General features: G+C 38.2%; 1 pseudogene across 1 annotated transcript; it reads right to left on the reverse strand.

The window, feature by feature from the left end:
* Positions 1 to 1,121,569: 1,121,569 nt before the first annotated feature.
* On the reverse strand, positions 1,121,570 to 1,122,399 carry LOC309870604 (thioredoxin-like protein 1 pseudogene; annotated as a pseudogene). The gene has a single exon. The product of its transcript is annotated as a thioredoxin-like protein 1 pseudogene (transcript).
* Positions 1,122,400 to 1,153,433: the final 31,034 nt, after the last annotated feature.

Raw genomic sequence — 1,153,433 nt, forward strand, 5'->3', positions numbered from 1 at the left:
TTTATTCATTTGTCTCAGAGAGAGAGAGAGAGCACAAGCAGGGGGAGCTGCATGCAGAGAGAGAAACAGACTCCCCACAGAGCACGGAGCCAGATGCGGAGCTCAAAACCAGGACCCTGGGATCATGACCTGAGCCGAAGTCAGATACTTAACTCTCTGAGCCACCCAGACATCCCAGCATATTTTATATTTTAAACACACGTACCTAAGCTTATATTTCTGTATTTATCAGTGTCAAGAAAAAGAGCATCTGTAGTATTCTACTTTTTGTATTCCCTCAAAAATCTTTTGAAATTTTTCCATTGTCTTTAAAATAATTTATATCAATATACTTCTTTTTCTTTATAGATGTGTTTTCCCTTCCCGGCTGCTGATAAATTCTTTTTTTCTCCAAATTTTGCATAGACTGAGCCTTCTGTTGTTGTTGCTATTGCTGATTTGTTTGTTTTCCTTTCCATTTCCCAGCTTACTTGACTAATCTTATATTGGGCAATGTCTGTATTAACCTGCCAATTTAAAACATTAAGGCATCATATGTGTGAGTGCCTTTAATGTCTAACGTTGATTCATTTTTAATTTAAATGAGCCATCAGGTGTCAAAGGCCAGTTCCTTCCCAATTACGGTCAGAGAAGGGAAATGAAAATATGAGAAACTTTTTAAAGCAAAAAGAAAATGTGAAAGAACTATAGAGCTTAGGTCCTTCTTTCAAAGAACCCATAACCATCTTGGCAAATATAGCTAAAGCCATTGGTTCCCCACCTAATATCCATATATTCCTTCTTTCTTACTGACAGAACCCCCGCCTCCCGTGCCATATGTGCAGGCATGTGACATAATCTTTCCATTGAGATAGGAGTGAAATCTGCTACATGCTCTGCAAAGATGTTTGCTTTTAAGAGCCGGTATAAATGAATGCATTCAGTATGGCTTCCCCCACCCCCTCTCTGTCCTGAGGTGAGCAGCCGTATTGAAACTGTAGCAGCCATCTTGCAACGTTCATGTGTTGATAGTGAGAACAATGTCAAGAAAATCACAGGAGTGCCAGTTTGGAAAATGTTGTGCTTGTAAACAAATGCTCTTACCCCTTACCAAGAGATGACTGGTTATGTAAAGAAATAAGCTTCAACTTGCTTAGACCGTTGTAAATAACGTCTTCAGTTTATGTATCTAACTGATCCACTGATGTGTTAGAGAAAATTAACTTAAACAACCATGCAGGAAAGTCATAATGAAGAACCATATAGGTGATGTAGATAAATGGTTGTGATTTTCCGGGGCTGATTCACATGTGAGGCAACGTTTCTGTGGCTCTGTGAGGAAAGCCCTGTGGGCCGTGGGCTAGTGTGCACCTGCAGTTCCAACCACATGCAGTTAGTTTGCACTTTCTGTTAAAATCTCTTCACTTATCTCCCTATTCAATGCCACTTGCTTTCTCTTTTCTAACGATAAGATTGCAAAGTAATTAACTGAGTTCCCTAACCAGCCAAACTGGAATCAGGGTTTGTGCAGCCCATTTTACAGGGTGCTGAGAATATTTTTTTTCCCCCTCTTTAAAACTTTTAAGAGAGTACATTGAGAGAACTTTCTTTCCTCTAATGAATTACCAGAGTAAAACACAAATGGTTAGACCTGCTAGACAATGTATCTCCAGACGGTTTTGTTGTGGAACATTAGGAATCCTGACTAAACACTAACATGTATGAAGGGAGAAATTAAATTCAGGAAAATAAATACAAGAACTCAATGATCTGGGACTTAATTTTTTCCCTTAGCATTCTAGAAATCTTGGCATCTCAGAACTAACAGCATAGGCAGAATCAACTTTAACTGTGGAATTATTTAATTAAATTAATTTGTTCTTAATTTATTATAATTATTGGTCCGTAACGATGTTAACACTTTGCTGAGCATTTAAAAGAAAACAAATGCAGAAACTGGATGTGGATAGCCTTGGTCTTTTACTGTTAGAAATTTCTACAATCACCATGATGATAACAAGTGACAAGCAAATTGTGTCATAAAGTCTATATTGGAACTACAGTGAAGCCAACCTCATTTGGAAGCTATTTCATGCAAATGGAATTTGGGGGGAAAAAGTCAATACTAATCATCACTTTGTACTTTCCACATATATGCACCATAATGTTTTTCATTTTTGAACCTCTCATTCATTCATTCATTCATTGTTTGGGCCATGTAAATATATTAGACTCTTGTTTTTCACAGTTGATCGACCCTCCTCCAGTTACATTCCATACCTAGTAGCTTCAACTTATCATACAATATATGCATTGATCAGATCTCTTTAACTTGCAGGCAGAAGAAATTCAAGTTGAGTTGCCTTAAATGCATAAAAAGAATCATTAGTTAACAAAATAAAAAAGTGAACATCTGTGGCTGAGATGTATAGGAGTCAGGGCCTCAAGTGCTTACCAAGAGTTATTTCCCAAGCACTCCCCACCCTTCTCTCCTAGGCCTCCTGTTGGGTGTCATCATTTCGTTTAGCAGAGTTCTTAGTGTGTGGTTCTGGGATAAAACTAACCACATGAGAGATTTGCACAGGTGATTTTTATGTTCAGAAGGTGGGGGTTAGGTTCAGGTGTTGTTGAAGTTAAGCCATGTTGTTACAGATCTGCAGGCTGACCTTGTCAGCAGGAGTGAAGAGCCAGGCATGCAGCCTACAGCAGCCACTGGGTTATCTTCTTCTGTTTCCCTAGCTTCTGGGTCAAATGTGTGTTTGGATCTAGGAAGAGGGGCACCATCTTCTATAATTAACCTGCATTATCCCATGTGAAAACTTAGATGCAGTGAGAATTTGAAAGGGTTCCAGTTCATCGTCACAGGTTCTAGGTCATCTCCTGGGTCCTGTTCATCCTTTCTCTCCAGAGGTTTATATCCATCCTTCCTTCCCAGCATCCCACCATGTGGACTTTAGCCTTTAGCACCACATACAAAAGCAGAAATTATACATAGACTATTAACCTACTGTGTAGCTGCTGCAATTGTGTAGTCAACTCCCTTTAATCAAGCCATTCGTCTAGATCACTGCGAGGGATTTGGCTTCTCTAATTAAACCCTGGCTGATAAATTGCCCATTTGAAGTTAAAAATAAAAAAGCAGTATGTTTCACTTTCAACGTCTGTTGAATTACTGAATGAATATAATAAATGAAGGTATTCTTGGTACACAGCACTCATTCATTTACTTACCCATTTAGAACACATCCTGCTATCTTTACTTATTTATTTATTTATTCTTTATATCCATTTGTCCATCCTTAAGGCTAAGCACTATTTTTAAGTACCCATGAAAGCAACTGTAAATAATGGCTCTCTTACACATACACTTGCATTCAAATGGAAGATGACAGCAGACCTGGGTCAATAACATTTTGCAACTGACTTCAGCGTGGGGAAATGAGGACTAGCTTTTCCAGCAGAATGTGCTGGAGAGTTTTAGGTTGATGAGAAGTAATTACCTGGGCAATGAAGCAGCATAGAGCACTATAAATGGCAGCATTAAAACACTGATTGGGAATCAGTTGATTTCTCGGGTGAGTTTTTCCATGAAATCTCAGTTAAAATGTAACAAAATTTAGGGCAATTTCCTTCCCTTCCTCCAACCAATATCTGTTCTAGAAATATTTTATTTATCTCTTTTTATATGTGTGGTCAAAGTAGGTACGTGTTTGATCAGATTTATCCATTCACTTCTGTTTGACTCTCTTGATAGTTTACATGATGGGTTATATCAGAACAAGTGTTTGCAGTGAACCCTGGCCGTAGTTCTATTTGCCACTAGACTAACTCACCCAGAAACTCCAATAAGGCTCACGGTCATGATGCATAAGAAACGAGAGTCAGTTTTCTACAATCTCTCTCTTGGCCTTACCTACTAAAATCCACTCACTCTTCTTTCAGTTTCTCAGCTGCTCTTTCTGCCAAACACAGAGGAAAATGCCCTTACCCTGTGAACATCCTTTTCCTACCTTCTCTTCAGAGATCTCTCCTACTTCCTATGGTTCATGATATCTTTCTCTCACTCTCAGGCACATACCTTTGAGTACAACTGCCAGCAGCAAATGTCATCCTTTTGCTTTTATCAGTAGTCTCTCAGAGTTTACGCAAGTGACTTGCTTCTTAACTGCTGCTGAGCAGTATAGAGAGCACAGGAGGATTTTACATGGAAAGACCATTTCGACTGCAGGGAGAGTCTCCAGCTTTCTGAAACACTATTCTTGGTATGTACAGCCTAGAAGCTTGTCTTAAGCATGGAAATGAAGTAGCGGCAAGCTGTGTGGCTACTCCATGCTCTGAATAACACTTCCCATTTCTGGGTTAAAGAAAAGGAAGGAGAAAGGGAAAGACTTCAATGAAGTCAATATTCATTAAATAAACACTGGGTCTCTATTTGTTTGGGGATACGTGAAGAAGATATGGTCCCTAACTTCATGCTGCTTAAAGTCTAGAAGGAAAGACAGAAATCAATTAAAAGGACAATTAAATACATACAAATGCCTATAAGTTCTAAGCAGGTATAAAGAGAGTAACTGAGAAGAAAGAAGAAAGGGGATTCTATTTTAGTTAAGTTGCTATGACCAGCATCTGTAAGGAATTGACATGTAGCTGAGGCATGAAAAATGAGCAAAAACAGTCATGTGAAGGACCTTACTCTTACGGGTTTCTAACCATCCTTCTTTGAGTCTGGGGAGGAACCATATAATGTAGATTCTTCTAGCACCTCCTGGTACCTGGCTATGAGCTCTGTCGTCTGTCCCAGTGCCACGAAGTGTGCATTCTATTTTTCCAGAGAGACAAGAATCCTTATCTTTAGTGATGCACATACTGTGGACCTACTGAGTACAAGTCACCCAACTGGGCACAATGATAAATGCATCAGAACTATAATATACAGATCCAGATATTAAGAGATGGACTTGATTATTTCGTTTGAGGACAAAAGTGATTCAGGATATCTTGGAGAAGTGAACTCTAGGATTTGTTAAAAATAAAGAATGAAACAAGACCACACTACTAGCTCACTTGGAAATGTGATAAAATATACAATGTCAGTATGAATTGGAAAGTTCCCCAATTTATAACCCTTTCAGCTTGACAAATATTTATTAAATGACTACTCTGTACCTACATGATAGGCCCTTAAAATAAGAGCATATTTAAGATGATGTTTCTATCTTTCAAAGACATAGAGTTACACTTTTACCACTTTATTCAACAAAAGTGCAATATTACACATATTGTGGCTTTCTTTTGAAGCTGACAGGGTCACACACATTTGTTTTCTGTGTTGTCTCTGCACAGCCTCCTCATTTTCCCTGTCTCCACTACGTTTTTACCTCAAAGTAAAATTCTTGTTCATAGTCCCTAGTGTTACAAAGCAGTGTGCGTGCTGTGACATTCATCTGCCAGAACACAATAGGCACTTTGAGCAGAAAGTACGGAATAAATAGAAAGTCAGTAAGAAGGGAAATAAGGTGTTTATTAGATGTTGTTGAACGAGCACAGAGAAAGAAGGCAAATCAGTGAAAAGTGGCACTGCCTGAACCAAGTAGCATGATAGCACTATGTCGTAAATACTCTGTGCCCACAGCTATGGCTCTCTACATGAGCAGGTGCACACACACACACACACACACACACCAACAAATATGGCTTTGCACGCCCTTCCCCTGGAGGCCGCAGCACATCCCTACAGTCTTTCTTAATGCTTACAGGAGACTGGTTGGTTTACCATACATGGGCTTCAGAGATGGACGAACCTGCTTTTAAATCCCAGTTCTGCCAGTAAATTGGGTATTCGTCAGAGAATAATTTACCTTCCATCCATCACTGTTTTCACATCTGTGAAATACAGAAAATGATGCCTGGTAAACAGGAAGAGGGTAAGGATGAGTCCCTGGCCCATAGTCACACTAAGTAAGTGGCTGCCATTGTATTTGGTGAATGGAGAGGTGTGGTTCTTGGAAGACGGTAAGAGAGAATTAACTGGAATTCACCCAGAGCAAACTTTTTTTTCTAATTTATTTTCTTAAATATTTTTTAAAGGCTTTTATTTCTTTATTTGAGAGAGAGAGAGAATGAGTGAGCAAACAAGCTGGGGTGGGGGCAGAGGGAGAGGACCAGGGGCAAGCTGACTCCCCACTGAGTGGGAAGCCCAATGCCATGTGAACCTCGATCCCAGGACTCAGAGATCATGACCTGAACCGAAGTCAGACATTTAACTGACTGAGCCACCCAGGCACCACTAGAACAAACTTTTTTTTTTGTTTTGTCTTGTTTTTAATTTTCTTTTGTTTTGTTTTTTAAGATTTTATTTATTTATTTGACAGAGAGAAACCACACAAGCAGGGAGAGAGGCAGAGGGAGAAAGAAAGGGAAAAGCAGGTTCCCTAATGACCAGAGAGCTTGATTTAGGGCTCCAGCCCAGGACCCTGGGATCATGACTTGAGCCGAAGGCAAATACTTAACCAACTGAGCCACCCAGGTGCCCCTACACAAACATTTTTAAAAGCTAGATAAAATTTAACGAAAAGGCTATTAAAATCTTTTAAATACATAAATGGATTCTTAAAGAAATTAAATGCCTGAGAATTTCATCCAGAAGTAAAGAGGGAACTGAAATTAAGATCAGTGAACACATGAGCTGGTGCTTTAGCCACCTGCCTTTCTCTCCTGCCTTTACCTACCAAGCCCCATTCAGCCTTGGGCCACCCAGGGCAAGGGATGGAAGAGGGTAGCTGAGGATAGCTCTGAGGCTGAGAACAAGTGTTAGTGTGGCTTTTAAATCCTTTAACGGGAAGGTTGATAAGACTTGGATTTGTGATAAATAGTGACCCAGTGACCTTTACAGATCTCATTCTGTATAAACCTTCATAGACCAGTGACCTTTACAAATCTCACTCTGTATAAAGTGGAAAGGAAAAAACCCAGCAACTTATACGAGTAAGACAAATAAGCACCCCATACCTCTGAAACTAGAAGTGAATGAGGAAGGCTAAAAACAAACAAACAAACAAGCAAAAAAAAACACAGTATTTGGGATAATCTGTTTGAGAATGTAGATGTCCTTCCTCTTTCTGGGATTTTGGGGACTAACCCATCCCACCTCCAAGGAATCTAGAGGTTTATTCTCTAGGGATGGTAAAATGGATGGTCTCTGAAATGGGGGAATCCCAGCATAGTCATGGGATGAAAACGAGCATGAGTGTAATAAATACTGAACCTGAGACCCCCAGCCCCTTCTCCCAACGTGGCTCCCAAAACCATGGAAGATTGGGAGATTTTTCCCAGACCACCACCAAAAACCAAAACCAAACAAAACCAAAACCCAAAACAAAAACACTTGAAATTACAATACATTTTAACAAAAACAAAACAAAAAAAAGGAATATAGGATTAGATAAAGTGAAGGAGGAAAATATACATTTTCAGAAAAGTAAAGTCTGAGATTTTCCCATTTACAAACTCTTTATGGGAAAAAAAAATCACTAAATGTACACATTTTCAGAAATAACTGATAAACAGATGGATAAAGTACAATGTGAAAAAAAAAGGATGGGGAGCAATAAATTAGTAAACATTTGTTAATAAATATGCATTCGTTTGAAAAATAAATGTAAAATTAACTTATGACATAAAAACAGACTGAAATTGTATTATCAGAAAATAATTGCAAGGAAGCTGGAAGGTTGGCTCGTTAAACCATCTTGAGGTCTCTGCATCATACAAGAGAATAATGTGATTAACTTCAGATTTTGACAAGCAGGCATGATAAGGAACAAAAAGTGAAAAAAGATATAACTTAAATTAATGGATGGGAGGGACGCCTGGGTAGCTCAGTCAGTTAAGCATCTGACTCTTGGGTTCAGCTCAGGTCATGATCTCATGGGTCCTGCCTGGGATGGAGCCCTCATTGGGCTATGCTGGAGATTCTCCCCTGCTTGGGGATTCTATCTCTCTCTCTCTCTCTTTCTCATCTCCCTCCCCCCACTTGCTCACTCTTTTTCTTTCTCTAAAATAAATAATCTTTAAATTAATAGATGGGGAAAAAAGAGACTAAGAAAATGTAATCCAATGGAAAGAGGCAATTGAAGCAAAGAGAAATCATGATAAATGAGAAGCACAAAATAAGAGAATAGATTCTTCATGCAAGTACACATATACAAACATATATGTCTTTGTATATACACTTATATATAAACTAAATTTTGAATAATAAAATCACCTGTAAAAATGTAAAAATGCAAATATAAATGAGAATTTTGAAGAATAAAAAATGCTAAGATCAACCTGAGATAATATTATGTCCATCAAATTTGTAGAAATTTATAAATCTAATAAAACTGAATTTTAGAAGAAATTATGTAGAAGTAGGCAAATTGTGTATAGTTAATGTGGGAAAAAATTGACACAATCACTTGGAGAGTAAATTAGCAGTATCTTTTAAAGGTAAAAGTGTACATACTTGATACCCCAGCAGTCCCAACTACTCCGTAAGTGTATTCTCCCGAGAAACTCTCAAACATGCTTAACATATTTGTTGCAATAGTTGTGACACTGCAAAAATGTTGGCAATAGTTAGAAAATGGAAACAACCCAACTGGTCCACAATAAATTAAATGAATAAACTGATTTTTTTCATCTGTTGGACATATGTTTGACATTGCCATTAAAATGCATGACATATTTGTATGAACCGCAATACTCGTGTTTATGGGTATAATAGAAGTATAAAACAGTGAATGAAACATATCTTAGCCATAGGAGATTATCTCAAGAGATGGAAGAAGGAATGGGAAGAGATAGGTAGATATTTTGCTGAATCTGTACAATTACTTTATTTTAAAACAAGGGGAGCTGAAGCCATTCGGTAGAATATAAATGTGTTTTTCATCTTTGTGTTGAATGCACAAATAGCTATGATAGAATTTCCTGTGATTTTCTATATTTTTGAAATAATTCATTATTTAAAATTGAAAGACAATAGATGAATGAGAAGGTAGATAAGTGGGAGGAATTAGCACCCTCCAAGTCATGTAAATTTTATATTTAGCTTGTTGTTTCACAATAGTATAATTAAAATGAAAACTGCCTAATGATAAATTCCTTTGCCATATCACTCTACATACTAAGAAGGACTGTCTCAATAATAAGTGACTTAGGGAAGCTTATTGTGGATGCTATCAGCAGAACAACAAATTACTCTTGGAATTTAGAATTTGGAGACATACAGGATTTTCTGAGTGCAATACGGATTCATTCCTACCATGATATTAAGACACTTGAGGATGAATCTGTTTTAGTATCGCTTGTGCATGCATTTGTGGCTTAGTTCCTGAAAAATATATTTTAGAAAAAACTCTGAATGAGGTATACTGCTGAATTAACCAAGCTTCTCCTTATGGGGGCTATTTGGAAGAGGAGTGAGAAGAATGCAGGTTCTAAGGTTTGTATTGAACCCATTGCCAAACCCATACACTTGTTCATTTTGTTGGCATCTCCCAGTGCTGAGAAGTTCTCAATGCACAGGGAGGAAATGTGCCTGGGCTCTGTACTAGGATAACCATGAAGCCTAGTATGGTTACAGTGACCTTCCTTTGAACTTAAAAGCACCCTGAAAAAAATCTCTCTCATAGTACTGACCACAAATACTGTGAATGTGGTTTATTTATGGGAGTCTCCCATTGATTGTGTATGGCACTGATTTTTTTAAAAAACAAACTTTATATTTAAGAACAGACATTTATCTAGAATTCACAATATATGAGTTAGGGAAAGATAGAATATAACATTTACTCACCAGCAGCCTACAGTTCAGTGTATCATTTGCAATCCTAGCTGCAAACTGAAAATCTTGGGGGAGGAGTGTGTGTGTATATGTATGTATATATATATATATACATACATATACACACATGTTTTCCATCTCTCTAGAGTATTTTAGAGAGTTTCCATTAAAGGTTGGTTTTAGTTACACTTTGAATATACCTATATACATGATTTTTTTAAGACTGCTTTGTGGATACGTTTTAGGTTTACAACAAAGTTGAGAGGAAAGTACAGAGATTTTCTATACATCTCCTGCCCCCATACTTGCATAGCTTTCCCCATTAGCAACATCACTCATCAGAATGGTAGTTTTTGTTTGTTTGTTTGTTTGTTTCATTTTGTTTTGTTTTTACCAATGATGAAACTGTAATCATTCAAAGTACATAATTTACCTTGAGTTCATTCTTGGTGTTATAAATGCTATAGGTTTGGAGAAATATATAATGGCATGTGTCCATCATTATAATATCATTTAGACTATTTTCCCTGCCCTACGAATCTTCTGTGTTATGCCCATGTGTCTTCTTTCCTCCTCTTCCTCCTTCCCCAGACCTGCAACCACTTATCTTTTAATTATCTCCGTAGTTTTGCATTTTCCAGAATGTCATATGGTTGGAATCATACAGAAGGCAGCCTTTTTGGATTGGCTTCTTTCACTTGGTGATATGCATTTAAGTTTCTTCTGTCTTTTCATGGCTTGATAGCTCATTTCTTTTTAGCACTGAATAATATTCCACTGTCCAGATGTTTCTATATCCTTTCACCTACAAAAGGCATCTTTGTTGCCTCCAAGTTTTGACAATTATGAATAAAGCTGCTATAAATATCCATGTGCGGGTTTTTGTGTGGACATAAGTTTTCAACTCCTTTGGGTAAACACCAAGGAGCCCAGTTGCTGAATCATATGGTAAGAGTACATTTAGTTTTGTAGGAAACCACCACACTATCTTCCAAAGTAGCTGTGCCATTTTATATTCCCATTGGCAATAAGTGACAGTTCTACTGCTCCACATTCTCATCAGCATTTGGTATTGTCAGTGTTCTAACTTTTGGCCATTCTAATAGGTGTGTGGTGGAATCTCATTGTTTTAATTTGAAATTCCAGATGAGCTATGATGCGGCATCTTTTTATAGGCTAGTTGCGATCTCTGTATCCTCTGTGGTGATGTGTCTGTTAAGGTCTTTGGCCCATTTTTTAACCAGGCTGTTTGTTTTCTATTGTTGAGTTTATTTTAGACAGCATTTCTTAATCAGCTATATCTTTTGCAAATATTTTCTCCAAATCTGTGTTCTGTTTTCTGATTCTCTTGATACTGCCTTCTGCAAAGGAGAATTTTTTATCTTTAATGAAGTTTAGATTATCAATGATATCTTTCATGGATTTTGTCTTTGGTGTCATACCTAAAAAAAGCATCACTTTACAAAAGGGCACCTAGGTTTTCTCCTATATTATCCTCAAGTGGTTTTATAGTCATTTACATCAGTGATCCATTTCTAAGCTAATTTTGGGAACAGAGTAAAATCTGTGTCTGGATGTATTTTTTTGCATGTGGATGTCCAGTTGTTCCAGCACCATTTGTTCAAGATACTACATTTGCTTCATTGTATTGTCTTTGCTTCTTTCCAAGGGTTGACTGTACTTATGGGGGTCTATTTCTGGGTTCTCTGTTCCATTCCATTGATCTGTTTGTGTATTCTTTCTCCAATACTATACTCTTTTGATTAGGTAGCTTTATAGTAATTCCTTTTTTTAAAATATTTTTATTTATTTGACAGACAGAGATCACAAGTAGGCAGAGAGGCAGGCAGAGAGAGAGGAAGGGAAGCAGGCTCCCCACTGAGCAGAGAGCCCGAAGTGGGGCTCGATCCCAGGACCCTCGGATCATGACCTGAGCCGAAGGCAGAGGCTTTAGCCCACTGAGCCACCCAGGCGCCCCAGCTTTGTAGTAATTCTTAAAGCTGGGTAGTGTCAATCCTCAAATTTTGTTAACGTCCTTCAATATTGTGTTGGATTTTCTGGTCTTTTATCTCTCCGTAAAAACTTTTAAAATAAGTTTGTGGAAGGATGTCTAGATGAGATCAAGACCCATATTGGGCTCCATACTCAGCAGGAAGTCTGCTTGAGATTTTCTCTCCCTTCCCCTCTGTCCCTTCCCTACTTCTCTCTCTCTCTCTCTCTCTCTCAAAAAAACAAATAAATCTTTAAAAAAATAAATAAAATATGTTGGCTAATTAAATTTAAATAAAAACAAACAAACCAACAAACCCAGGCATTTTAGCTCCAATAAAAAATAAGTTTGTTGACATCCAAAAGTTAACTTTCAGAGATACTGATTGAGATTGTATTGAATCTATAGATCAATTTGGAAATAACTGGTATCTTGGTGATATTGCATCTTCCTACCCATGAACATGGATATCTTTCCATTTATTTAGTTCTTCTTTGATTTAATTCATCAGAGTTTTGTAGTTTTCTTCATATAGATTTATACATATTTTGTCAGCTTTATATCTAAGTATTTAATTTTGGGGGATGCTACTATAAATGATATTGTATTTTTTGTTTCAAATTCCAATTTTTTATTGTTGGTATATAGGAAAGCTGTTGACTTTTATATAATAAACTTGTGCCCTGAACCTTGCTATATAATGCTTACTAGTTCCATTTGGGTTTTCTACATTTGGATTTTCTGCATAGATGATGATGTCATCTACAAACAGAGACAAATTTATATCTTCCTTCTTAATCTATGTACTTTTTATTTCTTCTTCCTGCCTTATGGCATTTGCAAGGACTTCTAATGAAACAGGTGAGTTGTACCTAATCTTAGTAGAAAGCTGTATGTTTTTAACCAGATGAACTATAGTACTCTATAGTGCATGTGTGTGTGTTTGTGTGTGCAGGTGTGTGTGTGTGTGTGTGTATACACACTTATATACTTATAGTACCTTACTCTAAATCTTCACAAAGATAAATAATTTTGTAGTGTTGCACAGGGTTCTAAAGAATAAAAGAATATCTACTTTGTATTCTTGTATTCTACGTGTGGCAATTTTTCAAGCACCCTAGGCTATTTACTTTTATTTGAGGCCTTACTATTCTACAGGGATGCCATCTTGCAAGCAACTGAGGAGAGTGGAGCCAATGGGATTCAATCAGAATAACTGTATCTTTTTATACAACTGTCTTTTCTCTTCCTCTCCCAACTACTTTTGCTTTCCCCTATTGATTTCCAGGTCTATTCTTTTTAGAATCCATCTAGCTCAGTTAGCCTACTGCTTTCTTATTCTCATTCTTCTTTTCCAGTTTTCAAAGGCTTATATATTTTGAAATTAGAGTGGCTCCTTACATTTTGGCTTCTTTTAGGGACCATCTGAAAGGCCCTGATCATTGATTTTTCTGGCTGAGACATGACTAACACAAAGACCTGTTGAGTCCAAATTTTTCCACTTCCAATAGTCACAGAACAGTGTTCTATTTCTTCCTTTCATTTCTCTGGGTATATGAAATAGGTAGTATGAAGATAAGAAAAATAAAGTGACACAAAATGCTTTGTTGTATGGGGCTAGCATCTAAAGCCACACAGTTTGTACACTGTACAATCCCAGGAGAACTTCTTGTCTAGACCCTAATGTAAATGGTGTCCCTGGAGTTGCAGGATATGGTAGCCATGCCTGGAGGCATACATCTGCTTATTGGGGGGATACTACCAGATTTTAGTTAAGAATGTCCCATTTGGGGGTGCCTGGGTGGTTCAGTTGTTTAAGCATCAGTCCTCAGCTCAGGTCAGCATCCCAGAGTCCTGGGATCAAGCCTTGAATCTAACTTCCTGCTCAATAGGGAGTCTGCTTCTCCCTCTCTCTCCGTCTCCCCCGCCCCCTCCGTGCTTTCTATTTATTTATTTATTTATTTATTTATTTTTAAGTCTCATTTGGGGAACTTTAATTATCTGCAAACAGATCTAGAAAATCCAGACCTCTTACATTCTCACAATTCTTTCCTAGTCATAGCATTTTAAAGGATCAACATACCAGCATTAAATTTTCCAGTTTTTAAAGCGATATGTTCTCATTCCACGTTGGAATCCTCTAACAATAGAATGTTAGGACTGAAAAATCCCTTGAGATTATCTGGTATAGCCTCCTTATTTTATAAATAATAACTGATGTAAATTGCAATGAATATCATGTAGATTTTTTTTTAAGCTATAAAATCACAATGCCTGGGGCCAATGGGCCTGTTTCTTATTAGGATGTTGTGTGATTATATTAAATGTAGGTTTACAGGCCATTTTGAAATATTCAAATAGAGGCTACTATATGGATGAAAATCATTTGTCTCTGAAACAAGAGATAACATAAATGTGATAGGTGCCCTCTTAACTGTAGTGGCAGTTTAATATGGAAGGTGTGTCCTTAAGTTATTTTATAATGGATTAACAGTGAACCTAGATTCTCTACAATTTCTTTTTACGTGTTAAGAACTGACCCTAATTTTGACTAGATACTTCATTAATATTCATTTGTATATAATTGCCTTAATTTCAGTGATAATGACTTCAGCTACCAACTGTTTGATTGATGGAACTTGTGTCTTCTCTGGAAAGGAGCTAAGATATAAAAATCACACCATTCATGCATGCCTGGTATTTTTAGCTGCCTTTAATTACTAACCAGCTAAATAAGCATGCAAACCATGCTGTGATTGATAGGATCTCTTGGTTGAAGTGATTTTTTTTTCCCCTCAGAATTTGGAATATGCTTGAATCAATTGAGTACTAAAAATAACCACTGAAAGCTGAATCTTCCAGAATCAGGATGCTCTTGAATAAAGCATCTAACAAGGAGGAATTAACCTGCAATCTTTAAGACATTCTCACTGGAAAAAAAGAACCAACAGAAAGTTCTCATTGAGTGCAGCAGTGTGAAAAAAAGCCTTTAACATGCCAAATCTTTATTTACTGAAGACATGCTAAGTAGCATCATGCCAGAAGCAAAAGCAGAAATGAACTGAAAATCATATGAGGCAAGGAAAAGAACCAGACACAGAGTAGGAAATTTGCAGTTGAGCCCTGTGACCTGAAGACTGGGAACACATGGTAGCTCAGGACTGTGTCCAAACCTGGGCAGAGGGTAGTATTTCCCACATCGCAACCCTATGCTGATGAGTAGAATTTTGAGGAAGAGTCTACTCCAGAGATCTTTGGATATATCTCCAGTGTGAAAATAAAAATGCTTTCAAACTGAGCACATCACAATAATTAAAAAAGAAAACTGCCACAGCAACAAATCAAACGATAAATCTGGAGAAGGTTGATGTAGCCAAGAATCTACTTGGCCAGAAAGTGTTTCCAGACACTTCCTTTGTTAATAATAAACAACATTATCCTAAAGAAACATGGTGATTAGAAAGTTGCCACCCTCTAAAAGTGTTTTTACTGTATTGAATATCTAGCGTCTCATAGACTGAGAAATTGGCTTTTGGTACTTCTTGAATTCTTTTATGTTCTCTTTTTACTGTCTGGCCCTAGTTTATCACTGGCAGAGTTTGTTCCCTCTTCTCTCTCTCCCTCTTTTTTTTTTTTTTTTCTCTTGGCTAAAATCCTAGACTCCAGTGTCATATCCAAGTCCAAAACCCTCAAAATAACCCACACACCATAATACTCTTTCCTCCAGCCATTCAAAAACTTCTGTCCACATGGTAAGGTTAGGAAAAAAGCAATCTGTTGACTTAAATTTATACTCTGACTGTTCTTTCTTCTTCAAGAATATCTGGACTTTTAAGGAAAAATACTTTATAATACATCATGAATATATAATGGATGAATTCAGAAGACATTAAAGGCAAGGCAAGAAGTTTTGAGGTTGGTTTCTTTGTTTGTTTGTTTGTTTTTCCTTACATGCATTCTCTAAGTGACTCAACTGGATAAGGAAGCCTGGGGGGAGAAAGAAGATAGCTCTGCTGGACATATCAAATCCCTTTAATATTTATCAGTTGTTTATTTCTGTAGGACTCTGGGCTTTCAGTTGCTTTTGGATATACCTTTCTAAAGGCTATAGCAAAGTAGTAAAGGCTCCATTGGTCTTCTGATTAAATGGGCTTTCCCCCAGGGGCATGTGTTATCTGTCTTCTCATCACTGATTCTGTAATTGTGGGGACTCATGGCTGTCTTTCTCCTTGCCTTAGAGAAATCATCAAATATAGAATTGGGGTCAGGGTGGGCCAGAAAAAGGATAGCAATGTAAAAGAAAAACAACAACAAAAACGAGATTATTTATGATAATCTCCATGTATGACTTTGAAGGCTTGATTCTAAGAAAGCTGACCCAGGTAAATGGGCTCAGGATCTGCTCATTTCGCACATAGTGTAAAAGATTGTTCGAGGGACCTCTCAGCAGTGGTATTGTTTATCAGAAACTTTCACAGACTCCCTGACACTTCAACTGTGTTACTTTCTTGTTTTTATATAATGAATATAGCTCAACTTTCTCCTTTTTTTTTTTTTTTTGTAGCACATATTGAACACAAACAAAACAAAACAAAAAGAGAAAAAAAAAAAAGCAAAATAAGAAAAAAACCAACAGTGAGATATTGCATTTAAGAGAGTCTGAAGGCCATGTGGGAAAGAAGAGAAGTGGCAATTATGTTTACATGTGGAGAAAAGTGAGTCGCTAATGTCTTTTGTTTCTTTTATTTTTGTTCTTTCTTCTGTTCCAAAGGGCCTTATAAGGCTGTGGGCACCTGAAGATACTCCCACTGTGCCAGGGTGTGTTCATCTTGGATCCAGAGCTGGAATAGGTCAGTATTTTCAAGTGAGAAATAAAAAATGGGAAATTAAATTCCACAGTGAGGGTTCATTGTCTACCTAAGTCTAGAGCTGGCTAAGTCTGTATGCTCTCGGGCCCCCTGTGCTAACGAGGGCAGAGGGTAACCACTGATCTTGATTCTTATTTGCACACGGCAGTCACTCACTCACATCTGCCACTCCTGTAGTTCACCAGTTCATCCCGACTCAGGACAACAGAGATTCTCAAACTGAGGAGGACAGAAAGTGTGAACACTTCTTTGCTCTCAAGGTAATTGCTATACTGAAAGGAAGTGTGGTAGGTATTAGGAGAAGAAGGCGAATGATGTAGACAGGGCTCAGTGAATATTTGTGGAACGAATGGATGCATGCCTGCAGGCTGTATGTCTTCTTAAAGATTAGAGATTGGGTTTGTTTGTTAAGTAGAGAGACTAGAGGGGAAGAAATAATAGAATATTTCCCGTTGGCCTGGGCTGAACACTTGTAAACGTCATTTAATATTCAAAACAAACCAATTGAGGAGTTTTATAAGGTAAAAATTTTCATTTCATATAGGGAAAAATATGAGGCCCAAGAAATGAAATAGGCTTTATTTCGTTAATTTTTAGAGGGTGGACAGCCAGGATATGAATCTATTTTTTCTGAAGCAGTTCTGGATCTTTTCACTGCTATCTTGTTTGCACATCGACTGAGCGAGGCCATCTACGGCCTTCCTTTTACTCATTTACTCCCCATCTTTATGTAAGGAAGTTCTTTCTGTCCACTTATCCAGAGCGCAGCTGAGACATCAAGGGTTTCGGAAGCCTTTCCTGATTCTCTGGTCATGTGTGAAGCTCATCTCTTCTACATCACGTGGCCCTCATCCATACCTATCACAGCTGACCGTATTCTGCCTCATATCACTCATTCAGCTCCAGCCTTCTATTCCACAGTGAACTTCTTGCCGGAAGAACTATAATCTACAACTCTTTGCCTCTACCTCCCTAGAATGTCTGTTCCTAAATTGTGCTCTATATTATTTTGAATTGAACTGAGATAGGGAATCTGGCAGTTTTCTTATTAATTATATTATTTGCTTATTAAATTTTGGATTGGAATGTTTATAACATGTTCTTCTGCTTTAGGTATAGATTATAAAATCATCTCAATTTGTCTATGTCTATAACTTTATGACAGTCTTGGAAAATATGGAAACATTTAGGGAATCCATATATTTGTAAAACTCACAAATCACCTATGTCTGTTGATACCATGTGTTAAGAAATAGGAAGACCAGCAAAAAGGTGTTTTCAAACATATTTTTGAATGAACAAATAGTTGCTGCAAGAGTTTCATGAGAGCACAGATGATATATAGCCATATTAAACATAGTATTATCCCCTCCTATTTAAAATCTACTACACTCTTTTTTCGTATAATAGTATTTAGTCAAAGCTATCTGGGTAGAAAGAAGATAAATGAAGACTTACTTTTCAGGGGTAAGGGAAGGTTATCTTGACTGAAATGTTTATGTTTTCTCACCCTATTTCCCAATCTCAGTAATGGAGTATAATAAATTACCTTCCTGTCTGTGGGAGAATTATTAACATGGATATAATATTACTCACCCCATCTAGCTCCCTAACATACTAAAATCTTAACAAATACTTCACTTTCTCAAGCACTGTGTATTCATCCCAAAGAAGAAAATATCCATGGAAAATATGTTCTTCCATAGAAATATAGATAGAGGGAACCTTTGAAGATCCTTATATCTACTCAGTAGCAGGCTGTTGCATACATCTGCCCTAGGGAGCATGTATGAGTGATCAACTGAGGATCCCGAGTCCTTGATTAGAGAAGATACACGGAGTATAATGGAGGGACATGCCACTCCTCTAGGCCATCAATTCACGTGAATGTATCTCAGTACATCTTGAGGTAACTGAAGTTGAATTTAGGATACTCTCATATATGTCAGGATAACTGACTATTTTTAGAACCTGAGAAACATTTATTATCTCTGTCTACTATCTTCCCAAGATTTTCTCATCTCTAAAAGCCAAGATCTCACTGATGCCTAAGTATAATATGCGTTTAGATCGCTTGTCTTCATAGAGGACCACTTGTCTGCATTCTTTGTACAAATTTTTCATTGTTATGAAATCATTCATTTCTCTCCAAACGTCTATCATCCTTCACTTGTCTCTCTTACATTGTTTATTAATTTCCACTTTGACTTATACGTATGTATGGATTAGCTTCTTTGAAGACAGCAAGATTAGGACTTATTCTGAGTCAGCTTTGTATCCTTCATAGTTGCTCTAAATATGTCATGAGGAAAGAAGAAAAATTTTTAAAAAAGGGAAGATAATAACAGAAAAAAAATTTTAAGAAGGAAGAAGTGGAAAAGATGACCAAACAAAGTCTTTCTCAACATTTTTTTTTTAAAAATCTAGGCCTATTAACCCAGAAACAAGACAGAAAAAAGATAAATATCTTTATCTTTTTAAGTCAGGCATGCTGGATTCATATTCCAACATGTTAATTACTGGCTCTATGATCTTGGACAATTTTACTTGACCTCTTTGAAAGCTAGTTTCTTTTCCTAGAGAAATGGGTTTAATAAAACCCAGGTCGTGGAATTATTTAAAGATTACACGATTCTGGTACATTATGAATCACTTGGGACATATGGTTAGCAGGCAATGGATGGCAATTATATTGGATTAACCCTTTCCAAGTAGACCTGCTTCCTATGAAACCAACTAATTGAGTCCATTTATTCTTTCTCTAAAGAATATACACTTAATAGAATGCTCTTCCAAGCCTGCATTACTATTTATATTACTAGATATATGACAAATTCAATAAGCTTCACGGTACTGAGAAATGGCTCCACTTTGAATGTCCCTTGAGTACATGTGATCATTAGACCATGTTATGGATTTGTTTTTGTGAAAGGCAGGAGGAACATCCGGTTTGGATCTTTACATTAATTCTAAAGAATTAGATCTTTTTATAAGGGTATGCTTTACCTTCTTCCTAAAAGAAAATCAGTTGTCTCTCCTTTCCTCTTGCCTTTCCTCTTAATAGACACCATGAGCAGTGTAGCCTTCCGTTTGTCCAAATCAATTAATCATCAACCAACCAGCCAACCAACCAACCACATAGTTCCAGCTAGTGATATCAGGACACATTTGATGGCAATTGACAAGAAATCCCACCTTAAATTGGCTTTCACACAAAGGAAAACCATGGTCTCAAGTAACAAGAAATCTAAAGGTAGGGCAGGCCCTGTGAGAGGTTAGTTAAGAGGATAACCTCCCTTTTAACTAGTGTGGTGACTGGAGCAATTTCAGCATCACATTTGGTCCTAATAACATTCAGAGGGTGAAGGGACCAACATGATTCTTTCTTTATCTTCTCAATGGACTTCCATAGACCCCCTTCAAATCTCAATGATCAGAGTTGGGTCATATACGCCCTCTAAGCCAATCCCTGGCAAGGAGAATGGGATAGCCATTGTGAAATTGAGGCACATTGTACGAAGTAAAGATAGTTATATGAAGTAAAAGGGTTTTGTTTTAGAAAGGACCAAAAGTATTCACAGTATGGGGCAGGCAACCAACAGTGATGACTCTAGTGGCTTTCTGAATATCAAGTTGACTTTCTACAACTTTAAAATGGAGTGGTTGCTCTTTGGTGATGTAATGGGAAAAACAATGTAGAGTTAATTAATTGTTTTTATTGAATGAGCAAAAGTTGGCTTAGGTTTTTCAAACCTTGTTTCAAATGCTTTCTTTCTTCCATTTTTGGAATACACACTGACCCAAACACTTTACCAGATTTAATATGGAGGTGAAGGGGATTATTTATAAAATGAAGTATTTTATTTATAAACTGGAGTGAAGGGGATTATTTATAAAATTAATTATGTAGTATTTCAATGCTTAGATATCTTCAGAATATATTTTAATGGCAATATCAAAACTACATGACTTTCAAGATTTCTTTTCATCTAGAAAAACAGATATGCAAGCGGATCAGGAGTTGCCTTGTTTTGTTCCTCCCTATCTTTTTTCTTTCAGCATTTCTATGTATAGTTCTCATTTTCTCTTTTAGCTCCACACATTCTTTATTTTAAGCCATCCCTTGGAGTGGAATTCTTATGGGAGGCAGTGCCTATTTCCCATTATAGGAGTCTAAAGAGTTCAATCAGTAAGCTAACACAGGAACATGTAATCTAAGCTCAACTAAGCTAATACTCCTGCCCAGGGCTTCAAATCAGGGAGAAGCAGCTCAAGGCCCTAGAATGCAGTTGAGAAATTATCCACATATAATAGAAGTGTTGAGATTCTAACACATGAGTTGTCAGAGACATAATCTAGGCTGTGTTTTGTCACCTTGTTTTTTTGATTCCTGCCCGTTTTCTGAATCTGATTCACTAGACTTTTATTGAATCTGTAAGCTACCTTATATCCTTTGTTACTTAAATGAGCCAGATCTTGTTTGTGTGCTGGCATGCATAGAAACTTACTAATAGGGCTCTCTTAAAAATAAGAGACTGTGGGATATTTAAAACCAGAGATTAAGGTCATATGTCTACCTCTCTCACTTTCTTAAGACTCTCAAGAATCATATCCTTGAGCCATATACCAACTGTCTCCTAGTTTGTATCCAGATCATTTCTTCCATTTCTGGAGGTTTTCTCATCAAAAAGAAGGTCATATGCCTAAGTGGCTCAGTCGGTTAAGCATCTGCCTTCAGCTCCGGTCATGATCCCAGGGATCATGGGATTGAGTCCTGCATGGGGCTCCTTGATCAGTGGGGAGTCTGCTTTTCCATCTGCCTTTCCCCCTGCTTGTACTCTCTCTCTGACAAATAAATAAAATCTTAAAAAAAAAAAAAAAAAGAAGAAGGTCATGGCTAGATGACATGTAGGCTAAGATTACATTCCAAGAAAACAGGTATCTTGGATCAGAAATTTCTTTTAAGGCTGTTCTTGCTTTGGAGAAAAAAATAAAGGAAAAATAAAGAGCCAGAGTTATTTTGTAGCTCCAATGATTGTTTTCAGAAGTCTGTTCTGGGCAGGAGAGACTTGTATCCTAACAGACTTCTATCCTCAGATGAGCAAATCTGTCAGCTGGAGGAGAGCAGGAATTCAGCTGGCTTTGGTTCCCATTAAATTAATGTATTCTGTTTGTAAACAAAATAACATTCTTACAAATATACTCTTCACAATTTTACCAAGTTCTTTTGTCTACGTGGTTAGATATTTTATTCTTAAAAAAAAAAATGAAAAATATCTCTTATGGTGGAAATAAAAAATAAGCATCTTTAGCATGTGAAAATCCACTTAATAAAAATTTGTTGAGTGTCACATATATGTAATTTCCTATACCACTTGCTATTCATAAATGGGTTGGTTTTGGGGTAGCAGAAAGCTCTGATTTGTAGCATTTGCCAATTTCTATTGTGCAAATACTATACTCCAACCACAAAGGCTGGTCTCAAGCTACCAACCTCGATTTAACTGAATGTGGAATTGGGAATAGATATGCATGATCTATAGCACACCTCTAGAACTCCAGAGTCCCAGAGTCTGAGATTAAGAGAAATGACATTTATCTGATAACACTGGGGAATATGAAACAAAAACAAAAACAGTTCTTCTGAGCATTTAGAGTAGACAAAGTAGTCAACATGAGAGGAGCAGGGTCATCAAAATGACAGAGCCAGAAGTGAGTGGAGAATATTCCGGAATGGCAGGAATAGGAGGTGAGTGAAAAAGCAGAGAGGAATCAGGGAAATTAGGGAGAGTGTATGTTGGGAAATGGGCATGATAAGTATGGAAGGAAGTGGCACACTGTCAAGGAGTAAAAGTGATAAGGGGGTAATTTAACATAATGGAGCCCCCCATGCATCAGAGCAGGCATTGATTGCACCAAATGAAAAGTAAAGTCACAGGTCACATTTCTTGGAAAGTATGCTAAATAAAACAGTGACAGAGGCTCCAGAAATTATGCTTTCCAAAGGTCATCCCACCGACATCTGCCTCTTGGTGCATTGAGTGTCTCTGGACTTATCTTAGGTTAAGCCTATTTTGTGTCAAAGAAAGATGCTGGAGCTCAGGTGTGAGAGCTACTTCAATATCTTTGTGCATGCACTATGACTCTAGGATGTCACCAGAGGGATTTCACTGGAGAAAAATACCTGAATTATCTATGTCCCTTAAGCATTTTGGACCTAGCCGGGCAGCTAGTCTTGTCACAACACCAGGTCAATAATTGTGCAGGTCCAGAATCTCCGGACAGCAGACATTCATCAATAAGGTGCATTCTGAGACACAAAACTCCCTGAACAGGGGAAGACTGTGCTTCTAGTATCAGTTATCCCTTCTGTTTCCAGGACTCATCTTCACTGCGGTAGAGCAGGATAATAATGATGATCTTTCGTTCTCTGTGGAGCCCAAGGCCCATGAGGAAAGATTCAGCCTCTCCTTTGTTTTGTCTGCTTGACTGTGCTGAAGACATGAAACAGCTTCAGGACACATTGTGTGTTTACTACCTCTTTTCTCTTCCCTCCCACTCTCATGCAGCATTGATGTTAGACTGCTTCTTTACATTTTATAATCGGGAAGTTGGATGCTGTCTTTGAATCAATATTTCTTTATAGCTTCCCTGGAAGGGATCTTAACTCCATCTACCCTGTCCTCAGGGGATATCAGGAAGGAACTGAGGCCCAAAGAAAGAGCCTTCCAGGTTCAAAGAGTCAGGTTCATTTACCATCTTCAACTGCTTTACCCCTAAAGAGTCTTGACTCACAGCAATTTGCCATACAGAGCATAGGGGGACTGTACCTGTAGGACAAGGGTGGAACCAGCAAAGAGAGGACCCAGCTAAGAGAAGAATAGGAGCTCATAACAGAAGCAGGTGTCCATAAAATTGAGCTCTTTCTTTGCAACCATCATGCTTATTTTAAACATAGGCTGAAAATGCAAACAATGCAGCAAATCTGTTGGATGTCCACTTATTACTGACAGCTCTGCTTCTCTTAGCACACTAGAGTCTTGTCTCAGTCTTGTCCTTTCCCTATGGAAGAGGGCCTTAGTATCCTGTGCAATATCTCAGCTGTTTTTATTTGGCTATAGTTTTTTTTTTTTTTTTTTGGGTGGCATAGCCATGTTGCCCTGCAGCTCATTCCTGGGCCACAAAACACTCTCATACTGGGTGATGATCATGGTTAGTGAGCTGCCTTCTATTGCCTTGCTTGTGTCTTTGAAAGAAAGACCACTTGACCTCCTGTAATAATGGTCCCTTCTCCTCAGCTATATTCACTCATTCTTGGACACAGGTTCTTCCTACACATGAAGGCTCTGAGATTTCTCCATGCCCTTATCGGGGATATTTAATCACAGTTAGGAATGAGGTATCTGTCTTGTTCCACAAAGCCACATGCTGATTCTATCATGTACCACATTGCTCTGAAGTTCTCTTTCTTGTGGGCAAGGAATGTGGCCCATTCATCTCTGTACATCTGTCACCCAGCATAGGGCATGACAAACATTAGGAGATTCGATAAGTGGTTGGATTTCATTACTATGAACTAGCTAGGTTAAATATTGGATTAAGGCTTTGCCTTGCAATATTCTCCATGCTATTCCTTTAGTCCTGGGTCTGGAAGAGCAATAAAGAATTAAAGCCCCCACACCCTCTATTAAGACCAAATTATAAGCCCCACCCCAATTAAGAATTCCCTTGCCACTTTTTCTCCCTGTTCCCTGGATAGCTTCCCTCCCTCTTTGACTGTTGAGAAATTTTCTCTGGTCATGAGCCCAACGTGCAGACTTATGGAAACCTTGGTTTTTGATGCCCATTCTTACCTATCTGGTCCACCATTAGCCCAGCCCGAGGGTCAGAAGGGAAGGCTGGATTCTGAGTCCAAATATGGGAAGGAATATGTGGATGTTTATTTGGCTGCTATTTGTCATCCAGGTCAAGCATCCTTTCTTAATATCTTACTAGGGCTTTATAAAGCCATATTGACTTCACCTTCTCTTATGTAATATAGCTAGGAAATAGGCTTCAGAGCTTCCCCAAGTTCTTTGAGGCGGTGTTATGTAGAAGAGAGAAAAAGTCTTAGGACCTAAAGAAGACCTAAAAAGCCTTAGAATATTGGTTCCATCCTTCCCCCAACTAGCCGAGCAATAATAGATCAAGTCACTTCAAGCTCTCTGGGCCTCAGTTTTTTGTGTTTTCTTTCTTTATTTTAATTTTTTTCATTTTTGTATTCATGTAGCTGCATAGATTAGAAGGTAGATTTCTAGTTTCTGTAAGTCTTTGATTCTAGCTCTTCTTCTCAAAACATCAGTGTAATTAGGTTATTTGGATTTAAATGAGCCTATTCTAACCTATTGTGAGCAAATGCAATAGTGCTGATAATTGTCTTCTTTCAAAACTATGAAGTTAATATCTTCTCTAAGGCAAGGATATTGGTATTTTATTGCCTCAAGCACAGATTTATTAGATGTTCCACCAAGATACACCGTGACTACCCACACCCCAAACCAGCCATTACTACATTCTAAAAAAGAAAATTGAGCAATGCAAATTTGTGGTAGTCAAGTGGAAGAGAAGCCAATACTTTTGCACTGTCTTTGTAAGGTGTCTGTTTACATGCTAGTATCTGGAGTTACTCTTTTCATGAGGCTCCCAATCTCAAGGAGTATTTTTAATTCACAGAGTTTAATCCAGCTGTGTTTGAAATCTGTTGCAACAAGTCACCATAGGGACTATATATCTCTCTCTTTCAGAGGAGAAGCCAAGCACAGCAGTTCAATTAAACTAGCACCAAGTCCTCACTCCAAAGACTGAAGGGCCTGAGGGAAAGGCATCATGGGGAGAGTTATATGCTCCTGTTCACCCCTTTTGGCTAGAAAAATCATGGTGTTTGTGACCAGAAAATTGAAACAGAATGAGACCCAAAATGGCAGCCACTGACTCCTTTTCTATTAACCTCCAGGCTGGTGTGCTCTATGGAAGGAAGAGTGACCAAGATTAATTACCTTTTGGATCTCAGTGCATTGTTTCACTAATGTTAAGAAAGCTTTCTGAAAAGTTTGCGATTCCCACAAAAAAAAAAAAAAAAAATGCCCAAGACTATAAAAGTCATTAGAATGGAGGTTTTTAGACTAGCCAAGAAAACCAGGTATCTAAAAAACAAAAACAAAAAGTCTGCTTCTAGGATTTCAGAATAAATGAGAGACGAAATGGTAGAACTGCTATGATAATTATTGGCTCTCGAATTAATGGTAATAATTACCTTAGCAAATTGCCATGTAACTGTTCAGTGAACAAGTTCATAATCTAATCCTACATTGTTTATTTTTTAAAAAGCCAGTTTCTCTCTATATGTATGTCTTGAGGCTAGAGCTTCTTGCTTTAGAATAATCTTTTCTTTAATCCTTGCTAATCTAAGCCCTCATTGTGCATAATGAGAATAAAATGTTTGAGGGAAAATAATGGACATCCATCTTGTGTCCTGCACAAACAAATCTTGAATCTCTTACCCAGACAGACCTGTCCCCATACTGTTGTGGAAGAATGAATTGTGATCTTCAGGTCACATTCTAGACTTTTCTCAGCCCAGAGAAGGTGTCTGAATTGAAGCACAGCTGTTTCACTTCACTTTGCTTAAAACTCTAGGTGGCCTTTTTCTTAGCTCAAGCCACATAGCCTCTAGTTTACTCTGCCCTGGACCCTTTCTGATTCTCTGTCTTCTTCTAGGAATCATTCTCTTGGCTTTGATATATGGTATCGTTCTCCCAAAAGGCATAAAATCTTGCTTTTAAAAATTGTATTGTGTTTTATTTGCTGCTGTTTTCATTGCTGTTTTGAGCATGTAATCTTTGGGGTACTTATTTAATCATCTGATCATTTAAAAGGAATTCACCAAGCTTAAGCTGGGCACCCAGTTTTATGCTCAAGAAAGACATTAAAATATGTTCTAAACAGTATCACAACCAGAATGGACAAAAGGACATATGGTTTAAATTGCTTATTATGAAGTGAAATAGCATAATCTTCAATGAGAGAATAATGTCTATCCATTGGGAAGGTGAGGAGAAATCTGACATTGAGGGGGAATTTAAATTTGCCTCAGAATAATTTGTCATGGCACAATTGATGACTATATGGAGGAGGGGAAAAATAAACACTGTCTTAAATAACAAAAGACAAAAACCAGGAGAATTCTTGGGGCGCCTGGGTGGCTCAGTGGGTTAAAGCCTCTGCCTTCGGGGTCCTGGGACCAAGCCCCACATCAGGCTTTCTGCTCAGCAGGGACCTGCTTCCCGCCCCCCTCTCTCTCTCTGCCTGCCTCTCTGCCTACTTGTGATCTCCATCTGTTAAATAAATAAAATCTTAAAAAATAATTAAAAAAATAAAACCCAGGAGAATTCTTATAAGAAAAATACTCCAGTATTACTAAAAGACATGAGTGGTATTGAATTTCAAAGCAGGAAATGGAGAGAGGACTGTGTATATGATTGGAAGTGCAAGATATTTAGGAAGGCATATAGAATTGTACTTGACACACTCTAAATAGTTATTGAATGAGTTGTATCAGGTAGTTCTATGGACCAGTTGAATGCATTGGCTTTGGAATCAGAGCAGTTCTATGGACCGGTTTAATGCGTGGGCTTTGGAATCAGAGAAGTTATATTTTGGAGTTCTTTCTTTGCTATTCATGGGAACTTAAGCAAGTCGCCCAACCCCTAAAATTCAACTCTCTCAATAGTAGGATGGGTGTGGTTCTTATAGTTGAATCAAGTAGGGAATTTATGAGGTAGAAATGGGATGATATATAGATAAAATACTTGGTAAGTTATGTAGACATGGTAACATCCAATAGATATGAGTTATTAGTATTATAAATTTTATACTATTATTATTATATAGATACAAAAGGTTTTGTGAGTGTCCATATATATATATATATATATATATATATATATATATAAATGTGGAGAGAGGCATATAAATATTAATATGGAAGTGAATTTATGTGGATGAGTGTTTATGTGCACGGTGGTAGTAGTAGTACCAGTCAGTAGAAGAGAAGAAAACAAAAGCTGATAGTTCTTCATTTTGAAATGCTGAGGAGTCTTTTACTTAGCCAATGACACTGGTTTGGGGAAGGACTTCTTAAAATTAAAATACAAAATAATACCCAGTTTGGGCTTCTCACAGCATCAATGTCCTGACTCCCTTCTCTGCCAATACTTACTATCTTGGAGCCAATTTTATTGAACTTACCTGGTAGTTTTTTGCAGGTGATGGGATCACGAATTTGGGCATTATTTGTCTCAAAGCCATTTCAGTTTCTCAGATGTGTCATAAAGAGTAACAGTCATCCTGACAAATGTCATTTTATCCATATTTGCTAGATAATCTTAGACTTGCACTTCCTTTAGACAGCTGTAAACTTCTTGTTCTGTAATTCCATACAAGTTTCTTATCTTTTTAACACAAGAGAACCCTCAACTGCAAATTAATTTAGGGAAATTGAAAGTCTTTTTTCTCTGTTCACCTGTTTGTAAATGATAAGGGCCATAAACAACAGTTTTAATAATTCGGTCCTTTGCTCAGGAGCAGCAGTCGATGATCCCAGCCACCATCTCATCCCCACATGAGCTGATCCCCCATTTCAAGCCAACACTCACTTTCTGTGATGAAATGCAAGGGCTCATCCCAATTTAATACATGGCTTCCTTCATATGGAACATGTGAACCAGAATATCTGCTACAGTCTGGGGCTGTGAGGGCTCCTGTCTGCACCGAACTGCCAGGGAGGATATTAAATGGAGAAAGATCTTGCACTTATTTGTTAAAATGGTTTAAGTAATGTTTATTATTGTTGTTGTTTTAACTTCATTTCATGGAATAGCTATCGCTCAAGGGGTGTGAGAGGAAAAGGACAATGGGCAAAGGAGCCAAGGACCAAAAGACTCTTGACAGTCTAACACAGATCAGACTTGAATGATGAAAGCAAAGTAGAAGTTTGGCATGCATGTTATTTAGAAAGGAGCAAGTACTGTTTAGGAGACAAAAGACATGTTTCTTTCTTTCTTTTTTTTTTTTAAAGATTTTATTTATTTGACAGAGAGAAATCACAAGTAGACGGAGAGGCAGGCAGAGAGAGAGGGAAGCGGGCTCCCCGCTGAGCAGAGAGCCTGATGCGGGACTCGATCCCAGGACCCTGAGATCATGACCTGAGCCGAAGGCAGCAGCTTAACCCACTGAGCCACCCAGGCGCCCCAAGACCTGTTTCTTTATTAAAAAAAAAAAAAAAATTAGGACCCAAATGAATCAAAATTTTATTAAAGCACCCATTCAAACTCCCACACGTAAAATTTTAATTGGAGGCTGAAAAGTTCTGGAACCAATGCCTGCGTATTAACTCATTTTATCTTTTATCATTTCTGTCTTGGGACCTTTAGGGCAGGTGTAATGGTAGTTGCAGTGGCATGCCAGTGCTGTTTCAGCCATCTCTGCACCGTCCCCAGCCCTCAGCTGTGACAGACCTGGCTGGTCTCTATATGGACCTTCTCCTCAGGGCCTCTTGGAGCACATTGCAGCCTTTAAGCTGAATTATATTGTGCTTGATTTTAAGCTTAGGGAAAATAACATATTAAAATGAATTTATTTTTAAAAATAATGGCATAAGCCAGTTTCACATGGAACACCTTGGACAAATCCACAAGCACTCTCCAAACTCAGAAGCAGATGTCCTACCCTCTGGACCTATGGGAACTATCCACTAATTAAATTTAACACTGATGTAAATAGCTATTTCCCAGTTTCCCCTACTAAAGTTCTCTAAATCAAAATGTCTATCCTCAGAAAAATAAAAATGATTCCACTAACATTATAATTCTTCTAATTTTATATATATATATATATATATATATATATATATATACTTCTGAAAAAATCAACATAATTTATATTAACACAATAAAGAAGAAAAATCATATGATCATTTCAATAGATGCAAAAACATTTTTTAAAGATTTATTTATTTATTTATTTGAAAGAGAGAGAGAGAGAGCAAGGGGAAGGCCAGAAGGAGAGGGAGAGAAAGAAGACTCCCCACCGAGCATGGACCCCAATCAGGACCCTATCCCAGGACCCTAAGATCATGACCCAAGGTGAAAATCAAGAGCTGGAAGCTCAACTGACTGAGCCACCCAGCCACCGGAAAAAATGTTTTTTGAAAAAGTTTAACATGCCCATTCATGAAAAAAATTTTAAGCATGCCAGAAATAGAAGAGGAATTTCATGACTTGATAAAATGACACCTACCAAAAATCTGCAGATAGCATCATATATAATATGAAAGAGTGAATATTTTTCACCTAATATTAGGATTAATGCAAGATTTTCCTCTTTCGCTAATCCTTTCAATGCTGTACTCGAAACCCTGGCCAGTGCAATAAAAGAAACCATAAAAATAAAAACAAAAACATACACATAAGAGAAGAAGAAATAAAATTGTATCCATTCACAGAAGACACAAAATTCCAAATAATTGATAAAAAACCTTCCTAGAACTAACACACAGATCTGCAAGGTCACAGATAATGCAAAAATCAGTTGTATTTTTCTATACTAACAATGAACACTTGGAATTTAATTTTTTAAAAATAATTATTCATAACAGCACCAAAAAATAAAAAAAAAGAAGAAGCAGCAGCAACAGCAGAGGCAAATATGAATCTAACAAAATATGTACAAGATCCTTATACTGGAAACCCTAAAACAATGATGAAATATATTCTTCCTTGACCTCAAAACGTAAACTGTTAAACAAAATTCTTTGCAGTTCTGTGCATACGCATGGCTTTCGTGCAACATCAGTCAAAGCCAATAATGATACTTCACATTTATTCAGCACTTAGCAGGCAGGAAGCTAAGTCGTTAAGATGCAGTGTCTAACTCAATAATTATAATAACTCAATGAGATTGATTCTTTTATTATCCCCAAATTACAAATTAAGAAACTGAGGCTGAGAGAGATTATGTAATTTGCCAAAAATCGCATGGCGTCAGAACTAGGAATTGCTTCCATATGTTTCCAGCTTTTCATGCCAAGTTCTGAATGTACACCATTTGCATGGCGAGGTGATGGCAGGAGATGGGATAGGAAGTGTGGCTTCTGCCACCTCTGGGATCATTGGTCTTAAGGTAAGTTAGCATTCTTCTGCCTACTGGCATTCTTTTTTGGGTACCGTCATCAGCTTCCGTATTCTGCTGTTTTGGGGTATATGTACCAGAGGGCCTTGTTATCAAAGGAGGAGATGTTACAGTTTGTATGTGTCCCCTTTGTGTGGTCTTCATGTTCTTTTCTACATCAAGTCCTTATTTGCTGTTTAGCCCACATTCTCCAAATTTGCCTTCCTTTCAGTTTTTTTAGGAGTGGATGGAGCTTGAGTACATCTCTCAGCAACTAATTCCATGTCTGGAAGGGGGCACTGAGCCTGCCGCCGGGGTAGGGAGCAGCTGAACAGCTAGCCGTCCTTACCCTCTCTCAACTCCAAGGTTGTACAAAGCCCTGGAGAGTGGTATGAGCCTGCTCCACAGTAAATATGGTCCAGCCAATCCTCCAAAGCTCCATATTTACTGTCAGAGCTTGGTGTTTGCAGCCTATTTCCCAGTCTTGAAATGCAAAGTGCGTTGGATCTAGAAACTGACAAGTGAAGATTTTTATCCATTTGCTGTGTCTGGTGTGATAGCACAAGCAGTGTGTTTTAGACTTAAAACACAAGCTGGTTTTATATAAAAATGCATGCAAGTCATAAGCTTGAGCCTAGGGGAAGCTAGTTGATGAATGCATCTTGGTAGGCAATTAAGAAAGGGACAAGATAATGCAGGGAAATTATATTTCTCTCGTTTTGCACAAGATTCAGTGTCGTTCGCTTCTAATATATCAGCTACTCCTATCCTCATGCCACATTGGAATTCTCCTTCTTGAAATTTATGGGTGCACATTGGCTATGTATCATTGCTCTTATTTAATTTCATGGCAAACACAAGCGTATCCACACTCCCCTCTAAGCTGTACCTTGCTGCAAACAACAAATCGAAGAAACATATGCATTCACTTGGAGGATAAAGCAGGAAATAAACACTGTTCCAAGGTGAGGGGAGTGGAATCTAAGAATCTAAGCTTCTCCAGATTCTTCTCTCTGGATCACACAAAGTGGAGTCCCAGCACCCCAGGGTTCCCTGTGCTAACAGGGAGTCCACTGCAACTCTGGCCATGGCAGGGTTGCTGAAAAGATGATTTCTGTAGTTATGCTAATACACTCCAAATTCCCAGAAGACTGGATATGGCCTGGAGATTCAGCTACCTTTCAACTACAGCATATGTTTATCTCTTTACAAGTAAATTCCAAACCCCCATTTTGCAGGGGCTCTCATGAGACCCAGATTTTAGAGTTGGACTCAGGGCTTTTGTAATGTCTGAGGAAACACTCAGCCACATCTTTACTATGGGAAGGTGGCTGACAGCAGGGTAAGCACCCCTGCCTCAAAGCCCTGTCAGCAGTCTCCCATGGTTTATGACCTTCCTGTGCTATTCCGCAGCATTCTACCTGGGTTTCAAGGATTCACATTAAGGCTGAACACACTTGTTCTCTGAGCTTTGAAGCACAATATACTGCAAAGGTGTTAATAAGCAACAAGAAGGGCCAGCAAAAGCACTTATTTTTCCACTAAAGCTTTCTAAGCATTTAATGTCCATAATCCCATTTACCCACACAACAAATTTATATGTTGGATCCTCTTAATGTCTCCATTATATATTTATATGTTATATATATATATATATATATATGTCTCCATTATATATATTTCCATTAATGTATATATATTTTAAAAAATATATATTTCCATTAATGTCTCCATTATATATATATATATATATATATATATATATATATATATATATATTTGAAAAACTGAAACTTGAAGGGGCGAGATCACCCATGCAAAGTCATTAATCTTTTAAGTAGCTGACACAGGACTCCAGCCCAGGTCTTTCTGTCTAACCTTTGTGCTCAGTCATAAGACCGTACTACCCCTCCGGCAACTGTCACTTCCAAAGTGATAATTGGTGTCCCAAATTAGGCTTCTGGCATCTGACAGGCTCAGGAGAAATGAGATAACGAATGGCAAGCTCGGATGGGTAGAGGAAAGAGGAAATTGTATGTTAGCAGACCCTTTGTCTTAACACAGTTTGAACATCTCATGTCTCAGCTACAAAGTAATATAGAAAGGATTTTAATCAGACAAGAGAGTAAGAAACAGCAGTCTGTGCTGGGTGTGTGCTGGAGAAGGGCATATGCTAGGCCAGCATTGAGTTTAAGTCATGTTTTCCAACAGTTTCCTGTTGGTCGCATCTGAGTTGAGAGGAGATTTCGCATTTGGGTAGCAAGTGGGACCAGGGGCAGGGGATACGGAGTCACGCAGGGCATAGAGGAGGGTAGCACTGTTCTTTGACTTAGTGTTGACTTTCAAAATATTTGAGAGTGTATATAGCACAGGGCCTAGCCACTGGACAGACAGTGGCGCTAGGGTTGGAGAGAGGCCCTGAAGGCCCCCCGAGGGGAGCCCTAGAAGGTCATGGAGGAGGAGCTGTTGTGGTAGGGAGGTTGGAAGTTGCGTCATGGTTGTTTACACACCAGGATGGAAGATTCTTCATATTTTAACCACCAGTGTGGGTGCATACCACCTGAGTTTCCGCTAGCTTGCACAGAAGGGAAAGCCTTGGGGCCTGTATGTCGGAAGGTATAGGTCTGAAGAGCAGTAGGCACAGTTGTAGATCAACATCTCCCTTGGCAGGGAGAGTGTTGCCAGATCCAGCTGAACACAGGATTCTTACTCCCCTTCAGTCATTCCTGGGTATTGCTAGGACCGGCCTCTCCCTTCCCTTTCTCAGTTGTAAAAAGATACAGCCTCTCCTGAGTCAATACTGGCAAAGCAAGCCAGGGCCAAAGGGAGCTCAGGGACCCCAATGCAGTGTCGGGAGTTACTCTTCAGCCTTCGATCTGAGGTTTAGTGGGCCCTGGTCAGCCCCATCCCTCTCCTCATTCCTGAACCCCAGCTTGGTCTCCATGACTGCACTCCCTGAAGGGCACTGGGCAGCTTCTCTGGGTCTGGGATTGGTCCTCAATCCAGATGTTTTATTGGGTCCTGCCCCTATAAGAAAGGGTCCTCACTGGCCTTACCCCGGTGATTCTTGGATCTCAACAATCGCAGTAAAAGAAGATGTTACATGTACCCATTAAGCTACATGGTTCAAATCCTAGCTCCAATACTTTCTAGTCCGCTATCCTCAGGCAAGTTATTATTTTTCTTTTCCTTTTGAAAACCATAGCTCTCCACTTCCAGAATGTAGATGTGATTTGAGAAACAGTGTTTTGTTTTCAGCTTGTACCTATAATAGTCATACATTATTAGTATGTAACTATCCCCTGAGAATCAAACGCTCCAACCTACTTATGGTGGGAAAAAATAATTTATGAGCAGTTATCGTGTGTCCTTGGATATTTGTCTGTCTGTTAAAAGGCGCATGTTCCCCAAGATTCAGCCCAGCGACTCTCTCTTCTGGGGCCTCCACCCTCAGCACTGCCTCATAAGACATGCCTCGCAAGCCGGAGTCCAAGCTTCTCCCCGTCCTGGTACACTTTATGGAGACAATTCTATCATCAGGTCATGATGTCCTTTGAAAGCAGGGACTGTATCTTGTCTTTTCTAATTTCTCTTTCTCAAATCCCTCACATAATGGCTGGGGCTCAGTACCTCTTGGGAAGATGAATGGATAAAAGAAAACAAATAACTGGTTTCAGAAAGACTGCTCTAGGATCCATCCTTTCCATGGAGCAAAAACTAACTTCACATGATGAAATAACTAAGAAGACGCTAGGTGAAAATGGTTTGCTTAACTAGAGTCAAAAGGAGAATTATCAGCAAGATTCTGGGTTAGAAGCCAGGTCTCAAAAAGTCAGCACTATAGCCAGTATCTCCCCGCTGCCCATCATGTACCCTTCCGGTAATATTTTGCTACTAGATCCTCTGTCTGAAATTTGTGTTTTCTGCTTCAATAATATTTCACTGATGTCCAATATTATCTTGAGCCACACATATAGGGTCCTTGATGTCATGAAGTGGTAATTATTGCAAAAAAGGGAAAAAAAAAGAAGTGTGCACTGTGTTTTTGGAGGCTCGCTCCCTGTTATTAATGCAGGTGCTGAAGGTTGTGACACTTGTCATCTGAAAGATAATTTTCCTCAGATTTAATAATCGCAGTTAAGGCTCAGATTTGATTTTAATTTCAGACCTTGATGTCATGAAGTATTAATTATCTCCATTACCTACTGATAATATTCCTGCAAACATGCACATGTTTGATTGGCAGGAATTTTTTTTTATTAATTTACAAGGATGAACTGAATTAGAAAAGCTCATTTATCGGCACAATTCCACTTGCATATCTGCTGTTTCAAATGGAACAAAATCCCAGCCAACTCACGATTCCAAGTATAGAGGGTCAGATTGCGTAAGGGTGGTCGACTCTAACAGAGATTGATTGACACGTATTTCATTGTATGATCTACCTGAGTCTGCTTTAAAATGAGTGAGAAAAACCTTGGGGACTAATTAAGGTTCTTAGAGTAAAATAATGAGAGAAATTCTCCATGTCTGCTTCAAATTTTCTCCCCATTTCCATGCCCAGGGTTTTTCTTGGGGCCGGCACACTCACACCTCACTTAGGGAACTACATTTATTTCCACATTGCTCTAATCATGTAAAGAAGAAACAAAACAAAAGAAAACAAACACCCTGACGATCGCTAATATTTTATGTAAAGTGAATCGGTTTCTCTTAGCTGCCTAACATACATCCAAGCAGAAAGGAAAAACTACCTCAGTGAAATGTCAGGCCATCACTTGACAGGGTAGGAACCTTGGGATTTGAGGAAGCGTACTTACCCCCTGTCCTTTGTCACTTACAAGAGTAACATAGTTTGACTTGGATAAATTCCTCCCTACAATATGAATATTTATGAAATTAAGGAAGAGTGATTTCACTTGAACTGGATTCTCCCAACATAAGAATGTGATACGGATAGTTTCTTGACCCTCCTATGGAAGCGCATCTTTGCCAATTGACTTTGTAAGAACAGTGCATTCATTCTGGTTCTGTACCAGCAGAGAAAACTCCTTACTTAGGCTTGGGAAGAACAATGCAGAATAATAAAACAAAGGAATTCCAACAATGCCTTTTACTTACAGAGCTTTTCCCGAAGGAGGGTATGCATCATATGCATACAACATAATCAAGTCATGCAACCTTAGATAGCCTTCACGGGGACAAAAAGTCTTGCTCTGTCAACTGGGGCAGATTGGAGTTTGGGGACAGAAAGTCCAGCTAGAGTAAAAATGCTATCTTAGAGAATCCCAAATCTATTTATAAGAGAGAAAGATTGTTGTTTGTGATTTGGCGCTAAGGCAAACAACATTTTTTACTTTAAATATTTACCTTCCAAATTACTTTAGCCTCTGCTGTGATAAAAGCCCAAATACTTTCTGTTCAAAGGTAACCATATGGATTTTATGAAAAATAATACATGTTACTAGAGTTGTTTTCAAACACCTTTAAAGATATTTGACAGGGAGTTGCTGAAAGCAGGGCCCCTGACCCCTGAACACAGCTATGCTTTGCTCTGCTTCTCCGTTTCTCTACCTCCTGCTCTCCTGGCCAGACTAGTGCCTGGGTCTATCAGCTACTGCCTAAGAACTATCTTATCCTTAGTCAGCCCAGCAAAATAACATGTTGAGGACATTTCTCTTCAAGTCATGGGTCGGACACAGGACCAATGCTAAGAAATCCCAGGAAAGGGGCCAGAAAGTGAAAGATCTTGGGAGAGGTCTACCATGCAGAGATCTCACCTCAGAATGCTTGGTTTTGCTGATTTCAGAAAGGATTAGATGGATCTAAACAGTAGAATTCTTTCCTGCCTTCACAGACTGGGAGAGTCAAAGGTAAAGTATCAGGAAGGATTTGTCTACATGGTTCGTCAGGGAGGTAGCCTTCCTGCTTCTTTTCTCCTGGCCCATAAGAGTAATCATGAGCAAGAAACCTCTTGTCACTGGACTATATCTTCCAGAAGTGAGTTCCATAAAAACTTAAATGTTAAGTTTAACTTCATGAAAAGTTAATAGATACTATGAGCAAAAATCATCTCATGTTTACATAAAATGCTCAGTAAGATAAAGTCAAATGTTTAATAATTGCAGGACTTCTCAGTGCAATTTTGTATTTATGTATTTTGTTGTTGCTGTGAATATCCAAGCAGCGGTTGTATATATATTCTCCTAAACTGCTACAACTACAGATTACTTGTAAACTATTCAACACCAGCTGAGAATTGTTTCCCCGGGCTTGATGTTAGTCCCATAAAATACGAGCATGATTTTATTCTTGGTTTAGGGATGTAAAATATTTAAGATGTCTTCATTAATTCATTTATTACACTTATTTTTGTAATGTAGATTGAGGAAGTGCTCAGTATCCAAAATTATGTAAAATAAGAGACTTAGTTCCTGTCCTTGTAAAGCTAGCAATTTCCCTGAAGAATCAATTTATACACATAGAAGTCAAATTCATCGGATAATAAGAGCTGTGTTTCACATGCTGGTATCACCTGTAAGACTGGGCAAATGGAAAACCGTGTTTTGACTCTCTAAAAGTCCAATTCTATTAGATACTTTTGACATAAATTGTTCTTTTAGTTTCTTTCCTCTAGACCAACCCCGTTTCTCTGAATTGGATCATCTTAGCTACTTCATAGCTCAGTATATTAGTCTTTCCTAAGATCTAGAAGAGTCACCTAATACTCAGGTAATTGAATTTGGTTTCTACTTTGAATCTGTATTCACCATTCAATCTCATATTAACAGTATGCCATCTTTAGCATTGGAACAATGCTATTAGATAGAAATATGATGTAAGCCATTTTATAATTTAAAATTTTATAGTAGCCACATTAAAAAATGAAGACAAGTGAAATGAATTTTAATAATGTTACACTTAAAATATTCAAAAATATTATAATTTTATCAAAAATCATATATATGTTATTAATATGGTATTTTACATTCTATTTATGTACAGAGTCTTAAGAGTCTAAAGTGTATTTTATCATTATGGTACATCCCAGACCAGCCACATTTCAGGTACTCAGTAGCCACACATGGCTCGTACATACCTTATTGGACAGCACAACTTTTTAAAATTGTAATTCCTGTATAGTTAACATATAGTGTTATTTTAGTTTCAGGTGTATGATATAGTGATTCAGCAATTCTATATATTGCCCAGTGTTCATAATGATGTGTGCACTCCTCATCCCCTTTCCCTATTTCACCCATCCCGCCACCCACTGGTAACCTGGTTACCATCCTGTCTGGTAACCGTCAGTTTGTTCTCTATGCTTAAGAGTCTTCTTCATGAATTGTCTCCTTTTTTCCTTTGCTCATTTTTTTTAAGGAGCGGGGGTATGCAGAGGGAGGGAGAGAGAGAGAACCTTTAGCAGGCTCCATACCCAGTGTGGAGCCCAACACAGGGCTCAATCTCATGACCCTGAGGTCATGACCGGAGCCAAAATCCAGAGTTGGATGCTTAACTGATGGACTACCCAGGTGTCCTTGTTTGTTTTGTTTTTTAAATTCCACGGATGAGTGAAGTCATACGGTATTTGTCTTTCTCCAACTGACTTATTTCACTGAACATAATACTCTGTAAATCCATCCAGGTTGTTGCAAATGGCAAGATTTCATTCTTTTTATGGCCAAGTAATATCCCACTGTATATGAATATACATGACTTCTTTATCCATTTATCTGTTAATGGAAACCTGGACTGCTTTCATAGTTTGGCTATTGTTACCACTAAACGCAACGGTGCATGTATCTTTTTGAATTACTGTCTTCATATTCTTGGGGTAAATACCTAGTGGTAGAAATTACTGGATCATATGGTAATTCTATTTTTAATTTTTTAAGGAACCTCCATATTGTTTTCCACAGTGGCCGCACCAGTTTGCATTCCCACCAATAGTGCACGAGGGTTTCTTTTTCTTTACATCCTCTCCAAAACCCATTATTTCGTGTGTTTTTTATTTTAACCATTCTGACAGGTATGAAGTAATATTTCATTGAAGTTTGAATTTGAATTTCCCTGATAATGAGTGATGTTGAGCATCTTTTCATATGTTTGTTGGGCAATTGTATGTCTTCTTTGGAGAAATGTCTGTTTATGTTTCCTACCCATTTTAACTGGATTATTTGTGTTTTGGGTGTTGAGTTGTATCAGTGCTTTATATATTTTGGATATTAACCCTTTATCAGATGTTATTCACAAGTATCTTCTCCTATTCAGTAGGTTGTCTTTTAGTTCTGTTGATAGTTTCCTTTGCTATGCACAAACTTTTTATTTTGATATAGTCCCAATAGTTTATTTTTGCTTTGATTTCCCTTGATGTATCTAGAAAAATATTATTTCAGCCAATGTCAAAGAAATTACTATGTTTTTTTCCTAGGATTTTTATGGATTCATGTCTCATATTTAGGTCCTTAATCCATTTAAATTTATTTTTGTATGTAATGTAAGAAAGTGGTTCAGTTTCATTCTTTTGTATGTAGCTGTCCAGTTTTCCCAACACTCTGATGAAGAGACTTTTTCCCATTGCAAATTTTTGCCTGTGTAAAGGATGAATTGACCATATAATTGTGGGTTTATTTCCATGTTCTGCATTGTCCCATTGATTTCTGTGTTTTTTGTTTTTTGGGTTTTTTTGTTTGTTTGTTTGTTTTTCTGTGCCAGTGCCATTATGTTTAGATTATAACAGCTTTTGTTGGATATTTTGAAATCTAAGATTTTGATACCTCCACTTCTTCTTTTTCAAGATTACTTTTATTATCTGGAGTTGGACAGCACAATTTCAGAACAATGGTTATCAAAATTGGTACCTGGACTAGCAGCATAGGAACCACTGGGAAATTTTTTTATAAATACAAATTATTGGTGTTCAATGTAGGCCTAGTGAATAAGAAACACTGGGGGTGGGGCCCAGCTATCTTTGTTTTTACAGGCCTCTTAAGGAACTCTGATTGCTTATGAAAATTGGAAAACCACTGCTCAAATATCCAAGAAAAAACACTGTGGGTAGAGTACATAAGAAAGGATTTATGCAGAAGAATCATCTTAATACTGTAATGCTCACTATATTTCACCAAAGGAAGTGAATAGTGGAGGCTCTCCCACCCATAATTTTTTAAAATATTGGTGCTTACGACATTGGTCTCTATTTTGAATAAGAGCTAAGTCCAGTTCAAGAGCAAGGGCTATATTGGGCATTTGTGAAGTGAAACAAATCAGACTGGCCAAGGCCAGGATGTGGAATGCTGGCCTCGCCAGCCTGAAGCATTTGGATTTTCTCCTGCAGAGGGAATACGGTACTATTTCTGCTCTAAGCAGTTGTTTCTTACTCTCTGACACTAACTTCCTCAAAGGGGCAAATTCTCTCCTGGGAAATGAAAACAGTTTTGTTTTCTTTGGGATAATTTCTTATTTTGAATAATATACACTGTGCATAAGTGGAGAAATTGTATGCAAACACATCTTCTTTCATTTGCCTCCTATTTAGGCACTAGAAAAGTGATGCTGGGTTGGAGCTCACTTCCCCAGTTGAAGTCCTGTTCATTAGTCTCTACATTATCACATTAGCATTGTGACCACATAATCTCTCTGCTGGGTTTGGGAATGGCAGGCTTCAACCTGCTGCCTTGTTCACTAAATGGAATCAGCAGATAATTTCACGGTGGTATAGACACCATGAAAATCCTGCTCAGGATTCATAAATCCTGCTTTGAATTTGGCCGGCATATACACAAGCTCCCCTGTCAGCCCTGATCAACAGGAAGCTTCAGAGTCCCTCCAGGAATGGGAAATGGAGTTTGGGGAAGAGAAATGTATTTCTAGTCTCACTACATAGTCCCAGAGGAGGGTCTAGAGGGGATTTGGACCAGATAAATGGAGAGAGAGAGTCATTAATCATAATCTGTAGTCAGCAAAGGGAGGAAGAGCAAGTCATATCACAGGGTGAAAAAGTTATCTGCTCTGAGAACCTGGGTCACTGATTCATATTGGGAAAACCTTCACTGAACAGGTGCTTCAGTCAAAGAGGAGGCTAAGTTCATCCCTGCCTCTACATTTATTTATCCCTATTCTCAGTTAAAATACTCATAGTACAGGAGTACAGGGAATGCCTTAGAGGTCTACCTGAAAACACTGAACTTGGGATGGAAAGATGAATGAGGGGTAGGGGGAACCAGCTGGCATGCAGCACCTGTGAGAAGGAAGAAATCTAATGCTGACTGAGCTCCTGAAGTGTGCGTGGCTCACTTAAGTCCATTTTGGATCTTCAGATCTCCATAATTTTCAGTGCACAGGATATTTCATAAATGCTTAAAAATAACAATTGTGATTAAATCTTCCTTCTCTTTCTCTCTCTCTCTCTCTCTCTCACACACACACACAGAGTTATAGATTTGCAATCTACATTGATACACCAGGCAAAGTTTCCTGGTTATTTTCTTGGACCCAATTAAATTGTTTATTAAATTGACATAAGTCAGTTTTGGTGGAAAATTTCTTGAATTACTATGGACAGAATGGCCACAGAGCGGTCATCTTCACGTGGTACTATGTGGGGCCTGCTCTGTTCTGTGTGTTCACACTTAGGCAAGCACAGCCACTCAACTTTGCAGTCTAATCAGTCTAACAGGTTTCTGAATCTGGGGAAAACTTCTGTTAGAAAAAGTAATGGATGATTGGTGGGTTTGACCAACATGAAAAGTATTTAGGGAGTTAAGGATGAACAGACTATCTCAGCAAAGTTACCGAGCTCTGAGATATTGCTTCTAGATACAACGTTCTGGACATTAAGTGGACAGACCACTACTGGGGAAGCATTTTTTTATTCTTTTTTTTAAAAGATTTTATTTCTTTATTTGACAGAGAGAGAGAGAGAGAGACATCGCAAGAAGGCAGAGAGGCAGGCAGAGAGAGCGGGAAGCAGGCTCCCTGCCGAGCAGAGAGCCCGATGCGGGGCTCGATCCCAGGACCCCGGGATCACGACATGAGCCAACGGCAGAGGCTTTAACCCACTGAGCCACCCAGGTGCCCCTCTTCTTTTTTTTCTTAATGATTCTGTATTTATTCAGGATAGCTCATAGAAGCAAACTTCAAAGTTTCGAAGGAATAAGTCCATAATTATTTACCCAGGCTGCTAAATCTAGGACCATACATCTACATGTATTAATTTCTTGATTGTTTAATTTTGGAAATGGTGTTTTGTGTGTGGAAAATGAGTCCCAATTCATCTGTAACTTCTTTGGTGAAAACCGCAAGAATATTAAGATGGCTTCTAGGATAATTATACACATGAGTATGTATTAGTCTGTCAGGCGGCCTTAACAAATATCATAGACTGGAGGGTTTAAACAACAAAAATTTATTTCCTCATCGTTCTGGGGGCAGATTCTGAGATCAGGGTGCCAGCACAGTTAGTTTCTGGTGAGAGTTCTCTTCTTGGCTTGTATGTGGCCTCCTTCTCACTCTGTCCTCACCCGGCCTTCCCTCCAGGCATGTGTGTTGGGGGAGAAAGCTCTCTGGTGTATTTTCTTATAAGGATGCTAATCCTGTGGGATCAGCCCAAACTTGTGTCTTCATTTAACCTTATTTTTTTTCCCCAGTTAAAAACAATCTTAGAGATTTTCTTTAAGAAATTTTAAATGACAGTTGTATATATTTAAGGAGTACAATATGATGTTTTGATGTACAGCGGATAACTAGAGTACTATATCGTATAATGGAAACTTGCTAAGAGAGTAGATTTCAGGCACCCTCACAAATACACACAATGGTTTTTTTTTTTTTAAGATTTTATTTATTTATTTATTTGACACAGAGAGAGAGAGATCACAAGTAGGCAGAGAGGCAGGCAGAGAGAGAGAGGAGGAGGAAGCAGGCTCCCTGCTGAGCAGAGAGCCTGATGTGGGGCTTGATGCCAGGACCCTGAGATCGTGACCTGACCCAAATGCAGTGGCTTAACCCTCTGAGCCACCCAGGCACCCCCACAATGGTTATCTTAATTACTTCCTTAGAGATCCCATCTCCAAATACAGCCAAACTAGGGGCTAGGGTTTCAACGTATGAATTCCGGGGTTGAGGGGATTGTGTGAACACTCAGTCCATAAGAGAGTATACCCAAGTGTTAGGGAAGGAGCAAGAGCCACTGGTAGATTTTAAGATAAAGCTATTACATGAAGTGAAGTTCACAAACATTTGTCTAGTGCCTCCATTTCATAAATCTGAGTGACAGAATATAAGGACGCGGGAACTGCCAACTATGGGAAGTGATTTCCAGTGGGAAATGACTGCACCTGACCATAGAGTAGAGGCTGAGCCAGACTGAATCTCAGGGTTTCTATCCATCCTGTCTTGGGACCATACTATTATTGATCATATAAACCTTTCCAGGAGAGGCATCATTAAGTCCTAGCAAGCCTGCAAAACTCTAATCATCGGGGAATGGATTAAAGCCAACAGATGAAAATTAAAAGAGGAGCATTATCATTCTTAGAGATTCTTGGATAAATTACAAAATTCAATTTAGAGGGACTCAGGAGCCAATTGCCAAATGACTAATGGGTACTAAACACTCATCTTTGTGGTAGAGAAACCTTGACCTTGCCTCCAAGGGACAGAGTGAGTCATATATGTCCAAATAGGGTTGCTTAGTTCACAGTCATCTACATTCAGCTGCCTGGATCTGAACAGGTGATGTGCCTCATTTACATAGCAAAGGGAAGCAACAAGGGTCTCTATAGAAGACAGGTGTTACTGCCCAAGTCTGAGTGCAATAGATGAGAGAGTGATATGGCTAGTGATGAGAAATGCTGAATTCCAAGAGGGAAAAAAATGCATTTATTCAGAAGATGCTCACTTTCTGCAGAAAGGTTAGTTTAAACATCTGAGCTAATGTACTGTAAACTGTTAAACTATTTCCTAAACAAAGGGAGTGCATAAATGGCACATTGATTGTTTTTGGTTGGTGCATTGTGTATTTTGGGTTACAGCTTGTTTGTAACTGAAAGCAAACAGTAGCGATGTGATGGATTTGCCTATGTGTGAAATGGATCTTCAACAAGGGAATCACAAAACGTTTACACTTCTAGACATGAGCACTCCCAACACAGCACAGTCTGCCTTTCCAATTTCAATCAACTGTGATGGAAGGAAGAAAAAAATTCCATAACATCAATGTGCACTTAATTGTCAGAGGGAAATAAAATTACAAAGTTTAGTAATACCATAAAAATCTGTGCTGTTATGCAAGAACCTAAAATTACATGCTCTCTAAAGGAAAGTCATTATACTACAGGGACTCACAAAAGCTTTCCAAACAGAGCTGCATAATCTCACAGTTAAGAGCAGTTACTTCTGGTTGAAAGAGACAAAACAAAATAAAACAGAGCAATCATTGTCAGGTTGTAAGGATGGGCAGACTCAAGGTGACTTTGGGTCTTTCTTCTGTTTTGAGTCCATGGAGTTAAGGGTGCAAAGGTGAGGATAATTTGTTTTATAAGTATAAATTTAGACTGTGTCCCATTATTTGATTTGAACTCGAGTTAGCACATTATTTTATATTCCAAAAAGTGGTTCACTCTTCTGTTTTAAAAAAGCAATTGGATGCTCTTAAAGGTGACCATAATTTAGGGAAAAAGAGAGAGAGAGAGAGAGAAAGACATGACATGGATAATTAGCTCATATAAATTGGGTGATTTTCATAAATATAGGAGAGTTATCTCTTCTCAGTGAGGAGGACAGATGGAAGAAAGGGCATGGAGTTTGTAAATGGTTCTTAAAAGTAGGATTTAGGATTTGGTCTTTGTTTTGTTCTATAGATGGTGAGTAAAGCAAGAAGATGTAAGATGACTTATCTGGGGGGGGGGGGCTCTGAGAATAGGAACAAATGAATGTGCTTTCAAGTTACTGCTTTTTTTTGTTTTTTTTTTTTCTATTTCCTGCATGTCTATGATGTCTCTTCACTGTTGGGTTTCCAATAGATGTCTTAGAAGAAGCAGCACTGTGAACTTAGCTCTGTAACTTACAGAGGTCCAGGCACCATTGCTCTAACCCAGCCTAAGATCTCAACATCAATATCTGGAGGATTTTTTTTTATTTTTGCTTTTGTTTTTGTTTTATAAAATTTTTATATAAATTCCAGTTAGTTAACATACAGCATAATATTAGTATCAGGTATAAAATTTAGTGATTCAGTATTACATATAACACATGTAACATCACAATAAGTGTACCACCTAATCCCTATCACCTATTTAACCCATCTTTCCACCCATCTCCCATCTGGTAACCATCAGTTTGTTCTCCAGAGTTAAGAGTCTCTTTCTTGGTCAGCCTCTCTCACTCTTCTTTTCCCTATGCTGGTATATTTTGTTTTCTCAAATTCTGCATATAAGTGTACACAAAGATAAACTTGAAATGGATAAAAGACCTAAATGTGAGGCAGGAATCTATCAAAATCCTACAGGAGAACATAAGCAGTAACCTCTTCGACATCAGCCACAGCAACTTCTTTCAAGATATGTCTCCAAAGGCAAAGGAAACAAAAGCGAAAATGAACTTTTGAGACTTTGTCAAGATCAAAAGCTTCTGCAGAGCAAATGAAACAGTCAACAAAACAAAGAGGCAACCCATGGAATGGAAGAAGATATTCGCAAATGACAATACAGACAAAGGACTGATACCCAAGATCAATAAAGAACTCCTCAAACTCAACATATACAAAACAGATGATCATGTCAAAAAGTGGGCAGAAGACATGAGCAGACAATTCTCCAAAGAAGACATACAAATGGCTAACAGACACATGAAAAAATGTTTATCATCATTAGCCATCAGGGAGATTCAAATCAAAACCACAGTGAGATACCACCTTATACCAGTTACAATGGCCAAAATCAATAAGACAGGAAACAACATGTGTTGGAGAGGATGTGGAGAAAGGGGAACCCTCTTGCATGGTTGGTGGCAATGCAAGTTGGTGGCAGCCACTTTGGAAAACAGTGTGGAGATTCCTTGAGAAATTAAAAATAGAGCTAACCTATTACCCTGTAATTGCACTACTGGGTATTTACCCCAAAGATACAGATGTAGAGAAAGGAAGGACCATCTGTACCCCAATGTTCATAACAGCAATGGCCACAATCACCAAACTGTAGAAAGAACCAAGATGCCCTTCAATGGACGAATGGGTAACGAAGATATGGTCCACATATACAATAGAGTATTACATCAGAAAGGATGAATATACAACTTTTATATCAACATGAATGGGACTGAAGGAAATTATGCTGGGTGAAATAAGTCAAGTAGAGAGAGTCCATTATCATATGGTTTCACTTACTTAGGGAGCATAAGGAATAACACGGGGATATTGAGAGATCGGAGAAGTGAGATGGGGGAAATCGGAGGGGGAGACAAACCATGAGAGACTGTGGACTCTGAGAAACAAACTAACTGAAGGTTTTGGAGAGGAGGGGGATGGAGGTTGTGTGAGCCTGGTGGTGGGTATTATGGAGGGCGTGTATTGCATGGAACACTGGGTGTAGTGCATAAACAATTTTGGAACACTGAAAATAAACAAAATAAAATAAAATGGAAAAAAAAGAAAGTATATATTATTTAGTCTTTATGAATGTGTGTCTTAAGTGTTTAGGTAAGAATGTTTATGTACATATGTATGTTTTACAGAACTGAGATTTTACCAACTATACTGTTTATAACTTGACTTCTTAAAAATATCATGGACATAAATAAATAAATAAATAAATAAATAAATAAATAATACATAAATAAATAAATTCTGCATATAAGTGAAATCATATGGTATTTGTCTTTCTCTGACTGACAGTTTGCTTAGCATAATACTCTCTAGCTCCATCCACATCATTACAAATGGTGAGATTTCATTCCTTTTTATGTTTGAGTAATATTCCATAGTATATGTATACCACATCTTCTTTATCCATTCATCTATCGATGGGCATTCAGGCTTTTTCCATAATTTGGCTTTGGGAGATAATGATACAAATATCAGGGTTTATGTATCCCTTCAAATTAGTATTTTTATATTATTTAGGTAAATACCTAGTAATGCAATTGCTAGATCTCAGCATAGTTCTATATTTAACGTTTTGAGGAATCTCTATACTGTTTTCCAGAATGGCTACAGCAGTTTTCATTCCCACCAATACTGTAGGAGAGTTCCCGTTTTTCCGCATCCTTGCCAATACCTGTTGTTTCTTATGTTGTTGATTTTAGCCAATCTGACAGGTGTCAGATTGTGATATCTCATTGTAGTTTTGATTTGTATTTCCCTGATGATCAGTGATATTGAGCATCTTTTCATGTGTCTGTTGACCATCTGTATCTTCTTTGGAGAAATGTCTGTTCACGTCTTCTGCCCTTTTATTAAGTGTATTACTTGTTTTTTGGGTGTTGAGTTTTATAAGTGCTTTATATATTTTCGATAGTATCCCACTTTGGTCAAAACTCCTCAATCAGTACAAAAATATTGCCCACTCACCCACCCTGACACAACACTAAGTCTTTGAATTTCTCCTTTATTCTTCCTAATTGTATGATTAAATGGAAAGAGAAGGACTTGGTCTCAGACTACTTCATATTCTAAGATTGGCTCCACTGGGGAGCTCTGTGATCCCAGGAGCAGTTTTGAACATATGAACTTCAGTTTTCTTCTTTAGACATTGGGGATAATGATACCAATATCACAGTTTTATTACAATTAAGGGGAAAAAAATGCATGTTCCCTTTTTTTGTCTTGGCAACAGATTTCAGTTTATGGGCAATGAAAAATTACCAGAAGAATGAGACTCAGTTTTGAGGAAAGTGAACAGAAAGAAGAGAATACTCAGTATGAACAGCTCTGCTGTTTAGAGGCAAGGCTAAGGTGGAGTCACAGGCAGTTGCCAGATTTAGTATAAGTAATATTTGGTACGTATTTGTACTAAAAAAAAAAAAATTATGTCAAATTTAAATTTAACTAGATTTCTTATATTTTATTTGACAAAACTGATCACAAAGTGTCATGAATATGTGGCAAAAAAGGATTTCTCTCTATGTGAAGATCACCATGCAGTGTTAAATACACACAGAGAAATTGCTGGGTGATTATAACTGAGTTGGAAAAGCATTAGATTAGGAGATACTTGCTGAAGTTATTTTAAAAATTAAGTCTAATTTATTATTAGGATATATTAGCATTTAGTCAATCAAAAATTGATAATTATTAATGGATCATAATTATCATATTATGTTTAATCAGAAACAAATTGGCAGTAAAAGATTACTATTGATTTGTCATATCCACTAGTATGATGTATGTTGGTTTATCTGGACTCCATTGTTTGTGGCTTAGGAAGGAAACCTACCATATTCAGGGTTTACTCTCAGGAAATAAAAGATGAGATTTTAAATTAAAACACTCACACCCAGGACATCATTGAGCAGCACTGGAGAGTGAGATCTCCCAGGAATATAGATGCTGAGGTCCTCAAGATACTCTGGGCATCCAGGAACAGCCATGGAGTGAATTAGGTAAGGCCTATCCCAACCTTCCTGCTGCAAGGGAGTGGAATTTTTGTCTTTTCTTTTGTTGTTGTTTCTAGATTTAAATGAAAACACACTCTGAATGCCAGCTGAACTGGCATTAGGATGAACTGATTTTGAGTATTGTACACTTACTATATTTCCGCTGCCATGTCCCCCATCTGAGATTGCACCCTCATTGAATACAGTGCTAGTGCCAAGGGAGCCTGGGTTTCTTTTGGATATTGCATTGCCATCTCTGGTACAAAAGAGTACACATCTTTCCTAATAGGTGCTAGTCATTAAAAAAAATTGTTTTTGCCTTTCTTATGATGTAAAATGTTATACCATAATTTCACTTGCATGTCTCTGCTTTGTAGTGAGTCTGATAGCTTCTTGTACTTAGTCAATTTGTTTTCTTCTATTACCTATTAATATCTTTGTTCACATTTATTTTGGGGTCCTCTCTTTATAGATACTGTTGTATGACCTGCCCTCTCCCTACTGTTATACTTCTGTGTCATTTGTGTCAAGGAACAGAAGTTCATTTATCCAGATTTTCCATATTTCTATTTATTTTGCTTTCTGTATCCATTTCTGTTATAAGTATAATAAAATCTCTTGCAACAATTGATTATTTATTTATTTCTCTCTTTAGTTTTTCCCATTTGGGCTTTATATATTTTGTGATTTTATTGTTGTAGTGATAGCTGTTTATGATGATTTTATGATCTTGTTCAATTGCACTTTTTGCCAACATAATGATCCCCTTTCATCTCTTGTGATTTTCTTTGCCATTGTATTTTGCTAGATATTGAGAATACTTCCCCATATTTCTTTTGCTTAATATTTGTATGACATATTGCTCATCCATTTTTTACTTTCCACTCTTACTTTATTTTCAAATATTACAGATGATATATTGTTGGAACTGTTTTTTTGTTTTCAGTCTGAGTTACTCTGTTTTATTGGTGAGTTTAATCTTATTTTCATAATTACATGGGGAATTGTTCCTGTGATCTTATTTTAATATTTTCCCTTTAATGTCCTTTATTTTTCTTTACTTTGGTCAACATTGGTCATGTGAGATTTTCTTCTATTGGTTTTGAAATTCTAGGTGCTTCTTTTGTTTTTATATTCCTTATTTCTTATTCCTTATTCTTTCAATAAAGTATCCTCCTGTTTATATTCATATTGATTTTTTAAAAGATTTTATTTATTTATTTGACAGAGAGAGAAACAGCGAGAGAGGGAATAAAAGCAGGGGGAGTGGGAGAGGAAGAAGCAGGGTCCCTGCTGAGCAGGGAACCCAATGTGGGACTTGATCCCAGTGCCCCGGTATCATGACCTGAGCAGAAGGCAGACAATTAATGACTGAGCCACCCAGGTGCCCTTCATATTGATTTCTTAAACTTATTATTTTCTGCATCTTTCCTCCAAACAAATAAAATTATGACATTCTTGGGATGTTTTGGTCTTTTCTCTCACTTACCTCCCTCTACATTTTTGTCCTAAATGTATTACACAACAGAGTACTGCTTTCCTCTTTTATCCTTGTTTTAAGAAGTTTTAAGAAGTAAACTCCTTGTTTTAAGAAGTAAACCATAATCTGTGCTAAAATAGTTAATCATCCTTACTTTTCATATGGGTTGCATCATCCCTGTGGATATGTATTTTTTCTTCTTTGAATGTGTCTTCCAAGAGAGTTTTTCAAAGGAACTTTTGTATTTTGAATCTCTGAGACCAACATGCTTGAAGGTACTTTTTTTTTCACCATCATATTGTAAATGGTGATTTTGCTAAACAAAGAATTCTAGGATCTGATGTCAGTCTCATCCAGTTTCATTATAAGTAACCCATGTTCTTTTTGGAGGATAGTGTCCATGTGTGTTGGGTGTTTCCAACGTGTATAGGTACTGAAGTTCCTTTACCTTACATTCCTTATGGATGTTTCCCTTCCTTACTTGGTACCATATGTACCCTTCCAGCCTGATGTTTCTTATCATGGTTTTAATTTTAGATTTATCTTCATTCTTTTTGCAAATATCTTCTTTCTCCTGCTTATTATCTTTTTGTTCTGAAACTATTACATTGATTAGCATTCCTATTTCTAACCTCTGTATTCTCCAGCTTTTCCCTAACATCTTCTATTTCTTTTTTTTTCTTTTTTGTGTTTTCTGAGTGTTCTTTAGTCTGATCTTTCAGCCTGCTCATTCACTCTGCAGTTGTAGTCATACTAATGAAACCATTTAAAAATGTTTAGCTACTATATCCTGCAAACTTAATATTTCCAACTTTTTATGACTTCTTGTCCCTTCTCTATATTAATAGTATACTTCTTCCTATCTTTGAGAATATTTAGTGTGCTTATTTTATATTCATTGGCCATCTGTTTCAATAATTCGGCTTCATGGAGCATATGCTGTTTGGTTTGTAGTCTTTCTTACACAGTGATTGTATTTTGTAAGTGCTTGAAAATTTGGCATGCCACTTCATATTTTCCTGAAGGTTATCACTTGTGGTAATGGACAAGCTCAAGTTTGAACCTACCTTGGCAGTCTAATAGTAGGAGGAAATAAGATCAAGGTGGACACTCCTGGGCACCTGTGGCAGACACACCTTTTGGTCACTTACTACAGATCATGTCCTTGTAACTCCTTGTAAGTCCCCTCCCTCTTCAGTGCCAGCAGAACCTGCATCTTGCTTCTAAGCAATAGACCTTGGCAAATGTTATGGAAGGTCTTCCTATAATTATTTTTTGTTGTGTATGATTTCATCTTTGCAGACTGGAGGGAGACATTTTCCTGCTAGTCTTGAAGAAGAAAGCAGATATATTGTGAATTGCCAATGGAAAATGTCATATGACAGGGAATCACAAGTGGCCTCTAGGGATGGAAATGAGCATTTGCTGACAGCCAGCAAGAAATCGGGAATCTCAGTCCCACAACTCCAGGAGCTGGATTCTGTCAACAATCTGAGAGAGCTTGGGAGCACATCTTTCCCCACCAAGCCACTGATGAGACTGCAACCCCACTTAACGCTGGATTGCTGCCTGATGATAGTCTAAAGCAGAGGACCTAATTAAGCTGGTTCTACACTTCTACAGAAACTGGGAAATAATTAATGTGTGCTGTTCAACGCCTCTAAATTTGTGACAGTTGTTTATGCGACAATAGAAAACCAGTATATCCTTGGTCCTCTGTTGAGTATTCCTTCTGGCTCCCATACCACCAGGCAACAACACTTCCAGACAGTTTTTTTGTCTTTAAGTGGTTGGAGGCAGAAAGCATTGAGAGGAGTCTTTTGCTTTAGATTTTTTATTTTTAAGATTTTATTTATTTATTTGACAGACAGAGATCACAAGTAGGCAGAGAGGCAGGCAGAGAGAGAAAGGAGGAAGCAGGCTCCCCGCTGAGCAGAGAGCCCCATGTGGGGCTCGATCCCAGGACCCTGAGATCATGACCTGAGCCAAAGGCAGAGGCTTTAACCCATTGAGCCACCCAGGCACCCTTGCTTTAGATTTTAAATCACAAGCCAGAAATATTCGAGAAAGATGGAGAAACCCAGTGGATAGCCCCACATGGTTCATAAACTATCTTCTGTTTTCATCATTACTTCTCCTAAGTTTTCATTATATTCTTTACTTTTAGATAATCATAAGCTTTACTTAGTTATTTGATTACACTCATATCTGAAATTTCACATAGCATTGTCTAGGATTAATTTTTTTTTTTACTTTTTTTCAAAGAGGGGTATAATTATTCAGGGAATCATCTGCACTCTAAAATAGAATAAATAAATAAAACAATTGGTAGATACAGGTTTAAAGATCTTTAACACTTTGAAAATGTTAGCCTTCTGACATCTTGCTCCCAGTGTTGATAGTGAAAAATTTGGTATAAATCTTAAACTTTTTCCTTTAAAATAACTTCACTCTCTGAAAGCATGTAGAATATTTTGTTAAATTTCCTTAAGATGCATATATGTGTGGGGGTTTTTCTATCTATACTATTTTGCACATTACTATCTTACATGTTCATATTTTTAAATCCTGGGACATACTGGTAGAATATTATTTTATCTATTTTGACATCTTCATTTATTTTATTCTGAAACTGCTATAAATGGCCATTGTGTTTTCATCATCTATGATTATTCTTTTATACTTTCCATTACTTTATTGCTTTCTATCACCCTTTAAATAATTTCCTAGATTTGATCTTCCTGTTGACTAATTTGTGGCTCTATCAGTTTTATTAACTATCCATTTCATGTGATTTTTAAAATATATTTATTTTTATATCCAATTAATCTATTTTTTCTTCTGGATAATTGTGCATTGCTGCTAATGTCATCAGTATATCCTATCCTAGCTCTTTTAATATATATATATATATATGTTTGTTTTTATTATTTATTTATTTATTTTTTAAAAAGATTTACTTATTTGACAGAGAGAGAGACAGCGAGAGAGGGAACACAAGAAGGAGGAGTGGGAGAGGGAGAAGCAGGCTTCCTGCTGAGCAGGGAGCCCGATGTGGGATCAATCCCAGGATCCTGGGATCATGACCCAAGCTGAAGGCAGATGCTTAACCATCTGAGCTACCTAGGGACCCACCCCACCCCCGTTATGTTTGTTTTTAAACATTGGTCTCTATATTCCATTTATTCTGAATCATGGAATATACATTGTTCTATGTGCCTACATTCTGTTTTAAAGGCTGTACTCTGATAGCTTCTTTTGTTTCTCTTTAAGCTCATTTACCTTACTAGTCATGTTTCCCAGAGGATAAGCACTTCTGCTCCCTCTCGTGAGTTTAGTGTTGGATAACCTCAACATACCCATTTGCTTTGTCATTACCAGGCTTTCATTCTCCTTTGGAAAATCTAGAAGTTTCCTAAGAATTTCTTTCTCCTGGTTGTAACTGCCTCTACTTAGGGCTTAGAAGAGAAGATGGAAATGCTCAGCAGCTGCTGTTTCATAAGGATTTTTCATCCATTCCTCACTCAGCCAGACTTCTGCTTTGCCTTGTTATTATCTTGGGAACAGAAAAATGCTTAGTATGGTTTCTGATAAGTGCTTGGTTTGGAATTCTGGCTCTTCTACATATTAGCTGAGGGATGTTGGATAAGTTTTTCAAGTTCTCTGTGCTTCAGTGTTCTTGGGTGTAAAATAGGATAGTAATAGTCACTGACTTAGGATTGCTGTGATATTTCAATAAAATAGTGTATATGAAATTATTAGAACAGTACCTGATACAAATTAGGTAGGGCTTACTAAACATTTGCTATCATTATCCTGACAACACTGACAGGACCCAGCACCTGTACATTTTCAATAACTGTCTATCATTGCATACTGCTTACACATATCCAGAGAGGCATACGTGAATCTGTGCACAGGTTACTATCAAGATGCACCTACACTTCAAATCTCCAGGATTTCGATGTGCTTCCTGCCATGATTTGTGCCTCTAACTGTCCTAGGGATCTGATTCTTTTTCCTTTGACACTGTTTAGGAAAGAATAGGAAATCGAATCATGGTGGAATGGAAGAAAAAGGAGACAAACATTTAAAATCTCTAATATTGCCATTATTCCCATGCTATAACTGCTTGCCTCATAGACAATATGTGAACCAACTGTGCTTGGGTATATATAGCCATTCAGAGTTACAAAAAAAAATCACATTTATTATTATATTTAATATTGCACAACATCATAAAAGGTAAAAAAGACTGTCTGAACTTATTTTCAAGAGGAAACAAATTCTCAGGTTGGAGAGAAAATGAACTAAATTTGGATGCCTTGAGTATGGAAGATGTGAAGTCAACCCAAATGTTCTGACTTCTAGTAGCATACTTTTTCCCTGTTCCCCTCTCTGCAAAGGAACCTTGAAGAAATAGCAAGAAACCTGAGCTTCTCTAGAAGATATATCTATGGTCAATATGAGTGGAAACTTAGATATTTATGGTTTTTATCCCATTCCATATACCTAGAGCTTGGGGTTAGCTTTACACAGACTTTTCTATAAAAAGGAGTACTAATGTTGAGTTATTTACACTTAGCTGGGTGCAGTTAGTGTTGTGTGGTAAAGGTTGTAATGGCCATCCCAAAAGGCATCAGATCTGAGAGTTCTTTTTGGTAGTTCAAGCTCTGACCAAAGCATTGAACTGCTGTGAGTCACTTACTATATGCTTTCTACTGGTTGTAGTTTGTGGGATCTGATACCCACCTTTGTGCTGTTACTTGGGTAATGAATATGGTTTCTTCAGCTCAAGCATTCTGTTGTTATCACATGAGATAACACACTAGGTTTTTTGTTTTTGTTTTTGCTTAAGATTTTATTTATCTGAGAGAGAGAACGGGCACAAATGGGAGGGGTAGCGAGGGAGGGAGAAACAGACACCCTGCTGAGCAGGGAGTCTGAGGATGGGCTCTATTCCGGGACCTAGGAATCATGACCTGACCCAAAGGCAGACATTTAACCAAATATTTGCATGGGAAATCCATGTTTCTCAGTGTATGTGGACATGCAAAAGGAAGTCAATAAGTCAATAAGTCAAAGCTGTTAGCTCTGATTACTTAGACAAGAACTTATCACATGTAGTTATCAACACATGTTTGAAGAATGAAGGCAAGATCAGGGTGGGTGGATAATTATAACTGTCAGACTTTCTGTAAGTGATAGGATTTGAGGTATTTGAAAAATGCTTGGAGGAGAGGGCAGCCATCCCAAATGAAGTAGAGAAATAAAAACAAGAAGAGCATTTAGAGAAGAAGGTGAAAAATGTAGGCATAATATCACCTATTATTATAATAAAGACATTGTATAAAGCTCCATTAAATTTACAATAGCCATATAATAACTTCCTAGAATCTGTAACTCATGTCATCTACTTTGATTTTTGAGAGATGATTAAGCCTTCTCATGCTGATATGATATGGCCACTTTATTTTTCTTTTCTTTCTTTTTTTTTTTCCTTGTTAACATGTGTTTCATGAATGTCATTTACTTAATTTTTTTAAGGAAATGGTGATGATATAATGTATATATATATAATATATAATATATATATAATGATATAATGTTCTCTCTTTATTGTTTATGACTTCAAAGTTACATATAGTTAAAAGACAAAATGAAACACTCCAGGCATTCACTAATGAGTGAATGGGTAAATAAAATGTGGTACATACATACAGTAGAATATTATTCAGCCTTTTATTAAAGAGGAAGGAAATTCTTACACATGTAACAACATAGAACCTCATGTTATGCTGAATAAAAAAACATTACAAAGATATTGTATGATTCTACTTATATGAAGTTCCTAGAAAGTAGTCAAAGATATAAAGACAGATTTTATTGGGGGAAAACTTAAATATTCTAGAGATGGATAATAATAATGATGCTCAATAATGTGAACTGACTTAGTACCATAGGACTGTGCACTTATAATGGTAAAAATGGTAAATTAATTTTACATATATTTTATCACAATTTTTAAAAATAGAAAAAAATATATAAACACCAGAATAGTGTTGACAGGGAAAAGGCTAAGAGTTAGTATTAAAATTTGTTTTATTCCAGATGTTTATATTATTTTAGGAGTCATTTGTTTTTTTTAAATAGACTTTATTTTTTAGAGTAGTATTGAGTAAAAGGTATAGAGATTTTCCATATGCTCCTTACCCAGACACATGAACAGCCTCTAGTCATTTCTTTTGTATCTGTGAAAACTCAAAAATTAATTATTTCTATAGCAAGTTATATACCTTATTGGGAAAATACTTACTTTCTATTGTTCCCTGAATATTCTATTACATAAGTTAGAAAATATTATACAAGTTGGAAAATATCGGCATGAGTGTTACATAGCAACCAGCATTCCTAGAGTCTAATATGTATTCCAGGGCCACTCTAAGTTTGCCATCGTAAAAGAGGTTGTCACTTTCCTAGGGACATGGCATCTTAGTGGTCTCTGGAAATGTAGAGAGTGGAAGACAAGGCAACTTGTCTGCTATAAGAAGACCTAGTGATTCATGGAGGGATGTTGGTGGGGACAAGTAGTTGGCCAAAGTGGATCAGTCTCTTCTAGCTAAAATATTTGACTTAAGTTAATGTTGATGAGCAAGAATGTGTCCGTGACCTGGGTCAAACAAGGATCTGCTTTAATTCTAATAGAGGCTTTCTTGAGCTTCATCTTTACCTGGGATAGGAGATTGCTAGAAGATGGTTGCAGAAGGCCAAAAGGCTCAAGTTATCAAGCACAGGACAGAAAGTGTAAGTCTTGGGGGGGTGGGGTCCCTGGTACATTGATGTGAGAAGTTCCATATCCTTGAAAATTCAGAAGGAGAATCACATACAGTTAGTCTCAAGAACTGTTGAAGCGTGAGATGATCATGAAAATAAGGAGGGTTTACTATTTTATTTAGTTATTATTAGACATTCATCAAAAGGATCAGAGTTGGCTTCATCTAGCTTCTTTTAGACTCTTTAACACACACTCAAATCCTAATATCTCTTCCATTAATCTCGTTCCATTTCAACACATACCTTATCTTAGTCATGATTATTGGTTTGGGGTAAAAGTGGCCTCCATCTGAGTTGGGTGATCTTTTTCTAGAGGTTTGTACACTGAGTCAGGTGCAACCATAGACGTTCTGAGGGGTCTTAGCAATTGTTCAGGGAAGAGGAAGCTCTTGGGCTGGGGAAGGTTGGCTCAGAGATCTCCATAAACATTTCAGCCAGAGCCCTCTGGTTTATTCATTTGAATATATTGGATTTGGGGGATTATTTCAACTGATGAGAGGTATCTGGAGTAAAGCACAGGTAGAAAACCAGGGCTGTTGTAGAATTATTTGTTGATTTTAGACCTTGTCAATCCACTCATGTAATGTGACTAGTATCTATTTTTTTTTTCTTTTAATTGGTAAAACTGACCACTCGCTTTGGAAATACTTCGGAAATATGTGTAGACACAATGTGTGGTTGACGTCTATAAAGATGACTTAAGTGAGCTGAGCGAAAGGAAGGCTAGAGATAGCACTTTAACTTGCTTTGCCTTTTGCTGAGGATGGAATAATGGAAAGGCAAGACAGAGGTACAGGCACAACCTTTCTCTCTCCAGGCTTAGGTGGTAGCATGATCCCATAGCAGTTTACATTGAGAATTTATCCAGACTGTTTTTTTCTTTCCTGAGTCCTGAATAAGGTTGGCTCAAGGCCTGGAAGCTCTGCAATTTTTCATGTTCTGGCAACCTAGGAAGAGAAGGTATTTTGCAACTTAGCTCAGTTGTTTCTTAATGTTTGGAGAGAAATATGTCTCTTGTAGCTTGTTTTTTTAAGCTGAAGAGAAACACACTTTCTCAATGTACAGAAATGCCTACTCCATATTCATACTAGATTTGCATTTGAGTCCAAAAACAATAGAATGATTTTGTTCCCTGATAATTCTTCAAGCTCAAAAATTAGTGTGAGCCACACTCCCAATGGGATTCCAATGAAAATTGGATTTGCAATAACTAGGGGGAAACACAATAAAACCTTCAGTGTACAAAGACAAGATTTATGCTCTCCATTTACCTTTATTTTATGTCCTGGGGAATAATCATCTTTGACATTTGTAAACTACCCTGCCTCTAACAGTCCTTCAGGACTTCCTCATTCAAGAGCTGCTTGCCCAATGTCACTTCTCTACTCAACAACATGCTATTATTCAGTGGTAAGAGGCCAAGGCCTTTAAATGAAGGAGGGCAGTAAGATGTGTGTAAAGGAAAACTTGAAAAACTTTCCTCAGGGGAGAACCTCTAGGACTGTGAGTTCCTGTGCGTATAAACTAACTTGCCAGCCGGTGTGGCTGGTTGGGACCCTGTGCCTTGCAGTACCGCTTCACCCCAGAGAAACTACTAAGTGCCCCTTTGGTAATTTCAAGCCTTTGGAAGAGTCCCTTAAAGACCTACCTGGTTTAACTTTACACTTCAGTGTTACTGATAGACCAACAAACTGTGGTTCATAACAGGGCAAGCATTTCTTAAAATCATAACCTTCTTGAACACAAAATCAGACATGTAAATTACCAGTAGGTCTATTTTGGGAGCAGCTATCAAAGTAATGAATACAAATGACAACAACCATTATCCTAGCTTATTTGTGGCATCACACTGTCCTGGGAAACTACAGTTATGGAAATCAAGGGAATATTGCTTAATATTACTATTAATAAATTACATGCTAGAGCAGCAGTGGCGATAACTCACCAAGTTGATGTAACAGAATATATAAGTATGCATATGATTCATATTCTATGGAGCCCAATCCTATTTTTAAGTAATTTGTGATAAAAGATGTCCAGTTATAATTTTGCCTTTCACATACTTTGAATTACAGTAACCTAACTATATGTTGGCCAATTTATAATACTTCGCATATATACATACATACATATCTCTGTCTGTTTATCTATCTATCTATCTATCTGGGGAAAAACAAACAAAATAAAAAAGTTTCCATTAAGTTTCTATAACTGTACAACCAGAATAGAATTATCTACTTCTGGGTACTCATTTTTCACTTACAGCTCTTAAGATGCCAAAACTATTCTGTTTTGCCTGTGGTTTCATTGTATGAAGAGAGAATCATTTTTCATCTTTCACTCAAATTCTCAAACCTTTTTTAAGGAGGAAAAGTCACATTCTTTTTTTTTTTTTCTTTTGGAAAAAAGCATTCTGTAAGGATATATTCTCTACAACTTCTTTAAAATATAAGATGTGCTTGCTTTTTTCTTCCCCTTAAAATTTCTAGTTAGTATCAGTTCAAATTTACAGGAAAATTTGATTTATGGCTTCATAGGTTAACCCAAACACCTTATATATTTTTATACTACAATGAGTACAAAAAAGTTGTAAATTAAAAGAAATAACTTAAAAGCATGTTTATAGCATTAATATTGATCTAGTGCAACTAATCTTAATGCCTGAATTCAGAAAATAGTTACATTTTTTAACTTAATTTGAACTAATTGCTTTTTAAATCTTTGAAGATGGGTTTAAAATTAGTGTCACAGAGGCACCTGGGTGGCTTAGTGGGTTAAAGCCTCTGCCTTCAGCTCAGGTTATGGTCTCAGGGTCCTGGGATCAAGTCCCGTTATCGGGCTCTCTGCCTCAACAGTGAGCCTACTTCCTCCTCTCTCTTTCTGTCTGCCTCTCTGACTACTTGTGATCTGTCTGTCAAATAAATAAATAAAATATTAAAAAATGAAAAAAAATCAAATTAGTGTTACTGTTTTTAAAATTCTTACTAATTGAGAAAGGTCAAGTTGCTCATCTGGTTCTGGACTTCTCTACATTTGGGGTTTGGAAAGGGCTAAGACCAGTGTTTCAATTGAATGCACTAACTGTTCTGGTCAAATACTCCCTTTTTGACTCTCTCTAGTATTGAATCGATAGCATATGCCACTTACAGAATCTTATTCTGAAAGACAAGGAGAATTAATCAGGCAAATAGTTTTAATGCTAGTTTTCTCTCTTACATCTTGTTGGAACATATACTTGACATACTAACATTCCAATTGGAATACCTGTGGTATATCCAATAAAACATGGATTCCAAAAGGACCTCAAATTTGTTCTAAGTTACCTCCCCCTATCCTGATTTAGAGTTAAAAACAGAGTTTGAAACCATATAATAGGAGTACAATTTTTAACCCAGATGATGTTGATTGGCTTGTAATGAGAAGTTAACCTAAGGATAAAGCACCCATTTACAACTGACACTTCTTAGTGAAGAATGAATGGATGTATTCATTTCATTATTTGTTGCAAAGATAGTGAAGCAACTTAGATTCTAGATGTAAAATACCAATAATGTCAAAAGTTCAAGAAAGATGAATAAGGCATTTTCTGCTCATAATGCATTAATGACAGAGAATATAATATAGAAATGTACACAGGTACTTAAATTCCAATATAACAACTTCCACATCAGGTTGACAAGAACCATAAAAGTAAATGAATCTATCCTCCAAATAGTCAAAAGACAAATAAAATGTATGAAACATGGTTTTCAAGGCATTGGACTTAAACTTCACCATTTCAAAATCATACTGAATGTAAACGGTTTAAAAATAATCCCAATAACGGGTGCCAGGTGGAACAGTCAGTTAAGTGTCCAACTTTGGAGCTCAGGTTGTGATCTCAGGGACATGAGATCAAGCCCTGCATCAGTCTCCATGCTCAGCATGGAGTCTGCTTAAGATTATCTCTCCTTTTCCCTCTGCCACTCCTGCTCATGCTCTCTCTCTCTCTCTCAAGTAAATAAATAAGTATTTTTAAAAAATAATCCTAATAAAAAGGCAAAGATTATCAGTTTGAAGAAAGCAAGACCCAAATGCACTTTCTTTCTAATGACATAAGTAAGTTGTAAAAAAAAGAAAAAAGTATAGCAATGCTAACACTAATGAAAATAAAGCTATAGTGGCTGTATTAAGGTCCCATGAAGTTGATTGCAGGAAAACGGTATATTTTTAGGGAAACAGAAGATTCATAACGGTGGAAAGTTAATTCATCAAGAGGTCATCACAATACCAAACATTTATATTCCAAATAACAGAGCTTCAAAATACACATGAAAACTTGATGTAACTGACAAAGAAATAGACAAGCCACAATTATATTCGGATACTTAATTATTCCCACCTCCATAGTAGATAAAACAAGTAAAAAGAATAATATCATTAAGTATATAAAAGACTTGTGTTAGTTAGGATTCTTTAGGAAATAGAACCAGTATAATATTTACCAAGAGCTACATAGAAAGAGACATTATGAAGGGTTGGCTCACATGACCTTGAAGGGGGACAAGTCCCATGATCTACCACCTTCAAAATGGAAACGCAGGAAAGCTGATGGTGCAGTTTCAGTCCAATCCAAAGGCCTAAGCACCAGGGGGCTAATGGTATAAGCTCTAGTTTGAGTCCAAAGTTTTAAGAACCGTTACGTGCTGATGTCCAAGGGCAGAGCTAGGTAGTCAAGCAGGGAGCAAATTTGTTCCTCCTCCATCTTTCTGTTCTATTCAGGCCTTTGACAGATTGCACGGCGCTCACCTATATTGGTAAAGGTGGTCTTTACTCAGTTTACCGATTTAAATACTAACCTCTTCTAGAAATACCCTCACAGACACACCTAGAAATAATGTTTTCCTACCTTTCTAGGCATCTTTTAGTCCAACCAAGTTGATGCATAAAATTAATCATCACAAGTGAACCAATTTGAAACTCTGATATTAATAGAACACTCCACCTACCAATAGCAAAATACACATTTTTTTTTCCAAGTGCACGTGCGACATTTACCAGGAAAAAACATATTCAGGCCTTAAAGTAGATCTCAGTAATTTTATTTTTCAAAAACATGGTCTCTGACTATGGGGGAACTAAATCAGAAATACAAAGGATCTATGGAAAGTTTCCAAATATTTAGAAACTGAATACCATGCTTCTGTATAACCCATGTCAAAAAAGAAGCAAAAAAGAAATTAAAATATTGTCCTGAATGCAAATGAAAACAGGACATATCAAAGTTTGTGGATAAAGCTAAAGTAATAGCTAGAGGGAAATTTATCACATTAATGCCTATATTGGAAAACAAGAATTTTATCAAGCCAATGACCTCAGCTCACCCTAAGAAACTAGAAAAGGGAGAGCAAATTAAGTACAAAATAAGTAAAAGAAAAGAAACATAAATATCAGAGCAGAAATCAGTATACTAGAAAAAAGGAAAAATATAGAGAAAGACATGAAAACCAAATGATCTTTATTTGGTCTTTGAAAAGATTTTAAGAAATTGACAAATCTTTAACCTGACTAATCAGAAAAATGAATGAAAGATACAAAATTGTCAGTGTTGGAATTGAGAGAGGTGACATTGGTATACATTCTACACATATTAAAATGTTAATAAGATAATATTTTGAATAACTTTATTCTAATCTCTACAACTTAGGAGAGACGGACAAATTCTTTGAATAACTCAAGCTAGAAAACCTAATTTAAAAAGAAATGTAATAGCTCTATATCAACCACAGTAGTGTGATTTCTAGTGAAAAATTTTCCCACATAGAAAATTCTACACCCAGATGGGTTCATTGGTAAATTCTACTGATCATTTAAGGAAGAAATACTGCTGATTCTACAAAAAACTCATCCTTTAAAAAATTGAAGAGAGCATGCCTCTTATGTTTTGAGGAAAGTATTACCCTGATTAAAAAAAAAAAAAAAAAAAAAACTAGACAAAGCTATTACAAGAAAATGAACCTTCAGGCTCTAGCAACATTTTTCTAGATATGTCTTTTGAGGCAAGGGAGATCAAAGCAAAAATAAATTATTAGGACTGTATCAAAATAAAAAGCTTCTGCAAAACTAATGGAATAATCAAAATTAAAAAGCAACCTACTGAATAGGAGGAGATATTTGCAAATGACATGTCTAATAAAGGGTTAGTATCCAAAATATATAAAAAACCAATGCAACTCAACATCCATAAAACCAAATAATCCAATTTTAAAATGGACAGAAGACATGACCAGACATTTCTCCAAAGAAGACATATAGTTGTCCAACAAACACATGAAAAGATACTCAACACTTATCATCAAGGAAATGCAAATTAAAACCACAATGAGATATCACTTTGCATCTTTCAGAATGGCTAACATCAACAAAACAAGAAACAATAAGTGTTGGTGAGGATGTGGAGAAAGGGGATAACTCTTGCATTGTTGGTGGGAATGCAAACTGGTACAGCCACTCTGTAGAACAGTATGGAGATTCCTCAAAAAGTCAAAAATAGAACTACCCTGAGATCCAGCAATTGCACTACTAGGTATTTACCTAAAGGATAAAAAAATAGTAACTCAAAGGGATACAGGCACCCCTATGTTTATAGCAGAATTATCTACAATAGCCAAGTTATGGAAAAAGCCTGAGTGTCCATTAATAGATGAGTGGGTAAAGAAGATGTAATGTAGGGGCACCTGGGTGGCCTCTGCCTTCGGCTCAGGTCATGATCTCAGGGTCCTGGGATCGAGCCCTGCATCTGGCTGCTCAGCAGGGAGCCTGCTTCCTCCTCTCTCTCTGCCTGCCTCTCTGCCTGCTTGTGATCTCTGTCTGTCAAATAAATAAATAAAAATATTTTTTTAAAAAGATGTATATACAGACACACATATATAAAATGAAATATATTATTCAGCCACAAAAGAAGATGAAACCTTGCCATTTGCAACAGCATGGATTGAGCTATGAAGTATAATGCTAAACAAAATAAGTCAGAGAAAGACAAATATCACATGATTTCACTCATATTTAGAATTGAAAAACAAAACAAATGATCAAAGGAAATAAAAGAGGGAGACAAACCAAGAAACAGACAACTGCAGAGAACAAACTGATGGTTACCAGAGGAGAGATTGGTGGAGGGATGGGTAAAATAGGTGATGGGAATTAAAGAGTACACTTATAATGATGAAAAAATAAAATAATAAAAAAAAGAAACATTTTGATCAATATTCTTTATGACATAGATACAGATATTCTAAACAAAATTTTAGCATACTGCAGTCCACAATACATAAAATGAATAATACATTATGATCAACAACTATTTGAATAGGTAAATATCATATAGATTTTTAATATTCATTACAGGATTACAGTTTTCCTGAGACAAGTCTTATGTAAACAACATCATATATTTTTTAAAGTCATCCACTGGATTTCCTACCACCAGAAGAGCCCCTTGAAATATTAAACATCCAAAGCTTTTCTCCACTTTCAAGGCTGTGGAAAACAATTGCCATGGTGTCTTTCTTTCCATATCAGTGTTAGTCCAGCCTCCTTGCTTTCTTAGGAAATATGTCTCTTTTGTTGGAAAGAGTTTTCCCAGAGTCATATCTAAAGATACATGAGTTCAGCTGTTCTTCTAGTGAGTGTATCCCAGGCTTATCCTCTGTACTTCTTCTTTAGGAAATGCAAGTTATTATATTTTAACCATTCAGTCCTTCCAAAAACCAACTCTAAACATTTTAATCTAATGCGTATGACCTTTAAGACTTCTGAGACTTTTAGTCTTGAATGTTCTTGAAAGTGCTTCAGATTAATGTTCTGGGGTTCCCATCTTGTTACACCATGCGTTCTCAAAGGCCATAAACTGGGATTTTGTTTCCAGGTAACTGAAGCTTTGTAAAATATAACTTCCTTTTATCTGTGCCACATTTGTCTCCAGTTTCTCTCTGTGCCTCATTGTCATCTTTTTCTCCCAGATATCCTTATTTCTAGGTCATTGCCTGTACTCACCAACACACCTATCCTAAAATGTTGTCTGTGGCTCTTCTGGTCCTGCCTTTTCTTTCTTTTTCTCTGGTTCACCACCTGGAATGACATAATTACAACCAACAAAAATGAGCTATTCCTTTAAATCAGAAGCACTCATAAATGTCCTATTCCTCCTTTTCTTTCACTGTAAGGCTAATAGTTCAGGAAGCCAACTACAGGAAAAGGAAGAACATAAAGTTGGGATTCCCGTATTTTATAGGTTTAATTTCTTATAGTCCCTAAGTAATAATTTTATGATCATCATCCATTGTGTTCCAAAAATGGAAATAGCCAGAGTTGGTAAACACACACAACCACATATATACACTCTCACACATTAATCACATGTGTAATACCAATGGACAGCCAAGTATGTAAATGAAGGATCATAATATCACATCCAACTGCAGTAATAAATGCTAAATCCAATTTGTAGATACACTGTTGTATCTGAACCCATAGAAATGTGGCCATTTTGGAATTATACTTTATAAAATGCCCATACTGTTATTTGGAAAGAGGCAAATCTATTTTTCATAACTTTATATATTTCTATTGAATGTTTTCTTTACCTAAGAAATTTAATTGCTCTAAAGAAAGGTGGAAGTGTTTTGTTGTTGGTTGGGTTTATTTTTTTTTAGTTATTTTATTTTTTATTTTTTTTCCCTCCAGTGCTGAACAACTACACACTGATGGGGTGACTCATTAGCTGAATCCATTAATCTCAGCCAAATATAAAGATCCAGATGGGATTGAGAGGAAGCAGGCCATTCCTTTCCAAGAGTTAGCATAAGGAATACTCAACTCAGGGTGTCAGATTTTATATTTAGCTTTGGCTAAGGAACTATAGGTCAAATTTTATGTTTCTTTTGAGGATTACTAAAGAAATGAACACTGCAGAGACCATTATTTTTTTCCTTAATTCCTAGGGATATAAGAACAATAAAAATCTTAAAATCTGCAAAAAAATACAAATATTTTCAAATTCCTTACAGTATAAAAGGGTTAATAACTTAAATGAACTCAGATATAGCATGTGTATGCATACACACACAAAACTTCTTTTCCTACAAAATATTTATATTCATGTATTCATAGGGGATACAAAATGTTCCATAGCAAAGTTCTCACAATAAAATTCTGTAAGATTACTTTCAGGGAGTTGAATCTCCTTTACTCAAGACTGGTACTATTTCCTCTTTCCGTGAGAAACAAAGGGTTTTGGTAGGTGTAGTATAAGCCACACAGGGATGGGGTTGATACAATTTGGTTTAAAGTTTGAATGGTTGGTTTAATTCAGAATTGCTTAGGAAATTCACTTAATCACTTTTATCTGCAAATAAAGTAAATAATAACAGCTGATTCAGTGTTATGAGGATTATATTAAATCATGTCTCTAATCTGCTAGCTCTTGCCTGGCCCTTGTGGTGCATATCCAAATATGCCTGGCCCTTTGTTGATTTTTCCATCACTGGTAAGAGAGCATGAAGCTAAAAAAAACAACCTTTAAATGAAGAATATTGAGTTTCTGAGAAGCAAGATCTTTGAAGATATAATAAACCAGTTTTATCTCTTAAGAAAGGAAAGAGTTATTATAAAAGAGAATCGACCATCATTGTATTGGGAAACTGAAATGGCTGACAGTAAGGGTATGCATAAGCTACTTAGGAAGGAAATAAGAGCTTGTATTTCCCGTAGTAAAGATGATGGAGAGCTCAAGGACCCCATTGTGATTTTCCTCTAAACCTTAGGCATTCTTACTCTCCACCCTTCTTTTTTTTCCATATTTGGTCACTTTAGTCCTCAGGCAATACTTTGGATAGTGATCAGGACAGGGCTGCTGGTAGACAATGGATGAGTGCTCATAGGACCATTTTAACTAATATCCTACTTCATGCTAATTCAGATCAATAGCATGTCAGCAACATTTGATTTCGGGCTAATGGAAGCAGTCTGAATTGAGTAGAGAGTGGACAGTATCACTATAGAGGCAATAGTCAGAATTCACTTAAAATAAATACACATAGAATATATATGTAACCATGTCTTTGCCCTATGCAATTCCAAAGCCACTGAGGTATTCTAAGACTACAAACTGTCCACCAACTTTTCCTATATATGCATAGCTGCCATGATCTTCTAAAACATAACTTGGTTGAGCCTGGAACCTGTGTAAAGCACCATTTTAAGTTCTTAGAGGCAGTGAAAACAGAGAAGACTTGATAGTTATTCAAAATATCTGGAAAAATAGATTTCACAACATAATTCATTCTTAGTTATATCTCATGCCTAGAAGAATGTTATATATGTGTGTGTGTGTGTGTGTGTGTGTGTGTCATAAATGTTCAGTAATATTTGTAATTGAGTGGAATAGCTTCTTTATATTTATTGCCATATGTGTGTCGTACTGTTTCCTCATAAAATAATTTTTAAATCATAAAGGTTAAGACAAAGCACTATTGCCTAAGTTTCTTCTAATTGAATACATATTAGATGCTCAATAAAACCTCTTCAACCCTGAGGGACTATATCCCCTGGTGAACATTACTACGGAAATGTCTGTTGCTGATGGTGACAAACAAGGATATTATCTTAGTTTCCATGAGAGCCGGTTCTAGGAATCTGGGACCTCTGTTTAACCCTCATCCATAGCTAAAGCTATTCTTGATGTGTTTCCTTATGTGACCAACATTTTCCTTGGGGGAAAAAAAATTCTTACAGAAGTCAGGCCCCAAATGACTTATTTACCACTTAGGGCTATTTATCTTTCCAAGGGTAATAGGCATCTTGAAAATGTAAAGTGACCAGCTAGTCACCACCTCAATCAATGATTTATAATTTAATTAAATGATTCCTAAGCACTGGAGATGAATGAGGAAAATTGTCTTTCTAGGATCAAGTTTTTTAATACATGAATTGGATGTGAAAGTAAGATGAGTAAAGGGAGGCATTGCACATACCAAGAGAAAGAAGGATTGAAGCAAGACTTGGAAGCAGAGATGTACGTGCGTACTAGTAAGAATGGTAAGAATTTCTGGCCATAGCTGTGGAAGCAACACCAGAATAATTTGTAGTCCTGATGAAATTCCCAGTCATTTCAGGTTTAAATTCCTCATTCTCCTCTTCTTTCTCCTTTCAGACCTTGTTCAGTTTGCACCTCCTCCAGAATGACTCTGGTGGATATAAGGAAAAAACTCTACTTCCAAGTGACAATCCATGTAATTTTCATTGACCGTCTACTATGAACCAGACACTGGATATGGAAAATAAGAGAAAATACCCACTTTATAGAAACTTGCAATGCATTGGGGAGAGAGAGGGAAGCAAAGTGTCTTCAGCATATTATGTAAAGCATGATAAAGACTGGTTTGCACTCGTAGAAGTCAAAGGAAGGTGTCTATGTATGTATTTGGGGGAGGGGTAGAGAAAGACAGTCCTTAGATCCACCATGGGTTTGATAAAAAAATTTTGAGAGTATAGGTAATTACAAGTATTAGCTAGGCAAAAATGGGAGAGAGCAGTATTCCAAGCAGGACCAGCTTGTGTACAGGCAAATTGGAGGAAAACTCAGAGTCTGGAGTAGATGACTTTCCTTCACTTTAACTTTTCAAATTAAATATTGGGTAAATACATATGAATATTTATAAAAAAATAGATAAGTTATAAAGGATAACAATATATCAAGCACTCGTATATCCCCTGCTCCATTTAAAAATGATCATGACTCTTGAAGCCCATGGTATACTCCTTCCCATTCCATTGTTTTCTGCCCTACTCAGGTAACATTGTCCACATTTTTGTATTTATCAGATTATTGATTTTCTTTATTCTTTTTCTTTTTTTTTCTTATTTTTTCCACATATTTCTGACTCTAAATGATTTTTGTTTAGCTTTCCATGGGTTTGAAAATGTGTATAAATGGGTCATACTACATATATTCTGCACCTTGTTGTTTCAGTTGATGATTTACTGATTTGTTACACTGTATTAATATATCATAATGATAGTTAACCGTTTTAACATCTTGCTTATTGTCATTTTGTCCACTATGAATATCCTAGTATAGTTTTCTTAGTGCATATATGGAGCATGTATAGAAGTAAAACTTGGGTGTGAGGGTGTCTCCATGTCCAAGTGTACTGGACTGGGTAATCTCAAACTGTTTTCTAAATTGATCATATCAATTTACATTCCTACCAGTTTTATGTGAGAAGATCTGCTGGTAGCAAATTCATACTTTTTTTTTGTCAAAACTGTTTTTATTGCACCTTACTCTTGAAAGATACATTCATTGGGAATACAACTTTACGTTGATAGTTATTACCTATTACACAATGAATATTTTATTACACTGTATTCCAGTTTTCATTGTTGCAGATCAGAAAGCAGCTGCCATTCCAATAATTGTTCCTATGGTAGTAATCTATATTTTACTATAGTTATTTCTATAATCACCTCCTTGTTTCTGATATGTAGCAGTTTGCCATTGTGTAAATGGGTGTGTGGTTTTCCTGAAGCTATTGATTCATAACTGTTAATAGTTCTAAAGTTTTTAGTCATTTTCTCTTAAAATATAACTTCTATTCATTTCTTATCAATTCTTATTCTAGAATCATATTAGATATATTATGGATATCCTTACTTTGTCTTAAAACCTCTTTCTTATATTTCCCATCTTTTTAAGCTACATTCTAGAACAATTCATCAGTTACTTCCTTAATCATGTCTATTTACCTTTAAACCTTCCATTAGAGATTTTTCAAAATGTATTAGTTCAAAGATGTATTTGGATTTTTTTTTTCAAATAAGCTTGACATTTTATATTTTCTTACATTAAAAATTTCCCTTTTAATATATTAACATACTTATTTTATATTCAGTGTTTCATAATTCCACGGTTAAAGTGTCTGGACATCTGATTCTATGATCTGTTGTTTCTGTCTACTTTTGTTCATGGTGCCTTCTTTTCTTGTGTGTTTAGTGTCTTTTCCCTATGATGTCATAATCTAAAAAAATATCTTTTTAATTGGAGGCTATTGTTGAAGGAAAGTTGTGAGAGTACAGAGTTTGTGTTTGCTTTTGTTAATGCACTACAAAAATAAGTTTCAAAAATGGCAAAGTTCATAGCAAGGTGAGTCAAAGAGCAAACATAGTAGAAGGGGCCTGGTATACTGAAAATACGGCACATTATTCTATAAGTAATGAAAGGCCACCGAAGGTCTGCAAAGAGAGAAACACTTGGTACAGTAATTTGTTGTGTTTTAGGTAAATTTTCTGGATTTCTGAAAATTTCTGACAGTACAAGATTTCAGGTAAGACTGATTAGGTGGCTCCTTAATGCAATATTTTAGGCAGAAACTGATGAAATCAACTAGAGCACCCGAGGTAAAACAGAAAGGAGAGAATAGATTTGGGAATTACCAGGGGGTGAAATCAACAGTATTTGCTGATAGCATGGAGAAGAATGATATGGAAAGAGGACAATCAAAATGGGACTGGTTGAAGAAAAATAAAATATAAGATAAAAAAATTATGGGTTAATATTCAAGATTTGAAGAAATGGGGACAAGAACACAAGTGGAGCAAGTAAGAGCAAGGATGCCTGTCATCAGAGATGCGGGTGACACTTACAGAAGGGAGGGCAGAAAGTTGAGGAATTTTATACCTGGTCAATTCTACATAATTCACCCATATTTAAATGAAAACACAATCTCTTTCCACCCTCGTAACTATTACTGAGAAAATAGCTAAAACACAATATGTGAGGATGGTTCTAAGCAAGTGCATCCATTATCTCATTTAATCCTTATACTGGTTTTGTGGGGGTAGCAGCTCCCTTCCTTTCCTCTTCTCGTTCGTCACATGATGGAATAATGGAGGCATAGAAATTTTCAATAAATTTCCCAATATCATAATAAGATGAACCTGTCAGAATTTGATCTGAAGCAATTTATTACAGAGCCAATCTCTCCTAATCTAAGAATTTACATATATTATCTTATTTAATTCTCAACCCTACAACCCTACAACCCTAACAACCTTTGTTGTTGTGTCTTCAACTGTTGTGTACCTCCTGCCTCAAGTATGATTCAGAGAAAGCACAATTCCTTGTGCCCCAGAGTTTAGGGATTTTCTGAATTTTAGGGATGAGATGATAAACCATGAGTGCTGGGAATGGAAGTGGCTGTGGGCTTTTCCCATTACCCAGGAATCCAGCCCTCTGAGGGTCAAAGACAATGTTATGATTTGGGGAAAATGTGCTTGAAGAGAACAGGAGAAAGAGGATTTGGGGGAGGATCCTGTGAAGAAGAAAGAAATATGTTTAGGGAAGAGGAGGACATGTAACCCAAATAAAAAATTCTAGATGACAAATGCTAGCAATTTTGTGAAATGACAATTTTTTCAGAATGAATAATAAATTGTATATTTTGCCTCCCACATACAGATGGTATAAATGTTTTAATTACTGAGGTGATGTAGCAATATTCAAGATAATATGTGAATTAAAAAATTACCTGTCATTTCATCATCCCAATAAAGCAGTTACTTTAATTTTTTATTTGTATTATACTCTGTGAAAGAAACATTCCATTGTCTACTTGTATTAAAACTGTGACATAAACATTTTGATGTGGCAACTTAGTATGATTTTAAAGAGTCTATCATACCCATCAAGTAAATGCAAATTTAGTATTAGGTATTTTGCTCTTCTTTCTTCTATTTTTAAACTATTTTAACTTACTCTTCAATAGACCTGTTGATTTATAAAACAATTTCCTTCTGTTGAATGATTTCTTTAGGATAAGTTCTCATGAAAACAATGATTAGGTTAGAGGGAATGAATATCTTTATGGTTTTTGTTATAGACTAGATATTAATGTTTAATTTTTATTCAGTATATTTTAAGTATTTTTCTTCTTTTATTTGGTCTTACACAGATACTCCAAGGTCCTCACACTTTTTCCAGGAGACCAAGAAATGGCAATTCAAAGGCAAATGAGTTGTCACAAAGAATTTCAGAGACTAAGCAGACACAAAGAATACAGAAGAGGTAACACCTTTTAATATATCACTGTTCCTGCGACCACCACACTGAGTTTCTCTATTTATTATTTCCCCTCCCCAGCACACTCCCAGTATCCTGCAAGCTCTTGGGCATGGGGGTGGTTGCAGAGGTTCAAATTCAGGATGTGACCAGGTGGACAATATATGTGTCAGTGGCTGATCGAGGGAATTGAGGCATGAGGCATAAATTTTTCTTTTGAATTTTCTTTGTTGAAGCTATAATTTACCTAGGGGATTTTTTAAAAATATTTTATTTATTTATTTGAGAGAAAGAAAGAGAGCACAAGCAGGGGAGGAGCAGAGGTATAAGAAGAAGCACTGAGCCCAGATAGTGAACTCAGGACCCCAGGATCATGAAGTGAGCTGAAGGCAGATGATTAACTGACTGAGCCATTCAGGCACCCCTACCTAGGGAATTTTCTCATTTGTTCTACCATTCCCACGTTCTCCTATGAAATTCCTCTTTTTGAATTTAAATACAAATGAGTCAATTTACGTAACAGAAACTGGATTATCAATCCATTTTCTCTTGTCCCTTATTTTCCATACTTACTCTCTTTATTAGTTGGCTGAGTGAATGTAAATAATTCAGTGGAGGAGTGAGAAAAGGCCCTCAAATGTGATGGTGACACAAGTTGTAAAGAACTAGGATCCTGCTCAAGAAAAGCCAGGGGACTGTGAGATAAGTGGAAATATGCTTCCATTGTGTTAAATTGCAGAGATTGAGAAATTGTTAGTCTCTGCAGCTGTGTGTTCACTTTCCTAATACATTTTATACAGTAATGAGAATAAATCCATAGGACTTCGTTAAATACTGCTTGATGCTCATCACTAAATGAGATAGTTGAATGAAATCTTTAAGGAACTCAATCTGGGATTGAAGATTTGGCTTTGTTGCTTGAGTGCACAAGGCATGGGACTATAAACTTCAGCACCTAATGAGGTTGTCATTTATTTCCAAACTACCTGAAGAATCCAGGCTGTGGTGTTTTGAATATAAACTGTAATCCTTCTTAGGTATAAGGACTTGGCAGCCTTGCCTTCAGAAATAAGCCTTATTCTAGGAAGCTTTCTGTTTTTTGTTTTGTTTTGTTTTAATATCAGCATTCTTCCACCCTGGTCAAAGTGATTAGGTGCTAAGATTGTGGACATGGCCTCTAGATCATTAAACCACTAGTTTTGCAACATAAATAATCTGAATTCAATATATGTAATGCCACAAGAGATAAATCACTGTGAAATCCCCTGCATATGGTTGTTCAGATGTGACTTCGGGGGCAAGCCACCTCACATGGAAAGATATCTGCCTGAGGTGATTAGGCTGGAATTTAATTTTACTTAAATGTGTGAACACTTTTAATAAGGCTCTGACGGTATTATGAAGTTTGCAGAATCTTTATATTTGAAAAATGTTTTATTTTGCTTGATAACACGTAGAAAAGCCCTTATTGTGATTAGCATTTGAATAGGAGGATCATGTTAATACTCTTGTTATTAATATGACAGATTTTATTTTCCCAAAGGTGACAACTGAACCCAGTTCTCAGATCATTTAATCCATGTATTTATGTGAATTGAACTTTTCTACCTTGTAATTTGGTTCTGGAGTACATTGGATTTCCTCCTGCCCTGTGGGGTTCATGCATCAATTTAAATACCTAAGTTATTGCCCTACTTTTTTTTTTTTTTTTGCTAAATATAAAAACTTTTTTTTTTTTCTGTGTTTTGATGGTTTTCTACATGTTTTATGGTGGTAACAGTCTCTATTGTCATTTGTGGGCTCTTAAACTTCTGTGAAGTTGCATCTGCTTCTGAGATACCTTTCAGTTGGGTCCCCATCTGCTTTAAAGACATTTGTAACAAATGATAGTACCTGAGTCTTTTACATGGAGGTGGGAAGTTGAGCCGGGGGGAGACAGAAGAGGAAATTATATATATATATATAGAAGATATATGTATATATATATATACAGAAGAGGAAATTATATATATATATAATATATATAGTTTTAGAGCCCTCAAATCCCCTCTTTCTGGAAACCTCTCACTGTTTCTTTTCTTGCTAAGAATTGGCCTTGATTGTGTTCATGGCCTTCAGCTTCTTTCTTGCATCAATTAATGCAAAGCTACTTCTATCTATTCCAGAGTACTTCTGGGAAGTCAAGTCTATGGTTCCTGAGGCTGCATTTTGTGTTACTGCTCAGTGCATTTGACCTTCAGAGAAACTACCTTCCCATAGGTGACTATAAGCTTCATTTAGAAGCTGCAGGGAATGTGCACCCACCTTTGAGTACACCAAGACCATATAAATTATGACTGCAAGTTTGTGTCAGATATAGGGCTGAACAGAAATGCAGATTCTGAGAAATTCCAAGATCTCTCTCTCTTTCTCTCTCATTGCCAACAGATTTTTGCCTTGGCCATTTCTGTAGGCTAGCTCCCCTTGAGTCCAATACACTTAACTAGCATCCCCTCTCCAATAAGCTTTCAAGAGCCCCACATTTGGTCCTCCTGACTTCTCCAGCCTGAGTTACAGCTTCTCTTACGTACATAGAAATATAGTTACTACCACCAAATGTTCCCACTCTTTTCTCTTCTTGGACCATTCTTTAAAACCTCTGTCTTCTCTTGCTTGGCCTGGATCTCACTACATTCTTCAAAGGTCAAAGGTCAGCTCAAGTCCTACCTTCTTCAAACCAGGGTTAGAAATCTCCTTAAACTTCAGGGCATCTAGGTGGCTCAGTGGATTAAAGCCTCTGCTTTCGGCTCAAGTCAAGATCTCAGGGTCTTGGGATCAAGCCCCATATGGAGCTCTCTGCTTGGCAAGGAGCCTGCTTCCCCCTCTCTCTCTCTCTGCCTGCCTCTCTGCCTACTTGTGATCTCTGTCAAGTAAATAAATAAAATCTTTAACAACAACAACCAAAAGAAAGAAAGAAAGAAAGAAAGAAAGAAAGAAAGAAAGAAAGAAAGAAAGAAAGAAAGAAAGAAAGAAATCTCCCTAAACTTCTTGACAGCTGGTTCCCAACTACTGTTTGGACACTGCTAGTAATACAAAACCACAACACTTCCAAGATAAAGTCATCTTATCTTGGTGTACCATATATGGGCTATATTGTTAAAAACCATTTAGTCTATGCCATGGCGTTCAGGTATTTGCACGATGAGTACAGAGCATGATAGTAATTATGTACTAGCAAATCTGGATTCTAATTCCTTTTCAGTCACTAACCAGATGTATGATCTTGGGAAACTTAATTATCCTCCTTGCATTTTAGTATTCTCTGCAAAAAGATAAATACTATATGAGTGAGTGGATTCTCATGTAAAGCTTCTGTCAAAAAATGTTATTTCTTAAAATTTTAGAAGTGGCATTTCATATTAACCAGATTTTGTAGAAAAATTGCAATGTATCCTCCAATTTTGATAAACAAAATAAAATTAGTAGTGTTGATGCAATTTTTATAAAAATGAATCAGATTCTTAAGGAGATATATATCAGCTACACTTGAAAATCAGTTTCATTATTTTAGAATCCCACCATGTATTCATTCTTTAAATATATGGTACTTCTCCTGTGATTCTGACAGAAAACTTTTTTCTCTTCTTACATGATTTTTTTCCCCCCAACAAATAGTTCCCTGCTATGCCTATGTATCAGATGAAAATAAACCTAAATATAAAATTTAGAAGAAAACTTGTATTGGAAGAAATGGTGCACACAGCTTATATGGGTGTTATATTGACAGATCAGGACTTTTTTATTTTATGTTTTATTTTATATTTAATTTAATTTAAATTTCATCTCATCAGAGAGAGGGAGCACTAGCTCGCAACGGAAGCAGCAGGCAGAGGGAGAAGCAGGCTCCCCACTGAGGAAGGAGGCCCATTCTGGACAGGATCTCAGAATTCTGGGATCATGACCTGAGTCAAAGGTTGATGCTTAACCAACTAGGTCACGCGTGTGTCGCAGATCGAGGCTTTTCCAAAGGAAATGATGATGGCATGTCATCCAAATCTCACAAAATAGGACTGGTACTACTGAGAACTACTGTTACTTTGAATATTTCAGGATTTGCACGTTGGTGGCTGCATTCCCTGGCCTCTCTGAGGTTTGTTAAGTCTTCTTGAAAAGCATGAAGCAGGAATGTTAGTGCAGGAATGATAGCTGAGTGAAGGAATGGAAAGTCTTCACAGTAAAGTTTTGATAAAGTGACCCTTCCAAGCAGCCAAAAGAATTCTGCTGGGCATTTGGAGAAGTAGGTGGATATGGCTTTCAAATATCAAAAGGAGAGGAAATTCTTTCTTCTATGCTGGTGTGAAGGGAGAGTGAAAGGGCTCTGCTAGGGCAGTAGAGGTAGGAACACAGCTTACTGCTGACAGTGACTGCTAACGGGCTGAAGTTTTGTGCCGTCACACTGCCAACATCCACCCTGTTGCTGACAAAGACATTGACCTTAGGTAGACTTCATTCACTAAAATAATGAGAGGGCAGAAGAAAATGCATTTGCATAATGTAAAGAGTGTGTGTGCTACTGCCGAAGAAGAGTGTCATGTATAATAAAAATGCTAAGCATTCTGTCCTCCCCATCTAAATGCATAACCCCAGGGTCAGTCACAACCAAAGTACAAACACTCAGAGCATAATTTGGATGCAGATCTGGTGGAGATTTCAGTCTTTTCAGGCATCTCTGAAGCCCTCCTTGGTACACAGGAGGGCATACAACAGACACAGTGGAAAGTGTTTAGAGTTAGAAGGTGAGTTCTATTTTTACACTCGCTTATTATGATCCTTAGCATAAGTCACTTATTCTTTCTGAGCCTCAGCTCCTAATGCAAAAAATGGGGACAATGTTGTATGTGGGCCAGATGAAGTAATAATAAAACAATTTTTTTAGTTTTTTTTTTTCAGTGTTCCAAAATTTATTGTTTATGCACCACACCCAGTGCTCCATGCAATATGTGCCCTCCATAATACCCACCACCAGGCTCACCCAACCCCCCCACCCCCACCCCTCCAAAACCCTCAGTTTGTTTCTCAGAGTCCGCAGTCTCTCTCTCATGCTTTGTCTCTCCCTCTGATTTCCCCCATCTCACCTCTCCTCTCCATCTGCCAATGTCATCCTTGTTATTCCTTATGCTCCACAAGTAAGTGAAAACATATAATTGACTCTGGGTGACTTATTTCACTCAGCGTAATCTCCTCCAGTCCCATCCAAGTTGATACAAAAGTTGGGTATTCATCTTTTCTGATGGAGGCATAATACTCCATTGTATATATGGACCGTATCTTCTTTATCCATTCATCCTTTGAAGGGCATCTTAGTTCTTTCCACAGGTTGGTGACTATGGCCATTGCTGCTATGAACATTGGGGTACAGATGGCCCTTCTTTTCACTACATTGTATCTTTGGGGTAAATGCCCAGTAGTGCAATTGCAGGGTCATATGTTAGCTCTATTTTTAACTTCTTAAATTCTTAAGGAATCTCCACACTGTTTTCCAAAGTGGCTGCACCAACTTGCATTCCTACCAACTGTGTAAGAGGGTTACCCTTTTTCCACATTCTCTCCAACACATGTTGTTTACTGTCTTGTTGATTTTGGCCATTGTAACTGGTGTAAGGTGGTATCTCACTGTGGTTTTGATTTGAATCTCCCTGATGGCTAATGATGATGAACATTTTTTCATGCGTCTGTTAGCCATTTCTATGTCTTCTTTGGAGAATTGTCTGCTCATGTCTTCTGCCCATTTTTTGATGTGATTATCTGTTTTGTGTGTGTTGAGTTTGAGGAGTTCTTTATAGATCTTAGATATCAGTCCTTTGTTTGTATTGTCATTTGCGAGTTATTTTCTATTCTGTGGGTTGCCTCTTTTGTTGACTGTTTCCATTGCTGTGCAGAAAAACAATTTTTAAATTATTATGTGCAAATTTTAAAACTCAGTGTCTCAGAATCAGATATTTTTTTATTGGGGTGTTATTTGGGGTTCTCTGAAAAACAGGCACAAAAAGAAGGGTTTAAATCTGCAAGATTTTTACTAGTGGAAATGCCTACATCAGGAAAAATAGGGAGGGAGATGAAGGAAGCTGGGGGAACCGAGTACCTTGATGCAAGTGTGACCCTGAGTGAGGGAGAGAAGTAGGAAGTTTGAGCAAATGTGTCATAGATTGTTGTACAGTCTGTGGTTTGGCAAAGCCATTTGTAGAGCCTTCAAGCTAGAGATGGCTATCAGGGAAGTTCCACATCTCCTAGCAATGGGTGTGCCTTAGTGTCTCTGCCAAACTCAGTCATTATTTAAAGTAGGCATGACTTTTGTGCAAAGATAGTGATGAATACCAAAATACAATAGTTGGTTCAGTTGTGAGAGCATGCTCATTTTTCTGTAACTTTTATAAATATACCCAAAGAAGTTTTCTTAGAAGAGACATGGATGACAAAAGGAACCAGCCATGAAGAGATATGGAACATACTGGTATATAGAGGAAACATCTATTATAAGGGTTCCAAGACTAACTGAGCCCTCACAATGTTCAGTGATGCTAGTAGGACTGGCAATGCAGCAAGAGAGGGGAGAGTTATAGGAGGTGATATCTGAGAAGTAGCCAGATCAGATACTGTATGGCCTCATAGGTTATGTGAAGAGTTTCAATTTTTTGGCATAAAATGTAGAACCACCAGAGTGTTTGTTTTTTTAATTAAAAAGATGAATTTTATTTGAGTATGGGTGACACGCAGTGTTACATTATATACAACCATCAGTTCCCTATATTTATAGATCTACTTCTGCTTTTTATTGGCTTATTTATTTTTCAAGTAAACTTGACACAGAATGTTACATTAGTTTCAGGCATACAACTTAGTGATTTGACACATTTATATATTATGCTATGTTCGCCACAAGTCTTGCTACCATCTCTCCCATTACATTTTTATTAAAATACCATTGACTATATTATTTATGCTCTGCTTTTTATACCCATGACTATTCATTCAATAACTGGAGGCGCTGGAGGCGTGTTATTTCCCTCTGTCCACCTATTTTGCCCAGTACCCCAGTTTATTCACTGTGTTTATAGTTCTGATTCTTTCTTATTATATTTTTTAGATCCTAATTATTAATGGAATCATATGGTACTTGGCTTTCTCAGCCTAATTTATTTCACTTAGTATAATACCCTCCAGGTCCATCCCCACTGTCTCAACTGGAACGATCTCACCATTTTTATGGCTGTATAATATTCCATTGTGTGTGTGTGTGTGTGTGTGTGTGTGTGTGTGTGTGTACCGGTATATATATATATATATATATATATATATATATATATATATATTAGACACTAACCCTTGTCAGACATATCATTTGCAAGTATTTTGTCCCATTCCAGAGGTTGTCTCTTTGTTTTGTTAATGGTTTCCTTTGCAGTGTAAAAGATTTTCATGTTGATGTATTCCCAATAGTATATTTTTGTTTTTGTTTCCTTTCCTTAGGAGTTGTATCTAAAAAAAGTGTTGCTACAGCCAATCGGAGAAATCATTGCCTCTCCTCTCTTTTAGGGTTTTATGGTTTCAAGTCTCTCTTTGAAGTCCTTACTTCATTTTGAGCTTACTTTTGTGTATGGTGTAAGAAAGTGGTTCAGTTTCATTCTTTTACATGTAGTTGTCCAATTTTCTCATTTATTAAAGTGAGATTATATATAAAATTATTAAATTGTATATTCTTGTCTCTTTAGTCATAGATTAATTGACCATATAGTTGTGTGTTTTCTCCCCTATTCTGTTTTTGTGCCAATACCGTACTGTTTTGATTACTACAGCTTATAGTATACCTTGGAATCTTTTATTGTGATACCCCCAGCTTTGTTTTTCTTTCTCAAGATTGCTTTGGCTACTTGGAGTCTTTTGTAGTTCAATATAAATTTTTAGATTGTTATAACTTTGTAAAAAATGCTATTTGTATTTTGATAGGGATTGCATTAAATCTATAGTGCCTTGGGTAATATGAATGTTTTAGCAATATTTTTTCTTCCAGCCCATAAGCATGAAGTGTCTTTCCATTTGTTCATGTTATCCTCAGTTTCTTTCATTAGTGTTTTATAGTTTTCAGAGTACAGGTCTATCATCTCTTTGGTTAAGTTTATTCCTGTGTTTTATTCTTTGGGGTCCAGTATTAAATGGCACTTTTTAAAAAATTTCTCTTTCTGTGACTTTGCTATTAGTGTTAATATAAACATTACCAATTCTGGGTATTAATTTTTTTTTATCTTGCTACTTTACTGACTTCATTTATTACTTCTATCAGTTTTTTTTTTATGGAGTCTTTAGGGTTTTGTATAAATAGTATAAGTTGTCTGTGAATATTGATACTTTAAGTTCTTTACCAGTATGAATGCTTCTTTTTTATTTTTCTTCTGAGTATTGTGGCCAAGATGGTCATATGATTTTTGTTTCCATAGTGTATAGAAATGCAATGGAGTTCTACAGTTTCATTGATTTTCTCTATTTTTATTAGTTTCTATGTCATTTATTTCTGTCCTGATTTTATTGTTTTCCTTTTTCTTCTCCCTTCGGGCTTCATTTGTTCTTTTTTCTCGTTCCTTTAGGTGTAAGTTTAGATTGTTTATTTTAGCTTTTTCTTATTTCTTCTCAGAATTCTCTTCACTCTGTCCCAAAGATTTTGCACTGCTGTGTTTTCCTTCATTTGTAACTATGTATTTTTGAATTTCTTCTTTGATTGCTTCATTCTCCTATTGGTTGTCTAGTGTCATACTGTTTAGTGTCCATATGTTTGTGGCTTTTCCAGTATTTTTCTTGTGATTTCTTCCTAACTTTATACCATTCTGATCAGAAAAGATTCTTGGTATGGTTTCAGTGTTCTTAAATTTATTAAATTTATTAAAATTATTAAATTTAGGTTTCCTTATGGGCTAATATGTTTTCTATCCTGGAGAATATTCTATGTGCACTGTTGTTTTGGGATGGGACATTTCATATAGATCTGTTATATCCATTTGGTCCAATGTGTCATTCAAAGACAATGTTTTCTTAGATAAATCATCCAGGCAGAAAATCAGTAAGAATCTTAAAGATTTTTTTTTTTTTTTGCTTCCATTTACATTGTCAATGTTTTTCTATTCCTTCATTTTCAGTCTGTATGTGTCTTTAGATGTGAGGTGAGTCTCTTCTAGGCAGCATATACATGATTCTTGGCATTTTTATCCATTTTGCTTCCCTATGTCTTTGGATTAGAGAACTTGGGCCATTTAGATTTATAGCAATTATTGATGGGTATGTGCCATTTTAAAATTTGTTTCTGGTTGTTTTTGCTCTTCTATTTTGTTCCTTTTAATCTTGCTTTCTTTGCGATTGATGAGTTTTTATACTGTTATGTTTGAATTTCTTTTTTCTTTATTTTTTGTGACACTATCATAGGTTTTGGGTTTGTGGTTACCTCAAGGTTCATCTACAACATCCTATGTAAATAGCAATCTATATTAATTTGATGGTCATTTAAGTTCAAATACATTGTAAAAAAGAAGCACATTTTTTTTTCTTTTTCCTCTTCTCTTTCCTTTTTATTCCATTCTCCACATTTTATGTATATGTTGCCACAATTTACATCTTTTTATTTATAATTTTCTTATATCTAATTATGGCCTTTTTTTTTCTTTGACATTTCTCATAATGCTGGTTTAGTGGTGATAAGTCCTTTATCTTTTGTTTGTCTAGGAAACTCTTTATCTCCCTTGAAATCTAAATGATACTCTTGCTGAGTGGAGTATTGTTGGTTCTAAGTTCTTCCATTCAGCATTTTGAATAGATCATGCCACTTTTTTCTGGCCTGCAAAGTTTCTGCTGAAAAATCAACTCACAGCCTTATAGGTTTTCCCTTGTAGGTAACTTTTTGTTTCTTTTGCTGATTAATGATTCTCTAACTTTACCTTTGACATTTTAGTTATTATTTGCTGTGGTGTGGACCTCCTTGAGTTCATCTTTTTTGGAACTCTCCATCTTCATGGACTTAGGTGTCTTTTTTTTTCCTTCCTAGATTATGACAGTTTTCAGTTATTATTTCTTCAGGTGCATTTGCTATACATTTCATTTGCTGTGATAATGCAAGTTCATTTAATGTTATCCAAGAGATAGCTTAATCTATCCTCGTGTTTTTAAATCCTTTTTTTCTTTTTGCTATTCATCTTGTGTGCTTTCCATTACCCTGTCTTCCATATTGTTTGTATGTTATTCTGCATCCTCCAGTCTAGATTGATTTCCTCTATTTTTTTTTAATATTAATTATTCAATTCTTCAATTCCAATAGATTCTTTTTAATATTTTTGGTTTCTTTGTTGAAAGTCTCACTGGGATCTTCCACTCTTTTCTCCAGCCTTGTGACTATATTTATGATCATTACTTTAAATTTGTTATCAGGCACATTGCTTATCCATGTGCCATTTAGTTATTTTTCTGAGGGTTTGTTGTTGTTGTTGTTGCTCTTTATTGTGGAACATATTCTGCCTACCCATTTTGTTTGAATTTCTTTGTGTGTTTCTATGGATTAGGTGGAATGGTAACTGCTCTTACACTTGAAGGAGTGGTTTTGTATTAGTATCCCTTATATAAACTGTGCACTTGGTGACTTTTGCTGGCTGCCTGGAACTATGGCTGTATATTCTAGTTACTCTCTTAAAATGCTGCTTTTTTCATAATGAAGGAAAAATAAATAATAAGAAAAAGAAAATAAGAGAAGGAAAAAATTAAAAGGGGAAGAGAAAAAGGAAAACAGAAAACAATACCAAAGAAAACCAAAATTAAATCAATAAAAAAAATTAAAAAGATACAATAAAATTTTAATTAAAAAGACAAAAACAAAATTTATTTTAAAAAATCCACTGGTTTTTTTTTTTTTTTTTTTTTTTTTTTTTTTTTTTTTTTTTCTGTGCACTAGCACTACAGAGGGTAATGTGAGCTTGAGGACCCCTGGCTCACTGTGGTTGCAAATTCATTATGAACAGACTCCATTCCAGTCTGGTCTTTTAAGGTGGATGGGGAGAGTGTTCTCGAAGTTTCTTAGCTCTATTTAAAACTTGGCTATTTTTCTGTGTCCCAATGCAATGTGGGCTGGTGTGGGCTTATGGACTCTGGGCTCACTGAGGTCACAAGCTTACAGTAATGACTTAGCCCACCCATTATGGTGTCCAGACCCTGCTCCGGTTTAAGCTTTTAAGGTGGAGTGGAAATGTAAACTGTGTTGTTTTCCAGTCTCTCTACCCTGGACAGCATTGCCATAGTTCCTTCAATGCTTTGCAGAGTTCTAGTGTTGTTTCCTTGTATGATAGTTGTTCTTTTCAACCACAGGGTTTTGTTTGTGTGTTTGTTTTTTTGTTTTTTAATTCCTAAGGACAAAAGAATTTGTTCCTTTCCCTCAGTAGTATCTTCCCCCACTCCTGTTGTGTCTCTGTCTGTCTTGTTGGTTTTGGGTTTTTTTTGCTTGTTTGTTTTATTTTGTTTTAAAGATTTTATTTATTTATTTGACAGAGAGTTCACAAGTAGGCAGAGAAAGAGAAGGAAGCAGGCTCCCTGCTGGGCAGAGAGCCCAATGTGGGGCTTGATCCCAGGACCCTGGGATATCGCCTGAGCTGAAGGCAGAGGCTTTAACCCACTGAGCCACCCAGGGGCCCCTTTCTTGTTGTTCTATCTTTAGTTTTTCAGTGGCTGTCCATTTGGTCCTCAGTTCTTCAGGAGAAATCATTCTGTTAATAGGTGTAATTTGGTGTGTTCAATGGAGGAGGTGATTTCAGGGTCTTTCTACATTGACATCCTGGACCACAACCTCTACAATGCCTATGCAGTTGTTGTTGTTGTTGTAGGCAAGTGAGTAGACTGATCTTAGCTATGATATTTTTAAAGATTAGCCTCTCTGTTGTGTTTGGGACAAGAGTAGGGGAAGGGGGCTAGTTAGAAGGTCTAGTAGTGGTGAGAGAGTTAGGCCAGGACATGGACAATTATAGTCATTATGGAAGTCAAGGGAGTTAGCTCATCTGGGGAATGTTTTAGAAATTGAGTCAACATGACTCTGATAGTTTAGACTTTCCGATAGATAGCCTCCAAAGGAAGGAAACATTATTCAAGGGTTATGCCTTATTTTTGGCTTTAGGAACTCTGTGGACAGGATTATATTATTAAGAGTGGAAGAGTAAGGGAAGAACAGATTTCAAAGATGGGAAAATCCAATTTTCTCTGTTGGACATGTTTAACTTAAGATACTTATTACACATACAGCATTCATTAAAAATGTTAAGAAGGGGTTTCCTGGGTGTCTCAGTTGGTTAAGCAACTGCCTTCAGCTCATACCATGATCTTGGGTCCAGAGATCAAGTCCTGCATCAGGCTCCCTGCTCAGCAGGGAGTCTGGTTCTTCCTCTGATCTTCCACCTTTCATGCTCTCTCTCTCTCAAATGAAGAAATAAAGTATTTTTTAAAACTGTTAAAAAGGTAATTAGATCTAGAGTTTGAAACTTAGGATATGAAGTCTAGAGATATGATTTTGGAGATCACTGACATATGGATGATATTTAATTCTGTGGTACTATATGAGATTACATAGAGAAAAAAAATAACCAGAGAAGGTAAGATGTTGTAGGACCAACCCTTGAAGCAGTTCAACTTTGAGAATTCTGAAAGAGAGGGGAAAAATAGCAAGATAGACTGTGATGGGACACCCAGTAGAGTAGAAGAACCAGAAGAATAGGGACACCAAGAAAAAACCACTGAAAATCACTGATATCAGTGATATTCCATGTCATTTTGGGACTAAGAAAATTATAGAAGAGGCTATATAATACTCTAATATAAAAGTAACTATTATCCTCCTGATATTGGCTTATAATGGTTTAATAATTTGTCAAGGGCCATGCTGCTGATATATGGTAAATCTAGGATTCACATGCAGCTCTGTTATTTTATATGTGTGTATACACACACACACACACACACACACACATACAGTGAAGGCATGGAAGGTATAGCTATCTATCTATCTATCCATCATCCATGCCTTCACCGTTGCTACAATTGATCCCTCTGAAGTTTCAGTATTATCTCCCCAATCATATTGGAAGCCCTTTAAAGAAGGCATAGTGGGAAACACACCTGCACAATTCCCTCCAAAATCTAAGCATTTTGCTCACAGAAGGTGCTTTTAGTTTGGTAGTTGGTCAGGGAAAAGTTACATTATATGGTGAATCATGCTAGAAATACAAGCATAAAGAGCCAAAATCAATAATTGCCATACTGCCCATGTAGGTATCCCATCTCACTAGAGAGAAAAAAATAAATTTCCCATGACTGTCTTGCATTAAATGAGTCTAAAGGCCATTTCTGAACCAAGTAGAAACTAGTTGGAGAAACTTAGTATTTTTTGAACATCCTAAAGCACTTCCTTATTCCCAAGCTTTCAAAAGTAAAATTTTGGAGTACAAATATAACTTAACTTTGTGACAGAATATTACCTTTAGACACATTTGTTATTTCATGGTTCAGTTCATTTGACCCACAATTCTCATAAAATCAATGTTTTATAACTGGTACTTATCAACCACAAAAGTGTAATTGTGATTCTTTAAAACCAATATACACCTGGAATGTATACTATATTTTCTGTTTTAATAGTAAAAGCAGAGCATGTATTTATCAATAGAGTAGTCCTCACTTATCCACGCTAGGCTTTTCATAGTTTCAGTTACGTTTCATAGTTTCAGTTAATGGCAGTCTGGAAGCAGATGATCCTTGCTCTGCCCTATCAGAAAGTCAGTAATTGCCTAATGTTTTATTATAGTGCCTATGTCCTTCCCTTATTTTATGTCATCATATAGGCTTTTTTTTTTTAAGATTTTATTTATTTGACAGAGATCACAAGTAGGCAGAGAGGCAGAGAGGGAGGAGAAAGCAGGCTCCCTGCTGAGCAGAAAGCCCGATGTGGGGCTCGATCCCAGGACCCTGGGATCATGACCCAAGCTGAAGGCAGAGGCTTTAACCCACTGAGCCACCCAGGCACCCCTCATATTATCATCACACATCATCATCACCATCATCAGAAGGGTGAGTACAGTACCATAAAATATTCTGAGAGAGAAAGAGACCATGTTTGCATAACTTTTATTATAGCATATTGTTATAATTGTTATGTTTTAGAATTAGCTGTTGCTAATCTCTTACTATGCTTAATTTATAAATTAAACTTTATCATAGGTTGCATATACATGAAAAAACATACTATACATAAGATTTGGTACTATCCCCAGTTTCAGGCATCCACTGGGGGTATTGGAAGCCACTGTACAATGGTATAAATTTGAAGATGAATCATTTGATTTCCCATATACAGTATGCCAGTGGAACCCCAGGTGTAAATGTGACCAGGATTTTCTTTATTTTCTACCATTTAGTATCTGAAACAGGTGTTAGTAGTTTGGAAATGAAGGATACATCATCTGTGTTGCCATAGTCCATTGATTCTGAGACAGCTAGGACCTAAGGGAGTTTGGCCTGGAGAAAACACTGGTGACATGCAAACTGTCAATAAATATTTGATGCGCTGTCATGTGAAACAGGAAGCAGGCTTGCTCCGTTTGGCTCCAGCAGGCAGAACTGGAACTAATATGTGGGAATGACGTGGAGGCAGATGTGGACTCAAGATTAGGAAGAACTTTTTATTTTTTAAGATTTTGTTTATTTATTTATTTTTCATTTATGAGAGAGAGAGAGTGAGAGAGCAGGGGGAGGAGAAGAGGGAGAGGGACAAGCAGGCCCCGTGCTCTGAGACTGATATAGGGCTTGATCCCCTCACCCTGAGATCATGACCTGAGCCACTTAATCAATGCCATCCAGGTGCCCCAGGAAGTGCTTTCTAATAATTGGAATTATTTGAAATTGGAAGAGAAAATTGTATGAAGCAGTCAATTCTCCATTGCTTGGAGGATTAAAGGAGAAATTGGAGGGTTTCTTTTCAAGGATGTTATAGAAGGGTTCTTATATGCATGCTTGGAGTAAGCTATCTACATCAAATGTATCTATTATACCAGACCAAAGTAACTGAGGTCTTTTAAGGTTGTTTTTGTTTTGTTTTGTGGAGCACAGTGTGGCAGAGTTTGAATTCACGACCCTGAGATCAAAGATCTGGGCTGAGATCAAGAGTCAGTCACTTAACTGACTAAGCCACCCACATACCCCTCTTTTAAGTTTTATATAAAGTTGGAGCTATAGTATGATGAGAAGGCACCATTTTTCCCTCTCATTCCCCAAGCATACCACTATTAGTACATCTCACTCTCTCCAAATACTTTTGAAAAGTATATTCCACAAACTGAATAATCAAAGTTAGACTTACCTGGCTTGAGATATCTGCAAAAGCTCATTATCCTTGGTAATATCTAATATTTTGGCTCCTCTGTTTCTCTGCACCTTTGTCTCTCTCCTCTAACCCTACATACTACCTTTTACTCCTTTCCCTCTCAAATCTTTCTAGACTTCTCTCTGGCACCCACTTTCTATGAAACAAAGCATTTACTAAATTCCTATATGCATTTCTACATGTCACCTCTGTTTCCTACTATAACAAAAATATAGCTCTATCCTGAGTCTTTTATTTGACCTCCATTCTTCCAAAGTGAGGAATCCTTATTTCTCACAACCCATTTGTCATATTTTGGGGAGATGGACTCTTTTTTTCCCCATAATTCTGATTTCAAATATTTACTTTTCTCTGTCCTGTTCAAAGCTCTTACTCTTTGCCAAAATCTACCCTATGAATATTCTCAGGAATATTGCCAGCCAACCTCTTCATTCAACTCTAAGTCATTTTAGTAGCTGACTTACAGGCTTTCTCAAGTTCTGGCTTTATGTGGAGGAGAATCAATGTCCATTTAAACAGTGTATCCAAAATTTGCCTGCTTATATCCTTGAAATTCTCAACCCAATGAATTTTACCTCCATTCTAATTCTGCTATCTATTATGGTCAAAAATTGGGATTTTCCAATTCCAAGAAGTATAATTATTTTTAAAGAATTTTATGGATGTATAGTACACATACAGAAATGTATATTTCATACATGTATAGTCTGAGTTTTCTGAGCTAAACAGGCTATATCAAGAGTATGAGATAAAGAACATTACAGGCACCCCAGATATCCATTTAGTCACTACTTCTCTGATAATGAAACCCATCTCCTATTAGTTTTGACAATGATATAGTATTTATAAATGGGATCATATATATTTCTTTGTGTCCAGATACTTATGTTGAACACTGTTTATAGGTTGTATCAATACTATTATGTATAGTTCACTCTCATTGCTTTACAGTATTCCATTATGCTGGTCAAGGTCAGTTAGGTACTTTTCAATTGTTGTTTACTTTCAGATAGCGAAGATCTGAACATTTGGATGTTTGTCTTCTACTGAACATATGTGATTTTGTCTTTGGTTTATGGAAACTTTTGTCTACAAACATGTGTTTTGTTTTGACACTTATTCTGCTTGGGTTTCTCAGACCTTATTGAATCTGTGGGTTGATGTCTTTCAGCATTTTTGGAAAATTTTCAAGTGATATGGCTTTAGATATTGCTTTTTCAATACATATATTATTGAAATTAACAAAAGAAAAGGACAGATAGGTCAAAAACAATACCAAATATAGTTTTCTATTCCTGTATCACCACCTTTCTCATAGTATTGCCCCTTTCTTTGGCTCAGTACATGCCCAGATTTTATAAATCCCGCATGGTGCCAAATGAATGGCAATTGGTAACAGTTTGTTTCAAGATAGTTCTCATTCTGGAATTTTAGTTCATCTAATTTTTGTTGCTTCTACATACCATACACAGATGTGTTTAAAAGTATGATTTTTTTCACATTTACCCAAGCTTATAAAACAAATATTTATCTTTACAGTGTTAGAATATTTATTCTGTTAAATGTTTCCTATACAACCCTTACCTATAAAAGGGTATTATAAATTCTTATTCAGAAAGTTTAACTAAGTTGGCTTTGTACATCAACAGATCTTTTAATAAAGCTAACCTAATAACCAAAAACAAAAGACCATAGATAATATTTATTTAATTATTGATTGATTGATTCATTCATTCATTTACTTATAAAATTAATGCTTACCAGGGACTAAACTAAGTTGTTAGTATATCTTGATGAACACACTTAAAATGAATCCTTCCTTCATGAAGCTTAAATTCTGATGATATGAAGGAAATATTTTCACATATTTTGGGACTGTTTTAATCTGTGATTTTCTCTTCTTGCATCTTGCTTATTATGCAATTAGATTTTTGTTTTCTTCTAATGATTCCTGAAATCTTTGTGAGTTATCATTTCTCTATTCTGTGTTGGAATTATGCTCAGAAAGGTCTTTTCTGTGTTAGATTTAAATAAGCCAGGGATTATTCACTTTTGGTAATTTTATGTTTAATCTTATATTTAAATGCTTAGTTAGAATTATGAAAATGATCTATATCTCATTCCTTATCCAAATGGCTATTTATTCCAACATAACATATTAACTGTATTATTTTTACTCACTGATCTGGAATGACTTCATTATTGCCATATACTCAATTTTGACATATTTTCATATGTTAAAGATGATATTCTTTTTATTTGTCCATTTTTTCATATGTTTTAATTAACACATACCAAACATACACATACACAAATTTTTGGCAGGTTATTTTTAAAAATTGGGATTTTTAAATAATATTGCTTGTTGTTGTTGTTGTTAAGGGAGGAAGAATGTGGGGGGAATCTCAAGTGGGTCTACACCCAGTGAGCAGAGCCTAACACAAGACTCAATCCCACTACTCTGAGATCATGACCTGAGCTGAAATCAAGAGTCAGACACTTAATATCTGAGCCACCCTGAATGCCCCAGGTATTGCATTTTTTTAAAAATTAAAGTATAGTTGATGCAGAATGTTACATTAGGTTCAGGTATATAATATATTGTTTTGGCAACTCTATTCATTATCCTATGCTCACCCCAAGTGTAGCTACCATCTATCATCATACAACTCTATTACAAGGATACTGTGTTTTGATTCTGAATGATACATACAGAAAGAGATAATAAGGAGAATGGAGAAGAACAACATTCCTGGTGTTACTGGCTGAATATTTTTCAGGTGATGATTAAGGTAACAACCTTAGTAATGGAATAGAGGTGTGAAAACATATGGGCTATATGACTGAAAATAAGACTGGTAAAAATATACTAAGTTTATAAAGAATCTATTGGCCATTTATCAGAGAACTCACTGTTGGCTACTAAACAAAATACCCCAAACTTCAGTGGCTGAATGCAAAAAAAAAAAAAAAAAGTTTAATCTTCACTCACAAAAAGCCCACTGTGGATCAGATTGGACTTGGCAATTCTTCCATTTTCTGATTCTACCCTCTTGCTCTACTCAGTGATGATGAAAGAAAGAACAGGGAGGAATACATGAACTATTTCAAGGATCAGAATGATTCAGTCCCAACTCTTACTTTTCTTTTTGTGCTTTGGCTTCCAACTCTCACATTTGCCTGGCTATGGAGAAAGTGCATTCTGACTTACTCTTCTGCCATGAGATATGTTCATTAAGTCAGTATCTTCCTGTCCTGTGGAGGCCTGAAATTGTACATCTTGTCAGGGATGGGGAAAGTAAAGTGGTTTAATTTGGTGAGGGAATATCTGTAAGCGCATTCTGTCACAGTCCAAAGATCACATTCTGTTACCAGCTTCATCATTTTCATAGTCATCTCCTATATTTTATTTTGTATTGATTCCAGAGCCAAAAGAAGTTCTGTAGGCAGATCTAAGGTGGCCTCCAAGATTTTCTACTCACTCTCCCTGTGTATATGGCACAGTTTACCTTAAATAACTTAAGGGGATCATGTGTCAAGGAATATAGGTATCATTCAGGGATTGAGAGCAGGCCCCTGTTGGCAACTGGCGAGAAAATAGGGACATAGCCCCACAACTGTAAGGAAATGAGTTACTCCAAAAAATAACGAGCTAATAAGCAGATAAATAATAATAATAAGCAGAGGGATGTTTTCCAAGGGTCTCCAATCATGGGGATGTGGTGACCTTCTCATAGAACCCCATTGTGCACAGAATACGTGTCTATGAAGCATGAGTGTTATATCTTCCACTGTCCATTGTTAGTTTCTTAAAATTATGGGTCCTCTATAGGTATCCCATGATTTTGTTGAAAATGATTTCCTTGAAGAAAAAGGTTCAGAAGGTCACAAAGGAGTTACTTCTGAAAAGTGGAATTGGTGGAGGGATATTGATTGTGACAAGAAACTTTCACTCTTTCCTGAATATATATTTATTGCATATCTTTAAGAAGAAAACTAAATATATACATAAATATATATATAATATATACACAGTATATATGCACAATATGTATACATTGTATATATGCAATATACAATATAGATCATAATATATACTACATATACACAATATACAATATACATAAATATATGTATTGTTTTATGTTTATAAAATTATATTTATAAATTATATATTAATACATGCTAATGATGTATTATATATATCACATATGATTTATATATGTTATATATAAATATATATATTTATATATGTTATATATAAATTATATAAAAATATATTTTATTTATATTTACATAGTTAATGTGGTATTTTTTTGAAGGAAGGAAGGAAGTAAAGGGTGACCTTTGGTAATACAGAGTTATACTTAGGGGCCTCAATAGTCATTTGTCAATCGTGATGGTGATGATGGTGAATAATGAAGACCATTATTCCCTTCAATTTTACTTTGATTTGAACAGCATTTGGGCTTGGATGTTCACTGCCTAGATACCCGTCTTTTGGTTGAAGCTTTGCTCAGCCTTCTTTGTTAAATACCAATGAAATTCATAGATCTTTGCAACCTTAAGCTCTAAGAAAATTCAGTGCAAAAGCCTCACTTATGTAACTTTGAATTCAGACCTTGACAACTAGACAGGATTTATCTCATGCATATGTATTAATTTTAAGTGCTTTTCTGTAACAGTCATTTGACATTTAATATACCATAATTGTATTATTAAATTTAAATGCATATTTGCAATTCTAAAAGCATTACTGAACTTTATGGGTGAAAAATACATTCTCCTTCACCTTGGTTCCTTTTCACCCACTGGTTTTCTAGCTTTATCCTCTCTGCGACCCTCCCCTTAATCGGTGTTCTCTCTTCTTCCTTCACCCTCAGTTTCTCAACTTCCTTTCTTTTTCCACTTCTAACATTCTCCCTCTCCTCTCTGTAATCCATGTTCACTCACTCTTGCTGCACCTTCTTTCTTCTGGTGGAAATGTCCAGTGCACCTATTCTCTGCAGTCAGTCCTTCACACAGTGGTGCCTCTCAAGCACCTGTGGGGGAATTTGGAGATGCCACAGAGGCTGTCATGTCTCATCTATGATTTTTCAGCACAGTCTAAGGAGCATTTCCAGACAGCAAAATGGCCTATCACTTAAAAGCCTGCCCCCAGTGGTAATGAGCTCTCAGACAGAATTCTTTCAGGAAGTCAGTAGAAAGGATACCGAATGTGGGGAAGTTGGTGTTAAAAAAATAAATGACCTGAACAACCTTTGAGCTACCTTCTTCAGGACTTGGTATGTCTCCTTTTAGCGCCTTTGCTCTAACAGGTAATTAATAAGTGCTGCAGATGTCTAGCCCTCCACTGAAAATTCTTCACTTTGACCTTTTTCAATGTCAGGTGTCAAGGGGTTCTGAGAAACCAAGTCCTTCAACACCATCATTTTTCCCGGAAATAAAACTGAGGTCCAGAAAAGTTGAATCTTGGCTCAATTTTCAGCTTCATAGTGGCAGAGCTGACACATGGACCCCAGCCTGTGATTCACATTTGAGTGTTCACTTATCCCCTCAGCTTCAGCCACAACGGCACAGTTTGTGCTAAGTTCCCTGAATATGGCCTTCCATTTAATGGCTCTAATATCTGTATGCACTTGCATTTGCTCTTTGCCATGCAAAGAGGTGCAAATTTTCTAACTTTTCATTATATAGTCCAGTCTTTTTTATTCTTCAATATGACAGTCAAGTATTACCATCCCAGGAAATCTCTCTTGATCTTCCTCCATTACTTTTGTCTCTGTTTACCTAAATGCCATTCTCCTATATTCTATTACCATCTTGAATTTAATTCTGTTTGCACTTAACCACACAATACTAAGTGTTTCTATTTAATGACCACCACCTATATTAGAATATAAGATTCTGGAGGTAAGGGTCTGTGCTCTATTCAAATTTCCATTCTCGGACCTGGCACAGAGCCTATCATACTAGGAGCTGAAGATTTTGTTGACTTGAGGAAGTCAGGCCACTATTCTCACTGCTTCTCATAATCCCTTTTTTAGTAATTCCAAACTTTTTAAATAAAAACTCTCCTTCACCTGACTCTCCATCATCTTCCAGTTCTTACCCAGGCTTCGTTCTGTCGGCTGCCTTCACCCCACCTGGAATTTCCTGTATTTCCTCTCAACCTAAGCTTCTCAGTTTCCTTTATTTCTCCATTTCTTAGTGTTCTATGTTCTTCTTTCTCTTCCATTCACATTCACCCACTCTCAGCTGCTGCTTTCCTTTTTGGAAGGAAAGGGAATTTCCATTCTACATGGAAATGTCTAGTTCTTCTGTTCACTGAAGAACATTTCCCCCAAACACTCCCTTGCACAGTCCTATCTCTTGCTCGCCATACCGAGCAGCTTCCTTTTCAAGAGGCAGGCCATCCTTTGCTGATCCTCAGTCTGGGGAAGATCTGATTTCAAGCAGAGTCTAGGGTCTCTGATTTTTTTTTTTTAAGATTTTTTTTATTTATTTACTTGAGAGAGAGACAGTGAGAGAGGGCATGAACGAGGAGAGGTCAGAGGGAGAAGCAGACTCCCCATGGAGCTGGGAGCCCGATGCGGGACTCGGATCCTGGGACTCCAGGATCATGACCTGAGCCGAAGGCAGTCGTCCAACCAACTGAGCCACCCAGGCGTCCCTGGTCTCTGATTTTGTTGTCCTCTTCAAAAACTATTCTGGGGGGTGCCTGGGTGGCTCAGTGGGTTAAGCCGCTGCCTTCGGCTCAGGTCATGATCTCAGGGTCCTGGGATCAAGTCCCGCATCGGGCTCTCTGCTCAGCGGGGAGCCTGCTTCCCTCTCTCTCTCTGCCTGCCTCTCCGACTACTTGTGATTTCTCTCTGTCAAATAAATAAATACAATCTTAAAAAAAAAAAATCCTTAAAAAAAAAAAAAAAAAAAAACAAAAACAAAAAAACCCAAAAAACTATTCTGGGAAGATTCTCCAAGGTCTAACAGTTTAAACCCACCATTATCTTTCGTGCTCAGCTGAAATTCTTAACATGTGGTAAAAAGGTACTGCTGCGTTCTTCCTCTTTTCTAGAAATTCCCTGTGTTTATATTCATCACAACATGGTTTTCCCCAATCAGTCCACTACACAAACACATCTTACCTTAAGGACCAGTTTTAGGATGTTTCAGTGGCCACTTTACTCCTGCTTCTTTGTGTTTTCATCAAAACCTGAAGGACTGGGACGCCTGGGTAGCTCAGTTGGTTAAGCAGCTGCCTTGGGCTCAGGTCATGATCCCAGCATCCTGGGATCGAGTCCCGCATCAGGCTCCCAGCTCCATGGGGAGTCTGCTTCTCCCTCTGACTCTGCCTGCCACTCTGTCTGCCTGTGCTTGCTTGCGCTTGCTTGCTCTCTGACAAATAAATAAATAAAATCTTTAAAAAAAAAAAAACAAAAAAAACCTGAGGGATCATGTTAGTTCTCTGTCACAGAAAAGATTCCATTTTCTCTCCCGAAGGTCCTCCCCCCTTAAGGGAGGATTATTGACTAGTACATATTGATTATATGCCTTGCTTCAGCTAAAGAAATTTGAGCAGAAATGTGTGTCACTTCTGAGCAGCCATTTCATAGTTTTTGGTATGATTCCTTTTCCGTATACCACAAGACGGGCAAAATTCTAGAGGTTATTCCATTAACATGGCCTTAAGAGTGAAGATGATATGGAACAGAACTTCACCTGACCCATTACAAACATGCAGCCTGAGCAGGAAAGAACCTTTGTTGATGGTAAATTGCTGCAACTATGGTTAACCAACATATGATGGGGGGACCTAAACATTCCGTCTATGACACCAAGCCTGTGTTGACACATACAGGTGGGAAGAATGCAAGAGTGAACTTTTAACTGATGTGACAGGTGGAAGCATTTGTGCAGTCACTTTCAGGCAATGTTCTTTCAATGTTCTGCAGTCATTGAAAGGGTTTGATAATTCACCATGGCCATTCTCTCTGATAGGTTGTGCATTGCCAGGGAAAGTCCTAGAAATAAAGCTGGACTCCTGTTTGTGCTGAACTACACTGAGTCTCAGGAACAAGACTAATCATGATTGAGGCTACTGCACCAAAAAATAGTCCAGAAAGCCTAATGAGTGAAGTCCAATTTCCCAAGTCTAGTTTTCATAGAAAATGTCTTACAAAATGTGAAATATATTCTTCTAGGGTAAATAAAAGAAGCTTGATATTACATATCATTTCCCCAGTGGGTCATCTAGATAAAAAAAAAAAATATCTGCAAAATGTATAGAGCTTCAGCGAAGTCGAGAGAAGTTCATAGTGGGCAGCCCCATAAATATTGATTAGAAAAAGGCTAGCCAACCTAATTGAAATTGAGCTTCAGAGATTTAGAACAGTTAATACAAGCTCACCTTGGGCACCCCAACTGAAACAGCACCTTCTCCATAGGTGGACTTCTAGCTGAAACTCATGTGGCATTTACTCTCCTCTTAAAATAGCAAAGGATTTTGTCATTCAATTGGTAGCAGGTTTTCTTTTTGCCTTTACACTTGCCACACGAAAGCTGCCTTTATATGAGTGTCACCAGCCTGTCTTTTTATAAATCACTGCTGCCTTGCCAAATAGATACGTGCATCGGTAAGACTGTCCTTTTTGCATAAGTCTCATAAATCAACATCAGTGAACAATTCCCAGCATAGGTAGTCTTTTAAATTTAAAATTGAGGAACATAAAAAAAGGAGACTATGATATAGAAAGAAAAATATCTCATAAGAAATTCTGTGTGTTTGTTTGAGAGAGTGAGAGAAAGGGAGAGAGAGTGAGCCAGGGAGAAAGTTTGCCTCATTCAGATGTTCTTTCTGACGTATGAGCCAGAAGGTGCAGCCATGCTTGGAGGAGAAATATAGAGATGGAGTTTTCCTTTGTAGCTTGGCAAAGGTTTGGGTTTTTTGGGTCCTGGCAGGCAGGCTGTCTTTGATGCTACCTCAAGTGTCACTGGACTCACAGGTCTACCTTAAAAAGCATGTTCTTCAGGAAAAGAACATAGCTAGTGTGATATCCAAAGAAGATGACAAATAGATTAACTTCAATGGAAGAGAATACTAAAATCAGTGTTCATTGAATGTATGTATACTCTGTCAGGTACTTAATAAGTACTGTACATATAAAAACATATTCAGTGCCCACAAGAAACCTCGAAGATAAGCACCATAGTTGCCATCTTTTTATCAGGAAGAAAACCGAGGCATAGAGAGATGAACTTGAGTAGAGTCACAAAGCTAACAAGTGTGAGGGCAGGATTTGTACATGGACAGTACGGTTCCCAGTTCCACGTTTCCCTAGCTGCAAAGCTACAAATTTAACTACAGATACTCTCAAGTTAAGAAATGAACTCAATGAACAGGACCCTGCCTTTCAATGATGATCAGTGGGGATATTCTTAGAATGTGGGCACAGATTTGGCAAGGCCCTTGACCCGGCTTTAAGGTACTTTCCAAAACAGGTTCTATCTGGTGTGTAAATAAGACCACGACTACTAAGGGTCCATGAGGTAGCCCAGGTTCAGTCTAATAAGTTGCTGAGATCTATGGGCTCTGCCCAGAATGCCCTCTTGTCATCTATTTGGTGCATGATATGTTGGAAAATCACTTAGTTTACTCATCCTTGAAACAAGGAAGATAGTAAGACTGGTCTCATAAGGTTTGTTGGTGAAATTATATATTCATGGCCATTAGTAGACTGTCAATGAATGACAGTCATTATTAAATTTTAGCCTCAATGCCTGTAGTCACATCCTTTGTTAGGCTAGGTTTGTAGAAGTGTACTGAAAGCCCATAGTGATGGCGTGGATGAAGCATTGACAAATTCCCCACTCAAGAATTGACAATGAAGAGAACTTATGTCAAAGGACCATTTAAAGAAAGAAGAAGCCTTTTTTACTCTTTGTTTCTTTAGAAGAACATTTTAATTCAAACTAGCAATGTATAGCTCAAGAAAAAAAAATAATACATTTTTTAGTGATCAGGGCAATGAGGTAGAAACTAAAAGATTCCACACCTTAATGGGACAGGACAAACCTGGGATATGAGTTAGATTTTCCTAAGAAAGCTAAAATCAAATAAATCCTCCCGATCACATCCGTCTCATTTAAAGAGCAGCGAAGCTGTCCGCAGTGACTGCTACCTTCTTGGCACTTGTCCTTGCTGCCGCAGCAAGTTTTCTACCAGGGAGGGATATGGATAGGAAAGAGTTATTTCCATAACATTCCTAAACACAGATCCCTTTCTGTCAAATCCTTCAAATCAGAATTTTCTGGGAGATGGGAAGAACGGGCACATTTAAAATGTCTCCCATGCTAATTCTGTAATATAATTTGCTCCAGCTTGATACCACTGTATTTTAAGAGACTTTACATATATGCACAAATGTAGGAGGAATAAACTGAAGTGATAAAGTGTTTTCTGAAGTCACACACACAAATTTTTCTGACTTCATTCACCTCCCATGCTAATTTAGCTAGCTAAAGGTATCTAAATGTATTGAAACATATTTTAGAATTTATTTCCAGAAAGATAATTGTCCCACTCAATTAACCGTTATGATTTTATTCCTCAACTATTAATAATTAAGTATCACACACACACACACACACACGTATATGTTTATGTAGGTTTGTGTTTGCTTTGGCTTCCAGCAAGCTAAATGCAAGGTTTTGTTGCTATAATAGTTCATATTTTTGGTATCTTAATATCCTTCTCCATCTTTGTTATTATAATTATCTGTGCCTATTGTTGAACAAGATTTTTTGTTGTTGTTGTTGTTTGTAAGACATCCAAATCATTATTAGAAGTAGGTTATACACAAATTTACCAAAAAGAAAAATATTTATTCTCTACAAAAGCATAAACTGGATTCACCACTCAGATTTCTCCCTTCCTCTTCCCTAGGGTCTTACAGGTAAATGTGCCTGAAGCTACCTTCCTACGCATCTTGTGGTAATAATATACAGCAAACATTAATCCAGAAGGTCCCTGTGTCGTACTAACAAGGACTTTTCAAGGTGGTCTGTTTGAAAGGTCTTGGGTATTATGTGCTATGTCATAGCTTTTCACATAACAGGTCTGAAGGTAATCATTTCTGAGAAAAGATGAAAGGGACCCAACACGTGGGGCTTGAGAAATAATGACAAGTCTGGAGAACAGGCTGGATAAAAGGAGGGTAAAGGGTATTGTTAGCGTGCCACATGGAGGCTTTGGTTCAATCAGAACATACTGAAAAAAATGATGAAAAACCACACAAAGAGCACACTGTGCTTTGCTTCTCTCATGTGCCTTGATAAGCAGTGAGCAGGGAGATGAAGGTGCCTGTTCCCCAGAGACTGCGTTGCACAGGATAAGTACCTCGCCCTCCCTTCCTTGCTCACTTTCCTTTCTCTCTCCTTAGTTCCTCTTCATTTCTTTTTCACATTCCCCTGGACATTATTAGGTTTCCTTTGTGCAGACCTTTGAGATTTCTATTTCATCTCAGTCAGATTACGTCCACATTTATAGCAAAAAGTTGCTGTGGTTTGTTTTGTGATTTTATAAAGTAGAATTTGGTCTCTGGTTTGCATACTTCAAAAGCAGCCTCGTGTGTTTCTGCTTCTCTTCTGCTGGTACACCTGTGATAATCCCTCCCTTTCCACCGGAGATGCTCAGACCTGTATCTGAGCCCCTTCCCCAGGCTCAGGCTCAGGTAGCCTGCGTATGGCAGGTATGTTCCAGCATTTTGTGATTACCTGGAAAACATAGTTCCCCAGACCTCTCTGGCATCCCTTCCTTCAGTTTCTGGGACATTTCAGGCAGCTCTCCATCACGGGGAAAGAGCAGATGGGATGGATAAAGACAATTCTGCAGGCAATGCTGCGAGATGGGTTTCCTCAGTGGTCTTTCCAGCTGGAGGCAGAGCAGCCAGAAAGCATTCGTTCTCAGCCCAGTTCTGTCGCCTCAAGAGCTGCAGATGGCTTCCCCAAGCACCTGAAGTCTGTGCTCCCTCCCTGGATGGAATAAGCTTCAAGCTGTGGAAACTCTTTTGTCTTTCTACAGTGCAATTCGGAACCCAGTTTCATTCTGCCTTGAGAGACAGAACAAGGAGAGGACACAGGATAGGAAGAGCCAGAAGGTGGGGAAATTAATGTTGAAAGTTTGAAACTTCCTGAGACCGGCCAGCTGCTCAAATGGTGCATCAGGGGATATTTATAACCCTGCTTCCTGTGGGCACATAAACAGAACTTGAAAATGGTCCAGGTCTCTTCTGGAAAGATGTGGGTAGACCAGTTGAGTCTGAATTGATGACATGATTCTTACACATTACTAAGTGTGACAGTTTTTCTTGTCCTTTTCTCTTTTTGTTTTGTTCTGTTTTTTTCTTTTCTTTTTTGACTCTTACTTCATTGTTCATTCTATGAACACCAGTGGCACAGAGAGCCACTGCCACTGAATTGTTTTGCTACTGCTTACTGAGTCTTCTATTTGTTTTAAATTTTAGCTGAATTTTGGGGGCTGTAGGTAACTGGCAGATCTGGCACAGTAAAGGGTGTAGAAGAAAGAGTGGCCATGGGACAGATGCCAGAAAGACAGTAAAAAATGACCTTTGGTTTTGCAGAGCTACGAAGAGGGGGCCACCTGTGTTGCACCCAGGAATCTTCCACTGTCAGTCTACACTTCTCAGTTACTGCCTAGTACCATGAAAATTATGGAGAAAAACCAAATAATTTCCTGATTGACATATGATTTGCATTTTTATTGTTATTCCTCTTTCCAAAATGAAATTGCAAGCCCTATGATTTTTCTTTCCACATTCCATACTATTTCCTAAGGCTGCTAAGTATAGACAACCATCTAGCCAGGTAGGAATCATTTCAGGTGAGGATTGGACTTGTACCTTTCATTGCTTCTCAACCACTGGGGCTAAGGAGCAAGAAAAGGGAGTAGCACTGATAACCTCCAGACCCTAAAAGCTAGTGGACTGGCAGTTACACTGAAATAACAATATAGTTCTTCAAGATGGCCTGCTTCCTTCAACATAAACAAGGAGGCTGACTGCTCATTCCTGCCATGACCTGCCCAATGCCAGGGGATTCTATTCCCTCCAGCTGGTGGCCAGGCTAAAGTAAAATGCAGAGCAAGACAGGTACAGGCTGATGTGGAGGGTGCTGACATTGGAACAGTCATTATACAATAAAATATCTTTATATTAAAGGCCTTGGAATTGGTCAGAGTATCTTTGTATTTGTTGATTCACTTCACTTTTTGTTCAAAACAGTATGACAAGGGAAACTTATCCCAGAATCTACTGGTTTTCTGTACAAGGCCTTGAAGGTATGCTATTTTTGTCTAGCAACTCAAGACTTGGCCAAAATCTCCCTATGTTGTGGGTTCTTTCAGGGGTCTTTGTAATGTGCAAAACAGAGCACTGTAAAGTCCAGGAGACCAGATAGACATATGTACAAATAATAAAACAAACTGTGCTGGGAATGACATTATGCAATTTGATTCCTGCTACATACACCACAGTGGGTCCTGTACATAAAATATTGTTTAACTTAATGCTTTTTATAACAATCCAGTCTTCACTGATATTAGGAAACTTGCACAGAGGTAAGTAATTTAGTAAGAAACAAAGTGCAGTGAATGATGTGAAGGATCCTAAGGCTGCTAAGTGTAGACACCCACCAGATAGAATCTCTCCAGCCAGGTAGGAACCATTTCAGGTGAGGATTGGACTTGTACCTTTCATTGCTTCACTAAGTGAAGGATGATTCCTAAATTTAAGTCCAGGTCTAATTGACTACAGATTTTTTTAAGACCCAGTTTCCTCCAAATAGTGTGTAATACTTGAATAGCACTGTGTCACCTGTAAAACACGTTCATGGATTCCATTGTGTTGGAACCTTAGCACCCTTATATATAACCTTATTGATGAGGGATTAACACATAGTTAACTGATTTTCTAGATCACAAGTCTAGCAATTTGTTGAGTCAGAACTCAATCCAATCTTCCTTTTTCATTTTTTTTTTTTAACTAAGTTACACTGCCTTCCTGATAAATAATATCAATAATACCAACCATTGTTTCTGGAGCAATTACATTCTCCTAGGCACAATTCAAAGCATTTTACTTGGCTTCTCCCATTTAACCCTCCCAAAAAAACTAGGTAAGGCAAGTACCATTATAACTAATTTGGTAGATAAGAAACCTAAAGAATCTTCTTCAAGGTTCTATAGCTATAAGGGGTAAAACTTGGCTTTCATCCTAGATATCCTGACTCTGGTAACAGAATTCAAACCTTCATCACACAACTACAGTCTCTCAACTTGCTGCTTTCTCCAAACCTACTCCTCTATGGTATAGAATATACTCAAGGTGCACAGTTCTACGGGAGGATAGAAGAAAATATTGATTCCAGCTAAAGAGATCTCCTGAAACTTTGTGAAGGAAGTGACATTTGAGCTAGACCTTAAGAGACTAAGTATCTAAGGAACAGATAGGCTTAAAGACTTGTTTAAAATTTCATAAGTTCTTCAAATACCTGTTTTCTTATGCTTAGATTCAGACTTTTCTCAAAAATTTATAATATAGATCCATCAAGTTGTTCTTTTCTTTTCCCATGCACATGCATCTCTCTCCTTTCCTTGAGCTGCAAAGAAATATGCAGTTCAGAAGGGCAAGAGTCTGAGACTCTCCAAAGATTATGTATAAAAATGTATTAGCGTCATTCCATGGAGTCAAATACAAATTGTACAAATTGAAAGCATATATTTATGCCCACACTAACTAAAATCCTCTTGCTAATAAATACCGCTTAGATTTGCTACGTTGGTATGTGGAATATAAAACCAGTATATTAATCCAAAAATGAGAAATGCCCTAGCACGGGTTCCATTCATGAAGTGATATAAAGCGGAAATAAAGCTTGATTCTATAGTCAAATTTTTAAAAGCTATATTTCCATACAGTTTTCAAACACGTGTAAAACTCTTTTCCATGTAAAATAAATACAAGTCCTGAGTAGTTTTAATTAGCGATCTCGGAGACACGTTGCACCTGTTCCAATTCATCTGCAGAGATGAAAACCCTTCACCCTTTTCATTTACTGACAAGTTAATAGACATTTCCAACCCATGCAAGCACATGGAGTTTTGCAGCTTTCTTGTGACAGGTGAATAATAAAGCCTCCCAAGAACGTGGCAACTGTACATAGAAAATCCCCAGTGAGTGTAAATTCCTGAGCAGTGACAGTATGTCCCCCCATTGTTCTGCAGGCCTGTGCATGTGTAGCAGATGCATCACTTTGTTTTTATTAACAGGCTCATTGAGGTATAATTTACAAAGCATACAATCCTCCCACCTAAAGTATACTACTCAATAATGTCTAATATATTTACAAAGTGGTGCAATGATTACTACAAACGAATTTTAGAACATTTCCATCTCCCCAGAAAGAGTCCTTACACCCATTTACAATTATTCCCTATTCACTCCTTCAGTGTATGATGTTTCATTTTTACTCCATTTTGGCTTCGAGCTACTGGCTCTCATATGCCTGCTGCTTTGTGAATTGGGCCACTGAATAATCGACTGGCACTGGTATGCATTGGAGAACATGATATGGCATGGCTATTCTGTGGCTATATGTGTATGAGCCCCTATGTTCATGCACAGAAGCTAAAGGAAATATAAGAAATCATTCATGAAAAGAAACAAAGGTTGGAAGTCAGCTTACACTTTGAAAGCAAAAGCTGTCAGCAGAGGTATTCAAAGTGGTTATAACAAGATTTTACTTTTTACTGAGAAAAGGGAATTGTAATGAGAAAAGAACAAACATACAGTTACATGAATTCTCACTATTTAGGGATTCTGTACTTGCAGTTCACCCACTTGCTAAAATGGAATGCCCATCAGCGAGCAGACTGAGAGGCTGTGCAGATTCTTTGGGGTCTGGTGAACACGTCCATGTTCATATTTGTTTAAGGGTTGTGTGTAAGACTGTTGAGGGGAGGTGTGCTTTTGGGGCATAGGTAGCCAGCACTGGATCTATGTTGACTGCATGGTGATTGCATAGGATGGACCTACTAGGTTACCTACTTCCCAGTTTCCTTTATGTCTCTGAAGGGACAGAAGTGAGTTGTGACTAATTGGGTGGTAGAGACCAGACTAGGTAAAGTAGTTATAATGCATAGGTTTGGTGTGCTTTATAAGGGAAATGTTACTGTTTTATGGAGAAGGTATTAATGTGGGCAACCTCTGACACAATGTATTCCAAAAAATGAGTTTGTATTTTGAAATGGCTTTTATAGCCTAGGATTTGTATGTACTGCTCTGCTTGTGACAGATGCATGCCTTTTATTTTGTATCCAGCAGCAAAGTCTACAACAAAACTTTAAAACAAAACAAGAAATTGTTATTTGTAACCCCCAAATCAATACTCATGGTTTGCAGTCATTTGCAGACCTATATAGAATAGTGAAAAATGGGAATCCTTTCGTTTCCCTCCCCTATGTTCTCATCTGAGATCAACCAAGGCAACAGAATGACTCCTTGTTCAGCTTTAGAGATGACCAGAGGATGGAGAAGTTCAGGGGCAGAGCATTGTGGTACAAACTGTGGGTCCAATTGAATGGAGTCTGAATCCAGAACTGGTTCTTGTTAATGAAGCAGCCTCAGGGAAATCCCTTAAAATTTCTAAACTTCATTTATTCTTTTGTTAAATAAAGAAAATAGAATCTACCAGAATCAAGTATTTGATATTTAAGATTCTAATATATGAGATATCTAGATTTACATCTATATCTATTTCCTTTAGGGGGCACTGGTTCAGCATTCACTAATCCAGTGTTCCTCGGGAATTTTACAGAACATAACTACAGTGAATAATGAGAATCAACTGTATATTCTAAAGATTATTGATTGCAAGAGTGAGAAAGGGTAAACTTTCTTCATAAAGTTTCCATGGCCTAGAAAATAACTACAACTGTCTTCCAATTCCCTTCTTTCTTAATCCTCCATTCTTACATGTAAAGGTCATTCCCAAAATTCCAAAGTAAGAGAAGAAATTCTTGGAATGGTACCACTTCAGAATTTGTTTTGCTGCAAGTAAAGTGAATCTGACTTATAGGCCTTGAACACAGGACTTTATTACTCTTACATAACAAGATTTGAGTGTGAGATGCTAGCATGTGCTTAGCTGCTCAGAGTAGAACTAAGTTTTCTCCTATCCTTCCATTCCATCAACCTCAGTGATAGCTCTTATCCTCTTATCTTTTTTAAAATTAATTTATTTTTTGCCTCATAGATACAAGATCAGTGTGCAAGCCTCAGGCCTCATGAAAAAGGAGGGGAGGGAGTGCACAGAATTATATTCCTAATGTCTGTCCTCTTCTGTCTGGATTAGGGACAGAGGTAGCTGGGAGGTAGCTCAGGTTCAGAGTTATGTCCTGACTTTAACCTTGTGCCATGCAATGAAAAACTGGCTTTCCAGAATTGGGATTCAATTTATCTATCCCACTACAACACAGGCTTCTTTCTTTATGGTATTCTATTAAGGATTTTATTCTCTGGAAAAAATGTAAGTCTATTGTATGGATACAAACTTGAAGAATTATTTTTGCAAGTTGAGTATCTTGTTAAAAATAAGAGACATTTTCAAATAAAAATGTCAGAGGATGAGAAGCTGAAAATCTTCATTCAGTTTCCCATGTGTATTTATAACTCTTGAGCCAAAGTAGGATATAAAGACTGCCCTATGACAATGTAGAAGTCTCAGAAACCAGAATTTCCTACATAGACTTTTGAGAAGTACGCCAACATTGTTCTAGGCCCTTAAAAAAAATTGTTGTTTAATGAGAGATAACATATTAAATTTTTAAAATTAATTTTCTTAATTTAATACATAAATACATGTGTTTATTTGATGGACCACCAATACTTTTGTTAGTACTCAAAATGATTAACAAAAAACACATTTAGAAAGTAGATTTCTAGTTAAAATCTTAACATTCATGCTACCAATGACTAATAGATTCTCTTCCAAGATCTCATAAGAATAACGACAGAATCATATAATTTAGGAAAAAACTTAAACATTCCTGGGATTTGGGGACAAAAGAGAATTCAGGCCAAAATATGACAATGATATTCACAGATGATGAGACTATAAATTTGACTTGGGAAAATGGTCTGCCACCTGAAGTAAAACATTCATCCAGCCAGGAAATGGTAACAAAAGCTTTTGACCCATTGCACTGTCTTATCCTTGCTTGAGGTCAGAGAAGATGATTCAAGTAGAAAACTAAGCAGCTACTCATCCTTATTTCTATCCCACCTCCATGTCATGGTGACTATTTCCTGGACCCCCCCGCCCCAAAAAAAAGAAATCAATGTGCAGAAGAATGTGGGTTGTATCTGAGGTTAGCAGAACCTGAATTAAAACTTAGCTCCACCACTTACTAGCTTAGACATTTTACTTAGGCTAAGTCTAAGTTTTATCATTCGCAAAGTGGGGATAGTAACAGTACCTATTTCAAAGAATTGTGATGCTTGAGGCAGTACCTAAGGCATAGTTAGCCCAAGATTACAAATATAGCAAGTATTCAATTGCCATTCTTATTTATCATCTATCAAATATTGTTATGGTTCTTCCTGCGACCATCTCCTATGTACACAAGGAGGGAAGAAATATGAGAAAAAGAAAAAGAGAGAAGAGGCAGAGGGAGGATGAGGAAGTAGAGATTATATAATTTGCAATTGTATTGAAGGTAAACAGGGTAGATTGTGGTGTGAAAAGCAGGGCATGCATTGTTAACAAGGCAAAGCAGGAGCTGTTCCTATAAAAATCTTTTTAAAAATTTATTATTTTTTAATTTTTAAAAAATATTTTATTAATTATTTATTGGGGGGGTGGGGAGAAGAGAAGAGGGACAAAGAGACTTCATGCTGAGCACAGAGCCCCAATGCAGGGCTAGATCCCATGACCCCAGGACCACAAACTAATCAAGACCTAATCATGACCTAATCAAGAGTCCCAGACACTTAACTGCCAGGCACCCCCTAGAAAAATCTGAAAGTACTTGATGCTACGGTTGCTCGCTCGAATACATTACACATGAATTAAAAATTACAGATTAAACATCTCCTCACCACACTGTGATAAGATGAAGACTTTATAGCCTAAGAAAAGTCCACCATAGAAATACTGACTAGGCAAAAAACAAGAAAACTGGTGATTAAATCATCAAATCTGAGCAAGGATTCGTAGTTAAATCACTCAGGTAAAGACTAATACAAAGAGAAATCAAGACATTAAAACATGTTAAACTGTTAAACTGTAAAGAAGTGGTTCTCAACTGAGAGTGGTTTTGCACCTGTCTCTCCACAAGGACAGTGTGGCAATGTCTGGTGACATTTTTGATAGTCACGACTTGAAGGATACTAGTGGTTATCTTGTGGCTAGGAACTGCTGCTAAATATTATACAATGCACATAACAGTCTTTCACATCAAAGAGTCATCTGGCTCAAATGCCACCAACACTTCTGGAGTGGAGAACTCTGCTTCTAAAAGAAGGTTGGTTAGTAGAAGAAATCAGAGGAATTAATCATCAGAAGTGACCCTCCAAGAAACTGAATTATGCAGAGGATGAGATTGAAAGGCTCTCCACTAATTCAAAAGAGAAACAGAAATTAACAACAAAGAATATGCCACATGTAGAAGAGGTGAGATCCAACCTTTGAAAAATAGATATATCTAGAAAATAAAATGAAGAAAGAGAGGTATATAACAGACAAAAAAATTACCCAAATGGAAAGACCAATTTTGTCTAGTTAAAGAAAGACATCTATCTGTTTGTAATTAAAAGTGGTTAAAAAAATTTCAGGTGTAAAACAAGGATAGCTTCATTAAGTAAAACCCAAGCTGGCCTCAGATTTCTCTTGCACAAGGTAAAATGCCAAAACAAATAAGTCAGCCCCCCAGAGACAAATGAACAAGCAAAAATCCATGGAGCAATGTCTATAGGAATTTAAGGAAAAAGCCTTCAGTGAAATAAATATGTATCCAATAAACATTCCTAGACATGTAAGAGAAGGTACTATAATTCCATGTTTTCAAGTTAAAAAGTGCAAGTAATAAAAACAGGAAAGAAAAAAAATAACTTAGCATAGCCATGAAATAAAAATAAAAAGCCTAGCCAAATATTAGAAACAGATAAACTATATTTATAATTATTTAAATTTTGGCAACAAAGAAGAATTCAAATATTAAACTTATTCTTGAAAGTTAAATGGTACAGTCATCCTTTATGAACAGTGACCTGTATCTAAAACCTCAAAATGAAATACCACAGACAAAGGTGACTTACCTGAAATGATGAATACAAAAGGCAGTGTTTAATTCATGACTTTTAGAATTTTAAAATTAACAATAAGAATGAGTTTTTGCAAATCAAATTATCTTTACAGTTCTATTTAAAAAATGTCTCATTTTAACAATCACTAGTATTTTTTAAATAATATATGTAGAAGAAAAAGGATACATAGCAGAAGTGTAATTTCTTAAAATTGCAAAACAATATGATAGAAATAAGACAAAATTCATCAATGTATTTTTAACATTCAGGTTACATTAGATAAAGAGATGAGTTTTTCCATTGAAAAATAACAGTAATTCCATAATGAAGCTAAATATCTATGTAGGATTAATTTTTTCCTCAAATATATAAAATAAAGCCCATTATGAATATAAGACTAAATTGACCAAACATTCAGCTTTTAATAGATAAGTAATTTAAAAAAAATAAATTTATAAAAACTAGAAAACAACAAAATATTTTCAAACTTTGCCTCTCTAAGCATAGAACATTATTATTAATAAAGTTAAAATTAAAATTACTTAATTATAGGAATACATACCCTACAAATACAGGGTGTATCTTTTTAAGATCTGATGAAAGAGCTATTTTAAATATCACATACCACAAATTAAACACTAAAGTATTATAAAAATATGAAAGGAAACATACAAGATTATCTGACATCAAAACCATTGAAGCACAATGTTGGAAAGTAATAATAACAATTTAAAGACCAAACAAAATAAAAACACAGATTTATTATCAATAAATGAGAGGGAGAAAAGATGCAGAAACCATAAAATTGTTTGTTTGTTTGTTTATTTATAAAAATATTTTATTTATTTATTTGACAAAGAGAGACACAGCAAGAGAGAGAACACTAGCAGGGGGAGTGGGAGAGGGAGAAGCAAGCTTCCCACTGAGTAGGGAGCTTGATGCAGGGCTCGATCTCATGACCTGAGCAGAAGGCAGATGCTTATGACTGAGCCAGCCATGTGCCCCCATAAAATTATTTTTATCAACATTTGTAGAATGTATCCAAAGTTCCTCTCAGAGACAAATATATGGCCCACGCTGATTTCATTTTTTTTAAAGATTTTATTTATTTTCTTGAAAGAGAGAGACAGCAAGAAAGGGAACACAAGCAGGGGGAGTGGGAAAGAGGGAAGCAGGGGGAGCAGAGAGGGAGAAGCAGGCCCCCCATTGAGTAGGGAGCCTGATGTGAGGCTCGATTCCAGGATCCTGGGATCATGACCTGAGCCAAAGGCAGATGATAATGACTAAGCCACCCAAGTGGCCCTGATTTCATTATTTACTAAGAAATAGCAATTAGCTAAACTTTCAATGTCTATAAAATAACACGTCTAAGGCAGCAGAAAGATTTTTTAAAAATCAAAAATAGATTTGATTATATTCAAAAAGGACATTTGAAAAATTAATTTGATGAATTCACTCTGGAGTCATAGAGAATATGATAAATTAAATAGACAAATAGCTTTTTTAATTAAGGGGAAAAAAAAGCAAAACCACAAATATATAGCATTACAATAAAAAGGATTTCAACAGAGTGGTCATTAAAAGAGTAAGGAATTTTTTATTTAAGAAACTACACCAGGGGTACCTGGCTGCATCAGCTGGTTGGGCAGTTGACTCCTGATTTTGACTCAGATCATGATCTCGGGGTCCTGGGATTGAGCCCTGCATTGGGCTCTGTGCTCTATAGGGAGTCTGCTTAGGAATTCTCTCTCTCCCTTTCCCTTTGCCTCTCTCCCAGCTCCTGCTGTCTCTCCCCAAAATAAATAAATAAATCTTAAAAAAAAAAAAGTTACATCAATGAAGTCAAACCTTAATGAAAAAGATACTGTAAAAAAGGACATTTTTTTAAAAGATTTTTAAAATTTATTTATTTGACAGAGAAAGACATAGCAAGAGAGGGAACATGGGGCTCAATCCCAGGACCCTGGGATCACGATCTGAGCTGAAGGCAGATGCTCAACAACCAAGCCCCCAGACGCCCTTTGCAGGACTTTCTTTCTTTCTTTTTTTTTTTTTTTTAAGATTCTTATTGAAGTTCAGAAATGTTCCCTCTATCCCTATACTTTGAAGCATTTCAATCACAGGAATGGATGCTGGATTTTGTCAAATGCTTTTTCTGCATCAATTGAGAGGACCACGTGGTTATTCTCTCTTCTCTTATTAATTTGTTCTATCACATTGATTGATTTGCGAATGTTGAACCATCCTTGTAGCCCAGGGATGAATCCCACCTGGTCATGATGGATAATCTTTTTAATGTGCTGTCAGATCTCGTTTGCTAGAATCTTGTTGAGAATCTTAGCATCCTTATTGATCAGTGATATTGGTCTGAATTCTCCTTTTTGGTAGGGTCTTTGCCTGGTTTGGGGATCAGAGTAATGCTGGCTTCATAGAAAGAATCTGGAATTTTTCCTTCTGTTTCAATTTTTTGAAACAGCTTCAGGAGAACAGGTGTTATTTCTTCTTTGAAAGTTTGGTAGGGAATCCAGGGAATCCATCAGGTCCTGGGCTCTTGTTTTGGGGGATGTTTTTGATCACTGCTTCAATCTCGTTACTAGATATCGGTCTACTCAGGTTGTCAATTTCTTCCTGGTTCAATTTTGGGAGTTTATAGTTTTCCAGGAATGCATCCATTTCATCTAGGTTGCTTAGCTTATTGGCATATAACTGTTGATAAGACTCCACCCCCAAACTACTAAAACTCATACAGCAATTCAGCAACGTGGCAGGATACAAAGTCAATGTACAGAAATCAGTGGCTTTCTCATACACTAACAATGAAAATACAGAAATTAGAGAATCAATTCCATTTACTATAGCACCAAGAACCATAAGATACCTGGGAATAAACCTAACCAAAGAGGTAAAGGAACTATACTTGAGGAACTACAGAACACTCATGAAAGAAATTGAAGAAGAAACAAAAATATGGAAGACCATTCCATGCTCTTGGATCAGAAGAATAAACATTGTTAAAATGTCTATACTGCCTAGAGCAATCTGCACTTTTAATGCTATTCCGATCAAAATTCCACCAGTATTTTTCAAAAAGCTGGAGCAAATAATCCTAAAATTTGTATGGAATAAGAAGAGACCCCGAATAGCTAAGGAAATGTTGAAAAACAAAAATACAACTGGGGGCATTGTGTGACATAATTTCAAGCATTGCTACAAAGCTGTGGTCACCAAGACAGCATGGTACTGGCATAAAAACAGACATATAGACCAGTGGAACAGAGTAGAGAGCTCAGATATGGACCCTCAACTCTATGGGCAAATAATCTTCGACAAAACAGGAAAAAATATACAGTGGAAAAAAGATAGTCTCTTCAATAAATGGTGCTGGGAAAACTCGACAGCTATATGTAGAAGAATGAAACTCGACTATTCTCTTACACTGTACACAAGGATAAACTCAAAATGGATAAAAGACCTCAACATGAGACAGGAATCCATCAGAATCCTAGAGGAGAACATAGGCAGTAACCTCTTTGATATCAGCCACAGCAACTTCTTTCAAGATATGTCTCCAAAGGCAAAGGAAAAAAAAGAGAAGATGAACTTTTGGGACTTCATCAAGATCAAAGCTTCTGCATAGCAAAGGAAACAGTCAACAAAACAAAGAGGCAACCCACGGAATGGGAGAAGATATTTGCAAATGACATTACAGACAGAAGGTTGATATCCAGGATCTATAAAGAACTCCTCAAACTCAACACAAACAAAATAGATAATCATATTAAAAAATGGGCAGAAGATATGAACAGACACTTCTCCAATGAAGACATACAAATGGCTATCAGACACATGAAAAAATGTTCATCATCACTAGCCATCAGGGAGATACAAATTAAAACCACATTGAGATCCCACCTTACACCAATTAGAATGGCCAAAATAAGCAAGACAGGAAACAGGTGTTGGAGAGGATGTGGAGAAAGGGGAACCCTCTTACACTGCTGGTGGGAATGCAAGTTGGTGCAGCCACTTTGGAGAACAGTGTAGAGATTCCTCAAGAAATTAAAAATAGAGCTTCCCTATGACCCTGCCATTGCACTCCTGGGTATTTACCCCAAAGATACAGATGTAGTGAAAAGAAGGGCCATCTGTACCCCAATGTTTATCTCAGCAATGGCCACCATCGCCAAACTGTGGAAAGAACCAAGATGCCCTTCAACGGACGAGTGGATAAGGAAGATGTGGTCCATATACACTATGGAGTATTAGGCCTCCTTCAGAAAGGATGAATACCCAACTTTTGTAGCAACATGGACAGGACTGGAAGAGATTATGCTGAGTGAAATAAGTCAAGCAGAGAGAGTCAATTATCATATGGTTTCATTTATTTGTGGAGCATAACAAATAGCATGGAGGACACGAGGAGAGGGAGAGGAGAAGGGAGGTGAGGGAAATTGGAAGGGGAGGTGAACCATGAGAGACCATGGACTCTGAAGAACAATCTGAGGGTTTTGACGGGGCAGGGGGTGGGAGGTCGGGGGAACCAGGTGGTGGGTATTAGAGAGGGTACAGATTGCATGGAGCACTGGGTGTGGTGCAAAAACAATACTGTTACACTGAAAATAAATTTAAAAAAATATTCTTATTTATTTATTTATTTCACAGACAGAGATCACAAGTAGGTGGAGAGGCAGGTGGGGTGAGGGGGGTGAAGCAGGCTTCCTGCTGAGCAGAGAGCCTGATTCGGTACTCAATCCCAGGACCCTGAGGTCATGACCTGCCGCGAAGGCAGAAGCTTTAACCCACTGAGCCACCCAGGCGCCCCTTACAGGACATTTTTAACTGATGAAAAGTGCTTCAAAAATCTTAGAAAACAAAACTAAATGTCTGATAGATCAAAGGCTTACTAGGTCTGACTTTTACCATGGATTTCATTTAGATTATTACTAAAGAAATTCTAAAGTCATGTCAAATATTTCATCATGTGGGAAATATCGAAAGATTATTAAATTATTTTGTGGTGCAGATATCACCTTGAGAAGGAAACCATGAATAATATAACCCATAATTGTAGACCAATAAAATATATGAATGCAGTTTCAAAAACTCCTGATAAATTATTGACAAACAGTATATTAAAATATTAGTAGATGAATTTATAACCAACAAGTAGAATTTACTTCATTGCTATTAGGAAATTAATTATTAAAAAATAAGCATAAATGGATTTGTTCAACATGACATTTATTTTTAAAAAACACCATGGATTACTAGTCATTAAAGTTAATATAATAGTTACTGGAAAATGAAAAAATTTTTTACTTAAATGAGGATTATGACAAAGTTCCTACTATCCCTATGGTTATCTCATATCATTTTAAAACACAGACTAAGAAGACAAGAAATACAAATGAAATCTGTAGATATTGGTAATAAGAAGAGAAATATCAATATTTATGAGCAGCTTCTGTGGAAATACAAGAGAATTAATGGAAATATGACTCAAGATATAAAGTAAGTCAAAGCCTTTGTAATGCACCAAAAATAACAAATTGGTAGATGCCGTGAGAAAGTGTGCTAGTCTTGAGAGCAAAAAACAGACTATATGGAACACCTTGTTAAGAATTGTGGAAAATGTAACGAATCTCTTCTTCCTAGCTGTCCTTAAGATATTGTCTCTAATTTTACAATTTGTGAATTTCACAATTGCATGTCTGGAGGTATTTCTACCCTCATCAATCTTGATGGTGTCCTCTCTGTCTTTAGGACACGAACACTTGTTCCATTCCCCAGATTAGGGAAATTCTCATCTAGGATTTGTTCAATTATATCTTCTAGTCCTCTTTCTTTCTCTATCTGCTCAGGGATCCCACAGGAATCCATCAAAATCCTAGAGAAGAACATAGACTGTAACCCCTTCACTATCAGCCACAGAAACTTCTTTCAAGACATGTCCCCAAAGGCAAAGGAAACAAAAATGAAAATGAACTTTTGGGACTTCATCAAGATCAAAGTTTTCTGCAAAGCAAAGGAAATAGTCAACAAAACAAAGAGGGAACCCATGGAATGGGAGAAGATATTCACAAATGACAAAGGACTGATATCCAAGATCTATCAAGAACTCCTCAAACTCAACACACACAAAATGGATAATGACATCAGAAAAATAGCCAGAAGACATGAACAGCCACTTCTCCAAAGAACACATACAAATGGCTAACAGACACATGAAAAATGTTCATCATCATTAGTCATCAGGGAGACTCAAATCAAAAACCACATTGAGATACCACCTACACCAGTTAGAATGGCCAAAAGCAATAAGACAGGAAACAAGAAGTGTTGATGATATATACCATGTTTCTAGATAGTAATATTAAATATTGTACAGGTGTCATGTCTCCCTAAATCAACTTGTAGCTTTAACATAATTCTAATAAAGATTTAAATTAGGTTATTTCATTCTTCCTGGCAAAAGCAGTGGAGGTATGAAAAAGTTATTTGAAAGTTTGATTAAAAGAAAAGATAGATAATATTGAAAGAGAAAGTAACAATAAGTGCCCCCAAATTACCCAAATTTTAATGGATATGTAATTATAAAATTACAACAACCAAAAGATGGTTGGTGTAAGAAAACATGCTAATTGAATAGACTAGTTAGCCTTCAACTACACTATAGAATTTATTAGAGTCTAATGATAATAAAGCAACATACACCAATGGGGAACTAATTAATTATTCAGAATATGACTTCAGGAGAAGAGCTAAACACATAGGAAAATGATAAACTTAGATTTGAATGAAATCCATTAATATATATGCCATATGTATTTTCTATATCAAAGAATTGATGTAGAAAATAAAGATATCCTTCAAAAAAATTGGCTAGTCACCTCTGCATATGTGTGTGTGTGTGTATAGAAGATAGATTTTCAAAGTATAAATCAGCCAAAAGATATTCAAGACATGCAGTTCACTAAAACATAAGATGCAAAATAAATATATAATTACAGTTTTGTTAATATATAATAAGGGAATTATACTATTACATGTGTATGTAGATAATTAAATATATAGATCATGTCTACAATTAAGCACAAAGGTTAATAAAAAGATTTTAGGGGTGGCAATGGAATTATGTAAAAATCAAGATAAACTGTCTTTGTTTTTCAATATTTTACAGAAAGGAAGATTAATTTTGATTGTTTAATTAAAACTAATTTTAAAGACAAATGAACAAATACATTGATGACATCATACAATGATTATTTTATGTACCATATACAATGTATATGCTTAAAACAGAAATTTATGAAGCAAAGAACAAACTGAGACATTACTGTAACATATTATTTCCACTTTGTAAATAATTCTTAAACATTTTTTTTTAAATGTCACGGTACAGAAGTGACCATTCCTGGGACAAAATATCAGAGCACACATAGCACACATCAGAGACACTCCTGAAAGTGCCAGGCCCTGGGGAACAGGACATTCCATGGCAGAGCATTACAGGACAACAAGAAAGGATCAGAGAAGCCTTCAGAAATAACCATTAAACAAGTAATAAAATGGTAATAAATACATATATATTAATAATAACTTTGAATGTAAATGGACTAATTGCTCCAATCAAAAGACATAGAGTGACAGAATGGATAAAATAATCAAACAAAACAAACAAACAAAACAAACAAACTAAAACAAGACCCGTCTATATGTTGCCTACAAGTGGCTCATTTTGGATCTAAAGACACCCAGATATCAAAAGTGAGGGGATGGGAGTGCCTGGGTGGTTCAGTGGGTTAAAGCCTCTGCCTTTGGCTCAGGTCATGGCCCAGAGTCCTGGGATCAAGCCCCGCATTGGGCTCTCTGCTCAGCAGGGAGCCTGCTTCCTCCTCTCTCTCTCTGCCTGCCTCTCTCCCTACTTGTGATCTCTGCCTGTCAAATAAATAAAATCTTAAAAAAAAAAAAAAAGTGAGGGGATGGAGAAACATATATCACACAAGTTGATGTCATAAGAAAGCCAGAATAGCAATACTTATATCAGACAAACTAGACTTTAAAATGACTATAAAAAGTGACAAAGAAAGTATTATGTACTTATAAAGGGGATAATCCAACAAGAAGATAAAAACACTTGTAAATATTTTTGTACCCAAGGTGATGGCACCAAAATATCTAAAACAATTAATAAAACTAGTTGATAATAACAATAATAGTAAGGGACTTTGACATCCCACTTATATCAATGGACAGATCATCTAAACAGGAAACAAAGAAGGAAAGAGGGGTCTAGGGCCAACTGGACCAGTTGGATTTAACATATAGATTCAGAACATTCTAACCTAAAACAGCAGAATACATATTCTTTTCAAGTGCACACAGAACATTCTCCAGCATAGATCACATATTATGCCACAAAACAAATCTCAACAAATTCAATAAGATCAAAATCATACCATTTATCTTTTCTTTTTTCCCCCCAAAGGATGCATCTTTTCTGATTACAATACTAGAAATTAGAAAACTAGATGTCAACCATAAGAGAAAATCTAGAAAGACCACAAATACGTGGAGGTTAAATAATATGCTACTAAATAGTGAATAGGTCAACCAGGAAATCAAAGAAGAAATTAATAAGCACATGAAAAGAAATAAAAATGAAAACACAAGGATTCAAAACCTCTGAGTGCAGCAAAATCCATTCTAAGAAGGATAGTGATAGCAATTCAGGCGTACCTCAAGAAGCAAGAAAAATCTTAGATTAGCAACCAAGACTAACACCTAAAGAGGCTAGAAAAACAACAAATGAAAGCTAAAGCAAGCAGACAGAAGGAAAAAATTATTACAGCAGAAATAAAATATATAGACACACATAAACAAAAACAAACATAAGCAAAAACAAATAGAACAGATCAATGGAACCAAGAGTTGATTATTTAAAAAAAAATCAATGAAACTGATAAACCTATGGCCAGACTTATAAAGAAAAATAGAAAAAGGACAAAAGTAAATAAAATAACAAAGGAAAGAGGAGAAATAACAGCACAAAATTGTATACCTAGAAGAAATGGATAAATTCCTAGAAACCTATATTCTAACAAAACTGAAACAGGAAGAAATTCAAAATTTGAATATGCCAATAACCAGCAAAGAAAATGAATCCATAATAAAAACAAAGCAAAACAAACAAACAAACAAAAAACTCTTAACAAACAGAAGTCCAGGATCCTATGGTTTCACTGGTGAATTCTATCAACAATTTAAACAAGAGTTAATGCCTATTCTTCTCAAACTATTCCAAAAATTAGAAAAGGAAGGAAAACTTCCAAAGTCATTCTCTGAGGCCAGCATTACTCTGACACTAAAGATAAATATAAATACGACAAAGAGGGGTGGCTCAGTTGGGTGTCTGCCTTTAGTACAAGTCATAATCCTGGGATCCTGGGATCAAGCCCCATGTTGGGCTCCCTGTTCAGAGGGGGTCCTGTTTCTCCCTCTTCCTCAGCCCCTTCCCCTGCTTGTGCTCTCGCACTCTCTGTCAAATAAATAAATAAATAAATAATCTTTAAAAAAAGATACCACAAAGGAAGAGAACTACAGGTCAGTATCTCTGATGAACAAAGATGCAAAAATCCTCAGCAAAATACTAGCCAACTGAATCCAATGACTCATTAAAAAACTCATTCACCATGATCAAGTGGGATTTATTCCTGGTTGGCAAATGTGGTTCAATTTTTAAAAAACAATTAATGTGATATATCACATCAATAAGAGAAAAGATAACAGCCATATAATCATTTAATAAATACATAAAAAGGGCACCTGGGTGGCTCAGTTAAGCCACTGCCTTCGGCTCAGGTTATGATCTCAGGGTCCTGGGATCAAGGCCTGCATTGGGCTCCCTGCTCAGCGGGGAGCTTGCTTCCCTCCCTCCCTCTCTGCCTGCCTCTCTGTCTACTTGTGATCTCTCTCTGTCAAATAAATAAATAAAATCTTAAATAAATAAATAAATACATACATACATACATACATAAAAAGCATTTGACAAAATGCAGCATCCATTCATGATAAAAATCCTCACCAAAGTAGGTTTAGAGGAAACATATCTCAACATAGTAAGACCATATATAAAAAACCCACAGTTAACATTATCCTTAATAGAAAAAAACTGAGAGTGTTTCCCCGAAAGGTCAGGAATGGTCAAGGTCAAAGATACCCACTCTCACAGCTTTTAGTCAACAAAGTACTAGAAGTCCTATCCATAGCAATCAGACAACAAAAAGAAATAAAAAGCATCCAGATCAGTAAGGCAAAAGGAAAACTTCCACTATTTGCAGATGACATGATACCATATATAGAAAAACTGAAAGAATCCATCAAAAATCTGTTTAAATTGATAAAATGAATTCAGTAAAGTTGAGGGATACAAAATCAACATACAGAAATCTCTTGCACTTATATACACCAATAATGAGGCAACAGAAAGAGAAATCAAGGAATCAATTTCACATAAAATTGCACCAAAAATAGAGTCTTGTACTCTAGAACTATAAAACACTGATGAAAGAAATTAAAGATGACCCAAAGAAATAGACATTCTATGTCCATGGATTGGAAGAACAAATATTGAAACGTCTATAGTACCCAAAGCAATCTACATACTTAATGCAGTCCCTATCATAATACTAACAGCATTTTCATAGAACTATCCTAAAATTTGTATGGGACCACAAAAGACCCCAAATAGCCAAAGAAACCTTGAAAAAGATAAACAAAGCTGGAGGCATCACAATTCCAGACTTCACGTTATATTACAAAGCTGTAGTCATCAAAACAATATGGTACTGGCACAAAGATAGACACATAGATCAATGGAATAGAATAGAAAACCTAGAAATGAGCCCACTTATTACTGGTCAACTATTTATTATATGGTCAATTTATTATATGATCAAATAATCTTTGACAATTTATTATATAGTTAATCTTTGACAAAGCAGGAAAGAATATCCAATGGGAAAAAGATAGTCTATTCAACAAATGGTATTGGGAAACCAGACAGCAACATAAAAATAATGAAACTGGACCACATTTTTACACCATACACAAAAATAAATTCAAAGGAGATTAATGACCTAGATGTGAGACCTGAAACCATAAAAATCCTAGAAGAGAACACAGGTAGTAACTTTTTTTGACATTAGCCATAGCAACTTTTTTCTAGGTCCTCCTCAGGCAAAAAATAAACAATTGGGACTACATCAAAATATAAAGCTTCTGCACAGCAAAGAAAATAGTCAACAAAACTAAAAGATAGTCTACTGAATGGGATAATATATTTGCAAATGACATATCTGATAAAGGGTTAGTATCCAAAATATATAAAGAGCTTAAAAAACTCAGCATCCCAAAAATGAGTAATCCAATTTAAAATGGAAAGAAGACATGAACAGACATTTCTCCAAAGACACACAGAAAATCAACAGACACAAGAAAATACTCTCATCATTACTTACCAGCAGGGAAATAAAAATCAAAACTACAATAAGACATTACCCCACACCTGTCAGAATGGCTAAAATAAACAAACACGTGTTGGTAAGGATGTGGAGAAAAAAGAACCCTCATGCAAACTGGCACAGCCATTGTGGAAGACAGTACAGAGGTTTCTCGAAAACTTAAAAACTTAAAAATAGAACTATTCTGAGATCCAGTAATTGCATTATAGGATATTTACCTAAAGAATACAGAACCACAAATTCAAAGAGATACATGCACCCCTGTTTATTTTTTTTAAAGGTTTTATTTATTTATTTGATAGCGAGAGATCACAAGTAGGCAGAAAGGCAGGCAGAAAGAGAGAGAGGAGGAAGCAGACTCCCTGCTGAGCAGAGAGCCCGATACAGGACTCGATCCCAGGACCCTGAGATCATGACCTGAGCCGAAGGCAGCGGCTTAACCCACTGAGCCACCCAGGCGCCCTGCACCCCTGTTTATAGTAGCATTATTTACAATAGCCAAATTATGGAAGCAGCCCAACTGCCTACCAACTGATAAACAGATAAAGAATATGTGGTACACACACACACACACACACACACACACACACACACAGGAATATTATTCAATCAAGAAAAAGAATCATGCCACTTGTGACAACATGGATGGAGCTAGAGAGTATAATGCTAAGTGGAGTAAATTAGAGAAAAATGAATGCTACAAGATTTCACTCATATGTGGAATTTAAGAAAACAAATGAGCATTGGAGGAAAAAAAAAGAGAAAGGCAAACCAAGAAATAGACTCTTAATTACACAGAACTGATGGCTGTCAGAGGCAAAGTGGGTGGGAGGATGAGTTAAATAGGTGATGGGGATTAAGGAGGGCACTTGTGATGAGCACTAGGTGATGTATGGAATCATTCAATCACTATACTGTATACCTGAAAATGATAAGACTATGTTAACTAAGTGGAATTAAAATAAAAACTTAAAAAAAAAGTGGCCACTCAACATGAACAATTTACAGAGGTCAGAAAATGTGTTGAAAAGATCAGCCTCAAAGTAATCAGCAATGCAAATTAAAGTCCTATAGATTTTTTTCATTCACCATATTAAAACAGATTTTTTTTTAAACTTCAGTACTAGGCAGAATGCATTTTATGAGCAGTTTTATATACTCCTAAAGTGAGTATAAATTTGGTTTTCCTACTATAAAACAATTTTCAAAATTAGCTAAGAACCTTAATAGATACTTATCCTTTACTTCAACAATACCACTTTTAGTAATCTATGTAAAAGAGAGAGACAGACAGACAGAAACAAAGGGAAAGAGAAAGAGAAAGATAGGCAAGAGATTATGCAAATAGTGATTATTGTATCAGTTTATCATAGTGTAAAAATGAAAAAAGTCCAAGTATCTAACAATAGATAGTTGGAAACTACAGAATATCTGCATGAGGGACTGATAAACACAAACTAAAATGCACGCTGTAGATGACTGTCCACCATCATTATCATAAGTGAAAAGGTAGAATACAAAACCGTTTAGCATTTTATCTAACATACATACACATTGAGAAAAATACTTGTTGAAAATAGTACAAAATATTCAAAGTCCACTTGTATGTTTGACTATGTATAGACAAGGAGAAAAGGAGATATCTATTATGGAGAAAAGTAGATACACAGAGATATATAAAATTTAATATATGTAATTGATTTGAAGTTATTGTTCATTCTTTTCATTAACCTTTTCAGCTTTTACATTTTCTTTCTTTCTTTCTTTCTTTTCTTTTTTTTTCTTTTCTTTTCTTTTCTTTTTAATGAGCATCCACTATTTTCATAGTCAGGAAAAGAAAAACAAGCATTAAAAATAAACTAAAAAGTATGAATGCCCTTTCCTCAGTGAGTGTCTGCCTTTTCACTGACAGCACTGGATCCACTAAACATTCAAACAAGCATCTTCTGTGACAGACTCTGGAGGCGTTTAGCAGGCATTTTTATGAGCATTTAATGACCAAATATTTATAAATTCTCGCAACACCTCTGTGAAATAGGTAAGGGAGCACATCATTCCTTCAAAAGCAAGCCCTGTTTGAAGTCCTTCCTTCACCAATGTTGTCAAGATTGTCAAATCTCCCCCATGCTGCAAGTGGCAATAGCAATGATTATTCTTTTTTCCTAGTAATAAGAGTAGTAAAATGCCATAATAACCAGGAATAAATTTACCCAAAGGGGAAATTGATGCCTGTTTTTGTCATTTAAGGTTTTTTACAGGGCCAACAGAAAGTCTTCATGATTCCCAGAATCCATCTCCACCAATTCATTGATGCAGGGAATATCACACACTATGTTATTTTATTCATTCTTGAAGCAAATATCTATTAAGTTCCTACTTTCTAGATGCTGTGGATACAGCAGTAAAAAAAAAAAACGACAACAGCAAAAGCAGTTTATGACTTCAAGGACTTCATAGTTAAGTGTAGTGAAACCTCTCCTTTCCCCATACATCCAAAAAGCTGATGACACTATGATGTCCCTGAAGGCTTAGTTCCTTCCAGGTTCTTAGAAAAACCTAGATATGAAATAGGACTAATATGAATAAACACATATGTATTGCTGAAAATTAAAACACTCCTAAGCGATCCTGTAATTCTTTGTCTCTATTTCTACCTTACCTCTTTCTGCCACTGCTTTCTGAGTCTCCATGCTGTTAGTTAAACCTCAGACCTGATGCTGTCCAATATGGCCACCACTAGTTACACATGGTCATTTAAATTAAAATCATAATTAAATTAACAGTTCAGTTCTCAGTCACACTAGCCACAATTCAAGTATTCGATAATCATATGGTTAGTGGTCATGAAGACACACTAGCCACAATTCAATTATTTGATAATCATATGGTTAGTAGTCATGAAGACACCATTGTGAAAGGTCTATTGGATGGCTCTGCTCTATAGTTTACCAAGATTTGCATTTTTAGAAGATTTTTATTTATTTATTTGAGAGAGAGAGAGAGCAAGAGAACACAAGCAGTGGGGAGAGGCCAAGGAAGAAAATCTCAAGCAGACTCCCTGCTGAGCATAGGCTCCAACAGGGGGCTTCATCTCAGGTCCCATGAAATCATGACCTGAGGGGAAACAGAGTCCATGCTCAACTGACTGAACCATCCAGGCACCCGATGTGATGTGCATTGTTTTTCAATAGAAAGTTTCCCAACCTCCAATCTTTGTTTACAAATTTTGTTGCCTGGTCTTTATACTCAGTTCTAAACTCATTCCCAAGTATCCTGGTCTGCTGCTCATTAGTGGAATATCAGAAACAAGTGACTAGAGTTACGAAACTCATAGTCCACACTTTCACTGTGTTCTTCCCACCCTGGAGCTCAAACAATCCACTAACTTCTGGATTGTGGCTGAATCCACCGGGCACAGAGACTTTTGCAGCAGTCCAGACCACTCTCTACTTAAGACCCTTACTACCATCTGATAGTAAATGAATCATCTTTCTACCATTCACTGTCTCACCGATGTTAAGCCTATCCTGAATCTCTCATTTTTTCTAAATATAGAACTGCCTATCCTTAGACCTGACACTATTTATAACTTTTATGATTCTGGCTTTATTTCTCATCACTCTGTGCATCTATATTCTTGATATGAGGAAGTTTGCTTTGGCTTCCTTGAAAAAAAAAAATGAACCTGGTCCTAAAGACTGCAACCTCCACTTTTGTAGGCATTAAATATTGATCTGCAAGAAGTACCTGAATTTATTGAAGTTTCTTCAACCTTGACTTGTCCACCTTGCTACAATTCTGGAATCAAAGTTCTTTGGCTCAATTAGTTTCCATGGTCCTAGAATGAATTGGTAGAAAGTCTTCTGCAAGATTCTACTTATCTCTCCACTTCCAATCCCAGGAACTGCTAATATACATACCTTGCACACGTTTTGAAACATTCGTCCAACAACATCAGAAGCTCATACTTTTTGACCACAGTTTCTATGAGTGAGTGTGCTACAATAAGAGAATATACAGAGAGAATGAAAACGCTCCTTTCCTTAAGGAGATCAGGAGATCACTGTGTAATTACAACATGAGATTTTTCAGCACCAGAGAAAGTCTTCTTCTTCTTCTTTTCTTTCTCCTTCTCCTCCTTTTTCTTCTCCTCCTCTTCCTTCTTCTTCTTCTTTCTTTTGACTTAGGAGATCATGGTCAAAATACAAGTAAACTTTAGGAGAAGACACTCACTGATCACAAATTTACTACTGCTATAAAGATGAAAACTGGTTCAGAAATGGCAAGATGGAGTGTATGTGTGTATACACACACACACACACATATATATATACTTTTTAAAAAAATACTAATTTTGCAGTTTATATATAATATAAATTTTGAAGAGACTGTCTTTTTACCACTGTATATTTTTTCCTGTTTTGTTGAAGATTATTTGACCATAGAGTTGAGGGTCCATATAGGGCTCTCTACTCTGTTCCACTGGTCTATGTGTCTGTTTTTATGCCAGTACCATGCTGTCTTGGTGATCACAGCTTCATAGTAAAGCTTGAAATCAGGTAACGTGATGCCCCCAGTTTTATTTTTGTTTTTCAACATTTCCTTAGTGATTCGGGGTCTCTTCTGATTCCATACAAATTTTAGGATTATTTGCTCCAGCTTTTTGAAGAATACTGGTGGAATTTTGATAGGAATAGCATTAAAAGTATAGATTGCTCTAGGCAGTATAGACATTTTAACAATGTTTATTCTTCTGATCCAAGAGCATGGAATGGTCTTCCATCTTTTTGTATCTTCTTCAATTTCTTTCATGAGTGTTCTGTAGTTCCTTGAGTACAGATCCTTTACCTCTTTGGTCAGGTTTATTCCCAGGTATCTTATGGTGCTGGGAAAACTGGGCAGCTATATGTAGAATAATGAAACTCGACCATTCTCTTACACTGTACACAAAGATAAACTCAAAATGGGTAAAAGACCTCAATGTGAGACAGGAATCCATCAGAATCCTAGAGGAGAACATAGGCAGTAATCTCTTCGATATCAGCCACAGCAACTTCTTTCAAGATATGTCTCCAAAGGCAAAGGAAACAAAAGCAAAGATGAACTTTTGGGACTTCATCAAGATCAAAAGCTTCTGCATAGCAAAGGAAACAGTCAAGAAAATAAAGAGGCAACCCACGGAATGGGAGAAGATATTTGCAAACGACAGTACAGACAAAAGGTTGATATCCAGGATCTATAAAGAATTGCTCAGACGCAACACACACAAAACAGACAATCATATCAAAAAATGGGCTGAAGATATGGACAGACACTTCTCCAATAAAAACATATAAATGGCTATCAGACACATGAAAAAATGTTCATCATCACTAGCCATCAGGGAGATTCAAATTAAAACTACATTGAGATATCACCTTACACCACTTAGAATGGTCAAAATTAGCAACACAGGAAACAACATGTGTTGGAGAGGATGTGGAGAAAGGGGAACGCTCTTACACTGTTGGTGGGAATGCAAGTTGGTGCAGCCTCTTTGGACAACAGTGTGGAGATTCCTCAAGAAATGAAAATAGAACTTCCCTATGACCCTGCCATTGCACTCCTGTGTATTTACCCCAAAGATACAGATGTAGTGAAAAGAAGGGCCATCTGTACCCCAATGTTTATCTCAGCAATGGTCATGGTCGCCAAACTGTGGAAAGAACCAAGATGCCCTTCAACGGATGAATGGATAAGGAAGATGTGGTCCATATACACTATGGAGTATTATGCCTCCAGCAGAAAGGATGAATACCCAACTTTTGTAGCAACATGGACGGGACTGGAAGAGATTATGCTGAGTGAAATAAGTCAAGCAGAGAGAGTCAATTATCACATGGTTTCACTTATTTGTGGAGCATAACAAAAAGCACGGAGGACATGGGGAGTTAGAGAGAAGGGGTTGGGGAGGTGAATCATGAGAGACTATGGACTCTGAAAAACAATCTGAGGGGTTTGAAGTGGCGAGGGGGTGGGAGGTCGGGGTCCCAGGTGGTAGGTATTATAGAGGGCAAGGACTGCATGCAGCATTGGGTGTGGTGAAAAAATAATGATACTGTTATGCTGAAAATAAATAAATTTTTAAAAATCATATAAAAAATAATAATAATATAAATTTTGTAAAGTTTATATATATATTATATATATATACAAACTTTGCAAAATTATTTTGGTGAGATATTCTAGTCTTCATATACTTTTACTTTAAAAAAAGATTTTACAAAAAATGATGACTGGGGAAAGGAATATTTGCATATTTTCTTATTTCCTTAATTTGGATTGCTCTAATAAACTGGAAACATTCTCTAATTGTGTCCCCAAACTGAAACATTCACCTTCCCACTTCAACTTTAGAAATAATGTAGACCATTTATTTGACTCCTGCCAAGTCTTGACCACTGTATAGTTACTCCTCCTTTGTTCAATGCACCCTTTTAGTGAGTTTTATGTTCTTGCATGGTCTATTTTGGGTATCTATTCCTTAATTTATTCAACAGATATTTTCATTATCCAGAATGTGCTAGACCCTTCTTTGGGTGTTGGAGATACAGTGGTGACTGGGCATGTTACATCACAGATAAACAAATTAATTCTTAAGTATCTGTTTCTGAAAAGTGTTAAGAAAAATAAAGCAGAGGAAACAAGAGTAACATTTGCTCTTAGGACATTTTGGGAACTTTTTGAGGAGATGACATCTATGTAGAGACCCAAATGGCATGACATGGTCAACTGTACTGATATCTTCAGAAGAGTGTCCCACAAAGAGAAAACCACTCATGGAAAGTCCCTGAGCAGGGGACAGACATGCACTGATTTTTCTTTTAAAAAGATTTCTCTGGCTTCTATGTAAAGAATAGACTTGTGTGCAAAGGCAAGACAGAAGCAAAGACACTATCAAGAGATTATGCGTCCTTAACTAAGTGATTCAAAGGTATTGCAAGTCCCAAATGTCCATTACTTATGAATCATCTTGGCCCCTAAGTAGGTGTTTTTCTTATCTCTGCTGTAAATTTATTCTCTGGAATTTTATGTATTTTATGGATCTGTTTTGTCAATGTTAAGTCTAAAAGCTCAATTATATTTTATGGAAGGAATAGGAAAAAAATAGTTCAATTTGAAAGTTTTAGCCCTCAATTATTAAATCATGACAGTGCTTCCTGGAAATGGCTTTGGTTGCTATAGACTTGTGGTTTGTATTTTTAAATGAAAAAGATAAGTCCAGTAAGTCCTTCCTCCTCTTGCCAAGAATAAAAGCCCAGCTTTACGAAAGCTCATCAAGACTGACTTGCTACTGATCCAGCTTTGAGGCATTTGGGGGAGCTGATTTTTTATTTTAATCCAGAGACTGCCTAAAGACATTTACCCTTTCCAACTAAAAAGCCTTGGGTAAGGCCATGCAAATTATATTCATGCCAACTTTCCTAATGAGAGCAGCATATGCTTTCTTCATTTAAATGGCAGAATGGTAAACACAGACAAAACACATTAGTTACCATTAGCAACTATATCAAAATTGGGAAATTTAGGTTATACTTGAAAAATTATAGCAGAGGGAGGAGGAAGATGACAGAGAAGTAGGAGACCCTGTTTCAACTGGTCCCCTAAAGTGAGCTAATTATCTACCAGAACACTCTGAACACCCATGAAATCAGCCTGAGTTTTGGATTATACATTTCTGGATCTCTATGGGGGCACAAGACACCAGTGGAAAGGTAAAGCAGAGCAGGAATGCTTGGGCTGATATCGGAGGATAAACAGAAGGGGAGGGAGCCATCAGAATCAACCCATTGGAAACTAATACCCCAATATAAAAGTGCCCTGTGATTGGGCACCAGCATTAACTTGGAGTCTGGTTTAAAGCACTCACAAAGAGCAAAAGACCTTAAGGGGCAACTGGTGGAATTGGGCAATCATGGACATGGGCTTAAACCCACGGTCCCAGGATGGACACCACCGGTGACCACCCATGCCAGAGAGAGTACAGGGGAGCCCCCAGGATTGCATGGCTTGTACTACCACTCAGCTGGGTGCAGTCCCACCCCTGCATGAGGGAGTCTGATGTGGGCACCAGCCTGCACTCTCTAGAGCTACAGCCTTTTGCACTCTGCATGCACTGTGTGACCCAGGTCTGAACCATGCTCCTCACCTGCACCTGAGAGAGCTCTGTCAGGGTGTTAGCCAGCCATCTCTAGGACCGGCCTAGAGTCTGAACACTTCCATCCCAGGCCTGGAGGAACTCAGCGTGCTACCTCTGGTCCAGGGATCTGTGAAACCCTGAAGTCTGGACGACAGACAACAGTCCTGGCAAAGGCAGCCACCAAAAGCAGGCTCCCTGGACCAATAACACTTGCAGTTTAGTGGGATAGGGTGCAGAGACAAGCAAGTGCTTTGGGTGACCTCTGAGACAGTAGCTAGGAATGTGCACTGCCTGTGGGAGGTTGGAAAGTTCAGCAGAATTTGCAGGGGGGAGTCTGTGTGTTCTGGATCACCCAGAGGGGAGCAGACTGAGGCTTCTCTCCAAGATGGAGGTCTGGAGGTCTGGGTGCAATTTTCTTTCTTTCTTTCCTTTTTTTTTTTTTTTTTAGGATATTTATTTATTTGACAGAGCGATCACAAGTAGGCAGAGAGTGGGGGGGGGGCGGGGAGCAGGCTCCCTGCTGGGCAGAGAGCCCAATGCGGGCCTCAGTCTCAGGACCCTGGGATCATGACCTGAGCCAAAGGCAGAAGCTTTAACCCACTGCAGTTTGCTTTCCACTGCAGTTTGCTTTTTGCTCCTCCGAAAAGCAAAAAGCCACCAAAGAATAAAAACCTTCAGAGCCCATCCCCTTGATAGGGAGAAGGAGGACTCAACCCAAGGAAGACTGACTGAAAACCAATGGGACAGGCCCCTCCCCCATAAAGCCAGCCAAAAGTATGAGAGGACAACCACCACAGGATCCCCATGAAACAGTAAAACCCCATTATCAGGAGAAAACAATGTATTAAGCTCCCGGTATTACCCTAAAACCTGTTTATTTCATAGATACAACTATTATTTTTAATTTATTCTCTCTATTCTTGTTATTTTTAATTTTTTTAACCTAGTTAACATTAAAACTAGAGGTTTAATACAACATATTCCATATTAACCTTCTAACTTGTACTTTTTTCAAACATACACCCATTTTCTTTTCTATTTTTTTAAATATACATATAGATATAAGCTTCAAGGTAATCCTCTTTCCCTAATCAATACTACTCCTATATATAAACCAGTTTTAATCTCCTTTTGTCTCTGGCAAGTTGAGTCCTTTAACAAAGATATCAAAATACACCCAGGAAGAATCACAATAACCTTCCTTGTCACATCCAGGATTTATAACCACCCTCCCACCTTTATCTGCTGTCAGTGTTTCTCTGTATTTGTTTTTGTTCTGGTATTATATAAATCTTTTCCTTGGGGTTCATTTTGGCTCGGTTCTTCTTCTTCTTCTTTTTTTTTTTTTTTTTCTTGTCATTTACTTTTGGCGGTCTTTTCGTTTGTCTGTTTTTGTTTGTATACCTTATAAAGCTTACCTTTGAGGCCCATTAAGGCTAGGTTTTCTCTTTTTTTCCCCCTCTTTCTTTCCCTCTTTCTTTTTTCCTTTTCTCTTTTTCTTTCTTTTTAGTGGTGACTTCCGATTGCTCAGAAGCTTTCCAGGGTGCACCTCTCTTGGATCATGGTTGATATATTCAGCTATATATCCCCTCAACCACCTCTCACCAAAATGACTAAGAGGAGGAACACCCAACAGTGGAAAAATTCAGACACTGTGCCCTCTCCATCAGAACTGTTGGATATGGACATAAATAGTATGTCAGAAAGTGAATTCAGGGTAACAATTACCCAGGCAATGGTTAGGTTGGAGAAAACCATTAGTGAAAACATGGAATCTCTAAGGGCAGAAGTGAAAGCTGCCTGGGAAGAAGTTCAAAATGCTATCAATGAGATCTAATCTTATCTAAAAACTCTAACAGCTAGGGTAACCAAGGCAGAAGACAGAAGTAGTGATCTAGAGGACAAACTAATAGAGAAAAAGGAACAGCAGTAGGCATGGGAGAAACAGCTTAGAAACCATGAAAACAGAATTAGGGAAATAAATGAAACCATGAAATGTCCCAACGTCAGAATTATTGGGATGCCTGAGGGGGTGGAGAAAGAGAGAAGACTAGAAGATATAGTCAAACAAATTCTCCATGAAAATTTTCCCAATCTGGGGAATGGAACCAGCGTTGATGTCCTAGAGGCAGGAAGATCACCCCACAAGATGAACAAATCTAGAAACACCTCAAAATTCGATTGTGAGACTGATAAATCATAATTTTAGACAGGAGCTCCTGAGAGCAGCTAGGGAGCAGAGATTCTTTCTGTACAGAGGAAGGCCTATCAAAATAATGTCAGACCTGTCCGCAGAAACCTGGAAAGCCAGAATGGACGGGCAAGGCATATTAAAGGCACTAAATGAGAAGAATATGCAGCCAAGAATACTTTATCCAGCCAGGTTGACATTCAGAATGAATGAAGAAATAAAGAGCTTCCAAGACCAGCAAGGTTTAAAAGAATATGAGATCACCAAGCTGACACTACCAGAAATATTAAGAGAAGGGGTGTTCTACAAAAGAAGAAAGAACCCAAGAGTGTCACAGAATAGAAATTTACAGAGACAATCTATAGAAATAAGGGCTTTGCAGGCAACATGATGTCTAAAAACATATCTTTCAATAATCACTCTTAATGTGAACTGCCTAAACACTCTCATAAAATGGCACAGGGTTGCAGATTGGATAAAACAGCAGAACCTGTCCATATGTTGTCTACAAGAGACCCATTTGGAACCTAAGGATACATCCAGACTTAAAGTGAAGGGATGGAGAAGCATCTTTCATGCCAATAGGCCTCAAAAGAAAGCTGGGGTAGTGATTCTCATATCAGATAAATTAGATTTTAAACTAAAGACTGTAGTCAGAGATAAAGAAAGACACTAGATCATTCTTAAAGGATCTATCCACCAAGAAGATCTAACAATTGTAAATATTATGCCCCCAATATGGGAGCAGCCAACTGTTAATCATGAGAGTGAGTCATAATGATATGAGTACATTAATAGTAGGGGATCTTAACATACCACTCTCAGTAATACACAGATCATCCAAGCAGAAAATCAATAAAGAAACAAGAGCATCAAATGACACATTGGACCAGATGGACCTCATAGATAAATATAGAACATTCCACCCTAAAACAATGGAATACTCATTCTTATTGAGTGCACACAGAACTTTCTCCAGAATAGACCACATATGGGGTCACAAATCAGGGCTCAGTTGATGCCAAAAGAGAGATTATTCCTTGCATATTCTCAGATCACAATGCTTTGAAAATGGAATTTAACTACAGGAAAGAGTTTGGAAGGAATTCAAACACTTGGAAGCTAAAGGCCACCCTGCTTAAGAATGGATCAACCAGGAAATCAAAGAACTTAAACGATTCATGGAAACCAATGAGAATGAAGACACATGGGTACAAAACCCATGGAATACAGCAAAGGTGGTCCTAAGTGGCAAATACATAGCCATCCAAGTTTCACTCAAAAAAACTGAAAAATCCAGAATACACCAGATGTCTTTATACCTTAAAGAACTGGAGAATCAACAACAAATTAAGCCAACCCCACACACAATAAGGGAAATAATCATAATTAGAGCAGAGATCAATGAGATAGAAACTAGAGATAGACTAGAACACATCATTGAACCTAGAAGCTGGTTTTTTGAAAGAATCAAAAAGACTGATAAACCACTGGCCAAACTAATACAAAAGAAAAGAAGGAGAACTCGAATTAATAAAATTATGAAAGAAAAGGGAGAGATAACAACTAACACCAAAGAAATAGAAATGATCACCAGAAATTATTACCAAGTTATATGCCAACAAGTTAAGCAATCTAGATGAAATGGCTGTATTCCAGGAAACCTATAAACTTCCAAAACTGAATCAGGAAGAAATTGACAACCTGACTAGACCAATATGTAGTAATGAGATTGAGGTAGTGATCAAAAACCTCCTAAAAAACAAGAGCCCAGGACCTGATGGATTCCCTGGAGAATTCTACCAGACATTCAAAGAAGAAATAATATCTATTCTCCAGAAGCTGTTTCAAAAATAGAAACAGAAGGAAAACTTCCATATTCTTTTTATGAAGCCAACATTGCCCTGATCCCCAACCCAGGCAAAGATCCCACCAAAAAAGGAGAATTTCAGACCAATATCCCTGATGAATATGGATGCCAAGATTCTCAACAAGATCCTAGCTAATAGAATCCAACAGTACATTAAAAAGATTATCCGCCATGACCAGGTGAGATTTATCCATCGATGCAAGGGTGGTTCAACATTCTCAACTCAATTAGTGTGATAGAACAAATCAGTAAGAGAAGAGAGAAGAAACACATGGGCCTCTCAATTGATGCAGAAAAAGCATTTGACAAGATACAACTTCCATTTGTGATTAAAACCCTTCCAAGTATAGGGATAAAGGGAATATTACTCAACTTTGTAAAATCTATCTATGAAAATCCCACAACAAATATCATCCTCAATGGGGAAAAGCTGACAACCTTCCCTTTGATATCAGGAACGCAACAAGAATGTCCACTCTCACCACTCTTTTTCAACATAATACTAGAAGTCCTAGCAACAGCAATCAGACAACAAAAAGAAATAAAAGGTATGCAAATTGGCAATGAAGAAGTCAAACTCTCTCTCTTCGCAGATGACATGATACCTTATAGGGAAAACCCAAAAGACTACACCCCCAAACTACTAGAACTCATACAGCAATTCAGTAATGTGGCAGGATACAAAATCAATGTACAGAAATCAGTTGCTTTCTTATACACTAACAATGAGAATATAGAAAGGAAAATTAGAGAATTGATTCCATTTACTATAACACCAAGAACCATAAGATACCTGGGAATAAACCTAACCAAAGAGGTAAAAGATCTATACTTGAGGATCTGCAGAACACTCATGAAAGAAATTGAAGAAGACACAAAAAGATGGAAGAGCTTTCCAATCTCATGGATCGGAAGAATAAACATTGTTAAGCTGTCTGTACTACCTAGAGCCATCTATACTTTCAATGCCATCCCAATTAAAATTCCACCAGCATTTTTCAAAGAACTGGAACAAACAAACCTAAAAGTTGTATGGAACCAGAAGAGACTCTGAATTGCTAATAAAATGTTGAAAAAAAGAAAAACAAAACTGGGGACATCATGTTGCCTGATTTCAAGCTCTACTACAAAGCTGTGATCTCCAAGACAGCATGGTACTAGCACAAAAACAGACACATAGACCAGTGGAACAGAGTAGAGAGTCCAGATATGGACCCGCAACTCTATGGTCAAATAATCTTCAGCAAAGCAGGAAAAAATATACAGTGGAAAAAAGACAACCTCTTCAATAAGTGGTGCTGGGAAAATTGGACAGCTATATGTAGAAGAATGAAACTCAACAATTCTCTTACACTGTACACAAAGATAAACTTGAAATGGATAAAAGACCTCAATGTGAGGCAGGAATCTGTCAAAATCCTAGAGGAGAAAATAGGCAGTAACCTCTTCGACATTAGGCACAGCAACTTCTTTCAAGACATGTCCCCAAAGGCAAAGGAAACAAAAGCGAAAATGAACTTTTGGGACTTCATCAAGATCAAAAACTTCTTCGCAGCAACAGTCAACAAAACAAAGAGGCAACACACAGAATGGGAGAAGATATTTGCAAACGACACTACAGACAAAGGGCTATTATCCAAGGTCTATAAAGAACTCCTCAAACTCAACACACACAAAAGAGATAATCATGTCAAGAAATGGGCAGAAGACACTTCTCCAAAGAAGACATAGAAATAGCTATCAGACACATGAAAAAATGTTCATTAGCCATCAGGGAGATTCAAATAAAAACCACAGTGAGATATCACCTTACACCAGTTAAAATGGCCAAAAGCAGAAAGAGAGGAAACAACATGTGTTGGAGAGGACATGGAGAAAGGGGAACCTTCTTACACCATTGGTGGCAATGCAAGTTGGGGCAGCCACTTTGGAAAACAGTGTGGAGATTCCATAAGGAATTAAAAATAGAACTACCCTATGACCCGGCAATTGCACTACTGGGTATTTACCCCAAAGATACAGATGTAATGAAAAGAAGGGCCATCTGTACCCCAATGCTCATACCAACAATGTCCACAGTTGCCAAACTGTGGAAAGAACCAAGATGCCCTTCAACAGATAAACAGATAAGGAAGATATGGTCCATATATATAATGGAGTATTATGCCTCCATCAGAAAGGATGAATACCCAAATTTTATATCAACATGGACGAGACTGGAGGAGATTATGCTGAGTGAAATAAGTCAAGCAGAGAGAGTCAATTATCATATGCTTTCACTTACTTGTGGAGCATAAGGAATAACACAGAAGACATTGGGAGATGGAGAGGAGAAGTGAGATGGGGGAAATCAGATGGGGAGACAAAGCATGAGAGAGAGACTGTGGTCTCTGAGAAAGAAACTGAGGGTTTTGGGGAGGGGTGGGGGTGGGGGGTTGGGTGAGCCTTGGGGTGGGTATTAAGGAAGGCACATATTGCATGAAGCACTGGGTGTGGTGCATAAACAGTGAATTTTGGAACACTGAAAAAAATAAAATTAAATAATTTTTTAAAAAAAGAAAATAAAAATTATAAATATGTAATATTTTAATCATTTGTCAATATGAAGTTTCAATGTAGCTTGATGGAAAGATTTAGAAATAGATAATTTCTGCATAAAAATCAGTTGCAGTGGATTAGCTGTAAGATGTGAAATCTTAAAACAGCACTGGTAACAAAACAAAAGTATAATTTGATTCTGCTTTTATAAGATGTTATTTCACTTTCTATGTTATAAAGTCCTGAATGTAATGATAATAAAACTGACTGAACTTAGTTCCTTTAATTTTACTTTGATACATTGCTTTGACTTTAACTATTACAGGCTTTAATGTACAGATAATGAAAAAGCTTAAGCTCTCTGTAGCAGTATTAGTAAAGAGTTTTCAGTATAATGTTGACAAATCATTCATTATCTCTTATATCGTGACATATATCACTTATATAAGTGACCCCTTATATGTCACTACATATGAAGACTTTAGCACTTTTGTACATATATTAATTTTGACTTATGAGAGAAGATAATAAAATTGAGGATTGTTTGCTTAAGAAACAGATACATTTGTGGGAAATGTTTTACTTGAAATTTCAAAACTGTGAATATTATTACTTTATATCATTCACATACTGTAATAAGTATAAGTAACTTAATAACTAAATATAAAAATATGTTCTGGTAACATATGTAAACGAATGTGAGATTTCTTATTTAAGGCACTCTATTTTGGAATGTATTTTTAGAGGAGGGTAAAAATGAGGGATTAATGATATTTGAGGTTTAAAAAATGATGTTTGAAAAGCTTATTTGCTTACAACATTAATGTATGGCTCTTTGTGGCTTGAGGCTAGTCTAGTCTAGTATGTTGTCCTGGAACTTTTTGCTACTGGCACAGTGCTTGCCTTAGATACTTTTTTGGGTCACTGTTCTCATTAGCTTAGAATATGTAGCAAACAAGTTACAGATGAGTTTTACTTTTGTGCTTTAGCATTGAGGTAAGATAGCATGAATCCTTTAACACACCTTTAGGTGCGCTTGGTACTAAGTAGTTGGCTGTGGAAAATAATTGTCAGAATTCTGACTCTTAATTCACAAAACATGATCAGTTCAGAAAAGCCATACTATATCATGATAAAATTGATTTTACTGATTTTATTTTTCCAGAATTTGGAAAACATTATCATAGGTAAAGCATGTATGTAAAACAAGATGTGTTCAAGGAGATAAAAGAATCCAGCACCTACTGAGCACTTGCTATATGGCATGCAGTGAGCTAGTTGGTTATACCAGCAGTAAATATTTATCAGCCATGATACAATTCATTTGTTATGGATCTTCTCGTTGCTATGTTATCAACATCTCATAATCAATTAATGTGATGGCACAATATGCAAAAGCAAAGCTATTTCAATTTCAAGGAGGAAGTGGTAAGAGAGGATATCATTAAAATAAGGCACAAATCAGAGCCAAGGTACTTGGCAGGATAGTGGATTTTGTCTGTTTGTCTTCTGGGAAACATTTTTCTGTGCTTTTGAACTAATATAGAGCAATACCCTAGTGTTTTTCACACCCTATGATGCTCTATTTATGCTCCATTTCCCTTAAGGAAAGTGAACTTTGGAAGTTTATTTCTCCCTAGGTTACATGCCCTGCCACAGTGACTCAGTAAGACTACCCCTTTCATCCTGGCCAAAGTGAACTATAAAAGTAACATGTAATCTAGAAAAGGTGGATGGCGGCATCTGGGATCAAATTCTACTCAGTAAATTTCCTTCTCATTGACCTATGAAAAACAATGCCAATCAACTCCTCTCATGGTGGAAACATTACTTCTAGATGAATAGTAAGAAGGCAGAATAATTATCAGGAAGAATAGTGATACTGAGTTTTTGTTCTGGCTCTAGTCTTGAAAGGACTAGAGTCTGAATGCTTGAAGAGCTGCTGACATAGTTTCATACTAAATATCCATGCTACATTGTACAGACTATGTATCAGAGTATTGACCCCCCCCATCATGTAAAGAAATCTATGCAGCTTCATCAATATCAAGATAGCTAATGGACTTGCCACTTAGTTCTACATTTTTTCTAGACAGCCCTACACAATGTTTATGTACTACATTTAACTTGACAAAGTAAATATGAAAATGAACTCAATAAACTGAGTATGTATTTTAGCAACACATTATTTATCTTTGCAGTTGCATTCTACTAAAAGCCTCTTCAAATTCAAAGAGCAAGTGTCACATTTTCCATTTTTTGCAGATGAAGAAACTAAAATCAGACACGGTGAATGACTTTTCTAAAGTCACAGCAATTAAGTAATAGGTATATATAAGATATACTTTATTCATTTCCACTGAATCAGTAAATGATATGTAAGTTCTTAGGCCCCTCTCCTTGGCACTCCATTTTCACATGGTATGCTCTGAACCTGATAAGTTATCATTTATATTTGTGGTACTCATATTGTTGGTGCAAATACACAATCTCTGTTCCACCGGCCTCTTAATTAACTCATAAGAATACATTCTGAGCCACATAGCACTACATCTGCCACAAGGGGAGGTTATAGAGGCATGGATGCAAATTAGAAATGTAAAGAACTGTCCAAATGCTGATATTCACATTTTTAGAGTACATGCATAACAGAGAGGATGTGATTTTGGAACTAGCCTGTCATTTTACATGGTTCATGGAACTAGAAACATGTTTAACCTCAGTCACTCAAAGAAAGACTAGTCCAGGTAGTACAGTGTGTTTTCAAAGTGTCCACAAGTAGTAAACTAAGACAAGAGAGCAAGAAAGAGAAAGTACATCTAGAGAAACTAGAGAAAGTCTCACACAGCCCTTTAAAAGACAGTACAAAAGATTAACTTGAATCAGAAGGTGATGGATGTTCTAGGAACCACAAGCATGTTAAAAAGACATAGGAGCTAAGCTTGAGGGACTTGCATTGATTAAATCTGGGACAATTTGAGCCTCAAAATAAATAATGATAGTAATGAATGGACTATAATCTAATGAATAAAGTTAGAATTCATGGGTCCATAGAGTGACATAAATAAATGAATGAACATATAAATAAATGAACAAGGGAAGAGTCTCCCTTGCAGTGGAATTCTATGTAACAGTTATAGGAGAAGTAATGGAGTTAGAAAAATCAGTAATGGATGCTAAAATAAGCAGGTGAAAGTTTGATTAAAGAGTAGTTACATCATTTCAACCATAAATTACTTAGTATATCTTTATGAATTACATTAATTACAAAGGGAAAATAGTAATCTTATAGGGAAGGCTGGTAATTTAACCAAATGATTCAAAGCTAATATCATTGATATATATCAATACTCAGATGAATCAATATCATGTGTCTCTTACTATGAAACACTGAGAAGAACATAAAATTTCATATATAATATATCTGCTAAAATGTGTAACCTGAATCTAAATAAGAGCAGATATCATACAAACCAAAATGAAGGGCAATTCTTCAAAAAATCATGTGTTTTGAAATTGCCCAGTTAAAGAAAGACCAAAAAAGAAAGAAAGAAAGAAAGAAAGAAAAGGAGGTCTGGGGGGATGAGTAATTATCCAGATTAAAGAAGAACAAATAAGCAAGACAACTAAAAGCACATATACATATGATTCTGGATTAGACTCTGAACAGGGAAAAACAAAAGGAGATTCTTGGAAAATTGATATTTAAATGTGGGCCACAATTTAGACAACAGTATTGCATTACTTCTTAACCTTAAGATTTTGATAACTGTACTATGATTATTTAAGAGTGTATCCTTGCTCTTGGAAAATATACCCTGAAGTATATGGGGGAAAATGGATATGAAGTTTTTGAACCTACTCTCCAATGAATCAGAAAAGAAATATGCACATATGCACATAATATAATACATGGAATAGAGGGAGAAAGAGAATGATAAAACAAATGGGTCAGAATACAAATGAGAGACTAGAGGAAGATGACAGCAGAGGAGGACCCTAGGCTAGTCTGGTCCCACAAACACAGCCAGATAACTATCAAATCATCCTAAATACCCAGAAATTGGCCTGAAGATTGACAGAACAAACTCTATAACTAAAAGGAGAGAAGGGAGCCACAGTGAAGAAGGTAGGAAGTGTGGAGATGTGGTTTAAGGGATAAATGGATCACAGTGCTTTCAGAGAGGAGGGAGCCATGGTCTCAGAGAGGGGTGAGAGAGAAAGGTACACAAGAGGAATGCAGCTGGAGAACATGTCCTCAAAGTCATTGGCTTGTAAAACAAGAGGAGGTGAATTTTGTGAGTTCTTGCAACCAGTGTGGCTTAAAGCCTGTATTTCTAAAGGTCAGTGGTAGGCTTGGCTGGGATAGAGACCAGAGGGTACTACACTGCTCCTAAAGATTTGGCTGGGATAGAGACCAGAGGGTACAACAATGCTCCTAAAGATAAAGCAGGCAAAAAACTTGGGGGCAGACTCTGTGGAAACAGTTATCTGAAGAATGCCTGGGGTCCACAGTGGGAAGATTATTCACTCTTCTCAGAGCACATCTCTGAGAAGCAGTATTCATGGAGACACCTCACCAGGAACAAAGGAACTGGCTAGTACCATTTCTCTTCCCTGCCCCTCAGCATAAACACAGAGCTACCTGTGGGAAGTACTATAGCATGGACAGTGGTACTTAACTTGTTTACACCAAGCCCTGACCCACTGTGCTCTAGTGGGACTGCTTTTCTCAATAAAGCTGGCCTCGGTCCTAGTATGGTGGGCCCCTCCCACAGAAGGCCACAGCAAACCTGTGCCCACATCACATTTCCAAACCAGAGTGTTCTGCAGGGCCTCAGTTCTGGTGGAATTGGTGGAAGGTCTCATTTCACAAGCAGACCAGAGCACATCAGCTAAAACTCATAACATTCCAGCCAGGGACCAAACACTGCCCTGCAGGCAAGGAGAGCCTCTGCAGATGACAGGCCTGAAGGATAAACCAAAACCCAACAGCAAAGTGAATGCAGAACACATCAAAAATACTTTCTGAAATGCTAGGCCCTGGTCAGTACTTGATGTCTTCTTCATAAGGCCATTAATTTCAGGAGCAGGAGACATAATTGGCTTTTTTTTTTTAAAGGAAATTTTATTTATTTGAAAAAGAGAAAGAGAGAGAATGTACAAGTAGGGAAGTTGCAGAGGGAGAGGGAGAAGGTGGCTCCCTGAGGAGCAGGGAGCCCAATGCTGGACTTAATCCCAGGACCCTGGGACCATGACCTGAGCCAAAGGCAGATGCTTAACCAATTGAACCACCCAGGTGCCCCCATAACTAGATTTTCTAACACACAGTAGAAGGCAGAGACTTAGATAAAAAAAAGCAACAATCGTAAGGATACTCACTGGGGGCTTGAAAGAATAAAGATATTAGTGAGAGCCTACCACAGAGACAGAAGAATTTAAAAAGAATCAGAGACGAAGAATTTGAAAACAGGATTGATGTAATAAGCAGAGGCTGGAAGAAGCAGAGGAACAAATTGTTGACCTAGTAGACAAGATAATATAAAAAATAATGAAGATGAACAAAAGAGAGAAGAATTATGAAACAAGAACAGATTTAGGGAACTCAGTGACTCCATCAAACATAATGACATTCATATTATAGGAGTTCCAGAAGAAGATGAGAGAGAAAAGGGGGCAGAAGATTTATTTTTAAAAATAATGACAGAAAACTTCCCAAAAGTGGGACAGAAATAAACATCCAGATCCAGGAGGCACAAAGAACTCCTATCAAAATTAACAAAAGCAGGTCAAGACCAAGAATTCTGTAACTAAATTTGCAAGATATAATGATAAAGAAAAAAATCTTAAAAGCAGCAAGACAAAAGAAGTCCTTAACTTATAAGGGAAAGCCCATAAGGCTAGTTAGAGATTTCTCAACAGAAACTTGGCAAGCCAGAAGAGAGTGGCATGATATATTCAATATGCTGGATGGGAAAAAATCTGTAGCCAAGAGTATTCTATCCAGCAAGAGTACCGTTCAGCATAGAAGGAGAGATAAAGAGTTTTCCAGAAAAAAAACAAAACTAAATCAGTTCATGACCACTAAATAATAAGCCCTGCAAGAAATATTAAAGGAGAACATTTGGGTGTAAAGGAGAGGCCAGAAGTGACAAAGACAAGAAAGGGTCAGAGAAAATCTCCAGAAACAATAAAAAAGCAAGCAGGAAATAAATATTGATCTATCTATAATTACTTTGAATGTAAATGGACTAAAGGTGCCAATTAAAAGACAGGGTGACAGAATGGATTAAAAAAAAGAAAAGAAAAAAGAAAAAAAACAAGACCCATCTACATGCTGCCTACAATTGGACTCATTTTGGACCTAAAGACACCCAGATATTAAAAGTGAGGGGGTGGAGAAACATTTACCACACAAGTGGATGTCATTAGAAAACAGAGAAGCAATACTTATATCAGACTTTCAAACTAGACTTTCAAATGGACTATAAAAAGAGACAAATAAAGGCATTATGTACTTATAAGTGGGACAATCCAACAAGATAGTGGGACAATCCAACAAGAAGTGGGACAATCCAACAAGAAGATAAAAATATTTGTAAATATTAATGAACCCAACATGATAGCAGTAAAATATCTAAAATAATTTGTTAAAAACTAATTGATAATAACAATGATAATAGGGGACTTTGACACTCAAATTTTATCAATGGACAGATCATCTAAACAGAAAATAAAGAATGAAACAGTGGCCTTGAATGACACTCTGGACCAGTTGGATTTAACATATATATTCAGAACATTCTAACCTAAAACAGCAGAACACACACTCTTTTCAAGTACACGTGAAACATTCTCCAGAATAGATCATGTATTAGGTCACAAACAGGCCTCAACAAATACAAAAAGGTTGAAATCATACTATGCATTTCTTGTTGTTCATTTCTAGTTTCATAGCATTGAAATGCCTCACCACAATGCTATGAAACTAGAAATGGACAACAAGAAAAATTTTGGAAAGACCACAAATACATGGCAGTAAAACAACAAGCTACCAAACAATAAAAAACAATAAGTGGGTCAACCAGGAAATCAAAGAAGAAATTTTAAATTTATGAAAACAAATGGAAATGAAAACACAATGGTCCAAAACCTTTGGGATGCAGAAAAAGTGGTTCTAAGAGGGATGTATTTAATACCTAATACAAGCTTACCTCAAAAAGTAAGAAAAATCTCAAACTCACAATCTAGCCTTACATCTAAAAAAAGAAAAACAAATGAAGGCTGAAACCAGCAGAAGAAAAGAAATCATAAAGATTAGAGCAGAAGTAAATAATAGAGAAACTAAAGAATAGACCAGATCAATGAAGCCAGGAGTTGGTTCTTTGAAAAAATTAATAAAATTGACACATCTCTAGTCAGACTTATCAAAAAGAAAAGAGAAAGGCCCCAAATAAATATAATCACAAATGACAGAGGAGAAAAAACAAACAGCACAAAAATACAATTATAAGAGAATAGTATGAAAAACTATATTCCAATAAATGGTACAACCTAGAAGAAATAGATAAATTCCTAAAAATATATACCATACCAAAACTGAAACAGGAAGAAATTGAAAACCTGAATAGACTGATAACTAGGAAAGAAATTGAATCAGTAATCAAAAAACTTTTAGTTAACAAAAGTCGAGGGCCAAATGGCTTTTTTGGTGAATTCTACCAAACATTTAAAGAAGAATTAATGCTTATTCTTCTCAAACTATTAAAAAAAGAAAGTGAGGGAAGGAAAACTTCCAAAGTCATTCTATGAGGCCAGCATTACCCTGTCACTGAAGCCAGATAAAGACACCACAAAGAAAGGCAACTTACATGACAACATCCCTGATAAACAGAATGCAAAAATTCGCAACAAAATACTAGCAAACTGAATCTGACAATACATTAAAAAACTCATTTACCATGACCAAGTGCGATTTATTCCTGGGTTGCAAATGTGGTTCAATTTTCACAAATCAATCAACATGATACATCACATTAATAAAAGAAAGAATAAGAACCATATGATCATTTTAATAGGTTCAGAAAAAGCATTGAAAAAGTACAACTTTCATTCATGATAAAAACCTTCAACACAGTAAACTTAGAGGGAATGTAATAAGGAATCCCCTCCCCCCAGCTAATATCAACCTCAATGGGGGAAAAACTGAGAGCTTTTCCTATAGCGTCAGGAAATTAACAAAATTTTGTCAATAATTTTGTCAAAACTCTCACCACTTTTATTTAATGTAGTACTAGAAATCCTAGTCACAGCAATCAGACAACAAAAAGACAATAAATTGGCAAGGAAGAAGTACAATTTTCACTATTTGCTGGTAACATGATACTATAAGTAGAAAATTTTAAATTTTAAAGATTCCACCAAAGGGGTACCTGGGTGGCTCAGTCGTTAAGCGTCTACCTTCAGCTCAGGTTATGATCCCAGGATCCTCACTGGGCTCCCTGCTCCTGTCTCCCTCTCCCACTCCCCCTGCTTGTGTTCCCTCTCTCTGTGTGTCTCTCTCTGTCAAAAAATAAATAAATAAAAATCTTTTTAAAAATCCACCAAAAAACCCTGCTAGAACTGATAAACAAAATCAATAAAGTCACAGGATACAAAATTAACATACAGGAATCTCTTGTATTTCTATACACCAATAACAAAGCTGTGGAAAGAGGAATTAAGGAATCAAACCCATTTATAGTCATACCAAAACCAGTAAGATACACATAGGATTAAATCTAACCCTAGAGGTGAATGATCTGTACTCTGAAAACCATTAAATGCTGATGAAAGAAATTGAAGATGACATGAAGAAATGAAAAGACATTCCATGCCCATGGATTGGAAGAACAAATATTGTTAAAATGTCTATACTACCCAAAGCAATCTACACATTTAATGTAGTCCCTATCATAATGCCAACAGCATTTTTCACAGAACTATCCTAAAAGTGGTATGGGACCACAAAAGACCCCAAATAGCCAAAGTACCCTTGAAAAAGCAAAACAAAGCTGGAAGCATCACAATACGCAGACTTCAAGTCATATTCATATTACAAAGCTGTAGTCATCAAACCAGTATGGTACTGGCACAAAAAATAGACACGTTAATCAATGAAACAGAATAGAAAACCCAGAAATGAGTACATAATTACATGGTCAAGTAATCTTTGAAAAGCAGGAAAGAATATTTAATGTGAAAAAGACAATATATTCTACAAATGGTGCTGGGAAACCTGGACAGCAACATGCAAAAGAATGAAACCATACTACTTTCTTATAGCATATAAAAATAAATTCAAAAAAAGGGGCACCTGGCTCAGTGAGTTAAAGCCTCTGCCTCTGCCTTTGGCTCAGATCATGATTCCAGGGTCCTGGGATCAAGTCCCACATCAGGCTTTCTGCTCAGCGGGGAGCCTGCTTCCTCCTCTCTCTCTGCCCGCCTCTCTATCTACTTTTGATCTCTGTCAAATAAATAAATAAATAAATAAATAAATAAATAAATAAATAAAATCTTTGAAAAAAAAATCAAAATGGATTAAGCCTAAATGTGAGATCTGAAACCATAAAGATTCAAAAAGAGAGGATAGGCAATAAATTCTTTGACACAGGCCTTATCAACTTCTTACTAGATATGTCTCTTGAGGCAAGTGGAAAAAAGGCAAACAATTTGGACTTTATGAAAATGAAATCTTCTGTACAGCAAAGAAAACAGGAAAACTAAAAGACAACCTATAGAATGGGAGAAGATATTTGCAAATGACATATTCATTTTGAATTTATTTGAATTTATTTTATTTGAATTTATACATTAGTTCCTCATACTATTCTTGCAACTTTTCCATGAGTTAGAAAACATATCAAAATTTAAAAATACCCAAATGAGGCACATCATGTTTTTGACTATATTCCATCACAATAAGGCATGAAGAACTTCAGCTATGCTGGAGTTAAAGTACTTCTGAGAGCAAATAAGCTATTAAGAGATGTACAAACCTTGTTCAGTTTGGTCAGGCTGACAGGGAAGTTTGTGTTAAGACAGTTTGTGGAAGCACAGAGTATAATAAGCTACTATATTCATGTCCCAATAACTAGAATCATCGAAATATATTTTCTTCAGTTGTAAAATAAGAACACAATCACTTATTTGCAGTGGACTTTTGTAGGTTGTACAAAATAATGGATATGCAGCAATTGGGACTATGCCTAAAACACAGAAAGTGCTCTGTAGATAGTGCTCATTTAATGTCCACCTCTGTTGGCCTGCACAGATTTACTTTTGATGCCAAGTGTAAAATTTCTCTAATTCCACTTCAAGGACACTCCGTCTTGACCCTGTGGAAACCTATTCCTGAGACTCAGGCTACCATTTCATGACCCATAAGAAACTGCTTCTATTATAACCCTGAAGGGAAGAAACATAACACTTGAGAATTAGGATAATAATGAACACTTTTCTTTCCATTTCAGAATTATTCAAATGTATAGTCAATGGATCCCAGTGGAAGCATATTTCTCTCTTTAATTTCTGCCTGAAGACTTTGTACCACGTTTCTCCCTTAGAACAAACATGGGAAAGTGTTCTGGGAAAAGAAGTATTTTAGTGAATCAATAAGTAGAATGTTTTCTTTAAAAGGACTACAAATTCTTTCCATGTTTTTTTTTTTTTTCCTTAGAAACATGGGTGCACATGTTTAGAATCTAATCAGCTAAATTAATAGACTCCAGTGGCAGAGAAGTGAATTGAGAGCTAGGGTTTTGGCATTTTTATATTACTTCCATAGTGGGCATTTCTATTGCTTGGTGATGTTTTAATTTTATTTTCCAAGTGTAGTGAGTGCCATGACTGTGTTAAAAGCTAAGGGGGTACCTCAAGAAATAGGAAAACACTCTTTACCCCTAATCATACTGTGCATAAGATATACATAAAAAATGCAATATGATGGAAAAGCAAAATCAATACGTCATAATACATGCTACAGATCATCAGAAAGGCAAGTGAGCCAAAAGGTGCCACCAACAAAATTCTGGGATCTGAGAGGACAGTGGCAGGGGGTGGGAGTGGGTGCAGATTAGAGATTTCAGACACACACACTGTTCCTATTACCTCTAGACTCCCAGGCTCTGAGGTCCTTCACCTAAGTCACTTCCAGTTGTTCTAAGCATTGAAATTATATCTTTACTAATCAAATGATTTGTTCAAATAATTCTGGGTGTAAATTTATTATGGGGTACTTATCTCTGAGTGTTGAGTGTGTTGGCAAGCCTGTTGTTAAGCATCATCACTTAAAATCATACGGCAAAATATCCCTTTCCTTTATGAAAGCTGCCTAGTAGAATCTGCTACTTATACCAATCAGTTCTAACCACTAGTCAATCAAGTAGCAAGCATGGGGGAAATAAAACTCAATCATGCGTTTAATAAATATTTGCTGAATCAAATTAGCAGTTTTAGGGGCGGCAGAACATAACATGGAAATAGAACTGGGCTTCTAGCCAGGCAAGCACAGTTTCAATTCTAACTCTCCCGTTTTCAAAACATGAGACCTTGTTTATTCATCTGTTAAATGGGAGCAGTAATGCTTCCAGAATCAGTCTCGCAGGTCTGTTATGAGGTGAAATTAAATGCATATAAATTTGTTTTCTGAATTGTAAAGGGATGTGTCTGCGTGTCTGAATAATTCTTTTATTTTCAGTAAAACTATGTTAGTCATGCTTTTCATAATTAAATCATTGCTTATTTTGTATCTTTAATATATATTTTTAGGTTACCCGGTATTTGTGACTAATATGAACATGGAAATCAAATACAAAAGAAACCACACTACTATTTTTCAGAAAAGATCCAGACTTAGTTCCAACTCCTCTTGGAGAGTCATTTGAGGCTGAAAGCTGGACAGACTGTAGAGAAAAGAGGTCCAAAGCATAATGTGTCCCTGGAGAGGTGCTCATAGAGTTCATAAACCTAAAATACCCTCCAATAAAAAAAAAAATAAGATCTCTTGGAGGTCTTGTCTATATAACATTGTAGTGGCTACCGCCATTTGGGTCAAGTGAAACCAGTTGTGTTATTCTGGTTATTACCGCCTGAGCCAAAGTCAATTGTGTTTGACCATCTACCAAAAAAAGCTAAATTTCTTTTAACTGAAAGACTACTACAATGTAAGCTCAAAGGTCAGGTATTATTTAAAGAACAATGTTCATAGCAGCAATGTCCACAATAGTCAAACTGTGGAAAAAGCTGAGATGCCCTTCAACAGACGAATGGTTAAAGAAGATGTGGTCCATATATACTATGGAGTATTATGCCTCTATCAGAAATGATGAATACCCAACCTTTGCATCAACATGAATGGGACTGGAGGAGATTATGTTAAGTGAAACAAGTCAAACAGAGAAAGTCAATTATCATATAGTTTCACTTACCTATGGAACATAAGGAATAGCATTGAGGACATTAGAAGGAAGGGAAAAAGGAAGAGGGGGAAATCAGAGGGGAAGAGGAACCATAAGAGACTGTGGACTCGAGAAACAAACTGAGGGTTTTGGAAGGGAGGGGGCAGGGGATGGGTTGGCCCAGTGATGGGTATTAAGTAGGACACGTATTGCATGGAGCATTATATGTAAACAATAAATCTTGGAACACTACGTCAAAAACTAATGATGTACTGTATAATGACTAACATAACAACAACAAAAAGAGGATTGAAACCTCAATACAGTGTGAGGCACATAATAGGTTCTTGGACTAATATGAATAAAAGTTGTGGTGAAAACTTCTGTTCGGGGGGTGATTCATATTGAAGAGTGACTGATCCATAAGAATCCTCTCTCTTTGAAGGTGCACCTGTTAAATGACTCATAATAAAACACTAAGTATCACACAATTTCTTGCTTGGTACCCTACCTAATGATTTTTTTTAAGTCTCATGATATGAGCTACTTCTTGGTATCCATGCAGGAACCCCTCTTACTAATGTAACCAGGGAGTATTCATCCTTGCAACTTTAAAAGCCCAGTTATTATGGAGAGAAAATCAAGCCTTCCCCTGAGTCCTCAGGATAAAAGATATTTTGTTCTACCTAAAGCCAGGAAGTTTTTCAGTACCTTTCCTTCCATTGCAACAGAAAACATTTTGTAGAAACCCAATGTACAAACAATTTGTAGAGAGCATTACCAGAATGTTTGCACTGGAAGCGTTAAGCCTTGACTGAGTTTTCTCTCTTATACACAATAGCAAATAATATCAGAAATGGCCAGAATCAAAGTATTGTCAGTGGGGTCTCTTTTGGAAACTAAAAGGGTCTTTATTTTAAACACTGACTTTTGTAGCGCCAGTACTCTGTAACAAAGAAGGAGAAGATGAGAAGGAGAAGGAAAAGAAGAACTCTCATAAAAAGAGATGATCTTCCAACTAGAGATTTACAGAATTAGGACTACGAAACAGGAGTAAAATTCGACCTCAACCATTCAGTTATGGAACATTGGTATTGCGGTTAACAGAAGAATCATAATGCAGTTATTTCTGGATATCACTTATAATGTGAAAGTGTCTGTATGCTCCCAAGTCGTGTGTTTGGCAAACAGTATATAATTTATATTCAGTAGTGTATGCCCAACCATTTTCAACTAAAGCTTTATTGTCTTAATGTTGACATTTAAGTTCTAATTTAAGGATAGACATAAGATTGAGTACACACAGCCAACAACTATGTATATGAAAACATTGAACAGCCTAGGGATCAGTTCCCTTTAAAGAGTAGCATCCAGATTGGACCTCCTCTTGCTTGAGAGGGCAGGGTTTCCCATAGGCAAAAGATACTCAGATGCTTCCCCTCTGCTTTCCACTATGGAAATTCACTGAGCCTCCAAGTTCCTACTCACATCTCCCTTTCTTCCCATGGCTTCCCTTGGCTATTCTGGAGCATGTAACCATGTCATGTGCTGAATTCCCACAGACATTATTGTCTATAGTAATTTTTGTTGCTGTTATTTTATGAGAACTTATATTACTATTACCATTTTGTTTTGTTTTGTTTTTGTCTCAAAGAAGGAGGGTGTTTGGTTTGGTTTTGTGGGGATGAGGAGGACATCCCTCATTTAATATTTAACAAAGGAGGACTTAGATAAGAAGTCACTGGATGGATGTAAAGAGAAGTAAATGACTATTCTCCTGGTAGAGTTGTTTAGAAATATGTTTTTTCTGGCTGTATACAAGTGGGAGAAAGGTGACAGAGGAATAGCCAAGGAGGCAAAGAGTTTTCCTCTGAAATTGCACCATGGGTCTGGTATTAAAGAAGAATCAGTGGTATAAAACCACTGATTCAGTATGTAGAATTGAAAGTGTCTTCTAGGAAGCAAAAGCAGAGTCATTCTACCTCACTTCATCAAGATTAAGAGCTTGGTGTGATGACGTAGAAGATTCTCTCTCTCTCCCTCTCTCTGAACACCAAAGTTGAAATGGCAGAGATGAATACAGTCACTTAGTAGTAGCTGCTGCCCACTGGAGAACTTTCTAGAGATATGTGAAGACTCAGTGTAGTTTACTCTGCATGGCCCATCTCAACCACACAAGGAGTAAATGGTCATATCAGGAAATATCAGCTTAAAATTATCCTAGATGAACAGAATTGCCAGGCCACAGTTCTAGGGGAACACCTGTTGAATTACTCCTGTTGGAGTAAAGCTGCTTTGAAGTAGCTTTACTCTGAAATTGAAGGTGAGGTGTGAATTCTGCTGCAAAATATCATGTAAAGAATGGTTTCTCTAAAATAATTAAATTCGGGGCGCCTGGGTGGCTCAGTGGGTTAAAGCCTCTGCCTTCGGCTCAGGTCATGATCTCATGGTCCTGGGATCGAGCTCCGCATCGGGCTCTCTGCTCAGCAAGGAGCCTGCTTCCTCCTCTCTCTTTGCCTGCCTCTGCCTACTTGTGATCTCTATCTGTCAAATAAATAAATAAAAGGTTTAAAATAATTAAATTCATGTTTCTTCCTTCTTACATTGAACTGCTAAGTTAGGGACTGATAGATGTCTACCATGCCAAAGAGTTTAACCCAGAACCATATAACTCTGTTTTGGTAAGGATATACATTAGAAATAAACCCGAGAATCCAACAGAGCCCATAAGCATTTCAGAATGCTTTTACATTTAATGTGCATTCTTCTAAATTGTTAGGTGCCCTATGTACCAAGTTGTTAAACTAAAGGACAGGACAGGACAGGAGAGGCGAGATGAGCGAGGAGAGGCCCGGAGAGGTGAACAGAGAAGAGGAGAGGATAGGAAAGGGGCTGACTTTTTACTAAGGAGTATATATTTTTTCCTAGCCGTGTTCTTATCAGAATATATGATACTTGCAAAAAATAACAACTAATTATGTAGTCTCCATTATAAATTTCCTACCATTATTTTGGATGAATAACCCTTGTTATCTTCAAAAGGTTATACAGCATTTGAAATTCAAAAGGAAGGTGTTACCTGCTATCTTGCATAAATCTCTAACAATTGCAAATGGAATATATTATCGTCAGATCCGATTGCTTATATCCAATCTTGCCTCATCCCAGCATTTGTAAAGGTAAATGCATGGCAACTTGCTCCCTATTTTCCTGGAATTCAAATTGTGCATATAAATGAGAGTAGCCATGATTGTCCTTTTCCATTATAGCAGTCATACAAGTACATTACATTGAATGGTGAGAAGGACTGAAAAACTTTATTAACTTTAACTGAAATATAACACCACATTTGTTTAAACTAAAAGTGAGGGAAAACAAGTCTCAGTCCTAATATTCAACATAAGGACTCCAAATACACATGATACATGTTTAAATGCTTCTGGGATTCTGTAAGGTCATTGAATGGATTGATTACTATTAGATTTTATACTGAAATCTCTTTGTTTAAGATTCCCAAGGTACAAATCCACTGGGACTATTGTTTCAATACTATTAACAATATTGATTAGTAGATTGGAATTACCTAACTCAATCTAATAAACATTTATTGAGTACCTACTCTTTACTCCTCACTACACTAGGTTCTTAGGGGAAGAAGAAAAGCAGGACCTTATCCCAGATTCACAGTTGAGTTGACAAGTAAATGAATAACTTTAAGTTTGAGTATTCCTTATGTTGCAGCAAGTATAATCAGAAGGGGAATTAGACAGATTCAGTATTAAGTTTGATTCATAACGAGAATCACTGGGCGGGGGAGGGGGATTTAAAACACTGGTGATTGCCAGTCCCTTTGCCGACATACCAACCCAGAATATCTTTGGGAGCAACCCAAGGATATGTGGATATATACTTTTTAAATGCTCCCTGGAGGATAATGATGATCAGTTGATTTGGGATCCACCAAAGCAGGTGACCTTTGAGTTCTCTGAAAGCTTGGAAGTCAAAGATTCTAAAATTAAATTTGGGAAGTTAAAAATGGAGAAACAATGTGGGGGCAGGAAAATACATACATATTCAGGCTTATCAGGCGTATCATGAATGAAACATGAAGCATTCTTCCCAACTCAATTCCAACCAAGTCACTGATAATCTATGTTTCAGTAATATGCTGAAATACCCACAAGAGGGCTCCCTGAGGGGAAAAAAAACCTAAACACTCCAACCAAAATATTATAAAGTTTGGTTTATGCAGTACTACTTCAATAATGTACTTATTCATTGAAAAATACATTTGCAATGTTTTCTCAACAGCTTTTGAGCCATGTGTAAAGGGACTCATCTGAAGTTCTAAGAAGACCATTCATGTAGTCTATAAATTTTTAAGTATAAAGCCAGGGATTATTCTTCAAATACAATATATGGTAACCTTTAATAATGGTAAACAAGAAAGATATCACCTCATAGCCATCTTGATTTTCTGGTTTTCTCCTATAACATCAGTTTATATACAGTTCATCTATTTTTTTTTTTTATAGCATAGCATATTCTAATGCCTAACCAATATATAGAGAGCACCTACGCCAAGTATTAAATTACTACACTGCCCTCGGTGACCTTGCTGAGGCACCAGAAAGGCCACTGAAGACAGAGTTTAGTATTTTTAAATATTCACATCTGGCCACTGTTTCTCATTCCTTGGGATATCTGTCCACTGTTTAAACTATCGGAAATGCAAGGGCAGGTCATTTGAGAGTCTGGCTACCCTGTCTAAGGGACCATCCATGGGCAGGTCATTTATGATTCAAAGGCACAATAGTTTTCCTCCACCCCTTCTTTTACTTGGCAGCTCTCCAATCATATTTTATTCTGTAAAAGTCCCTGGGTCTGTGTTAGCCTCTGGACAACATTTAAGTGCATATCACTGGAGATACTCTATTTCTGCAATCAGGGGACTCCTCAGCCCTGCCCCAATAATGTATACTTATGTTCCCATTCTGGTTCTGCATATCTGATATGTAGCTCCTTATGTTTTATGGGCAGCAGTTAAATGCCATATTCTTGGTGGAAGTGTCTGCACACCCAAGTGCTACCTGGCATTGAAGCCGTTTCCTATCCAGTCCTTTGTCATAGATCTGGCTATACCTATTAGATTTCCATATCACATTCTGATAGGTGGTCCTGAAATTCCTACATTTGTTGGGTTTAAATGACATTGATATGGATTGATGATTTGTTTTTAGAATAATCTTGAGTGTGCAAGAGCTACTTCCTTGACTACAGCTGCCTCTTCCCCAGATCATGAAGTTACCTGTAGCAGAAGTAGCACGGATAGACTCACTGTAGCTAATTCTGATATCATTTGCAGGAGCAAAGAAGATAATCCCCTGGCTTCTGAGAGCTCACATATCAGCCAACAGATTAAATATGAGAAATGTATTACCTGAATGGGGAAAGAAGGTAACTGAACTGTACAAACTCATTTAGAAGTGTATGGATTCTGTGTTGCAATATATATTGATTGGCTATTGTGGGACTTAAAACCTTAATCTGTTTTGCTAACATAACAGCATGCAAAGCTGTTGGGCATATAATTTACTGCCTATACATAACACAGTACAGTATATGGCACCACCTATCTCAGTCTAACAATCATTCATGTTCTGGTTCAGTTTTCAGGCAGGATTTTGCCAGGGGATTCACAGGTGAGTAGAATCTCCTCGGGCACTGTAACTGCCCTTGAGGTGCTCAGAGCAGACTGGAGGAGAAAAGGTTTATACAGGCAAATCAATGTGAACCGAGCAACATCAACAGCACTAACTGTATTCAGAAGAGCAGTATCACCAGAGGAAAAGTGAGGTTTCTTTAAGACTCAGACCTGAGACTTCTGTGATGGGAGGTGGAGTAAGGTTGGAAGTCAAGATGGGGAGGAGCTATAAGGGCAGAGGTAGAACATATGCCCGAGATCATTTTAAAGGATACTAAGCAGCAGTCAAGTGAGATGAACAATCACAACTATCACCATATATCACACTACCTGTGATTATACACTCCACACAAAAATGCAGGCTGCCTCCTTTCTGGTGTTCTCTTTAACCAGAATCATCATCTGGTGGGAAAGCACAGAGTTGTTTCTGTCTTTACAGTGAGTCACAAGTTATGTATGATACACAGAATTTTAAGATGATCTCCATGATCTTTGCCTCCTGGCATTATTCCTGTGAATATGTTCCATAATTGGCAAAAGGGAGATTATACAGGTGGGAGTGATGTAATGTGGACACCTTAAAACCAGAGATGTTTCCTCAGACTTCAGGCAGAAGGAAAAGTGAGGAGAAATTCTAAGGGTGAGTAGTTAGTGGCCCTTACAGGATTGAAGACAGAGAAGGCCACCTGAGAAGGAATGCAAGTGGCCTTAAAGAGCTGACAAACAGCAAGAGAACGGGGATCTCAGTCCTACAATCACACAGAACTGAATTCTTCCAGCAGCCAAAATGAGTCTGGAACTGGACTCTTCCCAGAGCCTCTAGGTTAGAGCCCTGAAGATACCGTGATTTTGGTCTTCTGGCACCTTAAAGAAGAGAACATGGTCAGGCCTGCTTGGACTTCTGACCTATGCACTTGGGAGATAATAAACAGTATTGTATAAAGTCTCAGAGTTTGTGGTAAATTGTTATACAGACACTCTAAACTATTATATTATGTGTGGGCATGTTTGCTCTATGACCAGATTTTCCTGTTATATATTTTTACTTGTCAGTTCCTTTACATGTACATTCTAATATGGCAGTGACATCTAAAGAAGAGTAATGCTGTCTTGTATATAGACAGATGACATTCCTGCCTCCCCATTGTTACAGCACTTTGGCTTAACAAAGCACTTCTCCTGCCTGTGAGGAGACCATTAGCATACATAAGTCAGGTAGCTGTAGGAACTCCAGAAGACCATGACCAAAATGTCCTGACCTTAGGTTCAGTCCTATATCTTAAGTTTACACTTTGAAATCACTCAATGAAATGCACTTTTTAAATTCTGAGTTTTTATATTTTGATAATTCCATATGACTTCAGTACATTTGTGCCTCCTCCTCCAGAAGAGTTGGTAATCTGCATAGTTTGTGTTTATTCAACTTATTTTTATTCTGTAGAATACTTGAAATGGTTTTGAGAGCCCGTGAGGACAGTTCCATAAGTTTAATGGTTCCATAATAGACATTCCAGATGGCCTAACCATTTAGGACAGGAAATGCGAATGCCTGCCACAAGAATTTTTGGAAGTCCTGCCATTTTCTCAGGATATGGCTGGGATGTCGGCCAGACCCCCGAAGGCTCAGACTTCTGCTAATACCTCTTTTTCCTTGCTGGGCTGCCAGAACTAGAGGAAACAATTTTTATTTTCCCCATCAGAATGAAGTTATCCCATCAGCCTGAAACTTTTTGTAGTTATAGGAGTCTAGCGTAGTGCAGCTGCCCTTTCATTGGGGCTCCTTGATATGTCTTCTGAATCCTTTCTCTTTTCAGTTCTTGCAAAGTGTAACTCCTCCTCCTTTATGATCCTACTTCTGCCAGAGGAATGAACAAGCCCCGTTTTACAGTTTGGACCTGGTACTTCCTGTGCATTTGAATCCATTCTATGAAGAGAAATTGGCCTTACCCATCACCAGCTGTCTCCTGTTCATCAGCTAACTGGTATGATATAATGATCCCCCTTCAAGACAGTCTGGCTTGCATTTACCTTAGCCAGGACAGGACCATCAGACATTTAGATTTCCTTATTAAGCTCTAGGTGTAGCCTCACAACTCCCCAGCGCTGCCACCCCCCTCCAAGTTCTCCTGAATGATTCTCGCCCATTGGCCCTTCCCCGTACCTGAAGCTCTACCCATTTGTAAAAAGTGCTTTTTGACATTGGTAGGAATTGTGGATTTTAAGGGCCTTGTTTCACTTTCATGGGGTAGAAAAGAAGGAAAGGGTTGTTTGACAGAGCAACCTTTGTAAATAGTATTGCCTTACAAACAGTATCTCAACCAAGGGACAGGGATAAGATCAGGACGGAAAGGAGGAGAACTCAGAACTGCTGACCTCCACCATGTGACTGTCATACACCTTTTCTCCTTTTGCTAAGGGGGGTGGGGGGGGGGCAAGGAAGCTGTTTGCTTTCCTATTTCATAGGTTGTGAAACAGAAGTTCATAGAGATTAGTTTTGCTTCTAAACCCTGGGTGTCTCCCATCGGGTTAGATTATAAATGCCTATGGAAAGCAGGTCTCAGTTTCTCCCAGCACCTCTACATTTGGTCATCTGATGAGTTATAAATGCCTGCTTTTAATCAATATCCATTCCCATTTTTGCCCACCCCCAAGAAGTCCCTGGGGTCGTCATTCAATTTTAAAAGAGTACAACTTAAGTGCTTAGGGATCTGTTGGTATCTGTGCAGTTAATTGAACATGATTTAGAATCCCCAATAACTGGATTTAAAAGTGGATTCATTTTGGTTAAACTATTTGCTGGAAGAATACCTCCAGAATATTATTTTTAAGTTTTTGTCTTGGGGTGTTTTCTTGACCTTTTAACTGATATATATATATATATATATATATATATATATATATATGCTTTCAAATAAAAGATATATATATATATATATATATATATATCCTTTATTTTTTTTGTAAACATATATTATTAGCCCCAGGGGTTACAGTTCTGTGAATCAGCAGGTTTACACACTTCAAAGCACTCATCATAGCACATATCTTCCTCAATGTCCATAACCCCACCATTGACCTTTTTATTCTTAAGTCAGGTTGTAGCCTTTCTTTCTTTCTTACAAATAATCAAAAAATTCTGCTACCGTAATGAGTAATTGTATACATAAGATGTAGGGCTCTAACATTAGTGATTAACAGGGAAAGAAACAAAACAGGCAACAGATGTGATTATTTTGTAGCAAAAACTTTATTTTTGCCCCCCTCCCCCAAGTTAATGTGTAAATATAGAATTGAGATAGAAACACAGTTTTGATTATAGAAAATTTAGTTAGCCTATTTGAGCCTCAGTTTGCTCATCTGCAATTTGGTGCTGATGCTGTTGACCTTAGACAATGGCTGTGAAGGTGAAATCACACAATGAAAGTTTAGAAACTTCCAGATCTCTTGCCACATATTTATCATTAAATTTCAGCACTTGTCACCTTAGTTTCCATCCATAACCAATCAACAAATTAACAGTTCTTTGCTGAGCATCACCAGTAAGCTAGGTACTTGAATAAAAGAAAGAATATGTGAACCTCAACCTTGAAGAAATTTACCTTTTTTAAGAGACAAGATAAAAATAAAAATCCCTGGGTCAAATTCTGTCCCATCTCTCCCAGTATCCTAGTGAAATACCCAGTTCTGCCTCTCATTTCTAATGGACTGTATTTTCTTGTGCAAGCAGCAGTTCCCACTGGTGTGTGAGGAGAGGGCCAATCTGGGGGAAGGCTCACTCTTCCCAGTGAAACCTGCCTTTATCACACTCCCATGAGATCCAGAGTCAGTTCAGCACATAATGGACAACCTAGTACAAAGCCCATAGTATACTCTATTAGGGTGTTCACTATGGTATTCCTTTGAGAGGATGATATATATTTTTTTCTCTTATTAATTACAGAAAAAAAAATCTGGGACATTTCCCAGAGAAAACATTTGTTACTACAATATTTAATCACTTGATTTCTCAACTAAGGTTGAGATTCCTAAAGGTTTTTTTCAGGAACTTTATCCCAAAGCAGACAGCTCCTCTATAAAGGAGTCTCAGTACCTAGGTTTCAGCTGGTTTACCAAAGCTGGGAGGGTTCTCTACAAGTGACAACAAATCAGTTGTACAGAATCCAGGGTAACCATATGTGAATAGAATTGAAGCAGTAAAACAATAAAGTTCTAGTAAGTCAGCAATAAGAGAAGGTTAATTTCCTGTTTTCTTGCTCATCCTTTTCATTTTACTTTTCCTCTTTTATTATTTTTTGTGAGACTGCTTTAGCCATGAGAATGCTCAGTAGTGGAAAATAACCATTAAGACAATCAAAACAGTGGAGAAGTTACTTTAAGACAACAGTTGATTCAAATTTTTTTTGTTGTTTGTTTGTTGGTTTGGTTTGCTTCCTAAAAACGAGAAGGTTTGTAATATACACAGCTACCTGAACCACTCCCATGAAAACCATTCATGGATAATCAGATGTGAGTTTGGGATAGAAAAGAAGATATTGATGGGTTTTCATTGCATCCCTAGCTAATGTTAATTTTAAAATAGAATAGAAATAATATCTATCATCTTGCATTTTGGCTATGTGCTAGAAACTGATGTGATTTATACTTATTAGCTTCTAAAATTCTCATTACTCTATGAATATCCCATTTTACAGGTGAGGAAACTAAGGCATAAAAGGTCAAGTAACCTACCTAAGATTATACCATGGAAGGCTGCAGAACTGGGTTAGATAACTGACGCTAGTCAAATAAGGGCAGTTTAAACATAATTCTTTGGTAATAAACAAACATGGAAAATGAATATCATGCCACACTAGTATATCAATTAAGAAGCAAGAATGTGAGCAGGGATATGAGCTGTGTACAACAGACCTGAAAGGACCCCCATGTGATGCAGAGTTAACTCAGTATGCAAAATGTAACCAGGTCAAGGTCACCAGAGAAGATTGGATGTAGCCAGAAAAACTCTCCTGCCATTTTGGGGGCACTAAATCTAATATGTTTCTCCTATCTGTGACAGATTTTACACTTGATTTTCTATTTTACAGTGTGAACTTCTTAAGAGAAGGAGCCATGAACATCCTTCATGGGTTCTCCATCAATAAATTATGAGCTCCTTTAGGTCAAGGGTTATGCTTTAGTCATCTCTCATTATCCCCTTTCTTCAAATCCAGGACTAGGGACATGCATTAATGACACATATTAGATGGTCAGCAAATGGTAGAAAAAATGTGGAGTGCCTGTTATAGGTTTCAGAATATAGAAGGTACTTTGCAAACATTTAATTTTTTTGATAAATCAAAGAGCATGAGAGGTACACTTGGGGAAATCACAGTGACTGTCCTTCACCAAGCTCTTCTGTTGTTCACCCTGACTCACATTCTTGATTATGGTGAGCTTTCTGGATGTAAAAATGGGCACGGTATATAAATATTTAAAGAAAATACAGAGAAAAATAAGTTGTAAGGTGATTAATGGAGTTAATTATCTAGTTATATAATAATGGAGCATTATGTCAAACGTACTTCATTAAAAAAAGAACAATTACCTGTAATTAAATTTTAAATTTGATTGAAGAATGTTGAATTCATTATTACATTGAGGAGTTCCCAGGATCATTTCTTTCACCTATTCCTTCTGTTTCTTTGAGGGTGAAGCTTCATTTCATTTGTAAACATTTCTTTTCATTTTAATAAAAATTTGTATTTTAAAAATATTCAAACAAAGAATCTGCTACAGAGAAGTGACACTGTTAGAGGATAAATTTTTTCATTGCTAGAAGAGGAATTGCTGGGGCTAGTAACTGACCATCTCACTGAGGTCAGCTCTGTTTATCATTACCTCCTCTAGAATGGGACTGTATGGGAAGAAATGCTGGACACCTCCCATTTGAGATAGCAGAGATACTCCAGTAGCCACTGAGACAATAGAAGGGCATGAGAAAGCACTATCCTTCAATGAATACTCTTTTACATTAATTCTTTAAATCTAGGTGGGGTTCATTGTGTCTTTAATCCTTCCACCTATTGAGAACTGGTAAATAAGAAATAATTATTGCATGTCCCATTACAGTGGCTGCAGTTTCTGCAAGGGAAGAAACATAGGAATCAGAAGAGCTTTACTGCCAGCTCTCCCCTAAGTACCTCGGCCAATGTACAATTTCTCTTATTCTGAGACTTAAGAGAAGTCTTACAACAATAAGGTAAGAATACCTTCTTCTCCACTTCACAGGTTTGCGCTGGCTATCAAATGAATGATGTATATGATGCTGTAATCTTAGAACTCATAAAGTCCATTTTGCCCATGCAAAAGTTATCCGATCAACAAGACCTAACCCACAGTGCCTTGTCCTGGACATCAGGACGTTGGATATTTCTCATGCTTAAGGTGTGAGACACATGTTACATTTTTGTAATTCCAATTTCCATCAAGAATTATCAATGACTTAGAGAGAACATCGATTTTTCTGGTGGTGTTTACATGCATGCTTTCTTCAGCCATTAGTGATCCTCATAGAATTGATAGCTTTTTGAACCGTGTCAATGAGATTATTGATTCTTGGAAGGGCCCTAATATAGGAAAACTTTTTAAATGTTTGCTATTGGCTTTTATTAACATATAATGTAGCAACATGATTGAAAAATTCAAGTATTGTGTGATTGCCTGGAAATCTCAAAGTAAAAATCAATGTAGCTAATCTATTTAATAAGTCATGCAACACACATGCATGCATACACACACACACACACACACACAAAGTTGGGGGAAGTCTGTTAAAGTTCATCGTCAAGAAGGTAATTTTGTGTGAGCATACTTTGGTGTGCTAGTTAGCTTACCAGCCAGTTGTCTGCCTTTACATACTCAGCTGTCTTAGCAGACAGAATCTAAAATGCTACGCTCTCTGTGGCTTGTGTAGGACCTCCTTATCCCCACTTGTGGCCCTTCTTTCCTTGCCCCGTCGTCACACATTAAGTTTTTAGTCCCTCCATCTATCTCTTCATTCCATAGCTCCTGTCTCTAATAACCCAGCAGGCTAGAAAATACTATCAATCAGCTCTGTATAGTTCTAGATGAAGTATGCATCCTACCATCAGAAAAGAAATAGGAGCTGTGATATCTTCATAAACACAAGCTTAGCAAAGGTTTATAATGTCCAGGGAACCAGGCATGGAAAAGTCACATACAATAATTTTAAAAAGCATGATAACTAACATTTGAATGTCCAGCATGATAGTGAATCAGATAGGAGGTGCTACAGGGCACTGCTTACTGATCACAAAATTAACAACCAAAAGAATGACCCACGAGTATCTCAATGCCTCCAGCATACACTTAATTAACAGAAACTTGATCACCTCTTTTTCTTCATATCCAGAGAGAGTGAACACAGTGTATCTTCAAATAGTCATGTCTTTAAAAAAATATATTGATACGGGCAAAAGAAATTAAAATGTAGCATGGACAATAATCTAGTCACAGTGAGGAAAATCTCCCAAGTAATAATTTTGGAATTCCTACTATGTTATGAAAAGGAGAGAAATCCAATTCCATTTCTCTTTATAAATCCATTTATCGCTAGTCCTATGGAAAACAATGAAATATACTATTAAGGCGGATAAATCTGGATGTCCCTTGGTGATAATAGAGCCACAAGGGGAAATAAAACAGGGCAAGAAAATGGGATCACTTCTATATCCAAATTTCAATATGGGGTGGCTAAAAGGTAGCTAGTGGTTATAATACTCTGATTTTCAGAAAAGCCCACTGAAGCTATCTTAAAGTCTTAGGGAGTTAATCTGAGCTTGGGCATCTCATTAATAAGAAGATAACAAGGTATGCACTAAGAAATGTCCCTTTCCATCAGGCAGTATCTTTGGAAGTGTTACCTAACACAGACACACACACACACACACACACACACAGAGCATATATACCTTTGGCAATATTAGCAATCTAGACAAGAGGTGATTAAAGACTACAATCTGTAAGGTACAGAGGATTTGGCCAGTTCTGCATAGTGACTGCCAAGGCAAATACAATGTTGTCCCTGTATTTTTATTATGGATAGAAAGATAGATAGATAGACAGAACATATTACCTATATATAGATACAGATATCAATCTATACTATTATCAGTGTGAAGGGGTAGCAGAGGAAGGAATTATACAGATAGATTTGAAAACTAGGTTTTGTGCATGGACACATATTAAGTTCTCCTCTATAAAGCATTCTACCCCACCACCCTCACTACAAAACAAAGAAAGCTACAAGGTTATCTGTGTCTTACCCTTATTGCCATCTTTGTACAAGTATTTATCAGCTACAGAGAAGCTAAAGGAAAATCCCAGCAGTTCTAGTGGTTAGAGAGAAGGCTTGGCTGGGTGTGAGAGGCATAGCCTAGAAAGGGGGACTGCTTGCTGGGATTGTATGAAACCATCATGAATAATGAGCTCCCTTAAAAACATTCTACCACTGTGCCCCAGATCTTTCATTCTCTTCTTCCCCAAATACCTGAAATGCTGTCATTAAGATGCTTCTCCTTTGAGTGGTGTATGGTGCAGTGGGAGGGACATACAGGCATATTCCTGACAAGCAACAATGATTACTCCATGACAAAATTCTCCCATTATGGAGGAAGCAAAACCAGTGATAATCAATCAGAGCTGTGACCTACAGGGTTCTTTATCTGTCATAAAGACATTAACTAGAATTAATTTTGTAATAAAAATTATAACATATATTTTGAGGTGATTTACAGTGCTCCTTTTCTCTCCTTTATCACATTTAATCTTCACATTTTTATAATACAGGTGTGGTTTTGCTCATTTTGCAGATAAAGTAACCAAGATCTAGAATATAAAAGCCTTGCTTTAATTCACCCAATTTATTGATGGCATTATCAAAAATAGAACTCAGATATTTTAATCTAATTTTATTCTCTGCAATCTTAGAAATGTCAATCAGGAGACCTACATTCTAGTCCTGTATGGATTCTAGATCACTGCTTGACTTTGGACCAACTACTCGCCCCTTCCTTGATTCTTTCCATATTTAGCCAGAATAAGATGAGACAGATATACACTTTTTGTTTTGTTTTGTTTGCTGTTGTTGTTTATCTACATTTTCATTTGGGATCATCAGCCTACCAAGAAACCAAAAGCTAACCATTCACATTCTGATTTCTCTGAGGCAATGGACATGTTCTAACAGAAATAAAAAACCTAAATTAAGGAAATGATGTACCTTTGGGAGGCTGTCAGGCACAACCCAACCAACTGGTCAAGAATTGGTGACTACAGCATTTTAAGTAAGGTTTGGAAATAATATGAGCAATTTATTTTGAGTAAGCAATAAATAATTTAAACATTTCATTTATTAACTACTATTTATAAGAAACTCAGGCATTTAGAATCAGATATTAATGTAAAATGCCAACTGTGAGTGAAACCAACCAATTAAAATTAATGTAATACAATTGAGGTACAGGTATGTGTGACAAGATTTCTATGTAGGGATTTGCCAGAAATTTTACAAAAGAGTTAACATTTGAATTAGATATAAAATTATCAGGAATAATTTCCAGTTAGATTTAGGTGTGGAACTAGGGACATCTAGGCAGAAAAAGTCAAATTTGCAAATGCAAGGAAAATATGTATGACTGTAGCTTAGAACACAGATTCAGAAAACCTCAAAAGATGATGTTAGAAAAGTATGTCAGTACTTGGGAGATACTTTTTTGCTATGTCAGAGGGCTTAGGATTTATCCTAAAGGCAATAGAGAGCTAGCAGAGTTTAAAATAATATACCATCTTAATTTATGTAGGCTTTCTTTTTTTAATTTTTTTTATTTTTAAGATTTTATTTATTTATTTATTTTTATTTATTTAAATTTATTTTTTATTTATTTTAAGTATGACAGTATTCATTATTTTTGCACCACACCCCCATCTTAATTTAAAAACTGAATAAACTTTGCATAGAGTTCATTTTTTTTTTTTAAAGATTTTATTTATTTATTTGACAGAGATCACAAGTAGGCAGAGAGGCAGGCAGAGAGAGAGGAGGAAGCAGGCTCGCTGCTGAGCAGAGAGCCCGATGCGGCACTCGATCCCAGGACCCTGAGATCATGACCTGAGCTGAAGGCAGCGGCTTAACCCACTGAGCCACCCAGGCGCCCTAGAGTTCATTTTTTAATCAACATCTGTGACGTTTCTGAAGTCTTGGTCATGTTATCGTCTCAAAACAGAGATAAATCATTTAGATAATGAACACTGCCAGTTGTACCAACCAGACAGGTTTGGATAATCATAGACTACAAGGATTCACTTATACGATCTTAAACACAACTGCTTGGTTGCTCTCAACAGCTATTTTGTCAATAAGAAAATATTGAAAACCTCCCCACCTGCAAAAAAAAAAAAAAAAAAAAAAAGTTGCAAATAAGAATCACTAACACACCTATAGGAGAGAATTTTAAGAAATAAACTCTAAGAAAAACCACAATCTGAGCTCCATGTGGAGGCTCAAGGTGGGGGTTGAGGTCAGGACCCTGAGATCATGATTTGAGCCAAAATCAAGAGTCAGATGCTTAACCAACAGGTGCTACCTAGGCTCCCCTCTTAGGAATCTTTTTAAGAAGTCTAAAGGCTTCAAAAAAAGACCAGTAAGCCTCCAGAAAGGCTGATTCTAGTGGAAGACTGCAGAGTTGACAATTCTCCAGGGCGGGGAACTTAACACTTCTTAGGCATATACCACTCTTTGCTCACCCATGGAACAGCTACCCTACAAGCAGCTCTAGGGTTTTCTTCAGGTTCAGGCCATCAGACCTCTGCTAAATGATCTACCCAGTTCCTCTGGGTTTCCAGAAAAAGGGGTAAATGAGTCATAACTTAAGAAAGAAAAGGCTGCTCATATCTCAGCTTTAGGTGACAAGTGCATGTAAGGAACACAGAGGAAAGAAACCCATCATTCTGCTCCTTTTTTTGCATCTTTCCTGTGGACAGAAAATTAAGCAGAAATATTCCATTGTTTCAGAAGGTTTTGCTTTGGAGGATACCTAGACATCAGGAAAGCCACAAATGCCTCAGGGACCTCAAGTCAGCAAGACCATGAGGTATGGGAAGTTCAGCATCACCACAAACTTCCTAATCTTGGTGAGAAAAAAAAAAAATTAAAAAACAAAACGACTTTACTGACCTGGTGTTCCCTCCCTAGATGCAGCCTAGTCTTTTGCAGATCCTTCTCATGCTTATTTCTTTTCTTTTCTTTTTTTTAAAGATTTTATTTATTTACTTACTTATTTATTTTGGGGTGGGGGGTGGGAGAAGGAGTCTTCCTGCTGAGTGGGCAGCCTGATGCGGGGTTTGATCCCAGGACCCTGGGATCATGACCTGAGCTGAAGGCAGACATTTAAGGACTGAGCCATCCAGGTGCCCCCTCATGCTGATTTCTCAAAAAGGTTCTCTACTCTCTCCATCCAGTTTCCTTCTCTTCCATTCACGACTCAGTGTACTTTGCCAGAAGTGTTCTTATCATGTTACCATGACCTCCATATTGCCAAAGACAATGACCTTTGACCATTTCTTATCTCACTAGGCCTTTTTATATCACTGGATATTATACTTCCTTCCCTTTGTTCTATAGTAATAATCATAATAATAATAGCTAATATTATTGAGTGTCAAAATTTGCCACGCACTGTGCTAAAAAAGCATCAACACTCTGTTTTGTTTTGGTTTTTGGTTTTTTTCCTGATGTGTGAATTGAGCATATTCCATGATGAGTAGATTAGGGTACCCATTATATAGAAGTTGAGTAGAGAGTCCTTTTGGGGCTCTGTATACCTGCAGATCCTGGATATCCTGTTGAAGAGTACAGCACTGATTCCAAAGCAGAAGCTGGTGGTAACAAGTCTCTTTTGTTCCCCTGTTCCCCTGTTCCCCTGGGTATATTTGGGAAGTGGTCACAGTGCTCAGATAAAGGCCTCAGAAAATCAGGGACTAACTCATGGGGCAATTAAAGAGGCAGGCATGCCACCCCACACCTGTGACCAGAGATTATTTAGTGATTTCCTGCCTTCCTTTCCCACTCACCTTCTCCCCATGATAACCTTCACTCTGAACTTTGTGTGGTCTCACTGAGAACAGGCAAAGCTAAGGCCTTAAAGCCATTTCTTTACAGCCAACTTTGGTTCCATTCTGGAGAGCAAGTTCCATATAGCTAGCCCAGGAATAAGTCAATAAGGCCCAACCAAAACAGAAATGGAGCATGTTTGTTGAATTTGATGAGCTACTAATAGAAGGGAAGGTAATGACTAATGAAGCATAAATGCCAAATGACTACGTTTTTGGGTCTGGCACAGATATACAGCTAGAGCTCTAAACCTCTGAGGTCATATCCTAAGCCACAAGTTCTGGGGTCTCCCTGTGTCACTAAAGGCAGTTTCTTAATAGTTTTCATTACCATGGGTAATAACTTGCTAATGCATTCGTTAGATTGTGTTCCAATATTTTTCATGTTTTCTCTTTCTTGGTCTCTAATGGTATTTATTGAAAACACCTTCAAGTCCAACAGAAGTAAAATTTCATCAGATTTATTTTTTATTTAAGGACATAACTTATCTAGAGTGATACTATATTTCCTCTCCATATTCATGTATTACTGTGACCACATTAATTTTCCTCCTCTTCTTTTTTTTTAAATAGCAGGAAAATAATGAATTCAGGGAAAATCACTCTGCATAAAATGGCGAAGTCTTCTCCCTGGACCCAGAGATAGGAATTCTGCAAGATTTCCCTCTGAAGAGTCAACATTCCTGCTCACTACACATGTGGATACAATCAACTGAGGTCTCAAGATGGTCAACATTGATAGTAGTAAGAGCTTCCTTTGTTTGATTATCTCTCATGTGTTATGCCCTGGTGTATGAACTTTGAGGACCTTATCCCACTGGTTCTTCATAACCACTCTTCCAGGTCAATATTAATAGCCCTATTTTATAGATAAAGAAATTTAGCTCAGGGAAATTAAAGAAAATGTCTGAGACCACACAGTTGATAAGAGGGAGAATCAGTGTTTACACTCATGTCTGTCTTATTCCAAAAGCTCTTGTTCTTTCTTGTGTGATGCTATCTCTGCCTTCATGCGTCATAGCTGGTATCTGAGTTTAGAAGTTCATGGTCTCAGCTTAGGTGGAGGGAAGAGTGAGCTAGACACAAACAAAAAAGTAATTAACTGGGCAGAACGCTGCATGTGTTATTTTGCATGGTAAAAGTCTATCGGATGAGTAGTTTAGAGAAACAAGAGAGCTTTGAGAACTGCAGCAGCCAGAAGTGGAGGCTGAACAAAACCTGTTGAATGTGGCTATTGCTTTTGTGACTAGAATGTGCGTGTTAACTGAATGAATTAAAAAAATGAATGATAGTGTTTATAATCACTGAATGTTTACTATACCCTTGAGCTTTGTCAGAAAGACTGCAGGCTTACTCTCAAATTTGAGTGAAAAATATGTCAGCAGTGTTAGATATAATAGCTCTGGGATGATGATGTTGATGATGGTGATGAAGATGATGATTTTGTACTAGTTCTTAAACTTAGCTGCATTTTGGAATTACCAATTGTGTTTACAGCAGTGTTCCCAGGTCACCATGTATACCAATCATTTGAGAATCTCTAGGGATGGGACCCAAGCATCTGTAATTTTTAAAGCACCCTAGCTGATTGTGGCATGAAGCCAAATCTGAACTGCAGTTATAGAGTATTTTGTCTTCCAGGGCAATGTGATGTGAAGTGCCCTGTGCAAGGACCATAACCCCAAAAGACACATTACCCTAGTTGGCTTTATGAACAACTCAACGTTGATACCTGTTTTTGCTAGCCAAAAGATATTCAAAAAAGGCTTTATGAAAAAAGGCTAAAAGCAAAAATCATGTTCAGCATTTGTTTTATAGCAAGCTGTGATAGAGGCAGTTCATAGCAACCAGAGTGGTACCACCCAGCTCCTTCCTCTGGAATCACACTCAACATCTCAGCTTCAAGCTGCCAAGACTCTGAACGGTGTCTGCAAGCATGTGTGTTTTATCTCAATTTATTTTGTGATTCTGTTAGCAAGATGTGTCTTAAGATAGCAGAACAACCTAAGAAAGGTATTTTTTGGGTTTGGGAACACTCAAAAAAACGTCCAGAAAAACGAATGGCAATTGCTTCTTTGCATCTTGCTATTATGACTTATGAAAGATTTCACAGGAATGCTTTACTTTCAGATAGCAGGGGAAACCCATATAAGGTAAAGATTTATTTAGGAACTTTAGAGACCTAGGTATTAAAGAATTTGGGCTAAGTGGACTCTCTCCCAAATATAATCTGTGCCACATTCCTGTGACATAGGAGTCATAATTAGTGACTAATTAGACATATTAGTAAGAATTAAAGATAAGAAACATAGGGCACACAGGTGTTTTTTGTTATTGCTATTTTTTTGTTATTGCTTTAACTTCAGGCCTTTTCAGAGCTTTTAGAATTCCAGCATTCACTATAACTATCAAAAAGAGGATCTAGGATGTGGTGCTTTCTAAATGTATTTCTAGATATATTTACATTTGGTATAACTCGTGTTTCATGGAGCACATTCTGGGAATATCAACAAAAGGTTGATAAAACCAATCGTGGCTTATAGAGGTCTAGGCAGTCTATGGGTTGCTTTAAATATAATACATTGTTTGATTTAATCCACACAATTATACTATGATTAGGTATTAGCACCTGCATTTTATGGATGAGGAAATTGATGCTCTAGTGGTTAAATAATTTGCTTAAGTTTACACGATAATTAACAGACCTAGAATTCAAATCAGGTTTTATGATTGTTGGTACAGTAACATTTCGTTGTGTGAACAGCTTCTACAAATGATTTCAGTGAAGCCCCTTGCCACTCCAGGCCCAGCTAACTAGTGATTACCGTACCCCAACAATACTGGCCACCTGACCCCAGCCAAGGACTCTGTACTCTTTCAAGTGGTTCAATGTTGAGGCTACGTTTTTTTTTTATTTTAAATTAAAATCTCTCTGGATTATGTCTAACTGACTAAATCCACTTTGGGTGTATTGCAGAATAACTGCGCACAAATGCCTTCAGCCGCCCTTTTACTTCTCTGAGAAACCCACTATCCAGACCCATACCTCACATCCTCCCTTCTGCCTCCCAGAGCTCTTAAGTTTTTGGTAGTGTCTTCAAACAAGCAAGCACTGCTGACACGGACTCATTTTTTTTTTTTTTTTCTTCTAATGATTGAATGACTATGCAGGGTACTGTGGGAATATGCATGAAAGCTTAATTATAGTTCCTGCCTCGCTGAGTGAATGCGGGATAGAGAGATGGCTCTGTCTTTGGAGTAAAACAGCAAAGAGATCAGATCGGTTCCCTTGTATTTGCACATGGCTGAGAATCAGCTCTCCCCATAAACAGGCAGACAGATGAAGCCAGTTATCTGAAAAGGTGTCAGCATCCTGTTAGCATGTGCATCCGTCTTGACTTTATATTCTCACAGCAAACTCAGCAGCAGGCTGAGCAACCCAGGTTGTCTCCTGATTGGGGGGCCGGGGGGGAATGCTGCCTGGAAGTAGCCTATATGAAAACGCTTTATCTTTTTTTTTTTTTTTTTTTTTTTAAATCACAAGAGAATCGGCTACTACCATGAACTTTTTTATCAGGCCACCAGAACTTAGATTTTGAAGTCCCCACACATTAAGCACATTCAGCTGAAATCTCTCAGTATACATAAAATTTCTTTCTTGGTGCGACACTCATACATTGACCACCAACTATGTTCAGAAACGGCAACAATTACTAGGGGCAAAAATAAGAACAGGAAGTTGGATATTAAGAGAATTTCCTTCAGGTAAAGCACAGAGTTTAATCACTGGCCTCATCGTCACCATCATGCTAACTGTTCAGAAGAACTTTCTATGGCTTCTCAGCTGTGGTATGTTGTGGTTGAAGCTGTAGAATGTGACCCTGAGAAAAAGAGGCGTTTTTGTGAGTGTACTGCCATTCATGACACAAACATTCCCTAGGTGCCAACTGTGTGCGTACAGCACACTTTCGTCACTGGCCACACTATGTTAAATAAAACAAAATGTCTTCCCTTCTAGCAGAAGGGATACAAGTTAATCAAATCGTGGGCAAAGGCATATGCAAAGGGCAGCGGGAACATCAGAACTATACCTACATTCAAATAGTCGTATGTTTATGCAATTTCCAGATATTCTGCAGGGGCAGGATGGTTCGTCACAACTGAAATCAAATTAAGAGGGGTCCAGAGAACCGTCTGATGTGCTCCTATTTAAATTAGTGCAGCTTCTTCTATCGGAGAAAGACCTGACACCATTTCTATTCACTTGTATGCTCACCAGCCTCCTTAATACAACTTCGGGGATTAAATGTTTCCCAATAGACAATGCACGTGTCACTTCTGAGAAACGTGCACACTCTGTTAACACTAAAGGTGGCAGCCAATTCTGGAACTATAATTGGAGCTTTTCTTCTTCATTCCAGTTGCATGATTTTTCTTTCTCTTCAGTGACTTCCCTAACTTTATACATGAATACAAAGGCTCAGCCTCATGCTGCACCAACGATATTTGCTTAATCCCTTTAGCCATCTGTAGAGCAGGAGTAATGCACTCTATCAACTCATCAGTGGTGTGTCAGTGTGTCTGTGTGTGTGTCTGTGTGCATGAGGGCAGAGTGCACATAATACAACCAATGAAACCCACCTGAAAGCACACTGGTATTGACTTAAAGGTTTAAGTAAAACAGGCAAAGCCCTGAATTTTGAGTCTGAAATAATCCTCAAAGTCAGAATTCTCATTGCCCATTGACACATGAATATGGTCACTGGTTGTCAATTTTGATTTTAGGTGTACACTGACATATGCTTAAGAAAGTGTACTGTATGTAATTCTAGAATTTGCTTTAGCCAAATTCAAATTCAATGTGGTGTTAACTCATTTGTTTTTCATTAAGTTCTTTATTAACAGCCAAATCCCTTGATTATTACACTTCTCTGAACTTTCTTGTTAATCTTACTTACAAGTCACATAATGCCTGAATACATTTCTCTGAAATGTTGTTGAGATAAAAGAGCTGACAGTGACAGTAATTAACTTCTAAATAAATATTAAAATGAGAGGGCATTGTAAATACCCCCAGTGCAACAGATACATGCCTAAGTCCCTAGGACTTTAGGCAGCCAGTCTGTCACCATTTGAGCTAGGGGCAGCTCTGCCACTGATTTTGGAAGATCTTCCTTTATACTATTTAGCCTACTTAGCCTCTTTTTTTAGTTCTCGGTTTTAGCTAAAATGCACATCTTATAGTTTGCTTTTCATACATTTGGCCTCTTAGCCATATGCTTTTCCATCCATTTCTCCACAGCTTATTTGCATACACACATTTTCCTTAGGTAGGGACCAAGTTCAACGGTTTTATTTCCTCACCTCCATGTTGTGAAGGATCCCTGCACACAGCTGGCTGGAAACCCAATGGGTGTACCACATGCTTGTGTTGAATCGAGGTACATTTGTTCATAAGATATTCATCTCAAATCTGTCAAACAAAAACTGTGAAAGTGCCATGCGATTGGCTGGCTGTCTGTGCCATAGGAAAGCAGACACCCCACCCGTGCTTGTGTGATGTCTGGCATCTGACTGATGGGGCTGAGATACTAGCTGTGACCCTGATTTCAAGTGTAACTTTGGGCAGGTTGCTTAACATCGAAGTCTTAATTTCCTCGCATGTGAAATGTGAAAAAAAAAAAAAAAAAAAAAAAACCAAACCAGTACTTCTCTGATAAAGGCACTGCAGTTCTTAAATGACATAATACAGTGAAGGGCTTCAGCCAGGGCTTGGCAAGAGCTCACACTTCACAGCTACTGCAGTCTTTATCAGGAATTCACATGGCAGATTTTGGGACTGTGATGCTTTAGAAAGCATCCCGCAAGAGCTAAATACGGAGTGGCTTCAAAAATTTAGATCTACCTGGGTATTCTGTCTGGTTTCAGTTTGGTAACAATCGTGAAAGCGATGGGGTCGAAGGGGCATCCTCAAAGGAGTCTTGACCTTTAGCTCCAACGTCTTGCCTGTAGGCACAGTGTGCTGTTTCTCTCTGACCCTCCTCTACAGCCAGCCCCCATCTGCAGAAGGACAGGTGTGACAGGTGGGTGGTGAGCAGCACCCTGTCTGTTTTCAGTTTTGTCACCCACATGGGAGTGGGCGGTTCCAGAAGGTAAACGTCAAAACGCTGTTTGAAAAGGAAGTTAACGCAGAAAAAAAAAAAAAAAAAAAAAAATCAAAAGAACCACTTTCCAAGTAGGTGACATACAAGAAGAATGAGCATAGATGAAGGCAAAAATACAGAGATTAAAGAGAGATAAAATATAAAAGTTGAGAGTGCAGCGTAACAGGGCAGATGGGGTTGAATCATCCTCAGGGTAGATCATGGAAGTGGCAATTTGCTTTTCAAATGTTCCTGAGTTTGGGTTACAGTGGGTAGATCAAGAGTACCCAACGGGGTAGACCATACTCTGTTGCTCTGCAGCTTCGAACTTCTCTGACCCCATAGGTCAGGCAGTTTAAGAGTAATCCAGTGGCAGAGCTTAGCCAGTTTAAATAGTGTGTATACACGTGTACATGGTTTATTTGAAGACTGTGATGCTGAAAACCAAGCAGACAGAATTGGCTAGAGGTCGCAGGACCTCCTCTGTCTTGTTGAATAATAGCTTAATTAATCCAAACGAGGAAACGCCGGAACAAATAAACACATAGATTGATGAATGCACAGACCATGGAGCCTGCAGGGAGAAGGGGCATACTGCCGTGGAACGAGCTCTGCGCCGGCTGTCAGGTTAACCCAGCTTCAGTCCTGGCACTGCACTCATCACCGGATGGCATCAAGGGGTGGTTCTCAAGGGTGATCCTGGACCAGCAGCATCAGTATTGCCTCGGAATTTGTTAGAAATACAAATTTTCAGGCCTTACCTTAGATCTGCTGATTGAGACACTGGAGGTGGGTCCCAACAGTGTTGTAACAAACTTTCCAGATGATTCTGATGTACAGTTAAGTTTGAGAACCATTTTAAAGGTGCTTATGTGCATTTGCACGAATATTATATTCTCTATTTGCACTGCATTCATAGGTCATTTTGTATTTTATCAATGTGAAATCAAGGAGCACCTTAGGATCAGAATTTTTCAGCCACCGATAAAAATAGCTCTTGTCATCTATTTCCTGGACTTGATGTCCCTTCAGTGTATCTAGATTCCCAGAAAGGGCAAAGTGACTAGTAACTGGGGATCCGAATCTGAAAGAGCTCTGTGGAAAACAGATCCTCAGGTTTTGGAGATCATCCTGTTCCTTCCTTTTGAGGGAATGATGACATCTTTGGAGTCTTTGTGATTAGCAAGAGCCAAGGATTGCCAGTTTTAAGGTAAAAAGCCTTCCTGCCTTTCTCCTGCCTTTCAGAGACCTAGCAAGGAGCTATTTTCAAAGCTAATCACATAGATAAAGCCAACGGCAGTCCGAAGATTGAGACTTCCTTCACTCAGATCACACATCTGTATTCTAATAATTGGGCCTTCGATTAATCTAGATCATAGCCTAAAGACTGACAAGAACTACAAACAAGATTTTTGTTTACGTTAACAGCGACAGTTTGAACTCTCTTTGTATCTCAAAAGAGAAAATATTCTCGTAGATATGCAATTAACAAGGCCTAGAAGATGGTGCTGGGGATGATGGGAAACAAGAGCAGTCACACCTGCTCCAGCTGTGCCCACTTCAGCAAAACACCGGGTCCTGGAAAGGACCAGATTCTTCCAGAAGGAAGTCAGACTGACACTTTTCAATCTCATAGCCCTCTCCTGTCCTTGCCTGGAATTTATTTCTCCATCCATCTTCCAATCTTTTTTCACTATATTCAAATAGTTTACCTGTCCTGAACTGTAATGTTTATGTGCCACCATTTATAATTTTTCACTTTTTGTCCAACATTTTTCTCTCCTCGTGTCACAAGCCCCCCCATTTTTCTTCACTGCTATTTCATTTGATCTTGTTTATAATTTATTCTGTAAATGCGCTCCTTGTGCTAACCTTATATGAGATGTCATTTTTGTGACATTACTAAGGGCAACCATTAAAGAAATATTATTTGCTTCTCTTTGACCACCTCCCATAATTTATTTTCATAATGTTGATTAATTTGTAATCAGCACTTTAAAAAGCAGCATTCCATCAGTAGCATGGGGGAAAATGCAATTTGAGATCATTTTGCACTGACACACATTCTTAAAATAAAGAATTAAATGTACTGAAAGCCAAATAATGGAGGTGCCTTTCCAATGAAGTAGAAGTTTTATTTTCAGGTCCTTTATAATTTTTCTCATTTTTCATGGTCTGCTCACTTCATCCTTCAATATCTACAAATAACCTTGTACAATATGTGTGGTAAAATAGTCCATTGTATTCTATACAAAGAATTAAAATTCAACCCATTCTGCAAGCCCTTGTGTAGTGCCTTCTGGGAGATTATATGCCACAGAGCAAAGAGTATTAGACAAGAAATAGGAGGCAAAGCTTCTTTCCTGCCCATCCCTTATACTTTCTGGGTGAACATGGATGATTATCTCCTCAGACTAGATTTCACTTTAGTTCCTAAAATGTCAAGTCAGTCCTACTTCTGAGGACTCTGGAAATCGGATATCATGCAGCAGATGGCTATACATTGTTAAGTTTTTACAACAAATTGCCTACTATACATTATCACTCAGAGATAACAGAACCATTTCCAATTACTCTGAACTCCTCATTCCCCAGCCCCAAACTTTCCTCTCTGTGCTTATTTCAGTAATTGACACCACCAACAGAAACCCAGGTATAATCCTGGAGTCTTTACTTTCCCTCAATAATCATATCCAGTTAATCAAGAATTCCTTTCGATTCTACTACTTAACTTTAATCAATCCCCTCTTTCTCATTCTAGCTATAATTATCCTTATAGCCCAATTCCATTGACTAGATTACGAATACTAATTCTTGGTCCTTGTCTCTATCTATAGTCCTGCATCTCTTTAATCCATTCTTTCTTCTACAGAGGACAGAATGATCCTTTTATGATGCAAATACAATTCTTTTATTCCTTTGTTGAATCATTCAATAGTGTCTCTTTCTAAGCCTAAACCCACTAAAATATCTCATAAGATTGTTCTTCTTCTTCTTTTTAAAATTTTTATTTTTTAATTTTTATTAATTTATTTTTTTTTGAGAGAGCACACATATGTGCATGAGTAGTAGTGGGGGTGGGGAGCAATGAGGGTCAGAGGGAGAGGGAGAGAGAATCGTAAGCAGGCTCCATGCCCCGTGCATAGCTTGACACTGGGCTCAATATCAAGATACTGAAATCATGACTTGAGCCAAAATCAAGAGTCAGACATTTGACTGCCACCCAGGCACCCCAAGGCTATTCTTGACTTGACTTCAATTACATTGTATTACAGAGTTGTTTTTACATTTGGAGACTATACAATGGTGCCAAAATTATCATTACAGATGGCTGCCTTGCCCAATATTCCACATTTCCCTTCACCCATAAAATTTTATCTCCTTTCTTCCTGGACTACTCTTTCCCAATTCAACCTCTACTCTATTTTCTATTTGCCTTTCCAAATCCTACTTGTTTTGGTGTAAATATCCCTTTTTATATGAATCCCAAGATACATATCTAAATCAAAACTGTCTCTTTTCCATTGTTAGTTATGATTCGGGAGCTCTGAAATGGGAAGAAGTTGTGACCCTTCAACAATATTCTTGAGTAAATAAATAGAGTCTCAAAGTAGATAGTAATCCCTTGGGTGGATTCCACTATTATATGTCCTCACAGTATGTTGTGTTTCCTATATATTTATTAACACTGATTAGACCAATTATAGTTTGTTTATACACACACACACACACACACACACACACACACAATATTATATATTACTTAAACAAACTTCTCCTGGACTGTAAGTTCCAGGTAATAGAGATAATGCCTACCTTGCTCATCATCATTTCTCCAGTGCCTAGTATAGACCCCAATAAACATGTGTTGAACAGATGGATGTGTTATAATTACTAAAATGAAAATGAGAGATGGTTTCTTCCTTCAAGAACCTTAAGATAATTAAATGTTGACAAATCACTATGACACAAGTTAATATATGGTAGGTGGCAAACAGTAAGAAAGGTGATAATCAGAAGGCAATAACATTTGTAAAGCATCTATTCCATTCTAGGTGCTATATACTAAGTTCTTTATATATGAGCTCATTTTGTTCTCAGAACAACCTTGAACATTATAATTTGGAAATATCATTTTCACCCTTTTGTTACACTGAGAAGGGTTCTATGACTTACCCACGGCTACTCATTTGGTATGTAAGGTCTCACATTCCAGTTCCAGGTAGTCTGGCTATAGAGTGCATGTTCTTAACCTATTGTGCTGCCCTGACTCCTGTTATCTACTGCCTCCAGAGTAAGTTTCAGGCTGCTTGTTTCTTAGTCTCTGGCATCCTTGGCACTGCCTGGCCTTCCTATCCCCTTGGGGAGTGGTGGTGGCACAGAAGCCTGTGTTCTACCATTGCCCTCCAGCCCAATAGGAGCCTGAATATAAGGAGGGTTCAGATGCAAGACTAGCAGAACCTGGCAATGCAAGATACATTCATTGAACAACTGGGGGGCTTCCCACCTCCCAGTCCAGGCACCAACGACGTTTCTAAGCAAAAAGAAAAAAAAAAATTAAGAAAGAAGAGAGGAGGGGAGGTATAAAGTAAATCTTAAGTATGTTCCACAGCCAGCATGGAGTCTGATGTGGGGCTTGAACTCACAAATCTGAGATCATGACCTGAGCCAAAATCAAGAGCCATATGCTTACCTGATTAGCCACTTAGGAGTCCATCTAAGCAGAAATTTAAATCCATTAGTACCTATCTATGATGAATTGGCACAGTGGACTCATGAGACAAGACCCTGGCCAGAGTCCTGCATTTTCATTTTGCACTGGGCCCCACAAATTATTAGCAGGCCCTGCTCTAATGGTAACTGATGAATTCTAATTGCCTAGATCTGATCCTTGCATACAATAATTACTCAATACATACTGTTGGATGGTTGTATGCCAGAGTGGGGCCACAATCTCTCCCTACTTCAGAGCTTCTGAATCAGAACTATGGCTAGAAATGGAAAAGAACCAGCTTTTATGCAGACATGTTTTTTGTTTGGTTTTGTTTTTGTTTTTTATTTAATTTTTTTTCAGTGTTCCAAAATTGATTGTTTATGCACAACACCCAGTGTCTATGCAAGATGTGCCCTCCATAATACCCATCACCAGGCTCACCCCTCCCAAACCCTCAGTTTGTTTCTCAGAGTCCACAGTCTCTCAAGGTTTGTCTCCCCTTCCGATTTCCCCCAGCTCACTTCCCTCCATCTCCCAATGTCTTCTGTTATTCCTATGCTCCACAAGTAAGTGAAACCATATGATAATTGACTCTCTCTGTTTGACTTATTTCACTCAGCACAATCTCCCATCCATGTTGATACAAAAGTTGGGTATTCATCCTTTCTGATGGAGACATAATACTCTGTTGTATATATGGACCATATCTTCTTTATCTATTCGTCTGTTGAAGGACTTCTTGGTTCTTTCCACAGTTTGGCGACTGTGGCCATTGGTGCTATGAACATTGGGGTACAGATGGCCCTTCTTTTCACTACATCTGTATCTTTGGGGTAAATACCCAGTAGTGCAATTGCAGGGTCATAGGGAAACTCTGGCATGTGGTTTTAGGTTTAAACTAAAAGGAATAGACTTTGACTAAGTGACAAGGTACCTACCATATCTCCCCAAAATATCATTAGAAAATTTATTTGCCAGTAGGAAGAAAATAGTTCCACAGCATATTTGGGAATAATCTTTGGCGAGAAGTGAAACTGTTTCATGTCTGTATCTCCACTATCGAGTTCAAGAGCTAGTTAAAAAAGATGATACTCAGAGCAGTGTGCTATGCCCAGGAAGACTGCAAAACTAGAGCCAAAATAACTTGGAATCCAAATCTAGAGAAACTTAAGGAAATAAGAAATAGGCAAACTGAAAAGTGAATTAGAACAATAACAAGAGAATCAAGCTATGGTGGGCGACATCAGAGCAAAGTGGTGGCAAAGTAGATGCCTGAGCATAGGCCAAAGTGGGACACTGCACAGATTCTGATATTTCCAACATAAGAAAATTAAACTTCTACCTTGGGACCAGAGTAGTACACTAATTTTGACCCAAAATTAGGGAACGTACTGAGGCTCCATTTTCTCCTATAAGCTTTTTCATTGCTCAAAAGCTAAGTAGATTGGAAAATAATAGTTATAGCAGAAAGCCAAATAATTAGCTAAGTGGATTAGAATATAATAGTTATAGAAGAAAGCCAAATAATTCTGGAATCTTAGACAAAGTTATTGTTTTTTGGGGTTTTTTGTTTGTTTGTTTTACATCTGGGGACTATAGAATGGTGCCAAGATCATCCTCAAAAATGGCAGTCTTTCCTGACCTTAGAGGGAAAGTTCTTAGTTTTTCACAGTTTAGTAGCTGTGGGTTTTTCACACATGGCCTTTATTATATTGAGGTATATTCCATCTAATCCCATTTTGTTGAGACTTCTTATCATGAATGGATGTTGAATCTTGTCATATGCTTTTTCTGCATTTATTTATTTTATTATTTTTTTTAAGTCTTTTTTTTTTTTTTAAGATTTTATTTATTTGTCAGAGAGAGAGAGGGAGAGAGCGAGCACAGGCAGACGGAATGGCAGCAGAGGCAGAGGGAGAAGCAGGCTTCCTGCTGAGCAAGGAGCCCGATGTGGGATGCAAGGATCCCAGGATGCTGGGATCATGACCTGAGCCGAAGGCAGCTGCTTAACCAACTGAGCCACCCAGGCGTCCCTTCTGCATTTATTTAGATGATACCTTTTTTTATCCTTTATTTTGTTGACATGGTATATGATGTTGATTGATTTGTGAATAATGAACTACACTTGGATCCCCAGAATAAATCCCAAATGATTGTGGGGAATGATCTTTTTAATGTATTATTGTATGCAGGTTGCTAATATTTTGTAGAGAATTATTGCATCTATGTTCATCAGGGATAGATATGGCCCTATAGGTTTCTTTTCTTGTGGTGTCTGTGTTTGCTGTAATATCAAAAATGTCCACTCTCACTGGTTTTATTCAACATAGTACTGGAAATCCTAGCCATGGCAATCAGACAAGAAAAAGAAATAAGAGGCATAATAACTATCATTATTTGCAGATGACAGGATACTAACCATAGAAAATGCTGAAGACTCCACCAAAAAAAAAAAACAAAAAAACAAACCAGAACTGATGAATGAATTCAGAAAGGTTATAGGATACAAAATCAATATACAGAAATCCATTGGACTCCTATACACTAATAAGTAAGTAGCAGAAAGAGAAATTAAGAAAACAATTACAATTTCACCAAAAGATACCAAAATACCTAGAAATAAAATTAACCAAAGAAAGGACAGACCTGTACTCTAAAAACAATAAAACGCTGATGAAAGAAATTGAAGGTGGCACAAATATAAAGATATCCCAAGCTCATGAATTGTAAGAATTAACAGTGTTAAAACGTCCGTATTGCCCAAAGCAATCTACAGATTCAGTGCAGTCCCTTTCAAAATATCAATAGCATTTTCACAAACTAGATAAATAATAAATTAATAAATAAATAATAAATGAATAATACTAAAATTTGTATAGGACCACAGAAAACCCCAAATAGCCAAAGATGTTCTGAGAATGAAGAAAAAAAGTTGGAAGTATCACAATGCTAGATTTCAAGATATATGACAGATCTGTAAAAAAACAGTAAGGTACTGGGACAGAAATAGACATACAGATCAATGAAACAGAATAGAGCCCAGAAATGAACCTATGATTATATAGTCAATTAGTCTATGACAAAGGAAGCAAGAATATTCAACAGGAAGAGAGAGTTTCTTCAATAAATGGCTCTGGAAAAGTGGGATAGCTACATGTGGAAGAATGAAACTGGACCACTGTCTAATACCAACCACAGAAATAAACTCAAAATGGATTAAAGACCTAATTTTAAAATAAATTAAAAATAGAAAAAACATATAGCTGCCTTTGATTCTTGGTAGGGATGGGAGAAGAATGACAGTTAAAAAACAAAAAACAAAAAACAACAAAAAAATGCAACCAAGTTAGCGCTCCCTTGGTTGATGGTCATAGGCCCTTGCATCTCAAGCTGTATAGTTTGTTGTATTTTGTTTACTATAAAGGCTAATATTAACTTTTATTTGTCTTCATGGAAGCTTTTAGGAATCTTGATATCTGCTTCACTGGCTGACCCATTTTAAGGAGAATTGAGATAAATATTTGCTGGTTGATATCTTAATCACCAGAGACCTACTAAAGGCCCTGTTACTGCTATTATATTTCCATTAGCAGTGTTCTGATCTACTCAGTTTCATAGCATCTTACTATTGGATTGCCCCACTCCTCCTGGCTTCTGAAGAGATGCACACAAGTCTATATGCAGACTAAGAAGAGGTAACTGATGATCTGTACCTCAAATCAAAGTAATTTTACATAGTAAGATAACCATGTCAACTAAAGAGGCCATAGAAAGATCTGATACAGTAGAGAGAAACGTGGCAGTTGATACTTAAGAAAGACCAGATCTTTAGACATAACATGTAGAAAAAACAAAAACAAAAACAAACAAACAAACAAAAAAAAACACCTCATTGTAGGACCAAGAATGAGAGCCTGCTTCTGTTCTCCTGGATACAACTGGGTTGATGTTTAAATGAGTCGGAAACATGATGAATCCATGAACTCCAGACTCCATGTCTGACACCAATGAGGCCTGGTTTCCATGAAGTCTGGACCTAAAACAATTTTTCCCAACCCAGATTTATTTATGTGCACTTTTTGAATTCCTCAAGATAAATACTCCATTTATACCCAAACTAGCCTCACTATTTAAAAAAATATCAACAGACTATGGTATAGTTTTTATTTTTGGTTAATATTCTCATTATGGTTTGTATTTATATTATAGAAAACAAAACATTTTTCTTTCTCTGAAGGTAGAACTTTTATTTAACCATGTATGCAATAGAGTATTTACCATCTAAAACATGTCAAGAAAGTAAAATATGTCAGCAAAGGAAAAATACACAATTTAAAAGATCAATATAATGAACTAATCAAGATAAAGCCTTTATGCCAAAAAAACTTTTTAAAAAAATTAAAAGGTAGTTATGATTCTCACAAATATCAATAATTATTTAATCTATAATCAACTCAAAATAATTTTTGTGACAAACATCTCAGTGGAAAGTTGGAAGAAACTGCAAGCATACCAAGTCAATCTCCATGAAAATCTCAAAAAGATTTTTATGGTTTTGACAGGGTGTTTCTAAAATAATCTGAAAGAGAAAAAGTATATGAATAACACAAAACTTAAAAAATGTTAAATGTAAGCCTTATCAGATGCCAAAACATATCATAATCTATAATATCTATTTCTGATTAGTACTAGTATAGAAGTAGATCAACACAGAAATGGAATAGGAAGTCCTACAAGAGACTCATATGCATATTTTTAAAAATGTATTTCTTGAGTTTGTGCTTTATTTATAATCACAATTAGAAAAACAAAGAAAGGCTGGCTAAAAAATTATGAGAACTTTTATAAAAATCAAAATGATTAATAACCATAGAGGAAATATTCAAATTTACTGAGGAATAAAGGATGAATAAAAAGAAATATGGGATAGTTTTTGCCTAAAATGTGAACAACTTAATTGACACAACTACATGAAATAATTATGTCTACTTATCTAATGAATTTATTTGCTAAGTGAAATATGTCAACTTAATACAGTATAAAGAGCACTACAAATTGGTATGACTTTTCTGGAAATTAATCTGGCAATATATGAAAAGGGACATAGTTCTCTTTTGAATCAACTATCCCTTGACCCTGTATTCTGCTTGTAAGAAGTATCCTAAATAATGGTCAAGATTTGCATACAGGAATTTTATCTCCTTCTCCTCCTGTCTTATATGACTCAGAAGTTAGATTTTAGGACTGATGAGGATATAGAGAACTCAGCCATTTTGTATTGATATGATTGTATGTAAACTTACACTGTTTTTCTGGAGATAATTTAGGACCAAAATATATGAAAGATTTTAAAGTTACACAAACTCTGTGGCCTAGCAATTCTGTCTAGGAATTTACCCTGAAAATATAATTGTGAAAATTATTTAAAATCTGCTTGTGACTCAGAGTTCCAATCTTCATTTTATATAGAGGTCAGTACACTTTTCCTTTATAGGGCCAGAGAGTAAATACTTTAGACATTGCAGGCCAGTTTCTTCTGTAACTCTTAATAGCACTAAGACCATTCCAGAAGATATGTAAACAAATGGGCATGCCTGTGTTCCAGTAAAACTTTATTTACAAAAAAGCAGGTTGCAGTGGACTGATTCTGGTCCTCTTTGATTACCACGCAGCCCATATAAAACATATTTTCTTTATTTAACTGTGCATGATCTCATCTTTCTCATCAGTTTCTACTTACTCTATTTAATCTTCATTAGTATTTAACCAAATATGGTAATCTCAAAATTATCTCAGGTAATATCTAGTATCTGGGAAAAAATGTTCAATTTTTCTTATGCCTGTCCCCTAATCCTGCTCTACTCAAAAATACATTTAGGAAAATTGTTTCATGACCTCTTGCCTATATGGTAAAAGAATCCTCATACAAGATCCAGTTTGAGCTTGGCTTCAGAGACCTCTGTTGGGATGTTTGGACTGATCTAATCTCCCTGGTTACCTTTTGCTGTGTTACACACCACCCCAAAACTTAATGACTTAAAATAAAGATTGATAGTAACTTTCATAGTTCTGTGGGTAGATAAGGCTCAGTTGGATAGTTCTATCCTCAGATCTCTCAGGACTGCAGCTACAGTGCTGGGACTGTCTAAAGTCTCATTTGGGCTGTATATCCAAGATGGCCTACTCACATATCTGACAGTTGATTCTGTCCATGGATGAGGTTCACCTTAGGCTGGAAGGTGGAAAGCCCACAGGTGGCCTTCTCTATGTGCCTTGTTCTTCTCATAATATGGTTCCAAGAGACCTAGTTGAAAGCTTCAAAGCCCCTAATGATGTAGCCTCAGAAATCCTAGAACATTACTTTACCACATTCTTTTGGTGAAACAAGTTCCCAAAGGAAAATCCAGATTCAGAGGGAATAGTCATATATTCTACTTCTCAACAGTAATATTATCACATATAGAGTGAGAAAAGAAGTACATAGTGGCCACTTTGGAGACACCTCTCATAATATCCATTGGCATTTTTTTTTCTGGCAATTGCTAATACCTTTAGTTGATAAAATATAAATAAGTCCCTTAGCATTTCAATAAAGCCTGATGATCTCTGTGCTAATTCAATTGTTCAGATCTAGTTCCAATTCTAGATATTTCTGATTTTATATCACTTTCCCTGTCACACAATCTACCATATTATTAGTCCATTTTCAGCTTATGTCATGAGGTCACCTTGCCCCTGCCACAGTGTCCAGGCCACAGAGGAATTAGGGGAAACTTAGGAAAGCAAACCATAATCCTCTCTTTCAGAGTAAACATTTTATACATTAATTATTCAGGTTTCCTTCCTATCTGTACAGGACCAAATGAAGATTGTCTCCTGAACCCCCCCCCATTTTTTTTTTAAATCAATAGGACTCATTTTTACATCTGTGGGTTTAAATCTGATTAAGAAATGTTGGGGAACCCATTTGATTAACCACTTTTTCTTCCATTGCCTTCTTTTCTTTGCACGATACTTCAGGACAAGAAAGATAGGATTTTATATTACTTTCTTTACATGACAGTCTCCTTCTTCCTGAATCCAACCTTGCCGTTGAGCTTTAGTGAGTGTACATGTATCACTCTGAACGGAGTGAGAGAATATATGGTCTCAGTAGATCAAGCTTATTTCATCATGTACCAAAGGAATTTCAAGCAGTTTTTCTCTATATTAATCATTGTTTTCAAGGCAATTGTCTTGCTAAAAATATCTTTATTTTCTTGCTCTGGGACTATATACCTCTTGGCCTAAACTCTGAGGCAGAAAACTGCAACTAGATTAAAGGAGAAGATGTAAAAAAAAAAAAAATAAATAACTGTGAGTAAGTAAATATCCCAAAACACAACAATGATTAAATAAATCATGTACAGCCACTAGATGGAACACCTAAAATTTTTAAAATATTTGCTTATAGACAAGAAAAACGATGGAGGATGTTAATAATTCAATGATGAGTCTGGTAGTCTATGTTTGCAATAGAGGGAGATTGGCTTGTTAAAAATAATATCTACTCTGTTTCCACCTGTACCTTCTTCATTTATTCAGCCTTTGTAGTCTTAATTAGGGATAATTCCTAATGCTCAGTCTTTGTTCTTTTCCAGTGTCATTCTCTGCAATCTCACTTCCGTGGCATTGACAAACATATCTATAAAGAAGTTTTCAGGATTCAATATTGTATTCTGACTGCTGTTGTGTGCTTCAAATCTTTGTAACTATGTGCCTGTAATTCCTTTTGAAAATCCCATCTCTGACCCACTTGTGCCAAACCAAAGCTATCATCTTTCTGTCAAGACGGACATCTCTTTGTTCTTTTCATATTTCTCTCAATAATAATCTATTTCCACACTTCCCAGGATGTGTGGTCTGTAATAGTCTTTGGCTCATCCTCTCACTCTTGTCTCCAATCGTTGTATCTGTACCACAGACACTATTTGTCATCTACCCAAAGCCACTCCCCTGCCTTATCTTGACAATAGAAGTTTGTACTTTTTTTTTTCTTTTTCTGTTTCTCTTTAGGATGAAGTCAATCTCTAATGTCCCATGGTCATTAATAATAACAGTAATTTCATTTTCCTTGCCCATAATTAGTTAGGATTGGTCATGCTATGCAATTCTGGCCACAGAGGAGTATCCTAGGAAGATTTTTTTTCATTCTTAAAATGTGGCACAAGGAAGGGAGAAGGCTTTTATTGGGGGAAAGGGGGTTATTTAGATGTTATAAGGATGTGCTGTTGTAGCCTCTATAGCGATGTTGAGGATGTAAGGGGATAAGCCTAAGAACAGAAGTCAGCTTTGCCAGGAATGATGAGGGGGAAAATGGAAATAACCTTGCCCTGAATGAGCTACTGAATTAACCCATTCTGTATGCTTCTACACCTTTTTGATTTTTTTTTCCAATTCACTTAGTAACAAGAACTTTTAAACTATGAAGACAATTCCAAAATTGTGGAAAGACAATGGTTAGAAAAATTTAGTTTAGTCCTTGGCTCTGCCACTTAAAAGTTGTGTGATATCATAAAAACGGCTTAATTTCTGTAAGTTTCCACATATATGAATTTGAAACTATATTAACCAGGGGCACCTAGATGGTACAGTTGGTTAAGCATCTGACGACTCTTGGTTTCATATCAGGTCATGATCTCAAGGTTGTGGGATCAAGCCCCATGTTGGATTCTGTGTTCAGCACAGAGTCTGCTTAAGACTCTCTCTCCCTCTGCCTCTACCCCCTACTCTCTCTCTAAAATAAGTAAGTAAGTAAATAAATAAATCTTAAAAAGAAAGAAACTATACTAACCATTTAGTTGTTCTAAATATAGGAGAAAATGCACACAAAACAATTTTGAAAGGGTAAAGTACATATCAATAGAAGATCAATATTATTTAAAGATTTTATTTATTTATTTGACACAAAGAGAAAGAGATCACAAGTAGGCAAAGAGGCAGGCAGAGAAAGAGGGGGAAGCAGGTTCCCCACTGAGCAGAGAGCCCGACATAGGGCTCTATCTCAGGACCCTGAGATCATGACCTGAGCTGAAGGCAGAGGCCCAACCCACTGAGCCACCCAGGTACCACTAAGATCAATATTTTATCTTTTGGATTTGATAACCGAGTCACCTTTCTACCACTACTACTCTTGTTTTGGATTCTATCCTACTCTATGTCAGGTGTCTGATTGTTAGCTCTACCCCCACTTCCTCTGCTCTCTAAATCACCTGGTCACCAGATTATGCATATAAAAATTTCCTTTCTGTGAGAAACGTGAGATATAAGAATAAAATCAGAGAGGAGGTGAGTCAATCACCAGACTTTATATAATTAGCAAATGTTCAAATCTATGTCTTATAAACAAACTAGACATGCTTTTCAGTTGTCTTTAGAATATTTGAGTAACAATGATCATATTCTACTCAGTAAAGAAAACTTAAACTATAAACAGTAAATACTTTCCAACCAATGAATTACTAATGTAATTACTTACTATTATATATCTCAATACCCAATAACTAGGAAATGAAAAAAAAGCACTCTGCTAAATAATCATTTCATCAAAAAGTAAATAAAACAGTGATAAAAATCTATTTAACACTAAGAACTCTGATAAACCTTTACCAGAACTTATAAGATAAAAACAAAAGTATAACTAGGGCAAATTTTATAGCTTTACATACTTTTATTTTTAGAGCTTATAGAACATTTAAGATTAGAAAAGAGAAACACAGTAAATATTATGATACCAGAAGAAATGAATTTAAGATAGAAATATGATTGAAACAATCAGAGAAAGAAGTCATGGTACAATTGATTTACTCAATAACTAAAATTTTTAAGAGCCACAGAAGAAAATCCAGCAAGAATCATAAGTGAAATAAGACAATATACTCTTCCTAGCATTAAAAATGAAAACTAAGCTATAACCATAGCTACAGCTAAATTTTATACACACACACACACACACACACACACACACACACAGTATAGATAGATAGATAGATAGATAGATAGGTAGATGATAGGGTTAAGGATCTATATCTATATTTCAAGAGTCCTGCACTAGGTTCTGATGTAGAAAATTACAAGAAACAATAGAGTTCACACCAAACACCAAAACAAGCTCAAGAAACTATAATATCACAGTTTTTGAAAAACATTTGAGGGTTGAGAAACCGAACTAAACTAAACAATGAAAGTGGCTTTCTTATAAAAAGGAAGAGGCCATTTCTGTTATCCTTGCCAATGCAGAAAGATGAGACTCTTCTAAAAAGGGATAAACCAGGACATCTAAATGGCCCATAGGCACATGAGAAGAAGCTAAACATCAGTAATCATTAGAGAAATGCAAATAAAAACCACAATGTGTTACCAGTTCACATATTTAAGAATGACTATCATCAAGGGACACCTGGCTGGTTCAGCTGGTAGAGCATGTGCTCAGGGTTGTGAGTTCAAATCCCATGTTGGGCATAGAGCTTACTTTTAAAAGGAAGGCTATCATAAAGAAGACAAGAGATAACAAGTGCTGGCAAGGATGTGGTGAAAGGGAGCCCTCATATGCTGTTTATGGGAATATAAATTAGTCCAAATACCACGGAAAACAATAGGATGGTTCCTCCACAAACTTAAAAGTAGACCTACCATGTAATCAAACAATTATATTTCTGGAAATAAAGACAAAGGAAATGAAAACATGAATTTGATGAGATATAATGTATGTACCCCCATGTTGATTGCAGCATTATTCACAGTAGCCAATATATGGAAAACTCACATGCCCATTCAGTGGATGAATGGGTAAAAGAGATATGGTACATACACAAAGGAATATTACTAAGTCATGAGAAAGGAGGATATCCTGCCATTCACATCAACACTGATGGACCTTGAGCACATTATGCTAAAGAAAATAAGCTAGACAGAGAAGGACAAGTACTATTTTTCACTTAATGTGGGGTCTTAAAAAAATCAAACTTGTAAACAAAACAAAACAAAACAAAACAATAAAATGGTGGTTACCAGGGGATGGGGGGTGGGGGTAGGATAACATCAATTGTGTTTCAGAATACAAATTTATTTCAAGCGTTCAAATAACCATGGAGATTTAATGTACAATTTATTGAACATATACAATATTATAGTATACATACATAATGTGATAAATATCATTAAATGGTAACTATATTGCAATATTTAAATGTATTAAAAATAACACTGTGTACACTTTAAATTTACATAATGTTACATGCCAAATTTATCCAATTAGGAAAAGAAGGGGTTAGACCATCAGACTATCCATCAGGTTGTGAACATACTGTGCGTGAGCTGACATTGTGTAACAGTGCAGAATCCCCAAATGGGAAGCCACCAAGCAGGAAACCATCGCCTTGTCAACATATCCCTATGTCCCTTTGTGGAGGACTTGAGGAGAATCCAAAAGGTAAGGGGCAGTAAGAAAAGTAGTGCTGGAAGATTCTCCTTCTCAGAGTAATGGGGGTGAAGGGCGGCAAAGACATCCTTCATCCCAGCACTCCGGGGTTCTAGCTAAGGGAAATTGGGGAGCAGGCACAGAAGCTGAGAGACAAATCTAAGGATAGATGGTGAATGGCACAGGCAAGATAGAGCCTCCTGTGTGGTGGTTATAGAGGCTTGTACATAAATAGGATCTCAAAAGCTTTGTACTTCAAATGTATGCACCTCCCTGAAAATAAATTATTCCTCCATTTAAAACAATGCTTTAGGAAGAGGACTTTCGTTGAGCTATGTTATACAGAATGAAAGGAAAAAATCTTAGAACTCCCAGGAAAAATTGTGCTTTATCTTCTTAAAATCAAGCATATCCTTCCCCAAAGATTTAGATATATGAAGGCTATATTATTATTTATAAAAGCAACACTGGAAAATGACAAAACGTAAGAAATCTATGATTGGTTGAATAAACTGCAGCACATTTGTGTGTGTGCCAAACTATATACTTATTACACTTGATGTTTTAAGACATTTATCTAGGTAGAGAATTATGCTATGATTGAATTTAAAAATAAATTATAAATCAAGATGTATAGTACCTTGAAAAATGCATGTCAAAAACAACAGCCAACAGAGATGGAAGGGTCTAATGTAAAAACCTAATAGCAAGTATTGCTTGTCTTTTTTCTTCTACTGTGTTTGATTTGTTTCTTCAATAAGTCTGTATTATTTGTGTAATTAAAAACAAGATATTTTCTAGTAGCCGAAAAGTACCATGATAATTAAGATAAATATCCCAAGGAAATAGTTGATTCATATTAGCACCTAAATTAATGAAGTTATATGTTTCAACATTGCTCAATACATTAATATTATATGTTAATAATACAATAATTCAGGTTAATAGTATGAATAAAAATTATGATCATAATGACTAGTGGCTAAAAAGTCACTTGCTAAACAGGACAAGTGCTAATTATTTGAGAAAAAAAAAAACAGAAAGCAAGCTGCCTACTTCAGCTCATTCATCAAAATAAATTACAGTTATTTCTTTTTTAAACACTTTAAAGAACAATACAAAATATGTGCAAACAATTATAAACTGTTGAGATTAGAGGAAGGTTTTCTAACCATCCAAACAAGTGCTGATACTCTGATGAAAATATTGATATATTTGTGTAAATTTTGAAATAGCTTCTTTACATCTAAAAAGTATAAAATCAAATCTCTAGGGAAATATTTTCAATAAGTATTATAAAGGGATGATAACTGTACTCAAAAACATTATTGCAAATAAATTAAACAACAATGGGATCACTTGATTCCTAATAAAGGAGCTATAATTAACATTACACATGAAAATATTTTACTTTCTTGATTAACAATCAAAAATTTTAAATTAAACTACAGTGAGTTATACTGAGATAAGCAACTATCAAAGATAAAGAAAAGATGATCATTTCTGGTAAGGGTTTAGGGATATTGATCATTTCAGTCTCTAATGGTACGGTGTGATTTGAGACAATCTTTCTGGAGAGTGATTTATGATAGCATATGTCAAAAATCCTTAAAAATATGCATATCCTTTGATCCAGTCATTTCACTGCTAAGAACTGAGTATTCCTGGAGATGTGTTTGCAAAGATAAAAATTCATGCAGCTTCGTGTATCATAGCATTTTTCAAAAATGGAAAACAATCTAACTGTTGACCAAAGAGAGAACTGAGTAAATGATATTGTATATTCCTAACAAACAATAATATGAAACTATTAAGAGTTATTTTGTTGTAAAAACTTCATTGTTATTTAAAGATATGTGATAGAGCTATTAAACATGCTGAAATCACAGCATAGTGATTTAGCAGAGTCTGGAGTACAAATGCTTGGTTCCTAACACTGCCTTTTATTCTCTGAGTATTCTTGGACAAGTTATTTGCCTTTCTGATCATTAGTTTACTCATCTGTAAAACAGAGGTAATAGTAGTAATCTCATCAGATTGTTCTGAGGTTTACATTAGTTCATAAATTTAAAAGGAATGGTGCCTGGCATGAGTTACATGCTAAAAAAAGAAAAAGAAAACGTTAGGTTCAACAATATGTATTGCAGATTTAATTTCAAACTTTATTTTATCATAATGTTCTTCCACAAAAGGACACAAAGCAGCTTCTGAATGTGTAGAGATCAAGCCTAAGCATCTTCACTTAGCAGAAAACCATCTGGATTATAAAAAGTAAACAGAAAATTCTGTGAGTATAAACATACCCAGATGCCTCTGCTTCTCCCGTGGTAATTCTCCTGGCCACTCCTGTTAGACAGCACTTCCCTGCCTTTGCCCTTCTCACCTTTCTTAGATCTCTGCCCCAACACTGTTTTTATCACTAGAAATTCTATTTACCTAGAATTCTTCTATTTATCTAGAAGACACCTGGCCTCTGACACTCACATGCTTACCATATAAATCTTTCCCTCCTTCCTCTCGGACATGGAAATAGAAAAAAAAAAAAAAAAATCTGACGTGTCAGAATGTATCATATTCCCTGGCCTTTCTTTACCATATACTTCCCTAGATATAGGACTATCTGACGTCCCTAAATAAAACTCCCAAGACTGGGCTCAATGTCCCTTCTCCCATGAAACCTATTAACACCGAATACTGATGCTAAATATACACAAATTCAGGCATGCATCTACAATATAATTTTAAAGCACAACAATACTTAAATGTATAATCTGACCCATGGGGGTGTGGCCTCTTTGGTCCAATCTGCAGGAATATTAGTTTCCCATGAAGTCATCTCAGACCGAAGACTTCATTTTCTGACTGATTCTGATAGAAATGCAGAGCCCAGCCTCACACAATAGCAGAACTCCACTGGGACATTCATGAAGTAAGATGCCTTCCTGGGATTTATGTCACACCACGCCTGTCTCTAGAGAATCCCCAGATTTCTTCATGTATTTTATGAAGAAATTCTTTCCCTCTCATACAAAAACTAACGTAGAGAACATTTCAGAAAGAGACGTGTGCCGTGTGCATTAGTCCTGAGCTTGTCTGAAGGCTTAGAAAGTCAGAGAATGGTCTCAATTTAATCAAAAGAAGTTTTCTCATCTCCCTCAAATAATTTGATGTACTTGGGTGGTTGCAAGGACCCCAAGGACTTCAGAGTCTAGCAAAATCTGATCAACTCTCCAAAAAGAGTCCTTCAGTACCTCTCAGACTAACTGCAAATAACTTCCCATTTATCCAAACCAGGTGACAATATCAAATCACATTATGTTCATGTGGGAAGTAATTGAAAGGCAACTCTTTAGCTCTGAATTCAGAAGTTGGTCAAAAGTCTAATATTTTCAAAAGCTATATCATTTTGAGAAAGTGAAGAAAATTGCATTTTCTATCTTTCAAAAGAATCTAACTATCTTTTATTGTATTTTTAGGGTACCTTGGCTGCTGCTATGATGTTGAAGGAACAAATCAAGGACACGAGGTTGAAGGATACAGTGTGGCAGATTTCAAACAGGAGAGCTGTTGAGTACTTTACTACCTTTTGTATTTTCAAAATAAGGATTGCAATAATAGAAGAAATATGTCGATGGGTAAATACAACTAAAAAAAAAAGTGCTGTGAAGCAGCATTTACATTTGAACAGTGGTCAGAGATCTATCTATTCATGCATTCATCCTTCTATCCATCCATTCAGTCATTTTTTTTTTCTTAAAAAATATTTTATTGAGCAACCCTTGCACAAGGTTCTATTCTATGTGCCAAGGAAGCAGCATCAAAAGAGGCAAACAGTTTCTGGCCTCATAGAGCTTATAGTCTAACAAAGCAGGAGTGTATTTTAGGCTCTCATCAATTCATCAGAAACTGATGACAGACCAGATGTTACTAGAATAGGCATGTCTGGGGAAAAGGCACAATTGTTGTCTTCTCTTGAGACACTTTGAACTTTTCTGCTCTTGGACTTGTTCCATCTCTGGTCGACAAATGTGAGCTCCTTAAGGGCAGGTTCTGTCCTAGATTCACTTCAGGACCCATTACCACCTGGCTGCCTTGTAAACCGGAAGCATCCACATTCATGTGAAAGCATCTCATTATTTTATTTGCTGTATTTACTAGAGTAGACACTCAATAAAAGGGTTTATAGTGCAAATCCCTCACACATTCCAGAATTCCGTGAACTGTAGCTACCATCCTGACCACTTGTGTCACCATTTTCAGAGCCTTCTTCCCAGCACTTACCTTGCCTTACCCCCATGTAATACCTCATTGCTCCTCCTATACTCTGTAACACTGAAAGTTAACTACATTGGTTTCCTGCTAATTGCTTGACTACTTTCTTTCTGGTGTACTTGATGACCCTATTCAACTCAATTCAGTTCAATGCAATTCAATTCAGTTTAATTAATATCTGACCAATTACTGTGTATTGGGTACATGACCACTTCCCCATAGAATACTCCAAAATCCAGCCCTCAGCTATCCGATGGATCTAAATTAGAATTGTCTATTGGACATCATCTCCTGCATAACCTATAATCCCCTCATTCTCAACATACCCAAAATTAAATTTACCATTTTATTCTGAAAATAACAGTGTACTTACTTCTTGATGTGATAATATTAGTAACATGAGCATTAAGTCAGCCATATATGTCTTTGTGCTGTATTTATCTACTTCTTCAAAATCTCCCCTAAATGAAGTTTGATTTTCTTCCCCATACAACTCACCTCCAATCAAAAAAATTACCTTACTATGCCTTACCACTTTTATAATCACTTCCATTCCAAAAATGCATTGCTAGATTACAAATATGTGTCAGATTTAATGCCATTCAACTCCTATAGAAGTGTGTCTATGTCCATCATCTGCCCCAAATAGTTTGGGGTGCAGTATCTTCACTATGGCTGCCACTACTACTCCACATATTGATTTTCAGGGAAAGTAGATGCCTTCTCCAATGTTATGTGATTTCTTGCTTCTGAATTGTTTTCTAACTTTTCTTACCTTTTAGTATTCCTACCTCTGTCATTCTGCATGTGAAAATTCTTTCCACTTTTTAAGCCCTAGTTTAAATCATGCCTTCTTGATGATTTTAGCTATGATAATAATTTAAAAAGAGAAATAAATAAAGAGCATGGCCTTTAGTTGCAAACAGACTTGGATTAAATCCTGGATACACCACTTTACATGCTGTTTGATCATTGACAAAATACTTAAAACTGTGGCACTGCTTTAAAGGAAAAAAAAGTTCTGTATGTTCAGAATAAAGATAATCCTATCTTGCACTTTGAAGTGAAGAAGGTTCATGCTTTGAATATTTTTTAGTGTTTATACACAAATATTCTTGCTTAGTAGTATTTCTGTCTTTTCAGTTCACTTTCAGTAGGAATAGAAATAAAAAAAAAATGACTTAAGTTTGCAATCTTGATCCAACTCCTCTGTCAGGTATTAATTTTGTATGCGGGAAAACAATAAACTCTAAAAATATTCCAGTGATTAAAAATAAATTAAAAAGGTAGTCTTTGCTTATGTGAAGAAACCAGCTAAGTGGAACACCTCACTTTCCATTGATGATCAATCTAATGAGGCATTTTTGTGCCATGTAAAACAAAACAAAACAAAACAAAAACAAAAACAAAAACAAAAACAAAACTTCCTGTAGGAAATTCTTTTTGTGAATTAAATGTACATTCTTTAATTTTCCATAATTTGGTTTTTTTCCCCTATGTTTTGCTGCCCTAAGAAGAAAAATATGGGGCACCTGGGTGGCTCAGAGGATTATAGCTCTGCCTTCAGCTCGGGTCATAGTCTCAGCGTTCTGGGATTGAGCCCTGCATGGGCTCTCTGCTCGGTGGGGAGCCTGCTCCAACCACGGCCCCCCCACCCCGCCTCTCTCAGCCTGCTTCTCTGCCTACTTGTGATCTCTCTCTCTGTGTCAAATAAATAAATAAAATCTTAAAAAAAAAAAGAAAAGTGTAGGGCGCCTGGGTGGCTCAGTGGGTTAAGCCGCTGCCTTCGGCTCAGGTCATGATCTCAGCGTCCTGGGATCGAGCCCCACATCAGGCTCTCTGCTCCACAGGGAGCCTGCTTCCCTTTCTCTCTCTCTCTGCCTGCCTCTCTGCCTACTTGTGATCTCTGTCTGTCAAATAAATAAATAAAATCTTTAAAAAAAAAAAAAGAAGAGAAAAGTGTGATGTTCTACAAGATTTGTAGTAACATGTTAAATATGTGTCTCTCTTCCATGGGTATTAGGGTCAATCTTTAAGTTAAATATCCAATATTTATTGTGCCTCAGTTGAGAAGGCAGTAAATAACAAAACACAAGTTCTAACCCACTATTTGAAATCCAAACTTTGAGAACTATAGTGTTAAAATGATTTGCAAACCTTTGGCAAATAGGATTAAAGAATAAGCCATAGTAAAGCATTTGATGTGTACTATAACTAAGCATGTCATATCTTTAGATAATGCTGTATCCTTTGCATTCCACTAATGCAAATGCATATCAGGCATTACTGTCCAGTCCCAGGGGTATGAAGATAGCTAAGAATAAATGAGCATTTACCTGTTATTTACCTATAGTGCATTCACAATTTGTTGTATGTATGTATGTATGTATATATATATATATATATATCTCCTTGCCTTGTTTATATTTTATACAATGACTAAAGCATAAAATGACAGTTACTGTATTCTCATGCTAAACCCCGCTCCTCCCTGCCACACCTAACATCCTCTGCACTGTATTGTAGGGTTGGAAGTCTAGAAACTACAGTCGGGTTCTGGGCTTGGGTCTTAGTAACAGAATCAGAGAAAGGAAAAATATGAGCTCCAATAGCATCTGGGTCTTGGGGTAAGGAATTAATTCCACTTTCTCACTTTTCTTTCTCTAGCCCTGAGAGGTAGTGGTAGTGACTTCCTCTGTTTTCCGATCTCTTTTCTAGATTTCCCTATAACCCTTTCCAACAATTTGTAAATATGTTTCTTCTGTTTGGAATTCTTAGAGTGGTTTCTATCTTCCTGACAGGACCTTGGCTGATACAGGTAATATATACATGAATTATACTAATTGAATGAGGAAATGAACTAGGACCAAGTTCTGAAACTCTGCAGTGAAATCTTTGGAGAACAGATTAATGCTTTCCCAACAGCTTTCATCCCAACTTTCCTCTTCAGGAATAACTTGACTGCTTTGTTATAGATCTTAGTCCTAGAGACCTGGTAGTGTAGGAGATAGTCAGCCCCTCTTATTCCCACTGTCTAATTACACCTCTTCTGACTGATTGCTAGAGCACGTCAGCTCTCAAAGATTGACTTTTGTTACTGCCTGAGGACTGCTTACTTCTGTGCCTAAAGACAATGTGGTCTTTACATGGATCTCATATTATCCAAAAGCTTGAAGGATGTGGACAAAAGTGATGTGCCCTTTGAGGTAGTATCTTTGCTAAAAGCAGGATTGGTTTCAGATAAGATGTCATATTTTTCATGTGCAGCATTGCCTGCGTGATCCACTTGTCACATTACTTCTTCTACTGTGTGTCATATTATGTTAGGTCATGCCATCAGAGTTAACAATGAGACATGCTATTGCCAGAGCAGCAGCATATAGATTGCCACTGATTCAAAAGCCTTTGGTTTTTCTACAGTCTTGGGAGACACATGAGCTAGGTCTTATACCACTAAGTTCTATAGCCACCACACAAAATATTTCTCTCTCTCTTTTTTAAAAAAATTTTCCAAAGGAAAAATAGTCAATAGAACTTGAAGAAGTCATGAGGTGACATTCTGGAGAAAACAATCCAAGCAATATTGAATTCTGAACTCCAATGCTTCGGCAAGACAGTGCCTCTTTACATTCAGCTCTGGACTCCCAGCAACGGCAGTCATTTTGGATAAATTGTGCCTTGACACTTTACCACCAGCCAAATTCACAGGAGCATCTTTATAGATTCCAAAAGGCTTACATTTAGAAAGATAAGACAGACTGGGTCTTGCCACTTTGATTCATATTTAGAACCAGTACAGATTTCTCTTTCAGTTGCCTGTGGAAGACACATCCTCCAAATCGATGTCTGAAATTGCTAAATAAATTTCAAAGAATAGATTTTTTTTCCTGACCTCATTTGAATGTCTAGACATTTGTGGATTATTGAATCTAAACCATCTGAAACATCAGGGCAATGTTCCCCAAACCAAATTTAACCTGTAGATTAAGAATGCAATCAAGAATTGCAAAATCGAGCTTTGGTGCCAGGCTTCTTGGGGGAGAACTGAGAAGCGGAAGCAAAGAAACATCGTTTAAAAAACCTTCCAACTAAATGCCAAAACAGAGGACACAGACAATCAGGGAGCAATCACTGGCCAATTTATTGGTGCTAATATTGGGGCAAGAAAGGTTGGAGGGGGCAGAGTTCAGAGAAGGGTAAGGTAAATGGGAAAATTGCTAATTACACCTATTCAGATAATACACATTTACCTGGAAACATGGTTCATGGTTACAGGGTGCTTGTCAGTTTTCCTTTATTTGAAATTCAAACTGTTTTCAAGCTGTTTTATTCTATTAGCAATTGCTATTAGATGGAATTTTAAAGAGGAAATATATGACATTATGGCACATAGGAGGAGTCTGTATGAACATAGATGCAGCGAGAGAAAGGTCTTCTTTCCCCCTTTCTCCTTACAAGGAGCAACTTCCTACAGGGACATCCAGGGAGAGTCACTTCTTGAATGGGTGAGGGTTCCAGCCAGTTGGGAAACTTCAGGAATGACTTCCTGTTTTTAACAAGTATCTCTAGTCATGAGGGGGAAAATGCTATTTCTCTTCCAGCCCATATTTAACCATCATATTTGAGCATATGATTGCAGCTTCTCTGAAAGGACTTAGAATGAGCTGCCAGGGATTGCATCGAAAGCCCCCTAACAGTTAAAGTGTCCATTAGCTCCTCTACACTTAGCATCCGTCAGAGAGAAGAAGGGCTGCGAGCCCCGGGCGAATTTCTAACTAGCCTAATGAGGACAGAGATTCTGGGAGCAGAAAAAGTTCATTTGCTGAATTTCCAGCAAGAAGTCACTTCAATATTGCTTCTAGGAAACACTGACAGGCTTTGTTGGTAAGAAATCATTATGCTGAGAGAGAAATGGGATATTGTTATATGAGGTTTTTAAAGAAAATTCATTTTGATAGATGTCTAACTGTGCATTCAATTAAATTTCCTTCTCTTTCTTAAAAAATAGATGTCAGGTAATTGTACTCAAGTTCTGTAAGCTGAAAAGTGTTATCCTTTCCTTCCAGTTATTAAAATTTCTTTATCAATATGTGTTCTTTCTTGTCTTTATCCTTTAACTATGGGGGTCCCCTCAGTGAAAATACATGGAGTTCTTCCCTCCTCTCCTGTGGATATGTGTGTGCCTTCCAGAAGGATTAGTAAGGACTGTTTTTTTTTCTGGTTTCTGGTTTTGTGTGTGTGTGTGTGTGTGTGTGTGTGTGTGTATGTGTGAAAACTGACTTCCAAATGTAAATTAATAGGTTCCATGCCCCTGAAAATTCTTCTTAAAAATCAGTGGTCATAGCCACTTGCTAGACATAAAGTCTGTTTAGTTATGTACTCACAAATCATCGTTGTTTATTGTGATGCCCCATTATTTCCTAGCTATGTATCCTGCCATTTTGGGATGATCCTTTTAAAGCTTCTAAAGATGATAAACCAACTACTCTTCAAAGCACTGACCCCTTTCAATCCATCCTCTCACTACCATCAAATTGAATATTCTAAAATATGCCTTTTCAAGTAATAGACTCCTGTCCCTAAATCACCTAGCCCTCCATGCGGTTATACATCCAGCCAGGTTCTTCACCTGTATATCTAGTTTCCCATACTGGCACTCTCTTATTCCTAAACAACCAGGTCCTGGAGTCATATTCATTTACCTTTCCATTTTTCTTTACATTCATTAGAGCCACTCACTATATTCTAAATCTACATTTCAAGTCATGCAGAATGCTACCTTCATGATACTCATCTCGTTCACCCACTCTTCACCCTGTCCATTGCCATCTAATTAATTAGATTTTTATTATATTTTGCTTTGGCTCTTTTAATAGCTCATTAATTGGTTTCTCTAATACCTACTTGCTTTATTCTAGATAATTCACATATGACAGCCATACTAATTTTGTGAAGAGAAACTTCAACTGCATTACTACCTCCAACAAAACCTCTATGACTCTCTCCCTCTCTAGAGGACTTTACACACATCTTAGCATTTAGAATGATGCAAAACATGGTTGACACCTACATTTCAGAATTTACTTCATTTTTTTCATCGATATATGGTTAACCTCCCACAAAATATAATTAGGCACTGTCCCTATCATGTTTCCCACTCTTTTATCTTTCTATCACCATTCATATTCTCTGCATGTGAAGTATCTTCTCTACTCTGTCTCCCATGAAAATCTTAATCTGTATTTAGATTTCTTTTCAAATTCCAACTACTCTGTGAAGTCTTTCCTGATATACAAGCCAAGCATGATTCTCACTTCTCTGAGAAATAGTGCTTAATAATACTTCGTTGGCATGTCAAGGAGAGGAAAATGAAGAGGAATAGTAGGTCTTGGTTTCCATACCAGTGAGATTTCCAAACTTGTTTTCTTCCAATTCTTGCCTTCTATGAACAAAAAGGTCTTTTGAGTAATAATGAAAAGCATTATGGAAAGTATTCCAGAATGTTTCAACCCATGGAAATGAGATTTCTAAAAGACCAAGAACACTAGAGGAAAAAACCAAGTATGTTATCAGATAGAGTTGACCAGCCCATCTCTTTCCCAACTGTCAATATGGAGACTACTGGGGTATTTGGAACTTTCATTTAGGAAAACACTGAATGTTATACGTAAACAATGAATCTTGGAACATTGCCTCAAAAACCAATGACGTACTGTATGGTGACCAACATAACTACTTAAAAAAAAAAAAAAAAAAAAAAGGGAAAGCAATGGCCCCAGGTTGAAAATGTTGCAGGCAGGCTCTTTCTGGAGTCAACTTCATTTCTAATTCCTCCGTATAGAAATAATAGCCCACCTACTAATTGTGTTTTTACTTTCATTTTCCTATTTTTCCAACCCCTTTTTAAAGATTTATAAGCAAACAGAAAACATGGGCTGTGATGGACTCATCTTGATGTCCTAAGTGTTTAAAAAGAGATAGGAGAAATATGCATCTGATACATATTTACTGAACTGAAGGCTCCACTATCAGGCTTCCCCTCACATACCTGACTCTAACCCCTACTAACCCTTAGGTAATTTAGAGTCTACTACATGTGTAATAGACACTGTAGCATTCCCTTTTTATTTTTATTTTTTTTTCCATTTATGCACAGGTCTCAACACATTAATTCCTCAAGCTCAAGTGCGGAATTTATTCTTATACTGTTACTCCACCATACTTCTCCAATCATGATGCCACATGGCTAGCCTAGCACAAAACAGAGATGGACAGATTCAAGAAAGCTTACTTCATGTTTGGATACAGTATGAAATAGTTTTTATATTTTTATATCTATTTTCATATTAACAGGTTAAAGAGAAAAGGAGAACAATTAAGGAGTCGCCTGTATATAAGAGATTGCTTTGAGAACTTCCAAATGGCTCCTTCCTGTAGGACAGGGAGGGAGATGGAGCCCCTACAGCCCCACAGACATACTCAAAGATCAAGGTAAATATATTCTGAAGCTTGAAGCGGTCATGAACTCTGAAAGCCATCAGTGGTCACTGCACTGCAAATCTCCATATTCTAACAAATGAGGAAGTAACTTAGTATCTGAAAATATCTCAAAGGAGGACCTTTTCCTCTAGATTCCACTGCAACCATGCACCTCCTTTTCCTATTGGTTCTCAAGGTGATCCTTTCAACCCAGAAATAACACAGTCAAAAGTCAGAGTGGTGTCAAACACTTTCTCCCTTCTTTGTCATTGGTGCTTCATTTATCCACATTTTCTCTCCTCGTTCTATCCACCGATAAGCACAATGTAAGTAACCTGTCATTGTTCCAACAACTACAGGGTGCTTTGTTTAATTGCCATTCCAGATTTTATCTTAAACTTAAGATAATTAAAAAAGTGAATTAAGTTATAGAGAAAATTTCTTTCAGAAACACTGGTCTATGGTTATAATGCCTTTGGTTTTCAGAAGGAAATACAGTTGGGGTGTGTGTGCACACCCCAAAATCAGTTCTGAAAAGCCATTCCTGGGGGTACAATGAGCTGCTTCATATCTTTGTAATAAGACTGGCTGGTCTGCTCTAATCCCTTTCAGGACTCATTCTACAAAGCAATTTGTTTAAAACCCAGAGAGATGTAGAGATCTGGTATATAGGTGACCATAAATCTCACATCACCAATATTACTCAGTATTTTAAAGAACTACTGCTTTTCATCTCTGACTTCATCCCTGCCATGGGCTGTTGCTGGAGTTGAAGAGAAGCTGTTCTTGGATGCGTTTGGGAGATATCTGTAACCTCGGTGTCTTGCTGATTCTTTGTTTCTGCCTTTTTTCACCAAGATGGTTCATGGTTTCTAAAAGTCCTCTCTGATATCAAGTGTTTGCAGCTAAGAAAGATCCCAATTATTTGGCTCTGACACACAGTCAAGAGAATCCTGCCAACTTTTATTAAATCCTTCAGTCTTTCTTTCAGTCAATATGTTGAGCATATTCTGAATGTTTTTCTATGATACAGATTTTAATCATCTTTATTAGATTATTGCTTCTGCTACAAAGCATAATATGGGTATATGTAATAGCACAGTAATAGCAATAGTCTTACAAATTTGTATAATTATTTCACAGGTTTTGACCTTCTCTAATATATATCAGCAATTTGCTCATCAAAACAATGATGTAAGATAAAAGAGGTGCTACTTTCTTTCAAGTAAGTGGACAAGGGATCAGAAAAATAAAGAAACTTACTCTCGAAGCCATGGATAATAGTGACATATAAAATTTAATGACCAGAGACTTCATGAGACTTCAGCATAGTAAGAGTAAAAATGAAAAACAAGATCAGATTTAAAAAAAAGCAAGACTGACTTAAGAATGGCATCTACCTAATGCATCATGAATGAATCTCGAGTGATTAGCAATGCTGACACCATTATTATATGAAGAGGGAAGGGGAAAAAAAAGCCTGTAAAAAAGTGGATTTTGGCAAAATATAGAAACACTAAGAGAAGGAACTTTCAGCTTTCGGTTGTAGCTAAACCCTAGATCTCAAAAGGCATAAGTTCATCCAGCACTTAATAGTTAAGCGACATTCTGTATTCATTAAAAGATCCATAGATTTTATTACAGTATTTTCATTACTAGACACACTGACCAATTTCTTGACATCCTGGCTAATTAACAAGAAAGGTGGTTTGTGTTTGTGTGTGTGTGTCTGTGTGTGTATGTGTGTGTGTGTGTATGTGTGAGAAACCAGAATATTCTAGGTCCTATTGTCAAAATATCAATAGCACTTTGAACTAGGGAAAATATGAAACACTGAGATCATATGTTATAAAATATATATATATATATATATGTATATATATATATATATAAAATGTATCTCAGTATTTCAGGAAACTGCTGTCTTCATCAGTCTGTGTCAGGGAATTAATTTTCAGTCATACATCCCTGCTGATACATCTGCAACCTGAGAAAGTCCAATTTCCTTCCTTCATATGTGTCTAATAGAGTATGAATAGTTCAAGTGTCTGAGCAAAATCAGAGGCCAAGCCACAGACCCATTTCCTCAGTAACAAGGACGACAGTGACTTCAACCTGGTGTGGCTAGAGGAGCTTGCATCTTCCTCTCCCCAGGAAAGGTTTTCACACCTGGGTGAGGTGAAAATTGCAGTCAGAAAAGAAAGGCCCAGTGGAAATGGGCTGGACGACAGGGCCCAGGATGACTTTCTGCCCACCCTTGCATCTCTGCAAACTGCTCCATGTTGCCCGGGGAGAACTCTGAGTTAATCTCTCTCCTTTCCCCCTGGCAGAGCCCCAAGGTTACCAATAGGTCCAAAGGTGCAAAACTTCCATTTAGTAATTTAAAAGAAAATAGAAAAGAGAGCAGATTGCAATTTATAAACCACCCCAAATTCCCTCCCAGCAAACCATCCGAGAAAGGGGGAAGGAAACCTCATTTGAAGCATACCTAATTACAGGCAGTGCACACTGAAGAGTCATCTTTAAAGTGGTTCCATTCTTAAGTCCTAAGTGAGCTTTGCTGTGTGCTCTGCTCAGGGCCCATATACTCTACAAGAGTGAGCATAAAAATGGTTAGTGTGCTCTATTTATGAAAACTATCAAACAACGATAGAGTCCACATCCTAAAAGTGACTGTGTTTCCAGTATTCAGTATATCACCTCATACCAGAAGTCATTCAGATCCTTCCAACGGGCTGTGTACCCAGAAGGAGAGAACTGGGGGTGGCTGTTGAGAGCTGTGTCATTTCAACGTCAGGGCACTTTAAAGTCCAAGAAACCCTGCCCTGACTCCTGTGTTACTCACTTTCTGAAATCAACAAGACATGTGGAGGTCTAGAGGTGGCAATGGTGATGAATGCAGAACTCTGACCTGCCTGGGTGAGTCCCAAGGTAGTCCTGAGTCCCTGGGTGAGCCCCAGCACGGTCCTGAGTCCCTGGGCTACCTGGATCATTAGGTCATGTTGATAATGACTGTTAACCAATTAAGACAACTCTTCTGTGGGACTCCAGTCACAAGCAGTTACAAAAAACCATTTGCCTCCCTTTGTCTGAGTAGTGCAAGTTTTCTCTTATACTGAAGTCCATTCGTAGTGTGCCTTCATCATCTGTGTAAGGCTATTTTCAAGGAAATCTGAGAATGAAAATAAAAATAAAAAATAAGGAGTGAATTGGGGTACAGATGTGTCTCACCACTTTGGTGTCATCCTCAGGAGATGAGGCTTACACTAGAGCTGAGAATACCAGCCAGGAGGCACACCTTTGCTTGATAGATTTCTTAGCCTGCACTTCCTGGACTTGCTGTGGTAAAGCAGGTGGGGCATTAGGAACCACAAGCATCAGGTATAAGGGATGATGTATCTCTTTCTGTCTTCTTCACTAGGATCTGCGACAATTGTGTTACGGAAGGAGGCATGTGGCTCCCACATGGCTTTCTTTGACGTGAAACACAGAAAAGAATAATAGTCTCTATCTTGTAGGAGGACATGCTCTATCCTGTATTAGTTGATTCTCCCAACACTTGAACATAATATATCGACTATTATCTTATCTTGTAGCTCAAAGATATCAAAAGACTTTCCAATAATTTTCTTTTTTTTTTTTTTTTACTATATCTGACACATAATGTTACATTAATTGCAGGTGTACAATATGTGATTTCACAAGTTTATATGTTGTGCTGTGCTCACCACAAACATGGCTATCACTACACAATGATACCACAGTATCATTGATTATATCTTTCACACTCTGCCTTTTTATTTCTGTGACTTATTCATTCCATATTCTTTTTGCATGTAAGTGACAGAACCAAGACTTGTTCCATTCCACAACTCATTCTCTTTAAAACCAGTAGGTTCCACTGCTCCCTAAATATCCATGGATGGTGCCCAGGAGATGACGGGGAGATCTTAGGACTGCCACTCATGCTCCCTCTTTAGACAGAACAGCTCTCCACGCCTTTCACTTGCCCACACACTTCTCTCTTTCTCTTTCTCTCTTTTGTTTATGTACTTGGTTCTTAGCATAAGATTTTGTTAGAAGAAGGAGGCATGTAGGTAAAATATATATATATATATATATATACATATATATATATATTAAAAATAGAATAGAATAAAGTAGTTTGAAAGCCTCTGCAGTGCTTTAACAATGAAAGAAACATCTCTGCACATTTCCAACATCAATTTATAGTTTGCTAAATACATAATTATGCTAAGTTAGAAAACTACACAGAGTTATTTCTATCAACTGGGTTTAGCCATTGTTACTTAATCTTTATTGCCTTTATGTACAGTTCTCAGAGCCCCTTCGGGGATTGTTAAATATAGGTTTTAGGGCAGGGAGGGTACAATGTGCAATTACCATCAAATTCTGGTGCCTACATGGCAGGAAGAGTAATATGAACCCCTCCAGTAGCACCTCCCCTCACACACACAAATGTATTTCCCACGAGATACTGCCTAAATAAACCTCCATATACTCTGCATGTGTGAACTGTAAAGATGAAAGAATTTCAACAAAATAAAACACCAAGAGCTGGTGGGACTTCCCAGTCTAGGTGGGACAGCAGCACAGAAGCACAAGCCCCCTTTAAGAGGGGATATGATAAGCTGTGCAGGGTACCTGTGATGAGGAGCAGGGGAGAGAAGATCACTGTGGTCTGGGAAAGATGGGTTCAGTGCCCCCCAGTCATGAATGACCAGAGAAGAGGGTAATGCTCTTTACCAAAGGTGGCGGTAGGAAAGAGCTTGTCAAGCTCCTGGATCAGGAATTCAAGGATGCAAGGATTTCTCAGTTCCAATTCCTATAGTAATACAGTAGATCTCCAAGGAATGCCATTCAGTGGCCCCAGGAAGCAGTATCAGCAACATATCTTAGATACATCAGATGCTCCCTATTTGCCAGGGCATATTCCAGGCCCTTTCCATATGCTCATTCATTCTTCACAACAACCTTCTAAGGTTGGAACATCACTGGCACCATTTTACAGATGAGTAAACCAAGGCACAGGGAGGTTTGCTAACTTGCCCAAGACCACTGTGTTGACTACACTGCAGTAGTCAGCAAAGATGAGTTTATCTGAAGTTCTGTGGAAATTCAGATTCATGAATCAAAATGAACTCAGGGTTCCATTCCTTAAGCTCTTCAAGGTGGGAGCTCCAATGAAAACTTTTTATGAAGATATAAAGGGCTTGTGAGGCAGTGGGAGAAGGTGTGCATGTTATTGGAGTCTATGGAAAATGTTCTCTAATGCAGGGGGAGAAGGTGGCTTGCCCAGATCTTCTAGGTTCTCAGCACAATACACAAACCAAGAAAACCCAAGGACAGACACCAGCTCATGTGCTTTAAGCACAACCCAGGGAGAGTTTAACAAAAGATTTGGGGATAAGTTTTCTCATTCCCAGGGGAGCACTCACTCTATAAAAGAACAAATCAGGTGGGGATTTGCTAGGTTGTTGCCATGCATTTTAACTTACTGTGAAACAGGGTACCTTCCAGAGGCTTCTGCCACACTATGGGTAGAGTTTCTCTGACCAGTTCTAGCCTAGCTCCTGGAGACGATTTGCTCACTCAAAATCACACACACACACACACACACACACACACACACACACACACACACGATGGGAGTAGGATTTCAATCAACTCAAACACAGAACTCAACATGAAATGCTTGGAAATGATAATGTGGGACTAACCTTAATGATGTGGGAAACAGAGGCAGAAGAAAAATTATTAAATCTCCTTACCCACTGACAAGCCCTTGAAACAGGCAGGATGACATTCCTCTAGGGACTCAACTACCTCCACCTTAAGGCTTTGCCAAGGGCAAAGGGCAATCCTACCTTGACTGACCCCTACCCCCAAGGAGGATCCTCTAAGTCTACTTTAACAATTCCTTTGGAAACTTCCTTTATCTCTAAACCCTCCAAGATACATGTTGACAATCATTCCCAAGCATATGGCCCACTGATACATATCTAAAGGGTCTCAATACAAAGGTTTATTACTGGTGATGAATAACCTTTTTCCCAACAATAGCTAGCCCATCAAGGTCCTGGAAACCTTTCTTCCAAAATTCCTTAGAGACTTATGTCATCCCTGACCCCCTCCCAACTTGCAAGTATATAATGGACCACTCCTCACAGCCCCAGGGCGGCTACTCTTTCCACCCACAGGTCCTGTCCCTTGCTTTAATAAACCATCATTTTGCACCAAAGATGTCTCAAGAATTCTTTATTGGTCATCCGCTCCTGATCTCACCCCACAGAACCTCACTTATGTTCTAAAACTTCATCATTACCAAACACTAGACAGTGGCCAGTTTCAGAAAAAAGCACTTTGATTTGTGATGTTTGCAATGGTATTTAATTTAATTTTATTTTTTGCAATGGTATTTTAAGTGCATTTATAACCCTACCTTTCCAACATACAATCCTCTCTCTCCTGCCCTAGTAAAAAAGACAGGTATGCAAATTTGGCAGCAAATTAATTAAAGTTCATTTCATTTTTGTAATTATTTTGTGCCTGGTGATGTTGTTGGCTCTTATATACAAAATAGAAAGTGTTTATCCATCCAGTCACTCTTTCAATTTATGACTATATTTTTACTTTTGTAGAACTTTCAACTTATTGGAAAATAAAGCATTGGCAGATAAAATATTCAGAGCATTATTAAATAAATTTTATTAAATTGACTTCTTCCCTTGCCAAACACCCTGTTCCTTTTGAACAAGCTGAGCAATTTGTAAGAGAACATCTGCCTCTTGACCTCTGTGTGTTATTCCCACTGAGGTACCAGTCACACAATGAACAGAAAAATACAGATATAAATCTATTAATCTTACCATATGAGTTGGCTATATGAGCCAGTTACTGGCTTGTGGAACTGTAAGAAAGAATATCAGAAAAGAGGAGAAATTTGTAGAGAGTATCCTTTTTAGATAAATGTCTGATAATATGATTTTCTTTGTAGGACTTGTGGGGAATTGAGACATTGAAAAAAAATAAAAACCTATATCTTATACTCAAGGAGCTTGTGAGTTCAACAGGTATGTGTGTAACAACCTTAAATTTCAGACAACAGCAGGGCTATTGTATGTTTACTTAAAATTATTTTCATTCCATCATATCTGTTTTATTTCCATCATATCTGTATCTGTGTTCTCCAAAGTATATATGAGGACAGTGCCTGATCTTGCATATTTTTGTATCCTCCATGACCTGATCATAGTATGTCCTCAAAAATTTTTCACAAAATGAAACAGAATCCATCTCTTCATAAGTATGATTCTCTAAAAGAGAAACTTGAAGGCCTATCTGCTATTATTACACTCTGAACAAGTTCAGGAGTTGCAAATATATGATACATCATTTCTACTTAAGTGGAATATAAGTAGCTATACTTTCTTCTGATTTTTCAGAGGAAAAAAACTTGCTTATCCTAAATTGATTTGTCATTCAAATACCAACCAACCATCCTGTTTTCTTTTTTGTGAATGTACTATTGTATAAAGACATTGTAAAAAGATATGATCCCAGGCTCAAATATCGGTCATACAGAGATGAATTAGACATAGTTGCTAGCCTTGTTCTATTTGAAAAGACAAGCCTAAAATATGTCAACAGATAATTAGCTATAAAGATCATGGGAGATCAGTCTGAAAACAGAAGACAGAAATGTAAAAACCACTGGGGAGAAAGGGTTCCCAGGACTTGAGGTACCCTAGTACCAACCCCTGATCTCAGCAGCTGGAGCCAAAAGTCAGGGAAAAAAGGAACATGAGTCTTTCTGGTCCAAGAGAAATCAATGGCTACTTGAAAACTCTTTTTCTTTCTTCCTTTTTTATTTTTTTTTAAAACAAACTATTACTGGCAGTTGTGGAAAACAGAATACTCTGTGTTAGTTTGTCACTGACAGGAGTTGCTAATTAGAGCAATTAGTTTCACAGTGCTAATGTATGCCATAATAATTCTTACTAAAGAATAAATGCAATAAAAAATATTTTCTGAATCTCAGCAACACCCAGATTCTGTTTGTATAGGGAAATGATTAAAGAAGCTATAAAAACATGTATGTCCAACAAATTTGGTATAAGACATGATCAGAAAGTGATACAATAACCTTCCCTGCATGTGAATTCTCTCTTCTATTTCATATCACTTAATCACTGACAGTGACCAAACGTAATACTATGTGGGTCGATTGTTGTATCTCAGGATAATCATGTATTATTTGGGGCTACTAATAGCCTAGTTAATAAGACCTACGGGAATATTGTATTAAGAGGATGAGCAAACCACAACCACGGTTACTCTGGTTCAAATTAAAATGCTGGGTTTTTTGTTGTTTATCATTATGTGTGTTGAATATTGTGTCTTTACCTAAGGGATTATGTGAGGTTTGTAATATTTATAAAGAGAACAGCTACTCATCTCAGGGCCATTTCAAGAGTATGTATTATTTATTTCCTGATCTACCCCCTCCAATGCTCAATATCTTTTAAGAACTGTGATTAATAAAACATTCCAATTTGAACAGTGTGGGTTCTATTCACAAAACATGGTTATTCAGCCCATTTCTATGCAGACATCACCAGGGAGAGTACTTATCACCAAAAAAAGGAAAAAAATGCATAATCGACATCAGATATTTTGAATTAATGATTTTAGGGGGAGGTTCATTAAACTCTTTGCTTCACCCCTAAGTGGGACTTCTCAATTAAGTATGAAGAGATTGGGAAAGAGAAGGGATGTGCACATTAAAAAATGGTGTGTCAAGTTCACTTAAAGCTGTGCTAAAGCCTTTCATTCAAGATCTGTCAAGAAATCATTATCTTTTCTTTTTCTTTTTTCTAAGGTTTTTTTTTTTTTTTTTTTTTTTATAACTGAGGTTTAATGTATTATTAACAGAAGAAGAGGGATAAGGAACACCAGACCGTTATTGTAGTGCACCAGCAGTTTTAGGTTTGGGTACAAGCACTAAGAGGTATTTCTTCCATCTTTAATAAACGTAGGTGCTGGGGGATGGGGTCTGTGCTTATACGAGCAAGGCAAAGCAGGTGAGAGGCACTGCCCTGCGTGGCAGTATATCCTTAGAACAATTTACTGGGTCCTCATATCACAAGGTCCATGGTACCGAATCTATAAAAATATTTAGTGTTGTTATGTTTCAGGCATCAGATAGCATTTTACATTCTGTTTAAGGACGGAACTGAAATGAAGCAAGAGAATCCATCAGCAAGTGATTATCAAACACAGACCTGTGTCCTCTGCTGTTCTGCTTCAGAAAAGAGGAAATGAACCCTGTCCTCAAGACCACTGCCTTCTGGTTGGATAACAACAGTGATGTTGAAGTCATCAGTCTTGTCAGAGATTAAAGCTCAAGATAAAACAAAAACAAACGAAAAAAAAAAAAAAAAAAAACCAGAAAACAAAACAACCCAGAAAACAAAACCAAAAAACAAAACCAAACTCTTGGTGCACCTGGGTGGCTCAGTTGGTCAAACATCTACCTTTGACTCGGGTCATGGTCTAAGGGTCCTGGGATGGAGCCCATGTCAAGCTCCCTGCTCAGCGGGGAGTCTGCTTCTCCCCCTTCCTCTGCCCTTCCTCACTTGTGCTTTCTCTCATAAATAAAATGTTAAAAAAACAAAACAAAACAAAACAAAAAAACTCTTGCTTTCCTTCTTTGCTGACCTCAAAAGCTCTTTATGGATATGCAGAGGCTAGGATAAGAGCTCCTTTCTCCCCCACCCAATGCTTACTGAATAGAATCTTAAAAGAATTTGGATTCCTTTTATCCAGTCACCCAAAAAATGCTTAAATGATTATTTTCTCTAGTCCGTCAATATCAAATTCCTTTAACCTGCCTCTATTTACATATTCCTCTGTTCTGAATATTGAACAAAGGAAGCCCTCAGGTATTTTGTAGCCAAATGTTTTATCTGAAAACGCTACCACAATAATAGTTTTTTTTTTTAAGTATGGATTTAATATTTGCAAGAAGCATTTTAAAAGTGCTTTCCATGAATATCTCATTGTATATACATAATAGTGTGAATTATTGTAAGTAATACATGTTGCTATTATAATAATTTTGATATATGAATACATTGAGTACCTTGACCAAGTTCTCATTGCCAGTCAATAGTGGAGGGAGGCAGGGCTCAAACCCAATGCTCTGCCCCACTGCTCTGCTTCTCTAATGGCCTAGCAGCTGTTTTGCAGATTCCCTTGAAATACTCAAATAGAAACTCAGTTAAGGGACGCCTGGGTGGCTCAGTTGGTTAAGCAGCTGCCTTCGGCTCAGGTCATGATCCCAGCGTCCTGGGATCGAGTCCCACATCGGGCTCCTTGCTCCGCAGGGAGCCTGCTTCTCCCTCTGACTCTGCCTGCCACTCTGCCTGTGCTCGCTCTTGCTCTCTCTCTCTCTCTCTCTCTCTGACAAATAAATAAATAAATAAAATCTTAAAAAAAAAAAAGAAGAAACTCAGTTAAAAATAACCTTCTTTGTTCAGCCATTATGAAAAACCATATAGAGAGTCCTCAAAAAAATTAAACATATAACTACCATGTGCTCCATCAATCCCACTTCTCCAAAGGATATGAAAACAGAATATCAGAGATATCTCTGTACATATTTATTGCAGCATTAGTCACAATAACCATGATGGAAGACAACTTAAATGTTCATCAGGGGGTGAGTGGATAAAAGAAGCTACCCATACAATGGAATATTACTCAGCCACAAGAAAGAAGGAAATCCTACCATTTGCAACAATATAGATACACCTTGAGAGGATTATGCTAAGTGAAATATAAACCGGCCAGAGAGCAGACTAGCGGTCGCTAGAGGCTGAGGGAGAGGGGCATTAGGGAGAGGTTAGTTAAAGGGTCCAAACTGTCACCTATAAAATGAATAAGGTCAGAGGAGCTAGTGTATAACCTGGTGACTATAGTTGATAACACTGGATTGCATAATTGACATTTTAGGAGGCTAGAACTTAAACTTTTTTTTTTTTTTTGTAAGATTTTATTTATTTACTTGGCACAGAGAGAAAGAGAGAGTGAGAGATCACAGACAGGCAGAGCAGAAGGCAGAGAGAGAGGGAAGCAGGCTCCCTGCCCAGCAGACAGCCCAATGCCGGGCTCCATCCAGGACCCTGAGATCACCACCTGAGCCGAAGGCAGAGGCCAAACCCACTGAGCCACCCAGGCACCCCGAACTTAAATGTTCTTAAAAAAAAAAAAAAAAAAGATAAATATGTGAGGTGATGAGTGTGTGAGGAAACTTTTCACAGTAAAAATTTATGTATATCAACTCCTCATGATGTGCATTTTAAATATCTTACAATTTTATATGTCAATTCTACCTCAAAAAGGCTGAAAAACTACTGTTGCATCTTTACCATAAGAAACAAATAAATAAATACTACTTACTGGCAAAATTAAATATTCAATATAGACATATTTTACACACAAACAAAAGTCTGCCAGATTGTTGCAGACTCTATATCATAGCTCCTATAAAAGGGAACTGGCCCCGAGGCAAAGTTAACACTAACAAGGTTATCTAGTTTTTATTATTTTAGAGATGGTCCTCCTCAGCATCCATTTTGCGAAATGACTTTAATTCAAAAATTCTACTTATTTCCTGCATTCAGTCAGAGAGCATCTTCTCTGGTCCTGAGGATTTAACACAGGATGGTGAACAAGAACATCAGCTTCTGGCCGAAATGAATGTGGCTGGAGAACTGTGTTGAAATCAATCACAGGCACAGCTGGGACTCCTTGGAGCTGTCAGGAAGTGGAATGGAGTCTGTGTTGCTTTGGAGAGCTTCTGACCTGGAGGCCAGGACCCAGCAGCAAGAATCTGTTAGGGCTAACCCACAGCAGAGTGGTTTGATCCCCAGTCACCTCAGCATTCTTAGAGAAGGTCTTGATCACGATCACTGAACAAGGCTACACTGGCATGAGATCTAGTGTAAAACATGCACATAAATGTCTATCAACCTTTCCCACTTGGTCCAGTTGTCATCACCCTGTCACAAGGACACATGAATGAGACTGGACAGGAGGGAGCTATCTGCCTACCCCATTCACATTAGAGGTTCTCTTGCTTTCACTGGTTTTGTCAGTTCAGCCAACACTTCTGACCTGCCATGGAACATGGCCCATATGGCACAGGGGGGATTATGTGAACAGAATATGCAGAAGAAAAATATCCAAGTCTACAACTTTAGATTGCTTTTGTTTTCTGTTAACCAGATTCAAAATAAAATAAACGCAAATTTCCAGTGTTCTTTTCCCATAAGACATAGAAAAGTCTCAAAGTAGGTGGGAACCCAAGTTAAAATCTACAGACCATGCTGAAGGCTTGAGTTATTTTTTTACCCAAGGCTAATTCTATTAATGAGATGTTTCCAAGAAGATATTATTTCTTCTACATCTTCTCTTCCCAAGTTCCAAGGAACTGTCCCACCTAACTCTGGTTCCTGCTCCCACTTAATTTACTTCTGAGGCAAAATTCCGGGCAAAGTAACTTCTGAGTCTCTGGAATATATTAAAAAGACACATCCATTCATTCATCAAGTATCTGAAAATCAGCTACAGGTTAGCCAAGACCAGTTTCATATTCTGCCCCACTACCCCCCACCCACACCATCTTCGCCCTAGAGAAGCAGGAGTGGCTGGAAAACAGTTAAAAACAAAACAAAACAAAACAAAACAAAGCAAACAAAGAAACCAAAAAAACAGGCATTTCTGGAAACCATGCATCTTTCTTTTTAACTTTTCTATACAACTCCATAATAATAGCCTCTTGGACTAAAAGCTAAATCATTTTCTTATTTTCAAAGACAGTTTTACTAGGGAAAAGAGCAATAGATTATAATACTCAAAAATTTATAATAACAAATGCCAAGTCTTGGTGTATGTATGTGATTGCACTTTACACCTGAAATAGGACTGTTGCTTTGTGTAAATAGTAAATAGGATTTGTGGGTGTTCTTAGAAGGGCAGACAGATCTGAGAGTTGGGGAAGAATAACCAATATCATTGGAAATATATAGCTTTGATAGGGATGGACTGTAAGACCCTCAGCTGATGGACCCAGGCAAGGCTGAAGTTCAAGTCAAACTTCAGAAACTTTGCTAAGACCATTCTATATAGGCTTGCCTGTTTACTACTGAGCCACTCAACACTATCTTTCTAGGCCCCACTTGGTGTGATATTTTCCCACCAATCCCTTCCCTGACCTGAATGTAGAAGAAGGTTTCCTTTTTGAATTCCCAGGGTATTGTGTTTATACCCCCCTTATAGCTTTTATCATATGTAAATATTTACATGTATCTGTCCCTGGCTCTACTGATAGTAAATTATTTGATGGCAGGAACTGTTTTATATTTCCCCCAACTATCAAGCATATAGCCTTGTCCATTGTATATGCTCAAACAACACTTGCCAGATAAATAAATGATCTGGGCAGTTTAACTTATTTCAGTAAAGATTAATAAGCATAGAGTACCTAATTTCAAGACCAAATCTGCAATTACAGAGAAATTAGTTTCACAGAGGCAAAGATCTCAACCATATTACTTCTTTAAATAAGATTTCACTCCAAAAGAACAAGTGGCACTCCATTTAGCATTACATGTCCCACCTAACAAAGACTATGTCACAAGATATTGAAAATTATGGTGAAAGCCTAATCTAAGAGGTTATTCATTTTTACTGAACAGGCTCAGGAAAATATAAAATTACTGTACATGAAGTTGTTTAATTTAGTGTTGGGGGTGCACAAGATGAAAAAAAAAAAATATGACTACCAGGTCTCTAGCTGGGAACCTGAGTGAATAACTCCCATGCTGGGAATCTTGGAAAGTATTATTCACTAGGTCAAGGAACATAAAAATAAAATCATTTTTGGGGGTAGATGGTAAGTTAAACTTAAGATATGTTAATCTTAAAGTTCTTGGGAAATATTCAGTTAGAGATGTTTGCCAGAAACTCTGTATGCAAGTGTGAAGCTCAGAAGACATGGTTTGAAATGCTGATGTTGGTGTCATCACCATGTAGGTGGTAGTTAAAATCACAAGAGCGGATGAAATCCCTGGGAAGTTTACAGTGTGTAGATATGTGGGTTGCAGACTAGCCCCTTGGGATGTTAATACTCTAAGGCTTAGGCAAGAAAACAGGTGCTGATGACAAAGGGAATGATCAAGAACATTAAATAATTTAGTTGGATAACTGGTCATTGCATTTACTAATTAGAGAGTCACTGAGGTCTTAGCTAAGGGACAGCATGAGTGGAATGATGAAGCAAGAAGCCAATTGTTTGGGGTTGTTAAATGAAGGTGAGGTGAACAAAGGAATACAGCAAATGGTATACTAAGAAGACTATCAAGAACACACAAGCGATACTGAATAACTTTGAGAGGATCAGGTTACAGAGAGAATAGCGTGGGCAGCAGTGACAGTGATGTTGGTTGTGCCAAGGCTTGGTGGTTGGTGGCGTAAACTGTAGCACTTAGTGCCCAGTGTGGTGTCTGGTGTTGGTGTCCTCATATATCAAGTATGCAGCTGATCTGAGCTTGTTCTTGGCTTTATATCCTTGATCTTAGCTATCCATTCACTTGTCTTTACTGCTTAAATCATCCAGAGTCAGTTTATTTTGTTTGCAAATGAGTATGCCTATGGATGGTTTGGTCTTCAGCATCTAGACCAATGGAAGATAAATGAGTGATAAATTTAGGATTTGAGAAGTCCAGATTCAAACTCAGATATCTAAGGAATCTATAAGTAAATATGCGTTCTTGCCAGTCTGGTTTCTTTCATTCATTCATTTCATGGATTTTCAACTACCTGAGTAAGCAACCAACTAATGAACAAACCAACCAAATACAGTTATCCATAGTTTATTGATCCTTCTCTTGCTCAGTGATGTGAGGAATGTGGGGGAGTAACAGATTAAAGCTCTCATGGGACACCTGGGTGGCTCAGTGGGTTAAAGCCTCTGTCTTCGGCTCAGGTCATGATCTCGGGGTCCTGGGATTGAGCCCCGCATCGAGTTCTCTGCTCAGTGGGGAGCCTGCTTCCTCTTCTCTCTCTCTGCCTGCCTCTCTGCTTACTTGTGATCTCTCTCTCTGTCAAATAAATAAATAAGATATTAAAAAAAAAAGCTCTCATTATCCAAGAATTCATAGGACAGCAAAGTAGTCTAGTGAAAACCGTGAGAAGAAAGTGTCAGCTGCAGTATATCTACTCAGCATGAGCCTTCCCAAGGCAGTAAGTGTTTCAGTGCTTCATGTCCAATCATTTCCCTAGGAGTGCTTCGGGATTTTAAAAAAGCTAAAGCCACTATTTCTTGACCCCTCTCCCATGCAACTCAGGGGGAATAGAACAGCAACTAAAGTCTCACAGCAACTAAAGTCTCAAGTAAACTTAGTTGGGGACCCTATTATTATAGGGTCTCTAGATGCCACATGGGTATCTTCAGAAAAGCCCCTTACCTTCGTAGAACTGACACCAACATTAAGACTTTTCAACTAACTAAAATGTCTCAACGTAATTACTGAGAACTTTCAGAATACTAGTTCTCCTCAATTTTCAGTGATGTACAATAGACTGATTACATACTCCCAACAGTGATATGCTCATACTTATTTGATAAGAATAAACTAGACAAGGTGATGGTAGCAAACAATTGATAACATCTTAGTGATAGCAAAATAGTTTATTTCTCTCTTAAAATCTGCTGAAAACTAAGGCAACTCTTTTCCATCCAGTGTCCCAAACTATTCTATTTTTGACACACTCATTTCAACATGTGGCCTTCAAAATTTCCAGAGTAGAGGGAAGAGAACACTGGAGGCTACACATTGTCTCATAAATGCCTTGGCTTAGAAGTGATATTTCCAGGCACCTGGGAGGCTTAAAACCTCTGCCTTCAGCTCTGGTCATGATCCCAAGGTTCTGGGATCAAGCCCCACATCAGGCTCTCTGGTAAACAGGGAGCCTGCTTCCTCCTCTCTCTCTCTCTCTCTCTCTCTCTCTCTCTCTCTGCCTGCCTCTCTGCCTACTTGTGATCTCTATCTGTCAAATAAATAAATAAAATCTCAAAAAAAAAAAAAGAAGTGATACATTTCACTTCTGCTTGTGTTTTATTGGATAAATCTAGTCATCTGTCCCTGCTAACTGCAAAGGGGCCTGGGAAATATGGAAGAGCTCATCAAATATTGGATTTACCTTACTGCCTCTTCCATAGCATTTTTTTGGAGGGGGGCGGGAAGGGTAGGGGCTGGCTAAGACTTAAAAAGGTTAGAAAAGATAGATCTGCATTTATTTGCACATGCATTCAACTATTCATCCATTCTTTTTTATAAGTACTAAATACCTGATTCTGTATGGGATGCCCAAGATAAAAATAATTAATAGGTCTCAAGCTATTTAATGTCTAATATACGATTGAAATGATATAGAGACAAGAGACTGATCTATCATCTATTTATTTTATAATCTTAGGGAGAAGTAAAACAACAGATGCTTGATGAATGCTTATCTAATTATACCCCCTTCAGATTCTTGCTCAAATATTCCCTTCTCCATGAAGCATCTCTAATCATCCTCTTTACTACTGTACAGGACTCAAGCATTCCTTGTATTTGTGATAAGTTGTCTTCTCCAGAGCACTTATTATAATCTATGCTACCTATTTGTCTATCATCTCTTTCCCCACAATACACTGTACACTCAAAGGGGGCAAAGATCTTTGTTTTTCATAAAGGGTTGTTTCAAAGCTTCCATAATAATGCCTAGAATACAGTAGGCTCAATATATATTTATTGAACTATATGACTGAAGAAAATGATCAAAGTATAGAAGTAGAACTGATGAGTGATGAGATTTTAGGTAACAGCATTACTTTGAAAGGCACAGAGGACCAGGGAAGGGTTGATGGTAAACTGGGTAGCAGATGGGCAGGTGTGCATAGAGGTTTTCCAGGAAGAGCCCATGATGCATGGTGTCACCATCAAGATGAGCGAGTATGTGGCTGGGTGAGAGCTGGGTGGATAAATGTGGGCAGAGGAAAATTACTCCGAACCTGCAGTGACTACATGCTTTGCCTATGAGCTCTGAAGTGTGATGTGAAAGTCTTGTATTAGAGTCAGTCATAAAGTGTCAAGAAATTCCTTATGATAGCAGGATAGTGGAATGCTGGAAAGGTGTGTGCTGCAGACAAGTGTTGCAGAAACTCATCAGAGTGCATAAACTCGAGGTTGGGAGGCAGGTGACAGAGGTGGTAGCTGTTCTTTTTGTTTATTTCTATGTTTTTGAGAGAATTCAGCTGAATAAGTGAAGCAGAACAAGAACACACTAATAGGTTGGCTGGAAATGATAGAAACCTAAGTATCCCTCAAGGGTTAGTATCTCCTCCTTTCCTGAACATTTCATTCTCTCTCTCAGGCACATGTAGCATCCTCTGTACATTTCTATTTGGGGTATAAATGAATTTGCCAAAAGTGATTAACTGAATGCCCAGTGTGAAAAGTGAATGATCTGTTGAAAATATAAATACACTGACTATAATCTGTGACAGGAATTAATATAGTGCTAATGAGTTTTTAACAAATTGTCCTGCTTTTTGTGACCCAGCACCTAGAACATACTTGGTGATCAATTAAGAGCTCAGCAGCTGAAATTTGAATCTCAAATTTGTAGGCAAAAATATCTTTATCACTGTCTTCTTGGAAAGTCATTTTCCTAAATCAGAAGCCTAAGCAGCAGCATTCCATAAGATGGTAACATACATTGAAAAGCACCAAGTGGTGTGTTCATTTTTTGTTTCTGATTTATTTGTTCATAGACAGTAGATATGCAATAACTGGTTTTATTTTTACACTAGAATTCTGTGCCCTTTGTGTAAGATGTAGAAGTTAATTGGCAGCTAACTCACTTTGATGACAACTTTGGTGTGCTTGAGGGACATATTTTTGTAAATTGCCACATTTTTGATAGATTTTACCATGACTGGTTTACTTATAGATTGTTATTACGCTCCAGTAGGATTCACTGCTTCTGCTCTGCAGAGATGACGGGGTAGAAACTCATGCTCTCTTACCTCTTAGCAACAATGATAATAACAATGTATATGCAGTGTGTGTTTTCATAGCACAGCAAAGAAAGAAGAAACCCAAGAGAGCCCACACAGCCATCGGAGCATTTACTGTGAAACTAGAACAAAGTACTATAATTTCAAAGATGCTGTTAAAGGCATCTTGCCTTACAGAGAGTCACTGAAGAACACATCCATTAGACATGAACTTTTGTTAGATCTGGGAGCAGGCTTCTCTCTGACAGAGGTCAATAATGTTGTTTTCAGGCTGCTTTCTGTCTGAAAGCAGTTACCACAAGTTTGCTAAATCCCAAGGAACTGTACTCCCAATGGTTACATGGATCCCATTCTGAAAGAACACAGGACTGGCTCTCATTTCCAATCTCATGCTTAGTGGAGATTTAGAAGAATCATTCCCCTTCCTTCTTGGAGCCTCTGTTTTCTCATCTTTACAAAGAGAGATTTATGATGATGTGAAACTCAGGCTTCCAATCAAATTCCTCTTTGATGATGATGAATTCTCAGGTAGCCTGTGTGATAAGGAAGAGGATGCCGGAAAAGTATGATATCTCAAGATGTGAATGGTACAGTATGGGGCAATTTGGCCTTGCTCAGAAATGTGTGCAATCCTAATCATGCAGGGCATTCTAACTTCTGGCAGAACAGAAGAACAAGGAACTGAAGAACAAGGATTGGCTCCTTGTTCTTAGCCTCCCTTGTGCAGAAAGTAACCCTGGACAGGTGGTCTTTCGACTTACAGTAACTCCTTATTTAGCAATTACTGTCAAAAAGTAAACTGTCATTATAATAAATAGCATTTTTACTATTAAAGTTTGCTCTATAAAGCTTAATTAAGGAACAGTTATTTTATTTGAAAATTCTAACCAACAAATAAATCGCCCATCTATCTGCCTTCTTAAGAAAGGACAAAAGACATGGTTTAATCTTTCACAGTAACGAGTGGTCATTATTATGATAATCCATCACCATAGTGGGGTGGTGATACAGTGGGGTGGTGTTATAGTCGCCAGTCATCCCACCCCTAGACCAGATATTCCTATTCCGGGATCCATCAAAGCAAAGTCCCAAGGAACCCACCTATGGGTTATCAACTTGTTGATAAGTCCATAGTGTATCTATGCTTACATATATATGTGCATGAGAAAGAAGTCCACATTTTCCTTACACTGTCCAAGATGTCCACTTCCAAATTGTTATACTGAACTATGCTAAGAAGCCCACATAGCAATATTCATATGACTGAAGACATGCTTTTAACAAATGTTGTCACCTTCATCACTTAGCACTGTGTGGCCACAAAAATGCATAGAAAATAGACTGTGTTTTAAAAACACATGGACTTGGAACTACTCTAGCAGTGCTCTTCTTTAGTGACTGAAAGGATTTTTCCGATAAACAGGACAACTGAATTGCATGCTGGTTCACTAACAAAAATCCACATGTTAACATTTTGAGTTCTTATTTCTCCTTTACAACCCCCTGGCATTTCCCATGCTGTGCATCGTTGCTTTAGATATCATTAGTTACCTTTATTAGACATTCTTTCAAGTAACCTAAACTGTATGTACTTCCTTAGGTAGAGGTACAATGTAATATCTGGATGTGATGTTTGAGGCTTCATTTTTTTAAAAAATTCAATTACATTGTAACTGGGAAGAACACCGGCAATTAGCAATGTAAAATGCAAAAGTAATTAATAACCATAAGCATGTGTCAGACCCATAAAAGTCCAGTCCCCACCCTTAGTCACTCTTACCACCTGCCAAATCCTCAATCTCGGTTATTATATTCCTCTAAGTTCCAAAACTGCAAACACGGCACTTACTTACAGTATGATTTATTACACCAAACCCAGGCTCTGCTGAGCCCCTCTGGTTTATTATTAATAAGGTACCTGTGAGGTCACCATCAAATCTCAACAAGACACAAGGTTCCAGAGTGCTAGCCACGAAAGAAAATCTTGGAAGAGGAATTCTCTTCCAGATTTGAGCCCAGGGCATTTGGCAAAATTAAACAAAAAATGTACATCAGCAGTTTTGTGTGTGGAGTATCATGTTTTGCAATTTTTAAAACCCAGATGAAAAATTATTTCGCTGTGTATGAGAACCATTTAGATAATCAGCTACCTGCTTTCCAGTGGGACTTCAGAAGTTCATTCCTGTTACGGAGAACAAATGTGGTTGCAAATTAATGGAAACCTTCTCCTTGGAAACTGGGGGAAGTTAGACAAGATTGGAAACTGAATATCTACCTGGAGTTAAGGAAGAACCTAGATTACTGGCAGGATGCAAGTCATTGCAATGTTTTAAACAAAAGAATGGGCAATTTAAGTGATCCCCTAGTAATGTGTGGCTGAATTTCGAGAAATACACCTAGCTTAAAATTATCCTGAAATTTATTTAGCAGCTATTATGGGGTCCAGTATTGTGTTTTTTAATAAGGGGGAAATGTCTTATCCACAGATCTTGTTGTCCATAAGCTTATGGCCCATTTGGAAAAATCAAACAGAATATTTAGGGAACATAATTAAATATTGGGCTACATCTCACGTTAAGTATCTGAGGAGGGTAGGTACCTTCAGGGCAGGTTTTCTGGAAAAGATGAGGCTTGAACGCTACCTGGAGATTAAGCATTAGGGAGTGATGGGGGGTGAGTAAACAAAGGACAGGAATGGCAGTGAAGAAGTTGAGGAAAGAAAGGAGAGAGAACTGTAAAAGCAAAATACTTCCAACTCAAAGGAAACATCTGTGAGTTATTTGAAGTCATGGATTATGATTAATACATGAGCTGTGACATCCTGCTCGATGACTGGTACAAAGTGAGGCTAAATATACATGACGAATGGACAAATTGGTGGATAAATGATTGAATGAAAGGAGAGCCAGACTTCTTTCATCTTGATTTGTCTACCACATCACCCCTTCCTTAGATGTCCACTGTGATGTGAGTGTGACTTCCCGTTCCATGGTTTATTATCAAGTACCACGTCCCAAACCCAGCAAATCTGAGATTAAATTCTAGTGCTATTTATTTATTTATTTATTTATTTATAAGTGAGAGATTGAGTGGGAAGGGAAGGAGGGGGAAAATATCTCAAGCAGACCCCATGCTGAGCACTGAGCCTGACACTGGTGTTGATCTCAGGACCCTGCGCTCACGACCTGAGCCAAAATCAGGAGTGAGATGCTTAATCAACTGAACCACCCAGGTGCCCTCTTGGGTAATTTATTTTAACTCTAAGCCTCATTTTTTCCTCATCTCTAAAACGGAGAAAATACCATTCATCTTTCCTTTTCTATTAGGAAGACTGAATAAGAAACAATCGGTAAAGTACTCACTCTAGTGCTTGAGACATTATAATTTGATATTAAATTTAGGTATACTAGGAAGAAAACGCTACCCAGAAAAAAAATGAAATGCCTATCCACAGTGAGTGTTATTAATAAATGTAAATTATTTTGAACTACAGCTTCTTGTTTATGGGAATAACTGATTTTAGAGTCTGAGATATGCAGGAGGACCAATTCTGAATTGTAAGCTCCTGAGATACCAGTCGACATTGTCAAAACACATGGAGCAAAGGGGAACACAATCTAAGTATACTTTCTTAAGTATTCTCCCTTCTCCCTGCACTTCTTTTTAGCAAACAAATGCCCTGCTGTTTTCTGGAATTGTTGGCTTTATCACTGGAAATAATTTGCAGCATGAACGCTATTTGAGTCAGAGTCAGATATCTACTTGTGTTAGAGAAGAAAAGCTTTGTTGAAGTCTGGAGTATTTCACTTAACAGAGAACTAGGAATGATCTAGATTCATTGGCAAGCACATTGGCTGAGAGTTTCTTAAGAGTATTATTTTATGCCTGAAGTTAATTGTGTACAGTTCTCACACTTCACTGGCTTATTAACCCCTGAAAGCAAGATACTATTTCTTACTTACCTTAGTGACATCACATCACTGAAATAATGGCTTTGTAGATCAAGCAAACTCTTCTTTCTTCCTCCCTTCACCTCTTGCAGCCTTACCACTTTCCTTTCTTTTCATTTCATTATGTACGGAGTCTTGCTTTACTATACGATTGTTTGGTTTACTGAAATGTTTGCATATATTTACTGTCTTTCTAGATAAAAAGAATGAGGGCTTCTGGGCCTGTAGAGAAGTCTGCTGAGATTATTTCTGGATACACTTGCCGTTATTGCATGTAATGTTAGGCATTTGGGAGCCATAGCAGGAATTCAGTTATAGAGTCTTGGTGATTACAAAAAAAAAGATTCTAGCTTTATAATAGGTTGGAGGAAGTGGATGAAAAGAGAGATATCACTGAGATCATTATGAAAATTAACAAAGGCCCTTTGTCAGGGAAGAGGAGAAACAAAGAAGCAGCAGAGGGAGAGATGAGCCTTCTTAAACCTCAGAAGTGTTCCTCAGTCTCTTCATGTCCATTGTCCTTCCCTTCAAAATTCATATACCAGCCCTGGGACAGAACCATGTGGGTATTCCATTAGTTAGGGCTCTACAGAGAAACAGATTTAATAAAAGAGAGCGACTGATTGAGGCTGATTGATTCCGCATCCTAGAGACCTAGAAAGAGCAAGTGTTTCAGTTCATTTTCAAAGGCAGGAAAGAAATGATGTCTCAGCTAAAGGTAGTAAGTCGGGAGGAATGTCCTCTCCCTTGTGGGAGGTTCAGCTGTTCTATTCCCTGTTCTACTCGGGACTTGAACTAACCGGATGAGGCTGACCTATGTTGGGAGAACAATCTGCTTCACTCAGTCTATAGATTCAAAGATTAACCTCATCCAGAAACATCCTCACACATACACCCAGAAGAACGCTTCAACGGATGTCTCAGTATCCTATGACCCAGTCAAGTCGACACAAAAAATTAACCATCACAGGTATAAACAGGCGTGAATGTCAACAGTCAGTACTAGATCACATGAGTGCTTTGACAGTGGAAGAAGAAATTTAACTCTTGCAGAGTGCGCTTTGTGCCAATATCTGGAGTGAGGTTTGCCTTAGCTCACCATGTGCATGGGGAAAGAAGCCCACTGAAGACTTGATGTTTATAATATGCCTTTCCTACAACCTGCTTTTTATTCCACCTAATCCTGAATGTAAGCTTGGATATGGGGCTGTACGTAAACACTCAACTTTTCATTCTGTATTAATCTTTTGCTGCCCACTCAGTGCCTATTGTGATCCTTAGGTGAAAATGACAAAACCTATCTCAGCAGTGGCTCAATAGAGGCCAGAGAGAAATGGCCATAAAGAGTTATTTTAATGTTCAGTTTTGGGGTTAAAATCTATAAAGCTCCAAATATTATTTGCTTACAGGCTTTCTTCTTCTGCTGAACAGAACTGGCTCATGAAGGGGAATTGAATCATGAGAGACTATGGACTCTGAAAAACAATCATATTGGCTCATGAAGGCTGAAATCTAGCTATTTTGTTATCAGACTCACTTCTCTGTCAAAGCTTTCATTCACTATTAACAAAACAAAAGATGAAACAGTATCTTCCTGAAGCCACTTAAATCTTTCCCATTGAAAGAAACATAGGAGGCTAACACAGATGGTAGGAAGACAAACTATGGTTGAACAAGTTAGAGGATTGGTCCTCATGTTGCTGCCTAATTGATTTGACTGATTTCTGAATTTACCAGATTAGCATGCTGCTTTCTTCAGTGCAGTCCTTTCCACTTAAAAAAAAAAAAAAAAAAAAAAAAGAAGCCCTTTGTCCCATCTATCAAAGACCCTTGCACTGTGATGACAGGACAACACAGGCCCTGTCCTTCCAGCTAACGCTGAGCACAAGAGGGAAACTAAAAGTTAAAGCCAAGAACTGTGTGGGGAGGTTCTCACATGGGAAAGGGCTTTCATTCCAATTTAGGTTAATGGGATGAAGTAGACTTTCAATATTTTGAAACACAGACTGACAAATTGATACGAAAAGAAAACAAGACCTTTGTAGCATAGAACCTCAATGATCTAAGAGACATTTTCTCAAAGTCAAAAATGGTCACATTATTCTGCAAAACCTTGGCTGTATAAATGAGACCTGTGCTGAGGTCTGCAGAGCATACACACAAAGATGCAACGATTAGAAGCACAGAAGTATGAAAATTCCATTCAGGCAGTATGAAATGAAGAAAACAAAAATTATTTTAACTACTCCCAGCTAGCCCTAGCTCCTTCTTTTAAAAAAATCCATTTCTGCTTTTATTCATTTAAAAAAATTGCATATTGTCTGTTTGCATACTACTCACTCCCATTTACTCTTCCAAGTGTAAGACCACAAGTTCAGGAAAGTTGTCTTATTCATATTTATATTTTCAAAATCTAGACCAGTGCATGACATAAAGGCTTCCAGGAAACATATTTGGATTAGTTGACCAAAAACATACAAAAACTAGGAAATATTTTAGCACTTGTAATCAAGGAGAAACCAAGGGCAAACATGTTCAGCTTGAGAAAGAAAAGGGTTAATTGACCCAAGAGTCCCACAAAAAAGAAAGGGTAGTCCACAGGAATAAATGAGTAAGGTCATTTAATGTTATCCCATCTGTACTCTTAGGCTCCAAGTCAAGATTTGATTGGGAAATGTTTAACTGATAACTTATGGAAATTAGTAAGAGGCTTGTAAATGAAGCATCAGGGGATGGTTCTCACTCACATGTAACTTTTACCATGCATGGCATGTAAACTGAAGAGTATTGCATTTCTCTGGTGGCATCCAACAGTACTAGAAGCAAAGGACACATGGAAGAAACTCTCTTCAACTGGAAAAAGTAGCTCACTGCTTCTACCTTACATAAAGCAGGAATGTTAATCCAGCAAAAACAAACAAACAAACAAACAAAACATATCAGTGTTGTTGCTAGTTTTAAATTTAGGATGTAGGCTTGAATAATATAAGCTAAAGTGAACAAAATGGGCATGAGAAATTGAAGCTCTAGCAAAGACCATGAGTGAGTGCTGGTAAATACAGGGATATGGAATTATAGTTACAATTGGATGGGATTTTTTCATATAGGAAAAGGGACCTCTTCCCCAGGAGAAGGAGTTAAATATAGCCCTAAATAAGCAATAGGGGTTTTTGTTTGTTTCAAGTTTTTAAATTCTAATTAATTAACATGTAGGTTAATACTGGCTTCAGAAGAATTCAGTGATTCATCACTTACATAGGTAAGTGTAAGTAAGTGCTCATAAGTGCCCTCCGTAATACCCATCACCCATATAACCCATCCCCTGCTCACCTTCCCTTCAGCAACCCTTAGTTTGTTTTCTGTAGTTAACAGTCTGTTATGGCTTGCCTGTTTTTTTTTTTTTCTTTCTTTTCCCATATAATCATCTATTTTCTTAAATTCCACATATGAGTGAAATCATATGGTATTTGTCTTTCTCTGACTTATTTCGCTTCACATAATACACTCTAGCTCTACCCATGTCATTGCAAATGGCAAGATTTCATTCTTTTTGAAAGCTGAGTAATATTCCTGTGTGTGTGCGTGCGTGCGCGCACTACCACGTCTTCTTTACCCATTTTTCAGTCAGTAGGTATTTGGGCTCTTTCCATAATTTGGCTGTTGTTAATAACAGTGCTATAAACATCAGGGTGCCTATGCCTCCTTATATCAGTATTTTTTATGTCCTTTGAATAATACTTAGTAGTAATAAGCAATAATCTTAATCTTGGTGGAAGAGAGGACATTTTTAGAGAAATTGTTCATGAAGTCTCCAAAATTCTTCAAGAAATAAAAGGCAAATTTGTTTGCTGAGAATTAAATTATGTACTGGGATAACAGGTTTAAGAGAAGACCTAAATTTTAAGAGTAACTAAGAAGAATAAGAGCAACCCTTCCCAGGAAGAAAACTGAACTAACTGCTCAGTGTTACCAAGACTCTTGCAATAGTGGACATGGATCTAGTTGTCATCTACAGGCGTGGTGGGGTTTTCTTCAGAAGTTACCAGTCACCTAGGCATGCAAATAGAGTGCATATCATGGCATACCCCAAGCCTGGGCTGCAAGGAGACAGGTGGCAGAGAGCAAGATGACTGATGCTTCTACTCAGAGAGGAGTTCAGATGCATCACTCCACTCAGTTGGTGGCACAGCTATGACCCTGACCCTGTCTCTTTGCACCTGTTAAAAGTATAGAGTGACTTACCTAAAGTAGAACCATCCTTTATATTCTTTAGGCCCCTCACCAACAATAGGAGAAAATTCATTCCCTTTTCTATGGATGCTACGTGACATGTCCCTTTACAATATGGACACAATCTCCTTCTTCAGCCTTACCTCTTAATAAATGCCTCTTTGCCTAATCTTGCTTCATGCTTTGTGGATTCTTTTCCAAATGGGGACCAAATTCTTCTTTCTCCATTAGGATACAAGGACTTCCAACTATAACTACTAGAATGGTTCAGTCCTCAGTGGGTTTCCACAATCTGTTCCCTCTTCTTAAAATACTCTTCCCCCCACATGTGGACTCAAAAGCATTGTTTTCCACACTTACCATATAATACTCTGTCAAGCTCCACTTCCTAATTTCAAAGAGTTTTGATGTATGCAAAGGGAACCACTCTTTCCTTTTACAAATTTTATAACTTCCCTATATTTCCAAACTTACTTGATTATAAGTATGCATTTAAATGCTTCTCCTACTAGATTGTGATCACACTAATAACAGTGACTTCCTAGCACAGTTATTTATTTATTTATTTTAACCTCAGGACCTCTGTGAAACACCGGAGTTGCTCAATAAATATGCATTGGCCTGAAGACACCAAGACTGTACACTTAGGTATCAGGGATAATGTGGATTTGAATAGTGAAGGGGCACGAAAAGGGCAACTCCTGACAGAATGAAAGATGCAAAGAGACCTTAGGTTTGGAAGATAATGACAGCCCTGCCTTTATAGACTGTTTCAGAGAGTAGCACATAATATGGATGCAAAGGTCAGGTGAGCCAGACTATAGAAATCTTTAAAACTACATAATGAAGATTAGATGAAATATTGTTGAGAACTAGAATCCCAATGATTAAAAGTTTGTATTCTCTTTTCTGTGAAACACTGTTTTAGGAGATGAAATTACTAAAAAAAAAAAAAATCACATTATTCTAAAATTTACTAGTCTACCGTCCTCTACAACCACACTTAAAGGTATTTTCTTTATTCACTTCACTAAGTTTTTAAGGGATTAAATTATTTAAAACATTAAAAAAATCCTACTAAAATGAAAGGTTCCATAATTTGAAAAAAAATTAAATTACAAATGACAGAAGACAGGCATAAAAGAGCTCAATTCTATACAATTCAAATTCATTTAAAGTACAAAAACATGAAAACACATTAATCTATGTTGTCAGAACTGAAGATACTAGTTACACTTAGATGTGGTACTGTTAGACCAAGAAGGGAGTTTCTGGACTGCTGGATTATTTTCTTATTTCTGTAATTTAGGTGGTAGCTGAACAAAGGTGCATTCAGATTATGAAAGTTCATTGATTTCATTCTTTTTGATGGCTTTTATGATGGACCTTTCCCTAGATGTATATCACTTTAATAAAAAAAGATGCTTTAAAAGTACAAACACAAGACTAAGAGTAAAGTTTGCAAAAAAGATAAAATACCCAGAAAAGGTTATTGTGTCTAAAGTAAAACAAAACAAAACAAAACAAAAACAAAACAAAACAAAACTTTAACAAATTTATTTGAAAAAGACAAATAACCCAAGAGAAAAATGGGCAAAGAGCATTAACAAGCAATTCATAGAAGGCATACAAATGGCTAATAAACATTTTTTTAAAAAGATCTTTAATTTATTATTGATCTGGAAGCTGAAAATTCAAACAACTAGCTACCATTTCTCATCTAGCAGACCAGCAAACATTAAGAAGATGGATAATACCATAATGGCCAGCCTTTGTTGAGTGTGTACTATGTGGTGACATTTTTCTACATGTTTTATTTTTTTATAAACCTCATTGAACTTCTGGTCTCATTTCTAATCTCCATTTTATAGGAAATATTAGTACTTTTCTCAAATAGTAGGTAGTAAAGTTAGGCTTCGAAGCAGGCCATTGATCCCACAACTTACAGCCATTATTTTAACCACCATTTTGTATATTTTATGTTCTCTATTGGAATTCTGTATGTTAGTAATAAACATCTCTCCTTTACAGACACTGACCAATTCACAAACGAAACATGGGAATAAAGGGGAATTAAAAAATATATTAGTTATGTTATGGTGGCTATTGAAATTGCTACTTTAATACTTTCAGGGAGCTGCCCAAGTAGCCCAATGTTAACTTAAAGACAATTCTTTCATGGCCCTTTACTTTTTTTTTTTTTTTTTTCCAATTGTTAACATACTGAAGATTAAAACTAAGTCTATAGACAAATGGCATTGAATTCATTTTATTGTGCAATGAAGTAGAAGAAATATTGGGATTATGGTTAAATTTAGTCATAAACTTTAGTTTTAGATTTAGTCATAAACACGGAGAATGTAGGAATGCTATAACCCAACAAATAGAATAAAGATACTAAATATAATAAAGATACTAATAGAATAGAAATAGAATAAAGACACTAATTCCTTTATCTTTTGTAATTAAGGTTTAATGAAACATAGGAGGTCAGGAAAAAAAATGAAGAGAATGTAAAATTATAATACTCTTATTGCTAAATAGATATTACTTTTAAAACATGCTAATTATATAAAATTCATATTACATAAAGGTATAGTATCTTTAGAAACCCACTAGAAGAAAATGTAAAAACCTTCAAAATTATCAGAACACATACACAAAACATAGAAAATAAAATCACCATATAAAGATTATGAAGCCTAGGAACACATCACAAAAAAAGCTAAAGTTAAACCTATCTGTCATGTGAGCAAAATGGTTACAGTACCAATTGAAAGAAACAGTTATCAGTTGGACCACAAGTCAAAACTCTATATACTCCATACAAGGGATATACTTAAAACAAATGATTTAGAAAGGTTATCAAAGTCTCAAATTACAGTGGTTTGGTAAAATGTCCTTCACCCACATAGGCAGAAACAATAGATAATGATGTGATTTGAGGGGGCAGAGATTAATTATAAGCCTCTCTTGCTTCTGAACTACTTTGAGAACTTACTCAAGAATACCAAGATGAGGCACAATACAGTGCCTATTTTGGCAAAATTATATTGAGGACATTTCTTTAATCCCTGAATTGAATTTATCCACTCAAGAAAAGTATATCTAGGAGTCTTGCCCTATGATCCTGTCCCAGGAACCAGAACTGACAGGATGCTTTAAGGAAGTAAGAACAGGGTTAGGTGAGAGACAGAAAGATTTATATAGAGGGAAAAGCATGCATGTACCTTAGGCTGAACAACTAAGAACACTTGGCCCCTTATGAAAAGTGACCACTAGAGTCTTCCAGACCAGTTTGTGAATGAATGATGTAATTATTCATGGATAGGGAACAGTGAAAACCGCCCACATTGGGGGAGAAAGACAACAATCTGGTTTTATACATACTGACTTTAAGATGCCCAAGATAACATATCAAGAAGGCTTGATATATAAGTCCGGAATGAAAAGTAGAGCTTATGATTTCTCCCACTTTTCCCTTCTCACTGTGGGAGTTTTCTTACTCATTTATTATGCATAAGATTTTTTTTTATAAAGATTTTATTTATTTATTTGACAGAGAGAAATCACAAGTAGGCAGAGAGGCAGGCAGAGAGAGAGAGGAGGAAGCAGGCTCTCTGCTGAGCAGAGAGCCCGATGCGGGACTCGATCCCAGGACCCTGAGATCATGACCTGAGCCGAAGGCAGCGGCTTAACCACTGAGCCACCCAGGCGCCCTATGCATAAGATTTTTTAAAATGTCATTTCTTCCATTGTCATTCCTTTGTAGTGTAATATTTAAGTAGCACCAGTACTCATCATCAGCCCTTTTTAGCATTGTGTTCCCATTCATGATTCTGGTTAGATTTCATGGTCAAGTGTTTAATTCTTTATTTTTTATGTTTCTCTTTAAAAAAAAAAATTCTCCCCCAAATTCTCTCAGAGGTACAACAGTTCCCCAAGTTCATCCCTGTTTGAGAATATCTTCTTCTAACATTTGGATATGACATAACTCAGCTTATCATGATAGTTTGGTCATATGTTATTGTATGCAGAACTGTAGACCCAGGCCTTTTTTGTAAAAATTCAACATTGTTGCAAAGAATTAGAAAATGAACCTGATTTTTTTTTTTTTTTTCACTTTGAGAGTTGTTTTTCTGCTTGGATGACTGAAAATTTCTTTCTCCATTCATGAATTTCAGTAATTTGTTGAGGATATGTTGTGGCAGTAGCTGTTATGTATGAATTCTTCTGCAAAAGACACATCCTATATTTGTTAAAATCAAGTACAGCTGCAATTATCAGCAACACCCAAAATAACACTGAGTTAACAAGATAATAGCTTAGTTTCCTCTCGTACAAAAAAAAAAAAAAAAAAAGGTCTGGAGGAAGCCATTATGTCAGTATTTGAAGCACCGTAAGGAGAAATGCAGAAAAATGAGCAAACCATGTTCCTCTGACAATTTTTCTTGCAATTCATACACACTTTTCTTGCTTACATCCCATTGGTCAAAACTTAGTCCTATGATCACACTCTAATAGCAAAAGCAGTGGGGAAATGCTGCTTTTATTCCAAACAACACTTCCCATATCCTGTTTGCTTTGATATGGTCTACTTGAATTATCTTTGACTCTTTCCCAAATGAGTGAGTCATTTGCCTACTTCTCTGAGCTGCTATTTAAGAGTGACAGCACGCTGACTGTGTCTTTTCTGTATCCTGAGGGCATAGATGGAGTTGGGGGAAATGGGACTGCAGAGACATTACACTGCAGATGTATAACCTATAGTGAAAGCGTGGACTCTTCTGAGATCATTTAGCCTACTCAGGAATCAATCCTGTCCCCACTGTGCAACACCTTTGAGTCTCAGTCCAAATAAGACACTGAGTTTCCATCAGACAGAAACAGTCATGTTACTTACTCTTCCTTTCCCTTAGTGGTAACACTCCAACAGTTGTGGCCATCCTGTCACTAAGTCAGAAGAAGAGAAATGTACTGAAGCATGTGGGGGAAACTCATTTTTAATGATTCAATTTAAGAGTTAGGGAAACTTCTCTGAGGCTATTGGAAAATATGCAGAACCTGTGTGGAGCGAACGGAGTAATTTTGCTAAGGTCCACGAAAAAGACTTGGACAAAAAGGAAAGATCTGGGGCACCTGGGTGGCTCAGTGGGTTAAGCCTCTGCCTTCAGCTCAAGTCATGATCTCAGGGTCCTGGGATCGAGCCCCTTGCCGGGCTCTCTGCTCAGCGGGGAGTCTGCTTCTTCCTCTCTCTCTGCCTGCCTCTCTGCCTGCATCTCTGCCTACTTGTGATCTTTGCCTGTCAAATAAATAAATAAAATTAAAAAAAAAAAAACAAAGTAAGGATCCAACATTAAGTTGAATGGCAAGAATTTATATGGAAAGGTTTGTAAGAAAAAAAATATTCTAAGTATTAATTTACATACATAATACAAATCAACTTTATACTGATTTCCTTAAGAAATGAAAACAAATGCTAAATTATATAAATTATTTATATGGAAGAATAAATGTCTAAGGGTTGCAAGTAAATTTTCATTTTAAATAGGGTAATGGGAATGGGTTTTCTTTCCCAAAGAGTAAAATATATTTTAAAGCTATAATAACTAAAGGATATGGGACAAGTTCAAGAAAAGGCAGAGGCATCAATGCCACATGTGGAAAAATTAAGGGAAAGAATATATTACACTTATAATATACAATCAAGCAAACTGTTCAAATCCAAGGGAAAGGGGTATTTTTTTTAAATTTTTATTTATTTTTAAAATTTCTTTTCAGTGTTACAGAATTCATTGTTTATGTACCACACCCATGCTCCATGCACTACGTGCCCTCCATAATACCCACTTAGAAGAACTAAACCTGAAACTAATGTAACATTACATTTCAAATATTCAAATTTAAAAAAGAAAACCTAAACCCTAACACCAAAAAAAGGTAAAATGCATTAAATATTCAAATTTAGAAAATGTGACCAAAGACTAAAAATACTTTACTAAATATGCATTAGTAAAAAATATATTCTTACAAGACACACCAGTAAAAGTAAAATTGGAAATTTATATATGATCAATGAATTGTATTTAGGTCAATATCCTGGTTGTGATATTATACTATGGTTTTGCAAAATGACTCCCTTAGGGGGAACTGGGAAAAGTATACAAAGAATAATTCTGTGTTTTTTTGTTTTGTTTTGTTTTTATACCTGAATGTAAATCTATAATTATCACAATAAAATATTTAAATAAAAACCTATGAAATTGGAAATAAACCCCACAAATGTGTAATAGCACAGAAAATGTTGGGGCTCTAGACCCAATAAACCCTAGACTCTTCCCTCCTCCAACCTATATTGTTAATGTTTATACTCGTTCATTACAGCCTTTGAGTCATTGTAATGGGTAAGAAGAGAACTGGAACTAGAATAGAGAAAAGCTGTACATTGATGCACATTAAATATGCCCTTTGCAAAATTTTGCTTCTTTAAGATAATCTTGGGTCATTATATCTTTAGCTCCAATGGTGATTTATCAGATATCATGAAATCAAAAAATTTAACTGGCAGTTCCAAACCAAACACCACTTTAACTTGGTAGGAACCATATAGAACCACGAATATGAATTTAGGTTTCAATATTTATATATGGAATATACTGGTAAGTGAGAAAAGCAGATTATAAAACAATACAAAAAGTGAGATACTATTTTGAAGGAAACACATGCATAAATATGTATATGTATTTTAAAGAACATTTTTTTTTTTTGTGACTGTAATGATCTTTCTTTGAAACTTTTATGCCTTCTCTGAGAGTATGCATAAGACCCTGAACACATTGAAGACCTGTGGCCGAGAATGTTCATCACAGAATGTTTTCTGCAGAATATTTTATACCCCTGCTGTCTGATTTCTCCATCAACTCAACTGACCCCTCAAAGCATGAAGTTGTGGTTATAATATTAGGCAGCTTCTGGCTCCTCAAGGTCCCATTTTTCAAACCTTGATCTCTGGCCTGCACTCATTTAACTTCTGATTATAATTTATTTAATAAGCTTCCCCGATTTGCCCTCCCTTAATTTCTGATTATAGTTCATTTGTTTGTAAAAACTCACTTCAGATGAACAGGTTTCCCTATAAAGAATTTAAGAACCAATGTGATTTTCCCTCCCTATAACCTATAGCAGGAGAAGGAAGAAGGACCATCATTCTGCTCAATGAAATGTTGCTGATCTTGCCTGTGCTTTAATTTCTTTCAAGGCTTATTATCCCTTCCTTCCTTATTACTTATTAACATCTCCTCTCTTATGGTCTGTTTACTTTAAAAGGAAATATATCCAACTTTTTGGGGGGTGAACACAGCGCACCAACTACATTTTTTAGCATCCTGCTGACATATGCTCAACTGGAAAATTATTCCCATCTCAACCGCTTGTCTTAACAGATCAGTGTGAATGAAAATGAAGGAAATGAGTGAATAGAGATTTATATTTTTATCAAAGGAAAAAACTGTACAAAATAAACTGAATCCGGTGTCCTACTTATCCAGTCTCAGATGCTGTGCCTGGGTTTACAGAAACAAAGCTCAGCCCTCTAGCAGAGGAGGACTCAAACTCCTCTTTTCACTCTGCCTCATCTCTATTTTTTATCCTCATCAGATTCTTGGGCCTGCCATGTTTTCCTCACCCTGCTTGGACTTTTGACATTTCTCAAGGCTTAGCCTCCAACACTGGCCTTCTGACCATCAATAGTCCTATTCACTACACTCTGACTCCTGGGTTTTCCAGGCCTTACAAACCTAATGATCTCTCTTATAGTTTCTTACTCCTATCTTAGTGCACAGCAGACCATACCTGCAAGTCTTCTTTGCTATAGGACCAACAAAATTCATTACCTTGACCCCTTCTCCCAGGCATTCAGCTGCTTTGCTAATCTACTAGGGACCCACTGAATATATTGTGTGTCATCAGAATCATTCTATATGTCACAGAGAAACAGAAAATAAATCTTAACATGGCCACTAAGATGTTACAGTGAAATTGAGGAGCCCTGAAATTACAGAGTCCATTGTTGATGCAAAGATTGATAATCAAATGGTTAACCTGAATTTAGTGTTATAAACACTAACTGGCAATCAGCTTGGGACCAATTAGAAATACTGAAGAATTAAATCAATTCCATTGAATTTACTTCAGATCATATGGCTGACAGCTAAGTGCCTTGTGGTAGATTTTTTTTTTTCCCATGTTAATATAACCAGTGGATAAGTTTCTACCAATCTCAGTGCCTGGAGCAGTAGTTGACAAGTCCTATGGGTGGGAACACTAGGAAATACATTTCAGGGAGAATGAATGGCAGAAAGTTAGAGCTGTACTCAGTAGAAATGATGGTAGACTCAATTCACCCTTAATTAACAGTTCAATTTAGTTTACAGACAACATCCTCCTCCTCGCCCCCACCAAATTCACTCTGCAGTAGTTACTTAGACAATGAGGCACAAATTGTTTTTTAATGATTTTTATTTATTCATTTGAGAGAGAAAGAGGGCATGAGAAGGGGAGAAAGGCAGAGGAGACAGCAGACTCTCCACTGAGCAGGGAGCGATGCAGGGCTTGATCCCAGGAACCTGGGAGTATGACTCGAGCTGAAGGCAGATGCCCAACCATCTGAGCCACCCAGGCGTCCCTGAGGCACAATTTTTTTTAAAAGTTTAAAATTCTGTGGGGCACCTGGGTGGCTCAGTCATGAGACATCTGTCTTTGGCTTTGGTCATGATCCCAAGGTCCTGGGATGGAGCCCCTCATCAGGCTCCCTGCTCTGCAGGAAGTCTGCTTCTCCCTCTCCCACTCCCCCTGCTTGTGTTCCCTCACTCTCTGTGTCTTTCTCTGTCAAATAAATAAATATTTTTTTAAAAGTTTAAAATTCTTTGATATTGGTAACTATATTCATAAGTAGTATTGCTGATTTTGAGTGGAGAATAGAATCCCATATGGCAAAAGCTCTTCTGTTTGGGATGTGATGTTTTTAGTACTCTCTTCAGGACCCTTAAATCCTTAGAACAATAATTTTGTGACACTTTTGTCATTGGTGACATTAAGTGCAGAATCACTTACGGGAATCATTTATGACTCAATGACCATTCTGATTGATACCACATGTACAACTGAGTGTACAGAAATGTCATATCATTATGATTATAGTGAAAAGGAATATAGCTGCCTTTAATGGAATATTTACTCTTTGGTAGTTGCATGTAGACATTTTATTTTAAATATAATCATCAATTTGAAAAAGGAAGGGGACATTGGAGATCTAAGGCCCTCTGTTCATACACTCATTCTTACTGCTGCCTATGATTTAATACTGCTGTGCTAGATACTAGAAATGGTCAGTGTTACTCTTTTAGGTGGCAATGGTACCATTTCAGTAATGCCAGGATAATTAAACCCTCTTCAAAAAAACACACTTCATTTGAGATAGCTGAAGGCTTTAAAGATTATCGTTAATGGTCTATTTCCACACTTTCAATATGGCAGGCATTAGCCACGTGTGGCTCTTTAAAGTTAACTGAAATGAAATAAAAATAAAACTTGAGTCCCTCCGGCATATTATCCACATTTCCTATAGAACATTTCTACCATCACAGAAAGTTGTATTGAATAGCTATAGATACCTTTCATTGTTTCTTATTAAAGTGCACTAACCAAGCAATCATTCATTATTTATACCTTTAGGACAAAGTATGTATAGATCCTTTCCTTTTTTTTTTTTTTTTAAGATTTTACTTATTTATTTGACAGAGAGAGAGTGCATAAGCAGGGAGAGCAGCAGAGGAAGAGGGAGAAGAAGGCTCTCTGCTGAGCAAGGAGCCCATTGCGGAGTTCCATCTCAGGATCCTGGGATCATGACCTGAGCCAAAGGTAGGCACTTAACCAACTAAGCCACCCAAGTACCCCTAGATCCTTTTCTAAGGCCACGTTCTGATACATAGAAAGGGAAGGGGACATAAAGGCATTAAGGAAAAATCTTCTTGGCTTTTCCATTTTAAACACACTCAACTCCCAACTTATGTGCTCACACTTGGAGCATATATATTAAGTCTGTAGATCTGACAACTGATCCTTCCTCTGAAGGAAGACCCTCTGTGTTTCCCCATCCTATCATTTTAATTGGCACTCCACTGTTTGGCATTACCAAGGATACTGGTGTGAGCTAACCTCACTCATGAAGAAAAGATAATACCCAAAACAAATGCTCTTGAGTCAAGGTGGGAAATCAATCTCAGAAAGCCCGGTGCGAGTGAGACGGTCTGAAATGCTCGTCTGCCCTTGTGTTGATCACTCCCTCCTGTGTATTGGGAACAGCACAGACCTTGGAAGTCTCCATATATTATGCTTTGGTAAATTTAGAACTTGCTGTCAAATGGACCAAAGCACCACTGCAGGTGCACACACATATAGCAAAAAAAATAAATAAATTAAAAAATAAATTAAAATAAATAAAATAAAACAAACGGTAACACCCAAAGAAGCCAGCAACTCTCTGAACAGAGCTTACTTTCCACACGAAAGCAAAACTCATCACTTCCCAGGTTAGAACAGCTGAGACCCATCAACCAACGGAAAACAATTTGTTCGGAGTAGAAGCTGTCACCGGCTATTACTACGTGGAACGTGAAGAGCCACGGCAGACCTCGGCTCCTCGAGTCGGGCGGGCCTGCTCCCACTTCACTTGACAGCTGTGGACATTGAAATAATACAAAACATAACCTAATCAACAGACTGTGAAAAATCTGAAAGCTAAAGACAGATGTTCCGCTGCGATCACCACCTTTCATAGTTAATTATATTTACGGGGGGGGGGGGGAACAAGTGATGAGTCAACTCCTTGAAGAAGGCCTCCTTTACTAGCAGTGGGGGTAAGTGAGGAGTCCTCTGTCAAGCGGTGGTCCTCAGGTGGCCGAAATCTGAACTCTGGTGGCATCGAGCCTGTGTGGAATCGGCCTGTTTCGTGCAACAACTTCCATCCATCACCTTGCTTTTAGCTGCCTCATTTGACTTCTCTGTTCTGTCCCAGAGAGGCTAACGAGGTCAAATCTGTATCCAGTAGATGCTGAGTGCGGTTAGTGGACACCAGTCACTGCCACACAGACTAAAGACCAGTACATTTTTTCCGTCTACCTTGAAAACAACCAAAATTTCCTCTTCTACTGTGAATGTACAAAGAGCCCAAAGAAATCCCAGAGATGGAAAAGGAAAATGCTGTATCATCTGTTCCAGTGACCAGTACCAGGAAATGGCTTATCTGTAAGTTAATTAGGGAGTCACAAACATACCCGCCTATAGAGAGCAAATATACTAATCAAATGTCTACTTTTGTGTTTTTTTTTTTTTAATGTCAGTGAAATACTTCTTAAGTCGCAAAGGATCCTATTACTAGAGAATATTATCTATCTTTAATTTTTCAGTAATGAATCAATAACAAAGTGACTATTACTTATCATTTATGTCACTCCCTCTATCGGTCTGGGGAAAGGAGTGGCTTTGAGTACTAGCACATGATATTCAGATCTGACTGCAAGATTTGAAGTAAAAACACATGCCCTGCCATTAATTTAAGCAATTCCCTTCACTTCTGTGGAGATCAGTTTTCCTGTCTGTAAATTATAATAATTATACTATCCACCATTATTTACAGGAATATTATGAGGCTAAAACAAATTGAAAGAGATTAAGAATTCAACACAATATAAAAATATGAGGTAACATTCAACTTTGATAATTATTAGCAACTACCATTTTTCTTTCAAAGGTGCTTTTTGCTATGGAAAGGAAAAGCAATGCTCCCATCATATGATTATTAATCTTATAAATGTCACTACCTATAATATTAATTATTACTTACCTATTCTATAACAAAAAGATATATACTGAATAAAATATGTCTAAAAGCTATGTGAAATAGACACACTTGCAGTCCCTGCTAAGATCCACCCCCCATTTTTTACTAATAATGACCCAATTCTAGTTGTGGGCAACACCACTGCCAGCCCCAAGGTCAACACTCTTTTTCCCAGAGTCCCTTGCAGCTGGTGGTGGCCATGTAACAGGACACACTGTAGCAGAGCAGCAATGTCCATGGGGAGGCTCTAGGAAGAAAACCTTTGCTTTGTCTATGAAACAGAGATAGTGAAAATTTCATCCTTCTTATTTCTACCCCAGACCCCAGGCAGCTTGTCTGAAGCTCTGGAAGAGGGGGCAAGGATAGGGAAAAGCCAAGGCAACTGCAGACTGGTTGTCAACAACACTGTCAAAGGAGGAAACCAGTCCTGGCAGTTGACAGGGTCCACATTTCTTTTTGTCTGAGATTTATAATCCCCAACTCAGTTCTATCTCTGTAAACTGGCTTTCTGGTGCTTGCAGCCAAACACATTTCCCATTTAGGAAGGAGGTGTTACTATCTTTATTTTTGCTACCCAGCAAGCTCAGATGAAAACCTGTCCCTTTGATTCCAAACTCTTTGCTGTCAAGCCATATGCTGCAAGGCATGAGGGCCCTTGGTTTAAACAACGAAGTGAGAAGCCATTAATCTTTCTGGAAACCAATTTTCCCATCTATAAAATAGGGATCATAACAAATATTTCATTCATTTTTGTAAGGGTTGATGGAAAAATTTATAATATAAAAGAGTATTCAACAAAATACAAATAATATAAAAATAATAATATAAAAAGAGTATTCTACAAAATCCAAGAACAATAGAAATTAGATCTATATTATTATTAATGCAGATTTAAGACTTCACAGATTCTGTGGGGTGCCTGGGTGGCTCAGTGGGGTAAAGCCTCTGCCTTCGACTCAGGTCATGATCTCAGGGCCCTGGGATGAAGCCCTGCTTCAGGCTCTCTGCTCAGCAGGGAGCCTGCTTCCCCCTTTCTCTGCCTGACTACTTGTGATCTCTGTCTGTCAAATAAATAAATAACAATCTTAAAAAAAAAAAGACTTCACAGATTCTGATCATAGAATACAATTTTAGAACATAAAGTGTCATATTTCCTAAATATTTCACCCACAAAAAATCAATGATGGCTGAATATGTTTCATAGTTCTCTCAAAAAGCCAGAGATGACCCAACATCTCTCTTTTCTGCTGGATTCTCCTTGGAAGCTATTTCTAGTAGATGATGATTTCTTTGGCTTTCTGCAAATATAAAGACCAGTCAAAATATCACAGTATGGCCTCTTGAGCCTTCCTATGCAGAGAAATCAGGGAGATTTACGAGTTCTTGTGTTTCACTCATTTATTACAGAAGCTACAATTTGACAGCAGAAGATACACAGGACAACAGACTGAAGAGCCACACAATTAAAGTAGATCTAATGCTAGGGTGGGCAAGGGCCAGTGTGGACCATGGTAGGTGGAGAAAAGGAAGAGACAGGAGGCAGTTGAGACTAAGCAACAAGGATGCCCTAAACTTAGCAGCCAAATTAACTCAGTGTGTATCATACCTCATTTAGTCCTCACAAAATTGGGAGGTAGGCATCAACACCCAGATTTAAAAAATGAAGTGTAGAGCAGTTTGGTTCTTTGCTCAAATTTGCACAGCGCTTAAGAAATATAGTTAGCATTCCAATCTCAGTGGCCTGAATTCAGACCTGTCTCCCATCTCAGCCACAAAGGTAAACTGCTTCCAGCTCCCACATTTCCCTGAGATGAGGCAAGTGCTGCCAGATGTGCATGACGTTGTGAAGATTCACGGCAAGTACTTCTTCTAAGGGTGAGCAGATGCACATACACATGGAAAGATCTTGCTCTATGAACCACTTTTATGTCTCAGACTGCTATGGTATTTTTAGATGGGGGCCTGCCCCCCCCCCCAAATACTGGCTGAAGTAAGTAAAAACAGGCACGTGTTAATGTAGTATAATTGTTTAAAGTTCAGGTCCTGTGCTCAGACTTGATTTGGACCTGGGTTCCAGGTCCTGAGCATTCCAAAACAGATATATTGTTTGTACACAGAAGTGACAACTTTCTAACTATAAGACCTGGATCATTCATTTGAGCTTTTTTGCTTCAGTTTCTTCATTGTTAAGATGAGGATAGTATTGATTCTGCCTCGTAGATTTGTTGTGAGGATTAAATAAGGTAATTAATTTTAGCTATTATCTTCAATGGTAACTTTAGACTGCTAAATCTTCATTGTGTTTATTTGGTTTCTAAATTTAATCTGGAGAGAAATGGATGCAAAAAAGACAAATAAAATGATCTTAGTGTATGCATTGCCATTAATTCGTATTTTTAAAAATTGTTCTTGAGGAAATACAGAGTAAGTTGATTCAAAATTAATAATTGATACATATGGAAAAGTACTGGAAACCGTGTGAATGACCTCCCCAGATGTGGATATTTTATTATCAGTTATAAATTATAAAGAGACAGCTTTTGCAAGGGACTTCGTCATATCCCCTCTATAAGATCTGTCCTCACCACAGTGAGGACCTAGATGCCTAGGTCCGAACAATCTGACCCCATCGCACTCTTCATAGTCAACTGAGCTGTTCACCCAGACTGACCAAAAACACTGTGTTTCTCAGAAATTCAGAGCTCATGTCTGAAGCTGGGTAGCTGGGGTCCAATCAGGTCTCTACTTTTTATTATTTACCAGTAGATGCTACCTTAAGCTAGTTACTTAACTTCTCCCTGATCATTTTAGTCTTTCATAGGGTCATTGGCTCATTATGAACCAATATAGGTAAGGCACTTGGAAGGGGGTCTGGGACATGGTATAAATATTTTTAATTGTGACTAATTATGATGTCTTAATCTACCATTATATGTCGGTATCCATCTATGAGGATGACCCACTCTCACATTTCTGTAAGTGAGTGGGGTAGTTTGAACAAACTGTTCTTGACATTTTAGTGAATGATTCGGTATTAAGCACACCCCACTTCCTTGCACCTACCCCTGAAGTGGAGATTGTTAGTGGATACGTTTAGAAATTTTGCAGTGTTCTATTAGAACAATAATAATCAAAGGAGCACCAGGCTTGAGAGTCGTATGAAACTCACACATCATAAAGATGCCTCCAAATTATTATTATAATCTACATCTAAAATCATTTCTTTTTCATAGCTCCCTCTGGTAAAAAAATAAAACTCATAATTCAGTTAGGTAGTTTCTAGATGTGGTTGCTATTGAAAGAAACTCAAAACATATTCCCTAAGACCCTCTTATGGGTAAGACTGACATAATCATAAAAAAATAAAAATGCTATTAAATAGACTATAAATTTCAAAATGATACAGGAATGCAATAACCAGCAAGAGAGTTGAAGGAAATAATAAAAGCAAACAAAAACTAAATAGAAGCTTGCCCCCCTTCCCCCCCACCTAGAGATAATACAGAAGCCAAAAGATAGTGATCAACGAGCTTCTGCAGTATAGTCTTGCCCAATTAAGGGTTAGGGTTCTAGAAAGGGCCAGATAAAATGCTACATGGGCAGCCAAACTGTTACAGTAGCCATAAATCATTAGAATTTAAATAAAAGCATTCCAAAACAGATATATTGTTTGTACACAAAATAAATGCACTTTGTTAGAACTAGAAGAAAATCCATGTTTGTAAAATATGCAAACTCTTCCCATAAATCTAAATCAGGGATAATTTCGGGCTCTGAAACTATGTGGTAATGTGCAAAGCATTGCAAAATGAGATTTTGGTGAAACAAGTAATAAAATCAATTAAGAAAGTTTCGTCTTCACGCTAAAACCTAAGCAAGGAAAAAAAAAAAAAGGTCCCCACCAAAACCCCCAAAGTTCTTTATAAACTCCTCTGAGATACACTGATCATCAGATGGGCAGCACTAGTATTAAAAGCATACATTTAATTGCAGGTACTTTTCCATACCACCTAGAAGTATGCCTTGCCCAGAATTTACAGCTAGTTATACAAGTTGAGCTATATTATAAAGAGTAACATTTGCAATACCTTTTCCAAGAAGGCAAAACCAAATATGCCACCGTGTTAATGATGTGACATTCATAGGCCATGTCCACCATTGAATACCCAGCTCCCAGGGTAACAATCACTGCACACTCAGAGTGACCCACTCATCCTCCTCTAACCATGCTCAGGACACCTCAACTCTGTTCAGAAAACAATGTGCCTAGTCTGAGAGAATGAATAATGGATTCCTGTTCTCTTTTACAATATTTTTGCTTTCTGGATCCTTCCACAATTATGGGTGGCTGTACAACACAACCCATTTCTGGCCAATGAGGCATAAAGTAAAATCTTTGGGATGAAGAGGGATGAGGTAATGTTCCTAGGAAAATTTTTCCTTATGGATAATTTGGTTTCCACCATCTGCTTTCTGTATAGAGCTGCAACATGCATCATGCACGGAACAAATAATATTTGAAGATAACTGAACTCCTGAGTCTTTGGTGTCATCACTAAGCTGCTTGAAACCAATACTAGAAATGCTAGAACTAAATTGCGTAATAAATGAGATATTAAATACCAACATTGTTTAAAGCTTCTTTTATTTGCCATTACGTTCATTTTATGAATTATTAATGCAGCTTCTTTCTCTGTTCTCCTCAGAACTGCCATTGTCTTGGGCTTGCAGTCAAGTCGTCAGACATGCCAACTGATAATGAAACTGGGCGTCTATTCGTGATCACTAAGTACTCTGCACTGTACTTGTCACTGAACCTAGGAGATAGGCACTACAGTTCTGTAACTTAAAGCACAGAAATGTTGAAAAGCTTGTCTGAAGCACAAAACTAGTAAGTAGGATGGCTGAGTTTTGAATCTGAGGAAGGATTTGGAGTTCTGGGTCCAAAGGTATTCCTTCTTTCTCTCCTAATTTCCCAAAAAAACTTCAGCTTTTCAGGGGCAGTTCTCAGCAATTTGTTGCAAAGGAAAAGAAGGCTCCATAATGAATACCTATGAAAGGAATTCTAATAACCAATGAAGTGCATTATTTTTTTAATTTTTTAATTAAAATATTAAAAAATTATTTAAAAATTATAAAAAGTTGATCTAAAATTTTTAAATTGTATTTTAGTTGAATTTAATTTAATATTAGATAATTATTTATTAATTATAAAAATAAATAATATATAATTATATAAATACACACACACACACACGTATTGTTCAGCTTTGAAAAAGAACAACATTGTGTCATTTGCAACTACATATATGAAACTGGAGAGTATTATGCTAAGTGAAATAAACCAGATGGAGAAAGGCAAATACTACATGGTATTATGTATATTTGGAATCTAAACTAAAATCGAGCTTATAGAAACAAAGGGTAGAAAAGTAGTTGCCAGAAACTTTAGGTGGGGGAAGTAGACAGAGGTTGGTAAAGGTACAAATGTTCAGTTACACAATGAATAAGGTCTGAGGATCTAATGTATAATATGGTGACCATCACTGATAACACTGTATTGTGTAACTGAAATTTGCTGAGTGGAATTTAAACATTCTTACACACACACACACACACACACACACACACACACAGGTAGATATGTGAGAAAAAAATACCCATCATCCCTTCACTCCTAGATAGCTGCTGCTATTAAATGTTTGTGTTTTTTTTCACAATGTTTACATATATCAAATCAGCACATTGTACACTTTAAATATCTTAAAATTTTGTCAATTATACCTCAGTAAAGCTGAAAAAGGGTTCATGTTGCAATTTCCGACTTTTTTGCTATTGTTGAATGCTAAATATAAGTAAATACATGTATTTTTAAACAGGAACAGAATCACATTTCATTTCATATTTTTCCCTAAAAGTATATAATGAACATCACCATATCATTCTATTTTAATAGACATCTATTTATTCAATTATTGTAAACTTAAGAAAAGAAAGTTGGCATATTAATCTAAAAGTACAAAAACAGGTTTCACTGTTTTATAAGTCTTATAAATCCAAATTGGTACTGTGAGTTTCTAGTACAGGCTAATTTCAGATTTTGCATATTCAGATTATGATAACTGCAGTTGCATTTAATTAATTTCAAGAAAAAAAGAAACGTTCTTTTTCTTTTCTTCCACTGATTTGCTTTACCCTAATGTATTTTTCTGGATTGAATTTAGGATCGCCCAGTCTAGAAAAAAACAAGAAAACAAAAAAACACCAACCTTCTAGACTCTGTTGATCATTTTTTTCTGTAGGCCTAATTGCTTCAGAGAGGAACTCCTTATTTATTGCATAACCTTGGACCCTGAAACTGTTTCTTTATCCATAAATTGTGATAAAAATACCCTGTCTGCTTTCTTTTCACAAGTATTGTGGGATTCAGTCTTTTATTGGTCATAAAAAAATAATCTTTAAAATATCCAGAGTGTGTATAAATAAAAGGTGGTATTTTCTCTTGTTGTTTTTTTTTTTTTTTCCTTTTTCAATGTCTCATTTGTTCATGAGTTTTCCTAAATGTTATCATATTCTTCAATGGTTTTGTTTTGGTGAAAAACTGCCATATCCAGATGTAATTGAATTATAAGTTGGTTTTGCTTTTTTAATAGAATGTATCTGTATGAAGTCTATCTGTGCTTGTGTTCTATCCATATTCTCTCTCTTCCTTCTACTTCCTAGCCTTCAGACTTAACAAAAAATGGAAATACTAAGAAATATATATATATATATATATATTTAAATTAATGCTCTTCTATAGATAGGAATAAATTTGACCCTATCTTCTTATAGTTCAAGATGGCACCTCGAGTGGAGGTAATCTGAATATTTGAATGGCTATAGAACAATTCACATGGGAGCCTTGCACTGTCTTGATTATGAAGGTTTTTGACTCAAGGCTCAAGACTAAAATAATCATGGACATTTAGGAATGAGTTAAAAAAGCCTGGGTGAGTTCCTGTGGCTTTTCAGAGGGCAAATGTAGACAGGGAGCCAAGGGTGGAGATTCCCTGAAAGCCTAGGTGGAAGAAATGGAACAGGTGACAAGGCATCGGAAATGAGGGACAAAGTGAAAGCCTACTTGTTTTCTCATTCAGATGCACTAGGTAGACCTATCGGGGTAAGAACAGTGGTTCAAATGTGGTGAAATTGTCCAATGCCAGAAATTCTACAGTCAAAGATTCTTTCATTTATAAATCCATTTTCAACCTTTTCATGGGATGCTGACTATGCCAAGACTCTAAAGAAGATTGTGTCATTTAATTCTCATTTTATTGATGAAGGAACTGAGGATTTAAAGCTGTAGTAACTCCTGATGGCTACTCAGCTAGAACGTGATAGCTCCAGTCATTCTGGATCTTCTTCCTTGGAAATGCTTGTGTGGGTTTTTTCTGTGCTAAATTTATTTTCAGTTTTCCTTTTCTCTTGTTTACCTGCTGGTCAGTAATAAACTCCCTTGTGTGAGAAGGGAGCACTGAGGAAGGAGTCTGTGGGAATGGAAACAATCATGTTGCCCTCCCCACTCACCCCACACCCCAGTCTTTAATGAGTCCATTGCAGGGACTTCAGGGGGAAATTAGCCACTGAAAATAAGTCTGGGTCTGCAGCTAGAAAATAACTTGAGGAAAAAGGTGCTTTAAAAATCTCGTATCTCATGGCATCAGATGATTCTGCTACTGAGAGAAAGGGAAACTGTTGGTACCCCCAAAACATTACGGCAACAATAAATATACCAGGTTCTAGAGTCACACATTGTATTTTTTTTTAAATTTTATTTATTTATTTGACAGAGAGAGACACAGCAAGAGAGAGAACACAAGCATGGGGGATGGTGGAACGAGAAGCAGGCTCCCCGCTGAGCAGGGAACCCAATGCGGGGCTTGATTCTAGGACCCTGGGATCATGACCTGAGCTGAAGGTAGATGCTTAATGACTGGGCCACCCAGGTGCCCCTAGAGTCACACATTTTAAAATACGTCAGAAGTACCACAGGCTGTGCAAGAACAGCACTTTTACCTGACATTCCAAAACACACAGTCACATTTGTAGGGGGAAGAGAGGCACATCTTAAGTTCTGGGAGGTTATCACTGTGGTAGCCGCATGGTAGTAAATAATTACCTATTGTTACCTCTCCTGTTAAGATGGGGTTGTATTAAATATTTCTATTCCACTCTCCACCAAAAAAGTGGGTAGTAGGAGGTGTGTGGTAAATAACACCTCTTCACAAATCTCCTCAGGTCTGCACACAGCTTTGGAAGTTCTCCTAGCACAGGTCTGCACTCCCACCTATGATAAATCACTACAAAGTGCCATGTCCCCAACAGGGGGCTGTTAATTAGTTTTAAAGGCTCCTGCAGTTCCTCTAGTGCCTCTAGGAAGTATACAAACCCAACAACATACAAAAATACCTCTTTTTTTATGGTCAGCACAGGCTGAGATTTTATGAGCTTCCCACGGTTGCATGAAAGTTAAGCTGTATGCAAATGTACAAAGGGAAGGTTGTTAAAATTGACTGGGATAAATGCTTTGTTTATCTTTCAGAGGGAATGCAGCAGAACTCCCTGTAATTGGAAGGGAAAGGAGGCAAAACAGGATGTGCCTTAGGCTTCAGGGCCTAAGGCAAGACAGGACAGTTCTACACCTCCAGATTGATTCCATTTTGTGCCCAGCCCAGGTTTGGTGCCACCTTTTGTATTCGCAGAGAGCAAGATTTTGTCATAGTAAACTAGAGATGGAGTCTGAGAATTTCAGCATCGTAGAACTGGTATGGAGCTTAGAGAAGGGGTATCTTCTCCTTCTCGCCATTAATACCCATAAAGAGAATGAAACCCACAAGAGCTGGCTTAAAACAGTCCTGACAACCCTCAGCCCTCATCATTGCATGGTAGATCCAATGAAGACTCGAGAGCGGATTATTTACCAAGGTCAAAACACTGGGGATTTGATTTCCAGTTTAACAAATATCAATTATTCATCTACTGAAGGGACATCCGGAGCTCTGAACAATCCGAGCTCTCAAAGAACTTGTATGCAAACTTTTCTTCTTGCTGTGATTAAAATGTTGTCCCAGTGAGGTTTCTATAACCTTCCATCTCTTCCACATCTCAATAAGGCAACATTTAACATTCCCCAGAGGGCGGGGCTTTACTATAACAGGGCTCATGTATGGTAAGTGTTTGCGCATGCTCAGAACCAGAATAAGAACTCTACGAGGGATATCATTGACTTCTCCCCTACCTGCCCCCAATCCAAACTTCAAATAACAGTGGTTTGAAGATTGACTTCTTCAAATGATTACTTCCCCTATTTTATGAAGAATTGTGCCTGAAGCATAGAGTTTGTCTGGGAAGCAGGTGGTAGAAAAATATATAGAACACTTATTTTCTGATTCTAGAGTCTGAATTCCTTATATCCACACAATACCACCTCCCACAATAAGTGAAGCACTTCAGAATTGACTAAAGAGTTTACTTTATCTGAGAGTTCCTAAATCTGGGGCAGCACCCATTACTTGTTCAGGGAAAACAGTTCTGATACCTTTAAAGAACAGAATTTCAGACTCTGTAAACAAAATATAAAAAACGAGATATTTGAATAAATACATAGATTTATCAAAACAGCTAAAATTTAGACAGCTAAATGCCAAGCAACAGCTAAGATTCACTTTTGAGCCAATAGATGAAATAAAACAGTATTTGATTTATACTCACATATACTCTTACTTGATTTACAGCAACCCCGACTACAGCCTTCTTTCTCCTTGGTCAATTCTCCTAAAGACTCCCATTCTCCTAAAGCTCATCCATCCTCCACAAAGCCTCAAAACCTTCCCTTTTTCATATTTATGGTTATGGAGTTTACCTCCTAAGGGAATACCAGACAACTTAAGAGAACTCAGTGTTTTCAGGTAACATAACAGATATAACTCCAAATTTCTCCAATTACCAAAAAGCTTTCCCTTTATATTTCCTTCTGATGGAGATGCAGATGGCTAATTCCCTACCATATTTTCCTAATCTACCTGCATATTATTACTGATTCAGTAGGCATACCAGGTATTTTCTTTTCTCTTTTTTCTTTCTTCCTTTTTTTTTTTTTTTTTTGGTAAGAAAACAGCAATAAGATGTGCAGTTATGCAATGAAATTTTTAAAATATTAAATATCCAACAGGGTGCTAATATGTTGACCTCACGTACACAGTATACTTAAAATTTCTTTTAAAAATTCAGATGATTATTAAGAGGATTAAGTCAAATCAAAGGGAAGAAAGGTGGGATTCTTTGGGGATGAGCTGGAGTGGTAAGAGCAGAGTCAGTAGATGGAAGTGAGATGAGCTGATTTGCCAGGAATCAAGGAAAACCACAACAAATGGGAAAAAGCTGGATACTTAGTAAAAGTAGATGGCAAATTTGACTGTCTGGATAATCAAGTGAAACAACGCCACAGACATACATGTCGCATAGACCCAAACATTTCAGATAATTTAAGGTGTTATTTTAAACAATAAATATATACCATTCTACCATATGATACTAAACATTTCACTGACCTCTGTGATGACTTCAGGGTGGCAGACTCCCTTAACTGGGGGAAAAAAAAAAGATTAAAAATCTCAACTCAGAAATATATTTTAAATATATGATAAGCAAATAAATAATGTCATTAATAATTAAGGTGCCCCTGAAAATAAATAAGAAAAGCACTAACACAATATGAGACAAATGGACTATGAACATGAACAAATGTTTTAAAAAGAAGAAATATAAATATAATACAGCTAATAAATATGTGAGAGAATATTTAATATTTCCAGAAAATAAGAAAGAAAAGCATATAAAAAATGGGTATTCTATTTGCTATCAAATTGTTTCAGGGTTAGTGATGGTGCAATGAGGCAGTCTTTTTTCAAATGCTTCTATTAGGAGAATAAAATAACAGAGTTCCTTGTAAATCAATTTGGTTCTGTGTTTCAAGATTGTTAAACATATTTCAGCTGTTTTACCAAATGATTCCATTTCTCAGAATCTATCTTAAAGGAAAAAAATCCTTTAGATGTACAAAAAGATGCTCATAATATTTATAATAGCAAAATGAAAATGGAAACTCTCTGCATGTCCAACAAAGAGGTGTGGTCACTCAACTTCAGAATATTCATATAAAAGAATGTAGCAGCTCACATTCCCAAAGAATAATATAAAGATTTTAAATAGTCAATTATCAAAAAAGCAGGAAAAAGATTGGAAAACCGTATTAACAGCAACTGTAGCCAAGGAAAGAAGGGAACTTCTTACTTTCTTTCTTCTTTTTTCTCTAAGATTTTATTTATTTATTTGACAGTGAGAGACACAAGCAGGGGGAGTGAGAAAGGGAGAAGCAGGCTTCCCCCTGAAGAGGGAGCCCAATGTAGGACTCCATCCTAGGACTCCGGAATCATGACCTGAGCTGAAAGCAGATACCTAAAGACTGAGCCACCCAGGCGCCCCAGAAATGTCTTTTTTTTAAAAAAGGAATTAATAATGGGGCACCTGGGTGGCTTAGTAGGTTAAAGCCTCTGCCTTCAGCTCATGTCATGATCCCAGAGTCCTGGGATTGAGTCCTGCATGGCTCTCTGCTCAGTGGGGAGCCTGCTTCCCTTCCTCTCTCTGCCTGCTTCTCTGCCTACTTGTGGTCTCTGTCTGTCAAATAAATAAATAAAATCTTTTTTTTAAAAAAGGAGTTAATAAGCATACTTGGTACAGTTTAGTTATGTTACAAACCTGAGGGTTCTGAAGGGGTGGGAGGTGGGAGGTTGGGGGAACCAGGTGGTGGGTATTAGGGAGGGCACAGATTGCATGGAGCACTGGGTGTGGTGCAAAAACAATGAATACTGTTACGCTGAAAAGAAATAAATAATTTAAAAAAACAAAATAAATGCAAAGGAGATATATCAGTCATTCAGAAGACAAATCTAAAGCAATCTGTTCTGCTGACAAGGTGCTTGTTTAGACTTGACTTAAATGTTGCATCCAGTTATGTGTAGACATTAATATATATCTATAACCTGTAATAATTAGATTGGGAATTGTCTATCTTGACCAAGAACAACGTACTGTTCAGATCATGGGAAAAAACTTTGGATACGCAGGGAGCACAGTCAGATGACTGAACTACGACCCTTGCCTGAGATTGAAGCCAAACCATGGTCACCACACAGCTCAAATGGTGCATTTTTATGAAGGACAAAAAACCACCTGTTCCTCCAGACCTTTTACTTCATCTTCCAGAAAGTAAGTCTTTGGCTGTAACTACAAGAGTAAATGGCGCCCCCTTGCAGTTGCAGTGTACAACCAGGGAAACTTTACATGGCAGCCTTGAGCCAAGCTACAGAAAGACAAAGTGACTGCAGCCAAGAATATCAAACGGCCTTTAGAGGATGGGTCTAAAGAGACAGATGGGGGCAGACAGTGAGGAATGAGAAGAGAAGCCACCTCCCACCTCCCAGCCCATACCTCCTTGCTCCCCGTAGTGATGTAGGAAAAATCGATGCCTAGAAGAGCAGGACTATGATGGCATCTGACATCCTATAGAGTGGCCTGTGGTGAGAAAGCATGCGATGGAGCGTGAGGGAAAAGAGAGGACTAAGTACATGATTCAGAAATGTGCAGTCGGAATAAAGCAAGATCCCAGTCTATAAAATTAGGAAGGAAATTCCTCCCTTGTAAGTTTGTTGTTAGAATCATAGGTCCATACATATACACATATATTACTTAGCAAATGGTAAATGTTTCAAAATGATAACACTTTTATAAAAATGAGCTTTATTCCACTACCATTTTAGCAAATTCTAGAGAAACTCTTACTGGTACTTTTAAATAGTCCTCATGCTCTGTTAGAAGGAGCCATGCAGCCAAGACTCCCATAGCATTACTAGCAGGTCTAGTTTCACCATTACTAGCTACAGAGTAAATCCTCTTGTACCCTCTGGACCTCCATGTCCTCTTGTGTAAGGTGGGGAGCAAGACTGTAAAGATAGTAATGCTTCCCCTTCTCAATCAGATCCTGTCTATAGAGGGAGTCTACAAGGTGTAAAGCGCCACCGAAATGCAAAGGATATGTATGTGTATGTTTGTGTGTGTTTGCATGTGCATGTGTGTCTTATGTTCCTTCTTAACCCCCCTGTTTCTTTGTTTTTACTAGTAGTATGCACTACTATACTAAAAATGTAAGAGGAACTTGCATGCTTTGTTTTGAAACAAAAATGGTATCTAGGAAACTATTCTGCTTTGTTCCTCTTTTGGGGTGGAAGAAGAACCCCAACAAGAGAGCAGAAAATAGCAGCCAAGTCCTAAAGTTCTTGAGGGCTTGGAGAAAGCATAGAGGGTCTGATAAACCATCTACAGTTCAAAATCTGAAGGATATCCTTTAATAGATAATCTTTAATAGTATCCAACTGCCCCATGGGAACTATTTCCTGATGACTCTTGGCAAACTTCATTGAACTTGGTAAATATAGCTTTGGAGATGACTGAAGGCATTCCCTATCTAAGTATTTTGAGAGGGAGAGAGAGAGAGAGAAGAGTCTATTCCGAAGCACATTATTTGGACAAACAGATACTGTGTTGATTGTGTCTTGATTCCTATATGGACCCATGAGTTCCTGCATTTCAATTAAGACTGCAGGTTTTTCTGCTCACTTGCCATATCTAACACCAAGTGAATATGAATGGAATTCATTATTCATCTGCCTCTTACTTTAGTAAAAATGCCAAAGTCTTGAAATTAGAGTCAAATAATGTAGAATTTCTGGTTTTATAAGTAAAAATTTAGAAGAAAGTCAGCCAATGTTAGCACCTATTTTCTGGAAGATCCTGGGGATGTTGGCACTTCTATCCTTTATTCTATTTCATGGATCCTGAAATCAAAGGGTGCCAGATAAGAAAGCTTACTTGGTCTGGATATTCACCTGTTAGCCCAGATATCATCTAAAAAACGTTTTTGGACAAATTCTCCCTCCTCTTCTATCCTTAGTTTTAATATAGATGACGCTAACACTGAGCTTCATTAACTCTCAAATATGTGAGTCTTTTTTTCTGTTTTTGACGTTCAAAAAAGTGTTTCATAAACCATAAAAAAATTATTTATACTAAGACTTAAGTTACAGCATGCAGGTGATTTGGGGCAAAGATATCTACATTCCATTATTCTATATGCTAACAATAAATATAAAGACAAATATTATTGGACATTTTATTATATACAAAGAAGGCATTTTTCAATTCCAAAGTTTAGTATAATAATATCACTCAGATCTTAATTTTCTCTCCTTTTCAAAGTTTTCTTAACTCTGCTTTTTTTAGAGATCCTCAAGAAACTTAGAGAAGCCATATTTCTTAATGAGAGTTGTGGGTGGCATTATTTTTCTCTGTGTTATGGAGGGAAGACTATGACAACATGGAACTTGTGTATCCCACATGAGTTGGTGGTTGAGGTGTCAGGAAAATTGGGAGAGGCAATAACTGCAGAACCTGGAAGATGCTAAGATTGCTTTACCAGCCAAACTGGTCAACACCTGGTCTTCCCTAATTTAGCCCCCACCACCCACTCAGTGGTCCACCACACAGCGATCCACATGACTTCCAAAAGTCAAGCTCTAATGACTTTCTCTAAGTCTTTGGGTAGCAGCATTGGCTGCCTATTATCTTCTCTTCAACCCTGCATTCTTTAAACTAATTTTAATGCCCCTCAAGACTTTTCCTCTTCCAACCTACATCATTTCCAATTATTCTTTAATATGAACCTTCACCATGAGCTACCTAGTGTTTCCATTGGTTTCAAACGAGAGACAATGCCCTCCTTTCAATTCTAGAAAGCCATCCATAGAGTAGCAATTCACAAGGGGAGAAAGATGCCAAGGCACAGATACTGAATTAGATTACACTTGATCTAAAGGGGGCCTTTAATTCAGGGGCTTTAACACTAGCCTAAAATATAATTTCATCTGTGAGACTTCACGATTGTGAATGCCATGGTGTGTACCTAAGCATGTTTCAGGTGAGTTTGAGGTGCATTGCTACCTTCTGCTTTCAGTTGCTGAATGACTAAAACACCAACAATTTATTGAACACCTGAAATGTCTCAAGCTCTCGGAGAAGTCTTCAATATTCATAGTGATCCAGTGAGATAAGGCAATAATTATTCTCATTTTACAGATGAGAACGCTGAGTGCAAATGAGGCTACATGACCTACCCAAGGACACATGGCCAGTAAGTGAACCAGGATTCCAAATTAGATTTGTTTGACATCTTGGCCAAGGGGTTTCCTCCAGGGTTTCCTGGAGGAGGTGATCTGAATTTCAGTTTGAATGAGGGTCTGTTGGTCTCAGACTTCTAAAAATTTGATATTTACTTACATGCTACCCGTGTCAACTACAAATTATATAGATTGTAACTCAATTTTGGTACTCCAGCAAAAATCCACCCTTTTCTCTTCCTTAACAGAAGCACTGGTAAACTTCATGAAGTCAGGGACTAAGGCTATACTCTTAACCATTTATTACCAAAGTTTAGCACAGTAACTAACAAGTGGATGGAGATCAATGTCTCTTAAATGAATAAATAGAAAGGAATTCCTAGGCTCAGGTTTGCACCAATGTTTCTGGCGATCCTAGAAAAGTGGGCAAGCAACTCATCCAAGGAAATGATCACTCAAGCAAGACTTTTCTGGATACTTATATATGCCGCCCTGAACCAGATACTAAGTCTAGATTAAGATAAGTCTGGAGGGGGCAGACATTAGGTATCTGTCCTCAAAACTCAGAATCTAATCTGGTTCCATCCTCCAAAGCATTCTTATAGGTTATACCAAGCCACCAATGATGTAAATAAAACATTCAGGTTTCTTGCAGAAATGTTACTCCACTATCCTTCATGCAATAATGCAGCACTTTGTAACAAGCTTTATAATGAGGCTATGAATTAAAGTGATAGATGGCTTTTCTGAGGTACAATATGCATCACAACAGCCTGTATTAACAATTTAAAACCATATAATGTGCTTTATAAGCTAATAAAGTAGCTGCCTCTAAATGATTTATCAAATATGAATAATGCATCCCGAAATAACTCACGGGAACAGGCCAGCATCCTCCCCTCCTTTGCTCAGACTTTCTCCACAGATGATGCTGAGGACTCATGGGAACTGAGTTACTGGGTTCTAGCCATCATCTCCCTTCTCTGCTAGGAAGCCTGGCTGTGTTCTCCCCAGAGCCTCCCTGCCTAGTCTATTGCCTCTGTTCCAGCCCTGCTCTCTGCGTCTCCTCTTATTTACCTTTTCCCCCATCCCTTTACCTTCTCCTCTGTAGAGTTCTCCCACTGGGGATCTTGCTCATTCCTTCATCATTTCTCCTTCATTCAAGAGAGGCAAGAGGCTATCCTAGGAAGTTGTCATACAGGAGAAGTTATGTATAGAAGATTATGCAGTCAGTAACTTAAGTAGTCAGAAGGGAGAATTCTGAGGTTTCATAGCCTAGAAGGAGAACAGTTATACATGGTTTCTAGGATTCTAAGGTATATTTACCTTGTATTTAAACTTCCCAAACCCCTAAATATTAACTAGATCATGCTGAGAAGTTTGTCTTTTGAACACTGCATTTGTGAACACTTATATGTGATTTTCTAAAGATTCAAAGTATGATGGATCTCGGTCTGAACTTTTTCTGGGGAAACCTGATTTTAAGAAATAAATATACATATATACAAAACCAAAAGCACAGAGGAGATATTTTTGAGAAAACATTGCTTCTACCTAACAAAGAGAACAAGGTAACTCTTTGGGAACTTACTGGATAGCCTAAACAATCTAAACAAAATGAATTTCTAGTAGTCATGAGCTCTTGATTGGGGGGGAGGGGGAGACTGATGACTGTCACAATCCCTAACAAAGAAGCACAAAGGGAACAAACTTGCCATAGGCTGAGATGTTAAAGAAAAAGACAAATTTCTACAAATTTATGAAATACATGTGGGGTCTGGCAAAATGAATGAGAATTCTAAAGAGCCCTGGTCTCAGACTGAGCCAGCAACCACACAAAAACTCATTCCCATATCAAATGCAAGGAGGTAATGTGCCAAAGGCTACATGCAGGGTAGGAAAGCTGAGGGAAATCCCTCTTTCACAAGAATACTGCAGCTGTCTTCTGAAAGTTGGAAAGAGGCAGCAAAGTGGAGAGATATCTCTGGAGGCACAGGAAGGAGGTAGGTAGGAATTAGATAAAAAGAAAATTCTTCACCAACCTAAAAGCTTAGAGCTAGTCTGTGAAGTGCAGAGGGCTCTCCTTGCATTCAGGAGGCTGGACATTTGTCTGTAAAGCATAAAAAGATCCCTGGAATATCTCTAGTGTTCATATCCCAAGCTATCCTATAGGAAAAATCCTATTATGGCCTTCACAATTTTGAAATTAGAAATTAATCAAATCAGTTAAACCTACAATAATGCCAGACCCAATTCATCAAAAAATTAAACTCACTCAAACCTTCTCCTCCAATGTTACCTGAACAGAAGAAGCAGCACACACTTTTTGGAGTTAGACATTGTTTATCTGAAACTCTATTGTCCTTCTACACAAAATGACTGGCATTCAATAAAAAAATTTCAAGGCACATGATGAAGCAAGGGAATGCACCTCATGGTCAAGACAGAAAGCACTCAAGAGACTGCCTAGATGGAATTAACAGACAGGGAAGCTAAAATAATTATGATGGACTTTCCACTTCTAGTCATGATGGAGTGACTTTTACCAGACTCTTTCTCCTGCCATAGCAACAGTAAAAATGGGTGCAGTCGTTAGCTGTTTTTCAGGGAGTGGAAAACAGGTAGCACAAGTCCCGCACTGGGCTCCCTGGTTGGCCAGGAGTCTGCTCCTCTCTCTCTCTCTCTACTATTCCCCCTATTTGTGCTCTCTTGCTCTGTAAAATAAATAAATAAAATCTTTAAAAAGGGGGCGCCTAGGTGGCTCAGTGGGTTAAAGCCTCTGCCTTCAGCTCAGGTCATGATCCCAGGGTCCTGGGATTGAGCCCCACATAGGGCTCTCTGCTCGGCAGGGAGCCTGCTTCTTCCTCTCTCTCTCTCTCTCTCTGCCTGCTTCTCTGTCTACTTGTGATCTCTGTCTGTCAAATAAATAAATAAAATCTTAAAAAAAAAACTTTAAAAAAAGAAAAAAAAGGATGTTGGATTACAGGCTGTTCCAGAGTAGAGAGAACTCATTAACAAATTCTCAACAGCCCTAGGAGCCAGCCAAAATAACAGAAATGCTGCTTCTTATGAATAAGAGTCACCACTTAGAGTAAGACTTACCCTATATCCACTGTAAAGAACACTAAAACCAAAACCCAAACTAAACAAAACAAACCCAAAATGAACAAAGAAAAGAATACTAAAACCAAACCTTAACAAGATCCTCAGGGGAGATAGAATTTAAAGGTTGTCTCATCAAATTTGAGGGGCTTGGGAAATACTGAGTATTCCACAGATCTACATCAACAAATCAAAACCAAGCCCCCATGTTTAAGTTAATCAACCTTTCCTGGCACTGCCATTTGAAGCTAGAACACATATTCTCCAGTCATGTTTCTATACACTCAAACTAAACAATCCCAAAAGAAAATTAGTAAACTAAGTCCACTTACAATAGATCCAAAGGTGTAAAATACAAATGGGTAAATTCAACTAAGGAGGAGAAACTTGCATGTTGAAAATTATAAAACATATAAAAAAGAAATTAAAGACTAAAATTGAAAGATCTCATATTCATGAAATGGAATGCTCTGTACTGTTGAAATTTTAATACAATCCAAGGTGATTAACAGGTTCCATTCAAAGAATATCAAAATTCCAATATCAAAAAAGCCTTTTTTTGAAGAAATGAAAAAGCTGATCCTCAAATTCATACAGAACTAAAGCAGTCTTAAATAGCTAAATAAATATTGGAAAGGAACAAAATTGGCTAATTCATACTTCCTGATTTTAAAACTTACAAGATAGTAGCAATAATAAAACAAACAAACAAAAACAGTGTGGTTCTGGCATAAAGATAGAGAGACCAGTGGAATACAATTTAGAGTCCATAAGTATGCCAATATAACTACTATCAAATGAATTTCAATGAGGATGTCTTCAACAGATGGTGCTGGGACAAATGAATATCTATATATAGAAAGAAGTTGGACCACTCACACTATGTACACAAAGTAGTTCTAAATGGATCATAAACTTATTATACAGCCTAAAATCATGAAACCAACGGAAAATAATGAAAGTAAATCTTTACAACCTTATATTTAGCAATGAATTCTTAGAACACAAAAAGACATGTAGAAGAGAAAAATTAGATTAATAAGACTTAACCAAAATTAAAAATGCTTATGCTTTAAAAGGAATTACCAATAAGTTGAAAAGGAAAACTAGAGAATGAAAAACCTACATAACCTATAAAAATATTTGCAAATCATATATGTGATAAGGGCCTGTTACCTAGAATATATCTTATAACTCAACAACAAAAAGACAAACAATCTAATTTAAAAATTGGCAAGGGGCTTGAATTTACATTTTTCCAAAGAAGATATTCAAAGGCACAGGAAATACATGAAAAGATGCTGAACATCATTAGTCATTAAAGAAATGCAAATAAAAACCACAGTGAGGTACTACTTCATACCCAAAAGGATAGTAATAATGAAAATATGGAAAATAACAAGTGTTGGCAAGGGTGTGGATAAATTGGAACACTTTTACACTGCTGGCAGGAATGCAAAAATGCTAAACTACTGTGGAAAAACATTTGGTGATTCTTTAAAAAGTGTAATATAGAATTATCGTATAATACCACAATTCTACTCCTAGGTATATGTCTCCTAAAATTAAAAACAAGTCCTTAAATAAGTTTATATACATGTACATTTGTAGCATGCTTCTAACAATAGCCAAAAGGTGTGAACAGCTCATATGTTGGTCAATGGATTAGTGGATAAAACAATTATATATAATTACTTATATACACACACATATATGTATATATGATATATGGCACAATTCTTTTATATATTATATTAAATATATAAATATACAATATATGTGACATAATTCTTTTATGTTGTATAGAAATTATTGTGTATATATATATAGATGATATAGATATAGACACAGATAATATAGATATACAATGTGATGTTATTTAACCATAAAGTAGAATGAAGTACTCACACATGGAAGTACCTCAAAATCTTTATGCTAAATGAAAGAAGCCAAACAAAAAAGACAAATATTGTATAATTCCATTTATATGAACTATCCAGAAAAGATAAACCCACAGATTTGTGGTTGCCAGGGGCTGTGGTAAGGAAGGATGAGAAGAAACGGCTAAATGGGTAAGTGATGGAAATATTCTAAAACTAGATAAAAGTGGGAGCTGAACACAACAAATGTTGGAGAGGATATGGAGAAAGGGGAACCCTCTTATACTTGGTGGGAATTCAAGTTGATGCAGCCACTCTGCAAAACAGTGTGGAGATTCCTCAAAAAATTAAAAATAGAGCTATCTTATGACCCAGGAATTGCACTACTGGGTATTTACCCCAAAGATATAGCTGTAGTAAAAAGAAGGACCACATGTACCCAATGTTCAGAGCAGCAATGGCCAATTGCCAAACTGTGGAAAGAGCCAGATGCCCTTTGACAGACGAATGAATAAAGAAGATATGGTCCATATATACGATGGAATATTACACCTCCATCAGAAAGGATGAATACACAATTTTGTATCAACATGGATGGGACTGGAGGAGATTATGCTGAGTGAAATAAGTCAAGCAGAGAGAGTCAATTATCATATGGTTTCACTCACTTGTGGAACATAAGGAATAACATGGAGGACATTAGAAGGAAAGAAAAATTGAATTGGGGGAAACTGGAGGGGGAGACGAACTGTGAGAGACTGTGGAGTCTGAGAAACAAACTGAGGGTTTTAGAAGGGAGGGGGGTGGGGGGATGGGTGAGCCTGATGGTGGGTATTAAGGAGGGCCCATACTGCATGGAGCACTAGGTGTGGTACATAAACAATGAATCTTGGAATACTGAAAAAACAAAATAAAGTTTAAAAAAATGTACTAAATCCCTCTGAATTGCTCACTTTAAATGATCAGTTTTGTTATATGAATTTCACTTCAATATTTATTTAAAAAAACAAAGCAAAAAATTGACAGAACTAAAGGGAAATATAAAGAAATTTCATATTGGGAATACAGATAAATCTGCAATTTCAGTAATTCACAGAACATTTATACCTAATGTCATTAAGGATAGTGGATGTAGGAATAAATCTCAAATCAATAAATGGCTCCCAACCAACTTGACTGAATTGGCATTTACAGAACCTTACACTCTGATACTGAAAAATGCACATTACTTTTAAAGGAAACTGTAACATTAAGATAAATACTAGAACAAGTTTAATAAATATTATGTGACAGTAATAGGATATATTTTCTAATTACAATAGTATTCACTTAAAAAAATCAATAATATGAAGAAAATTTCCAAGTAATGTAAAATTAAATTTACACCATTTCAAATAATTCATAAATAAAACATACATCACAAGGAAACATAAAGACTATTTCAAAGTAAATGATAATGAATACAGACTACCAAAATATTTGAAATGCAGCTAAGTATTAATTATAATGAGTATTATAGCTTTAAATGCTTATGTTAGAAAAATATAAAGTGAATAATATTCTAGTATGTAAAACTAAGTGAAAAACAAGAAAGAAAAGGTAATAAAAATAAAAGTGAAAATTGATTGAATGGAAAATGGGGAAACGATATGGAAATATGAGTGAATTTAAAGATGTTTCTTTGAAAAGAATTAGTAAAATTTATAAAACCCAGGATGACTAATCAAGGAACAGAAGACAAAATTCAAATTATTAATATTAGGAATGCACAAAGGAAACATTACTATGGAGCTTACAAAGACTAACAGGATCATAAGGAGATATTAGAAACAACTTTATAGCAATAATTTCAATACTTTATATAAAATTAATGAATTTCTTCAACAAGTGATACAAGTAAAACTGAAAAACTGTAATAGTGCTATAGCTATTAAAATAATTAAATCATAATCATAGACATTTTCATATAGAAATCTCCAGATCTACATGACTTCACCATGAATTTTATTAAACATTTAAGGAAAAATAATAACAATCCTACAGAAGTTCTTCCAGGAAATAGATGAAACAATTCCCGATAGTCTCAGGAGACCAGCATAATTCCAATACTGAAAAGAAATTCTAAAAAGTATGTCAGTCAGAGAAAGACAAATGTCATATGATTTCACTTATATGTGGAATTTAAGAAAGAAAACAAACAAACAAAGAGAAAAAAAAAAAAAGGGAGACAAATCAAGATGCCCAGTGGATTCTTAACTGCAGAGAACAAACATGACTATGGGGTGGGGGCTGGGGGGAGGAGAATGGGTGAAATAGGTGATGGGATTTACTTGTGATGAGTACCAGGTATTGTATGGAAGTGCTGAGTCATGATGTTTTACACCTGAAGCTAATTCAACACTATATGTTAACTTTACTGGAATTAACATTAAAAAAATTAATTAAAAAGTTACTGAACAATAAGTCACATAACATTGATATCTCCAATAATATCAACAAACAACTGAAAAGTTATATTAGGCTACTATTTATAAAATTATCAAAAATCCCATAACCCTAGGAATAAACATAATGAAAGATGTGCATGACCTCTAAATTGAAAACTACCAAACATTGATGCATTGATGAGGGAAATTAGAGACTTACATAACTAGGAGGCTAGGTCATGTTTATGGATTAGAAGATTGAAGAGTGTATAAACTACTTGCAGATGTCAATTCTTATTAAACTTTTTTTTAAAGATTGTATTTATTTATTTGACAGAGAGAGATCACAAGTAGACAGAGAGGCAGGCAGAGAGAGAGAGGGAAGCAGGCTCCCTGCCGAGCAGAGAGCCTGATGCTCGACTCGATCCCAGGACCCTGAGATATGACCTGAGCCGAAGGCAGCGGCTTAACCCACTGAGCCACCCAGGCGCCCTCTCATTAACTTCTATAGATACAATTCAACTGCAGTAAATTCACCAAGCTTTTGTTGTTGAAGAAATTGACAAACTTACTATAAAATTTACATGGAAATGTGTATTGTCTAAAAGAGCCAAAATTATCTTGGAAAAATTGAAAGATTAATATTACCTGATTTCAGATTAATATAAATCCCTGATAATAAGGTGTGGCATTGGTCTAAGATCGATGTAACAGAGTAGAGAGTTCACAATCACTCATAAATATTCAATTGATTTTTTTTTTTTACCAAGGCCAACTTAATTAAATAGGAAGAAAGAAAAGTCTTGAAATAAAAAGGAATGTTCAAACAACTGGAATTACATTTGTAAAGAAAAATGTGTGACCCCTACTCTACTCCAAACAAAAAAGGATGAATCATAGATTGAAACATCTTGAATATAAACACTAGAACAATAAATCTTATTAAAGAATCCCAAAGAATGTCTTCATGACATTGGAATAAGGTATCTTAAATAGAAAATAAGCCCCAACAGCACAAAGCAAAAAAGAAAAAAAAAAAAGAGACAAAAATAGAATTTCATTGAAATTAAATTTTCTTCTCATTAAATGATAATATTAAATTTTAAAAAAGCAACCTACAAATTAGAAGAAATAATCACAAAATATTTTATATCTATACATAGATATAGACTTTGTATGAAATCCATAGATATGGACTTTGTATGAAGAATATATAAAGAACTCTTACATTTCAACAACAGAGAAGACAACCCAATGTAAACAAAAATGCATAAGATTTGAGTAGATACTCCACAAATGAAGACATGTGGTCCCCCACCAGCCCCACCCTTGCACCCCTTCTCCAGAGCCCCTTCTCCAGGGATAACAGGGAGCTGAGGAGGGAGGTCTGGTGGAGGTGTCAGAGGAACAAGGAGAGGAGGGCAGGAGAGAGTCCCTGGACCAACGCTGCAGGGGGAATGGCTAATAAATACAAACAGGGAATTAGTCATCAATGAATAAGTCATCACAGAACCTTTTCATACCTAGTAGGTTGGTTAAAGTAAAAAAGATAGGCATTCATATGTTGACAAACATGTGGAACAGCTGGAGCTCTATTACTTTGCTAGGAAAGAAAATGGTATAATCATCTATCAATGGTCAGTATGTGAGGATTGGCTTGACCTGTACTATGTCCCAGAGAACAGGTGTCAGGCCTAGATGAGCTCACTCTATTACTTTGTACATTCCTAGCAATGTTATAATCATTTTGAAGTACTGTTTAGTAGTTTCTTAAAATATAATTAGACATACATCTATCCCAAGCCCAGTTAGTCCATCCTTTCCTATTTTCCCCAAATAGATTAAACCATAGGTAGACATACATACATACACACACACACACACACACACAGAGAGTTTCTAATAAAGAATCTTCATTACCACCCTTATTCATAATGACTCCAAACCAGACATAAGCCAGTGTCTATCTGCAGGAGAGTGTATAAACTACTTGCAGTATGTGCATATTGTAGAGTACTAGTTAGCAATGAAAAGGAACAAACTGCTGACAATTGTAATGATGTGAGTGAATTAGAAGATATGGTATATATGTATGTGTGTGTATATATATATATGCACACACATACATATATATATAATATGAAATACTATGCAGTGCATATATATTTATATAATATATTATATATAAATACAATGAAATACTATGCAGCCATCAAAAACTGAAATCTTGCCATTTGCAATGATGTGGATGGAACTAGAGGGCATTATGCTAAGCAAAATAAGTCAGTCAGAGAAAGACAATTATCATATGATCTCACTGATAGGAGGAATTTGAGAGACAAAACAGAGGATCATAGGGGAAGGGAGGAAAAATGAAACAAGATGAAACCAGAGAGGGAGACAAACCATAAGAGACTCTTAATTCAGGAAGCAAACTGAGGGTTGCTGGAGGGAGCGGGGGTGGGAGGAATGGGGAGGCTGGGTGATGGACATTGGGGAGGGTACGTGCTATGGTGAGTGCTGTGAATTGTGTAAAACTGATGAATCACAGATCTGTGGCCCTGAAACAAATAATGTATTATATGTTAATTTAAAAAAAAAAAAAAACTTAAAGAAAGAAAACACTGTATTGAGCCAGGGAAGCCAGACATGACAGAGTACACACAAATGTATATGAAGCCCAAGAACAGGCAGGACTGCCATGTGGTAATCAAAATAACAATTTGGTCAGAGGTGCAAAGATGGTTGACCAGAAGGAAGTGTAAAGAAACCATCTTAGATGATGAAAATGTTTGAAATGTTTTGAATGGTTGTTATATGCAAGGGTGAAACTGTCAAAAAGAATAGAAATGAACATTTAAGATCTGTGCATTTTATTAGACATAAATTATACTTCAGGGCAATATTACTTTGTCAAAAAAGAAAAATAAAGTAACAGTAACAATAGATATAAAGATGGTAGTCTAACATCATTTACTCTGACACTTCTGGCAAAAATTTTCCATAAGTTAGGGAAGCAAGAAAGTAGAGAATATGAGGTCTTCTTTAACAGAAACTACATCAGTTAACATTTTAAATGGTCACTGTGGACCATACAGCAGCAACAGTAAAAGGATACCTAAGTTGACTGCTACATTTCTAAGAGTTTACCCACATAATGCAGAAGAAAGAATAGAAGCTTAAACAATTGGTGAAAAGTCATGTAGCTTGTAAATATTGAATCTAGGAATCTAGGACTCTGCCTGACCTTAGAGTGCTGACTTTTTATCATTACTTTGGTTGACTCCTCTAAATATCTTTTTTTCCTAACACTGAAAAAATAGGTTTGAAATCCAACAGAAAAATAGGCAAACATAAGCCACAGGGATGTAAGCTAAAATATCAGCAAGTTCTCTGAAGCATCATTCAAATTAAGCTGAAATGAGACAAATACAAATTCAAAAATAATGACATACTAGGCAGCATTCATACGAAGAGCTAAGATTGGAAATGTACATGATGCCAGGTACTGGTGAAGATGTGACCAGACAAGAACTCAAGCACATGCATCATGTCAGTCCTCAGCCATGGTGGAGAATATCAGAAGGTACTTCATGTAATTAAGCAAGGCTATGCCTTACCATTAACCACTTCCTTTCCCAGACACACATCTCAGAGAAGCTCTATCAGGGGATCTGTACAAAGCAACTGATTGTGTGTGGTGTGAGTATATGTATATGTTATTATAAGCAAATTTGAGGGATACTTAGCAGGAGAATGGATAAGCAATATATTGTGGATGCAGTGAAATATATTATGGAAACAAAGAACTAGATATAATACACTGAACTATAAATAGATTCAAAATTCTACTTTTAAAGAATAGCATAAGAAATATAATAAGAATTAAGCACAATAATATGTATGCAATTTAAAGCTATTCATGCCAAACAATACTATCTAGTATACATAGTTATAGATATACTCCCTCCATATCTTAGAATGGAGATCTACTAATGAGAGAGAGGGATATAAGCAGAGATCAGGAAGAGAAAAAAAATTTAAAAAAGATCAAGAAATCCCTTTAATCAATGATCATAGTTTTAGGTAACAAAAATATAGTAAATGGATTTTGGCTCCTGAAATTAAAAAATAAATCGCTTTGAGGTCTAAGAACACTTATTTACTCCACTACAAAAAAAAAAAAAAAAAAAAAAAAAAAAAAAGTTTGGATCTAGTTCTATGCAAATACATGCAGGGCAGCTCCAGAGAGTGAATCACATACTTCAAAATTGAGTTCCAAAGTGTGTGCTTTTGCATGGCATGTGTGTGTGTGCATGCCTCAAATGTGCATTTCAACAGAAGGTTATCCTATAAGGCAAAATGGAGAGAAACCTGGAAATCTTTGTTACCCAAGCAGAACTGCATTCCCATCCTACGGTGGGATGTTCCATAAAAATACCTACATAGAAAAGGTGGTTAACTATGGGCCATATGCTCTTCCTTACTTAAAATATGAAGTGTGACACTTAATCTCTATAAACAACCCTGCTGTCCCTGACCTAAGACAGACAATGCTAGGACAAGGAGATTTTCAGTCTTCTGAACCTTTCCCCCAGGGTGAATCTCCAAGCTGATGAATTACCTGGAAATAGAATTGCCTAGCTTCCTATTATAAAATAAATAAATAAATAAATAAGCAAATTCATCACATGCTTAGGGCCCAGAATATCTTCATTCAGTGTAAACATTGCACCTTTGTCTGAGCACCGACCAGTCTTAGTGTTATTTCTTTCTTGGATTTCTATTGCAATCTGAGTCTTCTAATGGGTAATAATCACATATATGAAACTACTATCAGTTTAAGGACAATGACAGCCTATGGAATGAATGAATGAATGAATGAATGAATGAATGAATGAATGAATACAGTCTACCATGTCTAATTTTATGACACATGTAAGACACAACAGGTCTTTTCTACTTACAGGGCACTGAAGAATGGTAGAAACCAGAATGCACAGAACAAAAGCCATAGCATTGGGGTGCATGAGACCCAAAACTGAGTTGAAGAGCACACAGTACCTATGGCAAGTTGTGAAAGAGGAAAATTCTAAACCCCTGCCTAAAAATCCCAACTAGAAGCAATGATATGTTCTCATCAAGAGGAGCACTAACTGCTTTGAAGTGGCACTAGAGATTGTCTCATATGTTATCACTATAGTTCATATTGATTCATTCTCTGTAGCTGAATTATCTTTAAAAAATTTATGGTGCATTTTTATGGCAATAGCCAATCATGCATATCATTAGTGTGCATAGCAAGAAGTTTAAGACAAGAGGAGACTGATGGCTTTTCAATTATTGATGTAAATGAATTGCCAAGTGTAGCTAGTTTAAGAAATGCAATAAAGAGCAAAAGTCAAATCTCTGGCTCTGTGCACACACACACACAACTACACTAAACAAACTCATATTTCATCTGAGCAGCAAGTGAAGAAGGCAATTAAGTTACTTAAAATTTCAGACACCTCTGGAATTTTACGTCGTGAAATTAAATTAGAAAAAAAAAAAAGAAACTGTCATTGGCATTTAAAAGAGGGATACTCAGAATTTCAACTTGAGATGATGCTTGAGACATCATCATATTCAACCCTGCCCTGGGCAGAAATCCCTTCAGTGCCCCTAGGCAGGTGTCACCAGGCTGATCAGAGACTGGCTCTGACTAGAGATTGGTGGCCATTGCCACTCACACAATGGAAGTCACTTTATGAAGAAAGAAAGCTTACCAAGTTAAGAAACAGATTATTTGTCCACATGTAATGTGGTTTCACCATTGACAGGGAGACTCAGGTTTCCCTGAGCAAATCACTTACTCTCTATAAACATTGTTTTTTATCTTAAAAATGGAAATGATAATGAGATATGGGATTATTTTAGGGACTTCAAAGGTAGCACATATTACAGGAGTTATCAGCAAGCTGGGTTTATGTTAGAGCTGTGTTTATAAATAAGCATGTTGATGTTGGTAACATCCATCTCTATCTCAGGGCCATGGCCACAAACTGGACTACCTCACTGTCACCCCACAAAGTTCCATAATGAGTTTCCACTCTCCACATGAAGTATAGCCCTCTGTACCATCTAGCACCTTTCTGACTTGCTTTTACTCAATTCCATTCTCCATTATCTTTATTACCATTCCAAAATCTAATACTGTCCTCAGGCCACCATCCAGTCCCATCCACTTCATATCTACTAAACATCGTCATTCTTGTGTCATGAGGAACTAAGATATGACCTGTCTCAACTTCTAGTGTGTCCATTAACAACAAATGCATTCATATCCTTTACATCCTTGACTTTTCCTTCAAGTCTGGGAGATATATTCAAAATCAACTACTGACTTTTCATATGCTCTTTACATCAGCTCCTCCCCAAATCTAAAACCAAATCTTGAGCCCATATACCCATCCTAAGCTGTAGACCCAAATAGCTAAGTACCTGTTGGGCATCTTGACATATATGTTTAATAGAAACCCTTATTTAGCATATTTCAAATGCAATCCTAATTTCCGTTTCCAACCCAAACTCTTACGTTCGTATAGGGAATCTATCTCAAGCAGTATAATTTTATATCATTGAGATCTCCTTTTCCATATACCTGGTGTCCAATTGCAAAGTAATGTTAGTTTTACCTTTTGAACTATTTATTGACTCCTTTTACTTATCTCCAATGTAATAGCTCACTACCTTAATTCAATCTATCTCTGTGATGTGAACTACTACAGAAAACTCATTGCTAGTCTTGACTCCTGTCTTGCTACTTTAAAATCTAATCTCAAGGCCACACTAAGAGTTCTATTTCTCAAGGATGAAGTCAACAGAATTCAAAAGGTAAGCCTTTTAGAATCTGGCCCTGCTTACCTCTGAAAGCACTTTCTCTGCCTTATCCTCTCACTGTACTGCTGGCAGACTAAGTTTCATGCAGTTCCACTCTGTTGCCTTCAGTGATTTTGCACCATTTGTCTATTTCCTCGGCTGGTTCCTATTACTTATCTCCAACATATCAGCCTCCTGGAATCTTTCTGACACTCCAGACTGTGTTGGATGCCCTTCTACTATGTGTTCCTATATTTCTCAGTTATAGTTTTCTCTTTGTTTCTTTCCCACCAGAGTGTGAGTTTTCCCAGGGTAAGAGCATCCAGGGTCCTTTTTTTTTTTTTTTTTTTTTTTTTTTTTTTTTTTTTAAAGAAAGGATGGATCTAAAAATCTATCATTATAAACTATAGACATATTTATGTGTGTTGGACCATGAGCCTGAATGCAATCACCCACTGAAGTATAGTATCGAGAGAGGGCTCTGGATAGAACCATGGGGAACATAATCAAGATCCTTTTGTACATGACCAAGGCCATGAAAAAGCAGGAAGAGTAATTTTTAGGTGCACACAAGATTTCAGAGCAACAAGAAAGCCACAGAGAAAAGTGGAGACTGGATATAAAGGAAAGGGATTTTAATGTGAAGTAAGCTCACATTTGTAGAGGTACAGCATTTCCTTGATACCCAAACCAGGCAAAGACCCCTCCAAAAAGGAGAATTCCAACCAATATCCCTGATGAATATGGATGCCAAGATTCTCAACAAGATCTTAGCTAACAGGATCCAACAGTACATTAAAAAGATTACACCATGACCAGGTGGGATTTATCCATGGAATGCAAGGGTGGTTCAACATTTGCAAATCAATTAATGTGAAAGAACAAATCAATAGGAGAAGAGAGAAGAACCACATGGTCCTCTCAATTGATGCAGAAAAAGCATTTGACAAGATATAGCATCTGTTCCTGATTAAAACCCTTCAAAGTATAGGGATAGAGGGAACATTCCTTAACTTCATAAAATCTATCTATGATAAACCCACAGCGAATATCATCCTCAATGGGGAAAAACTGACAACCTTCCCTTAGATATCTGGAACACAACAAGAATGTCCACTCTCACCACTGTTGTTCAACATAGTAATAGAAGTCCTAGCAACAGCAATCAGACAACAAAAAGAAATAAAAAGGTATTCAAATTTGCAATGAAGAAGTCAAACTCTCTCTCTTCACAGATAACATGATACTTTATATAGGAAACCCAAAAGATTCCACCCCCAAACTATTAGAACTCATACAGCAATTCAGTAATGCGGCAGGATACAAAATCAATGTACAGAAATCAGTTGCTTTCTTATATACTAACAATGAGAATATAGAAAGGGAAATTAGAGAATTAATTCCATTTACGATAGCACCAAGAACCATAAGATACTTGGGAATAAACCTAACCAAAGAGGTAAAGGTTCTGTACTCGACGAACTACAAAACACTCATGAAAGAAATTGAAGAAGACACAAAAAGATGGAAGAGAATTCCATGCTCTTGGGTCAGAAGAATAATCATTGTTAAAATATCTCTACTGCCAGAGCAATCTATACTTTCAATGCCATCCTGATAAAAATTCCACCAGCATTTTTCAAAGAGCTGGAACAAACAATCCTAAAATTTGTATGGAACCAGAAGAGCCCCTGAATTGCTAAGGAAATTTTGAAAACAAAAACAAAAACAAAAACAAAAAACAAAAAAAACTGGGGTCATCATGTAGCCTGATTTCAAGCTTTATTACAAAAGCTGTGATCACCGAGACAGCATGGTACTGGCACAAATATAGCTAATCTATAAAGAGAGTTATCTGCCTGTATTTGACAAGAATGACAAATAAGAGAAGCAAAATCAAGGACATTGAAGTTTAGTGTGGTATTTAAACTACACAAACGCACAAGCATCTTATTAGGATGAATTTGTCTGGGGAAGGAAGAAGCAAAACAAAAGAAAATTGCCCATCGCCACAAAGGAAGTAACACGTAATTAATAAGATTTACGAAACATTCAAAGGATGAATTTGGTCCTTGAACAAATCCTTTATATCCCATAAAATTAGACTGAAAAATCACAGCATGTTAAGCATGACTATTGAAGGACCTTTTGTTCGGAGCTCCACCTCACACCAAAGCCTTGAGATTCCTTGATTCATTAATACCATTGGGTTTATTTTTACACAGGTTAAATCACCTGTTGTTACAATGTAGTTCTGGGTCATTACACAGTGAATTTTAATAAATTAAGCCTGCTGTCCTTTTCAAAAACAACACATGGGTCAACAGCTATGATTAAGTTGTCTATATTAATAAGTGGTTATCTCTAGAATAATTATAGTTTCCTCTAAGTGATTTGTATAAATGGGAAATATCTTTAAATAGTTTCACATTTTTTATGTCCTCACCTTTGATATGTCCTGTGTGATCAAATAGCTGTGTATGGATACCCAGGTGTTTTAACTTCAGTATTTAATTCAATCCCCTGAATCCTGTTTTTCCAACAAGGGAGCAGTATGGTAGAGTGGTTAAAGACATATCCCATGGAACAAACTACCTCAGAATCCCAGCTCTGTAACTAGTTCTTTGACCTTGAATATGTTGTTAATCTTTCCCTGACTCGGTTGTTTCTTTGTAACCTGGAGATAATAATAGCGCTTTTCCATTAGAGTTAGCCTAACTATTTAATAAGTTAATGTATTTATAAAGTGCTATACAAGGAAAATGTTTAGTAAAGTTCTTAGAATGGAGTCTGGTACAGGATAAACATTTAAGAATTTATGATGATTTTGATAATTTTGGTCCTCTTATTTACATTCAACAACATCACTTGCTTATTGTCTTACAGTTTTTATTTCCTCAATAACAAGTGGTAGATCAGAGGGGTTCCAAAATGGTGATATAGGAAGACCCTGAACTCTCCTCCTCCTATGGACATGGTGAATCTACACCTATATATTGAACAATTCCTCTTAAAGAAGAACTAAGGGCTCAATGAAAGTCTTTACAACAGAGGTCAGAAGGACCACATAGAGAACCACAGGATACATGGCAGATGGGAACCCCATTTCCACTCTGGAGGGATAGAGGAAAAACAAGAGGGAATGACTGAAGGGGGTTACAAAATGCTTTTAAAGCACATGAAGTGAATGATTAAATTTATTGCAAGGAGATAATGGAGAGAAGTAGTACAAGACTTCACCAACTAAATGATACATTAAATCGGTCTTTGAAATGAAAACCACTTTTTTTTTTCAAAATGAGGAGAATAATATTCTGAAATATATCACTCAATAGTCTCAAAAACCATTAGACTGTAAAAGGGACATTTAGAGGGTGAGTCCTGAAGTCCACAGAGACCAAGCTAAAGGCAGCCAGGGGCCTGGTTGTAAATATATGGAGTCCTTGAGACTAAGATGGTGTACTTTGTCATGTGATTCCTGAGGATATAAAAACTATCAAGAATCAGAATCACACGATACACTTTCACTTTAGAAAAACTGCATGAGAAAAATCAACCAGGAAACTCTAAGAGAAGGAGAGAAACTAAACCAGAGTAGGGTCCACGGGGATGATGAAAGGGGAACTGGCTGAATAAATCTACCAATAGTAGAATTCAAGAGGACTCAGAAGCTAATAAAATGTAAAAGTGGAACAGAAGGAAGAGACTGGGATGAGTCCATGATTTCTAGTGGAATGACTGCCTTATGCCTTTAGAGATAAAAGCAGCAGGTTTGTAAAGAAAGAGGACAATTTCGGTTTTGCATATGACAAACCCCTGGGTGGATGGGACATCCCAGGACCGATACTCATGGGATGGGTTGTGGAAATAAAGTTCTGGAACACAGCAAGAATTCAGAACAGAGGCTTCACATTTTAGAGCTGTTAAATAGGAAAGTTTGAAAAGAAACCAATGTACTTAATATTTAAGATATTAGTTTCACTGGATTAATGGATGGTAGGGTTGAGGTAAACCCTCCTTAAAAAAAAAAATGAAGGGATTTAAATCCAAGATTTGTAATAAAATAAAAAGTGTTTTTAAAATAAAGATTTTATTTATTTATTTGAGAGAAAAAGCACACAGGAGTGGGGAGGGGCAGAGAGAGAGTGAGAAGCAGACACTTGGCTGAGCAGGGAGCCAGATACGAGGAGATCCCAGGACCCGGAAATCATGACCTGAGCCAAAGACAGATGCTCAACTGGCTGAGCCACCAAGGCACCCCAAGAGAAGGTTTTTTAGAATAAAGAGAGAAATTCATATAATGAAAGTATACTATAAATTCAAACATACTACATAAATGGTCTTCAAAGAGAACAGTCTTGGGATTTGGGCAACCTTCTTAAAGCCCACTCACCCTGTGCAGACAGTAACTGGGAGAAGACTCCAGAAAGCATGTCTCTTACTTAACTTCATATATGTCTTTTAGGGAACAGGTATAGAAAAATAAACAGGTTTCCAATTTTCCAGATTTACCTCCATTTCTAACACCTGTATAAAGGTTTCTGGGAGGATACAAGCATCTTAAGAGTCAGAGCACCCAGTCCTGGCATTTATAACCCCCAGCCTTATCCTCCACTGGTTCGAAGTCCCATGGAAGGTCTCTAGCTTCTTTTGTTCCCACACAGGCTCATACTTAATGAGGACTGTATTTCTTGTTTAAATTCTAAAGTTTGTTTCTTACTGAAAACAAAGGGAACAGAAAACAAGCAATACTAAGTGCTGACAAGTCCCTGGAGGCATGCAGCTCTCTTGTTCTTTAAAAGCTCTCAGTAGCCTTTGTGGAATTACCAAGGTTCATTCCAGAGACAAATAAAAAATATAGTTCTGTAGTGACAACTCCATTCACCTTTAAAGAAAAAAAAAATCAAGAAAACAAGAATAACTTAAAAGTCTAAATGTTTTGGTTTCAGGCTATATTTTACTTTTCGTTCCCCTCCAATCAATCTTGAAAACCTATTTTAACTTTTAAAATATAAGACTACAAGATATCAAAGGAAGAAACCCTCACCTAAAAAAATAGAATGTAACTATTGAAAAGCCAACTTTACAATGATGGGGTTGTTATGCCTGTGATTTAACCTAAGAAGAATACTGTTGGTCCATCCCAGTTTGGATCCTGTATGAACTAATTTCTTATAAAATGACCTGTTTGGGGTATCTGGGTGACTCAGTGGGTTAAAGCCTCTGCCTTCGGCTCAGGTCATGGTCCCAGGGTCCTGGGATTGAGCCTCACATCGGGCTCTCTGCTCGGTGGGGAGCCTGCTTCTTCTCCTCTCTCTCTCTGCCTGCCTCTCTGCCTGCTTGTGATCTCTGTCAAATAAATAAATAAAATCATTAAAAAACAAAACAAAACAAAACAAAACAAAACCTACCATGTTGACCCAGAATTCCTCAACTGCTTTTCTCTCAGAGAAACATCAGAGTTTAACCGACAAGCAACAACAACAGTACAGCTAGGAAAATAATTTCCAATATTGGCCACTGGGAGCTCTTTCGGTTAACTTTATGTCCCTTTTACATTCTCCTATCATTGTGCTGTATTCTGACACTAGAAGACACTAGGAACATAAATAAATAGAAAGGTAGTTTAAGTAAATACATAGATGACAAATAGATATTTCCACCTATCTCTCTCTATATATCTATGCCTATACCTATCTGTCGATCTACTGTCTATCTTGTCTAAGTTCTAGAATCAGCCATTTCTCCAAGAAGCCTCAGTTCCTTTTATTAAAGAAGAGTTTTAGAACCCAGGATCTAGGCCCTTGGTATGCGACTGGATACTGAGGTGTTGCTGTCTCTAGGCCTGCTCAGCTAAAAGAACAAAAACATGCATATGTATAAACTAATTTCTGTACATACAGAAAAGCATAAATAACCCTATGTGTCACCATCTACTAAACATGAGTTCATACAGATGTCTTCAGCTCTAATCCATTATTATCACATGCTAATTTTATCCCTTATTTGTAACCTCCAGTTCTAACAATGAGAAACCTGGCTCCAACCTTCTTCATTTATTTAATTGTTCAAATCCAGTATACATGTACAGCAGTATTGGAAGTGTCAACCTGCACCCCTATGAGAAAAGAATGTAAGCTAGAATGCAGTGCTTGTTTGCAGTTCCTTTTGCCTTTAGCCTTATCAAGTTACTTCTGAATTACGTAGGTCAGTACTTACTTCCTCTATATTCTCCAATAAGGTTCTTCCATAAATTTGCAATGTAAGTAGATAGTTTTGTCACATACAGCATTCTACCTTAGGAACCTCTGATTGCGTAAATATATTTTCTTTTCAATTTGCATGCATTGTTTCATTCCTTCTGCTGTACATTTCTATGGGCTATGAAATACATAGTGACATATATCCAACATTACAGTATCATTCAAATTAATATCACTGCCATAAAATAACCCCTGGTGTTTCATCAATTCAGCCTTCTCCCCAACCCTTAAAGCCCTAAAATCACTGACTTTTACCTGCATTATAAATTTGCCATTTCCATAATGTCATATAAATGGAATCATACAAGATGTAGCCTTTTAATTCTGGCTACTTCACTTAACAATATGCATGTAAGATCCTTCCATGTCTTTTCATGGCTTGATAGTTCTTTTTTTTTAATCATAGAATAGTATTTCATTGAGTGGACATACCTCAGTTGGTTTATCCATTTACTTATTTAAGAACACCTTGTTTGCTTCCAGCCTTAGATAAACTACAATAAACATTTTCAAGCAGGTTTCTGTGTGGACATAAGTGTTCAACTCATATAGGTAAATGTCTAATATCAGGATTGTGGGATCTTATGATGACCCCATGTTAATCTTTTTTAAAAACTGCCCAACTATTTTCCAAAGAGATTTTCTTATTTTACATTACCACCAGCAATCAGAACATGGCCCCTGTTCTGAATTCATGCCAATAACTGTTAGGGTCTTTTTTTTTTTTTTTTTCCTTTACCTATTATAATAGTTATGGAGTGAGATCTCATAGATAGTGCAATTTGAATCCCATAATGAACACTTATATTGAGCATCTTTTCATATACTTACATACATTTGTGCAATTTTGGTAAGCTATCTGGACAGATGTTTCACACTTTGCTTAATTGAGTTGTTTTCTTCTTATTTTCAGAGTTCTTTGTATATTTTGAATACAAGACCTTTATCAAATATGTGCTTTGAAAATATATCTTCAGTTTGTGGCTTGTCTTTCATTTTCTTAACTGTGTCTTCTATAGACCAAAAATTGTTTTTAATTTAAATAAAATCAAATTTATCAATTATCTTAAAGATCATGCTTTTGGTGTTATATCTAAAAAAATCATTGTCAAGGCATAACTTTCTAGATAAATTATTTTTTTCTAGGTGAAAACAAGTATTGGATATACTAATCAGAGGGGACCATATCTATTATAATAAGAATTTGGCTACAGTTTAGTTATGTTTAGGTTAGGCATTACTGAGAAACAAGGTATAACTATTTGCTAATTGCTTTCCATATCTAGGACAAATATGTATCCTTGAACATTAGGTTTTATTGTTTTTCCTTTAGCTTAACATATTATAAGGACTAGTGTGAAGGTATATAGATATTTCTTCCAGTACTTTTCTCATTTTTTTCCCCTGATTGCTATTGGCCAAAGACTTCTCTTGGCTTAAGTTTTAAGAAGACTTGGGGAAAGTTTAGCTCACAGTTTAAATTGGACTCATATGGTCTCTGCTCCAGTTATTCTTTTTGCTTGTAGGGATACTGAGACCATAGCTAATTCTTTGATTATTCTTGAATTATACATAGTGTAAGTCTACTGACTTTCAGATCAACTATAATTTGATTGTATGCTGGGGAATTTTCTGGGACTTCTGAAAGTAGTTCTGCAGTACATTTTATCTGGTAGTTCCATTTGCAAATAGTTCTCTACCTATTAAATTTGCCAGGTTTTTGTTTTTTTTTTTTTTTTTAATCAAACAGAAGAGGAACTGTTCTCCTGTAATAGTCCTAAAGTAAGTTTCATGTTGAAACATGGAAAAGTGCTTAGGGCAGTTAGAATTCTTCCTACTTGAGTGGATTATGACAATCTATGTTAGTGGCATCAATGGTAGATGCAGTGATATTTATGTAAAACAAGAAAGCTATATAGCTGGACCCTCATCAAAACTATCCATCCATTTTCCATGGAAATACACTTCTATAATTTTGAATAGAAACAAGAAGGAAAAACAGAGTCAAAACTAAAGTTACATGAAAGTAAGAAAGAGTAAACAAACATTTTCACTGCAAGAATATTCATCCACATAGCACACCTCCAAATCAATAGGTCTAATTACAGTTATGTATAAGGCCTTACAATAACACAATAAATTCATAAAATAAAAATTATATGCTTTTGAATAAATATTATTAAATTTATCATTCTAGAAAATTGAGTCTTACTTATGCTTCAGACTAATTCATATACTAGTCACAGAGAATCTGAAAATGAAACTAAGAAAACAGTTATATTAACAATGTCATAAAATTAAATATTTGGAAAATGAAACTAAGAAAACAGTTATATTAACAATGTCATAAAATTAAATATTTGGAAGTAAACTAAACAATAGAAGTACAGGATTTGTCTGCTGAAAGTTATAAAACATTGCTGAGAGAAACGAACAAAGATTTAATTAATGGACATCCCATAGTCATATCTCTTAAAATTTAATATCACTATAATAATAGCAATTCTTTCCATTGATGTATGGATTTCATGAAATCCCTTTGTAAACCTTAGTAGGATTTTCTGCAGTAATTGACAATCTGATCTTAAACGTTCTATGGAAATGCAAAGAATCCAAATAGTAAAAAAAAAAAAAAAAAACCTTTAAAGAGAAGAAAAATGTTGGAAGACTTATGTTACTTGAGTATAAAGCATATTATAAAACTGCAGTAATTAACATAGTATAGTATTGGCATAAGGATGGGTATTGAGATTAATGGAGCTGAATCGATAGTTCACATCATAATTAAACTCTAAAGTTTAATTTATATTTGATCAATTTTTAACCAATGTGCCAAGACAACTCAATAAGGAAGAGTAATCTTTTCAATAAATGATGCTGGGACAGTTGGATATCATAGGCAAATGTACACACACACACACACACACACACACACACACTTAACCCCTACCTCACACCATATACAAATATTAAGTCAAATAAGTAAATCATAGTCTAAATGTAATAATACTATAAGAGAAAACATAGGAGAAAAAATTCTTGACTTTGAATTAGGTAAAGAACTTTTTAGATACCAAAAGCATGAGCCATAAAATAAAAATGGTATTGATGATCTTTCCATATGCTTTTTAACCATTTGAATATAATCTTTGATAAATGTCTAAACAAATCCTTTGCCTATTTTTGAGTTATTTTTTTCCAAATTGCTTAGCTAAAGGCACCTGGATAGCTCAGTTAAATGTCTGACTCTTGGTTTCAGTTCAGGTCATGATCTCAGGGTCAAGGGATCAAGCCCTGCATCAGGCTCTGCACATTTCTGCATCTGTCTCTATACTCAGTGTGGAGTCTACTTGAGATTCTTTCCCCTCCTCCGTGTCTCCCTCCCCCAACTCACACACACACTCTCTCTAAAATAAATAAATACATAAAATCTTAAAATAAAATAATATAAATTGTTGAGCTAAGAGTTATTTGTATATTCTAGATATGATAATAAATATTACCATATATCTTAATAGATATACGATAATATTTTGCACATTTTGTTGTCTTTTTACTTTGTCTTTCGACAACATTTTCCAGCTTTGACAAAGTTCAATTTACCGTTTTTTTTTTTTAATTATTGTACTTGTGATTGCAGTGTCATATCTGAAGAAACTTTCCCTAACCCAAGGTTATAAAGATTATACCTATTTTCTTGGATTATTTTATTGTTTTATATTTACATTTAGGTCCTTGATCCTTTTTAAGTTACTCTTTGTCTATGGCTTTATATATGAGTTCAAACTCAATTTATTCCATGTGACTATCCAATTGGCTCAGTACCATGTGTTGAAAAGACTGTTCTTCCCCTGATTTAACTATCTTGAAAAATCAATTGACAATATATGCATGGGTTTATTTTTGGATCCTTCAATTCTATTCCATTTATTTCTACATCTATTCCTATCCTTTGTCAGTAACTTTTAACTTGTTTTATTTCCTTTCTTTTGCTTTCTTAAAATTGAGTCCTTTTTTTTTAGGTACAGTAATTCATTTTCAAATATCCATACAGTATTAAAATGCATTTGAGGTTGTGATCTTGTTTCTAATTACCAATCTACTGACTATGAATAAGCTAGGCATTTAAAAAGAAAAAAAGAAAAAACAAACATTTCAATTTTCACTTTGGTTTTTATTTTATCCCAGGAACTACTTAGAAACTCATTTTGTTGTATTAACACACACATATATATTTTGGTATTGTTTATTTGCTTGATTGGTTATTTTGCTTTCATTTTGTTGTCAACCATTATTTTCTTTTGTTTTTTTCATTCTGGTCAAAGATAAGTTCTGTATAATCTTAAATGACTGGAATTTGTTATAAATATCTCTTTGATATAAAAGACCACCCTATGAATGGTTTCCTGATTGTTGCTATGAAGAGTCTTGTGAAGAACACTTACCCTGAAACCGATATTTAAGAGTCTTTAGTTACTAGAGATTCTGTCATGTCTCAGAAAAGTTATTCACACTTCCAGCATCAAAAAATGTTTTCATAGGAACATAACTCAAACCACCCTTTGCTTGGGGGCCCTGAAGCTCACCTCCAGCTTCACTACAAGAAATGAACATGGATCTAGAGTTCCCATTCCTAAGTACGTGGAGCTAATATTGATGCTCTTTTGGCATTGAATCTCTAGACCCTGATAGTGATATCAAATTCCTAGGACAGTGCAGCCTCACCTCCCCCTCACCAGTAAGTGCTTCCTTTCCACTTTTCTCTTTATTAAATGAAAATATATAGTTTAATGTATATGTGTGCATTTATGCATTTTTTATAGCAGCCTACGCATTTACAGCAAAAAGGGGAATATTTAGGCCTATGCCCAAATTACCCTTTTAACACAAAAGCTTAGGGAATTGTTTTTTTAAATACATGGTGCAGATTGATCTACTAAGATTTGATGCCTTTTGCACAAAAATTGATCTATAGTTCTGTCTTCATCCCAGAGTTTAACGAATTTATCTATTTTTTTTTCCTTAGAGAAAGAATATCATTGAAACCTGATTTATAAATCTCCAGTGTGATAATTAAAGTTGGTATAAATATTCACTGTAGATGTAGATTGACTGTGCACAGTGGAGCTTAAGGTATTTCCCCAATCACAGCCCAGGATATACTCAATTTTACCTACTATTACATTAAATAGTTATTTTTAGTTATATAAGACTTTCATTTATAACATTTTTCCTTTCTCTTACCACTGCACCTGTATACTTCACTGCATCTACTGGGGTTAACAAAAATTCTCTTTGAAATTGAATCTTCTTTGTCAGCTAAAAGGAAAACAAAAGTAGGTACACCGTGTGCTAGAAGTAGAAATTGGAGGGATGTAACATTTAAATAAGGATAAAAATGTAGCATTATCTCTCTCTATATATATATTTCTGTATGTTTTGTAATACATATTATCTATAGAATCAAATAAACTAGACAATAATTATTCTTTTTTTTAAAGATTTATTTATTTGAGAGAGAGTGAGAGAAAGAGCGTGAGTGGGGTGAAGGGCAGAGGAAAAAGCATTCTCTGCCTAGCAGGGATCCTGGGACTCCGGGAATACCACCTGAGCTGAAGGCAGACCTTTAACTGACTGAGCCACCCAGGTACCCCAATAATCATTCCCTTTTAATTGAACAAGATCTATGTACAGATTGGTTCATAACTTATAAAAAGCCACATAGTATATTTGATTCAAATATGGTTTTACTCCATCCTTTCTATTGTATCTACTGCACTGCCAATAAGAATGACTAATTTCTGAACTTCATAGTGCAATTAGTCTCTGTCTCCAACTGACATCACTGAACGTAGGATTTGTTCAGCCTCTGATTCAATTATTCACTACAGTGACTAGATGTTTGCTCCTTCTTTCAGCCCTGGAACCCTAAAAATACTCTGCTTACCGCTCTTACAGTAGATGTGGTATATTAAATTATTGTTCAACAAATATTCACTGCCTCCTTTTGACCTACATGGCAAGAATATACTTCTGTACTTGTCTTATGTTACGCATAGATGTGTGACTAGCTTTGGCGAATACGGTGCTAGTGAACACTATCTAAATAGAGGCTTAAAATAATCCTGCATAATTGTGCTTTGCCAAGACAAGAATATAGCATGGGTAGCCTATTTAATGAACTCAAATAGGCCATAATTAAATATAAAAGAGAAACATATCTCAAAAAGAACTGTAGGTACAGTTTTAGTATATAGAGTTGATTAGAATCAAATCATGGGAAAGTTACAAACTTTTCTGAGAAAGGTGTATTTGCAAATAGTAGAGTTCTAGACTATTTAAGTCATGATATGACTTTGGTCCTCAACTTATAACAGGCAAGAATCAGGCTAAGAAAACTGTTCAACTATCAGTAAGAAAATGTTCTCCATGGACTTTTCAGGAGCGGCCCGGTAGGATGAAGGCAGAGGGAGAATGTTGCAAAATGGCAGAGTCAAGAGGTATAGAAAAAAATACACTGGGGAGTCCCTCTGAAGAAGCAGAATCAGGACTTAATCGAAGAACCTTTCCTACCTTCAGTATAAAGGTACCTGGGAAATCTGACCACTGAGATTTTAGGATTTCTATGGCTAGTGAGTGCTAGTAGCCTCTCAACATTCCCCTTTCTAACACGAGTTTTTATTGAGATAATAACTTCTATGTTTCTCTATTCTTTGTTGTATATTTTTTGCCAAAATATACTTGTTTTTATAGTTTATGAGCCTCTACTCTTCTTCCCCCCACCTTTTTTTAAGGAAGTAAAAGCATAGCCAAATGTTACTTGGTATAACTTTCAAAATGAAACTGTGGAATGGGTGGTACCTCTTCATCTCCAGAAGTTTCTATGGTTGTGAGTACATCCTGATCCTTCTGAATTAAGTTATCCTTTGTAGGAACCTGAGTGGTGGTACATCTGAAACTAATTCAACACTGTTTGTCAATCATATTAAAAAAAAAAAAAAGAAAGAAAAAATGAGAAAAATAAGATGGAAGATGAAATTAAGTAGAAAAGAAAAATACTGTGGAAGGATTAATAAGACCAAACTTTTGTTTCCTCATGGATAACCAAAGAGAACCTGATAAGGAAGATCATGAATCACTAATGCTATAATTACAAAAGAGCTGTGTCGCTGTCTACTCCAAACACCGCTTGTTCAAGACACCATGCAGCAGTGGGTATAACTGCACAGTTTAGACATTTTGAGCATTGCCTTAAAATAAACACTAAGTCTAGTTGCCCAAGTTAATACTACTGAATATACTGAAAAAAATCCTGTCAAGGCAGGGTGTAAATTCTAGATGCCCTGAGTCAGGAATATGTCAATGAGTCATCTCATCTACTTCTTATACTTGATTTATCAATACACTTCCTCTTAATCAAATCACCCTTCAGACATCCTACCCTGTTATTCCTGTTCTTATATCTATTTGATATTATCTTCTCTGAAACACAACCATAATTGCTATGGAGAAAAAGTAATTGGAAAATACCCCATATATTGTTATTTCAGGATCTCAAAATACTTAACAAATACTTAATAAACATATCTTGGATCCTCATCATTGAAATTAATATAATACAACACCTGACTTCATTATTTTTACAGTCTAGCAAGGGAAACAAATGTATAACTAAAGAAGTATTATAAAATATGTCAAATTCTATAATAGAGATACATAAAAAAAAGTTAGTCTAATGAATTTGTATAAAAATTATACATACACAAATATAAATGCATATACATATTATGCATACACACATATGTGTAAGAATAAAGAAAGAAAAATGTGGTACTTATACTCTACATTTTGTATGGGAAGATGTAATGTCATAAAATTGTCAATTACTCTAAATTTGCCATGTAATTTTTTTTCCCAGATAAGTTGCATTTTAACTTTATCTGAAAAAAAAACAAAAACAAAAACAAAACAAAACAAAAACCCCCCTAGAGATCAAATAAAAAATTAAAAAAGAAAATACTAGCAAATGAATAACTCCCTTACCCTTATAGATAATACCTAAATATACTGATTTTGTATTTATAGATGATTAGAACAGAGTCATCAATTCTGGCATTATTAACATTTTGGGCCAGATAATTATTTATTGGGAGGGGACTGGCTTTTCTGTGCATTTTAAGATACTTAGTAGCATCTTTATCTCTACCAATCAGAGGACACTAGCACTGATTGTTAAAGAAAAAAAAAATATATCCAGACATTGCCAAATGTCTCCTGGAGAGCAAAAAATCACTGCCTTTAAACCACTGATCTAGATCTTTTGTTAAAATGCAAATAGATCATACCTCACTCCTTGAGATTCACCAATAATTTGTCAACACATTTAAAGTCCAATGTCATTACCCTGTCCAACAGAACCCTACACAATCCAACTCCAGTTGTCTTTCCAACTTTACTTTCAATGATTGCTCCATTATCCCTGCTCTATAGTTGTCCTAGCCCTTGCTGTTCCTGGAGAGGCCAAGCATGTCTCCCCTTCAGATCCTTTACCTTGATGTTCCCTTCCTCTGGAATGTTCTTTCTCAAGAAATTTCTATACATTCACTCTAACTTTCACCTCATCACCCTATTATTTTCTGTTTTTCCATTAGAATATGAACTCTGTGAGGACAAGTGCTTCATGTTGTTTGCTGCTATAATTTTATGACCTAAAAGGGTGCCTTGAATGTAGAAGGCATTCAACAAAACATCTGGCAAGGGAAACAAATGTATAACTAAATAAAAATTTTTGAAAGAATAAATAAATTTCTACAAATCAGTAATGAAATAGGTAATTTTTAAAAAGAGGCAATTAATAAAGTTATATACAATAACCAGAGAAATACAATTTTAAGGAAGTAGATTCTATATCAAATATATATACATGGCAAAAAATTCCAAAATAATTTTTGTAGGCAGTGATGAAGGTAAACAAAAATCTTATATACAGTTACTAGAGCTGTTCAATGTTATAAAATGTTTCAAATGCAAAATGGGAAAAAATATTATAGTTGAAAAAAATTATAGTTAAAAATGCATATGCTCTGTCATGTCATATTTTTGTTGTTGTTGTTGTTAAGATTTTATTTACTTGACAGAGAGAAGGACACAACAAGAGAGGGAACACAAGCAGGGGGAGTGGGAGAGGAAGATGTAGGCTTCCTGCCATGTAGGGAGCCCGATGTGGGGCTTGATCCCTGGCATCATGACCTGAGCCGAAGGCAGCTGCTTAACTGACTGAGCTACCCAGGCTCAGTCATATAACTACCCAGGCTCAGCTCATATAACTGATATGAGATACCCGTGTCATATCATCTTTTTAAAAGAGACTTAACTAATTTAATTTATAGGTAAGTTCCCTTAGGAAATGTACATTTGTACATGGAGATGTATTTAATGAGAACCATTGCTCAATTTTTAGTAATAAAGCAAAATTCAGAAAATCTACCAAAACTCAATCAATATTCAAGTACATAAAAATTTTATGTTAGACTACTATATCTACAAAATGGTACATTTTATATAGTTACAGGATTAATCAATCTTAACATAATATAATCTTAAAATAATATAAAGTTATGAAAATAAGTCATAGAACAATTAATTTATATTTGTCTTATGTATTTCACTAAGGTAAAAAAATAATAATGCTATAGAGTGTTTATTAAAAAATATGCAGAACATAAGAATATGGAAGGGATAATACTCATTAAACTCACAATAATGATCACATCTGAGGAAGATCAAAGGTTATCCCTGTGGGTGAGAACTCAGAAGGTTTTAATCCCAACTGTGCTCTGCTCACTCTCTTTTTAAGAAGAAACAAAATTATAAAGCGAATATAAAAGTATTATTTGTTATGAATGAGAATACATGGGTGATATACCATTACATAGACTTATTTTTTGTTTGCATTTTCCAAAAAAAATTGAAGTACAGTTGACATACAATGCTATATTAGTTTCAGGTTACAACTTCGTGACTTGACAATTCCACACATTACTCTGCTACCATAAGGGTAGCTACCATCTGTCACCATATAACATTATTAGAATATCATTGTCTATATTCCCCAAGCTGTACTTTTTAATCTCTTTGTGGTTGTGTTTTAAAGGAGAATAAAATAAAGTGTTACACGTTCGGTTCAATATTTATTAAATGATCATTATTTGCCAAGCAACATGTTAGATGCTAAAGCACAGAGTGGGACCATCATTTGCATACAGAAGAAATTGAAACTGGATCTGAATTAAGAGTTTACCCTGAAAAAAATGATAAGATAAAGAAAACAGAAACATCATTACTAAGAGTGGAAAGACCATGAATATCTCCATACTTCCTGAGGTACTTTAAGATGAATACTATCTTAGTATAGCCAAAAAAAAAAAACAATGCCGTGCTAAAATTTCTTCAAAGAGTTGTGAGGAATTCACAGATGATTGCAAATGAGGAGTTATCAGAATCTTTGCTTGGTTCACCATTATATCTTATACACTTCTGAAATATTTTAATATATGATAAATGATTCATCAAGGCTCAAAATATTAAGGAACATCTCTGGATATGCTAGAACATAGGAGACTACAGATACTAATTTAATAATTGACTTTGGTATTTTTATGATTGCTCTGTTTACCTTAGATTGAATTAAGTTTCTAAGGTTAAGATTGAGCCAAATTGACATACATTTCTTACAAAAACATAAACAAAATATAAGGGTAAATTATAGCCAGCACACCTCTTTCTGCAGTCTAAGCAGGTGACAAAAAAAAAAAGAAGTCAAGAATGTTAGAAGCATAAGCTAAAAGAGGTTTGTTAACAACAATACGTGAATACTTGGCTAATCACTTGGGTTTTATGGAGAACACTTTTTTCAAACTATTTTCTCAGTCCATATGAAAATGGCCCCTTCTTTGTGATATCAACTAGGCAAAAATTATTTGTTCTTCAAACTATTTCAATTGTTGTACAATTACAGAATCTAATACAAATAACATAGAAAACTAACATTCATTCTGAATTTTGTTGAGTGCAAGAACCAATTGTTTTTTCTTGGCTGGGGCATTCTGTCTAGCTCTTACTTCTCAGCTTAATAGCAAAATACTCATCTCTGTTTCTCCACAATTGATGTGTGAACTAAGGCAAATAACTATAAATCCAACCTCCAAACAAATATTATGACCCTACAACCACTGAGTTATTATTTAGATCTTTCAGAATGTAAGTCTGGGGGTTCCTTTTACTTGTTGTCTCTTACTAGTGCTGGTAGATTGCCACAGCATATTTCTTGAGTAAATAAATCAATCTTCTTGAAATCTGACTACTGTAACCGAAAGTCCATTGTTTTTGGTATATATGTTGTGTATGTACTTACTTGGATGAAGTATAAGTTTGTGGAAATTGGTTACATATTATAATGCTGATGATTACTACTGCATTGATAAGAATGTTAACTGCTGAAGAATCAAAAGTTGACAATCTTGAGAAATGTTGCTGCCAGGAAAAAGTAAAGGAACTTGCAAACAGAAGATATCAATTAGAGACAGGGTATGAAAGGAGAGAAAAAAAAAGGGAAGAAAATGGTGGAAATGAAGGAAAAAATTGAGAGAAATTGGAATGCCATTGACATCACCTATGCCAAGGAAATGTGCCAAGTAATCAAGAAACTATGTTTCACTTTACTAACAGACAAGGATACTCTCAATGTAAGAAACAGGTAATACAACCAAGTCCCTTACCCAGTTGCCATAGAGATACTCTCTCACGATACTTTAAAAAAACTGAAGACACTTAAAAATGAACAAAACTAGAAAGTAACATCTGTACACAGCTACTTTAAGAAGAAAACACAAAATGAGAATTAAAACAGTTCAGCTAAAGAAAATATCTTCCCAAGCAACAATAAAACAGGGAAAAACAAACAAGTGGACACAAAGTAACAACAGCAAAAACTGTAGCAATGTCCTAGGAAAAGTAAATAACTTAAGCATATGCAGATATAAAAGTTCTAAACTGGAGATTTTAAAAATAAATAAAAAAGTAATTAGTTAATGGGAAGGGAAATTGTGGGGAGGGGGCAGGAAGATGCGAAATAAAAATGTTGCACACTCAGGAGAAAAAGGAAAAAAAAAGTGAGGTCAGTAGAAAAGCATAAATTTCAAGGTGACTAAGGAAAAGTAGATTGTGTGGAAAATATACCGAGATACTGAGAAATGGCATGAAAAGAACCAAGAGTGTTGGGTCCCCCAGTAATGGGTCCATGGTCAAAGGAGCGAGACTGATACAAAGTGAAGGTCAAGCAAAGCTTTATTTTGTACCAAGCACCCAGAATCAAACCAACAAGCCCGGGCCACGCCTCTTACAGAGAGCGCGACCCCTCCCTGCCTCACAGACTAACTTTTATAGAGTAAAGGCCATGTGGTTGGGCTTGGCCACACACAGGTGGCGAATGAGATTTAACACACAGAGAAAGCTGCACAGTCCTGCTAGGTCACACACAGTGTCCAATTGAATTACAATTTACCCCATAGTAGCTATTTGAACTAGCATATCACCTTAGTCAGAATTGGCACCCAAAAGCCACCCAAAAGGTGGGGCCCACACTTCTTGGTAGCTAGGGAGACAGTATGCACGCTTTACTGATTGGATGTATCCACCTGAACAGACTCATCCCAGTATTTGGGCTGTTATCTCCACTTGACCTGACCCACCCTTGTATTTGGGCTTTGTTACCTGGGACTGGTTTCCCAGACTTGCTTTTAAGTAAGTTCCCCTAGGGGGCAAGGGCAGGGGCAGTTTAAGTTTTATTGCATAAACAACAAAATGGCTGTTCAACCAAGATGGGGCTGCTCTAGCTAAATAGGCCCTTACAAGAGAATAAAAAATAAAATTATAAAAGAAGTAAAACAAATCACATAGAAAGTGATAGGTATAAAAAAAGGCAAAAAAAGTCACATATGTATAACTGAATTTCTTGTAGAAGAAAAAGAAAACACTGAAACTTAATATTTAAAATTATAATCCAAGAAAAATCTGTAAAAATTAAAGGTCTGAATCTACACAGTATGAAGGCCCATTACAGAAGGAAAATAAAAATTGACAGAACATTCAACCCCAAAATATATCCTAGTAAAATTACTGCACTGTAAAGATGGGAGAAAAAAAAAGTTATTTGAGCTTCCAGGCAAGAAGACCAAGTCAGTTACAAAGAAAAGACAATCAAGTTGACATCAAACTTCTAGACAACAGCATAGAAAGAAGAGAACGAAGCAAAATTAAAAACAAAACAAAAATAAAACTTTGAGAACACAAATGGCTAACCTAAGATTTTCAAAGCAGTCAAGCTGTCGAGAAGTTATCAAAACAAAGAAATGCAGTACTCAGATTGCTCAACTCAGAAGACTTTCCTAGGATCCTCTGGAGAATAAATTTTAGTTTATTCCAAATATCCAAAATTCTTTTGAACCCTGCAAAAGACCTAATGGTAAGCAAAGAAATGCATTTAATTGTGCATATAAGATTAAAATAAAAATGGGGGCAAGAATGGATGAAGAGTAAAGGATATTATAAATTCTCACACAGTAGAAATGTAAGCAGAGTCAAGTTTCTTTTTTCCCCAGAAAAAGAAAGTGAGGTCATTGGGCTGCCTGATCTGGGTCTCACCACCTCCATCTGCCCTTCCAGTACAACTTCCCAGGAGGTGTACGAATTACAAAGAAATGCAAAAAATTTAGTAGTTAAGGATTCCAAGTGAACAAAAGGAATGCAAAAATTAACCCTTTCAACCAGGCCTGGAAATAGCCAACCCAAATCAGAGACAATAAATCAGTGGTGAACTCCCCTTGTTGTTTCAAAAGTAAGCAAGGCCCTACATTCCTTACCTGAGATAAAGAGCCCAGGAGGACTCAGTCCCTTTATTACCTGACCTGGGAGCAAGCCTGTTGCTTTTCCCTTTGTCTGACAGTTATCTGTCTTCATCATAATGTTTAAGTCCCATCCCCCACCAGCACAACTTTCATTAACATAACACGCTTTGTTATGCATGTAAAGGCAGGTCTTCTAAGAGATCTGATGCCCTTTTTTACTTGCAATGACAGAGCTTCCCTTTCTGATTATTCATCCTAAACTTAATTAAAAAGAACCTGGTCATCCCCACTCAGAGAGTCAGTTTTGAAAGTTACTCCCCATAATCTCCAAATCTGATGTGAACAAAGTTTCCTTTGGGTGACAGCTCCACCTGTGTGGTCTCTATCTGTAACTCACCAAGAAGTAGATTCACATTAGTTCAGTTAAAGAAATCAAGATTTTTTTAAACAGGAAGGGAACAGAGCAAGACGGGAGAAACTAGAATAAGCTAGCTCGTGACTGCACACAAGTCACAGGTAGAAATGAAATGGTGAGAATTGAAGCAGACAAATTAAACAGGAAAAGCATAAATAAGGAAAAAGGGTGCTAAGTCCAGTCCAAACAGTATTTTAATGTAAAGATAACTACTACATATACACAAAATGTCCTCAATATGAGATGTTGGTGTTCGTGGTTTTGGGTTTTTGTGTGTGTGTGTGTTTTCGTTTTTGTTTTAAAGAGAGTGCAAGAAAGCAAGAGAATGAGCCCCATAAGACAGAGACAGAGAAAATCAAAAGAGAAGGACAGGGAGACAGAAAGACTGCAAAAAGAACCACAGTGCATATAAATGTGCAAAGGAAAATAACACAGAAGAATATGATGCAATTGAGCTAAACATAACAGATATGTAAATAAATGTAAACATGCTATATACTTCCTCTGGCAAAGTGTATTGATAGCATGTTCTTTTGATAAAATATGTTGAGAATGCTGATTAATCTCTGTTGTCCTCCCAAAATTCAATAACCACAGTTGTACCATTAGAAAAACATTAGACAAACCCAAATTGAGGAACATTCTACAAAACACATGAACAGTACTCCTCAAAAATGTCAAGGTCACAAACCAAAGACTGTTAACTGTCACAGCCTGGAGAAACCTAAAGAGGCCTGGTAACTCAAAGTAATGGGGTGGCCTAGAAGGATACCGGAATAGAAAAAGAATATTAGAGTATAAGTGAGATAGAGAACTAGAAGGACTCCATAAAACCCTGCTTTTTGCTTCTTTTCCTGCTTCTATTCTTGCTAGGACCTGCCCTTACCTTACACATACCTCGTAAGGTAAATAATGTATGTCCTACCAGTAAAGGACAAGAAAGCAATGATTTCTTTAGAACAGATAACATCTTAGGAAAGCCCAGGTGAAAATGACCAAACAGAGCCATCATATGTGCATTCCAGACCACTGGACCTAGACCTCTCTACACCAAGAGCCCCAGCTCCAAAAAATAAGACCTGGGCCCTTACCTTTGCTTTAACCCATTCCTGGATGCTTAAAAGAGGACACTACACCAGGCCACAATCCTCAAAAAACCTCCATACCCCAAGCAAAGAAGCAGCTCTCTCCTTTCCTTTCTGAGTCTCCCAGACACTCTATGTGTACCTGTACTCTCTCTACACCTTCAATAAATTGTTTTGACCTCCCACTGGTTTGTGTTTGACTTCTATCCTGCGTGCAGCCAGAGACCCTTTTAGCTGGTCCTGTGGGACCCCGTCTGCGTCCTCAGACCCAGCCTGCTGGCATCAAAACTAGCAGAATTCAAAGTATGGATTTTAATTAATAATAATGTATCATAATTGGTTCATTAGAGGTAACAGATATACAATCGAAATGTAAAATATAATGGGGGAAATGGTATGGATATGCAGAAACCATCTGTTTTGTTTTTGTAACTTTTCTCTAAATATAAAACCACTGGAAAGCTTATTTAAGTTTTAAAAGAATAAGAGAATATTATAAATAATTTTCTAATAAATGTTTCCAATTTAGTTCGAATGAACTAATTTCTTGAAAGACACAAACTACCAATATTTCATTCAATATGAAATAAACTACATAGGATGACATCTGTTCAATAAATTGAATTCACAGTTTAAAACTTACAAAAGAAGAATATTTCTGAAATATTCTTCTTTATTCTTCTATATATAATATATATATTATATATATACATTATTTCAGGTCTGACTATTTATATATTATTGTATATGTTGTATTGTATATATATGTATTGTATATATATACACAATATTATTGTATAATATTGTATATATAATATATATACACAACATTATTGTATAATATTGTATATATAACATATATACACAATATTATTGTATAATATTGTATATATAACATATATACACACAATATTTCAGGTCCAACTGAAATATGTATATATGTAAATATGTATATATGTATACATGTAAATATGTAGATATAGAAAATATATAATATTTATAATATAATATATAGAATATTATATATAAATATATCAAATATATTTATTATGATATAATGTAATTAATATATGTTATTAATATTAAATATAATATATATTATATATATGATGAGGGAGCAGAAGGCTAGCTGAGGACAAAGCAAAAGCTGACACCCAGCAACCTTTTCCCACCCCCACTCCTGGGTGGGACATATTATGACATTCTTTAGGAATCTCCCAACTATCTTAATGTTAATACCTTGCTAAGAAGGGAAAAATGACCTTGACAATGGCAAGGCCTCAAGACCTATCTTGTGGGTCCTCTTTAGCATATGAAAGTTCTATCAAACCTCTCTTTCCCTTTCCCCACCCCCATGGTACATAACCTACCACCCTGCACCATCCCTGGCAGCTCTTTCTGCTCATGGGCCCTCTCCCTGTGAGAGGCCAGTATTACTGTGATATCAAAATCAGACAATAGCACTAAAAGAACAGAAAACTATAGACCAGTATGTCTTATGAACATAGATAGACATAGAAAGTCTTAGTGAGGTTTTAGTAAATAATACAACATAATATAGGTAGATATCACCAACAAGATAGTTTCATATCATGCATGTAAGATTGGTTTAACATTCAAACAAATCAGTATACATAATCTATCATTCAAAGAGTAACAAAAAAAAAAATCAAAATGACATGGATATATTGCAAAAAAGCACTTACTGGAACCTAACACCCATTGAAGTAAGAGCTCTTGGTAACTAGGAGCAGAAGAAAACTTCTCAGTCTGATAAAGAATCTACTTGTGGATCCTTGGCAAGATTGGAAACTAGGCAAAGATGTCTGCGCCCATCAACACTGACTGGAAGTCCTCCACACTTTTAGCAAGGCAAGAGAAAGAGTGACTGCTTTAATAGTTTTTCTCTGTGGAAGAAGGAAGGAGAGACAGGCAAAAAGAAAGAGGGAGGGAGGAAAGAGGTTTTATCTTTTCTCGGAAGCTTCAGTGCCGCCGGTTCACAATATCCAGGCCTCATCATAGTACTTTTCAAGGTATTTTTTTCAAAGACATTTTCCTTTATTTAATTAAAATGCCAGTTAGAACAATGCTTTTACTTTCCACAGATAATGGAAATGTTTCTAGGAATCTCAGTTCATCTCTCCTTGGCACGAAATCGTACAGATGCAAGAACAGCTCAGTTGATCATTACGGTTTGGGTTGTCATCTGACAACAGGAATGAACAAGACAGCTACCCACTAAATACACCTCCTATTGAACTTCATGCCATGAATCCTTTTCAGAAATTGACTTTTTCACTGTTTTCTGGCTGTTAGTCATGACCCATTGATAGCTCAAGGCTGTGACATCATTTTTTTTTTTTAAATAAAGCAGAGAGAAATAGATCATAAAAGATATATGCATGTGGGTACTTCACATAAAGAAATACTAATTACAGTTTTCTGAAAACTTTGGCTTGATATGGATGTGTGTGGAGTTTTGGTTTATTATATTTATTTTTATGCCAGTTAGCAATAAAAATGTTCAAAATAAACTATACTAGGTGTCTGCTAATCAAAACACACACACACACACACACACACACACACACACACACACACACACACAGGGTTTTCCTCTACCAATAGCTAAATGCTTGTTTTTATAATCAAACTGGGAATTTATATAATAGTTTTATTTTTCACTGTGAAGATGTCTTACTATAAACCTCATATTTTAATAGAAAGTTTTCTTAAATTTACATTTGTGCAGAAGCTTTTTGCCTTGCAAGCTGGAAAGTATGAATTTTGTGGATGCATATCATAGAATAAATACTGTTAACATAGCCATAATATAACTTTACCTATTCTGAATAGACTAAACAAAGAATTTAATTGGCTTTCTAAGCAACCAAAATAGTTACCACAAATGCATACATTAAAATCTATGTAGTTTATTCCTAGAAGAACTTTAAGTTCTCATATATAATAAAATATAAGTATTTCTATTATATACAACATGTATTTGGCTAAAGAGATTCCAAGTACACTAGCAGAATGGTTGTTTTCTGCAACTATTAAATGTTTATTTAAGGGTGTTGAAATGCAAGAGAAATTTTCAACCCTTTCTATATTATTTTAACTATAAAAGCAAATCAAGAGCTTTCCATTTTAGAAAACACAGCTAAGTATATGATTTTCACTTGAATAGGCCTTGTGCAGCTTAGTTTGAAATGCTAGGGGTAAGTTTTATTATTATTATTTTTTTTTTTGATGGGAGGTAAAATATATATAATACAAAATTTCCCCTTTTAACCATTTTTAAGTGTATAATTTGGTGGTATTAATTTCATTCATGATGCTGTGCAGCCATCATATCACTATTTCCAAAACCACTCTGTAATCATTAATCAATTAATCATTAATCAATGACTCCCCATTCTTCCCTCTCCTTGACCCCAGATAACCTGTAATCTACTTTCTGTCTCCATGAATTTGCTAATTTTAGATATTTCATATAAGTGGAATCATAAATCCATCCTTTTATGTCTGGCTTATTTCATTTAGCATGTTTTTGAAGTTCATCCATGTTATAGCATACATCAGAATTTCATTTTTATGACTGAATAATATTCTATTTCATTCTGTTATATAATACCACATTGGTGGTATTAAATCCATTTAGCTACTAATTTATCTATAGATGAACATCTGGGTTATCCCCCCGTTTGGCTAATTGTGAATATGTTTCTATGAACATTTGTGTACTGGCTTTTGTTTGAGCCCTTGTTCCAAATTATTTGGGCAATATAACCTAGAATTAGAATTACTGGGTGATATAGTGACTCTATGTTTTGTTTTTCGAGGAACTGATTTTTTCCACAGTGGCTATCTCAGTTTACTTTCCCACAAACATTCCCAGGAGAATTCCAATTTCTCCACACTTACTTACTGTTGTTGTTGTTGTTGTTGTTGTTGTTATTATTATCACCATCCTCGTAGATGTGAAGTGATCCTTCAACATGATTTGGATTTGCATTTCCCTAATGACTAATGATGTTGAACATTTTTTTTTCTTTAACAAGCTACTGCCATTTGAATACCTTTTTTTGGAGAAATATCAATTTAAGTCTTTAGAGCCCACTTTCAACTGGGTTTGTCTTTTTATTTTTAAGTTGTAGTAGTTCTCTATATAATGCAGATATTAAACTCCTACCAAACATGATTTATTTTCTTCCATTTTGGAGTTTATCTTTCCACTATGTTGATAATGCTTTTTAATGGATGAACATGTTTAATTTTGATGAAAATCAATTTATTTATAATTTTCCTTTTGTTGCCTAGGTTTTTGGTGTCTTATTTAAGAAACCGTTGCTAGGTATAAGATCATGAAATTTTCCTCTATAAGTTTTCTAATGAAGCTCTTAAGTCTTCAATCCATTTTGAGTTACTTTTCTTATGTAGTGTTGGGTAAGGATCCAGCTTCTTTTTTCTGTGTATGGATACTCAGTTCGGCCAGCATCTTTTGTTGAAGAGATGATTCTTGGAACATTGAATGGTCTCAGTGCCCTTGTTGAAGCTCAACTGACCATGTATGTGAGGGCTAATGTTTACAGAAAAAGAATTCCATAATAATTCAGTAAACCCACAAGATGAAAATGGGCAAGCTTTTGCCCTTTCCCCAAAATGTAAAGAGGAATGCATTTTAAACAATCATCTACAAGCCAAGCCTAGATTTTAAGTGTGTCTGTGGATGGCAGAGATTTTAAAAAGTAGAAACAATTAGAAAAGACATGACAGTTTCTTTAAAAAGTAAAATCAACATTCACAGAGAAAGTTAAGTTTCTGTTCCTCCTCTTTATAAAACTTTCTTCCAGAAAACTTAGGAAGTGTCACTGGATAAAACATTGGTTTGTCAAATGCATCAGAATATGGGTCAGGCTGATAAATTATACTGGAAATGGCAAAACTACAAAATGTTATGTCTCATACAGCTACATCAAATGAGTATTTGTAGAAAATTAAGCCTCATGCACTTAAAACTGGATTCATTTCTTTCTGATTTTATTGAACAGGATTTACCATTAGAGTGGACACTAAGAGACCTTGGTTTTTTTTTTTCCCCATATCCTGCCACAATTTTCTTTGACACCTTAGAAAGTAATTTAAACTCAATAAAATGAAGATAATTGCACTTACCTCACAGAGATGTAGAGAGCGTTAATGAGATCATGTCTACAAAGTGATTCAAAGTCTTTAGTTGGTAATATAAATAGCAAGCATAACTATATTTTTCCAGATGTCTAATAATGATAACTATAAATATGATGAACTGAAAAGTTAAAAGGCTGCCAGTAAAAGTAAAATGTTTTCATTTTAATTGCTAGGCATTTAAATGTTCCCTCTTGCATGTTTGGATTATAGAAAATGCACAGAAATGTTAATTATGAGTTTCATTTTAATAAGGACATGTCCCCCAAGTTTAGACTCAAGAGTACTTAACTTCTAGCCAAATAGGGAAAATCTCAACTACTTCTTCTTTGCAATTACATTTAATAAATCGCTGTAGAAGTTTAATAAAATAAATCATAGCATAAATTTTAATGAAACCTATACATTACTTCTTCTAAATGTTTCTTAATCTGAAATAGAAGATTGTGGCTTTAGTTCCAAATCCCATTACTCAATTGTCATACTTTCAATGTGTCTTTATTCTTGAGCTGATAAAGCCAAATACTAATATCCTCTATTCAGTTCCTATGCTGTTAAATATTTCTCAGGACAGAAATACTTGTAATCAGACCCAAACTATTTTTAAGTTCAGAGCCTACACTATAATCCTACTGCTGTCAACCATTTGTGAATTTAAGTAGTTATCTTTGAAGCTGAATTGCATTTTACATTAAATGAGCCAGAAAAAGCAATGTTGATTCTAACGGGAACAGGCATGATAATCTCCTGGCAAAGACACTTTTCAAAGTACTGAATCTTGGCAGCTATGGTGGTTCACTGTCTACTGTACTTGGCCTTGGGATAGGCAATGCAGACAAGGACTTTGAAATGAGACCAGACGTTAGGTCTGGATTCAATAAATACCAGAGTAAAGGAGGTCATTCTCTACAGCAACCAGCAGGGTAATTGCATCCTAAACAACAGCCGAATTTCTTGTCATGTCCCATGAGGGCAGTCTGGGTTGCATTGATCTGACTGGTTATTGTTGGATCTCATCCAACAGGTTGTCAGGATTCAATAGTCCATCAGGCTCCACACACACACATAATTAAAGCAGGCTGAGAGAGAAAAATTCCAGTAGCTTCTTAGAAGAGGAAAACAAATTTTATTTTGTTTTCATGTCCTTCTGTAATCCATAGAAATTAATGGGTTTCTTGCTGGTATTAGAGTTAAAACAGATGCATTCTTCATTTATCTACCTTGTCACTGGCTTAAATAAACGTTCCTTCTCAGCAAAATTGTTATAGGAAATATTGCTTTTCTCAAAGTCAGCCCTATTCCTAGTGGTGCCTGGAAAAATTCTGTTAGAATTTCAGATTGATAATTATTATTAAAATTCAAATGAAAAGTCATCATAGATTTGCCTATGCATGAGTGTGCACGCATGTGCAAATACACACACATGCACCCCACTCCAAACCATCTCCCATCTTCATCTCTGTATTTCCAGCAGCTACAGGAATCACGGTTTAGGTAGGCTTCAAATGAGAAACAAGTAGGCTAAGAGAAGATAGAAAATCCTCATTTGAAATCGAAGATTTCTTTCCAGGATTAATGTTTCTGCCATCATTCAGGAGGTAGGGTAAAATAAACATCTTTCCAGTGAGGAATTGAGCCAAATACTTGATAATTTTAGTAGGAATTTCTCTTTCATTTTAGAAAGAAATTAAGCAAAGACATACATGTTCAGGCAAATGTAACTTTTAGTTTAAAATTGAGGCAAAAGAGAAAATTTTGGTTAGTTTCTGGTAATTAGCCATTGTTGTAAGATCTAACTGTATTCCTACATAGTAGCAAAGAACAATTCAAGATGAAATTAAGAAAATAAATTCATTTACAATAGCATCAAAAATCTAGCATATGTTAGGAATACATTTAACAAAAAAGTGTAAGACTGCTACACAGAAAACTATAAAACATGTTGAAAGAAATCAAAGTCCTAAATAAATGGAAAGACGTTTTGTGTTCATGGATTAGAAGTCAATATTCCCCATATTGATCTACATTGAATCTGCAATTCTTATTAGAATCCAAGCTAGAGATTTTCCAGAAATTTTCAGCTATTCCAAAAATACATATGAAAATTCAAGTGACTCAGAATAGCTAAAACAAACTTGAAAAAGAACAGAGTTGAAAGACTTACACTTCCTGTTTTCAAAACTTATTACAACTCTACAGTAATAAAAGGCAGTGTGGTACTGCTTTAAGGATGAACATATAGATCAGACATACAGATAGTCTTGGGACTCCAGAAATGAACCCATAAATTTATGGCCAATTGATTCTGAAAAGAATGCCAAGCCAATTTAATAAGGAGAAGTATCTTTTTAAAAATTGGTAGGTGGATAACTGGATATTCACATGCAAAAGGATGAAGCTGGAATTCTACTTCATACAATATACAAAAATTAACTCAAAATGGCCTGAAGAAACAGTTAGATGGGCTGAAACAATAAAACTGTTAGAATAAAACTGGTGAAAATCTTGTATTTGACAACTGTTTCTTGGTTCTGACATCTAAAGTAAAAGCAACAAAATAAAAAATAAATAACTTAGAATTTTTCAAAATTAAAACTATTTGTATTTCAAGGAACACTGTCAAGAAAATAGAGGGGCAACATCTAGGATGAGAGAAAGTATTTGCAAATCATGTATCTGATAAACTCTAGTATAAAGGGAAGATATATTTATATACTATTATTCAACCAAAAAACCTTCAATTTTTAAAGTAAACAAAGAACTTGAAATCACTCTTCTCTAAAGAAGATGTGTAAGTGGCCAATAAGCATGAGAAAAGCTATTCAACATCATTTATCATTAAGAAAATATAAGTCAAAACTACTCAACATCATTTATCATTATGAAAATACAAGTCAAAACCAGTTGTCACCATCAGGATGACTAAAATAAAGAGCACAGACAGTAACAAGTATTGTGGGTTTAAAGAAGTTGGAATCTTCATACCAGGCTGGTAGAAATGTAAAGTGCTACAGCCACTTTGGAAACAAGTATGGCTGTTCTAGAAGTCAAACATTGAGTCAATATATGATCTACCATTTCCAATCCTAACTCTACATCTAAGACAAAAACATATACTTACACACACACACACACACACAAATTACATATGTATTTATTACAATACAATTTACAACAGCAAAAATTAGAAACAATTCAAAAGTCTATCAACCGAGGAGCGGATAAACAAAATGGAACATTATTAAGTCATTAAAAGGGAATGAAGGGAATGAAGTATTGCTCATGCTACACCATAGACAACCCTTGAAAATACTCTAGGTCAACCAGATGTAAAAGGCCACCTATTGTGATTCAATTTATATGAAATTTTGGAATAGGCAAATTCATAGAGACAAAGGGAATTCGGGGCTGCCAGGGCTGGTGGGGTGGGGAGAAAATGGGAAAAACAAGGTTAGTGACTGCTAATGGATATGGCTTTACTTTGGGGAATGATGAAAATGCTCTGGAATCAATTGTGATGATCGCAGAACCTAAAAATTTCTAGAGTGTGCTTCTGAAATGGTAAATCTTATGGCCTATGAATTATATGTCAATTCAAAAAGATTATCAGAAAATTATATTGAATTACATGTCATTGAATGAATGACATATCAATCATGTTGTTCAAACAGAAATGCAAATGATTTTTAATTCTGTCCTTTTTTTCCCCAGTGCCCAAATAAAAATTTATGTGAAATAAATGTTCTGGGAATTATGAACTTTTGATATGAAAAGTAGACACTAGTCATATTTTCTGGTACTAGAAACATATAATCTCTGTGATGGTGACTATGACATTTTATCATAGGTCTGTGTCTTTTCCTCCAACAAATATCAGGGAGACTTTTTGTGATTTGTGTTCATGATAAAAACAAAGTAAACAATGTAACTATGTCAGCACCTATCAGCACCTGTCAGCAGTATTTTCACTATTAATTACTTTTTTTTCTTCTTGATACGTTTTCTTCCATTGACTTTGAAGAATCATACTCTTGGTTTTTCCTCCTCTATCACCATATATTACTTAAATACCATAAATTACTTAATCACTATCTGAATTATAATACCATAATATAATACCATAATATCAAAAAATACTATGTATTACTTAGTCACTATATGAATTATAATAGCAAAGGTAAAGGTAATCATAAAGAGAAATGGGGGATCTATTTAAAGAATATAGGTAGCAAGTGACAATTGAAGGGTTATTGTTCAATGTATAAAATTGATTTTACCAAGCTCTGGACAATATCAAGATGTAAATGATATGACCATAATGATTTACAAAATAAAATAGAATGCATGTCTAAAAGAGAATGAAAATGTTAATAGTGTTTTTCTTTGGTTGATTTCTTTTCTTTTTTTTAATGTCTTGCTTCCTCTTTCCTTCCTGGTCCTCTTCCTCTTGTTCTTTTCCTTCCTCTTCTGCTTCATGATTCTCTTTTCTCCTCTTCCCCTTCCATGATCTTTCTGTTGTCCAGAATTCTACAAATTTTCTGCAGTATGATTGTATTACATTCACAACTTCAGTGTTTTTGAAGTTTTAAACCTAAGCTATACTTTCTAATGCGGATGAAGATACCAGTCACACAGAGAACCTAGCAGAAGTTTTAGCATATGGCAAAGCCGACCAGAGCCCTGGGCCCATCTTCATCTCCAATTCATTGTGTCAATTTGGACTAGCTGACTAGTTATTTGAAATCATGGATTTCACGTTCTCTCTCTATAAGGTGAACAGCCTTGAGATTTTTAAAAAATTTCAAATAAAGCAATGTAAGAGAAAGCACAGGTGGAAAGTTAAAATTTCTGAATTTTTATTGTATATATTGCATCCTAATAAAAGCCTTCTATGAAAAGAATTGTAATTATTAGAACAACTGGAAAAAAAAAAGACAACAGAAATAAGGACAGAATAATTTTAAGGCATATGTTGAAGAAAAGAGGATATGTCCCAAGTAAAAGTTGTCAGATAAGAGGAAAAACTTTCACAAAGCAAATTAAATAAACATATTCTCTTCTTTAAGAGAACATCTTGTGAACGTATAAGACAGAAAGCAAAGTAAGACCTCTGGTGTTCCAGTAGTAACATGGTTGAGTCTCCTCACTGGAGATGCTGCTAACTCTGAGGCCTGGCATAGATAACCAGACACCAGGTCATAGGGCACATGAAACTTAGTGATGAGGGTAAGAATTTTTATTTCATCTTTGGCATCCATTTTCTAGTCACTTGACACTGTTCTCCAAAGACGTCAGCAGAGCATCTGCTCTGTTGACAGCACAAGCAGCTTGACATTTCTTCTGAGGAATGAACTATTAGGGTTCTTGGAAGGCACGACAGAGCCCGGTAGGAAGCCCCACAGCTTTGGACCACTTCCGCAAACTGCCTCCCAAACGTCACGGATACAACTACATTTATATTTTTCTCTAAATAACTAACTGAAGGGCTAAATCACCACCTATTTCCAATATCAAATCTGCTCTAGGCACAGCTCCTAGGATTCCACAATGATCATGGGCAAAGATGAGTAAAAAACTTTCTTTACAAAGCGTGTACATCTAGTGTGGGCTTTAGGGTGGACATGGTCCAGACAGAGTTGACATTTGTTTTTATCACATTTCCTCATTACTGAGACAGGTTTTGAATCATTACACTGCTTATTTCTTGAAAAATATATACATAATTTCCTCATATGCCTATAGTAAAAATGTTAAAACCAGGTGAGAATATAGTGTAATGAAAAATAAATCTGCCTTTAACTCCAAATTTGCAGGACTTTTTTTAACCAAAACATTAACCAGTTATATAAGATTCTTACGTATCTTTTAATCAGCACTTAAAGGCTTATAGCCCTTTTTTTTTTTTTTGATGACAACTTTGTATTACACTGTATGAAGGTACTTTTAAATAAATTTCTATATTGTGTGGTATTTACCCTATATCTAATATGATGTTGATAATGCTATAATGAAAATTTTCACACATCTATATAAGTTAATAAAATTTGGTTAAGAGGCTAGAGTCCAGAGTCAGACTATTTAGAATCAAATCGGGCCTTCTTTAAAAAAAAAAAAAAACCTTTTTAGTTTATTTGACAGAGAGAGAGAACCAAGTAAGGGGAGCAGCAGAGGGAGAAGGAGTAGCAGACTCCCCACTGAGCAGGAATCCCACTCAGTGCTTGATTCGATTCCAGGACCCTGGGATTATGACCTGAGCCAAATGTTGCAGATGTTTAATGACTGAGCCCCCCAGGCACCCTCTCCATTTTCTTTTTTTTTTGTTGTTTTCTTCTTCTTCTTCTTCTTTTTTTAACTAGCTTTGATGTTGGGAAAGTTACTTTACCTTTGTTTTAGTTTCCTCATGACTAAATGAGATTATAATTATACTGGCTTCAGAGGGCTTTGTGAGGATAAAATAAATTGATGAGTACATGTGCAAGTGGAACATATAAGTCAGTACAGATGTAGGTCTTAAAAATTATTACCTATTTCCATTCCCACCACTAAAATATGAAAGTACCAGCTTTCATTCATCCTCAGTAACAGAATACTCTAACCATACAAATAACCTTTGCCATTCTGACAGCAGTAAAATAGCATTTCATTATTGTTTTATATTTAATTTTTTTAATTATGGAGAAAATAAAAGTTTTTATATGTTCATGTACTGATTTTGATTTCCTGGTAAACTTTCTACTCCTTTCCCTCTCCCTCGTCTACCATTGTGTTACTCATCATTTTCATACTGAGCCAAAGAAGTATTCTCTAGCTTAATAAATTTAACCGGTGGTCCGTAATATATATGGCAAGCATATTTCCCTGTTTGTTGCTTATCTTTTGACTTTGATTTTGATATAGATATCAGGATAAAAATTTTAAAGCCATATCTATTTTAATAATATCAAGTAAAATTTGTCAATATTTCCTTATGACTTCTGGGTTTTTTGTCTGCTTATTTTAGAACCCAAAGGGAAAATTACTTCAAAGGAGACTAGATAACCATATGAAAAGAACAACAAAACAAAAACAACAACAGTTGTTTTTTGGTCCCTTTGTCAAAGTATACAAAAAATCAAATTCTGGGAGATTATAGATCTATATGTGAAAGTCACAACTTTCAGAAGATTGTATAACAGAGTATTGCCATAACCTTGGGGTAAGAAAATAAAATTAAATTGAAAACCACTAACTATAATAGAAAGATCAGTAAATTTGACTACCAAAAGCAAAACCTGACCTTCACCAAAAGCTACAATGAAGAGAAAAAAAAAAATCAAGCTGCTAAGTAGGAGATATTTACAACTCACATAATCAACAAAGTTTTATATCCAGAATATATTTTAAAAAGTCTTAAAATCAGTATTAGCAAAAAGTTTAAAATGAAACTCCACAAAAGAAGGTATCCAAATGGCTAATAGGAAAATGTGTGAAGACTCATTAGTAATCAGGGAAATGCAAATTAAATCAAAATAAAATGTCACTGCATATCTACAACAAAAGACTGACAATACCAAATGTGATGGGAATGTAGAACACATTGCTTGTGGCATAGTACTACAGTGGCAGTTTGGTATTATCAAAAGAAAGATGAGGGTAGTTTGTAAGGTGGGCAGTTAGGGTGGTGAGAAAGAGTTAAATTTGAGAGGAGAGATAATAGATTTGCTGTTGGAACAGAAGCAGGAGAAAGAAGAGGGTAGAATGAAGGTATGGAGTAGAGAAGAGCAGAGTGAAATTCACCCCAAGGTTTGGTCTGAACAAATGAATAGAAAGGTTGCCAAATAAGCATAAGAAAGACTGCATAAGAGCTTTACTTTCATGGAGGAAGAGATGGATAGCTCAGTAATTCAATTTCTTACCATGTTAATTTGAAATACCAGTTATAAATCCAAGTGGTAAGGTCAAGTAGGCAGTTGCATATGAAAGTCTGGAGTTCAGTGATAAAGTCCAGACTAGTGAAATATACTTTGGGATGAAATATCCTAAAGAAAAGGTATACAAAATTATATAATTGGAAATGATTACCAAGGCAGTAAATATACAGAATAAAGAAAGATGGTAAGACAACTGACCATTGAAGTTTAAATATTTGTGAAGGTGGGAAGAACCAGCTAAGGAAACCAAGGAGTGGTAATGAGGTGGAAGAGAGAAAAAAAGATGTAGTAACCTGGAAATTGATCAAAGAAAAGCACGCTTCTAGGAGGAAACAGTAGTCAATTGTTAAATGTTGTTGAAAGGCTAACTAAGACAAAAAAGACAAGACCCAAGACTTGATTATTGATTTAGAAATGTGGAGGCCATTGGTGATATTTTTTTCTTTTTTTAAGATTTTTCTAAAAAATTACTTTGACAGAAAGAGAGATCACAAGCAGGCAGAGAGGCAGGCAGAGAGAGAGGGAGAAGCAGGCTCCCCACTGAGCAGAGAGCCCGAAGCAGGGCTTGATCGCAGGACCCTGAGATCCTGACTTGAGCCAAAGGCAGAGGCTTAACCCACTGAGCCACCTAGATGCTTCCATTGGTGATCGTGTAAAGGACATTTTCAGAAGTCTGATGGAGGTAAAATCCTGAATGAGGAGAGGGGAGAAACAAGTAGTAGTGACAAAAAACTTGTGAAAAGTTTTGCTCAAAAGGAAAGAGAAAGGTAAAGCAGGACCTCCTATCCGAGGATAGGATGTGTGTATGCTGATGGGAGATGTGCAGTGAAGAGAGAAAGTTTAATGGTATAAGAGAAAGAAGACCCTGAAGCAGTATCCTAGAATGGGTGGAAGTCATGAAAACTCATGTTGAAGTTGATGAACTTCTATTAGGAGCAGAAGGAATTCCTCTGTGATAACACCAGAGAAGGAAGATCGTTAGGACACAGCTGTAGATAGGTTAGCACGCGGCTGTAGATAGGTGGCCAGATGTAGAAATAGAAAGTCATGAAATGTGTATTTTAATCACTTTTATTTTCTCAGTAAATTAGGAAAGAAAGAGCAACTATAAATGGAGAAAGGAAAGAAGTTTTGAAGGGTTTTAGGAGATAAACAATGATAGGATATGACCTTCCCGATGATCTGGGAAGTGAATGAGCAAGGAGATCCCAGTAAGAATGTCAGCAAGAATTAAAATACTAATTTGCAAAAATTTTATTTAAATATGCTACAATGTGACTTTTTAAATCACAAAAGAGTATTTAACTTTTACTTTTTATACTAAAATCTTTTATTGTGTTTGCAGAATACCTGATGAACCACATAGATCTGGTCATTGTCTTTAGGAAGCTTATAAAAGTCTTCCTCCTCTGGAAAGCTAAATAATTATTTCCATTGCTTTCCTACTGAGAAAAACAGGTTTTGATTCATCTTTTAGATACATATTCAGAACTTGCAAACACAAAAACTATACAAATAAATGTAACTTCACATATATTTCATTTTAAAGAACATTATTCTTGTGTTATTTCAAACTAAATTATCTATTGCTTATTTCCTGACTGTCTTCTGGATTCGAAGGGCACAGAGGACAATAATAGTCTTTTCAACATCGCTCAGTCTTCAGATTCTGGAATGATGCTGACACATGGTAAGAGTTCAGAAACTATTTCTTGAATATATAAATTAATGGAAGAAATATAGTAAATCAGGATATACTACTTGAAGAAATACTTGAGGGGAAAAAAAGAATCCCACATAGTTTCCATTTCTATATCCTACACTGTTTTGTCAAATGGAGGCTTAATAAAAACTAGATAAATTTGATTAACTTATTCAAAATATTTTGACTATAAGACATATGTAGCCCTAGAATATCATAGGAGTACAATATAATGGAACTCAAAATTTTCCTAGATATTGTTAAAAAGATTAAGTTCTCATCTCCCTGAATTTTAGTCTTCAGCAAATAAAGAAAATGTCATTAATTATTAACAAAAGCCTTTTCACTTACTAATCTGTGAAGTTTAGGTGTAAAAATGAATTGGTTGTTAATAACAAAATGTGAATGTGAAAGAAGCACACCCAACTATCAAGTTTGCTGATTAAAGTCAAGTTCTGACCTCTCCTGGGAATGAATTTCTTTAGGAAAAATAAACTGAATATTGTTAAGGATGGAGAACAATCAGACATGGATGAGGAAGTTGTGACATTGACACATATTCTTCTATAAATTCTGAGATATACTCTGGGCATTATTCAATACATATTTGCTAAAAATTAAGTTAGAGGATCTCATCAGTGATCTACGAAACATAATGTGAAAACATGGTAAATGAAATGATTGATGTTTTAATGCTTTAAACATCTACTGATACTGAAAAAAGGGTTATTTCTTTAGGCTCATTAATTATAAACTTAGGAATCATTTAGAGATGGAAAATTACAGCTTGCAAATTAATCTTTCTGTTGTCACTTTTTGAATAAGTTACTAAAGAAAGCTCGTGAACTGGTTAGGTATAGAATCAATTATTTTAAGTTTCTTGTGTTGTATTCAATATGAATTTATTATTTATTTATTATAAAAATACAAACTGTTGTGATAATTTATTAAATACAAACTAATGCATTTTAAAATAAGAAAACACCTGTAAAAACATAGTTTTAACTGAATTAAACAAAGTAGATAAGTTTTACACTATCGAAAGCCAAACTTCTATATAGCTGTGTTGTCTAATGGCTTTTAAAAATTTGTAATCATGACTAATTCTTTTTATTTTTAAGATTTTACTTTTTTAAGAGAGACAATGAGTGAACAGTGAGTGCACAAGTGGGGGGAGGGGCAGAGGGAGAAGCAGTCTCTTGGTTGAGCACGAGCCATATGTTAGGGCTCTACCCTATGACCCCGAGTCCATGACCTGAGCTAGAGGCAGACGCTTAACCAACTGAGCCACTCACACACCCCATGACTAATTCTGTCTTATTGATTACTTTGTAACTTAACATCATGTGCATATAATTTGCTTGGTCTTAGCTCTGACCCAGATATTACTTGGATTATAAATAAGTGCACAGTTCTCTATAGATGGTACCTCTTCTTGATATGATGAAAAGACAATAGGTAAGTACATTAAAATCATATTCCTCTGAAAACAGTGGTCATTTTAACAAATTATTACTACTCATCCAAAGACTATAACTAGAGACTCTCAAGTTTCATAAGTTTCAAGGCAGCCTTACTTGCCTGACTTTCATAGAACATGCAAGTGAAGGGGCCCTGGTTTTCTTGCTTAGTGTAATTTCCATAAGTGGAACCCCTTAAGAATGGACTATGTTTCTAAGATAAAATACTTGTAATTACTTGGATATATATTTAAAATGCCCACCATTACACTCAGCACTTATAAATAACTATTGCCTTAGTCCTCACTGGCTCATTGTAAAGGTTTTTGAATGCCTGTTCCAGCACTGGGATGTCAACTATCTCTATTTGCATTAGCTCCTGACTTTAGTACCTATGGAGTTAGTAGCACAGTTTTGTACCTATATCAGTCAGTACTCATTGCTTTCGTATTACATCATCATTTTATTGATTAGGCAGAGCTCATCATGATGTTCCAAGATGAGCAGAGTTGTTCTTCAAGAAGAACTTGACTTTTCTATAACTTCTTGCTATTGATAATTACTTGACTTGAATTTATTTGCAAGAACTGTATCCCTACTCCTCCCTTCATGAAAGAGTTAGCTTTCTCAGTGCTGTATGCACAACCAAAAGCAATAAAATGCAAGTATCATCTCTAGTCAGCATGTCCCTCAGTAAGAGGATAAACGGGGCTGACTACATGAACCTAGTTCCTCTTTCAAACTTACCAATATTATGACTTATTCCATTTGTTTCTGGAATATTAAAGGGAATGAATTGCAACAATAACAGGTTTTTTATCCCATGTAAGAAAATCTCAGCTTGGGAGGAAGTGTCCTCCAAATATTCCATGTATTTCTGCCTCTGGACCTAGCCACTAAGCTTACGGTCAACCAAAAGTATGGCTATTCTTCCACCATGGAGGAGATCAACACTACTGCTCTACTCATCAAGACCACTTTCCCCATAAAACCAATTACTCTCCTTGATTATCTTCCTGGGACTACTACTAGATAATAGAGATTTTGCCACCTAAAAATCTAAAATTATAACATAGGCATATTTATCAAATCTGTGCTAGATCTATACTGTATCTAAGGCCAGAATTTTCTCATTTTCCATCCCAAATTATTTTGAACCACTTTGTCTAAAACAGTCTATCAGAGACTCCATAATGGGACCAAATGGCAACATCATGATTGATGTAAATTTCAATAAAATTATGCCTCAATTTGAAAACAAATCATTTTCCATTATCAGATTTTTTAGAATAAAGTTATGTACAAAGCCAAAGAAAATAAACTAAAATATGTGATTTCCTAGTCAATCTAAAAAAGAAAACATTAAAATTAAGCAAAATCCCTTGTCACCCTTTCTTACACTATTACACTGTAAGAAGTCATACATGTCTGTGTTCCTTAAAAAGAGAGAAGACAAGGAGGGGAGGAAGACCAAGAAGGGAGGAGGAATAAAAAGAAAAAGAATAGCATGTTCCTAAGTTCTTCTTCTCTAGAAGTGAAGATGGAATCCCAATAAATGAGGACACAACATCAAAAGTTAATTTCTGGGGGTTCTTTCAGTTGCTCAGAGCCCTAACCAAGTACCAGAATGGGAAGTCATGAGCCTCCCTATCATTGGTCCTGCTGTTATTTGGAGCATCTGAGTGCCTGTTTTTTTTTCTAATTTCAGGTTTTCTTTCTATACCCTGAGGGTGAAGCATTTCAACCAATGCTGCTTTCTCCTGGCAGTAGGGGTGTTTATACTGATGACAGGCAATCCTACTGGCAAAATACATTGATTTATAATTTGGGCAACTCCAGTTATTTGCTCTCCAAATAGTGCTTGACCTCATTCAGTCATATATGGATGTCTTCAATTTCCTGATATCCCTAAACAACTACCAACCTAATTCTGTCTGTTCTTCCAACTTGGATGTTGCCCTCACAATATTCCTCGGAGTCCCTCTTGATGTATAAATGTGTTAATTGTTTAGATTTGGGGGAAAACACTTGTGCTTAATTTTCTCTGTGGAATGGTCTTTTACATTTTTGTTTATAATATATGCCTCAGACCCTGCTGGGATTCCCCTATAGTAAGAAATATGTTGCTTTTCATTTCTGGTTCTGTCAAAACATTTCTGCTTTCATTTTCCTGAGTACATGTTCATGCCTGAGAGTTATTCTTCTTTCAATCCCAAATCTAATCCAGGTCTGGATTCTACCTTTGAGATCTGCTTATTAACTGGGGAAGATACCCCAGTTTATATTGTTCATCATTTATCTTGCCTTAGATTTCTTATTTTACATAATTTCCACAAAATATTTTTTGAAATAATGGTTAATACCCATGTCGCTACTTGTAATAATCAATTTACCTTGAAACTCACTCAATAATAACTTGAGGATTTTATACCAGCACTGCTAGTTATAGTTTATTACATTTGTGGAAATAGTTTATAAGCTGTTGTTATAGTCATCACACTCTTCGGTAAGGAAGTTCCCCATCCTTTTTTACTATGCCTTCTCCCTATAGCTTTGAGATGGCATTTCTCCATAGTCTGAGTCCTAGTTTCATCCCAGGAGAATTATGGCTGTCTTGTCTCTGATCTTCACTATATTTTTCCGTTAGTTTTTCTCAAGCCCTGATCACTTTTTCTGGCCTGGCTATCAATCAAAATATTTTCCCTTTGTCCAGCCAAAACCTTTAAAGTAGTGAAATCTTGGTATATTTTGTCCTAAGTATATTTCTTTCTTTTCATTTGAATCACAGTCTCTGAAACCTTGAATTTCTTTGAAGTACATATCTTTTCTCTTTTAGCTTGTTCTCCTAGATCCTCTTCAGTCATTTTCAAAGAGATTTTTCTCAAAATACCATCTCCCATTTATATAAAGCATTCTTCAGTTTCTCTACCAGTTTCCATTGCCCCAATACTTTTTGATTACATGCTAACACATGCTAATTCTCAAGATTAGGTCACCTGAGGCATAAGCTTTCTTGAATAATAATAATGGAAGAGGTAGTCCAAGTATCTCTGATTAGCTCTTTTCTACTTCTATCCAAGGAAGGTTGTATGTTCAAACCTGACTGGGGCCTCCATTTCTATTTGTCTGCTCATTAATCAAGTTTATATTTTAGTACATATGATTACCATTTAAATTTCCAATATTCACAAGCATAGTTACCAACTGATAAGGAGTATCATTTTAAGAATACATTAATATTTTTAAAGAAGACAATTTTTAACTTGTTTCAGTCCTGGTGAAAGATAGTAGTTACATTCTCAAAGCTTTAAAAAAAATCCCTCAGTGACATGTAGATCTGACTGAGAAATAAAACAGAGACTACTAACATACAGAGTCTATTACATATAGAAGTTATTTTAAACTTAGTATTAATTAAACTGGGGTCTTAAAGGAAAACCATGGAGATAAGATACCATGTGCCTTGGTTTCTTCAGAATTTCTCCACATGTAACTCTCAAATCTGATGTGGGGATCTGAGAATACAATAAACTCACAGGACTTATCACTTAAGGGAGCATGGCTGTAAACCCTGAGATAGAGTAGAGCAATTGCCAACTTCCCACTGGTAAGAGAGAGAGGAGACGGGCCATACCTGATATATTTCCTCTTTTTTTTTTTTTTTTTTTAAAGAGTTTATTTGTTTTAGAGAGAGATTGAGAGAGAGAGAGAGAGCTTGCACACAAAAGTGTGAGCTGGAGGAAGAGCAGAGGGAGAGGATGGGAGAAGCCCAAGCAGACCTTCCCTAGTAAGGGCAGAGCCCGAACTGGGCTTAAACCTAGGATCCCAAGATTATGACCAAGCCAGATCTAAGCTTTGGACACTTAACCTACTGAGCCATCCAGGAGCTCCACTGTATTCCCTCTTTCAAATTCACTAGCAGTATAAGCCTCTTTCTCCTTATGGGGTTCTGAGTGATGGAAGGGCCAGAGAATGGCCCTAAGTTTTATGTTGGTGGGGATTCCTTTGTTTTGATTGAAATGCCAGTAGAATGGCTCCACTTCTAGAACTTATAAGCCTACTTAGCCATGCTCTTCAATGAAAGGCATCTGACCAACAGAAAGCATTTTCACATTAAGTTCTACTGTGTCCTCAAGATTTCTGTATCAAAGAAAATTTCCTTGGGTCCACATTCAGAAAAAAAAAAGACCAGAAATTCCAAATGTAACAGGAAGATCTGTGGTCATCTGATCCTACTATCTTGTTAATTTGATCCAGAGCATGGTCTTGCCTGTGTAAATGCTTTTCTGAATCTTCCTGATCCATTAAGAGATCAAGTGATACTTTTTACCTGCTGGAGCCAATTGCAGATCTCTGCTTTGCTCCTGAAGTTGCCTGTGGGGTGACGGTAGGCAAATAGAACTTAAACTTACTTTATCTTGCCCATTATTAGGTAATATCTCCATTTGCAAACAAGCAAGCAATCAAGAAAGCAATAACACTAAGCATGTGGAATATTTTTTGTTTGTCTTGGATAAAAGATGTGGTATGGAATTTATATAAACTGAACTTAGTAGCAATTTTCTGTATTTTGACCAGCAGATAGTAATTTCTGAGATCCCAGCAGCATTTATATTGACCTTCCAGAAATAAGAATTATGAATTGAAAGAAAAATTACTGTAGACATGTATCTCTAATGGTGAAGAACTAGAATAACTTATCACACTGAAGAAAATCGCATAATCTTAATTATTAACGTATACGAGAATTGGTTTGGTATGGTTAATTACTCTTTTGTGTTATAACAAACAGAGTTGGTATAGCTGTTTTCATCAAATAAATTATTAAGGGAATCAGTACATTCTCATGGCCTACATGGTGGTAGTCTTCACCAGGTTTATGGCTTAGTTTTAGTGCCTGGAGAGTCACTTCCAATTGGTTTTGGTTTCGGGGTTTCTTCTAGAATGTGGGCCTTAACATAAGTGCCAGATGTGGGGCTTGCCATTTCAGTAGCCACACCCAGGCATTGATTCTATACCTCAAGAAAGGTAATATTTATGCTCTCTGAGATAACAGCAATGAGCTGTTGAGTTAGCTCTTTAGGTAAGTTGATATATACTACAGACATATCTTTGGAGCTGGACTAAACTTGATGTCCAGTGCTGGTATAAAATGTATGATAGTAGCTTCCATATATATTTCTGACCTGAAATGATAATAATAGTAGTAATAAGTGTATCACTTTATTTATTACCATAGACACAGTTAAAATTTATCTACTAGTTATCAGTGAAAATGAAACTGGGTGATTGCCGTTACTTAAAAACAATTCATATACTCTTGCATTTATTCCTCCTAACAACCTGAGAATTGGAAAATTTTATTCCATCTGTTTTAAAGGCACCTGGGTAGCTCAGTGGGTTAAAGCCGCTGCCTTCGGCTCAGGTCATGATCTCAGGGTCCTGGGATTGAGTCCCATATAGGGCTCTCTGCTCAGCGGGGAGCCTGCTTCTCTCTCTCTCTCTCTCTCTCTGCCTGCCTCTCTGCCTACTTGTGATCTCTCTCTGTCAAATAAATAAATAAAATCTTTAAAAAAAAAAAAAGAAAATGAAGTGCTATGGAGAAATAAGGCAACTAGTCCCTGAACAGTCAGTGAATAAATGGCTAAATAGGAACTTGAAGCCAGATTTATCTCTCTCCTAAATCTGCATCCTTCACCACTTCACTAAATATTCCTTATGGAGTAGAATACCCTAGCATACAAACTGCTAAGGTGCTTCTTATTAGGACCCAGGTAGCCTAGTTCACACAGCCCTTCATCAGAAACATTAGCAGTACTGAGCAGACAAAAATGAGTTACGTCATGGAACCTGAGAGGCCCACCAGAGCCTGCCTGATGACAGCAAGTATTTCCCAGCAGGTTTGAAGCCTTAGCAGACAGGAAAGTTGAAACTGTCTCCCTCCTGTACAAAACTACTTTCTGTCTTTTACCCCATAGCTATATCATGATATGTCCCCTCATCATGAAAAATCATCACAGTCCTCCTGGTGCTGAGGAGAAAAATAATCTTACTAGCTATTAAAGGGCTAATGAACATTCATCAAACACCTGAAGCAAAATGTGAAACCTGAATAAAGATTTGAGTAAAATTATTAGGAGGATGTTATAATGAGTGCAAACACCACTATAAACAAAGAACATAACTTTGAGAAGGTTTTTCCCTTGGGAAGTCCCATGACCACCCTAGAAGCAGCCTTTGACTATCATACAAACTATCAGCGACTATCAGAAAGGGGCCATTCACCAGTGCATTATTAAGAGAGAAGGAATCCCACCAAGGGAAGCTTGCTCTCTGGACAGGAGTGTCAGATCAGAAGCAATGAAAATACTGAAGATATTAAATTTCTTTCAAGGGACTGACATCTGATCACCTGCAGAAAAACTCTGAACTTTTAGTTTTTGAAGATAGAACTTAACACAAGACAATGGTAATAGGATGATAGCGTATTTTTTTTTCCTGGTCCAGTCCAATACTTGGCATCAAACAGTGGGATAAAGATTAAGAAAAAAAAAAATCCTAGCCTAAGCTTTTTCTGTAATTATCTAAAATTATCTAGATTAAACTTGAATATATCTACTGTACCTCATTAAGCACACTGTTCCACTGCCTGCCCTTTCTATCTGAAAATGTTCTCTCATTTTCAAATTGAATTTCTCCCCCATTAACTTACTGCTTAGGTATATTTTAATGGCTTTCCTTTCAACGTAAGCCCACTTGTTTTGGCTGTGAAATTATCTCATTTCATTGTATAAAGCCCAGCTTCATTTCTAATTTTCAGTAATTGTGTCTATTTCTAGGTGAAAAATGTAAGCCCAAACAAAAGACCTCTTAAAACTGGCCTGTCATTTTCAATTCTTTCTCTTGCAGACGCTGGTTGTTAATTTTCCTTACAATAATGCATGTCTGTTCTCCTTCTCCAATGTACTGTTATGACTAATACAGTAAAGCATCTGCACCTTGCTGTGTGAGGTCATCTCCTGATAGAAGCCGGCAGCTTTACACAGCAATACGCAGTGCAGGTGAAGTAGCCTTCAGGTAACCCATTACCCATTTGCCTTCTGAGTAAAAGTCTAAGGAGAACCACAAGCCTATCCTTATTTTTGCATTAACTAGAAATTCACTGGCTGAAAGGTTTGACATCTAAAAACACTAGGAAAAAAGCACATTTTATTTTAACCCCTAAATATAGATTCCACCATACATTCACGAAGGCATATGCACCTACACGTACATTTGATATACATCTGCATGCACACTCACACTCTGAAAAATCACATATATATGGTAAACTCAGTACACACAGTGTCTTTATAAACTTGTTAGAAAATGACTTGTCAATCCCTTTCAGTCTTTGATTTGTGTCAGTTTGCCAGTGGGGGAGAATAAATGGTAGATGACATTCCAAGTAGATGAACAAGCTTGTAGAAAGACACCATGTGCTGTAAGGACCTTGAGGTTTTGTAAAACATGGGAAGGAAAGTACATCTGGCACAGAAAAATAAGCACAAAATGAGTTTGTAGCTGTAACTTGGAGTAAAGCTGAGAAGAGCCTTACATGCCAAACCTCAGACCTTGGATGTCATCCAAACACACCATGTATAAATCAAACATCTGAACTTAATCCAAGTGATACAAAGGGCATGGAAATAATTTAAAATAAAATTAAACTTATCAACAACATACAATATCATTAGTTAAAGTGAATTTACTTACATTTCTTCCCTTAATGGTCAATAAAACATAGAGGTAAATAATTAAAACATAATAGCTATGCAACAGGACAGGTCGTAGGATGATTATCATTGCATGAATGAGAAAACGGAGATGCAAGCCATCTAAATGAATTTTCAAGTTCACACAATTTCACTGGATTGATGTCTTCAAACTCAATAGCTCAGATGCTACTACACCACTCTAGAGAAGGTTGCTAAAAAGAATTGGTTAAGGGGAATACTGGCTTCTGAAAATGGGTCTCAGTGTAGGTGTACCAAAAGATTTCTAAGTTCCCATAGGAAGATGAGGGACCAGAGTAAAGCAGCATAAAACTGTGAAAGATTAATATTATATCCAGATTCAGGGAAAGATTTTGACAGAAATGTTTGCTAAGGGATTATTTATAATGAGGGAAAATGAAATTAATACATGTTACCGAAAGTGAAGTCTAAATAAATCCCGTGCATCACATATATTTGAATATCATCTGGACATTAAGAATAATTATTAATTAAATGGAAAAGTTTCATCAGATGTTAAGGAAAAAGACCATGCAAAATTAAGTTCAAAAACAAAAATCAAAAAACAAAACCTCTACATGCAGTCATGTTTTCAAATATAACTACCGTTTACCCAGTCATCTAGATCTCTCCAACTAATTTCGCTTTCAGTCTATCTACCAGGCATGTATAGGATACTACAAGGAAACTGATTAGATATTATGTTTTCCCCCTTTTTTTCTTTCTTTCTTTCTTCCCTTTTTTAAGATTTTCCCCCTTTTTTTCTTTCTTTCTTCCTTTTTTTTAAGAAAGGGAGAGAGAGAGCAGAATAGGAGGAGGGGCATACGGATAAGCAGACTCCTGGCTGAGCAGGGAGCCTGATGCAGGGCTCCCTCCCAGGACCGTGAGATCATGACCTGAGCCACAGTCAGATGCTTAAAGGACTGAGCCACGCAGGGGCTCCCCCACCCCTTTTTTGTTTTTGATTTTGTTTTTCTATGCTTCCCAGTGTAGCAGAGAAACTTGGTGAGGGGACACATAACTCCACTAGTATCTAAGGTAGATAATTATGCCTTCTCCATAAATGTACACATTTAGTTACTTATTGGCTTGTATACAAATAGCAAGTGAGGAGTCAGAAAACAAGGAGCTAGTAGCACAATAATCTCAGTGTCAATGGAGATGCCCTGTCTTCATGGAGTCAAGTACTGTGTATAGATGATAAAGAATGCAATAACAATACAAATGTGTTAAATGGTAAAATGAGCATTTAAAGATATTTGAAAACTACATATTAAGAACATAGGATCTGGCTTAGGGAAAAGTCAAAAGACTTATAGAGCAACAGCTATTAAGAATCAGATACTAAAAAAATGTGAGCGGGACACCTGGCTGGCTCAGTTGGTTAAGCAGCTGCCTTCGGCTTAGGTCATGATCCCAGCATCCTGGGATTGAGTCCCACATCGGGCTCCTTGCTCCGCAGGGAGCCTGCTTCTCCCTCTGACTCTGCCTTCCACTCTGTCCGCCTGTGCTCGCTCTTGCTCGCTCGCTCTCTGCTCGCTCTCTCTCTGACAAATAAATAAATAAAATCTTTAAAAAAAAAAAAAAGAAATGTGAGCAATATATGTCCAAAAAGAAAGATCAAGACATGAAGGCCCTGGGATGAAAGAACCCTGCCACATTTGAGGAAATGAATGGTATTCAGTAGGATTGTCAGGTGCATTTTGGGGGGAAAAGAATAAAAACATGATTCTTTAGAAGTAAGTAATGGCAAATCTTAAATATTCCTAGAAGCTCATACAGAAATTTAGGATCTATCCCCAGTGCATGAAGATTTGTAATGGAGCTAGTTGTGGGGCACAGGTCAGCATTTCAATTTATTTCAGGGTTTATTCTGGAGAGCTGATTGGTTGTAGATAAGACTGGATGGAGGAATATCTGTTAAGAGGCTGTTTCAGTAGTTCCAGAAAGAGATGATGGTGGGCTTGATTATTGTAGTAAAAACAGAAATAAAGGAAAAATTATAATCCATAGACTTTAGATGAAATTACATAAATAGGGTGGTGAGGGCCCAGTTATAAATGGATTGTTTTCTTGAAAGAGTTGAGATGAGATATAAATGGCAGGATGTCAATAAACAAATTTTTCCTATGAAAAATTTAAATTCTCATTTAAAAATATCTTGTTATGGATATTAGTGCTCACTTGACAAAAATATACAGAAGCATCAATCATGAGACTCCTTGAAGAGTTCGTGTGTGTGTGTGCGCGCGCGTTTGCGTGTGTGTGTGTGTGTGTGTGTATGTAGTGTTGGTGTGTGTGGCTGTAATTTGAAGATCAGGGGCAAAATAAGAGAGGATGAAACTACAGAAATCTCTGGAGACATGTGGGAAGCTCCCATTTGGATGTTCCCAGAGATAATGGGCACTGGATTGGGGCTACTTGGAGGTCTATACTTCTGTCTGTGCTGGGGAATAAAATGTAATAGAAAATGAAATTGGAAGTGCCTAGAAAAAATGAAATTGTGACACAGATGTAATTCATATCCACTTCTCAATGACATTTGGGTACATCTGTATTTTTCAAGTTTCTACAATAAGCAGATATCATAAGACCCTTGACATTTACAAGGGATAAATCCCAAGATCTTAGCAAATTTCTAGCTTTGCAAATACAGAAAAGTTTGTATAGTCTCTTGACTTCTCTAAAGATTATATTCCTGTCATGAGAAATAAGTTTTTAAAGAATTTCTTTTCAAGATCAGCAAGTTTTATTACTTCTAACTACAAAATATATGTGGAGTCCAGTCTCACATTTCAAACTGTGCTATGACCACTCTAATTTAAACCATCTTTTTTATTTCCTTGAAGAACCACATAGCCACTAAAACCACTACACATATCTATTTTTAAACTTCATATGACCCAGAATGTTTATAGAATATACATCATATTTCATTCCTCTGCTTAATATTTTTCAATGTCCTTCCATTGCTTTAAAAAATATGCACACTCATTTCTATAACTGGAAAAAAAAAAACCTTTATAATCTAAACGTCGTAAATTAGAACTTTTCTTATACCACCATTTTATTATGTTGCAGCTACACTGGCCTTTGGAGGACAGACTGACAATAAATAGTATGTATTTTCACTGAAGAAAAAATTTAAATACTTAGAAATATTGAAAACAATTTCAAGTCACAGATATTAGCAGTGTTCTTGTTTTAGTCAGCATGAGCTAGGGTATGCTGCTTTAACATGTAACTACAAATCATTTTGGCTTCACAAAATAGCACTAATTTTTTTGTTTATAAAAAGTTCACCTTGGGTTTAGGAAACTCAGTGACATCTCTCATCCATCTTGCCTCTGTCCTCTTGGGACTTGGCCATCCATCACAACACAAGGACTCCTTCATAATAACTAAAGTTGTAGGATAATGATATTGGAAAATCCTCAGGATATCTTCACTGCCTCTGCTTGAAAGGGATTCATTATATTAGCCAGAACTTACTTCATGTAGCCTCACTTCACTAAAAGAAAGTTAGGAAAACTGAAAACTGATGAGCAATGATAAATTCTGCTATAGTTCATTCTTTCAGTTCTAATATATTAAGTTTAATCTTTCTGCAAAACATACACCCCCTTGCCAAGGAAGACAACCCTGATTTTCCAAAAACAGCTCTAAAGCTTAGGTGCTGTGCAATAATATTCTATCCATCAGATCTGGATTTGGCTCCTCTTGGATGGGAAACCTACAAACTCTACCTAAATTCTTCTCATACACTTAGTATATAATGGTAGAATATGGCTAGGATAATTGTAACAAACATTCTTATTTTGAAAGGAAAGAAGGAAAGATAAATAATGGTCATGGGTCCTTAGAAATTATGAAATCCCAATGGGCAAATGTTGTGTGAACCACCTATCTTGAAGGTAGAGAATATTCCTTGATGAGGCTTTTATCCTGCTGTCCCAGAAGTTCCCTTTCCACTGTCCTTAGCAGCCTTCTAGTTTCATCTTCTAAAAGCATTTTCCCCCTCTCTCTCATTATCCTTCATGTCTATATCTGAAGTCGACTTGAGGGAACAAGCTCTTCATAGAGACTGTAACAGTTTTCTCAATCCACTACCTGCCTATGGACACATGGGGGTCCAAGGATCATTTTGACAATGGATGTTAACATTTATTGGATGCTTTCTATGTGACAGAAATTATACTAAGCAATTGCATCCATTTAATCCTCACAATAGCCTTTTGAAATGGCATTATAATTATTCCTGTTTAAATTGCCCAGTGTTCCATGGCTAGTCCAAAATGGAACTTGGATTCAAACCCTGCTCTGTTTGATACCAATCTGTAATGTTTCATTTATTTCTATTGTCTTTATACTTCTAAGTTAATGGGATTATTCCAGGAATTGTTTGAAGTGATTCCTGGAGTAACTAAATATAATCACTGTTTCTGACAAATGCAAAGGTCATTTTTAAGTCTCAAAGAACCACAGGCTACCAGTTTCTTTAGTAACACAGAACTATATAAGTGCATGCACACACACACACACACACACACACACACACCAGGAGTTTTATATATAGAAATCTATTCAGATCCATGTACTAGGAACCAAATCCTCAGTTGCTTTAAAGATATCATTTACAAATGTCCATTTTTTTCTTTGATTTTATTGATTTTTTTTGTCCCCTTATTTTTCTTTACCAACTTGCTGAGTCTGTTTTGAATGGCAGATGAAAAGGTTACATCATAAATATGATATTTACCTCCAGATATCTTAAAAATTGATATTAATTTATTGGGTATTAACCCTCAATCTGATGTTTTAAGGCACCTCAGTCTTTTGAAAAATTTTACCAAAAGGTAGAGAGGCTTTTAATTTAATCATTGTTGCATCGCTGAATTTTTATAGGCTTTTGACTGTCAAAGTCTCTTTGACATTCAAAGATGTTCATCATTTATAGTTTGAAATAAAACAACCATCTCATCAATATTGGAAAATCGGGAATGTTTGTAATTCTACCATTCTATAGCCAATTCTTTCCTTAACTCATCAGTTTCTTGGAATGTCCTATAAAATGTAGCCAATTTCATCCAAAATATACTACTAAAGCACTATTTCCTACCCTTTTTCTCTAGACATTCAGGTTAAGAAGAGAAGTTCATTTGTCTTCATGATCTAATTTTCAAAATTACCCCAGGCAAGAATTTTACCACTCTATCAAATGTTCTACCATTTCTTATTGCAAATCACCATATTTCCAGACACCTCTAACAGCAATGTCACATTTGAGGTTTTTGTTGTGAGAGCACCTCATTTGCAGTACTAATTTTCTGCATTAGGGGAGTGTCTTGGTGTTTCCCAAGATCATCCCTAGGTTTAGTGTTTTACTAAAAGGACTCATTGAATTCATAAGTCATTATACTCATGGTTATGGTTTATTACCATGAAAAAATACACAGGAAAATCAGCAAAAACAGGTACATCAGGCCAAGTCTGGAGGAAACTAGGAGCAAACTTCCTGGGAGAGTTTTCTCTCCCAGTGGAGTCAACCAAGAGACACTTAATTCTTTCTGCTAGAAACTGTAGCTACATGTAGGAAGTGCTCTCTCTACCCGGAAAGCTTGCTTGCTTGAACCTAAGAGTTTTTAAAGAGGGTCACATATAAAGCATATAATACCTTCATGACTGACTATACTTAGCAAAACTGCAGAATTCCAAAAAGAAAGCAGGCGACTGCCATAAATCACATTGTTTGCATAAAGTATCTAAACAAACTACATATTATTTCCTTCAAAACTCCAAACATGCAACACACTCTTATCAGTAGGACATTCCAAGCATTCAATTCCCAGTAGCCCCTCCCCAAGGGCCATTCAAGAAAACAGGCTCTTCTGGGAATGTGCAGGTTTTAAGGAATTTAGACCTGATGAATTAATTTTTTTCTTGTACATGCATGTTAGAACATATTGTGATAACAGCAATGAAAGACCCTAATTTCACTGACTTAATACAAGTATTTCACTACCACCACTACTTGCCAACCCTATTTATGTGAAGCTTACCAAAAATCTGAAGAGTACTTCAAGGCACTTAATCACCATACCCAACCTCCGTAACTCACGCAGCTTATGTCCTTTTTTTCTGCCATGTGAGCGCAAAGCTTTATCTGCCACTGTGTGGCTGAAGAGGAAGAAATTAGAGGATCCCATGGAGCGTTTCATAGCATCATCCAGTAAAATGTGCTATTTTTGCTCACATTTCATTGTTTCTCACAGGGCCCCACCCAACTGCAAGGGGCAGGGCTTTCAGACTCCCTGAAAGAAGGTGTAAACAGAAACATCTGAAATGAAGTCAAGAACTCAGAAACATCATGGAACCCCAAAATGGAGCTAGGAGGCCAGTTGGGGGAGGGGTGTTGGTCTACTACATGTCCATGCCTGGTGAAATATCAACTTTTAGACTGTGCCAACCACAATCTACTATATCCTGGTACAATTGTCAGAATGAGGCTTATTTCACTGAACTCCAACTTAGTATCTGGCATGGCAACTTATCGTATATAAACTGTTAATTATTTTTGCCTATGCCAATGATAATTCTTTCAAAACAACTTCTATAGCCTGCAGTTTTTGCCTTTATCTATCTCTTTCTCTTTCTTTATTGGGACACATTTCAGTTTTCTCCTGAATCTTTGTCTCCTGGATTTAAATTCCTCAATACCCCAGATAAACTTTTGGTTTGCTTTACAGTCTCAATCCTTCCTGGTTTTACAAAGGAACAGAGTTCCAGTCGTCAGAGAGAACTAGTGGTGTTCATTATATTTAAAATTTATCAATATTCTGGATAGTGATTCTATGAATACAGAGAGGTTATACATAGTTATAACCAGGAAAATCATATATTTTTTAATTACTGAGAAGAAAAAAAAATAAAAGTCAACCCAGGGTACTAGTGGTAACAAAAAGCTTCTCTTGAAATGAGAACATTTCCTTGTGTCCACGTGTATGTCAGTATCAACCCTTCTGAAAAGGAATAGTGCTTTTTCCCAGAAGTTGGGAGGTAACATCTCATGATAAAAATAAGGAAACATGTTCATTCTCTTGAGATCCTTTGGAGAAATCTGAGACAATCTTCTAAGAGGAAAGGGATTTTCTCAGGTGTAAACCCTCCAGAGGGGTATGGATTGGAACCCAAAATGGGTTGAAGAACCCATTTTGAACAATGTAGCTTTTGAAAGCTTTCTATGGGCCTGACCTTTTGGTAAGAAATCTCCATATATCACATTATTCCTTACAAGAATCTTTTGAAATGGGCATTTTAATAATTCTGTTTTAGAGCTAAAAGGTCTAACATTGGACAGGCAAGCAGGTGAAACTGAGTGGTAAATTAGGAAGAGTGAGAACGTGAACCCTGGTCTGTGTTGCTCTGAGACACATGCTTGTATATACAAAGCAAATTTTTTCTTGGAGTTAGAGGACTCAGAACTGTGAATAAGGCTGTGTCATCGGTGAGGACAAATGAAGTAACTGAGAATGCTACTCACTCTCAATACTTTTGTAGTCCTATTCATTCTTCCAGCCATTATCATACAAATGATAACCATGTATCTGGAATAAGAAAGTTTATTTACTATAATTTCTCCTATTTTTACACAGACTTATTATTGAGTTTATGTCTCTTGATATGTAGAGAATTGTGCTCCAAGTTAGGGCAGGAGATATAAGGACACAGGGAAGCACAGGAGAGCAAGGGATAAGAGAGGGCAGGGGTTAGGAAACATGGCCTAGGGGTCAAAGGGTCATGGAAAGGCAGGGGGTATGGTGAAGACAGAGGTGACTCAGGGCAGGCAAAGAAGAAATAGCTAAGAATATTGCCCTAAAAGCCTTTATTCCTTAGTCATAGAAATAGAATAGATACATAAAAGTGATAGCCAGCATCTTGAGTCAGGTCATGATCCCAGGATCCTCATCCTGGGGTCAGATCCCCCTTCCTCCAAGGTCAAGCCCCATGTTGATCTCTCTAGTCATCCAGGATCCTGCACCCCCTGCTTGTTCTTGTCCTTGCTTGGTCTCACTCTCTTTCTCTGTGTCAAATAAATAAACGAAAATCTTTAAAAAAAAAAAAAAAAAAGGAGAAGGTGTTACTCAGTGAAGATGTTTATTATTGTCTGCTTCATGGATGATGTTCCAAAGTGATCTAATTAGGAAGGGAAATGATCAGAGAAGGGTCATTGTGGTTGAAGTGGGTAGAACATGGAATTCAGAATCCAATTTGAAACCAAGCTCTTCCTCTTAATAGTTACATGATTGTTATTTCATTGTTTTTAGCTTCAACTGTTATCTGTAAAATGGGAATAAAAATAACTATGGCTTAGATTTGATGGAAGAGTCAAAGAAATAATGTATATACCATACTTGGTGACTTTCTTGAAACAATGTGAGCCTCAATCTGTATCTGTTCCTCATCCTTGCTTTAAGGCTGGCATAATCCCTGTCCTTCTGCTACTCAACTGCTTAATTAAGGAAACATTGAGGGGTACCTGGGTGGATCAGTTGGTTAGTTAAGTATCTGCCTTCAGCTCAGGTCACAATCCCAGCGTCCTCTGCTCTGCAGAAAGCCTGCTTCTCCCTCTCCCTCTGCCTGCTGCTCCTTCTTTCTCTCTGTCAAATAAATAAATAAAATCTTAAAAGAAAAAAAAAAAAAGGAAACATTGATTGAATTCTTATTCTATAGTAGTCATTCTTCCAGTTGCTCAGGATTCAGCAGTGAACAAACCAGATTTTCTACTTTCTTGGACTTTATATTCTTGTGGGAGTTCCATTAAAAAAAAGAAAGAAAATCCTAAGGAACCAAATCATTATACAAGTCTATTTCAAATGCTGATACATTTTATGAAGTGATTGAAAGTCTGATGTGCTAGCGAAGGGGAGGGAAGATATTCAGGGAAACCTCTCTGGAACAGTGATATCTGGGTGAGTGGAACTGGAGACACCTTTTTTCAGTGGGACTAACATGTGTAGAGACATGGGTTTGACGGATGAGCTTCAAGTTTTGGTAGACGCAGAATGCCTGGAGTATAGTAAACACCCCCAGGGAGAGTGACAGAAGCTGGCATAAAGGCCTGGTCCAGATGACATAGCTCCTTTTAAACTGCAGTAGAGGGTCTGAGTTTGTTCTCAGAGGCAGCTGTGACAATGACCGATGGGCCATGCCAAGGATTCAGAGGAGGAGCCGTGGGGGACGTGCTGTGAGTAGATGGTGAGCCCTCAGAGTGCCACGACTGGGAATTCAAATAGTCTCATTACATCGCTTCAAAAACTTGATACACCTCTCCCCAGGCAGCTCCAGAACCCTTTTCCTTGCTTGACCAACTGGGATCATTAGCCAATTCACATTTTTCTCAACCCATTTCTTCCAGGCCATTGATCCATGTGGCCTGCTCCAGCCGTGCTGAATTTTCCTTCCAATGAATAAACTCCCTTTCACGGCCTCTCGGACTGTCCCCTGTGTAATTTCCCGGACGTTTCTTCCATTTGGTTCTTGGTCATGCCTCTGTTCCCGTTTTCATTATTTTAAAAATGGAGAGGAAGTGTTTCTGCTGAAGTTGCCCAATCTTGTTTTCACTCTATTGGACTCCAAAGTGTGCTGTCTGGGCGCGGGCAGATGGATGAGGCAGAAAAGCCACTGATTTGATTTTCCCTTTCAGTTTTCAGATCTTTCCCTGCTTGCCTGGTTTCGTTTTCTCTTCTAACAGTGCATCTAAATATGCGCCTTTTTCTTCCCTCTTGAGGTAATCCTTTTTATTGCTTTTACCTGTAACATTTGCCTTTGATAGTTTCTGGATATGTGTTTAGGATCAAAGATGTTCTGTTCGAGGCTTAGTTATCCTGTCTGTGCTTTAACTTAGTTATTTCCCATTGTTCTGTGATTTTTTGTCTTTTTTTGGCTCATTTTTTACAGTGCCTTCTTCTCAGAGATTCCTTTACTTAGGGGGTCAAAATAGTGTTGCTTAAATAAACTTTTTGTCCTCCAGAACCTTTAATGTGTCAGACAGTACCCTATTGTTGGTATTTTGAAAGAGAAATACTACCTCAGAGAAGCTCAATATTCTTGTACAGGTTTTGATGTTCCGTTCTTGTTTTAATGCCCAACAATCAATTAGTTGGTATGTATTCCCGAAATTAGATCCCCACTCAAGCCAAAAAACAGCTCCTCATCTGTCCCTGCTGATGGGTAGTAAACCTAAGAAGCATGTTTTAATAAGTGTCTGCAGAAAATTTAAAATAATTTCCTAAATGTTATTGCTCCCTTATTTCCCAGAAATCACTACTGCAGGGATTCCAAGTAGTGTTGTCATCCATGGTGGGGCAGGATGCACACAAATTGCACGATTATGCTAAATATTTGGAAATATATTTGTGTATGTGTTTCTGTGTGTGTATATTGCATAATTAATTCCTTTTTTCTGCTTTAATTTTTTAGGATACCTAGCTTGGTTTATTAGCTGAGTGAGTTTATCATCAGTTATATATACTGCATTTTGTGACAATATTTTGACTAAATCAATTATTTGCAGTTTTCATGCTTTACTGCACTTTTCAACCACATACAGAATTGACGTCTACGGGCACAGAACATTGCTTTTTTATGTAGGTTTTCTTCAACTTTGACCCCAGATTTCAAAGAAACATTTAAAGTTTGTCATGAAATATAACTATTTCTCTAGGTATTTCTAAAATTTGCTGGTTGAAGACTGGCACTGCTACAAATATCCGTAGACATTATATGTATTCGCTTCATGTTTAAATGCATATAATTTGATCATTATAAAAACAGTATAACCACAGTATAATAAGAAATTGGGAAAAAAAGAGAACCATACTCTCTTAATATAATCATCCTATTTTAATAGAAACACTGCTTTCATGTCAGATCCTACAGTTTCTGTTTCTGAGAAGCTTATGGTGCTCCTGCATACCCAAAACTTGCTAGACCCTGGGAATATAAAGAAAAAATGGAACAGTGTCTGAGCTCACAAGAGATCCCAGGGGAGACGGCAATCTCCTACAAAGCCGTGAAGAGATTAGTTTAGACAGAATGCTGGAGACTCTGGGATAGAATGATTACGGGAAACTTAAGTGTTCCTGAAGAGAGGCAGAGAAAGATTCTGGGGAAAGGGGATTCCCGAGTTTTATCTAAAGGGATAAATTGGGCTAACTCAAGAGAGGAAGGATCGGAAGGTCATTCCAGGAAAAAGAAATACCATGACTCAAGGCATTTGCCACAGTTTCATTTTGGGTACTATAGCAATTCACTCTTGCCAAAATACAACTCAAGTGGTAGGAAATGTTAGAAACAAAGTTTTTAGTCAATTGCAGGCTAGTCTGTGCATCATGCTTTGAACATAGTTTTAATCAAGGAACATTTAGATACAGAGCTATTATGTATTCATTTTATATACATATGTGTGTATACATACATGTGTGCATGTTTATTCCATGTTGCATTTAACAAAAATCAAGTGACTATGTTTTACTTACTATTAAATTTTATATATTATTAAATATTATAAATTTCTAAATAAATATTATTAAATATTGTTAAGAAAATGAAATAATATTATGGCTATTGCTCAAATTAATATAATTAATTCCAGGGCTTTTTATCTCCCCCACCCCCATAGCATGAACCATTCCTTTAGACTATGATCCTAGGCTCGCAGATAGTCGAACAAAATAAAAACCACTTTATGCTTCTCAATAGATATCAGAAATTACTTAATAAAGTGGCTTTTACTACTTTAAGCTCCCTCTCACCTATATGCAAGTTTGAATGTTTACATTTCTCAGTAGCCACTCCCAACACTGGAAGTTTTACTAATTTATTTGGCAGATTATTTCTTAGTCTTTAGTATCAGATCCTTGTGATACAATAAGAATTATTCTCATGTCTTAATGATGTTATGAGGATTAATTTAAGTAACGAATGAAAATTGCAGAGTGCACTGGCATATACAAGTGTTCGATAAATTATAGCAATCATGTTATTATCTCTCTGACTAATAAAAACTATCTTGATCTATTTTTTCTCTTCCTGGACCTATTAGAGAGTTAATAACTTAATGAATACTTAATGCTCATGTTAGAAAGCATTTTTATTTTATACCAGTGATTGACTACCAGCACACAAAGCCCACAACTAGGATGAGGTACAAAAAGCAATGGGATATTTCAAATCTCCCCAAAAATACCAGTCCAAGTAGATTCTCATTTAATACAACTTAGTAAAATTCCCAAGGTTGGAATTAAGAAAAAACTTAAGTAAGGTAGCCCAGTGGACCCACCACATTCCAGGTAGGGAAAATGACGATTAGCTCTATTTCTTATATCCAAGAGATTCTCTTGTACTAGAAACCATTCAAAAGTGGATGTGCACTGTCTTAGATATAAGATCCATTTAAGAAGAAGAATGGGGGAGGAGAGAGTGTGGAAATAAATGTGTCTTTCTCAGATAGTAAGAGAATGAACTTTAAGTATCCCTGTAGATCTTAATGTTGCCAAAAAATGTCAGGCAGAGGTATAAAAACAAAACAATTAAACAAAACATGTTGGTGTTAATCATAGCAGTGGTACATTTTTTTTTTCCTTTCTTCAGCCAAGCTATTTTTTTTAGTCGGGGCTATTAAAATATAAATTATGGATAATAAAATTCACCCCTTTAGCTGCTTCTCTCAAAGAACTTATCCATTTAACCTGACTTATCAAATTTATTGTCTTAATGTTGTTTAAAAGGTTCCTTTATACTTTGAATGTCTGTAGGTCTTAAGGTGATATTCCCTCTTCCACTTTTAATACTGGTAATTTATGTCTTTACTCTTTTTTTCTTAATCAGTTTGGCCAGATATCTCTCTATCTATCTATATCTATTTTTAAATTTTACTTATTTATTTACTTATTTGAGAGAAAGAGAGAGCAGGATCACAAGTAGTGGGGAGGAGCTGAAGGAGAGGGAGAAGCAGACTCCTCACTGAGCAGGCAGCCCCTAGGGCTTGATCCTAGGACCCAAAGATCATGACATGAGCAAAAGGCAGATCCTTGACCAACTGAGGCACCCAGCTGCTCCAGTTTGGCCAGATTTTTATCAGTTTTATTATTGACCTTTTCAAAGGACCAGTTTTGATTTATTGATTTTTCTCTCATATTTTCAATTTCACTGATTTTTGTTATCTTATTTCCTTTTTTTGTTGTTGTATTTAATTTGTTCCTTTTTTTCATTTGTGGGAAAGTGATTTTTAATAATTTTTAAAATTCAATTTAGTTAATATAGTGTAATATTAGTTTCAAGGGTAGAATTTAATGATTCATCAGTTACATGAAACACCCAGTGCTCACATCAAGTGCCCTTTTTAATGCCCATCACCTAATTACCCCATCCTGTCATTTACTGCCCCACTTCAGCAACCCTCAGTTTGTTTCCTATAGTTAAGAAATCTTATGGTTTGCCTCCCTCTCTGTTTTTATCTTATTTTCCCTTCCATTCCCCATGTTCATCTGTTTTTTTTTTTTCCTTAAATTCCACATATGATGAAATCTTATGGTATTTGTCTTTCTCTGACTGATTGCCTTTGCTTAGCACAATACCCTCTGGTTCTATCCACAATATTGCAAATGGCAAGATCTCATTCTTTTTCATTGTTGAGTAATATTCCATTGTATACATACATGCCACTCTTCCTTATCCATTCATCTATGAATGAATACGACAAGGGTTTCTGGAGTAGCCATCTTTATATGGGACAAACTAGATTTTATTTTTATTTTATTTTTTAAATATTTTATTTATTTGAGACAGAGAAGGAAAGGAAGAGTATGAACAGGAGAGAGGGATAGAGGGAGAGAGAGAAGCAGAATTCCTGCTGAGCAGGGAGGCCCAATGCAGGGCTCAATCCCAGGAACCTGGGATCATGACCTGAACCAAAGGCAGACACTTAACTGATTGAGCCACCCAAGCACCCCAAGAGAAACTAGATTTTAAAGCAAAGACAGTAATAAGAGATACAGAAGGACACTATATCATAATGAAGGAGTCCATTCAACAAGAAGATCTAACAATTGTAAACATTTATGCCCCTAAATTGGAAGCAGCAAAATATATAAATCAATTAACAACAAACTTAACGAAACTCATTGATAATAATCCAATAATAGTAGGGAAAATTAATACCCCATCATTCACAGCAATGGACAGATCATCTAAACAGAAGATCAACAGGGAAAATAGGGCTTTGAATGACACACTGGACCAAATGGACTTAAAGGATATATTCAGAGCATTTCATCCGAAAGCAGTAGAATATACATTCTTTTCACGTGCACATGGAACATTCTTCAGAACAGATCACATACTGGGTCACAAGTCAGGTCTCAGCTGGTATAAGAAGATTGAGATCATACCATGCATAGTTTCACACCACAGTGTTAGGGAAACTTGAAGTTAACCACAAGAAAATAAATAGGCAGGACCATAAATACATGGAGATTAAAGATCATCCCACAAATAATGAACAGGTCAACCAAGAAATTAAAGAAGAATTTTTAAAAAATACATGGAAGCAAATGAAAATGTAAACAAGACAGTTAAAACCTTTGGGATGCAACAAAACCTGTCTTAACAGGGAAATTCATAGAAATACAGGCCTTCCTCAAGAAGCAAGAAAAATCTCAAAAATATAACCTAAACTTACACCTAAAGAAGCTGGAAAAAGAACAGCAAATAAAGTCTAAATCCAGCAAGAGAAGAGAAATAATAGACTAGAGCAGAAATCAATGATATACAAATAAAAATAGTAGAACAGATCAACAAAACGAGGAGCTGATTCTTGGAAAGAATTAACAAGGTTGATAAACACCTCGCCAGACTTACCTAATGCTATGGTTTTTAAGTACTACTTAAGCTGCAACAGATAAAGGTTGATATGTATTCATTTTAATTTGATTTAGAATATTTCCTAATTCCATTTTTGTTTTCTTCTTTGACACAGAGTTTATTAAGAAGTGTGTTTTTAAACTTCCAAATATTTGAGTATTTTTCAATTATTTTCTATTGGTTTCTAGTTTTCTCCCCATTGCGATCTAAGGATATATGTTGTGCAATTTCATTCTAGAAATTTTGTGACACAGAAGTGAATAGTGTGTGAATAGTGTGTGCACTTCAAAGAAAAATGTATTCTGTTGGGTTTCTCCCTTTGCCTTGTGAAGGTCAATTAGGTCAAGTTAGTTGATAGCATTGTTCAGGTCTTATATTTGCTTACTGATTTTCACTTTACTTATTTTATTAATTACTAAAACATCTCCAACTATAACTGTAGAGTTTAGAGTAGTCATTTTTAAAATTCCACGTGTAGCATCACTGTTTCTTAACATCTAATAAATCAAATATTCTTTTATTTATTTAAAGAAATATAATTCACCAAAATGTGTCTGCTGATGCTTAAATTCAGTGTAATTCAGGTCTTAGTCAAAATAAGAAGCACCAGATACTTTTCATCAGGTAGCACATGGTTAACTAAACTATTTATGCATTCATGTGTAAGTAATTCAAAGACATATTTTGGTATTTGGGGATCTATCTCTATTCAACGATCTTTCTAGGTATCACTAACCAAAAGGTAACAGACTAGATTTTTTTTTTTTTCAAGATTGATTTGAGAGGGACTCCATGCTAGCAGGAGAGACTCTCAAGCAGACTGCCCACTGAGTGCCAAGCCCCATGCCAGACTTGATCTCACGACACTGAGGTCATAATAGCTGAAATCAAGAGCCAGGGAATCCACGGCCTGAGCTACCGAGGTGCCCCAAAATTTCTTCTGACACTAAGATCCTAGGTGATGGTTTTTAGAAAATTCCCATTTTAAAGTTCAGTTGCATCAGTTGTAGGAGAGAGAAGGGAAAACTAAATGAGATTTTAAGAATCTTTGCTTTCTGTGACATCATTCTCATCCAGAAATCAGCATTATTTATTTTATTTACATTTGTTTGATTTAATATGTTTTTAGGAGCCTATCACTTTTCTCCTATGAGGTAACTTACTAAATTGAGTCTTACTCTGTCAGTTGTAAAATAATATAGTAACCACAACCCTGCCTATATCCTGGGATACAATTTCCCTGCCTATATCCTGGGAAATTGTAATAAATGAGAAGATGACTAGGTAAAAAGTTGTACACAACCAAATCGATATTATCCTAATTATTATTAAGCAACAACACTCACATGCTAACGAAAGTTGCTACTTCTGAACCACACGCACACATACGCACACCACTTCTGCCCCAGAAGCTTAATTATGTCTGTACTAAAACTTGTACCTCTTTGAATGATCTTATATTGTTTCTAACTCAACATTTCATGATCTTTTCTTCCCTAGGCAGCTAATTAAATCAGCAGCTGAACTCTTCAATTCATACTAAGGCAATCAGGAATTTCTATTTCTTTTCAACTAGTTCCCTCAAATAATTGCACAGTTCCTTTTTCTAGAATCTTGAAGGAGCAAGACGAAATGGATTTTAATGGGTTACTCTCCGAGCCACAAATAAGACTGACTTTTCAAGACTTTGGCCAAGTATTTATTTGAATGGAAGAAGGTTTGACTGATTGAAAATAAGCTAGTATATGTCCTAACGTGGCTTTTGATTAATTCACACCAATGATTCTGAATTTGTGCCATCTACTTTAAAAAGAAACCCAACTTGTGAAGCATTCTTATTTTTCATCCAGAGAGGATTAGTGGAGAGAAAATTAAGTTCCCTCATCTAAGTAAGTACCTCAGGGAACTATTCACCTATCAATGTATGGGAGAGTTTCTGCCTGTAACTTACCCAATTTCATTAGCATTAATGGGGGTTTTGTGTGAAATTCTGTGTGAATCATTGCTTTAGGAGATCTGTAGGAGTTGTTTGATTACTTTTATTCTGTAATGGCTCTATTCTCCAGCTCAAACTTTTAACTCGTTAGGCTTGCAATAGATGCTAAATTTTGAAAGGAATCAAGCTTGGACTTCTGCAGGTAATTAAATCAGAGGAGCAGCACATGGAGTCATTCACCACTGTGACTAGCAGATGCACGCTGCCTATCAGGTGCCTGAATGTTCTGCTAGAATGGTGTCTCTAGCACGTGAGGATTCAAACTTGAGCTTTTAGCTTTCATCCAATTGTGTTTTGTTAATGTGAAAAAAAATAAAAATATGTTTTATTAATATGTTCTCACTTATGAGTATTCTTACTCAAGCCTTCTATTTCCCCTCATTGCTGGGCTGTGAATTCTGCCCCCATTTAGATGACCTTTTAAGCACCCCACCCTTGCTGCTGTTCGGCTTCTACTTTCTAATGATCTTTACATAGTATGAAAATAGAATCTGTGTCCAAATCTGGGCAATTCTGAAAATGAAAGGAGAAACTTGTGAGGCTACATGGTCTGAGTGCACACGCAAAAACATCCTGGATGTGCACTAGGGAACTTCAGCAGCCTTAGTGAGGGGGAGGAAGGTAGAGCTAGAAGCCCAGCTGGTGGGCAGCCCTAGGTCCCTCTGACCAAGGTTAGGCTGCTTCTGCTGCCAGGGGTCTCCTCCTCTGGACCTAGTGTACTCACACACATACAGACCTGGGATAGAAGAGTATTTTGGGGACTCAGAAGAAGAGGTGCGTAATTCAGGTAATTCAGATGAATTACCCAGTGAATGAAAAAGAAAGCCCCAGAAATCTGACAGTATTTCCCTTTCTTTGATGAAAACCTCACTTTATGTGTAATAAGGGAGACATATGGTGAAGAAGCAGGAGTGGGACATCCAGAGACTCCAGCAAATCCAGATCTTGATGCTGGTATAAGTGAACATCTGGATGGCTGGATCGAGATTCAGGTTCAGATGACTTCACTGTAGAGTTAGAAGATGAGTCTTGATTCAGCAGATTATAGCCTTAGTGACGGAGAATAACTCTCAGAGGAAGATGATGAGGGATGTTGAGGTAAATCAGGCAGGGCAGAGCAATAGAGGTTCACTTGAAGATCCTGAAATTTCCTCAGCAGACTACCAGAAGTATAATTGATGAAATAAAAATGAATCCTCCCCTTTTACCCTACTGCGACAGATGTTGGGCAATTGGTGAGAAGTGGCTTCATAAATAGGAACAGAAAATATCTGTAAGAGCCAATTTAGATAAGTTAACACAAGGAGGAGAAGGCTTTGGTGTTCCTGATGGAAAAAAAAATAAAAACAAACAAACAAAACAAAACAAACAAAAAACACAAAAACTACAGTGGATGATTCCAAAGACTCATATGTTGAAGAAAATGATGATCATCGCCTAAATCTCCCAATTCTAACAAAGGGAACACTATTCTCAGGCATGAACTTCTAATTGGATCACATATAGCAAACTCAAGGAGTTTGAATGAGAAAAAACACGAGACAAAGAAGAAAATATGGAATCTAGTTTTCTCCTTAATGCCATTGATTCTCATAGGATTTGCCTAGGTCAACCTAAAAACAGTTGCATTGTCCATTGCAATATAGGACATTTTATGGCATGTTTTACATGTGCAAAGCAGCTTAAAAAATGTATGCAAGATGAGTAAGTTCTATAGATCTGCTGTACAACATAGTGCATACAGTTAACACATATTAGGCACTTAAAAATACCCTGAGGATAGATCTCATGTCAAGTGTTCTTACACACACACACACACACACACACACACACCCCCAAAACGCAAGGAAACTGTTGGAGGACGGATATGTTTAGGACCCTAACTGTGGTAATAATACAATGAGTGTATGCTATGTCCAAACTTAACAAAATGTATACATTAACACATGTAATTTTTTGTAATGTATATCAGTCATACTTTGATAAAGCTTAGAAAAAGAGAGAAGCAAGCCCTACCCAGTATGAAGACAACCAATTCAAATGAATGTGATATTTCCCCTAGTTGACCTGTCCATGAAAGTAGAATTATGTATTTTTAACAATAAAACCCTAAACATTTAAAGGAACATGAAATGTATCATTTTTTTTTAATATGTCAAAGTAAGAAAGTATCTTAGTTCATGTATCTTTCTTCTCATCAGAGTAATTTACCTATTGGGATTGATAGTGAATGTTTACTTCCTTTTAGGAAAATGTAAATTCTGTCTACATATTTGGTTTTTGATGTAATTTAGATTGGATATGCTGTTTATCCTTTATTCCTATTCCTTATATTTTAAATCTTATCCTCTTTCTCTTAAATGAGATGTACCTAATTTTATTTTTATATAACTAGGGCATTTAAATGTAACTTATTTAGTACTTTTCATGTAAAAAGAAAAAGTTTGTGTGGAAGATTTAATATTAAAATTTGAAATACCCTTTAATCTTGCGATTCTTAGTTTCTCTCCTCTTTCAGAGCCTCTTAAAATACTTTTTCCAGATAAAAAATAAATTTGGTGCTGTGTAATTAAAGTGTACTTTTTCTCCAGCCACTTTGGTATATAAGGGATTAGTGGTAAAGATGTTGTCTCTTGAGAAGTGTTGGGGAATAGGCATCATTTATCCATAAAAAAGAACTTTTCAACGTTCTGTAGTAGAACATGGAGTGGTCCTGTGGGGTACAGCCTGGGGTATCAGACTTCCCCACACAGGATTTCAAGATGTGGCAGAATCAACTGTTTCCCCTAAATTAATACAAAAATCTAATATACTTTGAGGTACATTCTTGGGCTGGGTTACATAATGCCAAGTAGTTTCCTAGGATCCAGAACTTCAATTATGGCAAGTTCTAGAAACCAGTGAATTCAGAAAGATAAATTTAGAAATCTTATGGGAAAAAAAAACGTTCAGGGATACTTGGCTCACTCAGTTGTTTAAGTGTCTGCCTTTGGCTCGGGTCCTAATCCAAGGGTCCTGGGATTAGCCCCACATTCTCCCTCTCCCCCTGCTTGTTCTCTCTCTCTCTCTCTGTAAAATAAATAAATACAATCTTTAAAAAATAAAATAAAATAAAAAATGTCCATTTTAAAACTAGCTAGAAAAGTCCTAACTTTTTTCTAAATTATCCAGAAATTATGTGCCACCTTTCTTAAAAAAAAAAAAATAGGGTCAAAACATAGGATTCTAAAATATCTTTCAAACTCTGCAGATTAATTTCTTCATTCATGTTTAAATATGGATCTTATTTGAAGCACGACACTATGAATAACTATTTTGATTTAGGGTCCCAGTGTTTTTCTCCTGTGTGGGGTAGTTCTATAGACTTGCATGAGAGCAGTGAGATCAACTGAACTATAAGTTCAGAATAGGGCTGCAGAGTCACTTCAAAAACTTTCTGTGCCAGTCACTAACAGTATATTGTTATAAACTTCAGAACCCCCCCACCCCCCTTCCCATGTATGCATATGTAAGCAAGAAACAAATGGCTGAAGGGATTAGTACATCAGCCAAAGAGTGGTCCTGAAACACAGCACATCGACTAGAACTAAGTAGAACTCATCTTTTTTGAGGAGAGTTGGTGGCATAAATGAGATTACCAACAATATATATCTGGAGTATATGTCTGCAGTGATTATATAATTTATAAAACATTCATATCTATACACAGTTGGAATCTGTTGTATGCCTATGGATCAGCAACATGGAAATTTTTTTTCCCATTTTCAGGTTTAGTGTATTTACTTATTGATTTACAAATAATTTATTAAATGTTAGAGTAGGAAAAATAATGAAAGAAGAACCATTAATGATGATGTAAGGACAACAAGGATAAAATGAGGGACCTTGTCTTTGACTCTAACCTTCTGAAGTACATACTCATTCACACAGATACCTGCCTGGTCTGCAAAATCTAGAAAAGTTCTGCTTATAAACACCCTAGGTTTTTTGTTTGTTTGTTTGTTTTTCACACGTTTTTATAGCCTCCTAGCTCTCTACTTAGTTTTAGTCCAACTTGCCTTTCATCTCACCAAAGTTTCATCCTTCTATTCTGTCTACTTTTCTGTTATCTCTTTCTAACATATTTCACTCCCACCCCCTTTCTCTCCATGTGGATTTCAATGACACGTCCCTATCAACCTCCAGAGTAACCACACTATTCAGAGAAAAACTGGGATCCCACAAAGTACGGTTCCTCTAGGTGCATTTTCTCTAGCATCAGATGGGCACCAAGACTGTCTGACAAGCCTGTTGTCTCAGTAGGCTCTCTCACTGTTACTATGTTAGCTATTTTAAATCTTGATCTTCCTGCAGCCTTCAACTTACTAGCCCTATAACCTACTTAGAGCGGATAATTCTAGCTCTTACTTCAGAACAAATGCCATTGCAATTGGAAATCTGCTCATGTCAAATCCATAAAGATAAATGTACCTGAACCCTTATTTTTATCTTTTACATGTATCCCAGTGTAAGAGAGACCTTCCCCCTTTGAAAGATTAATTCATTCGCCAGAGTTCTTCAATCTATAGCCTGCTACCTCCCAGGAGACCTGGCTATATTGGTTCTTCCCTCTTTCTGCAGTGACTTCAAAGAAAACAATTAGCTAACATTGGTTGAGAGGATGTGGACCCACATTCCCAGATGAAGAGAGGAAGAACTAGAGAAAACATCCAAAATCATACTGCTTAAGAATGGAAGGGCTAGAATTAAGATTGAAGTGTGCAACATCACAAAGAGAGGAATTATTTGCTACTGTATATTATCTGCATCATATAATCACTTAAACAGCCATGAAATAATTCTGGAATTACTATCTATTCTTATTGTCTCTAATTCTCACATCTCCCATCGGTTCTTCAACTCCCAACGCTCTGGCTTTCCCTTCTCTGTTCCCCTGACACCTCATTTTCCTTGTGATCATCTACCAGCTCTTTGTGGCTCAGATCACTCCTCTTTGTTGAGTCTTCTTGATATCTGCTATTTTTAATCACTCGGTGTTTTTATAGATGTTCTTTCCCTGAGCTCTAGGACTCCACATGTGGTGGCTTTCTAGCTCTCAGCTTGTTCTTTGTTTTGCTTTCCTTCGTGTACTGCTCTTTCCTTAAATGGTTTTCACTTAACTGCTTGTCAGAGGATTCAGTTCTTGGTCACCTCATCTATCATGATGACTTGGGTGAGGACCTGTTTGCTGATCCTGGAATTTTCAAGGACATTCTGTTGGAACCCTTATTCACCACTGTCACCTCTACCTTCTCAAATGCACCAAGAGCTTTAGAGTTCTTTTCTCTACACAACCCAGAGTTGCGGTCGGAACTTCACAGTGAACTAGTAATTGACAGTGTAGCTAAGGAAATATCTGGACTGCCATGGTCCTTTGGTTCTTCATTGTGTAGCTGGGTTTTCTTGTACCCACTCCTGAGGCAGCCTGATAATCCTTTATTCCTACCTGTTTTGCTTCGTCATCTCCCTGTTACGGGTGCAAAGGTTGACACTATTGTCATCTGCAGGTTTTTTTCTGCATTTAGTACTCTATAGGTGTCCAGATAATCGCTTGAATTCCCAGTCTGAGTTACCAATCTGTGTGTTACAGAGAAGGAATGATAGTTTCCAGTTTTATAGAAACAATAAGGTGGCTCTTGTAAATAAAAATCTGAGGAGTTTTCTGGTGGAAGACTGAAGCCTGTGCCTCCTCTAACTTGCAGAGCTGGAAATTCTGATCTTTTGTTTGCATTCTTGGCTCTTACACAGTTTATTTCTTTTTAAGATTTTATTTTATTTGTTTCAGAGAGAGAGAGAGAGAGAGAGAGAACGAGAAAACACACGAACAAGCATGAGCAAGGAGAGGGACAGAAGGAGAAGCACACACCCTGCTGAACAGGGATCCCAGTGTGAGGCTTGATCCCAGGACCCTGGGATCATGACATGAGCCAAAGACAGATGCTTACCCAAGTGAGCACCCACGTGCCCCTCTTACACAGCTTAGATGTGCAAACATCAGTGACTATGCACAAAGGTACTCTCACTGGTAAATCAGCAATGAGTGGTGTTCACGCAGGAATACATCAGTTTATTTAGAGACCAGACCTGGTCTGGTGCCCAGCACGTCCTCCTTCTCTGCTTAGTGGCAAGCAGAGAACAGGTATGTACAGTTGTAAGCAAGTGCCAGGATATGCCATTAGCAACATATGATGCCAAGCTCTTGGACTGGTCTTGCCTAAAGGAAATTTAATTTTCTTTGAAGACAGGGTGTAGGTTAGGGTGTACTTCTGTTTAGTGAGACCTTTTTTTTTTGTCAGTTGTTAGCCCACCCATTATCCTTTCATGTCCCATTATACTATTTTGGTCACAACAGAACAGAGATAGGTGACTAGGGAAGAAAGGAAAGGCTGAAGTAGAGAATTAAAGAAAGAGCTGAGTGTCCCAGGGAATCTCACACAGACCTCTGCACATATCTGTACCTCTGCCTAGATCACTGTTTACTTTTCAGTATCCCATTTAGAGATTAAGATCTTCAGAATAAAAGGAACATAATTTCATTAGTCTAAATGAATTATAGTGCCTAACCCAGCATAGTCCACGGATGGACAAAGTAGCAAAAGTTTGCAACCACCAAAGGAGTATTTGTCTTCTCAGAAAATAACAGCAACAATTTTTACCATACCCATTAAAGCTTATAATTTTACTGTTACCTCTGGATGAATCTCACACATGAATCTTTTCATGCAGTGGTAATAGCCTACTAAAATTTTAGACTTCCATTGCTCCATTTGTTACTGAAATGTTTGTCAAAGAAACAGGAAAGGTAAAATACAGGTCAGGTCCACCATAGTACCTTTGTGTCCCACACAACCAAAGTATATACTTCTGGACTAGTCTGATGACACAATGTAACACTTAACCCTGACATAACAAATTCAACCCCACAGTTAAGATTCAGCTATAAGACTGGTCATAATAATACCTGGTAGAATATTTCCAGGGTCTCTCCTTTCTACACACTCCAGATATCTATATCTAGGCATAGATATACATGTGCATATATACATATATACACACACACATATATGTATATATATATGTGCATATATATACATATATACACACACATATATGTATATATATATACACACACACGTAAACTTATCTACACATGTATATATATATAAATTTATGTCATATATATCATAAATATATATATATATATACACATATATTTATTATATGGGTTTGCATATTGGAAAATAAAATTCACCTTGAGAATGAATTTCATTTTGGCAATATGCATTAAGATTTCCTCTAAATATTCACAATTTTAATCCAAGGAGTCTATATCCAGTAATTTATTCTAAAGTTACTGAGAAATGTATGCAAAATTTTAAGAATAAAAATGTTTTTAGTAGTATTATTTTCAGTAGAAAAAAATTGAAAGGCACACCCTTAATAACAATTTACTATTTAACTAAATATACCCATTTTGTCAAATATTATTTAGTTCTTCCTGGAAATTCAAAAGAATACTAAATAATCTAAAAAAATAGCCATAAAGTAATTTTAAGTGGGAAAAATAAAGCAGCATATAAAATTGTTACACATATAATGGTGGTGGTGGTGGTGGTGTCCTAGGCATTTTTTATATACATTTTGTCCTACATTTGTCTAGCATTTGTCTATTTTGTCCTTTTTCACTTTTTCTGTCCTAAAAGGTATTTTATTTTTATGGTCATAAACAATAAACGGTTGTTAAAAGATTTCCTAATGTCTAAAATCAGAAACAACAATAGAATGGGATCTACTACAGTTTATTACAAATGTCTATGTTTAGATATACATACTTAAGAAGACAAAAAAACATTTGATAAATATTCAAGATCAGTTGTAGGCAACAGTTTGCAGTGTCGCCTGACAACGACGAATGCAGTCTGTGAATGATGATAATATTTCTATTAGGAAAACTGAAAGTGAGAACCGCTCTGTTCTTAGACCCCATGTTCAGACTGCTGTGCTTGGTTCCAAAGCCCACATCTCAAGAGGTTCAACGACCTATAAACTAGTGTGACCAACATTACAAATGGCCACCATGTGGCGTCCCAAACTTCCAAAGTGGAGATGCCAGCAGGGGGCATCTGTTTTGGTTAAATATAAAGGCATATTTCTTAAGATCAGGACTATAAAAAAAAAATGGAACCAGTTTTCCTGTGACATCATTATGTTACTTTCACAAGCAATTGGGTGAGCATCTGAGGAGTCCCTATGGCATGAGCCCTGTTCCACAAAGAAAGTAGATTAACTCCACCCACTCTCCCTCCAAATGGGCAGGATCCTGAGATGTATATGGTAGAACAATCTGGGTGTTTTCAGGATGAAGACACTTCTTTTCATTATGAGGATTCCTTCTCCATTAATAAAATGTGGAAGAATGTCACAGAAAAGGGGATAAGCATGAATCACAGAATTACTTTTGTAATGTAGCATGTTTAAGAAGACTCAAGCAGATGCACACAGAAACAGTTTGCCAAATTATTTTACAATAATATTATAAAATATTTTTTTCTCAATGAAAACGCTTATGGCTATCAAACTAAGAAAATCCTGTTGGAATGTATGTGTTCAAACCTGTCTTCAGAAACTACTTAATATGTCGATAATTACTTATGAGTCTTTTTAATGTCTGATTTTGAAATGCTTTTTCTGTGATTCACAAAAAAAGTACAAGTATGCCAGATGGCAATGCATAAAATGAGAATAATTTAATGCTTTTGCTTAACAAAGTACTGTAACTTGGCTTACTGTGAGAAAGAAAATTTATTTTTAGGATGTCAACCTTCACATCTAAATGTCTGTCTATATGTATGTATATGTGTGTGTGCATACATATACGTGTGTGTGTTTGTGTGTGCATTATAAGATTATACAGGGATTTTTCATATCTGTATATTGTTTAGTTTCTCGGACATTTTGTGTGTCCATCAACAAAATTTAATGGGCACATACTTTGTACTGAATTTTCTTTGTGATCTATTTATTCCTTACAGGATAGGGATGAGAAGATGGATCTGACAGAAAAGAATAAAAAAGTGTCAGCATTAAGACCCTATTCAACAAATGCAATATGGCTATTAACCAAAGTCAATATAATAAATGCAGGAGGAAAAACACATCTAATCCCTTCAAAGGAAGTTGTGTGGGCTGCACAAGTATAAAGCATATTCACTAATAAGGTGAAACCTGAGATTATACAGCATGAATATGCTAGGTAATTATGAGTTAATGCAACAAAATATATAATTTTGCTTATTCTTTATCAGTAGGGGGTTTAAGGTAATGGATACATTTTTAATGAAATAAATAGAAAACTACTGAAAACTCTGGGTAAAAACAAGAGTCCTAATTAATAATCTGCTCTTTGCTATTTCCTGTTGCAGATTTTAGCCCATGTTCTATATTCAGCTGTAATCTAACCATACCCATTTAACTTCCAACTGAAAGCAGGAAAATGTCTTCAAAGTATCCTCTACTTCCAATGCATTGCCAAATTCTCTTTTAATTTTTCATTTCATAAAAGTAAAAATAATCTCGGAAAGTTATCTTTAGTGCTTCTCCACAAAACCTGCATCTTATCTCTGCAACATCCCTGATCTCATTTAAAATTGTGAAGACTACAGTTATCTTCCTTGCATTTCAAACAAATTAACTTGTCCCCTTTTATCCCCAGCTCCTTCTAGTTGCCTTAACTTCTTGCTGTCAATTGGTGAACATCTGCCATTCGAAACTATACCAAATCATTTCACTTTCCTCTGGATCTCTCTTCCATTCATAGTCAAGTATTTTTTAATACTAAAAAGCCTTGAATGCTTGAATGCTCTAAGTAAACCTCAAAGGCATCTGTTATTTTCAGGGTCCTGCTGTCTTCCATACGACAGCCTCTGCTACTGTGCCTGAAGTTAGTCTGCCCTTCCCAAAGTTCCAGAGTCAGAGCTCAACTTGACCTTTCTGCTAATGTTAGTACACAGAGCTAGTCATCCTTGGATTCTCAATCAACATCAAGTAGCTAGTCGACAAGTAAATTTCCCAACATTTAATCAGGGTTGGGTCACAAACCAAAGTAATATACAAATATTGAATATCTTGAATTGATGGCAGAATAACAATCCTACTAAAGTGGGCTTAATCCATCCAAGTGAACCAAAACCAGTAATGAGGCTATTCCACACCCTTAGAAGCCTCAGAAGTCATGTCTCTACTACAAAATGATAGGGATAAAATGAGGAATCTGCCATTTAACTGCCCTCAAATCCCTAGGATTCTGGAGTCCCAACGGAAAGAATAAGCACACTGATACCTAACCTAACCAGCTATTTGAAGCCACAATGCCAATCTGCCACCACTCTGTAAGCAATATATGAATTCTGTCTGCACCTGCAAAAGAACTCCTGTCTGCTCTGCCCTAGTCATTTATTTGAAAGGAAAGTTACAACCTTACTCTACACCCTTTACAGGTATGGTGACTGCTGTCCCCGCAATTGATTAAGCTCCATTTGTTTACATAATATTAAGGAGTATTTCAGGCACCAATCTTTCAAGTTGCCAACAAAAAACACATTGTTTTCAGTTTTTTAAAACATAATTAATCGGTAGACTTCTGTGCTAGGTTAACTCAATTGATTTTTTTTTCTGCCCCCCTCCGCCTCCCCCCTTTGTCACTTGACAGCTTGAAGCTGGGCTTGGAAAAGCTCATTTGCATTCTTGCAGCAAGACTGCAGAATAAACCAAGCAAATGCGTCTATTTGTGTACTTCAATATATGACTGTGCTTGCTTCAATCAAGACTTATTTTCAGTATCATGGCCAACAAAAGCATTAAACGAGTTTTCTCCGACATGAGTGATAAGCTGTAGAATGTATTTCTTTAAAGGATTTTTTTTTTCTGTGATGCTTATGGAATGCAATAAAAAACAGAAGCAAGAGTGCAAATCTCACTAGAAATTCATAATACTACCTTGCCATTTGACTCTTTCTTCTTGTTTCCTGATATGTTAAATACCTTCATTATAGTTCAGGTTGTAGCTGATTAGAAGTTTAAAAGATTACAGATATTTCAAAAGGAATTATTTTTATAAAAAATCAGTATTTCACATTGAACTTATAAGATTTCATTCTCAACCCAAGATTGTCATTTCACATACTGATCTCTTTGGGGAGTTGATGCTGGTATTGCCTTCTAAGAGTGAAAAACACCTAAAGTCTTTTTTTTTTTTTTTCTTTTCTTCCAGACATACTTAGTATTGTTTCAACATAATCTCTTCTGGGTATTTTTTTTTCTAATTCTTCCCCCATGAAAATGCTTGGTGCAAATTCATTGAAATAATTTCTTCCTTAACTATTTCTCTGCCACGGACCAAACATTTAGCTGAACCCAATTATTTTTCTGACTATAAACTCATGCGGTTTCATCTATAAAATGGAAATCTGTACCTGTATGTGCAAGAGAGGCAGAGAGAGGAGAGAGAGAGGGGGAAGCATGGGAAAGCAGGGGGAGAAAGGGGGAGACAGGGAAACAAAGGGGACACAGGGAAATGGGGGGGACAGGAGAGATTTCTGTGTTACTGGAAAGGTACAAGAGAAAGAAAGAAAAATCATGTTCCCTGTGTTCCGCATAATGCTATGTAGTCAGTGTGAATGACAGAGGTGATGTTCTCAGTCATTTCAGTCAACACATTCTTCTTTTCACAACCTAATCTCCTTCATCTGAAAGAGAAATATATTTTTAGCCACCTCTCTGGGACCAAGTCATTGATTTATGAATATAAGGTGAAGGACTTCATGAATTTTTTCTTGACCTCCATCTGTCATTTTCTCAGTCATATCTATTTTAAGAAATATAAAACAAATTGTCCTAATGGGGCACATTATCACCTTGATATATCACATAGGAAGAACTGCCTCTGCTTCTTATCACACCCATACAGAAAATTAGCTTTACACTGCCGTAAGCTGATTTTCTGTCTATTCTTTATTATTTTATACTGATAATGATACACATTACTCAAATACTGATTCATTCTGAATATTCTCACCAGAGATTGGAGTAAGTCCCTTCAAGTCTTTTGTTGATAAGGACAGAAACTAGAAGCAATTGTTCCTGCAACTGAGAATTCCCAGAATATTAATCCACCAAAGCTGACCAATGGATCATTGTAGTGACTTCCAACTTTTCCTTTACTACGTATGATTTTACATTCTAATACCACTACCAGCTATGTCTTTGACAGACATCATACCTGTTAACCCTCAAGCCTCATCCAAAATCAGCTTTAAAAAACACATCATTCATCATTAGGCAAACGCAAGTCACAATTATAATGAGATACCACCTCACATCTCTTGGGACATCTACTATAAAAAAAAAATACAGGAAAAAAAAAAAACAAGTGGTGGTAAAAATGTGGAGAGAAATTAGAACCCTTGTATATTATTGATGGGAATGCAAAATGGTTCAGTTGCTATGGAAAACATAGTATGACAGTTCCTCAAAAAATTAAAATATAATTACCATATGATCCAGGAATTCCAATTCCAGATATATACTCCAAAAAAATTGAAAATAGGATTTGTATACCCATGTTTATAGCAGCAGTAGCTATTTGTAATAGCTACTGTCGGAGGCAGGCCCCTGGCCAAGGCAGCCTCCGCCATTAAAAGATGGCGCCTGGCTAGTTGCCAGGTTAGGATTGCCTCATGAGACTAAGCGGAATGCCCAAAGAGGAAGTAAACAGCATTGGTTGCTAGCGAAGTTGTTCGTTTGGTGCACAGCCTGATTTGCTCCCTCCTGTACCCTGCTCGCTGATTGGTCATGTAAATGTATATAAGTGTGTAGACTTGCGGAAATAGAGAGAAGATACATCTGAACTGGGGCTTCTTGTCGTCCTTGCGGGTCGAGGGCGATAAGCTACAACATGGAAAAAACCCAAGTTTTATTGACAGATGAAAAGATAAGCAAAATGTAGTGTATACTTAGAGGGGAATATTATTTAGCCTTAAAAAGGAAGGAAACTCTGACATATGCTACAACATGGATGAACTATAAGAACATTATGCTAAGTGAAATAAGCCAGTCTCTTTCTCTCCACCCTCTCTTTCCCTCTCTCTCTCTCTCTCTCACACACACACACACACACACACACACACACACAGACATACAAATAGCAACTACAGTATGATCAGTATGATTCAAGTATTCTCTTGGTTAGATGCAGAGTGAGCATAAGATGATACATATCCTAAAGAATAAATCAGAAACGGACACACAAATAGGATGCATTCTGTAGCTAAGATGCAATATGTTTCATACCATTGGATGTTAAGATAGTACATTTTCCTTGTAAGGTATCGTGAACCTTCCTGTGTGGTCCTGGAAGCCCTGATAATACACTTCAGAATGGGGCAATATCACTTTAATTCACATGCAGAGACACAGAGCTCATCTTAGGGGTTAGTATTGTCACTAGGACAAAAATAAATGACAGTACATGAAACAGGCTTGATCTACATGAAGGTTACTAATAAGAAAGTTAGCAACCAGAGTTTCATTAATAAAATCGTGATGTACAAATAATTACATTTCTTGCTTTTGATCATAGTTGAGCATTTTGTTTTATTCTGACTCTTACACTTGAAGAATGTTGACAAAATGAAGTTTTGTTAGAGGAGGATGATCTGGAGGACGAAATATCTAGAATCCAAATTAGAAACGAGGAAGAGCTATTCGTATGGTAATTGTTTAGCTTAAATACCTTGGAAAGATGTTGTATAGTTCTACACATCTAAGGCACTACCTTAAAAAAAAAAAAAAGAGTAGCTTCATATTGAGTCGTTTAAGATAATAAAAGTAGGTCAAATGGAATAAAGTTGAGGTATGTTAGAGTTTATCTTTTTTAAACTCTATTTGATGAGGGAAGGGAAGGGGAGGGAAAGAAAAGTCTTAAGTGGACTCTGTGCTCAGCTTGATCTCATGACCATGAGATCATGACCTGACCAGAAACTGAGTCAGAGGCTTAACCAACTGCATCATTCAGGTGCCCCTGAGTTTATAACATTTAAAAAAAATTGTAACAATTAATGCTGTTCAACAACACAACTTAACCCTTCTGAAGCACTAGTCTTCCTGTCACTGGAAGAATTCAAGTGTGACAGTCATCCACGAGGAACAGAATCAAAGGGAATACTGCATTGGTAGTAGTTGAGATGTGAGACCTCTAATATATATTTCTAGCCCCAATATTTTAAACTTCTAAGTAAATTGGACACCTTGGAAACATACACTTATCCCTTTGAAAGTACTCACGACAGTTTTAACATTAAGAATAAAGAAGGTTATTTAAAGGACACTCAAAAGTGGTAATGATCACTCGATTGAGCCCATGCAATATTAGGACAGAACAAAACTGAGTTTTAAAATAAGTTTGCAGAAACACAGGACAGGACAGTTATGCGAAAGTCATTTGTTGTGTACTGAGGTTAACACAAAAATAATAATGATCTGGTTAGCTATGGCACTAAAGGCAGGCACAAAAAAAAAAATAAAGAAATAGATAAGTCAGACCTTATTAAAATTAAAAAAAAAAGTTTGAACAACAAAAAACATCCAGAAAGTGAAAAGACAGCTTTTAAAATGGGAGGAAATATTGGCAAAATGTATAGCTGATAAAGGTCTAGTATCCAGGATTTATTAAGCACTCTGACAACTCAACAACAGAGACAATAAAATTAAAAAATGGGCTGAGTACTAGATTAATATCTCTCCAAAGAAGATATACAAGGGCTCAGCAAACATATGAAAAGATACTCAACATCACTAGTCATTATGAAAATGCAAATCAAAGCCACAGTGAGATGCCATTTTATACCCACTAGGACCACTGGAATCAGAAAAATGGAAAATAAGTACCAGCAATGGGAGGAAGTAGAAAATGTAAAACCCTTGGACATTGTTGGCAGAAGGCAGGATGGTTTGACTGCTGGTGAAAAGCATTTGCTGGTCCCTCAAAAAGTTGAAGATAGAATTACCATACGGCCCCTAAAATTCTACTCCTAGGTGTCTACCCAAAATGATTGAAAACAGGTGCATAAATATCCATACACGCTTGCTCAGAGAAGCACTATTCATAATAGTAAAGCCAAAGGGTGGAAACAACCTTGAGGTTCACCAATGGAGGAATGGATAAAGAAACTGTGTTATATACACATAATGGAATATTACTCAGCCATAAAAAGGAATCAAGAACTACTACATACAGCAGAATGGATAGACCTTCTACACATAAGGTTGCATACCGTATGATTCTATTTGTTTAAATATTCATTATAGATAAAGCCCAGAGAAAGAACACAGATTATTGCCTGCCACAAGCTGGAGGAGGAGGATACACAGAGAAATGCCTTAATATGTTAGGGATTTTACTTTGGAGTAATAATTGCATAACACTTTAACATCCAGTACAAAATTGTACTAAATGCCACTTAGTTGTTCATTTTTAAACAATAAATTTTGTGTTTTGTGAATTTCACATCAATAAATTATTATTTTTTTAAATAATACATTCTGCAGGGGATGGTAGAGATGAATTCAATATTTGAATACCTCAAAGAGGCAAGTGTGGTGGTCCCTCTCGTATCTTTACTTAATTCAACAATCTGGCAACTTCAGAAACTGGATGGATGCTGGAGGATGATTGTATTCAGTGCCAGACTTAATCAAGCACTAAGCCCAGCTACAGCTGTAGCCCTCAATGTGCTATTGTTGTTACAACAGATTAATAAGGTCTCAGGTACATGGGATGCAGCCACTGGTTTGGCAAACAGGTTATTTTCCATTCAAATTAGAAAACAAGATTAGAAATAGTTTGCATTCACATAGGACAGACAACAATATATATTCATGATTATGTTTCAGGACTATGTTAAGTCTCTCATCCTCTGTCAGGACTCCTGAAGGATCGGGGCCACCTAGACATCTGAAAGAATGTCACAATGTTCCACAACACCAATGACATCATGCAGAGCTGGCAAGGTGAGAAAGTGGCTAGTCTTCTATAGGTCTTGGTAAGATACATACATCCCAGAGAAGGGAAAATAAACTCTGAAAAGACTCAGGGGCTGGGCGCCTGGGTGGCTCAGTGGGTTAAGCCGCTGCCTTCGGCTCAGGTCATGATCTCAGGGTCCTGGGATCTAGTCCCGCATCAGGCTCTCTGCTCAGCAGGGAGCCTGCTTCCTCCTCTCTCTCTCTCTCTCTGCCTGCCTCTCTGCCTACTTGTGTTTTCTGTCAAATAAATAAATAAAATCTTTAAAAAAAAAAAAAGACTCAGGGGCTGCATACTTGAGCGTGATGTGGGGGGATTCTATCATCAGGACAGTATCATGATATTCTTTTCAAAGTAAAACACAAGTTGCTGCAGCTTGCATCTTCCATCATGAAGCAGGGAACACAGTGCCTGATAGACCTTTTTGGGTCTACAGGGAACACATTCACACCTAACAATAATTACCAAGAAACATGAAAGACTGTTGGATTTCCTGGTGTAGGAAAGGACATGAAGTAGGTCCAAACTATAGTTTGATCAGTGCTGCCACCCAGACCACACAGTCCAGCAAAGGCTATGGTTTTGGGATGTTAGTGGTGGGAAAGTATGCAGTATGGACCTTATAGCAAACTCTAGTACAGAATCACAACATAGGTCCCTGGGATTCTGGGGCTGTGTTAACTACAAGAGAATTATAAGTCCCTTAAGAAATAAGTATCTTGTGATATCTTACTGATGGAGCACTTTAACATGGGACACAAAGTGACAATGCCTTTAGAATTTCCCATTATGAGCTGGGTTCTCTCTGGCCCACCACCTCTGGTAGGCCTAGCCACAGCTGTCTATAATATAATGTAAATGCACCTCTGGGAATGAACCTGAGCAGAGCCAGAGGTTACCAGTTACATCCATGAACATGTAGTCCAGACCTTGTGTTACCTGTAGAGCTGCACCAGTGCTCCTCCATCACCTTGTACCAATGAGATGGGGTTCCTATACAATGAATTTAAGGAGAAAGGAAGTATCTGAACCTGCTCTATGAATAGATCAAGTTGGTATATGGGTACAAACTGAAAATGAACGATGACTGTAGATTCATTATTCAGGGGTGGTCCTAAAAGATAGTCAAGAGTGATAATTTCAAAAATGAGCTAAACTGTGAAGAGTTAATCTACTTGTGTTTTTTGTGGAAGGAGAAATGACCCAAAGTGACAGGGAAGGGCCTTGGAGAAAAATAATGGAATACTGGAGACCTCTTCCAGGTAGAGGCATGTAGAGGTAATGTAGTAGTGGGCACAAAATGTGATTATTTTGTTAACTCCCCTAGGAGAACATAAAGCACAGGAGAGCCACTTGCCTGAATGACCAAGTAGACATGTGACTAAGCCAGTTATCTCCAGCTATGCTTTGTCATCCACCATCCACAACCAGTATAATGAACACATGAGTGGAGTGGTCATGGTGATAGAGCTGGAGGCTATAAGTGGCCCCAACAGCACAGAATCCCACTTACCAAGACAGATCTATTGATAATTCCAAATTACTAATTTGTCAGTAACAGAGACCAACAACTGAATACCCAATATGGCACCACTTCTCAAGGACATGAACTGGATACAGACTTTGATAAATTGATTAAACTGAATTCTTTCTATCCTGAAAAGACCATCTGTTCAACTTCACAGTTGTTATGAATATGGACATCCCTCTCCTCCCCACACAGCAACAGTCATAGCCGATATCACTATTGGGGGGCTAACAGAATGCCTGATCCAGGGGCATGAACTTCTCTACAAACTTCATCACATCAGGAGACTGATGTTAAGTGTTGGATGAGAAGAAGGGGCTGGAGTGTCCCATGACTATGAGAGTCATCAGTTATATTATACAGTATGCCATCAGGAGGCTCTTCGCCTTTTATAGAACGCAAGAATGACCTCCTAAAGGTGAAACTAAAATGCCAGCTCTGGGTGAACAGTCTGAAAGGAGTAAGCCTGACTCTTCACAGCACAGTGCATTCATTAAACGTCTCTACATGGTGATCTGTCCCCAAATGGAAGGATAAATGTGCTCAGAAACCAACGGGTAGTATGTGTGGCCCCACTCACCATCACTCCCAATGGTTCATTGGGGGACCTTAAGATTTCTGTTCCTATAACTCTAGGTTCTTCAGGGTTAGAGATCCTGGTCCCTAAAAGTGTACAGTCTTGCTTCTGAAGCACTTCTGAAGGTCCACAGCTAAAAATCCTACAGAACTATAAATTATACCAGCAACCAGTGTATTTTGAACTCTGTGCCCAGGGAAAAGCAGGCAGTGAGGGAGTCACAGTAGTAGCAGAAGTAATGGACTTAATTGTTAGGATGAGGTTAGGCTTTTACACGATGTGGGGGCAATGAGAAATACCTGTGAAACCTAGGACACCTCCTGGTATTCCCCTCCAAAAATTAAATGCATTCAGCTATGTGAGGTATTCCAGAACTGACAAGAGAATGACTATCACAACTTTGGACCTTCAGAAGTGAAGATTTGGATCACACCACGAGGTGAACCACCAAGACCTGATGAGTCAGGCAGCTGAAGGAGGAGGAGTTTTAGAACGGAGAATGGAGCATCAGTTACAGTTTGGGGTCTTCTGCAGCAATGGGGCCCCCTGGGATCCCATTAACCTTGTTCTTCTCCTTCTCTCCTAAGGAAAGGACAGGAAACACACAGAGGAGCCACTCCTCAAACCTGTGGAAGCAGCAGGTCTGAACCACGCAGGGAGGAATGTCATAGCTATAAGAATCTGCCTCATCGACTTCTTGCCACACAGGGTAGGGCTGACCAGGGCCTCAGCTACTGAGCTTTGGAATTCATTGTGGGGTTGTCCTGAGATCACGCTCCCCTGTGCAGCACCCAGCAATGACTGGGAATGTCAGAGATACCACGAACTTCGACCTACAGACATAGAAAATTATAAACAAATCATGGGGCACCTGGATCACTCAGTCTGTTAAGCGTCTGACTCTTGGTTTCTGCTCAGGTCCTGATCTCGGGGTCTTGAGATCGAGCCCCACATTGGGCTCTGTGCTTAGCATGGAATCTGCTTGAGTTTCTTCTCCCTCTCCCCTTACCCCTCCCCACTGCTCGCTCGTTCTCTAAAATCGATCTTTAAAAAAAAAAAAAAGAAAATTATAAACAAATCAATAGCCCAATAGATTTGAGAGATCATCCAGCATTAAAAAAGGAAAGCAAACAGTAAATACAAAGAAAAATGTTCTGTTTACAAATAAATGGGGCACTTAAAGAGAGACACAGGTTTGCTATTTTACAATTATCAGAGGGACAAATTATAAGGATGATAAGGAGAAAGAGGAGGAGGAGAATTAGTAATAATCTGACAATTCGCAACCTCAAATGTTGTTAAGGGTGTGAGGAAACAGGAATTCATATATGTGGTTGTGGAAACTGATCCAATATTTTGAAAGAGCAATATGGCAGAATCTAGTAAAAACAAAAATATCTAATTCCTAAAACCTAGTGCTTCAGCAATGGTTCAGCTGAATATAATGAAAACAAATCTAGATGTCTGAAGCAGAAAGCAATTTGAAACAGGAGCATAGGGGCATACAAAATTCTCAGAAAGGCTACAGGAAGGGCCCCTCGCGGGGCCTTTGGGAATGACTCCACAGCAGCTCTCTCTCTGGCCCACCTGGGATGCTGCTCTATCCCTGCCACAACAAGGCCCCTGGGGAACTGGGATGGAACGTGCCACCACACAGCTGTTACCCCAGGGTCAGGAAGCTGTCACCACAATTGTCAGCTCCAGGCCCACAACACATCTGCTGGCTCACGGGGGAAAAAAACGTTCCCTTTGTGCTGGCTCTGAACAGTGGGACAGCATCTGCTGCTGGAAAGATAAGTAAATACATGGCCTCTTTCTGTGCCTGTTTGTCATCGACTAGTCCCCTTCACCTTGCTGTTTCCCTTCCCAGGCTCCGTGCAAACCTCTGACTGGGAAAGTGCCTGCAAATGCAGACAGAAGGGAACTTCCAACTTTCCAAGTGTTGCTATGGGTCAGGGGAAAGGAGAAGTTTCACATGCACTTTGAGCCTGAATCTGCTATGTGTACTGCATCTAGCAATTTCACTTTTATTTTATTTATTTTTTAAAAAGATTTTATTTATTTATTTGACAGGGAGAGAAATCACAAGTAGGCAGAGAGGCAGGCAGAGAGAGAGGGAGAAGCAGGCTCCCCGCTGAGCAGACAGCCTGATGCGGGGCTCGATCCCAGACCCTGAGATCATGACCCGAGCTGAAGGCAGAAGCTAACCCACTGAGCCACCCAGATGCCCTACAATTTCACTTTTAAATGTACAACCTAGGACCCCATCTATCCAGAGGGGAGGTATTGGTGTTTCGGATGGCTAATTCTTTATTACACCAGATATTTATTTTAGAATGGGAAACATCCCTGGCCCCTCTAGCTAGCAGTTGCCAGTAGTGTCCTCCAGAGGTCACCACGAGGGAGGTACGCATGCGTATTTCCAAACACACCCTACGATTAGTATACCCCCCACATGGGAACCATTTCCCTCAAGTATTTCCAGCGTATTTGCATACAGATATTCATAGCAGCATTGTCTTTTACAGTGAAAAATTCTAAGTGATCTAAATGATCTAGATTTCAAAATGATCTAGATGATCTAAATGATCGTCACGGTGAAATAAAATGCGGAGACAGTCAACTGTATAACTTGCAGCAATTCAGACGGATGAGTCATCTGCATACATGTGATGAAAAAGAATCATTCTCAAACGGGTAATCTTTTATGGGAAAAGTTAAGTTGTAAAAGGCTGTTATTATTAATTCCAAAATATAACAATAATCTGAAGTTTCAGGACACTTTTTGACAACATTCCCCTCTTGAGCAGTACGAGTACAAGTTTTGTGGGTCTAGAAAGGAAGGACTTCCACTCTTGTTTATTCTCTGGCATGTCTGTTGACATCAAATGTCTGGAGTTTAGAACGTAGCATGAGCTTTAATGACATCAGTATACTCAAAATACAATATTTGTACAACACACTGTAATAATTTGATGAGACTGTTTGAAGCCAGAGGTGACAAGCCCAGGGGCTATAGCTGCCTCAAGGCTTGTCCCAGCCTCCACAGGGGCTGAAAGGATCAATATGGTTAGCAACTTTCATTTATCTGATACACCACCTTTGGGAAGATCTGTATTAACAAGGATCAAAACAATGTTCACATCGCCCAATCTGACTTTTCCTAAAAGGAGTTATGTTTGGGGACTAATATCACCACATAAACAAATTAATAGCATAAAACGAGGTAGCCAACAAGAGTAAACACCAGGCTAAATCCATTCTTGTCTTCCCAACTACTGAGAGCTAAGCAAAGCACTTAGTACATCTGAATGTTTCTTGACTTTATGGAGTTCCGTCTTCACTGCCGCAGGTCCTGTGTGGATGGCCATTCAACTCCCTAGATTTCAGCCATAGTCTTCATTGGGGTGATGAAATGGGCAGGTCACAAAAAGTTTCTGATCATGGAGTATTCCCGTACAAGGATTTTGCCCCTGAAGGATGCCCAAGGTCCTCGGTCAGCAAACATAAACTACCAGGAGGTCCCTAAATCCATGAAAATATGTCCATTTCCCCATAAAATAGCCCCGTCCTAGCAGCTAACAATCACTTAAGGAAATTGGTTCGTTAGGGAGCAACAGGCAAACTAAGCTTTACTCGTACCGTGTGTTCAAAACAAAACAAAACTTCATTACAAATTCTGCCAAGATTATTTCAGAACAACAAAGTTTGTGTGTGTTTTCAGAAGGAAGGGAGAAGGTGATGCAGAAGACGGGGGGAGGAAGAGGCAGAGGAGGAGGAGTGGGACAGAGGAAGAGCAGTGCAGCTGCAACCCCTACACCACCACCGCCGATTTCTTCTGCTGTTCTGCAAGGAAATCAGAAAACACCCGCAATGCCTTTTGCACTTTGAGCTAATCGCAGGGTCCTGGAAAGCTCTTCCTTACTAAAACCAAAAAGGCAAGTCTCCTTCTCCCCCCACTTGGAAGGAGCAGTACCTCCTTCCCTCCCCAAGAGGTTTTGGGATTGGTTTGCTCCACACCGCGCCCTCTGCCTCACCTGCTCCCTCTGATCTGTTTGGAGCCTCAAAGCTCGGGGAAGAGATGGCAGGTGAAGCAGCGCCAGCGTTGGAACTCAGGCACACTACTGCTTCCGTCACGGCTTGATCCCTCGCTCCCTCCCCAGCCTCTCTGTTAGTGCCTCCTGCTCATGAATCAAATGTTTTCTGCTTCTGAACCACATCATGCACCTGCCGGAAGCACTGCTTAGATTTTCTCTCTGGGGTATAGTTTGTGTGAAGCCCACTGAGTTGAAAGTCCTTCAGCATTTGCTCTTGCCGACACCCAGGAGGCAAAGCCTCGGCAGACCGTTTTGTATTCCAGCCGCTAAATGTTAGCGAGTAGGATGGAGACAGAAAGTTCAAGGTCTGGCCACATTAAGCTTTGGTATCACAGTGCTGCACACTTCGACTATCATTTGTGAGGCAGGAACACTGGCTTTAGAAACATTTTACATTGAAGACGTAAGAACAGCCAAATCCTCTAAGTCTTCATTTTTATTCATTCACCAGACCCAAATCATAAACCCTGTCACAAAAATCACTTGTTCTGAGGCACTGTCCAAATGAAAGGGCAGGGTTTTCTTATGTTTACAAGGAGCCTGAACACAGATTCATCCAGCTGCTAGAATAGAAAAGTGAGAAAAAGGGCCTAGGATAGCATGTCCAGTTTATTGCTTTGGAAAGAGGCCCCAGAGAATTACACCAACAGGAATTTGGCTTTGATATGGCAAAGCACTTATCCTAGAATCCAAAGTATAGAAACAAACAAGGTATTTCTCCAAGCTTTATAAAATGGTAATTGGGGGAGAGAGCGCCCTGCCTGCTAAAAGGAAAAAAAAAAAAGCAAAACAAACAAACAAACAAACAAACAAAACCCAATGACAACAACAACAAACAAGGCTTTCCAGTGTCAGAGAATGGAGAAGTGGACATCCACCGGGGCTGGACCACCTTCTGGCTGGAGGAAGCTGGGGAATTCACTTGCCATCTCTGGGCTTAAGATGTCTATCAGAGACTTGCAGCTAATGCCATCTGATTTTCAGAATCATTTCGAAATTTGTGAAATATCGAATCTGTGTGCCTCATTAGGACCTTAAATACCGAAAATTTGCCAATGATGTGATGCTGTATGAAAATCAAAGACCTAGTATCTCCTGATGGTGTAGTGTTTGGTGTCCTAAATGGATTAGCAGATTTCAAAGCCTTCCAGAAAGCCACATCTTTGAAAATCTTGGTGGATTAAATGGGCTCTTGCTTCATTCATTCTTTTACTTAATACAAACTTAATTGCTCACCAGGCTCTCATAGAGTGCCAATATATCCAATATATCCCCAATATAGCTGCTTGAAATTTATTTTCATTGTTTTTAAACCAAAATTCTATTTCTTAGGTAATGCAGTATTTGAGGAGTCTGTTAGGATAATTAAAATTTATTGAAAAATTCTATGAGCTTAACGGAAAATTAAACAGATTTTTTACGATTGTATGAAAATAAGACCTTACCCCCCGGTAGGCGGAGCCCTGAAGTACAGTGTGTTTCTAGGCAATTAAACAGAGACTGAAAAGGAAAATTTGGAAGCTCATTATTTTTTATTAGTAAAACCAAAGAGCTATTTTATGGAATCCCGGGGAGACTGCCTCTGCCTTAGGGCAAGCTTAAAGCTGCCCGGGAAGTTTTAAAGTTCAGCCCCAAACTCATTGTAGTCAGAAGGACTATTCTAGTCTTATCCTCAAGGTAAATATTTCAAACTCTTGGCTTGACTTACTTGCTTTTTGCAGTCTCCCATCAGTGAAAGGCCATTTTCTCGGAGACTCTTTTGAACCGTGCATTTTAAACTGCTGAATCTGTTCTGAAATTACGTCTCAGAAAGCCACACTTTCTATTCAGTTACTCTTCCCAGGGGCCTCTACTCCCAGATCAGCCGAAGTTTCTACATTTATTGATCAGTCTCAGGAAAGGCTGGGTTCCCAGCCACCCATCTGCCAATGCATGTTTGTGTGGAACCTTCATTAATTGCCCTGGGGAGGGAGATCCATTGAACCTTTAGAGTTGTAAATTTCATGCTTACAAGGATCTCTTCCTTTCCCTTAATGTTACATGCCAGCTCACCCAGCCTCCTCTTTCTTGCTGCCAACACTGACATCTTAGCTTTGCTCTATTCAGAGCCGAAGCAGAATGGCATGAAATAAATTCAATTCTTGTCTCCGTTTTCCTAACACATTAAGTCTGTCACCCCCTTTTAGTGTGTGTCCAATCAGTATACCTTAAGTCTCCATTGATAATTGTTGGGCATTGTCTCCTCTAGTCCCTTTTATCCTTGGGTTGTTGAAGGAATGGAAAGTTTCTCTCCCCTGAGATCTAGGGCCGCATTGTAATGATGGACAATGAAATTTGTGAAGACAGCTCAGAGTCCAACAATTCATGTGAGATAAAATTAGAGAACTTCATAGTGTTTCATTATCTGACAGAGTGGTGAAATCATTATTAATAAAGTTTACTTGTATGAATTATTCACAGCCTTAATGAAACATTAGAAACGTAGATAGACATAATATTGTAGATTATACAACCGGCCTTGAAGCCAATTGAGTCAGCTTCATAGTAAATGTAAGCCCATGGGCTAGCTCAATAACCTCTACATGAACCTTCTTTTCTTCATTTGCAAAATGGGGATAATAATTCCTATTAAACCCCGTTTCAGTGTTGCTGTGGGAATCAAATGAAAACACATTAAAAAGTGAATTGCAATGTAAAAAGCATAACCAAATGGCAATTCAATACAATTAGATCCTGAAATTTGTCATGTTAAAAGGGAACCATGTATTACCAGAAAAAGCAGTTTTCCTTTAGGAAAATTAATTACTCTCCAATCAGATAAAAACTTGCATGTTGTAGATGAACAATAAAGATGCATCAAGTTGAAATCCACATCCATGGAAAATAAATTCTGAAACTCATTTAATAGCTGTAAGACCATGAGAGAGTTATTTAGCTACATATAGTCTCTTGCATTATTTTAATCCACAAAATTAAGATAATATAAAGTGTACATTTTATAAGATTGTTGTAAGAAATTAAGTGAACTAACACAGGCTTGATATAGTGCCCAGCATAACCATGCTCAAATAGTGGTTTTATATATATGCCAATTTGGCCACAGGGAAAAGACCATATAAGTGAAAGAATACATATATAACCATATAACATGAAACATTACATGGAAAGAAAAAACACATTAATCTGTGAAACATGGTTACATTGCTTTTTGGTTTAAGTCATGTTAAGACTATTAGGTCCAGAACTGTTAAGATTGAGTCTATTTTATTCATATTTCTGGCCAGTGTAGTCACTCACCTGATTATTGCCTAAATACAAGTTCTGTTTTATTTCCTTATTTAAGGCACTGAGAATATGAAACTCCCTCATCTTGGGTAACTAAGGAAGGTTTTGACAAGAGTGCAGGACCTGAACTAGGTAATTGAAATTTAACTATTTTGTAGTCCTTATTATCTGCTTTTTAATTTAGATATAATTTATATACTATAGTGGGTTGAATTGGGTCCCCCTAAATTCATGTCCTCTCAAACCTCAGTGTGTGATCTTATTTGGAAATAGGGAAGATTTAAATGAATATCTCAGAATAAAATAATCCTGGACTGAGGGTGGACCCTAAATCCAGTAACTGATGCCATTATAATAGAAAGGAAGGAGAGAGTGGACACCCACAGACACACAGGGAAGGAGGTGACAGAGGTTGGAACAATGCTGCCACAAACTATAAGGGGCAACTGTGCCCACTGGATGCGGGAAGAGGTTAAGGAAAATTCTCTCCCAGAGACTTTAGAGAAAGTATGGCCTTGCCAGCACTTTGATTCTGAACTTCCAGCCTCCAGAACTATAAGAAAATGCATTTCTGCTCTTCCGAGTTGCAATTCATTAGGACATCCCTACGAAACAAATACACATACACCAAAAATCTACCCTTTTAAAGAATACAATTCAAAAGGTTTTGGTATATTCAAAAGTTTGTGTGTACATTCTAAAATACTTTCATGACCCTAAAAGTAACACTGTATCTAGTAGCTGTCACTCCCATTTTCCCTCTTCCCTTGCCCCTAGCAAATGCAAAGCTACTTCCTATTTCTATGGATTTGCCTAGTCTGGATATTTCATGTAAGTGAAATCATGTCTGTATGGATATGCCATATTTTGTTTATCCATTCATCAGCTGATGAACATTTGGACTGTTTTCATATTTGGACTATTATGCATAATGCTGCTTATGAACATCTCTGTACAAATTTTGTGTGGATGTAGGTTTTCAATTCTTTTGAGTATATTACATAGTAGTAGACTTGCAGGGCCCTACATTAACTCCATGCTTAAATTTTTAAAGAACTGCCAAACTTTCCAATGTGGCCGGACCATTTTATGTTGCCATTAACATTACATAAGCCATCCAGTTGCACTATATCCTCACCAAAACTTGCTGTTACCCATCTAGTGACTACAGCCATCCTGTATGTATGAAGTAGTGACCTACTCTGGTTTTGAGTTTTCCTACTGATTAGTGATATGTACTTATTGGTGGTCTGTCTCCTTTGAAGAAAAACTTATTCAAATCCTTTGCTCATTTTTAATTAGATTGTTTATCTTTTATTGTTGAGCTGTAAGATCTCTTTTTATGTTCTGAATATGGGACTTAAATCAGACATATGATTTGCAAATATTATATCTTATTTTGTGTTTGTCTTTTCCCTTCCTTGATAGTCTTTTGAGATTAAAAGATTTTCAGTGTTGATGAAATCCAATTTCCCTAACTTTTTTCTTTGGTGACTTATGTTTTTGGTGTTGTATCTGAGAAACTATACTATACCCTAATCCAATGTCAAAGGCTCATGTTTACTTAGAACTTCTAGAGGTGCTTTTATTACATTTAGGTTTGACCCATTTTGAGTTAATCTTTGAATATTGAATGACATCTGATTACATATGGATTAAAGTTGTCCATATCCTGTGTTGGAAAAAACTAGTCTTTCTCCAGTGAAACGTCTTCTACCCTTTAGAGAATCAATTGGTTGTAGATGCATAGGTTTATTTTGGGGCTCTTAATTCTATTCCATTGACTTATTCACCATCTACTGGGAAGGAAATTGATTTTTAAATTTCAAATCTGATCACTCTATGCACACATTTTAAATAATCCAGTAACTCCTAATTTCCAAAATAACCCAGTAACTTCTAATTTTTCTTTGGACAAGTCCTGCTTGTTGTAGCCTCTCTCTGGCTCTCCAACCTGGCCTAGCAAAATTTTCTTCCTTCCATATGACATTGCCTTTTGATTAATCCTATAATGTACTTGTCTGGTCCTGTACCAGGCTTTCCCGTCAGCTATTTCATCTTCCTGGAATGTTCACATGCCCACCCTCTATGATCAGAGGCCCTTCCCTTCTCTTCCTCCTAATTTTATTAATTTTAAATATCATTTCCCTAAAGGAGACTATTTGATTGTTCATATTTATTTTCACTTAGAACCTGATAATTTTCCATCATATATTACATCTGTAAATTATTGGATGTCAGTCTGTTTTATTTCTTTGTCATCTGCCATGGAAAGAAATCCACTGTGTTTTGTTCTATAAACCCAGTTTGCAGTGACATGCTTGGTACATAGAAGAAATGGAACAAACACTAGTTAAATACATAAATAAATGACTAGATTTAGGGCTCTACTTCCAGACCTAGACAAAAATGCCTTTTCACAGAATGTTCATATAAGTGGGATTAGATGCCCAAATGTATTGACAAAATTTTTTGAACATAAAGCACACAAAAATAATATCAACTATGAGGTATGATTTCCTATTTTCTTTTTAAAGATTTTATTTATTTATTTGACAGAGAGAGATCACAAGTAGGCAGAGAGGTAGGCAGAGAGAGAGAGAGAGAGAGGAGGAAGCAGGCTTCCTGCTGAGCAGAGAGCCCGATGCAGGGCTAGAGCCAGGGTCCTGAGATCATGACCTGAGCCTAAGGCAGCGGCCTAACCTGCTGAGCCACCCAGGCACCCCTGATTTCCTATTTTTATCTGATATTTTATGAGTTATAGCTACTCCAAACTAAAAATAACATTGACAGACTTGGATTTTGTATCTAAATGAGATTTCTTTTTCCTCGAAAGAGCCATCATTTTTATTTACTGGGCTTCCAGGGATGATGTAATTGTTTAATTGGAAATTCCTACTTTTGTTAATACCAAAGAAAAATTGTAGGAGAACCAAAGAAAAGTCTCATTATTTTCATATTGGATTTCTGTTCAACAAAATAAAGCTTTACAGGTTATGCAAAAGATGGGCACCCATCGTGATTACATTTTTTCTTTGTAATCTCCTTCTAGCATAATTCTTTGTTCACAGATATTCAAAGATATCTAGAAATTATTAAGCATCTGAAAAGAAAAAAAAAAAATTTGATAGGGAATGCCAATAAGAGTAAACAAAGATCCTTGTCTGGAAAAAACAGACAAGCCAGTAAACAGACACAAACTTTAAAAAGTGTACTCAAAAAACAGGACCAGACTCCTTTAAATGGACTAATCAGAGACTAAAAAGGTTTATGTCCATATACATCAGATACATAAAATAATTACATAATGTATTATGTACTAATTGTAAAATATATACTTGGTAAGTTGCTTAAATTTTCAAAGTGTAGATCATCTGAATTACAAAATGGATATGAATAAGAAAGCAAGATGATCATCTACAAATATAGTTGAAATAAGTGTCCAAAATATAGAGAAAGAACAAAACAATGAAAGAAGAGTGCAAAGGGGCACCTGGGTGGCTCAGTGGGTTAAGGCCTCTGCCTTCGGCTCGGGTCATGATCCCGGGGTCCTGGGATCCAGCCCCACATCGGGCTCTCTGTTCAGCAGGGAGCCTGCTTCCTCCTCTCTCTCTCTGCCTGCCTCTTTGCCTGCTCTTTGATCTCTGTCTGTCAAATAAATAAATAAAATCTTTTTTAAAAAAGAAAGAAGAAGGCAAAGTAAATGTACTGAGATATTAGTTATAAGTTTTCAACTTATTCCTAATAAAAGTTCCAGAATGAAAAAGCAGAAACAATGGAAGGGAGGAAATGACCAAAGAAACAATGGCTCTAGGGGAAAACATGGTCAGATACTAAAGGTCTGTGTTTCCTGAAATAGAATCAATGGCGAGGGAGGGGGCACACCAGAAAACAGACCATAGAGAATGGAGAATAAACAGAGGTTTGCTGGAGGGGAGGTGGGGGTGGGGTGGGCCAAATGGGTGATGGGATTAAGGAGGGCACTTGTGATGAGCACTGGATGTTGTGTATGAGTGAAATCACTTAATTCTACACCTGAAACTAATACTACACTACGTTATTGGAATATAAATACAAACTTGAAGAAGAAAAAAAATGGCAAAAATACCATTAAACCTGTACATTCACTCATGATTTTTTACAACTCCAAGGAAAAAGAGAACATTATGAATTTTCTCAAAAGTAAAACAAGTTGGGGCACCTGGGTGGCTCAGTGGGTTAAAGCTTCTGCTCAGGTCATGATCCCAGGGTCCTGGAATCAAGCCTGGCACCCGGCTCTCTGCTCAGCAGGGAGCCTGATTCCTCCTCATTCTCTCTACCTACCTCTCTGCCTACTTGTGATCTCTGTCAAACAAATAAATAAAATCTTCAGGAAAAAAAAAAACCACCAAAATGATTAAAAAAAAAGTAAAACAAGTTACTTATCTCAGACTATCAGACTTCATATCAGTAATACTGGATCTACAGAAAAATTATAGATTTGAAAATATTTTTCATAGATGTGTAGATACAGTCAAATCATTAATAGCCATGAGGTATTGGGAACAAATGCAAAAGAAATCTGTTTACATGATTAAAAGATGGGTAACTGAATCTGATCCAGAAATGAGAGCTCATTAATTATTGACACTGGATAGATTCTTCTTTACACAATAACTTTTAATGGCATTAGATTGCATTTCCTTCTTTAAAGATACACTCATTCTGTTTAGTTCTGTAGTGAATTGTGCTTGAAGTTTTATACTGAGATCAAATTCTAAAAACAAAGTGCAGACACAATAAAAAATTCAATTATAAATAGGAGAGATAATGGGATATCATAACCCTTGATGTAAAATAACAAAATGATAAAAAAAAAAAATGGAGAAGGATTAATGGGAATGTTAGTAAGGGACAGTGAGTGCCCTAATTCTATACCTTTCATTAAGTAAAGAGCAACAGATTCTTTCTAAAACTGATACATCAGGAAATAACAATTTAAAGTTATTATTTTAATTAATGACATCAGTCAAAAGAGAAATGAAATACTTTCTCACTCATAGAACGTATGTTCTAACAGTTAGGCAGTCAAGTTGGGGAGGGTAGGTGTTTAATGGTATAAATATTATGCATCTCCAATTTTCATGGTCATTTCAAGAATTCTATGTATTGATGATATGTCACAGAGCAGATCTAGCAGTTCACTGTTTAAAGAAAAAAGATCACATCAAAAGAAAAACAAAGAGCCATTAACACCATTTGTCTCTCAAGAGTGAGACTAAGTTTTTTGTGTGGGGGAAGGATATTTTTAATTTGTATTTTTTTTTTTTTTTAGTTTTTCTTTGAGGAGTGAATTATTTTTTACCCACAGGCATATATTAATTCTATAATTAATGAACCACTGGGTTAATGAAATACATTAAACATTTATGCACTCTGACCTCATCTTTTCATTTATTTGCCACAATAAGACCTAAATGAGTCAGGGCTGGTTCTAATAAACAAACTCTCGAAAGATAAATATGCAGCAGTAGAGAATATTAAACCTTTAATACCAGGACCTTTCCTAGTAGTGGCCTCTTCCAGTCCTGAGGGCAATGTAGGGTTAGTTTACAAAGTCTTGAACTGCACTAATATCCCAGGGCGAGGGGCACTGTACTTTTCAACTGTAAAGAGAACTTAATGGAGAATGTTGGTTTCCATATTGCAATGCCTTCTTCCATTTCCAGTCTTCTCACAAATATGCCTTCCACTCTTCTTAAGAAAACTCAAGAAACCATGGATTCATAGAGATTTTGGATCTTCCCCAAAGCCTCCATCTCTTCCTTTTAAATTCCATAAAATCACTGCATTATGTACTCCTCTTTGCTACATTAGTTTATGCATCAAATGGAAAGCTATGATAAGTAAACCAGTCAGAACATAGGACAATCTGCAATCTGTGCCAAAGCTGAGAAGCGTTTAGACTTAGGGCAGAAATGCTCCACCTCTGGAGCCCATAGAGAAGAATAGTGGGTAATAGAATGTAAATGAAGACATATTTCTATTCCTCTGAGTTCCAAAACTTTCTACTTAAATAACAGATGTTTGTATCATTAATATTATGTCACTGGAGCAATTGTGTATGTGATAAAACCCTTTAATACTCACAAGAAGTATTCGTGTGTTTCTTTAGAATAAAAGGTTTGTATCCTCAGCAGCCTAAAAACAATGTTTTTCTGGATCTGTTTTACTCCAAAGAGAGCTCTCAGACTAAACCTGTCACAAGTCACCAGCTTCCCTAAGGACTAAGGACTACTTTTTAGGGCACATCATGCATTAGATAGGTAAGCACTGGATTGTTAACTATCAGATGCACTGATGGCCACACAGGGGGATTTCAGAGTCATTTGAAGGATTAACCCATTTTGTTAATGTTAAATGAACAAGCAGAACTAAAAGTGCATTTCATTATGTATGTCACCATTCATTCTGTTTGTTAAGAACATCTGCATTCTGGCACAGAGAAGCAGAGGTTACAACCCTTGGGTATATCTTGCTTAATTGAAAATTTGCTAATACAGTCGAATATGTCACATTTTGGATTTTAAGATGTGACACTTTAAAAATGAAGGTTTTGTAGACTTCCAGAAGATGCATTAGTCAAGTATTCTAATACCAGGACCAAGTTTACTTAACTTTGCCTGTTTATGCTGAGTGAGTGGTTTAAAACTCAATGTTGACATATTATTAGGTTTAGCAGATAGCATTGAGAGTCTAATTTTGCTTTTTCTAGATCAAGAAACACCCCAAGTTCCTTCCCAACTTTTTTTCCTTTTTTTTTTTTTTTCCTATACCATCAATTGCCCAGGACTTAAAGTCGCCTAGAGCCTTTCCTATTAAGAAATCAAGCTACCGGGACGCCTGGGTGGCTCAGTTGGTTAAGCAGCTGCCTTCGGCTCAGGTCATGATCCCAGCGTCCTGGGATCGAGTCCCACATCGGGCTCCTTGCTTGGCGGGGAGCCTGCTTCTCCCTCTGCCTCTGCCTGCCATTCTGTCTGCCTGTGCTCGTTCTCTCCCCCTCTCTCTCTCTGATAAATAAATAAAATCTTAAAAAAAAAAAAAAAAAAAAAGAAATCAAGCTACCTACCTAATATATCCTAATAGCATGTTAATTCTATTCATTACAGAATCTCAAATGCCATAAAGATCAGATTCCAAATGTTTAGAAATTGAGGAAATGAGACATAGGACATAAAGACATGTGATAAGGACCACATAAAACCAAAACATCAGTTCAGAGATTTAAGTTTTCAAGATCAGCCTGGGATGAAAAGGAGACCATGGGTTGAGGGAAATACACCCACAACCCAGTGATCCACAACATGTACTAGGCTACCCTTTTGTCCCCGAGTTCTACTTTGGATGGCCTCCACCTCCAAATTCAGTTTGCAATCTAGTGACACTGGGGTTTAGAATATCACATTGGGATTTAAAATACCCTGGGTACATTCCATATTTATCATGAACCTTGCCTTCTAAAACCACCAGGGCCTGGGGTCATGACCATCGCTTCCTTGCTTCTTCCCCTGATATTGTGTGATCCCTCCCCAGTGTCTTTTAAATGCTATGTTGTAATCAAGCTTCTTCTCTGTTTTTTTTTTTTTTTTTTTTTTAAGATTTTTATTTTTATTTATCTGACAGAGATCACAAACAGGCAGAGAGGCAGGCAGAGAGAGAGGAGGAAGCAGGCTCCCTGCTGAGCAGAGAGCCCAATGCGGGGCTGGATCCCAGGACCCCGGGATCATGACCTGAGCCGAAGGCAGAAGCTTTAACCCACTGAGCCACCCAGGCGCCCCTTCTTCTCTGGTTTTACTTGAGAATGCTACTCTAGGAGAGAATACGAATGGTGGAGGCAGTCTGCTTCGGGAACAATGCCAGTCATCATAAGCCCAAGGATACAGTGAATGCTTTTCATTCTGAGGAGAAGCTTCAACTTTATTACTCAAGATCATCGGCAACCTACTTTTCATACAGCTACCAAAACAGAATTTACACCACGTCAGGGTTGTCTTTTATGAGATACAGATAAACTCAATTCCTTAATGCCTCACAACTGGGTTGATCCCCAGATAAACCCAAGTTATTTAATCTTAGTACATGCTTCTGAAGTTGTCAGATTCAGATCTGCAGACATTCTCGAAATTCCATATGAAAGGAAACCACAACAAAGTGCAATAATCGTGCATGTTTAAGACACTTAGTTTCCTTCTGTTTTCTCTAAAATGACCCACACTGAGAAAATTGCTTAACATGCACAAGGTAAGCCCCATTTTATAAGCCACTAATGGAGAAGCTGCAGCAACTAATTAGCTCCAACCAGTACAAGTCAAACTGTTATTAACAAAATCTGAAAGTTAAATAGAGGTTCATTACTCCCCCAGTCATTGGCTCCCCCTCCCTGGGGAGTGTTTAACTTGCAGCAATGGTTTGGCTTTGCTTGATTAAATCTCATTATGACAAAGAAAAAAGCACTTGTGCCGAAGTCTGAAGGAACCCAGAGGTATGCCAAGCCATCCATTAGTCTGTGTAGAAAAGAAGTCAGAAATCGGCATGGCAGACACTTCTCTTCCAATTCAATCTGGAACATAGTGAGGAATACCATTCTAAGGCTTTTGTTTTCCTTGATGGGTTTCTTTTAGACTTCATTGAAAAATGGTTTATCTGCATCTTTCAATTCAGGAAAAACACTGCTAAATAGCTTTGTGTTACCTTCTACTCCTCTAAGGATCCTGCAAGGGAAGATGAGGACATTGTATGTCCAACATGCAATATTGGACATGGCAGGATGTAAAACAAAAACAAAAACAAAAACAACCCCCCCCATAAACCAAAAAAACTAACATAGTGTATATAGCCAGTTTTCCAAAGAAAGCAAAGGCCAAGGCAGTCATATAGCTTAATAATCAAAGATAAGACTGACAAGCAGAAATAGCCTTGAGAGGTTAACCCATCACCTGCCATTAGTCCCTGTCCCGCTTATAAAACTAAGACTATTTGTCATACCCATTGGTAAAAGAGAGGCTATTGATAGATAAAACCTCTGCATAAGTGCATAGTCACTTCATCCTCTCTCTGCCTTCAACTGGGAGGGATGTGTTGATAACATAATAAAACTTTGTATACATCTGAAGTTTATCTGCTCTCTGCCAATTGGATGAAATAGGATTTATAATCTATGGTTTATTACATTTTATTGGATCATTTTTGATTTAAACATTCAACTTGTTAAGGGTAATGTGTACTTTGCCAGAAAAAACAAAAACAAAAAAACTCACAGCTTCTAGAATTGGTGTCAAGAGAATAGCATTTTAATTTTGGCTCTTTTTTCCAATACTTTGGTTAAGTCGCTTATGACTGGCATAGGCACCACCATCTGCAATCCAAACTATGCCTCTCTCTGTGGAGTAAAAGGTAAGCAGGTGTCTTTGCTGGAGGACTTTTCAGAATTTTAAATTATATGTGAAAATAAGATTTAAAATATAACCATCATAGAGATTATTCAAAAAGGGAATAGAATATATAGTATTCACAATTTTTTTTTTTTTTTATAGCCACAAAGCCTTTTTTTTTTTTTTTTTTTTTTTTTCATGGTGCAGAAATTCCATCGGATGGTTTGGGAACTGTTTGGCTAACTCAGGGTTTCTCCATCTTGACACTATTGACATTTTTGATCAGGTAATGCTTTCTTGTGGGCAATATTCTGCACATTGTAGAATATATAGTAGCAACTCTGGCCTCTACCTATTAAAGGTTGTCTAGCACACCTCCAGTCCCCAGTCATGATACTAAAAATACATCTTGAGACATTTCCAAATGTCTGCTAAGCGCAAAATTGCCACTGGTAGAAAACCACTTGGACAAATCAAACTGCAGGTACCATTCTAGCTGGCATTTTCTCTAGTTATCTGCTCAGAAAGTATACCCTACAGGTCTCTGAGAGGCAAAATGGTGTAGTCATTAATGGGAAAGGATCTAAAGGTACACCTTTGGGGATCTAATCCATGGTCTACCACATGTTAAATACTGCAGAACCTAACACCTTAGGTGAGGTGTTAGGTTCTGCAAAACCCATTTGCATCTGCAAAATGGCAATAATAATAGCACTTACCTTATGTAGTTGTTATGAGGCTTAAATGAAATTATGCTTGAGAATCCTTTATCACAATCCCCGTACACAGTAAAGGACTTAACAAATAGTTCTAATTTTGTCTCTAGAATTCATTCTCTATTAAGCTTAATTCATTTATTATTTCTAAAATTCACTTGTATTTTTAGAAGTAGATCACATCTCAAATAACTTCCCTTTCCTGTTAATTCTCCTTTTTATTTTCATGAAGTATTCTCATCCATCTACTCATCCAACAATTTTGGTCTTGAATCTTTTGTATTCCTCCTTTGATGCAAGGTTCCTAATGATGGGGCTTTGACTCACTTGGAGCCATGCAATGTATCTTGGTCTCAAGTTGTTTGTTCCAGATGTTTTACTGTAGCTCTTTCAAAAGAAATTCCTAAACAACACAGATTCCGTGCAGGAAAACAAAACCGTTCTATGTTTTTCAACCACAATTGGGTTTAATGGAGAACCCACTGAAAAGGCTAGGGAGCTGATGTCAAGTGGTTCCTACCAAGGTGACACCTTCATGACACCCAGCAGTAGGAAGTATCTGCTTCTATACAGCTGTTGTCACCACCACAATGTTCTCAAACCCATGAAGCTGATGACAAACAAATGAATCCCCTCCAGACGCTCATGTGTAGTAGAGTTTACTTGTCAGGCAACACACACACACACACAGATGGCTCTGTTGTCCTATCTCATGTGAGTATATTTAATTGGTAGAAACTGATCAATACCCAAACTCTAGTTGCAAAAGAGTATGAAAAATTTATTTTCACCTTTCCAAATCTTCCAAATCAAAGGAATGTGAAATAAAGGACCAGAGGGCCAGTCCCAACATTCAGCTATTCCACAGACATACATAGCCTGTGGATATATATTCAGCACCTTCAGCGATGACACTAGCAAGATCCACTTGCTTCTCCTTTATGTAGTGCAACAATCTCCTGCACACACGAAACCCACTCATTCCCTCCCTTGAAGAGGAAACCCGTGGCTCCTTCAGTATCCGTTTCTAGTCCTTCCCATTGTTCATTCTTCATTGTGTCAAAATGAGACACTATATTGTACCCTGAGATATCTATAACCTCAAGACTAGACTATGAAATTTAAAGCCAGGAACACACCTTATATAAAGTAAGTGAGGAGCAGAGACAAAACTTGCTTAATAGATGAAAACTATGTATATAATAGATTAAATAATAGATTAAAAATATGTATGTAACAGAGAAGAAATGAAACATGCATAACTGCTGTTCTTTTTTCTGCCACTGATCATACGGCCACGGTTGGTATTTCTAATTTCCATCTTTCACATTACATTCTACATTCCCAGATTCCTTTACCCTCCGCTGGCACATCTGCTGTTGAGGGTCTTAGACTTTTTGAACAACTCAAACTTCCATTCCTGAAGAGTGAATCCTTGTATGGAGTTTCTGAAGGGTCCTAAGAAACACTCCCCACCCCCCGGCTTTCTTGTCTAGCTGTACTTCTGCCTCGCACTGTACTGAAACAATCCTCTTTCCCCTTAATAAGCAGAATCACTCAGTCCAGTTAACTCAGTAACTTCTTTTGTATTTACTAGTTTACACAAACTGGTTCAATGAGATAACATAGGTCTGATCTTGCTCTACATTGGCATAAAATTCACCCACTGTAATCTTTGGAGTTCTTGAGGTCTAACCTTGACAATCACTTGCTTCCCCATAGGCAGCTGTTAATTTCAGAGCTTTGGGCTCTTAAGGTTCAAGGGGAAGGAAGATGAGGTAGGTCTCCAGTTGCAGCATGTTCTGGGCTCCTAGAATCACTTTTTGGCCTTCACTGTCCCCACTTTCAGCCACCACAAGCCAAGGTGTTTTAGCAATACAGGTGCCAGAGGATGCCTTAGTTATTACTTCTAAAATTATATCCTAAAATCCTGATTTTATTCATAAAAATCTCTAAACAATGTTTTGCATGCATGTATTCTTTTTTTTTTTTTTTAAGATTTTATTTATTTGACAGAGATCAAAGCAGGCAGAGAGGCAGGCAGAGAGATAGATAGGGAAGCAGCCTCCTTGCTGAGCAGAGAGCCCGATGCAGGGTTCGATCCCAGGACCCTGGGATCATGACCAGAGCTGAAGGCAGAGGCTTTAACCCACTGAGCCACCCAGGTGCCCTTGCATGCATGTATTCTTGTTCCGACATATTTATCCTCTCTTCTACTACATACTTGTTCACTTTTTTCTATATTCATTATTTTTATGAAAGAAATATAGTTATTGTTACCAGTATTATTATAACTATTTAATGCCATTTTGAACACTTATATAGATACTAAATACTAGGAATACATTATCTCACTTAATCCCTTTAATAATTCTGAAGATAATCACTGATATTTTATACATAAGGACACTGATGTAAAAGTTAAGTATCTTGCACAACATCAAACATCATTAGTAATGGAACCAAGAGCTCAGATTTAAACCCCATCTGTCCTGTTCCTGAGAGAGTTCCTGACCCCTTCAACAGAAAGGAGGAATGGAGATTCAAGCTTTTCTCAAACTTGTCAAAGCTTTGGATACAAAGGCCCCATTCCTCAGTAATCTTACATATTTTCCTACCTTCATATGGGTCATTGGGAAACTAGGTTTCTTTATTCTTACATTTCCCCTCTTGCTTAGATGTCAGGAGGTGAAAGCCTAAAAATATAGTGGTAATCCAAAATAAGTTGGTTTAAATCCTGTTTCCCTAGAGACAGGGAGATAATTTTTCTTGGTTTTTACCTTTTAGTTTGTCAAGAACAACTTACTTAAATTCTGTATTTTTCCTCTCTCAGAAATTTTGTAAGACAAATATATTAAGTGGAGCTGTCTCTATGTATCCAAGCAATGAAGTAATGATTGATTTCTGATTCATCTCTGATAATGCTACTTCTGATCAATTATTGAACATCCCAGGAGTGCTCAGGGCTCTTTAAAGTATATGTCCTGACATTACCATGTGACTTGACCAATCAATTACTCTTAAGGTCTTCAGTGTGCTATTTGTTTGATGAATGGCTCAGTATTTCTACAGCTGATATTCATAACAGATCTCACTCCATGGGCATATAGTCTGGCTTTCTGCATTTCATGGTCAATTTGCATACAGCTAAGGAAATGTTCCCCCAGCTATCACTGATCAGTTGGAAAACAGATATATCAAATAGTATAGCTATCCTAGAGGAAAACCAGATGTAAATCAGTTAAAATGTTTGTCTAAAAGTCTACAACTTATTATTAAGTGATGATCCCTTTACATTTTTACTGTGCATGGAGATGCAGAAAATAATTCTAAATGACACATGACAGAATAGAGCATTCCTCACTGGAACCTTTAACCTCTCGGAGACTGTGATTCAGATTTGTTCTGCATTTGAGATTAGCATTGAAGAACCCTCAAATTTAGGAATAAGTTATTCATAAAACTACAATTTTATTCAAGTTGCACAATCCATATTGCCTAACAGAGATCGTCCCACTTAAAACAAAATCAGAGATGACTAACTATCTCCATTAATTCTGACAGCTCATCATGAGGGCTGCTCCTACTAAGATGATCTCCTACTCATAATTTCTACCTGCCATAAACTTATTTTAGATTTTTATGAGAAAACGCACTATAAATTTATTTTGGTTTGGAAATCACTGTCAAGTTAAATTGTTTATATAGAGGTTTTTTTTCATTTGTCCTTTTATTTGATCATTCATTTAAGAAATTGATTGAATGCTTGCTCTATGATTAATAAAGATATATACTCCTAGACACCTAAATGCTGACATTGAACTTTTTATCTGTTCATCCTGGAACTCCATTACCTTAGTATTTTGTAGACCTGAGCCCTTCCTTCTCAGGCGACCTATCCAGACCACCCAGGATAAGAATGGTACCCTCTGATACTAGCTATCAAAATTCCATGAGTAGATCTTTATAGCACTTTTTATGAGTACCTATCTGTTACATACCTACCTACTGATCTATTGTTTATCCTTGCCACCATGCCCCCATGCTCTCATGCATGTGCTCATGCACAATGAAATTTAATTCTATAGGGCAGGGAACTCATTTTGCCTTGAGGACACCAAGCGAGCTGATGTTTAACAATGCCGGAGACTTTACATCAGACAATGAATGTCTCTCCTATCCTCATGAGCATTTTTTTTTCCCCCACACAGTTAAGTGACTTGCTCAGTCTCTCCTCTCTCTTCCTTTGTTCCCTACTGGCTGTCTCTTCTCTATCCTCCTAAAAACAAGCAAAGGAAAAACAAAACCTAACCAAAGCACTTTCATTTTTGTAAGGAAGCTATTCAGTTCAGTTCTCTATAGCACCCACCTCAAACTTAGTTCAAGGCCTCCTTTTGTATTCCAAAAGATTTCATTTAAACTTTGAAATTACAGTTTATGACTTCACAGAATGCAGTTCTCTCCCTCAGTCCCTGCCAGTGGAGGGTGGTGGGGGGTAGTTTCATACTTCCAGTTTTGCTAGCAAGAGTGCCACATTTCTATTACAAGATTAGTCCTATATTTCTAATTATTTTTACTCATTGAATATGCAATCTGTATTGGATTTGAGCAGTTTTAAAATTTCTTCCTTGAGGAAAAAGAAACATTATGGTTCTTATTGCCAAAAAAGCATTACATGAAATCAGCTTAAAAAAATGTAATGTCTCAGTTGCCTAATTCTGGCCACAAAGTGTTTTAAAGCATCACCTATTTAATCATTGCAACAACTAACTCCTTTAAGAATGAAAGGAGGGTTTTTGTTTTGTTTTGTTTTGTTTTTCTACTTTCAGACAGAGTGGGGAGATTACAGCCCTTTCCAGGTCTTAAATACACAGCCTACATGACAGGTCACTGGCATGGGGCCTGTAGAAAGAAGACTGGACAATGAGTCATGAGGATGAGCTGGAGTGGCCATCCTGTGTCCAGACAGCACCTCTCCTACGTGTCCTTATCCCTTCCTCCTACTTGGGAAGACTGGCAATAACTACTGGTTTCCACTTCTGTAAAACCATGTGGAACTTGGCAATATTACCACCACCCCTCCTTGAGGGAAGGAAATGGACCTCGAGCCACATCTGCATGTTCTGATGACTTGATCCTTAATCCACTTGAACACTTTTGGGACTCCTGGGTGGCTCAGTGGATTAAGTGCCTTACTCTGGACTTCAGCTCATGTCTTGATCTCAGGGTCATGAGTTTAAGCTGTGTGTGGAGCCCACGAAAAAGAAAGAAAGAAAGAAAGAAAGAAAGAAAGAAGAAAGAAAGAAAGAAAGAAAGAAAGAAAGAAAGAAAGACTGACTGACTTTCAAAGTGTTAGGTCTTCTAATAGGTGAGAACAGGGAAAACTCCTAAACATCTTAAGAATAGGAAGTGGGGAGGCAAGAAACTTTACATATGTGAAGTTGCTAATGTTCTTGGTAGATTCAGCTTCTACCCACCTCCCACCTCCAACAAAGTCATAGGTTCAGTGGCTACATGTCTTCATGAGCAATCAGCTATCACAGCTAGCTGATTCAGTTGGGCTCTTCCTGACCCTATTTGCTTAAGGTATTAATAAGCCAGCCATTTAACATGGTCACTGACCACTGATTATTTATCTTCATTCTCATGGCTCTAAAGAGTTCAAGTTTCTCTCTAATCAGGAATCAGCTGATTGATTAAAAGTTAAAATGGCACCAGAATGAGTAGTCAGGGAGAATCTTTGCTCCAAATGATCTTAAATGTCTCCAACCAATGGAGCATCACAGCCCTATCATGACTGGCCTTTGTTAACAAGCCTACCTTTAGCATGTCCATGTCTCCCTGTACAGACCAACTTGTTTCTAATCAGGGAATATTGATCTTCTCCACAATTATCTGTCAAACCAACATCTACAGCAAACATTCAAACTGTAAAAATTACATACTTCATTTTGCTATATCATCTTAATTAAATGTCAGATTCAAGGAATGCCAACCTCAGCAGTAAATAAAAGTCCATGACAATAGTTGATGAAAAATTTTTCCCTATTAATCCCTATTTCCTGGACATTGTCTATACCACCTATTTCTGATCACGTTATTTTCTTGTTGTTGTTCAATTGCAAATGTTGCACAGGATAACATAGTTACTAAACCATGTAAAGTCCAAAGAAGTCACTGATAGCATAAAACAAACTTATACTGGTATATGTAGAACCATGGCATGTATCTTGATCACGTGAAAACATCTGCCTAAAAACAGCTTAAGGTTCTGGAGAAATAAAGTCTATCTACCACTTGGAGCTCTATAATCTAAATCACTAATCATCTAATTAGATCTTTCTGAACTAATATAATTTAAATAAACAGAGCAAATACTTAATTTCTTATATACTTCTGTGCTAAGCCCATGAAGCTAATTCATTAAGAAATATCCAAAGCAAATTTCTTTGAATTTCTTTCTCCAGTCTGCTGCAGTGCAGTACCAATGATTCTTTTCTTTTTTGCTTGTGATAGTTATTTCATAAATTTCTTTTAAAATCAAATATATATTATGTCAGAGAATAAGATAATTTGAATGTGGTTATCAAACACACAGACCCTGCCAGGGTAAACCAGAAAAAAATAGAAATTATGTTTGTTCCCTTAAAATAAGATTGTGATGTATCATACAGATGATAATTTCAGAGATATAAAAATGATTAATAAAATGGAGTTCTAATATAGTATCTTTAAGAAAAAAATAGCAAATATTTTGTTTACTGTTTTTCTTTTCCCTTTCAATCCTGAGATGTGCTAATTTTTTATTGACATAAACTTGACATGTAATGTATTATTTTTATAGATGCAACATAATGATTTGATATATGCATATATTGTGAAGTAATTATAATTAGTTGACATCCATCACCATAGTTACAATTGCTTTCTTGTGATGAGAATTTTTAAGATCTTAGAATGTTTTAAATATATAATACAGTATTGTTAACTGTAGTCACCATGCTGTACCTTACATATCCAGGACTTATTTATAGCTTGAAGTTTGTACCTTTTCACCACTTTTACCCATTTCCCTTTTAGTATTTTCTAGTACATAATCCAACCTCACATAAAATTTTCTGTGGTTTAACATTTTTATGATGCTTTTCTAGTTAATGATAGGCAATTATAAAAAGTGTCTTTTGCGTTTGCAAAATACTGTCATTTATTATTTCAACTGATAGTTCATTGAGTTATTAGTTATTCTTTATTGACTACAGTCTAGCTTGTAAGAGGCCAACTCCTCACAAGAATGCAACAACACAACCCCATGCATAGCCTGGAGTTACAAACCACCAAAGCCAGCAGTCTTCTGGCCACCTCTGGGCAACTCAACTACTTTGGTTAAGAATTTTTGAATAATAAATTGATTTTAAATGATATGAACACCAAGCCCATTCAACTGGTTTCATTCTCCTACAGCAGATACTGACCAACTCATTAATAATTAAAAACAACAGCTGCTAATGTTTGGGAACAAGATGGCTAATTTACATATCCTGGATTCTAGCAAGGGTTCTCTAGCACATCTCACCAAATCCATGGAGGATTAGGTTTTCTCCCAGGCAGGTAAAGGGCAGGGAAGGCATCTACAGCTCCAACACGAATATTAATAAAGTTGTAAAGTAGCAGATAGTTGAACCATATCAGTTATTTATCGACTTATAAGGTTATTAGTCATCTAAAATTACTCAGCAAGCAACTCCAAAGATGATGAGGTACTAACATACCAAGTGTTGTCCAGAATCATCAGGCTTGCAAAACTCCATGTGACGATGCTTCAACATTAATTAACTTAAAGATCAGAAGGATGACTAGAAAAACGGGGATATGGTAAAAATTTTCTGTGTAGACAATACTGGATCTTTGGAGGCCGAAAGAAAGAGCAAGCACAATGTTTTAGATGAAATGATTCCTTGTCTTCTGAAGTTATCATTTGGGGCAACTGTAGGTATCCTTATTCTGATAGCTGCCTGAGACTGGTGTTTGTTCTGTAGAGCATTTGTTTTAGGTCCAACAATTCAATACCAAGGTAGGATTCTCCATTCACTGCAAATCTCAACAGTTGTCCTAACATATTCATGCTGGTCATGAGACAGAATAAACACACCCCAAAGATGTTCACACACAATCCCTAGAATCTGTGAGCACGTTACCCTACAGGGCAAAAGGGACTTTTGCAAATGTGATTGAGTTAAGGTTGCTGAGCTGAGAAGACTATCCTGTATTATACAGGTGGGCATAATGTACTCATTAGGTGACTAATGAGAGAAGGTTGGGAGGAGGTCATAGATAAGGAGATGTCATGACAAAGGGAGACCAATGAAAGAGAAAAATAGAGTTGGAGATTTCAAAATGCTAGGATACGGTCTTTGAAGATGGAGGGAGGGGCTACAAACCAAGAAATGCGAGAAACCTCTAAAAGCTGGAAACGGCAAGACCATGGGTTCTCCCCAAGAACCCGCAGAAGGAACAAAGCCCTGTGGATCCATTTTAGATTTATGACCTTCAGAACAGTAAGGCAATATGCAGGGTGTGTAGTAACTGTTACAGCAGCAATAGGAAACAAATACATTCACTAATCTCTCCCCAGAATAAATTCTTCAGTACCTTAAAATTTCTCATTCCTATCCCAAGGCAGTAGGGATGATAAGCTAATTAAATAGCACAACAGTTGCACTACTTCCTGTTTACATAGAGGAAAAAAATTGTTTGTTTAAACAAATACAGGGAGTTTTGAAATGTCCTCCATGAAAACATGAAGTAGACTGATTATATAAGAGACAGAGTGGGTTATCCTGCTGCCCTCTTAGATTCATAGGAATACAAAGCATACAATAAGATTATTGCTCTTTAGGAGTCCCACCCATAGAAAAGATAATTCCTAGAAGACATACAACAACTTTAGCAGATAGAAGTTCATGAAAAACATTGTAAAACTTGAATATCTGAATAAAATCGTCTATCTGGGGAAGCAGACAGAGCCCCCAGAGGAATCATGCATGCACCCCCTAAATCAGGAAGCTGGGGCTGAAGGAAGCAGTTATTTGGGAATTATCAGTTGAATTACAGCCTTGAGTCTTGAGTCCTAGGATTTAGTGACTAAAGACTTAGTCCCAGCATACCCTGGGCCCTAACCATGTCCTAGGTGAAGAGCATAATTGTAGTAGTTTGCAGTATTCAGAAAAGTTCAAGAGCTACTCATTCCCACTTCCAAAAGCAAGCATAATGTTTTGCCTCCAATTCCTCCAGAATGTGTGGCTTAATGGAAGTAAAAAGGAGTCCAGTCTACTTTTACTGCACTACAGAAAGTCCAGGATCTAGCCCAATGTTTCAGAAGATACCTAAGGATGGGGCAAACCTGTCTCCTCAATTCTTACTCCACAGGCCCTCTGACGGGCACTTCGACCCCACAGAGTACGTCCATCTACATTCCTTAAAGCACCGTGACACAAGCCCATTATCTGTCATGCATTTTTCTAAAGATTTGGGTATGACTAAGGAGTTCTAAAGCACAGCAAAAAACAGCAAACAACTTAAAATTCAATGTCAGGCACAACTATGGAATTCCCTAATTATCCTGGCAGACCGAGGGCCCCTTCTTCCTCCCTAGCCCATTCTTTCTTCCCTTACCTCCCTTTTCAGTTTTCCAGAAAACAACTCTAGCTCCTGTCAATCTGCTGCAGAGACCAACTCACCTCCTTTTGTTGTAAGAGAAGCCGAGAGAATCCGGGCTGCCCGGCAAAATGTCTGCGAAGGTGTTTTCCAAACAAAAGAGCAGTGTTCTCCTATGAATCCCAGCTTCTCCTGAGGCCACAGGTGCAGACCACAGGCAGCTTCTGAAATAGTGACTTAGTCTCGCTGGTAGACGGGGAGACAATCTTTGGCCCAGCAGGGATTCACTGGTCAGGCAGCCTCCAGCTGTAGCTTATTTCTTCAACTCAGTGAGCACCTGGAACTCATGTTTATAAAAAAAAAAAAAAAAAAAAAAAAAAAAAAAAAAATTCTTAGTTGGTTTAAGCCTCTGTCCGTCCCTTCACTAGGGCCTAAGAACTCACAAAACTTCTGACATAAACCATCAGAAACCATGCTTAATCCCGATTTTGGACAAATAGTCCCAACTGAGAAAAATTGTCACACATGAAAACATTCAACAGTTTCAAAGAAGGCAACCAATATGAAGAAAGAATTTAAATGCCACCTTCTACATAGAGTTAAAACACAAGCAGTTATTCTATCAAAAAGTTTAGAAATTATTTAATTCCTATTTGCAAAGACATTCAAGGGACTATTATATTTACAAAGCTAAAGGCGTTACTCATGGAAATGTAACAACTCCCCAGTTATATCCCATATCTCCTTAATGCCAGTAAATGCTAGAAGTTAATGGGACTTCTATAAATTGCTGGAGAGGAAAAATGTTTGTAGCCAATCATTGGATATTTAACCAAATTTTCATTTGTACTCACTGGCAACTAAAAAGACATGAAAATAAATTTTAAAGTATACCATTTACATTCACTCTAAAAAACCGTAAAAAAATATCCAAATAAACTGAGAAAAGAAACAAAATGGAGAATATGTTACCTACAAAGTACATGATGATAAGCATGGAAACCAGTAAAACGAAATAGACTCATTTCGCAATTCTCAATTCTGGCTACACATTTTAATTATCTCATAGCATTAACAAATACATACATACATAAAAGTATTCACAGGTTATTGAACTGCTGCTGTTGGTAGGGCCCTAGACATGAGAACATGGACTGCTCTCAGAGACTCCGAAGTGCAGGGTTGAGAACTCTAGTTTAATTTCTGTCTGGGGTAGGGGAAAGGTTGTGATGGACATGGGCGATGGAGAACCTAACTTTTTGTTAGCTGTGTGAGCTGGAGAACCTAACTTTTTAAATGCTGTATTGGCTTCCATTCAGTTTTGGGTCTAAAAACATCATTGAAAAACTATACTCTGTCGGGCTTTTTGATAAGTGATGGGAATGGGGTTAAATTATTATTGAAATAGGACCAATCCCAGAATTCAAGGAATATAGAGTCTAGGGATAGAGACTATAAGGAAACACACAGACACAGTACACTGTGTTGAGAGACGTGAGAAGACTACATAGGGGTTGCGAGGTGGACCCCCGAGAGAACCTCCAGGGAGGTCCCTGTCCAGAGGAGCTGACATCTAACCTAAAACTTGATCTGCTTTTTACTCATAAACAATTCATTCAGGGACAACTTACAATACCTTTTTCTCTTATTCTAGTTCACTATACTTGTCTTCTAGTTCATACCTTATTAGAACAGATAGATTAGATAGAGAGGAGTAAATCTGTAGGCACAGGTCTACTGTTCAGAAACAAGTGAGTCTGAGGGCTCGTACAACAGAAAAGCCCATAAAGGAAATCAAAGCAGATCCCCAAAGCACCATAGTCTCGGGACATTTTAAAGAGGAAAAATCACCTTGCATATCTCAGTGTTTCTCAAAGGATATAATGAGAGTTCATCATATCTATAAAAGATATTTAATAAAAGGTATAAACATTGTTGTCAAGTTTTTAAGTGTATAGGAAAATATAATCTAGGTTTTAAGGGTGAATTTTCTGTGAGGTATTTGAGAAAGAGGGAATTGTTTTCCTTCAGCCCCTAAATTGTGTCCCTGAGCTATTACTCAGCTTCCAAATTCATGCTTTGCCCAGTTTTCCTTGGGGCTAGTAATACTTGTACCATCTAGAGCTTCCACACCATACTCTTCCTCTACAAGATGTTACCCCTCCCTCACAGACTTCAAAGTCAAGCAGCAAGTATATAGGACAAGATATACTCTCTTTAAGTGCTCCGTGTTTAATTCCCTACAATACAACTAAAACTTTCTATGGTAATATGGGTTTTACTGAGGACTTTGGGTAACAAAACGAATTTAAAATGTATTCAGGAATATTTCAAAGTAAATACTGCATGTTGTATATGACTAACCTTCTGGTCCAAAGGGGGCAAAAAGCACAAAAATGGTACCATTCACATGAGTTGTCTTGTGGACATACTGTGGTTTCCAGCTTGCTCCCCTGTCTAGAGTCCATTACCTGCTTAAAGGGTATCTCTTGTTCCCACCTTAACAATGGGAATCCCTCCTCCTCTTAGAGAAACCCAAGTTGTTTATCTGAGTGGGCTTATCTGACTTTAAAATCCATCCAATTCTCTCCTCACTGAGAAAATCTATATACCGATTCGCTTCAGTATGTTTCCCAAAGCACAAGTAATTCATACTATAATAACACCACAGCACATGCAGGAAAGGGAGGATGGCTCGAGAACAAGCGAGGATAAACCTGGTGTTCAGTTGTCGCCTGGCCCCTGGGCTATCTCCCCTTTAGTGTGAAGTGCAGATACGATTGCTCACTCTTCCTGATCCTCCACATGGTAACTATTGAGGCAAATGCAGATCCCACGTCCAACGGCAAACCTTTCATTTTCCGAGACAGAAAAGTAAAAATCCACCTAGAGGAAGATAAAGGTTTTCTTAACTGCCACCAAGTCTGTGCGGCTGCTCAAAACCATGGCAGAGGTGGCACTTTACACAGGTGTGCACTTCGTACAAAGCAGGGCAGCTCTCCTCTGTGTTGCGTTGCTCGCACATAGCACTTCTGTGCCTCTTGACCCCTGAGAAGTAACCTATTACAAATGCATCCTTGTGGCCTTCACCACTTTTCCCCAACAAGAAATGCTCAAGGGGAGATTTAAAATGGAAATATTCTACACTTTTTTTTCCCAATTTACCTTTTGAGACAAATCAAAATTTTAATTATAGCTTACTTAGTGGCTGGCTCTCCAATGACTTTCGTTGGCATCCAAGGTGCAACTGATTTAATCTAAGAGTGTACAGTATGTGAGCTTTCTTAGTCTTCTGACTATAAAGTATGCACGTATCATCCATTCTAGGTTGTCTTTGCAATTATAAAGAAAGGATGAGATCTCATGGGGAGGAGATAACTTTCAGAATCTTGGGAGAGGCCAAAGGCCATGAATTTTTAAGAGCTGAATATACTCTCTCCAGGGGGAATGACATATTTTTTTGCAGGCTAAAAGGGCCTACTAATCCCAACTTCAGAACCATGAGTTACTAAATAGTGGTCCTGTAAACATAAACTAATGATGTAAAATAAAACCTTCTTGGGAAACAAGAGTTATTCCAGTAAGAGAAAATGTTGGAAACCTATCCTCAGTAGTCCATTTGTCCATGTATCAAAGACTTCAGTTATCTTGGGCCTCGAAGGAGCAGATAAGTGTTGCTCTCACTCAGTTCTTCTCAGAGATAATCCCAGTGGCAAGGAAAAAAGAGACCAAGATTTATTAACTGTACACTCTCCTGAATTAGATCTGGCTTAATATTATAATCTTAAAGGGTTAGTTGTACCGTAGCTTTACTGGAAAGCTCTTGGTTATAATCCTAATTATGATTATAGAATTCTGTTTTTATTAACTCATTAGCAGTGCCTTATCAATTTAATCTGACACTTACATACTTTATTTTTTAAAGGAAAAGGACTGTAAAATAATCAGATGAACTTTATAGGAGTAAATACCCCAAACACATGGTCCAGAATTGAGAGAAGCGTATTATGTGGAATCCATTTGAAAGGCTGTTTTGGAATTTGGCAGAGGAACCATTCAGCTATAGCCTGAAGATAAAGAGATAGAGAGGAAAATCAAAAGCTAACTGGTAGGGGAGAAGTATGCAAATAGGGCTGTGAGTTGGAGACAGCCTTATTAATTTTCAGAGGAACCTTGTATACAATACCATGAACAAAGAACATTCACATTACAGATTCTGTACAGATTCACTGAGGAATAGAAAAGAAAAAAGGGGGAAAAAAAAGAAAACAAAACCAAACCAAACCCAAATCCAGTAGAGTTAAAGGAGTGTGTGCGTGTGTGTGTGTGTGTGTGTGTGTGCGTGCACACATCACACATAAAACTAGCACATGCATTACAGCTTGATGCTGTCTGGAGCACATACAATACCTATCACTAGAAATCTGTTTACAGTTTTCATTTTCTAACACAACATCTTTTTGCAAAGAACAGGCCTCTTGCATTATTTATATTTGGAAGACTTGTATAATAAGGTACAGGTACATTTCCATTACACTGCATGCATTTCTATAAAGATACTCAATAGCAAAACTGACGTGGAAACTAATGAATCTTGTGTGAGGAGGGTAGCTTGGTGACTAAGTTAGACTATATGCCATTTTTATATATCACTACATTATTTTTATTGCCCACTGTTATTTCCTAACATTCATTTTAAAAAATAAGCATCCATGCTCTTTAAGTTTTTCCATCTTCTGAATGATTCTCAGGATTATTCAGCTGCAAGACACTTCACAAACCATCAGAAAAACAATTTATAGACCGAATTCATTTCGTTAGGATTTCCCCAAGGCTTGTCCTACAAAGCATTTTTTCCGATCAAACAACTATGTATTTGGGGTGTGTATGTGTGTGTGTGTTCATTCTGGGTGTTGTATATTCTGTGAGTTTGGACAAATGTATAATGATATGTGCCCATTGTTATGGCATCTGTGGAGTCCTGCCCTAAAAAGCCTCTGTGCTCAGGCTGTTTATCATTCTCTCCCTTAACCCTTAATACCTAGCAACCACTGGTCTTTGTAATGTCTTCATAGTTTTGCTTTTTGGAGAGCACCATATAGTTGGAATCATACATAGAATATGCAGCGTTTTTAGACTGGCTTTTTTCCCCCTTAGTAAGAAGTTTTTAGCTTTCCTCCATGTTTTTTTATTATTTCATCATTCATATTTTTTAGAGCTGAATAATATTCCAATGTATGGATATACCACAATTTTTATCTATTCACCTACTGAAAGACATCTTGGTTCCAAATTTTGGCAATTATGGATAAATCTGCTATAATCCTCTTTGTGCAGGATTTATGTGTACATAGTCTCTCAGCTCATTTGGGTTAATACCAAGGAGTATGATGGCCAGATCTTATGGTAAGACTATATTTACTTTTATAAGAAACCACCAAACTATCTTCAAAAGTGGCTGCACCAGTTTTGATTACACTGAGTAAGATATTAACTATGGGTTATTCATCAATTTCCTTTATCAGTTTTGGAATGTTTCCTGCTATTCCTAGTTTATTGAGAGTTTTTATCAGGAATTGATCTTGAATTTTAACAAGTGCTTTTCTGAATCCTCTTAAAATGATCATATATTTTCTTTTTTAGTCTGTCAATATGTTAAATTGTATTGATGGAACTTGGGTGTTAAACAAACATTGCATTTCTGGGATAAACCCCAAAACTGATCATAATCTATTATTCTTTTTATATACTGTTGGATATGATTTAATAAAATTTTTAAATCAATATTTTTCAGGGGTATTATACTCAAGTGTTTGTTGTGGTAATTTTTATGTGTTTTTCTTGTTTTGGTACCAGAATAATTTTGGTCTCATACACAGAATTGGGAATAGTCTCACATTTTCAATTTTCTAGGTCACTTTGTGTATAATTGATTTCATTTCTTCCTTAACTACTTGATATAATTTATAAGTAAAAACATCTGGGCCTGGAGTTTTCTTTACAGAAAGGTTTTAAGTATAAATTTGTTTTGTTTAATAGATGATAGGTCTATTCAGACCATCTACTTCATCTTTGATGTTTGATAGTTTACATCTTTCAAAGAAGTTGTTCATTTCATCTAAGTTGCCATTTTTTTAAAAGATTTTATTTATTTATTTGACATAGAAAGAGAGAGAGAGAGATCACAAGTAGGCAGAGCAGCAGGCAGAGAGAAGGGAGAAGCAGGCTCTCTGCTGAGTGGAGAGCCTGATGTGGGACTTGATCCAAGGACCCAGAGATCATGACCTGAGCCAAAGGCAGAGGCTTAACCCACTGAGCCACCCAGTACCCCCTCCCCAAAATTGCCAATTTTATTGACAGATTTGTTCATAATGTTCTCATATTATCCTCTAAATATCTCTTAGGATATGTAGTGACATCAACTGTCATTCTTGATATTAGTAATTTGTGTCTTCTTTCTTTTTCCTTATTAGACTGTCTAAAGTTTTATCAAGTTTATTGATCTTCAGAAAGAAACAGACTTTGATTTAATTGTCTCTATTTTTAAAAAAAAATTTTCACTGAATTCAACTCTGTCTTTATTATTTCTTTTATTCTGCTTATTTTGGGTTTAATTTGTTCTTATTTTCTTCATAAGGTAGAAGCTGAGGTCGTTGATTTAAGACCACTCATCTTTTCTAACATATGCCTTTGTGCTATAAATTTCCCACTAAATTCTCCTTTAGTGACAACTCACACACAATTTTGATACATTGCATTTTTGTGTTTCTTTCAGTTCAAAACATGGTGTAATTTCCCTCTTCTCCTATGGTTCCTGGACTATTTAGAACTGTTCTATATAGTTTTCAAACACTTAGGGATTTTCTAGAGAGCTTCTCATTATTGATTTCTAATTTAAATCCATTGCTACACAAGAACATAACTTTGTATGATTTGAATCATATTAAATTCATTGAGGCATTTTTTTTAATGGCTTGGAATAGGGTCTATTTTGGTAAATATTTTATGTGCTTTTGAAAAGAATGTGTATTCTGTTGTTGTTTGAAGTGTTCCATAAATTTCATTAGGTAGGTTGGTAGATATTGCTGTTCAAGTCTAGTATGTCCTTTATGATTTTGTAACTACTGGTCCTATCAGTTATGGAGAGAGAGGATTATTGGAATCTCCAGCTCTAATTTGGTTTTATCTCTTCCTCCTTGTATTTAGACTAGTTATTGCCTCCTGTATTTTGAATATCTGCTATTAATACATAAATTTTTAGGAATAAATTGACTCCTTTAGCCGTATGAAATGATGTTCTTTATCCAAGATCATCTTTTCTCTGAATTATACTTTGTCTGATATTAATATAGCCATTGTAGCTTTTCTTTGATTCATGTGAGCAAAGTATATTTTTTTCTTTCTTTTTACTTTTTGCCTAGCTGTGGCTATATTTTTAAAATACTCCATTTGCATGCAGTATATAGATGAGTCTTATAGTGTTTTAATAAAAAATGAGAACTGTGGGTCGTCTGGGTGACTCAGTGGGTTAAGCCACTGCCTTCGGCTCAGGTCATGATCTCGGGGTCCTGGGATCGAGTCCCACATCGGGCTCTCTGCTCAGCAGGGAGCCTGCTTCCCTCTCTCTCTCTCTCTCTCTGCCTGCCTCTCTACTTGTGATCTCTCTGTCAAATAAATAAATAAAATCTTAAAAAATAATGAGAGGGGCGTCTGGGTGGCTCAGTGGGTTAAGCCACTGCCTTCAGCTCAGGTCATGATTGCAGGGTCCTGGGATCGAACCCTGAATTGGGCTCTCTGCTCAGTGGAGAGCCTGCTTCCTCCTCTCTCTGCCTGCCTCTCTGCCTGCTTGTCATCTCTCTCTGTCAAATAAATAAATAAAAAATCTTAAAAAAAAATGAGAATTGCTGCCTTTCACTTGGAGAGTTTAGGCCACTTATATGTAATGTAATGTGTAGTTCATGTAGTTAGGTTTATCTCTATCATCTTGTTATTTGTTTTGTAATTTTTCTAATTTTTATCTTCTTTTTTCTTTTCTGTTTTTCATATTAATAGATTTTTGAATTATTTCATTTAGCACCCTTTGCTGGCTAAAATTATTTCTTTTGTTATTTTAGTGATCATTTTCAGGCTTACAGTATGTTCTTTAGTTTATCACAGCCTACTTTCAACTGCAACTACACTGCTTCAGATATAAGAATATTATAATTCCATTTTGTTCCCCCGGGCCTTTAACATAATGTTCCATAGCTTTTCCACATAAATGTATGATATATCCCCAGTACATTGCTTTTTTTGTTGTTTAAGAAGTCTGTTATCTTTTAAAGTTCTTTAAATGATAAAAAAAAAATAAACCAAAAAAAACAAAAAACAAAAAAAGTATACAATTTCCCATATACTTACTTTATTGGATGATTTTATTCCTTGGTATCATTGGTGTTCATATATTCTTCTGGTGTAACTTTGTTCTGCCTCAGGGATCTCATTTAACATTTCTTATCATGCAGATATGTTGCTGATGAATTTTTTCTCTTTTGTATTTATAAAGAATTCTTTATTTCATGTCAGTTTTTGAAAAAAATATTTTTAATGGGTATAAAATCTAGGATGACAGGTTTTTCTTTCAATATTTTAAATACTTTTCCCCACTATCTTCTCACTTGCACTGTTTCTGTTGAGCATTGTACTGTCATCCATCTGTGTGTGTGTGTGTGTGTGTGTGTGTATTTCCTTGCATTATGACAATGGAAGATATTCCAGCTTATTTTGTATATTTGCAGTCCTAGTCATAGAATCAACCATCTTGGGGTGTCTGGGTGGCTCAGTGGGTTAAAGCCTCTGCCTTTGGCTCAGGTCATGATCCCAGGGTCCTGGGATCGAGCCCTGAATCAGGCTCTCTGTTCAGTGGGGAGCCTGCTTCCCTTCCTCTCTGTCTGCTTGCCTCTTTCCCTACTTGTGATCTTTGTCTGTCAAATTAAAAAAAAAAAAAAAATCAACCATCCTCCAAGGAAACTTAGTTCCTTTTATTGAAGAATAATACTAGGAACCCAAATCTAAGTCTCTGTTTTCTCAGCTATTCCCTATTGCCTAAGTCCCTTGTAAAAGGGAAATGTGAAATAATGAAGTTAATAATAGAAAACACAGATGGATGCCAAAGGAGGCCCTTAGAGTATGGAAGAATTTCTGTAATAAAAAAAAAAAAAATGAGGGAAAAATAATTACATTTCCTGTATTAAAAAAAAAAAAAAAAGAATTTCTGTACCTTGGAAGGTATCATAGCATAAGCAGAGATGTGAGAGCTTATTATTAGCCTTTTGAAATGTTTTGATGGACGGAGAATTAACATCTAAATTATATATAAATAATAATCCCTGGGGTGTCTACCTGGTTTAGTTGGTAGGGCATGAGACTCTTAATCTCAGGGTTGCGAGTTCAAGCCCCACATTGGGTGTGGAACCTACTTAAAAAATTAATAATACCTGAAATTAATAGGAAACATAAAATATAATGTAAACATGGAAATTATAAGAATGTATAATATGTAGACTGTGATATCTAGTCAGCCATGAAGTATATAATCTGATGCATAAATTCACTAAGACACTTCAAGACACTTCAAGACACTGAGGCAGGCACTGCCTCTTCCAGATAAGATGGGAGGTGAAGATTCCTAGTTTGTGGCTAAATAATGCCATCACCAGGACCAAATAGGAAAAGCAGATAGAATAGGAAAAGAAGTCTGTTTGAAGACATTAAAAGCTTTGTGTGGCATCGAAGAATTAAGAGAACAGGATCTAATAGCAGAAACTTCAAGGATGTGAGTTAACATTCTGAAACTTCTTCTCACGCTGGGGCCTTTGTGGATTCTGGGCACTAGGCAAGACTCTTAGTATCTATAAAAGGCCCAAGCAAAAGATTTGCTACTAAAAGGTAGAGAAAAATGAATTGAACTTGAACTATCAAGGAGTTAGTGAGAAAAAACAAAATGAACAAACAATGAAAATGAAAACCTAGAGACTTGAGTAGCTAAAATTTCATGAAAAGGGAGGGAATATCATTAAGTACTACAGTGAGGTATTTGCTAAATTCTTAAGTTAAGACTAATAAGAGACTAATAAGCTAGGAAAAGGAAAACGAAACAAAACAAAACAAAAACCTCCAAAAAATGGAGAAGAGTATCTGGCAGTCTTTGGTATTGATGGATAAAGGACTAGAGGTAGGGATACAACAGAGGAAGAGGCTCCAATGTACAACACAGGCTCTTAGTAATAATTCCTACAGGGATACACCCTAGAAGAAGCAATGAATCAGAAATAGAAACCTTACCTAAAATGTAACCCTGTTGATAAGACATCAATACACAATATCATGGATGTTTCATGAAGTTGAGCACGCCCCAAGCAGAATAAATGCAAAGAAAATCATACCAGTATACAAATAAAGCAAAACTGATGAAAATAACAAAAAATAGCAAAAGAGAGATTTTGCTTCAAAATTACAAGTTAAAATTAATGTCTCAACAGAATTTACGGAAGACAGGAGACAAATGATTTTTTAATATTCTGGGAAAAAATGACTATCAAGCTAGAAATCTCTATATAGCAAAAACGTATTTTAAATTTAAGCAGAAATAAATATATATTCAGAAACCTAAAGACTAAATAAAATTACCAGCATACCCCAATTAAAATAAATTCTGATCTTACATCCAACCTTGATAAAATAATTCCAGATGGAAACCAAAAAATAAAGGCTGGAAGAAAAAGCAGGAGAAAGAGGTTCTTGAGTTATTGATGTTTGTATATAGATTAATCTATGTCTTCTCCAGAGATATCAGTTTTGCAAATAGCAGTCTCAAGTCAATAAAGATTCCTTTGGCTTCTTATATTCAGGACAATGGTCATCTACATACCTTGTGTTATTGTAACTAAAAGTGTCCACCTGGGTGGCTCAGTTGGTTAAACGTCAGCCTTTGGCTCAGGTCCTGATCCCAGAGTTAGGCCCCATAGCTGGGAACCTGTTTCTTCCTCTCCCTCAGCTGCTGCCCCTGCTTGTGCTCTCTCTATCTCTCTCTTTTTTTTTCCTCTCTCTCAAATAAATAAATAAAATCTAAAAAGAGAGAGAGAGAGGGATTTCTGAATAGGAAGATTCCTCTCAACTGACCTGAACTCTCCATCTTTACATATAGGAGAAGCTGTCATTCTATTTACCCTCCTCAATGGAAGTGCATTAAATATATACCTTGAGAAATCCCATAAGATAAACAACTACTTAATATTAGAGAGTCAGAGAAGACTTTCTGAAAGAAGCAGTATCACAATCTGGCTCCCAAAACTAAAACTTTGCAGGAAGGTACGTATAGTAATGATAGAAAGGGCAGGATGCATTCAGTAAAACACCAATGGTCCAGTATGACTCAAAATAAGAAGGAATTCGGAGAAATGTCAACAGATGGAACTGGGGGAGGCAAATAGAAGGAAACCAGATCATAAATGGGTTTCTGATGTTTTTTTGATGCAAGAAAAAAGAAATGCATTACAGAGAATGGGTTGATAATGTGCAAATGCAGATAGGAAATCCATTAAGAGGCTTGGCATAGTGTTTATTTTAACATATAGAATCTGTAGGTTTTTATGGGAAGCAAGGTCAAATCACCCCATCCCTTTCTCACTCTACAACCAAAGAACGAGAATACCTGTTTAAATTGGTCATGTTCACAAGCCATTGATTAGACAATAAGGCTCTAGAAATTGATTTGTTCTTCCTTTGGTGTTAGTCTCTCAGAGATCTCTGTCTTCTTCCCAGGACTTACGGAAATAAAGACATGGCCCCATGTCTGCTTCCTATCATCAGGAGACAATATCATCCTCTCTCTTTGAACCAGGTTCACCCTAGCTCTGACATCTCACTGTCAATCTTACTCTTTCATGTTGCTTTTCCTTCAACACTGCTGACCTGGGTAATTTATTCAAGCTGCCACAATATATCACTCCTGGAATCTCAGTAGCTGAACACAACAAAGATTTATCCCTGCCTCACAGGAGTAGGAAGGAAGTATGCTTCATGGCTGGGGAACAAAGGATTGAAGGAAGGACCCCTGTTCTAATGCCTCTGGCTGGTAGTAACACACATCACTTCTCACAGGCCATCTGCCAGAACTAGTTACCAGTTACTAGTCCTCAAACTAACTTCAAGGGAGGTTGGGAAATACACAGGAGCAAACAGATTATTGCTTTTCTTTCCTGAAGAGACATGAGTGGTTGCTCTGGAGTCTGTCTCTCTCTCTCTCATAAACGAATATCTGGTTGGAGGTATTTGTTTGTTTGTTTGTTTGTTCAAGCAATGACACATGGATTATCCCATTTGACTCTCTCAACAACCCAAGCTGCAGGCTTTAGAGTGTGAGAAATCTGCCCAAGGTCACAGCGCTGGTGATGGAGTGATCCAAGACATTTACTGAGAGCTCCTATCCCTAAACGCTATTACAGTGGTTCTCAGTCTTCATCCTCTTCATCCTGTACCAAATTCACATTACTGAATTTGGATTCAGTGGGTCTGGTGGTACCCAAGGATTTGCAACAAGTTCACAGTGATGCTAGTGTATCAGGGATTGAGACCAGACTCCTGATACAGGGCTGTTATGTACATCATAGTAGTATCCATGAGTGAAAACTATGAAGTGTTACCTATAGTAAAGTATTGAAACAAATAAAACTTTTCAAACAGGAATAATTCTTAGAGAATGGGACTTGCTGTCTGCTCTATTTGCAGACTCTTAATAGCCTCCTTTCCTGGTAAGTTTTTCTCGCCGAGATACAGAGCAGAGGCCAGACTGCGGTTTCTGGGGAAGTGAGGCTCATGGGATTGCCTCCTCTTCTTCTGAGAAAGGCATTGGCAGACTTTTTTTTCTCTAAGTATCCCATCTGCCCCAACCCACAAGGAGCTCTGGTGTACACATTCTCTGTTTAGAGGGGAAGGAGAGCAGAAACAGTTTTTCATTTCTTTCTGCCCATGCCTCTGGCAGGCATAACCATGGCCCATCTGTTCTCTTCTCAGATTCAGCCCACCCTTGCTCTTTCTTTTTCTTCTAGACTTCACATTTTCCAGAAGGACAGAGTTATTAGCAGGTACTCCTCCTCAGCTTTCAACTTCTCAGACTGTCTGAAGTGCCCCCTCCCTCAACATTGCAAACCTGTTTCTAAAAGTAAAAGTCCCTAGGGGTTGGCAGCAAGAGCACTGATGTATCCATATGCATACATAACTTTTCTTATTGATATACCTGGTTTTTAAGTAATAAAAAAGTAAAAAGTAATAATGTGTAAGCAACTGAATTTTTTCAGTGTCTGAACTGTCCTAACATGTATAGCGAGAGAAATTAACAGAAATTTGTGAAGATATATGTCACTTACTTCTTCTAAAGTCACCTATCATCAATAAATTCCAAGGAGGGATATTGCCTGACCAATCTGAGAATTTGTGTACTATATCCTAAGACTTGTTTCCTCAGTATCCTGTTTTACTATTCTGCTCCTAAACAAAATACCAATTGAGTTGAGATGTTTGTGGGAGGTGAGCTGACTTTAACTTAGCCCCAGAGATGGCAAGGTGAGACTGAATAAGTAAGAAGCTTCCTTATGTGTGCATAGGTATTACACAGGTAGTTTGGGAGTTGAAGAAACAGAAACCTTGTCCCCAAAGGACTCCACAACTCCCCCACCACAATACAAGGTGACTGCTGTCTTGATTAGCTATGTTGTGGAAGCACAGCCAGACGAGTCCCCATCTACTCATTCATCCTTTGGGTAACCACGAGAATTACTCACAGGACTTCAGCCAGCATGTTCTGAAAGTGAAGGAATGATACTGCATAGAGAGAAGTATCAAAGATACTCAAAAAGCCTTTTAAAAAGCTTGACTGGTTGCATTTCCCAGACCAGGATTGGAGGTAGGCAACTACGGTGGGTCCGACACAAGCCAGAGCACATTCACCTGAACTGAGTTGGTTTTTACAAATGTAAAAAATTTCCCAATATCTTCAGGTCTTCCCAAAGGCTAATTGACCAGAGTGCTTGCTGAATTCAAGTCCCACTTACGTAATGGGACTAATCCATTCAGACAATAGGACATTGATACCAGGAAGTAAAGCTGACTTCCCACGGTGGTAGAGGATTATAGGTAGGGGTGAGTAGGAAAGAGAGGTAAGATTCTGGACAAGACATTCAATACCTCTCATTTCAAGTTTGACATTTTTCTCTTTCTTCAGTTAGACAAGAAATACTCAGGGACTGGAACTAAAGAAGATGTGGGGTGAACTGGCAAGGTTGCTGGCCCTGCAATGCTCATAGTCATATGTGGTGAGGAATATGTGCACATCTCAGTTTCAGATGGCGGAAAATGATATGTTATTTAAGAGGGAGACAGAAAAGCCATGGAAGAAACTGCGAAGAAAACCTTTCAACTGTAAGGTCCGAGGCAAACTCACAGAGGAAGTGATTCTGAGAAGCTTGAGGCAGAGATGACACCTTCAGCCTTAGATGTTTACAAGATCATGGCACGTGGAGGGAATCACCTAAGTAGATATGGAAGGGAAAAAAAATAGGGAAAGCTTGGGTGGATTTGGGGAAAATGTTAAAGGTACTATTAAACGAGGGCATTTGAGAGAGGAGTGGGATTTATATCTTGTTTTGTTTCTTTTTGAGAGAGAGAGAGAACAAGGGTTGGGGAGAGGAGCAGAGGTAGAGAGAGAATCTCAAGCAGGCTCCACATCCAGTGCAAGTCCTGAGGAGGGGCCTCATCTCCCAACACTGATTATGACCTGAGCTGAAACCAAGAGTTGGATGCTTAACTGACTGAGCCACCCAGGTGCCCTGGGATTTATGTCTCAAAGGGAAAGCTGGGACTAGACCTGAATATTAGAATAGAGCATAGGGTGGATGGATTATGGAATAAGGAGCCACCACAGGTATTAGAGTAAAGGGATTTTTACCCAAATGCTTCTTTAGAAAGTAATACAAAACTGGAGGGATGGGAGGAAAGAATTCAGAGCTGAACTAACAAAGGAAGGCTGACCTAGCAGTACACCTGCATAATTACTCATAGATTCCAAACGTTTCCTTATATATAAGCCTAGTTGCATTTTGTAACGATCATGGGGGTTATTCACTTCAAGTTATTCTCTTCACATATTAAAGACTGACGTATTAAAATACACACATATACACACAGATGTGTATATATACATATATATTATCTTTTTCTGTATATAATATATATGTGTATATTATATATTACATGTATGATTTTATATTATAAAATTATGATATATGTAATTTTATCATATGATGTAATAATATATACTATATAATATTTTAATTGTATATTTTTTATATGTATACATTATTTATATTATATATAATATGTCATTTAAATGATATCTATTATTAATATTGCATATTATACAATATTTTATCTATAAATATATATAAAATATCTCCCTCCATTCTATGCTAAGCTAGGCATTGGAAATAACAAAGAGTCTTTGGAGAGACTTGACTCTATCCCCAATAGCTCAGTCTATGAGGATAAAGGAACATATAAACAGTCCTGTTCAATTTGATAAATGGTAGGAGTTTGTGGTGGAAATAAGTTTGTCACTTTTTAAGAGAAACAGGAAGGTAGGTCTCACAGAGCGCCACAATCTCTCCCACATAGAATGTTCCACTTAAAACCATTCTGGAGAGCCACAATGAAGGCCTGAATGAAAGAGACTGTGTATTTGTGCTGAGTCTGCAAAGATTCGGACACCTTCCCACCCCACTCCTCTACCCACATTGGCTAATACTGAAAACTCCTAGCTGCCTTAGGTAAGAAAATTTATATCTAGAATCTGGTTTGGGGTTCTTTCTCTGCTACTTTGTCATGGTGTTTTTGGTTGTTGCTTTTTTTTTTCCCCCCCTCCAGAAAATTTTAATCCTTAAAATATTATAACTTCTTTTTATTGGTAGCATTTCCAAAAGGTGTGAAAACTAAAGCAAAATGTGTGTTTAAAATGTACAGCAACAGCTGTGAGTATTCTGTTTTAAAATGTCTTTTGAAAACACAAATAAAATATTTAGGGCATGTGGAAATATAGTTCAGACTATCTAAAGTGGGGATCAGCAAACTACAGTCCATAGGCTAAATCTGATCTGTAGCCTGCTTTTATAAATAAAGTTTTATTGGAACACAGCCATGGTCATTGGTTGACATACTGTCTATGGCTGCTTTCATGCTACAGTTGCAGGGTTTAGTAGTTGCAACAGGGACCATATGGCCCACAAAGCCAGTGCTATTTACTATCTGGACCTTGTCAGGAAAAGTTTGCCAATCCCTGGGTGAAAGAATGAAAAGAAGATGAGAATACTAAACTCAGTGTGCCTTAGAGCACTGCTAATCAAATTGGGATCTATGTGAAGATGTCAGTTTGTGATTCAATAAACACAGAAATTGAGAGTAAACATTTAGAAACTTCTATAGCAATTTGGCAAAGTAATGTTAATGTCTGTTGAATATAGTAATAACTAAAACACTGGATTTGTACTCTGCATTTTATTTTACTTGTTATAATTTTTAAGTAATCTTTCCCTTGCAATTTGTTTTTAACAGTACATGAGGGAATGAAAATTAAAGAAAAAAAAGTTCTTCACTACAAATAGTTTGAGAAACACTACCCTAGAGTACAGGTGGCCAAACCCAACCATCAAAACAGGCCAGAATTCACCAGTACAAAAGGCTCATGGTATGGTGCTTTTGCTTACAAAATACATAATGTGGAATACTTTGATCCTTCTCCCATTTGCTAGCTGGAGAAGCATTTACTTCTGCATTCAGTTGCCAAGCCTCTGCCATAATATCAGTAAACTTTACAATGGCAGTGTTACACTCTTTTTTAGCCAAGTAGTAAGGTGAAAAAAGAAAAATACTTAAAATTTATCCTAATATTCATCTTGTACATGCAGTCAGAGTTCACTGGTATATAATGTGTGTGTGTATGTGTGTGTGCACGTGAGTGACATAACCTTAGAAGAATGGGGAAATAAAGTCTATGACTTTTAGAAATAATTTTAGATTTTCCAATCACTTTCTTCTTCATTAATGTATATTTAAATTAGAATTTGTTTTTAGACCAGGAGATATTACACAGAAAAAAATTCTATTCTTCTCTCCTAGTTAAAAAGGAAAAAAAAAATCTAAGTTGTTATGTAAGAAATAACAATTCTGTGAGCTTGAAAATTACTTAACTGTCACTCAAAATCCCTGCAAGACCCTAATCGGAAACTTCTGTTGCCTGTTGCCATCAATGATTTTAAACGGTTTCATAAGCAGTACTGAGTGAATTCAGAACATCCAGTTAGACAATAACCCCCCAAGTGATAGCAGACTGCAAAAGAGATCTGTCTTCCAGGACTCTTGCTCCATTTGTAATATGCACACCTCACAGCCTAGTCTGCCAGATTCTCTACAGTGTGGTTGCCTGGATTCATCTCTGCACACCAAAGCCTTCTGCAGGGAGAAAGCCCTTGCTGGGCACCATTGGTAAACAAATTAGAGCAACTCCATTATGTTGTATAAAAGGCCCAGCATTTTTCTCTTGCCTATTGCAATTAAGTTCTTCTAAAGGTGGGCCGCGAAGGGCCCTCTGCTATCACGGCTGCTGTATGCCGAATACCTTTGTCATATTTAATGCTGCAGCTTTGCTGTGGATAGTTCATAAGAACTGGAACCCATCCAGCCCAGGACTAGATTGCTTTGTGTCTGCGAACACTTACTGTGCATTATGCTCCTCAACTCCTATCACGGGCAGCCAAGGAGGAGAACGGAGGGGAGGAGGTGTGCTGTAGCTGCAAACACAGCTGCTTTTGAGGAAGCAATTCCCAATTAATTCACTATTATGAATAGCTAGTTCCCCCTACTCCCATGTGATCAAGTCCCTTGTTAAGTTAAATAGAATTTATATTATTAAAATAGTTAGCATATGGCAAGTGCTTCTCATTCAGATGGGTCTGTGACATCACTGATTGAAATGCTTCCCTGGTGACACAGATCACAGAGAGACACACTCAGTTTTTGATCCAGAGGTGCTCTGATTTTCTTGCTTGAGTGTTAAGCCAAGATGAACAGCTCATGCTTGGGTTTTCACAAAATGCTCACCCAAACGCTAGTATATATCACTTATCCTCAATCACTATTAAGAGATCTACCCAGCTATAGAGATGATGCTGAGACCTGGCTGGAGTGCTAAGAAATCTGGGTGGCCTCGTGTAAATCTTCTAAATCCCATGGGATCACTGTTTCCTCAGGACAAAATGAAGAAGTGCTGTTATTCAAACTAATGAGGTGATAGTTTGGTTAATGACCCCAAGTGGTATACTTCTGTGAGTGAAAGAGGGTGCTGGGATCACAAGTAGAAATTGGGACTGCTCCAAAAAAATAAAAATCTATGGTCCACTTTCTAATATCAATTGTTGGAGGAAACTAAGGTATTTACATATACTTGAAAAGCCCTATTGAACCCAGAGTTACTTCATCCTCATTAAAATCCTATTTCTTGGGGCGCCTGGGTGGCTCAGTGGGTTAAGCCGCTGCCTTCAGCTCAGGTCATGATCTCAGGGTCCTGGGATCGAGTCCCACATCGGGCTCTCTGCTCAGCGGGGAGCCTGCTTCCTCCTCTCTCTCTGCCTGCCTCTCTGCCTACTTGTGATCTCTCTCTGTCAAATAAATAAATAAAATCTTTAAAAAAAATCCTATTTCTTCTGAAACTAACTAGTTCCTCTTTGTTTGAAGGTTTATTTATTAATTTGAGAGAGAGATCATGCAAGCAGGGGGAGGGGCAGAGGGAGAGAGAATCTCAGGCAGACTCCCCACTGGGTGCAGAGCCTGACACAGGGCTCCATCTCAGGACCCAAGAGATCATGACCTGAGCCAAATCCAAGGGTCAGATGCTTACCCAACTGAACCACCCAGTCACCTCTAAACTAGCTCCTCTCTTAAAAGCAGAGAGTCAGAGTCAAACAAACAATAACTGTAAATACTCATAAACTCCAACAAATACTAAATCTAACAAAGAAAAAGTCAATTATCTAGAAAGTAATATCAGACTTAGCTGTGGGAAATTAGTATGAAATTGTGGATCTTACCCCATTCAAGAAAGCCCAAGAACATTTCGGAATAAGGGTATATATACATATGTAAATTTCTTGACAATTGAGGTCCACTGGCAATGCCGAAGGGTAGGTAGGTTCGGGAAGCTGAGGCATCGGTACATTGAACTGGGTGTTCCATGCTCAGTGGGGGCAACAGTTTCCCATTGCATGAGGTCCTATGTTAGCAAGCAAGGAAATGTGTGAACACTTCCTGGGTAAAGAGTGCATCAGTTGTGACCCCAGCATTAACCCTTTGGGTGTAAAAAGCATATTTTCAAACCTGAGTTTAGGGACTCTGACCTCTATACTAAGGCCATCTCAAGAAAGACATACCCTGTTTGTCCAAATGACCTCAGTTATATTTTTTAAAGGGTAACATCTTTCACAACCATGATATATTGTCAAATGATGAAATAAACATCAGTACATTAAGATTAGCTAAATTATAGACTTCACTTAGATCTCAATTATAGGAGCACTGGGTTACTCGGATGGTTAAACATCTGCCTTCAGCTCAGGTCATAGTCTCAGAGTTCTGAAATCAAGTTCTGCATTGGTTCCCTGCTCAGCAGGGAGTCTGCTTCTCCCTCTCCCTCTGTTCCTCTCGCCTGCTCATGCTTGCTTTCTCTCTCTCAAATAAATAAAACAAAAATCTTAGATTCTCAACTGTAATTTGTAATTCCTTTTTACTTTGGCTCTCCAGTAACAATTTACTTTTAGAAATACCTAGATCTCCTTGAAAGTTATTTACATATTTCTCAAACAAATGCAGGGAGAAGCCCATGGAAGTAACAAAATGGTTAATTTCAATATCAGGAGAATCACTTTTTCCTATGAAGATGGTCGGCATTGAGTATGTCTGTGTGTATGGGTTGGGGGGGTGATATTTGTTTTCTCCCCTTTAACCAATTTCACAATTGAATGAGCCTCAAGCTTATCTCTTGCTTCAGCAACTCAGAGAGACGCCCACCGCAGAGCTGTACCCGGCACTTACTGATAATCTAAGTACTGCATGTAATAGTCCCCTGTGTGCTCCCAGGGGAATATCCACGAGTCAGGAGGTAGTGAAGCAGAGCGTTCATTTCCAGATACAGCCATGCTTGTCTTTGGTCAAATTGTGCTTCCCCCCTCCCCATAAGTACTGCCCATTTCATCTTCTAAATCACTGTCTTGAGGCTTCCTTCCCAAAAGGAGTGGAGCAGTCTCTTAAGTGGCTAACACAAGGATCTGGAAAGCAGAATTTGTGGCCGGAATCTTATTTTAGCTGTGGTATTTGGTACAGGAGCACTCAGCATTTTGGAAGGCGGTGGCCATTGAAAGAACACAGAATTCAGGGGCGCCTGGGTGGCTCAGTGGATTAAGCCGCTGCCTTCGGCTCAGGTCATGATCTCAGGGTCCTGGGATCCAGTCCCGCATCAGGCTCTCTGCTCAGCAGGGAGCCTGCTTCCCTCTCTCTCTCTCTCTGGCTGCCTCTCTGTCTACTTGTGATCTCTCTCTGTCAAATAAATAAATAAATAAATAAATAAATAAATCTTTAAAGAACACAGAATTCAAAACCTTCCATACCTGAGTTTTGATCTGGGCTTGATTGTGTGTACCCTGTGTGACCTTGGGAAACTGGCCAGCAGTCTCTGGGTCTCAGCTTCGTCAGTTACACAGCAGTAACAGGGCCCACTTGTGTTGTTGTGAGGAGTCAACATGTGGAAGCTCCACATGTATACAACCTTTTCTCTTTCACCAGGTTCGTTGTTAGGGAAAGAAAAATAGGCTGCCGGATTGACATTCAAAGTGGCAACTGAAGTTACTGAATCTGCTTTTCTTGAACTCTGTTTCTTCCTGAGGAATTATTGCTAGACTCTTGTGGATGTTGGTTACAATTCTTAAGCATATTCTTTAACCAGAAGTTTCCAGTTCCATGTGGGACTGACCCAGAAAATAATCACTATCCAAGGAAGCACTGAAGTTTTCAGTTTGGCCCCCAAGACCTCGGTGTGACTGTCTTCACTCCCAGGCTTGGAGATCTCCAGGGCCCTTGATCTTGGATGGAACTCCAGTTTTCACCTGGCTTGCCTGACCTTGGGTGACCAGAGCCAGCTTTACACAGACAAACTTGAACTCCACTTCTCTTCAGCATGCATCCTGTCTCATCTGCTTGGTTTCTTCTCCGAACCTACTAACTGTAACAGGAAGTTCTCTTACCTGTGGAGAGCTCTGTCTTGCCTCTTCTCCAGCTGAGTCCCTGATTCCTATCCCTGGCCCTCTCTATCTCCCGCTTCTCCTGATTTCCAGTGCTCACCCGAGGTTGGCACCCGGTGCTACTTTGTGCTCTCATTATACCTGGGTCTCTGCTTTGGGTCCCTAAAAGAAGTGCAAACATCCTATAACCAGAGAATTTCCCCCAATTTTCTTACTACCTCATAATCATACATACCCACATCTAGGATGTCTTTAATCACAACTTTGAAATTAATTGTTCTGGAGGCACTTCTTACACAAAATATAATTTTGAAGCCTCTCTCCCTGCATACAAAATCATTTCAGTGGATCACTGAATTGTACTCACTGAAATTAGTCAGAGAAGAGTAACTTTTTCACTTCAGGGAGGGAGTCAGTTTTAAAAGTAATGGAGTTTCCAACAGGGAAAGCCAAAGAATATAGAAAATATTTTAGGCTCTAAAAAAATAATTTAAAAAAATCATAAGCTGAGTCTGTTCACATGTTGAAAGTTAGGTATCTTCTGGGCATAGAGGAAGAAACTAGAACATATGAGTGTTCAGAACTTTGAATAACTTGGTTCTAGAAAATTCTATCTACCTCAGTGTGTATAAATCTCACAGAATAGTGCCTCTAACTTTCATGTTTGTCAAAGTGATATATAATTTTCCAAAATAAAATGTGGGAGACTATAATATTTATCAAAAATTTCCAGTGCTATTTTTAGGGGAAAAAAGCCATAAAATTAGAAATAGTATTATAACAAACACTCATGTTTCCAGCACCCCAAAGTGGTGGCTGTTTACATTTTGTCTGTTTTTTGTTTGTCATGCATTTAATTAAAAATTTATCTTTGGAGATAATCTTGTTTTTCCTCTCATGGCCAATTCCATTACCCATGCTCCTTCTCGGAAGTAACAGATACCATAGGTTTAAGATCTTTCTAGTCTATATTATACCTATATATGACCTATTTTATATATGTGTTTAAACACTGGTGAGAAGTAGTGCTGTACCTATTTGTCCATATCAGCTTGCTTTCATCTCTCAGTTTCATGGCTTCACTATGTATGTGTGTAAGTTTGGGTCTATTCCATACTGTAAATAGACCACATTGCAATATCTGTTTATGTCTAACTGGGATTTAAGTTATTTCCAGATTTTTTTGCTACAATAAACCATACAGTAGGGGATACACTTATCCCAAAATGGAAATTATTGAGACATGGAGCATGTGCATTCTTTAATGTTACTAGACAGTGCAAAATTGCTTTCCAAAGTGATTGCAACAATTTATTCTCCTCAAAACAATTTATGAAAGTACCAATTTCCCTTCCCAAAACTTGCTATGTTAAAAAATGTTATTGACTGAAAATTTTACTACTGAAAAATCATCACTGTTGTTTTAATTTACAATCCCTGTTATTAAGGATGGTGAATGACTTTTCATATGTGTGACTGCTTTTCAAGGTTCCTTTTCTATGAGTTGCCTGTTCATAATATTTGTACATTTTTCAACAGTGGGATATCTTTTGTCATTGATTTCAAGTGTTTTCTATATTATACATCTTACAGCTGGTATTAACTTTTGCAGACTGGTATTATTCTAGTTTGTGATGCATTTTAATTAGGATACAGGTTAAGGTACTAAAAGAGTGTGGCACCAAAATGTAGTGCCTCATACAAGGTAGATGTCTTATTATCTCTAATATAAAAGTCCAGGTTGCCACAACAAGGCTGGTGTCATGGCTCTGTGTTGTAAGAGATCCAAGGTATTTTTTCATCTTGTTTCTCTGTGGACCTTAAAACTTCTACTTTATTTTCCAGGATGACAGATCCAGCTCCCACCATTACAAAAGCACATTTCTGGCAAGAAGGGAAAAATTGCAAGGGGAGGACTCACGTTTCCTTCTTAAGGATATGACTTAGTCAAAATGAAGTACTTGCTCTCATTTTGCCTTGACCAAAATTTAATTACATAGCCACATTTATCTGCAATGGAGTTTGTGAAATATAGTCCTTGGCTGTATGACAATGTGCACAGCTGAAATTCTCAGAAGGAAGAAAGAGGGCCCATGTTTTATTTTTCCCTTTCTGTCAGGTCGTCTTGAAGAGAAGAGAAGCAGCTGAACTACAGTTACTGTAGCTCATTGGAAAGTTCTATCTCCTCCTCCTCCTCTTTGTGTTTCTGCAAAGAAGGCCAGTCCCCACCACTATGTTCCCAGGTTTGGGGCAACTTAGAAAGCAATGTTCTTATCCCTCGGTCTTGTAAGAATCTTGGGAATATAAGTTTATTTCCAGAAAAGCATGATGAGAATAAGTAGTATTTTCTCTAAGGCCTTCTGCTTTAATTGTGGTTGTGGTTACTAGCTTTATTAAACTCCCTTTTCTTCTTAGAAAAGGTGACAGCAATCCAGGGTTATGAATATTCTATACAATAGCCATTTGAGATGAACTCTTTGCATCAATTTCTAAACTAAAAATAATAATAATAATTGCTTTTGCTTGTTGCCATAAATTTAAATAATGTTTGAGCATCATTCTTCCACTCAAGGTGACATTAGTGATAAACCTGGGATGGATGCTCTGTAAATATTAATAACATATCAAAATGTGTAATTTGTCAGTCAATATTGCTACAAAATTGGCCTGAATAATGGAATATGAGGCATCAGTGACCATCAGAACAAACTCAAAACGTGCCCAGATTGATTAAAGGAATGGAAGAAAATAGTTAATATACAATTGCTTTTTAAATGTCTGCATTATTTGGTTGAAAGATTATTGTTGGCATCATAGAGCTACATTTTAATGCCATTCAAACTACCCTATTTTCTAGGAAATATGTTAAGAAAATGTAATTCACAAATGTTTTATTTTTATAACTAACACATTATATTTATAACTAAGAAATAATATACATTAATAGGCTTAGGGATTCTGCCTTTTAAAATAAAAAAATTACAAAATGGAAATTGTAAGCTATGAAAAATCTAACCCTCCATTCAAGACATATAGATAATGATAGACATGATAGATAAAATAATGGAAATTTTAAGCTATGAAAAATCTAACCCTCCATTCAAGACATATAGATAATGATAGACATGATAGATAAAATATATTTTAAAATTTGAAATATATAGAGAAATACCTATACTCAATGTCATGAGCATAATTTCTGAGTAATATGGAGAGAAAAGCCCAAAGGATTTATGGAAAAAACCCAAAAGATCTATGAAAACCATAAAGATGATTGGTCCAATCTTCAATGCCAATCAAAAAACAGAACCCAAATGCATCTCATGCTTGGTAGGAAACAAGAACCCAGTTCCCTATTTGTAGATAGAGCTTAGAACCCTATACCTTTCAACACATAAAACTCATCCCACACCCTACGTGAGCTCTGGACAATAGAGAAATACCTAGTAGGCAGTTTTGTATTATAGTTCCCATAGTTTCATGTTTTTTATCCACTCTGGGTCTTTTCCTAAAAAATCTCTTGCCTGAGATTTCTACAACACAGATATTTTGATTGGAGACCACAAAACCTTTTATTTAGATACCAACAAAGATGGTGGATGTATAGGTAGAGATTACATTATCTATACATATTATAAAGTATTATATAATATTTCCCTGATAATTTTCTCAAACATACCCAAGCAACAGTTTCTTTAAAACATGTATTATCATACCCATACATCCAGGGGGCCTTGGTGGCTCAGCAGGTTAAGCATTCATCTTGATTTCAGCTCAGGTCATGATCTCAGGATTGTGAGATTGAGACCCACATTGGGCTCTGCACTAGGCATAGAGTCTGCTTGAGATTCTCTTTCTTCTTCCCCTCTCCCCATGCCAGCCCCACCCTATTCATGCATGCTCTCTCTCTCTCAAAAAAAAAATACACACACACACACACACACACACACACACATTTAAGACATATGTATATGTTTCTTTAAAAAACCTTTCTGAATTCAGTGTTTCTAATGAAGGTGTATTGCACTATTCAGTTTTGCTACTGCCATGAAAACACACACACACACACACACACACACACACACACAAATACACACATACACAGAGCAATGGTAAAGGAGTGGGTGAGGGTACTTTGCAGTATGTTTATGATGTTATAATAGAAATGTATTGAATGAAATCTGTTGTATGGCTGGTTATTTTGTTGCTCTGTTTAATTGTTTATATATACTTGAGAAAGTTTTAAAACACCAATGTGTATTGTGTGTATTTGATTAAATGTTGCTTTGGGGTGTGTGTGTGTGTGTGTGTGTGTGTGTGTTTCCTCAACACCAATACCAGTAAGATGCTCAGTCCAGGCTGGAAGAAATGCAATCTAACACATCTGAGGTTGCTAATGTGTGCCAGACACTGGAGTATATGCTTAAATCTCTTGACTCATTTTACATCTGTAGCAACTACTTGATGTAGATATAATTTTATTTTATAAATATTACAAATTAGGAAATTGGATCTCAGAGAAGTAGAACTTCCCAAGTCCTCCAGCTATGAGTGCAAGAATAGTATTTGAACCTAAGCTATTATTCCAAAATACATACTTTCTACAGAAAATCCTTTTTCCTAAAATTTAATGCTCTACTGGAATATGCCTTTAATAGCAATGTAGAATTCAGCATGCATCCTTTTAACTTAGTCACATTTTTGCAAATATATTCTTTCATCCAAATCTTTTTACTTATTTATTTAATTTTTTTCAGTAGCTTCTGGCAATAGTTACTCATTTTGAGTAACAAGAAAAGAGAAAATTGTGGAGCAGAAACTCTTTTGTTTTCAAACTGGGAAAGAAATGTGTAGGTGAAGTTTCACAAGAGGCTGCGTCTTGGGATTATATGAACTCAAGTGATACAAGATACAGCCAAATACATTCTGAATGCCAGAGAAATTATTGCAAAATATATCATATTTGATGTACTTAAAAATGGATCCTCTGCCTTGGATCCATGAGGAAAAGTGGAAATACAAAGTCATCTATGATATTAAGTATGAAATCTGACCTGAAACCTACTTTTCAGCCTACCAAATATTTCCGTGACAAGGAATTCTCCCTCAGAAGTTTCCTTAAACCAGGTTGAGATTACATCTTCTACAGAGGAACATTTTTAGTTTTGCTTAAGTGTTTCCACTTGAAGAAGTAACACGTTTGTAGCCAACAATGTACATGGGATTACATAGGCACATAGCTTCTTAATATCAAGAGAAAATCCAGACTGCTAGTTGTAGTGACCACTCTCCTTAGATTTTTCAAAGCAGTTCCGATTTCGAAAGTCATATCTCATTGTCATTTTCTATGTTCTATCAAGCATATATCTCTCATGATCATAGGTCTTTCTTAAAAATTAGATGAATATGAGTATATCCTCTTAAGGAGTATTAATTAAAGAACTAAGCAGGTGCCATTTAGAAGGTGTATTCAAACTTTTAAGTCTCTTTTTCAATAAGAAACCAGCCAACAAGAAAAACCATCTCCCACTGAACCCTTCCAAATATATTACATAAATGAGGCATGTGAATGGTTGTCACATAGTAGGTATACACAAATATCAATTTTAAGTGCTATTATTTCCATTCTGAGGGATCCTCTGCTTTTTCAGGAAGTATATAATGATATACATTGTAAAATATTAAGAACACAGAGCATGTAAAATTTTAATGTGCACACAAAAGTCTTTTACAACCTCCTCACTCACTAAGTGGTCCCACATTAAAATAAAATAAATCTTCACCCAAAGAGAAAGCACTTAAAATGTGCAGCTTTTTCAGATTTTAGTTCCCCAAAGAATTCATTTTTCTTAACAGTGTCAGATGTAATAAAACCATTCATTTCAAGGAAAAAATAATTAAAGCACTTAGCATGGTGTTTTACTTTCAGTATTTAAAAATCAGCCATTTCTTATGATCAGTAATTTGGGATTCCATTAGATTTTATGATACTAAATATAGATATACACAATAGATACTAATGACTAGACTCTCAGACACTTGTTACTTAAGTTATAAACCAGGATATCTGCCAAGAATTTATGTTCTTAAAAATTATGCAGAGAATGCAAAATGATGATGAAATAGAGCATAGAGGAAGAACATAGATCCTAGAAAATGATGTTTTCCATGAGTTTCATAGTCTTTCAAAGCCAAAGCCATGTTTATACAGAGATACAAGAGTACAGATTTGTTTTTATCCACTAATTTCAGTATGTACATGTAACATGTACATATAAATATGTATACGGTGCCTCAAATATACTAGATGGTATCCTTTGCACCAAGAATTTTTTTTTTTTAAATTACATTTTAAAAAAAGTGTTCTGGTCCCTCACCTCAAAATGCTTATAAACTAGTTGAGAACAATAAAGTAAAATAAAAATAAATAAAATAGTTAATATAATTATTATATATCATAATTATATAATTATTATACTAGTATATATTATAATTAATATAATTATAATTAATAAACAATAAAATAAATATAATTTACAATATAAAATAAAATAAATAGAGTTCAATGTGCTAAGGCAATAAGGGACAGGTTTCCAGTGAGTACTGGAAAGAAGTGTTTACTTGTGAAGGTGATCTACAGACATTTCAGAGTGTATAAATGAACATGTGGGATAAGGGTAACAATTCAGTAGAGCAAAAGAAAGAGCTTATGGAGGCAACATCCAGGTCTTTGCTGGTGGGAAGGGTATTTTAAATCTTTTCTTGTCAATATGTTTTTCTTCAAGAACCAAAATCAGAGGCCCATCGAGCACTTGTGTAAATTTGCAGGTTTTACCTGTAACTGTTAGATGAGCATCTATAGGGCTAAGGCCCAAACACATGCTTAACCTATACCTGGGCAGAACTTGTATGCTGCATCAGCTGCACAGAAGGTGCAGTTAATCTCGTTTACAACGAACGGTGGTTTCCTTCTTATAAGCTACCACCTATAATATCTTCTGTTGTAAATAAAATTTTTCTAATTGAGTTGACAACCTTAAGTATCTTCGTTTTTAATAATAAAAATACAACAGATTCCTTAATCAAAGCATTGTTTATAATGGCAGACATTTCTAATGCTTTCTTGAATAAAATTAACTTCCTAAAATCTGTGTCACTTTCAGAACTGTGTTAGTTTTTCCATTCATTGCCACCGGGTGAAGAGAGACACTGCTCGTGCTGGTTGGGGGCAGTTAGGTTTCTAATGAGCAGAAATATCTGTGAGGTCATTAAAAAGCATGCATTTAAATTAGTCCGCACCAATATCTCTATTATGATAATTGTAATAATAATAAATCCCTACCATTATTTGCATATTACATTTAAGATAAAATCTAGAATAATTTTAAAAGTAGAAACACCTGGTGATAATTGGCAATCGCTCACAGTAAATCTCAGCTCTTATCTATTACTCAATAATTTAAATCTGATTATATCTTCCTGATCTAAATAACAAATTTCTCCCAACTCTCTTCTTAAGTTTAGAAGACTTCTAATCTTCCTCATTTCAGTGATAAGCATGGACAGAAAGAATATTGTCTCATTATAGAAAAAGGAAAAAGCAAAATAACAACAAAAAATTACCATACATGGACCAGGTGTAGTCCTTTAGTGGCAGTTTAACAAGAATTTGCCTTGTTGCTTACTTGCCATGTAGCATCCCTAGAAGTCACCACTTATTGTTTTACCTCTTGATGTACATTTATGCATTAAGAACAGCTTCATCATGGCTCTTATTTCTTCTTTTTAACTAATACACACCTTTGTGCATTCATAGGGAGTGTAGAAAATTTGGGGTATTTTTGTTCAGTCTTCTTACCCTAATCTCTAATGTAATTTATGGGGTTAATAACAAGAGTAGGATGCTCCTAAATTTTAGATTTGTTAGAACTTAATCTGCTTAAAGCTTTATCATCAGAAAATTCTTTATATATGCTATTTTCCTTTGTCTGAAATTTATAATAACATTTATTTAAAATCGATCTATGTTTACCTTTATGTATTCTATATTTTTAACATACTATCAATTCCTAAAACAAACAAAAGAAATGGAAGTAGAGACTAGCATATTTGCCATATAAACAAAAGTACATTTAGGGCAACAGAAGGGTATGTCAAATATATGCTCACTTCTTTATAGAATTTCATATAACTTCTTCCGAGAAAGACACAATCCAAAACCAAACAGAAAAAATTATAGTTGTTATCATTCAGGCTGGAAGTAGTGACTATAAAATTTAATTATTTAACAAAAAAATGAAGGTTAGACAAATAAGATTTCTTTAATTCCAAAAATTGTTACTGTATGCCAAAAAGCTTTGTCATAAATCCATGATGTAAATATGAATAAGTCATATTTCTTGAGCTTCTCATTATCTGGCAATGGTCTTAGAGAAGTAGAATAAACAACTTACATCACAAACTTGGAAATTCCTGGTATAATGAACAACTACTTTGGATATTTTTCTCAGCTATTGTATGTGCCTGATTAGCCCTAGCCATGTGCCTTTCATGTGTTTTTATATCAATACATAGTATGGCTAAGAATGTCCTACTTTGTTTCTTTGTAAGGAATTCTCATGATTTCTGTATGGCAATTCTCCAAATTTGAGTTTAACTCATAAAGATAGGAATGGTATCATGGATCCTTGGCCCTTCAGCCATTTGTTAAGGTGAGTGTCACTGTGGTTAACAAAATGAGAATCCAAGTTTGGTGAATCATAGAACATTTTTCACTACCTTCCAACATTCTTTAAATTAGCTTATAATTACACACATTTCTAGACTTACTCCAGATGTGGACCCAAAATAACCTTGAAATCATAAACACTTTAATTTTCTTTTATCAGATCATGTTTTGTAATTTTGAAATTCACTTTCTTATTTGAGGAATTGGAGCAAATTAAAAAGAAAAACTATACACAAATATTAAAAGTTTAAATAAGTGCCAGATGTCAAGAAATTGGCAGCCAGACTCTGAAATATATTAGCAAAAATATCTAGAGAAAATGTTGAAAGAATAGAAAAGTTTAAGAAGTTAAACCTGAATTTCTGTCGTCATCAGTTAACCTCTTGACTGGGAAATACCAATCCATTGCCCCTGGCTTCTCACATCTGGCACTGAGACCACCTTATGACTAGGTGGTTTCCAGAGAACCAAATGATATTTTTCAGATTCACAACAAGTGTAAAAATTATCGCCTAGTATAATTTTCCTTATTTGATTACTTCTCTTGCTTATCTACTTTTTTATCATTTTTTTAAAAGATTTTATTTATTTATTTGACAGACAGAGATCACAAGTAGGCAGAGCACAGGCTATTTGTGCTCTGGGGAAGCAGCCTCCCTGCTGAACAAACACCCCAATGTGGGGCTCGATCCCAGGACTCTGGGATCATGACCTGAGCGGAAGGCAGAGGCATTAACCCACTGAGCCACCCAAGAGCCCCTTGCTTATCTACTTTTTGAGCTATATGGTTTTTTGTCCTTTAAACAATTTCGTTAGTATATTAATTATGTAGATTAGTTCATACAAACTTTAACTTAATTGGAAAATTAGTCCAACCTCCTACAAAATAGAAGCAACACCTTAGAGAACACCTCCAGGTTATGAGCTATAGACTGGCAAATCATGTCAATGCAAAGAAGTCACACCTTTGCCAAGAAATTCATGCCAGTATGAACTGATAATTTCTATATATACATCTTCTTGTTCCTCAATTCTAGTAAATCATTGCCATTAATTCATTCAACAAATATTTATTAAGTATTTACAATGTGCTAGTCACACATATGAGTAATTCTAGACTTTCAGCAAGTGCTATCATTAATATAAGAAAGGAGGGTGATAGAAAAATCCCATGTTCAGGCAAACTACTTGAGATGAACTGTTTGTCAGTTTTAATGAAACCTGAAGGATGAGAAAGAATTAGTCTTATAAGAATGAAGTATGGGTGTACCTGGGTGGCTATCATTAGGCATCTGCCTTCAGCTCAGGTCATGATTCCAGGGTCCTGGTATTGAGCCCTGCATCAGGCCCTCTGTTCAGTGGGAGGCCTGCTTCTCCCTCTCCCACTCCCCTTGCTTGTGTTCCCTCTCTCACTATGCCTCTCTTCATCAAATAAATAAATAAATAAAATCAAGAAAGGAAGAGAGAAAGAAAGAAAGGAGGGAAGAAATGAAGAAGTATGGTATAATGGCACTATCAGGCAAAGGATCTGGAAAATTCAATCTCTGAAGTCTCCTAAATCAGAAGAGACAAGATCAAAAGAGGGACAGACTATCCTGAAATCAGAATAGATAGAGATCAAGACAAGATCAGGCAGGGCCAAGTAGGCCAAGGAAAGGACTTGGAGTTTTCTTCTAAAATGGGAGTCATTGATAGTTTCGATATGGTTTTACTTAGGTTGGAAAAAAATATCAGTCTGGTTGTTATGAAGAAAATGAAACATAATAGAGTAAATGTGAAAGACCAATTAGAAAGCTATAGAGACTGTCTTGATGAAATATGACTGTTTCTAAAATTATGTTTGTAGAAGTACATTCAAGATGAAAGGGCAAGTGCAAGGCATATTTTGTGGAGACACTCATGGCTTGTCAATAAATTTGATTTTGTGAATGAGGTAAGGAGAAGAATCAAGAATTTATTTCAGGTTTGTGATTTGGTCAAGTGAGTAATAACTGCACTCTTAGATGACAAAGAATAAGGGAGAAAGTGTTTTCTGGAAAAGTTTCAAAATGAGAAGTTTTTCTCATGTTAAATTTGAAATGACCTTGAAATATCCAAATATAGACCTGCAGTAGACAAGTCTGTAAAGTGTACTTTCAGTATAGTGGAGAAGTCTCAGCTGGAGATAAGAATCTTGCAACTGTTATCGTGCAGATGCCATCAAAGGTATGGTAAGGAATGGATCACCTTAGGGGTAAAAATGTAGATGGGTAAGGCTCTAGATCATTCTGTGATGCAGTTCCTCTATTAGGCAAATAGTAGGAGAAATGAGTCAAGGAAATTAGTCAAACTGAAGCCAGGAAGAGGGTATGGTGTCATGTTCACCAAGAGGAGAACATCCTTCACAAAGGAGAAACTGAAGAGGTCAGGTTGGACAAGAACAGAAAAGTGAACATGGATAAGAACACTTTCAGTGGAGTGATAAGGATTTGATTGACAGGGAAAGAACTAGAAACATCATGCATAGGAAACTGTTTTGAAAAGTATTTCTCCAAAAGGAGAGCAAAGAATTGGGAATGTAGCCAGAGGGACATGAGGAGAAAAGGGACTTTGTTTTGTTTTGCTTGTTAGTTTTTGTTTTTTTTTTTCTTAATGGGAGACTCTAAAGCATGTTTCCTTGTTCATAGAAATAAGAAAACAATAGACCAGAGACTACTGGGACGGAAAAGAAGAAATAAATGAAGGAACAAAACCCTTGACAAGGCAAGGAGGATTGAGAGCCAGTCCAAGGGGAGAGACTGGCCCACCAGAGGGGTCTTTTGGTAGGCGATGTCTTTTTCATAGGATTTGAAGTCATTCTTTTCTAAATTAGACCGGAAAAGTCAGTCATCCAATATTTGAAGGTTACCAATTCATCTTGAATAAAACGTCCTTCAGAGCAGAAATGTGAAATGCATTTTTTTTTTTTTTTTTACCTCTCAGAATCCCTAAGGGAGAAGTTTGTTCTGGTTCACAAAGGCCTACATTCAAGAGTTGCCTACATTCAAGGCAAGTAAGAAACATGCTTGGAAAAATAATGAAGAATCCTGAGGGATTGTGCAGAGAAAAATCACCAGATTTTTGAAATGAGACAAATGAAAGTTAGCTGGGTTTTTATTTAACAACTGTATAGTAATTCAAACTTGGTGATATGCAATAGCATAAGTAAAATCCTTGTTAATAGATATCACTGTCCATTACAAACAATATAAGTTGCAATTAAGAGAAAAATTTAACCTGGATGGGCTTGAGGAAAAATGGAATCTACTAGAATCTGGATATTCCAGGGACAGTATTTAGACACACCTTGCTTGGCTCAGGGTTCAAACAAAGTGATCAGGACCGGCTTCTTCTCTCCCTGCATAAATCTACTTTGCTATCTCAATTCCGAAGCATGTCCTTCTGTCTTACATAAGATGATTGCACAAAGTTCTCTTTTTAATGTCCACTGGAAACATATAAAGGAAAAAGACAGGCAACAAACTGGGAGAGCTTGAAACATAATAAGCCAATTACATATAAAGTGTATTTCTATAAAACTCCAAAATTCCAACAGGGAAAAAAAAAAGGCATAGGGTACAATGGGTATCCTAGTAGTAACTAGGATAAGGAACATAAATGGTTTTAAAAAACCTGATTCTGTTCAATACTACTCAAAATCAAGGAAATTAAAAATGAAATCATAATGACATATTATTGAATATGCACTGGAGTAACCCAAATGAAAATGTAGTGATGAGGGTGTACAGCAATAGAACAATGAGACTTCCACACTTGGTGATGGGTGTGTCAACTGTCACAGTTACACTGGAAAGTGTTTGACATCATTTAGTAAAGCTGAAGATGCACCTGTCTACACCTGGCCTTTTTATACCTAGATATATGTTCCAGAGAGACTGGCCATCAGGAGTCATGTACTGTTCAAAAGAGTAATAATAATGCAAAAGTTCATCAACAATAGACAAGATATGTAGTTAAATAAATAAATTGTAGTATATATTCCATTCATTTAGCATTATAAAGCAGTGGGAAAAAATGAACTATAGCAAAGCAGTTACAACACCGATCTCAAGAATAAAATGTTTCGCCAAAATAACTGGTCAAGGGAATATTTAACATACAATTCTATGTATGCAAAGTTTAAAATGGACGAAATTTCACAATATATTACTTAGAATTATATGGGTGCATATTAGAACTCTATAGAAAGATTAAAAAATGCAAATAATATGGCATTTAAGGAAGTACTTATCCCCATGAGGGAATGGTAAGGATGATGGGATAAGAGGGACGGGTTTCTGATTCACTGGAAAATTTTTATTTATTAAGGTCACTGTTGGATGATACATGTGCACTCATTCTTACTATTTTATTCTGCTATAGATAGTATGTACTTCTGTTTGTATTATATATTTCACAATAAAAATGAACCATATGACATTAACCAAAGCATTATACAGTATACCTACGTTGCTAATTCTATTTGTAATACCTATGATGCACTGGTGAATATTGTGTGCTTGTGCATACCTTTCCCAAAGTATGTATCTAGAGCCATAAAAAATGTTCTTTCTTTTTGATCCCAGAGTATTGCTATTTGCATTTTATTATAAAGAAAAAATATGGAAGATTAAGATCTTTCCTCTCTTTCCACATGCCCATAAACCATTCTAAACTACCATGATGCCAAACAACCTGGTCCTACCCTTTTAAAATCCATTCCTTTCCATATGCTTCAAACTTCCATAAAGTCTCATTTAGTTTCTTGAATGGGCTCCATACCTACTCTGTTTTCCTGCTAAACCCTTCTTTATCCTTTAGGACTGAATGCAAGTGTTATTTCTTCCTCTCAACTGTCTTTGATCCAAATACAAGGATTAAGTTCCCTTCCATTGTGTTTTCATGTTTGTATATTCATCTATTCTGAGATCATTTTATGGTTCATATAATTTCCTATGGGATTGTCAGCTCCCTGAAGCCAGATATTCATTTACATTTGAATCTCTCCTTAACAGTAAGTACGATAAATCATTGTTTAATAAATATTTTAATTGAAAAGGAAAAGAGACTCTGTTCACAGAAGCATTGCTTATCAACGAAAACAACAATCCAAATTTCTACTGATGGGGGGAAATTATCTGTTAATTACAGTGTGTACATTTGAGGAAGTATTACACACTCATTAAAATGCTATTGTGAAATCAAATACATTAAAATGCTGAAAAATCTTCGAGATATAATGGCTACTAATCTAATCACAAAAGAAGGAAATTTTATTGAAGATCTATGTAATAACTATGCAAAAAGTACATATGTGAACAGGAACCAGAAGGCAAAATGAAATACCCTATATGTCACAGAAATATGAAATGGGTGGTTGTAGATTCTTTCTGATTTTTTCTTCATAATAAATTATTTTTTAGATTTTGTTTAAAATTTAATATTTTTAGACACAATTGACTGAGATTCCAATTCAATCGTATGACAACCATTTTCAGTGCTCTCTGCTCCCCTTCTTAGAACACTGTTCATATGTACTCTGGAAACCAAAAAACCAGCTTCACATGGACACTAAGAGGCATATCTAAATCCAACCAAACAAATGATAGAGAGATTTTAAAATAATAACTCAAACATAAGCATTTAATAATGAATTTTCCAGAATGTTAGTCACTGACTAGTAAAGAAAGGGAAAAAAAATATCTCAAAATATATAACAATGAACTGTTTTAAGGATCTCATAAAAATTAAAAATGTTCTATGAGTCACCCAACTTAAGTATCTGTGATTGCATTAGTCTCTCTTTGTGCAGACCTAGGTAGCACATAACATAGGAACATTTTCCACATGGGAATATAAACTTACAAAGTGATCACTATTGCCCAATTTTGCTAGGATACACACCCGAATGGGCTCTGGAACATTGCAAACACCAATTCCTAGACCCTATCCACCCTACAGATTGCTTCTCCAGGCTTTCTCAGTTTTAAGAACACCTCAGGAGATTTAAATGTATAGCCCAGGTTGAAAAATACTTGTTTGGATCATGAAAGTAGTTCTAAAGGTTAATATAGAGTTTAATGAAATTAAGAAAGTCACTTTTAAAAAAGTGTAACTACATATAGTATTTTTGGTGTAACGATGGATAATTAAAGGATCTGAAAAGAAGGTCCTCTCCACTGAAGTGCTTGGTGGTGGTACTTGAATTCGGTATGTCTGAAACCACCTGCTCTTTGATCGTTTTCCTCCACCACTGAGCCAGTGCCTTTTGCCCACTGTACTTCTATTCCGGCATACTTTCAGTGCAAATTCAGGCTACGTAACTCTAATCTCCCTATTTGAATCCATCCTAAATACTATTACTGAGTTAATCTGCCTTGGGTATAACTCAGTTCATTCATCTTCAGCAGGTCTCCGTGGATGATTGCGTAGAGCCTCAGACTCTCAAACTGCCACCTAAGGCCCTTGACTATCCAAATCATAGACAATCTCTCTCACCTTAATCTTTTATTTTCCTCTAGTCTGTACATTGCACCGAGTCACCAGAAGCTCTGTGTACCTATCCCTACTCTTTCTCACATATTTTTTTTTATTCTTCACATAGTACATTCAAATTATACAAATTCAAATCCTACCAACTCTCCAATTCAAGGTCAAATTTTGTCTATTCCCCAGGGCTTTCCCTGATTTTTTTTTCCCATTCATTTAGGGTTTTTTTTTTTTTTAAGATATTATTTATTTATTTGAGAGAGAGAGAGAGCATGAGAGGGGGAAGTTCAGAGGGAGAAGCAGACTCCCCATGGATCTGGGAGCTTGACGTAGGACTGAATCTTGGGACTCCGGGATCATGACCTGAGCCGAAGGCAGTCATTTAACCAACTGAGCCACCCAGGGGCCCCTGTTTTTCCCATTTAAAGGTCTCTATTTAATCTAACTAATAAGTACTCTGTACTTTTTTACCCTATAATGTTTTGCCTTATAGAGTTAGTATCATCTTATTACCTATAGAATATAGAAGCTTTTTTTTAAAATTTTTTATTTTTTATATACATATATTTTTATCCCCAGGGGTACAGGTCTGTGAATCGCCAGGTTTACACACTTCACAGCACTCACCAAAGCACATACCCTCCTCAATGTCCATAACCCTCCCCTTCTCACCCCCCAGCAACCCTCAGTTTGTTTTGTGAGATTAAGAGGCACTTATGGTTTGTCTCCCTCCCAATCCCATCTTGTTTCATTGATTCTTCTCCTACCCACTTAAGCCCCCATGTTACATCACCACTTCCTCATATCAGGGAGATCATATGATAGTTGTCTTTCTCTGCTTGACTTATTTTGCTAAGCATGATATGCTCTAGTTCCATCCATGTTGTCGCAAATGGCAAGATTTCATTTCTTTTGGTGGCTGCATAGTATTCCATTGTGTATATATACCACATCATCTTGATCCATTCAGAAGCTTTTTTAAAGATAGGATTCCTATATGATTGATTGTCTTATTTCCTTCAGCATTTTGCAACTATTTATTCTCCAGAAACTTTCATTAGATTAGTGTAAGCATTAGAAGCCCTTTGAAATTTCCAGGAGACTCAAAATATAGAACCAGGTAAAATTCTTTATGTCCTCACTCCCCTCAAACAATAACAGTGAAAACTATGTCCTCTGATTGGCCCTAAATATTATTGGAGATTTAAGCTTGCACCAAGTTCTATAGAAGCACCAAGTTCTATAGGTGTTATCTATCACCTTGAAAGAGACACCGTAGAATGATCAGAGTGCATATGTTAGGGGTTGAGATAAACAAATAAATACATATTTTATAATATTTATAATCTTTACTATATTTAATGCAAGGTAGTTATGAACAAATTCCTACATTTTCGCAGGCATACAAAAGGGGTGACTTTAACTGTGGTTTTTAGTAATGTTTAGCTGTATTCTAACAAGTCCTGAATAATGGGCTCCATAATCTATTTAGTCTCACCCTGAGATGACCTGCCCACCCAGGACTCTGATTTAGGGTTCTTCCTGGATTCCATTTTCCCCTACTTCATTCTCTGCACTCACTTCTAAACATTATCTAGGCCACCAGAGAGAGTCCATCCCATATATCATGGTCAGTCCATAAACCACTGATTTTGATTTGAGGAGGAGGATGGATGCACATTTATTTTTCTGCATTCTCCCAAAGATAAAGCACTTGTTACCCCTTTTAATTCCAATAATAGAGTGGTTTTCTATCATTAAATGTATCTGTCCCATTATTGAGGTATGTTCAAAAAGTAAGCCACAGCCCATTATTCTTTTTGACACCAAGACTCTTCAAAAACATCTATGTCTTTTTACTATTATTATTATTTTTTAACCCCAACCCTCTGAAGGCCTCAGAACCTGAAAAGCCCTGCTCCAACTTTGCTCTACTAGGAAAGTACCAATTTTAAATCTCTTAATTACCAATCAATCTTAAGTAAGTCAAGCAAAAGCAGCATTTGACCCAATTTGTTTAGAAACCCATTCAGTCAGCCTTGTGCCTTCTCTGCCATGCAGGAGAACTGTCAGACTGGAATCAAGAAAAAGGCTTATTGGATTTTAATGTTGAACTAATGTTGCTTCTGCAGTCTCCTGCATTAGAGGGGTGATGGGGAGTCTAGGAAGAAAGTGAAAAACAGCCTTTCTCTCTTTCTCACTTGTTTTTTCTTTTGCAAAGAGTTCAAACGTTCAATCTGTCCTTTCTATGAACCTACTATTTATGGCAACCTCTTTTAACCTATATATAATGCATGAAGAATTCCAGGCAGAATAATATTACATGTAGGCACTCATATGACTGATTGCGTTGAACTCTGAAAGCTTTTGGATGTCAGGATCACAATATTGCAAGGTCCCCAGCTAACTCTACCTGCTAAGACAACTCTTACCAACCTTCAGGAAAATTATGCATAAATTTATACTATGAGACTTCTTGTGTGGACTCTGTCTCGATCTAGAAGACTTAAATGTCCTCCTCACTTCTCCGTGTCCTTTTTCACAATATAATGCCTTCAATAGGGTTTCATTAATGCCTTCCACTGAATGACAGAGTCTATACATTTGTTCAGTGATTCAAAGAGCATTTATGACATCTGCGCAGGAGAAAATGCTGTCAATGAATACCAATTGTCTCATCTCCTCTTTTCAGACTATTAGAACAGGGAGGTCTTTCTCTTTGCCCCATATTTCACACTCTACTCAGGTCAAAAAAAAGTAAGATAAGAAGTAAGCAAGAATGGTAGATACTACTTCTAAATTAGTAATTATTCTAGCACTGCCTCAGTAGTCAGGGCACATGAACCTTCGTTTCTTATGTCTTAGTCAGGTGAATGACTGACATCAATGAAACTGACCCACAGTAACCTGTTCAGCTTGACTATTTCATTTCACTAATATATTTCCGGTACATCCAACAGTGGATTTGGAATAACTAAATTTTCATACCCCTTCCACATTACTTCTGGGAATTGTTACTTGTTTTTTAAAGGAAGATCCATTGCCTATGTTTGGGTTCATCCAAAGCAGAGTGAAGACAAGGAATTGACTACAAGTAGTTTATCTGAGAGTGGGAATGATGGAGCAAAGAGAGCAAGAATGGAAAGGGAAAAAATCCAATGAGGTGTGCCGGTTACCACTTGGAGAAACTGGGTCTCAATCCCACAGGGAAACATCCGAAAAAATATGTAGAAGGAGGTAAAACATTGCCTTTTGAAATATCTGGAGGCTAGCTTTTTTTTTTTTTTTTTAAGATTTTATTTATTTATTTGACAGACAGAGATCACAAGTAGGCAGAGAGGCAGGCAGAGAGAGAGAGGAGGAAGCAGGCTCCCTGCCGAGCAGAGAGCCTGATGCGGGACTCGATCCCAGGACCCTGAGATCACGACCTGATCCGAAGGCAGCAGCTTAACCCACTGAGCCACCCAGGCGCCCCTGGAGGCTAGCTTTTTATGCTCAAACTTCCATTCCACATTGTTTAATTTCCTCTAAGACTGCTAATTTCCTCCCTCTTCCAGATTGCCCAGCACACATAATTTTAGGTTAACCAAGTTTCTAAGCTTTTGGAAAATAAATTCCCAAGGCAAACAACCAAATAAACAAACAAGAAGTCAAAAAAAAAAATCATATGGATTTAGAGTAGGGCATTGGCATTAAACTGAAATCAGTGGTATATAAAAAAGATGTTGTAAGGTACACAAATTATGTGCTATATCCATGACTCTATCAAGGTTTCTCAACCTCAGCACACTGACATTTGGGGCCAAATAATTCTTTGGAAGCTGCCTTGTACATTGTAGGATGCTAAGCAGCATCCCTGGCTTGTACCCACTAGATGCCAGTAACACTCCTCCAAATGTGACAACCAAAAACTCTCCAGATATTGCCAAATGTCCCGTGGGTGGTAAAATAGCCCCTGACTGAGAACACTGACTTCAGGCAATTTTTAAAAAGTCATATGAGATATCATTCTGGGTCTCTAGCATGCCAGAAAAAAGACACAGAGAACCCAGGTTACAGATAATCCTGCAGAAACCTCCCTCTATCATACACACACACACACACACACACACACACACACACGCATCAACTCTTTCTTTTTTTTCTTGCAAAAACATTTAGCGTCTGCTACCTTGCAGACACAGTTGTTTAAGGCTCTAAGGATGTAGCTTTGAGTAAGAAGTAGCTTTTGCCCTGCCTTTGGGGAGCCCACAAACTAGTAAGGGAAATGACACTGAAAGAAATAATAAACCAGGTCAAGTGTAATGGTATTGATGGCAATTTTGTTAATCAGTTTTAGCAGGGTAAGTTGTGACCTTCTGAAGGAGCTGACCCCTCATGGACTCTCTGGGTATTACACAGCAGCTAAAGTCAAGATTAAAATTCAGGATAAGCAAACCACTAAGATAACAGAAAATCATATAAGTGCTTAGTTTATACCAAATACTGCTATAAATGTTTTTGCATGCTTAGTGCTTTAATTCCATAAGTATTATTATAGCTATATCCCAAATGAAGAAACTGTGGGTAAAGAGATATAATAAGTTGCCCAACCTCCTTTTCTAAGGATCAATCCAATTTTATTTAAAGAAGTTCATTCTCAGATGGAAGGGATTGTAAAAAGGAATAAAATGATACACACCATTAATTATGTAATGCTTTTATGTTTCTTCAGTAAATAATGCAATTGTCTAAATGTTATTATATAATTTATAAGTCAAGCCAGGACACTTTCTGAGAGTGTCCATCAATCACTATTGATGATTAAACTGGGACAATGGTTATAAACATAAATGTTGTTGGGTAAACTGAACCCTATATATCACTCACCTCAAGTCTAATTATCTCAAGGGAGGATAATGTACAGTTTGGAAAGTTCAAAAAACCTTTGATGATTCTGTGTTTTTTACATGGAATATAGTAATTAAAATATTGTTTTCCCTGATCCAGGCATAAATACTTCCACAGTCTCATCTCCTGCCACTCCTTGCCTCACATTCTAACTCTAAATCATTAAATCTCTTAGAGCTCTTCAGAACTTACTTCTGATATTTCTTGACTTTGCCTATGTCATCTGTCTGGGATCATTTTCCTATTCTCTTCTTTTGGTTAACTAATCACTTGGCCAACTACTCCCTTTGTAACTACTCTCCTAGTTAGCATCTCACTTCTATTCCTTCTTTAAGAATAAGACCAACTTATGAAAGCTTTTCTGAGTCTCCTCCCATGGTCTTTTCCAAACAGGTCAAGTCTGTTCCTTGGCTTCACTCCTTGATTCTACTGAACTCTGCTCCTGAGGGTTAAGGCCCATATTTTTCCAAATACATGCATACTGCGTGCTTAATTTTCAGCATGGAACATGGCGAATGCTCAGTGAAAGGGCTAATAAATGACAAACGGACAAATTAACAAATATGTTTTTGTCACCTTTGCAGCAAGTATATGCCAAGACTTCTGATTTTTGAGATCAATGTAGATGTTTGTAATTCTTTATGCCCATGTTGCAATAAAGGAGGCTTTTTTTTTTTTAAGGTAATGTGGCATACTAGTCATTTGAAGCATTTGTCAGACCAAAAAAGTTCATAACATACCAGGTATGTCTCAAGAAAGTGGGTTGTGTTCTAGATACATGCAGCATAATACTATATAACCAGTCCAACACAGTCATCTCCATGATGTTTGAGAAAAGAAGAAAGGCATTTAAACAGATTCTGCACAAAAATAAGCCCTATAAGTCAAAAAAATAAAACTATGTATCTACAAGAAATGATGCATTTGATATTCCTTGTTAAAAGACCTGTCATAAGAAGACCAAGACATTGGTATTAGCATAGTAAGGATTTTGCTACATCCTTTTTAAAAACAAAACAAAAAACAAAACAAAACAAAATAAAGCAAACTCTTGTTTACACTTATTTAACTAAGTAAAATCCCATATTTACTTAATTCAAAACTATATCAAATGTATTTATGGCATAAAAGTGAGAAGAGCTCTTCAAAATAAAGCTATCAGTGATGGGCTGTAAAAGGAGTTTCCAAAGAGATCCATGTCCTAATTTTCATGTGAACATGTTACATTCTCATAGCAAAAGGGATTTTATAGCTGTGATTAAGTACTCATCTTGAGATGGGAAGACTATTCTGGATTATTTGAGTGGGACCAATGTAATCAAAATTATTCCTATATGCAAAAGAGGGAGACAGGGGAGTAAGAGAGAGGAAAATGCAACAACAGAAGCAGAGGTCACAGAGCTATAATTGCTGGCTTTAAAAAAGGAAAGGTAAAGTGGATGAAGGTAATCAAAAGGTACAAACTGTGAACATCATATGTACAACAAACATAAGAATACCTGAAAAGGTGGGGTAAAGAAAGCAGACTATATAGACACTTCGAGTTGCAAAGAAGTGCTAAATTTCCCAGATTTTCCTTTCACTCATATGGCCCAGACATGGAACTGAAGAAACCAATAACTTAGAAACATCAGTGGGAGCCAACAAAAAGTTAGATTGCAATAAATTATGTATATATAATGCAATATCCAGAACATCACTGAAAAGGCTGTAGAAAGAGATTCAGTCAAAAACAGTGTAGATAAATCAAAATGGAATTTTTCTCCTTCTTTTAAAAGATTTTATTTATTTATTTATTTTGACAGAGAGAGTGAGAACACAAGAGAGGAGAAGGTCAGAGGGAGAAGCAGACTCCCAGCATAGCTGAGAGCCCAATATGGGACTTGATTCCAGGACTCCAGGATCATGACCTGAGCCAAAGGCAGTTGCTTAACCAACTGAGCCACCCAGGCACCCTCAAAATGGATTTCTTAAAAACATTTTTTAAAAGTTAAAATAACCCATAGGAAGATAGAAATAAAAAAAGAACAAAATCAAAGAGAAAACAGAAAAAAAATTTAAAACAAAAAGTTTAAGTCCTTACAGATCAATAATTACATTAAATACAAATGGTCTAAACATACCAATTAAAAGACAGAGATTAGCAAAGTAGATTGTAAAAAATATGACCCAACCCAATATATTATCGACAAAGAAACTTATTTCAAACATAACCACTTTGGCAGGTTGAAAGTGAAAAGACAACAAAAGATGTATCATGCAAACATTAATAAAAGGAAAGCAGGAGTGGTTATATTAATATTAGATAAAGTAGAATTCAGAGAACAGAGGGAGAAATTATATGACAAGTGTCAATCCCCCCAAAATATATAGCAATCCTAAATGTGAATGCACAAAACAAAAAAGCTGCAAAATATGTGACATAAAAACTGATAGTACAAAAAGGAGAAACAGACAAATCTACAATTAGAGTTGGGGGACTTGAACTCCCCTCTACCAACAATTAATAAAACAAAGAGACAGAAAATCAGCAATGATATAGAAGAACTAAAACACCATCAACAAACAGGATCTAATCATTTACACAATACTCCACCTAACAATAGCAGAATACAAACTAGTTTTCAAGTGCCTACAGAACATATACCAATATATGCTATATGCTTGAATATGTTAGACTTCTCCAGAGAAACAAAACCAATGGGATATATAGAGAAATATATTAAAGAAAATTTATTCTAGGAAATGGCTCACATGGTTATGGAGACCAAAAAAAATCTCACAATCTGTCCTTTGCAAGCTGGAGAACCAAGAATGTGAGTAATATAATTCATCCTGACTCTAAAGGCCTGAGAACCTATATATATATATATATTTTTTTTTTTTTTCTAGAGCTTTTTTCTAGTATTATTCTTCTAGAGCACAGTTTTCTGGAGTGTTACTGACTATGGTCTTCTAACAAGTACACAATTAGCTCATAAGTAGACAACATAATGGCAGTATTTGGTGTTCCCTGGATGACTTGGGCAAAGAATAGTCTATAAAGGCAAGGTAACACTCTTCCCAGAAGACCTGCTGAGTGGTCTGGACAAAGGACTTGTACTTGGTGCCCTCCTTTCACAGGCATATTCTTATAACTTTTTGTGATTAAGCAAAAAAGGAGGCACATCCCTTGAGATAGTAGCAGCTTCCATTAGTTAAAAATATATAAAATATCCCTCTCTCATTCTTATTTAAAAGGGTCTGTTAAATTTGGCCCTTTATTCTTTCATAAACTTAAGATTCATCTTATCACAATCAACAAAATAAGTCACTGGGAATTTTGATTGTAATTGCACTGGATTATAGATAATTTATAGGGGAAGAATTGACATCTTTTGGATATTGAGCCATTTTATCCATAACATGAGATATCTCACTATTTAATAGTTTTTAACATAATTTGATACAAATTCACACTTTTCATAGATGTTTTAGCACTCTGATTACATTTGTTTCAGAGTATTTTTATTTTTAGCTATTTATTAAAATGCAATACTTAATTTATCTTATATATTTCTTTGTGTTTTAAAAAATCCCAAATGATATATATATATATATATATATCCTGTATAGCAACCATAGTAAATAATTTTACTAATTATACTAATTATGTCTATCTTTATTATATTTTTCATAGATAAATCATCTGCAAATATACAGACAATCTCGATTCTTTCATTTCAAGCCATACCAGTTAATTAACTTATTCACTAAAAATTTTATTATGCTTTATAGGCCTGGTTAGAACTTTGATTAATATAACACAAACTAGAAGTGGGGATAACATGCACCCTCTTCCTTCCCTGATCTTGACAAATTGTTTTCAATTAAAAATTGAGAATTAAAAATTAAGAATTAAGAATATTTCTTTAGGGATTTAAATATATTCTTCAGTATATTAAGGAAGATTATTTTATTCCTTTTACTTTTATTTTGCTAATATTTTTCCCATCATGAACATATATTAAATTTCATCTAATGCTATTCCTGAAATTGTTGACTTAATGTATGGCCTTTGTAAATTAGCAGGGTGAAATTTTTCAATAGATTTTCTAATCTAAATACCAATCTTGGGATGCCTGGGTGGTTCAGTTGGTTAAGTAGCTGCCTTCAGTTCAGGTCATGATCCCAGCGTCCTGGGATCAAGTCCCACATAGGGCTCCTTGCTTGGCGGGGAGCCTGCTTCTCCCTCTGCCTCTGCCTGCCATTCTGTCTGCCTGTGCTCGCTCCCTCTCCCTCTCTCTCTCTCTGATAAATAAATAAAATCTTTAAAAAAATCTAAATACCAATCTAAATATTAAATCTAAATACCAAATTTCAATCTAAAGTTCCAAAGTTAAATTTCTGAAAAAATCCATTGCAGTCATGATCTATTATATTTTTTTATTCATTCATATAGTTTAGGATTATTTTAATTAGAATGTTTGCATCTATATTTACAAGTGAATTTGGCCAATACATTTCTAGGCCTGCTATCCTTGTTAGGTTTTGGAATCAGGATTACATGGAGTTCATAACACTATTTCTGTGTTTATTTTGTAATATTTGATTTACTCATTCTTTCAGTGTTTAATATAATATGCCATAAAGCATTCTGTTTGAAGTTTTCTTTAGGGAAAGAATTAAAACACTGTCAAATAAATGAATCATTTTGTAATGGTTGTAGAACTGTTCTTCCATTTTCTATTTCTTATTGAAATAGATTTGATGAGTTATGTTTTCTTAAACATTTGCCCATTTCACCTAAGTTCTCAAATTATTAGTATAAAGTTGTTCATCATGTCTGTTTGTTAATTTTTTAATTTCTGGGCTAACTGTAGTTATGTCTCCTTACTATCACAAAATTGATACATTGAGCATTTTCTTTTATTCCTGATAAGTCTTGCTACAAGTTTATCATACTTTCCTGCCCTTTCTTGTCTTTATCATTTTTCTCTTCATTTTATCTTGCTGTGGACTCTTCTTCCAAATTTCATCCTCCCATTCCTAAGACAACAACAACAATCTCAATTTGGATGCTTAGATCATTCAATTTCAGACTTTTTTTTTAATATTGAGGTCTACAATTTTCCATCCAAGTTCCACTGTAACTATTTCAACAATTTTGATATGTGGCATATGCATCATTTAGTTCTAAGCATATTCTAAATTCCGTAATGATTTCTTTTTTCTGTCTGTTAAGAAATCAGATTTTTAATTTCTAAAAAGTAAGAATGTTCCTAGCAACACTTTTATTGCTACGTTCTAACTTACATTCACTAAGATCATAGAATATGGTCTGTAAACCATTTTTTAAATGTGTCTTTAAATTTACTTCATGTTCCAATATGTGATTAATTTTCTTAAATGTTCTCTGAGTACTTGATAATAATATGTATTAATCATTTCTTGGGTTCAACATTCCATGAATGTTAATTGGATCAATGTAGCTAATTTTCAATTCAATTCTCCTATAAAATTATTCACCTACTTTGCCTATGTAATTTATGAATTACTGAAAGAAGTATATCTAGCTCTCACAGTATGATGGCTTATATAAATTTAGTCAGTTATTAGATCACATAAATTTAGTATTACTATGTATTACTAGTGAATTAAATATTTTATTAGTGTGTAGTGAACCTTCTATATATGTTGATTTTTTCTCTTAGCGTATTTTAGATGCATCTCTTATAAATGGCATACAGTTATATTTGAGTTTTTTTAATATATATACAACTTAATCTTTATTTCTTAGCTGGAGTACTTAATCAGTTTACATTATGTAATTTCTAATATATTTGTATTCATTTTAAAACTGTTTCATAGTTTCATTTATATAAATTTTATATTCCTTCCTCTCTCTCTCTTTTTCTTTTAGCCTGCTTTTTAATTGTATTTCTCATTTTGTTCTCATCTGTACCAATTTAGAAGTTATATGCTCTATTTTCTTTTATTGGTATCCAGGAGATGTCAATGTTTTCTTATTTTAAAAAATCAAAAACACCTATTTTTACTCTTCTCCTAAACTATATAAAGATATTTATTTATTTATTTGCTTCTTTGTTTATTTATTTATTTACTTTAAAGATTTTATTTAATTATTTGACAGAGAGAGAGAGAGATCACAAGTAGGCAGAGATCTAGGCAGAGATAGAGAGGGAGAAGCAGTCTCCCTGCTGAGCAGAGAGCCCAATGTGGGACTCAATCTCAGGACCCTGAGATCATGACCTGAGCCAAAGGCAGAGGCTTAACCCACTGAACCACCCAGGCACCCCCCACACTTTTTAAAATATTTTTCTTTTTAAGTAATGTTTATACCCAACATATGGCTTGAACTCCCAACCCCATGGTCAAGAGTCACATGCTCTATGCACTGAGCCAACCCACCACCCTGGAGTTGTGCAGGTTGTTTATATAAAGATATTTATATTACCAATCATTCATATCTCAGCTTCTATGTCATTGTTTTTGTTTATTTTATTTTACCTTATTTTTAAAAAGATTTTGTTTATTTATTTGACAGAGAGAGAGAGAACACAAGCAAGGGGAGGGGTAGACACAGGGTAAGGGAGAAGCAGGCTCCCCACTGAGCAGAGAGCCAGACATGGGGCTTGATATCAGGACCCTGGGATCATGACCAGAGCCGAAGGCAGACACAACCAACTGAGCCACCCTGACGCCCCTATTTTTACTTTATTTTAACCCCATAAGACAGAGTTACTTTTTAAAAGGAAATCATTGTTTTACATTTATTCACATTCTCCATTTTCTTTGTGTATTATTTCTCCTGTACCTTAGTTCTTTCATCTTACCTTTGTGAGAATTTCCTTTAGTGAATGTGCTATGTGTATGTATGTGTGTGTGTGTATGTGTGTGTGTGCGTGTGCGTGCATGTGTAGGGGAAAATACTCTCTGTTCTTGATGGGAAAATGTTTTTAAATTTCCCTTTTTTTTGAAAATATAAATTTCCCAGGTACAGAAGCTAATTTCAATAGTTACTTAAAAATAATTTTGCTGGGTATAAAATTCAAGATTAATAGTTATTTTCTCTCAATTCACTGATGATATTCCACTGTATACAGGTAACTTTTTTTTTTTTTTTCCGTTAGTGTTTTTTAGTCTTATTTTTCAGTCCAGATGTGGACACTTTTTTTTTTAACCTACTTAGGTTTCATAGGGTTTGCTGAGCCTGAGCAGTCATTCTTTATCCTCTCTTCCAGAACTCTAGCTAGATAAATATTAGATCTCTGCATACAAGCTTCAATTTCTCTTATTCTCTCACATTTCTCATATTTGTTTCTGTGTGTATCTGTGTTTGTTTCTGTTTGCATCTGAGTTTTTATGTGCAAATAGTTTATATAGATCTATCTTTCAGGCCATATTTGTTTCTTCTGTTCTTTCTGAATATTTCATGTTTTATTTCTAGAAGTTCTCCTTGACCACTTTTAACTTAGCTTCTGCCTTAGTCCATTCAGGCTGCTATGACAAAATACCACAGACTGGATAACTCTAGACACTGGAAGTCCACAATCACAAGTGCCAGTATAGCCATGCAGGGGCACACTTCCAGCTTGCAGACTTCTTGGTGTATCTTTACATGGCAGAAGGAGTAGGGAAATTGTGGAGGCTCTTTTGTAAGCACACCACCCAATCTCATAACCTAGTCATCCCCAACAGGTCTCATATCCTGTTGGATGTTAAGGTTCTAACTTGTGAATCTGGAGGACACAATCAGACCATATGAGTTGTTTTCAAATCTCCCTTCTCAATAATATCTATCACATTTTTATTAATTTCTTGAAATACATATAACATTTGTTTTATACTCAATAACTGGCTTTGAAAAATCTAAAACAAAAAAGTGATTTCTTCATTATCTGTATTTCTGCTGGCTGTCCCTCATGATATCTTTGTTTTCTTTGCTCATTATGTTAATTTTGGTGGTCAATTCATATTCGTTAGTAGTTTTTCTGTGGGAATTATTTGAGGCCTAGCTTGATGGTGTTTTTCTCTAGAAGGTATTTGTGTTTTCTTCTTTCTGGCAGCTAAGAACACTCCAACTCAGAATTTCTTTAAACTAATTTCTCTTTCTTAAGCTTTAGGTCTACCTGTATAGTACAAATTCTGACTGCAAGCCTGTATGTGCATGGGATTTTCTTTTCGTCTCCTGATTTTTTTTAAAACTCTATTCATACCATGACTAGTATTAGCGTATTATTCTTCATTTCACTAAGATTTATTTTCTTTTTGAAAAAAAATTATTTATTTATTTGAAAGACAGCATATGTGAGAGAGTACAAGGGCAGGGGGAGAGAGAAAGGGAGAAGTAGACTACCCTGCTGAACAGGGAGCCCAATAAGGGGCTTGAAAACAGAACTCTTGGATCATGACCTGAGCTGAAGGCAAATGCTTAACTAACTTAGCTGTGCATGCACTTCTTCAAGTTTATTTTTATTGCATTTTACAATGAGATTATATACCTTGGGTATTTTAAGGTTTGGCCTTAAGTTCCCTGTAGTTCTTACTTTTCCTATGAAGATGGTGTGTGTGTGTTCATTTTTATAGAGAAGAATTATTTTTTGACCTGCTATTTGTTGTATGATTGAGTAGGAGATAGCCTAAGATATGGAGTTAGGATATGAGCAATGGTTTAAATCAGGTTGCTTAGAAGCATAGCCTCAGATTAAATTTGTATGCAAGTATTTTGTTAAATACTTCCAAGAGAAACCTGTAAGTGAACAGGTGAGGCAGGACAGGAAAGGGGAATGACAAAAATAAGTGCAATTTTAGGCAAAATCTATCTTAATTACACCATCAGCATTATCCTGTAGGAGAACATTCTTCGGGAGTAGAAATTTTGTTCAATGTTTATTTAAACCTGAAACTTAGATGTCACCACTGGCTACTAACATCTTGGGTATAGGTTATACCTGAATTCTCAGACACATTTTTCTTTCTACAAGTGTTTGCAGTCAAAACCACTCCAGTGAACAAAACCATTCTCTGAAGAAGATTTCCAGATGCAGAGCTGAAAGTAAAAGTACTGGAAGGAAGACTCAAAAAATTTTAAAGACATCTTGGAAAGGATCTGCAGAGGCTATTTTCTGTAGCCTACTCTCTTTGACATGTGGCTCCCCTTTCTGAGTCTATACTGACTGCTCTAGTTGGAGCTATTCCCAAACTAGTAGAAAGGGAAGAACAGAGGAAATAAAAAGAAGTTTGAAAAAAATGTCACTAATGTTGCACTGATTCCCTCTTTCACATTTCATTGACGAAAACTTACTGATTTTCCCCGACCTACTGTAGGGGAGGCTGGGAAATATAGCCCAGCTAAAATCCTATCACAGGCAAGGTTGGAGCCAACAGATTTGTGGAAGGGCAACTAGTAGTCTACCACAGTTGTCTCAGCTTGTGTGTGACAGTTATACCTGTGGGTTGGGATATGATTACTTTAAGAATCAGGATAGTTTGACAAGAAAAGAGACTTTGAGAAAGCTTGCAGAACTAGTACAACATTTAGAAGCCTAGCATAGCAGAGCTTTAAGTACATGAAATTAGAAGTTGCTGGCAGTGTGGTAGGAAGATGTAAACCAGGAGGATACCGCATTACCAAAATATGAAAAATAAAATATTTCAAAGAAGAGGTTTACATGTATATTCTATAATATTCCAGAGAGAAGAAGACAAGGATAAGATATAAAGCCCTGTCCTCAGCAGATTGACTATAGACTTCTGGTGACAGAGAAATAAATGCTGAGCTAAAGAAGGAAAGAATGGTATTGGTTCATGGTCAATGTGGAAATAAGAAAGAACAAAAGATCAGAGGTAAAGTATTTTGAGGTTTTCTCAAAAAAGAAGCAAGAGGTTTTCAGGTAAAGAGTAGTGAGAAAAGAGTTTCTTAGTTAAGATTCTTAGGAGGCTTTCTTGGCCCTCTTCTCCTCCTGCAGAAACACACACACACACACACACACACACACACACACACACAGCAGAAGGCAGAGACTGACACATGATCACAATCCAAAGGATGTCAACGGTTACCAGCAGCTGGAAGACGCAAAGACCATAATCTTCCTTAGAGAATCTGTAGGGAGTGTGGCCTACTAATACTTGATTTCATCCCAGTAATACTGATTCCAGAGTTTTTGACCTCTGGAACTGTGATAGAATACATTTCTCTTGTTTCAAGCCATCTAGTGTGTGGTAATTTTTCACAGAAGCCCCTGGAGACTAATACACTATCTACTTACTACTTATGTGTTTCTCGGCCCCTTTCCATACACCAGAATGCATGGTCCATGAAAAGCAGAGGCCTTGTCTATTTTGTTCATTGCTCTATCTTCAGCACTGCAAATGGTGCCTGACACAAAACAGAAGCCTGATAAATATTTTTGAAAGAATAAATGAAATGAACATTTATATCAAAGACGTTAAGTGCTGTAAGAACTCAGAAGCTGAAATCAGTGGGCTGGGCTGAGAGAAAGCTGCAGGAGAGGGTAAGTGAATGAGGTGCTCCAGGAAGCACAGATCATGAGACTAAACCTTGTGTGTATGGAAATGCTCCTTTATTCTCCTAAGTTATGCTGAGATTCATTTTCAGAAATTGCTTTTATCTCCTAAACAGAGGGTGATGATCAATATGAATAATTTTCCCTGGATATATCTTGACATTGTCATTGGCTACAATTGTGACTAAAAAAAAAAAAAAGCATAAAGGCAAAATGTTCCCTATTCCTGTGCAATCATCCTTTGTGAATATGATAGTATAACAGGTGACAGGACATAAAACACATAAACCTGAGAGATTTAAATCTAGGCTCTGCCTCTTCTAATACCAGCAAACATTTATTCACCACTTGCCATGTGTTGAGAATTGTAGTTTGTGCTTTATGTGCTGACTCCTCACCAGTTGTGTAAACTTGGGCAAGTCATTTAACTTTTTAGTGTAGTGAAAGGATATCCTCATCCCTGTAGTACAGATACACAGAGAGATGAAGCACCTTGCTCAAGGTCAAATACTCATCATTTCTGAAACTAGGATTCACATCTCAGGCTTGTCTCATTCCAAGTTCCATTTTCTTTCCATCATAATCCACCCACCTCTCCTAGCTAACTTTGTGCCAATCACTGATCTTTCCTGAGCCCGAGTTTCTTTATCTATAAAATGGAAAGGACCTCACAGGATTGTTGGTTAAATTAACAAGATGGTGAACATAATGCAAAATGCTCAACAAAGGAACAGGTACATTTTAAAATAGAATATGTATTTGACCTTGAGCTTTAATAATATAGCCACAAATAGGTTTTGGTGTCCCTGACTTTGTTTTTTGTGAAGTTTATGCCTCTGTTCTCCTCATTCTTCATACACCCTTTTACCCAGTCCATATCCTCATCTTTCTGTCTAGAACCATTTATCAGACATTTCTACACATTATATATGTACACATTCTACACATTATATGTGTACTGTCTCTTTTCCCACACCAAGAGGTTTGGCTTCTAAGCCCATCTCACATTGTTAAAAGACACATTTTTCCAGGGTCTACCTCTACCTTTCCAGGGAGAGGTAGGTTCTGAGGAGGTTCACCTCTGGGAGGTGAACCTATAGTAGCTTTGGAATTGTCACAGGTCTGGAGGTCCTCAAAGGGTACTCTGCCTTCAGATAAGGCTGACTCCCTCATGGCCCAAGCAGGTCCCTCAGTCCCTGGCTCTCACCAAGCCAAGTGCAGACACTGCCTCTGGTCAGATGTGAGCACTCCAGAGCAACTGTTTCTCTGCAGAAGGACCAGCCCACACTCCTGCAAGCTGTGTGAACATGTGTGGGCTTGAGGCAGCTCAGTTTTGAGACAGCCCTTCATCTGCTCATCTCCTCCTGTTCTGAAGGCCAAGTTCTGAACTGGTGAATCCATATGACAAGGAGGCCTGTCAGGGAGATTGGGTGTCCCCCAAGCTGATCTTCCTACAGATGCGACCCAGAAACACAGTTTTTTCTTTCATTAGGCAGGAGGCACTGTGCCAACCCCTCTAACAAAGCACTCAAGGGCGGGGTCTGCATCACACATCTCTTGCTTTCAGCAGATGTTCCATGAGAGTGGCTGCCAGGGCATTTCTGTAGCAGTGAAGGTGTTAAAGCTCCAAGGCCTTCTGAATATGTCTGTGCTGACAGATTGGGGAAAACATGCTAAAGCGCTTATGGTGATGAGCATGTAAAAATAGGGCACAGATGTCTAATTTAAAAGACAAGAAAATTTCTTGGCATTTACATCTTATTAGTCATTACTATGTTTTTCTTGTATTTTATTCACACATTTAACTTTGGGTGTTCCTCTGATTTGCTTTGCCAACTGCAAGCTACCATTCCATAAACCAGAAAAAAAGGGGGAGGGGGAGAAAGAAAGGAAAAAAAAAAGGTACAATACATTCCAAAAGATCAATAAGAGTAATGGAAGATTCCAGTGATCTTCACTTGGAACGTTATTTTGGCTTCAGTGTGACTGTGTTCAAATTAACATGCCCACACAATGGGCCATCTTGACCTGATTTTGTGCCAAGGAAGGAGCTTGATGCTTGCAAAAATGTATCTCTGTGGAGGAACAAAAGCGTTTTGAAAATTACCTCCAGCGAGCTCAAGAAATAACCCCCCTTTGTTTTAATGCTTAGGTTTTGTATTAATGTATATAATGACATTAAGAGTTTTTACCCAATTCCCAACCCTGGTGTGTTGAACAAAATCTGAGTGGCATAAAAAAATAAGTAGTGGTTCTACAGTTACATAAATACTTCTTTATCCATTAGCTTTTTGTAAGGCTTTCGATTAGAAAAAGATGCTAGTTCACAGACTAAATGGAGGGGAAGGATTTTAACTCAATAGACAGGAGGGCTTTGGAATCTTCAAAATTCTACAGCAGCTAGCTGTGTTCACATACAAAGAGAGAAAACAAAAGCAGAGAGAGAAACAGAAATTAGATGAATGATTTTCCTTTTCCAATATACCTTAAGGCTAGTTTCCCAGTAGTACAAAGAGGAAGAGGTTGATCCATGGTGATCTCAGAGCAGGAAAGCAGAAAATACTGCATGTTATCGACATCATCTAAACACGTGCTAATTAAATGCATAATACTGCTTGGTGCTGTGATCCAGGCTGCCCCTATTTTCCTGGGCTCATAATGCAAAGGCATAACACCTTACACACACACACACACACACACACACACACACACACACACACACTCTCTATCTACATCAAACCACCAAATTGAACAATTGATAGCTCACTGGTTAAAAGTTCCTATAAATATGGACCTAAATCTTGGCTGCACTAGTAATCACTTGCATGGCATGGGGGAACTTAAGAAACCTCTTTAAGCTTTGGTTCTTTACAAGAGGAGATTGTTTTACCAACGCACTCCAATGCTATAGCACACACCAAATTTTTGCCGGGTACTTTGCACATTCTAAACATTCACAAAATAACACCTTTTATTATTGTTTGTTCATCTCTTTTCTGATGAAACATCTTCAGAGACAAACTCAAAAATAATCAATATTAAAGGATATTCCAATTTTATGTCATGTTTATTTATCACAGACTTTCATGTATAATTGTGCATACCTGAATTCCCTTTGCACAAATGCTCAACATTTTCAGCAGCTGATAACAGACAAAATATGCCAGACTCAGGACAAAGCAGAAATGCCTTTTGCTGTAGCTCTGGTGGGTAATTCTGAGTAAGGACTCCTGCTAAGGTTGCTTGTGCTGCAGGAGCCTCCTGTCCATGAATGTGGAAATGAGCCTCCTGCACAACAGTCCATGGAGAGGCTCAGTGTCAATCTCAAATATTCTCTTCTTGCTGATCTTAGGTAGATGCACCTCAGAAGTGCTATTGTTATAATGGGAAGTCCTCAGATGCAGAATCCTAATGAAATCTTTCTCAGCTAATTCTCTCCTCTGGTAATTTTCTAGGTATATACTCCCATAAAATTCATACAGGGTCCCTCTTCCCATGAATTCACATCATCAACACATTTTTAATCAGTTGAGATAATGTATATGCAGAACATAGCATAGTTCCTGACGCATGGTAAGCACTCGATAAGTGGTAGGTATTATTATTATCATTATTATTATTAGTCCATTTATAGAAAATCTATTTCTAGCACACTTTTGAAGAAATCATTAAAGTTAAAATCATTAATGCAATCACTATTTGTAGTACCTAATTTTATTATAATTATCTTTATCTTAATAATCCAAATACTACTAATAACTCACAGCTATTTCAATTATCATTAATTACTTCTAACTTCATGGCAATCTATAATGTTCGGGCTGAACCAGCCCTCAATTAAACTTCAAGTAGAAGTACCTGCATTTACTTCTTTTCCTCTATTCCTTTGGTATTATTCTTTCCTTTCATCTGTGAAAATTTGCTCCTGGAAAGATTTGGGATAAATTAATTCTCAGCAAGAGGAATTGGTTGATAAACACCAAGGTGTGGTCCTTTGTCCCTCTCTCAGCACTTGTCCTGTGTCGTACCGTTTCTGGCCCTGGCTTTCAGCCGGCAACCAACCAGACCCTGGTGGGTGACATGGGCCATTTACAACTACAGATGTGACTGTTCCAGGAGTCACTGCTCATTAGCAGAGACCTCTGAAAGGTCGAAATTCAAAAGTCAACAAAGCTGTTTTCAGATGGTGGGCCCATTGCTGGTAGTCATAACTAGAGACATCTGTGGGGGAATTTTGTAGAGGGAGATCCAGTAATAGAGACTTCTATTTTACTTGGAAACCCTGTGAGAGGCTAATTCACCTAAAAGGAGGGATGATAAATGCCAGGTAGACTGTGAGTGGCTGTCTGCCTCCTCAGCCGGAAGAGCCTGTTAGTAGGGGTGGCCTTTGTGGAGGGGCCTCATCATCGTCCTCAACACCCAGAGTAAACGTGTTTTGTGAATTGGAGAGGAAAATTGGACAAGCCATGCCCAGTGAAAAAGGATTTCAATTGTAGAGGCTGATAGCAAGTGTAAATTATCCTTCAGGGGTCAGCAAACTTTTTCTGTAAAAGCCTTGCATAATTTTCATCATTTTCTCTCTTTCTTTCTCTTTTGTTTTTGGTTACAATCCTTTAAAAATTTAAAACAGATTTTTTAACTCCAATGCCACCGTTTGTCAACTCCTACAGAGTGACTAGGAGAGACCTGGGAGGGAAGCACATGACGGACTACAGGATGGTTTGGGAAGATTTTTTGAAAGAAGAAAGCAGAGATGTGGACTCATTCATCCACCTCCCCATTAGAGGAGGTATCCTATAGAGGTGCGAGGTACAATTATTTAGTTCGTGGTATTGTGGAAAACATCAGTGCAATAATCCCAAATTTGAAAGACAAACCAATACAAAACTGCAGCTATCCCTAGAGGCCTAAGAAAGCTTGGCTACTCCACTGAGCAGGAAAGGGGCACCTTTCCCTCTTATTGAGCCCATTCTTTTTCACCATTCAGTAGAAAGGATCACAGGCAAAACCACCTCTCTAAGAATGGATAGCAGACCACAGACAGCAGTATGGAATCTAACAACCTGGAGAAACTGTCAGAAAGGCAATGCACTGCTTGAGTTATGAACTCATTAATTAAATATCAGTGTATCAAATGGGCTATGAGCTATTAATTCGAAAGCTATTACTGGCTTTGAAGTTGAAATTATAAGCAAAGCAATTAAAAAGTAACTTCTCAATGAGAGTGGTAAGGGAGCATCGTATCTGTTTACATACATCAGCTCTTTAATTTGGGGATTGAATTGCTCCCTTAAAAATAGTGATTATATAAATGACCAAACTACCTATTTTATTGCAAAGCCTGGATGCTATAGTTAGAAGAAAAGTCTGTAATCTTTCCTTTGCTACAGTAACACCATGCAGTGGTGAACCATCTCTTTTTCATACAAGTAAATGGGATCACTGTGAAAAATACAAATCAGGGAGTTAACACATTTAAAATGCTTATATTTGCTTTTGCTTATTTCCTCCTAGATATCATGCCTTCAGGGGGTCAGCTGTGACCAGATGATGGCAGATGGCCGTGCAATTCAGATGTGGATAATCGAAAATATGGCAGAACTCATTAGCTCACAACATCGTATTTCTCAATGGACATAATATTTTTCATCACATCCTAATAGTCAACTTTCAGACTCATTTCCTTTGAAGTGTAATGGAATTCCCTTTCTTGTCAACCCTCATGCTTCCTATCTTCTGTATCTTGCTCTTTCTGGCATACATCTCTTTCCCCCTCCTTTATGCCTTTCCTACCATTTTTACAAATGTGTTCTCCTCTCTCTTGGTTTTAAATGCACATACACAAGGAAACCAGCTACTGGAACTCTGCGCAAGTCAGGTATCTCTTTGAATTTCATCTTTACTAGAGATAAATTAATTAGGAATAATCAAATAAGCAAACAATTTCTCTGAAAAGAAAGTTGTTTCTTGGGGCCGAGTTAGCATTCTGGTTGTTTAGACCAAGACAAGCTTTTCTTCCTACCATGTGTGCACCAACCATTGCTGGTAGGGGTGTGATTAATGGACTAAAACTTATTCTGAAGAAAAATGAATGCTTTTAGTGGATTGGAAGCAGAAATGCCTATAGTTTATAACCAGTGGTGAACCACTCTGAAGGAGCAGCTGGAGACTTTATATCTATTTAGTTGTGGCTTGTAGGAACTTCTATTATTTTTTTTTTTCTCAGTGAATTCTAAAAGGTTCATTTATTTCCCCAAAGTGCAACCTTTCTTTTCTGCAACAAAACAAAAATAATGGTGAGCAGTCTGAAGTTGGCATTGAAAGTCATCTCAACCTGGAAAATTCATTCATCCCATGGTTATTTCCTGGGTTTCTTCCTTTTGTCAAACACTCTTCTAGGAACTTGAGATACAACATTGACCTAAACAGACAGGTATCCTACCCTTATGGAGCCTGCATCCCAGCACTAATAATATTTTAATTAACTGCCACTACTGTCCTGTCACAACCACATTCTTAGGATATAATGGGTGAGAAAGACTTTCTTTAGATCACGTGGAATACCTTAATTCATTCACCAGTTAGCCTCAAACAGCAAAGGAATGGAATGGGATGAAGAGGGTTCTAGGACTAATGGTAACAACAGAGCAGTTCTGGGAACTGGTATATTACACTGTCTTCTTCAGTACCAAGAAACAGAGGCTGGCAGACCAGCCTTTCCATTTAAAAGACATACGGTATTAACAATCTCATTTGTTTAATGGGGACTCGACTCAAAAGGCTTTGTAAGGATATAATGGGATAATGTGTGTAAAACACTTAACACAGTGTTTTCTCCTCAGCAGGCAAGTGTGAGCATCCCCATGAGGCTTTAGTTTGTTTTGACAGCCAGAAGCCTGCTAAAGAAATGCTGGCAGACTCTCTTTCATCCAGGTGCAACCAGAACTAGGGCTGAGGGTACTGAGTGTGAGAGAGCCAGTCTGATGTCTTCCCCTAGGCTCCTGAAGACACACAGGTAGTTAGTGTCTCCTGGGCCAGACAGAAATTTTGTAAGTTTTATGAGAATGTTAGATTCTGAAATAATATCTCATACTTTTCTCCATAGCTCTTCTGGAAATAATTTATACTGTTTACCAAAAACAGAGCCAAGACCATCAGATTAGCAAAATCCAGGATTCGTATTTATCCTGTTGTTAATGAATGATGGAACAGAGGCTACAGTCACAATTATCCCATCATAACAGATTTGCCTCATTTCTGCCACATGCTGGATTTTTGATCTTTGAAACAAAAGGAAAAAAAAAATAAGTAGCTGCATTCTTCATAAGTTTTCCTGGTACATCAATATTCTCTCCCAACTATGCTCCTGATTCTTTTTAATTAGGGGCAAACAAATCACAATCACAAAGGTATTAATGCTCATAAAGCTTAAAATCTCTTAAATCTCAAAAGAAATACTTGGTATAATTAAAAAATGAAAATCTATCATTTAAAAAGTAGTTTGACATGACATATTTATATTTTGCATTACAATAGTTAAGACTGATATTTATTTGTAGTTTAGCAGCTGAAAAGACAAAGGAGAAGGCATATCTCTATCCTCATTCCAAATCTATTCTTTTGCAGTTAGAAATGATTATGAGAGAAAATAAGGAGGACATGAATGCATGTGTGTATTTAGGGAGGGAGATAGAAAAATCCATGCTGGATAAAGAATGTCTGTATCCTCATCTGTAAAATGTATATGCTCTAATGCTTGTAGTTGATCTCTTCCCCTCAAAAATTTTATTGTTCAAAGAATCCACAAGTCTAAGATGTAATTCAATCATGACAGCAAGTAGAGGTCATCTCCTCTAAGTCTAACATAATTAGTGACGGCAAATGGGCAGTCCAGAAGGAATTTAAGAAAATTAATTTAATAAGTCTTTGTGAGGATATTTTACATGGTTGGCTCTGTGCTAAGTGCTGTGGGAAATGTGGAGCTCCATATTACAAGGTCACTTGCTCAAATATGACACAGATCCAGGGCAAACACAAAGAAAGATGACAGGTTCATTAGAATACTAACAAACTTTAAAAATCTTTATTAAAACTTCTTTGATTGAGACAAGACAGAACAATTACAATCTGGATTCCATTACCTTCCTTTCTGGCCCAAGTTCTGTGTTTTATCTACATCCCAATAAATGTAATACTTTCATTTGTTCTATTGCTTTAGTATATTAAGTATATTAAGTCATCTGATTATGGGATTATCAACTCATGGTCAATTTTGCTTCCTACATTACTCCCCACTACCCATTATGTATATATAATAATATAATTATGTAATATTAACATATTTTACATAATTGTGTAAAATTAGTATATAATTATGCAATACACAATAATTGCATAGATTTTCTTTTTAATATCCCATTTTAGATTTTAGCTCCATGTCTATGCCATAACCTTTCAAATTTCAGAATCTAATTTTTTCTAACATCTAAAGTAGGAGCTGAAATTCCTAGTTAAACAAGGAGGTTTGAGTTCCCTTAATTCCTTTTGGTAATCCCCAAATCCTGAGTGTCAAAGCAAAAGGAAAATTAAGGAATAATTAAAAAAAAAAATAGAAGGTGGAAAATAGATGAACAAGTAGTAGCTCATTAATGTACCCAGAGAATAAACATATAAACTACCCATGAGAATAACAAGAACCAAGTGAATGTGAATATATGCCAGAAACACACACACACACACACACACACACACACACACACTAGAGGTTCAGTAATTGCTAAAAGTAAGGTCCAAGTGAAGCTCAGGAGAAATGGCTAAAAGTCTATGAGAAGAAGTTAGATTCTCTAAGAAACTCTCCCTCACTGCCGGTGTAAAAATGGGCAACTCCTACCTTTTCTATTATGTGATTCTGGATTTGGGAAACTTGGACAGGCACAAGGCAGGAGTGCTATACTCAAAAGGGAAATAATGAAAAAATGTATGTAAGGAGTTTGAAACCTGAAGCTTCCTTACCAGACTTGCTTCCCTTTAATCCCTATCAACCAGACTGGACTCCCAGACAGATATGATGTCTATATTCAGACAAAGCTAAATAACTAACTTAACCAATTAAGTAAATAGAGTTAGATAGCAACAGTTGTAGGTGTTCCAATAAAACAAACCCTACAGTGAAGTCCACCAATGAGAAAACAAAACAAAACAACACAACACAACAACAACAAAAACCACACTCCTGTGCATAGAGATTTCTAGTGTTTTACAGCTAAATAATAAAGGAGGGATAAGAATCAATAGAAGAGGGAAGAATGAACTAGAGAAAAGGATGTATGAATAAAGACAAAAAATGCAGAGAGATAAAAACTTAAAACATAAACAAAATAAAGCAAAACAAAGGTACAGCCTTCTTTAAATTCCCTTTTCTTTACAGCAATAAAATAAGGTATTCCATGCATGAACAAGAACAGAATGCCATGAAAAGAAATGTCTGGAGAGCCACAAAGAACTCTTAAAGATTAAATTCACTGGAAAAGATGCAAGTTAAATTTAGGAAATCTTCCAGAAAGAAAACAAAAATAGACAAAGATGGAAAGCAGCAAAGACAAAACAAAAGTGAAAGATAATTAAAGGGCTAGCCCACCTTGTTCAACAACCAAAAAATAGAAATTCCACAATGAAGAAAAAAATAGAAGAGAGAAAGAGAAAAGCTGCTGAGAGCTGGACCGTGGTACTGGGAGGAGGTGACCAAGATCTCAGGGTAGGGTAGGCTTTGTTGCTCTTCTGCTGAATATAAATAATTTCACACACAAAAAAATTAACATCAGACAAACTACTTTCTGACCATGATGGAGCAAGACAAAGAGATAACACTACTCCATAAGCTTGGTGGGCTGAGACAAAAAATGAGAACATTATCTAAACCACAAAAATACCCAAACAGCTTCCTTTCCTAACTCCTATGAGTAATTACTGCTTCTTCATCAATTGTATTTGACCAAGGCTTCCTCTGAGATGAGGATGACTTGGATATCCCCCCAAATTATCCCTTCTTCCTGACAGCACACACTCTAGAGCACAGCCCACCTCATTTTACCTTCCACAGACTCCCTCACCACAAGGCAAACCTCTATAATTTGTCCTTTATTACACCCTATTCCTGAGATGCCCACGGTTCATCATGGTGTATATGCTCTAACACTGACAAAGGACAGTAAAACCTACTTTTTCAATTACAGATGTTGCTGATAGTCTTGGGTTAGAGGATATTGACCAAAAGACATTATGCATGAAATAATTTAAGAAATAGTCCTGTATGTGAAAGTTATCTTTGAATTAAAAGGAACCATTGAATTCCCTGCAAAATAAATAGAGACCTGACCCAGAGACATTTCATTATGAAACTTCAAAACATAAGTAATGAATAGAAGACCTTCAAAGCTTCCAGAGCAGGGAAAGAATAGGTTGCATAAAAAGAATTAAGAGACAGAATGACATCAGTTGTTCAGTAACAACCCTGGAAGCAATGCCTTCAAATTATTCAACTATAAAGACAGAATGTAGATTTTTTTTAGGTTCTTCATCTAATTCAAGTGAGAGCTGTTAGCTTGGGAATAGAGTGATCAGTAACCTGAGGAGATTTAGCCTTAGTTAAGACATACTCAGAAGGGAAATATCTGGTATAACTGCTGGGACCGATCAAGAAGAGCTCAAATGTTTGTAGTTTGCATGACTGACTGAGTATATGGTTGTGAACACAGAAAACAGAATGAGCTTCAGCCTTTAAAAAGATCACGGGGGATGCCTGGGTGGCTCAGTCGGTAAGCTGCTGCCTTCAGCTCAGGTCATGATCCCAGGGTCCTGGAATTGACTCCCGAATCAGGCTCTCTGCTCAACAGGGAGCCTGCTTCCCTCTCTCTCTGCCTGCTTCTCTGCCTACTTGTGATCTCTCTCTGTCAAATAAATAAATAAAATCTTAAAAAAATTTCTTTTTAAATGAAAATGCAAGGAGAAGCAAGCTGAGGACTGATTTTTTTTTTCTTTTTGATTAATGTTTGTAAATGAAACAGTGCCAATGGAGAGGTGGGAGCGGTAGCAGGATCAGAATGAAGCAAGAAGGTAAGTCAAATGTTGGAAATCCAGGCAACCCTTAAAAGTTTACTTATTAAGGAGAAAAAAGAATTTGCACATCACTCTGAATTATCTTTGATGTGCGCTTTTCTCACGCTGTTTCTTATGCATTTTTCAAAATCTGACTCAGTTTCTGAGCTCTTTGGCATCATTATCGGGATTCTGAGGAATTGTCACTGAATTGCTCACCTAAAGTATTTACCACTATAGACTCAGAATTCATTTTTGACATATCCCATGCAAGACTGAATCACCTCCCCATTTAAAAACTTGCATTATGAATTTTTTTCTCTTGGTTTTCAACATCTTAGATGCCCAAAAGCCAGTACTCTTTTCCTAGCTATCATAAATTTTGGATATTATGCTCTCTTTCTTCCAAGGTACTTTGGCTTTTAATACATAAATCTTCCTTGTTAGGCAGAGAAAGAAGTTTGTTTAAGGTTTCCTCTTAAGAAGACTAATTTTCCAAAAAAACAAACTTACACTTTGTTAGATTCTCTGCATTTTGCTGACTCAAATTTCTAGTACATATATATATCTGATAACTTGAAATCCGTTGCATTCCTCACCTCTATACCATACCTGAGACCCACAACTAAAACCCAGGACTACTGAGCTGAGTAGTTTGGAATACGCACATAACGTTTATTCGCTCAGCAAATATTTATTTAGTGCCTATTGTGTGTCAACCACTATTTTCAAAGTGATATGACTTATTTTTCTCCCTCCTATCATTTCTGTTTTTATGACATATTTCAAACAACTTTTTCAAATATGAAGGCTTGGGCATTGCGAAGGATAAATAAATTAATAAGATATATTAAAATACTCCAACTCATTTCAGGCCCCTCTCCCCCTCAGAAAAATTAAATGCTGATCCTATAGCCAACCTAATTTTGAGGTTGTAGAGATTCGGAAGAATAATATTTAAAAACAGCTACCATATATTAATGCTCATTAAGTTCCAAGCTACATGGTAAGCATTTGTATGTATATATTATATTTAATCCTCATAGCAATGTTATTATATATATTTTTTAACCCATGGGGAAACTGAGATTAAGAGAAAAAGGTTAAATCTATTTGCTGATGTCACACAGATACTAGTTGATGAACCTTGATTTATAATTGAAATCTGTCAGGGTCTAAACTGCCCTTGAGGAATTTATTGTAGTTTTGGAGAATAGAGAAACCTAAAGAGAGAGAAGTCAGTGATAAATCCTAAAAATCACACAAACAACAACAATAAAAACATTTCCCTTAAGACTGATGTTTTCTCCTCTATATTTCCATTTCATCTGAGGTTCTGATTTCTCATTTTGGGGTTCATTCTCTGTTCCTGGACTTTCACTAAGAGTCTACATCTTTCACTGATTTGTATCACTCAGAATAGCTATTCCTATTTAAGGTCACTTAGTAGTCCTAAATTTGAACATATAAAATGAAGCTTCTTGACCAGCTTTCAGATAGCTTTCAAACGCTGAATTCTTCCAGTGACATCTTTGAGACAAATTTACAGGTATCAGTTGGATTTTATTGGCCCCTCTAAGTGATTTTTTTTGTGTGTGTGTGTGAGAATTATCTAATACAGAGAACAGTCAATGGTAGCACAGCTATACAATGAAATGTAAAGCTTTGTTGAAAACAGACTGAACCAGGAATTGACTCTTGTCCTTGAGGCGTTTTGTTGGTCTTCTGCTGGCCAAGTGGGTCAGAAGTTTGAAGCACTTGAGTTAAATGACTAAGAGATTGACATTCTGTCAAATAGTCAAACCAGAGGGTTTTCTGACAAACACTATATTTGGGTGAAATTCTGATGAAAAAGGTAGAAAATCTGCTGTTATGGAAGTACAGAGCCAGCCCACTGAAACCCCTAACTCCCATGAATTAGTGGTTATTACATGCGGAGGAAAACACAAACTTTGTTAATACTTTTCCCATCCACTGTGAAATATAGAAACTCAGCTGTGATGTAGCATTTAACTGCACATCGAATCAAGAGTCCAGTAATAGAAATTGCCTTTTTGCAGTAGAAAACAGGGTTAGAAGCAAACCAAAATAACACATAAAACAGATCTCCATGGAGAAAATTGAAGACTGTTTCTAGCATGTAAAGATCGAGGACGCAATTCCTGTTCTGTGAAAAGCTTTTTTCCTGGGGTTTTAAATTTTCCTCTTGATTATGTGTGGAATCAAGGGGTGTCTGTGTGATTGCGCCCATGCATGACTCCGAGAAACAGAAATGGGGCAGACACAGACAGATGGTGACAGGCTCATTTTTAATCCCAACCAGCAGGGATAGAAGTCAAGAATCCAAGGCAGATCATAAAAGTTGGCATCCAATTTTCGTTTCCAAATTCTACATCCTCAATTGGTTAAAACTCAGTTTACTTCTCTCTAGTAAACAATGGATTCAGAACAAAACAATAATGAGGATTTTTTTATTTAACTAGCTCATTTACAAACTTTAAAAAAAATCTATACTCATTGTTAGCAAGGGTGCAGAAAAATGGACTTTCCTTTGTACTATTACTTGATAAATAAATTGAAATTGCATTCTCGAACAATTTATTGCACAAATAATGATTTGTAATAGAGAAGAATTAGAAACAATATACTCTTCCAAAAGCAGAAGGCTTCCATATCCATTAGAGGGCATCAATACAAATTTGGTTTTAAACTAATTTTAAAGATAAAAGAACTCAGTCATGAGGCCATGTTTTATGAACAAAATGGGATACAAATCAAATATCCAGTATAATCTTCATAGATGGCTATATAGTGAGGTTTTTCAAAAGACTTGACACACTCCAAAATGTTATCAATTGTATAATCTCAGTATTGGAAAATGCATGATTTTATTTCTGCTACTGTAGCACATTAAATATTTTTTAAGAGTAAATATTGTTTCAGTGAAAAATTGTTTAAAAAACAATATACTGTCTGCTTTTTCCGTGCAAATCCTTTTGTATCTGCCAATGCATTTTTCAAAGTATATCCCTATATAATCTTAGAGAAAGAATCTTCCTCAGCTAGGAGAAACACATCTATATTGCTTTTGTTGAATTTGAGTTCATAATCCCTTTCTTCTACTGTTTGATATAACCAGAGCTAGATGTCAGACCCAGGATCACAGTCTGTAAAAAAATACACACACTATATCTCCATCTCTCAATTACTTCAACTCTCTACAAGACCATGTCTATTGGGAAATAATTGCCAGACATTGAAGGGGTGCTCCCTTGAGTATGCTCTCTAAAGAGCAGATGTCTGCCCATGAATTTGCAAAGGAGAACACAGAAAAGGATCAAGATAGTCAACCTTGCATGATGGTGAATCCTTTACGGCTTTCTCCAATACTCTCCCTTGCACATTTCAGGTCAGGGGAAAGGCTTTTTGATGCCTTTTTACTTTCTTCATTTTTAAGTAAATTTATTCTCCACAAACATAAAGGAGTTCAATAGAACTAGCACTTCTCCCTACATTTATGCCTCAGTTTAGTTAATCTCTGTATCACAGATGGTCCTTGATTTACAATGGTTGGATTTACAAATTTTCAACTTTACAATAATGTGAGAGCAATATGCATTTGATAAAAACTATACTTCGAATGTTGAATTTGGATCTTTTCCCTGGGCTTGGCAATGTGCGGGATGACCCTCTCTCATGATGCTGGGCAGCATCAGTGAACTCAGCGCTCAGTGAGCACAGCACCCAGTCAGCCACATGATCCTAAGGTTGAATAGCCAAGACACAGACAACCTTCTGCACCATACAACCATTCTGTTCTTCATTTTCAGTACAATCTTCAATAAATTACATGAAATATTCGACACTTTAGTATAAAATAGACTTTGTGTTAGATTATTTGGTCCAGCTGTAGGCTAATGGATGTTCTTAACACGTGTAAGGAAAGCAAGGCTAAGCTATGATGATGATCAATAGGTTAGGCATTTGAAATGCATTTTCCACTTGTGATAGTTTCAGTTTATGAGGGGTTTCTCTGGACACAACCTCCTCAAAAGTCAAGGAATATCTGTACTATGAACTTAATATATCATAGACACTCTTCTAAGTATTCCTCTCTTTTTTTTTTTCTTTCTTTGTCAATTAATTTAATTGGCAAAACAACCTCATCAGGTAAGTATCATTATTAGCTCTATTGTGCCAGGAAATTTGAGATTCAAGGAAATTAATTTATTTGTCTGAGGTCATGGAGCTAATTTATGGTGAAGTTAGGACACAAACACAGGCTTTTAGCTCCTATGATTGCTTTCTCTCTCTCTTTCTCTGCTACTCACCCTTTCTTATCTATCTATTGATGCCAGTTATTCTGTACAGGATGCTATTGTCCCAGTTGTTCCAAATGTACAACAATTTATCAGGCTACAGGGAAAACCTCAGGGCCAGGACCCCATATGCTTTCTCGAGTTAGCAAAAGTGATTTCAAGCCTAGAGCAATGATTCTCAAAGTACTATAGACCACACTTAGGTCTCACCTGTGATAATGTAAAAACTGCAAATGTTTATACCCCCACAACACTGCAGATATATTGATAATCAAAATATTTGTAGTCCACTAATGCAGAAGCTGATGCATTTCCATCTGGGCCACTTATATGGTCACCAGCTAATGAAACAAGAATGCTTGCACTTGAAGACTTTTTGACTCAAGGACACAACCAGGATTCCTAGTTTAGGATTTAGCTATCTGTTTAACAGTTGTCCTACAATTCAAAGCAGTTTTCAAAAACCAGCATGCATTATTGCAGAAAAACTTAAACACACAAGTATGTGTTTTTTTTCAGATGCATATATGAATACTTCATATTTATCTTTGAAAATAATTTATACCTTTGAAAATAATATATCTATATATGTATATAGTATCAAGATCTGGAAAACATTAATCATGCCTCTTTTTTTGTCATAAAAGAGAAGAAATATAATTTTTGCAAGCTACTGATACTTTTGTTTTCACTGCTTCCTAAATCAATCAACACAAAGTTTTATGCACACCTGTGGTATTATGACATCAAGCATGAGGCGTGGTTGTTTGAGTACCTTCAACATTGTGAATGATACTGAAGTGAATTCTACAGAATCAGTTATATCTTCTACTAGTTTATAGTGAAATTAAGAGTATTCTGTGCAGCCTGATTAGAATAACTAGAAATACAGTTTTGTTCAACATTTAATTAAGACACCAAACAACTGTCGTAAGGTGTGGAAAGAGTCCATCCCTTATGCTCAACATATATTTGAGCTATTGGACCTTAGTTCATAACTTAACTGTTTTGACCTCTGTGTTCTCATCCTTAATATGGTTGGTTCAGATTAAGATGTTCTAACAGGACTTTTTTTTTTTTTTTTAAAGATTTTATTTATTTATTTGACAGAGAGAGATCACAAGTAGGCAGAGAGTCAGGCAGAGAGAGAGAGGAGGAAGCAGGCTCCCTGCTGAGCAGAGAGCCCGATGCAGGACTCAATCCCAGCACCCTAAGATCACGACCTGAGCCAAAGGCAGCGGCTTAACCCACTGAGCCACCCAGGCGCCCCTAACAGGACTTTTTGATTCTAAGTTTAATGACTGTGCTCTGCTTGAGTCTATCTGTTACTACTGCCCATCCTGGAGTTTATTCTATTCTAGAAACTCCTTATTGGTTAGTGGTTAGATCAACAGACTGTAGAGAAAAAAGTTTAGAAATATTGCCAATTTGAACACTTTACCCATTTAAACCCACTCCTGTGGGAATGTTTTTCAATCAGTGAAATAAAAATGATATTCAACCAGTGTATGGCTATTTTCTTTAGCCAAGACAATGAAAAATGGATTTATTATCTACTTTTCCTTAAAAAAAAAACCTTGTGTGAAAAAAATTGTGACAAACTCACATAAAAACTGTTCGTGGGGCACAATTTTCAAATAAAACTCTATTATATTGATAGACATTGAAATTGCTGCTCATCGTGCAGGGACATAAATATCCATTCTGCCCAAAACAAATTTAGCAAAATCAAAATATGTAACACTAAGAACATTTCAGCTTTTCTCTAACACATGGAGCTAGCCATACATGCCAACCCGATTTTATCGCCTCTCCTCATTAAGCTTGAAAGCATATTTTGTGTTGCTTTTAGCAGCTCCTAAAATTTCTTTGTCTCTTAGCACAGCACCATAAAAGTTCCCACCTGACAGATCATAAATCGTTCTCACAGAGCAGTCTGTCCCCTGGCACAAACTGGTTACATTCTATTCTCCAGATACATTACTAACAGCATTTATGCACTTGCCTACAAAACTTAGTTTCAGGATCTGGAAAATGCTTGACCCTATCCTATCAATTCATAGCAGGGAATGGTCTACCTTAGACAAAGCATTTATTCTCACTGAGAGTGAAAGGGGAAAGAGCTTCTTTTGTTATGAAATACATTTAGAGGAGTAAAGAGTGGGTTATCTGAGGCCAAGGAAATCTGGCCACACAAACGTGACCTGGAAATTTAGGACTCTCTCACATACTGTAGGATGCATTAATGGTAGTTTCCTCAACCCTGATTCTAGAGAACATTTAAGGACATGTAATTTGTCTGCTACTCTGTCATTTGTTTCCTCATTCCCCAAGCATTCACGGAGAACCTGCTATATTCTAGACATTTTTCAAGTGATGTGATCTCAGAGATAGGTAAGATGAGGTCCCCACCTACAGTTAGATTTGTAGTTATGTAGGCATTTTCATTAAAGTGTAATAAAGGTCTCATTAAGCAAGGAGACACTTACTCTGTGAGTGAGAAAGAGGGATCAGGAAAACCTTTATGAAGGAATTAAAGGATGAGCAAAATTTTGAGATCCGAATGGGAGTTCCTTATGTGGTCATTGAGTAGCAGGTGATATATAAAAGATACACAGTTTTTAAAGTACAATATTAGAACACCAGCAAGTAGTTCAGAATGAGTGGAACCCATGTAGTATATGGTGAAGAGAGGATGAGGCTAGAGAGGTACACGGAGTCAAATCCCAAAGGATCCTCTGGATGTTAGCATAAAAAGTTTATAGGACTTTTTTCTATGATAATGGAGAGCGAATGAGAGGAGTAACACAGAGAAGATGTTCAGATCTGCCCACTCAGAAGAAATGGCCAAATGTTCAGATATCCTTATTTAGATTATGATAATAATAAAAAAACTGACCACAAAGCAATAATGATATATTGCAAAACTGGCCATAAATTCTCTCCATCCCTGTATGTGTGTCCCTTTGCAAAATAGTTCTGCAACAACTCCGATCAAGAGGTAAAAGGGGTTTCTCTAATCATTGCATCTTTGGTATGTGATATCCTTTGGTTACCATCAACCATCAGAGCCATTAGAGACTCAGAAATGGCTTTCATAGAGAGGCTTTTTACTCTTGTTGCTCTTGAAAACCTCAAACTGTATGTGAAGGAGTCTGGGCTGGCTTCTTGGATAATGAGAGACAAATTTCCCAGTCACCCCATTGCCCTATCAGCCTGTTATTAGCCATATATGTGAGTAAGGCCATCCTAGATCATCCTGCCATCAGCCAAGCCATGATGTGATTTCGTGACCTGACAGCTAACTGTAGAAGTATAAGCAAGCCAGGAAAAGCCAACTGAACTACTCCAAGCCAGACAAACTAAGCAACCAACCCAAATAACTCTGTTAAATAAGTGGTAGTTTTAATCCATTGAGTTTTAAGGCAGTTTTTTTCTGCAACAAAGTTGAAAGATATACAAAGAGAATTATTTTATACTTATGATATTATAGTAACCACTCCAAAAATTTTATGTGCATTATTTTTATTTACTTTTACATCATCTAAGTTATGTCCTGATCTTACTGATGAAGAAACTGATCTGTAGCCATTACTTTTGATGACAGAACAAACTGAGCTAAGGGGAGTAACACAAAACAAAACAAGACTGAAAAGACAGAAGTTTCTTGATTAATGATAACAGTGCTTGATCCTATGGAAATTGTATTTACCTTCAAACTATCAAGATAAACTATCAAGAACTTCCCAATGCATATCAACTTTAAAAATTATTGTTTACCTGCTTTGTAAACTTAATTTCTGATTATATCCAACAAGGAATATTAATGAATAAAGAATAAGCTGAATATAAGAGGTAAATAATGTATAGCACATGCCCCATGTAAAGTAGGCAGCCTCCATTTAATTGTTGTCATGCAAAATGTTGACCTCCATATTCCCAACATTTCCAGAATGTTTAAGTTTTTTAAGTAGAAATTCTGCACTTGTAAAATATTCTAGTATTTAAATAATTATAAACTAATATATAATAACCTAAAACAAAGGTGTGTCACAAACAAAACATTTTTACTTGCCTTTGGCTGGTAGTTTGTGATCTGGAATCAATAATTCTGGTGGTGGTGGGTAGGTCGGGTAGGCCTGCTGATTATTAGACCACTTATGTCTATTAGAGCACTTCTAAGTCCATTGCAGGATTGCTGGTCACAGAGGCAATTTATCTCGAGGAATGAACCAAATGGTTTGGACTTTTACTGAAAACTAATACCAAGTGGGAATATCTTAATACCAAAAAAAGTAAAAACTTATCACCTGTGTCTATTAGTTGTGCTTTCAAAGATTAGTATAGTAAATGTTTCTTAGCTATAAGCCAGGAAACATACAGACATATTCACCCTTAATTCACCTTCAAAGAGCTCTCTCTTGTTTAAAATAAATAAATAAATAAATGACCCTGACTTATTTCAATGTTAGCAACCTAACCCTCTTGTATGATAGTAGCATTCATGGCAGATTAATCATCTCTTTCAATCCAACAAAAGCATGTCCAGTTGTTCTTGGTAATCAGTCACTTGATTCTAGCCATACTTTCTAAAAAACTGTCATGCTATTTTCTTGGGACTGCCTGTCCTTCTCTGACTGCTTTTTAGATCTTTGACTTATCTGTGTTAGTGAGAGAACTCAGGAGCTATTTCTTCTCTCTCTATCTTTCCAAGGGCACAAGAGGGAGGTGGGGCATCTGAGTGAACTCAAGTTCTGGTGAGATACCATGCAGTAATAATGTCCAGCACTGAGAAAGGGCCACACACAGCCATAGCAGGAACCATTCAAGTCTGCACAGGACCCCTGACTTGGCAAACTTTATTGTTTCTAATTTGTTTTCAACAATTCTTGCTCCCTCTTCGCTACCAGGCCGTCTGCCCTGTGCAGGTGACAGTGGCAAATGGGCTGGAATTTCAATGTCTTCATTGTATTGATTTCCATTTATTTTGATCCTTACAGTCTTTTCTCTTTGCCAGAGAAAGTTTTTGACCAAGGGAAATGCTATTCAGGGTTGGCTTTCTACGTTGTAACACTTTAAAACACACTAGTAAGTAATAAGACAAGTGACAGATAAGGGTCAAAAGACAACTGATCAAGGGTAAGTTGTAGGAAAGCACATCAAGGCAGAGTTAGGAAGAAAAGCAAAGCTTGGTACCCAGGTCCATGTTTTTCCTCTCAGGTCTGTTTCAGGCTCTGAGAATAATCGTACCCTCAGACAAGAGAATTTGACTGCAGAATTTCAGCTAAGGGACTCAGAAAATTCAAGATTAGGTCAGTTGTATCCTGATTCTACTCTGATCTGTGCAACAGTACTGGAAATAGGGAGTGTGCCTTGAACACCCATTCTCAAAACTAGCCCTCCCTGCTTCAATCACCTGTCAGTTATTCAGCTCCTTCAGACATGAGGTCACAACTTGCTTATTCCAGGTTCTACCATGGTAAGAAGATATCTAAAACCCAGCAAAGCTTTTGGAACCTATTACTTGAGAATTTCTCCTAATGTTTTCTTGTATGTTGTTTTCTAAAATTCATCATACTTCTTTGTCTAGAGTTTTTTGTTTGTTTTTTCTATTTCAACACTTGTCCATATATTCTCATTATACTTGTTTTTGGCCAATTGACTTTCAAAAGCTTTTAACATTTGAATGTGCCCCACTGGGCTGCAGACAAACCAGTAAGCACAAGCTCTTCTTCCATCTATGTTTCCATTTACCACTCTTGGTCTGCTATTATTACAATATGATGTGCCTAGGTGTGGTTTCTTTTCAATTATTCTTTTTGGATAGAATCCAGTAGATCACATCAGGTCAACAATGTTTATAACACCTAAAAATACATATATATTTTGTAAAATATTGTAAAAAGTACATACAAATACTGTACTTTTTAAACAATTTTTTTAAGATTTTATTTATTTATCTGATGGACACATATCACAAGCAAGCAGAAAGGCAGACAGAGAGAGAGGAGAAAGCAGGCTCCCCACGGAGCAGAGAGCCCAATGTAGGGCTTGATCCCGGGACCCGGGATCATGACCTGAGCCGAGGCAGAGGCTTTAACCCACTGAGCCACCCAGACACCCCCAAATATTGTACTTTAAAAGGCAGAAGAGGGTTGTGAAAATAATGAAGACTAGATGAACTGAGATTCCAGAGAGGGAAGAGTATTATTTTTGATTCATTGCCCATTATTCTCTCCTAAAGGCATTTGTCCATTCTGGAAATTGACCAATGATGAGAGTTTACCTGGGCAGAAGGATTCTGCTGAAGAAAAGAGAAAACAGTGACTTTTTTGAAGTTTGCACAGGCTGATGAAACAGACTGGAATGGGGGCCCCCAAAACACAGCTGGTTTCCCTACAAAGCATTTGCTAAGTTCTGGGTGGCATGGGAGTTTAGGGAACTAGACCAGAAACTTCTAAAAGGCAGAAAGAAATGCCTAGTGGTCTCATACTATTTTGAAAATAAAGCTTAACCAAAAACACTCAGACTATGACTAGTCTCTTCTGAAGACTGGGAAAGAAATTAAAGAGCTAGTATTAGAACTAGAGGACACAAGTGAATCTCTCAGTCTTCCAGAGCTAAATTCAAAACCCCATATTCTAGAAACAAATGAATCCAAGGTGAACATTTTTACTAATACTGAAGCCCAACACAGAACATTCTAATCCCCGGTTGTGATGATTAATTGCTCACCCTGTATGCTTAGGTGGACAGTCTCTAGGAGAAAATAGCATCATTCAAATGGTTCTTGGTACCATAAAAAGTCATGAAACATGAAGAGCCAGGAAAACAGATCTGAAAATCAAGACAGAAGACACATAATGGAAGCAAACTAATAGATAATCCAAATAATTGGTTTCAGCACACAAAAATGTTGAAATGACTATTTTAAGCATATTACTCTTCTTAGGGTTCATTGAGTCTCCTTGATATCTCTCAGTATCTCAGGCCTTTTTATCAGCCATTGTCTCTTCCTTATTGTCACTTCTGAAATCTGGTTAGATATATCATAAACATTATTATCCTATCCAATTTATATTGTGTTCTTTGAATTTGACTTTTTAATTTTATTTTTATCTGTTTTTCTTCCATTAGAATATATGCTGCCCTAGGGCATGGGTTTTTAAATTTTTTAATTGCTGTATCCCTAGGACACCCAAAAGTTATTTAATCTAATAAATTCTAGAATATTCTGACTGGGGAAAAATAACACCTCTGAAAAATATAAGAATAAAGTATCTGTACAAAGTTCTGAATGACATATAAAACAAATTTAGTTATGCACATCAAATTAAGAAATAAAAACCATCCTACCATAATAGTGGAAGACTAGAACTGTATCTATTAAAGTAGTAATAACCTGAGTTAAAATTTATTAAATGCTTATTTTGTGCTTCTATTCCATCTCTTTTATACTACTCTATACTGCTTCAGCAGTTATTATTACATAACATAATCTTAGAACTACCATTTAAAGCAAAAATATAAAATGAAAGAAATTGATGAAATCACAATTATTTGTACATATTATAGTTTTTTGCTAAGAGAACATTGGACTACCATCTGAAAACCCATTAAAATTAATAAGAGTTAAATAAAATGACTGAATACAAAATTGATTATAACATATTTCTACATACTAGCAATACTTGTTTAGAAAATATACTAGAAAAATTATTCATAATAATAAATTCAAATAATATATTAGAAGGTTTTCAAGAAAACTTATGGGAACTAAGCATAATATAATATAAAACATTGTTGAGATGTTAAAAAAAAAAAAAGGAAGTAAATGGTGAACTATTATATCCCTGACTAGGAAGACTGGATGTTATACAAATTACATTTATTTTCAAATTTATTTATGGTTTTGTTTTCAAATGCCAATGTTAAGGACATCAATTTAGAGTATGTCAGTATGGATGAAATATATACATATATATACTTATATATATATTTATATATAAGTGTGTGTATATATACACACATACACATGTATATGCATACATCTCATTACAGAGAAGTTTGGGAAATGCTACTTTCTTTACTGGACAATCATACAGAAATTTAACTGTTGGTAAATTCTCAGATAATCTGCCATAGGTAAATCTATAGTAAAGGCAGCTTTCTTTAACCAAGGCTTATTGAATATATGTCTTTGGTAGCACTTTATTAACATATGACATAGTGTTGTGCAGAACATAATTTTGGGTAAAACAGTGATAATTAATAGGTTTAACCTAATATAAGTCAAAATCCCAGTAGCAATTTGGTGCTAATCTTAAAGGGATTCTCATGTTCTTTTAAATGAATGGCTAGTGGTCACTGTATAAACCATTTTAAGAAGTTATCATGAGCAACTTCTCCTTTGAGATATTAAAACATAGTTTGAACTGGTAGATAGAAAGATAGTAGTCCAGGAATCCCCATGTGTTAATCTATTCATTAATACATGTTTGCTGAAGAGTTGTTAGTGGGCCAGAATAGTGTACTTCTGTGTATGTCTTAAGTTTGTCTAATAACTTTGAGAAATCATGAATCACTGGCAAAGAGAAAGATAATTTATTAAATGATAGGAGAAAAATGTTTGGTTATTCAAGTAAGCCAACCAGATATTCCATATTGATATTCAACATAGTTTTTAACTATAAAAATTATAGGAAATATATGCAAAAGTAAAAGTATATTTGGATGGAGCAGGATAATCTAAGTTTAAAAATCATAAACGTATAGGTGAAATAGATAAAGGGGATCTTTTTTTTAAAAGAGGGGGAAGAGAAAGAAGAGCGTGAGGGGCAGAGGGAGAGACAGAATTTTAAGCAGTCTCCATGCCTAGTGTGGGGTTGGACATGGTGTTTGATCTCACAACACTGAGTTCATGACCAGAGCCAAAATCAAAAGTTGGTTGCATAAGCAACTGAACCACCCAGGTGCCCCAGGTGAAGGGGATTAAAGAGTACACTTATCATAATTAACACTGAGTAATGCATGGTATCTTTGAATCACTATATTGCATACCTGAAACTAATGTAACACAGTATGTTAACTAAACTGGAATTAAATTTTAAAAATTTAATAACAATAAATAAAAAATAAATGAATGAATATATAAAAATATCATACATTCTGTTCATATGTTTTCATAATAAATTTGACTACATTTTCAACGAAAAAAATAAATGATCAATAGCTTTGACATCTTAACAATAAAAATATTTATTTTTAAAAAGTTATAAAAAAACAGAAAAAATAAAAACAAATATTAAAAATAATAATTATTCATAAGAAATGCATAAATATTTATATTTTAAAACATTTTAATCCCATTAGATAAATGTCCTAAGATCAGGAGCAGTAAGTAAATAGGAAATTTTAATAAATAAATAAATATAAATATAAATATACATATTACATTACATTTCTGTTCATGAGATGTATATGCGTATCATTTTGTAAAACTAATGTACATAACAATGTAGTAGAGAATGTTATATAGTCCACCTTCTCACCTTCTTTTTGTTGAAATTCTGAAAGCCTATCTTATCTTTTTTGTCCTTGAAGATTTTATTTATTCATTTGAGAGAGGGAGAAACCATGAGCAGGAACAGGGGACAGAGGAAGAGGGAGAAGCAGACTCCCCACTGAGCAGGTAGCCCTGCTTGATCCCAGGACCCTGACATCACGACCAGAGCTAAAGGCAGATGTTTAACCCACTGAGCCACCCAGGCATCCCTGAAAGTCTGTGTTATTGATCAGGTATAACATGCCTCTCAAGCTGACAGTGAGTTGAAGCACGCAAAGTAGAAAAGGAGAGGCCAGAACAACTCCTTGACTGTTGCAGTTTTGATGTATCCGCTCTTTTGTTTTCTGACTTAACCAGCTGCTGACTTCACTGGTTCTATAGAATACTAAAGAGTGAACCTGGTGACAGGGATAGGAAAGTCTGGGTGAGACAGAAAGGAGCTGGTCAATGGACTTCTCCAAAGAAGGTCTATGAATCCACAACTGCCTGCCAAAGTGAGAAAGGAAAGTGGACCTCCAGCTTTTCTTGCCAATGCCACACAAAAGAACTCAACAGCCCCATTACTTTAGGACTAGAGAGTAGCAGGGTTCTGTCACACCACCAACAACCAGATACTACAGTTTATCTCTGGAAAAGGGCACTTGGAAAACATGGGAGGCCTATGGGTGGCTTGTACACAACTTCTTCCATAACACAGACATCAGAAATGGCACCTTCAGTTTGACTTCCACAACTCATGCTGTTCCTTTCAGTGCAAAGATGAAAAATTCAGAGCAAAGTATTATAAACAAGCCTGCTCTCCAAAACAGTCCCTGCAAAGGTGTACCCATGGTTGCCTTACTGTTGAAAGAAGATCTTCAGAGCCAGTCTCTGGGATCCTTGGATCAATCGTGAACAAAACAGCCTTTTCATTAGAATATATTAGAGAGATTTTTCAACTCCTGATGGTGGGATTTTTTTTTTCTCAATCACTCCTTGTGACAGCAACCATAGTGCCTAGTGTGTGTTCCCTGAAAAGGGATATACCCACTGAGGAACTCAGGCTCTGTGAACACATTTTTGAGGTGAGACAGCAGAGGGCTGGGCCTGGGGATGTGCATATCGAGACAAAGCAATTAGCAAAAAACAAAAGACAAGAAACCTAGGTGAAGATGGAGAGAAATTGGAACCATTGAACACTATTGATAGGAATGTAAATAGTATAGCCACTAGAGAAAAAGGTACAGAGGTTCCTCAAAAATTAAAACAAGACCTACCATGTGATCCAATAATCCCACTTCTGGGTGTTCACTCGAAAGACCTCCAATCGAGATCTCAAAAAAAGATTATCATTCCAATGTTCATTGCAGCACTATGCACAAGAGCTGAGATAGAGAAGTAACTATGGAAATAACCCAAATCCCCATCAGCAGATGAAGTGTAGATAAAGAAATTGTGGTACAGACATGCGATGGAATATTACTCAACCTTAAAGAAGAAAGAAACTCCATTTTGTGAAACGACATGGATAAAACTTGAGGCCATTATGCTAAGTGAAATAAGCCAGTCACAGAAGAACAAATACTGCATGATTTCACTTAAATATAAGGTGTTTGAAATAGTCAAAATCATAGAATCAAAGAGTGGAATAGTGGGTTGTCAGGGGCTGGGGGTAGGGTAGGGAAGTGGGCAGTCACTAATTTATGGGCATAAAGTTTCAGTTAAGCAGGATGACTAGACTCTACAGACCTACTGCACAACATTATACCTATAGTCAACAATTATATATTACACACTTAAATATTTATTAAGAGTGTTGATCTTCTGGTGTGTTATCACACAATAAAATGAAACTTAAAGAAGAAAAAGCTCTCATTTGCCTGTTTACAATCATCAGCAGTGAGAAGTAGATTTCCAAAAAGGCAACTCTCCTTTTCTCTCCCCATGACATTTTCACACCTTTCACTCTTTCTGCTGGAGAAGGTTCTCCTGACTGCAGTATTCTGTAGCCAGAGGGCCCTGTATATTCCTCCTCTCCTTACTTTGTACATCCAGCTGGGCAAAGTTTATTCTGTTTTATGTACCATAATCTGTCATGGCTGATTTTGTTATAACAAGATCTGAACAGATGGGGAATGGTTTGCTCAAGAATTACTTGCAATATGAGTGACCTATAGAAAAAATTGGGAACTGGAATGCAGTCCCTGCAATAAAATCCCAAACTCGTTATCTTCCCCACAGGATGCTCATGTACTCGCCCCCACATGAAGGTGTTAATGACTAATCCAGAGACCTATAAAGGACTCCAGTCCTCTGGTGAATAGCACATCCCCAAACAAAGGAACAAGACAGCAACAGAGAAAGGCAGTAAAAATTCTTTGTCATAACTTGTCTTTCTGATTTCTTTTTTCCTATCAAGTGACATATACTTAAAAGATACAAACACAATCAGTTAACAGTGGAATGGAAATGTTGCAAATAAGGCAATTTCCTTAGAACTGGAAAATCTCCAGAATTAGACAGCTTCCCATCAGCATTTAATAAACTTTTTTAACACCTACTGAGTCCAATTTCATAGTTTTTCAAAGTTCTCGCTAAGCATAACGGGGAAGATAATCAGAAACCCTTATGGACAATATGCTGTCTGAAAAGAGTATTAGGAAAAAAAAAAGAAAAAGATCAGGCAATGAGGGCGCCATTAATCCTCTAATCCAACTGCCCATATTTATGTTGATTTTACAAAACAAAATGCCATTCTAAGTTGTTAGTGCCTCCGCCTCCACTCCGAAGAGGCCATACAAATAAATTAAAAAATCCTTCTCTGCATAAGTTCTCTGTGGTTTAGTATGTTTTACAGAGACTGCTCAATTAGAGCCAGCCTGAAGCCATTTCTATATTTAAAAAATTGCAACATTAACCATATGATCTTTGAACAGCATTTATGATCCAACTACATATTCCCTGCAGTTCCTAAAATAACACGAGGGGAGAACATAAAGAAAATGAAGGGAAGGCAAGCTTTCACTGTTTATATCTCGGGCTTCTCTTCCTGAAATGAACTATTGCTTTTTATCACCTTCCCTGTATCCAGGCATTGTCCATTCTCAACAGAGCCTTCTCTGATACTCTGAGTCTGTATTAAAACACAGGCATCATTTTTAAAACTCAAATATAAATGCTTGGATAAACTATGCTATTTTCCTTTTCTGTTTTAGGAGAAATAGTTTCTTTTGTTCAAGTAAAATAAATTTTGAGACCACTGACCTTCATTTTCTTTAGTTTATGTTAAATAAGGAAGTGCTAACTTCCGTAGTTAATACTTAATGATAGAGTATTAATATCTAAATTTTATTTTTTATGGTCAAATGATTCACATCACGCCTTCTGGAGAAAAAAGGGGATCAAATTAGACCCTTTGCTGATGGTTAGATCTAAAGCTGCTTCATTAATTGGGGTGATAACAGATTTGAGGAAGCACCTGGAATTTTCATTGCTCCTTCACTGACAGCTTAATGTCTTAATGTCAGACAAGGTGACAGAAGCTTCAAACTTGTCATCCTTAAGTTTTATTTGCGCCCTGCACCCTGAGTTCAGTTTAGTTAGAAATCTAGGGCTTTACTACCCTGGAAACTTTCCCCACCATAACTCATAAACTTTGCCAATCCTGTTCCAAAGCTACTCTAAAAAAATGAGTCATTGGGGTAATGACACTCAACATTTCAATAGCTCTTTATCCATGTTAGTTAATTATCTTGCAACGCAGAAAATGACAACGGTTCTTATTTAAGAGGAAAATGAATGGTTTTGCTAAAGTTGAGAATGTCAGTGAAATTGATCTCTACAACACTGGGCATTTTGCCTCTGTATACCTAGGAAGATGTATTTGCCTCGCCTTCCTCTTTCCCAGACACCTAACAACAAAGACCAACCCCTCTGGCTATGTGACCCTCCATTTACCAAAAATTCTGGTAACTTTTCTTTCAACCAACTTCCACCAGCTACACCCCTTCTATGAACAACATAAATGCCACTGAACACTTCAGAGTCATTGGGTCAACAGCTCTGGCTTTGCTTAAAGCTGGAAAAAGTTTCATGGCTTGACAGATGAAGAAGCTGTAGGAAAAATCCAGAGGATTCTTGCTGCTTTCCAACGAAGTTTTCCTCCTCTGAGCATTATCCTTACTCATCAGTCCACCACCACCACCCAACTGCCACAACACCCACACACATATGCACACACACACACACACACACATACACACTGCTTTCATCAGTCTTGATCTAATGCTTTCCTTTCCTCTTCAGTGTGAAACAAATCTAAATCCTTTTCCTTATCTTTATCAGTATAGCTGAGATAGGTAGAATTTATCAAAGGTTTATTGGAGATTTTTTTTTAAGTAGGGGGAAATATATACGACTGCCACTTTGCATTCCTCTCAGTATGCTTCCTCTCTGTTCTTCCTGAGGAGGGAGTGACTAGGAAAGTTAGAGTAAAAGCAGAATTTTCTCTGAATTTTGTGGACTTTGAATATACTCCTAAATCTGGCTGGTAGTATGTGTGTGTGTGTGTGTGTGTGTGTGTGTAAATCCAGCTCTGCCAATTAGAGGACAACATTCAGAATATATATGCTAGTAAGCAGGTAGGTCGGCAGAGACATTCTTTTCTCTCTTCATTGAAATAGAGAAAACCCATTGTATTTGTCACCTGGTACTCAGAAGACAAACTGTTAACTTTTTGTGTCACATCAAGTGCAACCTTTTTCCAAGGAATAAGTATCATCCTTTGTCCCACTTCTGTTGCTCCATTCTCTGCCCTGATTCCCTCGAGGTACATCCTGTTATGAATTATATGGGTATCTTTCCTGTTAGTAAGTCACTTGTTTTGCTTGATTTTTTTACTCTATACACTTTACCTTTACAATACAAATACACACATCATTAGTTACATATCAAGGGCTTTTAGAGTATGTTTATATATATATATATAATACATATTTTAAATAGTGTTTTATAATTTGCTTACTTTCTTCAACATTATGCTTTCTAAATTTTTCTAGATGGATAGGTACATACATATGTATATATGATACAGAGAGAGGGAGAGAGAGAAGGAGAGAAAGAAAAAGAGAAACAGGAAAGAGATAAAAAAAGAGGAAAAAGGAAGAAAAGAAGGAAATTAAAAGAAGGAGGGATGGGGGAAGGAGGGGAGGGAGGTAGGAAAAATACTCTTATTTTTTACATCTGATATGAATTTTAAATTGAGAATATGAGATTGTGATTTCCTTCCCAGTTCTACTTAGTGTTAGTCTCTTACTTTACCAGTTCACCTCCCCAATGGTTTGTAACTACATGAATCATATTCCATCTCCCTGTAGATGTTAGCGTCTCTGGACTCTCTTTTCCCTTCTACTTATGTATTGGTTACCACTACATTATTACCACACATTACTATAATTACATAATATCTTAATTTTTAAAAAAGCAAGAGTTGTTCTCCTTTCTTATTTAAAATTCCCTTAGCTATTCTTGGAACTTTCACTTTTCTGTAGGAATTGTGGTGGAGTTAGTTTGTAGTAAATTTATCATGATTATGGAGAAATAATTGCCACAAAGTTACAAAAAAAAATCATACCTAGGTAACACATACTGTGTTGATGGATCTATTAGGGTCCCCTAACCCATTTCCAATATGGGGGCCATTTCTACACACATACAGACACCAGGTAGGTGTCCAAGAATTCAACTCAATTCTGATACTATTTACCTGGAGCAAGCATCAGATTCTACAGGTTAAGGATTCAGTCCTGTCAGAGTACCCATCCAGCCCATTCTCTGGATGCCAGTCATAAGCCTAGGTTGTTACCTCTTCTTCTGATCCAGAAGCTGAAGATTGGAGGTTCTAATGACTTCTTCCTTGGGTTCCACTAATTTGCTAGAGTGGCTCACGGGACTTAGGGAAACACTTACATTTATGAGTTCATTAAAGGACATGATAAAGGATATGAATCAATAGCCACATGAAGAGATATATAGGCAAGGTATGTGGAAAGAGCACAGAGCTTCCATACCCTTTCCAAACATGCCCCTCTCCCTGCATCTCCATGTGTTCACCAATCCAGAAGTGCTCTGAATCTTTTTTATTGAGGCTTCATTGTATAGTCATGAATGACTTAAGTCAAGGTCATTTTCTGACTCAAGGTCTAGCCACTCCCTCTTCTTCTGAGGTCTGGGGGTAGGAAGTAGGACTGAAAGTTCCAACCCTCTAATCACATGATTTCCTCCTGGCAACAAGCCCTACCTGCCACTCTCCCTGCCTAAGAAAAGATCAAAACCTTATCTTCATTAACATAAAAAAGATAGCTTTATTGCCCTTAACACTTAGGGAATTACAAGTGTTTGGGGAGCTGTGAGCCAGAAACTGTGGACAAAAACTAAACATGTTTGAGAAAAACATTTGTGGTTATCCAAATGTATTTCTTATAAATCACAATATCACAATAACATTGTGACCAATCCCACTTATAAGACTGCCTCATTATTAAATTGTAACAAACGCCAGGCAGACTTTAACTGGGACTTTCTAGAGTAAATGCTTTTCCTTCTGTGTCTTGTTCCTTAGAAGAGTGGTCAGAGTGGTAACAAGGCAAGTGAGGAGGTTTCCATCAGTGGGAGGATCTTTCAGAAATGCACATGCTCCTCCTATGGAAAGGTCAAGTCTGGGAAGCCTCAGTTCTGGAAACAGCAACTCTGTGAAGGACTTACTCCCATATCTACTTATTAAGGAAATACAAAGGCCAGGATATCCTCCATTCATATTTATGAGCTTTTAAGTTAAAGCAATAACTGAGATTTCTGAACCCACTATCAGTTTCCATTTAGGCCCTGATCATGGAATAAAAGGAGGCTAGATCACGAGGTGTGGAAGGTTAATTCTCTTCACTGTGTCATGAGCTTACACTTAGGAATTAATGAATCCAGCACCAGTGGTGCAATGCCTTCCAGGTAAGGACTACAGGGAACACACGATGAGTTTGGGGAGGCCAGGTGGAGGCTTCGTTCAACAATCAAGGGCTGGTTAATGTCTCATTTCTTGGGAGGGGGATAGTATTGAGGGGAGCATGTCAAGAAGGAAAATGAATTACCACACAGGATCTTCATCAATCTTTCCCATGGCCTTTTAGCACAAATAGAGGCAGGTAACCGTACTAACTCTAACCATGTTACAAGGACAGTGTATTATCACAAAATTACTAATTTGTTGCTGGCGACAGTACAATTTACACATCTCCAGTCCCATCTCTAATTGTCTGACACTTATTTGGTGCTGAAAAGAAGCACACAGCAGGAGAGGTTCTGAGAGGCAAGCCAATCAGTCGAAGGCTTTCAGAAGCCACAATGGGCATACTCCTGGCTTGTAGGACTTCATAAGAAAAGGTTTCAAAGGGGGGAAAAAAAGAAAAAAAAAATTTCTGATGGGGAAAGGGACTTGTGAATCAGAAAACATTGTTTGATAGAGATAATATAAAAATTGGAACAATTTCTACTTTTTCTTACTCATAAGGCTGCTGTAAGGGAATTTGAGATCATGGGAAAATGCCTTGTGAACCCAGAATCCTGACAGATGTGAGGAAAGCAGACATGTCCTGGGGACTGTATTATTAATCAGGGCTGGAAGGTTAGCAGATTCTCCAGCTTGTTGGATAATCCACGGACACCATTCTTTCTGTAGCAATTCCTCTTGGGGATTGCCACATCTTGTCCCTCTGTTTATTTGTTTTTAATACCACTAGGTAGCTAATCTGCCCTAGACTTCCTGTTTTCATCCCCTCTAAATATTTTGGCAGATATGCAAGGAATGCCAGAGTGGTGCTATGCCATCTTTTCCTGCCATGAAGGCAACTGGAAGCTTCCTGGAATAATGGAGACTCCCTTGCATGCATCTAAATCATAAAAGGCTGGATGTAGCAAATAAAGGGCCTCTTTCTCAGCCTTTAAAGTCCACAAAAATAATGAGGAGGAATAAGCTTGGAATACCTCATCTCCAAAGTGAAACACAGACAACAGTCACTTAAATTGCAAAGGCATGTTGCAGAGATTTTTAAAAAGGTTCAAAAACCTACAAAGATGAATGTATGAATACTTTGTGGAATTAAAAGATAGTCCTTGTTAACAAGGAAATTCAAATGTCTTCTAGGAGTTTATACACACAAGGACACATGCACATTTGTGTGTGTAGAGAGAATTAACATTACAAAGTAATAATGTGTTTGATCAGCTGTCAAATATATAGGGGCTCACATATAAACAGGCTCTAAGATTTCAGAGAATGAAGGAATTTCTTCCTGCTGAAGAACAGGCAAGGCTGCATGGAGGAGGCCTAGATTAGTTTTACCTTAAACTACAGGCCTGTGTGTGTGTGTGTGTGTGTGTGTGTGTGTGAAAAGGGGAAGCAAGATATAGCCAGATCAGCTTGGAATATCATTAGTGAAGACTTAAGAGAAACAGCAATCCTTGTGTAGATGACAGTGGGATCACTTAAGTGGGAGCAGAAAATAAAGGCAGATAAATCTTGAAAAGATCCATTTAGAAAGATTGCATTATCTTCATTATCAGAATAAAAGAAAGGAGCATGAGGATTAAGGAGGAGAGATTTAGACATCATGCCCAGCATCAAGTATTTCCAACACTGGCCCTAGTAACTGAATGAAAGGAAGATATTCTCAGGGAATATCAGAAATGTTGATTTCTTCCAGAGGCTGCCAGTTAATTAAATGTGATTATATATGTTTTAAATTCATTACAGTATTCAGTGCTTTAATAGTTCTTTAAAAAGCTTGTGGAAACCCAGCTTTACTTAGTGACAATTTAACTTTGTTGAATCATTTTATCTCATAGAGATAATAAAGACTCTAAAAGAGTAAGCAATGTGTTCACTTGCCAAAATGTCAACAAGATTTTAAATCATTTCAAATAAACTATCAAAAAGCTAATTGAAAAATAGTTTAATCTACCCTCAATCAAATCATTACTCATCAAAATAATCTGGGGCAAAAAGTCAGCATGATGTGTATGTAATCTTGGATCATAGATGGGTCATAGTGGAGTCCAAGTTTATATTGCATATTATTGTGTATATCACACTCTCATAGTGACTGTGAGAGGGCTGCATAATCAATCATGTGGCAAGTCATGAGTCAGGATCCACTGAGTCTGTCCTGATCAATTATGATCACTAACTTGGTTCACATTTAAGAATACAAGACATTTAAAAGAGGAAACAAATATGATTTAAGTGCTTAAGTATTAATTTATTAGAATTGTTTATCCAGAGAGTTGTCCACTAATAGTTACCCAGACCATACTAAATTTACCTAGAGATTATGAGCAACTGATGAGCCTCCTCTGATAATGGCTAAAAAGAAAAAAATTTCAAACACAAATTTGAAACCAAATTTTATAACGATATACCCACTTCATCCAGAGATTCAGTCAGTCAGTCAAGTATTTATTGAGTGCCTATGATATAGTAAAAACCATTCTAAGTCTTGAACATATAGCAATGAACAAAAATAGCTTCTGTCTCCATGAAGTTTTTATTTTAGAGGGAGACATAGATAATAAAAAACAAACAAAAAATGAAGTTAATGTTATGTCAAGGAGTGGTAAAATCCTTAAGGAAAAAATAAGCAGAGTGGGAGGATAGAGAGTTTTATAGACATTTTGTTAAATAAAGTGGTCAAGGAAGACCCATATAACATGCAGGAAGAAATCAGACCTAACAGAGGAAGATAGTTTTGCAAATAACTAGGGGAAGATTATAAAAAGCAGAAGGATTAGTAAGTATAAAATCTTAATATAGGATTTTTTTTTTCCCTGCAATGGAGAAAGAGGAAAAAACCAATGAAGCTAGAGCACAGTGAGGTAGAGAGAGTGATTGATGAGGCTGAAGAGTTAGCCGGATGGTCAAATACAGCAGCAGTGAGTTAAAGTTAAGGACCTTAAATTTAAATCAAAATATGATGAAAAACCTCAGGAAGGTTTTAGGTGGAAAGTTGATATCATTTGATTCATCTTTTAGAGGATTCCTCCTAGCTGCTTTGTGAAAAACAGACTGAAGGAGGAAAGTACAGGACTGAAGGACAGAAGTAGGGACACAACAGACTACTGCAATAGTCTAGGTAAGACATGTGGAAACTTGAACTATGGTGGTAACTATAGATATGGTGAAAAATTATCTGTTTTGGGGATAAATTTTGAAGTTAAGGCCAATAGGATGGATTGAATACTGAGAGTGAGAAAAAGTAATCAAGGAATATCTACTTTTTGGCTTTAATAGTTAAGTAAATGGTGGCACCATGTCCTGATGGGGACCCAGGAAGAAGAACACACTGGGGGAAGGAATGACATTGAAAAATGCATAAAAAAAGTAGGAACTTGATTATAAGTCTGAAGTTTCTTCAGACTGGAAAGAAGACTTTAGAGCCTTCAGCATGTAGATGGTTGTTTAAAACAATGGTACTGGTGGAGAATTCATCCAAAATGAGTGTAGATAGAGAAGTAATTCTGGGACCACACCTGGGACATTTCAAAGTTAAGACGTTGCACACTGGAGAGGAATTAGCCAAAGAAACTGAAAATATAAACCAGAAAATTAAGATTGCTGAGAGGTGTTCAGAAGTCAAGTGAAGTGCTTCACAGAAGATGAAGTAATCAATGTAATGCCTAAAATGGGTACACCAAATAAGACCAGGAATAAGAAATAATGACTCATGTTGCTAATGGATGTGGTTGGTATTAGGAAAAAAGTTTCAGTGGAGATATGAGGTAAAAATCTTTTTGAAGTGAGTTAAAAAACCAGTAAGAATGGAAAACTCAAGAAGATTTTAGATGATGAAGAGAATAGGAAGACAACTAAAGGCAAAATGTGCTTTCAGTTTGTTCTGTGTGGGAAATGGACAACTTATACCAATGGAATAAGAGCATGCACTTCTTCCCAAGTGAGTAAAAACCCAACACAAATTGGCTATTTTCCAGATTCATGTAATGAATGTAAGAGGCTTTCTACTATTAAATATATCTTCCATAGAAAAGTGAGTATATATATTTACATTTGTATATACATATATTTGTATCCATGTATGTATGCATGTGTACAGAAAGACACACAGAAAGAGAGGAGAATGAATTTACTTTTTAGTGTGGAAAGAAACATTTACCTACTTCCCAACTTTAGATACAGAACATGGGCAGAATTTAATATATCCCAAGTATGCCCCTCACTGATTACATCTCTCTCCTCTCTCCTACTACTTTAAGTTTTGTATTAGTCATCTTGTTGCCTTTTTATTTTTAAGATTTTATTTATCTGTCAGAGAGAGAAAGAGTGCACAATCAGGGAAAGCGCCAGGCAGAAGGAGAAGTAGACTCCTGGTGGAGCAGGGAGCAGGATGTGGGGCTAGATCCCAGGACCCCGGACCATGACCCAAGCTGAGGGCAGACTTCTTTTTTTTTTTTTAAGATTTTATTTATTTATTTGACAGAGAAATCTCAAGTAGGCAGAGAGGAGGCAGAGAAAGAGAGAGGGGGGAAGCAGGCTTCCCGCTGAGCAGAGAGCCCGATGCAGGGCTTGATTTCAGGACCCCGAGATAGTGACCTGAGCTGAAGGCAGAGGCTTTAACCCACTGAGCCACCCAGGTCCCCATGATGGCAGACGTTTAACTGAATGAGCCACCCAGGTGCCCCTACATTGCTTTTTAAAAGTAGTTTCATCATATAAATTTTTAAGGTTCATGTATTTATTCGAGAGAGAAAGAGACAGAGGGAGAGAAAGAGAGCAGCATGAGCAGAAAGGGGCCTAGGGAAAGGGAGAAGGAGAGAAGCAAACTCTCCATTTAAGGCAGAGCCCTGAGATCATGACCTGAACTGAAACCAAGAGTCAGATGCTTAACCAACTCAGCCACCTGGGTACCACTCCTCACATATTAATAGATCCCAAATCAGTATTACCGTTTACTTCAGTCCATCATAATAATTTTTATTTGCCCCTGGGGATAAAAATATATGTTTATAAAAAATAAAAAATTATTAAAAAAATTTCAAAAAAAAAAGTAGAAACACACTCTTTAAATAAAAAGAGTAAATATACTCTTTTTTTTAATAGACATTGTATTTTTGAGAGTCATCTATTTTAGGTAGCTACAGCCCATTCAGTTTCACCAGTGTATAGTGTAGTATTTATTATGATATATGAATATACTAAAATTGATTTATCTGCTTTATAACTAATGGACAATTCTTAATTGCTTCTAATACTTTGCTCTTCAGAAAATGCTCCAAAAAGTGCACAGTTCCTGGTCCACATACATTACTTTCTCTAGGATATATATCCAGGAATCAAATTTATGGGTTATAGGATTCACCCATCTTCAATTGTGTTTGGTAATCACACACTGTTTTTCAAAACAGTTGTACTAATTTATACCCCTGTGACAATATATGAATATTCTCATCACTTCAAAACCTTATCAACACTTGGAATTCTCAGACTTCAATTTTTATTCATTTTGTGGTTATAAAATGTTCAACGCACTTTAATTTGCAAACCCCTGGTTAATAATGACATTAAGCAGATTTTTCTTATGTTTATGTCCCATTTAGATTTTCTATTTTGTAATGCCTGCTTCTTTTTTTTTTTTTCTTATTTTTCTCTTGGGGTGTTTGTCTTGTGATAATGTCTGTCTTCTTCAAAGTCTGTATCTATCCCATCATGAGCTATTCTCTCCCCAACTAACTCCTAAGCACAGAAAGGTAACAGGTTTTACAGAATCTTCCACTGGAAAGAATGGCAATGGAATGTTTTGGTTTGCTGTTTCATAATATTATTTGGGATGCTTCTCACCCCCCAGGAAGAGAGGAGCAAGGCATAAGCACTCATCTGCATTTATAGACTGGATAGGTTCTAAGTGTCATGTACATTAACCAAGCAGGCTAACTACAAGATTGCAGTCTTCTCTTGTCTTGTACTTCATCATTCCAAACAACATCATTCCCAATGCAGGACTGACAGGCGCTCATGTCCAGCTTTGGTTCTATATCCCCAATCCATTAGTATTGGCTCGAGGTTAGCTTTTTGAATACAAGATCAATTCTAATATAGTTACATCGACTTCTCTGTCTATCACAGAGTAGATAGAAAGTTGAGAGGGATCAATAAATTCCAAACTACAAGTCAGAAAATACATGGTGTATATGAACCAGTTAGCATGCATGGATTTCTCTGTGTTAGTCATTGATTCAGATATAGGTAGCCCAGAACTAATGTGTTTGTATCCACATCTAAAAGCCAATAGGGAAATCAACTTCTCAAGCTATGTCTTTAGCTGAAGAGAAAATAGGACATGACAAAACTCTTGGCTCTGTACTAAAAATACTATATTTTCTGGGTCTGTGTTATCACTTCAGACTTAGTCATGTCTTCTTCCCAGTTGTTCCTGTTGGACCAGTCTGATTTGCTTTGTCCTGCAATATGTATGCTTTTGTGCATATTTTGCAGTCTCCACAAATAGCAATCCTCTACTTTTCAACTCCATCATCATTATAAATGTCCTTTCCGTCTTTTTTCTGCCTAAAAAGACCATCCTGTAACCAAAGCCCTTCCCCAAAATTATCTCTTCTATTCTTCCAATAAGTCTTTAACCCCATTCCTCTGAGGAGACCCTCAGGTGCCAAAATCCTCCAGCACTTATTCCCAATAGCACTAATTTAAAATATTTTCATGTCTTCCTAGCATGGTCAGTTTTCTATCTGTGTTTGCTTCCCAACAAAATAATGACACCTGAAAATCTGGGACTGTGTTCAGGGTATTGACATATGTTTGGCCCATGTAGCACATTGCCTGCACTTAGGTAGCTACCTAATTAAAACGGATTCATTAGTATTGCTGTGAGCTTGCTCTCAAACCTCTTGCTAATGTCATGTTAGGCAAAGCTGACCAATCTCCTCTAAGACCCTGCTCCTCTTTGAGCCTGAAGCACTCAGTCTGGCAAATTCTATATTTCCCTCCTGTTCTTCTTTCAGCCAACCTAACTATAGTTTCATTTCTTAGTGTGAGTACCTACTATTAAACAAAGAATAATCAAGCTAAAATAGCCAATGTAATCCTGGCCAAAATATGTGGACTCATGTGCTTCTTTTCCTTTTCCTTCTTGAGGTCTACAGAAACATTCTGGTATCTCAGAAATTAGTATCTTGTTCCTAAATTTTATGATAAAGATTTTAATTTTTTCTAAAGACAAGACAATTCTTATAGAATCTTGAGCTATCTTTAGTCTGTTCACGTATGAAGTTATCAGTAATAGTAAAGCTAATATTAAATGTTTTTGTTGAAAAAAACAACCTTATATAATCCTTACTATGCATTAGGTGCAATTCTTAGTGCTTGATAGATATTAACACATTTAATTCGTATAAAAATGTCATGAAATAGGGGCGCCTGGGTGGCTCAGTGGGTTAAGCCGCTGCCTTCGGCTCAGGTCATGATCTCGCGTCCTGGGATCGAGTCCCACATGGGGCTCTCTGCTCAGCAGGGAGCCTGCTTCCTCCTCTCTCTCTCTGCCTGCCTCTCCAACTACTTGTGATTTCTGTCTGTCAAATAAATAAATAAAATCTTTAAAAAAAAAAAATGTCATGAAATAGATACTTTTACTCCACTGAATATTCGTCCTTAGCCATCCTATGTCATGTCTCCTTCTTTCTTCACCTGCTTCAATCTCTTTGCCCTCTGGTTTGTCCTTAAAGCCAGTCAGTAAGAGTTACCAGCAATATATGAGAGAGCAGGAGGAGAGAAAGGTCAAAATTTTTACTCCATCAGCTTCCTTTATGCCAGGCTGCATTCTGACAATATATACATCTCTCTACCAAGCCCACACCTCCATAGCTGGCCCACTCCTACAGCAATAACTCTCCTAAGATTCCATTAGCCATTCTCTCCCTGGCCTCTTAAGACTTAGAAAGAGTAAGATTTTTCAATTGTCAGAATGTATTATTACCCCTTGTTAGGTTTCTTTAAGCCTGCTCATAACTTTATAAGTATTCCTTTTATTAAACTCTGTTAAATTGTCATTTTTGAGGGGTGCCTAGGTGGCTCAGTGGGTTAAGCTTCTGCCTCAGCTCAGGTCATGATCTCAGGGTCCTGAGATTGAGCCCACATTGGGCTCTCTGCTCAGGGAGTCTGCTTGTCCTTCTCCCTCTGAACACCCCAGCCCCTCTCATGCTCCCTCTCCCTCTCTCTCCAATAAACAAAAATCTTTAAAAAAATTGTTCTTCTTCAGCATCTATCTTACTGCCTGGAAACCAAACTTTATAAGTAAGGAAACCGGGGCACTGTGATATTAAGTTATTTACCCAAGATCATACAACTAGTGAATAACCTAGCTGGGATTTCAAACCTGGGTTGTCGGGCTCCACAATCTGTGCTCCCGTGACTACTTTATTATACGATTTCTGGGAGAACAAATTCAGCCAGATGACTATTTTTTGACAATAATTAAGCTTTCAATTTCTTTCTATTGGCTGAAACCAAAAGCATGGGTTTCTTTTTTGCCAGGATCTAAATTTCATCAGATCAATTTCAGAAAGGGTGTGGGCAGAGTTAATCATGAAAAAGGAAAGTATTGCTTTGGCCATAGTTTGCATATGGTCTTCTGGGTTCTACTGCTGTCTGTTTTGCAATTAAACAGTGGAGATAGACAGGCATGGATTTAAGATAAACTAAAAATAGTACACAATTAAATACATGGGACAAGTGAGTAATAAAAAACAATGGTATAAAATCAAAATCCCAACTGGACAGTTTCAAGACTGATGCCAATCCTTTACCCAAACTAAAACCAGTAGTGATACTGAATTTTATTCCCAAAAGTAATCTTGGAAAGGAAACTCCCATGAAGTCAATGTAGCTGATGGGAGACTCAACTCAAATCCTACAATAAGCCAGAAATTAATCATACATTTGATATTATTTTAATGTCACTGTGTATTAAATGCCTACTATATGTGAGGCACTTTACCTACAAATAATTATTTGCTTTCTCCACATCTTTTATCTAAAGGGAGATATTATTAGTCCCATTTATCAGGTGGAGAATGGAAGGTCAGACTGATTGAATCATTTTCTCAGAATCAAAACATGAGCGGAAAACTAGGATTCAAACTCAAGTATGACTTTTAATGTTGCATGTATGTTTTTTTCAACTGTACTCACAGGTGCAAAATTATGCAATAATTCAAAATTCAATGTCCTTGGAAAGGTGAAAACCACCTTGAATTCTATTTAAGCTTATATGTAAGCTTATGTAATAGATAAGTTATTTCAGCTGACTTTTGAGACTATGCAGATATAAGAAAATAAGAAAACTTACTTGTTTTCTTTCTTAAGGTTCCCTGAAAGCAGACACAAGTGAAGTAAGAATAGAGTATGACTCCATGTATACAGTTAGAATTTTCACATCTGATAGCTGAAATCATTTAAACTTATTAGCTCTGTAAAACTCTGCCAATTGCAGAATATACCTGGCTGTACGTAAGGCACAGATCTCTGAAATCTTCTATAATCCCCAAATATGGCAAACCATGTCCTTTTCCTGATAACTTCTAAGACCGTTTAAGAAGAAAACCTCAATTTTGGATAAAGCTTCTTTCCATTTTTCTCTTTCTTCCCCATCCTTGGCAATGTACTCAGCCGTAAATCAAGCATTTCATGTAAAAGCACACTTTAAAGAAATGTACAGCTGGGTAAATGTGAGCCATGAGTACGCACAGTAATGATTTAGTTTTGGGGGGACTCCGATAGGCAGCAGCACAAGATGTGGCAGGTGGGTTTTTTCACACCGCAGACAATTTTCTACCCAGAGGTAGAGAGGCTATAGACTTCTGCTGTTGTAGGAAGTGCTGCTAACAGTGTTTACAAAAATGGTTGAGAAAACCCATGTCTGTCTGACAGCTTTTTACCACATCAATTATAAATGCATTTTCCCTTGGGTGGTATTATCTCTCGCCCAAGGAATTTTCCACTGTCCTGGAGCATTTGCTGAGGAGAATTGATTAGGAAGGCGGTTTCCCAGTAGATGGAGAGAAACTGCAAATGCTTCTGTTTGTTGATGCTGTTGCCCTCGTAGCATAAGTACTGCAAGAATGTGAACAATTACAGCCGAAAATTCAAGCGGAAGCTGCTATGATAGGATTGGCAATTCATGCCTGTGGAGTGGAACAGCCCCAGCTATGTGCGGTTTGAAAACATCTACCTGGGCAAAGTGGTATTTGCTCCTGGGAATTATAGATGCCAGCCATCTGGAGGGGTAGGACGAAGACACATGTTTTATTTGGGGTGGACTGGAATTATCTGGATTGGCCATACTGAACAGTTTTTCTCTGATTATATTTGTATAGATTTCTTTTGCTGTTATGATCATGGCCTACAATTAAATTACAATTTTTATAAGAAATTATAAACAATGCTGAGTATATTTCCTGACACTTTTTTTTTTTTTTTAAAGATTTTATTTATTTATTTGACAGAGAGAAATTACAAGTACACTGAGAGACAGGCAGAGAGAGAGAGAGAAGGAAGCAGGCTCCCTGCTGAGCAGAGAGTCTGATGCGGGACTCGATCCCAGGACACTGAGATCATGACCTGAGCCGAAGGCAGCGGCTTAACCCACTGAGCCACCCAGGCGCCCCTCCTGACACTTTTTAAATTGACCAAATTTTAAATTTCGTAAGTTTATTTATGTGTTTATTTAACTTTTACAACATAACACTTGGTTGTGTTTGATTCTGAAGTAAAGCTATGGCATCTCAACCCACCCTTCTGTGTGACTTCATTTTGGAGTTGAATGAAAATATTTTGTTTGTAGGACTTTTTTGGTAACATCTGGCTCAGGATCTATATATAGGAAATATTGAATTAATTAACTAATTAAAATAAACATACAGCTTAAGTTGACAGATTTACTTGGGAAAGTGAATAAGTAAATATATGAAGCAAAAGTTTTAACATTGCTCAAATTTTTGAACCTCTGGTCCTATGACTATGAATGTCTCTTTAGGGAATACACTGAAATCATGAAGTTCATCACAGCAGCCATAAGCCACAGTGAGTGTTTGCTGTTTGGCTAGTCTGACTGAGATGTGCTATCATATGTAAGTGAGTAAAATGCATCTTGGATTTTAAAGACAATTTTTAAAAAAGAATATAGGGTATCTCCTTAGAAACTTTAATTTGGTCATATGTGCAAATGAAATGTTTAAAGGTATTGGATCAAATAAGTTATTAGAGGGGCACCTGGGTGGCTCAGTGGTTTAAGCTGCTGCCTTCGGCTCGGGTCGTGATCTCAGGGTCCTGGGATCGAGTCCCACATCGGGCTCTTTGCTCCGCGGGGAGCGGGGAGCCTGCTTCCCTCTCTCTCTCTGCCAGCCTCTCTACCTACCTGTGATCTCTCTCTGTCAAATAAATAAAATATTTTATAAAAAAAAAGTTATTAGATTTAGTGTTCCCTGTCTCTTTTTACCTTTTTAATGTAGGTATTAGGAAATGTGAAGTTATGTGTGTGGCTTGCCTTTGTGTTTTTCATTTTATTTCTTCTGGACAAATGTCCTTAAAAAAAAAAAAAAAAGGAGGGCTACATGATGGCATATAAAGATGTTTACTATTACATGTTTCATGGCCCATGATGTAGGCATTTCAATATACAACTGAAATATTTTTCAGGGAAAGAGTAGCTATAAGCATTACAACGTAAATACATGATTCATGGTATGCAGGAGATAGTAATGGCAGTATGGAAAATACACGTGTCAGTGGGAAAGAGACCAAAAGAATTGTGTGTAGAATACATAGAGAACTTCAGAAAAAAAAGTATTTGAACAAAAAAAGTAACTGGAAGATAATGTGAAAGATAATTTATATATGGGAAGTAAAATTTTGGAAGAAATTTTTTTCTTCTTAAAACCCCCCTTATTCTGTGAAGTGTGTAAACTTGGTGATTCACAGACCTGTACCCCTGGGGATAAAAATATATGTTTATAAAAAATAAAAAAAAAAATTTAAAGTTAAAAAAAAAAAAAGCCCTTACTGGTATTACAGTAGTGTTTTCACAATTAAGACAACTAGAATAAAAAGGTGAAATTGGCATAGAAAGGGATTTTGGCTAGCTCTGTGTCTTGTAGGTGATGTCCTGTTAAAAGTGTTAAAGCATCTTACAAACCTGGGTAGCCAGTCGTCACTGCCAGGGAGAAATCAATGTTTCTGTTGTGGGAATGTAGTTAACATATGGTTCACCCTTGGACCTTATGATGGGATTGCTAAAGCCTGTACAACACCACCAAAATAGAAGAAACCTCTCTTTTTCTCTCTCTCTCTCTCTCTCTCGAACTCCCTCTCTTAAAGACCAATTCAATTGAACCACCAGCTCTGCCTGCTCATCATTTCTATTACCAGCCCCCATAGTGAAGTCCCTATTGTCCCACAATCTCAATGTGTCATATTTTTTATTGCTTGGCAGTAGCCTCCCTCCTCTCATCATAGGGATTGCACAAGAGAACTTCCCTAAACTACTTCTCTCACAATGTCTTGTCCTTATTGATAAGGAAAAATAGTGAAAACCTAAGTAAACAACTGCTTTCTTACCTATAGATTACAGATCAGTTGGCATTATATGGTTGTTTCTTCAAGATCAGCACTTGTGTCGTCTCTCACCATTACTACTCATAGGTTCTAATGTTCAGTTTACTTGGTTTAATTTCACTAGTCTAAATAATTTCTGGTCTCCATCAATTACCACAGTATTCATCTTTGAAGGCCTAGCTCAACTACCACCTTTCATGAAAGTATTTCATCTATTACATGCCATTTATTTGGGCAGAGGTATAAAAGTGAGACACCTGACTTTAACAAACATTTGATGCTATATCTGTATCACAGAGATCTAGTCAGTCCTCAAGCTAGACACAGGAGATCAAAATTTCCCTCTGCCTTCTCCTTTGTCCCTTTATCAAACCACCATGTTCTGCTGGGTTTGGTTTCTAAGTAGCCCTCCATTTCGTCTCTTCATCTCGCTGCCCTTTCTCTAGTTTAGGCCCACCCTGTTTATCACGCCTGGATTTCGGGACCTCAGAAGTAAACTCACCGGTCCTGATCCTCTTGTAACACCAAATCACTCTCCACAGAACCACTGAAGAATTAATCTTAAAACACAAATGTGATGATTGACTCCCTTCCTTGAAGGCTTTTCCTTAGCGTAAATCACCTTTGGGATAACATTTATAGTGTTTATATATACAGACTCTCTATTGCTGGACTTATCTATCTAGCAACATCTTTCAGAACGTACTATTATACAGTTTATAGTCCAGCACCACCAATCTGTTTGTTGCTAAACACATCATGTGGTTTTAGGCTTTGTCTCTTTTCTCCTGATCTTCTCTCTGCTTCTTTGACCAGTCCTGTCCCCACTCCATATAAGCAAATTGAACATAGCTTATTCCTCCTATTTTTCGAAGTTAAAATGATCTTTTTTTTTCCCTAGAAAATACTTAGAAAATCAGTGTTGATTGATATTGACATTTGGTTTCACTGCATTTCTTCTATTCTCTCCATCCCTGTGGTGCTTTCAACGTACAGCTAGCTATTCGTTCATTTCCATGATGTTTCAGAAATATTTGTGTTTGTCCCCCTCAGCAGACTGTGTACACCTGAAAGCAGAGAATATATTTAATCTAGTCTTTTTATTTTTTTCCTCCCTACCAGCTCCTAATACATGGTGGGCAGTCAATACTAGTTTGTGACATGAACTAGCAAAAAAAGAGCACCTTAATTCATTGTACCTGAACGAGTCAAAATGACAAGTTTAGCTCCATTTTAGTTGTATTAAGGCCAGTGATCAAACGAATATCTTAAAAATTTAATCTGAAACCTCTTTTCTGGGCCTAGCCAAAATACTAGTGTTAAGTGAACAATTCCCTTGGCTTCTTTGGCAGGTTAGTTTCCACATAACAAAAGACCTTGACACAGACTACCTAGAGAGACAGAGAGGAAGGGAGTGTGCAGACAGATATCACCTTGAACTTACTGGGTATGTTTCAAGTTTATAAGATCAGTCAGTTACAGCTTGCAAAGGTGAATCCAGGTCCAGGTAAATGGTAGTATTAGATATTTGAGTTTTGCAAGGAAAATCATTTTCCATTGGGTTGCTCCTTTTAAATACCATGACCAGAAGTGTCCACAGGGAAATCAAAGAAATGTGTTTGCCTTTACTTCTCCTTATTATATGTGTTATCTATTCCAGGATTGTGACACTATACTGCTTTTGTTTGGTGAGTATGGATTTCCTATGGGGCCCTGAGGTATCTTTTGAACTACCAGAAAAAAAAAAAAATTGTCATCTTATACAACTGAATGGATAAGAATTTGTGATAAATTACAAAATGCATGCTAAGGGATTTTTAAAATCTGGCTACATTTGCATATTTTTTCCTTTTATACAATTTAATAGGAACTAGAAATAAATGTTTCTACAAAACAAGTAAATGATGCATGAGGATTCAGTTCTAAAAAAAAAAGTAAAAAAAAAAAAAAAACAAAAACAAAAAGACCCAGTTCCAAGTGATGGAAAGATATTTAAAAAAATAAGACTAAAAATAAAAAACAAATATCAAAATATGTCTTATCAAATAAATGTTTAGACTATAATTTTAAAATCTACATTAAATGGCAGGTTTTGATAGCTTGATAATTTCTTTTGTAATTCTCTACCAGAGAACAAGACTACTCTTAGTTTTTCCAAATGAGAGATAAAGTGAAAATTTTATTGTGAATGTTTCTAGACTATAATGTTCATTTTTAAAAGAAGTATTTTTTGAAGATTCTGACCTTAAACTTTGAAAGCGAGTTTCCTACAAATATTTTTCATCTTACATTGCTCTTAATGAGCTTTATCACTGATTGGTTAGCAAACATCTTCTAAATGTCTATAGTTATCAAGCTAATGTGCTAGAATGTGAGAATTCCAAGGAGACATGAAAATTCAAAGACTCTTCTAAGATGATTGAGATAAGATTCCCCTGCACACAATCAGTGAAATCACATAAATTGGGAGACTTGTTTAAGGCCATACACCCTACCCAGATGTCAATGAACAAAGCACAATTTCTCCATTAATCAAATATGTATCTGGAGTACAAGATGCCACTTAGAGCCACAAGTCCATATTTCCCATGGAAATGTTTGAAAATTATAGATGCTACAGTGAGGAATGAGAACATACTGAAGAATTTTAATATGTCAAAGTCTCTCCTTGCCAAGCCTAGCAGGTAGGACTCATGCGCTACGTGCAGAGCTTGGATCAGGTATATAAGGGACTATCTCCATAGCCCCTGCTTTTCCACAGATGGCCCATTTCAGAGTAAAAAGCAAAGGCCCCTTTTCTGGCCACTAGCCACTCTCTACCCTAACGCTGTTAGGTGGCACTAACTCAGGCTTTACATAGCAGCTGATGGCCAAATAATCCAAGTGTAATTAAAAGTCATGTTCAGAAAACAAAAAGAAATCCCCACAGAGCAGTTTCCAGGAGGAAAGCTATCAGGCATCCACATGGGAGGCCAAACACAATGGATATGTGAGCCAAAAATGACTTGGGAAAGGAAAGGGACCTGGCGAAAGGCGGCAGCATGAAGGAGGGTAGCTGGAAACTCTCCGGCTCCAAAAGCAGTGGCTGCGCATGGCTGATTAGCTCACCTGAAGGTGACAGGAAAGGAAAATAAGAAAAGTCCCTGCCTTGGAACTGAAACAAGAGAAATGCCCTAAGCTCATTAGCATCAGGGAGCCAAAAGGCTTTGTTCCCACACAACATTAGCAGAGAGAATTACAGAATAATGACCGTCTTCAGTAAACAGACTTAATGCCTGGATGTGGCTCAGACACCCCACGTCTTATTATTTTTCCTGTGGACAAAAGGGGACATTTGTATTGAAATCTCTGACGTCAGCAAACAAGCTGGGCTAGACTTTCCCTAGGGGGCAGGAGGAACTTAGTGAAGCAATGAAAGATTATAAAGTGGTAAACCAGTTTTGACAGGCAAACCCTTTGGAGGAAAAAAAAAAAAAAAATCTTCCTTCATCAAGGCAAGTTTCTATGATTTAGGTTAGAAAAGAAACATATCAAATGTGTGCTCTAGGAAAATTGTACTACCTGAGTCTCCTTGTTGGGAAGGGTTGAAACTAGAGACCGAAACCTGTTTTGGTTGATACATTTTTTTTTTTTTTTCTGGATTATCTCAATTTGGCAGAAGAGATGTCCCTTAATGAAGTATTTATGCTATAGGAGGGGAGGGATTTCCCTCTGTATAAGGAGATTCATTTTCTAAAATTACTTTCAGACTCTCTGATTTCTGCCCATTGAACAGTAAGAGGGCATTGTTTGGATACCCAGTCTTACAGAGCAGCAGCACAAACAGTGCCTGGACTGTTTTGTGAAGACTGCAGGACAGGGGTATTTGAGTTCTTACAACTGCTGCTTTTTAATATGCAGAGAGCACTTAGTAACAATGTACATGTAATTTTTTTTTTGTCTAATCCTATTTCAATCCCAAAAGTTGGATAAACTGGCACCATATATGGAACATGCACTTGGCTTAAAATACAGACTATGTGGCATTCATGACATTCGGTTTGGGGGAAAGTGCTCTGGAGGATCTCATAAATCACGCTTACCTCCAGAGCACTTAAAGTGAGGCTTACTGAGAGGCTTCTGCAGTTACCAACCAGGAGGGAGGAGTCATTTGTAGTAACATACCATGTGCAGGAAAAACAAATGGCATTAACCGTAAACTGGAAGTCACAAGCACAGAGGTTTTTGGTTCTAGGCAGTGATGTGTGACTCAGTGGTTTCTCACATGGGCAACTGTACCATGAATGGCTGCAAGTTTATTCGGGGTTTAAACAATACTTAAAAGTCCAAGGATCTCTTAGGGAGAGCATATATTTTGGAACGAATGTAGAGATTTTCCTTTTTTTTTTTTTTTTCCAAAAACAAACTGAATGGGAACCACAGGTTTCTCTGGTGCAGGCAACTACCTCTTGATTTTTGCCTGCCAGATGAACACAGATGTTTTCATGGGAGGTAGTAACGCGCAGCAGCTAGGACTGATGATTATGAAGTGAGATAAATCTAGAACAAAATCCTAGTTCTGCCTGTACACTACCTAATTTTTCTGAACTTCGTTTTCTTCATGTATGAAATGGAGATAACAATAGAACCTACGTCAAGGATTTTCATAAGTATTAAGCAATGTTTGTTCCTTGATTAGCACAGCAGCTGGCATAGGATAACCATTCAAAAATCATACAATAATATAAAACTAATTAAATAGACTCCATGAATCATGGCTGACTTTCTATTAGTAACCACATTGGAGATTCACAGTGACTGATAGCAAGGAAAAGGTTTCTTTGACAAGGAAAATTCCATGAATATAAAGTCTTATTACTCCATGAGGAATAGGTCATAGCAGCTGCTGTTATTATAAGGATACCCAAGAACTGAACAGAGAAGAACTCTCATATCTTCCACTTTGTCTCCCTAGGTTTTTCAAGGTGGTGAATGACAGTTCCATGTCACCTTCCTTGTCTTTCCTTCCTTTGTTTTATAAAGTTGCTTTGTTTTATATAGTGTGCCTCTTATATGATTATTTGGATGAGATCCAGCCCCACCTATATGTAAATTTTAAGTAATTTATTTCTTCAAATCTCAAGGTCAAATTTGAATTATTAAAGTGTGAGATAAGGGAACAACAACAACAACAAAAAAAAACAGCATGAAAATCTTCTTCTTCATTCATTTGACAAGGGCAGACTTTGGAAATTGGGTAAATGGAAGGAGACAAAAAGAGGTATGGGGATGTGATAGCTCATATATGCTGAAGAAGGCCCTTATCTCTCAGTTAAGAAAGAAGGGCTCTTCCTGACTTCCTCTGGCAGTCCGTGGAAGACCTATGACATTTCTTCCTACCAAATGGATTCTTCTGAATCAGGCCAAGATACTCCAGAGGGCCACACATATTTAGGAAAGACAGTAACTTGTGTATAAAACACATAGGACTTTGGTGTTTTGATGAAAAAAAGTTACTCTTATTCATTGCTTTCTAGAGTCACATAATTTGATTTAAAGAAATCTTGGCTTATTGCCATGCAAACTGTTATCTTTACCAGCCCCAGACCTTGAAAATCACTACTTAAGAAAATTTTCAAGAAATTTTAGTAAAATGTGACTATTATTATTGCACAGAAATCATTTGGCTTACCAGGGGAATTCTTAAAACACTTGAATGAACTTCATTTTTCTTTTTTTTCTTTCTCTCTCTTTCTTTATGGTGAGAAAGGAAAAAAAAAAAAAAAACCATCTCTAAAGGCAATTTGGGAAGAATTTCTTTATTTATTGACTCACTTGCTGCATGTATCTGACCTTATCAATAAAGCAAAATTTTCAAGATAAAACCTAGAAATCATTGTTCTGACTCCCACTGGTGCAGGGGTGTGGAAAGTGAAATCCAAAACAAACCTGTAGCCTTTCTTGATTAAAGTAAGTTTCTACTCTGGAAGAAAAGATTGTACTGTTATAAAACTTCATATATTTGAAGAAAAACTTCCATTGACTATAGCCAAGAGGAGAGACGTCTTTGTGTGTGTGTGTGTGTGTGTGTGTGTGTGTGTGTGTGTGTGTGTGTCTGTGTGTGTCTGTGTGTGCCTGTGTCTGCTTTTCAGTAATTGGAAGTCAGTTATACCTTCAAAGAAACTACAGAATTTCTTTTGGAGGTTGGTTCTGTTCAATAATTTCAAAAGTTAGGTAGATTCAGAGAGGTAATAAATTCATAACCTGTCTCATGCTCACTTAGATAATATCAATGATGTAGGCTTTTCATAAGATTGCCCAATTGACTTGAGGACAAAGAAAAGAAAATACTGGGACATTGATTCAACCTGAAGGATTTTAAAGAATTCTACCGTTCCTTGAAGAGAGCCTGCTTTCATCTGCAATGTGAGCCATGGGAACTCTGATACTCTCTGCTCATCCTTACCTTTGTAAGTCAAGAGATTTCAGCACTTGTTGGATTCAAAACAAAAAGAATCAGTTGAATGTCAAAGTTGGCATCTCACTGGAATTTACTTCTCAGTAATAAAATGTTTTATATTCTGTTTATTTTGTATGGTTTGGTCTTATTTGCCCTTTTCCAGGAAGAAGGTATTTATTTTTGCATGAAAAACAAGAGGTATAATATTTATGAAGACTTTTACAGTCAATACATGTGAAGGAAATACATTTACAATGCAAAAATAAGTTGTATGACAAAAAGTGCTTGCATGTATTTGTGTGCATTTTTCTGTGAAGGAGCTCCATAGATTTTTATCAAATTCTCAAGAAGTCTTGAGAGTAAAAAAAAATGACCAACCGATTTGTACAGAAACTGTTCTAAATGATTAAACTAATAGAACAAATGACTAAATAAGTACAAGAAGTTTAGGGTTTGAAGAATATTAAGTAGAGTTGTAATTTGTCTTTATATACTCATATTAGGGCACCTGGGTGGTTCAGTTGGTTAAGTGTCTGCCTTCGGCTCAGGTCATGATCCCGGGGTCTTGAGATCGAGAGCAGCATCCCCTGCATCCCTACTTCTCCCTTGCCCCTCCCCCTTGCTCTTGCTCTCTCTTTCTCTCTCTCAAATAAATAATAAATTAATTAAAAAACTTAATAAATAAATACTCATATTAATAGAAGAAAGAGGGAGTGAAGAGGTTATATTTTCTGAAGTTGGGAAATGTTAATGGTTGTGGCCGTATGTATTGAAGAGCCCAAACAAATAGTCAATGAATTTCCTACAAAGGAAAATACACCCAGGACACATTTTACACATTTTACACCCAGGACATATTTGAATTTGCAAATAGGTCCTTCATTAATCAGAGACACAGAATCATGGAGTTAACTTAATAAAATGCAGGTTCAGATTCCAAACATCTTGGTGGAGCCTAAGATTCTGGATTTCTAACAAGCTCCCAGATGAAACTATTGCTGCTGCTTTGTCACATGTTGAATAACCAGGCTTAAGGCTAATAAATGCTGTAGTGGGCAAAGAAAAGGTTGCATAGTGTTTTACCTGACTTTCTAATTTATCTTGCTTTGGCACTTGGTTGACTCTTCCTTGTTACTTAAAACCTCACGCAAGCCTTAGTGCCTTTGTGTTATTGTCCTGATCTCCTGACTATTCTTTCGGCCTCCTATGTGTCCTCCTTCTCCAAATTGTCAATATAATTATTATTGTTATCATTATTTCTATTATTCACACTGCCTGCCAGGTAGCCTTTTATTTATTTTTCTAAAGATGTATTATTCATTTACTTTAGAGCTAGAGAGAGTGCATGAGCAGAGGGGAGGGGCAGAGAGAGAAAATCTCAAGCAGACTTCCTACTGAGTGGGGAGCCGCTGAGGGGCTTGATCTCATACCCTGAGATCATGACCTGAACTAAAATCAAGAGTCTGATTTGTCATCGATGAAACCACCCAGGCATCCCAAGCCAGCTAGTCCTTTAAACACTTTGTAAGAATTGACTCATGAATCCACCCTGCTGCCACATTAGTCATCTTCCAAAATATCATTCTTCTCCTATTGCTCTCATGCTCTAAACTTCCATTGGCTCCAACAGTATTCTCAGAATGGATTTAGATCATTTTCTCCTGGACGCTCCCATTAACCATCATTGTTCCAGGGTCAGAACTTCCCATGTGAGACAAATCTCAACTTTGCACTGTTCTGTAATATAAATATAAATTCTAACCTACCATTAGTTAACTAGTTAAGAGGGCCACCTTTTCATAATCTGTTAATTATACTGTTGAATGTTTTTCATCTTTTCCCTTGACATGTAAGACTTTTGTAATTTTGGTAACCTTCTGTGGGTAAGAAAGTACCAAGCATTAATATGTCTAGATTATTCAATGTTTAAGAGTAGATATTAATAATAAAAATATTCCAAGAACTTTCAAGGGAAAAAAAAGAGTGGAGGATCTATTAGGACCGAGGTTAAATTGGCAGGTGCAGCTTAATTTTTCCTATATATATCCTGATAATACATTCATTCAGTGTCTTTGTTAATTGATGTAGATGGCTATGATATTAGGTCAGTAATATCCTAAAATTATAAAGGGGTGTAGTTTTCAAAAACTGTAGAATTCTTGGGGAAAAGTACACATTTTCACAAGTTATCAAATCAGCACTATTCAAGATAGCAAAAGGTGGAGACAACCCAAACATCTATCAGCTGATAAATGGATAAACAAAACTGGTATATCCATACAGTGGAATATTATTCATGTCTAAAAGAGAATGCAGTACTGATATATACAATAACATAGATGAAACTTGAAAACATGTTAAAGGAAAAAACAGACACAAAAATGTTACATATTGTCTGATAGCATTTATATGAAATTTTCAGAATAGTTTCCTTTTGAGGTGGTGAAATATTTTGAATTAGACAGAAATAATAGTTCTATAACACTGTAATATAATAAATGCCACTGAATTATATATCTTAAAATCATTAAAATGATGATTTTCTATTATGCAAATTTTACTTAAGTTATTAAAAAATACATATTTGAAGGAAGTCTGGCATATTATATCGTCTATTTCTTACCAGATTCATTGGTCTCATGAGGATACCAAAAACTTCAATAACTGTCAGCAGATTGGCCTTCTCTTTAAAGTTACCACTAGGATCTCAAATGGCCAAAAAGACTACAAGGAAGCCCATGACATAGATTCCTCCATGCTAACTTAACCAATTCAAACCAACTTACCTAGAATTCTGGGCCTTTCTTAATATGATTTATCATGACTTGACATTAATTACCATAACTTCCCAAATTTAACCTCTGCTTCATACAGATAAATCACATGAGATTTCCATGAATGCATGAACATAATTGTCACCTGCACATCTTTCTTGATATCATTAAATACTCCAGCCTAAATACTCCAGCCTCTCCACTAGACATATCCTATCCATTCTCGAAGTCTTAGATAAAGGTGCATCAGGATTTATGGCCATCACTTCTGAAAGGTGTGAGTTCTCAACCTGTGAGTTATATCTAACCCTCAAAGATCCATCATGTGTTGTTTGTGATGCCTTTTCTTCTCAGCAAGCTTCATGAGAATTGAGAACATCTCTGTTACTATGACTTGGATAAGACTCTATGTGGCCCACTAATCTAAAAATAATTTAGTCATTTGTTTCAAGAAAGCTTTGTCCAGAAAAGATAAGCTTTAACCTTATAAGCCATCTCACAACTTGCTTCAGGAACTTCCCACAGATCAGTTTGTAAGAGACACTTAGGAAACAACTTAGTTATTAACCACAGTTTACTATCAAGACTCACTTTAAGACTTTCACTCTGCTGTGTCTGCCATTCTAACCAATTACATTACAAATTGTACCCAATCCCAATCAATTCCCAACTTTTAAGATCTACCTAAAACCACTTAAGCTCAGACCCCAAAACCCTATACTTGAATTCTGGTTTCCTCAGTTTAGGCATTGCTAAGATTCTGTCAAGATGATGTTCTCCCTTAATGTAGTAAATCATAATAAAGGTTTGGTTTTGCTTAATTAGCAGCTCTCTAGTGATAATCTGGGGGAGTTAATCATCCTAAAATATCAGTCAGTCTTCGTTATACTCATTTTATCCATGAGCCATGATGGATACAGAGGGAAGTAATCCCTAGTGGAAGAAGAGCAGGAAGGAAGGGCTTACATGAGAAGAAAAGGAAGGAAGGAAGGAAGGAAGGAAGGAAGGAAGGAAGGAAGGAAGGAAGGAAGGAAGGAAAAGGAGAGAGAGGGAGGAAGGGAAAGAGAGAAAAAGAAAGAAAGAAAGAAAGAAAGAAAGAAAGAAAGAAAGAAAGAAAGAAAGAAAGAAAGAAAGAAAGAAAGAAAGGAAGAAAGAAAGAAATAGAAAGAAAGGGAGGGAGGGAGCAAGCGAAGAAAGAAAGGAAGAGTTCTTGCATGTCATTTCTTACAGAAGTCCCATGATGTGAGCCGTCATTATGGAAACAGCATATGCTACTAAGAGCTAAGGTTTGGGAATGATTTAGCTGTGAGTGAGGGCTTCTCTTTTAATTATGCACACAATTATTAGCCACATTTGGGGCATACAAGTGCAAATAAAAAAGTAACTTTTCTGAAACTTAAAGTAATTCTTCTTAAATTGGAGCACAGTTCTCTATGGAAGTTAGGATCCACAGATGACCTCCCAAAGTTGTAAAGGAGAGTGTATTTTCTGTGGATGTATCTATGAGGATTGGTATGATTGAACAATTAATGGTACCTAGAATTCTGTAGAGTGAGTTCACTTATCCATTAGAGTGCTTAGCACCGATCATTCCCAACAACATTCTTGTGTATCACTAATGATAATGACATAGATTATTGCTTGCATTATAACCTAAAAATTGAAGGAATAATGTTTATAAATAGGGAAATATCAATGACTGAGAAACTGCTGCATCTGGGGAACCAAAGGATGGAAGCCCTTAATCATGCTATCAGGAAAACTTTAAAAATATTACTAAAGAGCAAATTATAAAGGATGCCACATGACAGATTGACAGGTGGTGGGAGGAACCATTTTAGGTAATAGACTAAATCCTATGTGTGGTAAGCAGAAGAGTGAGTCTTTCTGAATGAATACAGCCTTAAATTCCCATTGGCTTAACCCTTGCTTACTTCATGTTAGGATTTCCAAACACTAAGACATTACAGATTTTCAGGAACCTTCTGTGCCTACTTTCTCTTTTTTCTAATTACGTAAAATGTAGCCCATAAATTTTCTCTGGAGGGGATTTTTAAAATCTGTCTTCTTCTGGGGGCTCAAAAGAGTGGGTGTTCTATCATCTTAGTACTTTGGAAAAATAGTAAAAGTCTTCCTGTAGTACTTGACTGTAAGTTAAATAAAAAATTAATATATAATCAATAAAATTAAGTTGTGCAAATCTACTTTAAAGGGGAAAATAAATGGTTTCCAGGCCAAGTAAATTCTATTATAAGACTAACTGAATACATCAACATATCTAGGAAAGACTAAGTCAGCTAAGTGTTGGTCCCATGAAAGTTTAGCAGAAGGACAGTCAGGAAACCAATGCTCCTAGTGTCCATTTAGGTGAGGTTGGTGGAGAATGTTCCAGTCCCATTGACAAAACTTCCCTAGAAGTGTTCCTCAAGCTACCTTAACCAGAGACTACATTCTGAGATTCTGTAAGACACTATGAGAGTTCATGACTGCAATCTGGCTTCCCACATAGGCCTTCAGATTATAAGAAGTTGGTTATGCCCATGAGTTCTGACTTTTCTGTGACCACCTGATTTCTCAGTACATATTAATAGGTACCTATGTTAGCTATGTCTTCTACAACTTCTTATAGAGATCTCTGAATCATACAACTCTTCCCGTATGATGATGAAATCAGGATGCTGAGCCTGCAAAATTGAAACTCTGTTCAACTCACTATGCCATTCTATTCTGAATTCTTTTATGCAGCTACTCCCCTTCTCAACACCATTACCCTCCTTGAACATTTTAGCTCTTCCTTCCTCATCTTCTGTGTTGTAGAGGAAATAGAAACCACTAGATAAGGCATCCTCATCTTCTCTCTGTTCCAAACTCACCAAATCACCTCACTTACACCTTTAACTATGTATCTTCTTTCTCTGCTTATCTCTGTCCCTTTGTGGCTCTCTGTCTTCCATATAGACATAGATATATTAATCCATATTTGTGTGTATATACAGGGGTCTGTGTGTGTGCATCAATAATTGTTTTTTTACTTCTTTAAGTGTACATTCTTCTACTGTGCTTTGAATTTCACTCTTTCCCTTTTAACTGGCTCCTGCATATTGCCAATTTTTCATTCAACACATACTTATAAAATGCTTATTATATTCCAGATACTATTCAGCAGCATAAATTTCCTCTTATCCTCATCACAACCTTTCAAGGTTGGCATTCCTATCAATTTTACAGAGAAGAAAATAGTCACAACAAGGTTAAGTACAATACAGATGGTAAATAGCACAACTGAGATTTGAAACCAGGTTATTCTGACTCCAAAACACTTTTTCTTGTGTATTTTTTGCATTGCTTTTTCCCTCCATTAGAATATTGGCTCTCTGAGAACTAGGACCTGTTTTTGTTGTGAAGCACTACATCCTCAAACCCTCCAGTAGTGATTGGCACATAGTATATATTTGATTATTAGTAGTTGAATAAAATCATGAATGAATAAATGAATTCTCCTTCTATTTTATGGATATGGAGGCTGAAGATTTTTTCCTTTGACCCTTCCAGAATTCTGATGTTCCTACCCTACCCACCACAGTGTCAGTAACTTGTGGTTCTTCTTTTTCCCTTGAAATTCATTAACTTGGCTAAAATATGGCTTACTAGTTTTCATTCATAGGTTTTTTTTTTGGCTTATTTCCAATTGTTTCTCTTGAAATTATTCTTTCTTGAGTGACGCTGGCTTTTACTAGAACATCCTGTGCAGAAGGCTGGAGGGGAGCAATTTGGTGTATTTATCAGCCTCTACATGACCTTGTTGTTTCAAATATCCTCAGGCCAAATCTAATTTATCTTTTGCCTCAAGGGCACATATTACCCAAGTTCCTATATGCTATAGCTTGTCCTTTAGCTTACAAAATCTCTGTTCAATGCACTTCCTCACCAGTTTTTCTTCTAAGAGAACAAACTGCATTTTTAGTCGTAGAAATAGCTGGTAGGTATGCTTCTCTTCAAGCTTCCCCCCTAAAACCCCCAACTACTGAGAGATGTTGAGTAATTTTTCCACAGGACTGTTTGCTACCTCTTCCTTACCCTTGCCTGACCCTAGATCTCACAACACTGATCAATGGATCAGACATGCTTTTTGGGGACATCTTTAGGCTTCTAGAAGTCTGCAGTTAAACATTTTCTCTTATTACGCTCTTTCTTTGGAGCTGTATTCATGAAATTAGGCAAAGCAGCTTTGAATTTTTGATCCATAGCAGTTTTCTCCATGGAGCTTGGTGCCCCACCCTAGCCTGCATTGCCTTTGTCCTTTTACATCTGTCTAGAACTAATTAATATAAACACTAAGAAAGTTAAAATACAGATTTCCAGGGCTCACACTTGGAGATGCAGACTGCAGGTCTGAGGCTGCATCTGCCAATGCACATCTGAAAGCTCCCTAAGTGATTCTGATATGTGGCTTTTTGCAACACCACGCTGCTGAGTGTTCTTCATACATGATGAACAAAAGGAGTGGACCTGTTACTGCTATCTTAGCTAGAAAGTGAATTATTATGGAGGTAGAGACTTGGCTTTATTTACCTCAATTTTCATCATTACATGTGAAACAATAATTAAACCATCCCATCAAAGCTTTCATGGATTTCCTGAGGTCTAGGTTTCTTTATAAAGAGCAAACCTGGAAGCTAAAGAGTTAAGTCAGTTTTCACCTAACCATAAATGAGGTAGAGGGAGAGAAAGCAGATTCTGCCCCTGGAGATTTGAAAGGACTTAAATGTTAGCACTAACATATTGAACCTAATTCTCAGCTTCAGAGGTAGTCAGGGCAATCACCCAAGAGATCAATGCTTGTTCTCCCCTGGGGACAGACGCACTCCTGCCTTTCCTATTCCGTACCCCAAACCTCATTTCTGACCAACTGCCCAAGACGGAGAATAGTTGTTGTTTTTCTTTTTCTTCTTCTTTTTCTGTGAAAAATTCATTTAGGACATAACATCATAATTTTCCACCCCCACTCGTTTTTCTTCTTTTTGTGAAAATCAATAACCTATAGGACTGGATTTTATGAAGGCTGAAGCAGTTAGGAGAAAATAAAGGAATGAATCTTTTGGCTCATCATATTTCACACACCCACCTGCTTACTGCCTTTGTGTCAGCCAGAAGAGACTAGGAAACACCTAGGTATAGATGTCATGTGTCTGGGCAGTGTGGCTGGCTGGATGGAAAGGAAGTACACCCACCAGACAGAGGTAAGAAGGAGACACACACACACACACACACACACACACACACACACACACACACAAAGGAGGAAAGAAAAATAAGCATGAGAGAGAAAGATAAAGGGAGGGAGAAAAAAGGGAAGGAGGAGGGAGGGTAGGAGCTACATGAACTTGGGTGCCTGAATGTTGGCTACAGTGCTTATTTCATGGGTAGAAGCCAATTATTAAATATATGTTGACTGCTAACTTACTGACTTAATAAATGAATTAATAAATGAATACAGGAATGGACATTTAGTAGCAAATTAGAGCATTCAAGTTGGGAAGATATTAGAAACACACCAGAAGTCTCTTTCCTGTTAATGGTATGAGGAAAACTGCTACCTCTCTGGTCATTGGGTATCATGATCAAAATAGTATTGAAGGTTTGCGTAAACTAACAGCAGTATGTAGGTGTATTAGACTAGGGATTAATAATTATAAGCAGTTCCATTTGGCAAATAATATCATGCTTTAGCCATGTGATGAAGATCGGCACTAGGATAAGGACAGTATTAATGGGGAAGGTGTAGGCAGTAAGAGAGAATATATCAAAAAAAAAAAAAAAAGAAAGAAAGAAAGAAAGGAGAGAATTTAGAAAAAGACTACACTGTGGGGTGAGAGACAAAGAATAATCTTAGGGGAAGACACTTTCTAGCAATTCAAGAAATCATCTTCTCTGGGATAAACTGTCCATATGGTTAATTGCTACCTTTTAATTTTCACAGTAATATGTACATTTTTTTTGTAGAGTTTGCATTATAGAATTTATTGCTATTTATTTGTTCTTATCTTTCTTTACATTGGATCGTTAGTTTCTTTGGAAAAGACATTGACTCCCAAGGAAGTAGGAACTAGAGCACTTGTTCCAGGTATGGGTTCCAGGAGCCTGGGAGAGTTGTCAGTGATTAGGGAAAAGATTTGCCTGTTGTCGGGGCGCCTGGGTGGCTCAGTGGGTTAAGCCGCTGCCTTCGGCTCAGGTCATGATCTCAGGGTCCTGGGATCGAGTCCCACATTGGGCTCTCTGCTCAGCAGGGAGCCTGCTTCCCTCTCTCTCTCTGCCTGCCTCTACATCTACTTGTGATCTCTCTCTGTCAAATAAATAAATAAAATCTTTAAAAAAAGATTTTTGTTGTCAGTGTTTTAAAAGGGAAAAGCCAAAACATAAATTCCAAGGGTAAGCCAGGATTTAGAACTAAGCATTATGATCTAATAGAAGAACTACCTTTAGGATCTGGTCACAAAGGTATGAGGCCACAGGGAAGAAATCAGAGACACAATGAATAAATACATGTATAAAAGGGCTATACAAGTAATAAGGATAATAATAATGATGGTAATTATATAATTTGAGTATTTCCTATGCATCAACACCATGATAAAGGCTTTAAATTGTTAATATTTACCTAGATACTAAAAGGACTATATTCAAAATTAGAAGGTCCAAATAATAACTTTTATTTTACCATTGTTTATCTCCTTTCTCTCTGTGAGCCCATTGAAGTTATAATAGACACATTTTTCAAAATGTATTATCTCAGGAAGACAAAATAAAAGAGAATGCAATCAGGGGTAAAACTTTCTGCATTTTTGCAGAAGTTGGAGAAATGAATAGTGATTTAGGTGGACAGACGAAGTTATAATCTGGGGCACCCAGGTGGTTCAGTAGGTTAAGCATCTGCCTTTGGCTTAGGTTATGATCTGAGGGTCTTGGGATAAACCCCCATCAGGCTCCCTGCCTAGTGGGGAGTCTGCCTCCTCTCTCTCTCTCCCCCTGTACTTTCCCTTTCTCTCTCTCTCTCTCTCAAATAAATTAATAAAATCTTTTTTAAAAAGTCATAATCTAAGTGGCTACCTAACTCCAGAAATCTCTGCCCTTCCCTTCGGGGCCAGAATCTTCTACAAATGGTAGTAAAACCCTGGGTAGGGAAACAACACAGACTTGGCCCAGATAAAAAGAAACACCTTCTGTTCTACTCCTTGCTCTTCTTCTCTTCCCCAAACCCTGCCAGCTCTCTGGTGTTCTCCCTGTACATATTAAGAGGTACCTATCTAATATATAGCAGGAAGAAAACCACTCATCATGTTGGTATGTGATTAAGATGACAATAATAGCAGTCATATGAAGGTATGATCTTAAAGTGACTAAACTTGGAGAAAAGCTGCTAATGCTTCATCTCCCTCATCTCAGTTCTAGTCTCCCAAAAGCAGAATGTTTTAAATGGTGAGACATCCAGTCATGATTCTGTCATCTCTTTCTCATTCCAGTCCTTGTCCCAGTTTTTGGCTTTGAAGAAAACCGCCTTCAGACATTGAGATTAGTCATAATAGTTTTAAAAAGTGTAAAACAGAAAGGGGTAAATCAGGCATCTTCCTCCCATATCAAATTTTGTTAATTTATGATGGTTTTCCCATATTTGTCACTAACACATAAATGATCTAAAGCAGACTATTGGTAATACCAAATATTATGCCCCTCCTACTAACCCTCAAATGGTAGTATTGAGGAGGATAAAGATGTCTCAGAAGAGAAAAAGTTAGATCAAGCTTGCCTCCATTGACAATGTTCCTCTCATCTGTCTCCCACCATCGTTGTTCAGTGGTTACAATCCAGGTTTGACAGCATAATATATACAACAACATGAATTGGGAAGTTACTGAAAAGCAAAACCCTCAGGTAAATGTCTGAGTCAAGTTACTTTAGTTGTCTTCAGAAGACAAAGCTTTAAAAGCCAAAAGTTTAAAAAACAAAAGTCGTATGCAAGTCATACATTTGCACATCTGGAGGGAGCCTCACTCATCACCTGGTTTCACCTTCTCCCATCTTTCCTGATAGGTCATCATCCTTCCTAGTCAGAGTATCTTCCAATGAGGAGAGGACTGACTTTAGTAAGTGGATACAGTGGATATGGCTTAAACTACACAGCATTTCATTTCTCTTCTCTTGCTAAGGAACATAACCATTCATTCATTGAGCAGAGCTGAGTAAGAGCCTCTTGCATGCCAGGGGTTTTTCTTGGCATTATGAGAGAAGGAGCTACACATCCATCTACTCTTATGAGCTTTAGCTAATTGTTGATTCAACAGCATCAGCATTTGGCAACTCTTCCTGTCTAAATCTACATCTAGCGTTCTGCACCAGGTTCTTGATGTTCTTCAGCTCTGCAGAGTTTTCTCTCCAAAGGGACCTCAGAACCTAGAGCTCTGAGACGAAACTGTGAGACTAAACCAATTCCAGGCACAATGCTTGTCAACACAGACTCAGTAAACAAATATAAGACACTGGAGTAAGCAGAATGAGTCAGTATGAGCTAATTTACAGATGGTCTCTGCTTTCTAGAAGTTAATTATCTAAGAGAATTCATAATAACAAACATTAAGTACCAAAAGGAAGGCATATTCAATGTGTAATAGGACCATAAAACAAAGCAACAAAATGAAACAAAACAAAACAAAAAACAAAAAAAGCAAGCCATTGCTAAGGATGAGGGAGTCTAAGGGAGTCTTCAGGGAGGAGATGACATTTGGAAGTCATGACTGCTAACAAGAATCTGAGTCTTTGTGTGAACTTGAAACACGAGATTCTCTGCTTTTAAAATGGATATAAATCCACCTTCCTTTTTTACATCACACAGTGATTCCATGAACAGGATGGAAAGGTAGATTGAAAAAGTGGCAATCAGCAAGATTCAAAGGAAATTTAGATGCCAATGAAGCAGAATGTCTTTACATAGTACAAAGTACATACAGGAACTGGCAGCCAAATGTAGAAGAGACTGAAAATATAAAATCATCTGGAAGATTATCTTAGAAATTCTTGGATCTTTACTTTACATTCATGAAGAATAAGCAAAGAGCTATTTGATTATAGAGCCTTGGAATATGCCATGTTCCTTCCCTGTCTCTCCCCAGAGAAGGCCTCATCAGAGCCAGAATATTGGTAATTATGACCAATGGCAACAATTATGTACCCACAATCTTCTGTAATTTTGGGAGGCATCTCAGAGCCTCTGAGATTACTGTACCCATGAAAGCAAAGGAACTGTATTCCGGGTGACCAAAAAACCATTTTCCTAGGATAACCTTCATTACTAGCATTCCTTTTCACTCTCAAAAATGTCCCTGTTTAGATGTTTAATTATATGGGAACTCTAACTATTCCCTGCTTTCTATAGGACATCCCGAGGTGGGCCACAGATGTCCATTTTCCTGCAGCAAGCTTCCAAGCAAAGCCATGAGGATAGCTTGACATGTACTTGTGGAGAACACAAAAACTCCTTAGAAACTGTACCATAGGCGAAAGCCCTCCCATGCTTTGCAAAGAAACTATTGTCAGTTCAATCTGGTTTCATTCCAACATGATACATGACCTTGCCTACATTTTTGTTATTGTTGCCTATTTGCTTTATCAAACTATCAGCTGTCTCAAAGTTAAATTAGAAGTTCCTGGAAGGCAACAGCCCATGTGGCATAATCAAGATGATACTAATGATTAGGAGCAGGCATATGTACTTCATTTATACTTTATAGGAATTTGTGACGATTGTTTTAACTGACTGAAAATTCTTTGAATAATCCTAATTTTATAAATAAGGAAACTGAATGCTGGGTTCTGACTGTTAACTGGTGTTGAATTAATGGTGCCTGGACTTAACCAGGTCCTTTGAAGACAAATTCTAATCTCTGTCATCAGAATGCACCTCAGTTTTTGTTGGTAATAATTGTGATTACAACAATCAACAGCATAGGAAATGCAGGATGGGCCTAGGAGATCTATTAGGCACTTTGGAGGTTTTTAAAATGACCTCATAGCTTCTTCCCTTGTCAACCTCCAATTCTTTTTTTTTTTTAAAGATTTTACTTATTTATTTGACAGAGAGAGAGAGAGGGAGCACACAAGTAGGCAGAGTGGCAGGCAGAGGGAGAGGGAGAAGCAGGCTCCTTGCTGAGCAGAAGCCCAACATGGGGCTCCATCCCAAGACCCTGGGATCATGACCTGAGCTGGTCATCTGTTTAACTGACTAAGCCTCCCAGGCACCTGACCAACCTCTAATTCTTACCCTAGGTTCTTACCCTGACAGTCAGTTGATCTAGCCTCTAAGTTCTTTTTTTTTTTTTTAATTTTTTATTTTTTATAAACATATATTTTTATCCCTAGGGGTACAGGTCTGTGAATCACCAGGTTTACACACTTCACAGCACTCACTAAAGCACATACCCTCCCCAATGTCCATAGCCTCTAAGTTCTAATCTTGATGGTCACTTGATCTAGCCTGGAAGCCTCTTCCTTCACCAGCCTTACATCCTCCACATGCTATTCTGGTCCTCACCTTACACAGGAAGTCTTCCTTGGTTTCTTAGGTCCATGGGAATTTTTTTTTTTTTTCTTTTCTGAGCTCTTACATCAGTGATCTATAGAAACTTTCATCTGGAATCTCAGCTGTTGACTACTTTTACATGACTGATTCTTGTTTCCCTAGTATGTTGTCAAATTGAAATGGAGAGAGATTGTACGTATTCACTGCTGTAACCTGAGCCTCTCTTCAGAGACAAGGCAAACAGAGTAGACACAGAAACAAAAATGTACAACATGAGGGTGACTGAATCCTCTTGGGAAGCCATGGCAGTATTGCCTTTTACTATGAAACTGATTCCAGACTGAAATCAGACTCTCTCATGGGTGGTGAAGGGAATAAATCAGGCTCAAGGACCTAACAGTAGAGACACATACCCTTTGACCTCCCTGTTCCTTTACATATCTGGGGTCCAAAGGGCTTTTGCCCAAAGAGATGGCGAATTGAGAGAGTCAAGCCTGAACAGATCTCTGCATGGAAACCTCTTTCTTTGAGGCTGGAATGTGTTAATAACTGTGACAATTTCTGACTTCTGATGTGTTCAAATCTATAACCGTCAAATGGACTGGGCCTCATTCATGGCTGTAGTGTCCATCTGTGTGGTGTTTTACTATCAATCCTGACAGACTCTACCATTTAAAACATGTTAATTTAACTTATATTTCAAAATGTTGGTGGAATTTCAGAGGGAGATTTACAATTATAAGAATCTGTTGTACCATTAGAAAGATAGAGAGATAGGTCACTTTTTCACTGGCATTTCTTCTGTTTTGAATATATTTCCTCAAAACTGTCCAGGAACTATACCCCTCACATCCTTCAAGTCTTTGCTCAAATGTTATCCTTACAAGGAGACCTACCCTAAACATTAGAATTAAAATTGTTATTGCCTCACTTTGCTAGCTCTCACTGAACTCTTTCCTTTCTCTTTACCCTGTTCCTTTCTCTAACATCTTATAATAAAATGTATTTATTTATTACATGTATTATTTTAGTGTGTGTCCCCTCACTATGTAAACTCTATGTAGTTGGCAATTTTTGATGGGTTTTGTTCACTGACACCTTGCAAGCACATATGATAGTGCCAGGCACTTAGAATATACACTCAAGAAATTGTTTTTGTAGAATAAAATGGGATGGAATAGGATAGAAAAGAATGAAGGGACATCATTTCCTTACCAAACTCTGGGTATTTCAAGAATGGCTCACTTAAAGATAATGCAACCAAAAAAGGTGTTAAGAGACCTCTAAGGACTTAGAACTATTTGGGAATATGCAAATGAGCACAGGCACATGGTTTCAAGGCTGGATGACAGAATCCTCTCTGTAGTATTGGACCCCCATTGGGATTTTGTCAACACAAGCTTTGAACCAAGCTGGGAGCATACTAGTATGATCACCTTCTAAAGACCCAAGAGTCTGAGAAGTTAAACTTGAAAAGATACATGTTATCCACTCCCCAACTCTTGGGGACAGAGCATCTTCTCAGCATTGCACTTAGTACTTTAGTAAGGAAAAACAAGGAGCAGACATTGACTCTGACATCAAGATATCTACGGTCAGGACCCAGGAGACAAAAAAAAAAAAAAAGAGGAATGAGGATGCCTGTGTAACTCAGTTGGTTAAGCAACTGCTTTCAGCTCAGGTCATGATCCTGGAGTCCTGGGATCCAGTTCCACATCAGACTCCCTGCTCAGTGGGGAGTTGGCTTCTCCCTCTGACCTCTCCCCTCTCGTGTGCTCTCTTTATCATTCTGTCTCTCAAATAAATAAATAAAATCATTAAAACATTTTTAGAAAAGGAATAATAAGAATAATAAGAAACAAAGAAATGGTAGAACTAATATGCAGAATCCAAACATTCATGAAAACTCTCCTATGACTCAAGCTCCATTCTGGGTATTGGAGATAAGATGATGATGACAGGTTTTAGTCAGGATATAGGGAAGGGTTATAAATGCATCATTAAAAAACAGTGCAACAGGCACTATAAGATTTGTATATAGAATGTGTTATGGGGACATGGAGACAATGGTGAATGATTTCCCCATAAATGTAGGGAAAGCCAACAATGACAGGGTAATATTTTCTTTTGGCCTTGAAGGACAAATTGGAGCTTGCCAGAAGAGGAAGTTGTGCATTTCAGGAAGAAAAAAATAAGTGGAGACAAATGCAGGTATCAGGATTCCCTGCATTTTGGAAAGGCAAGACCCCATAGTTCTCAGAGGACCTCTCTTTACTCACTGTGCTAGAGTATGTCCAGTCCTCTCAATCTCTCTCCCAAGTCATTGAACAGTATCTGCTTCATAAGGCACACACTCAAGTATAAACTGAGTAAATGCTTAAAAGAATGAAAGCAATCAGGTCTAGCCAGCTCTCCAGTCAAGGCTTCTAGCCTATTATTTTTAACAGAAGGGCTGATATTTTTGAAGAGCAGCTCTATAGTCCAAAATCTTATGGGAATCTGCTTTGATTTTGTCAGCAATACATTCCCACTGTGAAGATGATGATTAGACCCCGTGATCAGGAGTCATATGCTATTCTTGACCCTGGTGTGCCTAGCACAAGTTTGAGCTAGGAGTGGTCATTTAGAAAATAGTACCAAGGGAGAACTGTACAGAGAGGCATTCAGAGAGTCAGATAGACTGCTCAAAGCCTTCCATTGCCAACTACAAGTATATGATCTTGGACAACTTCCTAATAGTTCTACTACTCTATTTATGAAATAGGAATAAAAGGATCTAGGTCTTAGTGTTGTTATAAGGCCCAAATAAATTAGTATTATACAAAATCTTTGAACAGTACCAGATACAAAATAGGCACTGGGTGATAGTTAGACGCTGTTATTAAGAGTTGCTATGACACTGATGTTTGTGATTCCTTCCCTACAGTGCTGCTCTGTCACACTACACTGACAGATTAGTAGATAGAAGGAGCTGTGTACCAGGACTCAGGAGGACTAGGTCCTACTCTTGGCTCTGCCCAAACTAGATGTCTTATCTAAGGCAAATAACTTTCTCCTCTGAGTCTCAGTTTCTTAAAAGGGTCAGATGTAACTATAGGGATGAAATAACTGTACACACATTGTTATAAGATCTTTTGGGTTTCTAGTTCTTTTTTTTCCTGAGGTGGACATCACCAGAATAGTGACAAAAGTTTCTTAGGGGACTGGTGCTCCTTCATAACTGGTTAAGAAGTAAGCACAGAGAGAAAATCTCTATTCTGAGAGAAAAACCTGACCCTGTGCTCAGCAGAAAATGTGTAGAGACTGCACTGCCACCCCCCCCCACTGTTATCGTTCAACTACACCTTGGGCCAGCAGGTGCAGGTGAGAGCAACCACTCTGTGTTCCTGGCATGATGCTAATGGAGGGAAAAGCTTCCTCCTGGAGCAAGCACAATGTGGTGGGGACAAGGCAGTCAAAGTTTCCGTCTTCCCTTCCATTGTGGCACTTAGCTTATTGAACTATAATTGCAGGATTTCCTTATTTGTGTTTCCTGTCAGAGCATGAGCTCACTAAGGGCTCTGATTGGTTTTTATTTGTACCATATTCATAGCATCTTACAAGGTGCTTGGAACGACAAATATGTGTTGAATGAATAGGTAATAAATAAATAATAGCATTATCAATAAGAACAAAAAATAGCTAATGCTTTTACTATGTTTTACTCTGTGCAAGCAGTGTGTAAAGTGCCACATACATATTATTCCAATTAATCCTCAGAGCAGGACAACAAGGGAGGTATTCCTATCCCTATCTCATGGACAAGAAAATAAAGATTCAGAAAGAATGAGAAACAAACAAGTTCACACAGCCAGCAATCAGAAGAACCAAGATTCACATGGACATCTACCTGAATCTAAAGCACTGATACAACCAGGGGTGAGATATTCAGCAAGTGAATAGACTTATCAGAGACCCCAAACCTAGAGCTAACTTCAAACTGAGCTAAATTTGGATTCCATATTTTTCTCTTTCTCCACCTATTTTTTTTTAAATTTTATTTATTTATTTGAGAGAGAGAGACAGAGTGAGAGAGCATGAGAGGGGAGGTCAGAGGGAGAAGCAGACTCCCCATGGAGCTGGAAGCCTGATGTGGGACTCGATCCCAGGACTCCGGGATCATGACCCAAGCTGAAGGCAGTTGCCTAACCAACTGAGCCACCCAGGCACCCCACTCCACCTAATTTTTTAAGTAAAACATCTCTTTAACATTTTGACTTCCTAGTTTTCTTAACACTAAGTTTATACTTCGTTGGGTTGGCAACTCCAGGACATAACCATGCTAATAAAACCACTACCGACAACCATCTCTAGGAGCCCAGAGCATGTATGTTGATAGGGGAGGGGCAGAGGGACCTTCTGCTCTGAAAAGTTAGCAAAGGTGCTTCGCTCTTTCAAAATGACTGTTCTTCAAAAAATTCAGTCTAATTGAATCTCATTTTCCCATCAAATTGTAAATTAGACTTTACCTGAAGTTGTATGCAATGTTCTGCCAAGTCTACTCTGGTGGGAAGCTTGATTTTTTAGCCTAAAGCCAAAGGTCCTTGGCCTATTTGTTAACCTATTAGGGGAACACCATGCAAAAACGGGGCTCTTCAAAGTGCCAATTTGTTTCTTAGGTGCCTGATAATTGCAGATGTTGGAAATTTTGGAATATAATAAAACTTTACTGACATTATGGATGAATTTAATCTGGTGACAATTAATTTGATTAATCCCAAGTGAGGTTGGAGGAAGAAAGAAAGAGAGCAATAGGATTCATTTAAAAGCCCTTTTCAGAAAAGAATGGGATTCAGGAGGATTTATTTGCATAGTCACATTATAATCTGAAAAGGCAATAAAAGAGACAAGAATTGTTATTTCTTGGGGCCATTGTTTCCATTATTGCTTTTATGTATATTGAATGTGGGTTAAAAGAATGAGAGCCCTGGAGAATTAAGATCCACAGGGCCTCAGAGATGAGGAGCAGAGATACAGCAGGAGAACCAGGGATAAAGGAATCAGAAAGAACTCCAGGAATTGTCCGCTAAGTCTCCTCACCCCAGCAACTTTAGCTATTGAGCATAAGGTAAAAGGAAGCTTTGCCTCATGGACCATATTTAGGCCACAGAGTATTGGGTTTCCCTGGGCATATGAAGATTAGTTGGAGAAAATCTGGATATTTAAGAGATGGAATGTCTAAGGGATCTATCCGCAAAACAGGTGAAGTATCAACAACTCTAGGATAATTACTGGAGACAGCTACAAAGTGAAAAAGCTGCACATAGACAAAGGGCTTACAGGTCACAAGGGATAAATTCAGACTAAGGGAAATAGAAACTAAAGCCTCGAAGATGAGGAGTATCAGCACACCAGCTGTCCCATATGGCACGGTTTTGGACTTGAGCTCCAGGTTCAAATCCACAGGTCACTATTGTTTTTTCAGGGTTTGGCATGGGATAAGCATTGAGAATAAAAAATTGAACTACACATATATCATCCTATGTCTTTTGAATTTTATATTGAGGAGAGAGAAGATAAAAAACCAGCATAGAGATAATTGTAGGTTGGGATAAGTGACCCTCAGCATGTTACATAGTCCTATTGTGCCCCTTTCCTTGATATTCAGAAACATGAAAATAATAAAGCCCACCTTGCTTAGATCACAGTGTAGGGTGAGAATGAAATGGAAACACTCCTGAGATACATTAGTAATTCCATTCAAATAAGACGTTATTTCATTGTTTTAAATTGCTTTGAACAGGACACTAAAGAATTATAGTAATTAACATAATAGAAAAGATTAATGTGGATATTGACTCAGAATGATGAAGGATGCCTACAACTGTTAGAGAGAGAAAGAGAGAGCCTCAGTGGAGAAATCAGGCATCTAAAAAGGGTGGGAAATGACTCAGCAAAAACCAGTGGCCAAATTTGTAAAGCAGCCTATGCTCCTTTTCATGAGAGAACTGTCACTTTTGGAACCTGAGTCTTTCTATACCAGTGGGAGATGAGTGAAGAAGATAGTTTATGAGCTGGACAGACACCCAAGGTTGAGGACTAGTGTCCTTAGGAACCCATCACAGATGGATTTTCATCAATCTGAGCTATCAGAATACAGCCGAGAGGAGAGAGGTGAAGACAAGAAAAGAAAACAAGGAAAGAAGTTCATGAATGTCAAAGGAAGAATATAAGCCTAAAAGAAGGGCCAGAGAGAGGGAGAGAAGAGAAGAGACTTGGAGAGAGAGACAGAGAGACAGAGAGAGAGGAGAAAGATTAAGAACAAGAAAGAGAGGGAAAGAGAAACAGAGAAAGAGGGCAATACTTAAAAAGAATAGCTCTGTGGCAAGGTAGTCACTGCAAAGGTGTTTAGAAGAAGACAGTTAGAAAATGATACTCAGGAGAGTATTAAGTGTGGCTTTCCACAGAAAACGCTTGCACGGTTAAAGGCTACACTGTTGTAAACCACCCCCATAAACCTTGGTCCAGAATAGGCACTGATTCCACGTTAGTGTCATTGTATTTTCCCTTCCCTTGACCACCATGAATGCATTACAATCAGGTATCATCTCTCATGTCTTGGCATGTTTCACAATGTCTTCACTACTGCTATACAAATGCTTGGTGATTAGGAAGGGTTTTTTTTTAATTTGTTTTGTTTTGTTTTGCATTTCTATAGCCAAGCTTCCCCGTCAGGTAGCAGAAGTCTAAAAGCCTGGCATATACTGGTTAAGAAGGACAACAATAATTCCAAAGCACCTCAAAAGAGAGTAGCTAGCTAGGTACGTAATGTTTTCATATACCGAAGGAAGTAGAAGCTGAGGTCCTATTGTAGATTTTACCAAAAAAAGTGGAAATAAAGTTTGTTAAAATGAGGTGATGGTGGTTATAGGAATGGACACTTATGTAGAAATAGATCAAAATATATGAAGCTGCTCACTTAAACTTTATGCATTTTTCAGACCTTATTGTATGTAATTGATACTTGAATTAAAAACATGCACTATAAGGAATGTAGTAGAAGGTCAAATGCACTTTCTGAATGTCACAGAACACCCTGGGTTACTGCCACTAGTGGTCAGAGCTGGACACAACTCAGTGTACTGGCTGTTCCATAGATACTACATGTGCTAGTAGTGAAGGGGTCTCCTAGAAGGAGTGAGCTGGGACATGCTACACAGCAGGGACTCAAGGTTGTACACTCAGGACACCCAAGATTCTGAGGAAAGGAGAGTGAAAACCACCATTCTCGGAGGGCCTACCACAAGCTCTATACATGTTATCTCATTTAATCCTCAATCCATTTAACAGATAAACTAATTGAGAGGAACTTGGAGGGATTAATTTTCCCAAGGGAGCGACGTGCCATGAGAAAGAGAAGGCAGTGGTTATATCATAAAACTCTACTCATCCTAAACCAGAATACTATGTGTTTCTTTACATTTTATTTTTCGAATCTGGACGTTTTCTAGGGATTCTCGTGGTGGTCAGACACAGCTTCTCAGGAGAGAGGCTTGATCTAGACTATGTGGTTCCAGTATAATGGAGAAAAGCAAACCCTTTCCTCTAGATTAGAATTTCTCTGTGATAGCCATTCCCCAGCTCAACCGCCTCCAGTACTGACCACATGAAAAATGTATTGGTATCTAGGAAAACACATAGTGGAACTTGGGAGTAGGAGCTGCAGTTTCTACTCAGTCCCTATGCGTAACTTCCATTAGCACTAATGTCTGTGATGTGTGTGAGCTGAGGGAATACTTTGCTTTATTAAGAGGAAATGATATATATAGTTACTTATGGAGTAAAATCAAATAGCAGAATTGCTATTTGTCTATGGGAAGTCTTTCTTATTAGTGTCATATAAATGCAAGTAGATACTTAAAGAGATTGATAACACATGGGCCAGGCATAGCCACACCATTAGAATGACTAAAAGCCAATTTTAAAAACAGATAGGTATGAATTTTTTCGACATTTTGTGATAAGAATATTCCAATTCTAGAACCATAACCTCACCTCTTAATAACCGCAGTAGAATGCAATATTTCTAGATCTTAAGCAGATCTGGAAAGCAAAGAGCAAAATGCGGTGAGGTAAGCATGTTTTCTCTCACCTTTACCTTTTCTACTAAGCAAAATAAGTTAATGAGTCAACTCATTTCCAACCTGCATGTTACGTGCCAATTGCTTAAATCAAATGAGAAGCTCCTTTTAGCGCAGGACCCAGAGCTCAAGTGAAAGTTGTCAGATTTGATAAAGTAGATTTGTTCTAGAAGGAAACATTCCCTTTCTATTTTCCAGGGTACATCTGTTTGCCAGGGTGCATTTCCCAGCTAATACCAGTTTGTCGACAGCATTTGCAATGAACTTTAATTGTGTGCTTTACCTGACAGTCTTAATTGTAATCTGACTTCCTTCAGGTAGCAATCAGCCGAGTGAGGTAATCATATCTCCCTGAAGCCCATAAACACAACCACCTGCGCCTCTTCTGTTTCGCTTTCCTCTTTTTAACTCCAGTATCACACGGAGAGGGGATACAGAGCCTGAGAAGGTACAGTGTCCTCAAAATAGCTGCTATTTTCCTATCATCATGGTGGTGTATAATTAAACACAGACGGAATAACTGAAGCCAAAAATAATCCTATAGTTTTAAATTGTAATAGTAAAGCTGAGGTACAAGCAGCGATGGGCTTTTTTAGAAGGGAGGAAATTGGTTCTGCTTCCTGCTTACACCTGCCTCTGCAGATTTCCCTGGAGGCTCATTTTGGTATGCGGTTTTCCATGTGAATATCAGGGGCATTTCCTTCGTACACCTCATCTAGAACCTCCATCCTTTTCCCTATCCTCTGGTCCCACTGCTCATATCCCTGATCCTCATTACCTCCCTCAGTAATTCCCAAAGAGGGTTCTAAGTATTCTCTGTGCGTCCAGTTTCTCTCTGTTCAAACCACAGCACTCATGGTACTCAAATAACTTTTTAAAAATGAAAGTCAGATTAGGCCACAGATTTAGCAGAAGCCGTCAGTGAACTGAGCTTCCCAGAAAGATGGCAGTGGAATCATCGATTTGCAGATTATCACTACTATCAAAATTTTTTTTTTAAATTCCATGGTGTTAAATTAATGAATAGACCCAAATCAAACCCCAAATCATATATAGCCAATCTCATTTTTTTAAAATATAAATATATGCAGTACATTTTCTAAAGATGACACTAACCATAATTAGCATCATGAATTCATTTATGTTTCTCATAAACTTTTTAATTAAATATCCATCTACAATTAATAACATTTTACTAGTTGAATATAATTTAATTGCCTTTCACAGCAATTTACTTATCCACTTTCCTTCTTTCAACATTTACATTCCCCCCAATGTTCAGAAATAGTAGAGATAAACAATATACAATTAAAAGTTTTCAAGCATAATCGATTATTTCCTTAGAGGAAAAATTCCTTAAGGCAAGTGAAAGGATAGGCATATTGTTGAAACTAATGATATCTTTCATAAATTGCTCTCTTAACTATAGAGAACAACCTGAGGGTTGCTGGAGAGAGCAGGAGTTGGGGGAGGAAGAGGGAGATGGGTTAAATGAGGAAATGGGTATTAAGGAGGCACTTGTGATAAGCACTGGGTGTTCTCTGTAAGTGATGAATTGCTAAATCCTACTCCTGAAACCAACTTTACCATATATGTTAACAGAATTTAAACAACAACTGGCAGTTAAAAAAACAAAAACAAACTGCTCTCTAGAAAGAATGTCTCTCCAGTGTGTTAGTGTTAGGTGTTAGTTTTCCTTTCTTACACCAAGAATGAGGTCAATGATTATTTCCTCTCATTATTAGACATACATATTTATATGTATGTGTATATGAATTATAGATATGCATTCTTTCTCATATTTTTTGGCATGTTCATCTATTTCCTGTTCATCTATAAGAGCTCTTTATATATGTATATTAACCATAATATATTCCTTTAGTGCTTTGACCCTCCTAATCTCCTAGATGGCTACTTTAGTCATTTTCTTTTTGTCAAACCTATAAAACTTCCCCCACCATCCTTAATTTTTCTTAAAGACCTTATTCCATACATCATTGAAAACCTGAAGCGATTAGGAGAGAACTTTCACACGTTGCCACATATGCACTTACCAACATCTACAGCCACATTTGCTGCTTTCTTTCCTGCAGCTATAGATGAACTCCCCATGCCTGGCTGAGATCAAGCCTCCCTCTTCTGTATGAACTCTCAGTCCCTCAAGAGGTAATCAAGGACATCACACCGCAACTTTTCCAATCTCCTTTGTATCATCAGCCTCCCCCTCTTTACTGGATTATTTCCATCAACATACGAAATTACTCTTTTCATTTCTCCTGCCTTAAAAAATACCCACTGCTCTCTTCAATTCTACCTCCAGCTGGCAGTGTATATTTCTACTTTATTTTATAGCAAAAGTCCTTGAAACCACTGTCTATATGTCTATTTTGCTATCTCACCATCCTGTCCTTTCAATTCCCTCCTAAAACAATTTGAACTAGATCTTACCTAATATTCCACTGTAAGTTTTGACATAGTAGCATTTGCATTCTGCTCCTGAAATGTTTTCAGTTAGTTTCTCAGATACCACATACTTCTGATTTTCCTCCAACCTTATTGCCTCACTCTTTTCAGCCTCCTTTGCCGAAGGAAACTAATCATCTTCTCACTATTTGTTGCGGGGAGGGTGCGGGAGGGGGCACAAGTCTCAGTCTTTGTTTTTGGGAGTTTTTAAAAATTCCTTCCTTCTACTCTCTTCTCTGTTTACATCCAGTCTCTCTTTTGGAGATTGTTCAACTCCTTGGCTTTAAATACCATGAATAAGTTGGACAGTCTAAGAATTATATCCCAGTTCAGACTTCTCTCTTGAACTGTAGACTCAGATGTCCAACTTCCCACTCCCTATGGAGTTCTGATAACCATCTCAAATGTAATAGATACCAAACTGATCTCTTATTATTTCCCCTCAATCCTGCTTCTCCCAAAGTCTTTTCTAGAGCCTTTATGGCATCTCAATCATTCTAGTGACTAAGATCAAAATTTTCCTTGATTCTTTCTTCTTTCAACCCACATGTAATTCACCTGCAAATTCACTTCACTCTACCTTCAAAATATGCATAGAAACATACTACTTCTTATAATGTCTACTATCACCACTTTTTCTATGCTCTTATAATCTTTAAGATAATCCAATAACTTGATGACTGGCTTTCCTGTTTCTGCCCATACCTTTGTATAATTTATTTACAATAGAGTAGTCTGGGTTATCCTGTGAAAACCTAAGTCCAGCTGAGATACTCTTCTGCTAAAAGAAATGATGGTTGACCATCTCACATAGATTAAAACTGAGCTCTCTTAAATGGCCTACAAAGTTCTAGACCATTAGACCTATGATGACTCTGATTGCATCTCTTACCTCTATCCCACTCGGTTGTTTCTTTGCAACCATGGTGCCCTCTTCTGTCATTCCAGTATGCCAGATACACTCCTACCACAAAGCTTCTGCATTTGTATTCTCTCTGAATGGAATCGTCTTCCTTATATCACATACACATTGCTCATTCTCTCAAAACCACCTTTCCAGTGAAGACCATGTCTATTAAAATTTCTACTCCCAGACCTAAATTTCCACATCACCCATCCTGCTTGATTTTCCCCCATAGAACTGTCAATGTATAACATGTTACATAATTTACTTATTTATTTTATCCTTTGTCTAATTCTCCAGATTAGATAATGAGATCAGTAGGGGTCATATTTTCTCTCTTACTTATTCACCAACCTATATCTTACAGCTAGAACATTATCTGAAACAACAGAGGTATCCAATAAATATTCATTAAATGAATAAATGAAAAAACTGAATACCAAATCCTTTGATTAAACACCCAAGTACCCACGCCAGTCCACACACAAGGGTCTATTATATAAACTGTAAGAAAAAGTCATTGATAAGCAGAACTACTTAGTAGCTTCAAGGGAGAGAAAATAGATCTCCAAAGGCCAATAGTCAGACTGACAGGAGTCTGACTTAGCATCAGCATAGTAGATGCTACTACTAGAGGAATAATATCCTCAAAGTGCCAAGGGAGAAACTTTCAAGTTTAAATTTTTTAATCAGCTAAACTACCATTTGAAAACATGATGTAGAAATAAAGACTTAATAGACATAAGAACTCAGTTGTCATAATCATAACTGTGCCATTTTCTAATTATGTGGCCCTTCTCAAGTTACTCAACATCCTAGTATCATTATCTCTTAAAAAGTGGATAATTATATTATTGTTGCATAGAGCTTATTGAAAGAATTCAGAGAGGTTGTACATGCAAAGCCTTGGCATATTCTCAAAAAGTTGGCTATGTGTTTTGATGATTAATATTACTATTTTGCAGGGATGCCTGGGTGGTTCAGGTGGTTAAGCATCTACCTTCAGCTCAGGTCATGATCCTAGAGTCCTGAGAATGAGCCCTGCATGGGGCTCCCAGCTCTGTGGGGAGCCTGCTTCTCCTTCTCCCCCTGCCCCTCCTCCTGTTTGTGTGTATGTTCTCGCTCTCTCTCAAATAAATAAACAAAATCTTTAAAATATATATATTACTATTTTGTTATTAGAAAACACAGAAATCTTTCTACTTTATTTTAAAAGCCTATCCTAATCCTTATATTTATCTTGGCTAGTACAATGAAATAAAAATGTCAATTTCACTTATAAATTTAGATGAAATATCATAGATAAAATATTAGCAAATCAAATATACCAATGTGTCATTACCAGCTAGGTGTATCCCAGGAAGGCAATGCATGAATGGATTAACATCAGGAAATCTATTAATGTAATTCAGTATATTAAAAGATTAAAGGTGAACAACTATATGATTATCTCAGTAGAGTGCTGATAAAACTCAAAATTCATACTTGATAAAATCCCCAGTACACTAAGAGAAGAAAACTTGGTTAACCTGAAAAGATTTTCCAAGTACATACACTCTGAAGTTAGTTTCCTAAGTTCTGTATTCTATTTTCTATTATATGACCCAAGTAAGTTGCTTAGTTTCCTCATATAAAAAGTAGGTACGCTAAGAGTACACTGTCATCAGGTTGTTATGAAGAGTAAATGAAAACATTGGTAAGTATTCCCTAAATTATGGCTTAAAAATGCCTTTGATTATAAAACATGTGTCTCATCACATTACTTATGAAGGCATCTTAAGAAGTTCAGTGTCAACTGTTTTTAACATTTTTAACATTTTATTGAGTGTTCTAACAAATATGTTAAAATAAAATAGATGGGAAGTAGAAATATCAGAAGATAATATTCAGTATAGTCACTTATTAAAGGCAATACAAGTATTTACCTAGAATATTCTAAAGAATTGACCAATAAACTATTAAAAATAACACAACAGAATTAAGCATCTGAATACAAGGTAAATATTTGCATAAAACATTTACACAACTGGTAAATATTTTAAAAATGTAACTTTTACTTTACTTCCAAGATTTATTTTATTTATTTGACAGAGAGAGATGCAGCAAGAGAGGGAACACAAGTAGGGAGAGAGGAAGAGGGAGAAGCAGGCTCCCCACTGAGCAGGGAGCCCCATGTGGGGGATCAATCCCAGGACCTTGTGATCATGACCTGAGCTGAAGCCTGATGATGCTTAACCAACTGAGCCTCCCAGGTACCCCAAAAGTAAAATTTTAAAAATCCATTCACAAATGTTCCAAAAAACCATTAAATTCCTAAGAACACATTAATAAGAAATGTACTTGATCTCTGTTTAAAGTGATATAGACATTTTCAAAAGACCTAAATAAAGGGCCCTTATTAGAAAGAGTCAATATTGCAAATGTGTAAATTTCTTCCATATTCATTTATAAATAAAACTCAATACATGTTTTAATAACTAATTCTACAATTGATGAAGAAATGAAGAAGAAAATGCACAATAGTAAAGAAGTTTAAAAAGAAGAATAATGAAGTTCATCTCTTTGAGGAAAACAAAAACTTTATCTTTATGCCTTCATTCTCATACCTCTAGATTCCCTACACTGCAGGAGAGCATCCTTTTAAAATGCAAATCCATTAGGATGACTATTATCAAAAAGACAAATATTTGAGAGGATGTGCAGAAAAGAAAACTCTTATACACTGTTAATGGGAATGTAAAATGGCAGAGCCATTATGGAAAACAGTGTGGCAGTACCTCAAAATTAAAAATTGAACTACCGTATGATACAGCAACCCCACTCCTGGGTATATGTATCCGAAGGAACTGAAATCATCTTGATTTCAGTATCTTCTTGATCATATCTTGAAGATATGATCTTCAATATTTTGAAGAGTTATCTACACACCCATGTTCCTTACAACATTATTCACAATAGCCAAGATATGGAAACAACCTAAATGTCCTTTGACAGACAGATGGATAAAGAAAACATGGTATACATATAAGCTATGGAATGTTATTATAAATGTGAAAGTATGTACACTTAAAAAGGAATGAAATCCTGTTATTTGTGACATGAGTCTGGAGGGCATTATGCTAAGTGAAATAAACTATTTGCTCATTCACCAAATGGGTATTTATATACATCATTGAGAAAAGTGTGAATTTATGTAATTGTTTTGGGAAGAAAATTTGGCTATACTTATCAGAATTAAAAGGGTAAAATTAAAGGACTCCTCAAAGGAAAAATGATTATAATATATCCATACCATTGTATACTGTGAACTTCATAAGGAAAGAACAGTAAGATCTTTAAAATTATATTATTAAGAAGAATAAAGTCACAAAATTATATGTGAAGATACCATACATATGCATATATACATATGTACATAAAATTAAAATCATTCAAAATGACTAGTGTTATGCACACTAAGTCTTTAACAGTGGTTCTCTCTGAGTAAGATAGAGAGGGGAAACTGGGGATTAATCAGGAGACTGCCATATTTTATTCTACATTTATAACAATTCTCTGGAATTGTAAACTGTTGAGCAAGCGGCATCTGTTGCTTACCACCAGGAGCACAAGGAGTGCACATTTCTGCCCGCTGAGTCTTGGTATTGGAGTCATCAAAGAAAGCATACTATAGTTAACCACTGAATGGAACAATGCTTTTCTCACATGGAGAAGAGACAGAAAAAGATCAGCTTTAGTAGGGGGTGTCAGACCATGGCCAGCAGTCACTCCTGGAAGCCAACAGAGGGCCATTGGCTTGCATGCTACCCTCTTGTACCTCAGAATGATCCACAGAAGACAGACAGAATAATGGGGTTGCCCAGGTGTTTAATGACACACACATACATAAACAGAACAAAGGAGTGCATATTGAGTCTGAAACAGGGAAAGATAGCTCAGGACAAGTTGATAAGCCCAGCACAGGCTGTGGGGGCTCTTTGTCTTTTGGTAAGAGAGTGTTTCAGGCCCCATGCACTTTCCTATTCAGCTGAGTGGGGCCAAAAGACTGCACACACAAGACTGCCTTTCCCAACATAGAATACTGGGATTTTTGTATTACTTATTATAAATAAGTAAAGAATAAAAAGGACACCATGTTTAAAGCATTATAGAACCATAAAACACTGATGGGAACTAACAAACGTTCATCTCTTTTTAGACCCTGTAAGCTAGGAGTCATAGGGCAACCTTCATAAGACTGAACACTCATACTCCTATAGCAACCTAATGAGTTAGGGATCTTCACTAACTGTTTGTAATTGGAGAAGCTAAAGTTTCGAGAGATTCAGTAACTTCTATTTTCTGGTTCAAAAATTTTCACATAATGGCAAAAACATCTGCAAGTGTCAGAGAAAGTGATCCCACATGCCACATGAAATCAAGAAGGCCAATCAGGCCCTGCTCTTACTGGCCTAGAGTAATTGCTGGCCAAGGTGCTGATAAACATTTTCCAGTAACTCCAAGCAAACAGTTCAGACCAACATTTTATTGTAAGTCAGAGTATAACCCGGAAGTGCATGTTTTCATCACACTATCTTAGAGCATTCTCCCAGCTCTCCAGGACTTCAGCTAGACAGGTCCGGGAGCCACAGCATTCAACTGCCTGCAAAAGGTGAGCAATCTGTTTCTTCTTGTTCCCTATGATCCAACGTAATACTGACTTAGACATTATTACCATTTGCAGAGGATTAAGACAGTTACTATCAAAGTGCTACTTAGAAATAAGGGAACATCTCAAAATAAAATTTTACTCTTCAAAAGATTAGAGATTTCATTCCTTCCATCTCCAAAAGCAAACAAGCAGAACCAGGAATCGTTTAACAGATTAACTTCTCCTCAATTATTACTAAAAAACAAACAAACAACAAACAAACAAAAACAATAAAAAGGGGACTCTTTATTTAGAGAGATTTTTTAATAAGTCATAAAAAATTTAGTGTGATTTTTTTCAGGACAAGAGATATTTGACAATTACCTTTCCTAGAAAAGGAAAGCTTGGAGAGAGTAAAGGATTTAAAAAATTTTAATTTAGGGGTGCCTGGGTGGCTCAGTGGGTTAAAGCCTCTGCCTTCAGCTCAGGTCATGATCCCAGGGTCCTGGGATTGAGCCCCGCGGACTCTCTGCTCAGCAGGGAGCCTGCTTCCTCCTCTCTCTCTGCCTGCCTCTCTGCCTAGTTGTGATCTCTGTCAAATAAATGAATAAAATCTTAAAAAAAAGAGAAACTATTAATAACATTCTTATCAGTAGGGCAAAAAAGAAAATTTATCGGACCATCTCATTACACATGATGAATTTTAATAAAATTTTTCACTAACAAAAATCTGTATAAAATAAGAAATAAAGAACCTACTTTAACATGATAAAAATATTTATATCATTTATATCAGACATAATAAACAATGACATAGCTAATAGTGAAGTATCAGAAGAATTCCAGTTGATTCCAGGAGCAAAACACATGTATCAGCTGTCACCATGTGATTTAGCATTTCTCTGGAAGTCTAGCCATTGCAGTGTGATGAAATTATCTTTATTCCAAAAAAGAAGCTAAGGTACATTTATGTATAGATTAGATGATTAACAAGTTTTAAGAATATAAATGATTGCAAAATAAATACATAAAAGTAATTCTAGTTGTGTGTACTAGAAATAATTGGTTAGAAAAATATAATGGGAAAATATAAAAAAATAAAAACAAAATACATGTAAGTATTAATGAATTTTCCCATTGAAACACACTTCACTGAAATTTTTTTCAAACAGCAATATAATGAACACACTGAACTCATCTAATACTATATAATCTAATTTTTCTTTCTTTAAATTTTTTTCATAATCTTATTTTCATCATTTTATAATCTTTCAAAGTTAGTTTTACCGTAGGTATACCTCTTTTGACAAGCATGTGGCTGAATTTATTTTGTTTTCCAATTCCTTGGATCCCTATGAAACAGAGGAGTTTAATAATTACATCCTACTGTATATTAGGTACATTATTTATATCATCTTATTGTATATCCTCCTTTAACTGTTCATTATGTTTTTCTTATTTTCTGCTCTTTATTGGACTGGCCAACTGTTTGGAGTTTGTTGTTGTTGTTGCTGGGTTATTGTTGTTGTTGTTGTTTTAGTATAGTTGACACGCACTGTTACATTTGTCTCAAGTGCACACTTGTGATTCCACAAGTCTATACAGTATGTTGTGCTCACTAGTGTAGCCACCATCTGTTATCATACAATGTTATTACAATACTGTTGACTAGATTTCCTATACTGTGCCTTTTATCCCCTGACTTACTCATTCCATAACTTAAAGCCTGTACCTTCCGCTCCCCTTCCACCATTTTGTCCATCCACACACTCTCCTCCCCTCTGGCAACCATCAGTTTGTTCTCTGTATTTATAGGTTTGATTCTGCTTTTTGTTTGTTTGATTCTTTGTTTATTTTTTTTTTTTTTAGATACCACATGTAAATAAAATCATGTGGTCTATTTTGTTCCTTAGTCTGACTTATTTCACCCAGTATAATACCCTCATGTTTTGTGTTTCCTCTACTTGTTGGAAGGGAGTACATAGTCTTTCTTTTGTTTTAGTAGTTACACTTCACATTTAACATAAATATTCAGAATTCATTCATAAGAACATTAGAATTCCTTCAGAACAAATTTCCCTAAGTCTCAGCTTTCCTATTATTGTTCAGTATTTCAGATCTACTTGTTTCTTCACTTTCCAACTGAGTCATTTCTCTTATTTACACTCAGTGCTTATTTAGATTGATCCACATTTGCTCTTTCTTTCATCTTACTCTTCTTTTGGCTTCAATAGCCTTCCTGATGAAACATTTCCTTAGTAGTTATTATCAGTCTACCACAAGGAAATTCTCTTATTTCACCTTCATTCTTTTTTATTTTTCTTAAGATTTTTGTTTATTTATTCGACAGACAGAGATCACAAGCAGGCAGAGAACCAGGCAGAGAGAGAGAGAGAGAGGAAGGGAAGCAGGCTCCCCACTGAGCAGAGAGCCTGACACCGGCCTCGATCACAGGACCCCTGGATCATGACCGGAGCTGAAGGCAGAGGTTTTAACCCACTGAGCCACCCAGGCGCCCCCACCTTCATTCTTAAATAAAGTTTAGCTTGGTTTGAAACTCTAGGTAATCAGTTCTTTTCCTCTGTACTATGAGGGTCTGTTTCCCAGTGTTTGGGATTTGATGTAGTTTGTGAAATATTCATTGTAGGTTCATTTGGTAACTCCTTATAAAAAAATAATTGAGGGGCGCCTGGATAGCTCAGTAGGTTAAAGCCTCTGCCTTCGGCTCAGGTCATGATCCCAGGGTCTTGGGATCGAGCCCCGCATCAGGCTCTCTGCTCTGCGGGGAGCCTGCTTCCTCCTCTGTCTGCCTGCCTCTCTGCTTACTTGTGATTTCTCTCTGTCAAATAAATAAATAAAATCTTAAAAAAAAATAAAAAATAATAATTGAACTCTTCTTTCAGGAAAACTAATTTTTTTAAGTGTTTAGTGTTGTGCAATTTCACTATAATTCAACCAAATCTGGATGTTTATAGTTACCCAACTTCCTAAGACATAGGAAGTTTAGTAAATCTGAAAATTCAGACATTCCTCAATAGGGAAAATTTCTCAGTACTGTATTACCCCTCTCCTTATACTCTATACTCTTTCATCTGGAACATCTAGACTTTATTATGTCTATATATCCTAAAACCTCTTTTCTATGTACTTATCAGTCCATATTATCCCAGATTATTTCCTACCCTCTGTCTTCCAATTAATAAAGTCACTCTTCAACTATATCCAATCTACTTATCACCTGATCCAAAGATGGTTTTTTTTAATTTTAATTACTGTGTGTTTTGTTTTTTAGACTATTTAGTTACTTTCCAGTGTTGTCTTTTCCTTTATCATAGTTAACAGGTCTTACAGTATTTATTACTTTCTTTTGTCTGAAAATTTCAAAATCCACTTAAATTATTTAAATTAGGTTATTATCTTTAGTTCTATTTGGTGTGTTTTTTGATTCCCTCCAAATTTTATCTCATGTGTGGTTCGTATTTTTTAAAATAAGTTCATCCTGACAAGAAGCTAAATTCAGTGGAAATTCTATTTTTCCTAGATTGTAAGAATATCTCCTTAGAAATTTGTGCCTCTGATAGGTCTTTTCCCTTGACTAGCTAGAGGCATGGATTGTGGAGTACAAATTCAGTCTTTTATAAAAGGTGAAAAGGCTTGGGAATACAATTCTTTTCAGGTCATATTTTTCTGTCCATGCCCTCAGGCAGGCTGAAAGTTTTTGTGCTATTTTCCTGGGTCATTAAGAATTTGAATAGTTTTCTATTTTATGAATGGATCAGACCTTATGAATCCTGGTTTTATGCAGTAGCTCATTTCTAATCCCCAACATGATCCCTTGATCTAACAGTGGCTAGCAGAGTCCCAGCCCATGCCTGGGCTTCATGTTCCATTCACTGCTCCAATTTTAAATTCCCTCTGTATTTGGATACTTTTTTCCTTGTTTCTATCTTGAGCTTAGCCAAATATTTGAATTTTCAGTTGTTATATTTTAAATGGCACTTCTATATATTTGAAATTGGAAAAAGGTTTTCTGGGTCAGCTCAGTCCAGACTATTTAGTTACTTTCCAGTGTTGTCTTTTCCTTTATCATAGTTAACAGGTCTTACAGTATTTATTATTTTCTTTTGTCTGAAAATTTCAAAATCAAAAAACTTAATGGAAATCAACTTGGCATTACATGAAATATTCTAATTGTCAATTTAGTTTTGGTCTTCTAAGCAGAATGATTTCCTTGAGGAAAAGAACTATATTCTATTCATCTGTGTTTCTATTTGTTGAACAGATGAACTTATCACCTATGTCCTCATCTTACTCTTGCCATTTTCTGGTATTTCAGAATTTTGCTGACTGCTGATAGAGTTTTTGCAACATTTGGTTGCTGTAACACAAACATATGAATCTGCAGTGACCTTTAGTGTTTGGTGGGGTTTAATGAAGCTTTGTCTGAATGATGGCTTGAAATCCAGATGTAGAAAGCAGGCTTCCCCAGTCTCTGTTATTAGGAGAAAATGAACACAGAAGCATAATTATAATGTATGTCTTTAGTAAAGCTACCACCTGGGATGAAAGGTAGGCTTCTTTTTATTGAAAATGTTAAATAGTTGCTTCAAAAGTTCAATGAATCAATTAACATTTCTTTGTATTTAAGCCTGCATTTTTGGGGAAAGAAATTTGAAATCTTTGTACCTATTCTAAAAACAAAATTGAGCAATATAATTTTGTTAAATATTTTCAACAAGTATCAAACCAATAGAATGATAATGTTTTAATTTGTCAACTATATGAGATAGTTCTATTTTTATGGTTACTTATAATAACTTCTCTGAAGGTTTAAAAGACATAGACATCACCATCCTTGGCTAGATTTTATGTTCTCATTATTTTTGTGACTATAGTTTCACAATATACATGTATATTATGAAATACATATATGTATACACACACAATGTGTGGCTAGATTCTGATTAGATCTATGTTGTACCTATTTAGATGCTAAATAGTAATGTATCTTTTCCAAGAAGATGGTAAAATGAGTACCTTTTCAAAGAAATGATTCTCTTTACATCTGTTATAACAATTAAATCAGAATTTCTCATCCTTTTCTTAATTCATGTCCCTTACAATAGTTTCTCAATTCTTTGCTTGTCCCCATTAGCCAAGCAAATTTCACAGGGCTTTCCTTTTTAAGCTTGTTTTAGGAAAGCAAGAATATTGAAAATGATGTTTCAAATTATGTCTCTGTATTTTGGAATATTTTCACAGAATCAACAGCTATTAAAATAAATACGGCCTCAAGACCTACCATAAACAAAATTTCACAGTTTCTGTTAGTAGAATTTCATTCAGTGAGAACAGACAAAACTCCAGTTTCCAACAAAATGTTTTGAATTTCTACTCTAGTCAGATAAGAACTGGTTTATCTGAGGGATTGGCAAATAATGACCATCAAGACTAATATAGTCCATGGCTTACTTTTGAATAAAGTTTTATTAAATCACAGGCTTGCATATTTGCTTCCACAATAACTATAGCTCCTTCTTGGCTATATCAGAAGACTTGAGAAGTTCCAAGTGTTGCGACAGATTGTATGGTCCACAAAAACAAAAAATGTTTACTATCTGGCTCTTTATGGAAAAGTTTGCAGGCTCTTGCTTTAAATCACTCAGGGCTGCATCAGGGTCAAATTTCTTAAGCTAATTAAAGCACAGAGGCTTTACACTGGCATGGATTTCTAATTCTAGAGCCAAATATTAGCAAACAACTTGAACAGATAAGGTGATAGTATTTTTGTTCAAAATATTTGCTGTATCTTTCTGGGAGGAGAATTATATTTTCTGGCTCCTTTAACATCAGGTCTAGCCATATAACTTCTTTGCCCAATGAACTGTGAATTGAATAATGTGTTTCACCTCCAGAAAGAAGCTTTAAAATCCAATGCATGACTTGCCATGCACTTTTTTCCATCTGGAAGGAGACTGGTGATGTCTTAGAGGTTGTTCTGACAGCCTGAACCCTTAGAAAAGGTAACATGGAAATAGAGCTGCTACTAATCCTCAGTATTTATCAGCATTGGTGAGAAATAAAACTTTACTATGTGAAAGCTACTGAGACTTTGGGGTTGTTTGTCACTGCACAATAACTAAATTTAACTTGACTTATAAAAAGTTCTTTTTAGGAAGAAACATGTTTTTATTGGCTCATTGAAAGATCAAAAAGCTAGAGTGAAGATCAAATAAGCAAAGTCAGCAACAAATAAATGATTGGATTATTTTTTTAGTCTGAGCCCAAATGAAAAACAATTTTAAACTGTCTCCAATCAACTAATATAACATTTAGTGAATGCTATCAGTATCAGTTACATAGAGAACACAACTGAATAAGACAGCCACACACACACACACGCACACACCCACCAATGGAGGCTGAAATAAAAACAAAAATCACTAAGCTTCAATAGTACAAAGTTAAAGATAAACCTAGTTTTTTCACTTTTTGACTATATGCAGGCAATAGAGAAATTTTAATTCCATTATTTGACCAACTAGTTAGAGGGATCTGTTTTATCCCTCACTAATTCATGTACTTGCATCTAAAAGAAAATTAAGCTAACTTCAGGGCTATCATAAATTTAAAAAAAAAAAAAGAATATGCTTGGATCAGTTGTCATAACCAATGCCAAAACTTTAAAAATGAAAACACAAATAACCAATACGCCTATGAAAAGTTCATACATAGTAAATACGCTAATTAATGAGAAGACACTGCTTTCCTCTGAAGGATGGGCTAGTATCTTAATATCTAATAATGGCAAATATTTAAGCAAGCATGTGTCTTGTCCCACATACATTGCTGGTGAGATTTCAAAAGGGTAAAAGCTTTCTGGGAGGCCATATTATGATATGTATCAAGGATTATTACAATAATCATAACATTTGATCCAACAATTCTGCAACTAGGAATTTATCCTAAGGAAGTGATTAAGCACGTGTGAAAATATTAATTTACAAGAATAGTCATCTGATCACAGTTGATAAAAAATTGAAAATAGCATACATTTCTTAAAACATGAAAGTGGTTAAATAATCATGCCAAATCATTTTATGGAAATCCATTTAGCAATTAAAGATTTGGTAATAGAAAAATAATAACATGAAAATAAGGTCATGGTTGATTATCAAGCAGAACAAACCAATGAACAACAGGATAAAAATCATTATAAATGGTATGAGTACATATTAGCATAGGAAACATTCTAGAAGATATACACAAAGTGTGACTAATGACTAACCATCAATTGTTAGATTAAGGATGATACTTAGTTCCTTTTATTTGCCTTTATTTTTTAATTAGTCTACAATATGAACAGATTGCTTTTCATAAACAAAATTTAAGTTAATAAATCATTAAGCAACAGTACTTAAGAGTGCAAAAGAAAAAAATATAATATAAAATATATTATGCATAATATATATTATGTATTTATATATCACACATTTATTATATTATATATTGATCTCTCCTTCTCTCTCTATATAAATGTACATGTACATATATCTCCTAATAGATTTCCAGAAAGATTATAAACTATATGTAATGCTTAAATTTGTGATAAGTCATTGAAACTGATGTATGGATAGGAAAATAATATATAATATATCAAATTAGAATATATTGAAATATTTTAGAAGTGAAAAAATAACAAATTATCTTTACATTAATGAGAGTTATATACATACAAAGTGTCATCATTTTTATATCATTCAAATTGTTAATTTTAAATTTTTCAATATTAATTGAAATCATTAAGGAAAATACTGACATAGTGCTCAAATATTTGTTTGTATAATTTGAAATGAATTTTAACACTTTTAGAAGCACTTATATAGTTAAAATTTTAAAAAAGCACATTCAGAAAAAATATGTGCTACATCTAATAAATGGATAAAAATTTTTAGACATAGGACAGAATTAGGAAGCTCAGGAAAAAAAATGCAATAGATAAAATAATATTCAACTCAAAAAAGGAAGCATTCACTTAAATAAAGAATTTTACATTTTTATTAAAGCAGCAATACATATATGATATAAACCAGTGAAGGACAGGTTGTGAAAAGCTAACATGGTAGTAAGTGTAGCATCTGTGCACATTATGATACAACCCTTCTGGAAAACAAATCTAGTACACAGTTATACTTTCACCTAGCAATTACACTTGCAGGATTACCATATTTAATGCAAAATTCTCTCCTGGCTGAAAGTGAGTTTGGAATTTGCCCTACTGTATCTTCCCAAGGTTTTCACCTATACAAGTGTATATTTAATTGGACTTGCTGAGACAAAGATTATGCATATTTGACAGTACTTGCCAAATGTTTTCCATTAAGGAGGCGCAAATGGGAAACTGAAAACCATGTTCAGAGAGTCACTAAAAGGACTCACAGGACTCAACATACAATTATACTCATGGCTGGGATTTAATGCAGTGACACAAGAGCACACAGCTAGATCAGAAGGGTAAAACAGGCAGAAGAGTCTGGAGGAGCCCAGGTGCAGGCTTCCTCAGACACTTTCCATCTCATGAGGGGTCACACTGAACACTCTTCCTCCAGCAACCAAAAGGCAAGAGTATATGTGTGATCTCTCTCCAGCCCATTGGAGAGATGCAGTGCCAGAGGTTTTCAGTGGAGGCTGTTCATGTAGGCACCTTCTATTTGGCATTTATCAAAATTCCAAAAGGAAGGGAAAAGTTTGGCAGAAACTTATATATAAACAGTCTAGGCACAGTGAGTCACTCTTTTCAATCAGGAAAAAGTGGAAACCCTATAGAAATTCAAGTTCCTGGCTGCCTCCTTCCCATGCAGACCTATCTAAGAACATTAGTCTAAGATGGGCTATGTTAACCCTTTCTGCACAGAAACACACCAGCCCATGTGCTATTTCCTGTTTTGCTATGCATTGGCACAAATGTGCTCTTGTCATAGTTTTTTAAAAAGCAGGGAGAGTGCAGGGCAGGATGATAGGTAAAATTAGTATTTCATTTTCATTTCTTTAATTAAACCTGAAGTTATGTATGCTTTTCACTCTTTGCTGGTCACTGGTATTTCTTTGAAGTGCTTTGTTCAAGCATTTGTTAGACTAATTTTTGTGAGAAAAAATTATTAGGCACTCATTTCTGCTCAGTGATTTGAATATCTCTGGTCTAGTAGCCTCATACTGAAGTTCGTCTAGAATGAGAAGTCAGTGACACTAGCCAGGACATATCTGGAAAGATTATGAAATGGGAAACAGGAAGTAGGGAAAATAACACTGCAAGGCAACAAACTGTATTATAAAGTCATGGTAAGTTTTATGATACATCTAAAAATTTCTGTTATGCAGTTTTAGTCTTCAAGATGAACTTTCCATATCATTTTATTATATTAGAAAGAGATGATACTTTGAACAGGTCACATTGAATTTATTTTTTTTTTTAAATTACTCTTTACATCCTTGATGTTCTCCAATATTTGTGGCTCCTTTAATTCTTTTGTATCCTCAGAAGACTCTTAAGAATTTATTTTACATAAAAACCCATTAACTTTTGATAAATGTATCCCTAGAAGGTTGATTTTTATTTTATTTTTACTGTGAACTGATTTTTTCCCCTTTTTTATACTATGTAATTAGATTTTTTCATACAGTATACATTGGTAAGCTATTGATTCTTTTAAATTGATTTTTTGTTTTCACCTGTTTTGTTGTATTACCTTATTATTTCTAACCTTTTTAAGCTCATTTTCTTTCAGTTTCTTTATAAATTACCATATAATATGCAATACACAAATATGACAACTTAACCTCTTAAGAAGACTTTATAGATTTTACATTGTGATTTTATCTAATTATGGTTTTTAATATTATCAGAAGAACTATAAGTAATATTGGCAATTCTGAGCCCCTTGTCTTCTTCTTGGTTTAATGGGATTATTTATACTATTTCTTTTATTTGTTGGGGGAAATACTGTTTTTATGGGGTGGTGAAAGAAAGAAAGGGGAGGAGGAATATAAGAGAAAGAGTTAAGGAAGTATCCACTGACTTCTATTTTGCTAACACTTTACAAGAAATGACTGTTGACTTTTATTGAAGAATTTTATCATAGAATGAAACTCTCTTGAGGACAAATGTCATCTACTTACAGAAGCACCCATTGTCACTTTATATGAAGTGACATACCCAAATAATTTTTGTCTCATCTTTATAGTTACTCTATAGCATAGGTCAAAAATCTCTAGTAACTGGTAAACATATTTATTTGGCTGCTGTCTATTTCTCCCTAAGGAGTGTTGGCTCTCCAAAGACCTTGTTTATTATGCATCTACTTCATATCTACAGTTTTTAAGAGTGTTAGGACAGTAATTCACACATAGTAAATACTTCAAAAATTTACTAATCAAGAAGCAATGTATTTTTTAAATTTATGTATAAGTTTAATTACTAATATCATTTTATTTGGAATTTATGTTGGTATTCCTAAATGAATTTCCTTTTACTTTTTAGTACATGCTTATTTTTCATTTTCTTAAAATGACATTAAAAAATTAAAATATATTATATATATATATATATATATATATATATATATAATATATATTTATTGCCTCTTCAATAAATGGTGCTGGGAAAATTGGACAGCCACATGCAGAAAAATGAAATTGGACCATTTCCTTACACCACACACAAAAATAGACTCAAAATGGATGAAGGACCTCAATGTGTGAAAGGAATCCATCAAAATCCTTGAGGAGAACACAGGCAGCAACCTCTTTGACCTCAGCCGCAGCAACATCTTCCTAGGAACATCGCCAAAGGCAAGGGAAGCAAGGGCAAAAATGAACTATTGGGATTTCATCAAGATCAAAAGCTTTTGCACAGCAAAGGAAACAGTTAACAGAACCAAAAGACAACTGACAGAACAGGAGAAGATATTTGCAAACGACATATCAGATAAAGGACTAATGTCCAAAATCTATAAAGAACTTAGCAAACTCAACACCCAAAGAACAAATAATCCAATCAAGAAATGGGCAGAGGACATGAACAGACATTTCTGCAAAGAAGACATCCAGATGGCCAACAGACACATGAAAAAGTGCTCCATATCACTCGGCATTAGGGAAATACAAATCAAAACCACAATGAGATATCACCTCACACCAGTCAGAATGGCTAAAATCAACAGATGAATGGATCAAGAAGATGTGGTATATATACACAATGGAATACTATGCAGCCATCAAAAGAAATGAAATCTTGCCATTTGTGACAATGTGGATGGAACTAGAGCGTATCATGCTTAGCGAAATAAGTCAAGCAGAGAAAGACAACTATCATATGCTCTCCCTGATATGAGGAAGTAGTGATGCAACATGGAGGCTTAAGTGGGTAGGAGAAGAATAAATGAAACAAGATGGGATTGGGAGGGAGACAAACCATAAGTGACTCTTAATCTCACAAAACAAACTGAGGGTTGCTGGGGGGAGGGGGTTTGGGAGAAGGGGGGTGGGATTATGGACATTGGGGACGGTATGTGCTTTGGTGAGTGCTGTGAAGTGTGTAAACCTGGTGATTCACAGACCTGTACCCCTGGGGATAAAAATATATGTTTATAAAAAATAAAAAATTAAAAAAAAAAAAGAATGGCTAAAATCAACAAGTCAGGAAATGACAGATGCTGGCGAGGATGCGGAGAAAGGGGAACCCTCCTACACTGTTGGTGGGAATGCAAGCTGGTGCAGCCACCTGGAAAACAGCATGGAGGTTCCTCAAAATGTTGAAAATAGAACTGCCCTATGACCCAGCAACTGCACTACTGGGTATTTACCCTAAAGACACAAACGTAGTGACCCAAAGAGACACGTGCACCCGAATGTTTATAGCAGCAATATTCACCATAGCCAAACTATGGAAAGAACCTAGATGTCCATCAACAGATGAATGGATCAAGAAGATGTGGTATATATACACAATGGAATACTATGCAGCCATCAAAAGAAATGAAATCTTGCCATTTGCGACAACATGGATGGAACTAGAGCGTATCATGCTTAGCGAAATAAGTCAAGCAGAGAAAGACAACTATCATATGATCTCCCTGATATGAGGACGTGGTGATGCAACATGGGGGCTTAAGTGGGTAGAAGAAGAATCAATGAAACAAGATGGAATTGGGAGGGAGACAAACCATAAGTGACTCTTAATCTCACAAAACAAACTGAGGGTTGCTGGGGGGAGGGGGTTGGGAGAAGGGGGTGGGGTTATGGATATTGGGGAGGGTATGTGCTTTGGTGAGTGCTGTGAAGTGTGTAAACCTGGTGATTCACAGACCTATACCCCTGGGGATAAAAATATATGTTTATAAAAAATAAAAAATATATTTATTTATTTGAGAGAGTGGGGGGCAGAGTGAAAGGGAGAAAGAGAATCTCCAAGCAGACTCCCCATTCAGTGCAAGGCCCAATGTGGGCCAATCCCATGGCCCAAGATCACAACCCAAGCCAGAATCAAGAATTGGAGCTCAACTAACTGAGCCACCCAGTCACCCTATTAAAATGACATTTAAAAAATGACATTAAGTACACACAGATTTTTTTTCAATGTCATAAATTATTTAAAGAGTATAAAGTTATCATTTAAATATTTAACATAATTTATCTGGAAAAATATCTGAGCCCTTCAATTCAGACTAGAAATGGCTCTTTGATAACCTTCTCAAAATTCATATGGATTCAGTCTGCTTAGCTTTTTTTTATTTGTTCTTTATCTTCTATGTGTTTTCTTGGTCACCCTTATTAACATGTTTTTTCCTAGAAATCTATTTAGTTTAGATTTTCCAAATGATTCATGTTAGATGCATGTTTAATTTTCTATATTTGTTAGTATTTGTCTTTTTTTTCTCACTGTTTCTGAATATCATTTATAATTTCCTGAATTTTGTTCTTGATTTATCTATCTAAATGTGAACTCTTTAAAAATATATTTTATAAAGTTACTTGTGATAGTTTTTTCCTATTTTGGCTTTATTTTCATTCTTAATATCTATTTTTATATTTTTGTTGTAAATTGCAATGATATTTACCAACTTGTATAAACCTCATATTTAAAAATTTGTCATTTATTCATATTTTATTTTCATTTAATGTGTTTCTGTTATACATTACTGAGCATTTGAAGTTTCTTTTTTGTTTTCTATTTTTGATATTGTAATAATTTATTTTTTTATTACATTTACATCCTCTATATGATGATTGTCACCAATTTCGGAATTTACACTAAGGAAATACTTTTAGATTCTAAACTAATAATGGTTTTAGGACATGCCATCAATTTAATATAGCTTGTTAACAATATTTAAAGACCATGTTAAATACACATAGATTATAAAACATACCCTGATTTTGAAGTAGTTAAGATATTAAAAATGTTTATTTTTGGATTTAGAGATTATAGTCATTCATATGATGAAAACATAGAGACGTTCACAAATATATTTAAGGCGGAATTACTTAAAATAGCAAACTACTATTTAAATAAATGCCTACAACTAGATAAACATCTAAGTGAAGTATACCAAGTTTAAATCTTATGCAGCAATATAAAATAATTATGAACATATAATTACAAGGAGAATATTTATGAAAGAACATTAAATGAACAGGAAAAATAAACTATTTCAATACTACAGATGAAATTCTCTAGAAGCATGCTCACATATGTATAAACACAGAATGATACATAGGAGGAAAAAATTAAAGAGCACTTTAAATAGTCCCAATAATATTCCCAATAATGAGGTTAGAGGAGATTTTTTATTCTCATATCCCTCTTCCCAGCCAAATTTTGTTCTAAATTTATCTGAGCAATAAAGGAAAATGTAGCAAATTCAGAGATCTACAGAAAGCAGTAAAGGCCAGGCTCACATGATCTACCCCTTGATTCCCTCACAGGGCTGAGAGGAGGAAAGAAGAGCAGAGCTGCAAAGGGCTTATCTCCCATCTTTCTTCCTGAGACATGCAGACAAGCAGATCAAGAAGATGTGGTATATATACACACGGGCAGATCTGAACCAAGTGCTGTGTACACCTGAGTGAGGGCCAAACGCAAGAGTCCAGGTCGACACCTCTATTCACTCAAAATGGTCTAATTTCCTAGTAAAATGATATGAATCTACTCCCTCAGTTATTTTATCTGTTCATAAGAATTTCCCTAAGCTGAAGATTGAAGACAAATATCAAGAAGGATTTGAAATGGCCGTAATTATGTTATTCAAGAAGCAGCTGTCCCCATAGTCTGCTTTCCCCACAAACCCTGATGTCTCTTGTTGCCTCGTCTTTCATTCCCAATAGATTTCACATTGTTGAAAAACAAGGTCCCTGACTTTGATTTTTTTTAAAAAATCTGCTATTGTGCTTCATAAAAGTTTGGCAAATAGTAGAAACCCCAGTATATATGCATATACATATACATATACCTGAAAATCTAATTCTTTATTCATATATATGCATTGAATCAAAAACACATCATCCTTTAGCTGGCATTGCTATTTTTAAATCAGTCTCTCTAAATTTCCCCCAAATAGCCTATTTTAAGGTGGAGTTTGAACAAAATATTTCATGGAAAATTATATAATTATGTTTCCTTTTTTTTTTTTTTTTTTAGATTTTTATTCTCCAGGGATACTGAGAGTAGAATGCCTCAACACTGTCCGATTCCCATCCAACACCTCCACTTCACTCAGACTCCCTTACTGGATTATTTTCTGGGCTGTATTATTGTTTCCTACACTCCACATTGACAAATGTGTCACTTTCCCACTCACATTATCACTATCAAAATCTCTTCTCTACACTTGATCCATTTTGTTTTTCCTTAAAAAATAATTGCATACAAAATTCAACTTGTACTCTATAGATGAGCCCCTTCACACACACACACACACACTTACTTGGTTTCTCATATCAATATTTTGAGAATTAAAATATAGGGGTACTGGGTGGCTCAGTTGATTAAGCATCTGACTCTTGATTTCCACTCAGGTCAAGATCTCTGGATCATGAGATCAAGCCCCCTTTAGGGTGCTGAGCTAAGTATGGAGTCTGCTTAACAATCTCTCTCTCCCTCTCTCATTGCTCCTCCCCACCTTGCTCACATTCTCTCTCTCTCCCTGAAAAAAACATTTTTTTTTAAATTAGTATATTATAAAAACATAATGTAGAGGGATCTGGTTATCTCTGTGTTTCTTTTAATACTTTTTTAGTACTTTCTTTAGTACTTTAGTACTTTAGTACATGTACTTTAGAACATAATACAAACTATGTATGTAGTTTGTATTACATATATACAAATTATTATATGCAAACATAAACTAGGCACATATCAAAGATTGTTTAGCTAACTGATGATGAAATCACCAAGATACTGAAGTTGGTTCAAAAGCATGGTGGTATGGAGGTATTTACAATGGCTAAAAGAAAAAAAAAAAAAATACCTGAGAAAGATTGCTAGTCCAGGTACAAAATAAGTTAAAGTTCATCAAGTTCAAGTAATTCTGTACTCTTTGGTCAAAAACCATGTGCAATTCATTCCCATTGCTATAGGATTGGAATCATTTACATTGCCAACCATTTTCTGCAGGGGAACAGGTATCCTTGCAATGTTGCAAACTATTCTAAATGATAGTAAATAGCAAGTCAAACAGGGAATATACAAGACAAGTGAATTGGGAAATCCCTTGGCAGGACTGTTAGATAATGTCTAGCAGGACAGTGAAAAGACTTTCTGTAATCCTTTCCATGTTTTGAATCATTTCTCTCAACAATCTGAATTTCTGAATGATTACTAATGCTTCACATACATATGGACCTAACTATAAACATGTCCATGTTTGGTGCAAAACCGGTGTTTTCATCCCTGACTAGATTTGAAGAATCTGGAAGTTCAGAGTTTCTTGGCCTCTATCCAGTCAGTCAATGCAGGCTGACACAGGCTATCCCATATAAGTGTATCCTTCCTCCAGGAAACACTTATGGATTGCCTACTATGCTCCAGGTGCTGTGTGTTATACAGAAGAAAATTCAATTCTTCCCTCTTTGGGCCTAAGAGCCTAATTGAGAAGACAGATGTACAACCAATTACAGTAGAATCTGACAAGTGTTTGCAGGATGCCGGGGGCCCCCAGGGGAGCAGCTCCTCATGTCAGGGCTTCTGAGTCAAACCAGCCTGAATTTTACCACTGAAATCATGTTGTTTATTGACTGCACAAAGTATCCATAATAAACTTTTATACCTCAATTCTAAGCTTGAAATCTTTAAAAAATGCATGACACAATTCTCTGACTCCTGAACCTGAGGATATAAAAATAACTCAAATTGATTAGATGACTCTGGGTCATTATGCTAAATACACAAACCATCCTGGACTGTCACTCAGCAATGACCCAGAAACTAGTGAGTCATAAAGGACATATTTTCTCCCATAATAAATAACCCAGCCTGCTATGTTTTTAAATTACTATATCTGCTTTATATGATTTTATGTCTCCTGTACCACTGTCTGATGTCCTTTGATATGTACAATGAAAATACTTGTCATAGTTATTCTGTTTTACATATAAATCATGTAAATACGTGATCACTGTTATTTTTCACATCATGATAATTTATATTGTTGCTATCATGTGCAGAATAAATTGTTCTTTACTTTAGTATTTCCAACTGAAAAATGGGTGGAATGACAGACAATAATGATGGGGTGGTAAGAAGTCACAGCAATCTCCTGTAAGATAAGGTTATGAAATAAGAGAAGTGATATTCTAGATTTATAAAGGATAATTGAATAATCTTATTCTGTATTACTTTGAAAAAGCTTTCAACACCTCATTGTGTTCAATTATACCACTGATTGCTCAGATGGAGAAAATTTCGGAAAGTTGCAAGACACTTGCTGGTAAATTGCTGATGAAGTACTTTCTCATTGTCCTTGTGTCTTAAGTGGGCAGGATCATGAGTCCCTTGCAGACATCTGTGAATTTCAGTTATTTGTTTGTTTGTTTATTTATGTTTCTCATATTAATGGCTTGTGGTCTTTGTCAAAGATTCAAGGGCCAGTTTGAATTAAGTTTTCTGGAAAAGAATACATGAAATAGAACTCTATTTCCTGAAGCATACTTCTCCTATGACTTTTATTATATAACTGGAGATGAACATATTTAAGGGACAAAAAATACCACAAAGATGGTGTTAAAAATCACACAGTTCAATCCATAATGTAAACACAAGCTTTAGGTCCACAATCAGAATTTCTTCCTGTAAGGTAGGACATATATTAAAAATGTTTGTGTTTGCTTTCTTTCCCAGAAAAATAAAGACTCCAGAGCAAGAGAAAAATCTAGGCTTCCAATTCATTCAACCCACAATTATTTCTTATCAGATATGTAGATATAAAGAAAGAGTTCCTGTCTTCACTGAATTTCTAAACCGGCAAGAAAAATCAACAACTGGGCTAAGCTGGTTAGTGTCATTGGTGCTTTGTGGGTGATGTGCCAGGATGTATGGGCAGGTTGACCATGAAGACTTTGCATACTTGTAGACAGGAAATGGTATGTAAGTTGAGACATGAACATGTGTTAGAGGGTGGGGAAGCAAGTCACAGGGAAAGGGTTCTCTCTAGACAAACTGAATCTTAGGTGCAAAAGCACAGAAGAGATATAAATTAAGTGGCAGTTTTAGGGACCCTAAGAGAAAACTCATGTGGACAAAGCCAAGAATGCAAGGGGCAGCAGAGGGCACATGATAAAGCTGGAAAGCTAGAGGATGCCAGGGTCTTAATCAAGATTTTATTCTGAGGACAATGGGAAGTCACTTAAAAATCTTAAAAATGATGATATTTTTAACTTATTTTATTTAAATTCAACTAGTTAGCATATAGTGTATTATTACTTTCAGAGGTAGAGTTCAGTTATTCATCTTTTGCATATAACATCCAGTGCTCATCACATGACATGCTCTCCTTAATGTTCATCACCCAGTAACTCCATACTCTCCCCTCCCCTCCAGCAACCCTCAATTCATTTCCTATAGTTAAGAGTCTGTTATGGTTTGTCTCCCTCTCTGATTTTGTCTTATTTTGAAAAAAAAAAATGGAGATTTAAGGAGAAAAATGGTTATTTCCATAATCACATTTGCATTTTTAAAAGATTGCTTTCCTTGCATATGGAGACCATCCAGAGGAGGTAGAAAACTCCCTTAGCAAGTGCCTTGCTTTGTTTCTTTGTTTGCTTGTTTTAATACAGTGAGTAGAATGTGTTTAAGATAGGTTTGGACCTGCCCTGATAGAAATAAGAACCAGAGAAAAAGAAAATCTCAAGGTGGACTCATATTTCCATGCTCACCTGACTTCATGATAGTAAATTCCATCTGTTCAGTGTGTCAAGAAAAGGGTGGACTAAAAGAAAGTAGAGATGTACACCTAATAAGAATCTTCCCACATACTCCTCAGTTTCTCTCTGTTGCCCATTGTGATAGGCCATGGCCTGAATATGAGCCACAGTGACTAGCTATGGTTGACAAAAAGTACACAAAGGGATCCCAAGATGTGTTCCACTTCCTGTCATAGTCAAAAGAACATGTCCAGGAAATTCTGGAACCAGATATGTGTATATGAGAGTGGCATTCTCCTAGGGACCAGGCTAGCCCAAGACAAGTCATAAGAAAGGTTCTATGGCATAAACCGGAGCTCAACTTCAATTGAGTCAGGCAGCTCAAAGCCAGAGCTGTCCATCAAGAGTAGGGTCAGCAAGAGAATCATCTCTGACAGCCTTCCTGAAGCCATATGTTCTTTCTGAAGCCCTGGGCTGGGAATCCAGGTCTCCTCTCAATACTTCTTGAAGTGACAGGTGCCTGGGGCAAGTCATGAGAATGGCAGCTGACATCTATATGTTATGCCTTAGCCACCTGTCACATATATAAAAAAAATTTGAACTGAATAGTTTCTATGGGCAGGGTAGGCATTTTGACTATTGATGAGCACACAGTTGACACCAAATAAATATTTAATTAAATCTAGTATTTAAAAGATCTCATTCTTGCCTACTAGATATTTAGAAAATCTGGAATAATAAATTTAAATAGTTGTATCATACCACTATTACATCAACAACTCCCCAGAAAACAGTGGGACACGAAATAAACATAGTAGTGAGTTAACAGATATTTTTCATTTTTCTCTTGCTAGAATCTGTGGTGATCAACCATCCTTTTTGACTTCTTCTTCCTGTCTTCCCTGAGCACACATCCCTTCTTAGAATTTTCATCCCTCTAGATTACAAACCCTTGCCAAGAATTAGGTCACTAAATGCTTTACCCCACAGAAAACTCCAAAAACATAGAAGAGCGGATTAGTTCACCTTCAGGAAATAATTTTAACTTCACTCTAAAATAAAAACTCAGGATCTTATATTGACTAAAAAGAAGAGCCCCCTTTCTTCTCAGCTGCATCTTTCCTTTCGCAGGTTTCAGACCAGAATCTCCTGCCATAGACTCTACTCTTTTGGTTCTGGAAGGTATTACATGAAATGTAATGACAGGAGTCAGCATGGCTCTTACTGACGCATTCCCTCATGACGCTCCAGTGATTTATTTCAATCATTATTTCCTCTGTATCTCTATCAGCTAGAAGACTGAAGAGTACACAGTAGGCACTCAATCAATATTGGCTGAATAAATAATTGAGTGACACATTATAAAATCAATATATACTAATTGTAGAAAGTTTGAAAAATAGATATGTGTACGTGGGTGCAATGTTACTACCCTGAGTTAACCACTGTTAACATTTCAGTGAAAATTTTTGGATGATTTCCTATTAAAGTTATTGAGGTTTCTGAAGAGATCATAGTGATCTAAGTATGGAAAAGTTAATCACCGCAGTCAAGAGGGCCAGGGAAAGGCAATGAACTGTGATTTGAAAGAGAAGCTCAGAGGACACATTAGGATGAATCCTTTCAAATAAGCTTGGGCAGGCAATAGAATCATTTACTCCAGAAAATCTCACTGAGGTGCCTTCAGGAACATAGTTCAAAGGGAGAGCAGACTGTCTATAATTCTATGGAAAAAAAAGCTATAAGTCTGGAAGTTTCTGTTTATGCCAGATAATACATAGCACTTGACCCCTCTAACCCTATAATCTATGAATCTCTATTATTTCCCTTGATATAGCCCAGCCTGAAATTTAATTCTGTTTTGACTGGCAGTGAGAGTTGTTCACACTCCAGTATTTACAGAAAACATCAATTTCCATAAGCCTAGATACTTATGAATTACATTTGAATTATTCGTGTGATATATGGCAAATGTATTGCTGACCTAGTTAGAATACTTCCAAAAGTGCTTTGTTAGTGCATTTGAGAAGTTTAATATGCAGGGTGGCCTGTTTAGAACAGGTTCCACTTAATTCATCATGGCCAGCTTCAGTGACAGGTACTTTCAGTTTGGGGCCAAGAACAAGCTTTTTCAATCCCAAATACTCACATCCACTCCTCTAAGGACACATAGCAGTAGCTATGGGCCCCTGGGTTATAGAGATTCCTTCTCCTTCTCTCACCTCTCTTTGCTCACCATATAGCCATTTCACATTCCTGATCATCAAAGATCAATTCTAAACCTTCTTGCAAAATCTGTGATCCTTTCTCTGTTTGTCAAGATCCTCTCCATTCTCCAATTAAGGAATTTCCAAATTTACAGCTTCTAAGACTATCAGTGCTTTAATTAACCAGAAAACAAATTTCAAAATAGTAACAGAAATACATGAAAAAAATACAGGTACTAGGATAGGAAAGTGCTTGGTCAGAGTCAAAGCTCAAAAATGTTAAAGAAAATGCAGAAGAAAAAGAAGAGGCAAAATCTGAATCAGTAATCTGTTCAATGAATACTCATTGAGGCCTACTATGTTTCAGATATTTGGGTCAGGGCTGAAGCAACAGATAGTGAGCAAAACAGATGGAGCCCCTGCTTTGATGAACCTTCCAGGCAACTGGTGGACAGAGATGCTGATCAAGTTTGTCCAAGATAAATAGAAAGTGGCATGGACTACAGGTGAGATGTGTTTAGTGCTATGAGAGCATTTGATGAGGAGATGTGGTATAGCCACTGGGTCTTGTGGCATTTCCCCAAGAAACAATGATGGAGCTCAGAGCTGAAAGGGAATAGCATGCTAAGGCTGGGAGATGGCCAAGCACATCACATGTTTGAGAAATGAAATGAAGGCCAGCATGGATGGTGCTAAGGGTCAGTATGAGCACTGTGGGCAATTGGCTGGGAGAGGTAGGGAGATACCAAACAGTGCAGTGGATTTTAGGACATCTCAGGCTACAAGCAAGGAGAAGTTGTTGACTTGACCTAAAGAGGATCTAAAACCAGATGCAGTCACATGATTCACCCACATTGTTATTTCCTTACACATTTGTTCATTTACAATAAAACTTCTTTTATTTTATGTATGCTTACAAAAGGAAATGCTCAAATAAAATCAGGATGAGCTAAATTGGACATTCAGCTTAACAGCAAGGTCCTGCTGTGGATGGTTCAACACCCCTCTCTTCCCTTCATTTTCCCAACTTGTTTTATTTTTATTTATTTCTTTTTGAAACAGTGGTTTTCAGTTGATCAACTGAGCATATGGTGAGGTGCTGTGTTATCTTGTGTTTGTGACTGCAGTAACATGTCTCTGTACCCTGTACCATGGACTTAGCTAGCATGTGACCCCTCTGAGTCACTTACGTCTTCTGGCAGATAACCATGATAAAATAATCTGTGGTATTTGCACAGGTATCCTGTCACATTCCCTGTTTTTCACAGTTCTGGAGTTACTATGGAGGAAAAACTTTGAAATTTGTTTTCAACTGGAGTTTGGAAACACAGAAAAGGAATAAAGCAGTTGGTAGAACCCAAATTTAAACACAGCAACAAGGGCCTGAGCGTGTGAGCACTAAAGTTTGGGAAAGAGAGGCTGCTGTGATTAAAAAAAAAAAAAATACTGAAGCATCTAGAGATTTGATGGACTCTGCCTGAGATCTGTACTTCAAAACAAGAGATTTGTGAAGGGCATTTCCTCCATTAGACAGAAAGTTGGAAAATAAAGCAGATAAACCAAGAGCCTTAGAAGTTAGGAGTGGGATAATCACGTGGGTGATTTGCTGGAGGGCACAGCCAGCCCTTGCAGATACATGCCTATAGTGAGGAAGAGTTATAAGGGAGAAGACAGAAGCAGGAGCAAACACTGCACCTAGGAATAAATGAAGAGACTGCTCTTCTGTTTTCTTGGAGAGTCCTAGAAAGTTCTTTCCATGTGAAAGAAAGTAAGATTCTGCCATTTAAAACTAGAAGCTATAGATCTGGCATTTCCAGGTGAAACCTGGGAAATCTTTCTTATAGCTTATATGCTAGTGGGATATATGGGACAGCCAAGTTCTACTGCGATCATCTCTCCTGCTCGAAGTATACAAAATGATACTGTTCACATACGTGTGTGCACATGTGTGCATATACATGGTCAAAGTATTATCAAGAGTAGTTCAATTGTTAATAGCTCTTCATCTTGGAAAATTTCCATGTGAAAATTGATGTTAAGTACTGCATATCACAAGATGTCAAGGTCCTATAAGAAAGTAATGAAATTACCTGTGAATTGAAAGCTGAGGTCATATTTATAGGGGCTCTCCTATATTTCCTTATGATATACCCTTTTGCTCATTTGGATGTGAGATACCAGTGATGGAAGAAGACATGCTGAACTGGAAGGTGCTGGGCAATGTAGAGGGAGATATGGTTTTATATTGACTGTATTCATTTGAGCTGCGAGTGTAAAATGGCATCATCCAAGGCCATGTTGCCCAGAGCGATCACGGCATCAGTGAAGCTTCATTGGATTCAAAGCAGAACTTTCTCTTTTCTCATTGAATTATCCAAAGACAAAAGTCTATGCCTCCAGCAAAATAATTAATTGTGAAGTCATCACACATATTTCATTAATGTTTTTCTTGCTTCTCACAAAACCCTCTAAGAGGGCAGGAGTCATGCATAAGTATAACTCTATTTACCATAAACAAAAAAGATACTTTGATTGTAGCTGTGTGCTTCTAAGTCTTTAGTAGACTGCATGTCCCTTGAACAAAAGGAATTTACTTTTCATTTATTAAATAAATATTTGTAACTTTCTAAAGTAGTAAACAAAAGAGCAAAATAATCTCCTTCCTCATGCAGCTTTTATTTTAGTGTTTCCCTATCACTTCTGTAATGCTTACTATATTCCAAAGAATGTTCAAAGCCTAAATATATATTAAATACGGTTTAATCAAATCAATTAAATATTTAATTATATAATTAAATATTAATAAATTAATAATAACTAATAGATAAATTTTAACTAACTAATTAATTAATTATATATAAAGGCAACCACCTGTGAAGTAAGTACTAGTATTAGTTCCATCTTCAAATGGAAGGACTAAACAGAGGGAGTATTAATGCCTTGTTCAAGGGCACAGATGCTGGAATTTATACCCAGGTACTTTGACTTCAAAATCTACATCCTTGTTCTCTTTGCTCTATCTATTATCTCTCCTCCTTTATATTACCTTTCTATTACTAGTGCTCAGCGTAACTCTCTGCAAAGAGTAAATGAATGCTTATTGAACACATTGATTAAAGGATGGCTATCATGTTAAAGGTGTTGATGGTGAGAAAATACTGACAATAATGATTTATATTTATCAAGTACCTGACATACTACGTTTCATGAGTTACAAGCATCTCGCCATGCAGTCCTCTCAATAGGCACAATGTTGGTCTGCTACCCAGGTGGTTAGTCACAGAACCAGAATTTGAACCCTGGGCCTTTCTAACCACTGTATCCATGCTCTTCCACTACAGCTAAAAGTCATCAATTGTGGGATTACTCTTCTACCTTCTGGCTAAGTGATTTGAGACTAATTACTTACAACTTTGCGTTGCACATTAACCACTATAAAATAAGTTTAAGTTATACTTTGTCAAGTGCAGTGAATATATTAAAAACACATATAGTATACAATAACAAAATAAAATCTCTCTATCAGTACACACACACACAAACACACATACACACTCTTATTCCACAGGATAGCAAGTTGAAAGTCACTATGAATCAACCATAAATCCCAGTGGATCTAATGGAAAGAGTCTGAATGAAATGGAGATTAATATAGTAGGCACAATGGATAAAATACAATTTATGATTTAAAATCCATAGAGCAACACTAAGGGCATTATGATTTATTCTATATTAAACCCATTTCCCAATCCTAATATTCATGCCCACATGTTTTTAATATGCTATTTAGCCACACATTTTACAGGCATAAACATCACCATATGAGCTTTCAATTAGCATTGATTTTCATCCTGAAGAAGTGCCTATTGGAATGAAATGGTAGGAATGGCTGGGAACTGATGTATGCGGAGTTAAAGTGCTGTTAATTCAATTGCTTTATCTGATCCAAAGTCACTTAGATTATATTAAATTAGCCATCTGCTTGGCTTTCACCTTGGAATGTCTGCCAGATGCTGAATGTGTTTACAGAGTTCATTAACAGACCCAACCTTAACAACAACTTTCTTGTGGTAACACTAATGACCAGAAGTTTTCTTGCAAAGATATTATAGGAAAAATGCATAAGCAACACTTAAATAAATGTTCCCAGAACAGAATATTTTGATTAATTTTCAAATTAAAAAACTCTTTTGATTGGAAGGGAATTTGGGCCAAGGAGTCCTACACTGACTGATCCCTTTCACTTCTCTCTTGACAAGCAATGATAGTTGATCATCCTTGAATTATAAAAATACCAGTTTCCACCAATTTAGATTATTAATTATGTTACAATCATTTGTGTGCTATACACCAAAGAGAATCTTCTACCACTGTACACTTCTAACTTTGTCAAGTGAATACCCAGTAGTGGATGACTATTCTACCTTGTAGAATCATAACCTAGCAATAAAAGTATATACATAAAAACTAATTTTATTTCCATGAAAAATTGTTAGACATGTGGACTGCACTCCTTTGTCTGAAGAAATTTGTCTGAAGTAACATTTGACTTGGATCTTGAACACAATAGACTAACTACATATAACACAGCCAGATAAAAGTGAACATTCATTAAAAGGCATTTCAGTGGGGCTCCTGGGTGGCTCAGTTAGCTGGGTGTCTGACTCTTGATTTAGCTTAGGTTATGGTCTCAGAGTCATGGGATAGAGTCCCAAGTCAAGCTCTGCACTCAGTGGGGAGTCTGCCTGAGATTCTCTCCCTCCCCCTCTGCCCACCCCTGACCCCCTCTCTCTCTCAAATGAGTAAATAAAACCATTTTTAAAAGTCATTTCAGTTGGGATATTAAGCATAGAATGTGGGGAACTGAGAAACATGAGTTTGGAAAAATTCTCAGATCATGAAGATCCTTGATTGCTTTCTAGGAAATTTTGGTCTTTAATAATGTTATAAACAAGAAACCACCAAACAGTTTTAAACAATAGAGTCATATGTCATACATGCGATTTAGAAACCTTGGGAAAAGTGACTTATATAGAGGAGTTAGTTACCTGAATCCCAGGCCTGAACTGAGACTAAGGTAAAGGTATGGGGAAGAGATCATGGAAACCCTAGCCAAAATAGAGAAGGCAGAAATGCTGAAAAGGGGCAAATTCAATCAATTATTTGAGAAATAAACCATTAGGATGTTTTCACAATTGGAAATGAGAATGTTAAGAGAAGACGATGCTTCAGATAACTTCCAGGATTCTGACGTGTACAACAGATTGAAATGAGTTAAAAGTTGAGAGGAAGGTTATGGAAATTAAAGAGAGGGGGCAATGGGGTCATGGCTTTGCCTTTAGATATTTTGAATTCAATGTGACTATTAAATATTCTGGGAGGGGCACCTGGGTGGCTCAGTGGGTTAAGCCGCTGCCTTCGGCTCAGGTCATGATCTCAGGGTCCTGGGATCGAGTACCACATTGGGCTCTCTGCTCAGCAGGGAGCCTGCTTCCCTCCCTCTCTCTCTGCCTGCCTCTCCATCTACTTGTGATTTCTCTCTGCCAAATAAATAAATAAATAATCTTTAAAAATAAATAAATAAATAAATATTCTGGGAGAAGTATTTGTAGTTAGCTTTGTAACTCTGAAACTCAAGATAATAGTCTGAGCTAGAAATCAAAATATGAAGTTCAATGATGCGTTCTATAAATTTGGGAGCATGGAAGTTAAGTGAAGCTATCCAGGAAGAATATTTGTAATGAAAAAATAAGAATGCTAACTATAGAACCCAGAGTTACATTATTATTGTCTGAGGTACAGGAGGAAGGAAACACTGCAATGGACTCTTCAAAGAAGGGGAAGGAAAACCAGGCAGAAATATTATTGCAGAAGTCACTGGAAGAAAGAGTAACTATAAGAAGGAGAGAGGGTGAAGACAATCAAAGGTTGCAGAGGAACACTCTCTTCTACCTTTAGTACTAAAAGCCTAGCAAATCAAATTAAAGTACCCAACAGGCCATAGACAAAGAAAGAGAGAGAGAGAGAGAGAGAGAGAGAGATAGATAGATACACAGAAATTGATGAAAAGTGTGCAATCTAGCCATACTTAAATATACGTAAAATGAATTTTAACATTTTAACAGCTCTGTAAGACTTGGCTTCCTGGCCTAGTTATTAATATATCCATCTACAAAGGGAAAATCATAAGTGAAAGACAGCAGATAAAACTTAATAAAAATAAGAACTATATTAACAAGTTGTATTTTGCTTTCTGGTATTTAAATTTCCTCCCAGTACAAGTTGCCTTTGAAACCTTAAACAGCATTATGAAATACTTGGAGAATTATTACTATGTCATCATCTTTATCCTCATGTCATAATAAAGAAAAGTAATACTTAGAGAAATAAAAGTTAAAGAGCCAGCTTATTTTCACACAGCCCATGAGGGGCACATTCAGGACCCACATCCAAATCTTTTGGCTTCAACTTCTAAACTTCAGTGGAAAACTGAAATAAATTCTAAGCACTCTGTGACAAACAATGCATCAGTCTTGGCCAGGTCATTTGGTATCTCCCCCTTTCAGAGTAAATGAGGGACTAGAAGCAGATGATCTCCCCTAGTTCTATGAATCTGTATTTCTATTAAATGTTCTTAAAGTCATGCAATTGTAAATGTCCCCTGGTATTAATGAATAGTTACCCAAACCTACAAAAATATTACTTTAAATTCAATTAATTTTCTAAAGAATTAAGGTTTATGTCTTGGAGCAAAGTATTTCAATTTGATTAATTATCATTCAATATTTATAAAAGTTCATGTTTCTGCTAAGTATACTAGGTTGGAGCACTAGCTCCCATCACAGGCTGTAATAAATGATGATGGATAATTATTATTTCAATTATCTAGCTCCTTTTTTAAAAAAGATGTTCACTTATGCTACAAATTGGACAATCCTCACTCATTTGGATGTTATGGTTTCAGGGTAACTTGTAGGCAACCACTGATAATTCAGGAGTATCACTGTATTCAAGATGTAAAATAAATTGAATAGTAATATATATGGCTCAAGAAATATTCAGACTTGAATTGACACCAACTTCCGTGAAAGCACCTCACCTTTAAACATTTCCCTGGCCTCATTTATTTTTATTATTAGACTTTATTTTTTTTCTTTTTATAATTATTATTTCTTTTAAAAATTTAAATTCAACTAGCCAACATAGAGTACATCATTAGTTTCAGATGTACCGTTCAGTAATTCATCAGTTGTATAGACTCTCTTTTTAAGAATGGTTTTAGAATTACAGAAAAATTAAGAAGGTAGTGCCGATGGTCCCCATATGTCCCATATACACTATTAACATCTTCCACAAGCAGTTCCCATGCATTACAATTTATGTACTAATTGTGACACATTATTATTAACTAAAGTCCATAGTTTATTCAGATGTCCTTATTTTTACCTAATGTCCTTTTTCTGTTCCACAATTCTATCCACATTATATTTAGTTTTTATGTCTCTTTAAGCTCCCCACTATGAAAATTTTCCAAAGGTTCCTTGTTTTCAATGACTTTGAGTTTTAAGGAGTGCTGTTTAGAAATATTGTGGGATGACCCAGTATTGGTATTTGTGTGATGTTTTTCTTCTGGTGAAATTGAAGTTATAGGTTTTAGGGAGAAACATAATAGAGGTAAAACATCATTGTCATCATCTCATGTCATTGTATCAACATGATTTATGATGGTTAATGTTGAACTTGATCATCTACTTCTTTAAATAATGTTTGTCAGGTTTTTATACTGCAAAGTTACTTTTCCCCCTTCCCACACTCTATTCTTTGGAAAGAAGTCATTAGGCAAAGCCCATATTTAAAGGATGGGGAGTTAGGTTCCCTCTCTTTAAGAGTAGACTATCTTTTTAATTTATTTGAAATTCTTATGCATGGGAAATTTGTCTCTTCTCCTCCATTTATAAGTTTATTCAAGCATTTATTTATATCAATATAGACTCATGGGTATTTATTTTATATATTGGGTAATAAACTAGTGCTAATTCATTTATCTTGCTGCTCAAATTGTTCCAGCTTTGGTCTTGAGAGCTCTTTTAATTTGCTCACTTGCTTTATTTCAAGAACCATCAGTATATATTTGTGTGCTCTATGAATGACCTTCTAAATGGGGTTCACTGGAAGATGCTAATAGGGAGAAAAACCAAGTCTTTACTTCAATAGATACAAAATGAAACTTTACAAAATTATTCTAATAAACAAAAAATATATAAATTTTATTAGAACTTATTTAAAAAAATTTAAAAGTACCCAAATAAAAATCATCATTAAAATTGATTTAAAAAATAATAGGTTAAATTATTTAACATTATATGCATTATTGTATTAAAATGTTTTTGAAAATTAGAAAAAAAGTAGTGCTTATTCATGAATAACATAACATTAGAGTTAGAAATAAATGGAAAGAAAACCATTAAAATACTATACTTGTTAAGGTAGCTGAGTTAAATATAAGACAAATCCTCAGTAACTTTCTTGTATGAAAGCAATGGATAAAGCAAAAAAATTCGTTCTTTCTCAAAATAAAGCATGAATTACAGTTATTTTGATGTGCATAAGTTTTTGTTATCAAGATAACTAGACTTCTCTTTCTAGCTGAATGGTAGACCAGTTACCCTGAATGGCCCTTCTTACTATAAGTTAAATAAAAAATAAAATAAAAATGCCAAATAAAAGAAAAGCAATCATTAAGAACACATTGCTGACCTAGAAAAATTGAAGATACCTACAGAGGTCAAAGTCAAAATCAAAGTAAAAGCCAAAACTCTGGTTTGTGAGTGTTATCCCAAAATAGATTTTACCCTGAAGATTTTTAACAACGTCTAGAGATCTTGAGCTTTCATATTTATAGCTACACAAAAATATGGGATAGAAAATAAGTCATAAGTCTTAAAGCCATCCAAGATAGAGTATCTATCAGGAAATTCTCACATAAATCTCACACCTATATTACAAGTGGAAACAAAATCTAAACCTACTATATATCAAGGAACAGGAACAGCAAGGAAATTTTATGTGTAGGCTTTGATCTTACATGTAGAGGGACAATCTTCATCAAGAAGTCAAAAAAAAAAAAAAAAAAAAAAAAAAAGACTGAGTTCATATAGCTGAAGAGAGAATTAGTAAAATGAAAAACACATTTGATGAAGTTACATACAATGCAACCTGATAAAACTAAGATATAAAAAAATCATGTACATAATAAGAAAGCATAAGAAATGTCTGACATAGCTTCTAGAAAGAGATTATGGTAAAGAAGAAATATGAAATAGAGCCACCCTACAACCCAGCAATTGTACTACTACGTATTTACCCCAAAGATACAGGTGTAATGAAAAGAAGGGGCACATATACCTGAATGTTCATAGAAGCAATGTCTGCAATAATCAAACTAGGGAAAGAGCAGAGATGTTATACTTCAACAAATGAATGATAAAGAAAATGTAGTTCATATATACAATGGAATATTACTCAGTCATCAGAAAGGATGAATACCTACCATGTACATCAATGTGGATAGAATTGGAGGGGATTATGCTAAGTGAAATAAACCAAGCAAAGAAAGACAATTATCATATGTTTTCACTCATGTGTGGAATAGTGCAGAGGACCACGGGGGAAGGGAGAGAAAATTGAATGGGAAGCATTCAGAGAGGGAGACAAACCGTTAGAGACTCTGGACTCTGGAAAACAAACTGAGGGTTACAGAAGTGGGGGTGGGAACAGGGGTAACCTGATAATGGGTATTAAGGAGGGCACATGATGTGATGAGCACTGGGTATTATACACAACTAATGAATTGTTGAACAGTACATGCAAAACTAATGATACACTATATGATGGCTAATTGAACAGAATAAATTAAAAATAAAAGAAAACTGAAAAAAAAAACCTAAAAAAAATGGCATATGATAGAAACTTGTATCAAATATGTATGAAAAATTCTCATACACATCAATGAGAAAATGAGTGGTAATCCAATTTCTGTTTTTAAAAAAGGCCAAAAGACATAACCAGGCATTTTGTAAGAGAAGAAACTAAATGGCCAAACATTATGGAAAAGTGTCCAGCCTCACTAGACATCAGAGAAATACAATCTAAAACTATAATACCCACCAGGAAAAACATAAGTAAAATTAAAAAGCCTATCACACTAAGAGGTAGAAATAATGAGATACTGAAACTTACATATTACTATGGAAGGATAATTTTTTAAAATTTTTAACCACTTTGAAAAACTGACAATATCTATAAAAGCTGAGCATATGCATAGACTGTGATACCATACTTTCACTTATCCAACAAGAATGCATATGTATATGCATCAGAAATCATGCATAAGTATGTTTATTATAGGTATGTAATACTATATATGTTATTTTCCCTAATACACAGAACTGGAAATGAGTCAAATGTCTATCACTAATATTTACACTTTATTCATCATTTAGTATTAATCTCACTATCACCAATATACTCTTGAACAAAAGAAGCCAGACACAAAAGAGTGTACAGTATGAGTATGATATAAAGTTCAAAAATTATCAAAACTAGTATATATTATTACAAGTAAAGATAGTGGTAACTTTGGTGGCGAGATAGAATGAAGGTAAAACTTTAGGAAGACTTTGAGGACTAAAAGGGAAAAGAAGACTATTTACAGTGGCAAGAAAAATACCTACCTATTTAGAAATAATACTAGCAGAAGTTCTACTAACTCTTTAAGAAACAATTACAAACTCTTTTGAAGGTATTAAAGAGCACCTAAATAAAGTAAATGACATATAGTAAGATGAGAAGACTGGATATTATAAGAATGTAAATGTTCCCTATATACTTTTAACTTCAAAGAAATCCCAAACAAATATCTACAGAATTGTTCATGGAAATGACAAAGTGATTCTAAAATTTACATGAAAACACCAGAGATGAAAAAGAGCAAGATCCTCTTAAAAGAGAACAAGATGGGGTGACTTGCTCTAACAGCAGATTTATTGTAAACTGTCGTCATTTCAATTCATCCACATATGCAAATGTAATTTAAAACTGAACTGGCCCTTCAGATCAGTGGAGAAAGAACCTCTTACCTAACTGTGCTTAAATAATTGGTTATCATGCAAAATAATTAACTTCTATCCCTCCCTCACACCCTACAAAAATCAATTTTGAATGTATTAAAGAATTAAATAGGGGGAAGAAACAGCATTATAAAACTTTCAGGAAACAACAGAGACAAAATTTTTCATTGACCTCATGATAGAAAAATTTCTAAAGGAACACGCAAAAAGTCTGAACCTTAAAAGAAAATATCACAGATTCATGAAGTTCTGCTATCATACAGTGAGTAAATGACAAGATTTATACTGGGAAAGATATTTGTGTCTCATATAACAAACAAATTATGAAACTCTTACATTAAATAGACTCTCTCAAGGTAATAAAAAAAAAAATGTCCAGGGGTGCCTGGATGGCACAGTCAATTAGGTGTACAACTCTTGATTTTGGCTGAGGTCATGATCTCAGGGTCCTGGGATGGAGCCCCTTATCAGATTCCAGACTCCATGCTCAGTGAAGAGTCTGCTTGACATTCTCTCTCTTTCTCCCTCTCCCTTGGCTCTCCCCCTACCCTGGGCTTGCTTGGACTCTCTCTCTTTCTCTAAAATAAGTAAATCTTAAAAAAATTAAAGGGTAAAAGACATGAAGAGGATAAAAAACAAGAATGATCTATAAACATGTGAAAATAGTCTGTACCTCACTAACAAAGAGAAATTTAAAACACGATACATGGTAGAAAACAAATTAGGTACCATTCCATACCCTGGCTGGCAAACATTAGAAAGTCAAATAGTACCAGATGTTGGGGAACTTCTGAAGCAAAACAAACTCATCCACTTGTCACTGTGCAATCGTCCATTGGCACAACCACTTGAGAAAATAGTTCACCATCACTGACCAAGTTGCTTATGTACATATTCTGGCATTTATATTCTGGTGTGTATATGTATACACCAGATAAAGTCTTGGGCATGGGCAGCATAGCACACAGACAGGAGTATTCACAACAGCATGTTTCATCATGGAAAAAAAAAAAAAAAAGGAAAATCCAAAAGTCTAATTAATCATAAAATGTAAAAATAAATTCTAGTATGTCCTTATAGCAATAAAAACGGGAAATATGCTACAACTACTCAGAGACTTGTAGCCACCCGGATGAAAAACTGAAGCATAATTTTGCAGCAAAGAGACAAATCAAAGAAGTACTCTTGCCATATGTTGTTGAGGGGTGTATGAGGGAAAGATAGACTATCTTTAATAAAAGTGTGAGGGTGATGAACACAGAATCCAGAACAGTATTTCCCCAGGGGGACAGAGTAGCATGCAATCTGTGGGGGCCACTCTGATGGTCTCTAAGTCTGGTGATGTCCTTTTTATTAAACTGTATTTAGACTACCTGAGTAGTCATCTTACTATTCTCACAATTTTTCATGTGCATTTTATAAACTATCTACATGGGTGACATATTTCATCATAAAAAAATTTAAATTATTAAGAGAAGAGAAAAATAGTGTTTTTAAAACTGTTTTAAAGATTTGAATAAAAACTTACATCTCCCAGATGAAAATGTAAAACAGAAAAGACTATTGTGAGATGTCACTAAATGCCAGGAAATAATTGCTTTTTTAAATCAGACTCCCTATAAATAAAGAAATATGAACAGCTTAAAATGTTAAATATATTCAGGGATGACCAGACCTCAGTTTTTCCTTTTTGGGTCCCCATCAGCGTCTCTGCATGGGATGTAAAGGAACTCAGATATACCGGAAAACTTGCTAGAGGCTAAGTATTCCCTGGACAGTGCCACTGTCTTTGGTTTTAGCCCAGCTCATGCCCGGCTTCCTCTTGAGCCACTGCGAGTGCCTCCAGAGCACACTTCTGCCATCACACACTCCTGACCACATTCCTGCCTGCTGCCTCTTCCTATTAAGGGCTCTTTTAGAAGAGGTTCTCAGCATAATGAAACTGTCTTTTGCCTTTCTTATGCAGTCTTCACCTCATAAAGATAGAAATTCAGGGAGTGGCAGGGCAAGGGGATGGGAGTTTGAGGAACAAGAAGAGATCAGACACATCTCTACACGTTATCCTGACTCTGCATTGTTGAGGCATCATATTACATTTGCACTACTCTGACAGATTTCCTCCTCCTTCCCAGTTATGTTCTCTCTGGATCACCTTTGCTTCTCCTTGCACATTGACTTCTCTTGTTCCCCGCCTTCTCACATTTATCAAACATCTCTGCATGTATCTATGAGAAAATTATTAAGGCATGGGAAAAAAATGAAAGCCTGCAGTAGAATAAATGATCCAAAAATATTAACAGTTAATTTATCCCCAAAACATTAGATTTCACTAGAAATGTAGTAAATTCAAATTATAGCAAGTGAGATAATGTTTGTACATCCATTGACATATGAAGATAAAGATAATATAATTATCTAATGGAAGCACAATTAAAGATGATTAATAAACCTCTTGCAATCCTATTAAAATTTATACTTTGGGAAAGCAAAATGGTATAAGATAAAGAAACCATAGATATATATTTTAAAAAGAAAGTATGTAACATATGTAATATGTATGCATGGTCTATGTTGGGGGAGGGGTATTTTACTATAATTTATTAAAGCAAGAGCAAACAAAATTTGGTTCACTACTACCACTGTCAATCTCTAAATTATGGACGTTTGTGGCTATGCCATAATTTATTAAAATACCTTAATATTTAATATTTTAGGAGCAAAATACTTATGATGTTAAATATTTATGACATAATAGAAATTTATAGTTATAAATCCATAAGCACATATTCTGCATGTTGATTTAAAAGTGCACATTGAGAAATGGACATTTTGTCATGGAGGGTACTTGGATTGTAAATTTTAAGTTACTTGCTTGAAAAGTATGAAATTGCCAAATGTCAACTGCTTTTGACCTAAAAGAAGGAAATGGCATTTGGTTCAATCTAGTATATTAAAAATGCTACCTTGGAAAAAAGAAGCAGTTTTCTTCTCAAGGAATGCCAGTCAACAGTATTTGTTTATAAAGGTGGGCAGTGACAGATTCCATAGATTTCTTAAATCTCTTCAGTTTAATTATAAGACCTTCGGTATTTTAAGGTACATTTTAAAAGCTTTTTAACCTACATATTTGTTTATTTTCTGCACAATCCTAAATGTTTTCTAGTCTTCCCTACAGTTACAGAGCTGCAAGCATATGACAGTGATGAACACAGGGCACCAAATGGCACAAAAGCCCATATTTCTAATAAAATTCTAACGTGCCCCCCGACATAGTGCTTCAAGCCTAACCTGCTGTCTTTCAGTCTCTCCTGCCTATGCAAATCCATTTGGCTGAAACAACCTGAGAAAACTAGAATTATTTGCAGAATCACTGCAAAGGAGTTCAAGCATGGAAGAATCATTATTCATAATTTGCTGCCTATGGTAAAAATCAGTACCAGTCTGTTCATTTTCACTTACTTATTCACTTAATAAATCATCGAGTAGACATGATTTTCAACCTCCCCCAAGAAAGACAAAATTCTTTCAGAAAATAATCACTCAATGATTTAAGCTGAAAATATAAATGTAGTGCACACAGTACATAGAAATCTCTGTCAGCTATATAAATCTTAGGCATGTCCTGCTTCTTTTCCATGGTATAACAATGCTAAGAGGCCAAAGAATGTTTATAAGTAAGATTTTTCAAAATGCTCAATGTCAAAAGTTTCTCTTAGACATTTTCAAAAATAAAATAAGCTGGATATAAACCCCACCCAGATGAGTCAATTTAGGAAAATTGGTTTTTTTTTTCTTATCTCTGGCTAAGACCAGATTTCTGACAAAGCATTTTTAAAAAGAAGTGGGTTGAGAAGGTTAAACCAACAAACAGACACAATGAAATTTAAAGGAAGAATAAAATAGGGAAGAGAAATGGAATACACACATACACACACACACACACACAGGACTATATTATATATATAGTATATACACATACGATGGACTATAATATAGTATATATACATACAAATTATGATAGAGGGCACAGACAAGAGATAGAAAAGAGAAGAAATATGTATTTAGTTGATTACTGTTGAATCTGTATCGTGTGCTAGGTTGTGTCATGTTAACAAACAACTCCTAATCTCAGTAGTTTATGAGGATGAGGGTTTATTTCTCACCTTTATTGGCTGGGATCGAGTCTGAAGTAGCAACCTACCTGCATCTAGGACATGCATACTCAAGGCACAGGAAAGAAGCAATGATGGAATCAAGGGATGGCTCTTTAAACTTCTCAGAAGTGATCTACTTTACTTCTGCTGGCATTCTATTGGCCAATACAGGTCAGAGGCAAAGCTGAACATCAGTGGAAGGTGATTTACATTCCTCCCAGAGGGTTGGGCCCTGCAATGACAAATATGGTAGTGAATGGAAGCAAACAATTGGGAATAATAATACAATATACCACAAGTTCCAACAGTATCTGTGATCCATATCAGAAAGAAATTCCTAGATACACTTAACTTCAATCAAAGATTAGTTGTCTCAGTGGAAGCTCAGTATAGGGATTAAGATTAATCACGGTGGAATTTTTTTACAACTATTGTAAAGAGGCAAGAATTTTTGATCATATAGAAGGTACCCCTGAAGTACTTACATTCATACTTGAAATAGGCTTTATAGTAGATATTAAAAGTGATTGCTATTGGGGCGCCTGGGTGGCTCAGTGGGTTAAGCCTCTGCTGTTGGCTCAGGTCATGATCCCAGGGTCCTGAAATCGAACCCCACATCAGGCTCTCGGCTCAGCAAGGAGCTTGCTTCCCCCTCTGCCTCTCTGCCTACTTGTGATCTCTGCCTGTCAAATAAATAAATAAATAAAATTTTTAAAAATAAAAAGTGATTGCTACCTATCTAACATCATTTTTTCTTATTGCATAACATATGACTGGGGCTTTAAAGAATTGGTAAGCATTGCCCCATTCTTTTTTTCCAGAGATTGCAACAAACTGTGCAACATATAAGATAGAAAAATGGAGATGAAAAATAGAGATGAAAAATGGAGGAATCACCTGCATTAATGGCAGGGGGAGAAAAGCTCTACAGTATAACTTTAGATATGCCAATAAAAGAACTTGTTAACACTCAATGTCTTTATATTAAACAGACTAACTCATCCTTTTTTTGGTAAAACTGGATAAATTCGGGACTCCAATATAGAAAAGGAACACATAAGTTTCATTGGTTCAACAATACCAAGTCTCTTATGTGCCTTTCTCATGAAACAATATAAAAAATTTCAGGCTAGCACGCATAGCAAACAGGCCAATCCTAACTAAAGGATTTAACTGAAGCCAAGTTATTTCTCCAGAATCCAGTACTTAGTATTGCCAAAGAGTCCCTTACTGGGATGATAACAGCAGATCTTAGTGTATCATCTACAGTAAAAAGATCCAAAAGAAGAGAAAGGAAAGGGCTGAGCTGAGCATGGTGAATTTATCCTTCCAAATTCATCAGTTTTCATAACATACTCGTCTTGTAGGGATGGGGGGTGGAGAGAAAAGTCAGGAGAGTTAGTCTAACTGAAGACCTTCCACGTGTTAATATGAGAAGCAGAGAATAAATCTTCCTTTCTAACACAGAGACATAATTGCATTGACAAGATGCATGCTTTACAAAAGCAAAACAGAAAGATGGATTTCTATTTCCATATCTTCCTGAGGTCCAAAGATTTCTTTAGCATCTGCCCCAAAGATCCTTTACAAGATACTCCCTCTCTAACCATAAATCCTTAGGTCACAGGTAATGCAAAGTAGTTTCTAAGTAATTAAGACCTGGCAATCACTGAACTAACAATTCTCTCTGGGTTCAACAAAGGCTACTAAGTTAGCAAGAGAACTCCTTATGTAGGAATCAGAGTAATTAGATACATAACATATTATAAACACTATCTTTAAGAAATAACCTTAAATAAATGGGAATTATATGGTAGATCATTGACTTACCTATTAAGATCAGAAAAAACCTTATGACAAAGTCTTAGATAGGATATATATAAGGAATTATGAAAAAAAATAATACCAAAGACGAATTAAATTCTGAATCCTGGTTACTTTAACTATAATGATTATTTCCCCTTTTTAAAACCATATTTTAAAAATCTAGGTTAATAAACAAGCTGAGAAAGACCTCAAAAGAAGATGCCAAGAACATCTAGTTTTAAAAGACACTTATTTCATATTTTATTTAAATTTTCTTCATTTTGGGGAGCCCGGCTGTCTCAGTTGGTAGAGCATGTGATTCTTTTTTTTTTTTAATATATTTTTTTATTTTTTATAAACATATATTTTTATCCCCAGAGGTACAGGTCTGTGAATCACCAGGTTTACATACTTCACAGCACTCACCAAAGCACATACCCTCAACAAACTGAGGGTTGCTGGGGGGAGGGTTGTTGGGAGAAGGGGGTGGGATTATGGACATTGGGGAGGGTATGTGCTTTGGTGAGTGCTGTGAAGTATGTAAACCTGGTGATTGATGCTTGATCTTAGGGTCATGGGTTCAAGCCCCATATTGGGTGCAGAGATTACTTAAATGAATAATCTTAATTTTTTTCTTTATTTCTACTTTATTATACCTCCACTAAATTGTCATACAGACCATTATGCTCTGCCATGATTAGAAGAGGGTCCTATCAATCTCACATAAAATTGTGAGTAAATATGTGTGTATCTAAATCCTAACCATGTCTCAGGATCCACTATGACTTTCATTTCAAAAAGTTTGTTAAGGTCTCAAATTTTCATGACTAGATATTCATACAAAAAATTGCATAGCTAGGTGTTATTATAAATACATATGTCTTGTCACATAAACCGATATGAGCACTGTATGAACATAATATATACTGTGGAGGATTTTCAAAATTATTTGAGGTAATTTATAATAAAATAATATTTAAAATAGAATAACTGGAAATAATTATTCTAGAAAATATTTAGAAACTCATAACCATCCAGTCAAGATCAATTCAATATCCTATGCTGAGCTATAGGTATCTTTGTCTTTGACCAATAAGATGACCAGATGGCAAAGCTAACATTCAGCTTTGCAAATAAAACAAACTTCTTTTCCTGAATAGTTGTAGGGACATCCTATCAGCATATCCTACTCATAGAAACACTCTTTTTTTTTTTTTTTTTTTTTTTAATCTCCCAAGGTTGTTCTTGTCCAAGTATATACCTTGTCAAAGTATGTAACACTCAGTTCATCATAATGTAGGGGTAGATCACAGGGCCCAGACATACTTTTTTTTTTCTTTTTTAAGCAAGTTGTCTGCTACCTCAGAATGGCTTTTATAGAACATACGAATTTTGAACTCACCTCCCCCTCCCCCAAGAAAAAGCCATTGTGCAATAAATCCCTAGCAGGTATTTGGTGGCATTCAATGATTGTTTATGTTAATGCTGGGGAATGTCAGACAAAAATAAATTTTGTAATGTTGGTCTAACTGCTCTTCAAAATAATGAAGTGTTCTGATTTTCTGTTTTTTTTTTTCTTTATAGTACTAACCAGAAGAATAAGGTAAGTTCTGCAAATTAGTACATTATTAATATGTGATAAATTATCAAATAAATATTCATTTCTCTTATGGCACCTGTGTAAGGAGTTGAATCTACAAAAATAGAATGATAAGACCCAAAGGTCTAATAAGAAATAAAAAGATGAAAATATATCATCATAGTATAATATGTTAAAGGATTAAATAATGGTATGTACAGTGATGTAATGAATGGTCCATTGGAGGATTTTTGACTTTCTTTGTCATGACAAATTCACCTAAAAACTGAGTCATATTATTTGAGAATATGTTAAAATGTCATGGATTTGGAAGAAAATCTATACTATATTATTTATAACTGTATATATACAACCAATGCATTGTTCCTTCTCAGAATGGTCCTGGTAGTTTATATAAACATACAATCTTTAAAGCCCATGTTATATACTTTTTCTTGAATCCCACTTCAAACTTGATATTCTTTTAATAATTAAATATAGAAATATATATTTCAAATATACTATCTAGATATCAAATATTGATTATTTATTAAATGATTTTTCTATAGCTTTTGGGTATTCACTATATTTTTCCACTACTTCTGTTTTCAATTCACCTTCAAGTACATACAAGGAACATTGTGACAATCAAAAACTCATTAAGCAATTGAATATGGATTATGTAAGTTACAAAGCAGAATATTAATCAGATAGTTTTTTTTTTTAACAGATTTGCCTTTAAAAAAAAATGAATCACTTAGAGGGTTTCTGCATGATGTCTGTTAACTTTCAAAATGTCCTTCTAGATAAATGAAAATCAAGACTTAGAAGTTAGCAACATACACAAAGTTACACCATTCTTCTGGCTTGCTCCAAAGATTTACAGTTTTTCAAATTAACTACTGGGAATTTGCCCCCATCCCAAATTTAGCCAATAACTTGTAAAGAAAGGATTTATTAACTAAAACAAGGGCAATATTATTCTGAAGCATCCACAATTCTCCTTCTACATAACTGTGAGATGTATGGGATCACTGCAGAGAAAAGACCAGACTCATGACCTTGGCATCACCATTATCCTTGAGCTTTGGGGCAAGTATCTGATGTATTCCTGGCCCTATGTTGGCCAAGCAAGTGCCTGAAAGATGACATGATGCTTAGTTTGCTGGAGCCTATATTCTTTATTCCTCTTTCTTCCCCCTCGAACACTAAAGCAATCATCACAATTCATTGAATGATGGCCTTAAACCTTTTTGCATAAAGGAATTCTATCATTCAAACTTGCTTTTTCACAGCATTATCCCCATGAAATATGTTTAATCAAAATTATTGAAGAGTTGTATTTGTGAAAAAGTGAATGATGAATTCAGCCACAGTGATACATTGGCATGCTGATTTCCTTCAATTTCTCAAATAGTGGATGTCTCCTACCTCAAAAGCTATAGCTTTCTAGATATAAGATTTACTTGAGAACACAAATAACTACTTTAAAAAAGAGTACATGGTTCATTAATTTACCAAGTTCCTATTAGTCCATGTTGGGCTTCAGCCAGAAAACATTTACCAGTGGGTGGTTAAAAAGTAAGCTTTCCTATGTCCAAATGACATGTATACTCTCTTGAGTGCTTAAAGACACTCTGGTGCACTAGTAAACAACACTATCACCCAAAAGAACTGAGATAGGACAAATGATGATGAGCAAAGCTCAGCTCTGTCCTTACATTCAATTTGGGGATCTTTCTGGATAAAAAGTCTATTATGCCTGGAGATGTCATAGCCATCAAACTGTCAATAGAAAAGTCATTTATTTTTAAAGAGCTTTACTTCATAGGTTAACCTCTCCAGACTTAGGTTCTAAATACTGTAGGATCAATTAGAATTAATCCCAAGCATAATATTAGACTATGCTTTCCTTTTATTTATTTATTTTTAATTCTCCGGCCAGAAACAGACAGGCATTCCAAGTCTGCTACTGAACAGCCCTCTATAAAGAAAAACATTTCCTGCCTATGATCATTACACAATGCAAATATTTTCCCTGTGAATCTCATAATCCATCATGCTAAATAGGAAAATGATATTGCCTTTGTGCATCAACTGTAAGTTCCAGGAAGAAAGCTCACTGGTTCTTTGATGAGTTAGGACCAATGATGAGTTGGATAGGAGAGACTCCCTCCATCTCCATCTGGTGCAGCTTCATTCCACTGGGGATTAATTGACTGGAACTGAATTAGCAGATACTCTGTGCAATTGCTTGATGAGGTGATGATGATCTCAGTTCAACCACTGATTAACTTGTTGGAAGGCCCAGGTGAAGTGATAATTGTTTTAGAAATCTGAATCTAAAATTCAAACCTAAATTTCTGCTGACAACATAGAAGAAACAGAACTTAATCAGGAAGAACCTGGGCTATTTATTTGCTACAGTAGGAAGGAAGATCGAAAGACTCATTCTACCTTTGAAGCATGTGCTTTAAACACCAATGGCTTTCCTGTTATCCATATGTCATCCTCAGAAAGGCAGGGGTGGTTGAAAATATTATATAAAGAATGTATAGCAGATTTCTGAATCAACAACTGTGAAGAAACAATGTGAATAACCAAATTAAAGATGTGACAGTTGAGAAATGGGAACAAGTTATTATGGAGCATGTGTACACTCAAGGTTCGTAAAAGGTTCTTAAAATAGAATTAATCCTTACAAGCCACTAATGCTTCTGTACTAGATTAATGCTACTATTCACAGAGGCTGATCATCCCCAAGGAAGTTCACAGTACATCAAACAAACACTGTTCACTAAAGGGCAATTATATTTGGTAGAAATAATCCCCTTGAAAGTAGAAAAGGAAAAGAAAATCAATCACTTCATGAGTTAATGGACTACCCAACTGCAATGCCAGCCATTACCAAATATGAACTACTCTGGTAATAATTAGAAGATGTTTTATTACAGAAAAAAAATCACATTTGGAACCATTTAAAATTAAAACTCATTAAAATTTAATTCATATTGCCTATACAATAAAAAAAAAATCAGTGATTTTGAAAATTCATCCCAAATTCTAGGTAGCCATTAATGGTTTGATTATTCAGTCATTTAATAAATATTTACTTATTACATTTAATATGTGGGACATTAGTCTCTTTGAAAATTATAAAAAGTTTTTAAATCTAGATGCACTCCCTTCTGATCAACATCTCTCTCGAGTATGGTAATTAAATCTTAATGTTAGAAATTCCAGGAATATGTTAAATGGAAAGGAGAAATCATATCAAACAACTTGTTTTATATCTATTAAGACCCTAGCCTTATCTTTCATCTCCATTTCTATATATCCTATCCCAAGTCTTTCTCTAAAATATCCCATGCGGAACCACAGTCTTCACTGACTGCTTTCACACCTTTGTTTATGCTGCCTTTTTACCTATAAGATTTAGCATTTCCATCTCTACCTGTCTAAGTCTCTTATTCGATCCAGGTCTTGTTCTGAGTTCAAGTAAAATTAGAAGATATTCTAATTCAGAGCTAATCTCTCCTTTTTTTAACCTCTCACGTCACTGTGTATATCTCTTTATAGTACTTCTCATGGTTTTTCATAGCTGGGAACTTAGGAAGGTTTCCTCCCTTTAGACCTAGAAATTCTTGGAATGAGAGAATACATCTTTGTCTAGCCCAGAGAAAGAAATTTTGAATTAGCATAGAAAGTTGCAAATCCATCTAGTAAAGACTTTATCATCCCTCATTGATGACTTGAACTAGTTGAGTTTTTACAAACCATATTCTGTTTCTGTGAAGGTTGTTGCAGTATCAGTAGTGGTGAATCAATGTCATTCACTGATATGTGGTTCAAGATCTAGCTATCCCATTGAACCACATGAAGAACTGGAGAAATTTCCTAAACTCCATAAATTCAGGTTCCTCATAGGAAAATGCTAATAATAATAAAGGGACATTTTAGTGGGGTTTAAGGCTACCACCACCAAATGAATCCTTAAGAATTATCTGAATAAGATAATAATGAATAAGGCATCTGCAAAACTTTCCTTTCCCTTCTGTTTTATAGAGCAAGAATCTAAAAACTGAAGCCCAGTTAGAGATCATGTATTCCATACCAGGTTTTCTCCCTACATTTCTATTGAATACTCTCACTTCTGTCTCAAGTAAGGGATGCTCCAGCCAATAACCTTTCTACCTATAGCTGCAAAATCAAAGGCAGGACAATGTTTACCATTACAGACAATACACTCATGGAATCCAGTGATAACTGAGATTCACACCTAGTACCCAGGCATGGGCAGATTTTTCCAGTTTTTCCGTATCATGATGCCCTAGCTCCTTCTTGAAATATGGGGAAGTTTTCGCCAAAAGAAGATTCATTATTCATAACTACCAATAGAAAGAAAGAAATTTTTATTTATTTTTATTTCCAACACAATTCCTAGTTCTATTATTGATGTGTATAAACTGTAGGGACACTTCAATAACATGGTGAAGAAGAAAACCCAAATAATTTTGGAATTATGTAGAAAAAATATCAACAAGGCTTCAATGTGGAAGCAAATCTCTCTCCTTCAATATTACATCTTGTTTCAACATTTCCATAGTTACAGAAAGCTTGAGTGTTCTTGGATAGAATTCTATGCACAGAGAGGTTTAAATGTTGTTTCTTTTAAACTGGGGGTCATTTGTCTGTTCTAGCAGCACGCAACTCTTTTAGCGTCACAAATTTTGATTTATGCCGAACGTAAATCCCCTCCCTCATTTTCCTAATGAGTAAAGCCTGGTAGGAAATAAAACACATTTTGATTAATAGTGCTTTGATAGTTATCACTTCTTTGATTATGAGGAAGCTTGCTAGTTGCCTCTTAGTTGCAAATTAGAAAATAATACTTCAGTCATCCAGTTCTCTCTAAGGTTGCTGAGGCAATTCAGTTCTAGTTAATTAGCATTAATGAGCATCTACTGTTTTTCCTGGCACTGTATTCAGTGAAGGAAAAAGACAGGAAAGATCACGGTGCCTGGCCTCAAAGAGCTTACGGTATAGTCAGGAAGATGGCATGTGGACACAGAAGTGAAATGGCTTTATGGAAGTGTTGCCTCTATACAGTTAATGCGAAAAAGACAAGACACAGCAGAGGAAGAAATATGTTCTGTTGGGAATGGGAATGTGCAAAAAGAAAAAGAATTCCATTCCCAGCAGTTTGTGGATATAACTGTACTCATATTAACATATTAATCACCCTAACTTGCATCAAAACCCGTCCCCCCATGAAGTCACCTCACGCATTTCTGGGTGTCCCCAGATGGAGTCTCTTATATATTCCTAATATGTCCTTTTATTCCTTCTGATTCTGCTTTCCTGACAAGTTCACTGTTTACAAACTAAGTCAGGAATTTCTTCCTCTTGAACATGGAGAGAAGTACCCTCCATGTTGCTCTCAGCTCTCCTACCCAGGGTGCCAAACTTGCAGCCATTGGGATATCACCCAGCAGGGTCCTCCTCTCAATCCTCACTCTGTGGAAGTCACACTGTTTTATGTCCTTTTCCAATCTCTGTGTTGCATCTTTCCAGTGACTTTTGAAGCATTACTGCCCATGCAGGATTCACACAATGTTCTGCATGATTTTTCCTATATATTTTTCCTATAGCCTCTCCCTTTGGTAGTAGACACTGGTTGTGGCACATGCTCTCTAATTTCTAGATAGCCGAGCATCAATTTTCTCCCTGTTATGTCTTTTCTGCAACTCTTCTTTCCCATGATTATAAATGACAGTAACTAGATATCACATGGGAAATGCTGCACACCAGTTCATGAGAAAGGGCCATTTAGGCTTAATCCCTGTTACAACTCCTAGAAGAGTTGAGCCCTGATTGTGAACGTTGTTTTTAATAGGAACCTCCTGAAGCCCAGTCATGTAAAGATATGACACCATCTAAAGCAAAGTAGCTCAATCTAATATTAAAACTGTGAATTATCTTGAAATAGTAGTTTGGGCAATGTCCAACAAGGGTTTTGTTTCATCCAAACATTTAAATTATCCTACAATGCCCTCTGTGAATTTTGCCATAGTGCTCTGGAGCACTTCAGCACACATTTTGCGAGCCACAAAAACAAAGGAATACTACTAGAGTCAGATCTTAGTCACAGTATTCCTGTAAATGTCAATAGTTATGGTTTAGAGGTGCAAGGTCATAGGGATGGGGGTGAGGAGACAAAATATTTATTTTTTAAAAAGTCCTGGTATTTTTTTTTATATACAGGAAAAGAAGAAAAGGTGGTTGAAATTAGAAAATTAGATACTCCTGAAAAAGAATTTTTCTCATCAAGAAGTAGTCTTGCCTCCTAAATGAAACAATGTTTTTTCCTAGTATTTTTGTTTTGCTCTAGAAGTCTATGAGTAGTCTCTTCACAATGCCATGGCAGGATAAAGAAGCCAAATTTATCAGGAACAGGTGTTTTCAGCAGGTGAGAGTCATATTTCAACAGACAGGGATGTCTCTGAAAATTTACCTTTGAAGATGAAGAAGGTAATTTTAGGTCTATAGATTTCTGATCTTTGAAAAGGCAATAGAGAACTTTCTGAATGAGTTTCTTTATTGCATATTGCATGCTTGGTTCCTGCACTCTGCTGCACCTAGAGACAGCTATCAACTTTTTCTATTTATTCATTCATTCACTCATTCAGTCATCAAACATTCATTGACTATCAGCTCTGTGCCAGGTATACTATTCTAGACACTGTAGAAAATTAAAGAATGGAATGTTGAAATGTGATACCACAGGAATTTAGAAATTGGGTCATCTTCCACTTTTAAAAATATTATCTTTAATTCTATAAACCAGAGGCATTTAAGAGACCAGTTGTCTCCAACAGAAAGTAAGTGGACCAGTTCAAATGTTCTTTGTTCACTGAGATGTTTGTAGACATAAATTCTCACATGATTGACTTCCAGTGCAGTGATCTTTCTCCTCTGGCTCTAAAAATGGGTTTGAGCCATATGTTCTAAGGGTATCATGGGGGCATCATAATGGAAAAGGAGGTAGTACGAACTGTGAACTTTCACCCCACTTTATCTATGGTGGCATAATTTTTATTTCTTCTATATATTGGACTAAAATAAAACTTTAAACAAAGAGATTATCTTGATGAAAGAAAAAAAAAATAAAAACAATCATACTCTATTCTGGCACCTCTCCTTCATCCAGGAAAAAAATAGTGGCTTATAGGAAAATTTCAAATAAATTTCACTCCTCTCGGCTTCCACAGTCCTGTTGGTATTTGTTAGGAGTTATGGTTATATTATTCACCATCATGCATGTCTCAGGCAAAGTACCTTTCTTTCTAGTTCTATGGAGGGAATTAATATGAGCTTACTAACTGAAGCAAAAGAGGATATAATGAGATCATTCTCATCACATAGGCATTCAGAGGAGCCTGACAACAAGCTATAGAGGAAAAATTTAGTAATAGACTTTGGAGTTCAAGGGGACTGATCAATTGCACCCTTGCTTCTTTATCCCAGTTCTGATCACATTGAAAGAAAAATGAAGGAAGATAGAGATGAGTATATCATGTGTATTGGTTCTCAAAGGCTAGCTTGGAGGATATGGATTTAAGACTATTAACCAGGTGGACTTGGTGATACTACATCCTCGAATTTAAATTACCACATTGCGAACACTACTGGAAACCATGGGCCTCACCTGCAGGTCATCACACCACATGCCCAAAGACAGACCAAAGCACAAGCTCTCTGCAGACAAGCACATCCCAAAGAGAAAAAGGGAAGAATCTGGTTTCACCTCTTTAGTTTCTGTTCCCCATAGTATTAGTTACAATATTCCCCCTTTTTCCTAGAAAGGAGTGAGGGAATGGGGCAAGAAGCTTGAAGTGTAAGGGAGAACCTCTCTCAGGGGAAACCTGAGGAATGGAAATAAGCAATCCATACTGAAATCACATAACATTACCTGTGAGTGAGAAATCAGGGTGAGTAGTAGCCAGGTTGTAAAGGAGTATGTATGTGTGTCTGTGTTAGTATGTGTTTATGGGATCCTGTAATACATCTAGATGGCCAGAACTAGGACATTAAAACTATAACTTTGAATACTCAGACTGTTACAAGTAACTTGATCAGCCTCCCAAGTAACATCTTTAGAAACATGATCATTAATTCATTCACAATATAATTCTTCACACTGGGAAGATAGAGAGAAGACAGGACTACTGCATTCCAGTGCTACCCAGCAGTATCTCCAGAATGAATTTGTGTCTGAATATATTGAATTTAAAAGTATCGTGGTCCAACCATATGATTAAAATAAAAGAATAAGTGAGACTGTGGGAAATGTGAAAGTGAACACACTAGGGTAAGGAGAGAAAAAGGAAAAAGATCTAAGCAAGAATGATAATAGTAAAGGCTCACTTGAGTTTATTCTTTCTGTATATCCTTGATGAAACCCAGGAACATACCTCCTCATTTCTCATTTATACAGCACTCCCTTTTGAGAATAGATAGTTTTAAAAAAAATCATCATATTTTCTTCTTACCACCACTTTCTTAAGTATAACCATTCTACTAATCAGAGTAAGTGACAATCTACAAGGAGATCTAAGCCAAATTTACATTATTTTCTAATACTCACTGGAATTTGTTTTCAGTTTATAGAATAACAGACTCCAAATGCATATGGATGGTCTTTTAAAAATCCATAGTCTGCTCTCCAACTTATGTCCAAAGGCTGTCTGGGATGCTGAAGGCAGAGCCAAAGGCATGTCTGGAGCTCTGTGCTGAAGCATGGTAACTGGGCATTCCTGAGCATTATAAAATGATGTAAATTTGGACTTGGCCTGTGGTCCTAATGGTCAGGTGATCTGAAAGCAAAATATGTACTTCTTGCTGTTTTTGGTCTTGGTCACCCAGAAGGTGTTCAGCTTGAAGCATTAAATAAGCAATTACTGAGAAACAATAAATTGGCAAGCCACAGGTCATGGATAAGAAGCAGTTCGGGTCTGTTCCAAATTTCACTGAATCCATATTTTATTTGGTTCTACTTTTATGGTTCATTGTGAGTAATTTCTCTGAAATCAGAATAAATGCAAAGGTTCTATGTGAGCAGTTGCTTAAACAATCAAAACTTCAGCCCCCCCTCCCCAACCTTTGGATTTGTAAAAGAGATTCTAATGCCCAAACAACATATCTTTGGTTGTAGTTGCAATGGGGAATTAATATTATAATCAAATTATGTACACAAAAGTGGGTTGTGCCTAGAAATTTTTAAATGTGAAAAGGTGAAATGTTATTCATCATTCCCTCCAAATTAATCATAGCATGACATAAGCAAAGTATATCATGAGAGTCTTTATTTCAGGAAGGCCAAAAATTCAGAGATAAGGCAAACAGGTAAAATGCCAAAAATAAAATACTTATGAAATAGTAAAATAATAAGTTAAAATAACAGAGGCAACTTACATTTAATTATGTAAATAAATTAATAGGAAAATATTTGTTCAGAATATGTCTTGGGTATAAAATAAAGTGATGCAATCTATACAAAAGGTTTTCCTTGTTATTAAATAAGATCTCACATTGATCCATTCATCTTCATCATGGTTTTCAAAGCCTACATGCAAAGTTCATCACCTATGGCTCCAGCTAATGGCAAAAATTCCTGCGCACGAGCTCTCTCATACTGTTTTTTTCTGAACAATCTGGCACATGATAGCTTCATTCACTTAACAATCAAGTACTCAACCTTCTTAAGTTAATTTAGTATTGCCTAGCATATGGTATGTACATTATGGCAGAGTTTTAAGAAGGGAGTACCTAGCAAAGAATAAGACAGATTTGACTTTTGCTCTCACTAGAGTCCATAAATAATCCATTTTAGACATACATTGAAAAAATATACCCTGATGTCCATGAAGTAATCCTACTTCTAATTGTTCAACTCTGCATTGCTTAAAGAACAGATGTTATGGGGCGCCTGGGTGGCTCAGTGGGTTAAAGCCTCTGCCTTTCGCTCAGGTCATGATCCCAGGTGGTGGGATCGAGCCCCACATTGGGCTCTCTGCTCAGCAGGGAACCTGCTTCCTCCTCTCTCTCTCTGCCTGCCTCTCTGCCTCCATGTGATCTTTGTCAAATAAATAAATAAAATCTTTAAAGAAAAAAAAAAGAACAGATGTTAATCTTCCTCTGTAATATACAAGCTCCTCACATATTCTCTTCTTCGTGTTCCTTCACTCCTCTACAAGCATCCCATTTCATTGGCCAATTCCAATTACTTACTGTTCTTCAGACCCATTACGTAATTTCATTGTCCTAGTTTTTTGGTTGGAGATTCCCTCTATCTGAAACATCAGTGACTTCATTCTTTTTCAGGCAAATGCAGGTTCATTATTTAAAAGTTGTGAATGAATGACAAAAGGAAAAATGTGGAAGAGAATAAGGGAGAGGGAAAGAAAAAAACATGTTCTCTGTCCTGTATTTAATGCTTCTCATTTCTGGTTGTGATCTTAACTGGGTTTTCCTATTGCTCAGTTATTCATTCAACAATTAGAGATGGAAAAACTGATTAAGATTGCCTTTAGAGATAACCACCAATAATTCTTCCCATCCAGGAACTGGTTTATGCCTCCTCCCTTCCAGAGATGGACTCTATTTCACTTCCACTTGAATCTGATCTGGCTTTGTGACATTCGTTGACTAATAGAATGCAGCAGATGGGACACTGTGCCAGTTCTGGGCCCAACTTGAAGAAGCCTGGCAGCTTGAGCTTTATCCTCTTGGACTCTAGTCACCATACATTAGGAAAGCTGGTATAAACTAATGGGAAAGGAGAGACCATGTGGAGGGGAACTGAGCTGCCTGGCCAACAGCAAATACTGCTAGACAAATGTGAATGAGGCCATCTTGGATTTTCAAGCCACAGCTCAGCTCCCAACAGAATGCAGAAAAAGGCCCATCAACTCATAGAATCATGAAGAAAGAGACTGCTGTTATTTTAGGCTACTAAATTTGGGGGTATTTTATTATGCAGCAATAGATAACTGAAGCATTATGCTACTGGTACTATGTCAGTCACAAAAGATAAAAGGTAGAAGTATACCTTCTAGAATAACTCAGTGATGGGTAGAAGAGATGGGTATATAAATATTTAATGACATATTACAAAAACATGTATTAAGTATGATGGAAACTGTCTTATCACTAACCTATTTTTTGGTGCAAAACATAAAGACAGGACTTTCTTTGCAGTGGTAAGAAACCAAAAACAAGTAGCAAGATAGTTCACAGACCAGTAGAAAAATTTCTTGGAAGAATCTCATAGATTTTCAGATCTGTCCTTTCCTTAATTATTCAACAATCATAAAGCTTTGACCTGAAATTCCTTGCTAGTTTTCATTTGGCAACTTAGAAGGGAAGAAGAATTGTGAGAGAATTCTTAGTTTGTGTCTCCTAGTTTTTCCAGAGTTCTTCAAATTAATTTTTTTTAATAACTTCCAATTAAGTCATTGGTGCCAGAAGGAGGTATTCTTTTTGATTCTGTACATGCATGAAAATCTAGAATGTTCAGAATTTAAAAAAAAAAAAAAACACCTTATTTCTTAGCTGGCATTATCATTCTCAGAGAATGTGTTGTCCTCAAAGCTAGTGCATTTTATTAACTACCTTCTTTATGCTCAGCACTCTGCTGGTCATGAAGACGGAAAAAGAAGCAAGAAACATATGTTGTAAAAGCCCATAAACAAATATTTTAGCAAATTTACCTGCCAGAAAGGGTTTTACTCTGTACCTGCAATAGGACAAGGATGGTATTAAAGACATGGGATGGAGAAGGTGAGGAGAATCCAAAGTATATTAGGCACAGGTTTACCCTCCATGAGAGAACTCCCTAGTGGAGAAAACAACTCATGTTTACACAATAATTTCACGTGTTCCTAGTACTACTGCTATGTCTACTAATAATAATACCAGAATTATAAGAATAATTCCACATAAATGTGTTTCATCTTTTTAAATAAAATGAACATTGCAGTAAATTCTACAGAAAATAAAACTGACACCAAAGCAGACACTTCTGAAGCTGTTCCTGATTTCGGAGAATAGTTTCCTACATTAATGAAGTGTTGCAAATGCTGACATATATTTTCTAAACTGAATCTCATAGAATTTTTTTCAACAACAAACACACAACAAATGGGACATAGTACTGCTGCTTTGTTGTTCAGTCCTGTTTATTGTGAGGTCAGAGGGTTTTAATACTCTCTAAAAAAATGTTTTTAATGAGCCTCATCTTGTAACTTCACTAAGGCTGGCTTGACTAAAAGGGGAGCATACAATTCTCCAGTCCTCCATGGACTTTCAGGACTTTTAGGAAAAGACTGACTTGACTTCTCCAGGGTAATGAAAGATTGAGCTGTTTAAGTTGGTTGCCAGAAGGGCAGTGTCTTCTGAGAGCTTACCTTTAGCATTTTAAACACACTTCTTCTGGGGTCCATGTTCATTGCACATTCATTTTGCTGTTTGGTTGACACCATCAGGGATTTTGCATTGTTCCTCCATGCCAAGGCTCTCCTGTGGATTTATTTTTAATTGTGACCGGGATTAAATGGCCTGTTACTACTTTAGAAAAAAACTTAAAGCAGACTCTCAAAGACATTTTTAAGTTGTAAACTGCCAATCTTATGCTTACCTACATGCCCATGTTTTTATTATTACTTTTCATAACACTCCAAATCAGAGATGTTGAGAAATTACTGTATACCTCTATTTGAAATATATCTTTACTATTGAAAATGCTTCAAAATTAAAAATTACACTGCAAAGCAACTGAAATCTGTTTCTACCACCACCAAAAAAAATAATAATAATGAAAACATTTGAAAGGTTCTCAGATCTTGCTAAAGTATTTAATAGACATAAAGTAGGATTTTATACATATTGACCTTCATTTAAAAATAAAAGACAGGGGCGCCTGGGTGGCTCAGTGGGTTAAAGCCTCTGCCTTCGGCTCAGGTCATGATCCCAGGGTCCTGGGATCGAGCCCCGCATCGGGCTCTCTGCTCAGCAGGGAGACTGCTTCCTCCTCTCTCTCTCTGCCTGTCTCTCTGCCTACTTGTGATCTCTCTCTGTGAAATAAATAAAATCTTTAAAAAAAATAAAAAATAAATAAAAAAAATAAAAGACAAATAAGGCCAGTGAGATTTTTTCTTCACACTTAAAAAAAGAAGCAGTAAAAAATAGGCACAGGGAAATATTTGTCTCTGTAGTTGTATCAGTTAGGTTTGATGCATAACAACTATTCTAACACTGTTTGTGGCAATTGTTAAGAGCAGGCAATTATGTGGATCAACAACTTGGGTTGGGCTTTGTTGGGCAGTCCTCCTGCTGTTTCTTGAGCTTATTTATCTGGTTACAGACAGACAACAGGTCAGATGAGGGCTCCTTGGTCTTAGATGGCCTCACACATATTTCTGGCATTTGGCAAGCTGGGGATATGGGGGTAGTGTTTTTCTTATGAGCCCAGCAGTTGGCTGTGTCAGCTGGAGTGATGCCTACATGTCTCTCATCATCCAGTAATTTGTTCAAATGATGGTGGAAAATAACACTTTTCACGTTTTTGCTTGTATTATTTTTTAAAAATTTTATTGATTTTTTTTTTTTTTTTTTTAGAGAGTGAGAAAGAGCATGAATGGGGGGAGAAGCAGAAAGAGAGTGATAGGGGATCTCAAGCAGACTTCATGCTGAGCACAAACCAAAAGCAGGGCTCAATCCTAGGACACTGAGGTCATGTCCTGACTGAAAATCAAGAGTTGAACACTTAACTGACTGTGCCACCCAGGTACCCCTCTGCTTGTGTTATGTTTGTTGGTTTCCCATTGACCAAGGAAATTCATATGGCAAGCTCCTATTCAAAGAGTGGAGAGATGAAGCGTTCTTTTTTTTTTTTTTTTTTTAAAGATCTTATTTATTTTTTTTTTAATTTTTTATTTTTTATAAACATATATTTTTATCCCCACAAAACAAACTGAGGGTTGCTGGGGGGGGGGGTTGGGAGAAGGGGGTGGGATTATGGACATTGGGGAGGGTATGTGCCTGGTGATTCACAGAAGCGTTCTTTTTGATAAGAGGAACTTCAAAGACTGTTCATTTTTCACCTTTGAAGAAAATACTCATAATACTTCCTTACTATTTTCTTTTTTTTTTTTTAAGATTTTATTTATTTATTTGACAGACAGAGATTACAAGCAGGCAGAGAGGCAGGCGGTGGGGCAGGGGGGTATAGGGGCCCGGAAGCAGGCTCCCTACTGAGCAGAGAACCTGATATGGGGCTCAATCCCAGGTCCCTGGGATCATGACCAGAGCCGAAGGCAGAGGCTTTAAGCCACTGAGCCACCCAGGAGCCCCCAGAGTTCGTTTTCTCAACCACAACTCTTATCTACAGAGGTTGAACTATTTCTCTTCTAAGAAAAAAGTTTGAGACCAGCAATTTCACAAGGGAATTGAAGGTAATTACATTTAATTAATAACTAGATGCATATTTTCACATTTTAAGATGTCTGAAATGAAGCTCATCTTTCATTTGTTGCATGTCATCATATAGTTAGCAGTTGTATTTTTTTCTTCTTAATGGTACATAAAAAATGGTGCATCTTGCTATATATAGTGACTTACATTTAATAAAAATGACAGTATCATCATTGAAGCTTAGGTAACTTCAAGTATCAGTATATTCAGCCACCAAGAGTATTAATCAAAGGTAGCTCAGTCCAAACTCAGTGGCTTAGGCAAAGCTTAGCTTAAACTAAATGATGAGTGAAACTCATTGCATGTTTGGGTATTGGCATTTCTTTCCATTTTCCTCTAAATGATATCATTTTTAAATGAAAAAAGTACTAGCTTTTATGATGTTACCTGAAGCCTAAGAAAGGCTCTAGAAAAGACACCTTATGAACACATAATGAGATCTTTGTCTCTGTAATGTACAATAGTGGTTTATCCATTAACCACTTTCTTTGAAATATCCTGTGAAAACTCAATATATAAAACTAGTGAACTCAGAACGATACTATTTAATTGGGGCTTGGGGAGTATTGAAAAGGTGAGTGGACAACATGGTACCTGTGCTTCAGAGAGGATAGTGATTAGGATGGCAGTTCTGATACTAGATTTCCTGAGTTTTCAACCTCATCTTGGGCAAGTCAGTTACTACCATGTTGCAGTTTCCTCATATGTAAAATTGGGTGCAACTACCACCTGCTCTTTGGGTATAATGCCTGGTAAACATCAATAAATAGCACTATTATTTATAAGATATTCAATAAATAGTATTGCTATTTATAGGATAGTAATAGGCTGTGTTACCATTATGGCACATCTCCTTCCAAATGAGGTCTCCTGGGGTGGTAAGGTTTTACATGAGGGTAGCCTTTTGAACTATGGAAGGGCACATTTTAAAGTTAAAGCTTTGAACTATAAGACCATGACCAAGCAAACAAGATCAGCAAGACTTATTACGTGGATGCTACATACCTACTAAGCAGATACAAGCTTTAGGTTATGCAGGGGAGAAACAGGGAAGAAATAGGACATAAACTTTACCCCTTCAGAGACTTAATGTCTTAAAAGAAATGAATTGATGCCCAAATGGCCAGACTCACAATTTCGAACTATTAGGTGGGACAGATTATAGTGGTAGTGCTGGTGATAATGGTGTCAGAATCAGAAGATTTGATGTCATTTTCTTTTTCCTAGTCTCTCAAAATTTCTTTTAAGTATAAGAATGCATTTGTGCTTACATTAGAGATAGAAAAATTGGGCTCCACCTAGATCATGAACTCTCTCCAAATGAAATGCAAAGAAGTATAAACCAAGATATTCAGATTTTCGAAAGCAGTTTCGGCTCTATCTATATTAAATGCTTCTTGGTATTAAAAAAAAAAAAAGACTAACATAATCGATTTCTTTCTGCTGAAACTTTCGATTTGAGAGTCAACAGAGTTTCAGACAGAAAATTCCTTGCCAGTTTTACACAATGTATTTATCAAAAAGGTTTTGGTCAAGTCAATTAGCAAGGGATGAGTTCAGGAATTTGGGGCTGATCACAGGGTATGGTCTCTCATAAAATGTTATTTTTTTCTTAGTGACAATTAACTTAGAGCACTTGAATGGAAGAGCAAGCAAGGTCAGTTTGCAGTTGGTGGTTTCTCCTCCATTAAACGACACATGGTGCCTATATTTTTAAATTATGCATAGGAAGTAGCAGGCTCCTGAATGCATTCCAAAATATATCACAGACCAGGTGTTAAAGCACATTGCTATTAAGCTCAAAACATGAGCTGAAATCCATAGTACATGAAAGTCGAAGACTTTTCTACAGATGTGTAGCACATAATGTAATTTTTTTCCTAATATTACACAGACAAAAGGAACCATCCTTTCTGAGGCGTTTTGTTAGTGATGGCAAATAAAAGTAAAACAATCTCCCTAAACATAGAATGTGTGAAACCTATAAAGTCAAAGATGTTGAAGGAGAAACTTTGAGGAAGCTGCAGACTGAGAGGGCACCACTTTTTTGTTTATCTACTGTATATCATGCATATATTTATTAGAGTGGTGTTTCCCAAAGGAAGTCTGAACTAGGCCATCAGAATCACCTGAAAAAAGGTTTTGTGTTTTTAATACAGAATTCTAGGTCCCATCCTGAGAGACCTAGTTTTAATAAATTGGGGGTGTGGGTAAGAAATCTGAGTTTATATCAAATATTTTGCATGAATCTAATTCAGAGATAGGCTCAATAACAAGATAATCATATTTCATTATAGTTGACCAATAACTTTTTTGTATCTCTCCCTAGACTGAGTCCTAAAGGTTAGGGCCTACACAACCCTTACCATTCAGACTGTCTCAGTATGTAACACAAAATAAGCATTTGGCAAGTATCAGCTGAGTGAATGAAGTTCTTTGTAAAGTGCAGTCACAGGTTTCTCCCCTCATTTTGTACAGAAGATTTTTTCCTCTATCCTTGGTTTTATGTCCCATTAAGTTTTGGGGCCAAGAATCAAACACTCAGAGCAATCCTGAGGAGAGTGGTAGGGAATAGAGGACCAAGTATAGTAAGGAGGAAGTAGCCAGTAGCTAGGAACATAGGAAGGAGTGGCTGAAGATAAATTCTCACCATTGTCCATCACCCACCATTCCATAGCAGTATGAGTCTCCCTGGTAGTCCAAATCTAGGGATAATATCCTGCTTGGCAGCTAGGAGTAGACTCTGAGTGGCAGCATTTCTCTGCTTCTGGATATGCCCCTCCCTATACTGATCTTATAATAGTTACACCATGATGAGGAAGGAAGAAGTTGACACATTGAGAGATAAATAAGTTGACATGAAAATTCCCTTGCCATGTTGGTTGGTCTTGTAACTGATATCTGTATCAGAACTCTACAAAGGTTGTAAATAGTTTTGGCTTTATTTTTCTTTTAAAAGAAGTCTCTTTAGGTGTGGTTACTTTATTTTAAGCATGTATGTGTGGTGTATGTCTATAAATGTGAATATATGGAAAATACAATGAATCTTAAAATGTAGGTCCTAAATTATTAATGCAAGTCATGATGCTTGTCACTGATGGTGTCTTCACATCAGGAGCCATGGATTCACTTCTCTGATCATTGAGACCACCAGAAGGACCCATTCTTCTTTCCTTACTTGGCTAGAGCTCTGCATGACATTGCCTGATTTGGATAGCACCTGGTTGTCACTCTCTGTGCTCCACCCCTTAGATGTTCAAGTAGCTTCTGACAATGGAACATCACCCAAGTTCAAGTGCATTCATTCTGATTCTTATATTCTTCATTCATATTTATGGCCTCCTGCCTTAAGATTCCATTCCAAGACACAATGCTATGTCTTCCTCAAGTTACTGACTTCAAAATTTCCTTTGTATTTTTCTAACCTCCAGAAGGAAAAAAGCCTTTTTGGAAAGCACACATGAAATGGGCAATTAGTGCTTGATTTCCTATTTTACTCATGGTTACATTCTAGATTCATGTAATTTAAAAGAGCAAAAACTGTCAATTGTGGTAAATGACTATTAGCTTCTCATTGCCCAATAATTCAAGACCTACAAGTTTAAGAGTGTTAAAAATCTATAGCTTGAGATTCTAATCTTTCCCATGGGCTTATCATCCAGTTCAGATTAAATATGTGTCCTGGGATTAAGGGGTAGCCTGGACAAATAGGTAAATGGATTGTGCAAGCAACTTATCATCTGTAAGCCAGGAATTATGATAGGTAGAAATGTCTACATAGTTTGCCTTGCTCTTACCTTACTGTATCCCCATCTGTTGAAAAAATAAGGACTTCCGAAAAATACATACTACTCAAACATTACTTCATGTTACTGACCTACCTTGAAATTTCAGAAATAGCTGATTTTCAAAGATGGCCTTCTCCATTAAAAACCCTCCAAGTTAATTTCCTTCAAATTAACCACATCAGCCCCTACTATTATATCAGTGCTTGGCACACAGTCTGTGCTTGATAACTATCAAACAAATAAGCAAAAGAAGAAGGGAAACATTATAGCATGAGAAATGAATCAGTAAGTCTTCAAATATTTATTAATTACTTACTAAGTCAAAAAAAAATCTCTATCCTCATGGGGTCTAGAGTCTTGGGATAAGAGACACAGAATAATGGGAAAAGACATAAGCAAATAAATAAGTTTATAAAGTTATAAGTGATAGGAAGAAAATGGACTTTGATACTGTTACAGGGAGTAGAGAGATGGGGAGCCCCATTATAAAGGATGGTCAAAGAAGCCCACTCTTAACCCTGAGGTGATCTGGAAAAGAATGTTCCAAAGAAAGGGTGAGATATTAGAAAGATTTCCAAGGTTACATAAGCTTAACATTGTATGTTCAAAGATAGAAAGACATAGTCTGTACCCTCCTAGAGCTGTCATCCCATTCTGAGCTCCCCCCTGTACTAACCAACTGAATTCCCTTTTGTACATGACTGCAATAAGCAGACCCCATCTTGCTGCTTGGCTTCCTCAATTTCTGATCTGTTCTTATTAAACAGTCAAAAACCAGCTTCAGAGGAAAAATAACCTGATTTCCTCTGTTCCTGGCAGTAGAAAGAGGGCATAGCAAGTGCTGTTTTTGATGGTATTGGGTGGATAGCCATTGTGTGGTACCTTCAGTGGAGCTTATTCTTTCTCTGATCCTAAGAACAAGGCTGAGTATCATCATTCTGGATGGCAGTTAGCCAAAATTGAATGAAAATGATGGATTTTTAAAAAATTACTGTGTGTGTTCATTCATTCATTCACTCACTCCTTCATTCATTCACTCACCCATTCATTCATTCACTCACTCATTCATTCATTCATTCATTCACTCACTCATTCATCCACACATGTCCTCGTCAGCATTTATTTAGTATGTCAAACACAGTTCTGGCTCTGGGAACACAGAGAAAAGTAGAATGTAGCCCTTGCCTTGCAGAAGTGCACAGACAAGTTGTGGGGATAGACAGGTAAGCCCAAATCACAGCAATGTGATTTGTGCTTTGAGATATTTGCAGAGGTTAATATGGAAGTACAGAAGTATAATGTTTAACTCAGTCTGGGGAGTTAAAGCAGCTTCCGGCAGGAGTGGATACTTGGCCTGACCCTTGAAGGTTGAACAGAAGTTAGGTGGGAAAAAAATGTGGGAAAGGACAGTCATTCTAGAGAAAATGTTAATTAGGTATGTAGGTGTGGACAAGCACAGTATGTACAAGGAACTAGAAACCTGTCCACAAGAAGTAAAAATCCAATAAATTAGGAGGAGGACATTGCCCCAAATGTCAGTTTTCTGTGCCCATCAATTTTGTTTTAACCAATTTGCCCTCACAGTTTATTTTTTCAAGGCAGTCATTTCACTAATGCCTGAGACTTGTATGACTGTGGCACATTCTCCTTTTCCTTGGGTGTTCACCAACAATCTCAGTTCTTCTCTGCTATTCCTGGAGACAGAGAGGTACTCCCAGTATGCCAAGGAACATAGGAAGTGCTTACCAACCATAAACTCATATTCTGATTATGCAAGAGGATTACCATTTTTAGAATGGACATGAGTGAAACAGAGGCTTGGTGGCAGAACCACCTTGCCTAAGGTTGCAGAACTAGAAAATTGCATGGTTATGTTTCGGCTCCAGACCTGGTGCCTGTCCTATTATGCTGCAGCAGAGCTGGTTGTAAATCAGACTGGCAGTCCATTGAGCCTGTGGTTTTGGCTGGTGTGAAGACGTTGGAGGAAGGTTTGTATTAAGATGCTCTGTGATTTTGGCACAAGAGCTGTGGAAGCATATGGGCCCCTGGAGAGGTTAGCAATATGAGCAAGAAATAGCAGGATGAGATTCAACTGGAAAAATGCTAACGAATACATCTGGAGACAAACAAGCAGAAACACACACGGTTAATGGGAAGCAGAGCAGCAGGGACTATGAGGGTTTGGTGAAAGTGGACGCTTCATCATAAAGATATTGCCAAGAGGAGATGGGAGCAGACACACAGGAATCACTTGGGCTGTGGACAAAAAGCTCTCATCTAACCAACGTGAAAGGAAAAAAGGCCTCTGTGTGCTGATGTTTTGGATCTGCAGGGCCGTTTTGCTTTGGGTCTCTATATTTTAAAGAGAAATCAACTAATGCTGGGGAATTCAGAGAGAGAATTATACGCATAATTAATACCAGAAGGGATGAATGCAAGAGGAACAATCAAACAAGAAAATAAGATCTTCATACATGTCTGTAATTCCAAAAAAGGCAAAAGTAAAATGACTGAAATGAGGATGCACAAATATGGAACAATGGGCAGTTAACACAGCTCAGATCAGAATAACTTAGGACACTGGGTACCCCCACTATTTTATCTTCTGCCTAAAATGTTTGTGGACACTGTCACAAAATGCAGAAGCTCCATGCCTGAAGTCCAGTACCAGCACCTTGAAAGCTGACTTCATGCTGTTGGAGGACGGGGGTTTAGGGCTGCACAAGGCAGATGGCTGCATTTTGACCAGCTCTTGGTCTTATTTACCAAAGACTCACAGAGTATGCCTGTGGATAACTTGTGAGGTCTCCTCTCCTTGTAACGCAACAGACCTCACTTCCTGGGAAAATGGCATCCTTTCAGTTGTCACACGACTTTGTTCTCCTGTCATAGAAAGCTGGGTGGATTGGAAATGACCTGAGTGTGCTGTTTTAGTAATTCCTCAACCAAATGTTTTCAAATAACCATCTATCTTGGAAGCTGTCTCTCACATTATCTTTATCCTAACTGCTTAAAACAGATGGTACTTTATACTTTAAATTCATGTCCAAAGCATTTCAACCACCATTGCCCTGTGCTTTGGAACTCTAGACCTGAAAGAGAAAATAATATTTCCATTATAAAGTATGCAACAATGCCTTTGACTATGTATGGCAGGAGGATGTTCCACTGATTGGTATGTTATATAGGTGACTTCAAGTAAAAAAGAGTCAAAATTTTGGTGGAAATCCCCTGATTAAACCCTATGAAGACTGCACTAAGTAGGAGATCCCCAAATGGAATATTAGTATACTGGCAACGTACCATGAAAAGTGCTACATTGTTACCCAGCTATCAGTTTACAGGGTCTTCTCATTCACCTAAGATTCTGAAAGGCAAGATTCTTCTTTTGAAGATACAAAGTGCTTCCTAAACATTTACTGAGGAAATGGGTGGGCAACTGGGGCATCTAGTGGCTCAGTCAGTTAAGCAGCTAACTCTTGGTTTCAGTTCTGGTCAAGATCTGAGGGTTGTGAGATGGAGTCCCACATTGGGCTCCATGATCTGCAGGGGTTCTGCTTGAGATTCTCTTCCTTCCCCTCTCTCTCTGTCCCTCCCTCATGCTCTCTCTGAAATAAATATATAAATCTTATATAAAAAAAGATAGAGAAAAATGAGTGGGTAATTGAAGTGATAAAGCATGGTCATTGTTTTGCTAGTTTGGTGCCAAAGAAAGTCCCAAGTTTGGACTTCAAAGTAAGACACCATCCATTCAAATCCTGTCCTCACCACCTAAAAATTATGTGATTTTGGAATAGTAACTTCAAATCCATGTCCTTGATTTCCGTGTGTGTGTGTGTGTATGTGTGTGTGTGTGTGTTCAAAAGGGACAATTTTACCTAATTCATGGGTCTCTAATAGATGTTAAAGAGAAAACTAATGTATGTCATGACTAGTGTGATTTCTAAAGTATAGCAGAGCTTTAGGGAAAGTTCTTTTCTCCTGCTTTGACAACATACCCATGACAGGTTTCTGGCCAACATCTCATTTACTTGCTTCTTATCCACCGCCCAGAGCCCCAAGGGAACTTTCTCAACAATGCTTTTCTGTATGCCTCTGTCCCTTTTCCAAGCACATTCAGCACTGGATATTTGCACAACTCTTCTGGACACTTTACACATCTAGCTTGCCACACCATATTCTGTATTTAAATGGCATTTCACAGATCATGTGTATCAGTTATGTGTCCCCAAGTTAAACACTTGAAAGCAGGGGTTGTAACAGGCTTCATTCTTGTACAATGCTGACTTCATGGTAGATAAATTTAGGCATCCATTAATTGAGCACACTATGTCACACTTAATCCTTTTCAACTAGAGATTGTCCATTTGTAAATAAGGATATATTAGGTGTTTTATCTACTCTTTATGTTGGTTAAATGGATCAAATGAGATAATGCAGGCAAAAGAATTGCAATTCTTAAAACTTTAATAACTACATAATTCTTATTATTTTATTCTATTTGTTCTTTAACTATATCTCAAGTATGAAAATATTGTTTTACCTTTTGAAGAAACAAGCCCAGAAAGTTTAGGTATGTGGGCAGCATGCAGTCCGGTGCTAATATCTACTTCTTGTATAGCTAAGAATCTTCTTTCTACTGTCCATGCATATAGTGATCATGTTATTTGAATAAAAACAGCAGAGTATGTGATATTTTTAAAATACTTGGTAGCACAATAGAAAGACATACAATGCATGTCCCTTCCTTCTCTGCAGCCCTGAATGCATATCTCTATTAATGGACATATATTTTATTGAAAAGATCCGTGAATACCTCTCAGCTGTGGCCCTGATGTAACATTTATGAAAACACATACACAAGCATTACCAAGTGGAAACAGCACTAGAAACTTGAAATTTCTCAATGCTCAGCCAAAACCCTGAGGGAATTTCTACTAACCAAAACACAGATAAAGTTTTGAGGGAATAAAAATGGCTAGATGAAAGGAACAGGTGTGAAGATCTGGGAAACTGATGAACTCTCTGAACTGTTTTTTTTTTTATTATTATTATTTCTGCTTTATGGCAAGAGGATAAATATAGAATGCATCTAATTATTCAGAAGTAAATGTCTCTCTGTGCCATTAGTTGATCAAACAGTAGAAGCCAGATACAATGCTAAGTAGATTACATGCTTGGGAGTAAGTAAGACAGGCCCATTGCATGCCAAATCTGCTATATGGTGGTAGGGGGGCTTTGATAAATTTCCTTAATATCTCTAAAATTCAGCAAGTTTGACCCATAAAATAAAGATAATATTAGTGACCCCTTTACCTAGGTCCCATGAGAATACATGTAAAATTCCTAGTATGGGGATTAGAACAAGGTAACATTCTGTACCTGTTAGTTTTATTATTTCTATTTTTGTTATATGCTGGAGATTGTCTGTTGGTATTCAGCATATACCCCAGGATAAATACATACACACAAACACACACATACAGAGTCCTAAGCCAGTCAAGCAAGGTCTAGAAAGTATCTTTCCCAGGTTCACAGGTTCAAGTTTAGAGTCATCAGTGAAAATCACCTAGACAAAACTGAAAAAAAAAAAAAAAAAAGAAGAGAAAGAGCAGCAACCCTTCTCATTCTCCAAGTAGATGAGAGGGCAGAAGGCAAAAGTGGGGTTCACAGAGCATTGTGGGTCTGCTTCTATGAATCACCCCCTCTGGAGTTGTGGGTCTTGAGATCATGTGTGGAGATCCCCATAAGTCTTGCATGCTCTGGCTGCCACAGAGCCAACTGCTTGAACCAACATTGGCTCATGGCTTCCCTAGGTTTTCCGCAAAATTTTTCAAGTAGGTAATTCCTTATCTTAAATCCTTCCTGCTTGAAATATATAGAATGACTTCTGTCTTCCTGACCACATCTTGCATAATACACATTATTCTCTGGTCATTATTTGATTTTGCAATCCATTCAGTAATTTGTGGGCAGGTATGGACAATTTGCCTGTGGGCTATAACGTGGGCCATCCTCCACTGCATCTCTGAGCAAGAAAGCCTCACTCAAAGCAGAAGCTTATTTCTCTCTAAACCTAGAACAACAAATTTGTAAAGATTTCTCATTAACGGAAGAGTAAAGAGAAAAATATCACCAAAACATGTATCAATAAATCCTGCCTATAAAAGGTACAGGGTGCCTGGGTGGTGTAGTTATTCAAGCATTGCCTTTGGCCCAGGTAATGATCTCAGGGTCCTGGAATCAAACCCCACCTTGAGCTCTCTGCTCACTGGCAAGTCTACTTCTCCCTCTCCCTCTATGATCTTTCCCACTCTTACTCTCTCTCAAATAAATAAATAAAAATCCTTAAAAAAATTTAAAAGGTACAGAAATCTTGCAATCAAAATGTAAAAAACAAGAATATTTTTTCTGATTTTTACAAAATTTTCTCCATTAAGCATCTATTATATGTACAAAGAAAAAAAATCAAACTTAAAAACTAAATAATACTTCAAGAAAAATGAAAGTGAAAATATTTAGTTAATAAATTTGTAATCCTCAAATGTTCTGAGCAACTTGAGAACAAAAACAAAAAACAAACAAAAAACCCCCACATGTTCATGGAGAATCAACAACAAATTAAGCCAACCCCCCACAAGAAGGGAAATAATGAAGGTTAGAACAGAGATCAATGAATAGAAACTAGAGAAAGAGTAGAACACATCAATAAAACTAGAAGCTGCTTTTTTTTTTTTTTAAAGAATCAATGAGATTGATAAACCACTGGCCAAACTAATCCAAAAGAAAAGAGAGAGGACCCAAATTAATATTATGAATGAAAAAGGAGAGATCATGACTAACACCATGGAAATAGAAACTAATCAAAAATTATTATCAACAGTTATATGTCAATAAGTTAAGCAACTTAGATGAAATGGATGCATTCATAGAAACCTATAAACTTCCAAAACTGAATCAGGAAGAAATTGACAACCTGAATAGACCAATATCTAGTAATGAGATTGAAGCAGTGATCAAAAGCTTCCCAAAAAAACCAGAGCCCAGGACCTGATAGATTCTCTGGAGAATTCTTTTTTTTTTTTTTTTAAGATTTTATTTATTTATTTAACAGACAGAGATCACAGAGAAGCAGGCAGAGAGAGAGGAGGAAGCAGACTCCCCTCTGAGCAGAGAGCCCGATGTGGGGCTCAATCCCAGTACCCTGGGATCATGACCTGAGCTGAAGGCAGATGCTTTAACCCACTGAGCCACCCAGATGCCCCTTATGGAGAATTCTACCAAACATTTAAAGAAGAAATACTACCATTTCACCTGAAGCTCTTTAAAAACATTGAAACAGAAGGGCAACTTCCAGACTCTTTTTATGAAGCCAACATTACCCTGATCCCCCAAACAGGCAAAGATTCCACCAAAAAGGAGAATTTCAGACCAATATCCATGATGAATATGGATGCTAAAATTCTCAACAAGATCCCAGCTAATAGGATCCAATAGTACATTAAAAAGATTATACACCATGACCAAGTGGGATTTATCCATGGGATGCAAGGGTGATTCAACATTCTCAAATCAATCAATGTGATAGAACAAATCAATCAATTTGATGCAGAAAAAGCATCTGACAAGATGCAGCAACCATTCCTGATTAAAACTCTTCAAAGTATAGGGATAGAGGGAACATTCCTCAACTTCATAAAATCTATCCATGAAAAACCCACAGCAAATATCATCCTCAATAGGGAAAAGCTGACAGCCTTCCCTTTAAGATCAGGAACATGACAAGGATGTCCACTCTCGCCACTCTTGTTCAACATAGTACTAGAAGTCCTAGCAACGGCAATCAGACAACAAAAAGAAATAAAAGGTATTCAAATTGGCAATGAAGAAGTCAAACTCTCTCTCTTAGCAGATGACATGATACTTTATATGGAAAGCCCAAAAGACTTCATCCCCAAACTACTAGAACTCATACAGCAATTCAGGAATGTGGCAGGATACAAAAATCAATGTACAGAAATCAACTGCTTTCTTATACACTAACAATGAAAATACAGAAAGGGAAATCAGAGAATGGATTCCATTTACTATATCACCAAGAACCATGATACATGGGAATAAACCTAACCAAAGAGGTAAAGGATCTGTACTCAAGGAACTATAGAACACTCATGAAAGAAATTGAAGACACAAAAAGATGGAAGATCATTCCATGCTCATGGATCAGAGCATTCCGTGCTCATGAATCAGATGAATAAACATTGTTAAAATGTCTTTACTGCCTAGAGCAATCTATACTTTCAATGCCACCCCAATCAAAATTCCACCAGTATTTTTCAAAGAGCTGGAACAAACAATCCTAAAATTTATATGGAACCAGAAGAGACCCTGAACGTTGAAAAAGAAAAACAAAACTGGAGGCATCATGTTGCCTGATTTCAAGCTTTACTACAAAGCCGTGATCACCAAGACAGCATGGTACTGGCACAGAAATAGACGCATGAACCAGTGGAACAGAGTAGAAATCCCAGATATGCACCCTCAACTTTATGGTCAAATAATCTTCAACAAAGGAGGAAAAATATACAGTGGAAATAAAGACAGTCACTTCAATAAATGGTGCTGGGAAAATTGGACAACTATGTGTAGAAGAATGAAACTTGACCATTCTCTTACACCATACACAAAGATAACTCAAAATGGATAAAAGACCTCAACACGAGGCAGAAATCTATCAGAATCCTAAAGGGGAACTCAGGCGGTAATGTCTTCAACATCATCGGCCACAGCAACTTCTTTCAAGACATGTCTCCAAAGGCAAAAGAAACAAAAGCAAAAATGAACTTTTGGGACTTCATCAAGATCAAAAGCTTCTGCATAGCAAAGGAAACAGTCACCAAAACAAAGAGGCAACCCACAGAATGGGAGAAGATATTTGCAAATGACACTACAGTCAAAGGGCTGATATCCAAGATCTATAAAGATGAACACAACTCAAACTCAACACACACAGAACAGATAATTATGTCAAAAAATGGGCAGAAGACATGAACAGACGCTTCTCCAAAGAAGACATACAAATGGCTAACGGACATCTGAAAAAATGTTCATCATCACTAGCCATCAGGGAGATTAAAATCAAAATCACATTGAGATACCATTTTACACAAGTTAGAATGGCCAAAATTAGCAAGACAGTAAACAAAATGTGTTGGAGAAAATGTGGAGAAAGGGAACCCTCTTACACTGTTGGTGGGAATGCATGTTGGTACTGCCACTTTGGAAAACAGTGTGGAGATTCCTTAAGAAATTAAAAATAAGCTTTCCTATGACCCTGGAATTGCACTGTTGGGTATTTGCCCCAAAGATACAGATGTAGTGAAAAGAAGGGCCATCTGTACCACAATGTTCATAGCAGCAATGGCCACAGTTGCCAAACTGTGGAAAGAACCAAGATGCCTTTTGACGGATGAATGGATAAGGAAGATGTGGTCCATATACACTATGGAGTAATATGTCTCCATCAAAAAGGATGAATACCCAACTTTTGTATCAACATAGAAGGACAGGGTAAGATTATGCTAAGTGAAATAAGTCAAGCAGAGAGAGTCCATTATCATATGGTTTCACTTACTTGTGTAGCATAAGGAATAACACGGAGGACATTGAGAGATGGAGAGGGGAAGTAGTTGGGGGAAATAGGAGGGGGAGACAGAGGATGAGAGACTGTGGACTCTGAGAAGGAAACTGAGGGTTTGGGAGGGGAGGAGGGTGAGGGGCTGGGTGAGCCTGGTGGTGGATATTAAGGAGGGCACAGATTGCATGGAGCACAGGGTGATATGCTTAAACAATGAATTTTGGAACACATATACTAAATAAATAAGTAAGTAAGTAAGTAAGTAAATAAATAAATAAATAAATAAATGGATATCATGTTCAACTGATGCTTCTCTCCCAAGCACCCAGCATAGATTCTGGCACACACACATTTCTTGCACTGAACAAAAGTGGAAAATCAAGATAAGTCTGGCACCTTCAGGAGACAGAGTTGCCAGTGTGATCTGGCTAGTTCTAGACTAGCTCCAGGGCTAGTTTTCTTTCTCCTCTGCCTCTTCCCTTGCTTTCCCCTGCCCACCTTCTCCAGAGCTCACCTCTTAGAGATGGAGCTGTATCTCAGCCTGGTTAGCAGTACCCTGGCCCCCTCCCCAGACTAACCCTGCCTGTTGATCTGCCTTCCCCACCTCATATTTGAGTAAGCAGTTTATAACAAACAAGCTTTCAAAGATTGGCATCCATAATTATGGTTCAGTACTTTTGACATTCTGGGTCAGTGAAAAAATATATATATATATTTAATATAAATATATATATATATATATGTATAATATATATATATATATATATTTAATTCCAGAATACTTTAAATAAAAGGTTACAATAACATTTTCTTCCCATTATAACTGACAAAACAACTACAAGTTGTGGGAAATATTCCACTGTTTCTGATGAGATAAATCTTTATTCTTAGAGACATAATTAATTTCTTCTTTGAGAAGGCATACCAAGTCTAAATTCAAGGACATTTATTTCAGAACTTCTGAAGGTCTAACATTCTACACTGTAAACTCAGACAATACATTTTACCTTCTGTTAAAATATTTTAATCCTCTTCCCTCTTGCCCATGAATTTTTGTTTTAAAAATATTAGATCTATCCTATAGAAACTATGGATTCTCTTTAGCCAACCTGAAGAAGACCAACCCCCTGACAGGTTCTTCACAGATGTGTCTTTGGAAGATTGGGTGAGGTAATCAGTAATTAGCACGGTTCTGTCTAACAAGATGACTTACTGGTTCCCTTGATCCATGACTATTTACTAAGCTTCTTGTGTACTTAGTGTAGGGGAATCTCTGCCTTCACCTGCTATTCTGATTGTGTGTGTATGTGTGTATGCGTGTGTGTGCACGTGTATGTGGCCCAGAAGACCAGACACCGCATTTTGGCTATCATTTCTTTTTTTTTTAATTATTATTATTTGACAGAGAGAGATCACAAGTAGGCAGAAAGGCAGGCAGAGAGAGAGAGGAGGAAGCAGGCTCCCTCCTGAGCAGAGAGCCTGATGCGGGACTCGATTCCAGGACCCTGAGATCATGACCTGAGCCAAATTCTGCGGCTTAACCCACTGAGCCACCCAGGCACCCTTGGCTATCATTTCTGATGTGCTTTACCACGTTTGGATTGTTCCTTCCCCATAGAGGGTGACAGTGCAGCTATTACCATAAGACTGGTTTCTACAATTCGAGGAAAACATATCTTGCAGCTGAGGATTTACATAAAAGGAGAACCATGAGGATAAGGCTTTCAAGATGATGGATCACTCAATAATTATGGCAGCCAAAGCTACTAATGACCCCCTCCCAAGCCTGTGGATAGACTATTGGTTTTATGTAACTATGCTGAATTCTGAACAAAACACAGTTATCATAGTGAAACAGAAGGTTAATGTGACATTCTTCTGTCTCAGTGACAAAAGGATTGAAGGCATCAGTCAAGAAAAAAATGTAGGATATATAATAGATGCAGCTCAACTGTAGCTGTAGATGTCAGGATTGCTGAAACAAGACCATTCTTCATGCAGATGCAAGTCCACTGTAAACACAAGCATTAATACTCTGGGTTCAGGTGAGAGCTAAAATTTCTAATGTGCTATGATCCATCACTGCTTATTGCATGATCCTCTAGCTCTTTTGTATATAGGATATAACAATCAGGACTAATAATTTTTATTTTCCCAGCATCACAATGCTTTACAATTTCTTAAGCTGAGAAGTAGTCCAATATGGAATATGTTAAACTATGCTTCTTTTAGAAAGTGATTCTCTTTTGTCTCTCCATGTACTATAGATTCATTAACTTACAAATAGAAGGAACAGTGATACCTTTGGCTCAAGAGGTTAGAACTCCATGCAATATGAATTTATTTTTTGTTTTTTTTGTTTTTGTTTATTAATTTTTTATTTTTTATAAACATATATTTTTATCCCCAGGGGTACAGGTCTGTGAATAACCAGGTTTACACACTTCACAGCACTCACCAAAGTACATACCCTCCCCAATGTCCATAATCCCACCCCCTTCTCCCAACCCCCCTCCCCCCAGCAACCCTCAGTTTGTTTTATAAGATTAAGAGTCACTTATGGTTTGTCTCCCTCCCAATCCCATCTTGTTTCAGTGATTCTTCTCCTACCCACTTAAGCCCCCATGTTGCATCACCACTTCCTCATATCAGAGAGATCATATGATAGTTGTCTTTCTCTGCTTGACTTATTTCGCTAAGCATGATACGCTCTAGTTCCATCCATGTTGTTGCAAATGGCAAGATTTCTTTTCTTTTGATGGCTGCATAGTATTCCATTGTGTATGAATTTTATGCATTAGGGACCAATCATCATCTCAGATCCTTCTGCTGCATTCAGAGTTTCCTACAAGAAGTTTGGAAACTCCCTATTGTTTTTCCAGTTCAGCTTGGTACCCCATAGAAAACCTCTGCTGAAATCTCCATATATTCTGTACCCACTGAGGGCCAGTGAGGATAGAACCTAAAAAGACAATAAATTTAGGCTCTACTTTGACATCCAAAGCCTGGTCCACGTGACCTGTCCATCTGTGGATTTCACGGACTCTGAATTCTTGCCCCATCACTACTAAGGCTAGTCTTGATGCCCATGTGGAAAATGATCTTATTCATCAGTGGAGGTAAACAGAGGGGACGTGGAGCAAAGAAACCGAGAAAACCCTGGGACAGATTGAAACGGTTTCCAGTACACCAGAATGCTTTGCCATTGCTTCTGTATTGTAATAAAAATGACAATATATCCTACATTTTACACTGTACTGTATCCTCCACCAGAAGCAATTTGCTATTGGTGAAGGCTGCATAGATCATTCAACTTCAAACTGTTTATATTACTTCAAACTGACAATTTCATTTTCTTCAGGGATCCAAAAAATCTTCAACCTCCTGCTAAAAAATGCAATTTATACTTATAGTACCATACATACCACCTCAGAAAATACATCCAAATCTAATATAACTCACCAGACCAACTGCTTCCTATATTTGAAGATATTGTTCCTGAATCTCACAGATCCATCTCCCCTTATTATAGCTATGCAGCATAAATGAACTGAAATGTACTATGTGTTCTTGTAGTGGTATTAGTCACCAGATTGGCAGAAGTTGTTATTAAAAAAATCAAAGATTATCACAAAATCTTTAAGATAGGAACCATTTTTTCATTGGCATTTAGGAACAAGTTACAAGGTAAAGGAAGAAAGAAGTGGGGGATCTGAAATATTTGAGCCACACGTAATTTTAAGATCATGTCAGATTCCTGGTGGGGAGGACAAAGAGGTACAAGAGGGGGGTTCATGACTTTGTGGCCAGGAGATGCTCTCTGGAACAACTACCTCTCTTGTGTGTTGCTAGCACATCCCAGTGCATTATTCAGGGACTCTGGGGAGGAAGAAGTTAAGAATGTTCACTGTGGGAGGACAGCAATTAAAAAGAAAAGAGTACCTAAAGTCAACACAAACTACAAACTGGGTGAAAATAAGCACAATACATACACATGTCAAAGGACTTGAATCCCATATATATAAAGAACTCTGAAAACTTAACACTGACTTTTTTTTTCTTTTTTCATTTATGTTAGGGTAAGACTTGGACAGATGATGTAACAATAAAAAAAGACATATTAATGGCCAATACACAAACGGAAAGTGCCTTGGCATCATAAGACATCAGGGACATGTTAATTCAAACCACAATGAGATACCTTTTCACACCCAACTAGAACATCTACAATTGAAAACAATTCCTAATACTGAGTGTTAGCAAGGATGTGAAATCTGGCACTCGGATGCTCCTGTGTTGCTTGTGGGAATGTAAAATGGTACAATCATGTTGGAAAACAGCACACAGTTTCTTATAAATTTTACAGTATACATTTCCTGTGACTTAATTTCATCCCCAGGTATTTACCCAAGAGAAATAAAATCACATGTCCACAAAAACACTTCTATGTGGATGTTCATGATGGCTTTATGCATAATGGCCCTAAACTAGAAAACCTGTTTTCATTGACAGGAAAATGGATAAACAAACTGAGATATATTTGTATAGTGGGAAACTATTGAGCAATAAAAATGAGACATGAAACATCATGCTTGAGTCTCACAGACATTGTATTGAGTCAAATATACCAGACAAAATAGTATACATTCTATAATTCTGGTTTAAAAGAAGTTTACACCAGGTAAAGCTATTTCATGGTGCTAGACATCAGAGTGAATGTTTGAGACTGGAGTGTGGGGACTGACTACAAGGTAGCACCAAAGGAATATTTAGAAGTAATGGAAATGTTTTATATGTTGATTAGGTTAGTGGTTGAGTGGTTATGCATATTTATCAAAGCTCATTGAATTGTACACCTAAAATATGTGTATTTTATTATATAAAATTATACCTTATTATTTTTCAAGTAGAATAAAAAAACAAAAAATACCAGACAATATATTTCATAGTTCACTGTAAACAAGAAGAGCTAATATCTAGAGTCAATGATCCAAGGAAGGGGGTAGAGTAGAACAGACAGAGAATGAGATCCCAAGTTGAGGATGGGTGTATATGGTTGACTTTTCTCTGCTCTCTGCACTCTGTGTGAACAATCCAGTTATGTACAAAGGGACAGGTGCAGCAACCCCCTCAAATGTACAACTAGTCTGTTAGAACCTTCACTCCTGGACTAAGTTCAAACCCTGGCTATCACCCTTCTTAGTTGTGTGATCATAAGACAATTGATTATATATTCACACAGCCTCAATGTTCTCAATTGTGAGGATTATGCTAAGAGAACATTATGTATTATGTATTCATATATGCTCAATTTATTTAAGTACCACTTTTATTCTCATACATGACTCACCGGTAGGGCAAAGGACAGCCCACACAGGGGTGGTGAGGAGTCCCCTGGATAGCATTAGCATACTCAAGAAACACAGATTGAATGACCATGAGGTAGCTTAGACTCCTGACCTCACTCTTCTTGTTTTTTCTGATCTATCCAGTGATTCTAAGATAATATGACACAAAAATATGATGACAGAAAAAAAAAAAAAAGTTACCAGAGCCCTACAAAAGAAAAATGCCAACACATCACAGGACAAGAAAGATTAAACTAAATTTTATCTAACCGAAATAATAAATTCAGATGTAAACATAATCAGACAAAACATTCTGAAAATAACCACATATCCATCTGTTATGTACCAGTGACTGGCAAACTCTTAGAACACTATGGGCAGAGATTTAGATGACTTACATGCTGCCTTCAGTGCTCTGGCTCACTGTGTGCTTTATGGTGCAAGAGTCATGGGCCCACAGTAACAAAGCCTCTGTGTTACTCCCTGTTAGGACCCCTCTAGAGTTTTGTCTTCTTTCTCTGAGTTTTCAATGTTAATGGTAGATATCTGCTCAGTCTTCCTGACATAAATAAACAAGTCATTTCTTCTCCTATTTATTCAGCAATGACTTAAAAAAAAAACCCCACAGGTGCATTTCAAAGTACAGGTCCAACTAAAATAAATTATTTTCCACAACATGGGTACAAGGAGATAAAGTATGTAAACTATTACCAATTTGAAATGTTTGCAAATGTTTCTGAGATTCAAAATGTTTCCGTTTTCTACAACCTTAACTATTTAGTTAAACCATGGTGATGTGTTGATCGAGGCTCACTAAAACACAGAAAAGGGAGCACTTGTATCTCTAGAACATACAGAGATCACTTTTAAATTGTCCCTGGGACCAAGAAGAGACCATGAGAATGAGACAGATTAAAAACTGTCTTTCAGCAGCAAAGTCCATTTGTGTCATCTTGGAAGCAACCTAGACCAGCCTCACTTTCAGGAATGGTTTAATGTCCCTGGTGGAGATATGAGGACAGAGACAGAGGAGCAAAAAACATAGCACATTAAAAAGCATTTAGTGGTTGGAGTGCCTGGTTGGCTCGGTTAGTAGAGCTTGTGACTCTTGATCTTGAGGTTGTGAGTTTGAACCCCAAGCTGGAGATACAGTTTACTTAAAAATAAAACTGTAAAAAAGTATCTAGTGGTTTATCATCTCAATATAAAAGAAATGGGAAGAATTATAGGAATTTTTAATATAGAAATATATAACAAATTAAAAACTTGGCATAAACATCCCCAACATTAAATATTAATATTCTCATCTAACTTTCTCTATAGATATACATGAATGCATGTATATTTTTTAAAGTGAGAATACATTATAAACCTATTGTACACTCACTCCTTTTTTCATTCATATACAGTCAAAGCTCTTCTATCTAGTGCATTCAGAATAACTGGCCAATAAATCAAAAAATCTGTTTAAAAAGTCTGTAAATCAGAGAATCATTATAAAAACATGTTTATGATGGGATGCCAGGGTCGCTTAGTCAGTTAAGCCTCTACCTTCGGCTCAGGTCATGATTCCAGAATCTTGGAATCAAGTCCCACATCAGGCTCCTTGCTTCGCAGGGAGACTGCTTCTCCCTTTGCCTGCTCTGCCTGCTCCGTCAGCTGCCCACCTTGCTTGTGCTCTCTCTCTCTCTCTCTCTGACAAATAAATAAGTAAAATCTTCTTTTAAAAATTTAGAAAAAATAAAGCATGTGCATTGCTTAAACACCTTATTTTCACTTAACATATGTAAGTGTACAATCATTAGCTATGCTTAAGATATAGGACCAGGTTTTTCTTTGTATTCAGGCCCTTTGATTAGAGTGCCATAGTTTTCTTGTAAAAGCCACATTTATGATGAATAGTTTTTACAATTCCATTTTATTTATGTATTTATTTTGGGGATTATCTTTAAGTGAGAATGAGAATTCAAACTCTTTAAAGAGCCTGCCTGAGCCCAGAGTTCTAAAATTTTACAAAATTTCCTCTATCTTTCATAATTGTCTAACCACACCTAACTTCATAACAATTTTTTAGCACCTCACCTTCTCAGAAAAACAATTTGAAACATTTTTTTTCATTGCACTCATGGCTCATTGACTTACATAATATTTAATTGAGTTATGCAATTACAATGGCAAGGGCAACTGGCATAAATATATTCACTGACTCGTGATAAGCTTAGCACCAGTGGCAGGAGCAGATAGGCATGGGAACAGGGGTGTGGAGCCTGCAGGCCATGAGATAAGAGTGCCTGGACACTGCTTGGTATGTTTACAAATGGAGCGCTGAACAACATTATTCTGATGAGTTGGTTACATGGATGTGGTTAGGCATCTGCTGTAATTAAATACTTCACCATGTTTCAACAATGAAAATTTCTGAGACTCTTGAACAAAACAAATATTCTATATGTGTTGGGTAACATGGGTTATTCTACACTTAAGCTTATACTATCCCTAAGTGGTCCACTTGTGGATTTGCCAATATTGAAACCTAGTGTCATCAGCCTTTGAACTCCATCTTTCAGAATGAATAAAAAAGTTAAAGTTAAGTTAGCAATAAAGCATAACACACATAAAGAGATTCATCTTTTTGGCCAGAGAAGATCAACATACCTTCTGCTTCTATTGCATCTAAATATCGATAGTCAACTAACATTGATGGTTTTTGTGTAATAATTCAGAAAGGAGTATTGGTATCATCTTAGATTAGAGGAACCTCATAGATTTTCTGCTTCTCTAAAAATAGCCCAATATTTCCACTTTTAACTACCAACATATCTCCTCACAAGAGTCAGCAGTATTCTAAGTAATGTGCCTGGACAAAATGCTAACAAGTAATTAACAATGCATTCATTAGTAAGGCAGTTAATGCATCTAATGATCTTTAATCACATAATGAAATGCTTGCTATGAATGTTTTATTTCTCAACCTTTTCCACACATTATTTATTGTTAATTAGTTACTGAAGAGTAGGGAGAATTATCCTTTTGATAAAAAGGAATTGTACAAAAGAACTAAAGAATTATAGGATTGGAGTCCTTTGATTTAATGCATATATTATTTAATTCCATATGCTGGATCCTTGACTATATGATTCCTTTTTTCAACACAGGCTATTTTGTCTAAGCTATAAATGCCATGTGTTTACATATGGTCCAGTTCTTGCACTTACCCATTTTCCATTTAAAACAGAAATGCTCTCAGGCACCTTAGCCTGGGGCTATACTTCTGTTAACCATTCAAGAAGTCAAGCTCTGTGACTGAGCTTCTTTGAAAGAATGCAGAAATTCTGCTTAGCTGGCACAGTTAAAAATGTGTCAGTGGGGAACTATAGATATGTGGGTCTGTGTGTTTGTACATACATATGCACACACACATACACACACAAATGCCTTTAGATAACTTTTAAAATAACTTCACTTCTTTATGCGTGATCTTGGTTAATGGCTCCAGCATCCATAGCAGCAGAGAAGTCAGAACTCATAGAGGCATTCTAGATGTCTCCCTTTTCCATGTACCATATTTAATAATTAAGTCACTATAATTTGACCCTAGAATTTTCTCTTAAATCTCTATTCTGCTTGTTCTTGAGTCATCATTTCTCATGAGGATGTGTCAACAGATGCAGTTCCCTTAAAGGAAACAGTATTTAGCAGTCTGTCCTCTCTCCTTAGCAACTTGCATTGTCCCTATCTGATAGTTTTTCTGATTAAGAAAAGATGAATTTGAGAAGACTGTAAATGGGGGTGATGGTGACAGTGGGGAGACACTTAGGTTACAGAGGCACCTCACTGGCTCAGTCAGTAGAATATATGACTTCTGATCTTTGTTTGAGCCCCATGTTGTGTGAGAGATTACTAAAAAATAAAATACTAAAAGAAACAAACCAACCAACAAACATGACGTCATGTCTGAGTCTAATTCTTTGGGGGGAAGCTGGTGCTAGCTGGCCAACACAGTGCATGAGACAGAAAACCAGCTTTCTATGAAGGTCTTATTTTTCAGAAGTCATAAGTAAAGCAAATAGAGTCCTTACCCATCATTTGGTCAAACCCTGAAAGCAATTATGCCTTTCTATGGGCTGAACTGCATCCCCTCACTATTCTTTTATTGTGGGCACCTGGGTGGCTCATCAGGTTAAACATCTGACTTTGGCTGGGGTTATGATCTTGGGGTCCTGGGACCTAGTCCCATGTCTTTGGACTCCCTGATCAGTGGGGAGTCTGCTTCTCCCTCTTACTTTGACCCTCCCCTCTGCTCATGCTCTCTCTCTCTGCGTCTCTTAAATAAATAAAATCTTTTAAAAAATCCCTTTGTTTAATCTCCAAACCATAGGACCTCAGAATGTGACCATATTTGGAGATTAGACCTTTAAATAGGTGAATCAAGTTAAAACAAAGCCTTTAGATTGGCCCCTAACCCAATAATCTAGTGCTATTACAAGGAAAGGGAATTGGGGCATGCAAGGAGATACCAGGGATGTATACACACAGAAGAAAGACTGTGTGAGTCACAGGGAGAAGGTAGCCATCTGCAAGCCAAGGACAAAGGTCTTAAAAGAGACCATGGTTGCCAATACTTTAAACTCAAACCTCCAGCCTCCCGAACTATGAGAAAATAATGGTCTGTTGGTTAAGCCCCCCAGTCTGTGGTACGTCATTATGCAAGTTGTGGTAAACTAACAAACACACTTTTACTGACTCTAGAGAAAAAAGGCTATTCTTTGCTACAGCTCATCACACTCTACTTTTTCAGGCAAAACAATATAGGAAAGAATAATTTTCATACTGGAGAACATTTAGGGCTGTGTAAATCTCACAGGAAAGCATGATAACAAGAGATTTGCAGCAATTAAACTTTAAAAAGCCTCTCAAGATCTCCCAAATATAATGTGCACATTTCAACAAAGCCAAGTGCTAACAAACATATCCCCTGAAGCAACACCACTAGAAGAACACCTTCCCTACTCCCTCATGATTCTAATTGTTTACTTGATAACCTCTTATCTCAACCAAATTCCCAATGCAGAATCTGATAGCAGTTGGGTTGAAGCTGTAATGTACCATATTGAAGTATGAATCTAAATGTGAAAAAGAAAAATCCAACAGTTCAAAGTGACTTGTATCATCAACACACTGAAAACAAGACTCAGTAAGACAATCTTCAAACACAAAACATATTTTACCCCAAGTCATTCTCTTAATAATCTAATGTAAAGTCTGAATTATTGCTATACCAAGTAACTGGTTGAGGAATTAATTCTACTCTGACCTTCAGTCATCACTGTCATTGTTCAAGGCTGCCTCTCTTTTCTGGTGACAAGAGGCTCAGAGTCAGAAATATGTCTTCCTGGGATGCCCATTTCTAATGCCTGGCTCTGGATAGTGTGTAATTCAAGGCTCCCACCAGGGTCTCTGTGGGCTGATGAACCTTCACCAGAATGTACTCAGCATCCATCTATAAGATTCATTGCAGACTAAAGAATCAAAACCCTAAACTCTTCACCTGTGACCCTTTCTGATTTTTTGTTTTCAAATTTGGAATTAATTTTCTAGTCCAATAATATTCAGAGGACTTTAGACAGAAAAACTTCAGACTCCTTATGGCTATAGATTTGTAAGTTTTGAAGGTACAGTGTTTCATATATGTATGTATTTATATGTATAATACATATTTATATATAAATTTATGTGCTTATTTGCCACAGTCCTCATTGTCCTCACTACACCTTGCCCTCTTCATAAGAGACTATGAAGTCATTTGAGGTTTTGTGGACCTTAAGAGATATTTTGAGATACCCTCTCTGTAACCTAAATGGAGAACCCCAAGGTAAAAGTACTGTCTGTAAATATTAAATCTGTAGCAAGCAAGGTTGTTCTAAAATTATGTATAAAACTTAACAGCCCTGCTTAGGGCAAGTTCCTTTGGTGTTATAACACCCAGTTACTTAAAGCAGGGCCGTCTTCTAAAATTTGCCTCATATTCTCTCAGCAGCAAACTGGCTCCAGTATAATTTTCCCCAAAACCCCCTTCTAAAAAACAATATGTACTCTGAAAAGAGTAACAAATTAATCTATGAGATCGAGGACCTTAACCCCAAGAGTGGGAACTACATATCACCTTTTCCTAATTATAAGACAAGAAAATACTGATTGAGACTTGAAGAGACCAGAATAAGAATTCCAGGGGAGGGATGACAGTGAATAACAAGGTAGGATTCACACTGTTTAGTGCAGAAGAGAAGAACAGAGACACACCAAGAAATCCACACTAGACTCTAGAAGCCAATCCTTGTATGGAAGATGACCCTTGATATCCATGACACAATAACGCTATAACCTGAATTTGCCTGACCCTTGACATCCATGACACAATAACGCTATACCCTGAATTTGCCTGCACTTTTATTCTTTTAAGAAAGAATATATGTTGATGAATAAATAAATTATACATAAATTTAATGTAATTTTATGTCTGAGACTTTCCATGTAAACAGATGATTATACTAGGAAATAATACTTGGTAAAAATTAAGGTGTTTTTAATCTAGAAAACATACCCAATGTGTTCTTATCTAGAAAACAAGAAAAACCATCTTGACCTTCTTAGTATAAGTGAGATAATGCAAGAAAACTACTTCACTTTATACACATTTAGAAGGTGTCATTATTGCTATCTTGGCTTATGAGAAGTACACTGGGTAACATGCCAAAGATTAATTAATAAAAGAACATAAGTATTAATCTTAAGGAAGCATTGGGTGTGATAATCACCTATCACACATCCCTGTTTCTAGCATCTAGATTACTATCCAATTCTTGCTTCCATTCTGGAATGTCCCTAAATTTCTAATTCTGTTCCTTGCTGTTTGTGGAGCAATTCATCTCTGTCCAAAACCTGACCTGAATTCCCTCCTTATCTCACTTACTAAGTGAAACTAATGCCCTTCAAGTGGCAGCTGTCACTCTCCTCAAAAACCTGTTTCAACACCAGCTTTCACTACTTGGATCACCCTTGTTGAATACTACCTTGCATTTCAAAATACTTAAGATATTTTTTTGAAATTCTTACAATGCTGTCCCTAATAGGAATTGGGTAAGTAAAATTTTCTCTCTCTAAATATTTTAAAGCATAGACATCCTACAGTATGAGAATGGCACAAAGAGTGGGAGCAAAGGCAGAGGCCACCCCATACGTGGGCAAAATGGTCACCCTCAACATGCCTTGTAGGCCTCCCCCCAGACTTTATCTCAGAACATGTATGTGTATCCAGACATCAAGCTCTACACCTTAAACATATATAATTTTTATTTGTCACTTATACTTCAATAAATCTAAAAAACAAAACAAAACAAACAAACAAACAAAAACACCAGCTCAGAAAACATGGCCCTGCTGGGAATTGGAATGTAGGGGAGATTCCTATGGACTGGAAAAAGAAACAGAGCTCATATAAACATATGAAAGTGAGTAAGAGACAGGACCCATCTGAAGAACCACCAGCATAGGGCAAACATGAGTTTAAAAAGCCTGCTCTATTCCAACATCCAGCATTCCAGACAATGCCTCAGTGCATCAAAGCTTCCCAAGTTATTTACTGTCTGAAGTCGTAACTCATTCCTCACTGCTGCTAATGCCAGTCCCCAGCAGCCAAGAACCCCTGTTCTATTCTTCAGCTTTCCAACTCCTCACAACCCAGCGTTCAAGTATGTTTTTGAACAACACAAACCAACAGCCTCAAAATGGCAATGCCGCATGCTCCTTTTTTACCGATAGAGCAGAGAAAGTACCACTCCTAGGGGGTTAGGGGGAGTGGTCCTTCAGCCTCAGGACTGACTCCCAAAGGCTGCCACAAATTCATCCCTGCAACCCCTCACATAGTCACAGAGCCCTAGAGCAAAGATGTTGCCATGGCAACCAAGAGACAGCCAAGAGCCGAATGGAGCTTATCACCCCACAAGTGGTGCTTCAAGTCTCCATTCACATCACTGCTGCCATCTGACAAGCTGCGTCATTAAGAGGTCCCAGATAGTAATTAATTACGGAGTGTGCCTCTTCTACTCCAAGTCTGGTCATGCCAGAGCACCCTGAGAATGAGTGAAAAGCAAGTATCAGCTGCAAGGTCTAAAAATTCAGCTAGGGATGCAAGGGAGGATACTAGGGAGAAGGACCTGGGGAGGGCTAATCCTGGAGGTCACCTCACTCAATGCCCTCGTTGCAGCCCTCTGTGTGAGCATGGAGATGAAAAATCATGCAGTGTAACATCTGATTGCCCTTTTCAAATTTCCAGAACAAAGCAATATGAATCAGCAATGTCCCCTGGAGTGAAGGAGAAAAACCTCCCAAGACAGTAGCAGAATACTCGCTGTGGTCTCAGGAAATCTGTTTATTCCCTGGTTCAGCCAAGGCAGGATTGGAGAAAACTGGGAGAGCTAAGTCTTTTGGGGCAAGTTATTTTAATAAGGAACCCATTTTGTATAACTTAATAAAATCTATGTTTTGTTGCATGCTTTTTTTTTCTTTCTATTTTTTCCCCTCACTGTTCTCATTAAAAAAAAAAAAAAAAGGTCTCCTTATCTGTAGAGGACAAATGGAAAGATTTCTTTTTCTATGACTCAACCAGGACAGCTTGAAGGCTCACAGTGTTATGAGTCTGGTGTGGTGACATCAGGAATGGAGAGCTCGGTGGAGCAGGGGGCTGTGGGAGGGATACCTACTGCCCCTCATCTCTCCAGGCAGAAGAAATAGCATATCTGGCATCCTAGAGAGTGGCGAATTGGTGTAACTTCACATACATTTAAGTGGTAGGGACAACAGAACAGATAAAATAGTAGTGAGACATGAGTCAGCAAAGGTAGGCAGAATCTAGCCATGAACAGTTTTATGTAGCTAAATTAAGAGCTTAAATTTTGTTGCAAAAGCTATGGGTAGACAGTGATCAGATTAGTACCTAGACTATATCATCAAGGCAAGGAAGACAATTGCAGTTGGGAACAAAATTCATGAAGTCCTGAGGGAAGCAAAAAACTGGTATATTTGAAGAATTTGGACAAACACATGGTTAAGTACAATTGCTTCCACAGTGTTGTCTAAAAGGGTAAAAATTTTCCCCTTCAAGTAAGAACACATCTGTTTCTTAACTTGAAAGATCAGGTCTCAAGTGTACCCCAAGGAGAGTCATGAGCTAGACCCATCTAAGTTTAGAGTCAATAGGACTTCACTGGGCAGAGGATCACAAATGAGAGAGAAATCTGCTCATTTCCTTCTCCCTTGCCCCAAACCAAAGCAACAGAATCTGATCCAAAGTCCTAGGCTACAGATGGTGGAATAGCACAGCATATGTTCTGCAAGCACTTCCAAGAACCACCTATATCTTGGCACTTAAATACTTCACAACAGAGAAAATGTGCTGGTAATTTATATATTCAAAATGTGTTCATGTGTGTACATGCCCAACACACACATCACACACACACACACACACACATACACACACACACAGCCAATGCTCAGTAAATTCTGTACCAATGAAACTTATCTCATGAGCCCTTCTTCTCTTTTGTATACTTCCCCCTTTCCTGGTATCTTCACACTGTTTTGTCTGTCCAGCTTTCAGCCCTGTTCTTGGGAAGGGTTCTAAATAACACTTTGTTACTGCTCCAGATGACCTACCTCCTGTCATGTGGAAAAAAAAAAAAAAAAGCTGTTTCCTCTTATTAGGAGAATTTAAAACAAAGGTAAGCATGAAAGGGGAGTTCACTTATTGACTTCATAGTATATTGCCATTTCATAGTTTCTGAATATTTAAGCCATGTATACACACTTATAGGTACACTGGTAGGTACACACCTAGGATCTCTTAAATAAACATAGCAAAATGTCTCCATATATCCTCCCTGTATTTCAGTCTTAGCCTCCAGAGGCTCTAGCAAGTGGGACAATGGCCACCATTTTACCACACAAAAGCAAATAAAGTGACACTGAGAGTACCCTGCATGCAAACCGCCTACCTTCTAATTGTTGACTTCTGATTCTGATCACAACACTCGGGGCGCCTGGGTGGCTAAGTGAGTTGGGCCGCTGCCTTTGGCTCGGGTCATGATCTCAGGGTCCTGGGATCGAGCCCCGCATCGGGCTCTCTGCTCTGCAGGGAGCCTGCTTCCCACTCTCTCTCTCTGCCTGCCTCTCTGCCTACTTGTGATCTCTGACTATCAAATAAATAAATAAAATCTTAAAAAAAAAAAAAAGAAAAGAAAACTGATCACAACACTCAGAGCCAGTGTTACTCAATGGACTTAAAAATTCCTTCATTCTTCATTTATTTTCAGGAGTAGTTCTCTATTATCCATGTGACTCTGAGCATGCCACCTCTCCTCGCTGTGACCCCTTCTTCAGACTCTCTTGAAGAGTCCCATCTGTTCCATGATTATACTGATTGTGGTTGAACTGACTAGGCAGCAATTGCACAAACCTCTGGCTGTGTCAATCCTTTATGAGAACATTCCTGCCAGCACAACTGTGTGCATGGCAACCCCAACTCCTTCTCACACACCGCCATACGTACCCACTCAACACAGAGATACACAGACCCACACATTCACATTCTCCCCAAGACATCCAGAGTTTTGCCCATTCCTACATAGTTGCATCTGCACACAGAAGCGCACACCCAGTATGCAAAGTCCCTGCATATATTTATGCATGTGTTTTATAAACAGCTAAACCTTGCTAATTCACAAGCCTCTTTGGCTGGCAGATTACTGGAGTGTGCAGATTAGAACTAAAACAAATGATTACAAAGTCAAGGATAGCCCATTGCCAAACACATTCTGTTCTTTTGCTTAGCGTTGTAGTTTTGCCTTAATTTATGGTAATCCTACCCACGCTGCAAGTTAACGTACTGCTGGTTCATAAATGGAGTGCAATCTACTACTCCATTTTGGCTGAGAAGGAAGAGAAGACCGCCAGGTTTTTTAACGATGCTTTAAAAACCACAAATTATAGTTTTCCCATATATTAATGTGAGAATAGTTAAGCTTCCTCACTATAAATATATATAGAATATGTGGACAAATGCATAAACTTATAATGAAGTTCCAGTTCTGTGAGAACCTTTAGAACAGATGTTGACTTTAATTGCTGTCATAATCCATGATAGTCTGGTTAAAAAAAAAGAATTTACAGGCCTCAGTAACCTCATGACCAAGGACTTTATTCGTTGTATCTAACTGCCCCTTCTTCCATCTCAGCTCTCCCCTTCATTCCGTGTTGGACGTCAGGCCCCACACCTGGTCTTTCTGTCATTCTACCTGTTTTTTAATTCTGTGGTAAGAGATCAAACTCTTTCAATATCTCAGAATTCAGAACAAACTCTTTAAGTTGGAGTTCTACCAGAACTTCATGCCAGCCACTTTTTCTCCAATTTCTAGTCAGCCTTGTTTACACATAAATCCAGAAATATACCATAAATATTCTCCTTTCTTTAACTCCTTGATTCTTCTCTATTGAATTCAAATCTACACCAATTTTTTCTTAGTCTGAACTTATTCACTGACTATATACAGGTCATAATTTCTCTTTCCCATGCAGAGAATTTCTGACAAATAAAAATACATTTCTACTGGAAAATTTTTCCATCATTTCTGAATCTCAAGACAACTTATGTGATACTATTTTTTAACCTTCGTAATTGAGGCATAATAGACATGCAGAACAATGCTTACATCATAAATGTTCAGCCAGTTGAATTTTGAGAATTCAATACCTGCTTGTAATCAGCTATGCAGCTCAAGAAAAAGAATACCAGTACAATAGAAGTCTCCCTCGTGGCCTCTCAACAGTCACTACCCTCCACCCAAGGAGGTAATAGAAAACTTCCCTGTCTTCTATTACCAACAACTAACTTGCCTGATTTCATATGCATGAAGTCACATGATAATAATTCCTTTGTGTCTTCTTTCTTTCAGTCAACATTACATTTGAGATTCACCCATATGGTTGCATGGAGTTGTAATTCATTCAGTGTCATTACTGTGTAGCATCCCATTTTTTAAATTAACCACAATGTGTATTTTCCTCTGTTGGTAATTACTTATTTATAGCATTATGAATAGTTCTGCTGCAGAAAATTTTTGTCCATGTATTTTGGTGAATATATATGTGAATTTCTATAGGAAAATTTCAGAAGTGAAATTGTTGAGTCCTAGACTGTACATATGTTCAGTTGTAATAGATACTAACAAACAGTATTTTAAAGTGGTTGTGGAAATACACACCATTATCATCATCATTGTAGGATGAGTATCCCAGTGGCCCTGCATACTCAACATGCAGTTTTTTTTTTTTTTAAAGATTTTATTTATTTATTTGACAGAGAGAGATCACAAGTAGGCAGAGAGGCAGGCAGAGAGAGAGGAAGGGAAGCAGGCCCCCTGCTGAGCAGAGAGCCCGATGCGGGACTCGATCCCAGGACCCTGAGATCATGACCTGAGCCGAAGGCAGCGGCTTAACCCACTGAGCCACCCAGGCGCCCTCAACATGCAGTTTTTAAGGCATTATTATTACTATTTTTTTTTAGCAATTTTGATGAGAGTATAGTGGTATCACATTTTTTATTAAATGATCCCTAACTGATCACATTTTCATACATTTATTTACCATTTGGACATTGTCTGTGGCATGCCAAATAATTAATAGTGTTAAGCACCTTTTCATTTTTTTTACTGGTCATTTGGATATCCTCCTTTGAGAAGTTATGTTCTCATTTTTGTCCATTTTTCTACTGTATTGTTTCCCCTTTTTCTTACTGATTTTTAGGAGTATTCTATATATTCTACATAGGAGTCCTTGTTGGATAGGTATATAGTCAATAAATTCTCTCTAAAGAGGGTTGCTTTTTCACTCTCTTAATGACTTCTTTTGTTATTTTATCAAGCATAATACAATTCCATGGTCATTTTTTTCTTTTATAATTAATTCTTTCTTTGCCCTATTTAATCTTATCCTCAGAACACATCAGAAGCAGACAGAGGAGATATCATGCCATGTTACAGATGAACATAGACCCAGACAGGAGACCAAGTAAAATAGTTCCCAAGCCCAGGCCTTCTGACTCCAGCATTTGGCAACTGAAAATCCTCGACACTAAATCACAACCAAATGTCTTGAGATTCCTGAACTTCAGTCACTGTTCATACCAAAGTGCACCTCTCCATGGCCTGAAGGGAAGCTTCTTGGAGAGTATAATGTCAAGAAGAAGAAGGTGATAGTTAAGGGCATTTACAGACAATGGCTCACACTAAAATACAACAGTGTTCTTATTTCCTAAACCCAAGGTCTCTTCTCCCCTAAGGGTGAAAGCAGAGGTTTTTGGGAAAAGTCCAAAGTCCACTTCTCCCTCCCTAGAAATGAGGCAGAGAGGAAAGAAATCTCTCCTAGTTTACATTCCCATTCCATGTATTCTTTTATTTAAAAAAGAAAAGAAAAGAAAAGAAAAGAAAAGAAAAGAAAAGAAAGAAAGAAAGAAAGAAAGAAAGAAGAGAAAGAAGGGGAAAATAATGAGAGGAACAAAGAGGGAAATGGAGGGGAAAAAGGGGATAGAGGGAAATATATATAATGTGTCTGCTGTTAGCTTAAATGAGATAATTACGGTAAACACATTTGCTTATTCACCCCTCTCCCATGGTAAGTAAATTAAAAAAAAAAAATTGGTAAACCTAATTATTAAAAGCCTTTATTTGTGGCCAAATCAGGACATTGATAATGGATAATGTGTTTACACTCACAGCCTACCAAATTAAATCTCTAGCTTGGCCATTAACAACAAAAACAAAGACAAAAAACATAAAACAAAACAAAAAAATAATTGATTCAATGACTCGCTATGAGTTCAATCCAACTCTGAGCTCTCTGGGCTCTCTCCAGGTGGAGCTTCAGGGATGTGAACAACTTCAGATTGAAGACTGTAGTTTAATCACCAGCAGAGTTTCATCAACACTCTTATTAATGATAAAATCACACATTTAACAGACAGATAATGACTTTTCTTGATGACAGAGGAAGATGTCATAATTCCCAGGTAAAAAAATAATACCCCCGCAATAAAAATATATTTTAAGAAGGACCAAAATATAGTAATTTCCTCTTTTAGTTTCTTTGAAAAAAGTTTCAACTAAGAGACACACAAAAGAACATGTTATACTAGGAGAGATGCTTTCTATTACAAGATATTTAAAACAATTCCAAAACATAGAAAATTCCCTGGGAAGTGAATGTAGTCCACTCTCTACTCTTGATCACAATGTCTGTTTTTCTAAGATGGCCGCCTTCTCTAACCCTAGTTGGTTTTACGTTTTACTATCCTAGACTCCCTATATTTGCCTTTTCTACAGTTAGCATCTGTCTCAATAATTGTTTCATTTACCCAATCACTCAAAAAAATTTACTGTTAAAAAATAATCATGAGCACTCCACTGGAATTGGGACTAGAAAGATGGTCATATACTTATTAATAATTTATTTTTGCCTAAGCATTCTTCTCTCTGTGGAGTTAGTCTCTTCCCCTGGTTCTACAATGTTGCACACACTCCTGCAACATTATCTACAACATCTAATTGAAATATGGGAATGGGGAGGTGATAAATTAATAATAGGGATTAAATGATCCAAAAACATTATTTTCAAAACAAACAAACAAAAAACTAACAATAAAACAAAACTTCCTAAGCTGGGCAGTGAAAATCAAATAGATAATCCTGGAAGTGTGTGAGAGTTGGCTAAACTTGAAGGCCCAGAGAACGCTTTTCCACCACTGTAAGTTTGGAATCAATTGACCACTGCCTTTTTATCCTTGAGACTATACATCCCAAGCAATTATACGGTATAACCTTCTCCTGAAGATGTTGACAGTCACAACCATCTCTTCTGTTAAGTCTCTCCTCTATGAGCTTTCCTTTCCAGAGAAAAGATTCTTCTTCTCTGAGCCTACTTGCTATTCTATCCTTCTTTTGCCATAGAGTACAATACAGCTTTCTTAGTAAAGTCAACATATGAGCTCCTAAGAGAAGAAATGGTGCTTATTGGTCTCCATCCTTGGCCCCAAGACTGAGATAGAACAGTCTATTACATATCATATTATGTAGTAACTTTTAATTTACTAGAACCCACCTACCCACCATATTTTGAATTAAGAGAAGGAATTTCTTACACATTTTCATGTAACTCTTTATTCAAACTCAAAGCAAAAATGAACACATTCCTATTTCACCTAGTAAAATGCCTTATGAAAACATGTATTTTAAAATATACTTAGAAAATATGTGTGGCCAGAATTATAGGTGAAATTAGATGTATAACTTCATTCATTCATTTATTCATTCAATATCTTACATTGTGAATATTTTTTATCTTATTTAATTTGCTCACTACTGGACTTTTGATATTATTACATATTTATTGAACATGGAATACATGTTTAAAATAGAGAGAAACTCCTGATCATTTAAAATATTTCAGTATCAATGGCAAATATACCAATTAACTATCAAAATCAAAGTGCAAAAAATAAACACAATCATGGAATCTCACATTCCATTATTTTTCTGACCTAATTTATTGTGTTGTACTCAGGTATTTCCAAAGTAAATACCTTCAGAGTGGTCATAGTCCACAAGTAAAAGCCTTTCTGATCCACAATTTGCTTGATTGTTACCAAAGGTAATACCACTATATCGTGGTTTGAGAAAAAATATTTGCCATAGAGTCCTTTCATATAAGAGAATGCTTTGATGGGTTTGGTTCACTTTCTGGAAAAAGACATGTAAATATACACATATTATAAGGGCACAGGTCTTGATTCTCAACCAAGATAGGGTGTAGTAGCAAACCTCACATGCATACCTGCCCTGGAAGACCCACCAGGAATAGCCACCCAAGAAAACACTTCTTCCAGTGGAAGAGGACAGAATAATCAATCTCTCAATGACTGTTTCACAGCATGCCAGGCTGAGACACAGTTTCACAGGACACTAGGCTCTCATTGACTGTACCAAATTAAAGTAGGCTGACAAGAACTGACAGTGATTTATTCAAAACAAAGTACTGGGAAAAATCAAAGCTGGGTCTTCTTTGTCTTTCCTCTAAGTAATACAGACTTCCCTACATTTTCTTTTTTTTTTAATTTTTCTATTTTTCTATACAGTTTTTAATATACTGAAAATGGGATGATAAGTAACCTTATCAATAATCAGTGAAAGATGATGAATGAATTTCTTCAGAGTTTTGCAATCTTCAATGCCCCCATTCCATCTATAGGGTACAATCTAAAAACTTGGACCTATTCTTCGTGTACTGTTCTCTATAATTCCCACCCACTCCCCTAAATTCAGTATAAAGTTTAAGAGTTATCTCCCTAGAGTGTCTCTCCTCTCCACTCTTTATAATTTTCTATGTTCCACTTAACATTCAAGGTCCATGTGAAGTCATACCTCCCCTGGTCACTACACTGATCACACTAGGACATTGGACTCCCCTCCCTGAATTGGCTAAGCCACACTTCAACTACCAAGGCAGCCATTGCCTAAGACTAGGTTTTGTAGGTATGCTGTCTCCTCAAAGAAAACACAAGTTTTGCAAGGGTGGAAGCTTATAATGGTTTTCTAGGGATGCTATAACAAATTGTCAAAAATCAAGTAGCTCAAAACAACAGAAATACATGCTTTCACGGTTCTGGAGGCTAGAAGGCCAAGATCAGGGTGTCCGCAGAGTCATATTCTGAAGGCACAAAGGAAGGATCTATTCCATGGTTTTCTCTTAGACTCTGGTATTGCCTAAAATCCAGGGCATTTCTTGCCTTGTAGTTGTATCCCTCCAATTTCTGCCATTTTTCTTCTGTGTCAGTGTCTTTGTGTGTTCTATGCTCTTATAAGGAGCAAGATATATTGGACTTTGGGTTCATTCTAAAACAGTATGGCCTCATCATAACCAATTATATTTGCAAAGACCCTATTTTCAAAAAAAAAAAAGTTACATTCTGAGGTCCTGTTTAGACATACAGTTGGGGAGGGGCACTTTTTAACCCAGAACAGAGATATACCCTTATCCTGCTTTTGATGTTTAGTATCTTTCTTTAACTGGGAGAATTTAAGGACTCTGCTGATAACCATGACGTTATACTTAGGGAGCCTGCTTTGTGTGGGATGATGTGCCAGGCTCTGCAGAAAAGCCTTTCTGCACTGACTCAACCACAGAAAGGCAGTAATAGTACTCTTCTTATAAGTTTTGGTTCTACTAAGAAAAAGCCAATCACTTTGTAATGGTAATTGCTTTTGACCTGCTCTTCTGGGAGGCCACTGGTAGGTACAGTGGAGTTCACTTAAGTAAAGCTTTAGTATAAGAGATCAGGAATAATTAAGGCAGGCAGGGTGGGGAGAGGAAGCAATCATGGAGAAGTCTCATCTTAAAGCATGGGAAATGTCAAGTTGGATTCACTCTGTGTAAAGGTCAGCCCTAACATGCCAACCTTTTAAAATTTCATTTGAAGGACTCTGTTTAAAATACCATGCTACAAATTTGCTAAAAAAACATTCACTCTGGGAAAACCTTTCATATAGCCACAGAAGACAGAGTTACCACAATAGAGTGCAAAACTAAATAAAAACAATATAAATGCTCTAATTTCCAGGGAAACAAATGAGGAAGCACACAAAATTTTTAAATATCCAAGGGAACACTTTGCTGGAAGAGAAACAAGCAAATAACAAACAAACAAAACCCCACTAGTCCTAGAATCAGAAAACTAGGTTTCCAGTTCCAGTTTGCTATTTGCTGGCTTTGTGACATTCAGCAAGTTAAGACATTTAACCTTTCTCTAATATGGAGTAATACTTGGCTTACATACTTGCTGTAAATGAGTGTGAAAAAAATAAGATATTATGAGTGAGATATTCTCTGAAATCATTAATCACTCCACAAATATTTGGATTATTTTGAGACCTTCAGATAGGCAGCTATATGTTATCTTAATGATTATCAAATTTACAACCAGATATTGTCTGCCATTTTGAAATAAAACAAATTTGTTCTTGAGTAGGGTCCTAAGGGATCAGCCCAAACTGGTTGCCTAGGAGAAGAGCCATTTAACTAAAGGTTACATAAAATTGAAAACCACAATCAGACATTAAAAATAGAATTTTAAAAGGTGATCTAGTCAGTGAACCAACAAATTGATTGGACACCTACTATGTCTAGGTGTTCTCTAAGACTAAAGGAGAAACAGAGTTGAAAATAATTAGTATCCCAAACCCAAAAAGATTAGAATGTAGCCATGTGCTACTAAAAAATAAAATATCGTCATTGCACATGAAGAACAGAGAGACCTGGATAAATAATGCTGAGTGATTTCAGAGTGAGAAGAGATCCCTATTGGATATAATGGTCAGGGAAACATTATGGAGAACGGAATAGTAAATTGAAGAGAAAAAGGTGTCTCAGCAAAAATTTTCAGTCTATATAAGGGATCAGACATTTAAACATCTTGAATGGAATAGAGGTTGAAAGGGATGAGGGTAAGGAACAAGAGAATGAGAGAAAGATACTTTGTTTCAATCCAGGGTATCACCATTTTAAGTATGCCTCTATCCTTGAGCTTATTTTCTCCATCAGTTTGGACCCTCACGTCAGACTGAAACAAAAGGCATATTAGCAAATTAGACCTCAGAGAAGCCTTAGGTAGGGATAATTATCTTCTGCTCCGTTCATCCTAAACAGGAAAAGATAAGAAGGTTAACACTAAACCTACTTTTTTGGGGGTATCACAGACAGGTGGCCAGCATTCCACCGTTAATAGACAAATGAACCCATCTATTCCTGTTAGTCTCCTTAATGATAAAATTCATGCCTGTATAAAAATTTTTACAATATACATATACATATACATATACATTTATAGACAAACAAATATATATTCAAATATATGTATGTACGTATAGGACTACATTAGCATTGGTTGGAAACATTAAAAAGAAAAAAACTTTATGAGAGATGAAACCTTAGAAAAATCAGAATGGAATTTAGAGTTGCAAAATGGATGCTCTTTTAGAAATCTGAACAGAAGAAAATGATCAGACTGAAATTAGTTGAATTGGAACAATGCTTTCTAAAAAGTGACCTATCCAGAGATGGGAAGATCGTACCCCTTCAAGAAGAGACAATCAGCTTTTGTGTGCTGTGTCACTGTAAAAGCCGCTTCCAGCAGAGAGGAGCACAGCCCAGCACTTCCTTTTGAGAGGAGATGGTAAGATGACAGAACGATGAACTTTAATGGGCTATCAGATATTTTTAAATAGCATTTTCCATTTTAAATGTGGATCCAAATCTAATGCTTATAGAATGAGGGCTAAAAGCTTCAGTTCAAACCAGCAAGGCCATCACCAGTATCCGCACCGAAAGCTCTCTGACAAGAATACACTTGATTTCCAACCAGCAAGAGACTAGTTATTCCATTTAGGGAAATGACATCTTGATGACCTAAAATTACCCTTGCAGTTTCTGCAGACTGTAGTTTCGGCAATCTATCTATTCCAGGTTGCACAGAAAAGCATTGCTAAGGCTTTTAAAGAACTCTCTCCAGGGGGATCATGCTTTCCCTGGCTCCTTAGCCAAAGATGGTATAAATACCTGTCAACATAGTGCTTACTGGTCACCAAAGCTGATAATTCATTCATTTCGGAACATTAATGAATGCTTATTATGTGCCAGGCTCTGTGCTAGATGCTAGTGATACAAAAATTAAAGCCATTGTACCTACCCTCAAGATCTTAATGCCGTGTGGGGAAGAGAATCAAGTGAAAAATTATCAGAATGTAAGAGAGATGGCATGCTGACTGAATTTCCAAAAGGGCTATTAACTTTTGCCATCTCCACTCCACCCTACTCCATTCACTTCCTAATACTGCAATCTGGCCCTCACCCTTTCCTGAGACTGATCTCCCCAAGGTCACCAGGACTATCCAACCTTCCAATCTGATGGCCAGTTCCATCATTATTGTACCCATTTTCCAATAGCATTTGTCACTTTTTGTTACCCACTTATTTTCCAAACTCTTGGTCTTCTAGGACCATGCAATACCCTGATTTTTCTCCTTACAACCTTGCAAATTTCTTCTAAGTTTTCTTGACTTGTCTTTTCTGTTGTTTGGTCCTTAAATGTTAGCAATACAAAGAATTGTACTCAGTTTCCTCTGCATGTATTTTCCTTATATAATTTCATTTCTCAGGCTCCCAAACAAAACAAAACCTCCAAATCTCTTCCATATATAATCCATTGTCAATTTTGTTCATTAGATTCTGGAAATGCTTCCAAGTTTCTATTCAAGATGGTAAACAGAGCCAGTATATTTGACTGCACCATGCTAAATTTTCATTTATATTTACAATGTCATATAAAAATATGCGTATTTTAGAAAACGATATCAGTGTGACCAAACAGGGAAGGATGCCATTCACATATTCACATATTCAATATTGTGAGAACATTTCCAAGATACAATATAGGTTTGGATTACTAGAAATAAAAATTATTTTCCAGCCTCAGATTCAATACATGGAAGGCAATCCTCCAGTTCTCTGAAACACAGGGACAGGGATCAGAGGAATGGGGAAGACCTGGGGAATCAATAAGGGAGCCCGAATCTTGCAATGTGAATGACTTCTGTATGGACATCAGGAAAATCCTTGAGGTCACCAGGCTCACACTATGCCTTCACAGAGCTCTGACCAGAGGCAGTCACAATCACAAAACCCCCAAATAAAACAGAGACATTTCTTCAGAAAACCACTGAAGATGACTGTGCTGCTCTGTGCTATTTTCTGCACTTCTATTTTGCCAGATAAGGATACCAGTTGTAAATGAGGAGTAAGAAGGGAGTTCTAACTATAGAAATTTGTTCCATGAGAAAGTTTTACTCTTCTGACATAAATTTAGTTCTCTGTGTTTGGGGCTGTTATCATTTGTGTTTGATGTAGCAACTCAACCTTTGTAGGTGCCTGGTCCTTGTTTACTAGGTGGTGCAGATGTTCAAGTTGTGAGGTAGTTGCAAGGCCTCCTCCTTATCTGGCATAACTCCAGAGAAGGCTCTGTGCATTTTTGTATTTCCAAAAATTGAAACTTTCCTCAACTGCCCCTATCCTCCTTCTCGAGGCCTGCTGCTGGCCCTAATGGTACTCCTATCTGACTGGCATATCTTTGTCCTTCCAACTGGAAAGAGAAATATATGGTACCAAATCTTGCTGCTATTTGCAAAATAGTTGGATTTTACTCCCGCATGATAGTTGTGATACACTGAAGTTAGCTGGTCTATCCCTTCTTCTATCTAATGGATGTGGTTTTGCTTATTAACAAATCCTCTTCAGTAATGCCCCTACTTTAAAATAGCATGTGCCCCATGCCATGTATACTGAGGACCTATGATACATGGATACAAATTATTATTACAAGGATTTTCTGTGACAAGCCACCTCAATATCTTAATAGGTTCAAATAGCAAGCACTTAGGTTTCTTACTTTTCTAGATAGGCTATGACATTGCTGGGATAGAATGGGCTTGGCAGCAGGTCAGATTTAGTTTATGCCAAACATCTCTTTCAGGGATAGCAGATATCTGAACCATATGCTTCCCATGGTGGATCACAAGACCGTAGGATGGTGAGCCAGAGCAGAAAACAATTCTTAAGGCCAACGTTGTAACTACTGAATACATTGCACTAACCACAAGCCCTAGGCTGAGATGGATGGTACCTCAAGTGAATTAGAATAAAGGTGACAGGAAAGGGTGGATAATGACAGTAGGTGGGATGAAACTCTAACATTATAAATAAGTTTAGGAATATAATTTATACACTTACATACGAATTGTGGTTGGTCATGAGTGATTAGTTTACTTATTGGTCCAAAATTTTCCCTCACTCCTACTTATAAGATTATACATTAATAACCCTTTGTAATATGATTCTAGTTATTGGATATTGGGTTTCTTGGTCCAGCCTTCAATTTGATGCTGTCAACATGACATTGTATACACTGTTCATTTTCTTATCTATGCTGATATAAACTTATTTGTGTTTGTGTGCATATGCACATAGACATATACACATACAGATATATACATATGTATATTTATATACACTCATGCATAAATATGCACATATGTATATATGTTCATATAAATGCAAATTTGGGAGGGAAGATAATTAAATTAAATGCATAGGACTCAAATTGTCATTCTTAACTAGAAGAATCATCTGTGTGGTTTTTCTGTATTTGTTTAAGTATGTTTCTCCCAAAGGAACCATGTATCATCTTTTTATCCTAAGCATATAATATGGTTTCTAGAATCATCATATGTGCTCAATAAATGTTCAAAGTATTAATCCATCACATTATTTGCTTCTTCTCTTTCCAAATTTTTGGATGATAAAACGTAAATCTTTTACTACAATCCTGTGTCTCTTAATCTCCATCCATTCTCTGATTCAGCAGTTTGAACCTGCCTTGCTCTACACATATGTTCTTTGATGTCTTCTTTGAGCTGCGGTGAAAGATGGACCTAATAACTCAGGGGTAAATGAACCATTATCTGTTAACGAGGCGGAAGACTTTCTGTGAGTTTGTATCAGATATGGTGCACAGGGAAAGTTAAAATCAGCAGACAATGATTCTGACTTTTCTGTCACTGTGGGACATTTTAAAGCCATTTCACCTTTCTAACCCACAGTTTTTCCCCAAAAAATGGAAATAACTTTTTATAAAGCTGCCCTTCCTTCTGACATTACCCTTCTACATCAAAGGAAATGATGTTTGAGAATATGCTTTGACAAATAAAAAGTATTACATAAATATGCTCTATAATTATTTTTTAATGGAATTAAGCCTTGATTATTCAGGGTAATTATTGTAGATGACACTATGGAAACATTTCTTCTTCCCCTTCCCACATCTTTGACTTAATACTACACATTAGGCAACTCCTGTTTGTTTGTTTTTACCAAAAATTCTTCCAGACATCTATGTTGTTCTAATTTCTCCTATATCTTTTTTACTTATGACCTGTCACTTGTTATTTCTGTCAGACTTTTTTCCCCTGCATTTATTAGAACAGATATGTACTAAATGCAAGGACTATTGTTTAGAAAGTAAAATGACTGTGTCTCTCAGGACAAGGAAAGAGGAACAGAAGGAAATGTATGGAGAAGCTATTTTTAGTTTGACATACCTTGATGAAATGGCTTTAAACTCAGTATATGATTGCAGAATAAGTACAGCTCCTCAAGATAGAAAATGTTCCCCATCTTATCTCACCTACCACATGGATCAAGGAATCTAGAATGGGGACAGGCAAAGAGGGAAAGGGATCAGCAGCTATAAAAGGACATTTGTTCAGGAGTGATATTTCAGAATTTGTCATCCTCATTCAACCTTCAGGGTGACTGCTGATGCATTTTGACAGGGAAGAGAATTTACCTTGATTAAAAATATTTCTTTATGTAGGGAGGTTTGGGGGAGCAGTACAGAGGGAAAGACCAATATCCAGGACTTCTACATAGTGGAATCCTGGGCTGATATCCCACCCAACTCCACTAAATACAGAGCATTTCTTTCAATTCCAACCATATTCTAGGACTAGGAAAAAAAAAATCACTTCAAATACTAAACTCCACACTGAGGAGCCAATTTCTCATAACAAGAGTTAATAATGAGTCTTCTTGAAATCCCTTTTCCAATCAAAGGACAGGGATTGTCAGAACAGATATCACTGTATTAAGGCCAGACTAAAAGCCTGGTCATGACTTGTATGCTATGGATAAAACCATTAATAAAAGCAGTTCTAAGATATTTCTCTGAAAGGTTTCAGAAAGAACACTAATTAACTCAGGCAGAGAATCTTCCAAAGATGTATTCCTTCTGTTGAAGAATATCCTGTATTGGCATTTTTGTGAATCATTCTTGACATTTTGCCAGTTCTGCTGTCAACTTTCAAGGGATACAGAAATAGTCAGTGGATTTTTAAAAGCAAAATCTCTAAACCAAAGTCTGATCACAAAACTACTGGTTAGTTTAAAACCAAAACAAAATACAGACATGATCATTAAAAACCAAAATTTCTAGGAAAGCTCTTGAGATGGAATTGCTTCATCTAGTATATATAGTAGGGCCAACTTGGATTAAATTAAAGTGTTTCTTAGGTTGTAGGGCTAAAAGTATTTTGAGTTATTGAGTGGTGTGTGTGCACGAGTGAGTAAACACTCATGCATATGTATACATGTTCTGTCAATAAATGTTGATCCAACACCTACTATGTGTCACTCACTACTAATAAGAAAGCTAAGATTCTATCTTATAAAATACTAATAATTGTTCTAAAAATATTTCTAAATATTTTATGCTTTTAATAATTGACTTTTTAATAGGCTATTTTTATAGCAGTTTTAGGTTCACGGAAAAATTGAACAGAAGGTACACAGATTTCCTATATACTCTCTACTCAGACACATGCATAGCCTCCCCATTATCAACACCCCCACCAGAGTGGTATATTTGTTACAACTGATGAACTTACCTTGACATTATTATCCCCCAGAGATAACTGACTGAGCCACACAGGAGCCCTTATCGAGTGTTTCTTTTGAAAACATTTTTCCTCCATCAACGGCTTCTCATTTCATTTTCTTGATCTTTTTTTAAACATAAAGTGGTATATGCAAGATCAAAAATTTGTAAAAAGTAGAATGTCAACTATCAAAGTGGAAGTGAAATGTCTATTCACTAGTCCTGAACTGCTCCAGCCCATCCACCACTTCATGTAAATACTCTATCTATGGAGAATTATTAAAAGAGAATTACTCTTTTGTCATGATTGTCACCCAAAATTTGCTAATCACTTTCAAAACTGACATAACACAAGTAACATCTCACACTTGTCACCCTTCTTTTCATTCACATGGTTTCCTATACTATTCTGGAAAATAGTATTTCTGTGCTCCATACTCTATCCTCCAAAATGACTCAGAAAGAAGATACAAAATTATTTTAGTTTTTGTTTTTAAAATGACATCCATAAGTGAATGTAATGGAGACACAAGTTTTTGGATTATAGGAATATTAATTAAGAGAGACAAGATTTTACTAAAAAGATAAGCATAGTGGAGAACATGGTATATTTCTTTGTAGCTTGGAGAGTAGGGTCCTTAAGAAGCTATTACATAAACCATGGATAGAAAATTTTGTCATTAAGATAGATCCTTGCTCAGCCAATGACAGATAGACTAGAGAATCAGTTATAGGGGCCTAGTGTCTTAGACCAAAATCTCAACTTCTGATTCCACATTTGTTTTTCTAAAACAAACAAAATCAGCCCAATACTCACCTGCCGTGGGTTACAAAACACGGTCCTGAATTTATAAGCAAGAGCAGGATGTTTCTTTTAAATATGCTTGTATAACATATGGAATCCTCATAAGGCAGAGCCCACATGAAGAAATGCTAATAATGATGATACCCACCAAACCTCCATAATGGCTGTGGAGTCCAGCCATTCCCTGAGCATAATTGCCTTCTATGGGAACTGAATCACAGTCTGTCAGGGGAGCCCTGACATTTCCCTTGTTATCTCATAATGCTAGCAGTTATGGAAGGGGACAGGGACATAGGTAGGTGTGGGGGATCCTCTGCCCATCTCCTCTGCTTAGTCACTCAACTCTGTGGCCATCCACATAAATTGTCACAGACCATTGTGAGAGAAAAATGGTTCTTGGGCAGAGTCTGTCAGCAGAAGGTTTGGCTGAGGGAGAGAGAGATAAAGAGTCTTCTCTTCCGGCATCGTATTTCTTCCTCTGCCTCAGTAATAGCAAGAAGAATACTGAAAATGACTGGCTGAGTAAATTGTTTTTGGAATAAATGTGTTCTCTCCCACAGCTCTTCTCCTCCGCCTTTTTGTTCTCTGGCTTGATCTCTCCCTCCTTGCCTCCTCCCATCCCTCTCCTAGCATGGACACCTCTCTTCTCTCTTTCAGGTAATATATATCTACTGACAAAGCTCTGGAAAAGAATATATATGTGTAATTTTTCTGCTAACATGCCAGTAGGTAGCATCAAGCTGTCTAAGTCATGAAATAGATAAAGCCAAGATCAGAAACAATGTTCATCTTCAGATTCACACATCCTAGCCAGCATGCAGGGATCACTTTCCTGCCACTGACCAGAGAGCTTGGCCTATTTCCTGAGGCTTTTCCACAAATATTAGTTTGAAGCCCCTTGGCTGTTAAAATATGATCCCATGCTGAAGAGATAGTTCAACTTTCAGGGTAGGTACATTTCACAGAATAAAGTTGTTAGCTTTGTTGCCACAGTGTGCTTTGTGCAGCCAAGCCATCTCCAGATTCTCACTTCTGGCCTGGGTTCTACTCAGGGAAAGCTTTCTCTGGATCTCTTTGAGTACCTTTGTAATCAGGCACACAGATCCCATAATCCAACCTTCTATGAAGCTAGTTCTCTCCAATTGTGGCTGAAATTAGTACTGAGACACATCTTTATCTGGAAGCTACTGTTATAAATTTCTTTTTCACCAGGGGAAAAAAAAATACAACTTAAAAAGTACAGTATCTGCCAAATGAATGAACAGAGTAGTCTGTACTACTTTCTGACACCAACAACAAATTCTTCAACTCTTCAGACACCAGCTAGGTTTCCTACAATTCAATTCAATTCTGATGTTACACACCTGGAGTCAGCATCAGATTCCTCAAGTTAAAGGGGCTCAATCCCATGGGAGTCCCCAACTGAAGATGCCAGTTATAAGTCCCAGGTGTTCTTCCCCGTTCTTCTGACTGGCCAGTTACAAGTTCAAGGAAGGGTTCCCAAATACTCTCCTCAGGTTTGATGATTTGAGAGAACAATTCACAAAACTCAGAAAAGCACTTTACTTAATATTATTGTTTATTATAAATAAGATAATTCCATATATAACAGTAAAATGGAAAAGATATACAGGGCATGCTATGGGGAGGCAGGTGACCAGAGCTTCCATGAACCATCCTCTCAGTACCTCAATGTGTTCACCAACCCAGAAACTCTCAGAACTCTGTCCTTTAGGAATTTTAATAGAGGTTTCGTTATGCAGGCATGACTGAGGAAATTATGGTCTATTGGTGATTGAATTTAACCTCTAGCCCCTCTCCCCACCTAGGGGTTTGGGGGTGGGCTGAAGTTTCCTCTAATTATGCCTTTGTCTTTCTGGTGACCAGAGCTCATCCTAAAGCTATATAAGGGTCCCAGCTACCAGTCGTCCCATGCTAATGGGACAAAAGACACTCTCACTATTCCAGATTTTCTAAGGTTTCAGGAGATGTGTACCAGAAATCAGATCTAGGGACAAAGATGACCAAATATATATTTCTTATTATGTCACAAGAAATACCTAGTTTATAAAGCAGGGTGTATGCCAAATTAATGAACACAAAAACACAATGACAGAGGATGGTATCTCACGTGTCCCCATTGCCTCTCCACCCACATATGCAATTATTCCTTAACGGACAGCCTCACCTGCCAATGAACTCAAGACCTCAGGACCTACCGCATGTAAGTTCTAGTTTTTAGGGAATTATCTCCAACCTCATTGTCCAGTATGATTAAAAGAGTTTGAACTTGATTTTCTATGGTATTCTGCAGGCTTCTATTACCTAAAGCTCTACTTACATATGTCTGTATGATTCGTTACCCCAGTTAAATCACAAGCTAACTGAGGCACAGTCTTTATGCAAACTTTTTCTCCTCCTATCCCCAGTGTGAAGGACAGTACATTTTTAGGCATAAAAAAGAAAAAAAAAACCCTTCAACAATCAATTGATAGGTTTATGAAATGATCATTACTTGGAATAATAATGGTAAGCATGATAAAATAATCTTCTTTAAAGGACATTGATAACTTGCCAGGAATTTTAATAGACACTATACATTTAACAATTAATTTATACAAAACACCTATGAAAGAGAAATAACATTTTCTACATAGAAGGAAACAGAAGTTTAGAGGAAATAAAGAAATTGTCTCAGGACCATGAATATAAGAGATTAAAAAAATATATTCTTGCCTACTAATCTCCAGAGTACTGGTCAAAGTGGGATTTTGAAGATATCATTAATAAGATTTTTCAATGATCAGTAGGGAAGATTGAATTTTCCCAACAAAACTGAGCTATCCTTTCAAAACTGGAGGGAAAGACGAACCATGAGAGACATGGACTCTGAGAAAGAAACTGAGGGTTTGAGAGGGGAGGGGCGAGGGGTTGGGATGAGCCTGGTGGTGGGTGCTTGACTTATTTCTCTCAGCATAATCTCCTCCAGTCCCATCCATGTTGATATAAAAATTGGGTATTCATCCTTTCTGATGGAGGCATAATTCTATATAGTATATATGGACCATATCTTCTTTATCCATTTGTCCATTGAAGGGTATCTTGGTTCTTTCCACAGTTAGTGACTGTGGCCATTGTTGCTATGAACATTGGGGTACAGATGGCCCTTCTTGTCACTACATCTGTATCTTTGGGATAAATGCACAGTAGTGCAATTGCAGGGTCACAGGGACTCTATTTTTTAATTTCTTAAGGAATCTCCACACTCTTTTCCCAAGAGGCTGCCCTAACTTACTTTCCCACCAATAAGAGGGTTCCCCTTTCTCCACATCCTCTCCAACATTTGTTATTTACTGTCTTGTTGCTTTTGGCCAAAAGTACCAAAAGCTTGCTGGGCTTTTTGGTGGTATCTCAATGTGGTTTTGATTTGAATCTCTCTGATGGCTAATGATGATGAACACTTTTTCTTGTGTCCATTATCTATTTGTATGTCTTCTTTGGAGAAGTGTCTCTTCATGTTTTCTGCCCATTTTTTGACATGATGATCTGTCTTGTGTGTGTTAAGTTTGAGGAGTTCTTTTTTTTTTTTTTTAAGATTTTATTTATTTGACAGAGAGATCACAAGTAGACAACAGAGGCGGGCAGAGAGAGCAGGGGAAGCAGGCTCCCTACTGAGCAGAGAGCCTTAATGAGGGGCTTGATCCCAGGACTCTGAGGTCATGACCTGAGCTGAAGGCAGAGGCTTAGCCCACTGAGCCACCCAGGTGCTCCTGAGGAGTTCTTTATAGATCTTGGATATCAGCCCTTTGTCTGTACTGTCATTTGCAAATATCTTCTCCCATTCTGTGGGTTGCCTCTTTGTTTTGTTGACTGTTTCCTTTGCTGTGCAGAAGCTTTTGATCTTTATGAAGTCCCAAAAATTCATTTTCACTTTTGTTTCCTTTGCCTTTGGAGATATATCTTGAAAGAAGTTGCTGTGGCTGATATCAAAGAGGTTACTGCCTATGTTCTCCTCTAGGATTCTGATGGATTCCTGTCTCACATTGAGGTCTTTTATCCATTTCGAGTTTATCTTTGTGTACAGTGTAAGAGAATGGTTGAGTTTCATTCTTCTACATATAGCTATCCAGTTTTCCCAGCACCAATTATTGAAGATACTGTCTTTTTTCCACTGTCTATTTTTTCCTGCTTTGTTGAAGATAATTTGACCATAGAGTTGAGGGTCCATATCTTGGCTCTCTACTCTGTTCCACTGGTCTATGTGTCTGTTTTCATGCCAGTATCATGCTGTTTTGGTGATCACAGCTTTGTAGTAAAGCTTGAAATCAGGTAATGTGATGCCATCAGTTTTATTTTTGTTTTTCAACATCTCCTTAGCAATTTAAGGTCTCTTCTGATTCCATACAAATTTTGGGATTATTTGCTCCAGCTCTTTGAAAAATACCGGTGGAATTTTGATCAGAATGGCATTAAAAGTATAGATTGCTCTAGGCAGTACAGACATTTTAACAATGTTTATTCTTCCGATCCAAGAGCATAGAATGGTCTTCTATCTTTTTGTGTCTTCTTCAATTTCTAGGTTGCTTAACTTATTGGCATATAACTGTTGATAATTTCTGATGATTGTTTCTATTTTCTTGGTGTTAGCCATGATCTCTCCCTTTTCATTTATAATTTTATTAATTTGGGTCCTCTTTCTTTTCTTTTGGATTAGTTTGGCCAATGGTTTATCAATCTTATTGATTCTTTCAAAAAAACAACAAATTAAGCCAAGCCCACACACAAGAAGGGAAATAATCAAGATTAGAGCAGAGATCAATGAGATAGAAACTAGAGATACAGTAGAACACAATAGCAAATTTAGAAATTATTTTTTTGAAAGAATTGATAAAGCAATTTTTTAAAAAAGAATTTGGATTAAGAATTTTCTCGGAGAAAACCAAGTGAATAAACATTTGCATTATAGGGTCCTAGAAGAAAAGGGAGATAAAGGTGTAGAAAATTTATTTGAAGAAATAGTAACTGAAAACTTTCCTAATCTAGGGAGGGAAGTAGACATCCAAGTTCTAGATGCATAGAAAGTTCCAAACAAGATGAACCCATACCATGGCATATAATAATTAAAATGTCAAGAAGAAAATCTTAAAGGCAACAAGAGAGTAACCTACAAAGGTAAAATTATAAGGTTATAATCTGATTTTTTCACCAGAAACTTTGCAAGCCAGATAGGAGAGGCATGATATATTCAAAGTGCTGAAAGGGAAAAAATTTACAACTAAGAATACCCTAACTGGAAAAGTTATAATTCAGATTTGAAGAAGAGATAAAGATTTTCTGAGACAAATAAAAGATAAAGGAGTTTATCACTGCTAAACCAACTTATAAGAAATGTTAAAGAAACTACTTTAAATGGAAAAAAATGGTCATAATTAGACATATGAAAAATATAAATGAAAAGATGCAAAATATAATAACATACAAAAATGTGGAAAAGAGAGTAAAAAAGGAGGAGAAGAGGAAAAAGAAAAGGAAAGAATCTATTTTTGTTTTTCTGGGTTCTTTGAAGAACATGTTTGAACTTAAATGTTGTTAAATTAATATGTACAGTTATTTACTAAAGATGTTATATATGAAACTCATGGTAACCACAAATCCAAAACCTATGATAGATACACAAAAAATAAAAAGAAAGCCAAACAAAACACTATATTCATTGACCACAAAGAAAGAGAGCAAGGGAAAAAAGGGAAAAAAAAGGATATCTGCAAAAATAACCAGAAAACAATTTTTTTTAATGTAGATAAGTACATACCTATCAATAATAACTTAAATCCAAATGGTCTAAATGCTCCAATCAAAAGGCATAGAGTGGTGGAATGAATTTAAAAAAAAAAAGAAAGAAAGAAAGAAAGACAAACCCATCTATGTGCTGCCCACAAGAGACTCATCACAGACCTAAAGATGCATACAGACTGAAAGTGAAAAGATAAGAAAACATTCATCATGCAGATGGAAGTAAAAATTTAAAAAGCCAGGGCAGACTACTTCTATCAGATGAAATAGAATTTTTTTTTTTTTTTAAGTAAGGGAGAACAACATAGGCATAGGGAGAGGAAGAAGCAGGATCCCCACTAAGCCGGGATCCCCAACACGCGGCTTGATCTGAGATCCCTGAGATCATGACCTGAGCCGAAGGCAGTCACTTAACCAACTGAGCCACCCAGGTACCCCCAAAATAGACTTTAAAGCAGACTGTAACAGGAGACAAAGAAGAGCATTACATAATGGTAAAAGGATCAATCCAATAAGAGGAAATAACAATTATAAATAGTTATACATCCAACACTGGAGTACCTAATATATAAATCAAATATTAACAAATTATAAAGTGAGAAATTGATGGCAATACAATAATAGTAGGGGATTTTAACACTCCACTTACATTAATGGATAGATCATCCAGACAGAAAATCAATAAGCAAGCAGTGTCTTTGAATAACACATTGGACAAGATGAACATAGCAGATATATACAAAACATGCCATCCAAAACCAACAGAATGCACATTCTTCTCAAATGCATGTGGAAGATTCTCCAGAATAGATCACACAGTAGGCCATAAAACAACCCTCAATAAATTTAAGAAGACTGAAATCATATCATGCATCTTTTCAAACTGCAAGAGTATGAAACTAAAAATAAATCACATCCCTATGACCCCGCAATTGCACTCATGGGTATTTACCCCAAAGATACAGATGTCGTGAAAAGAAGGGCCATCTGTACCCTAATGTTTATAGCAGCAATGGCCACGGTCACCAAACTATGGAAAGAACCAAGATGTCCTTCAATGGACGAATGGATAAGGAAGATGTGGTCCATATACACTACAGAGTATTATGCCTTCATCAGAAAGGATGAATACCCAACTTTTGTAGCAACATGGACTGGAAGAGATTATGCTGAGTGAAATAAGTCAAGCAGAGAGAGTCAATTATCATATGGTTTCACTTATTTGTGGAGCATAGCAAATAGCATGGAGGACATGGGGAGTTAGAGAGGAGAAGGGAGTTGGGGGAAATTGGAACGGGAGGTGAACCATGAGAGACTATGGACTCTGAAAAACAATCTGAGGGGTTTGAAGTGGCAGGGGGGTGGGAGGTTGGGGTAACAGGTGGTGGGTATTATAGAGGGCATGGATTTCATGGAGCACTGGGTATGGTGAAAAAATAATGAATACTGTTATGCTGAAAATAAATAAATTAATTAAAAAAATAAATCACAAGGGAAAAAAACACAAACACATAGAGACTAAACAACACGATACTAAACAATCACTAGATCAATGAAGCAATCAAAAAAGAAATTTAAAAATACATGAAAACAAATGAATATGAAAACACAATGGTCCAAAATCTCTGGAACACAGAAAAGCATTACTAAGAGTGTAGTATTTATCAATACAGGCTTACCTCAAGAAACAAGAAAAAATTCAAATAAACAATCAAACATTATGCTTAAAGGAATTAGAAAAAGAAAGCAAGGTGAGTGGAAGGAAGGGAATAATAAAGATCAGAGCAGAGATTCATGTCATAGAGACAAAATAGAAAAAAAAAATCAATGAAACCAAGAGCTAATTCTTTGAAAATGTAAACAAACTGGACAGATTCTTTGCCAGACTTATCAAGAAAAAAAGAGAAAGGACCCAAATTAGTGCAATCAGAAATGAGAGAGAAGTAACTACTGATAACACAGAAATACAAAGGACTGTAAGAGAATACTATGTCAACAAAATGGAAACCTAGGAAAAAACAGATAAATTTCTAAAAACACATTCTTACAAAACTGAACTAGAAATAAATAGAAAATCTGAACAGACAGATTAGAAGTAACAAAGTTGAATTGGTAATTAAAAAACTTCTAAAAAATAGAAGTCCAGGACCAGATGGAATCACAAGTAAATTCTACTAAACATTTAGAGAAGTTAATCTCTATCTTCTTCAAATTATTCCTAAACAGAAGAAGAAGAAAAGCTTCCAAATGCATTCTGAGACCAGTATTTCCCTGATGCTAAAACCAAATACACCACACAAAAAAAAGAACTACAGGCCGATCAATATTCCTGATGAACATATGCAAAAGTCCTCAACAACATATTGGCATATAACAATACACTAAAAATATTATTTACCATGATTAATTCCCAGGACACTAGGATGGTTCAATATTTGCAAATCAAGCAGTATCATATACCATATCAATAAAATGAAGGATAAAAATCTTATGATCAGGGCGCCTGGGTGGCTCAGTGGGTTAAAGCCTCTGCCTGCGGCTCAGGTCATGATCTTGGGGTCCTGGGATCGAGTCCTGCATCGGGCTCTCTCAGAGAGCCTGCTTCCTCCTTCTCTCTCTCTCTCTGCCTGCTTGTGATCTCTGTCTGTCAAATAAATAGATAAAATCTTTAAAAAAAAATCTTATGATCATCTAAACAGGTACAAAAAAAGCATATAATAAGATTCAACATCTACCCATGAAACAAAAACTCTCAAGAAAATTGGGTTAGAGAGAATATATCTCAACATAATAAAGGCCATATATGTAAAACCCACAGTTAAAATTATACTCACTGTTGAAAAACTGAGATCTTACCCTCTAAAGTCAGGAACAAGACAAAGATGTCCACTTTCATCACTTTTATTCAACATAGTACTGGAAGTCCTAACTACAGCAATCATACAAGAAAAAAAAAAGGGGGGGCATCCATATTGGTAAATAAGAAGTTAAATTGTCACTATTTGCAGATGACATAATACAATATATAGAAAATCCTAAAGATTCCACCAAAAACTTACAATAAGTAATTAGAAAATTCAGTAAAGCAGAATACAATATCATACCCAGAAATCAGTAGTGTTTCTATACATTAACAATGAAGTTGCAGAAAAAGAAATTAAAAACAAAACCAAAAACAACCCACCAATTAAAATTGTACCAAAAAAAATAATAATCTAGGAATAAACATAACCAAAGAGGTTAAAGACCTATACTCTGAGAACTATAAAATACTGATGAAAGAAATTAAGGATGACATAAATAAGTGTAAAGATATTAATATTGTCAAATGTCTGTATTACTCAAAGCTGTCTATTAAGTCAATACAATCTGTATCAAAATATCAACAATATTTTTCATAAAACTAGAAAAAGTAATACTAAAATTTGTACAGAACCCCAGAATACCTTGAATAGCCAAAGCAATCATGAGAAAGAAGAGTAGAGCTAAAGTTATCACAATTCCAGATTTCAAGATATACTACAAGGATTTGGTAATCAAAACAACACAGTACTGGCATAAAAACAGACACATATATCAGTGAAACAGAATAGAGAGCCCAGAAATAAACCCATGATTGATTTGTTGATTAATTAATTAAATAATGTCAATCTATGAGAAAGGAAGAAGAATATACAATGGGGAAAATACAATATTTTCAATAAATTTTGCTGGGAAAACATTCTAACACCATACACAAAATTAGACACAAAATAAATTAAAGACCTAAACATGACACCTGCAATCATAAAAATCCTAGAAGAGAACACAGGCAGTAATTCCTCTGATATTGGCTGCAGCAATATTTTTCTAGATACATCTCCTAAGGCAAGGGAAACAAGAGCAAAAATAAACTACTGGGACTACAACAAAATAAAAAGTCTCTGCACAGCAAAGGAAAGCATCAGCAAAACTAAAATACAGCCTACTGAATGAAAATTAATATTCGATAATGATGTATCTGATAAGGGGTTAATATCCAAAATATACAAACAGAACTTATACAACCTAATGCCAAAAAACCAAACAAACAAAAATGATCTGATTAAAACATGGACAGAGGACCTGAACACTTTCTCAGAAAAAATATACAGATTGCCAACAGAAACATGAAAAATTTGTCAACATAAGTAATAATCAGAAAAATGCAAATCAAAATCACAATGAGATATCAACTCAAACTGTTAGAATAGCTAAAATCAAGAGGACAAGAAACAAAAAGAATTGGTAAGGATGTGGAGGGAAAAGAACATTTTGTACTTGTTGATGGGAATGTAAACTGGTACAGCTTCTGTGGAAAACAGTTCCTCAAAATAGAAATGCCTTATTAAAAATAGAAATACTATATGATCCAATAATTTCACTACTGGGTATATACCCAGGGAAAATGAAAACACTAACTTGAAAAGATACATGAACACCTGCATTTATAGCAGCATTATTTATAATAGCCAAGACATGAAAGCAACCTAACTATCAATAGGTGCATGGATAAGAAAAATGTGGTGTACACACACACACACACACACACACACACACACGAATATTACACAGCCATGAAAAAGTGAAATTGTACCATTTGAGCCAATATGGATAGCCCCAGAGGGTGGTATGCTATAGGAAGTAAGTCAGACTGAGAAAGACAAACACCATATGATTCCATTTATAAATAGAATCTAAAAAACTTAATAAATAAAAAGCAGAATCAGAATTATAAATAGAGAGCAAACTGATGGTTGTCAGAGGGGAGGGGAGCAGCGGGTTGGACAAAATGGGTAAAGAGGATAGGGAGATATAAGCCTCCAGTTGCAGAATGAGTAAATCATGGGACCAAAATGCAGAGCATAAAAAATACAGTCAGTGATATTATAGTAGTGATGTAATGGAACACACGGTAACTGTACTTGGGGTGAACATAGCATAATTTATAAACTTATCAAATCACTATGTTGTACACCTGAAAGTTATGTAATATTGTGTATTCATACTATGAATGAATGAATGAAAGAATATCCTACTTCCTACTTTACACAGAAGAGTGATGTAATCAGAATTCAGTTTCCACAGCTTCCTTCCATCAAATCTACTCTCTATACCAGCATCTGATAAAAGAGATCACAATAAGCTTCTTTGTTTACTATATTAGAGATTTTATGTGTTATTCTATATTTGTGTGCATGATCTCAACCATTTTCTTTTTATTTAATGACAGTTACCAGTTATTCTCTCTTCTCTTTCTCTTAATTCATCAATTTTTGCTTCTCTAAAGAGTTGTTCTCTTCAGCATATAAGCATACTTTATCCTTAAAAGAAATAAATAAGATTCTTTCTCTTGAATACTTGTATCCCTTCAGCTACTCATTTCTCTGCTCTTCTTTGTCAAAATTCTTTGAAATAGTTGATTTGACTTAATGCCTCTTACCCTATTCTCTCTCAAACTCACTCCATTCAGGCATTCAGTTCCACCATTCTATAGAGAGTGTTATGGCAAAGATCACAAATCACCGCTATCTTGGTAAACTTGACTAACATTCATTTGGGCAAAGTTGATCCCTCTCTCCTTAAAAGACCCTCCGTTGGCTTCTAGAGTACTAAACTCTGCTGTTTTTACCTGTATCAGTGACTGCTTCTTTCATTCTTGACCCCTTGAAAGTAGATGACATCAAGGACCAGTGTGTGTCAGCCTGCACCCTTTTCTTCATGTGCTCCATGCAAACTTTAAGCATTCTCAGAATCTTATCAATTATTTCCATCCATACTCTTGTATGGTCTAAGCTGCCACCACCTGTTGCCTAGATTGCTACATCATTAACTTGCCCCTGTCTTCACCCTCACTTTCCCAGGACCTATCATCAATACAGTGGCCTCTGTGATCTTCTTAACAGTAAGTCACATTGTGTCACCCACTTATCACAATCCTCCAGTCATGTCCCACTTCACATCATAAAAGCCAAAACCCCTGACCATGGCCTACTGAACCCTCTAAGAACTTACCTGGTTCTCTTCCTCTGAATTCATTTCTGCTACACTCCTCCCCAGCCCACTCCAGCCACACTTTCCTGAGAAGGCCAGTACTTTCTTGCCTGAGTATATTATAGATTGATCATGGAGCAAGATTCCTCACCTCCTACAGATTTTTACTCAAAAGTCATCCTGTCACTGATGCTGAACACATTTTTGAAAATTGAAAATTAAAACGAAACTCTCCTCTAAAACCTACCACCTAATTTACCCTGTTCATTAGCCTTCATAACATTTCTCACCTTCCAATGTAATACATAGCTTGCTGAATTATTATATTTTCTGTCTTCCCAGTGGTGTTTGCAATTGCTCCTACCAGCTGGAGAGACCTGAATGAAGACATCCCTTGCCAACTCTGTATCATTTAGTAGCTTGAAATTGGCCATTATAGGACTATTTACCACAGAAATCAGCAAATAGTACAAACCAGAGCTTGTAACTTACCAGCCCATCACTGGTCTTCCCTCTCTGGAGCATCAGTCTTTCCCACTATACTGGAGCAGGATTTTTATTTATTTTGTTTACTGCTATTTCCTCAGCACTGAGAATAATACCTGTACTTATCAGATGGTTTAAGAAATTAGTGAGTGAGTGAATAGAGAGTTGAATATGATTTTTTTGCATTCAATAAGTAACTATACTAAATCATATTACAAGGCTTTACAAAGTTAAAAAGAGGTATGGATTTCTAGGATAAACCCAACACTGCAATGATGAATTTTCTGATATGCATAAATATTTTACTTTTTAATATGTTGGTTAAGAAAATTTTATCTATAATTGTCAACATGATTATCCTGTTGGTTCCTTTCTTGTGATGCTTTTGTTGTGTTTTAGTGTCAAAGTTATGTTACACTATTATGTGAATTGGGGAGAATTATTTCCATTTCAATTTTCTGAAAAAGTTTATATAAGATTGGAATTATGTATTTCATGACTTGAATATTTGGTAGAATTAGCCTATAAAACCATCAGACTTTTCTTCAGGGAAAGATTTAATATAATTTTCTTAATGAGTTTAAGACTGTTGATATTTTCTGTTTCTTCTTAAATCTATTTTTGTTACTTATATTTTTCTAGGAATCCATTCCCTACAGATATTCTCTGAATTAATTAGCATATCATTATTTTAATCTGTGCCATATCTATGTTTAGGGACTATTTTTCATGACTAATATTGTTATTTAGGTTTTTCACTCTTCTTTATCTGGAAAACTAAATTGTCCATTTTTTTTGTCTATTCAAGGTACACATTTTGTCTTTTTCGATCCTTTCTCCATCATATCTTTGTCTTACTCTTTCCTTAATTTACCCCACTACCATTACTTTTAAAATGTTTTCCTTCTTAAAAGTATGCTTTCTTTATCTGGTAGGCAGAATTCTAAAAATGGCCCCTAGGTTCCACACCCTAACCCTCACAGCTTGTAAATGTGAGAAAATAGCACTCCTATATTTATATCATGTCATATGGTATGGTTGAATTTAAGATAGGGAGATTATCTGAATGGATATAATAAAACTCATAAGCCTTTCAAAAACAGAAAGTTTCTACAGCTGGTAGCAGAAGAGACTACAATCAGAAACTTGAGGAAAATTTGTTGTGCCACTTCTGGGATTAAAAATGCAGTTAAATGTGTCCATGTAATGGCAGTCTGAGATCTAACCACTTGTCTGAGAGTAAAAGTGCTGTAGGAAAATTCTAGGTCACTTTCCTACAGACAAGATGCTTGATCAGGAATTTCTCATTCCCACATATTCCTATTGGTACTTAAATAACCTTGGAAACACATATTGAGAATAGCAGAGGCTCCCTTCTTTCTAAATGACTTATTCCCAGGCCTTTTTGGGAGGGAGACATGAACTCAATTTTACTTAAGGCACTGTGTGATAGTCTTTTTTGATCCTAGCAGCTTGGACTATACCCTAACCATCACAATATAACTAAAAGTCACTCTCCTGATTTTCTTTTTTTTTTTTTTTAATTTTAATTACAGTTAACATACAGTGTTATATTAGTTTCAGATTCTCCTGATTTTCTATGTCCTTAAATCCTCTTTCAATTTTTTTTTTATCTCCTCTTCACTCAGTGCCTCTTTTTATTGTCATTCTGTATTGTCAGATTTAACATCCATTTTGCTAATTCCCTCTTTAGCTCTATCTAATTGAATACTTAGCCTGATCATTAATTTTCTAATTCCAATCATTGTGTTTTACTATTGTAACCGGGTTTTTTTTTGGGCAAATATCCCCATGTTAATTTCATTAGTATTTGCCCATTCATCTTTTTTTAATAGCCTATAATTCTTTAAAAATATCAACTCTACCAGGGTGCCTGGTGACTTAGTCAGTTAAGCTTCTGACTCAATCTCAGCTCAGGTCTTGATCTCAGGGTTGTGAGTTCAAGCACTGCATTGGGCCCCATGCTGGGTGTGGAACCTACCTTAAAAAATACCAAATCTACTCATAATTTCCAAATTGGAAGTCTTTAATGTCCAGATTGTATAATTAGTTATTTCTGAATTTCTTACTCATTATGGTCAGTGTCATGATTTGTTTAATATTTTTATTGTGAACACGTCCTTTGGAACTCTGTAAGAGTTTATTGAGACGGGATCTAGGTTTAATATATGTTGTTCCAGCAAGGATAATAATTTGCTTCTGCCTAACGCCTAAAGGACTATCATTCAGTGTCACTTTGATTACATTTTCTTTGGAAAGTGGGTTGGGAGGCATGGAGAATGTTACTTCTAAGTCTCAAAATTTCAAAGAAGATTTTTGCTTGGAATTCTCATTAGATAATTTTCTTCTTTATAAAAAAGTTATCACTTAGACATAGTATGCTAAGGGGTACAAGTTCACACACCTTCCACTGTAGGATACATTTATGCTTTATATTTTGTCACTGAGAACGCTGGCCTTTAATGCATCTAGATTCATGTAGTTGTCCCAAACTACTATATGTTAGGTTATTAAGAATGAACAGAACCCTCCAGAGGATTACAGGTTCTTGCTTTCTCCTCCTGATTTGGTCTTTCTTGTATTTCAGTTCTTTACTCTTCTACTGGATCAAAAGTCTCATTGAAAAATATATATTTAGGTGTGACTTACTAAAAGATGTTTTCTTGTACATCTAAACTTTCATATTTTAGATAAGTTTTAATTTTCTCCAGACTACATAGCATTACATTTAATTATCTTGTGGATTTGGGTTGCTTTTTTTATTCTGTTTTTTTTTGGGGGGGAAGGGGGTTGGTCATTTTGCTTTTCTTCCTTCCTTCCTTCCTTCTTTCCTTCCTTCCTTCCTTCCCTTTCTTTAGAATGTAACTTCCTAAGATAGGATACTTGGCCCTATTCACTGCTGTATCTTTGGTGTCCATAATAATGTCTGGCACATAGAAGATGCTCAATAAGAATCCCCCAAATAAAAATATATATCTAAACAAACATTATTTTAATATGTATTATTATACATATATACACTTATATACACATGTATGTATTATATGCAAATGTATACATATATTATTCCTATATAATTTGGATTTGAATCAACTTCTCTTTAAACCATCTAATCAGTCATAGAACATTATAATTTTAACATACTGTAAACAAAACACTAAGATCAAACACATACCACAGAAAAATAAGGAATTCATTGCATTAAGTGTTTGGTAAAAAGGTAAGTGGTAGTCCTTTGGACAAAATTTGTTATTAACATGACAGACATAGCAGACAAATATGTACTTTTAAAGTCCCAAGTTATTGTAATATATATAGTCACTGAATGTTAACTTTAATTCCAGGTTGTCACTCACGTTTGCATCCTTAACGCATCATTTCTCTGGTGGGTTTGAAAGGTGCTGTATTAGAGATTGTCACTTGGAGGTTTGAGGCACCTGGAGTTACTATAGTATGACTGACATGAGCATTGAACAATCCTTTATAGCCTTTGCCAGCATGCCTTTATCCTGAGTAAAGGGAGTAGATTAGATAATTGGATGGTTCAGCAAGAATTCATGTATGTGTATTTGATGGAAGCAAAAACATGTGCTCAAGAATGCAAATTTGAGGATGAACTGTGTTTGCTGTAGAAAAAACACTGGAATTGGAGCTTGGAAACAAGTTTTAAGCCTAGCTTATCCTCTTACCAGGCATTTCACTTAACCCTTCTGGACCTCAGTCAATTTATCTGTAACTCAAATATTTCTCAAACTTGTACACCTTCCCAAAGATCAAATAAAATCTTAGAATAAGTTATTCTTCTGCTATGGAACTCAGTATAAGATGAGCTTTTGCTGGACTTTTCAACACTTTTACTGAACCTATATGATGCCTGTCCCCAAGTGTTTTCCTCAAAGTAGTTGATAATATAACCATAGAATTCCAAATGGAAAAAAAAAAAAAAAGGCTTATTCTATCACCTTAAGGAAGAAAAGCTGAGGTTCTTAGGGTTACACAATACTATCTCTAAACTAGCCCAATGCCTGAATTCTTAGATTGTGGATGATACTTACTACTTATAGTTTTGAGGCACATTTTTTTTCTAATTTCACACCCCCTTGTTTTTCACTATTGCTTATCTCTTGTTGGATTCCATTTCTTCTCTTTCTTCACCTTGCAAATTATGTGCAGTCTGTACTGATTCATAGAGAATGAGAACAGTGTCCTTAACAAATGCCTGCTTCAGCCCATCACAGAGCTGAAGCAGCGCATCAGCCCTGGCCTCTGCCTGCTTCTCAAAGTAGAATACTGATAGAGAAGATACAACTTACCAACATCAGAAATAAGATAAGGGTCATCAATACTGATCTCATATACATTAAAAAGATGAAAAGGACCACTATGAATGATTGTATGCTCATATATTTGATAACCTAGATGATATTGGCCAATTCTTTGAAAGATACAAACTGCTAAATCTCACAAAAGCTCTGCCTTCTTGAACTAGCCTGGATGAGGCATTTAGCATATCACCAGCCCCAGCTCACAAACTGATGAGAGGAAGGTTATGCAAGTGTAATGCCTATTAATAGTGAATTTAAGGGAGCTCTGGTCACACCTTTCCACTTGTCATCTACCACATTGGTCAACCTTGCTTTCATGCCTCATAATTGAGATTGTCTTTGGACCTAGAATCTTGCAGATTTCAACATTATTAAACCAATGTTTGCCATTCTCATCATTCTCCTTTCATGAGAATGGACTGTACTCTCTGCATCTTTATCTGTTGTTGAAGGTCCAGTCATAGCAGACAAATGGGCCAGAGCCAAGAAGACATTTGCAGCTTCATTCCAATATCTCTGCCTCCCCCACCATCTTGCTGCTATAACTAATAAATTGTACCACCTTATGACAAGACTCACTAAGCAATAGGTTTCTTGGATTCCTTCTTGGGAATCACAACTTCCAACCACATCAACTTTTTTTTGACCTCCTTATCTTCCTTCACTTGTTTTCTTTCTCCTGACCCATCATGACAATCTCTGGGTATTCCCTATGTAACAATATAATGTTCTTTTTCTATCTTCAGCACAGTAGGAAGCAAAACACAGTTTAATACCTGAGCCACTTGGACATGTGTCACAGTCAAGAAGGGTACAACATTGGAGTTAGATCCAGCTTCAATATCTGGTCCTGTTATGGTGTGATGATCTTGAACCATTATTCATTCTTTTTATTTCCTTAAGCTTAACCTGAGGATACAAGTTTAACTTCATAGGGATGCTGTAAAGATTAAATGAGGTAATGTATATAAGGAGTGTAGCCCAGAACGTGAACCTGCCATAGAATAAATAGTCAATAAATAGAAATTAAAACAAAATTTGAACTAACATTTACTTTACAGATAAGATACAGGAACAGAGTTCAGCTTTATACTCCCAGGGTAAAGAATCTGGGATGCTGGGGCAGTGGCGAATGGGGAAGGGGATTTGGGGAATGTTAAGGACTAGACTATTCATCCTTTCTTTGTAGAACTTTAAAAGGAGGATATAGGTCCCTCCAGTCTTCTTTGCTAGACCTCATATAAAAGAAGAATAAAAAGTAGCAGAAAGTCAAAGGGAGAGGCAAGCACCTTAGTTATGAGTGCTAAGTCACAAATTGAAGAAAACAGAAGAAAATGCATCCCCTGTGTAATATCCATTAAACGGAGCTCTGAAATATATTAACCAATTATATTCAAGCAGCCTGGGTAGTTTCTCCAAATATTCTTGTCAACATAGTCAGGTATTCTCAGAAAAACAGCTGGGCTAGAGCCAACACACCTCTGAGTATGAAATGCTGAAAATTCTAGGATTTAGTCCAAGACTAACTTTAACCAAGAAACTAATTTTAATTTTAAAATAAGAATAATATAAGGAAAAATGAAGAGAACATAAGCTGAATGGTTGATATTAAATAAGATGTTGAAGTCTGTAGAAACCTGGGAGAGTAGAATTAGCTTTTGTTTCACATGGACCAACTGCCCAAACTGAAAATAAGTGTTTGGTGGCAAAATGCCTTGGAGCTCCTACCGTCTCCAATTATGTCTGGGGTCCATCCTGCAATGATCTTCATTAGGATTAAAGTGTAAAACTGCCTCATTATTAACTTCCCTGCATGGGTCTCCTCTGAGCAGGCTGAATCAGACATCATTTTCAGAGAATCAAGATCAACTTTGCCATCATCCTTACCAGATGTATATCAGGACTTTATTATAGAGAACCACCTGATATCTCTCCCATGGCTCTTTAATCACATATCAGTACCATTAGTTCCCAAGTGCATGCTAAGCACTACCCTAGGCTCAAGGACCAATCTGTTCTGTGGCTGGGAGAAATGAGGAATTCCCAATTTAGAACCTGGACAGTCTAGCACCAAGTCAGCCTGGCAACAGTTTTGGCTCTGGACTTGGACCCCATTCCCAGGAAGAAAGCTTTGCACTATTCCTTAGGGGTTAAGATCGCCTCATCTCTTTAAGTTTCATTTTCAGTCATGTGGGTCCCTCTGCCTCCATTCTTTTCTCTTTCACTTCCCACCCTCACCTAACTATAGAAACTGGATTTGCTCTTACAAATTCTTTTGCAGAATGACTCCCAGATCCTGCTCCTACTTTTAGGTCAGGTCTCTCCAGTAAGCACCACATTATTCTTACCTGGACTAGCACTGGATCCCACCCACCAGGATACTATGTACCACCTTCATCAGCTACCACTTCCAAGTGATCTCCCAGGCTCCAATTTGCCTGGGCTACTGTCTAGCTCTTCAACACCCTCATTTCATTTTTAACTTCTCTTTACCCTTCCTACTACTTCCCCCTTAGATCTTCTCCCAATTACCTTGTTTCACCTGTCAAACCCCTCCCTACCTCACCTGTACACAGCTATCAGTCTCTGGTACTAGCATCTTCCAGTCCAATATTTCATGCCTTCATGAAGGTTGAATTATAAATCATACTGCATTGTGGAGCACCTGGGTGGCTCAGTCAGTTAAGTGTCTGACTCTTAGTTCCAGCTAAGGTCATGATCTCTACATCATGGGATTGAGCCTCATGTTTGGGCTCCAAACTAGGCACAGAGTCTGCTTAGAGCCCTCTCTCTCCCCTTCTCCCTTGGCCCTTCACCCCTTCCCACCTACCCTCTAAAATAAATAAACAAATAAATCTTTAAATCTAACTTCATTGTGATAATATCAGTAGAGGTGAGTGAGAGGGAGCAATTAGGTGCAAAAGTGAACTAAACTTGTCTCCTGGCCTCAGAGTCAGCATTTCACTGGAAAGCAGAGCAACAAAGAAATCACAACTTAAGAAAGCTTATAGACTAAAAAACAATAGAGGTGGCAGATCAAAAAAGATTCATACTTCTAGAGTTCAGCTCCTCTGCTCCTTTCATTTCCTATTTGGAACTAGCATGTTCCAAACCTATTTATTTCACGTGATTATTACAGAGCTTGCCACCCCAACACTGACCACCTCTGCCCTGTCCATGGTACTATTCTGAGAAAACTAGCTCACAAGAAACACAAGGAAATGACATCTTTTACCCATGGCATTGCTTTCCTTCCCTTTCATTTGATATCTGGGACCTACATGCTGGGCCCAAACCAAAACACTATTCCTTTGTTTTATACATTTTTTTCTTCACATTTTTATTTAAAATTCTAGTTAATTAACATAAGAGTATAATATTGGTTTCTGGATTATTCAGTGGCTCATCATTTACATACAATACCCAGTGCTCATCATAACTACTGCTACCTGGTCTTATCCATTGATCAGTCAATGGACACTGGGGCTCTTTCCATAATTTGGATATTGTTGACAATGCTGGTATAAAAACTGGTGTGCACGTACTTCTTCAAATTTGTATTTTTGAATCCTTTGGGTAATTACCTAGAAGTGTAATTGCTGAATCCTTGGGTAGTTCTATTTTTACATTTTTGAGGAAACTTCATATTGTTTTCCAGAGTGGTTGCACCAGTTTGCCTTCCCAGTGTAAGAAGGTCTCCCTTTCACCTCCTCCTCATCAACACCCATTGTTTCTTGTGTTTTTAATTTAACCATTCTGAAATTAAAAATAGAGCTTCCCTGTGACCCTGTAGTTGCACTACTGGGTATTTACCCCAAAGATACAGATGTAGTGGAAAGAAGGGCCATCTGCACCCCAATGTTTATAGCAGCAATGGCCATGACTATGACCAAACTGTGGAAAGAACCAAGATGCCCTTCAGCGGATGAATGGATAAGAAAGGTGTGGTCCATATACACTATGAAGTATTATGCCTCCATCAGAAAGGATGAATACCCAACTTTTGTATCAACATGGATGGGACTAGAAGAGATTATGCTGAGTGAAATAAGTCAAACAGAGAGAGTCAATTATCATATGGTTTCACTTATTTGTAGAGCATAACAAGTAACATGGAGGATATAGGGAGATGGAGAGGAGAAGGGAGTTGAAGGAAGTTGGAACGGGAGATGAACCATGAGAGACTATGGACTCTGAAAAACAATCTGAGGGTTTTGAAGGGGCGGGGGGTGGGAGGTTGGGGTAGCTAGGTGGTGTGTTATGGAGGGCACATATGGCATGGAGCACTGGGTGTGGTGCATAAACAATGATTTCTGTTACACTGAAAAGAAATTAACTTAAAAAAATAGAAACATAAAAAAAGAAAAGAGTTAAATTCAAGATACAAACAAACAAACAAAATTACATGGAAGCATGTGAAAATGAAAACATGACAGTCCAAAACTTTTAGGATGCAGCAAAAGTAATCCTAGGAGGGAAGTATATTGCAATACAGTCCTACCCCAAGAAGCAGAGAAGTCTCTATACAACCTAATCTTACATCTAAATGGCTAGAAAATGAACAGCAAATAAAGGATAAACCAGAAGAAGACAGTATATAATGAAGATTAGAACAGAAATAAATGATATAGAAACAAATAAACAAAAACAGTAGAACAAAATTAGGAGCTGATGCTTTGAAAAAAATAATAAAATTGATAAACCCTAGTCAGACTTATCAAAAAGAAAAGAGAAAGAACCCAAATAAATAAAATCATGAGTGTAAGAGGAGAGATCACAACAAACACTACAGAAATACAAACAATTATAAGAGAATATTATGAAAAATTATAAGTGAACAGAAATAGGAAATTTGAACAGACCCAAAACCAGCAAAGAAATTGAATCAGGAACCAAAAATCTCTCAACAAACAAAAGTCCAGAGCCTGATGACTTCCCATGGGAATTCTATCAGCCATTTAAAGAAGAGTTAATACCTACTCCTCACAAAATATTCCAAAAAATAGAAATGGAAGGAAACTGTCAAATTCCTTCTACAAGACGACATTACCTCGATTCCAAAATCAGACAAAGGCCCCACTAAAAAGAAGAATTATAGGCCAAAGTCTCTGATGAACATGGATGCAAAAATTCTCAACAAGATACTAGCAAATCGAATCCAGCAGTACATTAAAGGAATTATCCACCATGATCAAGTGGGATTTATCCCTGGGCTATAGGGGTGGTTCAATACTTGCAAATCAATCAACATGACACACAACATTAATAAAAAAAAAAAAAAGGAAGAACCTTATGATCCTCTCAATAGATGCAGGAAAAACCATTTGACAAAATACAGCATCCATTCTTGATAGAAACCCTCAATAAAGTAGGTATAAATGGAAAAACCTCAACATAATAAAGACCATATACAAAAGACCCACAGCTAATATTTTCCTCAATGGGGAAAAACTGAGAGTTTTTCCTCTATGGTCAGGAACAAGACACGGATGTCCACTCTTATCATTACTACTTAACCTAGTACTAAAACTCTTGGCCTCAGCAATCAAACAACACCAAAAACTAAAAGGCATCCAAATCAGCAGGGAAGAAGTCAGACTTTCAGTATTTGCAAATGTTTTGTATTTTTTTGAATGTCAAGCTCACCTTGTGGTTGATAAAAGCATCTCCCTTTCTGTCTCCCATTTGTTAAGGAAGGACAAAAATTATCCCCCATCTTCAATCAGAGGTCTGCTTTCTGCAGGATTCTGTGCTCACCTGCCCTATAGAAACACACATAAAAATTGACTTAGAAATGAGTTACACATTGTTCTTTATGGGTTAGATCAAAGGAACTTGGAGAGCCTATATTAGTGGGGCATGTGCACGGAAAGGATGTTCCGTATATATAGAAAGCATCAGGTGAATGGTAAAGATACAAAAGTCTAGGGAAGGAACCTGGACCTATCAATGCCACTTCTTCTACCTAAGGACCACTGTGAGTGACAAAATATAAGGTGCTTTAGTCATATAATCATGTGCATTTGGGAAAGGGTGGCATAACACAAGCAGAAAGTGACAAGTGTTAAAAAAAAAGACATCAAAGACTGAACTTATCCTTTTACTTATTATCAGCCACTCACACTTGGCATTCCTTCTCTGAGGGCTAGATTCTTAAGGATAACCCATGGTTTGAAATTTTCATGACCCCATTGTCAGAATAATTCAGAGAGTACTTTGTTTTTTGGTTTATTTTTATTTTTTTTTTATTTTTTAAGATTTTATTTATTCATTTGACAGAAATCACAAGTAGGTGGAGAAGCAGGCAGAGAGAGAGAGGAGGAAGCAGGCTCCCCGCCAAGCAGAGAGCCCGATGCGGGGCTTGATCCCAGGACTCTGGGACCATGACCTGAGCTGAAGGCAGAGGCCTCAACCCACTGAGCCATCCAGGCGCCCCTCAGAGAGTACTTTGTACTCCTATCAGTTTTTGCACAAACTTCTAATTCCTCTGTAATATAAATAGCTATTTATGTTTCAGTGCTCCTTATTAGATTGTGAATTATTTGAGAACAGAAGATGTGTCTCAATAACCTATGTAAAACGAGTAGCTAGAACAGCACGTGATACCTGACAGAAGCTCAGTGAATGATTATTGCATGAGCAAGTGGGAGGATAAATAGTGTGGTGCTGACTGCACTCATTCTGTGTGAATGAAAGTTTATACCTGGTCCATATGCTTTATTCTTCTGAAAAATCTTTGTTTTCCGAAGAAAGTGTCAATAGTCAAGGAAGTCACTGAGACGGCTGAGTTCCAGTTTCCCCCCAAAACGTTTTACCAGCCACTATTACATTTATTACTATGTGGGAAACTTGAAGAGTTTGTCAGGTTTCAATAGGGAAAACTGAAAGGATTAAGGCACAACCAAATACTTAGTCATCACTGATACTTGGTGACTTTGAATAAAATAATATTTGATTTCTTGACTCCTACTCTTTTTTAGGCACTTGCTAGGCACTTTATAAATAAGGACACTTTTAATTTTCCTCCAAGTCCTGAAAAATAAGTGTAATTATGCCTGTTTTATAGATGACGGAAGTACAGCACAGAGATTTAGTTATCATGCAGCTAGTGAATGACAGAGCCAGAGTTTTTTTAATGGCCCATATTTACAAGAATCTTTACTCAGAGATTGGATAAAAGTTTTGAATGATTATCCCTGTGAACACAATTCCTGCTAATGATCTATCATATTCTTTTAAATGGAAAGTATTTCCTTTTAATCCAAGGAATTAAATACAAAGTATTTGCTATGATCAAATACCTGGGATATACAATAAAAGAATATTCTCAGATACCAGTCATGACCAGGCGTGACTTGATTAATGGGTTATAATCAGAGCTAGGAAGGTGGGTAATTATGATGCCATCCAGTATTTAAGACTAATTGGGGATGGCCAGGTAGGAATGAAAATTAAAATGTTAACACTAACATATGTATAACATGCCCCACATGTTCTTTCATTGAATAAATATTTTGGGGCCACCTACATACTACATGCCACATACTGTGTAAATGGCAAAGTTTATAGAAATCAATGTTTTATTCATTTAGCCTCCTCAGTGTTTCTTTATCTTTGTTTTCAATGTTTTCTTTGCTTCTTATACCCACTATTCTTGAGAAGGTCTGGGTTCTAATCCATTCTTTCCTGGAAAAAACTCTTTGGATCTGCCTTTAGGCTCCTAACTGGTCTCTCAGTTAGGAGTCTTTGTCTTTTCCTTCAGTTAGGAGTCTTTGTTTTGTCCAGTTTAATTTATCTACCACTCTCAATAATTACTGGTAGATGCTGACAAAAACCTCTATCCTTGACCAACTTGAAAATGGCTTCTCAGACCAAAAAAAAAAAAAAAAAAAGTGTTGATGAGGATATGGAGAAAAAAGAAACCTTATAAATTTCTGTTGAGGATGTACGTTGGTGCAAATATTATGGAAAATAGTACGGAGGTTCCTCAAAAATTAAAAACAAATAGCATATGATATAATAATTCCACTACTGAGTATTTACCCAAAGAAAACAAAAACATCAATTTGAAAAGATATCCACCCCTATGTTTACTGTGGCATTATTTACAATATGTGGAGTTAACTCCACTGCTTATTGGTAGGTAAATGGATAAAAAAAAGTTTGGTGTGTAGATAAATAGACACAATGGAATATTACTTAGCCATGAAGAGAATGAGAGCTTGCCATTTGTGACAATATGATTGGACCTACACAGTAGTATGCTAGGTGAAATAAGTCAAAGAGAGAAAGACAAAGAATGCATGATTTCACTTATATGTAGAATCTAAAACACAAAATAAATGAACAAATAAACAACAAAAAACCAAGAAACAAACTCATTGATAAAGAGAACTGGTAGTTCCCAGGGAAGAAGAGTTGACAGTATGGATGAAATAATTGAAGGAACTTAAAAAGTACAAATATGGAGTTAGAAAATAAATAAGTCACAGAGATGAAAAGTACAACATAAGGATCACATCAATAATATTATAATAACATTGTATGGTGACTACTTATCATGGTGAGCACTGAGTAGTAGATAGAATTGTTCAATCACTATGTTGTACACCTGAAATATTAATATAACATTGCATGTTAACTATACTCCAATTTAAAAAAAGTATAGAAAGAAAAATGACTTTTTCACTCTGTATATTTATACAATTTTATCTTTTTTATTAATCACATGAGGTATTATCTTACAAGTAAATAACACTTGTGCAAATAACCACTGAATCTAAAAATATATATTAGTATAAATATATGTATTTTAAATATATATAATAAAACATATTATAGATATATATTTATATATATTTTTAATTCAGTGGTTATATATATCAGATGTCTATCTATCTAGATATATCTAGATGTAGATATCTAGATATCTAGATATATCTATCTAGATATATACTGATATATAGAGATATATCAGTTCAACTAGAATAGGTGGGTTCCTTAAAAGCAGAGGACCAATTGCCTGTATTTACAATCTCCTTAGGGATGCCTGCATGGCGTAGTTGGTTAAGCATCTGCCTTTAGCTCAGGTCATGATCTCAGGGGTCCTGGGATCAGAGAGTCTGCTTCTCCCTCTCCCTCTGCCTCTCCTCCCTGCTTGTGTGCTCTTTCTCTCTTTCTCTCTATCACAAATAAATAAAATTTTTAAAAAAAGAATTCTTCTTAGCCAGATAGTAAGTGCTCTGGAAACATGACACTTTTCTAAAACAAAGTTAAACATAATTCAAAGCATTTTATTTATCCTTGGTGAAATTTTCCAAAAAATAAAAAAAAAATAAAACTTCAGGGATGCCTGGGTGGCTCAGTAGGTTAAAGCCTCTGCCTTTGGCTCAGGTCATGATCCCAGGGGACTGGAATCGAGCCCCGCATCGGGCTCTCTGCTCAGCGGGGAGCCTGCTTCCCCCTCTCTCTCTGCCTGCTTCTCTGCCTACTTGTGATCTCTCTCTCTGTCAAATAAATAAATAAAATCTTAAAAAAAAATAAAATAAAATTTCAGATGAAGCACCAAAATGCAAAAGGATTCCAAATTTAAGTCTAATTTTAGAAAATTTCATAATGTAATAAATTAACTAGAAATGAATGGCTTCTTTCTGACTCATGGCTCTGTCCGTGGTCAGCTGAATCCAGTTTTAGCAAGAATCCCATAGGGTCAGTTTAAAGAAAGTCTCTGGCCCTAGATATCTGAATTAACTTCTGCAGCCCCCTCTTGGTATCTTATTACCCTGGCCTGTCTCCAACAGGATTCCTGTTGAGTGGGTCTAGAAATAATCTCCCTAGCCTTGATGTTTCCCTTTAGCAATTTTCCATCCACTGACCCCTACACTTCTTCTTGTCTATAAATCTCTTTCCTACTACAAAATCCCTATTGCAGTAATCCTTCTTGAATTAAGTCTTCCTTACCATCTTTAACAGGTGTTCGAAATAATTTTTTTTTTCTTTAGCACTACCCACTGCTCTTTGGATGATATTCTTAACCTGTAGCATGGCACACAAGGTTCCTCATAATCAATCATCAGCATCTCCAAGACCTATATGAAACCCCTCTTGGCTAGTTAATTTTCTGCTTGTATTCCTATTTTTCTCCCATAGTATGTCAGGATGGATTGACTCCAGTCCTGCTACCTGCCAGTTTCTCAGCAACTTCTAAACTTTTCAAGGAAGGGGATCAGACTATATTCATTTTTATCTCCATAGCCCCTCCACAAAACTGGGAGAAATGTTTACCAATTGCCTGATGACTATTTAGACATAATCTTCCCCTTTAGGATTTAATTTGGAGGGATTTCATAAGCTCTGAAAAGATAGAAGTGTTTGGTGGCACTGCAGCTGATAATTGCATGTCTTTCACAAGGTGTTACTTTGAATAAGTGATTATTTCAATGGTCTTATTTCAATTATTCACACTCTACATTCATTAAGATGCTCTAGCTTTCTGCACAGTCTTAGGCATAGAAATGTGTGGGATTCTTAGCCATTCACTTCTACCCTCATTCTTTAGTGTGCTCTCTTTCCTGGCTTTACTACCTCCTTCACTTCTTGGTCTTTTCCATCATTTTTTTTTTTCTTTTAAGCCTAGTTAAGATTACTTCACTATTCGATTATTTTGATAGTTTTCTGAAGATTCACCATCGGAATGAGTTAAATGACATATAACATACTATTAAGGAAGTAGGATATTGCTTATAGGTCATAGTTTGGATCTGAAGCTTAAAGGTTTATGTTTAGTGGAGGTATCATAAATGTCATCTCCCCAAAACTAGCATTCCCATGTCAATGACAATTAGATTTACTCAGGACTTAGATTTTCTTTTCTTTTCTTTTTTTATTTTTATTTTTAGCTCTACTATGCAACATTTGAACAACAACAACAACAAAATAACCGTTTCCAGAAAGTTATTTTATTCAGCACACTTGCTTCTTTAGCTAACAGTGTCAGACACATAAAATACTTTTCCATGCAATATATGGCCATGTTCTCATGCCTCTCCTCCATGGACTGAGGGAATAAACCAGATCATCCTTCCTCTCTCATTGGGTAGCTTCCAATTTCCTCAAAGGCAAAGCTCCACGGCAGAGTTGTGAGTTGGGGTTTAATGTAGGAAAGGCTTGGTGAGGCAAAATTGACTTACAGGTCTGTCTTGCAGGTATGACTAAATAGCAGACTCTCCTATGAAAAGATTATTTGGTTAACTTCTCCGTGATAATAAATGAGTTCATCAGCTAAAACTTCTCACTAAGTGAGTAGGCTTGCTTGATTCACAGCGTATTCCCAAGGCTACCATCCGCATTATGTTCAAGAGGCATCTGTATGTGGACACTTACGTTGGACACAGGAAACCAGAGGGAAGAGAAAAAAATGGGTGAAACTTGACAAGGATCTGTCTCAATCCTACCGCTAGGATCCACTAATTTCCTTATCATCAGCATAGGAGGGAGGGTGCCTCCGTGTATAAGTTACCACAAAGATGTCAATTGTACAATGTATTAAGTACAGCATATTAAGGAAAACTGGAAATAACTGAAATACACAAATGCTCTTGCAATCCATCATATTTACAAAAATAAAGCCATTTAGACAGCCAATAAATTAGCATTGATGAGATTTGTAATGAGGCATTAAAGATAAGCTAAGTAAACTGTTGAAATGTTAGAAAACTATACTGCAGCATTACCTATCTAGTCTCCATATTTTATGCAAATTATCAGACAAGAATTATTTTTGAATAAACAGAAATCTTAAAAGAAACTATGCAAACAGATTTAATATTTTTGATTACCTAGTAGAGTTCAATACCATTATACCCTGGGTGGGAATTATAATGGCTGGAAAGAAAACATTTTTCTTTTTTTTGCACTGAAATCCATTGATTCTGTTTTTATCACCAGTGAAAATTAAAGACTTTTAGTATAAATGAAGTCATATTTAGCTTTTTAAAATTCTAGGGCAGTATGAAGTTTAATATACTCTTTTCGTTTCTGGAAAAAGCTGCTCATTATAAGAGCTAATGGAAAAAAAATAATTATTCCTATTGTTGGTGCAGTGGCGTACCCAGAGACACCATTTCACATAACTGTCAGAACTGTTGATAAGATTTCTAAACAGATCACAGAAGATCACTTTTGGACAAATATTCTCATTTCTTTTAAAAAGCCAGTTATTTTATTTTTCATATCTAGATGGGATTACGAAGGAAAACAAGCTTCATTCAGTGATAGCAAATGGTTGCAGATGTAATTTGTTACTTTGGGCGTGAAGACTATTCTAAGTATCATGGTCCTGTACTAGATGCATTGACACTGTAAGAGTAGGACCATGTAACACGGAGTATGAAGACTCTGTTTCTGTAGGAGAACCAAGAGGCAGCACATCCCTTCTCCCATAAATTCCCAGCTTTCAAAAAGGTCTCTGCTCTTAATATCTCACTCTAGCAGACCCTTTGTATGCATGGATATCACCTTCTTTTGCCCACACAAAGGATGCCATTAGCTTCACTTCATTTTTTCCATCACAAAGAGAACAATACAAATGACAGTGGGAACCTGCAAATTTAGAGTTGGAAGGAGGACCCATAAATCTTGGCCTAGGCTCTCTGACATCACAGCCCCTGCTATGCAGAAGTGGGACTTATGATACTTTCCAGGAGCAAAACCCTGGATTTGTAAGAGCTTTACAAATGTGTGTGTCCTTTGTGGGTTGAGACTGCCTCAAGCATCTCATTTCTGTGAATGCTTTCCTGACTCCATAGTCAGATTCAAACTGTATGATTCACCTTCATTTTTTTTTTCAAACCCAATGAAAATGGGGAAAGATTTAGAAGCCTCTTTCTAGCACCCTGAAATTCAAACCTTTCTAATCAACCAATCTGGCCTCATATCCCAGGATAGCAGGCATCCTTGTCAGACTTTACAGTTTTACTCCCAACTGAACTGAAAATACTATAAGAGTATGAGAATTGCTTTCTGTTTCTCTCTCTCTCTCTCTGTGTAAGTATGTATTTTCATGGGATTTTGCAACTTCTGTCACTTCTATAGTAGATTATTGTGAAAGACAAAATGCATGCTGCATTTGAGGTAGGGAAATAGGAGGAGAGAAATACAGATGCATCTAGAAATTTGGGAAAATGTCTAAACAGGACACTGATTTTTGCCTACTATTTACTATTTCTTTTAAATTTATCATCTAATTTGAATTAAAATGTGCACATGGGATGAAAAGTAGTCTTAAGAAAAGAAAATGAGTGGCCTTGTCCTTAGATGTTCAGAGAGAAGTCCTGTATTAGAGATCTCTAAGCCCACCCCAGATTTGCTGGTTTGTGATTTGCTAGAAATACTCACAAGATTCTTCTATAGTTGTACACGGGACTAAGAGAACAAGTGGAAGGACATAAACAAAATGCAAAGAAAGGGAAAAAAACACAAAGGGTGAAGTCTAGAGGAAGCCAGATACTAACTTCCAAGATTTGTCTCCCAACATGGTCACAGAGGACTTAATACACTATCCCAGAAGGGAGTGTGGCAACACATGAGAAACGTTACCCACCAGGAACAAGCTTTAGAGACTCAATGTCCAAAGGGTTTATTAGATCACATGGGCACCTTCTTGGCTAGCGCATACCAAAATTCCAAACTCCCATAAGCAAACTGATGTTTCTACAGTTTTAGCGGTGAACCACTCTTACGACTGAGGGAAAGTTTTGTGTCAGTGTAGCTATATTTATTGTCCAAATTCCCAGACACTAGTCAAGGACCAAGCCTGTAATCAGGCCTTTCTAAGAACAAGCAGTCCCAGGCTACCATGTTAACTTATGTCTACACACAGCTGGTTGGCCCACATACTTTCAAATGACATCGAGCTTTCAAGTGACATTATCTCTACACAGTTTATAGTCCTATGAGCTTTCAAGTGACATTATCTCTGCATAGTTTATAGTTCACATTTTGAAAATATTCCTATTCCTTATGCAAATGCTTTAAGGGAAGCAGAATTGAGCATTCATAAAAGAATTGGTGTTTAAATATTTTATTTACTTGAAAGAATAAGAGAGAAAGGGAAGGGGAGGAGCAGAAGCAAAGAATCTCAAGCAGAGCCTGATGCAAGGCTCAACCTCAGGACTCTGAGATCACAACCTGAGCCGAAACCAGGAGTCAGATACTTAAGGAAATATACCACCCACGTGCCTCAAGATTTGGTGTTTATATTAGGGGCTTCTCTCTAGATAATTTTGGCTTTTCTGGTGTTTCAGATATAATTTTAAAGCTTTTGATAAAATTTAAAAATGTACTTCGGAAAAACGTGCCAAAATGCTGTTCTACCTAGCAAAAGAAGTAATTACAACCATTCAAACTTCACTTTTCCAAATGTCTTCTTTTATATGGTTTGAGTTTTCCCCCACAATAACCTGTGGCAGAACACAGCTGACTCTGTGTTCTCTATAGCTACCCTGTCTGGGCATCCTAATTTTCTACTCACATTCTGGGCCCTGGGGATCACAAGAGAATGCGGTTAGAGACAGGCTCTAGTGTCATTAGTACACCTTGTATACACTTTTCCCAAAGATAAAGTGAAACAATATTTGTCATACCCTCATTTCTCATCTGCTATTTTTTATCTGCCTAAACTCCATTTTCTTAACTAAGATCACATATTGTGGTAGAGCTTCTTCTAAGAAACCTTCTCTGGAAAAATAAATAAATAAATAAAGGATGGGAGGAAGCAACCCCAAAAAGAAAAAAATATAGATTCTTTCCTAATAGAATCTGTTCAATGGTAAGAAAGCTCTACACAATTAAAAGCACTCACAAGTGGTTAAAGGAGATTATTGAGTTCATTTTGTAGGACGCCTTTGAGTCCCAGGTGATATAACCACGAGTCCTCTCTCCATCTTTGTGATTATTCATTGTGAAACCAAGTGTAAGCTACTAGATTTTGCCATCTTTGGGTTTCGGATCTATAAAATGAGTCTAGCAGTGCACTCTCATCACAGGCATGGGCATGAAATTAACATAAGTGATTTCAAGCTCTTTGCAAATAAGAAATACTAGTGATCTATGCTAGGGAGACTAACTCTGTCATTATGCTCCATTTATCTTTTCCACTCCCTCAGGGAGATTCAAGCTTGTCTGAGGAAACTGAAAAAAATAATAAATAAAAATAGGTCATTCTTTCTTTGTGTGTGGCCAACCCAGTGTGATGTCTAGCTAAAACTCTGGCCTATTCTAAATGACCATTAAATAAAAACAAGGATTCTCGGGTAGCCATTCATTTTCCTATTCCCTTGAAAGTAATGCTATTTACTTTTCCATAGATTTCAAATGGGTTTCCAAGCCTTCCTACAATAATAACTACTTGATTACCCCAACACCCTTGTGACTTGGATAGAACCAGCATTTGATTCTTAGACATTTGTATTTATTTTCAGGGAAGAAAAAAACAAACTCAAAAAAGTTTAGGAGAACTAGATCAGTAAAGGCTCAGGAGTCCTGGCCTCAGATTTGGCTCCTAGGAAAAGGGCCACTCTCTCATGCACCTATCTCTAAGTGGCTTTACAGTTGGCCCTTTCAGCTTTAGGGCTGGACTCTCGGGGCCCATGGACAAGAAGAGAAAGAATCATTGTTCCTCAAGTATCGAACGATATATCAAATTCCTCATTCTTCATGGTCATGCAGAACTTAGATCCCACAACCAACCCTCATCTGCACAGTCCGAACAAGATGAAAGACAGTTTCTTGGGAGCTTCAGAAGTACAGAGTCCTGTATTTAGAAAGGATTTCAAAGTCTGTCTGTGTAGTTTTCAAACCAGTGCATCTGGTTTGGAACCCTCTCATTCACTCAGTCTTTGCTCCTGCTCTGACAACATTGTGTCTACCTCATATCAGCCACCAGAGGTATGTCACAGCTATGCATGCCTTACCTCTTCAATAAGCAGTGTGCTCTTTGAAAGTACAAATTTTATTTTTTGCCTCTGTTATTTCTAGGAACCAGCTTACATCTGGCCAAGAGTATGTGTCAGTAGATAATTTGACAGCTTCTCTTTTCTCCCAAACTAGAACAACAGCCTTTGATGCCTTTCCTTATTTACACCTAAAGGTTGCCCTTATTCAACCATTTTATCCACAAAGCAAACAAAATGATTTTATCCATTGTAAATCAGACTATATCTCCAGCCTCTGCTTATAACCTACATATGTTCTTGAGCATGCCAAAATAACATCTAAATTCATTACTCTTATTTATAAGCCATCCACTTTGAAGCTGATGTTATTACCTTTTTTATCTGGTCTCTTCCCACCTTCTCCAACTAGTAATGGTCTAGTCAGAGGGGCCACTTTCCTGCAGATAAAATATGCTACACTTAGCTGAGTCAACGGGCCTTCAGGTTATGGTCCCCTTTGCCAGAAATTCTCCCCCATCCTCCCACATCTTCACAGTGCTAGATCCTTCTGCCATTCAGATCCTTGGCTTAAAGATCTCATCCCCAGAGAGAGCCTGCCTGACCACTCTAGCGCATACACCTGTTCACAAATACCTCTTGACAGTCTATTACCTGAGCTTGTTTCATCTCAGTGAAATAAACTTATAGTTTTGTTTGTTTTCTTGTTTATTGTACATCTTCCACAATCTGCAGAAACCTGGTAAGAGCAGGATCCTGCCTCCTCATTCACCAATCTCTCAATCTAGGCCTTAAAAACAAACCTCAACCTAGAGTGGGTGCTCATTTACTCTCTTCTGAAACAATGATGAAAGGAATGAATAATTCATTCAGTGCTTAAACCCCTCTCAAACATACTTATTGGTATCTTAAGCAAGTGTGATTCCTATTTTTCCTTGAGTAGATATCGTAAATTCAGTAGTTCTTCATTTTTATACAGATTTTATAACACGGGTTTTTCCCTTATTCACTTGATGTTTGCCTTTCCGAAGTGTTCTACCTATTAATGAATATTCCCACCCCTTGTAAACACACAGAGCAAATCTAATCCCTTCTCCCCATCAGTTCTTTGATTATTGCCTTCAAATTCCCTGTACAGGTTCTTTATGCAGCCTGAGAATATCCAGACTTTCTTCCATTTCTTATTTTGTACATCCAAATTTCTCTCACTTTTCTTATATGTTCTAATTTATATCTATTTTTATAAAATTTGGAGCTCTAAATTGACAAAAAAAACACATGTTTTGACTGATACAGAGAAGATAGTGTGTGTAAGAGCTCATATACGTATATGATACCACCTCATAATCACATAAACTTTTTTGACAGCTATATCACACCAGTGAGTTATACTGTTTGAAAACAAACAGACAAACAAACAAAAATATCTCCTCAAGCTTTTTTCACAGGACTCTAGTAAAGTCTTGTGTCACCATGGTGCCTATCCTCCAAGATGGTCCCAGCGATCCATGCCTTCTGGCATTCAAGACCTCTTATAGTCCCCTGCCACACTGTACCAAGGCCAGTCTAAGGAACCAGTACAGTATAACACAAGTGGAGGTATATAACTTCTGAAGTTAGGTTATAAAATACATTTTTGAAGTCTGCCTTGCTTTTTTTTTTTTTATTCCCTTAAACTTGGAGGAAGCAAGGTGCCCACAAGGACATACCACCTTTAGGGAGAGGCTCAAATTGTTAAAGCCCCTCTACCAACAGCCACATGAATGAGTCGTTTTAGAAGCAAAATCTCCAGCCCCCGGTAAGCCTTGAATATAACCTCCTGAAAAACTCTAATCCAGAAACACCCACGCCTTTCCTGGCTTTTTACTATGAGGGGCTATGCAGGAAAATAAATTTTCATGTTTCAAGCTGCTAGAATTAGGCTAATTTGTTTTACAGTAATAGACAACTAATATATTGTTTCCCGCAACTTGCTCTTATGCAATTGTTTTTTTTTTTTTTTAAGATCTAAATTTGGATTTGTACGTTTATTCTTAATAATTTCACATCTTTACATTTGGTTCTCTCCAGTCTGTTTAGATCTTTTTCAGTAAATATTTAGATAATCAACATTTCTGACAATAGTCACAATATTATCCGACAATTTTGAAAGTCTATTATCTTTCAAGTTACTATGAGCATTTGAGTTACTGATAAAAACGCTAAAATGGAAAATGTGTTGGACAACATCTTAGTGGTCTTCAGCAATCTCTTCAAATTTAAGTCTTCCAAACTCTTTTCAAACAGACCTTCTCAATTTTCCTGATACCTATCCTACATCTCTTCACTTTATCCACAAGGATATTAAAAAACCTGAGTTATAGCTGTTGCATTTTTCTGGCATTGCCAGCTTGATCACTGTCATATTAAATAAAAAAGGCTCTCAGGGTGCCTGAGTTGAGGTGCTTAGTTAGAGAGCTTAGCTCTCAGGGTGCTTAGTGAGTTGAGCTTCTGGCTCCTAGTTTTAGCTCAGGTTATGGACTCAGGGTTGTGAGAACGAGTCCCCCAGAAGGGCTCTATGCTTGGCATGGAGTTTCTTGAGGATTCTCTCCCTGTGCCCTTCCCCTCACTCACGTGTGCATATATGTGCGCTCTCTCTCCTTCGCTCTCTCTCTCTCTGGAAATAAATACATCTTTTTTTTAAAGACTCTAGTTCAGACATGACTACTTGATAAGCCCATTTGAGCTCCTAGAGATATTATCAATTTTTTTTCTTTTAGGGACTCAGAGGCCATTGTTACACACTTTATAATAATGTCATAAGTTGGCATAAAGCTCAGGTTTGTCAATTTCCTATTCTACCTTCTCACTGTATTGAACATTAATAAGTCATTTGCCCATTCCCAGTCCTGTGCCAACTCCCCCATTCACTGCTCATTAAAGATTACTCTTTGCAATTCTTAGGTCTGTATTCACTGACAATCTCTGCATTTGTTTTGCAATGGTCACCTTGCTTCCCAACGTGTTTCATTCCATCTTTGAACATGTTTCATCACATTCAGTCAGTCTTTCTTTTCAGGTATTCAGTTAATGAAAGACCAATCAAAAAGCATCAGCAACAACAACAAAAACAACAAAAATGGAAAACATAAAGGAAGAGAATATACTAGTCATTCCATATTTTATAACCATTACAAACTTGGAGGAGTCATATTTAATAAATTAGTGAGTAAATGAATGAATGAACATAAGAATGAAGTATCCTTGTCTAGAAAGTCCAATTCTGTTAACATTAAAAATTTAAATTTATTTTTGAATTTTATTAATATACTCTTTGCTTTAACACAGTACAAGGGTGGTCATAATTTATTTATTTTGCTTCACTTTCTTCTGAAATATATTAAAGTTTTCTGCCAAGTTTTTAAATCAATAGGCAGAATATTTCTTCAATTACTTACTGTGGATGAGAAAAGCAAGAAGACAGAAATAGAGCACAGTTTTGAAAATTAAAGACCAGTTTCATAATATTTTCAGATATGATTATATTTTCCATTATTAGCTTTAAATAGACACCATCAAAAAAAGAGTGTTCTGCCTCTCAGCAGAAGAATATGGTTTCATGCAAGTAATAAGCCAATCTCAAAATATATAAAATAAGTTTATGTGTAATAAATGAGTCATCCCCAATCAGTCTAGAAGGATAAGAGTAATAAATAGAGCTGAGGTAATAAAAAATTATTTTTAAAAATATAGATCCTACTCTTAAACTAAACCTCAAAACACACTCCAGATGCTATACAGAGCTAAATTCTAAGAAGGAAAAATAAGTATATAAAGACTTCAGTAAATTAATGACCAATGGATATAAAAAGGATAATTCCTCAAAATGAAAACAGAACATTTTAACAAGTACATTGTATTAAAAATGTTTACCTTCATGAGTATCCAAATAAATAAACCAATAGTATAATGGTATTAATTTATTAATTCCAACAAATTAGCAATGATTTAAATTTAATACGCATATGGCTAAAATGCCAGTTGGTAAAAGGTGAAAGAGGCACATTTATAGCAACATAAATGTGAACATAAATTACTTAACCCTACTGGAAAGACAGCTGTCAGTATTTATTTTAAAAAGCCTTAAAAGTATTCATTTCCCTTAAGTCACTAATTTCCTTTCTGGAAATCTCACTAGAATGCTCTCCCCTTTTCTGTGTGGGAATGTTGTGGCAAACATCCGTGTCTTTTACCTTACTGAAGCTTATTGTTATAGCACGGAAATGTCTTCCTCCACCTTGTTTATGCTGATCTGGGCTTATAGGAGGGGAGGTCTCTGATTATTTAGAAAGCGTGGCTCTGTGTGTCTGTGGAGGGCACAGGGACAAGGAGACAAGATACAGCAAGGAACTCACACTTCTACTGTGAGTAAGTGATAGGCTCTTTGAAATAGTGAGAGGCCCTTTGGTCTTATGGGCAATATAATAATCCTGAATTACAAAAAAGCAGGGTCAGAGCTTACATAGCAAAGAGGAACAAAAAGGATGATTAAAAAAAAAAAAAAAAGTAAAGGTGTCTGTATCTGTGTTGAGATGAAGGAGAAAGGCCAAGAAGATGAAATCAGGAATAGAAGAGACCCACGTCAAAAATGTGGCTTGGAACTCTAATGATGACATTTCAGGGCCAACCTCAAAAAGGCAGGCGAGATTTTAATCAGGTGATAAATTGGTGGGAAGGAGGTAAGTTCCAAGCTATGCTTTTTCAAATACCAAGTGAAGGATCCAATTCCAAGCTTCACAGGTAAGAAGAGAATAGAAAACAGAGACGCTGCAGAAAATGTGGACGTAGCCATAAAAATGGCATGAAGTGAAATAAATGCATGCTACACACGCACACATGCACAAGCATACACATTATTTCTTTGTTCCTCTTTCTGGACCTCAGATACACAGAACTGAGCTGTTTATATCCATTAGTCAACAGCACACTATAATTACCAGTCCAAGAAGGATCGCTGCTTTTATTGTGTTCTTATTATTTTTTTCCTTTCATGTCCTATCACCAAATCCATTCCACGCTGCAATTCCTTAAGAGTCCCTCTCACATCCTAAGTCTTTAATGTCTGCTTTCCACATGTTTAATTAGATATTGATATTTACTTGAAAAATGCGAATTTGCAATTTCTTAACTTTAAAACTTCTCTGAGGGAATTATTATAAAATATCCATTTTTATGCTGGGAATGTATAAGTTGATATCATGTTGTTCTGTATATTTGTATTATTTTAAAATTTTAAAATTCATTAATATAATTTATTAATATATTATAAATCATGTTATATAATATATAAATATATTATAATTATACTATAATTAATTTTAATATAATTTATTAAAACAATGTGGCTTTTTAAAATACTAAATGATATTGTGATACAATTCTCATGCTAGGTTTTTTTTTTTCCTTTTTTGAAATTAACTTCTTGGGAACTATCCATGTTGGTTTATGCAAATATGTTCCTTGGAGGGGCGCCTGGGTGGCTCAGTGGGTTAAGCCTCTGCCTTCTGCTCAGGTCATGATCCCAGGGTGCTGGGATCGAGCCCCGCATCGGGCTCTCTGCTCAGCGGGGAACCTGCTTCCTCCTCTCTCTCTGCCTGCCTCTCTGCCTACTTGTGATCTCTGTCTGTCAAATAAATAAATAAAATCTTAAAAAAAAAAAAATATGTTCCTTGGAACTGATACATTATTCTGGGGCATGTATATTGCATACCTATCATATCAATAGTCATACCTTCTATCATTTCCTACAAAATATGTGGATTTTAGATTTTCTCTGCTGTCTTGCTGAGCACCCCTCCGTACATGCATACTCAATTTCAACAGTCGGTATGACTATACCAGTATATATTCTTAACAGTAGAGCATGGAAATTCCACATGCTCTTATGCCCTTTATATTAGAAAGCTTTCAGTTTTTACCATTTGGAAGTACACAAAATAATGCCTCCTTGTCTTAATCTCTATTTCTCTGGTTACTAAGGGGATGCACATTATCTCATAGTCTTATTAGTTATTGGATTTTTCTCTCCATTCATATAGAAATAGCTTTTCCATATTATTTGGTCGATTTTTTCCACTAGAGAATTTACTTTTTTCTTGATTACTTACTTTTTTTTTCTTTCCTATATAATAGTTCATTGCCAGTTTTACACTGGGTGCGTAACATCACTCAGTTGTCATACTTCTTTTAATTTTTGGTACTGTTCATTGATCTCTTTTTGATATATATATGACATTATTTTTTAGTGTTTCTTTTGGTCTTTTAAATTTTTGTCCCATTCAAAGACCCAGTAATATTCTCCTACACTTATATTAGCTTCATAATTTTTTCTCTCACACTTAGTTTAATTTATTTGTATATGTTTTTCTATAAGGTTTTGTTATCATCTAATTTATAATATCTATATATTTGGTCTTCATTGTTATTCCTACTACAGAGTTCCTAAACTTCTTGGAAGTTCATTTTGTTACTCATAACAGGCTCCTTTCAGTCATACCTGTGTTTATGTTAAAGAGATGATTTTTGGAAAGTCCCTAAGGATGAGGGTTAATCACCAGGGGAAAAAACATATGATTAGTGTTGGAACTTTCAGTCTTAAGCCTCTATCTCTGGGTTGGGGAGAAGGATTGGAAGTGAGTTAATCCTTAACGGCCAATGATTTGGTCACTTATGCCTCTATCATGAAGTTTCCATTAAAAATCCAAAAGGACAGCATTGGGGAGCTTCTGTGTTGGTGAACATATGTAGGCCTGGGACAACACTATTCCCTGAGAAGGGCAATGAAGCTCTGTGCTCCTTCCCAAGTATCTTGCCCCATGCATCTCTTCCATCTGGCCATTCCTAAATTGTATCTTTTTTTATAATAAATCTGTAAAATAGTAAGCAAACTGTTTTCTTGAGTTCTGTGAGTTGTTCTAACAAATGGCTAGAGGAGGGGGTTCTGGGAACCTCTAGTTTATAGCCAGTTGATCAGAAGTACAGGCAATAACCTGGACTTGAGACTGGCATCTGAGGCTGGCAGAGGGGCAATCTTCCATGTTCAAGTAGATAGTATCAGAATTGAGTTATGTAGTAGGGCATCCAGCTGGTGTCTGAAAATTGTTTGGTGGAGGGAAACCCTCACACATTTGGTGACCAGAAATATCAGAAGTGTTCTAAGAAGGGTTAGAAGAGAAGTAGAGTGTTATGTGAGTAGACAGAAAAATAGAGGAGTTTTCCTTTTTGGGTTCCAAAACAGTCTTACTATATTGTAAATTGTCACTATATATGAATCCAATTTTTCAGCACTATTTTTTTTCAAACAGCACTTATTAAAAAACTCATTATTTCTGTACTCCTTTGTGATGCTACCCTGTACAACTAGTCCCTACACTTACGTAAATCTCTTTGTGCGTCTCTAATATGTTCAATTGATCTACTTCATCCTGTGTCAATACTATTCTTTTTTTAAAATCACTATGCCTATATTATAGCCCCTAAAAACTGAGATTACTGTCCCCCCCCAAAATTAGCTATTTGATAAGCTTTATTATTTCATGTACATCGTAGAATCTTCTCGTAATATTCCTTCCAAATCTTGGCCAAGATCTGATTAAAGTTGCATAGAACTTGTAGAATAAATTCAGGATAATGACATCTTACAGGATGTCGAATTTTCCACCCACAAACACATATACCTTATTATTCATTGGATTTTATCTTCTTTAATTAATTTAAAATGGTCCTTCTATAAAATAATCCTCTATGAAGGCTTTCTTTCTTTGTTAGATTATTCTCAAATACTTTATTGTGGTATTTGGTTTTATACTCTATTTTCTTTTTCACTAATTTCATGCTATTTTAAAAGAAGGTTCTTGGCTCTTGTGTTTTGATCTGTGAGCCAGGACTGCTGAACATCTTGCCAATTCTAATAACTCTTTTAGGGTCCTTTTGGGTTTACTATGTAGATGATCGGATCATCTACAAATAATGACTTCTTATGTTCCTTTTAATCTTTATATGTATTTTTTTCTTGCCCTTGCCCTAATAATATGCCAGGGGCTTCAATATGACACTGAATAATATTATCTCATATTCTAAAATTTGACAGCCCGGGGGAGCCTGGGTAGCTCATTGGGTTAAAGCCTCTGCCTTCTGCTCAGGTTATTATCCCAGGGTCCTGGGATCCAGCCTACATTGGGCTCTCTCCTCAGCAGGGAGCCTGCTTCCTCCTCTCTCTCTCTCTGTCTGCCTCTCTGCCTGCCTCTCTGCCTACTTATGATCTCTGTCTGTCAAATAAATAAATAAAATCCTTGAAAAAAATAAATAAAATTTGACAGTCCATTTTAGTCTCATTAGGACCAGTTATGGCGAACGTGAACTTAAAATTGTACAGAAAAACAGAACTACTGAGTTTAACCAGAGATGGTCACATCATTTTTTTTATACTTTTTTCAGATAATTGATTATATCATCTGGATTAGGCATACTTTAAAGGGAGAAAAATGGGAAATAATTTCTCAAAGTCTTATTCATCCTTGAAATTATACAGGTAAAAGATCATTGGCTGCATATCCTATATATCTTCAGCATAGCTCATAAAATGGCACAATGTACATCCTTGCATAGAGAGATTAGAAAAATTTTTGTTATTGTCAGGTAACCTTTAGAAATTACCCTAAACCCACAAAAGACATAGAAATTCATCAACAAATGTCAATCATTTTCTTTTCAAGTTGTTAACACTTATTGCCTTTGGTTGGAGAATGGGAGCAAGTGTTGAGCATTATGGAGTAGAGAATAAGCCTGATTCTGAACAGCAGGAAATTCAGATGATGAGATTTGGCCAAGTGCACCCTTCTTGATAGTTTAAGAAGAGGTCACTAGAGTTTTAAGCTAATAATTTCATCGTCTTCAGTAAAAGAAACAATCTTGAAGAGATCTCTGTGCAAAATTGAGAAATTTAAATGTTATTTGAAATAAAAGTAAAGGATGGCATTCTTCAGGAATCATTTATGAAGTGAACCCATGCATTTATTTTTACTTTCTAAAACAGAGTCATTCACAGAGTCTGAGACTGGCAGCTTAGCTCAAGGGAGTCTAAGGAAGGGAACACTCAAATTGATTAATAAAGAAATAAAAATTGAATCTTAAGAAAAATATTTTTTTTCAAAGCAGATCTAAACCAAGGATGGATCAGAAAAGAACTGTGGTTCTTTAGATTTACTAAAGTTTACTAAAGTATAGCAAAGGAAAAAGCATTCTAACAACCAAGAAAATTCTATCACATGGTCTCTTGACTTTTTTTAAGAGTAGTTGGGTAACACCATTAATGGAAGGTGATTCCCCAGATTATGCTGCTATCTAGAGAACATGATCTCTTGGTATAACTTTAAAATGCAGCTTCATGCATGGCAAAAGACAAGCCAAAGGCCAAGAAAGGACAATTTCACAGCAGAGCAAGTACTGAAGCATTCTCTCCAGGCACTGTGTCTACTGCAGGTGGCCCTCTTAGGGGATAGACACTTGAGTGGAATGGCTTCCCACATCGAATCAGCAAGTCTGTGAAAACTGCCTCCTAACTTGATCGACTCAGTGGTGGATGGAATGAAGTTTTGATGTGAATGCACCTGATTTTATGGATAGCTATGAACTTTTTATTTACATATACTTTCTCTGTGATGGCTAAATGGCTCTCACTACCAATGTTTCCCAATGAGAGTGGTAAGAAGCCAAGAGATCACTGACCTTGAAAAATACCCTCTTTAGATAAGTGTTCGTGTGTACCTAATTTTGAATTTCCTCCAACTGGTCAAAGAGCAAAGTTTCTTATGTCTCTGTAAGGTACCTTGTGATAAACGCTGACTTTGTGGTGATGTCCGTGACAAGCAGAGCACTCATTAGCAGTGAAAGCAGATATCTAAAACAGTGTCATTAATTACAAATAAGTTCTTATATAATTTTAAGAGAATGAAGTTCTGAGTAAGGGAAATATGGGATATTCTGGGGCCCATTACATGGACTGTGACCTAATCAAGGTTGGAGATGGGAGGAGGCAGAAATGTATTCTTAGCCACTTAAAGGAATCAGGCATGTGAAGAGGACTGGGACAAGTGTTCCAGGTACCCAGAAACATCACCCGAGAAGACCCAGAGATCAAAGAAAATGAAATTGTTGTCAGGGGGATTCAGAGGATGCTATGCTGTCTGTCCCAAAAGAGAAATCTGATTCCTTCAACATCTTTACCCAAGATTACTCCATCATATGCAAATTTTAATTGACTTGATCCATGCCTCAAGGATTCAAGTTCTAACATCCAAAACTTTATGTTCAGATCCAACTCATTATTTTTAAATTCCAAAATAGCTTTTCTTATTATTCCTTCTTAAATTCATTTTATAATTTCCCTAACAGAGCCCAATTCTTCTATCTTAGCATAACTTCAGATCAACCACCTAGGATTATCCAATGGAGTTATCTGCACAAAGTAATTACTTTTTTCTTCTGCAACCATTTCATATTCCAAGATAAGTCTTTAGACTTTAAGGCATGCACTTACTGTTCAGTTTGCAAATTTTCTTAGAAGTTAGAAGTGAGGAGTCAGCAATTTACTTCTGACTAAAAAGGAAACTTTAAAAAACCATTCTACCTATGCATCTTTGGACACCTATAAAATCTTGATTAATCCCCTAAGATGTCAAAAATGGCAGTTAAGTGTATGCCATTGGTTGAAGATTAGGGACCTTTGTTCAGGGCATTTGAATAATAGTTTTATAATAAGGTACAGTTGTGGTGAGGACAAGTCACACTGAATCATTCACTTCTGGGCTGAAAACTGGAAAAGTGTCCTGCTTGCTAAAACAATAGGAAAGTGACTTGTGAAGTGACACTGAATGTAAGGCATTTTATTAAAAATTATTCTGATAACAAGAATGAAAGACTGAAAATATGGTGGCCTAGAATATATTTTCTCTTTTATCAGTAATTTATAAGTGTATATTACATTGGCATTTGAAATTGTATATGCAGGTGTGTCTTTTTTCACACAACAGATGTATTCCTAAAAAGAAACATAAAAATTATTGAAAAGGAACTCACATTTTATATGTGCTGGGAAAACTTCCTGTTGTAGGCAAACTCACAGACTCTCCTTTGCAAATATAAGGATAGCTCTAATATGCAAATGACTCCTATTAATGCATTTGCTTCCTGAATTAATATGTTATATATTTGGCTTTGTTTAAATTGTGCCCAAACAGTACAGAATATATCTGATAATAGATGTTTCCAGTTTGGGAACTTACATAGACCTTAAATACACTTTTGCTAAGAGGGAGAAATGAAGGGAGGGAGGAAAAGGAGACGACAGAGAGGACAAGTAAAAAAAGACATAATGATATTTTGTAATACTCTGTTTATGTGTTGAGCTTTAAAGCAGTCACAGGTGCAAAGAACACTTTTGTCTAGAATCTGTTGACACTCTTTTTTTCACACAGGATTTTTGTGTATCAGTGTTTGTTATTAAAGGCTTGATACATATTTTTGATGGCTCAGGCTACCTGAGTTGGGTCAAGCAGCTGCATACACAGGTAGGAAAAGAAAGACTTTGTTTCCCCCAAACTACTTTGAAATCATCTAAAATTTAAACCAAGCCCAAAAAAGGTGGGCAGGGGAGTGGGAGGGAGGGAGGGCGTCATGATGAAAAGAAGCCCTATTCTAAAATTCTAGAATCTTCCTTTATGAATGGACACAGAGCTGTGAGGCTTCCCTTCCTTTCCTTTTGCCATTTTCTTGAGAGAGGCCAATCTCTGATAACATTGCACTGATCATCCATAATCATCACTCTTGAAAATAAGCCCTGATGCTCTCCAGCCCTTCCTTCACTCCCTGTGATTTTTAAGTAATCATCTTGTTGTCCCAAGTAGATTACAATGACATTGATGGTAAGAGTCAGAAATACCTACAATTTTCATATTCTAAATTATGCACCAAGGACATTACAATGTTTTAAATCATGCAATAGTTCATCAAATGCTCACAAAGCCTAAAGACACATGTATACACACACATGCACACACATATATTTTTCATTTTCAGAGTAAGCAACTAAGGCTTTGAGAGTTTAATTTGTCCACATTTTCATAGCTATGTGGCAAAGCATGATTTCAAATACATGTCACAAAGTCCTTGATCTTTCCATGTTGAAAACATGATGGAAAAGAGTTAGTACTTGAAGAAATGCATTAATAAAACAAAAACAAACAAACAAATATACAAAAACACTGACCACTCAGCAATCAAAAGAATCAAAAAATTGTAAAACTTCATGTGTTACTGCAAGGGAGAAAAAAAGACACTACTGTTTTTTTCTGGAAAATAGTGGCCTCCCTTCCCAATCTGATACCACAATGGTCCAACCCAAGTGATCAGCATGAAAGGGGCAAGATTTACAAGCTTATCCTCCATGCATGTTAGACTTCTTTCTTATTCCTGGTTTCCTTTCCTAACCAACAGTTCTCCAAATCCCTGCCCTTTGGTATGTAGGCTCCCAGTTACCTCCCTTTTAAACTGAATACTCATTTGAAATGTTTTATTGTATCTGCACACACTTTCTGCATTTGTCCCAGTAGAGTACTTCCTACTCAGAAAATCTCAATGAATATGCGTCAAATAAATGAATAGGGAAATAGATATAAGCTGTTGAGTCTCTCTGTGCTGTCTTGCTGCTTAGAGTGCTGTGCACTCAGAACGATCACAAACCTCACCAACCAGAGGGCATGTGCATCATGCTTTCTTTCTCATGTCTCTCTCTGCACCTTGCTGAGAAGTGGGTACAGCGTAGACCTGGTTGCCCTACAGAAAAGGTAATGAGTGTCAGCTAATAGTTAGATTCCATATTCCAAGACCTGAAGGAACACAATCAGGAGATGTGTTGCTACCAGAATCTCCTTTCTGAGCCTTTCCCCTCTCTCTGACATTCCCCATATTCCTCACGCTCCTGACCCTTTGCCATCCCAAAAGTTACTCTCAGACAGGACAGGAGCATCATTAGTCTTGTGAGTGGAGTGAGTGAGTTCCCTTGAGCAAACTCCTGCCTATGATCTGCACTGAAGAAAGAGTCTCTCTCCTTCCTCCACCCCCCCCCCCCCGTACAGGGATTTTAGGATCTATTCAGCAAATAAGGGAAGACTCTGAAGGTCTGAATGACCATTTGCTGCAGTCTTAAAACAGAATAAATGGTGAATTTTCATGTACATGGTCACCTATAGAAAAGGAACCTAATTGGTGGGCTGTGATGCTAATTCCTTCCTAGGTAATTATTATCTCTGATCTCTAATCACATGCACATTTACATTGTGCATGACATGGGTCATGAGCTACAGTCACCCATAACTCATCTTGACTGAATTAACTAAAAGAAACAGGAGTGGTCAGCCAGAGTTGGCCTGAATTAACCAAGAAAATGTGGATATACACAGGCAACAGTGTTTTCTTTTGTTTTCTCTCAACCCAGCCAGAACCCACCCTGAGTATCAGACAGCAAAAGTGTACAAACTCTCATGACTCAACAGTGAAACCAAGATATGAGGCCAGAAAATGCTTATCTCTAATGGACTTTACAAGGCTTAATTAAGTCCTGTGGGACAAGTTCTTTGCAATGTTCAGATTGCAAATATTCTCCGAGGTCAACGATTATGAAGATGGAAAGGAATAATGACGTATTATACTTTCCTCAATTGTGTCAGAAGGATACTTCTGATGCTTTAATTCTTAATTATTTTATTATTAAAATTCTAGAATTGACAGATCATCCTTAGCCTGTTCAGTTAAAAAAAAAATACATTGTAAGTGGTGGTATGTTGTGTTTGTTTGTTTTGAAGATAGTGGTGGATGTATCTGTAGAGCTAGGACAGGTAGTGAGGTATTCCTTTGTTTCTCTTTCACATTTTTTCCAAAGAAGGGACTTCAGACCCCAGCTAACAGATGTAAGATTTGAGTTTTGTTTTCAGACATCTTTCTCACTGTACAAGTGAATTCACAATGTTTTCTAAAGAACTGGTGTTATATTCTGAAAGTTCCCACTGACATCAATGAGCTTCTTGAGCAGACTAAAGGAGCACTCTGAAAAGGATTTAAATGTGTTATTTAATTTAGATCATCTTCTTTATTCATTCATTCTAGTCAAGAAAATAAATTTTTATCAAGAAAATAAAAACCTACTCATACCCAAGCTCCAGGAAAAGAATGGTAGGGAAAGGGATAACAACTTCCCTAAAAGTTCCCAGTTTCCTGAAAAACTGAGCCCAATATATAGGAAGAGTCAACTATGTATTGGTGAGAAAAAGACATGCTATTAAGAATAATGAACATTTTAGTTGAAAAATAAAAAGAAAAGAAGCTGACCTGATTAGAGATGACCGAAACCATTCTAGTCAGAATCAAGTTACACAAAGCTTTAAAGTGTCAGGGAGCATGTACACCTTGGTAAATCCAGGGAAGCCACTATGGGATCATACCTGGAGCCTTGGCAGAAAGAGGAAGATCTGGAGAAGCATATAGGGATGATTCACAGGGGTACTTTATCTAGAGGCTCCTTGGAGCCATTTAAAACACTTAAAATTTAAAAGTAATTTAAAATTAAATTGCATTTTAGAAAGCCATTGATGGCGTTGACAGGACTGGTTGTAAGTGGAACTGCCCAGGAGGCAGAAACCCATTAGAAGGTGATAAAAGACTTCTTGAGGAAATAGGATCATGGCCTGAGAAAGTATAAAAGGGCACAGGAGGAACACCTGGGTGGCTCAGTTAGTTAAGCATCTGACCCCTAATCATAGCTCGGGTCTTGATCTCAGAGTCATGAGTTTAAGCCCCATGTTGGGCTCCACACTGAGCACAGAGCCTACTTGAAGAAAAAAAAAAAAAAAGGCATAGGTGAGGGGATAGATTTTAAAGATGTTTAGGGTACAGAACTAATGGTTTGTGGCTTTTGTGGCTTCTGCTAGGTGGTAGTATGGTAGGGCTGGGCTTATAGGATGATGTGAGAACTGCAAGGGACAGTGGGGGTATTTGGGGAGGGAAGAGAAGGGTGTACATCTTCATTTCTTTTGAGTTTTTTTGTTATTGTTGTTAATGTGGATCTAAAATGTGAATTTCACCAGATTTACTCTTCAAGACTGTTAACATCTGGATCCCAAATCCCTAACTCATCAGAAAATCTTTTAGCAGGTATTGGTTTGACCAGTAGAGTCCCTCAATTAGACATTGTTATTGATCAGTTATCTTAAAATATAATTAATGTACAGTTTATGAAGTCCTTATAGAGATTTTATGATTAGCTTTACTTTTTAATGGGACTAGGATATTTTTAATAATCTAAGAGTAACCCACTGGAGCAAATGTTTTAATTAAAAATGACATCTTATTCTCAGTTTAAATTCACAACAACTCTGAGGAAGACAGAGTGAGTTATATTATTTCTAGTTACAGTGGAAGAGTAGCATCTGAAGGTTTAGTGACTTGACCAGTGTGACCCACAAGTAGTGTCTTTGCCTGTGGAACTCTTTGTACTCTTGGTTTGGGTTCACTTCTCTTCCTGTCTGTGAAGGGCAGGTCCAGATATTGAGTTCAACAAAGATGCACATCTTATTGACCATCAGAACTTAACACATTACTATCATCATTATTATTTTATTTGGAGAGTTTACTGCTCTGGACACTATTCTGGCAAGTGGAATTGTTCTTATGTTTTAAAGCATAATACATTAAAAAGTGCATGAAAAGTTATGTTATCAATTGGTTTTGTGAGAAGGTTTTCCTGTCCAATGCACTTTAGAGCCTGGTTCACCGACAAACTGCCCACATCGGGAATGCATTCTAATAAAAGCATGTGCATTATGGAGGTGAGAATACTTGAAACAGCATTTGCATATGCTACAAGACTTACAATGTAATGGATTTCTAACTAATTAGCATGATTTCCCAGACTGAATTATGCCACATGTAGGAGTAGCTGGATATAAAAATAAATTTGATTATAATGTGCATAAATTGCTCATTTCTTACAGAATTATGGCTTTTTCTTAAGTGAATGCCCAACTTCCCCAAATTGTCAATGAAAATGTGTTTCCGAATGGCTGCTCTTTTTGGGGCTGTGCTCCTTTCCGGGAGTTTGGCTACTCGCGGCAGCTGCTTTGTTGGAACATGACACACACAGCACATCAGGCAGTAAGTGTGACCTACATTCAGGATGTTTATGAGTTCTGCAGAAATTGGGTAATTTCACTTGCTGTTTTGTTCTTCTACTGATGCAAGGGGTCTTTGAGTGTCTTTTTGGGCAACAAGTCCATGGATGCTAACAGGAAACTACAGTACATACAGAAGAACAAGATAAAAAGGAGCAAATCCACCATGGCAGATTTCTCCCTGATCTGTGCCAGGTTTTGTTAGAATGGGATAAAACCAATGGCAAAGGTGTTCCCCTGTCCCATGGAGCTGCCATTATCATGACTCACACACAGACAATTATAGAACAAAACAAATACTAAATGGCAGAGTATTGATAGTATATTCTGTAACTCAGGGGAGGAGAAATTCCTTTCTCTGAAGGCAAATGGGTAGCACTTAATCTGGAAAGAATTGATAAGATTTCAATGGTTGAAGCATAGAAGAGGTTCTGCATCAACAGCTTAGATAGAGGGTAAGAAAAGCATCTTTCTTTCATGCACAGATTCAACCATTCATTATTAGGCTTCTCTTACATCTGAACCATAGTGATTTCATCCTCATGATGTGTCACTAGGTTTAACCTCCCAAATGCAGTTTGTTAACATGTTGTACACACACACAAATGTGTTTCTTTGTCAATATGTTTGGGAAGCACTGAGTAAACAAAGGTAAATGTGATTATTTCAAGACTTCTCAGTATTCAGTGTTTTCCAATTTATCCATCCAGGGAAGCTTTGTTTTAAATTTTAAACTTAACTAGATAGTCAAGGAATTTTTAAAAATTATGCACAGATTCCATTAAACCAAATAAAGCTAGATCAGAGGGCAGTGAAAACTTCAGGATATGAAGGGAAGTTGGATGCCCACTCCGTTAATCTCAAATCACAGTAGCAAAATATTAACTGTCTTTTATTGACTGCCTACTCTGTACCCGGCATAGTGCTAGCATTTGACCTGCCTTTCTGTGTTTGTCACAAAAATTTTCTACATTATCTACAGCTATGTCTATATATAGATGAGAAAACTAAAGTACACACAAAGCGCAGAATATCACATGGTTTATAATGACAAAATCCACGCGGTCCTCCTCTACACACAACATTTTGTTAAATCGTAATACATTTCTTTATTAATACATTAATTAATTAATTAAATACAATTCTTTATTTTGTGTACAAACCACTTCAGTGAAAGTTCAAAGAAGAAGATGGGTAGAGTCTGAGGGTGCCTGGGTGGCTCAGTCATTAAGTATCTTCCTTCATGATCCCAGGGTCCTGGGATCGAGCCCCACATCAGGCTCCCTGCCTGATGGGAAGCCTGCTTCTCCCTCTCCTCCTCCCCCTGCTTGTGTTCCCTCTCTTGCTCTTTCTCTTTCTCTCTCTCTCTGTGTCAAATAAATAAATAAAATCTTTTTATTTGTTGGGTAAAAATGGGTAGAGGCAAGGAAGTTTAATACAAGTGGTAGTTGAACACCAGTCCATAGGCAAGTCCAATCAATGTTTTTAGATAAACAGGGGAATGTATTTTTTATCTCTAATATGGGATATATGTAAGAGCTAGGAAATCTGCTTCCCTTTCACCTTTTCTCAGGAAGGTACTTAAGGACATGATTCAGATAAACAAAGGATTACTCAAAGAAGAGGAAGGGTTTAGATCCAGGGAAAAGCGGACCTCACAAGGCCAAAATGCAGAGTCTTGTATTTACACTACTAAGATTCTAGCTCCAACTTTACAATTGCAGCCCCCAATCTGAGGTTAATAGAAAGTCAATTCTATTGACTTTCAATAGTCAGTTCTATTGACTTTGTTCCCAATTAATGGGAACAATTAATCCTCTTGCTCCAATGTTTTCTTCTCCAAACTCTAAACATTTGGCATTTTACTGGTAGGTGTAAAATGAAATTCTCTTTTTCCCAATTTCTTTATCTATCAGTTCTCATAAATCCCAATCGACCACCAGGAGTTCAGGATGAAGCTGGAAGTAGGAAGTACAAAGCAGATTATTCGGGAACCCAGAAGTTCATTGTCACAGGGGAGGACTAAAGTAGATGGGGGTTCATGAAACAGAATTAATTTGTTCATAACTGAACAGTCTTTTAACAGTATTAGTACCCCTTACTCTGAACTGGCCAGGGCAAGCACAAACAAACAGTTGGTCCTTTGGTGGGCTACCACAACAAAACCTAAAAGTTTGCCTTCAGCCTGGAGTAGGCAGTCACAACCACAGTGTAATTAGTGGTGACCAGCAGGAAGTTCAATTGTGTTTTTTACATGGTCTGAAGAAGCTGATTTGCCCTCATTCAGCTAACCCAATGGGGAGTGTGGAACACAAAAAACCAACTGATTCCCAAATCCCATTTTAATTATTTGTTGTAGGCCCCAGTGGCCAATTTCATCAGAGAGTTTGTTCCATTTGGGTGAGAATGTTTATTCAGAGTACCATGGAGACTTATTTCCAGAGATGGCAAAAAAATGTGTGCTCCTGAAACGAAGCCTCTCCATTATTCACAGAAAATATAAAGGCACTGCTTCTATTAACTTTCCAGCTATCACTGATTTCATTTAAACCAAAATATTAGATTTAGTCTATTCACAATACTGTAATCACAACATAGTTATCGCTTTGAATTGCTGGTATTTCTACCTACTTCATTTTAGTACTTAATTTGTTTCTTTTTTTTTTTAACATGTTACACCTCAGTATTTTAATTATACTCAGCTGAATGTATCTGAATGCTCTCAGCATGCTTCATTATTTATATTAGTAGAAAAGCACATAAAATCAAATTGCATGCTGACATTCTATAATTTGTACTTGCATATTTCTAAAATAGATTTCTATAGATACAGCAACTATTCAACAGTGACTCAAGATATGCTATGATTTAAAAATTTAACTGAATTTTAATGTACTCCCAAAATAAAATTTATGAGTTTTCACTAGAAAATGTCTTATCTGATTATTCATATTCTACAATTATTAACTGCTCCTATTCTGCATTTGATTGAATTGTAAAAAGGTGAATTCCTTTCCTTCTTTACCCCCGGCATTAAGCTGTAATTTCTGCACATTTTGAGTTTTCCATATCTAAATTGGAAATTATGTTAGATCTACTGAAATACCAGGTATAAATAAAATATAAACCTTTTTTTATTAGAAATGGACATTACCACTTAATTTAGGAAGGAGGTCTGTGACCATGCTGCCTTTCTCATCATAAATTCCTTCTGGGTTAAGTAGATCCCCTTTATCAAAAAGTTGATTTAAACTCTCTCTTTCTCTTTCTCTCTCTCTCTCTTTTTAATTTGGAATTAAGAGACAAAAGTCCCAGAAAGAATTATAAGATCCCATGTTTTTATTTTTTGTACCTCTCCTAAAAATTCAGCTGTGTCCTTGGGTCTGGCAAAACCACCTCTCCATCAGCTTCATTTGATAATCTAGTCTAGTCTTCAAATAGATGCTTTGGTTTGGTCTTTAGGCTTATTCTAGACATATAAAAGGCAGATAAATAACAGAGAAAGCTGGGAAAATGTATGCTTCTTTGAATGATCAGGGTGCAGAGGATATTGGTATAAATTTCTTCCCTGATTAGAATCTCCTCTAATGTGCCATGTGCCATTGTGAGAAAAAGAAGAAGGATAGTCCATTTAGTTGTGGGTTTCAGGGAAGATATAGTAAGTCCTTAAAGAATGAGCAAACCAATAAGAGGCAGAATCTGAAACATAATGACATTTCAGGCAAAGAAACTACCTTAGCAATTCCCTTGAGGAAAATGACAGCATACTGTAAATTTGAAAAACAGCACAAATATACCTATTAAGATGAGGTCTGCAGTTGGTTAATACACAAAGCAAGTATGCATGAGTAATGAGAAACAAAGTTACCACCTCAGAATAGAGAGCCCTTGTGCACAAGGGCTGGCCGCATCTACCTTTTAATATGGGAGGTGGCGGTGGGGGCGGGTGGGGGGCGCGCTCTGGAAGGTTTGTGTCAGGAGGATACAGGTGATCAGGCTATGTTGTAGGAATGTAAATCTGGCAGTGTGTGCGGGATACTGGGGATATTACTGGAGGTAGGGCAAACAACTATGAGGCTGTAAGAGCAACCCAGGACACGGTTAGCTCGATTCGAGTCCAATTCAACAACTTAGTGAATGTCTAAATGGAGAGTCACAGTGCTAGATACCATGTAGGCAGATATGATAAAGCAGTCTTGCTGTTTTCTGTAGTCAGGGACATATTATTTACTTAATCAACGTTGGGAGGAAATAAAGGAAGGAGACAGACCAGGAGAGAGGGAGGGAGCAGGGGAACATGAAGAGGGAGGCACACATCGAAGGAAAGAAGAAAAGCAAGTAGAAAGTAAGACAATCAGGACTCAGGAACATAAGAAGAGGATTTAACCATAGACAAAAAATAGTCAATGAAAAAATAATTCATACAACTATCTGCTAAGACCTCTAAACTTCTTAAAGAATTACACTATTTCCTGGAAAAAAAGAAATGATTAAAATTAATACATTTGACAGAACATTAGTGCTTATAGATTTTTTTCTGATTACACAGAAATGAGCAGAGAGGGTGTGAATCACTCACAGCATGGCCCATAATAACCTCCCACAGGCAGATATCTGTCTCCCTAGGAGCTAACTTAACTTAGTAACTCTGAGGACACAGAGGACAAAAAATGCAGAATAGAAGGAACATGGGACTCTGAATGAACAAGTCCCAACGTGCTGCATTACACAGTGCCTGGAATGATCACTAAATGTTTACTGTGTTAAGCCATTTGAATACATTAGCCTACTCTGACTGATAAGAAAAAATATGTACAAGAACTGTCAACCAAATAGACACTAATTTGGTTGATATTATTATAAGCATGTTCTACTAAGCTTCCAAGAAATAATTTTGAATGATAATTAAATTATCTAGGTTTGGGGGAAATATCACAATCAATTTCCCAAAGCCTGAAAATGTGTGGGCATATGTGTTTATGAAATAATATGATTTCTTGATAGAGATGTACATAAATGTAATAGATATAATTTTATGAATAAAATTTTATGGAATATAATCCACACTATGTAAAAAATTTTTCTAAGCAAAAATGAATGGTACAAAATTATTTTAAAACTTAGTGTACTTTATTACCTTAATTAAGAACTATAAGATCACCTTAAAGACAAAAAATTAAAAGACATTTAATAAGAGTCAAAACTCATTACTGAATTTTAAAAATTCTCTTAATAAAGTAAGGGCAGGTGATCATTAATACGATAAAGAATATAGAACTAAGGTCAACAGCAAATATCAGAATAGAGGCCTTGCATACATTAAAGTCTACAACAAAACAAGGGTGTTTTCCACCCCATTTTTATTCTATAACTTTATGAATTTCCCAGGTGAAAAAAAGAAATAATATAAGAAAATGTTAAAGACCAAATTTCAGTAATTATAGGTATGATTGGTAACATAGCCAATGTAAGATAACTGAAAAGTAGTTTTGTGTTTGGTGTTTGGGTATCAGTTGCTTAAACCAACAATGAATCCTTCAGCCGGGTCCTGAGGAAATATACACATACCCACACATACACACAGGTGCATGCCCAGAGGGGTACACACGCATGTGTGCACAAATGCACATACACACACACACACACACTCAAAGATTTTCCAAACGGAGAGCCATAAAATGTCCTTATGTAAAGGTTAAACCCCAGAATGATCTTACTTCTCCTTAACTTATTTTTTCCCTATGAATCAGGTTTTATTATTGGGTAGAATGAAGGGAATCAATGAACATGAAACAATATCCAAAATCATTTCTAAAAAGAAAAACCCAGGTAGGATGCTGAAATGTATAGCAGCATATGTTAAAACACATTGTGGTGTTTTAGTAACTGAAGTAATGTGGTAAAGAGTCTTTTCAAAAAAGAGAAAAGGTGGATTTTTCAGTGATCATTATTGACATAAATGGCCAATATTTAGAAAAGAAATAAAACAGTATCCCCATCTTGTACCTACTCAAATGCAAACTTCTAGATGGAGTAATATATAAATACAAAAATGCACAAATCAAAGAATAAAAATGCATTTACTAGTATAACTATTTCTATTATGTCCAGGATAGAGTGAACAATAAAAAATAACATAACACTTTTTAAAACTTATTTAAATTATAAAAAAAAAAGAAAAGTGAAATGGAAAAATATTGTTTTCCATATAAAAATTTTATAATATATATGCAGCCCAAGGTATTGTGGTGTTAATACATTATTATACTACTATAAAGATCTATTGCTAAATGTTAAGAAAAATATAAATAACCTAAAAAGATTAAAAAGTTAAAAAATAGAAACAGCGTTTCACAAAAGACCTATAAAGATGTAAAAACTGCACTAGTGCAATCATAATAAAATGAATGCAAATTAAAACCATAATACACTATTTTTCTCTATCAAGCTGTCAAAGACAAAGAAAAGCTAACTGTCGGTGTTGTCAAGGGTTGGAGGGAAACAGAAATGCTTCCATAGCACTGAAGGTGTATAAATTGGAACAACCTTCTTCAGTGGCCATATGCAATACATTTTAAAAAGGAATAAGAATGTACAGCTTTTGATTATCAATTTTTCACTTCAGATAACTAGTGGCACACATATAAGTAATAATTTACAAATACCATTGCAGGGTTTTTTGCTTATACATCAATGAAAAACACAAACAAATCCTCCATGGTAACATCATTGTGATTGAATAAATGTTGTCCTATCACATAATGGAATAATGTATGATATTAAAAATAGTATTATAGAAAAATATATAATGGTCTGGAAATATGCTCATGATACATATTTTAGGCTTAAAGATACAGCTAAATATATCAAAAAATAAATTGCTCTCAGTTTGCATGACATATACAGGTGGAAGCATGAATTTATGCATACACATCAACATAAACACACCAGCACATAGATATACATACACACACACCCCTCATATGCACCAAACTGAAATCATAATGGAAAGAAATTATTCTGTGATTGTATCTGATAAGTAAGTGGATTTACAATTTTTAAAAAAGTTTCTCTTGCTTACATCTGTTTTATAATTTTTCTAAGGTACACAAAATAGTTTTGCATTTTAAAAAATTGTATGCTGGGGTTCCTCAGTGGCTCAGTTTATTAAGCATCCAATTCCTGGTTTTGGGTCAGGTCAGTGGTTTCAAGGTCATGGATGGAGTCCACTTAAGGCTCTGTGCTCAGTGGGGAATCTCCTGAAGGTTCTCTCTCCCTCTCCTTCTGCCACCTCACCCACTCCCACACTCTCTCTCTAAAACAAATAAATAAATATTAAAAAAAAAATCTCTATATTTAAGAAAACTAGTATGCTACTTTAAGAAAAAAAGAAGCCCAGGAAAAATGTTTTAAGGAAACCATTATTAAGGTCTTCTCATAAAGTCTTCTCATATCATCCTGACTTGGGTAATAGAAACAGATAATTCATCGGTGGTCATGAATCTCTCTTTAACTAGATCAAGTTAGATTATATCCTAGGACAAATCACTTCTTGTCTCTAAGCCTCAGTTTATCTGTTGGCAAAAAGAGGGGAGTCAGGATTCAAGTATATGATCCCTGAAGCCCTTTGAGATTCTATGATTATTGAAACTATTTTGCACACACATGTTAATTTATCTGCACTTTTTAAAATTCTCTAATTTTTCCCCTACTTAAACTGTAGCTTACTACTATATCTTTACTCGTCAATGATGAAAAAGTGATGCTTCCTCTTGTGTTATGAAAATACCAAATATGGTCAATCAAGAGGGTCCAAAACAAAATCTATGAGTCCTACCTCTACTGCCTAGTTAGACATAAGCAGAAGATTGACACAGAGGATCAAGGAATCTATGTGTCTGTGAATGGCTACCTCAGGAACTGATGTGCTATATGAAAAGGGAAGCAGAGAAGAGCCAGGGTCAGAAGAACTCTGAGCAATTTAAGTTGTGTGACCATACATTTTATCTTATAAACAAAGACTTTTGAGAGTGATGGAGGCCTTACTAATAATTATGTTGAAACTACAGGAAAAAAGAAACTGTCCTATGAAAAGCAGGATGATGGTCATCTACATGTTTGGTCATCCCAAATATAAGTTCTAGAGTTTGGAAAAAGCATATTTTTCCTGCAATTAAAAAACTAAGAAGAATGGAGGGAGGTTATATTTGGATGAAAAAAATCTCTCAATAAGAGACATTTGAGAGAGGTTTGCTGGCTACTATGTCTTAACTTCCCAATGAACAGAGGTCTTCCTGGATTCTCCTTATGGAGGTCTGCCTACTTGGAGATAATTTGTATTTCTGGTAAAGTTTTAGGAACCCAAGAATGATCTTATTTTGCATACCAACATGCCTCCTTAAGTTAATAAGCACATCGCTACCCTTAACAGTGGTTGAGGTGTATTCAACACATGACCCTGGTCACCAACCATTCTGGCTTAAGGACTTACCCAAGATATAGGACTTCCAGTTGAAATCAGACACACTGGGATGGTTGGTCACCCTGCTACCAGATCAGGACCTCCCCCCACTAAGGTACTCAATTTATTTCCCCTCAATCCATTTTTTTTTGTTTTAATATTTTTCTTCTCTAAACTACACATAATTTGTCCATTGAATATTGTTATGGGCTTATTGTGTCCCTCCAAAACTCATATGTTGAAGTCCTAACACCAGTCAGTCAAATGTGACGGTATTGGAGACAGAAACTTTAAGAGGTAATTAAAGTAAAATGAGGTCACAAGGATCAGGCTTTCATCCAATATATGACTGGTATCCTCAGAAAAAAGGAAAAGACACCAGGGATACACAAAGAAAGGTCATGTGAGGACCCAGGAAGAAGATAACCGTGTACAAACCAAGGAAAGAGGCCTCACAAAAATCCAACCCTTTCAACACCTTGGTTCTAGACTTCCAGTCTCCTCATCAGTGAGTAAAGCTCTACTGTTGAAGGCTCCCAGTCTGTGGTACTTTGTTACAGCACCCCTGGCAACTCATATGAATATAATATTAAAGTAATTTTCCTCTTAACCTCATTGCCTAAGAACTAGAATATCTAAATTCTCTAGAGAAATGGTTTTCCTAGTTGTTGGAAATATGGCAATCCATCTTGTTTCAACATAATTGTTTTTCAGCAATTTGTACACTAGGAATAGCTATCCAGATTTTTCATAGGTCTTTAAATTGCATTTCATTGCTTTTTCATTAAGAAACCCGTCATGATTTGCATTCTGTCCATCTGTCCAAGTTCATTTCATCTCTCTGAGGAGCTGACCTGTCTCTTTCTGTTTAGTACATATAATTGGTTTTGATGTCCATGTTAGATCAAGTTTAATTATCAGGTGGCCAATAGTCCCCAATGGCTTAGTTATTTCAAGTTTACTCATTTAGAATATATTGTTACTTAACAACACATCAGGACTGAAATTATCCTACTTAGAGTCTGTCATTTAAGCCTTTACAAATCATACCCACAGTACATTATGGTTTTGTTCACTAATTACTAAGTATATTATGAAAAAGCAAATTAGCATTTTGAAAATAGCATTATACTCACAAAAGTGGAAAAATACCTTTTCTTTTTCCTTTTTTTTTTTTCTTTAGTTGGGAAGACTTTAAGTTTAATCCTTTTATTCTTCCTTGAATATTTAAAACTTGTAGTGGAATAGAAACAGAAGTTCTTGGTCTCAGAAGGTGAGAAAATCCCTTACTTCAGTGAGGAGGACCACTATTAGACCTAGACCAAGGGAGCCATTGGCCAGGATCAGTGTTAGTCTTAGTCCCTACTTCTACATCTAATCACTGAGGTCTCCTCAACAGGTGGGGTGATCTTGGGCATTCATTCCTGATATTGATACCTGTCATTTTCTTTCTCCCTGTTCACAGTTTGTTGTAATAGAAGAGACTTCTCTTTCTTTCTTTTTCATAAAGATTTTCCCTGAAAAATTTATGGACTCCAATGAATATTTTCTCATCTATAAAATGAGGCAAAAGAGGCGTACATTATTTAAACATAATTTCAAAAAAAAAAATAGAAGGACATTAAACATTGGGCCAACTGGTTTTTAAGACAGAAATGAATTCCCTCTTTGGACTGCTTAGATTATGCAGACCAGATCCCAACCAGTCCTAGTATATAGCACTCGGCACAGAGTAGGCCCTTGATAAACACTTTTTGAATTCATTTAGATTCTTAATTTTGGGGAAAAATCACTGCAGGAAAGCAATTTAGCAAAGAAGGCTTTCCAGCTTAGCTGTCACACTTATTCTGAACTACCCAAGTGGATAAGAAATCAGACGACAGAGTCTAAAAACAGGGAGGCAACATGGTTGCCTAGTAAGGACAACACTGCATAGGATGAATGGGGTCAGGGTAACAGACTGCAGCAGCATGAGTCCTGTGGCTGCTGACAGGAAACACGCAGGTATGTTTGAAACCTTGAGAATGCAGGCAACCAGACAGGAGAATCAGAAAATTGGTTTCTTTTGGCTATCACTACTTGAAGCTTAGCTTTCGAGCAAGTTGCCTTCAAAAGATGGCACTGGTGCAACGAGCCCTGAGTGCTGGAGCCTGTTCCCAGGAGTCAGTCCTCAAGGCCTGCCTTACTGACAGTGGTGATGGTGGTGGTGGTGGTGGGGTGGGGATGGGGGGGGGGGAGGGATAATCTTTTCTTGTACAGGCTCAAGTATTTGCTCCTTTCAATTTGGAAGCAATGAGAATGGAAAATACAAAAATGATCCAACTGTCAATCCCCCTTGATCTCTCCAAAACAGCATGCTTGTCTTGTGCAGGAGAGCATTTATAATCACATGCCATTATTCTTTAAAATTGGATGCTACGATTCTCTTTTACATTTAAAGAAAATATTTCACTCCATATTGTTTGAGAATAATCTAACACGATTTCCTATACTTTTAATTGTGTCTTTTTTAATTTCCTTTTTCTTTATTCTTTGCATATTTAGTTATGAGACCATTTTTGTAACCATAATTCATATTACACTAAAAGATGGGATAAATGGTCCTAAATGGAAATGAAAACCTCTCATACTTCACATATGCCTTGGTGAATACCTTTATCGTCAGCTTTTTATTTTATGAATTGTGTCTTATTTATAGCAAAACTTGCCTTAAAATCACTGACCCATTTGAAAAGCTTATTTTACTGTCACATATGTGCTTTCCCTTTTGATGGCTCCTAAAACCAGAAGACTTGCTAATGTTTAATGATCTTTATTTCTTTTAGAATGGGTCTCAGAATTACATTTGGCTACAAGTTTAAAAAAAAAAAAAATCTTTCCAGAAAACCATGGCTTATCCAAGACTGCAATTACATTTCTCTTTACTAAAAGAAACTCAGAGATAGATAGCCAGGGTTAGGATGATTACTATTATGGACTCGGGCCACTTCTCGTGTTGCATCAGTCTGAGACATTTGTCCTCATGATTCAAAATGAATGCTGGAGCTCAGAACCACATTCACAGCAGGATGCATGAAGAGAGAAAGAAAATCATGCCAGCCCCCCCCACTGTCCTCTAAAGGAATTTCCTGGAAGTTCCTTGTGATACTTCTACTTACATCTTATTCACAAATATTAGTCTCAAAGCCACACCGACCTCCAGTAAAGGCAGTTTTTGGTAAACATGTAGACAGCCAAGAGAAATCAGTGTTGCATTTCGTGGTAAATCAGGAGAAGAGATATTGAAAGGGAATTAGCAGTTTCTGATACAGCAAGTTTAAAGAGATGCCTGTTGTCATCAGGAATCAAGCCAAATCACTAGGCCAACAGCAGCATTTGGAACCAGAATCAAGAGAAGGTGGCCACTCTGTGCACAATAAATGGTTTCTGAGTGAAGAAATGATGAAGCGATGTCTTCCTGGTGTGACTTGAAGCAGATGACAAGTATTTGCCTTAACCGTGTTCTGTTTCAGGAACTTCAGGACCATCCCTCACCCTATGACTGTAGAGTGCCATGATGTCCGGCTAGAATCTGACTGGATTGGGAATCACTAGTTGTCAGTCTGGTCACAATGCTGCCCCTACTTGCTAAGTGACCTTGAGTTATTTACTTTTATTGAGAATGAGTTTCCTCACTTATAAAATAGGCAGAAAATACTTTTTTATTGATCTATTCATTCACTCAACAGATATTTATTGATTGGTTATTAGGTACTAGCCCTGTGTTGGATACTGAGGAGGTAAACAAAACACAGTGCATGTTCTCCTGGAGCTTAGCAGAGAAGATAAAGGTTTAAAATAATCCATCCAAGAAACACGTTTTGTAAATTATTATAAAGGAAATGTAGGGTGGTATAAAACACAATGGAAGGGGTGCCGGGGTGACTCAGTGGGTTAAGCCTCTGCCTTCAGCTCAGGTCATGATCTCAGGGTCCTGGGATCCAGCCCCGCATCAGGCTCTCTGCTCCACGGGAAACCTGCTTCCCCCCTCTCTCTGCCTGCCTCTCTGCCTACTTGAGCTCTCTCTGTCAAAAAAAAACAAAACAAAACAAACTAACAAACAAAAAAAACTACAGTGGAAGTCCTTCACATACAAGGCTTTTGCAAGGGCAGTATGCAATGCGGGACTATTATGGTACCTGATTGTTAATGAATATTCAAGGGACGTTAGTTCTATCCCTGCTCTCCTTCAGTTGGAGAAATAAAAACATACACAGCTGAGTAAAGAACAGCATTATCCCTATGGTACGAGTACTGACAACATCGTACTGCATTCAATACACTGAATATCCTTCAATGTGTTCAGTTGAACGACAGCATCTATTTGGAGGAGAAAAAGGAGGAAAGGAGGATTTGAAATAGGATGCCGCATTTCACCCAGATCTTTAAGAACGAAGAGGACTGAATCAATAAGGAAAGGATAGGAACTTTCAGGTGAAGAATCAGCACGAGTTGTCTCAGTCTTGATGTGTCTTGGCCATCCATGGACGGGGGAAGCCTAGAACACCTGCCCTCTGTCTGGCTTCCTCAGTTTCAGGGTTCTGTGCCTCCTTCACTCCTAACTACACTTCTCTCTCATCCTATAAGGACTTAAAGCCCGTATATTTCTCTTTCCCTGTCCCTTTCCAAAAAAAAAAAAATAATCTGATTGAATCTGTTCACACTGTGATGTACATGATAGGCCAACTTGAAAATTAATGTTGTGCTCTAATAAGAGTTATAAAATCCAAGAGAGGCCCCAACAAAGTCAATGTTATGTTGAAATTAAGTGCTGAAAACTTCAAACCGATTATAAGCTAAAAATTATCATTTTATTTGTTTATTCTACCCTAAAAGCATTGCAAATCTCATGTCTTATTTAAAGCAAAACATAAGAAACATATATCAACTGAATAAAAATCAGACAGCTCAATTACAGTTATAGAACCCAATAAAATTTGAAACTATTACCTAAGATGATTAACCCTAATCTCTTAGCACTAAACTAAGTAGTTCTGGGGAATGAGTATGTGGCTGTATATTGTTTTTGGAAAATTAAGAATTAACAAGTATTAAATAATTTATTAAAATTAAGGTTTATATTTACCCAGCTAATTTTGTAAGGAAAAAGCATATATTAAAAAATAAGGAGGTCATCTGCTCAGGTATGGTAGAGTAGCCTATATAAATAGAAATAAAAATACAGTGTACACGGACAGTACCCAAATGAAAGGAGTGAAGTCAACACTAGGAACAGGGTCTAAGTTGAATGCCAGGGGAATTGTACAAAAAGCCAAGGCTAGTCTGTGAAAAACATATTAAAATTACAGGTCATGTCCAGTCAAGTTTAGTTAGAGTTGTTGAGCCTCCGGAATTTAAAACATGAGCAAGAAGGTAGAAGAGATATTTGGGAGGCAACGGGGCCTTTGTGCCCCAGCAACTGTGTTTACATTGATTTTCTCCCCCTGTGGGACTCTGAGCAGTACTGCATTGCAATCACTGCCTTTGTCCTCACTTACAGTCCCCATTAGACTTTAAGAAGGTCTTCACAAATATTTAGCTGAACGTGTGCATGATAAGGAATATATTAGACACCAGGGACCCTAGGACAGGTATCTGTTACACCTAAACTCCATTTACTAATATCCTACTGTATTGGTGTTAGAACTTGCTCATTTGCTATTTCAGACAATAGCCAGGAATTTGAATCGGTACTACTTGTAGCAACCAGTCATTACATGATTTAAGATTTCAATAACTTGAGTATGCACTGAACAAAGAGAAAAATATTCATTACTGTAACTATGTTCTACAAACTCCACAAAACCTTTAATTCCAGGCATTGCATGCTCCAGATGGTGTACTGCTGCTCAACCGAAGGTTATTTTTCTTCTATATTGCTTGCGTGGCATAGACTTTATTATTGAGTTCATAAGTGAGTAAAACAGATTGTGACAAAATATTTCCACAGGCCAAGGACAACTGGGCATAATCACCATTTCTGGGGAATCTTTCTCTTTTTTTAGACACTTGAAGGCCTTCATAGAGATCAGAATAAGTGATTACTTTTTAAAAAGTAAAAAATCCTGGAGGACTAAAAAGGGTGGTGGCGAAAAAATGGCATGAATGTTTAAGTAATGATATGAAAAGAAATATAGAAAAAAATGTTCTTCTCCCCTCCTACAATGTAAGGTCCATGAGAGCATAGGCCTTTTCTTTCTTGTTCATTGCTGTTTCATCATTGCCTAGAATTTCATTTGTCATATGATAGGTATGCCACAAACATATTTTATATGATTGAATTTTTGTTATTCATTAAACTGTAAACTGAATCAGGGTAGAACTGTGTTAGTCTTGCTCACTGATGCATCCTTAGGACCTGGCTCTAGGCAATATTCAAAATTTGAAAACCAATATTATAGATGAAGAAATTTAGAGAGATGAAGTAAATTTCTTTAGCTCATTTAGCTAGAAATGACAGAGCCAAGCTCAAACCCAAGCTCTCCTGAATGTAAACATTAATACCGTAACATATAAAGTGCTTGGCACATAGTAGTTTCCCAAAGAGTGATTCTTTCTTCTTCTCTTACTTCTCTATCCTGGTCTTTATTAATATGCTTATATAAATAATTTCAAAGTTATACTGAGTAGACATGGGCTATTTGGGATCTATATTTTTCATGTAACATACTTCAAACATTTTTATATGTCAGCATAGTTCATATACCAATTTCCTAAGTCATATTTGTTTCAACTAACTTAATGGGTCATTTTTTGTATTTATTTCAGGGCCTGGAACCACGTGCTAAAACTCTTGGTATTTTAATTACTTTGAGTCTACAACAAAACTTACAAAAGTATAAAATATAGCTTCCAAAGTATCTAGTTAGTTCAGTAAACATGTAAGACACACACACCATTTTGCACAGCCTATGTGCTGTGCCCAGCAATGGAGTGGAATGCCAAGAGAAGATAACTTTCTCTACAATCACAGCAACTCAAGTCCTAGCAAAAGAAATGAGATCTGAAGAGCTTTGGTTTTTTGTGGATTCTGTGAATGTAACAATCTACTTTCTACTTTTCTCCTGTCTTTAAAAATGTACTGAAATATTTGGAGGGATTCTAAAATGTATGCCTCAGGTAACTGCCCTCAGGTAAACGTGGGAACTGTTGTTATTAATGGAAACACTATCCCGACGAGGGTTGCAAAATGCTTTGCTGGTTGTTTCTATCAATGTCTATCAATTTAGTGTCTCAGGCTAGTCCAGTATGCCAGGTTCAAGTTCCTTGGCTTTTGTGATAGAAATTTTTTTTTAAAAAAGGTATAGAGACTAAAAAAAGATTTCTAAAAGGTTGTAGTTAATATAATCTAGTTATGATATAGCCTACAGTTGTTCTGAAAGATAGGAGGTTCCAGACTCTCATTATCTTTTCATTTGTATATGGGTTTGCTTTACTTATGTTAGTGAATTGATGTCTATAAAAGTGGATTTATTTTACTCCTCTTTATCTGTTTCCTTCTATTTCTGAGGGAACCATCTGGGCTGAGTACAGTAATTCATTAGGACAAAAATGATAATAATTTCGGTGAAATTAAATAGCATGTCCTAATTAGGATTCCTTGTTAGTATATGTTTATATATTACCTACTGATTATTGCTTATTTTCCTTAAAAATATTACCCAGAAATTGTATTTACAGAATGCTATGACGAGGCAGGACAGCATCACCATTTCTTATCTCTTCTTTACATCCATTTGGGTTTGGGTATCTTATTTTGGTCACATTCCAGAAACCCATTGTTTTCTTAATTGGCATGCTAGTATTCTCCTGGCACCATTCCTGCATTCAAAGTCATATTTGTCTTTCAAATCTGAGATTTCTATTTTTATATTCATCAGATCTGATAACTGATTTTGTGTTTTGCTCTTATTTGTACATTCTGCTCAGTTTTGTTAGGCACCTCTAAAACTTGTTTTTAATCTTTCTCTTCTATCTCTCTTATTTTTCCTTCTCTATGTGACTTCAATTTAATTTTTTTAACAAAACGATTGTCATTGAATTAGCTAGGATTATCATTCAAATATTCTTGAATTTTAACCTGCATAATTTTTAAAAGTCTATCAGTTAATGAATTATTTATAGCCTTCTTTTTTTTTTTTAGCTGGGAGCCTCATTGTGTATCAATTGTCCAGCCTTCTCTTGATGAACCTAATAGTGAATTTATCACTTAGAGGTACCATGGCTGTAGCTTGATAATATTCTCAGCAGTGAGCTTACATTCCCTACCAAAGGGATGCTGTCTTGGTCAGAAGAGGGCTTAAGAAGATCTGGAAAAGATTAATAAAGGATTTCTGAAATATCAGCAGCCTATTATTGAACTGCACAAGCATCAGCATCCCCTGATACAAACAAATGAACCCATTAGAAAATAACAGAGTACAGATCTGCCTCAACTTACCTCGGGGTTACCTCCTGATAAACCCATTGTAAGTTAAAATGCCATAAAGTCAAAAATGCATTTAATACATCTAGCCTATCAAATATCACAGTTTAGCCTAGCCTACGTCATACATGCTCAGAACACTTCCATTGACCTACAAAGTTGGACACAGTCATTTAACACAAAGCCAAGTTGATAAAATATTGACCATCTCATGTAATTTATTGAACACTATAACAAAAGTGAAGAACAGAATAGTTGTATGGGCACTGATAGTTGCACGGGTGAAGGACTTACGTGCATCAGTCATTCACCCACATGAACGTGCTCCTGACTGGGAGCTGTGGCTGCTGCCACCACCCAGCATCATGAGAGGGGATCATACCACATATCACCAGCCTGGGAGAAGATCCAAGTTCAAAATTCAAAGTACAGTTTCTACTGAATGTATATCACTTTCACACCATAGTAAAGTCAAAAAAATCTTAAGTTGAACTGTCACAAGTCAGGGACTGTCTGTATACCTAAAGATATATGTGTAAATTAAAACTTAAAGCAAGTATCAATTTGGGAATGAGAAGACATTTTGTAGCCAAAAGAACAATAATTCAAGAACAGATCAGAGCTAAACTTCACTTGAAAAGCTTTTCCACACTATGTACAAAAAGACTTTTAAGATCCTCTGAAATACATTTTAAAATAAAAAAGAGCATTGACACTATTCAACAAAAGAAAGTAGTACATTTCTACAAATAAAAAATATGCAATAGAACAATTAGGATAAATAGAACAATTAGGATAATCATTGGAAGCATCAAAAATTACAATAAGAAATGCAGAAAAACAACGCAAAGAATAAAGAAAGGAAAATGCCAAACATTAAGTCATGGAGAGAAGAATGTGATATCTGACTTGTGAATAATACATATTCTTAAGAAAGGGAGAGAGAACAAAAAGTATAAAATTAACAATCATAATTATGTGACCTAAGTGTTGTCTGGCTCATTTGCATAAGGGATTCCAGGCAAAATACAAAGATGTTATATACTTCCTTTTTACATTAACTAACATGACTGTTCCACATAGGTAGGTTTTTGGTTACTTATAGCCCTACTTTACTGTGGTATTTATATAGTTGTCATGCGCTTCTTATTAAGACCACTTTCATGTGTTTTACATTTTGGTTGCTAGTGTCAACAAAGTATCAGTCTCTTTTTCTTTTTAAGCTTTGTATCTTATAAACTTCTTGATATACTAAACCCCTTACAAAATCCATATACTCTAACTTATTCTTTTATAGTCTTTGTACATGTTGTACTATTTAAATCTCCCTTTAATATTTACCCTCATTAGTTTTCCATATTTTAGTCCAACAATTAAAATTTTAAAAATAATGAAATAAATATGGTGAGATTAGAGATGATTTTTATGTATCTATGTCCAAAAGGAACACCTAGGAGTAAATCCTATTGGTAAAACAAAAATGATTCATGATGTAGCCAACATCATTACTTAATATAAGTAGTGAATATTTTCAAGATTCTTTTTTGTTGTCAATAGTGTAATCTCACCAAATGATTTTGTATTCAAATGTATTTTTCTCAGTTAAGCTTGTTAATCATTAACATAGTAATAGATTAGAGGTTTATTTAATTTACTATTTGTATTTGAGGTATTTTAAAAATTGAGCACTCTCCCATTAAAATCCTATAAGTATTTTAACTTGTTTCCATTTTGTTTTTTTATAAGTGGTTAGAGAAAATTTCATTTTTATTTTGAAAAGATAATCAGATGAGAATGTAAAAATGAAGGAAGGGTAAGTCACCTTTAAGCCTGTAGTCCAAGTATAATAAATAGAATGTACTATAAAAATAGTGGATAACATAAACAGAAAAATAGTATGACAGTGAGAGAAATTTAGAATCAAAAGTGGATAACGTAAGATAAATAACTAAAATAGAAAGAAATATATCATACAGTCTGATACAATTAACTAAGAATAAAATCCTTATTGTGAAACTGTACCTTCAACCCAAATACTCTCCAGGATCTGAGTCAACTATTTCCTTCTCTGACACTTCTGCACTCACCTCACTAGTTCAAGCAGTTTTTAAAAATTCTAATTAATAAAGAAAAAATATCTTCTTTCATAATCTCATTACTGTATGTGCATGTGTGCTGTGTTTTCCTTTGTGATGGTGCATGCGTGTTTGCATGGCAGAGCAAGCATCCACGCATCTGGCATTCTGGTTGACTAACAGAACTTCTTACTCCTATCAGCTTTTATATTGCTGAAGGTCTTACAGAAATTGAGGTCATAATTTATACTGAAAGCTTTACTTGTTGTTCTTAAAATGTCCTCAGTTAACTGACCTCCATCTCCAATTTTATCTTCCCAAGTGGATATTCTCTTGCACCAACTTGACATACTCTGAAATGTTCATATTATCAATTTGTTCCAAAAGGAAATAAGCATTTATATATTTGGGGTAAACCAGACACATCTTGTTTCCTGGATTATTGCACTGTTTATTGCTGCTTGAAGGTGATATCTAAAAGTTGGAAATAGTACCACTCACTGAACATTACTATAATAGTGAAAAAGGGGGTAGTGGACAGACAAATGTCCTAGTAGTCCACGTAGATCCATTAAGGTCTGATGAAACTTGAAGATGGGTGAGAAAGTACCAAGAGGGTAAGGAATGGCTCTAGCAAACATGGATTTAAGCCATAGAAGATATTACAAGATAAATGAAGGGTTTGCCAAAGTGCAGAGAAAAAAGACCCTGAGAGGTACTATGCTCTATACTTTGGTTTCACTGAAAGAGTGATTTTCCTTTCAAATTTATTACTTACCATATTTGAAAGATATTATGGAGGAAATAAGAGTGAAAAATCAGACTAAGTAGAGATACACTAGACAAAGGGGGGATGAAGAGATCAAAACTACCAGCCCCCAAATAAGGGAGAAAAAGTTGGCTAAGCTGAATTAACCCACTGAAATGTAAGGCAAAATCTCCACTCATTTTCTCTGCTGCAGGGTGAATCCCCTCAGGCAGGGTTTTTGTCCTTCTGATCACCATTTTAGACACAGCCTGTGGTGTAGCATGCACACATTCATCCTTCCAGCAAATCTGTCCTAAACACCTGCTATGTCTCAGGCACTAATCTAAAAGTTCTAAATTCATATCAGCAAATAAAATAGATACAAATACTTGATCTTCTAAACTTTACGTTCCAGGGCTGGGAGATATGCAATAAACATAAGTAAATGCTATACTGTGTTAAAAAGTGATCCTATGTTAAAAAGTGCTGTGGAAAAAATTAGAGCAGGTTGAGGGAGAATAAGAATGCCAAGAATACAGGATACAATTCAAAGGGAGTGTTCCAGGAAATCCCTTCAGAAGGTGACATTTGGGCAAAGACATGAAAGTATCCAGGGAGAAGACCGTTCAGCTATCTGAGGAAAGTTTAATTCACTGTCTTTTAGGATGTAAGTTTCCAAAGTTAATTTATTCAGTTGTTAAAATAACTGTTATACTTAAAAACCAGAATGTGGAATGTCTTGGAAGAAAACACTTTCTAAAAAGTCATAGTAAAGACCTACTAAAACCTATCTTAAACCCCAGTCCTTTCCTCAGGCAAATTCATGATTTTCCCATCTATATAACTGGATTTTAATTAATACCTGCCATTTAGGTGTATCACGCAGGAAAAAACTCTCCTCACGAGACTTGGCACACAAGTGCATGTTGAATAAAAGTGAGTTATTCACTCACAAAACAAGTAATCATAGGATGATGATAACGAACATGAATCAAAATGAGTCTATTTTGTTCATGACCTTTTTCCTTTTTAGGACAAAACTTTCAGATAACTTTAGGGTTCCTAACATGGCCATTACATAACTTAGGATTCATTATCTTGTCATGTTTTAAATGTAGTGTTCAGGAATTTATCATTAATTACTTACATTTAATTCTAATATTGTTCCAATTCAGACACAGCATTATCTACTATGAAGAGATCTATACATTAATTCATTTATTCAATCAGTTTTCATACGTTCTACGAATATTAGTTGAATGACCTGTACCTCAACGGGTCCATTAGTGGTACCTAGAAATCATCCTACCATCTTCTAATCTATTCAAGCTTCTATTCTTTTGGAAATAATTGCCCACATTTTTCTAACATGGAAGATTAGGTCTCCAAGTTTGGCTGCTCCAGTGGACAAAGATTTTTATGACTTGGACTTGGAAGTACATAGCATCACTTCTGCAATATCCTATCAGTCACGAGCTGTCCCAGATTCAAAAGAAAGGCAATTACAGCCCTTTATTGATAGAGTATCAGAGAATTTGCAGGCTATGTTTTAAAATTGCTGGTCTGACTTCTGGCTATAAATCATTTTTAATCCTCTAACATATAAAATACACTCACCCCCAGGAAACTGGAGAACTCTCAGTGCAGCATGACTCCGTTCAAACCTGTGCACTAAGAGAGGACCAAACTCTAGCATGGCTTCTAGCAGCATAAGGCTGTGTCCCTAGGATGACCCCAGCACTCCATTAAGATGCTGACCTGAGAAAGCTCAAGGCTGCCAGGAGAATCTAGCAAATACCAGAAGATAGGCCCAAACCTCTAATAAAGGGTTTGCAATTGTAAATCCTTCCTCTCTTTCTTTGAGAGATACATGCATCTCCTACAACTCACTAGTGTCTTTCTCAAGGACCTGAAAACTGCTCCTTTGAAATGTAACCATCAGGAGGATAGAACCTTGGTTTCCCAGTCTCTGTGCCATAGAATCTTAACTTCAATAATTGCCAGTTTAGCTGACATTAGCTGCCCTGATTTCATTTCTACCAGCCAGCCTTTGTAAGTGTTCACTGGAGCCCTGCAGCTCTCCTTCCTTGTTCCTTCCCCAGTCCCCTCACACACGGAAATGAGGCTCACTCACCTCTCTTCCCCAGTGTCAGTCGTGAATGTACAGAATCTATTTTCACCACCTTAATTAACATATAGCTTTGTTTACTTTTGACACCCCTCCTCCAAGACCCCCCAATTCTCATCCTATTACAAATTCCAGGATATTATCATTTAACTCCGGTCTAGATGCCATAAGACATTTTGGATATGGTACCTTTAGGATTGTCCCTCTCAATCTGAAGAACTATGAATTAAAAAGAAAAAAAAATGATTCTATGCATTCCCACTCAAAACACAATGGCGAGCAGACCCCGGTAACTGCTATAGCACTCAACTGGAGTTACTTGTTTGAAGTAATTCTGAACTTCAGCTGGGCACATCTTGCCCATTCCTTGATCAAGGTGCAGTCCTCCTTCCAGGAACTTATTGGCTCTGGCTTAGTTCTACATTTGGATTCTTGGTTTCATCCTCTGGGTCAACATTTCTTTTTTCATAAGAGATAGCCTATGTTTACAAGCAAGTAGACTTCTCTCCCTGCTTCCTGCCTGTGAAGAGTTGAGGGCGTTGGTGTCCAAAGTCTTCTTTTTCATCTTGTACTGTCTTTGTTCCTTTTGGTCTACATTGATCAAAACTATCCTTAAAAAGATTCTGGATTTTCTGTGTATCACTTTCTAATCCACTCCATCAAACAAAGCTTATAACCACAATTCTCTGAAAGATAACTCCTTTTCTTCTCTTGGTTGTTGTGGTATAATGACTTCAAGTTTCTTCAGGAGTTTATTATTAGGAAAGGCTAAGCTAGAGATGTCCTAAAGGTCCTCAGAAAGCCATTTATGCAATTGAAAGTGTTTATAAATCATCTTCTTAAATCTTTCTGGGGTTTTACACTTATATTTTTGCTTCATTTTTATACTAAGACACACTTCTGATAGCTTCTCAGTTTTATTTTTCCCTGAGGTCCTTTCTTACTTTGAAAATAAACTGAAAACTTTTGGAGTCCAGGGATATTCTGTTTCTGCTCTGACATATAAGAAGCTAGGAAGTCACCACTCCACCCTAATCACATGTAAAAGCTTTAACAACTTGAAAAACTCCTATGTCTGATACCATCATGGACAGAAATCATTAGGTATTTGTCTAAATCCATAAGATAGACATCACCAGGAGTGAACCCTCATGTAAACTATGGACTCTGAGTGATAACGATGTGTCAACACAGCTTCATTAGCTGTAACAAAAATATGACTTTAGTGGTGAATGCTGATAATGGGGGGAGGTATGCATGGGAGAAGCCATGAAATATATGGAAAATACCTATACCTTTCACTCAATTTTGCTGTATTCTTAAAACTGCTTTAAAAATAAAGTCTATTAAAAACAAACAAAGAAAATCCCTTACTGTGACTGAGACAGGGGGTGAAAAATGGTTTTATTTTTGAGTCCAGCAAGTCCTGGCTCCTTTATATTTCCTATAAACTTTGTTCAAAAATATCATTTCTTTTTTTGTGTGTTGTTCACTTCTCTCTTTCCTCTCTGTATCTTCTTATACACAGCTAAAAGAAAGCAGTAGGTACTTTCAAAAACTGCCTGAAATTTTCCTTAGCCAAATCCATCAGTTAATATAGATAAATATTATATTTTTTACATCACACAGATGATGGTTTTGCAAAATTTCTGCCACTACATAACAAGGGCCCTTTTATTTTTCCACCCTCCAATAACAATTTCCTTCTTTTCCTGACAGCTTTGACTTCCAATTTTTTGGAAGCTCTGCTAGATTTTATGAAAAGTCTCCTTAAGTTCTTCCTTTCTTTAGCTATTATACTAATTCACATAACTATCATTAAAAGACCTTTCAGTTTATACAGGTGCCCTGTTCCAAACCCAATACCTTAGGTTTTAAGTTTTTAAAATAGCAGAACCCCACTGATGGTACTAAGTTTATGTTCTAAATTTATGCCAATTAACTTAACTGTTAAAATAATTGCTTTTTACAGGCACAGGTTTCATAGGACAGGAATGAGGACAGAGCTCTGTGAGAATGACTGATCTGTGCTCCATCACATCTAGGGCCTCTGATGGGAAAAACACAAAGGTGGGAGTACTGCAACCACCGGGGACTGGAATCACCTGAAGACTTGTTTACTCATGTGCCTAGGATGACCTGAATAACCGGAATGCCAGTCGATATGCCTAAACATGAACCTCTACATGTGTTTTGCCTTCTTTACAGCCAAGCAACCTCAGTGCTAAGGGACTTCTTCCCCAGCAGGTTGAAACTCCAAGTGTAAATATTTCAGGAGACAAGGAAGACACTACATCATCTCTTATGATGAAGCCTTAGAAGTCACACAGCATCATTTCTACAGTACTCTTTCAGTTGGAACTGTCACAGATCCACCCAGACTCAAGAAGAAGGAAACCAGATCAGTTCTTAGTAGAGGTCACATGTGGAACATGAGATATTATAATGACCATATTTGGAAAAAGTAATCTAATCACTCATCAATAAGCCAGTCAAATATGTGGTTTAGGAATTAGCTTATTCATATCACACACAGGCACCTACCATGTATTTAGCATAATGTAGGCTGCCTCAGGATATGAATGTGACCTATGTTCACATTGCTTTAAATAAATTTATAGTTTAGTTTATATTTTCTTATGTCAAACAGTGAAGGGAATTTTCAAGTAAAAATCTAATTATACCACACAATGATAAATAATTTCAAGGTGGTAACCCAGAGCAGCTAAGAGCCTGAGCTTTGTGGTTCTAAGTCTGTTATGAAGCTATGAAACTTTAATCAACTTATTCAGACTCTCAAAGCTTCAAGGTTTCTTTTAAACAACTTTATTGACATATGCTTTATAGAGTAGACCTCACCTATTACAAGGGTAAACTTTGATGAGTTTTAACAGATATACACGCCTGTGCAATTAGTGAAATCATATACCCACAAAACAAATGTCACAACCAAGATATGGAACATCCCATCTCCCCCCAAAATTTCCTCATGATTCTTTTCAATCCGTCCTTCCCACTGACTAAAAAACCACTACCCTACTTTCAGTCCCTATAGATTAATTTGTATTTTCTAGAATGTTTAATAAATACACTCTTAATGGTATGTATTTTTTTTTTTTTTTGGCACCAGGGTTCTTTCAGTCAGCACACTGATTTTTTACATTCATCAGTATTATTGTTTGCATCACCATTTCTTTCCTTTTTATTGTTGAGTAACATTCCATTGTATGAACATAACACATTTTGTGTATCCATTAACAGACTGATGACATTTGAGCTGTTTCCAGTTTGGGGTTATTATGCTCAGGCTCAATGTTTGCATCTGTAAAATGGGAAATATACCTGAAGAATTTTGAGAAAACTATACAAAATAATATAATCAAACTGCTAACACAGCACTGTGGGTGCATAGATGATGAGGAGCTGGGGGTTATTTGTTCAGTGAGCCAGTATGTGTGATTCGTTAATCAGGAGATAGAAAATCAAAACGAGAAGGATGCAAATAGGAGAGAATGAATCAAGAAGTCTCCAAGGACAGCTAGGAATTGAAGTAATTATTGAATAATGAAGAGGATGTGGATTAGTGGAGAGGAAGAATACAACATTCCATAAAGACATGACTCTGAAAATAATGACTCAAGTAGAAACATGAAAGGACACATAGCAAAGTCTTAACCATGATTTCCTTTGGGAGAATGGGAAGTACAAGCTGGAGTACCAAGGCAATGGGGAGGAAAGCTTGTCTTGTAATTAGTTTACCCACTCCATCCGTTCATCCACTCATTCCCTGATATTAAAGGCAAACATAGAGGCATAAGCTAGCCACTATTTCTAAGCTTTTGGAGCTCACATTCAATTTAGGGAGATAGATGAAATATAAATAAACAGACAAAAATCATATTGTAATAAGTAGCAGAGACAACAGAAAAAAGGAGGCTGAGAGCCTGGTACTGAAAAGAATTCATTTTCTGTTAGGTAGTCATGGAAGGCCTCTTGGCCTTCCTCTTGAAGTGGTATTTAAGATTACTTCTTACAGACAAAAAAGGTTCTAAACTTGGACAGTATAGGGAAGGAAACCAAAAGCAGATAGAATAATCTTTGCATTAGCAAAAACTTGGAGTAAGAGAAGTTGTGATATATTTTAAATACTGAATGAATGACTTCCTGGCACTCAGTAGAGAGAGGATGGGCACTAAATGAGGTTGGAGCAGAGGCAGGGGTCAGATAATAGTCTTGTGTGGTACAGAAAAGAATTTTGTTTTATCTCGGGTGCTATGGGGAGCCACCACAGGATTTCAGCCATAGAATGGTATGCATGGGTTTCTATTAGAACAGTGGATAGTAAGGAAGGGCACTATTTGAAGCAAACAAACAAACAAACAAGAAACTGACTCTATTCCACCCAAGGGATGGCCTAGAATACAGGTGAGTGCAGAGGAGAAAAAGCCATAAATCATCCATCTTAGGTTTAATAATGCTAAATAAATTGACAGTGAAAATACAGAGCTGTGAATAGAGTTAAGACATATTTTAAAAGTAATGAACAGGACTTACTGATGGAATAAATGTGGGTGATGAGGGAAAAGAAGAGATCAAGCCAGATGTACAGTGGTATGGCTTGAGTATCTGGTTGTAAGTCGGTACTATTTACAGAAATGAATAAAATGGTAAAGGGGATTGCCATTGAGATGTTCAATAATCAAGGTTTTATTATGGGCATGTTAACTTTGAGATATTTATGAGACCACCAGGAGAGAGAGATTTAAAAAAAGACAATTGATATATAATGCCAGAAGTTTAGACTTAAACAATCTGAGGTGTAGATAGACATTTGAAATTCGTCAATATAAATGGTAAGTATGTACATGACAATTCTTCAAATGATTTAAGAAGAGAGGGCAGAGTGAAGATAAGAAGGTCCAGGACTGAAATCCAAGAAACCCAGCATTTAGAGACAAAGGAGGAAGAGCCAGCTGAAGAGGCCCAGAGGAGTATCCTGTGAGGTGGTTAAGAAACCCAGAGGAAATTTTTGTCAGAACTAGGAGAGGTGAATCTCTCAAAAGCAGATAAACAATGAGAAGTTGACTAAGGTGGAGACAGGGAAGCACTCTTCTCATGTGGAAATCACTAGTCACCACACAAGAACCATTTTATGGAGATGTGGTGGGAGCCAGATTAGGGACAGGTACTAGCTCTGCAAATGAAGAACAGGACCCAGAGCATGCATATAATAAATAACCACCATGGCCACGGAAGGGAATTAGGAGCAATTAGGTAGTAGCCAGATGGGGGCATATTATCTAGCAAGAGTGCTTCCTGGGGAGGTGTGAATGCATATTTGCATGCTAATGGAAAAGATTCTGGAAAGGGAGAAAGGCTGGTGCCACAGGGGAGAAGGAGAACCAAAGAAGACAATGTCCTCAGGAGGTGGGAGGCCTTGGGAGCCAGAACACCTTTTACTAAAAGAAGCCTCTATTGCTTTCTTTGCTTCTCAGGAATCCCACACTAGGTTTTCCAAGAGATGTCACAACAACAACAATGATATGCAATCAAGAAGAAACCAAACACCAGTGTGTGTCTTTATTTTGGATCCCTTGTAGAGATTCCAGGAAACAACCTCAGATGGATTATAACATTGCAAATGTTTAAAGTAAGTCATAATAATAAGAGGTAGCTAATGAAAGAAATGGGGTTGATTTTGGAGGCAATTGTTTTAAAAACTCGGAGATAGAAGCTATGGAAAATGAGAATAAAATTTGAGCTAAACTTTCTAGCCATCGAATCAAAAGACAAATTTAATATGTTAAATAAGAGGAAGGGTCATTAAAAGAGACATAAAAAAATGAAGGGTTACACTTAGTAGGTCAGGTTTTTAAAAAATATGAACGCTACTGAAGAACAAAATGGATGTTTCCTACCAACGTTTTACAAAACATCCAGAGATATTCTTTAAATGTCATTACTCAAATGGATTCTCAAAAAATTTTTAAAAATAAAAAATGAAGACACAATTTTAAACTCAATGTCCCAAATACATTTGTGTGAAGACCTAACCCTCTCATTCAGGTATTTATGGGAAAGACAATAGGCATGAATGATGAGAACGAAAAAGAAGCAAACCCCCAAGGACAGAAGGAATGATTCATCTGCTTCCTTCCCTTGTCCTTCCTTCTTTATCTCTCCAAAGTATCATCTGTTTCCTGCAAACAAAGGTAGGAGTGTAATAATGTGTGTGTGTGTGTGTGTGTGTGTGTGTGTTTTATTTGCAGGGACTGGGCATGGGGGTTATGGAGAAACAAATAAGAGATCAAGAGTGACAGAGGGACAGGAAGGGCTTAGTCTAATCTGAGCAAATCGTGCATGTCCCTATCAGTGTGGTATGTCGTCTTTGAATCCAGTTCCAGCAACTCCTAGAAGCTGGAGAAGGGGGCTGTAATTGTGTTCACCAGGCAATGAGAAAACTATGGCATTTTCTTGAGCAAGGAGATAATGAAGTAAAAATACCTGGTGTTAGTTTGGCTTACTTTTCACCTTGAGCAGGAAGGAGGAGGCATTAGGGGCAGTACGGCCACAGAGGAGACAAGAGCAGTAATACGGGAATGTCATGAAGGCCATTAGTTGGCGGTGGCTTCAGGATTAATGAGGGAGGTAATAAAGCTCAAGTGGTAGTTTTACGTACAGAACAGAAAACTCCATTGAGTGAGCAAATTTGGTAGGGAAAAATGTAATTCTTTAGACAAAGGCTTGTGTCCTGGGAGAAGCCCTTGTCACAGGAAGGAAAGCTGGCTGAAGGAAAAGCAGATTACGTATTTGCGTGGGCAGTTTAGGCTGTTTTGTTAGTTTCTTTCCACCTTTGAAGACTTTCTAATGATCTGCTACATAAAAAAGCTGACCTTTGTGATTAAAAAAAGTTAAATAGTCCTTTCCTCATTCAATTCTGCCTTTGGTGTCACTCCCTTGAATAGCTCAAAGACAATTTAATCAGTTTTGGTTAATTAATTCAGGTTCAAAACACTAGGTGCACTTGCTGCTCCCAATTAGTAGATCAGATAGACCATGAGCTGTAGGTTCTATTCTATGTCCGGGTATATTAGAATGTACAATAATGGGTATTTACAGGCACTCGTTTGAAGCACCTGATTGCCAAGGCAGTTTCCCTTGATATAAAGGACAATTTAAAGTTAAGCTATATCTGGTCCAAATTTAATTAATTTGGGATCCTAGTTTCCCAAAGAAGGAATCAAACACATCGACCACAAAACTGATACCCGAACAGATGAAGACAGATTTTTGTCTTCCCTTTTACAATATTAGTGAAGCACAGGTGGGTGGTTCAGTCGGGTAAGTGGCTGACTCTTGATTTCAACTCAGGTCATGGTCTCAGGGTTGGGAGATGGAGCCTTGGGTCAGGCTCCACACTGGGAGTGGAGCCCGCTTAAGATTCTTTCTCTCCCTCTGCCCCTCCTCCACTAAATGAATGAATGAATTAATGAATGAAATGTTAGTGAAATTAAGAACACTTAAATTGGGGAACCCAAACACGTCCGTAGCTATTTGGTGGTGCTGCGATTGACGACGATGACGATGATGATTCCGATGATGATGATGATGACAACCGTGGTAATGATGGCAGTGCTGGGAAAGACGGATTTCAGAGTGACAGAACGTAAGATTTAGGAATCCAGCAATGTTTAACAAATTGTATTGTCAGCAGTGACTCACATTAATGGAGTCATTATCAGAAAATTGCATATAATTCCTGTTATTGCAAGTCCTCAGGATAATATGGCTGTTCTGCTAGGAGATTTAGAAGCTGCATGCCCTGTGTAATTTGGGAAATTGCTCTGATATAGCTCCTGTGGATACAGAGCTTAGAGCAGGCCTGTCACACGTGCTTGGGCTCCTCAGGACAGCACTCTGAGGAAGTCACCCGCCTGGTTGACAGTACAGGCTGACTCTTGTCCTGTAACAATAAATTCTCTCATTTATTTAGTACACCCAAGCCTCTCGCCTGCATTTCATTCTGCAGAAGAAGTCATATACTCATTTTACTCTAATTATGCTTTAGAAAATTGTCCCATTTCAAAATTATAATGTCAGAAATTACCTGCCACCAGGTCTTTAGCATGGTCAACCCTCACAGATTTCTTTCAAATGTCATCACCGGGCTCTTGGGCTCTGTTCATCAGACACGGGGCTATGGCGGTCTCTTAGAATCTTTTTTTCTGTTTTTTTTTTTTTTTCCCCTTTCTGAGATACTATCTCCTTTTCGATAAATTCTGGTTGCAATATTTTACTATTTTTAATCTTCCAGGAAGGAAGCAGTAATGCCCTTCTCCCTGTCCTTCACACCGATTTGTCTTTGCTTCTCATTATACAGCGTCTGCTTAAGTCATGGTTCCTGCTGCCAGTTCTATTAAACTGCAGAAGGAACTGCCAGGTCACAATGTATGCTGCAATATCATAAAATTAACTTTCGTGCAGAAATCCTCCCCCCCCCCACACTCATTTTTATGCTTAAGAAATCCTGATGATTTCTGTTAGCGGGATTAGTTGTCTTTTTCTTTGGAATTGACAAATTGGGCAGAAGTTCGGTTTCAAGAACAAAAGACTATAGAATAAAAGCTTAATTCAAATTTTCTCCCTAATGATTACAAAAAATCTTCCTGCCTTATTGTACTAGATTTAAAACAAGAATGTGTGCTATGGAATCCGTGGGGGTATAGGGGGGTACTTATATAGAAAATGATGGTCTTTTATCCAATCTTGACTCAAATATCTATGCTCCTGGTGCAAGCCTCCCTTTTTCTTGTTACCCCTTTGGGACCTAGCAGAGACTACTCCTTCATTAACTGGGATCTGGGGGCTGTGCTCCTACTTTCTGTTATACCCAGTGGGACCCATGTGGAACAGCATGTGCTCCTGACTATCTTCCACGCCCCTCTTCCAGCAGCCAGCAGGCTCAAAGCTAGAAATTCAACTAAGGAAATCTAGGCCTTGAACTCTATATGAACCCCATGATGTTTCCGTGAATAACTGCTAGGCCAAAGCCTTTGACAGGGTTTGAAGGAGTGAGATACGGGCTTAGGATTTTACTTCTACATGAACCTATTATCATGACCCTCAACAAATCTCACTGAACCACCCCTTCCACTCTCCTTTCTTCTTCATCAAATATTCTCTTCCTGGATACAGGATGTAAAAGTAAGTTTGTTGTTGTCATCAAAGTGGTTTTGGGGAAGAAAACCATTTCCTGATATTAGAGATATCAGCAAAAGCAAAGTGATACTTGCTCTTACAACCATAATATTTCAAACTTAGAGTTGCTCTTCAGCTGTGAGCAAGAAAGTTATCACTGAATCTGACCAATTTTTGGATGGATACCTTCTGATATTACAGGAAAGAATGGAGTAGAGAAAAGTAATCTAAGATGTTATCTTTCTAGTTCGCATTTATTTTTTTCTAATACAAGAAGAATGTTTTATAATGAATGAGTGGCTATTGCAAATCGGTATTATATTTCCATATTATATCAATCTCTTTATTTTTTCTGAATGGCATATGGAGAATATTGACATATAAAAATACTGAGTAGAATATTGTTACAGCTGTGTTTTAAGCTGAAGGTTTGTCTTGGGAAGCAAAACTTCCCCTACCTAGAGTCTAGCAGTATAGCTGAGTGTGACATAATTCCTAACCTTCTTAGAAGGAAATTCTGCAATGTTATGAGAAGGGTATGTAAAATATTTGCCCCATAGCAATGAAAACTCATTGGACACTAATAAAATGACTACTGTCATTAGAATAGTATCACATTTAGCCAATCTCTACTGAGGTCCTAATTCTGTTCATGTGCAAAAATGTATAAGGTACATGGGCAGTATGGGGAGCAAGCCTGAGAAGAGGTCCTGGCACCTACCAACAACACACGTGACACCAACTTACAACAAATACAGCAAGCGTGCATTATGGAGAGTTCTCAGAAGAAATTGCTTGAATCAATCATGTGCCATTCTTACCAATTAGACAAAAACATCCCTGAGTTGGAGTTGGATCTAACAGGGTCTCCAAAAACACAACTTCCACTGGGTAGCATGACTGACGCTATTGAAAAACAGTAGTAGGTAATACCTCATTAATTTAACTAAGTGTTTCTGAATAGGTTCCAAATCTGGTGTGAATTATAAAGACTCTATTGCAGTTTAAAGCCAGAAAATAAATATGTTTTCTGCCAAATGCACTTAAATAGTTAGTGAATTGCCAGTCATTTAAATTATAGGTCTAGGCTAAATTTATCCATCCCTTTAATACAATGAAGCTAGCATGGCCACCTGAAAGCATGTTGCAGAAGCAACATGAGGCTTCCTTGTATTTATCACCACCGTGTTGCAACCACAGGCTCCAACCGTGTCATCTTAGGACAAGGGAGGAGACGTGACTAAATGACTAAACGCATGCTGAGCTCATTCTCAATCCTAGATAATAATTGCTCATTACACAAAGAATGTGTCATTATCTGACCTCCATCGGTACATGTTGGCAATTCAAGTAGATTACAAGCTTAAATCTAGACTGTACAAATAAATATGGCTGTATGTGTCTGTATCTCACAAACAGTATCTTAGTCTTGACTAGTGACTCGTCCTTCACCCATAATGCCTTTCCTTTTCTTGCACACAGGTCCTTTTCAGTGCTGTTCCTATGGCTCAGTATGGCTGCCTTTCCCTTTTCTCCAATTGAAAATGTTGTTAATATTCTTAAGCTTTACATAAATACTAGTTGTTTCATGCAATTTTTCAGATACCCCTGGCCCATTAAATTGTTCATAATCAGCAAGTCACACAGCCTTCTGTATGTACCACCTCTCCTGGACAACAAGATTCATTCTGCTTTATATCAAAATTACCTTTTTTTTTTAACATATTAACTCAAATACACAGTCATCCAATAGAATGCAAGGTCCAGAACTCACTCATCTTTGACTTTTAGTCAGCACCAAGCATAATGACATGCATATCCTAAATCCAAATTACATGCTCATTGGAATTAAACTGTGTTAAGCTCTGGTTATTTTCCCTGTGAAGAAAGAACATTAATGAATCTGTTAAAGAATTTTGCAATCTCAGGACTTGCAACACCAGGAATTACTACTTAAATACAAGTTCTATCTAAATCATAGTCATTGAGGACAAAAGTGTGTTTCTTCAGCCTGCTTGACCAAAGTGAAATGCATGACTCGTGAACATTCAAACACACTGTCATGTACTGGGGACATTTATTTCAAAGTTCATCTTAAACATTAACTCAGAGACTAGATAGGCCAACAGAAACCGAGTCTGAATTTATTCATTACGGCTTTGGTAAATGCCCTGACATATAGTCTGTGTCTATCATAATCTGTTGGGTGGCCCTAGGTAATTCATGTTTTGTCTTTGGACTTCAATTTCCTTGAATGTTTTTTTTTTTTTTTTTCCTAACATTCTTACAGTGCCTTGTTTCAAATAATCAAAATGGTAGAAAGAGCCTAAACTAAATGAAGAAATATGCATTTTGTCTCATTTCACCAAGAGTCAGCTTCTACCTGCTCTTTCAAAGACATAGACCACAGTTCCTTCTACCTCCTCTTTCAATACCTTCTTCTCATTCATACACACAATCACATGAATGAATGCCTGCTCTTATAATCTACCATTACCAGTCACTTATTCACCAAAAGAATGATCCCTCTGTATCTCTCAGCACTTCTACCTCAAAACATATAACTCCTTCACGTCTTTCTGCATAAAATCTACTGGGGTTTAGAGTAGAAAATCCTCCTGTCTTTTGCAAAAATCAGAGAGCTGATTTCAAACAGAATAACACTGGTTTCATTTCATTAATTAATTCATCAATGGGATAAAACTTGTCATTTTAACTTGTTTCTGAGATTCCAATCAAAGCCTAATTAGCATAAACATTTCAACATGCGTCCTATATTAGCAGCAGGCATCAGGAAATGAAGACTTCCAGCATGGAGGGGTAAAGAGGCAGAAAAGGTCATCCTTGTAGCCAAATGGATATGTTTTTGTTGAAAATTGAGCATCCAAGAAAATGTTACAATTTCATGAAACTAACAGCATCTCTTTGTGTGGGCCTGATGAATCAGTAGATTTGCAAACCTTTTTACACTATTACCAGGGAAACCTTTGCAATAGTTAGATCTGTTCAAAGATGGGAGGTACTCTAGAGAAAGTGAGATTCCTGCCATGGAAAGTACATACAAACTAGACAAAGAAGCTGGGGCAAGCCTAATAATCCCATTGGAGCACTATAGTGGGAAAGAGAGTTGGGAAAGAGAGAGTAAGCTCTGTTTTTGAGTAGCCTTCCCAAGGTCAATTGGCCAGTAGCAAAACTCAAGGAAAAGTCAGAGGGTCTATGTAGTTCAACTACCATGCTTTATCTACCACTATTCTAGACACTGAAAAGGCTCTAGGGACATGAAACTCTGCAGACTTGAAGTCGGTGAGATAATTAACAGCCTGCCTTAAAGCCAGTGCAAACTTGCAGGAATATTAAATAGATTGGATACCCAGGAAGAGCAGAAGATTGAAGAATAATGCTCACTCAGAGAGAAGGGCCTATATGCACACTTCCCAATTTTATCAAGACCCCACCTAGGCTTCCAGATGCCATATCACAAAATGCCACACAGTCTGACATTTAGCAAAGGAACATGAGAGGTGCAATTCTCCAATGTCAGCAGGCAGCTCAGCTTTGCCTCTTCAAGGTAAAACTGAAGGAATGATGGACACTTGGCTCCAGGCTTTGCCCTGAATTCGTAGCAATGGTGTCAGGACTCCTTTCCTTTCCTTCACTCCCTGGTCAATCCATTTCTCTTGTGGCTTTAGATAAGTCTGAAAGAAAAATTCTCCCCTCATTCAGCATCTCCTCAGCTTGGGCCGTGGCTACCAATTTCACAGTTTTTCCTCAGAGCGATGACAGGTTACCTTAGTTTCATTTCTGAGTTTGATGCCCTCAATTGCTGCCCATTTCATATCTATGTCAATGCAGAATTGTCTATTTTTATTTGAAGTTTTTAGAAACACGGAAGAGAAGCCTCGGCCTTTTCCTTCAAATAACTGCTCCGACAGCTTTATGGATGGCTAGTTAGTTTCTTTCTGACCTCCCTGAGAGGTCCCATCAGCTCTAACCCAGTTTTCTCTAAATTCTATATTCCCGGCTCTGAGACAGCAGCAGACTGTTGTATCTTGTTCCACAATCCATAATTCTCAGCTTCAAAGTTCAGTGCCAAATAAGATCGCACACTGTTGGATAACCTTTTGTACCAGCCCTTCAGCAGTAATTAAATCCCACTCATTCCATGATGCCTGGAGAAAACCTAGGCTCTCTGCTTGTTTTCAAGTGCAAAAATGAAGCAAAACAAAACAAAATACAAAAACAAAGAACAATGACACAAGGATCTGAGGCTACCTCTTCATTAACCATTCTCTCAGCAAAATCAGGGAACAGAAAGGAGCCTCCAGGCAAGAGGTAAAGAGGTGGCAGAGCTGAGGGGGCTATGTCACAGTCCTCTGGGGGACTGGGGCTAGAACAGAACTGTGAGCAGAATCTTAGTCTGTTGGTAGCAAACACATAAATCCTTTAAAAACCTGAAGCAGGCCTGGCTATTCAGAACCAGGTGGGGTGTGTGAGGCCCTAACATTTAGGTAATCAGTGACGGGCTTCTCTCTGGTTAAAGAACAGACAGGTCTTACTGGGCTATTAGTGTATACACGGCATGTCATTATCACACCTATGATACTTTGAACACCTACTGTGGGATTTATTTACATGATATTTGATATTTATTGCCTGCTTGGATCGATTTCTGTTTTACAAATAAAGAAACGGATCGAGAGGATTTAAGAGACTTACCCCAAAATTTATGAATAGTGGAGCTGGGATTTGAACCTGGTTCTTTATAGAAAAATCTATGTTATTTTTACCATACCAATTATCGCACTCTACCTAAGGATCCGTCCTGTCATCTCCTGTGTTGAGTACCTACCGTCACGGGAAAATACCACTCAGTGGTTTTGCCAAATAATGGCTAATACCTACCTCACTGAAGTTTATTAAAGCTCCGTGGACCAGACATCATCATCATCCCCAATTCCCATTATGGCCATCTCTGTAACACCACAGAAGGAGATTCTGGGAAATAAAAGGCATAGAGCTTGCCCTCAGGATCTTAGAATCAAGTTGGGATGGCAGAAATTCATTGAGAACATAGCACTTCAAGACAAAGAAATCCACGTAAGAGACATCAGATGACTGACTGGAACTTCTTGGATGAGGCCCAAGAGAAGAACAGTCTTGAGTTAGAGACTGGAATGTCCAGAGAATGAGGAAATCTTGGGACAGGTCTCCAAAATCTTTGTGTGTGTCTCTGCAGAGACAGAGAGGAAGTTGTAAGACCTTCAAAAGATGAAGAGCCACAAAGTAAGATTGAAGAAGTCAAAAAAAATCACGGTGCTTGCAAGGGACAAAGAGGAATTTCCTTTGGACGAAAGATTACTAATGCCCTAGGAATAGTGAAAGAAGTAAAAAAAAGTAATAATCTCCCCAAATCAGAGGTTTCATCATCTCCTACACTGTGCAGTCCATAAGCAAAAAGAATTTAACTGGTAGCCCAAGAGTATGTACATTTGTTCACTTCAAAATTATATACATACATTACTGTTCAAGTGGACTAATATATCAAATATATGTTAGTATATTTGAAAGGATAACATGAATAAAAATTGTTTTGTTCATTGAGTGGAATTTTGGGAGTATACATGTTCTATTTTAGAGCTAAATTCCAGCCTCATCCTTTCTTTTTTTTTTTCTCAGCTTTATTGAGCTATAATTAACTAAAATTTCTATTTTTTTAATTTTTTTAGAGATTTTTATTTATTTATTTATTTGACAGAGATCACAAGCAGACAGAGGCAGGCAGAGAGAGAGGGGGGAAGAAGGTTCCCTGCTGAGCAGAGAGCCCGATGCGGAGCTCGATCACAGGACCCTGAGATCATGACCTGAGCCGAAGACAGAGGCTTAAGCCACAGAGCTACCCAGGCGCCCCTAAAATTTCTATTTTTTTATATATTTAAACAGTATATTTTTAAGGTATACAAAGTGATATTTTGTGGAATGATTACCACAGTCAAGCTAACTAACATATCCATCACCTCACATAGTTACCTTTTTGTGTGTGTACCTGGCAAGAATATTTAAGATTTACTCTCTTTGTAAATTTCAAGAATATAATCAGTATAATTAACTGTAGTCACCATGCCTTATGTTATTTCTCTGAAACTTATACATCCTATATAACTAAGATTTTGTTTCCTTGGGCCAACATCTCCCAATTGCCCTACCCCTCAGTCCCTGGCAACCACCATTCTACTCTGCTATTACGAGTCTGACTTCTAAAATTCCACATATAAGTGAGATCACACAGTATCTGTCTCCAGTATTTGTCATGTGGTATTTGGCTTATTTCAATTAGCACATGTCCTCCAGGTTCATCAATGTGGTGGCAAATGGCAAGATTTCTTTCTTTTTTAAAGCAGAATAATGTTCCTTTATATATATAGATATAGATATGTACAATATGATATATATCAATGTTCCTTTATATATGTGTATAATATATATAATTTTGTTTAATGTATATGTTATATAATGTTACATAACATGTAATCTCCCTTTTTACATATAGATATCTATATATAGTGATTATGTGATATATATATTTATATATATATATAGTGATAATATGATATATAGTTACATATATATCTATATATCACCTTTTCTTTATCCATTTGTCCATGGACAGAAACTTAGGTTGTTTCCATATCTTAGCCTTTGTGAATAATGCTAGAGCGAACATGGAACTAACATAACAATAACAAATTAAATTTTTTTTTTAAATCGGATTTCCTTTGACTATATACCCAGAAGTCGGATTACTGAATCACATGGTAGTTTTAATTATTTAGGAATGTTCATATTGGCTTGCATATGATTATACCAATTTATGTTCAACAATGTACCACCAGTGTACAAGGGGTCCCTTTTCCCCACATCTTTACCAACTCTGACAACCTTGTATCCTTTTGTTAGTAGCCATTCTACAGGTTTGAAGTGATATCGGGTTGGTTTTGAATGGTATTCTCCTGATAATTAGTGCTGTGAACACTGTCTGTCCATCAGTTTATCTTCTTTTGAGAAATATTTATTCGAAACCCTTTGCCTCTTTTTTTAAAGATTTACTTACTTGAGAGAAAGAACATAAATGCAGGGAGGACCAGAGGTACAGGGAGAGAGAGAACCTCAAGCAGACTCCCCACTGAGCATGGAGCCCAATGAGGAGCTGGATTTCAGCACCTGAAATCATGACCTGAGCTGAAACTAAGAGTTGGATGCTTAAAGACTGAGACACCCAGGTGCCTCAATCCTTTGCCCATTTTTAAACCAGGATATTTATTTACTGATTTTTGTTCGAGTTTTTTGAGTTTCTAAAATATTCTGGATATTAACTCTTTGTCATATGTGCAGTTTACAAATATGTTCTCACACTCCATAGGTTATCCCTTCACTCTATTGGCTGTGCCTTTTGTTGTGCAGAAGCTTTTCAGTTTGGGGGTGCCTGAGTGGCTCAGTCAGTAGAGTGTCTGACTCGTGGCTTCAAGTCAGGTGTCCTGAGAATGAGCCCCATTTCGGCTGTACACTCAGCACAGAGTCTGCTTGGGATTCTTTCCCTCTTCCTCCGTCTCCCCCTCTCCTTACTGGCACACATGCTCTCTCTAAAATAAATAAATAAATAAAATCAATAAAAGAAGCTTTTTAGTTTTTTTTTTTTTTTTTTTTTTTTTAAGAAACGTTTTAGTTTTATTCAATCAAATGTGTATATTTTTGCTTTTTCTATCTGTGCTTTTGGGGTTATATATTTTTTAAAAAAATTCCCAGGCCAATGTCAAAAAGTTAGTCTTTCTACTGTCTTCTAGAAGCTTTAGTTTCAGGTCTTATATTTAAGTCTTTAACCCTTTTCAGTTGATTTTGTTTACAGTGTGATATAAGAATCCAATTTATTCTTCTACATATACCTATGCAGTTTTCTTGACACCATTTATGGAAGAGACTAGCATTCCCCATTGTATGCTCTTGACACCCTTGTCAAAGATCTGTTGACCATAATCTGTGTATTTATTTCTGAGCTATCGATCCTGTTCCACTGATCTATGTAATATACTTTAAAATCAGCAAGTGTGATACTTCTATTATTCTTCATTCTCAGGATTGCTTTATCTACTTGAGGTTTTTGTGGTTCCATATGAATTTCAGGATTTTTTTTTCCCATTTTTGTGAAAAATGCCATTGGAATTTTTTATAGGTATCTCATTGAATCTATTGATCCCTTTAGGTAGTATAAACCATTTTTTAATGCTTTATTTATTTATTTGAGAGAGAGAGAGAGAGCAGGCATGGGGTGGAAGGGACAGAGGGAGAGGGACAGAGAAACTCAGGCAGACTCCAGGGTGAGCATGGAGGCACAGAGCCTGATGAGGGTCTTGATCTCATGACCTTGAGATCACAACCTGAACTGAAATCAAGGGTCAGAAACATAAACAACTGTGCCACCCAGGCACCCTGGTACAAACATTTTAATAATATAAGTTCTTCCAACTCATGAACAGGGATATCTTTCCATTTATTTGTGTCTTCCTCAACTTCTTTTATTAATGTTTTATAATATTCAGTGTACAGATCACACACCTCTTTGTTTAAAGTCTTCCTATTTATTCTTTTTGTTGCTGTTGTAAATAAGATTCTTTTCTTAATTTCTTTTTCAGGTAATTTCTTATTAGTACCTAGAAACTTAACTGATTTTTGTATACTGATATTGCATCCTGCAACTTTACTGAATTTATTAATTCTAACAAGGTTTTTTTTTTGTGGATGTGTGAAGTCTTTTAGGGTTTCATCTGAAAACAAAATTTCACTTCTTCCTTTCTGATTTGGGAACTTTTATTTCTTTTTCTTGCCTAATGGCTCTGGCTAAAACTTCCAGTACTATACTGTATAGAAGAGGCAAATGTAAGCATCCTTGTCTATTTCCCTGATCTTCGAGGAAAAGCATTCAGCTTTTCAGTGTTGAATACAATGTTAGCTGTGGATTCTCACATAGAGCCTTTATTACATTGATGAAATTTCCTTCTACACCTAATGTTTTGAGATTTTTTATTATGAGTGGGTGTTGAATTTTTTTAAATGCACTTTATGCAACTATTGAGATAACTATATGATTTTTATCCTTCATTCTGTTAATGTGACATATCAAATTTATTGATTTGTGTATGCTAAACCATCCTTGCATCCTAGAAATAAGTCCAACTTGATCTTGGTGTATGATCCTTTTACTGTGCTGTGAAATTCAATTTCCAAAAACTAAATAAAATCAGTGTGCAAGTATTTGTTAAAGATTTTTGCATCTACATTCATCAGGCATATTGGCCTGATAATTTTCCTGGACCTTTTTTTGTTGGGAGATTTTTGACTACTGATTAAATCTCATTACTTGTTATTTTTCTGTCCAGATTTTCTATTTCTTCACAATTCAGTATTGATAGGTTGCACGTTTCTAAGACTGTATCCATGTCTCTAGATTACCCAGTTTGTTGGTGTACAATTGTTCACTGTAGTCATGCATGATCCTTTGATTTCTATGGTATCAGTTATAATGTGTCTTCTTTCAATTATAATTTTATTTGAGTCTTCACTCCTTTTTTTGGTTAATCAAGCTAAAGCTTGGCAAGTTTTATTTTTCTGAAAAAAAATCCTCAGTTTCATTGATCATTTTTATTATATTTCTGAGTCTATTTCATTTATTTCTGCTCTAATATTTGTTATTTCCTTTCCTCTGCTTTGTGCTTAGTCATTCAGGTGTAAAGTTAGATCATTTATTTCAGCTCTTTTTTCTTAATATAGGCATTTATCACTGTTACCCTCGCTCTTACAACTGTTTTTGCTACTTCCTATAACCTTTACTATGTTGTTTCCATTTTCATTTGTTACAAGGTATTTTTTACTTCACTTTTGATTTCTTCTTAGACTCATGGGTTGTTCAAGAATGTGTTAACTGGCACATATTTGTAAACTTGCCGATTTTCCTACTGTTACTGATGTTTAGTTTCATACTATTGTGGTAAAAAAATAGATTTGATATGATTTCACTATCTTTAAGTTTGTTAGGATTTGCTTTGGTTCTCTTCTTTTAATGCAACTGAGTTTTACAAGGGCAGAGAACTTGTCAAAAATGAATTAATAATTTCCCCCACATGTAGCTAAATGTTATTTGGAAAGCTGGAGTTTATTAAAAATTTTGTGACTAGGAATCTTTAACCCTATAGGCAAAAATGAGTAAAAAATAAATGTAAATGACAGCTATTAATTACCCCATGAGGCCACATAGTGAAAGCTTAAGAACTGGCAATAGAAGATATGCCCCTGGTGATATGAGAGGGGAGAGCCTCCCTAAACAAAGTAAGCGTATCACTATCCAACAAAGCCATTATCACCAGGGAAGCTGCAAAGCCCAAGGTCTGTGAGGTTTCTACACTAAATCATATATTTCACAAGGGAACAAAAAAGAAGCCAGACTGACTCAGGAGAGACCTTCCTGCAGCAATAGGCAGGGGATTTTACTACAGATCAGAAGAAATAACTGTCTTAGATGATAACTCTGAGCCCCCAGTGAATCAGATAAAGCACCTTGGGAGGTCAAATAGATGACCTTGATCTAGGTACATCTTAGAATAAACCAGTAATTGAAAAATGAACATGGCTGTGTGCACACACCTGAATACTTTTAAGTAGTAGAGGTTTGAGCAGGAGAAACAGGAAAGTATTAAAATCTTATATAATGAATGATACTCAGTATAATATAAACCACAAATTTCATATTAATTTGGATGATAATACACAGTTCTTTTGCAGATATTCTTAGCTTCACAATGATTAAAATAATTAGATATTCTTATTTTTATAAATTAAATTTGGATTTTCTTTCTGTCTTTGTGAAAGACTAATTCAGCACATTTTCTCAATATTTTGTTTCTAACATGCATTACAACTTGTGATTGTTAGATACATCTCTCATTTAGACCATTAACAAAACCTCTTCCTTGGTCTCTGTTTCCATACTTGCCCCTTAAAACAATTCAAAGGCTGCTTTTAGAGTCAGGGCCAATTTATCCAAAAGGCACATAGGTAAAACGCTTAGGGTTCACACAAGTTTTAGGGACCCATGGAAATGGTTTAATTTTCTTTGAAATCAGAATTTTTAAAAATGACCTTTCAGATCAAAGAAAAGTTCTTAATGTATAATATTAATATGTTCACCCTTATATCAATACAGTCATAAAATAAAAACTTTAATAAATTTTAAAAGTTATTTTTAATGGTAGAAGATTCCCATGAAAGTAAAAGTGCCTAAGGCCCCCCAAAAATCATAATGTTGCCCTGTTGAGGTGGTATATTTCTGAAAGCAAAACCCTATCTACGCCACTCTTCTGTTCTGCAGTCTTAGGGTTTTATTTTGCTGGTCATGTAAGAGAAGACAAATACAACATGTCCTCAAAGTTGGCTCCTATCAGAGATATTAAGCAGCATTTTGCTGTATCATAACTCCATCCAAACTTGGGCACTGGCTGTACTGCTGGACTCTGTATCACATTCCTCTAATATATAATCCCCTCTTCCCTCCTCTAGATGTTCCCCTCAATAAATGGCACATACCTCTTTCTGGATTCCATTAGTACCCAGAAAATATGGACAGAGGATTTTACCAATTTTTCCAATCAAAAGAAAAATCTCTCTCTCCATATTTATCAAAGTTCTACCTCTATGCAAATTCCACAGGAAATGCTATCCCCTCTGAGAAGCCTCCCCAGAGTCCCTTCCATTGCATGATCTTTATATCTGTAGTATTGTTTTGCCATCCTCTTCATGAATTCCTGAAGAGGAAAAGTCATGAATCTATGACTACATCCATAGTCACAGATTTCACAGTGCTTGATCATTCCCATCACATAATTTAACATTAAGCAGATGTCACTCATCCCCTGGCATAAGAGCCAGAGGTACATTTCCCCGATTTAGATTGGAGCTATCTGAAGGCAGGGGGCAAATTCTTTTTCAACTGTCCCCTTAGTTATCACAGCACAGTGTCTTAATACCTTTGTCCATTGTAAATGCTCAATATGTCCCTTGGAGTTGAATGCAACATAGACAATATTTGCAGCATTTTCATCATCATTTCCTATCTATTACTGCTTTACTGCATGAAGATACAACTACTCTTGTGACAAGAACAATGCCCTCTCATTTCTGATAGTTCCAGCACTTCTGTGCACATTTTAATAAACCACTGGACTGAGAGTCAAGAAGTCACATTTCTTTTTTCTTTCATTCTTTCTTTTTAATTAACATATAATGTATTATTAGCCCCAGGGGTAAAGGTCTGTGAATCCAGGTTTACATACTTCACAGCACTCACCATAGCACATACCCTCCCCAATGTCCATAACCCCACCACCCTCTCCCTGCCCCTCTCCCCTCAGCGACACTCAGTTTTTTCGTGAGAGTAAGAGTCTCTTATGGTTTGTCTCCCTCCCGATCCCATCTTGTTTCATTTATTCTTTTCCTATTCCCCAAACCCCCAAGTTGCATCTCCACTTCCTCATATCAGGAAGATCATATGATAATTGTCTTTCTCCGATTGACTTATTTCGCTAAGCATAATACCCTCTAGTTCCATCCACATCGTTGCAAATGGCAAGGTTTCATTTCTTTTGATAAGAAGCCACATTTCTACTCTGGGTTTAGTCTGAAACTAGCTTAAGTCACCTTATACATTATTTCATTCCTCTGGGTTTGTTTCCTCCCCTATAGACACAAAGGATGGACAGTAATTGATCATAGGGAACTTCCTTGCTCTGGCATTCTCCAGTTTGTGACTTAGTGACACCAGTCCAAAGATGATCAAATACAAATGAGAAACAAACTGCTAAGGGCCTCCAGGAGCTATAAGAAGGGAATAGATGCCATATGCCTGCTGAGGACTTTTTTGCACAGGCAAGCTGGTAGTGACGTGAGCTTTCATGTGCAGGCCACCATGGTAAGTTCTCATCATTTGATAAAGCTCACCCTACCTCTCAGCATGCCTAGCCCTTAAGTTATTATTTCTACTTTTAAGCATAAGGAACATGGGTTCTGGGATCGGTATAAGAGGACACCAAATGAAATAAATAAATAAAAGCAATGGTTTTCCATTGTTTTACCAAAGACAGACACATGTCTTATGAAAACTCATGCACAATACATGGAAATACCTACCAGGCCAGTAAAAGGGACTGTCAAAGAATCTCTTTTTAGCTGGTTTTAAATCTATATTTTATTTGGATTTTAGAGACTTTTCTTGTTCTCTTCTTTTTGCTTCAGTAACAACAAAAGAGAGACAGCTGGAGAACCCCAGGGAATAAGGTATTTTAGAAGAATGTTCTCTACGAAGTCTCCCAGAGCAGAAATTTGTATGGTTAATCTTTCAGGGAAACTTGTAATCTCCTGAGTTTGCCTTGTTTTCATTCACATTTTCCAAACATTCACGGCCAATCCAACTTTGCCAACCTGTAATAATACAGGTTGCTGCCTTAATTTGCTAACCAAGGAAAAATCCTGGGCTGCCATCCATAGTCATGGGTTTCCAAGACTAAGGCTAAAGATGCCCTGATCCATCCATAATCTTAATTCTTGCTTTCTTGAGAGTTGTAAATATTGCAGGGCAGACAAGGCTGACCTGGAGTCACTAACAGCCTTAAATTGCAACCAAACCTATAAATGGAGTTTCTTCAACCATTTTCTACCTGAATACCAACTAGGAAATGATTATTTAACACCAGCTATAGGTCAGACCTTTACCATGCATTTTATATTCACTTAATATATATCACTTAATATATAAAACCATCCTACAGAATAACTGTTAATTTTATCATTTTAAAGGTGAAAAAGCTGAAGACCAGAGAAATGACCTCTCTGTAATCATACAGCTAAGAGAAGGAAGACCAGGGCTATCAATATCCCTATTGTAACCATATAACATCCTATTCACAGGTACTTCTATGCTATATAATTGCCACTTCTGTGGCTGCCTCCCACACTAGGTTATGAGCAACTTGATAGTGAGACATATTTCTTCTTTGCACTTACAGGGGCTTACACAGGGTCTTTCATGGAACTTCTACTATTTGTTTTAGTTTCTGTATGGACTTAAGAAGGGAGAGACAGGGGAGAGCTGTGGTAGTCAAAGCTGGCTTCCTGGCTATGTTAGGAGAGGTGGTGTAAATGCAGATAGTTTTCCACTGGCTGAGTTAAGCTGCCCAATATTCCCATAAGGGGAACATTGCTTGGGCAAAGACATCAGGGGACTGAAGGTATGTAATATAACTGTGTGTAAACTAGAATGGTGCCGTTAGCCAATATTGGATATAAGAAATGAGAAATTACTGACTGATGGGATTAGCCTGGGCTCAGAAGCATTGCCTCTTTGAATGTGTAGGTTCTGGTCTTGCAATTTCTCAAGCTCGCCCAAGGGCAATGATTGGTCTCACCCGCACACCTTCTCCCATTTTCCATTTCCACTAAAGAGAGAAAGCTTAACTTTAAGGTGAGCTCTTTGCCTTTGATATTCTGACAGGAAATGTACATTGCTGTTTGCCAAACTTCCCCCACTGACCTGCCCTTCTTAGAAGGAAATAAGAAGGAAACAGAGGAAGTTAGGAGGGGGCTGATTTCTGGCATAGTCACTCTTTTAGAAAAGTCATTTCAAATTGCACTAGGTGCTTCAATTGCCCTATTTTCCTGAAATTAATTCTAAATTTTATGGGTACAATTTGTTTCCCTTAAGTCTCTAATTATGCTTTTAACATTCAATCTTTCAAACTCTAGCCATTAGTGACTTAATATGGTGTTATCAGGAGATAGAGTGGAGTTAGGAGTGTGGGTGGGAATTATAAGAGCAGAAGTTGCACCTGTGCTTGTGAGGGTTTGAAATTGATGTCCCCTGGAGGAAAGCTAAAAGAAAAATCTAATAAGTCACCAAAATAGACTAAAGTCTGCAAATTAGTATTTAAGGTATTAGGACAAGGGGCTGGGAAGGGCTTGAGAGGTAATCACAAAGTTCCATTTAAACAGGGTGTGGGATTTCAGACCAAATGAGAAGAATCAGAGAAAATGCAGATATCATCAGACAGCAAAGCATGCACAAGGTATAAAATGCTAAGGCTAGGGCAGAACTTCCAAGGACATAAAAAACTAAGGAAGGAGACAAGTAAGATGTAGCACAGAGACATGACAAAAAGTTTGAAACCTGAATCACTGAATAGCTGGGAACAGCCTGTAGGAGGAAGGAGGCAGAAGATAATCAGTAAAGCAGAATTATCATTTCTTAAATGAATCATCAATACTCATTGACTGAGCAGCCATAGTCCTTCTTCTAGTTCTTAAAATAGGAGGGATACCAGATGACTTCTGTACCTTAACACCTGCCTCCCCAAATACACGTATTTCCTATCCATGCTGACAAAATCTGCTCCATGGTTCTGATGAAATTTATGTAATTTAGACCATTAAATGCTATAAAACTTTAGGAACTGAGATCAAGGAGGGCTGATGCAGGCATGGATAGCTTCATGAGGTGTTCAAACAGAGAAGTAGAAGAACCAGACTACTCTATAAAGAGCTCACAGTTTGAGAAACTGAGGAGGAATTTAAAAAGACCCAGCTTTCAGGAAACATAGATTAAAGATGTCAGCATTTGGGAAGACCAAAGTCCTGCCAGGAGGACCTTGGTAAAGAGGCAAAAAAGAAATTCAGCCAGTCATAGGCATTCATCTCTTGAAGTCTAGGAGGAGAAAAATTGGAGAAATTGTCTCTGTAATCAACAAAGTGAACCACTGAGGCAGCCGGAAGAGGGAGAGAAGAGAATCGTATCCCTAAGACAACATTAAGTTGTTTGGAGCAGAAAAATTCTACATCAAAAAAAAAAAAATACAGTCTGTAAAAGCTTAGAGAAATTAAAAATTTAAAAAATCATTGGACCTTGAGATGTACAGTGAAATCTCCTCATATGAGAGAAGTTCCTAGCTAGAATAGGAAGATGAACAGATGCTAGAGAACAGATAAATTAAAACTCTGAGTAAGGAGAATGATCTGAGAAAAAATACAAAGTGAGTCAGAGGTGAGCATATTACGGGAATAGTAAAGACCATACTTGACAGATTTGCTTCATGCCTGTGAATACAATGAAGATACAGTTGGAAATGGGACACCTGTAACTCCTTTCTTTCCAGCATCTTCTCACACAGAATGCTCTCCAAGAAAACAAAGTATACAGAATTCTTATCCATAACATTACATGCTAAAGGTGAGGAGCCATGCATTTTTGTTTGACACCACATTTTTTTTTCTTGACTCATCTTTCAAGCCCTTAAGTGAAGGGAAATAATACTTCCTTCTAAGTTTCTTACATTCTAAACATTTATTCTAAACAAACTACAGACATCACTAACATATAAGTAATAAAGACCAAGAAACAAAGCAGTAAACTTAACAAGTATATATTTCAATAGATTTGCATCAACATCTGTGCATACTTCAGAAAAAGGCATTAAATACCAAAAAGAAGGAAAGGATAATCTTCCCATTTTAGCTCTTACTTATCCTCTCTCCCCCTGAATAGGAAACAAATATAACTCAAGATTCACACTCTGGGGGAAAAAAAAATCTTCTATAATTCAAAGATGAACTTGACTGTGACCTCAGAGAATTCAGAACTGACGCCACATTAGTCCTTTAATAAACTGGACTTGGAAATAACTGATCTCAAGGAAAATTCAATCAAAACCAAAGTCTTATCTTTCTTCAAAAACAGGACAGTTGAGAATTGAATGTGATGTCCCGGAAAAATCGAAGAAGAAAAAACATCAAACCAGTTTGTTCTTGAAAACAAGGCAACAAGAAATGGATGGCATTTTCACCTGTGGTTTTACTACAAAAGATCCTGGGCTTAGAAACCATGTCACTTGGCTCTCTTAAACTCCAACACAGAGAGACAGAGAACAAGAAGCTGTGGTGGCAACATTTCTGGAGTAATTTTGAAATAGAATCTGGTTCTGGAAGCAGCAACTATGTCTTCTCTGAATAGGCAAAAGTAATCCACCCAAACCACCTGTGGTGCTCAGTTTCTCTTCTCTCAATTTCTCCTTCCAGGGAGGTAGAGAGGGAGAGCACGGGATGGGAAATGGAGAAAAGAGAGACTCTGCTGCCTCTTTTTCATATCCTGTTTATCATATCTTGTATGAAAACACAAAAATGACTTGCCATTCCATCTCTTTTCAAGACATTAAAGACGGTAAAGTTAAACAGAAATGCCACGCTCTAAGGAACCGGAAAGGACCTATCCGTCTGCATAATTACATTACATTCCCAAGGAATTTTGGGAAAACAAAACAAAATACCTAATCATTGTGCTAAATTCTTCCTTAAGCTTTTTTATAAAGTGAATTAAAATAGGACCAAGGCTAGCTCTGTTGTATGATATCACCCCCCTTTCAATTTAATGATGGCCTATTTTATTGAATAGGAAAGAGTGTGAAATTTAGCAAAACTCATATTTTCTTATCTATGCCACAGCCCATGAAGTATGCTCGGCATACAAATGACATAGATCTGTCACGTGACTCCTACATGACTACATGTACAACATTTTAACAACTTCAGGCGGAAGGACTTCGAGGGAATCCAGAGATTCTGATATGCGATAGCACAAAGAATTAAACACCCTCTTTTGTATCACAGAATGTACATTGTCAGACTAACCAAGACAGAAAACACCTACGAGGCTAGTTAAACCCAGAACAAAGCTTTCATCTAAAGAAACCCATCACCTGATTTGAACTTTTACATACAAAGTCCAGGATTGTTTCAAATTAATCCAGTGAGAAAAGAAAACTAAGATTTTTACTGATTACTGAATAAAACACTAAATCATTCCAGGGTTATAAGTAGAATTATGAGAGTTATGGGAACCACTGTTATATGAAGATGGAAAAGATGGGATCTCTACCCTTGAGGGACTCACATCTTAATGGGAAATACTAGTTTAAATACTCCTGTGGCAAGAGCTGCGGCTCATCCATGTGAATGATGCTGTGCAAAGTAAAGGAAGGAAACTGAGTCCATAATGTGGACCCAAACAAAGGTAACTTCTTGAACTAAGAGTCTTAAAGGATGAGTGGAAATCAGTTTGAGAAGAATGGGCAGGTGCTACCAGCAGTGAGGCAGTGTGAGCCAAATAGGAAAATGGTCACAGTATGGTGTCTTGGGAAATCAAATAGTAAAAGCTAACAAAATTTCGTGAAGAAAAGTATTCTAGCCAAGGTCTCTCAGTAGGAAATAGAAAGTAAAACAAAATTTGGATAATCTGAGTCAAGTTTAATAAAAGGATTATTCACAAAGGCATGTGCAGGGTGTTAAGAAATTACAAGGGAGATTGAAGGGCATAGAAGGAAGAATTAATGGCAGTCTGGAAGTGGAAAGGCAGTGTGCCAGACATGAAGATCTGAGACTGAAACTGAGGGTCCAGCCACCTATTACAAGCCTGCAGGGAGGGAACCAATACGATGAATACTCCTGACTTCACTCTTCACCCGCCTGCCTGTCTTCTACTGGTACTCCCCATTGGTCAAAGCCAACCGGAAGCCAGAGACGAACAGAGTCAGTTGTAATCTCTTCTGGTCAGAAACCCTCAGCACAGAGCAGACCAGAGTAGCATGGAGTGCAGGTCTGGAGGACAACCTAAAATACCCAGCACAGAGTACAGACTAAGACCAGTTCCAAGAGAGATAGTCCTTGGATTATTTCATCTTTTTTTTTTTAATTTATTTGTTTGACAGACAGAGATCACAAGTAGAGAAGCAGGCAGAGAGAGAGGAGGAAGCAGGCTCCCTGCTGAGCAGAGAGCCCGATGTGGGGCTTGATCCCAGGACCCTGAGATCATGAACCAAGCCGAAAGCAGAGGCTTTAACCCACTGAGCCACCCAAGTGCCCAGATTATCTCATCTTTGAAGCTATTATTAATAGCTTACCTTTTCTGGAAGCCTTTCCAGATCTCCTTACAATCAGCTACTACTTTTTGTTATTCATAGAACTTTCTTTTCTTTACATTTAACCTTTATTTCATTGTGAGGTATTTCATGATCAGTTGGGTATATATTTGTCTCCATAAATAGGTCCTGAGATCTTCTAGAAAAAAAAAGTTGTGTGTCTGAGTCAGCTTTGTATTTCTAGTGCCCAGCATGAGTAACAATCACCCACTTTTTGTTAAATTGAATGTAAATAATTGCATTCATCAACTGAGTAATTCACCATATCAAGGAGCTACACTGGGTATGAAAACCACTGGTACTTACTCTCAATTCTCAGTATGTCCAGATAGCCTGTGCCCGCATGCTTGTGCATCTGACAAGGAGAGATTATGTTGTCATTCAGATGATACACAGAAGTCAAGTGCAATAAAATTAGCCAGGAACCAATGGAAGAGCCATACATTTGCAATAGCATAGATACTTGTTCAAGAGCCTCCTTCTTATTAATTCAGTAAATGCCAGTATTCAAGACCATTCAGATTCAGACAACAAATATTTTCTGAGTGACTATTCTGCCCAAGATGCCTGTGCTAAGCTCTTTCCCCCTATGGTCTCATTTGGTGGTCAGAAGAACTCCATGGGATCAGTGATTATTATCTGCTCCATACAGGCAAGGAAACTGAGGCTGAGAAACATTAAGAGATACAACTGTTAGTGACAGACATAAACACAGTTCTTTTGATTCCAACTGAGGTCCCCCTGACACCACACCAGAATTTCTTCTCTTAATTTGTGAAACAAATTTAAATAGGATTGTCATGTTTATGACTGATTTTTATTTATTTGATAATTAGGACTTATTACATGATCATATATAGGAAATGACCAACAATATACAAAAGAATGTCTAGATTGGTGTCCCATAGGCATGTTTGCATTAAGCACGTAACTAGGGACATGTCAATATCTGCTATTAATTGATTTTTGTAAGTATGGGGGAAGGTAGAAAGAAAATATTTTACAAAAGAATAAAATAAATGAGCAATTACCAGCACTATTCATATTATTATAAAACCACTAAAACACTGACTTATAAACGCTTTGTAACAACCATAATGATAAACAGGTTGATGTGACCTGGGACATTTTCTTGTACATTTTACTATCTATGAAATTGCAAGCCACTGCTTAGAGTTCATGGTAATGAGTTTTTATGAAAAAGACTGAAAGTCATTCTGGGAAGCCAGAAAGTTTGTTTACTAGCTGAAGAAAAACATTCGAAAGCAAAATAGACTGTGGCAGAGAAAAGTAAAAATTGCCATGATTTGTAGCTCTGGGTGCCAACTTCATTAATTAATACAAACTTTAAAATCCTTTCAAGAATATGAGCTAAAGGACTAGAACTTCTGCTGGTGTAGACAGTAAATACAGATCAAATGGCTTCATTTAAAATATGGTAGCTTCAGATAAGACTAATTAGCAGGATGACAAAAACAGTCAATAAAATAGAAACAAATCGTATTCTTAAATGCTGGCAACAATTAGCGGAATTAATTGGAAATCATTCCTCCTGCCCATTTGTAAATAAAAACTTTCTACCAGTTTTCAGCTGCTGCTGTTTTGGTAATTTTTGTTATTTTCTTGTGTTGTAATAATCTGTGTTTCCTTCTATGTGAGCAGAGGTGGTAACAACATCGGGGAAAGCGGGAAGGGGTGCAAGTGGTCAGGAGGTCAGAGAGAGGAATGAAGGGGAGAACAGAGACGCAGGACTTCTGGGGCAGACGGATGGAATGCTGGGACTCTGCGACAGTGTGCAGCTTTGTCTCTTTAATGCTTTTTTTTTTTTTTTTTTTTTTTTTGGTTAAAACAGGTTCACCTATTCAGCTTTTTTGGAGAGCTCTCCATTTCCTGGTTATTTGTTGTCTTGGTGAAATACTGCTACATAACAAACTATTCCAAAATCTTAACAGATCTTAAGGACAGTAATTTTATTCATTTGCTACGATTCTGCAATTTGGGGAGAACTCGTCAAGAGCGGTCCATCTCGGTGAGAGCGCAACAGCGGGATGTCTTGACTGAGGTGCTTCCTCGGTGACCTCACCCACATGGCCAACAAACTGATGAGGACTCTCCACTATGGGCTCAGCTGGCTTATTGGTTGGGGCCTCAGTTCGCCACCCAGCCTGGCTGCATGGGAGGGTCTGGCTTCTCACTGTATGGTGGTCACAGGGTCATCAACTATCTTATGTTGAGGCTGGATTCCCCCAGACCACAAAGGTGAACATACCCAAGTCTTAAAGTATAGGCCTGAAATCGGCATAGCCTGATTGCTTTTTAAAATATTTTTAACTTTTCAATTTTAAATTTTATTTTACTAGGTATAACATGATTCTCGCCATATTTTAATCTTTAAAGTAGGTCATGGCCCAGATTCAACAAAAGGGACCACACAAGAGCATAGATATCAGAGGATATGGTTCACTGGGATCATCAAAGTAACAATCTAGCCCACCTACCGATAAAAGAGATGATTGACATTTGACAAAAATTAAAAATTTTCAGGCTTTTAACAATGTTAAGATATCAGTCTCTAACAGAGGCTCAGTATGACTCTAAAAAGCTTGCAACAGAATTCATGTCACCCCAGACTAATAACCTAGTAAAGAACACAGAGTCATAGTACTCACAAAATGTGAAAGATGGGACCATTTTCTCCAAGGTTTGAAGCAAATTCTTTATGAAGGAAAATTTACCAGCCAGAAGCTTGCAGATTCACTTTTGTTTCCCTGCCTCAATACAATATTTACTTAGCTCACACAGTCTCTCAATTGCTTACTCAGCAAATGTGTATTGTTTCTTTGTCGTGTGGATACATAAGGTACGGTGATGTATGTTAAAAGGGAATCATATACTAAAAGAGAACATATTGGTCTCATGTGGATTTGGACTATCTGAGAAAAGTAGTTTAAAGAATTCTCAACTTTACTTTCCCCTGTAACTAATAAAGCCCTCCAAGATTTGTATTATGGAATTATGGGACACGTGAGCTGCTGTTCTAGAAAGAACAAGCAACCTTAATTCCCTGTAACTAATAAAGCCCTCCAAGATTTGTATTATGGAATTATGGGACACGTGAGCTGCTGTTCTAGAAAGAACAAGCAACCTTAATTGAGTTTCTGCCACAGAGGGGCTCTATGCCTCTGGGATAGCTCACCAGCACCACCGCCATCTCTAAGCCTCTGTCTCTTCACCTGTGAAAAATCCAGATATGAAGATTGAGTGAGAAGAAATAAAAGAAACTAAAATACAACAAAACATGAAATGTGAAGTGTATCATGTACTGCAAAGTATGGGACAAAAGTACTGTTTCGTGATGATGGTATATAAAGATCTATTTTAAACAACTCCGGTTTTGTTTTGTTTCTGGTAAATGTTCTGGCAAATGTTTTACGATCTCACATACTGGAATTACAGATTCCCAGCGCTGTTAAACCTGGTTGCAGGTGTTTGGGGTTTTGTTTTTATTTTTAGGATTTATTTATTTATTTGAGAGAGAGAGAGTGGGCGCAAGGGTGAGGAGAGGGAGGGTCAGTGGGAAAGTGAGAGAGATCCTCAAGCCGACTCTAAGCACAAAGCCCATCACAGGCTTGATCCCAGGACCCCGAGTTCATGACCTGAGTCCATATGGAGACTTGGATGCTTAACCCGTCGAGCCACCCCGGCACCCCTTGTTGCAGGTGTTTTTAAGCACTCCATACAAAGAACATAGTTTAGAACTTTTACAGATGCTAAAGAAGGATCCAGAATATAAATGCTAACTGTAGTTGAGGAAAACCACTTGAGAGGTACTGAATGTGGAGTACAGTGTCTCCAGGCCACTTGACATTTTCGTTAAGAAACCTCTTGCCAGGAGTAATTACCTGAACCTCACCTGGCCATGCCTAAAGATGAGAATATGCCCTTTCTCATAAACAAGAGTTCTCTCTGAAAATATCAAATCATAAAACAATGGCTAAGCCTCGTACTTCATACTTTCTTAGGCGTTCTGGGGAATGGTAAGGAAGCAGAAGCCATGTTCAGAGTTCTTGAGGAATTTGCTGTCTATTAGCACTTCAGAATAGCCTAAAATGCTACCGTGGGCTGGCGGGAACAGCTGTGGGAGTTTATAGGCGCTACTACAGCTTAGGAAAGGAAGTGACAATTCTGAGCTTGGGCAGGAAGGAAAGGTTCCTTAAAGAAAGGAACTAAACTTTCACTTAATATCCATTTCTCTATCTAAGCATTAAGAGTAACTGGCAGTAGTTTATGGACTTCAGCAAGTTCTTGATGGTTAAGATGTTCAGAGAGAGAGAGAGAGAGAGAGAATGAGAGAGGTGAAATGAAGGTGTTAAAGACAGAGGAGAAGCTTGCAATGAGGATGGCTGGAACAGTCAGTCAGTCTCTGCTAAGAATTCAGGGAACTGGCGTTGGCTAGGTATGGCGCTCTAGCCAGAGGGCCTCTCAGTCCAAGCCCAGGAGTTTGGGCTTTCACTGATAGGCAATAAGAAGCAATCATTTCGTGCTTTAATGTATGATATTCCATCTTGTTAAAAAATTATGGAGTGAACATTTTCTACAGTTACATTTCCAATATTGAGAGTTCAGCGTCTTGCAGAATTCTGATGTTAAGAAATAGAGAAAAACCTTAAATATGGAGTCATTTTTCAATGACGGGATTATGTCTTTGACTAATCATGAGGATATTTCATTTCTGATTGTGTCTCCTTTCATCTATTTCTACTTCATACATTTCTTAGATATGGGAAAATCCACTCCTTTCAGAGCCCAATAAGAGATTTATTTTTTTGTGTTGATTTTTTTCACTGTTGCACAAAAAAGGCATTATTATGTTTGTGAAGATGGTATAATACCAGGCTCAGAAGTGAGGGAGGTAATGCTACCGGAAGCACGGTGGCCTCATATGACACTTACTATTGTCTTGAAACAACATGCCTAATGATGTCTCCTTTAGGAATTTCAGTGCAAAGTTAAATAATCGCTAAGACAGGTGATCTTGAAAAGAGAGCTCTGTTACATGCAAGGGTCTGTTTATTATGTGAATTATGAAAATAGGGTGTGAATTCTGGGGGGGGGTTGTGTGTATTAATCAGAATCTAATCAGCTCTCCACAAACTATGAAGTGAAAAGTACATTCATACTTATATACATATGGATGCTGAGAAGTAGCTAAGCCAGCAGATAACCCTATGCTGGCAAAGCCTGCCTAAATATTCAGATAAACACAAAAGTCAGGTGAATAAGAAAGCCTATGCAGCCCTCAGAGGTACAGCCAAGCCAGCACTGCCTGCTCCCCTGTATTCTACAGGAATGCTAATTTTAATACCAGCCTGGATCTGTACTTAGCAAATCTCCAACCCTTGCACACAGATTTAGAATTGTACCTGACATATCCTAAAATGATACTTTGATTTTTCACTCTCAAACCATGCAATTTTGCTTTCTAAAACTTCAGCTGAGAATGAATGCATTTAACATTTGGCTTTGGCAGGAAGAAAATGTTTCAGTATAGAAATATGTGTCTCCGTGAACACAACTGCTAATTCAAACTCTGTGTGCAATGAAAGACAGTGAATATGGAGCACACAGTAGGTACACAATGACACTGTTACCTTGACTCTCATGAGCTAGGTGGTCAGAATTCATAGTTATATGTGTACTTTGGGCAAGTTATAAATGAAGTAAATGGTGCCCAGAACAACCAGTGGCAGGAGAAAAATGATTAATGGTTCCAAGACAAAATAAAGGATAAAGAACCTAGAGACCCTAGTTCATGATCCACAGGAAGGAACCTGTATCTCATCCTGTTTTGTCTCTCAAAATGTCAGAATACAGGATAGACCCATCCTTTGCCTCCCACACAAAGAAACCAGAGACGGGTGGGTGGTCTCAGGAGTCAATTCTAAGGACAGGTCAGTAACAGGAAGAAGGACTACATATGAGTTCTACCTCCAAATGTGACTTGCTCTGTGACAAGAAAAGTGCTTCATATCTGTGAACCACAAACTCATCTGTTAAAGAAACGTTTAGAACTAAGTGGCTTAGGTCCTGCACTGATTATATATAAGGGCACCAGAAATTATTTCTTCTTCCTGATTCGCTACCATAATTCCAAAACTATCTAAAAGGAAAAGTTTATTTTCAGGTGAGCATTGTTAAAAGCTGGAATAACAGAATTGTCAAACATGAGGTACAAAAATATCAAACTTGAACTCCCGGGAAGCCCGGGAGGCACTGAAATGGCCAAGTGCACAGCTGTAAAGAAAATAAGGACTTTGTACAAAGGGCCACAGATATTAATTCAACCATTTCTTTACTAACCGCTACTGTGTGTCACAGACACCATTCTAGAGGAGTGGACCTAATCGTAAACAAACCTTAAAAAAACCTTGTGCTGGCAGTGTCCAATCCTAGTGGGGGAGATAGACAGTAAACCAAAAAGGAACAATATTTGGGCATGGTTAAGTGCCGGGAAGAGAAATTGAGCAGGCAAAGGGAGAGATGATATCCGTGTGAGGAACACTACTACAGACAGGCTTTTAAGAGGAGGTGATATTTGAGCAGAAATCTGCAAGAAATGAGTAACAGCCATGTGGATAACTCAGAGAAAATCACCCCTGCCTGGAGAATCAGAAAGTGTAAGTTAAGCCCTAAGGCTTGAACGTGCTTGGTGAGTTTGAGGAAATGTCAAGAGACCTGGCTCTGGAAGGAGGGAGGATTCAAAAAGGGACAAGGTTGACAGAGCAAGTGGCCTGTCCCCAGGGGACAATGTGGGTGGGTTTCCTGCTAGTGAGGGCCACACCTATGCTCTGATTCAGGTAGGAAACCATTAAAAAGACTTTTGGCTAGTAACATGTTCTAAGTTAAATTTCAGGAAGATCACTCCGGATGCTTCATAGAGAATGAATTTCAAGGAAGCCAGTCTCTACAAGGAAGATGTAAGGTTCAGAAGGTTATTGCAATGTCAAGCCAGAGATGATGGTGGTTTGGGCTCAAGTAATAGAGACAGAGCTGGTGTGAGAGGTGGTCATTTATGCATATATTTTACAGGTAAAGCTAAAAGGACTTGATGACGGGTTGAAGTGTCACCCTATAGAGTGACATGCTTTCCACGTGTGGTTATACAAGATGAATTGTTGGCAGAAGGAAGTAGCAAGTACAAATGAAATCCCAGAGAACGCAGTACTGCCAGCCCTGGGGACACTGGAATGACCAAGGTATTGGGTTGAATATAAAGTAAGGAATGTGTATCTGAGGAATCCAACTTAACATCCTTCAGTGAACACAGGTCTCAAAAGTTGGTGAGTCTTGAGACCACTGCTCACCACGCTGTGTGAGATGCTTTACCCAGAGTTCTGCTTCCTTGTAGTTACCACGTCAGAAATAAAGCCCACTGTGGTGGGCGGTGGGGTGGAGGATGAAAAGGCCCTGTGGCCCTACGATGACAAACTTAAAGTAAGGAAAATGCAGCTCTACATAGGCTGAGTCTAGGAAACAAGAAAATCTGATTGGGAACTCAACCCCCTGTAGTTCAAAAGCTGCCAGTCGAAGGGAAATCACAAGATAGACTTTCTACGCGGTTGCTCCGACTGTCAGTCATATTCAGATAATTGGCAGCAGCACCATGTTACCATAATTTTCTTTTCAGAATATGCCAGAATATAAAATGCTTGTTGTAACCATATCACAATGGATATGCAGTGAGCTTTGACTACTGCAGCCACTGATTTGTGTCTATGAGTTACACATCTCCTCTAATGAAACTTGGGGCTGCCCATGGTGACTCTTAGTATAAACTACCCCATAAAACTTTGTGTCATACTGAGACACACACACACACGGAGACACACACTTTCCTTATCATTATGCAATTGTAATTTAATTCTGATATTTTCATATATATGATATTTTAAAACACTGAGTCTATCAGTTAACTTTGTGAATAACTTCAGTTGTAAGCTCACTGCTTCTTGAACAATATTTAAGGGTTTCTGCCTCACTTTAATATCTCTAATTGTCCATGATATTTTCTTAGATTAGTAAGAATTAACTGACAGCACATTGTTTATTAATTCATGCATAAAATTTTCCAAAGGTATCTGACATTTAGGAGATGGCTCCAGCACTGAAATGTCAGAGAAGGAGAGAGACACTGGGATGTAGGAGCAAGCGATAGCTCCTGTTGGCCCCACCACTTCTTAAGGTGATGTGTCATTTTCTAGCTATTCTTCCAGTTTCTTGAATATCCTGTCTCATTCAATCTGAATAGATAAACTCCAAGTGGAGACTAATATCTAGCCAGGCTGGTAGGAATGTAGCAGAGCCTGGATGTTCATAGTGCTGGCCACACGGTGGTTTATAGGGTCTGCTTTAGGGAACACTCAGAAATGTCTCCTGATGTCCACCTCCGACCCTGAAATTTTAGCATTATGGTGTATCCCCTTGTGTTATGGATTGTTTCCCTGGACTTCAAAATTCCAAGAGCCCCCTGGAGAGTACACTGCATCAACAAAAACAGGCTTACTGGAGTCTCTTCCATGACTGGCAGAGAAAGGCAGTGGAGATGGGAGGAGGTAGGAAGCAGGTGCACTGCTACTGAAAGATTTGAAATGAACTCAAGAAGGGCACAGGATGAGGACAGGGAAGATGCCAAAAGGAAACCTCCCACCTTACCTAAAACATGGCCTTTCATAAGGACTTAGGGCCAAGGATAGGAGGAAAATGGGGAACTGGACACCAGATGAGGCAAGAGGAAGGTACGTGGGGTTAGTCATGAGTGCAGTGATGAGAAGGAAAGCCCAAAGGGGGTGGGTTGAGGAAAGGACAGGACAGTTATAATCAAATAATGTACTTGGAAAGCAGATGCAGTAGAAGTCGTTGGGTCGGTCTTCAGCTGTGACTGTCCTTAAGCATGCCTATAATCTTTGCACCATACAGCTACCAGAATTCAGAAGGATCCAAGCACTTTCATTAAATACTGTGCTGATAGAATTAAATAGAAATGTGTGATTAAAGGGGTAAAAGGAGAGTCTAGAAAAGAATATGTAAAGACCTGTTCATAAAATGTAGCTATGAAAAACATGAAAGAAAGAAGATGGTAATTTGATAAATTCAAGCAACGGATTGTGTGTGTGTGTGTGTGTGTGTGTGTGTGTGTGTGTGTTCTTTTCCTGTTCCCAGTAAAAATGATAGCTAACATGCACTGAAAGGCTTTTTGTTTTGTTTTGTTTTTAACATTCCAGGGACGAGCCTACGTTCTGTATGTATATTAACTCCTTTAAGACTGAAAATAAGCATATGAGGAAGGCCTGAGTATCCCCTTTTTGCAGAAGAGAAAGTGAACCACAGAGAGATCATCAACTTATTTAAGGTCACATAGAAAGTAAGTGAAAAGACTGACATTTTATCTCTGGCTCCAAAGTCTGTGCAATTAACAGTTATGCTTTACTGGCTCCTTAAGAAATTATTAAATCTCACAACATGTTTTTATGTTCCCCATTTTAGGACTATAACAATATGTTGTTATTTACATGTTTATATGTCTATGTCTCTATTTTCCTAGACTGCATAATTCTTAAGGGCAGGAACTCAATCTCTTTTGTCGTCTCAGGAACTGAAACAGTATCTGGTACATAAAAACAACAACAAGACTGAATATTTATCTAGGCTTCACAATATGCCAGACGCTAAAGAAGTAATTTATTCAATTTGTGGGTTTTTTGTGTTTTGGGTTTTTTGTTTGTTTTGGAAAGCAAAAAACGAAGAGATATAGGGAGGGAGGAAGGGAGAAAGAAGAGACAGGGGGAAAAAGGAAGGATAAGTAGGTTGGTTCAAAGCAGAGAGGGAAACTGCCATACACACACACACGCGGAGGGTAAAGAGCCAAAAGAGCAGATATTTTATGACAACATGAACTAGATTTTATTTTTGCTCTGTTCAATGTTTCTAAAATTCAGTCTGAGATTTAATGTAAATCTATTTGAAAGGAGTTGCTAAATTTTAACTGGAAATACTTCTTTGTGCTAAATAATCTTTATAGCATTCTAAATTATAGCCAAGTAGCAATATCATTACAGGGCTGTTTAGCCATAGCACTTTATGTGGAAAGTCAGAGAAGGTGATGATGCATATCCAAATGTATAATAAAGAACTTTTAAAAATCATGGGTATCTTTATTTACTCAAAATAGTTTTTATTTAGCCATTTTAATGCATTCAAGATTGAAGGAGAGAATGAAACTAACCAGTGGGAACTGCAAAATGTCTGTGAAATGATAATAATAATATTTTTTTTTTACTCCTGCAGTACTTTCCAAGAGAGAAGGTCAAAACACTTTATAACCATTAATACATTCAACCTCACAGGAGCCTGGAGGATATGTAGGTAGTAAGCAGTTTGAGTTTACTTTGTGGGAAATGGGAATGGTGATGAAAGTGTTAAGTGGAAATGCTCAAAGCTGTTAACAAGATGCACTTGGGTGCACTGGTTGTCCTTGGATAGCACAACCCAGAATTCCCACTGTGCATTGATGGGGCTTAAGAGGACCACCTGTGGCCCCTCAGTGAGGTCTTCCCTCCCCCTTGCAGCAGAATTCCTCTCACATAACATCAGAAAAAATGCATGTAGACCTAAGGAGGATACAAAGGGAGCATTAGATCTAGCTCAGTGCCCTCCCACAGTATATGCCCTGAGAGGTGATTAAATGGCCTTCATTTGAACAGCTGTATTCACAAGAACCTCATGCTCATATGGTGGTCCCTTCCAAAGAAGACCAGCTCTAAGTAGGATGAGGAGTAGAACTTATCAAGGACTTGTTGGCTGAGGGAAAATTGGGTAGAACTCAAGAACCAAGGCAACTTCCATAATCCAGAGAGCAGTCCTTTATGCCATTGCTACCAAACCATACTTTTCCTTTAGGGGTCACATATAAGGAGAAAGACAGTAAGACCAGGAATAAGACCATGATCATGATGTCCCCTCTGGCCAGAACCACCTCAGGCAACTCAATATGCTCTATTATCTGTTTGAATACTCCCAGTCCAGTAAGGAGCAAACTCTTGTTCTTTGCAATACCCATGGCATCTTCATGAGAAAGTCATAGACTTAAAATTTTTTGAGTGACAGAAATACACCAAGCTCCGGGTAGTACTGAGGCATCTTCAGATTCAAATTAATAGAATGTTTTAAATAGAATTACATTAGAGTGACTCCCAGGTTTTAAGAGAAGATAGAGATCAGATTGGACATCAAGGTCCATTTTGTCATATAATTGCTAGAAAGCAAATATCCATTCCCTTGTCCACTTGACATCTACTATGTATAATGCATTGAGGCAGAAATGGTTAGGACTCCAGTGATCTAGAATGCATAACTCCTTGGAGGCAATAATGCCACTGGGAGATGGAAATATCAGCATTCTAAGAGTCTGATAACAATTTAACCTTGTAAAGGAGAAGTTGCAAAGGCAGGTGTAAGCAAGTAGTGTCTGCGGATGATGTTGAAGGTAAGGCAAGCAAAAGCTCATTTTTGCTCACGCAAAATCCTCATGAGGATTCCTCAGGAATATGAGAATTAAGCAGATTGTTGAACAATGGGTAACAGGTATACTTGTGGCAAAGAAGACAGGAAATTTTCCATTTTTGTTTTACCATGCATCACCAAGAAGAGAATACTGGTTTAATGAAATGAGTGAGTGAGTGAATGAGGGACTGAATAAATCGGTGGTTGAGTGAAGATATTTCCAAGAAAGAGCCTGCCAGGAATAAGGTGAAAACTGGAGGATGCTCTCGCCTTTCAGAGACAAGCTTAGAATCTCTAAGTCCGTGATGTATCAAATGGTGCTCATATCAGCAATGATGATAGGGAATAAGAGGACAAAAAGTAGAGTTTAAAAGATCACATCCTGATTTATTTCCACCTAAAAACAGATGGGCATGCAATAACCGTTATATAAATGCTAGCTGGCTTGAATGAATTACCACTCTGGAAAACCTACCATCTTAAATTTAGCTATGGGGTGCCATCACGATGAGCTGTCTGGCTCCTTTGTAAACCATCCAAAACCAGAATGGAGTGGGATCACATCAGTCTGAATCAAGGCCTGGCTCTGAACAGCTTGAGATGCCGGCTTGGAATTTAGACTTCATGCTTGTGTCTAGTCATGTCCCTACCTCCTGCTAGAAGAGCAGATCCATGCAAATGCTTTGCCACTGCTGGTGAGAAGTGCCGTCTCCATGTTGCAAGACAGCAGGGTTTTTAGCATTGTGTTAAGTGGGATCACAATGGGGAAAACTGATATATTACAAACCTAAATAGTTCTCCTTCACTTCTGCTTACACAAAAGAAGGGCCCAACAGAGAGATGAGTAACATGCTGATGCAGAAAAATTTTCCCCAACTGATCTCTCCTATCCCATAACGCAATGTCTTGTACTCTCAGCCTGTACCCAAGACCCAGAAGCTGATTATTTTATTTGATTATTCCCTTTTAAATCATATTTTTTCCTTCCTCTTTTTATTGAGTCATAGTTTACATATTACAAAATGCAAAATCTTAATTGCTGATACATGCAATGACAGGGGTAACTTCAAAAATATTATGTTGAGCAAAAGTCAGTCACAAAATAGAAACTATTCCAAGCAAGCATTTATATGAAGTTCAAGAAGTGGAAAAAACCGATTGATAGTGATATTTGTTCTTAATTGAGGTTATGTAAACTTCCTTCTCCTTGAAGTTGCCAATGACTGATTATTTGGTTTAATTTGCACTAGAATTGTTCCTTCCTTAAATGAATACTTGACATGACCTCCAAAATTGCTCCATAAAGTAGCATGGCAGAAGACGGATCCTACTCAGGGATGACTTTCAGTTTCTTCTACTTGTTTTCTTATGTGAGAAAACACAAACTCAAGGGATCCTGGAACACAATGATCCAATTCTAACATCTTGTACAAAGGCCACATCTCACTAATAGGAAAGTCAAGGTTAATCAGAAGGTCACAGTGGCAAAGTCCCCACTGAAATCCACATCTTCCAACTTACACTTAACACGTTATCTCAGGAAAAGTGAGAGAAAATCACTATGTATACAGGTGCATATGCACACGCCCCCTTTCAAATTGTCAGTATCTCCCATCTCACAGAACAGTTTAGCAAGGTGAAGAGTTCAGGAAGATATGAGAACTATCTCTTTTCTTTATCTGGATTTACTTAGATTCCCACCAGCGCCATCTGAAGGGCTTTTAGAATGTGTGGCAGATAGACTCAAAACTGAACCCTCATTTCATTTGGGTATTCCTACTTAGAGTGATTTGTGTGCCCTGTAACTCATGTTTAAAGCCAAATAAAATGGGGAAGATATTTATCCAGAGTGCAAAGCCAATTTGATAGCTATAGCATGGGAAGTTATTGACACCACAGTAAAAATTCCAGCTAGCACATTCATTTTTTTAAGATTTTATTTCAAACTAAGCATAAACCTTCCACTTACTTGACCAAATAGACCATCCTCTTAAGTAATGTGTTCCGACCTCCATCATAAAGCTTCTTCTGGTTGGCCACATCTGGCTGATGAGCACTTGCCATACGTATCATGTGCACTATCTTATACCAGTACTGTCACAAGTCAGCAGACTAAGGTTTTCAGTAACTATTTGCATTTACGAGTCCTATCTCATCCCAAATACTTAAGCACGGGAATCAATTCTTATCTCTCTGAGCCTCAGTTTCCTTACCCATAAAATGGAGGCAATATTGATCTCCTAGGTAGGGATAAGGATTGCTCGTCCAGATTGCTGAACACTCCTCACAGTGTCTAGAATATATTCAACTTCAGTAAGTAGTAGCTAGCTAGTATCCTCTTTGTCATCGGCACCAAGAGTATTGTTCTCATTACATTCGTAAAAGCACATAGTGTACAAAGTAGATGTGAGCCCGTAGAAATCTATAGAATGCTTAGTGCTTCAGGGCGTCTGACCTGCCTCAATACCCCACCAACAGCATAGGCTCAGGGAGGTGCTTGTCTAGCCTCTGCCTGTTACTGGTCGTGACAAAAAGCTCATCATTCTCAAGGTAACCTCTTGCTCTGAAGTCCAGAAGCAAACCCTTCCCATGCTTGCATTTATATCTTTGAGTTTAGGAAACACTTCTTGCATGAACCAGTAGTTTCTCCCCCATTACACTTCATCTACAGAGGGGACAGACATAGAAGGTTCTCAGGATTCCTAGAGTCTGAAACATTCCTGATACCAAATAAATGTTGTATTGAGTTAGCAAGGCCACTGCTTATTCTGGGTCTTTGTTCAAGTGGCCCTTTCATCTCCAGAGAATTTTCCTAGGTCCTGCTCGCCACAAATTCTGCACCTTTATCTCTGAGCCTGGGTTAATAGTTTTTGAAAGTCTGTTATAGGTCCAGAAATCCTGGCTTTGCCGGCCCCAAAAGTCACAAAAGAAACAAATATTGTTCTACTGTGAAGTGGGCCTTGTTGTCACAACAGAAAGAGTGGCATTCACTTTCCACATGGGCCATGGATAGGAGTTATTTTTATATGTAGTTATATACATAGATTATTCCAACCCATTTTGTTTGCAATAAAACTGAAATACTACTAATAATTATTTTTATCACTAACTCTGATCTTCTCTGGCTCATGGCTTAGTGAATATATATATTTTTCAAAAATCAATATTTAATAAAGTTATCAGTGTCTCTGTCCTAAATTGAAGCCTCTCTCTCTCTCACACACACATACACACACACACACACACACACCAATATTCTTTTTTGAGAAGCTAAAGAAATCGCTGCTTTCTACTAACTGCTCACAGCTCTTCACTTAAAAGAATGTTTCCTAACAGTAGTTGGCCCCCAAAAGTTAAGTATTTTATTGTTCTAAAACACTTCTGTATCCTTGCAGCAAGCATGGCAAGATATTTTGCTGTGAAATGTTAGGCCTGCTTGTGTGTATTATCCACTGTTGTATTGTACACCATGCCTACCACCTCTCTGGTTCTCCATGGCTGTCACAAAGAATAGATCAGAAACATAACTCTTTGGAGAGTCACCACTGTTTCTTACATCATTCACTATGGCCCCATTACACCAGAAATTCTTATAAAATAATTTCCAACTCATGCCTTGAGTCTCTTTCAAGAAACATTTCCAGGAAGAAATATACAAAGAAACAGGATAAAACACCACTTTAGACAGTGTTTGCCTATCTTCTACATGAAACCATTTATGCTTTTAGTGTGTTTCTTTACCAACACAATGCATGTGAAGACATCACAGGCATATCCCACAGCAGAGCCAACTGCAAAGTATTATCAAGTCCCCGGGAAGGATATAAATGTGCCCAAGTTATTTAATAATTTTCCAAAATTGTCAGATTCCCAAATTTTATCTATGACATTTATCACATGGAGGAACATTCCAAAGCAAAGGACAATAATGATGAAAATAATGATATGATAATATCTAATATGTATTTTGCATGCTTACTATATACTTGACATCATACTAAGCACTTTTTATTTTATTTTACTTCTTTTCAGTGTTCCAGAATTCATTGTTTATGCACCACACCCAGTGCTCCATGTAATACTAAGCACTTTAAATGAATACTCTGCTTTATCAGAATAATACCCCTAAAAGGAAGTTCCCATTTTATAGATAGGGAAATAGATGCTGTAAGAAATGACTTATCAAAATTTTATCTGCTCAGGAGGTAGAAGAATCAGGATGAGGACCAAAACTATGCTATTAGTTTTCTAACATGGAAAGACCTAACATCTAAATCTGAGGCTTTGTTTGTCAGTGACCACCTTACCTAATAGCCCTGCCCAAGTTCTGATGTGCCACTGATGTGTGTTGGTGAAAAGAAACACAGAAAAATAAGCCCATTGAATGACAACCCATTCTCTCAAGGCTTGTTGTGTAAGTGAACTAAGCTGTTCATTGCAGGTCACCCTGGCCCCAACTGTCTTTTAAATCTGATACACGTTCTAAGCTTTCAAGTCAAGGTAACCCTACTAGCCATTGGAGATCATATGAAAAAGAAAATGGGATTCTATATATGATTATATGAAGGGAGATTTCTAATCTGTACAAATAATTCAACATAGAGCCTTTCATAGTCAAGCAGCTACACTGTCATTGCATTCTACCACGTACTGTGTAACTTACAAGTCATTTCACCTCTACTAGTTTAATTTTCATTATCTCTAAAATGTGGATAACAATCATATTTTTCTCATTGAAAATTCATGAGTTTCAAATTAAATAATGTATGGAAAGCATTTAACAAAGGGACTGGCATATAATAATTGCTCAGTAAATAGGAAATATTTATCATTGCACTATATCATCTTCATCAAAGTGGAAGAAATTTTCCACTTGGGATGACTGATTCACATACACTTAATTTCCATGAAATTAGAAAAGTGACCTCAAGATCAACAAATAATAATATATATCCAGTACAAGAATTTCCTCTTAAATTTCAGAGTTGACTGTGAAATTCTTATTCACAAAATTTTCTGAAGGAGAAATAGGCATTAAATTCAACTTTACATATTGAATTGTTTAGTTACTACCTAATTGAACATAGATGTTTTTCTGCACATTTTAGGCCACATGTGGCCATTTTCCTCCATCTATTTCCTATAAGTTTACTTCAGAGCTTAGGAGAAACACTAAGTTTTGATTTTGCTATTTAAAATCCCATTGTGACCTTCAAAAATGATTGCAATTTTCATTTAAAATTGTTTTAAAATATGATCCAGTTTCTGGAGATGCTATAAAGTTTCAATTTTTAAAAACCATTTAGGGAAAGGATAATCCATTTTAAAAAGATATTATTAGAGAAAGAGAGAGCAGGGGTGGGGAGGCAGAGGGAGAGGCAGACTCCCCACTGAGAAGGGATCCTGACATATGACTTGATCCCAGGACTCTGAGATCATGACCTGAGCCAAAGGCAGATGCTTACCTTACTGAGCAACCCAGGTACCCCAAGTATAACACATTTTTGCAGGCAGTATAATTTAAGAAGCTAGACTTAAGGTTGAACTACCTTGTGTGTGCCACATAAGAGCTGTGTAAACTAGAAGAAAACATTTAATGGACTCCAATTCACATGTAAGTTAAAGAACATGTACTTCCAGAAACTGTGGCTAAGATTACACATGCATTTGAGATGCTTGAGATGTGTAACACTCATTAAAAGTAATATGGTTGTGGGTACCTGGGTGGCTCAGTGGGTTAATCCTCTGCCTTCCGCTCAGGTCATGATCCCAGGGTCCTGGGATTGAGGCCCGCATTGGGAATCTCTGCTCAGCAGGGATCCTGCTTCTTCCTCTCTCTCTGCCTGCCTCTCTGCTTACTTGTGATCTCTCTCTCTCTGTATCAAAAAAATAAATAAAATCTTTTTTAAAAAAAAGTAATATGGTTGTGCTAATAGTGGTTTGTGATGTTAGCAGCTGTACTAAAGAAGTGACTACTTGTTGTTCTGCCTGAGAGAAAAAGCATCCCCAAAAGAATACTCTTGGGTTAAATGGTACCTGGGTGCCTCAGTTGGTTGAGTGTCTGACTCTGATTTCAGCTCAGGTTATGATCTCAGGGTTGTAAAATCAAGCCCCACACCCAGCATGGAGCCAACCTGGGATTCTCTCCTTCTCCTCTGTCCTTCTCCCCATTTGCATGTGTGGTCTCTTTCTCAAAAAAAAAAATAAATAAATTTAAAAAATAAAAGTAATAATAATACTACTAATACACATGCGTTAAGATTAGCCTTTGTTACTTTTGCCTTAAAAAGGGAAAACTGCTGTTCAATAACATTGGCCCCCAATTCTAGCACCTCAAAGTAAAAGTCGAAGTTCCCTCTCTAGGAAACAGTACCAGTAAAACCTCCATCTAAGATAAGCCATCATTTAAAAAATTTTTATTGTATCATATGTACTTTATATTATTCTGTATTGATATATTTGAATTATTTCTGTAACAAAATTACTCATTATTCTTTTCAGCCTCTCTGAGTCCAAAGTGAGCACATTATGTAAGAAGACTTAATGTTCATTGAAAACCTACTATGTGCCAAGGGATATTCATAAATGCTATTTGCTTGCTTGTTTATTAATATTTAATTACATATTATCTAACATACCTGTCCAGACATGCTATAATACATCTAACAGATAAGAAAACTGAGGCTCAGGGTCTTATGGTCACACAACTAATTAAGTGGCTAGGATGTTCAAGACTGTTATGTTCTTTTTATTAATTGACCCTCTTAGCATTATGAAATGTTCTTCTTTGCCTTTTAATTAATTGGAGCATTTACTCCATTAATATCTCATTGAAGTATTGGTGCCAATGGATTCAAAGTTATCATTTTGTTATTTAGTTTTGGTTTGCTCCCCAAAGTTTCTTTTCCACTGGTCTTCCTTTCCTGCTTTTATTTAAATATCTTTCATAACCCCATTTTAATCTATCTATTGATTTTTTACCTATACTTCTTTTTTTTAATAAATTTCATTTATTGAAATCCCATTTAATTAACATATACTTCATTACTAGTTTCAGAAGTAGAATTCAGTGATTCATCAGTCGCATATAACACCCAGTGCTCATTCCATCAAGTTCCCTCCTTAATGCCCATCCCCCAGTTAACCCATTCCCCAATGACCTCCCTTCCAACAACCCTTGGTTTGTTTCCTACAGTTAAGGATTTCTTATGGTTTGCCTCCCTCTCTTATCTTATTTTTCCTTCCCTTCTCCTATGTTCATGTGTATTGTTTCTTAAATTCCACATATGAGTGAAATCATATGTTATTTCAATTTCCCTGACTGACTTATTTCACTTAGCATAACACTTCTGCTTCCATCCATGTGTTTGCAAGATGTCATTCTTTTTTATTATTATTATTTCTTTTCAGTGTTCCAGAATTCATTGTTTATGCACCACACTCAGTGCTCCATGCAATATGTGCCCTCCTTCATACCCACCACCAGGCTCACCCAACCCCCCAACCCCCCTCCAAAATCCTCATTTTGTTTGAGTCCACAGTCTCTCATGGTTTGTGTCCCCCACCAATTTCCCCCAACTCACTTCTCCTCTCCATCTCCCCATGTCCTCCATGTTATTCCTTATGCTTCACAAATAAGCAAAACCATATGATAATTGACTCTCTCTGTTTGACTTATTTCACTTAGCATAATCTCTTCCAGTCCCATCCATGTTGATACCAAAGTTGGGTATTCATCCTTTCTGATGGAGGCATAATACTCCACTGTATATATGGACCATATCTTCTTTATCCATTTGTCCATTGAAGGGCATCTTTGTTCTTTCCACAGTTTGGTGACTGTGGCCATTACTGCTATGAACATTGGGGTACAGATGGCTCTTCTTTTCACTACATCTGTATCTTTGGGGTAAACACCCAACAGTGCAATTGTAGGATCATAGGGAAGCTCCGTTTTTAATTTCTTAAGGAATCTCCACACTGTTCTCCAAAGTGGCTGCACCAACTTGCATTCCTACCAACAGCATAAGAGGGTTCCCCTTTCTCCACATCCTCTCCAATACTTGTTGTTTACTGTCTTGTTGATTTTGGCCATTCTAAATGATGTAAGGTGGTATCTCAATGTGGTTTTGATTTGAATCTCCCTAATGGCTAAATATGACGAACATTTTTTCATGTGTCTCCTAGCCATTTGTATGTCTTCTTTGAAGAAATGTCTGTCATGTCTTCTGCCCATTTTTAGACATGATTATCTCTTTTGTGTGCGTTGAGTTTGAGGAGTTCTTTATAGATCTTGAATATCAGCCCTTTGTCTGTACTGTCATTTGCAAATATCTTCTCCCATTCCGTGGGTTGCCTCTTTGTTTTGTTGACTATTTCCTTTACAGAAGCTTTCTCAACATTATTTTTTAATAGTTGCTCTACAGATTAAAATACACATCCTTAATCTTTTGAAGTATATTTAGAGTTAATATTCTATTACTACATAAAATGTAGAAAACTCAAACCTTAGTGTATTTATTTTCCATATGCAGGAGTTGTCATAGTTATTACCCATCCACACATTGTAAACTCCAGAAGATAATGCCATTATTTTTACTTAACACAGACATAAGTATTTTACAGAAAATTGTGCTTGGACTGGGCTGATGAAATAAGCTAGAGATTGATACAAGAGACATGTAGTGGTTCAAATCTTACAAATGATTTATATCTGAAGGTTGAAAGTAAAGCAGGAACCAAGAGAGTACTGGATTTCTGCCTTCTGTAAATGAAGACGTGTTTGTGCCATTTGCTATAAGTATAGATGGCCAGATTTGGGGGCAAAAATATAAGTTCAGTCTTGGACATGAATTTGAGATGCCTTTGTGATGTCTAACAGGCGATGCCACAACACCAAGAAGATGAATGAGTTTGAAGCATAGAATTTGAAATTTGGGGGCTAGTTGCACATAAATAGCAATTGAAACCATGAGAATGAGTGAGATTATTTAGGAAGATCATATAGAATGTAAAAGAAAGGAGGCCTCATTGTGAGAAAATGTTACACAACTCCAGTCAGGTATCCTTGGGTGTAGTACTAAGTGTTTTTAGATTCTTGGGTAGAAAGGAGGGGGATATAAGGAAAGCCTGTGACTATGGAATCATAGAAGTCAAGAGCAAAACACATAGATTTAAAGAAAAGGGTAATTGCCAATAGAACCAGATACTCCTGGAGTATCTAGAAAGTTACGGACTAAGACATTCTTATTGAATTTAGTATCATGTAGGTCCATAGGATCCTATGCAAAAGTATTCTCTCTGCAAAGACAGGGATGGGAGTCAGGACAGTAAATGAATAGAAGTTAGAGATGAATAAAAGTTACAAGTTAACAATTCTTTAGAGATTAGCTGTGAGGTGGAAAGGGATTAAAAAAAAAAAAGATGTCTGCAAAGGAAAGATGACACTTAAGAGACAACATATTGTGTAAAAATAAGTACTGTTTTAATTGCTTGTTGAAGACAGGAAAAACTTCCGTGTTTCAGTCATTACTGGGAAAAGTGGGGAAAAGAGGAAGACACAGGAAAGAGCAAAGTCATAAGTTAGGAGGAGATTGGTCTTACACACAAGGAAGGGCCTTTTCCTACTAAGGACTGGGGAAAAACCAGAATGGAGATGGAAGACAGGTAGCACAAGGTGAGAGATTCATCATCAGAATCACCTTTCCTTCTTTGTGAAGTGAGAAACAAGGCTGTTTGTGGAGAACAAATGGAGGAGGAGGTAAAAAAGAAGAAGAACTCAAAGTGGTTTAAAACATTAGGGCAGAGAATAAGGAGATCAGGAAAATGTGGTAGAAGGGATTGTGAGTGCAGGGCTTTAACTTGGCATTGAGATCCCGGACATATGGAGGAACTATCTGCCTGCTGAGTGATTTTCTTATAGGCATGTGCAGCTGCCAGGGTACTTGTCAGTGGACCTGGTATTGGTGTAACCTATTCCCCGAAGGATTTCCTCCAAAGTCTGTTCTAATAGGAGGTGATTAGGTAAGTCCACATGGAGCATACTTTTCCCATCTGTTTATCATTACCTACAAGAAGTGGAACTAATACTAACTGCAGTATCTACATTTCCCTGAATTTAAACCTTTGTTTCCAGAGTCCACAACTAGAGTGTTGGAAAACCCTCTTCCATGGTATTAAGTGGACATTAATGTTTTTTATAAGAATGTGTAATCACAAAGTCTATAATTTCTAGTCTAGTGTATCTTTTGAATGTGCTTTACATATGTGCTACTTGTTACAACTTTGGAGCTGAAGGATTATCTTACTCAACTGATATATACAATCTTTCATGTGACCTCGTGGGCAAGACAAATTTTTGCATCCAGTTAATCAGTCAAATAAGAACTTTTTTTTTTTGGTCATAAAAAGCCTGACTTGAACTTTTTTAATCTTATTAATAATTTTGATCTTATTTTTAAATTTAATTTTAATTTTGACCTAATTAATTAATTAATTAATAATTTTGAGTGTATTTAATTTTGATCTTATTAATCTTATTAATAAATTACTTAATGGCAAGCATCTCTCTTCTGAGTTCTAATTCAAATACAGGTTAACGGTAGAAAAGGCACAGAGCTTTGCCAGGAGTTTGTCACCAGGATGAAGCTGGGCCCCACATTCCTGCTTTGCTTTCTCAGGACTTCTCTTTGAAGCAAGACATTTCCTTCTGGCCCCTTGTTTGATGCCTTAGATGTTTTTGCCTCCCTGGGTAACAAACCACAGTGAGAGTCACTATGGATGGGAAATATAGATTTTCACTAAATGCAAACAGGAAAATTGTGAAGACTGAGGTGGGAATAAAAGAATCGCAAGGCAAAGGAATTTTTATAAAGATCAATCTTAGGAAAGAAGATACATAAATCTTAAAACTTATTTCTCTAAAGTATACACTCCCACACAGCTCCAGACAGTTCTTTAAATACATACACACACATACACACACACACACACACACACACACACACACACAATTTGAGAGAGAGAGAGAGCATGCACCCATAAGCAAGAAGAGGGACAGAGGAGGATGGAGAGAGAAATTCCTCAAACAGACTCCCCACTAGGACCGAGTCTGACATGAGACTCAATCTCAGGACCCTGAGATTACAACCAGAGCCAAAATTAAGAGTCAGATACTTAACCAACTGAGCCACCCAGGTGCCCCTGGATAGTTCTTGTATGTCTTCAAGTAAGTGCACACTCCAGGTAGAAGAGAGCTTCTACATACGACCCTTTGCAGAAAAGTTATCTGTATTTCAACATTCGTTTAAGCAGTTCAGTTCACGGGTGACCTGCAAAATCCTAAAATGTCAGTACTGGGCAGTTCCACATCTGAAGTCTCAACGATCCATACGTAGGTAAGAAAACTGAGTCTCAGAGAGTTGAAATAATGTGACCCTGATTGTCAAAATAGTTTTTTTTTTTTTAACAATTTTGAAATAAGGTTCAAAGTCTACAGAAAGTTTTTTAAATACCCAGGAATAAATCTATAGTCTTTCATCAGCTAACCCCGCTATTCCAGAACATAATTAAACCCTTTCATTGTTCTAGGAATTACTAAGCATACAGTGATAATTCAGGCACATATTCTGTTCTTAAGGAGCTATAAAAGGATAAGAATGTGTGCACAAAAAAAGTGTAAATCAAGGAATATATAACATTGGATATGTGAATACCAGAAACAATGTACAGACAGTTTGGAGAACCTTAAAGCAGTCTGGCTTTCCTCTAATGGGTAGAACACCAAGTGATGAATTGATTTCCAGAGCCACTACATTGCTAATAAAACATGTACCAGGAGATTCTTTTCCAATATTACTGAAGCTCTCCCACTTGCAACCAAAGTCTTGGAAGAGCAAAGACTGAGCCAGGTTCTGCATTACCGGGCATTGACCAACTGAGGCTGAACTCCACCTTTCTTCTCAGGAGGCATTATGGCTACACATTTCTATATAGACAACATTTTAATGATCAGCAATGGAAGGTGAACAGGCTGCTCTAGTGGAAGAAAATGGAAGAAGAATTGCCTTTGAAAAATGAGACAAAGGTAAATAATCTAGAAAACACATCTTTATATTCCTCCAAAAACCACTTCTGGGAAATCTACAGTTTAATACCTACAGAGAGTACAGAACACAAACAATGCCACTGAAGAGTCTGACATTCTCAGCAATAAAAAATTGACATCTCACTCCTCCAAACTCCCAACATTTTCTCACTGCCTCCCTTTTAAAAAAAAATTATTCTATTTTATTTTCTTTCAGTATTCTAATATCATTGTTTATGCACCACACCCAGTGCTCCATGCAATCTGTGCCCTTCATAATACGCACCACCAGGCTCACCCAAAGCCCCACCCGCCCCCGTCCAAAACCATATAAGTTTGTTTCTCAGAGTCCACAATCTCTCAAGATTTATCTCCCCCTCTGACTTCCCCCAACTCACTTCCCCTCTCCATCTCCCAATGTCTTCTGTGTTATTCCTTATGCTCCACAAGTAAGTAAAACCATATGATAATGGATACTCTCTGCTTGACTATTTCACTCAGCATTATCTCTTGCAGTACTGTCCATGTTGATACAAAAGTTGGGTATTCATCCCTTCGATGGAAGCATTTTGACCCTGACTTTTGTTTCACCAAATTAGGGTTTATACTCTCATTGTTTGCCCCCACACTTCTAGACTGTAAGCACCTGAAGGAAAGAGTGTATGTCTACTTCACTTTTGATCTTTCTGTAACAGGAGCAGAGAATAAACATTCATTTGGCCTAAAATGCACAACCAAGAAATCAGTTGGTGCCATGCATATTATCCAAAATTAAGGATTTCTTCCGCAGATCCCAAATCACCCTAGAGACAAAGACTAAAGCATCCTACAGATATTTTTTCCATTGACTTTCTTAATCTATGCCAATATGAACTCAATATAAACTGTAATGTCTTTTTTTGAAAGCTATTTCCCCTTAGTTGGTTGCTCTGTGACATCACATGCCTGCCAGGTTAAACTATCATCCATCAATAGCTTCTGAACAATACTGGTTTCAGTGACAGCCTCAGGGTCAATCCCCAGAGATGTGGCTCCCAAATAAATCAAGAACAATTTTTCGTGTGTGTGTGAGTGTGTGTAGGTGTGTGTGTGTGTGTGTGTGTGTGTGTGTGTTAGAATGTTGGCTTAGATTAAACCCAAAGCAAACTTTTGAGGTAAGCTGGCCTCTCTGAGGAATTCTGGCTTACAACAGAAGAGCTGGCACTCTCTTTTCTACAACCTCACAACCAGGTCTCACTCCACTGCTAACCCCTAACTTGATTTTTTTGTCTGTAATTCAATGAGAGTTTTTGCTTCCAAATCACTTTCAAATCCTCCAGCTGTGCTTTCTCCTGGTGCACGATAGGTACATTGCCTTCCAATTGAATTATCACCCTATTTATCTATTTTTCTATATTAAAGTCTGGTTAGCTGTTCTCTTCCGATGCCCTGGGGTCTGGCCCCTTCCTTAGCAAAGCCTAGCATTAGTTTCTCAGTAATAGCACTAGGTAGACTCATTAAGTTTCAATATTAAACAAGCTGTAGGAAACTTTGAGTTTTTTTCCACAAAAGAGAAATGAAATCTTGATATGCCTATATATATATATGTGTGTGGTGTTTTCAACCCCATCCCAAACCTTTTGTTACATTTTAATGCACATTAATATATGCAGAATAAGCTCTCAAAAGAAAAACTGCAGCTTAGTGAATGTTAAGAATGACAAAACCCAAGACTAATTGAGCCCCATAAGGGACTTGCAGATAATTTTAAATGATAAATTCTCTGCCTCTTCTCCTTATTATTTGAGCAAAAACTGGTGTACATGAAGGAAAAAAAGAGCCTGAGATAAAGCATTTCCAAAGTTATCTGTGTATGAAACTCCCCTACAGTTTCATTGCTCACTTTCACTCCTCACTGGACTAGCCAAAGAGTCCCCTGGATATGCACATCCCTGTCTCCAAACATCAGAGATACATTCCTGGACTCCTCCAAGAAAAAGCACAAATTCCCATGGCTTAGAGGGCAATGCTCCAGGGTTCTTCCATCTTTGGGTCCGATACCAACCCTACAAGGAAGGATAGCCAAGCTGGGTGGTATTAAGAGCCTGTGGCTTCCTGGGGCATTGTAGGGCTCTGTGCCCATCCCTTCAGCCTTCTCCAGAGTTATATTGCCAGCTCAGTCTCTGGATGGTCCAAAATTCACAGAAGAAGAAAAGTAAGGAGATAGCCAAGTAATTATAACAGAAGATGTTGAAGGGGAATTATTTTATACTAAATTACTATATCCTTGTAAATGAATGGGATTATTTCTGGGGGAAAAAAGGAGAAAATTATGTTTACCCAAGTGGAAAGTTTTATTTTCACTCATAAGCTGAGGCTTCATATCCCATTAAGCAGCAAAGGAAAATAACTCTTTTAGTCTATTCTTCTTCCTGTCAGTTTTGATTTAAATGAAAGAAAAAAAATTAATCAGGGCTACAGGTCAAAGGATTCTAGCTTTCAAAATAAGAACACCAGTATCGATGTTTTAAGGCAGTTAGCCAACAGGGAAATAAACTATAGGAACCAGTTTCAGATTCTATAGATTCTATGGGAACCAGTTCACACTACAGGGACTTAAGAGAGGACTCAAGATCCTCTCTCCGTCTCGCTGCTAAGGCTCTGACCCTGCCTGGGATGCACATTGTCTCTGCTCATTCTTTCCTGGTAAAGACAGTGAGGTGATTTAATTTCCATCAGGAGCTGCTACGCAGGAAGAACTGCCTTCACATAGAAGGCAGGCAGGCTAAGTGGTAAGGAGGGAAGTGTTCCAGAGTGTGATGGCGTCACACATCTGTCCCAGGGGATGAGCTGGTTCTACCTCCAACCAAATACCTACATCTGTTACAGAAAACACAAGAAGGCGGAGTTGAGAGGGAAGAGCCTCAAAGTACTGGGAAATTTAGGAACAGCAGCAGCAGCAATGGGAGCAGGCAGAACTAAAAAACTCACTGAAATGAAAGGCTTCAGGCAGCCTGTCGCAATAGGATTTCACTAGAAATGTGAATTGCTTCAGAATTCACCATCTCCTTCCCACCTGGTTCAGAGGAAACACCACCAGGGTCTATGCTGGTAGCATTTTCTTTCCCCGTGAGCCCTTAAGAATGGAAAGCTAGTAAAATATTTCAATAGCTATGGTCCACAAAATATGCACTCCCCAAATGATTATTACACTGTTGGCTTTAATTCAATTCCTTAGGGGTTCCTGATCAATATCTTGGTGAAAAAAAGTTACAACGCAGAGAGAAGAAAGCTCTCTAATTCATTCCACCAACATTCTTTCTCTGATGGTAGTGTTAGTCCATAATGACAGAGTATTTCTGGATAAATTCTGTGATCTTTTCCCTTAGGGTGTTACCCAGCTGAGTATATTAAACACCTTCCCAGACACGCAGTAACTCCTTCTCTTCAACCCTCTTATCTTTCCTCAAGGGCTGTTCCCTCCCAGTCTTTGATATGTTGTTCTCCTTGTTACTACCTATCTTGTCAGGCATTTCCTCTGTGGTTTTAGACATTTCATGCATCATTGCTCCCAATGTCTTTTTCTTACACTTTTTGCTTCCTCTGCCTTGAATCACTTCTTGGTGAAATATTTCATGACATTCATTTTTCATACAAATTTTCAATTTACTTCCATTTCCTTCCTGATCATATCACATTTCACACTCCTTAAGATGCTGAGTGGAGATCTTCTTCCAGAAGGGTCTCCCATGAAAAGGAAGGAAAGGTAGAAAAATAATGTGCCATCATCCTAAAACCAGTTTATATACCAAATGGCTCTAGAAGATGCTATACAGACCAAAAGTAAAGGTGCAGTTTTGGGTCAATGACCAGACAAACAGGTTGTATAGATACAGTTACTCTGCAAGGGAGAGAGAGCTTGTCTTTCTCTGACATGATTAGTATTGCAAGCCTTGGTAATCAATCTTAAAATCCATAGCACCAACCAAGAGTTAAACCATCTTTTTAAAAAATGGACTTCAAGGTTAGCAGATGTTGAGATAAAAATAAATTATAACTCAAAGATAGGTGAAAATCAAGAGATCCTTAGCACAGAAGAAGGCGATGTTTTTTTAACTGAGCTTCAAAGCCATATGGAGAGCTGATGAGGTGGAGAAATGTTAGCAGGATTTTTTTCCAGATGGTGGGCACTTGAGTTGAGGAGCTGAATTTTGTAGAGGCCAAGGACCCAGGGAAAAAGGCTTTTGAGTCTGTATCAAACTGACTCTCAAGGTTGAAGGAAATGAAGTATTCAACTGAGAACAAGAGTCTAAAGAAATGGAAGGTCTAGGTAAAGGAGGTGACATGTGGAGCCAGCTGGTCATTTCCAAAAACATTCTCAGCATGTGTAAAGCTAAAAAGATATAAGAGAAACTCACTAATGCAACAACAAAACTTCCTATGTTCCTCTGGAAGGAGGAAAGGGTGATCTACATATAGATAACATAATTAGTTGAGAAAAGATAATCAAACTTTCTCAAAATATTGGCCCTACATTGATCACATTAGAATCATCTATCTTTCTTTCTTTTTTTTTATTAAAGGTTTTATTTATTTGACAGACAGAGATCACAAGTAGGCACAGAGTGCAGGCAGAGAGAGAGAGAGAGAAGGAAGCAGGCTCCCCACTGAGCAGAGAGCCCTATGTGGGGCTCGATCCCAGGACCCTGAGATCATGACCCGAGTTGAAGGCAGAGGCTTTAACCCACTGAGCCACCCAGGCGCCCCTCATCTATCTTTCTTTAGTGCAAAATTCCAGGCCCCAATCCATTTCCTACTAAGAAGGAACTCTTTAGCTGGGGCAGAATTTTTAAAAATTCACCAGGTAATTCTTATGGCCCTAAAGCTGAAAAGATTACTGATTACTGATAACCAATGTGCTACAGATAGAACCAAGTGCCAAAAAAAAAAAAAAAAAGACATAGACAAGGGAATAGGTTTAGTGCTCCCCAAACTTGTGACTGATTTCAAAAGACACTAAAATATATTTAACAATTGCAGCAAAAGTTACATGTGAAAAATAGTTACTTGAATGGATACTCTCATATAAAGGAACTGCAATGTCTTTCACAAATCAGACATCATATGATGAGGATTTCCGTATAATTTCATTTTCTATTTACTTAATGGTTAACTAAAAAATACTGTGAGATATTAAAGCTTTGTTTGTTTAAATTCTATATCCCTCTTAGAGCAGAGTAATTATGTCTGGGTCAATAGGGACCTTTCAGATTTTCATGCTAACCACTAGGGACAAAGTATTTTAACATCTTATGTAGATATGGAAAAAAAATACAAGATTGGAATGTTTATATATTTACTCTAGCATAAGCCTGAAAACTTCCTTTTAAAGGTATGCTATTTTTGGTATTTTGTTTGTTATTATTTTTAGCTTTTACTTTTCTTGTCTCTTAGAAGGTTAAACAAAAGGGAGCATTTAAAACCCTAAAAATATTGTTATGAAAGAGTCTCAAAGAAGCCTGTATATTGTGGATATTGTTTTTCTAGGAAGTATCTTTTTGTCAAGATATCCCCCAAAGTAAGTCTATTACTACACTGAGATGTGGCTCACAAAGGCCATTCTAAGTCAAAGGGTAATGGTTGAAAAATTCTTTTCACTGATTCATTGTAAAATGGAAAATGTAAAAATACTTCCTTTTCATGAAGACAAATTGCATTTTTAAATTCTCCTAATGAACCAGCATTCATCAATGCTTGCTCATTTGTCTTTGCAGGGGGAGTTCTGGGGGCACAGATAAGAAGATTAATGTCTCTGAACTTTTCAACACATTGAGTTCAGTCATGGTCCTCCCCTGGTGAACAGAATTAAGTCAATATCATTACTAACATTCTCAGTAACATTTTTAGATTTACATTATGTTTCTATCTTTTTTTTTTTTTTTTAGACTCAGAGAGTCCACACAGATACAAAAGTTTATGTTTCTAATTTACCAAGAATATGGCTTCAATTTCTTTTCATCTTGGTGAGAATAAAATTGTGGCTGACAGGGACTGGCTAGTAGTATGAAAGTCAATAGTGCTTGAGGGTTTTAAGGAACGAAGGATAAGATAGGCCCTTTGTTCCCTTAAAAATCATTCATTTATCAAACATTTATTAAGCATTTACTCTAAGGTAGGCATTGAAGAAGGCTCTGGAGAAGCAAAGAAAAATGATAAACCAATATTTCTCCAAGGACTCAAAGTTGTTGGAGGACGCAGGCAGGAAAACAAATCCATGTTATATGTGGAAGACACAGCATTACTCAATGGAAGGAGAAATATTTTATGAAAATATCAGAAAGTTTCTCAAGGAAGAGAATTGTTTGACTGGAAAAGGCAAATAAAGTTTAGATATGCCATTCTACCCCAAAATTTATACCTGCAAGGAACCTATAAATGTGGCCTTATTTAAAAACAGGGTGTTTGCAGATGTAATAAAGTTAAGAGGAACTCATTTTGCATTTGGGTAGGACCTAATATAAAAACTGATGTCTTATAAAAGGAGAAACAGGTAGGCACAGAGAGAAAATGCTAGCTATTGATGGAGGCAAATACTGAAGTGATGAAAGTTTTCAGGGAGAACACGATCCTGATGACACCTTAATTTTGGATTTCTAGCCCCAAGAACTAAGAGATAATAACTTGAATTTTTTAAGCCACCCAGTTTGTTTGTTATGGCAGCCTTTAGAAACTAATACTGGTATATGTACATATATGTATAATGTTACATATACATATAATATAACAATGAGGGAAAGAATGGTTCCATTCAAGCATGCCATATTTGGCAAAATAGTTTTTCAGGCAGTCAGAAATATAGAAACAAGTGGAAGTCATTATCAGGTAATATGGCTGGAAAGGTAAACTTGATACAGATTCACCTGGTGTACCCAATAAGGAGCGCTTTTAAGTTATTAAATATTTTAGGTCTTATCTAATACGTAGAAAAGTAGTGTGCACTTTAAATTGGAAGCAAAAGGAAGCTCTGGGATAGTTTACAGTGGGGCAGAAAAAATCAAAATTGGTTTTTTGTTTGTTTGTTTGTTTGTTTTTCAGAAAATCTACTCCGAATGTCCTATATACAAAGGTATGTTCAGAGGAGTGGGTGGAAGGTTTATAAGTAGAGAGATAAGATTGGAGAATGTTATCATGGTTCAAATAAAAGACTAAAGTAGATGGTTAGGGAGTATCACTTCCAATAATGATGGACTAGCTTATATCAGTCTAAGCCTCAGACCACAAACTCTCATCCAGATAAAAAAGAAAACAATGTTGAAGTCACAGGGAGAAACTGGAGGGGGTGTGACCCTTAAAGCAATGAAACAAATTAGGTGAGATCCACACTAAACCAGTTCTTCCCTGGAGGGGATTCTTCTGTTCACAGTACATGGTGGATAGACATCAAGTGAAAAGTCATAGTCTCATCTGCTAAGGCGTAAGGGAAGAGCCCAGAGCTGCCAAAGAGATGTGATTAAGGAGAGAAACCCAAAATAAGGATATAAAAACAGGAGAAGACCCAAATTTTGCTTATAAATATCACTCATATATTGATCTTCTGATCTGGATATGCAAAAGGCAAGAGTAGAAACCAAGTTTCAAACTGGAAGAACTAGAAGGGTTGAACACCTGAGGAGTTGAGCAGAGATTTTCAACAGCTGCTCAGTGTTGGAAAGGATAACTTCAGGGTTCAAGTCCTGCCATTAAAGGGAAATGGCAAACAACTCAGACTTACTTTAAAAATCTTAGAAGGGCGGGCACCTGGGTGGCTCAGTGGGTTAAGCCGCTGCCTTCGGCTCAGGTCATGATCCCAGGATCCTGGGATCGAGTCCCACATGGGGCTCTCTGCTCAGCGGGGAGCCTGCTTCCCCCCCTTCCTGCTTGTGATCAATCTCTCTGTCAAATAAATAAATAAAATTTAAAAAAAAAAATCTTAGAAGGGCAATGTTGTAAAAGAAAGAACATGTTCAGGACTCAGGAAAGGCCTTACCCTAGGATCATAGACAACATTGAAATAACAGAGCCTATATTTATGCTTTCCCAGTGTCAAGATGACCTACCCATAATTTAATTGCCTGAGAAATACCATTTAGAAGTTAGCAGAAACCAGAATATCTAGTTCAGTCATAGTATCTATATAATCAAGATTACTATGTAAACCAAGCATGGTTTATGGAAACCATGTAACCTGTATTCAAGAGAAAAACAAAAAACTGTACATAAGATTGGAGATTCAAAAGGAAAGAAAAGAGAAAATGGGACAGAAAAAATACTTGCAGAGAATGCTGGCTGAAATTGTCCCACATTTGATTAAAGACATCAACCAAGAGATCCTAGATGCTCAGCAAACTACAAGCAAAAAATATGATAAAAACCACACCTAAGTATGTTATACTCAAACTACTAAAAAAAAAAAAAAATCAAGAACAACAAAAAAATCATAAAAGCAACCAAAGAAATGAGCATACGAATGATGGCTTACTGGGCGCCTGGGTGGCTCAAAGGGTTAAAGCCTCTGCCTTTGGCTCATGTCATGATCCCAGAGTCCTGAGATCAAGGCCCGAATCAGACTCTCTGCTCAGTGGGGAGCCTGCTTCCCTTTCTCTCTCTCTGCCTGCCTCTCTGCCTACTTGTGATCTCTGTCAAATAAATAAATAAATAAATAAATAAATAAATAAATAAAAATAATCTTAAAAAAAAAGAGAGAGAGAGTGAGAGCATGAGTAGGGGGAAGGCCTGAGTAGGGGGAAGGCAAAAGGAGAGGGAGAAGCAAGTTCTCCACTGAGGAGGATATCCCAACACGGGGCAAGATTCCAGGACCCTGGGATCATGACTTGAGCCAAAGGCAGATACCTAACGGAATGAGCCACCCAGGCACCCTGACACTGATTTATATTTTTATAAAATTCTTAGATTAAGGTGAAGTACTACTAAGTTAAAGTTGTATATTAAAATAACTTAGCAAAATTAATATAAAATTAAAGCAAAAATCCAATAGAGAAGGTAGAATATTAGAAAATATTTCCTGATCAACCTAAAGTAGGCATAAAGGAGGAATAAAGGAAAGGGAACAAAGAGTTTGTTGATAACTTGATAAGTTGATAAATTTAAATCCAACCATATCAATAAATACACTCCCTTAATTAAGAAAATTTCTTATCCTGGGGAACCTGGGTGGCCCAGTCAGTTAAGCATCTGCTGTTGGCTCAGGTCATGATCTCGGGGTCCTGGTATTGAGCCCCAGGTCAGGCTCCTTGCTCACCAGGGAGTCTGCTTCTCCCTCTCTCTCTGGTCCTCCCCACAACCCCTCTCTGTTTCAAATATATAGCTAAAATCTTTAAAAAAACATCTTATCTAGTCAAACTGGATAAAAAATTCCTAATCAAAGACAGAGATGTAGTGAGAAGAAGGGCCATCTGTACCCCAATGTTTATAGCAGCAATGGCCACGGTCGCCAAACTGTGGAAAGAACCAAGATGCCCTTCAATGGATGAATGGATAAGGAAGATGTTGTCCATATACACTATGGAGTATTATGCCTCCATCAGAAAGGATGAATACCCAACTTTTGTATCAACATGGACAGAACTGGAAGAGATTATGCTGAGTAAAATAAGTCAAGCAGAGAGAGTCAATTATCATATGGTTTCACTTATTTGTGGAGCATAACAAATAACATGGAGGACACAGGGAGAGGGAGAGGAGAAGGGAGTTGAGGGAAATTGGGAGGGGAGGTGAACCATGACAGACTATGGACGCTGAAAAACAACCTGAGGGTTTTGAAGGGGCAGGGGGTGGGAGGTTGGGGGAGCCAGGTGGTGGGTATTAAGGAGGGCATGTATTGCATGGAGCACTGGGTGTGGTGCAAAAACAATGAATACTGTTACGCTGAAAAGAAATTTAAAAAAATTCCTAATCAACTACAATTAAATTTATTAAATATAAAGATATCCATCAGTAGAAGTAAAAGGGTAGAAACTTTAAAGTTCAACCATCAAACTTGAGGAAGTGGAGAGGCTCTAGGACATAAGACTTTAAGACAAGAAGTAGCATCTGAAGTAAAGAGAGGCATTTCATAAGCATAGAAGGGTAATTTTGCCAAGACAACATCAGAATATTGAATAAATCCACATCTAATGGTGGATCTTCAAAATATTTAAAGGAAAAATGGAAAGGAAAAAAATCCTAAAAAGAGAAATGGACTTAGTTATAGATTTCAACACTCCTTTGTCAGTAATTGATAGACAGGTTGACAAAAGAAGTTCAATAAGAATGAAGAATATTTGAATAGCAATAGAAGTTATCTTGATTTAATTAATATTTATGCAACACTGTCTTTGACAACTTTAAATACACTCTGTTAAAGTCGATACGGATAGTGCATCAAGAAAGATCATATGTCAGGCTATAAAACAAGTCTCATTCCTTTTAAAGGATTGAAATCACTCAGAGTATGTTCTCTGACAACAACAGGATTAAGTTACAATAACAACAATAACCACTACTGATTTTACAGATCTAAAAATAATAAAAAGTGAATATTATGGACAGCTTTCTACCAATAAAATCAATAATCTGAAATGGGAAAATTCCTCCGAAACACAATTTACCAATTTGGTCACAGGTAGAAATAGAAAATACGAGTAGCCCGTATCTTTTGGAAGAAAGTAAATTTGTAGTTTAAACCTTTCTCTAAAAGAAAACCGACTCCAGGTTTGGATGGCCTCACTAGTAAAATCAATCACCATTTAAACTGCAAATGCTACCAAGTTTATACAAAACTCTTTCATAAAACAGAGGTGGAGAGAACACTTGCCAACTCACTTTATGAAGTCAACCTAACCCTGTTATCAAAACTTGACGAGGTCCAGACAAGAGAAGAAAATTACAGACAAAACAACTATTAAAAGATAGATATTCAAGGTAATTTGAACATCAATTACATATTTGTTATTAAAGAATCTGTCATATTTTTAAGCATTAAATAGTATTTGACCCTATCTTAAAATAGCTCTTACCTTTTTGAAATAGGTACTGAAGTACTCCCAGATAAAGTAGCATTAAGTTGATCATATAAAACTGATCTCTCTCTTGGTCAGAAAATCTCAAATTTCAGCAATTTCACAATTCAACCTAACACGATGTCTGAAATTTTCTTCATTATAATGCAGTGGGGAAGGTAGAATGAGTGTATGAGGGTAGATAAGTCTAGAACACTGTGATGATGAGTGCTAAATATGGACACACCACCTACCCCAAGACCATTCTCATTTCATAAAAACTGCTGTTTGTTCTGCTTATCCTGTCACCAGAGTTATTCCTGCTAAGGTTACATTTGAGATCCAGGGGGGAGAAGGGGGAGGGGTTTGTAGCACATGTACAGGAGCAATCAGTTCCCACAGACTGGACGTGGTGAGACTGTAAGGTCAGCATGTGCCTACTTTGAATGCCCTGGTGATAGCATTTTTCATAAGATAGCCTATCTTTTTCATAACTTGTAAGAGTCATTTCAATTCGGCTATTCTCTCTCATGCATTCCATTTGGAAATTCTTAAGCAAAACGAAGTCTCTGTATAAATCACTGCACATTAGTAAATTGTTCTGAATTATACTTGAATTAGTCAATTTTTGAAGAATGTTACACACATTATCTTTCTTGTAAATTTCAAAAGGCATCACAAAGTGTAATCTAGTCATTGATTTATGGACTTGAATCTTTCAAAGGATGGGTTCGGATTCACTCTGTGTCCGTGAGTTGCTCAATCTGGCATTATTAAGTAGGAAATATTGTCTAATGGGTAGGAACTCAGTTCCTCATTCTCCTCTTCCTAGGATAAAGGTTCATCATCAGAATATCTGGGAAGTATGCTATACTCCCAACTTCAAAACTTATACACATACACAAACACACATACACACACACACACACAATCTGAGAGAGCTTCCTCCACCATTTCCCATGCTGAGTGAGAAACACACTGCTCTGTATGTACTTTTTATGTGTGGGAGGACTCCACAGTACCCAAGCTGTGTGGCTTTTCTATCAGTCTGCATCCAATCAGTAAATAGAAACCACATGATAATTTTTAAAAGGGGAAGCCTGATTTAAGAATTTATTAAGCTATGATCAAAGGATCAGTAAAAATGTAAAAAGGGCTGATGGTGAGAGTGCAAAGAAAGAATTAGAAGGGGATGCCTCTCCAACAGTGAGGTCTAGACCTCATGGATGAAGGTATAGTCTCATGAGTTGGAGACTATAGGATGTTGGACAAGTTCACCAGCTGGCCTAGTCTAATGCTTATCCACAGTTGCTGAACAGGTAGGAAAAACCCTCCAACTAAAGCGAGCCAAGACTGGTGAGTGGACAGGCCTGGGGATTTAGGGCATGCATGACTGCATGTTTGGAGTACCTGGTGTTCATGTCTGGAGAACTACATGAAAGTGTTCCTGGGCCTGAGCTATGGCTATGAGGTATCTGAGGTACTATGCTCTGGGGGTGCTACCAGGGCAGAGCACTACTGAATGTCCCAGTACACTCACACCACAGACCAGTCATACAGCAGGAACATGCAGAAGAAAACATAACAACCAAAACCATGAAGAGAAGTCCTCTTCTCATGCAAGGTACCTCAGTGCTCTCTCCTGACAGAGCTTTACACTCTGTGCTCATTGTTAGGGATAAATGTTTAATGTGGCACGCAGAAAATTAATCTAGAGCAGAGAGGCAAAAGTCCAGTTCTGACGAATGGCTTTCTGGGTTTTCTATGTAGGCATAGTCTCCCAAAATTAAGCCAAGATCTAACTTAGTGATTTCCATGCCATTCTGAGTTCCATGAAAATGGCTTAACACCCAAGTATCACCAGACCCTTCACATAGTGGTTAAGAGTCTCACAGAGCTCTGGAGCTGGGTTTTCTTGGGCGAAATTCCCTGGTTTGTCCACTCTCCAGCTGTGTGACTTTAGGACAATTATTCATCCTGTTCCTTTAAAGGTGGGAATAACATCCCCCACTCCTTGGAGTTGTTGGAAAGATTAAATGACAATATATGTTAGCATTTACAAGAGTCCTAGCTCATAGTCAGAGCTTAACAAATATTAGCTTTTAGTAGTATTATTGATTGGGTCCCTATGACATAGAACCTTCACCTCTCTGGAAAGAGTTAATATGAGTCACCTTTCTGGAAATAGTTAACAAGAGTCTGGGAGCCAGTCCTTCAATTATATTTGTTCACAGACTCAGGAATTTCTTTAATCAACCCATATTGGCTTTATCATGTCTCCTCTTCCAGCCCACAGAAATCACATTGACCTTGTTCTGTGCTTCAGTCCCATAAGCTACGAAGAATTCATTACATCCGCTCAAAATTCCCACACTGCATCTAACTCCACATTGACTCTTCCTAATGTGTGTTTCCTCTTTCTTTCCTTGCCTCCACTGTACAACCTGAGATATTTTTTTCAACCACTTATTCCTCAGTTTATATGCTGATACATTAAAGCATACTCTATAAACAGAAAGGCAACTTGTTTAGGGGTCAAAAAAATGATGCTCAATTTTGAAATTCTAAATTTGAATGTCCTCATTTTCTGAGAATGTTTCCTACTTCATTTATTTAAAATCTAATTTATGCAATGAGATTGCCAGGAACATATGCCAGTTAGTCTTAAATGCTAAAATGAGAATCACTAGGTTTCCCACTACGACCTTTGGGTACAGCTCTAGTCTTCCAGTTTTGAAATATTCACTTCTCTTGGAGGTGGGTGGGTGGGTGATAAAATTAACACTGAGACACTTCTACTTTCTAATTCCTTTTCCACTTCTGTTCATTATCCTGAGTTTGATACATAATCTTTTATTTCATCACTTTTCAAAATGATTAATGTTAGGTCAGATCAAAGATCTTCTCTTTCCAGGTCCAAGAAAGACCAAGAGTGATCCTAAGCCAGACTTCTGACATATTCTAGTCCCGCTCAGCATAAAGAAATAAATTGGACCTTGGATCATATTGTCAGCTCCATATGCATATCCCAATCATCGAAATGACATCAATCAATATATTATAGTTATAGTATTACATCTATTTTTCATGCTATACTGAATATATCTCTACAGAGAGATACTGTCTTACTAATGCCATAACCCAAGTAACTAGGATATTTTTAGCACATAGTATATATCAAATACATGTGGCACATAAATGAATGACCAAAATTTGCCAAGTTGAAGCTTCACTTGCTTGTTTTTATTAAATCCTTTTCAGGAAACACAATCCATCCAGATATGTAGTATAGACATGGGATCTTTTCCAATCAGCAGCATTCAACAAAAATTTTCCACCACAGCTTAATGGCTTACAGAATTTATTTCTGTGTCAACTGTTACAAGACTGGGAAACCCAAACTTCACCTTAGGGTGACTAAATAATTGTGTAACTTTTCTGAGGATATCTAATGATACTAATATCCAAAATCAAGAATGAGAGTCTCCATATTACTCCACAACTTTCTTCATCTCAAAAATCTGCTTGCATGAAAGGCAAGTGTACGTCAGTGAACAAAATTTCAAGTAAAGGATCAGGAGGACCTCGGGAGAATTCAGATATAAGAGTTTGAAGATGTTAATCCTACTTGCATTAGAGCAAACCCAGCTACAAAGAAAAACAAAGAAACATCAAAGGATGAATAGGAAATGCAAATACTCACATGTGGTAAATCAATCACAACCTGTGGTACAAAGCCTCAAATACAGCATATCAGCAGACGCTGACCAACTTTCCAGGCAGAGCCAGAAGAAAGAAAATGCATGACTTTACCTGGAGAGATAGAAAGAGCACATTAACTGGATAAATAAATGCAAAACATAGGAGAGTTTCATGGAGAATCAAAGGTGACAATTCTGACTTCTCTATGGCAGTGAGATGGATGTTTCTACATTTTATAGGTTATCACCGGATACTGTGTGACAGCAAACCACAAGGATGACAATGGAGTTAAGAATAAAAATTCAATAGTCACACTGTAGAAGTTTATAGAAAGGTAACTCAGACTTGTTGAATACCCTCAGATGTGATGCACTGTTCCAAAAATCAAGATAAATCAGGTAACATTCCCATCATGAGAGAGCACAATGTGCAATGAAGATAAAAATATATTTGTAGATAGCTAAATTATTGTACAATGTTTTAGGTGCTATAATGAGAGGGACACTTCCATGAGAATGTAGAAGTATGGCATAGTAAGTATATATGGTATAGTAGTAGATTAGGATGTGAAAGCAGTGTAGTCTACCTTCATTTTAGGAAACTCAGGCTACTATAACAAATACCATTGACTAAGTCAGCTTAAACAAGAGACATTTTTTCTCATTGTTCTGAAGTCTGGGAAGTCCAAGGTTAGGGGGCCAGCCATTTGGTTCTGATAAGGACCATCTTCCTGGTTGATAGATAGCCACCTTCCTGCTGCCTCCTCAACATGATGGATACAGAGAAGAAGCAAGCTTTCTTATGTCGCTGTCTTTATAATCCCATCATGAGGACTCCATTATCACAACCTAATTACTCTCCAAAGGCTCCATATCCAAATACCATCACATCAGGGAATAGAGGTTCAGCATAGGAATTGGGGATGGGGCACAAACATTCAGTCCCCAGCAACCCTCATCTCATCAGTGGACTAACAAAAAAGCATTCCATTTGGTCTGGCCTCTCTCCAAGGCGTTTCCCATAAAGCAACTATATTGATCATTATAAAATGCTGATCTGAATATGTCCTGACACTGCTTCAAACTCTTCAATTGCTTCCCATTCTACTTAAAATACAGGAGATCACCCTTTGCAGGGTTTATAAAACCTGCAGGATCTAGCTTTGGTTTATGTCAAGTTCATCTCGCTTCATTCTCCTTGCTCTCAATTCCATTTATGTGCATGTATTAGCTTACCAGCACTGCCACAACAAAATACCATAGACTGGCAGGCTTAAATAAAAGATACTTAGTTCATCATAGTTCTGAGGCCGGAAGTCCAAGGTCAAAGCATTGGCGGTTTGATTTCTCCTGAGGCCTCTCTCCTTGGCTTGCACATGGCTGACTCTGCACTGTACCCGGTAGAGGTGTTCTTCGGTACATGTATTATCCCTGGTGTATCTTTCTCAGTCTAAATTTTCTCTTTATGTATGGACATCAAACAGTCTATATTAGGGCCTAACCTAACATCTAACTTTGACTTAATTATCTCCAAATACAGTCACATTCTGAGGTCCTGGGCCTTAGGGTTTCAACATTGGAATTTGGGGCCAAGGGCAGGAGAGGCAAAATTCATCTCATAACAATGCATGTCCTTTTAGATCCTACAGCATGCTATTTTTTTTTTCTTCTAGTCTTCCCATATGCTATTATTATTTCTTGGGTGATTTGTCCTCTCATTTCAGTAGATTAACAGCTATTCATTCATAAGAGCTAAGGAAATTCCTCCCTCAATTTCGATGTTGGAGGAGCTACCCCATTACATAGATATTATATCTTATTAACAGAAATTTGTCCTCTTGTAATTATGTGCTTAATTTCTCATTATGGTTCTATTAATCTTCTCTTTAAACAATGCATTCTATGAACATAAAGACAATGTCATGTATGTCTATGTTCAATTTCTTTTTGTTTCATGAAACTATACTTTTTGTTTTGTTTTGTTTGCATTTGTTGTGTTCTCTATTTTTTAAAATCAATTGTCCTTGTATTTAATTGCAAATTTCTGTCCTCTGTTACTATATTTCTAATTATCTTGACTCCTTTGTCTTTGTGTTCTACACTCTTTTTATCAAAAATATAGATCTCACAAAACAAACTGAGGGTTGCTGGAGGGAGGGGGTTTGAGAGAAGGGGGTGGGATTATGGACATTGGGGAGGGTATGTGCTTTGGTGAGTGCTGTGAAGTGTGTAAACCTGGTGATTCACAGACCTGTACCCCTGGGGATAAAAATAAATGTTTATAAAAAATAAAAAATTTAAAAAATATATATAGATTCTCATTTCAGTTATGTCTATTCTTTACTTGTGGTTTTTATTTTATTTATTGGTTCTGAAATAAAGTGTCTTTGGACCTCTATTTTTTTTTACATTTACAATTTCCTTTTTCATATCATTCTATTATTTTATTGCCTTATCTATAAGACATACAAAGAACTTAACAATCATATAACAAATCTTAGATACTAAAATAGAAATAAAATCTATGCTTTCCAGGCAAGTAAAAGGAAAATGAATAATAAACATCAATCAATATTAAAGGCAGAAACAAATGCAATAAAAACAAAATCAATTCCCTGAAGGCAGAACATAAGAAAATCATCAATTGTAAGAAACACTCTAATTTTAAGGATGTTCTAATGTGAAAACATAAAATAAAGTCACAAAGTCACAAAAAGTTCAAATATAGTAGCAATCTTACAAATGTAAAAGAAATATCTATTTACCTATTTATATAAGAAAAAACGATTTTTCATTCAGATAAACTACTTAATGAATTAACTTTGGAAGAAAACAAACCCCAAATTTCAATAATATATAAAAGGGCAATCTTACTAAAAAGGAAGCTAGTATAATAGTAACCATATAAGAAAGAAAATCAAAGATAAAAGCATGAATGGTTATAAAGACGAAAACTATGTATTCTAAAAGTACATCCACTATGAAGAAAGTCTTTGTGAACTGCAATGGCCTATAGATGCAGAAATTATAGAACTAAAAGAGAAATCAAAAAAAGAATAATAACCAGAGAAAGAAATTTGAATTTTATCTTCTAGAAATGAATTGCTTATGCAAATAAAATCTAGTAATAGTATAGAATTTTTGAAAGGCAATTGGAAAATCTTTATCTAATTTTAGAAAGATAAGTTTTCACCTGAAACTAATGTAGTATGTCAATTATACTTCAGCAACAACACAAAATTAATGAATAAATGGGGAAGAATAGACAAAGCATCCAAATAGTATTCCAAATAAGTGCATGCAGGTACTCTTCCTTCCAGGAAGTAGAACACAACTCCCCAGTCCTTTAGTGCAGTCTGTACACAGTGACCACCTTCAAAGGAATACAACATGGAAAGAGGAAGAAAGACTAACATATGAGAGCAGATCCCTGACAAGCACTACATCAAACAAGGTGATCAAGGTCAACATCAACAGTAGTAAGTCATGTTGCCAATATGTGCCTTTGAAATTCTGTGATAAAAATGACACCTTACCTCTGTGGTCTTCCTCCCCCCAAAATCCGTAATTCTAGTATAATGATGAGGAAAAACATTAGATCAATTCCAGTTGATGAATATTTATAAAATGCCTGATCAGTATTCCTCAAAACTGTCAAGATCATCAAAAACAAGGAAAGTCCAAGACATTGTCAGTCAAGGGAAGCTCAAGGAAACATGTCAACTAAATGCAATGTGGTATCCTAGATAAAATTCTGGAAATGAAAAAGGAAATTAATCAAAACCTAAGGATATCTGAATACATATACATTTTAGTTAATAATAATATATCAATATTTGTTCATTAATTGTGACAAATGTACCATACTAATGTAAGATGTTAAACATAAAGGAAACTGACTGTGGGATATAAAGAAACTCTCTGTACTATCTTTGCAATATTTTTTTGCAAATTTGAAACTATTCTAAAATAAAAAGCTTATTAAAAAGCTTATTTAGAAAATCTACAAAACACCTACAACTAAATCTTGAGAAAAGATGTACAAAAATTTTTTGGATAGGGGCGCATGGGTGGCTCAGTGGGTTAAGCCGCTGCCTTCGGCTCAGGTCATGATCTCAGAGTCCTGGGATCGAGTCCCGCATCGAGCTCTCTGCTCAGCAGAGAGCCTGCTTCCCTCTCTCTCTCTGCCTGCCTCTCCATCTACTTGTGATTTCTCTCTGTCAAATAAATAAATAAATAAATAAATAAATCTTTAAAAAAAAATTTTGGGATAAAAAAGCACAAAATGAGATTAAACTTTCATAAAAGAAAATCTAAATAAATAGATATTCTGTGTGCATAGTTGTGAATGTTCACCATCATTTATGTATCATTTATCCAGAAATAGTTTATAAAATTAATATAATTTCAGAGAAAAATCTCAAATAGAATTCTAAAAGACTTATTTTAAATTAAATGTGGTTTAGATTCAAGAACATCCCCAAAATTTCTGATTAAAAAAAAAAATATGTTGGGGCACCTGGGTGGCTCAGTGGGTTAAAGCCTCTGCCTTCGGCTCAGGTCATGATCTCAGGGCCATGGGATCAAGCCCCGCATTAGGCTCTCTGCTCAGCAGGGAGCCTGATCCCTCCTTTCTCTCCTTGCCTGCCTCTCTGTCTACTTGTGATCTCTGCCTGTCAAATAAATAAATAAAATCTTTAAAAAAAAAAAAAGTATATGTTGGTTGATGTATGCCATATCAGATATCTAGAATTAGTATAGAGTCGTATTAATATAGTTTTTATATGGTGATAGACAAAGAGATCAATGGAACTGAATACAGAGATAGATTTAGACTCAAACATATATTGGAAATTTGTAAGTGACAAAGTTAGCATTACAAATCAAGGACAAAGGAAAGTGTTCAAAAGTAGAGCAGAGACCATTCATATCCATATGAAAAAGCATTAACTTAGATATCTACTTAATTCTATACACAACAATAATTTCAAAGTATTTTAAGAAACAAGTTTATAAAATGCATTGTAAAATTGTTAAGAAATAAATACCTTCCATATACTAATGAATCACAAATAAAAGCCAAGCAATAGAAGTGGAAAAGATACTTGAAGTACATAAAAATAAACAATATGAATGTCCACAATATATTTGATTTTTACATAAGAAAACATGGTATCTAATTAACAAATGAGCTTAAATGATATGATGTCAAGGATTAATTCAAAATATCTGGACATGCAGAAGGAAATATGTAGGGATATAGATGAAACAAGACTACTTATTATTTAAATTGGGTGACATATAGGGAAGAGAAATCATTATGTTATTAATTGTTGAGTCCCCCAAAATCATCCATAAACCTTTTGATTTACCTAAATTTAGGTAGGTAAAATCCAGCTAAATTTATCATACTTATTGTGGTAAAGGAGGACACCATGACAAAGTCATAGTAGTGACTTAGAAGAAGGATATCAAGAAAGGACATCGAAGGATTATAGAGTTTGGACTCAAATGAGAAAGTAATTCTTTCAAGGTGCAGAACTGTTTAATTCGGAGAGAAGTTTGTGACATAATTGTGGTAGATTTTAAGAGACAATGATCTTGAAATGATTCAAGATAAATAAACAGTTGTTTGATAAGTTGGTTGTTTATTCAGATGAGCAATCTAATGTCTTGTAGGGTGTCCATTTGCCTAGATGAGCAAACTCTTTCCTCAGACCTGTTGGTGTGCAAGAATTTCCTGAAGCAAATAGTGAAAATACTTATTGACTTATATACTCATCTTCTTGGGCAAGAACTTCATGGAATAAATCATGCAGACATGATGACACAATGGCCTCAGTTCTCAGTCATGATATTTAAGCTATGTGTCCACACATGTCAGTATATATGTTTGGCATAATAACACTTGTGTGTTTTGTTAAATAGGCAATTCATCAAAAAATAAAAACCAACAAACATATGAACAACAATCATCTTCTTTAATCATCAATGAAAATTGTCTGTATGTTAATCAATATCTATTTAAATTAAAAAACTCAAAATTCTGATACTGCCAAGATTTGACAAAGACAAAGGAAACCTAAATTCTCACTCATTGGCAGGTGAGAGAGCAAAATGGTAAAACACTTGAGAGGGCAAGTTGTCAATCTCTGGAAATTGAGATATATAATCTGTAACTCAGCGATGCTGACTTTAAATATATGCCCAGGAGAAACTCTTGCACATATTCACCACAGAAAATATGCATGAAAATAGCCATTGCAGCAGTGTCCTTAGTTAAGGGAATGAATAATAAATATCGTGCCTTCATACTATTCATACAGCAATAAAAACCAGTTAATGCATGTGAACACAAGTAGATCTCAAAAAAATAGATCTCAAAAACATAATACTGAGCAAAAGAGAATATTCTGGAATAATATATACACTATGACAGCATTTATATACATTTTTAAAATAATGCAAAGCAATGCTTTACATACAGATATATAAGTGACAAAATACTTAAAGCATGAACAGGAAGGATGCACATCATATCAGGGATAGCATTTATCCCTTGGAAAAAAGAGATAAGATAATTTCATTGCAAAGGGGAACAAAGGGGGCTTTACTACCTTCCATAATGATACAGTATATACCTTTTATTTTAAAAAGGTAATCTGAGAGAGAAGCAATAAAGTATTAGCACTCCTTTATTCTGTCTGGATGGTATTTTTGTATTTGATATTCTATTATGTGTATTTTTCTATAGTTTTGCAACTTATCAACTTTCATTAAGAGGAATGAAAATGTTCATCGAGGTGGGATAATAGTTCAGTACAAACTAAATAAAGCAGAATGTAGGGCAGCTAGTGTATTTTTCCCTGTTATTCCCTGACACTGGCAATCCCCAGACCAAAATCTTACACATTTGAGTATCTCCCCTAGTCTTCTAGCTAGTTTAAAATCACAGAGAAGCATATCCCTACTGCACAAATGAATCTATTTTCGCATTAATAATCTATATGGGCATCTTTCTCTCTTCCTCTTTGATGCCCAAATGCTTATATTTTTGTACCATAGATTTCTTGTTCTTTCAAAATTTCACTGAATCTTAAGAGATCCAAAGAAAAGGTGGAAGAAAAAGAATACAAGAGCCAAAGTAAGAGAATAAAATGGTCTTTTCTCAAATGTCTAAGTTTATCAAAGCACATATCCTAAATTATCTAACATGGTGGTAACTTCTAACCAAGAGGAGACATAACCAGGTCACTTTACCATCCAAGGGAAATAAAAAAATAGCAGGAGAGAAAGTAAGAGAAAGAGAGAGAAAATAAGATAAAGATCTTATTTCAAATATAAATGGGTCCCTTTTCCTCTAGCTCAAGATAATCAGACTCAACATTGATTCAATTACATTGTGACTCCCTAGGATCCAACCTTCAAAAAATGTGCCAGACAGCTAACTTCATCCTTAGTTTGGAGGGAAGCAGAAGACTTTTGGAGTACTACTAGAGATCAAGAAACACTGATGAACATGTTTGCAGAAATGACATCATTGAGTGAAGAGAAAATGACAGCTATTCACTGAGCTTCAGAATGATGGGGAGGAGAGAGTTTAAAGTAAGTCTGCAACTCAAGATACCACTATTGGAGGCAACCATGGCTTGGGAGTCATGAGCATACTGAGAGCATGGGAGGAGATGGGCTTACCCAGGAAAATGCATCCGCTGAAAAGAAAGTAAGAATGGAAAACAGCAAATGCTAACGTATCCACAAAGGAAAAGAAGGCACTGAAAGAATAATAGAGGAGTAGCCAAAGAGTTTGAATGGGAATCAGTAGAGGATATGGGAAAACTCAAGAAATGAAAAATGCTTTTCTGTGTAGGATGAAAAGGTCAATAGTACTGAATGCCTTGAGGTATCTTATGATGAAAGTTGATCCTATTGCTCTGAACATCTGAGAGGTCCTGGATAAAAGTGAGAGCAGTGCTATGGGAAATGGAGTAGTGGAAGCTCATTATAGTGGCATCTTTGTGATACTCCAGAGTATTTAAAAGTAGTGCTCAATGGGAGACAGGACAAATATGAATTAAGTCAAACCTTGGCATCTTGCTGCTGAACTCTACAAAGAGGAAGACTTTTTTGAAACCTGGATAACCCATTTTGTTGTAAAAATACTGTACACTTAATTCATTTAATCTATAATAAATACATTTTAACATCTATTAATTTGTTTTAAAAAGTCAAAACATGTGACTTTCTTTTGGAATTCATTATCTTTAAGTTTATCCTGATTTCATTTCTATGATGTATCCATTTTAGTGAGACATAATTAAAGTGTACAGTTCTGAGTTTGGATAAATGCATACTCCTAGCTTCTCCACTGAAATCAGGATAACAGAGCAGTCCCAATGGCCAAGAAAGTTCTATAGGGTGTAGGCATCTCTTCCATCTCTCTGTGCCTCACATGCACACTCACTGGTTTGCAGAATATCACATAAACAGTATCATAGAATATGTGGTATACAGTGTTCTATCCATTTAATATAGTTCATTTGAGATTTATCCTTCTTCTTGCAGTATTATTCATTTGTATGGATATACCACAGTATATTCATCCATTTAACAATTGAAGAACAATGTGTGATAATCAACAGGTTAAGTTGATTATGAACAAAGCCACCATAAACATATGTATATGCATGTGAACATAAGTTTTAATTTATTTTGGGTAAATACTTAGGAGTGGGATTACTGGGTTATATGGTTATTGTATATCAGGTGAGATTATCTTCCTGGACATTTTAATCAATTGTAGTGATATTTCATTTTGGTTTAATATGCATTTCCCTACTGACAAATAATATTCAGTATTTGTATTCAGCATCTCATATTGCCATTTGTATTTTATCTTTGGTGGAGTGCCTATTCAAATACTTTGTCCATTATGTTTTATTGCATAGTTTCTCTTATTATTTTTATAACATCTAGATAGAAATGTGAGTTTGACAAATATTTTTCCCCTCAAAAACTGCCTTTTCATTTTGCTAATACTGTCTTTTAAAGAACAGAAATTTCATGTGCTTTAATTTTAAGTGAAGCCTGATATTGTGTTTTTTTGTGTCATACATAACTTGTGTCTAACCTAAGTTTACAAGGATTATCTCTTTATATTCTTCTACACATTCTATAACTGTAGGTATTACATAGAATGTATTTTGTGTTAATTTATGTATCTTGTGTGAGAGTGTCAGGATTCATTTTTTGCTTGTAGATGTCAATGGTTTCTGAATCATTTATGGAGAACACTGCTATCTCTACATTGAATAGCCTTCATTCAATCCCAAATGCTAGTTGTTCATATACACATGTGGATCTGTTTCTGGTCCATTTATTCTATATCAGTGATTTGTGTGTCTAACTTATCTCCAATACCATACTATCAATAGTAAATATTAAAATTGGGGAGTGTGATTCCTTCAAACATTTTTTTTTTCCCCAAAGTTGTTTTGAATACTTTTTGTTGCATATCCACATACAATGATTTCATTTCAATATTAGTTTGTCAATTCTTTCAAAATTTCCTACAGGGATTTTGACAGGATTATATCAAATCTATATATTAGTTTGTGGAGAGTTGACACTTTAGCAATATTAAATCTTCCAAACCACTAATAAAACTTAATTGCCTATATATTAATATTTCCTTGACATCTTTCATCAGTATTTTGTAGTTTTGACATATAGAAATTGCACATATATTGATAGCTTCATATCCAACTTTTTCATGTGTTTGGTATTATTATAAACTTTTAAGTTTTAAGCTGTTTATTGCTAATACATAGAATATAATTTGCTTTGATACAATTTTTGTAGTCAGAAAACTTGCTCAAGTCAGTAATTAATTCTAATAGATGTTATTTTTCTAGTCAGAAAACTTCTCAAGTCAGTCATTAATTCTAATAGCTTTTTTGTAGAATCCTCAAAATTTTCTGTATAAACAATCATATCACCTATAAATAGAATTTCATTATTCCCTTTACAATCTGGATGCTTTTTATTTACTCTTCTTGCCTTTTTACACTGGCTAGGACATCCAGCATGTTGCTCATTAGGACTGGTAAGAGCAGACAACCTTGGCTTTTTCTCTTAGGATTAAAGCGTTCGGTTTTGACTTTAAGTGGGTGGTAGACAAGGGGGGTTAGTAAATTCCTTCATCAGGTTGAAGGAGTTTCTTTCTGTTTCTAGTTTGCTGAGAGTTTTATTATAAGTAGATATTTTTCGTTTTCAAGTGCTTTTTCTGCATCTATTGAGAAGATCATATGAGTTTTCTTTTTAATTTGTTGAAATGGTAAATATCATTGATTGACTTTCAAATATTGTACCAACCTTGAATTAATGGAATAAGCTTCATTTGGTCATTGTATTGTGTTCATATATTGCTGGATTTGATTTGCTAATATTTTGTTGAGGATTTTTACTTGCGTTTTCATGAGGTATGCTAATCTATCTATCTATCTATCTATATATATATATATACACACACATACATACATTTGTATGTACATATACATATATACATATATGTATATATATACATATGTATATATATATATACATACATACATTTTTTTTTCTTATACTGCCTTTATTGGTTTATGTTTTCAGGATGATACTGACCTCAAAAATCGAGTTGGGAAGTGTCCCCTGCCTTTCTATTTTCTGGAAATTGATGATTTAAGAGAAATTTATTAAGTTCTAAATATCTAGGTAAATCCAGAGATTTATTGTTATTCTGATTTCTTCCAAAAAATATTTCCAAACAAAATTGACTGCATATAAGAGATGATAAAATTAAAAACAAAACTAATTATTTTAAAACTGAGAATGCAAAATAAGCTTCATATAAGTGTCCATATGTATTCCACATAAATGCATGACATTACTGCATACTGGGTATAGACATACTACAATATTGAGAAAATTCATAACACTAAATAAACAAACATAAAGGAAAACTAAAAAGCAATGTTATATACTGACAGATTTGTCAAAGAGAGCTGAAGTCCTGGTGTCTGTTACTTCTTTTCAGCATAGATTTAAAGTACGTGGTAGACAAATATCATATGATTTTTTTCATAAGTGGAATTTAAGAAACAAAACAAACAAGCAAAGCGAGAAAAGAGAGAGGCAAACCAAGAAACAGACCTTTAACTACAGAGACCAAACTAATGGATACCAGTAAGAAGATGGATGAGGGGGTGGGTTAAATAGGTGATGGGAATTAAGGAATTCACTTGATGTGATGAGGACAGGATGATGTATGGGAGTGTGGAAACACTATATTGTATAACTGAAACTAATATAACACTGTATGTTAACTAACTGGAATGAAAATAAATACTTGAAAAAAGTAAGTGATATATCATGCAAATTCACTCCATAATAACTGAGTTGTACAGATATTGCCTACACACATACATAATATTTTGCAGACATATGGTCAGTATCTTTTGGAGGTAGATGGAGAAGGATATCCACATTTCAAAGACAAAACCAACAAATAAGTGATTAACAAAAATTCATTTGTATGCTTTTATTACCCTAAATGCTATAAAGTTTCTAGTGTGTAAGCAATGGTTAATTACAGATTTAGAAGCATCATGTTCCTTGTTTGCTGCAGTTTGTTTCAAGTTGCAAACTCACATCGCTTCTTGGCCTTTTGGCTAAGATCAAGTGAAGTTGCAAACTCACTTGGAAGATGCCTAGGAATGTTTAAAAACCAAGAAAATATTATTCTTTAGGGAATACTTTTACAGAAGTGATGTCATTTCTACTGTTACTTTTCCCACTTCTACTGTCAGTTTGTGATTATTGGTTACTTCTGTTGGATCGGTATGAGTCTGGCCCAACCAAAGCTAGTGAGTAGAGGACCAAAATGAGGAAAAGAAAGAACATGGCATAAAAGTGAAACTAGATTTCATAATTAGCTTTAAAACTTTACCAAACATAAAATATTCATTTTGAAACATGAGTACAAATTTAATCAGTATTTCTTTGACCTAGATATCTAGAAACCAAAAATTGTTAATGATGTCTATAACTTAGAAAGTGAGCTCAACAAGAATATCAATCTCAAAATGTATGCCTGTGTCCACTAGGCCTCGCCCCACATGTAACATGTATTAAGAGCTTGATAAATGTTATTTCTTCTTGGAAGTAAATGTGTGTAAAAAAACTTTTGTCTACGCATATTAGCTTCCATATTATTTCCAAGAAGAGCCTTCTTTTATACTTTCGTATATCAACTATAGAGAACTAACAATAAAAGCACATTGTTGTACACAGGGTAAGCCAGTTTAACTCACTTGGTTTCACATCAAAAGTTATCATTGTTCTTTCTTCTAGGAGTCTCACATCCAATTTCTTGCTAATTTTCTTTTTATTTTTCTAATCTGATTAATACATTTCCATTTTTATTAGGTCTAATAGATAGCTGATCTAATTTGGAGCTTATAAATTATACAGTTATAAGTGAATTGATTATAGCACATAACTCTAATAGACTGGCAATCTTTCCAGAGATTAGAAGTGCTGCTTAGTTCCCTTTCTATGGATGATTAATTTTCAGTGGTTATCAACTCTCAAACTAAAAATTAAGCAATACATATTTGCTTTGTGGATGACCAGTTTTATTAAAGTAGTAGAGTTGATGCAATTAATTATCGATACTCTATGAAGAACAGCCAAAATTAAAATGGTTTTAAAGAAGTAAGCAGGTATCTATTGTCAATGGTATAAATCACTTACTGTTGTAAAGAAATAGTGTCAGACAGTTCATGATTTATGCAACAATCTGGGAATCATGCACAAACTAACCCTAGATTTCTTGGGTTTTATATCTTTCAAAGAAAATTGGTTTATATCAATAACCATTTAAAATAGAGTGACTTGAAAATGACAAATGCTTCACTTGTGCAACAGAAATCTTTCCATCCCCATTGCAGCTCAGAGGCTGCTATGTGTGGTGCTGACCAGTATTCAAAACAAGAGTCAATTGTTCACTGAAATCCAAAAATACAGGTCTTATGCTTGCTTGGATGCCAAAATAATGCAATTAGTGCTTGGAGAACTAAGAAAAGGTAGGGTAGTTGGCCTTTCACTTTTGGTTATTGAAATTCTAAAAGCCAGAGATTCTAGGTTCCTGAACAGGGAAGCCACATTGGAACTGCAGGCTTTGGGGGGAAGGAAGCAAGATGGCGGGGGAGAAACAGAGTGAAATATCATTAGGTCCCAGGATTTCAGCTAGATAGTTACCAAACTATTCTGAACATGTACAAACTCAACAGGAGATAGAAGAGAAGAAGAGCAGCAATTCTAGGAACAGAAAATCAACCACTTTCTGGAAGGTAGGGCGTGTAGAAAAGTGAATCCAAAGCATCAGGAAGAGAGACTATGAGGGGAGGGGTGAGCTCTCAGCAAGCAGTAGAGCAGCAGAGCACAGAAGTCTGCTCCAATGAGGACACTGCTTCACAGGCTAAACGGGGGTGGAATCTTCATGGGACAGTGTGGTCCTAGGACCAGCAGGGTCACAGAAAGGCCGAGGGTGTCTGAATGGGCAGAGGTTTCAGATATCAGAGCAGGGAAGCCGGCTACAGAGACGGAGCTGAGAAGAGAGCTATCAGCTCCAGGTTACCTAAAATCATGATCCAAGGTACAGCTGGGCCACTGCTCTTCGAGCAGGGACCCCGCAAGTGGCAGATCCAGAGAGATCCTCTCTTTCCTCCTCTAGGAGGAATGGCACAGGAGTGCATGGCAGGTATTTGCTGGGTTTGGAGACTCCAAAGGGGCCATGCACCAGAGGTAGAAATGCTGGGTCACAGGCCAGGTGAGCACAGAGTATGGAGAGAGACCAGGGAACCTGGAGGGATTGACTGCTTTCCTGAGGGCACACTGACAACTGGGCCCCAAGATCTCTGTTCCATTGGGGTGAGAGATTGGGAGGCTGCCATTTTCATGCTCCAAAGCATGTACTTGTCCTCCAAAGCTGTATGAAAAGCTCCCAGATCAAACACAACCAGATCACCTAACCTGGCCCCTGGCAAGGGTGATGTAATTCCAAGTTAGGCAAAGACATTTGAAAATCACTGCAACAGGCCACTCCCCCAGAAGATCAGCAAGAACATCCAGCCAAGATCAAGTTCACTAATGAATGAGAACTGCAGAACTCCAGAGCTAGGGAAAAGCAATACACAGAATTCATGTTTTATTTCCCCCCATGAGCCTTCAGTCTTGCAAAGATAATTTTTTTAATTTTATTTTTTATATTCTATGTTTTTAACTTTTTCTCTGTTTTTTAATGTTTAACTATTTTATCTTAACAATACCTTTTTTTAAAAAATCTTAAAATTTTCATTGTTATAGTGAGATTTTATCCCTTCATTGTATTTAACCTCAATTTCGTATATATATAGGGTTTTTTTCTTTAAAACTTTGGGATACAAATTCTTCTAATAGATCAAAATACTCCTAAATCTAGCACATGGCTTTGTTCTAGTCTCCAACCTGATTACATTCTCTCTTTTTATTTTCTTTTTCCAAACAACTTATCAATTCTTTTTTTAGAATCTTTTTAAAATTTTCATCTTTACAGTCATATTGCATCCCTTCATCATATTTATTTCTGTGTGTGGCATATATATATAACTTTTTCATTCCTTAAAATTTTGGGAGGAGTTTGGTCTAAGAAATCAGAATACACCCAAAATCAAGTAGGTGGCTCTCTTCTATTCACCAGTCTAATATATACATATTTACTTCTTTTTCTCCCTTTCTTACCCCAGTTTCGGGACTCTTCTGATTTGGTTAGTGTATGTTTTTATGGGGTCTTTGCCACTCTTTTATTCTTTTATTCTCTCATTCATATATAGAGAGGGAAGGCTGAAAAACTCACCACCAAAACAAAAACAAAAACAAAACAAAACAAAAAAAACAACAAGAGACAGTACCAATGGCTAGAAACCCAATAAATATGGACATTGGTAATATGTCAGAACTAGAGTACTGAATGATGATTATCAAGATGCTAGCTGGGCTTGGAAAAGGCATGGAAGATATTAGAGAATCCCTTCCTTGAGAAATAAAATCCTTTCCAGAGAAATAAAAGAACTAAAATCTAACCAAGTTGAAATTAAAAAAAGCTATTAATGTGGTGCAATAAAAAAATGAAGACTCTTACTTCTAGGATGAATGAAGCAGGAGAGAGAAGTAGTGGTATAGAAGAACAAATGATGAAGAATAAAGAAGCTGAGCAAAAGAGAGACAAACAACTACTGAACCACAAGGGGAGAATTCAAGAGATAAGTCAGAGCATAAAACAAAACAATATTAGAATAATTTGGAGCCCAGAGGAAGGAGAAGTGGGGCAGAAAGTATATTGGAGCAAATTATGTCAGAGAATTTCCCTAATATGGCAAAGGGAACAAGCATCAAAATCCAGGAGACACAGAGAACCCCCTCAAAATCAATAGAAACAGATCAAGACCCCATCATCTAATAGTAAAACTTACAAGTCTCAGTGACAAAAAGAAAATCCAAAAGCAGCTTGGGCCAAGAAGTCTGTAACATATGATGGTATAGATATTATATTGGTAGCAGACTTATCCACTGAGATCTGGCAGGGCAGAAAGAACTGGCATGATATATTCAGAGCACTAAACAAGAAAAATATGCAGCCAAGAATACTATATCCAGCTAGGCTGTCACTGAAAATAGAAGGAGAGATAAAAAGCTTCCAGGACAAACAAAAATTAAAAGAATTTTGAAACACCAAACTAACCCTGTGGGAAATATGAAGGGGTCCTCTAAGCAAAGAGAGGGCCTAAAAGTAGTAGACCAGAAAGGAACAGAAACAATATAGAGTAATAGGCAATACAATGGCACAAAATCCATATATTTCAATAGTTACCCTGAATGTAAATGGGCTAAATGCCCCAATCAAAAGACACACATAACAGAATGGATTAAAAAAAAAAAAAAAAAAAAAGAATGATCAATATGTTGTCTGCAAGAAACTCATTTTAGACCCAAAGACACCTCCAGATTTAAAGTGACAGGGTGGAAAACAATTTACCACACTAATGGACATCAAATGAAGCTAGAGTGGCACTCTTTATCAGATAAATTAGATTTTAAGCCAAAGACTATAATAAGAGATGAGGAAGGACACTATATCATACTTAAGGGGTCTGTCCAACAAGAAGATCTAATAATTTTAAGTATCTATGCCCCTAACATGGGAACAGCCAATTATATAAACCAATTAAAAACAAAATCAAAGAAACACATGACAATAATACAATAATAGGAGGGGACTTTAACACCACCCTCACTGAAATGGACAGATCATCCAAACAAAAGATCAACAAGGAAATAAAGGCTTTAAAGGACACACTGGACCAGATGGATTCACAGATATATTTAGAACATTCCATTCCAAAGAAATAGAATACACATTCTTCTCTAGTGCACATGCAGCACTCTTCAGAATAGATCACATCCTGGGTCACAAATCAGGTCTCAACCAGTACCAAAAGATTAGAATCATTCCCTGCATGTTTTCAGACCACAATGCTCTGAAGCTAGAACTCAATTACAGGAAGAAAGTTGGAAAGAACTCAAATACATGGAAGCTAGAGCTTCCTACTAAATAATGAATGGGTCAACCAAGAATTTAAGGAAGAATTTTAAAAATTCATGGAAACAAATGAAAATAAAAACACAACTATTGAAAATCTTTGGGACACAGCAAAGGCCGTCCTGAGAGGAAAGTAGGAAAGTATATAGCAATGCAAACCTTTCTCAAGAAGCAAGAAAGTTCAGGTGCCTGGGTGGGTTAAAGCCTCTGCCTTCATCTCAGATCATGATCCCAGGGTCCTGGGATCACATCCCACATTGGGCTTTCTGCTCAGCAGGAAGCCTGCTTCCCCCACTCTCTCTGTCTGCCTCTCTGCCTACTTGTGATCTCTCTCTGTCAAACAAATAAAATCTTCAAAAAAAAAAAAAAAAGAGAGAGAGAGAGAGAAAGAAAGAAATAAGAAAGGTCTCAAGTACACAACCTAATCCTAAAGGAGCTGGAGAAAGAACAGCAAAGAAAATCTAACCCCAGCAGGAGAAGAGAAATAAAAAAGATCAGAGCAGAAATCAATGAAATAGAAACTAAAGAAACAAACTAATAGAAACAAGAACAACAACAACAAAAAAACAGTAGAACAAATCAACGAAACTAGGAGCTGTATCTTTAAAAGAACTGTTAAGATTGATAAACCCCTGGCCAGACTTATCAAAAAGAAAAGAGAAAGGACCCAAATTAATAAAATCATGAATGAAAGAGGAGAGATCACAACCAACACAGAGGAAATACAAACAATTATAAGAACATATTATGAGCCAGCAAATTTGACAGTCTGTTAGAAATGGATGCATTCCTGGAGACATATTAACTACCAAACCTGAACCAGAAAGAAATAGAAAACCTGAACAGGTCCATAGCCAGTAAGGAGATTGAAGCAGTCCTCAAAAATCTCTCAAAAAACAAGACCCCAGGGCCAGACAGCTTCCCAGCAGAATTCTATCAAATATTTAAAGAAGAATTAATCCCTATTCTCCTGAAACTGTTCCAAAAAATAGACAAACTCATTTTATGAGTCCAGCATTACCTTGATCCTTGAATCTGTTACAAACTGTTACCTTGAAACTGTTACCTTGAAACTGTTCCAAAAATATAGTCAAATTCATTTTATGAGGCTAGCATTACCTTGATCTCAAAACCAGACAAAGACCCCATCAAAAAGAAGAATTACAGGCCAATATCCTTGATGAACATGAATGCAAAAATTCTCACCCAAATACTAACCAATAGTATCCAACAATACATTAAAAGGAATATTCACCGGAGCAAGTGGGATTTATTCCAGGGCTGCAAGCTTGGTTCAACATCCACAAATCAATCAATGTGGTGCAATACATTAATAAAAGAAAGAAAAAGAACCAGGATACTCTGAACAGATGCTAAAAAAGCATTTAACAAAGTACATCAACCTTTCTTGATCAAAACTCTTCAAAGTGTAGGGATAGAGGGTACATTGCACAATATCATCAAAGCCATCTATGAAAAACCCACAGTGAATACCACTCTCAATGGGGAAAAACTGAGAGCTTTTCCCCTAAGGTTAGGAACATGGCAAGGATATCCACTGCTATTCAACATAATACTAGAAGTTCTAGTCTGAGCAATCAGACAACAAAAAGAAATTAAAGGCATCCGAATTGGCAAAGAAGTCAAACTCTCAGTCTTTGCAGATGATAGGATACTTTATGTGGAAAACCCGAAAGACTCCACTCCAAAACTTCTAGAACTGATACAGGAATTTAGTAAAGTGTCAGGATATAAAATCAATGCATAGAAATCAGTTGCATTTCTATATACCAACACCAAGACAGAAGAAAGAGAAATTATCCCACATGGATTGGAAGAACAAATATTGTGAAAATATCTATGCTACCTAAAGCAATCCCATTTACAATTGCACCCAAAACCATAAGATACCTAGGAATAAACCTAACCAAAGAGGCACAGAAGCTATAAACTCCAAAGTATTCATGAAAGACATTGAGGAAGACAAAAAGAAATGGGAAAATGTTCCATGCTCACGGATTGGAAGAACAAATATTGTGAAAATATGTATGCTACCTAAAGCAATCTACACATTTAATGCAATCCCTATCAAAATAATGTCAAAGAAAGGGAACAAATAATCCTAAAATTTATATGGAACCAGAAAAGAACCTAAATAGCCAGGGGAATGTTGAAAAGAAAGCCAAAGCTGGTGGCATCACAATTCCAGACTTCAAGCTCTATTACAAAGCTGTCATCATCAAGACAGTATGGTACTGGCACAAAAACAGACATATAGATCAATGGAACATAATAGAGATTCCAGAAATAGACCCTCAACTCTATGGTCAACTAATCTTTGACAAAGCAGGAAAGAATGTCTGATGGAAAAAAGACAGTCTCTTCAAAAACTGGTGTTGGGAAAATTAGACAGCCACATGCAGAAGAATGAAACTGGACCCCTTCCTTACACCACACACAAAAATGGACTCAAAATGGATGAAAGACCCAATGTGAGACAGGAATCCATTAAAATTCTTGAGGGGAACACAGGCAGCAACTTCTTTGACCTGAGCATGGAGGGTCCTAAAATGTTCAAAATTGAGCTACTCTACAACCAAGCAATGGCAGTACTGGGTATTTACCCTAAAGATACAAAGGTAGTGATTCAAAGAGGCACGTGCACCCAAATGTTTATAGCAGCAATATTCACAATAGACAAAATATGGAAAGAACCTAGATGTTTATCAACAGATGAATATATAAAGAAGATGTGAGATAAATAGATATAGAGACAGATATATATATATCTATATGTCTATATCTATAGATAGGTATATCTTTATCTATCTCTATCTGTCTATATCTATATCTACAGATAGGTATATCTCTATCTCTATCTATATCTATAGATAGGTATATCTATATCTATATCTATAGATAGGTATATCTCTATCTATCTATCTATCTCTATTTCTATACCTATCTATCTCACATCTTTATCCATTCATCTATAGATATATATATATATGTTGATATATATATAGGTTTGTGGTATATATATATTTATGTTATATATATGTGTGTGTGTATATTTATAAATATACACACACAACAGAATACTATGCAGCCATCAAAAAACCTGAAATCTTGGGGCACCTGGGTGGCTCAGTGGGTTGAGCCCCTGCGTTCAGCTCAGGTCATGATCCCGGGGTCGTGGGATCGAGCCCCGCATCGGGCTCCCTGCTTGGCGGGGAGCCTGCTTCCCCCTCTCTCTGCCTGCTTCTTTGCCTGCTTGTGATCTCTCTCTCCCTCTGTCAAATAAATAAATAAAATATTAAAAAAAAAAAACCAAAAACCTGAAATCTTGCCATTTGCAATGATGTGGATGGAACTAAAGGGTATTACACTGAGTGAAATAAGTCAATTACAGGAAGACAATTATCATATTCTCTCTCTGATATGAAAAATTTGAAAGTCAGGGCAAGGGGGTTGTTGGGGGTAGAAGGAAAAAACGAGACATGATGGGGTCAGGAGGCAGACAAACCATAAGAGACTCTTAATCTCAAAAGAAAATCTCAAAAGAGAGTTGCTGGGGGATGGAGGTGGGGATAGTGTGGTTCCGTCATGGACATTGGGGAGCTTATGTGCTATGGTGAGTGCTGTGAAAATGTGTAAGCCTGATAATTCTCAGACCTGTACCTCTAGGGCAAATACTACATTATATGTTAATAGAAATAATTAAAAAAAGAAGAAGAAGAACCGCAGGCTGGACAGATGCCCCTTCTCAGAACAGTGGTGAAATTGGCCCAGGTGGGCTACCTCTAGAGATATCCCTTGCAATAGGGAACTCTTCTGTCATATTATCATTAATAATATCATTAATTAAAGTTATGAATAAAACATAAGATCAGCTATGCTTGTGTGTAGGGGAAACTTGTGGTCATAGCTTTGAAGTTATCGATCATTCATATTTTATGGAAAAATAATTTATTAGATCTTATCCTTCGTGATGGCTAGCTGAAAGTATGACTTTGGGTAGAGTTCTAAAAGAAAAAAAGATGCAGTCTCAAGAAAACTGTCTGGGACAATGAGACCTCCATGAGAATGGGGGAGGACCCTGCATGTCTGGCAGTCCTGAGGCTGGGGCTTCCAGAAACAAAGACAACAATGACAAAGAAAAACGTTACTGAATCTACAATCTCTGCCTCATTCTTGCTTATAACACGTAAATGTGGTCATGATTTTTGCCTTGACTGAAAAATCTATCTACATTCCCCAAACACTCTAAGCTTTCGCTTCCAAACAGACCGCATTTCCATATCATTCATTATATCAACTAAGCAAGTCTCCAAAAAGCAAAGGCAGATAATGGTATTTATTCTTCCTCCTCCTTATAATACTATTTTTGTTAGAAGCATAAATACTCTAATAAGCAAACACACAAAGAAGATGTATTTTCTGCTTGTTTGGCTCCCCCTTGAATCTAGCTGCTATTTGAAGCCTTAGCCTATACCCAGGCTCCTGCTACAAGGATAACTTAGTGCATGTGCTTTATTATCTCTTGGCACCTGCAATTTCCAAGAATTTTTAACCTCCTCTATTTTGTCTAGTAAAGACTTACTTTTCCACAAAGTTACAGTTTAAATATTAAATGTTCTACCAATATTTCTGTCCCCTCCCAAAGAAGCATTAATTACCTGGTAATCAGTTGATATTGAATTGGTCTCTCAAGGCTGACCAAGGTCATTTTCTCAGCTGGCTGGACCAGGTAGTTGTGTTCAGAGGGCTTTAAATGTACCATTTTATTTAATCTTCTCATCAAAAGTATGAATTAGGTATTATTATAATTCCATTTTTCAGGTCAAAAGACCAGAATCAAAAGTTTAAAGAATATGTCCATGGCCACAGAGCTTATAAGAGGTTAAATCTAGGTCACCTAACTCTAAAGGCTATGTGTTTAACCAACATCACTGCCTCTCCTATGCTGAGAAAATACACATAAACTAAAATTTATTAATAAAGTCTCAAAATAAGAGACGTTTTAGTATATCCAAGACCTCAAATAAGAAGAGCAAGCATCAGACAATGATGAGGCTGTCGTCAGACCTGGGAAGATGAATCCAGACAAATCAAAAAGAAAATATTCTGATAGCTAACACTTTGGTTGTGCTTTTCAGTAAATTCTTAAAGTGACCAGATATGCATTTCAGAATCCACGGTATCTTTATAATTATTTGTACATTCATTAATAGAAATATAGTTAACCTCTACTAAACATTTTTTATGTGCTGGGCTCTGTCCTTAGGGCTCTATATAGTTTAACTAATTCTTAAAGTAGTTCTCTGAGATGCTATCCTTAGCCCCCAAAGCCCCCAGTTCCTATTAGGGAAACTTGGTGAAAGAGAAATTGGCAATAAATGGTAGATCAAGGATTTGAATTTAGCCAGTCTGGATCTATTCTTTAATTTTTTTTTTTAAGATTTTATTTATTTGTCAGAGAGAGAGAGAGGGAGAGAGAGCGAGCACAGGAAGACAGAATGACAGGCAGAGGCAGAGGGAGAATCAGGATCCCTGCCAAGCAAGGAGCCCGATGTGGGACTCGATCCCAGGACACTAGGATCATGACCTGAGCCGAAGGCAGCTGCTTAACCCACTGAGCCACCCAGGCATCCCTAGCCAGTCTGGATCTAGAGTCCAATTTATCTTTGATACCTATGTTCTGCTAACTGTATTGTAGATCAAACATACACATTCCATAAGTATAGAAAACATAGAAACATTCCATGAGTATGGAGCTAAAACATATTTCTTATCTTGAATCAGGCTAAGCCTTCCTCAACAAAAACTTTCTTCATTTCCATATGTCCTCAATGTAAAGAACATCTTGACATATTATTAAATATTTTTAAATATTTTAAATTAATAACCTACTATAAAACCAGGTAAGTAATTTTTCTAGTAGAATGTATTTTTAACAAGTATCAGTCCAGTCTGAGCATAAGTTTTTAGTAAATACCACCAGCTGGGGTGCCTGGATGGCTCAGTTGCTCTGCCTTCAGCTCAGGTAATGATTCCAGTGTCCTGGGATCAAGCCCATGTTCTACTCCCTGCTCAGCAGGGAGCCGGCTTCTCCCTCTCCCCTGTGCTCAGGCTCTGTCTCTCAAGATCTCTCTCAAACAAATAAATTCTTTAAAAAGTAGTGAATACTACCAGCTTACCTTTCCATGAATGGAGATTCCCAAATTCAAAATATAAATATGATAGGTAGAATAATGTCCCTATGGCCTCATTATTTGGTATAGGCTTTTACTTAACTCCCTTGTTTTTGTGTTGGATCTCTATGTTCCCATGTTTTTGTGCCTCAATCACCTTCTTTTCATTTAAACTCACTAGAAAATAAGTGTCCAGACCTCCCCTGGGTGAAGGAGGGGCAATTTCCAGGTTGCAAGAGGTGAGGCAGGAAAGGTGTCCGTGCGTGTCTGTGTGTGTGTGTGTACACACATATAGAGAGAGAGAGAGACAGAGAAAGAAAACTCTAAGGTTTTAAACCCTTATTAGGCAGTAGCCCCAAATGAATTAATTTTAATTTAATTAATATTTTTACAAAATAATTAACGTTTTTATTTCTCTCATCATTCACAAAATGTGAATATTCCGTAATTCAGCCATAGCCTTTACTTTCTGGTAACGTCATCACTGGGTTTCAATTCCTCCTTTAAATAACATACTCTTGTTCCAGAAAGCAGTTAGCTTTTCATCATTTTCTTCTGTCTAGATAACATCCAAAGGCAAATCCCAGAGAGGAGAGTCTATGAACCCAATGGTCACATGCAATCTGAAGTAAATTCATCATGATTGCTTGGTACTAGTGTGAACAAGGAACCCAGGGACCAAGGGCAGCAGTGAGCGCAGCCCCCCAAATTAATTTACAAGGAAATCCTTAAATCGTAGCATCATATAAATGTGTATATTATTAAATTAGAAACAGAGACAGTTATTCAGATATAGTTGATTAAAAAAACAATAAACTTGGGGTGCCTGGATGGCTCAGTGGGTTAAGCCTCTGCCTTTAGCTCAGGTCATGATCTCAGTGTCCTGGAATCGAGTCCTACATCTGGGCTCTCTGCTCAGCGGGGAGTCTTCTTCCCTCTCTCTCCCTCTGCCTATTTGTGATCTCTCTCTCTCTGTCAAATAAATAAATAAAATCTTAAAAAAAAAACCAATAAACTTGGAACAACTGCAGCTGGAGAAACTGAAATTTTCCTGGAGGATAAGGATATGCACTTGGATTTTATAGAGACAATACTCCTATTTGCATAAACCATAAAAGGCAGAATATCAGGTATCTGCAAACCTGAAGAGTGAAATTTGTCTTGGGGGTGGGGAGGATGGGGTGGGTGGGTATTGAGAACATCTTTGTCTTTCACTGCAAAACTGACACATGAGTGAGCAAAGACTCTCTGAGGGGAAAAAGCAACACACAAGAAAAATACAAAACAAAACAGAGGCTCTGATTTATACCCACAGGGTGTATGAGAATGGGGAGTGGGTGAAGAGATGGTGGACCCAGTCCCTTATCTCTGTGTCATTTCTATTCTGATAAGAGTGTGTCACTTACTATCCAGTCTCAGATATCACAAAAGATGTTTCCAGTCAGCTTTACTCCTTAATTGATTCTCTTACTAGTTATACACAAATGCATTTCTGACTTCAATTAGAAACTGAAGGTTCGTAACAGCACAAAATTCTATGAGAAGACTTCAGATTATTCATATTGGATGCATAAACATTTTACTAACCACTTATCGAGTCTGTGCAAAATTGCCAAAAGAACAAACGAACGCTAGCAAAGATTTAGCGGTACCATTTGTCACATCACTTTTGTACTGTAACACAAACTCTGTTTTCACTAAGACGTTGCTTTTTTACTTAGATCATGAGTGGTTTTTAGTGTAGTGTTTCATCTTTTTCTTTAAAAGTGTTTTCCTTTAAATGTATAAGTACCTTACCAAAGTATCTATTAAATTCACATTTAATTAATTGCACGGTTCTAGAGACTACTCACATACGGAGAGCTTTTAACCAGCAGGTAAGAGCACAGAAGTTATTAAAAGTTTCAACTGTTGCACAGCATGGGTGTTTCCCATATCTATTTAGATTGAAAACACTTTAGTGCAAATAGTCCAGGACCAAAGGTCATGAAATCTAGACTTTAGTCTCTCATTTGATACCAGTTAGTAGTGAAACATTGGCCCTGTTATTCAAATCCTTACAGGTCTCATTTCCAGAAAGGAATGGGTAAAGACAGGTCAAAAGGGACATAGAAAGAAACCCTAAAATTCTATTTCTCAAGAACTGTAAAGGGTCTAAAATGTTCTCCTACTTCAAGCTAGTAATTAAGTTTTCCACAGTGTCATGGATGTTGGCACAAAACTCTTGATTCAGAGATGGGAGACAATTTATTATTCAGAACAGTAGCAGTAGCCAGAGGACCGGCACTGTGAGTGTGTTAGTTATCTAAACCCCTGTTCCCTAGGGCAGCACAAAGAGGGCCACATGAGCCCTGCATGCACTGTGGGTTATGTCACAGGAAACTTAAGCCTTCTATAGTGGGCAGCGTGCATGCCTGCCTGCTCTGTGTTCTGGAGGGAATCCTTATCTCCACCTTCTAAGCTTTTTCAGTGTACATTCTTAAAAAGAGAGTCCAAAAATTACAGACAGTGCCATTCTTCTCTTATAAGACATGCAGGAGAAACATGAGAAAGACACAGAAAAGTATCTCCTATAACATCTAGCCCTCTTTTCCATATCATCTTAGCATGTGTGAATTTCCCCATGAATATGCCACTGCCAGCCACTCTGAATAATCTGACAGAACTAGGAGCCAAATCCTTCAATTTAACTCACACAGCATATAATTAAGGCTACATCAAGAGGACTCCAGGCACCAGGATGAGGTCAATGTGCAAATCTCAACCATGCCTACGAGGGTCCTATACCCACGGAGAACTGTCTCCAACACTATCCAGATGTGTCCGACTATTAATATTTATAGTGTGTCTGATTTTTAAAGGCAAACTTGTTCTTTTAACAAGAAACTAATTCACAGTACTCATTTCCCTTCTCAGAAAAACTTAGATGTTAAAATACATTTGGTGTATAAACTCCTCCTTTTACAGATAAGAAAAATAAGACCCAAGCATAAGAAATGTCATTTGTTCCATGTCATAATACAAAGTATTGACCCAGGTCTCTCAGCTTCCTGTCTACTTCATGGTGAAAACGGTCGACCAGTTAGCTAGCAAAGGAGTGTTCCCTGGAACACTACTTTGTCTAACACGGGTTGGTTGAGGAGGCACTGGTGTAAAGGTGGAGGGCAAGAAGTCTTGCCTGTGTGGGGAAAGAGGAAGAACTGATACGAGAATGAGGCAGTGCTGTGAAAGATTCTGACAATCAGAAAATGAATTTATTCCTCAAAAGTGGGAAACCCTTATCTCCACTCAACCTAGCTCTCAGGCAGTCAGGCTTGGGTTTGAGTGCAAAATAGGACTTTGTGTTACTCGACACACACACACACACACACACACACACATACAAACTATTCATATACCATAAAGAGAGCATGTACTACATATGCTCTAAGCCATGGTAAAATTATTTTGGGGATAAGTGGGCTATATGTCAATACAAAACATATATTTTTTAAATATTCATAAATTAGGGTTTTCTTTTTTTAGTTGATTGTCATAATTTCTACCAGACCTTAGAAAGTGAGCTCTTTACTGAGAATCCATTAATCAGAAATGTTTACTCAATTCTTAATGATAAAAGACATTAAATCATTCAAATGGAAAATGAACATGTATTTAGGGTTGGTATATATACATGTATATATGTATTATATACAAATATATCTATATTTTAATATAATATTTATATTATTAATTTTAACCAATTTTAGCATTATATTAATATTAAATATATATACAAATCAGAATGTGTGTATATGCATCCTAATTTGCCAATATATCAGACATCCACCATTCTTCAATATATAATCCTTCATTCTACAAGTATCAACTACATAAAGACCTACTTCTCTAAAAATCACTACAAGGATGCCAGTGCAGTATAGACAAAAGTATCTGTCCCTGAGGTATTTACATTTCAGCTGGGGAGTAAGATCTTTTCATGTATATAATATACCTAGCAATGGTGAGTCTTTTAATATATAGTATACACCTAATATAGTACATGCTGTGCCTAACATTAAGTGTATTAAAATATTACATATGTATAATGTAATAGTATATATCTATTATGTATGACACACCTAACAATGCTGGACTGTAAGAGAACAGAGACTCAGTATGTACAAAAATTAAGAGCAAAGCTACATCCAATCTTAATAGCTCTACCAATTACCAAGTGTGACCTTGACTAAGTTACCCATCTACTCTGTACCTCAGTTGTTGCTTCTTTTCTAATTTATACTTAACAGGATTTCTTCTGAGTCCAAAATCAATTAACACATGCAAAGCGCTTACTATACTGCCTGGCACACGATAAGTCTTCTGTAAGTGATAGATATGACTATAGAAGGTAGGAGAGACAGATTATCAGTGCTGATCAGAATAGTTTAGATGCTATATTTTTCTCTTCAGAAATACAGCTTTCCTTTAAAACCCTGAGATCTCAACATACCAGATTCTTCATCTTTCTCTGAACATGGCTTACTGTCACAGACATGCCCATATGTGCCCAGTGGTGATATTTCACAGGCTACATTCCCTGCATGCCAGGCCAACCATGTCTTCCCAGTTCCCATGACATCCTTCCTCATGAAGCCTTCCCCAGTTCTTCTAGGTAGAATCAGCTGATAAGCTCTCTTGCATTCCCAAAGCTCCTTTCCTAGGCAAAACATTTTTTTTTAAGATTTTATTTATTTATTTGACAGACAGAGATCACAAGTAGGCAGAGAGGCAGGCAGAGAGAGAGAGGAGGAAGCAGGCTCCCCACTGAGCAGAAAGCCCGATGCGGGGCTTGATTCCAGGACCCCGAGATCATGACCTGAGCCGAAGGCAGCGGCTTAACCCACTGAGCCACCCAGGCGCCCCTTCTAGGCAAAACATTTAAACCTATCTTTTTTTAGTATCCATATCAGTAAAGTGTTTGTAATAACAACACCATTATATTACTTGCATTTCTTTCATTACCAAAAGTACTTACATACTTTTTTTTTTGGACTTCGATTCACTTCTCACTAGACTTTATATTAAAGGTGTGAAGCAAAGGGATCATGTCAAGTTTTCGTCATCTTGGTATCCTTAGCACCAATGCCCAGAACATGAAAGGGCCAAAGAAATATTGGATAATTGATTCATTTTATACCACTAGCATAGTGGATAATACAGAGTAGGCACTTAATTTTTTTCCGGAAAGAACTTGAATGAGTTCCTTGCCAGACTATGGCTTGAGCAAGTTCATTCATGTACAATCCCTATATAATTATTTCAACTATTTCATAAAGAAAGTTTGCTTTTATCTATCTGGGAAGTGATAAAATATGATATCACACTGAGTGTTATAGACTGAAAGGTTTTTGTCCTCCCTAAAGTTCCTATGTTGAAATACTAACTCCCAATGTGATGGTATTAAGAGGTAGAGTTTTGAAGAATTAATAGGGCTCAAGGGCCCTGAGGAGGGCTCTCATCATACCCTGACTACACTGGTACACTGATCCCAGACTTCTAACCTCCAAAGCTGTAAGAGATAAATTTCTGTTTTTCATAAACCACCCAATCTATGGTACTTTGCAAAAGCAGCTTGAATTGACAAAGGCAATGAATCAAGAATGCATATTGGTTTCCAACATGATATCCTTAAGAGAATAATAAAAGATCACAGAAAAATATAGAAGTATTTTTTAGAGTGATTAATCCAAAAGAGGTTAAGAAATCAGGAAAGAAGACAAAAGGAATATGAAATAAGTTGTAAAAATAGAAAGTAAATAGTAAGTTGGAATATATTAACCAAAATATATTAACATATTAAAGGTAATTTTTAAATGCTCAATTGAAAGACAAAGTGTGTCAGAATTAATAAAACAAAACCAATAGTTTACAAAAGATACAACTTAAATATAAAAATACAATGGATGAAAATAAAAGAATTGAAGTTGATATAAACAAACAAAAAAAACTTCCACAAAAAATTTTAGAAAGATCTAACACATGATATAGCAATAGTACTTCTGGATGTATACCCAAAGCAGATGAAAACAGACAATCGAAGTGATATTTGGAGCCCCGTGTTCATTGTAGCATTATTCACAACAGGCAGGATAAGTGCCTGTCAATGGATGAATGGATAAGGATATAAGAAGATATATGCATATATATATATAAAGATGCAAGAAGATATATATATATATATATATATAGAGAGAGAGAGAGAGAGAAAGAGAGAAAGACAGAGAGAGATTCTGGGTATGTAATATACAGCATGATGACTATAGTTAACAACACTATATTGTATATTTGAAAGTTGTTCAGAGAACAGATTTTAAAAATTCTCATCACAAGAAAAAAATTAAGTAGGTAAAGTGATAGATATTAACTCAACTTGATTGTGATCATCATTTTGCAATATATACATATATTGCATATATACATATATTTAATCATTATATTGTATTCCTTATATATTGCATATATATATACATATATTTAATCATTATATTGTATTCCTTAAACTAATGCAATATTATACATCAATTATATCTTAATACAACCAGAACAAAAACTAATAGCAAGTACGAATAAAGGAAAAAATTTCGGTGTGATACACTAGTACCTTAAAAAAAGCACCTGGGTAGCCCAGTGGGTTAAGTATCTGACTCTGTTTTCTGCTCAGATCCTGATCTCAGGGTCATAACATCGAGCCAGGCAGAGAGCTCTGCACTGGGCATACAGTCTGTTTAAGATTCTCTCTCTATCTCTCCCTCTGTCCTTTCTCCCTCCCCTCACCAGCCCCACTTGTGTCTGAGCACGTGTGTGTTCTCTCTCTCACTCTCTCTCTAAAAAAAAAAAAAAAAAAAAAAGCCTAGAACAATAAGCTTAAATGCTTTCCTCTAGGACTTCCGCTAGGAAGTCAGCCATATCCATTTCTCTTCAATATCATACTGGAGGTTTTACCCAGTGCAGTAGGGCAAGAATATATATAAGTTTTAAGGTTTGGCAAGAAAGTAATAAAAAACAGTCACTGGTTTGCAGATGACAAAGAGTACATAAAGAAATCTAAAATAATCTAGTCAAACTATTAACAGTTGAATTTGACAAGTTCGTTTGTTATTATATAAAAACCAATTGTCTTTCTATAAAACAAAACAACTACATTGAAATAAAATATTTCAAATGCCATCATTTACAAAGCAAACTCTTTCAATAGGACATAAAAAGCACCAACCCATAGAAGAAAGGATTTGACTACTGCAAAATCAAAAACATCTCTTCCTTAAAAGACACAAACCATGGATTGAGAAAAACTATTTGCATTGCAGATACCCAGAATATATGAAGCATTTCTATAAGTCAATAAGATGAAAGACACCCAACACAGCAGAAATGTAGGCAAAAGCTGCAAATGGGCATAATACACACACACACACACACACACAAACAAACACACACGCACACACATTTACACAATCTAAATGGCCAATAAACATGTAAGAAATTAACTTCATTAACTTATTAATGATTAACTTCATTAATCATCAGATAACTGCATAGTACCAGAATTCAATCTCAATAGGTAAAAATCATAATGGCTAGAATTTCAGAAACCTGAAAATATCTAGTGCTGCAGAGGATAAGGATATGAAGCAACTAAAACTCTCATTCAATGCTAGTGGGAATGCAAATTTGTAAACCACTTTAGAAATGTTTGCTATTTTTACTAAAGCTTAGCTTAAGTTTATCTTAGGACACAGAGATTCCATTCCAAGGTGGACACCCAACAGAAATGTATACAGAAATGTATTTGGGTACTAACAGACATATGCCAGGCACTGTGGCACTATTCCTAATTGTTAAATACAGACAACAACCCACTTGTTCATCAACAGTAGAATGGATAAATTGTAGATTCACAAAGCTGTAAAGTGTATAGTAAGCATAAACAACTGCAGTATGCAACAACATGAACGAATTTCAAAACCAAAATGCTGAGCAAAGGAAGGTACTTACAAAATAACACATACTGTATGAGCCCATTTCTGTAAATTTCAAAAATGGACAAAATTAATGTGATAGCATTTTACACAGTGATTAACTCTGGACAGGGTAGTGACTGGAAGATGGGCACATGGGAAGCCTTCAGGTTACCAGCAATACTCTGGGATTTCTTTTGTTTGGTTTTGGTTTTGGTGTTTTGTTGTTGTTGTTTTTACGCTGGTGGTGGTTCCATGAGTTCGAGCTTTTTGTTTATTTATTTATTTATTTATTTGACAGACAGATCACAAATAGGCAGAGAGGCAGGAAGAGAGAGAGAGAGGAGGAAGCCGGCTCCCTGCTAAGCAGAGAGCCCCATGTGGGGCTCGATCCCAGAACCCCGGGATCATGACCTGAGCCGAAGGCAGAGGCTTTAACCTACTGAGCCACCCAGGTGCCCCGAGTTTGAGCTTTTTGAAAAGTCTTTGAGCTGTATTATTTGGTGTACTATTCTTCAAGTATCTGATTTTTCAATAAAAAGTCTATACATATATGTATGTATGTATGTATATAGATGAGCGAGAGGGAGATGTATTAAGAGATTGAGCTGTATTGAACAGGTTTTATAAATGCTGTGAATGTAAAAGAAGGATAATTTGCCAGTACCATATGCCATTCCTCCACAATAGCCAATCCATCATGTCTGAAAGAGCTCATAAAGTAATTCCAGAATTATACAGAGAATGCTGTGAAGTACGGAATCACAGTCAGTACAATAAGACCTTTTTTTTTTTATTAAATAGCTATGCAAATACTTTGGGATCAGTTACTAGATAACTTCATAGATATAAACATGTTGAATCAGAATTTGCTGGAAAAAAAAAACAGTTTTAATAAACACTATCCTATCTCAAATGGGTTGGAAACTCAGAAAGTAATGTGATTTTCTTTTCCCCTAGCAAACACACACACATACGCGGTCGGTTTGCCTACTAGCCCCCCGTCCTGGGAGGAGCAAGGAAAGACTGAAGACGGAGACAGACCGCTCCAGATTGGTAGGTGGTGGACTTAATAAGTGAGTGAACTTACCTACTCGGGTTCCTGGGTGCCACAGGACAAGCATTTGCCCACCAGCATATTAAAAGTTTATACAGTGACCTTAACTGGGTTTCATCTCATATTCTACCCGAATCATCTCACTCTCTCAAGGCCACTACCTTGACACTGGCTTCTAGTGTGAAAGTGGTGGGTAGTTTCCTCCAAGAGCAGGTGAAGGAGAAGGAAGCTCCAAATAGCTGGAGCCAGGCTGCAGGTCAAATGGAGGTCATGTCCTCTCAATGACCTCCTCCAACCTGCCACACCTCCTGACCCGTTCTTCCAATATTAGGGGCCTTGCCCTCTCCCAAATGTGCCTCGGGCATCAGCAAGGGGTTCCACTGCCCGGGAGGTGTTCCCTGGCAGCTACACGGTTGGGTTGGAGACAGATGCCACAGCAACGGTATAGGCACATGTAAGAGAGAACACAATGAAGATAATGATTCCCCAAAGAAGTCACAATGTTTTCCATCAAGAGCCCTGTGATCCAAACCACTGACTTATTAAATAGGCCAGAGGTGGTAGGATCACTCAGGGCATTCACCTGTGTCCTCATGTGATTTAATAAAGATACATTAGCAGACTCATCAGGTGTGAACACATAACATTCTGTATAGATAATGGCCCTGGTGCCTCTTTAGGAGGCACTAATAATGTCCAAGGCCATCCTATTTTGGAAGACAGCTTTTCTCATGAGAACATTTCAACATTCAGTGAGGATATGCTTTGTCAGCTACCATGTAAGCCTTGCAGGGTGAATTCAGTAAGGGCTTCTCTGCGAGATTAATGTCCCCCAGGCCAACAGAGGGAACAAAGCAGCTGAATAACCATGCCAGTGGAACACAGATTGTTCTCACCTGGCCTTAAGAGGGAGGTTGGCAGCTTTAGGAACTTAACCTGCTAGTGCACACCACACACTGGCCAAGGGAGAGGCACTATGTGCTGTGAAGAGATGGACGGGGGGCATGACCTGCCAGACTAGGACCCCCACCTTCTCCCCTCTTTCTACAGAGCTTGTCCCAATTTAAGCACAGTGTGTTTCAACAGGAAACAGATCCCAAAGGCCAAGGAGTTCCCCCTCACCCAGGGGGTGTAAAGGAAATTATCCATCCTGGTGGGTATCTTATTGCAAATCGAGTAGAGAACGCTTTTCCCAGGCAGGATGGGGCTTTGTGTTCTCAGCAGCAAGGCACGCTGATCCACAGCGTGATTTGGGGCAAGAACTGTCTCCAGTAACTTCTATACCCTAATGGTGTTAGGTGTCTCAGCAGTCTGGCATATGGGGCTATAGGCCCTAGCAATTAGTCATTCAAATGTATTAAAGCCTAGAACAATATTTTAGTTCACCCAGCTAAGCTGGTTTTACTTGTTTGTAATTTAATCTGCTGTTCTAATATTTCATTCTTTATTTCTACTAATCTTGCTGCTTGTAGGTCATACAGGTGGAAACTTCATTCAAACATTCAGAGATGCATTCATTCTCCCCTGAAGAATCCTGGCAGTGGCCACCTTCTTAAAATGTGTGCCTTGGTACCTAGCTGGCCTCACTCAGCCCTGAAGTGTGTATGTTAAAGGGAGAACAAAATAAAAGGACTTCTTCCAACACACACACACACACACACACACACACACACACACACACACACTCTTCTCTTTCTGTAGTAAGAATGAAGGGTCAGAGAGGAACCAGAGAGATTACTATTCATTTGTTTTGTTTCTTAAATTCCACCCAGGAGTAAAATCCTATGACTTATTTCACTTACCATTACACCTTCTAGATCCATCATGTTGTTGCAAATGACAAGATTTCATTCTTTTTTATGTCTGAGTAACATTCCATTGTGTGTGTATATATATAAATACACACACACTATATATATATATATATATACACACACACATATATACACACACATACACATAACATATATGTTATACACACATGCATATTATATATATATACATATATATATATAACACATACCTATAGCCCATCTTCTTTATCCATTCATCTATGGATGGACATTTGGGCAGCTTCTATATCTTGGCTGTAGTAATTTTTTTACCCTTAAAATAGGTTCATTAGATTTATAAATAGCACATTGATTCCTTTAGTTTAAAAAATTTAAGAACAAGTTTGAGCTTATACATTCTTTTAAAATTGAATTTTATAATAGAAACTAAAGAAAAGCTCTGAATAGACTTTTCTGTACTCAAAAACTTATAATACTTATAAGTTTTAATAACTTATAAAAACTTATAAATTATATTAATATATAATGTATTATTTTCCCAGGGGTACAGGCTTATATCACCAGGCTTACACATTTCACAGCACTCACCATAGCACATACCCTCCCCAATGTCCATAACCCAGTTGGCTGTTGTAAATTATGCTGCAATAAACACAGGGGTGCTTGTATCTTTTTTGACTAGTGTTTTGTTTTCTTGGAGCAAATACCCAGTAGTGGAATTCCTGGATCACACAGTGATTCTATTTTTTAAGTTTTTGACAAATGAGCACAGAAAAAAAGACAATAAACCAGACTCAAATATAGAGAACAAACTGGTGGTCCTCAGAGGGGAAGTGGGTAGGGTATGGATGAAATAGATGAAGGGGATTAAGAGTACATTTATTGTGATGAGCACTAAGTAATGTATAGAATTGTTCAATCATTACATGGTATACCTGAACTAATATAACACTATATGTTATTTATTCTTGAAGAAGAACAGAACAGAGAGATCTTTGAATATCCAGGGTCTTTAGTGGGATGCATCAGGCAAGTATGGGGCATAATTATATTGTCAGAGCCCTACAACCAAGTGTCTGATCTCTCACCGTGGACCTGGACACCACACTTGTCAAGGAAGCTGGAGATAACTGAGCCTGAAGACACGAGTCCACTAACTAAAACCATAACAAACTGATAGAGTACACTGATGTCATTATCGTTAATTAATGATAAAGAAAACTCCAAGCAAGTCACAATGTTCTTTTTGTCCTGTCGGTATATAAATAGGAACATGAAAAGTCAGGATATGACATTGGCAGTGGACAGAGTACCTAATGGGTCCATCTCCACTGTGGAACTGTATACAGTTGGCTGTGGAATCAGACATTCATCCAGGTTCCTTCCCCTTGGAATAAGTGAGAGGGAAACAGATAATTCTAATTAATTTTCTAAACTTCAGGCAGTTCTGCCCTTGTTGCTTCACTAAGACTCCTCTAGACAATACTGTTGGTCAAGACTGTTCATAATGCATGAATATTATTAGTTAAATCCTTCTGTTTCTAGGTTCTAGGGATATTTTAACCCAATTCTCTAGGACTAACTTCAGGACTATCAGAGTAGAAAAATATAAGGCAGATAAAAATAATCTATGTTTAACTAGTAATTATAGTAATATATGTGAAAACAGACGTTTCTTAAGAATGATCATTGAAAATCTAGTTTTAAAATAATACAAATTGAGGGACGCCTGGGTGGCTCAGTTGGTTAAGCAGCTGCCTTCGGCTCAGGTCATGATCCCAGCATCCTGGGATCGAGTCCCACATCAGGCGCCTTGCTCGGCGGGGAGCCTGCTTCTCCCTCTGCCTCTGCCTGCCATTCTGTCTGCCTGTGCTTGCTCTCTCCCCCTCTCTCTCTCTGATAAATAAATTTTAAAAAATCTTAAAAAAAGTAATAATAATAATACAAATTGAAAATGATAATGCAAAAGTGGACATCCAATAAAAGGATTCTCATAGGAAGAGAGAAACGCTCTATACTTGTTTAAAATGGTCTTTTGCCGGGTGGGGGGAGCTTGCCCAAATTTACCAACTCCAAAGCTCCTGTAAGGAGAACTTGCACTGGCCCCATCAACAAGTCTGAGAGACACTAACCTCATACAGTTTACAATGAGACCTCCTCCTTCCAGAGGAATTGGTGGATTCATTTTATCCCATAAATTGATTAGAAGTTAACAGGCATGGGAAACTAATGAAATATATAAACAGAAATCACTTTTTAAAAATCTACAAGGCAATAAAACCTGCAGAGAGTAATATGGGAGATTTCTACATTACTCAATTCTCCCAGAAAATTAGTCAGTAAATCATTAAATCATGCAGATCATGGTCTGTCTAATTCTAAGTATTTGAATATTTATAACATTCATAGCAAATGATTGTTTGACATGACCCAATGGACATTTTGTACATTCTTGATACTGTATTATCATGCAAATATCACTATACATTGGGGAGTCCCCTAGAATAAAAATCAAGGCAGTGGTATAAAGTCACACAGGGTGTCCACTACTTGCTTCCAGAGGCATGATTTGCACAGACTATGAAGAGATCACACATATGGGTCCCCAGGAGTTTTGCAATGCAGCAGTCTTAAAACATTTGCAATACAATGACAAAGAAAAATTTATTTTCATGAAGATTGGTATATGGTCACATTATGAAAACAGAAAAAATTTTCAAAGTTACAACTTTATTAATTGACCAATGCCAGCATTACTACTTGTGACAATGTATTTGAAATACCACATATTACTGACCCCCAAATCACACAGGACAAGACACTGAGTTAGAAGAGAGTACCATAGAATCTATATCCTATCTGAGGACTCCTTGGTTTTCAATTACATTTTCCTGTAGACACAACTGTTTTGTATATTTCTGAAATATCTTTGTTCTCCCTTCCATCCATATTTATAACCTCCATAGCTTTATTTGTATTATTTATATGTCTTCCCAAATGTGTTTAATGCCTTCAATTTAACATCACTGAAAAAGGCATTATTGTGCTTTGTGCTACTTCCTGATCATTAATAAAGACATTACATTTTTAAAAAAATTCCACCCTTGTTAAACACATTTTTGCAACTTCAAATTGTATAAAGCCTAAAATATGAATAATTTGAAGACATTGCCACATATTATTATTCTTTGCTTACCATCTTTTAGCTCATTTTCAGTTCTTGAGGCTGAATTTTTCTGGTTTGATTTGAATCAATTTTGCCAGCAAAGTCTCACTGATGTTATATCAATTACTGTAAGAGGAGAATATAGGATGAGCACCGTACATAATCCTCTCTATTCAGCTCTGAATTTAGCTATTCTAACAAGAATGCTATTTAGGGCTGTGTGTGTGTGTGTGTGTGTGTGTGTGTGTGTGTGTGTGTGTAGGGATAGTGGTATTGGGAGATGGAGGGTGCTTTTTAAAAATACACAATTCACAAAAATAGATTTACTATTCTGGGTGAAAACAGAATTAAAGGAAGAAAGAAAGGAGCTCTGGCTCTGATCATCAGGTAAACTGACAGAAGAAAAAAAATGTGGACATTAGAATGGTATTCCCCTTAGACGTAGGTAAGCATGGTCCTTGCTTCAGAGGGCCCGATGCTTTGCAGTTCCTTTCTCAAATTTTTCTAATTTCAACTCTCTTCACACTGTGGTCCCTGAGACTGGCTGGAGTTGGCTAGAGTTGGAGTAGAGCACCCTGAGCCCTAACCGAGCCCACATGGGCTCCAGTCTCCGTTTCTCTCCTTTCGAGCATTCTCTCCTCTCCTTTGCACCTCCCCTTCACTGCAGGGGGCCAACCAGTTGCCCAAATATGCTCAGAGATTGTAGAATATATGAGGTCATTTCAGGCCCCGTGGCTGGATCTCCTCCGTTCCAGGAAGGTGACTTGTTAAATTAGTTGTTCCCATTTGTGGGTTTAGCATTTCTTTCACAGATTCGTGAGAGACTGAACTGAAAGAATGGAGCTGACATGATTATTTAGGATGATGCAAATTGTTTATTATAGACAAGTGTCTTGAAAAGGCAGTATTCGCTAGGAGTGGCATACTCTAAGGGATGCCCTGTGTGATAATGCTTGGATGACAGAAAGCCCCTGTTAGTCACAAAGAATTCTACTACACAGGTCACTGGAAATCCTATACAGAAAACTTTGCTTTTCACAAATTTTAAGAGAACCTGGCGACAGAGTATCTACACTTGATTAGAAATCATAACATGAAGTCTTGGCACTGACTGATTATTTAAAAAGGCTCCCAAACATTTTCCTTTCTTTGAAGAAGTTTGAAAATGCCCAAGCAGTTGACACCTGATAAGCAAGTTCAAGTGTATGTGTGTTCAACATGTATGATAAGTTGAATTTAAAAGGAAGTTAAAAGGACAACATCATGTCCATGGGTGAGCCTCATCTAAGCAGTTGAAGGACCCTAAAAACAAAAGGACGATTTTTCTTGACACAGAAGAAATTCTGTCTCTGAACTTCAGCAGGAGTCTGCTCACACCTGAGGGTTTCCAGTTTGCCATCTACCTTATAGATTTTAGACTTAACAGTCCCCACAACTATGTAGGTCAATTTCTTGAAATCTGACCCTCCATCCATTCATCCATCTATCCATACATCCATCCATCCTGCTGGTTTTCTTTCTCTGATAGGCACCTCAGTGATACACATCAAATGTATCCCTCCAAAATGTTCAAATCCATTTTCTGACATTGAGTCTCTTTGGGCTAATGATGAAGATGCCCTGCCTTTACTCAACCAGTCACTGTGCCCAGAGGACCTGGAATACTCTGGTGGCTCACAGGCCCATCCAACAGCCAGTGGTTAAGGCATCTCCCTCAACAGCATGAACAGAAAATCAGGGAAAACAACTCAGCAAAGAAATTATGAATTCTTTTACCAAGGAAAGCGATGCTGGAAAGGCATTCACACCAAATGTCCAACAAAGAGAACTTACATACCTTCTGTGTGTCAATACTGACATTAATAGGTGCCAAGCAGATTCAGGTTGAGTAAAACTTCTATTTTGAGCTATTACTAACCTGGATTATATGTTTTGGTAGGAGTCAGATTTTTCTCCTAGAATGCAGTTTACTCATGTTAGATAACTTACAGTGGATACACCAGAGTCTTTCAATGTGTCCCTTGATTTTTTTTTTTCTTTTTTCAACAAACCAATATAGAGCCATGATGGCTGAAGTTTACCTGCAGTTTTGCTGACACTGTTTTTCAACATCTGGCTTTATTTTCTATTTTACTCATTGACACATTGACCTTTGCTGTCTCATATCTGCACTGTGTTTTCTCTTGCTCTTGAACCAGTTAGGACCAACAGCTGGCAAATTAGCATTGTATTGGTGGGCTTGATTATGTTCACAGTGGATTTACACTAGCTAGGAAAAGAAGAATCTGGCTCAGGGTAAAGGGGTGGGATTGGGAAATATAGCATGGCTGAAGATCCACCTGGACATGAGTTTGCCGTTGAAGACACCACTGACCTAAATACAGTGTAGTCCCAGAAATCAAGAGGCTTCCCAGGCACTGCATCTCAGAGGTCAAATTTTATCAAGGAGAGAGGTACTAGGACCATAGTAACTGAAAGGCCCCAAGGCCTGAGTAGGAGCTTGGGTTTGAGTTGGACTCTGTCCAGGGGGTTAAACTGGTTATGGAAAAGGTGAAATATAGGCATTTTAGGAAAGATCGGCATGATCAAAGGTACCATTGAGAATAATCTCTTCTCATATGGGATTGTGAGCTGCTTAGTCTGGCTGGAAAAGGGGGTGTATTCTAAAATTGAGAGACAAGTATGAAAATAAAGGCTGGAGCCAAACCATGAAGGACTCTGGCTGTCACTCATATTAATATAAGAAGAGGAAAGAGGGACAACCTTTTTAATCCAGGAAGGAACATGAGGAAATGGATGTTTTTTAGATTGTTTGGTGTCTCTGTTAGAGAGACAGCCTGGAACCAGGAGGAGCTTGCAGAACATTCTAACAAATGCAGCTTGAAATCGAAACAAATAGTTGTTACCATTCATTGGGGATTTGTGCTACTTTACAATGCTCAAAGAATCCTTTCAAAAATATGGGATCATAATGGAAAAATAATGGGAAAATTGAAATATATTATGAAAGCATCAGAAACATGCACAGATTTTCAGCACAGTAATGCTAGTGCAGTTACATGTATTGATTCCTCATTCAAATACAATTAAGCTTTGAAATCAACTGCGTATGGATTCAGACAGTTGAAAATGATATATTTCTTCAGTACTTAATAGGTGTCCAAACTGGGTCTAGGAATGATAGAAAAATGGGTGAGTAAATTGCTCTATTTTACTGGTAGGCTAAATTAACTCTTTCTGGTTTCAGCTGTCTTTAGTTCGTACTCTTAGTTTTCACTGCCTGTTCACTCTGTGAATCTGTGGATCTTTCAGCTATTCAGTTTTACAGATAAGAAAACTGAAGTCCAGAAGTGGCAAGTTATTTATTTCACATATCATTTGCTCTGTAGTGGTAGAGCTCCAGAGAGCTTGGGCGTCTCGGCACCATTCAGTACCGAATGAGCTACCGGTCTGAGAGGTAACCAAGAGCTCAGCGGGAGGCAAATCAAGAGGAAGATGAACAGGTCATGAGGGCTGGGCAATAAGCACCGAGCTAAGGGAAAGCACTGAGCTGATGGAGGTTTGGCAATGGGCAGAATTGACTCTCCAGATACTACAGATTTTTTCCCCACATTCAGTGTACTTTCCAGCCAGTACAGATAGCAAGCTGACAATCCCCAGGGGTGGAAGCAGTTCCCCTTTGCTCTGGTTACTCAGCACCAAGTCACGGACTGATTCCCTGGATCAATGCCATGCACCTGGAAGGAGGATGTGGCACCATCAGAGGAGCCCAATGCAGCAGTGTGGCTACCTCTTACTCCATTTATTTGGGGAGGGGTGACATCAGCTTGCAGAGTACAGGACAGTTGGGGCTTCCACTATGCTTGTATGGGTTAGACCCTGCAGCGTCTCCAGCTGCTGGCTGAACAGGCTAATATACAATCTGTGTGCTTCTCCCCAAGCCAGGCTTGCCTGCAGAGCTGTGTCTTCCCTTTTTCTAATGTGCATTAAGATGCCATCTGGGCTTAAAGTGACCCTGATATAAGGTAATTCCTGTAAGAGGCCTGGCCATAGTCTACTGTAGTACTGGACTACAGTAAGCCACTATCATGTATATGTGCATATGTGTTCTGTGAGCAAGAGAGAATAGAAGATAATCAGATGTGTAAAGCAAGGATTCAAATCTATTAAAAAAAAAAAAATACAGGGGCGCCTGGGTGGCTCGGTGGATTGAGCCTCTGCCTTCGGCCCAGGTCATGATCTCAGGGTCCTGGGATCGAGCCCCGCATTGGGCTCTCTGCTCAGCAAGGGAGCCTGCTTCTCCCTCTCTCTCTGCCTGCCTCTCTGCCTACTTGTGATCTCTCTCTGTCAAATAAATAAATAAAATCTTTAGGGAAAAAAATACATTATCCTTTTATAGAATAAAGTTTACTCATTTTACTGAAAAAAATCTGTAAGTGTATATGGTGAATTTATTTGTTTTACACAGAGACCCAGTGTATCTCAGTGTATTTATTAACTTTCTTTCCATCCTGTGGTTGGGGCTACCAAAGAACCAGCTATAATTATCTTGGATTCTAGAACCTATAAGGTTCTAGAATCCAAGATAATTATAGCTGGTTTTTCTACCTGCCGTCTGAATCTGCCTACTCTAGTTTGCATCCACCACTCAATCTCTTTCACTCTTGTTGGTCACTTTGCATCAGCTAATTCTTAACTCTGGGATCGTTCCTGGACACTGCTTAAAGGATTGCATTTGGACTAATATCTCAGGGTTACAAAGCAGCTCCATTCCTTTCTTGCATCCAGCCTGTACTCAGAATCCCTGCAAAAGACAGAGAACTGGCATTGCCCTTCTAAGTGTAGGTTCTGACAGTGAGCATTTTCCCACAGGAGGCCACTAGACTTGACCCAGATTAGATGTCTGAAGGTGTCTTTGGAGCAAACATTTCTCTTTATATTTGGAAAAATAGTAAGCTGCCATCATGGGAATAAGATTACTAACATGGAAGAACAGCAACAGTAGAATATTTCAGAGGAAAAGCTCCCCATCAAACCAAAGCCCTCCCCTCATCACCTTGCCTGGGGGATCTGGCCACCCATGTGTGTGGACTATGAATGGTAATTATTTGAATGAGTGTGCACAGTTTGTGAGAGTCAATAAATGTCCACTTCGGTACACCTTGTCAGTTGCAATTTGCATCAAGCCCTCCTTTCTCATCACAGGATGATCTAGGTTGAGAGCAAAGGAGAGGCTAAGGAATATCCAAGATTAATTAACAAGTATTTGAATGGAAGATGCTGTGTGCCAAGGGCAAGAGGTACATGAATGGGAGTCAAGAAATCAATTGAGGGAAATCAACAAGACATGTAATTAAATGAAAGACAGACTTCAGGACAGATGCCTGGGATTGTCTGACTTAATTCTAGGGAATGATCGTCAGGCTTAAAGCTAAAATTTAAAGGGCAGAAAATAGATCTGCCCACTCACTTGGTGCTTTGCATGGCTAGATGTGGGAGCTCAAGTGGTAATAATAGCAAAGTGACACTGGTTACCTCCCAGGTAGTTTTAAATGCTTTCCATACTTTAGCTCTCATATCCTGTAAGGAGGATACCATTATTTCTTCTCCCCATCTTAAAGACTGAAAAACTGTGGCGCAAAGTGGTTTAGTAAGTTTGTCTAAGACTACCTCACAAGGAAATGGCATAGTGAGCATTTAGCTCCAAAGTGTATGGTCTTAACTACTACAATATGTTCCCCAGTTAGGAGGCATGTCTTTTTCCTTTGGAAAGCATGATAAACATATCAGAGATATGATGAGAAGGCTCACCATGTGAGAGTCCCAAAAAGCTGACACAAGGAAATGAAAGTAGACAGAAGTTAAACTTAACAATGGATAATATCTTGAGGGATACTGCCCCTTCCCACCCTTAAAATTTATTCTCTTTGCTCTTTCTGCCTGGAGTAACTCCACTGATTCCTTGGCCAGGTGAAATCTCATCACCTCTGTGTTTTCTTTGACATTTTAGTTGACTCCAACATGGGTTATAAGGTTCAACCATCCTAATAGAGTCTCCTTACTCAGAGAAGGACCTGGCATCAGGAAAGAGAGACTTTGGAAGGCGCAGGCAGAGTACCAGAGAAGGCAGAAAGACCTGGAAGAAAAGGGGAGGATCCTAGTTATAAAGTCGGTACAATAAAGAAAGTAGAAGCTGTTTTTTTTTTTTTTCTTTTAAATTGGAGTCATGACACCACAAGTCCAGAAATAAATTGGCTTAAATCCTGAAAAGCAAAGAATGAATCCCTAGATGGAGAAAGAGTGGTATCTATGTTTGAAACGCAAAGGAGAAAGTCTACATTTGAGTATAATGATTTTCCATAATTAGTATTTTTTTCACCTTAAAATACCAAGGGAATAGGCAACATAAAGAATAATAATGGATAAATACTATTGCTCTCCAGATTCTATGGGTCAGGAAACTGAAGTTTAGAGAGATTAAGTAACTTGCCCAAAGGCACTGAACGAGGGAGTGGCAGAGCCTTGGTGTGGACTCAGGCAGGATAATTCCAAAGTCCATTCTCAAAGGTCTACACTATACTCCCCATTATGTGAAACAGGTAGGCAAAATGCTGGCTAGGTGAAGCCCAAAAACCATGATTGGGACTAAAGCACTTTATTTGGCTCAGGTTAAACTCAACACAATTAGAACAGAGCAACCCACATTTTCAACCCAATGCATACCCACGTGTCTCAGCACTTCTTTGCATACTCCTGGGAAAACAAATGTAAGACTCAGCCCTTAATACAGGAAACACTCAGCATCTCAGAGCAGGGGAAGAAACACAGAAGCAGGATTACACAAACTACACAATATCCAGAGGGTCTAGACAATCCCTCTGGTTTGAGGGTCAAGTAGAATTAGTGAGGAGGAGCATTTACCCAGGGTCTAAAAGGACCTGTCAGGTGAAGGTGAATAGGGAAGGGCCATTTTGGCAAAGGCAGAAGATCAAACAAAGGTGCACAGAACAGCCTATAGCTGGGTGTGTGTGCAGGAATCACTGCTCTGTCTGGCTAGAACATGGAGGCAAGGAGGAGGATAGGATATTCTGGAAGAGATTATGCTGAGTGAAATAAGTCAAGCAGAGAAAGCCAATTATATGGTTTCACTTACTTGCAGAACATAAAAATAACATGGAGGACCTTAGGAGAAGGAAAGGAACAGTGAAGGGTGGTGGGGAATTGGAGGGGGAGATGGACCATGAGAGACTGTGGACTCTGAGAAACAAACTGAAGGTTTTAGAGGGGGAGAAGGGTGGAGGTTGGGTGAGCCTGGTGATGGGTATTAAGGAGGAAATGGATTGCATGGAGCACTGGATGTTATACGTAAACAATGAATCTTAGAACACTACATTAAAAACTAATGATGTATTGTATGGTGACTAACATGACACAATAAGAGAAAAAAATTTAAAAAAAGAAGACGAAGATAGGAGATGCAACTGCAGATTATAGTTAAAATTCTATACAAATGAGTATACACAGGTGAGCGAGGCAATAGCAGGTGATATAATGAAGTAAGAGCAAGAGTCAGACCCCAGCCCAAGCCGATAAGGGGAGAAGGTTTTATTCAGGTCAGAATTCAGATCAGTAGAGAAGCTAACAGTATGCAGTTTTATTCAATGCAAACACTGTGATCTCCAAGTGCAAGTGTCCTTCCATGGCTGTTAGCAGAACCCCTGAAGAGTCACTCATGTAAAAAAATGCTTCATTGCCATTGTTATCAGGCTCATAAGTTAGCACAGCCAGATAAGTAGACACACGCTCCATTGCATCTTGTGAATATCATGGCTTTTGTTCAAATATCACATTGAAATCCTAGGACTATGTCATTTACCTTGCCATGTATTTTTTTACTCAATTTAAAAATACAACACAAAAGAAATGCATAATGGGAAAGCAACGACTCCCAAAGATTGCAATTTAGTTTAAAAATGGAAATTGGGAGGTACCCAATATTTTCAGTTGATACCCACCATATGAAATGTGAAATACATAATAATTTTGAATTAAACATTCACAAATTGAAAGTTTTGCAGATTGTTCTTTTTTTCTTCACCCGGGTGAAGTAAAAATCAATAAATTCACACCCCTTTGTTAGATTATTTGGGAAATATATGTCAAGCAGAAAATACGTATTTTTGTCTCCAAGGACTTCATAACTTCCTTGGAAAGGTGAGTCTTAGACTACAGACCTGTAAGTTATAGCTCTATATTGTTAGATAGAAAGTGGAGTCACCAGTTTCACAGAGTTATATACTTATGGGGCAAATAGATACTTCTAAAATGCTTTAAAAATAGCTTTATTCAATAAAGAGTTTTCCCTGAATGTATTTTTTGAATGTCTGGTACGTCTTAGATACTGTGGAAACAGAGAAGACTTAGAACGGCTTCTGCCCTTAACAGTCCATCAACTTAAAAAAAAAAAAAGACACCACACTTCAAGTACCACATAAAGCCACATACAAGAGAGGGATGAACCATGTGCTGCCGACCCCTCTCTTTACCATGTATGACTTTATTACTCAAAAAATTTCTTCCACTAAGACTAATGCCAGGAAATTCCTGTCTTGCGTTTGCAGCTGTGATCACAAAATCCATATGAGAGAAGTAACCCCGCTGACTATATTTGAATGAACAACATATCCAGTACTTGTCATTAATTTTAGCCTAAGATGTATTAGAGGGTAAAAATCATGTCCAGTTTCAATTTAATTCCTGAGTAATTCTGATGACCATTAGACATGATGATTTATCTAACCATAAAAGCACACAGCAAAATCAAAGCCCAGACTTCTGAGACTTAGATTCTTGTGGCTGCAAGAATCTGGGTAAGAAATAATAGGACACAAGCAGGACAGCCAGGGTGCAAAATTTAGAGAAGTTCTCACTCTCCCCGAACAATACTGACAGAGGGCACCTCCTTAAAAATGTGTGCCTTTGGTACCTAGCTGGCCTCACTTAGTCTTAGAATGAATATTTTCAAGGGAGAACAAAATAAAAGGAAATGTTAAAAGAAGCTCTAGCAAGGGCGCCTGGGTGGCTCAGTGGGTTAAGCCTCTGCCTTTGGCTCAGTTCATGATCTAGGGTTCTGGAATCAAGCCCCACATCGGACTCTCTGCTCAGCAGGTAGCCTGCTTCCCTCTCTCTCTCTGCCTGCCTGTCTGCCTACTTGTGATCTCCCACTCTCTGTCTAATAAATAAATAAAATCTTAAAAAAAAAAAAAAAAAGGAAGAAGAAGCTATAGCAGCTAGAGAAACAAACCCAGACCATCCATTTGAGAAAAGCCTTTCTGCATGCCGCATTGCCCCCTTTGCAAGAGTACCACAATAAGCCTCGGTGATTTCCTGTTGCAGACACAAGTCTCAGAATATATGTTGGGTGTCTTTCTTCTTTTCACTAAGCCTGGTCAAAGTCATCCTTGACCAAGTTCTTGACTTAGCTACTATAATCAATGAATGCCACCACAAAACTGATTAGATCAGAGCTACTTTTGAGAGATTATTTACATACTCTAATTTAAAATGCACTTGGGGTTGCTGGAGGGGAACAGGGTAGGAGGAACAGGGTGGCTGGGTGATGGACACTGGAGAGGGTATGTGCTATGGTGAGTGCTGTGAATTGCGTAAGACTGATGAATCACACACCTGTACCCCTGAAACAAATAATACATTATATGTTAATTTAAAAAAATAAATAAAGGGGCAACTGGGTGGCTCAGTGGGTTAAACCTCTGCCTTCAGCTCAGGTCATGATCTTAGGGTCCTGGGATCGAGCCCTACATCAGGATCTCTGCTAAGCAGGGAGCCTGCTTTTCCCTCTCTCTCTGCCTGCCTCTCTGCCTACTTGTGATCTCTCTCTCTCTCTCTCTCTCTCTCTGTCAAACAAACAAACAAACAAACAAATAAATAAATAAAAACCTTTAAATAAATAAATAAAATTTAAAAAAAATAAAATGCACTTGGGATTTATTTTAATCAGATATGGTAACATATCTGACACATTCAGACACATGAAGGAATAAGTTTTTACATCATGGATCCTAGAAACAGGAGGTAAGGCATGCCATCTAGGGCACCAGAGTTGGTCAAAAGGCAGAAACAGCAAGAGGAAAATAAAGGAAAGAGGCTTTATGGTGGTTTTTCATAGGTAGAAATGGGCAAGGCAGAGTAAGCAGGTTACATAAACTTAGGATGGGTGAGTTTGAGTAATTTCAGTAGGCTCCAGCACATCAGGGCAGCCTCTGGTTATCTGATACCTGGCTCTGGGGTGATTAGGGCAGGAAATAGTGGCTCCGAGGGTGAGAGCTTGATAGAGGAAGTATGAATTCTGGATTGGTTCTCGATGGCAAGTTGATTGCTATATCTAGGATGAGCTATCCTTGAGAGGGAAGTCTGTCCCTTCTAGTGTCAGCAAGATTCCAAGAAGTCGAAGCATCAGAATAAAAGACATGCTAAAATATACCCATATTTTAACAATCACTGTCCAGTAAATTTCTAGAATTCCCAAGGCCTGTAAGAGAGTTAAGCTTTCTTCTCTTTCTTAGAAATGATGTAGAAGCATTAATGCAGCCAAGTTTGAGAAAATATACAATATCACTGCAGGAGCTATAATCAGAGGGCCTTGGCTTCCCAGTGTTTTCAATCCAGCATTATTCACAACTCTGAAACTCTTTTTTAAAAATACACAGAGAGAAAGCTCTTACTGGACTCTAGGTACATATTTTAACATTTACACTAACTCGACTCCCTAGGGTTTTAATCACCAAAAAGCATATATAAAAGGTGCAAAAACCATGGGCTTCTTTCCATGTTATGTTTGTGAAAGAGATGGAAAAACAAAGTATTCAATGCAAAGAAGAGCTAAGAAGACAACACTTGGGTTCCTGCAGCAGTTGGGCACCAGGTTGCTGATGGCTTCCTGATGAAATTAAATGAGTCAGAAGTCCCTTCTCAGATAATACAGGGGGCCACATCTTCATTCCCACTATGTGAGGTACATGGTGAGATATTTAGTGCTGGGAAAACTGCCAGCCGACGAGAAAACTAAAGAAAAGAGCAGCTTACAATTATCGGAGTGCTGGAGGATCTGACTAACCAGAAAGGCCTAGAAGAAGGAAATTTTGTTCAGCTTGTGTTAACAATGTTGAAAGTGTGAGAAATGGAAATGAACTTAGTTTCAAGATATTTGAAAGGTGCAAACATCAAAGGGGCATAATTAGAAGCAAGTGTTTAGACTGAAAAAAAAAAAACTGATGAGAGATTCATGGCTGATAATCAAGAATTAACTTCAGGTCTGCAATTTCTCTGAAGCTACAGAGATAGTTTGCCTGAACAATCCCTTTTTCTTCCCAGGAGACCTCCCTGACAATATCAGCATTCTTATCTGTAAACATTACCTGAGAAACAGCCCATTCTGAGTGTGGCTTGTATGCCACTCAGTGTATCAATGCTATGGGCTGAATTGCATCCTCCAAATAAAGATACATTGAAGTCCTAAGCCGCAGAACCTCAAACTGTGACTTCATTTAAAAAGAGGCCATTGAAGATGTTTAGGTAAGATGAGGTAGTACTAGAACAAGGGCAGACCCCTAATCCATTATGACCAGTACCCTTTTAAGAAAATGGCCACATGAAGACACAGAAATACAGGACAAGGTCATGTGATGGTGAAGCCAGAGGTTGCAGTGACACAGCTACAAGACAAGGAACATCAAGGATTATGGGCAAAGCACCAGAAACTAGGAAGAAGAAGGAAAGGATTCCTCTACAAGTTTCAGAGGCTACATGGCCCTGTAGACACTTTGATTTCAGACTTCCAGTCTCCAGAACCATGATACAATAAACTTGTGTTGTTCTTTCAGAATTCCAGGCTCCAGAACTGTAAAACAGTAAACTTGTGTTTAAAAGAAAGTCACTCTGTTTTAGTACTTGGATATGGTAGCCCTAGGAAACTAATACACAGGCTCTAACTACTGACCAGGAGTCTTGTAGTTCATCCTCAAACCTTAATTTTGAACACAGAATCCTATCCTTTTTTTTTTTTTTGCTAGTTTTGAGAAGGAAAGCTACTTTTTAGTTCTGATTTTGTTAGATATTATTGTGGCATCATGAATCAATTCCTAAAGAGCAGAGAGTTACTCAACACAGTAATGCTAAGAATTTGTTCTTTGACTGAGAACCTGAGGTTTGGGAACTTCAGAGAGACTATTCAAGACCTCCAGCATCAACAAAGGGTTACCAAGGCTGAGCTTCTGTAAGATAAGAATGTCAGAGCAGAATCATGAATGGACAAGGAGTAAGATAAGACATCAAAAGACTTTTGAGGTGAATATGAAATCAATAAAGCAACCCTAACATCCTAGAAAATGTAATGATCCCCTAGCATTGGGAAAGAAAAATGATTAAAAAAATTTATCCAACTACCCACTAAAAATAGAGCAAAACAGAGCAGCACCAATTTGTATGTTGAGAACCACAAAGTGAGAGTTTGAGTAATATTTGTATTTGATGAACAATAAATATTACTCAGTGTTCACAAGGTTTGGAGGAAAAGGCTATCCCCTATTTGCTGCCCACAGGAGTACAAATTAGTAAGTTTTCTAGAACACCACCTAATAATGCGTACAAAAAATCTTTAAAGCATGCATGCATTTCTCATCAGCCTAATGCAGCTCCTATCTTATTTCATGGGTCTACTCTACGGCCAAGACACTTTGCAGTGTGTTCAGGTCTCCTAGTGCTCCAGAAAGTCTGAGGGCAGGCATTTTCTTTTTCCTCACCCCAAGCAGGCCCATGAGCAATGAGAAAGTGCTCTTTCTTCTAGCAGACTCCAAACACACTTGAAAGAGGTCAAAACACATCACACACCAAATAATGGTAACTAACGCCTCACTACTCACAGTGTGTGAGCAGTCATGTCATTTGCCTACCAGAAGTAAGAGACATCCCAGCCTATTCTGGAGAGTGTCTCAGAGCCAGAATTATATCAGTGGGAGCCCATCAAGGCCAGGCACCCTACTGGGCATGTTTCTTTCAGTGACAGCATATCATAAACATAATCACAGTGGTCTTTCCAGGGCAATCAGAACACCTATGAAATTTAGGGTCATTAATAAAATAATCAGCAAGAATAAAAGCTTACTCAAGGAAATAAATTCAGATGGGCAATTAGCCACACCCAGGCATTTGTGCCTCTTCCTCCATTATCAGCCATGCTCTTGTTATGATGATGACACTTTAGTGCCACTGTATACATTTACTCAAATCCTACGCTTATCCTGAAATATCTTTATACCTTCTACTTTTAGAAGTTCTACCTACCTTTCAAAAACAACTATTGTATGGCTCATCAATCTCACTTGTACAAATGAACATACATGACCCCAAATTCTTGTATAAGAATGTTAATATCCACTTGATTCATAACAGCCACATGAAAATACTTCATATGTCCATCAACTATGAAATACTATGCAGTAGTAAGATGGGACAAACAACTGATAAACTTATAAAGATGTGAATTAAAAATTATGGTGAACAAGAGAAGCCATATGTGATTTAATCTAGATAAAGTCCTAGAACAGGCATAAATAATCTAAGGTAAAAGAAATAAGAATAGTGGTTGTGTCCTGTGGGGAGGAGTTCAGGATTGTCTGAGAAGGGGAATATAAATGTTCACTATATTGATGGGGTGTGGAGGCACAGGTTTATGCATTTGTCAAAGCGAACAAACTGAACTTAAAATGTCTACTTTCAATGCAGAAAAATTATATATCAATAAAAAAACAATCAATAAATGAAAATCCCACTTCAAGTCCCTATTCTAGAAGTATATAAGGAGATTTTAATAAAATAGAGAATACCTTCTAGGTCAAGAAGAGAGAGAGAAGGATCCTTGACTATGTGTAAAAGAACAGTACAGTGATTTCACTGTCTCCCATCAGTTCTGGCCCAAGTATAATTAAGTAGAATGAAAACAGAAGGGCCTTTCTTGCTACTGGCCAGCTCTCGAGACCCAAAATTCAGACTTGCATTGATGAAGAGGTTGGCTGACGAGGGTACACAGCAAGGACCTGTGATGATTACAGGGCTCCATATCCCCAATAAGGACAGGTATATACTACTTCCCCATATCTACTATCGGTATTAGATAATTACCATATAATGCCCTTTAATATCTCTGAGAGGAGGTGGACTGTAGAACTCATCTCTTGGAGACACAAGATCCTAGATGGGTTCTTGCACTCTATTACAGTGGCCATAGTATCCAGATAAATGCAGAAAACAATTTCAGAAGCAAACATGAGTGAGGCCATTATAAATGCATTGGTGGATTCAGGCCAAGAGGTTGTGTTGACATAGATTGAAACAAGTGAGCCAATGAAGTTACAGGAAGGGCAATATTTGATAGAGGAAGTTGTATTGTCCTAAGGGTCCCCCTTCACTCCACAGCTGACCAATAGTTATAATGGCCTCATAAGGCCCTTTATAACATTTAATCATTATTTAGGAGAGGGGCAGTAGCAACTCCTATGTCCACACTGAGAAGGGGTATCTTGTCTCCAAGATCACTGGATTATAGCTAAGTAGTCAGGAGTCAGACCAAAGTCAGAAGGCTTAAGTCTCAGTTTCACCATTTCCAGCTGTTTTAACTTGGATAATTAACTTAATTTCTCCTTCAGTTTTCTCATCTGTAAAAAACGGAGATAATGTTTATATATAGGGCTGCTGAGAGAATTAAATGGGTTAATTAAATGGGTAGAGTGCTCAGAAAAATGTTGGGCAAAGCTCACAATAAATACTCATGATTATTATTATTAAAGTTTGTCTTCTTATTGTGCATTTGTGCACAAATGTATCAACTCTGCTACAAGTAACATAGATTTTCAGACACTCAGAGATCTAGAAAGACTAAGAATCAAAGAGGCCCCTCAGGAAAGTCAGTTCTTAATTTCCTGATCCCATAGATATTCTGCTAAGACTGCTGGCATTCCAAATACATGGGTCTGATTTCCAGACAACCATAGCCACAATTTGAAAACTCGAACCTACACCTAACACTCCCACCCCAACACTCACCCCCACTTACAACACTTACAATGTTACCTAGTTATATGCAGATCCATATCATCCAGAATGTTCCACAAAGCATTTCCCTCTGCAGGAAGCCTATGCTGAAGAATTCTTCCTTTAATGCATGTTTCCATTTTTGTTGTTGTTGCTAAAGTTGCCAGAGTCTGAATTTTTTCCCTAAAGAATATTCTTCCTTTCTTAATTTTTGGGTTTGTTTACTTACAAGTTTCATTGACTTTAGCAAGTCCAATATATAACAGCTATGTTAGGATGAAATCCATCTCACTGATTAAAAGTCTGCATCCTTCTCTCCAGATGAACAAAAGCAGTGCAGGATTAAAGCAAATAGCATTAAAAACATAATTAAAGGAAAGAGGTGAGAAAGTTTCAAAAAATCTATACTTTTAACTATAGTTTGGATTATTCCCTGCACTTTGCATTTAGTTCTGTGTAGTCATTAGAAAATCTGAAACTCAATGCTTTTGGCTCTCATTTTTACATGTTTATCCAGGAGCAAAGATATGAAAGTGGAGAATTTGCTTGGCCAAGAGACTGATCTCATTTACAAAATTTTATTTTTATGTTTCCCTGTTTCTCTTTCATAAACCATGAGGTGATCTGGTCCATGTTTTCACGAATGGTGAAGTTATAAGTGGACCACTCAATCCTGACAGTCACAATAATTTCTGCTCCATAGATTCAGCCTGATAAGACATAAAAATTCCAGACATTTTATTTTAGTGACAAACTAAACTGGATGCATGACTTTTGGCCTGCTGCTATGGCCTCTATAGTCTGTGCTGCTTTCCCAGAACTAATAATTTAATTATGATAAGTACAGGGTTCTTTTGATTTCATTCAAATGGTGTATATGTACACACTTGCCAACTGCTTCTGCAATGTTATTAATAACTATGTGCTAATTATGTCAATAAATTAATTGGAACTGTACCCCTATTGGTACGGCCTCTACATCCCTCTGCTGTTACTCTTCCTGTGGACTTTTAACCTCAGCTCTCACTAACTGCCAGTTTGTTCCTCATGTAGAAGGTGCATTTTCCTGGATTATTATATTTTAATGCATGCTCTGTTCAGCATTAAATGTCTTCTCCTTTAATTCATTTATTGACTACTAGATGTTTTGCAAGAAACACTGCAGTGGTTTAGAAATTTATTTGATAAATCATCGACTGACCCTCTCAATCACCTAATTAACCACAAATGAAAGATTTAAATAGGTTTATTTTTCTTTTTAAATAAAAGTCCATATAAATTACAAACCAGAGTCCTAAAAATTAGCAATGTGGCTCTGTTATTACTGCATCAGCACCACTGGAATCATCAAATATCAGGAAATGAGGCAGAGGTTTGGCACCTTTTTCTAACATATATGTAATATTAAGCTCTTTTCCCTCAAATAGCTTTCAGATCATTGCACACACAGAATGCAATTACTGAAAAGCAGTAAAGGCATGACTTTTAAAGGACTATGATGCCCTGAGCACTCAGTCACTATATGAGATGGAATGAAATGCTACGCCTGCCAGTTCAACTTTGGGAATGAAGGAGCAATTTCTACAAAAGGCGCCATGTTCCTCTTACAAGGATATTTTCTTTAGCATCAAGTTGTAAGGTGTTACTGTCAGAGAACTTTTCGGTTTTCTCACTTTTTACATGCATTATATATAATGTCTACTATGTATCTTTACTAAAGTGGCTTATAAAGAAAATAGCAGTAGTTTGCTTTGTGCTGAAAGGCAGGTACTTCAGGAGCAAAGCATCCTTTTCACTTCCTCTAGCCTTCTCACCCTGGAACAATGAACTTGGCAAAAGAGCACTTTCCTTTGTCCCTTTCCTTCCCCGTGAAATAGCCCTGCAACAGTAGAATTGCCCAAAAATGACTTCCTAAGCCTTACGCAGAATTCCAACCTGTCAGCCTTAACTGTGGAGCCGCTTCTGGGAGCAAACAAGGAAAGAAAGACAGCAAGGAAGTCTGAGACCACATGTCCCCACGCAGAGTTTATGGTCTAGCAAGAGCATTGCTAGCCGATGCCCCTTATGCATCCAGGGCAGAAATCCACTAAATAGTCTAGAAGGTCAAAAGGATTGAAATACAATACACCTTTTCTTATTTTTGCTTTTGTTAGTGAATTTTCCATGATTCTGGTAAAAGTACCACTCAGGAGAGAAGACATATGTCACCAAAGCAGCCAAATGACACATTTCTATTTCTAAGATTGTCTGTCTGTAATGAAAAGCAACCATTTCTCTTGGTTATAACTCACATTTAAAGAAAAGACATTCGATAAGTACCAACTATTATTTTAAGTGCATGATCACTTTAACCATCAAGATAGCTTATGTCCTAGGCGCCTGGGTGGCTCAGTGGGTTTAGCCGCTGCCTTCGGCTCAGGTCATGATCTCAGGGTCTTGGGATCGAGTCCCGCATCGGGCTCTCTGCTCAGCAGGGAGCCTGCTTCCTCCCCTCTCTCTCTCTCTGCCTGCCTCTCTGCCTACTTGTGACCTCTCTCTGTCAAATATATAAATAAAATCTTTAAAGAAAAAAAAAAAGATAGCTTATGTTCTTCTAAAAGTACTTATAGAGGAATTATTCTTAAAATTTTTTTTCAAAGTTTCCAAGTTTGGATCCTCCCAACCCATTCTCTGACCTATGAATCCAGTAATAAAGATATATGCACTAGCTAGGAAATTAAAAACTCTACTAGATATTTAAAAACTCATAACTCTACATTAAAAACTTTACACTGGAACAAATACTATTGTGTGTTTTCTAATCATATATATGTCCTAAATCCAAAAGATTTAAAAAATACTATAGGTTCTTTATGTTTTTCATATTAGTGTCTAACCTATAATTATCATTTGAACATATACATAGACATGACTGTTTTTGCTTTTATTTTCAACAGAGATTGTCACACAATAAATTCTCTCCATCAGGCATTTAAAACACTTAATGGCTAAATCTGGGAATATTTTTTACACCATCATAATTTCATATGGCATGAGAAAATTTTCAGATTCTAAATTTAGAGGTTGGTTTTCTGGCACACAATAACTTGAAGATAGTTTACAAGGCAACATGGTATAATCTCTTGAATGAGGAAGGTCCCTTTGAGTAGATTGTTACAGTTATTTAAAAATATTTTTTCCATAATATAAGGAGATACTTTTATCCACCATTGAAAATTATGGTATAACAGGGGCTACATGTGATTTAGGTACATGATTATATACATCAAAAATATCCCAAAGACAAAGTTAAGATTAAAATAAACTTCAGAATTCCAATTTCAATAGGTTCAGTTTGGGAATTATCAGACAAGAACTCTCAAATAACTGTGATTGTTAAGAGCTCTAATGGAAAATTAAACAAGGTACAAAATCACTTTGATAATGTAATAAGAGAGCTGGAAACTCCAAGGATGAATAAAAATAAATACATGCCCAGACTTTTCCTAGTGAAACTTCAGAAGCTCCCGGATAAAGAGGAAAATATTAGAAGATATCACAGTGGGAGATATCACTCAATGGAAAAATGGAGTGACAGTAGATGTCAGCCACCCTAGTTGCCAGCACACAAGGACATCTGAAAGAAGTAACCTGAAGAAAAATAATAATCAATCTAAAATTTCATGTCTAGCCAAAACTTTATGTAAGAGTAGAGATTAAAGAAGAACTTGCTGATACATACAAATACAAAAGGAAATTTTCCAACCACAGAGTCTCACAGAAACTACAATTAATTGAAGCTTTTTAGTAAGAAGAAAAACAAACACAGAAGTAGAGTAAGATAAAAGAAACACAATGGAATACTATGCAGCCATCAAAAGAAATGAAATCTTGCCATTTGCGACAACATGGATGGAACTAGAGCATATCATGCTTAGCGAAATAAGTCAAGCAGAGAAAGACAACTATCATATGATCTCCCTGATATGAGGAAGTGGTGATGCAACATGGAGGCTTAAGTGGGTAGGAGAAGAATAAATGAAACAAGATGGGATTGGGAGGGAGACAAACCATAAGTGACTCTTAATCTCACAAAACAAAGTGAGGGTTGCTGGGGGGAGGGGGTTTGGGAGAAGGGGGTGGGATTATGGACATTGGGGAGGGTATGTGCTTTGGTGAGTGCTGTGAAGTGTGTAAACCTGGTGATTCACAGACCTGTACCCCTGGGGATAAAAATATATGTTTATAAAAAATAAAAAATTAAAAAAAAAAAAAAGAAATAATGGCTAGCATATAAATCAGGAAAATATGTAAGTAATCCTAATTAATATTTAAGGGTAAATGTAATAGTACTTTATGATAAAAAATGGAATATTATAATATTCTGCACTGCAATGATAAGAATAATGAGGGCTATTCTGTAGGTTAAAAGTACTAAGTTTCTGCCTTATTTGGAGGAGGATGGAGATACATACTTAGACATCATTTTTAAAAGAGTTATAGTGAATTGGGGTAAATTGGAGGGGGAGACACAAAATGAGAGATTATGGACTCTGAGAAACAAACTGAGGGTTTTAGAAGGGACGGGGCCGGGGGGGATGGTTTAGCCTGGTGGTGGGTATTAAGGAGGGCACATATTGCATGGAGCACTAGGTATGCTGCATAAACAATGAATCATGGAACACTGAAAAAATTAAATAAATAAATAAACAAATAAAAGAGTTATAGTTAGGAATGTATATTAGACATTTAAAAATAATGGGAAAAGTTAGGGAAACCGTACATTTAAATTGGAAAAGAAAAAAATGAAAAAATAAAGTAAAAAGTCTGGCTAAGAAAAAAGAAAAAAATGTGAAAGGAATGATAAAACTAAATGGAAATATACATATTTAGTTGTAATAAATTTTAAAAAATTGTTAGGTTATTTAAGACAAGAGATCACTAAGACACAAACATTTTTCTAAAACGAAATGACACAGAAAGATTGAAAATAAATGGATAGAGATAAATATGTTGAAAAATGCTGACTAAAATAAGATTTCTATGGCAATTTTATGTCAAAGAGAATTTAAGGAAAATATTAGTAGAGATGAGGAAGAACACTAATTCATAAGTGAAAGACACAAAACTATTCAACAATAAAGAACTTAGGTGCTCTTTGCAGCAACTCTTAAATATTTATAAGGAAAATACTAACAGAATTAAAAACTGAAATTGACAAAAAATACTATGGCAGATTTTCTACATTTCTATTAGAAATTTTTCACCAAAAAGGGGCGCTTGGGTGGCTCAGTGGGTAAAAGCCTCTGCTTTGGCTCAGGTCATGATCTCAGGGTCCTGGAATCGAGCCCTGCATCAGGCTCTTTGCTTAGTGGGGAGCCTGCTTCCCTCTCTCTCTCTCTGCCAGCCTCTCTGCCTACTTGTGATCTCTGTCTGTCAAATAAATAAATCTTTAAAAAAAAAAAAAGAAATTTTTTACCAAAAGACCAGAAATAAAGAAAAGAAGAACAGAATTGGTGAGATTGAATTACAAACAAACTTTATATACAATATATATTTAAAATTTGATAGTTAAAATTAGATAGACCATAAAATAATTCTTGAAATATTTCAAATAATTAATATCATATACTACATGATTTCTGTCCATGATATAAAAAATGAAGAATCAGTAGTACTTAAAGTGATAGTTCCTCCCAAACCTTATATACTCCTGAATAACTAATGGATTTAAGAGGAAGACACAATGGAATTATAAAATATTTATAGAGCACAATGACAATAAATGAACTATATACTAACATTTGCAGGATGTAGCATGAGTGGAACTACAGATCCATTATAGTAGTAAAAGCATTTTTTAAAAAGGGCTATTAAAAATAAATGAGTTAAGTATTCAATTCAAGAAGCTAGAAAAATAGTAACCAAAGGAATGAGGAAGAAAGGAAATAATATAGATAAAAGCATGAGTTAACAACTATAGAGAACACCAGAGATAATCAGCAAAATTAAAGCTGATTCTTTGAAAATAGTCACAAGACAGACTATCTTGAATACAGGTGATCAGAGAAAGGTGGGGGTGACAAATCAGAAATGAAAAAAAGCAGGATATGACTATATAGAAGAACTTTTTAAAGTCTCGTGAAATTAATTGGAATAACAATTGCCAATAAATTTTACAACTTAGAAGAGTGACAATATCATGGAAAAGTATAAATCACCAGAATTGACTGATGAAGGAAAACAAAATCTTTTTCTAGGATGCTAATAAGCTTTATTTTTTAAGGTATACAATGTGGTGATTTAATAGAAGTATGCATTGTAAAACTATTTCCACCAAGTTAATTAACACATTCATCACTTTGCATGTTCACCATGCTTGCGTGTGTGGCAAGAACACTTAAGATCTACTATCATAGCAAAATTTCAAGTACACACAACAGTATTATTAACTATAATCACCATGTTGTACGTTGAATCCCCAAAAGTTTCTCATCTTAAAACTGAGAGCTTGACCAGTATCTCCCCATTTCCCTCACTCTTCCAGCTCCTGGCATCATCTTTGTACTCTGTGGTTCTATGAGTTTAACTTTTTCAGTTTCCACATATAAAGGAGATTATACAGTATTCGTCTATGACTGGCTTATTTCACTTAGGATAACATCCTCCAGATTCATCTTTGTCACAAATGGCAGGATTTCCTTTTTTTTTTTTTTTTTTTTTAATGACTGGATCATATTCAATTGTGTGGGGATATATACATATATATCACATTTTCTTTATCCATTCATCTACCTACATACACTGAGGTTGTTTCCCTATCTTGGCTCTTGTCAGTGATACTGTAATGAACATGGGACAGCAGGTATCTCTGAGATACTGCACAGTTCTTTTTGAGGAAACTCCATGCTGTTTTTTAGAATGGTTATACCAAATTACATTCCCACCAACAGTGCTTAAGGGTTCCTTTTTTCCCAAACCCTTACCAACACTTGTTATTCCTTGTCTTTTTTATAATAACCATCCTAACAGGTGTGAGGTGATAGCCCATTGTGGTTTTGGTTGCATTTCTCTGATGATCAGTGACATTGAGCATTTTTTCATATACCTGTTGGGCACTTGTATGTTTTCTTTGGAAAGAAGGCTATTCAAATTTTTTGTTCAATTTTGAATTGGGTTATCTTATTTGATGGTTGGATGGATTGTTACTGAAGTTTTATGAGTTCTTTATATATTGTGGACTTTAACCTTTTTTCAGATTTATGGCTTACAAATATCTTCTCGCATTTCATAGGTCATGTTGTTGATTTTCCTCCTTTGCTACTGAAGGTTTTAGTTTGATGTAGTCCCACTTATTTATTATTGCATTGTTGCCTGAGCTTTTAGTATCATATCCAAAAGAATCATTGCCAAGACCAATGTTAACAAGCTTTTACCATGTGTTTTTTCTAAGTGTTTTATGGTTTCATGTCTTACATTTAAGTCTTTAATCCATTTTGAGTTAATTTTTGTGTTTCCTATAGGACAAGGGTCAATTTCATTTTTGCGTGCGGATAACAAATTTTCCCAACACCAATTATCAAAGAGAATCCTTTCCCCATTGTGTAAAATCTAAACTGTTAAAAAGCAAAAACCAATTAAGGAATTAGATTGGTGGTTATAAAAATTCCATCTCCTCTGTTTCCTCTAAGGTCAGTAGCACATTTATTTAACAAATCATTCATTCCACAAATATTTATTGAGACCCTACTATGTGTCCGACACTGTCCTAGGCACTTGGGCTCATCAGTGAATAAAACACAACAAAGAAGTATATTGTCTTTGTGGAGCTAAAATTCTAGTGAGGGGAGCCAACAATGAACTATGAAAAAAATGAAAATTACATTATATTTTAGAAGGTGATAAAAACTGGAAAAAAATCGAACAATGTAAAAGGGAGACAGACGTATAGGATGGGTATGGAAAGAAGCAAAGTGGGTTTGATGGAAGGACTTTCCTGATATTATTTTTTTTTTGTCTTAAATAAATGGCTCTTTAACCCAGTTCAATAATTACCCAATAGTCAAAGAAACTCTCTCTGAGGAAACAGGACATAAAAAGTGCTAGAGAAAGTAACTGAGCTCCAACAGTCTGGAAACAAACTCCTGTCTTCCCTTTGCTTCCCCATTCATTACTGGCCCAAAAGGTATATCAGCTTTGCGAAGAAACCACCAGATTACTTGCAATGACTCTCTGTGGGCTGCTGGTGATTTGAGACAGACATTATTTTGCCTGATATTTTAAGTTGAAGGTCAAGGTAACCTGAGAAGGCTGGTTCAGAAGCTAAGCAATCAGCCATGTTGATATTTGGGAGAACATTCCAAGCAGAAAAAAGAGAGAAGAATGTCCATGCAAACAGGTTTCTGGCATGTTTCAGGTACAGTGACACTGCATCAGAAGGAATTGAAGGGGAGGAGGGAGTAGAAGAAGTGGTCAGATTGTTAAAAGAATTTTACTGGTAAATTTTCTGTAAGTCTCAATGAAGAGATAATCCTCAAACCAGTCTCAAAGAACAGAAAAAGGTTTAAAAAAAAAATACCCAACTTCTTTTATGAGACTGATTTAATCTTGACACCAAAATTAGATAAGTAGGGAACTAGATAATTATAGACCTATCATACTTATGAACATAGATGGAAAAATCCTAATACAATATTGGCAAATCAAATCTAGTAACGTGTCTAGATTTAATCTTGCCCAAAGAAAGATTTTCTTAAGAATGTAAGGCTGGTACAGCACCAGAAAAATGTATCAATGCATATATGTATATCAGTGCTTAATATATTAATAAATTAAGGAATAAAAAATAGAAGCATCTTGACTGACTATCCATAGTGGCCAGGATAGCTGTCATACACATACTGAACAATGTGGATTGACCTTGATCTTGGTTGAAACTGCTCCTGTCCTACTGAATGCTTGTGTTTGCAAGCAGCAGTGATAAACATACCTGCATAAATTACCAACCATCAAAGGTCAGGCTGCTCATATGGCCCTCTTGTGTCATGGAAGAGGGATTCGTCTTCACTCGAATAGGGTTTATTTATTTACTATTACTTATTTACTATTTCATAAGGTTTACTTATATACAATTTGTCTTCACTCGAAGTTCATTCACAGTGAATGCCATGGTGAGCTGACGGAGGGCTCCTTTCCCCAGCTGAGGGTCAGCTCACAACAAACAATCTTTCTAGAAATTACTCCCAGCCAAAGTTATGCCTTGTCCAAGCTTATACCTCTTCCCCAGTGACACCTCAACAACAGGTGGAGGCAAGGCTACAAAGGCCCAGCTCTCCTCTTGTCTTTGGGAAAAAACACCCTAGCTGTGGAGCTCCCTGAAGGATAGGCTAAGGCCTCTAATTACAACTGCTTTTTTGGTTTAATTTCTCCCCATATGAAATCCTCCTCCCTCCCTCCTCACACGTGTTCTAGAGAACATGCTCCAAGAAAACTTCTGCACAAAACCTGCTGTCTCAATGTCTGTCTCCCAGGAGACTTGATCATATAAAAATGCCCCCTTTCGACATCTTAGCACTTCATATTATAGTGTCTCTGACCAAGGATTCTATTTTATGGAAGGCAAGGTAAGGTGACAGGTTAGAGCTCACGGCATTCACTGGGTCTGCTATGTGTCTCATCTTGCACTAGAAATTGGGCTTAAAAAACAGTGGGCAGGCCAATTGAACACTCAATTACATTATCCGCTGAAGAATGTCACCTTGTAAAAGAGTCTCTTTCTCCTACAGGATTTTTTTTTTTTTTTTTTTTTTTTAATGGTGCTGCTTCTCCCACGGGGAGAACACAGGAATCTGAGAACTAGGGATAGAAATGTGAGTGACACCTGTCATTACTGTACCTAGTGATCAGGCACAATATTTTTACTTTTCATTTAATGATTCTAGGTGCTTTAGAGAACTTAGTACCTAAGAGAGGCATGCTTTTACAAGGGGCCCCAATGATTTTTCCAGGGCATAGAAGTTGGGCATATCATCTTACTTATTTAGATTCTTATATCATTGGGTGAATAAGAAAAAAAAAAAAATGGAAGCACTAACTGGGTTGAGTAACCTTGATTTATCAAGGTAAAATAAGGCTGCTGCTTATCGTAGGCGTTACGTAAGCTCTTCCCAAATATGATCCTTCTCCTTCCAGGCCCTGGGTAAGACTGCGCTTCCCTGTATGCGTGAATTTAGTCCTGGCCTTGTTTTGGCAATTTCTAGACAATGAACTCGCAATTAGGAAGCCCACATTTGAGTTCTCTTTGGAAGTTGTGCAACTTTGATCAGATTAACCTTTTTGATTATCTGTGTAGTTATCTAAATTGAGGAGGTACCACTGGGTTGCCCTAAAGAAAACTGGATGATAAGGATGTAAATACAACAAAAACAGCTGACATTTACCAATTGATCATTATATGCTAAGTGTCTTATTTGCGTTTCTCAACTTTACCCTCATGCTACCTTTATGAAACTGTCGGCACTACAAGCAGTACCCTATTTCACAGATGAGGTAACTGAGATGTGAAGTCCTTTGCCCACATTCCCAGAATTAGGTGGCAAATGAGGATGCACATCCGGTTGGACTCCAAGCACAAGATCTAAACAGATCTAAAGGCTGTATATTTACACAGTGTCGGGCAATGTAAAAGTATCAGGGGGTGCTATGCAAGCCTAAGTCTTCCTCATAATGGAAGTTCCATTGGAGGTCCTCCCGCCCTTGCTGTCTTTCCTGTCTCATTCTGGTTCTAGTGCATTCATGCAGAGGTTCTGAGCCTTAAGAAGCCAACAGAAGAGTCTGAGCTCCATTGTTCTTTTCTAGGTTCCTCATCATCAGTCATCTTGGGCAGCCTCTTCCTGCATCTTCTCTTTCTTCTTTCTTTTGTACTGAAGCCTCTGCACTTTTCCTTCCTCCTTTCCCTCAGGGGATTTTATCTTCTAATTTCATTCATGATTTAAGAAGCTACGCTTTCCTTAAAGAAAACTCTGAAATTTCTGAAGAGAGGCCAACTTTCTCACAGTATCCCCAGAAAGATAATGTTCTGAAGAGTACTCATTCCTGGCACACTCTTGTTCTTGGGGGACAGGTTTTAGCAGGTCACTTCGTTTTAAGTTCAGCTACAGTTTTGTCACAGGGACTTAAGACTAAAACAAAAACCAGCACCAGAACTGATGATTCCTCTTAAACCAAACCAGAACTGTCCACGTTTTGAATACATGTTTGTAAAGTCTGTATCAATGTAAATAACAGAGTCCCTTGAATTTAGTAGACTCATAATTTTTACTTGAAGTATCCCATGCCAGCTGAAATCCCACAAGGGATATATGTGGAAAAGAGCTTCTAAACCACACTGGTGACACTTTTTTTCTTTTTCCAGAAAGGCGTGGTCCATGATCATAGATGGCTCAGAGAAGGTATCTCAGCTTCTGCCAGTGTGGGCAGTCTGAGAGAGGTTGGCTACCTTTCAGGTCAGGGAGTGAGCACAGTTCTGAGAAGAGGGCAGGATTAGCATGATGGATACTTTTAGCTCATTGCAAGCCAGAGTATGTTTCGCCCCGTAAAGCAGCATGGCTTCATTATTTGGCTCAAAGCAGCATTGCACAGCCTATATTATGCAGAATATATTGATCCCCTTACATATTCTGTGAGAAAGGAGTTGTCTATTAGAGACCCGCAATGTTGAATAGCATATACAAAACCATAAAAACCCTCCCTTAAAATCTATTCAGCTTGGGTTATGTAGTATTCCCCAAACTTATTTGATCTAGGAATTTATCTTCTTATTCCACTTTTTTTTTTTAGCATTCCCAAAGGAAGTATTTTGGAAACCCCAATAGCTCTCAGTGCCCAGATATCAGACAGTCATATTAAAATATAAAATTAAAAAATTACTTCTTTCTCACTAAGCTACTCACTAATTATATGTATCTCAGATTCTATTCATGAATAACTAAACAATATCACAATTATGCAGCTATATACATGGCTACATAATTAGGCATTATCTCCTTATAAAACATTTTATGTCTGTGCCTAATTTTTATCTTTCCTCTTTGGATATACACTTAGGCAGACTCCCTTTGCCTCTTTGGATATAGTCTTTGGCAGATTCACTTCTTTAAAATGATATGACATTGATTATGGAGACTTGTGAAATGTTCATTTGAATTACAATAAAAGCTAAGCTGCTTTTACTTTTTAAAATTTTCTATAAAGAGATACCAAAATTATTGTCTCCAATGAGGCAGTTTCTCTCCACCCCCCCCAACCTCTCTCTTCTTTTCTCCCTCTCTCTCTCATAAGTTGTTTCTGCAGGGAGGTTGTTTCTGCACTATTATGTCATACAGGCACCCAGATGAGAGAGGCAGCTCTACTATCCTGAGCTGTGGGTTTCCGTATTTGTTCTGGTCATCTCATTCCAGTTAGAAGGAAGGAAAGGAGGTGGAAAATCCAGGACAACGGCCTCTGCAAAAGTAACACCGATGTTACTTTTAGTATTTAGCCTTATATCCCATTAGCAGAAACTTAGTCACGTGGCCACTCCTAGCCAAAAACCTGGAAAATGTAATATTCTGAGGGTGCCCATCGGACAAAGAATAGAGAATGGGACTATAAGTGGCTGCAAACTGAAGTCTGCTACAGCCTGTCATTCTGGCCGGCCACACACTAATCTGCACTCTCCTCCCCAAATATAGACTTGTTGCCTCAAGGGAGGCAAGGCCCCCTAGTTATTGCCTCTATTTCAAAATCCTAGACCTTTAGGCAAAGCTCGGTCCTCTTCATCAGGTCTAGAGATATCCCTTATTGTATATAACATTGTGATCTAAAAGATAATTTGCCCCTTTTCCCTCCATAATATGCAAATGTGGAGTAACAAGAGAGTAACCCCAATAAAATCTCCCATTCAGAAAAGGAAATAATTGAAAATATAGGTAGTCACTGATTATAACAATGAGTAAATTACTGCTGGATAGGAACTGGAGAGGCTCCCTGTCCTGGGAGGTGGAGTATATTAGTAGGTTAGATATGGTCTCTTGTTCTGGAATGAACTGCCTTATCCACTGTCCTTCATGCATCTTAACCATGCCCTCTGGGAGGTTCTTCCTAGTCTGTTCTTGCACGACATCTGAAATGGGTGCTAGAGGGCATGCTCTCCTTGGGAACTACATGATTTCCTTTGCACACTTTCCACTAGTTTAGAAAGCCTGGAAGTTTTTGTAGACCAGTCCTTTGGCTTGCGACTCCCTAAAAAATTCAGTAGCTTTTTGATTTATTTGATACCAGTCAGTTTCATGTTCAAGTTCAACCTCACCCAAGTTCTTTTCTGGACATCTTCTGAAGTCTATCTTATATGCCAGCATTGGTGTTGAGCCCATTTCTTTCTCCCTTTTTTAATGAGGATGCCTTACAGAAATGTGAACCAAAAGGTCTTAGTGAGATACCAATATTAATCTGGCTTTCTGGCACAGGGCTATATCCTTTAATTTGGTTGAAAGTCTTAATAGCAGGGCTTTGTGAAAGGCTTTACATAGTCTTATTTCTTGTTTTTTTTTGTGATATGGAAACACTTCTATATTCAAACACTGCTTACCACTTCCCCACTTTTGTTTGAATTCTTTGTTTTCTTGCTATGCCTTACTAAAGGCAGCAAGGTATATATATCAATATAATGTAACAGCTCTGCCCAGCTGCTTCCCACACAGTTATCATCTCCACAGGCACATGGTTAACTTTCTAAGTTGGTAAGAATGACAGTTTTATCAAGAAGTTTTAATGGCATAATAAGTACCAGCAGCTTCCAGCATGCAATATCTATTTCTTCACCACCAATACCTAGCCTCTGGGCCAATAACACATGTTTTAGGTTTTTGTTATGTCAGAACCCTACTTTTAGGTACTAATTTTTTTATTTTAGTTAAGGTCAAGTTAAAGCTTCTATCTCAAAACTAAATGGCTCAAACAAGTTTATTTTTATTTCCATAAAAAAATCAGTATTGATAGGCAGTCTGCTTTATGAGGTGATCCAGCTATTACTGGGACAGTTCTGCCTCAGCAAGTATGTCTAAGGTTTGTACAGTGGATGCCACACCTCTCCAGCAAAAAGGAAAGAAGACCACCAATAGATAACATTGGTAAGTGTATCCAGCAAAGTGGCCATGTGCCCAGGAAGAGTCAACAGACTCAAGAGGAAGACCTTCAATCAGTATGCAACTCAACATGCCAAAAAACAAAAAGAAAAAATAATCCAATTAATGAGAGAAATTATGAACAGATATTAAACAGAAATCTCTCCAAAGGAGACATCTAGATGGCCAACAGACACAGGAAGATGTTAAACATCACTCATCAACAGGAAAATGCAAATCAAAACTACAATGCAATATCACCTCACACCTGTCAGAATGGCTACAATCAAATTTACAAGAAGCAAGTGTTGGTGAGAAGAAAGGAACAAGTGTTGGTGGACAGAAAGGAACGCTCTTGCACTGTTGGTGGGAATGCAAACTGATGTGGTTACTGTGGAAAAACAGTAGGAGTTTCCTCAAAAGTTAAAAATAGAACAGCCCTATGTTCTAACAATCACACTTCCAGATGTACCCAAAGAACATAATACACTAATTCAAGGGGATACCTACACTCCAATGTTTATAGCACCATTATTTACAATAGCCAGACTATGGAAATAGCCCAAGTGTCCATCTATAGATGAATGGATAAAGAAGATGTGTGTGTACACACACACACACACACACACACACACACACACAATGAAATATTGTTCAGCCATTAAAAAAGAATGGAATCTCACTATTTGCAACACCATGGATGGAGCTGGAGGATATAGTTCTAAGCAAAATGAGTCAGAGAAAAACAAATAGCATATGATTTCACAATATTTGTAATTTGAGACACAAAACAAAAGAATGAAGGGGAAAAAAAGGAGACAAAGAAACAGACTTTTAACTACAGAAAACAAACTGATGGTTCCCAGAGGGAAAGTAAGTGGTGGGATGGGTGAAATAGGTGATGGGGATTAAGAGTACACTTAGTGTGATGATCACCAAGTAATGTGTGGAATTGTTGAATCACTATATTATATACCTGAAACCAATATACCAGTGTATGTTAACAGTACTGGAATTAGGGGGCCTGGGTGGCTCAGTGGATTGGGCCTCTGCCTTCTGCCTAGGTCATGATCTCAGGGTCTTGGGATCAAGCCCCACATCAGGCTCTCTGCTCAGCAGGGAGCCTGCTTCTCTCTCTCTCTCTCTGCCTGCCTCTTTGCCTGTGATCTCTCTGTCAAATAGATGAATACAATCTTTATAAAAAAAAAATACTGGAATTGAAAGAAACAAAGAAAGAGAGAACAAACAAACACTAGTATAGAAAAAAGAAGAAAGAAAACCTGCAGTCTACTATAGCTTTAGAGCAAATGATCAAAATAATATACATAGAAACAATGTGATTTAATATATAATATGTTATATCATACAATGACATAATAAGCTACGATATGTTCAGATGAACTGCTATAAGCCCTACTAAGATTTAACAGATTAATAAATTCATGTCTATATCCCAGATGTTTAGTTCTTTGATATTACAAATAGGACTGTGGCATTTAAAAATAGAGTACTACTTAGCCTAAATAACCCATAAAACTGTTTTTGGACACCAATACAGGTAAACAGTAATAGCTTAACCTTGAAATACAATCAGTAACTTCATTCAGTTATGAAAGTTTCTACATTATAGACATAGAAAAAAAAAACAATGAAAAAATGAGGTATTTTGGCATCATTTCAGAAAACATTGGTTTGGATGCTTGTCATATGACCCAACAATAGGCTTATATAGTAACTTTGGCTAATATGAGTTGAAAAAATTAATCAAAGCTACAAAATTAATGATGCCATTGGCTTTCCAAAGCACTCAGACTTCTGGTTTTGTACTACTTGGAAAACTTTGGTAAGATTTTGGTAACTAACAAACCACACTTGACTGAATCAATATAAAAACTTCCATGGTTAGGTTATTTTAAGTAATTCATTTAACTGATATTATCTGCATCTTCACATATCTTTTCTAACCTGCTCCACCCTTTGAGTGACCAATCCTCTAGCTCTGTTGGGGTTCCTTTCACCAAAGAAATGTTGGAGAGCTTCTTCTTTCATATGCCTTTCTTCAACCTTTCTTCTCCTGGGGGCCCTCCCATCTGCAACTCCAGCTACTGCTAGAGGAGCTCTCTTCTCCCAATCACAGACAAAATTCTTAAAAGAGTAGTCTTTATTTCCTCAAATTCCTTCACTTCTATTCTCCCCTCACCTTTCTACAAGGTTGCCTCCATCCATAGCACTCCCTGGATCTTCTCTCACATGGTCAACAGAAAGTGCCATTTCCTTTAGTCCTGACCATACTTTATTTGTTCTCATCTTACCCAACCCCTTAGAAACTCTGACTATGGTCAACCCATGAGCTACTCATTGGCTGCTATGATACCTCATTTTCCTTCTTTTTCCTCCTACTTTCTGATAATTTCTCCCCAGTTTCTTTTAATGGCCCATCTTTATCTACTTTGGGATGCTAACATCCTTCATAAACAAGTCCTTGGCCATTTTTAATTTTCATGCAGTTCATTCCCTCTAGTCAATCCTATCCTTCCCCATGGTTTCCATTTCTTTCTGTGTCTGGATGACTAACAAGTGTATATATCGGGCCCAAGCCTCTTCTGAGCTTCCGGGTCTTGTATCCATCGCCCACATGATACCTTCTTATGGATCTTTCTTTGACACCTCAGACTCAATATGTCCCAACAATATGGGCATCTCACCCAAGCTTGATTCCCTTTCAGCATTCCTTACCTCAGGAAATGGCAACCTTCTCTATCAAGGAGCTCACCTCATAAAACTAGAAATGAGCAAAATTTTGTGGCACTGTATCCAGGATATTTGACACCTGGAATAACAACACATTTCTCAACACAACAAAATTACTTTCAGTAATAATCATGAAATGGAATAAATAATAATCTTGATTACAACAGAAACTCAGATAGTGAAAACTGTTTTTCTTGAACTTTGCATATACACAGTCATGCTAGAAATTAAATAATATATATGATTAAAATTAAATTACATTTATAGTAAAAAAAGGAAAAAAGTAATTGCTTCATACATTTAAAGTACCTTAATTTATTTTTTTGTAAAAATGGGGAAAACTTCACCTACATATTGGTTGTTGCAGCAATGAATAATAATGTAGATTCTGTTGCTGAGCCTTAAATTCTGCAAATTTGTCAAAGCAAAATTGATCCTCATGTATTGCTGCTTAATAGACAGTACAGCAGATTTGCCAATCTTTCTTCACTCAGGGTTAAGGAACCTTTTAATTAATTTTAATTTTCAAACTTTTCTTTGACATGAAGCAACAGATATACAAATAAGTTGAGTGAGGTCTTAAAGGGCAGATTTGGTAGAGATTCACATAGAAACTCACATTTCACATACAACGAAAAATGCAGTTCTGCATGTGTCACTGTTTCTTCAGAATCTATACGAGCATATTTCAACTGTTCCACAGGCAAAAAATTTTAAACACAAGTGAAAACTCCAAGTGGTCACGTAGAATAACAGAATTGAAATAATTCAAGTTCTTTTTTTCTTTATCTTTACAGTCACTGTACTGTCATTCTTTATTTCACATCCATTGTATAAAGGCAGGCACATGTAGTGTGGTTGGGATTGGAAATACAAAATGAGCCCAAAATGAACAAAACGGATTCTGAACCTTTAGGAACTTACTGCCAAATGAACTCACGTAATTGTATTTACACATGTAAGGTGCAGGAGCCAGCCTTGTAACTGGGAGAATTCTAAATTAACCTTCTCTTAGACAGACTATAAAGGACAAAGTATAAACATGTGCAAACTTAAAGTTACATATACACTATCATCAACTCAACAATAACTACAGGAATTGCTAGAACTTAGGCCAATAAAAGATTTCTCTGGAAAAATGTTTTATCACAAACATTGATTTTTGGTATGATGGAACTATTTGTAACCTGATTATAGTGATGCTCCCTGACTTGATATGGGTCTAACAGTTCATAGAATTGTATTCCAAATGAAAACGGACATAAAACCCCATGAGAAACTTATATATATATATATATATATCACACGTTAAATTACATATATACGTATATATGTATGTGTGTCTGTGTGTGTGTGTGTATAATAGAGATCATTACACGAGTGTAATGCATTTGTTAAAACTCATGGAACACTTAAAATGACTGAATTTTGGAGGGAGGAGCAAGATGTCATAGGAGTTGGAAACCTAAATATCATCAGGTCCCAGGAATTCAGCTAGATATCAACCATTCTGAACAGCTACAAAGTCAATAGGAAAGTGAAGAGAAGAGGAGAAGAAATTCTATGAACAGAAAAAAAAATCACTTTCCAGAAGATAGGTCGTGTAGAGAAGTGAATCTGAGGTAACATTTGGGAAGACAAACAGTGGGGGGAGGGGCCAGCTCCCAGTAAGTGACAGAGCATCAGAGCACAAAATCAGAAAGTTCTTTTTTAAGAAGCATTTTAGAAGTTTTAGAAGAACTTTTAGAAGTCTGCTCCACTGAGGGACATTGCTCCAGAGGCTATGTGAGAGTGGGGGAGTAGAGTCCTCACAGGGACAGTATGGTCTCAGGACTTGCAGGGTCACAAAAACACCAGGAGTGTCTGGGTGTGGCAGAGCTCCCAGGTTTTGGAGCAGGGAAGTCAGGTACAGAGATGGAGACAACCAGTGAGCTCTCAGCTCAGGGTTACCGAAAACCATAATCCAGAGCACAGTTAGCCCACCGCTCTTTGGGCAGGGACCCAACAAAAAGTAGATACAGGAGATTCACCTTCTTTCACCAGGAGTAATGTGGGATAGTGCTGCAGGAATCTGCTGGGTTTGGAGACTACAAATAAAGCCATGGGCCAGAGACAGAAATGCTCAGTCATAGGCCAGGTGAGCTCAGAGCATGGCCATAGACCAGAAAGACAGGAGGGATTGACTGCTTTTCTCCGAGGGTGCACTGAGAAGTGGGGCCTGAGCTCTTGGCTCCTCTGAGCCAGAGATTGGGAGGCCACCATTTTCATTCCCATCCTCCAAAGCTCTACAAAAAGTGTTCAGGGAACAAAAGCTATTGAGAGCAAAACCAAGCAGAATACTTAGCCCGGCCCCTGGTAAGGGTTGTGCAATTCTGCATTGGGCAAAAACATATGAGAATCATTGCAACATGCCCCTCCCCCAAAAGATCAGCAAGAACATCCAGCCAAGACCAAGTTCACCAATCAATGAGAACTCCAGAACTCCAGAGCCAGGCTTAAGCAACACATAGAATTTATGGTTTATTTCTCATGATCCTTTAGTTTTTCAAAGCTAATTTTTAAAATTTTATTAAAATTTTTTAAATTATTTATTAAAAATTTTATTATAAAAAATTATTTTTCTTATTCTATTTTTAAAAATTTTCCCCTTTCCTATTTTAACAATTTTAATTATTTTGTTATCAATACTTTAAAAAAATCTTTATTTTTTAAAATTATTTTATTTATTTATTTGACAAACAGAGGTCACAAGTAGGCAGAGAGGTGTGCAGAGAGAGAGGGGGAGGCAGGCTCCCCGCTAAGCAGAGAGCCCGATGCCAGGCTCAATCCCAGGACCCTGGGATCATGACCTGAGCCAAAGGCAGAGGCTTTAACCCACTGAGTCACCCAGGTTCCCCTAATAAAATCTTTTTTAATATTAATTGCTATACTCATATTTTATCCCCATTGGACTTAACCTTATTTTTTGTATACATGTAGGGGTTTTTTGCTTTCTTTAAAATTTAGGGATACAATTTTTTCTGATAAATCTATTAGAAATCTAATAGAAATATATTAGAAATCTAAATCTAGCACATGATTTTGTTCTACTCTCCAGCTTGATCACATTCTTTCCTCTTTTTTTTTCCTTTTTTGAACCAACTTCTTACCTTAACAAATCCTCTTTTACAATCTTTTTAAATTTTCATCTTTACAGTCATATTTCATTCCTTCATTGTGTTTACCCTTATTTTTGATTACATACATGAGTTTTTCTTTCTTTAAAATTTTAGGAGGTAGTTTCTTCTAAGAGAACAAAATAAACCCCAAATCCAGTGTGTGGCTCTGTTCTGTTAACCAGTATATATATATATATATAATATAAATAATATATATATATATATATATATATATATATATATATATATATATATAAATAATTTTCCCCCTTTCTTCTTCACCCAGTTTTGGGTCTCTTCTGATTTGGTTAATGTATTTCTTTCTGGGGTCAAGGCTACTCTATTAGTATTTTGTTCTCTCATTCATCTATTCTTATCTGGATAAAATGACAAGGCAGAAAAACTCACCACAAAGAAAGAACAAGAGACAGTACCAATGTCTAGGAACCTAATAAATATGGACATTAGTAATATATCAGAACTAGAGTTCTGAATGATGATTATCAAGGCACTAGCTGGGCTTGAAAAAAACCATAGAAGATATTAGAGAATGCCTTTCTGGAGAAATCAAAATCCCTTCCTGGAGAAAAAAAAAAAAAAGACTAAAATCTAACCAAGTTGAAATTTTAAAAAAGCTATTAATGAGGTGCAATAAAAAAATGGAGACTCTTACTTCTAGGATGAATGAGGCAGGAGAGAGAATTAGTGGTATAGAAGACCAAATGATGGAGAATAAAGAAGCTGAGCAAAAGAGAGACAACTACTGGACCACAAGGGGAGAATTCAAGACATAAGACGAAACTATTAGAATAATTGGGAACCCAAGAGAAAAAAGAGACATGGGGAAGAAGGTATATTGGAGCAAATTATAGCAGAGAATTTCCCTAATATAGCAAAGGCAACAAACATCAAAATCAAAGAGGCACAGAGAACACCCCTCAAAATCAATAAAAATAGGTCCAAACCCCATCATCTAATGTTAAAACTTATAAGACTCAGTGACAAAGAGAAAATCCTGAAAGCAGCTTGGGACAAGAGGTCAGTAACATACAATGATAGAAATATTAGATTGGCAGTAGACCTATCCACAGAGACCTGGCAGAGCAAAAGAACTGACTTAATATACTCAGAGCACTAAACAAGAAAACTATGCAGCCAAGAATACTATATCCAGCTAGGCTATCATTGAAAATAGAAGGAGAGATAAAAAGCTTCCAGGACAAACATAAACTAAAAGAATTTGCAAATATCAAACCTGCCCTACAGGAAATACTGAAAGGGGTCCTCTAAGCCAAGAGAGAGTCTAAAAATAACAAAGCAGAAAGAAACAGAGACAATATACAGTAACAGTCACCTTACAGGCAATACAATGGCACAAAATTCATATCTTCCAATAGTTACCCTGAATGTAAATGGGCTAAATGCCCCAATAAAAAGACACAGGGTATCATAAAAAAAAAAAAACAACACATCAATACGCTGTCTACAAGAAACTCATTTTAGACTCAAAGACACCTCCAGATTTAAAGTGAGGGGATGGAAAACAATCTACCATGATAATGGACATCGAAAGAAAGCTGGGATGGCCATCCTTATGTCAGATAGATTAGAGTTTAAGCCAAAGACTATAATAAGAGATGAGGAAGGACACCATATCATAATTAAAGAGTCTGTCCAACAAGAAGATCTAATAATTTTAAATATCTATGCCCCTAACATGGGAACAGCAAATTATATAAACCAATTAATAACAAAATCAAAGAAACATATTGACAATAATACAATAATAGTAGGGGACTTTAACAAACCCCCTTACTGAAATGGAAAGATCATCTAAGCAAAAGATCAACAAAGAAATAAAGGCTTTAAGTGACATAGTGGACCAGATGGACATCAGAGAGATATTTAGAACACTCCATACCAAAGCAACAGAATGCACATTCTTCTCTACTGCACATGGTGCAATCTCCAGAACAGATCACACTCTAAATCATACGTCAGGTCTCAACCGGTACCAAAAGATTGGAATAATTCCCTGCAAGTTTTCAGACCACAATGCTTTGAAATTAGAACTCAATCACAAGAGGAAAGTTGGAAAGAACTCAAATACCTGGATGCTAAAGAGTATCCTACTAAACAATGAATGGGTCAACCAGGAAATTAAAGAATTTTAAAAAATCATGGAAACAAATGAAAATGAAAGCAACTGTTGAAAATATTTGGGACACAGTAAAGGCAGTTCTGAGAGGAAAGTTTGTAACAATACAAGAGTTTCTCAAGAAACAAGAAAGGTCTCAAGTACACAACCTAACCCTACACCTAAAGGAGATGGAGAAAGAATGGCAAAGAAAGTCTAAACCCAGCAGGAGAAGAGAAATAATAAAGATCAGAGCAGAAATCAATGAAATAGAAACCAAAAGACCAGTGGAACAAATCAACGAAACTAAGAGCTGGTTATTTGATAAGATTGATAAAATCCTGGCCAGACTTATCAAAAAGAAAACAGAAAGGACCCAAATTAATGAAATCATGAATGAAAGAGGAGAGATCACAATCAACACCAAAGAAATACAATCAAAGAGCAAATACAAATACAATGAGCAACTATGCACCAGCAAATTTGACAGTCTGGAAGAAATGGATGCATTCCTAGAGACATACTATCAAAACTGAACCAGGAAGAAACAGAGAACCTGAACAGGTCCATAACCAGTAAGGAGATTAAAGCAGTCATTAAAAATCTCTCAACAAACAAGACCCCAGGATCAGACGGCTTCCCGTGGGAATTCTATCAAACATTTAAAGAAGAATTAATTCCTATTCTCCTGAAACTGCTCCAAAAAATAGACAAACTCATTTTATGAGGCCAGCTTTACCTTGATCCTTCAGCCTGCTTTAAACTGTAATGTTGAAACTGTTACCTTGAAACTGTTCCAAAAAATAAGACAAACTCATTTTATGAGGCCAGTGTTACCTTGTTCCTAAAACCAGACCAAGACCCCATCAAAAAGGAGAATTAAAGACCAATATCCTTGATGAACATGGATGCAAAAATTCTTACCAAAATACAAACCAATAGTATCCAACAGTACATTAAAAGGATTATTCACCACGACCAAGGGGGATTTATTACAGGGCTGCAAGCTTGGTTCAACATCCGCAAATCAACTAATGTGATACAATACATTAATAAAAGAAAAAACAAGAACCATAGGATACTCTCAATAGATGCTGAAAAAGCATTTGACAAAGTACAGCATCCCTCCTGATCAAAACTCTTCAAAGTGTAGGGATAGAGGGAGGGTACATTGCACAATATCACCAAAGCCATCTATAAAAAACGCACAGCGAATATCAGTCTGAATATAGGAAAAACTGAGAGCTTTTCCCCTAAGGTCAGGAACATGGCAGGGATGTCCACTATTACCATGGCTATTCAACATAGTACTAGAAGTCCTAGCTTCAGCAATCAGACAACAAAAAGAAATTAAAGGCATCCAAATCAGCAAAGAAGTAAAACTCTCACTCTTTGCAGATGATAGGATACTTTATGTGGAAAACCCAAAAGACTCCACTCCAAAATTGCTAGAACTAATGAGGGAATTCAGTAAAGTGTCAGGATATAAAATCAATGCACAGAAATCAGTTGCATGTCTATACACCAACAGCAAGAAAGAAAAAAGAGAAATTAAGGAGTCAATCCCATTTACAATTGCACCCAAAACCACAAGATACCTAGGAATAAACCTAACCAAAGAGGCACAGAAGCTATAAACTACAAAGTATTCATGAAAGACATTGAGGAAGACACAAAGAAATGGGAAAATGTTCCATGCTCATGGATTGGAAGAAGAAATATTGTGAAAATATCTATGCTGCCTAAAGCAATCTACACATTTAATGCAATCCCTATCAAAATAATATCAAAGAAAGGGAACAAATAATCCTAAAATTTATATGGAACCAGAAAAGACCCTGAATAGCCAGGGAGATGTTGAAAAAGAAAGCCAAAGTTGGTGGCATCACAATTCCAGACTTCGAGCTCTATTACAAAGCTGTCATCATCAAAACAGTACGGTATTAGCACAAAAACAGACACATAGATCAATGGAACAGAATAGAGAGCCCAGAAATAGACCCTCAACTCTATGGTCAACTAATCTTTGACAAAGCAGGAAAGAATGTCCAATGGAACAAAGACAGTCTCTTCAAAAACTGGTGTTAGGAAAATTGGACAGCCACATGCAGAAGAATGAAACTGGACCCTTTCCTTATACCACACACAAAAATGGACTCAAAATGTATGAAAGACCTCAATGTGAGACAGGAATCCATTAAAATTCTTAAGGAGAACAAAGGCAGCAACTTCTTCAACCTCAGCCACAGCAACTTCTTCCTAGAAATATTGCCACAAGGAAGGGAAGCAAGGGCAAAAGTGAACTATTGGGACTTCATCAAGATCAAAATCTTTTGCACGGTGAAGGAAACCGTCAACAAAACCAAAAGACAACCAAAAGAATGAGAGAAGATATTCACAAGTGACATATCATATAAAGGGCTTATCACAAATGACATATCAGATAAAGAACTTATCAAACTCAACACCCAAAGAACAAATAATCAAATGAAATCAAGAAATGGGCAGGAGACATGAACAGACATTTCTCCAAAGAAGACATCCAGATGGCCAACAGACACATGAAACAGTGCTCAACATTACTTGCCGTCAGGGAAATACAGATCAAAACCGCAATGAGATACCATCTCACACCAGACAGAATGGCTAAAATTAAAAAATCAGGAAATGACAGATGTTGAGGAGGATACAGAGAAAGGGGAACCCTCTTACCCTGTTGGTGGGAATGCAAACTGGTGCAGCCACTCTGGAAAACAGCATGGAGGTTCCTCCAAAAAGTTGAAGATTGAGCTACCTTACAACTGAGCAATGGCACAACTGGGTATTTACCCTAAAGATAAAAATGTAGTGATTCAAAGGGACATGTGCACCTAACATTTATAGCAGCAATGCCTACCATAGCCAAGCTATGGAAAGAACCAAGATATCCATTAACAGATGAATGGGTAGAGATGATGTGGTATGTGTGTACACACACACACACACACACACACACACACACAAAATATACAATGGAGTACTATGCAGCCATCAAAAAGACCCAAACTCTTTCCATTTGCAATGAGGTGGATATAACTTGAGAGTACTATGCTGAGTGAAATAAATCAATCAGAGAAAGACAATTATCATATGCTCTCTCTGATATGAGGATTTGAGAGGCAGAGTGTTGGGGGTTGTGGGAGGTAGGGAAGGAAAAAATAAAACAAGATGGGATCGGGAAGGAGACAAGCCATAAGAGACTCTCAATCTCACAAAACAAACTGAGGGTTGCTGGAGGATGAGGGTAGGGATGAGGTGGTTGGGTTATGGACATTGGGGAGGGTATGTACTATGGTGAGTGCTGTGTAAAGTATAAGCCTGATGATTCACAGACCTGTACCCCTGGGGCAAATAATACATTATATGTTAATAAAGAAATGAGTAAATTTTATATATAAATTATTACCTAAAATGTTTTGTTTTGTTGTTGTTGTTGTTTTTTAAGATTTTATTTATTTATTTGACAGACAGAGATCACAAGTAGGCAGAGAGGCAGGCAGAGAGAGAGGAAGGGAAGCAGGCTCCCTACTGAGCAGAGAGCCCGGTGCGGGGCTCGATCCCAGGACCCTGAGATCATGACCTAAGCCGAAGGCAGAGGCCTTAACCCACTGAGCCACCCAGGCGCCCCCTAAAATGTTTTTATTAAAAACTTTCTGGAGCATAATGATAATGAAAAAGAGATCAGTTTTAGTAGGGTTTATTTACATTTTAAATTCTCTACAAAAAATATTCTTCCTTATTACCTAGTCCTAGGGTAGATGGTTCCCATAGTCCCAAACTTAGTACACCACTGGATCCTTAACATCTCTTATCACTACTGCTGATACCGAAATGAATCTTAAAGACAACTAAATCTAATAGTTTAAGTATATGACAAAACTGTCAAGTGTCTCCATTTCTTTTTACCCTGAGCCACTATCATATCCTGCTAAGACTCATGCAAGAACTCTGTATGTGGGAATCTCTCCACATCTGTTCATGCCACTCTAATCCATTCTACACAAAGCATCTCAAGCAATCTTTATAAAAGACAGAATTTGCTATGTCATATCCCCCCCTTCAAGATTTTCAATAGTTTTGCAATAGCTCTTACAAAAGAGTTAAAATCCTAACCAGAACCTAAAATCCTACATTACCTGCTCTTTCATTTCCAACCCAAATCATTCACTGCCTTATTTTGTGAGTTCATTGGGTAGATCTGTGGGCTCATTGGACCCATTTTGAGACACCTAGGCCAGATCTCCCTTTATCCCCTGGTTTCCTTAAGTCCCTATTCTAACAGAAGGGTGGTAACTGTTCTGTGGAGCTCTTGGGTTAAGTGTCAGTTTAGGCCTGATATTGAATAAACCAAATATTTGGGGATTCTATTTCCAGTGTACAAACATGTACACTGCTAAGCAGGTACATAGCTGTGTCACTTTGGGAAAGATCTAAAAGAATAATTATTATATGTACTTGCTGTGTCATTGTAGCATTCTTCCTCAGAAAGATCTGACCTTTCCCTTAATTAATGAACTTTTGATTCTTAGAGCTAAGTAAGATATAAAAACTATTTAAGGAATCATGTCTTATCACCAGAGCAACTGACATCAGCATTCCACTCATCCATTCACACACATATATACATATGCACCACACACACATATTCTTTTTTGTTGGTTGACTGACCATCATTTTATCTTGCCTCTAAGAATCGTATGGGCTATTTATTTATTATTGTCATAGATCCTTGCAGGCCCAGACTTCTGGTTGCAATTCTGTCCTTGATGTCCATCTTAGCATTTTATTCTACCTTGCCTCTGATGGTTAAATGCTACCACTGGCATTGGCTTCTATATATTCAGAATTCTATAATGTTTATTAACTTCCAGGATCTTGGAGTCAGAGTAGGCTAAAGAAAAGAGTACTAAACCCACTGGAGTTGCTGCTGCCTCCTCTCACCAGCATATTTCTTGCTGCCTTAGTTAAGGTAATATCCTCTGGTCTCATTTAGTAATGTAGTCATCTATTGTATTTGAATCTTATATAATAAATTCCTTTTAGCATGTTCACTTCTTCTTTGACTTCTTTGACTCCTTCTTCAACGTTTGCCTGCACAGTTTTTGGATCTCATTTAATTTAATGTGGGCCATAATTTTTGCCAACTTTCACCAGTTCAGAGGACAGATACAAGTGCCTTTGCCAGAGCGTTCAATTCTGAATCACAGTGGAACAGTGGTCCTCAAGCTTTAGTGTCCATTATAGTCACCTGGAGAGTTTGTTAAACTGTAAATTTCTGGGAATCATCCCCAGAGTTTCTGATGCAGGTCTGTGTGGGACCTAAGAATATGCATTTCTAACAACTTCCTTGGTGAGGCTGATCCTGTTTAAAATGAGGACCAAAAAAAAAAAAAAACCAACAACAACAACAAAAAAAACCAATGAGGACCAACCTTGAGAACTAAGGTACAGAGTAACATCATAGCAACAAACTCTTCCTTTTTCTAGCTTCAGATTGTCCATTACCTCAGTAAGCACCCATAGGATCCATTCCCAGGTTCTGCCAATAAATGCCCTAAGGTTCAGGGAGATCTGAAGTTTCAGTATTATCAAACCATTAAATATCAGAATAAAGAGAAGAACAAAAGTATAACATGATTTTGAATTTTCTACAGTGGTGCTATTCCTAAGAGAAAGAAAGGCCATGGCTAAGATGGGAGGCGGGGTGAATATGGCAGGTTCAGTTTTGTACCTGAGGGCATCAACTTAAAGATATGCAGTAAGTAGAAGGGTATCGGAGACATGAGCTAAGCAAGAAATATGTCTAGGAGATACAGGGTAAGGAGTTGGAATAAATGGGTTCAACATGATTGGAGTCATGGGAGTGAATGACATCACCCAGAGAGACTATGGATAGAGAGGAGAGGTAGGATAAAGGATAGGGATGGAACACTGCGGGAAATACCCCAAATTAAGATGGATATTTGCACAAAGGGGAGTCTTGTAGCTTAACCAGAGCAAAAACTTTGATAGCTAGGAATATATAGAGAAGAGACTAGCCTACAAAGTTAAAAGCTGAAGAATAGTTAAGGAATATGTGCACTCTGGAGAGTAACTGTCAATGGAAGAGATTATGACACTGGGATTAAATTTGCCAATACAGTTTCATAAAGTTCATTGTGTGGGGAAGACCGGTAGTGAAACCTGATCCCAGGGGGTAGGTGAGGCAATAAAAGAAGTGGCACAGTTTTTGTTTTGTTTTGTTTTTAGAGATGTTTGGCTCCTAAGGAAGCTACCGGGAGATTAGAATATTTGGAAAGTATCTTTTATTCTGAAGTCAGACATAAAAGGAAAAGAATCTCAATGGATAGAGTACAAGGCAAGAGTTGAAGACAACAGGCTGACTCCTTGGAGTTGAACAGAGAGAAAAGAAAAGGAGAATCAGGAGTGGTTCCAAGGACTGAGCAATACACAGTCTCAAAGAATTCCCCAGTAATTTTTTTTGGTAGCAATTTTTAATATAAAAATGAATAACACTTTTTAAAGATTGTTAAAAAAAACCTTAATGGTTAATATTATACAGAAAATGTCAGCTTATTATAAAACACCAGGATAATTTCCCCTTAAAAATGCCAAATATAAAACTATATTGAATTTTCAAGGAATTTTTGTAGCCTAAATGCCACTGGTTGTATGTCTGGGGCCTTTGAGATGTCTTTCCTGACCCTCTTGATTTGGTCCTTTTATCAGTATATGACTTGAAATCAACTTACCTGGAACCTATTAGACTAGCCTTATATAAAAAACTCTTTACTACACATTGTTAAATAGTGTCTCCTTGCCTTTTTGTCAAGGGTCAATAAAAATTTGCCACATAAATACATGTCAGCATAACTTGCAAAAGCATCATTGAAGACAAGTGTATATTTTTACCCTGATGTGAGGACACAAACTTTACCTTTTAATATTTATTTCTAGGATAAGTGTTCCTCTGCTCTAAAGACATTGTATATCTCACAGTCAGACAATTAAAATAGTGCAAATCTTCCAATTCTTTCTGTTACAGTGCCAAATAGTTCACTGTTAATTCGTGCTTGGTATGTCATTTCTCCTTCTCATTCTTTTCTCGATTTCAACGCTGTTACTTTAAACTTCTCATTCATTGTGAGCTCTTTCAAAAACTTTAAAAGCAGAGCAAATATAAATAATATATAAATAAATGCACTAAGGGTAAATGTAATGTTAAACTTAAGTCTGAGACAAGGTTGCCTATTTCCAGTTTGGAAGACTTTGATAAAGTACCATTCGATGGGGATTGTTAGGTTCTTTGGGTGCAAACTGTGGAACTACAAAAATTATGATCAGTCTTTCTTCAACCATGCAAGATAGATTCACCAAAAAGGTGAGATTCATAATACTGCAGAATGAATTTTCCTGGCTCTTAGGAATTACCAGATGTGAATGCAATGAATTCACCCCCCAGTAACTTCAGGACTCAAAGAAATCCATAGAAGTCTTCTACATACAGAAAGAAAAATGGAAGATTAAAGAAGATAAAATAAAATAAAATCTGAGGACACTCATTGTGAATTGTGATAGAGACCTTACATTATGCCAATTATTTCTTCAAAGCAATATTGTAACGTCCATTTTCCTTATAACAGAGGGCTCAGAGAAAGGACATGCCTCCTACTATTTTAAAAAATAATTTTAAGGACTTCAGACAGTAGAGAGGAAAAAACTAATTGTATAAAGATAAAGCCTCTAGAGAGTTTTTGTTGATATTGCCTTCACGGAAGAGAAGTTTAAGACACAGTGATTATTAAAACAGGAAAACTCATCCACGCTCTCATTAAAGTAGATAACAAAATGATTTTGCTTAGAGCAACAAATGTAAAATCTCTTAATTTTCTTCCTAAACCATGTGACTCCTTAGCAGCTTAGATAAAAGAAGCAGTTAGAGCAGATGAGGCTCAGATCTCCCATTAATGCAAAGTAAATTGAATTCTAGAGAATCTTCGTCCTTTCAAGTTGGCTGAGGGTCCCACAGTTCAATACAAAAACCATTATGCTTACTTACCACACTACAAAGTCCTCCAAATCATTTATAAGGGCTGAGCCTGAATGGATGGCCCCAAGCTTACCTGCTTCATTGCCAATAAATCCAAGCCCTCCTCAGACATTATTGAATTGTTCTGACAGTCATACACAGCACGTATCTCCTTTCTCCTCTCTTTTCAAATCTTATAGTTGCCTTTCTCACTAACTTTTTTTTCCTATACCTTTATCTGTAACACCCCTCATTCTAGCTTCTAGTCCTCACATTCCTACAATGCTTGATGCATACCCAGCTTCCCCTGTAATCAACACTGGTCTTTGGGGAAGACCCAGCAACATATCATAATGTAACCTCACTGCACTCCACCACCTTCTCCTCGGTTCACACCTGGCACACTCTCCACCAGTAAGATTTAAGATTTCATCCCATTCTGTACATTCTTAACGCTTCTCTTTTCTAGAGTCAGGAGAGAGGACATACTGGAGCATTCTGCTTTCCACTTACCCAAGCTAACTGGCTAGAGTGAGACCAAAAATAATCCAAATAGAGGACAACCCACAAAATATTTAAATTCACTTTCAGGGATTGCCATAAAACTCCTCCTATCATCAAAATAGTATTATTTTATAGTTGAATTAAACTTAAGCCATAATCCATAAGGGGACACCAAATAGATGGGGCCATACTGATGAAAACAGTACAGTTTGGATATTGTCTATCACAAATCTTTGAAATGGGTTACATCTGATATGCTAGATTTCCTGGGTCAACCTGGCTGCAGCACCTGCCTAAGCCTGGGGATTATGTTTCCCTGAATCCCTCTTCTATGAGGGATTCTTCTATGAGTGGGTCAGTGAGGTGAGTTCACATGAGATTTTGGGGGGCTCAGCTACTCCAGCCTGCCCGGGATGGAAGTGTTGCCAGGCATACTGGGCATTCCGTGGCAAAAAACTAGGGAAGCTTTGCACAAACCAAGAAGTTGGTCACCTGAGATTTAGAACATGGAAGTGATATCAAGATTATCTTGGACTATCATGGGTGTCAGAGTAATGAAGAGATGCAGGCATTTCCAGCAGGACTGTGCTTGTCCTTGCTGCCCTCCTACCTTAGTTCCAGCTAGTCTACCCAATCTCTGACCCTGCTTCCTATTGGTCAGTGGGAGCCACAAGCCTAACACCATTGCTTGGTTGCAAACTCCAGACATAGCATTCTCCATGGGGCAGGGGATGCCATAGCGGCAGCAGTTTCTAGAGCTAACTGCTACTGCAGACCTCTCCACATGCTTCCCTTTGGTGGTTCTGCTTCCACAGGCAGATGCAACGTGGTGTTCCAGAGATTGCCACAAGCTCTGACTTGCGCAACTGCACTGGTGCTTCAGAAAGAAATTACTGTTTGATCCCCTGGTGTTCACCTTCTAGAATTTACACTTCGCAGCTCCTCCTACTTCAATGTAAGCTCCGGTTTCTTATTAAATACCTATTATTTATTATATATTAAATATATATATTAAATACCTTATTCCCATTACAGTTGTGGTGGCTCAGCTCTCCTGATTCAGCTCTGACTGACATGCCTAAGTAGAGAGTCATCACAGTGTGGTACCAAACAGTCCTCACTCAGGTGTCAGAAGTATGTATCAGGAACCTAATTTACACAGTCAACAACAGTAACAACGGGTGCCACACTAAAAAGTAACTCAACCACACATTTTCCTCAGAGAAGTTAATGCTACCATTCTCTTGTCCCACCTCTTCCCCTACCTTCAGTTTCTCTATTCCATAACTCATTTTAAAAAAATTTTGGCACTTATCATAATTTATGTTTAATTATGTGATTATTAATTCAATATTGGCTCTTCCTTGGTACCCTACTGAAGGTTCAAATCACCTTGGTGTTCAACACCACATACGCTGTCTAGGAGATTATAAAATGTCTGGCACATCGTGGGTGAAAAATAAAGTTCAATAAATATGTTAAAGTAAATACATTTAAAGAACTGTGATGTGGAACCTAAGATTCTCTTAAAGGAACACACACTTGCTGATTTGGTCTTTGAAGTATTAACCACAATATGTGTCTTAGAAGGAGGAAATAAACAATTCTCTAGTTCTAAACATTGAGAGCCTTTTTACATTCCATCAGTAACATAACCCATGACCAGGTAAATACTTGTCTTCTTTATTTCCTTCAACAAAGAGAATCAATTACAAACTTCTCTGTTAATCCCCTAAGTACAATGCAGAGTCCATTAAAGTCTCAGAAGTTAGTAACCCTGGGATGGAGAGTAATGTTTATACTATTAAATGAATAATGGCTCCACATTGTCTCGAAGAGGAGAATTTTTCTGGGTTGCCATTTGGTTTGTTTGTTAGTAGGTTTTAAATCATTTAACAGGTCAAAAAGATACTATGCCTGGCATGAATAATTATGTTCCAACAAAGCTACGGAGGAGCAGCAGGCTTCAGTAGAAGTTACTAACAATTCGCTTTCTGGCTGTCACATTGAGATTCTGCCTTCTATGAAGTTTTGGAAGTCACTGTAAAATTTTAACATTGCCATGTGCTACATGGATTTAAAAGGCCATTTCCCAGTCAAGAGGACACTGGGTAAAGGTACCGGCCAAACCCAAGCTTGCCTCAGCTCTCAGCTGGGAAGTACAATTCTTTTTTTTTTTTTTTTTTTTTAAGATTTTATTTATTTACTTGACAGAGATCACAAGGAGGCAGAGAGGCAGGCAGAGAGAGAGAAAGGAGGAAGCAGGCTCCCTGCTGAGCAGAGAACCCAATGCAGGGCTTGATCCCAGGACCCTGAGCTCATGACCTGAACCGAAGGCAGAGGCTTTAACCCACTGAGCCACCCAGGCGCCCCGGGAAGTACAATTCTTGAGGCAGAACATTTTCTAAGTCTACTTCCTATATCATGTTCAAAGCGAGTCCATTTTGGAGATCACTCTCATATTCCTCTATTCAAAGTTGATAATCACTCTGAGAGTATTAGCCAGTAACAGAGCTTTCTCACTGTGTCCTGGGACCTGGGCATGAGCCCAATCTCCTAGTCATCTCCATTCATCTGAAGTTCTCAAAACGGTGGGTATCCAGAATGACTATAGAAAGTCTTCAGAGGTCTCCATCAGCAAGCCAGGTTCAACAGTCACCACACTTCCTTTATTGAACAAGAAAATTAACAAACACACTTTCCCACAGAAAGGTACCAGCATGTCATGGTGAGTGAGTGGGTCTACGAAGCAACCACTGGGCATCAGAGGAAAGACCGCTCTCCGAGAAGTCACCCCCAAACCACACTCACTTCACAGATGGGAAAATGGAGATGTGAGCAAGGAAGGGAACGTGACAGACTTTTCTTTCAAAACAAAAAAAAGGGGGGGTGGTGATGAAAGCCGTACATTTTCTTGGGTCATTAATCTCAGCGTTAGAGAGAAACCTGCTTTGTGGGAGCCATGCGTCACCCAGGAAGATGAAAGCACTGAAGACAAAAATGATGTGAATTGTTAGGGTCTTGTCTGGGTGTTTTATGGCTCCCTGGACTCGCACGCCTTTGCTAGATTGAGCCCGTCCTGCTCACATGGGCCTCACATAGCCGAAGTCAGAGTGGACCTGGGGGGCTCTCCTTCTTCCTGCTCTGGGCATCTAGGTTTCAGGTCTACTGCCTCACCTCAGCCTGTCAGCTGCGCCTGCCTGGAATTCTGGATCTTTAAGGAACAAAAATTAAAATGCAGGGGTAGTTGAGGAACGATTCAGTCAGAGAGCAGAGTGGTGCCAGGACTGTGAGTCCACAGGGAGGAATGAGGTCCGGGGGCAGGGGCAGAAAGTGCCCAGTGCCAGGGCAGCGTCTGAACCAGACAATTCCAAAGCATGACTTGTTTCAGACTGGGATCTGTTCCAGCCTGTCCTTCTAAATGCTTCCCCATTCTTAATTCCTGCTCTTTTTCCAAATCTGGTTCTCCAGCTTTCACTGGATTCAGAGATAATATATTCCTCTTCTACCGATTTTGCTAGAGCAGATTTGTGACTTCACATTCTGGCAGTGGCAGTTATGAGGCGGCAGACAAGAGCTTCTCGAAAAGATAAATGGGGTCTAGTGTTGGCTTAGCTGTCCCATGGCTATGTGGCCTTGGGCAAGTCAGTCTCTTTTACTAGAACTCAGCTTCTTCATTCTATCAGAAAAGCACACTGGACAGATAGTTCTTGCCACGACTGTGGTTTGGTGCCATCTTTTGTTTAGGACCCTGTTACTGATGCCTGAGATGATGTCCCTACAGTTCTTAATACCGTCAATGAATTAATTCAATTTAGCAAATCTACTGAACACACATTCCACATCAAGCATGCTAAATACTGGAAATATAACAATGAATAGATCAGTCATGCTTTCTGTCCTCTTCGGGCTTGTGAGGAAGACAGAAATGAATGCCAGCCAGTTACCATGGTGTGGAATAAACATCACCCTCTAGCAAGGACAGGGTGGGCTCAGACAACATTCAATGGGGCCTTATCCAGGCTCTGGGAATCAGGGAAGCTTCTGCAGACATTGTGACTTCTAAGTTTTTCTGGCAAGAACCGAAGGATGGTAGACATGGTGGGGAGACAAAACTGTTCGGAACCTAAGGGACAGCACGGGGATGGAATGGCATGAGGAATTGAGAGGTCAGAGCCACTGGACTAAAGAGATGCTGATGGTGCAAAAGAGGTAAGTTGAGGCCAGATCAGACTGGGCAGGCCAAATTTGGGTTTTCCCTTAAAAATTAAGAGACTACTTTAGAGATCAGCTCTGCTCCCTTCCTTTCCTCCCTTCACCAAGTTAAGAAAGTAAACAGATGTGTCTTAAAAGGATTTGCATCAACAACGTAACATAAAAACATATTTTCAGAGTTAACCAGAAAAATTAAATTCTCCGTTCATTGAGCCCCTAATTCCCTGACTTTTCTCTGGGGGTGCGTGTGGAATCTGTACCTGGAAGAGCGTACGTATGACCCTCAGTACTGAGCTTCTCAGCAGGCCAGAGGGCATACCTTTCTGCTCCCCTTCTCGGCTGGGGTTATCTGGTGCAGATTTTCCAAACTGGCCACTGGATTACAAAGGCATGAAACTGACAAGGAACCTCACTGAAACAAAGCAATTTTAACCTCTGCTCCCCTGGGTTCCCAAAGTGCCTTTTGCCGAGAGGGTGCTGCCCTAAAATATCCACTCCCCTTTGATCTTCAGAGCAGATAAGAGTTTTGCTACAAGAGAAGTAGAAACATTTCAACAAGAATGAATGTTGCCATTTTCCCCTGGAATGTGCTCTGTAGAATCCCTAAACCAACTTAAAGCACTTAAAAATCCTATTTTCTTCAACAATCTCCATGTTCTTACGAGTCCTCATTACCCATGAGGTCTTCTCTTTATACAGGACAGAGTCTCTCTGCCTGTCTCCGAACACCTGACATTCAGGACCACACATGCGTGAGATCTGATCTTGCCTGGTGAGAAAGCACTGTCACCCAGCTTGCCCTGGAATCTGCCCTCATGGCAATGCCGTTGGTTTCCCCTGAGATTTTTGACATTCACAATGCACTGTGGCTCCCACTGAGTCTGTCAGTGAAATCTCTAAAGCTTTATCCCCTGTATTGCAGTTTAACTACTTCTCCCCCTCCCCCCATGTACAATTTGACTTCTGAACCCAAGTGCAAGACCTTCCATTTATCCCTATTAAATTTCATCTTGTTAGATTCAGGCCATTGTTCTGGCCTGTCTAAATCATTTTGGATCTTGGCCCTGTCAGCTGTCTCGCTCTTTGCTTTACATCTTCTGCAAATTTGATCATCACGCTATCCATGTGTTAACCTAAGTCATCAATGGAAGAGTTGGGACAGAGACAAGGACATGGCCCTCGAGGTCACTGGAGATTGCTCTCCAGGTTGACGGTGATCAATCAATCAGTATTCATTGAGTGATGTCTTTCATCCAGGTTCCAATTCAGTGAGCTACATTATCATCCAGCCCACATTTCTCCATTGCGTCCCCTCCAATATCAGGGGGTACTTTGTCAAACATCTTGCTGCTATCCAGATGCCCTATGCTAGAATGCCCCTTTATCTAATAATATAGGAAGTCTAGGTGCAGAAAATCTATGAGCAGTAATGCAAACATTGATCAGTGTGGCTTATGTAGAGCAGGATTTCTAGAACAAGGTAGCGACAGAGTTCTGTCATGCCACCAGAACATGAGCTCCTCGAAGCCAGGAATGTTTCTCTGTGAGTTTTGCTCATCGCTGTTTTTCCAGCACCTAGAGAAATAGTTAATGATAGCACATTCTCAAAAATGTATTATATTGGGGCGCCTGGGTGGCTCAGTGGGTTAAAGCTTCTGCCTTCAGCTTAGGTCATGATCCCAGGGTCCTGGGATCTAGCCGCATTGGGCTCTCTGCTCAGCAGGGAGCCTTCTTCCCTTCCTCTCTCACTCTCTCTGCCTGCCTCTCTGCCTTCTTGTGTTCTCTGTCAAATAAATAAAACCTTTAAAAAATGTATTATATTATTTCATTAATGAACACAGTTTGGGGTCAGCTGTAATCTAACCAATCCAAAAAAGCAAAACCTCCGAGTATCTGTAAGTGAAGAAATGATAAGATAGGGTGTGGGGTTTACTTCCTGTCACCTAGATCAGGGACTGCCAAACTACTGCCCACAGGCCAAATCAGGCCAATTTCCGAGTTTTGTAAATAAAGTTTCATTGGAACACAGACACATTCATTCGTTAACACATTGTCTGTGGCCCTTTCACGCTAGCATGGTGGAGTTGAGTATTTGTAAGAGAGACTGTTGTCCAAAAAGCTGAAAATATTTAGTATCTGGCTTTATATAGAAAAAGTTTGTCAGCCACTGGCCTGAGGAATTAAGTTTAAACTCCTTATCACTGAGACTCTCCATGATCAAAGTTTTTGCTAATTTTGCTACTGATAACAGTGATGATCAGAAAGATATCCCCAGATATATCACACCTATTATTCATTCTGTGCCTTCTCCCACTGCTGGATATAACCTGAAGACCATGGTCCTCTCATTCAGGTCTTTTTCAACATTGTACATATACACATGTAAGGATCTATATGCAAAACAGACACAATTGTGTACAAATCTTTGCTGAATGTCTACAATAGACTGAGCACGATATTAGACACTTAACAATTATCTTCACAATAGTCTTGCAAGGTAAATAGTATCACCTCCTTCTTTTTCTATTGAGAAAACTGAGAAATTAAGCAGCTTATCCAACGATTCATAGAGAATAGAGGATTTACCTGAAGTTTGAGCTAACGTTTATAAGACTCCACTTGTAAGTTGGTTTATTTTTGCTTATTGCACATTTGGAAATAAGCCAGTTTACAAAAGGGGAAAAGGGACATGTCCGATTTTATAGAAATCTTGATTTGGGGCTTAAAATACAATCAAATTCATTTTTTTAAATCTTCTATTGATGTTTAAGTCAGCTAAAGTCAATTTTATTTTGAAAAGCCATTAACTACCGTGAATTTAAACAATAAAATCAATTCAGAAACGATTCATTCAGTTAAAAATCTGAGACAGCCACATTAATGCAATTGTATTTGAACTATCCTAAGTTCATTCATATCCACACTCAATCACACTGCGCTCCTCACTCGGCAGCTCTCATCCCATCTGCCAACGCACAGATGGACTGGTCTGTGAACACAGGCTTTTCTTTCTATGTTGCACGCGATGGCAACAATGACGAACCTGGGGTGTCTGTCAGGAGCCTCGCACATCGCTTAGCTCTCCCTCCCGGGATCTTTGGGTGGTATAGGTAAGTGACCGGCATTATCCAATCACAGTTTCTATTTTGGTCCCTCTACTTCAGATCTCTTCTCTGGCCCAGGCTGGTGCTTTCTCTGCACTCATAACTGGATTTGAGCTTTCCCTTAAGATCATATTTCATCAGCTGCTGGCACATCTCTTCTGCCGTTAATGCCACACTGATCTTCTCTGGCAAGTTTCCAGACCTCCTTTTGCTCACCTTGGGGGCGACATCCTAGCCAGGCTTTTCTCTCTGCCCCGACCCTTCCGTATGCCCTTATCCCCCACAAGCTCTAGCATCAACCCCCTGGCCAGATTTAATTTCTTACGCATGTCTATTCAAGCAGACGTGAAAACAAAAATAGTATTTCCCTGGAAAGAGCTTCATCTCCCATGGCCAAACGGAGCACTGCTCTTACCATCAGGAAGCACTTTCCAGGCGGAATCCCTTGAGTGGACCTGGAGAAACAGTGAGACAGATGTAGAGAGAGGGAAAGAAGTCTGATGTGAAAACACGCTTAGGATCTTCTGGGTATTTTGTTAAATAAACACCACGGGGTAATTCGGTATTTATGTAAGGATAAAATCCAACCTTAAAGATGATAGGGCATCAGCGAAATTTAATTACTCCCTCCGGTTTCTGCTGTGCAAGGTAGTGTTCACATGACAACTTGGGTGCCTTGTTTTTTGTTTTTTTTTTTTTTTTTCTGGTATTGCTTCTCTCCTCACATGAAGGCACAGATAAAAACGGCTCGTGGCTGGAGGTGAGTGCCTCTATTCATGATAGAATAGAGCCCATCCCCCCCACACCAGTTTCTCACTCAGCAGAAAGGAATTCACACCAAGTCTACGTGCTTAGCCCATGGGCTCCAGGGAGAACTGACCAGGAGGCCAGTTGCTATGGGGCACTGATGCCATGGCAGGCACCAGCAGAGTCCCACGGTTTCTGAGGAAATAGGAGTGAGGGCTTCTAAAGGAAGGAAGCCACGGCTAATTTCCCTTCTTCTAAGTGTCCTTTGAAGGGGACTATGCCAGATGGGTAAAGTAGGCAGCATTCTCTCTCCCTAGCAGAGAAACCCCAAAAGAGCATCTTGTAATTTCTCAAAAAATCTTGGAATCACTTCTGAGCCACAGGACTTTGATTGAAGGACTAAAAAAGGTCTGCAGGTTTTTTGTGCACACACTCGTCCAGCTGAGCTATCTCTAGTTCCCGTCTCCAGTGAGCAGTCCACACACAAGGCTACATCCTGACCCACAGTCTGGATGGAGCCTGCTTGAGTCAGAGCTTCCCTAAATGTAGATCTACGTACTCCATACCACATTCACCCTGAATACCACGTCAGGTGAACACCATGTCAGAGTCCTTTGTTAGTTAAGTGGACTCACAATGAATATAATGTCCTTTCTGCATCCCCAAATTAGAGAGAAGTTATGTGGTAATGGATGGTTGCTTAATTTAATTTCACAGAGAAGTGAAGAAATAGATCTCTTCTTGGGAGGATGGGCTTTCTGGACAGTTAGTATGATATTTCTTTGAGAATTCAAATTCATGCAATTAGGAAGTCAAGGTATAAATACTGTACCAGTGACTTCACCAACGCTGGTGAAGAGAAAAATAATGGGGGGCAGGGGTTTGTGAAATGACTGAGCACTAGGTAACTCAACTGGACCCTGTGTCCTACAGCCCTGCCCCCCCCCTCAACGATTGTTTTCCTGCAACCTGATCACTGAAGACTCCACTATGACTCTAGTGACTGAAGACTGGAGATAGTCCTTGATTCCTGCTCTTCTTTCCTCAAGACTCAACTATGACATGCCATTGATCCACTGCCTGCATGTTTCTGTGTGTTTCCCCCGTCACTATCCCTGGAGCTTTTACCTTGGTGAACTAGTCCCTTGTGTTTCTCCTGGTTGGTAGCCATCACCCTCTATCGGGTGTCACTCTCTGAGGTGTCCCCACCCAAGCCCTAAACACCCTACTTCTTCAAATCAATAGCACCTAGAAAAAACATGACTTTTCTAAAATACAAATTCATGCACCCCAATGTTTATTATAGTATTATCTACAAAAGCCATATTATGAAAACAACCCAAGTATCCATCGATAGATGAGTAGACAAAGAAGGTGTGGCATACATACATATTATTCATCCATCAAAAAGAATGAGATCTTGCCATTTGCAACAACATGGATGCAGCTAGAGAATATAACACTAGGTGAAATAAGTAAGTCAGGGGGGCGCCTGGGTGGCTCAGTGGGTTAAAGCCTCTGCCTTCGGCTCAGGTCATGATCCCAGGGTCCTGGGATCAAGACCCGCATTGGGCTCTGCTCAGTGGGGAGCCTGCTTCTTCCTCTCTCTCTGCCGGCCTCTCTGCCTACTTGTGATCTCTGTCAAATAAATAAATAAAAATCTAAAAAAAAATAAGTAAGTCAGAGAATGGCAAATATATGATTTCACTCATATATGGAATTTAAGAAACAAAACAAATGAGCAAAGGAAAAAAGAGTGAAAGACAAACCAAGAAGCAGACTCCTAACTCTACAGAACAAACTGATGGTTACCATAGGGGAGGTAGGTGGGGGGGATGGGTGAAATAGGTGATGGGAATTAAAGAGTATACTTATTTATGATAAGTACTGAGTGATGTATAGAATTGAAAATCACTTGTATTGTACACCTGAAGCACATATAACATTATATGTTAACTACACTGGAATTTAAAATGAAAATTAATTTTCAAAAAGTCTGACCATAATATTCCTCTGCTTAAAATACTTCAAAACCATTCTATAGCTAGAAAATAAAGTCCAAGTGTCTCCTCAGATCTATTTCTCTCTGTATCACAGAATCTAGCTAACTTACCTATGATTTAGACTTTTAAGAAGGGATAATACATTGATTAAATGGAACTTTTAAATTTTGGATAATAATAGATTTACAGGCACATTTAAGAAATACTAGACAGACCCCTTGACTCCTTGCACAGTTCATAGTGGTCATATCTTACAAAACTAGAATACAATATCACAACCAGGATACTGACTTTTTACCTTTTTTTTTTTAAGATTTTATTTATTTATTTGAGAGAGAGACAGTGAGAGAGAGCATGAGCAAGGAGAATGTCAGAGGGAGAAGCAGACCCCCCAAGGAGCTGGGAGCCCGATGCGGGACTCGATCCCGGGACTCCAGGATCATGACCTGAGCCGAAGGCAGTCGTCCAACCAACTGAGCCACCCAGGTGTCCCTGACTTTTTAATTTTTAAATATTTTATTTACTTATTTGACAGAGAGAGACACAGGGAAAGAAGGAACACAGGCAGGGGGAGTGGGAGAGAGAGAAGCAGGCTTCCCGCTGAGCAGGGAGCCCAGTGCAGGGCTCAATCCCAGGACACTAGGATCATGACCTGAGCCAAAGGCAGACACTTAACCACTGAGCCCCACAGGTTCCCCAAGATACTGACTTTGATACACTTAAGATAAAGAACGTTTCTACCACCACACAGATCCCTTTTATTGCCCTTTAATAGCTATACATACCTACTTCCTCACCCTTCCCCAAGCTTTGTCTCTAATTTCTGACAACCACTAATGTATTCCCCATTCTCACAACTCTATACTTTCAAAAGTGTTCTGTAAATAAAATTATACAGTATGCAACCTTTGGGTTTTTTTTTTTTTAAAGAATAATTCTCATCCAAGTTTTTGCATGTATCAATAGTTTGCTGTTTTTTATTACTGAGATGTATTCCATAGCACGAATATGCCACAATTTTTGTAATCATTCATCTGATGAAGGGTTTTGGGGATGTTTTCAAATTTTCACTATTACAAATAAAACCACTACGTGCATCCACGTACAGATGTGAGTGTAAGTTTTAATTTCTCTGGGACGACTGGCCTCAAGTGCAATTTCTAAGCTATATGGCATTTGCATGTTTGGTTTTATATGAAATTTCCAAACTGTTTTCCTTTATGGTTTCAATATTTTATATATTGACACTAGCAATGTATGAGTGAACCAATCTATCTATATCCTTGCCAGAATTTGATGTTGTCACTATATTTTTTAAAGTTTTAGCTTTTCTCATAGGAATATAGTATATCCCACTGTGGTTTTAATTTATATTTCCCTCTTGATAAATGGTGAACATCTTTTCATGTGCTTGTTATTTCTTACTCACTTTGATAAAATGTCTGTTCCTGTCATTGGATTGTTTGCGTTTTTTGTTTTTTTTTTAACTGATGAGCTTTCATGAATTACTTGTTTACGCTGGATACTAATTCTTTGTTGGATATGTGATTTGTAAATATTTTCTCACAGACTATTGCTTGTCTCTTCATGCTATTAACAGGGTCTTTTACAGAGAAAAACTTTTAACTTTGGATAAGGTCTAATTTATCAATTTTTTCTTTTCTGGTCTGTGCTTTTGGTGCCGTGTCTGAGGTTTTTTTTGTTGTTGTTGTTTTGTTTTGTTTTGTGGGTTTTGTTTTTTTTTTTTTTTGTATAATGCTCAATCCCAAATATTTTCTATTTCTAAAAGTTTTTTTAGTTTTACTTTTTGCATTTAGTTCCATGATCCATTTTGAGTTAATTTTCATAAGGTGTAAGGTTTGGATCAAGAGTCTTTTATTCTTTTCCTTTTTGTCTCTCCTGTCATGTCCCGCACCTAATAAATGTTCAAACTTGCCCAGTACCTTTTATCAAAAAGGCCTGGCAAAAAACTTGTAAATGGTGGTGTGTCTCCATTTGGCCTCCTCCTTTGGTTCCCTATCAGGTGAGAGACATCCTTTCTCTGGCTTTCATGATTTCCTGTTCCCTCCCTTTCCATCCAGACCTCCAAAAAGGCTTAATTATGGCCTAGAGTCTCAGGGGCCTCCCGTCTGTGCAGTGTCTCTTCAAGAAGCTAGGTACATCCATAGGGGCAAGCCTGTGAATCTTAAAAATCATCAAGAATTCCAACCAAGGCTACCATCTACACAGCTGGCTCAATTGTCTTGGCCTCCCCCTTGCCCTTCCTCCCATAACCCTGATCTTAAAGAACTAAAGAAATAAAAACCTTGCCTAGATGTGACAACTCACTTGTGGAAACGGGATTTTTAATCTAACATTTCTGGATTTCCCTGGACTTGGTTCCCCAATTTCACAGCGTATCAGACTGTGTCCTGGCTCCTTGTTACCACTTCATTGTCTGGCTACCATATTGAAAGAATTTGTCATGCTCAGATATCTGGTTCATGTAATAGACAAACACTCGCTATATGCTCTAGGAAACCACGTGGGATCTCTTTTGCTTGCTTCCATTTCCCAATTACCATATATGTCACAGCTGTACTCACCCTCAGAATACAAACAGCTCTGATTTAAAATCATCTAAATCTATGTGGCTCGAGGTAATGTTTCCACAAAAGAATGTCAAGGACCATACTTTTCCTGACACGTTCTTGAGGAAAACAGTTTAAGCTGAGATACCATGTGGAGATAAGATGATTATTCAGAAAATGCCCTGGGAATTCATGGTCTGGTCTTAGCACAATTCAGTCCCTTAGGCTGTAAGAGCATGGCCTCTGAGGTTGATCCTGAATCAGACTAGGACCGTTTCTGGTTTTATGTCACTAAATCCTGGATGTAGTGGAGTGGTAGAGCTGAGAGTCCTCTTTATCCGTAGGTCCATTTTAATGGGCCCTGGTTGTTCTGTCCCTGTCCATTTTTATTCAGTGTCACTATCATCCATGAATTTGATCATACTTTGCCTGAGGTGCTTTAAGCAAATTGGACATTTTTTTAATAATAAAAAGCTGACAAATGAAATGTTTAAAAATAGGATGGTGCTGATTCCGAGAATGTATCTGGAGTGGATGTGGGAGGAGGGAGAAAGCTTCTGTTGGGCTTTTTTAACACTCTTCCATGACCCTTAACATTCTATATCCATTAAGAGGTGTTGCCCTTCAGTTTTTTCCAACTATTCAAATGCTTCTTTAGGGCAGCTATGTGGAATACTGCTATGTGCTATGGGCACCAATTGGGTGGAGAGAAAGGTACATATATGAAGTAACCTCCATCCCTAACTCTTCAACATCTTGAGACTCATACCACCCTTCAACACTTTTTCTGTTCTTGAGAGGTCTCCCCTGATCACTATTATGCATATTTTTCCTTCTCCAAGTGCTTCATAAATTCGTACCCATAACAGCTATCTGGCATATAAAAGGTCTTCTCTGGAAACTCTTTTGCAAAATACGTGTTCCGCATTAGTGAAATCTTTTACGTGGGTGTTTGCATATTCCTGGTAGTTCTATCTCTGTTTCTTCCTCTCTCCTCAAATCATAAATTGTCTCTCTGTCCAGGCCATTTTAGCATCCCTACAATTTGAGCCATTTACTTAAATGTGCATTGACTATCTGGTCAAACTTTTGGTTTGTTTATATAACTTGTTATGTAGTGCTTGCAGCTAAACAGCTTTGTTTACAAGTTGGTTGGAAACTTTCAATAAAAATAGAAGTTCAGTTCTGACATCAGAGTTCGTTTTGTTGCATGACTTGGTCACATCTCTTTCTCAAGCTTTCAAAATTATATGACCTATTATAAAAAATTTAGCAATTTTCATTGCCCTTAATTGCATTTTCTGGAATTTGATAAGGAATGTTCCACGGCCAGCATAACTTTACTTGCAATTTTTTTTACAATATAATCTTCTAAAGGTATTAAAAGCAATCATTAGGGATCCAAATTTACATCTAAATCAATCGAGTATAATGTTACCAACACAAATTAACTGGGGTACAAATCAGGTAAATAGTTATCAAAATGGACTAAGTTTTTATTTATTTAGGCAATTTTTAAAAAATGTTACCATAACTTACTCCTTTGCTTGGCCACTGGAAAGTTTCTCTTGACCTAATAAGATGCATCCCAGCTTCCAAACTGCTAAAATTTGAAGACAAAACATGAGTCTTAGAATCAAGAAGTTGTTGCATATTTATCACTCTGACACCTCAATGACACTCCAGACATTGGTGTGAAAAACCACACCACCCGTTAATTCTGGTAGAAAATAAAGTACAAAAATTCCCTGACAGTTGACTTGTAAATAGTCTCATCCTTATCTAGATTTAAATATTATTTAGATAGAAAACACCCAAGTAAAATACCTATAATAATTGTGCCATAAAATCTTTTCTTTCATTTCAGGACCCATTTCTGTTCTTTCTGCTACTTGAAATTTTGTCATGTTTAATTATTTCTCTGAGCTTCTGCTTCCTCAAATATAAAATGAAGGTTTTTAAAAAACTGAAGGGGCATTGAAGTTATGTAAAATATCTGGTATAGAACAGAAGTCAGAACATAATAGGTACTCAATAAGTAATTCATGAAACTATGTGTTCCCTCTGATCCATTCTTTTAGAATTTTATTATTTATTTACTTATTTACTTATTTAGTTGAGAGAGAAATAGAGCATAAGCAGGGGGAGGAGCAGAGGGAGAAGGACAAGCAGACTCTGCACGGAGTGCAGAGCCCAATGTGGGGCTTGATTCCAGGACCCTGAATTGTGACCTGAGCTGAATCAAGAGTCAGACATTTAACCAACTGAACCACCCAGGTGCCCCACTGTCATTATTACTGAAAGTTTGTTCATGTGGTGGTAAGATGTGGGGAAGGGGGTGTCCTGTAACCTTCTAACTGAGGCCCAGTTTTTAGAGGATCTGGGATGTGGACTTCTAAAATGTCTGTCCCTCTCCCAGGAGTGGAACTTTGTCCCTTAGTCTCCTTCCCAGCTCCAATGATCTCAGTCTAAATCCTTAAAACCCTTTTCCCTGTTGACCAGACTTTTATTTATTTTTCTTTAGGGTGAGATAGGAAGGCTGAAGTAGGAGGTAGTGGGGCAGAGTTCTCTTCTACAAGCTGGGATAAGGTTTCAGAATTGCCCTCTAATGAAGTCCTTCACCCTGGAGATTAGACCTTTGCTTTGAAAAAGGCACCATAGTAATTCTTCCTTCCCCCCACCCTTGCCCTGCCAAGACTATGTAGAAAAGCTTTCTCAGATCCTCCCCTTGAAAACTGATAGGGTTCCTGAAGGAAAATCCTGGAAAACTATGAGGTCCCCTTATGACAGATAGGAGCTTCTCACTCTAATGCTAGTCCAGACTTAGACTCCAGTAATTTGTCAAAATTACCATTTATGTGTTCCTACCAATTTATGCTCCCAGCGACTTCTGCTCTAGGTAAGCAGATCTCAGTTGATCTATCTCTGCAGATGCATCTGACTCTCCAGATTTCAGGGTCATGGTTTGCCCCAAAATGTTAGTCCACTGATTGGTCCAAGAAAGTCCTTGATTTTCAGCTTGTATAGTGTTTCCTAATTTTAATGACAAGAGGAATGACTTCCAAGCTCTCAAGGTAACAAAGCCGAAACCAGAAATCCCTCCACCTGGGTTTTGAATCTTGTCTATCCTGCTTTCTCAGGAACCTTACCCAAACCCATTAGTTTCCAATCTTGGCTGTGCATTGGAATCACCCAAAAGTCTTTAGCAATCACTGAGCACTGGGGTCCAACTCTAGAGGGGCCGATTTAATTAGTCTGGGGTTGAGCACAACTGCCCTTATGATCATACACTTCCCAGATCGGAGTGATTTTTATCAAAACTTAAATCAGATCACATCAGCCCACCTGCTTAAAATCCTCCAGTGGCTACACCTAATGCTTTTAAAAAATCCATATATGATCTACAAGATTCTGTAGTATGGCTGCTGCCTAACTCGCTAGCTCCCCGAGAATAGTATCTGTTACTAAACTTCTTTCATTTCTTAAAATGTACTATGCTCCCTTTCACTACACTCATCCATTTCACAAATGTTATTAAACACCACTGTGGTCTAGGCACTGATTGAGATATTGAATATATAGTAGTGAACATAAAAGACCTAATGCCTGTGATTAGGGAGCTTTTTGTTTCTGGAAAGACAGACATTATACTAACAACATATCTCAAGAGCTCAATAAAAATATTTTTATTAAGTTCAGACACAGCATTGTACAGCACATCTCTAGAACTGATTCATCTTATTTAACTGAAACTGTACCCATGAATAATAACTCACCAATTCTGCCTCCCTCTAGTCCCTGGCAACTACCATTAGCCCCTCTGTTTCTATGAATTTATTTTGATACCTCATATAACAAGATTCATACAGTATTAGGCCTTATTTGACCAGCCTATCTCACTTGTGTGATGTCCTCCAGGTTTATCTATTTTGTCACATATGGCAGGATTTCCTTCTTTTTAAGGCTGCATAATATTCTATTGTGTGTATACACCACTTTTCAAAAAAAATCCACCCCTCTGTTGAAGGACATTTAGGTTGTTTCCAAATCTTGGCTACTGTGAATAATGTTGTAATGAACAAGGCAGTGCAGAAATCTCTTCAAGACCCTGATTTCAATCCTTTTGGATGTGTACCCAGAAGTGGGGTTGCTGGGTCATAGTAAGTTTTTTGAGGACCTTTTATACCGTTTTCAATAGTGGCTGCAACAATTCTCATTCCCACCAAGAATGTATAAGAATTCTAATTTCTCTACATTCTCACCAACACTTATATTTTGTACTTTTGCTAATAGCTATCCTCACAAGTGTGATATGATTTCTTACTGTGATTTTGATGGCTTTTCCCTGATTACTAGTGATAGTGAGCATTTTTTCACATATCTGTCAACCATTCATATGTCTTCTTTCAAGAAATATCTGTTCAAATCCTTTGTCCATTTTTCAGTTGGGTTATTTGGGGGCTTGGGTTTTTTTGCTTTTGAGCTGTAGGAATTCCTTATATATTTTAGATATTAGCCCCTTATCAGATTTTGGCTTGCAAACATTTCCCTTATTCTGTAGGTTGCCTTTTCAGTCTGTTGATTCTTTTTCTGCATAGACATTTCAGTCTGATATAGATCCGCTTGTCTATTTTTGCTTTTGTTGCTTATACTTTCAGTGTCATATTTAAGAAATCATTGCCAAGACCAATGACATGAATCTTTACAAAAACAGGCTAAGGGAATATAGAATAGTGAAGGTAGTGGTGCTATTTAAATAGGAAGAACAGAGAAGTCCTCCCCTACAGGGTGACATATAAGCAGACATCTCAATGAATAAAGAAACAAATCACTCAGATGCTAGGAAATGAGTGTTCAAATCAGAGGGAAGAGCAAGTGCTAAGGTCCAGGAGGGGACCAGAGTAGCTGCAGCAAAAGGAGGGTGGTACAGAGAAGTTGGGCATGTGATCATAGAAAGCTGGTCAGAGAGAGAAAATCACAAAGGTATTTGCTGGCAATGGAAAAGATCTCATTCTGGGTGAGATGGAGATGTTAGCTATCGGATTCTTTTGAGCAAAGTGGTGACATCAATAAGGTTTTCAAAATATTACTCTCTGTTCTTTGGGTGTTGAATTTGATAGTTTCTTTATAGATTTTGGATACTAACCCTTTGTCTGATATGTCATTTGCAAATATCTTCTCCCATTCTGTAGGTTGTCTTCTGGTTTTATCAACTGTTTTCTTTGCTGCACAAAAGCTTTTTATCTTGATGAAGTCCCAAAGCTCTTTTTTGCCTTTGTTTCCCTTGCCTTTGGAGACGTGTCTAGCAAGAAGTTGCTGCAGCCGAGGTCACAGAGGTTGCTGCCTCTATTCTCTTCTAGCATTTTTATGGATTCCTGTCTAATATTTAGGTCTTTCATCCATTTTGAGTTTATTTTGTGTATGCTGTAAGAATGTGGTCCAGTTTCATTCTTCTGCATGTGACTGTCCAATTTTCCCAAGACCATTTGTTGAAGAAAATTTCTCTTTCCCATTGGATATTCTTTCCTGATTTGTTGAAGAAAAGTTGGCCGTAAAGTTGAGGGTCTATTCCTGGCTTCTGTATTCTATTGCATTGATCTATGTGTCTGTTTTTCTGCCAATACCAGGCTATCTTGATGATTACAGCTTTGTAACAGAGCTTGCAGTCAGGCACTATGATGTCATCAGCCTTGGTTTTCTTTTTCAACTTTCCTTCGGCTATTTGGGGTCTTTCCTGGTTCCATACAAATTTTAGGATTATTTGTTCCAGCTCTGCAAAAATGTTGATGGTATTTTGATAGGGATTGCATTGAACCTACAGATTGCTCTGGGAAACACAGAAATTTTAACAATATTTGTTCTTTCAATCCATGAGCATGGATGAAATGTTTTTCCATTTCTTTGTGTCTTCCTCAATTTCTTTCATGAATGTTTTATAGATTTCAGAGTACAGATTTTTTTACATCTTTGGTTAGGTTTATTCCTCGGTATCTTATATTATAGTTTTTGGTACAACTTTAAATGTGATCAATTCCTTAATTTCTCTTTCTTCTCTGCTTGTTAATATATAGAAATATAACTGATTTCTGTGTGTTGATCTTTTATCATGCCACTTTGCTGAATTCCTCTGAGTGCTTGCAATTTTGAGGTGGAGTCTTTTGGGTTCTCTACATAGAGTATCATGTCATCTTCAAAGAGTAAGAGCTTGAGTTCTTTACCAACTTGGAGATCTTTTATTTCTTTTTGTTGTCTGAGCTAGGACTTCTAGTACTATGTTGAACAACACTCAAGAAATGGGCAGAAGACATGAACAGATATTTCTCTAAGAAGACATACAAATGGCCAATAGATACATGAAAAAAAAAAATGCTCAACATCACTCAGCATCAGGGAAGTACCACAGTGAGATGCCACCTCACACCACTCAAGAATGGCTACAGTTAACAAGTCAGAAAACAACAAATGTTGGCAAGTATGCAGAGAAAGGGGAACCCTTTTATACTACTTGTGGGGATGTGAGCTGGTACAGCCATTCTGGAAAACAGTACAGAGGTTCCTCAAAAAAGTTAAAAATAGACTATGACCCAGCACTTGCACTACTTGGTATCTCCCCCAAAGATACAAATGTAGTGACCTGGAGGGGCAACTGCACCCCAATGTTTATAGTAGCAATGTCCACAATAGCCAAACTACGGAAAGAGCCCAGATGTCCATCAGCAGATGAATGGAAAAAGAAGGTGTGGTATGTGTATACACACACACACACACACACACACACACACACACACACAAATATATGGATACAATGGGGTATTACTTAGCCATCGAAAAATGAAATCCTGCCATTTGTAATGATCTGGATGGAACTAGAGGATATCATGCAATGAAAAGAATAAATCAGAGAAAGACAATTATAACATTATTTCATTCATATGTGGAATTTAAGAAACAAAACAGGAGCATAGAAGGAGGGGGAAAATGAAAAAAGATGTAATCAGAGAAGGAGACAAACCATAAGAGACTCTTATCCATACAAAACAAACTCAGGGTTCTTGGAGGGGAGAGAGGTGGCAGATGGGGTAACAGGATATTGGGCATTAAGGAAGGAATGTGATATAATGAGCACTGGGTGTTACATACAACTGGCAAATCACTGAACTCTACCTCTGAAACTAATAATAGTCTATATGTTAGTTAATTGAAATCAAATAAATAAATAAATAAATAAATATTACTCTGGCTACTGTGTGAATAATAGACTCTAAGAATATAACAGGTCAAGGACAGAAGAAGAAGGTATTCACAGTAATGGAGGTGAAAGCTGATAGCATCTTGAAGAGAACATGTAGGAGAGAGAGGAGGCGGCACACAGTGGTCAGCTCTAAAGATAAAGCAGAGACAGTTCTCAAGTGCACTTGATGTAGAATTTGAATTTAAAAAAAGAATTACAATTATCTATGTGTTAAAGACAAAGCAAGAGCATGAATGAACTTAATTTTAACAGAAGAGAGACTATTTTACTAAAGGGAGAAAAGGGCAATAGTCTTTTGGGGAGAGACCAAGAGTTAATATGTGGACAGGATGAGATTGAGGTGCCTACCAAATCATGAAGTGACAATTTCAAGAAGATAGTGAGATTTCTGACACTAGAATTCAGGGGGGAGATCCAGTCAGAGAAAAAGAAAATGTTACGTAGTATTTACAACCATGGTACAACATGATGTCAATTTGAAAGTGTTGTAGATAAAGAACCAAAGGAGCTACAGTTCTGAACCCTTATGCTTTCTAAAATGTTAAGGTAAGAATATGAGTTGGTAAAGAGAAGGACACCAAGTAGCAACTAGTGAAACAGAAGACTAAAGAGTATTCGTGTCCTGACACCAAGTGAAGTCAAGAGGGAGAAAAGAAATACCATAGTCAAGGGCGCCTGGGTGGCTCAGTGGGTTAAGCCTCTGCCTTCGGCTTAGGTCATGATCTCAGGATCCTGGGATGGAGCCCTGCATCGGGCTCTCTGCTCAGCGGGGGGCCTGCTTCCTCCTCTCTCTCTGCCTGCCTTTCTGCCTACTTGTGATCTCCATCTGTTAAATAAATAAATAAAATCTCTAAAAAGAAAAAAAAATACCATGGTCAAATGTCACTCATACATTAAGTAATAAAAGGACTCAGAAATGACCATTGATTTTGTCAATGTAGAAAATACGAATGACCTCGATTAGAGCAGTACGAGTAAACTGGAGGAGACAATAGTCTGACTTGGGTGGGTTGAAAAGAAAAGCAGGAGTTCTGTTTCTGCTAATGGTAAAGTAGATTGTATTGGACTAATCCCTCCATGGGAAATAATTACAAATTCACAAAAGATAAAGTCCATGAAAGTAAAGCAGCCAAAAATCAGGCAAAGACTGGAAAGGGACCTGTCACTTATAAGAGAACTACCCTGGGTAAAGTTCGTATTTAATGGCTTTTCTCCTGAAAGATCTTCTCTGTAAGTGTAGTCTACATTGGCAGGAACTCGGGCTGAAAGTTACAGTGTTACTAACTTGAGACATCTTAGAATGGAAGATAGAGCTTCCAAAGTACTTCAAAAGTGAGGAAAGAGAAAAGACTCATAGTAAGAGAGGAAGCCTCAATATCTGTATATATCTACCCAAATCCTTGGTTGAACCCCAATTGTGAATACCTTGGGAAATGCCATTGACCCAAAGAAAAGCAAAAGGTAGGATATTGAATGAACTGAGCAGAGATTCTGGATAATACCCATCCCATGGGACACAGAGTTTGGAGTCTGCGTCTAGTCAGTTTAACTGCCAGCTAGAACAAAAATAGACACTCTTCAGAGGACGATGATAGAATCCAAAATTTCTACAATGTATCACACATCATATCCAGTATAAAAAAATTACTAGACATGTAAGGAAACAGGAAAATATGACCCAAATTAATAGAAAAAGCAATCAATAGCAATTTATCTTAAAATATTCTGCATGTTGAAACCAGCAGAAAAACTCTTTAAAGCCATTTTTATCAATATGTTCAAAGGCTTAAATGAAAATATGGCCATGATAAATAAGCAGAAATATGGGTATGGGAACTATAAAAGAAAAACCAAATGGAAACTTCAGAATGAAAAGAATATTAACTGAAATAAATAATTTCACTAGATCGCATTAAGACTAATTGGTGATTAAAGCGTAAAGAATCAGGGAACTTTAAAAGATATTAATAGAAATCATCTAATTTGAAGAACCAAGTAAAAAATGATATTAACACAGCCTTAGTGACCTATAGGACAATATCAAGTTATCTAAAATACATGTAATTCGAATCCTAGAAGAAAAACAGATTGAGTAGACAAATGATAGTAATACCTGAAATTTTCCCAAATGGTGTAGAAAACACCAACTTCTAAATCTAATAACTGCAATAAACCTAAAGAAGGATAATTGCAAAGAAAACCATTCCTAAGAATATCATAGTCAAATAGCTAAAAAACAAAAGATAAAATATTATGAAAGCAGCTAGAGAAAAGTAGCACTCCTTCTTACAAGAGAATAACAGTATGAATGGGAAACTTCTCATCAGATACAGTAGAGGTCAAAAGAGAGCATAACAACATTTATAAAGTACTAAAACAATAAAACTTTCAATACAGAATTCTATATTCAGTGAAAAAAATTTATAAAATGAAGACAAAATAACATGGATAAAGGAAATAATTTAAGAGGGTTCTACTAACTAAATTTGAAACATTATGAGCCCCAAAATAAGTCAGTATTAAATTATAGAACATAAGAAGCAAAAAATAGAAACCTACAAAATTCTTGTAATAATCAGGAAGACAGGAAGAAAATAAATAAAAGAAGGAAGTGAGGGAGGGAGGAAAAGGACAGATGGGACTTGTTTACAGTACAATGCGGAGGGCTGACAGGTAAATATATAAAATGTACTCAAGTTGGAAAATAATATTGTACAGTTGTCGAAGTAAATAAAGGTCAATGCAGGTAAGAATCATCAACTGATCCTAAACCTAATATGAGATATTAATGATCATCAAGATATATTCAAGGCTATAGTTTTCCTATTAGTTATAAGGAAAACAACAGAAGTCATGCACTGGAAAAATCAAACTAGGTGATCAAAATAAACATCAGTAGGGAGATGACAAATGGCCGTCATATGCCTCAGAATGATGTCCTGAAAAAGGACATATCTCTTATGTAATATTGTGCTCTGGAAAAATAAACTAAACATAATCATGAGGAAATAGCATCCTAACCCAAAGTAAAGAATATTATATTCCCCCCAAATCATTAATGTCTAAAAAATACACACACCAAGACACAAAATGGCCAAGAAACTTCCAGATTGAAGAATACTCAAGAGACATGAATATAAATCTAATCCAGGAATCCTGACTGGATTTTCTTTTGGAGGAAAATGCTTTCAAAGCAGTTGGGGGGCGCCTAGGTGGCTCAGTCTTAAGCGTCTGCCTTCGGCTCTGGTCATGATCCCAGGGTCCTGGGATGAAGGCCTATGTGGAGCCACTCCCCCTGCTTGTGTTCCCTCTCCCTCTGTCTCTCTCTCTATCATAATAAATTTAAAAACAAAAAAAAGCAGTTGGAACATGGACAGTACACTAAAGTATTGTATCAATGTTCAATTTACCAAATAGGTAACTATTCTTTGGTTATATAAGAGAATATCCTTCATCTCAGGAAACACACACCAAAAAATTTAGGAATAAAAGGGAAAAAAAGAGCACAAGTGATAAAGTAATTTAGCAAAATGGTAACAAGAAGTGAATCTTGATAAAGTAATTATTCTTTTGAATATTCTTATAAATTTCCTAGAAGTATGAAACTGTTTCTGAATAAAAAGTTTTTCTTAGTGAAAAGGAAATAGATATTCTCAAGCACAGAATTCTTTACCAGCAGACTCACACACAGAAGTGCTAAAGAAAGTTCTTCACATAAAAGGGAATTGAGACTATATGGAGATTTGGGTTGAAAAGCAAAAACAGCAATGCTTAAATATAAATATACTAAAAAGTATTAAAAGAAATTTAGGAAATGCAAAGGAATAGATTAGTGAAATTGGAAACAGGGCAATAAAAACTATCTAAATTGAAACACCAAGAGAAAAGTCTGGAAAACATTAACATAGTTGCAGAAGTAGTCAGATAACTTCAGCAGCCAGTTTTCCAAATTTGATGAAAATTCTAAACCCAAAAAATCTAAGTTTAAGGAACATAAGCATAAGACCCATGACAATATGAAGTCACATCATAATCAAATTGCTTCAAACAGGAGATGAAGATGTAAATCTTAAGAGCTACCAAATCAAAAATGTCTTATTTGGTACAAAGGGCCAAAGGTCAAAGTGAGATCAGAAGTGTCTCCAGAAATCATGCAAGTGAGCAAAAGTAGAACAAAATCTTTACTGGTGTCTAAAAAAATAGAACTGTAAACCACGAATTCTATACCTAAGAAATAGCTTTAAAAAGCGGGGGGGGGGAGGGGGGCGCCTGGGTGGCTCAGTGGGTTAAAGCCTCTGCATTCAGCTCAGGTCATGATCTAAGGGTCCTGGGATCAAGCCCCACATCGGGCTCTCTGCTCAGCGGGGAGCCTGCTTCCCCCCTCTCTCTCTGCCTGCCTCTCTGCCTACTTGTGATCTCTGTCAAATAAATAAATAAAATCTTTTTTTGAAAAGGGGGGGAGGGGTGAGATAAAAATCTTCAGTCCTACAAAACCTAAAAAAATTCACCACCAGAAGACCCATGGTATAAGGAACATTAGAGGAACTCCACTGAGGTCTGATGGATACCTGAGTCCATGAAAAGGAATCAAGATTATCAGCTGGAAAAACTGCACTGGTAGATACACTTTTACTCTTATTATTTATATCACTGAAAAAACTAATTATTTAGAGGCACTTTGGTGTTTCAGTTGGTTAAGCGTCTGCCTTCTGCTCCGGTTGGGCCGTGATACCAGGGCCCCAGGGTCCTGGGATGGAGCCCTTCCTCGGGCTCCCTGCCCTGAGGGAAGCCTGCTTCCCCCTCTCCCTCTGCCTGCCACTCCCCCTGCTTGTGCATGCTTTCTCTCCTTGTCAAGTAAATAAATAAAATCTTCAAAACAATAAATAAAAAACTGACCATTTAAAGCAAAAGTAATATATTTTAGAGCAGAAGTAAAATATTTGAAAATAAGAACTCAAAAGGATAGGAAAAGAGAAATGGAAGCATACAGTTATAAGATTTTCATACCATCTGTATCTACAGATACAGTGATGGTTGCTAACATCACAGAAAGATAAGCAGATATGTCATTCTGATGGAAGTGTGCAACATTACCTATGAAGAAGTCTTGCAAAAAAAAAAAAATTGAATCTGAATCTAATCAGGCTTCTATAGCTATCAATTGACAAGGAATACAAAGACAGAAATACATTTTAAAACATGGATTCAAGCAGCAAAACACAGACTTTTGGAAACCCTACAGGACAAACATCCCAGTTTTTTGCACAAACAAAAAGCAAGGAAAAGTAAGAGAAATAGAGGAACAACTGATAAAATATTTTTCAGAGACACATCAAAAAAACATTTACAGTTTCAACGATATCTGACTGTATTTAATATGCTTCAAATTAAAATGAACAATACGGGGTACAGTTCAAACATAACTGATCATGAGTTGTTAATTGTTGAGGTTGGGTGATGGGCACATGGGGTTCATTATACTATTCTATTCTTCTACATTTATATTTTACGATTAATTTTAAAAATGAACACAAACCACAATCCAACTTATAAAGCAAAAGAATTAGCAAAGTGACATTATACTTCCAAAAAAGTATTCACTATTATCGGCTTACGAGGAAACAGTTTCTTCAATGCTTTCAAGTAGTTGCCTTATAAATCATTCAATATTAAACACAGGGCAGGGGGAGAAGGATAAACAAATGTGAATTACGGGAGCCTACCCGAGTCAGAAATTGAACATAAATGAAGTGTAACTGCTTCTGAAATGATAATGCTAGTTTATGGTAAAGTGGGATTGGATTAACAAACCACCTCAGGATCAGTACTATTTTGCAAAGCAAAGTACACTAGCAAACAAATATGTGGACGATGTTTACCCTTTAGGAAATGACAGGCACAGGGAATTGTGACCTAGCTCTAAGCCTGTTTTGCCAACACGGATACAGTGTTTTCACGGCTTCTCAGATCGTGGTCTGAACATTTGACATCTTTAATGTCTTTCAAAGATATTAAATGTCGCAGGCTTGTGAGAAAGGTCCTATATCATCTCTGATTGGCTGTCAACGTTGCTGGCAAATGCGCATTTGTATGCAGCTATCTTTTAATAAACTGCTGGCTTCCTGTTTGTTATATAGCTCCCCCACTTTGAATAATTTATTGTCCCCCACATTATTGGCGCCACTCCTGAAAGATGGGAGCAGAAAGGGGATTCTAATATATCATGTTAAAAAAGAAAGTCAGAGAAAACTCCAAAGAGGTACGTCCTTCCAAACAGCTTCTCCTCATTAGGGAGGAAGCTCAGGAACCGAAAGAAAAATGTCTCACAAGTCTACTCAGGGATGCAAAGAGGGTCAGTGGAAATGGGTGTGTCTGTCACTCACTATTCTAAGACTCTGCATGTATCGCTAGCTCGTGAGCTAAGTCAAATGGTCTCCTGGGTCTAATTCTTTATTTTAATTTCACTTTATCAGGGAGTTAAAGCAAGTAATTCAATCTTCACATCCTTCAGACAGAAGTCTATGCATTAGTTGTCCGTGCTGTGGATAGAGATTCCCCAGCATCATGTACTGGGGTATCATCCTGACTGGCTCCTAATTCAATCATCCCTCTTGGATTCAGATGTGCATACACAAACTAAAACCAAAATATGCCCTCTGCCTGGGAGCCTGGTTCAGGGCAACTTAGAGAAAGACAAAGCTGTTGAAATTACAGCTGGCAAAATTGACGGGTGGTGACCTCCATGTCACTATTTCTTGATATCACCTTGCAAAGCTGCTAAAACCACTGGTTTTTAAGACTTGAAAGAGGTTGTTTTTTTCTTTTTAACTTTTTATTCAAATTCTGGTTAACATCCAGTGTAATGGTAGATTTGGATGCACGATACAGTGATTCAAGGCTCCCATATAACACCTGGTACTCATCACAAGGGCCTGAGCGTCAATTGCCTTCAGAAATATAATAGAATTATAAACTTCTCTATGCAAAAATATGTATATTGAACAAAATATCACATAGCGTACTGGGGGCGCATTGATCCCAAGCACCTCACACCTCATGAATGGTTCAGAAGTTTCCACATTGAGAGGAATCTTTGAGCAGATAACCCTCACAGTCTCTGTCTGCTCTAAGATTCTATTGCTCTTTAGGGAAGATGTTTTTAAATAAAGAAGGATTAAAAGTAATTTGAAATTATTCCATCCTACCCTCTCTAATTATTTATAAGCTGGCATTTGGCCCTGATTTGCTGCAAGTAAAATAACTATATATGATTTTGGCTTGGCTTTCGTGAGAGCCAGTGATGGCGACAAAACCACAAGCAGCAACAGTAACACCTTTCTCCCTTTGTCATGAACAACCCATGCAAATGCTCTCTCTCTGGCACATTCACTCACCTTGCTGCCCACTACCTCCCGTTCCGCTTGTCCAAATCAGTGCCTTCTGCATGCCCTCTGAGTTTTTCCTCCCACTCAGAAACCTTACCCAGTATTTTAGACTCTGTTCCTCTCCTCTCATTCAAACTCTTGCAAAACAAAGTCTGGTGCACAGTTCCACATATAATTATATTCTGTCATATGTTGTTAGTTTCTCTGCCTTGTATGTGTGTTCCATTTCTGAGAATAGACTGTTCTAAATCATAGGTACCTGTGCAAATTTTCTTCTGCTTTCCCATATGGTATAACACACATCACATGCTCTACTTAATAAATACCTATTGACCTAATGTTTATTCTTCGGCTTCTGATGATTTCACCACATCTTTGAGAAACAGTAAGATCTCGGTGAGGGTAATCTTTTGAAAAATAAGGGTAATCTTTTGAAAAATAAGAAGGGAGAAATAAGCAATGTTCAATGGGTAAGAGCCAATGTGAGTTTAGAATACTATGTTTACGGGAATAATGATTATAGGAAACTCTGACACTAGATTGAAGAACTAAAGAAAATCCTGATGAGAGGAAACAGGTAAACACGTTTTTAATAGGCCACATTGTGTGACCTTATTTTTAATCATTTTTCTAAATGCTGAAAAGAGTTGTTTTTTAAAAATTATTTTGAAAAAACATCTCTTAAACTTGTTTAGTTCAAGGAATCCTTTGAAAAACACAGAGACTGTATTAAATTTCTATGCCTGTAATTGTCTGATACCCACCCCAGCCTCACTTAAATGGCCCATTGTCACCTTAGAAGGAAGGTTTTACTTTTCTTGGTTATGAATATTCTCAGTTGCTGTCATATTAAACAAGGGGTCAGCACCACTGGAGAATATCGAGTCAGTTGTGAATTCTCAGCCTCAGTGTCTAATTAGAGGTAGTGTATGGAATGCCTTCCTTAATTACTTTGGAGTCATTGGGGTATTTCATTAGTCTCAGTTTTTATCTTGTAACTTCATTCATAAAATATGTTCCTTATCAATTAGCTCCACCAGGAACAGATCACTGGCCTCGTGCATCCTGCTCTCTATGTGATCTCTCAGCCCTGAAGGAGGAGGTCAGAATTCCTCTACATAATAACACTTTCAACTCTATTACCACACTCAGAATACCATGAAGAGAAAAGAAAGGGGGGGGAGAGCAAGATATTAGGTTGCTTATGAGATAAAATAATGTCCCACATTTTGCCGGAAATATTAGGTAAAACTGTTATCTTCAAAGAAGTTCAAGTAAATGTTATTTATGTAAAAATTGATCATAGTTTAATTCTATACTTTCCTGGGATCAATAGAAGTATGCTTTCCAGATATGCTTTATAAAGAAAAATTATAAACTCTCTTTGAGTATGAAATTCTATCAACACATATCCAGTCAGAAGAGAGATACACAGGGGTGCCTGGGTGGCTCAGTGGGTTAAAGCCTCTGCCTTCGGCTCAGCTTGTGATCCCAGGGTCTTGGAATCAAGCCCCACATCAGGCTCTCTGCTCAGCGGGGAGCCTGCTTCCTCCTCTCTATCTCTCTCTCTCTCTCTGTCTGCCTCTCTGCCTACTTGTGATCTCTATCTGTCAAATAAATAAATAAAATATTTAAAAAAAAAAAAGAAGAGAGATACACAGGTTATGCTAAAGAGAAAGTCAGTTTCACGGTAGAACACTAAATTCAAGATATTAACAGTGCTGAAGAACATTAAGGCAGGAAGGTAATGTCAGTTCTATGTAGAGGCATTGGCAAAGCCATCGGACATACACAGGGTTCTCCCAGCGATTCAGGCACACCAGGCCCCACTGCCGGGATTATGGAGCTAGTGTCTCAGGTTTAATATCTTTAAATATTTAAATCTTGCAATAAACTTTCTGTTATCCTAATTCCATGTCCACAAAGAAATTTCTAATTATGAACTTGGCTTCCAGGTACCCCTGATCTTGGGAAGAACATGTTCCAGATTGGCTTTTGGACCTATTCGTTACCTATGTGACTTTTATGACTGCAAATCCTTCACTAAGAAACAGGGTTTTGATCCCAGATGTTTGTTCTTTATTTTTTCCCCCTATCTTTTCTTATTTAAAGACAATTTCTATAAGAGAATTTGGAAATGAAAGGAGAAGCTGCTCATTCTTTATGTCTTCTCTTAATGTTATGCTATCAGATCTAACCAACAGACTCTTCTTTGCCTGAGACTTGGCTAAAGGTCCTTTTGTGATTGCCCCGGGCAGGAAATATGTTTTCAAGGGATGGAAATTCACTCAGAGCAGCTACATAAAAAGGCTGTATTAGAAGGAACCAGAACCAATGACATCTAAGATAATGGTGATCAGAACATAGGACTTGACATCTACTGACTAGCTACTGCTACACAACAAATAACTATAAATCTCAGTGGCTTAAAAAGCCACTGTTGCTGTTGAGCCTATGGGTTTGGTGATGTCTGAACACTCTATGTTGGGCTCAGCAAGTCAGCTCTGCATCAAGCCACAGTGGCTGGAATGACTATTTCTCACTGAAGTGTATCCATTGATCTTGATAGCTTGGATCCAGGTGTCTTTCTTACACATTTAACTGGAAAATGTGCTGGAACGTGCTCTTCTTCTTGCTAAAGAAGAAGTACACTAGTGCCAGTGGGAAGACACAAAGCCACTCAAAGCCTCACCTCAGAATGGGAATACTGTCAGTTCTACCCCATTCTTTTGGTCAAAGCAATTCAAGTAGACAAACATGGCATTGAGGGAAAAGGAAATATACCCTGCTCTTTTCATAAAAGGAATTGCAAAGTTACACAACAAAGAACTTGGATAGAGAGAAATACAGAATTAGGGCCAATGATGCAATCTACAATCTCAGGCCATCTACACCTCTACAGAAACTCTAGTAGCGGCCGTAGCATCAGGGGCAGGTATTGAACCTTTATTCAGGTATCACAATGATCTGATCTTGGCTCAGACACAAAATTGCCTATTTTCTGTCTCCTAGTACAAATTTTCAAAAGGAAAAATCAGGCCAGATGAGCCAGGCCTGTCATTGGTTCCTTTAGGCATAGGAAGTTCCTTTTTTCAGTCAGGGACAAATCCTCTTTAAAAGGACACTATCCTAGAAATACAAAGTATTTCTATAACTATCACATACATACAAGAAGAGTTTTCTTTTGGTTGCCACCATCGTGTTGTTGGCAATTCTCCTGGTTTCTAGTCATTTGGCTTCTGTACAGGCAACTTCCCCTTGGGATATGCATATATTTGTTTTAAAGATTTCTATATTCATAAAAATTGGCCCATTTTACAGGTTTCACAATTACTTACTGGCCACTTGATCATGGCCAAAAACAATCTAGTCTTTATCTCAACCACATCTTAATACTCTTCATGCAATGAATTATGTCTTTGTCCACTCACTGATTCCAGACCCAATCACACATCAGAGTCTGACCTCAGCCTGAAAAGCCTTGAGGCTGAGGATCATTAGTTTTACAGGACAGAGAGGAAAGAATTTAGATGGCTCAACTCAGCTTCTTCTCCTTCCCAGAAATACAATCAGAAATAAATAGATGGTAGGGAAGTGGCACCATACTTCCTTACATTATTTCTTTGAAGGAACAAATTTTTCCATCTCGAACTTCCATAATACATGCATTACTTAAAGAAAACCTACAATCCAAAAGAAAAATGAGGTCAAAATCAAAAATAAAGAAGGAAAATATTTGTCCTAATAAAATGTTCCTGCTTTTGTTTAAATGTACAATCACCCACAAAATAGAGAACATTTGAATGTGCTGATGGAAGGTAGAAATTATCTATCAAATAACTTGGCAGAACACATTTCAATCTATTGTCATTATCTTGAAGGAAATGGTACCATTTTAGTTGACAATTTGTAGAATGAGCAATGAGATGCAGGTCCTATTTAAGTCATGATTTTCCTTATGGGAAGACACTGGGGAGACAACAGAGGAACCCTTAGTGTGAGCTTCCTTCCACCTGAGCCAATTATGGAAAACACAGACATAACCTAATGTCTAAGCACTATGTACATGATATATTGTTATTTTGTTCAAGGGCCCTGAGGCAAAAGAAAAATCAAAATAATTTTTACAATAGCACCTGTTTTAAAATAAGCAATTTATTCCATCCTTATAAAATATTTATGGATTTCAAATGGATGTCCTTGAATAAGGCCATTTCATTTCTGTTCTCCACCGAGGATAGGTTAGAGAAAACTCTAGATCTATTTCCTGTTAATTTAATACAGTTTCAAACCTTTTGTGAAAAAGCAGCCACCCAATAACTTTATTTACTAAACTTCATTCTTAATGATTCTGACTTAGTAGTTGTACAAGCAACAGCTCATGCATCATTTCACCTTATTGAAGAGAGGAATCACTTCTATGCAATAAAATAATTTGATTTCCATTGAGAAAATATATTTCAAAAAACCCCAGAGATTGAAGGAGCCTATTACTTTTTATTACCCATATCATAATGTTCATCTTAATTACTGATAAAGCAAGTTCACAGATGTAGTCTAATTGAATGTATAACTTTTTAATTGAAAAGGGGAAAAGTATGAGATTTGAGTTCTAACAAAAGGCTGGGACGAAACTGAAATCCTTCCCTTCCAAAAAGCTTTCCTGGAAGAATTGAGGTTCTTAAAAATGTCCTAATAGGCAGGTATCAATATGGCACCAAAAATGTATTTTAGGATTTGGAGAAATGAGTGAGTGTTATCGATTACAACCAGGGTTCCAGCCAGGTCAGAACGATGGTGCCTCATGAGTCATGTGGGAAAACACCTGAGACTATGCACAACCCTGCCTCTGATATCTTGGCCCATCTCCAGGCAAAAGATTCCACATTTACATAAAGAATAAAAGATGGGGGGGCGCCTGGGTGGCTCAGTGGGTTAAGCCGCTGCCTTCGGCTCAGGTCATGATCTCAGGGTCCTGAGATCGAGTCCCACATCGGGCTCTCTGCTCGGCAGGGAGCCTGCTTCCCTTCCTCTCTCTCTACCTGCCTCTCCGTCTACTTGTGATTTCTCTCTGTCAAATAAATAAATAAAATCTTTAAAAAAAAAAAAAAGAATAAAAGATGGGGCTCCTAAGTTACCTCAGTTGGATAGTCCAATGACCATTCGGTCTTCATGAACTCCAGGGAGAGGGGTCTTTGTGGTTGATCATCTTCCAAGTCTCCATGAGGAGGCTCTCTAATGGGAGATCAAGTTGCTAGGACACTTATTTCAATAAGGCCGATAGGTTGGACCATAGGAATTCTGCTTCCTGATAAGACGAAGCATCAGCAAAGTGAACTCAGCTGTGTCCCCTCCCTTCTATCCTGAAAAACAGCATAGATTCCCAGGAGTCTGTCCAAACTGATTTTGAAGAAATGGGAATCAGCCAATGTCTCTGGGCCTTTAGTTTTGCCCCCTTATAACCCAAAGCCTTAGCCTTCCATTTGTCCTCACAAACACCAAATATGATCCACCTGTTTTTGGCAGCCTGAACTTTTAGGCATATCAGTGCCAGTTGAGGAAAAGACCCTTCTAGTAGTAGTAGTACTGCATTATTGCTATACCTTCCATCTGCAATTGAACAGTATTTCTTCCATGTGCTTTCTTTCTCCATATGAAATTATGTGATGTTTCCCTGACACACTACAGTGGTACATGCAATGGCTAAAACCACTGAAAGAATATCTGAGATTCTCTGGAGTAAAATACACATATATATTTGCAATAGAATACTTGTGATTTAGATTCTTGTTATCTTGTATGCACATGAACATGAAACTGTTTACAGACATTCCATTTTGCCAAAATATCAATTAGTCTGACTCATCAAATCTTCTCTTTATATTCCGTATCATGTATGGGACATGTTTCTATTTATGCACCAGAGAACACCACTCAAACTTCCACTGAAAACAGCCTCTGAATACATAGATGGTAATCATATGCTTAGACAGCAAAGGAAGCCTTTCATGACTATTTTTAATATATCTATAACCACTTCAGATGTCTTTTTGCAAACCAGCTGCAGAATCAATGTGTTCAAAGTGGTATCATTCAGCCACTGCCACGTATCAGCTACCATTAATTTCTTAAAGGCCAGGTTCTCTGCGTACACCGAGACAGAAGGAGTAATATGACTTTAAGGGTGTGGGTTATAATTCAAGTATGACTGTATTAGCATAAAAGAACATAAGCTGCTTTTTCTGAATGCAAACATGGTCCCTAAACCAAGGATGTAAATTAGTATTACAATGAAAGCCTCCAGAAGGACAGAAGTTGGAAGTGTTCTCTTCTCCGAGCAGCAGGAGACTGTTCAGGTCCTGCTGTTTTGAAAACCTTTCTCCCCCCATGCAGGCTGCCCTGCTAAGAGAAATCCATTTGAATATTTTGGCAATCACAGAGGCCCCCACATAAATTATGGATACAGAAATGCAGAAGACAGTCTAACAAATGGAACACGGTGGAATCTGTTTTTCCGCCGCCATATGGTGTCGACAGAATGCCACTTTGTTTCTCTGGGAAACAGCTCATCATTAAAAAATAAATAGCATCTTTTCTGTGGGGAGAGAGCCCACAGTCATTATTTTGAAAAATAACAAACAGGAAACTCTGTCCTTTCATTTTACAATCTTTTTTTTTTTTCTTACATTATTATTATTGCTGCACACATAGACATTTTTTCCAGGAAAACTCAAGATGGCTTGTACCTTGGTGCCTGGGAACTCAACATCATGTTTTTCTAGATTTGGGGAGATAAGTCCAAGCACAATACACATTATGAAAAATCGGGGCACTTCATTATAGACCTTCTTCCTTCCTTTAGAAAAACTATTCTTTCAACCTAGCATATGGATTTTACTTTAGCATATGGATTTTTTTTTGCTTAGATTTTATGCTTATAGAAATAATGAATATAAACCATCCTGGTTTATGTAAGCTTAACAATTTCCAAGCTGAATTCACACGACTCTATTATTTAGGGAATGAAGTTGTTATTGGAATTCATTCTACAGTATATTTGATAACTGATCTTTTCTCAGACCCAGAAAAAATGTTATCATATCCCATAATTAAGTGTAATACAAAGCATGGGTATGCCTTTTTCCCTCTGATACCCTTTTTCTGACATTGTTCTGTCTGGCCCACATAAAAACTTTACTTTCATGCCCCTGTGTCAACCTTCTACATATGAGGGTGCTGAAAATTTAGTAGTGCTATCTGTGAACAAATCACAGTATTTTCAAATTAGCATAATTCCCAAAATGTTTTCACAAATATTATTTTATTTGATGTAAAGATAATACCCAGACTGGGTGGGAAAAGTTATCGTTTCTTCTTTGCAAATGAAGAAATGGAAAAGAGGGGTTTAAAAAAAAAAAAGTAACCTAGATTATTCACATTAGGGTTGAGCCCTGGTCTTTGACTCCCAGGTGAGGGCTTTTTTGTTTTATTTTGTTTGTTTTGGTTGTTGTTGTTTTCCTCTACAACAGTCTGCAAGCAGGGGCAACAGGGCCAAAGAAGATCTTCATCTTTGTTACTTATCTTCCATTGTTGCCTCAGAGAGGGCCTCTGACTATGTGGCTTGTTATTTATAATACACCTTCTACCTATTTCCTCCCAAATCAGGCGTATATTTTAAGACACAACAGGGAAGTTAAAGGTTTCTAAAAATCACTTACCATGGAGTAAGAGAAAAGTAGATATCTATTAAGGTTATACTGTGTTTCAAATGCAAATTTTTAAGATTCTGAGGCTAGAATTATCTACCTCTATTTGGTGAACTCGCTGAAGTGGAATTCGGGGTCACAAAAAATGTTTGAGTTGATAAGCTGCTTTTTGTTATGGCATCATGTCGTTCTAAAACAAGCAATAATTTTTATAATAGGTTGTCCTGTTGGAACACTAACTAAGAAATTTTCACGACACCAGGTAAATGTCGAGAGCACAAAATCTCGTCCTCCTGTGGACCAGAACTCAAGAACAGAAGATATGCATTCTGTCTTCTCCCCAAGCTATCTGTCAACACTAAATTTTGTTCTGTAATAGGACGCTGAGTCTGCCAAATTGAAAGAGTCCTCACAGTCTCATCTGATTGAATTCATTTCTATCACTTCTAAAGAAAGCATATTCAAAAATATAACTGATCTCAGGGTGCATATGTTATTTTATTTCTTTCCTTCAACTCTTCCAGCTCTGTCCTTTAATACTCCCTTAATTCATATTTGGGATGAGGATTTTACAAATTAAGAAGCAGAAAAATATTTTATGTCTGCAAAGTTCCAAAGCATATGCTTTGTTCCTTGTTTCTGGAAACAGTGTCTTCAAGAAATTGCATACAACTGGTGGATAACTCCACCGTGCTGTTGACCGCTTGTCAATGGTGGATGCTCATGGCTATGGGACATCAAGTGCATCAAGCCAAAATGTCATAATGTGGCACAAGCACTAAAAGTAAAGATTCAGAAAAAGATAGCAAACTTTCTATTGCTCATTCTCAATTCTCGGGTATGGTTTGCATCTATCATTTGTAAGATAAGCACCCAGACAGGGAAATGAATGAATAGAATACACCTTTGGATGTTGTGTCTGATAGTGAGGAAAGAATATATTTGGAGTTTTTATTAGATGAAAGCTACTTCTCAATCACCTGCATCCAAACCAACATAACGTGATTTTTAAACCTGACTTCCAGACTGAGAAAAGAAAGACACGGAGGAATATAGAGGGGGAAGTGGCCTAAGAAGAAGCTAGATGGTATGATTTAAAGTTGCCCCCTGTGAAAAGAACAGAAGACATAATAATTATAGTTAAAATTAAATTAAATTAAAACTTTAATTCTTCACTTGTAGGAGTTCATTTCATGTATTTAATAACCACAAGTGTCTAGTAGCTACTGTGCTGGTTAACATAGATATTGAATATTTCCATCAGCACAGACTGTTCTAAAGGACAGCCCTCCCTTTACTGGGTGTATGAGTTTCAAGGGAAGCATCATGCAGGTAAGAGAGATTTAGAATACAAACCACATGTCTGACTTCCCTCCTGAGGTTTGCTATTGTTTTCTTGCCTTATAAAACAGAGGCCTCAGTGACAGAGACTCTATGGGCTTTTTCTAGGAGAAACAAGCCAAAGGTGTTCTGTAGCTTTTAAGTGCTCTGTAAGTTGTTAAATTATACTAATAGTCATGCTCACAAGATTGTATCTATAAATTCAGTTCTGTGGACAATTGTTGAATCATCTTCTATCTCATGTTAAAGAAAGGTTTCTACTCTTATATTTGAGCTGTGAACAGTGGCAACAAACATAAATATAAATGTTTATTGATTTTTTAATATAAGCCAGGTACATGTATGTCTAGATTCAAGTTTGGCTATTGCTACGTACTTCCCAGTGAGTTGTATGCCCTTGGAGTAGATACTGTACCTCACTAACCTTAATTTTCCTAATAGGAAAATGAGATGATCATAGTCTCTGTGGGGACTGGATTAATACTGTCCATAAAGCTCTTAGGACAGTGACTAGCACACAGTAAGCACTCACTATATGTTAGCTGTTTTCATAGCCATTTTCCTGTCCAGACACTTTGATAAATATTTTACAGCCATTCTCTTCTGCTGAGTCTTAAAACAACCCTATAAGATATGTATGATCATTAGCTACACTTAACAGACAGAAAAAATAGGACTAGGAGAGGGTGAAAATTTCACCAATTTAATACAGGAGGAAAGAAGGGGGGAATTTGAACCAGGCACCCTATCTTCAAAGCCTGAGCATCTAACCTTGATCATGGTACCAACTTCGAGAGATTATGGGGATTTTATGAGATAATGCAGGTAAAGCATTTAGCACATATATTTTCAGCGATTACATTATTATTAAGCTAAGGCTCATTAAGCAATGTTTTTTCACTTTGGTAGTAATTTTAGTGTTTTATGGTGAGGGGGTGATTATGCTGTTATCAGAGTGGAAGTTGTATCTGATGTTTTAATATTACAGAGCATTTTATAGCCATCTAATAATGTATCTTTCATGGTTGATATGCCATTCCTCCTCTCAAATTTCACTGTGCTTAAAATATAATAATAATGTCATTCTATTCAAACAAACCAGGAAGCAAGTCCTACTTAAAAGAGGAGCAATGACAATACATTTCCTTTGAAACCATGAACTGTCCTTTGCAGAAGAGTCTTAAATGAAATAGAAGATGATCCCTGTATACGGGGAGCTGTCCTGAAAGTGGGGTTGAGAGGGTAGTTCTCAACTTTAAGAGCAACCCCCAACCCAGACCATGCAAATCCCTGCTGACCTGGCATGGAATGACATCAGAGGCAATGCCTTACAGACCACAATTTTCCAGCATGTTACTCCAGCCTGAAGCAGCCCGTTAATATTAGCATAAAGCAACATAAGTCATTTTGGAAGGCGCAGTGGAGGAGACAGTATTTTTTATTACTCCTTTTCAGACATATATTAAACTACAACTTTGGATACTTAAGCTGAATATTTCTGCACCAAATAACACCTTCTCTATGATAAGGCAAACTCTTTAGGATCCAAACTGAACACAAAGAAGCCATCATCTTAAAAATACAAGAGATGAGAGACCATTTAGAAATTGGTGGATGTCATGGTGAAAAGAATAAATGACCTTTTTGAAACACGTAACTTTTTCCTAGAGCAAAGAGAGTGAAAAAATCTAATTATTCTATCTTTCCAGGTAATACAGAATGAGATTTTTTCAAAACTGTATGGATATTCTAAAAAATTTCAATAATGGTTTTCTAAAGGCTAGAAGGGTCATTAATACATAGGATGATATTGTCAGTATCTAAGAAAAACATGATTGGTCAAAACACTAGGTCAAAAAAAAAAAACAAAAAAACCTGGCTGAATTTAACAAAAATCAAAGTTAATCCTGCACAGGTTTCCAAATTTCAATTTCCTAATTCCCTTGAGATATGGTTTAGTAAAAACTCATGTGGAAAATGAAGCATAGTCCTTAGCTGTTTGTATGCTAATGGAAGACAACGGTGTGAGGTTGCATGACAAAATGTGGTGTAATCTCGGGAAGTGTAAAAAGAAAGACTATCCAGGTCCCAGGAGGAGATAGAATATATTCTGTGCTAGAGAGATATAATCTGGAATTCAGGCAGTTTATACATGGATAGCAAAAAATATTAGGAGGGAAAGGCTCATACTTCTAAAAGAAGTTCTATGAGCAAGAAGTAGGAACCTGAAAATATGAGCTGGACAATAAATGCCAGAGAGAAAAAAGAGAAGAAACTATATTGATTCAATACCAATAATTGAATGTATGGACAATTTTTATTGAGTTATTACATTCTCAAGTCAAGTGCAGCAAATCCTGGATTGCCGTGTGATACAACCACAACTACACATTCCAGCTGAGCCTGACTTACTTTGGGGCCATGTTTTTATGGGTGTTTGCGGGGGCTGGGGTTTTTCATTTTGGGGTTTGTTTGCTTGGTTGGTTGGTTTTTGGTATTTGTCATTGTCATCACCATTGTCATTGCCATTGTAAAATGGGGGGGCTGGGGTTTTGGGTTTTGGGGTTTGTTTGGTTGATTGGTTTTTGGTGTTCACCGTCGCCATCATCATTTTATCTTGTTATACCTTGTTGTATCTCAAATCCGTGAGCTACCCCAGACCAGGTATCCTGTCATGTTGAGCTCTCCATTTCCCAGAGCAAATGAGACACACTCCAGGAGGAGTGTCCAGATTATTTGGTGATTTCCTCCATCATGCCATTTTTTCTGCTATTAGGTTAAACACTGCTCACAATCTGGAGGAGACTTTTTACTCCAACTTAGCTGTTCCTTCTGATCTTCCATATGGACCATCAAGATGTGTTATCATCAGCAGCCTCTTAAATGCCTTAATTGGAGAAGTTAGGCATTAGATATCAAGGGGGCACAGAATTCAACTGAGTTTAGATACTCCTGTATCTACCTTTCAAAATCCAAAAGAGAAAATTAAAAAAAAAAAAAAAAAAAGGCTTTGGGGTAGCAAAAGCTATAACTTAATTGGCAACTCTGCAGGGAGCAGGCGATAAATGTATAAGGAGGATAAGGGGTATCTCCAATCTTGCTCTGTTGTCATTCCCCATATACACATCCCTATGGAGCAGTATAGCTCTAACTGTTCACATCAAACCTGTTCAGGAGAAAGAAAACTATCAAATAGAAAAAGATATTCTAGTATTAACAGCACTTTCAGATATGCAGTTGAAATTCTTAATAAAAACTATTTCATCTCTTTCCTTTCTTCCCATCACAATCTAAGTTATTGAGGGTAAAAATTCAAATGAACATATCTTACCAAAATATTTATTCAAATAGGAATGTTAGTGATTTTCAGATGTTTGCCGGCAGAGTGGAAACGGAAAGATAAACGACTTTCTCGCCCTATTCGGGAGTTATTGTTGTGCTGCAGCCTGTGATGTCCCCGCGTTATCGAGGGGTACACAAATCCAGGCAGTGCATAATTTGGGAACCAAAAGTAAAATAGTAAAACATTTCTCACGATGCTTTCACCATTTCACCATTTTTTAGAAGAATTTAAATTCAAGGAAAGAAGTATAACTCACACTAGCTCTTCCCAGGCATTAGAATTCCAAGCACAAAACTCCAACCATCACTTCACAGGGTGCTAACAACACTTTGCAAAGAGCGGGTTGGAATCCCAGTCCATGGAACTCCCAGGCTTCTGGAGAAAAACTGCTGTTGCCCAAGTTCATCCACCACATTTTGCAGATTATCGCACTGAGGTCCAAGGAGGGAAGGCCGCCATAACTTTCCTTAGACCCATCTGGCAAAAGTTAGGAAATGAATGGCTTCCAGTCTTCTCACCAATGGACAAAATAATCACCTGAGCTGTTTGTTGCCATTTTAATCAGTTAGCCAATCAAGTCTGAAATGAGAGCTTGCTCAGTTATGCTCTCAGCCATGCGTTTAGCTCTGCTGTGAAGAACTAAGAGAACAGAGTGTGGTTTTACCCTCTGGGAAACCTGACTTAGACACACCTGATACAATTAGAAGACAATACATGAAAAAATGTTCATCATCATTAGCCCTCAGGGAGATTCAAATTAAAACCACATTGAGATATCACCTTACACCAGTTAGAATGGCCAAAATTAACAAAACAGGAAACAACATGTGTTGGAGAGGATGTGGAGAAAGGGGAACCCTCTTACACAGTTAGTGGGAATGCAAGTTGGTGCAGCCTCTTTGGAGAACAGTGTGGAGATTCCTCAAGAAATTAAAAATAGAGCTTCCCTATGATCCTGCAATTGCACTCCTGGGTATTTACCCCAAGGATACAGATGTCGTGAAAAGAAGGGCCATCTGTACCCCAATGTTTATAGCAGCAATGGCCATGGTTGCCAAACTATGGAAAGAACCAAGATGCCCTTCAACGGACGAATGGATAAGGAAGATGTGGTCCATATACACTATGGAGTATTATGCCTCCATCAGAAAGGATGAATACCCAACTTTTGTAGCAACATGGACGGGACTGGAAGAGATTATGCTAAGTGAAATAAGTCAAGCAGAGAGAGTCAATTATCATATGGTTTCACTTATTTGTGGAGCATAACAAATAGCATGGAGGACAAGGGGTGTTAGAGAGGAGAAGGGAGTTGGGGTAAATTGGAAGGGGAGGTGAATCACGAGACACTATGGACTCTGAAAAACAATCTGAGGGGTTTGAAGTGGTGGGGGGGTGGGAGGTCGGGGTACCAGGTGGTGGGTATTATAGAGGGCATGGATTGCATGGAGCACTGGGTGTGGTGCAAAAATAATGAATACTGTTTTTCTGAAAATAAATAAATTGAAAAAAAAACCAAAAACACAATACAGGACCTGATGCAATGAAGCAGGAAAACTTTCAGTAGCGTGATTACCGGTGCTTTGAAGGGCTCAAAGGTGTGTCTCCAGTAAAGAGAGGGGCTGTTCTCTCCCAGCTACATCATCCCCCTGTCCACCTCTTCCTGTCCTCATTGCTTCAGAGTCACTGAAGCGATAAGGTGCTTCAGACATGGCAGCTACTGCACCACGGCCAACCCCCCAGCTCTCCTTCCTCCCCTTCGCCGTCTAGCTGTGTTTGGGCTAATACTCCTGTTTCTGTCTGAACTCCCCTTCCACTGGCCCATTTCCAACTTCCCCCATGATGGTGTTAAAACCCCTGTACCCAGGAGACTTCCTCATCACCTTTTTCCTTGCCCACCATTCCCTTCTTATGCTTCTCACCAGAATCCATCTTAACCTACATGGGTGACGTGCGTGCTTTTGCTTTCTTTCTAACTAATCTCTGGGGGTCTCCAGAGGGCTGCCTGGCCCGTTCAGTCTTAGATGCTTAAAAATGAAAGACTATTTTATTTTTTTAAAAGATGTTATTTATTTATTTGAGGGAGAGACAGAGAGAGAGAAAGAGAGAGCACAAGCACTAGCAGGCGGAGCAGCAGGCAGAGGGAGAAGCAGACTCCCCACTGAGCAGTGAGCCCAATGCAGGGCTCAATCCAGGGCCCCGGGATCACGGCCTGAGCTGAAGGCAGATGCTTAATGGACTGAGCCACTCAGGCACCCCTTAAAACAAAAGAGCATTTTAGTAGTCCTGAGGATGGTCAGGATATCATATGACAAATTTCTCTAGTAGTACTAAATACGGCACCATGACATGAGGTCCATATCCTCACAAGAGAAAGTGCTTATTTTGGTACATACAGAAAATTTGAACTTTTAGTTCCAGACTGACTCTTGAATTCAAAAAGTAAAATATTTTTTGGCAGAACCTCTTTCCTTCCTCTCAAATGAGTTCTTCTGCTCCACACTCTTCTTTAAGCTAATGGCCTTCGCACCATCTTCATTTTTAGCATCCTGGAATGAAGGGTTCCCACAAAAAGAGAGCATTTACAAAGAGGAAGGAAAAAGAATAATAATTTAAACCTGACACCTTTATGCCTCTATTTTTGCCAAACTAATATGTCAAACTAATTCAATTTATCATGTTCATTTTTCTTCAACGGAAGACACAGATCTGAAGTAAATGAATATGTTCTAGATAATACGGAAGGCAATGCAAATACATAGTCAAACTTAGACCATTCCAGGACTATAATATAACCAGAGATATAAAATTTTAATTCAAAAGTTAACGATTCATATATCACTTGTTATCTTCACCTGTCAACACTTCTGACAGCCCATTTTAATATTTAGTATTTTTTCATACTTTATCTTGTAAAAAGAATTTTATCCCTTTCTCACTGTATTTTTCAACACAGTGAAAAAAAAAAAGGTCAGACTACAGTTTGAAATTTTAGGCATGAAGGATGATAACAATGGTTTCTAGTGATAAAAAAAAAAAAAAAATCCTATCCTGATGGGAAAAGACCGATCTTTTTTTCTTCAGCAAGAGCAGCAAGTAATCTCCAGAACCAATTTTAAATCCATCCTAATTGATCAAGGACGACTTCACATCAGTAACCTTGCTTCTAAAAATCAGCCAATGCCTAACAATGATTTTCACGTAACTATGTTTTCACAGCTAAAGATCAACCAATATCTAAACACTTTGAGTTCTGAAATTCTACCAACCCCTGAATTCCACAATTCCTAAATCCTTATACAAGGTCAGATCTCTGATCAGTGAGAGCTCAACCATGAAGCTCTCCTCTGCTTAGCATGCAGTAAATTCACAACTTTGTTTCAGATATGGAGTGATAGTCACTTTTATTTAATCTAATTTGACACCTCATTAGTATAGCATATTTAAAGACTTATTTACCTCCATTTATTTAAAACAGAATATAAAGCAGTTAAATATTATAAAAGCTAACCCATGGTCCAGGCTGCAACAGACAGGGGGCCCTCTATCATGAAATAAGCCAATAAAATTGTCTGTTTCACATGTTGGTTTATTCGAAAATAATATCTCTATCAGTCAGCCCTATTTCTGCACCTCTCTCCCAATGAGTACTAATACCTGAGCCTCAAGCAAATGATTCCACAGCAAGGAAAGGGTTTCTGGAATATCACAATATGACCACATGGCAGACAAAGTCAGGTCCTCCAAGAAGCCTTCACCTCAGGCTATCCAGACACCATATGCTTGGAAGAAGTTCTTCAAGAGAACTTGGAGAAGTTCTCTCCAATTGGTTCACAACTAAAAGAGAACAAGAGTGATTTCCCTTAATTCTATTGGAAGTATTTGAAATCATGAAATATCTTTTAAAGAACAATTTTCTTAAAGCTTTTATTTATTTATTTGACAGACAGAGATCACAAGTAGGCAGAGAGGCAGGCAGAGAGAGAGGAGGAAGCAGGCTCCCTGCTGAGCAGAGAGCCTGATGCGGGGCTCGATCCCAGGACCCTGGGATCATGACCCAGGCCAAAGGCAGAGGCTTTAACCCACTGAGCAACCCAGGTGCCCCAAGAACAATTATTTTCTTAACACCTAAAGGCTTCAGTGAGATGGAAGAGATGTCAGTCTCTTCAATTCAGTGAGACTTCAGTGCCCCCATGTACCATTCTGTTTCAAGTAGACATTTCAGATTTGTTAGAGGATTTCCGAATTACTATATATATAATCACCTACATCGTTGTCCCCCTTATTATTTTTAAATGCTGTTTACAGATTATTTCCACTAATTTTATGCATGTAAAGGGCACATAATTTGTGGAAGGCCCAATATAATATATTGATCGATGTATACAGGAGTCCCCCTTTCCTGTCTTGTTTCTGTGGTTTCAGTTCCCCTCCTGATGTATCATCATAGGGTCAATAGCAGCCTAATGTGCCATCACTCCGCCTACATCACTCACCCCACTTTATCTCAACTTAATGCTCCATCACACTGCCTAAGTCATTCACCCCACTTTATCTCGACCCAATGCTCCATCACACTGCTTATGTCATCCACCCCTCTTTATCTCCCCCTAATGCTCTATCACACTGTCTACGTCATTCAGCCCACTTTATCTCACCACATGGGCATTTTATCAACTCATAATATCACAAGAAGTGTTGGCACAGTTCAGTACAATGTTTTGATAGAACCAGAGAGATAGATAGCTGCATTCATGCAACTTTTATTACTGTATATCGTTATAATTGCTCTCTTTTATTATTAGTTAGTGTTGTTAACTTTTGCTGTGCCTAATGTGTAAATTAAACTTCATTGTAGATATGTTTGTATAGGAAAAGACATAGCACATATAGAGTTCAATACTATCTGCAGTGTTGGGCGTCCCCTGGGGGTCTGGGAACGTACTCCTCTAGGGGAAGGGGACACTACTGTAGTATGAGAGCCTGACCTCAGTAAGACTTATTGTGTTCAGAATGAGCTTGTTATCTGTTTTATAAATGAGAATCAGGTCCCCTAGCACACTGTGTTTAACCATGATAAATATCATGACTCTCCAAGATCCTTTATATCCTCTGAGTAAGCTTGTGTGCCATCTGCTGCAAACCTGCCCGCATGGTCTCCCCAGGTTCTCTGATTCCAGTCTCAATGCTTCTGCCCACGCTCTCCCCGCAAATATATGCTCTTCTTTTCCCTCTTCATCTTTATATGCCCAAACAGTTTCCTTCCCATCCAAGTCCATACCCAAAAGTAAGTTATCTACTACCACTTCGGGAGATCCCTTCTCCCTGCCCCGAGCTCACTTACACTCACCCAATGGATGCTTTCATTCATCCGTTTACTCAGAATCATTTTCTCTTATTAGGAAATAAGCAGACATTTGGTGATTACCACCTGTTGCCTTGTATTATTGTTATCTGTGTATCCATCTTAGCTTCTCTCCTTAGCTGTAAACCTCCTTAAGAGCAAATATGTGCCCTTACCATTATATGGGGCAGGATCCATGCTAAGTGCATGAACACCTTTGCCTTTGGCATGGTAGGAGGGCTCACAGAAGGTGAATCAAGTGAGCAGCACGTGATTCAGTTATCATCACATAAGTATCTGATCTGGGCTGGGTGATTTTGTTCACCAAATTCCCCTTGAACAATTTTTAAAATGTTCCTTCTGCAGTGGATGAATCATGAGCCCTCTAAGAAATAGAAGTTGAAGCAGTGTATTCACAGAGCACATGAAATAAATTTTAAAACCTCCAGCTATTGGTAATTGTCAATCATTTTTAAAAGTCTATCAATTTAGCTTGCATGCTTCTAGAATCCCATGTGCTTGCATATCCCTAAGGGCACCCTGTATTCCTGAGATTATTGCATTTATGGGTCTCTCAGAAGCATGGAAGGGAGCTGACAGAGGCTTATTAAGATAACTAACAGTAACTGACATTAGACCAGGAAGCGTACTGGCACTGGACCCTTTGTCCTTTCATTTTTGGAGGATAGAAAGATTGGTGGGTTTTCTTCATGACCACTAAAGGCTGCAGTGTGTACATTAAGAACTGAACTTTTTACTAACAAGTGTATCACCTGCAGTGGTATAAGAAACAGAGCCAGTGCTAGAGACTGAGACGACAATTCTGAGACAGAACCTGCGTCCACAGGTGCTCATATTTTTAGGCTTCTCAGTCTCTGCCATGCGTGGTATTTGTGGGAGGGGCTCCTCCTTTCATAGGCACCTCCTCTGGCCCAGGCCCACGGAGAACCAGGGCTCTCTGAAGTTTGTCCTCCCTCGGCTCCAACGGGCACATCCGTGCCAGCCTCCCTCCCTGTGTGGAGGTGCCTCCTGGGACCGTGGAGTCTATTCCTTCCCTCTCCGCCTGTCTTCCTGGAGCTCATCTCCTTACAGGGCTTCCTCTCTCACTAGGATGTAAATGACTCCCAAATCTATTTCTCTACTTTGCATGTCTATCTCTCTCCATCACAGGGTACTTACTGCATGCTGCTGGCAGGCACTCATTACTCAGTAAATACTTGCTGCCTGATTGTAGGATAAGATGGAAGTAATCTTCCTTCAGGTAAATGCATAAAGGGCTTTTCTGGGTCAAGATGGCTTTGGCCTTCCTAAATTCAAAACTAGAGAGAAAAGGATGAAATTGCTCCAGGTAAACTCCTTAGAGGAGAAACTGTATAATTTTTGTTCGGCATCTGCTATTTTTCTGCTCAGTATTGCCTTCTTGTTCTGGAACTTCCCCATCTCCCTCCAGACTATCTCCACAAGAGCCATATTACCATGCGCTCCTGTCCCATGGCATTTGACCCAAACTAGACTAAGGATCCCTCCCTTGGGACTTTTGAACTTGAAACAGACCGACTCTGTCTCTGGTGATGTCTGAAACTAGAAAATATAAAACTCCAGGTATAGTTTCCATCATCAAGTCACTAACTCAACAAATATTTGCTAAGTAACTACTATGTGTTGGGCCCTGTGCAGTGAAGAGCTAGAACAGAAGTCCCTGCATGCTAGCAGAGGAAAACGTGATAAGTAAATATGCAAGTAAAAATATAATATGTCATATGTGGTAAGCCAGAAACCCCCTATCCAAAGAAATCATTACCTCTGATATCCATACTCAGACTAGGAAGGAAAAGAAACAAAGCAAAAACAGAATGTTCATTGTAACACACTATTTTCCCTTTCCTTTTCTATGATTTTTAAACATGAAAACAACAAGTGGAAGTAATTATAGCAACGGCCCCTACTTAGTGAAGGGATTCAAGGTGTCCAGCAAGAGATTCAGTACAGCTGGTCCTCAGCTGACCAAATATCCGCCCTTTGAGATAAGCACTAAAAACCAGCCTGATTTTATAAAGGAAGAAGCTGATGCTTTAGAGAAGTCAAGTAATTTGGCCAACGTCACAGGATGAGCAGCAGAACCAGCATTAAACCCAGGCTGTCTCCCGCCAGAATCTTTGCTTTTCCCACTCACTCCGCCATACTGCTACTGAGCAGCCTTCCCACCCAGACGCTGTGCTAAAGTACATCTCGACGCAAGGAGCTCACAGCCAAAAGGAGAAGACATATCCACTGGGGACAAGTGCAATATGACACAGTTGCTGCCATTACACAGACAAAATTCTAAAAAAAAAAAAAAAAAAACAAATGTGTGTGTGGACTGGAATTCTGAGCCCCATTTAACCTTCTGGCATTGTTCAATGGCCAAGCACACCTATTTCCAAGCAGATCAGCTCTGACCTAGTGCCTGCTGCTCCTACATAAGGCAGGACAGAGAATAAGACCCCTCTCAGTGAAAGGAGAAAAAGCACCCCATTTCTGCCATGACACCTTGAACAATTTGTCCTTGGTGTTTGCTGAAAGTACAAGGGTTCCTGTCCAGTACCACCCCAACCTACAAGTTACTCAAAAGAGCACAATCAGAAATGTTTGAAGAACTTCCTCCAGGCCAATGCACTTGGACAGCCAGTGCTGAAAGACATGTCACTCCAAATATTAATTCAAACAGAAAGATGCTTTTTAACTCTCCGTCAAATATAAAATTATATTCCAAACTATAAGGATTTTACTGGGATTTTAATTTTTTTTTAACATAATGCCTTTCCATTATATTGGCTGCCAAGGATTTAAAGAAGGGGAGAGCAGGACTGTGGGCTTTTCCTCATTCCTCATTCAGCCATTCATTTTGTTTTTCCACTTTTCAACCCTCTATTTCAGCCTTCCCGCTAGAAGAGCCTAGGTCAGGAATTCTGCCGCTGAGGGCCCAGAGCAGAGGGAGAGAACCTATGGCCTGTGGCCTGAGCAGTGGCCTGCAGGGAAAAAGGGTGGGGAACAGAAATGTAACAGGAAAGTGGGTTAGGAAGGTGTCTTCAGAGTTCTCTTAGAAGCTAAAGTGCTTGGAAATTGAATGTCAAAGCCCAACCAGGTTTTTCTTCCCCAAGGGTACTTTTTCTCATCTGGAGAAATATTAAGTTCATTTCGACACTGCTCTCCTGGAATTCACAATTGCTATCAGTTCAGCGAGCAGAAGGACAGGTCTCCCCAGCCCTCTGTCTCCAGGCAGGACTCCCTGTGCTCTGGTCCTCCCAGCACGGACGCCCCGCCTGAATATCCACACTTGCTGGTTTCCTTGGTGAAATTATAGGATTCTGACGATCAAGAACCTTGTTTCCTTCATCTAGAATCCCCCCAGAGTTTGGAAAGGTGTGAAGTCAAGAAGAGCCAGTTGAAACTCTGGCACTTACATACAATAGTGACTGATCTTTCTTAACCCCTCAAGGATTTCATGAATTCAAGGAGAGGTAGTAATACGTGTCTAGCGAAGCTGCTCTGATAACTTTAAAAAAAAAAATTAAAATAAGTCACATTTTTTGAAGGACTGCCATGTGCTAGACACTGGTCTGAGTTAGTTGCAAGCATTGTTTCCTTTAAATTTTATAACAGACCATAAGGTAAATCTTAGTATGAACTCCATTATGTAGGTATGGAGATCAAGGCTTAGAGAACTTGAATAACTTGCCTTGGGTGCTTAGCCTAAAAGATACTTAATAAACATAAGAATCACGAGAGCTATGCTTTCTGGTACATTGACCCATGTATGCTAGAGAGGTACTAAATATTTTACTTGTTATTATTTCAAACTTCCCCATTTTTTCAGCTGAAGAACTGGATCTTAAAAAGATGAAGTCACTTGCTGCACCTACTCAATCATTTTGTAACAGAGCAGAGATGTCACCCCAGGTCTTTGGGTCAGAGTCTTTAAGATTAACCACTACTCACTCCACAGAGATGACTATTTCATATTTTGTTAACTATATTTTGTTAAATCAAATTGACTCTATGGGGGGTTTTTCATTCAAATACATTAGGTTTCTTACGAAGAGAGTATAGGCTTCAAGTTCTGTGCATAGTGTACCGGTTTTTCCTTCTAATTTCTTCATGGAGAGAGATCTAGAAGAGGACAGTAAGGGTGAGGGGTGTGCAGTATTCAACCTCAAATGCTCAGCTCTTGAAATGAAGCCAGGTCACGTCTCCTTAGTTTGGGAACCCAAATCCACAGCCTTCACTGCAGGCTCCCAAACTGCTGGAATCGATAGCTCCATTTTTGAGAACGGATGCTGCCCACAGCAAGGGAAGGCAAAACTACAAGCTGCCAAATTAATGGAAGTGTTTATCTGGGGTCTTGGGAACTGCAGTCCATGAGACACAAAGTCTAGCCAAACTGAAAATGTGCTCCAAGTTGTAGGCAAGAGGCAGGGTTTTAAAAGGCAGAAACTACAGGCCTACCCCAATTTTTTTTTTTTAAATGAATTATGCTTGGTGCTGGTGAGTTTAAGCTGAACATCTAATACATGATTGGGTAGTTAGCTAACAGGGCTTGTTCATCTCTCCTTCAGCCCCACGCAAAGGATGTTTTCTAGAATGTGGTGGATTATAGTTGTCAAAGTCACAAGTTCAAAGTTCTATCTGGTTGTAGATGTGTGTAGCTCTATTTGCCTTACAGCCTTCTGATTCCATCTTAAAATGATTCTGAGAGCCATGCTTACTCTGCTTTGAATATTCTTTCATGATACAAAGCACTTTGTCAGCCTTCATTGACCAAACAGTGGTAGTAACATAAAAAACTCGTAAGAGAGGGTTGATTAAGTTTGAATCCATCAACAGAATGCAACATCCTGCATCCATGAAAGCTAATTCTGAGGACCAGAGAGAGGCACAGGAGCATGCCTAGAATGTTTACAATATGACATTAACTGATAAAGTACAACATTATGCACACCATATGATGATATTTTTTTACAGTGTAAATATACACGAAAATTAAAAGTTAATATAAAAGGGGTGCCTGGGTGGCACAGTCGGTTAAGCATCAGACTTGATTTCAACTCAGGTCATGATCACAGGGCCTTGAGATCAAGGCATTGGGTTCTACACTCAGCGTGGAGTCTTCTTGTCCCTCTCCTTCCCTCTCTGCTCTTCCCCCACGCCTTCCACTTGCGTGTTACCTCTCTCTCTCTCTCTCCTTCTCTCAAATAATAAACAAAAAATTTTAAAAGTTAAGATAAAAGGAGTTAAATGTTATGTTATGCTGATACAACTCTGCGTGGTATTTTATAGATTTAAGGAATATCCTCTTGTGTTGACAGTAAAACATCAGAACTGTGGTCACTCTCCCAAGACGAGTGCCAAGGAAGAACAGGCAATGACTTTTCACAAATATTTTTCCTTGTTATTATTTCCCTGCCACTTAGACTAACAAAGAAGATCAACGTATATAGAATCACTGGCTTCATGGTCCACAAGACATGCCTACATGCTACTTTTTATCTGACACTTAGTAAGACAGGGATCTCCCATATATCTTCCAAACACTACTTTCTTTCCAAGTACAGAATATTCAGAAATCTCCCAATCACTGGGACATGGAGATGAAATAATGGGTCCATGACATGAACCAGGATTTTCAGAGCTCATCCAGGATTCCTTTCCCCGCACCAAGTGTTCTTTATACTCCAGTGGTTGTAAATAGCAGTTTGTGCACTTGGGGACCATACAGTTGACATACTGATTCTCTGAAGGTTATAGGAAATATGCTTCGTGTTTTATTTTTGATACTGTCAGTTTGGGTTGGAGGCGTGAATGTTACAGGACAGAAAGATGCCATCGGAAATGGAGAGCCATTTGGAGCAGGAAGGATGTCCTTATTCGTGTAGGTCTTTTTACTTTTAAACCATTTCTGCACTGGTCCCAGGAGAGTTTAAGGAGGGTGCACAGTTGTGCACTTTCCTTTCATTCTCCGGAGCACACATTTGCATTTATCAGCATCCCATATTCCTCTAAGCCCTATGCCTCTGTTCCCAATTTCTCCTCCTATTCCCTTCTCAGCCTCACATGTCTGATTTAGGGTAGTTTATCTCTGTGCTCCGTCCTGGGCTGACTCAGAGCTGTAGCCCTGATCACTCTGCAAAACGAACAGGTTAACTCCTGTGTCAGAGAGCAGGACTGGGGAGAGCATCTGGGAAATCAGTCATTTACCCAATCGTGTTTAACAGCCAAGACATCACACCTTTATTGCCTGTGCGTTCCTGGCCCCTAGCTCCACAGGGCCACAAGGGGGTGAGGGTGATGCCTCTGCCTTTGTGCAGAGCCTGAAGTCAGACAACACCGAGAAGGAGGCTCTCTGCTTAAAGTCTTCAAGGTCTCACTGAGAGTTAAAAACCAGCAGTGCTTGCTACACGCTTCTCCCTGCCAGTCCTATTCCATGAGAAGGAGGCGGGGTGTGCGTATGCGTGCACTCACGTGTGAGTGTGTGTGTGTGTGTGTGTGAGAGAGAGAGAGAGAGAGAGAATAATTCCAGGAAGTCCAGGCCTTTTGAAATGTATCAAAAATCTATGTCCACACTAACCTGGGATCTAATTTCCTGCCCCAGCCTCTCTGTTTAATAAAGTAAGAAGCTGCCTATCTCACAGCACTTTTCCCTTTATTCAAGTTAAGCCTTCCCTCCTGCCTTGGTTGTAGGTCATGATCTTGGCCGCTCCCTGCAGATTGAAAAGGTTGACTCCTAGATCTATACGTGACCAGCTTAATTCTAGAGAGACTGTCTGAAGTACTTCACGGTGGTTTAGTTTCCACGTCATTTATCACTGACATTGTCTCACGCATGAAAGTGCAAGGAGATTTAAGGAGCTGGCATTTGCTCACAAGGTCTCCTTTCGTGGAACGGAGCCCAACACGCTACTTAACTTGCTCTGAAACATAACTCCTCACCCTGCACTTCCGTCTTGGGCAGAATAGCACAGTCCTTAGCAAGTGGGGGGCTTTTCTCTGGAACTCTTAAGTCCTATTGTACTGAAATGTGCATGACTCCCACCGGGTTAGGTCACAACCTGTCTTTGCACTCCAAATCCCAGGCCTCAAAAACAGCCAGAAAGAGCCTGGTGTTGCAAGAACAAGTCACCTGAATGGCCAAGAAATCCTCTGACACCACGTAGAAGGCAAATCAAGAAAACACCGCTTCTCTGAGTTTGTAGAGAACTGGGTTTTACGACTCTTTTGGATTTTTCCTTCTTCAATTTATTTCCATGCTTGAAATTCACCACATTTTTTACTCTATTAACACTTTAAAAAAAATAAAATCATAGGTGAAATCTTGATGAGTCTATAGTTAGTTTTACTGGACTCCTCGTTTTAGAAATAAAATTTCTAGTTTTGCAAAAATAAGTCCCTGGAAGCAGGTATTTTCTGGTAAGGGAGTCAATATTCAGGAAGATACAAGTGCAGGGAGCCACACAAACTGTTCCCCAAATTGGAAATCACACCAAATCCACCTTTTCTCCAGAGATGCAGGTACCATATTCTGAAATATTAATATTATGTTTGGTCAACAGAATGTCCCCCTGTAGGTTCTGCACACCTCCTTCCTGAGCTTGGAAGACCTGGTGCAGTTCTGTCTTGTTACACATGCATTCTGAGCATGAGCCCCAACACATAAAAACACACTTAAACATGTGTTCATGGACACACACACACATGCATGCACACACGCATTGTTCCTAAATGAGAAAGCAGATCCAGTAGAGCAGTATATTACCCTGTTCTTCCATATATCATCATTTTACACACACACACACACACACACACACACACACACATGCACGCACACAAGGTTTCTGATATGTGGTCCTATATTGCCTCAATTAAAGAGATTTATTTATTTGAACATCAACATCCGCTGAAATTATGATTAGCCACTGAGAGGGAGCAACTCTCTGGAAGGACATGTATTACACCAGTAAGACTTATGCTAGGATGCTAGAGATAAAGCTTCTGTGACATTTATATGTTATCAGACATACTAAATTATTTTTAAACCTCCTGACAATTATAATTGAATATATATGTCACTTTATCTATTTGTTTCTAAACTACGGAAAAGAACTAATGAGTCATTCAATTTTGTCCACGTAGATTTGGATTTCTCTCAGTTTCACTGTGGATTTGCTCATCCATTTCTTTTTTGTGTAAATTTATACTCTCCATTTTTGTGAACCAGGGCCTACTTGTGGTTAAATAGGTTGCAATTTTTTTTCAGTTAATTGCAAGTTCTAGGAAGTGCCAATGTCTATTAATGCCTCTTCCCCCAGGCTGGAATTAATGATAAAGTTTCATGATTCAGGAAAATTCTGCTGAGTGAAGAAAGTCCCCCTGCTAAAGTAGAAGTTTTCCTGGAAGGTAATACAGGAAGTCATTATCTGACATTTACCTCCCTGAGGAAATCTGCATAACATCCTTTCTTACAGGGCAGACAGGATATGGACCAAGTAGCAAAGGGGAAAAACAGGTCTGGGGTAGGGGTATTATATGAAGGGCCTTAATTATCCATCAAGGGAACAGTCACTCAGGAGAAATAGGTAGAGAAAAGGGAAGGTAGAATGATGCCAAAAATCACCGATTATCTTTTTTGCTCACTGACCATATTCCAAAGCTGCTGCCCATGACCCAGGTCAGAAAAGGAGGGTTCTCCTATGGATTGCTGTTATATCACCAAAGAAAAACTTTACCAGACAGAACTAAACAGACAAAGAAGACTTTATTTAAGACTATTGCAATAAGAGACAGAGATTCAAGTCCACTGAAAATTCTTCAGTGTCAAATAATAGGAAGTTTTTAAGCTCTTGGGTAAGCTGGGAGAGAGCACTGGAGGACATTAGGGAGGAGGTTGGTGGATGTGATTAAGTCATCTGTATTTGCTAATTGTCCGTTATCAGAGTTAGACTCCTACCCTCCCACAGAAATGCCAGTCTCTTGGAAGATAAGGGTGCTATCTTTCTTGATAATTACATTTCAAAGGGATGGCTCCAAGGTCCTTGAGACATTCCTGGATGGTAAAACTGGCAAAAGGCTGGAAGATTTATATCTCAAAGGAGCAGAGAAAGAATCGACAACTATAAGTTTTCTAAAATAAGTACTCTGAGAAAAGAAAGATCAGGGACCAGTCTGAAGTTTAGTCAAGCTGAAGGGAAAATTAGGGCCATCTTGATCAATCTATAGTAGCTTGGCGAACATACAATGAGCCCTTGGTAAGTTTTAGGTTCTACACATGCACTACCTCATTTCATAGCAATTTGTTTTCCTCATTTACAGACGAGGAAACTGAAACACAGAGAGGCCTGGTTACCTGCCTATCGTTCTACAGCTCCAAGGCCGTCTGGCTTCGGAGTCTACAATCTTAGCAATCCGGTATGGTAGGTAGGCAACCCTTGCACCTCAATGTCTGAGTTTAAAATAAATCCTGTGGCAGATGTACCCTAAAGTGAATCCTAATAGGTGACACAGCTTGTGCAGGTCCCTCTCCCTAAGTGCAGGAAGAACTAGAGACAGCTCCAGATGATGGAATATGTCAAAGTTAATAGGATAGACTGCCATGATTATGGTACATTATAGAAGACGGAGCCTTAGCAACCTGGACTGAGAGATTCTTGTACAGGGTTTGAAGAAGGAAACTGCCATGTTATTAGAGTGCCTAAAAGAAGGCTACCTTGTAAGAACCTAAGCACAGCTCCCAGGTGACAGCCCACAGAAGAAGAGGACCTCAGCTGAATTCTGGTCTGAATTCTGCCAACAGCCACATAAGCTTGGAAGAGAACTCTGAGCTTCCGATAAGACAGCGTGGCTAACACCTTGACTGTAGTCCCCGGAGACCATGAGTGGAAGACCCAGTTAATTCCTGCCCAGACTCCTGACTCATGTGGTAACTTCCTGAGTTTGAGGGCTTCATCAACACCCCTGCTATCTTGCTGAGTGCTCCCGCTCTCGTTTAGTGCCACAGCCGCCTGAAAGTTCTTTCTGCCTCCAGTTCGCTCTCCTCAGAATCTGCCTGTCATGGTTATCTTTTGAAAATGTAGATCTTGATGGGTAATTCTTCCATGTCAAATGTGGTATTGGCAACTAAAAACCTGGAGGATGAAGCACAAACTCACTAAATATTGTAACAAGCTCTCCCAGATGGTTTTCAAATTACCCTCTTTCCTAATTTCTTGCCACTTCCTTCATAAGTTATTCGTTCATCCACTTTTTTTCAACCTATAGTTGCCTAATGCCTTTTGTCAGAAATTGTTCTGGCACTATATGTAAGAAATCTCAACGATAACATTTCTTTTTAAAACGGACCTCTAGGGGCACCTGGGTGGCTCAGTCATTAAGCGTCTGCCTTTGGCTCAGGTCATGATCTCAGGGTCCTGGGATCGAGCCCCACATCGGGCTCCCTGCCCTGCAGGAAGCCTGTTTCTCCCTCTCCCAGTTCCCCTGCTTGTGTTCCCTTTCTCACTCTCTCTCTTTCTGTCAAATAAATAAATAAAATCTTAAAAAATAAAAAATAAAAAAAAATAAAACAGACCTCTAACATCGTTGAAAAGACAGACGATTTAATTGACTATCACAGTGAAGTAGGGAAGCTGAAGGGACTCCATTTTAGAAAAGGCTCCCTCTCTGCTGTTTTTCTGTTAGGCCCCATATAGATTTATGTTCTATATATTGCCTCTGAATGTGCCAAAGAAGCTATGTTCCCACTTCAAGGGGGAAGCAAGGAAGTTCATCATTCTCTGTGTTTTGTCCTAGGTTCCAAACACTTAACGACATCCAAGGAGTGCCAAATTCCAAAGATGCTCCATTAGCTTTGAACCAACCTCAGCTGATATTGGCATCAACCTCCCTTACCTTTAGTAATTTATGGATGAACTCCAGTTGTTCATCTGACACTTGCCTTTGAGTAGGCCCTACTCCGGATGCCTAAAGGAACACATACCTCAGACCCCTTTCTAATACAAACCTCTACCCTAAGCAACAAAAAGACTGATTCTCCTTTCCTTCTGAGTCTCTTAGACACTCCATCTGCTGTTCGCTACCTGTCACTTACATTATTCAGTAAACACTCTTTCCACTTTCTCTGGCTCAAAGCTGATTTCTACCCTGCATGAAGCCAAGGATCCTCTTGGCTGGTCCTGTGGGATCTTCTCCAGGGGCTCTCGGACTCAGTCTGCCGGCATCAACAGTTCAACATAAAATTCCCTGGCTTGAAGAAGTCAAATGGTATAATTCCAGTTCTATCATTTACTGTCTAAGAATTTGGATAAGTCAACTTTCATCTCTGAACTTCAGTGTTCTCACTTGTAAATGCTGGAATTAACACCTAACATCTCAGAACATCACCGAGCAAGATTAAACTATGTGATACAAATAAACTTACTAGCATAATGCTGAATATAGAATGAAAATCTAATAAGCATTTGCCGAAATATTTGTTAAATTTTTTATTTCATTTTTTGTGTGTTTTTGTTGACACTTTCATATTGCACATGAAGGGGCTAGGACAAAGATTACAGGGGGGCAGTCAGGCAGAGTGCTTGTGGGGTAAGCCTTAGGGTGAGCATGGAAGGAGGACAGCGTTTAGAAAATTTAGAAACAGGGAAAAGTTTCCTGGTAGAGCAATGTGTATGATGACACAGATGCTTGAAACAGCAGGATGTTGCAGACACAGTAGTTGGGCTTGTCTGAGAAAAGGTATATGTGGGGGAATTAATTCAAAGGCCCTCTCATTTCTTTCCTCCAGTATCTACCTTCATTCCCCAACAAACTAAAACGAAGAAAAAAATTCATCTGGGACTGAGTATATGCCAGACATCATTCTGATCAATGTTTCAGTTTTTTCTTAGGGATAACTATAGAAGGATGCCACCCTAATACCACTGAGAAATGCTGGTGGCACACCATACTATTATATTATCTCAACCTTAGAGACAAACGTCCAACACTTCATCATTAAGCATTATGTTTCTTGTAGATTATCTGAAAGCTAACAATCTAACAGGGGAGTCTATTGTAAATTTTAACAATAAACTCTATACCTAATTTCTGAAGTTACTTTTAAGATCATGTGTAAAGTTGGTGATATGCTTCCTGTGAGTCAATATGATTTTTGTCTTTAATTTGAATGGTAATGAGTTACTTTACACCTATGAAAGTACTGAATCCTACCCCGTGAGATAGGTACTCTTGGTATCTCTATTTTTCATATGAAGTCAGTGACACCAGGGAAGGGTAAGTATTTTTCTCAAGGTTGTACAACCAGTAATGTATAGATCTCGGATTCGAACCTAAGCAGGGGTAGTGCTCTTCACTCCAGTGTGTATACATTGGCAAAGTCCACCACAACTAATTAGTAGAAATAGACATAGAAGCAAGGAAGCAAGTAGGGGAAAGGGATGGGTGCGCTGAATCATTAAATGAGAAAGAGTAGAACTTCAGAAATGCGAAGTGACTCTCCCTTCGATATTAAATGTTGCAAATGGCAGTTATAAGACGAGAACCTAAATACCTTCAGCAACACGAAAATTGTGTTTTCTTACTCATACATGGACTCATACTGTGTCCATGAATGTATTCATATATATATATATACATATATATATATATACACATATACACATTATACACACATTATATAGATATGAATATGTGTGTGTTTACATATATTTGTATGGATGGATGAATGGGTCATGAAAGTATTCATTTTGTAGAGGAAGTAATTTGGTGGCTTTGCCCTATAAAACTACGTGCTCAGTATTTGAATTCAACTAAATATTGATTGATTGGCCTTCCAGTTGAAAAAAGCATAAGAAAGCATCTTCTCACCACTTTGGAACTCATACAAGTAGTATCAGATACAGTAATTCTTACAAGCATCTTGAAGTCCTCCTGGGGGAGGGGAATGTATTTAAAATGAATGAAATAGAGACTACTAATGTATATTTGGAAAAGTGCTCATTTTAGAATACAGATAGTTAATTCAAAAGACCGAAGATGACTCTTCCCTGTATTTTTTTTTTCCAAAACATACTTCTAAACATATGTAGCTTGCCCACAAAATTTCCTCATTGTATCATTTAACACGTATTGCTTGGCTGCCTACTGAATATAATGTACTATTCCTAGGCCTCTGGGATAAAAACAGACGTGATCCCAGTCCCAGTGAAACTTAAGTTGTAAGAGAAGCAGATAAACAATATATGATACATTTGACAAAAATTATATATGTTCTATAGTGATAACTACTTGGGGACAGAAACACAGAGATCAGAGAAGGGGGTCTCCAGGGAAGGGCTGCAGCGTCACAAAAGGGAGTCAGGGTGACCCTTTAGAGAAGATGACAAGCGGGGGACCCCAAAAGATGGGATTAGAGCTTTCCAGGCAGAGGAAACAGTGCAGGCAGAGGCCCGGAGGTAGAAGTGTGCCTGGCACGCTTAGGAAGTGCCAGGAAGGCCGATGGGCTTGAAACATGACTTGGGCAAGAAAGCAGAGAGGAGGTAAGGGAGCCAGATCCTGCAGGGACCTCTGACCCACTCCAAAATGGAGAGCCACTATAGGGATTTGAGCAGAGAACTGTCACAGTCTGACCAATATTTCAGTTTTTTCTTAGGGATAACTAGAGAAGGATGTCACCCTAATACCACTGAGAAACGCTGGTGGCACGCTGTACCATTATCCTAACCTCAGAGACAAACGTCCAAGTTATTTTTAAGGTTATGTGTAAAGTTGGTGATATGCTTCCTGTGAGTCAATATGATTTTTGTCTTTAATTTGAATGGTAATGAATTACATGGACTGATTTTCTAATATTAAAATAATTTTGCATGCGTAGGGTAAACTCTCGTGGTGGTTTTTTCTTTGGTGCTTAGTGACTTTGGATTGTGTATAGTGCCTTTTCATTAAAAAAGAATTATTTGTAATAATTATTCTAGTCATATCATAAGGGTGGTTTTATCACAACAAATCGTGTTGGCTTGCCAACTAGTGAAATCAGTGAAAAATCAGATAGTTTCTGATTTTTATTTTTGGCTATTAATATAGTTCTTAAGATGAAAGCATCCTTGCATTATTGACAAGTTCTATCTTGTCATAATCTGTCATTGTTTAGAATACCACCAAATTCTATTCCTTGGCATTCATTTCAGATCTTTGGCCTTGTAACCAAAAGTGTAATTGGTCCATTTTTTGTCTTATACTAGCCTTTTCCTGTTTAGGTATAAAAGTTATGGAAGTCTCATACAATAAGTTGGGTGTTTTTCTCTCTTTTTATTTTCTGAAGTAATATATACATGATAGGAACTTTTAAAATTGATTTTTTTTTTTTTTACAATTTTTTGGTTTCCTTTTTCTTTTTTCTGATGTCTATTAGGTAAATAAGGATTTTTATCATCCATTTTTCTCCACCAATTTGAAGCTGTAAATTATGCTCCTAATATTCAAATACTTTATTCAAATTTAGCTCTGCATTTTTCTAAGAAAGTCTAAAATTATTCAATGTTTCCCTCTATGCAAAATTCATCAAAAACCTTAGCATGCTTTTAAAAAAAATGCATAGCATCACCATTATGTTATTGCTATTGGTATGTTTAGTTTTACCTTTTTAAGCACCAAAGGTGCTTTTTCATTTACAGATAGATTTTTATTCTTTCTAAAGGTGCTCACTTTTATCCTTTTTTCCATGCTGTGAGTTCCTATCTCTGCTACCTACACAGCACACTGCAATAAATCTTCTGGTATTATCCTATAACTGGTCAACAGTCTTGGTGTGACCGAATGCCTTTTCCTTACCCTCACCTGGGAATGAAGATTTAGCTGAGTATAAAAGTCTAGGTTAGCGGTGAAGCTCCCAGAGGATTTTGAATAAATGATTCTATTGTCTTTTGGACTTTCTTCTCGGTGATCTGTCTGCTCTCAGTCAAAAGACACTTCACATGCAGATAACTAGTCTTCTCTCAAGAGAGACTAGTTTTTAAGACTTTTTCTTTCTCTTGAATGTTTTACAATCTCACTTCTCTTTGTTCAGTTGTGGATTTGTTTTTCTTTTTCTTGCAGGGCATTTGTTTTTGTATTTTTTGTTGTGTATTCCCTAAGGACTCAGAGTTTCCTAAAATTGAGAAATAACAGCTTTTATGTCTTCATATATTTCTTCTCCACCACTTCATCCCTCTTTTATTCCAGAATTTCTATCAAACCTATGATGGGGCTTATCCAGCTACACCCACTCTCTCAATGATTTTCCAGTTTTTACAATTTTTCCCATCCTACTGGATTCCAGGTGATTTCTTCTGCATCATTTTCAAATAACTGTTTTTCCTTTGGGTCCATTTCATGTTTCATATAATCTGTTCTTTAATCTCAATATTTATAGATTTCAAGACTTTAATCTGACTGTTTTAATTTTTAAAATTTACTTTTTTCATCAATTTTCATTCTTTTCAATGTGTAGTATCCAACTATGTATCTTTTGAAGTTCTAAATGTACTTGTTTTGTTTTAAATGACAGAATTTATTTCACAGGAATGAACTGATACTAGAATTATTAGTTTTGTGAGCCTCCTTTCCTTCTATACATTTGATTTCTTCATGTGGTGAAGAGCTTTATTTCAGTCTCATTTGAGGACAGGGACTCTCTCCCTCTGTGCTCAGTCTTCTCGGCATAAAATGTCAGACTCAGCCTCTTGCCAGACCCCAGAACTTGGTGTTTTTTTTTTTGTTTTGTTTTGTTTTTTGTTTTGTTTTAAATGGGATGCCAGGGCTTTGCCACACAGTGATTCTCGAGAGTGTTACAGATTCAGCTGACGCCTTTACTGCTTTCCTTGTTCTGAAGTTCTTTCTTTTTCCCTCCTACCCCTCTAGCCCACATCTTCCTTTAAAACCATGGCTCATGCAGATCTTCTGCAAAAGATTTTCTCAGCTTCCTTTTACTGGCTGTGAGGAAGACACTGAGCCTACTTCTATCTCCCATCTAATAAGGAACACTTTTCTTCAGTTACCTCTTTGAGCTGAACTTCTGTCTATCCCTTGTTGCTTTCTCATCAGCTAGGAATACAATGGCCTCTAGCTATGAAAGGGTACCTTGGAGAGGCCAGTGCTCTGGTCAAGAACAATTAGACAGAAAGAGACACAAACTTGGACTTGAGGAGTCTGATCACAAAGAAAAGAAGGCACATTAAAGTGAGCACAGTTTTCTGTAAGCTATGTTTACCCTTAGGGATTTGCCTCTTCTTGGCACAGGAGTGAAGCTGAGATGCTTGGCAGAGCCTCACTGCTACAAGACAGAAAACTAGCAAAGATATTTAATACCTTGTGAGGCTGAGGGTTTGTTTTTTTTTTTTTTGTTTTGTTTTTATATGGAGTTTTGCAGCTTCCAAGAGAGTCATGTCTGGAGGAAATAAGTCTATGATGGAAGAGAGGTAGAGGGAAGTAAACTTGATACTCAATGGTTTAGACCCAGGCTCCTCATCCTCCACACTATGGACACGGCAGGCCAGATAATTCTCTATCATAGGGGGCCGTCCTATAGAACACTGTAGAATACTTAGCAGCACCCTTGGCCTTTAGGTGTCAGTAGTAATCTGCCCCCTACCCCAGAGTTGTAAAAACCAAAAATATCTTTAGATATTGTCCATCGTTCCCCGAGGACCAAAATCACCCTGATTGAGAACCACTAGATTAGACTCTTGAATCATTTTCCAAATACTTAGGGCAGGCAGAGTAAGAGACTAAGAAACCAAGCAGAGAAGTAGCTGGATCACAGGGCAGAACATTCAAGTCATGAAGTGCTGAGGAGATAAACCCTAGATTTCCCCAGGGGAAGTGATCCTGGCAAACAATCCAGGCTCTAAACTGGTACCTCTGGAGATCTGTATCTAAGGACTAAGATGACCTATTATTCTAGCCCGAGGTCAGTGGCAATCCAGTCTTTAACAAGCTCAGACTGTGATTAAAGATGATCTTTAGCTATCTACCAGAAAACAAAGAGAATGGTCCCCAAAGGAAGATAATGTCGGCCAGAAACTACATTTTTACACAATGTCTTACATTCAATCAAAACTTTCCATGCATTAAAAAAAGGACCCATGGGAAATAATACAGGTAATAAAATGGATCCATAGGTGACCCAGGTTCTGATGTTATCAAATATGGACTTTAAGATTTTTTATTTATTTGACAGATAGAGATCACAGGTAGGCAGAGAGAGAGAGAGAGAGAGAGGGGAGGAAGCAGGTTCCCTGCTGAGCAGAGAGCCCGATGTGGGGCTCGATCCCAGGCCCCTGGGACCATGACCTGAGCTGAAGGCAGAGGCCTTAACCCCCCCAAATATGGACTTTAAAATAAATATTATTCTGGAGCACCTGGATGGCTCATTTGGTTTAGCATCCAACTCTTGATTTTGGCTCAGGCCATGATCTCAGAGTAGTGGGATTAAGTCCCATGTCAGACTCTTGCTGAGCATTTAGTGTGGAGCCTGCTTAGGATTCTCTCTCTCCCCCCTCTCCACTCATTTGCCCACTCACAATGTTTCTCTCTCTCCCTCAAAATAAGCAAATAAAATCTTTTTAAAAATTAAATATTATTCAACAGACCAATATTATAAGGTCAAGAAAATAGGTGATGAGATTGAAATTATAAAGCTTATACCTCAAATAAATCTTCAAGTGTAACTTTTAGAACTAAGAAATATAAATGCTCATGAGAAATTAAAAGATGGGTATAACAGTAGATAAGGCTTTCCTTCTCTCATGGTCCTCCTCCCACCATTTCTCCCATTTGTCACATCTCCTTTGACTCTGATGTTCTTTCCTTCTTAAGAAGACCCTCGTGAATACACTAGGCCCACCAGGATAATCCAGGATACTCTTCCATCTCAGGTTCCTTAATTTACTTATATCTGAAAAATGTAACAAATTTTGTTGAATTTAACAAAAATATGTAAAACCATACATTGAAAATTACAGAACATTGTTGAGAGAAATTAAAGACTGCAAAAAAATGGAGATATATACCACATTCATAGATCAGATGGCTCAATATTTTTAGATGTTGATTCTCCCTAAATTGGTCTATTTTTATTTGATTATTTTCTTTTTCTCTGGGAAATTAACATGTGGATTCCAATATTTATACAAAAATGTAAAAAACCAAGAATATGAAAAATTCTGAAAAATAACAAAGTTGGAAGCCTTACTCAACCTGATTTCAAAAATATCTATAAAGCTAACATAATCAAGAGAGTGTTATACTAATGTGATTATATGTATACAGTCCCTGGGAGAGACCAGAAAGTCCAGAAGTGGAGTGACACATGTCAACAAACTCTGAGATGACTGGATATGCAAAAAGATAAACCCCAGCTCCTATTTCATACACTGTACAGACATTAGCCTGAAATAGATCATAGACCTAAATGTAAGAACTAAATATATAACATCTGAAAAAACACAAAGGAAAAAAATCTTTGTAATCTTGGTAGACAAAGATTTCTTACAGTATACACAAAAGGCACAAGCCACAAAAATTGGACTTGATCAAAATTAAAAACCTTTGCTCTTCAAAAGACACTTTAAGAAAATAAAAATAAATAAATAAATAAATAAAAATAAAAATACCAGTCATGGCTTAGGAAAAAAATACTTCAAAACATGTACCTCACATCAGATTGCATACAAAATATACAAAGAACTCTTTCAAGTCAATAATAAAAATCAAAAAATTCAATTTTTTAAAAATGGGTAAAAGACTTTTAAAAACATTCCAAAGATATATGAGTGATAAATAAGCACATAAAAATTATTTAAAATTATTAGTCACTAGGGAAATGCAAATTTAATACCACAATGAGCATCACTACAAAACTACCAAAGTAGCTAAAATTAAAAAGACAAACAATAGCAGATGTAGGGAAGATATGGAGAAACTAAAATTCTCATATTTTGCAAAGTGCAATTTATCTGGAAGTGCAAATTATATGATCACTTTGGAAAATAACTTGGTGGTTCTCAACTCTTTAAGTATACTTTTGCCATATGACTCAGCAGATTTACCAGTAGGTATTTAAACATATAAATACATACCTTCAAACAAAGACCTCTACTAGAATGTTCACAGCAGTTTATTTCCCAATAACCAAAAACTGAGAACAAGGTTCACACACACACACACGCACACACACACACACATCAATTGGTAGATTAAGAAATTGTGTCACATACATGTAATTGAACACTACTCAGTAATATTTATACATGTGACAACTTGGATGAACCAAAAAATGTTATATTAATTGCAAGATATTGGTTATAAATTATTATTTACTATTGACTCAATTTTTATGAAGCTCTTGAAGAGCCAAAACTACAGGAACAGGAAACATTATACTTGCTTGGGACCCTATGGGTGTGTTTAACTAGGCAGGACCACAATGAAACATTTTGGGGTGATAAAAATATTCCATATATATCCTGATTGTGATAGTGGTTGCCTGATTAGAGTGTTATAAAAACTAATCAAATTGTGTATCTTAATATGACAAATTTTATTATATGTAAATTATACTTAATTTTAAAAACAAAAGGAAGTAGATAAGGATTGACTGGTAGATTGATTACAATGCAGACAGATGATCTGAACTCAGTGTGATGAACAATATCGATACAAGATTAGCATATCTGTGTGTCCTAAATAAACAATGTTCCTGAGATTTATAAGGACTTGGATTGCTTTTCCACAGAAGTGTTTTCTTCTTTTCCAGTTCTAAGGGGTTCTAGGAAATCCTTTAGTAAAAGGAGTTATGACAATATATGTATTCTATTATATAGTAAAACTCTGCTTGGTGATGCAGGATAGAAGCAGGTAGAGGTAATCCTGTAATGAGTTAATATATTCCCTTAAAGGTGATGTGAACTGGATAAGTTTCTATATCTGACACTCAAGTGAGCAAAAGGAAAATGAACTAGCAAATATGATAAATATCCTCTGACCTAGTATTCTGAAACAAAAATAAAATGGAAAGCTTCAACACTATACATTACCCTTAAGAGAATCTACCCGTTATGAAATAATGAGGGTTCTGATCATGCCAGATCAGATGCAAGCACAATTTGCAGGTGTGCAGTTTCTCTTGAAAGAAGTTGTTAAACCATGAAGGGCATGTCAGAATCACTATCATGCTTTTCAGAACACTAAAGAGTTCACCAGGAAGGAAGCAGCACATGCATATCATATCAGTCCAACCTAGAGCACAATTTTGTTAAATATTCAGCATCATGAGGAGCTCCTTGCTTTACATATAGGATCTGATTCCCTTTGGGACTGAAGTGGTGTGAAATCCTTGTTATACAGCACCACTGGGGATTGGAGGGCTCTGGCTGATTCTTGTTGACACAGAAGTACTGTGAAAATGACACATGGATCAACAACTACAAAGACATTAGATTACATTCCATAGTGGGTCGTTATAAGAATTTTATCCAAAGTCCTACTAAGTGACCGAGAGAAAGTATTTACCGCAAACACAATAGACACAACGGTAAAATCTTTGAAATGGCATAACTGTGAGTCAATGATAGGCACGGAGTCATTCCAAGACATGATGAATACATATAAAACGATATTCTACCTAGTAATCTTGTACATGCAAATTAAAATAAAAATTAAATATTTTTTATCTATAAAATTGAGCTGGAGGAAAAGTTGAGGTTAAAAATGTCCAGTGTTGCCTAGAGTGGGGAAGATGTCCCACCGATTGTGAAAGACATTTGGCAGGATCTATCAAAAGGCAAAGCACGTTTGCTTGGATCCATCACTTCATTTTCTAAGGATTCTACATAAATATTGACTCCTATCTGCAAAGACTTTTTTGCATGATGTTTGAAAATGAAAATATTGGAAACTATTTTAATATCCATTGACAGACAAGTGGAAATTTAATTTATGATCCACCCACAGAATACTTTGCTGCTTTGCAAAAATAAATTAATAGATTAATAGTAGAGTTATTGCATGAGATCCAGTATATATTTTTAAGTGGAAAAATCATGATTCCATTTTATAATTTTTAACTCTCTATTATGCTGTTATCTGCTTTATAATGATCATAATCTACTTCCACATTGTTTTAAATCCAAAGGAAAAAGGCAGAAAAACATATGTGATGTAATTTGACCAAAGAATGTTTTTCTGCCTCTTCTGTTTCTTTATTCTTCTTTCCCTGTATTTCTTTGTCCTTCAACATTTATCTATTGATTGATTGATTGAAGGAAAGAGAGCAAGCAGGGAGAAGAACAAAGAGAGATAGAGAGAGAATCTCAAGCGGACTCTGCACTGGGTTCAGAGCCAGACATGGGGCTCGATCTCAGGACTCTGAGATCATGACCTGAGCTAGAACCAAGATTTTGGAGGCTTAACTGACTGCACTACCCAGGTGTCCCCCCTCAACATTTATTGGATGGTTTCTATGAACGAGTTATCATTGTAGGTATTAAGGACACTATATTCAAGATATAAAAACAAGTAAGCAATTACAACTGATTACTCTTGTACCACAGCAGAAAGAATGTGCAGAGCTTAATATGAGCAGAGAAATAAGTGCTTATGTTTGACTGAGGAGGAGAGGGAAGAGATCAGAAAGAGGCAACAAGGAAGCAAAAGTTTTCTAGGCAGAGACTTAGACAAAGGTGCTTCATGCAGAGGGAACCAGAATTTAGTATCAAATGAGCAAGGCTCCCTGATTTTTAGAGGTGTAAGACAAAGGAAACAATATACATTCAGATGAATGCCTTCAGAAGGCATTACACAGTGTGCTAAAAATCCGAGCCCACAGGTGGCAAACATGTGAATTCCTTAAATTTTCAATTTCCCACTAAGTAAATCCTAAGCATCCAAAAAGTCTTCTTTTCTCCCAGTGCAATGGAGATGCCTCAGGTTGTGTTTTTAAGCTCTCTATGTCTGTGAAATTTGTCACAATACTTTCACAATTTATAAGTCATCATGAAGCACAGATCGGCAGGGCTTCCTACGGTGGCCATCAGGTATGGACATCTCTAATTCCTAATGCCTGCTAGTTTTAGGGACTACATGATCTCAAAAGAACAGCAGCAGAATTCTGTAAGAAAGACATCTTTTCCCTACTTGCAGATAAGAAAAAGAAGATACGGTAAGTAATTTGTCCCACAGGAGACCATTCATAGTCTGAACTGCAAAAGTAAGTGATTTGTCCCACAGGAAACCATTCATGGTCTGAACTGAACTTTCAGCTGTGTACTTCTCTGCTGGCCCTGTTCCCACATGAGCTCTTTGAGCATCAAGGCCGTGTCTTATTCTGCTTGTGAGGATGGGGACCATGTTCACCATATTTAATAGTATCAAGAACAACAACTGTTTTTTATTCAGTAAATCCATAAAGTGTCACACCAGTAATGACCCCTGATCACAAATTAGGCCCATGTTTCTAAGACAATGATTCTAAAATTGTTTCCTTGCTCAAATGTAGATTCAGTCATTATATTAAAAATGAGTTCATAAAAACGAGTTTTACAGGCAAGCAATAATATTGTGTAAGAAAAATGAAAAGGTTTCCCTGATCTTAAAGAGAGAAATATTAACTACCCCACTTTTCTCTGTAACACTTTTTAAGTATCTCACTTTGGGCATTTGCCACATTCAACTTTATACCACCTTTTGCACTGTATGTTTCTTGTGATACAGTACAAGATCCATTTGCTATCTTTCTAGCTTCTTATTCCTTACTTGATATACAGTAATAATTCATAGAGGGAATTAATGGAAGATTAAATATCACTAAATTACACAAGCTAGACTTTCACACTGGATGTGTGTAAGGCAGGCTTCAAGGAGCTCAAACATGCTTGTTGACTTTTGAAAAGAATTATGTTTTTATGTAACTAAAATAAACACAATATTCATCAAGAATATCAAACTAAGTCTACTTCAAAGGGACACGAAAAACCTGGGGCAATACAAGAACACAAACACACAATTATCTAAAGAAAAGAGAAAAGGACGGGAAAGTATTTGATATGGGGTGGGGAGGAAAGAAGAGAAACTATTCTGAGCAAATATTTTAATGTATGTTAAGTATTTACCTGCTTCAAACTATTTTAAGAAAGTTGTCATCCCTCTTCAATCTTTGTAGAGTTTACTGTCCTTGCAGGGAGCAGCTCTTGTGTGGGATGTGAAAAGTTGGATGGGAGTAACAGGATGGGAGTAAATGCACATGAGAAATGACAATGAATCTATATAGGTCAAGTGTTACCTTACAAGGTATTGGGCCTGGGTCACAGTCTTGGAGAAGCAGCTCTAGAAAAAGGCTAAAGAAATAGAATTCTGGATCTACTGGTACTTTTCATTCACCAGATGGGGTTCCGGTCTAGAGACAAAGGTAGGGGATGGACCAGCAGTGGGATGGGCACCTTGAGTGATGAGACTGTAAGTCGCTGGACCACAATCTGCTCAAGAATATGTTGCCAGAAAGATGACACCACCATTTGACATCCCAATAATTTTCTTGGTAACATATGCAATCAATTCACAAACCCAGCCCAGCACAGTTGGCCAGGTTGGGGGAATGGGTGGGAACTTATTGGCACTTCGAAGAGGACAGGTGGAGAAGCTGAGGATTAAGCTGTTTGCTCAGCCAGCAAAGAGAGAGATGCACCAGAAGCTTCTTCAGCTGTTCTCCCACTAGTCTAGATCATCTATTAAAGAGCCCTAGCTCGACCATGGAATAATGAGAATTCCAACTCCACAATCATGAGTGATTTTAAATCCGTCTTTAATCCGCCAGAGAGGAAACTCCTTGAGGGGAGAAAATGCATTTGTTTTTGTCTCTCTCCATAAAGATTTCTGCATTATAGATACTGTCTGAATAACAGGATGGGAGTAAATGCACATGAGAAATGACAAGTACTATTTAAATGCTTCTGTCTGTTTCTTAAAAAAATAAAGTGAAAAAATACAAGTTTTATATTAAAGAAACGGAATTTCAGGATGCCAATGTCACATCCTAAGAATAAAGTTTTACACCCCATAATAATTCTTAATGACATCCTGTTTCTCTGAGGACCCTCTTTTATCTTCTTTTTTTAATAAAAATTGAGTGTATACTAGTGCTTTTGAGTCCTCTGTGGAATGCATCTAGAATACAAGTGGCGTCATCAGGAAATCACAAAAATGTGAAATAGAGCAAAGTTAATACTGTGTTGTTATTTTCATGGGTGAATCTCAAAGTTTGGGGATGCTCACAGCATACTTCATAAAGCATAAGATTAAAAGGGTCACACCCGGCTTTATGGAACTGCAAGACCATCAGAGTAATTAGGCCCCCAAGGAGCAGAAATGTGGAATGGGGCCATGAGACTCGGGCAAAGTGAAGCCTAGAGGAAGCACCTACCTTTGATTCTGTTAGCAAACAAAGAAGAAGGTGGGGGCTCATCAGATCATATCTAGGGTTTAGTGACCTCCTCACTGATACAAGAACAAACCTGGCAGGCAAAGACACACCAGACACGCTTCTCCTCCCAGGCATCCATCGCCAGAATACCCGTGCATACAAGACAGCCAAGGCGTAGCAAAGCAGATCTGCGCCCAGAACTTGAGAGAAGGGGACAGAATAGGGGCTGCACTGGTAACTTAGCAAGCAGGGCCTGGGAGGCGTCAACCAGCCAGGCTCTGGTGGACTTTCTGGATTGGCTATGGGGTGAAAACAAATGACAGAAACAGAAAGGGGAGCTTGAAAAGAGTAAAGGATGGGAAGGAGGCATTAGTGAAACAGATACAAGGATCTAATGAGTATTCCTCAAAGTCAGGCTTTGTTGGCATGGGTTTGAAATCCAGGAAATAAGAGTGAAGAAGAGGCTTTCCCAGATGTACCCAGAAAATCAAAGAGAAGCAACCTTCATTAAAGTGAAAACTACTTGGGATAGAGAGAGAGAGGACTGCTTCCAAGGTACAACAAAGGAGGAAGAGCAGGGAGGCCATCACTCATCGCTGCTATCAGCAATGGACTTGAGACAGAAGTAGAGCAGATGAGCACTGCTTCAGACACTGAGAAAGAAAGCTTCAGGATCCTGAGAAGAACAGAATATGTTAGGCCTTCACTGAAGGCTTAGAAGTAAGAATGTGCATATAACAATTATCAAAAACAATTCTGCCAACATGCCAGTTACTGCACCAAATACTTTCCATAAATTTTTGTCATTTAGTCTTCACTGCAAACCCAAGAGACAGATGCTACTCTCATTTCCATCTTGTAGATAAAGAAGCTGAGGAAAGTAATTCTCTGCTAGTCGTGAATCTGTTGATTCACTTTAGGACTACTGATCACCAACCTTATTTCCTTCTTCTTGATGGTATTATGTAATTCCTGACCTGAGATAGAAAAGTCAGGGACATGTAGAAGAGTGGAAACTTTCTTGCTGGATATGAAAATCTGCAGAGTTGGAGAAGTCTAAAACACTTGCAGTAACTAATTTCAAGCTTTCCTAAGTGAATTACCATAACATACATCCACATGAAACTGATTTTTCCACCTCCGTTATTTCCGCCTGATGTAAGGCCATGATCATCTTTCTCGTAGGTTAGTGCACTTATCTCCCCACTTCTTCCCTTATCCTCATCTTATCTATGCTTATCTCAGCACCTACAGTGATTCTTTTAAAATAAGAGTCAGATTACATCCAGAGGCATCATTTATCCCTGTGGTAAAAGCCCAAGCCCTTATAGTGAGGATCCTTATAGGATCATGAGACCCTACATGATCTAGCTTTCCACCTGGCCTCTCCTCCAACCTTACTTCCCCTAGTTCATTCCCCTGAGGCCACAGCAACTTCTTGCGTGTTCCCAGGCCCCTTGCACCTGCTGATCCTTTGGTCAGGGACTCTCTTTCCCAGACACCCATGTGAATTCCCTTCACTTCCTTCAGGTTTCTGTTCAACTGTCATAAATGAGACCTTCCTTGATCATCAAAATAAAACGGCATCTCCTCCCAGCGCCTCCATTCCCTTGCCCCTATCCAGAGCACCTATCACAGTCTGACCTTTTAGTCTGTTATCTGTTTGTTATCTGATCCCACTCCAGGAACATGAGCTTCATGAGCCTTTTTCCCCACTGATTTATCGTCGATGCCTGTAACAGTGCCTCGTGCAGGTTCAGTAAGTATTTGCTTAATGAATCCATGCAAAACAGGCTCCACTTCAGGGTTGGCATCTCCTTGATAGTTTATTATGAATCATGAAAAGTCTAACTAATTACTGTGAGAGAAGGAAGCAGGACCTCTGGTGGGAAAAGCAGAGAAGAGGATTCTAAGTTAGGAAACTGAAGGACAGCAACAGATGGAGCAGGTCAATAAGCAACAAAGTAGACACTAAAATCATCTTATCCCATTATGAGAAGCTGAGAGTATAATTCTCAGGAACAAGAGACAAGCTGGGAGTCTAACTCACAGGCTTCTTCAGGCCCTGTTCCTTCTGCTATTGACATGTGGAAGCCTAGGGACACACTTTCCGAGAAAATCCTTGTAACTCATCACTGTCCAATCAATCAGAGCTCTTGAATAGGAAGTGATGAGGAGTCTGAACAGTCCTGGATTAGAAGCCATCCAATTAGACTGCTGGGCATTTGGAGAAAGCCTGATGGCCTCAGCACAGGTACTTAGGCTAATAAAGTGCACCATGTCCACGTGGTGGGGGGGGGGGACCCGCTTCTTTAAAATCGCTGCATTACTTCTGACAATTTAGCCTTTCATGTCAAATCTCCTTCAGTAAATCACATCAGCACACCCTATCTGATGGAAGTTTTCACAAAGGTACATCTGACAACTTTGAGGTGATTTTTAGGTCAAATATAACATGATTCAATATGTCTCTTATTGAAGTCCAATTTAAATCCATCAAAAACAGCGCTTATTTTTCAAGAATACCAGGTGTGCCTTTTATGGGTTTCATTGTACTAGACGGCCCTGCTATTTTGGGTGATTTTCATTTTAGAGGTGTTGATTGTTGGCAGATGCTCAGGATGAGACGACAGAAAAAAGTTTTTAGAAGTCCCTAAGAAAGTTTTAAAAAGTAGGAATAAAGAACTCAGCAATATGAGAGCATGGAATCTAATAAAGTCCAAGTCTGGACTAGTGTAGCATTAAAGAAAATTCTGTACTCACAGTTGGAAAGCCTTATGGTCACTGTTACCTTGGCAAAACAAGGAAATCTCTCTCAGCTTCCATTTCTTCATCATGAAGGTGAGAAGCAACCACCCATTCAAGAGACCACCAATGGGCAGGACATGAGAGAGAGTTTCTAAAATGCAGGCCATAGGCTGTAAGCACTCAACACATCGGGATGCCTACCACCTGTTCCCTCTACTGCACAGTTTCCCCAGTCATCCCTCCAGTTCCTTCAGCTCCATCAAAACGAGGGTAACTGGACTGCAGCTTTGTTGCCACCCACCTGGTAAAAGAAGTCATCAGGTCATTGCTATCCCCTTTGGTTATTTACTCATGGAAGACATCTGCTATTGTAAAAACTGAGTGAACTCTTTTGATGCTCCAATGATCTTGCTTCACAGTTTTGTTTTACCACGTATGTCTTGGGGATCCCAAAGGCCTAGGCATCCCTCTGCAAAGTGGCCCCAACCATGCCTCTCTACAGAAATATCCAACCACACCCCACCTTGACCACAATTCCACTGCTGCTGTTTAATTTGTAGCTGCTGTCTGTGACAGCCTCAGCACACACACTGTCTTCTTCAGTTTAAATAAAACAAGTGGTGACACTATACCTGCAGGTAGCCTGCAAGGGAAGAGAGAGAGAGAGAGATCCTGAATCATTTAACAGTGTTTTTTAATTCTACGAAACTTAACATATTAATGATATGTAATTTAACTTAGGCAAACTGGGCCACAGGATAATCATATCTTGAATAATCCTTCTCCTTTATTAAAAAAATTAATAAAGTGAGAGTATGATGAGGCCTCAAGCCTTTTTTCTCCCCCTCCCAAATTATAACTGTGCAGCAATTGAAACATGTTTGAAAATAAAATCAATCAATCCAAGCTTCATCAAGGACAAATCATAGGTCTCAGAGGACTGCTGTCTGCATGCAGGGAAAGGGTAGACAGCCCAAGTCTGGCCAGGGGAGACTGGTCTTTAGAAATCTTGACTGTAGAGGTCAGAAGCTCAGAACATGGAACAGTTGTCTTCTCCTAGGCCTCCCCAGTGCTTTCTCATCTTAGTGGATTTCATTTTCTTGGCAAATGTTGGTAGCATATCAGTAAGTCTTTTTAACACTTCTTCATCCCTTAGTATCTCAGTTTCAAGATCATTAATAAAACAGCAGCTTGAGAAGGTAGCACCCCAGGCGATCCACAGTGATAGCGGGTAGGGTGGCTGCATGATTTTCACAGCCATTAGCATAGATGAAGTTGAATTTCATAAATAGGGTATAAACTCCGTGAAAGAAAGGTTAACTAGGAATAAGCATAATCTTTTGCCCCTATAGGAAGTTAAAGCAAAAATAAACATGGGAAGTTTCCAATATCTTCTTGTCATGAAAGGTTACTTTCCTGGTATAAAAACCACTTACTCTTATATTAGAAAAATTGGGAAAATATGGAAATTGTAGAGAATTAGAATATTTCCTAGTTCCCTAAGTTCCTTTTCTTCCAGTTTCTTCATACATGAATTTTTTTACCTTTGTTTTCTCCTTAATGCCCCACAAATAATACAACTCTGCATGTTTTTCTCACTTAACTTTACTGTATTCCCCCTTCTCATTTTTGTTCAGCCTCACAATACTGGTTATCAGCACATTTTGTGACACCGAGTAGCTTCTCATTGGTCAAAAAAATTACTGAATGTTCTCCCCAGATAACTCACTTATGATCAGAGCTTGTTTTCCTTATTTATTCTGAAATTCTCCTGCACTGACATGAACCCTCTCCTGTGAACTCCCTCCAGAAACACCCCCAGTCGAAGGCAGCTAATGTTATCAGAACTTGCACTCCATCTGGGACACCAGCCCCAGACTGTGAGTGTAAGACAATGGTTTCAATCTCTGCTAACACTGAAGCATGTTTGAGAATTCAATCAATCCATCCAAACTTTGTCAAGGACCAGGCATGCCTCCATGGAAATGAAGTTAAGTGCTCAAAGACTTTTCAGCCATTCTCATGTCATTTCCAGATAAAAACATTTGGTTTCCATTTAAGCCAATGGAAATGCCTCAGAGACACCAGTATTACTTTACCAATGCTGAAAATTATTGCTTTATAATATATAGAAAATTATAAAGCCTTTTAGCTGTGGCTCTAGTAGAAATAAGACGTGCTGGATATCAATCTATTTAATGTCAGCTATTAACCTTACATTTAATTGATTTAGTATTAATTAGATATTTAATTATTTTTAGATATTTTTTATCTTTTCTCTTGGTTTCTGAGCTGCTGTTCAGTCCTGGTTCACTTATCTCACTAATTACTCCTTCTGAGTGTCTGTTAGGCCTCTCCTCTCATATCCCTACCTCCACATCTGGAGCTCCTGTGGGCTCAGTCCCTGGACCCTTCCATCTACACATTCTTCTTGATGACACATGTCATCTCATGACTCAAAATGTCCCCCATTAGCTGAATTTCAAAATATCTATATCCCATCCTGAAGTCCAGATTACAATATTTAGCTAGTGAACTAAAAAATCAACTTCTTTATTTGAATATCCAACCTCTTTTAACTGACCTGCCCCAACTACTAGACACTTGAAAGCTCATGAATCTTGCTTTTCACTTCCCTTAGGTCTTAAACAAGTGTGAATTTACTTGAAAGGTCTTCCCCCTGAGGAGGACCTTTTTTCCTAAGCCCCATCCCCACTGCCCTCTGCCCTGCTCTGTGGTTCTGCAGAATATTTCCTATTATCTGACATACTTTACAACTACTTGCTTACTCGATAGTGCTCTCTTCCTCCTCCTAGAATATAAGCTCTAGGAGCACAGACTTGGTCAGTTTGTCCAGTGCTATGTCCTAGCACTTAGAACAATGGGCTGACCCCGTATAGGCACGCAAAAGATATTTTGAAAAAATGAACGTCTGAATAGGATAGAATCCAAAGCAGATATTGATGCATAAATTCCAATTCTGTCCCAATGAGATCAGTATGACTTAGGTTGGTTTTCCTTTGGTCACTCTGGATCATTTTTCATGAAACTGTTCATGGTCACACAAATATGGGCCTGAATCCCAATCACCTGCCTTCTCGTCCACTGCCATGGAATGGGACTCAGAGCAGTAAGTGTCATGGAAAAATGTTTCCAAGGGTCTATGTAGTAATGTGGGTTTTACTTCAGAAACTTAAGAAAAATCTAAGAAAAGTTCTAGGCATCTTAATGTATTTCTTTTATTTATTCATTCTTTCACAAGAACGGTATAAGTACCTTCTATGTACAAAGTTCCATAGTTGTGATCTCAGTTGTAGAAGTGGCTTATACACAAAGCAAACTCGTCCAAGCCCATAAATATGGCTGTAGGAACAGGAGCACAGATCATCTCCCTCCCTTCCCCCCATGTCCTTCCTCTCCGGTGTCCCTCTGATAATGCTGACAGTAAGTCCCCATAGCTTCAATCTCAGCAGTTGCCTACCTGTGCCTGACACTGTGCTGACACTGTGTCCTGTGTGAATATAAGACCCTGTGCCTATTCTCACAGAATTCATAATTTCACTGGGGGGATAAACCAACAGACCTCAAAGAATTTCTACCTTTTATAGTTGGAGAAGGGCTGAGACCAGACCAGTTGGGGTGTTCCTTATCGGCTCTTGTCCTGCAGTCTCTTCCTGCATTTTCAGTATTTGATTGGCTTCCTAAAAAAGCACTCTGTGTGTATCTACTTACTCCTTTTCAGTCACCTGTTGTATGATAGGGGAGTTCCAATGGAAATTTAAACCAGTAGAGAAAGGTCTGCCCACTGGTCAATTCTGGACATTTCTAACTGAAGCATGAGCTACTTTGCAAACCTGGATCCATGTTTCCTAAATAGGGCTCTGTCTGGGCTCTAACCAGGCTTGGGATTGAATTCACCCTCTAAGAACCAGTAAGTATGAATGAAAGGCTTAAGACGCACCTTTCCTGAATTCATAAGGTTAAGAAATCCCTCTCTGTACCCCTATAAATCACCTAGTTCATGCAATTACATCATTCTCCAGGATGACCATAATGTAAATTTTAATATTGTCAGTTGCTAAATACCCTAATGCAAAATAAAAGTCTCTGGACTAAGGTAAGGAGCAATACTAATCGATAATTTTATTAAGCACTTACTGTGTATGAGATAGAACTATAGATACTTCATTTTTTCACTCATTTGATCTTCACAATATATTAGCACAGATGTGTCATGAGCTCGGATGTTTGGGTCTGTCCTCCAAACGCCTGACATCTAAGAACTTTTTAAAAAATTCTCTAACATTCTGCTTGTCAAGAACATTTTGGACCATACTTAACAGCAGAATGCCTCCAGTCAGCCATTCATTATTCCAAATGCACTAATTTTTAAACCAGCTGTGTGATCCTGAAGTACAACATGTGAACTCTGAAATTTCTGTGTCTCTTTTCAACAAATAGGGCATGCTCCAGGGAGAAGACATTTACTGTTGAGTGCATTTAGATGAAAACTGACATTTCTTATGGGAGTGCTTTAGCCTGGGCTACTATGGTGTGAAACGAGACCACAAATTCATAATTTAACAGTTCGGTTTTCAGCAGAGGTGGTGACATGAACACCGAATGTTCACACTCGGAATCATTTCTGGCTCCATAAAGAGATGCCTAAGATGGATAATAGCACGGTTCAAAAGGAATAATGACAAGGGAATACAGTTCTGAAATGGAGAAAGGAAAATTAGGATTGAATAAAGAAAAGAGAGAAAGAGTAGCAACTTCAGTCATGGCTGTTCTTTACAATAAGCATCTTTGAGCAGACAATGTTTCAAGTACATAACAGCTTTAATTTTATGCAGATTACATATTTACACGATAATAAAATGGAAACTGGCTTGGTGGGGATACTTACTGCCAGGAAGAGAATTATTAATCAATATGTCTGTCTAAAGCTGTCACATCAATTACTTGAAGCCATGTAGAAAGTCAGATTTGCCCACTGTCATCCAAATGTTCTTTAGGACTATATTTTACAATTAAAAAAAAAATGGATGAAGTATAGCCAAATCCTACTAGGTAGGAGGGAGGAAGGGAGAGAGCGAAGGCAGAAGGAAGGGAGGAAGGGAAAGAGAAAGGAAGGAAAAGAAAGAAAAGAGGAAATAACTCTTTAAATATCCTCACAGAGCAGACACACAAACGCATGAACTGTATCTACCCATACTGCTGGGGGAGGGGGGGGGCACCCTGCCTCACAGCTGAACCATTTTTGGAGGGCTGTCTTGACTTGTCATCTAAGACAAAGCCCCCAGCACGCAAATCTGGAGTAGCATTTTCTTACAGCCTGACTGATTTTGATCAGCCCGGTTCTGACCTTTTTTTTCTGTTAGTCTAAGATCACAGAAAAGAAAGCTGGATTTCTATTACAATGTAACAAGTCTTAAAACTGATTTGGCTTTGCAGATTTATCAATGGCACTACTGTCAGGACCTATAAGTTGCTAGTTGTTTCCAGGCCCTCCTCCAACATCACATTTTTCTTGAGCTTCTTCTTCTTCTTCTTCTTTTTTTTTTTAAGACTTGATCTATGCAATTAGGAAGAAGGAAGAAAAGTTGACCTCTAAATCTCCTTGAAAGTCTCAGACTTGGAATCAAGTTCTCTTTAGTTCATCTTTATAGGAGCTAGAATTTTTCTGTCTTACATAAGAACTTGGCCCTTTCTCCCCCATGAGATTCGGCACCTTCATTACCAATTTCTTTCAGATGTACCTTCTCTCCATGCCCCAGCCCTAATAAGAAAAGACAAACCTCAAAGGAAGCTTAAAATATTTAATGACTTTGACTTTTAAACATAACCCAGATTAGATAATAATGTCAAGTGATAATTCAACACACCAAAATATAAAACGGAACAAACTGTACTCTTCTATAAAGTTTAACTCTAGTCAACTCCCACAGATTTAGGGCATTAGTTGTGAGAAGGGAAAGGGGCCAGGGTAAAATGTGAGATGACTTCAATGTCATTCCATTACATTCAAGTAGTGACAGCTCACAAATACAACAATTTTGCCAAGGAAAATTTCACAGAAATCCCTTAATTTAAAACTACACTGGGCATGCAAGAATGCACATATTATTCTACACATATCGTGTGAGGATAAAAAGTGCACATGCAGAAGGATGGACCTAAATTACATAAACTGACCTGCACTAGTCATGAGATCACTTTTTTAATAATCTCAAAAAACATTTTGTAGCTAAATTAAGAAGGAAGAGGGCACAGAAATCAGCACCAAAATCAAGTCACAAGAAAAGCACGGTGAGTACCCCACTGATGGATACCACTCTTGCTGATACTGGGCACCACCACCATGGAATAAATTCCAAGTAGTCTTCACATCCCTGTCTCTTGGGACAGGAGCAGCCAGTTGGCAAAGCATACCAGGTAAGATTCACCTTTTCAACAATAGAAAAGAAAAATGGAGCCTCTGGCTTCCTTTAAATTCTAGTGTGGGCCTTCCACTAAGATTCATCAAAGTGCAATGCCCCCCAAATAGGAAGAGGATTGGGATATTTAGGTAGATTAAATATGACAAAGTCTCCGAGACAAAACCAGCTTAAGTGTTCAGTGTGAAACATGAGATTATTTAAAAGAGAGATTTCACTAGATTCAAGTAGAGACAAGTCCTAAGAAGTATCCCCTAGCAGGAAATTTATTTGAACTTGCTTTAATGAGTATGAAAGAGGTACCTACTTGTATGCACAGATAATTCTGTCCAAGTCCTTTAAAATAATCTTATTTCTAGTCTCAACATGCCTCCTTTCAGTCTCAATTGTGATACTAGATTTCTCAGACTAATTCTTTCAAGACTTGTACAAAAGAAAATGCAAACAAGGTGAGAGGAAATTATTTACTGTAGATTTTAGTGACCTACACTCTAGGTATATATGTATACGAGGGATAGAGATCGAAGTAGGGGGACTTGGTTTCTGTTTGGAAATGAATGGATCAATAGTTACTTAAATGTTAATAGTTTCTTTTATGACTAACACTAACTAGTCATACCTACATCAACGAATATAAGTCTAAGGCAACTGACTTTAAATTTTTCTATTAGAATGTTTTCGGAATTATTTTTTTTTTTTTAAAGATTTTATTTATTTATTTGTCAGAGAGAGAGCAAGCGAGAGCGAGCACAGGCAGACAGAGTGGAAGGCAGAGTCAGAGGGAGAAGCAGGCTCCCTGCGGAGCAAGGAGCCCGATGCGGGACTCGATCCCAGGACGCCGGGATCATGACCTGAGCCGAAGGCAGCTGCTTAACCAACTGAGCCACCCAGGCGTCCCTGTTTTCGGAATTATTATCAATAACAAAGACATATGCATTATTCTCTGATTCCTTTCTGGTGGATATAACTTTTGAATCCTCAAATGTCTTTCTTGATCTTATCCAAACACTAATGAAAATCCTTAAATCCCTGCTTTATGTGCAGTTGAAACGGTGGCTATTTGGTGTTTATGAAACAGATAGGGACTGGACACAGGTCGCCTCAATCCTTATTGTAAAACCCAGCATTCCTTGAGAGCTGAAACTCTATGCCACTTGACCAGCATATCTTGCAGAAATGTGGAAGGAAGATACTTATTGAGGGGGAACTGGACTAGGAAGACGAGAAAAGACAGGACCAAATCAGTCTGTGCCAAGGTATACGCCAGCCCTGACCTTTCACTAAAGTTTCCCTCATTATAATGCTAAAAATCATGCTCAGGGTTGGAGACTCAACATGCTAATGAGATATGTGATGCATGACAAAGCATGTTCTGTCTACTGTGACTGCATAGGCAACTTTGTTTCTCTCCCCACCTCTACATGCTTAGACGTTGTTCCTTTCCCACCTTAGCCTTTGTAAAAATTGTCCCTGGCCTTTGTTCCTGGAGTCAGCCTAAAGGACGCTTTACTTTGTGCTGTCTCCCTTGTGCTCCAGCATGAGTCCCAATAAAAGTCTTGCCTGGAATTTCCACTTGGCCCCAGTCGATTTCTATTAGTTGGAGGGCCCAAGGACCCGAGTCAGTAACATTTACAGCAGTTAAATCTCTAGAGATGAATGACACTTTTAGTTCTGCCTTGAAAACCGGGACCTCCATACCCTAAAGTATCTAACCTTAAAGCACCCTTACCCTTACCTCACCCTTACCCATGTTTAAATGCATTCTTATCACTTGAATCTGCTTTCCTTAATTACCAATTACAAGAGACAATCTTATTATATTTCAAAATTTAAAAAAAAAATACTGGTAGCCAAATGGGCTCAAAATCTGTCTAAGATTTTACCTTCCTTTATTCCTCTCCACACTAAAATATCAGCTAATCGTATTGTTACCCCTAATGTCTAGGATCTGGTATCTCCAAACCCTTTTCTCTCAGGGTCCTTACCCAAAACTGTATCATGTGAACTTCTTATTAGCAAACAATACATTACTTATGGAACTTCATTATAATACAAAGGTATCTTCCTAAAGAAGGTAATCTGAGACTTTTAAACTCTGGCTGGATAGGATTTAGCAAGTTGAAAAAAGTACATTTGATATCAAGTAATCGACCTGGGTAACTTTTTATATTCATTAAAATGTATCACTGTTTATACATTTCAAGATGCATTCTCAGTCTTTTTGGTTTGAAAACACAGAGGCATATATCAATGTATATGCATGCAGAAATATAGAGAAAGAGCTAGTTATTTTACACAAAGGAGCTATGAAGTTCTGAGCCACAAAATCATACAGATCTTACCTATCAGTCTGGTTTCTATAGTATAGACATTTTTGAATGGATGGAGCACTCAAATATTCAGCATAATACTTTTTTTTTTTAATCATAATACTTTTTAATGTCACAGATCTTTGACTCCTCTTTGATATTATATGGTTCTTATTCTGTTAGGTTTCTTTTCTCGCCAAAAATCAAACAGCCTTCCTATTATATTCAATTACAGTCAATAGTCATTTATGGAGCTCCTAATACATGCCTATTTTTTGGCAAATGATGAGGACAGAAAAATTTAAAAGAAAAACAAAACTGAGGCTCTGCTTCCAAGGGCTATTAGGGATATGAAGAAATAAACAAGTAATTATAGCTCATGAATCCTATTATAACAGAGTAACTCAACAGTCTCCACAGAGGCCTAAAGGAGGGAATAATCGTCCCCAGAATAGGGAACAGAGCTCTACTACTGAAAAAGATCCAGGCAGCTTTGAAGGAAGAATACCTTTTTTAAAGCATTTGAACTTTATCCTGCAGATTTTAGGCAGGAGAGTCAGATTTCACATTTAGGAATTTCATCAGGGAACCAGTGTGAAGAAAGGATTAGGAGAACACAAGGTAGGAGTTGAGGAGACCTGACAGGCAAAAATTCGTGGCCAATGAGATGAGGGTATGATAAGAGGGAGGAGGGGCTGAGAATAACTAAGAATTTTCAGAGTTCACTGAGAGAGGGAGTCAAGAGAGGGATGAGGAAGGAGGTGGTTCATTTGGAGACATGCCTCATTTCTGAGCTTAACCTGAGGTCTGTGAGTGTGCAGTGAAACAGGTCATGAGGAGCCATAGCAAAATGGAAAGAAATCAGAGTGAAGTGACCATTTTCAGACATACAAAAGAAAAGATAAGTCAAGCAGAGGGAGTCCATTATCATATGGTTTCATTTACTTGTGGAGCATAAGGAATAACACGGAGGACATTGGGAGATGGAGAAGAGAAGTGAGTTGGGGGAACTCAGAGGGGGAAACACACCATGAGAGACTGTGGACTCAGAGAAACAAACTGAGGGTTTTGAGGAGGGGGTTGGGAGGGCCTCGTGGTGGGTATGAAGGAGAGCGCATATTGCATGGAGCACTGGGTGTGGTGCATAAACAATGAATTCTGGAACACTGAAAAAAAAATAAAATAAAATGAAATTTAAAAAAAAAGGTATGTTGGCTTTTGTGAACTAGCAGGGTCCTATTTTCCTTCTGGCCATAATAATGATTACCATATATTTATATATCTATTTAGAGAGCTAAATCATCTAGCAAGGTTTGTCCTTCTGCAGAATGTGAAACCAAAATTTCCACATATTTAGCAATTAAATCAAACATGGGGACCCCTGGACTTAGTACCTCTTTAGCCTAGGATGAAGTATAGTTGATTTTCTTTCAATTCATTCTCAAGAATATTTATCTTCATTTCAATGTGATTCAAAGCAATCAAAGTTTACTGGGGGTCTACTTGTGATCACTTCTTGGAATAAAGGCACAAAAAAAAAAAAAGGAGAAGAAAACAGAAGATGACATAAGAAGTGGATAAAATGAGTTATTTTGTAATAAATGCTTCTGTGATAGGTATTACATACAATATCTGGTTAAAGTCAGAATCCCTGTCAAGAATATTAGGGCCCAGGGGGTGAAGAGACAAGGGAGAGATAAGATCATTTTGCTGTTTATATTTAAAACAGTTTAAATAAAAAATTTAGTTTGCCTCTAAAAATGTAATTTTTAAATTATAACTGGAATTAAAGTCACAATAAAATTAAAAGCACAACCAGTACAATGTATTGCAGAAATCATGTGCATTTAATACATAGACACTATCAGAAGCCAGCTAGTGTTTTCCACAAGTAGGACTCAAAGCAGAAAAGTGAGAAAGAAGTACAGTTGGACAGCAATCAACAGCAATGAGAAGAAAATTCAAATGCAACAGGTAATTTCCTATTTTCTTGATGAAAAATACCGCCCCCCCTCGAAAAGTAAGGTAGTTCCTAAAACAAAAGAGTTCCTTGGCTTTATCTCAAAGTCTCCGGAAAGTGCCTTCTCCCACCTATTTAATGCCACTCATCTGCCTGAAAAGCAGGTACTCCCCTAACTCCCTGGCCCATCAAACACCAAGCCACGCCTTGCATTTGTCCATGGCTCTCACTTGTCTTTCCTCGAAGACTTCGCTATTCCCAGAATAGTCCCGGTCACCAAACTGTGTTCAGCTCTTAGAAGTTAATTCAACAACCACTTATGTAAAGTATCTTGCTCCTGCTTCACAGAAGTAAAGGAAACCATCAAAGGTCCAACTCACTGACAGAAGTCTTGGCACTTGTGATCACCATTATCTAGTACAGGTTCTAGATTACCCACAGCTCCATCAGCCTGTAAGCAATCCAGCCAACACTCCTGCCCATTCGTTGAAGGATCACCCCACCAAATGACACGAAATCACTAAAATCTTGGTGCTGACCCATCTGTATTAATTTTTCTTACATGGAAACAAACTCCTTATGCCTTCTTAGCCTACTGCTCAGAGTTTGAGTTAGTAAATACAGCGGAAGTGTGTGGAGAGTCAGTCTGCCTAGAAAGGCATGAAGTACAACTTAAGGAAGGTCAGTCGGCAACCTGATTTGAAAGGGAAAAGCCTCCTCTCAGAGGTGTAACATGTAGTCCCATATTCTCTTGAAATAACAGATTCCAGAGCTATCCCTCCAGGAAATGAGTTTATGTAAACGAGAACATTCTGCTTTGTGCTGCTGAAGTCACAGAGTCTACCAGATGTTCACAATCCCAAGGCTCAAGTAGCATGATGTTGGTGAGTATTTCATAAACCCCAATATTGGAAAGATTCAGCACCTACTGAGCTTTCTTTTCCCTATTCTGAAAAAATTCTATACATTATGTTTCACTGTACCAATTTTATTTAAAAAATGTAGCTGCCTTTATTTAAATGCCACAATCCATCTTATAATAGTATTTAAGGGGCTTCTGTGGCACCGTGCCAGATTTATATTATTAGAACCTAGGCATTTGCAAATGAACCTCTTTCAATTAGAGTTTCAGGAAGCAATTAAACTGTCTAAAGTGTATTAATGAATACACTGGAATTGGGAAGCCGATCCTCCTAATACCCCCGTTATTAATGCACCATCTGCTTTGCTGTCTTAGGAGCATCCAGGATCTCTAACCTCAGGTCCACAAAACCCAATCATTTATTCAAAAAGGTCACAGAAGCATAAGTTCATAATCAGGCTCAATATTCTATACAATAGGTGCATATTATAGATAAAGCACATATATTTTCTTGGACTTTTTTACGGATGCAAATGAAGATGCGTATGAGTTGGTTTTTGTGTGTTTTTTTTTAATTCCACATTCCATATTATGTGTCAAAACACTAACAGCTCTGTGAATATATTCCTGGATCCGATGTCCCTGCTAAAAGCAAGGGTGCTATCTGTACACCCTGTGATTTGTAAGGGTATCATTTGGATCTCTGATGATGTTGTCACTTCTCATTAAGGAATCACATAGTTTGCTACTGTATTCTTCTCATGAGGAGTGGTCCAGGTGCTGAGACGGTTGCTGGTGCCTCTTGCCAGTGCTCTGCTCGGGGTCCCTGCCACAGGACAGTGTTCTGGAGGGGTGTATGCTTTGTGAGATAGTTCCTGTTGGCTTCATGACCAAAGGAAGCCAGGTCTGCTCGATTCAGGCTAATGAGAGGGTGGAGGAGAGCGTGGGGAAGACTGGTGTTTGCCCCACTCTGCCCCATGCTGGAAAGTCTCCAAGTCACCAACTCCACTGAGCACAGTGGCTTTGAGGATGCATGACTGCTGAGGCAGTCACAAGGGAAGGAGAAGACATATTCTCTGCTTTTAAAGAACTTAGAGTCTAGTAGAGGAAAAGGGACATAGGCCCAATGAAGTACGGAGTAGAGATGCGAAGCAGGAGTTTAGGAAGGAGGAGGACCCATGGTATTTGCACCACTGAGGAAAGCAGACAGAACGAATTTTCCACAGAACCCCGGACTTCCCCTTATTTGTCATTAAGGGTTTTAATGCGTTAACTGGTGTGTCCCCCCCCACAAATTCATAAATTGAAGTCCTAACCCCGCATGCCTCAGAATGTGATCTTATCTGGATAAAGTTTGTTGCAGATATATTTAGTTAAGATGAGCTCATACTGGAGTAGGGTGAGCCGCTGACCCAATATGACTGGTGTCCTTGTAAAAGGGGGAAATTCAGACGCAGAGGCACACTCACGGGATGAATGCCATGTGAAGATGAAGGCAAAGATAGGAGTGACACAGCAGAAGTCAGGGAACATCAGATTGCCCGCAAACACCAGGAGCTAGGAGAGAGGCATGGAACAGATCCTTCCCTAGCACCAGCAGAGGGAGCAAGGCCCTGCTAACACCTTGACCTAGGACTTGGTGCCTCAGGTACTGTGAGCCAGTAAATTCCTATTGTTGAAGACACTCAGGTTGGGGTATTTTGTTACAATAGCCCTACAAATTAAGTATTATCATGATGAATTATGATAGACCTGACTTTCCTTGTGGATTATAAACTCTTTGAAAACAAGAACAATGTTGGAGTCTTTTGGGTTGTTTTGTTTGTTTGGCAAGTCCCTGACATAATACTATATTTATAATATGTGTTCCATAATTCTGAGTTGACTGACTAAATTAGGAGGAGCAAATCAGGGAGAAATTCTAAAGGTTCAGGTGACAGAGAAAACTTGAGCGAACCTGAAATAGAAGGGGAGTTCTGGCAACCATCGGGGCGAGGGTTAAGGGGCTTTAGAAGAATCTGAGGAGGACAGGAACTCCACATTGGCTTCTGCAGGGAAGAAGGAAGGTTTGGGCAGGCAAATCTGGTCACAGACCAACCGTGCCCTCTGACGAGTCTGTTCATGCTGAGATTCTCCGCACAGAACAGGCTCTTTAAGACCTAACCCATGGGCCATAGCCAGCACACACCTGCTCACACAGAAAATGTTCACACACACACACACGGACAGGTCGAGCCCTGCTCGCAGGTGAATACAGTCAGGTGCCTCTCCCATTCCTTCCCCCCCTGACAGCTCACTCACTAGAAGTCACAGCGACTTCTCCTCTCCATTGTTCACCTGTTCTTTTCAAGCTGCGCTTCTCAGACACAGATGGTGTGTGGAAGACAGGGCACGGCGGGCAAGGTGAGAAGGCCAGAGGAGAGATTTGTGAAGAAAAACACACTCACACTTGCTGAGCTGAAATCCATCCGCGAGCTCGCTCTGTGCTCAGTAGTCTACCTACATACCCTCCCCGAGCTGGGTTTCATAAACCCCCATTTACAAAGGAGAGAGGGAGGCTCAGAATTATCCGCTCAGAGTCACGCCACACAGCAAATGAGTAAGGGAACTGAAGTTTCACCCGGATCTATCGGACTCCAAAGCCTGTGCTTCCTTTCTACTTCACCAAACTGCTGCTTATTCTGGAAGCAAAATAAAATCAACACTCTCTTCTGCACTGATCCATGTTCTTCTTTGATTCTTGCCTGTGCCAGGCTGGCCCTTTAAACGAGCTGGCCCACTCAGCCTCTGCCTACCAGCCGGCACAAAAAAAAAAAAAAAAAAAAGCTGGCTTCAGACAACAGTGGTTTGCCAAGCAATCTCCTAGGTTATTTCTGTCTTGCATATTATCTATTAATCTGATTACTTCTCCCTGGTACCTCAGATTTTTGGCTCTGGACCTTCAGCTCTGCACTATTAGAACTGGTTTACTGGCCATTGGCTCCCCGTTCTGACCTTGACTCTCTCTTGTTTTTGTCCCCTTAAAGCCTGGGATAGAGACCCCCTCCTCCAACTCCAACCCTTCTTTGAGTGAATAAGAGCCTCCTCCATCCTCACTGACCAAGCTAATCATCTTCCCTTAAAGAGATGAAAGGCACTAGAGGGTTTCCCATAAATATGCAAATGGACATGTGAGTGTAGAAGGGTCCTAGAAGAAAATCCAAGTGAACTTGTATTTCACACTGGCCTTACCACCAACCGGATGTGGACTTTGGAGGAAGGCACTGGTTTCTCCTCATTATAAAAATAAATGTGCTGCACAAGGGACTTGTGAGTTTCCTGTGGAGTTAAAAATCTATAACTCTTTGTTAAAACATACAAAACAAGGACCTTTATAGCACTGTAACAACTGTGTTTACACTTGGCCATCATTAAGAAAAAAAAGACATTGGTGACTTACAACAAAGCATCTCTTTCACATACTTGTTTGGTTTTTAAAAATTGACTTTGGGACAATGGATCATACTGCTCTGATTCTTACAAGACGGTATATCAGGAAATATAATACAGTCTAACCTGGAAGCATTAAGGAAAAGAACAGATAAGGTGGGACTATTTCTGCCAAAATATTTCTGCCAAATACTATTTCTGCCAAATAGTAATTTTCTGAATACACTCTATATGGACACATTCCCTAGATGTGCTTTTGCATACACTGCCTGTCAAGATGCCTATATTATATAGAATATGCAGCATTCGCATTATTTTCAGCAAGTGTTACTTTCAATCCTACTCCATGCGTGCACCAAAGATAAACTAAAGATGAATAAAAACTCAAGGACCTTAAATCTAGAGACTGCAGGGGTCCTGTTCTTGGAGGCTTTCCAATTGATTTGATGGACAGTGTGTTTACTTGTGTGAAAATAACTCATTACATAGAATATCAGATCACTAAGTACTTACGTAGTAGTTTGGTCAGTAGTAGGTTTACAGCATTTTTGCAAAAAAAAAAAAAAATCCCCACATTTTTTACATATATATATATATATATATATATTTTTTTTTTTTTTTTTAATAGGACTGGTCCAGGGAAAAGGAGGAGAAAGATTGAGTAAGAAATATTTCATTTCTTTGATTTCAGTGAAACCAGTTCTCCAGTTGCCATATTAGAAATTCCTCATGGAATATCAAAAAAGGATAGTATAACAGTTCAGTCATTGTCTCTGGAAGGCCTTGGGAAAAGTGCACATAACTGCTCCAAGGTGATATCCTAATAGCTTCTCGTTAATAGACTCAGGGATTAATGTTCCTGGTAATCTGGCTGGCAACGTGTATCACTTATCCTTTTCCCAATTCAATACCGTTCTCAATTATCGTCTATCCTTTAAATAATCATTGAAATTCCACTTCTTCCATGAAGCCTGTCCTGAATAACTGGGGGGAAAAAATGATTTCCCTTCCATGCAAGGTGAACAAGGATTCTGCTTTGCCAGGACTGTTGCAATTTTAGCCCTAAGAGTCCATGTTCTGGGAAGCTCCTCAGTCTCGGGGACTGTTTGTCACTGATAGGGACTGAACTGTGTCCCCTCAAAGTGCTTATGTTGAACCCCTAACGCCCTGGTGGGATGATATTTGGAGATGAGGCCCTTGGGAAGTGATTAGGTTTAGATGAGGTCATGAAGGTTGGGCCCCCATAATGGGATTAAGGTCCTTATGCTAAAAAGACACCAGAAAGCCCTCTTTCTCCCTCTCCCCACACCCACCACCTTCCTCCTCTCTCTCTCTGCCAAGTAAAGACACGGCAAGAAGGTGGCTGTCCGTGAGCCAAGAGGAGAGCCTTTATCAGAATTTGACCATGCTGGAACCCTGATCCAGACTTCAGTTTGGAAGAAAGGATTTTCTGCCCTTTAAGTCAACCAGTCCATGGTATTCTGTTGAAGCAATTCATATAGTTACCTACCTCCATATTCCTGCCTATGAACAAACAGCTTCCAAGGAATGTTCCTTTTATGTGAATTTTTATTGCCTTAAATATACTTGGCATCACACACTTGGAAGTGTTTCATGAAGGCTGGAAAGGGCCATAACTATTTGTGTGTTCTTTTAGACAGTTTTAGATTCCAGGATTACCTGTTTTTCACTTCTGTTGGCCCAACCACATTGGAAATGCACTGTATGCTCTTCTAATCCACAGACAAGAGCGAGTATTGGGTGGACCCAAGAATGAGGCTTATTTCATAGCTAGTGATTAGAAAAATAGAAAATCAGTAACATTTACTAATTCTCAGACATTTAATTTATCTGGCTTCAATCAATCAACAAACAAGTATTTACTGAGATCTCCTCTGGTTGGTTTTTATAAGCAGGAGCTCAGGATGGATTTTTTTTAAAAAAAGAAAAAACTGGTTTCTGACCCAGCTTTGGCACTTCCTTGTTGTCTGAGTTGAATATTTGATTAATCTCTCTGAGTTTTAATTTCTTAATCTCTAAAATAAAATAATCCTATCCACATTACAGAAAAGCTACGAAAATTAAATAAACACTGGTGAATAGTGCATCATATCTTGTAAATATTAACTAAAATATTGTAAAATAACTAGTAAACCTTGTAAAGGTAGTCACAGACCAGCATCGTGTCTGTAAATACTAATTAAACATAATGAATGAACTGAGGCTTATACTCGTTGTAAAGGAGTTCACTAAAAAAGAAGAGAATAGAATCCTGCGATGCCAAGTTAGACCTGCAGGCAGAGACCTTCTTCTTTTGGGCATTGCTACTCACACCCAGAGCTTCAGGTACCTTCTGCCCATCTAAACATCCCACACTGAGAGCTCTAGTTCAGATCTCTCCCTGAAACTCCTGATGCATATGTTGAGCTCCACTTGTATAACTGACAAATACATGCAACTCAACAGCATCAATACCAAACCCATGATCTCCTATCTCCAATGTGGTTCTCTTTTACTTTCTTCCATTAATAATATCACCTTTCAACTACTGTGCACACCAGAAACCTTGGAGCCATTCTGGCTTTTTTCTCTCCTGAACCTTCACATGCAGGCCATCACAGAGGCATCTTCATCTTACCTCCTAGACCATTGCACCTTTCTTCATTGCTACCTTATCACCCCGTGCACAGCTGCCAACATTTCTTCCCTGATTCCTGCATAACCTACTCAATAACCCTCTCAAACTCTTCTCCAAACACTTTCTCATGTCTAGTCTTTTCCCAGATAGCCTCAGAGTGAAACATGCACAAAGAAAGCAAAAACAACAACAAAAAACTAAGCCCATGGCCCTGTCCTGCTCTGAAGCCTTCCATGGTTTCCTACTGCTCATTGAACAAAGACCAAAGACCACTGTTCTTTACAAAGTCCATAAAACCTGGCCTGCCTGAGCCCTGGCACCTGGGTAGCTCCGTCTCACAGCATACATGCCTTCCTCTCAGAATCGCATAGATCTTCTGGTTGCCACTGCAGAACTTTACATTCCCTGAGGCAAGAATATTCTACTTTTCTCCTATCCTTTTTCTAAATAAATCAGGATTATCCTTTTAAATTTCAACTAAAAAAAATTACTGTGCCAGGTGAGGCAAAATCCCTTGCATTTATCCAGAGAAGCATTTAAGATAGTTTTCAATTTTATGCTATTTGCAACTATTTATATCTATGTCCTTCACTAGACTATGAGTTCTATGAGGGCAGGTGTCCATTTGTTTTAGCTCACCATTGTGCCATGGGCCCCATTACATACAATCTTTGGCATATAGTAGGTGCTCAATAATACTTAGCTGATGAGTGAGTGAATGGATAAACAGCGAATGTTACAGCCAGATCATCACTCAGTGTCAAAGTGTCTGGAAAAGAAGAGAAAGAAGAAGGAAGCTTTGGAGAGTAAGAATGTTTTCCCTGAGGAGGCAATGGCCATAGGAGGCTATGACCTAGCATGTGGGACTGGGAGGCAGCAAAAAAGAGGTGTGGGTATGAGGCTGCTTTACAGGTAGTGACAGGAACAGTAAAAAGTCCTAGAGGCTGGAATGAGCATTTCATATAAGGAGAACAGTGAAGAGATTCATAGCTCTGCCTAGGAGAATGAGTGTGTGTAGATACAGGACCAGAGAAAAGGCAGGGTGCCCATTGCGAAGCCTGGAGGGATGCACATCATTTGTCTTTATTTCTGGCTATGATTGGTTTTTCAAACGGGTGGTTTAAATTAAAGAAAAAACTGAAAGTTTTCTGGATGGACAGTGATGAGCAAAAGTTCTTTTGCAGAACGACTGTCATCTGTTTGTTTGGGCTGATACGGGCTTTTGTTTTATTCTATGGAGACAAATGACTCTATGTCTCTCCGCCAGTTACATTATTAACTATACTGGCATTTTATTTCTAAGTCAAGGGATAATCTGAGGCTGAACAAAGAGGAAGCACTGAGAAGAGGCCTTGCCACAGGCTGCTGACTACCTGACATTTCACAATGAAGAATCATTGCCGTAGCAATATTCTGAGCTTCTCAACACTCCAATCAGAGAACTGGTATGATAAAACTCAAAGTAAGTTTGTTCAACCTGCTATCACACCACAGGTATAAGGAATCATATTCCATGCATTTAAAATAATAAAAGCCCACTCCTTTCTTGGTCAATGACAAAGATACATTGGGATGCCTACCAACATCCAAACAGCATCCTGTGTAGCTTTCCACATGAACTGCAGGGACTAAATGTTATGATATAAAGGGCAGTGTGAGTTGAGGAGGTAGAAAAGTTATGGTAGAAACAGTTGTGGCTAGATATCGTAAGATATCAAAGGCAAAGTGCAGATGTTTAAATACCAACATGGTTCAGAGCCCAAGCTGCTGATAAAGACAAAGACCCAGTCAATTGAGGAGGATGAAGATAAAGGACAGTGAGCTCCATTGAGAGTGGTTGGAAGTCCATGATACAGCAAAAGAGCAGAGAGTTCAGGAGACTGGCTGACACCAGTTCTAATGACATTTAAAATTGTCTCTGAAAGTACAATCCCCAGGAGCTTGATACTTGATTCTGAGAAGAAAGTATGAGTTCAAACAGCAGGATCGCTTGGGTCATAAGTGTTATTGTAAACATCCATACCTTTGTCCCAGAGTATGACAGGATTCAATATCTTTATTGCCTATTCAATATCTTTATTGATGGCTGAGATGAAGGAATCGACAATGTGCTCATCAAATTTGCAGTCTATACTAAGTTAGGCAGATTCACAAATACCCCCACAAGACAGGAATATAATTTGAAGTGATCTTGACAAGCTGAAATGACTTCCTAGTGGGTCACTTTGGGACAAGAAAAAATAAGCAAGGGTTCCAAGCTGTCCACAAGCTAAATACAAAGACCCTTAAAGTCAAACTTCCCTCACCTTTTCTCTTTTCCAGACTGCCATTAAAGTTCTAGATTACATTCTTAACACAAAAAAAATATAAAGGAATCTCATGAAACAAGAAGGGTTCAGAAATGCACAATGCATGAATAATCAAAGGGAAAATGATAAATTATGTCCATGCATACAGAGGATGCTTAACAGTTGTATATTCAATGGAGAAGGAGGGCAGGAAGGAGAGAGAAAGACAGCAGAAAGATTAAAAAAAAAATGGTAGCATGGTAGAGAACAACTGAGACTCTTATGGGTAAAATCTCTGTGATATTTAAGGGAAGAATCATTACTCAGAGCTGGAAAGAGTAGATATTCATCAATTAAAATAGGAATGGCACCAATTGGCTTCCCAATGTCCGAATCAGCTTTGAAATTTTATGATACCTGACTTCATAACTGGTATTTCCTGTCACTGGGAATAAGCAAAAATCACACTTGGGATGTGAGCCCATGGTTATAGAGAAGAATCGAGATGAAGCCTCCCCATGTATGCCTCATTCCTTTACTGTGTTCTTCGACCTTTCTTCCCCCAGCACCACAAGCTGCCCACATTTTCTTTTTATTTTTTTAAGAAGAATACAAAAGATTCACCTTCTTCAAAAGATTCACCTCTGATCTGCCTCCAAACCGAAGCAGGATTGGAGAAAGGCTTCCGTGCTTCATTTACAGCAGTGGTATTACACTCATCTGCAAAGGTTGGAAACTTCTCCGAGACCAGGCCAGACCTAAGACCAATGAAATCAGATTATCAGGAAGTGCATCTCAGGCATTAGGCTCTTTTTAAATCTTTCCAGGTGATGCCAGTGTGCAGCCAGTGTTGAGAACCACTGCTTTCTACGGTGCCTGGTTATTTTCCTTCAGGCAGAGCACCCTCAGAAGGATCCATCCCCAAAACAGCCCATGGTGGAACCCTAAAATATTTTCTTCACTTAGTTAAGGACTAGAGACTTACTTAAGGACTAGATCCAATTCTGGTTGGATCAAACACCAGCAATGCCTCTCACATTTTAATATGTATACAGATTCCCTGGGGATCTTGTTAAAAGGCAGGTTCTAATATAACGGGACTGAGGCAGGCTTGAGATTCTGCACATCTAATAAGCTCCCCTCCATGTGCTGCCAATGCTACTGGTCTATAGACCACAAGGATAGCTGGAACTATAACTTCAAGCTTACGTTGACTAATCAACATAGCCTCCAATCAACTTTAATACCCATTTAGCAATGTCCTTGGCTCTTAATAAATGGAGGCTGACAGCTTACTCTCCTTGTTCTGCAGGAACAATAGAATTCTTAATCCAAAGAAGATATAGTCAGGTGACTTATCTTGTGATGGTTAATTTTATGTCAACTTGACTGAATCACAGAGTGCCCAGATACTTGTCTAAGCATTATTTCTGGCTGTGTTCACATATTGGAGATATATAGATAGATACACATCTATATATCTCCATTTGGCTCTGTTTGTCTGGAGAAACCTGATTAATACAGTAGCCCTTAAGACTATCTTGGGAAGTTCATGATTCTGGGCCTCAATTATAATGTGTAGAGACTTTTCCCCATACCACCAATTCTTGGACACCACCTGGTTTCTACAGTTCAACTCAATTCTGACACTATCTACTAGGAAACAGCATCAGATTCCTTAGGCTAAGGACTCAGATCCACCAGACTGCTCTCAGCTTCAGAGGCCAGGCCCGGATCCACGTTGTCACTGTAATTTTAACTGATCAACTATAAATCAGAGGTTCCCATGACCTCCTCCTCAGGTTTCCTCAATTTGCGAGAGCAGCCCACAGAACTCAAAAAACCAGGTTACTTATGTTTACTCATTTACTTAATTATTTTTATTAACATATAATGTATTATTTGCCCTAGGGGTGCAGGTCTGTGAATCATCAGTCTTACACATTTCATCACACTCACCATAGCACATACCCTCTCCAATGTCCATAACCCAACCATGGTATCCCTACCCCCCCCACCCCAGCAACCCTGTTTGTTTATTGGTTTATTATAAAAGGATATGACAGAGGACAAACATGAATATATAGATAGAAGAGTTATGTGGGGCACCACTCTCCCAGCTCCTCCACGTGTTCCTCAACCCAGGAGCTCTAGAACTGCTTCAGTTGAGTTTTTGTGGAGGCTTTATAACGTAGACATGATGGACTAAATAAATTAGTTACCACTGGTGATTGATTCAAAATCCAGCCCTCTCCCATCCAAGGGGGTCCAGGAGTGATGAAAAGTACTGCTCTCTAATCACTTCATCGGCTCCCCTGGCAACCAGCCCCCATCTTCAGGTGCTTTCCAAAAGTCATTTCACCTGTCAAAGGACACATTCCTTGCTCTCCTCACAGGAAACTCCAAGGGTATTAGGAGTTCTGTACCAGAAATCAGGGACAAGACCAATTATGTATTTCTTATGATAAATCACAATATCACAGGAAGTGTTTCTCAACCTGTAATATGCATGTTAATCACATGTAGATCTCTCTAAAATGCAGATTCTGATTTAGCAGTCCTAAGAGGGCATGCCAGTCTATGCTTTTCAACAAACGTTCAGGTAAGGCCAATCCTGCTGGTTTAAGAGCCATGTTTTGAGTAAGAAGATCTAGGGGGACGTTTTATCGACTATAAACACAGTAGAATCTGAACTTTGGAGTCCCCAACTCAATAAAAAAAAAAAAAAAAAAAACTCTGATTCCTGAGGTCTTCTGAGCAATAATTCCCAGGCACATAATCACCTTGGACCATAATTTTCCTGCATCACTAGAAGCCAGTTTTTGAATAGATCTAAAATTACAACCAAAAAAAGCCCACCATAAAAGTACCTTCCCTTAGCCATAAAAGTACCCAATCCCAAAGAGAGCACTATCTGTGTTTGGGGAGTTAACCATACTTAGGATCTTCAATAAAGTCCTATGGAATCTGTAAGCATCCAGCCTCTGACTATAGGGCTCTGCAGGGCAGGGCGGTGGGGCAGTGTGGAGGACTAAGATTTCCCTGATCTCAGAAAACCAGAGAAAATCAAGGACCAGGAAAGTTCTGGTCAGAACACAAGGATATGGATCAACTCTTCAACACAGAATTATCTGGCATCACCATCATCATCGTTGCCATCAGTTCCTCTTTTTTTTTTTTTTTTTTTTTTTAAGGGAAAGAGAACTCAGCATTTATAGAAACATTGTCTTTTTCCTCTCAATTCTAGACACTTAAAGACCAATTGGAAGTATTCAGGAAGAAACCAGAAAGCACACTGCTCCACAAACTTCAAGACTTGACTCCCAGCCCCAGGTTAAATTATGCTATGAATTTGGGACAGTCTCAAGTTTTCCAGTAACTAGTTTGAAGCTCTGCAGAGTGGGAATATCTTCATAGATGTTTCATGAAGCTCACATAAGATAATAGATATGCAAGTGTTTAAAAAAGCAAAACCTTCCTAAGGTTTACACTAAACTTGGAACCTTCTGTTCAATTTGATAAAAATTCATTGAGTACCAAACTTGACCTGGAAACATTACAAGGATGACTTCTCTAGATTGCCAAGAAATATTGTCATAGTAACAGAGTTTTGGGCCTTAGGAAACACACTGGTCTAAAGTCATATAGGAAAGGCTCCCTGTTTGGCAACATTCACTGCCTTGACCATGGTGACCATAGAGAATAGTTTATTCTATGAGGTTTACATCTGTACATAGTATGAAACTGTTGGAGCACAAGGTGAGGAGGAAAGAAGGGTTTCTTCTTCGGGTGAAGTTAGAGCCTCTCCTCTCAGTCATGAAAGATTATCCTCATATATGTAGTATGGGCTTTGTCACGAGACTAACACAGGTCCCAATTCCACCTTTGCTTTTGCTACTAGAATGACACCCTCTTTTTTAATTTTTTATTTTTTATAAACATATATTTTTATCCCCAGGGGTACAGGTCTGTGAATCACCAGGTTTACACACTTCACAGCACTCACCAAAGCACATACCCTCCCCAATGTCCATAATCCCACCCCCTTCTCCCAACCCCCCTCCCCCCAGCAACCCTCAGTTTGTTTTGTGAGATTAAGAGTCACTTATGGTTTGTCTCCCTCCCAATCCCATCTTGTTTCATTTATTCTTCTCCTACCCACTTAAGCCTCCATGTTGCATCACCACTTCCTCATATCAGGGAGATCATATGATAGTTGAATGACACCCTCTTTAAGCTTCATTTTCTTTATCTGTAATATGGGAATATTTCTATTTCCTTTATTTTCTGTCATTAATAAAATGAAGTCCAGGACTTCCAAAGAGACAATTTCCAAAAGAGAACAGCAGTTCAAATAACCATTTGTTTGGTACTCCTGCCTGATACTGCTGCTAGGATTACCCTAGCTTCAAGAAGGCATGGCTTCTGCTATAAGGAAAGAAACAGGAGAGCCAAAATCTTTATGTAATATAATTCAAGGATATGTATATATATATATACACACACACACACGCGCACGCGCGCACATACATACACAAACATGCGCGCGCACACACACATACACACACACATATAGTGTGTGTGTGTGTATGTGTGTGTGTGTGTGCACGCGCCTGTGTGTGTATATATATAGTGTGTATGTATATATAGGGTATATATATAGTGTGTATATATATAGTGTGTATATATAGTGTGTATATATATATAGTGTGTGTGTGTATATATATGTGTATGTGTATAAATGTATATATGGAATACATACACATACATATATACACATATAGTCAAGAATCTCAAATTTTGAGAGAAAGAGAAGAAAAGCAAAAGCCCACAAAGCATACACTTTGAGAGTCCACTTTTAGGACAGCTTGCCTTCTGAGGCACCCACAGCCTGGCTCCCATCCTACCTATGAGCAGAGTACCAAAATCAAAGAGCTATCTTCCCATTTTCAAAGCCAAAATGGAGAAGATAAAGTGGTGGGGGGATCTGTAAATCTTGCCACTCTAATTTATCCAGTGTCTACCTTCCAAAGTCTGGTTTTTCAGGCTGAAATCATGCTACTCCATCCATGATGTCCCACTCCTACAAGAGATACCAAAACAAGCCTTGGAATATTGTGATAATATTGTGATAATAACAGAATCTACTTTTCAAAGAGGAAACCCCAATACACAGTGCGAGGGAATCATGGCAATATAATCTTGTAATTATACCCCAAAATAGTAGCTACGGCTATTGGTCTTGTTATTATGAGTTAGATATTGTAACTTCTAGGTTAAAATATTTACAGAGAGAAAAAAAAAATTGTGGAGAGGATGTGCGTTGACAGATGAGCCCCACAGAGCTGTTTATAACATCTTGGCACCTTTTGGTATTGCCCTTTGGTCACAAGAATGCTTCTTGATGGTACCTACCTAGAACCAATAAGGAACAAAGACCCATAACACTGTCAGCGTTGTCTGTCATTCAGCACAACTGAAGTCATAAAAGACTCAGCATCCGAACATTAGTCAAAAGAGGCTGACACAGAAGAAGTCACAGTCCTCGGCTGCAGATGACACTAGTTGGCCCTGGTGGCTCTATTTCTCAGGCATCTGTGATGCCCTGATTCAGAGAAGGATTATTAATCACACAGTTTAGGAAACCTCTACAACATGTAATGAGTTTAGTAACTGAGATTTGTGGTGATGACCCTAAACAAAAGCAAAAAATATCAAAGTTGGGTCAATAGTATAGATTTCTCCCTTTTTAACATTGTCTTAATGATCACAGAGAGGGCTGTTCTATTTTGATATATTTTTGTTACATTCCAGTTGGCGTTTCATGTTGATCTCAAAACAATTCATTTAAAAGGTGCAGCCTGGAAGTACTGCTAATAAGTACATGGGGTGATGTTCTCACTGACTGTCTGTTTCCAAAGGAGATAGAGGGGGTGTGTAAAGAAGTGATGGCCTTTCATCTTTCTCTGAAAAACAACCCATTGATCTTATCCCAAGTTAAATCAACATAATTTTGTCTCCAAACGTTCTTGAAAATGCTTCATTGCCACTTGGGAAAGAGAACAAATGCCCCTTTGTTCCAATTTTGGAATTCAAGCCGTGGGCTTAGGCTCCATTGCACACAAGTGGGGTAGTAGAGTAGTGGGAACACAACAGACTACAGGTGGGTTTTCCATTTAAATGGTTTGGCATAAACTGATCAGATGGCAGGTTCCTGAGCAGAAATCTAAACCCGTGTTTGAGATCAAGTGTCACGTAAGAATCACCTAGTAGCCATTTCTAACTGTAAACAGGAAGCTGGGAGAAATTCCCAATCCACCTAATCTTTTCCAAAGCTGCTACCCCCATGCTTAGCTGTTTTGAGAGGACCGAGGACCCAAAGAGCAGCCACCATGTTATTTACCACACACTTAATTATAAAGTTCTCATTTTGTTCCATGATCAGAGAAAGCAAAACATTGTTTACAAGAGGAACTACCACAAAGGGTCAGTCCTGAGAAGTGATTGATGCATTCCTGCAAGAAGACTCATTCCAAGCCTGGAGGTTGATAAACACACTTCTCTCACTCCCCGCGGTGTAAACGTACAGCTTCTGGAGTCAGTGAAGTGGCACAAGACTGGAGCGGGGCTCCCCTGAGGCTGTGGGGAAGGCCAGCAGCGAGGTTGTATGGCAGCTACTGAGCAGGAGCCAAGCCTCCAGGCAGGACTGCAGCCATCACGGGCCCATTAGGAAACTCATCACTCGCTGTCAGAGGGTGAGACCCCCCAGAGGGATTGACAGCCTCGGCTAGCACATGACACATGCACACATGCTCAGGGCTCTGCCAGAGCCTGGGAAACCCCCACCAGGGGGTGGCTCTGGAACCACCAGGAAACCTAAGGCCCTTTTCCAGACCCAAAGATCTATGCGCTGAGGTCTAATAATACAAGGACAGGGCTCTTCTATCCTCTCTCCCTTGACTTCTGTTCTTGGATTTTGGAATGCTCACATCTTTGCAAATTCCTTGACAAGATCAGGACCTAGCAAAACTATAACCAGGAGAAACTGCCGTGGTGCCACTTTTCCTCCCATCTGCCTAGTCCCCTGGTTCTTGCCATTCCAAAGCAGCCACCGCAGGCCACGCAGCAGAAGGAATGATCAATCCACTGAGTTATGCTCCTCCTGTATTTTCAGTCCATTAATGAGTCCTGATGTCCAGGAAAGTTCTCAGGCTTGTAATTTCCAGCACAACTGCACATCACAACCCACAAAAGTTAAAAAGGCAACAAGTAACTCCATAGGCTGCTGAAAGTCTATAATGAGAGAAGAATAAATGAAACAAGATGGGATTGGGAGGGAGACAAACCATAAGTGACTCTTAATCTCACAAAACAAACTGAGGGTTGCTGGGGGGAGGGGGTTTGGGAGAAGGGGGTGGGATTATGGACATTGGGGAGGGTATGTGCTTTGGTGAGTGCTGTGAAGTGTGTAAACCTGGTAATTCACAGACCTGTACCCCTGGGGATAAAAATATATGTTTATAAAAAATAAAAAATTAAAAAAAAAAAAAACCTGAAGAGGAGGGTAAAGGGAGAGAGACTATTCTAAAGCTTTCTCCAGAATCACACACTCTAAAATTTAAGAGAAAGTGTAATTAAGGAGTTAATTTGGTCTTCTGATTCCCCATGGGCTCCCACAGACCTCATATCCAACATGCTCTAAATCATTCAGTAAACATTTACTAGGCACATGATAATGAAGTCTGAATAAAACAAAGATTCATCCTCCACCAGTCAGGGTTTTGGTTGCAAACAACAAAAATGATGGTTTCTTAGAAAAGTACTAAGTAGTTTACAATCTCAACATGTAAATGAGGAGCCAACTACAGAAAATGGGCAGGAACCAGAACCAGAGGCAAGATCACAGTATAGGAATGGTCTGCATGGGACACTACTGATGTTACCATTAGACACCAACTCCTGGACCAGAGCCATGTTCTCCACCAAACAATGGTTCCTGTACCCACCATGGCTAACACCAATTCTCAAAAGCCCGAACTGATGGGCATCAGTGCTCTAAATTAGGACTCTGGGTAGGACTATACTATCACTTATTTTAAATCATGTTTCCATGCCCCAATATTGGGAGCAAATGAGGACTATTTTCGAGAATTGTAGGTCTCTGTAGCCAGAAACAGGGCCTCTCATCATAACTCGCATGATGATACATTCCACCTGAGCAAGAATGTTAATATTCCTGTAAAGAAAGAAAGAAAAAAAGAAATGTCTACCAGAACCTTCAGTATGAAGTAGGAATTGCATATCTTAAGTCTGGTCATGTATAGATGCATACATCTGACCCCAACAATGTAGGATAGAATCTACAGGTGAGGTACTTAGAATAGATCTTGATACCTAAAGAAAGAAAATGCTACTCTGGCTGAGAGCTAAGAAAACTTTCATACTTAAGTAATTTTTAGGTGAACCTAGAATGATAGATGGGATTTCAAAAGTTCTAAGAAGATATTCCAAGGAAGAAATACCTTCTGTAGATCTTCTAAGTATAAAATGAAACTCTGTTGGGAAGAGGCTTGGATTAGTGGACAGATGTTTAATACATAGCTTGAGAGCTTCTTCTGCCAACTTAACTTTCTGATAAATCAAGCGAGGGTCTTTCCAAAATGGAACAAATTCAAATGACACTCAGGGAAAGTGCTATTTATCACCAGGGAAAAAATATAACAGGAAAAGTTATGCCTCATCAGGTTCATCTTAACTTCACTTGTATCACAAATAGAAAATTTAACTAGGAGAATACATAGCGTCTCTGCTTTTGCAACATACTGGGTACTTATTTAGAACCAGGAGTCATGCTAGCTATAAACACAGATGGAACCAAATAGAAAGATGTTGACTCAAGGCTCAGTGTGGTTTCTAGGATCTTGAAACGGTTGAAAAACTGCATACAATCAATTAAGTTGAAGTAATTAATCAATTTCACTAGGGTTGAAGAAGATCTATTATAGAACTTTTCTTTGAGAGAAGGAAACTCTTTCCATAAAGTACCAAAATACTTAACATGGCTGTCCATGCTGGGATTGAATTGATCTACTTTCATCACATTTTTGTCCATAACCAATGTTGAAGTTTTACTTATAAGAAGTAAAAACTCAAATTCAAGAGCAGGAATTTTTCTTATACAGAAAAGTAAGAATCACAATCTCCTGTCTAAAAGAGGGTGAACATAATGGCAGGGGTCTGAAACACCAGATATATGAGGAATGTGAGGAACAGTAGAAAGACCTAGAATGCAAAGGCCAGAGAAGATATGATTGAGGGTAGTCTAGAAATTATTTTCAAATATCTGGTGGATTACAAGATAAAATTGGCAAAAATTAAAGTATCCAGTAATGAATTCAGCTATAAACAAGAACAGAATTATTCAGGCAGAATTTGGGTTATGCTCTGTTGTGATTATGGTAACTGTTGAAGTGCTTCAAATTTCTAAGGTAAAACAACCTGATGGAACGGCTGCACATTAATTTGTCTAAATCTCCTAAAAGTCAGCAAAAGAACATTTATATAAATAATTTTTTTAAAAAAATAAGTGTTTCTTGAGTAAATGAGTGAAAGATTACTGTATAAAGGTCAGATTAAAGAAGAGCAAAATCTTGAGTTCCTTCAACACAGATTAAGTGCCTGTTGCAAAAGTTTTCACAAGGGCCTAAAAGATCCTATACTGTCTGTCGGAGTTATCTACTTATTCCTAGAGATCAAAGTAAACCCATTTCTATTTTTAAAAAATCTGAAAAATAAAATATGCTTTGAATAAATAAGTCTTTCATGAAGATTGGATAAAAATAAATCAAGATCTTTGCCAATGTCCAAGTGACCTAGCTGTCCCCTCTCATGTTCTCGCTTATCTCCTTTAATACCATGTCCCATCAATCACTCTATCACAGTAATACTGGCCTCTTCCAACACCCAGGCATGATCTTTCCCCAGTGCTTTTGAATTGGATGCACCCTTTGACTAGAATGTTCTTCCCCAGAGAAGAATCCCTTTTCTCCTTCAAGACATACTCAAATCCCACCTTGTGGGGAAGGCTTTCTTTGACCACTCTATTTAAAACCCCATGCTCTCCCCAACCATAACATATACATGTGTGCACGTACACACACATATACACGCACACACACGTACACAGCAGGGATAATCTCTTTGCCTTGCTCTTAAATTTACATGGTACTTACCATCTTCTAAAACTCCTACCTACTGACTACATTCACTGTATCTTTCCCCATTTTAGAATATAAGCTCCAACGAGGTAGAATTCTAGCTGGTCTATACACTGATGAAGTCCCAATGTCCAAAATGGTGACCTGGACTCAGTAAACCTCAATAAATAATTGTTGAATGAATTTAGGTATATAGAATTGACCTAAGGACTAAGTCAGGATTCAATATCACCAAGACAACTGTAAAACACACTTGGGAGAATATATATATATATATATATATATATATATATATATATAATGAAACATAAAAATTAGAGGTTTAAGAAACATAAAAGGAAAAGCTCACACAGTATTTAGCAGGAAATGTATATCCTTACATTAGAACCAAGAACAGACCAAATATCCATCTTAAGAAAGAAGATCAACATAATAAAACAAACTGAAATAACTTTAAAAAGAAAAAATAATAGGAATAGAATTAATAAAAATAGAATAGTAACATAAAGAGTTTAACAAGTTCAAAATTGGCTCCTCAAGAAGCAAGATGGCAGAAGAGTAGAAAACTGAAATGACATCAGGTGGCAGGAGTTTAGCTAGATAATTATCAAACCATTCTGAACACCTATAAACTCAACAGGAGATCAAAGAGAAGAAGAGCAATAATTCTAGGAACAGAAAACTGACCACTTTCTGAAAGGTAGGACATGTGGAGAAGTGAATCCAAAACCATGGGAAGATAGACCATGGGGGAGGGGCTGGCTCCAGGGAAGCGGTAGAGCAGTGGAAGAGTGAAGCACAAAATCCAAACTTTTAGAAGTCTATTCCACTGAGGGACATCACTCAATTGGGGGTGGACCCCTCACAGGGACAGTGTGGTCTCAGGACCCACAGGTTCACTGAAAGATCAGGGGTGTCTGAGTGTGGCAGACCTCGCAGATATTGGAGTGGGGAAGCCAACTACAGAGACAGAGCCAAGGAGTGAGCTCTCAGCTCAGGGTTACATTAAACAGTGATCCATGGCACAGTTGGACCACTGGTCTTTGAGCAGGGAACCCACAAGTGGCAGATCCAGGGAGACTCAACTTCCTCCTCTAGAGGCAGGAATCTGCTGGGTCTGGAGAGTCCAAATGGGGCTGTGCATCAGAGACAGAAACCCCCAGTAACAGGCCAGGTGAGCCCAGAGAGCAGCCAGATATCAGGGACATGGGAGTGATTGACCCCTTTTCTCTGAGGTCACACTGAGGAGTGGGACCCCAAGCTCTTGGCTCCTCCAGGCTGGAGACTGGGAGGCCACCATTTTCATTCCTGTCTTTCAGAGCTCTACAGAAAGCTTTCAGGAAATAAAAAATACTGAAAGCAAACTTGAGCAAATGTCTTAGCTGGGCCCCTGGACAGGGCAGTGCAATTACACTTTGGGCAAACACATTTGAGAATCACTACAACAGGCCCCTCCCCCAGAAGATCAGCGAGAACATCCAGCCAAGACCAGGCTCACTGATCAAGGAGAAGAGTGGAATTCCAGAGGAGGGGAAAGCAATGTATGGAATTCAATGGCTTTCTCCCCATGATCCTTTAGTCTTGCAAAGTTAAATTAAATTTAAAAAAAAATTTTATTCTAATTTTTTAAACCTTTCCTCTTACCTGTTTTAATGTTTTTTAACTAGTTTATCTTAACAATACAATTCTGAAAAAAATATTTTTAAACCTTCATTATTATACTCATATATTTTTTTAAAGATTTTATTTATTTATTTGACAGAGAGAGATCACAAGCAGACAGAGGCAGGCAGAGAGAGAGAGAGAGGGAAGCAGGCTCCCTGCTGAGCAGAGAGCCTGATGCGGGCCTCGATCCCAGGACCCTGAGATCATGACCTGAGACGAAGGCAGCGGCTTAACCCACTGGGCCACCCAGGCGCCCTATTATACTCATATTTTATCTTTCATTGTATTTAACCTAATTTTTTTGTATATATATAGGGTTTTTTCTTTCCTAAAAAATTTTGGGATGCAATTTCTTCTAATAGATCAAAATATACCCTAAATCTTGCACAGGGATTTTTTCTAGTCTCCATACTGAGCACATTCTCCCCCCCCCCCTTTTTTTTTCTTCTTTCTTTTTCCACCCAACTTATCAATTCCTTTTTTAGAAATTTTTAATTTTCAGCTTTACACTCATATTCCATCCCTTCATTGTGTTTATCCATATATATATGTGTGTGTGTGTGTGTATGTGTGTGTGTGTGTGTATATACATATAATGTTATTCTTTCTTTAAAATTTTGGGAGGTAGTTTCTTCTAAGAGACCAAAATACACCCAAAACCAAGTGGTTGGCTCTGTTCTATTCACCTGTATGTATGTATGTGTGTGTATATATTTTTATATATTTATATTTATTTATATATGTATATATTAATACATATATAATATATTTTATTTCTTTGTACAGAGAATTCCCCCTCAAAAATCAATAAAAATATGTCCAGACCCTATCATCTAACAGTAAAACTTACTAGTCTTAGTAAAAAAGAGAAAAACCTGAAAGCAGCTCAGGAAAAGAAGTCTGTAACATACAATGGTAGAAATATTAGATTGGCAGTAGACTTAACCACAAAGACATGGCAAGGCAGAAGAAACTGGCATGATATATTCAGAGTACTAAATGAGAAAAATATGCAGCCAAGATTACTATATCCAGCTAGGCTATCATTGAAAATAGAAGGAGAGATGAAAAGCTTCCAGGACAAACAAAAATTAAAAGAATTTGCAAATACCAAACCAGCACTATAGGAAATATTGAAAGGGGTCCTCTAAGCAAAGAGAGAGCCTAAAAGTAGTAGACCAGAAAGGAACAGAGACAATATACAGTAATAGTCACCTTACAGGCAGTACAATGGCACTCAAGTCATATCTTTCAATAGCTACCCTGAATGTAAATGGGTTCAATGCCCCAATAAAAAGATACAGGGTATCAGAATGGATAAAAAAAAACAAAACTCATCAATATGCTGTCTATAAGAAACTCATTTTAGACCCAAAGATACCTCCATATTTAAAGTGAGGGAGTAGAAAACAATTTACCATGCTAATGGACATCAAAAGAAAGCTGGGGTGCAATCCTTATATCAAATCAATTAGATTTTAAGCCAAAGACTATAGAAAGAGATGAGGAAGGACACTATATCATACTCAAAGGTTCTGTCCAACAAGAAGATCTAACAACTTTAAATATCTATGCCCCTAACATTACAGCAGCCAACTAAATAAACCAATTAATAACAAAATCAAAGAAACATGTCGACAATACTACAATAGGTAGGTGACTTTAACACTATCCTCACTGAAATGGACCAATCATCCAAGCAAAAGGTCAACAAGGAAATAAAGACCTTAACAACACACTGGACCAGATGGACATCACAGATATATTTAGAACATTTCATCCCAAAGCAACAGAATACATATTCTTCTCTAGTGCACATGGAACATTCTCCAGAATAGATCACATCCGGGGTCAGAAATCAGATCTCAACTGGTACCAAAAGAATGGGACCATTCCCTGCATATTTTCAGACCACTATGCTCTGAAGCTAGAACTCAATCACAAGAAGAAATTTGGAAAGATCTTAAATACATGAAGGCTAAAGAGTATCCTACTAAAGAATGAATGGGTCAACCAGGAAATTAAAGAATAATTGAAAAAATTTATGGAAACATATGATAATGAACACATAACTGTTCAAAATCTGAGGGACACTGCAAAAGTGGTCCTGAGAGCAAGTATATAGCCATACAAGTCTTTCTCAAGATACAAGAAAGTTCTCAAATACACAACCTAACCCTACACCTAAAGGAGTTGGAGAAAGAACAGCAAAGAAAGCCTAAACCAAGCAGGAGAAGAGAAATCATAAAGGCAAAGTAGAAATCAATGAAGTAGAAACAAAAGAACAGTAGAAGAAATCAACACAACTAGGAGATGGTTCTTTGAAAGAATGGATAAGATTATAAACCCTTGGCCAGACTTATCAAAAAGAAAATGGAAAGGACCCAAATAAATAAAATCATGAATGAAAGAGGAGAGATCATAACCAACACCAAAGAAATACAAACAATTATAAGAACATATTATGAGCAACTATACACCAGCAAATTTGATAATCTGAAGAAATGGATGCATTCATAGAGACATATAAACTACCACAACAGAACCAGGAAGAAATGGAAAACCTAAACAGACCAATAACCAGTAAGGAGATTGAAGCTGTCATCAAAAATCTCCCAACAAATAAGAGCCCAAGGCCAGATGGCTTCCCAGGGGAATTCTACCAAACATTTAAAGAAAAATTAATACCTATTCTCCTGAAACTGTTCCAAACAATACAAATGGAAGGAAAACTTCCAAACTCATTTTATGAGGCCAGCATTACCTTGATCCCAAAACCAGGCAAGGATCCCATCAAAAAAGAGAATTACAGACCAATACACTTGATGAACACAGATGTGAAAATTCTCACCAAAATACTAGCCAATAGGATCCAACAGTACATCAAAGGATTATTCACCACAACTAAATGGGATTTATTCTGGGGCTGCAAGATTGGCTCAACATCTGCAAATCAATCAATGTGCTACAATACATTAATAAAAGAAAGAACAAGAACCATAGGATACTCTCAATAGATGCCAAAAAAGCATTCGACAAAGTACAGCATCCTTTCCTGATCAAAACTCTTCAAAGTGTAGGGATAGGGGGTACATACCTCAGCATCATCAAAGCCATCTATGAAAAACCCACCACAAATATCATTCTTAATGTAGAAAATCAGCTTTTCCGCTAAGGTAAGGAACACGGCAGGGATGTCCATTATCACTACAGTTATTCAACATAGTCCTAGAAGTCCCAACCTCAGCAATCAGACAACAGAAAGAAATTAAATGCATCCAAATCAGCAAAGAAGAAGTCAAACTCTCAGTCTTTCCATATGATATGATACTCTATTTGGGAAACCCAAAAGACTTCACTCCAAATCTGCTAGAACTTGTATAGGAATTCAGTAGTGTCAGGATATAAAATCAATGCACAGAAATCAGTTGCATTTCCTTACACCAACAACAAGACAGAAGAAAGAGAAATTAAGGAGTCAATCCCATTTACAATTGCACCCAAAATCATAAGATACCTAGGAATAAACCTAACTAAAGAGTCAAAGAATCTATACTCAGAAAACTATAAAGTACTCATGAAAGAAATTGAGGAAGACACAAAGAAATGGAAAAATGTTCCATTCTCCTGGATTGGAAGAACAAATATTATGAAAATGTCTATGCTATCTAAAGCAATCTACTCATTTAATGCAATCCCTATCAAAATACCATCCATTTTTTTTTCAAAGAAATGGAACAAATAATCCTAAAATTTATATGGAACCAGAAAAGACCCTGAATAGCCAGGGGAATGCTAAAAAATAAAGCCAAAGTTGGTGACATCACAATTCCAGACTTCAAGCTCTATTACAAAGCTATAATCATCAAGACAGTATGGTACTGGCACAAACACAGATAGATCTATGGAACAGAATAGAGAGCCCAGAAATAGACCCTCAACTCTATGGTCAACTAATCTTTGACAAAGCAAGAAAGAATGTCCAATGGAATAATGACAGTTTCTTCAACAAATGGTATTGGGAAAATTGGACAGTCACATGCAGAAAAATGAAACTGAACTCTTTCCTTATACCACACATGAAAATAGACTCAAAATGGATGAAGGACCTCAATGTGAGAAAGGAATCCATCAAAATCTTTAAGGAGAACACAGGCAGCAACCTCTTCGACCTCAGCCACAGCAACTTCTTCCTAAGAACATCACCAAAGGCAAGGGAAGCAAGGGCAAAAATGAACTATTGGGACTTCATCAAGATCAAAAGCTTTTGCACAGTGAAGGGAACAGTTAACAAAACCAAAAGACAATGGACAGAATCGGAGAAGATATTTGCAAACTATATATCAGATAAAGGGCTGAGTATATAAAATCTATAAAGAACTTAGCAAACTCAACACCCAAAGAATAAATAATCCAATCAAGAAGTGGGCAGAGCATACATGAACATGAACATGAACAATGCACATGAACAGACATTTCTGCAAAGAAGACATCCAGATGTCCAACAGACACATTAAAATGTGCTCCACATCAGTCAGCATCAGGGAAATATAAATCAAAACCACAATGAGATACCACCTCACACTAATCAGAATGGCTAAAATTAACAAGTCAGGAAATGACAGATGGTGGCAAGGATGTGGAAAAAGGGGAACCCTCCTACACTGTTGGTGGGAATGCAAGCTGGTGCAACCACTCTGGAAAACAGTATGGAGCTTCCTCAAAAAGTTGAAAATAGAGATGCCGTACAACCCAGCAATTGCACTACTGGGTATTTACCTTAAAGATACAAATGTAGTGATCTGAAGGGGCATGTGCACCCAAATGTTTATAGCAGCAATGTCCACAATAGCCAAACTATAGAAAGAACATGGATGTCTATCAACAGATGAATGGATAAAGAAGAAGTGGTATATATATACAATGGAATACTATTCAGCCATCAAAAGAAATGAAATCTTGCCATTTGCGATGATGTAGATGGAACTAGAGGGTATTATGCTTAGCAAAATAAGTCAATCGGAGAAAGACAACTATCATATGATCTCCCTGATATGAGGAAGTAGAGATGCAATGTGGGGGGTTTGGGGGTAGGAAAAGAATAAAAGAATAAGTGACACAAGATGGGATTGGGAGGGAGACAAACCATAAGAGACACTTAATCTCACAAAACAAACTGAGGGTTGCTGATGAGAGGGGGTAGGGAGAGGGTGGTGGTGTTATGGACATTGGGGAGTGTATGTGCTATGGTGAGTGCTGTGATGTGTGTAAACCTGGAGATTCACAGACCTGTACCCCTGAGGCTAATAATACATTATATGTTAATTAAAAATTTTAATTAATTAAAAAAAACAATATTCAGTGAGGAGCATAGAATTCAGTATGAAAGATGAAAAGAAATTAATATGGAAACACTAGCTGAAACTTTATTCTGAAAAGTGAAAATTAGACAAAATAAGTATTTTTTTGAATATGCTATTAGAAATGGGAGCAAGAAAAAAAAATAAGTATGATACAGACCAAAATTAAAAGATAAAACACAAAGAGATATGGACAAAGAAAGAGAATATTACAAATAAAATGAGGAAAAAAGAATAGAATTAAAATTCAAATCAAAGGTAGTAAAGGGAAGATTTGATTCTGTGAAAAACAAAATCAGACATTTAGAACAACTTTGAGAAGTTCCTAAGAGTGAGGAGAAAAATAAATAGGAGATGGAAAATAATGGAGGGAATAGTAAATATAGAGATTCAACCTCACCACAACACACATTTCTAACTTTAAAAAAAAAAGAACCCTTTGTAAAAAGTCATAATCAAGACAATTTTTTTTAAATCTAGAGTTGGAACAGATATATGATGTATATTAATCAACAATATATATCAACATGATATATATTGACTTGAGCCCTTAGGCTACATGCTTGGTAAAAATCAATGATGGGTATACGCCATTCCTGGTAACTTGCTGGAAATTATGTTAAATCATATATATATATTTTTTTAGTAAATATGCCAGAAAATACACATTTCAAAAAGATAGGAATATACAGACCTCTTTGCTATTCATTATGCTACATCAAAAGTGTAAACCACCTAATGTTTTGAGGAAAGAAATGTTGAAACCTAAGTATTACATACACTAATAAATCGGTGTTCATGTCTTAAAGGAACAGAGAGGGAGTTAAATATTCAGGAGATTCAGACATAAAGCACTGATATGCCTACCCCCTTTGAAACAATTTTTTAAGACAGATTGAGTAACTCAAGGAAAAATCAAAATGAATAAAGCTCAATTAGGAAAGTTATATGGAAAAAAAAGTGATCTGACAGTCTTTTTTTTCCTCATTTGGACCTGTAATTCAGAAACAGTTTGTTTATGTGCCAAATTTAGATTTTGTATCCCAGGTATAAAATGGAACCTTTTTTGCTCCTCAGCAAATTTATTTCTTTTCCCAGAACTGGGCAATTCTCTGAAGACATATCCTTCCTCCACCATCATGTAGAAATCTGTTTGAAGAGAAAAGCATATATCCACTGTGATAAAGATCACTAACACTGGTTCCAGTATTTTCAAGTTTTTGGTTTAGGACCAAGAAAATTACTAAAGTCTTTCTCTCCCAAACACAAGAGCACAGATGCATAGAACATGTGAAGAAGGAACTTTTATATCAAGGTAATTGAATAGCTGATTTTTAGAATTTAAACTCCAACTTAATAGCTCTAGTAAATTTTCCTTATCATAGGACAGAACAATAAAAATTAACCAGTGGTCAATATTATTCCAAGCCTCTCTTCATTTCCCCTTTGTTCTATGAATAGTAAGTAATCTGCTTTCACCTTGCTTTAAATATCACCATGTTCTGTAAAGTAGGAACTATATTAAACTCCAAAGAAAGATTCTCAGAAAATATGATTTTTCAAAGTTTATCTTAAAATTATAGAATTTTTTATTTTCTTGTTCTTTGTACTTTCTCAATATTCCAAATGTTCTACATTTCTTTTAATATCAGTACTACACTATAGGTTAACTTGAATTTAAATAAAATTTTAGAAGAAAAAGACAAATTAATGTTTTAAAACATCACAAGGAGACTAAAGTTATATAGATACAAATTAAATATAATAAAAAATTATAATTTTTTTTACAATTCACTGAAATGTTAATAGTGACTATCTAGTGACATTGCAGTAAGGAATGAACATTTTTCTTCCCTTTAGATTTTTTTAGGCTCTAAATTTCTAAGAGTAATGTGTTTTGGAATTGTTGTTTATTTTCACAAGATAAAATTAATTTAATATTTATTTACATACCAAAAGGATGTTCTACCTATGAGAAGGAAACACAGGAACACCTTCAAAAAGACGTTCCTGAAGGAGCCCAACAAAGAGATTATTTAGAGATTGAGATAGAGTTAACGGAACTGACAAGGCATGATGAGACACCCAGTTAACACTCATGAACCTGAAAGAGTAAGAGGAGGAAGTGGTGCTCTCAGAGCCCAGGGAGAGCTGAAACTGGGCAGTAAGAACAATTTGATATGTGCTGTGACTGGAACAAAGTCACAGCCAGATTTGTGGTAAGGGTTGAATGCTCAGGACTATGCCTTTCTATTCTCTTGCCCTTGGAGATACCACCCACATATCCCTTGCCTGAACACAAACATAGCAAAGGGCAAGAGAGCCAATGAGATGTAATGCTTAGAGGTCATGTTCCTGGAGCATGGAGTACAACACAACAGGGTAGAAGGGGGATCTGTGGTGAAGAGGTGGACACAAGTAACTGGCACAGATCTCTACTTTCCACATCAATATCAGACCATTGACCTGACAACCTACATTGTTTTCTGGATTCTAGTCTTCACCTCTAATCCTTACCTGGGCATGACTATTTTCTGTCATGCAAAGAATAAATAGTCGTACAACAATCCAGACCCAAGATAATGACTTGGACCAGAATGACAGTATTTACATGGGTGAGAAAAGTGGTCTATTTCTGCCTATATTTCAAAAGTAGAACCGGTAGGTTTTGTTGATGGTTAGGTGAGGACCAGAAAGAAGAGATGGTTGCCAGCAAACTCTGTGGCATACAGACAGACACAAGATAATTGAGAAGAGGAAGACTTTAGGAGGAGCCAGATTTTGGAAAAAGGATCAAGAACATACTAAGTTTGAGATTTCCATCGAATATTCAACTGGAAATACTGAGTAGTCAGTTGGATATACGTAAGCATAAAATTCAGGGAGGAGGTTTGGGCTTAGAGCATAATAATTGTAGCTGGTGTGTGAGACGATGAGATTGAATGAGATCATGAAGAAGTAAGTGCAGATAAAGTAGTAAAAAAAGACCAAGCTCTAAGCCCTGCAAAATTCCACCATTAAGAAGTTGGGGAAACAAGAAGAAACCAACATTGAAACTGAGAAAGGAGTGGCCTGTGACATGAAGGAAAACGGGGAGTGTTTCACCTAGAAGCCAAATTGAAAACCGCATTATCCATGATCCAGTAGGAAAAGAGAAACATCTGTATCAGATACTCCTGATACATCCAGTAGGGTGAGGGTCTAGAAATAATTATTGGATTTATCAAATGGGAGTTCTTGGTGATCTTATCAAGAGTGGTTTTATTGGAATGGTGGAAGAGAAATCCTGCTTTGGGTGGACTCAAAAGAGAACAGGAAGAGAAAAATTGGGGGATGGTGTATGTCATAGATGATTATTTTAAGGAGATTTGCTCTTAAGTAAAATGAGATGGTTGCTGATGTGGGGGGTCAAGTTATGTATGTTTATTTGTTATAAAGATAGGAAATATAATAGGATATTTGTATCATTATGGAAATATCCCATTCTCTAGAGTGAGGTATTCCTCAGGGTATCAGAATATTTGACAGCATTTTCTGGAAAAAAAAAATTTAAGTACCCGTGTCTATTCATAAATCCCCTTAAGATTTTGAGAGCTGGTCTCTAAGGAGCTGATTTTAAAATTTTGCCATCTCCAAGTGAGACACCCTTAGAGAGAGATAAATAACATTTCTGATGTCTTACAGGATCAATTGACAACAGACACTTCCTCATAATCAAAGAACCCATGATGGATTTAGTTCTGCCTTCTCCACAGCCTGGTTCTGAAATCTAAGAGACTTCTAGAGTGGAGGAGGCCATGCAGAAAGAGATGTGAGTGGGAGCCGAATGTGACTTCCAGATGATTCCTACTTAAATGTCAAGTTGACTGCATTTTGTGCCATCCAGTTCACCTCTCTGACTTCTTTATGCAATGAGAAAGAGAGGAAATGTAGTAAGTCATGGATGGCTTTAGTTTTTCTTGATTTTTCTGAATTTTTTTCATCACTGTCATAGGGATCTGTACCAGGGAGGGGGGAACTTCCACACACCACTGGAGAGTCCCATCTCTCTTGTCCACCGACTCTCCTCTCTATAAATATATCCTTTCCATTTCTACACAGCTACATTTCCTGGCAAAACACAAACTGAATCAGGGGTGAAATTGCAAGGAAGACATGGAGCTCAGTTTGGACAATGATTAAACTCAGATGTAATAACCAAGGAACCATGTAAGCCACGGGCAGGGAAACGAGGAGTTGATTAGTATGGTCCCAGGGTTAACAACTAGTGAAAATGAGAAAAATGATTAACAGCAAGAAAGCATTGAACAGTGCCATTCCCTGCTAGGTCCTGACGGCCAAGGAGCCCAGGAGTCCTCCCGGATTCCACATTTCTCTGCTTCCCGCGTTCAGTCTGCCTCCAACTACTGCAGCAGACAACATCTGACTTTTCTTGAAGCACTTTTTTTTAATTTCTGCAATCTTAGGCAAGCTCAAGACCTTGGAGCCTTATAGCTTAATGCCTGTCTTTGCCTTGTGGCTGACTCTCACTCCCCAGATGGCTCCCACCAAAGAAGTTTCTGTACTGCAGAAATACGCAATTTACTCTCTTTCCAAGCACTTCCAAAATCAAGTTCAGAGTCCTGGTCTTAAGTTTTAGAATTCCCTATCATCCTTGTCCCTGTCACCAACTTCCTCTCTAAAACCCCATAAGCTCATGCCCTCCCTCCTAACCCATTTCTTGGGTTATACCCACCTATACCCACCTCTTCTATACCCCTCTACCCACCTCTTCTCTTCTGTGACCCCCATCTCGGAGCTGACTGACTTCACCTATGCTATATGTTGTGTTCTCAGAGATCATACACTCACCCAACCCCAATTTATATGATTCTATGATAATCTTTTAATAACTCCATAAACACAGCACACACGAAGGGGACAGCAAGCACTTCAGCAAAAAATAATAATAATCCATATGGTTTACTACTACAGCAAATTAATGGGTGGAACTCATTAAACATGACTTACCCAGGCAGGAGTGTATCTTTGTAAACCTTAGCTCATTAGCATGCTGGGCTAAGGAGTGCAATCTTTAGCAAAGAATCATAATGTCCTATGCCTAATAATGAAATAGCCCTTGCCTCGGCTCAGTGAGAAAATTTATAGAGCAAATTTCCAGAGGAGAATAACTGATGTGCTTTGTATGGGCTGTTTTATCAAATACTCACTCCTTTGTATGCACTTAGAGCAACTTTACAACATGGCATAGAAGGCCTTCCCCAATCTCTCCCTACTTTCTGTCCTCTGTCAGAACTCCTCCACATGCTTCCTGCACTCAAACCTGCTTCCTGGATTCTATCATCCTTCTTCTAAACTGGCCACACAGTCCTCTATGCCTTATTTTCCCTTAGACTCTTTTTTCACTTGCTAAACACCCACGCAACTTTCAAGATTCAATTCAAATGTCACTTCTCCAGCAAAGACGTCCCAGCTGCACATCTCCCAGCAGAGGACCAAGTACCCACAACAGGCATTTACGCTGGACTTGTGGATTGAATGATTATATTTTAGATTTTGTCCAATATATTTTGTTTCTAGACCTTCTGGGTATAAAGGTTTCTTTGGAATTCATTCAAAGCCAACTCCCAAACCAAAGTCCAAAAGTAAATATATAGCAAAAGACTTAATAGTGTTTGTGTAGCTGCAGGTACTACTCATTTCCATCACTATGTACTTTGAGCTGGGCTTTGGAACAAAAATCCTAATAGTAACCTGTGCTCTGATATTACTATGCATGGATATTTCAAATTATATAATAGCTATATTTCTAAAATATTAATCATGCTTTAAATCACTGGTGTTAGCCCCTATTGGTTTAAAAAAGTCAAAGAAAAACACTTTTGCAAAATAAAATACATCCTAAATGTGAACAATTATCCTCAAATGTATCTAGCTTGTAAATTTAAATTTAGGCAAACCCACTTTTCTCAAGTCAGGGTCCACCAACAATATTGCTTATCATTCAGAATAGAAATCTAAGTGTATAAATTTATGAAAGGTAAGAAATAGGATAATTTGTAAGAAGATGTAGAACTGAGCAAGACATCTCAGTTATTCCTCCCTTAAAAACAAGGAAAAAAATGCAGTAAAAGTATTAAAATACTCTCATATTATTTATTGCATTTAATCTCTCCAAATCACTACAAAGTAAGCAAGGAAATTATTATAACTATTCCACAGATGAAGAATACGGAGTTCAGAGAGACAAAGGAATCCCACGTTATATTGTGTCAAAGGTAAGACTAAGCCAGGCCAGAGCACTTCCAAACCTGTGCTCTTTGAGCTCTTCTGTTGAGAAGAAAGCCACATCCAATGTTATAGCTATAACACTTACAACTTGATTTGATTTGTGAAATTGTCATTGCAATGAGTTGAGTGTGTAGAAGTTTAATCTATTAGTAGAACAGAAATATTTATTCAGGGAACCTCAACAAGAATAACATTATTGTTAAGTCATTGTAAACAGGTAGGTTTCACTTAAAAAAAATGCATGTTATATGTGAAATGAAATATTACTTACTTAATTGTAATCTTCAATATACAAAAACTGATACATGCCAGAAATTGAATCCTTATTTCAACTTTCATGACAACCTGCATGGTTAGTAATATCACTCATATTTTATAGATGAGAAATTGAAGTCAGAGAAGTTACTAAATTATCCATGTTGACGCAGAAAATTTACTAGTTCTCTCCCTCATTCCTGGCAACATGCTTTGGACAGTGAATGCTCATGATAAGTATTTTTTAATAAATGAATGGCTGAATGAATGAATGAATGAATGAAGTGGTAAAGCCACGGTTTGGTTCAGGTGTGTCTGCTTCTAAAGGTCATATTTTTTTCCTTGCACCATACTCTTTACTTTATAAATAAATGTACTTCTGGCTCCTATAAATGAGAAAATTTGAAATATAAATTTTGAGAACACAATCTGTTATGTAAGGTGAGGGGATCCCGGGTTGTAAAATGTACTCTGTCCTGGTGGCATTGAGACCTGTCAGATCTGAGCTCCACTCTTGCGTTTAATCACTTGGGTGCCTTGTCTGGATATGGACAAAACTTTGGTTACTGAGTCAGTCCGCCCCCTCCTTTCCTTTGGCTCCCCTGACTCCATCACCACTCCTTCTCTGGGATCTTTTCCTAACTCTCCAGTGTCCTACTTAACATTCAAATTAATGCACAGGAGTACTCCTTGTCTATAGGATTCTGGGTAGGAACCATGAGCAGCTTCAACAAGACTGCTATTCCCAGTAAGGAGAGATGGCTAGCCACACATGAATGCAACCCATTCTATCATATGAAGGACTAAACTTATTTATATATAGAACAAAGATGGGAATGAAAAGTGTTTGCCAAATCATGAATTCCTAACAGGAAATCAAGTGGTAAGTTAAAAATGCCTCTTTTTTAAAGGCAGAGACTATCCTCCATATTCCTGGGTCTGTTGCTGCAGTTAAATTGTTAAAAAGAAATCAAAGATAAGTTCACAAATGAAGAGAAAATGAAAAGGAAAAAGGCAGACCATTGCAACATGTCACCACTGACCCTCCTGGGGACAATTCACCTACCCGCAAGCTTAGCCTAGCAGGTAACCTGGCCTCCTCCCTATTTTCACAAAGTCTCTTCAATTTTATTATTGTACAGTAATTCCATGGAGTCTTTGACTCCATCTCCTAACCCCACGTGTTGTCAGAAGATAACCCAGTATGTTGGGAAGGCTCATATACAATTACAAAAGACCTAGAGAGGCACATGGGAACATGGGACAAGGCTACAGAAGTAGAGGAAAGAGATGTTCTTATAGAACACCAGTTCAATGGAAGAAACACCAAAGGCAAAAGGTCATGTGTAGATAAAGTCACAGCACAAAGTTTCATTTCTTAAGCCTTTGGCCTAACACTCTGCTCTGCAAAGCCTTTGCACCACAGACCATATCTAACAGCCTGAAGGCAAAACCTACTCTGTCACCACCGTGAACTGGGTTTTCTCCAGAAAGAAGGAAGCAGCAATTCAATCTGGTGTTTGCATAGAAAACACAACAGTGGAGAAAGAGAGGTACACCCCAGAACATCTGCTCAGAGACACCATCTGAGAAACAGCAAGCACTCACAGGATGGAAACATCTGTATACAGCTTTGCATTCCAGGAGTCTTGAATTGAAGGAGAGGGGGAAGCTGGAGAGAGGAGCAGGGACAGGAGGGACCTAAACTAAAAGGAAGTTTGACGTAAATGACTCAGAAAATATAGAAAGAGATGCTGAGAAAATGCACAAGTTAGGGAAGGGGAAGTGTCTCTGGATATACTCTTTTGGTCATCTTTCAGCACAAATAATGAACATGGCTCTTGTGAGAAACTCAGTACACTATACTCTATGGAACAACTAGAAGGAGCACCAAAGACCCACAGTTTGCTGCTAAATGGTTGCTCAAATTGACAGAATATAAGCAGAAGCTGGGGGAAAACCAGGTCCTTCTGACCCAGCAACCATGAGGATTCCTTAACACAACACTTGAGTTTCTTTGCAGTACTTACAGATATTATTCTCTCATCCCTAAGGAGTTCTCCACTGGCCTCTAGGACTCCTCCCTCTGGATTTTCCGAATAGTCTTCTGTACAGTTATCCTCAACAGTCTTTGAGGATTACTTCTTTGAGGATATCCTTCTCCAGTCTTTCTTTATCCCTTATATATTCCCCATGTTTCCATTTTGCCCTTCATGAATATTAGCTGGGGACTTAATATTCTCCCTATATAATATACCTCATTCATTTCTGCTTATACATTTATGCTCATAACTCCTAAACTTCTATATTAAAACAGACCTTTTCCTTAGCCCTAGATCTATATATAACCAATATTCTTTTTTACTTCTTCACAGGTACCACAATCAATATTTCCCAAAATAAGTTTGGCTATTTGACATTTCCAGAGGCTGCTGCTTCCCATTTTGTTCTAAGCTGCATGGTGCATGCCTTTATGCTCCCATAATTTCCAAAGCATAGTGTTGTTATAGTTCTCATCACAGAACACTTGAGTTATGGGTTTGCTATTCTCCCCCAACAGACTGTGAGCTGTTCAAGGACTGGAAATGTCTAACTCAAATGGATCTAAATATGAGGTTGGCAGTTAATGTTTCTTGAATGAATAAATACAAAGGCTGATCTAGTTAGAGGTACCCCACAGTATGTCACACAAGAAGGAAGTCATTATAAATGCTTCATTTTCTCTCACTCTCAAGTCTAAGTGGCCAAGCTATATATTTACTTACCTCCTACATAACTTGTGAATATGTTTTCCATTTCCATTTTGAGTCAGTCCCCCAACCCCACCACACATCCCTCATACTACCTCTATCCTGTTGCAACTGTAGAATATCAAGAAGCAATTAGTGAGTGGAGAAAGCAAATTAAAACCCCTAACTGTTGAATTGAGAAAAAAGCAACCAAATTCCTCTTTCTGCCCAGGGTAGAAAAAAATTTCCCAAGCAAAGGAGAAAAGAACCATTAACTTTATATAAATAAGTAGTTTTGATTACTAGTGGGACTTGGCATTATAGCTATTAAACTAAGATTGTTTGGGGGACTAGACTGAACATAGACTAGTTCCTGAACAGTGACTAGAGAAACCATAGAACTTTCCTTATCTTCTATCTAAAGAGAAGGGAAGGAAGCAGCTCCCAAAGAAAGGATTTGAAAGGACAGAGAGAGAATAAAGTGAAGTGGTTTTATTATTGTGCTCTGCCAGAGTTCTGCTTATTCAACACAACACTTCCCTAATTTGTAAGAAACTATTTTAGAGTTTAGTCGAGCTGTAGTTTAAGTAGTTAACATAACTCCATGGTTTATAGGCATTTAATTAAAAAAATTTTTATTTTGACTTCACAGCTTTTCAATTATAAAGCTAGTATTTCTTCTCCCCCATGTCTCAAACAATCTGAGGGCCATTGTAAAGCTAATGGGCCCTAGGCATGTGCCTGCAGAGCCTAAACAATAAAGCTTCATTGACTCTTTATATTCACTCAGCCAAAGTACACTCTGAGAAATCTAAATCTGATCATGTGATTCCTCTATCTAAAATCCTTTCATTAATCCTAGCTGCGTACTGGATAAGTCCAAATTTCCTAATAGGTTAGCATGACCTTCACAGTCTGGCCCTAGTTACCTCTCCAGCTTCATCTCTTGTCAGGACATGCCGCCATGTTCCACCATTGCTGGAATCTATGCAAATGGAGACATGAGGTTACTTTCAACCACCACAATTCTGAACATGTTTTTGCATTGTCTGAAATGTCTTTTCTTGTCTCATGTATCAAGTGAAAGACTTTGCCTTTTTAAATAATTTTTGAGAATATCAGCAATTCTCCAAAACCTTCTCAAATCTCCTTTCCTACCCCTAGTTACAATTTCTCAGCCATTCCCCTATGATTGTTTTTGATCTCATGCTCCTGCCAAAATATCTTTTACATGGCTGCCTTAACATCTCGACTTGGAGCTTCTTGAAGGTAGGGGTTTGTCTTGAAGGTAGGGGGTAGGGGGTAGCTTCAGGTCTGTTTCTCAAGCTTTAAACCTAAAACTTGACACATCTGGCTTAAATAAACTTTGGTTGAATGAATAAATTAAATAATGTGGTTATCCATCCTACCAATGTAAATTACAACGATTTACAGCCATATAATAAATAGCATATATGTTAGAAGAAGAAAGCTTAGCCCAAATTAAGTAAAGAAACTTTAAGAGAAAAAGACCTTCAACTGTGTGATTATATAATGACTTAAACCACAGAGAATGTGAGAAAAACATAGGTGATTATAGAAAAGCAAATATTATTCCAGGTTAAAGAGGAATGAGATTGATACTGGAATGTGAGACAAATTGTCTTGATATCAACTGCTGGGAAGATTCCATAAGGTATTATTGAATCAGTTTTGTGTGATTCAAAGGAATCTATAGGGGAAAAAACAACTATTGGGAGCTAACATTCTTTCCTAAAAAGAAATCAGGTCTAAAATCACTACTTATTTTTGCTTTCTTAAAGTTGTTTCTCTGATAATTCAGGACAATGAGGTAGCTATAAGTGAAAATTTTTCATAATACTTATTTGGATCTTTGCAATATCACTTTAAATAAGAAATAGAAATACTGAAATATGACTTAATTCAAGTACTGTCACAGAAGAGCAACTTCCTCCCTCCCTTGGAGAAGCAATAGCATTCTCCAATCTGTCTGAGAGAAGGAGAAACACCCCTTCCCATGTGTTTATATTACTACTAAAAGCTAATGGTAAATCAGAACACTAAGAAAAAGCCTTCAGTACCATTTCCTATGTAAAGCACAAGTAAAAACAACTCACACTAGAGAATTTTGATGGCTGTGTTATACTAGAAGTACCATCTTGGAACAACTACCAAAAAAAAAAAATTCCAAATGAAATAAATATTTACCAGATTGATTCTATCATCCACAAAAAAAGATGTGTCCATTTTCTTTTGTAAAATATTTACTTCAGTCTCTTCTGTTCTTGAACATACCATATCTCTGACATTTAATTAAAAATTATGAGACAAACAACAAAAGCAAAGAAAGAACTCATTGTCAAGAGATAAAATAGTCAATATAATGAGACTTAGAGATGACTAAAACTATCAGACAAGGATATTAAAATAACTGTTTAATTAATATTTTAAGGAATCTAGAGCAGTGATCAGCAAACTACAGCCTACAGGACAAACCCAGTGTTATTTGTAAATAACATTTATTGTACACAACCACATTCATTCATTTATGGCTACTTTTGCCTGATAGTGGCAGAAGTGAGTAATGAGAGAAACTAGAGAGTACATAAGGCCTAAAATATTTAGTATCTGGCCTTTTACAAAAACAAATATTGCTGACCTCTGGTCTAATAGAAAAACTTGACAATGTGCATAAACAAATATGGAATGTTGGCAGATATGGAAACCAAGAAATGGAAACCAAAAATTACATCAGAATTGAGTAATTCCTTCAGTGGGTTCATCAGCAGAGTGAAAACAGCAAGGAATACATTCGTGTGCTTGAAAAATAGAAATGATCCAAACATAAATGCCTATAGAAGTGATCTGGATTGAAACAGAGAAAGATAAAGGAGGAGAAAAAAAAACAGAATAGTGAATCCAAGAGTAGTGGGACAGTTAGAAATCATCAATGGAAATATAATTAGAGTCCCAGAAGAAGACAGGACAGAGAAAAAATTTGAAGTGATCATATAAAAGAATTTACCAACATTGTTACATAGACCTACCACTTGTTAAATGATCATGCCCTATAATCTAGATGCCTAACTCACAGAATGACATAACTTGAATAGAAGACTTTGATAATATAATGCAGAGTCCTGAATTTCACCTTGTCCTTTATACATTTTTGCTCATTTCTATAAAAATATAGGTTTACTAATCATTTTTTGGATGATATTGATCTAAGTAAAAAAATGAATGAGTGAAAGAATAAGAATCAATAGTATCTAGATGGGCTTGCTGGTTCAATAGACAAAGCTATAAGTATAACCACAGACTTGAAATATATTATACAAACCTATAAAAACAGAAGATGAAAGAGGCTTGGCTTAATTACATTACATATCCAAGACACAATGGAGTTACACAAAATCAAGTCCAAAACAAAACAATAGCTATGTTTTATGTAACCCAAATAAATGGATATACTCCCAAGTGGTTATCAACAGAGGCACAGATTCTAAAGCAACTAAAGTAAAAGACTCTTTCTAGTCTTTGATTAGCTTGTTAAAATTGGTAGGACATTTGACAGTTGCATTCTTTATAGGTAGACAAACTACATTGTGTTCAAATGTAAATTGCAAGAATAAATGAGGAGACTTTAAGTCATGCCAATGGAATTAGAAACGTTTAACTCAAGTAAGGTCAATGCAATCAAGACATTAAGCAATTCTCACAAGTAGAATAATTAAACTTACTTTATATGACTTCAGGAGCTAGAATTGAAACATGAATAAAAGTCAGATTCAAGTTCAATAAGGCCAAATAATAGAATGGGCTACCTTATAAGGAAATAAGCTTCCCATCACTACAGATAAAACTTCTCATCACCACATAAAAACTTGATCTTACATAGGATTAGTGGTTATGTATATAGCTTGTCCACATGGACATTTGAGAAAGCCACATGGAAAAGAGAAGAGGGAAATAATGATGGCTATGGTAGGACCAATCACTAAAACAGAATTGTATTTAGGGGGAAACATCTCACATTTTGTTTTGGACATGTTGATTTTGAATTGCATGGCAGATAACCTAGCAGAAGTGTTAGGTTGGCAATTAGTTTTATTGTTTGGCTTTTAAAGGAGAGGTCTAAGTGAGAGATAAGTTTGGGTGTTTTCATTGCATAGGTCAGAATTGCCCAACAGAAACATACCGTAAAATTAGTTATAATAATATATTTTATTTAACCTAATGTATTCAAAACACTATAATTTTAACATGCAATCAATATAAAAACTATTGGGATAACTACATCTTTGCTATTGTTTTGTTGTTACTTGTTGAAATCTCTTGTGTGTTTTATACTTTTAGCAAGTCTTAATTCAGATACTTATATTCCAAATGTTCAACAGCCACATTTGGCTAGTGGTTACCATACTGGACAATGCAGGCATAGATCATCATTGATTTTTTTAAAATAAATAAATATAGAAAATAAAAAAGGTTAGGAATAAGCATTGAGAAAGCCCAACAAAAGGAACTAAGATAAAGCTAACAGAGAGGACAAATCTGGAAGTGTATTGTTCTGAAAGCCAAGAGAAGAAAGGGAAGATGTGAATGGTCAGTTTTGTTTAATTCTGATGAAAGTTCAGGATTGACAAAATATCTTTTAGATTTAGTGTTGTAGAAGGACTGTGTGCCATTAGCAGAACTGCAGCCATATGACAGTGGATTGAAAAATGACAGTTTGTACTCCACTCTTCCCAGAATGAGCAGTAATGTGCTCAAACATTGTGGTTCTCTGCCCAGTCTGCCAAGGGCTTTGGATCTCTGCTGGATAATCTATTAAAGAGAAAGAACAATTGGCAGGCTTCAGGGTGCCATCTCAGGAGACTCCAGTTCAAGGCACAGAAATGAAACAGCTGCAATGCCTCCCTTCCATGCACATCATATTCTTTTACAGTGGATTCTTTCAGAAGATGTAAGCTTTCTTCCTATTCTTCAGTCACAATCCAGGATAAAAATTGTTCAAACCATAAAATAAGGCATTTCAGTATTTAAAAGAAACCTTTTCTGGACATATTTGGGCAAAACTGGGATGAGGGAGCATCTTTGTGCACAAGGTTGAGATTGATGATGACTCTTCAAAACTAACAGGTAAGCAATGGATGCATAGGTGACCTTGCAGTGGTCACAAGGAAAAAAAGACCTGTGTATATATGGCCTGATCTCAGCTCCATCCAGGAAGATCTTCTCTCCATTAAAATGAATGCTAAGCCCCATCTATAAGACTCTATTAAATAAATCATATTTGCATGTTCTGTGAACCACAGCAAAGGCATAGCAAGGTTCGCCAGTGCCTTCTCTTAGAAGCTTTCTCATTGTTATCTGCAGGGCTGCCTCCACTGGCTGGGGACCCCAACACTACCACCATTACAAGAGAGGACATCCTCTGGAGAAGAAATGGGCTGGAATGAGATTTGCAGCGATAATGTGTCTTGAGTACAGATGAAATCTTGGTCCTGAAGCATTAGACTTCTCTGAACCTAACTTCATGTTCATGCCAATGGATTCAAATAAACAATCCATAAAGATTCTATAATATGGCTTATTTGCCTACAGTTGACATATGGCAAGCCTGTGCTCAATCGTTTACTTATACACCATGTGGCAGGGAAGAAAGAGGCCTGGGTTCTAGCTCTGTTTGATACAGAGGAAAACCAGCCCCTCTTCTGGTCCTCAGTCATCTCATCCTTTCCAGTTCTGACATGATCTGATGCAACCTCTATGGGTTCAATGTTCTCCAGTTTCCCTATTATCCCAGGTTCCCCCTAGGATCTCTGTTCTCTTGAAAGTGGTTTTCTCCTGCTAGCTCACTCAGAGGATTCATGATGACTGCGGTTGCCATAGGAATGATTCATCTATCATAAAGGTGTCTGCATGAGATCACAAATACTCCAGGGAGAGCTAGAAGTGGGGGAAGTGGTATTCAGAACCAAGAGATAGATCGGCTCTGAAAGTAGATGGCAGCTTAATGAGAGGGGGAGATAAAGTGCGGGCATTTTCTATAACTCTCACATGCCTGTGCACCGCTCCGAGATGCATAAGTGCAGATCCACCGTCAGATTTGTCTCCCGTGATCCATTCCATGCCCACTCGAAATACCTCCTCCACAAAAATAGAATGTAACAAGTCATCTCCAAGGAAGCCCTCACTTACCAATTGACAACACTGGGAGGTCAGGAGAGCCCAGAACCATCCTGTACACTGTGCCCTGAGCATCCACTGCTGGCTGCTGGTTTATCATCATTCATCTGTCATTTACAAGAGAGAGCTGGAGACAGTTTTGAAAGATTTAGTTTTCTACATGGATTGTTTGATACTTGAACTCACCATTTTTATTCTTGAGGTAGATCATTTTTATTATAATATAATTCAACTGCCAATACTCTTAACGGTCATTTCCTTCTTTTCTCTCCCTTATAGGACTTCATAATAACAGAAACCCTAATCCCAATCCTAAACTGAATATTAAAACTCAGTGGTGAACCAAACATCCTGCCAATCCTGATTATAGACTGAGCACCCCCCTTCCAGGCAAAGATGGCCACTCTCCCAACCTTAGCCATGCACAGGACCCTAAGTCAGCCGACAGACAGCCCTGTGTGTGACCAGAGACTGACCACTATTAAGGAGAACCAGTCCTCTCACCAATGGCCCCACAAAGGAGCAGAGCAAAGGAGAGGTGGGAGGTCAGTGCAGGCCTGTTCCACACGGTGCCTCAACTCACTGTGCATGCCTTTCCAACGATGGGTCAAAGGCATTTTTATTATGAAATATGATACATTCATTTCACAGTTTCCTAGCAACAGGATGCCAATCAGCAAGCTGTAATTCAAGGATTCATCTTCTTTGTTATGAAGGAGCTGGGAGCATGGCAGGGGAGAGGAGAGGGAGGGGAAGTGGGGAGGAGGATGTGCAGGAGGACTTCCCAGCATGAGGCAGAACTGACAGTGTGGTTTGAGGATGAGGAAACCAGGCTTGCAGAAGGAGGAACATCAGAGTCTGCCTTCCTGCAGACTCTTTGAAGCAGGGATTAGTCCTACTGTCACAGCTGCTAGCTTCTTGCTTCTGCATTAATTACTAGTGTCAGTGGGTCCAAATTCAAATCATATGGCATGTTCTTGAATCACACACAGAGCTTGTTCCATGCGTAAAACATTGGCAGTAAAAAACAAATCAGGACAGAGACAATAAACCTTCTCAGGCTACTTCCCCTAGCTGAGCTTTGGAAATGCTGTAATCACTAAGTCAGGTGGTTAGGTCGCCGAGACATTATCCTGTGGCTCATTCCCCCTCTTTTTAGCACCTGCAAATTTATTACATAAGATATTATTTTGTACTCAGTTTAATTAGTTAGAACTATTTGTAGTCATTTGAAATACACTCCATGTTGATTAAAATAATTAGTGTAGGGCTACTAAATATTTACCTAAGATATGAATCCAGGGGGAATTTGATAAATTTAATTAGCAAGAACTAATTATTGTTATGATAGGAGTTAGGGTTTAATAAATATAATTACAGAGCACAAATGACGGTTTCTTAATTAATAGATACTAGTTGCAAACACAAGAGCCATTATCATATTTTCATGCAGGACATGCTATTCAGCACACCTTCCAGATGTCAACTGTACCAGCACTGGTGACTTTCAATAAGAGGAAAGAGGAAACTATATAACACTTATATAGTGCTTCTGCTGTCAGGCACAGTCCTGAGTGTCATTAGCACAGGATCTCATTTAATCCTCACAGCGACGCTACTGTCGGCCACATTTTACATATATAGAAACTGAGGCACAGAAAGGTTAAGTAATTTGCCCAGGATTACACAGCTAGGAAGTGCCAGAGCTAACATCTGATCCCCTGGCATTTAGTTCAAGAGTCCATGCTCTTAGTTCAGAAAACAAGTAAGCAACAACAACTAAAACAAAGATAGAAAGCATGATTGTTCAAAAGTTCAGCAATCCAAATCCTCCACTCACATTTGCAATTCCAGTACAAGAGACTTTGGGTACTTGCAGATACCATTTTCACAATTTCAGAGATTCTAAAGAGAATGTGAAGGCCCCTGGCCTCTGGCCATCGATAATTTTGTTGAGGCTGAGCTGCAGAAAAGTGAGGTGTTGGAACAAATGAGCAATGTGGGAGCCTCACTGAATGTTCAGGGCTGTGTTCCAATAGTCTTCCGTGGTGCTCCCTGCTCTGTCCCACTCTGTACATGCATTCTATTCGGAAACTTTCCACCATCAAGGTGTTTGTTAAGTTAAAGAATCGAGAAAGTATCAAGGGTTTACTATGTAATACCTTTGGGAAAAGTTCAGTTTATACTCTAGCAAATCATGGGTAGAGGGCACACTCCTCATCCAGTTTAGGGGATGTGTAAGGTCAAGGGTCCTTTCACCGTAATAACAATGGTCCTGAACCATTGCTTATTTGACCATGGGCACAGCAGTTTCCCTGATGAGACACACATGTTCACGACTTGATGTCTCACTTCCTCTTAAGAAATGCCCTTCCTCAAGAAGTCTGGCTCATTCCTGGGATAGTATCAACCTAGCAATTTGGTGATGTCTTTGAATTCTGATAATGAATTCACAGAGAATATGCAGACCTCCCATCATAATGCATCCCCCCTTGATGCCAGGGATTTTTCTGGAAGGACAATGGCTCCTACCTAGGGACAATTACATACAGTAATGGCTGTCATGAGCCTACAATGGCACTTGAGAAATATTCAGAATGAATTACATATTTTCCTGTATTTGTAATAAAGGACAAAGTGAAGATAACTTTTGTAGTCAGTGTTCAGGATCCCACTCCATGGTGGAATTTCAGGATGCCAAGTGGAGCAACCTGTGTTTATCTGTACCTATTGCTGAAGAGGCCTTAAGTGGGACAGGTATGAAAGTTACTGGTTGCAGGGGTACCTGGGTGGTTCAGTTGGTTAAGCATCTACCTTTGTCTCAGGTCATGGTCTTGGGGTCCTGGGGTCCAGCCCTGCGTCAGGCTCCCTACTCAGCAGGGAATGTGCTCCCTCTCCCTCTATGCTCTCTCATTCTCATTCTTCCTCTCTCTCCATAAATAAAACCTTTAAAAAAAAATTACTGGTTGCAGATTCCAAATGAGAGGCACTGCAAGAAGAACCACAAAGCAGTGTTTACCTCCAAATCAAGTGCCTCATGTGAAGAGCTGAAACCCATAGCTTGTGCCCACCTATCCCTAAGTTTTTCCCAGTGTGATGCAGAGTACCCGTGATTTGGCCTGTAAGGAGAGTCCTCATTTTTTTCTTGAGGACTGCAACTTGACACAGTTCACACAGGCTTCAGACCTCCAAGGACAACCTGGCCTGCAGAAATCAGTTTTATAAAGTAGATTATTTGACAGCAAAGCACACAAACAGGGAGCCAAATATGCTGAGTGTTTGCCAAGCAGAGACACCAGCTGCAACCTTCGTGTACTGCATTTGTGTCCCCAGCTCTGTCTGGACCAGAAGTCTCTCCTCCTGCCTCCTGATCTTGGCAGCCGCCATCTGAATCAGCAGCTACCTCAGAGGCAGATTAGAGTGAGAGGTAGGTTGTATCCCAAATTAATCTCTCACAAATAGCCTATTCTTCACTTTACACTTGTCAGAATGGCTATTGTCAAGAAGACAGGAGATAGCAGGTGTTGATGAGGATGTGAGAGAAGGGAACTCTTGTCAGTAGGAATGTAAATGGTGCAGCCACTGTGGAAAACAGGATGGAGTTTCCTCAAAGACTTAAAATTAAAAATACCATATGAACCAGTAATCAAACTTCGGGGTATTTATCCAAGAAAACAAAAACACTAATGCAAAAAGATACAGATATACACCCCCATCTGTATACAGATATACATCCCCAATTCATCACAGCATTATTTACATTTCCATTATTAACAACAGTCAAGATATGGAAACAATCTAAGTGTCTACTGATGGATGAAAGGATAAAGAAATCATGGTACATATATACAATGGAATTTATTCAGCCACACACAAAAAAGAAGGAAATCCTGCCATTGTGATAATATAGATGGAACTTGCTAAGGGCAATAAGTCAAACAGAAAAAGACAAATACCAAATACCATATGATCTTACTTCTATGTGGAATTCAAAAACAAAAAGCTCACAGATACAGAGAACAGATTAGTGGTCCCAAGGGCAAGGGGAAGCAGCAGGGGACAGGGTAGGAGAAATGGGTGAACTGTTTTTGTTTTAATTTAAATAAATTGAACAAAAAAAAAATTTTAAAGAATTACAAATAGTATTAATTATCAATAGAAAGAAAGTAAGAAAGACAGAAAGAAAGAAAACCTGAAGTAATTATGAAAAAATACACCATCTGCCTTATTTTTAAAAATTTTCAAGGTCATATATGTAGCTCACCTTACTTTTAATTGACAGAAATTGCTATAAAGTTTCCCTAGGTCCTCTGCTGAGTCATACAGCAGTGACATTTTCCCACGGTCACACGCTTCTAGATTCTATCCAATATTTAATGGGAGCTCAACCTATGCAAGGAGATCCTAATGAGTCCTGGAGTCAGGCACAGAGCACCTGTAAAGAAAAGCTCCTCCTGTCTTTGACACCATTCCTACATCATGGGTGACAGACCAGTGAGAATCCCATTCTATGCCTCACTACACATACTCTGGCCACCACATATCCAAGGGCATATAAAAAGCTGTAATGAATCACAGACCTGTACCCTTGAAACAAATAATACATTTTAAGTAACTAACTAAACAAACAAATAAATAAAATATGCAAAGAAAAAAAAGCTGATGATTGTTGTAATTGGAGAAGTCACTGCATATGAATAAAACTACCTTTCTCCTTTTACAGGTGAATTAAGTGAGATCCAGGGATGGAAAGCAAGCCTGAGCTTCAAACTAGCAGAGGCAGGCCTAGAACTCAAGTCCCCTGATTCCCAATTCAGTGTTGCCTCCATTGAATGCAAAATGATGTAGGACATATTTCTAAGAACACAACAATAGTCCTCACTAACTAGTATTTTGAAATCTGGACAGTGTTTAGAAGGTATGGTCGAACTTCTTCCAAAATGATTGCACTATTCACATCAGCAACATGAAGCGAGGCCATTAGACTCAACCAAAGCATCCTTGAACCTTTTTCTAAGAATAAGAGCTTCAATGGCTATTGTCATAGGCACCTTTCCCCAGATCCTGGCTCATATCCTTGCCCCATAACCTTCCCATCAAGTATCCTCTTTCACTTGAGCTTCTGGGACACTGGAAAGTACCCAGGCTTCATTCATGAGACAAAATGGGTAATTATTTTCCAAACAAGGAAAAGGTGGTATTAAGGGGAAGTTGCAAAAACCTAGAGTGTCTAAGGTTCAGGGGTTTCTATTCAAAGTGGAGTTCTGGAAGGTCTGGGTTGGTGCCAAAGAGCAGGGCAAGCCTAGAGATCACCTCCCTGGGGCTCAGCCTTGTGTATAAGGAATGGCATTTTTTCCTCCAATCAATCTTGAAACATAGTTTAATCTAAGGGGAGCAATGTGGGAGGGGGAAACGAGGAGAAAAAAACCAATAAATAGTAAAAACAGGAAGCAGGAAAAGACAGGCCTGGATGTGCAATTCTTTTTGTGCCTGTTAAATGAACTCTGGTGGGGATGAGGAGAGAGAATTATCCTATTTATATATTGAAAGGAATTTTAAATATGCATAGGCAGGGAGAGAGGATCCACAGAGATTGAAATGCAAAACACAGCATGGCCTGTGCATCTCCCCTTCTATCTCCCAGTACCATTAGCAAGTTCCTTGCACCAATTTCTGGAAAGCTCCTTCTAAAACTCAGAGCCGTCCTTCCACTTACTCAGCACATCTGTCTTAGAAAAGCAATTCTATTTTCATAAAGAAATGGGCCTTCACTTGCAAAACACCTTGCAAATGTATTCTCTCACAGAAACACAGCTCATATTTCTACACTGATGCACACGCATGTCCAACCAACCCCCCACCACACACACACCCCTTCCACCACCTTTACTTCTGTCCCACAATCTCCTGGGCACTAAGCACTGCAGTTCTAGTGTAGTAGATTCAGAACACGTGCAAGGAAAAAAAGAATGCATTTATCGTGCAGGGAGCCCTGGGAGCAGAAATTACATGGCATGGGAAACGTGTCATCATTCAACTAATCAGTCACTTTAGGAATATGTAAAAAAAAGAAAACTGACCATAAATATGCTTTCTCAGCATTTAAGAAGCCATCTTTTTCTCCACACAAATCTCAACTATCTTTTTTTTTTTATTGTTCTGATATTTTAAATTTTTTTATTTTTTCAGCGTAACAGTATTCATTATTTTTTGCACCACACCCAGTGCTCCATGCAATCCATGCTCTCTCCAATACCCACCACCTGGATCCCCCAACCTCCCACCCCGTGCCCCTTCAAAACCCTTAGATTTTTTTTCAGAGTCTGTAGTCTCTCATGGTTCACCTCCCCTTCCAATTTCCCTCAACTCCCTTCTCCTCTCCATCTCCCCTTGTCCTCCATGCCATTTGTTATGCTCCACAAATAAGTGAAAACATATGATAATTGACTTTCTCTGCTTGACTTATTTCACTTAGCATAATATCTTCCAGTCCCATCCATGTTGCTACAAAAGTTGGGTATTCATCCTTTCTGATGGAGGCATAATACTCCATAATGTATATGGACCACATCTTCCTTATCCATTCGTCCATTGAAGGGCATCTTGGTTCTTTCAACAGTTTGGCAACCATGGCCATTGCTGCTATAAACATTGGGGTACAGATGGCCCTTCTTTTCATTACATCTGTATCTTTGGGCGGAATGGGAGAAGATATTTGCAAATAACAGTACAGACAAAACGTTGATATCCAGGATCTATAAAGAACTCCTGAAACTCAACACACACAAAACAGACAATCATATCAAAAAATGGGCAGAAGATACGAACAGACACTTCTCCAATGAAGACATACAAATGGCTATCAGACACATGAAAAGATGTTCATCATCACTAGCCATCAGGGAGATTCAAATTAAAACCACAGTGAGATCCCGCCTTACACCAGTTAGAATGGCCAAAATTAGCAAGACAGGAAACAACATGTGTTGGAGAGGATGTGGAGAAAGGGGAACCTTCTTACACTGTTGGTGGAAATACAAATCTCGACTATCTTACCAAATCCCCCCACTCTCCAACCCCACCAAGCAATCATCACCTCTTCTAAAAGGGCAGGAGCTACTGGACTCCCAGAGCCGCAGATAAACCCTAAAGTAGCTAGTATCAGCTTCCCTACTGGGGACCAACACACCCTCAATTCCAAAATCCTGAAAGAAAGAATTGTCAAATAAAAGTGAGCCCTTCATGAATCACTGTACTTGCTCCCCAACCCTACAACACAATCTTCCCTCCTTCCCTCTATCTCACAGGCGCCCAAAGCCCCTGCCCCTCTAAAGGAGAGCAGTTCCCCTATACGACTGGGTCACAGACATGGGCATTGCTTCGGGAAAGTCACCATTCTATGGATAGAGTATTTTAAAGACTATGAACTTTGTTGGTGGACCATCAAGACTCTGAGATTTTTATTAAAAAATTTCCATTTAAGAATGAAATTGGAGACAGCAAAGGGAAACAGCTGTGGGAAGTGATGGGGGCCCATGCAACTCCCCAGCACCTGTGCACTGTAGGCTATATGCCCACTCTTCAAGTAGGAGGTGGCCTGGCACCATCCAGCTGCCTGGTCTGGCCATCCATCCACTCAGGAGGCAAGAAGAAGCCTTTGCCCACCTCCTAACCTGCCCCTCAGTCCCAATGGCACTCTTCAGAGTTTGCTAGGCCAACAGCTCTTCATCCTGTAAGTTTAACATTATTTCCTCTCAAAAAATCTATCTCAGTGCTTCCCTTCTGGTGGCTGAATGACTACAGTGAGGAAGGAGAAGGATGATGGGCCAGAAAGATGACTAATCCCATGCTGAGAGGTGCAGGGCTGGTAATTTTCTGTGGAAAATCCAGATGGCGGTATAGGGTGACCAGTCAGTTCTCTGGCCCAGGTATCAGGACAGGAGCAAGGACTCCGAAGCACAGAGAAAGGTCCCAGCCTATGAGCTACCCTGAAGGCAATGGTGTGGAAGGGGGTCCCCAGGGATAGTCCAGGTTTGCTGCATCCCCGGGCAGCCACTGTGCAGAGGGCGGAAATCAGTCTCTGAGGAAAGAGACAAAGTCAGAGCTCTGTGTGAGGAGTGTTCTGTAGGCCCAGATTTATGACACTGGGACAATATGAATCACCATTGCTGTAATTACGTTAATGTAACATTTCTCACTGAGAATCCAGGGAAGTGCTTACATCTACATTAAGCTTTCAGGCAATCAAAGACTGGGGTGGTGGTGGGGGAAGCCTGAAAATGGTATTAATGTGTGAAAAACACTTTTAAAAAACCCACAGATATCTTGAGAACAACCGAGAAGAATGTTTCACCAGGCTGTCTACAATTCACAGCTCCAGCCTGAGCACAGGCTTCTGAAGACATAGAACAACAGTGACTTCCCTCCCTGAGGAATTAGCACCTGAGTCATCCACGGCCTTCAAGTGTGGCACCTACCACAGAAACAACTCTCCCCTTGAGTTACCATGAAGTATCTACACTTCCTTAATGTTGATTTGCAGGTGGGAGGCTGAGGGGGTTCAGAATCCAGGGCTCCAAGGGACCCAACTATCGCTAACCCACAGAGCAGAGGATGGATGGAATGAAGGTGACAACTGCCATCTCTCTGGGCACCTTGATGTCCACCTCTTTCATCTCCCTTGTGGCCCCTCTTGAAGGCTGAGATCATGATGTCAGGAGATCTCTTCCCTGATGGAAGCAGGACTGTAGTTTAAGGAAAAAATAAATTAGACTACATTAGACTAAACTTTGTGTTGAAAAACAAATAAAAATAAATTGGGCCCAATTAGACTGAGGTAGGCCATATATGTCCTCAGCAGCCATCCCCCTCAATATTCATGTATAAGGATATTCATGGAGCCCTGCAGGCATGTGCTTCTGAGTTCTGTTTCTAATGCTGCTATCAGACCTTCTCTAACCTTCCCTATGAGTTGGCCCACCTGTGGCTCTCCATGCTGTTCACCTTCCACAGCCCAAATGGAAGACAGCCTCTCTCATGAGAGCTGACAGTGCCTTCCATTGCTTCACATCCAGATACCATGTATGTCCCAAAGGACACAATCCTTGATGTATTACTCACCACTGACCCTACCCCAGCGCAGATCCCCATCTTTTCTTAACAGAATCTGAAATTTCTTTGTGCTCAGGAATTCTCCTTCCAATCCTTCTCACATATACAAATCACATACACAAATTCTATAATGTGTATCTGACTTTGCCAGTCCCCTGCGAAAAACCCTTCAGCCCGATCATTGGTTTCCCATGCCCACATGATCACATCAAAGCTCCCACCCATGGCTTACACAGCCCCCTGATCTGGTCCCTCTCTCTCTTATCAACTGTAGCCCCTGTGCAAGACAGAATGTACCAGACAACTAAGGAGATGATGTCATTCAAGCTACTGCAATAGGCAACACATTCATGAATGAGGAACATATCAAAGATAAAGGAACGGACTTTGGGTTTTATAGAGGCAGGTGAACAGGGGAATTGTAGGCCAGTCTCACGGCAGTCATGAAGAAGAATGGAGATGGGTCTATCCAGGAATATTCAAGATTACAGGAGTTTTTGAAGTTAGTTTTTCTTAGAACACAAAAGAGTGGGTAGACTAAGAGCGACTGTTTCTGCAAACACAGGTAAAGTTCAACACTCTCCATTGTCCTCCAGCCATAGACACACTCACCCAAACCTGTCTCCACACCCCCGGGACAGAGTTCAATCTGTTCTCTATGAATGAGAAGCTTTTCTCTGTCTTTTATGCCTTACCAAACTTTCAAGGTTCAGTCACCTTCTCCATAAAACCTTGATCAGGGTCTACTTTGCCTAGTCACTGTAAGAATGAACTAGGATGATATAAGCAAAGCCCTTTGCATGGAGCACCTGGCTAGTGTTCAAGAAATACAGACTTATGGGAGCCTTTCCTGGCCAGGCCCTCCAGAGGGAACTGCCTCCGCTGTGCCCCACGCCCGCCAAGGCATCTGTCCTCATACCTGAGACGCTAGGGCTCAGTCACTGCCCTTTGTAGCTCCTCCTCATGCTCTTTATCCATTCTTCTAATAAATATTTATTAATCCTCACTGAGGCTGCAACAGCAAACAAGACAATCCCACTGCCAGCCCAGGTGGAGACCACAGCCCACGGGGTTCCATGTGAGTAAATACACAATCACAACAGATGGAGGTGGGTGTGAAAAGGCTGGGGGCGAGTGCTCTGGGGCACAAAGGCAGACACCGGAACCAGACCCGGGCTGTGCTAAGGGCAGGGGCCTAGAAGGAAGCAATGGCAAGGCTTTGATAAGAGAACCGTTCAAATGTAATTTGTAAAAGATCTAGAAGTTGAAAGGAGAGAAGGAGGATGGAGTGGAAAGATGCCCCATTTAGAGCAAGAGAACTGGTCCGACCCTTTTCTGCATTCCCAGTTCACAGACATACATACACATGCACACACACACACCCCACACTCACATACATGCACACACATACCTGACACACACACATACTCATGCACATACATATCCCACACTCGCACACATACACACGCATTCCCACACTCACATGTACACACAGTACCTCACATTCATACTCACATGCACACATACCCCACACTCACAGACATATAAACACACATACACACGCACCCCATTTACATACACACACACCTCTCCCACCCACGCAGGCACACACAGACACGTCCCCCATGGCTTATCTTTGTTCTGCCTATACGCATCAAGGTGTGAAAAATGAACCTTTCATGCTACGCTTTGGATGGATCATCTGTGTCTGAATTTTTTGTTCAGTGCTGATAGGAATCTAAGTCATTAACCCCGCTAAGCACCCTTTTAATTTTTTTTTTTCTTAGAAGGTAAGTGGGACGAGGACTTGACTCAAAGGAAGAGCTGGGGGAGGAAAATAAGAAGGCCACATGATAAGCACTCGATAAACATTTCCTTCCCTTGTTCCTGAGCCAGACCTTTCAGGCAGCAAGTGTAATGAAGTTTGTGCACTGTGTGTAGAGTAACAGTAGATATTGTCAGGAAGAAACCAGCATTTTGAAAAACTTGCTCCAGACATCACACACAGGGACAAACTCCTGGGACTCAGGAATGCAGGGGGTGAGGCTGCTGGTAAGTGGGGGTGGGGACCACTGCCCAAGGGTGGCTGTGAGGTGGTCAGCAAAGACCCAAAAACCCTCTCAAAGGAAAGTGAATTCATGAACCTCTTGTCCCTGAGTCCTCCTCCATCTTCTGCAGGGAGGGACTGCTCACACACTACAGATTGGCCGCTTAGCAGGAACTCTCACAAGCCCCCAGGTCGGCTGGCACTGTGGCTGTTGTCAAGAGCGAGTAGCCCATGGCGTACCACCTTAGCCACCGAGAGCTTTCCATGTCCAGCATCTGCAGACATGCCATGGGCATACATCACCAGCCCAGAAGCTCCGCTTGCCATATGGTCCAGGACAGCCCAATGCTTTCACCACTGCAGACGGTGATTCTGTGGCCAATGGTGCACAGGGAATTATGAAGGGTCTTTTAAAAAGCTGAGAAAGTATAACAACAAGAAGAGCCCTTGGGAGACAAAATCTGCCCCCTGTTTTGCAGGGTCCTGTTAATAATGAAATGGTGGGTTCCTTGTTTCAAAATTATTAGCAATTTTAAGACAGCAACAGCATATCATGGTAACTAAGCCTGGGACCCTTCTGATCCTGGGGCCCTATTGGCTCTATGAGTTACACCCACAAAGCCGGCCCTACTTAGGGGTATATCATCCAAAATCCTTATTTCGCAGGCAAGGGAACTAAAGCCCAGAAACCATTCTCTTGCCCCAGTCCTGCACCATGTTCACCCTCTAGGGGGCCTTCACACTGGGGCTCCTATATGAACTGTTCTTACCTGTTATGTGACCCAACAAGTTACTTAGACTTTTCTCCCTTAGTCTCCACATCTGTAAAATGAGGATAATAATAGTATAGACCTCAAAGATGAGTTTTCAGGATAAAATAAGGAAAAGAGGCCCAAGAATTTAGATTAGTGTATGACACGCAGTAGCTCTCAATAAACAATCACAATTTTAAAATTAGTAATAGCAGTAATAATGGCTGTAGTTTTTCTGTAAATATATCCCCTTTCTCCTTTGAGTGACCTTTGCTTTTCTGTATTGGGAGAGAGACCACACCTTCCAGAGGCCTCCTTCTACCAATACTGTGAGCTCTCTTGGCATGGTCAGAGGCAGAGGGAATTAGGGCTGGAATTAGCGCATCAGGCCCAGAGAAAAGCTAGGCTCTGCTAAAAGCTGGCTCTGATAGCCCTGCTCCTGAGACCCTGTACCATTTACTTCCACCAACAATCAGCCTGTCCTAGGAAAGGGGAAAAAAGTCCCGCCATTTGCAACAACACGGATGAACCTGAAGGCATTATGCTAAGGGACATAAGCCAGGCACAGAAAGACAAGCACTGCATGATCTCACTTACACGTGGAATCTAAAATAATCAAACTCACAGAAGCAGAGAGAGTAGAATGGAGGTTACCAGAAGTCAGGAGGAGGTGGAGATTAGGGTGCAAAATGGCCATTGTATAAGATGAGTAAGTTCTGATGATCGCCTATACAGCACGGCGCTGTGGCTAACAATGCCAGACCCTGTACTTAATATCTGCTAAGAGCGTAGATCTTATCACAAAGTGATGAGAATAATAATTAATGATAACAATAGGGGTGGATGGGAACTCTGGGAGGTGATGAGTATGTTTACAACCCTGATGATGGTGATAGTTTCACAGGTGCACACGTATCCCCAAACTCGTGAAGTTATATACAGGGAACATGCACAACTTCTGACATGTCAATTATCGCTCAATAAAGTGGTTTAAAAAATAAAAATGAAGTTCCTGGTAAATTAAAAAATTAAATAGGCTTTGGTTGAGCTGCATGAGAGCAGGGTTTCTCAAATTTGTGTCTCCTGCAGTAGAATGTCCTTGCCAAAAATTCCGACTTCTAGACTCCAACCTAAACCCAATAAGTCAGAATCTCCCAGCATGGGATCCAGGAATCTGTCCTACCAACCACCTCTGCAATGCTTATTTCACACAAAAGGGTAAGAGTCTCTGGGCTGGGCCAGTTGCTGGTCAATGCAAGCTTTCTGCACTGCCTCACCTGCATTGAGGGTAGTGTTCCTGTCTACACCATTGGACAGTTTCACCCTGTGGTCATCTTGCCTGGGCAAGGCACCCAGCAGATACCAATTAAAGCATCGTGGTCACCTGTCAGATGGTTCACTGCACACATCTCACACCTAACACACAAGAAAGGCTAACTGCTGGGCCATCTGGTCAGGCCACTCAATCTGGGCCTTGTCCAGGAAGACTCTGGCTGGGGTCCTGAGAACAGTCCCAAGAACCCACAGGCAGTGACTTGCTCTCTCAAAGCCTTTGCTGGGGGACATCTCTTCACTTCTGCTATTTCCTCAAGCTTCACCTCTCACTGCAAAAGCTTTTAAGCTCCATCAAAGAGGACAATGGACATTTTGGGACTCATTTTAAATAAGCTTCAAATGGATGAAGGTAGTCAAATGTACAAACTTCCAGTTAATCAGATAAATAGGTTCTGGGGATGTAATGTATAGCATGGTAACTACAGTTTACTATACTGTTTTGTATATTTGATATTTGCTAAGAGAGTAGATCTTAAAAGTTCTCATCACAAGAAAAAATTATCTGCAACTATGTATGGGGAATCACATCAACTAGACTGACTGTGGTGATCATTTTGCAATATGTACAAATATCAAATCATTATGTTATATACCTGAAACAAATACAATGTTATGTGTCAATCATATCTTAATAAAACTGGAAAAAAAATCCTCCCACCAGATCCACAGGCTTATAAATTGCTTCAGAATGGCTAGGTTATTCTGCTGGTCCTTAATACCAACCAGAGCAAGCAAACAGCAAACATTAACTCACTGTAAAGGGGCCTGCCCAACTCTTTCTGTCCTTCACTTAGGGAAAGGAGGAGAAATCCATCTGAAACCAGGCTATGGTCATTAAAAGGCATGGCTGAATATTGCTTTAGCATCCTGCACTAAGTACCCCTCTCCCAGCCCCCAAATATGCCCTTTTTCATGGCAATCAGTTTGTACTTTTCTTCTACATCTTTTTAGAAAATGGTCAGAAATGAAATCTAACTTTGCTAACTTGTTTTTTTTTTTTTGTTGTTGTTGTTGTTTACTCTCCGATGAGCCCAATCTCATCCCATGGGCTGCTGCATGTACACGGGAAGTGAAGGGGAAACATGGGGATTTCCTACACATTGCAGGAAAGGGAGCAGGGATCTAAGGAAGTGTGGCTTATTCCCCAAGGACCCTCATGGGGCTCTGGACACCTAGGTGCCTGCTTCAGGGTATCCTTTAGAGTTGATGTCAACTCAGCAAGCCTCCCTGGAGTGGATCCAAGCCTGTGACTGCTATCCACCACCAACAGAGCCCTTCCTGGAAGTCCATGCCCTGCATCCATCAGAATGAAATCTTCCCTATGGGCCATGGAAGCAACCAACGTGGACACTGATGAGAATGAGTGTAGCGTAAGAGAATAAATATCATAGGCCCACCTCCCCAAAGCTTTATTTTTCATTATTTTGTTTCATAATGCTTCTCATCAGGTTTTACTTTGTTTTGTTTTGTTTTTATATACTGGTGTGTGATACCACTACAATTTAGGCTTTGTGAGAGGAGGACTATGATTTTCTTTGTTCACATTTTAAACATCACAAGATACAGAGGTGATTAATTTGTGGTGGTTGTTAAATTAAAAAATGAGCTCATTTAACCTAACCCAATCTTGATGACCTCTCACAAAGTGTTATCAGGGGCTCTTCAGTTGACATTGAATATTTAATAAAGACATGAGTGATATGGAATTTGTTGAAATTATTCTTCTTTACAAAGTCAAAATATGGGGCGCCTGGGTGGCTCAATGGGTTAAAGCCTCTGCCTTTGGATCAGGTCATGATCTCAGGGTCCTGGGATCAAGCCCCGCATCGCGCTCTCTGCTCAGTGGGGAGCCTGCTTCCTCCTCTCTCTCTGCCTGCCTCTCTGCCTACTTGTGATCTCTGAGTATCAAATAAATAAATAAAATATTCTAAAAAATTTTTTTAAAAAGTCAAAATATGCACCCATTCACTACTTTAATTGTTTGTTCCTATAAAAAAGATAGGCAATAGTCTAAAAAGTAAATGTGACACTGTGGTGGGCAAGTAGCAATGCTCAGAGGAAGGAGACACCAGGTCAGGGGAGATGTGCTGAAGGTGGAGGGTCCTGAACGAAGGTTAGCTCCTAGGACATTAGGTGAGAAGACATCCTTTCTTCTGAGAAGATAGCCTTGACCTTGCAGTCTGGGCTGAGTGTCCACACAGCCTTGAATATGATGCCAACCGTGGTAATTTCCATGAGTTATTTTAACACCTGTGTACTTGCCCATGAACCCATGATGAAAGACCATGCCTTATTCATCTCTGAATCCTTGGGTTCTAGCCCTCAGTAAGTTCTCATTAAATGTTGGCTGAACAAAAGAACTGGCAGACTATGGGAGGTGGGAGGGAAGGAGGGAGCACAAGCTCATGGGAAGGAATGGTATAAAGCAGGCAAGGAGTGTGTTTGCTTCTTGCTAAAACAAGACCCCGGAGCAATTCAAGGTCATAGTGACAAGATGTATCTTAAGTCAATGGTCCTGGCAAAGAGTTGCATTAAGAAAACATCCCTCCAGCCCCAAGGAAATATTGTTGCCACACCTAGAGTATTAAGTCAAAGGCATCAATGCTTTCTCAATAGTTTTATGAAAAATGGGTCCCCATTTCTACATTGTTCTCACTGGGGTTTTCCCTACATATTGAGAAACAAGTGGGTTCTACCTATAGGGAGGGAAAGTAGAACTGTGCTGCAGATAATGAGATTCTGGGGTGCATGTATAAACCCTTGGATGGGGTGCTCATGGCACGAGCCCTTCCTCCTGCTCTCTCCTCCTCACAGGATTTCCAGAAGAAACGGACTCGTGCACTTTCTAACAATAATCTAAACCAGAGGCATCTGCTTTCATCTTTCTCAGCTGAAAGGCCTTTTAAGCTCCCCACTGTTTGTTTTGGTTTATTACTGAAAGGCTAAAACCATAAAAAAAAATCATTGTTGTGGGTATTTTCCAGTTGAGATGAAATATTTAACAAGGGTAAGGTGGGGAGGAGGAAGTTTGCAGAAAATACCATTTTTTAAAGGTCACAAAATGCATAAACCCATTACTTTAATATTTTTTGTTCCCGTGAGAGACAAAGTGTTCGGAGCCCTCCCCCCACTTTTGCCCAGACTTCAGTGCACAAATGCACACACAGGTCAGGTCTGTCCCCAAACACAGCTCCGATCCTCTTACAGCCCTCCTCAAATCTTCCATGGCTTCACCCAGCCCGGAAATGAGATACGGCCTCCTAGCCAGCACAAAAATCCTGCCACAATCCAGCATGACCTAGTTGTACCTACTCACTACCCACAGGGTCCCCAGACCCCTCCCCATTTCCCCTGTAAAAGAGATGTCTCCTTGCACATATTTTCAGCATGTGGTTTTATCTCCCTGCATCACAGAACCATGCCAGTCTCTGTCTGAAATTAACTCTCTGCCTCTCCCTTCTCATCCCTGGTGACACATCAAAATCCTACCCACGCATTCCATACTTAGTGTAATTTCACCTCCTCCAAGACATCTCCCCGGTACCCCAGTCAGAGCCCCCCTCGAAGCACACGGCCACGCTGGCTTCTGTCCAGGTTCTTCTCCCCTTTCAGGGTGAGTTTCATGGGAGCTGGGGACACGGTCTGCACAATTTGTGTCCCCCACCAAACACTATGCCTCAACCTAGCACGTACTAAGGATGCATTTTTTTTTAAGATTTTATTTATTTATTTGTCAGAGAGAGAGAGAGAAAGAGAGAGAGAGCACAGGCAGAGTGGCAGGCAGAGTCAGAGGGAGAGGCAGGCTCCCTGTGGAGCAAGGAGCCCGATGTGGGACTCGATCCCAGGACGCTGGGATCATGACCTGAGCCGAAGGCAGCTGCTTAACCAACTGAGCCACCCAGGTGTCCCTAAGGATGTATTTTTTAATGATTGAATTCATGAACAAACCCTTTCTTCTCTGCAGCGTTGCTCTGCTATTTGGTAAAAATTAAATCCTTGGAACATGCCAAAGTACTCTACAGAATGGATGCATCTTCTGATTGGATTATAATTAAAATCAGATTTTTTTTTGTAATAACATAGTTACCTCAATTGGCAGAAGGGAAATGGCAGGTACAATGGATAACTGATGAACAGTCTGAATGTTGCCATAATGTATATCCTCTTATGTTTCCTGTTTCAAAAGAGAGCTTGAGCAAAACATCCCAAGAAGCTGCTGTTGAATTATCATCCCCAAGTGTGGCCAAAGTATACAGGATGAGAAAATGGACACTTTCAAAGAGCTGGTACAGGAAGAGGGCACAGAGCAAGGCTGTGGGGCAGAAAGAACATGGTAGTTCCTTAGGACACTGCAGAATGGGAGGCAGGTGGCCTCAAAGCAGCCCAAGAGGCAGGGGCCGCTCTGCATACATTCTAGACCTGGCTCGTCCAGGTCAGTAGCCACCAGTCACGTGGGGTTACAGAGCACTTGTAATGTGCATAGTGTGAATTAAGACGTGCTGGAAGTGTAACAGAAATCCAAACAAGATTTTGAAGATTTAGTATGAAAGCAAGAATGTAAACTGTCTCATTAATGATTCTTTATATCGATTGCAGGCTAAAGTGATAAAACACTGGCTATGTAGGGTTAAGTAAAATATACTAGTAATATTAATTTCAACCGCTTTTTACTTTTTTAATATGGCTATCAGAAAATTTAATATTACAGATGGGGATAGCATTTGTGGCCCACATTATATTTCTTCTGGACAGCCCTATTCTAGGCTAAGTTTTCTAGATTGAGGAGCATGTTGGTCTTCTCAACTCTCAGAATAAAAAAGAACATCATTCACACTCAAAAAAAAAAAAAAAAAAAGCAGAGGCCAAAGCCAGACTGCTTTGTGGTGGCAAGAGAAGCATTTTCTGGCCAGATGTCCATACTCATTTTTCCAGAGCTCCGAGGCCTGGGACTGCTGTCTGAGTCTAAAGAGTAATAAATAAACAGTGTGACTATTACCACAGCCTCAGGATCACTGACCATCTTAAACCCTAAGCAGGAAAAGTGCCAGAAAGTATTTATAGCATTCAGATGTGTGAACCAAAAAAAAAAAAAAAAAAAAAAAGTTCTTTAAGCAGGAGCTGTCATGATTTAACTTGTATAACTTGTATTTTTCCATCATTGCAGGGCTCATTCATATTAATTGTTTATTTGACTTGGTGTCTCTAAATGGGCTTATAAGTATGGCTTAGCTGATTCGTTGTCAGCCCTGGGTACAATTTGCAGCGATGATTGGACCTAATTTCTTACCAAAACAAAACAAACAAACAAAAAGCTTAAGATTAATGGATAACTGAAGGAATTTCTGAAGACAAAAACTCTGACCATCCTTTGCTTCTCCCTCCTAAGTACACAGACTTGGCCTAACAAGCTATTGTGAGCCGTGTGCACTCCCCGGCAGGTGGGAGGTGTGGGTGGGAGATGGGGGAGGATAGTTTGAAGGTTAATATGCCTTGTAGCAACAGAAGCCTCACATCAACAGAAATCTCTTTGCTGTAATTACCTTAGCCTTCGCTTAAGTTACACTTATCGAAAATCTTAGATAGTATATTTGTTATCTGTTGCTGTGTAACAAATGACCCCATAACTTAGCAGCTTAATACAACACGCATTTATTATCTCACAGCATCTGTAGGTCAGGAGTCCAGGTGTGGCTTAACCGTATCTTTCACCTCACAGCTCTACGATCAAAGTCAACAGAGACCACAGTCATCCAAAGGTTCAACCAGAAGAGGATCTGCTCCCAAGCTCACAGACACAGTAAATACTTTCGTGTATGTAGTACGTATGTATGATAATGAAATAATTCTTACAAATATTTCTAGTGCCTTTTCTTTGAACTGCACAAATGACTTATCCTGAATTTATATCTGTTCACCGTTCCCCTACCCTCCCTTGGTGTCCCCTTCTCCTCCCCACACACATAAGCCTTTAATCACAGATAAATTTATTTCATAAAGACTAAGTCAGAAGCTGATGTAGAACCAGCCTCCCTGTATCACATGTGAGTTCTACCAAAAAAAAAAAAAAAAAAAAGAGCTTGTCATGCAATTCTTTGTGAGTTTTCACTTGATATTGTACTAACAAATCAAAGACCAAAGAGGGAGCAGTCCCTTGCACAGTGGAATGTCAGTGGCCTCTGGACACTAAGTTATTAATCTCTCCACAAACAGGTGTCCTCCCTTTTGCCAACCAATTACTTCCACCCAAGAGACCACCTGAAGAACAACTGGATGGAATGTGAAGCTGTAGCTTTTGAAATAACAAGGACAGGCAAAGCCTCTTAGGAGAGGATGCATTTTATTTCTCCCTTACTTTTCTGTTTATTGAAGCTCGTCAAACCCTCTACTCGTCAAAGGGTCGTGAGGGTGGGGCTGAGAATTTGTGGCAGAGAAAAATAACCCATGGTGGCAGCACCGCTCACGGCGCACATCCTGCCGATTAGTATCTCATGTGGCAGGCGCAGCAGAAGGAAGACTGGGCTCCAGGATGAGTCACGTGTAGAACGCTCCCTAACCCACCACCCCCACTCTGGCCCTTTTTTGCCCAATCATGAGGGAACTCCAGCCAACATTTTCACTCCCCTGCCAATGGCTATAATATCACATTCTAGTTTTACTGCAAAACTCATTTGTATTTTGATTGTTTATAAAACCTACCTATTGTTTATTTGCCTAATTAGGTAGTAGATCAGACCTTCATATATAACCTTTTACTGATGACTCAGTTACCACTGACCTCAGGAACCACAGAGTGTGTGTGGCTACTTGTTTCTGGTGAAAATGGCCTCAAATTTTTTAAATGTTTTTAATGTTTTTAAATGTTTTATGTTTTAAATTAAACATTAAAAAAGTTATGCTTTAATGGTATTCATATACCATTTCCTGCAGATTTGCTCTCTGTTCTCAAACCTGGTATTTGGCAGCATATGGTTAATCCACCTGACAAGAGCTCTTCCCTGCATGTAATGCACGAACACATAGACACACTCCACGCTAGCAAATGCAGTACTTGCCATCAGATGTGGGCTTGGGGGGAAACACAACAACAACAACAACAACAAATATCTATGCAAAATGAATTCAAAGGTTCCAATTAAAAACCTCAAGGTCTCTCATGAATTTAACATTATCTTTACCTTTATTATTAATTTGCATGGATTCTTACAGTTAAACAGCTTTGCTCCTTAAAGCTATGAAGAATGGTGAACTCTGGATAAGTGATTAAAGTTCAATTTGCCCCTCAATTTTATGCATATTCAATAGAGGTTGGTGTGTAGGTGGGTGGTGTGTGGGTGTATATTGTGTTGTGTTTCCCTTACACATCACCCATTCCATCATCTGGGCTGGGAATACTTTAGATATTACTGACTCATTACTCTTTTTTACCCCTCACATCTGATCAGTCACCAAGTCCTTACGATTTAACTCAGAATATTTCTCAAACTCATCTCTTTTCACATGCTCTCTTGACTATAGCTACATGTATTAGGTTGCTGGGGCTGCTATGATATTTAATTTTATGTGTCATCTTGACTGGGCCATGGGGTGCCCAGATAGTGAGTCAAGCATATTTTAGGTATGTCCCTGTGGGTGTTTTTGGATGAGATTAACATCTGAATCAGTAGACAGAGTAAAGTGGATTGTCCTCCCCAATGTGAGAGGCCCTTACCCAATCAGCTCAAAACCTATATACAACAGAGAGTGTGTGACCCTTTCTCAAATAAGATGGAATTCCTCTTACCTAACTGATTGAGATGAGACATCAGTCTTTTCCTGCCTTTGAACTTGAACTGAAAAACTGGCTCTTCTTGGGTCTCAAGCCTGCTGGCTTTTAGACCAGAACTTACACCATCTCCTCTCCCGGTTCTTAGGCCTTTGAACTCAAATTGGAATCACCCCATTGGCTCTCCTGGGTCTCTAGCTTGCTAGTTATAAGGACTTCTTAGTCTCCATATGTATATGAGCTAATTCCTTAAAATAAATAAGTAGATAAATAAACAAATACACAGACAGGTATATCCTGTTGGTTCTGCTTCTGTGGAGAACTCTGACTAATATAGCTGCCATAACAAAATCCTACAAACTACGTGGCTTAAATGACAGAATTTTATTTTCTCACAATTTTGGAGGCTAGAAGTCCAAGATCAAGGCGTGAGCAGGTTTGGTTTCTCTTAAGATCTCCCTCCTTGCCTTGCAGACAGCCACCTTCTCATTGTGTCCTCTCTTTTCTCTGGGCATGTCCATGCCTGGTTTATCTCTTGTGTCCTAAACTCTCCTTCTTATAAAGACATCAGTCAGATTGAATTGGAACCTATCCTAACAGCCTCATTTAACTTAAGGATTTATTTAAAGACCCTATCTCCAAATACACATTCTGAGGTACTTGGAGTAGGGCTTCAACATAAGAATGTTGAGGAGACACAACTAAGTCCATAAAAAGATGGCTATTGTCTTAGCTTATGGAAATAATCATATACTATTTTTTCTTCCACCACACAATTACCACCTTCCAGGCATTGTTTGTTAAATTTGGTCTCATAGATCTTAATGTTTCATTGCATATAGGACACAATTAAATTTAAAGTCTTTAGCCAGAAACTACCAGAATATTCTAGGTCTTACCCCTAATTAATATTTTCTAGCTTCATCACTCAACATTCTTGCTCACTTGCCCAATACTCTATTTGTAGCCACTCAAAACAACTCTGAAGAGAATGTGTTTTTGTTCAACTTGGAGACTTTTTCAACTATATCCTTTGAGATTTGCAGCCTCCCTGAGCACATGCCTTCTGGCCATTGCTGCATAATTATCAGTGGATGTGAATCTTTTTTTCCAGACCGGCTAGAACTCCAATATTGTTTTTTTGGTCCAAATAACAAACTGTACTAATTAGTTAACCCGTTACATATTTATTAAGGACCTACTTCTGATCTAGCCCTTTCTTATGGGCTAAACGTCCCTGTTTTGGGACATGGGAAGTATACATGACCTAAAAGAAACACCAATACAATTCATACTCTCTTGGCCTTCTCCCAAAGATGGCCAACAGAGATAACTCATTCATATCTACAGCTAAGGATCTGCTAGAATCAATGGTTTAAAATAAATTGAAAAACACTATCTAATAGAATACCAACTTTTCTTCTGATATAACATATACAACAAAAAACCAGCAACAGCTAGCTCCTGCAGTCCAAGATTTGCCACCTAGAAGTAATATCTAGAAATAACATGAGTGTGACAGTCTAAAGACTCAGACTATCTATCAGGACAGTGATTTCAAAAGCTTAGTGTAGGTGGATTTATAGGACCAATAAGCTTCCACTGCCATATTCTATAATAAAGTAATATAGGTCCCAAGGGAAGTCTAGGGATCTGCAGACATAGTGTGCATATGGTTACAGGGGTAGGGATGATGTAGTTGGGGTTACCATCACATGCTGAAATCTATACACTAAACTTCCAACACAACTTCAACACCTAGCGTTAAATAAAGGCAGTTAAATGCCATCCGTCAATTTCTCCTTCCCTGTCAAAACAAGCCCCAGTATCACTATCATTAATTGTCTGAACAAGCTGCTTACATGAAGAAATAATACCATCACAAAAGGGATCCACAATGCCTTCCTTGGATTTCCAATTTTTATTTTATTTTATTTTTTGAAGATGTTAGGATCAGGTGAGTAAAATTTCACCAAAAGGAAAGAGCCCCCCCTTTTTTTCTTTAAACTAAGTGACCAATCTAAAGAGAACAAGCACAGATTAAGGGTTCTGCAGGGACAAAATATACCAGGAGTTTTGAAGAGATGCTATTGGTTGGGTAAATATTGACCTTATATGGTGCAAGGAAGAACTGATGAAGTCATGGTAGGAAAAAAATCTTACTAATAATTTCTAAGCTGTCAGCACAGACACCAAGTCTACCATATACAGAGAAAGTATGCAGACATGATATATTAATTTCTGGGTGAATGACCAGACCACATAGCTCTGGGTGCTCTAAAATGTGAAGGCATTTGTTGTCATAGCATTCTTGGAGTGATAACTCATGCAATGTTGCCCTGTTCAGGTGATGTTAATGGGGGCTGAAATGGGAATAACATCTCTAGAAAGTCCCCCATGGTCCGAATGATGGCAGCGCCTATGAATTTTTCTGGTCTATGGCTCAGCTATGGGGCCTTGGTATTGAACCTTCTGTTTTGAATGCATCCAACCTTGAATATGAAATGATGGATCTCCTTAGATCTTAAGCCCCCGACACTTTATGCCATTAATAAATATTCATTTTCCTTTTCTCTCTCCAGTAGCATTTTCTCATCAATCATGGCTGAAGCCACAGCTGTGAAAGCCCTTTATCCATTACTGTTCATCTCTACGTGATTCTGTGCATCCTTACAAAATCAGGAAATTATTGAAAATTGGGTGCGGACCTTTTGTTTGGTGTGGTTTTTAATCGTCACTGAGTCCGTGTTTATTCCCAGAGTGAAACCACTTTGTTATTTTTTTCTTCATTTTCTTCTAGTACATGTATAAATCACTCCATTGGATTCTACTGTCTTGTAAAAATAAAAACGATCCCCAAATGTTCAAGAATTACTCAGGGACTATTCAGTGTTCAATATGTCAAAGCAGCCAAGACAGACAGTCAGGAAGAAGATTAGAATCAATGAAGAAAAATCCATCCCGGGTACAAGTTGTCCCACGGCCAGCACTGTTGGGGAAAGGCCTGCTCGCTCGGCACTCTCATTACTGGGAGAAAAAGTCTTCAAGCATGAGACCAGGGAGGAGGCCACAATCCCTGCTGCCTGAGTTCTTCAGACAAATCCAGTTTATTTTGTCAAAATGGAAACTCCTATGGAGTGGCCGTCTGCTTCGTGGTTTTAAAGATCTCCTCTAGATCTTAGCTGCTTCCAGACAGGGACAGTCACCCGGGCCCCAGCAGGGGCTCAGCTGGAACCCAGAAACCTGGGATGATGCGATCTCCACCTATTCCCCACGGGTCACCGGCATCAGAGGCGCTCTGCCTGGGGCGGGCTTTCTGCTCACTTCCGCCCTCCTCATTCTTCTATCCAGTGTTATGTATCATCCAGTCTCCTCTCCCATTCACCTGGGGGCCTTGAAAAGGTTAACATCTGCCTGGATTTTCAGGATGAAAACTGGCCCAGGTGTTGATAGAGTGGATAATAATAGATTAAAGCTGTAAATATGGGATCGATGAGCACATTGCGACCCGATATTCCATGAGCAGGCGGCTCATTTGCCAGGCGGCACATTTGCAAAAGCAGCCTCTGGAAACTATATGGTGGCTACAAAGGGAGAAGGCAGGAGAGAAGAGAGGCAGAGCAACTGCAGGATGTTTACTGAAGACGGGGAACACTTGAAGAAATCCAGGAACATACTGGAGAAGATGTCTGCTCCTAAGTCATGCTAGGGTCACACCATTGCAAAAGGAACCACAGCCTGAGCATTTGCCTGGATTGTCTCTAAAGATCCTTCCAAGCTTTTGATGCTGACTTGCTGGTCTGGGAGGAACTAAACTCAGTTCTTCTGGATGGAAGACAGACTGCTTGAACCCCCACCCCCGATCAAAAACCACAAACTTTAGAGCTGAGTGACAAGGGACATGCATCAAGTCAGCTTCCTCATTAACAGATCAGAAATGTAAGGCCCAGAGAAGATAAGACACTAGCCTAAAATCACACCCAGTGGCCACTGGGTGGAAGTGACTTCCATGTCTAGAAGCCATGTTTCTGGGTTATCATTCCTAGACTTCTTCCCTACATAGTTTACCTTAAGTGGGGGATGATGATATGGGCAATGGGCTGCTCCTTCCTACTGAAAACTAAATGTTGAATGCAACTTCCATCAGCCTGAAAATCAGAGCCAGGATGGCTGCAGGACTTAGGCAGGAGACCCCGTGCCAGGTTATTGAAGTACAAGGCTTTTAACAGAGACTTCTACAATTATGTCTCAGAAGGGACACCAATACCTCTTATGGTTTTGAGTATGTGACTTGCAGCTTTACCCTGGTTTCTGCATTTTAAAATAAGATAGGTCCTCTGTCTTATGAAGATTCTTTGCTCTTACAAAGATATTGGATGACCAAATTAATGATTAATTAGAAGTACACAGAATTTCATAGAGATTATTCTTCAGTTTGACATTATTACTTTCAACAAACCTGTTGTTATAATTACGTGTCCAACAAGTAAGACCAAATATTGGAAGGGTTTTTTTTTCTTAAATTAAAAGATGACAAATGAAATCTGAAGAAAACAAATATAGTAAAAGCTCATAAAGCACTGTACAATTACGCTTGACAGGCACAAATCTCCAATACCAGATGCCCAGTGAGACAGTTTCTGACAGGCTTCCAGCTCTCCACATCGCAGCCAACAAATACAGGCTGCTGGCATGTTCCCCAACCAACTATGAAGACACCAGGAGGAAAAAGAAGCTTGTACATTTAAGGGGGGAGGTACTTAAAAACTAAGCAAAGAGTGTGTGAAGTTTCTCGGGAGACAGAAGATTAGTAGTTGAATTTGGGCAGTGGCCTGAAGTAGGACAGGCCAGGACTCAATTAGGAAAGAGCTGGTCTACCACTCTGAGTCCCAATATGGCCCCAGCATATCATTTTCTGGCTTGTTTTAACACAAGGTGTAACACAGGAATGTAGCTGTTTATATCTCCCCAACCAGCCTACACATTACCACAGCCGGCCGGTGATGCTCTGGAACAGGGAGCATGGGGAAATTCTCTGGGAAAGAGGACGGGGGCAGTTAAGCATAAAAATCAACACCAGCGCCTCCACATCTTCCTAAATATACCAAGAGGAACAATCTAGGACCTAAGGTTTGCTTCTCCATCCTGACGGCATTGCTAGTCAAGGCAGTGCCGGTCCTAGGGTATACAAGGTGAGCTCATAGAGAAAAGTGACGAATCTGAAGACAATGTACACAATTTTTTAAAAAGGCAACAAATGGAAGAGCCAATAGTTGAAGATAGAATATACACCAAAAGGAAGACAGGTCTTAAATCTGCTTGGAGTTTATTTTCTTATCAAAATGAACTAATTCATCTCAAAACTTTACTAAATAATCAATTCATTCTTCCACTGGTTTGTGATGCAGTGTCTGTCATATTCCAAGTTCAGACATATATGTGGATTAAAAAAAAAACAACAACAACAACACTGTGAAAGGCAATAGTATTAAGTTAACAGAGGAAATGTAGTAGAACATATATTTACGTAAGATTGGACAGCTATTTACCTTATAGTGAGAAAGGCTTTGTTAAACAAAACTCAAAATACATAAACCATGAGGGGAAAATCTAAACAGAAAAAGATTCCTGTACCTCAAATGTCACTCTGCAAAGTCAATAATAAGAAAAGCCTGGAAGAAGATATTAATAAGGAATTACTATTTAGGTACATGAAGAACTTCTGTAAATCATCTGGAAAAGATAACAGATCCAATACAATATAGACAAAGGATAAGAATAAGCAATTCAGAGGGGATCCAAGGGCTAATAATAGATTCTCACACCCAGTAGTTACCAGTGAGTATCATTTTGCAAAGCAAAGAACTTGATAAGTAGGAAAAACTAAATGTTGCAAACAGAAATATTCATGAACTGTTAGTGCCTTCTGGAAAGAACCCAGAAAAACTTAGTGAATTTAAACATATGCATAGACCATGGCCCCCCAGTCATGCCATCCTGAGTGGACATCCTGGAGTCACCCTCTCGTAGGTCCACAAGGAGACGTTTACGAGGATGGCCACATTATTTGTGACAACAGGAAGTTGGAGGCAAACCAGATGCCCACAGCCAGAGAACAGTTACATGAAACGTGGTATAAGCCCATGGTGAAATGCTCTGCAACAGTCAGAAATCATCAACTAGTTTTGTGAAGAATAACAGGAGAATCGTAAGTAAAAAGAAAGGAATTTAATCAATGTTGTTTGTATGAATTAAATGTATATAACGAAAATTTCTTAAGGCTGTATATAAATCAACGTGGAAGCTGAAACGAGGGGACTTATGTTATTTCCACTGGAGAGAGTGCCTATGCAAGAAGTGGGAGAGGGAACAGGAGTTGAAAAGGAAAATAATTAAAATCAAATGAAACCAAAGAGTCACCTTCGTAAATAATGCTGTTACACTATTTATCTGTGCATGCATTCTCCCACTGGTCTGATAAATACAGGGAGGTTACGCCCCGGCCTTGTAAGAATGCTAGGATTGCGTAGGTGAATGGACTGAAGATGTGTGAGTTCAGTCTGGGCTTCTAGGATGCTAAGAGAAATGGCGAAGATGGCGAGTAGAACCAGGATGATATATCAGCTGTGTCATATCCTCAGAGGAACAACTGCTGAACTTCACCAGCATAGACTTAAGTGCGTGTAGGCAAACTGGATTTTGAAGCTTGGTGAATTTCCTCTGGAGACTTCCTCACGGGAACATGGAAATTCTCTGCAGAAGGAACCTCCAGCTATCTGGTGCCCAGCAGCATTTCTCGGGCCCTGCTCAGTTCCCCCAGATGCACACGGCACTCTCAAGACAACAGAAGTAGAAAAGTAATAAAATACCACCCGATCAGTTAATTTTTCCTAGTGTTATCCCTCATTGGGTTTCTCCGCTGGAGCCAAAATACAGCCCAAGCCTCTAGTGCTATGCTGGGTTCTGTTTTCTGTGAGTAGGTCTGTCTCTAATCCAGGTGGCCAAAGGCAAAAATGAATTCTTTTTAAACAGGTAGAGTGCTAGTCAGTGCAAGAGGAGGGCTTCACCCAACCCCTTGGCACTCTGGGTGCTACCTTCAAACTACTCAGGAGGAATGAGCTTCGGTGAAATCTTACCATGCAATCTGCATTTTCAGGGCAAACCGGTAACTTTGCAAGCTCAGAAAGTGGCACAGGACTGTGGTATGTGTGTGTGCTTGGAGGTGCTGGAGATGGCACGGGGCAGGGAATAGAGGGAGATTTAGAAAATCCTTTAGAGACAGCACCTAACCTCAAGTTTGGGGCTAAGAGATCTATCTCAGCCTTAGAGATCCTTCTCAGAAATTTAATTTCTCAGGAAAGGGACTAGTTTCCTTTAAGACTGAGCTATTTACTGTTCTCATACTTCTCAGACATGTAGCATCCTGGATCCCTCATTGGTCCCATGTTCCTTCCCTCCTTCCTCCTCATCACGCATTTTCTGCCCTTCTAGAAGGGGATATAATTGAAAACCCCCAGACAATGGATAATGGCTGAGGCTGCAGGTGGATGGGCTTTCCAGAAGAAAACAGGGACATTTTCTCAGGGTCAGTGCCCAGACACTTAAACCCTTCAAAGTTTCTGGAACATCACAATATCTTCCAGTGTTGGCACAGGCATGGGGAAGTGAGCCCTGTCCCAGCAAATGGCAATGCATTCAAAGGGCTTTATATATGTCCACAACCTCTGGACCAGTAATTGTTCTTATGGGAATTTTTACATAAGGAATTATCAGAATATGGGCAAAGATTGACATTTACTTAATGCAACATTTTGTATAGGACCCACATGTCATCTGAGGCCTTTCTGTCTTCTGAAAATGAAGTAAAATAATTCCAAGGCTCTATCTCATTGCCTATGGACATTCCAATGTCTTCCTCAGGATGTCTGATGATTCTCAGTGCACCATCTTCAAGTTCCTGTAACGACTGAACCCTAAATCTTCCCAGAATTATTCTAAATTCAGAGCTTTACCAAGTGAGGTCAGGGAATGCAGTCTCATTTCTTGACTTTCTCTCCAAAACAAACAGGTGGAATTTATATGCTTAGGTCTTCCGAGAGGAATCAGGAAAACAGAGGGAACAGACCACAGGAATTCAAAGACATTACTTCTTAAAACTAAATACATTTTGAGTTTATTTTTGTGTGTGGTGTAAGAGAATGGTCGAGTTTCGTTCTTCTACATATAGCTGTCCAATTTTCCCAGCACCATTTATTGAAGAGACTGTCTTTTTTTTCCACTGGGTATTTTTTCCTGCTTTGTTGAAGATTATTTGCCCATAGAGTTGAGGGTCCATATCTGGGCTCTCTACTCTGTTCCACTGGTCTGTGTGTCTGTTTTTATTATGCCAGTACCATGCTGTCTTGGTGATCACAGCTTTGTAGTAAAGCTTGAAATCAGGTAATGTGATGCCCCCAGTTTTGTTTTTCTTTTTCAACATTTCCTTAGGAATTTGGGGTCTCTTCTGATTCCACACAAATTTTAGGATTATTTGCTCTAACTCTTTGAAAAATACCAGTGGAATTTTGATCAGAATGGCATCAAAAGTATAGATTGCTCTAGGCAGTATAGACATTTAAACAATGTTTATTCTACCGATCCAAGAGCATGGAATGGTCTTCCATCTTTTTGTGTCTTCTTCAATTTCTTTCATGAGTGTTCTGTAGTTCCTCAAGTACAGATCCTTTACCTCTTTGGTTAGGTTTATTCCCAGGTATCTTATGGTTCTTGATGCTATAGTAAGTGAAATTGATTCTCTAATTTCCCTTTCTATATTTTCATTGTTAGTGTATAAGAAAGCAACTGATTTCTGAACTCCAGATTTCACCTAGCACCATAAACAGAGCAATGTTTTGCTATTTACAAATAGATCATGCCCTCATGGACACACCAAAAAGCCTAATGAGATATTTTTCTAAATTTAGTTAGTGAAGAAGGATTTCTTTCCTACTAAGGACATGCAAACATCATCATGGTTCCCTCTTTGTCAGCTGACATCATCATGGTTCATGCGATGTCTAACATTGTGGCAGTCATTTTGTAACCACAAGGAGAAAAATACAAAGGCCAAGAATATAAGAATAGAAAGGGCCTGGGAGCTGAAAAATTAGCCATGGAAAGAATTTCTTTTCATAAGAAATAATAAGTATGTCTTTTATCATTATTTAAACATTTTTAGACAAGTACATCTGGCACTATTCTGACACTATTCACCTGGAAACATTGTCAGATCCTACATGTTAAGGACTCAGTCCTATAGGACTGCATCCCCCTTCAGAAACCTGTTTAAGCCTTTGTTATCTCCTGATTGTGGTCAGAGGTTAAAATGACCCCTCCTTGGATTTGACTGATTTGTGACAGTGGCTCATGGAACTCACAGAACCACTTCAACCTGAAATCTCTCCAAATCCGCTACTATTGGGATTTTATGGAGGATTCCTCACTTGGAATGATTAATTACAGGCTCCATTTCTAGTCCTTCTCCTTTCTCTGGACAAGGGCAGGGAGGGCTGAAAATTCTAAGCTTCTAACATGGTTCAGTCTTTCTAATGAGCAGTCCTGAGATGGGAGCCCAGAAAGAGCCATCTCATTAGAACAAAAGTCACTGCTATCACCCCAGAAATTCCAAGGGATGCAGACACTCTGGACCCAAGACCAAGTATTACAATGTGATATGCCCCTGGTACTCTTATCACTTAGGAAATGACCAGGGTTCTTGGAGTTCTGTGCCAGGAACTGGAGCAGAGACCAATACATGTATTTTCTTTTTTTTTAATCTCACAAATATACCTTTACTTGCAGCCAAAGGGACGCCTGGGTGGCTCAGTTGGTTAAGCAGCTGCCTTCGGCTCAGGTCATGATCCCGGCGTCCTGGGATCGAGTCCCACATCGGGCTCCTTGCTCCACAGGGAGCCTGCTTCTCCCTCTGACTCTGCCTGCCACTCTGCCTGTGCTCGCTCTCACTCTCTCTCTCTGACTAAATAAATTAAAAAAAAAAAATCTTACTTGCAGCCAAAGACATCTTTAGATGCATGATACATCAAACACTTAATATCGCTCAGTTTTCCCATCTTTACTATAGACATAACAATAGTAATCTATTATATGGAGTTCATGCAGAGATATAATGATCGCATGCCTACATAGAGTGAATAATCTGTGCATATGATACTTGTGATTCTCCCATTTCCTAGTTCATTCCCTGAATATTCTGTCCTAGACATAATAAGTACAAGAGATTTTGAAATGAAAAAAGAGAGGTTTAAGATTTTTATTGTCTAATACTTTCAATAATCTGGCTTTTCCAGGTTCTGTTTTTTACAAATTCCACCAAAAACCTTTTGTTCTGAACCCAGTATCTTCACACGCTATTCTCCTAGGATACTATGCTCTTTTTTTGACTCTTGTATGTTTGCTGCTCCTTCTGCCCTACTCCTTCTCCCCACTCTTCAGGACCTAGGCAACTCATCCTTCCCTTCCTTCTATACCTACAGAATACATTGGTCATTTTGTTTTCCTCGGTGATCCATAAAATGTTTGTATGCTTCCATCAGCACATCTTATGAATACTGATGGGAACTGGATGATATTAAGGCAAAGAGTCCAATGAAGAAAAAAAAAATGAATCCTATTAATCAGAGCTCCTCCTCAATGGTTATCTGAGAGAGACAGTCTCAAGGAACTGTAGCCATATGGGTAAAAAATACTATTCTGCTCTTAGCTCAGAGAGTGTCCCAGTGTTGAACTCCAAGTTCATGTCCAATGCTGAGATCCTCCCAGGAGTGGGTTAGAGAAGTGGGTTTGACTCAAGACTCCTAGTCCCCTCTCCTACCTCTGTGAAGCCAAAACTTGGCCTCCTAGATCATCTCAGTGGCCACATGAAGACCAAACCAAGGACAAAAGGGGGTGGTTGGGCACCAAAGAAGGCACCACCTTGGTTTGCCACTTTGGTCAAATATGGTGGGATGGAGTGAGCGGGGCACAAGCTAACTCTTTCCTAAGGACAACCTCTATCCAAGTCTCACTACCTCAGGGCAGTAGGAGCTAGTGCCTTGAACAAGGATCAGGCATTTTAGCAAGTGTTCCCCTCTCAGGACATTTCCGATGAAGGGAAAGGAAGCTAAAGCTTCCTCTCTCAGTAGTATGTGGATGACTGCCTTTACATATTTATGTGTTTTCTACCTGTGGTAGACTCTGTTCCTTTTCAACAATATTTACTGCCTTCCCTATATCTTCCTGCTTTCCTGCTTGTGCCTCTCTTTGGACAGTGAAGAATGTGCTTCTAACCAGATGACAATACTCATGGTTAGAAGCTATAGGAGTAGCACTTGCTCCACCAAACTCCATTTTCCCACTGGAAAGGTAAACAGCATCATTCTAGAAAGTAGCTGCTCCATCACCCTGAGCTCTGAGGTGAGGAAGGGGCAGAGCCACTTAGCAGTAGGCAAGTGGTGTGAGTGAGCAGGACAATGGATGTTCTTGGAGTGATCAGGACATTCCTGATGTCTGTTATGGTAGCCTGGCCAGTGTTGATGGCCCTGAGAGTCCCTCTAGGACTGTATCCACCATGTGTCATTAGCCTAATACAAAGCCCAGCACATATCAGCACATACGCATGCTCAGTAGACCTGCTGAACAAACTGATGAATGTTTTTAATCAAAATGATCATTTTCTTCTCTGAGAAGCAATACAGCACAGCAAAGAGATTAGGCTTCAGAGTCTCAGAGACTCACTTTAACTCCCATTTTGCCACCTACCAGTCGTGAACTGCTAGGCAGCCCAACTGTCTAAGTCTTAATCTCCTAAGAAGAAATTTGTTTGAAATGACTTCCTTTCAAGGGGTTTCTATGAGTGTTAAATGAGATAACATCCATAAAGAACCTGGTATGTTGTCAGCACATCATAGACACTTAATACCTTAAGTTTATTGTTAACATATTGGCCAGCTGGCCATTTTTTGGTTTGGGTTTTTGTTTTTTCTGTTTCGTGTTTTGTTTTCAAAAAGCTACACTCAGTACCAATGGAGGTAAAGAAAAAGCAATATATCATAGGTACTTCTGCAGGATAATCAATAGTACTAAATAATTGGTTGGGCAGGAGTGAGGAAAAGGAGGGAAGAAGAAATATGGAGGATAATTATCAGATTCCCTAAGGAGATGGGTGGGCACTACTGCCTGATCCAGACAGAGTAGATGAAACAGGGCATATGTGACCTGGCTTGGTGGCTGGACAGGGGTATGGGTTATAAATTCAATTTTAGGTTTCCTGGGTCCCAGAGGGCTGGGGGTCATCCACACAGAGTCATGGAGTTGTTAGCTGAATACACAGGTCTGAAACTTAGGAAAGATATATAACTACACATATAAATGTTGTTGATTAAATGAATTGTTAAATGGAGGTCAAGAGAGGTAAGTTAACACTAAACAAGTTCTCCAGTAAGCATATTTCATGTGTACATTTTTGCATAACCAATTGTCTATGGATAAAGGGATTAGCCTACTTTAAACCTGATTTGCATATGTCCTATTCTGAGGGAAAGAATTTTTGACTATTGTGAAACTTCAAATTTACATTAAAGGAGACCCATATCCACTTGAGCAAATACAAAGATAGTCACTGAAGATAAACTATTTGGGAAGTATGAAACAACTAGCCTCATTAAGCAAAATTTTCGGAAGTTAATCATTTAGCACTGGTCTTTGTAAGTTTTCATCAGAAGTATCTTTATTAGTACTAGTTACTAACCACAGATGGAGATAGTAGTTAAAGAAGATGTCTTTCCTGAAATTATCAGCTCAACAGCTATTTTTTTTAATATAATTTTTTATTTTTTATAAACATATATTTTTATCCCCAGGGGTACAGGTTCAACAGCTATTTTTTTAAAAAGCATCAACTCTGGGACAGGCACTGCCCTGGCCATGGCGGGAGATGATAAATTAAAACCAGAGGTGGTTTCAGATGGGTCAATGATAAGGATGACGCCTACAAGAGACATGCGGGTTAGGCACCACGGTTGGTGGCGTGGGAACAATTACTTCCAACTGGGGATGTCCCACAGGTTTGTAGGGAGCCTGTGATTTTTAAGCTGCTTCTTCAAGGTTAAGCATAATTTTATATGTGGGGGAAAATAGTTTGAGGAAAGCATTGTAAAGGGGAGAATCACAGGAGCCAAGTTCTGGAGGTAAGGGAGAGTCAGGTACTTACACAGAAGAGTAAAAAACTCAGTTTGATTATTGCTGAATATTAAGTACCGAGGAATGGGACAGAAAATGTAGATGAGGGCCAGGCCATGAAGGATTTTTAATACCAGGCTAAGGAATGTGATCTTTATTCAATATTAGATCCTAGAACTCTATTGAAAGAACTTGAACAGAAGAGGGATTGACTCTTACAGGGGATTTCAAAAGAATATTTGGGGACTTTCCTGGGGATAGTTTTTCTCATCATAAAGTCAGGGAAATAATATTTACTGCACAAGGATGGTTTTAAATGAGATAACCTATATAATGTGTTGGTTGGTAATAGGTTCCCTTCCTAGTCTCTTCCCTGAAAGTGACCTGATAATATCCACCTGCTCCTCATTAAGACCCCAAGGGCAGCAACTGCAACAACACAGAGATATTAACAAGGCCAGGTGCTATAAAGGCAGCTGGAGACCCACAAGCAGGGATTTAGCAGATAAAGTAAAGGCAAGCAATAAAAAGAGAAAGGGGGGAAGAAATGTTTGCCAAGGGCTGTTGAAAAGAAATAAATTGGAAACCTGTTATGCATGTATCTGGGACACTGCTGTTAACTCAGGAAGGGAGGGAGGGCTTATGGAGGGAGCTCTGGTGGGTCCTAGAGCACCCAGGAAACTGGACCCTCAGGCTGTGTGTGTGCACGCATATGTGCGTGTGTAGACACTGCAGCCCATCCCAGCTGTACTGGCTGGCAGAAAAGAGCTAGAGCTAATCACCAGGATTGTTTCATTTAGGAAAATTACTCTCATCAAGTTGCAATTGTGACATCATAGCAGAGCAGTGTCTGCAGGCGAACTGATATAAGCAAAGTTCCAACAGGAGAATCTAGGGAGATGCAGCAGGAGCCCTCAAGGTACCACTAACAGGAAACATGGAGAATGGAGACAGCAGAAGATGGACCTCACTGCTGCCGGGGTTAAGCTCGTACCTGTACAGAAAGCCCCGTGAAGTAACCTCAGAGTGTACGCCAACTACCTACTGGCCCACTGAAGAATCATCAAGTCAGCAGTGCCCATGGAGCAACATGTCCACTGTTCAAGAATAGAACAAGAGGGACAGCACTTAATGGTTGCTCTCCAAGGAGACCAGAGTCTAGACAGAGAGAGACAATATGTCCTCTATGAGCTATGAAGTCTCCATGAAATATGCAGACAGATACTACGGAATGGTGATGCTCAGAGACGCCATATATCAATCTGCTATAATCAGGGAGTTTCCTGGAAGAAGTGGACGTGAGCTGAAGCTCAAAGAATGAGTAACAGGAAAACAACAGGGAAGTTATCCAGGTTTGATAACCTGAGCTGGACAATAATATGCGTGGGTAATCAACAATGGCAAAATTAACTCAAAGACACAATAACTCTGCTCCTCCAGCTCCGGGCTTTCACAGCTATACAGCTGTGCCCTACACAACATCTACAGAGAGGTTTTAAAGTCAGGAATCACTGCCCTTTGTCCTAGAATGTCCTCCATAGCAAAGAGACACCCATCCTTCTGGAGGACCCTATGAGGCAAACCATCTCCTAAGCAGCTGGAATCATCCCAACTGTACACCAGACATTCTGGGCAAAGAATCCTCTAAAGAGCTGGGGAGGAGGATATAAGCTCCATAGGGTAAGAATAATATTAAATTAAGAAATGAATGAACAGGATAGCTAAACCTTCCAAAAGAACTGAAGCTGGGGGGCCCCCACATATCCTAGTGAGAAGGGTTGGCAGACTGTTTACACATAAAATACCTGTTGAATTACTGAATTAAATAAATGCAAGAATCACTGGTTGCATGAATATACATGAAGGAATGCATGTGTTACTTTAAAAGCCATCAAGTATTTTGATTCCCAAGAAAAGTCTTTCTGAAGGCAGACACTGGCCAAACTTTATGGTATGTACACAGCAGCATAGCTAAAATTTTCAGTTCCCCTCTCAGGGTCCTACAGGACACCTAAATCCATTCAGACCCCCACCCAAACTGTCTGTGCACACACAACCCACATTATACTATGTTTCACAAAAATCTAGTGAATTGCCTAGTGAACCTTTACATACATCAAAGTCAGCCCATTTTATAGATGAGAAAAATGATCCTGATCCAGATTGAGTTTGTGTTGTAATAATTTTAGGATTCTAGGATTTTCACACCATAGCACTGAGACCCTGGAAAGATGGCAAATCTTCCAAAATGTTGCTGACTGTGCCCAATCTCCACAATGACTCTGCCCAAATCCCCAGGGAGTAGCTTTCAACTCAAGCAACCAACCCACCAGCATACCTGGACAGACTCAAGGATTTTGTGGCATTTCATTTACTTAAGTTATGTAAAGTACATGCTTTGACATGGCTCCAAGTGGTAGAGAGTTATTCTCCTCCATTCATAAATCAGTGTTTAAAATGCTGAAGAAACTTAGTGTCCTAAGTTTACACTTTGTGTGAGAGCTTTGTTTAGCTCATAAATCTCAAGCCTCAGTCTTGGTCTTCTGGATATGAGCAGCCTCTTTCCTGGAAACTTGTAGCCGGTCTGAGAAGCAAGCACAGCTCCATGTGCTTGGGAGGGACCTGAGAATGAGCTCATCCCAACATAGAAAGAGGTGCCCTTCATTATCCCTCTGTCTTAGCCACAGGCAGAGCAGGAGGTAGGCACAGTGCGATCCAAGTCAATGATGGGACATGGCGGCTGTGACCAGGAGGTGACTCCAGTAAGGCAGAGGGTGGCAGAAGGGCTGGGAGGTAGGCTGGCTGCCTGGAGTGCTCAGGCATAATTTCCTCTACCTTCATGCTGTCACTCACAGCACCAATGTCATGCCACATCAGCTGCACCTGTGCCCGTGTGATGACTTTCAAACTCAGATAAATACCATCAACAGACGTCAGGATGATGGGCACAATGGAACATCCTCGTGATTGATCGGTTTGTTTCCATCCTAGGGTTGTGGGCCTATTAAATAAACACTGGTATTTTGAAGGAAAAGCAGGAGAAATGACTATTGGGTGGCTTTTAGATTTCTTGTTCAGTTTGCATGTTGCTGTTATCATTTGCTCTTTGAATTTTTTTTTTTTTTTTTTGGAATGATTCTTTTCAGACAAATAGATCTGGACATAAGCAGCAGGACTTTATTTGCCAGCTCTAATTCCTTAGTGAATATACTCCACAGCTGGCAAGATGTCAACGATTAGCTGATTTCCCTGCATTTTGATTTAGCAAAATTCTGCTCTGTGGCCAGATTAGACATGAGAAGTATAGAGTCCACATTATCTTCCTCAGAGACCTCACCCCTGAATGCTCCCAAGGCCAGTCCTCTCACTTCAGGCTGGTAGGTAGAATCTGGGATGGAGTATACTTCTTTTCTCATTTTGCACAAAGGAAACTAGGGTTTGAGGGCAGTATTATGCCTAGATGTTACATAACCCATTGCATTTAATTTCAAAAGGATCACTTATAAGAAAAAATATTTATTTATATTTATAATCCTTAAAATATATAGTTAAGGGCACCTGGTTGGCACAGTTGGTTGGACATCTGATGCTTGGTTTCAGCTCAGGTCATGATCTCACAGTCCTGAGATCTTTGCTTGAGATTTTCCCTCCCTCTCCCTCTGCCCCTCCTGCTTGTGTGCTTTCTCTGTCTTTCTCTCTCCCTCTCTAGTAAATAAATATTTTTAAAAATAAAATACATAGTTAGCTTTATTAAGAAATTCCAGATCGTAAAAAAGCCACCCCCCCCCTCCAAACTTTGGAAGTGGTTTTGTTTTCTAGTTTTTAAAATCCTGAGGAAAAAAATCTTTTCAGGATTAGAGTCCTTTTCTTATCTGTTCACCCAAGAGATATCCTTAATTAGTATGTTACTATTTCTTTGCCTGTAAAATGTAGATGATATCACTGAGAATTTCATAAGGGGAGTGACTTAAGGCTCTTTTAAGAGTCACTTCCGCCTTATACCCTCCCAAGAACACTGTCCCTTGGAGAACCCTGATACCAACACTAGGGATGTAAGAACTTGGAATGCCTCAAATCAACTCTGTCTGCGACCTCTCCACCAGACCCTGAGCTGAGTGACCCTAGAGACAATGTAAGAGGAGCCCATATGTCCTTGCAACAACTACTAGATTCTAAGAGGTGAGATGGTGACTCCCAGATTCTGCTCATTAGTTCTCCGGTGATCAGCCTAAAATTAAGGAATAAGAAGTTGGAACATAAGACAGTCTGTGCATTGTGAGAAAGCTCCCTCCAATTTTCTAAGTTTCACTGAGAAATGTGTGAAGAAGGGCAACAGAAAACATGATGCCCCCCTACATTGCTCCCTGTCTATAGTTGTGCTACTCAAAGTGTGGTCTGTCCATGATGGCCAGCATGTAAACCACCTGTCAATGATCTGCAATGAGACAAATGCAGAGATTAAAAGTGAATATGTCAATATCTGTATAGGAATTCGGCATTGCCACAACATTCAAGGAGGGAATCTACAGACTCATCTTCTTTGAACTGTGCACGGATGAGTATGGGTTAGAACTGTGCACAGATGAGTATGGGTGTTGTCAGACTTGGATGGTAAGTTGTATTGCTCACCTGTATTCAGTCACATTTAGTAGGACCTACCTATCTGTAACAGATTAGAAGTCAAAAATGCTATATAGATGATAGGTAGGTAGGTAGATAAATAGGGAAAATTAGCAGGTCCTTTGCCACAGACAGTTTGACAAGCACAAAGCTATCATATTCGCCAAACTTAAAAATTTCCCATTCATTGGCTTTCTGGATAGGTTGACTGTAAGCTTCATGTGGAAAGGAACTGTACCTGCCCTCTTCAATGTTTTACCACCCACGTCAAGTACAATTCCTGATTTATCAAATGAATGAATGCATAGGATTCTGTCTCCCTCTCCGGTTTGGCAGCTATGAAATATCAAGAGAAAGTAGCCACAGTGCTTTTGTCAAGTCAAGACAGTGACCACTCACAAGCTCTCACTCTTCCCATTTACCCAGTCTTTGGTGTCAGGGGAAGGAGATAGAAGTCCCCAGAATGCATCTCCAAATGTGTAAGTCACACCTCTAGAGAAATACAATTCCCTCTCTAGAATCCATTTCATCACCATCCTTTCAGGATCACAGCTGAAAATGCAGAGTACAACTGACATTTTTTTTTTTTAAAGGCTTTATTTATTTATTTGACAGACAGAGATCACAAGTAGGCAGAGGCAGGCAGAGGGATAGGAGGAAGCAGGCTCCCTGCTGAGCAGAGAGCCTGATGCGGGGCTCGATCCCAAGACCCTGGGATCATGACCTGAGCCGAAGGCAGAGGCTCAAACCTCTGAGCCACCCAGGCGCCCCACAACTGACATTTCTTATTCTAACGTCCTTAGTTTAGAAGTTTTCCGTGTCCCGTAAATATGCCATGGTTCTTTGTTGGCTTCAGGGAGTAGATGCGGCTAAAGTTTCAGGGCTGCTGACATTACAAAACTACAACAACAACACAAAAGTCACGATCCCCTTGCCCCCAGAGGACACAGGAAATACATACCACATTCAGTATATCATAATATTTTGATTTAAAATAGATTTTGTTGACAAGTAGTAGAAAGAGAAAGCATTAGACTAGAATCCATAGTGGCTTTCTCCTGAGGTCCCCCCACCTCCTGAGGTCTTACCTCTTGCTGCATAGCAACCCCCCCCCAAATTAAAATAACATAAAACAACCACCATGTTCTTATGCCTACAGATTTTGAGGATCAGGAATTCAGACAGGGTACGGTTGTCTCTCCTCGACAACACTTGAGATTTTAGTTGGAAGATTCAGAGCTGAGAAGTTCTCAAATAACCAAAGACCAGAATCATGTGGAGATTTCTTCATTCATTAGTTGGTACCTGGGCCACGGTGATTCAAAAGCAGGGCTTAGCTGGGATTTTGGCCAAAGCAATTCTATGGATGTTATGATCTCTCTACAGGGACTGGGCTTTTACAAGGCATGGCAGCCCTGCGATAACCAATTTCTTATATGATGTCTCGGCAATCCAAGATGAAGCCTTCCCGAAAACAATGGGGAAGTTCCCTCGTGTGTTAGCACCAAAACTCAGAGGTCACATGATGTTGCTATGGCTGTACTATGTTGGCCAAAGTGGGCATGGGCACACCCAGATTCAAGGTGACATGTCTAGGTCTCACCTCTTGATGCAATAAGTGTCAAAGAATGAATAGCCATACTTTAAAACTTCTCCAGTGTAGCAAATTTTGGAGACTCTAGTGATTAACAGCCAGGGATGTTGAAGATACTAACAAAGCTTGTGAAGTTTTTCATCTCAAAGAACGAGTCTTCCCAGGATGTCAAACTATGTCTACAAACTCCAGATCCTTAGATTTAGAAAGCTAGATAGAAGCCATTTCACCCAAGAACACCATCCCTCCATCCATCTGTTTTGCAAAAGAGGAAATCAAGGTCTGGGGTTGACTGGTTGAAACTAGACTCCAGACCCCTTTCTTCTTCCAAGTTAGATAGTCCTAAGCCCTTTTTTGAGACAATACACTTTCTCCAAGTAAATTCATGTTAAAATTCCCAGGTATAAAGTCATCTATGGATATTAAAACTGGTAATGAATATATGATGAGTAACAGGATATTTAAATGATTTCAAACTAGATGCCCACACGTTATTTACTAATAGAGAAAAAAAGTAAATTTATAATGGAAAAATCTGGTGGCTACCCCTATAACCCAGTGATCAAAATGACAAATGAGCATCACTTGACTCCAAATAGGAGGCACCAAGAAGGCACAACATCATTTCTATGACATTCCTGCCCAAAATACACAAACTAAATCTAACCCTGATTGAGGAACGTTCTACAAATAACTGGGCTATGTTTTTCAAAATGTGAAAGTTCATGAAAGACTGTCTCCTTACTCTCAAGTAACTTTTAAAAGATATATTGATAGACACACACAGAGGGGAATGATAAAGTAAATGGATACAATATAAACAGCTGGAAAATTTAAAAGGGGGTTTTGCAGAAGTTCCTGTAATATTCTTGCAACTTTTCTGTAAGTTTTGTACAAACTTGAAAGTGTATCAAAATAAAAAGTTACACAATCAGCAACAAGAAAACAGGTGTTTGTGGATTTCTAGGTGGTGTTCCCCCAGCTACTGCCATGAATTCCATTCCTTAGCTTTCCAAGCAATAGTGATTTAAACAAACCACAATGTCCTCAGCTCCACGCCCACATACTCACACAGCCAACTAGGGCCACCTGGCTGTCTGTTCCTTCATCAGGAAGTAGACCAACACTCTGGGGGAAGATAGCAACCCGAGTACTTCAGGGCACAAATGGGCCCTACAGGTAGGCCCTTTAAGCCATGCCTTACTTAGGTTATAGGTAAAACTACTGTAATGAAGAGACTCCAAATACAGAGGCTTAAATAAAAAAACAAATTCATTTCTCTCTCATCCAAGAGTCCAGAGTGGTTAGGCAGCTGTGCCATCCTCAATTTGAAGCTTCCATCTCTGTCTAAAGGAGCAGCTTCAATGGCCATTTCCCAGCCAGAGGGGAGAGGAAAAGAAAGAGTGAAAGACACATAGCTTCATTATACTCAGTCTGGAAGTTTGCATACATCACTTCCATTATCACTTTCTTGGCCAAAATTTAATTACATGCCACAGCTAAACTGTAGGGAGGCTGAGTAATCAGCCTCTAACTGGGTGGATGTGGGCCATGTTCCCAGCTAAAACTCGGGTGGGGGGAATGTTGTATTATTAAGAGGGAGAGAGTAAGAAAGGATAATGGTAGGTAATTAGAGACTCTGCCCAGGGAACAGAGATTGGAGGGCTTCTACAGGACTAGCAGAGCATCTCAGTGATGTTTCCAACAGGGGTATGGATTTCAGGGGGAGGTGGGAAACTCATGGAAGAAACTAGGCTCCCAAAATAGGCATAGTCCTGGTTCGTGCCCATTTGAATTAATTATTTAAGTCTATAAGATTTCCAGGGACCCAACATGTTTTATTCTGGAGACAAAGACCAATCAAAGTTTTCTTTGCCATGGAGAGTCAAGATTGCCATGGTCAAATCATTTTCATTCTGTTGACTAAAGTGTCTTTGCACAAACAAAGCTGTCCTCATCCATGCCTGCATTCACACCCACAAGCACACTAGGACACAAGGTTGTTCCAGGACATTCTCGGAGTCCTCTGTTAGGGATTCTCTCCATGGATTAGGAGTGCTAGGAATATTTATACTGTCTACTCTCCCTTGCTTTATATGGCTACTAAATGGTTTCCATAAAATAACAGGCAAATTACTCAACATTGCTTTTTAAGGGACTGTGTCTTGACTTGACAAATTTATGAGCAGCTAAATTGCTTTATGTACATCTGAAAAAAAAAATAACTTATCCCAGAACAGGCCAGCTAACACATTTGTATTCTAGTTGATTAAAACTTTATTTCATTTTTTGAGGGATTTTCCTCAACACAGCATTCAGAAAGTGACTTTTTCTTCCCTCCCTTTTACTCACATCTCTGTAGGACACAGAAGTGTCCACGGGCAGACTTCAGGGGGCTGTGCTTTTTCTGTCTGGTGTCACTCTTCCCTAGGGAGGCTGAGAGGAAGCCCACGAGGGTATAGCAGGAGTACTGTCTGTTTTAGTAGAGTCACCCATTGGCCATTTTCACCTGAAGATGTGTGGACCATCAAGGCATATTAGGCATAGAACCTGATGAAAAGGCAGGACACTTATGCACCAGGAAACCAAAGACCCTGAAGCTTCCAAGGTGCCATGGAGAGTCTTTAAAAAGTCACCAGGGTTCCTTGTGGGCCATCCTTGTAACCTTCTTATGCCCCCGAACTATAGAAACTGACCCCTCATCCCTCCTGGTCACTTGTTCCAACACCTAGCTAGGGCCACCTGGCTGTCTGTGCCAGCCTCTTCAGCCAGTCCTTCTGCACATATCTGGTCAGAGCCCCAGAACAAGGACTTTCGGAAAGGCTGCCAACCCTGGCTGGTGCCTCGGACTTCATGTCAAGACCAGCAGCATCTCTCCATCTAAATGCCAACCGCACTGCATTAGCATACCCAGCCACTCTGCTTTTCAGTGTCCTGTCCCCAGCCTGTCCCCAGTGGAAGAAACCCCCACATCTAGCAGAGGGCAGTCCAACAAGGACATGGCATCATGTAATGGGTTGTACAAGCGTGGTGTGGAAGTATGATGGTCTGGGTGTGTGTCCTGGCTCAGCCACTTCCTAATTCTATGACCTACTCAAGGGACACCTCTCCGCCACAGTGCCCTTCTTATTAAAATCAGATTGATGATGATACCTACTTCACAAAGTAGTGCAAATTTAAATTATTTAATATATGCAAATCACTTAGAGCCATGCCTGACACAATTACGGCTCAATAAGCCTTAGCTATCACCATCATTACTATTGTTACTATTATTATGGAATCAGACAATTAGAAGATCATTAGTGACCTTGTCCAAAGCAATTTCAATGAACCAAGGGGGATGTACAAGCCAGTGGGATGTGGACAGATGAGTGAAAGACTGCTGAGAAAGTAGAAACATGGAATTTGGTCAAGAAGAGGAGAACAGATAACAATGGAAAGGCCAAAAAGGAATCAATTCGTTCTTTTGCCAAAAAATATTTTGACAGAAAAATTGTTATAAAGCTTTGGTAATTCTGATGACTTTGTATAAATTTAAGTCAATCTATTAAGTGCAGTGAAAATATTAATCATAACTTAAGCAAAGTATTTCAAAATTTACAAAATAGTTTAGTATATCCTGCTTTGTTCTTAAGTCTGAGGATACAGGGGAGGCTTCTTGACCCAATTTTACACAAAAGAATCAAGTTTTAGGTGAAATGCCTTATCCCAAGCCCCACGTCCAACCTGGGTAACCCTCTCTTATAGCTCTACGTCCTTAATATTTCAGAAATGCTTATCTGTGTATCACCCCAATTCTCAAGAACCTCAGAGAATCTCTATTAATGAAAGCAGGTCTATTTTCTTTGTTTGCAATTAAGGAACTGCCCCAATTTTCCAAGAGTCAGCTTGCCCAAGCTTCTTACTCAGGACAGGTCCCATAACAGAATCTCCCACATTATTCCTTCTTGGCAACCAGGGTCACATGAACAACAGTATTTGCTCAAAGTCTGTCCCCCCACATAGAAACCCACCAACCTCCTCTTCTGTTTGCTTTGTTCTTTCTCCACTAGACCCCCAGACACCTGAGCTGAGAGGGACAGCCCCACCTTTGCATGCCAAAACGGTGACCTCCCGGGCACTCATTCATGACTTCATCACCATCCTCCATACTATTTGTCTGCACGGATATCTTATCTCTGTGTTGGACTCTGAACTGGGGAACATCCTGCCTCCTCATGGCCCTCTAACTTCCTGTAGCAGCAAGCCTCACACTTGTCTCGGGATGTCTTGCTCCCCGCTCTGCTTCCTGGGGTGATTTGTACAAAACCCTAGTGACTTAGCAGTGCACATTCCCTTTGGCATTTCCTCTCCTTGCAGCTCCCTGGGGTCTCCTTGTCTAAATGTAAGAGGTTCTGTGCTGATAGACAACACTGGCCAAGATAAACTTGGCAGCGAGTGGTGTTTACAAGGTCATTCCAGGGACTCATCCAGACCAGGAGGGCTAGGGCAGGGGACACTGGCTCCCTGAGAGCCCCCAACCAAGGGGGGGCTGATACTTGGTCACCTAGGACTTTGGCTTCTCAAACACGATACATTGCAGAGTACTTCATGCTCCTTGCTCTTTTGCTATCCGTGACAGATCTGCTGCTTAAAAGTTCTTCTTGGATATTTGAAACACTTTAAACATTTTGTTGTAAAGAGGTTTGGCCCTTTGTTTTACATTCCTCTAGACATAAGCAGTAGCTTTAAAACTACAGTCGAATACAATGGGGAATAGGATGGTGCTATAAAATTCGGAGCTTATGCTAAAGAAATCCTCTACATGTAATTTCCATTATTAGGAAAATAGAGGATGTCACAGAAGTAAGAGGGTGGGTGCATTAGATGCCTGTTGTTGATAAAACAAATTATGACAAATTTACAAACCACCAGCCTCTTATCTTACAGTTCTGGAGGTCAGAAGTCTGAGGCGTGTCTCAAGAGGCTAAACCCATGCTGCAGAGAGGGCTGCACTCTTTTATGAAGGCCCTAGGGGAGAACCATGCCTTTCCCAGCTTCTAGAAAGTACTCACAGTCCTCGACTCATGGCCTCTTCCACCCTCAGAGTCAGCAACAACACCCTGAGTTCTTCTGACATCACATTACTCTGAGATTCTCTACAGGCACAGCTTCCAACCCACTCTCTTCCACTTTTAAGGACCTTTCTGATTCCATGATTCCATGGGGCCCACCTGGATAATTCTCTATTTTAAGGTAAGGTGATTAGCAACATTAATTCCATCTGCCATCTTAAGTGCCCTTTGCCGTGTAATATAATATATTCACAGGCTCTAAGGATTTGGATATGGACTTCTTTAGGGGAGGGAGGAAAGGATTCTAACACAACAGGCATAATTGGAGATAGGCTGGGCTCACCGTTTAGTGATCTTGGCATCGAACCTGAAATTGGGAAGACAATTTCAGGGTAGTCTGAACCATCCCCACCTCCCCCAAGACCCTCACATCCAAAATGGATCTGATGAGGTTCTAGCCACATAGGTTAATCAAGACTCAGGTGCCAGGGAGGCAAGCTAGAGAGCAATGTCCCCTATGATGTGGGAAGAGGTCTGATGGCCAATGGTTATAAGATTCATGGAAGTGCAGGGTCTCTAAACTGCTCTTCCTTAAGCAACCACTTGCTTAGTGAATCCACTCCATGTCTTGGATAAATCATATTGACTGATGGCACAGCAAGCTGAAGGCTCTCGCTAGGTGGCTAATTTCTGATATCTACTAATACTGTCAGTTCCACCAATTGGGCTGGATGCTCAGTCATGTCATTTGTGACTGGACCCCACCCATTTATGCCTGTTGTATGTGTTCTTGTAATAATGTCATTTAACTAAATGTCACATCAGCCAATGACAGCTAAACATGAACAGAGAGTTGTTTTTATGCATACCAAGTGAAATGCCTTAGGAAGACCTGATGGGTGACTTCAACAACAACGAAAAAGAGGCAGGCGAATTAGTTGGTGAAACAACTAGACAAGAGAGGAAGTAAAATCATAAAAATTTCAGAGGATTTTGCCAAAAAGCAGAAGTGGAGCCGAGAGTGGGAAACCAGAGACAGTGAGGAAAACAGGTGGAGCTGAATCACAGTGAAAACGGGGCGGTGGCGAGGGGGAGGTGGAATCCCTGATGATTAAACAAGCAGTGTGAGGGGCCCTGGCCTTGCTTTTATTGGCTGCAGAATGGGTGGGTCAGGTCAGCCTGATGGGAAAACCTTATGTCAGCACCTGAAGATTCATTTGAGGAAGGCTTGAAAAGTGCTGTATAGATAAGAGGATTATTTCTAAAAGGCAAAGAAAGGTGAACGGCACGGTTCCTTCTCTGTCACAGCAGTTGATGTTCCTTCAAATCCTCTCTGCCTTCCTGACTGGAAGTAGCAGGAGTTATTGGAAACCCCACTCTTTCTGCAAAGCCTGTGTGTGATCCCAGGCTGACAGATGCAACCATTGAAATAATGCTTCTATGAGGAACTACTTCCAGAAAATCCCAGCTCTTTGCTTGGTAACCTTACCCCTTTAAAGGCGGTTATTAATTTTGGGAATATCAAAGAGCATCTGGTAGCACATCTTCTGACCTCATCCTCCTTCTTGTTCATGAGCATGTCCAAAGAAGAAAATAAATACTTTCTTTAGTCATAGCCTTAAAACCTTAATTGGCCTTGTGCCCATACACACAAAGAAGTCAGAAGCAAATGACTGCAAGACAGACAGTGAAGGAAGACAAATCTGGAGTCTCAGTGACACGTTTTCCCTGCCTTTCCTTTTTCTGTGGGTCTTCTCTCAGTCCAAACACAGCCTGCTGTCTGTGAGCCTGGGGTCTATGGCTGCTCATAGAGGGAGGGAAAAGCTGGGTCACTGGATAAGCCAGAATCCTGGTATGTATGTGCAGATGCCAAGCAAAATGTATAGAATCCATACAGATTCTACAGAATCCGAAACATACAGAATCTAGCCCTTTACCAGCCCCAGTCCTAAAGGAGCAAGGCAAGGCATCTTTGTGTAACTGCACGGAGATGGGTCAACACATACATGCTCTAGTACAATTTCAAAGCCAGAAAATAAAACAATAGACTTAAAACCAAAACTTGATCACTGAAGATCAAATGGAGAAGGAATTAGAGGGAATGCTCTAATATCCCATATACTAAGCAAATCAACACATGACATCTGAAGCTTGTAAATCATATCTAAATCACCACCTGGAGAATTAGAAATCAAAGTACTTAAAAGAAGATGCGGGACAGAGGAAGTAGCGTATATTGACTGAATTTGCACAGAAGTAGTAAATGGTCCAGAAAAATAGACATTAAACTTTAACGGATGTGCTCATGTAGAGAAGGCTGTGGAAAGTGGCTGAGAAGAGGACTTTACTTCTCGCTTTGCCTGACCTCCGTACTACACCCAGTAAGCATGTGTTCCCACTGAAATTAAAAATTTGAAAATTAGAAATAAGTAATTTTACACTTTCAGAGCAAAATATTATGAAACCACTTCAAAATATCAGTGCTGTAGAAGACTAACGACTTGGAAGATGTTCATAACGTGATGAAAAAATTTTTTAGCTTTTATTTATTTATTTATTTATTTATTTATTTATTTATCTGTTTATCTATCTATTCATTTAGACAGGGAGTCGACAGAGGGGCAGAGGAAGAGGGAGAGGGAGAGAGAGAGCTCCGAGCAGACTCCAAGCTGAGCACAGAGCCTGATGCAGGGCTCAATCCCACGACCCTGAGATCATGACCTAATCTGAAATCAAGTGTTGGCCACTCAACTGACTGAACCACTCAGGTGCCCTACGGCCAAACTTTTAAGAGGAGCCTTAGGCTCTGTTCATACACGAACAAAATAAATCTGACCACATTCACACAATCCTTTTGATTCATGCCTAAAATACGTTTTAAATTACTTGCTTCCTGAGTCATTAAATTTCTTAAAAACTTGCTGAAGAGCCATAGTGTGTATATGTGCACAAGCAGGGGCAGTTAAAATAAAAGTACAAAAATGTAGCAAAATACCCACATGGATGAGTCACCTGGGTGGCTCAGTCAGTTAAGCGTCAGACTCTTGATTTTGGCTCAGGTCACTGTCTCGGGGTCATGAGATGGAGCCCCTCGTTGGGCTCCAGGCATGAGGCCTACTTAAGATTCTCTCTCTCTGCTCTTCCCCACCCTGCTGACATGTGCGCTCTCTCTAAAAACAAACCCGAGTTCTTGATCCCTTAGTGGTAACATTCCACAATACAGTCTTCCAGATATTTTTCAATGAATTCGTAAATTTTCACCCTATACATACATATATCTCCGCATACATACATATGATTCCATTAAACAAAATGGGATAATATAACGCCTACTGTTCTACAAAAATAGGAATGCTTCAAAAATATTTGTGTCATTTGTACACAAGGATCTTGATAATTTTTTCTGTACCCTTCTAAGATTGTAACATGAACTGCCATATAGTGAAGATAATGTTTAAAATATTATCAAAATTACAAAACTTTCAAATTTAAAATGAGTTCAAAGACAATTGGCTTAAAAAGCCCAAAAGGCTTTATTGAGCTAACAATAAGTTTAAAAAATGAAATTAATTTTAAAGCATTGATTTTTTTTTCTAAAAGAGTAAGACATTTAAATTGTTTTTTAATTCAGTGTTTCAGCTCAAGAAATAGAAATTAACTCAATTTAGCTTTTCTATAGTGTTTGCAAATAGGTCTTAATATTCATGCGGCCTAAACACCACAACATGCCAACTCCTGGTTCTTTCCTGTTCCCCAGAAGGCTGAATTCAGCAGTCAGCAAGCTTGCCTTGAACAGCACTGCTTGGGAGACCGGTGGTAGGAGAGGAGCCCTATTCTCAAGAACACCATTGAAAGTGATGGTTCTCTGCACTCATCCCTTTAAACGGAAAGGATGCATTCAAGTTCTAGGCTAACCTTTGTTCTAGGGAAATCCAGTCTTGGAAAACTTTCAGTCACCAGCTCTAATTATTGCCACCCCCTAGAAAGTTGCCACCTGGCTTCAATCTCTGCTATCTTCCTCTGTGTGCTTCCTCATGATGCACAGACACTGCCTCCATTGGGAGCTGAGTTCAAGAGCCCCTCTGGGACACTGACACATTATGACCTTGTGTGAAAAGAAAAAGGGCCATGCCCCTAAATGAGGCAGTAGAGTGGGAACCCAGCCTTCTGATTGGGTAAGGTGATTCACAGAAGCATTTATTAAACCTCTTTGATGTGTAAGGCAATGCACTGGAAAACATTTCCATCAGAGAATCGGATTTTTATGTTCTAAGCCTAGAGCCCTCTGGGAAATAATTAGATGATCTTGGGTAATTGATCTAACCTCAAAATGACTCAGCACCTTAAATGCAAACTAGGGACAATAAGTAATACCTGGGTAATATAGTTTTTAAAATGCTATCTAAATTCAGTCTTGAGGCCCAGGCTAGAGGCCAGCTTCCTTCCTTGAGAAAGCAGTTAAATCTACCTCCCTAATCAAATGCTCAAACTCCTGATTTTCGTAACTCACTATGATCATTCCAGGGCCAGGTAACAAACAATTCTTAATAGTCCTTATAAGCCTGCTAAAAGTATTTAAATTAGCCAATCCTAAGTCTGCTTGTCCTGCCTTGCTCTTTTCCTTCCTGTAAAATCCACAAAGTGCTTGCCCACTTGCCCAGTCTTGGAAAACTTTCAATCACCAGCTCTAATTATTGCCACCCCATAGAAAGTTGCCACCTGGCAGACGGAGTTCTACTCCATCTCTCTGCTTAGTGACCAAACCTGATTCTTCTCCTCAGTGGTCTGCATGGCATGCTATATTCTCCCAATGAATTACAGATACAACAAAACTGCAAAGTTCTTTCTGTTTTCTCTTCCTTGATCTGTGTCTGGACCCTACATACTTCATTCAAGGTAATATGACTAAAAGAGCCTGCCCTGTGTAACTCACAGATTGATTTGGAGACATATAATAATGGAGATGAAAGTCCTTGAACAGTTGGAGGGATTACAGACATGTACTATCATCTAAAATGTTCTATTCAGAAGTGGAGAGAAGCATAATATCAGGTGACAGATGCAGACATCAGTAGACATCATTAATGCTCCTCGATACAGAATTCTCTCCTTACTGGGCACACTAAAGGCTAAATCTCCTACTTCACTTGCACCTGGACAAAGCCAAGTGACTATATCTGGTCAAAGGTTGTGAACTGAAATGACATGTTTCACTCCCCCAGCTGAGGCAAGGAAAAACCCTGCAAGACATTCTAACTCTATATTCACTTAGCAGTAGGTATGGGAACCATGCATGGAGAGTGCAGAGCCACAAGATCGAACAGCCTAGATCACTGACTCAGTACATGCTTGGAAGCCCCTGAAGGTTAATGTGACCTCTGGCAAATTTTATACGAGTGAGAAATAGGTGATACTATGCTGGAATATGGGATATTTTACAGATATTTAATATATATGTTAAATATATTAAATTAAATTATATATATATAATATATATAATTAAATAAATTTATATATTTATATATATATATATATATAGAGAGAGAGAGAGAACAACCATATGGCTATAAATTCAACAACTTAAATAAAATGGAAAACATTTTTAAAAAAACAAAAAATTACCAAAAGAACAGAAAATGTTGCCATTTCCAGAAATGATATCTAAATGGCAATAGCTCTATAAAAATGATTAAATTTTAGTTAAAAACCCTCAAATAAAGAAAACTCCAAGTACAGGTGTCTTCACTGGTAAAGTCTATCAAACTTATAAGAAAATAATAATACCATTCCTACACTAAGACCCTTTCTAAACAGAAAATAGAAGAATATTTTGTAATTCTTTTTCATGTTATTTTGCTCTTTCTCACTGCTAGCTCATTTGTTTTCAATTTTTCTTGTTTTTTCTTTTTCTTTTTAATTCCACTACAGTTTGCACACAGTATTGTATTAGTTTCAGGTTTACAATATTACTCGGTGCTCGTGATGACCCATGTCCTCTTAATCTCCATCACCTATCTCGCCCATCCCCACCCTGACCTCCCCTCTGGTAACCACCTGCTTATTCTATATGGTTAAAAGTCTGAGCTGTTTCTTTTTCCTTTTTTCTTTTTCTTTTGTTCATTTATTTATTAAATTCTACAGATGAATGAAATCATATGGTATTTGCCTTTTTCTGGTTGGCTTCTTTCCCCTAGCATTACACTCTTTAGCTCCATCCATGTTGTTGCAAAGGAAATGATTCCTTTTTTAGATTGATCGATGTACAGGATAGATAGATGATAGATAGATTATAGAGATAGATAGGTAGGTAGATAGATAGACGGTTAAACCACTTCTTCTTTATCCATTCATCTATTGATGGAAACCTGAGCTGCTTCCACAGTTTGGTTGTTATAAATAATGCTGCAATAACCACAGGGGTTACAGGTATCCTTTCAAATTAGTTTCATATTCTTTTGGTAAACACCTAGTAGTGGAAATATTGGATCATATAGTATTTCTATTTTTAATTTTTTGAGGAACCTCCATACTTTCTTCCACAGGGACTGTCCCAGTTTGCATTTCCACCAACTATGCATAAGAGTTCCTTCTTCTCTATATCCTCACCAACACTGTTTCTTGAGTTTTTTATTTCGGCCATTCTGACAGGTGTGAGGAGGTATCTCATTGTGGTTTTGATTTGCATTTCCCTGATGATGAGTGATGTTGAGCATCTTTACATGTGTTCTGTTGGCCATCTAGATGTCTTCTTTGGAGAAATATCTGTTCATACCTTCTATTTTTAAATTGGATCATTTTGGTTTCTGGTATTGAGTCATATAAATTACAGATTTTGGATACTAATCCTTTATTCAAATATGTCACTGCACATATCTTCTCTCATTCAGTAGGCTGTCTTTTAATTTTGTTGACTGTTTCCTTGTCATGCAGAAGCTTTTTATATTGATGTAGTTTAGTCCCAATAGTTTATTTTTTGCCTTTGTTTCCCTTGCCTCAGAAGACATATCTAGAGAGATATTACTACAACTGATGTCACAGAAATCACTGCTTGTCTTCTCTTTTAGGATTATCATGGTTTCCAGTCTCACATTTAGGTCCTTAATCCATATGTAGTTTATTTTTGCATGTGGCCTAAGAAAGTGGTTCACTTTCATTCTTCTGCGTGTGGGAGTTAAGGTTTCCCAACCTTGTAAGAGACTTTTTCTCATTGGATGTTTTCTCCTCTTTTGTTAAGAATTAACTGACCCTATAATTGTGGGTTTATTTCTGGGCTTTCTTGTCTGACCTATTGATCTATGTGTCTATTTCTGTGCCAGTACCATACTGTTTTGATCACTACAGCTTTGTAATATAACTTGAAGTCTGAAATTGTAGGATCTCCAGTTTTGTTTTTCTTTTTCAAGAATGCTTTGGCTACTTGAGGTCTTTTGTGGTTCCATACAAATTTTAGGATTGTTTTTTTTAGTTCTGTAAAAATAATACTGTTGATATTTCAATAGGGGTTACATTAAATCTGTAAATTGCTTTGCATAGGATAGAGATTTTAAACAATATTTGTTCTTCCAATATTAACGTGGAATGTCTTTCCATTTCTGTGTGTCATTGTCATTTTCTTTCATCAGTTCATCAGAGTTTTCAGAGTACAGGTCTTTTACCCCTTTGGTTAAGTTTATTCCTAGGTATTTTATTATCTTTTGTGCAATTGTAAATGGAATTATTTTCTTAATTTCTCTTTCTGCTGATTCATTATAGTGTCTAGAAATGCAACGTATTTCTGTATATTGTTTTTATAACCTGCAAACTTACTGAATTCATTTGTCAGTCCCAGTAGTTTTTTGGTAGAGTCTCGTGGGGGGGGGGTTAAGATTTATTTATTATTTATTTGAGAGAAAGACAGAGAGTGGGTGGAGGAGGGACAGAGGGAGAGAGAGAGAGAGAGAATCTCAGGCAGACTTCCCACTGAGCACAGTGACTGCAGCAAGTCTCCATCTCACAGCCCTGAAATCATGACCAGGGCCAAAATCGAATTGGATACTTAAATGATTGAGCCACCAGGGGGCTCCTCTTGGGTTTCTATATATAGTGTCATGTTATCTGCAAACAGTGAAAGTTTTACTTCTTCCTTACCATATTTTGCAATTTTATGAGATTGGTATTAAGCTGATACTGAAACTAGATGAAAATAGTATAAGAAAACTGAAGACCTTCATGAATATAGAATATGGAAGCAAAATTCCCTAGTAAAATGTTAGGATATCAAATATGGAAATTTATAAAAAAGAAGAATATACCATGACAAATTCAGCTTATTCAAGCATTAGAAGATGTAAATAAAATCTCAAAACCAATCAATATAGTTTACCATATCATAAAAAAATAGTGGAGAAAAAAAACTAAAAGATCCCATCAACAGATGTAGCAAAATAATTTGACAAAACTTACTATGTGTTCTCTTCTTCTAGCTTGGTAAAGAGTATCTGTGAAAAACCTATAGCTAACGTAATATTTAATGGCAAAAACCAAACTATTTCCCATTAGGGACAAAAACAAGGCAAGGATGTTTCCTCTCACTATAACTATCCAGCATTGTATCTAATGGTCTGAGCTAATTCAATAAGGATAGAAAAGGAAAAAAAGGCATACAGATTGAAAGAGAAAGAATAAAAATGTTTTATTCAAAGATGACATAATTTTATGTGAAGAAAATTCGAATATATCTAGAGAAAAACTTTTAGAACTAATAATGCATTGAAAAGCATTTCAGGAAATAAGATACAAAAATCAATTGTATACTAAGAACAAAATTAAAAATTGAATTTTAAAAATACCATTTAGAGTAGCATCCAAAATTAAATACTTAGGAATAACTCTAAGAAAATACGTGCAAGATTTTTTTTTCATTTAATACTGTAAAACTCTGTTGAGAAAAATTAAAGACCAAAATAAATGGATAGATATTATATGCTCATAGATTGAAAAGACTCAACTTGGTTTTGTTTATTTTAGTAACATCTATTTTTTTAAGATTCCATTTATTTATTTGACAGAGAAAGAGACATTGAGAGAGGAAACACAAGCAGGGGGAGTGGGAGAGAGAGAAGCAGGCTTCCCACTGAGCAGGGAGTGCAATGTGGGGCTCAATCCCAGGACCCCAGGATCATGACCTGAGCCAAAAGCAGATGTTAAGGACTGAGCCACCCAGGTACCCCTCAACTTGTTAATTTTCCCTAACTGATCTATAGATTCAGCTCATTCCCAATCAAATTCTCAGTGACTTGATTCCAAAATGTATGTAGAGATGCAAAAATTAAGAATACCTAAAACAGTTTTGAAAAGAAAAAAAAAATGGAAGAATTATAGAACCTGATTTCCATATCTATATAATCCAAGTCAGACACAAGGATAAACAAATAAATGGGACAGTATTCTGAGTCTGAAAATAGACCTGTACACATATGATCAATTGACTTTCAGGGTCCACGGTAATTCAATGGGGGAAAGATAGTCTTTTCAACAAAAAGTGCTGGAGAACTGGGGATCTATATAAAATAAAGCCTGACCATTTACTCATACCATATATAAAAATTAACTTGAAATGATTACAGGATTAAATGTGAAAACTTAAAACTCCAAAGGTTTAGAAGAATGCACAGGAGAAATTTTTGTGATGCTCAGATGGGCAAAGATTTCTTAGATTGAAGAGAAATAACACAAGCCACAAAAGAAAATACCACTAAATTTTACCTCATGTGATCATAAGGATGAGCTACAAAAAAATAGGAAGGAAGTAGCTGGAATGGTAGAAAATTTTTATTCTTATTGTGCTTATGGTTACACTGGTGTGCATATTTACCCAAACTCATAGAATTGGACACTTATAATAGTTAAATCTTAATTATGTAAATTATATCTCAATAATATTTATTTAAGTTTTAGAAAGGTGATCAGTGCAGTATACAGAGTTTTGTCAATATGAAAACAAACAGGACCTGAAATGTATTTTGAATCCGTATTTCATGGTAGAAATGCAGGACAAAAGGGCTCTAATCATGTTCAGATGCCTGTATCCAACTCTGAGTAATGTGACTGTAGAAGGCAGTTAGCACACATGCCCTAGCTGTCCCTTTAAAAGGATTATCTGAAATAGCAATATCAAAGAATATCTATGAAACAAAAGATTGAGCATCATTTACCTAATCAACGCGGACTTTCTGGAAGCAACAAAGAACTTGAAGAAAGATGCATCTTCTTTCACTGGCAGCACCCAACCCCTTCAATAAAAAACAAAAGAAATTGGGGCGCCTGGGTGGCTCAGTGGGTTAAAGCCTCTGCCTTCAGCTCGGGTCATGATCCCAGGGTCCTGGGATGGAACCCCGCATTGGGCTGTCTGCTCTGCAGGGAGCCTGCTTCCTCCTCTCTCTCTGCCTGCTTCTCTGCCTACTTGTGACCTCTATCAAATAAAGTAATAAAATATTTTTTAAAAAAGAGAAAGAAATCTAAAGAAGAGGATAAAGACCTGCATTAGAATCACAGCTCCTTGACTTGCCAGCCTTGTGATTTTGGCAAGTTACTTAGCCTTTTCCAGACTTGCTTTTCTCGTCTGTTAAATGAGGACCAGAAAGTATAACTGACAAATTCTTTGCAAATATTAATGGAATGCCATATGGAAAATGCTAAGCAATGCTTGAAATATAATATACCTGCAGTAAATAGTAGTTAGGATGAAAAAAAGGTAGCTCTTGTTATGTGACTTCTGTTTTATAACAACATGTGTTTCCTAGAATTCCTGGGGTTTCAACAAAGCCTTTAAAAGCATCATAACTTCTGCTGTTAGAATATATTCAAATCCTTAAAGAATAATACACAAATGTTTTATATATTGTATTGTCATTTTCCCTTTGTTTATCATCCGTTTCTTCTGTAGAAAAACTGATGGAAATGCAAAAAGAATGTAAGGATGATTAATTTGGGGAGACCCAGGAAAATCAGAGGGGGCAGCTCCTGTGGTTTAAACTCAGTCTGGATTTACTTTCTTCTGCTAAGTTTGGAAGGAAATGATGTCACCACTTGGAGTATGAGAGAGCAGCAAATTCTTATCTGACCTTGTGGATGATGTAACATTAGGGACATGAGCAAATCCGCATCTGTAAGTCTTAAATAAATACAATGGTTGTCTATCCTTGATGTGAAATCCTACCTATCATTCAGGCTTATTCAAGAATTTATTTACAGTTTCTAAATTTATCGAAATCTGTTCAACTGTTTTCAGGCAACAAACAGATGGATTTTAGGATTGGTGAATTCAAATCATCAAGCTCACAAACTGAGAGAGGATGGACTGGGTCTAAGAACAGACTGCATTGTTGAAGGTAAAATGAAAGAGTAACCTTTACACACCAGCATTTTACTGCTAGGAAGTTCCAAACTGATGAAAACAGTTGGTTGCCCATCTGGAAAAGGTATTTAAAATTAACTTAAATTTGAGGGGCTATTTTAAGGTAGCAATTGCTTTCTATAGATGTCCGTTCTGTTCCAATAAAAATATAACACTGGAATCTGTTAAAAGATAAACTGAGGCATATTCAAAATTTTAAGGGTTTATTTGAGCAACTAGTGATTCAAATTGAGAGGCATCAAATCAAAGGTAGTTGGGTGCTGTCTCCCCCGACCCCCAGACCAGAGCTCCAGGTGAGACTTTTATGAAGAAAAGACAAAAAGCAAAGAAAGGAAATTATTGGTTGGTTATTGATGAAAGCCTAGTTTGCTATTTGTGACTGGCTGTCCATAGGTTTCAGTTTCGTAACCTTGAAGCATGTACAGGCTTAGATTTTGGTTTGCTTACATATGCCACCATGCCGTAAGAGCCACATCAGTCTAATGGGCTCCTTGTTTCATTAATTTAAATCTAAATAATCTCAATGCTGAGATAGCTTCTGCAACTCTAAAAGATACCATTGAATCACTCCGAAATTCAGAAAGTTTGAAAGTAGCAATGAATATCAGCGATTTATGATGACCTCATACTATGAAAATGCCAGATGTTAGGCTATAAGATGTATATGATTGCATTTAACAAGTTTTTCTTTCTGCACAATTCAAAGCTTTTAATAAAGTGTTCCAATCAATAGTAAAACGCCTGACCAAAGCTATTAGCCTCAGCATTAGAAGGCTAAAAGGTAATGCTATCCTAATTATATCATAGCTGCTAAGATGGCATGGCAACAATTAGCCTGGAAATATGGTTGAATTACTTAAGTGTTATCCTGAATAAACCAGGGTTCAGATGCACCAGTGTCCAAAATTAAAATCACAATGTCATGTAGAGGTCTACAGCTGGTTGGTAAGTCCTTTTGAAAGTCTTGTTCTGTCCCCCAAAATATGTAAGTTCATAATCCCGGCCAGAGACTAACAAGTCATCGAAACAACATCAAAGTAGGATCATCTCTTCCATGACTAGAAGGTATCCCTGTATACCCAGTTGCTAGATACTAACTTCAAGAGAGGTGAGGTAGGCACAGAGCTCACCCAAGACATTGCTGGGCTCCTCCATGTATCACAGCCTCCCTTGCCATTGGGCTCCCGCCCAGTAACTGGGTCATGGATAACAGAATAGTAGTGGAAATAATGAACCACTTCCTGGCTTGACTATTAAAAACATCTCCTGGTGGGATCCAGGCTTTTCTTTCCCTTCTGAGGCAATGCGAGAAGTCACAGTACAGGGGCGCCTGGGTGGCTCAGTGGGTTAAGCCGCTGCCTTCGGCTCAGGTCATGATCTCAGAGTCCTGGGATCGAGTCCCGCATCGGGCTCTCTGCTCAGCGGAGAGCCTGCTTCCCTCTCTCTCTCTGCCTGCCTCTCCATCTACTTGTGATTTCTCTCTGTCAAATAAATAAATAAAAACTTAAAAAAAAAAAAAGTCACAGTACAGTTACTAGAGAGGGAGCAGCCGGGGGCTTAGAACTCACTGATTGTAAAAGAAATGCCATAGACATGCTGGGTGTTGTGTCAGAGAGACAGGAACATCCTCCTGTCTGTTCCTATTGTTAAGCCAGGGGGATTTCAGGACTTATTTCTTATTGCTGCATAGCCCACCATATCCTGACCAGTATAAAGCTAATAAAAAGGACCTTTCTGTTTTGACTCTAACACAACAGAAAATACTCTTGGTTCTTTTTATGCCTGATATGTCCCTGAGAGATTTCTGTTACAAAAGATAACTCCGCTTGATATTCAACCAAGAAGAGGGCTCAGATGTGTAAAAGAGTAATTTCAGCCACTTTCCCAAATTAAGAATCACATAACTTTCTGTTCATGCAGCAATATCAGCTTTTTCATAATGCTTTCATGTACAGTCTTCACAACATCCCGACAACTCGCTTTTGTTTTCAGTGCATAAAATCCCAACTTTACGATAGAACAAAGTGAATAACAGCAGGATTTTAAGTGAGGAGTCCGGTCACCCAGCGAGCCAGAGCACAGATGAGACAGGCCGCTGCCTTTAGTCCTCTGTAATCAAGAAATGCTCCAAGCTTTCAGCCTTGTTGCAGATTTTTACAAGCTCTGCTTTTAATAACCTTTCTCCGTTGCATTCCTGACTTATTACCTCCCTGGCTCCCAGCACTCTTATTTATATGCAGACTCATTCCAGCTGCACAACCCAATGTTTATGCGGTGTTTACTGTGTTGTCTCCTAACTAGAGTCCATTATCTGCTGAAACAAGAAGGATGTTCACGAGTAAAACACAGCTTGCCTGTGGCTGCCCGACCACCGAAGCCCATCGCGGGGGGCAAAGATGGATGTCTGCCGATGGGGAGGAACCTGCTGTTTTCACAGGAGCCTCCCCTGTGTGGCTCCAACAGGAGCAGGAGGACGAGACGGCTGAGGGCGTGTGACCTACTTCAGGAAGAAGCCAACTGCCTTTTCAAAGACTCACTTCCAGGCGCACTCTTCCCTCCAACCAGGAACCCTGCCCTGGGGTAGATGGGCCCCACTCAGAGCTACTGAGAGACTCCATGTCAGGGAGGTTGCATTTGTAGCCAAATCGACTCAAATGGAAGAAAGGAAGACTTTAAGAAGGTAGCTGGAAAAATACTCAGCCTAAATGGACTCATTAGAGGACTTCGCAGAGCTCAAAGCCAGGTTCGGAAGCTGTCTTTCCACTTCCTTCCTGGACTACCCACTGGTCCACTTGGAATAACAAGGAGAGGTGCCTGGCTTAGGCAGCAAGTAGGAGGGCCTGGGAGGAAAAGCTGAGCTCCCCTGAGCCGCTCTCACCAAAAGTCATGGGCCAGGACGAGGCCCCCCTCCGGCCCCTCCCACCAAGTGGTAATGGCCATTGTGGGAGGTGGTGAGATGGAGATGAATGCAGGTGTGATGCAGAGCGTCCTGGCTTCAAAGTCAGACAGTTGGGCTTCCAAACTCTGGCTCAGCACCTGAGAGCTCGGTGACCTAGGCCAAGAGATGTAACCAGCCCATGACTTGGTTGTCTCCTACAGAAAAGGGGAAATAAGAATAATTGTCTTGGCTGAGTTGCTGCAAGGATTAGGAGTTATATATGTGAGCGCTCACACACACAGAGAATGCTCGGCATGGCATAAACCCTGGCAGAGGATTGGCCCTCTGGTAAATGGTAGCTTTTTCTAATTGTTGTTTTTATAATTATGATTATTAAATGGAAAACTGTGTATTTGTGCTCTTGCTCTGCTCCACCTCTCACCATCTCTATGAAACCATCTGTGTAGCGCCAATCCCTAAAAACGAGCAAACCCCCTTCATAGAGAACAGAAACCGGCACGGTGCCACGTGCCTACTAAGTAGATACATACATTTGTGGATTGGAATTGAAATGAACTGAACTGTGCCCAAAATTTTACATCCATAGGCAACTTCCTTGGTTTGGTTCTTTGGCTTTGATATTCCCCTAAAAATTAAGCTTGGCTTACTGCTGCCCAGAGCTTCTGGGTGTTTTGGCTGCTGTTATAAAGCGTTGATGACTTTTTGTGTATGAAGCATTTCATATTTGATCATGTGCTTTCACATAATTATATTAACACCACGGTGCAATTAAAAAATAAAAAGCAACAAAACTGATGGATCACACTTCTGTCTACGGGCTACACATTTTGGACTAGTCTTCTGGAGAAAGTGGGAGAGACCCACAAAAAGTCTTTAGAATTCTAGGTTGAGGTGATAGTTTAATGTTGCAGAAAATCAGGGTCCTGTCTCCTAAGTTCATCACAGGGTCTCAAGATGAGAAGGGAACTTAGAAGTCATTTGTCCCTACCCCCACCCCAGGCAATGCCTGCCAGCTCGTGTTGAAACTGTGAACAGCACCAGCTCCCAAGGCACTGACACCAACCCCAATCCACACTGCCAGACCCTAGGTTAACAGATGCCCACAGCTAAGGACAGGCAAACAGGCCAGTGAGGACCGTGTTGACCACTGCCCACCAAGAAGTCTTGACCAGTCTTCTCCAGCTTACAAAACTAAACAGAAATAGGTAAGGTTTCTCGAAATGGATGTACTTTCAAGACACACAGCTCTAGAGCATATGCACATGTGTATGGGCATGTGTGTATGCCTCAGGACCTTGATGAGGTAAATTCTCACAGTGAGAACACTTCACACACAACCTTTTGTTCTTGGAGGTCAGGTACTACTTTTTTTAAGAATACCCAACTTTAAGAATACCCAATATGGATGGGACTGGAAGAGATTTTACTGAGTGAAATAAGTCAAGCAGAGAGAGTCAATTATCATATGGTTTTGCTTATTTGTGGAGCATAAGGAATAACACGGAGGACATGGGGAGATGGAGAGGAGAAGGGAGTTGGGGGAAATTGGAGGGGGAGACAAACCATGAGAGACTGTAGACTCTGACAAATAATCTCAGGGTTTTGGAGGTGTGGGGGTGGGAGGATGGGGGAGCCAGGTGGTGGGTATTAAGGAGGGCACGGATTGCATGGAGCACTGGGTGTGGTGCATAAACAATAAATTCTGGAACACTGAAAAGAAATTTAAAAATTAATAAAATTTTTTTTTAAAAAGTACATGATGTTCTACAACTGGTCCCAAGAAGCCAGCACCTCTGGGAAGGAAATACTCATGATATCTGGAATAAAGACTTCCTAAGGTACATGCCAAGAGGAATAATTACAAGGTGATAATAAAGTAAACATTCTGTTAAAAAAGTCTGCCTTGGTTATTAACCTAGATTTCATTTAGTGTGTACTTTATGAAAACGTCTGTCCAAGCCTTCCTTTGTGATTCTTTATATCCTTGAGAGGGAGGAGGTGCAGGTGGAGTTAAACCTGAAAATTCAGGGAGTCTACGCTCTGGTCCAGGCAGTGACGGGTGCAACGGGTGAGTGCCTGGGCCTGGGTGCTCTCCCCACGGGTAAAGGTGCCACAGAAGGAGGCTAGGTGGGGATAGCTAGTTCCTTCTCTGCATGCCTGAAGCTCTATTTACATTTTAAATCACTGTTGTGTCAAAGGGTTACATTTTGATAGCTGCCAAGTAGTTCAGTTCAGATTTTTCCCTCTGAACAGTAAATAGTTTACTTTTCAAATAGCATAATTTCTGAAGTTTTTATTCCTCACCATCACTGTGTTAAGAAAGCTGTCAAGTTTTGTAATTTCATGGAGAAATGTGAAGTGGCCTTTGTAAGCTCCAGAGGAACCCTCTGAGGCCTGACATTCTAAACGTGACGGCTCTATTTACATATATATTGTCCTTCCAAGGAAAGGCTGGAGGTCTGGATTTGGGATTACTGTCTATAGACAGATTCTGCTGTCATAGGGGCCTTATCCTTCTAATATTCATGTATACATTCATTCATTCTCTCAGTCATTTATTTATTCATTTAAAAAGAGGTTATCGCCTTATCTTTGATATCTGGGGAGGCTGGGGCTTCTGTTCTGCTATTAAGGAGGGCAACAGAAGTCAAGAGTCGGAGCCACCTAGAAGAGAGCCCAAGCACCCACAGAGATAAGTAACATGTACTCTCCACAATTTTGATCCTGCCCAAAGAACTTTCAGACAAATCAAGAAATTCTATCTGCTGTTCACCTATGGTTCATTTGACTTAAACTATGAATATCTGAGCTACTTCTAGAGGTCTTCTCAAGAAACCCAACTTGCATTTATCCTTGAGCTAGACTTTTGTTTTGCCTTCTACCTCTGTGCTCCTTGGCTTGAGATTCCTGGACTCAGTTCATTAAGTTTTGCCTAGAAGGTCAATGAAGCTCCAGGGGTTTTACCTCTCTGTTCTCTCATTGCTGATTCTGGCATCTGGTATGGAAGTGGGACTCAGAATCTATTCACTCATTGAATGAAGGAACTGAATAAACTGCCATTTTCCTAATCCTCTTTCCTTCTTTCAACGGGTATGTCCATTCTTAGGTGCATGACTATGTATGTACTCATGATTAAGGAGACCTAAGTAGGTCAAGGGACAGAAAGCAATGCACAAATACATAATGAAATTTTGATTTAGGTTTCTTACTATTTACATAATAAGGCTCTCCACTCAACTATAAAACTTCCAAGCATTAGTTCAGGGAAGCATAGAGGGCAATTCTTGCCCTCGTTTCAGAAATGGAGCTGAGGAGGGAGCAGGATTTCAGGGAGTGTCACCCCTGGGAAGAAAAAGTCACAGCTGTGTCCAGTACCTACCACAGCTGGCAACAGCTCCAGCAGGTTCTGCTTCAGTGACATTAACAACAACAGCCAGAGCCATGATGATGTCACACACTCCCGGCTAGGATCCTACTTACATCACCCCACAAGACACTCACAACCAACCGGAGAGGCAAATTCTGTGTCTCCTTCTTGCAGATGTTAAAATGAAGAGTGCAAAAGTTACACAGGCTGCCCAAGTCCCTCCTAGTTAGTGGGTGTCTGGGTTGGGGATTCAAAATAACCATTGGATAACAGTGCCTTCAGAAGAGAGTGACAATGTCTGAAAGTCCAAAAAATGAGACTGAGGATATGACTAAAATTTTCAAGCTTTTGTAATCTCCTCATATTAGCTAATTATTTCCTCATTATATTTCCCCATAGTGATGGTGAGAGTAAAATGGTCTGTAGGAAATTGAGCCTCCCACGATTGAAGAATCCTATGGAATATAAAGGGGATAAGGAGAGTAGAGTGAAAATAAGGGTAGACTAATTAGATGGGTCCTACTTCAAGGAAGAAAGTAGTATGGAGCATGGAATAGAGTTTCTGGTATATAACAACAACAAGGCCTCTATGCTTCCCTGAACTAATGCTTGGAAGTTTTATAGTTGAGTGGAGAGCCTTATTATGTAAATAGTAAGAAGCCTAAATCAAAATTTTATTTATGTATTTGTGCATTGCTTTCTGTCCCTTGACCCACTTAGTTCTCCTTAATCATGAGTACATACATAGTCATGCACCTAAGAATGGACATACCCGTTGAAAGAAGGAAAGAGGATTAGGAAAATGGCAGTTTATTCAGTTCCTTCATTCAATGAGTGAATAGATTCTGAGTCCCACTTCCATACCAGATGCCAGAATCAGCAGTGAGAGAACAGAGAGGTATAAATCACAGCGTGGTTGCCCTTGAGGAAGGTGTCTAGTATCTAGGCAGAAAAAAAATGTACCAATGTAATTTCCATAGGTGGGAGCTGAGAAGGCCAGAATACTAGCACATTCTGTGGAGGAAAAACTAGGGACAGATGCTCAAAGCCCACATCTCTCCATGACAATGAGAAAGCAGCATGGAGGGTCAATTCAAGATAGGTCACAGGTCCACACAGGGGATAAGATTTATATTCCTAAAACAATCAGGTCATATATGTGCTGGACAATTGTGTTAACTTTTATATTTATATATTTTTATTTTAAATTGCATAAAATGGCAATGGAAAGCTAAGACTTGGCAAAGACTTCACTACTATGATAGAATTTTTGTTAATATCAAAGGATAGGACAGAATATATCAGTGTGGCGGGGGGGGGGGGAGGTAGAGAATTCCAACTGGAGGAAATAGTAAAACAAAGATGAGAGAGAGCAAGGCAATTTATTCTCCTGAAACTCAGGGGTGGGCCTTCCTTCCTTGCAGGATTACCTCAAGTAAAGAAAGATTCTACCTGGAGGTGATATCTCCAGGTATGTCCCCCACAATAATATTGACTGTTATTTTCCTTTTGCATAGGATTATACCCCAACCATCTAGTTCCGAAAGATAGACTCTAGATAATTTATATTTAGAATATTTATGGAGCATTTATAATCCTGGTCCTATGTGGATAAATACTAATGTGGGGCAAAAAAGTCTGGGTAGGGGCGACAGAGCTGATGGTGTACTTTAGATGGCATCAGGCTAATGGTCCAGGAATGGGCCATTGGAATACCAAAGGAATATAGGCAGAAGACACTTAGATTTCAGAAATCAAGGCAGTTAGTAATAGATGTGAAGTAGTTAAGACAAGCCAGGTCTTTAAGAGAGCCAAAGTTGGAAGCATTATTTCTTTGCCAAATAAATTCAATGACTTGACAGGGAAATCACAGAGGAGAGTGTTGGGCATTTTGAGGAGAGAATGTTATGTGGCCATGCAAAGAGTCATGGACTGGTATAAATTTGGGATGAAAATTATGAAGTATATATTAGGGACTCCTGCGGGGGCGGAGATTAGAGCCAGATTCTAAAGGGGCCTTAAAAGCCAGATGAAGCTCAACTCTTAGTAGACAATGGGGAGCCACTGAATTTTCTTGAGCAAGGTAGTGACTGAAGATTAATCTGTCAGGGAGCACAGAATAAATTGGTATGTCTGAAGCAGAGAGGAGAATGTCTAATTGAATCCCCATCATTTGAGTGAGAGATGAGAACCACACCAGAGTTCTGGTTGTTGACGTGAGGATGAGGGCCACAAACTGAGAGGTGATTAGTAGCTACGATTTACACTGCACATGAAATACTGAATGAGATAAAAAGGATGAAGAAAGGTATCATGTCATGGAAAAGTTGCTGAGGGGTAACAAGGAAATGGATGTTCTTCACAATTGTTGACAACACTGAGCATGACTTAAAAGAGAAATGAGGAACATTATTTCAGAAAACTGGGGAAGCTACTCACAAGTTACACACATAACTCCATGGGATGGCTGTTCCTTTGCTACCAAAACCACCTGGGAATCGGGGGGTTGACAATCACCACTTCCCTTTTCCCTGAACCTGTCATCTCTGTTCTTCCACACCTGCCAAGCCAGAAGGCCAAAGAAAAGCTAAACAATCTGTGGAATGCCAGTCAACATATAGTTCATTCAGGGAAGCCAGGGAAGTGTGAGATGACATATCAGCTCACTACTTGTCCCGAAACAGGAAGACAAAAAAAATCTCAGTGCTACATGGAGTTCTAAGTGAATGCAGGTAGGAAACAGTTTGAGAAGTGGGGAGTGGAGGGATCAGGCAATACAACCACTGGGATTCCTCTCTGCTTCCTGGTGCTTCATTTTCCTTATCATGGCTATTGGGAGGCCTGCTGAGGCTCTTGGGGATGGCAGAGGATGCCAGCGCTCCAGGAAGAACGTCCTGGGAAATCAGAGCATATTTATGAGAAAAGTAGAACCTACTCTCGATAACTGCCTGCCACCTTCCCAAAGGCCAACTTCCTGGAACAACAACAGAACAATGTGAAGTTGCTCAGAGGAAGACTATAAGCGACCCTGCCCTTTGACATTGCACATACAGACCTGTGCCGAGCCAGCCACCCTCGGGGAGTTAAACTCTCATCCCTAGTATCAGCAAGAGCAACATCCCCCTGTCTTGCAGAGTGCCAGTCAACCACATACCTCGAGCCTTTCAGAAGCTTCCTGACTTCTTGCAAGTCATGGAGCCTTATTGACTGCAGAGTGATTCCTTTAAAATATTCTGAAGTCAATGAACCTAAGGGTCTAAATAGTCAAATAATAGAGAAGGCTTTGTAAGTGGTTCTTTGCTGTGTGCTTCAAGAGATAATAAGACATCAGTCTTCAAATGGTTTCTCAATTACCTAGAATGGTATATCTACAGGATCTCCATCATAAATAAGCAGCGGCTTCTCTGAAGACTAGATTGGAAAGAAAAGGTTAAGAAGATCACATCATGAGCCAAAAATTCTTGGAAGCTGATGCTTCCCTACAGACTATTGATATTCAAATCCCACCAAGATTGTGCCCTATTTTAACTGGACCACCTCAGTTAATGAATGCATCTGTTAACTTATTTAGGAGTGGGTTTTCTTTGAACTATGACACATTCAATTTCCCCTGAGATGTACATTCCCAGATCAATGAAGACCTGTGACTTATATTTATATGCAATTCAGTGGGAGAGAAAGAGATTTTTGAATTCTTGTGCCTAGGGATATAATATTAGCTACTTTCAATTCATTAATTAATTATTACCATTAAATGAATGCTTACTATTTGCAGGATACTAATCTAAGTGCCAGAGAATTACATGGGAAGGAAGGAAGGAAGGGAAGAAAGGGAAGGAAAGGAGGGAAGGAAGAAAGGATGAAGGGAGGGAGAGGGGAGGAGGGAGGGAAAGAAAGAAAGAAAGAAAGAAAGAAAGAAAGAAAGGAAGGAAGGAAGGAAGGAAGGAAGGAAGGAAGGAAGGAAGGAAGGAAGGAAGAAAGAAAGAAAGAAAGAAAGAAAGAAAGAAAGAAAGAAAAGAAAGAAAGAAAAGGAAAGGAATGAAAGAAACAGATACATACAACCAATCTATATCTTCAAGGGGTACAAATAATCATGCAGTCCTCCAGGAGTTAAAGATCAGACAAGAAAGGCAAAAGTGTGACACAAGAGCAATAAGAAAAGCAAATGTGCAATAATGACAACAATAATAGCAATACTACTACTAAATTGCATATATAGCAGGCAGAGTGAATGAGCACTCTGCTAGGTTTTGTAGATATGTCAACCCAAGTAATCCCCTCAACAGCCCCGTCGATAGGTACAAACCTCTATTGCCATCCTACAGAGAAGAAAACTTAGCTCATAGAAGTTAATTAATTTCGGGGCACCTGGGTGCCTTCAGCTTAGGTCATGATACCAGGGTGCTGGGATCAGGCCCCACATCGGGCTCTCTACTGAGCAGGGAGCCTGCTTCCCTCTCTCTCTCTGCCTGCCTCTCTGCCTACTTGTGATCTCTGTCTGTCATATAAATAAATAAAATTTTTAAAAAAAGAAGTTAATTAATTTCCACAAGGTCATAGAGCCAGCCCTGGGTTTGACCGAAGTTCATACAGTAGAGTGCCCAATGCTATGCTGGGAACCACTCTGCTCTTGGAGTTCAGAGTCCGTCAACTGCAGCATGGTACAGAATGTTCAGGAAGGCTTCTTACAGGAATGAGGTTGTAAGTCTTGAAAGATAAGCTAGAATTTAGAAGTGTGAAGAGCAAAGGAATAGACACTCCAGAGAAGATGAAGAGTCTGAGCCAAGCTTGATAACTGTGGAGGAGAGACTCAGCACCCTGATGAAGTGTGTGCTCCTTGGAACCAGAGGCTCCAGCTTCAAATCCTGGCAGCACCACTTTCTGGCTCTGTGACATAGGACAAGTTTCCTAACCTCTCTGTTGTGTCCCAGGTTTCTTATTGGAAAGTGAACATAAGAAATGGTGTTGCAGGGGCGCCTGGGTGGCTCAGTGGGTTAAAGCTTCTGACTTCGGCTCAGGTCGTGATCCCAGGGTCACGACCAGCTTGATGCTGATCAAGCCCCGCATCAGGCTCTCTGCGTCGCAGGAAGCCTGCTTCCTCCTCTCTCTCTCTGCCTGTCTCTCTGCCTACTTGTGATCCCTGTCTGTCAAATAAATAAAATCTAAAAAAAAAAAAAATGTTTAAAAAAAATGGTGTTGCAGAATAAATTGTAAATATCTGTAAACCACTTAGAACAGCCCCTGATGCATCGTAAGTATTACATGAGGCATTTCCCAGGGACTAAATGTCAGTTAGGGGCACTAGGAGACAGGTGTGGCTAAAAGGATAAATGATACGTAACTGCTTGTTGTATGTGTCTTATCACTCACCCCTTCAAGGACCACCTTCTCAACACCCCAGATTCATTTTTGCTTGCGTAAAGAATTAAAGGAAAGCTCCTGGCCAAACCCTGTTATGAAGGACCCCAGTGTCATTGCCATCAAAATAACCACAAACATTGACCAAGAGCTTGTACATGAAAAGAATGTTTAGGTGTACTCAATAATTTAGGGGGGGAAAGAAGAAAAAGAAGAAATCGCATTTGAAATGCCTCCAGGTGGAAGTGGTTGCATTGAAAGCCTGTGGCTCCATCAGGCCCACGGCTGCAGCACCCCCACATGTGGTGGATTCCAATGCTCAGAGCAGCTGCAGGAGTGACGAAAAGAGTCAAGGAGGTCAGGAGCCCTTACTAGCTCATTAGTGCTATCTGGATTTAAAAGAGAGATTCCCAAATCCCAGGAGGTGGCTCACTGCTTGGAACAAAACCCGATGCATTAACATCCTAGTATTCCAAAATGATCCCCGAAGCCCTGCAGATACGCTGATGGAATGTGATTTATACCAAAGCAAGGGCTGCCGAGCCCCAGACTAGGGAGGCAGCTGAGCAAGGGAACCACTGAGAATGTTATAAATCTCTCCATCTGTGAACCTCTCAGTTCAATAGAAGAAGTGCCTCTCGGGAGTCGTGGGGTCCCAGCCCCAGGCCCAGCTGGCCTCTCTGCCACTGTGCCTGTGGACGGTACACTTAGTCCCCATACCAAACCTGTCTGCATCTCAGACAGGCTCCTGGCAGCCCAGAAGGTTTTGGGAAGTGCCACAGCGGCCACTGCAAAAGCCTACTCTCTGAGCTTGCTGCCTTCAGCCCGAGGGTTACCCCAGGAGATGGTTCTAGATCCAGCTCTAAAGCTGCTTCAGCTACTTTGGAGAGAATATAGGTGGGGGGATGAGATAGGAACATGTCTGTGAAATAAATAGAGGCAATTCACACTACACAACAACCAAAATGCCCACACGCACAATTTACAAATTTCTCTCCAGCTCAAGAATGTTGTGAGTTCAGTTTTCCCTTACAGTCTTCCACAGCACCCGATAGCTGCCACCGTAGCCCGGAGAGCGATAAAGAAAAACTCTAGGAGCACACTCTCTGGAGTTGGACAGGCCATGGTTTGCATTCCTAGCCCTTCCAAATTAGAAAATTGTCCATGCATAGCCCAAAGCTCCCTTTCTGAGGGTGTGTCCAATTAGAGAGCAAATGACTATGATTTTCAACTTGAGAGTCAGTCAGTGCAGCAGCCTGGACAGGCCAATTGTTGCAGCAAACCACCTCCACCTCTCAGAGGCTGAGTGCAGAGCAAGCTTCTCTCTTGCTCTGTCACGATCAAATCTGGGGGGCTCTGCTCCATGTGGTCACTAAGGGATCCAGGCTTCTCAGATATGGAGGATCCCAACATCTCCTAGGACCTCAGCATTTCACACAGGCAGACAAGGAGAAAAGGGAGTAGTTGGGAGCCAAATTCAGAACTGACATATATCACTCACACCCATGTTCCTTTGTCACGTGAATTACATCTCCATGAAGGGACTGTAAGAAAACAGTCTATTTCTGCACGTAGGAGCGGAGGGAAATAATGGGGCTTGCTACACACTTCTTTTGTCAGAGAATCAGGGAGGCTTCCTGGAGGGAGCAATACTCCAGCTCTCGGAGGATGCACGTTTTTGCAGACTCCCCCGTCTCTGGCTGGAAGTAACCTCAAAGGTCATTTCAAAGGCTATCTCCCGGTCCAGCAAAGCATACAGCTGAGCACACAGTAATTGCTTGGTCAACATTTGGTGTTTGATCTGCAATGGGATCTAAGGGAATGCAGCAGTCAGAAAGGGTCAGGATGGAAGCTGGGCTCAGGGTCCACAGCTAGAGCATGGAAACCATCCATCTGAGTGGGAGTCCAAGAGACCTTGGGAGGATCCCCACAAATTAACTCCACTAGCTGTGGGCCGAGGGTGATCCAACAATCTGTCTGACACTTTGCAGTGGTTGTATATGTTCCAAATATCTTCTAGACCATGTAAATGGCTTGACAACTTCTGCTGAACCCCATGTGTATTTGACCGTCATTTCATTTGGTTTTGCTGAAAAGTATCTGGAATATATTATCTGAAATAAACATATATAAACACTCATTTATAATTACTCCACTGTGGCTTCTTTTTATAGGTCATTAAAGGATTTCCAAACACGCAGTTAAAAAATCCCAAGAAATCATTTTCAGTGATGAACCTCTGCATCTGTTGTAGTCAGAGTCTCAGGGCTACAGAGGCCATAAGAGGTCATTTGATCTTTTTCCCATTTTCCTAGAAAGACCCAAGTTTGTTTGTAGGACCTCAGGAAAAGGATGAAACAGAATATCAGTGCTATAGCCCATGGTAGTTCCATTCTGCTAAGACTCACAAATAGGGACTGTTTGCCCGCACGAAATTGTCACCCAGAATGGGAGTCCCACACTTTCTTGCCATGCCCTAACTCCCTCTGGGCTTCCCCCATTTGACACTAGCCCCATTGTTAGTCTGCTTGGGCTGCCATGACAAAATGTCACAAACAGGAGGCTTGAATGACAGAAATGTATTTTCTCATAGTTCTGGAGGCTAAAAGCCCACCATCAAGGGGCAGCAGTCCTGGGGTCTTGTGCTTGTCTCCTCCACTTGCTCACGATGACTTCTTTTCCTGTCAACATATGGCCTCTTCCGTGTGTATGAGAAAGGAGAGAGGGGCTTCTGTGTTCTCTATTCTCATAAGGACACCCGTCCTATCAGATTAGAGCCCCACACAAATGACCTCAGTGAACCTTAGTTCCCTCCTTAAAGGACCTATCTTCAGTCACGTTGGGAGATAAGGCTTCACCAGCTGAAATTTGAAGGGACACAATTCAGTCCATAACAACCCCTCACTCCTGAGGACGAGCCTGAACCTGGATTCAGTTGGGCAGAGCAATGTGGAGCTGGTACCACTCGTCTCACATTCCTCTGCTTCATGCCCCATCAGTGTCTGAGACCCAAGTGTCTTCTGGGAATCATCCCATCAGCTGGTCCTCAGTCTCTTCCACCACTAGAATGATATGAATGAGTCCTAATCTTATCCAACATCTGGCTGAGGTCATTCACTCATTCAACAGATTTCAACTGACTTGGGAAGACACTCTTGTCTGTGGGAGTTGTGTGGGGTTATTTCAGCTGTGATCACCAACAGAAAGACTGGACATGACCCCTGACCTCCCTGAGGAGCATGAGGCCATCTCACAGGACATGTAGGAACCAGAGTGGAGTCTCCTTCATTTGAGATCAATCCTGGGGCTGTGGGGTGGGAGGCAAGAAAGGGAGGAGCCCAGAACATGACACCAAGACTCTGGTCCTGCTCTACCATCCATTCGATGTGACTCCGGGTGAATGTCAGCCCCTGTCTGAGCTTCAGTCTCCTGAAATATTGTCAGGGAGTGTGAACTAAATGATATCTTCAGGCTCCCCCCATCTGCATGCCCTGCTAGGCCAATCCTTTCTCCTTTTCTTCCTGGCTTAGGACAGGCCCAGGATCTACGACAGAGGGCTTCAAGGACTCCATGCAGCTTCCTTGGGAGTGTCCTCATCGTGCTCACTTCCCTATATTTCCCTGGATACAGCTGTGACCATGAGCCTTCATGTCAAGGCCCTGTCTCATTTTCCAGGTCCAAGAAGATGAATGCTTGGCATGTGCACCAAGGGAGTGGAGTATTTCTTCCAGGAAGTTAATAAGATTGTATATTTTAGCCTTGGGGCACTGGAGAAGGGAAAGAAAAATTCCCTGAAACAACATGTCTCTTGTTTAATAAAGTTTTATTATTATTATATATGAGTGTGTGAGAATGAGAAATCCATATCCGTTCTTCACCGTCACAGCTTTATTGGTTCTGAGCTTAAAAAATCAGTTGGGTGACTAACAGAATAAAGAAGTGACTGACCGGTGATTTTCAATATGTGGCTCTTTCAGGAAGCAATCTAATAGAGTAAGAGCTTATTGGAAAGTATAGATGATGTGGAAATGAGTTACATGGAGGGGTGGGCTGTCCTGGCTCGAACCTTGGGGAGGACAGGCATATATGACAGGTGACAGGGGCCTCTTAGATTGCTGGTTACATCCTAGCTCAATGTAACACCCCTGCTTTGGGGAGTAAAATTAAGCTGATAGCTTCGTTTTTCTCTGACTCCTCTCTCTCCATCCTTGTTTTGAACCCTCCTTCCACTGAGAGCATCTTACTACCCTAGGAATCCCTTTTGTTCAGGTAGGCAGGCCTGTCTTCTACCATTGTGTGTGTGTGTGTGTGTGTGTGTGCGCGCGCCTGTGAGCTCCTGTGTATACATTGAGCCTAGGTGTCTGTCCCCAGGCTTGTGGTCTCAGCCTGGAGTCTCCCTGGAGGATAGTAGACCCTGCTTCTCCTTGGAATGTGAGGAGGGATCTAACAACCATGGGCCATCCTAGGGACTCTACAACTCCCAACACCCCACCTCTACAGCAAGGGTTTTTTCTGGCCTAAAGATGATTGTTAACACCTCTTTAGGAAAGACCAAAATCTGTTTTGGTGTTTTTGGAGCCTCTACTCTGGAGTTAGCCTCTCTCCCCTTAATCTCCTGAGCTTCCTTCTTACTATCCATAGCAATTTTTGAATCCATGAACTAGAAGAAAACTAAAGTCATTTAAACTTGGCTTTTCTGAGCAGAGCAGCAGATACGATCCTCTTTAGATGTTAAAGAAATACTTTATGACCAGATGGCAGAGCTGGGCCAAACTCAGCAGCCATGTTTCAGGAATCCATGATGGTGGTAGGGTTGGAGAGTTACTGAGGTGGAGGTGGTATGATGCAGTGTTTCAGTCTGTCAGAGCCGCCATAATGAAGTACCCCAGGCTGGGAACTTAAACAGAAGAGTTTGTTTCTCAAAACTCTGGAGGCCAGAAGTCTAAGATCAAGGTGCTACCAGGGCTGGCTTCTTCCAAGGCCTCTCTCCTCAGCTGGTAGATGGCCCCCTTTCTCCCTATGCTTTCATATCAGCTTCCCTCTGTCCTGTGTCCTACTTCCCTTTTCTTACAGGAACTCTAGTCAGATTGGATTAAAGCACAACCTACTGAATTAATTTTAACTTAATTACCTCTTTAAAGACTGTCTCCACATGGAGTCACACTCACAGGTACTGTGGTTATGACTTCAACATGTGAATTTGGGGGGACACAACTCAGCTCATAAAACACATGGCAAAGGAACCACAGATGTGTGAGGTAGGCACCAGGGCTGGGAAGGTAAAGAGGAATGCTGTTGTCAGCATTCCTCTTGTGCCGGAGGGCACAGCCCTCCTCTCAGGTGCCAGGGTCCCCATCAGCCCTGGAATCCCTCTTTCTACACACCTTCTTGCAGCATAAGAGAGGTACAATCATGGATGGGGCACATAGGGTGGGCTTACACCAGCCGCAGGGGAATAAGCCTCTAGTAATGGAATTATAAATATTAAGTACAGAAAATAGATCTTGTTTTTAATAAAGGAGGTATCCACATACAGGAGGAGGTCAGGTATAGGAAGCAACTACTCTCCCTGTCTCAACTCAAGTCTGGGAGAGGAGCTTTGTTTGGCCCCCACATATCCGAGTCGACTGCCTATGGCCTTGCTGCCCTCTTTTCTCCAGCAGGGAAGAACGAGAAACCAGCACTCTCCAAAAGCATCAGAATGACACAGAAAGTCAACAGAGACCTGCTGGGGTCTGAATGGCTATTTTTCTTGCTCGGATATCAGGAACCCAGGTTCTACCTCCCAGACAAAGAGCAGATATTGGATTAGTGACATTCTGAGAGGGGAGACGGGCCTGTGGCAGGCAGAGGCAGACCGACATTACTTTGGGGAACGTGGTGCAGGAATGCATTATGGATCTGCAGATATAAGTGTCTGTCCCAGACCTCAGAGCTACTCTGTTGAGTTGAGGCTTCAGGCAAAAGGATGGGTTGACCCTCTAATGGGGCAGACGGAACTCCTTTCATCTAGAGCTTTTATCCAGACAAGGAGCTGTCTTCAGTCCAGGCTGAGTTTCCTGTGCGGCACCCATGAGCAGAGCAACAAAACAGTGGAGGTGGCCTCATCCATCTGTCTTTCTTGTGCCCTCCATCCTCGGTCTTCAGGCTATGTGTCCTGGGGATAACTATTAAAAGCTCCAAGTCTTCTAATTTTTTTGCATTGAGTTTTCATTACACTTTAAACGCTGCCACGGGTGGAATTAATGAACAGAGCCCTGCTGGATATTCAGCTGGAATTCTCAGAACCCCAACGGTCTCTGACTCTGAGAGCATAGGACCACTTGTCACTTAAATGATCCATAATTTTGTTTCTGATTAGTTCTGAGTTGTACCCGCAGCTGCTCTGGGGACCCCTTAGCCTTCTGCTTAGCTATGAGCGTGTTTGACTCTCTGCTCTTTGTCCTATGGACTTGATTCAGGTCTGGAGGGCCCCTCAGAGATGGGAGTTTAGGACTCCAATGGACATGAGCAGCTAAGAAGGCCATCCCTTTTTCTGCATGGATAACCAGAAAAATCCTTTGGCCCTGAAAACTTTCCTCTTGTGTTCTCAAGTGCCTGGAATTATATTACTGGAACTTGACTCCCTTGAGATTATAAGGCTTTTTAGTCTTTTAAAGTCCTTTTTAAAATGCAAAGACATCTAGAAAGGGTGAAAACTTACATTATCAACAAGAATTTGAAGTCTTTAAGGGCAGCAAAGATGACTTAAATGCATTTTGTTACACATTACTTTTTTTTTTTTTTTTTTGCTGCCCAGGACTCTCAGAAGATTAAATCATTCCATATAATCAAGGCATTCAGCTTGCTGAACACTTACCTCTTATAAGTCTAATTTCAACAATAGGAACTATTTTGGATAGAGATCTCATCTAAAGTGTTTCAGGCTACCCGACCTTCTTAAATACAGCCTACTAAATGCAGAAAACACATTCTTGATAATTCAAGGTCATCCTTATGAACTCCCATGGCTGCCCGCTGTGCTGATTCTCTCGGGCTTCACTGCAGTGGTCGAGATGACATGATGGCAGTCCTCGCCTTTCCTTTTAAGCCTCCTATCTTCTCCCTCTTGTATAAGCCACTTTCCCTCTCTTCCTGCTCATGCTGAAGTGTCGCCTTAGGCATTTGTTCTCTTTTCTAACCTATCCTTTTAATCACCTGTGGGGAGGAAATAAGATACCCGAGCTTTGGGGGGATCTGTGTGTAAAGGAAAAGTAGACAGGCTTTGAATAAGAATTTTTCCCTTAGACCAGGGCAAGAATTTTATTATAGGATTTGCTAATTCTTACTACACAGGTATCTTGGCTTTTTCTCTGATTCTCAGCTATTACCTGGATAAGTAAGGTGACCAGATACCCCGGTGCATGATAGATTATGTAAATTTCTTTAAAAAGTTAGGGACAGAGATGCCTGCCTTTGAGCAGAAGGGAATGGGCACTAGTTGGAGACCCCACTGCTCAAACTTGTCTCTGTCTGATCAGCAAGCTCTTCCATCTGCAACAACTTTCCCCGAAGTAAAGTATTGTCCAAACTGGAATACTTCTGAGAACAAAAGAATACACTAGCAATATTTACTTCAAGACAACAGGACTGTCCTAGGCAAATTTAAACCTAGGGTCTCCCTATTTTTTTTAAGATTTTATTTATTTATCTGAAAGAGAGAGAGAGGTTGAGAGAGAGAGAGAGAGAGAGTGCACAAGCAGGGGGAGGGGCAGACTCCCTGTTGAACCCAGAGCCAGAGGAGACATGAGGCCTGATCCCAGGACCCTGACCTGAGACAAAGTCAGACGCTTAACCAACAGAGCCACCCAGAAGCCCCCTTAGGTCTCCCTATCTCTAAGACAAACTTCAGCAACATCAGCTGGTACAGAGAACTAAAAATATAGTGGATTACTTCAGGGCTGGCTATTCATCATGGCCACAATCACAGACTTTCCTTGGGCAATTTCCCCAGTTGGATTTAAATTTATAGGTCATGGACTCTGGCCAATGGCATAGAATGCCTGACATCTTAACAAAGCTAAAACAAAGATTCTGCATCCAAATACCACTAAGATTCTTGGATTGGCAAATAAAATGTGTTTCTGGATTATTTTTCTTGAAATGTCTTTTATAACGAGTTTATGGACCAGTGGTTTGTTTGGGCTAAAATATTATAATCATTAGATCAGATGGTGTGTGTAAAGTTCTTAGTCTAATATCACGAACAGAGCAAGTATTTCAATTAATACTAACTAAAGCAAACACATGTGCACTTGTTAGCGTGTATGTACACACATATACACGCTTCTGCTTTTAAACTAAAGTACAACTGGAAATGTGTGTCAATATTTAAAACATCCTTTGGCCTAGATATCCAGCTTCTAAGAATTTGTCCTAAGGAAAAACATGTTTATCACAGTGTTGTTCATAATACTGAAAAATTGGAATAACCTAAATCTATCAATAGAGCATTAGTTAAATGAATAACCAGGCATCTATACAATAGAATATGATATATGGCTCTTAAAAATAATGAAGAAGAATTTTATTTATTGATACAAAAAGTCAATGATATGTTATCAAATGAAAATGCAACTTACAAAGCAGTATTCATAGTGTGATTTCTTTTATCAAAAAATGAAAACGAAGAAAAAAAATCACACAATCTCCTAAAAATATATAGCAAAATTATATGTCTTTTTAAATCTTTTTTAGTTATTACCTTGAACTATGGGATAACTGATAATATCAATTTTCTTCCCTTGGATGTTCTGAATTTTGTCTCATACACACACACATGCACAAACATGTACACATACATATACATATATGTGTATATGAAACAAAATTTAGAACTTCCAAAGAAGAAAATTAAGATGACCAGGTATCCCATAATTATTAAATTATTAAATATTAAACATAGCCATATATACATATATGTGTATGCATATAACTTTTATCATCAGAATAAAGTATTAAAAACAAGTCTCAGCTCAGATCCCAGGCCCTGTAAGAGGGGCTCCTGGGCTCTCTAGTGTTCAATGGTACTGCTTTTTTGTGCTCTCATAATCCCTGTATATAAAACTCTTCTTCCATTTATCTCTCTGCCATTTTAGTTTTCTTATTATACATTAGCTTCATCAACAAGCCCATGTAAATCTGTGGGGAAGCCGTTCACCTGACTTATCTCTGATTTTCCATTATATGCCACCTAGCTTAAGGTTTATGCTCAGGCAATGTTTGTTCACTGAATCAGTGCAAAAGTGAATGGGTCTCATGGCTTCTAGAACTAACCCAGTCTTCAGAGTCTCATGAAAGCCAAAGTAGAAGTAATGTTCCTCTTGCCTTCATAATCTGACTGCATTATGTGAGCCCCACAGTCTGGCACCCCCTGAAAGGGTTCCCCCAGGGACACGGCAAGGGTTCAGTATTTGTTTGTTGAAAGACTGAACGGATGACAATGAACAGAAATGATTATAACACCATCGACTCCATACTACGCAGAGGACCTAGTGACAGTGGGTGCCAGGACCTAAAAATCACCCTGAAATTGGAAGACAAAGATGTGATAGAACCTTAGAGATCATACAGTCCATCTTCCTCATTTCCCAGGTGAGGAGACATGGCCCAAAGAGAGGAGATGACTTCACTGAAGACCCAGGGCAGGTTAGCCATAGTGTCTGGGCTAGAATCTGGAGCCCTCCCCACCTGCCTGGGGCTGCTTCCCTGCAAAGCTGTCTCTCCCCTCCACCACAGCCTCAGGTTCCTGTGATTTCAGTGTGCTCTGCTTTTCAAGCTGAACAAACAGAAGGCAAAATCAGGATGTTCTCTATTCATCTCTGGTTGTGTGTGTGTGTTTTTCTTCCCTTCTTCCATGCACTCTAGATGCCGTTTGAACCGGACCCCTTCCTGCAGCAACTGGCCCTCCATAGGTAGTCCGCCCACCTCTGGAGACCTGGCCGCCCTGGGTGTTGAATCTTACCCACCAGGGTTTTGTTCTGTTGAACAAAAGCAAATCCTGCACCAGGCAACAAATACTTCCCAATTCTTGAATAATTGAAAGCCTGGGCCCCAAGCCGCAGCAGGCTAGGCACCAATTAGAAATGGAGAACGGGGAGCCTGCAGTGGGCGTCACCCCTGTTTGGGGTGTTCCACAGGCCATCTGACTTCCTGGGGTCTGCCACCAGGGCCCAGGCCTATGTGGGACAGAGGGGAGAATTCTGTAAGCATCAGCTTCTTCACAGCCCTCAGCTTCTGCCACCAAATCAACCTCTGTGGTGGAAGCAGCAGAAAGCCCAGCTCCCTTAATAGTGTGCACCTCCAATCTGTGATGTCTGATCCAAGAAACTGAAAGTATGATTCCAACAACTATCTTCACATTCCCTCCAGACAGGCTGCTGGTGAGAATAAGCCCATTTCTCAGTTGTCACCTGAGTCCTGAGAAAATGCAGGCCTCCTTTTCGTCAAGATCATCTCCTTTTCCAGGTCAGATGAGGAAGGCAGAAGGTGAGACCCACTGACACCACTCCAGGAGACACACAGCAAAGAGAGCTCCTTTATATGCATAAGAGCTGGGAGCAGAATAGGGACAGACCCCAGGACTTCTGGCCACCAGCCCGGGCTGTGCTACCCTCAGAGCTAGCTGGCTCTCGTCTTACCCACCTCCTGCCCATGCTCAACACTGTGTCCACAGCCATGTCTGCAAACTTCAAATATGATCAGATCCTTTCCCTCTTCAAATTTCCACTTTGTCAGATGTTTCCTATCACCTTTGGGACAGAGGCCAAAGTCCTGAAGAGGGCTTTCCAGGGCCTCCATACTCCAGTCTGTCTCCCTCCATGTCCTTATCAAGCACTGTGCTCCCTGCACGGTCACACACGCACCATTCCCCCACCCCATACCTGCCATAGCCACCTTGACCTTCCTTGTGTCCTCAGAAGTGTCATGCTCTGTGGCTCTGGTCCCTCACATGTGTGCATACCAGGCCTGGAACATTCTCTCCTAGTGAGCTCTTCCTGGTCATTTAAGGCTTTGATCCCTAACATTCACTACTAATTATTCCTAAGGAAGAGAGCTCTCCATGGTACCCATCCCTATAGTGGCCTCCACTTCCCCTCCATCTCCCTCGTGATCACTGTTCCACTGGCCATTTTGCCCACCAGACAGTGAGCTCAATGCTACTACAGGATCGCGACTGCCCAGGATCTATGAATTGGCAACTATGATGATGTCTAGATCCGAGGAGGGCCTGGAAAAAAAAATCATTTGAATAAACAGATACACAAATGGCTGAATAAAAAGCAAAAACAGGAAGAGAATCAACATCAGGCCATGAAAAAGTCCTTACTGGCTATCTTTTCATTCATGTTTTGTTATTTTTTTAAGTGAATATTTATTTAGTATCTGCTATGTGCCAGGAATTGCTCTAGGAACTAAAGGAAAATATATATATATAACAGTGAAGAAGACAGGCAAAAATCCCTGCACTCATGGAATGGCTTTTGTTCCAGTTAAAGCAGACAGTTAATGAAGAAAATAAACAAAATGTGTAGTCGGTAATACAGTGCTGGGCACCAGTGTTGGGACAGGAGGGGGAGGAAGCGGAGACACTGATATGCAGGTGCTGACTACAGGTCACTAAAACTAAATGTCACACTACCAAAGAGGTACCCGCCACCTGCATTCCTCCAAATTTCTTTTCTTTTTTATCGAATTCCCCTAATGGTGTACATTTAATTAGCTTTCTATTTTAATGCTACTTTAGCTCATTCTGAGATGATATATGGGTCAGGCGTCATTTTGTTCCCATCAAATGATCTCCTTTAGATCAATTCTTAAATGGAGAATTATTTAATCAAAATGTACATTTTTAAGATCTCATGATATACTTCCATTTTAAATAATTTTAGTAAATTACAAGGCCACTTTAGCAAAAATAAGTATGCCACTTTCATCATATCATCAAGACTGAGGACTATGATTTTCTTTGTTTGTTTACTGTTGTTATTTTAGTAGATGTGAAAATGGTATTTCAAGGTTACACTCATTTGTACTTCCTTGATTCTCCCATTTTTATTTTAAAATCTGATGACTAATGAAGTACTTCTTTAGCTTGTGGAAAATCACAACTGTGTTTACTAAACATGAGGTCTCTGTACTTTTGATAAGAGAGCAGAAAATCAAAGATCATGTCCAGGAAATAAATTCCATGAAATGATCAGGCTGTTGCATTAGGACAATGGGATCATGGAAACTACCAGAATTGAAATATGAAAAAGAATGATAGGGTTCTAAAGGCAAACCGGCCATGTCAGCATCTTGTCAAATACTTAGGGCAAATAAGCAATAATTACAGACAGGACTAAGGACTGAAGTTCCCAAGGGCTCACAGACGGTTACTACATTTTGATCAGGTGAAGACTGGCTCTCAACAATAATGGTTTTGTCTTTTATTTGCCTTTGCTGAGTAAAGATTTTGATGTTTACATCCTGGAGACTTGATTATTCAGATTATTTCTGTGTGGCTGAATAAACAAATAACTAAAGTCTTTTTTAAATTACTATTTCATTTCAAAAATTATACTACAGAGCTATTTACATCACTCAAGACTCTATTTCATTCCATGATTATCATTAATACATAGTTTTTAAACTTGAACGTGGACTCTATCCCAATCAGATGGCTTCTAATTTTTACTCTCAAAGTAATTGGAGATTTCAACTGCTAATTTAAATTTACTGTCAAATATGAGACATTCTATACAATTCATGTTTTTCTTGTCTGGCATATTTTTTTCTTTTGCCATCAACCAGATATTGTGTCTTTTGGTTTCAACTAGATTTTATGTATTTATACTCTTTTCTTTAAAAGTGTGACATAATTTACATTTAATAATATTGACACTTTTTGATGTGCAGTTCTAGGAGCTTGACACATCAGGTCACAAATAAAGTAACAGCTACAAGAATCAAGATGCAGAACCATTCCATGACCTTCATAAATGTCCTTACACCCCTTGGCAATTAACCTCTCCCTTTATTTTCCATCCCTGGCAACCACTGATCTGTTTCGCCTTTTGCAGAATATCAAGTAAATGGGATCATACAGTACACAGTCTTCTGAATCTGACTCTTTCCTTTGTCAGGATCCATTTGAGTTTCACCCAAGGTGTTGCATATATCAGTCGTTGATTCCTTTTTATTGCCAAAGCAGTCTTCCTTTACATGGACATGCCACAGTTTGCTGGTCTGTTTATTACTTATATGAGTTGTTTCCAGTGTAGGCAAATAAAGCTACTACAAACCTTCAGGTATGGGTTTTTATGTGACCATAAGTTTTCATTTTTCTTGGGTAAGTATCTAGGAAGGGCAATTCTGGGTTGTACAATGATTTATATGGCTGTACATTTTGCATTCCCACAGCGATAAACGAGAATTCCACTCGTTTCACATGCTTATTTGTTCTTGCATTGTCTTGATATTTTTATTTTAGCATTTGTATTAGGTGAGTAGCAGTATCTCATCATGATTTTAATTTGCATTTTTCTGATGACATAATGAAGATGGGCAACATACCGCAGGCTTATTGGCCATCCGCCATTTTTTGGTGACATGTCCATCCTAAAGTCCAAATACTTTCCATGTTTAATTGGGTTAGATGTCTTCTCATTATTGAATTTGCAAAGTAATTTCTATGTTCTGGATATAAGACTTTGGTATTTTGCCAATATTTTCTCTCAGTCCGTGGCGTGTCTTTTGTTTTTCTTAATAGTACCTCTGCAAAGCACAAGTTTTTAATTGTGAAGAAGTCCAATTTATATTCCTTTTTAACTATGTGTGTGTTTCCTATGTCTTTTTATTCCTTGTGCCCCCATCAGTGACCATTGTACAGCAGGCACATTTAGGCCTATTTTTACTAAATACATCCGTTCCTATTGGTCTCCTGAACATGAAAGGAACACATATGAGGACGTGGAATGAATACTGAACTGAGTCAAGACATCTAGATTCCTGTTGTTGTTACTTTGCTATTGACCTTGAGCTTACTATTTAAATTATTTACTTTCTATTTCTTCGTCTGCACATTAAAATAAGACCCACCTTACTCATTTCAGAAATGGTGAGGATGAAGTGAGAGAAAAGATACAAAGGCACTTGTGACATTGCTGGAAGGATTGCTCATGCCCAGGATGTTGGTGAGGGAATATCATTTTTCCCTTAAGAATTTCCCATCAAATTTGTCAGGCATGCTTGGACCCCAGATTACAAAGATACTTCTACAACTACAAATATAAAGCCCAAATATATTTCATGGACCCTGTGTCTCTCTTTCACTCTAGAATTCCCCTAGGCAACTCTGAATTTTCTTTTTCGTGCTTTGCATCAAACTTCTTTTTTTTTTTAATTCCACATATTTAACACTGAATAATCTTCAGATTTAATTTTTGAACTTGTAATTTTTAATTTTTTGGAAAGAAATGCTCCAACCAGCATTAGAATTGATTAAGATTCTTTCCTTGGGACATTTGGCAGAAACATCTTCTTTCATGAAATAGTGGTGTTATTCAACAATGGAGCGTGATTTTTTTTTTTTTCTTCTCTTTCTCAAGGGAGGGAATTGAAGTACAGCAGAAGATTAAACATTCTCTAGGATATGTATGGTCTTTCTAGTAAAACTAGATAAAGAAAAGGATATTTCTGTGGACAGGAATATTTGTGGTTGGAAATTACAGCTGGAAGGATCTAAAAATTGAAACCATTTAGGAAAGGAATAAATTTTTAAAAAGATTTAGTCTGTATAACATTGAGAGTTGATAATTTGTCACATTCATGAAGCTTTTAATATGTTTGTTTAACATTCTGAATTTTTTAAAAAATGGAAAAGCTTTCCTTCTAAGTTATGGAACTAATTTTGGTAAAATTGCTATTAGCCTATTTTGGGAAATAGGTAAATCTTACACTGTACTCTTATAATAGCCAAATAGCTGAAATCCAGGATAACTGTTTTTAAATGTAAGGTTGAATCATGTCACTGTTTTGGTCAATGGCTTTCCCATCTCCGAGTGGCAGCTAAAGTCCCTACAAGGGCCCATCTGTGGCACCCCGCCCACCTTGCCAGTGTCACCTCCTACCACTATCCCTTCTTCCTGACCCACTCCAGTTGACTCACCTTCTGTCCCTTGTTCATTTTAGCCACTGTGTGTTCACTGGTGTCTTTTGCCTGCAGATCTCTTTCCTCAATTATCACATAGCTCATTCCTGGACCAGGACCAGCTGCACACAGCCTGTTGGGCCAAGTATAAAATAAAAATGTATTTTGTTAAAAAAAAATCATTAAGAATCTAAGGTGTTGACAGTAGAGCAGTAAACCAAGTGTGATGCCCTGTATCGCTGCACAGCTCATATACCCATGAAGCCTGCCCTGCCTGGCTCCTTGCTTCCTTCACATCTTGTTCCAAAGTTACTTTGTATTAGAGAACTTGTCCCTCTGTCCATTAGCCCAAAAAGCTACCCCTAGCATGCTTAGCTCCTTTCCCTCCCTTCCTTCCTTCTATTTCAACTTTCTTTCTTTCCATTTCTTTCTTTCTCTTTCTTTCTTTCTTTCTTTCTTTCTTTCTTTCTTTCTTTCTTTCTCTCTCTCTCTCTCTTTATCTATCCTTCCAAATGGGATATAAAGTCCATACATCCTATATCACTCAAAGCAGAAAACATGCCCAACATACAGCAACCACTCAAATATTTGCTAACTGAATGAACAAATGAGTAAATTAGAAGTAGTGAAAATCCAAAACCCTATGAAAGAAAAGGGAAAAAAATGAAGAGATACATCAAATTTCTAGACAGTGAATGCTATGTTTGTATGCCTGCGGAGAGGTCCAGATTTAAAAATTCAAATTTAGGAATGCAGAAAGTGAGTTCAGCCCCTGCTCCAACACTGGCTGGTGGTGTGACTTTGGATAGGTTTCTTGACCTCTCTCAAGCCCGCGTCATCACCAGTACACCAGGGGGCCACACAGCTCTTCATGCCACAACTTTATAGAATAGTCTCAAATTCTCAAATGAGCCAGTATAATATAATGAACTAGTCAGCTGAAGATCTTTTCTGTACACTTGGATCAAAACAAGAATGAAGCAGTCTTTGGATTACTGGTCTGATGTGTCTCCAGTTTTCCCCTTCAATGTGAAGGCCTAATAGGAGATATGTATGGCATGTCCATATATACCATATTATACAATATGGCCTCATAAAACCATTTTCCCTGAGGGGAAAAAAATGCTCTACTTTTGGAGTAACTAGCATTCTTAAATAGCTTATTATGTATCAGTTTAGGTAACTTGACCGTTTAAACACTTAAACTGGTCATACTATTCTGAGCTTATCTGAGCCCATGGGTTGTTGGGTGTTAGTTCTTTAAAGAGACAGAAAGCTAAATATGGGGGTTCCTGAGCCTGTTTCCTCAGTGCTGGTTGGGACTGTATGAGTGTCTATTGCCAAGTGCATTGTGGAAAACAGAAGTCTCATTTAATATGCCATGCTCCATTTTTTATTATTAATTCTAAAAATCATGAAGAATATTCTAATCATAAATTCTCCTGGCATAGATGATTAAAGAAAAAAAAAACAGACCACTAAAATGCCTTCTGGCTTTGTATGTGTCTGTATTGAAAAATATTTGTTTTCTAAACCTAGTCTCTCCTTTTTTGTCAATAATTGTGCACAGTATTTGCTTTGTAGTTTGTGTTTCATGTCCATTTTGCTCGAGATAATGTCCTGTGTCTTTTTTTTTCATTCTTCTGATTCATTTTTCCTCTACTCATTGTGTTTTTCAGCAAAGTAAACTGATCTTTCTCCCCCCAAATCCACATTAATCCTTCCTGCTAAAAGATTTCTGATGTGCTTTTATCGCTATTTTAAAATAATCCCCATATTCTACCTGATGGAATGAGAGCAAGATGGACTCCAATCACATAAAAACAGATAAAGGCAAACTAAACTGAAAGTGAAAACCAAAAGAGAATCTGGGTGCAAAGCTACAGACTCCGTCAACTGAATAGGAAGGATGGGCTTGGGAGTTCTATAAATCTCAGTACAATGTGAGAACAAGACTTGATGTTGAAGCCTTGACATCCTGACTATAAGCCCTATTTGTAGGGTCAAGGGTAAAAGTCCCTTATTGGACAGTCCCAGTTATAATATTTGGGAAACATGGATATAAGAAGCTGGCTTGGTCATCAGAAAGGGTGGTTAGGCAGAAAAGAGCTTAGTGAATTAAAAATCAGTTATAATGGAAAGCCTTGTCACTCGGACAGTGAGGTCAAAATGAGAAAAAAAAGGTCATATTTCTATATTATTCCCAAGAGTGTTACCAACATGCAAAGAGCATCTGAAAAACATGGCAGTACAAAACATCCCACGGAATACACTGAGAGATTCAAAGATGTCTAGGATGAGTCCCTGTCCACGAAGGAAAGCTCCTCTTCTTCTCACCTCCTAAAGGTTTAAATATAAGCCTAAGAGCTCTTCCTGCAACATAAGAGTCAAAAACAGATTTGATCACCTGATGCAGAAGAAAAGCTCTCTGCAGTAGGAGCTGGAAGATTGGGTTCCAATCTCACCCATTTCACTAATCAGCTTGAGTAAATTTCTCTTAGCCCCTCCAGACCAGACCCTCTGTCAACTAAACACAGTGGGTGGGATGACTCAGCTGACATCATGTAGAACACAAGAATCAACTGAGACCTTCTTGAATTTTTGAAACATAGCACTATGACATATCATGAAATCATTGCCACTGTAAGCTACCAAATTTCGGAGTCACCTGTAATACAATAATAGGTAACTGAAACCAAATTCTGTGCTAGAAGAGGGATACTATCGTAACATAACCCTAAGGCACATGACATTGGCTTTGGAGCTTAGAAGTGAGTGAAAGGTAAAAGAGCCTGGAGACTAATGGTAAAGTGCAAACGGCAGCAGGAAGATGTTTCTGGAAGCTGGGGAAAAGACAGAGTGGTAAAAGTTCCCTGAAGCTGTTGCTCACTGTAATATAGCAAAAAGGAAAAATATCTAAGTGGGTGACTGGGTGACTCAGCAGGTTAAGCATCTGCCTTTGGCTCAGGTCACAATCTCAGGGTTCTGGGATCAAGTCTCACATCATAGTTCCTTGTTCACTGGGGAGTCTGCTGCTCCCGCTCACTCTCCCTCTGATCAATCTCTCTCTCTCTCTCTCTCTCTCTTTCTAACAAATAAATAAAATCTTTAAAACAAAAACTAAAAAAAAAAAATTTAAGTATCTAAGGAACCATCAGATCTGGCTAAAGAGATTTCCAGACAGCATATCAAAAGTAGCAGCTGGTTTCTTTTGACTCTGTGTGATAAAATACTGATGGAGTGGGATGAGATCAAACAAGAAAATGTTAAGCTTCATGCAGAATTTAGACTTGATCTTAGCCAAAAGGCCGAGAAGCAATCATCATGCAGAATTTAGAGGGAATATAAAGAAGACAGGACTCATTTCCAAAACAAAAATGTTTCCCAGTCCAGCATCTCTGAATGGTGAAGTAACACCAAAGTGCGGGGTAGGGGGGGAGAGGTCTCAGGGTAAAGATCCTTAAGGGTGTTTCTGTAAGACTTTTATTAAGACTCAGTAAGACTTAAGGATATGCCCAGCAGGATTTCTAGGAATCTTAAGGATATACCAGTGGACCCTCTTTAAGAAAAGGAAGGGGGGAGGGAAGGGCCTTTAAAAATATTAAGGATAAAATACTGTAAAATTTTTAGTCTCAATGTAAAGGCTTCCAAAATCATGAAGGATTTGTCCCACAGCACCCGGTGTCACAGCAAACCAGGGAGGAGCTTCTCTGGAAGGTAACTATGAGTGTGACTTTTCTCTAATGGAATTAACCCCCCCAAAAAGTCATGCAAACACTTAAGGTTTTATTTGTTTGTTTGTGTTAAGATTTTATTTATTTATTTGAAAGAGAGTGAGAGAGAGAGCACGAGAGGAGGGAGGGTCAGAGGGAGAAGCAGACTTCATGATAAACGGGGATCCTGATATAGGACCCTATCCTGGGACTCCAGGCTCATGACCTAAGCTGAAGGCAGATGCTTAACCAACTGAACAACCCAGGGGCCCAACACTGAAGTGTTTAAGAGAACTGTACATATAGAAGTAGTAAGCTAGACATACTGTCCAAAATGAAAAGATGCCTCTGTGCCCACAGAGGAAGCAGACTGAGAAAACGACTCAGCTGAAAACACAGGCTACTCATTGTGTAAAAAAAAAAAAAAAAAAAAAAAAAAAGACAACAGGGTAAAACCAAGAGCCCAGAGAACAAAGATCCGAGCCAAGGAGAACCATTCTTAGGGAGGAATACTGGCCCCATCAAGGAAGTGGCAACATGCCCCCATTTTATAATTAGCGGACTCTCTGAACAGGTCTAGACCAGTGACTGCTATGTGCCTCCCATTTTCCCCTGATTGGGTGAGAATGTCTATTATATTTCTACTGTCCCTGTATCACCATTGTCTATTGGCTGTGAAGAGGCAGATAACTTGTCTCTTTGTTTAACCTATCTTCACATGGAGACATACTCAGAGAAGCCACCCTGAAGCATCTCATTCATTTCTAGACTTCTTTTATTCTTTTTTTTTTTTTTAAGTTAGCTCCAGGCCCAGTCTGGAGCCTAGCATGGGATTTGAACTCATGACCCTGAGATCAAGACCTGAGCTGAGATCAACAGTCAGACGGTTTGACTGCCTGAGCCACCGAGGTGCCCCTCAAGACTTTTCATTCAACAAGACCCTGGACCTCAGCCTAAGCCTGATTCTAGAATGGAATGGGAATTCTGAGAGCCCTGGGAGGTGGTAAATATATTTGTAAATGGGGAGAAATATAAATGGTTTGTGACAGACAAAGGACGTTCACAGTTTGATACTCTTCCCCTTGAAGGGTGCAGTCTCATTTTCATCCCTTTTCATCTGAACTGGCCTTGGTTACCTGTTTGGCCATAGAATACTGCAGAATTAACATCTTGGAGTTCTTGAGAATTGATCATAAGAAGCTCTAAAGCTTTCACCTGGACCTCCAGCAACACTTTCTGGGAGCCATGACCCACCATGCAGGTGGGCATTCCAGGGGACATTCTGACTTAGCACAGTCCTCCAGCTCTCCGCCTTGAGGATCAGACATAACACAAAGCTCTCTTAGGCCTTCTGGACCAGCCAGCTCACCAGATGAATATCACAGAGTGACCTTAGTGCCATAGAGAATTTAAAAACTGCCCCGTTGTATAAGCCCTAAGTTTCTGACCCACAAAAATGTGAGGAAAAAAATAAAATGACTTCTCATTTAAGCTGCTGTATTTGAGGAAATGTGTTACAAAGCAAAAAGAGTCTCTTTCTCTTTGTGGATCTCAATTTCCTCACCAACAAAATGTAAGATTTGAATCAGACCTCTAAGTTTCTTCTAATTTCACAAAATTAGCAAAATAACATGTAACTTTTTATCAAACTGTCATAATCTTACTTACAAAAGCATCTATAGATAGTAAGCATTACAAATTTTGTCACTTCTGACTAACACATCAGAAGTAGGGTGAAAACACTGGAGAATTACTGTCCAGACACACTAACCAACATTCTAGTTGAAGACAGGTTACCAAGAATAATGTTTTCTGGAAGAAGACAAAGTGATTTGTCCTCAGTGGCCCTCCACAGGGGCTAGCTAAATGCACCCAAATTACTTTATATCTAAAACATCCACGTCTTTCAAACAAAATTTCCCTTGAATGAGGCATGTGAAAATTGATCCAGAAGATTAATTCCTATCTGCAAACAGATTGGTGACTATTTATATATGTGGGTAAATGCACACACTTCTGTCTGTTCATTTAGTACTGGAATTCCTCACTTAGAGTCTCCATACCCTCACAGGGTCCACAGACAGAACTCAGGGGGTCCAAGTCTGTTCATGGGGAAAAAAAATTACTTATTCTCTCTAACCTTTAAGTGAATTTAGCAGTAACTTTTTAAATTATGAATGCAGATACCAAAACAGAAAAATATTAAAAGTGTCTGATTTTTATCACCAGTTAATCACCAGTATTTTCATATCATTAATAGTTGTTACAGATAACTCAAACTATCACTTACACTCATCACAACTTTGACTTCAGGGTTGTGAATCTCACTCATTATTTAATGCATTAATAAAGACATATCTGTAGGGGCACCTGGGTGGCTCAGTCCGTTAAGCATTGGTTAATCAGTTAACCAAGACTCTTAATTTCCACTCAGGTCATGATCTCAGGGTCATGAGATCGACCCCTGCATTAGCTCTGTCCTCAGCACAGAGGCTGCTTGCAAAGCAGAAGCTGCTTGAGATTCTTTTTCTCTCTCTCCCTCTACCCCCCCCCCAACTTACTCTCTTACTCTATAAATAAATAAATAAATAATCTTTTTTAAAAAATAAATACATATATATGTATGTTAGTATAATATATACCCTGCTATACCACAAATTTTCTCTTAATGTTCTGAAAATATTTTATCATAATTTGCTTCCCTGTTTTTTAAGGTTTTATTTATTCATTTGAAAGAGACAGAGGCAGAGAGCACAAACAGGGGGAGAGACAAGAGGAAGAGGGAGAAGCAGATGCCCTACTGAGCTGGGAGCCCAATTTTTAATGCTATGTGCTTTAATATATGTATTTGAAAACATTCCAAGAAACGGAATAAATGGATTCATAAGCTCACCAAGACCACCAAAGGGAGCCATGGCTCCAAAAGGTTAGAAACCCCTGATTTTGAGCCGACACTGCAGGCACTTAGCTCACAGGCTTCTCCAGCTACCGGGCTCGTGTTGAGCACTTGCCATGGGCCCACATGCTCTTGGAGGCCCGCGCACCAATCCATATGTGTTAGTTTCCTCGCATGCTCTGCTTCCTCCTATTTCCCACATTAGTTGCTCTGAGCATCAGCCCCTGTTGTAGATCCCTCTTTCAGCCATGCCCCCTCATTCTCTATAGATAATTCTGACTCAAGTAACATTTTAGGTAAGTTAGAAGTTCTTTACTTTATCCACGTCCAGTGTTTCTACTGTTATATAGATGCTATTCTTTCTCGAATACGTATTTCCAAATATCATGTCTCTTCTGAGTTTGAAAGTCTAAATCTTCAACTGCCTGTTCATCTTGAATCCCTTCACACTTCAAATTAGGACCCTTCATTGTCTGCTCTGGCCATCACACACACGGACTCACACGGAGACAGAGGCCCACACAGACTAAGCAATGCTGTGTATTAGAATCCGGGGTGCCACATCGGGATTTAACTCCCTCTTGCTCACCCCCAAATTCAGTCATACTTAATCTGTCTCTTTAAATGTGTCTGAAATTCACTTATCTTACTTGACCTTAACTCTGCTCAGTCCTTAGCATGACGATTTTAATAATCTTTTAAGGAATTCCATACTTCTGGGATCTCTTTTTTTTTTTTTTCATTCCAACTAGAATTATTTTTCTTACCTCACATTCCACCTTAACAGTTGCATCACCTGGACCCATCGGCCTCACTCAGGCGATTTGTGAGAATTCACATGGCTGGGCCCTACTCTGGGAGCATCTAATCCAACAAGTCCAAGGTAGGGCTGTGAAATTTGCATTTCTAACCAGTTGCCTGGTGAGGCTGATACTGCTGGTCAGGAAACCCACATGAAAATTACTGCCCTAGGCCACTGGTCTTTAAACCTATGCCTATTATTTATAAATTATATTCATGTTCTAAGGCACTAACATTGTGAGTATATTAGGAAACACATCAAAATAATCATAAAAAAGATGAGTCAAAACAAATAGAAAATTCAATAATATTCTTCCTGCATCCAAATAGATCATACTGTAGACTTTACATCGGAGAATTCTGGGAAGGACAGAGATTAAGAATAAGCCTGTGGCTTGAGATATAAAGTCTTACAATCTGTCTTTCTAGTCAATTAGAGCCTATTTGCTCTCTAATCCTGGCTCCAGGCCCTAGGTTACAACTTTAGGAAACTTTTCTAACCTCTCCAGGCCTCTATGTCTTCCTGTATAAAATGGAGACAACACTAGTAACTGCTTCATAGGATTGTTTTCAGGATGAAATAAATTCATACGCATAAAAAAGTCCCTAGCATATAATAAGTGCTTGATTAATCTTGACTACAATGATTGCTCCTGGATAGACAGTATATGTTATAACCATGCTGATCGTTCACTGTCTCCTGAATAAAAGTCTACCACACAACGTCTTTGCTTGTGCTGTATCCTCTACGAGGGATATACTTCCTTCACCTCCACTCGGTAAAATCATTCTCATTTTTCACAGCTCCGCTGAAAATGTTATGTCCCTGTGACAACTTGCCCAAATCTCCTAACATAATTAATCGCTTTCTTGTCTGTGTTCCCAGAGCACTTTTGGAAGAATCTGAAAACGGCTTCCCACACGTAGTATGTACAGTTGTTCATATGCCATCCCCTCCAATATTGGGAGCTCTTGGATGAACAACATCTAGTTCATGTATGTATCCACTGTATTGCCCAAGAAAATCTTGGCTCATAGAAGATGCTGAATATGGACTGCAAAACAGGGCAGGGACACAAGGGTGACAGTCCTACCCCAGTACCATAGCATAGCCTGCGACTTACATTCTGCTGTCGATGGTGTCTTCCCCAAGTGACTCCCTACTTCGGCCCCACTTTATTTGGTCCACTGGCTAATGAGGTCTGTGATATAATAAAAAATAAATATTTGGTCTTTGTCCCAGGTTCCTGGCACACAGCTCCTGGAATGCTTGGACTCTCCAGAGTGATGAGAGTGTCTTTTGCATGCTAATGAGAGGACTCATTCTGGGGGCTCCTGGGTGGCTTCAGGATGGGGGTTGTTCACCAGAAAAAAATAAACCTAAATCACACACTAGAAACTTTCAGTCCCATCTCCCATCTTCTGGAGAGGGGAGAACACTAGAGATTGAACTCAGTCATAAATGGCCAGTGATTTAACCAATTGTGCCTATAAAGCGACCTCCAATTAAAAACCCCCAAACAACAGGGCAGAGAGAGCTTTCAGGTTGGTGAATACACACATGGGCTGGAAGGGTAGTACACCCCAACAGAAGCACCTAGACTCAGGACACTTTTGGATCTCACCCTATGTCCCTCTTCACTTGGCTGTTCATTTCTATTCTTTAAAATATCCTTGTAATAAACTAGTAAATATAAGCAGCATTTTTCTGAGTTTTTCAAGCTGTTCTGGCAAATTGTCACACCTGAAGAGGGAGTTGTGGGAACCCCAATACAGAGCAGGGGGTCAGAAGTGGCAATCTAAGACTTGACATTGACGTGGAGGCAGTCTCACGGGATGGAGCCCCTAACCAACAGGCTCTGTGCCAACTCTGGTTACTTAGTGTGAGATTAAATTGAACTGTCGTGGGACAGTTGTTGGAGAATTGATTGGTGTGTGGAGAAACCCCCACCCACTTGGTGTTGAGTGTGAATAAAACCAGTTCAGAGAAGCCAGTTAGGCTTGTATGGGATTCTGCAGCCCTCTGATAGAAACACACTAGCCAAACCAAAAAGCAGCACACTGGGAACTATGCCTCCACCAGCCCCACATCCTGTCCATCTGAAAAGCATGTTCCCAGAATGGGAACAGATGGAGCCTAGTAGATTTGATACCTCAATTCTTCTTCTCCTTAGTTCCCATAATGTCATGGCCATGGGATATTAAAAAAAATAAAAAGTGCCTGTCCTCAGTATGAAAACTCTACCCAACCCAGTCACTAAGATTGTCCAAGCTCCCAAGGCCCCAGAGGCTCCTAATTGTGTTTCCCATGAGTAGGCACCTGACCCTTCTATTACAGTACGCTCCAGAGCCCATCCATGTCCATGGGAACCACAGGTAAAAATGGGTCCAAGCCTGTATTCCCTGCTTACCAGAACTGTGGAACTTGTCTTCACCTGTAGTTCCTTCAGAGTCACCCAGTTCCCAGAGTGGGTTCCCTAAGGGGACTTGCTCTTTGTAAATCCTTGATGCCCTCTGCATGAAAGGAACATTGAAACCAAATTACACTGACATTTTAATAAACCAACCAAAGCCTTTCTACTACCTGATAACAAGGTAAACATTGGCACCCTCCCTCCGCCAGACTCGCCATTCAGTGGAGGTCTGTTTATACGGACTGTGATTACTGGACTATTTCATTGTGAAAGAAAAGCTAGCTTCATGTCACATAAAGTATATTCTTAAACCATAGCACACAGCATGAGGGAGCCAGATATGCCCTTGTCAACCCTAATGAAAGAAGAATATCAAACCCATTAAAAGGCTAAAGTCCAATCACCCTTCAGTGATTTTTCTTTTCATCAGCAAAAATGCTCATTAATTCTAATATCTTTGCTTTTAGGCATAAGCTTCAAGATCTGAACAGAAATTTCATTTGTAATGAACACATTTTGACAGAAGTAGAATTATGATGATTCTACCAGTAATAATAATAATAAGCCATATGAAAGGAATCAGAGGATTCTAGTCTCTAAGCTGGCAGGGGATCTGTGAGACCCTTTGTCTGTGACATGGTCTCATGATGCTCCAGAAACATCTGTATAAATACTGTGACCATAAAATCATGAGGCCAAGTCTTCTAACTGACATACCAGAATACATAGGTCCAGAATGCAAACATCCATTATTGACTTGATCTGGCAATAAAGATATGGACTCTTGGAGAGCACCAACATGGTGCTGGTTGGTCTGCATCCCCCAGAGCTCCTGCTCCCTTGGGTCCGAGACCTGTGTGGTCAGTGAGATGCCTCCCTCCCACCCCCCCAGCCGAGACTTCTAGATGGACCTAAGGGCTGAGGAGCCCTTGAGAGCCACCACTCAGAGCAGATCCATTGACTATGATGACCTTTTTTTGGTACTTCAGACCTTGACCAGTCTGTTGAGATCAGGAGATCAAAGAGAAGAAGAGCAGCAACTCTAGAAACAGAAAATCGACCACTTTCTAAAAGGTAGGACATGTGGAAAAGTGAATCCAAAGCCACAGGAAGATAGACTGCAGGGGGAAGGGGCCAGCTCCCAGCGAGCAGTGGATCTATGGAGCACAAAATTCAAACTTTTGAAAGTCTGCTCCACTGAGGGACATCACTCCAGAGACTAAGCGGGGATGGAGTCCTCATGGGGACAGTGTAGTCTCAGGCCCCATGGGGCCACAGAAGGATCGGGGTGTCTGAGTGTGGCAGAGCTCGTAGCTATCAGAGCAGGAAAGCCAGCTACAGAGACAGAGCCAAGGAATGAGTTCTCAGCTCAGGTTTACCTTAAACTATAATCTGCAGAACAGTCAGGTCACTGCTCATTAAGAAGGGAACCCACAAGTGGCAGATCCAGAAGACACACCTTCCTCCTCTACAGGCAGGAATTTTCTGGGTTTGGAGACTCCAAATGGAGCAGTGTGCCAGAGACAGAAACCCTCGGTCACAGGCCAGGTAAGCCCAGAGTGCAGCCAGAGACCAGGGAGATGGGAGGGATTGACCCTTTTCTCTCAGGTTGCACTGAGGAGTGGGGCCCTGAGCTCTCATCTCCTCTGGGCCAGAGACTGAGAGGCCACCATTTCCATTCCCATCCTCCAGAGCTCTACTGAAAGTGTTCAGGGAACAAAATCTCCCCAGAGATAACCTGAGCAGACTACTTAGCCTGGCCCCTGGCAAGGGCGCCGCCTCAGGCAAAGACATTTGAGAATCACTACAACAGGCCCCTCCCCCAGAAGATCAGCAAGAATATCCAGCCAAGAACAAGTTCACTGATTAAGGAGAACAGCAGAATTCAGGGGAGGTGAAAGCAAAACATGGAATTCATGGCTTTCTCCCCATGATTCTTTAGTCTTACAAAGTTAATTAAATTTTTTTTAATTTTATTTTTTTGGTATTCTAGTGTTTTTAACTTCTCCTCTTTCCTCTTTAATGTTTTTTAACTAGTTTATCTTAACAATACTTTTCCAAAAAAAATCTTCAAAACTTCATTATTAATAATCATATTTTATTCTTTATTTTACCTAACTTTATTTTTTGTATGCATATAGGGTTTTCTCTTCTAAAAAATTTTAGAGATATAATTTCTTCTAATAGGTCAAAATATACCCTAAATCTAGCACACGGCATTGCTCTTGGCACCAGTTTGAGCAAATTATCTCCACTTTCTTTTCTTTCTTTCTTTCTCCAACCAACTTATTTTATCAATTCCATTTTTTTTCATTTTCATCCTTATAGTCATGTTCCATCCCTTCATCATGTTTACCCTTATTTTTGTATATATATAAATTTGTCTTTCTTTAAAATTTTGGGAGATAGTTTCTTCTAAGAGACCAAAATACACCCAAAATCAAGTGGGTGGCTCTGTTCTATTCACCAGTATATATATATACACACATATATATATACTGCATATATATATATATGTGTGTATATATATATATATTTTAATTTCTTTTTACCCTCTTTCTTCTCCCCCTAGTTTGGGGTCTCCTCTGATTTGGTTAGTGTACATTTTTCTGGGGTCTTTGCCACCCTATTAGTATTTTATTCTCTCATTCATATATTCTTATCTGAATAAAATGACAAGGCAGAAAAACTCACGACAAAAAAAAAAAAAAAAAAAGAACAAAAGGCAGAACGGATGGCTAAGGACCTAATCAATACAGACATTGGTAATATGTCAGATGTAGAATTCAGAATGATGATTCTCAAGCTGCTAGCTGGGCTCAAAAAAGGCATGCAGGATATTAGAGAAACATTGTCTGGAGAAATAAAAGCCCTTTCTGGATAACTTAAAGAACTAAAGTCAAACCAAGCTGAAATCAAAAAAGGAATTAATGAGGTACAATCAAGAATGGAGGCTCTTGCTGCTAGGGTAAATGAGGCAGAAGAGAGAATTAGTGATATAGAAGACCAAATGATGGGGAATAAAGAAGCTGAGCAAAAGAGAGACAAACAAATACTGGACCACAGGGAGAATTTGAGACATAAGTGATACCATAAGATGAAACAATATGGGAATAATTGGGATTCCAGAAGAAGAAATAGATAGGCAGAAGATATATTGGAGCAAATTATTGTAGAGAATTTCCCTAATATGACAAAAGAAACAAGCATCAAAATCCAGGAGGCACAGAAGACCTCTCTCAAATTCAATAAAAATAGGTGCAGACCCTGTCATCTAATAGGCAAACTTACAAGTCTTAGTGACAAAGATAAAATCCTGGAAGCAGCCTGGGACAAGAAGTCTGTAAAATACAATGGTAAAAATATTAGATTGGCAGCAGACTTATGAACTGGCATAATATATTCAGAGCACTAAATGAGAAAAACATGCAGACAAGAATACTATATCCAGCTAGGCTATCACTGAAAATAGAAGGAGAGATAGAAAGTTTTCAGGACAAACAAAAACTAAAAGAATTTGTAAACACCAAACCAGCCTACAGGAAATTTTGAAATAGGTCCTCTAAGCAATGAGAGAGCCTAAAAGTAGTAGACCAGAAAGGAACAGAGACAATATTCAGTAACAGTCACCTTACAGGCAATACAATGGAACTAAGTTCATATCTTTCAATAGTTATCCTGAATGTAAATGGGTTAAATGTCCCAATCAAAAGACACAGGGTATCAGAATGGATAAAAAAACCAAAACCCATAAATATGCTGTCTATAAGAAACTCATTTTAGACCCAAAACACTGCTAGATTTAAAGTGACAGGGTGGAAAACAATTTACCATGCTAATAGACATTAAAAGAAAGCTGAAGTGGAAATCCTTATATCAGATAAATTAGACTTTAACCCAAAAACTACAATAAGAGATGAGGAAAGACACTATATCATACTCAAAGAGTCTGTCCAACAAGAAGAACTAACAATTTTAAATATCTATGCCCCTAACATGGGAGCAGCCTACTATGCAAACCAATTAATAACAAAATCAAAGAAACACATCGACAATAATACAATACTAGTAGGGGACTTTAACACCCTCCCTCACTGAAATGGACAGATAATACAAGCAAAAGATCAACAGGAAATAAAGGTCTTAAATGACACACTGGACCAAGATGGATATCACAGATATATTTAAAATATTTCATCTCAAAGCAACAGAATACACATTCTTCTCTAGTGCACATGGACTATTCTCCAGAATAAATCACATCCTGAGTCACAAATCAGGTCTAAAAGACCAGTACCAAAAGACTGAGATCGTTCCCTGCATATTTTCAGACCACAATGCTCTGAAGCTAGAACTCAATCACAAGAGGAAGACTGGAAAGACCCCAAATACATGGAGGCTAAAGAACATCCTACTAAAGAATGAATGGGTCAGGCAGGAAATTAAAGAAGAATTGAAAAAATTCATGGAAAATAATGATAATGAAAGCACAACTATTCAAAATCTGTGGGACACAGCAAAGGCAGTCCTGAGATGAAAATATATAGCAATATAAGCCTTTCTCAAGAAACAAGAAAGGTCTCAAATATACCACCTAACCCTACACCTAAATGAGCTGGAGAAAGAACAGCAAAGAAAGCCTAAACCTAGCAGGAGAAGAAAAATCATAAAGATCAGAGCAGAAATCAATGAAATAGAAACCAAAAGAACATTAGAACAAATCAACAAAGCTAGGAGCTGGTTCTTTGAAAGAATTAATAAGCTCGATAAGCCCCTTCCAGACTTATCAAAAAGAAAAGAGAAAGGACTCAAATAAATAAAATCATGATGGGGCACCTGGGTGGCTCAGTGGGTTAAAGCCTCTGCCTTCGGCTCGGGTCATGATCCCAGGGTCCTGGGATCGAGCCCCATGTCGGGCTCTCTGCTCAGCAGGGAGCCTGCTTTCCTTCCTCTCTCTGTCTGCCTCTCTGTCTACTTGTAATCTCTGTCTGTCAAATAAATAAATAAAATCTTTAAAAAAATAATTAAAAAAATCATGAATGAAAGAGGAGAGATCACAACCAACACCAAAGAAATAAAAACAATTATAATAACATATTATGAGTATATGCCAGCAAATTTGACAATCTGGAAGAAATGGATGCATTCCTAGGGACATATAAACTACCAAAACTAATCCAGGAAGAAATAGAAAACCTGAACAGACCCATAACCAGTATTGAAACAGAGATTATTAATCTTATTAATAATATTATTATTAATCTCTGCAACCAGAGATTGAAATAGTCATCAAAAATCTCCCAACAAATGAGAGCCCAGGGCCAGATGGCTTCCCAGGGGAATTCTACCAAACATTTAAAGAAGAATTAGTACCTATTCTCCTGAAACTGTTCCAAAAAATAGAAAAGGAAGGAAAACTTCTAAACTCATTTTATGAGGCCAGCATTACCTTGATCCCAAAACTAGTCAAAGATCCCATCAAAAAAGAGAATTACAGACCAATATCCGTGATGAACACAGATGCAAAAATTCTTACCAAAGTACTAGCAATAGGATCCAGCAGCACATTAAAAGGATTATTCACCCCGACCAAGTGGGATTTATTCCAGGGCTGCAAGGTTGGTTCAACATCTGCAAATCAATCAATGTGATACAACACATTAATAAAAGAAAGAACGAGAACCATAGGATACTCTCAAGAGAAGCTGAAAAAGCATTTGACAAAGTACAGCATACTTTCTTGGTCAAAACTCTTCAAAGGGTAGGGATAGAGGGTACATACCTCAATATCATCAAAGCCATCTACGAAAACCCCACAATCCTCAATGGAGAAGAACTGAGAGCTTTTCCCCTAAGGTCAGGAACACAACAGGGATGTCCATTATCACCACTGTTATTCAACATTGTACTAGAAGTCTTAGCCTCAGCAATCAGACAACAAAAAGAAATAAAAGGCATCCAAATCAGCAAAGAAGCAGTCAAACTTCAGTCTTTGCAGATGATAGGATACTTTTTATGGAAAACCCAAAGACTCACTCTAAAACTACTAGAACTTGTACAGGAATGTCAGAATATAAAATCAATGCACAGAAATCAGTTGTATTTCTATACACCAACAGAAAGACAGAAGAAAGAGATATTAAGGAGTTGATCCCATTTACAATTGCACCCAAAACCATAAGATACCTAGGAATAAACCTAACCAAAGAGGCACAGAAGCTATAAATGATAAAGTATTCATGAAAGAAATTGAGGAAGACAAACAGAAATGGAAAATCTTTCTATCCATGCTCACAGATTGGAAAAACAAATATAAAAATATCTATGCTACCTAAAGCAATCTACATGTTTAATGCAATCCCTATCAAAATACCATCAATTCTTTTCAAAGAAATGGAATAAATAATCCTAAAATTTATATGGAATCAGAGAAGACCTCAAATAGCCAGAGGAATGTTGAAAAAGAAAGCCAAAGTTGGTGGCATCACAATTCCAGACTTCAAAGCTGTCATTCAAAGATGACAAAGCTGTCATTATCAAGACAGTATGGTACTGGCACAAAAACAAACATAGGTCAATAGAACAGAATAGAGAGCCCAGAAATAGACTCTCAACTCTATGGTCAACTAATCTTTGACAAAGCAGGAAAGAATGTCCAATGGACAAAAGACAGTTTCTTCAACAAACGGTGTTGGGAAAACTGTACAGCCACATGCAGAAAAATGAAACTGGACCATTTTCTTACAGCACACACAAAAATAGAGTCATAAATGGATGAAAGACCTCAATGTGAGAAAGGAATCCATCAAAATCCTTGAGGAGAACATAGGTAGCAATATCTTCAACCTCAGCAACAGCAACTTCTTCTTAGAAACATTACCAAAGGCAAAGGAAGCAAGGGCAAAAATGAACTCTTGGGACTTCATCAAGATCAAAAGCTTTTGCACAGCAAAGGAAACAGTCAACAAAACCAAAAGACAGCTGACAGAATGGGAGAAGGTATTCTACAATGACATATCAGATAAAGGGCTAGTACCCAAAATCTATAAAGAACTTATCAAACTCAACACCCGAAGAATAAATAATGTAATCAAGAAATGGGCAGAGGACATGAACAGACATTTCTGCAAAGAAGACACCAGACGGCCAATAGACACATGAAAGAATGCTCAACATCCCTCGGCATCAGGGAAATACAAATCAAAACCACAATGAGATACAACCTCACACCAGTCAGAGTGACTAAAATTAACAAATCAGGAAAAGACAGAGGCTGGCAAGGGTGTGGAGAAAGGGGAGCCCTCCTGCACTGTTGGTATAAATGCGAGCTGGTACAGCCACTCTGGAAAACAGCATGGAGTTTCCTCAAAAGGTTGGAAATAGAGCTACACTACCACCCAGCAATCACACTACTGGGTATTTACCCTAAAGATAAAAATGTAGTGATCCAAAGGGGCATGTGCACCTGAATGTTTATAGCAGCAATGTCCACAATAGCCAAACTATTTAAAGAACCTAGATGTCCATCAACAGATGAATGGATAAAGAAGATGTGGTTTATAGATATACAATGGAATATTATGCAGCCATCAAAAGAAATGAAATCTTGCCATTTGCAATGATGTGGATGAACCTAGAAGGTACTATGCTAAGCAAAATAAGTCAATCAGAGAAAGACAATTATCATATGATCTCCCTGGTATGAGGAATTTGAGAGGCAAAGTTGGGGGGTCTGGAGGGTAGGGAAGGATAAAATGAAACAAGATGGGATCAGGAGGGAGACAAACTATAAGATTCTTAACCTCACAAAATAAACTGAGGGTTGCTGGGGGGAGGGGGAGTAGGGAGAGGGTGGTGGGGTTATGGACATTGGAGTGGGTATGTGCTATGGTGAGTACTGTGAAGTGTGTAAGCTGGACGATTAACAGACCTGTACCCCTGGGGCTAATAATACATTATATGTTAGTTTAAAAAAATATTTTTATAAGATTATTTTATAAGATTTTTTTTTTAAAGAGAGCACACACAAGCAGGCAGAAGCGGAGACAGAAGCAGGCTCCCTGCTGAGCAAGGAGCCTGATGTGGGACTCGATCCCAGGACCCTGGGATCATGACCTGAGCCGAAGGCAGTGGCTTAACTAACTGAGCCACCCAGGTGTCCAAGATTATTTTTATTTTTTAAAAGAGTATTCTTCTGAATAATCCAGAAAGCCTATTTATGAGCCTGTACTTAGTTATTTTATAGCGATGTTTTCTATGGGGTGGAAAGTTATTGTACAGATACTTGGGCAAGTAGGTAGAAGGCCACAGAGTTACCTTAGAACCCAGAGATTCCAATGTGGGTTTACTTAAAGGAGATAATCATTCTCCATGATTTAGACATCAACATAACTACCAAGACTGCCTTATTTGACTTAGCATGTATATTTCCCATTAGAGAAAATTTTAGAGTTCTGCATACTATAGGTATTTAACAAGTATTTGTTCAATGCTAAAGTGAATAGGTTCAGCTTTACCACTATTCAACCCTAACCATCAATTGCTTTCCTGATCTTTAAGAAGGCTACGCATTCCCACAAGCTAATTCCACAACCCAACCCCCAGCTACGCTATAGGTGAAGAAGGGCTCATGGAACTACTATTCCATCACTGGGCTCTTCACCTTCAAAATTGAAGGCTCTTCCTTCAAAAGGAACAGACTACCACTTATTTCAAATTTAAGCCACTGTACTTAGGTGCTACTGGTGACCAAATACCGTTTCTAACTGATTCTAACAACACTGCTCCCCATTTCACAGAAATACAAACCGGCTTAGAGAGATTCAGATGCTTGTACCAAACCACACAGCTAGAAAGCACAAAGCCAGGCTCTCAAACAAACCCTGGTCTCTAGTAGCAAAGCCTTGTTCTTCCTAATGCGCCCATGACTGCAGTGGCCATGAATCAATAGAGCAATTAGAATTGTTATGTCTATTGTAATATTGAGTTAGAAAAAGGATTTGGTTTCAATAGATCAAAGAGAAAAGAAATTAGAAAGAGAGCCTGTGGGGAAATGTGTATGTGGAGAGATGCCAGAAGAGAGGCTGGCCAAAAAAGGATTTAACACAATTGCTTATCAAATGGGCAAAGGACAGGACACACAATTCACAAGTGAGGACACATAATTAGATGACAAATGGGGGAAACATTTTATTTCTGTAGATATCAAGGAAAGGCAAATTAAAACAACAGTTTTGTGCCTTCTAAAACAACAAAGATGGGAATGGCAGCACCCAACATTGCCAATGGTGCTGTGAAACTCATACACAGATCTACCTGGTTGAAAATACAATTTAGAAAGCCCATTTGAAACAAAGTTATCTCTCATTAGTCAAGAGTCATACAGATGTGTACACCCTTTATCTTAAGGAAAATGTCTGAAAGAAGTATCTCTAAAAAGATACCAACCATGGCACTATTGAGAACAGCCAAAGTTCAAAATTAATTTGTGTCCATGAGCAAGAGGATGCTTATGTGATACGGAACATTATTATGACAGACTATTATACAGAGTTGGCTCAGGCCCCTTCTGCTCTGGTCTGGACCACTGCAGTAAGTTCTTTCCTTATCTCCGGTTTTGTCCTCTGCAATCCAGGCTTCCCTGGCCCACCAGAGAGTTCTTATGAATATAAGATAGGGCACCCCCCCTATGGCCCTGCCTGGTGGAATTCCAAACTCTTAGACCAGCCCCTAGGGCCTCTGTGAACTCTGTTCCACCTGCCTCTCCAGCCTCCTTTCTTGCACTAGCCACATCTACAGGCCTCTGTTCTTACCACATTGAACACCATGGAAACACATTCACTTCCTAAATCAACATCCATAACTCCATGTCCGCCTATTAGCTATACTCTTTACCTGGAACACCCTTCCTTCTTCTCCACTTGGCAAAATCCTTCCCAGCCTTCACAACCCAACTGAAAATGTTAGCCCGGCTCTGCTCTACGTCTTAGAATTCTACATCTTAGAATTTGTGAGGTCTTTCCTGTGCAACATGTGGCAGTTTGCCTTCAAGATTGAGTTTACTCACTGCCTCCGTGTCAAGATTTTTTCTCGATTTTTTTATACCTCTATTGTCAGGTGATATCAGCCATGCTTGTCTTGGGGCCTCTGATTAACCCATGACAGAAGCTTATCACAGCTCTTGTCGGTACTTACTGCATGTGTTTTTACATATGTTTCCCTTAACCAAACTCCTTGAGGTCATGGGCTCATCACCCTGGTCAATCATAACAGTATTTCTTCACCACCATTTATTTGATGCTTATGATATGCCAAGCATTGGTTTATGCTTTTTGCATTTTATCTCTTTATCTCATGAAAATCACACAACTCTAACAAAGCATGTTGTTCATTATTCTTGATTCAAAAGATGAGGAACTGAGGTTCAAAGCAGTTAAGTTTGTGCCGAAAGCACCAAGTAAGCGCATGGTTTAGCCAAGAGCTGAACCCTCATCTACTTGATTCCAGCTGTCTAGCCATGATAAGATCTCATTGTCTTTTCTAACACAGAGCTAGCAAATGACAGACGCTCAGTAATGGTTACAAAAATAAAATTACGTGGCAATATTGATAAGTGTTTAAAACAGAATAAAAGCAGAATGTAAAAATGTATCTATACCTTGACTATAACCCAATTAAAACTGCATGTGCACACTGGACCAAGAATGCATAGGAACCTGGTACCAACAAGGGTCCATTTATTAGAGAAACAAAATCACGGCAATTTTTAAATTGGTTTTTCCCATTGCATAGTACTCTTAAAGTGAATAGCATAGAATGGATGGCTCTTCAATCAGCAGAGCCCCTAAGACCATCAAAATTTCAACTGACTAGAGGAATCCAGAAGCCAGATGTACTCAGTGGCTAACCACTGATTATTCCTGATGGAATCTATATGCACATCAGTAGATCAGAAAAAAATGAATAAGTAAAAAGGAGAAGAAATGCTAGTTTCCTTTGGCCCTGAGTTGCCATACATAAAGAGAACTTGCACAAAACCTTAACTGTGTGAAAAATAAATAAAAGCAGAACTTCTCAGTACCGGGGACCTGGGTGTCTCCGTCAGTTAAGTATCCTACTCTTGATTTTAGCTCAGGTCATGATCCCGGGGTCCTGAGATCAAGCCCCACGTCTGGGCTCCGTGCTCAGCACACAGTCTGCTTGGGACTCTCTCCCTCTCCCTCTCCACCCTCTCAAATAAATAGTTTTAATAATAAAATCAATCAATTAATTAATTAATTAATTATGAACTTCTCAGGACCATTTCATAAAAATTAATTCTGGCACTGGATTTCTAAGTAAGTTCTTCACCTTATGCAAAGAATGTTCTGAAAGAAGAGGAGAGAAAAGCAAGAGAAGGATGAGAAGGGATATGAAAAGAAGAAGAAAAGAAAGGGAGGGGGGAATAATTTCTGATTTGACAAAGCAGGAGAAAAAGAGGTCAGTTAAAATTCAGATAAATAGACCCACTGGTTTTCTTAAGAACCCTTCCCTAAAACTCTGCATTTCAGAGTGTGCTGTTGCTTAACTTCACCCAAGGATCAGGGAAAATGGTAACACCATTAACAGAAATGGGAAATCAAGAGGAGGAGGTTCTTCAGGAAGGAACAGATGCCTATAAAGAGGACTTCATAAATATTTGCGAATAGATCATTAAAGGAAAGTATCTTCTTCGTTGTGTTTCAGTTTCCAATAGGACACTTTTCATGGCCTGCCAGAATTGGGAATACCTCCTCTCAAAGGGCAAGACTACATTTCAGTTAATTTCCTATTTCAATAAGATAGAAACTGCACATCCGCAAGAAACAGAGGCAGGCTACACAGTTCCCTTAGCCTTGTATTCTCAATCAAATGCAGGGCCCAGAAATAGCCAGGCCTTGTCCATACTGTGCTTGCCCTCTGCCTAAGGATGACTGATGATAACGGGTTTCTCAGCTGTGCAGCCAGGGTGCAGATCGGAAGGAGTTTGTTTGCGATGGAATGGAGCCAGTCTGAATGTTGAAGCATCTCAACCCTTGTATTGTTCCCCTGAGGGAAGAAAGAATAGGTGCATCGTGGTACCCAGCAAATAACTAGCTGGGACCCCAAGGGTAAAATTATTCGTATGTTTAAGGGAAAATATAAAAAATGAGAATGCATAATTTCCAAACAAAGAATAATTTTAAGCAGGGAATTTGGAATCGTTTTATAATCTTGCTTGTCTGCAGAAGTTCACTTTTGTGGAAGGTATCTTGTCAGTCTCTGGGGAGAGACACACAGATCACTGCATTATTATTTAGAAACAAGAGATCAGGTATTTTATGCTTTAATCCCATTGGTGTCCACAAGCATGAAAAACTCATCCCATCCAGGGTCTCAGTCCATGAATAGAGTTCACTGAGGTGTAGGAAAAGGCTGGAGCTTGGCAGGGTAGGTCAGGTGGAGGTAGATTGTGGGTGGGCTGGGGCTAACTTGGCATTGAGGCTCAGTTGGGGGGGGGGGGGCAATATACAGCCTTTTTCAAGTGTCAAGAAACAGCACAGACTTCTCTTATAATCAGAAACTGACGCCTCCCCGCATCCCTCAACAACCACCACCTCCTCTTTTCCCTATCTCTGAAAGTCAACAGGAAAAATAACACTCCTGAAATAAGAGATTCATTTCTCACCAAAATAGAACCTTCTTTTATGTAGCTACACATAAGCTTCCCTACTGAAGCACCAAATTCAAAAGCAGCTATAAGTAAAAAGAATTTGCTCTTATCATAAATAAACGATTGTATATGAGAACTTATTTGCAGTAAAATCTTACGATAAAAATATAATTTATATCCTAGTTTCTCCTGTGTATTTTATGTAATATCCCAGTAAAATATTTCCATTTTACAACATGTACCTATTAAAATCATTCCTTATAAAACTGTCGGCATAAAATAAAATACAAAAACTGAAGGGAAAAAGCAGAGGAAAAGAAAATATATCAAAAAGAGGTGGATGAAGGCAACAGAGCGATGCTGGTGGCAATCCTCCCAGCGTGATATAAATAACAGGGATATGGAGGCAGGGAAAGGTGCCGATAATTAACTAGGATATTTAAAGGTGAGAAATACTTTAAAAAAAACTTCCTAGAGTGTCAGTCTTTTCCCTCCGCTAACAAGGAATTCTATCACAATAAGATTTGAAGACAGGATCTTACCAGTGAGGTAGGATGAGTCTACAAAACGAGTCAATTAAAAACAAAGTATCCTGGAAATGGTAACAGTATCTGCCAAAATGCTGTCCTGATGTCTGAGTGAAATTTACTCACTGGTAAACAGGTGCTGCTCCCATTTAAAGGTGGAGTTGCAGCTTGCTAGTCAAGGACCCCTTAAAAACAGCTGATTAGACCTGTCACTCTGTTAGGTTGTATTTGGTTTCAAATTTACAGAAAACTTGCAATAATAATTGAAAGAATTCTAGATACTCATCCTCCAGCTTCTACAACTGTTAACATTCTATCACATTCTCTTTGTGCGCGCGCGCGCGTGTGTGTGTGTGTGTGTGTGTGTGTGTGTGTGTGTGTATGAGAGACAGAGACAGAGACAGAGACAGAGACAGAGACAGAGACAGAGAGAGTGTGTTTGATCACTGGAGAGTAAGTTGCAGATTTATGATGCTCATTTACTCCTAAAACTTCAGTGTGTATTATTTTCGAGTATTCTCTTCTATAACCAAGGTAAAATAATCGAAGTCAGGAAAATAATATTTAATATTATCTAATCTATAGATCTTCAAATTTGGTAATTGTCCTGACAGCAATCCCTATGGTTTTACAAAAATGTGATAACTAAAGAAGGGAGAAAAATAAAAGGAAAATTCTGGTCCAGAACCCAATATAGGATTATACACTGCATCCAACTGACATGTCTCTTTTTTCTCTCTTAATCTGGAACTGTCCCTCACTCACTTTGTTTTCCTGACCTTCACTTTTTGAAGAGTACCAGCCAGTAGAATAACTTGCTTTTTGTCTGAAGCTTCCTTACGATTATATTTGGATCACACATTTTTGGCAGGAATGCCACAGAGGTGATGTACTTGCTCGGTGTATCATATTGCATATGTTGTCCCCTAAATGGTGCTAACGTTGATGGTTTTGTTAAACTGGGGCTCACTGTAAAATTATTCTTTCCATTTTATAATGAAGAGGTGGATGTACTTTAAAAAAATATGTAATAAAAAAATAAATGGAGATACTTTGAGATTAAGTAAATATCTTGTTCCTCATCAAATTTTCACCCACTGATTTCAGCAACTCTTGTTGACCCTTGCCTAAGCCAATGATGGTTGTGACAGGGGCCAAATGGGAAGGGACACCATGCCCCGTGGAAGGGGTGTAGCATTACCTCTGAGGGATGTGATGGGTTAATTTTTGACTTGGAAAATAAAGCAGTACCTATTTTTACTACAATCTATCAAAGAATGAAAAGATCAACAAAATTGTCCTAGTTAATGGGACTCTATAGAACATATAATCCATTTTCTGTTCATCAATAATCCTCAATGGAAGGGTGGAGTTTTTATTGCTATCAGAAAGGTCATAGGCTTAGAAAAATTGAGAAACACTGTACTCTGTGCTTTCAAGAGAAATTAGCCTCCAGTTTAAAAAATGAAATAGCTTTTTTTCTCCTGAGTAGCTCTTCAGTTTTCATGGAAAGACACTTGGAATTATGTAACCAGCCACATTTTTTTTTCTTTTGACAACACCTGCTAGAAAATGTAGAGCCTAAAGTATGTCCAATTCACAGTGATGGGTCTTTTAAGCTTGCATTTGGGGATTCATTTCCAGACCACTTTATGTTTCCAGCTAGTTTTTCTTTCTTCTTTTGCTCTAATTTCTTATTTATGCATCTTGTTTTATTATGTATTTTTGTAGTCAGATTGAGACTTTGTGGATTAAGATAGGCATACAAACTAATACAATAGCCTGTGCTTTCTTTGTTTCATTAGTTGATCAGTGTTAAATGCCCAGAAATCAAATTTCTTATCAACTAGGGCTATCTTATTTTGTTCCACTCGACATGAAATGTTGAAGGAGGGAAAGGTGAAAGAACTCATGAGAAACTTTAAGTCAATGTCATTGGCTGATTCAGTGGCTTACACTTTCCAAGACCCCAAATAATGAGGTTAGTTACTGCCGTCATATGGAATGGGTCTTTCTCGGTGAGGGTAAAAGAGCACCAGACCAGGCATCAGAAGGCCCGTGGATGGTGTAATTCCCCTCTCCCATAGACTAGGTATGTGACCTTGAAGAAATCAATTCTGCTTTCTGACCTTTGGCATTCTTCTCAAAAACTGAGTATAAGAACACCTAACCTGCCTATCTCACCAAATTGTTGGAAAACCCAATAGGAAAATGCTTCAAGAACTGCAGGGTCCAAGAGTTCCTTATCACATTTCCCATTTGGGAAGATAATCAGACAAGAAACAAGTGAAGAAACACCCAAATAATTTAATTTCAGAAAGCAGTAAATGCTACAAAAACAAAATAGAATAAGAAAGTCATGCATGAAGGCAGAGAGGATGATTTTAGATAGGATAGCCAAAGGAGAGGATACTGAATGGGAGACCGGGATAATGAGGAACAGGAAGTATGCAGAGATGACAAGAGCGTTGGAATCAGGGATAAGAATTCGAAAGCAGGAAGCAATCAATTGTGCTCATGGGACTGCCAGAGCCCAATGTGGCTAACAGGTGCCTGTGCAGGAGGAAGAGGTGGAGGGACGGGGGGGGGGGTGTTGGGGGGCAGCCTTCAGAAGCCAATCTCTCTGTGGCCTCCATGCCAGGAGCATCCACGAGTCCACGACCTGGAGGTGCCTCCCGGGTCTGCTTCTTGCCCATCATGGTGGAATCCTTAAGCACTCGCTCTCACATATAAAACAGGACTAACAGTAGCCACTGCCTCATAAAACTGTGCGAGAAGTGAGTGCAATCCTGCTCCACCCTGTGCTGGGACAGGTGAGCTCTCCAGAAGGATGAGCTATTATTTCCAGTCCACTCCAACTCGTCCATCAACTGAACATCTACAACCCTCACCAGATAAGCTGCACAACTCAGGATTCAAAGATATTTCAGAAAATTCTTCAGTTCAGCAGTGACCTCAAGAATAGAGAATCTGCCGGTTTCAGCCCCACAGCCCCTGGCACTGAGCTCACACAGTAGGCGTTCAGGAGATCCCTAACCGGAGTAAAGATTCGTGCAAGGTGGTTCCTGACTGTAGTAACAAGCCAGCCAGGAAATGCAGGCAGTAAATCACGCTCCCCTATGCCAGCTCTATACAAAATTCACAACGGGCACAACTTGTTTTTAAACTCAAGCTATGTGAAATGTTTTTAGATCCTCCTAACATATTCGGATGCATGCTCGCCTTAAGTAATGTGTTGTCTCAGGAGTGAGTTCCTGGCTCTGCCATAATAGCTGATTTTTATCAACAATTAGGAAAAGAGGCATTTGTCTGATTACTTGCCCAATTTCGGAACAAATGGCTCCTCAGCCAACCATTGCAAATACCTCCCCACCAGCACCAGCACTTCCAAGTTCAGACTTCACATTCCGATCATGCTAGGAATGTAATCAAGTCCCTCCATGGAGATAAGTTAATTATCTCCTCAGGCTATGAGCAAACGCACCGAGTGTGGTTTCTGACCATGTTGCCTAATGAGAGGACACCCCAGAGGAGCTGGAGGGCTTGTCAGCTTCCACCCCAGGGCCATATATGGCATCTGGGAGCTGTGGTCCGAACCAATCCAGCCTTCATTCCCCGGGTTCCTCACCGCACCTGCTTTTGGCAATGCAGCACTGGACACAGAACTTGGCTCTCTCCGTTCTCCTGCGGCCAGCCTCGCCATGGCCCAGATGGCTGGGGCCGGGCCCCTGGAGCCCACCCCATACCTCCTGCAGCCCAGCACGTCTCTCAGCCCAGGATGCCCCTCCGGAAAGCTGATCCAGCTCTGCTGAGCCTCCTGAGATAGATAAGGGACGAAATCAGCTTTTCTGTCCTCCATCACCAGGCTGCCAGGGACAGCAGGACCCAAAGACTCAAACATAAATCACCTGCCTATCTCCATGTTTTAAACTTCAGCTTTAATCCAGCTCAGAGTGGGATTAGCTGCCTCAGAGACTGCTAATTGCCAGATGGCCGCTGATAGCCGCCCGCGGAAACGTGTGTGTCAGAGCTTGCCGTGGAGCCTCAGAAAGTCAGAACTGAAAGGGACCTCAGCGAGGCAGACCAACCCTTCACGTCTTCATCATCACAGTGGGACGGGGCCAGGTGCTAGCCCCGCGACGACAGCGAGTGAAGAGCACGTGACTGGGACCTTCCCGAGGGTGTCATTGAATTGAAGGGAGAGAAAAGCATTGAGGGACAGCAGGGTGTTTCCAGGTGATTCTGCCCTGCTGCCCTCAGAGAGGCGCAAGAGCAAAGGAGCAAAATTAATTTCTTGAACACTTCCTGTATTCCAGACACGACATCAGCTCTTTCCATGTGTAAGGCATGGGTTCTAATCCCCAATCTTGCTGCTCAGCTATGGACCACACACCTACAGGTGTACCACGGTAAGAACAGCCACAAATGCTAGACAGCCTGAGTGAACCCATGAACAGGAAACACACACATGCACACACACACACACACATTGAAAAAGAAAGGGGTATAAAAGAACCCCAAACTAGGAAATCAATTCCAATGGATCCAAGCCTACAGGTTTTCTTAAACTCTTAAAAACAACTTGAATCCTCATGTGTTACAAGCCAGATCTGAACTCAAATGTATGTCCTATTGCCCAAGTCCATTCCTTGGAGAAGCATCAAGGGCTTCTTACACCCAGAGAGCCTACAGGCTGAAGGACAGGAGTTCATTAACACAGTCACACTCAGGTGGAGACCCAGATGGTGTCCCAGGGAAGCATCTGATGTGTCTTTGGTGTCTGGTACGTCCAGACATTTGCTCTATCCTTTATGAGATCTGTAACTACTAAGGGTACCCCTGGGTTGGAGACAATGCAAGAGTGTTCACCATCTCCTCTCTGGTGTGTCCAGAGATCCAAGTCCCCCAAGTTCCCACCTGGAGTACATAACCTCCCAGGACATCTGCAGATAGTTTCTAGGAAATTTATCAAACATATATCAAGATGAAGAAAATATGCATATATTGAAAATCTCAGAGAAATACTTGGAGTGTTCCTAGGGGAAATGTTTGATTCTCGACAAACTCATGAGCCAAATATCTAAGATCAAAGCTATTTAGGAATGGTCTTCCAGATCTTACAGAACAACAAAAATTTGCCCAGGAAAAGGGAATTGGTAAACTCCCACAGCGCTCTGCTTCTTAGGCAAGATGTGCCATGGCTAAAATCCAAGAAAGTCCCACATTAGGTCATTTCTGGCCTCTAGTCCTATAGGCACGTCCACTGTCATTACAGATGCGGTACGTGATATAGCTGAGGATGGGAGTCAAAGTGAAAGAAAGAAAATCCCTCCTTCATATCCAGATGGCCATCAGACACATGAAAAAGTGCTCCACATCACTTGGCATCAGGGAAATGCAGATCAAAACCACAATGAGATACCACCTCACACCAGTCAGAATGGCTAAAATTAACAAATCAGGAAACAACAGATGCTGGCGAGGGTGCAGAGAAAGGGGGACCCTCCTACACTGTTGGTGGGAATGCAAGCTGCTGCAGCCACTCTGGAAAACAGCATGGAAATTCCTCAAAAAGTTTAAAAGAGAGCTACCCTACAACCCAGCAATCACACTACTGGGTATTTACCCTAAAGATGCAAATGTAGTCATCCGAAGGGGCAGGTGTACCCGAATGTTTACAGCAGCAATGTCCATGATAGCCAAACTATGAAAAGAACCTAGATGTCCATCAACAGATGAATGGATAAAGAGGATGTGATACACACACACACACACACAGACACACACACACACACACACTATGCAGCCATCAAAAGAAATGATATCTTGCCATTTGCGACAACTTGAATAGAACTAGAGGGTATTATGCTGAGCGAAATAAGTCAATCAGAGAAAGACAATTATCATATGATCTCCCTGATATGAGGAAGTTGAAAGGTAATGTGGGAGAGTTGGGGGGGTAGGAAAGGAATAAATGAAACAAGATGGGATTGGAAGGGAGACTAACCATAAGAGACTCTTAATCTCACAAAACAAACAGGGTTGCCGGGGGGGTGGGGGTAGGGAGAGGGTGGTTGGGTTATGGACATTGGGGAAGGTATGTGCTATGGTGAGTGCTGTGAAGTGTAAACCTGGCGATTCACAGACCCGTATTCCTGGGGCTAATAATACATTATATGTTAATAAAAAAAATTTTTTTAAGTAATATTTAAAAAAGGTTTCAAAGAAAAAGAAAGGAAAAATCCCTCTTTCCCCTGGTTCCCCATGAGGCACACAATGGGTTTAACCTAGGGCTGGAGAGAGAGTTAATAAAAACTTGGCATTGACAAGAGGTGAAATAGAAGCTTAAATATTTATTTGATGTAACCGTTAAAAGAATGTAAAGGGGTCTATATATTCCAAAGAAGTTATCAAAAAGAAAATCAGAATATACATAACATGGATGAAGAAAAGCAGAAGTAAATCACCACCATCATCACCTAAAACAGGAGGCATCAGTAAGAGAAAACAGAAGGATGAGACAGCAGAATGAAGATAAAGCAAGCTTTCCTAAAAGACAAACTGAAACAGAACCCCTCACCCCTCTTTGGCTGATCACGCAGAGTCTCTGTTTCTTGTTGCTGCCCCTTCCCCACCTTCTGCTTCTCTCCCTCTTGCTCATCAAGGTTGGGGGCACCCCCAGGCTTTCCCCCCGACTCCGAGTCCCGTCATTCTGAATCAATCCAGGATCCCGACCCAGTCAATCCCTTAGCCTCTCCGTCCCTTCATTTGTCCATCTTCCCTGACCTCTGCACTTCAGCCACCCACAGCCATTGTCATTCCCTGAACCTGTCATCCCCCAAAGGGTCCCCTCTCCCAGAGCCACTAAGTCAGGCTCTGCATGCTGCATCTCTTGATATTCCAGTGTAAAAGAGGGCAGATCTAAGTGAAGGCTTTTGCTTCTTTGAGTTTTTAGCAGGAGAAGATCAGATTTTATTTTATTTTATTTTTTTAAAGGTTACAATCAAAGGAAGAGGAGAACAAACAGGAAAGAAGAGGGAAATCGATGCCGGTAAGTTTTGACGTTTGGGGGAAGAGAAGGGGGCAGGAAAGGGTAGAGCCAATGGCCTTACAGTTAATCAAGCCTGTAATTTATAAACACTGTGTATCAAACTCACAGAATGAGATGGAAACAGCCCTCAGAGACATTCTGAGACTCAATTTTGTTGCTTCAAAAAGGAATGAAATAGAGAAATTTAGCATCTGCCTCAAAAGTCAGAAATAAGAACACAATGGCACAAGAAAATCTTTTAAAATGAAATAAAATATTACGAATTAATGCCCTTTTAGAGAGAAATCTGCAGAAATAAATAAATAATTCCAAGAGTTGACTTTTCAAAGAAATGGGAAAATATATAGTTGATATAATTATGGGGGGGAAGGTTAGAAGTAAAAATGTGGTTTAACTGCAAATGTTAAGTTTACTTTGTGAAAGCTAAATGACTCCTATTTTAACCCTCCTAGTAAATTTGAAAATCATTAGAAGAAAGAGTTTCTAGAAAATCTATAAATCACCAAAATGGATTCACAAACTAAACAACCCAAGGAGTTTAATAATCAGACTTGAAAGACTTGCAACCTAAATATACATATACACAAATACATATGTGTATATATAATTTCATGTGTGTACATACATATACATATACATACACATATGGTTTCTAACCAAGCTATACCCAGACGAAACTTTCATGTTCTCAGGAAAAAGACAATCACACTAGTACCCAGACCCATAGTCCCTTATTTATAAATCTGAATCCCAATTTTTTTTTCCATAAACATATGAAAACAAACTTGACTGGAACTCAGCACTAAAATTTGACCTGGACTGATAGATATATAATTTTTATTCCAGTTATTGTTTTCATGTCATGGTGTGAAATAGTATTGTGTTTTATTATGCACTACTGCCCCAGATCCCACTGGGTGAGGTATGTATATATTCACTATGTATCCTTTGTTATCTTTCTAAAAATCCAAAGGCTCCAAATTCTGAAGCATATCTGGTCCCGAGGGTTTCAGAACAGGCCTTGTGGGACTGTATAAACTATCACAGAGCATACGAAAAGATGAAAAGTTTCTCAGCTATTTTAAGAAGTTTAGTTAACCCTGATCTACAATTTGGCAAAGGGAGGTCACTTACAAAGGAAACTGCAATCTGACTTCGTTTGATTATAGATGCAAAAGTTTAGATAAGTGACATTTTTTTTCACTTTTTCAACTTGGTGATAAAAATATATGGTCATTATTACAGACTGATGCATCTTCCCAAAATTCCTACGGTGACATCGTAACCCCGGGAACCTCAGAATGGGACCGTATTTGGATATAGGGTCTTTAAAGAGGTAATCAAATTAAAATAATGTCAGGAGTGTGGGCCCAGATCCAATATGGCTGGGGTCCTTGTAAGAAGATGAAATTTGGACAGAGAGGGAAAGAGAAAGATCATGTGAGGACAGAGGGAGAAGATGGGCATCTACAAGCTCAGGAGAGAGCCCCCCCCAAAGGAACCAACACAGTCAACACCTTGATCTCAGACCTCTAATTTTTAGAATTGTGCAAAAGTAAATTTCTGTAGTTTAACATACCCAGTCCATGGTGGCAGCCCCAGCACACTGAAACGGCCACATTTTCGTACTCCAGTTTAAATAACTACTGGTACTCACCCACCCTCTCAAACACAATGTGACTGGCATTCTCTTGCTTTGGACAGTGCTCTTCTTGACTGTGTAATAAGGTAAGAGAAGAGAAAAGAAACATGCCTTTACCCAAAGAAATAAGATGGGGCCATTACTACTGCTTGAAGACCCGGTGATTGTTTAGATGAGAAGCTATTAGACATTTTTTAAAATAATTATTTAGAAATTAATGACTGCTCTCTATGCCAGCATTAGCTGGAAAATTAAATTCCCAGTGTCTATAAAATATATATTTCAAAGTTGTACATAACATGTAAAACATTTGTATAATTAAATAGTTTTAAATGGCTTTAGTTTCTGTTCTGCCTACAGTTTAGGGAAGCACTAAAGACATTCTCTGCGGACACTGGTCCACACCCAGATGCATCTTTCTGCCATCACTGCAAGTCACTATACTCATCAGGCTAATGGCTCAACAAGGGAAGAAACTACTGCTAAGCTCATTCAAATTACTGCCAGAATTCATTCCTTTGTGGATGAAGGACTGAAGCCCCAGCATCTTTCCAGCTAACGCTTGGGGGTCTTCCTCCACAACTAGAGGGCACCCACCATTTGTAGAGGCCCACGTGGGCTTTCCCAACATGGCCACTTACTTCATCAAGACAGCAATCACCTCCAGAGTGGATCTGCTAGCAAGAGAGTCTCCCACAAGGCAGTGTCATCACAGGAAGGGTAACCCATCACTCAGCTTGTGAGAAGCAAGTTGGGGGAGGGGGGCTGTTCACACTCAAGGGAAAGGCGATTATGCAGGACATAAACAGGAGATAGGGATCATGGGAGGTCACCTCAGAGTCTATCTGCCACACAAGGGAACTGATGGGACGGACACGGAAACACAGGTGGAAAACCGTCTCTACAAGTGAGCATATAGTACGAGCACATTCACAACACCTTGTGCCACAGTGAGCCAAATAAAAGGTGCAAAAGACCAGGAATTTGAGCACTTGTGAGGAGGAAAATAAGTTTGCCCGCTGCACATGCTGTCAGTTAGTGTTGTTCTTTGTTTATAAATTCATTGGTGTAACTCTGTTGTGAGGGTCTCTATCATCTATCATGCATTTTCAAGGAATTCAGGGTATGGAAGGGGAAATAAATAAGCCAGTCTGATGAAAATCCTCAAATATGTATTATCTGGGATATTCTTGGGAGGTCTGACTGGCAAGGACATCTGAGCAGCGAACGGGCACACTGATTGGTCATAGAATATTTTGGTGGACTGATTTCCCACCAGAAAGAACAGAGTCGATGAGATTCTAAAAAACAGGGAGATCTGAAAAATTCCATAATTTGATCATCAAAAACCTACCGAAAATATCAGACATATCTAGGTGCTAAAAACTGGATCACAGATATCCAGTTCATCGACAGCCTCCACAGAAGATGTGTAGCTCCTGAACGTGTGAAGCTCTGGCCTTGGTTTATTCATCCCGTGGTTCAGCTCAGCTCCCAGCCCCATGCCTCCGTGCGAGAGCAGGCAGGCTCCAAAGCTGTCAGCACGAGGGGCTTAGGCAGCCTCATCCCACTCTTCTTCACGAGAAGCACGCCCGTGACACGGCCATCTGTTCAGCCATATAGCATCCCAGGCACCGAGGAACGCCATTCGGAACAGGCCGCCGGGTATAGGGCCATTCCTCCTGACAACCTCGGAAGACATCTCCCTCCCCTCAATAAGGAAATGCATGCCCCATTAATCAGGGGCCCAGCTAGCAGAGCTGCAAATATTTGTTCTCAGCAATTCTGGGACTTCAAGGATCTTCCGTGGTGACCAAACTCCGTCTGCAGGAGCAGGCTGCAAAGCCAGGTCCATGAGAGAATGAATGGGAAGGAGGGACTGTTGCCTCATCACAAACCAGCAGAGAGAGAACGGGCCAATTTCTGTTTGTCCAAAACAACAAGCACGTGGGGAAATATGGCTTTCCCCCAAAGGGCAGATGGGCAGATTCTCTGCTGCCTCCCCTCCCTAGCCTGTCACAAAGGAGACAGAAGCTACAAGAAAAAAATTATCACACCAGCCAGGGTAGGAGAGGTAGTATGCGGAGGATAGATGGATAAAAATTCCATTTGGGGCTTTGAAGATGTACTCTTTGGAGAGTCCTTGTCCCTTTGTTTTGTTTGTTTGTTTGTTAGCTTGCTTCTGAATACAGGGGTGTTTGGGGAGGGATGATGCCATTCTGCAAAAAGGAGAGTGTAAGGTTTCAGAAAAGAGAGCCCCGGGTCCAACCGCTAGGTTCGCCACTTATTCTCTGCCCACCCTTCAACAGAACAGTCTAATCCCCTTAAATCTGTTCCCTCATCTGCTTAGAAGGGAACATTTAAAAGGTACTTAATCTCACAGGGTTACTGCAATGGGAACATGCTGGAAATCAGAGTCACACAGAAGCCTCCCACACTTTGATGGTAGAACTGCGGAGCTGAGCCAGCCTTTGGCCCATTGCACCCGCTTTAACACTCTGCGTGCCAGGAGCCGGGAAACTGCTGCCCGTGATGGGAAAGGGACTTGGCCACATTCTCACTGTGAAAGACTGCCTGTGGGGTACTGCCTCCTGTCCACGCTTGCCAGGCAGGGGAGATGAGGGTGAAAAGTAAAAATTCAGCAGCTTGCCCGGGGCTGGGGTCCCTTGCCCCTGGGTCGGGACCCGAAGAGGGTGGGGGTCAGGGCAGGGACAGGCCCAGCTGGATCATGAGCTTCCCTCTGACCCTGGCTGAGCCCCCGACCGCAGTCAATGATGGCTCCCGTCTGACCCAGAGTCATCCCTCGTCTGTCACTGCTGGCTGTCCCCCGATGCTGAGTGTCACACCCGGGTGTCACCCCAGGCTCTCAGACTCTGGCCACACGTCCTGAAGGAGAGACATGGTGGTGGACTGGCGGTTCCAGCAGCTGCCATGCAAAGCGGCATGTCTGCGGCGATGTCTGGGGGCAGCCCTGTCTCTCTGTGCATCAGGAAGCTTCATGGACATATTTGTTTACTCCACTTGCCGATATGCAGTTTGCATAATATTGAATCTGAAAAGGACACTGCATTCACTGACAGGAGTTTTCCCAGCTGGAAAAAGGGGGGGGAGATAAAGAAAAAGAAAAAAGAAAGAAACCAGCTTTACATTTTTTAAGAGTTGGGGGTAAAAATAAAGACACCAACACCAAGTACCAGGTTTCCTGATGGATGTTTGCTGGGTGGGGAAGGCCAGTCTCTGGTCAGGCCACGCTCCCAGACCCCAAGTGGTGTTGGAAGGCTTTCTCCTAAACACTGTTGGCAGCTCCAGGGGCGGCTCTTTTGGTAAAAAGGATGTGCTGGAACTAAATGTGGGCCTCCAGCCAAGCCACATTTCTTCCTCTGAAACAGAAAACACTCACGTGTCAGGATGTAAGGAGCCAAGCCCCTCCAGGGGGGAAGGCATCCTCCTCAGCGTCCCGAGAGGACGGGAAGAACAAGGTCGAGCTGGGCTTTGACCTGAGATGTCCAGTGAAGAGCACAGGGCCAAGAATGCAGGCCAGCTCCTGTGCCCCTGGCCAGACTTCTACTCTCAGATGGGTCTCTACACCTGGCTCACTCACGAGTTACAGGGAGACCCTTTTGAATGTGTAGACGCGCAGACACAAAGCATGAAGCCAGGGTAAATGGCAGGAAGCCAAGCGGGGGCGTACAGCCTTTTCGCGGACACCCTTCTCATCATGGGCCCCTTGTGCCTCCGCGGCAGGCTCCGCTGAGCTGTGCAGAAGCATTGCTTTTTCAAACCAGTCTCCACAGGGCACAATCCCTGGGCCCTCCTACGCAGAGTGTGGGCCTCAGAGGAGCAGCAGCTGAAAGGGCTTAGAAACATATAACCTTAGTCCCACCCCAGACCTGTTGACTCGGAATCTGCATGTTTACAAATGCCCAGGTGCCCAGGTGATTCTTAGGCACATTTAAGTTATCAGAGGCACAGCCCCAGGGGCTTCTAGAACATTCTCACAATTGTACATGCATGCTTTTTCAAAGTGCTGCCCCCTGAGGAGAATGAATAGTGAGTTGGGTTGGGTTGGGTTGGGGTAAAAGGCACTTTGGACTCTAATCCAATGTCCCCAGGACCCCAGTCATCCCAGCCACCCAGCCTCTACAGTGGGGAAGCATCTACTCATACTCACCCCACCCTAGAACCTTCTTGGATGAGGGAAAACCATGGGGCTCAAATCCAAGATGATTTAGGACCTCACATCAGAGTTAAAGTCAGGTCTGGGGTACTTCATGGTCAATGTCCTATTGGTGAGCCAGAGTTGGCCTCACCTGGTCAAGGGACAAAAGACTCAAGTCCCAGGCAGCCTGGGTGCAGTGTAAAATTCAAGGTGGCTCCGTCCCATGGTTGGACATCAAACCCCCAGGACACACTGCGGGTGCACGGGCCCAGGACCGAGGCCAACTCCCTCTCAGCACTTGGTTCACTGCCGCGGCTCTTGTCTATTTATCTGGAACCTCTGAGCTCAGCCCCAGGCGTACCACCAAACTCTGACAATTACTCAGCAGAAACTCCCCTCGGGAGCAACCAAGCCCTGCACCATCAGTGGAGCTCACAAACCTGGGGCCTCCCTTACCATCTAATAGATGGCAACACAGCCAGCCAGCCCCACTGCCTGCCCATAGGGCTTCTCTGGATGAGCAGGGGCACCATAAGCTCCCGGCTTGGGCCCCCAGGACCTAAGCTGTAAACACTCAGAGCATCTCACTTTGTGTAGTGGGTGGGACACCTGGCAAAGTCTGTTCCATTACCTTCGCTGGTGCTTCATGCTTACACCTTGTCAGAACAACAGGAACAGAACTCTATTTCCTGTAGACACACTAGACAAGTGCTTTTGCGAGGTTTTGTTTGGCATGGCACTTTTGGCCCATCACGTCCATTTATCATCCGTCATGCCTGGAAACTAAAGCCTGGGTTGAGAGGGACCTGGCCAAGTTTGCATCCAAGTTATGTTTTGTTTTGAAGGGCTGCTGCAGGCATAGGGCTATAGTTATTTTCAGTTTTTTTTATTCAGTTAAAATTACAATAGCATTACACTGTATGAAACCATGTGGCCTTGATTACAATTTTTTCCATGTGTTAAGGAAGACCTGAAATGACTTTCTGAGGAGAATATTGGCCTTCCCCACAGGTACACCCTGGCTTATCTCCAAAAGGAGATACAAGAGCTTTCTTTTCAGGCAGGAGTTCTTGTAAGGTGACACAATTTTGACAAGAGTGTGTTAATCTTCCTCCCACCTTAGGTGACGGTTCCACCTACCCACTTTCCTGCAACAGAAGATATTTGCACTCCCAGTAGTTGTCAGGGAAAATAGCCCTGAACTTGGTGTCACTCAAATGTTTCATTTCCTCTTGGTTGGGAGGAATTGTGTTTAGAGAGTATTTCCCAAGGGGGAATCGTGTTAGTTAAGATAATGCTAGCTACTCTATCAGACAAATCCCAAATCCTCAGTGGCTTGACACAAGAGAAGTTGGTTCCCTGTGTATATCACGTTCCAATGAAGGCATTCTGGCTGGGTATGCACCCACCAGGCCTTGAGTATCCAGACCTCTTCCTTTATGTGGCCCCACCCTCCTCCGGGTCCTGGGAGGCATCTTTAGGCCAACAGATGGAGAAAGGGGTCATGCAGAGAATGCATCCCCTTCCCAACCACTTCAGCTAAGAAGTGACACACAATTTCTGCTCATGTTCAATGTCAAAGCCACATCTGGCCACAAAGAAAGCTGGGAAGAGTACTCATGGGCTCAAGATGGTCCAGGCTTCAGTGAACACAAAGTAGTCTCTGTTTTGGAAATGCATTGCTCTAAATCCCTCAAATTGACCCAGATTAAGCCAGTTCACCCACCAGATGAAAACCTGGACAGCATTATGTGGATTCCCACATAATAGCATCTGTAAAACAGCAAAGAGATGTGCCCCAAAACAAGAGAGAAACACTGGGTGAGTAGGAAAGTGGGGGAGGATTTCACACCAATGTACACAAGGTGCTGTTAACAGATTCCAGGCCTGATGATATCTCATTTCAAGGAGGAATCCAGAAACCCTCAGAATGATGGTCTCCCCCAGTGCCTGCTTTGTTTTTATTTAGTTAGATATGCCAGAATCCATATCATTCATTGTGCTTCCCTCTTTGCCTTGCCTCTTGGCAAGCTTAAACTCAGATCAATACAGGTCACCCCTAGCAAATATGGGAGACATCAAAGGATGTGTTTTTTTGAACCAACCTCACACGTGGCGCCATTCATCTTTCCTATTCTTAATTCCCTGCCTCATTTTTTGAAGTTCTTTATGTCAACTCATTATCATCTAACTATCTTTGTAAACTGTGTCTGGTTCACTTGAGGAATGCAAAGGAATACAGCAGATAAATAAGAGAATAATCAACAAAATATAAAAGCAGCAATGATCCAGGAGCTACTTAGAGGAAGTTGGAGACACTTCCTTCCTTTCTTTCTCTTCTTGTCTTCATCTTGGCCTTACTGGTATGGTTATTCCACCCATGGGTGCCTGAGTGAACAAATCTCTTTCCTGTTCTATGGGCACCCCCTGCACACTCAGGGTTGTGGCAGCCTTCAAGAAGGTACCTTCCCAGTGTCAGAACATCCACAGACTCCAGGAGGAGCCCTCTCCAGTTTCTCAAGGGAATGGCAATCTTCAGGTTGCTCTTTCTTGTCAAGAGGCCCTGACATTAGGAGGGCATCCCCCAACGTGCCTCTTCCTATGTCCCTGCATGACAGTGTGTTTTTGTACACAGCGATTGGCCTTACAGACCAACCTCCAATGCTCCTCTGATTCCAGGGGCAGATTAGCCAAGGGGCAGCACAGCTTACTGTGAAGAGCAAGACTTAGAGAAGCACTATCCAATATGGTAGCCACTTGCCACATGTAGCCCCAAAACACTTACAATGGGGTGAGTCTGAGTTGAGATGTGCTGTGGGTGTGAAATTCATACTGGATTTTGAAGATGTAGTATAAAAGAAAGAATATAAAGAAATACCTTAACAACCTTTAATAATTAACAAGGGTTGTTGCCCAATTTCTCAGCACCACGTCTCTAGATGGGAACCTGGTTATTAGGGTTTGGCTCAGTGCTCTGGGAGAGTCTGGGACTCAATAGTAAGAAGGAGAAATTGGGGATTCTGCCTACAAGTTTTAGCCCCTCATTTGAAGCACTCAGCTCTGAGCCTCAGCCTGGAGAACAAAGACTTCAAGCTATCATTCACCTGTATTGTGTGGGCTTTGTTTTCAAGGACAAAAAAAATATTAACTTAAAGGAAAAAGTCATTTTCAGATTGTTCTTTAGCAAAAATTAAATCTTACCTGGAACAACTTATCTTCCTCAAGCAGAGAAGCTCAATTGCCCACCCCCAGCCCTCTGAATAGCAACTAAGAAAGATAAAAATATTTTCCTATTCAGAGATTATTTCAGTTATCACAGGCACTAAATAGATGGCAAATGAGCAACTGCGTACAAATGTTTGTCCATGAAGCCTGAATCTTTTACTTCAGAGAAACCGGGAGGGGAGTTTTGGTGATTAAATGACCAGTGGGTAAAACTGTTCAAAGCGTGCATGATAATTTGCTGCCTGGAAGAGCAGGAACTCGAATCATATGAGCAAGTGTCTCTGAGGACAGGCTTGCCACACCTGATAAGCCAGGAGAAGCCTCCACTTCCCCACAGCCCAAGAAGGCGCATGCTCAAGTAGCCCACCTCTAACTGCCAAGATGTCCCAACCCCCATGCCTTGCACCTGGCCTGGCCCCATGTAACCTGCCCCTTGCCACGTGACTTGGCCAATTCACCCCATAGGCACCCACCCAGCCTGTCTCCTGTGGGAAGCACAATGTAACCCATGACCACGTGCCCTGCCATAGCTGTGCACGCGTCTCAGAGCGCAGGCCGCGGTCTGGCACTTCCTGGCCTGCACATATTTCTATGGATATTTCTCTTAACATTTCTGTCCTCCTGGTCCTCCAATTCCTTAATAATACATATCCCTCAGTGGCTCCAAGAAATCAATCCTTCAGTCTTCAGAGAGAGGCAAAGTCTCCCCCAAAGTGGAGAAACTTTGAGAAGGATTCAGTAGAAGCCACAATGGTTCAGTTAGAGACACAAGAAACCTATCCATCGATACGAACTTAGTCAAAGGTCCATGGATAGAATTCAGAGGGTCAATGAAGTTAGACAGGATAAATGTCTTATCTGTATTTTCACTGGCCTCTAACTGAACTATAGTTCAGAATTTCCTCCAATTATGAACATGGGCCATAAACCACAGTAGTTCTAGCAATGCCTATGATTTATCAACAGTAAAAATAAGTTACTTTACTATAGCGTGATTGTTGCAGATTTCTCAAAACATTATTTATTTCAGATATACAACAGCTATTAGAACTATAAGTAGATCTTGCTTTTCAATGAGTTAAGAAGCATATATATGACTATACCACATATCTGGTTTATCTATATTTTGATAACTATGTGTCAACATTATCAGTTTCCTTTGTAATCCTGTATATTTAACTTTGTGCACTTAAAAACCATTATTCTGAGAATAAGTCCTGTCTTAGTTCCAGGTGGGGAAGAGCTAAATAAATATCATAGACTGGAGCGGGGGGCTTAGACAACGAATGTTTATGTCTCTCAGTTCTAGAGGTGGGGAAGTTCAAGACCAAGGTACAAGCCAATTCAGTGTCCTGCATGGGAATTCTCAAAGAGAGCCACCTCCCTATTCTACCTTCACATGGCAGACGACCATCTGTTTCCGACCTCTTCTTACGAGGGCACTAATCCCGCCCACACATGAGGGCTCCGCTCTCATCACCTCACTCCTCCCAAAAGCCTGCCTGCAAACGTACCACTATCCTGGGGATTAGGGCTTCAACATATGGATTTGGTGGAGACAAACATTCATCCATAGCAAGTCCATGGGCCTCACTAAATGTCAAAGGAGTCTATGGAGAAAAAGGAGAAAGATGGTTAGACTCCCCCCACCGTGAACCCTATAAAAAATGCCTCCCCACAAAGCTTCCTATGACATCAGCCATCATAGCTCTCCTAGTGCCCCAAAAGGTGATAAATATCCGCACTCTTTGTCAAAAGCAGCAAAGAACTCAAAAGATTTTTATGCAGTACAGAGCGGAGTCGGGGGAAGGGCTGAGAGGCCAAGAGATCTGGTCCCTGGAGCCCCTCAGAGTCCATTTCTGAGGGAGCAGAGCAGAGCAGCCTCTACCCCCACTCCGTGAAGGCCCGCCTCTGCCATGCACAAAGGAGGGGGTCAGAGGGTGCAGCCAAAAGCCCACCTCCTCAGAGGCCAACCCCACACCCGCGCCCCAAACAGCTCCAGCCAAGGCACGTGCTGACTCCAGACTGGCCAGGCAACTGAACTCCATCCCTCTCAGAAAAGGAAGAGGAAAGCCTTCTGTGACCATAAATCTAAACTGGGTGAGAGATACTCTTAGCTCCGCGATTTCCTGCCCCGCACACTAATTACACAAGCGCTCTGGGTTAATTAATTTGTAAGAGAGGACCATATTGCTGAATGTACATTTTTTTTCTGGGTTTCAACTGCTCCACTTCTCAAGTTGAAATTACTTTGCAGCAACTTTTCTTTCTTCCTCTCACCTTTAACTCGAAGCCTGTTTGCATGTTTTCCTTTTGCAGCTTGGGGGAAAATTTTTGAAAGGGGGGGGAGGAAGGTTATTTGATCCTTTGAAGAGAGAAATCCTGCTCATGGATTTTCTGCTTTTAATTCATTGGAGAGAAAAGGGCGATGGAGGGAACAGGGTGGGGAAGGAGGACAAGGTGAGGAGCAAGGGGCTTTGATCTCCAGGAGGTGCAGGCAGGGTGGCTGCCCCGCCCCTCGCCATAGCCCAGTGTGGCCCTGACCCGTAAGTCCTTGGAGACCCTTCCAAGGCCAGGCCACGCCCCCTGCCTGGAGAACTCTGGGCTACAGTTTCTTAAAACAGCCCGGAACAGGGAAGCGTGAGACTCAGCCAGAAACGCTCATGCCTCCTGGTGCTCACTGCCTCAGGCACTTTGATCAGAGGAATAAAAGCTAAGAACTAAGAAATCATTCTGAGCGTGAGCTGAGAAGGGAGAGCTGATAAACCAGGGAAATACTCTTTATAACATAGCTTGTATTTCTTCCTTCATCTCTAGGCATAAAGAGGGGAGGCAAAATACGTGGTCATCAATACTGGGTGATAAATGCTCAGAACTTCTGGGTCAGCTCAAGGGCTCACTCAAGCCTGCAAAGGAGAAAACACCTAACACAGGGGCAGGCACTGAGCTGAAAACACAGGCTCCTACTGCGGCTGCCCACTGTACAGCCCTCTGGAAATGTACTTCTGATTTGGGGCTGGGCCAACAGTCAACACGCTGTGAAGCTAACAGATCAGTCACCAGGACCCAGTTCAGCTCGGTTTTATAAATAAAACTTTGGCACTTAACAGGCGGTGGGCATTGTGCGAGAGAAAACTAGGGCCAAAGATGGGTGGGAGATGGGATGCCTGCAGACCCATAAACTGATGATAATTTGCAAGCGCTACAAAAACTGTATTCACAAGGCCAGGGATGGCAAAGAGGAGCGGGAATGATTGACTGACTGGAACGAGTGAGGCCTGGGAAGGCTCTGTCACAGAGGGGATATGTAAGCTGGGTTTTGATGAATACACCGAAGTTCATCAAGGAAACAGGGAATCTCCACACTGTTTTCCAGAGTGGCCGCACCAACTTGCATTCCCACCAATAGTGTAAGAGGGTTCCCCTTTCTCCACATCCTCTCCAACACCTGTTGTTTACCCTGTAATTGCACTACTGGGTATTTACCCCAAAGATGCAGATGTAGTGGAAAGAAGGGCCACCTGTACCCCAATGTACCCCATTGTAGCAGCAATGGCCACAGTCACCAAACTGCGGAAAGAGCCACGATGCCCTTCAACAGACAAATGGATAAGGAAGATGTGTTCCGTATATACAATGGAGTATTATGCCTCCATCAGAAAGGATGAATACCCAACTTTTGTATCAACGTGGATGGGACTGGAGGAGATTACGCTGAGTGAAATAAGTCAAGCAGAGAGAGTCAATTATCGCGTGGTTTCACTTACTTGTGGAGCATAAGGAATAACACAGAGGACATTGGGAGAAGGAGAGGAGAAGTGAGTTGGGGGAAATCAGAGGCAGAAATGAAACATGAGAGACTGTGGACTCTGAGAAACAAACTAAGGGTTTTGGAGGGGAGAGGGTGAGCCTGGTGGTAGTTATTGTGGAGGACACGTATTGCATGGAGCACTGGGTGTGGTGCACAAACAATGAATTTTGGAATACTGGAAAAAAAATAAAATAAAATAAAATTCAAAGTTCCTTCAAAAAATCAGAAGAAAACAGGGGATGAGAGTGATCTATATCACAGAAAGAACACACAGAAAACCATGGAGACATGAGAGGTCAAGGTGTCTTAGCAGTTAGAGTTGACTTAAGCGTGATACCTACGGAGGTAGGAAGTGGCAGCAGATGACCTGGGATCAAGTGAAATACGTGTGCTCCACCAAGCTTGGTTTCCCTGGGGTTTTCTCCTGGTGGAGTGGTTTCAAGCAGGACAGTGACGTGATCAGAAGCGTGTGAGTGTGTACATAATACACATGCATTCTGGCAGCTGAGAGAATCAGAGGAGTGTGAGAAATGGTGTTTCCTCTTTGGACATGTGGATTTTAAGGCCCCTCCACAGACACCGACAGGGAGAGGCAGGGTGTGCATTTCCCTAGCCCAGTGAGGACTCCCTGCTGGAGATGCCCATCTGGGGGCTGCCATCATGATGAGGAAGAAACAGACGCAGGCACCAACCTCCAGACTCTGGCTCAGCCAAGTGGCTCACTGCTTTAGAAATTTCTAGAACATCAGGCTCAAAGGGTTCAGAGAGATCACTTCACCCCGCATTTTGCAGATGAGGAAGCAGAAGGCTGGCAGCAGTCTCGGCCCCCTGACTCCCACCACTGCGGCAGCCCTGACCTGCTTGCCCACTGCATCTACAACGCGCCAGAGGTAGAAGGAGAAGAGGGAGACCTAGCGATGAGGTGGCAAAGGTCAGATCTAAAGGGACTCAGTCTACAGACAAAAAGATGAGATGGAGTCCAAGTCTGTGAAGCAGACCCCAGGCAGGGGGGAGAAGGAAGCTGTAGGTTCCTACGATGCGGCCTCAACCCCCTTTTCCCACCTCGTGAGCTCTCAACCCGCTCACGTGCCACCTCCTCCACGAAGCTGCCTTAGAAGCGGAGCCCTCAGGGACCTCTCCCTTTCCCACCCATGTCCGCGTCCCCTGCATGGTGCTTCCCACAGTAAGTCATAAACTGGAATTATCCATGGGCACTTCGCTCACGTTGCTCTCGACTGTGGACAGTGGATTGATATCATTGCCTGAACCCCCAGAACGAAGCCCAGACAGGCCTGCCACAGAGCAGGGTCTCCCCACACAGGAGCTGGGGGAATCAGTGCTTGCTGGCAGAATGCAGGGGAGCAAGGCCCACAGAGCCAGATCCATGGATGGAAAAAACAAGTAGACAGATGAGGAAAATGAGAGCAGAACTTGGAAGAAACATGTGGGGCTGCCCTGTCCCAGGGGCCCCCGGGGGGCGCCCCAGGCCCGACACAGGCTTCAGAAAACACCAGTGATCCCACACCAGTCCTGGCAGAGACAGGACGGGATGATCTAATAGATATTTTCCAGACTCCGTGTCTATTATCCCCAAACAAAATGACATGTGCTTCCAAGCAGCTCCTCTCTGGTTACGAGCACTATAATTAAGCATGAAGAACACACCCACCTCAGTCTGCACAGAGAGGGTGGGAAGCCAGCACAGCAGAGCCGAAGCAGCCTCGCTGAGTGAGTGCAGGGCCCCAGCCTCACACTGCTGCCCTCCCACCGGGACTCCCCTGTCCCGCAGTGGCCTTGGAGCGCTCTCAGCTAAGCTCCGCTTGGGAGCCCAAGGGTCAAGGAGGCGACAGAGAGCTGGGAGCAGCAAGGCCAGGACTCTAGCCTCTGTTCTGCCACTAAATGGAGATCCTTCCCCATCCTGAGCCTCCAGGTTTTCATCTGGTCCCCCCACCTGGCTACTGTCCACGACGCAAGAGCCTGGGACCCCATCACACTCTCTTGACTGAGCGAGTCCAGAGGCCCCAGAAGCTATCCCTGGGAACAGCAGCGGGGGCTCCAGCAGCCATGGGCACCTTAGATGCCAGCGCCCCCGCCTTGCCAGATCTGCCCAGAGGTTGCTTTGGGAATATACGTCTGGTCGCAGGTGGGGCCTTAGTGAGCTTGGAATCACAGCAAGCTTCTGCTCCCAGCCTCAGTTCTGGGCCCAGGCAGGAGACCATGAGTCTGATGAGAGATGCACTGAACGCTCGGGTAGGCTGTGTCCACCCAAAAATCCTACAGGTCCCTGCCAGGCTGCAACAAGCCAAGGTACCAGACATGTCAGATCCTCAGAATGGTCCCTGGGACCCTGGTCTCCTTCACCCCGTACCTCTTGTTTTCCAGGGACCCAGACCTGCCCTGAGGCTACTTTGCTGTAGTGCAGCTAGACTCAGTACACTGAGGGTCCCCAAACCCCCTTCCCAGATGGTCTTCCAGAAACAGATCATGTGTCTCTCCTCCACCCCTGGACTGACACTATATCTTCCTAAGAACTGTCCCCGAGGGTCTGTCTGATTTGGGCTGGCAGGTCCAATCCAGATTCAGGGAAGTCAGAGGATAGGAAGAGACACTGGGTGGCAGGCACATGGCATTCGCAGCATGAGATTCAGCCTCGGAGAATGTCCCTAGGCAGTCAGGTCTCCTCTCCTGATCCTGGAAAGTTGATACATGGGCAGAGCAGTGAAATAGGAGGCTGCTGGGCCCACTCAAACCTAGAACATCAGCCTCCAAGGCAGGAGGATGGAGCTCAGGCAGCAAGCCCCACGGCTCTTCCACCGCTTCCGTCCACCCCACCATCACGCTCTAGACTGGACACCTACTGCTCCCACGCACCCCTCCAGCACCTACCAAAGGGACGTTTATACCTTTATCAAGTGGTCTCTTCCCAATGTCATCCCTTAGCTATAAGCCCAAGGAGCTTCACGCCTGGGAGGTGACGCCTATGTGGCCCCATCTTCACTTGGCTGCTCCTAAACGACACCCCCCATGTCACCCCTCACTTCTTCCTGTCCCATGTTCTGCTACCCTGCCAGTGGGGAGCTTTCCTTCCACACTGTGTTTGCCCTTCCCCGATTTCCAGTCCTCCGTGCCCTGACCTGAAACCTCCCACTGGCCCCGGGGAAACTCTGCCTCTTGGCAGCTTCCCACCCTCCTGGCTGGCCCTTTGCCCTCCTTTGCAAGGAGCAAGGCTGTCCAGAGGGCTGTTACCCGGGGACATTAAGAGGCTCTGCTGTTCTCTGACCAAGATAGCTCCAGCGCGGACCCCGCACCCTCCTGTCTGCATTTTTCTCTCTTGTCTTTATCACCTCCTGACACGATGCTTATTTATTTAATGTGTGCTTAATTTATATCTCACTCCCCTGCCCCCAAAATAAGCAACTCCACGAGGAGAGGGGTGTCTGCTTCTGTGCCCAGCTCTATCCCACATCCAGAAGGGTACCTGGCCCGTGGTCAGCTCTACAAGTACTTGTTGAAGAAATGAATGGCTGAGTGAGTGAATGAATGCCATCACAGCACCAGCCATGCAACATCCCTGTGTGGGTAGATCCTTCCCATGAGAAACCCTTGGAGAATCCTGAGCCGAGGCACAAGGATCCCAGGCCTGGGGGGTCAGGTCCCCTCAGACCTGGCCTGAGCAGCTTTTCCTGTCTGCATCCTCAGTTTCCCCACTCATAAAATGAGGGGGCTGAGCGGTGCAGGGCCAGGGGGCCACCGAGTGCTGCCCTCGTGTCAGGGGCTGCTGGCTGCCTGCTTGCAGAGTTCCCACAGACCTGTCCTGGGAATGGCCTGTGGGCCCAAGCCCGAGTTCTTCTGGCCCAGCAGGCTCTAATTAGGAGCCACTCTTAGCATTTTTGTAATTTAATTCTCTCTGGTCAACACTTTAATTATGGGTATATCATTTTTCACCACAGCACACGCAGGAAAGGCTACTTCCTGACCAGAGGGGCAGCCGGCTGGTGGCCAGAAGCACCCCCAGCCCAGCAGCCTGGTTGTCCAAGGGCTGAAGGGAGGCTAGGGCACACACAGCCTGGCCACAGCACCAGAGAGGAGCTTTGCTCTCGTCACCCTGAGGGAAATGGCCCAAGTCCCTGCTTCAGCTTCCTGTCCCTGTCCCGTCATCTCCCACCAGTTTCCCTTGCTGCCCAGACCCGGGATGTTGGCCCTTTCCTTCTGTGCCTTGTAGGAGGGACTTCAAGCAAGACCCAGATCCGATGGGTGGGTTTTCCCTCACAAGGGTGCAGGGAAGAGTTGACAAGGGCACTCACTCCTGTCTGTCTGTCTGTCTACATATTCCCATGGGACACAGACATCCTTCTTATAGGACTGATTTTTTTTTTTTTTTTCATTTGACTTGAAGCTTATACTGGTATTTCTACTGTGAGAATCCTATGTACTTGCCAGATCAAACTGAGACTTCTCCCGAAGAGCCCTGTCCCAGGAAGTGGCCCTTCCCACACAGTGTCTGAGTGGGGTGGGACCAGAGCTGGGGCATCCAAGGGCCCGGGGAAGGATGTGATTCGGCCAGAGGAGCTCAGCTGGAGGAGATGTCAGCAGGATGAAAGGTTTGAACAAGGCTCTGGGAAAACTCCTTTTTGAGTTGGATGATCCCTGGAGAGCCTCCAAGGAAGGTCTCTGCTGGCATCCAAAGGACCACCCAGGGGCTGGCCCTCATGTGAGGCTGCAGAAAAGGACATGGGGGCTGACCAAGAGACAGGTAGGAGAGGTGAGTGTGTGCAGGGCTGAGGAAGACAGGCTCTAGAGCAGACCACCTGGGTCTCCCCTGCTTGCACTGTCGCCTACTGGCTAGGGAGCTGGGCAAGTTCTTGACTGCTCTCCCCATCTGAAAATGAGAATGCTAAGAGCATCTTATAGGCATGCTGTGGCAATTAAATGATCAAATATGAGTAAAAGCTTAGGCCAGGGCCTGGGACAAAATAAGCACTCATTCTTATTATCCTATAGTCCTCCCAAGCACTCATGCTCCACCACCACCACCAAAGCCATCCCAAATTACCAGCACCAGGTGCCTCAACCCACATCCTCTGGCCTCCTCTTCTCGCCAGAATGCCTTCTCCAAACCCCAACCTCCACCTCGATAGAAGTTCTACAGTTCCCTCAGAAATGTCACCTTCTAGTTCCCAGGGCAGCAGAGCTCCCAGGTGCTGTCTGAGGTCCTCATTCTCTGGCCTCTGATAAATCACAAGGCAGCCTCCTTCATAGGCAGGACTCGGCCAGACCCACCGAAAGGAGACGCCCCCTGGAGGACACCCCAGGGAAGTTACTGAGCAGCAGCTCTGGGAGACCAGGGTGCGTGTCTGTTTCCTCTCTGCCTCCCCTTCCTCCATCTCTTTCTTCTCTCCAGAAGCTGATGTTGTCGCCTTCGACCCAGGAGCACCAGCAGTCTGTCCAGACCAGTCAAAAATCTTCCTCTTATGAGGAAGACCCACAACCCATCTCCAGCCTATAGTTAATTATTTTAACTGCAGGCAGGCAGGAAGGAAGGAAGGAAGGAAGGAAGGAAGGAGAAAGAGAGAAAAAGAAAAGGAGAAAGAAGGAAAAACTTTCATGCAAATCGGGGCCAAATTAAAAATCTGTTCATCACTTCTTCTGGTGCCTCAGGTCCCTTGTTGGGGAATTTTTAAATGGCTCAGCTCATCTCAAGCCAAGGAAGAGAGAGGAGACAGATGGATTCATGCATTTTTACAGAGATTCTTAAGAATTGTCCTTGTGGAAACCCCCTCTGCCCATCCACACTGCAGTGGGGAAGTCTAATTCCATGACCTACTCTTACTAAAGATATTTCTCCTCACACCTGTCAGCCCAAGCACATTTCTGGGGGGACTTACTTGCATAGTGGCCTTCAAAAGAGATACTTCTCACACAACTGGCTCAAAAAAATCCAAGGCTGCTTACCAAAAAAGCGATCTTTCTGCGGCACAACAGAATTCAAGAGCATTGGTCTTAACAAGAAAATGTCCACTAGGATAGGTTTTTTGTGGGTTTTTTTTTTTTTTTTTTTTTTTTTTTTTTGTCAACTAAAACCCAAGAAGTGAAAAACTGGAACTGAGCCAGGATCCACCCAACACACTTGACACATACCTGTGTGGAAGCTCTAATTTAAAGAACCCCGGGGATTCCCTTACAGGGAATCTGGTGGACACTGAACTTGGCTGCAGAATCTGACTCAATGTCTGGTCTTCAAATTCCCAGCATAAGAAGTTTGGCTCTCAGAAGCTGCCCTCTGACAGTGATCACTCAGCAAACTCCCATTTTGTAGGTTCTCCAGAGGAATAGCACCAACAGAATAGAAATAGATAGACAGAAAGAAAGAGAGATTTGTTTTAAGGAACTGTTTCATGGGATCGTGGGGGCGGTGGTAAGTCTGAGATCTGCAAGGCGGGCAAGGAAGCCAGTAATTAAGAGTTAATGTTGCTATCTTAAATCTGAATTCCACAGGGCAGCAGGCTGGAAACATAGGCAAAGTGTCTACGTTGCAGTCTTGAGGAGAACCCCTTCTTAAAAAACCTCAGCCCCTGCTTTTGATGCCTCAGCTGACTGGATGGGGCCATACACATTATGGAGGGTAATCCACTTTACTCAAACTCGACTGCTTTAGATATTAATCACATCTAAAAAATACCTTCACAGCAACCTCTAGATGGCATTTGAGCAAAAAACTGGGTACTATACCCTGGCCACCATGACATTTAAATTAACCTCCACACTCGCTCCGCTTGCTTAGCCAATCTGCCCTGACTCCGCCTGCTCCTTCTCCATGAGGACACGTGCTGGCCCGCAGCTTTGTGCTTTGTCAAGCCACCCTTCCCCATCCCACTGACAAGCATGTTTACCCCATCCCTTGCCTCTTCGAATCCTTCCTTCACCCCCAACACCCAACTCCAGATCCACTCCCTCAATGGAGTCCCCCTTGGCCTTTCTGGGACACATGGGTCTCCCTCCAGGACTCCTGAAGCCCCCGCTGTCCGTCACATGGACCCGGCCTCAGTCCCACCGATTCCTGAACTCCTCCTTGTCCAGTCTCATTTCTCAGTTAAGAGACCAGCTCTGGCACTTCCATATCCTCCCCAGGGGAAGGCCAGGAAGAACCCCATGGATATAAACATCCGTCTGATCAGCATTTTTTCTTCAGGGAAAATACAATGCTGGGAAGCTCTGGAGTTTAAAAAAATAAATAAATAAAAATAAAAACAGGGAAAACAGAGGAAATCGAGATGGTTCTGCTGGAACGAAGCTCAACACAAAAGTTGAAGAGCGCCTAGTAGAAGACAGTAACTTTGCTGTAGATGAATACATCAAAAGGCTCCAGGCTCATATGTGAAGACTGAGCTCCTCCCACCCCACCAAGGAAGCTGCTTCCCCACCCCACACCAGGCTTCCAGCAGGCCTCAGGGCCACATGGAGAGAGGACTGAGTGATTCTCTTGAAGGAGACCTCTCCAAACAGAGGAATTCAAAGTCCTGCTTTCAATCAATTCAGTGTGTGATATCACTGGGCAGCATTTCCTCTAACGATAAGGGCAGCATTGATTATCAGATACAAAGTACAGGCAGCCTTGAGGAACAAGGAGAAGGAGCCCACTGCTGGAGCCCACGGGCGGAGACCAGCTTGGGGAGGGGACCACGGCTTGGCCAGGGAGAAGACAACTCCCCGCTCAAGACCCAGCCTGGGCCTGGAGCTTCCCCACTGGGAGCAAGTCACTGGCTTGTGGGGAAGCCGGGAGGGGAGGGAGATAGACAAAGACCTTGCACATTAATAAAAGGCACTTGCGTGCAAATCTCGGTGTCTGCTCCATCCCAAGTAGTTCACTAATGCTGCTGAGTGTGTCACACTGCCATCCCCTGTGCTCATGCTGTGCGTGTAACACACAGCCCTGGGCCCCACCTGCAGGGAGCACGTACTCCAGCAGGGAGGAACGCAACAGTGGACAGGCATCACGAGGAACTGCCAAGAGAAATCAGGTTGATCACACACAATCTGTAAGTGGCAAAGTGACATTACGGGAATGGAAGGCTTTTCCTTGCTGGGATTGGCCGGTGTGGGAGTGGGGGTGTTGGGTTCACAAAAGATGGCTCATCTGTAAACAGAAGGCTTCCAGCACTGCCCTGGCTCCAGAGCCCTCTCTGGCTGAGTCAGTTTCTAGAGGCTCTTCTCAGCGGAGGGAGGACTGGCCTTCAAGCTGATGTCTGCTGGATTAGAAATCCTCCTGCATGCTCCTGGTATGGCCAGTGATATTCCCCCACCCACCACGACCCCCAGCCATAGAACTTGTTATGCTGTATCTTACTGGTCTATTTCATTGCCAGTCTCATCCATTGAATAATAAGCTCCTTGCAGGCAGGGTCGTGTTAGTCCCCGAAAACAGGGCACAGTTCTGGCCACAGCTTTGAATGCTGCCTGCTCAATGTGCATTTAGAGAAACTTTGCTAATAACGGGAGCTGGCATTGTTTGAACAGGCATTATGTGTCAGACACTTCTAAGCACTTGGCAAACATTTAGTCCTTGCAATAATCTTTTGAGTTTGGCATTATCCCCATCATGCAAATAAGGGACCTGAAGCTCAGAGAAACTAAGTTATCTGCCCAAGGTCACACAGCTTGGGACTAGCTTCCAACTCAGAACTGTCCCTGGTCCCCACAGATGCTAGCCTGAGGTCCCCTGGGGAGAAAGCGTGTTCTTTGTAAGTATGCAAGGAGAGGGATCTGCTTCTGGCCGGATGTGGGAAAGATCCAAGGAGGTTCTGTGCTCAGTGGACACATCCACAAGGAAGGCAGAGCATTTGCAGCCGTAGGGATCTAAAGCTTGCAGAGAGGGGCTCCTAAGCCTGCAGGATTTTCTGTGAGGAGGTGACGGCAGATACCAGACTTTGCAAGTCTTCTTCAGGAGGAAAAGAAGGACCTCAGGCAGGACCCAGGAAGGAGGCTGGCCACATACAGAGGAAGGAAGCAGAAGTGTCATTGAGCAATACCCCCTTTGGTTCTCAGCATCTGTCTCAGTTTAAAGCAGGCTTCTCCCTGGAACTCAGAGCCTGTTGCATGCAGGATGCCCCAGAGCTAGTACCAGACCCTACCAGATCTGGGACAGGGAGCAGAGGACTAGAAAGAGAGCTTATCACAGGAAAGATCAGAGCATGAACTAGTACAGGCCAGCAGAGACACCACAGCAGCAAGGGGTTTACTTGCCATCACCCCACGAGCCTTAAGTGGGATGTGCTCAAACATCATAGACTGACCGGGCTATGGGGGCGTGCTTTTCTCTAAGGAGCCCCTTCAGCCCTCTGCTAGTTCCCTGTGGAAAATTAAGAGAGGAGTTGTCATCACCGTAAGAAAAAAAAGTAGCCTGCTCATTTCATCACAAAAACTCTAGCAAGCCTATGGCAAATGGTCTCAATTCCTTCCTTCCACCTGATTTATGCCAAAGCCATTGTTCACCCTGATGGTGCTCAATATATCACCAGAACGAACACTGTGCATCTGGGTGTTTCACCCTCCAAAGCCTCATAGAAAAATGGATGCTAATGAAGAGACCTTCCATGTTTTCCTAAGAAGGCTATCACCCCTGATAATACAGAGTGCTCCAGCAGATCAATAAAGGCAATAAATCAATGCAATTTATTAAATACAACAAGCACTTTCCCAGGCAAGTGCTCAGAAAGAGTCCAGGAAAGCACATCACCAGCACTCAGAATGGGTAAAGTGCTGGTGGCTACTTAAGAACAAAGTTTCAAAAGATAACCTCGGGAGAGATTTACAGCCAGAAACAGTGACACTCAGACCACCTCATCCCAACCCCCAGTGGAGCTTTCCCTGCGGGGATCCTCATCAGTGCTCTTTAGACAGAATTCAATTTATCATCCTTTCTACAGAAACACCAAGATCAGATCCTGGGACAGAACTAGCCAATGTTCAAGGGGACAAGGCCATGTTTCATGGGCAAAGAAAAGCACAGGTGAGGTGAAATCAAACTTGGTGGGCTTCGAGAACGTGGTAATTAACCCTCGAATCTGCCTGTTCTCTGCCTGAAGAAAGAGCAGAGAGTGGCTCTCCATGCAGAAGTCTGAAAGCCATCTCAAAGGAGGGCCTGGGTCCTGACATTGAGACAGAGCCAGCTTAACAATTCATGGGAGAAGGCAGAGCACTCGTGTTCACTTCCCCTGCAAGCAAGAGTTTCTAAAACAGCCACTGCACTGATGAAGGTAAGATCAAACCTCTTCTTGACAAAGGCCATAATAGGGCTGCCATTCCTCACCTCAGCTCCACCCCTAGGGCCTCTTAGGAGAGAAGGGCCCTGGCAGAGCTGCTATGTGGACATGGTCCAGGCTTCAGACATCCAGGGCCTGGCCTGAAAATAGGCTCCTCCCCAGCCAGAGAGTCTTGGTGAAAACACTGACCTTCAAAGTCAACCATCATTCATCGTTCCATCCATCCATTATCATCCATCCACCAACCTACCAATCTGTCCATCCATCTATCCATCCCCCAAATTGTTACTGAGGACTCTACCACATATAAGGCTCTGTAGGGATGCAGGGGAGCCCTCAAAAATTGAGTAGACAGCAGGTATTAAAATAACCTGCTGACCACTGATCCAAAAGAAACAGGATGAACTCTGGGACCAGTGACACCTGGGTCTTCATCTCAGATGGGTGTCTTTGAGTAGGTCATGAAACCTCTCAGTGCCTCCAAGGCCAAACCTGAAGAACAGGGGTAACAGCGGAATCCACCTTCTTTCTTTATGGAGACTAAATAATGGGGTGATTCCTAAAAGGTGATAAGGCATACCAGCAGTGGTATAGGAAACAATTTCAGTTGGAATGAAAACTTTTCATTTCAGTTGGTAAGGCAAACTTTTATTCAAAGCAGACACACGTCTTAGAAAAAATAACTAAACATCATACTCATAATTTCACAAATATTACTGCTAAAGATAAATCTAAAGTTTAAACCAATTTGATACAGAAGGAGAAATGTATTTGCAACACCGGTCACCAACAATGGGCTCGCCTTCAAAAGAGATAAAGGATTTCTACAAATCAATAAAAAGATTAAAAAAAAAATGGATAACAGACTGGAACAGGCATTCACAGAAGATATCCAAATGGACAACATGAAAAGATATCTAATCCCATTAGTAATCAGGGAAATGAAAACTAAGATCTCAATGACGTGTCACTACCCAATCCCCAGGATGGCTAAGTGAAAGCAATGATAATACTAGGTGTTGGTAAGGATATAGAGCAACAAGAACTTGCACAGTTGGGATCATAAATTGGTGCAACCATTGCAAAGCATGTCTGACTCTACCTACTAATGTTGAACATACATACATCTTATAACCTAACCCAGCAATTACACTCCATGTTTTAATAAGTATGTCCGAAAATGCTCAGACTACCATTATTCATCATAGCCCCAAACTGGAAACAACACAAGCATCCATGAACAGCAGAAGCAATGCATGATGGTGTTCCTTTCATGCAATGGAATACCATCCAGCAATGAAAATGAAGGAACCCCCGCCATATGTAATAAGAGAGGTGTTCTCGCAAACATAATCCAAATTATAGAACTCGACACACACACAAAAATATATAAACCATGTGATCCCATATGGACAATGAATAGACACGGGCAAAGTAAAACATATGGTATGAGAATCAGAGCAAGATTTCCTCTAGAGAAGCAGGATTGGGGCACGAGGTTTCCAAGGTCCTCGCCCTATTTAGTTTCTTGATATTTGATGATCATTTATTGATTTATATATTTATGCTCAGTGCACTTTCCAGTATGTCTGCTATATTCATAATTCTTTTAAAAAGCTTTACAAAGGCTTTAAGTATTAGGCAAATACATGGGTGTATGATGATAGCAAAACTGTGAAGGTAATAATGTCTAAGTATTGGAAAATACTGAGTTGATAGAACTAACCAACCTTCACAAGACACAGATCCTTCACTGTACATGTCACATAAATCATCTCCTGTAACTATCACAACAATCTTATGAAGCAGATAATACTATCAGCCCCCATCTTACACATGGGAAATAAGGCACAGAGAAGTAAAGCTACTTGCCTAAGGTCACTGAGCTAGTTAGCACCAAAGCCAAGATTCAAAGCCAGGCAGTCAAGCACTGAATTTGTGCTCTGTGCTCTTGACCATGCCCCCTCCTGCCCTCATGCAAAAGGCAGGCATAATAAATAACTGGCACTTTTATTATAAATAATAGTCTTACCTCTTGATTCCCTGCCTTCTGCTCAGGGAAACTTCTAGTCATTTATTATTCCTCTCCCAATTTATTTGGTGTTTTGGTTTTGATACTCCTTTCCTTCCCTCAAATTTTGTGTCCCTATTTCAAGAAGCCTAGCGAAATACTTGGGGGCTGGGCGAGACCAAAGGCACAACTGCACAGCTTTCTGGAACACAAATTAGCCAGACTGATATCTATATGTTAACCATAAGAGCACAGGGTGGGCTTTGGCTTCACCTGCTGATGGCTGTCTCAAGGAGACGACAAAACAGCTTCCAGCTTCGGGGATGATGTGGGCTCTCAGGCTTCCTCCAGATCCTGCAGAGGCACAGGCGCGGAGAGTGGCCAGATCACAGGGAAAACCTGCTGTGAACAGCAGGCATCTTCGCCTCCCAGAAGGAAGCAAGAGATGGATAATGCAGGCATATTCAGGATGAAGCAGGGGGAAATGGTTCACAAATGTTAGGAAAGTAAGAAGATGCTCCCAGGGTCCTGGGGCTTGAGGATGTTGCCTGAAATAGACCTGAGCTGCATCGGGCCCCAGGAAGCATCGCCCTTGAGATGAGTGGTTATCCATGAGGGAGACGACCGTCCCTGGAGCCCCTCCACAGCCTGCTGGAAAGCCTGGCTGATTGGTCGTCTGAAGATCGCTACTATGGCTCTGAGTATCTGCACGATCCTTTTGGTGCTAAATTTATTTGCAATCATTGCAGCAGCCTGTTTAATTATAACTAATGGGCGTAGTCATGCTAAGTGACATGCCATTGGAAATCCCCTTCCCCCAACTGAGAACTTCCACGGGGATGCAACAAAGATGCTGGGCAAAAAAGCAACTATTTTAAGGTGACTAAGCTCCTGCACCTGAGAACCCACCTTGGATGGAGACATTGCACCAAAAAAATGTCCCCCCAGGACACCTGTGTAGATGGCTCCAGCCTTCCAGGCTGCGGGGACGGGGTGTCCTATTTGCGAGCTGCCATTTCTGAAAGCTAGTTGACAGGGGCAGAGCCCCCCTCTCCAGGCCTCCTACAGAGGATGTGATTTCACATGCACATTATTAATGAGCTTCATCCTAAAGTTATTCTGGCGGCATGTGGAGCTTAGAGGGCTGGGGAACACAACTTGGCAGGCAAGAGAGGCTTTAAAATGCAGCACTTCCCTAGCCTGGTTTAAAAAAAAAAAAAAAAAACATAATATCAAAGAGCAAATCAGAATTGAGGGGTGGGGGGGCAGTCACAAAAATGGGTTAGTATAACAAGGAAAAGAAAACTTTCAAAGAGTGTTTTTTAAAGAAATATGTACATATTCCGCTCCCTTCTGTTCTGCTCTGTCCCTCCTAGCCTTGGGGCTACTCTCCTGCCAGGAAGGCCCTCCTGCTCTTCTCTGGTCAACTCCTGCAAGGCCTGTGGGGCTATGAGAGACTTCTCCAGAAATTCTCCGCTGACTTCCCCAGGTCTCAGAGCACTTTCCCTCCTGGACATTCCTTTCCAACAACCCTTTGGCATTTTATTCATTTAATTATTCATCAAAACAGGTATAGATTCCTTGCTGCGAAGTAATTGTGGCAGCCGTTAAGCCCAGGTCTCGGATAAGGCAGCTCTCCCCATGGGTATCTTGTCTTTTTCAAGAGGCTGAGTTCCTGAGAGTAAGCAGCACAGCGGGTTCATGGCCAGGCTGCCCACGGCCTGACACTTGCTGGCCCCTCAGGGAATGCTTTCTGGATGCCCAAATTGGACTCAGCATGCAGGAGCATGTCCTTGCTTGCTCCTTCCTACTGACCCTCACAAGATGTTGCCCACTGTACCGAAGGGCAGGCGGGGACAGAGGACTGGCTCCCTCAAGAAGAAGGTTCTTAGGTGCTAATCCAGGTTTTGCTTATGTAAGGATAGAACCAGAGCAGAGCTGAAGCCCCAAACACCATCCTACCTCCTTAGACTTCCGTCTGGGGACGTGGCATCCCAAGAACAGAGACAGTAATGGTGATAGAGAGAGGGGAGGAGCTATTGATGGTTCAAGATGGCTGCCCGCTTTTCAGGAGGAACAGGCATTTACTCAGTGAACGAGAAAGGGTCACAAAAGACGTTGATGAATGGTAAGCTTTGTGGGAAGATGGGAGGGAGTCCCATGCAGCAACTCGGGCTCTGCCCTTCCCTTGGAAAGAAAAGACATGGAAGGTAGAATACTGGAAGGATAATTCCTGATCTCTGCGGAAATGACAGTTATGGCAACCAGGCGAGAGTTCTGAAGCCCGACTCACACTTGCTTCCAGAGGAGACTGGTCCCATACAGTCAGGTACCAGCCCAGCTCCCCTCCACATGCAGGAGCACTTTTTTTTTTTTTTTTTTGCCAGGGGTGGGGGGAGGCATATTTTTTAACTAAGCCCCATCCCCGGGACTTGCCTGTTTATAGACACAAAAGGACGAAATCCTGTCATTTGTAAAGGTTCTGACAACCATGGTTGTAATGTTTCATGTGCTAAAAGATTTCATATTAAAACCTATTAAATCAGTGTTCCCTAATCAAAGTATTTTCCTGAAGTTTCTGTGATGCATCAATTGCTCTTGAAGCTGCAATAAGAGACAGAATCAGTCACCTGTACCTTGGCCTGGAATTTAGGCGGTTGACTCAGGCTCACCAGGTGCTCCAACAGCAGAAGCCTAGAACTTTGGAGTCAGCTGGAGCTCTTGGGGCCCCTCCTTGCAGAAGAGCATGCCAGGATTTCCTTAATCTGAGTTAAGACAACACCACTGGCAACTTCTTCACAAAGGACTAAAGCAAAATATCCAGATAGAGCCTAAATTTCTCACCATCTCAAAAGGCAGTCCAGGCTGTGAGATTCTGGATGGTGAAAAACTACTCTTTCCTATAAGCTCCTGCTATACCCAGATTTCCACAGTACTCACTGCATCACATCCAGAGGGAGGAGACAGCTAGCCACAGTATCCCTTTTACAAAATATGATCAAACAGCTGTTTTCTGGCCATAGTAGCACTAACCAAAGAGCCTGGGACCTTGGCCCTCATTCTCCCCTCAATCACTGCAGGGATCTTTGAGACAAGCTGTCCTTCACTGGAAGATGCCCTGTTCCAGATCCCAAGAAGCAGTTACTTTTTCTGAGACAAAACTTTGACAAACATCACTGCATTGTCAAGTGCATCAAAATGAGAGCTGGCCCAAGATACATCTGTTTTGAGTCAGGATCTCCTAGTTACATTCAACAAATATCAATAACCCTAAACTTTTTCCCTTCCTAGGCTTAAGTCTAGATTCCTATACCCAGCAAAAAAGACTACTCTCCCTTTGTGAAAATCCTGGTGTGTGCTCAGTGCTATGCTGTGTGACGGGGGGTGGGGGGGACTTGGCATTCTCTTCCACTCTGTCCCTGAATGGAGAGAGATGAGAGATCACAAATGGCTCATCTTACAGCATGCAGGGATCTGTCAATATGCCTTCTTCTTTCCTGGAAAGGTTGCTGTCAGGGATAAATAACAAGTGATTACAAAGTGCCTTTCTCGTTGAAATGAGAAGATTAATACAATTATATATGTTGATGGCTTTGGTGTTCCGCTAAAATGGACCAACACTTAAACACCAGCACTTAACAAAAATAAAACCATCCTAACAATGACTTCAACAGTATGTCAAGAGGCAGAAATGTGCAAAGGACTCTCCTGGGTACCATTTTTGCAAGACTATTCTAAGAATTAGAGTAGAGGGGGGAAAACCACCACTCACCCAATTGAAAATGTTTACTCCCATAAAAGGTAAAAGTTGATTTATTTTTATGAAATACTACAAATATGCTCTTAAAGTCACTGAATTCCTCAGCTACCTCATGCCAAATCATTGCTTTATGGAGCTTTTAAGACCTTCAAAATACAGCACTGGAACTAAAATAGGGCCATTCCCCCAAGCAACAGGATTGTAAACAGGATGTTAGAGAAGGAAAGGCTTCTTTCAGAACCACAGAAAGCTGCTGTCCGTTATCTTAAAACCATCTGCTGTGATCTGAGGGCAACTCAACAGCACAAGACTCCCCACTCAGAAACACCTGTCCCCTTACTATCTGACTTAGCATTTCCCCTTTGCATTTCTGTCAAAACAAATGGGCCATTCAAACCAGAGATCTCTAAGGCTAGAAGGAACTCTGGTCATTCAGGTCAACCTACCCATATCACTGTAGGGAAAATTCAGGTCTAGAGAATCAGCCAGAAATATGCAACCAGTTGCTGACAGAATTTGAACCCAATCCAAGGCTTTTAGATACCCAGTCTGAAACCTTGTCCATTACTTGATGTTGGGGCATGAAGTGTCCCCCCAAAAAGTTATGCTGAAGTTCTAATCTCCAGTAGCACCTCAGAATGTGACCTTATCTGGAGATGGGGTCTTTCAGAGGTAATCAGGTTAAATTGAGTTTATTAGGGTAGACTGCTACCTGTAGAGAGGAGAAATTTAGACACTAAAAGAGACACGCGTAGAGGGAAGACAGTGTTAAGAGACACAGAGAATCCAAGGAGAAAGACCTTCAACAGATCCTGCCCACACAGGCCTCAGAAGGAAGCAACCCTGCCAAGACAATAAATTTTTATTGTTTAAGCCTCCCAGCTTGTGGTATTTGGTTATGGCAGCCTTCGCAAACTAATAAACCCACTATCAACTGTCCAGAGTAGAACATGCGTCTGTGTAAATGTCTATGAAGTTATGCTGGCTTTACTTCATATCTCATTCAGTTATCTACCCACCTTCACTTCCCTAAAAATGAAAAGGCACAATTTCCCTAAAACTATCTGTCTGTTACAAACGCTAGTCTCTAAAAGACACAACCTTGGTCAAAACCCAAGGGTAGTTTAACAACCCTATTGAGTAGACACTGTTATTAACTCCATTTTAGAGGTGAAAACACTTAGACACGGAGGGGGTCACAAAAACTCTCCTGGGACAACCAATAAGTAAGTAGCAGAGCTTATTTCAAACCTATCTCTATTCGTTTGCAGAGTACCAGCCTAGCACACCACACACGAGGTAGTGAGCTTGCCATCACTAGCAGTGTTCATGCAGGAGCTGGAGGAGCACCAGTGAGAGATACTTTCTAAGGAATCTCTTCCCTCGAAAGAGAGAGGAGGTGACATGTTATCTAGAGCCCCGCCAGCCTTGATCTTCCCTGAGTTTACAATCCTATAATTACTGCCAGTTTGAGCGGTCAAGGGAAATTTCAAAGAGGAAACAGGATGAGAATGTGAGTCAGAGTTCATAGAGAGTGAAAGGAAATTAGTGATTGGGGTGGGAGACTTCAATAGACTGGGGGAAATCAGGAGGAATAGCAAGGAAAGTGTTAACAAGATTGGAGTTCTTAGACTTTCCTAGTTAGAGACATCCAAAGCTCCAGCCCCACCAATCTTTATGCTGAGCGTGGGGTCATCTGAGCCTCTCAGCTGAGCCTCCATCCTGTGTGCAGCCTGATTAAATAGAAGTGAACCCTCTCAGCTTTAAAAGTCACATGGTATTAAGAATGGCTGTAGAGCCAATGCTCTGAGCTCTTAATTGAGTATTTGTTCCCAGCCCTGAGTTAAACACGGACACACATATACTGCTTCCACCATGCTATGGGTTAAATTCTGCTCATGTCTGAGCGCCCACGTACCTTATATTATCCTTAGCATGAGTTACTCGCACAGGCAGTTCAGAGAGGGGAGGCCTCCGAGCCTGCTGTTCCCAGAGCAGCTCCCGAATTTATGCAGAGTCAGGATCACAGCCGTTTGAAGGACGGTTTTCTGTCTCTGCCACGGTGTAGGCAGCAGACGTGTATTTCTGATGCGGTGGCTACAGAACATAACACTTGCTCATTTTCAAGCTAAGTTTTTATTTTCTCTGCTTCCAACAGGTTGTCCTGCAGAGTAGCTACTCAGTACGTGACATTTCCTCGACTTGCTTCAGAGCAGGAAATGTAGACTCCCCAAACCCCCAAAAGGTTTCTATAAATCAACAGGAGAAAAAAGTTGTTCAAAGCTCTGTGCTGGGCTCCTTAGAAAGGCTCGTGAGATAGCAGCTTTGGCAGGGGGAGAGGACGGCCTGCCCTGCGAGCAGCTCGGCATGGGAGGAGGGGAGAGGTAGGACAGGAAAGGCTCCAATCCCACAGGCAATGTAGATTTTCCAAGACCCAGAGGGTTGGCTCTCCAGGAAGGGAGGCTCAAGCTTCTCATCCACCCCCACCAAGAGCAGACCCTACTTATTTCTCCCACTTTCTAGAAAATGCTCGATGCAAACTACATTTGTCAGCCTTCTTCAGTTTCTGAGACACATCTGTTCACTGGTGCCAGAGGAAATGGAAATCTCGAAGAGAGGGAAAACAAGCAAAGCCACATGGAGAGTGTCCTGAGTATCTCGCATCTTTATACAAGTGCTGTTGGTGATTTGTAGATTCAAGTGCTCACAACACCTCTTACATTGGTGCCAGCACGCGTCCAGCAGTCTGATTACAGGAAGCTTGTTCTGAGTGTGACATAGGGCTTTCCTTCTCTTTGGCAGCCAGGAAGCTCAGAGCACTCTGCTGGTACTTAGTTGAGAAAGCTATTTTTATCATGGGCTTCTGGTATACTTTTCATCCCATCACCACCACCTATCAAATGAAATTTGATTATTAATTGCCTTTTAATGATTCGGTTGTGGCCACATCTCTTATTATAAGCTGACTCAAATCTTCATTGGAAATAGCTGGTTATAAATAATAGACACCATCAAAAGGTGTTTAAGATGAAATGGGCGGAAGGATTCAGACGTGGAGGGAGAACCCTTCCAGTGGCTACAGACAGCATTTGGGAGCAAGAAGAGAACATGTAGCTCAATGTCAAGAGAGGGAATGAGACGCCCAAGGTCTCACAGCTCTTCTGGGACAAATGGACTGAAAGGGATCCCAGTGCCCTTCCCCTCACAGCCACTGATCAGGATGAGTGTTGACATGTGGGCCTCTGGCCACTCTACAGACCATCACAGCCATACCTCCTGTGTCCAGCAAGGCTGAGAAAGAGGCACTTCCTTTCCTTCCTTTCATTCGATTTGCTTTTCCACAAGCCCTTGCTTAGAGTGCAATGGAGTCTGCTTTGCTTTTGAGGGTTAGTATTTAGGAAAGGGGAAGCAGCATCATCAGACAGGGCAGGACACATGCTGGCCACAAACACGCTGTGTCCTCAGCATTTTCCAAGAAAATATGCAGAATATAAAAAAGCATCAAGAGGATACCTCGATGTCCCACAGCAACGTGCACAACCCACTAGCTTTCCCCCACATCCAACTATCCTGTGTCAAGCTCCCTTCCTCTCATTCTGTAAATACCAATTTGGGAAAAGCGCAGATTTCTCTGGAGAATTTGTTGTTCTGCTTGTTCTCCACTTGAAGTGCCAGTTTCTTAAATGAAAAGCCTGTGATTCCTGTGGAAATAAGGGACAGAGCGCACATGCACCTGGTGACAAGGAATGTTCATCATCTTCTGTGGCTGGCCTATATTCTGTGACTTGTGAACTTGCAATGGACAGTGATGCATCCCTGCCTGATACCCCTCAAGGTTCCACATCCCCATGGCCTCACAAGATCAAGTTCAAGCACCTTTTCACCCCACGTTCCAGAAACACTTGGCTTCTTGTAGCTTCTGAAACACAGAGAGCCTGTTCTTGTCCCTGGATCTCTGCTCATGCAGCCTCTCCTGCTGCTCCTCCATCCTTTTGACTTCTCCCTTCTCCCCACACTGGGCCCTGGTTGGGGGAGGGGGGGTCTTTCTTACCTATGTGTCTTCAATTTTACCTTCTTGTAGTGTCATAGCATTCTTTTTTTTTTTTTTTTTTAGATTTTATTTATTTACTTGACAGAGACAGACAGATCACAAGTAGGCAGAGAGGCAGGCAGAGAGAGAGAGGAGGAAGCAGGCTCCCTGCTGAGCAGAGAGCCCAATACAGGGCTCGATCCCAGGACCCTGAGATCATGACCTGAGCCGAAGGCAGAGGCTTTAACCCACTGAGTCACCCAGGTGCCCCGTGTCATTTCATTCTAACTATCAAAAAGATCCATTTCATTCCAGAACTCTTCAAATTCTATTTGAAGTTCAAGGTTCCCAGAGAGTATCCAAAGGGTTGACTCATCCATGGACGTCATCAATTCTGGGGTCAACTCATGGCCTCTGGTTTTCCGTACCATGCTCTCTGTGGTCCAAGGGGTGTTCCCCATGGGGTATGTTATTTAAATCCTTCTTCAGCTTCACAGCTTTCAGTCTCCAGTTGTTTTTCCACAACTGCAATGGCCAAAAAAGCACCTTTATTTCTATGTTTCTTGGGAAACATCCATGGCCAGCAGTGTATATTTCTCTCTCCTTTCTCCTAGGAACTATGGCACCTCTGAAAGCCCTGAGAGGCCAGCTGATCCTGGCAAAACGAGGGTATGCATAAAAGGCAGGACTCTGGAGACTCTAGAGTTTCTCTAAGTGCTGCAGATGAGTAAACATAAGTAGGCAGGACATGACCCAGACATTTCCATGGACTGAGTCAAACCCCAAGAGTCACACTTTGTTGATATCATGCTCACACACATCATCAGAGAAGTATTTATTTTAAAATTCTTTGGCATAATTCTTTATACAGTTATAGAATCACAGGCTGTAGGGACTTGTGCAAGATCTTTAATCCACCCACCTTTTTCAGATGGGTGACCAAGGCCAAGAGGAGAAAATTAAGGAACTGAAGTCTCTTTACAAGAGCCAAACCCTCTGTTCCCCAGCCTCACCCACAGCCCCCTCATCCAGGGACCTGGCCTCCATTCCCAGGCCCCTAAATTACACACAGGGAAAGAATCTCTGCTCCTGCCATGTGCTCTGAGAGCAGCTGCACATCTCCCAACCGGGACTGCTAGAACCAATGCAATTAGCAGGCCACCTGGCAACAGCAAGAGGAAAGTCTTCTCCGTCTCTCCCCAAGTGACTAAAGGAATACACACAGGTGTTACACTGTCTGAAGGTCCTCATCCCCATTCGCTCTTCACCTTCTGGCCCATCTTCTGAGGCAAGACAAAATAAGATGGTTCTAGGGACCTTCCCTCTGCCATTGCCTAGGGGAACTTCTCTTATAAACAGATTCTGCTTTGGGATCAATTGTACATCAGGTACAGCAATTCAGAAGACTTCATAGTTCGATACAAATTCCAGCTCTGCTTCCTTTCATATGTATTATCTCCCAGCCTTTTGTTCTTGGGCCTCATTATGATTTCCCAGGAACCCAGAATTTGAAGGGTTTTCTTTCAAGACTTTAATTTATTTATAGTAGTTTTGGGTTCAGAGTAAAATTCAGAGGAAGGTAAGAGGACATAAGAATTTATGTCCCCTAAACCTCCACAAGTACACAGCCCCAGCCATCACCAACATCCCCCCGCCCCCACAGTGGTACCTTTGTTACAATTGATGAACCTACATTGACACATTATTACCCCCAAACTGTAGTCTACATTGGGGTTCACTCTTCATCTTGTAATTCCATGCGTTTGGTCAAATGTGTGATGACATGGATTTACCCTTACGGAATCATATCATTTGAATCATATTTTCACGGCCCTAAAAAAATCCTCTGTGCTCTGCCTATTCATTCCTCCCTCTCTCCGTCAAACCCTTGCAACCATGAATCTTTTAACTGCCTCCATACTTTTGCCTTTTCCAGAAAGTCATATGATTGGGAGTCATACAGCCTTTTTATGCTGGCTTCTTTCTCTTAGTAATATCATTTGAGATTCCTCCATGATCCTCCATGTCTTGATAGCTCATTTATTTTCAGTGTTAATTAATATTCTACTGTCTGGATGGACCACAATGTATCCACTTACCTACTGAAGGACACTGTGGCTGCTTCCAAGTTTGGGCAATTATGAGCAAAAAATTATGAACTCCTCCATAGAGCTTTTTGTGAAACACAGTTTTCATTTCCTTTGGGTAATTATCAAGGTGCATAATTGCTGGATCCTATGGTAAGAGTGTGTTTACTTTTGTAAGAAACCCATAAAACATCTTCCAAAGTGACTGTATTGTTTTGCTTTCCTACCAGCAGTGGATGAGAGTCCCTATTGCTCCACATCCTCATCAGCATTTGGTGTCATCAATGTTCTAGATTTGGGTCATTCTCTGTGGTATCTCTGTGTTGTTTTAATGTGCATGCCCCTGATGGTAAAGGATGTGAAGCATCTTTTTCTAGGCTTATTTGTTATCTGTATATCTTCTCTGGTGAGGTGTCTGTTAAAGTCTTTGACCCCTGGGGCGCCTGCATGGCTCAGGTGGTTGAGCATCCAAATCATGATTTCAGCTTTGGTCATGTTCTCAGAGTCATGGGATCAAGCCCCATCTTAGGATCCACACTCAGCAAGGAGTCTGCTTGAGATTCTCCTCTCTACTTCCTTTTTCCTTATTTAAGATTAAATAAATCTTAATTTAAAAAAGTCTTTGGCCCATCTTTTAATTGGGTTGGTTTCTTTTTTTTTTTTTTAGATTCTATTTATTTGAAAGACAGAGAGTACAGGCTAACACTCAGAAGTTGCGGGGGAGGGACAGAGGGAGAAGCAGACTTCCTGCTGAATAGGGAGCCCGACGCAAGGCTTGATCTCAGGACCCCAAGGCCATGGCCTGAGCCAAAAGCAGACACTTAACCAACTGAGCCACCCAGGTGCCCCTGGGTTGTTTAATTTCTTATTCTTGAATTTTAAGAGTTCTTTGTATATTCTAGATAACAGTCATTTATCAAATGTGTCTTTTGTGATCTAGAACTTCTGATTCTGTAATTCAGAGACAACAGAAACATGTAAGACCTCTGGGGCAGACCAGAGCTATAGGGCTCAGATTTGTTATCTTGAAAGAGATAGCATGGGTCTGAACTAAGTGGAACACCAAGGAGGACTCTGAAAAGGAGTGTGATGAGTGACTTTGTTCTTACTGAGAAAAGGCAACCCATTCTAGGAGTCAGACACATGTAGTCCCCAGATACTCAGAGAGCACTTGTGTGTTCACAGTCCTAATCTAACCGCATTTGGCCAGAAGTAGCCATAGGCACAGCCATCATTGGCAAGAGCAGCAATAATGTCTAACACCATTGAGAACTTGTGCTTTGAGTGAAATACCTCATTTTATCCTCAAAATAATTGTATGAGGCAACATACATGATTGTAATTGGCAGAATAATGGCCTCCAAAAATGTCTACAACCTAAATTTGTTACCATTGGTGGCAAAAGGGGCTTTGCTGATGTGATTTAGTTAAAGATGGAGAGATTATCCTGGATTATCTGGGTGAGGCTAAAGAAATCACAAAAATCCTTGTAAGAGGGAGGCAGGAGCAGCAGAGTCAGAGAAGGAGATAGGATAGAAGCAGAGGCCAGAGCGATGGAGCTGCTGACTTGAAGATGGACAGAGACCATGAGCTGAGGAATGCAGGCACCCTCTAGAAGCTGGAGAAACAGACTCTCCCTTATAGCCTCCAGAGGGAGCACAGCCCTACCACTCTAGATTTTCACACCGGGAGACCCATTTCAGACTTTTGACATCCAGAATTGTCAGATGGTAAATTTGTGCTATTTTAAGCCACCACAAAAGTGGTAAGCATTATAGCAGCAACGTGAAACTAATGCAACTTTCATTCTTTCTATTTTACAAATGAAGAAGCTAAGGTGCAGAAAGGTGAAACGACTTGCCCTAAATTGTGCACCTAGCAACTGGCACTTTGGGACATGAACACAGGTGGTCTGATTCCAGAGCCAAGATTCTTCCCTACTAAACTATAATGCTAACTACTATAATGCTAATTGAATCTGTGAATTAACAAATGAATAAATAATAAAGATTTGTCCTTGAGGTGTAGAGCTTAAAAATTAAGTTAAAAGATAATATAGAAATGATGACAGAGAACCCAGAAGGCATCTAACATGGGTAAAAAATACCATAATTTCCTTTGCAGAAGAGTTACTATGAAATAGAAAGATCAAGATTTGCTGGTGGGAATGCAAATCAGTACAGCTGCAGTGGGAAACAATTTGGTGGTTCCTCAAAAAGCCAAACATAGAATCCCATATGATGCAGAAATTCCACTCCTAGGTATCTACCTAAAAGAACCAGGGAAAAAAAGTGCTAAAACAAGAATTGGTACAGAAGTGTTCACTGCAGCACCATTAACAATAGTCAAAAAGTGTAAATAATCCAGTTGTCCATCAACAGATAAACAAGTGATAGTATATATCCCTGATGGAATGTTATCCCGCCATAAAGAGGAACAAAGTACCAAATTCATGCTGCACCAGAGATGAGCCGAGAAACTATTATACTAGCTGAAAGCAGCCAGGCACAAAACGTCCTGCATCACATGATTCTGTTTACATAAAATAGCCAGGATAGGTAAATCCATAGGAGAGAAAGTAGACTGGAGGTTGTCAGCCTGGCGGCTGGGGGTGGTGGGGGGCGCGTTGAGGAAGTGAAGTAAATGCTTAATGTAGAAAGCACCTCCCTCTGGGGTGATCAGGATGTTCTGAAACCTAACAGAGGTGATGTTTGCACAACACTGTGAGTATACTTACTAAATGATACTGAATTTTTCACTTAAATATGATTATTTTTACATTATATGAATTTTGCCTCAATAAAAAAGGAAAATAAAAGAATACTGCAAAAAAAATTTATCAAAAAGGGCTTTCTAGGGGTGCCTGGGTGGCTCAGTGGGTTAAGCCTCTGCCTTTGGCTCAGGTCATGATCCCAGAGTCCTGAATCAAGTCCTGCATCAGGCTCTCTGCTCAGCGGGCAGCCTGCTTCCCTCTCTCTCTCCGCCTGCGTCTCTGCCTACTTGTGATCTCTGTCTGTCAAATAAATAAATATAATCTTTAAAAAAGGGGGAGGGGGGTCTAGAAGATACAGAATTTAACCTGGACCTTGAGGGATGGCTGAGATTAGGCAGGCTAGGAGGTGATGGGATAGTACAAAAATAGGAAATAATTTCCCTTTAATTCTACACAATAGACATTCTTGCTTATCTGCAAGTTCCTGCCCATTCTGTCCCAGACTCACTTAAATTAGCCCCCTTGAAAGACTTCCCCAGAACCCAGAGATTCTGCAGGAATTACCAAGGGCACTCCACACATTTGCAGATGGTTTTATATAAATTGTATGAAAAAGAATACTTTCTAAAGAGCAATGTGCTAATATCAGAAAAATGGCAGCAAGTTCCAAATGATTCAGAAAGCCACACAGCACCCCAAATTAGTCCAGGACTGGCGGTCAGGAGATCTGGGTTCCCATGCATCACATGGCCTGCCCCCAGTGCCTGAAGAAACCCTTGGCTCTGTCATGCAGCCCACCCACTGTGACCCACCGGGCCTCTCCCTATTACACATCCCCCCACCCCAATTCCTATCCAGGGAATAGGCCAGAGGTCCCAGCAAAGTGGCAGGATTTAGGGAGGTCTGTCCACTATGAGAATGTAAAGAAACCTAGCTTTTCTGTCATCACTCAGCCTCAGAGGCAAGGGAAATGCCAGAGACTCTCTGAAGGCAGATGGTTGGGACCTGGTACTGAGCCGGATCCACCTTTCTTTGGTGAGCAAAAGCAGTCAAAGGATCCAAGGGCGAGTGAGGCTTGCTTTCCCTGCCAGCTCCCCTAGGGAAGGATTTGAAGAGCAGCTCTAGGAACTCTAGGAATAACCCACGCCTACACCCAGTTTTCTGCCTCGGAGCTCCAAGTTATTTCTGTGGGAGCTTCCTGATGCTGTCTTCAGCCACACCAGGGTCTTCTGGCACCTTCCCACAAGCCCGAGCCATCAGTCACAGCGGGACGGGAGGATGGGTGGTGAGGAGTAACGAGATACATTCTGTTCTGTTTACAAATTGCTTTCAGCCCTGTGGAGAGAGGTACTTCTAAATGTGAAGTGTTGGTATGCAAGGAGGGATGTGTGTGACTGATAGCTTTGCCTAGAACCTCAGGGCAAAGCCCCTGCCCCAGGCCCTGACTCCTTATACAGAAACCAGGGATACTGGCAACACAGTCCGAGTCTTCCCCGGGGAATCGAGCTATCCCGCTGGAGCCCAGAGACCTTGCCTCTGAACTGCTTCAGCCTCCCTCGCTGCACACTCATGGGTCGGACTGTCACAGATAGCCTTAGTACCTATGTAGAGGCATAGCTTTCACCTAGGACCAGCCGGTCAGTTCATCCAAGGGGTAGAATTTGCCTTCTTCATCCTGAACTCTCAACTGAACATGTCACAGCGCATGTGTATGTGTGTGTGTGTGTGTGTGTGTGTGTGTGTGTGTGTACGCACGTGTGTGCTCTTGCACACGCCTTCTGGCTGACCAAATGTTGGGCATTTCTATTCTTGGCCCTAGGTCACCAGCACCGTAGGCCTTTACAACCTCAGCATGACTTGTATTACAACTGTTAACACTGTGCTAAGCCTGGCACTAGGCTCTTTAGATACACTTTCTCCAAACCTTATAACTACCCTGCAAAGCAAGTAGCTATCCTCAGGGGATGGTTAGGAACAAGGCCATCTTTACAATCTCAGCCCTTCCTCTCTCCAAGCCAAGCCAACTAGTTTCTACTCCTACCTCCCTACCGCTCCACCGCAATTCCCTTTTCTGATGTTGCCTACATGCTCCATGTTGCCTTGCTGGTGAAGCTTTGGAGCCCATCTTACTGGACCCAAGCAGCATCCGGGTGGACCACCCCTCCACCTTGACTCTTAGCTTCCGGGACAGCACACTCCTGGTTTTCCGCCTGTCTCCTGACACCTCTGGCTACTCCAGTCCAGGCTCCACGGGGATTAAGGAAGAAGGTTCCAGAGCCAAATTGCTGGGTTTACACTCTGAGCTCCTCCACCTCCTAACTATGATCTGGAGCAAACTTGTTCATCTCTCGTGCCTACATTTATTTCATAAACTGTGAAAGGGTTGCTGTGAAAATAAAGGAATGAGTACATGCAGCCCATTTAGAACAATGCCTTGTGCTCAAAAAACCTTCAATAAATGCTAGCTCTTGTATTATCGCTATGACAATCCATTATCACACCACGTGCAAGTCTTAAAGTTCCACAGAGCCGTTCCGGACCTTTTTCTCATCTCGCTCTTGCCTAAGGCGGTCTCATTCATCTCCATGATTCTCAGTGTCATCTATACGTTGGCATCCCCAAATTCATATCTCCAACCCAGATCTCATTTAAGCTCCAGACTCATTTATCGAATCGCCTACTTGACACATCCATTTGGACGTCTCCCAGGCATCTCAATTGACATGTCTGAAACTGAGGCCTCCCTGTCACTTGCTCCTTCTCAGTCTTCCTTGTCACAGACAATGGCCTCATCGTCTGCCTGTGACTTCGGTAAGAAACTTGTGGGATCATCCTTAACATTTTGCTTTCTCTCACCTCCCATCGAATTCATGACCACAAGCTTCCCAGTTCAGCTCCCGAAGAGCTCTTAACTCCATTCCCTCCGCCGCTTTCCGGTTGCCATCACTCTACTCCCCAGCCGCAGGGACCCCAATTTTATTTCCACCATCCCCACATTCTTATTCTCACATGCACCCAGGAAGAGGCTACTGGAGGTGGTGGTTGGGGATATTTTAATGTTTTAATGTTGTTTTCACATCAATCAAATGATGAAGTCAATCTCTGCATAAAACTCTCCAAAGCTTCCTATTTGCCATTAGAGAAAATCAAATTCTTCAACCTGCCCCGCAAGGCTCTCCAGTATCTGGCTCCCCAGACCTGTCCAGACCCACGGTGCCACTGCCCTCCTGGCCAACCCTGTCCCTGACACACTCTCAGGCTTCACAACAGGCTGCTGCTTCTGCAGGCTGCTATCTTAACCCTTCCTGTGCTTGAACTGCTCTGGCAAGGGGGCCCTGCTCAGAATGTTTTTTAATGTATAAAATAAAATGCAGAGGATGCAAAGGGAACCAATTATATGAAAATATGACTATAAGCCTACACTTGTGACATACCACAGCACTGAAGGATTTTGACAATGGGCGAAGCTAAGCATCTAGGGGAACAGGAGGTATCAGGGAAATCTCTGTAGCCTCTGCTCCATTTTGCTGTGGACCTAAAGCTTCTCTAAAAAATAGTCTGTTAAAAGGTACACTTGTGATGTGGTAACAATATATATGCTTCTTCACCAAGGTATTAAGTAATAGGAGCCAGCAACGGGTCTAGTAACTACCATAATTTCAACATGGACATGGAGACAGCTGCAAAGTCACACACAAGCACCACACACACTAGTATGAAGTAAGGCCAGATGACAGCCTTGTCCAAATCAAACTCTCCCCCAACCTGTTACTGAGTTAGGTCTAGAACTCCCTTCCCTGAGGGCCCCCCAAACTGAAAACCTTTTTCTCCCATTACCCTCTTTCCCTACACTCCGTCTTACACCTTGAATTTTATCTCAGATTATAATTACACACGTTTGTTTGCATGTTTAGTATCTGTCACCACATTGAAAGTTCCATGAAGGCTGGAAAGCTGTGTACTCCGCTCAGGGATCGACAGAGAGAATGGTATGGTTGAGTGAATGAACGCGTGAAACGCCCCTGACTGGTAGGGTAGGCAGTGAGCATGGCTGTAACAAACACATCTCCATGCCTGTGTCACACTGAGCAGAACACATGCTTCACACACACGTACCTCTTTCGGGATCTCCCACTGACCTCTCTGCTCCACAGAAGTTATTTACGTAACTTTATGAAGCTGGCCTTCAGGGAAGTTACACTTACCAAACATGTGTATATCTCCAAATCGTAGCTCTTGCTGAAAAGACAGTGAAACGTGAGGTTCACGTTTTCAAATTGTTTTTGTGAAAATTGAAATGGTTTCACATCTATTCAAGGCCTTAGAAACTGAACTATGATGATGATGATGATGATGATGATGATGATAAATAATAATAATAAATATTCATCGCGTGCTCTACACACATTTTAATATATTAGCTCATTTAATCTTCACTGTATTACTACTTATTTTGGAGGAGTGAGGCATAGAAAGATGATAAACCCAAAAAAGATGATAAACCTATTTCCCCCACTTCACCATCACATATACCACTTTGAATTTTTCTCTATTTACCCCAAGAGCCTAGGATTTGATAACATTTTTAATGCAAATCAATTCTCAAAAAAGGTGACAACTAGACCCATTCACCTCAACTAATACACTGCCCAGGATCTGCCATTATATCAGCTCATCTTCCATCTTGGGAATCAAAAAGAAGTGACAGAACTTCAAAGCTCAAGATTCAAAACCCTGCCTGGGGGAGAGGGGCCATCACCATTGGGAGCCCACAGTAGCCTACACGGGAATGGAGGGACAAGTAAGGAAAGGATGTGTAGGTGACTAGAATATGCACCCAAAATATACTACTCTGGCATGAGGATTATTTTGAGCTGAAAGCAACTGAGAAAACACAGACACAAGATGAGCTCTCTACAATCCTCCCCTAATTAAACAAAGATCATAGCTTCCCCTTGTGAAGGGGTCCCCACCCCACCCCAATCTACTTCCTGTGCCAGGAGGGGACTAATGACCTTATCACCAGAGAGGATATGGCACCGAGAAAGAGTCCTCACAAACGAAACTTATCAACTCAGCCTTATCCACTGCTACTTTCCCAAAGTATTTGCCTTCCTACAATTTATACCAGGAGCTCGGAAGTCCCTTTCCTTTGCCTTGTCACTTCTCTTTAAATTTAACAGGAATAATCCTGTTAGCCGGCCTGTTGTCAGGTTTTTCATTTGTTTGTTTGTGTTGTTTTTCTTTTGTTTTGTATTTCAGCCTCAGCTGAAGAATGTAAGAGGGTGAAAGGAAAATTTCCTCCCCTACAGATGGTGGACGAGAGCGAGAGCGTCATATTCCAGCTCAGAAGAGTCAGACCTTTGAAACATTTCTTGGTTGGGTGAGGTTTAAGCCTGGGTTAAAATTAGAGTTTGAATCTACAGTGGTAAAATTTACCTATGGTTAATGTCTGCATCACAGTGAGGGTCAGGGTTAGGCTATAGGTTAGGATAAAAATCATGTTTCAAATGACGCTTGGTGTCTAGGTTTCAGTTGGGGCTGGACTTCCACTTAGACCTTATGATTAGTTCATATATTGGAAGCTGCTGAGATCTGGTTTAGGGTCAACATTAAGAGTTTAGAGTTATTGTTAGAGTCCAAGTCAGCATCACGAAGATAGCCTGGACATTCAATCAAAAGCAGTATTTAGATCCGAATTCAGATCTTCAGGAATGTTCCCATTTAAAGTAGTGAACAAATCAGAGGTTAGACTTTGTGGTGAGCCTGTGCTTAGGGCAGAGATATGTGACAGTTTTATGTGTGTTGGCAAGGTACACATGAGATTGGAATGACATCTGGTAGAGATAGTTCCACAGACTCAGAAGGTAGACAGCACTGCTGCCCAGAGAAGCTTCACTCTGGGTCCTGGCATTACTTGTGGCCATGAATAAGGAGCCTTGAGTCACCATCCCCCTGCCTCCACCTTGCTTAACCTCCCTACCCTCATACCAGTGGCTAGCCTGTCAGGCTTTAGTAAGTAAAGCAAGTCTTGATTATTCCATTGGAAAAGATAAGAAATCACTCCAATGTCTTGAAACCTGGAGCAGGGAACAGGTCTAGGCCCAGACAGATTCCATTTTGCACACCACTGCGCCCAGAACACCCTTGCACTGCCGACCTAACTGCAAACAGCCTTGACTATCCCTCCTCCAAAGTTCTTTTCCCAGGTAGTTAGATTTGGAGCTGAATCACAGCCTCTGGGGACTTCCTAGGACACTGAGTAGTGAGCACTGTGTCCCAAAATAAAAGGAGTAAAGTGCAATTCAAGCTAATGGAGAACACTCGGGGCAGTACCAGTGTTGCCCAGATACCACCGCTGTCTCCGTTCAGTGCTGGTGACTGGGTGCCATCCAGAGCAGAGGCCAGGAAACTCCTAAGTAAAATCAAACTGCAGAGTATAATGATTTATCCATTGGGAAATAACAGGGATTCATTTTGGTCACCTGTGCAGGAACAACAAAGAAAAATGGCCCTAAATTAGGAAGGGGCACACAACATAACTCAGCTGCACAACTAAGTTAAGACCACGGGGGTCCTTGGCCTCTGTTAGGGGTCCTGGAGCTACCAGAGGGTCTTCTCTACCTCTTTCCTCAGAGAGCAGGGTCTGGTCTACATGAAAGGTATACCCACATTTTCTTCATAAAATTCTCCCAAAAACCATTTGAAAAAGCAACCATAAAAGAAACCACCTTTTTCCACTGGGGAAAAAAACATAACTAGAGGTACGTTCCTCACCAAAGCCAGTACCAGAAAAGAGAAAGGACACGGGGTACCTGGGCTCTCACTGTGCTGCCCTGAGGGATCCCCTCCTTCGGGGCTCATCCTGTCACCTCTGAATGGGGGCAGCGGTGCCTGCTCCCCCTTACAGGAGCCCGTGGCCACAGTGGATGGGAAACCTGCTGAGAGAGCCGGTGAGCTCCGACAAACACATCTGTTACTTTCTGCAATCACACATGTGAGTCTCGCAGGGCAGTGACCTAGGGACAGTGGCATACATTCCCATCCTGCAGGACCAGCACCGGAATGGGGGGGCCTTTACGGGGTGGGGGGGGTACAACTCTGTCCAACTGACCTCCAATCCCCAAGTGTTCTTACCACATAGCCTGCATTTGTCCTTTCCTAATTTGGGGCCATTTCTCCTTGTTGTTCCTACACTGATGACCGAAATTAATCCCTGGCATTTCCCAACAGCTAAATCATCATAATCAAACTCTGCAGCTGCCAGATCTGCTGACTCAAACCCCCGATGTATTCATATGATATTTGCCGGGTAATTACAGAATAGAGGTAATTATATTCATGACTCCATTACTTTCATAATTCCAGAGACCCAGAATCGCAAAAAAAAAAAAAAAAAAAAAAAAAATTTCTCCCAGGACCCAGAGAAGAAATTCCTTCAATAACAACCCTAACCCACCTATTACTCTGTTTATCCTCTCGTATCACTCCCTCTGCAAACTTTGCCACTTAGCGGCCACTGCTCCTAAAGGCAGAGAGGAGGGAGAAGAAACAAGGACTGACACTTAATGCTCAGCTAGGACCGAAAAGGCTTTGGGTTGTCGAAACCAATGTGTGTTAGTTGGAGCAGTACTAGCTGTTGTACTAGTGAAGCCCTAAATGCCCATGAGTCCCCTGGGGCTTCACACAGTGAACAGGTATTCTCCACGCACATCCCAGCCCAGGTCTGGAGGTTCCCACCAGGCACCTGTCCCTTGCTCACGTGGGGCTCCTGGCTCCTTCGAGCTCAGGGCTCTGCCCACTCCACGTCCTCACAGGCTTCTCCCCTCGGCCGACTCGTGCAAAGACTTTTCAATGCTTTGGCTCAGACATGACACTCATGGGTTCCACTCACATTCCTATTTGCAGCAGCTCATTGCGGGGCCATTGTGGAGTGTCACCTAAAGGCAGGGGCGTTGGTGGGAACAGCCTCCCTGGGTCAGCCAATCCCAGCGACAGTGCCGTGCTCTCGTGGGGAGCTCACACCCTTGGAGGCGAGCTGACCATTTCTGCCGACAGGATCGCTCTGACGGCATGAGTGAGCATCCAGGGTACCTATTCCGCAATGGTGAGCCAGGTGACAAGGCTTTGGTCACTGGTCAAAGGGCAGCGGGACAGCCATTGAGCCAGACAGAACTGGAGAAGCAGGCAGGCTGCAATGGCAGAACTCAGGAGTCAGGATGCAGTCAAGTTCCACAGATGGCACCTGGACGGCTGCCCCTGGGGACCTTGTTCAAGGCTGGTGGCAGCAAAGGAGGCCCAGTAGCAGAGACACTTGAGTGCATAGCTGAGACTTGTCCTCTGGGGCCTGGAGAGCCACAGGAGGGGCCCTGCCGCTGCCTGCATTTGGAGTGGATTCCCCAGGACCCAACCTGTGGTTGGTGGCCTCAGTGACCCTGTCTGTGAGCAACTTGGGTGGGGGGGGGGTGCACCAGAATGGAGCGAGCACCAGCAATGAGGCCAGACGAAGGAAGCTCACCACAAGGGGACCACTCGAAGCAGCTCACTCACATCAGAAAGGCCCATAAGACCCGAATCCGTGCCTAGTGCAAACATGTGGCATTCTCAAAGGAATTTTTTCCTGTTTTTAAAACTCCAACCTCATGGTGATCCTGTATTTCCCATTCTGCATTTTCCACTTCAGCAGTTTTCTTTTTGTTTGTTCCAGAAAAGAGACAGAATTAACTTTTACTGGGCTTTTTACCCTTGAAAGCCTCTACAACGACACAGAGATTTTCCCCAGAACTGCTTTTGTGGCCAGTCAGAGCACCCCACAAATGGGGCATCCAGGGGCAGCACCCCACCTTAGCTCCCAAAAGCTGAGTGCGAGCACATCCCCCAGGCAGAGCCCTCCCAGGGAGAGCCAGAAGGCAGGGCACAATGTCTAGGTCAAGAATAAGCATCTTCCAACTGAGATGCCATCCTCTAAGACATATTTCACCTGTGAAACTCCTGGGATTTCCAAAATACCAGTGGAAAACCTGGTTTGTCTAGCATCACAATTTCTGGTTCAAAATGCACTATCTGGAAGCATATATTAGCAACCAATAAAAAAGAACAGGTCTAGGGGCCCCTGGGTGGCTCAGCGGGTTAAGCCTTTGACTCAGGTCATGATCTCAGTGTCCTGGGATAGAGCCCCGCATTGAGCTCTCTGCTCTGCGGGGAGCCTGCTTCCTCCTCTCTCTCTGCCTGCCTCTCTGCCTACTTGTGATCTCTGTCAAATAAATAAGAAGGGAATGGACCTTTCACTGCCCTCAGTTCTCTGGCACCTCCTCCGTGTGCAACCTGTCTATGCACTTCCCTTACACCCGCCGCATCCGGAGCTCCAGCTCCTACCACTTCAGCCCTCTGGAGCCCCGCTGAGCTGAGCACACAGGTCAGAGGCACCACCTCCCATGCAGAAATGTGGAAGCCTCAGCCTTCCTGTCGCACCTCTGTTTCAACAGCCCCATGAGTTTGGTTCTCAGTCCATGGTATACGACGGCAGCTGGTTAGGAAGGACCCAGGAATTACCACAACAGACAGGTAGGAATATCCATAGCAATGAGCGGTGAACAGACAGAAAATCCAGAAACAGGTGACAGAAGTTTGAAAATCGCAGTCAGCTGGGCAGACAGGTGAGGCCTGAGCAGAGAGCCCGAGGCTCTGCAGGAGCTGGAGGGTCTTAGAGGGGAGGTCCGACCTGAATGGGTAGGCGAGAGCAATCCGGCCCGGCAAAAGTACAAAAGGAGCCCGTCTTTGTGTTTGGAGGAAAGGCAGAGGAAAGAGGTAAGGGTGGGAGAAGGCACGCTGAAGGCAAGGCATGGAAGAGAAGCCGAATTCTAGAATCCGGAGACAACATGCCCAAGTGGTCTATGTCGAGGATGAGTGTGGGAGCCTGTGCTCGCAAGACAGGGTAGCAGTCCTCTATGGAGGACAGAGAGGATGAGGACGGCTCTGGGAGCTGCAGCCGACACTGAGATCTGGAAGGGCGTGGGTAGCATGGTGCTCCCGCGTCCGCGCCCTGATGGTGGGCCAGTCGGACAGCTAGCCAGGGCTAGCTCTGAGGCTCCCGCCTCCCAGCCCCCATGCCGCCTCTTCCTCCCCCGCCCCCACCCCACGGAGTTCCCAGCAACCATCCTTGCCCTCTGCAGGGGTCCGCAGGATCTCCCTTCACCCTAAGCTCCCCCAGCAAGCTGGCCTCAACCAGTTAGCCTGGACAGAAGCAGGCAGTAGGGCGCCTGGCCGGCTGACGAGTTGGGAAGCTTCGTTAATCATGCTTTCAGAGCACTTTGCAATGCAGAGATGAAAGACGTCTGAGGAGAGCAAAGTACAGCCATTACAATCTCCATCTTCCTAATTGAGGAAAATGAGGTTATTTCCAGATCCTCTGTGATGCAATGGCAAATGTGCTTGATCGGCCCAAACTACAGCTTCTCCCCCCGCAGCTTCTCGAGGCCAGACAGTGGCTCGCGGTGAGGAGAGCACCCAGCTACTGGGCTCCAGGTTGGGACCCCGCCACACGGGCGTGGCCCCAGTGGCCCGGCATCTCTCCTGAGGCCTCAGCCCCAAGAAGGGCAGCCTCGACAAAACATCAAAGTAGGGCGCCTTCGTGCAGCATGAAGTCCTCCTCTGCACTGAGTAATTGGAACAAAACGACCCAGGTAGTCTTGCTGTAACATCAAAGCTGCATATAATAACCTCACAGATGAATTCAAGAGTGAATACATTCACAGCCACTGCTCAAGTTTGAAGTATGCCATGATTTTTTTCAGCTTTGGAACTGAGCAGGGAGAAAAAGAAAAATCACCAGCCATAGCTTTCTTTGTTAACCAACTGCCTCCCCTTTCAGGCTGCAGTGAAAGGTGTGGGCTTACAGCCTTTAAGTAATAAGTCAGTCAGTCTAGGAATGATGAGGTGGATGGGAAGAACAAGAATCAGAATCAGAGAGGGGCTCTGGGGAGAGACCCTGAGAGTAAAAGATGAAACACTGTGGTTAATGTGTAGGTGCACAAACGAAACCCTGGCCCACGGGGGAGGCCACCAGTGCAGGGGAGGCTGAGTGCAGCGCTGGGAGCCACTGATCAGAACATCCAAGATGGCTCAACCATCCAGATCACAGTGGAAAGGCTGGTCATCCTCTGTTGCTTTCAAGGAATGGCTCCCTTGACTTAGGCTAGAACGCTAGAGGCGAGCATATATTTGTAAGTAGCAGCTACCAAAAGGGAGGAATCCAAAACCAGTAGCAGAGCTAATATGGAGCTTTCCAAAAGCCAGTCATTGGCCTCCCATTCTGGGACGGATCTCAGAGGTCACAGTTAATGTGACCCAAGGATAAGATTGGGACCATGATCTCTTACGCTCCCCATGTCCTCCATGCTATTTATTATGCTCCACAAATAAGTGAAACCATATGATAATTGACTCTCTCTGCTTGACTTATTTCACTCAGCATAATCTCTTCCAGTCCCGTCCATGTTGCTACAAAAGTTGGGTATTCATCCTTTCTGATGGAGGCATAATACTCCGTAGTGTATATGGACCACATCTGCCTTATCCATTCGTCCATTGAAGGGCATCTTGGTTCTTTCCATAGTTTGGCGACCATGGCCATTGCTGCTATAAACATTGGGGTACTATGGACTCTGAAAAACAATCTGAGGGGTTTGAAGTGGCGGGGGGGGTGGGAGGTTGGGGTACCAGGTGGTGGGTATTGTAGAGGGCACGGATTGCATGGAGCACTGGGTGTGGTGGAAAAATAATGAATACTGTTATGCTGAAAATAAATTAATTAATTTAAAAAAAAAAAAAGAAAAAAGATTGGGACCATGAGGTGTACTGTGGCTAGTGTCTACAAAATAGCATCTGTGAGATAATAGAAAATACACGGGTCTGTGGGCAACTTGTCCCTGGCACAGAGCTTCTAAAACCCTTGTATTCCCCTGGGTGATAGGAATGTTTTTGGTTCTAATAAGGCAACTCTGGGTGGGCTTCTGGATCAGGGCTGGTCACCAGGCAGACCAACCCATGATTGGAAACCTGCGATTTTCAGCCCCATTGTCCATTCTCCTGAAAAAGGAGAAATAATAGTAATGGAGCTATGATCAATTTTGCCTGTATAATGAGGCCTCCATAAAATTGCACAAGTACAGGCTGGTTCAAAGAGCTCCCAGATTGGTGAAGACGCAGAGATTTGGGGAGAGTGGTGCACATTGCCCTGTGCATCTCTTCCTTCTGGCTGTTCCTGAGCTATATCCTTTCATAATGAAACATGCTTGAGTAAGTAAAATGTTTCTCTGAGTTCTGTGAGCCACTCTAGCAAATTAGTTAAACCCAAGAAGGGAGTTTCAGTCAGAAGCATAGATAAGATAACAACCTGGCGTCTGATCGAGGGCTGGGGGGCCAGGCTTATAGGACTGAACCCTTAACCTATGGGACCTGATGCTACCTCCAAGTGGACAGTGTTAGAATTAAGCTGAATTACAGGACCCCCAGCTGGTGTCAGAGATTTGCTTCTTATGGGGAAAACACCCACAGCATCAGAATTTTTCGGAATTGGAATGCTAACATCATTTGGAACACAATGCAAACAAAACTTTAGAACATCTTCTGTCTCCGGGCTGTGCCACAGGATGTCTGCAGCTCTCTGCAGCAGCCCTCCCTGTGCCACTCCCTCTTCCTCCAGCCTAACCACGTGCCTGGGAGCTATCGTCCCTCGTTGATCTTAACCCCCTGCCCGCCCCCCATAACCACACATGGCTATTTTTGTAACTGTCACACTGTAGGATTACATGCCAAATTAACACATTATTTATTCCACCCATTTCACAGCTGAGAAAACAAGTGACCTAATAATATGACCAGCATCTTCAGTAAGAGAATGGATGGATGGCACATAACAGCCAGAAAAAGTGACGGCTTCCTCCTCTTCAAAAACCAAGAGGCCCTTAGGTCATTATCACCCTCACGCCAACTCTGGGAAGCAGCTCTCTGGAAACCCTCATCTGCTGGCTAAGCATGCCAAGTACTGAATGACCCACCGAGCTCACACCTTGCAGGGCTGCTGCCTGTTCCTGAAACTCATTAGTCCCCATTTAGCTTACAGCCCAGGAGCACACTTGCCCACCATTATGAGTTGAATTCTGTCCCCACAAAAGATGTTGGAGTTCTAACCCCTGGCACTTGTAAATGTGATCTTCTTCGGAATGAGGGTCTTTGCAGATGATCAAGGAAGATGAGGTCATTGGGTGGCTCCAATCCAGTATGGGTATGGGAATGGGAATTTCCCCTTATGAAATGGGGAATTGTGGACACAGAGACAGACAGAAACACCAGGAGAACGCCATGTGCAAGGGAAGTCAGAGATGGGGTGAAGTGTCCACAAGCCAAGGAAGGCCAGAGGTTGCCAGCAACCCACTGGAAGCTAGGACAGAGTCAAAGAACAGACTCGCACCCCCACTGCCCTCAGAAGGAACCAAGCCTGCCAACACCTTGATCAGAGCAGGGAGAGGGCAGATTCCTGTCATTTCAGCTGCCCAGTCTGCGCTACTTCATTGGGGCTGCCCCGGAAAAGAAGTGCACTTCAACCCTTTCGCTCTTACTGCTCCTATTGATGCCTTCCCCTATGCCTCCAGCCCAGGGCAGAGTCAGAAGGAAAATGAAAGCACCAAAGGGTTCAGTCTCCCTAATTTGCCTCCCTTATACTGAAAATGGATAAAGAGTGGGATGGTTTCTGGAGACTCCCACATCTGCCCACTAAGTCCAAGCCCTGCCCACCCTATACACACACACACACACCCTCCCCCCAGGCACCCCAGCAGAGTCCAAGGGCCTGGGCCAAGTGTGGCACACTGGGCAGAAGACAGAAGGTCCAAAGGAGACTCTCCTATTACCCGAAGCCTACACCTTCTGCTCTGCCTGCCACCAGCCCTTTTCTTGTATCAGGAAGGTCACAGCCCGAGGCCCAGCCCAGCCCCCCAGGCGGGCTCACACTTCTCCACCCCAGACCCTGGAATTCACATCAGGGTGCCCTTGCCTGCCTCATCAAGGTGAGAAACTGCTGCTCAGTGACAAGGCTGACCACACCCCCCAGAGCAAGAAGTCTTTCAGTGCTTGGCATTAGGTGACCCTAGAAGGTACTGACTTCCCTGTCCTCTGTCCCTCAGAGGGCCCCTGCTCCTTCATTAGAAAATTTCACTGCTTCCCACCCCACTGCTTTACAGAAATCCAGTCACTTTTATAACCACAACTGTGCCTTCTCTGTACACCCAAACTTAGACGATAAGTCTCCTTCTGCTCCCCTCTGTTCTGGTTCCTCATCTTCACCAGGTGACACAGACACCCTGTGATGTCCTGTCAGCTCCCAGTGAGGCTCAGGAAGGACATCAGATAAAGGAACAGTCATGTCAGGTGTGCGGGAGTTTTGCACAAGCATGGGCTTGGAGCCCACCAGCCCTGATCCCACTAGCTTGGCGCCTGCACAGGGGGTTCTGGTCCCAGGGGCTGCTTCCCTCTGTCCCAAGTCTCTTCTAACAGCCCCTCCAGGGTTCTTGGGGCAGGAGGCTGGCAAATTAAAGTCACAGGAAAAAGAACTGCCCTTGGATACCAAGTTATCACTCAGAAAACAATCATACCAGATGATTTCTATGAAAGCCCCTACCTCATCCTAATTCTGGCCAAAACATTCTGGTTTAGAATTTTAATTTTTGCTTACATTTTGTGACTTACTATGAATAACAGGGCCTTACTGATGTGATTTTGTGTCACCGTTATTTTTCCTATAAGGGGTGATTTTTTAAAAGCTTGTCAGTTTGGTAGGATTACATCCTACATAAACCAGAGTGACATTTTTTCCTACTAATACATATCTGATTTTACAACGTACTTAATAGAAATTCCTGTATAGCCCACTCCTCTTCTGCAAAGTGAGTTTCAGAGTTTAATTTGTTTTCTGATCAGTCAGTTCCTGTCCCCTGCACATGGTAGGGAGGGGTCAGCACTCACACACACATCGTTTAAATGAATTATATGCAGGAACAAATGACAAAAAAGTCCCTCTATCAGATGAAGTATTTGGAGATTTTTCAGCGTCTCTAGGGCACTCTAAGACTCTCCTGGTTACCTCTGAAATGCTCAGGATTTGGGAGGGATTAGAAGAAACTTGAGGATCTCTAAGAATGCAAGAAAACAATTAATGACTTGGAAAATAGGACTCCTAAAGTAGGTTAGGAGTATGGCCATAGAGTCTTAATAAGAGGCAGTTGAAAAGACAGGGAGACTTTAAGGAGCCTTTGAGTCTAGCATGAAATCATCCACATCTAATCTACTTTTTCATTCTTTTATTACTAAAATAAAACAATTGCCTCTTCCCCTTGATTTCTACTCAATGGCCCCATACCCACCTCTGTCTGCTTAGTGTTCATCAGATCTGAGAGATTGGTCTTTGGCAGCTTCTCAGAGTTTCCCTGTCTTAATGGCCAAACCACTATAGAAATGGGAGGAGGGGCAGCGCAGGGGAGCAGGACCAGGGAGCAAGGCAATCCACATCCACCCACCCACCACTCAATCCATGCTTCTGCATTTCCAGCCAGCACCTGCAAAGGGCCCTGCTTTATCTGTAGTGAATCCTACATCTTCCCATTGCAAACCCTGCAGCCAGACTTAGAGATCACTGCTCTCTCCTCACGCCCCATCATATGCACTATGTCTGCCCCTTCATGTGGTTACCTCTACCTAGATATCCTTCCCCTTCATCCAGACATACAAGCATCTCCATCAACAACTTCCTATGGACCCAGCCTCTTTCCGGGCCCGAAGGAGGAACCCTTCCTCTAAGTGCTTGCCTAGTATTGCCATAGATTGTTCCTAAAGCATTAGGCTCATGCAGAAATTTATATTTTTATATAGACATACTTTATCCTCACAACTCAACTGGAAGCTTCCCAGAAGTCCATGCACAGGACACATAATTAATATTCAATAAATATTTGCTTATGCGAAGGACTGTAGCCAAGCAGTCCCTATTGGTCTCAACAGTGGAGTAGGGGAGTTGAAAGAGGACACCTACGGGTGACATAAGAACAGCTTTAACGCCTTACTACGCATCTACTTCTGTTTCATCGTACTTATTCTGCATTATGACGGATGTTCCAGTATTCCTGAGAAGCACCTAACACAAGAACACAGAAGAGGACAGCACAGATCACCTCTGCCTACACACTGAGCTCCTCACCAGGTTCTAAAGGTACAACAGCGGTCCAGATGTCACTCCCACCAACACGTCACAGCTCCCTTCACCTGTATGCCGGAGACACAGGCTTGTCTCACCTGCTCTTTCTCATGCTTCCCACTGAGCTGCCTTGGGGCTTAGCCCTTCAATCTCTGGAGCTTTAGACCACCATCCATCTCTCTTTCTTGGGTTCTCTACTCTAGCTGCACGGGCCCCACCTCCAGATGGATGAGACTGATCTAGCTGGAGCCCAGACATTAGCAGTTTTGAAAAGCCCTGCCTGTTCCTGCCCATTAAAACCCGCTGCACCGCGGACCTCCACAGTGAGATGAGAGGATGAAAGGATTCTACCAAAGGTGTTTCGGCTACTGAGCGGAATGACAATGTAGTGGTGGTACGATTTAAATGAGATACAATATGGTTTTCCTAAAATTCAAGAGAAATCATAAGGTCTTTGCAGGAGACGCTCTTACGAGCGCACCCCAGCTCCTAGCCTAGCATCCCGGTGTCAGGTCAGCCCACCCTGTCTTCTGAAAGACAGCCTCAGCCCTCCAGCTTTTGACACTCCCCACACTTCACCCCAAAGGTTGGCTTTAGCTTTCATCTCCCTTCTGCTCACCGGGGCAAGCCTGGAGACACTGTTCTTTCCAGGATCTGGCATATTCAATCCAGAAAAACCCTATGGGCACTTTTAGCAAGTAATTCCAGGGAAAAGACTCTCCATGTTCACTTCATGGAAACCCAGAGGAAGCTGCGGCACCTTGTGGTACTTGCAATATTCTCAATCATACACAAGCATGTGTGCGTGCACACACACACACACACACACACACACCCTCTTCCCAAATATATACAATAATTCTCAGATACAGGATTTAGCACAACCTGAAAGTACCGTCGGAAGAGAAACATTTTTCTAAAGACTACGTCATCTATAAAGGGTTTTTTTCCTGAGCACCATGAAAATCCCTGCACATTATTACACAGAATAGCTACTGGTCTTCTGTCCACTTCCAGACCACATGCAGGGGTCCACCAATGCATCAGTAACGACTGATAAAACAAAATCAAGTGGCCCTGAGGGTCACATTCATGTACCCAGAGGCCCTGAGAACATTGGTTTATCAATCCCAGCTACATGGTAGAATCACTTTGGCGGGGGGGGGGGGGGGGGGGCGGGGCTTTGAAAAGCCATCTATGTCTGAACCTAACCCAGGTCAATTCAATGAGCAGCTCTGGAGAGGAGGCCCAGGCATGGCTGAGAACCATAGTTGCAAACTTTACTTTGAAAGTAAAGTTTTCCTTACCTTACAACAGAAATTCTTAGGCACGGAGCTTGTCTCCTGGTCTCCATTAACAGAATGGGGGAACAGATGAGGCTTATTGTGGGTTCCCTCCCCTATCAAGTATTAAGCAATCCTCGGAAGAAAGGGTCAGAAATCAAATTGCTTGTACTCCCAGATTCACAAAGAGGATAAAGATGCAGCCATGTAATGGGCCGAACCGTGTCCCCCCAAAATTTATATGTTGATGCCCTTATCCCAAGTACCTCAGAATGTGACTCTATTTGGAGATAGGATTTTTAAAAAGGCAATTACATTAAAATGAGATCATTAAAGTGGGCCCTAATCCACTATGACTGGTGTCCTCGCAGGAGGAAATCTGGTCACAGACACCCACAAAGGGAAGACCATGGGAAGGCACACGGAGGAGATGGCTATCTACAAGCTTAAGGAGAGAGGTCTCAGACACCTTGATCTCGGGCTTCCAGCCTCCAGAATAGTAAAGAAAAAAAATCATTTATGTAGTTGAAGCCACTCAGTGTGTGGTACTTGGCTATGGCAGCCTGAGCAGAGGAATACGGCCCCTTTCTTCGAAAATCTAGCAGCAAGAATCTGAGACCCCCAAGATGATTCACAACAAGTTAATGGCCCTGACTCTAGGAGGCTTGGAGACTTTTTCCAGAGCGAAAAGCACATAGATAGCTCTTTTTCTGTCAGGAACACTTTTGTTGGAGTCTCACTAGAGGAGAAACACACACACACACACACACACACACACAACTGTGTTTTAAGAGCCCCCAGGTCACTTACATCCCCGGGGGCCTGAGAACACTAAAACTCTGTCCCCATAGAGCCTTCGGGTTCCCTCAGAGAGCCGGCTGTCCCTGCACCTTGATCTGGTGGAGGACCGTGTTCCCTGCCTGGCAGAGCCAGCCCCCTTACTCTCCGGAGCCTTTCCCATTCAGATTGTATTCTGAAGCTCCCCATGTGGGGTGTGAAATGCATGAATGCTCTCAAAAGAGCGTCTTTATCCCAGAGCCTGAGACTGTGACAAAGAGGGCATCTTCACCTGTGAATGAGCTTGATTTTTTCAGCTGCCACCACTGGCTTCTCCAACAGAAGAACCGGCCTCTACAAATGGCGTCTCCAGAAGCAGTAGCAACATTCTGTAGCTAATAGCAGGCCAAGGTCATTGCTGCTACTGCTGGTTTTGGGTTTGGGGGGGCGGGTTTGCTTTGTTTTGTTTTGTTTTTGCCAGGAAATGTTTTCTTTTAGCAGGCAACTTGAAAAATGCCCTTCCAAAGAACTGAGTTGTCAGTATAAATGCCTAAATGAACCTTTATTAGAACTATAAAAAAAAGGCTACTTAACATGTAATTGGACCATTCTTCATGCTTAAACACACTGTTAAAATCATGTCAATAGCTAAGTTAGAAACCCACAGTAAAAGGCAAACATTTTATCTGCAAGCTCCATTTTATAACCTGGTAAGATGAGACCACATGCATCTCTGTGTCTTTCAAAAGATGATGGAGAGAAATTTGCCCAGGTACCTCTACGCCACTTGATTTTTTTTCCTCTCAGATTTACTGAAATTGGCTAATGGAAAGCCACCTGAACAGGATCCTTGCACAAATGCTTGCTGTGAGCAGGATGGAGAGATGTGCTTGAGTCCCCCACACCCCAGTATGGCTCCATTTCCATTCCCTTCCTAATCCTAATGCTCATAGAACTGTTTATTATCAACCAGTTTATAGATCTCTAGTTAATATTTGCTCAGGGCTTATGTTGATTTCTCAATACATGCAATTTTCTGGTTTCATCTTTATCTTTAAGGATTAGATTGGATCGAGCCGCCTTGTAGTAATTTAGTTTTTATCTTATGCCTTACAGTTTTATGTTCTTGTAATAGCACTTGCTTTTCCTTTTTTATTTAATTAAATATATCTTATTTCACAACTACAGCATTTTTGTTTTGAGTTTATTTATTTAACAGCTGGCAGGGTGCTGGTGTTTTGTAGAGGGAACCACGCTGGGTATTTTTAGAAATTCAGAAGTTGGGGAATGCACCAGCTGAGAAGATGCAAGAAAAATCTGAACTTGGGACATGAATGCTTAGAGATTAAACTTGGATTGCTTTGGTTGCCTGATGGAGCTCCATAGATTAAGTCCTTAAAACAAAACAGAAACAAAAACAAACAGACAACAACAACAAAGTATATTTAAAAGTATGCTCAAGAAAGATGTTCCAAGGCTCTATCTTTGCCCTTCCACAGAACAGCTGGCTCTGTGCACAAGCTCAGTCAGTGAGGGAATACCAGGCATTGCAACCGCCTTAGAATTGCCTCCACATCATCCGCAAAAGGTGCTGTAGATTTGTAAGGCTTTCCAGTTATCTGTGGCCCCTGTCACCAGTTCTATTCAACGATCCTGTGGACACAAAATCTGGATCTGTACAAGTCATGAAGAGGTGTACGAGTACAGGTACCTCCGATAATAAGACGACTGAGGCACATGACCTTCTTCCAATATGGACCTATGGGATTCAATATACAGTGGGTCCACAGCCCTCCCTTCCACTTGCTGACCCCACGAGGTCCCTTTCAGGGGACCTGAAAGCTCTTGAAGCAAGAGCTTAAAGCAACAGCAACAGCTTCACCAAAGGGGGGTTAAAGCAAGTCCACTGAGATAGCTGAGGCATAAATTTTAATTGGGGCTCAGATTTGGGGTCAGGAAAAGCTTGCACAACCCTGAGTGATCCCTCCTTAAATTTTGTGCTCCAGGGCTCCACGTCCTCCCCTCCTGGACTCGCTTTAGCCCTGTGGTCCGCTCTTGAATTATTATTATTATTTTTTTTTTTTACCATCTGAACAAAAGCAACAATTTATTGGTAATGGCAATGAATGGAACATTGACAGTTTCTGGCAAGAATCAAGCAATTATCCAGGAGCTATGGATCTGACTGCAATATGGTCTTCCAGTGTCTTCTGTACCTTACTGGCTTTTCCCTTTTTTGCCAACTACTCGTTTGAAGTCATCCGTATTTATTGCCTGGACTAGAGTACCAATAAAAGTGAAGTATGAAATTCTCCTTGTTTCTTCTTCACCTTGATTGGACTGAATAAATAACAGTTGTACTGTTAACATTCTGAAATTTAACATAACAAAGTGGGACAATGCCATCTTCTTCAATATCATCTTCTGTTAGTTCCAGAGCTTGAGCTGGTCCACTTCTTTCTGTTTCTCCAAAATCCACAGGATAGACTGATAAAAATGTTTACATACTTAGGACCCTGACCATTATCTGGCCCTTGAAATCTCATTGAATAAAGCATAACTGGTTGATTAAATGACACAGTAATAAGCAGCTGCTCATCACAATCAGATTCCAAGAAGGTCATATCTTTTCGTAAAGAGTTGTCAGATCCATGCTCATCACTTTCATTAAGACATTCACAGACAGCTTTGTTAAGAAAAGGCATTAAATCCATATAGCCTTTTGGCATACCTGTGTCCTCATTGTTCCCACGGTCATTTTCTAAGTGCTGCTTCATTTTTTTCTTTTAGTCCAACAGCATCTGCTCCTTGATATTGATTCATTTTCACTTTGTTTAGAAAAAACAAAAATGTAGCTGTTGCAGCCACTGACACACACAAGGCCCCAGGTAGGAAGCCACTGCAGGTCCTCAAGCTTCTGGTTGCACCTGTACCCGGGACCATTTTGAACTATGCACCAAATGCCTGTCCTCCATCCTGACCCTCTACTCTGTGGTCTTTCCCTGAGAAGCACCATCATTCTTTCAGGCTCCCAGTTAGAAAACCCTTGGAAGGTTCGCCAGCCTTTCCCATTCATCCCACTGGGCCAGGAAATCTTGCTGACTCTTCTCTTCTGTGTTCTTTCTTTCTAGAGCCTCAGCTCCTGCTTTAAATCAGACTCACATCATCTTACAGCTCATTGTACCAGACTCCTAAACAGCTCGGTGCCTGCAGGCCTACCCACCTCTGGCCCATCCTCCACACACGTGCTTTTCAAAGCATAGTCCCTGGACCAGTGGCATCAATATCACCTGGAAACCTGATAAAAATGCAAATTTTCAGACTCCATCCCAGAACCACTGAATCAGAAACTCTGGAGGTGGGATCCAGGAACTATAGTTTGAATCTGCCTTCATGATGCATACTAATGTTTAAGAATCATGCCTCTTGAGTACATAGATTAAGCTAAAATCTATGCTGCTTTCTGACTTAAAAATCCTTCAGTGCCCCCCCTGAAGATGAAAGTCAAATTCATTGTCCTGGCTCTTTAGGTACTTTGCAATATGTCACCATTCTATTGCACATCACTCACTGTCTGTTAGCCATAACTCAAAGTCCAGCCAAGCTGCCATCCAGACTAACCCCCTGAGAATGGACAGCATTCTCTTTAGTCACCTCCTGTTTGCTAGGAATAACATCCATGTGTCCAATATCCATATTATTCTGTTGAAAGCATGCCTACACCAGTGCTCAGAATCCTGGGGATAAATTAACCATACAGGAGCAGAGGGCATTGCTGGGATTGGAAGGAAATTACCATGTGCCTAGTGCCTGCCACTGGCCAACCCTGTTGTTGACTAACTCCCCTATTATGTCTCACTGAATACTCATCAAAAGAATCCTATGAAGGACTGATGGAAAATAGGAGGCCAGTACACCCAAGTCCTAAGGTGTATACAAAGGAGAGTGAATACTCTATCCCCTCCATGGGATAGAGTAGAGAAGCAATAGTTGTAAAAACATGAAAAGTTGGGAAAACAAAACAAAAAAATCCATGCTAAACCCAGTGCCTTCCTCCCATGTTGTTCTGGAATCCTAGAATCCAATCACCAGTCCCAGGCTCATCCTATAAGTCCCTTAATATATATATATATATATATATATATATATATATATATATATATATATATATATTTTTTTTTTTTTCCCCCCCTGGGCTGACTGCTGCTGAAGCAACAAAGTCAGAGGGGCCCTCAGGTTAGGTCTCTGATCCAAAGACCCAGCTCCACTATTTCTGCTGAGTCAGGTAAGAAGAACCAGCCCCAGAAAGAACATGGGAGGCACCAGGGCTGGGGGACTGGTCGGGGAGAACTGGGTCAGAGGCTGGGGATCCGGGTTCCTCAGCGACAGGTCTACTGGACTCAAGGCCACAGGCACTCCAGACCCCAGCAGCTGGCCTGTGCTTTGCTGAGTTTGCACATAATGAGGTCACTGAATCAGCCTCTAATGGCCCATGTGACACAAGTGTCTGGGCATAGCATACTGCTCAGGCAAACCCCAAATGCCCACGGGTATAATGAAGTGGTCACCTAAAGTTTCGGGAGCTGCAGAGATGCTGCCGTCAAACCAACCTTCACATCTCAAACTCTGCCAGGCGCCGCCACCCTTCCCAGAGCCTCCGCAGAGCCCAGCATGAATCCTGCATCTTGGGGCACTGTGGGCAGGGGGCTGCTTCTGAATTTTCGCTCTTATAGTCTGAGCCTTTCAAGGGTGTTTTGCCTTCCAGATTTATTTCGGCAAGTTGCTGTTAATTGTGTTTTCAATTAGTTATGTTTAAAACATCTTGCGATTTGGGCAACTGAAATTGCAGTGCATTAATAATTATTAAACAGAGGTTCTAATCCATTATTTATTGAATAAATTTTTAATACTAATGCAGAATCCATTGTCACTGCCACCATGAGTTTGGCCATTAAGGAAAAAGCTGACGAAAGGAAACTGAAGCTCCAGGATTCTTAAGTGAAGGCCTGTGGAGCAGAGCTTCCTGGAGGAAGGACTGGCAGCTGCTTCTCTTTCATGTCTGTTTAATCAAGGCTTTGTTGCCTGGAGAAACAGGGGGTGTTCCCACATAGTAGGTACTCAGCAAATGTTTGCACAGAGAGCGAATGAATGAATGAGTAAATAAATGAATTTAAGAGGAATTAAACTAGGAGAGACTCTGTAAGATCTCAGATCCTTTCTAGTTTAACCATTAACAAACACAGAGCATTCAGCCAGGCAATGAAGTGTCCGTGACGGATAAGACAGTAATCCTCTCCCTCTTAGTCTGACAGATCATCATTACACAAATTTAAATATAATTATAAAGATGTGGTAAGCCAAGGTGGCACAGAAACCCATATGAGGAGGTGAACTTTGCCGGAGCAGTCAGAGAAGGCTTCAGCAAACACGCGATGTCAGGTCCCACGCGCCGAGTTTTCCTGATGCAGCTATGAGGGAAGGGAGTACGTCAAGCAGATTTAGGGGCCTGGGCAAAGACAGACACAAACGTGGGCATGCTGAAGAGCATAAGGAGTCTGCTGGGAGAATGACGAAGCGACCTGGAGAAGAGGACGGGGACAAGAAGACAAGAGCTTTGTGAGCCCCACTCACAGGTTTTGTTTCCATCCTGGAGTCAAACCCACGGGGCGGGGAAGGATTAAGCAAGGGACCGGTGGGAAAGATTTTTATTTCAGGGCAAGCATATCAACTCCGTTCCACTGTGTAGTCTAAGCAACAGGCTGAGGGGTGTCGGCAAAGTTGCAGCGATGGTGAGGAGCGAGGTGGGGATTGAGAGTGCTGTAGTAGCCACAAGAATGGAACGTCGACCCGTAACTCCAGGGAGCGGGTGAGGAAGGCAAAGAGAGGACTAGTGCTTTGGCCATGGTGGTTTTGAGGAAGGAGGACTAGGCTAAATGGGTGTTGGGGGAGGAAGGATGACCCATGTAACGAAAAGTTTTAGAAATGTTAACTTTGAGGTGCCTACGGGATATCCAGGAGGAAACCCAACCAACAATTGGACATACGGATCTGGAGACCAGAAAGAGATTCAGACTGAGCTCTAGGTGCAGAATCATTCGCACAAGGGTGACTGTTTCAAGCATCTGTTCAGAATATAATCTGTCCAACACTTGGCTAGATAAATTGTCTGCTATGGGAAGTCATTTAAAAAGATCATCTATCGAATTTTTTTAAAAAGGAAATCTAGACATAGGGAGAGTCCAGCATCTCTGTCTAGGGAAAAGAAAGGGATACAGTGAGAAAATTAAGCACTAAAATGGAAAGGGATTTTTTTAGAATCCACACCAGTCTTAGGTTCAACCCAAAACTAATTATCAATTAATATTATAAAACACCACCTCTAAACCTTTGGAATTCCAGGGATGCAAAAGTGGCATCATAAAACCCCCCTCTGCCTCCTCAAAATCCCTCAGAAGCTTTGACCCCCCAGTTCCACCTTCCTGCCCCACCTCTTTCCAGGAAGTTCTCTGACTATTGACGACTAGAAAGTCTCTGCCCTCTGAGCACCTGTAGCCCTGCCAACCTCGGATCCTCTTCAGGCTCTGAGCACATATGGCCAGGGGATGGCTAATTTGTCCTGCTCAACCATACACTCATATAAGAGATCTGTACAACTAGGGCTCCTGGAAGGCCACAACCCATCTGAAGATTCCAGCAAGACCTAGCACAGGGATGAACACATAACAGTTTGTTCTGGTAATTTCTGGTTCCCCCCAGGAACACTATCATCTCTGAGGGCCTCCCCTCTTTCACCCCTGCCCTACTTCCAGGGTGGCTCAGCTTGGCCAAGCACAGAGATGAGTTGTGAGAGCTTGAGTATAATGGCCCATTGGGTCCAGGTCTCACACATCTTCTGTCAAGTTCCAGCACCAGTGGGATCATACAGCCCTGGATCATACAAGCTGGTCAGCTGAGAGAAGACAGGGGAAGAGGAAGGGGGAGGCGAGATGGGTTCAGTTGGGTAACATTCCACCTTCGATCTCTGGAAATACTTTGGAATCCCTCAGAATAGACATTCGAAGGACATAAAACACAACTCCTTTGCTGGAGAAAGTGCAAATGAGCAGTATAACATCAAAAGATGGAGCGGCTATGCCCAACTTCACGTGAGCTGTATGCTAGGCCAGCAGACTCAGAAGTGAGGTGCGGGGAGCTGGCAGAGGCACAGGCATGAAAGCATTGTCCATGCAGGACATGGAACAGTGAAAGGTGAGCCACGTCAGGAAGCTGTCTCCATCCTTCCAGACAAAATCCACCATTAACCTCTCTATTTGTTTTATCTGTGTCCTTGATATAAGCTCCTAGGAGCCAAAAACCTGAATTTCTCACCTTCCTACTCTTTACAATGCCTAGCAAAGGACTCAGTACATTGTAGACATTCAACAAATTGCTGTTGAATAGAAAAATAAATAAACCCTATTTGCAAGGATCCTTATTTACTATAAAATAGTTGAGACTTTCATAAGTGAGCTTCTAATCCATCACCAAGCTGGAAGGAAAATATAGAACAATAATGTCAAATACTACTGAGCATTGCTATGTGTCTTTCTAAATACATGCTACTAACCCAAGGCCAACAGAAAGAGTAGAGGGGAGAAGCAGGTATAAGCTCAAAGGCCACTGCATGACTGTGGTTTTTCAGTTGTGTCTGCTATTTGGGTCCACATCTTCCAGGAGAGACTGAAGATCTATTAACAGTTGGATTTTAGGGGAAGTCTTTTTAAAGGAAAATGTTGTGCCTTGTGAATATTCTGTATCCTCAAGGAAAAGAAAAGCAGGGGAAAAAAAACCTGCAATCAGCCCACTCAGGAAGAACTGGGTTGGGGCCAGGAAATCAAAATGAGAATGAATGTAGCATTTGGCATTGCTACCACTATCAGGAGATGCAATATAAATATAAATATAAATATAAATATAAATATAAATAAATATATTTTATATATATAAATTTTTAAGAAAGGGAGGGAGAAAAGGGTGGTAGTCTTCATTAAAATTACACCAGCCAAGGAACAGCAGGAGTGGAATATTCTTTTTTTATTTTAAACTACTGAATATAGCATCATCATGCCACTGAGAGATGCAAACCACTGTCACCAACATACAAATCTGATTACTTTTTAAATAACAATGACAACAGCATTGGCAATAAAACATGTAATCAAATTAAAGATAACATGTAATTTGACTTATGTTGACAGCCTCAAAAATATTACTACTGTTGTCCCTTTCCACAGGTGAGAAATTCAGAGTCCTCAAGTTAACCAGTGGTAGATCTGGGGTTCAAATGTACATCTTCAACTTCTGTGCTTTTTCTTCTCTATGTGGCTTGGAGAACTTTCTGATGGCTAATTTCCTATAGATCTCAAAAATAAATGGTGGTATTTCTCATTCCTGGGTAAGGTCCCAAGTCACCCAGAAAACAGATCTACAGAGACCCTTGTGTCTTTTCTATCCAGCTGATACCTAAATCTCATAACTAGCAGTATGACACCCACTTTTTCCAGGCCTGAATTCATGGTGAAGCTAGCCCCACCTAGAAGCCATTGAGCAGTTTAGTCTAGAACAGGGCTGCCTGATGACCCGATCAGAAAGAGATTCATAGTTGGAGATCAGGAATCACATTTCTGAAATTATTACACTTGCAAGAGGCAGCTTTAACAGCTTGTCTCTAGATTGTGCAGCCACGCTCTCCTCCTAGCCTGCTGCTACACCAGCACACTCACTGTGAAAATGAGAATGAAAACAGTTAATGCACAGTCTTATTGTGAGTGTATGCTGCAAAAAAAAAAGAAAGAAAGAGAGAGAAAGAGAAAGAAAGAAAGAAAGAAAGAAAGAAAGAAAGAAAGAAAGAAAAGGAGCATGAATAAACACTTGTTAATGAAGTCCACACCAGCTCAGAAAGACAAGCCTGAAGACTGACATACCCCTGACTCTTCCCTGTAAGGCTGACCTTGGACCCCAGGGTCAGAGTGAGAGGGAAAGCAAGGATCAGGACTCAGTGCATTAGTAATGGTTTTCCAGAGAAAAAGAACCAACAGGATGTAGAGAGAGCTCTGGGAGAGGAGATTTGTCATAGGAACTGGATCATATGGTTATGGAGGCCGAGAAGGGCCACAGTCTGCCATCTGCAAACTGGACAAACAAGAAAGGTTGTGTTAAAGTTGGTCTACGAGTCCAAAGGCTGAAAGAATCAGGAGCTCTGATGTCCGACGGCAGGAGGAAGCGGATATCTCAGCTCGAGAGAAAGCAGTCCTTTCTTCAGTTTTTTTGTTCCATGGAGGCCCCCAACGGATTCGATGATGCCCCACCCTCACTGGATCAGCCTTACTCAGTCTAATGAGTCAAGTGAGAAGCTCTTCCAGAAACACTCTCTCACATCCCAGAAACAAAGTGCGGCCGCCTATCTGGGCATCCCTGAGGCCAGTGAAGCTGACGCACAAGTCTAATCCTCACACCCAGGGTGCCCTCCAGCTCGAGAACAAAGCTGCAGCCGGGCTCCGTCACCCGTGTCTGCTTCCTGGAACAGGGACGCGCCCCAGCCTGATGGCGCTGACTGCGTCTCATTCCACTTCCAATGTGCCCATCCTGCCCTGATTCAGACAATAACAGCCTCTCTTCAGTGACACCCCTCTCTCTTCCCTTGACCACACGAAACCCCCTCGTTTCTCCTTCCCTCCCCTGCACTTAGTAACCTCAGTCGGCTTGGGGCTCAATGAGCCAGCTAATGCAGCCTGGCCGAGAACACGACAAGACGACAAGAGCACGTCCTGGGCACACCGAGGAGTGACCCCAGCAGTCGTGGGGCTATTACACACTGCGTCATTTCCCGCTCTGTTCCCAGTTTGTTTAAGTATCTAGGCTGGGAATTCAGGAGGCCAGCGGGCTCTGGATCCCTCAAGGGGAACCAAGATCACCTAAGTATGACCTCACCTGTCACACAGTTCGCCTCCTCCCGCCCCCAGGCTTAGATGGATGAGCAAAAGGTTTATCTTGTTTATTAAAGGAGCAATGCTTTGTCTTTTAGAGAAACACACTGAAATATTTATTGAGGAAATGATGTGATTTATAAGATTTGCTCCAAAACAATTTGGGGGGGGGGTGTCCAGAATGTGGTCAGGGTATGGATGGAGCAGGTAGGGTTTGGGGTAAATTGCCATGGGAACTGGGTGATGGGTACAGGAGGGTTCCCTAAAAGAAACTGTCTACCTTTGCATCTGCTCAAAAATTCTTCATAAAAATGCCACTTTTTAAATAGCATTCTTTAAACCTGAAAAGCTTCAGTAAATATTCCTAAAGAGCACCATGTTAAATAAATAAAATGACAAGATGTGCTTGGTACCCTTCTCACTAAATCAGACTGTTTTTTATTCATTGTTTAACCTGGTTTTTACATTCTGAGTTCATCAGAGAACTTCCTTTTAATTTATCCTAAATCTTTATTTCAAAAACCGCCCCCAAGGAGAGCTTCCAAATTGCAAACCAGATTGACATCCGGAGGCTTTTCTGGCAGCTTGTCCCCAGCCTTCTCCCACCTTAGCCATGAGCAGACTCTTTTCCTCACTGGCCAATTTAGAGAACGTAATGACCCTAACACTTTCCCGCTTTCCTCTTCACCTGGCTGTCCTGCACTCTCGTGCTCCGGCAAAAGCGGCAAAGGAGAGGCGAGGAGACCACACTCATGTTGGTGACTTTAATCCCCTCTGGAAAAATATTCTAATTCACTGGAAAACATAAGAATCTTCTCCATTGACCCCTACCCATACGTAAACAGCTACGTGGACTCTGGGACCACATCTCAGGTACTTCTGTTTATCAGCCCACAATATACCCAAATTATAGGCCTGCTGCTTACAGAAAGAGCCTTGCAGAAGAGAGTGTACATAAAATCAAATCCCAAAAAGCCCTCACCACCTCAATCAACATTTGCTCTACGCTTAGCTAACTGCTCAGACCCGTCAGACCCCTCCCCCATCTCGGTGCCGTCTTGATACCTTGCTGTTCTCGCTCTAGCACCTTGGGAATGTCACCTTCTATCCAGATCACCCCATTCCAACAAAGATAACATTTCTAAAATTGGTTTATATGTAAATTAATTGGGATTTTAGTCAGAGAAACGAATACATGTGTATGCACAAAAACTGATTTCCCTTGGGAGATTCTGATGGCAATTACTACCCAATTATACTGAGGATCAACACTGACAACCTTCCACCCAGCCACCTGACACCCCATTCCCCAATGCCACCCTGAGCACAGCTCAGAGCAGCGACGGCGAAAACAGACATCACTTCTTAGCTCTCTTTCTCCATGTTTGCCCGTGCATAAGAAATGGCTTTCAAAAGTGTGCAATAGCAGAGGGTGGAAAGAACACCAGCCCTGTGCCCTCTGTGCTCTAAATCCAGGGCCAACCAAGGGTGGAGAAGGGGTAATTCTGGAATACAGTAAGAGTAAAAGACAGAATGCTGCCCCTTCCAGGGATAAAATATGTGGTTTCTTTGGCTCATGTCTTCTCCTTCCCTCGTGAATTGTGCTTACTACCCGGTTAGCCGATTAAACAACCCAATGCTATTTGATGGAATGTTCATACCCCCCTGATTCTCTGGGCAAAAAATAGATTCCTGATATTTCTTCCAAACATATTTTTTATGCTACATTTTCCATCCACTTGGCACAAAGACAGGTGCAGATAAACAAGAACAAATACAGCTGGACGACTGCTGTCGCTTTGGGTCTATGCTTAAGATTCAGCACTCTCTCACCCAGTGACAATCTTTGTTTTATCTTGTATACTCATGAACTGCCAAATCTTTAACATACGGGCCTGGGTGTCAGTTAGCAAAGGACAACCAGCCTTCAGTAACTCCAGATTTCCACCCAGGAAATGTATAGTTACTATTGAGAATCCTGCAACATGCTTTTGCAAGCTCCAAGAAGCCAAAGGTGTCAGGCCACCCTTCCCAAGTCAAGCGGCAGCAACCACCATATTCCCAGGCTCTCCTGCTTGTACATTCAGCCAACCCCAGGGGCAACCACCCATCCCCTTCAAGACAATCTGGAGCCATTCCAATCTGTTGGCCTTGGGAGATGGGCAGATATAAGCAATACCTTGTGAAAGCTTCCTATGTTTCCAAGAGAAGGCAAGACCAATGTTAGTACAAGAAAGAGACAACAAGAGTATCTTTAGATGAGATCACTACCCCCCTTCTCCTAAGGAAGTTTGACCTGGCAAGGCAGGTTGGATTTTTCCGCAAATTTTTAAAGCTGTGGCAACTGAGACTCAAAAAATGAAGTCATTTTAAAGTTTTAAAAAATAGTAGTCATTCAACAAATATTTAGTTGATGAACAACTGAAAAAAGACAGTCAGACAGAAATACCAGACTTCAACCTCTTCTTTTTTCCTCCTCTTAAGAGTCCCAACCTTTAAGTGAAAGATATGGTTACTAAGAAACCTGGTGACTTTGATCCCAAGAGATGTCCTACTTGTTTCTGAAAACTGTCTGAAGTGTGTTTTTTTATTATTATTATGTTCAGTTAGCCAACACATGGTACATCATTAACTTTTGATGTAGTGCTCAAAGATTCATTAGTTGTGTGTAACACCTAATGTTTAGATTATATCCCAGAGAGGGCTTCCCCATTCTCAACCCTGCTGGCCAGAGATCCTCCCTACCAAAAGCCTTTCAAAGACCCTCCTTAAAATTAGGACCCCAAGTTCCCGGTAGAGCTGAGTCCTATCAAGTTTACTTTCCTTCAGTTTAAGCACCCAGCCAGAGCAGAAGCACATTTGCTGCAAGTTTCCCCCACCTACAAGAACTGGGCAGCTTCACCAATCAAACGCAGAGAGGAGAATCAGAGGCAGTGTTTCATAGGAGCCATGCTAAATTGGAACTTAAGTATGGCTCCCTAAGTTACTGAAATTATTATTTCATTGGGCACTGATTCCAATTAACCCCAGCCCCATGAAGGCCCTCCACTGGGATACAAAGGAGTGACATAAAAAATGGGAAACCAGGTTCTGATGTTCAGAACCTGAGTGCCACTTTGTATGTCTTAGCAAAACAGCTGGAATGTCACCTCAGATGCACAGAATGTTCTACCAGTTTTTAAGGAACACTTCCATTATGACACTGGATGTTCATGTCCACCCTGTGAAAAGTGTCTGCTCAGGATCAGTACCCTCACCGTGTACCTGAAATCCTGCAACATTCAGCAAGTCACCCACATTTAGACAAGACTCACTGACAAGAGGCTGACCCAAATCCTAGGGGTGCCTCCATCTCTTCTTGCTGGTGATGGCTGTCACTCACTGTTCCTGCTTCCTGCAGCCCAGTACACTCCTCTGGGCCCTCTCTACACTGAGAAATCAGGAAGGCACCGATCTGCCTCTGTCTCGCGCCCCACCTGTCTCTTTTCACTGCCCTTTTTCCTCATGTGGAGTGGCCTTCCCAGGAACGAGGCCAGGTCTGCAAGCATCAGCCCTTCCCTGCAGCCTGGCACTTTGGCTTGTCTGGGGAAAATGCCACATAATGCATTTATAGATTAATTTGGTGAGAATTCATTAAGTATATTCTTTCCTTTGTTAAAAGTCTTCTTATATGTACTTCAAAAGATTTATTTTTCTTCCATTTATATTTTATATTTAGGTATCTTGTGAGATCCTGTTGGTATTGCAAATGTCACTTTACATTTTTTTATGTCTTCAGGTTTTACTTCTGATAGGAAGGACACTACATTTTTATGTCACCTTACTTCCTAACTGCACTCTTATTGGTTCTCATAGGTTGGGGTTTTTTGTTTTGTTTTGTTCTGTTTTTGTGTTTTGACAATTTTTGTTACTTCATTGATCAGGACCTCCATAACTTTGTGATTTTAGTAATGTAAGCCTTTTGTGTGCTTTGGTCTTGGTCTTTTGCTTATTGTTTTCCTATTCTATATTTCATTAATTTCAGCTTGAATTTTTATTATTTTCCTCTTTCTGTTTGCTTTAGATTTAGTGTGCTTTTTTCACCGGTGTTTAAAGATGAAAGATCATGTTATTGATTTCAGATCTTTCTTTTATTAATATAGGCATTTAGAACTATAAATTTTCCATCTAAACACCACTTAAAGTTTTAGTATGTATATCTTCACTTTCATTCATCTCAAAGTATTTTCTAATTTCCCTTCAATTTCTTCTTTAACCCACGGTCATGTAGGGGTGGGATGTTGAATTTCCACATGTCTTTTAATTTTCTCTTCTGTTGTTATTGATTTGTACTTTTACCCTGTTATGATCAGAGAGTATCTTTTGTAGGATTCTAATTCTTTGACCTTTATCAAAGCTTTTTTCTTGGACTACCACACGGGCTAGCCTAGAAAGCATGCCATGTACCCTTGGCTCTTGTTTCTTTAGATGCCTGTCAGGCCTGCATGGTTTACAGTCATGTTCAAGTCTCCTATTTCCTTGTTAGTCCCCTGCCTCGTTGTTCTATCCATTATTGAAAGGAGAGAGTCAAAGTCTCCAACTATTCCTTTTGCAGTGTGTGTTTCTCCCTGCAGGTCTCATAGTAGTTGTGGGCTCTGTTGTTAGGTGTGTATAAGTACTTGTTCTAGGATCATGATAGACTGATATTTGTATAACTATAAAATGTCTCTTTAAACATTTTGTTTTTGCCTTTTGTTTATGTTGTCTGATACTAGTAATAACCACTCCCAATTTCTTATAGTTGATGTTTGCATGATAGGTCTTTTTCCATCCTTTTATGTTCATCCTATTTGTGTCTTTGAATTTCAAATGTACCTCTTAGAGACAGCATATGGTTGGATCATGATTTTTTTTGTAAACTGGTCTGACAATCTCTGCCTTTTGATTGGATTTTAATTCATCCATATTTAATGCTGCTATTGTTATATAGTTGACCCTAGAACAACACAGATTTGAACTGTGCGGATTCACTTATATGTGGAGTTTTTGATAAATATTAGACAGTACTATAAATGTATTTTCTCCTCCTTATGATTTTCATATTAATATTTTCTTTTCTCTAGGTTATTGTAAGAATATAATAAATAATGCATATAATATAAAAAGCATGTGATAATCAACTGTTTATATTATCCATTAAGTTTCTAATCCAAAGTTGGTTATTAGTAATTAAGTTTTGGGGGGAGTCAAAAGTTATACATGGATTTTTCCTGCAAGGGGGCTTGGTGCCCCCAACCTCTGCAATTTTCATAGTTCAACTCTAGCTGAATTTGCAGCTATTTTGCTTTTTATTTTCCATAGGCATGTCTTTTTCATTCCTCTATTTTTCCTTTACTGTTTCCTTTTCCATCAAGCAAATATTTGCCACAGCAGCATTTTAATTCTTATAAATGATATTTTACCATTCTGAAGTTATTTCTTAGTGGTTGCTGTAGGGCTTACCATCTACATGTTAATTTATTAAAATCTATTTCAGATTTATACCAGTGAGGCAAGGTAATGTTACTCCTATGTAACCCTTTACTTTCTTCCTCCTTGTTGTGCTATTATTGGTATGTACACTACATCTAGATATGCCACAAACCCCAAATACATTGTTATCAATTTTTACTTTATACAATGTTATGCCTTCTAAAACTGAGAGAACAAAAGAAAATAAATATTTATTTATAGAGTTTTTTTAATTACTTTCTCATTTGTCATTTCTGGTTCTTTGTTCCTGTAAATTCAAGTTACCAACTTGTGTGATTTCCTTAATTTCCTTACGCTAGTCCAGCTTTTCTCCTACCCGTCTCGTGGCCCTTGTATTGGAAAGCATATTACATTTCTCTCTGCTCAGGATCCAACAATACAATTATAATCATATTGTTTACTACAGCTGCTTTCTAATTCAGTTAAGAAAAGAAAGAATACACATTTATACTTTCTTTCAAAATGACACAATGATCATCACTTTTCATGTTTCTCATGTGGGTTCAAATTGCTGTCTGAAGTCATTTGTTTTTATCCTGGAGAACTTCTTGTAGGTCTGATAGCAACAAATTCTCTCAGATTGTGTTTATATAGTTTATAAAAAGTTTTCATTTACCTTCATCTTCAAAAGATTGTTGGGCTAAATATAAGATTTTTGGTGGGCCGGTTAGGTTTTTGTTGTTGCCACTACTGCTTTTCCAGAACCTTAAAGATGTCATCACACTGCCTTCTGTCCTGTATTGTTGCTGATGAAAAGTTAGTTGGTAATAAGGTCCCTTTGTATGTGATAAGACGTTTTCTCTTGTTCTTCCAAGATTTTCTTTATCTTTCAGAATTTTTACAATTCTGCATCTGATTGTTGATCTCTCTGCATTTGCTGTATTTGGGATCTACTGGGCCTCTGAGTTGTATAGATTAATGGTTTTCATCAAATTTCAGAAGTTTTCGGCCATGATTTCTTCAAACATTTTTTTCTGTCCTTTTTCTCTTCTCCTTCTGGTATCTCATCACACATATATGTCCCATATATTCCTGAAGCTGTTTATTTTTAATTTTTTTCTCTCAGTTTAGACTGTGTAATCTCTATCAATCTGTAAGTTTACTGATTCTTTCTTCAGCCAGTTCAAATCTACTGTTAAGCTCCTCTAGTAAAATCTTAATTCCAGTTACTGTGCTTTTCACCTTCATAATTTCCATTTGGTTATTTTTTATCATTTCTCTCTTTTTGTTACTATCTATTTCATGAGACGTTGTTATACGCTCCCTCCTTCCTTCATTCCTTTAAGCATATTTTTTCCTAGAGTTCTCTGGACGTACTTATATGTTGATTTGAAGTCTTTGTCTCAAAGTCAGGCCAATCACAGACACTTTCTACAGCTTTCTTTTTTCCCATATGGGTCATCTTCTACTTCTTTGTGTTACATCCCTTATCATACTTTATTGAAAACTGGACACTTTGGACAGTATATTGTAGAAACTCTATACACTGATCTCCTCCTCTGGGTCTCATTGTTGCTTTTTGCCTATTTATTTGTTTTGCAATTGGATGGATTATTTTAGTGGTCTATTTCCCCCCTAATAATACCCCGTCTGTTGTAACTGCTCAAAAGGCACAGGCAAGATCCTGCACATTGTCACTCTGGGATGGCGGTGATTTTACTAGTGCTCTATTTGTTTCCTTCCTTCGTTTCTCTATGTTGTCTGTCTCCATCAGTATCATGCCTAGCTATTAGCCTCCACTAATTGCTGGCTAATTATTATTTTTGACAATCCTCTGAGGCACATATTGCTCTACAGTCTGTTGCAATTAAATTTGGATACTTTTGCAGAGTTATCTTTGAGACCGGTCTTGGAGATCTGTGTGTGTCAACCCCAGGAGGGATCTTCTTAGCTAACTCTTTCTATAGTTCTTTCTGACAAACTTCCAAATGGTCTAAGGTTTACCTTAATGTTTTAATGGAGCTACCAGTCTCCTCTTAACTTCATATTTCTAAAATCTCCATTGTCTCTAAGAGAACTCCTAAGCTGGAATTTCCTCACACTATCATACCAATAAATTCAGTGTACTTGGGAAGGGCTTCAGTGCTCTTTGTTCTTATGGCCTACCTCTCCTCTTGAGCAACAAATCTGCACCACAACTCCACAACTGGCAGTAGGGACAGTGGCCTACTTCACTGAGGCACACCTCTACTCCTTGAGCTTCATCAGTGATACCCTGGGTTGGGGCAAAAACCTCAAGTCTTTGTGACTTGCCACTCCTGTCATGGATTGCCCTACAATCAAGCTAGGTTGAGGTGATTAGGACCCCTCTTCCTGGACTTCTATGGCCAGGGTAGATTTTTTTTTTCCAAGGAGAATGGGGAAAGGAAGAAGCCCTGTTTCTCTCAGTCACTCTTGCCTAGAATAGAGCCTCTGGAACACAGACATGGGAGTGGACGAGTAAAATGAGAAGTGCTAATGGTCTGCCCCTCCCTGGGAGACACCATAGCTCCCAAATGGATAAAAATGGAGCCTTGTGCTCTTGACTGCATTTGCTATGAGTGGATGTGCAGCTCTGTAAACTAGGAGGGTGAGAAAGGAGAAGAAAATCTTGCAGCAAATGCCCCAGACTTCCCCTGATTCTTGCCAAAACTCAGTAAAACTTCTTCAATAAGTATTTCTTCATATGCTCTATTCCCTAAAGACAATTTCAAGAGACTTCAAATGTTTTTGTAAATATCTTTAATTTGCACCAGTTATATTTTTAGGCTAAGGAGAGGGTCCATGCTTCTCACACCACAGTTCCAGAAATCACCTCTCTACAAGTATTTCTTGGGTTCCTACAGTGTGAGGACAACCCACACTTTGGGGTCTAGGTGGCAACTTGGATCCTGAACCATTGAAAAAAAGGACAAGAAGATGGAGAGGTAAAAATCAAAGGCATGAGGGGAAGAAGGTAAGGAAGGAAGAGAGAAGAGAAAGAAAAAGGTGGGACATGTCTGTCTAACCATAACTTTAACCACATGGCAAGAACAACAAAAATAAATCTGATTTCAGCCAGAGGCAATACTGGACACAATTTTGAAGTATGCAAACTTGGTCTCTGGCAGCTCTGCCTTCCAACTGTGGACTTCCTAGACTGTAGACTAGGAAGTCTACTTCCGGTGGTAGGAAGACTTCCTGTGAGGGAACTCCCACTCTGGTCTTTTCTCTCCCTCCTGTGGTCCTCTTACAGCTCTACATTCAATTTCCAAAGGAATTTGCCCACTTCCTTTTGAATTCACATTAAACTCAATTCACATTAAAGAAGGTCTTACTGGCTGCAAACTGTTTTATATAAGATCTTGCTAGTGGAATTTGCCTTCTAACTGGGAAAACCCTATTAATCCCGAAGGTATAATCCTCAAACTAAGGAATCTAAGGATTCATCACTGAATCAGAAAAAAAAATTAATCCAAAGAGAAGGGTTCTATAACATTAACTAAGCCTCTTTTTTACTGGATCCTGAGGCCTCTAGAGCCAGGTATTGTGGTTAAAGAATTTCTAACATGTCCACAGATCTGAGGAGGCATACTTTCTTAGTAAGCACAGCTGCTCTCCATTTGGTTAATGATAGCCTATTTCAAATTTGGTGTATGCAAACAAAAGAGCCAGCAGCCCCATCTTGATATAGCTTTCCCACAGAGGCCTCTGTGCCTCAGGCTGCCACATGGTCTCTGGTAGAGACAGAAGTGTTTGTGTTGCATCTGATGCAACAAGACTGGACTGTGTCAGTGAGCACCAAGTATAGAGATCAGGTTATACTTTAATCTGGCAGCATTTAGAAGCAGACAAGCCAGTAGAAGATCATAGAAAGATACCAAAGGCCTTCCCAATAGCAGTGCCAGGACAGAAGCAAAAAGGAAGAAATAAGTACAGGAGAAACACACAAAGCTCTCAAAGCTCAGGCAAATTAAGCTCAATCCTTGTCTTTCTAGATGATTTTCTTAGGTTTCTCCGTGTGATCTCAAGGGTCAACCCAGTTTTAGTCAATTCGATGCTGGCCTGTGATCCCATATTTGGAAGAAAGTTATATTCTCTAACGGCCCATCATGTTACTACACCTTAGAAGTCTTCTTTGAGGATGTGTTTTTTTTTTTCCCCCCTGGGAGAAGGGAGTTGGGCTTCTCTGTCTTCTTGTCTCCAATTGCACTCCATTTCACTCAAAATGGTTGAATAACAACCAACATTCCCCAAGATATCCATCCTGGAATAGAGGCTTCCATTTCTGTCCATCTGCTTAAATATAATCAGAAGGTTGGAATTTGGAACGCTGAACCCCTCCTAGGAACAAGGGACAACCATCCTCCCCTATCTGGACTGAAATGTTTCACTAAAATCTATAGAGGATGAAAAGCAGGGAGTAGTTTCAGGAGACCAAGCTTCTGAGATGACTCCTTCCATCTGTCCCACAAAAAGAGCTCCATAAGCATAGGAATTTCTTTCTGTCTTATTCACCACTATCTCTGTAAATTCCATCATAGGCCTAGCATATAGTCAGTGTTCAAATACTGACTGAATAAACAAGGCTGTTATTTTGCAAAGACAGATCATTTCTGGGTTGCCACATTTCATAAAGTACAATACATTCTCATCTTCAATAAAGTCAGCTGCTTTGGAGTACTTGGAATTGGCTCAATTCCTTGACAAATCACCTCCCCAAATCTAACCATTATCTGCTGGTACTTTATAACTACTCAGCCAAATCATTTCTATACACTCCCAAATATGCTCAGGTGAATGAGAGCTTCACTGTCACAACCAATTTTAATGTCTGCCTCACAATCACTAGCACCACATAACTACAGCCAACATAAAGACTACTTTTGATATATAGGAAAGGATATGAGAGGCTGTTGTGTCAATTACAGGAGACTAAATGAAATGCCCACTGTAAACTGAAGTTGGCTTTCATATAAACTTGCCTCTGCTCAGCAGTCTGAGATTCCACATTGTTTGTGCATGTATGCATATGATGAGAGAAAGACAGAGAGGGAGTGAGGGGAAAAGAGGGACAGAAGAGCAAGAAAAGGGGAAAGAAGCAAGAACAGGAAATGCAATGAAGAACTTTCTCATCTCTTGCATCATTTCCTTTGACACCCTCACCTTTCAGCCCTTCACCTGTATAGAATTCTGTTTCATTAGCATCAGATAGTGAAGACTGTGTAATAGTAGCTTCCAGACAAGAGAACAAAAGAGAAGTGAAATATCACTTCTCCCACAAGAGTCTTTTGGCACTAATTCAGCACAGATACCACTGCCGCATGCATCTTGATAGCTAAGGACCAGAGTCTTTGGTCCAGGTTTGGTTTCTGGGTCCTAGGAAGAAATGGCTGAATCTGTTAATAAAAAATTGGAAGGGGAGGTGAATCATGAGAGACTATGAACTCTGAAAAACAATCTGAGGGGTTTGAAGTGGCGGGGGGTGGGTGGGAGGTCGGGGTACCAGGTGGTGGATATTATAGAGGGCACGGATTGCATGGAGCACTGGGTGTGGTGAAAAAATAATGATACTGTTATGCTGAAAATAAATAAATGAAATAAATAAATAAATAATAAAAAATCATAAATCAAGAGATTATTTTATAAAATTGGGCTGAGTAGGTAGCATCAGTTTATATATACCTAATATTCTCAAAGGGAATCTTAATTAAATAGAATATGAGCCATGGTGCTATCATTGACTATTGTTAATTGTTAAAAAGAAGAAGACGACAACGACGATGACAATGATTACCATAGTAACAAAGTAACAGATAAACACCTGGATAGCCTCCTTCAGGAAAATAAAACAAAATGAAATTCTGGATAGTGCCATATCACTCATGGTTTAAGTCCCAAAGTCTACAGTCTGGCATACAAGGCCACCGAGATCAACCTCTAACCTGCCTTCCCAGTCCTGTCTCCCAGTTCTTGTAAATAATGCTTCTGCCACTTTGAAGTACTTGCTATTCCCTAATAATCAACCCCCTATGATCACCTACCACTTTTTGGTTCAACACATCTTTCAACTGGAAATCCACTTCCTCTCCATTTGTCTGTGACCAAGTTATCCCCATGCCTCAAGGCCCATTTCAAATGCTACTTCCTTTCCAAAAATACTACCAGAAACTCCCAAAATTGCCAATCGCTCCCTCCTTCTCTAAACACCATACCCAGAGAGTCACTAGCCAAAATATCATATAAATAATGATAGTAGTAGTAGAAATAGTAGCTTACAATAAAACCAGCTAATAAATATTAAATTCCTACTATTTGCGAGGTACAACATTATGTACTTAATATTCATTGACTCATTTATTTAATGATTTTCATATATATTTGACTTCCCCTAATCCTGATGGCAGGCTAAATGATCCTATTCTGCTATAATCCCTAGCATTATGCCTAGACACAGTCAATGATCAGTAAATGCTTACTGAATATAAATGAATTAATGTGCCAATGCATGAATGTATGAATGAATGAATAAATGAATGAATGAATAAAACAAAATTCTGTCCGGTTTTAGGCAGAATTTTCATAGACCAATGGGCTGGGCTCTTGGATTTGTAGTCACATTCTTTGAGTCCCTCTATACTCTGGACCAAATTTCATAGCCTCATATAGCAAATCACAAAGTGCTTGTAGCTGCAATGTATGAATGGGAAGCCTTTTGCACAGGATCAAGCAGAGGATTCTGATCATCGAGTTTTCTAAATCACACTCAACCCCAATAAACTAGAAAACAGGATAGCAATCTTCTACCTTTCCATTCCTGGCCCACTCTCCCCAGCTGTGGCACCAAAACTTTAATGCTTCTCTGTATTACAGTAAGTGATAAATGATTTGAATTTATACCAGTTTATCTGAATATGCATCCCCTTCCAAGGGCACTTACAAGGCTTAGAGGTCAATGTTTAACTCAAAGGAACTGCAAGGCTATTTCCAATGTTAGTCGTAAGAAGAGAAAACATAACCAGAATTTATTGCATGTCTAGTCTCTGTCCGATATCTACATATATTTTCTCATCAAATTTGCACAATAATCTTACTAAATAATTATTGGAATAATAATAGTGTACTATATTCCAGGTACACTTCTAAAAATTTTGTGCATATTATCTCAGTGTTCCCATCAACATTATGAAAAAAGTACCATTTTTATCACCATTTAAGAGGTACAAAAACAACTATACAGATTGAAGTAACTTGCCCAATCTAGCAAAGAGTGGAGCCAGGATTCAAATCTAGTCCTTAGATGTACACTCCACATCTTCTAAGGGTAGTAGTTTTGCAAATCTACACATAAAGAAACTGCTTCTCAGAGATAGCACTAGACCTAAAGTCATATACTTAATATATAAAAGTTAGAATGCAAGTTTTAATATTTGATTCCAAAATGAATGCCTTTAACTGAACCTTTCAGTTTAGGTGATCTATTAGGGCAACAGAAGTATTCTTTATGGAGCTTCTCAACTTGACATTCATGTGCCTTTAAACAAGTCTGTCCCTGAGAGTCAGAGTGATTTTACTGAGTTCTAGTTTTGTTCCAACCACTCCCAGAGCTAAACTCGTCTGTCCATGGTGCTGAATTTAAAGGTCAGCATGACAACGATAAAGCGGAAAATAAAAGGTAATCTGAATCTATATTATAAGGGATGCTGAATACTTCTTTGAATCTGGCCATTGAGAGTCAGTAAAGTCTCTTCCAAACCCTTTGCCTCAACCCACAAATCTCTCCTTTCTTCCAAAATCTTCAGGTTGAACGGGGTAAAATAAGTGAGGCTTCCAATTAAAAAGAATTACTCAAGCTAATATCTTTTCAATTCCATAATTTCAAAGATTTCATTATCTGGGAATCAATGAAAAGTCAGCATGAGAAAGTCTATTTCATAAACATCAACCCAGATCTACACAGAGTTCAAATAAAAAGGAATCAGGGATTAGAAACTCTCAAGTGGGTCTGAAGCCATGCCACTGGGCTAATGGAGGGTGCTGAGGCTGGTGCTGAGACTGGTGCTGAGAACAAAGGCTAGAGACAGAGTATGTCTTTATATCTGGTAGAGAATTGATTTTCAAGCCATAAAAATGTTAGTTAAGGAAACACTGACATGAACTAGGGCAGGATGGGGGAGAGAAGTTGGAAAATAGTAAGTGCAATTTCGGCTTATGAGAAATGGAATTAAAGTTAAGAGAAGGAAGGCAATCTATTGTTGTCCAGAAACTGGCAAACAGCACAGCCACTGCATCATTATAGTGGCAACGACCTGCTGTGTTCATTTGTCTCTGAGCTGTCTGATCTAGGAGCTCGGTGATTTATCTACTTTCCACAGCTTCAGCTGGGCCAGGCCAAGAGGATAACTTGGAGAAAGGGGTGGGGGTGAGGGTGGTGACACTCAAGTACCAAGCCAATGAACTCCATATGTCTTGTGTTAGGGAACACACTCATACATCAACCAATATCACAAGTTTATTTCACACCTACTATAAACAAATCTCTGTAGAAAGATTCTGGTCATGCAAAGCTTGAAAAGGGCACTGGCCTTGGAATGCTTATAATCTAGTGGCAAAGATTAAACATTCAGAAGACAAATTGATAATATATGTTGGATCATAGCTAGAGATAAGAGCAAACAGAACACAGAGGAGAACTGTTGACTTTCATATCATGAAAGGCTTCTGAGAAGAGGAAGCACTTGGATCAAACTTAAAGAGAAGGTAGGATTTGCACAGGCAGAAAAAAAAAGGGGGTAAGCGTTTGAAGACAAAGCAATTAGCAAAGCTTCAGAGGCAGGAATGGGTCAATCGTATTTTGGGAAAGGCCACACTGTCCATCCAAGGCCAACTTCATGATCCAAACCTAGATAAAACGTATATAGTCCCCAAGCTCTCCACATCAAGGGAGGAAGTAGAAGTAGAAATGATCACTTAAGGCTCTTTACATTAGTACTGAACTGAACAGCTTTGTCAAAAATTGAATGACTTCAGTACCAAAATTAAATTTTTAGATTTCTGGCCACAGTAGTACATGCTGCTGAAGTACACAGACACATCCAGACCACATGTTCTCTCACCCTGTGATTCTCCCAAAGAGTTATCTATGAAGTTAACGAAAACAAAACTTCTTTAAACTATTGTGTTCTAATCCTAGTAAATAAGAAAATGTGGTGGTAGTTAATCCTGGCAGGAAGAAGGATCCATAAAGATCCTCAGAAGTCAGACAAATAATGTTTTGTTTACCTGTCTTGGATTCAATGACCTCACTGCCAAGTTGTTACTCCAGCTAGGCACATCTCATTCTCATTACAAGTTAGGCTATCTCATAGAGCAGCCACCACAGCACAATTTACAGAACCAGAAATGGATTAGAAGAAGAAAGGAAAGCTGAGGAACCCTCACAGCATGAAGGAGAAAACATCTTATTTCTAATTCTAGACATATTTCTTAAACAGATCTAATTTTCAATTCTAACTCATGGAAGGAAGAACTAAGGGGAAGAAAGAATAAAAATTAAGATGCCACATCTCAGAATCAGTGGTTTTAAAATAATAATCTTGCTTGCATCACAACAGAAGGACCTTGGGTCTACAGAAGGGAAGCAGTAGCAAACACGGACTTAGGTATTGCAAACAATCTGCAGAAGAAGACCCATCCTGAGGAAGACTTAAGAGTAGTACACCTTCAGGCAAACAAAATTGAAACAAATGAAAGCAAATAAAAAGATAGCTAGCAAGTTGGCAATATTTGGCTCATGGAAATTCTAGTGAAAAAAAATACAAACTTCATTCAGAGAGTAGAGTTTGTCTGGACATAGACCTTGCCACACCACTGAAAACACGTTCTGGAACATGTTCCATATCTCCCAACTGTAAATTGCTGAGTATTCACATGTATAAAGCATTCATAAGTCATCTCACTTGATGACTTCAACTCTAAGTTTTCCTGATCCCCTAACTTCCTCCACCAGCACTTTTTAGAGCTCATCTGTGTTTTCTAGCAGCCTACCACAGTCTCTTCTGCAGGATGCTCTTTCTCCTTCCTGAGTGAAGGTGGTCCCCTGAAATGCAGCTCTCTCTTCACTCCCTTCCCATATTAAACTCAGTCCCAGAGACGGAATGGCAGAAGGCTTAGAATTCAATCACAGGGACCTCCAGTGACAAGCTTGGCAATGTTAGGCGATGTACTTAACCACTTTCAATCTGTTTCCTTATCAATCAAATACAGATAATAATACCTTCTCAGCTTATGTCAGTTGACAATTTTGAAAATCATATGAGATGATATAAGGGAGAGTGCTTTGAATACCGTAGAGACTTGTAAGCTGTTCATCTCTAAGGTAAGATGGGATGATAAAAATTGTAGCAAAAACTCTTTCATCTAGACTACCTCCCCTTCCAGTTCCTTCACTGTCTCTCTTCTGCCTAATCTGACTCAAAATACAACCCCCGTGATTCAAACCTGTCCATCTCTCCCCTATCCTTCTTCTACCTCCATTCTACCACTTTAAGACAACCAGAAGAAACTCTCTGGTTTAAGGCATGGATTAAAGAGATGCTCTGCTGAGCTCAGATAAATACAGAAGCTGGGGTATTATAAACCATACTGTTGTTCTACCAAGAAACATCACAATCTTGTATTTAACCATGAGAGCTCTGAAGTCATACTTCCTAAGCTCAACTTCCATCTTCCCTAGTATTACTTGCCTTTTGACTTTAGGTTAATTGCTTGACATTTTTGTGCTACAAATTCTTCAACTATAAAATAGGGATGTTAACAGAAGTATCTACTTCATGGGATTGTTGTGATTTTTATATGAAATAAGATATATGAATTATCTGAGCCATTATAAATATGGAATATTTGGTATAATTTCACATAGTTAGAAGTAGTAACAGGGACACAATCGTTCAACAAATATTCAAAAATTAATTGGAAATCTATTTGCTCCAGGAACTGGGGATATGGTGAGAACAAAGCAGAGATCTGCTCAGGTTTATTAGAGTCTAGTGTGGAATAAAACTAAGCAAATAAGAAGTTATAGGAATGGTAAGTGCCATAATAAGGAAAAAATGAAGGATGTTGTGAAAACACATAGCAGGGCATCTTGGAAGGATGGGAAATGGGGAAAAGTAATAAGGTATTACAGACTGAATTATGTTAACCCAAAATTCATATGATTAAATTTTAAACCCCAAATCTCATAATGTGACTGTATTTGGAAATAAGTTTTTTAATGAGGTAACTCAGGTTAAAAGAAGTCATTAGGTAGGCCTTTATAAAAGACAACTGATTCTGTCCTGTCCTTTACAGGTAGATGAAATTAAGACACAGACATCCACAAAGGGAGACCATGTGAAGACACAAGGAGAAGGCAGCCATCTACAAGCCAAAAAGTGAGACTCTCAGAAGAAATCAACCCTGCTGTTACTTTGATCTTGGACTTCCAATCTCCAGAATTGTGAAGACATAAATACTTTGCTGTTTGAGATACCCAGTTTGTGGTTGAATCCCTATTATTGAAGCTCTCACAGACTAATATAATACATGGAGTATGACAATGGAAGCCTGCAGAAACATGTGACCATACACCTGAAACTGAAGTATGAAGACTGAAGTATGAGGGAAGAAGCCAAGAGGCCAAAATAGAAAGTCAATGCCATATAAAGACTCCACCCCCAAACTACTAGAACTCATACAGCAATTCAGCAACGTGGCAGGATACAAAGTCAATGTGCATCAATCAGTGGCTTTCTTACACACTAACAATGAAAATACAGAAAGGGAAATTAGAGAATCGATTCCATTTACTATAGCACCAAGAACCATAAGATACCTGGGAATAAACCTAACCAAAGAGGTAAAAGATCTATACTTGAGGAACTACAGAACACTCATGAAAGAAATTGAAGAAGACACAAATAGATGGAAGACCATTCCATACTCTTGGATCGGAAGAATAAACATTGTTAAAATGTCTATACTGCCTAGAACAATCTATACTTTTAATGCCATTCCGATCAAAATTACACCGGTATTCTTCAAAGAGCTGGAGCAAATAATCCAAAAATTTGTATAGAATCAGAAGAGACCCCGAATCACTAAGGAAATGTTGAAAAACAAAAATAAAGCTGGGGGCATCACGTTACCTGATTTCAAGCTTTATTACAAAGCTATGATCACCAAGACAGCATGGTACTGGCATAAAAACAAACACATAGACCAGTGGAACAGAGTAGAGAGCCCAGATATGGACCCTCAACTCTATGGTCAATTAATCTTCGACAAAACAGGAAAAAATATACAGTGGAAAAAAGACAGTCTCTTCAATAAATGGTGCTGGGAAAACTGGACAGCTATATGTAGAAGAATGAAACTCAACCATTCTCTTACACCGTACACAAAGATAAACTCAAAATGGATAAAAGACCTCAATGTGAGACAGGAATCCATCAGAATCCTAGAGGAGAACATAGGCAGTAATCTCTTCGATATCAGCCACAGCAACTTCTTTCAAGATATGTCTCCAAAGGCAAAGGAAACAAAAGCGAAAATAAACTTTTGGGACTTCACCAAAGTCAAAAGCTTCTGCACAGCAAAGGAAACAGTCAAAAAAACAAAGAGGCAACCCACGGAATGGGAGAGGATATTTGCAAATGACAGTACAGACAAAAGGTTGATATCCAGGATCTATAATGAACTCCTCAAACTCAACACACATGAAACAGGCAAACATATCAAAAAATGGGCAGAAGATATGAAAAGACACTTCTCCAAACAAGACATACAAATGGCTATCAGACACATGAAAAAATGTTCATCATCATTAGCCCTCAGGGAGATTCAAATTAAAACCACATTGAGATATCACCTTACACCAGTTAGAATGGCCAAAATTAACAAAACAGGAAACAACATGTGTTGGAGAGGATGTGGAGAAAGGGGAACCCTCCTACACTGTTGGTGGGAATGCAAGTTGGTGCAGCCTCTTTGGAGAACAGTGTGGAGTTCCTCAAGAAATTAAAAATAGAGCTTCCCTATGACCCTGCAATTTCACTCCTGGGTATTTACCCCAAGGATACAGATGTCGTGAAAAGAAGGGCCATCTGTACCTCAATGTTTATAGCAGCAATGGCCATGGTCGCCAAACTATGGAAAGAACCAAGATGCCCTTCAACGGATGAATGGATAAGGAAGATGTGGTCCATATACACTATGGAGTATTATGCCTCCATCAGAAAGGATGAATACCCAACTTTTGTAGCAACATGGACGGGACTGGAAGAGATTATGCTGAGTGAAATAAGTCAAGCAGAGAGAGTCAATTATCATATGGTTTCACTTATTTGTGGAGCATAACAAATATCATGGAGGACAAGGGGTGTTAGAGAGGAGAAGGGAGTTGGGGTAAATTGGAAGGGGAGGTGAATCACGAGAGACTATGGACTCTGAAAAACAATCTGAGGGGTTTGAAGTGGTGGGGGTGGGGGGTGGGGTGAGAGGTTGGGGTACCAGGTGGTGGGTATTATAGAGGGCACGGATTGCATGGAGCACTGGGTATGGTGAAAAAAAAATGAATACTGTTTTTCTGAAAATAAATAAATTGAAAAAATTTTAAAAAATTGAAAAAGATTTTAAAAAGTATATTATAATCATTTTATATGATAAATATTAAATGCTTGTTATAAATGCCTCTGAAAAAAAAAGTCAATGCTACTTATCATAAAACCTTACATTTGTATATATTCCAAGTTCTCTGGAAGCATACTATTTACTTCTTTTGTCCTCACAATAGACTTGAGGCAGTTTGATGCATCTGATTTGTTAACTATCCCTATTTTACAGAGATCAAAACTAAGTTCTGGACAGATACATGAAAAAGAGTGGCATGGAGCTGAACTTGCCTTACCCAAGCTAGAGTGAAGATCTTAGTGAAGAAATAAAGCTACCCTTTGTATTTGCTACTGAATATACTTTAGCTTTATTGATGTCATTAAATATTGTGAAAATGTCTATGCTACCTAAAGCAATCTACACATTTAACGCAATTCCTATCAAAGTACCATCCATCTTTTTCAAAGAAATGGAACAAATAATGCTAAAATTTATATGGAACCAGAAAAGACCTCGAATAGCCAAAGGGATATTGAAAAAGAAAGCCAACGTTGGTGGCATCACAATTCCGGACTTCAAGCTCTATTACAAAGCTGTCATCATCAAGACAGCATGGTACTGGCACAAAAACAGACACATAGATCAATGGAACAGAATAGAGAGCCCAGAAATAGACCCTCAACTCTATGGTCAACTAATCTTCGACAAAGCAGGAAAGAATGTCCAATGGAAAAAAGACAGCCTCTTCAATAAATGGTGCTGGGAAAATTGGACAGCCACATGCAGAAAAATGAAATTGGACCATTTCCTTACACCACACACAAAAATAGACTCAAAATGGATGAGGGACCTCAATGTGCAAAAGGAATCCATCAAAATCCTTGAGGAGAACACGGGCAGCAACCTCTTCGACCTCTGCCGCAGCAACATCTTCCTAGGAACAACGCAAAAGGCAAGGGAAGCAAGGGAAAAAATGAACTATTGGGATTTCATCAAGATCAAAAGCTTTTGCACAGCAAAGGAAACAGTTAACAAAATCAAAAGACAACTGACAGAATGGGAGAAGATATTTGCAAACGACATATCAGATAAAGGACTAGTGTCCAGAATCTATAAAGAACTTAGCAAACTCAACACCCAAAAAACAAATAATCCAATCAAGAAATGGGCAGAGGACATGAACAGACATTTCTGCAAAGAAGACATCCAGATGGCAAACAGACACATGAAAAAGTGCTCCCTATCACTCGGCATCAGGGAAATACAAATCAAAACCACAATGAGATATCACCTCACACCAGTCAGAATGGCTAAAATCGACAAGTCAGGAAATGACAGATGCTGGCGAGGATGCGGAGAAAGGGGAACCCTCCTACACTGTTGGTGGGAATGCAAGCTGGTGCAGCCACTCTGGAAAACAGCATGGAGGTTCCTCAAAATGTTGAAAATAGAACTGCCCTATGACCCAGCAATTGCACTATTGGGTATTTACCCTAAAGATACAAATGTAGTGATCCAAAGGGGCACATGCACCCGAATGTTTATAGCAGCAATGTCCACAATAGCCAAACTATGGAAAGAACCTAGATGTCCATCAACAGATGAATGGATCAAGAAGATGTGGTATATATACACAATGGAATACTATGCAGCCATCAAAAGAAATGAAATCTTGCCATTTGCAACAACATGGATGGAACTAGAGCGTATCATGCTTAGCGAAATAAGTCAAGCAGAGAAAGACAACTATCATATGATCTCCCTGATATGAGGAAGTGGTGATGCAACATGGAGGCTTAAGTGGGTAGGAGAAGAATAAATGAAACAAGATGGATTGGGAGGGAGACAAACCATAAGTGACTCTTAATCTCACAAAACAAACTGAGGGTAGCTGGGGGGAGGGGGTTTGGGAGAAGGGGGTGGGATTATGGACATTGGGGAGGGTATGTGCTTTGGTGAGTGCTGTGAAGTGTGTAAACCTGGTGATTCACAGACCTGTACCCCTGGGGATAAAAATATATGTTTATAAAAAATAAAAAATTTAAAAAAAAAAAGGAATGGGAAAAAAAATAAATTCTCAGGGTAATCTTCTAACATGCAGAAATAGATAAACCATACAAGAAAACCAGTTTGGAGGAAGAGGAAAGTGTACAATTTGAAAAAGAAAATGGTTGTATGTGGGCTTACAAATGAGTTAGGCCAGCGGATAAAAATGGAAACTGAGAATGACAAATGTTTTGGAGGGACTGCGGGTGGTAAGTGAATTTAGCGAAATCTGTGTGTTCTTTTCAAGGAAGGACGGAGAGGTGAACAGTGAATCAGAACTTCTCCCCTGGTCCTTAAACGTCTTCGCCAGCAATTTAAGCAGTCTGCATCCCACACCCAGGACATCCTCCTTGAGGTCAAGCCTGAGTTGAGTTCTTTGAGATGAATCTCCACCACATGAGGGCTTCTGACAAGTTGACAAAGTGAAGTCAGAATGGTGTTGCAACTGTTCTGACACAATCTGGGGGGGAAGGGGGCACCAGGTAACTATCAAGCATTCTTTAAGCACTACATCAGTCTTTTCTTATCTAGATAGGGCCTCATTTAATGTGAGAGTTAAAGAAATGAATTAGAGGGGAGGACTCATGCCTGGTAATGCGTTGTGTCTGGCATAGAGCAGGAACTGGGCAAACAGAGGTTTTTGCCTCACATTTTGGGGAGAAAGGAGCTGCTTCCAACTTGGAAGCTGCAACATGGTTTAGGTACCATCAAACTTCCTTACCACTCTTAACTTCACAGTATTCAAATGTATCAATAACAAATTAACATTTTCATGACTATATGTTCCTCAGAGCAGAGTAAGACAGCAGCTGGCAGCACCCAGCTTCACCCTGAGATGAGCAAGCTAAAGTTAAAAAAACCAAGTAGTGTCAAATAAATATATTTGAGCCTGTCACTGGAAAGTTCCTAATAAGGTTTCCAGGTGATTCATTTGGTGACGGGAAGCATCTGACTCACCAGCCTGCCCTTGCACACATCTACAGATTTGATGGACAACTGGCCTCAGCTAATGCTTTTTCAGAGCACTCCAAGGTGTTCTTCACAGGGCATCAAAACCACAACAATGACTCCACTGAGAAATGATGAGACCCCAAAATAACAACTGTATCATCCTCACAAAGACAAGAGCACTGGAAAGATGAGAACTAGTATTGTCCAGAAAGAGAGAAGTGCTGTTTTCTCAAGTCATTAAGGGGTAAACACCAGAACCACAAGATTCCCCCTGGAGTTCATGTCAGTGGGCTGCACATGACTATACAGACATCACATGCCACATTACAGAAAAATGTCACTAAGCCAAAGGATCTCAGACAGGGCATCCAGTAAATTCTGAGCAAAGCTAGTAGCCGCATCTGACTGGACTCCAAAAGCAAAGCATTTGGGAATGTGACCTTGCTACATGAAACCTCCAGATGGTAAATGGGAGACAGTCTGCCAATCACAGCTGAAAGGTTCTAGTGGACACCCTGTGGAAGTGTGGTATCTTCCAACCACATCCCATTGCTTCTGTCTACACCCACACAGGTTCCTGCACCATATGAGGCACTCCCTGATATTGATGCATTATTTTATTTTTTCTAAAATAATGCTTTTAAGGCTATTCAAATGTTCTGCCTCCCTTCCTAAATTTTAAGCTCTTCTTCTCCAATTCCTCATATTCTCCTTTCCTTCTCCAAACCCTAGTTTCAACCTTAACCTCATCACAGGGCACTATACAAAAAAGCCCCCCTCTAATGCCCACACTTTGGCTCAGAGAGATTTCTGTTAACTTTAATCTCAAATCAGATGGAACCCCCAGAAGAAAGTCTTCATATATGATATTGGTCAAGACAACTGTCATGTACCAATGTCCTCAAAGTGTTCATTCTTGCATATCAAATTCCAAAAATAAAAATTGGACCAATTTTTTTTTAAGTTCATTAAAATGGCATGCAATTTTCTTTCCAAAATGTAATATGTCTGTGATGATTTGCAAGAAATTCAAAATGTGGAAAAGAAGAAGACAATTGGTTTTAGTCAGGACCAGGTATTGATGATGATGATGAGTGCACAAACTTTGCTAACAAAGATTAAGAGACTCAAAATGGGGAGGCAGAGAGATCTTTTTAAAGATGCAAAGCTTCCCTATCCATAGTCAGACCCTGAAAAACTGCATAGGTTCGTGCCTCTAAACCACAGTCCAAGGACTTAAAGGCCCGCTTCCGCTTAAGGCTTTGCTGTTTCTAAAGCATTTCCCAAATAGTGATGTCCACAAGAAATGTCTTATGACCTGGAAACACCCCTTTGTAACTCTTAAGTAGTCCTGGAGGACTTAGAGACACACAAGAAGAAGTCTTTTCTTCTTTCCTTCTTTCATCTTTTTTTGACCTCTTCTCTTCTCCAAATTCTACATACATACTCACACGCAATGCACACTCAAAAAGAACAGAAAATATCTTACTAACCCTGACCACATTCTTGAATTATTTACCCAAAAGGAACAGAAGATAGTAGTAGCTGGAAATTTTATGTTAACCAAAAAAAGTGCATCCATTAGTTAACTATGATATTAGTAACTATCCATTGTAGAAAATTAAAATGATGCAAACTAGAAAGAAAAAGTTTTCACAAATGTATGGTTTATAAAGATTTCACAAATGGAACAGTCAACATTCTCCTTTACATCTTAAGCTACAAGCTCTGATCTACCTTTTGCAAAACAGAGTATGATTAGAGCATTTGTGGAACATCATATCATAAATTGATAACTGTAATTATTTCTTGGAATAGAGAAAAAGTTATTTTCCTAATTTCTTGTACCATTTGCATTTATCACTCTGAGCATGCATTGCCTTCTAAAATCAA

This window comes from Mustela nivalis, assembly GCF_964662115.1.
Source record: "Mustela nivalis genome assembly, chromosome: 8".
In the NCBI taxonomy this organism is placed as follows: Eukaryota; Metazoa; Chordata; class Mammalia; order Carnivora; family Mustelidae; genus Mustela; species Mustela nivalis.